Source organism: Pleurodeles waltl, chromosome 6 (assembly GCF_031143425.1).
Source record: "Pleurodeles waltl isolate 20211129_DDA chromosome 6, aPleWal1.hap1.20221129, whole genome shotgun sequence".
Lineage (NCBI taxonomy): Eukaryota > Metazoa > Chordata > Amphibia > Caudata > Salamandridae > Pleurodeles > Pleurodeles waltl.
The window spans coordinates 237,758,447-238,911,879 of record NC_090445.1 but is presented as its reverse complement, the minus strand read 5'-3'; the positions used below and the strand labels follow the sequence as shown (position 1 = coordinate 238,911,879).

Below are 1,153,433 nucleotides of genomic sequence, written 5' to 3'. Positions count from 1 at the left end.
AGTGTGATATAGGGTGTAATTCGGACATTAGGGAAAATAAACAATTAGGATCTAGGAGATTAGGCGTAGCTTGTGTTTGGCCAAGAAAGGCTTATGATTGTTGAAGTTATCCCTTTTTTTCTCTGCATAAATTGTTGTTATCTTGATACGATTATCATGCTCACTTAATCCCGAGTATGGCGCAGAGCTTCCCCTGGTCACAGGATAACATGCACTAGGAGTGGGCTATGGTATTTTTAACATAGTCACCACTTGCTGTGCCGGTTGAAATGGTGTGGCTTTTATATTGTGGCGCTGGTAAATTAAAGTAACTGGGTTTAGTCTTGAGTAATGTGTTTTGTTGATGCTATGAAGATGTTGCTCATTGTCACAAATTGCTATTTGATACCAAAGTAAACTCATAATTTTGATGCCAAATTTCATAAGTCAGGATTAACAACTGCAGTTTCTTCTAGGTTGTGACCCTTCATATGCATTGTTATTTGTGTTTTTTAAATGTTTATTTTGATGCATCTGTAAATAACGCTAAGCTCATTAGATCTACAAATCCTCATGTATAGTTCCCCACTCCCAGAGTAGAACTAGTAATCCCCTGTGTATGTATTTCCCTACTATCAGAGTAAAAGTGAAATATTCCATAAAACCAGAGAAGTTAGGCACGTATAGCTTAAGACCCCCAAAATCATAAAAGCTAGAAAAGTAACTGCCTCTAAAAAAACTACCCAAACTTAGCATGGGATCGCTAATAAAGCACATGCAAATCAGGTTCCACACACAGGCTAAAAAGCTTGTCAATTTCTGCTATGAATGGCACACACACCAAGGCATACGTGTTCCCCTGGCAAAGGAGGGAACCTTTGACACTACAATCATTGAACACACATACAAACAAAATACACAGGGCAAAAGATGGACAAAAAAGAAACATTACTAGAATTATGTGCCATCTTTGAGGAGGCCCAGGCCAATAACACTACCCCACAGTCAGCAAGCAAACCCTCTGCACCTCCCCCACCATATGAAGGTGGTCTCTCTAATGCCTGCTATACCTGCATTAGGTTACACCAGTCCGACAGTCGAGGGGGCCCGAGGGGCCTCCAATGAACAACAAGCTGTTAGGTCTAGGCATGACAGACTAACATGCCAACAAGCCCAGATACTCCCAGCACCATTCCAGTACAGCGCTAGAACTCCCCGAAGTTCTACCCCCATCCGTCCTGTTGAGCCCATTGAACCTCAGTGGCTTGGGAACACATCGAGAGACAGGGAGATTCATAGCAGTTCTGGATAGTGAGACAACTAGTGGGGGTGAGGAAAGGGGTCTCAGTCTTCTGGGATCCGATGATGAGGGGGGAGTCACAGGGTATGCTCAGGTACTGGAAGAAACAACAGAAAGCAAGTTTGAGAGCAGGTCCCGACTAAGAAGCACAGCTCAGAGCAATGGAGGCAATCTAGGTGGGATTTAAAGGAAAGGCGTGAACTAAGGAGAGAGCAGAGCAGCGCGTCCTCCACCTAAGGAGAGCAGGGGTAGGTACAGAGGCCCGGGTGAGGAAGAATTCAAAGGGGCTTTTGACTGGGGTCCGAGCCTTGCCCAAGAGCCACCAAAGGATAGGGGCTGACCAGGAAATTAGAGTTCAAGATAGCATGGTGCAAACTCAACTCAAACATAGAAGATCCAAAATGGCACCTTTGTGTAGGCAGGAGGGGAGCAGCGACGAAGACATCCACTACTCCTCCTGACTGTGCAGGACAGACAAATTAACCCCAAAAGAGATAGTAACTTGAAAGGAAGGTGAGAACTTTGTGTGACCCTTTTGCCACCTGCTAATCCATTGGACCAAAGGAAGTGATCAGTATGACAGATCCTGGCCGAAGGAAATATCCTTCAAACCAGCTGTGCCGAAGATTGCATTCAGCATGGAGGGGGAGCTCCCAAGTGGAACTTCCCTTACATGCAGGATTGCCTAAGGAGATGGGAACGCTAGGTTGAGAAGAAACAAGTGGGGCTGACCAAGATGAGAATGCACAAAAGGGCACGTCAGGGACCACCTAAGTGCCATGGGCTCAGATGGATAAGAAAGGGCTGTGAGACAAACTGCCACTGTTGTTGGATGGAGTGGGAAAATTGATCTCATGCTTTGAGAAGAACACCGCTGGAATAACCCTAGCGTTAGGTGATGTTTAAAGTCTCCTAAGCAGTATTATCGGAGAGCAGACTAACATGGTGTTTGCCCGAGCCTGCATCCCAGCAATCACGCTGACAAATACTGAACATGACGGGGCCACATTCAATTCATACAGGCACCAAATATGGAAGGTCCTGAGGGAAATGTTCCCTGACTGCCAGATGTAGGAGGATTAATGGCAAAAACAAGGAGCAGGGAAGAGTAACTCCCTGACCACTAATTAGGAGAAGGCACCCCAGGTCATTGCACCCACAAGTCAATTGGGGCATGTTCCAATCACGAAGTCAGAAGGTCCCCATTCTTGGGCACCCAGCCAGGACCAAGATCACCCTATGGCATGAAGTCCCAGAAACAATAGTGTCCTCAGAAAGTTAACGGACTCCAGCCAAATGGTGGCCCCCTTTAAGTTCCAAAACGCAGCTGCTGTCCTCCAGTGTCGGTTGCCAGGCTTCACCTGCGCTTGGGGTAGTAAAAACCCCTTAATCTCCACAGCACATGCACAAAATCCACAGATTGCATAGCTCTGCATGGTTTTAAGGCACTAGAGGGGGAAGGTCTCACCAAAACAGCCAGCCGTCCCAGTCCATGTTTTGCTTTACTGCAGACTAAGAAGAAATACACAAATACTGAAAGGAATTTCTGGTATGCAACCCTCTCAGTCTGAGAAATACATTTATCAAGGCACTTTGCAAGTTTGAAAAATGGTCACTTATATACAACACAAGTGCACATTTGAAGAAAGTCACCACAGTAAAATAAAAGTGTACTGCTTTACTTTAAACAGAGAAGAAACACGAATAAAAGGAATTCCATCAATGCAGAGCTGTTTTTCTGAGTAATACGTTTCTTAAAGCACTGTTTCAAGTTCGAATAGAGGAAGCATGTAGGTCAAACGCAGCAGTAGAATAATAATGCTCATAAAAAACAATGAAAATACACTACTTTAATCATAGATTATATATCTGCATATACAGTGATTATATATTCATGCACAATGCAAAGCTAGAAATCATAATCAAAAATAATTCATCACCATGGGGCTCGCTTGCCTCATCTCTTTGCCAGCAACAGGCCGTGAACCCAGTTGACCGTGAAGAGAGAACTACCCTCACGGGGGCCTCCTCTTATATACTTTAAACAAGCAGGAAAGGAGAATTCTAGAACTCCTCCCACCTTTCCAGTGAGTTGTTTTTCAAACCCTGGCCAAAGCAGATTGGTTTCAGAAGGGCACGTTGAAGACTGGTCACATCCCAAGGTGCTCTCCCAAGACCAAACTGTTCCTTGCCGTACCATAAACATCATTCTGGTACGTCCTTATCTAATTCGCACTCCTCCATGTTGTGTTCTAGCACTTGGTGAGAAAGATCACGAATAGTGACAACATGAGCGAAAAACACATTGCACAACTTGTGTGCGGAAAAAAACCTGCACCTCTAACGTGACCGTGGCTGAAGCCAAGTTCAAAACAAAATGGAGTCAGTGATCAAGATGGAACAGTGGTTAAATACAGCTATCATTAGAGTCCATTACCATCATTTGGGCAAACTTCGGCAAGTTCTTGGCCCTGCACCGGACTTTCCATGCAGTGAGGTATTGCCTCCTCATCTCTCCAAAATGTTTTCAGGTAACCACCGGAAACCGGAGGTCCAAATAAAAGGTCAGAGCGAGAGGGGGTGCCAGCAGGATGGGAGTCTGAAAAATCCATCACAGCTCTAATTAGAGTAGAATGCAGAGATAAGATCACCCCGTTATCAGGCCTAGCAATAAGCTAACACAAGGCCCTGCACACGCCGTCCAGAGGAAGCAATAATACCATATCTGTATACCCCAATATCAAAGGCACATGGGGGCCGCGGTAAACTCTCTGACCCTCTCAGGTTCATGACAATTGAGAATAACAGGTCATTAAAACTGTAGGGAAGCGCCAAAAACCAATTAAAAGAATCCTCTAGAAAAAAGGGTGTAGTCAAGACCCTTGTTGCCACTAGGGTGGGTCATGCTGCACGTCATATGCCAGGACTTGAGGGGTATTGTCCTGACCTCAAGGCATATTACGATCGCCAAACAACTTTCAGTTGCGACACACCTCCCCTTTATACATCACCCTGTGCACGTGTAGGTCAAAGGACCCCAGCCGCACCAATGACTTCCCCAATCAATCAATCAATCAATCAAGGAATTTATATCGCGCACTGCTCACCCGGAAGGGTCTCAAGGCGCTTGGGGGAGGGGGTCTGCTACTGCTCGAACAGCCAGGTCTTGAGCTGTTTCCTGGAGGCGAGGTGGTCCTGGGTCAGCCGTAGGTGGGCGGGCAGGGAGTTCCATGTCTTAGCCGCCAGGTAGGAGAAGGATCTTCCTCCGGCGGTGGCTCTTTTGATGCGAGGGACGACGGCGAGGGCGAGGTTCGCGGAACGTAGCTGGCGGGTGGGCGAGTAGAAGGTCAGGCGGTCGTTGAGGTACCTTGGGCCCAGGTCGTGGAGGGATTTGTGTGCGTGGGTGAGGAGTCTGAACGTGATCCTCTTGTTGACAGGGAGCCAGTGCAGGTCTCTCAGGTGGCTTGAGATGTGGCTGCGTCGGGGGACGTCCAGGACGAGTCGGGCGGAGGCGTTCTGGATACGCTGAAGTCTTTTCTGAAGCTTGGCTGTTGTACCGGCGTAGAGGGTGTTTCCGTAGTCTAGTCTGCTGGTGACGAGGGCCTGGGTGACCGTCTTCCTGGTCTCGGTCGGGATCCATCGGAAGATCTTACGGAGCATGCGGAGGTTGTGGAAGCAAGCTGAGGAGACGGCGTTGACGACTTGTCTGGTCATCGAGAGGGAGGAGTCCAGGATGACGCCCAAGTTGCGTGCGTGGTCCGTTGGCTTGGGAGCGGTGCCTAGGGCCGGGGGCCACCAAGAGTCGTCCCATGCAGAGGGCGACGGTCCCAGGATGAGAACTTCTGTCTTGTCCGTGTTCAATTTCAGGCGGCTGATGTCCATCCATTTGGCGACGTCTTTCATCCCTTCGTGTAGGCTGGTTTTGGCGGTGTCGGGGTCTCTGGTGAGGGAGAGGATCAGCCGGGTGTTGTCGGCGTAGGAGATGATGTTGAGGTTGTGTTGGCGTGCGATGGCAGCGAGGGGTTTCATGTAGATGTTGAAGAGAGTGGGGCTGAGCAATGATCCTTGCGGGACGCCGCAGATGACTTCGGTGGCCTCCGAGAGGAATGGAGGGAGGCGTACTCTCTGTGTTCTGCCGGAGAGGTATGAGATGATCCATTCCAGGGCCTTCCCTTGGATGCCGGTGTCGTTTAGGCGTTGGACTAGGGTGCGGTGGCAGACAGTGTCAAATGCTGCAGAGAGGTCTAGGAGGATGAGTGCCGCTGTTTCACCGTTGTCGAGCAGGGCTCGGATGTCGTCGGTGGCTGCGATGAGGGCGGTCTCGGTGCTGTGGTTGGCTCTGAATCCGGACTGCGATGGGTCGAGGGATCCGTTCGTCTCGAGGAAGGCGGCCAGTTGCTTGTTGACGACCTTCTCGATGACTTTGGCAGGGAAGGGAAGGAGCGAGATGGGGCGGAAGTTCTTGAGGTCAGTCGGGTCCGCTGTTGGTTTCTTCAGCAGTGCGCTGAGCTCGGCGTGCTTCCAGCTCTTCGGGAAGGTGGCTGTGTCGAAGGAGGTGTTGATGATGTCTCGGAGGTGGGGTGCGATGGTAGAGGCGGCCTTGTTGAAGACATGGTGGGGGCACGGGTCTGTCGGCGATCCGGAGTGGATGGTGTTCATCATGCGTGTTGTGTCTTCGGGGGTCACCTCGGTCCATGTCTGGAGGATGGCGGCGAGGTGCGTGGGTTCGACCGATGGGTGCGGGGGTGGAACGCCGAAGCTGTTGTGGATGTTGGCGATCTTGCAGTGGAAGTACGAGGCGAGGGAGTCGCAGAGGTCCTGTGAGGGAGTGATGTCGTTGTTGCCGGTGCTGGGGTTGGAGAACTCCTTGACGATGTTGAAGAGCTCCTTGCTGTCATGGGCGTTCTTGTCCAGTCGTTCCTTCAGAGATTTCTTCTTGGTTGTGCGGATGAGCTGATGATGTCTGCGGGTGGCGAGTTTGAGGGCGGTCATGTTGTCGGCGGTCTTGTCAAGGAGCCAGGCCTTCTCGAGGGTGCGGCAGGCCTTCTTGGAGTTTTTGAGTTCGTCGGTGAACCAGGGGGCCTTCTTGCTTCTGGGCCTGGTGAGTGGGTTCTTCAGTGGGGCGAGGTCGTCGGCACAGGAGGTCAGCCACTGCGTGAGGTCGAGGGCTGCTGTGTTAGGGTCCGTTGTCCTGACAGGTGGGTTCTGGCTGAGGGAGGTGGCGAGCTGCACACAATAGAATTCTGGAGGGCTGGCGTCCCCCACAGAGCGCAAGTTAGTAACTTAAATCACGCCCAGAAAATGCTTTACCACCGTACACCTAGTCAGGCACAAAGAGAAGGGAGCCCCAACAATCCATAAAATCAATATGTTCATAAACAATAAACAATTTTTCCCCAAAATTAGATACCACGAGTGGGGACGCCTTCAGGGGCCCCACTGAAATAACAAAAACACAAGACATTTCTAGGAAATAATTGGCAACAACACATTTAAAGATGCAATGTTTTTTCTTTTATAACAAACAAACATAGCTCTTACTCAACAGGTCTGCAGTTGACCTGCTAAAGTGCACCACCTCTACAATGGACCATCGCTTTCTCAGCAGCCGCACCAGTACCCACAACAGGATCGAAAGTCACAAACTGCTCCAAGAACTTTCTGCACTAATACCCTTAACAGGATCAAGAGCTACAACCCATTGCAAAATCTTTCCACATCAGTACCCCCTACAGGATCCCGAACCACACTATGGTCCAAAGACTTTTCTTTTCCCCCGAACTGTTTACAACCAAGAAACTCCATCACCAAAGGACTACGGACAGCTCAGCCAGAACCATCTCAATACCTACAATGTTCTACAAGTTATGTGTTTTTATACATTTATACACCCTCTGTTTACTAGGGATCCTACAGCGTCCATTAATTTCCAAAGAGTGGCCTAGGCTAATGAAGCCTATTCAGAAATTACCACCGCACTTGCGTAGGGACCTCTCCCACGTCACCTATAATTACACTGCACCCAACACTAGCATTCTACAAGCACTACATAGTGCCCTTTTACACAACATGTGGTATCAGCACATGACCACGCGCCACTCAGGCCAAACATCTGGACGCATACTCACTGGCCCACATTGTGTTCACACAAGGTTGAGGCCCACATGCATTTGTTATCAGGGCCTTATTAATGGCTCAATGACAACTATTCATATTCTTAACCCCAAATGCCTTCCCAGCTTTCAGGAAGGCCTCGTTTGAAAGGGGAGATTCTCCCCCTGTTAAACAAGGTCTTCCTAAAAGGGTTTCCTGGGCATGGATCGCGACTGCACTGTGATCCATGGCCAGGAAACACCACTAGACACCAGGGATTTACTCAGGGGGGGTCGGCCCTTGTAGAAATGGGATGCCCCACCCTCGTGGCATTATTTAAAAAAATTAATTAATAATATGTCAGTCTACCCCTGGGGGAGCGTGAATGACCCCCAAGGGATGAGAAGTATTTTTTTCTTTAAATAAATTGACAGGGGGTCACCCATGAGCTGTGCTGACCCTCTGTGGGGGATTTTCTTTTTTTAATAGATGTGTGATTTCCCAGGGGGCCACGATTGCCCCCAAGGGAAACCACAGAGCTATTAAAATATATATATATATATATATATATATATATATATATATATATATATATATATATATATATATATATATACACACATATATATATACATATATACACACATATATATATATATATATATATATATATATATATATACACACACATATATATACACATATATATATATATATATATATATATATATATATATATATATATATATATATACACACATATATATATATATATCACTTTTGCCATTGCATGTTTGGTTTCCCCAGGGGCCGCGATCGGTCCCAAGGGAAACCACACACATATCAAAGTGATCTTGTTACATATACATATGGAGGGAGAGAGAGAGACACTCTCTCCGTATATATATATATATATATATATATATATATATATATATATATGTATAGGCTATATATATATATATATATTTAAAACAAGAAGAAGAGATGGAGAACTCACGGGTACTTTAGATCCAATTTATTGCGCCACAGACGCGTTTCAACATTCTTTGCCTTTCTCAATGTGATTTGCGCAAAAATGAAAGAAAAACAGTCACCTGAGCAGCCTTTAAATAGATTACTCCATGCTTTAAGTGAAAAGACAGATGACGGACTTGCATTTGCTTCTTCAAACCTTGTCATCACGGTGCCGCCATCACTCTCTGTGTGTTGTACTCATTATTTCAAATGTAATGCCCGTGCTTTCATATTCTGCAGTAGAGGTCACCCCTTTAAATGGGTACAGGTCATTACACAGTGCCAAGTTTACAAAAAGCCCAGAGAAATAATGCTTTCCACTTTGCCCAGCAGTTCGAGTTTTTCTTACTTGTCAAGTTGATATATAACAGAATCAAACATCCCTCGTTTGCCTCAATTCTGTTATAAGCATTATTTCTCTGGGCTTTTTGTAAACTTGGCACTGTACCCATTTAAAGGGGTGACCTCTACTGCAGAATATGAAAGCACGGGCATTACATTTCTGAGGGAGCATGGAGGCAATCTAGGGCCCATTATAGGGCATGCCAGTGGACTCCCACTTTGCTGGCGAAGCTGAAGATATTTTTGGGCCTTGCGCTCAAAATGGGGTTAGTGCAGAAACCCACCTGCAGTCCTACTGGACGACTTGCACAGTTTGGGTAACCCCCATCTTTGCACTGTACATGAGCGGAAATCGTTTTTTGCTATTGCAGTGCATGCTTCATTTTGATGACAATTCTGTTGGATTGCCCCGGGAGCATCCATACCATGACAGGTTGTTCAAAATTCGGCCTTTTGTGGAACATTTATCTGCCAGGTTTCCAGAGATCCATATTCCTGGAAAGAATATAGCAGTTGATGAGTCCTTGATCCTGTACAAGGGACGGCTGCTGTTCAGGCAGCACATTGTAAGCAAAAGAGCTCACTATGGCATCAAGAGTTATGTGTTAGAGCTCTTCTGGCTATGTGTACAGCTTGAGAGTGTATAGAGAGAAAGACTCCACACTAAACCCTATAGAGGTTGTCCTCCCATGTTAAGGGTCACGGGGAAGATTGTATGGGAGCTTGTCCAGCCACTCCTTCTCAAAGGTTATAACCTTTATGTGGACAATTTGTATACAGGAGTAGAGCTGTTCAGTGAGCTATACAAAGCTGGTGCTGTAGCCTGAGGTGCAGTTCGTTGTAACCGCAAAGGATTCCCGCAGGAACGTGCTTGCAAAAAGCTCAAAAAATTCCAGAGTACTGCGTTTTGTTCCAACGAACTACTCGCAGTCAGGTTCTGGGATAGGCGTGATGTATATGTGCTCACTACAATTCATGATGAGAGCACTTCCCCATCACGGTTTTGGGTCAGATTTCCAAAGTCCACAAGCCCGCCTATATACTTGATTACAATAAGTACAAGGGCGGAGTGGATAAGAACGACCAGGTTCTTGAACCATACAATGCATGTTGTAAAACTCGCACCTAGGGGAATTCAGAATGAGGTGACCTGTGGGGCTCTCACCAGGTTCTGTCACCCAGAAACTTTTGCAAATCTCAAACTCATGGTACAAGAAACCGTTTACCCACCTGATCCAGTTGGCAACATACAATGGGTATGTTGTTTATTGTCGGACAACCAAAGTAAGACTCATGTCTCTCCTTGACTTCCAGTTGTCTGTGATTGAATGCTACACTGCTGCTACAAAACCAGCAGCCTCCACTTCAAATTTTCTGGAGGATTTGACAAGGCTGCAGGAGCAAAACTTTGATGATTGCATTTCTAAAACGCCCAAGAAGGATCATCAATGTCGTCACTGTAAAGTGTGCCCGAAGCATAGAAAGCGGCAGGAGAGTAGTTATTACTATCCACAGTGCTAATCTCAATCAGGCCTACGCTTCCCTACTTGCTTTACGATATATCACACTAAGGCAAAATTCTGGGAAATTGACTAAGGTGGAGCTGTAGTTGGGTAACCTTTCAGTGGCTGTGCATAGATACCGAATGTCAATGGGCCTCTGCTTCGTTAGGCAAGCAGGCACGGATTTTTAGTTCATCTACTTCAGGAAATCATGGGCTTCCTTATGGCCTGCTCGACACCTGTATCTGTCATCAGAACGTGGTAGGTGTTCTGTTCGATTAAGGTGCATTATAGTCCCCACACTGCACATACTAGTGGACAGAACATATGCCACATTATCATGGAGTACGCTGTGTGGCAAAATGTTAAAGGCATGACTGAATTTTGAAGTGCTTGTTAGGGAACTTATGTATGCTACACAAGGACCACCCTGATTGCCAAAGAGAACCAGAGTAAGTGTAATAAGTCAAACAAATGTCCTGTGGGAAAAGTTCACCAACATTTCTACTTGTTTGAAAGCGCACAAACTCGATTTGTAGCTCCACTTTCAAAACAAAAGTAGAAGTGTTGGTGAATGAGTCCCACAGGATATTTGTTTAGCTTTTTACTTTAGAGACTTTAGGTAGTATTCACCATCATGTCTGCCTTAGTTTCAAAAGTAGATATGCTCGCTCAGTTCAAGGAATAGGCCTCGCAAGGCATACTCGGACACCCCCAAATTGCATCCACAAACTGGAAGGAGTTAGATTTAGCACAGTAAGTGCACTGACAGCCCATGAAAGACAAGTAGCTAGTTGTGGAAGGCATTAGTGTAGGTTCACTTGGCAATTACACAAGATTAGTCAGGACTCTGATGAGGACAGAGACATGACCGAGTAAGAAAAGCTTACTGTAGTTGTACTTTTCCAGGGATATTGCACAGGTAGAAGGCAGATAGTAAAGGTAGTACAGCTGCACATCACCCAGTGGTTCCCAACCTGTGGGCCGGGGACCCCTGGGGGTCAGCGAAGCCTCTTCAGGGGGTCCGCGGCTGCTTAAAACATTTAATAATATTAGGTCCCAGCTATCAGTAATGACTCCTCGGGGGTCCCCGTGTTCCAATAATGATTCAGTGGGGCATTGATAAAATGGGGGTCCACAGAAGTCAAAAGGTTGGGAACCACTGATCTACACCTATGGATTCAAACCCATTTGTGCCACACTGGCACTGAAGGACAATTACACGTACGAGTCATTGTTTGACCTGCTTGGCATGGGTATCCTTCATCAGAACTTGGTAGATGTTCAATTTGGTGTATGATAAGTACATTACAGTCACAGCACTGCACATAACGGTGGCTAGAACATATGCTCCGATCCCATGTACTACCCTGTGTGCCAAACACTCCCCTTCTTTATAGTTTATGACGTTTCCTTTAGGGAACTTTGTGAAAACTCTGCAGCATGTCTGCTTTAGTTTCAAAGGTATACTAGCTCAGTTCGAGGCATAGGCCTCACAAGGCATACCTGGGAACCCCCAATTTGCATCCACAAAACGGAAGGAGTTGGATTTAGCATAGTGTGTGCGCTAAAGGCGCATGAAAAACATGTAGCACTAGGCCTTCCCACGCAAGTGAGGTACCATCTTTATCAGGAGACTTGAAGAAATGCTAAGTGGAAGGAAATTTGTGGCTACCTTCAGATTCCAGAACTTTGTATAGCTGAAATGTGAGGAAAATGTGTTTTTGACAAATTGCGAGGTTTGCAAATGATTCTGGGTGACAGAACCTTGTGATAGCCATGCAAATCACCTCATTCTGGATTCCCTCAGGCATCTAGTTTTACACAAATGTGTAGGTCTGCTAGGTGTCCCTAGGTGCCGGCTGAGCTAGAGGCCAAAATCCACAGCTGGGCACTTTTGTAAAAAAAACAAAAAACTGCCATTTTAATAGGTAAGATATGATGTGTCCACGTTGTGTTTTGGGGCATTTCCTGTTGTAGGCACTAGGCCTACCCACACAAGTGAGGTACCAATTTTATTAGGAGACTTGGGGAAATGCTGGGTGGAAGGACGTTTGTTGCTCCCCTGAGATTCCAGAACTTTGCATCTCTCAAATTTGAGGAAAATGTGCTTATTTGACAAATGTTGAGGTTTGCAAAGGATCCTGAGTGACTGAACCTGGTGAGAGCCCTACAAGTCACCCACTCTTGATTTCCCCAGGTGTCTAGTTTAAAAAAAAAGCATAGGTCTGCACGTTTTTCCCAGGTGCAGGCTGAGCTAGACCCCAAGATCCACAGCGAGGCACTTTGGAAAAAAACACACCCATATTCATTAGAAAAATTGTGAGGTGTCCATGTTGTGTTTAGGGGCGTTTCCTGTTGCTGGCACTAGGCCTACCCACACAAGTGAGGTACCATTGTTATCGGGAGACTTGAAGGAACACAGAACAGAAGAACAAGTGTTATTGCCAATTGTCCTTCCCTATATTTTTGCCTTCCAAATGTAAGGCAGTGTGTAAGAAAGAAGTCATTTTGAGAAATGCCCTGTAATTCATATGCTAGTATGGGTACCCCCGAATTCAGAGACATGCAAATAACCACTGCTTCTAAACTCCATATCTTGTGCCCATTTCAGAAATACATAGGTTTCCTTGAGACTTATTTTTCACTCTTTGTATTCTGCCAAATTAATTGCTGTGTACCCAGTATACAATGAAAACCCACTACAATGTGAAACTCATTAATTGGCTCTGGTTACCTTGGGTTCTTGGTGAACCTACAAGCCCTATATATTCCCACAACCAGAAGGTTCCAGCAGACTTAACAGTGTATTGCTTTCAAAAATCTGCCACAGTGGGAAAAGTTACAGATGAAAATGTAGACAGAAATGGCTGTGTTTTTTTTAACTCAATTTCAATATTTTTTGTTTCAACTGTTACTTTTGATAGGAAAGCCTTGAAGGGTCTACACAAATGACCTCTTGCTGAATTCAGAAATTTGCCTACTTTTCAAAAATGTTTATTTGTCCGGATCCACCCTGGGTTTCACACCCATTTCTGTCACTAACTGGAAGGAGGCCGCAAGCACAAAACATAGTAAAAATTGAGTATGTCCCAGTAAAATGCCAAAAATATGGCTTTCTGATTCAAGTCTACCTGTTCCTGAAAGCTTCAAAGACGTTCATTTTAGCACTGCAACCCCTTCGCTGAACTCATTTGCAAGGAAAAAAACAGATGCTTTTGCCTGCAGCACTTTTTTCTAATTTTTCCCCCCAAAAAACACATTTTAGCTGTATTTTGGCTAAGTTCTCGGTCTCCTCCAGAGAATGTTGGAAAAAAGGATGCAAATTTGGCGTGGATAGTTTATGTGGACAAAAAGGTACGGGGGCCTAAGTGCAAAGTACCCCAAATAGCCCAAAAGAGGCTCAACACTTTGGGGGGGGGGGGGTGCTAGGCCCAGCAGCTAAGGGGTTAACTAAGAAAGGAATGTTTAAATTATTTTATGGCACTCAGAGAAATGTATAAAACTCCACTCCACACTGATGGACATTGAGAGACAGTCCCCAGACCCCAGTTCTGTACCTGCTCTCCCGCCCATGATGTTTAATTAAACGAACCGTTCCTGTTATGCCAAACGCCTCTGCTCTTCTGTTTTTAAAGGTAAATTCACATTTGGGCAATGGCTAGCCATCCTGCTGGAAGAGGTGTGATCATCTTCCTCCGGAGCAGGCATTGTTTTTGGCCTCTGAGAGCATGGGCTCTCACCTGCAGGAGGGTCAGAAACTCGCCTGTGGTGGCAAGCTGGTCGATACCAGTCTGCCAGCACAGCAAGAGACTGGTAGGTTTTCAGGGGGCCACTTCTTCGGTGCTCTTTGGGTGCATGTCATAAGACTAGAAGTCTCTATCAAATACCATTAGTTTCAGTGGAGCCATCATGTAGCTAGGTCACTCGTGATGACTAGTGTCCAGCACATGCCTTTAAGGTGGCTGCCTGATCACTTGCAATATCTAGCAATGGAATCAGACATCACAGTGGCCTAAGTGTTCATGGAGCTGGGCCCGCACATGTAGTATAATCCACCGTGCCTTGAAGATCTAAGGTTTGCAGTATGGATAACTTAAATATAGTACACGCAGTAGTAGTGGGAATTGCACACAGCGTGTACAATGTTGTGTTTTCAAAATGGATTGCATCATTTCACACATCCTGCAGTGGCAGTCTACATATGATGGAGCGTGGGGCCCGTAGGGTGGCATAATACATGCTTTAGCCCTTAGGAACCCTTTTTAGTACCCCTGCTCTAGATACCAGGGGTACTATTTTCTAGGGACCTACAGGGGTGGTAAAGTCCTTGCCGACTGGGTTGTAATAGTCATTTGTCTCTTTTTAGGGAAATAGCACTGGCATTGGGGGCCTGGTTAGCAGGGACCTAGTGCACTTTCAGTCAAAAAGCAGCAGTACAAGGGCAAAAAAGTGGGGATGCCCATGTCAAAAAGGGCACTTTCCTACACAAACCACCAAACGAAAGGGAAAAAGACTAACTTTTACCAAGAGAGTCTTCATTGTCTAAGTATAAAAACCTACAAACGCTGTCTGCATTAGCATGGTCAGTCTCAGGTCTGTGTTCCACTATAAAGTCCATTCCTTGTAGTGAGACGGACCACCTCAACAGTTTAGGATTTTACCCTTCCATTTGCATCAACCATCTGAGAAACCTGTTGTCAGTTTGAACAATTAAGTGGTCTCAGATATGGTCTCAGCTTTTTCAGGGCCTAGACCACGGCAAAGGCTTTCCTCTCAATGGCACTCCAACGCTGTTCTCTGGGGAGTAACCTCCTGCTAATGAAAGCAACAGACCAGCCCTGGTAATCTTTGTTGATCTGGGACTGGACTGCTCCTATTTTATGCACCTGTCTGCACAATGAACGGCTTAGTATGCTCTGGAGCTCTTAGAATGGGTGCTGATCATATTGTTTCCTTCAGAGTGTCAAAAGCCTTTTGACAGCTCACTGTCCAGTTTACTTTTTTGGGTTGCTTCTTGGAGGCAAGTTGTGCGAGGTGGGCACAATAGTTCCATACCCCTTAACAAACCTCCTGTAGTAACCAGTTGTAGGAAAGTGCCCTCTTTCTGGGCATGGTTACCCCCATTTTCTGCCTGTTGTCAGTGTATTTGCCTGTGTCCACTGGGATCCTGCTAACCAGGACCTCAGCGATTATGCTCTCTCCTGTAAATTTTGGTAACTGTACCATTCTTTCACCACACATTTGGCACACTGGTACCCCATGTAAGTCCCTAGTATGTGGTACATAGGTACCTAGGGCATCGGATTACCAGGGGGTCCCTGTGGGCTGCAGCATGTATTATGCCACCCATAAGGAGCCCATGCAAAGTGCTCTGCAGGCCTGCCATTGCAGCCTGCGTGAAAAGGTGCATGTACCCTTTCACTACCAGGTCACTGTAAGTCACCCCTATGGCAGACCACCCTAGCCCAGAGGGCAGGGTGTAGGTATCTGTGTGTGAGGGCACCTCTGCATTAGCAGAGGTGCCCCCACAAACTCCAACTCCATTTTACTGGACTTTGTGAGTGCAGGGACACCATTTTATGCGTATACTGGACATAGGCCACTACCTATGTCCAGCTACATTATGGTAACTCTGAACCTAGGCATGTTTGGTATCAAACATGTCGGAAGCATACCTCAATACTGTTGCAAGTATTGGAAGTATGATTCCATGCACTCTGGGGGCTCCTTAGAGGACCCCCAGCATTGCTACCACCAGTCTTACAGGGTTTTCCAGGCAGCCCAAGCTCTGCTACCCCTCAGACAGGTTTCGGCTCTCCTGCTGCTTAATCTGATCAAGCCCAGGAAGGCAAAACAAAGGATTTCCTTTGGGAGTGGGAAGTAACACCCTCTCCTTTTGAGAATAGGTGTGATTGGCTTTGGAGGGGTAGCCTCCCCAAGCCACTGGTATGCTTTGAAGGGCACATTTAGTGCCCCCCATGCATAAACCAGTCCACACCAGCTCAGGGACCCCCAGTCCCTGTTCTGGCGCAAAAATGGACATTGGAAAGGGGAGTGACCACTCCCCCGGTCCATCACCACCCTAGGGGTGGTGTTCAGAGCTCCTCCAGAGGGTCTTTGGGTTCTGCCATCTTGTTTCAAAGGTTGGCAGGAAACTCTAGGAGCATCTGATTGGCCAGGCAGGTGACGTCAAAGCCCCCTCCTGATAGGTGCTCACCTGGCTAGGTGACCAATCCCCCTTTCACGGCTATTTAGTGTCTCTCTCTTGGGTGGGTCCTCAGATTCGGTTTGCAAGATTCCAGCAGGATTCCTCTGCAACCTTCACTTTGACTTCTGGCCTCCGGAACTGCGACTGGCCCCCCCAGGACCTGAAAATCTGCCTCCAAGAAGAAGAACTCTTCTGCAACATTGTTTCCAGGGCTCTTGCGAGCAACTGCAACATTCCCACCGGCTGTGCATCCACTGAGGGTGGCGTGTCTTCAGTGTGCACTCCAAGAAAGAAGGAATTTCCTTTGGAGTGAAGAAGTCACTTCCCTGCATCCGCAGGCACCTGCTGCAATGACAACGGGCTGCGTGGATCTCCCCTCATCTTGAGCTGCGTGGATCCTGCATCATGGGTGGTGGTCTGGAGTAGTCCTCTTGGTCCTCTTTGCCAGCTTTCCAACTTTGGTGGAGGTAAACCTTTGCCTTCCCATGCAGGACAGTCCCTGCGCACCACGTATCTTGAGCTGCCAAGGCTTGTTTGCATCTCCTCCAAGGGATCTTCGGGCAACCTGTAGCTCCAGTCCCCAGCACTCCTTTCTGCGACGCACCACCCTCTGCGTGATTCTCCTGCGGCGTGGGACCCCTTTCTGTAGTGCTGCGTGGGCTCCTTCTGAAACTTCTGTGTCCCCGTCCTGTGGGTGCTGCCTCCGCTCCTGTGGGTCCTTTGTGTTGCTGAGGGTCCCCTGTGACTCCCCCGCCTGGGTTGAGTCCTCCTGGGCCTTGCTGGTCCCTGGCAGCACCACTTTTCCACTAACCGCGAATTTGCCTTTGCCCAGGCTTGTTGGTGGAATTCCTGCACAGACACTCGTCTGCAATCTTCATTCCGGCGTGGGACACATTCTGTATCCATTAGAACTTCTCAGGCTCCAGGGCTGCAGTGCTGACCTGCTCTTCTCCACCGTCGACCAACTCCTGCAAGTACAGCTGGGTGGGTAGTAGCTCCTACTCCTCCTGGACTCCACTGTGACTTTTGGACTTGGTCTCCTCTCTCCACAGGTTTTCTTCTCCAGGAATCCACAGCTGGTTTCTTGCAGTCTTGTCTGGGTGTCTTCTTTTCTTTCCTTTTGGGTGGTTTGGGGAAATTCCAGTTATTTACTCCTGCTTTCCTGGTCGCTGGGGGGTACTGTGTTACTTACCTCTGTGGTTTTCTAGTACTCACAGCTCCCCTCTACACGTTCCAGTTACCTAGGTGGGGGTCCTCTGTTCGCATTCCATTTTCTTAGTATATGGTTTGGGCTCCCCCTATGGTCACTATTGGTTATTGCTATTTGCACTGATTTCTAACCTTTTCTATGCCTATTGCTGTTTACTAGTGTATATATTTAGTGTATTACTTACCTCCTATTGAAGGGTTGCCTCTCTAGTACTTTGTGGTATTGTGTTCCAAACATAAAGTACCTTTATTTTTTTGTGCAACTGAGTGTTTTCTTTCATGTGTGTAAGTGCTGTGTGACTACAGTGGTTTTGCTTGAGCTTTGCATGTCTCCTAGATAAGCTTTGGCTGCTCATCTACAGCTACCGCTAGAGAGCCTGGTTTCTAGACACTGACTACACTTCACGAGGATGGGATACCTGGACCTGGTATAAGGTGTACCTTGGGTACCCACCACACACCAAGTCAGCTTCCCACACCAGTCAAGCCAAGGAATGCGCTGACTTGAGTCTGACTTGAGTCTGGGTTGTTGAAGCTTCCTAATCCAGAATAGTCTGGATCCTGGGTTTTAAATCCAGCCACTAGCTTCTGGAAAATTTCAGGGGCATTCTTTAATCCAAATGGCATTACAGTAAACTGGTAATATCCATCTGGGGTCAAGAATGCTGTCTTTTCTCTGGCACCTGAGGTGAAACCATTCTGCCAGTAGCCGAATCTTAAATCAAATATACTGAGAAATGTTGCTGCACTCAGCATGTCAATTAGCTCATCTGCCCTTTGTGACTGCATTGAGCCACCTGTAGTTCATACAAAACCTCAGCTCTGGTTTCCCTCCCTTGAAATGAGGTCTGGGGGCTGAAAATTATTGTGCTAACCCAGGGTCTCTCTGACGACTCGATGACCCTTAATTGAAGGCATCCTGCTGACTTCACCTCGGACGCTTTCCTTAATTTGATCAGACTGTCTGTAGAATTTATTTTTGACAGGTAGGCTATCCCTAGTGTCCACATCATGTGTGCATGAGGTTGCCTGACCGGGGGTACGGAAAAGAGCTCAGCATACTGCTCCAGGACTTGCCTGTAGTCAGCTTTCTGTTGAGCAGTGAGTGTCTGAAAAGACTACTCCTTCAACAGACCCATCTGTCGGGTTGTGTGAGAGAAGGGCAGAGAGAGGTTCACTCTCTTCTACCTGATCCTCATCAGTGATCATCAGTATAGTCACATCAGCCCTGTCATGGAAGGGTTTAAGGCAGTTCACATGAATGACCCTGTGAGGGCTCCTGAAAAACCAAGGTCCACCAGATAGCTGATCTCCCCTTTTCTTTAACAGATAGTGTACAGTCCACTCCATTTGTCCTGGAGGGCCTTAAGTGCCAAAGGGGCCCCATACCTTCTACCCTGGCTGGTATTCAAGCAGGGCCGCCTTTTGGTCAAAGCACGATTTCTGCAGCTCTTGGCTGGCGTCAAGGTTTTGATTGCGTTCTCCATGCACTCAGCCATCCCTGAACAAATGCCAAGCATATAGTACATAATGTCTCTCCTAGCCTCGCCTCACTAGACTGAGTGGTCTCCTGACAGGATGGCCAAACAGAAGGTCAAATGGACTAAAGCCCACTCCCTTCTGTGGCACCTCTCTGTAGGCGAAAAGGAGGCATGACAAAAGGACATCCAATCCCTATCAGTTTTTCAGAAAGCCCCATGATCATACATTTCATAGTCTTGAATCTCTCAACTAGATCATTGGTGTGTAGGTGGTATGGAACAGTGAACTTATAAGTCACACCACAATCGTTTTAGGTAAGCAGAAATGAAGTTAGTACCTCTGTCTGAAACCACCTCCTTAGGGAAGCCACTCTAGTGAAAATACTTAGGAGGACTCTGGAAACTGCAGGGGCAGTGGCAGTCCTAAGGGGAATTGCCTCAGGATAACAAGTGGCAGGATCCACTACCAACAGTTTAAATCTCTTTCCTGATGCTGTTTGAGGGTCAAGGGGACCGACAATGTCAATCTCTACACCTTTCTAAGGGAACCCCTACCACTGGAAGTGGAATTAAGGGGGCCTTTGGTTTGCCTCATGTTTTGCCACTGGATTGACAAGTGGCAGAACTCCTTTACCTTCCAGGGCATACCTGGCCAGTAGAAGGGGTTGAGTAACCTACTCTAAGTTTTTGTCTGGTCAATATGCCCAGCTAGGGGGATGTCATGTGCTAAGGTGAGTAAGAACTCTCAGTATTGCTGGGGCACTACCACTCTCCTAGTGGCACCAGGTTTGGGGTCTCTGGCATAAGTATACAGAAGTTCCTCCTCCCAATAGGTCGTGTGGGAGCCACTGGCATCTCTCTTTTCCTGGTCAGCAGCCTGCTGTCTCAGGCTGTCAAGAGAGGGACAGGTCATCTATTCATGGCATAGATCTTCCCTGGGCCTAGGAGCTCTCCCGTGAAAGGCCATAATTCCTTGGGCTCACACCCCTCCAGGGCTGACAGGTATTTTCCCTGAGGAGAGGGGACATGAGCTTGTGTCTCCTCAGAAGTTATGTTCCCAGCCTTCTTGCCTTTTCTCTTGGAAGGTTGGGCAATTATTCCAGGCTCCAACTCCTCTTTTTTGCTTTAGGTGTACTTTGTGGTCTTGGTTTTACACACACACCCATTCAGGTATTCCCAGTATGGGTGCATGGGTTTTCATTTCTACCTCAGGCCATGGTGAGGTCTCCACAACATTCCTTAGCAGACATTCTACAGGAATTGCAAAGGACACACCCACCTTCCAGTAACCCCTCCCCATCCATGGTCACCATAGCCATGGGATAAACATTGATAATATTATCAGCATTGATAACTTGATGTCTGTCCAGTTATGTACTGTTGTGAGGATATCACTTGTTCTGTCACAATGGTGACACTTGCACCTGTATCCCTCAGTGCTTCTACCTCAACTCCATTGATATGTGGCTTTTGTCTGTATTTCTCCAGGTTACTGGGCCAGGCAACTAGGGTAGCCATATCCACCCCACCCTCTGAGATTAAAGTAGCTTCAGTGTGCTCTCCGACTTAGTCAGGGCACACCAACTATCCCATCTGGAGACTAACAACCCCTCAAAGTGTTTGACTAGTGGGAGTCTTTTGGTGCTGGAGGAGTCCCCAGTTCTGTGCTCATTCTGCTTACAGAGGTGGCACCAAGCTTTCTTGGGATCCCAGTTTTTACCCTGGTACCCACCCCACCCTTTGATTAAAAAGTCTTGGGCCCACCTTCATGAACAGGTATTTTGGGGCCTTTTACTAGACTATTTAGATCTTTCCCCTTTGTGTTCCACATATTTATCTGGGGGTTTGTAGCAACCCCTTGCCTTTGGTCACGCCCAACATAGGCCTTCCTAGACACCCTTGTTTTGACCCAGTGGTCAGTCTTCTTTCCTAATTCCTGAGGAATCACTGTGTGCCATGCCAAAGTCACCGCATATAATATATGTAAGTCACAGCTACAGCAGGCCTTGGAGCCCTAAGGTTGGGTATATTATCTTTTATGTCAGGACATATCTGCATGAGAAGATATGCCTCAATGATGTCTTGTTCTATCACTAGATAGTGTAAGTGAACAGGGAAGCATATTAAGGTATGTACTGGGCACTGGCTATTACAAGTTACATAGGCGGTCATTCTGACCGCGGCGGGCGGCGGTAGCCGACCGCCATGCGGTCACCGGCATTTGGCCGCTCCGCGGTCAAAAGACCACGGATGCCATTCTGGCTTTCCCGCTGGGCCGGCGGGCACCCGCCAAAGGAGCGCCCGCCGGCCCTGCAACATAGAAGCCGGCTCCGAATGAGCCGGCGGGTGTTGCAGGGGTGCGACGGGTGCAGTTGCACCCGTCGCGATTTTCACTGTCTGCTAGGCAGACAGTGAAAATCATGCTGGGGCCCTGTTAGGGGGCCCCTGCACTGCCCATGCCAGTGGCATGGGCAATGCAGGGCCCCCCAGGGGCCCCACGACACCCGTTCCCGCCATCCTGTTCGTGGCGGTAAAAACCGCCAGAAACAGGGTGGCGGGAAGGGGGTCGGAATCTCCAGGGCGGCGCTGCTTGCAGCGCCGCCATGGAGATTCAGCCCAGACAGGGGAAATCCCGCGGGAAACCGCTGGATCTCCTTTTCTGACCGCGGCTTTACCGCCGCGGTCAGAATGGGCAGGGAAGCACCGCCAGCCTGTTGGCGGTGCTTCCGTGGTCATGCACCCTGGCGGTCAATGACCGCCAGGGTTGGAATGACCCCCATAATGTCTTAACTGAAACCTATGGTGTTTGGTATCAAACACCTCGTGTTAATAAAGCCATACTAATGCCAGTAGTAGAGAGGTAACCCCTAAAACCTACTAGTATTGTAGTGTGCTGGCTGACTGGTATCGTCCAACCTGCTACCACAGATGAGCTTCTGACCCCCTGCAGGTGAGAGACCATTTCTCTGAGGTCAGGAAACAATGCCTGCTCTGGAGAAGGTGTTATCACCTCCTCCAGCAGGATGGCTAGTGAATCTGCATACCAAGGCCAGAAGCTTCAAAGCCCCTCCCGCCTTTGATATGCGACCTGGCTTCCTCCAGACCTGGAGAATGCCAACACTGTCCTCAGGCCCTTTCGGCACCAGGCAGGAAGGTAATTAGTTATGCAATAGGTATGTTGTACCTCCAGGCTAGTCACACCCTTAAGATGAGCTACCCAACGTGCTCCACGAAAGAATGGTTTCACCATCTTGTTTGTGGTGGAATTAGGAACTCTGGGACAGGGTTATGCCCCCTCCACATAGGAAATGTCATATAGGGAGTGCAGTGACCCCAGGGGTAAATAGCCTATTGGCTAGTACCCTTCACTCCCCTTAATACCCTTAAATGTAATATTTAGGTGCCCTGCTGAAAACAGGAACTCAAATTAATCTCCCAGGCTCAAGTAAACTGACGGTCAAGAACCAAGCCCCCTCTCCCCCCTCCTTGGGTTCAGCTGGACTGGTGCCCCAGTCTCCACTTGCAGCTTTTTTCTTAGAAACACCTTTCCCATTGACTTCAGAGTATAGCGCTCTAAGCTATCACCGTGTACACCTCTGCACCCGGACACCCCAGGGCAGGTAACCTTGAACTGTTGGTGCTTTTGTAGACCTTGGCCCCTATTTACCTTAAGACCAGGAGAAGAGCCCTGTACGTCATTGGTAAGTGTGCCTATGCAGTGAATGCTTTCCCCATAGGATAACATTACCAAGTTCAAGGCTCATGCCTGAAACCTGACAGTTGTGATTTAGTGCTGTTTCCCTGTAAAAATCCATAAAGTCTAAAGTACTTAGCTGATTCCGATGATCTTGGTCTCTAAAATTAGATAAAATCTGTTTTATTTTTATAAATTGGTTTTCAGTTTCTTCTTGATTGTGTGTCACAATCACCGTTTTGGTGGCCAGGTCTTTACAAACAGGCCAAGCAGTATGTCCTTTGTTGTGACATATGCCAACAAATAAAAGGCTCCAGTGTTAAGCGCCCACCACAGACACCCCTCTTAATTTCCAACAAACCTTTACAATGTGTGTACTTGGACCATTGTGGTCCCCTGACACCAGAAGGTGCATACAAATATATTTTAGTCGCTGTAGACTCATGCTCCAGATTTCTATGGATCTGGCCACAATGCTCTGCTGATGCTCGAACTGTTATTAATGATTTGCAAGTCTTTGTCGGTACATATGCTGTTGCGGCTTTCCATTCAGACCGGGGCCCTGCTTTTGCCTCAAGGGCTTACAGGGATACCATAGCTTCATTAGGGGGCCCAACTGCATTACTCGTCTCCAGTTCATCCCAAGGGAAATAGTGTTGTGGAGCAATGAAACCGCGATCTAAAGCAATCCTTAAAAGCTAGAGTACTAGGCACGGGTCGTAGCTGGCTTACACACCTGTATGGAGTTCAGAGAGCACTTAATAATCTGGCTAGAGGGTCCCTGGGAGGGCATACTTCATATGAGTGCCTGTTTGGAACTTCAATGTATTTTCCAGATCTTGATGGTCCTGGCATGGAGGCGGCAGATACACCTTTTGACATGAGTGAACGTGTCACTGTCTTGCAGGAGTTTCAACAATTCCGTGACGACAACGCATCTTCCAGTGCTGCCTCGTCTGGAATTAGAGATGTACCAGTAACATCTACCAGCTGGATTCCCAAGCTGGGGGTTCTAGTACATGAAAAGATTGCTGTGAAAAAGGAGTTTGGTCCTTCTTATCGTGCACCAGTCCCAGTCCTGGGAATACATGGTACCAGAACTGTTATTCTGCCACTGTTGCCTGGTTCGGAAGAGAATCGCTTTGTCTTGACAATGTCAAACTACACCATGTGGCCAATCCTGCACAGCAGACCTAGGGGACTCCAAGGTAGTTGCTGAATCCCTCCCACTACCAGCGAGGACCTTCCCCTACAAGTCATAATCAACAATACTTATATCTCTCTGAGCCTGGGGAGGGTGGAAAATAAGCTTTCATTGGTTCCACTGACTACTACTTCATTGATTTCTGCTAATATGGAGCAACCTTCTACAAATTCCACACAAACAGATGTTGTAACATACTACACACCACCAAGGGAATCTTCAGCTGTTTCTCCTCTTCCAAATACACCTGCAGCATTTGTTTGTGCAAATGATGGTTACTTCGTCAATACTGATGACTTTTCTTCAGACCCATCTGCCTCAACTGTGATTGAACAGTCAAGAGCACGTAAGCTAATACATTGGCTAAAAATTAACTATCTTACCCGTCCATGGAACTATCTATAATATCCGCTGACTGTGGTTGCCTTTCTTCTTTTGATTGGGTTTGCCATTGTTTTCTTTCTTTTTATACATGGTAATTACCTTCCTGATCGCTCGACTGTTGAACTGGTGGTTGAAGTATTGAAACCACACTTTTCTTCACATAAAATACACAGAGACTTGTCCCCAGTGAGCATTATAGCTGCGCCAATTCCTGATGGGATTGTATGGGATAAAATCATATTAGACATATATGGTCATACAGAGATCATTCAAATTCCTTATGTGTTCAAACTTTCATTGACTGATGTAATTACACCCAGAGTGATTTCTGATGATTGGGATGTATAAACGGTTGATACTACGATGCCTGAGCTACAGTATTATACACTTTTTGAAAATTAAGATGTGTACCAATTTAAAGGAAATTATGGAGATATGTTCGTTATAATCACTATGGACATCATTTCATTTATAGAGCTAGTACCCCAAAAACTCTTTTTTAATATGCACAGTGGGAACACTGCCCGACTCCGCCAAAAGGCAGTTCAAAAACGTAGGTTGCATATTTTTCTGGGCACAATGTCAAGAATGCTGAGTCATAATATTTCAAATTGCCAGTGACTGGAGATTTGCAGGTATTATTGAAATTGATATCCTCGGATGCCTTTGTTTCCAGATTGGCCATAGAAGGTTATGAGCATTGGTTTAATTCGATAGATTTAAAAAGTGTGTGGGGAACAAAAAATTGGCAAATTAGAGGTACAGAAGCTTTATTTAGAGCTTGCGTGATTCCTGTTCAGATAATATTCTTAAATGAAACAGTACAACAAACTAGCTGTTTAGGCTTCGCAAACATTAAAGAACTGAATGCGCCCAGTATTGCTGTTGTTGCAAAATTTAACAAATGTGCAAAAGTATATAAATGCATCTGAAGATCAGCTTAATGAATGGGTACGAAATGGAACATATAACACGTCATTATCACATCCTGGTGGGTGATTATTGTGGCCTGTAGACACCAATGGATGCCATACGCATTCTGTAAACTCCTGGGGGGGTTAGAACTAATAGGCCCGGACCCTCACTATATATCCTTAGAACACTAGGGTATTGTAACAACATATAGTGTATGGAAACTATGCCAGCAATGGATAAAGGTCTCCTCAGTAGAAGCTGTTAAAGAACATCTTGGTCTCCTGTTCAATAACACAGATTTACAGGACTTCCTGTTAGGCCCCAGAGGACATCGCAAAAAACGCTTCATATTTGAAGTATATATTGACATTTGGAAACTTTCCACGAGGTGTGGGAGCTTCCCTTTTCGTATAAATGTTTCAGTGGCATGAAAGAGGTCTTTCTTAGCGGCAGCGAATGCAAGACTTCTGTGAGCCATTCAATGGTTTGTAAACAGCTGTCCTTGCATGGGCATGTAATGACTCAGTGGTGAATTTGGCCTGTTATCTGAAGGGAGTCCCGGTATGCTTGATTAGACCTGCATTCCAGGTGCTCTCTAATGGCAGCTCCTTAACACTGAGAGCTGTTGTGGACTGTGAGCCGGAATACCTTATGTTGTTTCCGTCTCCAAAATTGTTACGTGTTGCGGGAACATCCTTTTTCCCCCCTGAACGATTCAAAGGAGTAACAGACATCTGGCCCCATATTGCTACTTCTGATGTCAATTTTGACAAGTTGAGCAGACTAAAGGCCTTATTGGTCCAAAAAACATGTGGCACTTACATCAGCCCGCGAGACCTATGTGCTTCAAGTTGCAAGGTCATTAGCGGAGATTCAGTCCCTTTTAAATACTAATTTTCCAAGACACTTTTGTGAACTTGTGGGATGAAAATTCAATGCGTCCAGTACTAGTGGAATCTCCCACTTTTTTAAGGCTGTTGGTTCTGGTTTCATTCACACCTTCTCCTCTATATTTGGTTTAATACCATCAGCCACACATTCACTTTTTTCTCGTGTTTTCGGGGGATTCCCGATCACCTTGGCTATAATTGGTGGCATTCTGCTGTTGCTACTTTTTCTGTGCGATGGCTGTCCCTTCACAGCAAGGACTGAAAGCACTACTACCAGCGCAACTGTGTCGTGAATACGTGATGCAGTATTTTGGAGCACCTCTTCTGCAACAGTTGGAGTGTGACTGGCCTTTGTCATTCCGACCAGTTTTGTATTGTGTGCAGCCCGTGTTTCGATGCCTCTGGTGCCTCTTTGAATGTGCACTGGAAGTCTGTCTTTCTACGCAGCGTTTACTTTCATTGGATGCTGATATATTGATGTTCTCTATGAGGGCTCACTGCCAGATATGCGCTCTGAGAGTGCTTTTGCTACGGGAAGCCGTTTATGAGTTGCCCTTTGTGGATTTGGCGACTCTTGACTCTGCAGTGGGCATGACACCGAATGCTGCTGCCTCAGCTGAAGCTCAGGCTCTGGAACACGAGTGCTCTGTGGTCTTCCTCGGACATGACTTGGATATTTTATCACCTGCCGAAGTTGACCGTCTCCTGGCTTCAATTGTCCTGGATATAATTGCCGATGTCCAGATTGACTTTGACTTTTGAATTTGGTTCCACGTGCCACGAAGTGGCATTTGAAATTGTCTTTTTCTACGACTTGTGTTTCCTGAACTTGTCATAATTGACGCCTTAGTTGATGCTTTAGTTTAGGGTTTTACATACCTTTTTTTCCACATTAGCTTTGAACCACCTTTGACCGGCAAGGGAAAGGTGTTGTGTAGATATTTTAGCCATGTTTTAAGCATGTTGTTTTAGCTAACTAGGCCTGCAGCTGTGCATTTTAATACAGTCACATTTTATTCAGCATTGCTTTATTTTTCTAGCAATAACTACTTTAGCGGTGCTGTTTAATTTTCTCTATCTTGTTGTTCTTTCACCTGGGAAAGCATCACGTTCTTAGTAGAACATTTATTTCACTTTGTGCTTTCTTCAAGGTTACAGTTAGATAGGGTTGCTGACAAATGTGGTATGCTGTGTCTCCAGCATTCACAGAGCAAAAACACACTCATATGTGGGGACCATTTCGTAGAATGTCAGCTGTTTTATTATAAAAACACCCCTTAGTGCCAGACATGTTAGAAGGAGATTCTGGCCAGATGACCACGACTGTATGCTGATTGCTGAAAGCTTTGCTACAGCTATATGCTTAGACGACCGAGCCCTGATCCAGATGGGGACGGTGTCTCTTTAGACCTCAGGCCTTCTTTACAGGTATGAGGGATAATGTTCTCCCAGGGGGAAACCGGAAGGGCAGATTAGGCTTAGTATGCTGTGCTCATACTTAGCGTAGGCTAGGGGTTATAGATCCACTCCCCTGTTTAGACAGCATGGTAGGACTGTTTTTGTGTTTTACACTTTTAGTCACATGCCTGCTCCTATTTCTCGTTATTGCTATGCATATGTTTTTATTTAAGGTGCAGATATTTTAAGAAATGCTTATTCAAATATATTCTGCCTCTGTTGTCTTTGTCTGAGTGAGATTTTGGTAACTGAAAGAACGGGATGTGATCTAATGTACCACGATTCCCTGGGAAGTCTATTTTACCATGAGCTCTGTGTGTACAACAAATGCTTAATACTTCCCTCTGACAAGCCTGATTTAGCTCACCCACATTACCACAAAGAGGGCATTTGGGATTATTAATTTAAACCCTGTAAGCCATTAAGAGTCTTCTGGACTTTTCACATAGCGTACCTCATTTTGGTGCACTACATAAAAAAGCCATCTTCCTACATTGGTGGATCAGCTTTGGGGTACAAGATTTTGCATTTGCTGATACCAGTAGGTTAACAGGTAGTTCCACAAAGAAACTCACAATTGACTTTAGTCAAAAATAGCTTTTAAATTTTTTTGATTTTTCGTTTTTCCCAAAATTTCACATGGTTAGGGCCTTTTCTTAAGTCCCTCAGTCTTTTGTATTGGATTTTTAAAATGCTCTTCTAGTAAGCTGGGCCTTTCAAAAGACTTTTAGAATTGTTGTCAATTTTCTAAAATGGTCCCAACTTTGCTAAAGATGTCTGGCTCAGAGAAATGTGTACAGGAACTCAACCTGATCTCTTACCTGCAGGTTAGTATGCATTACCTAAGAAACCTTTGTAAAGCCAGAAAAATAAAAACTGGATGAAACCCTACAAAAGTACAGCTCCAGGAGCCCCTTGCAGAGTTTGATGCCATCAACATAAAAGGGGATCCTGACACCCGCCAAGAGAAAGAAGTGGACAGTGATCATGAAGGTGTGGACAGTGATCATGAAGGTGTGGACAGTGATCATGAAGGTGGGGACAGTTCTCTAGGAGATTTACCCCAAGCTCACTAGGGAAGTAAAGAAGGTACCCCCTCACATCTACCCTAAGACTGTACCTTGGAGTGCCTTCCCCAGCTGGGGGGGTGGGGGGGGGTAGGCCACTCAAGGTGCATAGAAGAGCTAGAGGTTCCTGTGAGACTACCCAGAAGGGCAGGCCTTGAAGCCAAAATCCTGGCTATAAAAAAAAGATGGGTCGAGAACTCATAGGTGGTAGCAGCAACATAACAAATAGGGAGAAAGAGGAATCCTTTGAGCCTAAGCTCCCCAAAGAGACTGTCCACAAATTTGTTGAGGGTGACGATATCAAAAAATGGTTTACAGGCTTTGCAAAGGCTTGTAAGATGAGACAAAATCACCAAAGACACTGGGGCGATCTACTATGGGAGTTATTCTCAAGCACGTGCAGGGATAGACTCCTTACACCGAGTGAGGAAGAATCATAATCCTATGACCTCATGAAGGGCACCCTGACTAAGGGCTTTGGACTCACCACTCAAGAGTATGGGATTAAGATCAGGGAGGATCACAAAACCTCAAATCAGTCCTGGGTGGGTTTTGTAGACTTCTCAATCAAAACACTAGGAGGCTGGTTAAAAGGCAGCAGGGTGCACAACTATTAAAGTCCCTATAGTTTGATAATGAAAGCATTTTTTGAGTAATTATACTTCTGAGAAATTGCATCAGAACCTAGTGGATTTAGGGTTGATCTCTCCTCAAGAATTGGGGAAGAAGGCTGACCACTGGGTCAAGACAAAGGGGTTCAGAAAGGCCCATGATGGGAGTGACTAAAAGAAAGGGGTTGCTACTCCACCCCCTCCAAGGGGGAAAGATGTGGGACACAAAGGGGAAAACCCAAACAGTCTTTCAAAGGCCTCAAAAACCTATTCAGGAGGGTTGGCCCTAAGACTCTTCCCAATCAAAGGGTGGGTACCAGGGTAAAAACTGGGATTGCAAGAAGGCTTGGTGCCATATCTATAAGCAGGCCGAACATCTAAATGGGGACTTTTCCTGCCCCCAAAAAGGCACCTTCAGGGGTTGTTAGTCTCCAGATCCGATCCTTGGTGTACCCTGACCAAATCAGAGAGCACACTGAAGCTACTTGAATCTCAGTGGAGTGGATATGGCTACCCTGGCAGTCTGACCCAGTATCTTGGAGAAATACAGACAAAAGCCATATATCAATGGGGTTGAGGTAGAGGCACTGAGGGATACAGGTGCTAGTGTGTTTATGACAAAGTGTAGAACTCAGAATGTTGTAAATGGAACGCTTTATGATCGGAGCCGAGGAGGAGCGTTTTGTTCATTAGGAGCGTGTGAGTGCTCCATTAAATGAGACTCACTTAAAGGCCATTGTTGGTAATTGAATCTTTATTTACTACAATTGTGGCGATAATTTATATGCAAGGAGAACTCATCACAAGCTCAGCGTCATTCACCATCTTCAAAAGGCAGAGTTTGCTGCATTTCTTTGCCGGCGCTTCGCAGCCGGCAGGTGAAGAAATTTCTAGCATGTTCCTGCTGTCCGGCGAACAGGATGTTGGTTGTCTCTGAGGAGTGCCACAATACGCTCAGGAACAGGAAGTGGTGAAGCAGCGCATATGCGTGTTGTTTTTGTCTGAACTGCTTGCGGCTGAACTGAAGCGGTATTTGCTTGGCGGCCATTTTAGAAACACTTTGTGTTTATCAAAAGGGATTACTACAGCAGATCAACATCATTAATTAGCAGCCATCTTAGGTGATGAGCATTTTCCAGCAATTGCAAAGTGCATTTTATGGCAAATGAATGCAGTTTGACAAATAAGACATTTTGAGGAAAAAAAAATTAAACAGCCTCATTTCTTACTGTCTAATCATTTTTTTTCTTACCTTGACTATTTGTCCGTATAAATATTTACAATGAACAAAACCTGTGTGGAGTCTTTTTGAAGACCACCAAAGCCGCGGGCGCCATCATACTGCCAGTGCTGGTGGTATGATTGCCGCCCTATTAGGAGTTTTTTGCTGGGCCATTGGACGAAAACAGCGTTTCCGCCCGCTGGCCCAGCGGAAAAGTCACCACAACATTGAAGCCGGCTTGTAATTGAGCCGGCAGCAATACTGAAGTGCGTCGGGTGCAGAGGCACCCATCGCACATTTTACTGCCCGTAATTCGAGCAGTGAAATTTCTCGATGGGGCTGTGCATGGGGGTCCCTGCACTGCCCATGCCAAGTGCATGGGCAATGCAGGGGCCCCCTGAAATCCCTGTTCCGCCAGCCTTTCCATGGCGGTGTTCAGCACCATGCAAAGGCTGGCAGATGGGGACTCGTAATCCAGCGCTGCTTGCAAGTGCGCTGCTTGCAAGTGCCAGGACCGCCAGGCTGCAGGCTGGCTGTAGCCTAGCGGTGTCGGCGGTATGACCGTGGCAGATCAGCCAGGGTCATAATGGGGCGGTCGGACTGCCCTGTCCCCGGCGCTCCGACTTAAGACCGCCAAGTCTCGTAATGAGGGCCAGAGTCTGTTTTCTTAGGTCTATGTGAGTACTATTCTAGGTTTGTCAAAAATGTCAGCGATTTAGCTATGCCTTTACGTGTATTACTAAAAAATCCGAAACATTCAGGTGGTCTAATGACCAGGTTGATGCTTTAATTTTTTTTTTTTTAAACTATAGTGAATTCTCAAACAATTTCACCATACTCTGGTGATGCATTAAATGTTGTCACTGTGAATGCAAGTTCAACAGGATTAGGAGCAGTGTTAACTCAAGTCAAAGGTAATGTTGTACAAACCATTGCTTTTGGTTCTAGAGCATTGTCTGATACTGAGTGTAGGTATTCAACAATTGAACGTGAGGCACTTGCTTGTGCTTGGGCTGTTGAACACTAAGAGTGGGGAATGGGGAAAATATTTCAAATTGAGAACGGATCATAAAAAACACATTTCCTTATTATAAAAAATTGGTATTTGTAAAGCATCTTCAAGACTCATTTGTATTTTAGCAAAATTGTATGAATAGAATTTCACAGTGTCTTATTTGTCAGGTCTAAACAATACCAGACCTGATTGTTTATCAAGATTGTCATGTAATAAGGAGATGTCACTAGATACTGAAGTGATCGAAGAATGTGTTGCAAGTGCAAAAGATGCAGTATTGTCAATTTCAGAAGTCATTTTAGAAAACAAATGGGTTTCAGCATTTGACAAGGTTAAAAGTCTTGGAAAAGTGAAGGGTTTTATCAAAAAATGGTTGACCATTAGAAAATATTCTGACAAAGGATTTACAAGTTTTCTGGAAAGTTAGAAACGAGTTGTCTTTAGAAAATGAAATGTTACTAAAAGGTGAATGTTTTGTACCTCCTACAGAAATAAGAAGTAAATTAATTTCCATAGCCCATATATTGGGCATTTGCGTCAATCTTGGACTATAAACAAATTTAGAGATCAGTTTTGGTGGCCGTACATGGATTCAGAGGTAGTCGATTTTATTAAACACTATGGGCCTGATTACAACTTTGGAGGACGGTGTTAAACCGTCCCAAAAGTGACGGATATACCACCTACCGTATTACGAGTTCCATAGGAAATAATGGACTCGTAATACGGTAGGTGGTATATCCGCCACTTTTGGGACGGTTTAACACCGTCCTCCAAAGTTGTAATCAGGCCCTATGTGTTATATCAGGATTCTGATAAAGGTTTGAAAACACAGAAGACTGAGGTTAATTTGTTACGGTTACCAGAACAACCATGGAAGGATTTAGCTATGGATTTACTAGGTATTAAGCTGGAAAAGTTATAAGTGTTGGATATTATTGATTATTTTTCCAAATAGATTGAGTATAAGTGGATTAAGCGACCTAATACTGATGAGGTAATTAAGTTCTTAAACGATTCTTTCAGAAAAGAAGGTTATCCTGATAGTATCACTACTGACAACGGTACAGAGTTTACTTCTTCCAAATTGCAAGATTTCTTGTTTAATCTAGGAATTACACATAAACGATTTTGGTTGTTAATCAGTCTAAGTATACATACTGACAATATGGTTGACTCTGCGTGCATTGTTGTCACAGTGATGACATTGCTGTCTTATATAGGCACCACCCTGGCACACGTACGTCAGTTTCTTTTCACGCAAATAGCGCGGAGCCATGAAGAACACTGAGAATGGTGTGCAAGAAAAAGGCCTGTGGGAAAAGAATCCCTGTCCCTTGAAATCAGTTCGCAGTAAGGGAAGGATGGGCGGGTCGGTAAGGAATCTGCAACCAGAATATGTCTCTACCAGATACGTCATTACCAAAGGTAAGTAACTTGTTCATCTAATAGAGACTTCTAGTTGCAGATTCCTTACCTTAGAATAGATACCCAAGCAATACCATCCTCAGCGGTGGGATGCGAACCAAGATCATACTAGTAAGTCCTACAGGACAGAACAGCCAAAGTAGCCATCTGTGGACCTGACTGCACAGGCAGTAATGTTTAGTGAACGTGTGCAGGAATGCCCATGCTTCTGCCCGACAGATATCCAGGACAGGAACTCCGCGTGCTAATGCTGTGGTGGAAGCAGTTGCTCTGGTGGAATGAGCATGCAAGCCCTCAGGGGGTTGGTTCTTCGCAAATGCGTAGCACATTTTAATGCAGAGCACCACTGTAGGAAGTTGGCTCTGTATATACTATCTCAAAGTGAGAGATAGTGTGCACAGAGTCCAAGGGTTCCCCTTAGAGGTTGATAGTGGCAAAAATAGATAATACTAATGCTCTATTTTGTGGTAGTGTGGTTGAGCAGTAGGCTTATCAGAGGGTAGTGTTAAGCATTAGTTGTACAGACAGACACAGGCAATAAATGAGAACACACACTCAAAGACTTAACTCCAGGCCAATAGGTTTTTATATAGAAAAATATTATTTTCTTAATTTATTTTAGAACCACAAGATTCAAGATTTAGGTAAGTACATCAATTGTAAGGTACTTCACACAGGTAAGTATAGAACTTTGATTTAAAACAGTAGTACACACAGTTTAGGTTAAAATCACAATAAGCTATTTTAAAAGTCGAGAGTGCAAAAATCGACAGTTACTTGGGGAGGTAAGTATTGTTAAGTTTCTCAGGTAAGTAAAGCACTTACAAGTCCAGTCTCCTGGGCATAGGCAGCCCACTGTTGGGGGTTCAAGACAACCCCAAACCCTCAGCACCAGCAACACAGGGACGCTCAGGTGCAGAAGTCAAAGGAGGGCCCAAACAACATAGGTGCCTATGGAGAACAGGGGTGCTCCGGTTCGAGTCTGCCAGCAGGTAAGTACCTGTGTCCTCTGGGAGCAGACCAGGGGGGTTTTGTAGAGCACTGGGGGGGACACACACAAGCACACAAAACACACCCTTAGCAGCACAGGGGCCGCCGGGTGCAGTGTGCAAAGTAGGTGTCAGGTTTTGTATTGAAATCAATGGGGGGGGACCCAGGGACACTCTGGCGATGCAGGCAGGGCAAAGGGGGACTTCTCGGGCCAGCCACCGACTGGGCTAGGATGAGGGCCGCCTGCTGGTCACTCCTGCACTGGTAGGTGGTTCCTCTCGGTCCTTGGGGCTGCAGGTGCAGTGCTTGGTCCAGGCGTCGGGTTCCTTTGTTATCAGGCAGTCGCGGTCAGGGGGAGCCTCTGGGTTCTCTATGCAGGCGTCGCTGTGGGGGTGCAGGGAGGTTGACTCAGGGTGTCCATGTCGTTGGAGTCACCTTGGAGTCCTCTCTGCGGTATTGGTTGTCCTGAACTTGAGCCGGGGGCGTCAGGTGCAGAGTGTGAAGACTCACGCTTCTGGCGGGAAGTTGGAGTCTCTTTAAAGTTGCTTTCTTTGTTGTTGTTTCTGGACAGAGCCGCTGTCCTCGGGAGCTTCTTGGTCCTTTAGGTACAGGTCAGTCCTCTGTGTCCTCAGAGGTCACTGGTCCTGCTGGATGCGTCGCTGTGCAGGTTCTTTGAGCCTGGAGACAGGCTGGTAGGGCTGCGGCCAAGTCAGTTGTTGTCTCCATCGTCTCTGCTTTCAGGTCAGCAGTCCTTCTTTCTTCAGGTTGCAGGAATCTGATTTCCTGGGTTCAGGGCCGCCCCTAAATACTCAATTTAGGGGTGTGTTTAGGTCTGGGGGGCAGTAAGCCAATGGCTACTGTCCTGGAGGGTGCTACACCCTCTTTGTGCCTCCTCCCTGAGGCGAGGGGGGCACATCCCTATTCCTATTGGGGGAATCCTCCAAAACAAGATGGAGGATTTCTTAAGGCAGGGGTCACCTCAGCTCAGGACACCTTAGGGGCTGACAAAAGTGGGGGCTGTGTCCGGAGGGGCGGGCATCTCCACTAGCTGGGATGCCCTGGGGCACTGTAACAACAGGCATGAGCCTTTGAGGCTCATCGCCAGGTGTTACAGTTCCTGCAGAGGGAGGTGAGAAGCACCTCCACCCAGTGCAGGCTTTGTTCCTGGCCACAGAGTGACAAAGGTACTCACCACATGTGGCCAGAAACTCGTCTGGTTGTGGCAGGCTGGCAGGAACTGGTCAGCCTAACATTAGGAGTCGGACTGCTATACAGGGGGCATCTCTAAGATGCCCTCTGTGTGCATTTTTCAATAAATCCCACACTGGCACCAGTGTGGATTTATTGTGCTGAGAAGCTGATACCAAACTTCCTAGATTTCAGTGTAGCCATTATGGAACTGTGGAGTTCGTATTTGACAGAGTCCCAGACCATATACTCTTTATGGCTACCCTGCACTTATGTCTAAGATTTGGTTTAGACCCTGTAGGGGCATATTGCTCATGCAACTATGCCCTCACCTGGGCTATAGTGCACCCTACCTTAGGGCTGTAAGGCCTGCTAGAGGGGTGACTTACCTATGCCACAGGCAGTGGTGTGTGGGCATGGCACCCTGAGAGAGGTGCCATGTTGACTTTGCCTTTTTCTCCCCACCAGCACACCCAAGCTGCAAGGCAGTGTGCATGTGCTGAGTGAGGGGTCCACCCGCGGTGGCATAATACATGCTGCAGCCCTTTGAGACCTTCCCTGGCCACACGGCCCTTGGTACCATGGGTACCATTCACAAGGGACTAACCAGTGTGCCAGGGCTGTGCCAATTGTGGAAAGAAAAATATAGTTTTAGGGAAAGAACACTGGTTAGCAGGGTCTCAGCACACTTTCAGTTAAAGTTGGTATCAACACTAGGCAAAAAGTGTGGCGGTTACCATGCTAACAGAGGCACTTTCCTACAGTCCAGAACAGCTCCGATTATAGGGGGTGTCTGAGAAGGAATCAGATGTGACTTCAGCATGTTTACAGTGAACCACAGCAAGAGCAGAAGGTTCGCTGTACTCTTAAGGTGGGAGACAACCATCTGGGGCGTGCTCGCCTTCAACAGTCAGTCGTTGAGGTAGGGGAAGACTGAAACCCCTAACCTGCGCAGATGAACTGCAACCACTGCCATCAATTTTGTGAACACCTGAGGGACCCTGGTAAGGTCGAAGGGGAGCACGGTAAACAAAAAGTGCTTGTGGCCTACCACGAATCGCAAGTAGTGCCTGTGGGAAGGCAGGATGGGTGTATGGAATAAGTGTCCAGCAAGTCCAATGATACCATCCAGTCTCCAGGGTCCAAGTCAGACAGGAGCTGAGACAGGGTGAGCATTTTGAATTTATCTTTCCTTGATGAAGAGATTGAGGGTCCGGCAGTCTAGAATAGGCCAAAGCCCTTGTCCTGTAGTCGCGAAGGTGAGGGAGCAGCCCCTTCGGACTATTTGCAAAACCCACCTGTCTGTCATAATGGATTCCCAGTGGGGCAGGTGATGGCGGGTTCTCCTTCTCGCTGGTCCAGGATGGGGCGACTGACTAGGAGGGTTTGGACGCTGCAGAAGGGGTGGACTGGACAGACCTCCGACTCCCTGACCCACGAGTCTGTGGGATCCCATGTCCACGGCCATGCAGTGGGCGAGTAGCATTCGTGGCTCAGTGGCTGGTAGGGAGAGGACGCGAGAGGAAGCCCCTTCCATGGCCACATGGAAGGGGCGAAAAGCACACTGTGCTGGGCAAGGGACTGTAGTGAGGCTAAGGGACTGAGCCATAGCCTGGGACTTCTTAAAACGCTCGAGTGCCGAGTTCGCTTTGTCTGCAAAGAGACGGGTGCCATCAAAGGGCATGTCCATAAGAGATTGTTGCACATCCCCCGAAAAGCCAGACATCCCCAACCAGGAGTGGCACCTTAAGGCCACCTTCGGCGCAACCGATCTACCTAGTGAATCGATCGTGTCCAGCCCACAACGGATTCTGAGCTTGGCCGCATCCATCCCATTAGCAACGGCTTGAGAGATGATGTCCCGGGCCTCCTCCAGGACCTGCAGCAACACCTCAGCGACCATATCCCATAAGGAATTAGTGTAGCTGCCCAAGAGGCATGCAGTGTTCACGGACCGCAATGCTAGAGTGGAGGAAGAAAACATTTCCTTTGCAAGCTGATCCAGTCTTTTTGATTCCTAATACAGGAGTATGGATGGGAATGGGGCAGAAGATAAAAAGCCTGAATGACAGGGATCTCAGGTGTAGGGACAGGAATTTAGGGTTGTTTGACGCAGGCCGATGGCGACAGGCGACTATAATTCACAGGAGCCCCTGTGCTGGGTCTGGAACAGGTACCCAGAAGTACTTCAGTGAGGGCTTCATTGAAGGTTAAAAGGGGTCCTGAAGTGGAAGCCCCAGGCTGAAGCACCTCAGTCAGGAGGTTAGTCCTGACAGCCACAGAAGGAAGCTCGAGGCCGAGGACCTCAGCGGCCCTCCTGATCACCATAGAATATCATGTTCCCTCCGCCATAGCCATGGTAGGTGGAGAGTCCATCTCAGGGTTGTTAAGCTGGTATTCCAGAGGGCCAGCAACACCTCCAAACCTTCCACATATTCATACTGATAGTAAAAAGAGTCAGAATCCAACCTGGGGTGAGAAGTCTCCATCAAAGTCAGATCCGGTGTTGAGCATTGCCGTTCTAGCTTGTCAGGGATGAGGACTGGGTCGACGTTGATTGTGGGCCCAACAGGCATCAAGAGCGTCAACCTCCTTGCAGACGCTGGGGAAGGTTGTGTTGGCACGACCGGCATTGGCACGGATCCAACAACACATTCAGAGGGGCCCTCAGTGGCAGGCGCTAAAGACGCCGGCACAGAACCCAGGGGGTCCCTATCCGATTCCCCTTGCCCTAAAGGCGCCACAAGGGGGTCGGTCTGCCCAAAGATGAGGTGCATGGCATCATAAATCTCCTTCAGCTGGGTAGGGGTGCCTCCGACTCCTGGGGAGTTGGGGAAGAGTGGACTCAGAAGTAGGCTCCTTGGACGAAGGTCTAGATTGTCAACGCTCTTCCCGCGTCGCATCGGCTGAGCGACGGGGCGAATTTAAAAAATGTTTGGTCGTCTTTGATGACTGCTTCTTATGACATGAGTGTCCCAAATACTTAGAATGGGACGACGAAGAGTGGGGATGAATCCGCAAGTGATCGCATGACCTTCCGCTCGAACAACTTTGGGTCTTGGTCGCACTCTAGACACCACAAACGGAGATCCGTCACTGACATAATTTGGTGACAGGAGTCACAAGGTTTGAACCCGGTCTCCCTGACATTCCTTGATGCACCGAAAAGTAAAAAAATAAATAAAAAAAACTACAAAAAAGTTAAAGCTAGTCAGAAAATACTACAGGTTGCTCTTTTCCATATGTGTGCATGACGCAGAAAGAAAAGAACTGACATCAGCGTGTCCGGGTGGCGCCTATATACAAACGCAACGTCATCACAGTGATCACGACGCAAACGATGCACGCAGAGTCGACCGACGCCACCAGATGGTGCTCAAGGGTACTGCTTGAAGAAAAATCTCTGGATCCAGTCTGACGCCTTGGGAAATTTCAAGGTAAGGAATCTGCATCTAGAAGTCTCTATCAGATACATTGGTATTGTAGGAAGGTACCCTCTTTTTGGCATGGTTGCCTCCATTATTTGCTGATCAGTATGCATAGACTGTTTTCACTGGGATCCTTCTAACAGGGGCCCCAGTGATTGTGCTCTCTCCCTCTAAATTTGATTGCCTTTTTGTACACATCACAATCGGCATACTGGTACCCCCTATAAGTCCCTAGTATATGGTACATAGGTACCCAGGGCATTAGGACACCAGGGGTCCCCTATGGGCTGCAGCATGTTTTGTGCCACCCATGGGAGCCCATGCAAAATGTATCTGCAGGCCTGTCATTGCAGCTGGAGTAAAAAGGTGCATGCACCCTTTCACCACAGGTCACTGCACCAGGTCACTGTACGTCACCCCTATGGTAGGCCCTCCTAGCCCAGAGGGCAGAGTGCAGGTCCCTGTGTGACAGGGCACCCTTGCATGAGCAGAGGTGCCCCTGCAAACTCCAGTTCCATTGCACTGGACTTCATAAGTGAGGGGAAGCCATTTTACCTGTGTACTGGACACAGGTCACTACTTGTGTCCAGCTATATAATGGTAACTCCGAACCTGGGCATGTTTGGAATCAAACAGATCAGATCAGAATCATATCCCAATGCTGTTGACAGTATTGGTTGTATGATTCCATGCACTCTGGGGGCTCCTTAGAAGATACCCCCAAACATTGCTCCTACCAGTCTTCTAGGGTTTTCCAGGTGGCCCGTGCTGCTGCCACCCCTCAGACAGGTTTCTGCCCTCCTGTTGCTTGACCAGCTCAAGCAGGGGAAGGCAGAACAAAGGATTTCCTGTGGGAGAGGGAAGCAACATCATCTCCCTTGGAAATAAGTGTTACAATCTTGGGAGGGGTAGACTCCCCAAGCCACCAGTTTGCTTTGAAGGGCACATTTGGTGCCCTCCTTGCATAAGCTGGTTTGCACCAGTCCAGGGACCTCTGGTCCCTCCTCTGGCGCGAAACTGGACAAAGGAAAGGGACCCTGTTCATCACCACCCCTGGTGCCCAGAGCTCCTTCAGGTGGCCACTTGATTCCGCCATCTTGAAACCAAGATGTGCAGAGGCCTCCAGGAGCATCTGAGTGGCCAGGTCAGGCAGATGATGTCAGAGACCATTCCTGATAGGTGGTCACTGTGCAAGACGACCAGCCCCACTTTATGGCTATTTAGGGACTTGCAGGTGGGCCCCCAGATTCCATGTGCATCGTTTACTTCTACTTCTGCCCACAGTAACCGCAACTGGACTCTTCAGGAACCGACAAGACTGCAACTCCCGAGACGACCTCACCTTGCAACACTGTTTCTCCGGCTTCTTTTAGCAACTGCAACATTTCCTCAGCTGTGCATCCTCTGGAGTCAGCAAGACCAGGCTGCACCAAGAAGCAAGAAGGAATCTTCCTTGGAGGGAAGAAGTAACTCCCCTGCATCTGCAGCTACCTACAGCAGAGACGGCCGGCTGCGTAGATCTGCTCTGCGTGGAACCTGCATTACAGGTGGTGGTCTGGAGTGCCTCCCCTTGGTCCTCTCTGCCCGTTATCCAACTTGGGAAACAGTGAGGCCTTGCCTCTTCCTGTAGGACAGTACCCCTGTGCACCCAGACTTTGCAGCAACCAAGGCGTGTTGTCTTCTGCTCCAAGGGATCTTCAGGCTCTGAGAAGCCCCAGCCCCCAGCACTTCACCCTGCCAAAGACAGTCCCCTCTCTGCTGCTCCAGCAACGTGGGACACCTCTCCAGGTGTGCTGGCTGGGCCTCACTGCAACTTACTGTGCCTGCTGCCAGTGGGTTGCTTGTGGGGGTTGCAACTGCTTCTGCTGGCTCTCCCGGTTGCTAAGGGTCAGCCTGGACTCCCCTCCAAGGGTCGAGTCCCCTGGACCTTGCTAGTCCTCTTCAGCCTTGCAACGCTTCTTTTGCTTCTTCTTTCTTTTGCCAAGACTTATTGGTGGTTCTCCTAAACCACTGACCATCTGCAAACCGATGACCGACGTTGGACACCATCTGCACCGCTCCAAGGACTCCTCTTCAGCTCCTGGGCTCTGCAGCTGGACTACTTCTTCCCCCATCGACCCGGATCTTCATCCAAAGAATGGTGGGTAGTGGCTCCTGCCCCCACTTGACACTCCATCATGGACTGGACTCTCTCCCCTTCTTTTGTGGGTCCTCTTCTTCCAGAATCCACCTTTGTTTTCTTCTTGCCCCATCCTGTTCTTGCACAATCCCTTTTCTAAGTCCTCTAATAGTCCTTGGGAAGACCAGGTACTTACCTCTGCTCTCCTGGTCGCTGGTGGTCACTTAGGTACTCACCTCTTGGGGTCCCTAGTTCTTCCAGCTTCCCTCAAATAACTCCATATCCTTGGGTGGGGGACTAAACTTTGCATTCCACTATTTTAGTGCATGGTTTGGTTCTCCCCTAGGGCCCTAACTATTTTTCACTAATTATTACCAATGCTTGCTGTTTCCTGTGCCAATTCCTAATTATTATTGTGTGTGAGTGTGTGTGTGTTTGTGTATATAAACATATATAATTATATAGTGTGTACTTACCTCCAGTTGGCGGACTGCCTATAAGTAATCTAGTGTAGTGTTACTGTAATAAAGCCCATTTATTTTTGTAACACTGTGTGGTTCCTTTCATGTATGATAAGTTACTGTGTGACTATTGTGGTGTTCCATAGTTTTGCATGTCTCCTGCCTAACTCTTGGCTGCTCATCCACAGCTACCTATGGAGAACCCTGGCTTTCTAGACACTGCCTACATCCAGAAATAGGGGTTGCCTAGACCTGGTATGAGGTGCCAACACCATAGATGTCCACTACACAGCAGGCCAGCTTCCTACATTGGTGGTGCAGTGGTGGGTAAGACACTTGCAACTGCCTTACCACTTTGCCACTGGTAACTTTCCACAGCAAAGTCTACAACTAGGCTTTAGGACACACTGCACTTAGTGATTAGGGCCACTAGCCTCCTAGTTCGGTTAAGTTGGGGGTCTGGCATAGCCCTTTCTCCAAACTCTTAGGTGGTCTAGTTACTTAAAGTAGGTAGGTGCACCCACACTACTTACTGTAGGTACAATGTATTCAGCGGAAAACACAACTCAGGCCCCAGACTCTCATTATTAGAGCTGAACATTTCAGGAGTTGCGGAAGATGTGTGCTTCCAAGAAGCTGAAGACAGGGAGAAATCCCAACAAGAATCTACGTCTTGGAGTACTACTCCAAGGTGACCAGGAAAACTCAGGCAGCCAGGGGAAGGAGGAAGTAGCGACTTACCCTCCAATCTTAGACAGGGTAGACTTAGGCTACACTGAGGAGGTTCTGGAATATGCTGGGGAATACCACAGCCCTGTTAGGAGCACCGCAAGTAGTGAAAAGGAGGGGGGTCATTCAAGTAGGCCCAATTTTGCTCCTAGGGGATTGGTACACAGGGTCTCCAGGAGGAGAGATAGGCCCTCCTCATCTGTCAACACCCATGTCTCATCAGTGTCTGGTGGAACCCACCACTCTAATTCAGGGTGATCACAAGAAGAAGGATTCTTGAAGGAATCAGGACAGGGGTGGTGACAAACAAAGAAAAAGAGTCTTCATCAGGCCCACAAAACTCTTCTGGGGAGGGTCTAAGTCCTCTTCCTCTGTCCACAAGAAACCTTGGTGCTACATATCTAGACAAAAAAGCCTTAGGGCAGGTGACAGCACCTTCCTAAAAAGGGCACCAAGCTTACTGCCTACTACACCCCGTGTGCCTCTATCAGTAGCAACAACAGTGGTAGCAGCAGTCAGTCCAAAAGTCTAACTGAGCTCATCTTGGGAACTGTAGTGGGCTCTGGGCTAGTCAGAGAGACCACTGAGGCTACCTTGGTCTCTGAGGGTGGCATTGACCTTGCAACCCTAGCTGCTTGTCCCCTTAATATGGATACGTACAGGCAGCATCCCTTAATAAATGGTGTTGAGGTTGAGGCCTTCAGGGACACAGTTGCCGGTGTCACAATGGTGACTAAGAAACCGGTGCCACCTGAAAAACACATACTTGGTCACACATACCAAGTGACTAATGCTCATAACAAAACTCATTGCCACCCCATGACAGTTGTTGACTTTAGCTTTGGGGTGGAAGGGGGTTAACTGGACAAAAGAAAGTTGTAGTGTGCTGTGGTCTACCTGTAGAGTGTCTGTTGGGTAAGGATTAGTCATCCCTCTGAAATCGAGGGAGTTCCTGTTAACTTTGGTCCATGACATTCCCCTTGCAGGCCATTTGGGGCAAAGCAAGACTTGGGACAGGCTTGTCCCTCACTTTCACTGGCCCCACATGTCTGAAGACACAAATGCGTTTTGTCACTCCTGTGTGACCTGTCAAACCAGTGGCAAGACAGGTGGCACCCCACCGGCCCCCTTAATCCCACTACCAGTGGTTGGGGTACCAGCTGAGAGGATTGGGGTAGATATTGTTGCCCCCCTGGACCATCCAACAGCCTCTGGGAACAGATTTATACTGGTGGACCATGCCTACAGGTACCCAGAGGCCATCCCTCTTAGGACCACAACAGCCCCTGCAGTGGCCAAAGCTCTCCTAGGAATCTTCTCCAGGGTGGGTTTTCCTAAAGAGGTGGTATCAGACAGAGATGCAAACTTCATGTCTGCTTACCTTAAAGCCATGTTGAAGGAGTGTGGTGTCACTTACAAATTCACCACTCCTTATCATAACAAATGGGTTAGTTGAAAGATTAAACAAAACCCTCAAAAGCACAATTATGGAACTCTCAGAAAAACTCAGAATGAGGAGGGATGTCCTATTGCCTTGCCTCCTCTTCATCTACCGAGAGATTCCTCAAAAGGGAGTGGGCTACAGCCCCTTTGAACTTTTGTTTGGACACCCTGTTAGGGGTCCACTTGCCCTTGCCAAGGAAGGCTGGGAGCAACCTCTCAAGCCTCCTAAACAGGACATTTTGGATTATGTATTGGGCCTAAGATCTAGAACTGCTGAATACACAAAGAGAGCTTCTAAAAATCTAAGGGACAGCCAACAACTAGAAAAGCAATGGCATGATTAGAAGGCTGTATTGACTGTCTACCAGCTAGAGCAGAAAACGTGGGTCCTGGAGCCCGTGGCTCCCAGGGCACTCCAAGATAAATGGAGTGGTCCCCACACAATTGTGAAGAGAAAAAGTGAGGTCACCTACCTGGTTGACCTAGACACTCCTAGAAGCCTCCACAGTTTGCTTCATGTGAGCCGCCTAAAACCTTATTATGACAGGGCTGACATGACACTACTCATGGCCACTGATGAAGGCCAGGAGGAAGAGAGTGACCCTCTACCTTCCGGTCCAAAGTAAAATATATAGACAGCCTGATCATGTCAGGGAAGGCATCAAAGCAGAGGTGCAAAAAAATGCTTGACCTAGGAGTTATTTAGCCTTCAGACAGCCCTTGGGCTAGTCCTATAGTCCTAGTACCGAAACCCCACTTTCAAAATGGCACAAGAGAGATGAGGTTCTGTGTAGACTACAGAGGCCTCAATACAGTAACAAAAACTGATGCCCATCCAAACCCTAGGGCAGATGAGCTAATAGATACTCTGGTTGCTGCCAACTATCTTAGCAATTTTGATTTAACTGCTGGATACTGGCAGATCAAATTATTAAAGATGCTAAACTCAAAACATCATTCTCCACTCCTAGTGGGCACTATCACTTTACAGTGATGCCCTTTGGATTGAAGAATGCCTTTGCCACATTTCAAAGGTTGGTGAAGAAAGTTCTCCAAGTACTGGAAAGCTTCAGTGCAGCTTATCTTGATGACATAGCTGTTTTTAGCTCCACCTGGGAGGTTCAGATGGTCCACCTTGGAAATGTATTAGAGGCCCTAAAAAGGGCAGGCCTCACTATCAAGGCATTGATGTGCCAGATAGGGCAGGGAAAAGTGGTTTATCTGGGCCACCTGGTAGGTGAAGGCCAGATCCAGCCTCTCCACGGCAAAATCCAGACAATCCTGGACTGGACTGCCCCTGCAACTAAGACCCAAGTCAGAGCCTTCCTAGGCCTAACTGGGCACTACAGGAGGTTCATTAAGAACTATGGTTCCATTGTAGCCCCCTTAAATTACCTCACATCCAAAAAGATGCCCGAGAACATTTTATGGACAGCTCGCTGCCAAAAAGCTTTTGATGACCTAATACAGGCCATGTGTTTGGCTCCCATTTTAAGAAGCCCAGACTACTCCGAGCAGTTTATTGTACAAACAGACGCTTTAGAGGTAGGGATGGGGCAGTACTCTCTCAACTAAATGATAAGGGCCAGGACCAAGCTGTAGCTTTCCTAAGCAGAAAGCTGAGCCCCAGGGAAAAGCGTTGGTTAGCCATTGAGAGGGAGGCCCTTGCTGTGGCCTGGCCTTGAAGAAGCTGAGGCCATACTTGCTTGGCACTCACTTCCTTGTTCAAACAGACCACAAGCCCCTCCTAAGGCTTAGGCAAATGAAAGGTGGGAATCCCAAATTGCTGAGGTGGTCCATCTCCATACAGGGAATGGACTATACAGTGGAACATCGGCCTGGGAGTAACCACGCTAATGCAGATGGACTCTCCAGATCTTTCCACTTGGACAATGAAAACTCAACTGGGCAAGGTTAATCTTATTGTCCTTCATTTGTGGAAGGTGGGGATGTAGGAAAATATCCTCTTTTGGTATGATTACCCACAGTTTTTGTATGCTATCCGTATGCTTGGATTTTTTTCACTGGGATCTTGCTAACCAACACCCCAGTGATTGTACTATCCCTCTAAATATGGTTGCCTGGGACTTTTTGCACACTCAACAATTGGCATACTGGTGCCCCCTTATACGTCCCTAGTATATGTGTAGGAAAGTACCATCTTTCTTGGCATGTAGCCTCCCCCCCCCCCCAATTTTACATGTATGTCAGTATGTTTTTGCCTGTCTCAGTGGGATCCTGCTAGCCAGGACCCCAGTGCTCATAGTTTGTGGCCTGAATGTGTATACCTGTGTAGTGTCTAACTGTGTCACTGAGGCTCTGCTAATCAGAACCTCAGTGCTTATGCTCTCTCTGCCTTTAAAACTGTCACTATAGGCTAGTGACCACTTTTACCAATTTCAATGGGCATACTGGAACACCCTTATAATTCCCTAGTATATGGTACCTAGGTACCCAGGATATTGGGGTTCCAGGAGATCCCTATGGGCTGCAGCATTTCTTTTGCCACCCATAGGGAGCTCAGACAAACCTTTACACAGGACTGCCATTGCAGCCTGAGTGAAATAACGCACACGTTATTTCACAGCCATTTTCACTGCACATAAGTAACTTATAAGTCACCTATATGTCTAACCTTCACTGGCTGAAGGTTAGGTGCAAAGTTACTAAGTGTGAGGGCACCCTTGCACTAGCAAAGGTGCCCCCACATAGTTCAGGGCCATTTCCCCAGACTTTGTGAGAGCGGGCACACCATTACACGTGTGCACTACATATAGGTCAATACCTATATGTAGCTTCACAATGGTAACTCCGAATATGGCCATGTAACATATCTAAGAGCATGGAATTGTCCCCCCCATGCCAAATCTGGTATTGGGGAGCCAATTCCATGCATCCTGGGGGCTCCACCATGGACCCCCAGTACTGCCAAACCAGCTCTGTGGGGTTTTCTCTGCAGCTACAGCTGCTGCCACCCCACAGCCAGGGTTCTGCCCTCCTGGGGTCTGGGCAGCCCAGTCCCAGGAAGGCAGAACAAAGCATTTCCTCTCAGAGCAGGGTGTTACACCCTCTCTCTTTGGAAATAGGTGTTAAAGGCTGGGGAGGGGTAGCCTCTCACAGCCTCTGGAAACGCTTTGAAGGGCACAGATGGTGCCCTATGTGCATAAGCCAGTCTACACCGGTTTAGGGAACCCTCCAGTCCCTGCTCTGGTTCAAAACTGGACAAAGAAAAGGGAGTGACCACTCCACTGTCCATCACCACCCCAAGGGTGGTGCCCAGAGCTCGTCCAGTGTGTCTCAGACCTCTGCCATCTTGTTTCCAGAGGTGTGGGGGCACTCTGGAGGCCTCTGAGTGGCCAGTGCCAGCAGGTGACATCAGAGACCCCTCCTGATAGGTGCATACCTGACTAGGTGGCCAATCCTCCTCTGAGGGCTATTTAGGGTCTCTCCAATGGACTTTTCTTCAGATTACGACTTGCAAGAATTTATCAGGGTACTTCTCTCTTCAACTTCTGCCAAGGATCGACTGCTGACTGCTCCAGGACACCTGCAAAACTGCAACAAAGTAGCCAGAAGACTACCAGCGACATTGTAGCGCCTAATCCTGCCGGCTTTCTCGACTGTTTCCTGGTGGTGCATGCTCTGGGGGCTGCCTGCCTTCACCCTGCACTGGAAGCCATGAAGAAATCTCCTGTGGGTCGAGGAAATCTTCCCCCTGCTCCAGCAGGCATCAAACTTCAGGTTCACCGGTACTCCGGGGCCCCTCTCACCCTGACAAGCGTGGCCCCTGGAACACAGGTGGTGGATCCAAGTGACCTAGACTGTCCAGTGGTCCTACTGTCCAAATTTGGAGGAGGGAAGTCCTTGCCTCCCCTCCCCAGACAGTAATCCTGTGCACCGCGTGATCTGCAGCTACAAGGACTTCTGTGCACATTTCCAAGAAATCCTGCATGCACAGCCGAGCCTAGGTCCCCAGCCCTCTGTCTTGCGATGCTCAGTTCCGAGTTGATCTCCGGTGACGTGGGACCTTTCTTTACAGTGTTGAGATGACCGCTGTGTTCAGTCTTCTTGAACCCGTGTTCAAGGACTTCTGCAGGTGATTCCTTCCTATCCGAGGGCTCTCTGCGTTGCTGAGGGCGTCCTTCCTGGGCCCGGGCAGCACCCTTTTTCTCCAACCGCGACTCTTGCAGCTAGCACGGCTTGTTTGCTGTATTTTGCCAAGGAAACAACTCTGCATCCTCCAGCACGCCGTGGGACATTTTCTGCATGAAGAACTTCCTACCTCCTTTCGTTGTTGCAAAACCTGCAGCTTCTTCCAACTAGAGGCAGCCATTTTGCACCTTCATCTGGGGTTTAGTGGGCTCCTGCCCGCCCCCTGCACACTTTAGCAACTCTTGGACTTGGTCTCCTTCCTTTGCAGGTCTTCAGGTCCAGGAATCAGTCTTCAGTGCTTTGCAGTCTGTTGTGGTCATTGCAAAATCCTTTATCACGACTTTAGTGCGTTTCTGGGGAAATAGTAGTACTTTACTCCTACTTTCCAGGGTCTTGGGGTGGGGTCTCCTTTACACCCTTAGTGTTTTCTTACACTCCCAGTGACCCTCTACACACTACACTCGTGGTTCGCACTCCGTTTTCTTAGTGTATGGTTTGGGTTGCCCCTAGGTCTATTGCATCTTATTGTGTTCTACAATGTTTGCACTACTTTCTGACTGTTTTACGTACCTGATTTGGTTAGTTGTGTATATTTTGTGAATGTTACTTACCTCCTAAGGGAGTATATCCTCTGAGATAGTTTTGGCACATTGTCACTAAAATAAAGTACCTTTATTTTTAGTAACTATGAGTATTGTCTTTCTTATGATATAGTACCTATATGACATAAGTGGTATTGCATGAGCTTTGCATGTCTTCTAGTTCAGCCTTGGCTGCTCTGCTATAGTTACCTCTATCAGCCTAAGCTGCTAGGGCACTACTACTCTACTAATAAGGGAGAACTGGACCTGGCATAAGTACCATTGGTACCCACTACAGGCCAAGCCAGCCTCCTATGGTACATAGGAATCCTTGGCATTGGGACACTAGAGGTACCCCATGGGCTGCAGCATGTATTTGCCCTCCAAAATGTGTCTGCAGGCCTGCCATTGCAGCCTGCTTGAAAAGCTGCATGCACCCTTTCACTACAGGTCACCGCACTGTAAGTTACCCCTATGGTAGGCCATCCTAGCCAACAGGGCAGGGTGCACGTACCTGTGTCTGCGGGCACCCCTACATGAGCAGAGGTGCCCCTATGAACTCCAGCTCCATTTCCCTGGACTTCGTAAGAGCGGGGAAGTTATTTTACTGGAGTACTGGACACACAATGGTAACTCCTGGGCATGTTTGGTATCAACCATGTCGGAACCATACCCCAATACTGTTGCCAGTGTCTTGCAATTGTCAGGAGAGCAGCATTCAGGCAGGGTTTGGCGCCAATTGCGGTGCTGGGCCACAGTTCTTGGGTCAGTTCCTTTCGGTCCTTCTTCTGTTCCTAGGTAGACAAATCTAAGCTCCTGTTGTCAGGAGGGCTGCAAAAACTGAATTTAGGGGTGTTAAGTGGAGTGTAGGGTAGCAGCCAGTGGGATGACTACACCCCTAGATGTCACTTCCTGTGGGTACTTTCCTGACAAATAGTTCCTAGTTCCACCAAAAGCAAGTAGGTGGAACCCTTCCTCAAGTGTTAACTTCAGGTAGTCCACCTTAGGGGTGTGACTAGCCTAGAAGTGAAATATGCCTCATCAATAACTAATTTCCTGCCTACTCTGGCGTTAAATGAACCTCAGGTCAGGCGGTCGCGTTCCCGTGGACTGGGCGAAGCCAGGGTTGCATATCAAAGGCAGCAGGGGCTTTGAAGCCCCTGGATCAGATATGCTAAATCACTAGCCATGAAGCTGAAGGTATGATCACCTTCCTCCAGAGGAGGCATTGTTTCTGGCCTCAGAGCGCAGGCTCTCACCTGCAGGGGGTCGGAAGTTCATCTGTGGTGGCAGGCTGGTTGATACCAGCCAGCCAGCACACAGAACATGGTAGGTTTTCAGGGGACACCTGTAGGGTGCCTTCTGTGTGCATGTGATTATAGATCCAATACTGGTATCAGTATGGATTTATTAAGACAAGGTGTTTGATACCAAACAGTGGAGCCATCATGTAGCTGGGTCTTTCGTGATGACCAGTGTCCAGTACAAGTCTTTAAGATGGCTTCAATGCTTTGCCAACCAGCTAGCATCACCTTGGAGTGGAGGAGCCATCCCCCCTTTAACTGCAGGCACCGACCGCATCTGCCTGGTACATTTTTTATGCAGGTCAATGGGCCCACTGAGGAAGCATCATGCCAAGAGAAGGCTTTTGAGACTCTAGTGGTCATCCCCATCTCTCTGCCAGGTTTCAAGATGCTAGACCCTCAAGGAGCCCCCCTGCATCAATACCCTGGGTACCGGAGTACCCTACATCGACCAAGGCTTGTTGAGAGTCCAGTCCAGACCCCCGCTGCCAAAACCAAAATGCATGACATGAATCCTCAGGACTGATGAAGCCTTGCCATTGTGGTTTTCTTCCCTTCTGCAGGTCAAACCCAAGAAGCACGTTTGCCTCCAACGTGAATGACTAGCCGGACAACACCTCTGAACCCAAGCCCAACAGCTTGAGTTCATGCCAACCCACTGTGACCCCTTGCTACAAAGAACCCCACGAGCCACCCTCCTTGGGGTTCTGCCAGCCTTGTCCCCAAATCCCCCCTTGCAGTCTGTGTTCACAGGTGCCCATTGTTAACTATGTTCTAGCGTTTGAGGCTACCAACCCGACCAGCACCTCTGTACCCAGACAAGTCATGGTAGGTAAACCCAAACTGCTGGTGGCTTATTATACCTTGGCCCCTCCTAACACCTTAAGTTCCACAGGGCACCCCGAACTCTGTCTACAAGTACCCCTATGCAGTAAATGTCTTTTCTTTGATATAAAAGCATTACCCCGTTCAAGGCACATGCCTCACAATCTGTTATTTGTGTATTTTTAATGTTTCCTTCTAAAATCGATAACTCTGAAAGTACTTACCTGACTTGATGATCTAGTTTAAAATGTGTGTTATTTTTATGAATTTTTGTTGGATATCTTTCCTGAGTGTGTGTAACATTTATTTGATTCAGTGAGTGCAACAAATGCTTAACATTCCTCTCTGGTAAGCCTAACCTGCTTGACCACACTACCACAAATAGAGCTCTTGGGTTTGTTAAAAAAAAAAAGCCTGCAAAACTAAATAGGGATCATCTGGACTTTTTGATAATGTGCCCTTACATTGGCCCAATGCGTAAAAGTCCAGCTTCCTACAGGTGGGTGTTGAGGATGCATGCGAGTGTGGCATGTTGAGTAGGTAGTAATTTGCCTGTGTGAACAGGAGGCTGATTTATGTGAGTGAGTGGGGTGCAGTTGGTGCAGGAATGGTGGGTGTCTGGTATGGCAGTGCATGAGAAGGTGCAGGAGGTTCATGTGAATGCTCCCTCAGTCATATGGTAGCAATGTGCCAAGTGGTGGCAGGGGTTGAGAGCACAGAAGAATGCAGCAGGTAGTAGTGTGTAGGGGTTCCTGGTGTTTGGCGCAGTCCAAGCACGAACGGAAACAGACATGCTTGCCTTTGGCATCTTCTCTGTGCTGCGGAAACCAATAAATAGGTCCTGGGAGGAGGCAGGAGGAGTGCAGATAGTGGCAAGGGGTGTGCAGGTGGATGATTGGAAATGAGGTCCTCTTCTTTTATACACTGTTTTTGGTGGTAAACTAGTAATATCACTTCCTGTGCAGAGATGATGAGAAATCCACTGATGTCACTTTCTGTGCAGATGCATGATGGGAACTGAAGTTCTCTTGCTTGGGTTCTTCTTTTAAAAACTGTTTTGGTGGGACGTTGTAGGTCCACTACTTCTGCCACCCTTCAAATAATGTCATACCAGTTTTCCTCACCATATTGGGGGACAAAATAATCTGTCACATCAAAATTGTCATTGCCTCAATGAGTGCTGAAATGACTGCGCAAAGTTTGGCCCATAATACATATTAAGGGCAAAGAGTCAGAATCAGAGGGATTGCTGGTAAGCTGAGTTCTAATAGGAACTGAGGGCAGCCTTGGTCGAGGTGGATTCTGTCAGAAAGCACAATTGACTGTAAATCCTCCTCTGGCATCAATGCAAATGGGATCTGCATTGCAGGTGGTGCCGGAACCAAAGTCAGCATCAAACCTGCTGCAGAATCGGATGTGGGTCAAAGGGGCACATATGGTGCAAAAGGTGGGCCAAACAGTGGAACACTGACTGGAGAGACCCCTATGCATTTTTGGGGCAAAAGGTGTGCCTAAACAAATGGGTAAAGTACTGAAAAAGCCCTCCATGGCATCCTCTTGCGACGTCACCCACGGACCTGAAAATCTGTGTAGCATAAAGTCTAGACTTTGAGTCTGCTCTGATGGAGATTGGGAGTGAGAACACACGGCATGGTGAAACCCTTGCTCCTTCTCTGGAGTGTGAGTGGAATGAAGAGGCTGATTTCCATTTCTTATACTCTTTTCTGGACTTAGCCGAAGACTTCGACTGGGACAATGATCTGCCGCAGGAACAGAATCTTCCTTTCAACTGGTCACAGTGGGGAGCCTTCTGTTTGACAAACTACAACTTCACCTCACAGGCCATTATGGCCTGGAAATTTATCTGAGTGTAGTTGTCACAGGTGCTGGTGGTATGCTCCAACAGCAAGCACCATAAATGCACTTCACAAGGCTCTGCCTATTTGAGACAGTGCTTATACAGCTTGAACTCTGTTGAAAGAATTGAGAAAAAAGGATCAAAAAAAGACCAAGGAGTAGGTCTGGACCCATATCTGAGGGCGCAGAAGGAAAACTGATGTCAGCACATCTAGGTGGAGCTTATATACTCGTCACTTCTGGGGCGGAATGACTGATGAGGCGCTGCAAGCCACCTACCGGCACACACAAGTACTGCTATGAATTTTTCAAATCCAGACGGATACCTGGGGCATATTCGTAAGTTGAGGAATCTGCAGTTAGAAGTACCCATCGTAGGGAGCGTGGCTTGACACCGTTCGAGGATGGCCGCCTTCTGCTGAGCTCCGCAACGTGAGTCAGGAGAGCCGGCAGATACATTTGAGCATATTTTATGTCCCTGCAGTTGGGAGAACTCGAGGGAACATGCCTGGATTGAAGTATGCCCCTTGAAAGGACTTCAGAAGTATTTTTGAACCCTCTTTGATGATTTTTATGGCGGTCGTGTGTGGATTTTCATTGCGGCCGCCATTTTGTTTTTTCTTCTTACCTCACAATTCTCCTTTTTGAGTATGCTTCGATGCCTGAAAGACTTTTTTTTTTTTGCATTTTTTTACCTACAGGTGTAGGTTTTTATGCTCTCTGCTCATTGTGCCTTACTTTTTGGAGCAATTTTGTCCAGCTTTACTTTGTTTTTTCGTTCTACTCTCTCTGATGTGAACCTTTACTTTATAAAGTATATACTTTATGACATTTTGGGCAGAATTATATATTTTTGCTTATGGGCAGATCCAGGAACCTTCAGTTGACTAATAAAGTACAGTGTAATAAAAATCCTGATAATATTCCTCTATCAAACTCCTTTGTTCCTTTATCAAATATGGAAAGTACAGGAGCTACTTCTCTCGATTTTACACCTTCAACACCTGTTTCTCCTCCTGCTCTTGCTTATAAAGTTTAGTCTAAGCTTCCGGTAACGGTCTCGACATCCACAAATAAGAGAGCTAAAAAGGATCCTCCATCCCCTATTGAGGTATTAGATACCTTATCTATGGAATTAATTCTTGTGGAAATAAGAGCGCTTAAACCTTATATGGAGGATACTAATATAAAATTACAAATATTGGACGACAAATGGTCTCTTGTGGAGAACAGAGTCTCTTGTGTGGAACGAAGAGTGGAAGTGCTTGAGGATTCAGTTACATCGATACAATCTTTACAATCTGAAGTTGCCGTGCTGAAAAAGCTTGCAGAGGATATAGAAAATCGGAACCGCAGGAATAATCTACGTATTTATGGACTTCATGAAGGAGTTGAAGGTTCGGACCCTTTATCTTTCTTTCAATCATTTTTGCCCAAGATTCTGGGCCTGCCTATTTCTCCTGTTATGAGTATACAACGAACACATAGGCTTGGTCATCCTTCACATTTGGATTTGACGTCAAGGAAACCGAGAGGAATAATACTGCATTTTTGGGAGTATAGAGACTTGCTGAAGGTTCTCAGAGCAGCAAGAGCTGAAGGTCGGATCACGTGGTCAGGGTCCAATCTTTTTTTTTGCTCAAGATTATGCTAAGTGGCCGGCAGACAAACAGAAGAAATTTCTAGATATGCGTCCAGCATTGAAGTCGCTTAATGCTCGGTATGGTCTTTTTCATCCGTGCTTGTTCAAAGTGACATAAAACAATAAGACTACAACATATGAGGACCCAGTATTACTTCAACGGTTTATTGACTCTTGTAGAGGTGAAACAATGGACATTTCCAAATTATCAGAGACTTGATTATTAAATTATTTGTTTTTTCCTTTTATCTTGCGCCTATTTAAGGGATGTGCCCTTTTGCTGGTTCAATGTAATCTTAATAGTGTTCGATTATTTAAGAGACTTAAATGTTTCCTTTGTTTCTCTCTTTTTAGATCTTTTATGCATTCAGTGTGCCCGTCTTTTGTGGTTGCAACCTGTGTGGTCAGATCTCCCTTCCCTTCCGTGTATGCGGTTATGGAGTGAGGGTTGCGTCGTCCTCCCTTTCTGTTTTCACCACCCTCATGTTGTTTTTGTCTCATAAGTATGTTTTTATTATCTGTTCAATGTTCTTTCTGTGGTTTTAATGTTTTCTTCTATATTACATTCTCTTTGTTTTCTTTGATTATATCTTCTCTTCCCTCTCTTTCTTCTCTTTGTTCACTTGTTTATCCCTCTATTCTTCACTTTCTGTACACTAAATATTTTCTTTTGGTTCAATTTCTGCATACTAATAGGTGGTCTATATGCATTACTCTCATGATCATATTACTTAGTTTTTATATTAAATGACAATTAGATTTCTTTCATGGAATGTTAAAGGTTTGGGATCCCCAATAAAACGTCAAAGAGTTTTAACTCATATTTTAAAATGTAAAGCTGATACTGCCCTGTTACAAGAGGCTCATATAACAAGTGCTGAGGTGGCCAAACTTAAAAGACAATGGGTGGGTCATGTTTTTGCCTCTCCAGGTACGGGGGAAAGAAATGGGGTTACTATACTGTCATAAAGCTTTGAATATTTCTGATTTTTCTCAAGAGTCTGATGAGCGGGGTACATGGGTTATAGCTTCAATGAATATTAATAAAGTACCTTTAACTATATTTAATGTTTAAGCTCCAACCCAACCTGATAAATCTTTTTGGAATGAAATATTAGCTAAATTAATGACTCTTTCAGATGATTATTTAATTTTTGGAGGTGATTGCAATATGGTTATGGATCCCTTCCTTGACCGTAAATCTAACTCTAAATTTGCACCATCCACCATATTTTCACAGTTTATTTCCATGACTGAACAAAGAGCATTAACAGATGTTTAGAGATTGTGTAACCCCAGATTACAGGAATTCTCTTTTTTTTCTCCAGTGCATTCTTCCCAATCGAGGATTGATTATTTATTTGTCTCACTGCATCTTGTGCAACATGTTCTGAGTTCAGAGGATGGTACCATATTAATATCGGATCCTGCTCCAGTGAGTTTGGATCTTGATATTATGCCACAAACAGCCAAGTAATAGATGGTGATTTAATAACTCATTACTTCTCAATACAAATTTTACTAAGCTTTTTGAGAAGTTTGTTACACAATTTATTTTAGAAAACAATAATCCCCAGCTATCTGTTCAGATTATCTGGGATGCTTTCAAAGCGGCCTCTAGGGATTTTATTATTTCTTTTGTTGCCAATAAACGGAAAACGGCTAATAAAAAGTTATTTAACTTAATGGATCGCATTAAACAGCTAGAAAACTTGTATTATTCTTCCAAGTTTGAAAGTTGTTTTAAGGACTTACTTGAAGCTTAATTCACTTTTAATAAAAACTCGACTGATATTGCTAATTCTTATCTTCTTAAGTACAGTGCTAAAAAAAGATAGAGCAAGGATTGAATCTATTTATAATTCTTCCCACCTTTTACTACACAAGAATGAAGATATCTTAGACTGATTTGTTTTTTCACACAGTTATACACCCCTGAGTCTGTTCCGACGCGGGAGTTTATTAGGGACTACTTATCTACTATTAATGCACCTGTACTTCCTTCCCTCTTCTGAGTTTACTGCTCTCGACAATGATATCTCTATTAAAGACATTCTGGATGCACTAAATCTTATTAAAAAAGGTAAAGCTCCTGGCCCTGATGGCTTTACTATTGAATTCTATTTACATTTTTCTAAATTATTAGTTCCAAGATTATTTAATCTTTTCACTTATTTTGTTAACGTAAAATCTTCTGCAGGGTCTTTTCAGGAGGCTTTAATTGTCCTTATACCAAAAGATAACAAAGATCCAAAGTTTTGTAAGAATGATAGACCTATATCTCTAGTGAACTTCAATTATACATTTTTTGCCAAGATTATCGCTATGCGTCTGGAATTGATTCTTCCTAAGTTAATTGGAAAGGAACAATCTGGCTTTATTAAGGGACGTCTATTATCAGACAGCACACGCTTATTTTTTAACATTAAGTAAATCTGTGATGTATAGAGATTCACTTTCTGAAATTGCTCTTGATGCTGAAAAAGCTTTTGATTGTTTTTATTTTTTATTTTTTCAGAGCATTTCATGGTTTGGCTTTGAAACTAAATTTATTAATCTTATCTTATTATTATATTCCTCTCCTAAAGCTGCTATCTATTTAAATGGTCTCACTTCATAAAGGAGTCCGTCAGGGATGTCCGTTATCACCGCTCCCCGTTTATTGAAACTCAAGGCTAATTCAAATTTATATGGTTTTCGGTTCGGAGAGGGACAGATAACATTTTCAGCTTATGCTGATATCTTACTTTTTATGTCAAATCCGAAATCTTCACTTCCTTCTTTTCTTTCTGAGGTAGAATATTTTGCTTCTATTTCAGGGTATAAGTTAAATAAAGAAAAGTGTGAAATGACTTTATATCTTCCAATTTTCACTGGAACAATGGCAAAATTAAATATCTTGGTCTATGGTTTAAACCTTCATTTCGGGATACAATTTCTTGTAACTTCTTGCAATTATTCTCTAGCCTTGATTCTCTTATATCTAAATGGAACCCTTTATTTCTATCCTGGTAGGGTAGATTAGATTCTCTAAAGATGATGTTACTTCCTATAATTCTCTTCTATTTATCAAATATTCCAATTAATATTCCAAATAATTACTTCAAGAGATTGAACTCCATTTTAACAAAATTCTTACGGAATAATAAGAGGTGCAGAATGTCTCTTCAAAAATTGATGAGACCTAAAATTCACGGAGGAGTTAATTTTCCGAAGCTTCGCTCTTATCATATGGCTTTTTCTCTTAAGCAGACTTCCTGTTTATTTACCGAAGATGTTTCTACTTTTTTACCTTTATGGGTTGAGGTTGAAAAAACCTTTGTTGCTCCTTTCACGTTTCCGGAAGTGTTAACTCTCTCAAAAAACCCATCATCTCTTTCCCTTCCGAATTTGAAAAGTTCATGCAAAATTCTGCAACCTATTTTTGCTTCATATGATGGAGACAGAGTGCAATTTCTGAATTCGCCAATCTGGTACAACAAACTCATCAAGTTGAATAATGAAACCATTTACTGGAAATCGTGGCATTTGAAGGAGTTGAAATGGGTTCACCAACTTTTTGACAATGATTCCCCACTTTCTTTTGGGCAAGCACGTTTTCTTTTTTCACTTCCATCCTCTTTTAATAAGAAATATGATGCTCTAATACATGCTATAAATACTTCTTAGCAATGGTTCTCAGTTCAGCAAGCACCATTAGTTTTTGTTCCTCTCCAATTAAGAACTTGTTGCTACAGTTTGCCTCAGCTTCTAGTATTTACCAAACAATTACAGCTCTTCCTGCAGATAGAACTTAATCAGCAATAGAAATACAATGGGAGAAAGATTTGGCTATTTCACTTTCACCCTCATTATGGAATCAATCAATCAATCAATCAATCAAAAAAATGTTATAGAGCGCGCTACTCACCTTTGAGGGTCTCAAGGTGCTGGGAGGGGGAGGGGTATCAAAAAAAGGGGGGGGGTCAGGGAGGGTCACTGTTCGAACAGCCATGTCTTGAGGCTCTTTCTGAAGAGCAGGTGGTCTTTGGTTTTGCGAAGGTTGGTGGGGAGGGAGTTCCAGGTTTTGGGGGCGAGGTAGGAGAAGGACCTGCCTCCTGTGGTGGTGCATTGGACGCGGGGAACTGTGGCTATGGCGAGGTCGGCTGATCGGAGGTTGCGTGTGGAAGTTCACTCTTTCGTTGAGGTAGGTTGGGCCGGTGTTGTGGAGGGATTTGTGAGCGTGGATGAGGATCTTGAATGTGATTCTCTTGTCTATGGGGAGCCAGTGAAGGGATCTGAGGTGTGGTGAGATTCGTTTGTGGCGGGGAAGGCCAAGGACGAGGCGTGCGGCTGTGTTCTGGATTCTCTAGAGTTTGCGTTTGAGTGTGGTGCCGGCGTAGAGGGCGTTGCCGTACTCTAGTCTGCTGCTGATGAGTGCATGGGTGACTGTCTTCCTGGTTTCTGGGGGAATCCATTTGAAGGATTATTTTTTTTAGAGTGCGAAGTGTGTGGAAGCAGGAGGAGGTTAGGGCATTGATTTGCTGTGTCATGGAGAAGGAGGGGTCTAGGATGATGCCGAGGTTGCGTGCGTGGTTTGCGGGGGTGGGTGCTGGGCCTAGGGTGGTGGGCCACCAGGAGTCGTCCCATGTGGTTTTGTTGGGGCCGAAGATGATGATCTCGGTTTTGTTGGAGTTAAGCTTGAGGTGGTTAGTAGTCATCCAGTTGGCGGTGTCGAGGAGAGCAGTGTGTTGGTTGGTTTTGGTGGTGGTGGGGTTGCGGGTGAGGGAGAGGATGAGTTGGGTGTCATCTGCGTAGGAGAGGATAGTGATTCTGTTTGCTCGGAGGATGTTGGCTAGGGGATCATGTAGATGTTGAAGAGTGTGGGCTGAGGGAGGACCCTTGGGGGACTCCGCAGATGACCTTGGAAGTAGTGGAGTGGTAAGGTGGGAGGCGGACTCTCTGGGTCCGGTGGGTGTGGAAGGAGGTGAGGCAGTCTAAGGCTTTGTGACGAATTCCTATGTTGTGGAGGCGTGTCCGGGGTGTGTGGTGGAAGACGGTGTCAAAGGCTGTGGAGCGGTCTAGGAGGATGAGTGTGACGGTCTCGCCTTTGTCAACTTTGGTCCTGATGTCGTCAGTGCATGCGTTGAGGGCGGTTTCCGTGCTGTGGTTCTTGCGGAACCTGGATTGTGAGGGGTCAAGAGTGTTGTTTGCTTTGAGGAAGTGGGATAGGCGGGCGCTGACTAGTTTCTCGTCCACCTTGGCGGGGAAAGGGAGGAGGGAGATGAGGCGATAGTTGGAGAGGATCTACTGTTTTTTTTTTTTTTTAGGAGAGCAGTGATTTCCGCGTGCTTCCAGGGGTCTGGGTAGGTGGCATAGTCGAAAGAGGAATTGATTATGTTGCGGAGTATGGGGGCGATGGTTGGGCTGGCTTTGTTGTGTATGCAATGTGGACAGGGGTCGGAGGGGGATCCGGAGTGGATGGAGTTCATGTTTTTTCTGGTTTCTTCGTGTGTGGTGGGGGTCCAGGTGGTGAGTGTGGTGGGGGGGGTCATGAGTGGGGGTCGGGTTGGGTGAGTGAGGGGTGTGTGCGGTATGAAGCTGTTGTGGATGTCCAGGATTTTGTGGTGGAAGTGGTTGGAGAGGGTGTCACATAGGGGCTGTGTGTGTGAGGGTTCTATGTTGCTGGCTTTGGCACGTTCATTAATGATGGTGAAGAGTTCTTTGCTGTTTTGAGAGTTGTTGTCAAGGCGTGTCTTGTAGTGATCTCTTTTGGCGATGCGTATGAGTTGGTGATGGGTGCGAATGGTGGTTTTGAGGGTGGAGAAGTTGGTTGTGGAGGGTTCTAGGCTCCATATTTTCTCCACTTGGTGGCATTTGTTGGCTCTTGCTTTTCAACAAATTACAAAAACTTGGAAGGACTCCTCTCAATTATCCTTTCAGGCTTAGCGGTACAGCATATGTTATAACCATTGGCTGGATAGAGCTTATGTTTACCCTGTGTCCCTGGGTATTAAAAGAAACATGTTATGGTTACCTATTACGAATTACCTAAACTCTTTGGCTTACTCTTCATGTAATCATTTTCCTAGAAATGGGTAGGTTTCTAAACCACCATGAATTGTTTCTCTTTACTTTTTATTGTACTTATCATACTGTTTATAACTTTTTTACTGATATATTTAATATATGCATGTATATTTTGCGATTTAAAGTATTAATATATGCATTCTGCTTCTAATGATGTACCTTTTAGGAAATTGAACTGTTACTGTTTTCTTTTCTCTCTTGTTATCAAATGTATTTATATCTTTTGAATATTGTATAAATCTTCAATAAACTTTCTATTTCAAACTTAAAAAAAGAAGTACCCATCATACAGCACTGGCGCAAGCATTGACTTCTGAGCCCAGGATACATCCTTGTTACTTTAACAACTGAGCTCTTATTGCACTTAATTGTACTGTTACTTTCCGAGAGACACTTATAGCTGCAGATCTCTCACATTTTGAATATTCCCCAGGCACCATCCTAGATTTAGAACCTTTTCAGCAATACCTTTGCATGCAGGTAGACGGCGCATTGCGGCTCTGCACTGATGCCATTCTGCTCTGGAAAAGACATGCAGAGCCTATATAGTTGCCACTCCCACACACTGACATCAGTTCCTTTCTTTCCATGCCACCAGACGTTGATCCAGAGCTATCTCGCGTCTCTGAGACCCTTAGCTCGATTAAAAATTCTGCTATTTGCAGTCTGAAAGGGAAATGCTATCTCCCAAAACAACAGGTTGTAAGTGCTGTAAGTACTACTGCAAACAAACGTTTGTGACAGATCCCCATCAGATTTGCCTGCAGTACTTGGGTTTGAGTCACGACTCAAAGGCCTACAGTGACTGATGTGAGATTCAAATTACTTAGATATTTGGCTGCCCCTAACCTGTCAATCAGTTCATCAGCGCTAGGAATTCAGTGAGCCTCTGTTTTGGTAACAGCATCGAGGCCCCTATAGCCCACACAAAACCTCATATCTTTTTTTTGTTTTCCACCCTGGGAATGGTGCTTGGGGACTGGGCTGGCTCAGGGGCTCTCAGTGCTCAATGACTCCTATTTCCAGCATCTTGCTCACTTCAGCTTAGATGCTCTCTTTGACATGATCAGACTGTCTAGATTTTATTTTGTGACAGGTAAGCTGTCCCCAGTGTCCACATAATGTGTACACCAGGTAGTGTGACCAGGGGGTCAAAGATAAGAGCTCAGCATACTGCAAGACTTGCTTGCAGTCAGTCTGCTGTCGGTCAGTGAGGGTGTCTGAAAAGACCACTCCTTTCACTGAGCCACCTTTTGGGTTACTGGAGAGGAGATCAGGGAAAGGTTCACTCTAAGCTTCATGTCCCTCATTAGAGACCGTGAGCATGGTTCTCTCTGCTCAATCATAACAGGGTTTAAGGCGATTGACATGGATAACCATTTTGGGGTTCCTGCAAGAGCCAAACTCCACCAGGTTGGTGACTTCCCCTTTTCTCTCTAGGATTAGGTAGGGGCCACTCCACTGGTGTTGGAGGACTCTAGGAGCCAGAGGCTCCAAAATCCACACCTTCTGCCCTGGTTGGAACTCCGCCAGTGTAGCCTTGAGGTCATACCTGAGTTTCTGGCGCTCTTGGCTGGCCTTAAGGTTTTTAGATGCTTTTTCCTTGTACTCAGCCATTCTGGAGTAAAGACCAAATACATAGTCCACAATATCCTGTCTGAGTTCTTTGAGAGGTCTCTTTTATTCGTAGTTCACAATACAAAGTGGTCCCCTTACAGGATGCCCAAACAAAAGTTCAATGGGGAAAAAACCTACTCCTTTATGTCACACTTCCCTATAAGCCACAAGCAACCATGGAAGTAAGACATCCCATCTCCTCTTGCGTTTTTCAGGGAGTCCACCAACAATACCTTTCAATGTCTTGATGAATATCTCAACAAGGCCATTGTTTTGTGGGTGATATGGGGTAGTCAACTTATACGTCACACCACATTCAGGTCACGTTTCAGGTAGCCAGACATGAAGTTTGTATCTCTGTCTGACCCCTACACCTCTAGAAAGCCCACTCTAATAAAGATACCAATGATGGCCCAATCTACTGCAGGGCAGTAGTAGTCCGCAGCGGAGTTGTTCAGGATACCTGGTTGCATGATCCATTACAACCAGTATGAATCTGTTTCTTAATGCATTTGGAGGGTCAAGGGGACCGACAATGTCAATCCTTACCTTTCAAAGGGAACCCCACCTTTGGAAGGGGGCTTTTGGGTGGCCACCTGTCTTGCCACTGGCCTGACAAGTGGCAGAGGAGTTGCAAAATTCCTTTACCTTCTGGGACATTCCTGGCCAGTAGAAGTGGCTCACCAACCTACTCCATGTTTTAGCCTGGCCAAGATGCCCAGCTAGAGGGATATCATGGACCAAAGTGAGAAGAAACGCTCTAAACTGCTATGGCACTACCACTTTCTCATAGTGGCACCAGGTTTGTAGTCTTTGGCTTCAGTAAAAAGGAGTCCCTCCTCGCAATAGGTCCTGTGGGAGCCACTGACATCTCCCTTTTCCTTATTACCAGCTTGCTGGCTCAGGTGTTCAAGCATGGGACAGGTTCTCTGCCCCTGTGTAGGAGGCGGGCCTGATGTGTGGTGGACACCTATCATGTTAGCACCTTATACCAGGTCCAGGCAACCCTTATTAATAAGTGTTACAGTGTCTCGGGGGACAGGGATCTCTTGTGGTAGCTGTGGTGTGCAGTCAAAACTTATCTAGGAGGAGTGTGAAGCACTTGCAATAACACAGCAGTCTCAGAGTTACGTATCATACATGAAAGAAACAACACAGTGTTGCACAAATAAAGGTACTATATTATAGTAACATTGAACTAGAATACTATAGGAAATCCCCCTCTCTGGAGATAAGTACATACAAAATATACACAGGTAAGTACTCGGAATTAGCATAAAAACATTAGAAACAGCAAGGGCCCTGTGGGGGGGCAAACCATATACTAAAATAGTGGAATGTAAGAATGGGTCCCCTACCAGAGGATATGGAGTTGTTAAGCAAGGAAGGAAGAGTATGGAACCCCAAGAGGTGAGTATCTAGAAGACTCCTAGTGACCAGGAGAGCAGAGGAAGGTTTCCTGGTCGTCTCCTTGGCCAGCATGGGGACTTAGAATAGAAACAATGCAAGAACAGGACCAAACCGGTGGAACTCAATGGATTCCAGATGAAGAGGACCTGTAAAAGAAAGGGACAGAAGTCCTGTCCACGCAGGATTGTCCAGATGGGGCCAGAGACAATGGCTGAAGTCCAGGAGCTGCAGAGGAGTCCCTTTAGTCATCTAGGAGCTGTCCCTCGATAGTCACCGGATTGCAGACAGGTCAGTGGTCAGCAGGACCACCAACAAGCAAATGCAAATTGGAGATGAAGATGATTTGCAGGGCGGAAGAGGGCCAGCAAGGTCCTGGGGACTCAACCCTTCGAGGGGAGTCAAAGCTGACCCTAAGAAGACAGGAGAGCCAGCAGAAACAGTCATAGCCCCCATGACCAAACCCACTGCCAGAAGGCACGGTAAGTCACAGTGAGGCCCAGGCAGCACACCTGAAGAGGAGTCCCACGTCACTGGAGTATCAGAGAAGAGACTGTCCTTGCAGGGGTAGAGTGCTGGGGGGTGGGGGGGGCAGGGCTACTTGGAGCCTGAAGATCCCTCAAAGCAGGAGTCAACATGCCTTGGTTGCCAGGGATTCTGTCCTAGAGAAAGAGGCAAAGGCTCACTGTCTCCCAAGTTGAACACAAGGCAGAGAGGACCCAGGGGACCCCCTCAGAACCACGACCAGTGTTGGAGAATCTTCGCAGGTCCGGAGGACAGCAGATCTCAGCAGCAGGACGCCGTTGCCTTAGTGCCTGCAGATGCAGGGGAATGACTCCTTCACTCCAAAGGAGATTCCTTCTTGCTTCTTTGGTGCAGCTGAAGTCTTGACGACCCAAGAGGATGCACAGCCATGGAAATGCTGCAATGTGCTGACAGGAGCCGCAGAAACAATGTTGCAAGGCAAGGTTGTCTCAGTGTTGTAGGCTTGTTCGATTCCTGTAGAGTCCAGCGGTGGTTCTGGTGGCCAGGAGCAGAAGAGATTGTTGCGGAGGAGTCCTGGTGGCGTCGTGCACCACAAATCTGGGGACCTAGCTGCAAGATGGTCCCTAAATTGTCCATAAAGGGGCCTGATCACTTTGCAAGGTGACCACCTATCACTGATGTCATCTGCCTAACCTGACCACTCAGATGCTCCAAGGGGCCTCTTCCCACAGTGGTTTCAAGATGCCAGAATCAAGAGGCCACCTGGAGGAGCTTTGCGCACCATCACTGTGATGGTGATACACAGTGGAGTGGTCACTCCCCTTTCCTTTGTGTAGCTTTGCACCAGAGCAGGGACCTGGGGTCACTAGGCTGGTGCAAACTGGATTTTGCAAGGAGAACACCAAATTTGCCCCTCAAAGCAAGCCCGAAGGGTGTGGGGAGGCTACACCTCCCCAGCCATGTAATATCTATTTCCAAAGTAGAGGAGCTTTTACCCATCTCCAACAGGAAATAATTTGTTCTGAGCTGGTCAAGCAGCAGGAGGGCAGAATCCTGTCTGAGGGGCTGCAACAGCGTGGTCTGCTCGCAGGCCCTGGAAGTCTGGTAGGAGGAATACTGGAGGGGTCTTCTAAGGTGTCCCCAGAGTATTTGGAATGATGCCATCAATCCTGGCATCAGTATTGGGGTATGATTACAACATGTTTGATACCTAGGTTCAGAGTTACCATTATGCAGCTGGACCATAGGTAGTGACCTATGGCCAGTACATAGCTAAAATGGCTTCCCCGAACTTAAGAAGTCCAGGGAATTGGAACTGGAGTTTGTAGGGCTACCTCTGCTCTTGCAGGGGTGTCCACACACACTGGGACCGGCCCCCTGCCCTCAGGGCTGAAAGGACTAACCATGGGGTGACTTGCAGTGACCTGGTGCAGTGACCAGCAGTGAAAGGGTGCAAATGGCAGGCCTGCAGAGACAGTTTGCATAGGCTCCCATAGGCCACATAATATATGCTGCACCCCATGGGAGACCCCTGGTGTACCAATGCCCTGGGTACCTAAGAACCATATACTAGGGACTTACAGGGGTACACCAGTATGCCAATTGTGGGGTCTACAGGGTACCAAGATAACCAAATGTAGAGGAGAGAGCACACTCACTGGGGTCCTGGATAGCAGGATCCTAGTGAAAACAGTCTAAGCACATTGACCACAGTCAAAAAGTGGGGGTAACCATGCCAAGAAGAGGTACTTTCCTACACCCTGGCACAGATCCTCCAAAGAGGGTCCCCATGGGACCCAGAGCTCTGCTCAAGCTCCAAGGGCTCAGTTCCCTCTGGGGCTGACAGGTCTTCTCCCGAAGGAGAAGTTACCTGATCTGGCATCTGTTTGGAAGCTGGTTTCCCAGCTATCTTGCGCTTTCTCTTGGTAGGATGGGCCAATATTCCAGACTCAAACTCTACTTTTTCACCCGAGCTTTGCTTTGTGCTCTGGTTTTTATGTACACCCATTAAGGTATACACAGCATAGCTGCATTGGTCATTCTTTGGACCTCCTTTCGTTGTTGCAAAACCTGCAGCTTCTTCCAACTAGAGGCAGCCATTTTGCACCTTCATCTGGGGTTTAGTGGGCTCCTGCCCGCCCCCTGCACACTTTAGCAACTCTTGGACTTGGTCTCCTTCCTTTGCAGGTCTTCAGGTCCAGGAATCAGTCTTCAGTGCTTTGCAGTCTGTTGTGGTCATTACAAAATCCTTTATCACGACTTTAGTGCGTTTCTGGGGAAATAGTAGTACTTTACTCCTACTTTCCAGGGTCTTGGGGTGGGGTCTCCTTTACACCCTTAGTGTTTTCTTACACTCCCAGTGACCCTCTACACACTACACTCGTGGTTCGCACTCCGTTTTCTTAGTGTATGGTTTGGGTTGCCCCTAGGTCTATTGCATCTTATTGTGTTCTACAATGTTTGCACTACTTTCTGACTGTTTTACGTACCTGATTTGGTTAGTTGTGTATATTTTGTGAATGTTACTTACCTCCTAAGGGAGTATATCCTCTGAGATAGTTTTGGCACATTGTCACTAAAATAAAGTACCTTTATTTTTAGTAACTATGAGTATTGTCTTTCTTATGATATAGTACCTATATGACATAAGTGGTATTGCATGAGCTTTGCATGTCTTCTAGTTCAGCCTTGGCTGCTCTGCTATAGTTACCTCTATCAGCCTAAGCTGCTAGGACACTACTACTCTACTAATAAGGGAGAACTGGACCTGGCATAAGTACCATTGGTACCCACTACAGGCCAAGCCAGCCTCCTATGGTACATAGGAATCCTTGGCATTGGGACACTAGAGGTACCCCATGGGCTGCAGCATGTATTTGCCCTCCAAAATGTGTCTGCAGGCCTGCCATTGCAGCCTGCTTGAAAAGCTGCATGCACCCTTTCACTACAGGTCACCGCACTGTAAGTTACCCCTATGGTAGGCCATCCTAGCCAACAGGGCAGGGTGCACGTACCTGTGTCTGCGGGCACCCCTACATGAGCAGAGGTGCCCCTATGAACTCCAGCTCCATTTCCCTGGACTTCGTAAGAGCGGGGAAGTTATTTTACTGGAGTACTGGACACACAATGGTAACTCCTGGGCATGTTTGGTATCAACCATGTCGGAACCATACCCCAATACTGTTGCCAGTGTCTTGCAATTGTCAGGAGAGCAGCATTCAGGCAGGGTTTGGCGCCAATTGCGGTGCTGGGCCACAGTTCTTGGGTCAGTTCCTTTCGGTCCTTCTTCTGTTCCTAGGTAGACAAATCTAAGCTCCTGTTGTCAGGAGGGCTGCAAAAACTGAATTTAGGGGTGTTAAGTGGAGTGTAGGGTAGCAGCCAGTGGGATGACTACACCCCTAGATGTCACTTCCTGTGGGTACTTTCCTGACAAATAGTTCCTAGTTCCACCAAAAGCAAGTAGGTGGAACCCTTCCTCAAGTGTTAACTTCAGGTAGTCCACCTTAGGGGTGTGACTAGCCTAGAAGTGAAATATGCCTCATCAATAACTAATTTCCTGCCTACTCTGGCGTTAAATGAACCTCAGGTCAGGCGGTCGCGTTCCCGTGGACTGGGCGAAGCCAGGGTTGCATATGAAAGGCAGCAGGGGCTTTGAAGCCCCTGGATCAGATATGCTAAATCACTAGCCATGAAGCTGAAGGTATGATCACCTTCCTCCAGAGGAGGCATTGTTTCTGGCCTCAGAGCGCAGGCTCTCACCTGCAGGGGGTCGGAAGTTCATCTGTGGTGGCAGGCTGGTTGATACCAGCCAGCCAGCACACAGAACATGGTAGGTTTTCAGGGGACACCTGTAGGGTGCCTTCTGTGTGCATGTGATTATAGATCCAATACTGGTATCAGTATGGATTTATTAAGACAAGGTGTTTGATACCAAACAGTGGAGCCATCATGTAGCTGGGTCTTTCGTGATGACCAGTGTCCAGTACAAGTCTTTAAGATGGCTTCAATGCTTTGCCAACCAGCTAGCATCACCTTGGAGTGGAGGAGCCATCCCCCCTTTAACTGCAGGCACCGACCGCATCTGCCTGGTACATTTTTTATGCAGGTCAATGGGCCCACTGAGGAAGCATCATGCCAAGAGAAGGCTTTTGAGACTCTAGTGGTCATCCCCATCTCTCTGCCAGGTTTCAAGATGCTAGACCCTCAAGGAGCCCCCCTGCATCAATACCCTGGGTACCAGAGTACCCTACATCGACCAAGGCTTGTTGAGAGTCCAGTCCAGACCCCCGCTGCCAAAACCAAAATGCATGACATGAATCCTCAGGACTGATGAAGCCTTGCCATTGTGGTTTTCTTCCCTTCTGCAGGTCAAACCCAAGAAGCACGTTTGCCTCCAACGTGAATGACTAGCCGGACAACACCTCTGAACCCAAGCCCAACAGCTTGAGTTCATGCCAACCCACTGTGACCCCTTGCTACAAAGAACCCCACGAGCCACCCTCCTTGGGGTTCTGCCAGCCTTGTCCCCAAATCCCCCCTTGCAGTCTGTGTTCACAGGTGCCCATTGTTAACTATGTTCTAGCGTTTGAGGCTACCAACCCGACCAGCACCTCTGTACCCAGACAAGTCATGGTAGGTAAACCCAAACTGCTGGTGGCTTATTATACCTTGGCCCCTCCTAACACCTTAAGTTCCACAGGGCACCCCGAACTCTGTCTACAAGTACCCCTATGCAGTAAATGTCTTTTCTTTGATATAAAAGCATTACCCCGTTCAAGGCACATGCCTCACAATCTGTTATTTGTGTATTTTTAATGTTTCCTTCTAAAATCGATAACTCTGAAAGTACTTACCTGACTTGATGATCTAGTTTAAAATGTGTGTTACTTTTATGATTTTTTGTTGGATATCTTTCCTGAGTGTGTTTAACATTTATTTGATTCACTGAGTGCAACAAATGCTTAACATTCCTCTCTGGTAAGCCTAACCTGCTTGACCACACTACCACAAATAGAGCTCTTGGGTTTGTTAAAAAAAAAAAGCCTGCAAAACTAAATAGGGATCATCTGGACTTTTTGATAATGTGCCCTTACATTGGCCCAATGCGTAAAAGTCCAGCTTCCTACAGGTGGGTGTTGAGGATGCATGCGAGTGTGGCATGTTGAGTAGGTAGTAATTTGCCTGTGTGAACAGGAGGCTGATTTATGTGAGTGAGTGGGGTGCAGTTGGTGCAGGAATGGTGGGTGTCTGGTATGGCAGTGCATGAGAAGGTGCAGGAGGTTCATGTGAATGCTCCCTCAGTCATATGGTAGCAATGTGCCAAGTGGTGGCAGGGGTTGAGAGCACAGAAGAATGCAGCAGGTAGTAGTGTGTAGGGGTTCCTGGTGTTTGGCGCAGTCCAAGCACGAACGGAAACAGACATGCTTGCCTTTGGCATCTTCTCTGTGCTGCGGAAACCAATAAATAGGTCCTGGGAGGAGGCAGGAGGAGTGCAGATAGTGGCAAGGGGTGTGCAGGTGGATGATTGGAAATGAGGTCCTCTTCTTTTATACACTGTTTTTGGTGGTAAACTAGTAATATCACTTCCTGTGCAGAGATGATGAGAAATCCACTGATGTCACTTTCTGTGCAGATGCATGATGGGAACTGAAGTTCTCTTGCTTGGGTTCTTCTTTTAAAAACTGTTTTGGTGGGACGTAGTAGGTCCACTACTTCTGCCACCCTTCAAATAATGTCATACCAGTTTTCCTCACCATATTGGGGGACAAAATAATCTGTCACATCAAAATTGTCATTGCCTCAATGAGTGCTGAAATGACTGCGCAAAGTTTGGCCCATAATACATATTAAGGGCAAAGAGTCAGAATCAGAGGGATTGCTGGTAAGCTGAGTTCTAATAGGAACTGAGGGCAGCCTTGGTCGAGGTGGATTCTGTCAGAAAGCACAATTGACTGTAAATCCTCCTCTGGCATCAATGCAAATGGGATCTGCATTGCAGGTGGTGCCGGAACCAAAGTCAGCATCAAACCTGCTGCAGAATCGGATGTGGGTCAAAGGGGCACATATGGTGCAAAAGGTGGGCCAAACAGTGGAACACTGACTGGAGAGACCCCTATGCATTTTTGGGGCAAAAGGTGTGCCTAAACAAATGGGTAAAGTACTGAAAAAGCCCTCCATGGCATCCTCTTGCGACGTCACCCACGGACCTGAAAATCTGTGTAGCATAAAGTCTAGACTTTGAGTCTGCTCTGATGGAGATTGGGAGTGAGAACACACGGCATGGTGAAACCCTTGCTCCTTCTCTGGAGTGTGAGAGGAATGAAGAGGCTGATTTCCATTTCTTATACTCTTTTCTGGACTTAGCCGAAGACTTCGACTGGGACAATGATCTGCCGCAGGAACAGAATCTTCCTTTCAACTGGTCACAGTGGGGAGCCTTCTGTTTGACAAACTACAACTTCACCTCACAGGCCATTATGGCTTGGAAATTTATCTGAGTGTAGTTGTCACAGGTGCTGGTGGTATGCTCCAACAGCAAGCACCATAAATGCACTTCACAAGGCTCTGCCTATTTGAGACAGTGCTTACACAGCTTGAACTCTGTTGAAAGAATTGAGAAAAAAGGATCAAAAAAAGACCAAGGAGTAGGTCTGGACCCATATCTGAGGGCGCAGAAGGAAAACTGATGTCAGCACATCTAGGTGGAGCTTATATACTCGTCACTTCTGGGGCGGAATGACTGATGAGGCGCTGCAAGCCACCTACCGGCACACACAAGTACTGCTATGAATTTTTCAAATCCAGACGGATACCTGGGGCATATTCGTAAGTTGAGGAATCTGCAGTTAGAAGTACCCATCGTAGGGAGCGTGGCTTGACACCGTTCGAGGATGGCCGCCTTCTGCTGAGCTCCGCAACGTGAGTCAGGAGAGCCGGCAGATACATTTGAGCATATTTTATGTCCCTGCAGTTGGGAGAACTCGAGGGAACATGCCTGGATTGAAGTATGCCCCTTGAAAGGACTTCAGAAGTATTTTTGAACCCTCTTTGATGATTTTTATGGCGGTCGTGTGTGGATTTTCATTGCAGCCGCCATTTTGTTTTTTCTTCTTACCTCACAATTCTCCTTTTTGAGTATGCTTCGATGCCTGAAAGACTTTTTTTTTTTTGCATTTTTTTACCTACAGGTGTAGGTTTTTATGCTCTCTGCTCATTGTGCCTTACTTTTTGGAGCAATTTTGTCCAGCTTTACTTTGTTTTTTCGTTCTACTCTCTCTGATCTGAACCTTTACTTTATAAAGTATATACTTTATGACATTTTGGGCAGAATTATATATTTTTGCTTATGGGCAGATCCAGGAACCTTCAATTGACTAATAAAGTACAGTGTAATAAAAATCCTGATAATATTCCTCTATCAAACTCCTTTGTTCCTTTATCAAATATGGAAAGTACAGGAGCTACTTCTCTCGATTTTACACCTTCAACACCTGTTTCTCCTCCTGCTCTTGCTTATAAAGTTTAGTCTAAGCTTCCGGTAACGGTCTCGACATCCACAAATAAGAGAGCTAAAAAGGATCCTCCATCCCCTATTGAGGTATTAGATACCTTATCTATGGAATTAATTCTTGTGGAAATAAGAGCGCTTAAACCTTATATGGAGGATACCAATATAAAATTACAAATATTGGACGACAAATGGTCTCTTGTGGAGAACAGAGTCTCTTGTGTGGAACGAAGAGTGGAAGTGCTTGAGGATTCAGTTACATCGATACAATCTTTACAATCTGAAGTTGCCGTGCTGAAAAAGCTTGCAGAGGATATAGAAAATCGGAACCGCAGGAATAATCTACGTATTTATGGACTTCATGAAGGAGTTGAAGGTTCGGACCCTTTATCTTTCTTTCAATCATTTTTGCCCAAGATTCTGGGCCTGCCTATTTCTCCTGTTATGAGTATACAACGAACACATAGGCTTGGTCATCCTTCACATTTGGATTTGACGTCAAGGAAACCGAGAGGAATAATACTGCATTTTTGGGAGTATAGAGACTTGCTGAAGGTTCTCAGAGCAGCAAGAGCTGAAGGTCGGATCACGTGGTCAGGGTCCAATCTTTTTTTTTGCTCAAGATTATGCTAAGTGGCCGGCAGACAAACAGAAGAAATTTCTAGATATGCGTCCAGCATTGAAGTCGCTTAATGCTCGGTATGGTCTTTTTCATCCGTGCTTGTTCAAAGTGACATACAACAATAAGACTACAACATATGAGGACCCAGTATTACTTCAACGGTTTATTGACTCTTGTAGAGGTGAAACAATGGACATTTCCAAATTATCAGAGACTTGATTATTAAATTATTTGTTTTTTCCTTTTATCTTGCGCCTATTTAAGGGATGTGCCCTTTTGCTGGTTCAATGTAATCTTAATAGTGTTCGATTATTTAAGAGACTTAAATGTTTCCTTTGTTTCTCTCTTTTTAGATCTTTTATGCATTCAGTGTGCCCGTCTTTTGTGGTTGCAACCTGTGTGGTCAGATCTCCCTTCCCTTCCGTGTATGCGGTTATGGAGTGAGGGTTGCGTCGTCCTCCCTTTCTGTTTTCACCACCCTCATGTTGTTTTTGTCTCATAAGTATGTTTTTATTATCCGTTCAATGTTCTTTCTGTGGTTTTAATGTTTTCTTCTATATTACATTCTCTTTGTTTTCTTTGATTATATCTTCTCTTCCCTCTCTTTCTTCTCTTTGTTCACTTGTTTATCCCTCTATTCTTCACTTTCTGTACACTAAATATTTTCTTTTGGTTCAATTTCTGCATACTAATAGGTGGTCTATATGCATTACTCTCATGATCATATTACTTAGTTTTTATATTAAATGACAATTAGATTTCTTTCATGGAATGTTAAAGGTTTGGGATCCCCAATAAAACGTCAAAGAGTTTTAACTCATATTTTAAAATGTAAAGCTGATACTGCCCTGTTACAAGAGGCTCATATAACAAGTGCTGAGGTGGCCAAACTTAAAAGACAATGGGTGGGTCATGTTTTTGCCTCTCCAGGTACGGGGAAAAGAAATGGGGTTACTATACTGTCATAAAGCTTTGAATATTTCTGATTTTTCTCAAGAGTCTGATGAGCGGGGTACATGGGTTATAGCTTCAATGAATATTAATAAAGTACCTTTAACTATATTTAATGTTTAAGCTCCAACCCAACCTGATAAATCTTTTTTGGAATGAAATATTAGCTAAATTAATGACTCTTTCAGATGAATATTTAATTTTTGGAGGCGATTGCAATATGGTTATGGATCCCTTCCTTGACCGTAAATCTAACTCTAAATTTGCACCATCCACCATATTTTCACAGTTTATTTCCTTGACTGAACAAAGAGCATTAACAGATGTTTAGAGATTGTGTAACCCCAGATTACAGGAATTCTCTTTTTTTTCTCCAGTGCATTCTTCCCAATCGAGGATTGATTATTTATTTGTCTCACTGCATCTTGTGCAACATGTTCTGAGTTCAGAGGATGGTACCATATTAATATCGGATCCTGCTCCAGTGAGTTTGGATCTTGATATTATGCCACAAACAGCCAAGTAATAGATGGTGATTTAATAACTCATTACTTCTCAATACTAATTTTACTAAGCTTTTTGAGAAGTTTGTTACACAATTTATTTTAGAAAACGATAATCCCCAGCTATCTGTTCAGATTATCTGGGATGCTTTCAAAGCGGCCTCTAGGGATTTTATTATTTCTTTTGTTGCCAATAAACGGAAAACGGCTAATAAAAAGTTATTTAACTTAATGGATCGCATTAAACAGCTAGAAAACTTGTATTATTCTTCCAAGTTTGAAAGTTGTTTTAAGGACTTACTTGAAGCTTAATTCACTTTTAATAAAAACTCGACTGATATTGCTAATTCTTATCTTCTTAAGTACAGTGCTAAAAAAAGATAGAGCAAGGATTGAATCTATTTATAATTCTTCCCACCTTTTACTACACAAGAATGAAGATATCTTAGACTAATTTGTTTTTTCACACAGTTATACACCCCTGAGTCTGTTCCGACGCGGGAGTTTATTAGGGACTACTTATCTACTATTAATGCACCTGTACTTCCTTCCCTCTTCTGAGTTTACTGCTCTCGACAATGATATCTCTATTAAAGACATTCTGGATGCACTAAATCTTATTAAAAAAGGTAAAGCTCCTGGCCCTGATGGCTTTACTATTGAATTCTATTTACATTTTTCTAAATTATTAGTTCCAAGATTATTTAATCTTTTCACTTATTTTGTTAACGTAAAATCTTCTGCAGGGTCTTTTCAGGAGGCTTTAATTGTCCTTATACCAAAAGATAACAAAGATCCAAAGTTTTGTAAGAATGATAGACCTATATCTCTAGTGAACTTCAATTATACATTTTTTGCCAAGATTATCGCTATGCGTCTGGAATTGATTCTTCCTAAGTTAATTGGAAAGGAACAATCTGGCTTTATTAAGGGACGTCTATTATCAGACAGCACACGCTTATTTTTTAACATTAAGTAAATCTGTGATGTATAGAGATTCACTTTCTGAAATTGCTCTTGATGCTGAAAAAGCTTTTGATTGTTTTTATTTTTTATTTTTTCAGAGCATTTCATGGTTTGGCTTTGAAACTAAATTTATTAATCTTATCTTATTATTATATTCCTCTCCTAAAGCTGCTATCTATTTAAATGGTCTCACTTCATAAAGGAGTCCGTCAGGGATGTCCGTTATCACCGCTCCCCGTTTATTGAAACTCAAGGCTAATTCAAATTTATATGGTTTTCGGTTCGGAGAGGGACAGATAACATTTTCAGCTTATGCTGATATCTTACTTTTTATGTCAAATCCAAAATCTTCACTTCCTTCTTTTCTTTCTGAGGTAGAATATTTTGCTTCTATTTCAGGGTATAAGTTAAATAAAGAAAAGTGTGAAATGACTTTATATCTTCCAATTTTCACTGGAACAATGGCAAAATTAAATATCTTGGTCTATGGTTTAAACCTTCATTTCGGGATACAATTTCTTGTAACTTCTTGCAATTATTCTCTAGCCTTGATTCTCTTATATCTAAATGGAACCCTTTATTTCTATCCTGGTAGGGTAGATTAGATTCTCTAAAGATGATGTTACTTCCTATAATTCTCTTCTATTTATCAAATATTCCAATTAATATTCCAAATAATTACTTCAAGAGATTGAACTCCATTTTAACAAAATTCTTACAGAATAATAAGAGGTGCAGAATGTCTCTTCAAAAATTGATGAGACCTAAAATTCACGGAGGAGTTAATTTTCCGAAGCTTCGCTCTTATCATATGGCTTTTTCTCTTAAGCAGACTTCCTGTTTATTTACCGAAGATGTTTCTACTTTTTTACCTTTATGGGTTGAGGTTGAAAAAACCTTTGTTGCTCCTTTCACGTTTCCGGAAGTGTTAACTCTCTCAAAAAACCCATCATCTCTTTCCCTTCCGAATTTGAAAAGTTCATGCAAAATTCTGCAACCTATTTTTGCTTCATATGATGGAGACAGAGTGCAATTTCTGAATTCGCCAATCTGGTACAACAAACTCATCAAGTTGAATAATGAAACCATTTACTGGAAATCGTGGCATTTGAAGGAGTTGAAATGGGTTCACCAACTTTTTCACAATGATTCCCCACTTTCTTTTGGGCAAGCACGTTTTCTTTTTTCACTTCCATCCTCTTTTAATAAGAAATATGATGCTCTAATACATGCTATAAATACTTCTTAGCAATGGTTCTCAGTTCAGCAAGCACCATTAGTTTTTGTTCCTCTCCAATTAAGAACTTGTTGCTACAGTTTGCCTCAGCTTCTAGTATTTACCAAACAATTACAGCTCTTCCTGCAGATAGAACTTAATCAGCAATAGAAATACAATGGGAGAAAGATTTGGCTATTTCACTTTCACCCTCATTATGGAATCAATCAATCAATCAATCAAAAAAATGTTATAGAGCGCGCTACTCACCTTTGAGGGTCTCAAGGTGCTGGGAGGGGGAGGGGTATCAAAAAAAGGGGGGGGGTCAGGGAGGGTCACTGTTCGAACAGCCATGTCTTGAGGCTCTTTCTGAAGAGCAGGTGGTCTTTGGTTTTGCGAAGGTTGGTGGGGAGGGAGTTCCAGGTTTTGGGGGCGAGGTAGGAGAAGGACCTGCCTCCTGTGGTGGTGCATTGGACGCGGGGAACTGTGGCTATGGCGAGGTCGGCTGATCGGAGGTTGCGTGTGGAAGTTCACTCTTTCGTTGAGGTAGGTTGGGCCGGTGTTGTGGAGGGATTTGTGAGCGTGGATGAGGATCTTGAATGTGATTCTCTTGTCTATGGGGAGCCAGTGAAGGGATCTGAGGTGTGGTGAGATTCGTTTGTGGCGGGGAAGGCCAAGGACGAGGCGTGCGGCTGTGTTCTGGATTCTCTAGAGTTTGCGTTTCAGTGTGGTGCCGGCGTAGAGGGCGTTGCCGTACTCTAGTCTGCTGCTGATGAGTGCATGGGTGACTGTCTTCCTGGTTTCTGGGGGAATCCATTTGAAGGATTATTTTTTTTAGAGTGCGAAGTGTGTGGAAGCAGGAGGAGGTTAGGGCATTGATTTGCTGTGTCATGCAGAAGGAGGGGTCTAGGATGATGCCGAGGTTGCGTGCGTGGTTTGCGGGTGTGGGTGCTGGGCCTAGGGTGGTGGGCCACCAGGAGTCGTCCCATGTGGTTTTGTTGGGGCCGAAGATGATGATCTCGGTTTTGTTGGAGTTAAGCTTGAGGTGGTTAGTAGTCATCCAGTTGGCGGTGTCGAGGAGAGCAGTGTGTTGGTTGGTTTTGGTGGTGGTGGGGTTGCGGGTGAGGGAGAGGATGAGTTGGGTGTCATCTGCGTAGGAGAGGATAGTGATTCTGTTTGCTCGGAGGATGTTGGCTAGGGGATCATGTAGATGTTGAAGAGTGTGGGCTGAGGGAGGACCCTTGGGGGACTCCGCAGATGACCTTGGAAGTAGTGGAGTGGTAAGGTGGGAGGCGGACTCTCTGGGTCCGGTGGGTGTGGAAGGAGGTGAGGCAGTCTAAGGCTTTGTGACGAATTCCTATGTTGTGGAGGCGTGTCCGGGGTGTGTGGTGGAAGACGGTGTCAAAGGCTGTGGAGCGGTCTAGGAGGATGAGTGTGACGGTCTCGCCTTTGTCAACTTTGGTCCTGATGTCGTCAGTGCATGCGTTGAGGGCGGTTTCCGTGCTGTGGTTCTTGCGGAACCTGGATTGTGAGGGGTCAAGAGTGTTGTTTGCTTTGAGGAAGTGGGATAGGCGGGCGTTGACTAGTTTCTCGTCCACCTTGGCGGGGAAAGGGAGGAGGGAGATGGGGCGATAGTTGGAGAGGATCTACTGTTTTTTTTTTTTTTTAGGGGAGCAGTGATTTCCGCGTGCTTCCAGGGGTCTGGGTAGGTGGCATAGTCGAAAGAGGAATTGATTATGTTGCGGAGTATGGGGGCGATGGTTGGGCTGGCTTTGTTGTGTATGCAATGTGGACAGGGGTCGGAGGGGGATCCGGAGTGGATGGAGTTCATGTTTTTTCTGGTTTCTTCGTGTGTGGTGGGGGTCCAGGTGGTGAGTGTGGTGGTGGGGGGTCATGAGTGGGGGTCGGGTTGGGTGAGTGAGGGGTGTGTGCGGTATGAAGCTGTTGTGGATGTCCAGGATTTTGTGGTGGAAGTGGTTGGAGAGGGTGTCACATAGGGGCTGTGTGTGTGAGGGTTCTATGTTGCTGGCTTTGGCACGTTCATTAATGATGGTGAAGAGTTCTTTGCTGTTTTGAGAGTTGTTGTCAAGGCGTGTCTTGTAGTGATCTCTTTTGGCGATGCGTATGAGTTGGTGATGGGTGCGAATGGTGGTTTTGAGGGTGGAGAAGTTGGTTGTGGAGGGTTCTAGGCTCCATATTTTCTCCACTTGGTGGCATTTGTTGGCTCTTGCTTTTCAACAAATTACAAAAACTTGGAAGGACTCCTCTCAATTATCCTTTCAGGCTTAGCGGTACAGCATATGTTATAACCATTGGCTGGATAGAGCTTATGTTTACCCTGTGTCCCTGGGTATTAAAAGAAACATGTTATGGTTACCTATTACGAATTACCTAAACTCTTTGGCTTACTCTTCATGTAATCATTTTCCTAGAAATGGGTAGGTTTCTAAACCACCATGAATTGTTTCTCTTTACTTTTTATTGTACTTATCATACTGTTTATAACTTTTTTACTGATATATTTAATATATGCATGTATATTTTGCGATTTAAAGTATTAATATATGCATTCTGCTTCTAATGATGTACCTTTTAGGAAATTGAACTGTTACTGTTTTCTTTTCTCTCTTGTTATCAAATGTATTTATATCTTTTGAATATTGTATAAATCTTCAATAAACTTTCTATTTCAAACTTAAAAAAAGAAGTACCCATCATACAGCACTGGCGCAAGCATTGACTTCTGAGCCCAGGATACATCCTTGTTACTTTAACAACTGAGCTCTTATTGCACTTAATTGTACTGTTACTTTCCGAGAGACACTTATAGCTGCAGATCTCTCACATTTTGAATATTCCCCAGGCACCATCCTAGATTTAGAACCTTTTCAGCAATACCTTTGCATGCAGGTAGACGGCGCATTGCGGCTCTGCACTGATGCCATTCTGCTCTGGAAAAGACATGCAGAGCCTATATAGGTGCCACTCCCACACACTGACATCAGTTCCTTTCTTTCCATGCCACCAGACGTTGATCCAGAGCTATCTCGCGTCTCTGAGACCCTTAGCTCGATTAAAAATTCTGCTATTTGCAGTCTGAAAGGGAAATGCTATCTCCCAAAACAACAGGTTGTAAGTGCTGTAAGTACTACTGCAAACAAACGTTTGTGACAGATCCCCATCAGATTTGCCTGCAGTACTTGGGTTTGAGTCACGACTCAAAGGCCTACAGTGACTGATGTGAGATTCAAATTACTTAGATATTTGGCTGCCCCTAACCTGTCAATCAGTTCATCAGCGCTAGGAATTCAGTGAGCCTCTGTTTTGGTAACAGCATCGAGGCCCCTATAGCCCACACAAAACCTCATTTCTTTTTTTTTTTTCCACCCTGGGAATGGTGCTTGGGGACTGGGCTGGCCCAGGGGCTCTCAGTGCTCAATGACTCCTATTTCCAGCATCTTGCTCACTTCAGCTTAGATGCTCTCTTTGACATGATCAGACTGTCTAGATTTTATTTTGTGACAGGTAAGCTGTCCCCAGTGTCCACATAATGTGTACACCAGGTAGTGTGACCAGGGGGTCAAAGATAAGAGCTCAGCATACTGCAAGACTTGCTTGCAGTCAGTCTGCTGTCGGTCAGTGAGGGTGTCTGAAAAGACCACTCCTTTCACTGAGCCACCTTTTGGGTTACTGGAGAGGAGATCAGGGAAAGGTTCACTCTAAGCTTCATGTCCCTCATTAGAGACCGTGAGCATGGTCCTCTCTGCTCAATCATAACAGGGTTTAAGGCGATTGACATGGATAACCATTTTGGGGTTCCTGCAAGAGCCAAACTCCACCAGGTTGGTGACTTCCCCTTTTCTCTCTAGGATTAGGTAGGGGCCACTCCACTGGTGTTGGAGGACTCTAGGAGCCAGAGGCTCCAAAATCCACACCTTCTGCCCTGGTTGGAACTCCGCCAGTGTAGCCTTGAGGTCATACCTGAGTTTCTGGCGCTCTTGGCTGGCCTTAAGGTTTTTAGATGCTTTTTCCTTGTACTCAGCCATTCTGGAGTAAAGACCAAATACATAGTCCACAATATCCTGTCTGAGTTCTTTGAGAGGTCTCTTTTATTCGTAGTTCACAATACAAAGTGGTCCCCTTACAGGATGCCCAAACAAAAGTTCAATGGGGAAAAAACCTACTCCTTTATGTCACACTTCCCTATAAGCCACAAGCAACCATGGAAGTAAGACATCCCATCTCCTCTTGCGTTTTTCAGGGAGTCCACCAACAATACCTTTCAATGTCTTGATGAATATCTCAACAAGGCCATTGTTTTGTGGGTGATATGGGGTAGTCAACTTATACGTCACACCACATTCAGGTCACGTTTCAGGTAGCCAGACATGAAGTTTGTATCTCTGTCTGACCCCTACACCTCTAGAAAGCCCACTCTAATAAAGATACCAATGATGGCCCAATCTACTGCAGGGCAGTAGTAGTCCGCAGCGGAGTTGTTCAGGATACCTGGTTGCATGATCCACTACAACCAGTATGAATCTGTTTCTTAATGCATTTGGAGGGTCAAGGGGACCGACAATGTCAATCCTTACCTTTCAAAGGGAACCCCACCTTTGGAAGGGGGCTTTTGGGTGGCCACCTGTCTTGCCACTGGCCTGACAAGTGGCAGAGGAGTTGCAAAATTCCTTTACCTTCTGGGACATTCCTGGCCAGTAGAAGTGGCTCACCAACCTACTCCATGTTTTAGCCTGGCCAAGATGCCCAGCTAGAGGGATATCATGGACCAAAGTGAGAAGAAACGCTCTAAACTGCTATGGCACTACCACTTTCTCATAGTGGCACCAGGTTTGTAGTCTTTGGCTTCAGTAAAAAGGAGTCCCTCCTCGCAATAGGTCCTGTGGGAGCCACTGACATCTCCCTTTTCCTTATTACCAGCTTGCTGGCTCAGGTGTTCAAGCATGGGACAGGTTCTCTGCCCCTGTGTAGGAGGCGGGCCTGATGTGTGGTGGACACCTATCATGTTAGCACCTTATACCAGGTCCAGGCAACCCTTATTAATAAGTGTTACAGTGTCTCGGGGGACAGGGATCTCTTGTGGTAGCTGTGGTGTGCAGTCAAAACTTATCTAGGAGGAGTGTGAAGCACTTGCAATAACACAGCAGTCTCAGAGTTACGTATCATACATGAAAGAAACAACACAGTGTTGCACAAATAAAGGTACTATATTATAGTAACATTGAACTAGAATACTATAGGAAATCCCCCTCTCTGGAGATAAGTACATACAAAATATACACAGATAAGTACTCGGAATTAGCATAAAAACATTAGAAACAGCAAGGGCCCTGTGGGGGGGCAAACCATATACTAAAATAGTGGAATGTAAGAATGGGTCCCCTACCAGAGGATATGGAGTTGTTAAGCAAGGAAGGAAGAGTATGGAACCCCAAGAGGTGAGTATCTAGAAGACTCCTAGTGACCAGGAGAGCAGAGGTAGGTTTCCTGGTCGTCTCCTTGGCCAGCATGGGGACTTAGAATAGAAACAATGCAAGAACAGGACCAAACCGGTGGAACTCAATGGATTCCAGATGAAGAGGACCTGTAAAAGAAGGGGACAGAAGTCCTGTCCACGCAGGATTGTCCAGATGGGGCCAGAGACAATGGCTGAAGTCCAGGAGCTGCAGAGGAGTCCCTTTAGTCATCTAGGAGCTGTCCCTCGATAGTCACCGGATTGCAGACAGGTCAGTGGTCAGCAGGACCACCAACAAGCAAATGCAAATTGGAGATGAAGATGATTTGCAGGGCGGAAGAGGGCCAGCAAGGTCCTGGGGACTCAACCCTTCGAGGGGAGTCAAAGCTGACCCTAAGAAGACAGGAGAGCCAGCAGAAACAGTCATAGCCCCCATGACCAAACCCACTGCCAGAAGGCACGGTAAGTCACAGTGAGGCCCAGGCAGCACACCTGAAGAGGAGTCCCACGTCACTGGAGTATCAGAGAAGAGACTGTCCTTGCAGGGGTAGAGTGCTGGGGGGTGGGGGGGGGGGCAGGGCTACTTGGAGCCTGAAGATCCCTCAAAGCAGGAGTCAACATGCCTTGGTTGCCAGGGATTCTGTCCTAGAGAAAGAGGCAAAGGCTCACTGTCTCCCAAGTTGAACACAAGGCAGAGAGGACCCAGGGGACCCCCTCAGAACCACGACCAGTGTTGGAGAATCTTCGCAGGTCCGGAGGACAGCAGATCTCAGCAGCAGGACGCCGTTGCCTTAGTGCCTGCAGATGCAGGGGAATGACTCCTTCACTCCAAAGGAGATTCCTTCTTGCTTCTTTGGTGCAGCTGAAGTCTTGACGACCCAAGAGGATGCACAGCCATGGAAATGCTGCAATGTGCTGACAGGAGCCGCAGAAACAATGTTGCAAGGCAAGGTTGTCTCAGTGTTGTAGGCTTGTTCGATTCCTGTAGAGTCCAGCGGTGGTTCTGGTGGCCAGGAGCAGAAGAGATTGTTGCAGGGGAGTCCTGGTGGCGTCGTGCACCACAAATCTGGGGACCTAGCTGCAAGATGGTCCCTAAATTGTCCATAAAGGGGCCTGATCACTTTGCAAGGTGACCACCTATCACTGATGTCATCTGCCTAACCTGACCACTCAGATGCTCCAAGGGGCCTCTTCCCACAGTGGTTTCAAGATGCCAGAATCAAGAGGCCACCTGGAGGAGCTTTGCGCACCATCACTGTGATGGTGATACACAGTGGAGTGGTCACTCCCCTTTCCTTTGTGTAGCTTTGCACCAGAGCAGGGACCTGGGGTCACTAGGCTGGTGCAAACTGGATTTTGCAAGGAGAACACCAAATTTGCCCCTCAAAGCAAGCCCGAAGGGTGTGGGGAGGCTACACCTCCCCAGCCATGTAATATCTATTTCCAAAGTAGAGGAGCTTTTACCCATCTCCAACAGGAAATAATTTGTTCTGAGCTGGTCAAGCAGCAGGAGGGCAGAATCCTGTCTGAGGGGCTGCAACAGCGTGGTCTGCTCGCAGGCCCTGGAAGTCTGGTAGGAGGAATACTGGAGGGGTCTTCTAAGGTGTCCCCAGAGTATTTGGAATGATGCCATCAATCCTGGCATCAGTATTGGGGTATGATTACAACATGTTTGATACCTAGGTTCAGAGTTACCATTATGCAGCTGGACCATAGGTAGTGACCTATGGCCAGTACATAGCTAAAATGGCTTCCCCGAACTTAAGAAGTCCAGGGAATTGGAACTGGAGTTTGTAGGGCTACCTCTGCTCTTGCAGGGGTGTCCACACACACTGGGACCGGCCCCCTGCCCTCAGGGCTGAAAGGACTAACCATGGGGTGACTTGCAGTGACCTGGTGCAGTGACCAGCAGTGAAAGGGTGCAAATGGCAGGCCTGCAGAGACAGTTTGCATAGGCTCCCATAGGCCACATAATATATGCTGCACCCCATGGGAGACCCCTGGTGTACCAATGCCCTGGGTACCTAAGAACCATATACTAGGGACTTACAGGGGTACACCAGTATGCCAATTGTGGGGTCTACAGGGTACCAAGATAACCAAATGTAGAGGAGAGAGCACACTCACTGGGGTCCTGGATAGCAGGATCCTAGTGAAAACAGTCTAAGCACATTGACCACAGTCAAAAAGTGGGGGTAACCATGCCAAGAAGAGGTACTTTCCTACACCCTGGCACAGATCCTCCAAAGAGGGTCCCCATGGGACCCAGAGCTCTGCTCAAGCTCCAAGGGCTCAGTTCCCTCTGGGGCTGACAGGTCTTCTCCCGAAGGAGAAGTTACCTGATCTGGCATCTGTTTGGAAGCTGGTTTCCCAGCTATCTTGCGCTTTCTCTTGGTAGGATGGGCCAATATTCCAGACTCAAACTCTACTTTTTCACCCGAGCTTTGCTTTGTGCTCTGGTTTTTATGTACACCCATTAAGGTATACACAGCATAGCTGCATTGGTCATTCTTTGGACCTCCTTTCGTTGTTGCAAAACCTGCAGCTTCTTCCAACTAGAGGCAGCCATTTTGCACCTTCATCTGGGGTTTAGTGGGCTCCTGCCCGCCCCCTGCACACTTTAGCAACTCTTGGACTTGGTCTCCTTCCTTTGCAGGTCTTCAGGTCCAGGAATCAGTCTTCAGTGCTTTGCAGTCTGTTGTGGTCATTACAAAATCCTTTATCACGACTTTAGTGCGTTTCTGGGGAAATAGTAGTACTTTACTCCTACTTTCCAGGGTCTTGGGGTGGGGTCTCCTTTACACCCTTAGTGTTTTCTTACACTCCCAGTGACCCTCTACACACTACACTCGTGGTTCGCACTCCGTTTTCTTAGTGTATGGTTTGGGTTGCCCCTAGGTCTATTGCATCTTATTGTGTTCTACAATGTTTGCACTACTTTCTGACTGTTTTACGTACCTGATTTGGTTAGTTGTGTATATTTTGTGAATGTTACTTACCTCCTAAGGGAGTATATCCTCTGAGATAGTTTTGGCACATTGTCACTAAAATAAAGTACCTTTATTTTTAGTAACTATGAGTATTGTCTTTCTTATGATATAGTACCTATATGACATAAGTGGTATTGCATGAGCTTTGCATGTCTTCTAGTTCAGCCTTGGCTGCTCTGCTATAGTTACCTCTATCAGCCTAAGCTGCTAGGACACTACTACTCTACTAATAAGGGAGAACTGGACCTGGCATAAGTACCATTGGTACCCACTACAGGCCAAGCCAGCCTCCTATGGTACATAGGAATCCTTGGCATTGGGACACTAGAGGTACCCCATGGGCTGCAGCATGTATTTGCCCTCCAAAATGTGTCTGCAGGCCTGCCATTGCAGCCTGCTTGAAAAGCTGCATGCACCCTTTCACTACAGGTCACCGCACTGTAAGTTACCCCTATGGTAGGCCATCCTAGCCAACAGGGCAGGGTGCACGTACCTGTGTCTGCGGGCACCCCTACATGAGCAGAGGTGCCCCTATGAACTCCAGCTCCATTTCCCTGGACTTCGTAAGAGCGGGGAAGTTATTTTACTGGAGTACTGGACACACAATGGTAACTCCTGGGCATGTTTGGTATCAACCATGTCGGAACCATACCCCAATACTGTTGCCAGTGTCTTGCAATTGTCAGGAGAGCAGCATTCAGGCAGGGTTTGGCGCCAATTGCGGTGCTGGGCCACAGTTCTTGGGTCAGTTCCTTTCGGTCCTTCTTCTGTTCCTAGGTAGACAAATCTAAGCTCCTGTTGTCAGGAGGGCTGCAAAAACTGAATTTAGGGGTGTTAAGTGGAGTGTAGGGTAGCAGCCAGTGGGATGACTACACCCCTAGATGTCACTTCCTGTGGGTACTTTCCTGACAAATAGTTCCTAGTTCCACCAAAAGCAAGTAGGTGGAACCCTTCCTCAAGTGTTAACTTCAGGTAGTCCACCTTAGGGGTGTGACTAGCCTAGAAGTGAAATATGCCTCATCAATAACTAATTTCCTGCCTACTCTGGCGTTAAATGAACCTCAGGTCAGGCGGTCGCGTTCCCGTGGACTGGGCGAAGCCAGGGTTGCATATCAAAGGCAGCAGGGGCTTTGAAGCCCCTGGATCAGATATGCTAAATCACTAGCCATGAAGCTGAAGGTATGATCACCTTCCTCCAGAGGAGGCATTGTTTCTGGCCTCAGAGCGCAGGCTCTCACCTGCAGGGGGTCGGAAGTTCATCTGTGGTGGCAGGCTGGTTGATACCAGCCAGCCAGCACACAGAACATGGTAGGTTTTCAGGGGACACCTGTAGGGTGCCTTCTGTGTGCATGTGATTATAGATCCAATACTGGTATCAGTATGGATTTATTAAGACAAGGTGTTTGATACCAAACAGTGGAGCCATCATGTAGCTGGGTCTTTCGTGATGACCAGTGTCCAGTACAAGTCTTTAAGATGGCTTCAATGCTTTGCCAACCAGCTAGCATCACCTTGGAGTGGAGGAGCCATCCCCCCTTTAACTGCAGGCACCGACCGCATCTGCCTGGTACATTTTTTATGCAGGTCAATGGGCCCACTGAGGAAGCATCATGCCAAGAGAAGGCTTTTGAGACTCTAGTGGTCATCCCCATCTCTCTGCCAGGTTTCAAGATGCTAGACCCTCAAGGAGCCCCCCTGCATCAATACCCTGGGTACCAGAGTACCCTACATCGACCAAGGCTTGTTGAGAGTCCAGTCCAGACCCCCGCTGCCAAAACCAAAATGCATGACATGAATCCTCAGGACTGATGAAGCCTTGCCATTGTGGTTTTCTTCCCTTCTGCAGGTCAAACCCAAGAAGCACGTTTGCCTCCAACGTGAATGACTAGCCGGACAACACCTCTGAACCCAAGCCCAACAGCTTGAGTTCATGCCAACCCACTGTGACCCCTTGCTACAAAGAACCCCACGAGCCACCCTCCTTGGGGTTCTGCCAGCCTTGTCCCCAAATCCCCCCTTGCAGTCTGTGTTCACAGGTGCCCATTGTTAACTATGTTCTAGCGTTTGAGGCTACCAACCCGACCAGCACCTCTGTACCCAGACAAGTCATGGTAGGTAAACCCAAACTGCTGGTGGCTTATTATACCTTGGCCCCTCCTAACACCTTAAGTTCCACAGGGCACCCCGAACTCTGTCTACAAGTACCCCTATGCAGTAAATGTCTTTTCTTTGATATAAAAGCATTACCCCGTTCAAGGCACATGCCTCACAATCTGTTATTTGTGTATTTTTAAAGTTTCCTTCTAAAATCGATAACTCTGAAAGTACTTACCTGACTTGATGATCTAGTTTAAAATGTGTGTTATTTTTATGATTTTTTGTTGGATATCTTTCCTGAGTGTGTTTAACATTTATTTGATTCACTGAGTGCAACAAATGCTTAACATTCCTCTCTGGTAAGCCTAACCTGCTTGACCACACTACCACAAATAGAGCTCTTGGGTTTGTTAAAAAAAAAAAGCCTGCAAAACTAAATAGGGATCATCTGGACTTTTTGATAATGTGCCCTTACATTGGCCCAATGCGTAAAAGTCCAGCTTCCTACAGGTGGGTGTTGAGGATGCATGCGAGTGTGGCATGTTGAGTAGGTAGTAATTTGCCTGTGTGAACAGGAGGCTGATTTATGTGAGTGAGTGGGGTGCAGTTGGTGCAGGAATGGTGGGTGTCTGGTATGGCAGTGCATGAGAAGGTGCAGGAGGTTCATGTGAATGCTCCCTCAGTCATATGGTAGCAATGTGCCAAGTGGTGGCAGGGGTTGAGAGCACAGAAGAATGCAGCAGGTAGTAGTGTGTAGGGGTTCCTGGTGTTTGGCGCAGTCCAAGCACGAACAGAAACAGACATGCTTGCCTTTGGCATCTTCTCTGTGCTGCGGAAACCAATAAATAGGTCCTGGGAGGAGGCAGGAGGAGTGCAGATAGTGGCAAGGGGTGTGCAGGTGGATGATTGGAAATGAGGTCCTCTTCTTTTATACACTGTTTTTGGTGGTAAACTAGTAATATCACTTCCTGTGCAGAGATGATGAGAAATCCACTGATGTCACTTTCTGTGCAGATGCATGATGGGAACTGAAGTTCTCTTGCTTGGGTTCTTCTTTTAAAAACTGTTTTGGTGGGACGTAGTAGGTCCACTACTTCTGCCACCCTTCAAATAATGTCATACCAGTTTTCCTCACCATATTGGGGGACAAAATAATCTGTCACATCAAAATTGTCATTGCCTCAATGAGTGCTGAAATGACTGCGCAAAGTTTGGCCCATAATACATATTAAGGGCAAAGAGTCAGAATCAGAGGGATTGCTGGTAAGCTGAGTTCTAATAGGAACTGAGGGCAGCCTTGGTCGAGGTGGATTCTGTCAGAAAGCACAATTGACTGTAAATCCTCCTCTGGCATCAATGCAAATGGGATCTGCATTGCAGGTGGTGCCGGAACCAAAGTCAGCATCAAACCTGCTGCAGAATCGGATGTGGGTCAAAGGGGCACATATGGTGCAAAAGGTGGGCCAAACAGTGGAACACTGACTGGAGAGACCCCTATGCATTTTGGGGGCAAAAGGTGTGCCTAAACAAATGGGTAAAGTACTGAAAAAGCCCTCCATGGCATCCTCTTGCGACGTCACCCACGGACCTGAAAATCTGTGTAGCATAAAGTCTAGACTTTGAGTCTGCTCTGATGGAGATTGGGAGTGAGAACACACGGCATGGTGAAACCCTTGCTCCTTCTCTGGAGTGTGAGAGGAATGAAGAGGCTGATTTCCATTTCTTATACTCTTTTCTGGACTTAGCCGAAGACTTCGACTGGGACAATGATCTGCCGCAGGAACAGAATCTTCCTTTCAACTGGTCACAGTGGGGAGCCTTCTGTTTGACAAACTACAACTTCACCTCACAGGCCATTATGGCTTGGAAATTTATCTGAGTGTAGTTGTCACAGGTGCTGGTGGTATGCTCCAACAGCAAGCACCATAAATGCACTTCACAAGGCTCTGCCTATTTGAGACAGTGCTTACACAGCTTGAACTCTGTTGAAAGAATTGAGAAAAAAGGATCAAAAAAAGACCAAGGAGTAGGTCTGGACCCATATCTGAGGGCGCAGAAGGAAAACTGATGTCAGCACATCTAGGTGGAGCTTATATACTCGTCACTTCTGGGGCGGAATGACTGATGAGGCGCTGCAAGCCACCTACCGGCACACACAAGTACTGCTATGAATTTTTCAAATCCAGACGGATACCTGGGGCATATTCGTAAGTTGAGGAATCTGCAGTTAGAAGTACCCATCGTAGGGAGCGTGGCTTGACACCGTTCGAGGATGGCCGCCTTCTGCTGAGCTCCGCAACGTGAGTCAGGAGAGCCGGCAGATACATTTGAGCATATTTTATGTCCCTGCAGTTGGGAGAACTCGAGGGAACATGCCTGGATTGAAGTATGCCCCTTGAAAGGACTTCAGAAGTATTTTTGAACCCTCTTTGATGATTTTTATGGCGGTCGTGTGTGGATTTTCATTGCGGCCGCCATTTTGTTTTTTCTTCTTACCTCACAATTCTCCTTTTTGAGTATGCTTCGATGCCTGAAAGACTTTTTTTTTTTTGCATTTTTTTACCTACAGGTGTAGGTTTTTATGCTCTCTGCTCATTGTGCCTTACTTTTTGGAGCAATTTTGTCCAGCTTTACTTTGTTTTTTCGTTCTACTCTCTCTGATCTGAACCTTTACTTTATAAAGTATATACTTTATGACATTTTGGGCAGAATTATATATTTTTGCTTATGGGCAGATCCAGGAACCTTCAATTGACTAATAAAGTACAGTGTAATAAAAATCCTGATAATATTCCTCTATCAAACTCCTTTGTTCCTTTATCAAATATGGAAAGTACAAGAGCTACTTCTCTCGATTTTACACCTTCAACACCTGTTTCTCCTCCTGCTCTTGCTTATAAAGTTTAGTCTAAGCTTCCGGTAACGGTCTCGACATCCACAAATAAGAGAGCTAAAAAGGATCCTCCATCCCCTATTGAGGTATTAGATACCTTATCTATGGAATTAATTCTTGTGGAAATAAGAGCGCTTAAACCTTATATGGAGGATACCAATATAAAATTACAAATATTGGACGACAAATGGTCTCTTGTGGAGAACAGAGTCTCTTGTGTGGAACGAAGAGTGGAAGTGCTTGAGGATTCAGTTACATCGATACAATCTTTACAATCTGAAGTTGCCGTGCTGAAAAAGCTTGCAGAGGATATAGAAAATCGGAACCGCAGGAATAATCTACGTATTTATGGACTTCATGAAGGAGTTGAAGGTTCGGACCCTTTATCTTTCTTTCAATCATTTTTGCCCAAGATTCTGGGCCTGCCTATTTCTCCTGTTATGAGTATACAACGAACACATAGGCTTGGTCATCCTTCACATTTGGATTTGACGTCAAGGAAACCGAGAGGAATAATACTGCATTTTTGGGAGTATAGAGACTTGCTGAAGGTTCTCAGAGCAGCAAGAGCTGAAGGTCGGATCACGTGGTCAGGGTCCAATCTTTTTTTTTGCTCAAGATTATGCTAAGTGGCCGGCAGACAAACAGAAGAAATTTCTAGATATGCGTCCAGCATTGAAGTCGCTTAATGCTCGGTATGGTCTTTTTCATCCGTGCTTGTTCAAAGTGACATACAACAATAAGACTACAACATATGAGGACCCAGTATTACTTCAACGGTTTATTGACTCTTGTAGAGGTGAAACAATGGACATTTCCAAATTATCAGAGACTTGATTATTAAATTATTTGTTTTTTCCTTTTATCTTGCGCCTATTTAAGGGATGTGCCCTTTTGCTGGTTCAATGTAATCTTAATAGTGTTCGATTATTTAAGAGACTTAAATGTTTCCTTTGTTTCTCTCTTTTTAGATCTTTTATGCATTCAGTGTGCCCGTCTTTTGTGGTTGCAACCTGTGTGGTCAGATCTCCCTTCCCTTCCGTGTATGCGGTTATGGAGTGAGGGTTGCGTCGTCCTCCCTTTCTGTTTTCACCACCCTCATGTTGTTTTTGTCTCATAAGTATGTTTTTATTATCCGTACAATGTTCTTTCTGTGGTTTTAATGTTTTCTTCTATATTACATTCTCTTTGTTTTCTTTGATTATATCTTCTCTTCCCTCTCTTTCTTCTCTTTGTTCACTTGTTTATCCCTCTATTCTTCACTTTCTGTACACTAAATATTTTCTTTTGGTTCAATTTCTGCATACTAATAGGTGGTCTATATGCATTACTCTCATGATCATATTACTTAGTTTTTATATTAAATGACAATTAGATTTCTTTCATGGAATGTTAAAGGTTTGGGATCCCCAATAAAACGTCAAAGAGTTTTAACTCATATTTTAAAATGTAAAGCTGATACTGCCCTGTTACAAGAGGCTCATATAACAAGTGCTGAGGTGGCCAAACTTAAAAGACAATGGGTGGGTCATGTTTTTGCCTCTCCAGGTACGGGGGAAAGAAATGGGGTTACTATACTGTCATAAAGCTTTGAATATTTCTGATTTTTCTCAAGAGTCTGATGAGCGGGGTACATGGGTTATAGCTTCAATGAATATTAATAAAGTACCTTTAACTATATTTAATGTTTAAGCTCCAACCCAACCTGATAAATCTTTTTTGGAATGAAATATTAGCTAAATTAATGACTCTTTCAGATGATTATTTAATTTTTGGAGGCGATTGCAATATGGTTATGGATCCCTTCCTTGACCGTAAATCTAACTCTAAATTTGCACCATCCACCATATTTTCACAGTTTATTTCCATGACTGAACAAAGAGCATTAACAGATGTTTAGAGATTGTGTAACCCCAGATTACAGGAATTCTCTTTTTTTTCTCCAGTGCATTCTTCCCAATCGAGGATTGATTATTTATTTGTCTCACTGCATCTTGTGCAACATGTTCTGAGTTCAGAGGATGGTACCATATTAATATCGGATCCTGCTCCAGTGAGTTTGGATCTTGATATTATGCCACAAACAGCCAAGTAATAGATGGTGATTTAATAACTCATTACTTCTCAATACTAATTTTACTAAGCTTTTTGAGAAGTTTGTTACACAATTTATTTTAGAAAACGATAATCCCCAGCTATCTGTTCAGATTATCTGGGATGCTTTCAAAGCGGCCTCTAGGGATTTTATTATTTCTTTTGTTGCCAATAAACGGAAAACGGCTAATAAAAAGTTATTTAACTTAATGGATCGCATTAAACAGCTAGAAAACTTGTATTATTCTTCCAAGTTTGAAAGTTGTTTTAAGGACTTACTTGAAGCTTAATTCACTTTTAATAAAAACTCGACTGATATTGCTAATTCTTATCTTCTTAAGTACAGTGCTAAAAAAAGATAGAGCAAGGATTGAATCTATTTATAATTCTTCCCACCTTTTACTACACAAGAATGAAGATATCTTAGACTAATTTGTTTTTTCACACAGTTATACACCCCTGAGTCTGTTCCGACGCGGGAGTTTATTAGGGACTACTTATCTACTATTAATGCACCTGTACTTCCTTCCCTCTTCTGAGTTTACTGCTCTCGACAATGATATCTCTATTAAAGACATTCTGGATGCACTAAATCTTATTAAAAAAGGTAAAGCTCCTGGCCCTGATGGCTTTACTATTGAATTCTATTTACATTTTTCTAAATTATTAGTTCCAAGATTATTTAATCTTTTCACTTATTTTGTTAACGTAAAATCTTCTGCAGGGTCTTTTCAGGAGGCTTTAATTGTCCTTATACCAAAAGATAACAAAGATCCAAAGTTTTGTAAGAATGATAGACCTATATCTCTAGTGAACTTCAATTATACATTTTTTGCCAAGATTATCGCTATGCGTCTGGAATTGATTCTTCCTAAGTTAATTGGAAAGGAACAATCTGGCTTTATTAAGGGACGTCTATTATCAGACAGCACACGCTTATTTTTTAACATTAAGTAAATCTGTGATGTATAGAGATTCACTTTCTGAAATTGCTCTTGATGCTGAAAAAGCTTTTGATTGTTTTTATTTTTTATTTTTTCAGAGCATTTCATGGTTTGGCTTTGAAACTAAATTTATTAATCTTATCTTATTATTATATTCCTCTCCTAAAGCTGCTATCTATTTAAATGGTCTCACTTCATAAAGGAGTCCGTCAGGGATGTCCGTTATCACCGCTCCCCGTTTATTGAAACTCAAGGCTAATTCAAATTTATATGGTTTTCGGTTCGGAGAGGGACAGATAACATTTTCAGCTTATGCTGATATCTTACTTTTTATGTCAAATCCAAAATCTTCACTTCCTTCTTTTCTTTCTGAGGTAGAATATTTTGCTTCTATTTCAGGGTATAAGTTAAATAAAGAAAAGTGTGAAATGACTTTATATCTTCCAATTTTCACTGGAACAATGGCAAAATTAAATATCTTGGTCTATGGTTTAAACCTTCATTTCGGGATACAATTTCTTGTAACTTCTTGCAATTATTCTCTAGCCTTGATTCTCTTATATCTAAATGGAACCCTTTATTTCTATCCTGGTAGGGTAGATTAGATTCTCTAAAGATGATGTTACTTCCTATAATTCTCTTCTATTTATCAAATATTCCAATTAATATTCCAAATAATTACTTCAAGAGATTGAACTCCATTTTAACAAAATTCTTACAGAATAATAAGAGGTGCAGAATGTCTCTTCAAAAATTGATGAGACCTAAAATTCACGGAGGAGTTAATTTTCCGAAGCTTCGCTCTTATCATATGGCTTTTTCTCTTAAGCAGACTTCCTGTTTATTTACCGAAGATGTTTCTACTTTTTTACCTTTATGGGTTGAGGTTGAAAAAACCTTTGTTGCTCCTTTCACGTTTCCGGAAGTGTTAACTCTCTCAAAAAACCCATCATCTCTTTCCCTTCCGAATTTGAAAAGTTCATGCAAAATTCTGCAACCTATTTTTGCTTCATATGATGGAGACAGAGTGCAATTTCTGAATTCGCCAATCTGGTACAACAAACTCATCAAGTTGAATAATGAAACCATTTACTGGAAATCGTGGCATTTGAAGGAGTTGAAATGGGTTCACCAACTTTTTCACAATGATTCCCCACTTTCTTTTGGGCAAGCACGTTTTCTTTTTTCACTTCCATCCTCTTTTAATAAGAAATATGATGCTCTAATACATGCTATAAATACTTCTTAGCAATGGTTCTCAGTTCAGCAAGCACCATTAGTTTTTGTTCCTCTCCAATTAAGAACTTGTTGCTACAGTTTGCCTCAGCTTCTAGTATTTACCAAACAATTACAGCTCTTCCTGCAGATAGAACTTAATCAGCAATAGAAATACAATGGGAGAAAGATTTGGCTATTTCACTTTCACCCTCATTATGGAATCAATCAATCAATCAATCAAAAAAATGTTATAGAGCGCGCTACTCACCTTTGAGGGTCTCAAGGTGCTGGGAGGGGGAGGGGTATCAAAAAAAGGGGGGGGTCAGGGAGGGTCACTGTTCGAACAGCCATGTCTTGAGGCTCTTTCTGAAGAGCAGGTGGTCTTTGGTTTTGCGAAGGTTGGTGGGGAGGGAGTTCCAGGTTTTGGGGGCGAGGTAGGAGAAGGACCTGCCTCCTGTGGTGGTGCATTGGACGCGGGGAACTGTGGCTATGGCGAGGTCGGCTGATCGGAGGTTGCGTGTGGAAGTTCACTCTTTCGTTGAGGTAGGTTGGGCCGGTGTTGTGGAGGGATTTGTGAGCGTGGATGAGGATCTTGAATGTGATTCTCTTGTCTATGGGGAGCCAGTGAAGGGATCTGAGGTGTGGTGAGATTCGTTTGTGGCGGGGAAGGCCAAGGACGAGGCGTGCGGCTGTGTTCTGGATTCTCTAGAGTTTGCGTTTGAGTGTGGTGCCGGCGTAGAGGGCGTTGCCGTACTCTAGTCTGCTGCTGATGAGTGCATGGGTGACTGTCTTCCTGGTTTCTGGGGGAATCCATTTGAAGGATTATTTTTTTTAGAGTGCGAAGTGTGTGGAAGCAGGAGGAGGTTAGGGCATTGATTTGCTGTGTCATGCAGAAGGAGGGGTCTAGGATGATGCCGAGGTTGCGTGCGTGGTTTGCGGGTGTGGGTGCTGGGCCTAGGGTGGTGGGCCACCAGGAGTCGTCCCATGTGGTTTTGTTGGGGCCGAAGATGATGATCTCGGTTTTGTTGGAGTTAAGCTTGAGGTGGTTAGTAGTCATCCAGTTGGCGGTGTCGAGGAGAGCAGTGTGTTGGTTGGTTTTGGTGGTGGTGGGGTTGCGGGTGAGGGAGAGGATGAGTTGGGTGTCATCTGCGTAGGAGAGGATAGTGATTCTGTTTGCTCGGAGGATGTTGGCTAGGGGATCATGTAGATGTTGAAGAGTGTGGGCTGAGGGAGGACCCTTGGGGGACTCCGCAGATGACCTTGGAAGTAGTGGAGTGGTAAGGTGGGAGGCGGACTCTCTGGGTCCGGTGGGTGTGGAAGGAGGTGAGGCAGTCTAAGGCTTTGTGACGAATTCCTATGTTGTGGAGGCGTGTCCGGGGTGTGTGGTGGAAGACGGTGTCAAAGGCTGTGGAGCGGTCTAGGAGGATGAGTGTGACGGTCTCGCCTTTGTCAACTTTGGTCCTGATGTCGTCAGTGCATGCGTTGAGGGCGGTTTCCGTGCTGTGGTTCTTGCGGAACCTGGATTGTGAGGGGTCAAGAGTGTTGTTTGCTTTGAGGAAGTGGGATAGGCGGGCGTTGACTAGTTTCTCGTCCACCTTGGCGGGGAAAGGGAGGAGGGAGATGGGGCGATAGTTGGAGAGGATCTACTGTTTTTTTTTTTTTTTAGGGGAGCAGTGATTTCCGCGTGCTTCCAGGGGTCTGGGTAGGTGGCATAGTCGAAAGAGGAATTGATTATGTTGCGGAGTATGGGGGCGATGGTTGGGCTGGCTTTGTTGTGTATGCAATGTGGACAGGGGTCGGAGGGGGATCCGGAGTGGATGGAGTTCATGTTTTTTCTGGTTTCTTCGTGTGTGGTGGGGGTCCAGGTGGTGAGTGTGGTGGTGGGGGGTCATGAGTGGGGGTCGGGTTGGGTGAGTGAGGGGTGTGTGCGGTATGAAGCTGTTGTGGATGTCCAGGATTTTGTGGTGGAAGTGGTTGGAGAGGGTGTCACATAGGGGCTGTGTGTGTGAGGGTTCTATGTTGCTGGCTTTGGCACGTTCATTAATGATGGTGAAGAGTTCTTTGCTGTTTTGAGAGTTGTTGTCAAGGCGTGTCTTGTAGTGATCTCTTTTGGCGATGCGTATGAGTTGGTGATGGGTGCGAATGGTGGTTTTGAGGGTGGAGAAGTTGGTTGTGGAGGGTTCTAGGCTCCATATTTTCTCCACTTGGTGGCATTGTTGGCTCTTGCTTTTCAACAAATTACAAAAACTTGGAAGGACTCCTCTCAATTATCCTTTCAGGCTTAGCGGTACAGCATATGTTATAACCATTGGCTGGATAGAGCTTATGTTTACCCTGTGTCCCTGGGTATTAAAAGAAACATGTTATGGTTACCTATTACGAATTACCTAAACTCTTTGGCTTACTCTTCATGTAATCATTTTCCTAGAAATGGGTAGGTTTCTAAACCACCATGAATTGTTTCTCTTTACTTTTTATTGTACTTATCATACTGTTTATAACTTTTTTACTGATATATTTAATATATGCATGTATATTTTGCGATTTAAAGTATTAATATATGCATTCTGCTTCTAATGATGTACCTTTTAGGAAATTGAACTGTTACTGTTTTCTTTTCTCTCTTGTTATCAAATGTATTTATATCTTTTGAATATTGTATAAATCTTCAATAAACTTTCTATTTCAAACTTAAAAAAAGAAGTACCCATCATACAGCACTGGCGCAAGCATTGACTTCTGAGCCCAGGATACATCCTTGTTACTTTAACAACTGAGCTCTTATTGCACTTAATTGTACTGTTACTTTCCGAGAGACACTTATAGCTGCAGATCTCTCACATTTTGAATATTCCCCAGGCACCATCCTAGATTTAGAACCTTTTCAGCAATACCTTTGCATGCAGGTAGACGGCGCATTGCGGCTCTGCACTGATGCCATTCTGCTCTGGAAAAGACATGCAGAGCCTATATAGGTGCCACTCCCACACACTGACATCAGTTCCTTTCTTTCCATGCCACCAGACGTTGATCCAGAGCTATCTCGCGTCTCTGAGACCCTTAGCTCGATTAAAAATTCTGCTATTTGCAGTCTGAAAGGGAAATGCTATCTCCCAAAACAACAGGTTGTAAGTGCTGTAAGTACTACTGCAAACAAACGTTTGTGACAGATCCCCATCAGATTTGCCTGCAGTACTTGGGTTTGAGTCACGACTCAAAGGCCTACAGTGACTGATGTGAGATTCAAATTACTTAGATATTTGGCTGCCCCTAACCTGTCAATCAGTTCATCAGCGCTAGGAATTCAGTGAGCCTCTGTTTTGGTAACAGCATCGAGGCCCCTATAGCCCACACAAAACCTCATTTCTTTTTTTTTTTTCCACCCTGGGAATGGTGCTTGGGGACTGGGCTGGCCCAGGGGCTCTCAGTGCTCAATGACTCCTATTTCCAGCATCTTGCTCACTTCAGCTTAGATGCTCTCTTTGACATGATCAGACTGTCTAGATTTTATTTTGTGACAGGTAAGCTGTCCCCAGTGTCCACATAATGTGTACACCAGGTAGTGTGACCAGGGGGTCAAAGATAAGAGCTCAGCATACTGCAAGACTTGCTTGCAGTCAGTCTGCTGTCGGTCAGTGAGGGTGTCTGAAAAGACCACTCCTTTCACTGAGCCACCTTTTGGGTTACTGGAGAGGAGATCAGGGAAAGGTTCACTCTAAGCTTCATGTCCCTCATTAGAGACCGTGAGCATGGTCCTCTCTGCTCAATCATAACAGGGTTTAAGGCGATTGACATGGATAACCATTTTGGGGTTCCTGCAAGAGCCAAACTCCACCAGGTTGGTGACTTCCCCTTTTCTCTCTAGGATTAGGTAGGGGCCACTCCACTGGTGTTGGAGGACTCTAGGAGCCAGAGGCTCCAAAATCCACACCTTCTGCCCTGGTTGGAACTCCGCCAGTGTAGCCTTGAGGTCATACCTGAGTTTCTGGCGCTCTTGGCTGGCCTTAAGGTTTTTAGATGCTTTTTCCTTGTACTCAGCCATTCTGGAGTAAAGACCAAATACATAGTCCACAATATCCTGTCTGAGTTCTTTGAGAGGTCTCTTTTATTCGTAGTTCACAATACAAAGTGGTCCCCTTACAGGATGCCCAAACAAAAGTTCAATGGGGAAAAAACCTACTCCTTTATGTCACACTTCCCTATAAGCCACAAGCAACCATGGAAGTAAGACATCCCATCTCCTCTTGCGTTTTTCAGGGAGTCCACCAACAATACCTTTCAATGTCTTGATGAATATCTCAACAAGGCCATTGTTTTGTGGGTGATATGGGGTAGTCAACTTATACGTCACACCACATTCAGGTCACGTTTCAGGTAGCCAGACATGAAGTTTGTATCTCTGTCTGACCCCTACACCTCTAGAAAGCCCACTCTAATAAAGATACCAATGATGGCCCAATCTACTGCAGGGCAGTAGTAGTCCGCAGCGGAGTTGTTCAGGATACCTGGTTGCATGATCCACTACAACCAGTATGAATCTGTTTCTTAATGCATTTGGAGGGTCAAGGGGACCGACAATGTCAATCCTTACCTTTCAAAGGGAACCCCACCTTTGGAAGGGGGCTTTTGGGTGGCCACCTGTCTTGCCACTGGCCTGACAAGTGGCAGAGGAGTTGCAAAATTCCTTTACCTTCTGGGACATTCCTGGCCAGTAGAAGTGGCTCACCAACCTACTCCATGTTTTAGCCTGGCCAAGATGCCCAGCTAGAGGGATATCATGGACCAAAGTGAGAAGAAACGCTCTAAACTGCTATGGCACTACCACTTTCTCATAGTGGCACCAGGTTTGTAGTCTTTGGCTTCAGTAAAAAGGAGTCCCTCCTCGCAATAGGTCCTGTGGGAGCCACTGACATCTCCCTTTTCCTTATTACCAGCTTGCTGGCTCAGGTGTTCAAGCATGGGACAGGTTCTCTGCCCCTGTGTAGGAGGCGGGCCTGATGTGTGGTGGACACCTATCATGTTAGCACCTTATACCAGGTCCAGGCAACCCTTATTAATAAGTGTTACAGTGTCTCGGGGGACAGGGATCTCTTGTGGTAGCTGTGGTGTGCAGTCAAAACTTATCTAGGAGGAGTGTGAAGCACTTGCAATAACACAGCAGTCTCAGAGTTACGTATCATACATGAAAGAAACAACACAGTGTTGCACAAATAAAGGTACTATATTATAGTAACATTGAACTAGAATACTATAGGAAATCCCCCTCTCTGGAGATAAGTACATACAAAATATACACAGATAAGTACTCGGAATTAGCATAAAAACATTAGAAACAGCAAGGGCCCTGTGGGGGGGCAAACCATATACTAAAATAGTGGAATGTAAGAATGGGTCCCCTACCAGAGGATATGGAGTTGTTAAGCAAGGAAGGAAGAGTATGGAACCCCAAGAGGTGAGTATCTAGAAGACTCCTAGTGACCAGGAGAGCAGAGGTAGGTTTCCTGGTCGTCTCCTTGGCCAGCATGGGGACTTAGAATAGAAACAATGCAAGAACAGGACCAAACCGGTGGAACTCAATGGATTCCAGATGAAGAGGACCTGTAAAAGAAGGGGACAGAAGTCCTGTCCACGCAGGATTGTCCAGATGGGGCCAGAGACAATGGCTGAAGTCCAGGAGCTGCAGAGGAGTCCCTTTAGTCATCTAGGAGCTGTCCCTCGATAGTCACCGGATTGCAGACAGGTCAGTGGTCAGCAGGACCACCAACAAGCAAATGCAAATTGGAGATGAAGATGATTTGCAGGGCGGAAGAGGGCCAGCAAGGTCCTGGGGACTCAACCCTTCGAGGGGAGTCAAAGCTGACCCTAAGAAGACAGGAGAGCCAGCAGAAACAGTCATAGCCCCCATGACCAAACCCACTGCCAGAAGGCACGGTAAGTCACAGTGAGGCCCAGGCAGCACACCTGAAGAGGAGTCCCACGTCACTGGAGTATCAGAGAAGAGACTGTCCTTGCAGGGGTAGAGTGCTGGGGGGTGGGGGGGGGGGCAGGGCTACTTGGAGCCTGAAGATCCCTCAAAGCAGGAGTCAACATGCCTTGGTTGCCAGGGATTCTGTCCTAGAGAAAGAGGCAAAGGCTCACTGTCTCCCAAGTTGAACACAAGGCAGAGAGGACCCAGGGGACCCCCTCAGAACCACGACCAGTGTTGGAGAATCTTCGCAGGTCCGGAGGACAGCAGATCTCAGCAGCAGGACGCCGTTGCCTTAGTGCCTGCAGATGCAGGGGAATGACTCCTTCACTCCAAAGGAGATTCCTTCTTGCTTCTTTGGTGCAGCTGAAGTCTTGACGACCCAAGAGGATGCACAGCCATGGAAATGCTGCAATGTGCTGACAGGAGCCGCAGAAACAATGTTGCAAGGCAAGGTTGTCTCAGTGTTGTAGGCTTGTTCGATTCCTGTAGAGTCCAGCGGTGGTTCTGGTGGCCAGGAGCAGAAGAGATTGTTGCAGGGGAGTCCTGGTGGCGTCGTGCACCACAAATCTGGGGACCTAGCTGCAAGATGGTCCCTAAATTGTCCATAAAGGGGCCTGATCACTTTGCAAGGTGACCACCTATCACTGATGTCATCTGCCTAACCTGACCACTCAGATGCTCCAAGGGGCCTCTTCCCACAGTGGTTTCAAGATGCCAGAATCAAGAGGCCACCTGGAGGAGCTTTGCGCACCATCACTGTGATGGTGATACACAGTGGAGTGGTCACTCCCCTTTCCTTTGTGTAGCTTTGCACCAGAGCAGGGACCTGGGGTCACTAGGCTGGTGCAAACTGGATTTTGCAAGGAGAACACCAAATTTGCCCCTCAAAGCAAGCCCGAAGGGTGTGGGGAGGCTACACCTCCCCAGCCATGTAATATCTATTTCCAAAGTAGAGGAGCTTTTACCCATCTCCAACAGGAAATAATTTGTTCTGAGCTGGTCAAGCAGCAGGAGGGCAGAATCCTGTCTGAGGGGCTGCAGCAGCGTGGTCTGCTCGCAGGCCCTGGAAGTCTGGTAGGAGGAATACTGGAGGGGTCTTCTAAGGTGTCCCCAGAGTATTTGGAATGATGCCATCAATCCTGGCATCAGTATTGGGGTATGATTACAACATGTTTGATACCTAGGTTCAGAGTTACCATTATGCAGCTGGACCATAGGTAGTGACCTATGGCCAGTACATAGCTAAAATGGCTTCCCCGAACTTAAGAAGTCCAGGGAATTGGAACTGGAGTTTGTAGGGCTACCTCTGCTCTTGCAGGGGTGTCCACACACACTGGGACCGGCCCCCTGCCCTCAGGGCTGAAAGGACTAACCATGGGGTGACTTGCAGTGACCTGGTGCAGTGACCAGCAGTGAAAGGGTGCAAATGGCAGGCCTGCAGAGACAGTTTGCATAGGCTCCCATAGGCCACATAATATATGCTGCACCCCATGGGAGACCCCTGGTGTACCAATGCCCTGGGTACCTAAGAACCATATACTAGGGACTTACAGGGGTACACCAGTATGCCAATTGTGGGGTCTACAGGGTACCAAGATAACCAAATGTAGAGGAGAGAGCACACTCACTGGGGTCCTGGATAGCAGGATCCTAGTGAAAACAGTCTAAGCACATTGACCACAGTCAAAAAGTGGGGGTAACCATGCCAAGAAGAGGTACTTTCCTACACCCTGGCACAGATCCTCCAAAGAGGGTCCCCATGGGACCCAGAGCTCTGCTCAAGCTCCAAGGGCTCAGTTCCCTCTGGGGCTGACAGGTCTTCTCCCGAAGGAGAAGTTACCTGATCTGGCATCTGTTTGGAAGCTGGTTTCCCAGCTATCTTGCGCTTTCTCTTGGTAGGATGGGCCAATATTCCAGACTCAAACTCTACTTTTTCACCCGAGCTTTGCTTTGTGCTCTGGTTTTTATGTACACCCATTAAGGTATACACAGCATAGCTGCATTGGTCATTCTTTGGACCTCCTTTCGTTGTTGCAAAACCTGCAGCTTCTTCCAACTAGAGGCAGCCATTTTGCACCTTCATCTGGGGTTTAGTGGGCTCCTGCCCGCCCCCTGCACACTTTAGCAACTCTTGGACTTGGTCTCCTTCCTTTGAAGGTCTTCAGGTCCAGGAATCAGTCTTCAGTGCTTTGCAGTCTGTTGTGGTCATTACAAAATCCTTTATCACGACTTTAGTGCGTTTCTGGGGAAATAGTAGTACTTTACTCCTACTTTCCAGGGTCTTGGGGTGGGGTCTCCTTTACACCCTTAGTGTTTTCTTACACTCCCAGTGACCCTCTACACACTACACTCGTGGTTCGCACTCCGTTTTCTTAGTGTATGGTTTGGGTTGCCCCTAGGTCTATTGCATCTTATTGTGTTCTACAATGTTTGCACTACTTTCTGACTGTTTTACGTACCTGATTTGGTTAGTTGTGTATATTTTGTGAATGTTACTTACCTCCTATGGGAGTATATCCTCTGAGATAGTTTTGGCACATTGTCACTAAAATAAAGTACCTTTATTTTTAGTAACTATGAGTATTGTCTTTCTTATGATATAGTACCTATATGACATAAGTGGTATTGCATGAGCTTTGCATGTCTTCTAGTTCAGCCTTGGCTGCTCTGCTATAGTTACCTCTATCAGCCTAAGCTGCTAGGACACTACTACTCTACTAATAAGGGAGAACTGGACCTGGCATAAGTACCATTGGTACCCACTACAGGCCAAGCCAGCCTCCTATGGTACATAGGAATCCTTGGCATTGGGACACTAGAGGTACCCCATGGGCTGCAGCATGTATTTGCCCTCCAAAATGTGTCTGCAGGCCTGCCATTGCAGCCTGCTTGAAAAGCTGCATGCACCCTTTCACTACAGGTCACCGCACTGTAAGTTACCCCTATGGTAGGCCATCCTAGCCAACAGGGCAGGGTGCACGTACCTGTGTCTGCGGGCACCCCTACATGAGCAGAGGTGCCCCTATGAACTCCAGCTCCATTTCCCTGGACTTCGTAAGAGCGGGGAAGTTATTTTACTGGAGTACTGGACACACAATGGTAACTCCTGGGCATGTTTGGTATCAACCATTTCGGAACCATACCCCAATACTGTTGCCAGTGTCTTGCAATTGTCAGGAGAGCAGCATTCAGGCAGGGTTTGGTGCCAATTGCGGTGCTGGGCCACAGTTCTTGGGTCAGTTCCTTTCGGTCCTTCTTCTGTTCCTAGGTAGACAAATCTAAGCTCCTGTTGTCAGGAGGGCTGCAAAAACTGAATTTAGGGGTGTTAAGTGGAGTGTAGGGTAGCAGCCAGTGGGATGACTACACCCCTAGATGTCACTTCCTGTGGGTACTTTCCTGACAAATAGTTCCTAGTTCCACCAAAAGCAAGTAGGTGGAACCCTTCCTCAAGTGTTAACTTCAGGTAGTCCACCTTAGGGGTGTGACTAGCCTAGAAGTGAAATATGCCTCATCAATAACTAATTTCCTGCCTACTCTGGCGTTAAATGAACCTCAGGTCAGGCGGTCGCGTTCCCGTGGACTGGGCGAAGCCAGGGTTGCATATCAAAGGCAGCAGGGGCTTTGAAGCCCCTGGATCAGATATGCTAAATCACTAGCCATGAAGCTGAAGGTATGATCACCTTCCTCCAGAGGAGGCATTGTTTCTGGCCTCAGAGCGCAGGCTCTCACCTGCAGGGGGTCGGAAGTTCATCTGTGGTGGCAGGCTGGTTGATACCAGCCAGCCAGCACACAGAACATGGTAGGTTTTCAGGGGACACCTGTAGGGTGCCTTCTGTGTGCATGTGATTATAGATCCAATACTGGTATCAGTATGGATTTATTAAGACAAGGTGTTTGATACCAAACAGTGGAGCCATCATGTAGCTGGGTCTTTCGTGATGACCAGTGTCCAGTACAAGTCTTTAAGATGGCTTCAATGCTTTGCCAACCAGCTAGCATCACCTTGGAGTGGAGGAGCCATCCCCCCTTTAACTGCAGGCACCGACCGCATCTGCCTGGTACATTTTTTATGCAGGTCAATGGGCCCACTGAGGAAGCATCATGCCAAGAGAAGGCTTTTGAGACTCTAGTGGTCATCCCCATCTCTCTGCCAGGTTTCAAGATGCTAGACCCTCAAGGAGCCCCCCTGCATCAATACCCTGGGTACCGGAGTACCCTACATCGACCAAGGCTTGTTGAGAGTCCAGTCCAGACCCCCGCTGCCAAAACCAAAATGCATGACATGAATCCTCAGGACTGATGAAGCCTTGCCATTGTGGTTTTCTTCCCTTCTGCAGGTCAAACCCAAGAAGCACGTTTGCCTCCAACGTGAATGACTAGCCGGACAACACCTCTGAACCCAAGCCCAACAGCTTGAGTTCATGCCAACCCACTGTGACCCCTTGCTACAAAGAACCCCACGAGCCACCCTCCTTGGGGTTCTGCCAGCCTTGTCCCCAAATCCCCCCTTGCAGTCTGTGTTCACAGGTGCCCATTGTTAACTATGTTCTAGCGTTTGAGGCTACCAACCCGACCAGCACCTCTGTACCCAGACAAGTCATGGTAGGTAAACCCAAACTGCTGGTGGCATATTATACCTTGGCCCCTCCTAACACCTTAAGTTCCACAGGGCACCCCGAACTCTGTCTACAAGTACCCCTATGCAGTAAATGTCTTTTCTTTGATATAAAAGCATTACCCCGTTCAAGGCACATGCCTCACAATCTGTTATTTGTGTATTTTTAATGTTTCCTTTTAAAATCGATAACTCTGAAAGTACTTACCTGACTTGATGATCTAGTTTAAAATGTGTGTTATTTTTATGATTTTTTGTTGGATATCTTTCCTGAGTGTGTGTAACATTTATTTGATTCAGTGAGTGCAACAAATGCTTAACATTCCTCTCTGGTAAGCCTAACCTGCTTGACCACACTACCACAAATAGAGCTCTTGGGTTTGTTAAAAAAAAAAAGCCTGCAAAACTAAATAGGGATCATCTGGACTTTTTGATAATGTGCCCTTACATTGGCCCAATGCGTAAAAGTCCAGCTTCCTACAGGTGGGTGTTGAGGATGCATGCGAGTGTGGCATGTTGAGTAGGTAGTAATTTGCCTGTGTGAACAGGAGGCTGATTTATGTGACTGAGTGGGGTGCAGTTGGTGCAGGAATGGTGGGTGTCTGGTATGGCAGTGCATGAGAAGGTGCAGGAGGTTCATGTGAATGCTCCCTCAGTCATATGGTAGCAATGTGCCAAGTGGTGGCAGGGGTTGAGAGCACAGAAGAATGCAGCAGGTAGTAGTGTGTAGGGGTTCCTGGTGTTTGGCGCAGTCCAAGCACGAACGGAAACAGACATGCTTGCCTTTGGCATCTTCTCTGTGCTGCGGAAACCAATAAATAGGTCCTGGGAGGAGGCAGGAGGAGTGCAGATAGTGGCAAGGGGTGTGCAGGTGGATGATTGGAAATGAGGTCCTCTTCTTTTATACACTGTTTTTGGTGGTAAACTAGTAATATCACTTCCTGTGCAGAGATGATGAGAAATCCACTGATGTCACTTTCTGTGCAGATGCATGATGGGAACTGAAGTTCTCTTGCTTGGGTTCTTCTTTTAAAAACTGTTTTGGTGGGACGTAGTAGGTCCACTACTTCTGCCACCCTTCAAATAATGTCATACCAGTTTTCCTCACCATATTGGGGGACAAAATAATCTGTCACATCAAAATTGTCATTGCCTCAATGAGTGCTGAAATGACTGCGCAAAGTTTGGCCCATAATACATATTAAGGGCAAAGAGTCAGAATCAGAGGGATTGCTGGTAAGCTGAGTTCTAATAGGAACTGAGGGCAGCCTTGGTCGAGGTGGATTCTGTCAGAAAGCACAATTGACTGTAAATCCTCCTCTGGCATCAATGCAAATGGGATCTGCATTGCAGGTGGTGCCGGAACCAAAGTCAGCATCAAACCTGCTGCAGAATCGGATGTGGGTCAAAGGGGCACATATGGTGCAAAAGGTGGGCCAAACAGTGGAACACTGACTGGAGAGACCCCTATGCATTTTTGGGGCAAAAGGTGTGCCTAAACAAATGGGTAAAGTACTGAAAAAGCCCTCCATGGCATCCTCTTGCGACGTCACCCACGGACCTGAAAATCTGTGTAGCATAAAGTCTAGACTTTGAGTCTGCTCTGATGGAGATTGGGAGTGAGAACACACGGCATGGTGAAACCCTTGCTCCTTCTCTGGAGTGTGAGAGGAATGAAGAGGCTGATTTCCATTTCTTATACTCTTTTCTGGACTTAGCCGAAGACTTCGACTGGGACAATGATCTGCCGCAGGAACAGAATCTTCCTTTCAACTGGTCACAGTGGGGAGCCTTCTGTTTGACAAACTACAACTTCACCTCACAGGCCATTATGGCTTGGAAATTTATCTGAGTGTAGTTGTCACAGGTGCTGGTGGTATGCTCCAACAGCAAGCACCATAAATGCACTTCACAAGGCTCTGCCTATTTGAGACAGTGCTTACACAGCTTGAACTCTGTTGAAAGAATTGAGAAAAAAGGATCAAAAAAAGACCAAGGAGTAGGTCTGGACCCATATCTGAGGGCGCAGAAGGAAAACTGATGTCAGCACATCTAGGTGGAGCTTATATACTCGTCACTTCTGGGGCGGAATGACTGATGAGGCGCTGCAAGCCACCTACCGGCACACACAAGTACTGCTATGAATTTTTCAAATCCAGACGGATACCTGGGGCATATTCGTAAGTTGAGGAATCTGCAGTTAGAAGTACCCATCGTAGGGAGCGTGGCTTGACACCGTTCGAGGATGGCCGCCTTCTGCTGAGCTCCGCAACGTGAGTCAGGAGAGCCGGCAGATACATTTGAGCATATTTTATGTCCCTGCAGTTGGGAGAACTCGAGGGAACATGCCTGGATTGAAGTATGCCCCTTGAAAGGACTTCAGAAGTATTTTTGAACCCTCTTTGATGATTTTTATGGCGGTCGTGTGTGGATTTTCATTGCGGCCGCCATTTTGTTTTTTCTTCTTACCTCACAATTCTCCTTTTTGAGTATGCTTCGATGCCTGAAAGACTTTTTTTTTTTTGCATTTTTTTACCTACAGGTGTAGGTTTTTATGCTCTCTGCTCATTGTGCCTTACTTTTTGGAGCAATTTTGTCCAGCTTTACTTTGTTTTTTCGTTCTACTCTCTCTGATCTGAACCTTTACTTTATAAAGTATATACTTTATGACATTTTGGGCAGAATTATATATTTTTGCTTATGGGCAGATCCAGGAACCTTCAATTGACTAATAAAGTACATTGTAATAAAAATCCTGATAATATTCCTCTATCAAACTCCTTTGTTCCTTTATCAAATATGGAAAGTACAGGAGCTACTTCTCTCGATTTTACACCTTCAACACCTGTTTCTCCTCCTGCTCTTGCTTATAAAGTTTAGTCTAAGCTTCCGGTAACGGTCTCGACATCCACAAATAAGAGAGCTAAAAAGGATCCTCCATCCCCTATTGAGGTATTAGATACCTTATCTATGGAATTAATTCTTGTGGAAATAAGAGCGCTTAAACCTTATATGGAGGATACCAATATAAAATTACAAATATTGGACGACAAATGGTCTCTTGTGGAGAACAGAGTCTCTTGTGTGGAACGAAGAGTGGAAGTGCTTGAGGATTCAGTTACATCGATACAATCTTTACAATCTGAAGTTGCCGTGCTGAAAAAGCTTGCAGAGGATATAGAAAATCGGAACCGCAGGAATAATCTACGTATTTATGGACTTCATGAAGGAGTTGAAGGTTCGGACCCTTTATCTTTCTTTCAATCATTTTTGCCCAAGATTCTGGGCCTGCCTATTTCTCCTGTTATGAGTATACAACGAACACATAGGCTTGGTCATCCTTCACATTTGGATTTGACGTCAAGGAAACCGAGAGGAATAATACTGCATTTTTGGGAGTATAGAGACTTGCTGAAGGTTCTCAGAGCAGCAAGAGCTGAAGGTCGGATCACGTGGTCAGGGTCCAATCTTTTTTTTTGCTCAAGATTATGCTAAGTGGCCGGCAGACAAACAGAAGAAATTTCTAGATATGCGTCCAGCATTGAAGTCGCTTAATGCTCGGTATGGTCTTTTTCATCCGTGCTTGTTCAAAGTGACATACAACAATAAGACTACAACATATGAGGACCCAGTATTACTTCAACGGTTTATTGACTCTTGTAGAGGTGAAACAATGGACATTTCCAAATTATCAGAGACTTGATTATTAAATTATTTGTTTTTTCCTTTTATCTTGCGCCTATTTAAGGGATGTGCCCTTTTGCTGGTTCAATGTAATCTTAATAGTGTTCGATTATTTAAGAGACTTAAATGTTTCCTTTGTTTCTCTCTTTTTAGATCTTTTATGCATTCAGTGTGCCCGTCTTTTGTGGTTGCAACCTGTGTGGTCAGATCTCCCTTCCCTTCCGTGTATGCGGTTATGGAGTGAGGGTTGCGTCGTCCTCCCTTTCTGTTTTCACCACCCTCATGTTGTTTTTGTCTCATAAGTATGTTTTTATTATCCGTTCAATGTTCTTTCTGTGGTTTTAATGTTTTCTTCTATATTACATTCTCTTTGTTTTCTTTGATTATATCTTCTCTTCCCTCTCTTTCTTCTCTTTGTTCACTTGTTTATCCCTCTATTCTTCACTTTCTGTACACTAAATATTTTCTTTTGGTTCAATTTCTGCATACTAATAGGTGGTCTATATGCATTACTTTCATGATCATATTACTTAGTTTTTATATTAAATGACAATTAGATTTCTTTCATGGAATGTTAAAGGTTTGGGATCCCCAATAAAACGTCAAAGAGTTTTAACTCATATTTTAAAATGTAAAGCTGATACTGCCCTGTTACAAGAGGCTCATATAACAAGTGCTGAGGTGGCCAAACTTAAAAGACAATGGGTGGGTCATGTTTTTGCCTCTCCAGGTACGGGGGAAAGAAATGGGGTTACTATACTGTCATAAAGCTTTGAATATTTCTGATTTTTCTCAAGAGTCTGATGAGCAGGGTACATGGGTTATAGCTTCAATGAATATTAATAAAGTACCTTTAACTATATTTAATGTTTAAGCTCCAACCCAACCTGATAAATCTTTTTGGAATGAAATATTAGCTAAATTAATGACTCTTTCAGATGATTATTTAATTTTTGGAGGCGATTGCAATATGGTTATGGATCCCTTCCTTGACCGTAAATCTAACTCTAAATTTGCACCATCCACCATATTTTCACAGTTTATTTCCATGACTGAACAAAGAGCATTAACAGATGTTCAGAGATTGTGTAACCCCAGATTACAGGAATTCTCTTTTTTTTCTCCAGTGCATTCTTCCCAATCGAGGATTGATTATTTATTTGTCTCACTGCATCTTGTGCAACATGTTCTGAGTTCAGAGGATGGTACCATATTAATATCGGATCCTGCTCCAGTGAGTTTGGATCTTGATATTATGCCACAAACAGCCAAGTAATAGATGGTGATTTAATAACTCATTACTTCTCAATACTAATTTTACTAAGCTTTTTGAGAAGTTTGTTACACAATTTATTTTAGAAAACGATAATCCCCAGCTATCTGTTCAGATTATCTGGGATGCTTTCAAAGCCGCCTCTAGGGATTTTATTATTTCTTTTGTTGCCAATAAACGGAAAACGGCTAATAAAAAGTTATTTAACTTAATGGATCGCATTAAACAGCTAGAAAACTTGTATTATTCTTCCAAGTTTGAAAGTTGTTTTAAGGACTTACTTGAAGCTTAATTCACTTTTAATAAAAACTCGACTGATATTGCTAATTCTTATCTTCTTAAGTACAGCGCTAAAAAAAGATAGAACAAGGATTGAATCTATTTATAATTCTTCCCACCTTTTACTACACAAGAATGAAGATATCTTAGACTAATTTGTTTTTTCACACAGTTATACACCCCTGAGTCTGTTCCGACGCGGGAGTTTATTAGGGACTACTTATCTACTATTAATGCACCTGTACTTCCTTCCCTCTTCTGAGTTTACTGCTCTCGACAATGATATCTCTATTAAAGACATTCTGGATGCACTAAATCTTATTAAAAAAGGTAAAGCTCCTGGCCCTGATGGCTTTACTATTGAATTCTATTTACATTTTTCTAAATTATTAGTTCCAAGATTATTTAATCTTTTCACTTATTTTGTTAACGTAAAATCTTCTGCAGGGTCTTTTCAGGAGGCTTTAATTGTCCTTATACCAAAAGATAACAAAGATCCAAAGTTTTGTAAGAATGATAGACCTATATCTCTAGTGAACTTCAATTATACATTTTTTGCCAAGATTATCGCTATGCGTCTGGAATTGATTCTTCCTAAATTAATTGGAAAGGAACAATCTGGCTTTATTAAGGGACGTCTATTATCAGACAGCACACGCTTATTTTTTAACATTAAGTAAATCTGTGATGTATAGAGATTCACTTTCTGAAATTGCTCTTGATGCTGAAAAAGCTTTTGATTGTTTTTATTTTTTATTTTTTCAGAGCATTTCATGGTTTGGCTTTGAAACTAAATTTATTAATCTTATCTTATTATTATATTCCTCTCCTAAAGCTGCTATCTATTTAAATGGTCTCACTTCATAAAGGAGTCCGTCAGGGATGTCCGTTATCACCGCTCCCCGTTTATTGAAACTCAAGGCTAATTCAAATTTATATGGTTTTCGGTTCGGAGAGGGACAGATAACATTTTCAGCTTATGCTGATATCTTACTTTTTATGTCAAATCCGAAATCTTCACTTCCTTCTTTTCTTTCTGAGGTAGAATATTTTGCTTCTATTTCAGGGTATAAGTTAAATAAAGAAAAGTGTGAAATGACTTTATATCTTCCAATTTTCACTGGAACAATGGCAAAATTAAATATCTTGGTCTATGGTTTAAACCTTCATTTCGGGATACAATTTCTTGTAACTTCTTGCAATTATTCTCTAGCCTTGATTCTCTTATATCTAAATGGAACCCTTTATTTCTATCCTGGTAGGGTAGATTAGATTCTCTAAAGATGATGTTACTTCCTATAATTCTCTTCTATTTATCAAATATTCCAATTAATATTCCAAATAATTACTTCAAGAGATTGAACTCCATTTTAACAAAATTCTTACAGAATAATAAGAGGTGCAGAATGTCTCTTCAAAAATTGATGAGACCTAAAATTCACAGAGGAGTTAATTTTCCGAAGCTTCGCTCTTATCATATGGCTTTTTCTCTTAAGCAGACTTCCTGTTTATTTACCGAAGATGTTTCTACTTTTTTACCTTTATGGGTTGAGGTTGAAAAAACCTTTGTTGCTCCTTTCACGTTTCCGGAAGTGTTAACTCTCTCAAAAAACCCATCATCTCTTTCCCTTCCGAATTTGAAAAGTTCATGCAAAATTCTGCAACCTATTTTTGCTTCATATGATGGAGACAGAGTGCAATTTCTGAATTCGCCAATCTGGTACAACAAACTCATCAAGTTGAATAATGAAACCATTTACTGGAAATCGTGGCATTTGAAGGAGTTGAAATGGGTTCACCAACTTTTTGACAATGATTCCCCACTTTCTTTTGGGCAAGCACGTTTTCTTTTTTCACTTCCATCCTCTTTTAATAAGAAATATGATGCTCTAATACATGCTATAAATACTTCTTAGCAATGGTTCTCAGTTCAGCAAGCACCATTAGTTTTTGTTCCTCTCCAATTAAGAACTTGTTGCTACAGTTTGCCTCAGCTTCTAGTATTTACCAAACAATTACAGCTCTTCCTGCAGATAGAACTTAATCAGCAATAGAAATACAATGGGAGAAAGATTTGGCTATTTCACTTTCACCCTCATTATGGAATCAATCAATCAATCAATCAAAAAAATGTTATAGAGCGCGCTACTCACCTTTGAGGGTCTCAAGGTGCTGGGAGGGAGAGGGGTATCAAAAAAAGGGGGGGGGGGTCAGGGAGGGTCACTGTTCGAACAGCCATGTCTTGAGGCTCTTTCTGAAGAGCAGGTGGTCTTTGGTTTTGCGAAGGTTGGTGGGGAGGGAGTTCCAGGTTTTGGGGGCGAGGTAGGAGAAGGACCTGCCTCCTGTGGTGGTGCATTGGACGCGGGGAACTGTGGCTATGGCGAGGTCGGCTGATCGGAGGTTGCGTGTGGAAGTTCACTCTTTCGTTGAGGTAGGTTGGGCCGGTGTTGTGGAGGGATTTGTGAGCGTGGATGAGGATCTTGAATGTGATTCTCTTGTCTATGGGGAGCCAGTGAAGGGATCTGAGGTGTGGTGAGATTCGTTTGTGGCGGGGAAGGCCAAGGACGAGGCGTGCGGCTGTGTTCTGGATTCTCTAGAGTTTGCGTTTGAGTGTGGTGCCGGCGTAGAGGGCGTTGCCGTACTCTAGTCTGCTGCTGATGAGTGCATGGGTGACTGTCTTCCTGGTTTCTGGGGGAATCCATTTGAAGGATTATTTTTTTTAGAGTGCAAAGTGTGTGGAAGCAGGAGGAGGTTAGGGCATTGATTTGCTGTGTCATGGAGAGGGAGGGGTCTAGGATGATGCCGAGGTTGCGTGCGTGGTTTGCGGGGGTGGGTGCTGGGCCTAGGGTGGTGGGCCACCAGGAGTCGTCCCATGTGGTTTTGTTGGGGCCGAAGATGATGATCTCGGTTTTGTTGGAGTTAAGCTTGAGGTGGTTAGTAGTCATCCAGTTGGCGGTGTCGAGGAGAGCAGTGTGTTGGTTGGTTTTGGTGGTGGTGGGGTTGCGGGTGAGGGAGAGGATGAGTTGGGTGTCATCTGCGTAGGAGAGGATAGTGATTCTGTTTGCTCGGAGGATGTTGGCTAGGGGATCATGTAGATGTTGAAGAGAGTGGGCTGAGGGAGGACCCTTGGGGGACTCCGCAGATGACCTTGGAAGTAGTGGAGTGGTAAGGTGGGAGGCGGACTCTCTGGGTCCGGTGGGTGTGGAAGGAGGTGAGGCAGTCTAAGGCTTTGTGACGAATTCCTATGTTGTGGAGGCATGTCCGGGGTGTGTGGTGGAAGACGGTGTCAAAGGCTGTGGAGCGGTCTAGGAGGATGAGTGTGACGGTCTCGCCTTTGTCAACTTTGGTCCTGATGTCGTCAGTGCATGCGTTGAGGGCGGTTTCCGTGCTGTGGTTCTTGCGGAACCTGGATTGTGAGGGGTCAAGAGTGTTGTTTGCTTTGAGGAAGTGGGATAGGCGGGCGTTGACTAGTTTCTCGTCCACCTTGGCGGGGAAAGGGAGGAGGGAGATGGGGCGATAGTTGGAGAGGATCTACTGTTTTTTTTTTTTTTTAGGGGAGCAGTGATTTCCGCGTGCTTCCAGGGGTCTGGGTAGGTGGCATAGTCGAAAGAGGAATTGATTATGTTGCGGAGTATGGGGGCGATGGTTGGGCTGGCTTTGTTGTGTATGCAATGTGGACAGGGGTCGGAGGGGGATCCGGAGTGGATGGAGTTCATGTTTTTTCTGGTTTCTTCGTGTGTGGTGGGGGTCCAGGTGGTGAGTGTGGTGGTGGGGGGTCATGAGTGGGGGTCGGGTTGGGTGAGTGAGGGGTGTGTGCGGTATGAAGCTGTTGTGGATGTCCAGGATTTTGTGGTGGAAGTGGTTGGAGAGGGTGTCACATAGGGGCTGTGTGTGTGAGGGTTCTATGTTGCTGGCTTTGGCACGTTCATTAATGATGGTGAAGAGTTCTTTGCTGTTTTGAGAGTTGTTGTCAAGGCGTGTCTTGTAGTGATCTCTTTTGGCGATGCGTATGAGTTGGTGATGGGTGCGAATGGTGGTTTTGAGGGTGGAGAAGTTGGTTGTGGAGGGTTCTAGGCTCCATATTTTCTCCACTTGGTGGCATTTGTTGGCTCTTGCTTTTCAACAAATTACAAAAACTTGGAAGGACTCCTCTCAATTATCCTTTCAGGCTTAGCGGTACAGCATATGTTATAACCATTGGCTGGATAGAGCTTATGTTTACCCTGTGTCCCTGGGTATTAAAAGAAACATGTTATGGTTACCTATTACGAATTACCTAAACTCTTTGGCTTACTCTTCATGTAATCATTTTCCTAGAAATGGGTAGGTTTCTAAACCACCATGAATTGTTTCTCTTTACTTTTTATTGTACTTATCATACTGTTTATAACTTTTTTACTGATATATTTAATATATGCATGTATATTTTGCGATTTAAAGTATTAATATATGCATTCTGCTTCTAATGATGTACCTTTTAGGAAATTGAACTGTTACTGTTTTCTTTTCTCTCTTGTTATCAAATGTATTTATATCTTTTGAATATTGTATAAATCTTCAATAAACTTTCTATTTCAAACTTAAAAAAAGAAGTACCCATCATACAGCACTGGCGCAAGCATTGACTTCTGAGCCCAGGATACATCCTTGTTACTTTAACAACTGAGCTCTTATTGCACTTAATTGTACTGTTACTTTCCGAGAGACACTTATAGCTGCAGATCTCTCACATTTTGAATATTCCCCAGGCACCATCCTAGAATTAGAACCTTTTCAGCAATACCTTTGCATGCAGGTAGACGGCGCATTGCGGCTCTGCACTGATGCCATTCTGCTCTGGAAAAGACATGCAGAGCCTATATAGGTGCCACTCCCACACACTGACATCAGTTCCTTTCTTTCCATGCCACCAGACGTTGATCCAGAGCTATCTCGCGTCTCTGAGACCCTTAGCTCGATTAAAAATTCTGCTATTTGCAGTCTGAAAGGGAAATGCTATCTCCCAAAACAACAGGTTGTAAGTGCTGTAAGTACTACTGCAAACAAACGTTTGTGACAGATCCCCATCAGATTTGCCTGCAGTACTTGGGTTTGAGTCACGACTCAAAGGCCTACAGTGACTGATGTGAGATTCAAATTACTTAGATATTTGGCTGCCCCTAACCTGTCAATCAGTTCATCAGCGCTAGGAATTCAGTGAGCCTCTGTTTTGGTAACAGCATCGAGGCCCCTATAGCCCACACAAAACCTCATTTCTTTTTTTTTTTTCCACCCTGGGAATGGTGCTTGGGGACTGGGCTGGCCCAGGGGCTCTCAGTGCTCAATGACTCCTATTTCCAGCATCTTGCTCACTTCAGCTTAGATGCTCTCTTTGACATGATCAGACTGTCTAGATTTTATTTTGTGACAGGTAAGCTGTCCCCAGTGTCCACATAATGTGTACACCAGGTAGTGTGACCAGGGGGTCAAAGATAAGAGCTCAGCATACTGCAAGACTTGCTTGCAGTCAGTCTGCTGTCGGTCAGTGAGGGTGTCTGAAAAGACCACTCCTTTCACTGAGCCACCTTTTGGGTTACTGGAGAGGAGATCAGGGAAAGGTTCACTCTAAGCTTCATGTCCCTCATTAGAGACCGTGAGCATGGTCCTCTCTGCTCAATCATAACAGGGTTTAAGGCGATTGACATGGATAACCATTTTGGGGTTCCTGCAAGAGCCAAACTCCACCAGGTTGGTGACTTCCCCTTTTCTCTCTAGGATTAGGTAGGGGCCACTCCACTGGTGTTGGAGGACTCTAGGAGCCAGAGGCTCCAAAATCCACACCTTCTGCCCTGGTTGGAACTCCGCCAGTGTAGCCTTGAGGTCATACCTGAGTTTCTGGCGCTCTTGGCTGGCCTTAAGGTTTTTAGATGCTTTTTCCTTGTACTCAGCCATTCTGGAGTAAAGACCAAATACATAGTCCACAATATCCTGTCTGAGTTCTTTGAGAGGTCTCTTTTATTCGTAGTTCACAATACAAAGTGGTCCCCTTACAGGATGCCCAAACAAAAGTTCAATGGGGAAAAAACCTACTCCTTTATGTCACACTTCCCTATAAGCCACAAGCAACCATGGAAGTAAGACATCCCATCTCCTCTTGCGTTTTTCAGGGAGTCCACCAACAATACCTTTCAATGTCTTGATGAATATCTCAACAAGGCCATTGTTTTGTGGGTGATATGGGGTAGTCAACTTATACGTCACACCACATTCAGGTCACGTTTCAGGTAGCCAGACATGAAGTTTGTATCTCTGTCTGACCCCTACACCTCTAGAAAGCCCACTCTAATAAAGATACCAATGATGGCCCAATCTACTGCAGGGCAGTAGTAGTCCGCAGCGGAGTTGTTCAGGATACCTGGTTGCATGATCCACTACAACCAGTATGAATCTGTTTCTTAATGCATTTGGAGGGTCAAGGGGACCGACAATGTCAATCCTTACCTTTCAAAGGGAACCCCACCTTTGGAAGGGGGCTTTTGGGTGGCCACCTGTCTTGCCACTGGCCTGACAAGTGGCAGAGGAGTTGCAAAATTCCTTTACCTTCTGGGACATTCCTGGCCAGTAGAAGTGGCTCACCAACCTACTCCATGTTTTAGCCTGGCCAAGATGCCCAGCTAGAGGGATATCATGGACCAAAGTGAGAAGAAACGCTCTAAACTGCTATGGCACTACCACTTTCTCATAGTGGCACCAGGTTTGTAGTCTTTGGCTTCAGTAAAAAGGAGTCCCTCCTCGCAATAGGTCCTGTGGGAGCCACTGACATCTCCCTTTTCCTTATTACCAGCTTGCTGGCTCAGGTGTTCAAGCATGGGACAGGTTCTCTGCCCCTGTGTAGGAGGCGGGCCTGATGTGTGGTGGACACCTATCATGTTAGCACCTTATACCAGGTCCAGGCAACCCTTATTAATAAGTGTTACAGTGTCTCGGGGGACAGGGATCTCTTGTGGTAGCTGTGGTGTGCAGTCAAAACTTATCTAGGAGGAGTGTGAAGCACTTGCAATAACACAGCAGTCTCAGAGTTACGTATCATACATGAAAGAAACAACACAGTGTTGCACAAATAAAGGTACTATATTATAGTAACATTGAACTAGAATACTATAGGAAATCCCCCTCTCTGGAGATAAGTACATACAAAATATACACAGATAAGTACTCGGAATTAGCATAAAAACATTAGAAACAGCAAGGGCCCTGTGGGGGGGCAAACCATATACTAAAATAGTGGAATGTAAGAATGGGTCCCCTACCAGAGGATATGGAGTTGTTAAGCAAGGAAGGAAGAGTATGGAACCCCAAGAGGTGAGTATCTAGAAGACTCCTAGTGACCAGGAGAGCAGAGGTAGGTTTCCTGGTCGTCTCCTTGGCCAGCATGGGGACTTAGAATAGAAACAATGCAAGAACAGGACCAAACCGGTGGAACTCAATGGATTCCAGATGAAGAGGACCTGTAAAAGAAGGGGACAGAAGTCCTGTCCACGCAGGATTGTCCAGATGGGGCCAGAGACAATGGCTGAAGTCCAGGAGCTGCAGAGGAGTCCCTTTAGTCATCTAGGAGCTGTCCCTCGATAGTCACCGGATTGCAGACAGGTCAGTGGTCAGCAGGACCACCAACAAGCAAATGCAAATTGGAGATGAAGATGATTTGCAGGGCGGAAGAGGGCCAGCAAGGTCCTGGGGACTCAACCCTTCGAGGGGAGTCAAAGCTGACCCTAAGAAGACAGGAGAGCCAGCAGAAACAGTCATAGCCCCCATGACCAAACCCACTGCCAGAAGGCACGGTAAGTCACAGTGAGGCCCAGGCAGCACACCTGAAGAGGAGTCCCACGTCACTGGAGTATCAGAGAAGAGACTGTCCTTGCAGGGGTAGAGTGCTGGGGGGTGGGGGGGGGGGCAGGGCTACTTGGAGCCTGAAGATCCCTCAAAGCAGGAGTCAACATGCCTTGGTTGCCAGGGATTCTGTCCTAGAGAAAGAGGCAAAGGCTCACTGTCTCCCAAGTTGAACACAAGGCAGAGAGGACCCAGGGGACCCCCTCAGAACCACGACCAGTGTTGGAGAATCTTCGCAGGTCCGGAGGACAGCAGATCTCAGCAGCAGGACGCCGTTGCCTTAGTGCCTGCAGATGCAGGGGAATGACTCCTTCACTCCAAAGGAGATTCCTTCTTGCTTCTTTGGTGCAGCTGAAGTCTTGACGACCCAAGAGGATGCACAGCCATGGAAATGCTGCAATGTGCTGACAGGAGCCGCAGAAACAATGTTGCAAGGCAAGGTTGTCTCAGTGTTGTAGGCTTGTTCGATTCCTGTAGAGTCCAGCGGTGGTTCTGGTGGCCAGGAGCAGAAGAGATTGTTGCAGGGGAGTCCTGGTGGCGTCGTGCACCACAAATCTGGGGACCTAGCTGCAAGATGGTCCCTAAATTGTCCATAAAGGGGCCTGATCACTTTGCAAGGTGACCACCTATCACTGATGTCATCTGCCTAACCTGACCACTCAGATGCTCCAAGGGGCCTCTTCCCACAGTGGTTTCAAGATGCCAGAATCAAGAGGCCACCTGGAGGAGCTTTGCGCACCATCACTGTGATGGTGATACACAGTGGAGTGGTCACTCCCCTTTCCTTTGTGTAGCTTTGCACCAGAGCAGGGACCTGGGGTCACTAGGCTGGTGCAAACTGGATTTTGCAAGGAGAACACCAAATTTGCCCCTCAAAGCAAGCCCGAAGGGTGTGGGGAGGCTACACCTCCCCAGCCATGTAATATCTATTTCCAAAGTAGAGGAGCTTTTACCCATCTCCAACAGGAAATAATTTGTTCTGAGCTGGTCAAGCAGCAGGAGGGCAGAATCCTGTCTGAGGGGCTGCAGCAGCGTGGTCTGCTCGCAGGCCCTGGAAGTCTGGTAGGAGGAATACTGGAGGGGTCTTCTAAGGTGTCCCCAGAGTATTTGGAATGATGCCATCAATCCTGGCATCAGTATTGGGGTATGATTACAACATGTTTGATACCTAGGTTCAGAGTTACCATTATGCAGCTGGACCATAGGTAGTGACCTATGGCCAGTACATAGCTAAAATGGCTTCCCCGAACTTAAGAAGTCCAGGGAATTGGAACTGGAGTTTGTAGGGCTACCTCTGCTCTTGCAGGGGTGTCCACACACACTGGGACCGGCCCCCTGCCCTCAGGGCTGAAAGGACTAACCATGGGGTGACTTGCAGTGACCTGGTGCAGTGACCAGCAGTGAAAGGGTGCAAATGGCAGGCCTGCAGAGACAGTTTGCATAGGCTCCCATAGGCCACATAATATATGCTGCACCCCATGGGAGACCCCTGGTGTACCAATGCCCTGGGTACCTAAGAACCATATACTAGGGACTTACAGGGGTACACCAGTATGCCAATTGTGGGGTCTACAGGGTACCAAGATAACCAAATGTAGAGGAGAGAGCACACTCACTGGGGTCCTGGATAGCAGGATCCTAGTGAAAACAGTCTAAGCACATTGACCACAGTCAAAAAGTGGGGGTAACCATGCCAAGAAGAGGTACTTTCCTACACCCTGGCACAGATCCTCCAAAGAGGGTCCCCATGGGACCCAGAGCTCTGCTCAAGCTCCAAGGGCTCAGTTCCCTCTGGGGCTGACAGGTCTTCTCCCGAAGGAGAAGTTACCTGATCTGGCATCTGTTTGGAAGCTGGTTTCCCAGCTATCTTGCGCTTTCTCTTGGTAGGATGGGCCAATATTCCAGACTCAAACTCTACTTTTTCACCCGAGCTTTGCTTTGTGCTCTGGTTTTTATGTACACCCATTAAGGTATACACAGCATAGCTGCATTGGTCATTCTTTGGACCTCCTTTCGTTGTTGCAAAACCTGCAGCTTCTTCCAACTAGAGGCAGCCATTTTGCACCTTCATCTGGGGTTTAGTGGGCTCCTGCCCGCCCCCTGCACACTTTAGCAACTCTTGGACTTGGTCTCCTTCCTTTGAAGGTCTTCAGGTCCAGGAATCAGTCTTCAGTGCTTTGCAGTCTGTTGTGGTCATTACAAAATCCTTTATCACGACTTTAGTGCGTTTCTGGGGAAATAGTAGTACTTTACTCCTACTTTCCAGGGTCTTGGGGTGGGGTCTCCTTTACACCCTTAGTGTTTTCTTACACTCCCAGTGACCCTCTACACACTACACTCGTGGTTCGCACTCCGTTTTCTTAGTGTATGGTTTGGGTTGCCCCTAGGTCTATTGCATCTTATTGTGTTCTACAATGTTTGCACTACTTTCTGACTGTTTTACGTACCTGATTTGGTTAGTTGTGTATATTTTGTGAATGTTACTTACCTCCTATGGGAGTATATCCTCTGAGATAGTTTTGGCACATTGTCACTAAAATAAAGTACCTTTATTTTTAGTAACTATGAGTATTGTCTTTCTTATGATATAGTACCTATATGACATAAGTGGTATTGCATGAGCTTTGCATGTCTTCTAGTTCAGCCTTGGCTGCTCTGCTATAGTTACCTCTATCAGCCTAAGCTGCTAGGACACTACTACTCTACTAATAAGGGAGAACTGGACCTGGCATAAGTACCATTGGTACCCACTACAGGCCAAGCCAGCCTCCTATGGTACATAGGAATCCTTGGCATTGGGACACTAGAGGTACCCCATGGGCTGCAGCATGTATTTGCCCTCCAAAATGTGTCTGCAGGCCTGCCATTGCAGCCTGCTTGAAAAGCTGCATGCACCCTTTCACTACAGGTCACCGCACTGTAAGTTACCCCTATGGTAGGCCATCCTAGCCAACAGGGCAGGGTGCACGTACCTGTGTCTGCGGGCACCCCTACATGAGCAGAGGTGCCCCTATGAACTCCAGCTCCATTTCCCTGGACTTCGTAAGAGCGGGGAAGTTATTTTACTGGAGTACTGGACACACAATGGTAACTCCTGGGCATGTTTGGTATCAACCATTTCGGAACCATACCCCAATACTGTTGCCAGTGTCTTGCAATTGTCAGGAGAGCAGCATTCAGGCAGGGTTTGGTGCCAATTGCGGTGCTGGGCCACAGTTCTTGGGTCAGTTCCTTTCGGTCCTTCTTCTGTTCCTAGGTAGACAAATCTAAGCTCCTGTTGTCAGGAGGGCTGCAAAAACTGAATTTAGGGGTGTTAAGTGGAGTGTAGGGTAGCAGCCAGTGGGATGACTACACCCCTAGATGTCACTTCCTGTGGGTACTTTCCTGACAAATAGTTCCTAGTTCCACCAAAAGCAAGTAGGTGGAACCCTTCCTCAAGTGTTAACTTCAGGTAGTCCACCTTAGGGGTGTGACTAGCCTAGAAGTGAAATATGCCTCATCAATAACTAATTTCCTGCCTACTCTGGCGTTAAATGAACCTCAGGTCAGGCGGTCGCGTTCCCGTGGACTGGGCGAAGCCAGGGTTGCATATCAAAGGCAGCAGGGGCTTTGAAGCCCCTGGATCAGATATGCTAAATCACTAGCCATGAAGCTGAAGGTATGATCACCTTCCTCCAGAGGAGGCATTGTTTCTGGCCTCAGAGCGCAGGCTCTCACCTGCAGGGGGTCGGAAGTTCATCTGTGGTGGCAGGCTGGTTGATACCAGCCAGCCAGCACACAGAACATGGTAGGTTTTCAGGGGACACCTGTAGGGTGCCTTCTGTGTGCATGTGATTATAGATCCAATACTGGTATCAGTATGGATTTATTAAGACAAGGTGTTTGATACCAAACAGTGGAGCCATCATGTAGCTGGGTCTTTCGTGATGACCAGTGTCCAGTACAAGTCTTTAAGATGGCTTCAATGCTTTGCCAACCAGCTAGCATCACCTTGGAGTGGAGGAGCCATCCCCCCTTTAACTGCAGGCACCGACCGCATCTGCCTGGTACATTTTTTATGCAGGTCAATGGGCCCACTGAGGAAGCATCATGCCAAGAGAAGGCTTTTGAGACTCTAGTGGTCATCCCCATCTCTCTGCCAGGTTTCAAGATGCTAGACCCTCAAGGAGCCCCCCTGCATCAATACCCTGGGTACCGGAGTACCCTACATCGACCAAGGCTTGTTGAGAGTCCAGTCCAGACCCCCGCTGCCAAAACCAAAATGCATGACATGAATCCTCAGGACTGATGAAGCCTTGCCATTGTGGTTTTCTTCCCTTCTGCAGGTCAAACCCAAGAAGCACGTTTGCCTCCAACGTGAATGACTAGCCGGACAACACCTCTGAACCCAAGCCCAACAGCTTGAGTTCATGCCAACCCACTGTGACCCCTTGCTACAAAGAACCCCACGAGCCACCCTCCTTGGGGTTCTGCCAGCCTTGTCCCCAAATCCCCCCTTGCAGTCTGTGTTCACAGGTGCCCATTGTTAACTATGTTCTAGCGTTTGAGGCTACCAACCCGACCAGCACCTCTGTACCCAGACAAGTCATGGTAGGTAAACCCAAACTGCTGGTGGCTTATTATACCTTGGCCCCTCCTAACACCTTAAGTTCCACAGGGCACCCCGAACTCTGTCTACAAGTACCCCTATGCAGTAAATGTCTTTTCTTTGATATAAAAGCATTACCCCGTTCAAGGCACATGCCTCACAATCTGTTATTTGTGTATTTTTAATGTTTCCTTTTAAAATCGATAACTCTGAAAGTACTTACCTGACTTGATGATCTAGTTTAAAATGTGTGTTATTTTTATGATTTTTTGTTGGATATCTTTCCTGAGTGTGTGTAACATTTATTTGATTCAGTGAGTGCAACAAATGCTTAACATTCCTCTCTGGTAAGCCTAACCTGCTTGACCACACTACCACAAATAGAGCTCTTGGGTTTGTTAAAAAAAAAAAGCCTGCAAAACTAAATAGGGATCATCTGGACTTTTTGATAATGTGCCCTTACATTGGCCCAATGCGTAAAAGTCCAGCTTCCTACAGGTGGGTGTTGAGGATGCATGCGAGTGTGGCATGTTGAGTAGGTAGTAATTTGCCTGTGTGAACAGGAGGCTGATTTATGTGACTGAGTGGGGTGCAGTTGGTGCAGGAATGGTGGGTGTCTGGTATGGCAGTGCATGAGAAGGTGCAGGAGGTTCATGTGAATGCTCCCTCAGTCATATGGTAGCAATGTGCCAAGTGGTGGCAGGGGTTGAGAGCACAGAAGAATGCAGCAGGTAGTAGTGTGTAGGGGTTCCTGGTGTTTGGCGCAGTCCAAGCACGAACGGAAACAGACATGCTTGCCTTTGGCATCTTCTCTGTGCTGCGGAAACCAATAAATAGGTCCTGGGAGGAGGCAGGAGGAGTGCAGATAGTGGCAAGGGGTGTGCAGGTGGATGATTGGAAATGAGGTCCTCTTCTTTTATACACTGTTTTTGGTGGTAAACTAGTAATATCACTTCCTGTGCAGAGATGATGAGAAATCCACTGATGTCACTTTCTGTGCAGATGCATGATGGGAACTGAAGTTCTCTTGCTTGGGTTCTTCTTTTAAAAACTGTTTTGGTGGGACGTAGTAGGTCCACTACTTCTGCCACCCTTCAAATAATGTCATACCAGTTTTCCTCACCATATTGGGGGACAAAATAATCTGTCACATCAAAATTGTCATTGCCTCAATGAGTGCTGAAATGACTGCGCAAAGTTTGGCCCATAATACATATTAAGGGCAAAGAGTCAGAATCAGAGGGATTGCTGGTAAGCTGAGTTCTAATAGGAACTGAGGGCAGCCTTGGTCGAGGTGGATTCTGTCAGAAAGCACAATTGACTGTAAATCCTCCTCTGGCATCAATGCAAATGGGATCTGCATTGCAGGTGGTGCCGGAACCAAAGTCAGCATCAAACCTGCTGCAGAATCGGATGTGGGTCAAAGGGGCACATATGGTGCAAAAGGTGGGCCAAACAGTGGAACACTGACTGGAGAGACCCCTATGCATTTTTGGGGCAAAAGGTGTGCCTAAACAAATGGGTAAAGTACTGAAAAAGCCCTCCATGGCATCCTCTTGCGACGTCACCCACGGACCTGAAAATCTGTGTAGCATAAAGTCTAGACTTTGAGTCTGCTCTGATGGAGATTGGGAGTGAGAACACACGGCATGGTGAAACCCTTGCTCCTTCTCTGGAGTGTGAGAGGAATGAAGAGGCTGATTTCCATTTCTTATACTCTTTTCTGGACTTAGCCGAAGACTTCGACTGGGACAATGATCTGCCGCAGGAACAGAATCTTCCTTTCAACTGGTCACAGTGGGGAGCCTTCTGTTTGACAAACTACAACTTCACCTCACAGGCCATTATGGCTTGGAAATTTATCTGAGTGTAGTTGTCACAGGTGCTGGTGGTATGCTCCAACAGCAAGCACCATAAATGCACTTCACAAGGCTCTGCCTATTTGAGACAGTGCTTACACAGCTTGAACTCTGTTGAAAGAATTGAGAAAAAAGGATCAAAAAAAGACCAAGGAGTAGGTCTGGACCCATATCTGAGGGCGCAGAAGGAAAACTGATGTCAGCACATCTAGGTGGAGCTTATATACTCGTCACTTCTGGGGCGGAATGACTGATGAGGCGCTGCAAGCCACCTACCGGCACACACAAGTACTGCTATGAATTTTTCAAATCCAGACGGATACCTGGGGCATATTCGTAAGTTGAGGAATCTGCAGTTAGAAGTACCCATCGTAGGGAGCGTGGCTTGACACCGTTCGAGGATGGCCGCCTTCTGCTGAGCTCCGCAACGTGAGTCAGGAGAGCCGGCAGATACATTTGAGCATATTTTATGTCCCTGCAGTTGGGAGAACTCGAGGGAACATGCCTGGATTGAAGTATGCCCCTTGAAAGGACTTCAGAAGTATTTTTGAACCCTCTTTGATGATTTTTATGGCGGTCGTGTGTGGATTTTCATTGCGGCCGCCATTTTGTTTTTTCTTCTTACCTCACAATTCTCCTTTTTGAGTATGCTTCGATGCCTGAAAGACTTTTTTTTTTTTGCATTTTTTTACCTACAGGTGTAGGTTTTTATGCTCTCTGCTCATTGTGCCTTACTTTTTGGAGCAATTTTGTCCAGCTTTACTTTGTTTTTTCGTTCTACTCTCTCTGATCTGAACCTTTACTTTATAAAGTATATACTTTATGACATTTTGGGCAGAATTATATATTTTTGCTTATGGGCAGATCCAGGAACCTTCAATTGACTAATAAAGTACATTGTAATAAAAATCCTGATAATATTCCTCTATCAAACTCCTTTGTTCCTTTATCAAATATGGAAAGTACAGGAGCTACTTCTCTCGATTTTACACCTTCAACACCTGTTTCTCCTCCTGCTCTTGCTTATAAAGTTTAGTCTAAGCTTCCGGTAACGGTCTCGACATCCACAAATAAGAGAGCTAAAAAGGATCCTCCATCCCCTATTGAGGTATTAGATACCTTATCTATGGAATTAATTCTTGTGGAAATAAGAGCGCTTAAACCTTATATGGAGGATACCAATATAAAATTACAAATATTGGACGACAAATGGTCTCTTGTGGAGAACAGAGTCTCTTGTGTGGAACGAAGAGTGGAAGTGCTTGAGGATTCAGTTACATCGATACAATCTTTACAATCTGAAGTTGCCGTGCTGAAAAAGCTTGCAGAGGATATAGAAAATCGGAACCGCAGGAATAATCTACGTATTTATGGACTTCATGAAGGAGTTGAAGGTTCGGACCCTTTATCTTTCTTTCAATCATTTTTGCCCAAGATTCTGGGCCTGCCTATTTCTCCTGTTATGAGTATACAACGAACACATAGGCTTGGTCATCCTTCACATTTGGATTTGACGTCAAGGAAACCGAGAGGAATAATACTGCATTTTTGGGAGTATAGAGACTTGCTGAAGGTTCTCAGAGCAGCAAGAGCTGAAGGTCGGATCACGTGGTCAGGGTCCAATCTTTTTTTTTGCTCAAGATTATGCTAAGTGGCCGGCAGACAAACAGAAGAAATTTCTAGATATGCGTCCAGCATTGAAGTCGCTTAATGCTCGGTATGGTCTTTTTCATCCGTGCTTGTTCAAAGTGACATACAACAATAAGACTACAACATATGAGGACCCAGTATTACTTCAACGGTTTATTGACTCTTGTAGAGGTGAAACAATGGACATTTCCAAATTATCAGAGACTTGATTATTAAATTATTTGTTTTTTCCTTTTATCTTGCGCCTATTTAAGGGATGTGCCCTTTTGCTGGTTCAATGTAATCTTAATAGTGTTCGATTATTTAAGAGACTTAAATGTTTCCTTTGTTTCTCTCTTTTTAGATCTTTTATGCATTCAGTGTGCCCGTCTTTTGTGGTTGCAACCTGTGTGGTCAGATCTCCCTTCCCTTCCGTGTATGCGGTTATGGAGTGAGGGTTGCGTCGTCCTCCCTTTCTGTTTTCACCACCCTCATGTTGTTTTTGTCTCATAAGTATGTTTTTATTATCCGTTCAATGTTCTTTCTGTGGTTTTAATGTTTTCTTCTATATTACATTCTCTTTGTTTTCTTTGATTATATCTTCTCTTCCCTCTCTTTCTTCTCTTTGTTCACTTGTTTATCCCTCTATTCTTCACTTTCTGTACACTAAATATTTTCTTTTGGTTCAATTTCTGCATACTAATAGGTGGTCTATATGCATTACTTTCATGATCATATTACTTAGTTTTTATATTAAATGACAATTAGATTTCTTTCATGGAATGTTAAAGGTTTGGGATCCCCAATAAAACGTCAAAGAGTTTTAACTCATATTTTAAAATGTAAAGCTGATACTGCCCTGTTACAAGAGGCTCATATAACAAGTGCTGAGGTGGCCAAACTTAAAAGACAATGGGTGGGTCATGTTTTTGCCTCTCCAGGTACGGGGGAAAGAAATGGGGTTACTATACTGTCATAAAGCTTTGAATATTTCTGATTTTTCTCAAGAGTCTGATGAGCAGGGTACATGGGTTATAGCTTCAATGAATATTAATAAAGTACCTTTAACTATATTTAATGTTTAAGCTCCAACCCAACCTGATAAATCTTTTTGGAATGAAATATTAGCTAAATTAATGACTCTTTCAGATGATTATTTAATTTTTGGAGGCGATTGCAATATGGTTATGGATCCCTTCCTTGACCGTAAATCTAACTCTAAATTTGCACCATCCACCATATTTTCACAGTTTATTTCCATGACTGAACAAAGAGCATTAACAGATGTTCAGAGATTGTGTAACCCCAGATTACAGGAATTCTCTTTTTTTTCTCCAGTGCATTCTTCCCAATCGAGGATTGATTATTTATTTGTCTCACTGCATCTTGTGCAACATGTTCTGAGTTCAGAGGATGGTACCATATTAATATCGGATCCTGCTCCAGTGAGTTTGGATCTTGATATTATGCCACAAACAGCCAAGTAATAGATGGTGATTTAATAACTCATTACTTCTCAATACTAATTTTACTAAGCTTTTTGAGAAGTTTGTTACACAATTTATTTTAGAAAACGATAATCCCCAGCTATCTGTTCAGATTATCTGGGATGCTTTCAAAGCCGCCTCTAGGGATTTTATTATTTCTTTTGTTGCCAATAAACGGAAAACGGCTAATAAAAAGTTATTTAACTTAATGGATCGCATTAAACAGCTAGAAAACTTGTATTATTCTTCCAAGTTTGAAAGTTGTTTTAAGGACTTACTTGAAGCTTAATTCACTTTTAATAAAAACTCGACTGATATTGCTAATTCTTATCTTCTTAAGTACAGCGCTAAAAAAAGATAGAACAAGGATTGAATCTATTTATAATTCTTCCCACCTTTTACTACACAAGAATGAAGATATCTTAGACTAATTTGTTTTTTCACACAGTTATACACCCCTGAGTCTGTTCCGACGCGGGAGTTTATTAGGGACTACTTATCTACTATTAATGCACCTGTACTTCCTTCCCTCTTCTGAGTTTACTGCTCTCGACAATGATATCTCTATTAAAGACATTCTGGATGCACTAAATCTTATTAAAAAAGGTAAAGCTCCTGGCCCTGATGGCTTTACTATTGAATTCTATTTACATTTTTCTAAATTATTAGTTCCAAGATTATTTAATCTTTTCACTTATTTTGTTAACGTAAAATCTTCTGCAGGGTCTTTTCAGGAGGCTTTAATTGTCCTTATACCAAAAGATAACAAAGATCCAAAGTTTTGTAAGAATGATAGACCTATATCTCTAGTGAACTTCAATTATACATTTTTTGCCAAGATTATCGCTATGCGTCTGGAATTGATTCTTCCTAAATTAATTGGAAAGGAACAATCTGGCTTTATTAAGGGACGTCTATTATCAGACAGCACACGCTTATTTTTTAACATTAAGTAAATCTGTGATGTATAGAGATTCACTTTCTGAAATTGCTCTTGATGCTGAAAAAGCTTTTGATTGTTTTTATTTTTTATTTTTTCAGAGCATTTCATGGTTTGGCTTTGAAACTAAATTTATTAATCTTATCTTATTATTATATTCCTCTCCTAAAGCTGCTATCTATTTAAATGGTCTCACTTCATAAAGGAGTCCGTCAGGGATGTCCGTTATCACCGCTCCCCGTTTATTGAAACTCAAGGCTAATTCAAATTTATATGGTTTTCGGTTCGGAGAGGGACAGATAACATTTTCAGCTTATGCTGATATCTTACTTTTTATGTCAAATCCGAAATCTTCACTTCCTTCTTTTCTTTCTGAGGTAGAATATTTTGCTTCTATTTCAGGGTATAAGTTAAATAAAGAAAAGTGTGAAATGACTTTATATCTTCCAATTTTCACTGGAACAATGGCAAAATTAAATATCTTGGTCTATGGTTTAAACCTTCATTTCGGGATACAATTTCTTGTAACTTCTTGCAATTATTCTCTAGCCTTGATTCTCTTATATCTAAATGGAACCCTTTATTTCTATCCTGGTAGGGTAGATTAGATTCTCTAAAGATGATGTTACTTCCTATAATTCTCTTCTATTTATCAAATATTCCAATTAATATTCCAAATAATTACTTCAAGAGATTGAACTCCATTTTAACAAAATTCTTACAGAATAATAAGAGGTGCAGAATGTCTCTTCAAAAATTGATGAGACCTAAAATTCACAGAGGAGTTAATTTTCCGAAGCTTCGCTCTTATCATATGGCTTTTTCTCTTAAGCAGACTTCCTGTTTATTTACCGAAGATGTTTCTACTTTTTTACCTTTATGGGTTGAGGTTGAAAAAACCTTTGTTGCTCCTTTCACGTTTCCGGAAGTGTTAACTCTCTCAAAAAACCCATCATCTCTTTCCCTTCCGAATTTGAAAAGTTCATGCAAAATTCTGCAACCTATTTTTGCTTCATATGATGGAGACAGAGTGCAATTTCTGAATTCGCCAATCTGGTACAACAAACTCATCAAGTTGAATAATGAAACCATTTACTGGAAATCGTGGCATTTGAAGGAGTTGAAATGGGTTCACCAACTTTTTGACAATGATTCCCCACTTTCTTTTGGGCAAGCACGTTTTCTTTTTTCACTTCCATCCTCTTTTAATAAGAAATATGATGCTCTAATACATGCTATAAATACTTCTTAGCAATGGTTCTCAGTTCAGCAAGCACCATTAGTTTTTGTTCCTCTCCAATTAAGAACTTGTTGCTACAGTTTGCCTCAGCTTCTAGTATTTACCAAACAATTACAGCTCTTCCTGCAGATAGAACTTAATCAGCAATAGAAATACAATGGGAGAAAGATTTGGCTATTTCACTTTCACCCTCATTATGGAATCAATCAATCAATCAATCAATCAATCAAAAAAATGTTATAGAGCGCGCTACTCACCTTTGAGGGTCTCAAGGTGCTGGGAGGGGGAGGGGTATCAAAAAAAGGGGGGGGGTCAGGGAGGGTCACTGTTCGAACAGCCATGTCTTGAGGCTCTTTCTGAAGAGCAGGTGGTCTTTGGTTTTGCGAAGGTTGGTGGGGAGGGAGTTCCAGGTTTTGGGGGCGAGGTAGGAGAAGGACCTGCCTCCTGTGGTGGTGCATTGGACGCGGGGAACTGTGGCTATGGCGAGGTCGGCTGATCGGAGGTTGCGTGTGGAAGTTCACTCTTTCGTTGAGGTAGGTTGGGCCGGTGTTGTGGAGGGATTTGTGAGCGTGGATGAGGATCTTGAATGTGATTCTCTTGTCTATGGGGAGCCAGTGAAGGGATCTGAGGTGTGGTGAGATTCGTTTGTGGCGGGGAAGGCCAAGGACGAGGCGTGCGGCTGTGTTCTGGATTCTCTAGAGTTTGCGTTTGAGTGTGGTGCCGGCGTAGAGGGCGTTGCCGTACTCTAGTCTGCTGCTGATGAGTGCATGGGTGACTGTCTTCCTGGTTTCTGGGGGAATCCATTTGAAGGATTATTTTTTTTAGAGTGCGAAGTGTGTGGAAGCAGGAGGAGGTTAGGGCATTGATTTGCTGTGTCATGGAGAGGGAGGGGTCTAGGATGATGCCGAGGTTGCGTGCGTGGTTTGCGGGGGTGGGTGCTGGGCCTAGGGTGGTGGGCCACCAGGAGTCGTCCCATGTGGTTTTGTTGGGGCCGAAGATGATGATCTTGGTTTTGTTGGAGTTAAGCTTGAGGTGGTTAGTAGTCATCCAGTTGGCGGTGTCGAGGAGAGCAGTGTGTTGGTTGGTTTTGGTGGTGGTGGGGTTGCGGGTGAGGGAGAGGATGAGTTGGGTGTCATCTGCGTAGGAGAGGATAGTGATTCTGTTTGCTCGGAGGATGTTGGCTAGGGGATCATGTAGATGTTGAAGAGTGTGGGCTGAGGGAGGACCCTTGGGGGACTCCGCAGATGACCTTGGAAGTAGTGGAGTGGTAAGGTGGGAGGCGGACTCTCTGGGTCCGGTGGGTGTGGAAGGAGGTGAGGCAGTCTAAGGCTTTGTGACGAATTCCTATGTTGTGGAGGCGTGTCCGGGGTGTGTGGTGGAAGACGGTGTCAAAGGCTGTGGAGCGGTCTAGGAGGATGAGTGTGACGGTCTCGCCTTTGTCAACTTTGGTCCTGATGTCGTCAGTGCATGCGTTGAGGGCGGTTTCCGTGCTGTGGTTCTTGCGGAACCTGGATTGTGAGGGGTCAAGAGTGTTGTTTGCTTTGAGGAAGTGGGATAGGCGGGCGTTGACTAGTTTCTCGTCCACCTTGGCGGGGAAAGGGAGGAGGGAGATGGGGCGATAGTTGGAGAGGATCTACTGTTTTTTTTTTTTTTTTTTTAGGAGAGCAGTGATTTCCGCGTGCTTCCAGGGGTCTGGGTAGGTGGCATAGTCGAAAGAGGAATTGATTATGTTGCGGAGTATGGGGGCGATGGTTGGGCTGGCTTTGTTGTGTATGCAATGTGGACAGGGGTCGGAGGGGGATCCGGAGTGGATGGAGTTCATGTTTTTTCTGGTTTCTTCGTGTGTGGTGGGGGTCCAGGTGGTGAGTGTGGTGGGGGGGGGGTCATGAGTGGATGTCCAGGATTTTGTGGTGGAAGTGGTTGGAGAGGGTGTCACATAGGGGCTGTGTGTGTGAGGGTTCTATGTTGCTGGCTTTGGCACGTTCATTAATGATGGTGAAGAGTTCTTTGCTGTTTTGAGAGTTGTTGTCAAGGCGTGTCTTGTAGTGATCTCTTTTGGCGATGCATATGAGTTGGTGATGGGTGCGAATGGTGGTTTTGAGGGTGGAGAAGTTGGTTGTGGAGGGTTCTAGGCTCCATATTTTCTCCACTTGGTGGCATTTGTTGGCTCTTGCTTTTCAACAAATTACAAAAACTTGGAAGGACTCCTCTCAATTATCCTTTCAGGCTTAGCGGTACAGCATATGTTATAACCATTGGCTGGATAGAGCTTATGTTTACCCTGTGTCCCTGGGTATTAAAAGAAACATGTTATGGTTACCTATTACGAATTACCTAAACTCTTTGGCTTACTCTTCATGTAATCATTTTCCTAGAAATGGGTAGGTTTCTAAACCACCATGAATTATTTCTCTTTACTTTTTATTGTACTTATCATACTGTTTATAACTTTTTTACTGATATATTTAATATATGCATGTATATTTTGCGATTTAAAGTATTAATATATGCATTCTGCTTCTAATGATGTACCTTTTAGGAAATTGAACTGTTACTGTTTTCTTTTCTCTCTTGTTATCAAATGTATTTATATCTTTTGAATATTGTATAAATCTTCAATAAACTTTCTATTTCAAACTTAAAAAAAGAAGTACCCATCATACAGCACTGGCGCAAGCATTGACTTCTGAGCCCAGGATACATCCTTGTTACTTTAACAACTGAGCTCTTATTGCACTTAATTGTACTGTTACTTTCCGAGAGACACTTATAGCTGCAGATCTCTCACATTTTGAATATTCCCCAGGCACCATCCTAGATTTAGAACCTTTTCAGCAATACCTTTGCATGCAGGTAGACGGCGCATTGCGGCTCTGCACTGATGCCATTCTGCTCTGGAAAAGACATGCAGAGCCTATATAGGTGCCACTCCCACACACTGACATCAGTTCCTTTCTTTCCATGCCACCAGACGTTGATCCAGAGCTATCTCGCGTCTCTGAGACCCTTAGCTCGATTAAAAATTCTGCTATTTGCAGTCTGAAAGGGAAATGCTATCTCCCAAAACAACAGGTTGTAAGTGCTGTAAGTACTACTGCAAACAAACGTTTGTGACAGATCCCCATCAGATTTGCCTGCAGTACTTGGGTTTGAGTCACGACTCAAAGGCCTACAGTGACTGATGTGAGATTCAAATTACTTAGATATTTGGCTGCCCCTAACCTGTCAATCAGTTCATCAGCGCTAGGAATTCAGTGAGCCTCTGTTTTGGTAACAGCATCGAGGCCCCTATAGCCCACACAAAACCTCATTTTTTTTTTTTTTTTCCACCCTGGGAATGGTGCTTGGGGACTGGGCTGGCCCAGGGGCTCTCAGTGCTCAATGACTCCTATTTCCAGCATCTTGCTCACTTCAGCTTAGATGCTCTCTTTGACATGATCAGACTGTCTAGATTTTATTTTGTGACAGGTAAGCTGTCCCCAGTGTCCACATAATGTGTACACCAGGTAGTGTGACCAGGGGGTCAAAGATAAGAGCTCAGCATACTGCAAGACTTGCTTGCAGTCAGTCTGCTGTCGATCAGTGAGGGTGTCTGAAAAGACCACTCCTTTCACTGAGCCACCTTTTGGGTTACTGGAGAGGAGATCAGGGAAAGGTTCACTCTAAGCTTCATGTCCCTCATTAGAGACCGTGAGCATGGTCCTCTCTGCTCAATCATAACAGGGTTTAAGGCGATTGACATGGATAACCATTTTGGGGTTCCTGCAAGAGCCAAACTCCACCAGGTTGGTGACTTCCCCTTTTCTCTCTAGGATTAGGTAGGGGCCACTCCACTGGTGTTGGAGGACTCTAGGAGCCAGAGGCTCCAAAATCCACACCTTCTGCCCTGGTTGGAACTCCGCCAGTGTAGCCTTGAGGTCATACCTGAGTTTCTGGCGCTCTTGGCTGGCCTTAAGGTTTTTAGATGCTTTTTCCTTGTACTCAGCCATTCTGGAGTAAAGACCAAATACATAGTCCACAATATCCTGTCTGAGTTCTTTGAGAGGTCTCTTTTATTCGTAGTTCACAATACAAAGTGGTCCCCTTACAGGATGCCCAAACAAAAGTTCAATGGGGAAAAAACCTACTCCTTTATGTCACACTTCCCTATAAGCCACAAGCAACCATGGAAGTAAGACATCCCATCTCCTCTTGCGTTTTTCAGGGAGTCCACCAACAATACCTTTCAATGTCTTGATGAATATCTCAACAAGGCCATTGTTTTGTGGGTGATATGGGGTAGTCAACTTATACGTCACACCACATTCAGGTCACGTTTCAGGTAGCCAGACATGAAGTTTGTATCTCTGTCTGACCCCTACACCTCTAGAAAGCCCACTCTAATAAAGATACCAATGATGGCCCAATCTACTGCAGGGCAGTAGTAGTCCGCAGCGGAGTTGTTCAGGATACCTGGTTGCATGATCCACTACAACCAGTATGAATCTGTTTCTTAATGCATTTGGAGGGTCAAGGGGACCGACAATGTCAATCCTTACCTTTCAAAGGGAACCCCACCTTTGGAAGGGGGCTTTTGGGTGGCCACCTGTCTTGCCACTGGCCTGACAAGTGGCAGAGGAGTTGCAAAATTCCTTTACCTTCTGGGACATTCCTGGCCAGTAGAAGTGGCTCACCAACCTACTCCATGTTTTAGCCTGGCCAAGATGCCCAGCTAGAGGGATATCATGGACCAAAGTGAGAAGAAACGCTCTAAACTGCTATGGCACTACCACTTTCTCATAGTGGCACCAGGTTTGTAGTCTTTGGCTTCAGTAAAAAGGAGTCCCTCCTCGCAATAGGTCCTGTGGGAGCCACTGACATCTCCCTTTTCCTTATTACCAGCTTGCTGGCTCAGGTGTTCAAGCATGGGACAGGTTCTCTGCCCCTGTGTAGGAGGCGGGCCTGATGTGTGGTGGACACCTATCATGTTAGCACCTTATACCAGGTCCAGGCAACCCTTATTAATAAGTGTTACAGTGTCTCGGGGGACAGGGATCTCTTGTGGTAGCTGTGGTGTGCAGTCAAAACTTATCTAGGAGGAGTGTGAAGCACTTGCAATAACACAGCAGTCTCAGAGTTACGTATCATACATGAAAGAAACAACACAGTGTTGCACAAATAAAGGTACTATATTATAGTAACATTGAACTAGAATACTATAGGAAATCCCCCTCTCTGGAGATAAGTACATACAAAATATACACAGGTAAGTACTCGGAATTAGCATAAAAACATTAGAAACAGCAAGGGCCCTGTGGGGGGGCAAACCATATACTAAAATAGTGGAATGTAAGAATGGGTCCCCTACCAGAGGATATGGAGTTGTTAAGCAAGGAAGGAAGAGTATGGAACCCCAAGAGGTGAGTATCTAGAAGACTCCTAGTGACCAGGAGAGCAGAGGTAGGTTTCCTGGTCGTCTCCTTGGCCAGCATGGGGACTTAGAATAGAAACAATGCAAGAACAGGACCAAACCGGTGGAACTCAATGGATTCCAGATGAAGAGGACCTGTAAAAGAAGGGGACAGAAGTCCTGTCCACGCAGGATTGTCTAGATGGGGCCAGAGACAATGGCTGAAGTCCAGGAGCTGCAGAGGAGTCCCTTTAGTCATCTAGGAGCTGTCCCTCGATAGTCACCGGATTGCAGACAGGTCAGTGGTCAGCAGGACCACCAACAAGCAAATGCAAATTGGAGATGAAGATGATTTGCAGGGCGGAAGAGGGCCAGCAAGGTCCTGGGGACTCAACCCTTCGAGGGGAGTCAAAGCTGACCCTAAGAAGACAGGAGAGCCAGCAGAAACAGTCATAGCCCCCATGACCAAACCCACTGCCAGAAGGCACGGTAAGTCACAGTGAGGCCCAGGCAGCACACCTGAAGAGGAGTCCCACGTCACTGGAGTATCAGAGAAGAGACTGTCCTTGCAGGGGTAGAGTGCTGGGGGGTGGGGGGGGGGCAGGGCTACTTGGAGCCTGAAGATCCCTCAAAGCAGGAGTCAACATGCCTTGGTTGCCAGGGATTCTGTCCTAGAGAAAGAGGCAAAGGCTCACTGTCTCCCAAGTTGAACACAAGGCAGAGAGGACCCAGGGGACCCCCTCAGAACCACGACCAGTGTTGGAGAATCTTCGCAGGTCCGGAGGACAGCAGATCTCAGCAGCAGGACGCCGTTGCCTTAGTGCCTGCAGATGCAGGGGAATGACTCCTTCACTCCAAAGGAGATTCCTTCTTGCTTCTTTGGTGCAGCTGAAGTCTTGACGACCCAAGAGGATGCACAGCCATGGAAATGCTGCAATGTGCTGACAGGAGCCGCAGAAACAATGTTGCAAGGCAAGGTTGTCTCAGTGTTGTAGGCTTGTTCGATTCCTGTAGAGTCCAGCGGTGGTTCTGGTGGCCAGGAGCAGAAGAGATTGTTGCGGAGGAGTCCTGGTGGCGTCGTGCACCACAAATCTGGGGACCTAGCTGCAAGATGGTCCCTAAATTGTCCATAAAGGGGCCTGATCACTTTGCAAGGTGACCACCTATCACTGATGTCATCTGCCTAACCTGACCACTCAGATGCTCCAAGGGGCCTCTTCCCACAGTGGTTTCAAGATGCCAGAATCAAGAGGCCACCTGGAGGAGCTTTGCGCACCATCACTGTGATGGTGATACACAGTGGAGTGGTCACTCCCCTTTCCTTTGTGTAGCTTTGCACCAGAGCAGGGACCTGGGGTCACTAGGCTGGTGCAAACTGGATTTTGCAAGGAGAACACCAAATTTGCCCCTCAAAGCAAGCCCGAAGGGTGTGGGGAGGCTACACCTCCCCAGCCATGTAATATCTATTTCCAAAGTAGAGGAGCTTTTACCCATCTCCAACAGGAAATAATTTGTTCTGAGCTGGTCAAGCAGCAGGAGGGCAGAATCCTGTCTGAGGGGCTGCAGCAGCGTGGTCTGCTCGCAGGCCCTGGAAGTCTGGTAGGAGGAATACTGGAGGGGTCTTCTAAGGTGTCCCCAGAGTATTTGGAATGATGCCATCAATCCTGGCATCAGTATTGGGGTATGATTACAACATGTTTGATACCTAGGTTCAGAGTTACCATTATGCAGCTGGACCATAGGTAGTGACCTATGGCCAGTACATAGCTAAAATGGCTTCCCCGAACTTAAGAAGTCCAGGGAATTGGAACTGGAGTTTGTAGGGCTACCTCTGCTCTTGCAGGGGTGTCCACACACACTGGGACCGGCCCCCTGCCCTCAGGGCTGAAAGGACTAACCATGGGGTGACTTGCAGTGACCTGGTGCAGTGACCAGCAGTGAAAGGGTGCAAATGGCAGGCCTGCAGAGACAGTTTGCATAGGCTCCCATAGGCCACATAATATATGCTGCACCCCATGGGAGACCCCTGGTGTACCAATGCCCTGGGTACCTAAGAACCATATACTAGGGACTTACAGGGGTACACCAGTATGCCAATTGTGGGGTCTACAGGGTACCAAGATAACCAAATGTAGAGGAGAGAGCACACTCACTGGGGTCCTGGATAGCAGGATCCTAGTGAAAACAGTCTAAGCACATTGACCACAGTCAAAAAGTGGGGGTAACCATGCCAAGAAGAGGTACTTTCCTACACCCTGGCACAGATCCTCCAAAGAGGGTCCCCATGGGACCCAGAGCTCTGCTCAAGCTCCAAGGGCTCAGTTCCCTCTGGGGCTGACAGGTCTTCTCCCGAAGGAGAAGTTACCTGATCTGGCATCTGTTTGGAAGCTGGTTTCCCAGCTATCTTGCGCTTTCTCTTGGTAGGATGGGCCAATATTCCAGACTCAAACTCTACTTTTTCACCCGAGCTTTGCTTTGTGCTCTGGTTTTTATGTACACCCATTAAGGTATACACAGCATAGCTGCATTGGTCATTCTTTGGACCTCCTTTCGTTGTTGCAAAACCTGCAGCTTCTTCCAACTAGAGGCAGCCATTTTGCACCTTCATCTGGGGTTTAGTGGGCTCCTGCCCGCCCCCTGCACACTTTAGCAACTCTTGGACTTGGTCTCCTTCCTTTGCAGGTCTTCAGGTCCAGGAATCAGTCTTCAGTGCTTTGCAGTCTGTTGTGGTCATTGCAAAATCCTTTATCACGACTTTAGTGCGTTTCTGGGGAAATAGTAGTACTTTACTCCTACTTTTCAGGGTCTTGGGGTGGGGTCTCCTTTACACCCTTAGTGTTTTCTTACACTCCCAGTGACCCTCTACACACTACACTCGTGGTTCGCACTCCGTTTTCTTAGTGTATGGTTTGGGTTGCCCCTAGGTCTATTGCATCTTATTGTGTTCTACAATGTTTGCACTACTTTCTGACTGTTTTACGTACCTGATTTGGTTAGTTGTGTATATTTTGTGAATGTTACTTACCTCCTAAGGGAGTATATCCTCTGAGATAGTTTTGGCACATTGTCACTAAAATAAAGTACCTTTATTTTTAGTAACTATGAGTATTGTCTTTCTTATGATATAGTACCTATATGACATAAGTGGTATTGCATGAGCTTTGCATGTCTTCTAGTTCAGCCTTGGCTGCTCTGCTATAGTTACCTCTATCAGCCTAAGCTGCTAGGACACTACTACTCTACTAATAAGGGAGAACTGGACCTGGCATAAGTACCATTGGTACCCACTACAGGCCAAGCCAGCCTCCTATGGTACATAGGAATCCTTGGCATTGGGACACTAGAGGTACCCCATGGGCTGCAGCATGCATTTGCCCTCCAAAATGTGTCTGCAGGCCTGCCATTGCAGCCTGCTTGAAAAGCTGCATGCACCCTTTCACTACAGGTCACCGCACTGTAAGTTACCCCTATGGTAGGCCATCCTAGCCAACAGGGCAGGGTGCACGTACCTGTGTCTGCGGGCACCCCTACATGAGCAGAGGTGCCCCTATGAACTCCAGCTCCATTTCCCTGGACTTCGTAAGAGCGGGGAAGTTATTTTACTGGAGTACTGGACACACAATGGTAACTCCTGGGCATGTTTGGTATCAACCATGTCGGAACCATACCCCAATACTGTTGCCAGTGTCTTGCAATTGTCAGGAGAGCAGCATTCAGGCAGGGTTTGGCGCCAATTGCGGTGCTGGGCCACAGTTCTTGGGTCAGTTCCTTTCGGTCCTTCTTCTGTTCCTAGGTAGACAAATCTAAGCTCCTGTTGTCAGGAGGGCTGCAAAAACTGAATTTAGGGGTGTTAAGTGGAGTGTAGGGTAGCAGCCAGTGGGATGACTACACCCCTAGATGTCACTTCCTGTGGGTACTTTCCTGACAAATAGTTCCTAGTTCCACCAAAAGCAAGTAGGTGGAACCCTTCCTCAAGTGTTAACTTCAGGTAGTCCACCTTAGGGGTGTGACTAGCCTAGAAGTGAAATATGCCTCATCAATAACTAATTTCCTGCCTACTCTGGCGTGAAATGAACCTCAGGTCAGGCGGTCGCGTTCCCGTGGACTGGGCGAAGCCAGGGTTGCATATCAAAGGCAGCAGGGGCTTTGAAGCCCCTGGATCAGATATGCTAAATCACTAGCCATGAAGCTGAAGGTATGATCACCTTCCTCCAGAGGAGGCATTGTTTCTGGCCTCAGAGCGCAGGCTCTCACCTGCAGGGGGTCGGAAGTTCATCTGTGGTGGCAGGCTGGTTGATACCAGCCAGCCAGCACACAAAACATGGTAGGTTTTCAGGGGACACCTGTAGGGTGCTGTAGGAAGTTGGCTCTGTATGTGCTATTTCAAAGTAAGGAATAGCATGCACAGAGTCCAAGGGTTCCCCTTAGAGGTAAAATAGTGGTAAAAAGAGATAATACTAATGCTCTATTTTGTGGTAGTGTGGTCGAGCAGTAGGCTTATCCAAGGAGTAGTGTTAAGCATTTGTTGTACATACACATAGACAATAAATGAGGTACACACACTCAGAGACAAATCCAGCCAATAGGTTTTTATATAGAAAAATATCTTTTCTTAGTTTATTTTAAGAACCACAGGTTCAAATTCTACATGCAATATCTCATTCGAAAGGTATTGCAGGTAAGTACTTTAGGAACTTCAAATCATCAAAATTGCATGTATACTTTTCAAGTTATTCACAAATAGCTGTTTTAAAAGTGGACACAGTGCAATTTTCACAGTTCCTAGGGGAGGTAAGTATTTGTTAGGTTAACCAGGTAAGTAAGACACTTACAGGGCTTAGTTCTTGGTCCAAGGTAGCCCACCGTTGGGGGTTCAGAGCAACCCCAAAGTCACCACACCAGCAGCTCAGGGCCGGTCAGGTGCAGAGTTCAAAGTGGTGCCCAAAACACATAGGCTAGAATGGAGAGGAGGGGGTGCCCCGGTTCCGGTCTGCTTGCAGGTAAGTACCCGCGTCTTCGGAGGGCAGACCAGGGGGGTTTTGTAGGGCACCGGGGGGGACACAAGTCCACACAGAAATTTCACCCTCAGCAGCGCGGGGGCGGCCGGGTGCAGTGTAGAAACAAGCGTCGGGTTTTCAATGTTAGTCTATGAGAGATCTCGGGATCTCTTCAGCGCTGCAGGCAGGCAAGGGGGGGATTCCTCGGGGAAACCTCCACTTGGTTAAGGGAGAGGGACTCCTGGGGGTCACTTCTCCAGTGAAAGTCCGGTCCTTCAGGTCCTGGGGGCTGCGGGTGCAGGGTCTCTCCCAGGCGTCGGGACTTTGGGTTCAAAGAGTCGCGGTCAGGGGAAGCCTCGGGATTCCCTCTGCAGGCGGCGCTGTGGGGGCTCAGGGGGGACAGGTTTTGGTACTCACAGTATCAGAGTAGTCCTGGGGTCCCTCCTGAGGTGTTGGATCTCCACCAGCCGAGTCGGGGTCGCCGGGTGCAGTGTTGCAAGTCTCACGCTTCTTGCGGGGAGCTTGCAGGGTTCTTTCAAGGCTGCTGGAAACAAAGTTGCAGCCTTTCTTGGAGCAGGTCCGCTGTCCTCGGGAGTTTCTTGTCTTTTCGAAGCAGGGGCAGTCCTCAGAGGATGTCGAGGTCGCTGGTCCCTTTGGAAGGCGTCGCTGGAGCAGGATCTTTGGAAGGCAGGAGACAGGCCGGTGAGTTTCTGGAGCCAAGGCAGTTGTCGTCTTCTGGTCTTCCGCTGCAGGGGTTTTCAGCTAGGCAGTCCTTCTTCTTGTAGTTGCAGGAATCTAATTTTCTAGGGTTCAGGGTAGCCCTTAAATACTAAATTTAAGGGCGTGTTTAGGTCTGGGGGGTTAGTAGCCAATGGCTACTAGCCCTGAGGGTGGGTACACCCTCTTTGTGCCTCCTCCCAAGGGGAGGGGGTCACAATCCTAACCCTATTGGGGGAATCCTCCATCTGCAAGATGGAGGATTTCTAAAAGTTAGAGTCACTTCAGCTCAGGACACCTTAGGGGCTGTCCTGACTGGCCAGTGACTCCTCCTTGTTTTTCTCATTATTTTCTCCGGCCTTGCCGCCAAAAGTGGGGCCTGGCCGGAGGGGGCGGGCAACTCCACTAGCTGGAGTGTCCTGCTGGGTTGGCACAAAGGAGGTGAGCCTTTGAGGCTCACCGCCAGGTGTGACAATTCCTGCCTGGGGGAGGTGTTAGCATCTCCACCCAGTGCAGGCTTTGTTACTGGCCTCAGAGTGACAAAGGCACTCTCCCCATGGGGCCAGCAACATGTCTCGGTTTGTGGCAGGCTGCTAAAACTAGTCAGCCTACACAGATAGTCGGTTAAGTTTCAGGGGGCACCTCTAAGGTGCCCTCTGTGGTGTATTTTACAATCAAATGTACACTGGCATCAGTGTGCATTTATTGTGCTGAGAAGTTTGATACCAAACTTCCCAGTTTTCAGTGTAGCCATTATGGTGCTGTGGAGTTCGTGTTTGACAAACTCCCAGACCATATACTCTTATGGCTACCCTGCACTTACAATGTCTAAGGTTTTGTTTAGACACTGCAGGGGTACCATGCTCATGCACTGGTACCCTCACCTATGGTATAGTGCACCCTGCCTTAGGGCTGTAAGGCCTGCTAGAGGGGTGTCTTACCTATACTGCATAGGCAGTGAGAGGCTGGCATGGCACCCTGAGGGGAGTGCCATGTCGACTTACTCGTTTTGTCCTCACTAGCACACACAAGCTGGCAAGCAGGGTGTCTGTGCTGAGTGAGGGGTCTCCAGGGTGGCATAAGACATGCTGCAGCCCTTAGAGACCTTCCTTGGCATCAGGGCCCTTGGTACTAGAAGTACCAGTTACAAGGGACTTATCTGGATGCCAGGGTCTGCCAATTGTGGATACAAAAGTACAGGTTAGGGAAAGAACACTGGTGCTGGGGCCTGGTTAGCAGGCCTCAGCACACTTTCAATTGTAAACATAGCATCAGCAAAGGCAAAAAGTCAGGGGGCAACCATGCCAAGGAGGCATTTCCTTACACAACCCCCCCCCAAACGAAAGAGGATGAGACTAACCTTTCCCAAGAGAGTCTTCATTTTCTAAGTGGAAGAACCTGGAAAGGCCATCTGCATTGGCATGGGCAGTCCCAGGTCTGTGTTCCACTATAAAGTCCATTCCCTGTAGGGAGATGGACCACCTCAACAGTTTAGGATTTTCACCTTTCATTTGCATCAGCCATTTGAGAGGTCTGTGGTCAGTTTGAACTAGGAAGTGAGTCCCAAAGAGGTATGGTCTCAGCTTCTTCAGGGACCAAACCACAGCAAAGGCCTCCCTCTCAATGGCACTCCAACGCTGCTCCCTGGGGAGTAACCTCCTGCTAATGAAAGCAACAGGCTGGTCAAGGCCATCATCATTTGTTTGGGACAAAACTGCCCCTATCCCATGTTCAGAGGCATCAGTCTGCACAATGAACTGCTTAGAATAATCTGGAGCTTTTAGAACTGGTGCTGAGCACATTGCCTGTTTCAGGGTGTCAAAGGCCTGTTGGCATTCCACAGTCCAGTTTACTTTCTTGGGCATTTTCTTGGAGGTGAGTTCAGTGAGGGCTGTCACAATGGATCCATATCCCTTCACAAACCTCCTGTAATACCCAGTCAAGCCAAGGAATGCCCTGACTTGAGTCTGGGTTTTTGGAGCTACCCAGTCCAGAATAGTCTGGATCTTGGGTTGGAGTGGCTGAACTTGGCCTCCACCTACAAGGTGGCCCAAGTAAACCACAGTTCCCTGCCCTATCTGGCATTTGGATGCCTTGATAGAGAGGCCTGCAGATTGCAGAGCCTTCAAAACCTTCTTCAGGTGGACCAGGTGATCCTGCCAGGTGGAGCTGAAGACAGCAATATCATCAAGATAAGCTGTGCTAAAGGACTCCAAGCCAGCAAGGACTTGATTCACCAACCTTTGGAAGGTGGCAGGGGCATTCTTTAAACCAAAGGGCATAACAGTAAACTGATAATGCCCATCAGGTGTGGAGAATGCTGTCTTTTCTTTTGCTCCAGGTGCCATTTTTATTTGCCAGTACCCTGCTGTCAGGTCAAAGGTACTTAGAAATTTGGCAGCACCTAATTTATCTATGAGCTCATCAGCTCTTGGAATTGGATGAGCATCTGTCTTGGTGACAGAATTGAGCCCTCTGTAGTCCACACAAAACCTCATCTCTTTCTTTCCATCTTTGGTGTGAGGTTTGGGGACTAAGACCACTGGGCTAGCCCAGGGGCTGTCAGAGCGCTCAATTACTCCCAATTCCAGCATCTTGTGGACTTCCACCTTGATGCTTTCCTTAACATGGTCAGATTGTCTAAAGATTTTGTTCTTGACAGGCATGCTGTCTCCTGTGTCCACATCATGGGTACACAGGTGTGTCTGACCAGGGGTTAAGGAGAAGAGTTCAGGAAACTGTTGTAGGACTCTCCTACAATCAGCTTGCTGTTGGCCAGAGAGGGTGTCTGAGTAGATCACTCCATCTACTGTGCCATCTTTTGGGTCTGATGACAGAAGATCAGGGAGAGGTTCACTCTCTGCCTCCTGATCCTCATCTGTTACCATCAACAGATTGACATCAGCCCTGTTGTGGAAGAGCTTAAGGCGGTTTACATGGATCACCCTCTTGGGGCTCCTGCTTGTGCCCAGGTCCACCAGGTAGGTGACCTGACTCTTCCTTTCTAGTACTGGGTAAGGGCCACTCCATTTGTCCTGGAGTGCCCTGGGAGCCACAGGCTCCAGAACCCAGACTTTCTGCCCTGGTTGGAACTCAACCAGTGCAGCCTTTTGGTCATACCAAAACTTCTGGAGCTGTTGGCTGGCCTCAAGGTTTTTGGTTGCCTTTTCCATGTACTCTGCCATTCTAGAGCGAAGGCCAAGTACATAGTCCACTATGTCCTGTTTAGGCTCATGGAGAGGTCTCTCCCAGCCTTCTTTAACAAGGGCAAGTGGTCCCCTTACAGGATGACCAAACAGAAGTTCAAAGGGTGAGAATCCTACTCCCTTCTGTGGCACCTCTCTGTAAGCGAAAAGCAGACATGGCAAGAGGACATCCCATCTCCTTTTGAGCTTTTCTGGGAGCCCCATGATCATGCCTTTTAATGTCTTGTTGAATCTCTCAACCAAGCCATTAGTTTGTGGATGGTATGGTGTAGTGAATTTATAAGTCACTCCACACTCATTCCACATGTGCTTTAGGTATGCTGACATGAAGTTGGTACCTCTGTCAGACACCACCTCCTTAGGGAAACCCACTCTGGTAAAGATACCAATGAGGGCCTTGGCTACTGCAGGGGCAGTAGTTGACCTAAGGGGAATAGCTTCAGGATACCTGGTAGCATGATCCACTACTACCAGGATATACATATTTCCTGAGGCTGTGGGAGGTTCCAGTGGACCAACTATGTCCACACCCACTCTTTCAAAGGGGACCCCCACCACTGGAAGTGGAATGAGGGGGGCCTTTGGGTGCCCACCTGTCTTACCACTGGCTTGACAGGTGGGGCAGGAGAGGCAAAACTCCTTAACCATGTTGGACATATTGGGCCAGTAGAAGTGGTTGACTAACCTCTCCCACGTCTTGGTTTGTCCCAGATGTCCAGCAAGGGGAATGTCATGGGCCAATGTTAGGATGAACTCTCTGAACAGCTGAGGCACTACCACTCTCCTAGTGGCACCAGGTTTGGGGTCTCTGGCCTCAGTGTACAGGAGTCCATCTTCCCAATAGACCCTATGGGTTCCAGTTTTCTTGCCCTTGGACTCTTCAGCAGCTTGCTGCCTAAGGCCTTCAAGAGAGGGACAGGTTTCTTGTCCCTTACACAGCTCCTCCCTTGAGGGTCCCCCTGGGCCTAAGAGCTCAACCTGATAAGGTTCAAGCTCCAAAGGCTCAGTTCCCTCAGAGGGCAGAACTTCTTCCTGAGAAGAGAGGTTCCCTTTCTTTTGCTGTGTTGCAGTTGGTTTCCCAACTGACTTTCCTGTTCTCTTGGTAGGCTGGGCCATTCTTCCAGACTCCAGCTCTACTTGTTCACCCTGTGCCTTGCACTGTGCTCTTGTTTTCACACACACCAGTTCAGGGATACCCAGCATTGCTGCATGGGTTTTTAGCTCTACCTCAGCCCATGCTGAGGACTCCAGGTCATTTCCAAGCAGACAGTCCACTGGGATATTTGAGGAGACCACCACCTGTTTCAGGCCATTGACCCCTCCCCATTCTAAAGTAACCATTGCCATGGGATGTACTTTTCTCTGATTGTCAGCGTTGGTGACTGTGTAAGTTTTTCCAGTCAGGTATTGGCCAGGGGAAACCAGTTTATCTGTCACCATGGTGACACTGGCACCTGTATCCCTCAGGCCCTCTATTCTAGTCCCATTAATTAAGAGTTGCTGTCTGTATTTTTGCATGTTAGGCGGCCAGACAGCTAGTGTGGCTAAATCCACCCCACCCTCAGAAACTAAAGTAGCTTCAGTGTGGACCCTGATTTGCTCTGGGCACACTGTTGATCCCACTTGGAGACTAGCCATACCAGTGTTACCTGGATGGGAGTTTGGAGTGGAACCTTTCTTGGGACAGGCCTTGTCTCCAGTTTGGTGTCCATGCTGTTTACAGCTATGACACCAGGCCTTTTTGGGATCAAAGTTTTTACCCTTGTACCCATTGTTTTGTGAAGAGGCTCTGGGCCCACCCTCCTGTGCAGGTTTTTGGGGGCCTGTAGAAGACTCTTTACTATTTTTAGTTTTGGCTGTCTCATCACCCTTCCCCTGGGGAGTCTTTGTGACCCCTTTCTTTTGGTCACCCCCTGTTGAAGTCTTGGACACCCTTGTCTTGACCCAATGGTCCGCCTTCTTTCCCAATTCTTGGGGAGAAATTGGTCCTAGGTCTACCAGATGCTGATGCAGTTTATCATTGAAACAATTACTTAACAGGTGTTCTTTCACAAATAAATTGTACAGCCCATCATAATTACTTACACCACTGCCTTGAATCCAACCATCTAGTGTTTTCACTGAGTAGTCTACAAAGTCAACCCAGGTCTGGCTCGAGGATTTTTGAGCCCCCCTGAATCTAATCCTATACTCCTCAGTGGAGAATCCAAAGCCCTCAATCAGGGTACCCTTCATGAGGTCATAAGATTCTGCATCTTGTCCAGAGAGTGTGAGGAGTCTATCCCTACACTTTCCTGTGAACATTTCCCAAAGGAGAGCACCCCAGTGAGATCTGTTCACTTTTCTGGTTACACAAGCCCTCTCAAAAGCTGTGAACCATTTGGTGATGTCATCACCATCTTCATATTTAGTTACAATCCCTTTAGGGATTTTCAACATGTCAGGAGAATCTCTGACCCTATTTATATTGCTGCCACCATTGATGGGTCCTAGGCCCATCTCTTGTCTTTCCCTCTCTATGGCTAGGATCTGTCTTTCCAAAGCCAATCTTTTGGCCATCCTGGCTAACTGGATGTCCTCTTCACTGGGGCTATCCTCAGTGATTTCAGAGGTGTTGGTCTCTCCTGTGAGGGAACCAGCATCTCTGACTATTATTTTAGGAGTCAGGGTTTGAGGGACCCTGTCCTCCCTAGATAGGACTGGTAGGGGGGAATTTTCCTCCAAGTCACTATCCTCTTCCTCTGAGTTGCCACCCTCAGAGGGGTTGGCCTTTTCAAACTCTGCCAAAAGCTCCTGGAGCTGTATTTTGGTAGGTTTGGGGCCCATTGTTATTTTCTTTATTTTACAGAGTGACCTTAGCTCTCTCATCTTAAGATGGAGGTAAGGTGTGGTGTCGAGTTCCACCACAGTCACATCTGTGCTAGACATTTTGCTTCTAAAAGTTGGAATACTTTTTAAGAATCTACAACTGGTTCTAGAATCTAATTCAAACTTTTACAAACTTTTAAACTCTAAAAGAAATGCTAAACAGGATCTAACACAAGGCCCTAGCAGGTCTTTTAAGAATTTAGAAAACTTTTCAAATTGCAAAAATCAATTTCTAATGACAATTTTGGAATTTGTCGTGTGATCAGGTATTGGCTGAGTAGTCCAGCAAATGCAAAGTCTTGTACCCCACCGCTGATCCACCAATGTAGGAAGTTGGCTCTGTATGTGCTATTTCAAAGTAAGGAATAGCATGCACAGAGTCCAAGGGTTCCCCTTAGAGGTAAAATAGTGGTAAAAAGAGATAATACTAATGCTCTATTTTGTGGTAGTGTGGTCGAGCAGTAGGCTTATCCAAGGAGTAGTGTTAAGCATTTGTTGTACATACACATAGACAATAAATGAGGTACACACACTCAGAGACAAATCCAGCCAATAGGTTTTTATATAGAAAAATATCTTTTCTTAGTTTATTTTAAGAACCACAGGTTCAAATTCTACATGCAATATCTCATTCGAAAGGTATTGCAGGTAAGTACTTTAGGAACTTCAAATCATCAAAATTGCATGTATACTTTTCAAGTTATTCACAAATAGCTGTTTTAAAAGTGGACACTTAGTGCAATTTTCACAGTTCCTAGGGGAGGTAAGTATTTGTTAGGTTAACCAGGTAAGTAAGACACTTACAGGGCTTAGTTCTTGGTCCAAGGTAGCCCACCGTTGGGGGTTCAGAGCAACCCCAAAGTCACCACACCAGCAGCTCAGGGCCGGTCAGGTGCAGAGTTCAAAGTGGTGCCCAAAACACATAGGCTAGAATGGAGAGAAGGGGGTGCCCCGGTTCCGGTCTGCTTGCAGGTAAGTACCCGCGTCTTCGGAGGGCAGACCAGGGGGGTTTTGTAGGGCACCGGGGGGGACACAAGTCCACACAGAAATTTCACCCTCAGCAGCGCGGGGGCGGCCGGGTGCAGTGTAGAAACAAGCGTCGGGTTTTCAATGTTAGTCTATGAGAGATCTCGGGATCTCTTCAGCGCTGCAGGCAGGCAAGGGGGGGATTCCTCGGGGAAACCTCCACTTGGTTAAGGGAGAGGGACTCCTGGGGGTCACTTCTCCAGTGAAAGTCCGGTCCTTCAGGTCCTGGGGGCTGCGGGTGCAGGGTCTCTCCCAGGCGTCGGGACTTTGGGTTCAAAGAGTCGCGGTCAGGGGAAGCCTCGGGATTCCCTCTGCAGGCGGCGCTGTGGGGGCTCAGGGGGGACAGGTTTTGGTACTCACAGTATCAGAGTAGTCCTGGGGTCCCTCCTGAGGTGTTGGATCTCCACCAGCCGAGTCGGGGTCGCCGGGTGCAGTGTTGCAAGTCTCACGCTTCTTGCAGGGAGCTTGCAGGGTTCTTTCAAGGCTGCTGGAAACAAAGTTGCAGCCTTTCTTGGAGCAGGTCCGCTGTCCTCGGGAGTTTCTTGTCTTTTCGAAGCAGGGGCAGTCCTCAGAGGATGTCGAGGTCGCTGGTCCCTTTGGAAGGCGTCGCTGGAGCAGGATCTTTGGAAGGCAGGAGACAGGCCGGTGAGTTTCTGGAGCCAAGGCAGTTGTCGTCTTCTGGTCTTCCGCTGCAGGGGTTTTCAGCTAGGCAGTCCTTCTTCTTGTAGTTGCAGGAATCTAATTTTCTAGGGTTCAGGGTAGCCCTTAAATACTAAATTTAAGGGCGTGTTTAGGTCTGGGGGGTTAGTAGCCAATGGCTACTAGCCCTGAGGGTGGGTACACCCTCTTTGTGCCTCCTCCCAAGGGGAGGGGGTCACAATCCTAACCCTATTGGGGAAATCCTCCATCTGCAAGATGGAGGATTTCTAAAAGTTAGAGTCACTTCAGCTCAGGACACCTTAGGGGCTGTCCTGACTGGCCAGTGACTCCTCCTTGTTTTTCTCATTATTTTCTCCGGCCTTGCCGCCAAAAGTGGGGCCTGGCCGGAGGGGGCGGGCAACTCCACTAGCTGGAGTGTCCTGCTGGGTTGGCACAAAGGAGGTGAGCCTTTGAGGCTCACCGCCAGGTGTGACAATTCCTGCCTGGGGGAGGTGTTAGCATCTCCACCCAGTGCAGGCTTTGTTACTGGCCTCAGAGTGACAAAGGCACTCTCCCCATGGGGCCAGCAACATGTCTCGGTTTGTGGCAGGCTGCTAAAACTAGTCAGCCTACACAGATAGTCGGTTAAGTTTCAGGGGGCACCTCTAAGGTGCCCTCTGTGGTGTATTTTACAATCAAATGTACACTGGCATCAGTGTGCATTTATTGTGCTGAGAAGTTTGATACCAAACTTCCCAGTTTTCAGTGTAGCCATTATGGTGCTGTGGAGTTCGTGTTTGACAAACTCCCAGACCATATACTCTTATGGCTACCCTGCACTTACAATGTCTAAGGTTTTGTTTAGACACTGCAGGGGTACCATGCTCATGCACTGGTACCCTCACCTATGGTATAGTGCACCCTGCCTTAGGGCTGTAAGGCCTGCTAGAGGGGTGTCTTACCTATACTGCATGGGCAGTGAGAGGCTGGCATGGCACCCTGAGGGGAGTGCCATGTCGACTTACTCGTTTTGTCCTCACTAGCACACACAAGCTGGCAAGCAGGGTGTCTGTGCTGAGTGAGGGGTCTCCAGGGTGGCATAAGACATGCTGCAGCCCTTAGAGACCTTCCTTGGCATCAGGGCCCTTGGTACTAGAAGTACCAGTTACAAGGGACTTATCTGGATGCCAGGGTCTGCCAATTGTGGATACAAAAGTACAGGTTAGGGAAAGAACACTGGTGCTGGGGCCTGGTTAGCAGGCCTCAGCACACTTTCAATTGTAAACATAGCATCAGCAAAGGCAAAAAGTCAGGGGGCAACCATGCCAAGGAGGCATTTCCTTACAGGTGCCTTCTGTGTGCATGTGATTATAGATCCAATACTGGTATCAGTATGGATTTATTAAGACAAGGTGTTTGATACCAAACAGTGGAGCCATCATGTAGCTGGGTCTTTCGTGATGACCAGTGTCCAGTACAAGTCTTTAAGATGGCTTCAATGCTTTGCCAACCAGCTAGCATCACCTTGGAGTGGAGGAGACATCCCCCCTTTAACTGCAGGCACCGACCGCATCTGCCTGGTACATTTTTTATGCAGGTCAATGGGCCCACTGAGGAAGCATCATGCCAAGAGAAGGCTTTTGAGACTCTAGTGGTCATCCCCATCTCTCTGCCAGGTTTCAAGATGCTAGACCCTCAAGGAGCCCCCCTGCATCAATACCCTGGGTACCGGAGTACCCTACATCGACCAAGGCTTGTTGAGAGTCCAGTCCAGACCCCCGCTGCCAAAACCAAAATGCATGACATGAATCCTCAGGACTGATAAAGCCTTGCCATTGTGGTTTTCTTCCCTTCTGCAGGTCAAACCCAAGAAGCACGTTTGCCTCCAACGTGAATGACTAGCCGGACAACACCTCTGAACCCAAGCCCAACAGCTTGAGTTCATGCCAACCCACTGTGACCCCTTGCTACAAAGAACCCCACGAGCCACCCTCCTTGGGGTTCTGCCAGCCTTGTCCCCAAATCCCCCCTTGCAGTCTGTGTTCACAGGTGCCCATTGTTAACTATGTTCTAGCGTTTGAGGCTACCAACCCGACCAGCACCTCTGTACCCAGACAAGTCATGGTAGGTAAACCCAAACTGCTGGTGGCTTATTATACCTTGGCCCCTCCTAACACCTTAAGTTCCACAGGGCACCCCGAACTCTGTCTACAAGTACCCCTATGCAGTAAATGTCTTTTCTTTGATATAAAAGCATTACCCCGTTCAAGGCACATGCCTCACAATCTGTTATTTGTGTATTTTTAATGTTTCCTTCTAAAATCGATAACTCTGAAAGTACTTACCTGACTTGATGATCTAGTTTAAAATGTGTGTTATTTTTATGAATTTTTGTTGGATATCTTTCCTGAGTGTGTGTAACATTTATTTGATTCAGTGAGTGCAACAAATGCTTAACATTCCTCTCTGGTAAGCCTAACCTGCTTGACCACACTACCACAAATAGAGCTCTTGGGTTTGTTAAAAAAAAAAAGCCTGCAAAACTAAATAGGGATCATCTGGACTTTTTGATAATGTGCCCTTACATTGGCCCAATGCGTAAAAGTCCAGCTTCCTACAGGTGGGTGTTGAGGATGCATGCGAGTGTGGCATGTTGAGTAGGTAGTAATTTGCCTGTGTGAACAGGAGGCTGATTTATGTGAGTGAGTGGGGTGCAGTTGGTGCAGGAATGGTGGGTGTCTGGTATGGCAGTGCATGAGAAGGTGCAGGAGGTTCATGTGAATGCTCCCTCAGTCATATGGTAGCAATGTGCCAAGTGGTGGCAGGGGTTGAGAGCACAGAAGAATGCAGCAGGTAGTAGTGTGTAGGGGTTCCTGGTGTTTGGCGCAGTCCAAGCACGAACGGAAACAGACATGCTTGCCTTTGGCATCTTCTCTGTGCTGCGGAAACCAATAAATAGGTCCTGGGAGGAGGCAGGAGGAGTGCAGATAGTGGCAAGGGGTGTGCAGGTGGATGATTGGAAATGAGGTCCTCTTCTTTTATACACTGTTTTTGGTGGTAAACTAGTAATATCACTTCCTGTGCAGAGATGATGAGAAATCCACTGATGTCACTTTCTGTGCAGATGCATGATGGGAACTGAAGTTCTCTTGCTTGGGTTCTTCTTTTAAAAACTGTTTTGGTGGGACGTTGTAGGTCCACTACTTCTGCCACCCTTCAAATAATGTCATACCAGTTTTCCTCACCATATTGGGGGACAAAATAATCTGTCACATCAAAATTGTCATTGCCTCAATGAGTGCTGAAATGACTGCGCAAAGTTTGGCCCATAATACATATTAAGGGCAAAGAGTCAGAATCAGAGGGATTGCTGGTAAGCTGAGTTCTAATAGGAACTGAGGGCAGCCTTGGTCGAGGTGGATTCTGTCAGAAAGCACAATTGACTGTAAATCCTCCTCTGGCATCAATGCAAATGGGATCTGCATTGCAGGTGGTGCCGGAACCAAAGTCAGCATCAAACCTGCTGCAGAATCGGATGTGGGTCAAAGGGGCACATATGGTGCAAAAGGTGGGCCAAACAGTGGAACACTGACTGGAGAGACCCCTATGCATTTTTGGGGCAAAAGGTGTGCCTAAACAAATGGGTAAAGTACTGAAAAAGCCCTCCATGGCATCCTCTTGCGACGTCACCCACGGACCTGAAAATCTGTGTAGCATAAAGTCTAGACTTTGAGTCTGCTCTGATGGAGATTGGGAGTGAGAACACACGGCATGGTGAAACCCTTGCTCCTTCTCTGGAGTGTGAGTGGAATGAAGAGGCTGATTTCCATTTCTTATACTCTTTTCTGGACTTAGCCGAAGACTTCGACTGGGACAATGATCTGCCGCAGGAACAGAATCTTCCTTTCAACTGGTCACAGTGGGGAGCCTTCTGTTTGACAAACTACAACTTCACCTCACAGGCCATTATGGCCTGGAAATTTATCTGAGTGTAGTTGTCACAGGTGCTGGTGGTATGCTCCAACAGCAAGCACCATAAATGCACTTCACAAGGCTCTGCCTATTTGAGACAGTGCTTACACAGCTTGAACTCTGTTGAAAGAATTGAGAAAAAAGGATCAAAAAAAGACCAAGGAGTAGGTCTGGACCCATATCTGAGGGCGCAGAAGGAAAACTGATGTCAGCACATCTAGGTAGAGCTTATATACTCGTCACTTCTGGGGCGGAATGACTGATGAGGCGCTGCAAGCCACCTACCGGCACACACAAGTACTGCTATGAATTTTTCAAATCCAGACGGATACCTGGGGCATATTCGTAAGTTGAGGAATCTGCAGTTAGAAGTACCCATCGTAGGGAGCGTGGCTTGACACCGTTCGAGGATGGCCGCCTTCTGCTGAGCTCCGCAACGTGAGTCAGGAGAGCCGGCAGATACATTTGAGCATATTTTATGTCCCTGCAGTTGGGAGAACTCGAGGGAACATGCCTGGATTGAAGTATGCCCCTTGAAAGGACTTCAGAAGTATTTTTGAACCCTCTTTGATGATTTTTATGGCGGTCGTGTGTGGATTTTCATTGCGGCCGCCATTTTGTTTTTTCTTCTTACCTCACAATTCTCCTTTTTGAGTATGCTTCGATGCCCGAAATACTTTTTTTTTTTTGCATTTTTTTACCTACAGGTGTAGGTTTTTATGCTCTCTGCTCATTGTGCCTTACTTTTTGGAGCAATTTTGTCCAGCTTTACTTTGTTTTTTCGTTCTACTCTCTCTGATCTGAACCTTTACTTTATAAAGTATATACTTTATGACATTTTGGGCAGAATTATATATTTTTGCTTATGGGCAGATCCAGGAACCTTCAGTTGACTAATAAAGTACAGTGTAATAAAAATCCTGATAATATTCCTCTATCAAACTCCTTTGTTCCTTTATCAAATATGGAAAGTACAGGAGCTACTTCTCTCGATTTTACACCTTCAACACCTGTTTCTCCTCCTGCTCTTGCTTATAAAGTTTAGTCTAAGCTTCCGGTAACGGTCTCGACATCCACAAATAAGAGAGCTAAAAAGGATCCTCCATCCCCTATTGAGGTATTAGATACCTTATCTATGGAATTAATTCTTGTGGAAATAAGAGCGCTTAAACCTTATATGGAGGATACCAATATAAAATTACAAATATTGGACGACAAATGGTCTCTTGTGGAGAACAGAGTCTCTTGTGTGGAACGAAGAGTGGAAGTGCTTGAGGATTCAGTTACATCGATACAATCTTTACAATCTGAAGTTGCCGTGCTGAAAAAGCTTGCAGAGGATATAGAAAATCGGAACCGCAGGAATAATCTACGTATTTATGGACTTCATGAAGGAGTTGAAGGTTCGGACCCTTTATCTTTCTTTCAATCATTTTTGCCCAAGATTCTGGGCCTGCCTATTTCTCCTGTTATGAGTATACAACGAACACATAGGCTTGGTCATCCTTCACATTTGGATTTGACGTCAAGGAAACCGAGAGGAATAATACTGCATTTTTGGGAGTATAGAGACTTGCTGAAGGTTCTCAGAGCAGCAAGAGCTGAAGGTCGGATCACGTGGTCAGGGTCCAATCTTTTTTTTTGCTCAAGATTATGCTAAGTGGCCGGCAGACAAACAGAAGAAATTTCTAGATATGCGTCCAGCATTGAAGTCGCTTAATGCTCGGTATGGTCTTTTTCATCCGTGCTTGTTCAAAGTGACATACAACAATAAGACTACAACATATGAGGACCCAGTATTACTTCAACGGTTTATTGACTCTTGTAGAGGTGAAACAATGGACATTTCCAAATTATCAGAGACTTGATTATTAAATTATTTGTTTTTTCCTTTTATCTTGCGCCTATTTAAGGGATGTGCCCTTTTGCTGGTTCAATGTAATCTTAATAGTGTTCGATTATTTAAGAGACTTAAATGTTTCCTTTGTTTCTCTCTTTTTAGATCTTTTATGCATTCAGTGTGCCCGTCTTTTGTGGTTGCAACCTGTGTGGTCAGATCTCCCTTCCCTTCCGTGTATGCGGTTATGGAGTGAGGGTTGCGTCGTCCTCCCTTTCTGTTTTCACCACCCTCATGTTGTTTTTGTCTCAGAAGTATGTTTTTATTATCCGTTCAATGTTCTTTCTGTGGTTTTAATGTTTTCTTCTATATTACATTCTCTTTGTTTTCTTTGATTATATCTTCTCTTCCCTCTCTTTCTTCTCTTTGTTCACTTGTTTATCCCTCTATTCTTCACTTTCTGTACACTAAATATTTTCTTTTGGTTCAATTTCTGCATACTAATAGGTGGTCTATATGCATTACTCTCATGATCATATTACTTAGTTTTTATATTAAATGACAATTAGATTTCTTTCATGGAATGTTAAAGGTTTGGGATCCCCAATAAAACGTCAAAGAGTTTTAACTCATATTTTAAAATGTAAAGCTGATACTGCCCTGTTACAAGAGGCTCATATAACAAGTGCTAAGGTGGCCAAACTTAAAAGACAATGGGTGGGTCATGTTTTTGCCTCTCCAGGTACGGGGGAAAGAAATGGGGTTACTATACTGTCATAAAGCTTTGAATATTTCTGATTTTTCTCAAGAGTCTGATGAGCAGGGTACATGGGTTATAGCTTCAATGAATATTAATAAAGTACCTTTAACTATATTTAATGTTTAAGCTCCAACCCAACCTGATAAATCTTTTTGGAATGAAATATTAGCTAAATTAATGACTCTTTCAGATGATTATTTAATTTTTGGAGGCGATTGCAATATGGTTATGGATCCCTTCCTTGACCGTAAATCTAACTCTAAATTTGCACCATCCACCATATTTTCACAGTTTATTTCCATGACTGAACAAAGAGCATTAACAGATGTTTAGAGATTGTGTAACCCCAGATTACAGGAATTCTCTTTTTTCTCCAGTGCATTCTTCCCAATCGAGGATTGATTATTTATTTGTCTCACTGCATCTTGTGCAACATGTTCTGAGTTCAGAGGATGGTACCATATTAATATCGGATCCTGCTCCAGTGAGTTTGGATCTTGATATTATGCCACAAACAGCCAAGTAATAGATGGTGATTTAATAACTCATTACTTCTCAATACTAATTTTACTAAGCTTTTTGAGAAGTTTGTTACACAATTTATTTTAGAAAACGATAATCCCCAGCTATCTGTTCAGATTATCTGGGATGCTTTCAAAGCGGCCTCTAGGGATTTTATTATTTCTTTTGTTGCCAATAAACGGAAAACGGCTAATAAAAAGTTATTTAACTTAATGGATCGCATTAAACAGCTAGAAAACTTGTATTATTCTTCCAAGTTTGAAAGTTGTTTTAAGGACTTACTTGAAGCTTAATTCACTTTTAATAAAAACTCGACTGATATTGCTAATTCTTATCTTCTTAAGTACAGTGCTAAAAAAAGATAGAACAAGGATTGAATCTATTTATAATTCTTCCCACCTTTTACTACACAAGAATGAAGATATCTTAGACTAATTTGTTTTTTCACACAGTTATACACCCCTGAGTCTGTTCCGACGCGGGAGTTTATTAGGGACTACTTATCTACTATTAATGCACCTGTACTTCCTTCCCTCTTCTGAGTTTACTGCTCTCGACAATGATATCTCTATTAAAGACATTCTGGATGCACTAAATCTAATTAAAAAAGGTAAAGCTCCTGGCCCTGATGGCTTTACTATTGAATTCTATTTACATTTTTCTAAATTATTAGTTCCAAGATTATTTAATCTTTTCACTTATTTTGTTAACGTAAAATCTTCTGCAGGGTCTTTTCAGGAGGCTTTAATTGTCCTTATACCAAAAAATAACAAAGATCCAAAGTTTTGTAAGAATGATAGACCTATATCTCTAGTGAACTTCAATTATACATTTTTTGCCAAGATTATCGCTATGCGTCTGGAATTGATTCTTCCTAAGTTAATTGGAAAGGAACAATCTGGCTTTATTAAGGGACGTCTATTATCAGACAGCACACGCTTATTTTTTAACATTAAGTAAATCTGTGATGTATAGAGATTCACTTTCTGAAATTGCTCTTGATGCTGAAAAAGCTTTTGATTGTTTTTATTTTTTATTTTTTCAGAGCATTTCATGGTTTGGCTTTGAAACTAAATTTATTAATCTTATCTTATTATTATATTCCTCTCCTAAAGCTGCTATCTATTTAAATGGTCTCACTTCATAAAGGAGTCCGTCAGGGATGTCCGTTATCACCGCTCCCCGTTTAGTGAAACTCAAGGCTAATTCAAATTTATATGGTTTTCGGTTCGGAGAGGGACAGATAACATTTTCAGCTTATGCTGATATCTTACTTTTTATGTCAAATCCGAAATCTTCACTTCCTTCTTTTCTTTCTGAGGTAGAATATTTTGCTTCTATTTCAGGGTATAAGTTAAATAAAGAAAAGTGTGAAATGACTTTATATCTTCCAATTTTCACTGGAACAATGGCAAAATTAAATATCTTGGTCTATGGTTTAAACCTTCATTTCGGGATACAATTTCTTGTAACTTCTTGCAATTATTCTCTAGCCTTGATTCTCTTATATCTAAATGGAACCCTTTATTTCTATCCTGGTAGGGTAGATTAGATTCTCTAAAGATGATGTTACTTCCTATAATTCTCTTCTATTTATCAAATATTCCAATTAATATTCCAAATAATTACTTCAAGAGATTGAACTCCATTTTAACAAAATTCTTACGGAATAATAAGAGATGCAGAATGTCTCTTCAAAAATTGATGAGACCTAAAATTCACGGAGGAGTTAATTTTCCGAAGCTTCGCTCTTATCATATGGCTTTTTCTCTTAAGCAGACTTCCTGTTTATTTACCGAAGATGTTTCTACTTTTTTACCTTTATGGGTTGAGGTTGAAAAAACCTTTGTTGCTCCTTTCACGTTTTCGGAAGTGTTAACTCTCTCAAAAAACCCATCATCTCTTTCCCTTTCGAATTTGAAAAGTTCATGCAAAATTCTGCAACCTATTTTTGCTTCATATGATGGAGACAGAGTGCAATTTCTGAATTCGCCAATCTGGTACAACAAACTCATCAAGTTGAATAATGAAACCATTTACTGGAAATCGTGGCATTTGAAGGAGTTGAAATGGGTTCACCAACTTTTTGACAATGATTCCCCACTTTCTTTTGGGCAAGCACGTTTTCTTTTTTCACTTCCATCCTCTTTTAATAAGAAATATGATGCTCTAATACATGCTATAAATACTTCTTAGCAATGGTTCTCAGTTCAGCAAGCACCATTAGTTTTTGTTCCTCTCCAATTAAGAACTTGTTGCTACAGTTTGCCTCAGCTTCTAGTATTTACCAAACAATTACAGCTCTTCCTGCAGATAGAACTTAATCAGCAATAGAAATACAATGGGAGAAAGATTTGGCTATTTCACTTTCACCCTCATTATGGAATCAATCAATCAATCAATCAATCAATCAAAAAAATGTTATAGAGCGCGCTACTCACCTTTGAGGGTCTCAAGGTGCTGGGAGGGGTAGGGGTATCAAAAAAAGGGGGGGGGTCAGGGAGGGTCACTGTTCGAACAGCCATGTCTTGAGGCTCTTTCTGAAGAGCAGGTGGTCTTTGGTTTTGCGAAGGTTGGTGGGGAGGGAGTTCCAGGTTTTGGGGGCGAGGTAGGAGAAGGACCTGCCTCCTGTGGTGGTGCATTGGACGCGGGGAACTGTGGCTATGGCGAGGTCGGCTGATCGGAGGTTGCGTGTGGAAGTTCACTCTTTCGTTGAGGTAGGTTGGGCCGGTGTTGTGGAGGGATTTGTGAGCGTGGATGAGGATCTTGAATGTGATTCTCTTGTCTATGGGGAGCCAGTGAAGGGATCTGAGGTGTGGTGAGATTCGTTTGTGGCGGGGAAGGCCAAGGACGAGGCGTGCGGCTGTGTTCTGGATTCTCTAGAGTTTGCGTTTGAGTGTGGTGCCGGCGTAGAGGGCGTTGCCGTACTCTAGTCTGCTGCTGATGAGTGCATGGGTGACTGTCTTCCTGGTTTCTGGGGGAATCCATTTGAAGGATTATTTTTTTTAGAGTGCGAAGTGTGTGGAAGCAGGAGGAGGTTAGGGCATTGATTTGCTGTGTCATGGAGAGGGAGGGGTCTAGGATGATGCCGAGGTTGCGTGCGTGGTTTGCGGGGGTGGGTGCTGGGCCTAGGGTGGTGGGCCACCAGGAGTCGTCCCATGTGGTTTTGTTGGGGCCGAAGATGATGATCTTGGTTTTGTTGGAGTTAAGCTTGAGGTGGTTAGTAGTCATCCAGTTGGCGGTGTCGAGGAGAGCAGTGTGTTGGTTGGTTTTGGTGGTGGTGGGGTTGCGGGTGAGGGAGAGGATGAGTTGGGTGTCATCTGCGTAGGAGAGGATAGTGATTCTGTTTGCTCGGAGGATGTTGGCTAGGGGATCATGTAGATGTTGAAGAGTGTGGGCTGAGGGAGGACCCTTGGGGGACTCCGCAGATGACCTTGGAAGTAGTGGAGTGGTAAGGTGGGAGGCGGACTCTCTGGGTCCGGTGGGTGTGGAAGGAGGTGAGGCAGTCTAAGGCTTTGTGACGAATTCCTATGTTGTGGAGGCGTGTCCGGGGTGTGTGGTGGAAGACGGTGTCAAAGGCTGTGGAGCGGTCTAGGAGGATGAGTGTGACGGTCTCGCCTTTGTCAACTTTGGTCCTGATGTCGTCAGTGCATGCGTTGAGGGCGGTTTCCGTGCTGTGGTTCTTGCGGAACCTGGATTGTGAGGGGTCAAGAGTGTTGTTTGCTTTGAGGAAGTGGGATAGGCGGGCGTTGACTAGTTTCTCGTCCACCTTGGCGGGGAAAGGGAGGAGGGAGATGGGGCGATAGTTGGAGAGGATCTACTGTTTTTTTTTTTTTTTTTTAGGAGAGCAGTGATTTCCGCGTGCTTCCAGGGGTCTGGGTAGGTGGCATAGTCGAAAGAGGAATTGATTATGTTGCGGAGTATGGGGGCGATGGTTGGGCTGGCTTTGTTGTGTATGCAATGTGGACAGGGGTCGGAGGGGGATCCGGAGTGGATGGAGTTCATGTTTTTTCTGGTTTCTTCGTGTGTGGTGGGGGTCCAGGTGGTGAGTGTGGTGGGGGGGGGGTCATGAGTGGATGTCCAGGATTTTGTGGTGGAAGTGGTTGGAGAGGGTGTCACATAGGGGCTGTGTGTGTGAGGGTTCTATGTTGCTGGCTTTGGCACGTTCATTAATGATGGTGAAGAGTTCTTTGCTGTTTTGAGAGTTGTTGTCAAGGCGTGTCTTGTAGTGATCTCTTTTGGCGATGCATATGAGTTGGTGATGGGTGCGAATGGTGGTTTTGAGGGTGGAGAAGTTGGTTGTGGAGGGTTCTAGGCTCCATATTTTCTCCACTTGGTGGCATTTGTTGGCTCTTGCTTTTCAACAAATTACAAAAACTTGGAAGGACTCCTCTCAATTATCCTTTCAGGCTTAGCGGTACAGCATATGTTATAACCATTGGCTGGATAGAGCTTATGTTTACCCTGTGTCCCTGGGTATTAAAAGAAACATGTTATGGTTACCTATTACGAATTACCTAAACTCTTTGGCTTACTCTTCATGTAATCATTTTCCTAGAAATGGGTAGGTTTCTAAACCACCATGAATTATTTCTCTTTACTTTTTATTGTACTTATCATACTGTTTATAACTTTTTTACTGATATATTTAATATATGCATGTATATTTTGCGATTTAAAGTATTAATATATGCATTCTGCTTCTAATGATGTACCTTTTAGGAAATTGAACTGTTACTGTTTTCTTTTCTCTCTTGTTATCAAATGTATTTATATCTTTTGAATATTGTATAAATCTTCAATAAACTTTCTATTTCAAACTTAAAAAAAGAAGTACCCATCATACAGCACTGGCGCAAGCATTGACTTCTGAGCCCAGGATACATCCTTGTTACTTTAACAACTGAGCTCTTATTGCACTTAATTGTACTGTTACTTTCCGAGAGACACTTATAGCTGCAGATCTCTCACATTTTGAATATTCCCCAGGCACCATCCTAGATTTAGAACCTTTTCAGCAATACCTTTGCATGCAGGTAGACGGCGCATTGCGGCTCTGCACTGATGCCATTCTGCTCTGGAAAAGACATGCAGAGCCTATATAGGTGCCACTCCCACACACTGACATCAGTTCCTTTCTTTCCATGCCACCAGACGTTGATCCAGAGCTATCTCGCGTCTCTGAGACCCTTAGCTCGATTAAAAATTCTGCTATTTGCAGTCTGAAAGGGAAATGCTATCTCCCAAAACAACAGGTTGTAAGTGCTGTAAGTACTACTGCAAACAAACGTTTGTGACAGATCCCCATCAGATTTGCCTGCAGTACTTGGGTTTGAGTCACGACTCAAAGGCCTACAGTGACTGATGTGAGATTCAAATTACTTAGATATTTGGCTGCCCCTAACCTGTCAATCAGTTCATCAGCGCTAGGAATTCAGTGAGCCTCTGTTTTGGTAACAGCATCGAGGCCCCTATAGCCCACACAAAACCTCATTTTTTTTTTTTTTTTCCACCCTGGGAATGGTGCTTGGGGACTGGGCTGGCCCAGGGGCTCTCAGTGCTCAATGACTCCTATTTCCAGCATCTTGCTCACTTCAGCTTAGATGCTCTCTTTGACATGATCAGACTGTCTAGATTTTATTTTGTGACAGGTAAGCTGTCCCCAGTGTCCACATAATGTGTACACCAGGTAGTGTGACCAGGGGGTCAAAGATAAGAGCTCAGCATACTGCAAGACTTGCTTGCAGTCAGTCTGCTGTCGATCAGTGAGGGTGTCTGAAAAGACCACTCCTTTCACTGAGCCACCTTTTGGGTTACTGGAGAGGAGATCAGGGAAAGGTTCACTCTAAGCTTCATGTCCCTCATTAGAGACCGTGAGCATGGTCCTCTCTGCTCAATCATAACAGGGTTTAAGGCGATTGACATGGATAACCATTTTGGGGTTCCTGCAAGAGCCAAACTCCACCAGGTTGGTGACTTCCCCTTTTCTCTCTAGGATTAGGTAGGGGCCACTCCACTGGTGTTGGAGGACTCTAGGAGCCAGAGGCTCCAAAATCCACACCTTCTGCCCTGGTTGGAACTCCGCCAGTGTAGCCTTGAGGTCATACCTGAGTTTCTGGCGCTCTTGGCTGGCCTTAAGGTTTTTAGATGCTTTTTCCTTGTACTCAGCCATTCTGGAGTAAAGACCAAATACATAGTCCACAATATCCTGTCTGAGTTCTTTGAGAGGTCTCTTTTATTCGTAGTTCACAATACAAAGTGGTCCCCTTACAGGATGCCCAAACAAAAGTTCAATGGGGAAAAAACCTACTCCTTTATGTCACACTTCCCTATAAGCCACAAGCAACCATGGAAGTAAGACATCCCATCTCCTCTTGCGTTTTTCAGGGAGTCCACCAACAATACCTTTCAATGTCTTGATGAATATCTCAACAAGGCCATTGTTTTGTGGGTGATATGGGGTAGTCAACTTATACGTCACACCACATTCAGGTCACGTTTCAGGTAGCCAGACATGAAGTTTGTATCTCTGTCTGACCCCTACACCTCTAGAAAGCCCACTCTAATAAAGATACCAATGATGGCCCAATCTACTGCAGGGCAGTAGTAGTCCGCAGCGGAGTTGTTCAGGATACCTGGTTGCATGATCCACTACAACCAGTATGAATCTGTTTCTTAATGCATTTGGAGGGTCAAGGGGACCGACAATGTCAATCCTTACCTTTCAAAGGGAACCCCACCTTTGGAAGGGGGCTTTTGGGTGGCCACCTGTCTTGCCACTGGCCTGACAAGTGGCAGAGGAGTTGCAAAATTCCTTTACCTTCTGGGACATTCCTGGCCAGTAGAAGTGGCTCACCAACCTACTCCATGTTTTAGCCTGGCCAAGATGCCCAGCTAGAGGGATATCATGGACCAAAGTGAGAAGAAACGCTCTAAACTGCTATGGCACTACCACTTTCTCATAGTGGCACCAGGTTTGTAGTCTTTGGCTTCAGTAAAAAGGAGTCCCTCCTCGCAATAGGTCCTGTGGGAGCCACTGACATCTCCCTTTTCCTTATTACCAGCTTGCTGGCTCAGGTGTTCAAGCATGGGACAGGTTCTCTGCCCCTGTGTAGGAGGCGGGCCTGATGTGTGGTGGACACCTATCATGTTAGCACCTTATACCAGGTCCAGGCAACCCTTATTAATAAGTGTTACAGTGTCTCGGGGGACAGGGATCTCTTGTGGTAGCTGTGGTGTGCAGTCAAAACTTATCTAGGAGGAGTGTGAAGCACTTGCAATAACACAGCAGTCTCAGAGTTACGTATCATACATGAAAGAAACAACACAGTGTTGCACAAATAAAGGTACTATATTATAGTAACATTGAACTAGAATACTATAGGAAATCCCCCTCTCTGGAGATAAGTACATACAAAATATACACAGGTAAGTACTCGGAATTAGCATAAAAACATTAGAAACAGCAAGGGCCCTGTGGGGGGGCAAACCATATACTAAAATAGTGGAATGTAAGAATGGGTCCCCTACCAGAGGATATGGAGTTGTTAAGCAAGGAAGGAAGAGTATGGAACCCCAAGAGGTGAGTATCTAGAAGACTCCTAGTGACCAGGAGAGCAGAGGTAGGTTTCCTGGTCGTCTCCTTGGCCAGCATGGGGACTTAGAATAGAAACAATGCAAGAACAGGACCAAACCGGTGGAACTCAATGGATTCCAGATGAAGAGGACCTGTAAAAGAAGGGGACAGAAGTCCTGTCCACGCAGGATTGTCCAGATGGGGCCAGAGACAATGGCTGAAGTCCAGGAGCTGCAGAGGAGTCCCTTTAGTCATCTAGGAGCTGTCCCTCGATAGTCACCGGATTGCAGACAGGTCAGTGGTCAGCAGGACCACCAACAAGCAAATGCAAATTGGAGATGAAGATGATTTGCAGGGCGGAAGAGGGCCAGCAAGGTCCTGGGGACTCAACCCTTCGAGGGGAGTCAAAGCTGACCCTAAGAAGACAGGAGAGCCAGCAGAAACAGTCATAGCCCCCATGACCAAACCCACTGCCAGAAGGCACGGTAAGTCACAGTGAGGCCCAGGCAGCACACCTGAAGAGGAGTCCCACGTCACTGGAGTATCAGAGAAGAGACTGTCCTTGCAGGGGTAGAGTGCTGGGGGGTGGGGGGGGGGCAGGGCTACTTGGAGCCTGAAGATCCCTCAAAGCAGGAGTCAACATGCCTTGGTTGCCAGGGATTCTGTCCTAGAGAAAGAGGCAAAGGCTCACTGTCTCCCAAGTTGAACACAAGGCAGAGAGGACCCAGGGGACCCCCTCAGAACCACGACCAGTGTTGGAGAATCTTCGCAGGTCCGGAGGACAGCAGATCTCAGCAGCAGGACGCCGTTGCCTTAGTGCCTGCAGATGCAGGGGAATGACTCCTTCACTCCAAAGGAGATTCCTTCTTGCTTCTTTGGTGCAGCTGAAGTCTTGACGACCCAAGAGGATGCACAGCCATGGAAATGCTGCAATGTGCTGACAGGAGCCGCAGAAACAATGTTGCAAGGCAAGGTTGTCTCAGTGTTGTAGGCTTGTTCGATTCCTGTAGAGTCCAGCGGTGGTTCTGGTGGCCAGGAGCAGAAGAGATTGTTGCGGAGGAGTCCTGGTGGCGTCGTGCACCACAAATCTGGGGACCTAGCTGCAAGATGGTCCCTAAATTGTCCATAAAGGGGCCTGATCACTTTGCAAGGTGACCACCTATCACTGATGTCATCTGCCTAACCTGACCACTCAGATGCTCCAAGGGGCCTCTTCCCACAGTGGTTTCAAGATGCCAGAATCAAGAGGCCACCTGGAGGAGCTTTGCGCACCATCACTGTGATGGTGATACACAGTGGAGTGGTCACTCCCCTTTCCTTTGTGTAGCTTTGCACCAGAGCAGGGACCTGGGGTCACTAGGCTGGTGCAAACTGGATTTTGCAAGGAGAACACCAAATTTGCCCCTCAAAGCAAGCCCGAAGGGTGTGGGGAGGCTACACCTCCCCAGCCATGTAATATCTATTTCCAAAGTAGAGGAGCTTTTACCCATCTCCAACAGGAAATAATTTGTTCTGAGCTGGTCAAGCAGCAGGAGGGCAGAATCCTGTCTGAGGGGCTGCAGCAGCGTGGTCTGCTCGCAGGCCCTGGAAGTCTGGTAGGAGGAATACTGGAGGGGTCTTCTAAGGTGTCCCCAGAGTATTTGGAATGATGCCATCAATCCTGGCATCAGTATTGGGGTATGATTACAACATGTTTGATACCTAGGTTCAGAGTTACCATTATGCAGCTGGACCATAGGTAGTGACCTATGGCCAGTACATAGCTAAAATGGCTTCCCCGAACTTAAGAAGTCCAGGGAATTGGAACTGGAGTTTGTAGGGCTACCTCTGCTCTTGCAGGGGTGTCCACACACACTGGGACCGGCCCCCTGCCCTCAGGGCTGAAAGGACTAACCATGGGGTGACTTGCAGTGACCTGGTGCAGTGACCAGCAGTGAAAGGGTGCAAATGGCAGGCCTGCAGAGACAGTTTGCATAGGCTCCCATAGGCCACATAATATATGCTGCACCCCATGGGAGACCCCTGGTGTACCAATGCCCTGGGTACCTAAGAACCATATACTAGGGACTTACAGGGGTACACCAGTATGCCAATTGTGGGGTCTACAGGGTACCAAGATAACCAAATGTAGAGGAGAGAGCACACTCACTGGGGTCCTGGATAGCAGGATCCTAGTGAAAACAGTCTAAGCACATTGACCACAGTCAAAAAGTGGGGGTAACCATGCCAAGAAGAGGTACTTTCCTACACCCTGGCACAGATCCTCCAAAGAGGGTCCCCATGGGACCCAGAGCTCTGCTCAAGCTCCAAGGGCTCAGTTCCCTCTGGGGCTGACAGGTCTTCTCCCGAAGGAGAAGTTACCTGATCTGGCATCTGTTTGGAAGCTGGTTTCCCAGCTATCTTGCGCTTTCTCTTGGTAGGATGGGCCAATATTCCAGACTCAAACTCTACTTTTTCACCCGAGCTTTGCTTTGTGCTCTGGTTTTTATGTACACCCATTAAGGTATACACAGCATAGCTGCATTGGTCATTCTTTGGACCTCCTTTCGTTGTTGCAAAACCTGCAGCTTCTTCCAACTAGAGGCAGCCATTTTGCACCTTCATCTGGGGTTTAGTGGGCTCCTGCCCGCCCCCTGCACACTTTAGCAACTCTTGGACTTGGTCTCCTTCCTTTGCAGGTCTTCAGGTCCAGGAATCAGTCTTCAGTGCTTTGCAGTCTGTTGTGGTCATTGCAAAATCCTTTATCACGACTTTAGTGCGTTTCTGGGGAAATAGTAGTACTTTACTCCTACTTTTCAGGGTCTTGGGGTGGGGTCTCCTTTACACCCTTAGTGTTTTCTTACACTCCCAGTGACCCTCTACACACTACACTCGTGGTTCGCACTCCGTTTTCTTAGTGTATGGTTTGGGTTGCCCCTAGGTCTATTGCATCTTATTGTGTTCTACAATGTTTGCACTACTTTCTGACTGTTTTACGTACCTGATTTGGTTAGTTGTGTATATTTTGTGAATGTTACTTACCTCCTAAGGGAGTATATCCTCTGAGATAGTTTTGGCACATTGTCACTAAAATAAAGTACCTTTATTTTTAGTAACTATGAGTATTGTCTTTCTTATGATATAGTACCTATATGACATAAGTGGTATTGCATGAGCTTTGCATGTCTTCTAGTTCAGCCTTGGCTGCTCTGCTATAGTTACCTCTATCAGCCTAAGCTGCTAGGACACTACTACTCTACTAATAAGGGAGAACTGGACCTGGCATAAGTACCATTGGTACCCACTACAGGCCAAGCCAGCCTCCTATGGTACATAGGAATCCTTGGCATTGGGACACTAGAGGTACCCCATGGGCTGCAGCATGCATTTGCCCTCCAAAATGTGTCTGCAGGCCTGCCATTGCAGCCTGCTTGAAAAGCTGCATGCACCCTTTCACTACAGGTCACCGCACTGTAAGTTACCCCTATGGTAGGCCATCCTAGCCAACAGGGCAGGGTGCACGTACCTGTGTCTGCGGGCACCCCTACATGAGCAGAGGTGCCCCTATGAACTCCAGCTCCATTTCCCTGGACTTCGTAAGAGCGGGGAAGTTATTTTACTGGAGTACTGGACACACAATGGTAACTCCTGGGCATGTTTGGTATCAACCATGTCGGAACCATACCCCAATACTGTTGCCAGTGTCTTGCAATTGTCAGGAGAGCAGCATTCAGGCAGGGTTTGGCGCCAATTGCGGTGCTGGGCCACAGTTCTTGGGTCAGTTCCTTTCGGTCCTTCTTCTGTTCCTAGGTAGACAAATCTAAGCTCCTGTTGTCAGGAGGGCTGCAAAAACTGAATTTAGGGGTGTTAAGTGGAGTGTAGGGTAGCAGCCAGTGGGATGACTACACCCCTAGATGTCACTTCCTGTGGGTACTTTCCTGACAAATAGTTCCTAGTTCCACCAAAAGCAAGTAGGTGGAACCCTTCCTCAAGTGTTAACTTCAGGTAGTCCACCTTAGGGGTGTGACTAGCCTAGAAGTGAAATATGCCTCATCAATAACTAATTTCCTGCCTACTCTGGCGTGAAATGAACCTCAGGTCAGGCGGTCGCGTTCCCGTGGACTGGGCGAAGCCAGGGTTGCATATCAAAGGCAGCAGGGGCTTTGAAGCCCCTGGATCAGATATGCTAAATCACTAGCCATGAAGCTGAAGGTATGATCACCTTCCTCCAGAGGAGGCATTGTTTCTGGCCTCAGAGCGCAGGCTCTCACCTGCAGGGGGTCGGAAGTTCATCTGTGGTGGCAGGCTGGTTGATACCAGCCAGCCAGCACACAAAACATGGTAGGTTTTCAGGGGACACCTGTAGGGTGCTGTAGGAAGTTGGCTCTGTATGTGCTATTTCAAAGTAAGGAATAGCATGCACAGAGTCCAAGGGTTCCCCTTAGAGGTAAAATAGTGGTAAAAAGAGATAATACTAATGCTCTATTTTGTGGTAGTGTGGTCGAGCAGTAGGCTTATCCAAGGAGTAGTGTTAAGCATTTGTTGTACATACACATAGACAATAAATGAGGTACACACACTCAGAGACAAATCCAGCCAATAGGTTTTTATATAGAAAAATATCTTTTCTTAGTTTATTTTAAGAACCACAGGTTCAAATTCTACATGCAATATCTCATTCGAAAGGTATTGCAGGTAAGTACTTTAGGAACTTCAAATCATCAAAATTGCATGTATACTTTTCAAGTTATTCACAAATAGCTGTTTTAAAAGTGGACACTTAGTGCAATTTTCACAGTTCCTAGGGGAGGTAAGTATTTGTTAGGTTAACCAGGTAAGTAAGACACTTACAGGGCTTAGTTCTTGGTCCAAGGTAGCCCACCGTTGGGGGTTCAGAGCAACCCCAAAGTCACCACACCAGCAGCTCAGGGCCGGTCAGGTGCAGAGTTCAAAGTGGTGCCCAAAACACATAGGCTAGAATGGAGAGGAGGGGGTGCCCCGGTTCCGGTCTGCTTGCAGGTAAGTACCCGCGTCTTCGGAGGGCAGACCAGGGGGGTTTTGTAGGGCACCGGGGGGGACACAAGTCCACACAGAAATTTCACCCTCAGCAGCGCGGGGGCGGCCGGGTGCAGTGTAGAAACAAGCGTCGGGTTTTCAATGTTAGTCTATGAGAGATCTCGGGATCTCTTCAGCGCTGCAGGCAGGCAAGGGGGGGATTCCTCGGGGAAACCTCCACTTGGTTAAGGGAGAGGGACTCCTGGGGGTCACTTCTCCAGTGAAAGTCCGGTCCTTCAGGTCCTGGGGGCTGCGGGTGCAGGGTCTCTCCCAGGCGTCGGGACTTTGGGTTCAAAGAGTCGCGGTCAGGGGAAGCCTCGGGATTCCCTCTGCAGGCGGCGCTGTGGGGGCTCAGGGGGGACAGGTTTTGGTACTCACAGTATCAGAGTAGTCCTGGGGTCCCTCCTGAGGTGTTGGATCTCCACCAGCCGAGTCGGGGTCGCCGGGTGCAGTGTTGCAAGTCTCACGCTTCTTGCGGGGAGCTTGCAGGGTTCTTTCAAGGCTGCTGGAAACAAAGTTGCAGCCTTTCTTGGAGCAGGTCCGCTGTCCTCGGGAGTTTCTTGTCTTTTCAAAGCAGGGGCAGTCCTCAGAGGATGTCGAGGTCGCTGGTCCCTTTGGAAGGCGTCGCTGGAGCAGGATCTTTGGAAGGCAGGAGACAGGCCGGTGAGTTTCTGGAGCCAAGGCAGTTGTCGTCTTCTGGTCTTCCGCTGCAGGGGTTTTCAGCTAGGCAGTCCTTCTTCTTGTAGTTGCAGGAATCTAATTTTCTAGGGTTCAGGGTAGCCCTTAAATACTAAATTTAAGGGCGTGTTTAGGTCTGGGGGGTTAGTAGCCAATGGCTACTAGCCCTGAGGGTGGGTACACCCTCTTTGTGCCTCCTCCCAAGGGGAGGGGGTCACAATCCTAACCCTATTGGGGGAATCCTCCATCTGCAAGATGGAGGATTTCTAAAAGTTAGAGTCACTTCAGCTCAGGACACCTTAGGGGCTGTCCTGACTGGCCAGTGACTCCTCCTTGTTTTTCTCATTATTTTCTCCGGCCTTGCCGCCAAAAGTGGGGCCTGGCCGGAGGGGGCGGGCAACTCCACTAGCTGGAGTGTCCTGCTGGGTTGGCACAAAGGAGGTGAGCCTTTGAGGCTCACCGCCAGGTGTGACAATTCCTGCCTGGGGGAGGTGTTAGCATCTCCACCCAGTGCAGGCTTTGTTACTGGCCTCAGAGTGACAAAGGCACTCTCCCCATGGGGCCAGCAACATGTCTCGGTTTGTGGCAGGCTGCTAAAACTAGTCAGCCTACACAGATAGTCGGTTAAGTTTCAGGGGGCACCTCTAAGGTGCCCTCTGTGGTGTATTTTACAATCAAATGTACACTGGCATCAGTGTGCATTTATTGTGCTGAGAAGTTTGATACCAAACTTCCCAGTTTTCAGTGTAGCCATTATGGTGCTGTGGAGTTCGTGTTTGACAAACTCCCAGACCATATACTCTTATGGCTACCCTGCACTTACAATGTCTAAGGTTTTGTTTAGACACTGCAGGGGTACCATGCTCATGCACTGGTACCCTCAGCTATGGTATAGTGCACCCTGCCTTAGGGCTGTAAGGCCTGCTAGAGGGGTGTCTTACCTATACTGCATAGGCAGTGAGAGGCTGGCATGGCACCCTGAGGGGAGTGCCATGTCGACTTACTCGTTTTGTCCTCACTAGCACACACAAGCTGGCAAGCAGGGTGTCTGTGCTGAGTGAGGGGTCTCCAGGGTGGCATAAGACATGCTGCAGCCCTTAGAGACCTTCCTTGGCATCAGGGCCCTTGGTACTAGAAGTACCAGTTACAAGGGACTTATCTGGATGCCAGGGTCTGCCAATTGTGGATACAAAAGTACAGGTTAGGGAAAGAACACTGGTGCTGGGGCCTGGTTAGCAGGCCTCAGCACACTTTCAATTGTAAACATAGCATCAGCAAAGGCAAAAAGTCAGGGGGCAACCATGCCAAGGAGGCATTTCCTTACACAACCCCCCCCCAAACGAAAGAGGATGAGACTAACCTTTCCCAAGAGAGTCTTCATTTTCTAAGTGGAAGAACCTGGAAAGGCCATCTGCATTGGCATGGGCAGTCCCAGGTCTGTGTTCCACTATAAAGTCCATTCCCTGTAGGGAGATGGACCACCTCAACAGTTTAGGATTTTCACCTTTCATTTGCATCAGCCATTTGAGAGGTCTGTGGTCAGTTTGAACTAGGAAGTGAGTCCCAAAGAGGTATGGTCTCAGCTTCTTCAGGGACCAAACCACAGCAAAGGCCTCCCTCTCAATGGCACTCCAACGCTGCTCCCTGGGGAGTAACCTCCTGCTAATGAAAGCAACAGGCTGGTCAAGGCCATCATCATTTGTTTGGGACAAAACTGCCCCTATCCCATGTTCAGAGGCATCAGTCTGCACAATGAACTGCTTAGAATAATCTGGAGCTTTTAGAACTGGTGCTGAGCACATTGCCTGTTTCAGGGTGTCAAAGGCCTGTTGGCATTCCACAGTCCAGTTTACTTTCTTGGGCATTTTCTTGGAGGTGAGTTCAGTGAGGGCTGTCACAATGGATCCATATCCCTTCACAAACCTCCTGTAATACCCAGTCAAGCCAAGGAATGCCCTGACTTGAGTCTGGGTTTTTGGAGCTACCCAGTCCAGAATAGTCTGGATCTTGGGTTGGAGTGGCTGAACTTGGCCTCCACCTACAAGGTGGCCCAAGTAAACCACAGTTCCCTGCCCTATCTGGCATTTGGATGCCTTGATAGAGAGGCCTGCAGATTGCAGAGCCTTCAAAACCTTCTTCAGGTGGACCAGGTGATCCTGCCAGGTGGAGCTGAAGACAGCAATATCATCAAGATAAGCTGTGCTAAAGGACTCCAAGCCAGCAAGGACTTGATTCACCAACCTTTGGAAGGTGGCAGGGGCATTCTTTAAACCAAAGGGCATAACAGTAAACTGATAATGCCCATCAGGTGTGGAGAATGCTGTCTTTTCTTTTGCTCCAGGTGCCATTTTTATTTGCCAGTACCCTGCTGTCAGGTCAAAGGTACTTAGAAATTTGGCAGCACCTAATTTATCTATGAGCTCATCAGCTCTTGGAATTGGATGAGCATCTGTCTTGGTGACAGAATTGAGCCCTCTGTAGTCCACACAAAACCTCATCTCTTTCTTTCCATCTTTGGTGTGAGGTTTGGGGACTAAGACCACTGGGCTAGCCCAGGGGCTGTCAGAGCGCTCAATTACTCCCAATTCCAGCATCTTGTGGACTTCCACCTTGATGCTTTCCTTAACATGGTCAGATTGTCTAAAGATTTTGTTCTTGACAGGCATGCTGTCTCCTGTGTCCACATCATGGGTACACAGGTGTGTCTGACCAGGGGTTAAGGAGAAGAGTTCAGGAAACTGTTGTAGGACTCTCCTACAATCAGCTTGCTGTTGGCCAGAGAGGGTGTCTGAGTAGATCACTCCATCTACTGTGCCATCTTTTGGGTCTGATGACAGAAGATCAGGGAGAGGTTCACTCTCTGCCTCCTGATCCTCATCTGTTACCATCAACAGATTGACATCAGCCCTGTCGTGGAAGAGCTTAAGGCGGTTTACATGGATCACCCTCTTGGGGCTCCTGCTTGTGCCCAGGTCCACCAGGTAGGTGACCTGACTCTTCCTTTCTAGTACTGGGTAAGGGCCACTCCATTTGTCCTGGAGTGCCCTGGGAGCCACAGGCTCCAGAACCCAGACTTTCTGCCCTGGTTGGAACTCAACCAGTGCAGCCTTTTGGTCATACCAAAACTTCTGGAGCTGTTGGCTGGCCTCAAGGTTTTTGGTTGCCTTTTCCATGTACTCTGCCATTCTAGAGCGAAGGCCAAGTACATAGTCCACTATGTCCTGTTTAGGCTCATGGAGAGGTCTCTCCCAGCCTTCTTTAACAAGGGCAAGTGGTCCCCTTACAGGATGACCAAACAGAAGTTCAAAGGGTGAGAATCCTACTCCCTTCTGTGGCACCTCTCTGTAAGCGAAAAGCAGACATGGCAAGAGGACATCCCATCTCCTTTTGAGCTTTTCTGGGAGCCCCATGATCATGCCTTTTAATGTCTTGTTGAATCTCTCAACCAAGCCATTAGTTTGTGGATGGTATGGTGTAGTGAATTTATAAGTCACTCCACACTCATTCCACATGTGCTTTAGGTATGCTGACATGAAGTTGGTACCTCTGTCAGACACCACCTCCTTAGGGAAACCCACTCTGGTAAAGATACCAATGAGGGCCTTGGCTACTGCAGGGGCAGTAGTTGACCTAAGGGGAATAGCTTCAGGATACCTGGTAGCATGATCCACTACTACCAGGATATACATATTTCCTGAGGCTGTGGGAGGTTCCAGTGGACCAACTATGTCCACACCCACTCTTTCAAAGGGGACCCCCACCACTGGAAGTGGAATGAGGGGGGCCTTTGGGTGCCCACCTGTCTTACCACTGGCTTGACAGGTGGGGCAGGAGAGGCAAAACTCCTTAACCATGTTGGACATATTGGGCCAGTAGAAGTGGTTGACTAACCTCTCCCACGTCTTGGTTTGTCCCAGATGTCCAGCAAGGGGAATGTCATGGGCCAATGTTAGGATGAACTCTCTGAACAGCTGAGGCACTACCACTCTCCTAGTGGCACCAGGTTTGGGGTCTCTGGCCTCAGTGTACAGGAGTCCATCTTCCCAATAGACCCTATGGGTTCCAGTTTTCTTGCCCTTGGACTCTTCAGCAGCTTGCTGCCTAAGGCCTTCAAGAGAGGGACAGGTTTCTTGTCCCTTACACAGCTCCTCCCTTGAGGGTCCCCCTGGGCCTAAGAGCTCAACCTGATAAGGTTCAAGCTCCAAAGGCTCAGTTCCCTCAGAGGGCAGAACTTCTTCCTGAGAAGAGAGGTTCCCTTTCTTTTGCTGTGTTGCAGTTGGTTTCCCAACTGACTTTCCTGTTCTCTTGGTAGGCTGGGCCATTCTTCCAGACTCCAGCTCTACTTGTTCACCCTGTGCCTTGCACTGTGCTCTTGTTTTCACACACACCAGTTCAGGGATACCCAGCATTGCTGCATGGGTTTTTAGCTCTACCTCAGCCCATGCTGAGGACTCCAGGTCATTTCCAAGCAGACAGTCCACTGGGATATTTGAGGAGACCACCACCTGTTTCAGGCCATTGACCCCTCCCCATTCTAAAGTAACCATTGCCATGGGATGTACTTTTCTCTGATTGTCAGCGTTGGTGACTGTGTAAGTTTTTCCAGTCAGGTATTGGCCAGGGGAAACCAGTTTCTCTGTCACCATGGTGACACTGGCAACTGTATCCCTCAGGCCCTCTATTCTAGTCCCATTAATTAAGAGTTGCTGTCTGTATTTTTGCATGTTAGGCGGCCAGACAGCTAGTGTGGCTAAATCCACCCCACCCTCAGAAACTAAAGTAGCTTCAGTGTGGACCCTGATTTGCTCTGGGCACACTGTTGATCCCACTTGGAGACTAGCCATACCAGTGTTACCTGGATGGGAGTTTGGAGTGGAACCTTTCTTGGGACAGGCCTTGTCTCCAGTTTGGTGTCCATGCTGTTTACAGCTATGACACCAGGCCTTTTTGGGATCAAAGTTTTTACCCTTGTACCCATTGTTTTGTGAAGAGGCTCTGGGCCCACCCTCCTGTGCAGGTTTTTGGGGGCCTGTAGAAGACTCTTTACTATTTTTAGTTTTGGCTGTCTCATCACCCTTCCCCTGGGGAGTCTTTGTGACCCCTTTCTTTTGGTCACCCCCTGTTGAAGTCTTGGACACCCTTGTCTTGACCCAATGGTCCGCCTTCTTTCCCAATTCTTGGGGAGAAATTGGTCCTAGGTCTACCAGATGCTGATGCAGTTTATCATTGAAACAATTACTTAACAGGTGTTCTTTCACAAATAAATTGTACAGCCCATCATAATTACTTACACCACTGCCTTGAATCCAACCATCTAGTGTTTTCACTGAGTAGTCTACAAAGTCAACCCAGGTCTGGCTCGAGGATTTTTGAGCCCCCCTGAATCTAATCCTATACTCCTCAGTGGAGAATCCAAAGCCCTCAATCAGGGTACCCTTCATGAGGTCATAAGATTCTGCATCTTGTCCAGAGAGTGTGAGGAGTCTATCCCTACACTTTCCTGTGAACATTTCCCAAAGGAGAGCACCCCAGTGAGATCTGTTCACTTTTCTGGTTACACAAGCCCTCTCAAAAGCTGTGAACCATTTGGTGATGTCATCACCTTTTTCATATTTAGTTACAATCCCTTTAGGGATTTTCAACATGTCAGGAGAATCTCTGACCCTATTTATATTGCTGCCACCATTGATGGGTCCTAGGCCCATCTCTTGTCTTTCCCTCTCTATGGCTAGGATCTGTCTTTCCAAAGCCAATCTTTTGGCCATCCTGGCTAACTGGATGTCCTCTTCACTGGGGCTATCCTCAGTGATTTCAGAGGTGTTGGTCTCTCCTGTGAGGGAACCAGCATCTCTGACTATTATTTTAGGAGTCAGGGTTTGAGGGACCCTGTCCTCCCTAGATAGGACTGGTAGGGGGGAATTTTCCTCCAAGTCACTATCCTCTTCCTCTGAGTTGCCACCCTCAGAGGGGTTGGCCTTTTCAAACTCTGCCAAAAGCTCCTGGAGCTGTATTTTGGTAGGTTTGGGGCCCATTGTTATTTTCTTTATTTTACAGAGTGACCTTAGCTCTCTCATCTTAAGATGGAGGTAAGGTGTGGTGTCGAGTTCCACCACAGTCACATCTGTGCTAGACATTTTGCTTCTAAAAGTTGGAATACTTTTTAAGAATCTACAACTGGTTCTAGAATCTAATTCAAACTTTTACAAACTTTTAAACTCTAAAAGAAATGCTAAACAGGATCTAACACAAGGCCCTAGCAGGTCTTTTAAGAATTTAGAAAACTTTTCAAATTGCAAAAATCAATTTCTAATGACAATTTTGGAATTTGTCGTGTGATCAGGTATTGGCTGAGTAGTCCAGCAAATGCAAAGTCTTGTACCCCACCGCTGATCCACCAATGTAGGAAGTTGGCTCTGTATGTGCTATTTCAAAGTAAGGAATAGCATGCACAGAGTCCAAGGGTTCCCCTTAGAGGTAAAATAGTGGTAAAAAGAGATAATACTAATGCTCTATTTTGTGGTAGTGTGGTCGAGCAGTAGGCTTATCCAAGGAGTAGTGTTAAGCATTTGTTGTACATACACATAGACAATAAATGAGGTACACACACTCAGAGACAAATCCAGCCAATAGGTTTTTATATAGAAAAATATCTTTTCTTAGTTTATTTTAAGAACCACAGGTTCAAATTCTACATGCAATATCTCATTCGAAAGGTATTGCAGGTAAGTACTTTAGGAACTTCAAATCATCAAAATTGCATGTATACTTTTCAAGTTATTCACAAATAGCTGTTTTAAAAGTGGACACTTAGTGCAATTTTCACAGTTCCTAGGGGAGGTAAGTATTTGTTAGGTTAACCAGGTAAGTAAGACACTTACAGGGCTTAGTTCTTGGTCCAAGGTAGCCCACCGTTGGGGGTTCAGAGCAACCCCAAAGTCACCACACCAGCAGCTCAGGGCCGGTCAGGTGCAGAGTTCAAAGTGGTGCCCAAAACACATAGGCTAGAATGGAGAGGAGGGGGTGCCCCGGTTCCGGTCTGCTTGCAGGTAAGTACCCGCGTCTTCGGAGGGCAGACCAGGGGGGTTTTGTAGGGCACCGGGGGGGACACAAGTCCACACAGAAATTTCACCCTCAGCAGCGCGGGGGCGGCCGGGTGCAGTGTAGAAACAAGCGTCGGGTTTTCAATGTTAGTCTATGAGAGATCTCGGGATCTCTTCAGCGCTGCAGGCAGGCAAGGGGGGGATTCCTCGGGGAAACCTCCACTTGGTTAAGGGAGAGGGACTCCTGGGGGTCACTTCTCCAGTGAAAGTCCGGTCCTTCAGGTCCTGGGGGCTGCGGGTGCAGGGTCTCTCCCAGGCGTCGGGACTTTGGGTTCAAAGAGTCGCGGTCAGGGGAAGCCTCGGGATTCCCTCTGCAGGCGGCGCTGTGGGGGCTCAGGGGGGACAGGTTTTGGTACTCACAGTATCAGAGTAGTCCTGGGGTCCCTCCTGAGGTGTTGGATCTCCACCAGCCGAGTCGGGGTCGCCGGGTGCAGTGTTGCAAGTCTCACGCTTCTTGCGGGGAGCTTGCAGGGTTCTTTCAAGGCTGCTGGAAACAAAGTTGCAGCCTTTCTTGGAGCAGGTCCGCTGTCCTCGGGAGTTTCTTGTCTTTTCGAAGCAGGGGCAGTCCTCAGAGGATGTCGAGGTCGCTGGTCCCTTTGGAAGGCGTCGCTGGAGCAGGATCTTTGGAAGGCAGGAGACAGGCCGGTGAGTTTCTGGAGCCAAGGCAGTTGTCGTCTTCTGGTCTTCCGCTGCAGGGGTTTTCAGCTAGGCAGTCCTTCTTCTTGTAGTTGCAGGAATCTAATTTTCTAGGGTTCAGGGTAGCCCTTAAATACTAAATTTAAGGGCGTGTTTAGGTCTGGGGGGTTAGTAGCCAATGGCTACTAGCCCTGAGGGTGGGTACACCCTCTTTGTGCCTCCTCCCAAGGGGAGGGGGTCACAATCCTAACCCTATTGGGGGAATCCTCCATCTGCAAGATGGAGGATTTCTAAAAGTTAGAGTCACTTCAGCTCAGGACACCTTAGGGGCTGTCCTGACTGGCCAGTGACTCCTCCTTGTTTTTCTCATTATTTTCTCCGGCCTTGCCGCCAAAAGTGGGGCCTGGCCGGAGGGGGCGGGCAACTCCACTAGCTGGAGTGTCCTGCTGGGTTGGCACAAAGGAGGTGAGCCTTTGAGGCTCACCGCCAGGTGTGACAATTCCTGCCTGGGGGAGGTGTTAGCATCTCCACCCAGTGCAGGCTTTGTTACTGGCCTCAGAGTGACAAAGGCACTCTCCCCATGGGGCCAGCAACATGTCTCGGTTTGTGGCAGGCTGCTAAAACTAGTCAGCCTACACAGATAGTCGGTTAAGTTTCAGGGGGCACCTCTAAGGTGCCCTCTGTGGTGTATTTTACAATCAAATGTACACTGGCATCAGTGTGCATTTATTGTGCTGAGAAGTTTGATACCAAACTTCCCAGTTTTCAGTGTAGCCATTATGGTGCTGTGGAGTTCGTGTTTGACAAACTCCCAGACCATATACTCTTATGGCTACCCTGCACTTACAATGTCTAAGGTTTTGTTTAGACACTGCAGGGGTACCATGCTCATGCACTGGTACCCTCACCTATGGTATAGTGCACCCTGCCTTAGGGCTGTAAGGCCTGCTAGAGGGGTGTCTTACCTATACTGCATGGGCAGTGAGAGGCTGGCATGGCACCCTGAGGGGAGTGCCATGTCGACTTACTCGTTTTGTCCTCACTAGCACACACAAGCTGGCAAGCAGGGTGTCTGTGCTGAGTGAGGGGTCTCCAGGGTGGCATAAGACATGCTGCAGCCCTTAGAGACCTTCCTTGGCATCAGGGCCCTTGGTACTAGAAGTACCAGTTACAAGGGACTTATCTGGATGCCAGGGTCTGCCAATTGTGGATACAAAAGTACAGGTTAGGGAAAGAACACTGGTGCTGGGGCCTGGTTAGCAGGCCTCAGCACACTTTCAATTGTAAACATAGCATCAGCAAAGGCAAAAAGTCAGGGGGCAACCATGCCAAGGAGGCATTTCCTTACAGGTGCCTTCTGTGTGCATGTGATTATAGATCCAATACTGGTATCAGTATGGATTTATTAAGACAAGGTGTTTGATACCAAACAGTGGAGCCATCATGTAGCTGGGTCTTTCGTGATGACCAGTGTCCAGTACAAGTCTTTAAGATGGCTTCAATGCTTTGCCAACCAGCTAGCATCACCTTGGAGTGGAGGAGCCATCCCCCCTTTAACTGCAGGCACCGACCGCATCTGCCTGGTACATTTTTTATGCAGGTCAATGGGCCCACTGAGGAAGCATCATGCCAAGAGAAGGCTTTTGAGACTCTAGTGGTCATCCCCATCTCTCTGCCAGGTTTCAAGATGCTAGACCCTCAAGGAGCCCCCCTGCATCAATACCCTGGGTACCAGAGTACCCTACATCGACCAAGGCTTGTTGAGAGTCCAGTCCAGACCCCCGCTGCCAAAACCAAAATGCATGACATGAATCCTCAGGACTGATAAAGCCTTGCCATTGTGGTTTTCTTCCCTTCTGCAGGTCAAACCCAAGAAGCACGTTTGCCTCCAACGTGAATGACTAGCCGGACAACACCTCTGAACCCAAGCCCAACAGCTTGAGTTCATGCCAACCCACTGTGACCCCTTGCTACAAAGAACCCCACGAGCCACCCTCCTTGGGGTTCTGCCAGCCTTGTCCCCAAATCCCCCCTTGCAGTCTGTGTTCACAGGTGCCCATTGTTAACTATGTTCTAGCGTTTGAGGCTACCAACCCGACCAGCACCTCTGTACCCAGACAAGTCATGGTAGGTAAACCCAAACTGCTGGTGGCTTATTATACCTTGGCCCCTCCTAACACCTTAAGTTCCACAGGGCACCCCGAACTCTGTCTACAAGTACCCCTAGGCAGTAAATGTCTTTTCTTTGATATAAAAGCATTACCCCGTTCAAGGCACATGCCTCACAATCTGTTATTTGTGTATTTTTAATGTTTCCTTCTAAAATCGATAACTCTGAAAGTACTTACCTGACTTGATGATCTAGTTTAAAATGTGTGTTATTTTTATGAATTTTTGTTGGATATCTTTCCTGAGTGTGTGTAACATTTATTTGATTCAGTGAGTGCAACAAATGCTTAACATTCCTCTCTGGTAAGCCTAACCTGCTTGACCACACTACCACAAATAGAGCTCTTGGGTTTGTTAAAAAAAAAAAGCCTGCAAAACTAAATAGGGATCATCTGGACTTTTTGATAATGTGCCCTTACATTGGCCCAATGCGTAAAAGTCCAGCTTCCTACAGGTGGGTGTTGAGGATGCATGCGAGTGTGGCATGTTGAGTAGGTAGTAATTTGCCTGTGTGAACAGGAGGCTGATTTATGTGAGTGAGTGGGGTGCAGTTGGTGCAGGAATGGTGGGTGTCTGGTATGGCAGTGCATGAGAAGGTGCAGGAGGTTCATGTGAATGCTCCCTCAGTCATATGGTAGCAATGTGCCAAGTGGTGGCAGGGGTTGAGAGCACAGAAGAATGCAGCAGGTAGTAGTGTGTAGGGGTTCCTGGTGTTTGGCGCAGTCCAAGCACGAACGGAAACAGACATGCTTGCCTTTGGCATCTTCTCTGTGCTGCGGAAACCAATAAATAGGTCCTGGGAGGAGGCAGGAGGAGTGCAGATAGTGGCAAGGGGTGTGCAGGTGGATGATTGGAAATGAGGTCCTCTTCTTTTATACACTGTTTTTGGTGGTAAACTAGTAATATCACTTCCTGTGCAGAGATGATGAGAAATCCACTGATGTCACTTTCTGTGCAGATGCATGATGGGAACTGAAGTTCTCTTTCTTGGGTTCTTCTTTTAAAAACTGTTTTGGTGGGACGTTGTAGGTCCACTACTTCTGCCACCCTTCAAATAATGTCATACCAGTTTTCCTCACCATATTGGGGGACAAAATAATCTGTCACATCAAAATTGTCATTGCCTCAATGAGTGCTGAAATGACTGCGCAAAGTTTGGCCCATAATACATATTAAGGGCAAAGAGTCAGAATCAGAGGGATTGCTGGTAAGCTGAGTTCTAATAGGAACTGAGGGCAGCCTTGGTCGAGGTGGATTCTGTCAGAAAGCACAATTGACTGTAAATCCTCCTCTGGCATCAATGCAAATGGGATCTGCATTGCAGGTGGTGCCGGAACCAAAGTCAGCATCAAACCTGCTGCAGAATCGGATGTGGGTCAAAGGGGCACATATGGTGCAAAAGGTGGGCCAAACAGTGGAACACTGACTGGAGAGACCCCTATGCATTTTTGGGGCAAAAGGTGTGCCTAAACAAATGGGTAAAGTACTGAAAAAGCCCTCCATGGCATCCTCTTGCGACGTCACCCACGGACCTGAAAATCTGTGTAGCATAAAGTCTAGACTTTGAGTCTGCTCTGATGGAGATTGGGAGTGAGAACACACGGCATGGTGAAACCCTTGCTCCTTCTCTGGAGTGTGAGTGGAATGAAGAGGCTGATTTCCATTTCTTATACTCTTTTCTGGACTTAGCCGAAGACTTCGACTGGGACAATGATCTGCCGCAGGAACAGAATCTTCCTTTCAACTGGTCACAGTGGGGAGCCTTCTGTTTGACAAACTACAACTTCACCTCACAGGCCATTATGGCCTGGAAATTTATCTGAGTGTAGTTGTCACAGGTGCTGGTGGTATGCTCCAACAGCAAGCACCATAAATGCACTTCACAAGGCTCTGCCTATTTGAGACAGTGCTTACACAGCTTGAACTCTGTTGAAAGAATTGAGAAAAAAGGATCAAAAAAAGACCAAGGAGTAGGTCTGGACCCATATCTGAGGGCGCAGAAGGAAAACTGATGTCAGCACATCTAGGTAGAGCTTATATACTCGTCACTTCTGGGGCGGAATGACTGATGAGGCGCTGCAAGCCACCTACCGGCACACACAAGTACTGCTATGAATTTTTCAAATCCAGACGGATACCTGGGGCATATTCGTAAGTTGAGGAATCTGCAGTTAGAAGTACCCATCGTAGGGAGCGTGGCTTGACACCGTTCGAGGATGGCCGCCTTCTGCTGAGCTCCGCAACGTGAGTCAGGAGAGCCGGCAGATACATTTGAGCATATTTTATGTCCCTGCAGTTGGGAGAACTCGAGGGAACATGCCTGGATTGAAGTATGCCCCTTGAAAGGACTTCAGAAGTATTTTTGAACCCTCTTTGATGATTTTTATGGCGGTCGTGTGTGGATTTTCATTGCGGCCGCCATTTTGTTTTTTCTTCTTACCTCACAATTCTCCTTTTTGAGTATGCTTCGATGCCCGAAAGACTTTTTTTTTTTTGCATTTTTTTACCTACAGGTGTAGGTTTTTATGCTCTCTGCTCATTGTGCCTTACTTTTTGGAGCAATTTTGTCCAGCTTTACTTTGTTTTTTCGTTCTACTCTCTCTGATCTGAACCTTTACTTTATAAAGTATATACTTTATGACATTTTGGGCAGAATTATATATTTTTGCTTATGGGCAGATCCAGGAACCTTCAGTTGACTAATAAAGTACAGTGTAATAAAAATCCTGATAATATTCCTCTATCAAACTCCTTTGTTCCTTTATCAAATATGGAAAGTACAGGAGCTACTTCTCTCGATTTTACACCTTCAACACCTGTTTCTCCTCCTGCTCTTGCTTATAAAGTTTAGTCTAAGCTTCCGGTAACGGTCTCGACATCCACAAATAAGAGAGCTAAAAAGGATCCTCCATCCCCTATTGAGGTATTAGATACCTTATCTATGGAATTAATTCTTGTGGAAATAAGAGCGCTTAAACCTTATATGGAGGATACCAATATAAAATTACAAATATTGGACGACAAATGGTCTCTTGTGGAGAACAGAGTCTCTTGTGTGGAACGAAGAGTGGAAGTGCTTGAGGATTCAGTTACATCGATACAATCTTTACAATCTGAAGTTGCCGTGCTGAAAAAGCTTGCAGAGGATATAGAAAATCGGAACCGCAGGAATAATCTACGTATTTATGGACTTCATGAAGGAGTTGAAGGTTCGGACCCTTTATCTTTCTTTCAATCATTTTTGCCCAAGATTCTGGGCCTGCCTATTTCTCCTGTTATGAGTATACAACGAACACATAGGCTTGGTCATCCTTCACATTTGGATTTGACGTCAAGGAAACCGAGAGGAATAATACTGCATTTTTGGGAGTATAGAGACTTGCTGAAGGTTCTCAGAGCAGCAAGAGCTGAAGGTCGGATCACGTGGTCAGGGTCCAATCTTTTTTTTTGCTCAAGATTATGCTAAGTGGCCGGCAGACAAACAGAAGAAATTTCTAGATATGCGTCCAGCATTGAAGTCGCTTAATGCTCGGTATGGTCTTTTTCATCCGTGCTTGTTCAAAGTGACATACAACAATAAGACTACAACATATGAGGACCCAGTATTACTTCAACGGTTTATTGACTCTTGTAGAGGTGAAACAATGGACATTTCCAAATTATCAGAGACTTGATTATTAAATTATTTGTTTTTTCCTTTTATCTTGCGCCTATTTAAGGGATGTGCCCTTTTGCTGGTTCAATGTAATCTTAATAGTGTTCGATTATTTAAGAGACTTAAATGTTTCCTTTGTTTCTCTCTTTTTAGATCTTTTATGCATTCAGTGTGCCCGTCTTTTGTGGTTGCAACCTGTGTGGTCAGATCTCCCTTCCCTTCCGTGTATGCGGTTATGGAGTGAGGGTTGCGTCGTCCTCCCTTTCTGTTTTCACCACCCTCATGTTGTTTTTGTCTCATAAGTATGTTTTTATTATCCGTTCAATGTTCTTTCTGTGGTTTTAATGTTTTCTTCTATATTACATTCTCTTTGTTTTCTTTGATTATATCTTCTCTTCCCTCTCTTTCTTCTCTTTGTTCACTTGTTTATCCCTCTATTCTTCACTTTCTGTACACTAAATATTTTCTTTTGGTTCAATTTCTGCATACTAATAGGTGGTCTATATGCATTACTCTCATGATCATATTACTTAGTTTTTATATTAAATGACAATTAGATTTCTTTCATGGAATGTTAAAGGTTTGGGATCCCCAATAAAACGTCAAAGAGTTTTAACTCATATTTTAAAATGTAAAGCTGATACTGCCCTGTTACAAGAGGCTCATATAACAAGTGCTAAGGTGGCCAAACTTAAAAGACAATGGGTGGGTCATGTTTTTGCCTCTCCAGGTACGGGGGAAAGAAATGGGGTTACTATACTGTCATAAAGCTTTGAATATTTCTGATTTTTCTCAAGAGTCTGATGAGCAGGGTACATGGGTTATAGCTTCAATGAATATTAATAAAGTACCTTTAACTATATTTAATGTTTAAGCTCCAACCCAACCTGATAAATCTTTTTGGAATGAAATATTAGCTAAATTAATGACTCTTTCAGATGATTATTTAATTTTTGGAGGCGATTGCAATATGGTTATGGATCCCTTCCTTGACCGTAAATCTAACTCTAAATTTGCACCATCCACCATATTTTCACAGTTTATTTCCATGACTGAACAAAGAGCATTAACAGATGTTTAGAGATTGTGTAACCCCAGATTACAGGAATTCTCTTTTTTCTCCAGTGCATTCTTCCCAATCGAGGATTGATTATTTATTTGTCTCACTGCATCTTGTGCAACATGTTCTGAGTTCAGAGGATGGTACCATATTAATATCGGATCCTGCTCCAGTGAGTTTGGATCTTGATATTATGCCACAAACAGCCAAGTAATAGATGGTGATTTAATAACTCATTACTTCTCAATACTAATTTTACTAAGCTTTTTGAGAAGTTTGTTACACAATTTATTTTAGAAAACGATAATCCCCAGCTATCTGTTCAGATTATCTGGGATGCTTTCAAAGCGGCCTCTAGGGATTTTATTATTTCTTTTGTTGCCAATAAACGGAAAACGGCTAATAAAAAGTTATTTAACTTAATGGATCGCATTAAACAGCTAGAAAACTTGTATTATTCTTCCAAGTTTGAAAGTTGTTTTAAGGACTTACTTGAAGCTTAATTCACTTTTAATAAAAACTCGACTGATATTGCTAATTCTTATCTTCTTAAGTACAGTGCTAAAAAAAGATAGAACAAGGATTGAATCTATTTATAATTCTTCCCACCTTTTACTACACAAGAATGAAGATATCTTAGACTAATTTGTTTTTTCACACAGTTATACACCCCTGAGTCTGTTCCGACGCGGGAGTTTATTAGGGACTACTTATCTACTATTAATGCACCTGTACTTCCTTCCCTCTTCTGAGTTTACTGCTCTCGACAATGATATCTCTATTAAAGACATTCTGGATGCACTAAATCTAATTAAAAAAGGTAAAGCTCCTGGCCCTGATGGCTTTACTATTGAATTCTATTTACATTTTTCTAAATTATTAGTTCCAAGATTATTTAATCTTTTCACTTATTTTGTTAACGTAAAATCTTCTGCAGGGTCTTTTCAGGAGGCTTTAATTGTCCTTATACCAAAAAATAACAAAGATCCAAAGTTTTGTAAGAATGATAGACCTATATCTCTAGTGAACTTCAATTATACATTTTTTGCCAAGATTATCGCTATGCGTCTGGAATTGATTCTTCCTAAGTTAATTGGAAAGGAACAATCTGGCTTTATTAAGGGACGTCTATTATCAGACAGCACACGCTTATTTTTTAACATTAAGTAAATCTGTGATGTATAGAGATTCACTTTCTGAAATTGCTCTTGATGCTGAAAAAGCTTTTGATTGTTTTTATTTTTTATTTTTTCAGAGCATTTCATGGTTTGGCTTTGAAACTAAATTTATTAATCTTATCTTATTATTATATTCCTCTCCTAAAGCTGCTATCTATTTAAATGGTCTCACTTCATAAAGGAGTCCGTCAGGGATGTCCGTTATCACCGCTCCCCGTTTATTGAAACTCAAGGCTAATTCAAATTTATATGGTTTTCGGTTCGGAGAGGGACAGATAACATTTTCAGCTTATGCTGATATCTTACTTTTTATGTCAAATCCGAAATCTTCACTTCCTTCTTTTCTTTCTGAGGTAGAATATTTTGCTTCTATTTCAGGGTATAAGTTAAATAAAGAAAAGTGTGAAATGACTTTATATCTTCCAATTTTCACTGGAACAATGGCAAAATTAAATATCTTGGTCTATGGTTTAAACCTTCATTTCGGGATACAATTTCTTGTAACTTCTTGCAATTATTCTCTAGCCTTGATTCTCTTATATCTAAATGGAACCCTTTATTTCTATCCTGGTAGGGTAGATTAGATTCTCTAAAGATGATGTTACTTCCTATAATTCTCTTCTATTTATCAAATATTCCAATTAATATTCCAAATAATTACTTCAAGAGATTGAACTCCATTTTAACAAAATTCTTACGGAATAATAAGAGATGCAGAATGTCTCTTCAAAAATTGATGAGACCTAAAATTCACGGAGGAGTTAATTTTCCGAAGCTTCGCTCTTATCATATGGCTTTTTCTCTTAAGCAGACTTCCTGTTTATTTACCGAAGATGTTTCTACTTTTTTACCTTTATGGGTTGAGGTTGAAAAAACCTTTGTTGCTCCTTTCACGTTTTCGGAAGTGTTAACTCTCTCAAAAAACCCATCATCTCTTTCCCTTTCGAATTTGAAAAGTTCATGCAAAATTCTGCAACCTATTTTTGCTTCATATGATGGAGACAGAGTGCAATTTCTGAATTCGCCAATCTGGTACAACAAACTCATCAAGTTGAATAATGAAACCATTTACTGGAAATCGTGGCATTTGAAGGAGTTGAAATGGGTTCACCAACTTTTTGACAATGATTCCCCACTTTCTTTTGGGCAAGCACGTTTTCTTTTTTCACTTCCATCCTCTTTTAATAAGAAATATGATGCTCTAATACATGCTATAAATACTTCTTAGCAATGGTTCTCAGTTCAGCAAGCACCATTAGTTTTTGTTCCTCTCCAATTAAGAACTTGTTGCTACAGTTTGCCTCAGCTTCTAGTATTTACCAAACAATTACAGCTCTTCCTGCAGATAGAACTTAATCAGCAATAGAAATACAATGGGAGAAAGATTTGGCTATTTCACTTTCACCCTCATTATGGAATCAATCAATCAATCAATCAATCAATCAAAAAATTTTTATAGAGCGCGCTACTCACCTTTGAGGGTCTCAAGGTGCTGGGAGGGGGAGGGGTATCAAAAAAAGGGGGGGGGTCAGGGAGGGTCACTGTTCGAACAGCCATGTCTTGAGGCTCTTTCTGAAGAGCAGGTGGTCTTTGGTTTTGCGAAGGTTGGTGGGGAGGGAGTTCCAGGTTTTGGGGGCGAGGTAGGAGAAGGACCTGCCTCCTGTGGTGGTGCATTGGACGCGGGGAACTGTGGCTATGGCGAGGTCGGCTGATCGGAGGTTGCGTGTGGAAGTTCACTCTTTCGTTGAGGTAGGTTGGGCCGGTGTTGTGGAGGGATTTGTGAGCGTGGATGAGGATCTTGAATGTGATTCTCTTGTCTATGGGGAGCCAGTGAAGGGATCTGAGGTGTGGTGAGATTCGTTTGTGGCGGGGAAGGCCAAGGACGAGGCGTGCGGCTGTGTTCTGGATTCTCTAGAGTTTGCGTTTGAGTGTGGTGCCGGCGTAGAGGGCGTTGCCGTACTCTAGTCTGCTGCTGATGAGTGCATGGGTGACTGTCTTCCTGGTTTCTGGGGGAATCCATTTGAAGGATTATTTTTTTTAGAGTGCGAAGTGTGTGGAAGCAGGAGGAGGTTAGGGCATTGATTTGCTGTGTCATGGAGAGGGAGGGGTCTAGGATGATGCCGAGGTTGCGTGCGTGGTTTGCGGGGGTGGGTGCTGGGCCTAGGGTGGTGGGCCACCAGGAGTCGTCCCATGTGGTTTTGTTGGGGCCGAAGATGATGATCTTGGTTTTGTTGGAGTTAAGCTTGAGGTGGTTAGTAGTCATCCAGTTGGCGGTGTCGAGGAGAGCAGTGTGTTGGTTGGTTTTGGTGGTGGTGGGGTTGCGGGTGAGGGAGAGGATGAGTTGGGTGTCATCTGCGTAGGAGAGGATAGTGATTCTGTTTGCTCGGAGGATGTTGGCTAGGGGATCATGTAGATGTTGAAGAGTGTGGGCTGAGGGAGGACCCTTGGGGGACTCCGCAGATGACCTTGGAAGTAGTGGAGTGGTAAGGTGGGAGGCGGACTCTCTGGGTCCGGTGGGTGTGGAAGGAGGTGAGGCAGTCTAAGGCTTTGTGACGAATTCCTATGTTGTGGAGGCGTGTCCGGGGTGTGTGGTGGAAGACGGTGTCAAAGGCTGTGGAGCGGTCTAGGAGGATGAGTGTGACGGTCTCGCCTTTGTCAACTTTGGTCCTGATGTCGTCAGTGCATGCGTTGAGGGCGGTTTCCGTGCTGTGGTTCTTGCGGAACCTGGATTGTGAGGGGTCAAGAGTGTTGTTTGCTTTGAGGAAGTGGGATAGGCGGGCGTTGACTAGTTTCTCGTCCACCTTGGCGGGGAAAGGGAGGAGGGAGATGGGGCGATAGTTGGAGAGGATCTACTGTTTTTTTTTTTTTTTTTTAGGAGAGCAGTGATTTCCGCGTGCTTCCAGGGGTCTGGGTAGGTGGCATAGTCGAAAGAGGAATTGATTATGTTGCGGAGTATGGGGGCGATGGTTGGGCTGGCTTTGTTGTGTATGCAATGTGGACAGGGGTCGGAGGGGGATCCGGAGTGGATGGAGTTCATGTTTTTTCTGGTTTCTTCGTGTGTGGTGGGGGTCCAGGTGGTGAGTGTGGTGGGGGGGGGTCATGAGTGGATGTCCAGGATTTTGTGGTGGAAGTGGTTGGAGAGGGTGTCACATAGGGGCTGTGTGTGTGAGGGTTCTATGTTGCTGGCTTTGGCACGTTCATTAATGATGGTGAAGAGTTCTTTGCTGTTTTGAGAGTTGTTGTCAAGGCGTGTCTTGTAGTGATCTCTTTTGGCGATGCATATGAGTTGGTGATGGGTGCGAATGGTGGTTTTGAGGGTGGAGAAGTTGGTTGTGGAGGGTTCTAGGCTCCATATTTTCTCCACTTGGTGGCATTTGTTGGCTCTTGCTTTTCAACAAATTACAAAAACTTGGAAGGACTCCTCTCAATTATCCTTTCAGGCTTAGCGGTACAGCATATGTTATAACCATTGGCTGGATAGAGCTTATGTTTACCCTGTGTCCCTGGGTATTAAAAGAAACATGTTATGGTTACCTATTACGAATTACCTAAACTCTTTGGCTTACTCTTCATGTAATCATTTTCCTAGAAATGGGTAGGTTTCTAAACCACCATGAATTGTTTCTCTTTACTTTTTATTGTACTTATCATACTGTTTATAACTTTTTTACTGATATATTTAATATATGCATGTATATTTTGCGATTTAAAGTATTAATATATGCATTCTGCTTCTAATGATGTACCTTTTAGGAAATTGAACTGTTACTGTTTTCTTTTCTCTCTTGTTATCAAATGTATTTATATCTTTTGAATATTGTATAAATCTTCAATAAACTTTCTATTTCAAACTTAAAAAAAGAAGTACCCATCATACAGCACTGGCGCAAGCATTGACTTCTGAGCCCAGGATACATCCTTGTTACTTTAACAACTGAGCTCTTATTGCACTTAATTGTACTGTTACTTTCCGAGAGACACTTATAGCTGCAGATCTCTCACATTTTGAATATTCCCCAGGCACCATCCTAGATTTAGAACCTTTTCAGCAATACCTTTGCATGCAGGTAGACGGCGCATTGCGGCTCTGCACTGATGCCATTCTGCTCTGGAAAAGACATGCAGAGCCTATATAGGTGCCACTCCCACACACTGACATCAGTTCCTTTCTTTCCATGCCACCAGACGTTGATCCAGAGCTATCTCGCGTCTCTGAGACCCTTAGCTCGATTAAAAATTCTGCTATTTGCAGTCTGAAAGGGAAATGCTATCTCCCAAAACAACAGGTTGTAAGTGCTGTAAGTACTACTGCAAACAAACGTTTGTGACAGATCCCCATCAGATTTGCCTGCAGTACTTGGGTTTGAGTCACGACTCAAAGGCCTACAGTGACTGATGTGAGATTCAAATTACTTAGATATTTGGCTGCCCCTAACCTGTCAATCAGTTCATCAGCGCTAGGAATTCAGTGAGCCTCTGTTTTGGTAACAGCATCGAGGCCCCTATAGCCCACACAAAACCTCATTTTTTTTTTTTTTTTCCACCCTGGGAATGGTGCTTGGGGACTGGGCTGGCCCAGGGGCTCTCAGTGCTCAATGACTCCTATTTCCAGCATCTTGCTCACTTCAGCTTAGATGCTCTCTTTGACATGATCAGACTGTCTAGATTTTATTTTGTGACAGGTAAGCTGTCCCCAGTGTCCACATAATGTGTACACCAGGTAGTGTGACCAGGGGGTCAAAGATAAGAGCTCAGCATACTGCAAGACTTGCTTGCAGTCAGTCTGCTGTCGATCAGTGAGGGTGTCTGAAAAGACCACTCCTTTCACTGAGCCACCTTTTGGGTTACTGGAGAGGAGATCAGGGAAAGGTTCACTCTAAGCTTCATGTCCCTCATTAGAGACCGTGAGCATGGTCCTCTCTGCTCAATCATAACAGGGTTTAAGGCGATTGACATGGATAACCATTTTGGGGTTCCTGCAAGAGCCAAACTCCACCAGGTTGGTGACTTCCCCTTTTCTCTCTAGGATTAGGTAGGGGCCACTCCACTGGTGTTGGAGGACTCTAGGAGCCAGAGGCTCCAAAATCCACACCTTCTGCCCTGGTTGGAACTCCGCCAGTGTAGCCTTGAGGTCATACCTGAGTTTCTGGCGCTCTTGGCTGGCCTTAAGGTTTTTAGATGCTTTTTCCTTGTACTCAGCCATTCTGGAGTAAAGACCAAATACATAGTCCACAATATCCTGTCTGAGTTCTTTGAGAGGTCTCTTTTATTCGTAGTTCACAATACAAAGTGGTCCCCTTACAGGATGCCCAAACAAAAGTTCAATGGGGAAAAAACCTACTCCTTTATGTCACACTTCCCTATAAGCCACAAGCAACCATGGAAGTAAGACATCCCATCTCCTCTTGCGTTTTTCAGGGAGTCCACCAACAATACCTTTCAATGTCTTGATGAATATCTCAACAAGGCCATTGTTTTGTGGGTGATATGGGGTAGTCAACTTATACGTCACACCACATTCAGGTCACGTTTCAGGTAGCCAGACATGAAGTTTGTATCTCTGTCTGACCCCTACACCTCTAGAAAGCCCACTCTAATAAAGATACCAATGATGGCCCAATCTACTGCAGGGCAGTAGTAGTCCGCAGCGGAGTTGTTCAGGATACCTGGTTGCATGATCCACTACAACCAGTATGAATCTGTTTCTTAATGCATTTGGAGGGTCAAGGGGACCGACAATGTCAATCCTTACCTTTCAAAGGGAACCCCACCTTTGGAAGGGGGCTTTTGGGTGGCCACCTGTCTTGCCACTGGCCTGACAAGTGGCAGAGGAGTTGCAAAATTCCTTTACCTTCTGGGACATTCCTGGCCAGTAGAAGTGGCTCACCAACCTACTCCATGTTTTAGCCTGGCCAAGATGCCCAGCTAGAGGGATATCATGGACCAAAGTGAGAAGAAACGCTCTAAACTGCTATGGCACTACCACTTTCTCATAGTGGCACCAGGTTTGTAGTCTTTGGCTTCAGTAAAAAGGAGTCCCTCCTCGCAATAGGTCCTGTGGGAGCCACTGACATCTCCCTTTTCCTTATTACCAGCTTGCTGGCTCAGGTGTTCCAAGCATGGGACAGGTTCTCTGCCCCTGTGTAGGAGGCGGGCCTGATGTGTGGTGGACACCTATCATGTTAGCACCTTATACCAGGTCCAGGCAACCCTTATTAATAAGTGTTACAGTGTCTCGGGGGACAGGGATCTCTTGTGGTAGCTGTGGTGTGCAGTCAAAACTTATCTAGGAGGAGTGTGAAGCACTTGCAATAACACAGCAGTCTCAGAGTTACGTATCATACATGAAAGAAACAACACAGTGTTGCACAAATAAAGGTACTATATTATAGTAACATTGAACTAGAATACTATAGGAAATCCCCCTCTCTGGAGATAAGTACATACAAAATATACACAGGTAAGTACTCGGAATTAGCATAAAAACATTAGAAACAGCAAGGGCCCTGTGGGGGGGCAAACCATATACTAAAATAGTGGAATGTAAGAATGGGTCCCCTACCAGAGGATATGGAGTTGTTAAGCAAGGAAGGAAGAGTATGGAACCCCAAGAGGTGAGTATCTAGAAGACTCCTAGTGACCAGGAGAGCAGAGGTAGGTTTCCTGGTCGTCTCCTTGGCCAGCATGGGGACTTAGAATAGAAACAATGCAAGAACAGGACCAAACCGGTGGAACTCAATGGATTCCAGATGAAGAGGACCTGTAAAAGAAGGGGACAGAAGTCCTGTCCACGCAGGATTGTCCAGATGGGGCCAGAGACAATGGCTGAAGTCCAGGAGCTGCAGAGGAGTCCCTTTAGTCATCTAGGAGCTGTCCCTCGATAGTCACCGGATTGCAGACAGGTCAGTGGTCAGCAGGACCACCAACAAGCAAATGCAAATTGGAGATGAAGATGATTTGCAGGGCGAAAGAGGGCCAGCAAGGTCCTGGGGACTCAACCCTTCGAGGGGAGTCAAAGCTGACCCTAAGAAGACAGGAGAGCCAGCAGAAACAGTCATAGCCCCCATGACCAAACCCACTGCCAGAAGGCACGGTAAGTCACAGTGAGGCCCAGGCAGCACACCTGAAGAGGAGTCCCACGTCACTGGAGTATCAGAGAAGAGACTGTCCTTGCAGGGGTAGAGTGCTGGGGGGGGGGGGGCAGGGCTACTTGGAGCCTGAAGATCCCTCAAAGCAGGAGTCAACATGCCTTGGTTGCCAGGGATTCTGTCCTAGAGAAAGAGGCAAAGGCTCACTGTCTCCCAAGTTGAACACAAGGCAGAGAGGACCCAGGGGACCCCCTCAGAACCACGACCAGTGTTGGAGAATCTTCGCAGGTCCGGAGGACAGCAGATCTCAGCAGCAGGACGCCGTTGCCTTAGTGCCTGCAGATGCAGGGGAATGACTCCTTCACTCCAAAGGAGATTCCTTCTTGCTTCTTTGGTGCAGCTGACGTCTTGACAACCCAAGAGGATGCACAGCCATGGAAATGCTGCAATGTGCTGACAGGAGCCGCAGAAACAATGTTGCAAGGCAAGGTTGTCTCAGTGTTGTAGGCTTGTTCGATTCCTGTAGAGTCCAGCGGTGGTTCTGGTGGCCAGGAGCAGAAGAGATTGTTGCGGAGGAGTCCTGGTGGCGTCGTGCACCACAAATCTGGGGACCTAGCTGCAAGATGGTCCCTAAATTGTCCATAAAGGGGCCTGATCACTTTGCAAGGTGACCACCTATCACTGATGTCATCTGCCTAACCTGACCACTCAGATGCTCCAAGGGGCCTCTTCCCACAGTGGTTTCAAGATGCCAGAATCAAGAGGCCACCTGGAGGAGCTTTGCGCACCATCACTGTGATGGTGATACACAGTGGAGTGGTCACTCCCCTTTCCTTTGTGTAGCTTTGCACCAGAGCAGGGACCTGGGGTCACTAGGCTGGTGCAAACTGGATTTTGCAAGGAGAACACCAAATTTGCCCCTCAAAGCAAGCCCGAAGGGTGTGGGGAGGCTACACCTCCCCAGCCATGTAATATCTATTTCCAAAGTAGAGGAGCTTTTACCCATCTCCAACAGGAAATAATTTGTTCTGAGCTGGTCAAGTAGCAGGAGGGCAGAATCCTGTCTGAGGGGCTGCAGCAGCGTGGTCTGCTCGCAGGCCCTGGAAGTCTGGTAGGAGGAATACTGGAGGGGTCTTCTAAGGTGTCCCCAGAGTATTTGGAATGATGCCATCAATCCTGGCATCAGTATTGAGGTATGATTACAACATGTTTGATACCTAGGTTCAGAGTTACCATTATGCAGCTGGACCATAGGTAGTGACCTATGGCCAGTACATAGCTAAAATGGCTTCCCCGAACTTAAGAAGTCCAGGGAATTGGAACTGGAGTTTGTAGGGCTACCTCTGCTCTTGCAGGGGTGTCCACACACACTGGGACCGGCCCCCTGCCCTCAGGGCTGAAAGGACTAACCATGGGGTGACTTGCAGTGACCTGGTGCAGTGACCAGCAGTGAAAGGGTGCAAATGGCAGGCCTGCAGAGACAGTTTGCATAGGCTCCCATAGGCCACATAATATATGCTGCACCCCATGGGAGACCCCTGGTGTACCAATGCCCTGGGTACCTAAGAACCATATACTAGGGACTTACAGGGGTACACCAGTATGCCAATTGTGGGGTCTACAGGGTACCAAGATAACCAAATGTAGAGGAGAGAGCACACTCACTGGGGTCCTGGATAGCAGGATCCTAGTGAAAACTGTCTAAGCACATTGACCACAGTCAAAAAGTGGGGGTAACCATGCCAAGAAGAGGTACTTTCCTACACCCTGGCACAGATCCTCCAAAGAGGGTCCCCATGGGACCCAGAGCTCTGCTCAAGCTCCAAGGGCTCAGTTCCCTCTGGGGCTGACAGGTCTTCTCCCGAAGGAGAAGTTACCTGATCTGGCATCTGTTTGGAAGCTGGTTTCCCAGCTATCTTGCGCTTTCTCTTGGTAGGATGGGCCAATATTCCAGACTCAAACTCTACTTTTTCACCCGAGCTTTGCTTTGTGCTCTGGTTTTTATGTACACCCATTAAGGTATACACAGCATAGCTGCATTGGTCATTCTTTGGACCTCAGCTCATGTAGAGGACTCCAGGTGATTGCCTAGCAGACATTGTACAAGTATCGCATTAGATACCACCACCATCTTCTGGCCAGAACCCCCTTCCCATCCTAAGGATACCATTGCCATGGGATGCACCCTAGCCTGATTATCAGCATTGAGGACTGTATATGCCTCACCAGTCAAGTATTGATTTGAGGATTCCAGTTGCTCAGTTACCATGGTGACACTGGCACCAGTGTCTCTCAGTGCTTCAGCTCTGACCCCACTAATATGTGGCTGTTGTCTGTCTCTCTCCAGATTACTGGGCGAGACATCAAGAGCAGCTACATATACTCCACCCTTTGAGACTATAGTTGCCTCAGTAGGCTCAATGACATTGTCATGGCCTACCTGGAATCCCATCTGGAGAGTTACCACTGCATTTACTGAAGGTGCACTAGAGGCATTCTTTTTGTGGGGACAGGCAGGGTCTCCAGTTCGGTGTCCAAGAGCATTGCAGTCATGGTACTAAACCTTTTTGTAATCCCTGTTTTTCCCTTTGCACCCACCCTTGGATTGTAGGGAGTATCGGGGCCAACCTCCTATGTAGGTATTTGGGAGCCTTTATAAGACTCTTTGCTTTAGTTACACTCTTCCCCTTGGGGGGAGGTGGTCTTTTTGGGCTCCTTTTTGTGGTCTCCCCACCAGTGGAAGTCTTGGTCCCCCTTGTCTTGACCCAGTGGTCTGCCTTCTTCCCCAACTCTTAAGAAGAAAGTGGACCTAGGTCTACCAGGTACTGATGTTACTTCTCTTGAACACAGTTACTCAACAGATGCTCTTTCATCAATAAATTGTAAAGCACCTCATAATCATGCACTTTGTTACCTTTTAACCAACCACCTAGTGTCTTTACTGCAAAGTCTACAAAATCCACGCAGGACCGCCTGGGTGTTTTGAGTCTCCCTGAACCTGATACTCTTCAGAAGTAAGCACAAAGCCCTCAATCAGGGTGTTCTTCACGAGGTCACAGAATCTAGCATCTACCTCATTCAGCATTAGGGGTCTATCCCTGAACTTTCCTGAGAATATTTCCCAAAGGAGAGAGCCCCAGTGCTGTTTGCTAAGCTCTCTGGAAACACAGGCCCTCTCAAAGGCTATGAACCACCTGGCGATGATATCACCATCCTCCTATTTGGAAACAGTCCCTTTGGGGATTTTCGGATCAGAGTGCCCTACGTTGTCCCTGGTTGCTGCCACCATTCATGAGTGCTAAACCCATTTCTGTTCTTTCTCTTTCTATGGCCAGTATCCTGTCTTCCAGGGCAATTCTTTGAGCCAATCGATCTAGAAGGATCTCTTATTCAGAGAATTCTTCACCGGCCCTTGAGGGACCTGAGCCATCCTCACTACAGGGAGGTGCTCTAGACACCTCGGGTTGTCTGTGAGGTGCAGGTATCTCTCTTTTAAGTGGTGGAAGGTCCAGCTCCTCCTCCTCACTCAATCTGCCCTGATCCTCAGGGTCAGTGACGCTATCAGCAGAAGGAGCCTCCTCATACTCTGCCACCAGCTCCTGGAGCTTTTCGGTGGTAGGGTTTGAGACAGTTTTGATTTTGTAGCCTTTGCATAGGGTCCTTAATTGTTTATGAGAAAGCTGGAGGTAAGTGGTAAGTCCGAGCTCCTTACTGACACCAACTGGGGTACTCATTATTGTACTAAAGCGGAGACCTTTTTGGAGCTGGAACAAAAATGCCTAACAGATTTTACAGTCAGAACTAAAGTAAGTTTTTTTTTTTAAAGTGAAATTGCTAAACTACAGTGACCTAACAGTTACTTTTAAGAATTTGGAGGGGGGAAAAAACCCAATTCAAAAATGCAGTTTATCTAAAGGCAATTTTTGGATAATTCGTGTAGTCACTTATTGACCAAGTGGTATCAGCAAATGCAAAGTCACATATCCCACTGATGTTCCACCAATGTAGGAATCTAGGTCTCTATATGGTGCACTAAAAACCATGCCAAAAAGGGTGCTTTCCTACAGGCTATGATCCCATTATTTTAACCTCTGTGCTGGAATTCAGTGAGGTTGGCTCTGAGGCTTCTGGGACGAATAGCATCCTGCTTGTTTAGCACACCAAGTAATATATGCAGGCTCTGAAACGGGATCTGAAGTTTCAGTGTGCCCAACATAAAGAACATCAAGGGGTTCTCTCTGATAACGTTCAGATTTCAGAAGAGACTGCAAAGATCTGCAGTGATGGTCGCTGGACCACGGTCGGGTCAGTGGCAGACTCCTCTCCCTTCCCATCCAGAGCCAATAATGGTGACCGACGGATCGTTTCTGGGTTGTGGATCACCATCTGAGAGAGGTAGATATCCGAGACCTCTCATCTCCAGCAGTCTCTCAAATGAATATCAACCACTGGAACTGAGGGCCAACCACTTGGCATTAAAAGCCTTCCTTCTGCTCTTCAAGGGGAGGCTGGTACAGGTGCTCACAGACGATAACACCACCACCATGTAGTCGTGCAACAAAGAGGGTGGGTGAAGGGTCACAAACCCTGTACAAATAGGCTCTGGAAATGACTGGACTGCCAGGGTGTAGTACCCGACAGGATTGTTGAATGCCAGGGAGGACGATCTCAGTCGTTGGCAACTATCGGATCATGAGTGGCAGTTACCCCCAGAGGTGGCACGTGAGGAAATATGGTTTAGTATACGGTGTGGTTGTGACACCTCACCATATAATAAACTCACAACACCCTCTTGGGTCCAGTGTGGCTTGTTTGTTAAACAACTCTTAGCTCAAACCTTCGTAGCTGTGACTCTGAGCAGTTAAGCTCTACAAATGAACATGTGTATAGCATTGAAACAGCAACTGGACAAGAAAGAAACACGACTCAATAATTCTGACATCAATTTATGAAAATAGACTTTTTATGAATTTTTAAACATGAAAATGAAAAAGATCCACCAGAGGGTTCCAGAGATACAATTACTTGAGGAAGCAATAAATCATAACTTTGAATGAGGTCACTTTCAGCCATTTTGGAAAACCAAATCCAGCAGGCCAGAGTGACTAACAAAGTACTTACGAACAATTGTCTCCAACAAGAAGCAGTCTCCAGGACCTGATGAGGTGATTTGGCCATAGGGTTTGATGTCCCTTGAAGTCCTCTTTGCTCCAGCAACTTGTCTCTGGACACAACAAAACCAACAGTTCCTTTCTTCTGGTGATAGCTCTCTTTCTGGGCACCCAAACTGAAATCAGATGACTCTTCTGAGTTCAGCAGACTTGGATGCAAGTCAGGACTGTCTCCCAAGCTGCACTGTGGCAGTAAGAGACGATCCACTGACCTGGGCTAACACCACGCCCAGGAACGATTCTCCAGCTTTTGTGGGCCTGATGCTGACACAGGAAGTTGGCCAACTGACTCTTGGAGTCCCTGCTTCTGTCTGTGCTCGAGAGGCGACTTCTCCATAAGCAAGACACCACAGGCACAGTCCTCTCTTTGCTAGCCCAAGGACCAGCAGGTGTCATCCAACCTCTTCCTTGCCAGGTATAAGGCTAGCAGGGCAATCTTTCTTTAGTACTCTTCTCCAGTCTAAGCAAGATCGAAGTTCTGAGGGCCAGGGGTGCCTCTTTTATGTCTAGAAAGTGCCCTTAGCAGAGTTCGTGGTCACTGACCAATAGGCTACTTGGTTCCATCCGCCTGATGTCAAGTTCCTGTGAAGTGTATCATCAAGGTACCCCAGAGTGCTCTATTTTGCCCATTCTCAAGATAGCGGAGTCCCTCTTTGTGTTGATCTCGGTAGCCCACCCCAGAGGGGTGGCTACCTCTGGATTACATATCCACTGAAAAAACTGGTCTGATCAGTGTCCCCAACACCCCTCGCCCTCTCACCCCCAGCTGTCCCCGATGCTCTCCTGTCCATCTGAATAAAGGAACAGCCCAACTTGTTGATGCTTGTTATTTGCCCTTCAGAGAGGCTTCCCTTTTGAAGCTTGTCTTTTGTGCTCCCTCCCTGTGCAGCTTTTCCTGCCAGAAGGGGATAACATCTCCTCCCCCAAATAAATCTGCTATAGGGTTCCCTGGGAGTCATTTACACATCTTCCCAGGACACCAGAAGTCTGTATTAATGACAGACCTTTTGTGTGAAACCAAAAAAGGGCACTGGAAGCCTTGGGCAAAGTGGCAACTTAGTAAAGTTGCTCTTTGTCAATCAATGACATTACATTCGATTTAATCTTTAAATCAGATTAGATGCACTAATTCTTTTGGTACCTTGAAAGACCAACTTTAGTAGTCGCATTCAGAAGTTAGCCAGGCTGAGATGTCTGCCTGTAAATCTGGACCTGCCAAAGGGGCTAACTAGCCTTCCAACAGTTAAAGCAATGGTGGTTTTTATGATTAGAACCGTGAAAACGTGAAACTCCCGGTCCAACATTTAAATATAGTACACCTGGTCGTTAAGACTCAGTAGGCTACAAGTCTCTAACAGAAAAGTCTATTTCCTCACACAGTACAAGGTCTCTTCCGTCAATGGAGAGAACTTTGGCTCAATCGGTTTGCCACTGCAGAGAAAGTGCAATTTCTGCACTTCTGCATGTTGGAGTTACCAAGGTGGCTCTCACTCTGGGGTGCATTCCACCTCAACTTGAACTTGGGACTCCTACATGCCTTTCCGCCAATAGTACTCGTGCCAGACGGTCAGGACCGGCCAGGCCCAAGTCATCTTAGAAGCCAAAGATCGGGCCTGGAGAGTATGGTAGCCAGACCTCCTGTACTTGATCATCTGTCCTCCAATTAAGGCTACCACTTCGGGAGGGATCTGCAATCACTGCAGCAGGGCAGGGCTCTTCACTTGTGCCTTTGCAACCTCCACCTTCATACTTCGAGATTAAGCAGCATCTGCTGAACACCTTTTACCTTGGCAGTCTGGCGTCCCTCCACAGATATTTTATATATCTATTGTTGGGACAGATTTGTGGCCTAGTACGGTACTCAGTAGATAACTTTTCGGCTATTTTGCAATCGATGGATCCGTCCTCAAAATTTAAGTCTCCAGTCGAAATGCATTTCTTGAAAAGTTTACACCACTACTTTCCTTCCTCTACCTTTGTCATGCCGCAGTGCTTCACATTCCCTCCTTGCAGCTGCTCATCTTCAAGAAGGTGTTCTTCATTGCCACAGCATCAGCCCGAGGGAGTTCAAGCTCTCTGTGTCAACCCACAGTACATCACCTTCTTCCCAGGCACGCTGGTTTTGCACACATGGGCATTTTTTGTTTACCTAAAGTTGTGAAGCCGTTCCTCCCTGGCCAAAGCATCACTCTGCCAGCTGTCTATGCTTCGCCTCACTCCTCTAAGGAGCTGGTGAGACCCCAAGAGAGCCCTGAGCTTTTATATTGCTTATACAAAAGAAAACCGAATGGATCAGCTCTTTGTGGGGTGCTATGGAATTAAAAAAGGGAAGGCTGTGCAGAAGAGCACCATGTCCTCCTGGATTGTGCTCTGCATTAAGATCTGCTACGCACAGGCCAAAAAGCAGCCTTTGGAAGGACTGCATTCTACCAGGGCCAAAGCAGCTACCACTGTGTGTGCACGCAGAGTCCCTGTCCTGGACAGGCGGTTATGTGGGTGTCCCTCCATATGTTCACGAAGAGCTACTGTCTGGTCAGTCATGTTCACTGAGAGGCTATTCTTGCTTGCTCGGTCCAGCAGTACTTTCTGGTCCAAGTCCATTCACATCCCCACATCCAAATAGTTACTGATTTGGTATCTATTCAAAAGGTGTGGAATCTGTGGCTAGAAGTCTATATCAGAACAACAAGTTACTGTCCTTCAGTAATGCACCTTCTGGTAGCAGCAGATTACCCACTGACCCTCCCAACCTGCCCAAGACCTGACACTATTCATTAATAAGATCCCATGTCTTCAAATCTGCACTCTGATCACAACCAATTTAGTATTGCCGCTCCGAGTCTGGGAGTGTGGACAGTTTCAAAAGCACCTGACAGCAGCACACGAGAGTGGTGCTATAAAGGCTCCACATGTCATTTCTGGAGTGGAATGGCATCAGTGTGGAGCCACATGCATCGCCAACGGGGGCGCAGATGTACTACTAAAAGGTACCGGGTCCAGTTGGATACCTGGGCAATATTCAAAAGGTGAGGAATCTGTGGCTAGATAGAGTCTCTACAAGAAAAAGCGTAATCAATGGTGTGCAACTTTTTGTTATTATTATTTTTCCTAGATGCTCACAGCCATCACCACCTGTTTTTTTCACTGCAACTGATCCTAGTGCACCTGGATTAAGATTACTCCCCAGCAGGTAAACTTGCATATGCTAAAACTATATCTCTATTTGAAAATTATAAATGTATGACTTCTCTCAAGTCATTAGGTTAGAAATAAACAGTCCACAAAAGGTACCAAGAGGTCTGTGTTTCAGTCAATGAACTTTCTTTTCCAGGATGTTCACAGAATAAAGTTGTCCAGTCTTCCACAGTACAGAACTGGAAGTAGACTCCTGAGAAGCTGCCATCACGACTTTGTGGACCTGTTCCTTGTTGTCCAATGTTTTAGAGATTGCAAAGTTGGAGAAGGACTTCCAGTGCATAGCCAGGGCAATAATAGCCACTAAGGCAAAACACCATTATCATCAGGTACTGGTCTTATGATTGGTATCCATCTTTCTCAGTTGGCCCTGGTGCAAGGGGAAAACAAACGTTTAACTGACTTGGTGGCTATGTTACTGAGGTCACTTGGCATCAGTAGGTTCTGCTCTGAAGACCTCTTGCTCCGGCTGAAAATGAACAGCTACTGTTCTTATTTACTGGACATGATAAAAGGGCAATTATGTATATAGGTTAAAAGTAATGGCAAAACGCTGACAGCACATAATCCCTCCCATACCCCCCAAAAAACAACTTTTCAAACAGATCTACACTATAACATTATATTTTAAGGTTAGAGTCGCTTAGCCATTGGTATGCACCTTCGAGAAATGTGCAGAGGAAAACACAAAATGTGAGTTAGATTCACTCTCAAAATCAAACAATGTTTGAGGCAGCTGAACAAAGTGAATAGCAGTATTACGTTTTAGATTCCTATCTGCTGTTACAGAAATATTATGATGGATTAACAACAATAACATACGACATTTAGTCTAGTGACTCAGTTGCTTATCTTGCATCCCAGGAATAGTACTATAATCCAGTTTGACTAACAAAGATCAGTCCTCTTGAGGAAAATCGTTCATCTCCCTGTGATAAAAAAAAAAAAAAACCCTCATACCTGAGAGGTATTACCATCGTAGTACCCAAAACTTCTCATGTCTCTCACTGTGCTACTTTCCCATATGCTGTTCCCCCTCAGGGTGGGTTGCAGCCTTTCATAGCTTGATACTACACATTTCCTGTTTTTGAATATCATCACAGAGGGCTAGATGGTTTCGCCACAGGCAATTTCCTTACTTCATGGATGAAGTGTAAAACCTATCAACACAACCACCCAGCGTATATGCATGTATATGTACAGCTCTTGATACAATAAAAATGTTTTCCTTCAAGTGCTGAACTTCTCCTAAGAGCTACGTTCACCATCTTTCCAAAATCTGAAATAAAATTGCAGGAATGTCCATAAAAATTAGGAGAACTTTTCAATATATTTATAAATGCAGTTCTGGTCGTTTAATGACACCCACCCATTACCAGACAACACCAAATAAACTGGTCACCTGTGGAGAGAAAACCCTTATGGTGTCAGACATGGTTGAAAAGGAGGAATCCCAATTTGTATACATCACAAATGAAGCATGAATCAATTCAATTTCTCAAAATGTATTTAATGTTCTTTTTGTCTTATTGGGTAAACCCGAAACAATTACGCCTGGATTTGATGTTATAAATTCATACAGAGATTTGTTTTCAAGTAAATGAATAGTGACGAGGGGCTGTGCACTAGTTAAAAAAGTGAAACCCATATTAACCCCAAAAACAAATCCAAACTGTGGAGTCCAGGGTGAGGTCTGTACTTTTCTAATAACTTAGCAGCATAAACACACAGCACTAAAACCGGTCCTCAGATCAGTAGGGAAAAAAAAAATCATACTGATTTATTTTTTTTAAACTTTTTAGCTAACGTGCGTTTTCTATACCAGTGACAACAAAATATTCTCCTACATACCTTTAGTAGAAGTTTTGACAGATCTCGGGAAGGTGAAAATATTACAGCAGACTCGTTCATCCATCATTATAATAATGAACAACTACTGTATTCCCTGTGACCTCACTCAATTACTACTTATTTCATGTGCCTACCATTAACACCCAGAATGTTGTTTCTTTAAAGTCTAGCACCGATCGCTCCATCTTGGATTATATCCCCTGTCTTAATCAGAATATCGTGGAGGAGATGAACATATGGGCTGTTGAGCTGGTCCTTCCTCAATACCCATGTGCTATCAGCTGAATTCTAATAAAGACTACACTATGCATTGTACTGCTGCATACCAAGACCATCCTGAACAGGAGCCGAATAGAAAGAGGCGTTGTAAAACACTAGCATGTAGGGAAGTTAAACATCATGGGTGAGAGCCGGTGTACCTGTGAATATATACATCTGTTCAATGCCAGCGTGTAAACAAAATTTGAAAAATAAAATAACGTTAAAACAGGATAAACATTTAAGTCAAAACATAATTAGTAGAAAAAAAAGATAGCTGGGCAGAAGACATCTAGGCATTATTTGTGAGGGGAGATTGCATGGATGTCAGCAGATGTTCAAATGTTAAACCCAGAAAAGGGAAAATGGTGAGATTCTCCTTTTTCCACCAAAGTTTGAAAACCTCAATTTAGGGCCTAATTTAGAGTTTGGCAGACAAGTTGCTCCATCACAAATGCGACAGATATCCCGTCTGCCATATTACCATCTCCATAGGGTGTAATGGGATCATAATTCTTCACGTTTGTGATGAAGTTACCCTTTCCGCCAAACTGTAAATCAGGCCCAAGCCTCTGTTTTTCTCGAAACGGTATGTAACTGATACGATTAGAAGTAGCTTAGCTCATGTCTGTTTTGCGTATACAATAAGGAACTCAATTATGTATCCGTGATTGTTTCAGGGACATTATGCAGATAAATACTGTACCCAAATCAAACAAAAGGTGATGGGAGGATTCTTGCATTCACACATCTCAGGGATCAATCATTGCATGAAAAGTGAAAATTGTTTCATAGTAGAAACATGAAAGAGGTAATTAAATGAGTGTCTTATGCATGCTCAAGACTTCATTTCTACAAAAGATAAGACTGTTATATGTTGCTATGAAACATCTTATATTTCTAACTTTGTGCAAGGACTCAAACAAAGCAGCCTGTCACCAGCTGACAATCTGCATTCAACACAGCAGCCCTTCATCACTGGATATGGACAGCAGCCTTTCATAGCTTGATACTACACATTCAATACAGCAGTGCTTCATAGTTTGATACTACACATTCAATTATGACTTTCAACTACAGGCAAGTGTTTTACACCATAATGGAAGGGGCAACACAAAGCCAGGTCAAATAGGAGGCTTAACCAAAGCAATTTTAATAAAGCTGACTAAGGGTTTGCTAGATGTCATGAATGAAATTACAACTATGTACAATCCTAATAAGATTATTGAATTCCATACTTGGTCTGGATTACAGAGGGTGCCACCCTAGAGACGATCTCTAGTGTTGAGACGTTTGATCCAGGTAATATTGTCTTAAACACAACTGCAAGGTTTATCTGAGTTTGGATTTTGATGCTGCTCCTTCAATTCTCAGTATGGTTTTCAATCAAAAACAAACCAGGACAAATATTTTCTACACCTCAGCAAGCAACAGACTTTTCTTTTGCAACAGTCTACGCATAATTTCAGAAGTGAGGACTTGAAAGTAGAGGAACAAAGCAAGACAAGAGTATTGGAAGACAACAGATGTGAAGGAGCGTTATACAGCTCTTCTTATAAAGAAATTCGAGTATCTGCCTAGCATAATGAATTTAGCATGACTAATCGAAGTTGTAACACTACTTCCATGATGCACGAAAACTTCCAAGCATGTACTGAACAGCACTACCAATGTGTGAGCTGGGCGTCCCCTTTGGTGCCTCAGATTAAGGTATACAGATAGCCAGTATTTTCCCTATTCTTAATCTAGGTGAATGGATTTAGAAGAGTCAACTACACAAACATGAATGTTCTCCAAAAAATAACTCATTTTTTCATCGTGGTCTTAAAACTGTCCTTGTAACTTACAAAACTGAATGTTACAGTGCAACATTAAACCTTTTGTGAACTGCAAGAAAACTGACCCTAGCAATTAGCTTCAAATATCAGCACTCACGGCACACTAGCACGCACCTTTTCGACAGACGTCTATATCAGAGGGACATAGTTATAGAATGAGAGCGGCAGGAAAAAAAATACAAGATCCAATGAACAGGTTTGTAGACTAGTAGCTTAGTATTGGTAGTTTATGGTAGATTCATGCACTCAAGATGCAATACGAAGTTTAAGTTCAGCCTTTCCTCTCTCTAACAAGAAAATGATACGCTGCTGTTCTGCCAATCGATGACAAATCAGTGATGTGTTAACAAATGCAGATATTGCACACTGCAGTGTTGCAAACGATATGACAACAAACTTTCCCCCTTGGTGACTGCCTTTTCATTTGGGGAGCTCATTGCCATATCAACAAATGTAGAAACACCACATAATCGAGGGGGAAAATAATCTACATTTCATCCCAAACACAGCGGTTCCACTAGGCTTAAATTAGTAAAATTATTTTTGCGTAAGAGCTCCAAAACGTGCTCCTCGTTTACATATAGATAACAGCACTTGTACATCTGCAATATTCCACGCTATTTTAATGTTACTTTAAAAAGGAATCTCATTTCAATCTGGCTGCCACATGTTATTCAACTGTGGGCCCTCTTTTCAACTCCACGCCAGGACATATTCCGTGGCTGAGGAAGAGAGTTTATGCTGGGGAGGAGGATGTGCCTATTTTCTCACCAAAGGGCTCTCCCAGTCAGATAGATTTATTTCCCAGCCTGAGAGATGGTGCCATCCCCTCCCCTGCGGAGGAAGTATGTTTACAACACATGCTCCTTTCCTTTTGATCCCCTTGAAAGTTTACTTCCTATCAGCCTTTACGGGGCGAGCCTGACTGGAAAAAAGCCCTAACAACCCAACATCACCATTCCCGAACAAACAGAACATTTAATATTTCTTAGAATGAAATATTTAACACGGATTATACGTTGTGTGTACAGATTTCATTTCCAGCCGCTCCTTCGCTGTCAGGTACATCGAGGAATTATATACATGCTTGACTGGACAGCTCTGTAGGGGCCAATGACTTTTTATTATAATGTCAACCACTTCAAATAAATAAGGACAACCGTATCATAATCCTAGGGGAACAACGCTGTTGCTTCCAGGGACGGTTTTCAAGCCCAACGACCGCAGCTCTTTAGCAGGGAAGAATGAATTCACTAGCTTGCATTACTGTGCAGAACCATTTAACAAGGCCACCAGTTTCTGGACACTTCTCCATGCGTACCTGCTAATATGGGTTTCACTTTTACAAAAGAAAGTGAGGAGAAAGACATTTTTCTATTATGTCTTCCTACCTCTCACTTTACTATGTAATGAAATTAATAAAGGGTAAAAACACTAACTATCGCCATCAATGGGCGGCATAAACTTGTTTTACTTAAGGGAACAGAGTCAAAAGCATCTCCTGGCTCAAACCTTGTGCTTCAAGTTTTTTTTTCCTTCGTCCTATCCCTCCCCCACCCGCCATCCAGGAGATGTTATCTAAACTTTAGTAAAAGGGAAAAAATGAACAAGTTTAAATATCGACACGGGGCGAGCCCAGTCTAGTTCAGCTTTTCTCTCTGCTGTTTGAAGTCAGTCATCTTCGTTCAAAGCACGTGCTTTTCACAGAAACGCGCCGCATTTGCATTTAGTTCTGAAGTTTACAATATGTGGAGCCCACGTCTCTTCCCTCCCTCACTCCTTGCTTGGAAGGGAGGTCTGTTATGGCAGTTCACAGGACCACCTTATTAAGCCCTGATGCCTTAGTCATCCTTTGCATCTGCCTCTGTTGCCAAAGGGCTTGAGCTTGCCCAATCCGATGCAGCCACGCCCGACGACTCAGAAACAGACCAAGACACGTAAGCAGCCTGGTATACAGGTTCCTCCAAAACCATATGGATTCTTCTGGTCTCCGAGTGCTTTATTTTTCTAAATGGGGTTTCCTTTTTGCTTGTCAGGTTTTTAAAAGTTTTCCTTTGGCCCGTAAAATGTCTCACACATACTGTCAGTTTGAAAGGCTATTATTGGATGAGCCAGAGGTGGAGGCAATAGCTGCCCCAGGAGGGATGCTGGTGGATACAGATTTACGGATGTGAGGCAGCAAGTAGGGGTCACAGGCCAACAGCTGGACGTCTATTCGGTCCTCTTTCCGGTAGGCCAGGCAACGTCGAATAAATGCCTAGAGAAAAAGAGAAGGTATGTAACAACTTTATTTGTGTTTTTCTTAGGGAATTACAATAAGAACAATGTATATGTCGTTTTGTACTGAATTAAAAAATTAACTGGATCATGACCATACCCACTTTAGATCCAACATGTCTACATGGCTAGCACAGCTCCAATGGCTCCTTCCTTTAATGTCAATTTCAATCGGGTAGATGCTCTCCCCACAGAATGGGACTAGCTCTTCCAGGACCTTTCTCTACTTCCCCCACCCCACCCATCTGGAAGTGTATAGGACTCTTGTAATAAAGATCGACACCAATATTTCCTGTCATGAGGTGCCAGCCATTGCACCATTGTTGTCTTGTAGTACTGTATCGTTCATGGTGGTCAACATTTCAGCCCATTCCTCCAGGTCCTCCTCCACTTTCTCATCGGTTCTAACCGTCTTAAGATTCATGCACATCTCTTTTGCCAGGGCCCATTCATTCATGTAGGCTGCTCAGGCTATCCTGGTGGTTTTTCAGTTTAACCCCCAACAAATTCTTATGCGGTGCTTAGTAACCATAATCACAATTCTGTAAATTTACGGTGCATTAGCCTATTTAAAGGTTTTGGTAAATTTCTCAATACGAGGAAACAGGCTTTATTGAGGTTCACCTCCCCTTTTTGCCCCCATTTTGACTACCAGGCACTAGTGTAGTGACTATGAAATGTCCTGAGTCCTGCTGATCAGGACTCCGTGCATGTGCTCTGACCCTTAAAAAGGTGCATGTTTATTCGACTTACCCCCAATTTACATAACTTGACTTATTTATAAGTCCCTAGTGTATGGTACCACGATACGTAGGCTTGTAAATCACAACGTCTCTCGTGGACTGCAGCACCAGATGTACCATCATGACGGTAAGGTGGCAAAATAATAATTCCCAGACTGCCATGGCCCCCAGATCTCGCCTGGTTTGGGGAAGCAGATCAAAGGGCTGCCCTGCTGACCTGGGACCTGTCAAGAAAGCAGCTGCACTGAAGTTGTACTGCAACTGCTGCTCTTTGACTAGCAATGATAGGATTGTGACTGTGGTATCCTACTTGCGTAGAAGTCATACCCCATGCCCAGCCAGATGCAGAGACTCCAAAAAGTCAGTTGGCTGACTTCCAGTTCTCAACAGCTGACGAAGACTGCTTGGGTGAGCTGGTAGCCTAAACAATTGTTTGCTGCTCCTCACCGCTGCGCAACCTGGGAGTCAGAGTTTCAATGCTCAAAAACTGCACCCAAGTCTTCTGGACTTGGGAGAGTCGCCAGAGTGTAGTTTGGTTGCCCAGAAGGAGAGCTATTGCCAGAAAAAGTGAACTGCTGGTCTCGCTGTGTCCTGAGACCAGTAGTCAAGTGGTGACTGAACTTTTACTAGACCAAAGAGGACTTTGAGGTACATCGACCCCTGTGGACAAAGTTTCCCCATTAGCATTGTGGACTGAGGAGTAGCCCAAGAAAGTCCCCCAATCAATCACACAGCATCCTCAGCATCCTGTATCCCTTGCATCAGGACAAGTCCATACAAGTCAATGACAAGCTGACATTAACGCTGGAACTGGACTGGAGATGGCAACTGTTCTAAGGTACTTTGCAAACCCCCCCTGATCAGCTCCCTGCCATAGCTGGTCAGCCAAATTAACTGGAAGTCATCACATTCAATTTTAACGTAAGTTTTGCGGAAATATTTTTTGTGTCAAATGTGTTGAATTTGCCAATGCTTGTTCATGGTTAAGTGAAAAGTTGTGATTTGCTGTTTCTTCAATAGTTGTATTTCTGGAACCATCCGATGAATCTTTCATTTTGGCGTCTATAAATTCATAAAAATATAGTCAATTTTTATGAACTGTTTTGGATTTCTTGGGAGCTGTCTTTCTTTCTTGTCCAAATATTTTGGTGCTCTTTATATGCATCACATGTGTTCAAAGTCACAGCTACCTAGCGTTGAGCTATGGGCTGACAAATGAGCCTGACTAGACCAAGACATGACTGCACAATTATTACACAGTGAGGTCTCACAACATATAGTAAACCACATTGGTGTCTAGTGTTGGAATGCAGAAGGATAGTTTCTTACCTGTAACTACAGTTCTCTCGTAGGGGTATTTCCATAATAGTCATAAGCGCTGAATAGTTCTGCCTGCCTGCGGGGTCCCCAGAGCACTTTTTTCAATATATCTTCTTAAGTGTTGAAGTTCGCCTTACTTCAAGAAGGCCTGCAATCAGATTGACTATGAGTGGGGAAAACGCAATCGAAACTATACCAACGTTCATTGAAAGTTAGAAGAAGTTCAGAAAATACCGAACCGAGATGTCCCGGAGCAAGAGGAAACATGTCCGAACCAGACAGCGGAAAGAAAACAATCTAACTAAGGACTCGATGCCCATGCACAGTATTACCGAGAGGAGGAGTCACTCAATCCAGTGACTCGAAAATCTTCTCAGAAGAAAAACAACTTGTAACACTCTGATCCCAACCCTAGATGGCGGACTTATGCAAAGAATGTGTATCTACAGCTACACATGCCATCGAACATTTTACCTACTGGGGATAGCCAGTAGGTAGTTATAGTTAAGACCATTTTTTTCCACAGACTGAGCATTTTTGTTTTGCCAATAACTTTGGTGCTATTAGACGAATCTTCACAAAATTTTCCAAAGAAGTGTCCTACTTTGCCTAGTTCTGCATGGAAAGTTTTGGGGTGATTAGTCAAGTGGGGGTCAAGAAAAAGAGGAGGGTCCCAAAACACTTTGACTGGACACAACGTGATAGAAAAGTTGTGGTCGCGATTTTGTTTGTCGCATTGGCTGGGGGTGAGGAAAAACAGTTCTAAAACACATAAGGGGTCAGGATGTAAGTATAGTTTAGAGTGCTCCAAGAGGAGTGAGACCAGCTACTCCCGCAGCAGGAGTTGACCTCACGTCGCCCACTCCTGGACTTCCTTATGGCTTTTGGCCTGACAGATCACTGGCACACACACTATCCCCACCTTGCGACAGTTCACACACCACTCAAGGGCACAGTAGCCTCTCTCAAACTGACCACCTCCTCACCCTTAGACACCACCCTCACCACTATTCTAAAGTCCAACACTCAGCTAGGGGTATTTCTTACCACTCACCAATCTGGACGGTCCTAGGACCAGGTACGAGCCCAAACAGTTGTGAGATCAGGATTAACTCCTGATACCTTAAAATCTCACTCATTAGAAAGGGCGTTGTAAAAGTAACAGACACCTACTTTGCGGAGAATGAATCCTATGAAGACTTGCCACAAACCCTTTGGGAAGCATACAAACAGTGGTAAAGGGGTAAGGTCTCCCCCTCAATGTGAGGCACAAAAAAGAAAAAGGAGCCAAGCTTGAGACCCTCGAAACAGAAATGCAAGTTCTTGAGTGGGATCTTATCACCCAAGTCTCTACTATCACTGAACATACACTGCAGTTAAAAAAAAGAATACAGAGACGCTGCCACAGAGGCCGCCAAGGCGAGTCCCATGGCAACACAATACCATCTTTACTAAGTCGGTGACAAGGCCAGGAAACTCCTGGCCTGGTTGGATAGAAGGGAACAGGCAAGTCAATAGATTCCAGCAATTATGCTGACACACTGGCGCACTTGTAGGCGACCCTTGAGAAGTGGCAGAGACCTTAGCCACCTATTACACTCATCTATACTCTCTGGCAGTTGCCACCACAGGAGTGGATGGCAGGGAGCCCCTGGCAGGCATACACCTTCCAACACTTGACTCGACTGACAGGGCCTTTCTGGAGGATGAGTTAAAGGAGGCCGAGATCACACTGACCACATGAGGCTTTGCCTCTGGCAAGCCCACTGGCCCTAATGGCAAGCCAGTAGAACTTTATAAACTAATGGCAGCAGCACTTGCTCCCCATTTATTGCGCATGTTCCAGGACTCGAGACAATCAGGCTCACTTCCCAGAGACCAGCACCTGGCCACCCTTGTAGTCATAGGCATGGAGGGAAAACCTCCAAGCGGCTGCTTCTGGTATTGGCATATTTCCCTGCTCAATGTCATAGTCAAGATTTCTCGTTTACTCAAAGTGACCACCCAGATCAATCAGGCTTCATGCCTTCTCACAGAACCACTCTATAAATCTGTGCCACCTTCACTGAGTACTGTGTCAGTTGCGTTAGTCCTCTCCCTAGATACTAGAATGGCATTTGACACCACAGAATGGCCATATATGTATGTCCTGGTACGATCAGGTCTTGGCCCTCTCTTTGCTAGCTGGGTCAGACTACTCTACACACAGCCACTGGCCCAAGTCAGAGTAAATGTGGCGGTGTCCCGGGTATTCGACCTCTGCCGTGACACCTGACAGGGCTACCCCCTGTTGCCGCTAATCTTTGCTCTTACACTGGAGCCTCTGGCGGCATGGGTTAGATGAGACCCGCTGGTCAAAGGTCTCAACTGGCGAGATCACTGGGACGATAGACTATCATTATACGCAGGAGACATCCTCTTATAGGTTACAGACCTGGACAACACACTCAACACAATCACTCAAATCATTATGACCTTTGATTGTTATTTAGGCTATACCATAAACTAAAGGAAGTCTCTGGTTTATCTCCTTAAGGGCCGGCTGCCCCGCTTGCCACAAGACAGTGAGGCAGCGGCAGCAAGGGGACGATTTTCGCTACCTGGGCATATACATTACCAAAGACCCTGACATGTTCTACACCAAAAACCTCTTGCCCCCGCTAACCAAGCTGAGGGATGACATTGAGCATTGGCAGTCTCTACCTCTGTCTCTCTTAGGCAAAGCAGCCCTCTTCAAAATGATGTCCCTACCACACTTATATGTTTTTCAGAACACACCTTACCCAGTACACAGCTACTTCAAGGCAATCAATTCAGAACTTAAAACACTGCTCTGCAATGAAGGCTCGGCGAGAATAGCATTACACAAATTCAACAGGGGATGGTACGATGGCAAAATATTCTTTCCTGACCTCCAGAAATATTATTGGGCAGCCCAGTTCACTACCATCAACTATTGGGCTCAAATCGCCCCACATGAACCAGTGTTTCGCATGGATAGATTCCTTATGAAGTCATCCCATTACTGAAGGGCCCTGTACAGCCCCCCACCACGTCCCAGTATATCTTGCCCATGGCCACCATAGTCACCATTTGACCCTGAACGGATTGGGATGAAAGGGCAACATTACGGAAGCAATGCCCATGTGGGACACTGCAGCACTGGGCACCCTGCAGGGATCTGATAAGTGGGACCTTTACCACTATCTTCAGGTACGCCTCTCGCTCATGGGGATATTACCTAAGGGAGCCTCCCTACCAGAGACTTCGCGCCCCTGGAAGACCATTTATTGGATGAATATATACCCCGAAAAGTGACCTCCCTAAACTACTCAACAACACCCATGACACCTTAATACACCTAAGGGAGAAATGGGTACACGACCTAGGAGAAATGGAGGACGATGAGTGGGCTGATTGTTCAAGATGGGTCAAGCGGAGGGGAAGAACTGCAGGCACGATTGCAGGAGTCCCTGTACATTCCTCCATACTGTCCTATAATCCAAATCTTTTGGATGGAAGTGGTGGGATGTATGATTGCAGTGACAGGGGCAACCTCACGGCATCAGTGAAGTGGTGCCTTTTGAATATCTGAGGAGAGACTGAGGGGATACATATGACGCAGATATGGTGGACACTGGGTCTGGTGGTGGCCAACTGCAATATTACAAGACTGTGGGTGGTAGACCTACCGACCCAGTTGGTGACTGAAAAAAGGATATGGATTGGAACATACTAACTGAAAAAGAGAGTAGGAGATTCGTGGGTGCCCCCTTAAATGGACAAAGATCTGGGGACCTTGGAACACCTACAGGGGGAGGCATCTGTAATGACCTTACCTTAATGTGACCTTCAGGGGAGGATTTGGGATCGCAGGGGCTCCATATGAATGCCGACTGTTATATGACTATGCTGGAATAGGGGGAGAGGGGTTTGAGAAACACTAAGGATCTTGTTAAAGATGTCATCAATATGTTGCCATGTAATGTTGCCACTGTTTCACGTGTTAATAAAGTTATTTTAAAAAAAACAATTAAATAAGTAGGAGACATTAAAATCACCAGAAGGTATAAGGCAAAACAGGTCTACGGCCTTCATTATACCAATGTATATGGGTATCGTCCTATGGGACTGAAGTACACAGCCAAAGTGAATAATCCCTTATTAATCAAAGAACCTTAATAATCATGCAGAAGCATTGCAACTACCCCCAGAGGGGTAGAAACATTATGACATCCTAACGAATAGGGTGAAAGGAACCGACCAGGGAAAAGGTGTCCGAAGGGAGAAACCAATACCATTATGAACTAATCCTAAAAAAGACGGAACCATAATGTTCAAAGGACATGCGTATACAACCAGGCCTCTACCGTAAGATGGAAGATAGCCATCAACAAAGAAGATGGCCACATGGAGGCGTCTTAATAATAAATATGTAGAAACAAGGTGGCTCTGGATGGTGTGTCTGGCCTCTTGCCTAAAAGGATCCTGTAGCAGCCAAGGTACGGGACCTTACCTCTAAGCAATAAGTAAGTACTACACATCTCCTTGCGATGAAGAAGCAGTATAAGTACAGCAAGACCAGCAGCACAAGAGAAGAATGCTGTGAGCATGACTCGTATAGACACAAAAAGGAATTTGCACCAATGTACCATCAGTCCCAGAGATAGCAGTGTCAAGAACCCATGCTGCTGAGGTATAGCATGAGTAGTTCGCAAAAGAAGTGCAAAGAAGCACGGATGTGGAATGGCAGCACTTGCCCCTCTGCTCCATATAGGAAAGTAAGAGTCTCTCATGTGAAGAACAACACTAGAAAGAGAAGCATAAGTAATATTCCAATATTAAGGCAAGGAGAAACAATACAATCATCATAAAAAGACACTTGTGCAAGCGATAGGCCTTGCACAAAACTACCAAGGAGGCAGAATGATAATCTTCCTATAATGATACAGAAAGTACTATAAAGATATTTAGGAACACCTGTGAGGCATACAGAAGATGCTCTACACAGAGTAGGGTACATACCATACTGGTAACTATCTCTTGAGCATGAAGTCCACCTTCAGAGAAAAATAAAAAACCCAACAGACGCCAAACCCACTTAGGGTCACAAATAGAGGGCATACAAGGAAAAGCGGTCATAAACAGCCATAAGAAAAATAGGAATATACTTGCAGAGGCAGGAACAGCATACCAGGTGCCACCAGAAGGTGAAATGGCTCAGACTGTAGCAAAAAAAAAAAAAAAAGAGGAGAGGAAACTTGGGCTCATTAGGAAGTATAGACTCCACTCTGGGATTGCTCCATCTGTAAGCATAACAACAGACATATTTACAAATCTCTTCCAACCCGGCTGTCCCTAAAGCGTTGCAATGCAGAATTGGTCATGAGTGCAGAACAGGTGGGCGGCAACAAAGGGCACATCTTCCAATGTGGATCGGACAGCCTCCGAAAAGCCAGAGAGGCGTAGCAAGGCATGACGGTGCAGCGCTACTGAGTGAACCATGGATCCGCCAACCAAGCCTGTGGTAATCATACCACACCTTATGACAAATCTATCTGCCTCTCGCCGATCCTGGAATGACTGGGTGAGTTCATTCCGGGTCTCCTCCGGAAGAAAATGTAGCAGGCGCACCACTGAATCTCACTATGCATGGGAAAGGTGGTCCTGAATACAGAAGGTTTTTATCGACTGCAGGGCTGCGCTGGCTGAGGAGAAAATATTTTGTCCAAAAATTTCTGGGCATCTGGACTCCCAGTCCAGAGGAACGCTAGGGAGGACGCTGAGGTCAGGAGAGGCTGTAGCAGCCTGTACTGCAAAACTTCTCAGATTTGTGTGTGCCAGAAAAGACAAGCCAGGTCCTCGGGGGCAGGCCAGTGCCTATGGGCTATGGAGCGGTCCACAGGGGCCCTATAGCAGGCTTAGCGCAGGCCCCTAAAAAAGATCATATAGTGCTTCACTATATGGTAGCACAGGCTCTATATTCCTGTTTGACCTTGGTGAAGCACTGATATCAAGAGGTCAGTGGTCACCTCTACAGAGGGGTGCTGCAATTTTAGGACTGCAGCTGCCCTCTTCAGAACCTCAGCGAAGAAGGAGCTCACCTCCTGTCACAAGGGTGGGGGAAGAAAGGATGTTCGAAACCGTTGAAGACTCAAGACCACTAGCCTCACCCAATTCCATGAGCCAACTACCCTCCATAGGAGGCTCAACAGTCTCGTTCATGGGGTTGCTAAACCCCAGCTCCTCTCCTTCACCTCCAAAGGCCTGTTCCCGAAGGAAACATAGTAAGGGATTGATGAGAAGGAGATGGGAAGGTATCCGACGCGGGCGGTTCCACCGGCATCGCACCCGATGTCGGCTGATCAAACTTTGGCGTTGCAGGTGGGAACCCCAAAGGGCTCTGCACAAGAACCAGTAAGGACCTGAGTATGGATCCACAGGACCTATCTGACACGAAGGGCGAACCCACTGGCGTACAGTCAGATAGGATACCTCTCACCTTCTTGGGGCTAGGAAGCATGCTAGACAGGCCCAGTTCTAGCAGGTGGGCCAGGTCCATCTAAATATGACCTGTGGCCCTCCCAGCTGGCATAAATGGACATGGAGAACTCACCTGTGGAATGCTTCCTCTATATGGACAGCCAAACCTTGTGATTTTTTTCACTCAGTATTAATTAATTATTGGTTAGGGTTCCCACATTTTCAAAAGAAAAATATCAGCTATTTGTTGTAGTTTTAAGAGTGTGCAAAGGTCTGGACATGATAGTAAATAGGACTATGAATAAAATCGAATGTATTCATTTGTAACATGACTTTTCTGTATGTATTTACTTTATCACCCAGAAATATTTGCAGCTCTAGAAGACATTTAAAAGTGTTTTCTATTCATATTTGCTGTTTGAAGTATGTACAGATAAGGGCTAACAATACTGGCTTTGGGTAGTTTTTCTTAATTTTTGTACCGACCAGGAAATTAAAATATAGGTGGTTCCAGTAGAAAACCTACCAGGTGGCAACCCTAGTTAGAGGTAATTAAGAAACCTCTAGAACACATTCAAAAGTACGTTGTTTTGATACATACTTTTTAAATTATATAGTGAAAAGGGGTAAAAATGCTGGCTCTAGGTGATTTTCTAAATTTTTGTACTGGCTAAGACATTAAAATATTAATGTCAGAAGTGAATGGCTCTGGAGCCCTAGCTCATGTTTGAGGCAAACCGCAGTTGGTTGGGGTGCGTAATAAGGGAATGGAGGAAGGGTGTTGCCTACTAATGATTCAGCAGGTGCAGGGGCACCAGAGCCCAGGTTCCTTCTGAACCTCAATAATTTCTGTTTCTGTGTAGGGGTCCTGAGTATGTTTATCAAGACGTTGCTCCAGTGCAAAGTGACGCAAAAGGGTGCAAAGTCTTGATAAACACTTGTATTCCTGTGCAAAAGTTTTACATTGGAAAGTAGCCTCAAAGTAGTACAAATTCTTTGAACCATATGAGCATGCCACGGGTGCTATATGGGGAACCCTCTCTACAACCTACGGTTTTTGAAGCAAAGTACTTTCTACTAAAAATATTAAACAGGGCTTTGCCCAAAAAATAACACCTTCTTGAGGCAGGTGGTAAGTTGGAGAAATGTTTTCATTCATTCAAACATTTTACACACTGCCAGTGTGCTGCACTATACAAAGCACATCCAATGTGTGAAAAGCTTTAAAGTTTGTCTAGGCACAGTATTTTGTATTGGAAGGTTAACTGTCAAGTACAAAACGTATGCTAGACATCATGCACATATTTTTGCACCATGGTGCAAAGGAATATATGCATTGTGCGAGGCAGCCTGTGTGTGCACAAGTGCTGGAGAAGAGAGAATAAGTGCCATATTTTAGTAGAATAAATGAAGTCTTTCCCTAGTGCAGTGCAGCAACGTTTGTTACTGTGCTGCATATTGTTTTATTTGGTAAATTAGCCCGTTAGTGTCAGCAAATAGGCATGATTCCGTGAGTGGGAAAAAGAGTGACTGCAAAAAATTGAGAGCATGAGGGTGGGAATTAATGAGTGAGCAATCATGAGAAAGTGGGTGGCAGTGGGCGAGCACAACTAAGTGAGAATTAATGAGTGCAAGTTAGTGAGAATGCATGTGAGTGTGATTGTGAATGGGTGAATATTAGTGAGCATGAGTGAGAATGTGGTGTTTGTGAGTGTCCTCTTGACTCTGGCATACTGAAGGTAATTCTTGACTTCAAGGGGCACCCATGGCAAAACTGTGGCACTGGCATACTGGAGACATTTCTTTGTATGACAAACACCTGGGAAGAAATGTTAGCAAACAAGGGCACACTAGACGTTATACATATGAGGACACCTAGGACAAAATGCTGGCATTGGCATACTGGATGTAATTTGTGGCAGAGTGGCACCTTTGGAAAATTGCTGGTGTACTGAATAAAATTCTTGGCATGGGGACACCCGTGCCAAAATGCTGGCACAATGAAGGTCATTTTTGGAATAAAAGAGGACAACCTTGGTATATAACAAAGGATGACAAAGTGCTGGCCCTGAGTTACTAGAGATAATGTTTGACGTTAGGATCACACATGGGTTATGGGTGGCACTAATGACAAAATTCTGGCAGTGGCATATTGAATGTACATTTGTGGACTTAGGGGGTCACATGGCATATGTGGAGCACCCGTGACAACATGCTGCATCTGGCATTATGGATGCACCTTGTCGTACGGGGTCACCTCTAGCACAATTTTGAAAAAGTGGTATAAACTACTGGGAGCATCAGGTTAAACTGGCCTGGCACATTATGAATGACTTAAATATTTAATGAGAGCAGAACCTAAGGCTTTTAACCAACTGTATGTGAAAACCCTGCTTTAAAATGTACATATCAATCCTATTTTTCCAAAACGTTCATCAGGGGAGACCCCCGGACCCTCCCTTGAAAATGTCAGGCCCACTCGCTTCACTCTATAGAATTCAGGGCAAATGTTATGGCCCACTACTTAAAAAAAAAAATTATCAACCGTGAAACAGGCAAACAGTATATTTATGAGCACAGTTTACTTTTTACAGCTTCCACTGGGACTTGGATATTATACATTAGATTTTGTTAAATTAATAAATTCTGCAGTGGAATGTGCACTCTTCTGATTAAATTAAAAAATTGACTAAATAACTTTTTTAAACAATTTGTTGCAATGTTTCATTATTCTGAATACATGAATAATTATGTGTCTGTATAAAACCTTCAACTCTGTGGTTCTCATGAGTAACTGAACTTGCAGGAAATCTTAAATCAAAACTTATTAATAGTAAAGAATAATTTAGGGCAATAATATAGTCTATATTCAATATATGGTCAACTGGACATCAATTATTACAAGCAGACATAACTACTATTGTTTCATTTCATTTATTTTTTCTCTCTCCGTATGAATTATCACTAATTGCAGTATCTAGTAAGGAAACTATTACATAATGACAGTTTGTGGAATAAAGCATGTAGGTTCCCAGTGCTATAGTGTGTTTTGTGGTACTCTATCCTCCTGAGATGAACACAATTTTTAATGTAATACTCAAGAGAAATAATTAATGATCTCCTTGCATATCATGTCAGCACCCTAATACAAGTGTTAACTAAAACAAACATTTCTCTATGTTGTTTTATTATATTAGTCATGATTTTATTATGGCTTCAATTATAACTTCAGCGATGTCAATTATTGTGACGTCATCGACGTCCAATGGTAAATCTGGGGCTTGTAGGCTACCTCCAGAATTGACATAAATTGGGCATGCATTGGCCCACCCAATTACACCCTTAGCCCATCCAGATAAAAACTTTGGAACCGGGCCTAGCGGGCGGTAAGGGGCCCGAAGATGGCATAAAAGGAAATGTAATACTCCCACATTTGGGCCAGAGTCGTCCCTGCTCCATGGAAAGCAGGGAGGTGCGGGGTGGACTCATACGCGGACTCCTCAACCAGGGATTGGGAGAGGGTGTTGAAAATGCCAGACTTACTTGATGTAGGCAGACGCCGCGACTCAGACCGCCTGACGCGAAGGGTGACGTACGATCACGAATACAGCTCCTGGAAAGAACCTGCGACCAATCCCTGAACATAGAGCGAGACGGACGACAGACATACCGCCAAAATCTTCATACATCGTTACCGCAACACCTTCGGATGCAGGTGACAATAGTAGCCGCATTCCTCGAAGGTATGGTGTTCCCCAATGAACCACATACAAACAGTATCCGTGGCCAACATCTTCCTGCCACAGGACCCACAAGGTTTGAACCCCGAAAACATGTAGAAAAAAGGGCACAAAAAATATTTTTTTGTTGAGATAGGCTAATAGCCTGAGGAACTCTGGATCCACTTTGAGGCCCGGAAAACAAAAAACTGACATCAGCGTGTCTAGGAGGGGATTATATGGACTTTGTCAACGCTACGTCCACCCTCTTCCGATGCCCAAAGGTATCGATGGAAAAAAATTCCGGATCCAGGCTGGCGCTTGGGAAAGAATTCTAGTATAAGGAATCTGCGGCTAGATGTCTCTATCAGATTAGGTAAACACAATCCCAAAGTGTACCTCAGATATCTCCAGTAGGTTTGGAGAATAACTGGATAGCTGTCAGGTCGAATGTTGAGTTGTGAAACACTGACTGAGCAGAGCTCAGGGAGACTTCCTAACACACAGCATGCTGTAAGAAATCTGAGGCATGGTGGCTCTGCAGGGGATGAGTGCTTCAGGGTCTCTGTTCTGACTGGTTGAAGTTTGGATGTTTTAAAACAATACGAATTGGCTACTGATGTCTATTGTTTTCTATGAGGTTTGAAGACTAAGGGCCTGGTTTAGATATAGGTGGACAGGTTATTCCGTCACATCGGTGCCAGATATCCCGTCCTCCGAAATTTAAATACATAGACTAGAATGGGATTTAGGCGGACAGGATATTCGTCATCGTTGTGAAAGAGTAACCCATCTGCCAAATTCTAAATCAGACCCTAATGCTTTAACACTACTTATATTACTTCTACCGTGGGACTCCCACCATGAGAACGGTGAAGATTTAAGTATGTGAATCCATGAAAGATACATTACTGGAGAGCAGATGAAGCCTGGACATGCCTATATGGTAGAGAAGTATGTCCTGAGGTGGTCACAAAAGAGGATAACGTACGGATGAGGAATAAAAAGCAGTAATTAACAAGTTACATACTTACCTTCAGTAATTTTCTTTCTAGTGGATTCTATACCTAACCACAGACTGCTGATTCTAATATTGTCTCTCTCCCCAGGCTCTGGACAAAACCTGGAAACTCTTGCAATAATTCATGCTTGCTAAAAAAAGAGCACACTTGAGCTCTGTTGCAACTCCATCCCACCTTTGCTCATGATGACACAAAGCTGTGTTAGGGCATAATCCATGTGCACTGGTGTCAGTGCCTCCTTTTCTACATCAGAAGACAATGATCAAAAGCTTCTCTCACTAAAATGATTTTTCACTGAACCCTCAAATTCTTAAATTTAGCAATATGCAGAGATGTTGCTACTCAAGAGGACACGTTCATGTGGTGCTGTGTCAGAAGTAGAAGTCAGTGATGGTTGTCTTCTTATGGTGCCCCAGGACCAAGCACGGCTCTAATCATTTAACTGGTCCTTGATGTCTCCATTAGAAAAATATGTTGTGATAGCAATATTTATTTAGATTACTTTTAAACCATGACCTATATTACCACTGCATCTTGGCCTGGAGAAGTAGAAAGAACTGACTACCTAGAAAAATAGCTTATTCTTGATAGTCAAAGATGGTCCCTTGTAGTTCAAAAGGTATAAAAATGTAAAGACAGGACAGAAAAGGTGTGTGACTGGCTATCTGTGCCTTGAAACCACAAAGGATTGCCTTGAATGTAGCTCATTTTGCTTTTGCACTCACACATTACATTAAACCTTCAATGCCCTTGTCTCTGTAAACAACCTTCCATCCACAAATAAGATTTATTTAAACATCTAAACTTCCTGAAAGTTTTACCACAGTAATTGAAAACTCACCTTTGCTTCAGGTGTCACTACAGGCTTTGGAGGGAACTGCACTTCAGTAGCTTTAAGGATGGTGTTCTCCTGGAGAATATCTTGCTGCGACTGGTTATGGCCAAAGGGCTGCAAGAACAAAAATAACGTGTTGTAACTATCACATACTTCCTTCAAATGGTGATGAAAGGCTACACCTGGTAAGGAACAGAGAGCAGTGTTCAAATATCTCAGGTACAAACCACTAAGGTCTCCTGTGTCCTCAACTTTAATTATTATGCAAGATTCATTTCTCTCTTCAAACTGAGTGGTCAGATATTAACAATTGAAACAAACAGTACATAGTTTGTATTGCAACTAGAGTTGCAGTCTTATAGTAAAAACCAATTTAACACTGAAACCCACTACAGTGTCAAAGTGAAATTTCATCCAGGGAATAAGACTCTTCTCTGAAGGGTAAATGTTGGCACTTCTTTACCTAAAGAACACGTTACTAACCTTTGGTAACGCCTTATCTGGTAGAGACTCTATTTAGCCGCAGATTCCCTACCACAGAATTATCCCCAGGTATCGGACAGGATCTGGAAATTCTTGAGCAGTAGCCCTGCGCGGCAGAAGATTGTGGTGTTCCACACCGCATGGTCATTCATGCTGGATGTGACGAGTGCGGAGCTTATATAGGTGCCACCCCGATGCACTGATGTCAGTTTCTTTTAACGACTTGTGGCGGAAGTCCGACAGTGATCATAATATGGAGGACGGATGGTAGCCACGGTTTCAGTATTTTGGCGGCCGTCACTGCGGCGGTAGGCGTTGTTTACCACCATTGTTATATAAAGGGCCTTAGTCACTACCGGTGACGCATAAAGAAGGTTCGTCCGGCAACCGAAGAAACCTGAGATAGCCGACAAAAACCTTTAACAGTGCCCAGAGCAGAGCACTGCTGGGCTAGAGAAAGAACAAAGAATACAACTTGTGAGAAAGGGAGCAGAAAGGGGGTCAGTATTCTTGGATGCACATGATGTCACAAACTTGCCCCAACAGCAGGTGTATACTGTCTTGTTGGAGGGATGCCTGGCTGACAGAATTAACATCATAGTCTTTGGGAGGAAGGTCGAAAACTGTCAACTGTCGCTGCTAATACTCCACACACGAAGGTGGAGGCTACACAAGTTTGGACACTGCCCCTGTGTGAGGAGATCCTCCCCAAGGGGCAGCCTGATTGCAAGACCGATGCTTAGGCTGAGGAGTTCAAGATACAACACTCTTTGTGCCCAATCCGGGACCACAAAAACGACTTGGGCCCAGTTTTTCTGATCACCTTGAGAAATGTGGACATGATTGGTATAATAGAAAAGGCATACGGTAGGCCTGAGCTTAACTCCAGACGAAAAGGTCCTCAGAGTGAGAGCTGCCTTGGGAACCCAAGCACGCAGAACTGCTGACATTGTGTGTTCTTGGCAGTGGCAAACAAATTTAACCAAGGCTCTCCCCTATTTTGAAGGAGACCTTGCACCACCTCAGGATGGAGACGTCAATTGCGATTCGCTAGGCATCAATAGCTGAGTTTGTCCACCCATATGTTCAGATGTTGAGCCACCAGGAAATGCCCTGATATTCCAGGAAAGACCCAAAAGGGCCAACACTTCCTGACAGAAACAAGCATTTGCAATGCAACGGGTCTCGCATTACATCTAGTTAGAGCTATCAGCGTTGTAAATTCCTAACCGGACTTTTCTTGCCACATTAAATGATTAAAAAAAAACGAGCGTGATCGCGCTGTGTAAAACACAGTGTAATCGCGCTGCGAAATAAAGAGATAAAGTAGACCAGAAACCATACGGTCTACATGGAGCCTCGCATGTTTCCAGTAGTTTACCGGTGCTCTCGAGGAGGGCTAAACACCGGAAAAGGCATGACGTATGCATGCCTTTCACAAATGAAAACAAGAAGATTTTAAAAGGCAAGCCCTATGAACCACTAAAAAAGTGACTAATGTAACATGGGCATGGTTAAAATCCCCCTAAAGAGAGATTAGAAGAGGGATGGAGTGCTTTGCGCTCGCCCCAAAAAAGGAGACGGTCCTCCATCAGCTGGTAAGGGATTGGTGGGGGGAGGGTTCCAGAAAGGGGATGGAGTAGCACCTCTGGATGATTAGTGAAACCCACTTGTCTGATGTTATGGACTGCCAGTGAGGCATGTGATGCAAATCCTGCCCCCCACTGGCTGGTATAAGGGCAAGTAAAGGATTTTGAGGCTGCTGGGGGCCAGTGGTGGACTAGCCCGATCTTTGGCTGGTGTTAACACGTGGTTTATGGGAACCGCGTGTAGGAAAGTACCCTCTCTTTGGCACGGTTACCCCCACTTTTTGCCTGCTGTCAGTGTGTTTTGACTGTGTTCACTGGGATGCTGCTAACCTTGCTGGTCCCCTGGCAGCTCTGCAACTCCTCATCTGCGACTTCTGCCTTTGCCAAGGCTTGTTGGTAGTTTTCCAACACCACTGACCAACTGCAACTCTTCTTCCGTCGTGGGACATTGCCTGCATCACTTCTGGATTTCTCCTCCTGCTCCAGTGCTGCACAGCTGACTCCTTGCCTCCACCGTCGACCTGGTCCTGCATCTTCAGAAGGGTGGGTCGTGGCTCCTGCCACAACAGGACACTTCATCTTGAACTGGACTTGGTCCCCTTCTTTTGCAGGTCCTCTTCCACCTTTGGTTTCTTCCAGTCTTGTCTGGGTCTTGTACAGTCCTTTGCCAAAGTTCTCCTGTGGGTTTGGAGAAAAACTAGGTACTTACCCTCCTCTCACCTGGTCGCTAGGGCCACCCTGGTACTTACCTTTTGGGGTTCCAAGTTCCTCCAGTTCCCCTCTACAGATTCCACTTCCTTGGGTGGGGGACTGCCTTTCACATTCCACTTACTTAGTATATGGCTTGGTCTACCCTCCTTTCCCCCACGCCCAGGGCCTTCACTGTCTTCTATTGTTTTACTGTTTGCTATTGCTTTCTATGCTAATCAATGACTTCTGTGTATGAAATAGTGTGTTTACTCACCTCCTAGTGGAGTATTGCCTATACAGTATTTTAGAATTTGTGTTACAAAAATAAAGGTACTTTATCATGGTAACACTATGTGGTTCTTTCATGTGTGTAAGTGCTGGGTGACTGCAGTGGTATTGCATAAGCTTTGCATGTCTCCTAGATAAGTCTTGGCTGCTCATCCACAGCTCCCTCTAGAGAGCCCCGGCTGCCTAGATACCGTCTACACCTCACTAATAGGGGATATCTGAACCTGGTATAATGTGATAACACCATAGGTGCTCACCACACACCAGGCCAGCGTCCTACACCACGTCAGTGGCCACAAAAAGGCTGGGGAGTCTGCTGGCCTTAGTGGTTGGGTAAGAAAGGATACGACTGGTAGCTGCCTCCCATAGCCACTGAAGGGGCAAAAGGCAGAATGAGGGCTGGTGGGGGCTATGGAGAGTCTTAAAGACCTGGCCGTAGCTCTGCTATCTTTAAAGTGCTCCAGGGCCAAAAAGGTGGAGCCATCAAGGCGCATGACCATGAGGGAAGTTTGGAAAGCCAGTGGTTCTCAACTAAGCATGGCGTCTAAGTAACAACAATGACGCAATCGCTCTGCCCAGCAAGACGATCCTGAACAGCCTACATCTGATGGTGAACTTTCTACATCCCGCCCACTGGATATGGCTTGGATGAGTATGGCTCTGGCCTGAGAGACAACAGGCAGCGTGTGTGCGCGCGTGTGTGCGCGTGTGTGTGCGCGTGTGTGTGTGCGCGTGTGCGTGTGTGCGCGTGTGTGTGTGCGTGCGTGCGTGTGTGTGTATCAGCCCAAAAGGCACACAGAGTCCACTGACTGCAGTGCTAGGCTGCCAGAAGAGAACGTTCTCTTGCCAAAGGTATCCATCCTTTTGGACTGCCTATCAGGTGGAGTGGCAGGTAATGAGTCAGGGTTAGTTCTAGAGGTGGAGGCTTGGATCACCACACACTCTGGGGTAGGGTGCTGAGTGAGGAAACTGGAGCCCCCAGTTGCAAGGTGATGACGGGCAATTGTGATATACACAAGCCCCTGTGCAGGGCTTGGACCAGACCCCAAGAACGACTTCAGTGAGGGGCTTCATTGAATGGGAGGACAGGTTCGGAATGGCTAAGTTCGGCTTGAAGCATCTCAGTCAAAACGTTCGTCTTCACTGCCACTGAAGTCAACTAAAGGGCCAGGAATTCAGCCACCCTTCGCAGCACCACTGTAAAGGAGTCTCCCTCTTCAGTAGCCAAGCCAGTGTCCGGTGAGGGTCTAGCCTCATGAATAAGGGTCCTGAAACCTCTCCCAATCATCTCCCTCTCCAGGCCTACCAAAAGAAAAAGACCCTGGCACCGACTCTGGGAACATGGTACCGGAGTTGAAGTTGGGCAGTCCAGCTCTGCATCAGAGGTGAAAATGACAATGGGGTTGGTGTTGCTGCAGGGCTTTGGCAATGATGGCAATGGAGTGAGCTTCATGGAAGGTTGCAGTCTTGTGGGTGGAGTCGCTCCGGACCCAACACCAGATCCATTGGGCCAGACTGGTGCAGAACGTGGACCCCCTGGCAGGAATCCAGTAGGGGCCTCTCTCAAACCAACTGAACCTTAAGGCGCCGCAGAGTTTTATGACAACCAAAATATGAGATGCATGAACCCACAGAACTCCTTGAGTTGGGCAGTGGTCACTCTGGCTCTGGGAAACATTGGGAAATATGGAGGGGACCAAGGGACAGCCTCGAGTGGTGTTGTTCCGATATCTTTTCCAGTGACTTAGACCGGCGTTGAGAAGTCAAAGAGCGCTTTGACTTCTTGGCTTCTGGGACTTACCCAACAGTTTAGACTTTGACGCCGATTGTAGGAAGTTGGCTCTGTATGTACTATTTCAAAGTAAGAAATAGTGTGCACAGAGTCCAAGGGTTCCCCCCTTAGAGGTAAGATAGTGGCTAAATTAGATAATTCTAATGCTCTATTTTGTGGTAGTGTGGTCGAGCAGTAGGCTTATCAGAGGGTAGTGTTAAGCATTTGTTGTACACACACACAGGCAATAAATGAGGAACACACACTCAAAGACTTATTCCAGGCCAATAGGTTTTTATATTGAAAAATATATTTTCTTAGTTTATTTTAAGAACCACAGCTTCCAGATTTACAGTAAACACTTTAAATATAAGGTACTTCACTTAGATACTTTAGGAACTTTGAATGGAAACAATATCATGTACAGTCTTTGTAAAAATCGCAATAAGCTATTTTCAAAGTGGACAGTGCAAAAATCAACAGTTCCTGGGGAGGTAAGTAAAGGTTAGATTAGGAGGTAAGTAAAACACTTACAAGTCTCAGTTCTGAAGCATAGGCAGCCCACCTTTGGGGGTTCAAGGCAACCCCAAAGTTACCACACCAGCAGCTCAGGGACGGTCAGGTGCAGAGGTCAAAGAGATGCCCAAAACACATAGGCACCTATGGAGAGAATAGGAGTGCTCCGGTTCCAGTCTGCCAGCAGGTAAGTACCTGTGTCCTCAGGGGCAGACCAGGGGGGTTTTGTAGAGCACTGGGGGGGGGGGGGACACAAATAGGCACACAAAACACACCCTCAGCGGCACAGGGGCGGCGGGTGCAGTGTGCAAAGCAGGTGTTGTGTTTCAGGTAGGAAACAATGGAGGGACCCAGGGGTCACTCTAGCGGTGCAGGCAGGCACAGGGGGGCTTCTCGGGACAGCCACCACCTGGGCTAAGCAGAGGGTCACCTGGGGGTAACTCCTGCGCTGAAGTTCGGTTCCTTCAGGTCCTGGGGGCTGTGGGTGCATTGTTGGTTCCAGGCTTCTGGTCTCTTGTTACAGACAGTCGCGATCAGGGGGAGCCTCTGGATTCTCTCCGCAGGCGTTGCTGTGGGGGCTCAGGGGGGGGTCGTCTCTGGTTACTCACGGGCTCGCAGTCGCCGGGGACTCCTCCCTGAGGTGTTGGTTCTCTGAATCTCGAGCCGGGGGTGTCGGGTGCAGAGTGTGAAGTCTCACGCTTCCGGCGGGAAACGTGAAGTCTTTGAAAGTTGCTTCTTTGTTGCAAAGAAGTAGCGGTTTTTGAACAGGGCCGCTGTTCACAGGAGTTTCTTGGTCCTTTAGTCCAGGGCAGTCCTCTGAGGCTTCAGAAGTAGCTCGTCCCTGTTGGATGCGTCGCTGGAGCAGGTTTTCGAAGTTGGAGACAGGCCGGTAAGGCTGGGGCCAAAGCAGTTGTCGTCTTCCTCCTTCTCTGCTGGCTTGTAGGTCAGCAGTCCTTCTTGTTTCTTCAGGTTGCAGGAATCAGATTTCCTGGGATCTGGGGAGCCCCTAAATACTGAATTTAGGGGTGTGTTTAGGTCTGGGAGGCAGTGGCCAATGGCTACTGTCCTTGAGGGTGGCTATACCCTCTTTGTGCCTCCTCCCTGTGGGGAGGGGGGCACATCCCTAATCCTATTGGGGGAATCCTCCAAACTCAAGATGGAGGATTTCTAAAGGCAGGGGTCACCTCAGCTCAGGACACCTTAGGGGCTGTCCTGACTGGTGGGTGACGACTCCTTGTTTTTCTCATTATCTCCTCCAGCCTTGCCGCCAAAAGTGGGGGCAGTGGCCGGAGTGGCGGGCATCTCCACTAGCTGGGATGCCCTGGGGCGTTGTAACAAAAGGGGTGAGCCTTTGAGGCTCACCGCCAGGTGTTACAGTTCCTGCAGGGGGAGGTGAGAAGCACCTCCACCCAGTACAGGCTTTGTTCCTGGCCACAGAGTGACAAAGGCACTCTCCCCATGTGGCCAGCAACATGTCTGATGTGTGGCAGGCTGGCAGAAACTGGTCAGCCTACACTAGAAGTCAGGTAGGTATTCAGGGGGCATCTCTAAGATGCCCTCTGGGTGTATGTTACAATAAATTGCACACTGGCATCAGTGTGCATTTTTGTGCTGAGAAGTTTGATACCAAACTTCCCAGTGTTCAGTGTAGCCATTATGGAACTGTGGGGTTCGTGTTTGACAAACTCCCAGACCATAGAAGCATTTCCTTACACCGATAATTGCGAGCGGCTCCGCAAGCTGTCCCGGGAGAATCGATATGCGCCACAAGCCCATCTGAACTCTGGCAATGTTGTGCCTCAAGAAAAATTCCGTCAGTGCTTTCAGGTTCATGGCGTGGCAGTCTTTGTATGTAGGCCTTCGAATCGTGGTCCTGCTCCAAGCATCACAAACAAACCAAATGAGGGTCTGTCGCAGACATATTTCTGTGACAAGCAGCATAGGATTTGAAACCTCTTGGTTTCTTGGGTGACACCAAACACACACCAAAAGAGAAGATTCTCTAAAACGTTCTTTGACAAAACGTCAAAAAGCTCAGTCAAAAAGTGACTGGGGGTAGCTCTACCAGACTGGCAGTGACTGGTGCGTAAAGAAAAAAAAATGATGGTCAGCACACAGGCACATTCAGTGCAGACAGAGAGCCAAATGATGCAACCCACCGGCGAGGAGGGCTACTGCTCAAGACATTCAGATACCGTCTGGGGATAATTCTAAGGTAAACAATCTTCAGCTAGAAGTCTCTACCAAATTGCAGTGAGCTCTCGCTGATCTTACAAAGCTCTTGGATTTGGTGGATAACCGAAGTAGCATTTTCAAGCAAACAAGGACCTAACCAAGAAAACATACTACATTACTTTCCAAGTTTCTCCTTTGCCACAAGCTAACCACATCAACAAACCAGGGCTAGAGGGGACCTTGTCTGATAATTCGGGCTGGTCTGTTCCTATTGAGGCAAGATAAAGCCAGCTTTCAGTATGACTGGTCTTTGTCTGGAGTAGTACAGTAAGCAAAAAAAAAAAAAAAAAAAAAAAATACAAAACAAAACAAAAAACAAACAAGAAAAAAAACACAACAGAAGATGGAATTGAATGTGGTCCTATGTAATTACCCATGGCTGATATTAATGTATAGTCCAGCCAAGACATTTTGTTTTTCAAGAGAAATTCGAACAGTGGCACAGTATGTAGGAGACAGATGATCACCTACACAACAGGATATAAGCGTATACCCATTTGGTAGCCATCCTTAGGTCAGTTACTGAAGATGTGACATGCAATACTGCGATGTATGACACACCCTTGATATACTGAACTACATGTTCATAGAAGGTTAAAGTCAATATTAATTTATAATGAATACAATGTAAAGGTTTTATTTACACTGTGGAACTTACCATTATGTGGGTCTGAAAAGCACTTACATTTGGTGGGATTGGTGATTTTGGAATGGGCTGACCTGTTGTACTCTAACCCAACACTAAGGTTGTGAACTGTGTGGACCATATCATTAACAATGGCTGATATGAAGGTGCACAAGGCAGATATAACCACTGTTTCTCCTACTGTTTTTCATAGCAAATTAACCATTAGCGAATGTTCTCAGAGCTATGGGCCATAATTAGCGTATGCAGGTGGGTCTCTATAATGAAGTACACCGTGCATAGAGTCCAGTGAATCCCCAACTGATACTGCAGAGGCAAAAGTAGATAAGGCTAATACTCTATTCGTGGTAGTATGGGCGAGCAGTTAGGCTCATCAGAGGGCAGTGTTAAGTATTTGTTCTACTCACAGAAGCAATAAATGAGACACAAACTCAAAGAATAAATCTGAGACCAATTTAGAACAATTATTATTTTTGTATATGTTTTGAACCCAAGAACTTCGTAATCAGGTAAGTAGACTTTTAAGCATAAATACTTTGCAGTTTCAAAAACGGACAGTACACTTTTCAGAGTTCTCTAAATGTTATCCAATGGAGAAAAACAATGTTCAGCAAACACAAGGTTAACAACAACTTACAAAGTCATTCTCAGGGAGTTAAGAGGAGTACTGGGCACTGATCAGAACCACAACAACAGGTCACACCAGGCGGCAATAGGGAAGCTGGGTGCAGTAAGGCACCAGGTGCCCAATGGTCTCCTATGGGAGTCTTATACCCGTAAAGGCAGGCTGCAGGGTCTAGCTAGGAATCCAGCCAGGGACATAAAAATGGTAGGCAGTAGACTTGGGGTGCTTGGGGACATGGGTGCACCTTTGATCCTCTTCTCCTGTGCCCAGGGGCGACTGATGTAAGGGTGTCTTTAGGCATCGGGTTTTCACGTCTGGGGCACTCGTGGTCAGTGGGTCCTGTGTGTTGGAGCTGCAGATGGCGTCGGGGAATCTGTCAGAGATGGACCCGGGGTGTACTTCAGCTTTTAGGAGCTGGGGGACATCGTTGGCACTGGTGACCCAACTCAGCTGGGGTCAGGAGTGCAGTGGTAGCTCTGTCGGTTTTCTCTCTCCCTACAAGCCTGTGGGAGAGGGGGCCTGCGTGCAGGCGTCTTGAGTGAGACCACACTGGGCTCTGTCTCTGGCCAGGTGGGGACCCGTGTTGGCACCTTTGGTTGGCTTCACCTCGGGTCGTGGACGTCGGGTGCAGTGGTTGTTTCTGGTGTTGGGTTTCCGGGGATCCAGCAGCTGCAGAGTCTTTCGTTTGGAGTTTTCTTCTTGCAGGGCAAGTCTGGTGTTCACAGGAGACACGAATCTTTATTGAAGGCTGGATGAGTGGGGTTTTATGTGCAGGATTCTTTGCGGTCAGTAGGCAGGTCGGAGTGGCTGGGTCCAGGACAAATGCTTTTTCTTTTCCTCTTCCGTGGTGCAACTCTTCTGTGTCCGGGTCTTCTTAGGTTGTCGAAATCTGAGTTTTAGGGCTCAGGGGCGCTACCTGACTGTACAAGTTACTTACCTTCGGTAACGGAATATCTGGTAGAGACATTCTAGTTGCAGATTCCTTACCTTAGAATTTTCCCCAGATGTCAGACTGGATCCGGAGATTTTTCTTCGAGCAATACCCTTGCGCGTCGGTAGGTGGAGTCGGTCGACTCCGGAGACGTCGTAGGCGTCGTGGTCGCCGTGATGACGTCAGGAGTAGTACATAGACGACGCCCTCGCACAGTGACGTCAGTTTCTTTTAACGACTTTCAACGCCAGACCGCAGAGTCGCTAAGAACACTGAGATTGGTGCGCCAGAGCTAAGGACCTGAAAGGGGGGAGTCCCTGTCCCTAGAAATCAGTTTGCAAGCGGGGAGGATGGGTGGGCGGTAAGGAATCTGCAACTAGAATATGTCTCTACCAGATATTTTGTTACCGAAGGTAAGTAACTTGTACATCTGATAGAGACTTCTAGTTGCAGATTCCTTACCTTAGAATAGATACCCAAGCAATGCCATCCTCGGTGGTGGGCTGCGAACTAAGATCATACTAGAAAGTTCTGCAGGACCAAACGACCAAAGTAGCCGTTCCGACAGACCTGACTTTCCAGGCAGTAATGCTTAGCAAACGTGAGCAGGGATGCCCACGTAGCTGCCTGACAGATATCCAGGACAGGAACTCCACGTGCTAACGCAGTGGATGCAGTAGTGGCTCTGGTAGAATGATCCCGCAAGACGTCAGGAAGTTGCTTTTTTGCCAAAGCATAGCACATTTTGATGCAAAGAAGCACCCATCGAGAGATGGTAAGCTTCTGCACCGCCTTCCCTTTCTTCGCACCCACATAGCCAACAAAGAGTTGATCATCCACCCGGAAGTCTTTAGTATGATCGAGATAGAACGCCAACGCTCTTTTTGGGTCCAGACGGTGGAGTCTCTCCTCTTCATGGGAAGGATGTGGGAGTGCGTAGAAGGTAGGCAAAGTGATGGATTGGCCTACATGAAATGGTGTAACCACCTTAGGAAGGAAGGAAGCTCTAGTACGTAACACCACTTTGTCAGGGTGCACGGATAAGTATGGAGGCTTTGAAGAAAGGGCCTGAAGCTCACTCACCCTGTGAGCAGAGGTGATAGCGATGAGGAATACAGTTTTAAATGTGAGGAGCCGCAAGGGACAATTATGCATTGGCTCAAAGGGGGTACACATCAAGTAAGTAAGTACAAGATTAAGATCCCTCTGAGGCATGATGAAGGGAGTGGGAGGAAATAAGTGGGTGAGCCCCTTCAAGAACCTACTCACAAGAGGAGATTTAAAGAGTGAGGGCTGATCAGGAAGCCTAAGAAAGGCGGAAATGGCAGACAGATACCCTTTAAGGGTGCCCAAAGCAGAGCCCTGCTGGGCTAAAGAAAGAATGAACAGAAGAACCTCTGAAAGAGGGGCCGAAAGGGGGTCAACAGATTTGTTGGTGCACCATGCCACAAATTTATTCCAACGACAAGCGTATACAGTTTTAGTTGATGGACGCCTGGCTGCCAAGATAACATTGCAGACTTCGGGTGGAAGGGCAAATGCTGTCAACCGTTGCCACTCAATCTCTGCGCATGAAGGCGGAGGTTGGACAGGTTTGAGTGGAGGACCGTCCCCTGCTGCTGCGACAGAAGGTCCGCCCGAAGAGGCAGTCTGAGTGGAGGATCGATGGACATGCTCAATAGCTCTGGATACCACAACTCTTCTAACCCAGTCCGGAGCCACCAAGATAAGTTGGGCCCGGTCGTACTTGATTTTCTTCAGAACTCTGGGCAGAAGAGGGATAGGCGGGAAGGCGTAAAGGAGGCCGAAGTTCCACTCGAGACGAAAAGCGTCTCCCAGCGAGTGCCACCATGGAAACTCCAACGTGCAAAATAGCTGACATTGAACGTTCTCTGTGGAGGCAAACAGATCTAACCAAGGCTCTCCCCACTTAAGAAAGAGACTTTGCGCCACCTCTGGATGGAGATGCCATTCGTGATCAACAGTGCGTCGGCGGCTGAGTTAGTCTGCTCTGGCGTTGAGAGAGCCTGCCAGATGTTGAACCATCAGAGTAATGCCCTGATGTTCCAGCCATGTCGAGAGGCGTAGTGCCTCCTGACAAAGGGTCCAGGACCCTACCCCGCCTTGTTTGTTGGAGTACCACATGGCGGTAGTGTTGTCCTTGAACACCTACACCACTTTCCCTTTTAAAGGAGGGAAGGAATGTTTTCAACGCAAGTCTGATCGCTCGGAGCTCCAGCATATTTATGTGGAGTCCCGACTCCGCCGGAGACCAGCGGTCTCTGATCTCCGCCTCTCCCATGTGGCCGCCCCAACCCGGAAGTGACGCATCTGTCACTATAGAGAGATCTGGGTGGGGAAAGGAGAGATCTGCCATTGACCCAATTGGGATTCGAAAGCCACCACTGCAGGTCTTTTGCAGTCCCCTCCGAGATCTGGACCATGTCGGAGAGATTCCCCTGATGCTGCGCCCACTGGAACTTCAAGTCCCACTGCAGAGCCCGCATATGCCACAAGGCATGTGTTACGAGCAGGATGCAGGAGGCCAAGAGGCCCAGCAGCCTCAGAGTCTGTCTCACGAAACCCAAGACCAAGGCTGAAAGATCGGAATCATAGCCTGAATGTCTTGGACTCACTTTTTGGGAGGATAAGCCCGAAACAGCACTGTGTCCAGAACAGCTCAGATGAAAGGGAGTGTCTGAGAGGGTCAGGTGTGACTTCGGCACGTTGATAGTGAACCCCAGCTGGTGCAGGAGGTCCGCCATAGTCTGTAGGTGGGAGGCCACTGTCGGGGGCGAAGGCGCCTTCAACAGCCAGTTGTCTAGGTAGGGGAAGACTGAGACCCCTAACCTGCGCAGATGAGCTGCAACCACCACCATCACTTTCGTGAACACCTGAGGGTCACTGGTAAGGCCGAAAGGGAGCACGGTAAACTGAAAGTGCTTGTGACCTACCACGAATCATAGGTAAGCCTGTGGGCAGGCAGGAATGGGATGTGGAAATAAGCGTCCTGCAAGTCCAACGCTACCATCCAGTCTCCTGGGTCCAAGGCAGACAGAACCTGAGCCAGGGTGAGCATTTTGAACTTCTCCTTCTTGAGGAAGTAGCTCAGGTCCTGAAGATCTAGGGTAGGACGCAAGCCTTTGTCCTTCTTTGGTATCAGAAAGTAGCGGGAATAACAACCACGACCTACTTCTGGCACAGGGACCTTTTCTATAGCTCCCTTGGCCAAGAGAGCCACGACTTCCTGGCGGAGAAGCACCAAATGCTCCTCCGGAAGGTGATGGATGGATGGTGGCATGTGTGGTGGTGCAGATTCGAAAGGGAGGGAGTAGCCCTTCCGAATTATTTACAAAACCCACCTGTCCGTGGATATATGTTCCCAGTGGGGCAGGTGATGGCGGATTCTGCCACCAACTGGGCGGGAGTGAAGGGACGGACTAGGAAGGAGCAAGTGCAACATTCACAAATCCACAAATGAGTGACCTCTAGAAATCAGGAAGCACAGAGAACAAGGTGAGAAAAACATGCTGTGACAAAACAGGTGGCAGAGTAGAGGTTGGTGTATAAGACACATTTATCTTAGCCTTATCCACCAAGAATGATCAAAGACCGTCATAGGAGCATAAACAAAACATTCTGTAAAATAGGTATAAATCAGACTGAACCTAAGACACTGGAAGGAGCATCAACCAAGTAGTAATGAAACAATGGCCTACGACACACAAGAAACGCCTCCACCACTTCCTGCAAAAGGTATTACGGCACCTGTCAATGAGTAAATAATACACCACCCATGACATACAGCAACCAGTAGAGACACCTTGTACCTGGGCTCTGACATCACTGTTAAAGTACTTATTGTAGTTTGATGATTATAAGCACTCTGAATAAGCAAATATGTATCACTTCAAGCACTTGATATAATGGGTAAGGTCTTAAATGGTGTACACCCAACACTTATGAAAAAGTGCAAAACACAAGTGATTAAAAAAAAAAACACTCAGAGGCCAGCAGGCTGACGTCACGAAGGCCAAGCTACAGATCAGTCACACTGAACAGTAACCAAAAGTGAAGGATAAGCACAAATGCCAAGAGCAAAACAAACCTGACCCAAAGGACCAGTCGGTACCACAACAAAGCCACAGCACAAAATACTACTATAGCAAAGAGCTGCAATCCTATTAGAAAGAAATCCTAGACAGAGGTAACAAGAGGCCTGCAAGGGTCCAAAAAGTGGAAGGGACCTTGGAGCAAGGTTATCAACACATACACTTCCAAACAGAAACACAAAACAAGCCGCAACAAAACCAGGTGTCAGGTACCACTGGTCCTTAAGGTGAACAAAGTCAGTAGAGCGTAAAGAAAGAAAATGAAGAGCATCACGTGAGCCTAAACTTAAAACAGAGTGACCTCTCAACAACCAGGCACTCAGCAAAACATAAAAGATGCAAACTAGAAGACAGGGAGAACCCACAAGAAGAAGCAGGGCCAAACCATGAAGAACCAAAGGCTAGCCAAGTCCCTGACCATGTCATAGGAGTACCCAGCAGAAGATGTCCTGGCAACTCTCATTTCAGGTAATCTAATATGGTCACAGAAGACAGAAAGGCTGCTGCGTCCTATTTTGTGCAATACTGGTGCATGATTTGAACGTTAACAGCTGCATGAATGGAAGGAAAGGCTGGCTCTCAAGGGAGGTATAATTCTCAGCGACCAAACCACTGGTAGAATGAAAATCCAGTTATAACACTTTCAGAGTCGTAGGCACGAAGAAGAAATAGCCTACACATCTACAACAATGTTGCAGAATGCATCACAGACTAGCACCATATAGTCACCATGTCTGCACGGGCTCTTCCAAACCTTCATATGCCTCTGCTTTGGAGGCAGAAGACCTTGACCTGCTGAACAAAGTGGACATAGACTTTGCAGCTTTAGAAGAATGGGTCATCGGAAATTACTCCCTTTACTTCTTCGCCTCCAAGAACATTAGAGGTCATAATATCCCTCTTTAGTTATTCAGCAGGACAAGTTTCCGTCTTTGAACGGGATATTATTTGTCCTGAATACAAGAGATTATCGCAATCACTGGAAATCCAGGGTGCCTATTTTCATAACCCAGCTCAACCCCACCCCACTCTAAGTGCACGTCTAATTGTCAGCAGCTTAACCACAACTGTTTGACTTCAGACATTACACCACCCTCTGACTCAACTAAAGTCCAGTTGGGCAGAAGCTCTATAGCTGCCTGTGTTCTGACTCTGTGCCTGGTGCTGCTACATGGCCTTGTTAGTGCCCAGAGATAATGTGACTGTGTTTGGTGACTCTCAAAGGCCCAAAGTTCCTTTGGGTCCTGACCTCTTCCTCGCTAGTGGCTCCTAGCCTGTTGTCAGTTGCCATTGCTGGTCTTGTCAATGGCACTGGTTTCACCCCCAGAGGCCTTACCCTTTTGTTCAGCTTCAGCACCGGCACTGGCACCATTATATCTTTGTCGTAGACTCCACCTTCTGTTTCACCTGTTCCTCATCTTAGGGAGGCCATTATGGATGATGCCCAAGACATCATGAACTACACAGCAGATTATGGGCCTTAAAGGAGGCCATGCTTTAACTCTTTAAGATGGTTCTGGATCCCTCTGATGCACCTTTGGCCCAATTCATCCGTAGGGGACTCCAGTCAGATTTCTGCCAGCAGGTCCTTCCCCTGCGTCATCTGATATCATTTGGCCTCAGGCTGTATGGTCTTCCGTAACATGCCAAGCTTTGATCTATTTTCTGCAGGCTCTTCCGGTTCTTCTAATGGCGGTGCCGGTTTTGGATCCCGCTTCAATTCATACCGAGTCAAAAAGTGAAGATTGCCTTCTGGGCCAACACCCATGTGGCTACCTGCAGGAGGGAGGTAACACACCCCTCCAGTGCAGACTTCTCCTGTCGCCTTTCCTGGGAGTTGTTAGCACATCTCCCAGGAGGGCAGAAAGTGGTCTTGGTGATCGGCTACTTGTACAACCGTTGAGGGCACAGGAGATTTAAAGGCAACAAAGTGGCTACTCTGCACATTGCCACAAGTTACAAGACTTTTGACTTGAAAATCAAGTCAGGGTTAACGTAAAGAGTTGTTTCATACCTTAGAATATCAACTTGGGTTCACCTTTCAGGACTGAAGGATTAGCTTGTAACACTACGCTCGCCAATGGGGTGACCAAGTCTTGCCAGAGTAAAAAAACAAAACAAATTCCCAGTTTTACTGCCAGAACATATAAAATGTGTTCTGCCCGTGAAATATGCTGCACCCTGCCTTAGGGATCGGTAAGATTGCCATGGGGGTGATTTACACACATTGCAGAGAGATGTAAGGCTTTGCCACTGTTTTAAATGGCAAAGCCGGGCTAGCAGTTTAAAACTGCCCTTTCAGTCTGCAATTGCTGAATGGGAAGTGTGTTTTACTGGTGTCACACCAGGGTGGCAAAACCAGTGCTACAATCCCTGAGGTGACTTTCTAACTTACATGCCCTGGGTACCAAATACTGGGAATGTATAGGTATAAGTTAGTCTACGTCAACTGGGTGTGGTCAATGGAACATACCTGTTAGTAAGCCTCACTGCACTCTCAGAGTCGAAAAACCAGCAGCAATAGTCCTGCGGCAACAATACAAAAAGACGCATTTCTATACACCTTGCTCATTGAATACTCTGTGACTATTGGGTCGCTACAACCAGCCCTCTGACACAACTTAGATTTTGCACGCTCTGGAAGAGGATTTTCAGAACTCATTTGCCAAAATGGTACAGAAAGGCCAGGATGAGGCAAATAATAATAAGTGTTGGCTGGGCTACAGACAGAATTGTTGCTATCCGACATCAGGCTGAGATGCTTGGTACTGGATTTTCCAGGGATATTCAAGATTCACTCTTAGACATGCCCCTTGATGGTGCAGGACTATTTGGCAAAGATGGCAGACTAAGCCCAAGAACGTGTTAAAATTAGCAGATTTATGGGTAGTTTTTATGGGTCTACATTCCCCTACTCAGCAAGGTTACTAGCAGTACTGGAAGTTCTGAGGGTACTTAAGGGGCATTGTCTAAGAACAGAGGCAAACCCAGCAGCCAGTTAGGCAGCCAGTCCAGCCTTTTTATAGCTCCAAATGGAGAAGTGGGGTAGGTAGCATGACCACTAGCAGCTGCAGCTGGCCACCCTCTCCATTTGGCCAGTCACTGCCAAGTTGCTTTAGGTTTCCATCCACCAAATATTTAGGGTTGGTAGGGGGGCAGGCTTCAGCACTGTCTTCCTGTGAGGCGTGCAATTAAGTCAAACCAACTGGTGGAGGGGAGTATAGGATTTTATTCCTGATAATTCTTGGTGAACAGGAAAGCAGGGGACTGAGGCCAATGTACGACCTCATAATGTTTAATGTCTTTCTCGGGAAGGAAAATTTCAAAACGTTGATGCTTGCCCAGGTCCTGTTGACCTAAACATGGATGGGGTCCTTGGACCTTCTATGTGCCGATCCAGCAGTCGCAAAGGAAGTATATCTCAGGATTATATTGGGGTCAGAACTATTTCAATTCACTATCCTACTCTTTAGTCTTACCTTGGACCCTAAGGTGTTCCCTACAGTCATGGAGATGTTAGCTTCCCATGTTTCCATGACAGGGAAATAAGTATTACCATACCTCACTGTTTCTTGAAGGTGGGCTCACCTAAGTTTGTTGTGGCCCAGGAGACGGTATTGCAGATGTCCACCATGGGGTTTTCAATAAATAAATCTATGCAGAGGACTCCCTTCATAGAGGTGATTCTGGATATGACTGCTTTGAAGGACTTGTGTACCCAAAATTAGTTAGGGAAATTTGGCCTATGATCTCAATATTTCAGTTGGAAGAATCTTTTCCGCCCCTGATGTTTCTAAGGCTTCTGAGGTTCCCAGCTTTATGCATCTTGCAATTTCTTTACACCCATTGGCTCATGTGGGCCCTTGGGTGAAATTTTCACCTTTATGGTACAGAACTGGAGGTGCCTTTTGGATATCATTCACATATTGGATTAAGTATCTCAAGAGCTTCAGAAGTGCATGGCAGATGCCAGCCCAAAATGCGCAAGGACATTTTTCTTGCCCCATCACAGTCATGATAGATGTCTTATTTCTGGCTGGGGAGGTCTCCTGGATGACACAGGTTTCAGAGATTTCTGTATGGAGCAGCACAATCAGTTTTGCTGTCTCAGCTTTTTTTTTTTTTTTTACCTTTCTCAAAGGGCAGGTCGATCCAGGTTTTGACTCGCAATGCGACTGGCCTGTGGTATTGAAGAATGGTGTGGGGTCCAGAGCCAATGAGGCTGTGGTGGTGGATGAGCTCCCTGACAGTAAGTTACCTGGGAGGGGCCCTCAACATCAGGTCTAACAAGTGCAGCAGGCATTGTCTGGCACACCACAAGTATATGGCCAATCAACAGATGGTAAAGGATATCTTCACTACATAGGATGTGTCCTTGATAAACTTTTTCGCTACCTCTGAAAATACTCAATGTTTTGTGCTCTACAGTTTCTTCCTCAATTTCTAGGTGATGCCTTCTGCCTTTGTTAGAATAATGGTCTCCTTCATGCATTTTCCCTCTTCTGCTGATGCTATTGAAGAAAGTGAGGCAGGTCCGAGCCAAGCTAATTCTGGTGGCCTTGGTTTGCGCCAGGAGGGTCTGTTACTCTGAACTGCTGACTCTCAGCATCTGACCTCCTCTTCTGCTTACTCTTCCGGAGGATCTGCTGTCATTGCATTGGTAGAAGTGAAACACCCAAATCTCTACATGGTTAATATTAAAGCATAGAGATTCAGCTGAACTAGCTGACAGGTTCTGCTAAGAAGAGGTGAAAGTCATAATTGCTAGTTGCTGCATTTCCACAAAATCAGCTTACTCAGGTCAGTGGTCCCAGATCATCACCTGGTGCAAGAAGAAGCAGGTTGAACCTATACAAGAGACATTTTATGATGTACTTTTGCTCATGCTGTCTTTGGATTGGTAAGTCTTTGCTGTGGGCACTGTTAAAGGTTACCTGTTGGCCCTTTCTTCACATGCCTGATCAGCCTTCTTGGCTCAAATAACCTGTTTCTTAAAAGGGCGGCTTTTGGACGTTCCTCCATTGGCTGCCCATTTGGGATGTCACAGTGGGACCCCAAATTTAGTTTTACGTTTTTGATGTGCGTGCCTTTAAAGAACAAGTTACTTACCTTCGGCAATGCTTTTTCTGGTGGATACACTAGCTATCTGTGGATTCCTCACCCTTATGAATTCTCCCAATGCGCCTGCATTCGACGGAAAATCATCTTCCCAGCTCTCCACATCCACGAGGACACCACAATTGCATGGCTCCGCATGCGACTCCGTCTGACGTCACTGTGGTAATAAGAGGTCCTCGCCGGCGTGCTGACGTCAGTTTCACCCATTTTTTACGTGCCTTTGAGGTGAACAGGTGAAAACCGACCTCACAATAGCCCAAATAAATACATACATACATATAACCATATTGATGTAACACAATTACAACAATTATTTATAAAAAAATTAATCAAAACATATATACACTTGAAATACAAAAGTCTTGGTATGACCAGACAGGCAACGGGGAGGTGGGTGGTACTGTAAGGAATCCACAGGTAGCTAGTGTATCCACCAGAAAAAGCGTTACCGAAAGTAACTTGTTCGTCTGATGGATACAACTATCTGGGGGTTCCTCAAATTATGAATAGAGTCCCAAAGCAGTACTGCACTCAGAGGTGGGTGCCTTACTAGTCACACCAGGAAATCCTGCAACAAAAAATGAGCAAAATGGCCAACCCTTCTGACCTCCGAATCCAAACAGTAGGGCTTCGCAAAAGTATGAAGGGAAGTCCAAGTTACCACTTTACAAATATCTACCACTGGCATACCCCTAGCCAAAGCTGAAAGTGGCTTCCTAAGCCCTGGCAGAATGAGCTCTAATACCCTCAGGAGGAATCTTCTTTGCTAACGAATAACAGATCTTAATGGAAAGAATGACCCACCTGGATATAGTTCTTTTATGGACAGCTCTGCCTTTCATCTTTCCTACATATCCAATAAAGAGTTGGTAATCAAACTGAAAGTCTTTTGTTCTCTCAATATAGAGACTGAGATCCCTTCTGGGGTCCAAACGATGGAGTCTTTCTTCCTCTTTCGAGGGATGAGGAGGAGGGTAGAAAGATAAAAGGGTAATAGACTGCCCCATATGGAAAGGAGTGACAACTTTAGGAAGGAAAGTTGCCTGGTTTTCAGCACCACCTTGTCAGGAAAGAATGATGAAAAGGGAGGTTTGACACAAAGGGCCTAAAGCTCACTCACACGCCTAGCAGACATAATAGCTATAAGGAAAACTGTCTTAAAGACCAATAACCTTAAAGGACAAGAATGCATGGGTTCAAATGGTGAACCCATTAAAAAAGTTAAAACCAGATTTAAATCCCACTGAGGCATAAGAAATGGAGTGGGAGGAAATGTATTTGCTAAACCTTTGAGGAACCTAACAACAATAGGTGGTTTGAACAAGGAAGGTTGATCCAGGAGGCAAGGAAAGGCTGACTGTGCCGACAAATAGCCTTTGACAGTCGCAACTACACAACCCCTTCTGTGCTAATGCTAAAGCAAGCAACAGAACATCAGACAGATGGGCTCTCAAGGGATCAATTTGTTTCTCTCCACACCAAGGCACAAATCTTGCCCACCTGCCAGCATAAACAGTCTTAGTGAATTGTCGTCTGGCCAATAAAATAACATCCACTACCTCTGGTGGGAGAGAGAAAGCACTCAGATTGCCCAGTTCAATCTCCAGGCACGTACGTGCAGGCTCTGGAAATGGGGGTGTAGAACCTGCCCCTGCGAGAGGCGGTCTGCCCTGAGAGGGAGACGGAGCGGAGGGCACAGTGAGAGTTGGAGAAGGTCCGTGTACCACACCCTTCTCAGACAATCCGGAGCTTTTAAAATGACTTGAGCCCGATCTAGGCGAATCTTCATCAGAACCCGAGGAATCAAGGGTATGGGGGGAAACGCGTCATGCAATTGGTCGCCCCCAAAACATCTGAAACACGTCCCTCAAAGCTCCTTGCACCGGATACTGGAGTCTGAAGAATGATGGGCAGTGCGCGTTCTCCAGAGAGGTAAATAGGTCTATCTGCAGAAAAACCCAGATCCAAAAGATGTGAAGGACCAGATCCGGATGGAGACGCCACTCGTGATCAGCCGAGAAATGCTGACTGAGACTGTCCCGCACGTACGTTAAAAACTCCGGCCCGATGATTTGCTACCAAGCAAATCCGATGGTCCTGAGCCCAGGATCAGAGCCGCAGAGCCTCTCTGCAGAGAAGGTACAACCCCACTCCTCCCTGCTTGCTGATGTACCACATCGTGGTAGTATTGTCCGTCAAGACTTGAACTTACTGACAGCGAAGGGATAGGAGGAAGGGCTTGAGAGCCAGACTTATCGCCCGCAACTCTAACAGACAGAAGTGAAACATCTGTTCCACTGAAGACCAATGACCTTTGATCTCCAAATCCCCCAGATGAGCACCCCACCAGAGAGTGAAAGCATCCGTTATGACTGTGGCCACCGGTGGTGGTAGAGAAAACGGCATTCCTTGGGGAAGGTTGCTGTCCACAGCCCATCATCGTGGATCCGCTGCAGCATCTCTGGAGATCGTTATCGACTCCCTGAAACCCCCTTTGTGTTGAAACCACTGGCTACGGAGGCACCACTGAAGAGCCCCCATGTGCCAGCGTGCATGAGTGACCAACAGAATGCAAGAAGCGAACAGAACGAGCAGGCGCAGGACCTTGAGGACTGGAACAACTGCTCCATTTTGAAACATTGGAATCAACGCCTGAATGTCCTGAATCCGCTGAGGCGGAGGATAGGCCCGATTCAATGTTGTATCCAGTACTGCCCCTATGAACAGGAGGTGCTGAGAGGGCGCCAGGTGAGACTTGGGCACGTTTATCGAAAAGCCCAGACTGAAAAACAACTGAATTGTCATTTGCAAGTGATGCAGCACGAGCTCTGGAGAATTAGCTCTGATCAACCCATCGTCCAGGTAAGGGAATACCGATATTCCCTTCCTCCAGAGACTCGCTGCAACCACCTCCATCACCTTCGTGAAGACTCGAGGTGCTGAAGCAAGACCAAACGGAAGGACCGCAAACTGGTAGTGTTGCGACCCCACCACAAACCGGAGATACTTCCTGTGCGACTTGAGAACAGGGATATGAAAGTAAGCATTCTGAAAGTCTACAGACACCATCCAATCCTCTTCGTTCAACGCCAGAAGCAACTCCGCTAGAGTAGGCATCTTGAATTTCTCCTGCTTGAGGAACCAATTCAAAATCCTCAGATCGAGGATAAGTCTCAATCAACCATCCTTCTTGGGGATCAGGAAATATCTTGTATAACAACCCTGACCCCTTTCCTGCTCTGGAACCAACTCCACTGCGCCTTTTAATAGGATTTGAACCTCCTGCTGCAACAACAGGAGATGGTCTTCTGAACAAAACGCGGGATGGGAGGGGGAAACTCCTGAAAAGGAAGGGCGTATCCTTTCCTCACAATATTTAGAACCCAGGAGTCTGATGTGGCTAACTCGCGGAGAAAAAGACGTAACCTTCCCACTACAGAAGTGTGACTCAAAATGGGCAGAAAACTAGGGCTGCTTACCTTGTTGTTGTCTCTCAGAGGAAGCGGATGATGCAGGGTGCTGCTGGGTGGCCCCTCTTGTCCGAACCTTCCCCGCCCTCTAAAGGATCTATATGGGAGGCTGTTGGACTGTGGACTGGGGTCTCCCTCGGTAAATGGCTCCACGCCCAAACCCCCTGAACCTCCGAAAGGACCTGAAAGGGGTAGTAGTGAAAGACTTTGCTGTGGCCCTACTGTCCTTAAAGCACTCTAAGGCACAGTCAGCTTTAGCTCCAAACAGCTTTTCTCCATCGAAAGGCAGATCCAATAGAGTGGTCTGGACATCTGTAGAAAAGCTAGACGACCTCAACCACGCATGCCTCCTGGTTGCGATTGAGGTACCCATCGCCCTGGCCACTGAGTCTGCAGAATCCAGACCAGACTGGATAATCTGCTTAGCCGCAGCTTTGAGCGTCTGACAGGAGCTCACCAAACTGCCCTTGCATATCCTGCAGCAAGTCTGGAACTATAGCTTTAGCCATGTCCATCAGAGCGTGGACATATCTCCCTAACACACAAGTAGCATTTGCCGCTTTCAGGGCGCATACTGTAGGAAGAAAAAGTCTTCTTGGCCGACTGCTCCATCCTCTTGGACTCTCTGTCCGAAGGAATAACAGGGAAGGAGCCTGGTGCAGAACGTGCCGAACATGAGGCCTGGACTACTCAACTCTCTGGAGTCGGATGCTTTGACAAAAATCCCAGATCTCCCGGAGCCACCCTATACCGTCTTGCCACAGATCTGTTCACAGCTGGGGATGACACAGGCTTCCTCCAAATCTCCAACATAGGCTCTGTAAGAGCATCATTAAATGAAAGCAAGGGTTCTGCTGAAGCCGAAGAAGGATGCAGGACCTCAGTCAAAATATCGTTTTAACCTCAGCAGCCAGCAACGGAAGATCCAAGAAATTTGCCGCCTTCCTGACCACAGAATGGAAAGAGGCCGCTTCCTCTGTAAACTCCCTTAGAGATGAAAGATACTACTCCGGGAAAGTGTCCAGCCCACTGGCTGAGTCTAGGCCCTGATATTCCCCTAAGGCCTCAGCAATCTCTCTTTCTGTATATGCTATCTCAAAGTAAGAGATAGTGTGCAGAGTCCAAGGGTTCCCCTTAGAGGTAAGATAGTGGCAAAAATTTGATAATTCTAATGCTCTATATTGTGGTCGAGCAGTAGGCTTATCAGAGGGTAGTGTTAAGCATTTGTTGTACACACACAGGCAATAAATGAGGAACACACACTCAAAGACTTAACTCCAGGCCAATAGTTTTTATATAGAAAAATATATTTTCTTAATTTATTTTTAGAACCACAAGTTCAAGATTGAAGTAAATACATAAAATGCAAGGTACTCCACACAGGTAAGTTAGGAACTTTGAATTAGAGCAATAACATATACAGTTTTTGATAAAATTACTATAGGCTATTTAAAAAGTAGAGACAGTGCAAAAATCAACAGTTCCCGGGGGAGGTAAGTATTGGTTAGTTTGTGAGGTAAGTAAGGCACTTACAAGTCTCAGTACCTGGGCATAGGCAGCCCACCGTTGGGGGTTCAAGGCAACCCCCAAGGTTACCACACCAGCAGCTCAGGGGCGGTCAGGTGCAGAGGTGAAAGAGGTGCCCAAAACACATAGGTGCCTATGGAGAACAGGGGTGCTCCGGTTGCTGTCTGCCAACAGGTAAGTACCCGTGTCCTCGGGGGGGCAGACCAGGGTTTTTTTCTAGAGTACTGAGTGTGTGTGTGTGTGGGGGGTGGGGGGGGTGTCAGGTGGGAGACAAAAGTAGGCACACAAAACACACTCTCAGTGCCACAGGGGCAGCCGGTGCAGTGTGCAAAGCAGGCGTCGGGTTTTGTATTGGTTTCAATGGAGGGACCCGGGGGGTCACTAGTGGTGCAGGCAGGGCACAGGTTTTTTTTTCGGGCCAGCCACCACCTGTGCTAGGCAGAGGGTCGCCTAGGGGTCACTCCAGCACTGAAGTTCGGTTCCTTCTGGTCCGGGGGGCTGTGGGTGTGGTGCTTGGTCCAGGCGTCGGGTCCCTTGTTAGAGGCAGTCACGGTCAGCAAAGACCTGGAACTCCCTACCACTCCACCTCCGCCTGACCGATGACCTTCGATCTTTCAGGAAACACCTTAAGACCTGGCTTTTCGACCAGTAGCTCCCCCTCCCCCACCCCCCAGCGTCTTGAGATCTTCCGGGTGAGTAGTGCGCTTTACAAATCCCTGATTGATTGATTGAGATGGCAGACAAATATCCCTTGAGGGTGCCTAGAGCGGAGCGCTGCTGGCAAAAGGGAGAATAAAGAGGAGAACCTCAGAGAGGTGCAGAGCGGGGATCAACAGATTTGTTGATAAACCATGCCACAAATATCTTCCAACGACAGGCGTATACCGTTTTGGTGGAGGGACGCCTGACTGCCAAGATGACATTACAGACTTCGGGTGGAAGGTCAAAAGACGTCAACTATCGCTGTTCAATCTCCACGCAAGGAGAGGGAGACTGGACAGGTTCGGGTGGATAACCATCCCCTGCTGCTGCGACAGAAGATCCTCCCAAAGGGGCAGTCTTACTGGAGGATCGATGGCCATGCTCAATAGCTCAGTATACCAGACTCTTTGTGCCCAGTCCGGAGCCACCAAGATTACTTGGGCCTGGTCTTGCCTGATCTTCTTCCGACTCTGGGCAGAAGTGGTATTGGTGGGAAGGCATGCAGGAGGCCTGAGTTCCTCTTGTGACGAAAAGTGTCACCGAGCGAGGGCTGCCTTGGAAACTCCAAAGCGCAAAACGGATGACTGCGCATTCTCTGCGGAGGCGAACAGATCTGACCAAGGCTCTCCACACTGCTGAAAGAGACCTTTTGCCACCTCCGGATGGAGGCGCCATTTGTGATCGACTATACATTGACGGCTGAGTTTGTCTGCTCTGATGTTCAGAGTGCCCGCCAGATGTTGAACCACCAGGGAAATGCCCTGGCGTTCCAGCCATGTCCAGAGGCGAAGAGCCTCTTGACAAAAGGTCCATGACCCCACTCAACCCTGCTTGTTGCAATACCAGATGGCTGTGGTGTTGTCGGTAAACATCTGCACCATTTTCCCTTTGAGAGAGGGAAGGAATGCTTTGAATGCAAGTCGGATCGCCCGGAGCTTCAAAAGGTTGATGTGGAGCCCAGACTCCGCAGGAGACCAGAGGCCTCTGGTCTCTGCCTCTCCCATGTGGCCGCCCCATCCTATCTGTCACTACTGTGAAATCTGGCTGGAGAAGGGAGAGGGAACTGCCGTTGACCCAATCTGGATTTCACAACCACCACTGCAGGTCTTTTGCAGTTCCCTCCGAGATCTGAACCATGTCGGAGAGATTCCCCTGATGCTGCGCCCACTGGAACTTCAGGTTCCCACTGTAGAGCCCGCATATGCCATCTGGCATGATGGACCTGCAGGAGGCCATGAGGCCCAGCAGCCTCAGAATCATACTCACTGAAATCCAGGATAGAGGCTGAAACATCGGTATCATAGCCCGAATATCCTGGGCTTGCTTTTTGGGAGGATAAACCCAAAACTACACTGTTTCCAGAACAGCTCCGATGGTAAGGGAGCATCTGAGAGGGAGTCTATAGTAAACCCCAGCGAATGCAGGTGGTTTGCCGTAGTCTGGAGGTGGGACACGACTTTCAGGGGCGTGTCCGCCTTCAACAGCCAGTCTTCCAGGTAGGGGAAGACTGTAACCCCTAACCTGCGCAGAGGAGCTGCAACCACTAACATCACTTTTGTGAACACCTGAGGGGAGCTGGTAAAGTGCTCGTGACCTACCACGAATCGTAGGTAACGTCTGTAGGCCGGCAGGACGGGAATATGGAAATAGGCATCCTACAAGTCCAACGCAACAATCCAGTCTTCAGGGTCCAGGGCAGAAAAAACCTGAGCTAGGGTTAGCATCTTGCACTTCTTCTTCTTGAGGAAGAGATTGAAGGACTGGAGGTCTAGGATAGGGCAAAGGCCCTTGTCCTTTTTGGGTACCAGAAAGTAGCGGGAATAGCAACCACAACCTACTTCTGGCACAGGGACCCTCTCTATGGCTCCCTTGGCCAGGAGAGCCTTGACCTCCTCACGGAGAAGTGCCAGATGATTCTTGGATAGATGGTCGAATGATGGTGGCATGGCTGGAGGGGAAGTCTCGAAGGAGATGGAGTAGCCCCTTCGGACGATCTGTTAAACCCACCTGTCCGTGGGGAAGGTGATGGCGAATACTGCTGCCAACTGGTCCCAAATGTTGCAACGGACTAGGAAGGTTTAGAGGTAGAGGAGGGGTCGGGAGAGGACTGAGTGGCCCACTGACTCCATGATCCATGAGCTCGTTGGATCCTGCGTCCTCGTAGGGGCTGTACAGCATGCGTGGGTCGGTGGCCCGGTGGAAATGAACGCGGTTGGGTGCCCCTTCCGTATCCACTAAAGGCAGACTGAAGAGGAGTGGGGGGACAAGGAGCGGCTGTGAGGCCAAGGGTCTGAGCCGTAGCCCAGGAATCCTTAAAGAGCTTGAGCGCTGAGTCCGCCTTGTCTCCAAAGAGATGAGTGCCATCAAAGGGCATGTCCATCAAAGATTGCTGGACATCCCCCGAAAAGTCAGACGTCCTCAACCAGGAGTGGCTTCTCAATGCCACCGTCAATGTATAGTGAATCCTAGTTTGTTTTAATGGGATAACAGGAGTTAGCTTAGCCTTCGGCTTGCAGACTCATGCCCCGTCACCTACTTAGATTGCTCTGTCTTAGCCCATTTAATTATTTAATTCCTCTAAGATGGCTGCCTTGTTTATAGTTAGGCCACTTATTATGCTTTGCATTATCAGTGCCACCAAGTTAAGGCGTCAAGATCAAGTGACAAAGACAAACAAATAGTAGGTGTTCACACTTAGGGACTTTCCCTCTCTATGCTTTCAAGGGAATTGTTTATTAATTGCCGCCCCAAGCATGCCTGTTATCTATTGTTTGGGAACACACGTACGTCAGGGGTCCAAGTAGATCTGTAAAAATACATCACACTTTAGACAGATAATCAGAGGGATTCCGACCAGAGGGCATCGCCACCATCACTGACATCGATGCTGCATGTCGTCTTGACGCTGACCCAGTCTTCGTGTACCTACGGAGTCTGAGATAGAGACCTCATTCCAAGTTAACGAGGGTTGGGGGCTCCTCTCATAGACATGGCATTGGCAGATTAGGTTTAACATACCCAGCTCTCCTTTAGGGAGGTTAGGCCTATTATGATAAGGTATTAGGACATATTACACACCTTATGTCTTTTCATGTTATTGCAAGATGGTGGGGGTCTTTGTAATAATGACTCTTGTCTTTACAATTCTGTTTCTTGCACTGTTCATTAACCTAATCATTGCAGCCCATGCAACATATCGCAGATTGCAGTTGTGTTAAATAAAACCTATTGAAACTTTACTGCATCTTCATTATTGCATGTGTTTGGTTGAGACATGATGTATCTTTGAGAAAGGGGTAATCTCTGTTTAACCACCACACTCCCTGAGATGTCATACTCTTGAGTCCATGCGTGAAGGCAGCCACAAATCACCTCTTACTATTTGGGTTTTTGGTGAGGTGCTGCTAGTTAGCCGGATGGGTTGGGATGACAGCTGCGACTTGTGATAGGATAGGCATAGTCACCTACAAACATAAGTACTGTCATCCTTAAACCAGCAGTCTTGCCTAGAGCAAGAGTCCAAACTACGACAGATGCAACCGATCTGCCCAGTGAGTCGGTCGTATCCCGTCCACAAAGTATCATGAACTTGGCTGAGTCTTTCCCATCTTTCATGGCTTGGGAAAGAATGTTCTGAGCGTCTTGCAGAACTTGAGGTAGCACTTGGGAATAGCGGCCCAAAAGGCATGCAGTGTTCACGGATCGCAGCACTAGACTGGCAGAAGAAAACATCTCCTTCCCAAAATTGCCCAGTCTTTTTGATTCCCTGTCCCGGGGGGGTGAGGGGGGCGGTAGGGAATACACCAGAGGATGATGAAGCCTGGATGACAAGGCTCTCAGGCAGAGGGTAAGGAAATTTGGGTCATTCGGCGCAGGCCGATGCTGGCGGGCAACCGTCCTATTCACAGGAGCCCCTGTGCTGGGTTTGGACCAGGTTTCCAGTAGGACGTCCGTAAGCGCTTCGTTGAAGGGCAGAAGGGGTTCCAAGTTGAAGGCCCCAGGCTGAAACACTTCGGTCAGGAGGTTAGGCCTGACATCCACAGAAGGAAGCTCATAGTTCCAAACCTCAGCAGCCCTTCTCACCACCATAGAATATGATGCTCCCTCCTCCGTAGCCGCAGTACAGGGAGAAAACATGCCAGTATCAGGGGAGGTGTTCAACCCACTGGCATCACCCAAATCCTGTACCCAGTCCATGCCAGCGCCGGAATGTCTAGATGACTTGGACGAAGATGAATGGTGGTGACTCAGCGACCGGTCTCCTGACCCTCCTCTCGAATGGGACCTGGAACAATGCGGAGTCGCGCGTCAGACCGCCATGAGCTTTAGGGACCGCTCCCTCAAAGCTTTCGGGTTCATGGTCCAACACTCGGAGCACGACTTCGAGTCGTGGTCGCGCTCCAAACAGAGGCACACAAGGTGCAGATCAGTCACCGACATCATGCGGTGACCGGAGTCGCAGGGTGTGAAACCGGTTTTACGGGGCATCCCTCGATGCAAACCAAAACTCGTCAAAATCAAATTTGACAAAATGTCGTAGTCAAAAAAACGACTGGGGTTGCTCTTCTCCGGATCTGCGCGTAGGCTGAAGCGGAAAGAAATGAACAGACGTCAGCACAACAGGGTGGTGCCTAAATGCGACCGTGATGTAATTAAACGATGCCAACTAACCGCGCGCAGGAGTACTGCTCGAAGAAAAATATCCAGATCCAGTCTGATGCCTGGGGGAAATTCTAAGTTAAGGAATCTGCAACTAGAAGTCTCTATCAGGTATAGGGCTGCAAGTGTTGTCAGTCCAACCTATGTGCCCTACCTCCTTTCCTGACAAGCTGCTACTTAGGACTTGTGCATCACTTCTTTCAAAGGCGGTATCGCCCTTTTATATGGGGGGACTTCGCCACGCTTCCCACCACATTCCTCTAAGGAGGAAAAAAGGCTACACTGGTTGGATGCACAAGGACATTTAGCTTCTAAACTGATAGGACTAAGTGCAAGGTAGTCGATCAACTTTCCATTGGATTTGCCGGCATGAAGAAAGGAAATGTGGCTGAGACTAATCTTTGTATAAAACTGTATTATGCCTTGGCAAAAAGGGTCTCTCCTGAAGGCCTTCGATTTTAAACTGTTCAACTAAATGCTGCAACTCCAGCTTTGGCATGGAATGGGTTATTTTGGATATTATCTGGCAGGCAGCAACCTGGGCATCAATCCACACCAGACACTACAGTAGTAACTACCAGATTCACTGAAAGGGTCATCTGGCCTGCTCGATCTTTTGAGAGGGCATTGCTTTGGCACTAATTTGTAAGGTGAAGAATCTGGGGTTAGAAGTATTGATCTGAAGAGTAAGATACTTATCTATATTAACACTATTTTGGAGGATACTCTACCCATATATTCCTTACTACCTGCCCAACTCCCTGGTTCTGTGGAAAGGACTTTTGTTAAGTATTCAAATCAGATTGACAAATTGTCAATTTTCGTAATCTGGCAGTCACTCTCAGTGTCTGAGGGAAACAATAAATAAACTGAATTAAGTGCACAGGGGTGGGGTATATATGTAGCTCCATGTCATTATGTCTGGAGGCAGCACAGATTTGCAACCACAGCTGAAGGCGCCACCTGCTAGAGAGTGGAGAATCCAGATCTAGCATCAGGAGATTCATAAGGTGAAGAATGCGTGGTCAACGCGTTGCCAAAGGTAATTGTTTTTGTTATTAGTTCCAACTTTTCATCTATAAACAGTATCTATTGTAAGTCCTTCATTTAAATGTAGGTACAAGAAAACAATTAAACCTTAACTTGTACACCTGCTATTTGTTATATCTGTCTACCAGTGTGCAACTTCTTTCCAGCTACCTTCAGTTATCTCATTGCCCTATGTTTTGCTAGTGTTTATTTGGGCAGTTGTGTACTATTAGTGATCCGCCCAGATGCCGCCCTTTGTCGGTTATTGCCCTTTCCTCTGTATGTGTATGTTTCAGAATAACCCCTCGGGATACAGGCAAGCTGCCAGGAGTTCAGCAGGGTTCTTGCTATTGGTTATCTAAGCACCTGGCTAGGGTCCAGGGGACAACGCATCCTGTAGTGTTAGCAGGACTGCCCCACTCTGTGATGGGTGTCCCCTTTCCTAGTTGTCTCTGTATCCAAGTCATAAACTTTATTTCTATGGTACACAGTTTTATTAGTTCTCGAAATCAGAACTCAGCAAGAACCACAGCATGGAAACAGCACTCATTGAGGCCACGGATGACATTCGAATCATCCTGGACAGAGGAGAAACCGTGGCCCTCATCCGGCTTGACCTCTTCACGACCTTCAACACTGTCTCCCAAAACACCCTCATCAGAAAACTACACGATATTGGAATACAAGGATCTGCTCTCAAATGGATCTGTTATTTCCTCATGGGAAGAAACCTAAGAGTCAGGCTACCACCCTTCACAACAGAGACTGAGAAACTGATGCAGAGTCCCACAAGGATCTTTCCTCAGCTCCACCCTTTTCAACATAAACATGACACCGCTCGCCAACATCATCTGATCACATGATATCACTGTCAACTCCAATGCTGTTGACACCCAACTCACTGTCTCTCTGACGGGCAACACAACCGCCACTAGAACCAACTTCACCAACTGCATGACCATAGTAACAGCTGGGGTGTAAACCAACTGCCTGACCATAGTAACAGCTGGGGTGTAAACCAACTGCCTGAAGCTCAAATCAGACAAGACAGAAGCATAGGTCTCCACAGCAAGGCCTCCTCATAGGGCTCCGCGTGCGGTCCATCGGAGCTAGGATCAACATCCAAGCAAGAAATCTAGGGATCGTACTAGACGATAAGCTTAACATGACAGATCAAGTCAACGGTGTGCACCTCTGTAATGAAAAGAGATGTGTTTGACCTCAGACTTTGTGTTGCCCCACTTTGCATAATAGTTGTTCAGTGTTCACCAGTTGCAGATTACATTTTGTATTCAGTTTAGCTGCCTATTGGCTTTATCGTGGCGCTAGACATTGCAGTTGAGCTGTGTTTTTTCCACATGACAAACTAAGCTTGTTTCTTCATATTTCTTCCCCACCGAACACGAACAGTTCATGATAAGAAAGTACATATTTTTTGTTTTCTTCAGTGCAGGGAAAGTTGTGGCCTTGGAGGGAGAGCCTTGAAATGCTGGCCAGTTTTCAAAATTTTTCTTCCAACTCTGAACTACAGTAGCCAGCATGTTTGAATATTTCCATCTGAGAGGAGGTTTTTTTGTGTGCTTTTTTCCAGAAAGCCCTTTCGATTCTTTAACGATATATAAAAGGTGGCCCTGCTCAGTAACAAGGGAATTTCCATGACCTCGGTCAGGATTAGACGTTGAATGCCTGACACACACACTTGTCCCGTGAGGGTTGATATCTCTTTCTCGCAGTTGAATGGGGTCATCTTCTTGCTGGCATGAGAAAGATGAAGAGCTTGGCAGGCCCCACGGTGATTAATTTTTACTTTATTCTTTGCATTGCAATTATGATATAATATAATCACATATATTTGCTGTGTACATTGCAATTGAGAATCATTTTGATATATTTTCCTTTCATTGCTGTGACTATTTTTAAACAAGTGTTTTCGACCTACTAATCTCCTTCATTTTTTTTAGGAACCTTGTGGTGAAGTATTAATAAATGTCTTCTTTAAACTAAGAAGTGCATTCCAGAGATTTTTGTCAGCTCGGTCATTAGTGAAAGCAAAACAACTTCCTGCTTCCACATCATATGCATGCTGCAAAAGATCTTCAAATGGTTGTCTCAGAACATCAGACGGCCCGTCACAGAAGCACTCACGAGCAGGATGGACTACAGCAACACACTCTACACTGGAATCTCCAAAGACCTCCTACAGACTCCAGGTTATTCAGAGCGCTGCTGCAGGACTAATACATGACCTCCCATGCCTCATGTACATCACACCGCACCTCACCACACCACACTGGCAACCGATTTGCAAGGGTGGCCAATTCAACTTCTCAAGCACACATACAGAGCCCTACAAAAACACAGGACCAGAATACCTGAATAGTTGCCCCACTTGACAATCACCCACCAGACACCTATGCTCTGCCTCACTCTCAATCACACACACTCCCCGCATTCCTCAGAAGAAAATCTGGAAGTCCCTTACTCTCCATCATCACACCCAAGACATGGATCGACCTCCTTCAACACATTGGAGTCTCCTCCTCATTTCTTGAGTTCTGCTGAAGGCCTGACTCTTCTTATAAGCACCTGGATACCCCCTTGGGTGATTAGTGTGCTATGCCAATCAACATAGTATAAGTGTCCCACTCAGTGATAGGTGTCCCCTTTCCTAGTTGTCCCTGCGTCACTTATTTCTGTAGTACACCATTTTATTAGTTCTCAATGCCATTGCGTTATTGCCTGGGGTGGTGTGGAGGTTTGGCTGGGGGATGAGTTCGGGGGTGTGGGCGCCTTCCATCATCTCACTATATCACGCCTCTCCAGGAGCAGTGTCACATCCATGAATCTGGATGTGTTCTTAGCTTTTGCTGGCCTAGTAAAGCTACCCAGTAGGCATGCCACAGCATTGTTGGTTAAGAGGTTTCCCTGTAGCAATATAGCAAGCAGAGATGCCCAGTAAGATGTGCCTGGCATCTTGGACATACAGCAGGCACCCCAGGTATATTTTTGCCCGTCGTGTCAGGGATAGATATGCAGTGTAAGTATTTAAGTTGTGTGTATTTAGACAGTGGGTTCCCATACAACGTTTTGATGTGTTCCAGTATGTGTCCGAATTCTTTATCGATGATATCCTTCCCCACCCTTTCCCTTGACAATGTTTTCATTGAGTTGGTGGGCAAACAAAAAGGAGGTGCCGGAACTCTGTGCATACACAGCTCCGCTTTGCGGTTTGTCCCATGAGTCAGTAGGTAGCCAATGCCTCCAGCTTATGGGGTTCGGACATTCCCTAGCACCACATTTTGTTGCTTCCAGCATTGCCTTGTATGTCAAAAACTGACTGCTATGGATCCCATAATTCTCCAATAGTTCCACAACTGTGAGACGCGTGCCCCCACTATACAAAAACATCTTTTGTAGTGATAACAGCCTGCTGTTATGGATGTGTGGCGTGACTGACTGTCATGGACGCCATACCTGGAGGTGTCCAGAGCGGTAGATCACAGGCGTAAGGAGTGCTTGCTCCCAGCTTACGTGTGTATGTGTTCTAGCAAGTTTAGATTATTTGTAGCACCCTATGGCAAGGGTCATTTGGTCTAGTACTCGCCAACAGTTTGCTTCTGAGGTTTGTATTGCCTATTAGGTTCAAAATATTCTGTCTTTCAGGATCTGTGCCCACTGTGCCATACTGACAAGCTGGGCAGATAAATAGGTCTCAGAGTTGGGCACCCGAATTTCTCCCCTGTTGAGGGGAAGCATGACCTTTTTTATTGAGAGGCGTCTCCTCTGTGTATCCCAGATCAGTTCTCAGAAAGTGGATCTCAGTTGCCGAAAGGGCCAAGAAAATAAATTCCAGTTTCCAAAAGCACCAAAGGGAGGACATAACAAAACCCAGGAGTCTGGGTAGGACCATCATTTTATTAAGGGCTACCTGACCAAGGGAAGGTAATGGAGCCGCCGCCAAAACAGATAGTATGTTGGACCTCGACAACACATTTATCTAGCTTTTAGGGCAAGATCAGTGTGACAGAGCTGGACCCCAAGATTTTTTGTAAGTGGCGGGTTCCCATTTTAGGGAGTCTCCCATATAAGAGGGGTGTTCCATTGTTTCCATACTCTTAAGGGGGAACAAACTGGACCTGTTCCAATTGATCCAGAGGCCTGAGACATTGCCAAACTCACAAAGCAGTGATACCATGGGTTAAGGTAGTGTCTGTGTTCCTCAGGAACAGCAGGGCATCAGATGCATACCATGCCACCAATTTCAATACACCAGTATGGGCTTCTGGTCTACCGCAAGCATGCTAGTGGTTCAAGGGCCAGGACAAACAGAAAAGGGGATAGAGGACATACCCGTCTGATCCCTCAGTGTAGCTGCCATTTGTCAGAAAAAAAGCCTTTCCTGAGCACACCCTGGCTAATGCATGTGTGTACAGCAGCCATTTCTATTTTAAAATATTTCCACCAATCCCCATGGTATGAAGCACCTCAAACAGGTTTAGCCACAAGCTTTCTCTATGACAAGGAAAACCACAAGTTGGTACCCCGGACGATGGCAAGTAACATCTTCTAAGGCACACTTTTCAAATAAACTGCTGAATCAAATACTGCCATACCTTTGTGGTATACCAGGTAAGCCTTACCCTCACCAAGTTTCTTGTGGCTTGGTCTTCCCAAATAAAGTTGGAAAGAAATAATGGAATGAATTCCCCTAAAAACTGACGAAAATATAATAGGCATCTCATGCAGACAAAAAAATGTTCTAGAATGTCACATGACCATCAGTTGTTAAAATTCACATAGAACATTCCTTCCTTAATTTTTCTCAGTGTAATTCTAAGTCATACGTTCTGACTAAGTTTCTACATGAAAGGGCAAAGTGGAAGACAAATCTCACAATCACAGGCTAGGGCAGTAGAGCCAGACATTCTTGCTCATATTGCAGGACTAATGCTCAGTTACTTCAAACTTAATGGACCAAACAACTGCACATGCAGAAAGCAGTTGTGACATTATCATTGAAAGGTATCAATATAAATAACGAAATGCCTCCACAAAGTGAAGAAAATACAGTCACACAACAAGCAAACAAATTCAGCCAGACCTCCAAAACTCAGAATGAATTATTCCTCAGTATTAGCTTTACATAATGCAGTCATTTTAACCAAAACATCACCTTGCCAGTCTCTGAAAACACTGGCATTTCAAAATGAAAACTGAATTTAGCATAATCAAGTTAAATAATTTGGTTTAATACCCCAAACAAAAAGCTTGTTTTTCACAAACAGTTATGCAGAAATACCAGATTTTATCTTTTTGTTTTTTAATGGGAACAATTGGGGATTTGGCTGCTTAGTAGGTGACAATACAAACAAGTTAAAAGGGACTTTGCACAGCAATAAATACATCATGCAATATAAAATACTCAGTTTGCAACGGAACGTATTTGCAGTCACTGTTAGCAACTATACATAGATCACAAAGACACTAAAGAATTTTGTTTCTCATTATGTAGTGACAGACATGGGGGTCACCAAGTTGCAAATGATCACACATCTACAACTCGTTTCTTCTAGTCCTTTTTGCTTTTAGACTACTTAACCATGCCATCTTTGTAGGCTGAAACACAGGCTTGTCCATATATTCTATACAGTAATCATGAGAGGGGAGAGCTCTGTACTAGTGAGACTGAAAAGACAGCTCTGTAGAAAATACCCAGTTTACGGATATAGAGTTTCACCTGCAGTTATAGGACTAGAGGCATGTACACCTATAATAATGTAATGCTTTCCTGACATGCAGGTCCTCCAGCTACTGATCTTAAAAAAGCACACACAGCACCACTAATGTTCCTTATTTCTGAAAGGGAGCCTTATCTTAACTGCTGCTATTGAGAAGAGCTCAGACTGTTACTAATTTACCTTAATCCCGATTGGTTTCGGTTTCTGCTAATATAGTATTAAGAGATCATCTCAGGGTTGTTCTGAAGCATCTTCAGTTAATACAGAAACAAAAGCATAGACGTCTGGTATGCAAAAGTCATGGTGAGCAGACTAGCATCGTAGACTAGCAAAAGGAGTTCAATGACATGCACTGATCCAGCTCAGTACAGATTTTCAGCAGAAACTGGTAGATGTGGTAATATGCACCTATACAGCTTCTAAAATAATGAACAGTTTCACTTGTCAAAAACCAAAATAATGAGGGGCAGAGCTGGCTGGGTTCCAAGGAGGCCACGATCTTCTGAGCTCCCACCTAAGCTGTTACCTTGCTTGCTTTGCATCTTCTGAATTTGGAGGAGCCGTCACAACTGTAGGTCTCCAGTGAAGAGAGTGGGGAGCACCAATTAATACACTAATTTAGAGCTGGACTGTAATGGTGAAATAGAAGGACGACCTGCTGTGAGTTCTCAGGTGGGGCAACAGAGGAGTTCTGATGCACATTCTTATCCAATTGTGAAGTTCTTGAGGCTACTGCTCCCTGACCAGACACTGGACTACCACTGAGTGCCTGGAGACAATGCAGCAGAGTGGGACCTTGAAAAGCCAGTGGGTAACCAGACATGCAGGTGATGGAATCTGGTCATGGCAGAGACCGAAGGGCGAGGGGACAAGCCAGAGAACGGGCAGTGTTTGCAGATGACTCAGTCACCTCTGGAGGCGGGAACACTAATTAATTCAGACCAAGTTTGTAAGGCAAAAGAAGGCTCAAAGATAAGCACTGTTAGAACTGTGAGCCATCTTTGAGGTGGCCCAGACCTGCAACCACCCAGAACCTGCAATCAAGGTTTACGCACCTCCCCACCATACGTAGGCATTGAGCTGCTCACTCTGATGCCTGCCATCCAAGCCATTCTGGCACTAGGTTACAACGATCCACTGGTTGTGGGACCCGGAGGCCCCCCACCGGGCAGCAATCCAGTCCGAAATAAGGGATCCGAGTAGCCTAGTCCAAACCCAATTAAGGCACAGGAGAAGCAAAATGGCACCCTTATGCATGCATGAGTAGAGCAGCGACGAACAGGTCTGCCGCTCGCCATTAACACGCAGGTCGGCCCCTAGACAGACAGTGTCTAGAGAAGAAGGCAAGGTCTTTTCCCGACCATTTTGCCACCTGTTGGCCCGCTGGAACGAAAGGGAAGGTCAGTGTGATAAACTCTGGCTGGGGGAGGGATCCTTTGAACCAGAGGACATGGCCATCGCGGAAGACTGCATCCAGCATGGAGGGGGAGATCCCAAATGGAAATTCCCCTACTTGCAGGAATGCCCAAGAAGATGGGATTGCTACGTTGATGAAAAACCTGCGGAGCCGCTCCAAGTCAAAATATACCTGTTGTTACAGAAGTGCATATCAGGGACCATCTATGTGTTCCTCGGCAAAGATAGATTAAAATACCCCCATTGATGGACGAGGCAGGAAAATGGATCTCATGCTTTGAGAAATCACAACAGGAATAAACCTATCAACAAGTGATGTCAAGAGTCTGCTCAGCAGCCGCATTGGAGAGCAGACTAACACAGTGTTTTCCAGATGCCGCATCCCAAAAGTCACGTTGACTAACAAATAATTTACTTACCTGTACTTGTAGTTCTCCAGTACTGGAAACTTTCATAGATTCACATGCCTGAACCCTTCCCCGTCGTCAAGATAGGAGTCCCCGGTGTTATACAAAAGCCATGTTCCAATGTAGATATACATTACATGCATTAGGCCTTTAGCTTAGTAACATTTCACAGTCATTTTGTAAAAAAAGGACCGAACTCTAGAATCCACCAACCAGGTTACACCACCCTCAAGAACCCTCCTGTGAAGAGCTGCCTTCCCTCATATTTTCCAAGCACTAGTGTTGTAATATAGAAAACACTGAGAGAATGAAGGTAAGCTCGCCTCAGTTAAGCTCGCCAGGGGAGGCGGGTGGATCGCATGTGAATCTATGAAGGTTTCCAATACTGACGAACTACAGTTACAGGTAAGTAACTTATTTCTTACTCCAGTATTGGAACTTTCATAGATTTACATGCTTGAATCAGAATAGCAAGCAGTAAGTAGCACATTTTCTGTAGTTAGCTATATAAACATTCTAACATGATAAAAGAATATGGGCATTCTAACAGTCATGATTAGCTATATATATTACAGAAGAACTACAAAATTATTGAAAATGTGCATATAGACAGTAAGAAAGTGGATGGTGCGTAATACCAGACTCGCTCACCTTCATTGGAACAGATGCCCTAGTACAGCCTGTCCAACCTTTGCATCCCTGATCGTTTCAGTGTCCAAGCAGTAATGTCTCGTGAAATTGTGCACCTTTTTCCACGTTGCAGCTCGGAAGATGTCCGGTAATGACACTCCTGAAAATAACACACAGGATGTGGAAAGGGCTCTAGTTGATTGTGCGTGTACTTTAGAGTCTCAAGGTACACTAGCGCTCCTATGGCAATGAATTATTGCACTTGTAATCCAGCGAGAAATAGTCTGTTTGGTCACTGGGAGCCCTTTTCTAGAGTTACTGTAAGCTATGAAAAGTTGGTTTGTTTTCCAGAAAAATGTCGACCTTTCTAGATAAAATTTGACATCTCTTCAGATCTAACGAGTGAAGAAACCTTTCGGCCTCAGTTTGTGGCTTAGGGAAGAACGTTTTCAATACCACAGGTTCATTGAGATGAAAGTCCGAGGGGACCTTGGGTAAAAATTTAGGTTTGGTGCGTAATATGACTTCTCTAAATTGTAAAAAAGGTTCCTGTATTGTGAATGCTTGTATTTTACAAGCATTGATGCGCAGACGTAAGCGTGATAAGGAGCGCCACCTTCCATGTAAGATATTTGATGTCCCCCTTGTGAATGGGCTCAAAAGGCACTTTCATAAGCTGACCATAAGTAACCCAAAGGAAACTTTCCAGAAAAGGGGCGTGGACAAAAACACCTCCTTTAAGAAGAACCTAACTGCATGCCACGTGCAGGAACTAGCCGGGCATACTTGTGTCCTCAAAGCACGTTGCAACCATCAGCAATCCTCAAACTGCGTCACGCCCCCTTCCTTTCACATCGCTCAATGCACGTGTAGATCAAAAGGTTCCATCCGGATCGGTAAAGCATACACATTAGGAATAAGAGTTAAGGAATAACCCAAAGAAGATCACCCAGTAGAAACACTCTCCCCTACCCTGGTAAGAGGAGAGGACCAAATGAACCATAAAATAAAACTCAGGCGACCCATAGCTACAACACTCACCGCTCCCTAAAATAGTTGCTCCAACTGGGGCCACTGCCAAAATAAATGCACAAAACATGTAAAAAGAAAGGCACAAGAAACTCCTGAGACTAAACAGCGATGTATATTTTTCTAAAGCTAATCTACAACCCCCAGCCCTTATTCAACAGGTCTGCGACCAAACCACGAGTGCACTTTACAGCAGACCGCCACCTCTTCAGCAACAACTTCCAGAACTCTGACAAGACCCAAGTGTGCAAGGACAAAGACCACCGGACTGTTTTATTTTTACATACATTCTTCTGAAATGAAAATGTCACTTACCCAGTGTACATCTGTTCGTGGCATTAGTCGCTGCAGATTCACATGTTGTGCATAGTCCGCCGTCTGGTGTTGGGTCGGAGTGTTACAAGTTGTTTTTCTTCGAAGAAGTCTTTTCGAGTCACGAGACCGAGGGACTCCTCCTTTGTTCCATTGCGCATGGGCGTCGACTCCATGTTAGATTGTTTTCCCCGCAGAGGGTGAGGTAGGAGTTGTGTATGTTAGTAATAGTGCCCATGCAATGGAATGAATAAGTATGTACCAAATAAGGTTTAAGTAATATATTTACAAATATACAAATGTTGAAGATAACTTCCAAACGGCTACAGGCTCCCGGGGAGGCGGGTGGGCACATGTGAATCTGCAGCGACTAATGCCACGAACAGATGTACACTGGGTAAGTGACATTTTCAGTTCGGTGGCATGTGTAGCTGCAGATACACATGTTGTGCATAGACTAGTAAGCAGTTATCTCCCCAAAAGCGGTGGCTCAGCCTGTAGGAGTGGAAGTAGTCTGAAATAAAGTTCTTAGTACGGCTTGACCTACTGTAGCTTGTTGTGCGGATAGCACGTCTACACAGTAGTGCTTATTAAATGTGTGCGGCGTAGACCATGTGGCTGCCTTACATATCTTGTTCATTGGAATGTTTCCTAGGAAGGCCATGGTAGCGCCTTTCTTTCTGGTTGAATGTGCCCTTGGTGTAATGGGCAGCTCTCTCTTTGCTTTGAGGTAGCAGGTTTGGATGCACTTAACTATCCATCTGGCTATACCCTGTTTTGATATTGGGTTTCCTGTATGAGGTTTTTGAAATGCAATAAACAGTTGTTTTGTTTTCCTAATTTCTTTTGTTCTGTCAATGTAGTACATTAATGCTCTTCTGATGTCTAATGTATGTAGTGCCCTTTCAGCTACTGAGTCTGGCTGTGGGAAGAACACTGGTAGTTCTACCGTTTGATTTAAGTGGAACGGTGAAATAACTTTGGGCAAAAATTTAGGATTGGTTCTTAGGACTACCTTATTTTTGTGTATTTGAATAAAAGGTTCTTGTATAGTAAACGCCTGAATTTCACTTACTCTTCTTAGAGATGTGATGGCAATGAGAAATGCAACCTTCCACGTTAAGAATTGCATTTCGCAAGAGTGCATGGGTTCAAAAGGTGGGCCCATGAGTCTTGTTAAGACGATGTTGAGGTTCCATGAAGGAACAGGTGGTGTTCTTGGTGGTATAATTCTTTTTAGGCCTTCCATAAACGCTTTAATGACAGGTATCCTAAATAGTGAAGTTGAATGGGTAATCTGCAGGTATGCAGATATTGCTGCGAGGTGTATTTTTATGGAAGAGAAGAACGAGTTACTTACCTTCGGTAACGACTTTTCTGGTGGATACATTAGCTACCTGTGGATTCCTCACCTCATGAATACTCCCATGGCGCCAGCATTCTACGGAAATCTTCTTACTAGTCTCTGCACGTCGACGAGGACGTCACTGTCTCGCACGCGACGCCGTCTGACGTCATACAGGCAATAAGAGGTCCTCGACGACGTGCGGACGTCAGTACCAATCATTTTTTACGTGCATGAGAACAACCAGGCAATGCAATGAAAGAACAAAGCAACATCCATTATATTGTAAAAATACACCACATTGAATGAATAACTGTAAATCTTTTTTATGTACATATATATATATATATATATATATATATATAAAACTCTTTCTTTTAAAAATATATACACACACCAAGTATATACATAAAAATATATACACATATACCCATATATATATATAAATATATTATATATATACACATCTATTGCACCCTCAAAGATCAAGAGGAGCGCACTCAAGGATTACTTGGCAAGACCATAAAGGCAACGGGGAGGCGGGTGGGACCGTGAGGAATCCACAGGTAGCTAATGTATCCACCAGAAAAGTCGTTACCGAAGGTAAGTAACTCGTTCTTCTGATGGATACAACTACCTGTGGATTCCTCACCTCATGAATAGAGTCCCAAAGCAGTACCACGCCCGGCGGTGGGTGCCTAAATGGTCAAACCAAGAAATCCTGCAGCACTGACCGTGCAAAATGGCCGTCCCTTCTAACCTCAGAATCTAAACAGTAATGTTTTGCAAAAGTGTGAAGGGACGACCAAGTTGCGGCCTTGCAGATGTCGACCACAGGAACACCTCTGGCTAAGGCCGAAGTGGCCGACTTAGCTCTGGTGGAATGAGCTCTAATGCCCTCAGGAGGATCCTTCTTTGCCAAAGAGTAACATATTTTAATGCAAAGAACAACCCACCTGGATAGTGTTCTCTTGTGGACTGCCTTTCCTCTCCTCTTGCCCACGTATCCAATAAACAGCTGATCCTCCAGCCTGAAATCCTTTGTTCTATTGATAAAGAAGCTCAACGCTCTCTTTGGATCCAGACGGTGCAGTCTTTCTTCCTCTTTGGAAGGATGAGGCGGAGGATAGAACGTGGACAAAGTAATTGCCTGAGCCAAATGGAAGGGTGAAACAACCTTCGGGAGGAAAGCAGCCTTGGTCCTCAACACCACCTTATCCCCATAAAAAGTTGTATAAGGGGGTTTTACTGATAAGGCCTGCAACTCACTCACTCTCCTTGCTGATGTTATAGCTATCAGGAAGACTGTTTTTAAAAACAAATACCTTAAGGGGCAAGAATGCATAGGTTCAAAAGGGGACCCCATAAGGAAAGTCAGGACTAAGGACAAATCCCATTGCGGCATAACGAATGGCTTTGGAGGATATTGATTTAGAAGACCTTTCAAGAATCTGATAACAATAGGGGATTTAAATAAAGATGGTTGGTCTGGAAGACATATGAAGGCTGACAAGGCCGATAAATAACCTTTAATGGTAGCCACTGCACAACCTTTCTGCGCCAGAGATAGAGCAAAAGACAAAACGTCCGATAGATGAGCTTGTAAAGGATCAATCTGCCTCTCTCCACACCACGCAACAAATTTAGACCACCTATTAGCGTAGATAGATTTAGTGGAGTGTCGCCTGGCCGCTAATATAACATCCACTACCTCAGGCGGGAGAGAGAAGGAACTCAGGTTGCCCCGTTCAATCTCCAGGCATGTAGGTGCAGACTCTGGAGGTTGGGGTGTAGAACCTGCCCCTGCGACTGCGAGAGGAGGTCTGCCCTGAAAGGGAGACGGAGCGGCGGGCACGTTGAGAGTTGGAGAAGGTCGGAGTACCACACCCTCCTTGGCCAATCCGGAGCTATTACGATTACTAGAGCCCGGTCTTGGCGAATCTTCCTCAATACTCGAGGAATCAAGGGTATGGGAGGAAACGCGTAAAGCAACTGGCCGCACCAGGTCATTTGAAACGCGTCCCCCAATGCTTCCTGCATCGGATACTGAAGGCTGCAGAACAACGGACAATGCGCGTTCTCTCGAGTGGCGAACAGATCTACCCGAGGAAACCCCCACTTCTGGAAGATTAAACGGACTTGATCTGGATGGAGACGCCACTCGTGGTCTGCCGAGAAGTGGCGACTGAGACTATCCGCACGCACGTTCAAGACTCCGGCCAGATGGTTTGCTATCAAGCAAATCCGATGGTCCTTTGCCCAGGACCATAGTCGAAGAGCTTCTCTGCAGAGAAGGTACGACCCCACTCCTCCCTGCTTGTTTATGTACCACATCGTGGTAGTATTGTCCGTTAGGACCTGTACCGACTGACCACGAAGGGAAGGGAGGAAGGCCTTGAGAGCCAGACGTACAGCCCGTAACTCTAACAGATTGATGTGAAAAATCTGTTCCTCTGGAGACCAAAGACCTTTGATCTCCAGATCCCCCAGATGAGCTCCCCACCCTAGAGTGGAAGCATCCGTTATGACTGTGGCCACTGGTGGCGACTGCTGGAACGGTTTTCCTTGTGAAAGATTGTTGCTTGCAATCCACCACTTCAAATCCACAGCAGCATCTCTGGAGATCTTGACAGTACCCTCTAGATCCCCTCTGTGTTGAGACCACTGCCTTCGGAGGCACCACTGAAGAGCCCTCATGTGCCAGCGAGCATGCGTGACCAACAGAATGCAGGAGGCAAAAAGACCGAGCAGACGAAGGACCTTGAGGACTGGAACTACCGCTCCGTTTCGAAACATTGGAACCAAATCCTGAATATCTTGAATCCGCTGAGGCGGAGGAAAGGCCCGACCCAATGTCGTATCCAGTACTGCCCCTATGAACAGGAGGCGCTGAGAGGGCTCCAGGTGAGATTTGGGCTCGTTCACCGAAAAGCCCAGGTCGAACAACAACTGGGTTGTTGACTGCAGATGACGCAACACAAGCTCCGGGGACTTGGCTTTGATCAACCAATCGTCCAAGTAAGGGAATACTGCTATCCCCTTCCTTCTGAGCTCTGCCGCAACCACCGACATCACCTTCGTGAAGACTCGAGGTGCTGAAGTAAGACCAAACGGAAGGACCGCAAACTGGTAGTGTTGCGATCCCACCACAAACCGGAGATACTTCCTGTGTGACTTAAGTATCGGGATATGAAAGTAAGCATCCTGCAAGTCGACAGACACCATCCAGTCTTCCATGTTCAACGCCAAAAGCACCTGTGCTAGGGTCAGCATCTTGAACTTTTCCTGCTTGAGGAACCAATTCAAGATCCTCAGGTCCAGAATTGGTCTCAAACGACCATCCTTCTTGGGAATCAGGAAATACCTTGAGTAAACTCCTTGACCCCTTTCCTGCTCTGGGACCAACTCCACCGCGCCCTTTAAAAGGAGGACTTCCACCTCCTGTTCTAGCAACAGGAGGTGTTCTTGTGAACAATACGAAGGGCGGGGCGGGATGAGGGGCGGAAACTCCCGAAAGGGAAGGGTGTAGCCTTTTCCCACAACACTGAGAACCCAAGTGTCCGACGTAACAGTCTCCCATTTGGTGAGAAAATGCTGTAATCTTCCCCCTACAGGAGAGGAGTGAGTAGGAAATGGTGGAAGCCTAAGGCTGCTTCCCCTGCTGCACCCCGCCAGAGGATGAGGAAGAGGCAGAGTGCTGCTGAGAGGCTCCCCTGGTGCGGACCCTACCCCTCCCCCTAAAAGATCTATAGGGGTGGGAAGAGGCAGGTTGCTGATATCTTCCCCGAAAGGAAGAGGAGGAAGAGCCACGCCCAAATCCACGAAACCTCCTGAAGAATCTGGAAGAGGCCGTGGAAGAAGGAGCTTGGAGTCCCAACGACTTAGCCGTGGCCCTGCTCTCCTTAAAACGTTCCAAGGCCGAATCAGCCTTAGCCCCAAACAGTTTGTCCCCATCAAACGGGAGATCCAACAATGTGGACTGTACATCTGCCGAAAAGCCCGAGTTACGTAGCCAGGCCTGTCTCCTTTCCACCACAGTTGTGCCCATTGCTCTGGCTACCGAGTCGGTGGTATCCAGTCCCGTCTGGATAATTTGGGTCGCAGCAGCCTGGGCATCAGAGACAAGATCCAAAAGACCCTGGGGAAGCTCTGTAAACGAAGAGGAGATGTCATCCATCAGAGCATGAATATACCTCCCCAGGATACAGGTCGCATTAGTGGCTTTTAACGCCAGACTGCAGGACGAAAAAATCTTCTTCGACTGCGCCTCTAGCTTTTTTGAGTCTCTGTCCCCAGGCACCGTCGGGAAAGAACCAGGCGCTGATTTGGACGAACAGGAGGCCTGCACAACCAAGCTCTCCGGCGTAGGGTGCCTAGATAGGAAACCAGGATCAGTTGGAGCCGTCCGATACCTCCTGGCCACGGCTCTGTGAACTGCTGGGGAAGATGCCGGCTTCTTCCACACCTCTAAAACCGGATCCAGCAGAGCGTCATTAAAAGGTAATAGAGGCTCCGCCGCGGCTGAGGCCGGATGCAACACCTCTGTCAAAAGGTTTTGTTTCGCCTCCACCACCGGCAAAGGCAGGTCCAAAAAACTAGCTGCCTTCCGTACCACTGTATGAAAGGAAGCAGCTTCCTCGGTACATTCCCCCGGGGACGAAAGGTCCCACTCAGGGGAAGTGTCCAGCCCACTGGCCGACTCCAGTCCACGCAGCCCATCACCCGAGTCCTCTAGTTCTCCTTCCTCTAGGGCTCGTTGGTACTCCTGCTCCTCTAGTACCCAGAGAGCACGCCTCCTTGAATGCAGTCGTTGCTCAATCCGCGGAGTCGACAACACCTCCGCCGAAGTCGGAGATCGGCGCCGATCTTCCGAAGCCACCGATGCCGCATCCGGCGCCACAGGTAACTTCGGCGCCGACTGAAGAGCAGATGAAACGGATGGACCCACCGGAGTCACAGGCCGAAACCTCGACGTCGACGGGATGGAAATCCCTGGGGCCAATCCCTCCGAAGCCATCGGAGCGGCCACCGGCGCCGACACTGGCGCCGAGCCCACGTTCCCAAACGGGAGAAAGGGCATAAAGGGTGCCGGCCGAAGAGGCGCAGGATCACCCAAAGAAAAGGCCAAAGGCCCAGCCGGAGCACCCCCTGGAGCCATCTGTTGGAAGATGGCATACATCGCATTCAAGAATGCGAAACTATCGGCTCCAGGGGTGGGAAAAGCCGGATACTGGGGTGCCTGACTCGGAGGCGACCCCGACGCCGGCCTCGGCGTCTGCGCCGGAGAAAACACCTGAGGCTCCAATACCTCAATCACCGACGCCTGTCCAGGCGAAGTTGGAGACGTCGGAGAGAGCAACGGCGTCGAAGGATGCGGCGTCACCGTGGGGCTGACCTCCCATGTCCTCCGGCGCCGATCCGGAGACCTGGAACGAGCCTCCCCTGAATGACGCCGAGATTCTCTACGGCGCCGGGAGTCTCGATGACGCCGATGTCTTGGAGAAGACTTTTTCTTGTGATGCTTCTCCTTTGACTTGGCCATAAACCGCTTCGCCTCACGTTCTTTAATGGCCTTCGGATTCATGTGCTGACACGAATCACAAGTCGAGACGTCGTGGTCGGAGCTCAAACACCAAAGGCAATCGGAATGAGGATCCGTCACCGACATCTTGCCTCCACACTCACGACAAGGCTTAAATCCAGACTTTCTCTGCGACATTATTTCCACAGCGAAAGACTACGCAGCAAGATATACACTGTAACCGCAAGAGTAACAGTTACTCCCTCGAAGATAACCGTTTCGAATGCACGGAAAAAAGGGAACTGACGTCCGCACGTCGTCGAGGACCTCTTATTGCCTGTATGACGTCAGACGGCGTCGCGTGCGAGACAGTGACGTCCTCGTCGACGTGCAGAGACTAGTAAGAAGATTTCCGTAGAATGCTGGCGCCATGGGAGTATTCATGAGGTGAGGAATCCACAGGTAGTTGTATCCATCAGAAGGCTAGATTTGATTTCTGTAAATGTAGTAAGTATCCCACTACATCCTTTGGAGATGCATGTAATGGTTGAACTTGCTTATTATGGCAGTAGCAAACAAATCTTTTCCATTTGCTTGCGTAGCAGTGTCTAGTGGATGGTCTTCTAGCTTGTTTTATGACTTCCATACATTCTTGGGTGAGGTTTAAATGTCCGAATTCTAGGATCTCAGGAGCCAGATTGCTAGATTCAGCGATGCTGGGTTTGGATGCCTGATCTGTTGTTTGTGTTGTGTTAACAGATCTGGCCTGTTGGGTAACTTGACATGGGGTACTACTGACAGGTCTAGTAGTGTTGTGTACCAAGGTTGTCTTGCCCATGTTGGTGCTACTAGTATGAGTTTGAGTTTGTTTTGACTCAATTTGTTTACTAGATATGGAAGGAGAGGGAGAGGGGGAAAAGCGTACGCAAATATCCCTGACCAGTTCATCCATAGAGCATTGCCTTGAGACTGCCTGTGTGGGTACCTGGATGCGAAGTTTTGGCATTTTGCATTCTCTTTTGTTGCAAATAGGTCTATTTGAGGTGTTCCCCAAATCTTGAAGTAAGTGTTTAGAATTTGGGGGTGAATCTCCCATTCGTGGACCTGTTGGTGATCCCGAGAGAGATTGTCTGCTAGTTGATTTTGGATCCCTGGGATAAATTGTGCTATTAGGCGAATGTGGTTGTGAATTGCCCATTGCCATATCTTTTGTGCCAGGAGGCACAGCTGTGTCGAGTGTGTTCCCCCTTGTTTGTTTAGATAATACATTGTTGTCATGTTGTCTGTTTTGACAAGAATGTATTTGTGGGTTATGATGGGTTGAAATGCTTTCAACGCTAGGAATACTGCTAACAATTCGAGGTGATTTATATGCAGCTTTGTTTGATGTACGTCCCATTGTCCTTGGATGGTGTGTTGACTGAGGTGTGCTCCCCACCCTGTCATGGAAGCATCTGTTGTTATCACGTATTGTGGCACTGGGTCTTGGAAAGGCCACCCCTTGTTTAAATTTATACTGTTCCACCATAGAAGCGAGATGTATGTTTGGCGGTCTATCAACACCAGATCTAGAAGGTGACCCTGTGCATGTGACCATTGTGATGCTAGGCACTGTTGTAAGGGCCTCATGTGCAGTCTTGCGTTTGGGACAATGGCTATGCATGAGGAAATCATGCCTAGGAGTTTTAATACCATCTTTGCTTGTATTTTTTTTGTGTTGGATACATGGCTTGTATAACTTTGTGAAAATGTTGAACCCTTTGTGGACTTGGAGTGGCTATTCCCTTTGTTGTGTTGATTGTTGCTCCTAAGTATTGCTGTGTTTTGCATGGCAGAATGTGAGATTTTGTATAGTTGATGGAGAAACCGAGTTTGTAGAGGGTTTGTATGACATAATCCGTGTGGTGTGAACACTTTGTTAGGGAGTTGGTCTTGATTAGCCAATCGTCTAGGTACAGGAATACGTGTATTTGCTGCCTTCTGATGTGTGCAGCTACTACTGCCAGGCATTTTGTAAATACTCTTGGTGCGGTTGTTATACCGAACGGCAACACCTTGAATTGGTAATGTATTCCTTTGAATACGAACCTTAAGTATTTCCTGTGCGAGGGATGTATCGGTATGTGGAAATACGCGTCCTTTAGATCTAAGGTTGTCATGTAGTCTTGTTGCTTTAGCAGTGGTAACACGTCTTGTAGCGTGACCATGTGAAAGTGGTCTGATTTGATGTAGGTGTTTAGTGTTCTGAGATCTAGGATTGGTCTCAGTGTTTTGTCCTTTTTTGGTATTAGAAAGTACAGTGAGTAAACTCCCGTGTTTCTTTGTGTACATGGTACCAATTCTATTGCGTCCTTTTGCAGTAATGCTTGAACTTCTAGTTCTAGAAGGTCTAGATGTTGTTTTGACATATTCTGTGTTTTTGGTGGGACATCTGGAGGGAGTTGGAGAAATTCTATGCAATAACCATGTCGGATAATTGCTAAGACCCAAGTGTCTGTTGTTATCTCCTCCCAAGATTTGTAAAACTGACTTAGTCTTCCCCCCACTGGTGTTGTGTGAAGGGGTTGAGTGACTTGTGAGTCACTGTTTGGTTGGAGGGGTTTTTGGACTTTGAAATTTTCCCCAGTTTCTAGGGAATTGTCCTCCTCTGTACTGGCCCCGAAAGCCTCCCCTTTGGTACTGTCCCTGGTATGTAGACGGTGTTGATTGTGAGGTGCTGGCTTGTGTGGCTTGACCCCGAAACCCCCCTCTGAAGGTTGTTTTGCGGAAGGTGCCGAAAGTGCCTCTGCCCTGCGGGGAATAGAGTGCGCCCATGGCCTTGGCTGTGTCAGTGTCCTTTTTCAATTTCTCAATTGCCGTGTCGACTTCGGGTCCAAACAATTGTTCATTGAACGGCATATTGAGCACCGCTTGCTGTATTTCCGGTTTAAAGCCAGATGTGCGCAACCATGCGTGCCTTCTTATGGTTAGTGCGGTATTTATTGTTCTTGCAGCTGTGTCCGCTGCGTCCATAGAGGAGCGTATTTGGTTACTGGAGATGTTTTGTCCCTCCTCAACCACTTGTTTTGCCCGTTTTTGAAATTCCTTGGGTAGATGCTCGATGAGATGCTGCATCTCGTCCCAATGTGCTCTATCATATCGCGCTAGGAGCGCCTGAGAGTTGGCGATGCGCCACTGGTTTGCAGCTTGTACTGCGACCCTTTTCCCAGCTGCGTCGAACTTGCGGCTCTCCTTATCCGGAGGTGGTGCCTCGCCTGATGTGTGCGAGTTGGCTCTCTTGCGAGCTGCCCCTACCACGACTGAATCTGGTGGCAGCTGTGAGGTGATAAAAATAGGGTCCGTGGGCGGTGCTTTATATTTTTTCTCCACCCTTGCAGTTATCGCTCTACTCTTGACAGGTTCTTTGAAGATCTGCTTTGCGTGCCTTAGCATTCCTGGAAGCATAGGCAGGCTTTGGTAGGTGCTATGGGTGGAAGAGAGGGTGTTGAAAAGGAAGTAATCCTCGACAGGTTCTGCGTGTAACGACACGTTATGAAACTCTGCTGCCCTAGCTACCACCTGTGCATACGCTGTACTGTCATCAGGTGGTGAGGGCTTGGTAGGGTACGACTCAGGACTATTGTCTGATACTGGGGCGTCGTATAGGTCCCAAGCGTCTTGGTCATCTTGGCTCATGGTGGTATGAGCCGGTGAATGTGACGGAGTCTGTGCCGGTGATATATGAGTTACAGGTGGAGGAGAGGGTGGCGGGGTTACCTTTTTAACCACTTTTGTTTGTGGTGTTTGTTCCTGATTGGGGGAAGGGTGCTGATTTTCCCCGTCCCACTTTGTATGAAAATCCGCTTTTGTGTGTGGTCCACGTCAGTGGTCTGCAACTCTTCCTCAAATCTGTGTTTGCGCATTTGAGAGGACAGTGATTGTTCCTCTGAATACGAGCTGGCAGTCGGTTCGGGTGCCGGTCGTTTTGGCACCGAAACTGTGTCTTTGCTTGTTTTCGGCTCCGAGGAGAATTTCCTCTTTTTCGGAGTCGAGCCTTCTCGGCGTCGATCATCCTCGGTGCCGCTGTCTCTGCGTCGAGCAGCTTCGGTTCCGCTGTCTCGGCGTCGATCTTTTTCGGCAGCACTGTCTCGGTCCCGAGATTGCTGCGTGCCTGTGTCTCGACCCGAGTCGGACGATCTCGGCACTGGTTCGGCCTTTTTCGGTGCCGATGGACGGTCACCTACTTTATGGGTTGAGCCATGGCCTGTTGGCAGTGGCGTCCCCTGGGCCTTGTCTGTTTTCTTGTGTGGTGCTTGCTTCGACGTCTTACTCACGGTTTCTTCGACGTCGAATTCTTCCGAGTCCGATTCATGAATGGAGAAGGCTTCCTCTTCTTCTCCTTGTTCCTCGAACCCTCGTTGTCCTGTCGGCGTGGCCGCCATCTGTAATCTTCTGGCTCGCCGTTCACGGAGCGTTTTTCGGGACCGAAACGCACGACAGGCCTCACACGTCTCTTCCCTGTGCTCGGGCGACAGGCACAAGTTACAGACCAAATGTTGGTCTGTATATGGATATTTATTGTGGCATTTAGGACAGAATCGGAACGGGGTCCGTTCCATCAGTGTCGATGTTACACGCGGTCGGGCCGACCAGGCCCCGATGGGGGATCGAAATTACCCCGAAGGGCTACCGGAGCTCTTCACGATTCGGTGTAGATTCTATTCTAACCCGATACCGAACGAAACAATACCGACGTAGTTTTCCGAAGTTATGACTATCTTTCCGTCCCGAAACCCGGAGCGAAAAGGAACACGTCCGAACCCGATGGCGGAAAAAAAACAATCTAACATGGAGTCGACGCCCATGCGCAATGGAACAAAGGAGGAGGAGTCCCTCGGTCTCGTGACTCGAAAAGACTTCTTCGAAGAAAAACAACTTGTAACACTCCGACCCAACACCAGACGGCGGACTATGCACAACATGTGAATCTGCAGCTACACATGCCACCCAACACTCCCTTACCAAAGCAAAGACACCCTGGGTACTTCAGCATTTGCCAGAGCAGAACCATCCTCGATCGCCAGAAGACTGCAGATGTTTCCCCAGAAAACCCTCCTAAGACCTACAAAATTCCAAAAGTTATATATGCTTTCACCATTGTACATCCTTATTTTGTTATGGGCGTGACCACATCCATAGCCATAAATCTGCCTAGTCATACGGAGCCTACCTAGACATTAATACAGCACTTGCGTAGGGCCTTTCCCACATCACTTACAATTACACTGAACCTAATGTTAGTATTCCACAAGCACTACACAGAGCACTCTGACACAACACATGACAGCAGCACTTCACTGCCATGGGTGGCTAGACCGTGCTACGTCTGTTCGCTGATACCACATGCCGTTGTTGCAGGCAGGCTTTATTTATCCCAGGAGGTAATCCCAGAAAAATCCAAATATCTCATCCAGTTATACCTTTGTAGAATCAGGGCCAAGATCCAATCTAGTAGGGTAGAACCCCATAGAGTAGTAGTAAATGTCACTCAATATGACACCAATCCCACCACACTGTACCTTTACACAGAGCCCAGCAATATTCAAACTGAGCTAGACAGGATGTGGTGGCAGGTCAATGTACATGATTACACTGTTTGGATCTGAGACTTTCCAGAAAAGAGGTTCTTGGAGGTAGCAAAACCACCGCACCAGTGCACAAACAAGTCCACTTCCGTCTCAGTCTGTGGTCCCACGGTGGTCCTTAGCGTGTCTGGAGCAGTCTTCTTTAATGAAAGTGGACCCCGGATGTGAATTTCCTGTGTAGGGCCATCCACTTCAATAATACAAGAGGAAATGAATCTCACACGGAAGGATTAAATACCAGTATAGAGACCCTATGTCAGGAAATCTGGGATACTGAAATAGATAAGTACACGTGGTTGGAAGGGAAGGGGCAACCCCTAATTGTATACAAACGTACACTGTATTCATCATGTTTCAGAGGCAAAGGGACGATCCCTCTTGGAACTAATGAAAATTGTGGAGGAATACTGCATGTACCAGACATGCACTGTGGCACCTCTGCGCTGATGGACCTCTACTGGCAGTGTGGAGAATTTGCCTAAGCTCAGCTCCTCTGCTCCCTTGTGACTGTGCACACCCCGACCCTGGTCATCACAGGAGAAGACCTGTCCGAGTTGTTCCAACATCTGCTACAAAAGAAAACAACTCTTGCATCAGGCTCAAGAGAAAAGAACTGATGATTACTTTGGCTGGGCTCAGCACAAGGACATTCGGGAAGAATTCAGACTATTCACTGACACGCAAGTAAAAGCAGGAGAGTCCATACTCTTCTTCAACCTACAGAAAAAAACGTGTGCCTGCTGATTTCAGATAACCTGATGGAAAATGAAGAAAATGATCTACAAAACTGAGGCAGGCCTAAACGCCATCAAGGAAGAGCTAACAACCATCTGCCTCATAGTGATGCAACATCAGTATGTGCTGCAGTTGTTAACCGCAATGGAGGGTGGGGTGTTTGCTAAGATCAGTGCAACCTGTGGTACGTTTATACCTGGTAACGACCTGGAGAATGGGACACTGACCTTCACCATCGACGCACCGCATCGTCCACAAACTAACATGAAGAAGGAGGAGGTGCCCTTGGGCAGGACTGGTTGTTTGATTGATTTTTGGGTTGTTTTCTACAAATGGGGGGTTACTGCTGTAAAAACGCAATCCTTAGGTAGAATGCAGGTAACTAGGGAAATAGTAGTGGACATAAAAGAAACACGCCAAACCTCAAACAATGTTACTGTCATGAACTATGGTGTGGATAAAGTATTTAAAAATTCAACTTGATGGGGAAATGTTAATATGCATAAAAACGATGCCAATGTACGGCATGATATGTGCCAGCATAACAACGAACTTGCATCACTGTTGTTGAATCCACCCATATGACCTCCTCCTCAACCTCGAGTCAGAATTACGTGGTCAGGCAAGCCCTGCGACTTATGCCTGAAGCAAATGATTGACATATCACTGGTGTTGTGGCATGCAGCCCATAGACAAACACTCGAACAGGAAAACCCAAATCTATCCCTTAGAGAGGCAGTGACACTACAATAGTCGTAGGGGATTGGCCCCTAATAAAACACATTTGGCTGGACGGACGTACGTTCCCAAATGTCAGATGACGGCTGAGCTAGAGGCCAAAATCCAAAATGTGAGGAAAAAGTGTTTTTTTGGCCAAATTTTGAAGTTTGCAAAGGATTCTGGGTAACAGAACCTAGTGAGAGCCCCACAAGTCACCTCGTCTTCGATTCCCCTAGGTGTATAGTTTTAAAAAAATGCACAGGTTTGGTAGGTTTCCTTAGGTGCTGGCTGAGCTAAAGCCCAAAATCCACAGCCTAACACACTTTGCAAAAAACAGCTCTGTTTTCTTTGGGAAAATGTGATGTGTCCACGTTGTGTTTTGGGGCATTTCCTGTCGTGGGCACTAGGCCTACCCATATAAGAGAGGTACCATTTGTATCGGGAGACTTGGGGGAACGCTGGGTGGAAGGAAATTTGTGGCTCCTCTAAGATTCCAGAACTTTCTGTCACTGAAAAGTGCTTTTTTAGCCAAATTTTGAAGTTTGCAAAGGATTCTGGGTAACAGAACCTGGTGAGAGCCCCACATGTCACCCCATCCTGGATTCTCCTAGGTGTCTAGTTTTAAAAAATGCACAGGTTTGGTATGTTTTCCTAGGTGCCGGCTGAGCTAGAGATCAAAATCCACAGCTAGGCACTTTCCAAAAAACACGTCAGTTTTCAATGTAAAAATGTGATGTGTCCATGTTGCGTTTCCTATCGCTGGCATTCAGCCTACCCACGCAAGTGAGGTACCATTTTTGTGTTATTGCTCCTTGTCTTTCTCTACATTTTTTCTTTCCAAATGTAAGAAAGTGTGTAAAAAAAGACGTCTATTTGAGAAATGCCTTGTAATTCACCTGCTAGTATGGGGACCCCAGAATTCAGAAATGTGCAAATAACCACTGCTTCTCAACCCCTTATCTTGTGCCCATTGGGAAATACAAAGATTTTCTTGATACCCATTTTTCACTCTTTGTATTTCACCAAATGAATTGTGGTATACCCGGTATGGAATGAAAACCCATTGCAAGGTGCAGCTCATTTATGGGCTCTGGGTGTTAAGGGTTCTTGATGAACCTACAAGCCCTATATATCCCAACAACCAGAAAGAGTCCAGCAGACATAACTGTATATTGCTTTAAGAAATCTGACATCGCAGGAAAAAGTTACAAAGTAAAACGTGGAGCGAAATGGCTGTTTTTTCACCTCAGTTTCATTGTGTTTTTATTTTAGGTGCAATTTTCTGTAGGAAAACCTTGTAGGATCTACACAACTGACCCCTTGCTGAATTTAGAATTTAGTCTACTTTTCGGAAATGTTTAGCTTTCCAGGATCCAGCATTGGTTTCACACCCATATCTGTCACTAACTGGAAGGAAGCTAAAAGCACAAAAATAGTAAAAATGGGATATGTCCCAGTTAAACGCCAAAATTGTGTTGAAAAAATGTGGTTTTGTGATTCAAGTCTGCCTGTCCTGAAAGCTGGTGATTTTAGCACCGCAAACGCTTTGTTGATCCCATTTTCAGGGAATAAACCACAAGCCTTCTTCTGCAGCCCTTTTTTCCCCATTTTCTTTCTTTTTGTTTTTTTTTAAACAAAATTTTCACTGTATTTTGGCTAATTTCTTGGTCTCCTTCAGGGGAACCCACAAACTCGGGGTACCTCTAGAATCCCTAAGATGTTGGAAAAAAGGATGCAAATGTGGCGTGGGTAGCTTATGGGGACAAAAAGTTATGAGGGCCTAAGTGTGAACTGCCCCAAATAGCCAAAAAAAGGCCCGGCACCTGAGGGGAAAAGGCCTAGCAGCGAAGGGGTTAAAACAACTCTTCCTGTTTTGCCAAACGCCTCTTGTCTTCCATTTCTTTAAGGTAAATCCGCATATAAGCAACACTTTCTATGGCTTCCTTGGCCAAGAGAGCAGCCACTTTCTGGCGGTGTTTTGTTAGATGGTCCTCCATCAGCCTAACGCAAGTGGGTGGCAGAGAAGTCACCAAGGGAGGGAGTAGCTCCATTGGACAATCTGGAGAACCCAGCAAGTGGATGTTATCGACCTCCAGTGGTGCAGATGATGGCGTATCTAGTCTACCACTGGTTGACCATGGTGGTTGGAGGGTGAACTAAAGAGGTTTGGAGGCTCGCAGAGGTGTGGTGAACTGGCATGTCCTCTGGCTGCCTGACTCACAGGGTCTGGGGGTATCATGTCCTCTGTCAAGCAGAGGCTAGGGAGCTTGAGTGCCATGGTGGGCTGGGCAGTTAAGGGTGCAGCTGTAAGCTCCTTCCGTGACCACAAATGGAGTGAAAGGCAGACTGGGGTTGGCGGAGGAGACATGGAAAGGCTCAGGGACCTGCCTGAAGCGCTCAAACTCCGAGTCTGCCTTGTCTCCAAAGAGATGTGAGCCATCAAAGGGCATGCCCATAAGCAAGGTTTTGACATCCCCTGAAAAGCTAGTCGTTCTCAGCCAAGCATGGTGTCTTAAGACCACCACTGAAGAAACCACTATGCCTAGCAAGTCAGTCTTATTCAGCCCAATCTTATCATGAACTTAGCTGCATCTCATTGCCATTGGCAGCACACCTGTGCAACTAAATCCCGCAGTGCATGGAGCAACGGTTCAAAAAGCATGCAGTGTTCACAGACTGCAGTGCGAGGCTGGTGGAAGAAATAATTTTCTTACCTAAGGTGTCCGGCCTCTTGGATTCTATATCTGGTAGAGTGGTAGTCAATGTGCCAATGTTTATACTAGAAGTGGAGGCTTGTTCCACCAAACTCTCCAGGGTAGGGTGTTACATGAAGAAACTGGGATTCCCTGGGGCAGAGCAATGGTGGCGAGAAATTGTACTGGTCACAGGAGCCCCTGTATTGGGTTTGGACAAGGTCCCAAGCAGGACATCTGTAAGAACTTCATTAAAAGGGTGAAGCGGTTCTGAGGGGGGTCACTCCCGGCTGAAGAACCCCTGTCAAGACGTTAATCTTACTGCCACTGTGGGAAGGCTAAGGTCCAGGACCTTGGCATCCCTTTTCATCACCACTGCAAAAGAAGCTCCCTCCTTAGCCACAGTAGGAGGAGAGACCATGTCAGTATCTGGAGATGTGTCCAGCCCACTTGTATCTGTCAACTCGTCACACCAGTCAATGCTGGGGTCTAGAGTACTCCTCAGGGTCCAGTGGCTCCTCCCATTCCTTCCCAGGTCCTAGCCCGTAAGAATAGGGCTCAGGCTTCGGTCTGGAGGGCAAGGCTCCCATCGGCACCAGAGTCATGTGACGCTCCTCAGGTTCTGTGTCGGGAACGAGAATGAGGATGGCATCAACGGAGGGTGCCGGGAGCATCGACATCGGGACCAGCTTTGGGGAAGGTCAATGTAGTACGACTTGCGCCACTCCGGATCCACCCATGTAAATTTGTCCTTGACAGAGGACTCTCACAGGTCCCACAGGATTAAGTCATAGGGGCTTACAAGACATTTTGGAAAACAAAAGGCAAAAGAATAAGCCAAAGTGCTCCAGATTACATCTTCTGTGGACAGCAGGAATAAGGAACCAAAGTTGTTGGTGTCTTTATGGAAATATTACATCACTTTCAGTGATGACATTGGGAGGCAAAGTGGAAATCACAGGTACTCTTGGCACTGTTTGGGTGGCACTTCAAAAAACAGTTGCAGATGCAGCCTAGGCTGTGCATCATTTCTGAGATACAGGTTCAAAAAAACATTAGAAAATGTTCCAGTCTAACGCAAAAAGTTTTATCTGATTATCATAAAATATCAACTATCTGCAGCTTTTATGTTCTAAACGTACTATTTTAGGCCACAGCTAACAAATACCTTAAATAACTACATATATATGCCTGAGTGATTAGGCAATATGTTGCTGACTTGCACAGCCACTATCCATAACTTAGTACTATATGGCTGTGATGTTCCACCTCATGAACTATGGATATGTGAAGAAAAATAAAAAGTATATGACTTTTGTTGAAAAGACACAATAAAGAACTCTATGATGGGCAGCCACATTTTACCAAATGTAATATACAATTTAAATATGCATTAAATAAAAAAAAATACTCTAATTTGGTGCAATGTTTACATTGCTTACTGCTTACCTTTCGACCATAAAGACACTGGTAGAAAATTACTCCTAATGACCACACATCAACTTTATTGGAAATCTTTGGAGGTTCCTTGCCAACCACAAAACATTCTGGTGGTAAATACCTAACACAAATGAAATTAAAAAACAACAGTTACTCTACTGAGCAATCACATCATTAATTATCTTTTACCAATTTTCCCACACATTTATTTATTCAGGTATACCTCAACTGCCAATGTGACAAACCTGATGATGGCCTTGGGGTGTTGGTTGTACAGTGCAATTAAAAGGATGCTTCTTCTAATCTAAACATCCTTTAACTTGGGAAAACATACGAATAATGTACTTAAAGAACAGATACAGTAATACTAATGCTTTTTCAGGTTTACTGTACTGTAGATCAGATAGTTTTTCTTAATAATTAGTTGTAAGGCTACAAGCACCACCTACAGAAAAACACTATAGGTGGTAAAGAACAAGTTACTTACCTTTGGTAACGCCTGACCTGGTAAGGACTCTATCTAGCCGCAGATTCCTTACTATACAATTATTCCTAGGCATCAGACTGGATCCGGAATATATTGAGTAGTAACCAAGCATGCCGGTCGGTGGTCTGATTGTCAGCACCAGTAGTGACGAGCACAGTGCCTATATAGGTGCCACCCCAGCGTGCTTACATCAGTTTCTTTAAGTGACCTTTTCATGCAAGAAGCACAGAGCCATTAGGAAAGCTGATGGACTGGTGTACATCACTATGGGCCTCAACAGGTTGACTGTAGAAAGCTGGCTTTTATGTAGTGTACCAATGCAGGGGTACACTATGCAAAAAGTCCAGACAACCCTTATTGGTTTACTGGGGCTTACTTCAATAATCCCAAGTGCCATATTTGTGGTTGTGTGGTCGAGCAATTTAGGATTATCAAAGAGGGTGGTTGAGCATTTGCTGTAGACACAGAGTAAATAAATGAGACACATACTCAATGAAAGATCTGAGACCAATTTTGAAAAATAACACAGATCTTTATATATATTTTGACAACAAGATTAACGGTACAAGGTAAGTACTTTGAGCGTTATTACATTTTCAAAGAAATAGCACGATCATACAGAACTGTCAGATTTGAGGCATGAGCCCCGACGAGGTTATGTTATCCTATGGAAGAAACATACACTGCATAGGGTTATTTGCAAATGACTGGTAGGGGTCTCCTTTAGGACTTAAGGTGCTGGGGGCCAAGGTCCCAAGTACCACCAGCAGTTCGGTTCACCTGCCCTGGTGTGTACGGGTGCAGAGGTGCTGGTCACATTGGTAGCTTCAAGCGCTACAGCCGGAAAGTGCAAAGCGGCCTGTCAAACAACAGGGCCTGCAAGGGGCTCTTGGCAACAAGTCCAGCGGAGGCCAACGTGGGGCTCGGCTTGTGGGGGCTCCTAGGGCAGTGAGATCTAGGCATAAGTTGAGTATCCGGGCTGAGAGGCTCAGCTGCAGAGGTGCTGGCTGGCCACTTAGCAGTGGAGGCTTCCACATTATTGGTCAACCTGCAGAGAAGAGAAAACAACACAGGAGAGCCACTCTGGATGTGGAGCTGGAGAAGTCCCTCACCGTGGAGGTAAGTCTTGATGGCAGTGATGTCTGGACTGGACGCAAACAAGCCTTGGTGAGCGCAAGTGCTCCAGTAGTAAGGGAATTGGTGCAGGAGGGCTCCTGGAGGGTCTAGCATCTTGAAACTCAGCTGAGAGACTGTTCTGACCTCTTTGACCCTCTAAAACCTCCCCCTGATGTGCTGCTACCTCATTGGGCCCAACTGCCAACAACATGGTGTCTGGGTCCGATGCGGGCAGTGCCTGCAGATGTAGGGAGATAGCTCCTCCACCCCAAGGGAGACCAGTTAGCTGAAGCGCTGAACAGTCCTCCAAAGCTTTGGAAGGATGCACTGCTTTTGGACAAGTCAGGTCGGTGCAACTGTCGAGGTTCCAGCAGCAGGGCAGGGTTTGGTGTCAAGTGATGGTGAAGTCCTCAGTTCTTGCAGTGACTGCTCTTCTTGTGTCCATCTTCGGCTCCCAGTAGTCAAATCTGAAGTCCTGGTGTCGAGGAGCTCCTAAATACTGAATTTAGGGGTGTTCTGGGGAATGTAGGGTAGAAGCCAATGGGCTACTTACTGCTAGGATGACTACACCCCCTAGAGGATCACTTACTGGGGATAGTGAGCATTTTCTTGACCTACAAATCGTAGTTGCACTTAAAACCAGATGGTGGAACCTTTCCTCGAGTGTCCACTTAAGGAAGCTCACGTTAGTGGTGTGACTAGCCTAGCCTAGAAGTGCAAAAAGCATTCTAAATAATAATTTTCCACCTGCTCTGGTGCTAGATGGGGCTCAGTTGAGGGGGTGGCATTCCCCAGGTGTAAGGAAAGCCAGGATAGCATACCAAAGGGTGGCATAGGCTTTGAAGCCTCCAGCCCAAATATGCTAAATTGCTAGCCATCCTGCTGGAGGAGGTGAAAACACCTTCCTCCGAAGCTGGCATTATTTCTGGCCTCAGAGCACAGGCTCTCACCTACAGGGAGTCAGAAACTTGTCTGTGGAGGCAGGCTGGCTGATACAGGTCAGCCAACACACTAGGAAACTAGCAAATGTTCAGAAATCACCTTTAAGGTGCCCTCTGGGTGCACGTCATAATAAATCTGATACTGGTATCAGAATGGATTCATTAAGACAAGGTGTTTGATACCAAACACCAGTATTTTCAGTGCACTCATCCTGCAGCTGGGTAACTCATAATGACCAGTGCCCAGTATATGCCCTCAACAAGGCTGCCTGAACACTTGCAATGTCTAGCAATTGAACTAAGCATCAGATGGGTACGTCTGCTCATGTAGATGTGCCCTCACATGTAATATAATGCACCCTGCTTTAGGACTCTAAGGCCTGCTTGTAGGAGTGACATATATATTACATGCAGTGGTCGTGGGCATTGCACACACAGTGATGCAATGCCGTGTTTTCGAAATGGTTTGCATCATTTTACGCATTCTGCAATGGTAATCTGCGTGCAATTTTGTGTGCAGTGTGGCACAATACATGCTGCAGCCCTTAGGGACGCTCTTCAGTACCCATGGGGTGGGTACCAAAGGTAAAATGTACCAGGGACTCAAGGGTGCTAAAGTCCTTGCCAATTGGGTTACAGTTGAGCATTAACTTGTTTTAGGGCAAGAGCACTGGCACTGGGGACCCGGTTAGCAGGGACCCAGTTCAGCTTTAGTCGAAAAGCAGTCAGAACTAGGGCAAAAAGTGGGGAATGACCATGTCAAAAAGGGTACTTTCCTGCACTAATAATTCTATCTCCCCACTCATGATTATTTATTTACTTCCTAGTTTCACACCAGCAACTCCAAAAATAAATATAGTCATCCACATGATGCCCCTAGTCCTATTTCGATGAAGACAAGTGGTGGTGGCTCCGCGACCGATCTTGAGACCTTCCTCTCGAGCGAGATCGGGACTTGAATGCCGGGCCACCATCAGCTTTAGGGACCGCTCCCTCAAAGCCTTCTGATGCATCGCCCGGCACTCGGAGCACGACTTCAGGTCGTGGTCGCGCTCGAGGCACCAGAGACAGACACGATGAGGGTCCGACACCATGCGGTGACAGTCCTTGCACGGCTTGAACCCGGTCTTCGGGGACATCCTCGACGCACCAAGTTCGCACCAAAAAATGCTGACAAAACGGTCGAATTCGGCCCAAAAATAGCCGAGGGTAGCTCTCTCTCGGATCAGCGCGGAAAGAAAAGAACTGAAGTCACTGCACGAGGGCGGCGTCTATGTACTACTCCCGACGTCATCACGGCGACCACGACGCCTGCGGAGTCGACCGACGCGCAAGGGTATTTCTCGAAGAAAAAATCTCCGGATCCAGTCTGACGCCTGGGGGAAAATTCTAAGGTAAGGGAATCTGCAACTAGAAGTCTCTATCAGCTATTATACTCTAGTCCAATCAGGATCCAACTTAAGAAGCTTCTTCTATTCAACTTTGTGATGCGTTGCAGTAACGGTATAAGACGGATATTTTTGAGGGACAAAGGTCTTAGGGGGCAACTGTGCATGGCTTTGCACAGCAAAAATTGGAACAAAATTAAGATGCTACTGTGACATGACATAAATGGAGTAGGGCAAAACATTAGATCCCCTTGAAGAAACATGTGTGACATAAATAAAGATATCTGATCAAATAAGGAAGCAGCAGGCGCCATTTGTGATAATCGAGGCAACATCAACTGAGCTTATCTGCTGTGATGTTCAGGGAATCTGCTAGATTATTGCTTGTTAGAAACATCCAGAGAGGATCTAGGCACCCCCACATCCTGAAAGACTCCAGACGAGCGGGACCCCCCCTCAAACTTACTTGTTGTAGCACCATGTTGTCCCTCACGATGGGGACAGACCTACCGTTGATGGAAAACAGAAAGGCTTTGAAGGCCTGATCTTACAGCATGCGGCTACGGAAGGCTGAGATGGTGGCACCACTCCACCAGAGATCAAATTCCTCTAATCTGGCCACTTATCCAACCCAGTGTGGATACGTTCCCCATTATTGTGAGGACTGGATGAAGTAAGGGTAATAGCCTTCCACCAGTCACCCTGGCATCCACAATTCACCAGGGAAGGCTCCGGGCTTGCTTTGCCCGAAAATAATGTTGTTTTACAGGCACCACTGGAATTCTGCCAAATGAAGGTGAAGGCTACACAGCGGGACCCAAATGTGCCAAAAGGCATGAGGCATGAGGCACCAATAACATGCACAAAGCTAATAGGCCAGGAAACCCCAGAAGTATTCAGGCTGAATCAAGGACCCACCCAAAGCCTATGTATACCAGAGTGGCTGAGATACGGCCGAAAGGTAGGGCGGGGAATTGGAAATGTTCTGACCCATCACAAACCTAATGTAGTTCCTGTGGGACCGCAAGACTAGCACTTGAATCTATGCATCTTACAAGTACAAGAACACCATCCTGCCTTCAGGATCCAAGGTCAACAGGATCTGGATCAATGTCAGTATTGAAAACTTGTCCTTCCTTAGGAAGGTGTTCAGAAGCTTGCGGTCTAGTCTCAGCCTCAAACACAAGTTCTCTGTGGAAACCAGGAGGTACAGAGAGTAACAGCCTGCATCCTTTTTGATCTTGATCGCATCCTTGCCAAGCATCATCTGAACTTCTGTGAAGTGATCAGTAGCATGGTCTGCCAAGGTCTGGTTAAAAACAGGAGGCACACAGGACAGGCAGACAAAAAACAGAGAGGGTGTATGGAAAATGGCCAATGGGGTCTGTTGGTGCCCGCAAAGGCCCAGTCAGCAGAAGCCCAAATGGAGGTTGCGACTGATCTGTGGGTTATGAAGGTACACCAGATGAACCCTTCACTATTTCAAACGGCTACAGTATGGCCTCCTTGAAGGCATCAGTCTTCTGAGGAGTTGATGACGGCCCAGGAAACTTGGGCACATTGGCTCCAGAGCTAAGATCACCTCAACGGGATGGTGACATTTGACCCCAGCCAAGCTGCTTTTCCCAAAAGCGAGACTGTTAAGGGGGTGATGAACCCCACTTCTACTTTTTATGGCTGCATTTGAACTGGTCTTTTGACTTAATCCTGCACTTACATAAAGCTAATGAATGAGACCAGGGTCCTCTCATCTTGAAGGAAGACAAACCTGCACAATGTCCTGTAACTATGTGGAAGAATTCATAAAATCCTTGAAAAAAAGTTGGAAACGGAGTACGTGGAAAAAAAAGGAACATATGCCAGCGTGCAGCAGTGCTGCGTTCATGTGGCTCCATGCCATCACATTCAGAGGCAGGACATTGCCGTGACGGAGGTTAATGGTGCCACCTTTCGGGCGTGGGAGCTACCTCAGAAAAATGTGAGGAACCTGCTGGTAAAAGTATCTATCGGAAAGCCCTTCTTGGTCCTCCCAAGCACAGTTTAAAACACGCCTGCAATATGTGAAAAACTTCCTGTCTGCTCTCCACAATCGTTCCACTATTCTTCTGTATGTCAATGAGAATCTTCACCCTCTGGTCCTTCAGGGAAACCAGCCCCTTCTAGCTTGGCTGGTTGCCAGGGTCAAAGACTATCTTTTGGCATTTCATCTTAAGCTGCAAGTCCTGTGATCTGAACATCAGAGGAACCTACAGGTTGGCTTGGAAAGTGTTTGGAATAGGACATGGATCCCTTTGCTTTCTCTCTGAGACAAGTGTGCAATGTCTTAGCTTCCCTTCATTCCAAGGGCCTCTCCTACCATACCATTAGTATTTATTGCTTCAATGTGAAGTTTGGGCACCACTTCTAATGGGAAGATCTGTAGGTTAAATGTGATGCATCAGGTTCTCTTGCTCTCCAGTTCTCAGATATTCTATGTGGGACATGAGTTTGGTCGTTCTATTCTCCTGTTGTCCTGGAAACTCACAATTACTCTTAAAGGACATCTCAGTAAACCTGCCAGTCTTCTTTGAATCGTCTCCTTCTACAGGGTCTCAGACGTCAGAGTTCTGTCCACTAAACATTGGGCCTTTTCCCCTAAAGGTGCAGTCTTACGCATATCCAAAATGATCAAAACTAACTGCTTCTCTATCCTTTAACCGACTTTCCTTTCTTGCTGCAAGTTTTGTGTACAGCCTGCCTCCAATCTCCCACAACCTTTCAAATAAACATCCTCTCCTGGAAATATCACAGTATTATTACTTCATGACTTTAAGCTGTCTGTAATCTCCTATGCCTTGTTTAGATGCTAGTGATATGATGTGCCTTGGCCCTTTATTATTTGTACTGTCTTTTTGCTAATAAACATCCCCTTTATTTCCTAGGAGAGCCATTTTGTCTCATCAAAATGCTTTTCTTTGTTTTTCTCCAACCGAAGTCTGGGTTTGGTTTCGTCCAGGCTTATTCAAGCACCATTCCTGACTTATTCAAGTTTAATGTCTTCTTACTCCTCTATATGTGGATGTCTGCAGTGTATTAATGTAGTTCATTTGGTTCTAGTGGATTCATTAGACGTCATTGCTGCATTGTTGGGCACCTCAGTATTTTGTTTGCTCCAACAAACTTGTTTCATTTTCGATCTTGTTAAATGTTATTTACTGACCATTGTTCAAAGTATTCTTCAACTGTTTGATGTGCCCATTTGCTGCCTTTCTATCATACCCTTCTATGATGATACGCCTACTAAGTGGCAATATTAAAGAGATTTGTGATATAATTTCCAAATTTTAACTAGCTTACCACGCTCTAAGGAAACCTAGAGGCTGCACCATGAACATGTTCTCATTGTTGGAAGACGTCTTACTACTTCAGGAACGACATTATTCAAGAGAGCTTTAATAGTGGATGAAACGTCTAAAGGAAAGTCTCAACTTGGAGAGGGTAACTGAAAACAATAGCTCCACACAAAAAAGCAGAGGAAGTCATTCTGTGAAGCAAAAATGTATTCCAATAGGAATATATATAAGAGTTAAATGCCTGATTTGTAGTTTTTAGGGAGCGCTACATAAGCAAGCAGAAACATTAACTGACCCGCATGACATTTCTGGGCACCTTGTCATAGTGTGTTTTTTATTGTTTTTAAAGAAGAAGTCTCATAATTCGGATCTATAAAGAATGATGACTGAATACACCACTGTACTTCTTCTTTTCTGGTGGGGTCTTCAGATGACTTCTCAGCCACATTTACTTTCATGTTATACATTTTTGCATGTTATGCATTTCCCTAATGTTATCTCCATGGGATTATTTTCATAAAACAAAATTGTATCTGTGCAATTGCTTTTAAGCATCTTGCTTACATACGTGGAGACATTATTGTTTATAAATACCGAATAAAACTATTTAACGCTTGTAGGAAACTGGTCTCTATAAGTTGCACTAAAAAGGAGTACACAATGCAGAGAATCCAGAGGATCCCCATCTGCTATGACAGAGGCAAAAGTAGATAATACTAATGCTTTCTTTGTGGTAGTGTGGGAGAGCAGTTAGGCTTATCAGAGGGTACTGCTAAACATTTGTTGTACTCACAGAGGCAATAAAAGAGACACATACCGAAATAACAACAAAAAAAGAACCACCATGTGTGGAACGACAGAGAAAAATGATCATAAATGTTATTTGTGGTATAACAACCGCTGAACAGAAGTGGTCTACACCACCAGATGTATGTATTTGTGCCACTAAGCAAAATCTCCATGATGGAGAACATGATGATAACAAAATAATCTGCAAGGAGCAGGAGGTTCACACTGGATGTTAACTGACAACAAAAAACACACACTACAAAATGACAATACAACAGCTAAAGGTGGTACACGTGTACAGACACACCTGCAAGAGGACCCTCGCATCTCAGTGGGAGGGTGTGAGACCATGAGCAGAATGCCAGGGTAGATGCTCCTTAAAGTACAAGTTACTTACCTTCGGTAACAAAATATCTGGTAGGGACATATTCTAGTTGCAGATTCCTTACCTTAGAGTTTTTCCCCAGGTGTCAAACTGGATCTGAAGATTTTTTCTTCGAGCAATAACCTTGCGCGTCGGTAGGTGGCGTCGGTTGACTCCGCAGGCATCGTAGGCGTTGTGGTCGCCGTGATGACGTCGGGACTAGTACATAGACGCCGCCCTCATGCAGTGACGTCAGTTCTTTTCTTTCCGCGCAATGCGCTGATCCAAGAGAGAGCTACCCTCGGCAATTTTCCACTACAAGCATCTTTGAAGAGGCGCAAAATCAAATTGTCATGCGTGCTAAAAAGGGACTTGCCATCAAAGGGCATATCAAGCAACGAATCCCATCCAGGTTCTGAGAAATTAGAAGCATGTAGCCCAGCCCTTTGCCATAACCCGCCCAACAGAAATGGTGGCATCCATACCACAGCGAACACCAAGTTTGGCAGCCTGCTGACTGTAGGAAAGTACCCTCTTTTTTAGCATGGCTACCCCCACTTTTTGCCTGCTGGCAGTGTGTTTTGACTGTGTTCACTGGGATCCTGCTAACCAGGACCCCAGTGACTGTGTTCTCTCCCTCTAAATGTGGTTGTTTGGGACATCACACACCCCACATTTGGCATACTGGTGTCCCTAGTATATGGAACCCAGGGCATTGGGACACCAGGGGTTCCCCATGGGCTGCAGCATGTATTATGAAACCCATGGGAGCCCATGTAAAATGTGTCTGCAGGCCTACCATTGCAGCCTGCATGAAAAGGTGCACTGTAAGTCACCCCTGTGGTAGGCCCTCCTAGCCCAGAAGGCAGGGTGCAGGTATCTGTGTGTGAGGGCACCCCTGCGTGTGAAGAGGTGCCCCTAAAACCTACAAACTGCAGCTCCATTTTCCTGGACTTCATAAGTGCGGGGAAACTCCAATGAGAACTGGACTTGGTCTCCTTCCTTTCCAGGTCTTCCCCTATCGCGATCCACCTTTGGTTTCTTGCAGCCTTGTCTGGGTCTTGCATTATCCTTTTCTGAAGTACTTCTGGTGGGTTTGGTGAGAACCAGGTACTTACCTCTTTTCTCCTGGATGCTGGGGGGCACTCTGCTACGTACCTTTTGGGATTCCTAGTTCCTCTAGCTCCCCTCTACCGATCCCACTTCCTTGGGTGGGGGCCCAACTTTCGCATTCCACTTTCTTAGTATATGGTTTGGTTCCCCTCCCAGGGCCTTCAGTACTTACTTTTGCTTTCACTGTTTTCTATTGCCTTTTATGATAATTCCTGACTCCTATTGTGTATATAATAGTGTATTTACGTATCTCCAGTTGGTGTATTGCCTATGTAGTATTTTGGTAATTGTGTTACCATAATAAAGTACCTTTATTTTTGTAACACTGTGTGGTTCTTTCATGTGCTTTAGTGCTGTGTGACTATAGTGGTATTGCATAGGCTTTGCATATCTCCTAGATCAGTCTTGGCTGCTCATCCACAGCTACCTCTAGAGAGCTTGGCTTCCTAGACACTGACTACACCTCACTAACAGGGGATACCTAGACACCATAGGTGCTCACCACACAATAGGCCAGCTTCCTACAATGGTTGTGAAACTGTGGGATAAGCACTTACAACTGCCTTACCACTCTGTCACCAAGTACTTTCCCCTTGAAATACCACTAGCTAACTAATAGGTACACACTGCACTTAGCGTCAGGGATCTAGTCTACTAAGTTTGGGTAAGCTAGGGGTCTAGCATAGCCCTAGCTGCAAACTTCTTGGGGAGCCTAGTAGTTAGGGTCACCTACCCCACTTTAGCTAGACATCATGTCCTCATTAGAGCACACCTCCCAGGCCCTGGACTCCCAATATGGGGGTCTAACTTTCCAAGAGTTGTAGGAGATGTGTGCTGAGAGAATACTGAAGACTGGGAGAAATCCCAATAAGAGTCTGCTTCTAGGCCTACTTTTCCAGGCTGACCAGGATCATGCTGGCAGCCAGAAGGAGGAGGAAGAAGTAGACTCTGACCCCCCAGTACTAGAGAGGGTAGATTTAGATACTGAGGAGGGTCAAGTAGTAACCAAGGAAGATCAGATAGAACCTATAAACACTCACAGACCTGTTAGGAGCACTACTGGTAGTTGGAAGGTGGGGTCATACAAGTAGGTCCACCCTTGTCCCTAGAGGGTTGGTAGAGGGGGCTTCCGAAAATATAAACAGATCCTCCTCTGCACATTCTCATGTCTCCTCATTCTCTGAGGGGACCCACCACTCAACTTCAGGAGAGGACTCCCTAGACAGGGAAGCTCACACAACTGAGACTGGAGGAGGCCAAACTGAGGCTGCAACAGCTGTTCCTAGACAGGGAGGCCTTGGCAGTGGGGAGAGAGGGGCAGGGTATGGGGTTAGCACCCCATGGTGGCAGCACTCTTAGTTTCAGGGCCACTAAGGTCAGAGAGGACTCATGACTCTAGGAACCTGAACAAGGTAGTCTCCCCTTACAAAGTGGGGGATGACATCTACAAGTGGTTCACTGCTTTGGAGAGGGCCTGTAAGGTACAGAGGGTCACCCAAAGGCAGTGGGCAGCAATTTTGTGGCTCTCCCTCTCTGACAAGGGTAGGGACAGACTCCTCACTGTCAGAGAAGAGGATGCAGACAACTACACTGTTTTGAAAACAGCACTGTTAGATGGGTTTGGTCTGACTACTGAACAGTACAGAATCAAGTTCAGAAAAAACAGGAGAGAGTCCTCCCAAGATTGGGTAGATTTTCTGGACTGCTCTGTAAACGTTCTGGAAGGCTGGTTGCATAGGAGCAAAGTTAGTGATTATCAGGGCTTGTATAACGTAATTATAAAAGAGCACATTTTGAAAAACTGTGTATATGATCAGCTGCATCAATACCTGGTGGACTCTGATCTGACCTCTCCCCAAGAATTGGGAAAGAAGACAGACAAGTGGATCCGCACCAGGGTGAGTAGGAAGACTCACACAGGGGGGGCCACAAAAAGAAGGAAGCAGGTAAGCATCAGGAGAAGGGTGGGGACAAAGAAAAATCAAAAGTCTTCATCAGGCCCACAAACCTAATCTGGAGCAAAACCTCTTCCTCTAACTTTAAAAGGCCTTGGTGCTATATTTGTAAAAACAAAGGTTATAGGCCAGGTGACAGCTCCTGCCCTAAAAAAGGCACCAAGCCCTCCACCACTACTAACCCCACTTCTACTTATAATGCCCCTAGCAATAGCAATAGTGTGGGAATACTAACAGTAGTCAGTCCACGAGCGTAGCTGGGCTCACCTTCAGGACTGTAGTAGGGAGACCACTGAAACAGTAGTAGCCTCTGATGGGGGCACTGACTTTGCCACCCTTGCTGCCTGTCCCCTTAGCATGGGTAAGTACAGGCAGCACCCTTTGATAAATGGTGGTGAGGCTGAGGCCCACAGGGACACAGGTGACAGTGTCACTATGATGACTGAAAAATGGGTATACCCGGAGCAACACCTACTTGGTCACGCCTACCAAGTGACTGATGCTCATAATAACACTTTGTGCCACCCCGTGGAAGTTATTGATTTCAGGGGTGGGTATGGGTGTGTGTTACTGGTCCTAAAAAAAGTTGTGGTTCCCTCAGACATACCTGGAGAATGTGTATTAGGGAATGACTGAAGTGGAACTGGAGGCCCATGCAGTCATGCTGGGCACGCCAGGACATACCTTTGCCCTCACATGAGCACAGGCCAAGAAGAAAAAGGAGCAAGGAACCTTGGAGCCTGGAAAAATGGGCCAAGAGCTTCCTAACCCCAAGAGCAGGAAGGGTAAGAAAGTGACCCCCCCTGCACCAGCCTCAAGTGAGGATTCAACTCCAGAGAGAGAAGAAACCCTTTGGGGTTCCTAGTTCCTCCAGCTCCCCTCTACCGATCCCAGTTCCTTGGGTGGGGGCCCGACTTTCAAATTCTGCTTTCTTAGTATATGCCCCCCCCCCCCCCCCCCGGGCCTTCAGTACTTACTATTGCTTTCACAGGTTTCTATTTCCTTTTATGCTAATTTCTGACTCCTAATGTGTATATAATAGTGCATTTAGTTACCTCTAGCTGGGGTTTTGCCTATATAGTATTTTGGTAATTCTGTTACCAAAAGAAAGTACCTTTTTTTTCATGTGTGCATGTGCTGTGCGACTACAGTGGTATTGCATAAGCTTTGCATGTCTCCTAGATGCTCTTGGCTGCTCATCCACAGCTACCTCTAGAGAGCCTGGCTTCTTAGACACTGAATACACATCACTAATAGGGGATACCTGGACCTGGTATAAGGTGATAACACTACACTGACCATTCTGTATCAAGGGTATAAGAGCAGTTCTGGGCTTGTCAGGCAGAGAAGACAAAATATGCTCCACTGAGACCCACAGAACGTGGGAGAAGCGAGCAAGTACACAAGAGGTGTTAGTGGAATGCAAGGCTGAACTAGATGAGGCGACTAGAAGCGTCTATCTGTCTGGCTTCTCACTCTGCTGGAACAGGAAGAATCTGCATAAGACTGTGTGAAGCCTTTGCAATTTGCACCACAAAACTCTGAGTCGTTGGGTGTCTGTGGAGGCATGATGGATCATCCAGGGTTGGTCTGTGTCTGTGAGAGACAAAACACTCCACAGCGGGACCAGAAACTGTCTTGGTGCAAACTCCCAAGAGGATATCAGAAAGAGCCTCAAAATAAGGAAGGACCGGCTCTGTAGAAGACTGGTCAGGATGTAATATGTCAATTAACGGATCCGTGGACAATTGCCCCGTAGGAAGCTTTAAGCGCAACACCTCCGAAACCCATATCAACATAAGCAGAACCAGCCTCAGTAGCCAAACCAGGGGAGGAGAGGCGGCTGGATGCTGGGGCGTAATCAAGACCTCTCGCACTGGCCAAATCAAGCAACCAATGTGAGTGTGAAAATTGAATGGTGCCTGAATGAGGAGGCTGAGGTTGTCCAGGTCCCTCCAATGGAGGAACAAGAGGTTGAGGCTCATCTAATGAAGGAACATCTGACTCCAACGGCGCCGTTTCCGGCGTTGACTGACGCCGAAACGTAGATACCTCATAGGTGGCGTTGTCCGATTGTGGGAAAAAAACAATAGGCCGCTGAACGAAGTTGCGTGCGCTACCACTGCCAAGGATGACATCAGAAAGGAAGAATCAAGCAGAATCGATGGGAGCTGCAAGAGACTGTGCATCTGCGCCAATCCGACTGCTAAGATGAAGTGGATGGGCTCAATGGGCACCAAGGATGAAGCTGCAAGGAAGGACCGTGTCGACTCATCCGCCACCTCCTTAGGGCCCGAAGGCACTCCAGAGGGAGGAGGAGACCCAAAAATAGCATGCAATGATGAATAATAGTCCAGCATTTGGGCCAGAGTTGCCCAAGCCACGACGAGGCGGAAGGGACGGAGTCGACTGACTCTTGCACAGACTCATCCTCAGAAGATCTGGGTGAGTCTTGAGGGGACGGTGAAACCAGAAGAGGAAGCAACCAACCTGAGGTCAACACTTACTTGGAAGCGTTGTTGGAATAGGAGACATCGAGGGAGCCACACGTGATCGACTCCTAGATGGGTCTCTGGGATGCAAATTAGAAGATGACGGACTACGACGCCTTTGAGAATCTTGTAAAGACTGCAACACCTGTGCCACCAATGACTTAATCTGCTGCTCATACAATGCCTCGGGCTTCAGTTGTTGACAGGCGTCGCAGTTGTCAGCGTCATGGTGGGTGCTAAGGCACCACATGCAGACAGAGTGGGGGTCCATGATGAGCACATGACCCACAGTGCTTAAAGTCAGTGAGCATAAACACTGTTCCAAGTAAAAATACTGTGAAAAAGGCCAAAAATGGCCAGAGGAACTGCTTCTCCAGATCCACATCTCTGTGTGGAAAAGAAGAAACTGACATCAGCGCGTCGAGGGAGAGACTATATGGACTCCGTCAACATCATATCTGGGGCCGACGTCGCTATGGAGTCGTACGATGCCCTCTACTGACGCACAGAGCTGCTGCTGAAGTAAAGTTACCAGATCCAGTCTGACGCCTGGGGGAGAATTCTAAGGTAAAAAACCTGCGGCTAGCTGTGTCTATCAGATATGAAGTACACTGTTCAGAGAGTCCAGTGGATTCCCCATTGGAATTGCAGATATAACTAATGCTCTATTTGTGGTAGTGTGGGCGAGCAGTTAAGCTTATTAGAAGGCAACACTAAGCATCTGTTGTACTCCAGAGGCAATAAATGACGCACACACTCAGACAATAGCTCAGAGATCAATTTAGAAAAATAACATTTCTTTTTATATATGTTTCAAACGCAAGAACTTTGTAATCAGGTTAATAGAGTTCTCTCAATGTTATTCTATGGAAGTAAACAATGTTCAGCAAACACAGGGTTAAAGACTTACAAAGCCAATCTCAGGGAGTTAAGGTAAGTACTCAGCACTGATCAGAATCACACCTACAGGTCACTCCAGGCAGAGCTGGGGCGGCCGAGTGCAGTAAGCCATCGGGTGCCCAATGGTTTCCTATGGGAGTTTGGTCCTCGTAAAGAAAGACTGCAGGCTCTGGCTAGGAAGCCAGTCAGGGTTAACAAGCAGGAAGGTAGTAGACTTGGGGTGCTGGGGATGCAGTTGCACCTTTGGTCCTCTTCTTCTGTGTCCAGGGGTGACGGATGCAGGAGTGTCCTTTGGTATCTGGTTTTTACGTCTGGGAGCACTTGCAGTCAGGGGGTCCTGTATGTTGAGGCTGCAGGCATTGTGGGGGGAGTCCGGCAGGTGTAGACCCAGGGTGGATTTGAGCTCCTTGGCGCTGGGGGATGTCATTAGCACGGATGATCTACCTCAGCTGGGGTCAGGGGTCACAGGTGCAGTGGTTGCTGTAGCTGTCGGATTTTCTCTCTCCACAAGCCTGTAGGAGAGGGGGCTGCAATGCAGAGGCTGAAGGCATTTCGGGAGAGTAGAAGATGGGGGAGACCACACTGGGCTCGGCCTCTGGACAGCCGGGCACCCGCGTTGACACCGTTGGTTGGCTTCACATCGGGTGGTGGACGTCAGGTGCAGTAGTCCCTTCTGGTATCGGGTTTCCAGGGTCCAGCAGCTGCAGTCTTTTCTTTGGAGTTTTCGTCTTGCAGGGCAAGTCCGCTGCCCACGGGAGACTCGAGTCTTTATTGAAGGCTAGACCAGTTGCTGTTTTGTGGAGGGACCTTTGAGGCCAGCAGGCAGGCCGGAGGGACTGGTCCAGGTCAGTTGCTTCTTCTTTTCCTCTTCTGTGAGTGCAACTCTTCTTTGTCCTGGTCTTCTCAGGTTGTCGAAATCTGAGTTCTAGGGTTCAGGAGTACCACCTAAGTACTCAATTTAGGGGCCCAACAGAGAGTGCCAGGCAGTAGCCAATGGGCTGACCACCTTTAGGGTGACTAGACCCTTCTTATGACCATTGCTGGGAAGTGGGCATAACCCTAGTGGACTAATTCCTTCCAAACAAGATGGAGGAATTTAAAATGTAGTATCCACTTCAGCTCGTGCAACTTAGGGGGTCGGACAAGCATGAAGTATAAGAATAATTTAACTCATTTTCTCGCCTGTGCTGCTGCCAACAGTGGGGTCAGGACAGGGGAGTTGGTCATCTCCACCATCTGGAGATACCTAGGTCACAATACAAAGGCAGCAAGGCCTTTTAAGCTCCACGCTCTGGAATGTCCATCCTGCCTGGTAGAGAAGGACGCACCTCTGCTCAGTGCAGGCTTTTGTCTCAGGCCCACTGGAGTGCTGGCTCTCACCTTAGTGGGGCGGAAAGGTTGGTGCTAGGTCCCTCCGAGTGGCACAAGTTGTGCTGCAGCTCCGAGGGGCCCTCTTCAGTACCCATGCCCTAGTTACCCTGGGCACCATTTACTAAGGACTTATAGGGGGCTGAAGGGCCATAGTCACCTGGGGATCAAGTGACCAGGTGTCTTGTTTTAGGGAAGGAACACTGGCACTGGGAACCTAGTTAGCAGGAACCCAGTGCACTTCAGTCGAAGTTGCAACTAAAAACCTGGCAAAATGTTTATGTTTTGGGGATGGGATGGGGGGGGGGGGGGGGGGTGGTCCTGCAACCAGCACTGAGCTCCCTACACCCTCCCCCCCCCCCCAAGAGGTCAGGAGACTCAGCCAAACCTGGGAGAGACCTCCTAGTCTGTAAGGTGAGGAAGAGTAAGGGAACAGGCAGCATGGTTGCAGGGCCTACTCTGCCTCACATCCTACAGTCTAGGTAATTCCCTTTGGGAAGCTGACCTACCACAACAGTGTTAGGACCCCATTTAGAATGTTCTTCGTTTGCTTTTTTCCTTTCCTTGGAATGAGTAATGTGTACTTCTGCTACCCCTTATCCTAGCCAGGGCAACCCCCAGCTTACCCCAAGAGGTCACCGTCAAATTACGTAACCGCACCATGTGCAACAGGGTCAGGAAGCCTAGCTTGCTATTCGACACAGGGTTGGACCCCCCCCATGCCAAGGATAGTGCAGACATAAAAGCTAACACCCAGCAGAGGCCAATAACAGCTGTCAGTGCCCAGAACCACACCTTTAGTCACTGACAGGTGAAGGGGGTAAGTTACAAGCTTCTTTGGGTTCAGGTTGCCTGTCTGATGTTTTAGAGTCGGGGTTACTACATCAGGTAGCAAACACCCTTCTTCCACTCTTTCTTCTGTTAGCTTAGGAGCGACCAACTCAAGCTTAACGGGTGCCTGACTAGTCAGAACTTCTTGTGGGTCAGGTTGGGCGTCACCAGTGAAAGCTCTGGAGTTCTTCCTTACTGAAGCAGAATCTCATTGGCTTATTGGAACACTGGGTAAAAGTTGCCCACCTTTACTACACTTCTTGCTCTTATTTTTCTTCTGAGGCCTACTAGCACTCACTGCAGGGGAATCAACTCCAGGATCCTTGTAAGAGGGCTAGCCCTGGACCAGCTCCTCTTTTGGGCTCTGACCAACCTCTGGGAGGTCATTACCAAGGAGACAATCAAGGGGGAGATTTGGACTGACTACCACCCTTCTCCAACTAAGGGACCTAGCTATGACTAGGGGCACTAAAGCCACAGACCTAAGAGTGACCTCCCCTGGAATAACCCTTAACATGGCAGTCTCACCTGGGTTATACTGGTTTGAAAGTACCATCCGGTCATGCACAACAGTGTGACTGGCACAGGCATCTCTCAGGGCACTAATTGGAAGTTCATTCACCAGTAGGTGGTGGAAGTGTTTACTCACCTCTGGAATCTCCAATGTATCTGTTGGCCCCTGTAGAAGGCTGGATCAGTTTATGGTGTACACCTATGGTGTGGCACCCTATATGAGTCCAGGCAATCCTTAGGGAGTGTTTAGGTGTCCAGATAGCAAAAGCTCTCTAGGGGTAGCTGTGGTGAGCAGCTAAAGCTTATCCAAGAGGAGTGTAAAGTACTTGCAACACCACAATAGTCAGTCAGCAACCACCCACTGAAAGAACCACATCAGATGTTGCAAAAAATAAAGGTTTCTTTATTTCAACACTATAGGCTAAACTAACATTGGAGATAGCTACACACAAAATATACTGTTAGAAACAATCAGAAATAGCATAGAAATACATGGGGCCCAATGGGGGGACCAAACCATATGCTAAGAAAGTGGTTTAAGAATGGAGGTGCCCAACCAAGGGTAAATGTCTTAGGATCTCAGGGACAGGGGGAGTAAGAAAACACCGAAGGTAACTGTAATCCCACATGTGCCTAGGTACAGAGTTGTTGTCGAGCCGGTTGTCCCATAGGCCAAAACAGGACTGTCCTGGTTGGATTTTTATGGACTCAGGACACTTACCAGTGAACCCTGAGGAAAGCAGTTGGCACAAAGAAGGTTGGAGAGTACCCCCGCCCGTGGATACCCAGAAGACCAGCGTACCTACACCAGGTAGCCCAGGAGCATATGAGTTAAGTGGCGTCGGAAACCATAATTGGAGTCAGTGGAGGCCTTGATTGTCCAGCTGCTGTTGAGACCCATGGACCAAGTCAGTGGAACCAGAAGGTGGATTCCAGATGAGAAGAACCTGAAAAAAGAAGGGGGACAGTGTCCAGCCCACTCACGGATGCCCAGGCGGAGCAGGTAGGCAATGCCTACCATCTTGGAGGCGAAGCTCCTGCAGGACAGTGAAGATGAAGCCAGCTGTGGACTCCAAGAGGATGCAGGAGATCCTTGGAGTCACCCACAAGCTTTCCCATGTTGGTTGCCAGATTGCAGGAGGGTCAGTGGACAGCAGGGCTACCCAACTAGCCTTGGCAAGTGCAAATAGTAGTTGAAAAATAAGTTGTACGTTTTTGAGGACAAGCAAGGTCCTAGTGGCTTGACCCTTGGAAGAGTGTCAGGGCAGACCTTCTGCAGGAGGGAAAGCCAGCTGGAGTTGATGGCGCCCCCATAAGTAATACACTGGCAGCAGGCACAGGGAGTCGCAGGGAGACCTCAGCAGCACAAAAAATACAGAAGTCCCACTTCGCAGGGGCTGTAGAGTGGAAGCTGATCTTGGAGTTGCAGAGTGCTGGAGGCTGGGGCTTCTTGGAGCCTGAAGATCTCATTGGAGGAAGAGCAAACAAGCCTTGGCAAGAGCAACAGTTGCGGTGCACAGGGGTGCTGTTCCAGTGGCTGCAGCAGGGGCCCACAGTCTCCCAAGTGGATCAGAAGACAGGAGGGACTGGAAGAGGACCACAGAACCACCACCTGTGAGCAGAGCCTTCACTTTGTCTGTGGGACAGCAGGATCCACCAGCCGGTCGTCATTGTCTTGAGGTGTCTGCAGATGCAGGGGAGTGACTCCTTCACTCCAAGAGATTGCTTCTTGGATGCACAGCCACGGATGCTGTAAACCTCTTGCAGGAGCTGGAGAAACAATGCAGCAATGGGAGCACTCCCCACTTGATACAGTCTTGTTTGAGTTCTAAAGCAGACTAGCAGTGGTTCTGGAGGACAGGAGCAGAAGATGTCTTGCATAGAGTTCCTTGAAGAGTCTTGCTTGAAGAATCTGAGGACCCACCCTCAGGGGGGCGCTTAAATAACCCTAAAGAGGGGTTGATGACTCTCTGAAGCGACCCACCTATCAGAGAGGTCAGGGACGTCATCTACCTGGCCTAATCAGTTAGATGCTTCCAGAGGTCTCTGCCTACCTCGTTTTCAATATGGCAGAATCGTCCAGCAACCTGGCAGAGTTCTGTACACCTCTCTAGGGGAGGAGCTGGACAGGGGGTTGATCATTCCCCTGTCCTTTGAGCGGTTTCGGGCCAGTACAGGAACCAGGGGTTTCTGAACTGGTGCAAACCAGATTATGCAAGCAGGGCACCAAATGTGCTCTTCAAAGCAGTCTGCCGGCGCTCAAAGGTCACCCCACCCCATAGACACCCAATACAAAGGAGGCGGTGATCACACCTCTCCCTTGCAGGAAAATCCTTTGTTCTGCCTTCCGTTGCTCGAGTCCAGCTCTCCAGCAGGATGGCAGAACAGTGTCTGGGGTCGGCAGCAGCGTGGGCTGGCAGCCAGACCCCGTAAGGCTGCACAGGTAGAACTGGGGGATCCTCTAAGGAACACCCAGAGTACAAGGGATCATGCAACTACCACCAGAATCTGTGCAGTTGCATGATTCCAACATGTTTGGTTCGGAGAAGTCATTGTGTAGTTGGACCACTTGTGTTGACCAGTGTCCACTACTTACCTTAAGATGGCTTCCCCACACTTACAAAGCCCAGGGAATGGAGTCTGAGCTTTGTAGGGGTACCCTGCTCATGCAAGGGTACCCTCACACTTAGGGGCATGCACCCTCCACTTGTGCTGATGGGCCTACCAGAAGTGTGACTTACTGAGTCTAAATGCAGTGACCAGGATATAGGGTGAGCCTTATATGGCAGTGAAAGGGTGCATGCAATGGCAGCCCTCCAGACACAGTATGCATGGGCTCCCATGGGTGGCTCAATACATGCTGCAGCCAATGGGCAACCCCTGGTGTACCAATGCCCTGGGTACTTAAGTGCCATATACTAAGAACTTACACTAGTGCACCAGTAAGTAATCAAAATAAGTAATAAAAAATTATTGTACGATTAGTCGAAAACTTTACAAAGGGAAATCTTTCCCAATAGAAGAGAAGTTACAATGAATCATAAATATCATATTAATTAAAACAGCACATAAATTCAATACAAGAAAAATAATTTAATTTTTAAAGTGAAAAGGTCAAAAAAGCAGCTGAAAGTAATAATGTACATCATCGGTATAAAGCGGTCTTTCCGAGCAAAAGTATGGCACAAAAGAGGCTGATCAGGTAACTCATTTCATGCAGTAAGGTGGCTACTAACCGAGACCTCTGTTATGGCTACTACTCCATGATCGCTAAAGTGCGGTAGGAGGACCCTCAAAGAAGCCACCTAAGTTCAGTGTGGTGTAAACAGAATACGGTCTAGAAAGAATGAGAAGCTGAGCGAAAATAATTGTGCAAATTGTCAGCAAGTGACTGTTTCCCTAATAAAAGACAGCAGGTGCAAGCAAGGGGAGTCACACGAGTACAGTCTCATACATTAAAGTGACTCTATTTTAGCTACTGACAGACAGTCAATTATTTGCTCTAAAACGACTTTCCGGAAGACGATATCAATGAATTTAGTCTAAAGTCTCTCCAGTCTCAGTGCTATCTTTCAGCAATTTTCAAAGTTGGTAGGTGAACTTTCTGAATTTAACTAGATCAGTCGGTTCTTTCAATGTAAAGATCAAGTTCCTTGCTTGGATGCAGGTTCTTATATCATGGTTTGAAAAGAGAGGGTTGAGTAAAGTGCAACGTGTTTTCTTCAGTGCCGGACGTCAACAAAGTAGCTAGTTGAACAATTCAGTTTTGTAACCGGAGTGCCTGCAATTGGTAATGATGAAAAGGGAGTGCCATTTCGGATTCATCTCTTCAATCTCAACGACCAACAACCTTGCAGTCATGATTTGTGATAGGCAGGCTTTCCCAATTGCGAACTAGAACTACGGGAGTCAGCGGATGACTCACATAAGATGCTACCACGACCGATACCATTGGTGCGCTATTCAGTTCAGCCAAGTCTGTTATCATAGAAATGGATCTGATCGGCCTTTTTGTAATCAGTTTAAAGGCTGATTGTGTGAGGAGTAGCATGTCTAAAACTGTCTGATCAATTTGAAGAGAGTGAAATGCTGTGGCCAGAAAGTGGGACCAGGGATTCGTTTTTAAGTTAATAATTTGGACAAATTATTGATTTCAGCGTATTAGGCGACGCCTTGGCTACCCAGTAGTGATATTTTAAAAAGGCGTCCATAAGGGCCCACTTCTGGCTTTCTAGACCAAGTTCTAATCTAACTAGGCAGCCTCTGATATACTGGAGCCATTCTTGTCCTGCAACTCCTGCGAGTTTTGCTGGGCTGGTAAGGCCTCCTTGTGACTCCCTGTGTCCGGGGGGCCTGTAGGTCACTCGTGGGTGCTCCACTGACTTCTGTTGGTCCTTCTGACTGCTGAGGGCCTGCTCTGACTCCCCTTCCTGGGTAGAGTCTACTGGACCTTGCTTGTCCCCAAAACTCTGCAAATCCTTCTGCAACTTCTATTTTCACTTGCCAGTGATTGTTGGTGACCTGGCTGGTCACTGACCCTCTGCAATCCGGTGACGATTGAGAGAAAACTCGTAGGTAACTCCTGGGATTTTCAGAAGCTCCTGGACCCCGCAGCTGGACTTCTTCCACCGACTTGCAGGGACCTCTTCTTCAGGAGGGTGGGCTTTGCCAACTGCAGCAACTGGCCACCTCCTTGGGTGCTGGACTCTGTCCCTTTCCTCTGCAGGTCCTCCACGTCTGAAATCCGTCTCTGGGGTCCACCGGCCTGGTCTATGTGTCATAACAGCAGCTGGACATCCGAGGCATCAACAGTCTTAAGAGAGTTCCTTCCCCCCCCCTCTGCATCCGGGTCCCTGGTGTAGGTACTCCTGTCTACTTGGATATCCTGAGGTAGGGGCACTCTCCCTCCATCCCCTTGCCTGCTGGTTTCCTCGGGGTCCACTGGGAAGGGTCCTGAATTTCACAAACTCCAACCACTGTTAGCCTACGGGACTATTGGGTGGGTTACTTACTGTACTTACCTCTGGTGTTCCTAACTGTCCCTAGCCATGGTTTGGCCCTCCCCAGGGCCCTTTATATTTCTATGCTTTTCTGATGGTTATTTTATGTATACAATTGTGTGTAATATCCTCAAAGGGAGATATACCAATGTCAGTTTAGTAGTAGTGCTGTAATAAAGTATCCTTTATTTTTGCAATACTTGTGTGGTCCCTTCTTGTGACTAAGTGTAGGAGGCTGGTACAGTGTGTGGTGGACACCTATGGTGTCACACCTTATACTGAATCCAGGCAACCCTTGTTAGACAGTGTTACTGTGCTTAGGTAGCCAGGGCTCTCTAGTGTTAGCTGCTGTGAGCATCCAAGACTTATCTAGGAGGAGGGTGAAGCACGTGCAATACCACAGTGGTCACACAGTAACTTATCACACATGATAGGAACCACACAGTGTTGCAAAAATAAAGGTACTTTATTACAGGAACACCAACCTAGATTATTATAGGTACACCCCCTTCTGGAGGTAAGTACATACAAAGTATACACAGGGAACCTACCTGTGTATATTTTGGTAGCAGGAAATAGCAAGGGTACTAAGGGGGGCCAAACCATATACTAAAAAAGTGGAATGCAAAAATTGGTACCAAAATAGAGGATATGGAGTAGTTAGACAATGGCTGGGGGAGAGCAGAACCCCAATAGGAAGGTATCTAGCAGATCCCCTTCGATCAGGAGAGCGGAGGTAAGTTACCTGGTCATCCCATAGGCTAACATGGGGACTCGTAAATGGAATATTGCAAAAACAGGACCAAGCCGGTGGAAAACAATGGTGGATTCTGGATGAAGAGTACCTGCAAAAGAAGGGGACAGAGTCGGTGCACGCAGGAGTGCCCAGGTGGGGGTGGAGGCAATGCCCACCCTTCTGTGGGTTAAGACCCGGGTTGGTGGATGAAGTCCAGCTGCGGAGTCCAGGAGCTGCAGATGAGTCCCTGAAGTCACCTAGGAGCTGTCCCTTGCCGGTTGCCAGATTGCAGATGGGTCAGTGGTCAGAAGGACCACCAACAAGCAAATGCAACTGGAGCTGTTGGAGATTTGCAGAGCTGAAGCGGACCAGCAAGGTTCTGGGTACTCAACTCTTGTATGGGAGTCCGGGTGGACCCTCAGAAGTCAGGAGAGCCAGCAGAAGCAGTTGGAGACCCACGAGCAACCCACTGGTAGCAGGAACAGTAAGTCGCAGTGAGGCCCAGACAGCACACCTGAAAAGGAGTCCCATATGGCTGGAGCACCAGAAAGTAGACTGTCCTTGAAGAGATAGAGTGCTGGGGGCCGGGGAGTTTTGGAGCCTGAAGACCCCTCAGATCAGGAATCAACAAGCCTTGGTTGCAGCGACAGTCGTGGTGCACAGGAGTTCTGTCTTGGAGGAGGAGGTAAGGGCTCATCATCTCCCAAGTTGGACAGAAGGTAGAGAGGACCGAGAGGACCCCTCAGAACCACCACCTGTGTTGGAGAATCTTCGTAGGTCCAGAAGACAGCAGATCCTAGCATCAGACGTCATTGCCTTAGTGTCTCCAGCTGCAGGGGAGTGACTCCTTCACTCCAAGGGAGATATCCTTCTTGCGGCTGAAGTCTTGCCGATCCCAGAGGATGAACAGCCGTGGAAATGTTGCAACTTGCTGACAGTAGCCTTGGAAACAATGTTGCAAGGAGAGTTTGTCTCTGTGTTGCAGTCTTGTTTGGTTCCTGTGAAGTCCAGCAGCGGTTCCGGTATCCAGGAGCAGAAGAGGTCATTGCAGAGGAGCCCTGCTAGTGTCTTGCAAGCCAAATCTGGGGACCCACCCACGAGGGGTCACTCTGCAATGTGACCACCTATCAGAGGGGGGCACTGACGTCATATGCCTAACCTGACCTGTCAGATGTTCCAAGGGACCTCTGGCCATCTTGTTTTCAAGATGGCAGAATCAGGTGGCCACCTGGAGGAGCTCTGGGCTGGTGATGGACATGGGAGTGGTCACCCTCTTTCCTTTGTGCAGTTTCGCCCCAGAGCAGGAAGGGGTGGGGGGGTGGCAGCGGGGGTGTCTCTGGACTGGTGCAAACCAGATTATGCAAGGAGGGCACCAAATGTGCCCTTCAAAGCAAACTGGTGGCGTGGGGAGGCTACCCTTCCCTCACCTTGTAACACCTATTTCCAAAGGAGAGGAGGTTGCAATAATAAATTGCCCTACCTAGTGTCTCTGAAATAATCTCTTCGAAAGTGTTTCTCTGGACCTTGATGAACCTGAGCCCTGTCCAACACTTTCAAGTGTTGGAGGGTCTAGTTCCTCCTCACCTGCACTGCCCTGATCAAAAGGGTCAGTGGCCTCATCAGTGGGATGGGCTTGCTCATGCTCTCCCAGTTGCTCCTGGAGCCTTACACTGCTAGAGTTTGAGCCAGTTTTTATTTTGTACCATTTACAGAGGGTCCTTAACTGTCTGTGAGACAACTTAACGCAAGGGCTGAGGTAGAGCTCCACCGCCCTGTTCTCTGAGGTACTCATTATTTTACTGAAGTGGGGATCTTTTTGAGCTAGAGACAAAAGATCAGAACAGATTTTTGCAGTCCTAACTAAAGTAAGTTTTAACAAGTTTTTAACACTTTTACTGTTAAGCAACAGGGACCTAACCAGGGCCCTCATGGTTACTTTTAAGAATTTGCAAATGCAAATTATCTAAATGCAATTTTTGGATTTACTTGCGACCTATTGACTAAGTGGTATCAGCAAATGTAAAGTCAAAGACCCCACCGCTGTTCCACCAATACAGGAAGCTGGCTCTTTATATAGTGCACTAAAATGAAGTACATTGTACAGAGAGTCCAGTGGATCCCAAATCAGTATTGCAGAGGCAAAAGTAGATAGGACTAATGCTCTATTTGTGGTAGTGTGGGCAAGCAGTTAGGCTTATCAGAGGGTAGTGCTAAGCATTTGTGGTACTCATATAGGCAATAAATATGGGACACTCAAAATATAAATCTGGGACCAATTTAGAAAAATAAAATGTCTTTTTATGTTTTAAGCCCAAGAACTTCATAGACAGGTAAGTAGACCTTTAAGCATAAAGACTTCAGAAATAGTGCAATTTGTTAGAGTTCTGTTAATGTTATCCCTATGGGGGAAAACAATGTTCAGCAAATACATTGTTAACAATGACTTACAAAGCCAATCTCAGGGGGTTAAGCTAAGTACTTGGCACTGATCAGAACTACACCAACAGGTCACTCCGGGCGGCGCTGGGGTGGCTGGGAGCAGGGGTGCAGTAAGGCCTTGGCTGCCCAATGGTTTCCTATGGGAGTTTGGTCCTCGTAAAGACAGGCTGCAGGCTCTGGCTAGGAAGCCAGTCAGGGATAACAAGCAGATAGGCAGTAGACTTTGGGTGCTTGGGAACGTAGGTGCACCTTTGGTCCTCCTCTCCTGTGCTCAGGGGTGACGGATGCAGGGGTGTTCCCTTAGGTGTCAGGTTTCACATCCGTCCAGTATGTTGAGGCTGCAGGTGTCGTGGGGAAGTCCAGCATGGGTGGACCCAGGGTGGACTCGAGCTCTCAGGAGCCAGAGGACATTGTTGGCACCAATGACCCACCTCAGCTAGGGTCAGGGGGCATGGGTGCAGTGGTTGCTATAACTGACTGATATTCTGTCTCCACAAGCCTCTGGGAGAGGGGCCTGCATGTAGAGACTGCAGGCATCTCAGGAGAGTCCAAGATGGGTGAGACCACACTGGACTCAGTCTCTGGGGACACATGTTGGCACCGCTGGTTGGCTTCACCTCGGGTCGTGGACGTCGGATGCAGTGGTCACTTCTTGTGTCAGGTTTCCGGGGTCCTGCAGCTGCAATCTTTTCTTTGGAGTTTTATTCTTACAAGGCAAGTCTGCTGCCCACGGGAGACTCAAGTCTTTACTAAAGGCTGGATAAGTTGTTTTTTTGTGTGGTATCCTTCGAGGTCAGCAGGCAGGCCAGAGGGGTTGGGTCCAGGTCAGCTGCTTCTTCTATTCCTCTTCTAAGGGAGCAACTCTTCTTGCTCCTAGTCTTCTTAGGTTGTCGAAATCTGTGTTCTAGGGTTCAGGAATGTTACTTAAATACTCAACTTAGGGGCGTTACAGGGAGTGCCAGGCAGTAGCCAATAGGCTGACCACCTTTAGGGTGACTACACCCTTTTTATGACCATCGCTGGGAAGTGGGTATAACCCTAGTGGCCTAATTCCTTCCAAACAAGATGGAGGAATTTAAAAAGTAGTTTTCACTGCAGCTTGTCCATCTTAGGGATGGGACTTGTAGGAAAGTACCCTCTTTCTAGCATAGTTACCCCCACTTTTTGTCTGATGTCGGTGTGTTTAGTCTTTAGTCCAACAGGATCCTGCTAACCAGGACCCCAGTAAATGTGTTCTCTCCTCCAAATGTGGTTGCTGGTAAGCTTTTTAAACCCACAATTGACATACTGGTGCACCTATGTAAGCCCCAAGTATATGATACTTAGGCACCCAGGGCATTGATACATCAGTAGACCCCCATGGACTGCAGCATGTATTGTGCCACCCATGGGAGCCTATGCAAACTGTGTCTGCAGGTCTTAGAGGATCCCCCAGTCCTGTCTATGCAGCCTTACGGGGTCTGGCTGCCAGCCCACGCTACTGTTGACCCCAGACACTGTTCTGCCCTCCTGCTAGTGAGCCTGGTTCAGGCAGAGGAAGGCAGAACAAAGGAGTTCCTGCAAGGGAGAGGTGTGACCATTGACCGCTGTGTATTAGATGTCTAAGGGTTGGGGTGGCCTCTGAGCACCTCCAGACTCATTTTAAGGGCACATTTGCCCCCCGTAGGTAAGTGCCCTTTTTGGCATGCTTACCCCCACTTGTTGCCTGATGTTGATGCTAACTTGACAGTGTGTGCTGGGAACCTGATAACCAGGGCCCAGCACCAGTGTTCTTTCACTAAACAATTGCTTCCACAACTGGCACACAGCTAAGTCCCTTGTAAAAGGTGCCACGGGTACCAAGGGCTCTGTGGGGAGGTAGGTTCCCTTAAGGGCTACAGCATGTATTATGCCAGCCTAAGGGACTCACCAAACATATGCAAACTGCCATTGCATATTGTGTGTGCTGGTGGGGAGAAAAAGTTAAAGCCGACATGGCATCCCTCTCTGGGTGCCATGCCCACAAACCACTGTGTGTGGCATAGGTAAGTCACCCTGTAGCAGGCCTTACAGCCCCAAGGCAGGGTGCACTATACCACAGGTGAAGGCATAGCTGCATGCGCATGTCTAAGTCCATTCTTAGACATTGTATTAAGTACATGGGATTGGAGTTTGTCATTTCGAACTCCACAGCTTCATGATGGCTTCACTGAGGACTGGGAAGTTTGGTATCAAACTTCTCAGCTCAATAAACCCACTCTGATGCCAGTGTTGCATTTAATGAAAAATTAACACAGGGGGAATATTAAGGATGCCCCCTGTATGTCATCCAACCACTTAGGGTAAGGCTGACCAGTCTGTGCCAGCCTGCCACTAACAGACAAGTTTCTGACCCCATGGGGTGAGAGCCTTTGTGTTCTCTGGGGTCTGGAACCAAGCCTGCTCCGGTGGAGGTGCTTCACACCTCCCCCTGCAGGAACTGTAACACCTGGTGGTGAGCCTCAAAGGCTCTAGCCTGGTGTTACAGCGCCCCAGGGCACTCCAGCTAGTGGAGATACCCACCTCTTGGACCCAGCCTTTCCTTTTGATGGGAAATTCAGGGAGTTAATGAGAAAAACAAGGCGTCACTCCCTCAGCCAAGTACACCCCTAAGGTGACCAGAGCTGACGTGAACCCTCCCCCCCCCCATGGAAAATCCTCTATCTTGTTTTGGAGGATTTAGCTCAATAGAGATAGGGATGTGCAAAGGGAGGGAGCAGAAGGAGGGTGTAGCCATTGGCTACTGCCCTGTGACCCTAACACACCCCTAAATACAGTATTTAGGGGCGACCCTGAACCCAGGATTTTAGATTCCTGACGACCTACAAAGAAGGACTGCTGACCTGAAAAAATCCGGTAGAGAAGAAGGAAGACGACAACTGCTTTGGCCCCAGCCGTACCGGTCTGTCTCCTACTTTAGAGAACCTGCACTACAGCGACGCATCCTGCGGGCCCAGCGACTTCTGCCAACTCAGGGGACTGCCCTGCACCCAAGATGGATCAAGAACTCCCGTGGACAGTGGACCTGTCCAACCAAGAAAGAAGAAACCATCTTCAAAGGGACTCCCACCTCACTCCAGAAGCATGAGTACCCAACTTTCTGCACCAGACATCCCCAGCCCGTGTCCAGAGAAACCAACTATCCAGAAAGGACCCCCAGGCAACTGCCCGGGACGAAGATATCAGACGCCTGGAAGAAGCACTGCACCCGCAGCTCCCAGGCCCGTGAGAAACCCGACCACCGGTGCAGGAATGACTAGCAGGTGTCCCTCACCCTTGCCCAGTCGGTGGCTTGCCCGAGAGGCCAACCAGCGCCTAAGTGACCCCCAGGTCCCCTCACAGAGTTCTATTGAGAATCACACGCCCTGATGGCACAGAGCACCCGGACGACCCCGTGCTGCTGAGGGTGTGTTTTTTGTGCCTACTTGGGGCCCCTCCAGTAGTCCTCCAAAGCCCACTGGTCTGCCCTCGGAGAACGCGGGTACTCACCTGCCAGCAGACTGGAACTGGAGTACTCCTTATCTCCACAGGCACTCACATTATTTTGGCTCCTATTTGACCTCTGCACCTGACCGTCCCTGTGTTGCTGGTGCTGGGTGTTTAGGTTGCCTTGAACCCCCAAAGGTGGACTACCTATACCCAGGAGATTGAACCAGTTTTAAGTGTGGTACTTACTTCTGAAACTGTACTGTACTTATCTCCCCCAGGAACTGTTGAAAATTGCAGTCTCCACTTTTAAAATAGCTTTTTGACATTTTAATGAAAACTGTGTACAATATTGAATCTATTCAAAGTCTCAACTATTACTATGCAAAGTACCTTTCATTTAATGTACTTACTTGCTAAATGAATCTTGTGGTTCTAAAAATAAACAAAAGAAAATTGCTCTATATAAAAACCTATTGGCCTGTAGTTAAGTCATTGTGTGTGTGTTTTCACTTATTGCTTGTGTGTGTACAACAAATGCTTAACACTACCCTCTGATAAGCCTAACTGCTCGACCACACTACCACAAAATAGAGCATTAGTATTATCTATTATTGCCTCTGTCAAGCCTCTTGGGGAACCCCTGGACTCTGTGCCCACTATCTCTCATTTTGATATAGTATATACAGAGGCAGCTTCCTACACAGTGCATCTGATATATACGCTTGATACAAACTTACAACTGTACTTACCTGAAACAAAGATCATTTTGGTTCTAGAAATAAAGTAACAAAATATATTTTTGTTATATAAAAGCCATTGGCCTGGAGTTAGTCATTGAGTGTGTGCCTCATTTCTTGACTTTGTGTACAAAAAATTCTTTGCACTGCCCTCTGATAAGCCTAACTCCATGACACTACTAAAACAGAGAGAATTCGTATTATCTACGTTAGCCTCTGTTAAACATTCAGGGATCCACTGGACTCTGTGCACTTTATACCTCATTTTGGCATAGTATATACAGATCCAGCTTCCTACACCCTCCTTGCATAATCCGGTTTGCATCAGTTTAGGAACACCCGGTTCCCTCTCTGGCATGAAACTGCACAAAGGACAGGGGAGTGACCACTGCCCTGTCCAGCTCCTCCCCAAGGAAGGTGCACAGAGCTCTGCCAGGTGGCCACTTGATACTGCCATCTGGGTGTTTGGTCATCTGTGACATTTGGAGAAACCTAGGTCTCATTACAAAGGCGGCCAGGTCTTTGAAGCTTTGCACCCTGGAATGTCCATCCTGCCTGGGGGTGGTGCCAACATCCCCGCCTAGTGTAGTCTTCTGGCTCTCATGGAGGGGAGGGAGGGGTCAGAAACTTGGCTGAAGTGGTTGAACTGGTCAGGACCAGTCAGTTAACACAAGTTTTTCAAGGGGCACCTCTAAGGCATCAGTGTGGGCTCACCAATACAAGATATTTGATACCAAATATCCCTATCTTTAGTGAAGCCATCACGTAGCTGGGGAACGCAGTGATCAGTGTCCAAAACATCTGATTAAAATGGCTTCCCTGGTCACTTACTATGTCTGAAAATCGACAAAGACATACCAGGGCCACATATGCTCATACAGATGTGCCCTCACATGTAATATAATGCACCCTGCCTTAAGGCTGTAGGGCCTGCTAGAGGGGAGACTTACATTTTATATGAAGTGTTAGGGGACATGGCACACAGGCGGCGTCCTGGGTGAGCATTTTGAAATTCTCCTTCTTGAGGAAGAGATTGAGGGACCAAAGGTCTAGGACAGGGCGAAGGCCCTTGTCCTTTCTGAGCACCAGAATGTAGCAGGAATGGCAACCACGACATACTTCTGGCACAGGAACACTCTCTATGGCTCTCTTGGCCAAGAGAGCTGTAACCTCCCCGGGGAGAAGTGCCAAGTGATCCCCCGTCATATGATCATAGGTTGGTGGCATGGATGGAGAGGTAGTCTTGAAGGGGAAGGAGTAGGCTCTGCGGACTATCTGCAAAACCCACCTGTCTGACGTGATGGCAGATCCTGCCTCCAACTGGTCTCTGGTGGGGAAGCGCCAGACTAGGAAGGTTTGGAGACAGCTGCAGAGGGGGTGGCAGCAGACTGGCCAAACCTCTGGCTCTCTGATCCACGAGGACGGTGGATCCCAAGTCCCCAGCCATGCAGAGGCTGGGCAGCATAGGGAGCATGGTGGCTGGAGGGGTATGTATGTGGCTGGGCACCACTTCTGTAGCCACGAATGGGGCAAAAGGCAGACTCAGGGGGACAAAGGTTGAGTCTGCCTTCTCTTCAAAGAGACAGGTGCAATCAAAGGGCATGTCCAATAGACTGGCCTAGACATCCCCCGAAAAGCCAGACAGCCTAATGGCCACTGTTTAAGCAACTACTCTGCCCAGTGAGTTGGTTGTGTCCAGTCCACATCTGATCGTGAACTTTGCTACGTCTCTCTAGCTTGGTTACCCCCACCTTTGACCTGTTTGTCAGTGTGTTTGACTGGGTTCACAGGGATCCTGCTAACCAGGACCCCAGTGACTGTGCTCTCTCCTGTTAATGTGGTTGCTGGTAACTTTTTATCCCCACAATTGGCATACTGTTGCCCCCATGTAAGTCCCTAGTATATGGTACCTAGGTACCCAGGGCATTGGGGTTTCAGGGAATCCCTACGGGCTGCAGCAGTTATTCTGCCACCCATAGGCAGTCCATGCAAAGGGTTCTGCAGGACTGCCATTGCAGTCTGCGTGAACCGGGTGCACGCACCCCCGTTCAGTACAGGTCACACCACCAGGTCACTAAAAGTCACCCCTATGGTAGGCCCTCTCAGCCCAGAGGGCAGGGTGCAGGTACCTGTGGGTGAGGGCATTCAGGCAGTAGCAGAGGTGCCCCCACAAACTCCAGCCCCATTTTACTAGACTTCGTGAGTGCTGGGATGCCACTTTATATGTGCACTGGACATAGGTCACTACCTATGTCCAGCTACATAATGGTAACGCAGAACCTGGGCATGTTTGGTATTAAACATGTTGGAATCATACCCCAATACTGTTGCAAGTATTGGAAGTATGATTCCATGTACTCTGGGGGCTCCTTAGAGGACCCCCAGCATTGCTACCACCAAACAGGGTTTTACGGGCAGCTCAGCTGCTGCCACCCCTCAGACAAGTTACTGCCCTCCTGCTGCTTGCCCTGATCAAGCCCAGGAAGGCAGAACACAGGATTTCCTTTGGGACAGGGAGGTAACACCCTCTCCCTTTGGAAATAGATGTGACTTTCTTGGGAGGGGTAGCCTCCCCAACCCACTAGTTTGCTTTGAAGGACACATTTGGTGCCCTCTGTGTATATACCAGTCCACACCGGGTCAGGGACCCCCAGTCCCTGCTCTGGTGCAAAACTGGACAATGGAAAGGGGAATATATTTTATTTACTCCCCACCTACTGGGGGTTGCCTCTCTAGTATTTTCTGATACTGTGCTCCAAGAATAAAGTACCTTCTTTATCTTTGTACAACCAAGTGTTTTCTTTCTTGTGTGTAAATATTGCGTGACTGTAGTGGTATCGCATGAGCTTTGCACGTCTCCTAGATAAGTCTTGGCTGCTCATCCCCAGCTACTTCTAGAGAGTCTGGTTTCTAGACAGTGACTACACTTCACTGAGAGGCGATACCTGGTATAAGGTGCAAGTACCACAGGTACCCATCACACACCAGGCCAGCTTCCTACATTGGTGGCAGCAGTGGGATAAGCACTTGCAATTGCCTTATCACTCTTTTACTTGGTGCTTTCTGCAAGAAAGACCACTTACCAGTTAAGTTTACACTTATACCTAGTAGCAGGGATAGTCTCTTAAAGTTTGGTTAAGAGAGGGGTCTAGCATAGCCCCTGCTCCAAACGCCTCTAGAAAGAGACTAGAAGTTAGGGAGGTTATGCACACCCTTCACCACTCTAACATGTCTTCAGTACCTAGCACATCTCAGAACATGGATTGTTCTTACGAGAATCTCACCTTCCAGGATCTGAGGGAAGTGTGCAAGAGTAGGAACCTGAAGACAGGGAGAAATCCTAATAAGACTCTGCTTCTTGGTCTGTTCCTCCAGGAGGACCAGTAACAAGCTGGTAGCCAGGAGGAGGAGGAGGAGGAAAAAGAAGAGTCTATCCCCCCCCGTGCTAGAAAGAGAGGATCTGTACACTGAGGAGGGTCAGGAGGGCCCCTCAGAGGATCTCTAGTAAACCCCATGGTGTAGCTGTGAGCACTACAGGTAGTGCCAAAGGTGGTCATGTCAGCAGGCCCTCCTTTGTTCCCAGGGGACTAGTTCAGAGGGTTACCAAGCCTAGGGACAGATCCTCATCCTGCCACTCATGTCACCTCTGTATCAGAAGGGACAAACTGCTCAACTCCAGATGACTCCTTAGATAGGGAACTTAGGAAACTAAGGCAGGAGGAGGCCAAGCTGAGGCAGCAGCAACAGCTAGCCCTAGACAGGGAAGCCTTGGCGCGCGAGAGAGAGATGTGGCAGCAGTGACTTTGGTTTCAGGGAACCTAGGGTCAGGGAGAGCTCTTTTTTATTCCAGAAATCGCAGTAAGGTTGTTCCCCCATCCAAGGTGGAGGATGACATCCAGAAGTGGTTTGCTGCCCTGGAGAGGGGCAGTAAAGTTCAGAAGGGACCCCAGAGACAGTGGCCGGCTATCCTTTGGCTCTCCTTCTCTGACAAGGATAGGGATAGGCTTCTTACTGTCAGAGAGGAGGATGCTGACAATTACACAGTTTTAAAGTCTGCTCTGTTAGAAGAATTGGGTCCTACCACTGAACAGTACAGAATTAAGTTCAGGGAAACCAGGAAACAGTCCTCCCAAGATTGGATTGATTTTGTGGACTGCTCTGTAAAAGCTTTGCAAGGCCGGTTACATGGCAATAAAGTCAGTGAATTTGAGGGCTTGTGTAATCTAATTCTTAGAGAGCGCATTCTCACCAACTGTGTGTCTGATTTGTTGCACCAGTACGTGGCAGACCCAGATCTGACGTCTCCCCAAGAATTGGGAAGGAAGGCAGACAAATGGGTGAGAGTGAGCAGAAAAGCTCATACAGGGGGTAACAAAGACAATAAAAAGGAAACAGGTAAATCTCAGGACAAGGGTGGGGACAAAGATGAAAGTAAAGACTCCACACCAGGCCCACAAAACTCCTCTGGGGGTGGGTCTAAAACCTCTTCCTCCTCTACACACAAAAGCCTTGGTGCTATGCGTGCAGAAATAAAGGCCATAGGCCAGGGTACCGCTCCTGTTCTGGTAAAGGCCCTGAGCCTTCCACGACTACTACATCCACTTCCACTCCTTGTGCCCCCAGTATTAGTAGTAATAGTGGTGGGACTACTGGTAGTAGTCAGCCCAAAAGTGTAGTTGGGTTCACCTTTGGGTCCATAGTGGAATCTAGGGTAGGTGTAGAGACCCCTAAGACAGTTTCAGTCTCCCATGGTGGCACTGGCGTTGCTACCCTAGCTCCTTCTCCCATTAACATGGATTAGTACAAGCAGCACATTCAGGTAAATGGTGCTGAGGCCTACAGGGGCACAGGTGTCAGTGTCACCATAGTAATGGAAAAGTTTGTGTCACCGGCACAACACCTACTTGGTCACAAGTACCAAGTCACTGATGTGAATATCTTCACTCAGTCCCTCCCATTAGCTTTAGAAACACTTTGGCTGGGGGGAAGTTACTGGCCCTAAAGAGGTGGTAGTCTCACCTAACCTACCTGTTGAGTGTCTCTTAGCGAACGACCTAGAGACCTCATATTGGGCTGAGGTAGAGTTCCTTGCCCATGCAGCCATGCTGGGCATCCCCAAACATTTGCTCCCTTTAATCTCTAAGCAGAATAAAGAGCAAATTAGGAAAGGAGGCCTGGAGCCTGGAATAATGGTCCAGGACATGCTCATGTGTTCACTATAGGTCACTGCACCAGGTCACCGTAAGACACCCGTGTGGTAGACCCTCTCAGCCCAGAGGGCAGGGTGCAGGTACCTGCGTGTGAGGGTACCCCCGCACTAACAGGGGAGCCCCCACGAACTTCAGCCCCATTTTACTGGACTTCATGACAGCGGGGACTCAATTTTATATGTGTACTGGACATAGGTCACTACATTTGTCCAGCTACATAACAGCAACTCTGAACCTGATATTATTACATACATGGGTGGTTTTTCAGGGGAAAATCGGCGCTTGTACCCCTTTAACACCTCTATTGCGTTTCGTTACACAGTTCAATATTTGCAAGACAGTGCTCTTTATAGGGAACACACCCACAACCCTATACATTAACAGTTAATGACTGTTAAAAACATAAGTATATATCAAGGCACACGTCTTGTATTGTTCAATACTGTATTGGAATCTTCATATTTAATCCTTCAATTTCAACTCCAGCCAACACATGTTTCATCTGGGATATAACCCAATTACTTCTTCAGGACTGTAAACTCGAATCCGTCTACGTATTGTGATAAAAAAATAACACCCAGTCATTGATTTTTCAGATATCCAAACCGCTCGATTAGTGCCCACGACTGCCACACTTGTTTACACAACCTAATCCTCTGACCTCTCTTTCACCCCTTATATCTGAGAAGTCGTTCCAATATTGCTTATTCCGAGATGCGTACTGCGAGTATGCCGCATTGCCCCGTATCAACGGTAACAGAGAGGTCAGAGGATTAGGTTGTGTAAAGAAAAGTGTGCCCGTCGTGGGCGCTAATCGAGCGGTTTGGATATCTGAAAATTCAATGACTGGGTCCTGAAGCTGGTATTCTTGAAGATACAGTGACCCCTCCCATTCCTCACCGTATCCCAACTCATAAGTATAGGGGTCAGAATCCGACATAGGGGGCAAGGTTCCTGTTAGAGTCGGCAATGAGGATGAGTTGGCGCAACCCCGGGGGCACAGGAGGTGTCAGGACCGTCAACGTCGGAACCTGTGTTGGGGAAAGTTGAGGTGGTACAACCAATGCCAGTTGGGATCCAGGAACGGATCCAGGGAAATCCCCTGGACCCGGGGCTGAAGCTGCTGTGTGGAACCTAAGGGCAACCCTTCCAAACCCAGCAGGGTCCCATAGGCGCTCCAGTGGAGATCGACTAGCCAGAGATCAATTGCATGGCCCTATAGAACTTGCAGAGTTGGGTAGGGGTTGCTCCGGCTCCCGGAAATTTCGTGAGGCGCAGAGCCGTCCCAGAAGCAGGCTCTGAGGACAGAGGCCTAGAACAACAACGCTTTTACGTCCTCTTGTCAGCCGACGGATGGAGTGAAGTTGAAGAACGCTTGTTCTTCTTTGACTTTTTCTTGTGCCTTGACTTACCAGAGCGTCCCAATGACTTGAAGTGGGATGATGATGAAGGGGGGCTCCGCAACTGTTCTTGGGACCTTCCTCTCGACTGAGATCGAGAGCAACTCGAAGCCGGGCAGCAAGGAGCTTTAGGAACCACTCCTTCCAATCTTTTCGATTCATGGACCAGCATAAAGAGCACGACTTTGGGTCATGGTCACGCTCCAGACACCACAGGTACACGAAGTGTGGATCCGACATGGACATCGCCCGATGGAAGGATTCGCAGGGCTTGAACTCTGTCTTACGCAGACATAATTGACGCACCAGAAGGACACAACTGCCAAAAAGTTGAAAAAGATCAGGCAAAAAAAAAAAAGGGGTAAGCTCTTTCAGAACAGAGCTAGGCTGTCGTGGAAAGAAAAGGACTGGCGTAAGCGTGGCGCCAATATAGGACCTGTGATGTCATATCCGGCGTGTACAATGCCGACGACAGAGCTGATTGACGAATTATAACGGCCATTGGGGTACTGCTCGAGAAAAATCTTGGGATCAAGACTGACATGTGGGGGAAATTCTAAGATACAAATCTGCAACTAGATGTTTCTATCAAATAAAAATAAAAATGTATGTACGTTAGGGTTTATTTCTTCACAAAATATTTATCACGGAAAATACTGTAAAAGAAGGAGGCATGTTGAATCAAAAGTTCAAAAGTGATGTAAGTCTAAAAACTATGTTGCTCTGCTTTTTTCTTTACAGAAAATCAGTGGTTTGCGGGCATGGCGAAGTGCCACTCCAATTAGTATACAAGATAATTATTTTATATCTGGGCACAAATCAACATTGACACTTACCAATAGGTACCGGCACCCTGTGAAGTCAGTTCCATTCCTTCTACAGAGTTGTAGCTATCATCATCCATGATTTTGGAAAGCCCAAAATCGGTGATTTTGATTTCTCCACAAGCTGTACCATTTACTAGCAGAATGTTACCTATGGTACAAGGAAAAAAATAAGCAAAAACCTAAGCAGAGGATAACAGAATTGACTACATAAAAGAATAATCATGTTAGTGACAATGACAGAGTGTAGGAAGTTGGCTCTGTATATACTATCTCAAAGTGAGAGGTAGTGTGTACAGAGTCCAAGGGTTACCCTTTCAGGTTGATAGTGTCAAAATTAGATAATACTAAAGACTTAACTACAGGCCAAAAGGTTTTATATAGAAAAATATATTTTCTTTATTTTAGAACCACAATATTCAAGATTTTAGGTAAGTACATAAAATGGAAGGTACTTCACACAGTTAAGTATAGAACTTTGATTCAAAGCAGTAGTACACACAGTTGTAGTTAAAATGGCAATAAGCTATTTAAAAGTGGACACAGTGCAAAAATCAACAGTTCCTGGGGGAGGTAAGTTTGGTTAGGTTTCTCAGGTAAGTAAAGCACTTACACAGTCAGTCTCCTGGGCAGAGGCAGCCCACCGTTAGGGATTCAAGGCAACCCCAAAGTCACTGCACCAGCAACACAGGACCGGTCAGGAGAAGAGGTCAAAGGAGGGCCCAAAACACATAGACGCCTATGAAGAACAGGGGTGCTCCGGTTCCAGTATGCTAACAGGTAAGTACCTGCGTCCTTGGGAGCAGACCAGGGGGTTTTTGTAGAGCACTGGGGGGGAGGGGCACACAAACAGGCACACAAAACACACAGCGGCACAGGGGTTGCCGGAAGCATAATACATGCTGCAGCCCTTAGAGACCGACCTTCCCTGGCCCCAGGGCCCCTGATACCAGGGTACCATTTACAAGGGACTTATCTGTGTGCCAGGGCTGTGCCAATTGTGGGAACAAAGGTACAGTTTAGGGAAAGAACACTAGTGCTGAGGCCTGGTTAGCAAGGTCCCAGCACACTTTCAATTGTAACTGGCATCAACAAAAGGCATAAAGTCAGGGGGTAACCATGCCAAGGAAGGCATTTCCTTACAGGGGGCATCTCCAAGATGCCCTCCGTGTGCATTTGTCAATAAATCCCACACTGGCATCAGTGTGGGTTTACTGTGCTGAGAAGTTTGATACCATGATACTGTATGCAGTGCAGACTGGAAGCAATGTTTTACTTTATTCCACTCAGGGTGGCACAGCAGGTGCTGCAGTCCCTGAGGGGACACTCAAACGTAAAGGCAAGGGACACCCTTGGTACCACATACTAGAGATTTACAACTAAGTTAGGCTATGCCAACTGGGTGTAAGCCAATCAACCACACACCAGTTTAAGGGTCCTGATTAGCATAGCTTGACACATTTCAGAGTCCCTATACCAGTACCTAGTAGTCAGAATGGGGATAAACAGGGATGACCCTGCAAAAAGTCAGTTTCCTTACAACCACCAACAGTGTGACCCTGGGATCCGGAGGCTAACTGGTTGCTGGATCAATAGTTTCTGGCAACAGAGCCAGCTGAAGCTCTGCTCTCCTCTGTGACCCCAGTCACTTAAGAGGTCATGCGAAAGACCAAGGTAAGGAACCCCAGTTTAATTGGCACTTCAGAATGAAAGTGATTACAGGAAGCCTGCCAAACTATCCTGCTCCTGAAAGGTGCAAAGATGAAAACCTACATACTTGTGAAGAGGAGCTAGACTGTGCCACCCAAGAGAAGTGCCCTAATGCACAGAAAAGAGTTAAGGCCCAGCAGCCTTGAAGGACAACACTGAAAGATTTGCTAACTGACAGGAGCAACAAGACCATCCCAATCAAATGCCCAAGAACAAGCATGATGACTTCTAAGTTCAGGAAGCTAATCCACTGCCTAAAATGAGGCAAGTGAGCCTGCTACATCTGACCCTTCCTATAGCAAAAAGGAACAAGTTACTTACCTTCGGTAACAAATTATCTGTTAGAGATATACTCTAGTTGCAGATTACTTACCTTAGAATGTCCCACAGGTGTCAGACTGGATCTTGAAAAGTTTCTTCGAGCAGTACCTTTGTGCGCCAACAGGTGGCGTTGGTAGACTCCGTGTCTGTCGCTGTTGTGGGCAGATCTGGTATTGGCAGGAAGGCGTACAGGAGGCCTGAGTTCCTCTCAAGACGAAAAACGTCACCGAGCGAGTGCCGCCATGGAACCTCCGACGTGCAAAACAGCTGACATTGCACGTTCTCTGCAGAGGTGACCAGATCTAACCAAGAATCTCCACATTGGTGAAAGAGACCTCACTCCCCCTCCGGGTGGAGACGCTATTCATGATCGACCATGCATTGATGACTGCGTTCGTCTGCTATGGCGCAATTCCCTCCAAGTTCTGGACCATGTCGGAGAGATTACCCTGATGCTGCACCCAATGCGTCTTGCATTTGTGACTGGCAGGATGCAGGAGGCCATGAGGCTCAACAGCTCAGCCATTCTCACCGAAACCCAGGACAGAGGCTGAAACATCGTATCATAGCCTGAATATCCTGGACTTGCTTCTTGGGAGGATAGACCCAAAACTGCCCTGTGTCCAGAACAGCTCCAATGAAGGGGAGCATCTGAGAGGGAGTCAGGTGTGACTTCGGCCTGTTTATAGTAGTGCACCCCAGCAAAAGCAGGTGGTTTGCCGTAGTGTGGAGGTGGGAGACAACAACCTGGGGCAAGCCTACCTTCAACAGTCAGTCCTCGAGGTAGGGGAAAACTGAAACCCCTAGCCTGCGCAGATAATCTGCAACCACCGCCATCACTTTCGTGAACACCTGAGGGGCACTAGTAAGGCCAAAGGGGAGCACAGTAAACTGAAAGTGATTGCACCCTACCACAAACCGCAAGTAACACCTGTGGGCTGGCAGGACGGGAATTTGGAAGCGTCCTGTAAGTCCAACGCTACCAACCAGTCCTCAGAGTCCATGGAAGACAGGACCTGAACCATAAAGAGCATTGTGAACTTCTTGAGGGACCAGAGGTCTAGGTTAGGGCGAAGGCCCTTGTCTTTTTTGGGCACTAGAAAGTAGCAGGAACAACAATCACGACCTAGGTCTAGCACAGGGACCCACTCTAAGTCTCCCTTGGCCAAGAGAGCCATACTTCCTCGCTGAGAAATGCCAAGTGATCCTCCGTCTGTAGGAAAGTAGCCTCTTTTTAGCATGGTCAGTCTTTGAAAAATCATACCAATGTTTCTAGACCTGCAGGTTGAGCAGCCTGAATAATCTACTCGACCTAACTGTAATGTACTTGACACAGAAACGGGTCTCAAACAGTGTGATACAAGGCAAATATTGTATTTCACAGTCGCCTTTTTCTTCATTCTCACGAGTGCACCTTCAAATATGAGTTCAGCATTTCTGCTGTAAAAAAAAAAAAATCCTCTTGTTTGATTAAATACACTAAACGTTTGCTCCATGTATAATAACTCTAGCCCACATACAGGGTGCACATGATCCATGCATGACTTGCCTCTTAGTTTACAAATAGCTTTGCCATCAAGGCAGGAGTGTTTCTCAGTTTATGTTTAAACAGCATGATGTGGTAGCGCACTGTCATTTACAGACAGTAAATTTCCAAGAAATGTCCAAAAACCCTCCCACTAACTTGCAGCTTTACTGATAAAACTATATAGTGTATCAACAATAATCTGTGAAAACTGGGTTTCAGAAAACATTTATTATCTGCACATAACCATGTAAAGTGTTCGGATTTTTTTTTCCCCATCCTATTAAAATATATATTTTTTTTATCACACAAGTAAAAAAAACAAGCATTTGCAATGCAACGGGTCTCGTGTTTGCTCGTGTTAGAGCTGATAGCGTTGTAAACTCCTAACCGGACTTTTCACTCGTCATGAAACCTATCGGCAAAAGTGCAATAACCGGAAAAAATGCAATTAAGTGTGTAACAGGGTCGATATTATGTAAAGCGCTCGACTTCTGCCAAGCGAGATCGCGCTGGGAAAATAGAGAAAAAGTAGTCCACGAACCGAACTGAAAACAGCGAGCCTCGTATGTTTTCTGTAATTGGTCGATGTGCTCGAGGAGGGCTATCCACCGGAAAAGGCATGACATATGTGTGCCTTCCACTAATGAAATCAAGCAGATTCTAACGGGCAAGCCCACGAGCCAATGAAAGACACTGACGTGACGTGGACGGGGCTCCGAGCCCTTTTTAATTCCTTAAGTGTCTTGTTCAGCGAAACGCAAGCGACGCAGGCTCAACCCTAAAAAGGGTCTTTCAGAGCAACTGAAATATATTTTGAAATGTTCGTAAAGCTGACTTAGTTATATAAATGTTGTGTGTTAGGAAAAACCTGCTACCAAAAGCCTTTCATTTCACAAAGGTCAGACAGTTCACCTTATAAAATCCTGGAACTCTGTATGCACAAGGAAAAGTATTTGCATTGCAAGAAGACAAACTGACTTTTGACCTCTGTTCTGAACACAGAGCAAATGTGACAAGAATAAGACTTAAAGGCATCTTAATTGCTAATTCAGTTTCTGACTGAACAGAACACCTGTTCTTTGTCCACTGCCAGAAGGGTCGAGTGAAATCTAAAAATAGCTCGACCTCATAAAATAAGACTCACCAGGGAGTGGTTGAGTAGATTTTTTGAATTCTGATGGTTACCCTCACGTTTTGCCTGATGTCAGTGTGTTTTGACTGTGTTCACTGGGATCCTGCTAACCAGGATCCCAGTGACTGTGCTCTCTCTTTTAAATTTGGTTGCTTGGAACATACACACACCGCACATTTGGCATACTGATGCCCCCCTATAAATCCCTACTATATGGAACCCAGGTAACTGAGGTACCAGGGGTTCCCCATGGGCTGCAGCATGTATAATTCCACCCATGGGAGCCCATGTAAAATGTGTCTGCAGGCCTGCCATTGCAGCCTGCATGAAAAGGTGCTTGCACCCTTTCACTTCAGTCACTGCACCAGGTCACTGTAAGACACCTCTATGGTAGGCCCTCTTAGCCCAGAGGGCAGAATGCAGGTACCTGAGTGACAGGGCACCCCTGCATGAGCAGAGGTGCCCCCACCAACTCCAGCTCCATTTTCCTGGACTTCGTGAATGCGGGGATGCCATTTTACGCAAGTACTGGACATAGGTAACTCAGAACCTGGGCACAGATAGTAAAGCAATGAGTTGTCCATGCAATGTATATACCTATTTACAATATATTGTACTGCAATGGCTACAGGCTCCCAGGGAGGAGGGAGGGTGCATGTGAATCTACAGCACTACATGCCACAAACAGATGTCTACTGGGTAAGTAACATTTTCCGTTCGACGGCATGTGTAGCTGTAGATACACATGCTTTGCATAGACTGTAATCAGTCCCCGCCAACGTAAGCAGTGGTCAGACTGTAGAAGCTGGAGTAGCTTGAAATAATGTCCTAAGTACTGCCTGTCCAACATTTGCTTGTTGGCGAGCTAACACATCTACACAGTAGTGTTTAGCAAATGTGTGTGTTGTAGACCATGTAGCAGCTTTACATGTATCTGCTATTGGTACGTTCCCTAAGAATGCCATTGAAGCTCCTTTTTTCCTAGTGGAATGTGCTTTAGGAGCTACTGGTAGCTGTCTTTTAGCCTTAAGATAGCAAGTTTGAATACACTTCATTATCCATCTAGCTAATCAGTTTTTTGAAATAGGATTACCTTTGTGAGGTGCTACAAAGAGTTGTTTTTATTTTCTAAAATCTTTTTTTCTGTCTATGTAGTACATCTAGTACATCAGAGCTCTTTTAACATCAAGGGTGTGTAGAGCTCTTTCAGCAACTGAATCTGGCTGTGGAAAGAAGACTGGTAATTCCATTGACTGATTGATATGAAAAGATGAAAACTATCTTTGGTAGGAATTCTGGATTTGTTCTAATAACTAATTTGTCTTTATGTTCTTGAAAGAAAGGTTCTTCTAAAATGAATGCTTGAATCTCACTAACTCTTCTTAAAGAAGTTATTGCTACTAAGAAAGCAACCTTCCATGAAGGAAACTGTAAAGTAAAAGAATGGATGGGTACAAATGGTGGGCCCATAAGTCTTGTGAGTACAATGTTAAGATTCCATGCAGGAGCTGGAGAACTCTAGGTGGAATGACTCTCTTAAGGCCGTCCATAAAAGCTTTTATAACAGGAATTCAAAATATGTTGTCTATTTTGAAGGTAAGCAGCTATAGCTGCCCAATGAAGCCTGATAAAGGAGTATGCCAAATTTGCTTATGGTAAGTGTAACAAATAGCAGACAATATCTTGTACTGAAGCTTTAACCCCTTCTGTGCCGAGGACGTAGTGGTTACGTCCCGCGGCACAGTGCTGCAGTGCCGAGGACGTAACCACTACGTCCTCGGCACACAGCCCAGAGGGAGCGCTCTCGCTCCCTCTGTGTGCTTCCCCCCACCCCCCAAAGTCAGGGATGGAAGGGGAAGCCCTTCCCCTTCCACCCCCGACCCCCCCATAATGACGTCAGCGCGCAATCGCGCGCTGACTTCATTATGGAGATATCGCCGCACAGGAAGCCATTTGCTTCCTGTGCGGCGAGCGGAGAAGAGGTGAGTTCCTCTTCCCGGTGGGTGGGGGGTTTGGGCCAAAGAGGCACTGGGGGAAAGGAAAGGCTTTTCCTTTCCCCCGGTGTCTCTTTGAGCATTCCTGCTGCCCGATCGCATTGCGATCGGGCAGCAGGAATGCCCACTAGACACCAGGGCTTTTATTTTTTTGTGTATTTTGTGTATTTATTTGTACTCTGTGGCACGCGGGGAGCGGCCCCTTGGGCAAGGGTCGCTCCCCTTTAGGGGGCAATAAGTACGGTCATTTCTGCCCCACTTGGGGGCAGATTGGCCTACTTTTCAGCCAGATCTGCCCCCAATGGGGGCAGAAAACACTAGATCACCAGGGATTTTTATTTTTATGTGTATTTATGTGGGGGGGGGGGGGGTGCCCTCTTGGGCAAGGGGCGGCCCCCCCAAGGGGGCAGAGATCTGTTGGCCTTTTCTGCCCCCCCTTGGGGGCAGATCGGCCTATTTTGTTTAGGTCCATCTGCCCCCAAGGGGGGCAGAAGCCACTTAGGCACCAGGGATTGTGTGTGTAGTGGATGGGGGGGCGCCCCCTTGGGCAAGGGTCGCTCCCCTTTGGGGGGCATGGATTTTAGGGCCATTTCTGCCCCCCTTGAGGGCAGATCAGCCTATTATTTTTAGGCTGATCTGCCCCAAGGGGGGCAGAAACCACTAGAACGCCAAGGATTTTTTAAATTTTTTTATTTTTGTGTGGGGGGGGGGGGCGTCCCCATGGTCACGGGGCGCCCCCCCAAGGGGGGCATTGACCTGTTGGCCATTTCTGCACCCCCTGGGGGCAGATGGGCCTATTTCTTTAGGCCCACCTGCCCCCAAGGGGGGCAGAAGCCACTTAGACACCAGGGATAGTGTGTGTGTGTGTGTTAGTGGATGGGGGGGGCCTTGGGCAAGGGTCGCCCCCCACTTTGGGGGCACATGTACCCAGGCCATTTCTGCACCCCTTGGAGACAGATCAGCCTATTTTTAGGCTGATACGCCAGGGATTTTTTTTATTTGTTTATTTTTGTGTGTGGTGGGGGGGGGGGGGGGGAGGGGGGCATTGACCTGTTGGCCATTTCTGCACCCCCTGGGGGCAGAAGCCACTTAGACACCAGGGATAGTGTGTGTGTGTTAGTGGATGGGGGGGGGGGCCTTGGGCAAGGGTCGCCCCCCACTTTGGGGGCACATGTACCCAGGCCATTTCTGCACCCCTTGGAGACAGATCAGCCTATTATTTCTAGGCTGATCTGCCCCCAAGGGGGGCAGAAACCACTAGAATGCCAGGGATTTTTTTAATTTGTTTATTTTTGTGGGGGGGGGGGTGTCCCCTTGGTCACGGGGCGCCCCGCCAAGGGGGGCATTGACCTGTTGGCCATTTCTGCACCCCCTGGGGGCAGATGGGCCTATCTTCTTAGGCCCACCTGCCCCCAAGGGGGGCAGAAGCCACTTAGGCACCAGGGATAGTGTTGTGTGTGTTTTTTTTGTTTTTTTTTGTTTGAGGGCTGTCCCCTTTGGCAAGGGTCACTCTCTATGGGGACACACTACTAAAGGTATTTTCTGCCTTCCTTGGGGCAGACAGGCCTATTTTTTTAGTAGGCCCATCTGCCCCTATGGCAGAATCTACTTAGGCACCAATTTGTAAATGTTTGATGGTGGGGTGTTTGTCAACTGAAGAAGTCTTTGCATTTGTGATAAAACATGTTTTCCTCCTTTTTGTCCTAGTTCAAAGCTTTTGCTTTATTTGCTGTGGCTCCTTGCGGTTTTGGCGGTGGTTGACCTGCAGTTTGCACAGTTGCATGTTTTAGGTAAGTAAAAACAATTTACTCCAAAGGAGTATTGTTGCCATGCATGAATGACGTTTGTAGGTGGTGTACTAAATGCAGGATTGTGTGTGAAATTGTCCTTAGGTTTGTGCACAATGATATTTTATTTTGTCTTATTTCTAATTTGCCTTTCTTTATTTATTTTTAGTGGGATATCATTGGTGATTGCTGTGTAGTTGCTGGTGAATCAAGCTTTTTCAGGCAAGTGAGCGGTATAGTTTTTGAGTTTATAACTCTTACTAACAAAGCTACACTTTGTTACTTGTCTTACACAGTGCTGGTTGTTGGTGGTGAATTTGTCCAGTTAATTTTAGCAGGAGAGATCATGGCTAGCCGCAGGATGACCGCTCAGCAGGTGGTTGGTATGCTTTTTGAGTCACAGTCTGATCATGACTATGAGACGGACTCTGCATCTGAGGCAGAGGAAGAAGTCAGAGATTCTGGCAGTGATGTTTCTGTTGGAGGGGAATCTTCTGATGATGAAGCCACACTCAGTGCAGATGAAGGGCCTGTTTTAGAGGAGGACATTGATGTGCCAATAGTGCAGCAACCTGGGGCTGAAAGGTTTCCCGTTATAAGACCTGATGTCTGGGTTGCCCCAAACATGGAGCAGCCAGAGTTGCCTGCCTTTACTGGTCTCCCGGGGTGTAACGCCAATACAGAGAACTTTTTGCCTATCAATTTCTTTGAGTTATTCATGGATGATATGTTTTTGGAAGAGATTGTTGAGCAGACTAATTTGTATGCGGAGCAGCATTTGAGGGACAACGCTGCTAGACTTAGGCCACACTCTAGAGCTGCCCAGTGGATTCCCACAAATTTGGAGGAGTTAAAAAAGTTTTGGGGTTTGACTTTTTTGATGGGGTTGATAAGGAAGCCGTCACTGGCTTCGTATTGGTCTACTAGTCCCTTGATGGCAACAGCTATATTTCCAGCGACCATGAGTCGTAATCGGTATTTGCTTCTTCTTAGGATGCTGCATTTTGTTGACAATGCATTAGCCTTGCCACGAGATCACCCAGATTCCGACCGTCTTTTTAAGATTAGGCCTGTCCTTGATCATTTTGTAGATCGGTTTTCGGAGGTCTATGTTCCAGGCAAAGAGTTAAGTGTGGACAAGTCTTTGGTCCTCTTCAAGGGTCGTTTGGTTTTTAGGCAGTACATTCCTAGCAAAAGGGCACGATTTGGAATTAAATTGTATATGCTGTCTGAAAGTAGGACAGGATATGTGTATAGTTTCCGTGTGTACACTGGTAGGGATTACAATATTGACCCCCCTGGTTGTCCTCCCACTTTTGGAGTTACTGAAAAATTGTGTGGGATCTTGGTAGACGACTGTTCAACAAAGGTCACCATTTGTATGTAGATAACTTCTACACTGGTGTGCAGTTGTTCAAGGAATTGTTTAGAGTGGACACAGTTGCTTGTGGCACAATCCGTTCTAACCGGAAAGGCTATCCAAGGGAGCTTGTCTGTAAAAAACTTGAGGGGACAGTGCTGTGCCTTGCTGAACGAGGAGCTGCTAGCTTTGAAATTTTCAGACAAGAGGGATGTCTACATGCTAAGTACCATCCATGATGAGAATACTTCCCCTGTGACTGTTTGGGGCCAGGTTGCTGAAGTGCGCAAACCTGTGTGCATTTTAGTTTATAATAAGCACATGGGAGGTGTAGATAGAGTTGAACAGAGGTTGGAACCTTATACTGCTATTCGTAAGTCTTACGTTTGGTATAAGAAGTTAGCACTTCACCTCTTCCACTTAGCAACCTTCAATGCTTTTATTGTGTTTAGGGATAGGTCTCCAGAGTCAAAGATGACATTTGTGAAATTTCAGGAGTCAGTGATAGAGAGCCTTATTGTGGTGGAACAGGCCAGAGTTCCTAGAGAAGCAGTGGTGGAGGATGTGGCTAGATTGAAAGATCGCCACTTTGCTGAGCACATTCCTCCCACACCCAAAAAAGACTTTCCAGCTAAGAAATGTAGAGTGTGTTTTCGAAGAGGTATCCGGAGGGAGACACGAATGTACTGCCCAGATTGTCCTTCAAAGCCTGGGCTGTGTGTCGGTGGTTGTTTTAAGAATGACCACACCCAGAAGAATTTCTGGGAACAACCATGAGTGTAAACTCATGTCTGTTTTGTATTTTCATGTGTTTAGTTTCATGGTTAGCATTTCTGTCATGTTCTTAGTTAGAGCTTTTGTGTTTGTAGTTTTGTAATTCTTTCTACTTAGTTAGGGGTTCCTCTATTAAAAACAAAAAAAAAAAAATGCCATTGTGTGTGGAGTGGGGCTTGGCTGAGAGTGTACATATTGACTTGCTGATGGCTACTGCAACACACTGCCAGCCAAACACCAGTCCACACACTCCCATCAGCTGGTGTGATTGTTGTATCAGGCATGTGGGCGTATGTAAGTGATGGGCCCTTGAGTGGCGCTGTCTGTCGATGCGAGTGTTGTAATGTGCTGGGCCCGTGGCTGGCGGTGTGAATGGCCTTGTGTGTGTCATGTATGAAAGTTGTGTGAATGGACTGTAAAGCGGTTGGTGCCTTGTCGCGGCTTTACAGCTCACGAGCTGTGAGTCATTGGTTCAGTTTTTTGCCTTTCAGTTACTAACAGTGCATTTAATTTTTGTGAAAGCTCGTTAGTAAAATTTGATCCACTGAACCATCACTCACCCTCGTGCCAAATCCAACCAGTATGTGTGGTAAAAATGACAAAACCTGCTCCGCTGTAATCAGGCGTTGCAGCACACCTGTGACACGCTAGGTGCCTCAGGTGGGACCCCGATGATGAAGCATGCCACCAACTTGGTTGGTGGGTGAGGGGTCTTTTTCACATAACCTAAGTGTGTTTCTTTTCAAAATTTTAGTGTTGGCACATCACGGACGTATGTGGGCACATCAAAATGATATATTACAAAACTACCTGTGTTTGGGGGGGAGAGGGCACCTATGTTTTTGGTCCTGTGTGCGGCCTTCATCTAGGGAAACCTACCAAACCCAGACATTTTTTAAAACTAGACACCCCAAGGAGTCCAGGGAGGTGTGGCTTGCGTGGATCCCCCAACATTTTCTTACCCAGACTCCTCTGTAAACCTCAAAATTTGCTTAAAAAAGCATGTTTTCCTGACTTTTCTTCGTAGGATCACCACTCCAGCACAAAATTCCTACTCCCCAGGGTTCCCCTCAGTCTCCCAAATAAAATGACACCTCACTTATGTGGGTCCCCAAAGCAGAGTCAGTCTAAAGATGTATAAAAGAATATGTCCTTATAAACTTGCTGTACTATCCCCTCTATCTCTACAGGTTTTGGGCCTTATTCTGTTGCAGGCACCTGGCCCACCCACACAAGTGAGGTATCATTTTTATCGGGAGACTTGGGGGAACGCTGGGTGGAAGGAAATTTGTGGCTCCACTGAGATTCCAGAACTTTCTGTCACCGAAATGTGTGGAAAATACGTTTTTTTTGCCAAAATTTGAGGTTTGCAAAGGATTCTGGGTAACAGAACCTGGTCCGATCCACACAAGTCACCCCATCTTGGATTCCCCTAGGTCTCTAGTTTTCACAAATGCACAGGTTTGGTAGGTTTCCCTAGGTGCCGGCTGAGCTAGAGGCTAAAATCTACAGGTAGGCACTGTTTTCAATGAAAAAATGTGATACGTTGTGTTTTGGGGCGTTTACTGTCGCGGGCGCTAGGCCTACCCAAACAAGTGAGGTATCATTTTTATCGGGAGACGTGGGGGAACGCTGGGTGGAAGGAAATTTGTGGCTCCTCTCAGATCCCAGAACTTTCTGCCACAGAAATGTGAGGAACATGTGTTTTTTTTTAGCCAAATTTTGAGGTTTGCAAAGGATTCTGGGTAACAGAACCTGGTCCGAGCCACACAAGTCACCCCATCTTGGACTCCCCTAGGTCTCTAGTTTTCAGAAATGCACAGGTTTGGTAGGTTTCCCTAGGTGGGGGCTGAGCTACAGGCCAAAATCTACAGGTAGGCACTTTGCAAAAAACACCTCTGTTTTCTTTCAAAAATTTGGATGTGTCCACGTTGCGCTTTGGGGCGTTTCCTGTCGCGGGCGCTAGGCCTACACACACAAGTGAGGTATCATTTTTATCGGGAGACGTGGGGGAACGCTGGGTGGAAGGTAATTTGTGGCTCCTCTCAGATTCCAGAACTTTCTGCCACAGAAATGTGAGGAACGTGTTTTTTTAGCCAAATTTTGAGGTTTGGAAAGGATTCTGGGTAACAGAACCTGGTCCGAGCCACACAAGTCACCCCATCTTGGATTCCCCTAGGTCTATAGTTTTCAGAAATGCACAGGTTTGGTAGGTTTCCCTAGGTGGCGGCTGAGCTACAGGCCAAAATCTACAGGTAGGCACTTTGCAAAAAACAGCTCTGTTTTCTGTGATGTGTCCACGTTGTGTTTTGGGGCATATCCTGTCGCGGGCGCTAGGCCTACCCACACAAGTGAGGTATCATTTTTATTGGGAGACTTGGGGGGAACATAGAATAGCAAAACAAGTGTTATTGCCCCTTGTCTTTCTCTACATTTTTCCCTTCCAAATGTAAGACAGTGTGTAAAAAAGACGTCTATTTGAGAAATGCCCTGTAATTCACATGCTAGTATGGGCACCCCGGAATTCAGAGATGTGCAAATAACCACTGCTTCTCAACACCTTATCTTGTGCCCATTGTGGAAATACAAAGGTTTTCTTGATAGCTATTTTTTACTCTTTATATTTCAGCAAATAAATTGTTGTATACCCGGCATAGAATGGAAACCCACTGCATGGTGCAGGTCATTTATTGGCTCTGGGTACCTAGAGTTCTTGATGAACCTACAAGCCCTATATATCCCCGCAACCAGAAGAGTCCAGCATACGTAACGGTATATTGGTTTCGAAAATCTGACATTGCAGGAAAAAGTTACAGAGTAAAACGTAGAGAAAAATTTATGTTTTTTTCACCTCAATATTTTTCTTTTTCAGTTGTTATTTTCTGTAGGAAACCCTTGTAGGATCTACACAAATTACCCCTTGCTGAATTCAGAATTTTGTCTACTTTTCAGAAATGTTGCGGTGTCTGGGATCCAGCATTGGTTTCATGCCCATTTCTGTCACTGACTAGAAGGAGGCTGAAAGCACAAAAAATCGTAAAAATTGGGTATGTCCCAGTAAAATGCCAAAATTGTGTTGAAAAATTGGGTTTTCTGATTCAAGTCTGCCTGTTCCTGAAAGCTGGTGATTTTAGCACCGCAAACCCTTTGTTGATGTCCTTTTCAGGGAAAAAACCACAAGCCTTCTTCTGCAGCCAATTTTTTTGAACAAAAAACGAAATTTTCACTGTTTTTTGGCTAATTTCTTGGCCTCCTTCTGGGGAACCCACAAAGTCTGGGTACCTCTAGAATCCCTAGGATGTTGGAAAAAAAGGACGCAAATTTGGCGTGGGTAGCTTATGTGAACAAAAAGTTATGAGGGCCTAAGCGCGAACTGCTCCAAATAGCCAAAAAAAGGCTCGGCACAGGAGGGGGAAAAGGCCTGGCAGGGAAGGGGTTAAGTGAGTCAATATTTTTGGGTTGACAATAATACACAAAATGTTTCCATTTAGCAGCATAACATCGTCTAGTTGTGGGTTTGCGTGCTTCCTTTCGAATATTCATACATTCTGGTGGAAGCTGTAGGTAACCAAACTCTATGACTTCAGGAGCCATATTGCAAGATTGAGGGTGCAGGCATTTGGGTGTCTGATTTGGCCTCTTCTTTGAGTTAACAGATCTGGTCTGTTTGGTAGCTTGTGATGTGGTACCACAGACAGATCCAATAATGTTGTGTACCAATGTTGACGTGCCCATGTGGGAGCTATGAGAATCATAGTGACTGAGGTTTGTTTCATCTTTATTTTCAGAAATGGAAAGAGTGGGAGAGGCGGAAAAGCGTAAGTGTAGGAAGCTGGCTCTGTATATACTATCTCAAAGTAAGAGATAGTGTGCACAGAGTCCAAGGTTCCCCTTAGAGGTAAGATAGTGGCAAAATTAGATAATTCTAATGCTCTATTTTGTGGTAGTGTGGTCGAGCAGTAGGCTTATCAGAGGGTAGTGTTAAGCATTTGTTGTACACACACAGGCAATAAATGAGGAACACACACACTCAAAGACTTAACTCCAGGTCAATAGTTTTTATAGAGAAAAATATCTTCTCTTAGTTTATTTTTAGAACCACAAGTTCAAGATTTGAAGTAAATACATAAAATGCAAGGTACTCCACAAAGGTAAGTTAGGAACTTTGAATTAGAGCAATAACATATATAGTTTTTGTTAAAATGGAAATAAGCTATTTTAAAAGTAGACAGTGCAAAAATCAACAGTTCCTGGGGGAGGTAAGCATTGGTTAGACTGTGAGGTAAGTACGACACTTACAATTCTCAGTTCCTGGGCATAGGCAGCCCACCGTTGGGGGTTCAAGGAAACCCCAAAGTTACCACACCAGCAGCTCAGGGCCGGTCAGGTGCAGCGGTCCAAGAGGTGCCCAAAACACATAGGCGCCTCTGGAGAACAGGGGTGCTCCTGTTCCAGTCTGCCAGCAGGTAAGTACTTGCGGGGCAGACCAGGGGGGTTTTGTACAGCACTGGTGGGGAGGGGGGAGCGGGACACAAGTAGGCACACAAAACACACTTTCAGCGTCACAAGGGCGGCCGGGTGCAGTGTGCAAAGCAGGCGTCGGGTTTTGTATTGGATTCAATAGAGGGACCCGGGGGTCACTCTAGCGGTGCAGGCTGGGCACTGAGGTTCGGTTCCTTCTGGTCCTGGGGGTGCAGTGTCCAGGCGTCAGGTCCCTTGTTACAGGCGGTCGCAGTCAGGGGGAGCCTCTGGATTCTCTCTGCATGCGTCACTGTGGGGGCCCAAGGGGGTCATCTCGGGCTACTCACGGGGTCACAGTTGCCTGGGAGTCCTCCCTGTGGTGTTGGTCCTCTGGATCTCGAGCCAGTGGCGTCGGGTTCAGAGTGTGAAGTCTCACGCTTTCGGCGGGAAGAGTGAGGTCTTTGAAAGTTGTAGAAAAGTTGCAAGAATGTTGCTGTTTGTTGAGCACAGCTGCTGCTCACTGGATTTTTTGGTCCTGGGATTCAGGGCAGTCCTCTGGGGCTTCAGAGGTCGCTGGTCCCTGTTGGATGCGTCGCTGTTGCAGTTTTTCGAGTCAGGAGACAGGCCGGTAGGGCTGGGGCCAAAGCAGTTGTCGTCTTCCGCTGTCAGGGCTTGCAGGTCAGCAGTCGTCCTTCTTGTTTCAGTTTGCAGGAATCTGATTTCCTGGGTTCTGGGGTACCCCTAAATACTAATTTTAGGGGTGTGTTTAGGTCTGGGAGAGCAGTAGCCAATGGCTACTGTCCTGGAGGGTGGCTACACCCTCTTTGTGCCTCCTCCCTGAGGGGAGGGGGGCGCATCCCTAATCCTATTGGGGGAATCCTCCAAAACTAAGATGGAGGATTTCTAAAGGCAGGGGTCACCTCAGCTCAGGGCACCTTAGGGGCTGTCCTGACTGGTGGGTGACTCCTCCTTGTTTTCCTCATTATCTACTCCAGCCTTGCCGCCAAAAGTGGGGGCAGTGGCCGGAGGGGCAGGCATCTCCACTAGCTGGCATGCCCTGTGGCGCTGTAACAAAAGGGGTGAGCCTTTGAGGCTCACTGCCAGGTGTTACAGTTCCTGCAGGAGGAGGTGAGAAGCACCTCCACCCAGTACAGGCTTTGCTCCTGGCCACAGAGTGACAAAGGCACTCTCCCCATGTGGCCAGACACCTGTCTGGTGGTGGCAGGCTGGCAGACACTGGTCAGCCCCACACTAGAAGTCGGATTGGTATTCAGGGGGCATCTCTAAGATGCCCTCAGGGTGCATTTTACAATAAATTCCACACTGGCATCAGTGTGCATTTATTGTGCTGAGAGGTTTGATACCAAACTTCCCAGATTTCAGTGTAGCCATTATGGAACTGTGGAGTTCGTCTTTGACAAACTCCCAGACCATATACTCTTATGGCTACCCTGCACTTACAAGGTCTAAGGTTTTGCTTAGACACTGTAGGGACATAGTGCTCATGCACTTGAGACCTTCCCTGGCATCAGGGCCCTTGGTACCAGGGGTACCATTTACAAGGGACTTATCTGAGTGCCAGGGCTGTGCCATTTGTGGAAGCAAAGGTACAGTTTAGGGAAAGAACACTGGTGCTGGGGCCTGGTTAGCAGGGTCCAAGCACACTTTCAATCATAAATTGGCATCAGCAAAGGCAAAAAGTCAGGGGGTAACCATGCCAAGGAGGCCTTTCCTAACAGTAAGCAAATATCCCAGACCAGTTCATCCATAGAGCGCTGCCCTTGGATTGGGGGTGTGTGGTATCTGGATGCGAAGCTTTGCCATTTTGAGTTTTCTTTTATGTCTGGGGTTCCCCAAATTTGAAAGTATTTTTGAATTACTTGTGGATCAATTTCCCATCCGTGGTCTTGTTGCTGTGTCCTGCTTAACAGGTCCTATAGTTGATTGTCCTTCCCTGGGAGATACTCTGCTAGTAGTTGAATGTAATAGTGAATCGCCTACTCCCAAATTGTCTGGGATAAAAGGGACAATTGAGATGAGTTTGTGTCCCCCTGCTTTTGCAGATATGTCATCATATTGTCTGTGCATATTAACACTACCTTGTGTGCAATTTGTGTCACAAAAGCTTTCAGTGCTAGGAATACTGCTAGTAATTCCAAGTAATGTATATGATAAGTCTGTTGGTTTGAGTCCCATCCCCCTTGTATGGTAAGGTTATTGAAATGAGCTCCACAACCTATCTGTGATGCATCTGTTGTGATAGTGGTCTGAGGTACAGGGTTGTGAAGGGGCCGCACTTTTGAGAGGTTGGTGTGATTCCACCACTGAAGAGAGTGATGAGCCTGGTGATCCAACAATACTAGATTCTGAAGTTGACCCTGTGACTGAGACCACTGGTGAGAAAGGCACTGTTGTAGTGGCCGCGTGTATAGTCTTGCATTTGGAACTATGGCTATACATGAAGCCATCATTCCTAATAGTTTCATCACTAACTTTACTGTATAAATGTGATAGTACTGTAGTTGAGATATTTAATTGTGAAATGCTTGAGTCCTTTTTGGGTTTGGATATGCTAACCCTGACTGAGTGTTCAGAATTGTTCCCAGATATGGCTGTTTTTGTGATGGTTGCAGGTGTAATTTAAGGCAATTGATTGTGAATCCCAAAGTGTGTAGGAGATCTATGGTATACTGAGTGTGTTGTTGACAAACTTGAATTGTACTGGCTTTTATGAGCCAGTCTAGATATGGGAAGACATGTATGTGTTGTCTGTAGGAAAGTAGCCTCTTTCTAGCTTGGTTACCCCCACTTTTGGGCCATTTGTCAGTGTATTTGATTGTGTTCACTGGGATCCTGCTAACCAGGACCCCAATGACTGTGCTCTCTCCTCCAAATTTGGTTGCTACTAACTTTTTCTCCCCACAATTGGCATACTGGTGCCACCATGTAAGTCCCTAGTATATGGTACCTAGGAACCCAGGGCATTGGAGTTCCAGGGGATCCCTACGGGCTGCAGCAGTTATTCTGCCACCCATAGGGAGCCCATGCAAAGGGTTCTGCGGGCCTGCCACTGCAGTCTGCGTGAACCAGGTGCACGCACCCGGTTTCACTACAGGTAACTGCACCAGGTCACTGTACATCACCCCTATGGTAGGCCCTCTCAGCCCAGAGAGCAGGGTGCTGGTACCTGTGTGTGGGGGCACCCCTGCATGAGCAGAGGTGCCCCACAAACTCCAGCCCCGTTTTACTGGATTTCGTGAGTGCGGGGACGCCATTTTATGTGTGTACCGGACATAAGTCACTACCTATGTTCAGCTACATAATGGTAACTCCAAACCTGGGCATGTTTGGTATCAAACATGTAGGAATCATACCCCAATACTATTGCAAGTATTGGAAGTATGATTCCATGCACTCTGGGGGCTCCTTAGAGGACTTCCAGCATTGCTAACAGGGTTTTCCTGAGCAGCCCAGCTGCTGTCACCCCTCAGACAGGTTTCTACCCTCCTGCTGCTTGATATGATCAAGCCCAGGAAGGCAGAACAAAGGATTTCCTTTGGGAGAGGGAGGTAACCCCCTCTACCTGTGGCAATAGGTGTGACAGGCTTCGGAGGGGTAGCCTCCCCAAGCCACTGGTTTGCTTTAAGGGGGACATTTGGTGCCCTCTGTTCATAAACCAGTCCACACCGGTTCAGGGACCTCCCCCCCCGCCCAAGCCCCTGCCTCTGTCGCAAAACTGGACAATGGAAAGGGGAGTGACCACTCCCCTGTCCATCACCACCCCAGGGGTGGTGCCCAGAGCTCCTCCGGAGGGTCCCGGGGTTCTGCCATCTTGATTCCAAGGTTGGCAGGGAACCCTGGGAGCATTTGAGTGGCCAGGCTAGGCAGGTGACGTCAGAGGCACCCTCTAATAGGTTGTTACCTGGTTAAGTGACCAAGCCCCCTCTTTGGGCTATACAGGGTCTTCCTCTGGGATGGGTCCTCAGATTTGGCTTGCAAGATTCCAGCAGGACTCCTCTGCACCCTCTGCTGCGACCTCTGGCCTCCGGAACCGCGACTGGACCCTGCAGGAACCTACAAGCTGCAGATCCACGAGGAAGACTCTTCTGCAACATTGTATCCAGAATTCCTGCCAATTTTGCAACATTTCCCCGGCCGTGCATCCTCAGAAGACTGCAACTCTTCAGCCTGCACAACAAGAAGAAGGACTCTCCCTTGGGGTGAATGCATCACTCCCCTGTAACTACAGGTACCTGGCTGCAACGACGACCGGCTGCGTGGATCTCACCTCATCCTGAGTGGCGTGGGTCCTGCATCATGGGTAGTGGTCCGGAGAGTCTCCCTTGGTCCTCTCCACCAGCTGTCACACTTTGGTTGTGGTAAGTCCTTTCCACTTCACGCAAGACAGTACCCCTGTGAACCACATCCTTTGCAGCTGCCAAGGCTTGTTTGCTTCACCTCGAAGGGGAACTTCAGGCAACGTGTCACTCCAGTCCCCAGCACTCCCTCCTGCAACTCCTGGGCCTCTGCGTGGTCCTCCGGCGACGTGGGCTGCTTCAGCAACTTCTGTGTACCTGTCCTGTGGGACACCTGTTGGTGCTGCCACTGCTCTTGTGGGCCTTCTGCAACACAGAGGGTCCCCTGTAACTCCCCCCCTCCTGGGTAGAGTCCTCCTGGACCTTGCTGGTCCCCGGCAGCACCCCTTTTCCTCCAAACGCAAATTTGCTTTTGCCAAGGCTTATTGGTGGAAATCCTTCACCAACACCCACCATCTGCAATCCAGCTTCCACTGTGGAACACATTTTGCATGCATCAAGAACTCTTCCCCAGCTTCTGTGCTGCAGTGCTGACCTGTCTTCCTTCTTCGTCGGCCAACTCCAAAAGGTGCCTCAGTGGGTAGTATCTCCTACTCCCCCTGGACTCCAAAGACACTTCTGGACTTGGTCCCCTCTCTCCACAAGTCTCCATCTTCGGTATTCCACTGCTGGTTCCTTGCAGGCTGTTCTGGGTGTCTTCTTTTTCTTCTTTTCGTCCTTTGGAGTGGTTCTGGGAAAATTCTGTGTTTTACTCCTGCATTCCTGGTCGCTGGGGGGTACTACATTACTTACCTCTGTGATTTCCTAGTACTCCCATTTTCCCTCTACACGATTTACTTATCTAGGTGGGGGCCCTGTGTTCGCATTCCACTTTCTTAGTATATGATTTGGGATCCTCCAATGGTCACTACTGCTTATTGCTATGTTACTGTTTTCTAACCTTCCTATGTCTTTTATTGTTTATTAGTGTATATTTATATACAGTGTATTTACTTACCTATTGGAGGGTTGCCTCTCTAGTATTTTCTGATACTGTGTTCCAAAAATAAAGTACCTTTATTTTTGTACAACCAAGTGTTTTCTTTCTTGTATGCATCCACTCACACTCATCCATACACTCATTCACTCACACATACTGGAACTCATCCATACATGCATTCACTCACACATACTTACACGCTTTCAGGCACTCACTCACTCACACATACTCACGCATTAAGGCACACATCCACACAAACACGCTCACATGCATACACACTGACATGCAGACATGCACTCACTGCAACACATATGCACGCATTCACTCTCACGCATACACCAAAACACTCAGCCGCATTCACACACGCACACACACACACACTCATACACACAGGCAGACACCACACACAACACCCCCTACTCCCCTCCCCCTCCCCTTTCGGACACCCGACTTACCTTGTCCGGTGAGGTGGTCATCCAGCAGGGAACAGGAAGGGGCGCTGCTACCACCGGCAGCGCCCCGCCAGCAGGCCAGTGTCCTACTGGCAGGGTGGTGCAGGTGGTAGCAATGCCAGAGCACCACAGTCCGCCAGCATGGCTACTGCTTGATTTCTGTCCAAAATGTAGCGGAAATCTGGCAGTATCCATTATATGGGTAAGTAAAGACCGCCAAAGTCATTATGAGGGCCCGAGTGTTTAGCTTGAACCGAAAGTCTCTCTCCGAAATTGGTAAAAGTTCTTTCAGCTCCAAGAATGATTTTTCAGGTTTTCGACTCAGTAGCAAAACAGCTGCAGCAGTCTGTTCTGTCGATGCCGAGTGAACTTTAGTCCTTGTTCTCACTGCCGAACCTGAAGGTTGGCTTTTTGGATCTGATCATGGCTCGAAGGCAGCGGAGGACCAATGAAAATTGCTGGAGTCTTTTTTTAATGTCTTCGGTTGGTGTGAAGGGGCAGGTGTACTCACATACTGCGCTGGAGGTATGGAGTGGCTGTCTGCCACACTCTGTCCTTCCTCCTGCGTGTGTTCCTCACCGAAAACATCAGGTGTCTCTTCTGTGGACTTGGACGCCATTTCCAGATGGTGAGCTCTTCGGTCCCGGAGAGTGTTCTTAGATCGAAACGATCTGCAGGTGTTGCAAGTCTCTTCTCGATGATCGGGAGATAAACTGAGATTACACACCGAATGGTGGTCGGTGTATGGGAATTTAGCATGACACTGAGGACAGAATCGAAACAGAGTTCGTTCCATCAGCCCGACACTGGAGTAGGCCCTAAAAGGGCGGGGCCCTTCTTAAGGGTGAAAAATCAACCCCGATGGTTTAAATCAGCTCGACTACAGATAGGAAACGCGATCGAAACTTTACCGATGGAGTAAGAGAAAGGTAGACTAAGTTCAGAGTTACCATGTGCAGTATCACCGAGCGGAGAAGTCACTTGATCTTGTGACTCGAAAACCGTCTTTGAAGAAAACCAACTTGTAACACTCTAAGCCCAACATTAGATGGCGTACTTATGCAAAGCATCTGTATCTACAGCTATGCATGCCATCAAACATAGGTGTTACATGGCTTGGGAGAGGTAGCCTCCCCAAGCCACTGGTATGCTTTGAAGGGCACATTTGGTGTCCTCGTTGCATAAACCAGTATGCACCAGTTCAGGGACCTCCAGTTCCTGCTTTGGCACGAAACTGGACAATGGAAAGGAGAGTAACCACACCCCTGTCTATCACCACCCCAGGGGTGGTGCCCAGGGCTCCTCCAGGTGGCCACCTGATTCTGCCATCTTGAAACCAAGGTGGGCAGAGGCCTCAGAGCATTTGAGTGGCCAGGTCAGGCAGGTGACTTTACAGCCCCTGTGGTTCTAAAAATTCTGGACCCATGTAATTTACTTTGCCACAGCAGTACGATTTTAGTATCAAAAGACCGATAATGACTAGTACACTAAGCATGAGCATTTTCGCTCAATTCCAGCAGCGTTTTCACCTCGAAATCGCCATTTTCGTCCTGCACTCGTGGCTCCCATTTTATACACGGCAGCCATTTTTAAAAGTTGCCCTCACATAGGCTTATAATACAGTCAGATTTGATTCCAAGGACACGTACACCTTGATTGACTTTTCTCTGACCTGGGCAAGCTGGAACCATTGCCTCAGGCCAAACCTGTTTGGTCAGTCCCTCTCCCAGTGGCCGAATCAGATAGCATCAAGGCACACCATGCCATAAAACCCTTATTATCGCTCACACACCCTGCCTAATCTTGCTCACACCTGCACCTGCTCTTTTCTTCTTCTTACTTTACGAGGGGGAGGTGCCCGTTTTTATTGGGGGTCCACACTTATCTGATGTAAAATACTAGGCCTTGCCGGGTAATTTATTATGGGTTGGATGACATGAAATATGAGGTTTCATCATGACACTGTTTTTTCCTTTGTAGTGAAAACATGTGAATGACCAACCAAAATGTCAAGAATGTTTGCCTGAAGCTTAAAAAACTGTATATAAGGAAACCTGACTTTGCATTGACACACAGTCTCCTGAGAACATACAAACCGTGCTGTTGTACTTCTAGGACGCTTGTTACTTGGTTGCAGCCAATAAATTCGATCTTTGACTTCACCTAGAAGACTCTGAGTTTCTGTGGTCTGAATCAGGAAAGTACCCGAGGTCTTTGGGTGTACCCTGGCACCACTGGGTTACCGGATCAGTACCGGTTCTGAAAAACCCAGTACCTCACCCCCTCCTGATAGGTGGTCACCTTGCTAGGTGACCAATCTCCCTTCCAGGGCTATTTAGGGTCTCCCTCTTGGGTGGGTCCTCAGATTAGACGTGCAAGATTCCAGCAGGACTCCTCTGCAATGTTTACATCTACTTCTGGCTACTGGAACCGCAACTGGACGTAACAGGAACCTACAATCTGCAGCTCCAGCAATGACCTCCGCTTGCAACATTTCCCCGGCTGTGCATCCTCTGAGGGTGGCAAGTCTTCAGTCTGCACCAAGAAGCAAGAAGGAATCTTCTTTGAAGTGAAGGAGTCACTCCCCCACATCCACAGGCACCAACTGCAAAGACAGACAACCGGCTGCATGGATCTTCTCTCATCCTGAGGTGCGTGGATCCTACATCACAGGTGGTGGTCTGGAGTGGTCCCCTTGATCCTCTCTGCCAGGTGTCCAACTTTGGAGACGGTAGGTCCTTGCTTCTCCACGCAGGACAGTACCCCCATGTGCTGCGTCTCTTGCAGCTACCCAGACTTGCCATCTCCTCCAAGGGATCTTCAAGCTCTGTGTAGCCCCAACCCCATCACTCTTCCCTGTGACGCACAGCCCTCTGTGTGTTTCTCCATCAATGTGGGACTCCTTTCCAAGTTTGCTGCGTGGGACTCACCGCAACTCCTGTGCCTGCTGCCTGTGGGTCATCTGTGGGGGCGCTGAGGGTCACCCGGGACTTCCCGTCATGGGTTGAGTACCCCTGGACCTTGCTGGTCCCCGGCAGCTCCACTTTTCTTCATTCACAACACTTGCCTTTGCCAAGGCTTGTTGGTGGTTTTTCCACACCACAGACTGACTGCAATTCTTCATCCGGCGTGGGACGTCGACTGCACCGCTCAGGAACTCTTCATGTGATCCAGTGCTGGCCATCTTCGTTTCACTGTCGACCAGATCCTGCATCCACAGACGGGTGGGTAGTGGCTCCCGCCATGACCGGACACTCCAATGTTAACTAGACTTGGTCCCATTCCTTTTCAGGTCTTCCTCTTCCAGGACTCACCTTTGGTTTCTTGCAGCCTTGTCTGGGTCTTGCATTATCCTCTTCTGAAGTCCTTTTTGGTGAGTTTAGGGAAAACCAGATACTTCTCTCTTCTCTCCTGGTCCCTGGGGGGCACTCTAGTACTTACCTGTCGGGGTTCTTAGTTCCTCCAGCTCCTCTCTACCAATTCCACTGCCTTGGTATAAGGTTTGGTCCCCTCCTAGGGCCTTCAGAACTTACTATTGTTTTCTATTGCATTTTATGCTAATTCCTGACTTCTAATGAACATATAATAGGGTGTTTACTTACCTCCAGTTGGGGCATTTAGTATTTGTGTCACTAAAATAAAGTACCTTTATTTTTGTAAAACTGAGTGGTTCTTTCATGTGTGTGAGTGCTGTGTGACTATAGTGGGGTTGCATTAGTTTTGCATGTCTCCTAAATAAGTCTTGGCTGCTCATCCACAGCTACCTCCAGAGAGTCTGGCTTCCTAGACACTGACAACACCTCACTAATAGGGGATACCTGGACCTGGTATAAAGTGATAATACCATAGGTACTCACCGCACACCAGGCCAGCTTCCTACACCATCATCCGATTGTAGGATGGTGGCATGGCTGGAGGGGTTGTCTCAAAGGGGAAGGGGGGAGGAAGGGTTCAGACTACTTGCAAAACCCACCTGCCTGTTGTGATTGAGTCCTGGTGGGGCAGGTGATGGCGAATCCTGCCTCCCACTGGTCCTGGATGGTGCCACGGACTAGGAAGGTTTGGAGGCTGTAGCGGGGGTGGTGGTGGACTGGGCTGACTGTTGGCTTCCTGATTTACGGGCACATTGGATCCTGCATCCACGGTCACACAGAGGCTGGGCAGCATGCGTGGCACAGTGACTGGAAGGAAATGGACGTAGTTGGGGCCCCTTCCGTAGTCAAAAGGGCGAAAAGTGGACTGGGTTTGGGCAGGGGGGAGGAGAGGGGGAGAAGCAGCTGCGAGGCAAAGGGACAGGCCCATAAGCTCGGGACCCCTTAAAACGCTGAGTCCGCTTTGTCTCTGAAGAGATGGGTGCCATTGAAGGGCATGTTCATAAGGGATTGCTGGCCATTTCCTGAAAAGCCAGAGGTCCTCAACCAAGAATGGCGCCTCAAATCCAAGGTCGATGCAAGTGATCTGTCTAGTGAGTCGGTCACGTCCAGCCCACAACGTATTGTGAACTTGGCTGCATCTCTCCCATCAGCAATGACTTGGGAGAGAACGGCCTCCTCCGGGACCTCTGGCAGCACACCTGCGCGACTGTATCCCATAAAGTATGGGAACAGTGCCCCAAAAGGCATGTGGTGTTCAAGGACCACAATGCCAGATTGGAGAAAGAGAACAACTTCTTCCCAAGTTGGTTCAGTATTTCTGACTCCCTGTCCAGGGGTGAGGTTGGGAATGCACCAAATGAAGAAAAGCTAGATTACTAAGTTCTCAGGCGTAGGGTGTTGGGTCAGGAATTTGGGGTCGTTAGGCGCAGGCCTATGACAGCGGGAGATCGTCTGGTTGACAGGAGCCCCTGTGCTGGGTTTAGACCACGCCCACAGCAGGACATCAGTGAGGGCTTCATTAAAGGACAAAAGGGGTTGTGATGCTGAAGCCCCTCAGTCAGGATTTTAGTCCTGACTGCCACAGAAGGCAGCTCGAGGCCAAGGAACTCGGCCACTCTTCTCACTACCATGGAATAGTAGGCTCCCTCCTCCGCAGCCACAGAAGAGGGAGAAAGCGTGCCAGCTACAGGAGGGGTGTCTAGACCACTGGCTTCACCCAATTCCTGGGCCCAGTTCATTTCAGGATCCTCTATCTGGAAAGCTATAGGGTCCAGCGACCCCTCCACACACTCACCTTACGAGTAGCCATAAGTATAAGGGTCAGGACCCAACCTGGGGAACATAGGCCCCTTCCAAGACTGAAACAGTGTTGAGCGACATCAGTCTGGCTCCAGGTCAGATTCGGGAATGAGCATGGGGTCGACGTAGATAGTGGGCCCGACGAGCGTCAAAGCCATTGCCGACACTGGGGAAGGTTGCGATGGCACGAACGTCATCGGCACGAATCTAATAACAGATCTTGATGTGCACTCCGAAGCAGAGGCTGAAGCCTGCAGGTGGGGAATCCTAGGGGACCCCCTCTGACCCTCCTGGGCCTGAGGGTGTCACAGGAGGGTCAGTCTGCACAAAAATGAGGTGTATGGCCTCGTAAAACTCCCCGAGTTGGGCAGAGGAGGCTCTGGCTCCCAGAAACTCAGGGAGGCACGGAGCCGACCCAAAATCAGGCTCCAAAGACGGCTGCCTGGAGAATCGACACTCCTACTACGTCACATTGTTCAAGCAACGGGGTGAAGTCGAGGAACATTTGTTCTTCTTTGACTACTACTTCTTGTGACACAAATGCCCCGAGCACTTGGAGTGGGACAAAGAGTGGTGGTGGCTCAGCGAGTGGTTTCGTGACCTTCCTCTCGAACGAAACCGGGAGGAATGCGGAGCTGAGTGCCAGGCCACCATAAGCTTTAGGGACCGCTTCCTTAAAGCCTTTGGGTTCATGGCCCGGCACTTGGAGTACGATTTTGGGTCGTGGTGGCGCTCCTGGCACCACAAGCAGATGAGGCGCGGATCCGCCACTAACATCATGCAGGGACAGAAGTCATATGGCTTGAAACTAGTCTTACGGGAAGAAATCTCAATGCACCATGAAAATCAAAACGGTGACAAAAAGGTCAAAAAGTCAGCCAAAAAGTGACAGAGTAGATCTTCTCTGAATCTGCACATAGGCTGGTGCAGAAAGAAAAAAACCAACGTCTGCGCGTCAAGGTGGTGCGTATATACGACCGCAACGTCATCATTGCGACCATGACGCCAACAACGGAAGCGGAATTAACCAATGACGCTGACGGCGCACAAGGGTACTGCTTGAAGAGAAATCTCTGGATCCAGATAAGGAATCTGCAACTAGAAGTCTCTATCAGATATGCCTGTACTTAACCTTTTCTATGCTCTTGGAGAGCTGGAAGTCTATGGACTTCGAACCATGACATGGGGTCCAGTGGCATTAACTGGCGAGGGTAAATTGATTCCTGAATTATTGGAATCAGAGAAGTAGCTGCTGTAATTTCCAAGATATTACCAATTGCAACTGTGGCCATGTCCCCATTGTCCTGAATAGTAGTCAATAAACCACTAGTGTCTCTGGTGCCTTTAGTGAGTGTCCCTTGCCCATGGGTACCTCTGCCGGCAGAAAATCTAAATTGTTTCTTACCTGTAGGAGTAGTTTTGCAGCTTGAAGAATTTTCTGGATTTACTCAGTCATCTAGCGGTTGGGTCCGGAATTCTCCTTTGTGTCAATAGTCCTTATTCTCTCTGGTTTTTTTTTTTTTTGGGTGGGGTCAAATGACTCACCATTTGGTGCCTAATCTGGCCTCTCCTATTGTGATGCACCCTCTCTGGAAGTTCCAACGCATCGTCGCCATCTTCAGATTCTTATCCCCCAACCTTTTTTTTTCTCCATCTCGTGGGGAGGAGAGTGGGTCGCATGTGAATCCAGAAAAGTCTTTAAACTGCAAAACTATTCCTACAGGTAATCTTTTCTGGATTCACATGCTAAGCATTGATTTGCTAGCGCTTCCTTGTGGAGTATGGGTTGGAGTTGGGTTTGAGTTTGTAATAAATGTTTTAGTACTCTGTCCCACTTGAGCTTTTTGCATTTGTAGGTCTGTACAATAGTGCTTTGTGAATGTACGCACTGATGAGCAAGCGGCTGCCATGTAAGTGTTATGCAACAGTATATTTGCCAGAAAGGCTAACTGTTGCTCCTTACTTATGTGTAGAGTGTGCTCTGGGTTTGATCTATGATTGAACGCCCACTACTGTGCAACATATTTGAATTTTTGTGTAATCCACCTTGCGGTGATATTCTTTGTAGCTAGTTTCCCCTCGTAATTGTGTGCAAAAGACACAAAGTTGCTTTCTTTTTCTAGCGGATTTTGCCTTTTCCAAATAGTACATTGGCGCTCTTCTGGAGTCTAGCATATGCAGTACCTTTTCAGCTTGAGTCTTAGGCTCCTGGAAGAAACATGGTATTTGGATTGTTTGGCTTATGTGAAAATGTGAGATGACCTTTGGTAGGAAGAGTGGGTCTGCCCTCATGGCTATCCATTCTCTGTGTATTTGCATGTATGGTTCCTGGATTGTGGGCGCTTGCAGCATACTTACTCTTCAAAGAGATGTCAATGCGATAAAGAAAGCAGTTTTTAGCATGACCAATTTTACAGAAGCCTTGTGAAGTGGCTCCAAGATTTTCCTCATTAGTTTTGTTAGCACCAAATTCAAGTTCCATGTTGGTGCTGCACACTTCTTGGTGGGGATATTTGTTTTGTTCCTTCCAGGAATCTTTTGAATACAGTTGTTGAGAAGAAACTCATTCCTATGTGACCTCTTCTGCAGGCCACTATTGCTGCCAGATGTACTTTCAATGGAGCTTTTGTTAGTCTGCTGTCTAGTGGGTGTGTGAGGTATCAGAGAAATGTAGTGCCCTTTGTTTTTTTTTGTAGGTAGCTACATTTGTATTGTTTTGTAGGTAGCTAAATTTGTGGAACAATTTTGGGTATTTTTCTCATTTAGCTGTGTAGTATTTCCTTGTTGTAGGTCTTCTTCTCTCCTCTGAGGATCGCCATTGTCCTTTCTGGAAGACCTAGATGTTCAAACTCTATGTCATCGGCAGCCAATCTGCTAAACGCAGAGATTTTGGCTCTGGGTGTACAACATTCCTTTTTTGCATGCAGAATAGGTCTTGTATTCTTCATTGTTTTTGCATATTGTTCGGAGTTATCTCTATCAGGTCTAAGAACCAGGTTTGTATCGCCCGCTTTGTGACTGTTTGCACTTGTTGAAAATTAAAGTTAACCGTGGGATCGGGGTAAAAGCTTAAGCAAATCTCCTTGACCAGTCTATCGACAGACCATTCCCCAGAGAGTGGTGGTGTGGGTGTCTGGGTGCGAAGGGCTGGCATTTTGGGCTCTCTGGTGTTGAGCAACAGGTCTATTTCTGGAATTACCTATTGCTTGCAGTTCTGTTTGAGCAGACAAGCATCCACCTCACATGAGTGGGAACTGAATCAGTGTGTCTCCTTCTACATTGTCCTTCTTTGATAGGTGTACTGTTATTTGTCTCTGGATGGCCCATCTCCAGATCTCTTGTGCTAGTTTTGAAATTGCAAATTATTTTGTACCTCACTGCTTGTTGAGATGGATCACTGTCATATTGTCTGTTTGTATTAGTAATGATTTTACCCACAGCTGTTTCTGAAAGGCTTTTAAGGCTACGAACACTGTCTTTAGTTCCAGTACAATAATGTGTGTACACTGCTTCCTGTACTTTCCATACTCCTCTGACTGAGTCTTCTCTTGTGAGCTCCCCAACCCATACGCGAGGAATCCATGGTAAAGGTTAATGTCAGAATTGGAGATATGAACGGTCTTTCTGCTGTTTTAGTTGCTCTGTTCCACCATGCCATACCCTCTTGTACTCTTTGCATGACAACCACTAGATCTTCCCAACTCCTCGTAACTTGTGACCATTGATTTTTGCACCCATTACTGAATCAGTCCCATATGTAGCTTTGCATATGGTATGAGAGATATGCAGGAGGTCATCCTCCCCAGAATTTTCCCCACCGTCCTCCGTATCAGAGACTGACCCTTCTATTGGTGAGTTTCACACAGTAATGCTAGTATCCTTTTCTCGCAAGGGTACGCGCGCCCCTGCTGAGTTGATTCTTGTTCCCAGGAACAGTTTCTCACGTTCTGGGTTCGCAGATGATTTTTTTCTGTTTACTGAGAACTCCAGGTTGTGGAGTGTTGATATTACTGTGTTTTTGTGGTCTCTGCACTTCTGCAGGGAGTATGCTTTCACCAGCCAATCATCTAGGTAAGGATTTGTGTGTACCCCTTGCCTTCTTTGGTGTGCCACAACTGCTGCTAGGCACTTTGTAAACAGCCTTGGTGCTGATTTTAGTCCGAAAGCCAGCACTTTGAATTAATAGTGCTGTCTATCACATATCACAAGTATTTTTTGTGCCTGTTGTAGGAAGTTGGCTCTGTATATACTATTTCAAAGTAAGAAATAGTGTGCACAGAGTCCAAGGGTTCCTCTTAGAGGTAAGATAGTGGCAAAAGTAGATAATTCTAATGCTCTATTTTGTGGTAGTGTGGTCGAGCAGTAGGCTTATCAGAGGGTAGTGTTAAGCATTTGTTGTACACATACAGGCAATAAATGAGGAACACGCACTCAAAGACTTACTCCAGGCCAATAGGTTTTTATATTTAAAAATATATTTTCTTAGTTTATTTTTAGAACCACAGGTTCAAGATTTACATTAAACACTTTAAATGTAAGGTACTTCACTTAGATACTTTAGGAACTTTGAATAAAAGCAATATCATATACAGTCTTTGTAAAAGTAAGTGGACACAGTGCAAAAATCAACAGTTCCTGGGGAGGTAAGTAGAGGTTAGATTAGGAGGTAAGTAAAACACTTACAAGTCTCAGTCCTGGGGCATAGGCAGCCCACCGTTGGGGGTTCAAGGCAACCCCAAAGTTACCACACCAGCAGCTCAGGGCCGATCAGGTGCAGAGGTCAAAGAGGTGCCCAAAACACATAGGTGTCTATGGAGAACAGGGGTGCTCCGGTTCGAGTCTGCTAGCAGGTAAGTACCTGTGTCCTCGGGGGGCAGACAAGGGGTTTTTTGTAGAGCACTGGGGGAGGAGGGGACACAAGTAGGCACACAAAACACACCCTCAGTGGCACAGGGGTGGCCGGGTGCAGTGTGCAAAGCAGTCGTCGGGTTCCAGGTAGAAAACAATGGAGGGACCCAGGGGTCACTCTAGCGTTGCAGGCAGGCACAGGGGGGCTTCTCGGGACAGCCAACACCTGGGCTAGGCAGAGGGTCGCCTGGGGTCACTCCTGTGCTGAAGTTCGGTTCCTTCAGGTCCTGGGGGCTGTGGGTGCAGTGTTGGCTCCAGGTGTCGGGTCCCTTGTTACAGGCAGTCAGTGTCAGGGGGAGCCTCTGCATTCTCTCTGCAGGTGTCGCTGTGGGGGCTCAGAGGGGTCGTCTCTGGTTACTCACAGGCTCGCAGTCGGCGGGGAGTCCTCCCTGAGGTGTTGGTTTTCTGAATCTCAAGCCGTGGGCGTCGGGTGCAGAGTGAGAAGGCGGGAAACGTGCAGTCTTTGGAAGTTGCTTATTTGTTGCAAAGAAGTAGCTGGTTTTGAACAGGGCTGCTGTTCACAGGAGTTTCTTGGTCCTTTAGTCAAGGGCAGCCCTCTGAGGCTTCAGAGGTCGCTTGTACCTCTCGGATGCGTCGCTGGTTGCAGGTTTTTGAAGTTGGACACAGGCCGGTAGGGCTGGGGCCAAAGCAGTTGTCATCTTCCTCCTTCTTTGCAGGCTTGTAGGTCAGCAGTCCTTCTTGTTTCTTCAGGTTGCAGGAATCTGATTTCTTGGGATCTGGGGAGACCCTAAATACTGAATTTAGGGGTGTGTTTAGGTCTGGGAGGGCAGTAGCCAGTGGCTACTGCCCTTGAGGGTGGCTACACCCTCTTTGTGCCTCCTCTCTGTGGGGAGGGGGGCACATCCCTAATCCTATTGGGGGGATCCTCCAAACTCAAGATTGAGGATTTCTCAAGGCAGGGGTCACCTCAGCTAAGGACACCTTAGGGGCTGTCCTGACTGATGGGTGACTCCTTATTTTTCTCATTATCTCCTCCAGCCTTGCCGCCAAAAGTGGGGGCAGTGGCCAGAGGGGCAGGCATCTCCGCTAGCTGGGATGCCTTGGGGCGCTGTAACAAAAGGGGTGAGCCTTTGAGGCTCACTGCCAGGTGTTACAGTTCCTGCAGGGGGAGGTGAGAAGCACCTCACCTCCACCCAGTACAGGCTTTGTTCTTGGCCACAGAGTGACAAAGGCACTCTCCCCATGTGGCCAGCAACATGTCTGGTGTGTGGCAGGCTGGCAGAAACTGGTCAGCCTACACTAGAAGTCGGGTAGGTATTCAGTGGGTATCTCTAAGATGCCCTCTGGGTGTATGTTACAATAAATTGCACACTGGCATCAGTGTGCATTTATTGTGCTGAGACATTTGATACCAAACTTGCCAGTTTTCAGTGTAGCCATTATGGAACTGTGGAGTTCGTGTTTGACAAACTCCCAGACCATATACTCTTATGGCTACCCTGCACTTACAATGTCTAAGGTTTTACTTAGACACTGTAGGGGCATAGTGCTCATGAACATATACCCTCACCTGTGGTATAGTGCACCCTGCCATAGGGTTATAAGGCCTGCTAGAGGGGTGACTTACCTATGCCACAGGCAGTGTGAAGTTGGCATGGCACTCTGAGGGGAGTTATTATCTCCCCACCAGCACACACAAGCTGTAACGCAGTGTGCATGTGCTGAGTGAGGGGTCCCCAGGGTGGCATAAGGCATGCTGCAGCCCTTAGAGACCTTCCCTGGCATCAGGGCCCTTGGTACCAGAGGTACCAGTTACAAGGGACTTATCCGAGTGCCAAGGTTGTGCCAATTGTGGAGACAAAGGTACATTTTTAGTGAAAGAACACTGGTGCTGCGGCCTGGTTAGCAGGGTCCCAGCACACTTCTCAGTCAAGTCAGCATCAATATCAGGCAAAAAGTGGGGGGTAACTACAACAGGGAGCCATTTTCCTACACCTGTGATTCACTGGAATGTGTATATATGCATCCTGTAGATCTATAGCTGCCATATAGTCTCCTTGCTGTAGCTGCGGCGTGACATCTTGCAGCAGTCATTTTGAATTTGAGTTTTTATGATCTTGTTTAAGAAACGCAGGTCTAGTATAGGACATGGAGGCCCGTCTTGCTTTGGATTTAGAAAATATGTTGAGCAGTTTCCTTGTTTGATGTCGTTCTTGGGCACTCTTTCTATTATTGCATTCTTTTGTAGCAATTCTTTTACCTCTTGTAGTAAACTATTTTATTCCACCTTTGTGTGAACCACTTTTTTTGGTCCTTTTATTGGTAGTTGCTTGGTCCGTTCTATGTAATATCCAAATCATATGATGTTGAAAAAACAGTTGTCACCTTCCTCCACTCCTGGAAGAAGTCCTTTATACCCACCCCCACAGATGTGTGTGCGAGGGGATGCTGTTGTAGTAAGTTACTTACTGGTTGGTGCAGCCACCCCTCTGTGGCTGCCATCTTCCTCTTGCATGTCCCCGAAAGCGATGATCGAGTGGTGTTTGGGACTGCCTCTGTTGTATTGGTGTTTGCGTTTGGCTTGCACCCTGAAATCCTTGGTATGAGGTTGCACTTTAAAAACATCCTCTTCCTGCAGATCTTCTTCTAGGTGCGGATGGTCTCCTTATGTGCCCACTGAATTGTAAGGCTTCCATTGGCTTGGAAGTGGTATTGTCCTTTATGAGTTGTTGTAAGGTTTCACCCAATGCACTTCCAAACAGCTGTCGCCCACTGAAAGGGGAATAAAAAGATGTTTGCTTGTCCTTTTGTTTTAAAACCTGACACCCTTAGCCAGGCATTTCATCTATGGGTGGTTCACACTATCATCTGCCTATTTGCTGTCTTCTCTAGAGCAGATTTCAAGCAGGTGTTTGCTATCCCCCTCTTCTGATAAGGATGCTGCTCTTCTTTGGCATAGTTCCAACAGATGTTTCATAAGCTCTGCCATTGTGTCCAAGTGCTGATATGTATACCTATTGAGCAGCGCATTTGAATTGGCCATTATCCATTCTGTTGCTGCTCCCCTTTCAAACATTCTCCTCCCCACCATGTCCATCTTCTTACTGTTTTATCTGGTGGTGGCCCAGATGCTGTTGGGACGTTTGCCCTCTTTCTGGCCATGGCAGCAATAAGAGAGTCTGCTGGTACCGTTCGTCGTATACATGGGGGGCCCTCTTTTGCTGAGTGTTTATATTTTTTCTCAGCCCTTGGTGTTAGTGACCTGCATGTTGCAGGTTACTTGAACGCCTCTCTTCCCTGATCCAGTACGCTTGAAAGCACTGGCTCCTACTTTGGAAAGGTAACGGTATCTCTAAAAAGGAAATACAACTGATTTTTCTTTTTCCAGTTGCACCTCATATTGGTCTGCCACTCTTTTTAGTGATTGTACATAACAATGTTGTCCAGAGGCGACGGCCTCAACAGATTTGTGTCTATCCCCTCCTCTTGGGAATCTGCTGGATAACGGCCGTGTGGAGTCAATTTCCTCTTTGGCATAGAGGCTTCTTTCCTCGGCTATCACTCGACCCCTTTTTGCTCCCTCTCTTGACTTCTAACGTCTTTAGACGCCGCTGTCTTCCTGGTTGTTTCGACTGCCTGCGGTGTTCTTGCTGTGGGACTCAAGGGGTTCCTTTCAATCTCTACTTGCCTTCGGTCAGCGAGTTCTTCAACACCGAGGCAGTTCTTGTGACTTTGAGCCTGTTGTTTGAGACTCACACCTAAACAGTTTTTTGACGTTACCTGCAAAAGTTTCTCCTCCTTTTTTCTCTAATCTTTGTTGATGACCCTCATTTCGGCATCTGAGCCTTCACCTTCGGCAATTTGGCAATGTTGGTTCCCTTCTTGATCGACAATCCCAGGCCTCTAAGCGACAAGAGCCTCATTCTGCCACTGCGTAGCTTAGTGCGCTTGTCTCAATCTATAGCCTTTAAGGTCTTCAGCTTGAAGTCTGAGCAGGCCTCACAGTTGTTGCTTTTGTGGTCTGGCGGAAAGCAAAGGTTGAAAATCTGGTTGTTATCCTTTTGTGTTAATTTATGATCGCACTTCGGACAGAATTTGAATGGTCAGTTATCCATGTCACGCGGAATTGGGGGTTCCCGGTCATGACATTCCCCGGTTCTCCCTCTACATGTAGTCTATGAATCTTAAGACACTACCTGGTTTTGGTGGTCTTCTCTGGTACTGCTCCTCGATATTTCGAGAAATCAACTTATTTTCATTGATTGGAGAGCTTTCAGCAATGCTTCCAGACTCAATGGAGGTAAAAAAAGAATCTCAAGATGGGAGCTTACGGGAAGGGTGTCCAATGTCAGGAGATGCTGGATTAGACAACAAATGGTGGGACAGTCGACCCCCTCCCCCCCCCCCCCCCCCCCCCCCCACACACACACACACACACACACACACCAAAAAACACCACAAAGAGGGAAGATGGAATACTAATACAAAGGAGAATTCCAGACCCAACCACTAGAAGGCGGAATAATGCACAGCATTTGAATCCAGAAAACTTTCACACTGCAAAACTTATTGTGACTATAGGTTTCCAAAACACAAGTCTCCACCCATAATACGGACACCTCGGGGGCACCTGGTGTGTACTCTCACACTAGTCATCCACTATTGCCAACCTAGAGTTTTGTGGCTATTGGACTGTCTATCAGACAGTGATAACACAACACCAGGTCACCCCACTATAATACACCAAGGATCACATGGAAGCATAAGGACAATTATTCTGCACGGGGAGATAATGACTGCTTGTAGCGGGATTTTTGGTGGTACCTGAGACGGCTGCATTTTGAAAAATTCAGTTTTCCACAATTCTTGCAACAGATTTAGAGAGACAGACATACCAGTTCAAAAACCTGACAACTGTTTCATTCTGTCGGGCATTTGTCGTCACTGATTTAGACTGCAAATTCCAGAGCTTTCAACTATACCCCAGTTTCCATGGGGTAACACAAACAGCAAGGTGTAATGTTAACAATTCTAGCACCTTCCATAAGCGGTATAAACCCTTGTGGACTTAGTTCTCAGGCCCAGAAGGTGCTAGGCATTTCTATTTCTCTGTGGAACAAATTTTTTAATGTAGAATATTTTACATACCCTTAGCTGAGTCATTGTATTTTGTAAATTAAAGAACTTCCAATAAATGACAGTTATTGAGTGTTAAATAAAGTATTACACTGTTTCATTTTCTAACCACATACTGCCTTCTGGAGTCATCTTCGACTACGCTTTCCGGATTGTCAAGCGCTAAAAGACAGCACTTGGTGATTCTGGTGAAATGCAACAGTATTATGGACTCAGGGCACCAATGGTAAAGTAACCCTAACAGTACCTCTCAGGTACTTCTGACTACCCTGTGGCACCAGAAAAGGACTCCTAATTGGTACATGTAAGTCCTAGTTTAGCAGATATATGTGCACATTCCTGTAATGACATTTTAGATTGGCTTAAAACAACCCCTAGCTCTCGTATTGCTAGTTACGGACTACGCAGAACCCTGAAATTGTAAATGTTTAAATATTATAGCGACGGTTAGTGAGATTTTTCTTAACACATTTTTTTTGAGTTTAAGAAAACAATATTTGCATAATACCATATGAAATCAAAAGTAAATAAAATAAAATACAGGAAATAAGGAAAGGACAAAAACATTACTTAATGCACAAAAGATTCAGAATTGTTTTTAGCAGTAAGTCTCAAAAGCGCACATATAGGTCTGTCTTAAATGAAATAACTACTTATCACTTCTGTATAGATTAAACATTGTCCACTAATAACAAAATACATGACATTACAACAGACATTAGCAATATACTATATGTTACATCAAAAACACTTCTTATCAGTAGTGCAGCTTATGGTGGGAGAAGAGGAACATTGTGGTGCAGTGGGAACATCATGGTCATCAGAAAATAATAACAAACATACAAATAGAAATAAAGGTCAGACAGTGCTTTGTACGTTTCCAAGGGGAGATTATGAGCCACTGATAAAGGGGAATGTTCCACAAACTTTTAATGAAATATTTATAAACTATGTCCTGCAAACACTCTACTAGTTGCCTTCAGAATCATCTAAAGATACTTAGCTTTGTCTTCTATTTCAGAGACTGTTGTCAATCACATTTAGCTGCTTCGGTGCCACAAATGTAACGGTTACATGTTCTCGCCCACAAGGCTGCTGTGCAAAGGACTAAACCGTTATGTCCTGGACTTGGCACATGGGGGAAGCGCTAGCGCTAGCGCTCCCACCCCCACCCAACCTAGGCAGGGATGACAGCGGAATAGCCTCAGCTGGCAACCCCCCTCCCCGCACGCACTGACCTCATCAGAGATCGCCCCCGACGCACTGGAAGCATGGCTTCCAGTGCCCTCGGGACGGGGAAAGGGGCAGGTCGGAGAGACATGAAAGGAAAGAAAATACTTTTCCTTTAATTTCATGTCTCTCTTGAGCATTCCTGCAGCACGATCACTATGCGCACTAGACACCAGGGAGTTTATTTTTGAAATATGACATGAGGGGAGCAGAGTCTAGGCAAGGGTACCTCCCCTAAGGGAGCAATATTATTTTAGGCCATTTCTGCCCACCCCCACGGCCTCCTTCTACTAGGCCAATCTGCCCCCCAACAGGGGCAGAAACCACTACACACCAGGGATTTTTTATTATTTTTATTATTTTACATAAGGGGACCGGCCCCCTTGGACAAGGGCCATTTCCCATGGGGGCATATTATTTTAGGCCATTTCTGCCCACCCCCACGGCCTCCTTCTACTAGGCCAATCTGCCCCCCAACAGGGGCAGAAACCACTACACACCAGGGATTTTTTATTATTTTTATTATTTTACATAAGGGGACCGGCCCCTTGGACAAGGGCCATTCCCCATGGGGGCATATTATTTTAGGCCATTTCTTCCCCCCTTGGGGGCAGATACCAATTAGGCACCAGGGATTGTTGTGTGTGTTTTGTTGGGGTTGGGAGAGCAGCTCCTTGGGCAAGGGGTCACTCCCCATGGGGGCACATTACTATTTTTATTAGGCCCTTCTGCCCCCAAGGGGGGCTGAAACTACTTAGGCACTAGGGATTGGGGTGTGTATGTGTTTTTTTTTGGGGGGGGGGCGGCCCCTTGGGCAATGGTCGTTTCCCATGGTGGCACATTGGCCTATTTATTTTTAGGCCCATCTGCCCCCAAGGGGGGCAGGAACCACTTGGGCACCAGGGATTGCTGTGTGTGTGTTTTGTGTTGGGGGGGGCCTTGGGCAAGGGTCGCTCCCCCCATAGGGGCACATTACCGAAGGCCAATCTGCGCCCCCGGGGGCAGATCAGCCTATTTTTGTAAGGCCCATCTGCTTCCAAGGGGGGGGGGGGAGAGGGGGGGGGGGCAGAAAGCCCACCCCAGATAAATGGGGTAATTACCCCTGATCAACTCCCTAGGGGAGCAGAAGCCTACTAGATGCCAGAGGCATTACAAAAAATAAAGGGGTGGGGGCTGCCAACCAGTATGGGCATGGTTATGCCCCCCACCCCAACTGAAGGGGGTAACAGTCTTTCAGCCCACCCTGCAACCTAAAGCATCTCATCCCAATGGCAAGCAAGAATACATTTGATTATTTGGGGTTTTGATTTTAAATATGGGCCAAGAGAGCTTGGCTAACTCCCAAAATCGTCCCACTTGGAATGGTGAGCTGCTGCATGTTTTGGACTCTGCCACCTAGAAGAACCTACCAGGCATAGGCACATCTGAAAACTAAACATCTGGGTGAGTCCAAGGTGGTGTGCTTCACATGTACCCCACACCATTTTCTTACACAGAATGCCCTGCAAACCTCCAACTTTGATTGAAATCACACATTTTCCCTACATTTTTGTGATGGAACCTTTTGGAATCCACAAAATTCCTACCACCCAGCATTGTCGCATCTATGCCGACAAAAATTATGCACCCTATGTTAGCCTAAAAACTCTCCCCCCCCAAACTGTCCTTTTGGACCCGCTATGGTTTCCTCTCAATTTCGACATGCTTTTGGCACTTCCATGTCACAGGCACTTAGCCCACCTGTGAAAAAGTGAAGCATCACTTATCGGGAGACTGAAGGGAACGTTGGGTGGTAGGAAATTTGTGAGTGCGGTGATCCCACACAGCAATGTGAGGGAAATGGGATTTTTTTAAATTTGAGGTTTGCAGGGAATTTGGGGTAAGAAAACACTGGGAGATGCACACAAGTCACACCTCCCCGGACTCCCTCGGGGGTCTAGTTTTCAGAAATGACCGGGTTTGGTAGGTTTCCCTAGATAGCTGCCGAGCCCAGGACCAAAAATGCAGGTGCCCCCCAGCAAAAACAGGTAGTTTTCTAATAGATAGTTTTGATGTGCCCATGTTGTGTTTTAGACCATTCCCTGTCACGGGCACTAGGCCTACCCACACAAATGAGGTACCATTTTTAGCAGGAGACTTGGGGGAATGCCACGTGGAAGGAAGTTTGTGGCTCCTTTCAGATTCCAGAACTTTCCATCACGGAACTGTGAGGAAAAAGTGTTCTTTTGTTGCCAAATTTTGAGGTTTGCAAAGGTTTCTGGGTAACAGAACCTGGTGAGAGCCCCACAAGTCACCCCATCCTGGGTTCCCCAAGGTGTCCAGTTTTAAAAACTGCAAAGGTTTACTAGGTTTCCCTAAGTACCAGCTGACCTACAGCCAAAAATCCACAGCTAGGCACTTTCCAAAAACACGTCAGTTTTCAATGTAAAAATGTGATGTGTCCATGTTGCGTTTTGGGGCGTTTCCTGACGCGGGCACTAGGCCTACCCGCACAAGTGAGGTACAATTTTTATCAGGAGACTTGGGGGAATGCTGAGTGGAAGGAAGTTTGTGTCTCCCCTCAGATTCCACAACTCTGCAGCACTGAAATGTGAGGGAAAAGTATTTTTAGACAACTTTTGAGGTTTGCAAAGGATTCTGGATGCCAAAACCTGGTGGGAGCCCCACAAGTCACCCCATTCTAGATTCGCCTAGGTGTCTAGTTTTAAAAAATGTATAGATTTCCCTAGGTGCCGGCTGAGCTAGAGGCCAAAATACACAGCTAGGCACTTTGCAAAAAACAGGTCAGCTTTCATTAGAAAAATGTGAAGTGTCCACGTTGTGTTTGGGGGCATTTCCTGTTGCGGGCACTAGGCCTACCCACACAATTGAGGTACTATTTTTAATCAAGCGACTTCGGGGAGAGCTGGGTGGAAGGACGTTTGTGGCTCCCCTCAGATTTCAGAACTTTCCATCACCGAAATGTGAGGAAAAGTATTTTTTTGCCAAATTTTGAGGTTTGCAAAGGATTCTGGGTAACAGAATCTAGTGAGAGCCCCACAAGTCACCCCATCCTAGATTCCCCTACGTGTCTGGTTTTTAAAGATGGACAGGTCTGCCAGTTTTCCCCAGGTGCTGGCTGAGCTAGAGACCAAATCCACAGCTAGGCCCTTCCCAAAGAACACGTCAGATTTCAATGTAAAAATGTGATGTGTCCATGTCGTGTCGTGTTTTGAGGTGTTTCCTGTCAGGGGCATTAGGCCTACCCACACAAGTGTGGTACCATTTGTATCAGAAGACTTGAGGGAACACAGAATAGAAGAACAAGTATTATTGACCATTGTCTTTCTCTACATTTTTTCCTTCCAAATGTAAGACAGTGTGTAAGAAAGAAGTCTATTTGAGAAATGCCCTGTAATTCACAAGCTAGTATTGGGACCCCCCAAATTCAGAGATGTGCAAATAACCACTGCTTCTCAACATTTCATCTTGTGTCCATTTTGGAAACACAAAGATTTCCTTGATACCTACTTTTTCACTTTTTATATTTTACCAAATGTATTGCTGTATACCCGGTATACAATGAAAACCCTTTGCAAGGTGCAGCTCATTTACTGTACCTAGGGTTCTTGATGAACCTACAAGCCCTGTATATCTCCACAACCAAAAGAGTCCAGCAGACATAACGGTATATCACTTTAAAAAATCTGCCATAGCTGGAAAAGGTTACAGAAGAAAACGTATATCGAAATGACTGTTTTTTTTTAAATCAATGTCATTATTATTATATTTTATTTAAGCTGCTACTTTCTGTAGGAAAACCTTGAACAAATGACCCCTTGCTGAATTAAGAATTTTGTCCACTTTTCAGAAATGTTTAGCTGTCCGAATCCACCACTGGTTTCACACATATTTCTGTCACTAACTGTAAGGAGGCTGAAAGCACAAAAATAGTAAAAAGGGGTATGTCCCTGCAAAATGTCAAAATTGTGTTGAAAAATCTTTTTTTTTATTCAAGTTTGCCTGTTCCTGAAAGCTGTGAAGATGGCGATTTTAGCACCACAAACAATTTGTTGATGACATTTGCAGGGGAAAAACACATGCTTTCTTCTGCAGTACCCTTTTCCCATTTTTCTCAAAACGCTCCCACAAATTTTAGGTGTATTTTGGCTATCTCCTCCAGAGGAACCCACAAACTCTGGGTACCTTTAGAATCCCTAGGATGTTGGGAAAAAAGGGCACAAATTTGGTGTGGACAGCTTATGTGGAGAAAGTTATGAGGGACTCACCGCAAACTACCCCAAATAGCCCAAACAAATCTTAGCACAGGAGAGGAAAAGGCCTGGCAGCGAAGGGGTTAAACACTGTGCCTCCTACATATTACATACAAAATACACAGAAAGATTCAGCTTACAAATAGTCATGATGTTATACTTGTGACTAGAGGAGACAATGTATCCATAACTCTCAAAGTCAAAACTTCCTTTAAAACATAGTGACCTTGGGCGATCCAAAGATTGCAGTCATTGTCAAACTTTCAATATCAATAAAGATACAAAATTAAAACACCAAATACTAAACCATTTGCTATAACACACTATCAAGATCAAGGATTCTTCAAATGAACAAACCAAAGACTGCTGCTAATGCTAATTCACATTTGCATGGAACTATGCATGCACATAAGCTGTCTTTTATGGTGGCCTGTGAGCATTTCTAAGCATTTGGAATTATCTTCAATGTAGACAGTTGCTTTTATCACTGACCAGTTGTGGGACGTTCACTAGAAATCAATGATCTGTATTTTTTAAAATACCACAAGGGCACTGACATTTTAAGAAGGCCCTGCTAAGCATCTGACTCATTAGCGAACTCACCTGGTTTGAGGTCATAGTGTATGATGGGAGGCTTTATTTCATTCAGGTACTTCAAAGCATTTACAATTTGCATGATAATGGAACGTGCCTCCTTTTCCGTCATTAATTTGTGTTGCTTTAGGTAGAAATCCAGGTCATTCCCTTCACAATACTCCAATACAGTACAAAATCTAAAAGTAGAATTGACCAACACTTCAATAGGAAAATCGTATCAAACTCAGTTAGCTAGCATGTAAAGGTTACATACTTCAAATCTTTATTCTCCATCATGAGTATTCTTTCTGAATTCATACACAGTAGAGGAGAGATTCTGAAACACTTTCTTAAAAAGACAAGTTACTTACCTTCAGTAAGGCCTGATCTGGTAGAGACAATATCTACTTGCAGATTCCTTACCTTAGAATGTTCCCCAGGCATCAGTCTGGATCCAGAGATTTTTCTCATGCAGTACTTCTGCATGCCATTAGTTGGCGTCAATGGGCTCCATATCCGCTGTTGGCGTCATTCCCGCAGGATATGATGTCATGGGTTCTATCTAGGCGGCATCCCAGCTCACCAACGCCAGTTTCTTTTCACAACTTTTCACGCCAGAAGCGCAGGGCCATGAAGACCACTGACAACTGGTGTGTCACAACTAGGGCCCTGAAAGGGAGTCCCTGTCCCTAGAAATCAGTTTGCAGAGCGGGAAGGAAGGGGGGGGTTGATAAGAAATCTGCAACTAGATAGCATCTCTACCAGATAAGATGTTGCCGAAGTTAAGTAACTTGTCCATCTGACCGAAACATCTAGTTGCACATTCCTAACCTTAGAATAGATACCCAAGCAATACCATCCCCCCGAGGTGGATTCGTGAACTACGATCATACTAAAAAGTCCTGGACTACCGAACGGTCCAGGAAGTAATGCTTGGTAAACATGTGCAGAGATGCCCACATTGTCACCTGAAAGACGGCAAGGACTGGAACTCTGCATGCAAATGCAGTGGTCGCAGCTTTAGTTCTGGTAGAATGAGCACACAAACCCTCAGGGGCATTGCTTCTTAGCCAGTGCGTAGCACATTTTTATGCAGAGTATGACCCAACTGGAGATGGTTCTCTTTTGCACTGCCCAACCTTTCTTTGCACCCACATAACCAACAAAGAATTGATCATCCACCTGGAACATTTTGGTATGCCCAAGGAAGAACTCTAACGCTCTTTTTGGGTCCAGGCGGTGGAGTCTCTCCTCTTCTTTAGAAGGCTGCGCTAGTGCGTAAAAAGTAGCCAAGGTGATCGACTGGCCTAAATGGAAGGGAATAACCACCTTTGGCGTAGAGGAGGTTCTAGTGTGAAGCACCACTTTGTCAGGATAGATGGAATGGTAGAGTGGCTTAGGTGAGAATGCCTGCAGCAAACTCACCCTGCAGGCAGATGTAATGGCCACAAGGAAGGCTGTATTCAAAGTGAAAAACCTGAGAGGACAATTGTGGAGAGGCTCAACAGGAGTGCACATCAGAAATATCAAAACTTAATTCAACAATCATTGGGGCATAATGAATGGAGATGGAGAAAACATGAGTAAGGCCTTTAAGGCACATATTTACAATATACGACAAACAAGGTTGATCAGACAACAGCAAAAAAGCAGGAAAGGCAGACAGATAACCTTTGACAGTGCCCATAGCAGAGCCCTGCTGGGCCAGAGACAGGATAAACAATAAAACCTCAGGAAGAGGGGCAGAAAGGGGGTCAAGAGGCTTGTCTGTGCACCATGTCACAAATTTCCTCCAATGATAGGCATATACTGTTTTGGTGAAGGGGTGCCTGGCTGCCAAGATTATGTTAGAGACTGTGGCAGGTCGAAAGCTGTCAACTGTAACCCCTTAATCTCCACGCAAGAAGGCACAGACTGGACATGATCAGAAGGAGAACTGCTCCATACTGCTGCGACAGAAGATCCTCCTGAAGGGGCAGTCTGATAGGAGGATCGATGGATATGCTTAATAGCTCGGGATACCAGACTCTTCATGCCCAGCCTGGAGCCACAAGGATTACTTTGGTCCAGTCTTTCTTGATCTTCTTGAGAATGCTGGGCAGAAGTGGTATGGTCAGAAAGGTGTAGAGGAGGCCTGAGTGCCACTTGAGATGAAAAGCGTTGCCCAGTGATTGCCCCCCAGAAAACTCCAACATGCAGTACAGCTAACATTGCACATTCTGCGCGGACCCAAACAGATCTAACCAAGGCTCTCCCCACTGCTGAAAAAGACCTTGCGCCACATCCAGATGGAGACGCCATTCATTATCAACCAAGCATTGTCAGCTGAGTTTGTCGGCTCAAACATTCAGCAAGTCCGACACATGTTAAACCACCGGGAAAATGCCCGGGTGTTCCAGCCATGCCCACCTCCTGACAAAGGGTCCATGACCCACACTGCTTGTTGCAGTACCACATCACGGTGGTTTTGTCCGTGAACACCTGCACTACTTTCTCTTTGATAGAGGGAAGAAATGCGATCAATGCTAGCCAGAATGCACAGAGCTCCAACAGGTTGATGTGGAGTCCAGACGCCTCTCATCTACACCCCTCCCAGACGGCAGCCCCATCCTAGGAGTGACGTGTCTGTCACCACTGTCAGATCTGGTTGGGGAAGGGAAAGGGATGTGCCTCTGACATAATTGCGGTTCGTTAACCACCACTGCAGATATTGTGCAGTTCCCTCCGAGATCTGGACCATGTTGAATAGATTCTGCTGATGCTCTGCCTCAGAGTCATTCGCACTGAAATCCAGGAGAGGCTGAAACATCAGTATCATAGCCTGAATATACTGGACTCGCCACTCAGGAGGATAAGCCTAAAACTACACTGTGTCCAGAACAGCTTAGATGAAAGGGAGCATCTGTGACGATGTGACTTTGGCACGTTTACAGTGAACCCCAGCAAATGCAGGAGGTGGGAGAAGACAGCCTGGGGTGAGCCTGCCTTCAAAAGCCAGTCACTGAGATAGAGGGAGACTGAAACCTCTGAGGTAATGTGCAGCGACCACCACCATCACCTAGGAGAACACCCAAGTAGCGCTGGTAGGTCAAAAGGGAGCATGGTGAACTGAAAGTGCTTGTGGTCTACTGTAAATCGCAAGTAATGTCTGTGGGCAGGCAGGTTGGAAATATGGAAATAAGCATCTTTCAAGTCCAATGAAACCAATACAGTCTCATGGGTCCAGGGCAGAAAGAATCTCATTTTGATATAGTATATACAGAGCCACCTTCCTACACTCATTCTCTTCCTCCGGTTACATTCTGGTATTCAAAAAGGAAAAGGGCCTCCTCCGTATCCTAGATCTTCAGTCCCTCATTGTAGGAAAATGCCACTGCTGGCATGGTCACCCCCACTTTTTGCCAAGTGTGCTTGGACCCTGCTAACAAGACCCCAGCACCAGTGTTCTTTCCCTAAAACTGTACCTTTGTTTCCACAATTGGCACAGCCCTGTCACACAGAGTCCCTTGTAAAAGGTACCCCTGGTACCAAGGGCCCTGATGCCAGGGAAGGTCTCTAAGGGATGCAGCATATCTTATGCCACCCTGGGGACCCCTCACTCAGCACATGCACACTGCCTCACAGTTGTGTGTGCTGGTGGGGAGAAAATTACTAAGTCGAAATGGCACTCCCCTCAGAGTTCCATGCCAACCTCACACTGCCTGTGACATAGGTAAGTCACCCATCTAGCAGGCCTTACAGCCCTAAGGCAGGGTGCACTATACCACAGGTGAGGGCATATGTACATGAGCACTATGCCCCTACAGTGTCTAAGCAAAACCTTAGACATTGTAAGTACAGGGTAGCCATAAGAGTATATGGTCTGGGAGTTTGTCAAACACAAACTCCACAGTTCTATAATGGCTACACTGAATCAAACCTCTGAGCACAATAAATGCACACTGATGCTAGTGTGCAATTTATTGTAACATACACCCAGAGGGCATCTTAGAGATGCCCCCTGAATACCTACCCGACTTCTAGTGTAGGCTGACCAGTTTCTGCCAGCCTGACACACACCAGACATGTTGCTGGCCACATGGGGAGAGTGCCTTTGTCACTCTGTGGCCAGGAACAAAGCCTGTACTGGATGGAGGTGCTTCTCACCTCCCCCTGCAGGAACTGTAACACCTTGCAGTGAGCCTCAAAGGCTCACCCCTTTTGTTACAGCGCCCCAGGGCATCCCAGCTATTGGAGATGCCCGCCCCTCCGGCCACTGCCCCCACTTTTGGCAGCAAGGCTGGAGGAGATAATGAGAAAAACAAGGAGGAGTCAGCCATCAGTCAGGACAGCCCCTAAGGTGTCCTGAGCTGAGGTGACCCCTGTCTAGAGAAATCCTCTATCTTGAGTTTGGAGGATTCCCCCAATAGGATTAGGGATGTGCCCCCCTCCCCACAGGGAGGAGGCACAAAGAGGGTGTAGCCACCCTCAAGGACAGTAGCCATTGGCTACTGCCCTCCCAGACCTAAACACACCCCTAAATTCAGTATTTAGGGGCACCCCAGATCCCAGGAAATCAGATTCCTGCAACCTGAAGAAACAAGAAGGACTGCTGACCTACAAGGCTGCTGAGAAGGAGGAAGACGACAACTGCTTTGGCCCCAGCCCTACCGGCCTGTCTCCAACTTCGAAAACTTGTATAAGCGACGCATCCGACAAGGACCAGCGACCTCTGAAGCCTCAGAGGACTGCCCTGGAGTAAAGGACCAAGAACCTACTGTGAACAGCGGCCCTGTTCCAAACCAGCTACTTCTTTGCAACAAAGAATCAACTTCCAAGGACTTCACGTTTCCTGCCGGAAGAATGAGACTTCCCACTCTGCACCCAACGCCCCCTGCTCGAGATCCAGAGAACCAACACCTCAGGGAGGACTCCCCGGCGACTGCGAGCCCGTGAGTAACCAGAGACGACCCCTCCCTGAGCCCCCACAGCGACGCCTGCAGAGAGAATCCAGAGGCTCCCCCTGACCGCGACTGCCTGCAACAAGGGACCCGATGCCTGAAACCAACACTGCACCCACAGCCCCCATGATCTGAAGGAACCAAACTTTGACGCAGGAGTGACCCCCAGGAGACCCTCTGCCTAGCCCAGGTGGTGGCTGTCCTGAGAAGCCCCCCCGTGCCTGCCTGTACCGCTAGAGTGACCCCCAGGTCCCTCCATTGTTTCCTACCTGAAACCCGATGCCTGCTTTGCACACTGCACCCGGCCGACCCGGATGTGTTTTGTGTGCCTACCTGAGTCCACCTTTCCCCTCCCCCCGCAGTGCTCTACAAAACCCCCCTGGTCTGCCCCCGAGGACGCAGGTACTTACCTGCTGGCAGACTGGAACCAGAGCACCCCCTGTTCTCCATAGGCGCCTGTGTGTTTTGGGCACCTCTTTGACCTCTGCACCTGACCGACCCTGAGCTGCTGGTGTGGTAACTTTGGGGTTGCCTTGAACTCCCAACGGTGGTCTGCCTATGCCCCAGAACTGAGACTTTTAAGCGTTTTACTTACCTCCTAATCTAACCTTTACTTACCTCCCCCAGGAACTGTTGATTTTTGCACTGTGTCCACTTTGAAAATAGCTTATTGCCATTTTTACAAAGACTGTACATGATATTGTTTTCATTCAAAGTTCTTAAAGTATCTAAGTGAAGTACCTTACACTTAAAGTGTTTGATGTAAATCTTGAACCTGTGGTTCTTAAAATAAACTAAGAAAATATATTTTTCAATATAAAAACCTATTGGCCTGGAGTAAGTCTTTGAGTGTGTGTTCCTTATTTATTGCCTGTGTGTGTACAACAAATGCTTAACACAAGCATACTGCTTGACCACACTACCACAAAATAGAGCATTAGAATTATCTACTTTTGCCAATATCTTACCTCTAAGGGGAACTCTTGGACTCTGACACTATTTCTTACTTTGAAATAGTATATACAGAGCCAACTTCCTACATTGGTGGATCAGCGGTGGGGTCTAAGACTTTGCATTTGCTGGACTACTCAGCCAATACCTGATCACACAACTAAATTCCAGAAATTGTCATTAGAAACTGATTTTTGCAATTTTTCTAAAATTATAAAAGTCCTGCTAGGGCCTTGTGTAAGTCCCTGTTAGCATTTCTTTTAGAGTTTACAAGTTTTGTAAAAGTTAGGAATAAGTTCTAGAAATAGTTTTAGATTCTTAAAAAGTATCCCAACTTTTAGAAAAGTAATGTCTAGCACAGAAGAGATGGTTGTGGAACTGAACCTCACCCCTTACCTGCATCTAGGGATGTCAGAGTTAAGGACTCTCTGTAAGCTAAAAAAATATAAAGACTGGGTCACACCCTACCAAAGTTAAGCTCCAGGAGTTTTTGGCAGAGTTTGCAAGAGACCACCCCTCTGAAGATAACCTTACAGAGGGGGAATCTAGTGACCTGGAGGATAATTCCCTCCCTCCTGTCCTAGTTAGGGAGGCCAGGGTCCCTCAAACCCTGACTCCACAAGTGATAGTCAGAGATCTTGGTTCCAGTAACTCTGGAAGCATTGAGGGCAGCCTCAATGAAGATGACCTCCTGTTAGCCAGGATGGCCAAAAGATTGGCTTTGGAGAGACAGCTCCTAGCCATAGAGAGGGAGGACAAGAGATGGGTTTAGCTCCCATCAATGGTGGCAGCAACTTAAATAGGGGCAGAGAAAATACTGACATGCTAAGAATCCCCAAAGGGATTGTAACAAAATATGAAGATGGTGATATCATCACCAAATGGTTCACAGCTTTTAAGAGGGCTTGTGCAACCAGAAAAGTAAACCGATCTCACTGGTGTGCTCTCCTTTGGGAAATGTTGATTGGAAAGTGTAGGGATAGACTACTCACACTCTCTTGTAAAGATGCAGAATCCTATGACCTCATGAAGGCTACCCTGATTGAGGGCTTTGGATTCTCCACTGAGAAGTACAGGATTAGGTTCAGGGGGGCTCAAACATCCTCGAGCCAGACCTGGGTTGATTTTGGGGACTTCTCAGTCAAAACACTAGATGGCTGGATTAATGGCAGTGGTGTAAATGATTATGAAGTGCTGTATAATTTGTTTATGAAGGAACACCTTTTAAGTAATTGTTTCAATGATCAACTGCATCAGCATCTGGTAGACCTATGTCCAATGTCTCCCCAAGAATTGGGAAAGAAGGCAGACCACTGGGTCAAGACAAGGGTGACCAAGACTTCCACAGGGGGTGACCAAAAGAAAGGGGTCACAAAGCCTCCCCAGGGGAAGAGTGTTGAGACATCCAAGGGAAAAAGTAAAGAGTCTTCTACAGGGCCCCAAAAACCTGCGCAAGAGGGTGGGTCCAAAGATTCTTCACAAACCTCATTTGAGTACAAGGGTAAAAACTTTGATCCCAAAAAGGCCTGGTGTCGCAGCTGTAGTCAGCATGAAACCAAATTGGAGACAAGGCCTGTCCCAAGAAAGGTTCCACTTTAACTACTACTCCAGTTAGCACTGGAATAGCCAGTCTCCAGGTGGGATCAAAAGTGTGCTCAGAGCAAATCAGGTCCACACTGAAGCTACATTAGTCTCTGAGGGTGGGGTGGACTTAGCCACACTAGCTGCCTGGCGGCCTAACATGCAAAAATACAGGCAGCAGCTCTTTAATAATGGGACTAAAGTAGTGGCCCTGAGGGATACAGGTGCCAGTGTCACTATGGTGACAAACGGGTTTCCCCAGGACAATACCTGGCTTGACAAACCTATCCAATCACCAATGCTGACAATCAGACTAAAGTACATCCCATGGCTATGTTAACTTCAGAATGGGGAGGGGTCAATGGCCTTAAACAGGTGGTAGTATCTTCTGCTATACCAGTACAATGTCTGCTTGGAAATGATCTGGAGTCATCAGCATGGGCTGAGGTAGAACTCAAAACCCATGCAGCCATGCTGGGTATCCCTGAACTGGTGTGTGTCAAGACTAGGGCGCAGTGCAGAGCTCAGGGTGAAAAAGAAGTGTTGGGAGTCTGGAATAATGGCCTCAACATTCTAAGAGAAGGAAAGGAGACTGGGGAACCAGCTTCGGCACAGAAAAAGAAACATAACCTCTCTTCTCAGGAAGAAGTTATAACCCCTGAGGGAACTGAGCCTATGGAGTTAGAACCTTACCAGGTTGAGCTCTTGGGCCCAGGGGGACCCACAAGAGAACAGCTGTGCAAGGGGCAAGACACTTCTCCTTCTCTTGAAGACCTAAGGTAGCAAGCTGCTGAACAAGAAAAATGAATTGTCAGTGGAGGACACAGGGTCTATTGGGAAGATGGACTCCTTTACACTGAGGCAAGAGATCCCAAACCTGGTGTCACTAGAAGAGTGGTAGTGCCTCAGGAGTTTAGGGCGTTCATTCGGACCTTAGCCCATGACATTCCCCTTGCTGGGCATTTGGGACAAACCAAGAAATGGGAGAGGTTAGTCAACCATTTCTATTGGCCCAATATGTCCCAGAAGGTAAAGGAGTTTTGTGCCTCCTGTGCCACCTGTCAAGCCAGTGGTAAGACAGGTGGCCATCCAAAGGCCCCCCTCATTCCACTTCCAGTGGTGGGGGTTCCCTTTGAAAGAGTGGGAGTGGATATAGTGGGTCCGCTTGAACCTCCCACAGCATCAGGGAATCAGTATATCCTAGTAGTGGTGGATCATGCTACTAGGTACCCTGAAGTAATTCCCCTTAGGTCCCCTACTGCCCCTGTAGTAGCCAAAGCACTCATTGGTATTTTTACCAGAGTGGGATTTTCTAAGGAGGTGGTTTCTGACAGAGGTACCAACTTCATGTCAGCTTACCTGAAACATATGTGGAATGAGTGTGGGACGACTTACAAATTCACCACACCATACCATCCACAAACCAATGGTCTTGTTGAGCGATTTAACAAGACATTAAAGGTTATGATCATGGGGCTCCCTGAAAAACTTAAAAGGAGATGGGATCTCCTCTTGCCATGCCTGCTTTTCGCCTACAGAGAGGTGCCTCAGAAGGGAGTAGGGTTTTCCCCCCTTGAACATCTGTTTGGTCATCCTGTTAGGGGACCACTAGCTCTTGTGAAAGAAGGCTGGGAGAGACCTCTCCATGAGCCTAAGCAAGTTATAGTGGACTATGTACTAGGCCTATGTTCCAGGATGGCAGAGTACATGGAAAAGGCAAGTAAAAACCTTGAGGCCAGCCAACAGCTCCAGAAGATATGGTATGACCAAAAAGCTGCTACGGTTAAGTTTCAGCCAGGGCAGAAAGTCTGGGTTCTGGGACCTGTGGCTCCCAGGGCACTTCACAACAAATGGAGTGGCCCTTACCCAGTACTATAGTAAAAGAGTCAGGTCACCTACCTGGTGGACCTAGGCAAAAGCAGGACCCCCAAGAGGGTGATCCATGTTAACCGCCTAAAACTCTTTCATGACAGGGCAGATGTAAACATGTTAATGGTTGCAGATGAGAACCAGGAAGCAGAGAGTGAACCTCTCCCTGATCTCCTCTCCACTGACCCTAAAGATGGCACGCTAGATGGAGTGATCTACTCAGACACCCTTCTCTGGCCAACAGCAAGTTGACTGCAGGCAAGTCCTCCAGCAGTTTACTGAGCTCTTTTCCCTAACCCCTGGTCAGACACACCTTTGTACCCATGATGTGGACATAGGCGACAGAAGGCCTGTCAAAAACAAAATATTCAGACAGTCTGACCAAGTTAAGGAAAGCATCAAAGTGGAAGTCCACAAGATGCTGGAGTTGGGAGTGATTGAGCACTCTGAAAGTACCTGGGCTAGCCCAGTGGTCTTGGTCCCCAAACCTCACACAGACGATGGCAAGAGAGAAATGAGGTTCTGTGTGGACTACAGAGGGCTTAATTCTGTCAGCAAGACAGATGCTCACCCCATTCCAAGGGCAGATGAGCTGACTGATAAATTTGGTGCTGCCAAATACCTTTGACTTGACAGCAGGGTACTGGCAAATGAGAACGGCACCAGGAACAAAAGAGAAAACAGCATTCTCTACTCCTGATGGGCACTACCAGTTTACTGTGATGCCCATAGGCTTAAAGAATGTCCCTTCCACCTTCCAAAGGTTGGTGAATCAAGTCCTTGCTGGCTTGGAGTCCTTTAGTGCAGCTTATCTTGATGATATTGCTGTCTTTAGCTCCAGCTGGCAGGATCACCTGGTCCAACTGAAGAAGGTTTTGCAGGCCCTGCAAGCAGCAGGCCTCTCTATCAAGGCATCCAAATGTCAGATAGGGCAGGGGTACAGTAGTTTACTTGGGACACCTTGTAGGTGGAGGCCAAGTTCAGCCACTCCAACTGAAGATCTAGACTATTCTGGACTGGGTAGCTCCAAAAACCCAGACTCAAGTCAAGGCATTTTTTGGCTTGACTGATTACTATAGGAGGTTTGTGAAGGATTATGGATCAATAGTGACACCCCTCACAGAACTTACCTCCAAGAAAGAAAGTTAACTGGACCTTGGACTGTCAAAAGGCCTTTGACACCCTGAAGCAAGCGATGTGGACAGCACCAGTTTTGAAAGCTCCAGGTTACTCTAAGCAGTTCATTGTGCAGACATAGGCCTCTGAACATGGGATAGGAACAGTCCTGTCCCAAACAAATGATGGCCTTGACCAGCCTGTTGCTTTTATTAGCAGGAGGTTACTTCAGAGGGAGTAGGGTTGCAGTGCCATTGAGAGGGAGGCCTTTGCTGTGGTCTGGTCCCTGAAGAAGTTGAGACCATACCTTTCTGGTACTCACTTCATAGTTCAAACTGACCACAGACCTCTCAGATGGCTAATGCAAATAAAAGGAGAAAACCCTAAACTGTTGAGGTGGTCCATATCCCTACAGGGAATGGACTTTATAGTGGAACACAGACCTGGGACTGCCCATGCCAATGCAGATGGTCTTTCCAGGTTCTTCCACTTAGAAAATGAAGACTCTCTTGGGAAAGGTTAGTCTCATCCTCTTTCGTTTGGGGGTCGGGGGTGTAAGGAAATGCCTCCTTGGCATGGTTACCCCCTAACTTTTTGCCTTTGCTGATCCTAAGTTTTGATTGAAAGTTTGCTGGGACCCTGCTAACAAGGCCTCAGCACCAGTGTTCTTTCCCTAAACTGTACCTTTGCTTCCACAGTTGGCACAGCCCTGGCACTCAGGTAAGTCCCTTGTAACTGGTACCCCTGGTACCAAGGGCTGCAGCATGTCTTATGCCACCATGGGGACCCCTCACTCAGCACATGCACACTTGCCTCACAGCTTGTGTGTGCTGGTGGGGAGAAAATGACTAAGTCGACATGGCACTCCCCTCAGAGTGCCATACCAACCTCACACTGCCTGTGACATAGGTAAGTCACCCCTCTAGCAGGCCTTACAGTCCTAAGGCAGGGTGCACTATACCACAGGTGAGGGCATATATGCATGAGCACTGTGCCCCTACAGTATCTAAGCAAAACCTTAGACATTGTAAGTGCAGAGTATCCATAAGAGTATATGGTCTGGGAGTTTGTCAAACGCGAACTCCACAGTTCCATAATGGCTACACAGAAAACTTGGAAGTTTGTTATCAAACTTCTCAGCACAATAAATGCACACTGATGCTAGTGTGCAATTTATTGTAGCATACACCCAGAGGGCATCTTAGAGATGCCCCCTGAATACCTACCGACTTCTAGTGTAGGCTGACCAGTTTCTGCCAGCCTGCCACACACCAGACATGTTGCTGGCCACATGGGGACAGTGCCTTTGTCACTCTGTGGCCAGGAACAAACCCTGTACTGGGTAGAGGTGCTTCTCACCTCCCCCTGCAGGAACCGTAACACCTGGCAGTGAGCCTCAAAGGCTCACCCCTTTTGTTACAGTGCCCCAAGGCATCCCAGCTAGTGGAGATGCCCGCCCCTCTGGCCACTGCCCCCACTTTTGGTGGCAAGGTTGGAGGAGATTATGAGAAAAACAAGGAGGAGTCACCCACCAGTCAGGACAGCCCCTAAGGTGTCCTGAGCTGAGGGGACCCCTGCCTTGAGAAATCCTCCATCTTGAGTTTGGAGGATTCCCCCCAATAGGATTAGGGATGTGCCCCCCTCCCCACAGGGAGGAGGCACAAAGAGGGTGTAGCCACTCTCAAGGACATTAGCCATTGGCTACTGCCCTCCCAGATCTAAACACACCCCTAAGCTCAGTATTCCCAGATCCCAGGAAATCAGATTCCTGCAACATGAAGAAACAAGAAGGACTACTGACCTACAAGCCTGCAGAGAAGGAGGAAGACGACAACTGCTTTGGCCCAGCCCTACCGGCCTGTCTCCAACTTTGAAAACCTGCTCCAGCGACGCATCCGACAGGGACCAGCGACCTCTGAAGCCTCAGAGGACTGCCCTGGACTAAAGGACCAAGAAACTCCTGTGAACAGCAGCCCTGTTCAAAGACAGCTACTTCTTTGCAACAAAGAAGCAACTTCTAAAGACTTCACGTTTCCCACCGGAAGCGTGAGACTTCCCACTCTGCACCCGACGCCCCCAGCTCGAGATCCAGAGAACCAACACCTCACGGAGGACTCCCCGGCAACTGCGAGCCCGTGAGTAACCAGAGACGACCCCCCTGAGCCCCCACAGCAACGCCTGCAGAGAGAATCCAGAGGCTCCCCCTGACCGTGACCGCCTGTAACAAGGGACCCGACGCCTGGAACCAACACTGCACCCGCAGCCCCCAGGATCTGAAGGAACTGAACTTCGACGCAGGAGTGACCCCCAGGCGACCCTCTGCCTAGCCCAGGTGGTGGCTGTCCCAAGAAAGGCCCCCCCGTGCCTGCCTGCACCGCTAGAGTGACCCCCCCCCCCCCCCGGGTCCCTCTATTGTTTCCTACCCGAAACCCGGCACCTGCTTTGCACACTGCACCTGGCTGCCCCTGTGCCGCTGAGGGTGTGTTTTGTGTGCCTACCTGTGTCGCCCCCTAGTCCTCTACAAAACCCCCCTGGTCTGCCCCCCGACGACACAGGTACTTACCTGCTGGCAGACTGGAACCGGAGCACCACCTGTTCTCAATAGGCGCCTATGTGTTTTGGGCACCTCTCTGACCTCTGCACCTGACTGGCCCTGAGCTGCTGGTGTGGTAACTTTGGGGTTGCCTTGAACCCCCAACGGTGGGCTGCCTATGCCCCTGAACTGAGACTTGTAAGTGTTTTACTTACCTCCTAATCTAACCTTTACTTACCCCCCCCCCCCAGGAACTGTTGATTTTTGCACTGTGTCCCCTAAATAGCTTATTGCCATTTTTACAAAGACTGTACATGATATTTTTTTCATTCAAAGTTCCTAAAGTATCTAAGTGAAGTACCTTACATTTTAAGTGTTTGATGTAAATCTTGACCCTGTGGTTCTTAAAATAAACTAAGAAAATATATTTTTCAAAATAAAAACCTATTGGCCTGGAGTAAGTCTTTGAGTGTGTGTTCCTCATTTATTGCCTGTGTGGGTACAACAAATGCTTAACACTACCCTCTGATAAGCCTACTGCTCAACCACACTACCCCAAAATAAAGCATTAGAATGATCTACTTTTGCCACTATCTTACCTCTAAGGGGAACCCTTGGACTCTGTGCACACTATTTTTTAATTTGAAATAGTATATACAGAGCCAACTTCTTACAATAATGAAACACAACATTATTACAGCAGTGACCAGGAAAGTGAAACATAGGAAGAGTCCCACTGTAGGAAGCTGGCTCTGTATATACGATGTCGAAATGAGATATAGTGTGCAGAGTCCAGGGTTTCCCCAGAGGCTTGACAGAGGCAAAAACAGATAATACTAATGCTCTACTTGTGGTAGTGTGGTCGAGCAGTTAGGCTTATCAGAGGGTAGTGTTAAGCATTTGTTGTACACACACAAGCAATAGAAGAAACACTCACTCAATGGCTTAACTCCAGAACAGTAGGATTTTATTTGGAAAAATATGTTTTGTTAATTTATTTCCAGAACCACAAGATTCAGTTTGCAGGTAAGTACATTAAATGAAAGGTACTTTGCATATGTAAGTTCAGGACTTTGAATCAAATCGACAATACATACAGGCTTCTTCTCTTTAAAACGGCAAAAAGCTATTTAAAAGTGGACATTGCAATTTACAACCGTTCCTGGAGGAGGTAAGTAAAGCACAGTTTCTGAGGTAAGTCTCCGGGGCATGGGTAGCCCACCCTTGGGGGTTCAAGATAACCCCAAGCACCCAGCAACACAGGGCCGGTTAGGTGGAGATGCCAAACAAGAGCCAAAATACCGTGGGCCCCTATGGAGACAGGGGGTACTCCGGTTCAGGTCTGCTTGCAGGTAAGTACCCACATTGTCAGAGGGCAGACCAGGGGGTTTAGAGGAGCACTGGAGGGGCCCCAAGTAGGCACAAATCCCACACCCTCAGCGGCACACGGGCAGCCGGGTGCAGAGTGCAAACAGGGCGTCGGGTTTCCAATGGAACTCTATGAGGGGACCCTGGGGGCTACGTAGGCGCTTGCAGGCAAGGCACAGGGGGGCTTCTCGGGCAAGCCACTGACTGGATAGGGAGGAGGGCTGCCTGCTGGTCGTAGCTGCACCGGTGGTCTGTTTCTCTCGAGTCTGGCGGCTGTGGGTGCAGTGCTTCTCCAGGCATCTGATATCTTCATCCTGGGCAGTCGTGGTCAAGGGGGGGGGGGGGGGGGGGTGTCCTCAGGAATCCCTCTGCAGGCGTCGTCGTGGAGGGGTCAGCCCAGGGTGGATACTCGGTCGGAATTGCCTGGGGATCCTCTCTGGCTAGTTGGGCCACCTAGACACAGGCGTCAGGTGCAGAGGGGTTTATGACTCACACTTCTGGAGTGAGGTGGGAGTCCTTTAAAAGCAGTTTCTTCTTTCTTGTCAGACAGGTCCACTGTTCACAGGAGTTTCTTGCCCACTTTTGGCGGCAAGGCTGGAGGAGATAATTAGAAAAACAAGGAGGAGTCACCCACCAGTCAGGACAGCCCCTAAGGTGCCCTGAGCTGAGGTGACCCCTGCCTTTAGAAATCCTCCATCTTAGTTTGGAGGATTCACCCAATAGGATTAGGGATGTGCCCCCCTCCCCACAGGGAAGAGGCAAAAAGAGGGTGTAGCCACCCTCCAGGACAGTAGCCATTGGCTACTGCCCTCCCAGACCTAAACACACCCCTAAAATTTGTATTTAGGGGTACCCCAGAACCCAGGAAATCAGATTCCTGCAAACTGAAACAAGAAGGACTGCTGACCTGCAAGCCCTAACAACGGAAGATGACAACTGCTTTGGCCCCAGCCCTACCGGCCTGTCTCCTGACTCGAAAAACTGCAACAGCGACGCATCCAACAGGGACCAGAGACCTCTGAAGCCCCAGAGGACTGCCCTGAACCCCAGGACCAAGAAAATCCAGTGAGCAGCAGCTCTGCTCAAAAAGCAACATTCTTGCAACTTTTCTACAACTTTCAAAGACCTCACTCTTCCCGCCGGAAGCGTGAGACTTCTCTGAACCCGACACCCCAACACCACAGGGAGGACTCCCAGGCAACTGCGACCCCGTGTGTAGCCCGAGATGACCCCCCCTTGGGCCCCCACAGTGACACATGCAGAGAGAATCCCGAGGCTCCCACTGACCGCGACTGTCTGTAAGAAGGAACCCGACGCCTGGACCAAGCACTGCACCCGCAGCCCCCAGGACCAGAAGGAACCGAACCTCAGTGCAGGAGTGGCCCCCAGGCAACCCTCTGCCTAGCTCAGTCGGTGGCTGGCCCGAGAAGCCCCCCTGTGCCCTGCCTGCACCGCTAGAGTGACCCCCGGGTCCCTCCATTGTTTCCTATACAAAACCCGACACCTGCTTTGCACACTGCACCCGGCCGCCCCTGTGCCACTGAGGGTGTGTTTTGTGTGCCTACTTGTGTCCCCACCCCCAGTGCTCTACAAAACACCTCTGGTCTGCCCCCAAAGGACGCAGGTACTTACCTGCTGGCAGCCTGGAACCGGAGCACCCGTTCTCCATAGGCTCCTATGTGTTTTGGGCACCTCCTTGACCTCTGCACCTGACCGGCCCTGAGCTGCCGGTGTGGTAACTTTGGGGTTGCCTTGAACCCCCAACGGTGGGCTGCCTATGCCCAGGAGACTGACTGTGTAAGTGCAGAACCTCCCACAGCATCAGGGAACCAGTATATCCTAGTAGTAGTGGATCATGCTACTAGGTACCCTGAGGCAATTCCCCTTAGGTCCGCTACTGCCCCTGCAGTAGCCAAAGCACTCATTGGTATTTTTACCAGAGTGGGATTTCCTAAGGAGGTGGTTTCTGACAGCGGTACCAACTTCATGTCAGCTTACCTAAAACACAAGTGGAATAAGTGTGGGGTGACTTACAAATTCACCACACCATACCATCCACAAACCAATGGTCTTGTGGAAAGATTCAACAAGACATTGAAGGGCATGATCATGGGGCTCCCTGAAAAACTCAAAAGGAGATGGGATGTCCTCCTGCCATGCCTGCTTTTTGCCTACAGAGAGGTGCCTCAGAAGGGAGTAGGGTTTTCCCCCTTTGAACTTCCGTTTGGCCATCCTGTTAGGGGACCCACTAGTTCTTGTAAAAGAAGGCTGGGAGAGACCTCTCCATGAGCCTAAACAAGATATAGTGGACTACGTACTAGGCCTACGTTCAAGGATAGCAGAGTACATGGAAATGGCAAGCAAAAACCTTGAGGCCAGCCAACAGCTCCAGAAGATGTGGTATGACCAAAAGGCTGCTACGGCTGAGTTTCAGCCAGGGCAGAAAGTCTGGGTTATGGAGCCTGTGGCCCCAACGACACTTCAGGACAGATGGAGTGGCCCTCACCCAGTTCTTGAGAAAAAGAGTCAGGTCACCTACCTGGTGGACCTAGGCAATAGCAGGACCTCCAAGAGGGTGATCCATGCGAACCGCCTCAAACTCTTTCATGATAAGGCAGATGTAAACATGTTAATGGTTACAGATGAGGACCAGGAAGCTGAGAGTGAACCTCTCCCTGATGTCCTCTCCACTGACCGTAAAGATGGCTCAGTAGATGGGGTGATCTATTCAGACACCCTCTCTGGCCAACATCAGGCTGACTGCAGGCAAGTCCTCCAGCAGTTTACTGAGCTCTTTTCTTTAACCCCTGGTCAGACACACCTGTGTACCCATGATGTCTACACAGGAGACAGCATGCCTGCCAAAAACAAAATATTTAGACAGTCTGACCAAGTTAAAGAAAACATCAAAGTGGAGGTCCACAAGATGCTGGAGTTAGGAGTGATTGAGCACTCTGACAGTCCCTTGGCTAGCCCATTGGTCTTGGCCCCCAAACCTCACACAAAAGATGGCAAGAGATAGATGAGGTTTTGTGTGGACTACAGAGGGCTTAACTCTGTCACCAAGACAGATGCTCACCCCAATCCAAGGGCAGATGAGCTAATAGACAAATTAGGTGCTGACAAATACTTAAGTACCTTTGACTTAACAGCAGGGTACTGGCAAATAAGAATGGCACCTGGAGCAAAAGAGAAAACAGCATTTTCTACACCTGATGGGCACTACCAGTTTTCTGTGATGCCCTTTGGCCTAACAAATGCCTCTGCCACCTTCTAAACGTTGGTGAATCAATTCCTTGCTGGCTTCGAGTACTTTAGTGCAGCTTAACTTGATGATATTGCTTTCTTTAGGTCCAACTGGCAGGTCCACCTGAAGAAGGTTTTGCAGGCCCTGCAAGCAGCAGGTCTTTCTATAAAGGCATCTAAATGTCAGATAGGGCAGGGTACTGTGGTTTACTTGGGTCACCTTGTTGGTGGAGACCAAGTTCAGCCACTTCAACCCAAGATCCAGACTATTCTGGACTGGGTAGCTCCACAGAAAATATATTTTTCTATATAAAAACTATTGGCCTCGAGTTAAGTCTTTGAGTGTGTGTTCAACAAATGCTTAACACTACCCTCTGATAAGCCTACTGCTGGACCACACTACCACAAAATAGAGCATTAGACTTATCTAATTTTGGCACTATCTTATCTCTATGGGAAACCCTTGGACTCTGTGCACGCTAACTCTTACTTTGAGATAGTATATAGAGAGCCAACTTCCTACAGTGTCCCTCCCCCAGTGCTCTACAAAACCCCCCTGGTCTGCTCCCCGAGGAGGCAGGTACTTACCTGCTAGCAGACTGGAACCAGAGCACCCTTGTTCTTCATAGGCACCTAAGTGTTTTGGGCCCTCCTTTGACCTCTGCACCTGACTGGCCCTGTGTTGCTGGTGCAGTGACTTTGGGGTTGCCTTGAACCCCCAACGGTGGGCTGCCTATGCCCAGGAGACTGACTGTGTAAGTGCTTTACTTACCTGAGAAACCTAACCAAACTTACCTCCCCGAGGAACTCTTGATTTTTGCACTGTGTCCACTTTTAAAATAGATTATTGCCATATTAACTAAAACTGTGTGTACCACGGTTTTCAGTCAAAGTTCTATACTTACCTGTGTGAAGTACCTTTCATTTTATATACCTACCTCAAATCTTGAGTCTTGTGGTTCTAAAATAAATTAAGAAAAGATCATTTTCTATATAAAAACCTATTGGCCTGGAGTTAAGTCTTTGAGTGGTTGTTCCTCATTTACTGCCTGTGTGTGTACAACAAATGCTGAACAATACCCTCTGATAAGCCTAACTGCTCGACCACACTACCACAAAATTGAGCGTTAGTATTATCTAATTTTGCCACTATCAACCCCTAAGGGGAACCCTTGGACTTTGTGCACACTATCTCTCACTTTGAGATAGTATATAGAGTCAACTTCCTACATGTGGCATCAAAGGGCATGTCCATCAAGGATTGCTGGACATCTCCTGAAAAGCCAGATGTTGTCAGCCAGGCATGGTGTCTCAATGCCACCGCAGATGCAACCGATCTTCCCAGCGAGTCGGTCGTATCCAGTCTACAACGAATCATGAACTTCGCTGCATCCTTCACATCTGTTACGGCTTGGGAAAGGACAGTCGGGGCCTCCTCCGGAACGCTAGGCAGCACTTGCTCGACCGTATCCCAGAGAGTATGGGAATAGCGGCCCAAAAGGCATGCGGTGTTCACGGACCACAGCTCTAGACTGTTGGAAGAAAACTTCTTCTTCCCCAAACTAACCAGTCTTTTTTGATTCCCTCCCCTTTTTTTTGGAAGGGGGGGGGAGGAGGGTGTCAGGGAATGCGACAGATGAAGAAGCAGCCCGGATGACAAGGCTCTCAGGTGTGGGGTGTTGGGTGAGGAATTTAGGGTCTGATGGAGCAGGCCGATGGTGGCGGGCAATCATCCTATTCACAGGAGCCCCTGTGCTGGGTCTGGACCAAGTACCCAAAAGGAGGTCTGTCAGTGCTTCATTAAAGGGAAGAAGGGGCTCGGAAGAGGAAGACCCCAGCTGAAGCACATCGGTTAGGATATTAGGCCTAACCTCCACAGAAGGTAGCTCGAGGTCCAGGAGCTCAGCCGCCCTTCTCACCACCATGGAATAAGAGGCACCCTCCTCCGTAGCCACGCTAGGAGGAGAGAACATACCAGTGTCAGGGGACACTGGCATCACCCAAATACTGCACCCAGTCCATCTGAGGGTCAAGCTGGTATTCTAAAAGGTCCAGCGTCCCCTCCATACTCTCCTCGTATCCATACCCACAAGAATAAGGGTCTGGATCAACCCTGGGCCCAGGAGAGCCCATAGAGAATGGAATTGGCGTCGAGTGACGTCTTTCCGGCTCTGGGTCGTCGGGTATGAGGATATGATCCAAGTTGGCTGTGGGCACAACCGACGTCAGGAGTGTCGATGTCTGACCAGACGCCGGGGAAGGTCACTGTGGCACGAACGGCGTCAGGATGGACCCCGAAGGGCCCTCCAGAGCCGTGGCCGAAGCCGATGACTTTGAACCTGAGGTGGGCCCCCACCGACTCACATGTGCCCGAGGGCGCCGAAGGAGAGCCGGTCTGCCCAAAAATGAGGTGCATTGCCTCATAAAAATCTTTAAGCTGGGTAGGGGTGGCTCCGGCTCCCGGGAAGTCGGGGAAGCGCAGAGTCGACCCGGATGAAGGCTCCAATGACGGAGGCCTACAGTGTTGACACTCTTCCCACGCTGCATCGTCCGAGCGACGGGGTGAAGCCGACAAACGGTTGTCCTTCTTTGACGACTTCTTTTTGTGACCTGAATGTCGTGATGACTTGGAGGACAAAGAGTGGTGGTGACTCCGCGGCCGGTCTCGAGACCTTCCTCTCAAACGACACTGTGAGCGCCACGGAGTCGAGTGTCAGGCCGCCATGAGCTTTAGGGACCGCTCCCTCAAAGCTTTCAGGTTTATGGCCCGACATTCAGAGCACGACTTCGGGTTGTGATCACGCTCCAGGCACCAAAGACACACGAGGTGCAGATCCGTCACTGGCATAGTTCGATGACAGGAGTCACAGGGCTTGAATCCGTTCTTGCATGACAACATCCCTCTACGCATCCATGAACTCGTCAAAAAACTTCGAGAGCCGTGGCCGAAGCCGATGACTTTGAACCTGAGGTGGGCCCCCACCGACTCACATGTGCCCGAGGGCGCCGAAGGAGAGCCGGTCTGCCCAAAAATGAGGTGCATTGCCTCATAAAAATCTTTAAGCTGGGTAGGGGTGGCTCCGGCTCCCGGGAAGTCGGGGAAGCGCAGAGTCGACCCGGATGAAGGCTCCAATGACGGAGGCCTACAGTGTTGACACTCTTCCCACGCTGCATCGTCCGAGCGACGGGGTGAAGCCGACAAACGGTTGTCCTTCTTTGACGACTTCTTTTTGTGACCTGAATGTCGTGATGACTTGGAGGACAAAGAGTGGTGGTGACTCCGCGGCCGGTCTCGAGACCTTCCTCTCAAACGACACTGTGAGCGCCACGGAGTCGAGTGTGAGGCCGCCATGAGCTTTAGGGACCGCTCCCTCAAAGCTTTCAGGTTTATGGCCCGACATTCAGAGCACGACTTCGGGTTGTGATCACGCTCCAGGCACCAAAGACACACGAGGTGCAGATCCGTCACTGGCATAGTTCGATGACAGGAGTCACAGGGCTTGAATCCGTTCTTGCATGACAACATCCCTCTACGCATCCATGAACTCGTCAAAAAACTTCGACAAAAGTGTTGATGTAGTCAAAAAATGACTGAGGTAGCTCTCTCTGGATCTGCGCGTAGGCTGGCGCGGAAAGAAAAGATCTGTCAGTGCGCCGGGGTGGCGCCTATATATACACGACCGTGATGTCATCACGGCGAACACAACGCCAACGATGCACGCGGAGTCGACCTGACGGCACGCAGAGGTACTGCTTGAAGAAAAAATCTCCGGATCCAGTCTGACGCCTGGGGAAATTCAAAGGTAAGGAATCTGCAGCTAGAAGTCTCTATCAGATAGGGGGATTGGTCACCTAACCAGGTAACCACCCATCTGGAGGGGGTTCTGATGTCACCTGCCTGGACTGGCTACTCAGATGCTTCCAGAGTTCTCTGCCAACCTTGGAAAGAAGGTGGAAGAACCCAGGGACCCTCTGGAGGAGACCTGAGCACCACCCCTGGGGTGGTGATGGACAGGGGAGTGGTCACTTCCCTTTCCATTGTCCAGTTTCACTGGAGAGCAGGGACTGGGGGGGTCCCTAAACCGTGTGGACTGGTTTACGCACAGAGGGCACCAAATGTGCCCTTCAAAGCAAACCAGTGGCTTGGGGAGGCTACCCCTCCCACACCAGTCACACCTATTTCGAAAGGGAGAGGGTGTTACCTCCCTCTCCCAAAGGAAATCCTTTGTTCTTAATTCCTGGGCCTGATCAGATCAAGCAGCAGGAGGGCAGAAACATGTCTGAGGGGTGGCAGCAGCTGGGCTGCCTGGACACCTGTAAGTCTGCTGATAGTAATTCTGGGGGTCCACTAAGGAGCCCCCAGAGTGCATGGAAATCATACTTCCAATACTTGTAACAGTATTGGGGTATGATTCTGACATGTTTGATACCAAACATGCCCAGGTTCGGAGTTACCATTTTATAGCTGGACATAGGTAGTGACCTATGTCCGGTACATACATAAAATGGCATCCCGCACTCACAAAGCACAGGAAAATGGATCTGGAGTTTGTGGGGGCACTTCGGCTAGTGCATGGGTGCCCTCACACTCAGGTACCCGCACCCTGCCCTCTGGGCTGAGAGGGCCTACCATAGGGTGACCTGACCTGGTGCAGTGACTTGTAGTGAAAACGGGTGCATGCACCCATTTCACGGAGACTGCAATCGCAGGCCTTCAGAACCCTTTGCATTGGCTCCCTAAGGGTGGCAGAATAACTCCTGCAGCCCATAGGGATCCCCTGGAACCCCAATGCCCTGGGTACTATATCCTAGTGACTTACCTGGGGAGACCAGTATGCCAATTATGGGAAGAAAAAGGTACAATTTATAGGAGAGCGCAAAATTACTGGGGTCCTGGGTTAGCAGAATCCCAGTAGAGACAGTCAAACACACTGACAAAAGGCAGAAAATGGGGGTAACCATGCCAAGAAAGAGGGTACTTTCCTACAGAATTCTAAAGGGTCCAGTGACCCCTCCCGTTCCTCACCATAACCTAGCCTATAGGAATAAGGCTCAGAATCCGACACAGGGGTAAGGTCCCTGCCGGTGTCAGAGTCACACAATGTCCATATGGCTGTGTGTCAGAGTCGGCAATGACAATGGGGACGTCGCTACTTCAGGGAAGGTCAAGGTGGCACAACCAATGCCGTTCTGGATCCAAGCATGGATCCTTGGGTGCCCCCTAAGAGCTGAGGTTGAAGCTGTGGGCGCAGAACCTGAAGGGGCCCCTTCTGACTTCACAGGGTTTGAGGGCACGCCAGATGTGTCGGACTGCCCAAAAATGAGGCGCACGGCCTTATAGACCTCTTTAAGTTTGGCAGGGGCTGCTCCGGCTTCCGGAAACTCAGGGAGACCCAGAGTTGGCCAAGACACAGGCTCTGCAGAGCGGGATCTAGATATAACTGCTCCCTCATCTCGACTGTGAAGTCGAAGAACGTTTTGTCTTCTTCGACTTCTCATGCCTCAACTTACCCGATAGTCCCGGGGACTTGGAGTGGAACGAGGAGGAGGTGGGACTCTGCGACCAATCCCGAGACCTTCCTCTCGAACGAGACTATGACTAGCGTGGAATTGAGCACCAGGCTGCCATCAGGTTTAGGGACTGCTCCCTGAAAGCGTTCGGATGCACAGACTGACACTAGGAGCACGACTTCAGGTTGTGGTCATGCTCCAGGCACCAAAGGCACACGATGTGCTGATCTGTCATGCACATCGCCTGATGACAGGACCTGCAGGGCTTGAAACTGGTCTTCTTCGAAGACATCCCTCAAAGCACCAGGAGTTCAGTCAAAAACTAAACAAAATGTCGAAAAAGACCAGTCACAAAAAGTTTGAGGTAGCTCTTTCTTCAGGTCAGCTCTGGCTGGCATGGCAAGAAAATAACTGATGTCAGTGTGCCGGGGTGGCGCCTACATAGGACCCGCAACATCATATCTGGCCCGACACCAACAAAGGAGCCGATCAACGCCACCTAATGACATGCAGAGGTAGTGCTTGAGAAAAATATCCGGATCTAGACTCACACCAGGGGAAAATTCTAAAGGAGGTAATGTGCAACTAGATGATATTTACATTTGAATGTATTAATAAGATAAAGCTTAAAATTAAGCTAACAAACATGCCCAGTAGAAGCAATATGTTCCATTTCTAACTAAAGCCATTTAATCCTAATTCATCATAATGAATTGTATCTGTCTGAAAATGCATTATAAAAAGAAAGCACTGAAAGCACAAACCTGTGTTGCTATGCTCTGGCTTAATATGTGATCAAAATTACAGTCGTAATAAGAATTATAGAAGGAGCAAAGTCTCATCATGCACAGCAGTCAGTTAGGTTCTTAGGGTATGGAGATCAAAAAGTGAATGGAAATCAAAGCCAAACTGCTCCAGTCTACCAGAAGCAGTGCAGAATGTTTATCAATTCAGAGACAATATCTACTTAAATGATTATAAGCAGTAAAAGCGAAAAGCAAGCACTTGGTCAATGTTTTAATTCATTTGCTACTGCTGCTATTTATTTGTTACTGCTGCTATGTAAATGAATGTGTGTGCAAATGGACATTAATGTTTACTTTTAAGATTCATAAGTGCTTTACATGCGTTCCCTGCTCCGAGTCTCAAGCAGGGTGCAGTCTTAGGCAGACATTTTGTTGTGCTGCTCTAGTGCGCTGTTGGTGCTCTAGTTTTTGGTGGGTTTTTCCTCTTGTTACCGGCACATAGCTCACTTACATGCAGCCATGGAGCGGGTAGGATCGGAAAACACTTGGCTCCTCTTAATGCTTTTTAATGTTTTAATTAAATCGTTACTGTTGCTATTTTAATGGATCTGAGTGTTGGGTTACATTAATGTTTACTTTTATGATTCATGATTTCTTGATTCATTCGTGCTTTACATGCATTTTCTGCCCTGCGTCTCAAGTCGGTGCAGTTATAAGGCAGTCACTTTGTTGTGTCGCTCTAGTGTGCTGTTAGTGCTCTAGTTTTGGTGAGCTTTTCCTCCTGCTACCGGCCCATTGCTTACTTAAAGGCTGCTGTGCAGCTGGCTCGCCAATGGCACCCCAAAGACAAGCCAGTCTGTGCCAATCCGCACCTGAATGGGACCAGGGGCCAGGTACCCTGGTTCTCCTGGCCCAGCCAGGGTGATGTTCTCCGGCTCTCCACTTCAAGCCCTCTGCCCTAGGACTTAAAGACTTGTCTCTGGTCCATTAATCCCACATCAGGTATTTCCAGCTGCTACTACTGTGATTGTAACATAGCGGTTAAGTTTGTTGCTCCTGATAATGTGTTAAAAGCTCACAGCTCTTACTCTGACTCTTCTTGTTACAACCGCAAGGCTACAATGATGTTGTCACCCAGACTAACCACATACTGGTTCTTTAATACTGTCTTTCCGTACTGAAGCATCAGCTGAGAATGTACAACTTTTTAACAGTTAAGTCGCCGGATTCCCTTTTTAAAACAAATTTAAACCAGGCTTAATGACGCTCCCACACCCGAGCTGCAGTATCTACTGATTGCTGATTAGTAAGACATAACCAATTGGATAGGAAAGGGGGTGGAGGGTCACTATTATTTTTAGGGAGCAGTGGCAATGTACAGCTGATAAACTGCCTCTCTCAGAAAGTGGGGCCATCTTTTTCTCTCTTGGTTTAACAAAAAGGTTCACCTTTTCTGGGGCTCTGATATATTGTCCTCCAGGTCCAGGTGACAGCTGGGGCTCTTTATTATCAGAAGACCTTTCCTCCTTCATATTGAAATATTCTAATTTTACGATTTTAGGTGAACTTAATATACATTTTGATGATCCAAACTGTTCCGATAACCACTCATGCAGAAGGTCATCTAATCAATCCCCTTTTTTCTAATTTGAGGGGCGTTTTGTAAGGCTGCTCAATCCCATTGGTGTGGTCCTAACACTATGCTATAACATTATCCATTCTTTTGCCCACTCTCCCCAAGACCCAGTCATGTGGGCATGTCACCAGGTTAGGACATTGGTCCAAATGTAACTTTACCACTGTTAACTCACTTCTTCTGGCATTGGTACCTGAGCTGGAAAGATCAATGGGCACCAACTCTCTTACAAATGTTGACTGGGTCAATTTGTCTCTGGATTCTGCATTCCCTCTAAAACCCAGGGGCAATTTTAGGTCTCTCTTTCCTGTCTTCTGGTTTAACGATATTCGATGTGAGCTTAAAAAGAACTGTAAGCATTTAGAGAGGATTGGGTGCAGAAGCTATTGTGAAGAGAACAAGCTAAAATATAAGCAGGCTCTAAGTAACTGTCATAAGTCATGTCGCTCTACGAGGGCTCGTTTCTATTCTGATGAGATTATCTCACCCCAGAACTCCCAAACACCCTATTTCAAGACGTCACATCCCTGACAAATGCTGCTGCCTTCTCGCATTCGGTCACACACTGGCAGAAGAAATGTGATGATATGGCCTTTTTTTGCATTAAAGTGGGTGGTATCCAGGCCTCTCTTTTGCCAAGTCCTCAGACTTCCTCCCATCTGCCTGCAGGCAGACATTTTATAAATTTTGCCCACTCCTCTATCTGGCTCGCTGAATTTCTTTGCCCCTGTTCATCTCCCTGGATACATATGAGTTCCATCAAATCCAAATCCCCCTTGGATACCCTTCCCTCCTGGCTTACTTCAGTAAATTGTGCCTCCAATTCATTCACATTGTGAATACTCTTCTGAGTTATTCATTATTGGAAGGAATTGTTTCTAACTGCTGGAAACAAGAAAGGATCATTCCGCTTCAGAAGAAATTCATTCTTGATCCAGTCAATTGGGCCAACTAACGTCTGATTTCACTTCCACCTCTTTCTTCAAAAATCTTGGAAAAGTATGTAAATCAACAACTCTCTGCTTTTGTAGAAGTCAAGTCTTTTCCACCCCTCTCAATCTAGGTCCAGAGCTGGTTACAGCACAAAATCAATCCTGTTTGGAGTCACTGACCATCTCAGGTTTCAACTGAATAGGGGTGGCACTGCAGCTCTGATTTTATTACATCTTAGTGAAGCATTTGATGCGGTCTCACACCAGATACTTCTTCATAAAGAAGATCTGGATATTCAAGTTCGAGCCTGGGCTTGGTTAAGACCGCTCTTCTCAGGTCTTCATCAAAATGCATACCACAAACTCCTATCTACTGTTCTCTGGGTACCACAAGGACTGGCACTGAGTTCCTCCCTGCTTAACATTTATGTGCGTCCCTTAGCTGATTTAGTGGAAAGGTGTGGTCTTACTCTGTTCTCCTATGTGGATGACACCCAGATCATTGGTTCCCTCTTTCACACCAATGACTGGAGATTTTTGGCTGACCCTACAAGCCAGGATGGGGGAAGTACATTGCCAATGTCAATGTGCAATGTCAGTTTTGAATAGCTTACATCGTATGTTAGAGGCTACATATTACCTTTATTTTTTTTATTCTAAAAATGGTAACAACTGCCGTGTTTTCTGATAAATCTACTGGATGTTCTTATTGGCGGCATTATTTTAAAGCACCATGTTGGGAAAAAAAGGTATAAAGTGCTGCCTCTTTTCAACATTTGTAAATTATTTTTATGTATTTTTCAAACAATATTGCAATGTATGCTCCAGGATCCTGCATGGGTTCAAAAAACTTTTTACAAAAATAATAATAATATATATATATATATATGGAAAATGTCACTTACCCAGTGTACATCTGTTCGTGGCATTAGTTGCTGCAGATTCACATGCTGTGCACAGTCCGCCATCTGGTGTTGGGCTCGGAGTGTTACAAGTTGTTTTTCTTCGAAGAAGTCTTTTCGAGTCACGAGACCGAGGGACTCCTCCCATTTCGACTCCATTGCGCATGGGCGTCGACTCCATCTTAGATTGTTTTGCCCGCAGAGGGTGAGGTAGGAGTTGTGTATGCTAGTAATAGTGCCCATGCAATGGAGTGAATGCGTATGTACATAATAAAGTTTTAAGTAATATATTTACAAATGTACAAATGTTTAAGATCTACTTCTAAACGGCTACAGGCTCCCGGGGAGGTGGGTGGGCGCATGTGAATCTGCAGCAACTAATGCCACGAACAGATGTACACTGGGTAAGTGACATTTTCCGTTCGATGGCATGTGTAGCTGCAGATACACATGCTGTGCACAGACTAGTAAGCAGTTATCTCCCCAAAAGCGGTGGTTCAGCCTGTAGGAGTTGAAGTAGTTTGAAATAATGTTCTTAATACAGCTTGACCTACTGTTGCTTGTTGTGCGGTTAGCACATCTATACAGTAGTGCTTGGTAAATGTATGAGGCATAGACCATGTTGCTGCCTTACATATTTCGTTCACTAGAATATTTCCTAGAAAGGCCATGGTAGCACCTTTCTTTCTGGTTGAGTGTGCCTTTGGTGTAATAGGCAGTTCTCTTTTAGCTTTAAGATAGCAGGTTTGAATGCACTTAACTATCCATCTAGCAATGCCTTGTTTTGAAATTGGATTTCCTGTATGAGGTTTTTGAAAGGCGATAAATAGTTGTTTTGTCTTTCGAATTAGTTTTGTTCTGTCAATGTAGTACATTAGTGCTCTTTTGATGTCTAATGTATGTAGTGCTCTTTCGGCTACAGAATCTGGCTGTGGGAAGAACACTGGTAATTCTACCGTTTGATTTAAGTGGAACGGTGAGATTACTTTTGGTAAAAATTTAGGATTGGTCCGTAGAACAACTTTATTTTTGTGTATTTGAATAAATGGTTCTTGAATGGTAAATGCTTGAATTTCACTCACTCTTCTTAGAGATGTGATGGCAATTAAAAATGCAACTTTCCACGTTAAGTATTGCATTTCACAAGAGTGCATGGGCTCAAAAGGTGGACCCATGAGTCGTGTGAGGACAATATTGAGGTTCCATGAAGGAACTGGTGGTGTTCTTGGTGGTATAATGCAAAAACAACAAGTTCTCTTTAGGCCTTCCATAAACGCCTTTATGACTGGTATCCTAAACAATGAAATTGAGTGCGTAATTTGTAGGTAAGCAAAAATTGCCGTAAGATGTATTTTAATGGAAGAGAAAGCTAGGTTAGATTTTTGCAAATGTAGTAAGTATCCTACTATTTCTTTTGCAGATGCTTGTAAAGGTTGAATTTAATTATTATGGCAGTAATAAACAAATCTTTTCCACTTATTTGCATAGCAGTGTCTAGTGGTAGGTTTTCTAGCTTGTTTTATGACCTCCATACATTCCTGTGTGAGGTCTAAGTGCCCGAATTCTAGGATTTCAGGAGCCAAATTGCTAGATTCAACGATGCTGGATTTGGATGTCTGATCTGTTGTTTGTGTTGTGTTAACAGATCTGGTCTGTTGGGTAGTTTGGCATGAGGTACTACTGAAAGGTCTAGTAGTGTTGTGTACCAAGGTTGCCTTGCCCATGTTGGTGCTATTAGTATGAGTTTGAGTTTGTTTTGACTCAACCTGTTTACTAGATATGGAAGGAGAGGGAGAGGGGGAAAAGCATACGCAAATATCCCTGACCAGTTCATCCATAGAGCATTGCCTTGGGATTGATCTTGTGGGTACCTGGATGCGAAGTTTTGGCATTTTGAGTTTTCCTTTGTTGCAAATAGATCTATTTGAGGTGTTCCCCAAATTTGAAAGTAAATGTTTAGTATTTGGGGGTGAATTTCCCATTCGTGGGTTTGTTGGTGATCTCGAGAGAGATTGTCTGCCAACTGGTTCTGAATCCCTGGAATAAATTGTGCTATTAGGCGAATGTGGTTGTGAATCGCCCAATGGCATATTTTTTGTGTTAGGAGGCACAACTGTGTCGAGTGTGTCCCTCCTTGTTTGTTTAGATAATACATAATTGTCATGTTGTCTGTTTTGACAAGAATGTATTTTTGGGTTATTATGGGTTGAAATGCTTTCAGCGCTAGAAATACTGCTAACAGTTCTAAGTGATTTATATGAAACTGCCTCTGATGTATGTCCCATTGTCCTTGGATGCTGTGTTGATTGAGGTGTGCTCCCCACCCTGTCATGGAAGCATCCGTCGTTATGACGTATTGTGGCACTGGGTCTTGGAAAGGCCGCCCTCGGTTTAAATTTGTACTGTTCCACCATAGAAGCGAGATGTATGTTTGGCGGTCTATCAACACCAGATCTAGAAGTTGACCCTGTGCTTGTGACCATTGTGATGCTAGGCACTGTTGTAAGGGCCGCATGTGCAATCTTGCGTTTGGGACAATGGCTATGCATGAAGACATCATGCCTAGGAGTTTCATTACCATTTTGACTTGTATCTTTTGTGTTGGATACATTGCCTGTATTACCTTGTGAAATGTTTGAACCCTTTGTGGACTTGGAGTGGCAATCCCTTTTGCTGTGTTGATTGTCGCTCCTAAGTATTGCTGTGTTTGACACGGCAAAAGGTGTGACTTTGCGTAGTTGATGGAGAAACCTAGCTTGTGAAGGGTCTGTATGACATATTTTCTGTGCTGTGAACACTGTCTTAGCGTGTTGGTTTTGATTAACCAGTCGTCTAAGTACGGGAACACATGTATTTGCTGCCTTCTGATATGTGCAGCTACTACTGCCAGGCATTTTGTAAAAACTCTTGGCGCAGTTGTTATTCCGAATGGCAACACTTTGAATTGGTAATGTATTCCTTGGAATACAAACCTTAGGTATTTCCTGTGTGAAGGATGTATTGGTATATGGAAATACGCATCTTTTAGGTCTAATGTTGTCATGTAGTCTTGCTGTTTGAGCAGTGGGATTACGTCTTGTAATGTGACCATGTGAAAGTGGTCTGATTTGATGTAGGTATTTAGTGTTCTGAGATCTAGTATTGGTCTCAGAGTTTTGTCTTTTTTGGGTATTAGAAAGTACAGTGAGTAAACTCCTGTGTTTTTTTGTAGATTTGGTACTAATTCTATTGCGTCCTTTTGTAGCAATGCTTGAACTTCTAGTCCTAGAAGATCTATATGTTGTTTTGACATATTGTGTGTTTTCGGTGGGACGTTTGGAGGGAATTGGAGAAATTCTATGCACTAACCATGCTGGATAATTGCTAAGACCCAAGTGTCTGTTGTTATTTCCTCCCAAAGTTTGTAAAATTGGCTTAGTCTTCCCCCCACAGGTGTTATGTGATGGGGTTGTGTGACTTGTGAGTCACTGTTTATTTTGAGGAGTTTTTGGGCCTTGGAATTTTCCTCTATTTCTTGGGAATTGGCCCCCTCTATATTGCCCCCGAAAAACTCCCCTCTGATATTGACCCTGGTAAGTAGGCCTTGTTTGTGAGGTTGTGGCTTCTGTGGGTTGACCTCGAAACCCTCCCCTAAAAGGTGTTTTCCGAAATGTGCCTCTGCTCTGCGGGGAGTAGAGTGCACCCATGGCTTTGGCTGTATCGGTGTCTTTTTTGAGTTTGTCAATGGCAGTGTCCACCTCCGGCCCAAACAATTGCTGTTCATTAAATGGCATATTCAGCACAGCTTGTTGGATTTCCGGCTTGAACCCTGAAGTGCGCAGCCATGCGTGCCTTCATATCGTGATTGCAGTGTTTATTGTCCTTGCAGCTGTATCTGCTGCATCCATGGAAGACCGTATCTGATTATTTGAGATACTTTGTCCCTCTTCCACCACCTGTTGCGCTCTTTTTTGGAACTCCTTGGGTAAGTGTTCGATGAAATGTTGCATTTCATCCCAATGAGCTCTGTCGTATCTTGCCAAAAGTGATTGTGAATTGGCAATACGCCATTGATTTGCTGCTTGTGCTGCAACCCTTTTTCCCGCAGCATCAAATTTGCGGCTCTCCTTGTCTGGAGGTGGTGCGTCTCCTGAGGTATGAGAGTTGGCTCTCTTACGAGCTGCCCCGACAACTACTGAGTCTGGTGTTAGTTGTGTTGTAATATAGATTGGATCTGTTAGCGGTGGCTTGTACTTTTTCTCCACCCTTGGAGTTATGGCTCTGCCTTTAACTGGATCCTGAAATATTTGTTTTGAATGTCTTAGCATTCCTGGGAGCATGGGAAGGCTTTGGTACTGGCTATGGGTGGAGGATAGGGTGTTAAACAGAAAGTCATCCTCAATTGGTTCAGAATGTAAGGTGACGTTGTGAAATTCGGCTGCCCTTGCGACCACCTGTGTGTAGGATGTACTGTCCTCAGGTGGTGACGGTTTTGTAGGATAGGAGTCTGGGCTGTTGTCAGACACTGGAGCATCGTAAAGGTCCCATGCATCGGGATCTAGTGGCCACAATCTACAGGTAGGCACTTTGCAAAAAAAATTATGTTTTCCTTCAAAAAATGTGATGTGTCCACGTTGCTTTTTGGGGCGTTTCCTGTCGCGGGCGCTAGGCCTACCCACACAAGTGAGGTATAATTTTAATCGGGAGACTTGGGGGAACATAGATTAGCAAAACAAGTGTTATTGCCCCTTGTCTTTCTCTACATTTTTTCCTTCCAAATATAAGAGAGTGTGTAAAAAAGACATCTATTTGAGAAATGCCCTGTAATTCACATGCTAGTATGGTCACCCCGGAATTCAGAGATGTGCAAATAACCACTGCTCCTCAACACCTTATCTTGTGCCCATTTTGGAAATACAAAGGTTTTCTTGATAGCTATTTTTCACTCTTTATATTTCAGCAAATGAATTGCTGTATACCCGGTATAGAATGAAAACGCACTGCAGGGTGCAGCTCATTTATTGGCTCTGGGTACCTAGGGTTCTTGATGAACCTACAAGCCCTATATATCCCCGCAACCAGGAGTCCAGTAGACGTAACGGTATATTGTTTTCGAAAATCTGACATTGCAGGAAAAAGTTACAGAGTAAAACGTAGAGAAAAATTGCTGTTTTTTTCACCTCAATTTCACTATCTTTTTTTTCAGTTGTTATTTTCTGTAGGAAACCCCTTGTAGGATCTACACAAATGACCCCTTGCTGAATTCAGAATGTTGTCTACTTTTTAGAAATGTTAAGGTTTCTGGGATCCAGCATTGGTTTCACGCCCATTTCTGTCACTGACTGGAAGGAGACTGAAAGCACAAAAAAGTTAAAAAATGGGGTATGTCCCAGTAAAATGCCAAATCTGTGTTGAAAAATTGGGTTTTCTGATTTAAGTCTGCCTTTTCCTGAAAGCTGGGAAGCTGGTGATTTTAGCACCGTAAACCCTTTGTTGATGCCATTTTCAGGGAAAAATCCACAAGCCTTCTTCTGCAGCCACTTTTTTTTTTTTTAAACGAAATTTTTACTGTATTTTGGCTAATTTCTTGGCCTCCTTCAGAGGAACCCACAAAGTCTGGGTACCTCTGGAATCCCTAGGATGTTGGAAAAAAAGGACGCAAATTTGGCTTGGCTAGCTTATGTGGACAAAAAGTTATGAGGGCCTAAGCGCGAACTGCCCCAAATAGCCAAAAAAAGGCCTGGCACAGGAGGGGGAAAAGGCCTGGCAGCGAAGGGGTGAAGTAGTACATTGTTGTCATATTGTCTGTTCTGACAAGAATGTGTTTGTGAGCAAGAAGAGATTGAAAGGCTCTTAGTGCTAGGGAGACTGCTAGCAGTTCTAAGTGATTTATGTGAAGCTGCTTCTGTTTGTTGTCCGATTGTCCCTGAATATTGTGATTGTTGTGTTTGGCGGTCTATCAACACTAGATCTTGGAGATGACCATGTGCCTGCGACCATTGTTTTGCGAGGCACTGTTGTAAGGGTCGCATGTGTAACCTTGCGTTTGGGACAATGGCGATGCATGGTGCCCTCATACCTAGCAGTTTCATGACAAGACGGACAGTGTAGTGCTGGTTTGGCTGAATGTTTGGCAATATGGCGTGGAACGATTGCACTCTTTGTGGGCTTGGACTTTTGAGTGTTTAGTGTAGCCCCTAAGTATTGCTTAATTTGCGATGGTTGCAGGTGTGATTTTTGGTAATTGATTGAGAACCCTAGTGTGTGTAGGGTATCTATTACATAACGTGTGTGATGTTGACACTGTTTTTGAGTGTTGGCTTTTATTAGCCAATCGTCGAGATATGGGAATACATGCATATGTTGTCTCCTTATGTACGCTGCGACTACGGCAAGGCATTTTGTAAAGACTCTGGGGGCTGTTGATATCCCAAAGGGTAATACCTTGAATTGGTAATGTTTTCCTTGTATAACAAACCTGAGGTATTTTCTGTGAGCTGGATGGATGGGTATGTGAAAATACGCATCTTTTAGATCCAGTGTTGTCATAAATTCTCCCTGTTGTAGCAGTGGCACTACATGATGTAGTGTTAACATGTGAAAAGTGTTCTGATCGGATGCAGAGGTTGAGAGTCCTGAGATCTAATATTGGCCTTAACGTTTTGTCTTTCTTGGGAATAAAGAAGTACAGGGAGTAAACCCCTGTTCCTTTTTGGTGATGCAGCACTAGTTCTATGGATTGTTTGAGTAATAATGCCTGTACTTCTGCTTGTAACATTGCAAGATGTTGCGATGAAAGTTTGTGCACTTTTGGGGGAATGTCTGGAGAAAATTGTGTGAACTCTATGCAGTAACCATGTTGGATAATGGATAGTACCCATGTGTCTGTTGTGATGTCTAACCATTGGTCGTGGAACATTTTCAGTCTTCCTCCCACAGAGGAAGTGTGTTGAGGGAAGGGGATGATAAAGTCACTGTTTGTTATTAGTGGCTTGTTTTGAGGATTGGAATTTTCCTCTAGATTTGGGGAATTGTCCTCTGTAGGATCCCCGAAATCCCCCTCTTTGGTATTGTGTCTGGTATGAGGGCTTGGATTGTGAGGTGGATGGCTCAGAGGGCTGTGGCCTGAAGCCTCCCCTATACGGAGGCTTCCGAAATGAGCCTCTGTATTGGGATGAGTAAAGTGCTCCCATCGCTTTGGCTGTGTCGGCGTCTTTTTTCATCTTATGTATGGCTGTGTCCACCTGTGTGCCGAATAATTGTTGCTGATTAAAAGGCGTGTTGTGGACGGCCTGTTGGATTCCAGGTTTAAAACCTGATGACCTGAGTCATGCATGCCGCCTGATGGTGACAGCAGTATTTATAGCCCTTGCGGCTGTATCAGCTGAGTCTAGCGCTGATCTTATTTGATTGTTTGTAATTGCCTGTCCCTCCTCTACTACCTGCTGGGCTCTCTTTTGGTGTTCCTTGGGGAGATGCTGAATAATGTCCTTCATCTCATCCCAATGAGCCCTATCGTATCTAGCTAGAGGGGCCTGCGAATTAGCTATGCGCCACTGATTAGCTGCCTGTGATGCCACCCTTTTCCCTGCAGCATCAAATTTTTTGCTTTCCTTGTCTGGAGGGGGTGCATCTCCAGAGGACTGTGAGATAGCCCTTTTCCTCGCTGCGCTGACCACTACTGAATCGGGGGCAGCTGTTGTGTGATATACACTGGGTCTGAGGGTGGTGGTTTGTATTTTTCTCTACGTTTGGGGGTATATCCCTTCCTTTAACCGGTTCTTGGAATATCGGCTGGGCATGTTTGAGCATACCGGGGAGCATGGGTAGGCTTTGGTATGTGGCGTGAGTTGAGGACAATGTATTGAACAAAAAGTCGTCCTCTAGAGGTTATGTGTGCATGCTCAAGTTGTGGAAAGCTGCTGCCCTAGCTAGAACCTGGGTATACGAGGTGCTATCCTCAGGTGGCAATGGCTTAGATGGGTAGCACGCTGGGCTATTGTCTGAGACTGGGTCATCACAGAGATCCCATGGATCTGTGTCCTGATGTGACTGCATAGTGTGTGTTGGAGACTGTGCAGTGGGTGTAGCAGGTGGGGAGACAGTCCGTTGAGGAGAGTGAGGAAGAGACTGGTGAGGAGAAAACTGGGGAGGCAGAGATTTCTCTCTTGGCACTTTAGCCGTTGGCTGATCAGTGTCCAAACGTCCATGGAAGGCCAGATTTCTTTTTATTTTGAGAGGAGGTGCTGTGAGGATCTTGCCAGTGTCCTTGTGGATCTGTATCCTGGCTTGTTTGTCATTAAAATCCTCCATTTGTTGTAGTTCTTCCTCAGATCTATGGCTTTCTTTTAACTGTTTCGAAAGTCCATGCTCCTCTGTATACGAATGTTTTTTGGCACCGAAGGACCTGGAGTAAATGTTGGCCTCGGTTCCGAAAGTGACTTCCGGGGTCTCGACTCGATTGGTCGGTGTCGTATGCTTTCGGAGCCTGTGCCTCGGCTCGAGTCTGAAGGCTGTGTAATGGGTGTGGCGTTTTTCAGTGCCGAAGATGTTACTTGGTCCCCTGTTAATTTTTTACGGGTGGAGCAATGGCCTTCCGGCAGTGGCGTCCCCGAGGCCTTATGTTTGGGCTTGGTCTGGGTCGGGGCAAGCGTACTCACATGCTGGCCCGCTGTTAGTGGTCGGTCGACGTCGGACTCTTGTTCGGAATCGGATCCCTGAACGGAGATGGCGGTGTGAATCATCTCCTCCTCTTCTGCGTCGAGGCATTCGGTGCTTCTGGCTGCCATCTGTAACCTTCTAGCTCTTCGGTCTCGTAAGGTCTTTTTCGAACTGAAGGATTTACAAGCTTCACAAGTATCCTCTTGATGATCTGGGGACAAACACAGATTACAAACCAGATGTTGATCTGTGTAGGGATACTTGGAGTGGCATCGAGGGCAGAATCTGAACGGGATCCGGTCCATGAGGCTTTGACGATACTTGTGGTCGGGCGGACCACGCCCAAGTTAGGCGCGGGTGCCCCGAAGGGCAAGCGAAGAAGTGTATCCGCCGGTACCGAGGTGTTGATGCTGGATGGGACGCGATCGAGAACAATACCGTAGATGTTCAATGGATTATAAGTTTTTCCGACTCGAACAATTGAGGTGAAGAGGAACACGTCCAAACCCAATGGCGGCAAGAAAACAATCTAAGATGGAGTCGATGCCCATGCCCAATGGAGCCGTAAAGGAGGAGTCACTCGGTCCCGTGACTCGAAAAGACTTCTTCGAAGAAAAACAACTTGTAACACTCCGAGCCCAACACTAGATGGCAGGACCTGTGCATAGCATGTGTATCTGCAGCTACACATGCCATCGAACATATATATATATATATATGGAAAATTTCACTTACCCAGTGTACATCTGTTCGTGGCATGATACGCTGCAGATTCACATGCTTTGCACATCCCGCCATTTAGTGTTGGGCTCGGAGTGTTACAAGTTGTTTTTCTTCGAAGAAGTCTTTTCGAGTCACGAGATCGAGGGACTCCTCCCCTTTCGGCTCCATTGCGCATGGGCGTCGACTCCATCTTAGATTGTTTTACTCGCAGAGGGTGAGGTAGGAGTTGTGTATTATAGTAATAGTGCCCATGCAATGGAGTAAAAATGTATGTATATAATGTGGTTTAAAGCGATATATTTACAAATTTACAAATGTTCAAGATCAACTTCAAACGGCTACAGGCTCCCGGGGAGGCGGGTGGGCGCATGTGAATCTGCAGCGTATCATGCACGAACAGATGTACACTGGGTAAGTGACATTTTCCGTTCAATGGCATGTGTAGCTGCAGATACACATGCTTTGCATAGACTAGTAAGCAGTTATCGCCCCAAAAGCGGTGGCTCAGCCTGTAGGAGTTGGAGTTGTTTGAAATAAAGTTCGTAGTACTGCTTGTCCTACTGTGGCTTGTTGTGTTGTTAACACATCCACACAGTAATGCTTGGTGAACGTATGAGGTGTATACCATGTGGCAGCCTTACATGTTTCAGTCATTGGAATGTTTCCTAGTAAGGCCATGGTAGCACATTTCTTTCTAGTTGAGTGTGCCTTTGGTGTGATAGGCAGTTCTCTTTTTGCTTTGAGATAACAGGTTTGAATGCATTTAACTATCCATCTGGCAATGCCTTGTTTGGATATTGGATTTCCTGTATGAGGTTTTTGGAAAGCAACAAATAGTTGTTTTGTTTTTCGAATAAGTTTTGTTCTGTCAATGTAGTATATTAATGCTCTTTTGATGTCTAATGTATGTAGTGCTCTTTCAGCTACAGGTTCTGGAAAGAACACTGGTAGTTCTACTGTTTGATTTAAGTGGAACGGTGATATGACTTTTGGTAAGAACTTAGGATTTGTTCGTAAGACTACTTTATGTTTGTGTATCTGAATAAAGGGTTCTTGTATGGTAAATCCCTGTATTTCACTTACTCTTCTTAGAGATGTGATGGCAATTCAAAATGCTACTTTCCATGTTAAATATTGTATCTCACATGAGTGCATGGGTTCAAACAGTGGACCCATGAGCCGTGTTAAGACAATGTTGAGGTTCCACGAAGGAACTGGTGGTGTTCTTGGTGGGATAATTCTTTTTAGGCCCTCCATAAAAGCCTTTATGACTGGGATCCTAAATAGTGAAGTTGAGTGCGTAATTTGCAGATAAGCTGAAATTGCGGTGAGATGTATTTTAATGGATGAAAAAGCTAGCTTTGACTTTTGTAAGTGTAGTAGGTAGCTGACGATGTCTTTAGCAGATGCGTGTAAGGGTTGAATTGGTTTATTATGGCAGTAACAAACAAATTGTTTCCACTTATTTGCATAGCAATGTCTTGTGGTTGGTTTTCTAGCTTGTTTTATGACCTCCATACATTCCTGTGTAAGGTCTAGATGTCCGAATTCTAAGACTTCAGGAGCCAAATTGCTAGATTCAGCGATGCTGGATTTGGGTGTCTGATCTGTTGTTTGTGTTGAGTTAACAGATCTGGTCTGTTTGGTAGTTTGACATGAGGCACTACTGAGAGCTCTAGTAGTGTTGTGTATCAAGGTTGCCTTGCCCAAGTTGGTGCTATTAGTATAAGTTTGAGTTTGTTTTGACTCAATTTGCTTACTAGATATGGAAGGAGTGGGAGAGGGGGAAAAGCGTATGCAAATATCCCTGACCAACTCATCCATAACGCATTGCCCTGAGACTGATCCTGTGGGTACCTGGATGCGAAGTTTTGGCATTTTGCGTTTTCTTTTGTTGCAAACAGGTCTATTTGTGGTGTTCCCCATCTTTGGAAGTAAGTGTTCAGTATTTGGGGTTGAATCTCCCATTCGTGGATCTGTTGGTGATCCCGAGAGAGACTGTCTGCTAGCTGGTTCTGAATTCCTGGAACGAATTGCGCTATTAGGCGAATGTGGTTGTGAATCGCCCAATGCCATATTTTCTGTGCCAGGAGACACAACTGTGTTGAGTGTGTTCCTCCCTGTTTGTTCAGATAATACATCGTTGTCATGGTGTCTGTTTTGACAAGAATGTGTTTGTGGATTATTATAGGTTGAAATGCTTTCAGCGCTAGAAATAATGCCAGTAATTCTAAGTGATTTATGTGAAACTGTCTTTGTTGAGTGTCCCATTGTCCTTGGATGCTGTGTTGGTTGAGGCGTGCTCCCCACCCTATCATGGAGGCATCCGTTGTTATTACGTATTGAGACACTGAGTCTTGAAAAGGCCGCCCTTTGTTTAAATTTATAGTGTTCCACCATTGAAGCGAGGTGTATGTTTGGCGGTCTATCAACACTAGATCTTGAAGTTGACCCTGTGCCTGTGACCATTGTGATGCTAGGTACTGTTGTAAGGGCCGCATGTGTAATCTTGCGTTTGGGACAATGGCTATGCATGAGGACATCATGCCTAGTAGTTTCATCACTATCTTGACTTGTATCTTTTGTTTTGGGTGCATGGCTTGTATTACATTGTGAAATGCCTGTACCCTTTGTGGACTTGGAGTGGCAATCCCTTTTGTTGTGTTGATTGTCGCCCCTAAGTATTGCTGTGTTTGACACGGCTGAAGGTGTGATTTTGTGTAGTTGAGTGAGAAACCTAGTTTGTGGAGTGTTTCTATGACGTAATTTGTGTGTTGTGAACACCGTTTTTACGTGTTGGTTTTGATTAACCAATCGTCTAGGTACGGGAACACATGTATTTGCTGCCTTCTGATATGAGCAGCTACTACTGCCAGGCATTTTGTAAAAACTCTTGGCGCAGTTGTTATCCCGAATGGCAACACTTTGAATTGGTAATGTACCCTTTGGAATACAAACCTTAAGTACTTTCTGTGTGAAGGATGTATCGGTATATGGAAGTATGCATCCTTTAGGTCTAGTGTTGTCATATAGTCTTTTTGTTTGAGCAATGGGATTACGTCCTGTAATGTTACCATGTGAAAGTGATCTGATTTGATGTAGATATTTAGTGTTCTGAGATCTAATATAGGTCTTAGAGTTTTGTCTTTTTTGGGTATGAGAAAGTACAGCGAGTAAACTCCTGTTCCTCTCTGATGAATTGGTACTATTTCTATTGCATCTTTCTGTAACAACGCTTGGACCTCCAGTTGTAGAAGATCCATGTGTTGTTTTGACATATTGTGTGTTTTCGGTGGGACATTTGGAGGGAATTTGAGAAATTCTATGCAATAACCATGCTGGATAATTGCCAGGACCCAAGTATCTGTTGTTATTTCCTCCCATTGTTTGTAGTACTTGGTTAACCTCCCCCCACAGGTGTTATGTGTTGAGGATTTGTGACGTCTAAGTCACTGCTTGTTTGTGGAGTTTTGGGACTTTGGAACTTCCCTCTACTTTTTTGGAATTGTCCCCCTCTATATTGTCCCCGAAAACTTCCCCGCTGATATTGGCTCTGATAAGTGGGCCTTGTTTGTGAGGTTGTGGGTTCCGTGTTTTGTCCTCGAAACCCCCCTCGAAACTGTGTTTTGCGAAATGTGCCTCTGCTCTGTGGGAGTTAGAGTCCGCCCATGGCTTTGGCCGTATCAGTGTCCATTTTCAGTTTTTCGATGGCAGTGTCCACCTCCGGCCCAAACAACTGATGTCCGTTAAATGGCATATTCAGCACGGCTTGTTGTATTTCCGGCTTGAATCCTGATGTACGCAGCCATGCAGGTCTCCTTATTGTCACTGCTGTGTTTACAGTTCTAGCAGCTGTGTCTGCCGCATCCATTGCTGACCGTATCTGATTGTTTGAGATACTCTGTCCTTCTTCCACCACTTGCTGTGCTCTCTTTTGGAACTCCTTGGGCAAATGTTCTATAAAGTGTTGCATTTCGTCCCAATGAGCCCTATCGTATCTGGCCAACAAAGCCGGTGAGTTGGCAATACGCCACTGGTTTGCTGCCTGTGCCGCCACCCTTTTCCCTGCTGCGTCGAACTTATGACTCTCTTTGTCTGAAGGTGGTGCATCTCCTGAAGTGTGTGAGTTTGCCCTCTTGCGAGCTGCCCCTACTACCACTGAGTCCGGTGTTAACTGTTGTGTGATGTACACAGGGTCTGTTGGTGGCGGTTTATATTTTTTCTCCACTCTTGGAGTAATGGACCTTCCTTTTACAGGCTCCTCAAACACTTGTTTGGAGTGTTTTAGCATTCCAGGTAGCATGGGGAGACTCGTACTGGCTGTGTGTGGACGACAGTGTATTAAATAGAAAGTCGTCTTCAATTGGCTCTGCATGCAGGCTGACATTATGAAACGCCGCTGCCCTTGACACCACCTGTGCGTAGGCTGTACTATCTTCTGGTGGTGACGGTCTAGCTGGATAACAGTCAGGGCTGTTATCCGACACTGGCGCATCATAAAGATCCCACGCGTCTGGATCATCCTGACTCATCCCTGTATGAGTTGGGGATTGCATTGGTGGAGTGGCTACCGGTGATGGTTGCGGAGAGCGTTGTGGAGATGGTGGCGGGGTTACTTGTTTAGCCACCTTTGCTTGTGGCTGCTTGTCTTTGTCTTGGAAGGCAAGTTTGCGTTTCATTCGAATCGGAGGGAGAGTGCTGATCTTCCCTGTTTCTTTTTGGATGTGGAGCCTTCTTTGGGTGTAGTCTTGCTCCATTGTCTCCAGTTCCTGTCCAAATCTATGTGTTTGCATTTGTGAGGACAGGCCATGTTCCTCTGTGTAGGAACTTGATTTCGGTTCCGAAGCCGGATGTTTCGGTATCGAAACCTTTTCGGCTGCCTTTTTCGGTTCCGACGACACTTTTTTGCTCTTCGGCAGACAGATTTCTCGGTGCCGACTTGGTTCGGTGCCGCTCTCTCGGTGCCGAGATTGCTCTGACCCAGTGTCTCGGGGTCAAGTCTGCTCTGACCTGGTGTCTCGGGGTCGAGTCTGCTCTGACCCGGTGTCTCGGGGTCGAGTCTGCTCTCTGCCGGTATCTCGACCGGAGTCGGATGACTTCGACACATGCATGCCCTTTTTCGGTGCCGATGCCCGGTCACCTATTTTTCGTGTTAAGCCATGGCCTGTTGGCGGTGGCGTCCCCTGGGCTTTACTGGTCTTTACGTGAGTCTTGTGTATCGACGTCTTACTCACGGTTTTCGGCGTCTTTTCAGGATCGACCTCTTCCGAGTCCGAATCCTCGATGGAGAAGGCTTCATCTTCTTCCTCCATGTGTTTTTGTCCTGTCGGCACCGACGCCATCTGTAATCTTCTTGCTCTTCGGTCTCTTAAAGTTTTTCTGGACTGAAATGCTCGACAGGCCTCACAGGTATCCTCTTTGTGTTCTGGCAACAAACACAAGTTACAGACCAAATGCTGATCTGTATAAGGATACTTGTTGTGACATTCGGGGCAGAAGCGGAATGGGGTCCGTTCCATTAGCCTTGAAGATGCACGCGGTCGGGCCGACCAGGCCCCGCCGGGGGATCGAAAACCCCGAAGGGCCGCCGGAGCTCTACCGAATTCGGTGTCGATCTGCTGTAACTAACCCGATACCGAACGCAAACAATACTGTCGAATTTTCCGAGTTTTTCACTAACTTTCCGAACCGAAGCGCGGAGCGAAAAGGAACACGTCTGAACCCGATGGAGGAAAGAAAACAATCTAAGATGGAGTCGACGCCCATGCGCAATGGAGCCGAAAGGGGAGGAGTCCCTCGAAAAGACTTCTTCGAAGAAAAACAACTTGTAACACTCCGAGCCCAACACTAGATGGCGGGATGTGCACAGCATGTGTATCTGCAGCTACACATGCCATCGAACATATATATATATATATATATATATAGAAAAAAGGGATGGGGGCAGGAACTCTATCTCTTCATCTATGATATCTATTATCCATTACAGAGTCTAAGTCAATGAAATAATGCGCAACAAAAGTAAGAACAGTCCTCTAGGTATCAGCACAACAAATTCACTTGCTTTCTCCCAGGTGGAAAAAAGCCCAAGCTGTAGCTGATTGATGCAATCAGTCCGCTCGAAGAAGCAACCTTGAGGTCGATGTGTGACCTGGTGAGGCATCTTGTGTGGTGCAAATTACAGTTGTGAGTGCCTGCACTTGAAGTAGAGATGGTCAAAGGCTCTCTTTCAGCAGCTTTGCTGGTGAGAGGCAGACGTGTGAACTTGAAAGTGCCACCACACAAGGCCCATTGCGACTTCAGGGAGAATGAAGTCTCCGTAACCGCATCTTTCATGGGTGAAATGAAGGTGTGACCCAGGGGAGGGGGGTGGGAGAGAGAGCGAGAAAAAGAGAAATAAAGACAGAAAAAGAGAGAGAGATAGGAGAGAAAAAGAGAAAGTGTGCGTCTTTCTCCGTCCCCTTTTAGAGCCTCTGCATTTCCACCCATGTCATGGAGTGCAATACCATAATACAATCATCACAAGATACACAGAAGAGGTTGTATTTTGGTGGCACATCCGTAACCATTGTCGAAGTTAGCATGACTAGTCAAGCTGCATTTTTCAACTTGCCAGTGCCCTCCTCCAGATGAGCACAAGTACCAGAAAAGCATACATGGCCAAAAGTGAATCCGAGGACAATTGCCATCTACATGAGCCAGCAGATCCCATCACAGAGATCATGACCAAAATCAAGAGTCCATAAACATTCAGGTGAGATTCTGAATCTGTGAGACACCTTCAACAATAGGATAAGCACAAAGAGGTGCTCCAGAGCAGCTAATACACTCAGCTGTCCTCGGGCAATGCGAGGTTAACTGTATCCTAGCTTGCTAATTGACATACAACTTCTTAAAGTTACGAAGCATAATGACTTAATTTCAAGTATTCTACTCAATCATGCATGCACTGCCTTGAATGAGAGGTCCAGTTCCACACTCTGAGTTAATTAAGCCCTGACTTTTTGATCCCACAAACCCTCCCCTGAAAAAGTCAAAGTGTAAAGAAGAGCCACGTGGCAAATCAGTGAGCCTTCAGTAGTATCTCGTCCTAAAGACAGCAGCATTTTTTGATACATGGACTGCCTAACAGCTCAAGCCCACACAGACATTGGAAAATTAAATGCCATGACACACAATTGAGAAAATCAAGGCACTTGACTTTTAGGGATTTGCAGGTCTTTTACAAGGGAACATAGTTAATACTTTTCCTTATAAAATTAACTGTCAAAAGGCCTGTACCCCTGATCTAGAATTTACTGGCAGTCACCAAATATGCTGGGATGAGAGGGAAGAAGTAATCTTTATTAATAATGGCTGTCCAGGTTGGAGGTCCTGTTATTACAGCACAGCTCGAATGACAAAAACCAAAGAAAAATATTGACTAACTCCAGTGGACTTGCATAATTGACCAGTTCACTGGAGGAAACAGAGGACTACACAGAAACTGAAGGGCACAGCTTAATCAAAGCATACAAGGGTCCTTTTGAATTGGCTTTAAAGAAGAGTCTATATCTGACAACTAGAAACCTTTTCAGAGAGGGGTTCCATTCCTGACTTGGACATGTCTCTAGTAAACATTTCCAGAACAGGGTAAGCCAGTGACCTGCCTGGGATGCATGGGAACATTCATATCACCTTTTCCAAGTACAGTCAATGCATGCTGGGGCAACGTGGTCCAACAGGGCCAGTGCTGAGAAGATCTTGATTGCATGGGGAGGCTAGCCTACTGCAGAAAACGGACCTAAAAGGCCCACGTCTAGTGGAGGTGAGAAGAGAACAAGACCAGATGGAGTTGTTGTACAAATGCGGTCAGAGTTGAATGAACTAGCACTGAAGCATCTACAACTTGTATTGCACCTTGCATCCTCAAGTCGAACTTCCATGTCACAAAGACCTTCCGCACCAGACCAACAAATGATTTAAGCTGTATCTTTCTGATTCTACATTGAGCAAAGGCCACTAGGAGGTACTTGAAATGGTTGGAAAAGTTTGCACAGCATTAAGTAGAGCCTCAGAATCTTTAAGGTATCAGCAATCCACGTTCAACCTCGCTCACATCATCAGCATTTCAAGTTTTGGCTTACCATCTAACAACGATTTGTCAGAGCTTTGAGCAGCTGAACCCACTCATATATCAGTCACCTTTATTTGATTATCTTTTAAAAGAAATCATGAAAGTTAACATACCAATAAAATTCATATTACATTATCACAGTACTTTAGGAATAAAAAACAGGAAAAAAACCAATTAATATACATAATTACAGTGAACTTATCTTTTTCCTTAACCCTATTGCAGACCATAAAAAACAAGAGATCTTACTGCAGATGGCTAAAGAATTCAATTGTTGTAGAAACAGCAAAGCAGGCCGATATTGTTTTAAATTATGGTCAGGTAAAAAAGGTAGGATGTAATGTTTATGTGGTATAACAAAAAAGGCAGAAGAACAAAGTGCTTGGTGCATTGGGCCGACAGGCCATCGCAGGAGCAGTTCATCAAGACCGCGGACCAGTCGTGGATGACTGGGAAAGCTATTAATCAATAAAACAAAGTTAATTTAAAATGAGTTAAAGCAAACCTATACTGACTATTGTGAATGGCTATGAGATACGGCTGAACCCTTCCTGTAACAAGTATAAGTTGATTTTTAATGACATTAGGTTTAGCCATTTACCTTGGAAATCTTTGGTCACGAGGAAGGACAAACAATTATTATTTTTTAAGTCTCTTCGAATCACCTTAAGTAAAAAATTAGGTGCATCACAATATTCGGGGTGACCAAGGGTCACACAGAGGGGTTTCACTACTTTCGATCTTATTTAGAGTTTGGCAGAGGGGGTTCCTCCGTCACAAACATGATGGATATCCTGTCTGTCGTATTACAAACCCATCATTGCCTATGGAAATAGTAATAAGGCGGATGGGATATCCCTCACATTTGTGATGGAGTACCTATCCGCCAAACTCTAAATCAGGACCTGAAACCATGAGAATGTGCCGAAATGAATTAATTTTAAGCAATCATCCAAAAGCATACAATTTAAAATAGTAAAATCGCTGGTCCAAACCTTATGCCACAATAAAATAGGTTGAATATTAATCAAGTTGGTTAAAACGGGGCCCCTAATTCTGCATGGCAAACAAAGCTAGAAAAGGTGCTAGGGGCAGCCAGAAGTTTCCTGAAAAATGCTTTCTCCAATATCTGGAGATGGGTGGCATTTTTAAAGCCTCAGATACCCTCCCCATGGAGGGTTACGGATACGCAGATGGAATTATAGATGGTTATTATTTCTCTAACTAGTTTATCCTCAATCAATTTATTAAAACACTGCAATCTGTTTCCTACAGCTGGGGTCCATGTGCCCGGATTGTCTAATAAAATACCAATATAACAGAAGGTTGAGGTGATACTCAGCTTTTCGTCATTGATCCTGAAATTGCGACACTTCTGCTTATACCCCTGTACTTAATAATAAAGGTCATCCCTATGCTGACAGACATACCAAGATCAGCCATAAAATCTGCAAAGCAACCAAGTAACTGCAGTTCACCCCATGCAGTGCAAGATATGAGCAGAGTGTCAGTGTAAATCAGACTAAGTACCGGTCTATGTCCGATCTGGGGGGTGTTTTCATAAAGTGCTGCATAAGGCAGACTCGCATCCTTGTTCGACCACCCCCCCTTCCAAGGTTAAAAGTGCTAGTGCATTCACCCTTGAGATCTTAACGTCCTCTAGCCTTACCCTCAGAATAGAGATCGCTAAGGAAAGCTATGATTGGAAGGTCCACCCCCAATTCTAGTAGAATGGCCCTGGCCCATAATTTATTGGGCAGGATGCTATCGAAGGCGCTCCATAAATGTACAAAAGCTAAAAACAGTTGCCCCTTCTTCATAGGCCTTTTCGAAACCCATATTGGAGGTCAGAAAGTGTATTATTACACTCTGCCCATTCTTCCAAACAATTCAACACAATTGTTCTGGTCATTTTAACCACGGACTCAAGTAGTGAGATGGGACGCTATCAGGCAGGGTCTTTCTTAAAAATAGGTACAATTGTAGCCTCTGACAAGGTTCCGAGAAAATCTGAATGGCTACAGGCCCGTAAAGCTCTGCTTATAATAGGACCCCACAGAGGGATATTAGCCTTTGTAGGAAGTTGGCTCTGTATATACTATTTCAAAGTAAGAAATAGTGTGCACAGAGTCCAAGGGTTCCCCTTAGAGGTATGATAGTGGCAAATAGAGATAATTCTAATGCTCTATTTTGTGGAAGTGTGGTCGAGCAGTAGGCTTATCAGAGGGTAGTGTTAAGCATTTGTAGTACACACACAGGCAATAAATGAGTAACACACACTCAAAGACTTACTCCAGGCCAATAGGTTTTTATACTGAAACATTTATTTTCTTAATTTATTTTAAGAACCACAGGTTCAAGATTTGCGGTAAACACTTTAAATGCAAGGTACTTCACTTAGATACTTTAAGAACTTTGAATAAAAGCAATATCATATACAGTCTTTGTAAAAATGGCAATAACCTATTTTCAAAGTAGACAGTGCAAAAATCAACAGTTCCTGGGGAAGTTAAGTAAAGTTTAGATTACGAGGTAAGTAAAACACTTACAAGTCTCAGTTCTGGGGCATAGGCAGCTCACCGTTGGGGGTTCAAGGCAACCCCAAAGTTACCACACCAGCAGCTCAGGGCCGGTCAGGTGCAGAGGTCAAAGAGGTGCCCAAAACACACAGGCGCCTATGAAGAACAGGGGTGCTCTGGTTCCAGTCTGCCAGCAGGTAAGTACCTGCGTCCTCGGGGGGCAGACCAGGGTTTTTTTGTAGAGCACTGGGGGGGAGGGGGGACACAAGTAGGCACACAAAACACACCCTCAGAGGCATAGGGGCGGCCGGGTGCAGTGTGCAAAGCAGGCGTCGGGTTTCAGGTAGGAAAAAATTGAGGGACCGAGGGGTCACTCTAGCGGTGCAGGCAGGCACGGTGGGGGGCTTCTCAGGACAGCCACCACATGGGCAAGGCAGAGGATCGCCTGAGGGTCACTCCTGCGCTGAGGTTCGGTTCCTTCAGGTCCTGGGGGCTGCGGGTGCAGTGCTGGTTCCAGGCGTCGGGTCCCTTGTTACAGGCAGTCGCGGTCAGGGGGAGCCTCTGGATTCTCTCTGCATGCATCGCTGCGGGGACTCAGGGGGGTCGTCTCTGGTTACTCACAGGCTCGCAGTTGCCGGGGAGTCCTCCCTGAGGTGTTGGTTCTCTGAATATTGAGCCGGGAGCATCAGGTGCAGAGTAAGAAGTCTCACGCCTCCAGCAGGAAACGTGCAGTCTATGGACATTTCTTCTTTGTTGCAAAGAAGTAGCTGGTTTTGAACAGGGCCGCTGTTCACGGGAGTTTCTTGGTCCTTTTTAGTCCAGGGCATGCCTCTGAGGCTTCAGAGGTCGCTGGTCCCTGTCAGATGCGTCGCTGGTGCAGGTTTTCAAAGTCTGAGACATGCCGGTAGGGCTGGGGCCAAAGCAGTTGTCGTCTTCCTCCTTCTCTGCAAGCTTGTAGGTCAGCAGTCGTTCTTGTTTCTTCAGGTTGCAGGAATCTAAATTCCTAGGTTCTGGGGAGCCCCTAAATATTGAATTTAGGGGTGTGTCTAGGTCTGGGAGGGCAGTAGCCAATGGCTACTGTCCTTGAGGGTGGCTACACCCTCTTGGTCCATCCTCCCTGTGGGGAGGGGGGCACATCCATAATCCTATTTGGGGAATACTCCAAACTCAATATGGAGGATTTCTTAAGGCAGGGGCTGTCCTGACTGGTGGGCGACTCCTCCTTGTTTTTCTCATTATCTCCTCCAGCCTTGCCGCCAAAAGTGGGGGCAGTGGCCGGAGGGGCGGGCATCTCCACTAGCTGGGATGCCCTGGGGCGCTGTAACAAAAGCGGTGAGCTTTTGAGGCTCACCGCCAGGTGATACAGTTCCTGCAGGGGGAGGTGAGAAGCACCTCCACCAAGTACAGGCTTTGTCCCTGGCCACAGAGTGACAAAGGCACTCTCACCATGTGGCCAGCAACATGTCTGGTGTGTGGCAGGCTGGCAGAAACTGGTCAGCCTACACTAGAAGTCGGATTGGTATTCAGGCGCATCTCTAAGATGCTTCTCAGCACAATAAATGCACACTGATAACAGACAAGTCTCTGACCCCTGGGGTGAGGGCCTTTGTGCCTTCTGAGGCCAGAAACAAAGCCTGCTCTGGGTGGAGGTGCTTCATGCCCCCGCCTTTTGCAGGAACTGTACCACTTGGCGGTGAGCTTCACAGGCTCAGGCCTCATATTACAGTGCCCCAGGGCACTCCAGCTAGTGGAGATGCCCACCCCCCCCAGACAAAGTCCCTACTTTGGACAGCCAGTTCTGCGGGAAAATTAAGAAAAACCAAGGAGGAGCAACCACTTCAGCTGGGACAACCTCTAAGGTGTCCAGAGCTGAAGTGACCCCCTCCCTGCAGAATCCTCCATCTTGGTTTAGTAGACAGGGACCAATAGGGATAGGAATGTCACCCCTCCCCCCCCCAAAAGGGAGTGGACACAAGGAGGGTGGTTGCCACCCTCAGGGACAGTAGTCATTGGATACTGTCCCCTGAGCCTAACACACCCCTAAATCTTGTGTTTAGGGGCTTCCCTGAAACCAACTCACCATATTCCTGATGACCTCACCAGAAGGACTGCTTAGCTGAAACCCCAGCAGAGAAGGAAAGGAGACAACAACTGACTTGGCCCTAGGACTACCAGCCTGTCTCCTGCTTCAAAGAACCTGCAGAACAAAGGGGAGGCGTCCTGCAGGTCCAGCGACCTCTGAAAAAACCTCCAGAGGACTGCCTGCATCATAGAGGATCAAGAACACCTGTGGACAGCGGCCCTGTCCAAAGAAGAAAAGAAGAAACCTCTTCTAAAGGACTCCCACCTCACTCCGGATACGTGAGTCCTGACCCCTGTGCACCAGACGTCGACGGCCTGTGTCCATGTGGTTCACCCAACAAGAAAGAGTCTCCAGGTGATTAGGAGCAAGAGCCCACCCTGGGTTGACCCCTCCAAACCTCCATGGCAACGCCTGCAGAGAGAATCCAGAGGACCCCCCTGACCGTGAGCTCCGGACGAAGATGTCTGACGCCTAAAGGACGCACTGCACTGGCAGCCCCCAGGCCTTGGAGAACCTGACCCCCGGTGCAGCATCGACCAGCAGGCATCCCTCTTACTTGTCCGACCAGTGGTGTGCCGGAGACACCCCATCCCACCCATCCACCCTGGACCTTGCCTGCAGCCTCTAAGTGACCCCCGGGGTCCCCTCATAGAGGTGCATTGGAAACCCGACGCCCCGTTTGCACCCTGCATCTGCCCGCCCTAGTGCCATTGAGGGTGTGTGTTTGGAGCCTATTTGGTGGCCATCCAAGTCCACTCGTGAAACCACCCTGCCCTGCCCTCCCAGTCACGGGTACTTACATACTGGATGACCAGATTCTGAGTCCCCCCCCTGTCTCCATAGGAGCCCACATTAATTTGGTGTCTCTTTGACCTCTGCACCTGATAGGCCCCATGTTGCTGGTGGTGGGTGTTTGGGGTTAACTTGAACCCCCAACGACAGACTACCTAAAACCCGGAGATAAGAACTGTAAGTTGAATACTTACCTGTAAAACTGTACAATCTTTTCTTCCACCAGGAACCGTTAAAAATGTCAGTGTCCACTTTTAAAATAGCTTTTTGCCATTTTAAAGAAAACTGTGTACATTGTAGATTTGATTCAAAGTTCTGACTATAACTATGCAAAGTACCTTATGTTTTATGTACTTACCTGCAAAACTGAATCTTGTGTTTCTAGAAATAAATTAACAAAACATATTTTTCTATATAAAATCCTATTGGTCTGGAGTTAAGTTATTGAGTGTGTGTTTTCACTTATTGCTTGTGTGTATACAACAAATGCTTAACACTACCCTCTGATAAGCCTAACTGCTCGACCATACTACCACGAATAGAGCATTAGTATTATCTATTATTGCCTCTGTCAAGCCTCTGGGGAACCCCTGGACTCTGCACACTATGGCCCTCATTACAACGCTGGCGGTAAATCCCGCTTACCGCCGTGCAGAAGACCGCCAACATACCGCTGCGGCCGCGCAATTCCGCTACAGGTATTAGGACCCACAGCTCGGAATCCGCCACAATACAGACACCCACACAAGTCTGCCACACCAAAGGTCAGTGATAAACTGGCGATAACAAAGCCGACACCGTCACGCCAACAAGAATATGCCCACACTATCACGACCCACGAATCAACGCAGCAGACTTTCAACCACGGTAAACCATTGGCGGTACACACCGCAGCGCTCAAAATACACACATACTTAGAAAACACAACCACATTGGACAATTCGAAATACACACACCTGATACACATACACACACCACACCCACACACCCAATCCAATATAAAACACACACCCACATTACCCACAAACCCTTACAACCAGAAAGTTAAAGCAGGCCAGAGAGATACACTACCTTAAACAACAGCAGCATCCACAAACACACAACACCATCACTTACACAACATCCATGCACCTCAAACAACACACACCAACACATCCCCTCACACATCACAACAGACACCACCTCACACATCACCCACACCATATCATGGCACCTCAAAGACACCCCAGGTTCTCTGAGGAGGAGCTCAGGGTCATGGTGGAGGAAATCGTCCGGGTAGAGCCACAGCTATTCGGATCACAGGTGCAGCAGACCTCCATAGCTAGGAATATGGAGCTATGGCGGAGAATTGTCGACAGGGTCAACGCAGTGGGACAGCATCCAAGAACACAGGATGACATGAGGAAGAGGTGGAACGACCTATGGTGGAAGGTGCGTTCCGTGGTCTCCAGACACCAGATTGCAGTACAGAGGACTGGCGGTGGACCCCCACCTCCTCCCCACAACTAACAACACGGGAGGAGCAAGTCTTGGCAATTCTGCATCCTGAGGGCCTCACAGGAGTAGCAGGAGGACTGGACTCTGTTAAGGCAAATCTTTACTAAATCCCCCCACCCTACCTGCATGCCAAAACATACCCCACCCTTACCCTCACACCCATCACCCCAACAACCCACAGATACCCCATCAACACAACCCACACCTCCCAAAAACAAGCCCTGCATGTAACACCAATGCATGGACACCCTTCACCAAAGCATGTCCAGTACAGATACCCACACAGACCCCAAACCAACTATCACACAAGGACCAAGACAAGAATGCAAGCACTGGAGTAGAGGGTCACTCACCCATTGCACACAATAGCACACACAGATGCAATAAATATGCTTTTACACCCCTACAGGACCCCTAGCCAACGTCACCGGACAGGAGGTGCCAGACATATCCAGTCCCCCCACAGAAGAGACCCACAGTGATGACAGCAGCTCTGCACGCCTGGATCAAGATGCCCAGTCCGGCCCATCAGGGACCTTGGGACAGTCGGTTCCCCTGACACAGTAACAAGCCAACACAGAGCCTCCCCCCTCACGAAATACCAGCACAGCACCCACCCAGCTGGCCCATCCCTCTGTCCCCCAGGACACGTCAATCAGCAGTGTGTCCACCACTACAGTGAACCCAGGCAACCCCACTAACACAGGACGATCAGGGACTGGAGGCAGTGGCAGTGGGCACACGGTTCAGGGCACAGAGGTACAGGACAACAGGGAAGCTGGGAGGACTGCTGTGCGACAGGGGGAGGACAGGCCCAGGGAACTCACTCTCCACGATGCCCTCTCCAACATCATCGGAACTTACCATCATTCCCAGGAGACAATGGCAAAGGTACTGGCCAAGTTTCAGGAGACCTAGCGGCTGCAGGAGGAACATTACCTTGGGATCAGGGAGGTCTTGAAGTCCATTAACAACACCCTGGTGACCATTGCAGGGGTGCTGCAAGACCTTGTCAACACCAGGAGGGACACAGTGGCACAAAAAGGGGCCCCCCCTGACACTAGCCTGGACAATGAACAGCCCTCTACCTCCGCCGGCGCTAGTGGACAGGAGGCACCGCCACAGGAACACAACACCAGCACCCCATCCCCTGCAGAAGGAGAACCACCCCACAAACAGTCCATGAGATCCAGGAACAAGACAGAGAACATTGCCAAGACCCCCACCAGGAAATGAGACCCCCATGAATGTCACCCTTCTTTCCCACTTTGTCACCCTGTCCATCCTTCAACTGCCATTGCTCCACTTCCTATGCCCCTTTGGACAATGCACCTGTGAAACAAATAGACTGGATTCTGCCATGGACATACCTCTACCATCCCCCCAGCCCATTTTACATACCCCTCCACTTATTAGCACAGAAATAAACACACTTCAATCACAAAACAATCTGGAGTCAGTCTGTGCTTTCACAAATGTGTAATTGCAATAACCATGGAAGATAGCAATGTCAATTTACTTGTGCACATACCAATGTAACACAGCTGTAGGCCAGGAGGAAACATAGCAGAGGGCACAAAGTGGGAGCCACATCTGTGAAATGGAAAGGCAAAGTGACAAGTCAGGGTCCATACACTGAGTGAAAATGACAGACTTATGCTAGCTCAAACAATAGCATGAGATGTGGGAGGCAGTGACATCTTCTTACCTGTGTCTCACTGGAAGTATTGCATGATTATGTTGTTTTGGTTGTCGAGATCCTCGTCTTCTGCCTCCTCTTCTTCACTGTCCACAGGCTCCACAGCTGCCACAAAACCACCATCTGGCCCATCCTCCTGCAGAAAAGGCACCTGCAGTCGCAAAGCCAGGTTGTGCAGCATACAGCAGGCCACGATGATCTGGCACACCTTTGGTGAGTAGTATAGGGAACCACCTGTCATATGGAGGCACCGGAATCTGGCCTTCAGGAGGCCGAAGATGCGTTCGATCACCCTCCTAGTTCGCCCATGTGCCTCATTGTAGCGTTCCTCTGCCCTTGTCCTGGGATTCCTCACTGGGGTCAGTAGCCATGACAGGCTGGGGTAACCAGAGTCACCTGCAAATATCGAGGGACAACTGTTAGACACACACTAACCCTTAGGGACAACCCCAGACCCAGACACCTATTCACACTGTATAGGGTCCTTGTCCTCACCTATTAGCCACACACGGTGCCTCTGGAGTTGCCCCATCACATAAGGAATGCTGCTATACCTGAAATTGTAAGCGTCATGCACTGAGCCAAGAAACTTGGCATTCACATGGGAGATGTACTGGTCTGCCAAACACACCATGTGCACATTCATCGAATGGTAGCTCTTCCAGTTTCTGTACACCTGTTCACTCCTGCGTGGGGGGTAATAATGCCAAATGTGTCCCATCAATGGCACCAATGATGTTGGGGATATGTCCCAGGGCACAGAAGTCACCTTTCACTGTGGGCAAATCCTCCACCTGAGGGAACACGATGTAGCTGCGCATGTGTTTCAGCAGGGCAGACAACACTCTGGACAACATGTTCGAGAACATTGGCTGGGACAGCCCTGATGCAATGGCCTCTGTTGTTCGAAAGGAACCACTTGCCAGGAAATGGAGTACTGACAGGACCTGCACTAGAGGGGTTATCCCTGTGGGATGGTGGATAGCTGACATCAGGTCTGGCTCCAATTGGGCACACAGTTCCTGGATTATTGCACGATCAAGTCTGTATGTGACTATGATGTGTCTCTCTTCCATTGTCAACAGTTCCACCAGGGGTCTGTACACCGGAGGATGCCACCATCTCATCACCTGCCCCAGCAGATGTGCCCTATGGAGGAGAACAGCGAGCAGAGAGTCAGCCAACATGGAGGTATCACAAAATGTAATTTGCTGAAAATGTATTAATCTGCAATGTGCCTAACTATGTGTATTCCAGGCCTAGATAGGTGTGACGCAGTTATTAATAATGCCATGTGGCCCCCTGAAATGGCGGCTGCCTGACCTGTAAGGTGGGACAATGGGATATGAGGTAACTGTGCTGGTGTTGTACACCGTCGCGGTGGGCGGTCGAAGACCACGGCGCAACTCAGCATTGGTTAACATTGGGCCCTATGGGTCCCAGGAGCCAATGACGATGTACGCCGGCGGTGACAGTACGCACCGCCGTGGACGTGACCGCCTTTTTCTGTCTGTTCACTCACTTGATACCTGACCTTCAACCGGAGAGGACCTACACTGCAAGTGATGCTGTGACCTCTGTCTGGAAGCGACGATGGCTACAGTGTCTGGGGAAAGGGCCCCTGCCTTCACTTCAGAGGAGTTGGAGAAACTAGTGGATGGGGTCCTCCCCCAGTACACGCAACTGTACGGTCCTCCAGACAAACAGGGGAGCACACTGTGAGCATGCTGAATGGGCAATGCCTGCTTTGAGTGGTGTGGCTGGAATTAACATTGGGAGGGGGGGGGGGGGGTAGGGATGAGGCCTACATGTGCGAATGCTGAGTGTATCTGCTTCATGGCATGGGTGGGAACTGGTGGGCAATGAGTATGACGGTCCGGCTGGGTGAGTAATGTCCTTTCCCCCTGTACCAATCCTCTAGGTCAGCACCCACCAGAAGAAGGCTATTTGGCGTGCCATCGCCAAGGACGTCCGGACCCTGAGGTTCTACCACAGACGGAGCTAACACTGCCGTAAAAGATGGGAGGACCTGCGCTGCTGGAGCAAGAAGACGGCGGAGGCCCAGCTGGGGATGGCATCCCAACGTGGAAGGGGTGCCCGTCGCACCATGACCTCCTTTGATGTTCAGGATCCTGGCGGTGGCCTATCCGGAGTTGGATGGGCACTTGAGGGCATCACAGCAGCCACAAGGGGGTGAGTACACTCTCCTTCAGCTGACTCTGCGCGCATTACGAGGTGTCTGGGTGGGGGAGGAGGGCAGTGGGTTCCCCTAGGCCAGGGCGATCTTGGTAGGCAACGTCCCTTGTGAGGCACCCCAAATCCCCACTAGTGGTAAGAGCCATCTACACCTAGTCAGGCTCCTGTGACTTCCAGGTGGGCAGCAATTGGGCTTAGGCCTCAGTACCCCATGGCCATGTGAAAAATCTAGGAACTATAAGTGCATGGCGTAGTGCAGAGGGCTGCTCACTGTCCGCCAACGGTAGTGGTGTTGCATGCACTGAACATGTCTTTCTTCTGTCTTTCCCCCGTTCCCCCCCTTTTTTGTGGACTCCCTGTTCTTGTGTGCAATAGCATTATCAGGCGGAGGAGCATTGGCACCGGAGTAGGAGGGAACTGCATCCCACTTGGCCCTGGAGGGTGAGGCTACGGAGTCTGAAGCCACCAGTGGGAGGTAGGGCGAGGGGAGCTCCACGACGGGGACAGGAGCAGAGACCAGCGACAGCGGCGACTCCTCTCATGGGATCTCCCTTGCGGTGGCGGGCCCCTCTGTGCCCACCGCATCAACAGGTAGTGTTGCCACCCCCCCTACCAGCACCGCCCTCCCAGCAGCCCCTCAGCGTGTGTCCCGTGCCCGCTCACCCAGGAGGGTGGGCATCTCCTTCACCCCAGGCACCTCAGGCCCTGCCCCAGTCAGCCCTGCTGCCCTCAGTGAGGAGGCTATTGACCTCCTGAGATCCCTCACTGTTGGGCAGTCTACCATTGTCAATGCCATCCAGGGTGTTGAGGCATTTGCAACAAACAAATGCATACCCGGAGGGCATTCATTCTGGCCAGGCAGCCCAACAGAGAGCATTTCAGGCTCTGGCCTCAGCACTGATGGCAGCCATTGTCCCTGTGTCCAGCCTCCCACCCTTTAACATTCCTCCACCGAGACACAATCCACTGTACCTCTGCCTATCCCAAGAACACCATCAGACCAGCATGCACACACATCAACACACAAGATTGGCTCAGGCAAACATAAGCACCACACATCCCACAGGCACTCACACAAGCACCCTACCCATGCACACATACCAACATCCACTTCCTCCACTGTGTCCCCCTCCTCCACGTCTCCCTCGTCCCTCCCAGTCTTGTCTCCACTCACACCTGCATGCACTACCTCCATCACCATCACGCCCATCACCACACACCGCTCATGTGCAATCACCACCCCCACTACCATTCGCACAACCCGTGTCCTTTACCAGTGTGCCTGTGAGCCCTCCTCACAAAGTACACAAACGGAGGCACACACCCACCCAACAGCCATCCACCTCACAATAGCCTCCAGCCCATGCACCTTCACCCAAATTCAGCAAACGTACACCTCCTACAACCAATACCTCTTCCTCCACTCCCAAACCCCCTCCATCTACCCGTCCCAGTGTGTCTAAAAAAAACTTTTCCTGGCAAACCTTGACCTCTTCCATTCACCTCCCCCCCCGTCCTTCCCCTAGGGCCAGGCTTTCCAGGTCCCAGCCCAGCACCTCAGTCACCACATCCCCAGGCACAGTGGTGCCAGCAACTGCGGGGTCATGGAGTGCGCCACCCATCAGGGCTGCCAGTGTGCCACGTAGCGAGGGCAAGGACATTCCGCCACCTTCCAAGGTGAAAAAGGTGCCCACATCCCAGAGGGAGAAGCCGAAACTAACAGCCACCAAGGGCTCAGCGAAAACGAAAGGAGATAGTGGCAAGACACCGCTGACATGCCTACCATCCCCAGTGGTCAGTTTTCTGAGGCTGGAGGAGAGTTCCAGGACCCTGGGCAGCTTCCATGACGCATTACTGTTATCACTGTTGGCACCTGCAGGTGGAAGGCGAAACTGCAGCAGTGAGGGGTATGTCACTGCCTCCATGGCATATCATGCTACCTGTACCGCACCAATGTTGTGGCACGCACACCGAGGTGAGGGAATTGTACCGGCCACACTGCACTTGGAGCACACTGGGCACCATGCCCCCTCCAGAACCAGTGGAGTATCACATCCACTACCTCAGTCCTTGTCAGGATGAAGCACTCAGGGCACCAGGCCCCCTCCAGAACCAGTGGAGACTGTTATCCACTTAAGTGACTGTGGCTTTGCACTCCCCAGGATAAAGCAGTGGGCAAACCACCCACTGAAGAGACTTGAGAGACTGTGGCTTTGCACTCCCCAGGATAAAGCAATGGGCATGGAGCCCCCTCGTGCAGCAGTGTTGTGCGTTCATCTGGCTAAGGCCCCCCCGAGGTGCCTGTTTCATTTCAATCTGATGCCCCTGCAGTGTTCTCTCCGTTTCCAGTCAGGTATCCAGTGTGGGCTTCGCGGACAATGATTGGTGCACTATCCGGACTTGTGTAGTTGGTGTACATAATTGTATTTACTGGATTTTGAACTTTGATAATGAGCTTTCACATGATTACATTTGTTCAAATAATTTCCTTTTGTCCTTGCATTCTTATGGGGGGGGGGGGTTATGTAATGTTGCTGCATGTATTTGTGTGTATGGTGTAGTAGGTGAGGGTGGGGGTGTTGCGTGTGTGTGTCACTCTCTTTTCCCTTCCCCTTCGTTGTAGGTGCAGTACTCACCGTGGTCGTCGCCGCCGTCTTTGGTGTTCCTGATAGAAGAGAAGGAAGACCCACATCAGCAGTATCTGCAATTCGGGCTCCATGGCATCCTGGTTCCTCATGGGGTGTGGAGAGGTGAGTGTTTTCCCTTCTGTGTACTGTTTCCGCCTTGTTTTTGTTCGCGTTGGTTCCGCCCCGGAAAAGGAGGCGGATAGGCCTGTTGTGATATGGTGGGCGGTACTTTGTCTTCCGCCTGTCTGTTGGCGGTTACCGCCGCAGTGTTTGCTTCTACCGCCGTGGCGAACAGAGTGTTAAAGTGGCTATGTTGGCGGTTTTCGCCATGGTCATGATTCCATTTTTTTTTCTGCCGGACTATTTGCGGTATTACCGCTGCTTTAACACCGACCGCCAGGGTTGTAATGAGGTCCTATATCTCACTTTGATATAGTATGTAGAGAGCCAGCTTCCTACAGTCCTGTTAACCTCGTCCAAGGAAATATTTAACTAATAGGATCAGAGTTTTTAATTTCCAAATGAGTAATGTCAAGCCCTAAGGATGGCTGGGTTGAGCAAGAATACATTTTAGAAAAATGGGTAATGCACTCAGAGTCATTAATTGCTGACTCTAGGCTAGGAGCAAATTCATTCTTAAGGAGAGGGCCATTAATGACCCGCCAGAAAGCACTGGTGTCTTTGGATGCCCTAGCTTCAAACAAGGAATCCCAAGCTGGTTTTTAGTTACTTGTTCCTATTTTTCAGCGCCAACTTGTATGCTGATCTACACTGTTGCACCTCCCAGGGACAACGGGGCAATTTATGGAGAGCTAGCAAAAGTGGTCTGTGAGCTTTAGAGCAGTTACTGTCAAACCACCCAGGCCTTCATAAATTAGTCTTAGGCAATGGTCTAGTTAGGGTTGCGTTTATGTCGTTCGTGATTAAAAGAAATATGGTCCTAAACCACTGGAGGATATATCAAGACAAGTGTTGAAGGCATCCCTTTGGCCAGTCGACAAGTTTTTAAGTAAATTATGTGAATTCACCCAGGACCATTTCAGTGGGGTGCTGTTACAGACTGTTAGAGTTGAATTATCAATTATGTGTTCAATAGGAATATTTTGGCGGCTATACTCCAATCTGAGCGATAAAGACGGGGGGAAATGATTTCTCTCACAAATTTGACGGATCCTAAAGTTGGCTAAAATAGACTGGCAATTGATAGAACGTAAAATGTAATTGATAGAGTGATGTCCACCACCACAAAAAGTAGGATTAAAAGGAACACAAAGGGAGCACAGCTCATTAGAAAAACCAAGAATACATTTTAACGATAAATTATGCAACAGCAAGCCATAAGTGCTGGGAGAAAAATGAGCTAGGTCATTATATGAAACAACCATACCACAGACTGATTGACACAAACATGTTGAATGATAAAATCACCACCCCATAAGTAAAAAGGTTTCCTTACTTTCACAATCACAGATTTTATCTAGGTCCAGTTCAAGCTGGGACAGAAGCAAGTTAGTTTCAGAAAAACAGTTCCCCCTCACCAACATACCACACACTATTTCTAGAGGTGAGACAAAGTGACTTGTCTTTGTGATACAATTTGTACTGTAACCAGTATAGCTCTTTGGGTAAGTGAACTACTTTTATATTAATTTTTAACATCATGCCTAAAACTGCCTTTGCCTTTTTTGTCATGCTATCCACAGCAACCTACAGAAGGAAAAAGTTACTCTGTAAGCACCTGTTTGTGGCATGTAGTGCTGTAGATTCATAAACTGTACATACTTCTGCCGTCTAGTGCAGGGGTGTGGAATTTATTAAAATATCTACTTGTCCAGTGGACAGGTTGCTTCTCAAATCTACTTGTCCTGTAAAAAGATCTACTTGTCCCTTTGGTGCCATGTAGTGTGGCGACAAATTATGGCAGCAATCTCATTATGTAAGTGCTCTGATAATAGCCTCTCTGATTATGCCAGGGCTACTACCATAGTAGGGCTTGAATACTTGCAGTTTTAATCCCTACTGTAGCAATTTCCTTATTTTGCCACCTTTCTGCAGATCTGCATACTGAGGCTGGAGGAAGCAGTAAGCAATAGTTCTAGGGCTGGAATGCCTTTGAGTCTGCAAACCTACTAACCTGCATGTTTTAAAGATTTTTACCAGCTTCTCTCTAATATTTTCCCATAATAAGAAAGGTTGGACATTTACTCCTGACAATGGCAGAATTAGAACTTCTTCCAGGGTTGGGAAGAAAGTGGCTGGAGGGAAAATGAACTTGCAAATGCTCAATAGATTTTTACATGAGCAAATCTACACATCGTATTTACCCATGCTAAAATACAGTTCACAAATATTTTATAGGGTACGACATATACCATGGGTGCACTTTTGTGACTTTCTTTAAGAATTTGGGGCCACATGTAGGTAGGTTCAGATTTGCGACCTGCAAATTGCGAGTCACAAATCCGAATGTAGGATGGTGTCCCTGACACCATCTGTGATTCCCACCTCATGAATAATCATGAGGTGGGTCGCAATTTGCGACCCCCTCGCGAATGGCGGCCCTCACAGGGATGGTGGCCTGCTGGAGACCGCAGACCACCATGTCTGTGACTGCTTTTCAATAAAGCAGTTTTTTTTTTGTAATGCAGCCCGTTTTCCTTAAAGGAAAACGAGATGCATAACAAAAATGAAAAATGAAACGTTTTTGTTTCATTTTTTCAGAGCAGGCAGTGGTCCTCAGGACCACTGCCTGCTTTGAAAAAATGTTTACAGTGACATTCACAATGGGGAAGGGGTCCCATGGGGATCCCTTCCCTTTTGCGAAAGTGTTAGCACCCATTTGAAATGGGTGCAAACTGCGATTGGTTTGCGCCCGCGTTCGCGGTCACAAAACAATCCTACATTGCACTGCGAGTCGCAATTAGGAAGGGAACACCCCTTACTAATTGCGAGTCGCAAACCCGTTTTGCGATTCGGTAACCAGGTTACCGAATCGCAAAACTGGGTTTGTGCATCGCAGTGTGCTTTTTGCATGTCGCAAACAGCGAAAGTCGCTGTTTGCGACATGCAAAAAGCTACCTACATGTGGGTCATGGTCCCTAATTAGGTCTGGTGTTAACAAAGACATTTTGTTTTTATTAAACTTCTATTTCTCTCTCTTTCGGCCGGCTTTACTGTGAGTGATCGCATTCTGCTCTTCCACAAGGAGCATATTGTCACACAAAGTAGTTTTGTTCAGTGTCAGGTACTACAGTGGCAATCAGTGACGTAACTAAACTGGAGGGTGCCCCTTTGTAAAGAACATGGAGGAGCCCCCTCTCCAGACTCACTCAGGGCAGGTGCTGTGCTGAAGGGGCCCCCTGGAGGGCGGCTGCGGGCCTTTGTTATGCCGCTGGTGTGCTTTTAGAGAGTTCAAAAACTTTTTTTGGGGGGGGTTTGCCAGTGTTTGTTACAATGTTGAGGGCCTGGTAGCTCCCACAACAATAAAGTGTTACAAAAGCCATGTCAAAACAAGACACGCATTGATGAAACTAAAAAACTTATAAAAATATGTCAGATCAGTTGGCTTTGTCAGTGTTTGTTTATTTTCATGCTTCCCATAATCATGTTGAAAATGGTTACACTGATTTTCCATTAGAAATATTTTTGGGAAATACTAGCATGCATCAACACATTTTACTAAATGACACTTCATTTGCATATAATCAGAGAGCATTCTGGGAGCATTATACTTAGCCTCATAGCCTAAACTTTTCAAACATGTACATACACGTTTTTTTTTTTGGGTACTGGAACCAACGTCAGTAGTGAAGTGTGACCTTAAAACATTTATTTACAGCACTCACCCTAATAATGAAGGCTTTCAAATAATGAACCATAAATACAAGTTCGAACAGCATTATCTTTTGGAAACACATTACCTCAACTGCAGAGAGTTCCACTCTCTGTAATCGGGCAGCCAAAGGGTTTGTGCTGCAGGGGGTTGGGCCTACTTGTCCCAAGGACAAAGTAAACATAAAAACTTGTTGCCCTTGACCCCAAACAAGAGTCCCGGGCGTCGGGCGATAGGAATTCCACATCCCTGTAGTGTTGTGCCCAGATGTGTGAAAGTTGTTTTTCTTTGAAGAGTCCTTCAAGTCAGGAGGTACTGTGACTTCTCCTCCTGGTGATAATGAACATGTTCATCGGCTCCATTGTTATATTGCCATGGCAGGTGAGGATGGAATGTGAAGCAAAGCAATATATAGAGAGAAGTCCATGCATAAGAGGAAAACAAAATATTAAAAGATACTGCAACAGCGAAAAGAGTCCAGGGGAGGGTGGGCACATGTGATTCTACAGAATTATATGCCATGAACAGATGCTTATAGGGTAAGTACTATTTTCTGTTAAAGGCATCTGTGGCTGTAGATACACATGCTGTGTATAGACTGTAAAACAGTTCTACCAAAAAGGGATGGCCAACCTTTGGGTGTTTGTAGGAAAATGCCTCTCATGGCATGGTTACCCCCTAACATTTTGCCTTTTGTTGATGCTAGTTATGATTGAAAGTGTGCTGGGATCCTGCTAACCAGGCACCACTGTTCTTTCCCTGAACTGTACCTTTGTTCCAACAATTGGCACAGCCCTGGCACACAGATAAGTCCCTTGTAAATGGTACCCCTGGTACCAAGGGCCCTGTGACCAGGGAAGGTCTTTAAGGGGTGCAGCATGGATTATGCCACCCTGGGGACCCCTCACTCAGCACATGCACACTGCCTCACTGCTTGTGTGCGCTGGTGGGGAGAAAATGACTAAGTCGACATGGCACTCCCCTCAGGGTGCCACGCCCACATCCCACTGCCTGATGTATAGGTCAGTCACCCCTCTAGCAGGCCTTACAGCCCTAAGGCAGGGTGCACTATACCACAGCAAGATGAGCAATATGCCCCTACAGTGTCTAAGCGAAATCTTAGACATTGTAAGTGCAGGGTAGCCATAAAGAGTATATGGTCTGGGAGTCTGTCAATTACGAACTCCACAGGTCTAGAATGGCTACACTGAATTCTGGGAGTTTGGTATCAAACTTCTCAGCACAGTAAATCCACACTGTTGCCAGTGTGGGATTTACTGAAAAATACACACAGAGGGCATCTTAAAAGATGCCCCCTGTATACCAGTCCGACTCCTAGTATTAGGCTGACCAGCTCCTGCCAGCCTGCCACAACCAGACGAGTTTCTGGCCACATGTGTTCAGTGCCTTTGTCACTCTGTGGCCAGGAACAAAGCCTGCACTGGGTGGAGGTGCTTCTCACCTCCCCCCCTGCAGGAACTGTAACACCTAGCAGTGAGCCTCAAAGGCTCAGGCTTTGTGTTACAATGCCCCAGGGCACTCCAGCTAGTGGAGATGCGAACCCTCCGAACACAGGCCCCACTTTAGGCAGCAGGTCCGGGGAGATAATGAGAAAAACAAGGAGGAGTCACCCTCTCAGCCAGGTCCACCCCTAAGGTGACCAGAGCTGAAGTGACCCCCTCCCTGGAAAATCCTCCATCTTGTTTTGGAGGTTTTAGCCCAATAGGGATAGGGATGTGCTCCCCTCCCAACAGGGAGGGAGCACAAGGAGAGTGTAGCCACCCTTAAGGACAGTAGCCATTGGCTACTGCCATGTGACACTAACACACCCCTAAATTCAGTATTTAGGGGGACCCTGAACCCAGGATTCCAGATTCCTGACGACCTAAACAAGAATAAGGACTGCTGACCTGAAAACCCTGAAGAGAAGAAGGAGACGACAACTGTTTTGGCCCCAGCCCTACCGGCCTGTTTCCAGATTCAAAGAACCTGCAACAGCGACGCATCCAGAGGGACCAGCGACCTCTTCCGACTCAGAGGACTGCCCTGCAAGCCAAAGGACCAAAAACTCACATGGACAACGGCTCTGTCCAAAACAACCAAGTAGAAACCATCTTTAAAGGGACTCTCACCTCACTCCTGAGGTGTGAGTCCCCAACACTCTGCACCCGATGCCCCCGGCCTGTGTCCAGAGAAACCAACACTGCAGCGAGGTCCCCCAGGCGACTCCCCTGGCGTGTCCAGCCTGAGAATCCAGAGGATCCCCCTGACTGTGACTGCCCGGTAACAAAGAACCCGACGCCTGGAAGAAGCACTGCACCCGCAGTCCCCACACCCGAGAGTAACCAACTACCAGTGCAGGAGTGACCAGCAGGAGGCCCTCATCTTTGCCCAGTCGGTGGCTGGCCCGAGAAGCCCCCCTGTGCCCTGCCTGCATCGCCAGAGTGACCCCTGGTTCCCTCCACTGATTTCAAACACAAACCCAATGCCTTGTTCATACACTGGACCCGGCCGCCCATGCCGCTGAGGGTCTATTTTGTGTGCATGTTTGGGACACCCTCTAGTGCTCTACAAAACCCCCCTGGTCTGTTCCCTGAGGACACAGGTACTTACCTGCTAGCAGACTGGAACCGGAGCACCGCCAGTCTCCATAGGCCCCTATGTTATTCAGGGCCCTCTTTGACCTCTGCACCTGACCGGCCCTGTGTCGCTGGTGCTGGGTGTTTGGGGTTCACTTGAACCCCCAACAGTGGGCTGCCTATGCCCCAGAGACTGAACTTGTAAGTGCTTTACTTACCTGCTAAACTAACTTGTACTTTTCTCCCCCAGGAATTTTGAATTATGCAGTGTCCACTTTTAAAATAGCTTATTGCCATATTATGCCAAACTGTGTACATTACTGTTTCACGTCAAAGTTATATATTTACCTATGCCAAGTACCTTACAATGTATGTACTTACTTGAATTCTGAATCTTGTGCTTCCTAAATAAAGAAAATATTTTTCTATATAAAAACCTATTGGCACGAAGTTAAGTCTCTGAGAAGTCACAGTACCTTGTAACTGGAAAGACTGTTTAAAAAAAAAACAATAAAAAAAAACTTGCACACATCCGGCCCCAACATGAAATGGAAGGAGTATGCACAGAATGTGTATCCACAGCCAAACATCCCTCAAACACTACTTTCCCTCTGCTGATTATAGTATTTGGTCAGTCATGTGAGCTGTGACTGAATTCTGAACAGACACACTCTCCATAGCTAGAAAGACACTCCAGTTACCTACAGTTTAGATTTCCACACACACTTCATAGGGTAAGGAAAAAAGGTTGTTAATCACTTACGAGTCTGTGTCGAGTGAGAAGTAGTCATAAAGCTTTACTATCCGAGGATGGTCTAGTTCTTTGTGAATTCGGTATTCGCGACAGGCATGCCTAAAAAACAATAACCTAATTCAGTTCATAGGTCTGTCTCCCAAACACAACTCTTTCTTAACTATACAAACACCAAAAAAACTGTGGTGTATGTTCAAACCTAAAACATAACTTTCTTATCAAGACAGTAATGTCTAGGTTTCTTACTTGTGATAATTTTCTTTCTTTTCATCCCTCCAGTTTTTGTTTAACTGATGAATTTTCACAGCAACATATCTCTGTTCCGTTAAATCGAATGCCTGGGAAAGAAAACAACAGCTTTGCATTATATCATAAAGCCTATACACAAGATGATGTGACAGAGAAGATTCTACTTGATACTAACGACGGTGCCAACCCTAATAAATCTTGACTGGCAAAACTGCCAAAGAATGGTACCAAAAATCTAAGAATCAACATTGATTTTCAAATCTTAGTGGAGATGAAATGAGCAACAAAGATTATATGTTAAGCATAAATTAAATTAACAAACTGTAGCTAATAGCAGAAAACCACCAACGTGTTCTAAAGATTAAACTGTCAGAGTAGCTCCAGAAACAATGAGAATATAAAAGAGCAATTGGCCACCTGTCAAAGTTTGAGTGGTCACCATCCTCAAGTCATTCTTTGTTGAGCTACGACCGCATTATAAAATGCATGCAACACACAATCAAAGCCAGCACAGTTTAAATATTTTGTTTTCCGATGAACAAGTTACTTACCTTCGGTAATAATTTATCTGACAGAGACATATTTTAGTTCCAGATTCCTTACCTTAAAATTTCCCCCAGGCGTCAGACTGGATCCAGAGATTTTTCTTCGAGCAGTACCCTCGCGCGTAGTTAGATGGCATCAGTCGACTACGCGGGCATCGTTGCCGTCGTCGCCGTTCTGACGTCAGAAGTCGTATATAGATGCTGCCTCTGCACTGTGACGTCAGTTTCTTTTCCCGACTTTCCACGTCGGAGCAATGACAAACACTGAAAATAGTGCACCAGAGCTAAAGCCCTCAATGGGTAATCCCTGTCCCTAGAAATCAGTTCGCAAGCGGGGAGGATGGGTTGGTCAGTAAGGAATCTACAACTAGAATATGTTTCTACCAGATATATAGTTACAAAAGATAAGTAACTTGTTCATCTGATGGAGACTTCTAGTTGCAGATTCCTTACCTTAGACTAGATACCCAAGCAATGCTATCCTCGGTGCTGGGCTGCGAACCAAGATCGTACTAGAAAGGCCAGCAGGATCGAACGATCAAAGTAGCCATCACTGCAGACCTGACAGTCTAGGCAGTAATGCTTAGTAAACATGTGCAGGGATGCCCATGCTGTTGCCAGGCAGATATCCAGGACAGGAACTCTGCGTGCTAACGCTGTGGTAGCAGCAGTTGCTCTGGTGGAATGAGCACGCAAGCCCTCAGGGGGATGCTTCTTTGCCAAAGCATAGCACATTTTGATGCAAAGACGTACCCATTGTGAGATGGTATGCTTTTGCACCGCCTTCCCTTACTTCACACCCACATAGCCAACAAAGAGTTGATCGTCCACCCAGAAATCTTTAGTACGATTGAGGTAGAGCACTCTTTTTGGATCCAGGCGGTGGAGTCTCTCCTCTTCATGAGAAGGATGTGGAGGTGTGTAAAAAGTAGTTAACGTGATGGACTGGCCTACATGAAAAGGTGTAACTACTTTGGGAAGGAATAAAGCCGTAGTGCGTAACATCACTTTGTCAGGGTGCATATAGAAAAACAGGAGTTTTGAAGAAAGAACCTGCAGCTCACTCACTCTGTGAGCACAGGTGATGGCAACAAGAAAACAGTTCTGAAAGGAGCAGTAACGGACAATTGAGTAATGGCTCAAAAGGAGCAAACATCAAGTAAGGAAGGACAAGATTTAGGTCCCAGTGAGGCATGATAAACGGAGTGGGACGAAACAAATGGGTGAGACCCTTAAGGAATCTACCAACAATAGGAGACTTAAAAAGGGAAGTTTGATCAGGCAATCTAAGAAAGGCTAAGATAGCCCATAAGTAACCTTTAAGGGTGCCCAAAGCAGAGCCCTGCTGGGCCAAAGGAAGAATGAATAAAAGAAACTCAGAGAGCAGAGCAGAGAGGGGGTCAACAGACTTGTTGATACAACATGCCACAAACTTATGCCAACAACAGGCGTATACCATTTTGGTGGAGGGATACCTGGCTGCCAAGATAACATCACACACTTTGGGTGGAAGGTCAAAAGCGGTCAACTGCCGCCGATCAATCTCCACCCATAAAGGCAAAGATTGGACAGCTTTGGGTGGAAAACCACCCCCTACTGCTTCGACAGAAGATACTTGTAAAGAAATGGCTCCCTGTTGCAGTTACCCCCCACTTTTTGCCTGATACTGATGCTGACTTGACTGAGAAGTGTGCTGGGACCCTGCTAACCAGGCCCCAGCACCAGTGTTCTTTCACCTAAAATGTACCATTGTTTCCACAATTGGCACAACCCTGGCACCTAGGTAAGTCCCTTGTAACTGGTACCCCTGGTACCAAGGGCCCTGATGCCAGGGAAGGTCTCTAAGGGCTGCAGCATGTCTTATGCCACCGTAGGGACCCCTCACTCAGCACAGACACACTGCTTGCCAGCTTGTGTGTGCTGATGGGGAGAAAATGACTAAGTCGACATGGCACTCCCCTCAGGGTGCCATGCCAACCTCCCACTGCCTGTGGCATAGGTAAGTCACCCCTCTAGTAGGCCTTACAGCCCTAAGGCAGGGTGCACTATACCACAGGTGAGGGCATATGTGCATGAGCACTATGCCCCTACAGTGTCTAAGCAAAACCTTAGACATTGTAAGTGCAGGGTAGCCATAAGAGTATATGGGCTGGGAGTCTGTCAAAAACGATCCCCACAGCTCCATAATGGCTACACTGAATACTGGGAAGTTTAGTATCAAACTTCTCAGAATAATAAACCCACACTGATGCCAGTGTGGGATTTATTAAAAAATGCACACAGAGGGCATCTTAGAGATACCCCCTGTATTTTACCCAATTGTTCAGTGCAGGACTGACTGGTCTGTGCCAGCCTGCTGCTGAGAGACGAGTGTCTGACCTCATGCGGTGAGAGCCTTTGTGCTCTCTGAGGACAGAAACAAAGCCTGCTCTGGGTGGAGGTGCTTCACACCTCCCCCCTGCAGGAACTGTAACACCTAGCAGTGAGCTTCAAAGGCTCAAGCTTCGTGTTCCAATGCCCCAGGGCACTCCAGCTAGTGGAAATGCCCGCCTCCTGGACCCAGCCCCCACTTTTGGCGGCAAGTCCAGGAGAGATAATGAGAAAAACAAGGAGGAGTCACTGGCCAGTCAGGACAGCCCCTAAGGTGTCCTGAGCTGAGGTGACTCTGACTTTTAGAAATCCTCCATCTTGCAGATGGAGGATTCCCCCAATAGGATTAGGGATGTGACCCCCTCCCCTTGGGAGGAGGCACAAAGAGGGTGTACCCACCCTCAGGGCTAGTAGCCATTGGCTACTAACCCCCCAGACCTAAACACGCCCTTAAATTTAGTATTTAAGGGCTCTCCCTGAACCTAGAAATGAGATTCCTGCAACTACAAGAAGAAGGACTGCCTAGCTGAAAACCCCTGCAGAGGAGGACCAGAAGACAACAACTGCCTTGGCTCCAGAAACTCACCGGCCTGTCTCCTGCCTTCCAAAGAACTCTGCTCCAGCGACGCCTTCCAAAGGGACCAGCGACCTCTGAATCCTCTGAGGACTGCCCTGCTTCGACGACGACAAGAAACTCCCGAGGACAGCGGACCTGCTCCAAAAAGACTGCAACTTTATCCAAAGGAGCAGCTTTAAAGACCCCTGCAATCTCCCCGCACGAAGCGTGAGACTTGCAACACTGCACCCGGCGACCCCGACTCGGCTGGTGGAGAACCAACACCTCAGGGAGGACCCCCGGACTACTCTACGACTGTGAGTACCAAAACCTGTCCCCCCTGAGCCCCCACAGCGCCGCCTGCAGAGGGAATCCCGAGGCTTCCCCTGACCGCGACTCTCTGAAACCTAAGTCCCGACGCCTGGAAAAGACCCTGCACCCGCAGCCCCCAGGACCGGAAGGACCGGACTTTCACTGCAGAAGTGACCCCCAGGAGTCCCTCTCCCTTGCCCAAGTGGAGGTTTCCCCGAGGAAGCCCCCCCTTGCCTGCCTGCAGCGCTGAAGAGATCCCTTGATCTCTCATTGACTTCCATTGCGAACCCGACGCTTGTTCTAACACTGCACCCGGCCGCCCCCGCGCCGCTGAGGGTGAAATTTCTGTGTGGGCTTGTGTCCCCCCCCGGTGCCCTACAAAACCCCCCTGGTCTGCCCTCCGAAGACGCGGGTACTTACCTGCTGGCAGACTGGAACCGGGGCACCCCCTTCTCTCCATTGAAGCCTATGCGTTTTGGGCACCACTTTGAACTCTGCACCTGACCGGCCCTGAGCTGCTGGTGTGGTAACTTTGGGGTTGCTCTGAACCCCCAACGGTGGGCTACCTTGGACCAAGAACTGAACCCTGTAAGTGTCTTACTTACCTGGTAAAACTAACAAATACTTACCTCCCCCAGGAACTGTGAAAATTGCACTGTGTCCACTTTTGAAATAGCTATTTGTGAATAACTTGAAAAGTATACATGCAATTGAAATGATTCAAAGTTCCTAATGTACTTACCTGCAATACCTTTCAAACAAGATATTACATGTTAAATTGGAACCTGTGGTTCTTAAAATAAACTAAGAAAAGATATTTTTCTATAACAAAACCTATTGGCTGGATTTGTCTCTGAGTGTGTGTACCTCATTTATTGTCTATGTGTATGTACAACAAATGCTTAACACTACTCCTTGGATAAGCCTACTGCTCGACCACACTACCACAAAATAGAGCATTAGTATTATCTCTTTTTACCACTATTTTACCTCTAAGGGGAACCCTTGGACTCTGTGCATGCTATTCCTTACTTTGAAATAGCACATACAGAGCCAACTTCCTACATTGGTGGATCAGCGGTGGGGTACAAGACTTTGCATTTGCTGGACTACTCAGCCAATACCTGATCACACGACAAATTCCAAAAATTGTCATTAGAAATTGATTTTTGCAATTTGAAATTTTTCTAAATTCTTAGAAGTCCTGCTAGGGCCTTGTGTTAGTCCCTGTTAGCATTTCCTTTTAGAGTTTAAAAGTTTGGTAAAAGTTTGAATTAGATCCTAGAACTAGTTTTAGTTTCTTAAAAAGTATTCCAACTTTTAGAAGCATAATGTCTAATACAGATGTGAATGTGGTGGAACTCGACACCACACCTTACCTCCATCTACAGATGAGAGAGCTAAGGTCACTCTGTAAACTAAAGAAAATAGCAATGGGCTCCAGACCTTCCAAACTACAGCTCCAGGAGCTGTTGGCAGCGTTTGAAAGAGCCAACCCCTCTGAGGATGGCAACACAGAGGATGAGTATAGTGACTTGGAGGGTGATTCCCCCCCACCAGTCCTATCTAGGGAGGACAGGGCCTCTCAAGCCCTGACTCCACAAATCATAGTCAGAGATGCTGGTTCCCTCACAGAAGGGACCAACCTCTCTGAAATCACTGAGGATAACTCCAGTGAAGAGGACATCCAGTTAGCCAGGATGGCCAAAAGATTGGCTTTAGAAAGACAGATCCTAGCCATAGAAAGGGAAAGACAAGAGATGGGCCTAGGACCCATCAATGGTGGCAGCAACATAAATAGGGTCAGAGATTCTCCTGACATGTTGAAAATCCCCAAAGGGATTGTAACAAAATATGAAGATGGTGATGACATCACCAAATGGTTCACAGCTTTTGAGAGGGCTTGTGTAACCAGAAAAGTGAACAAATCTCACTGGGGTGCTCTCCTTTGGGAAATGTTCACAGGAAAGTGTAGGGATAGACTCCTCACACTCTCTGGAAAAGATACAGAATCTTATGACCTCATGAAGGGTACCCTGATTGAGGGCTTTGGATTCTCCACTGAGGAGTATAGAATTAGATTCAGGGGGGCTCAAAAATCCTCGAGCCAGACCTGGGTTGATTATGTTGACTACTCAGTGAAAACACTGGATGGTTGGGTAACTGGAAATGAAGTGTATGACTATGTTGGGCTTTATAATTTGTTTATGAAAGAACACATTTTAAGTAACTGCTTCAATGAAAAGTTGCATCAGTATCTGGTAGACCTAGGTCCAATTTCTCCCCAAGAATTGGGAAAGAAGGCAGACCACTGGGTCAAGACTAGGGTAACCAAAACTTCCACTGGGGGTGACCAAAAGAAAGGGGTTACAAAGCCTCCCCAGGAGAAAGTGGGTGACACTAGACACAAAGAAAAAGAGTCCCCTGTAGGCCCCCAAAAACCAGACCAGGTGGGTGGGCCCAGAGACACAACCCAAAACAAAGGTGGGTACCAGGGTAAGAGCTGGGATGCCACTAAGGCATGGTGCCATAACTGTAAACAGACAGGGCACCACACCAAGGACACTTCTTGTCCCAAAAACAAACCCCCTAGCAAAATCCCATGGGTGACCAGTGTAGCCATTGGGGATGACTCCTCAGATGAGGAGGTCTTCATAGCCTTCAACTGGAAAAAGGGCCCAACAGGTGAGTTGGAGATTCCAGAGGGAAGTAGACACTTCCACCACCTACAGGTGAATGGAATCCCAGCCACTGCCCTGAGAGACACTTGTGCCAGTCACACTATTGTGCATGACAGGCTGGTGTTCTCAAACCAGTACATCCCAGGTGAGATGGCCAGAGTAAGAGTTAGCCCAGACAGGGTCACTAATAGGCCTGTGGCTTTTGTGCCCATAGAAGTGGGTGGAACTTTTAGCTGGAGAAGGGTGGTAGTCAGTACAGACCTCCCCCTTGATTGTCTCCTTGGAAATGACTACCCAGAGGTTAGTCAGAGCCTACGAGAAGAACTGGTCCAGGGCCAGTCCTCTCCCAAGGATTCTGGAGTGCCTGCCTCTGCAGTAAATGCAAGTAGGCCCCAGAAGAAAAAGAAAAGGAAACAGAGTAGGAAAGGTGGACAACCTTTAGCCAAGGTTCCAGCAAGCCAAGGAGATTCTGCTCCAGTAGGGGAGAACTCCAAAAGTGGCTCTGATAAAGTCCAACCTGACCCACAAGAAGTCCTGGCTAGTCAGGCAACTGTTAAGCCTGAGTGGGTGGCTCCTCAGCTAACAGAAGAAAGAGTGGAAGAAGGGTGTTTACTACAAGATGTGGTAACCCCCCACTCTAATACAGCAGACAGGCACCCTGAACCCAAAGAAGCCTGTAACTTAGCCCCTTCCCTTGTAGGTGAAGAGCTAAAGGTGTGGTTCTGGGCACTGACAGCTGTCAGTGGCCTCTGCTGGGTGTTAGCCTTTATGGCTGCACTATCCTTGGCATGGTGGTCTGACCCCATGCCAAATAACAAGTTAGGCCCCCTGACCCTGTTGGTCATGGTGGGGTTACTCCAGCTCTGGGTAACCTCTTTGGGTAAGCTAGGGGTGACCCTGGCTAAGATAAGATTAGCAGAGGTGGATACCTCTAACCCCAAAATAGAGAGAATGGGTGAAGACATAAAAAGCACAGACAAGAGGCAGTTCAGACTAGGTCCTATCACTGTGGAAGTGGGTCAGTTCCCCAGAGGGAATGACCTGAACAGGAGGATGTAAGGCAGAGTAGGCCCTGCAACAAACCAGCCTATTTCCTCTACTCCTCCTCGCCTGACAGACTAGGAAGACTCTCCCAGCTTTGGCTGAGTCTCCTGGCCTGTGGGCTGGGGGGGGCTTGTGTAAAGAAATGGCTCCCTGTTGCAGTTACCCCCCACTTTTTGCCTGATACTGATGCTGACTTGACTGAGAAGTGTGCTGGGACCCTGCTAACCAGGCCCCAGCACCAGTGTTCTTTCACCTAAAATGTACCATTGTTTCCACAATTGGCACAACCCTGGCACCTAGGTAAGTCCCTTGTAACTGGTACCCCTGGTACCAAGGGCCCTGATGCCAGGGAAGGTCTCTAAGGGCTGCAGCATGTCTTATGCCACCCTAGGGACCCCTCACTCAGCACAGACACACTGCTTGCCAGCTTGTGTGTGCTGATGGGGAGAAAATGACTAAGTCGACATGGCACTCCCCTCAGGGTGCCATGCCAACCTCCCACTGCCTGTGGCATAGGTAAGTCAGCCCTCTAGTAGGCCTTACAGCCCTAAGGCAGGGTGCACTATACCACAGGTGAGGGCATATGTGCATGAGCACTATGCCCCTACAGTGTCTAAGCAAAACCTTAGACATTGTAAGTGCAGGGTAGCCATAAGAGTATATGGGCTGGGAGTCTGTCAAAAACGATCCCCACAGCTCCATAATGGCTACACTGAATACTGGGAAGTTTAGTATCAAACTTCTCAGAATAATAAACCCACACTGATGCCAGTGTGGGATTTATTAAAAAATGCACACAGAGGGCATCTTAGAGATACCCCCTGTATTTTACCCAATTGTTCAGTGCAGGACTGACTGGTCTGTGCCAGCCTGCTGCTGAGAGACGAGTGTCTGACCTCATGCGGTGAGAGCCTTTGTGCTCTCTGAGGACAGAAACAAAGCCTGCTCTGGGTGGAGGTGCTTCACACCTCCCCCCTGCAGGAACTGTAACACCTAGCAGTGAGCTTCAAAGGCTCAAGCTTCGTGTTCCAATGCCCCAGGGCACTCCAGCTAGTGGAAATGCCCGCCTCCTGGACCCAGCCCCCACTTTTGGCGGCAAGTCCAGGAGAGATAATGAGAAAAACAAGGAGGAGTCACTGGCCAGTCAGGACAGCCCCTAAGGTGTCCTGAGCTGAGGTGACTCTGACTTTTAGAAATCCTCCATCTTGCAGATGGAGGATTCCCCCAATAGGATTAGGGATGTGACCCCCTCCCCTTGGGAGGAGGCACAAAGAGGGTGTACCCACCCTCAGGGCTAGTAGCCATTGGCTACTAACCCCCCAGACCTAAACACGCCCTTAAATTTAGTATTTAAGGGCTCTCCCTGAACCTAGAAATGAGATTCCTGCAACTACAAGAAGAAGGACTGCCTAGCTGAAAACCCCTGCAGAGGAGGACCAGAAGACAACAACTGCCTTGGCTCCAGAAACTCACCGGCCTGTCTCCTGCCTTCCAAAGAACTCTGCTCCAGCGACGCCTTCCAAAGGGACCAGCGACCTCTGAATCCTCTGAGGACTGCCCTGCTTCGACGACGACAAGAAACTCCCGAGGACAGCGGACCTGCTCCAAAAAGACTGCAACTTTATCCAAAGGAGCAGCTTTAAAGACCCCTGCAATCTCCCCGCACGAAGCGTGAGACTTGCAACACTGCACCCGGCGACCCCGACTCGGCTGGTGGAGAACCAACACCTCAGGGAGGACCCCCGGACTACTCTACGACTGTGAGTACCAAAACCTGTCCCCCCTGAGCCCCCACAGCGCCGCCTGCAGAGGGAATCCCGAGGCTTCCCCTGACCGCGACTCTCTGAAACCTAAGTCCCGACGCCTGGAAAAGACCCTGCACCCGCAGCCCCCAGGACCGGAAGGACCGGACTTTCACTGCAGAAGTGACCCCCAGGAGTCCCTCTCCCTTGCCCAAGTGGAGGTTTCCCCGAGGAAGCCCCCCCTTGCCTGCCTGCAGCGCTGAAGAGATCCCTTGATCTCTCATTGACTTCCATTGCGAACCCGACGCTTGTTCTAACACTGCACCCGGCCGCCCCCGCGCCGCTGAGGGTGAAATTTCTGTGTGGGCTTGTGTCCCCCCCCGGTGCCCTACAAAACCCCCCTGGTCTGCCCTCCGAAGACGCGGGTACTTACCTGCTGGCAGACTGGAACCGGGGCACCCCCTTCTCTCCATTGAAGCCTATGCGTTTTGGGCACCACTTTGAACTCTGCACCTGACCGGCCCTGAGCTGCTGGTGTGGTAACTTTGGGGTTGCTCTGAACCCCCAACGGTGGGCTACCTTGGACCAAGAACTGAACCCTGTAAGTGTCTTACTTACCTGGTAAAACTAACAAATACTTACCTCCCCCAGGAACTGTGAAAATTGCACTGTGTCCACTTTTGAAATAGCTATTTGTGAATAACTTGAAAAGTATACATGCAATTGAAATGATTCAAAGTTCCTAATGTACTTACCTGCAATACCTTTCAAACAAGATATTACATGTTAAATTGGAACCTGTGGTTCTTAAAATAAACTAAGAAAAGATATTTTTCTATAACAAAACCTATTGGCTGGATTTGTCTCTGAGTGTGTGTACCTCATTTATTGTCTATGTGTATGTACAACAAATGCTTAACACTACTCCTTGGATAAGCCTACTGCTCGACCACACTACCACAAAATAGAGCATTAGTATTATCTCTTTTTACCACTATTTTACCTCTAAGGGGAACCCTTGGACTCTGTGCATGCTATTCCTTACTTTGAAATAGCACATACAGAGCCAACTTCCTACAATACTCCTGAAGGTGCAGGCTGAGTGAAGGATCGGTGGCCATGCTCAGTAGCTCTGGATACCCATACTCTCCGTGCCCAGTCCAGAGCCACCAAGATTACTTGGGGCCGGTCGTTTTTGATCTTCTTCAGAACTCTGTTCAGAAATGGTATAGGCGGAAAGGAGGCTGGAGTTCCACTCAAGATGAAAAGCGTGGCCGAGCCTTCGAAACTCCAATGCGCAAAACAGCTGACATTGTGCATTTTCTGCTGAGGCAAACAGATCTAACCAAGGCTTTCCCCACTGCTGAAAGAGGTCTCGCACCACCGCCTAATGGGGACGCCACTTGTGATCATCTATGCTTCGACAGCTGAGTTCATCTCCTCAGGCATTCAGAAATCCCGCCAGATGCTGAACCACCAGGGAAATGCTCTGATGTGCCAGCCATATCCAGAAGCGCAGAGCCTCCTGACAAAGGGTCTAGGATCCCACTCTGTCCTCTTTGTTGCAGTACCACATGGCGGTAGTGTTGTCCGTAAACACCTGCACCACTTTCGCTTTGAGAGAGTGTAAGGAAATGCCTCCTTGGCATGGTTACCCCCTGACTTTTTGCCTTTCCTGATGCCAAGTTATGATTTGAAAGTGTGCTGAGGCCTGCTAACCAGGCCCCAGCACCAGTGTTCTTTCCCTAACCTGTACCTTTGTTTCCACAATTGGCACACCCAGGCATCCAGGTAAGTCCCTTGTAACTGGTATCTCTGGTACCAAGGGCCCTGATGCCAGGGAAGGTCTCTAAGGGCTGCAGCATGTCTTATGCCAACCCGGGGACCCCTCACTCAGCACAGACACACTGCTTGACAGCTTGTGTGTGCTAGTGGGAATAAAACGACTAAGTCGACCTGGCACTCCCCTCAGGGTGCCATGCCAACCTCACACTGCCTATAGGTATAGATAAGTCACCCCTCTAGCAGGCCTTACAGCCCTAAGGCAGGGTGCACTATACCATAGGTGAGGGGATAAGTGCATGAGCACTATGCCCCTACAGTGTCTAAGCAAAACCTTAGACATTGTAAGTGCAGGGTAGCCATAAGAGTATATGGTCTGGGAGTCTGTCATGCACGAACTCCACAGCACCATAATGGCTACACTGAAAACTGTGAAGTTTGGTATCAAACTTCTCAGCACAATAAATGCACACTGATGCCAGTGTACATTTTATTGTAACATACACCCCAGAGGGCACCTTAGAGGTGCCCCCTGAAACCTTAACCGACTACCAGTGTGGGCTGACTAGTTTTAGCAGCCTGCCACACACCAGACATGTTGCTGGCCACATGGGGAGAGTGCCTTTGTCACTCTGTGGCTAGGAACAAAGCCTGTACTGGGCGGAGGTGCTTCTCACCTCCCCCTGAAGGAACTGTAACACCTGGCGGTGATTCACCCCCTTTGTTACAGCACCCCAGGGCACTCCAGCTAGTGGAGTTGCCCTCCCCCTCCGGCCACGGCCCCACTTTTGGTGGCAAGGCCGGAGGAGATAATGAGAAAAACAAAACGGAGTCACTGGCCAGTCAGGACAGCCCCTAAGGTGTCCTGAGCTGAGGTGACTCTGACTTTTAGAAATCCTCCATCTTGCAGATGGAGGATTCCCCCAATAGGGATAGGAATGTGCCCCCCTCCCCTCAGGGAGGAGGCACAAAGAGGGTGTAGCCACCCTCAGGGCTAGTAGCCATTGGCTACTAACCCCCCAGACCTAAACACACCCCTAAATCGAGTATTTAGGGGCTCCCAGAACACAGCAAGATAGATTCCTGCAACCTAAGACGAAGAAGGACTGCTGAGCTGAAATACCTGGAGAGAAGACGGAGACACCAACTGCTTTGGCCCCAGCTCTACTGGCCTGTCTCCCCACTTCTAAAGACACTGCTCCAGCGACGCGTTCCACAGGGTCCAGCGACCTCTGAAGCCTCAGAGGACTACCCTGCATCTAGAAGGACCAAGAACTCCCGAGGACAGCGGCTCTGTTCCACAAAGACTGCAACTTTGCAACAAAGAAGCAACTTTGAAACAACACACGTTTCCCGCCGGAAGCGTGAGACTTTGCACTCTGCACCCGACGCCCCTGGCTCAACTTGTGGAGAACAAACACCCCAGGGAGTACTCCCCGGCGACTACAAGACCGTGAGTAGCCAGAGTTGACCCCCCCTGAGCCCCCACAGCGACGCCTGCAGAGGGAATCACGAGGCTCCCCCTGACCGCAACTGCCTGCTTCAAAGACCCGACGCCTGGTAAAGACACTGCACCCGCAGCCCCCAGGACCTGAAGGATCCGACCTCCAGTGCAGGAGCGACCCCCAGGTGGCCCTCTCCCTTACCCAGGTGGTGGCTACCCCGAGGAGCCCCCCCCTTGCCTGCATCGCTGAAGAGACCCCTTGGTCTCTCATTGAAACCTATTGCGAACCCGACGCCTGTTTGCACACTGCACCCGCCCGCCCCCGTGCCGCGGAGGGTGTACTTTTTGTGCTGACTTATGTCCCCCCCAGTGCCCTACAAAACCCCCCTGTTCTGCCCTCCGAAGACGCGGTTACTTACCTGCTGGCAGACTGGAACCGGGACACCCCCTTCTCCATTGAAGCCTATGTGTTTTGGGCACCACTTTGACCTCTGCACCTGACCGGCCCGAGCTGCTGGTGTGGTAACTTTGGGGTTGCCCTGAACCCTCAACGGTGGGCTACCTTGGACCCAACTTTGAACCCTGTAGGTGGTTTACTTACCTGCAAATCTAACAAACACTTACCTCCCCCAGGAACTGTTGAAAATTGCACTGTCTAGTTTTAAAATAGCTATTTGCCATTTGTGTGAAAACTGTATATGCTATTTTGCTAATTCAAAGTTCCTAAAGTTCCTAAGTGAAATACCTTTCATTTAAAGTATTGTTTGTAAATCTTGAACCTTTGGTTCTTAAAATAAACTAAGAAAAGATATTTTTCTATATAAAAACCTATTGGCCTGGAATTGTCTGAGTGTGTGTTCCCCATTTATTGCCTGTGTGTGTACAACAAATGCTTAACACTACCCTCTGATAAGCCTACTGCTCGACAACACTACCACAAAATAGAGCATTAGAATGATCTCTTTTTGCCACTATCTTACCTCTAATGGGAACCCTTGGACTCTGTGCATGCTATTTCTTACTTTGAAATAGTACATACAGAGCCAACTTCCTACAGAGAGGGAAGGAATGCTTTCAATGCAAGCCTGATCACTCGAAGCTCCAAAAGACTGATGTGGAGTACAGACTCCGCCGGAGACAAGAGACCTCTGATCTTCACCTCTCTCATGTGGCCGTCCCATCCCAGGAGTAACACATCTGTCACTACTGACAGGTCTGGTTGGGGAAGGGAGAGGGATCTGCTGTTGACCCAATCCTGATTCGAAAGCCACCACTGCAGGTCTTTCGCAGTCCCTTCTGAGATCTGGACCAGGTCGGAGAGATTTCCCTGATGCTGCGCCCACTGGAACTTCAAGTCCCACTGCAGAGCCCGCATATGCCATCTGGCATGTGTCACTAGCAGTATGCAGGAGACCATGAGGCCAGGCAGTCTCAGAGTCATTCTCACCGAAACCCGGGATAGAGGCTGAAACATTGGAATCATAGCCTGAATATCCTGGACTCCCTTTTCCAGAGAATAGGCCCAAAACTGCACTGTCCAGATCAGCTCCAATGAAAGGGAACGTCTGAGAGGGAGTCAGGTGTAACTTCAGCACGTTTATTGTGAATCCCAGTGTATGCAGGAGGTTCACTGTAGTCTAAAGGTGGGAGACAACTTTCTAGGGCGTGTCTGGCTTCAACAGCCAGTCGTCGAGGTACAGGAAGGCTGAAACCCTCAACCTGCACAGATGAGCTGCAACCACCGCCATCACTTTCGTAAACACCCTAGGGGCGCTGGTAAGGCCAAGCAGAAGCACGGTAAATTGAAAGTGCTTATGACCTACATAGGTAATGTCTGTAGGCAGGCAAGACAGGGATATGGCAATAAGCGTCCTGCAAGTCCAACATTACCATCCAGTCTCCTGAGCCCAAGGCAAACAGGACCTGAGCCAGGGTGAGCATTCTGAACTTCTCCTTTTTGAGGAAGAGAAGGGACTGAAGGTCTAGGATAGGACGCAAGTCCTTGTCTGGCACCAAAAAGTAACGGGAACAACAACCTACTTCTTGAGCAGGGACCCTCTCTATGGCTCTCTAGGCCGAGAGGGCTGCGACTTCCTCACGGAGAACTGTCAGATGATCCTCTGGTAGGCGGCCATAGGATGAAAGCATGACCAGAAAGGCAGTCTCGAAGGGGAGGGAGTAGCCCCTTCGGACAATCGGCAAAACCCACCTATCTGTAGTGATGGATTCCCAATGGGGCTGGTGGTGGCGAATCCTGCCGCCAACTGGTCTGGAATGGGGGGATGGACTAGGAAGGCTTGGAGGCTGCAGCAGGGGTAAACTGGGCAGACCTCTGGTTCCCTGTCCCACGAGCCCGTGGGAGTCCGCATCCACAGCCACACAGTGGCTGAACAGCATGTGTGGCACAGTGGCAGGGAAAGGTATGCAACAGGGAGCCCCTTCCGTGGCCACAAAAGGGACGAAAGGTGGACTGTTGGGGACAAGGGGCAGATGAAAGCCTGAGGCACCGAGCAATAGCCAGGGAGTTCTTGAACCTCTCAAGCGCCGAATCCTCCTTGGCTCCAAAGAGATGGGTGCCATCAAAGGGCATGTCCATAACAGTCTGTTGGACATCCCCGGAGAAACCAGATGTCCACAACCAGGCATGGCGCCTCAAAGCCACCGTCGACGCAACCAATCTACCCAGAGAGCCAGTTGTGTCCAGCCCACATCGAATAGTGAACTTCGCCACATCTCTCCCATCAACAATTGCTTGGGAGAGGATAGTCCGGGCCTCCTCCGGTATCCACAGCAAGAAATGAGCAAAGGTGTCCCACAGGGAGTGAGTAGAACAGCCCAAAAGGCATGCGGTGTTCACTGACCGCAATGCAGACGAAACATCATCTTCCCAGGTTGGTCCAGTCTCTTTGATTCACGATCTGGAGGTGCAGAAGGGAATGCGCCAGATGACGAGGATTCCTGGATAACAAGGCTCTCAGGCGTAGGGTGTTGGGACAGGAATATAGGGGAGTTTGCGGTGAGCTGATGGCAAATGATCGTCCTGTTGCTGGGTCTGGACCAAGTACCGAGGACATCAGAGGGCTTCACTGAAAGGAAGGAGAGGCTCAGATGTGAAAGTCTGTGGTTGAAGCACCTCTGTCAGGAGATTAGACGTGACTTTAACAGTAGGCGGTTCAAGTCCAAGGACCTCAGCTGCCCTACTGACAACCATTGAATAAGTGGCTCCCTACGTCGTAGCCACAGTAGGAGGAGAAAGTATGCCAGCGCCTGGAGTAGTATCCAGACCACTGACCGCGCCCAATTCCTGTGCCCAGTCCATATTAGGGTCGTCCTGGTATTCATAGGAGTCCAGTGACCCCTCCAATCCGTCTCCCTAATCATACCCATAAGAAAAAGGGTCTGAATCCAACCGGGGTGAATACACCAAAGCGAAGAAGAGGGCGGCGTCAGCCAACGCCGCTCTGACTCATCGGGGATGAGGATCGTGGGCACAACCAACGTTGGGAGCATCGACGGTCGAACTGGTGTCGGGGAATGTCTCAAAGGTATAACTGGCATCAGTACGGATCGGGTAGCGCATCCGGAGGGGACCTCAGTGTCCGGGGTCGGAGCCGCCGGAATACAACCTGAAGGATCCAAAGCCGAAGTGCCCAAAGTGGGGGGTGAGACTGCTCAAAAATGAGACGCATGGCCTCATAGAATTCTTTCAATTGGACAGGGTTCACTCTGGCTCCCAGAAGTCAGGGAGGTGTGGAGCGGACACAGAAGTAGGCTCCAAGGATGGAGGCCTAGAGCTTCGACGCTCCCCTGGCGTCACATCAGCTGAGCGACAGGGTGCAGTCAAAAGATACCTAGCCAACTTCTTCTTACACCTGAGTAACCCGAAGACTTGGAGAATGACGAGTGGTGGTGATTCTGCAAACAGTCTCGAGACCTTCCTCTCAAGCAAGACAAAGACTGATGCGGAGTTGAGCGCCGGGCCGCCATAAGCTTGAGGAAGCGCATGGCCTGGCACTTGGAGCATAACTTTAGGTCGTGGTCGCACGCTGGGCACCACAAACAGATCCGGTGCGGATCCGTCACGATGACATGTGGTGGCATGCCTTGCAAGGCTTGAAACCGGTCTTCGGGGACATCCTCGACGGACCAGAAACTTCACCAAAAACTCACCAAGAGTTTCAAAGTGGGTAAAAAATTGACCAGGGTAGCTCTCTACGGATCAGCGTGTTGCGCAGAAAGAAAATAACTCACATCACTGTGCAGAGGCGTCTATATACGACTCCCGACGTCAACACGGTGACCAAAAAGCCAAAAATGTCAACCAACACCACCTAACGACGAGCTAGGATACTACTCAAATTAAAATCTCCAGATCCAGTATGACAAATTTAATTTACTTGAGTGCCTCGAGCCTTGATTGGTGCAACAGTATTTAAAGGATAATTCTAGTTAAGACAGTACTATCCAGTAACTGACTAAACTTGGCGGTAACAACTGTGCTATTTCTAGCCAAACATAATTAGCCAAAATTGTTTACAACTATTATTATATATATATATGTATATATATATGTATATATATGGAAAATGTCACTTACCCAGTGTACATCTGTTCGTGGCATTAGTTGCTGCAGATTCACATGCTGTGCACATCCCGCCATCTGGTGTTGGGCTCGGAGTGTTACAAGTTGTTTTTCTTCGAAGAAGTCTTTTCGAGTCACGAGATCGAGGGACTCCTCCCATTTCGGCTCCATTGCGCATGGCCGTCGACTCCATCTTAGATTGTTTTCCCCGCAGAGGGTGAGGTAGGAGTTGTGTATGCTAGTAATAGTGCCCATGCAATGGAGTGAATACGTATGTACATAATGTAGTTTAAAGTAATATATTTACAAATTTACAAATGTTCAAGATCAACTTCTAAACGGCTACAGGCTTCCGGGGAGGCGGGTGGGCGCATGTCAATCTGCAGCAACTAATGCCACGAACAGATGTACACTGGGTAAGTGACATTTTCCGTTCGATGGCATGTGTAGCTGCAGATACACATGCTGTGCATAGACTAGTAAACAGTTATCTCCCCAAAAGCCGTGGTTCAGCCTGTAGGAGTTGAAGTTGTTTGAAACAATGTTCGTAGTACTGCTTGACCTACTGTGGCTTGTTGTGCTATTAACACATCTACACAGTAGTGTTTAGTAAATGTATGAGGCGTAGACCAAGTAGCTGCCTTACAAATTTTGGTCATTGGAATATTTCCTAGAAAGGCCATGGTAGCACCTTTCTTTCTAGTTGAGTGTGCCTTTGGTGTAATAGGCAGTTCTCTTTTTGCTTTAAGATAACAGGTTTGAATGCATTTAACTATCCATCTAGCAATGCCTTGTTTAGAAATTGGATTTCCTGTATGAGGTTTTTGGAAAGCAATAAATAATTGTTTTGTTTTTCGAATTAGTTTTGTTCTGTCAATGTAGTACATTAACGCTCTTTTGATATCTAATGTATGTAGTGCTCTTTCAGCTACAGAATCTGGCTGTGGGAAGAACACTGGTAATTCTACTGTTTGATTCAAGTGGAACGGTGATATGACTTTTGGTAAAAATTTAGGATTTGTCTGTAGAACTACTTTATGCTTGTGTATTTGAATAAATGGTTCTTGTATGGTAAATGCTTGAATTTCACTCACTCTTCTTAAAGATGTGATGGCAATTAAAAATGCAACTTTCCATGTTAAGTATTGCATTTCACAAGAGTGCATGTGCTCAAAAGGTGGACCCATGAGTCGCGTTAAGACAATGTTGAGGTTCCATGAAGGAACTGGTGGTGTTCTTGGTGGTATAATTCTCTTTAGGCCTTCCATAAACGCTTTTATGACTGGTATCCTAAACAGTGAAGTTGAGTGCGTAATTTGCAGGTAAGCTGAAATTGCGGTAAGATGTATCTTAATGGAAGAAAAAGCTAGCTTTGACTTTTGCAAATGTAGTAAGTATTTAACGATATCTTTGGTAGATGCGTGTAAGGGTTGAATTTGATTATTATGACAGTAATAAACAAATCTCTTCCACTTATTTGCATAGCAATGTCTAGTGGTAGGTTTCCTAGCTTGTTTTATGACCTCCATACATTCTTGTGTAAGGTCTAAGTGTCCGAACTCTAGGACTTCAGGAGCCAAATTGCTAGATTCAACAATGCTGGATTTGGGTGTCTGATCTGTTGTTTGTGTTACGTTAACAGATCTGGTCTGTTTGGTAGTTTGACATGAGGCACTACTGATAGGTCTAGTAGTGTTGTGTACCAAGGTTGTCTTGCCCATGTTGGCGCTATTAGTATGAGTTTGAGTTTGTTTTGACTCAAATTGTTTACCAGATATGGAAGGAGTGGGAGAGGGGGAAAAGCGTAAGCAAATATCCCTGACCAACTCATCCATAACGCATTGCCCTGAGACTGATGTTGTGGGTACCTGGATGCGAAGTTTTGGCATTTTGCGTTTTCCTTTGTTGCAAATAGATCTATTTGTGGTGTTCCCCAACTCTGGAAGTAAGTGTTCAGTATTTGGGGGTGAATCTCCCATTCGTGGATCTGTTGGTGATCCCGAGAGAGATTGTCTGCTAACTGATTCTGAATTCCTGGAATAAATTGTGCTATTAGGCGAATGTGGTTGTGAATCGCCCAATGCCATATTCTCTGTGCCAGGAGACACAACTGTGTTGAGTGTGTCCCTCCCTGTTTGTTTAGGTAATACATTGTTGTCATGTTGTCTGTTTTGACAAGAATGTGTTTGTGGCTTATTATGGGTTGAAATGCTTTCAGCGCTAGAAATACTGCCAATAGTTCTAAGTGATTTATGTGAAACTGTTTTTGCTGACTGTCCCATTGTCCTTGGATGCTGTGTTGATTGAGGTGTGCTCCCCATCCTATCATGGAGGCATCTGTCGTTATTACATATTGTGGCACTGGGTCTTGGAAAGGCCGCCCTTGGTTTAAATTTATACTTTTCCACCATTGAAGCGAGGTGTATGTTTGGCGGTCTATCAACACCAGATCTAGAAGTTGACCCTGTGCCTGTGACCATTGTGATGCTAGGCACTGTTGTAAGGGCCGCATGTGCAACCTTGCGTTTGGGACAATGGCTATGCATGAGGACATCATGCCTAGTAGTTTCATCACCATTTTGACTTGTATTTTTTGTTTTGGATATATGGCCTGTATTACATTGTGAAATGCCTGAACCCTTTGTGGACTTGGAGTGGCAATCCCTTTTGCTGTATTGATTGTCGCCCCTAAGTATTGCTGTGTTTGACACGGCAGAAGGTGTGACTTTGTGTAGTTGATTGAGAAACCTAGTTTGTGGAGGGTTTCTATGACATACTTTGTGTGTTGTGAACACCGTTCTAGCGTGTTGGTTTTGATTAACCAATCGTCTAGGTACGGGAACACATGTATTTGCTGCCTTCTGATATGTGCAGCTACGACTGCTAGGCACTTTGTAAAAACTCTTGGCGCAGTTGTTATTCCGAAAGGCAACACCTTGAATTGGTAATGTACCCCTTGGAATACAAACCTTAAGTACTTTCTGTGTGAAGGATGTATCGGTATATGGCAATATGCATCCTTTAGGTCTAGTGTTGTCATGTAGTCTTGTTGTTTGAGCAGTGGGATTACGTCCTGTAATGTCACCATGTGAAAGTTATCTGATTTGATGTAGGTATTTAATGTTCTGAGATCTAATATAGGTCTCAGACTTTTGTCTTTTTTGGGTATGAGAAAGTACAGAGAGTAAACTCCTGTTCCTTTCTGTTGGTTTGGTACTAATTCTATTGCTTCTTTTTGTAGCAATGCCTGAACTTCTAGTCCTAGAAGATCTATATGTTGTTTTGACATATTGTGTGTTTTTGGTGGGACGTTTGGAGGGAATTTGAGAAATTCTATGCAATAACCATGCTGGATAATTGCCAGTACCCAAGTGTCTGTTGTTATCTCCTCCCAATGTTTGTAAAATTTGCTTAGTCTCCCCCCCACAGGTGTTATGTGTTGGGGATGTGTGACTTGGAAGTCACTGCTTCTTTTGAGGAGTTTTGGGGCTTTGGAACTTCCCTCTACTTTTTGGGAACTGTCCCCCTCTATATTGTCCCCGAAAACTTCCCCGCAGATATTGGCTCTGATAAGTGGGCCTTGTTTGTGAGGTTGTGGGTTCTGTGCTTTGCCCTCGAAACCCCCCTCGAAACTGTGTTTTTCGAAATGTGCCTCTGCTCTGTGCTGAGTAGAGTGGGCCCATGGCTTTGGCCGTATCAGTGTCTTTCTTAAGTTTTTCGATAGCAGTGTCCACCTCCGGCCCAAACAACTGCTGTCTGTTAAATGGCATATTCAGCACAGCTTGCTGTATTTCCGGTTTAAATCCTGAAGTACGCAGCCATGCATGTCTCCTTATTGTCACTGCTGTGTTGACAGTTCTAGCAGCTGTGTCTGCTGCGTCCATTGCTGACCGTATCTGATTGTTGGAGATACTCTGTCCTTCTTCCACTACTTGCTGTGCTCTTTTTTGGAACTCCTTGGGCAAATGTTCTATAAAGTGTTGCATTTCGTCCCAATGAGCCCTATCGTATCTGGCCAACAAAGCCTGTGAGTTTGCAATACGCCACTGGTTTGCTGCCTGTGCCGCCACCCTTTTGCCTGCTGCGTCGAATTTTCAACTTTCTTTATCTGGAGGTGGTGCATCTCCTGAGGTGTGTGAGTTTGCTCTCTTGCGAGCTGCCCCTACTACAACTGAGTCCGGTGTTAGCTGTTGTGTGATGTACACGGGGTCTGTTGGTGGCGGTTTATATTTTTTCTCCACTCTTGGAGTAATTGCCCTTCCTTTTACAGGCTCCTCAAACACTTGTTTGGAGTGTTTTAGCATTCCGGGTAGCATGGGAAGACTCTGGTACTGGCTGTGTGTGGACGACAATGTATTAAATAGAAAGTCGTCTTCAATGGGCTCTGCATGCAGGCTGACATTATGAAATGCTGCTGCCCTCGACACCACCTGTGCGTAGGCTGTACTATCTTCTGGTGGCGACGGTCTAGCTGGATAACAGTCAGGACTATTATCTGACACTGGCGCATCATAAAGGTCCCACGCGTCAGGGTCATCTTGACTCATTCCTGTATGAGTCGGGGATTGCATCATAGGTGGAGTGGCTACCGGTGATGTTTGCGGCGATAGTTGTGGAGACGGTGGCGGGCTTACTTGTTTAGCCACCTTTGCCTGTGGCTGCTTGTCTTTCTCCTGGAAGCCAAGTTTGCGTTTCATCCTAATAGGAGGGAAAGTGCTGATCTTCCCTGTTTCTTTTTGGATGTGGAGCCTTCTTTGGGTGTAGTCTGGCTCCATTGTCTCTAATTCCTGTCCTAATCTATGTATTTTCATTTGTGAGGACATTCCTTGTTCCTCTGTGTAGGAACTTGATTTCGGTTCCAAGGCCGGATGTTTCGGTATCGAAACCTTTTCGGCTACTTTTTTAGGTTCCGACGAAACCTTTTTCATTTTCAGCGTCGTTGACTCTCGGTGCTGAATCATTTCGGTGCCGCTGTCTCTGTGCCAAACCTGCTCGGAACCGCTATCTCGGGCCCGAGATTGCTGTGTGGCGGTATCTCGACTGGAGTCGGATGACTTCGACACAAGCGTGCCCTTTTTCGGTGCCGATGATCGGTCACCTATTTTTCGGGTTAAGCCATGGCCTGTTGGCGGTGGCGTCCCCTGGGCTTTTGTGGTCTTCTCGTGAGTTTTATGTTTTGACGTCTTACTCACGGTTTTCGGCGTTTCTTCGGGATCGATCTCATCCGAATCCGATTCCTGGATGGAGAAGGTTTCTTCTTCCTCCTCGAAACGCCCTTGTCCTGTCGGCGCCGACGCCATTTGCAGTCTTCTTGCTCTTCGGTCTCTTAGTGTCTTCCTGGACCGAAACGCTCGACAGGCTTCACAAGTATCTTCCTTGTGTTCTGGCGACAAACACAAGTTACAGACCAGATGCTGATCTGTATATGGATACTTGTTATGGCATTTTGGGCAGAAGTGGAATGGGGTCCGTTCCATCAGCCTTGAAGAGACACGTGGCCGGGCCGACCAGGCCCCGACGGGGGATCGAAAAAACCCCGAAGGGCCACCGGAGCTCTTCAAAAGTCGGTGTCGATCTGTTATAACTAACCCGATACCGAACGCAACAATACAGATGATTTTTCCGAGATTCTAACTAACTTTCCGAACCGAAACCCGAAGCGAAAAGGAACACGTCCGAACCCGATGGCGGAAAAAAAACAATCTAAGATGGAGTCGACGCCCATGCGCAATGGAGCCGAAATGGGAGGAGTCTCTCGATCTCGTGACTCGAAAATACTTCTTCGAAGAAAAACAACTTGTAACACTCCGAGCCCAACACCAGATGGCGGGATGTGCACAGCATGTGTATCTGCAGCTACACATGCCATCGAACATATATATATATATATATATATATATATATATATATATATATATATATATATATGGTTCATACTTTGTGTAGGTAGACAAAGAAGGGTGGGTTAATTGGCACCTGTATTTCATTTTGATTCATATATTAGAACATTTGATCTCCAAGAAAAAGTTTCAAACCGTGCTCCAGAACATATTTTGTTTCAGAATGGAGTCACGGAATGATCTGTTGGCGGTCTTCTGAAATTGAAGAGTTACTTGTAATCCAAACCACAATAAGATTTTTCTTTGTTACCTTTAATATACACTAGAACATTTCCACCTGCATGGGGGGTCCAGTTTTATAGACAGAAATGTACATTTCTCAAAAATATTTTGTAAACTGCCTAGTAGATATCTTATCTCTTCTTAGGTTTAAACCATTAAGAATAAAACATAGCTCCGAAGTCCAGGTCTTATTCGACAGGAAATTGACACTGTCAACTCACAGTTTGTTTTGACAGCTAAGAAAAATAAAGAATCACAACTAATTTAGTGCCCACTCTTGAAGCATTACCAGAAAACAGGCGAGTTGTCTATGAATTACCAAAGCAACACAAGAGGATTGACTATGGATTACTAAAGCAGCACAAGAGGATCGACGGAGTGCTGAAACTTTTGAGACACTCACCCCCAGTCATAGATCTCGGTAAAGTCCATTGTTCTTTTGCTCACCATGCCACCCAAGTTTGTCCCCAACCATATGCAAATCAGTCTTGACCCTGCTCCTCATGGGAACAGTCCAGCCCGAACTGACAGGTCAGGTCCTCCCTGGACCAGAAACAAACATCCTGGGATCAGTTTCAGAATATCACTCCTCATCAGCAAGGCTAACTTGAACACAGTGGCATACTGAGCAAAGGACCCATGTCTGGGCATACCCTGGCCACTCAGGGCAAACAGCAACACAACAAGATGATGGGCGGAGTGCTGAAACTTTTCAGACACTCACCTCCAGTCACAGTTCTCGGTTAAAACCATTGGTTTTTTTGTGCTCTTGGTAGGAAGTTGGCTCTGTATATACTATTTCAAAGTAAGAAATAGTGTGCACAGAGTCCAAGGGTTCCCCTTAGAGGTAAGATAGTGGCAAAATTAGATAATTCTAATGCTCTATTTTGTGGTAGTGAGGTCGAGCAGTAGGCTTATCAGAGGGTAGTGTTAAGCATTTGTTGTACACACACACACAGGCAATAAATGAGGAACACACACTCAAAGACGTACCCCAAGCCAATAGGTTTTTATCTAGAAAAATATATCTTCTTAGTTCATTTTAGGAACCACAGGTTCAGGATTTGAAGTAAACACATAAAATGCATGGTACTTCACACAGGTAAGTTAGGAACTTTGAATAAAAGCAATATCATATACAGTCTTTGTTAAAATGACAATAAGCTATTTTAAAAGTGGACACAGTGCAAAAGTCAACAGTTCTAGGGGAGGTAAGTAAAGATTAGTTTGTGAGGTGAGTAAAACACTTAAAAGTCTCAGTTCCTGGGCATAGGCAGCCCACCGTTGGGGGTTCAAGGCAACCCCAAAGTTACCACACCAGCAGCTCAGGGCCGATCAGGTGCAGAGGTCAAAGAGGTGCCCAAAACACATAGGCACCTATGGAGAACAGGGGTGCTCCGGTTCCAGTCTGCCAGCAGGTAAGTACACGTGTCCTCGGGGGGCAGACCAGGGGGGTTTTGTAGAGCACTGGGGGTGGGGTGGGGGGGGAGAGACACAAGTAGGCACACAAAACAAACCCTCAGCGGCACAGGGGCGGCCGGGTGCAGTGTGCAAAGCAGGCATCGGGTTTCAGATAGGAATCAATGGAGGGACCTGGGGGTCACTCTAGCGGTGCAGGCAGGCACAGTGGGGGCTTCTCGGGACAGCCAGCACCTAGGCTAGGTAAAGGGTCGCCTGGGGGTCACTCCAGCGCTGAGGTTCGGTTTCTTCAGGTCCTGGGGGCTGCGGGTGCAGTGCTGGTTCCAGGCATCGGTTCTTTGTTACAGGCAGTCAGGGGGAGCCTCTGGATTCTCTCTGCAGGTGTCACTGTGGGGGCTCAGGGGGGTCGTCTCAGGCTACTCACGGGCTCGCAGTCACCGGGGAGTCCTCCCTGTGGTGTTTGTTCTCTGGATCTCGAGCCGGGGGTGTTGGGTGCAGAGTGTGAAGTCTCAAGGCGGGAAATGTGAAGTCTTTGAAAGTTGCTTCTTTGTTGCAAAGAAGTTGCTGTTGTTGAGCAGGGCCGCTGCTCACTGGAGTTTCTTGGTACTTAAGTCCAGGGCAGCCCTCTGAGGTTTCAGAGGTCGCTGGTCCCTGTCGGATGCGTCGCTGGTTGCAGGTTTTCGAGTCCGGAGACAGGCCGGTAGGGCTGGGGCCAAAGCAGTTGTTGTCTTATGTCTTCTCTGCAGGCTTGTAGGTCAGCAGTCCTCCTTCTTTCTTCAGGTTGCAGGAATCTCGTTTGCTAGGTTCTGGGGTGCCTCTAAATACTGAAGTTAGGGGTGTGTTTAGATCTGGTAGGGCAGTAGCCAATGGCTACTGTCCTTGAGGGTGGCTACACCCTCTTTGTACCTCCTCCCTGTGGGCAGGGGGCACATCCCTAATCCTATTGGGGAAATCCTCCAAACCCAAGATGGAGGATTTCTAAAGGCAGGGGTCACCTCAGCTCAGGACACCTTAGGGGCTGTCCTGACTGGTGGGTGACACCTCCTTGTTTTTTTAATGATCTCCTCCAGGCTTACCTCCAAAAGTGGGGGCAGTGGCCGGAGGGCGGGCATCTCCACTAGCTGGGATGTCCTGGGGCGTGGTAACAAAAGGGGTGAGCCTTTGAGGCTCCCCGCCAGGTGTTACAGTTCTTGCAGGGGGAGGTGAGAAGCACCTCCACCCAGTACACGCTTTGCTCCTGGTCACAGTGTGACAAAGGCACTCTCCCCATGTGGCCAGCAACATGACTGGTGTGTGGCAGGCTGACAGAAACTGGTCAGCCTACACTAGAAGTTGGATTGGTATTCAGGGGGCATCTCTAAGATGCCCGCTGGGTGCATGTTACAATAACTCCCACACTGGCATCAGTGTGCATTTATTGTGCTGAGAATGTTGATACCAAACTTCCCAGATTTCAGTGTAGCCATTATGGAACTGTGGAGTTCATGTTTGACAAACTCCCAGACCATATACTCTTATGGCTACCCTGCACTTACAATGTCTAAGGTTTTGCTTAGACATTGTAGGGGCATAGTGCTCATGCACATATGCCCTCACCTGTGGTATAGTGCACCCTGCCTTAAGGCTGTAAGGCCTGCTAGAGGGGTGACTTACCTATGCCACAGGCAGTGTGAGGCTGGCATGGCACTCTGAGGGGAGTGCCATGTCAACTTAGTCATTTTCTCTCCACCAGCACACACAAGCTGCGAGGCAGAGTGCATGTGCTGAGTGAGGGGTCCCCATGGTGGCATAAGACATGCTGCAGCCCTTGGTACCAGGGGTACCAGTTCCAAGGGACTTACCTGAGTGCCAGGGCTGTGCCAACTGTGGAAGCAAAGGTACAGTTTAGGGAAAGAACACTGGTGCTGAGGCCTTGTTAGCAGGGTCCCAGCAAACTTTCAATCAAAACTTAGGATCAGCAAAGGCAAAAAGTTAGGGGGTAACCATGCCAAGGAGGCATTTCCTTACACAACCGGCCCCAAATGAAAGAGGATGAGACTAACCTTTCCCAAGAGAGCCTTCATTTTCTAAGTGGAAGAACCTGCAAAGGTCATCCGCATTGGCATGGGCAGTCCCAGGTCTGTGTTCCACTATAAAGTCCATTCCCTGTAGGGATATGGACCACCTCAACAGTTTAGGGTTTTCTCCTTTAATTTGCATTAGCCATCTGAGAGGTTTGTGGTCAGTTTGAACTATGAAGTGAGTATCAAAAAGGTATGGTCTCAACTTCTTCAGGGACCAGACCACAGCAAAGGCCTCCCACTCAATAGCACTCCAACGCTGCTCCCAGGGGAGTAGCCTCCAGCTAATAAAAGCAACAGGCTAGTCAAGGCCATCATCATTTGTTTGGGACAGGACTGCTCCTATCCCATGTTCAGAGGCATCTGTCTGCACAATGAACTGCTTGGAGTAATCTGGAGCTTTCAAAACTGGTGCTGTCCACATTGCTTGCTTCAGGGTGTCAAAGGCCTTTTGACAGTCCATGGTCCAGTTAACTTTCTTGGGCATTTGCTTGGAGGTACATTCTGTGAGGGGTGTCACTATTGATCCATATCCCTTCACAAACCTCCTATAGTACCCAGTCAAGCCAAGGAATGCCCTGACTTGAGTCTGGGTTTTTGGAGCTACCCAGTCCAGAATAGTCTGGATCTTGGGTTGGAGTGGCTGAACTTGGCCTCCACCTACAAGGTGTCCCAAGTAAACCACAATACCCTGCCCTATCTGACATTTAGATGCCTTGATAGAGAGGCCTGCTGCTTGCAGGGGCTGCAAAACCTTCTTCAGGTGGACCAGGTGATCCTGCCAGCTGGGGCTAAGGACAGCAATATCATCAAGATAAGCTGCACTAAAGGACTCCAAGCCAGCAAGGACTTTGTTCACCAACCTTTGGAAGGTGGCAGGGGCTTTCTTTAAGCCAAAGGGCATCACAGTAAACTGGTAGTGCCATCAGGTGTAGAGAATGCTGTTTTCTCTTTTGCTCCTGGTGCCATTCTCATTTGCCAGTACCCTGCTGTTAAGTCAAAGGTACTCAAGTATCTGGCAGCACCCAATTTATCAATTAACTCATCTGCTCTTGCTATGGGGTAAGCATCTGTCTTGGTGACAGAATTAAGCCTTCTGTAGTCCACACAAAACCTCATCTCTCTCTTGCCATCTTTTGTGTGAGGTTTGGGGACCAGGACCACTGGGCTAGCCCATGGACTTTCAGAGTGCTCAATCACTCCCAACTGCAGCATCTTGTGGACTTCCAATTTGATGCTTTCCTTAACTTGGTTAGACTGTCTGAATATTTTGTTTTTGACAGGCATGGTGTCTCCTGTGTCCACATCATGGGTACACAGGTGAGTCCGACCAGGGGTTACGGAAAAGAGTTCTGCAAACTGCTGGAGGTCTGGCCTGCAATCAGTGTGCTGTTGGCCAGAGAGGGCGTCTGAATAGATCACTCCTTCTACTGTGCCATCCTTCGGGTCAGTGGAGAGGAGATCATGGAGAGGTTCACTCTCTGCTTCCTGGTCCTCATATGTAACCATTAACATGTTTACATCTGCCCTATCATGTAAGAGTTTGAGGCAGTTAACATGGATCACCATCTTGGGGGTCCTGCTAGTGCCTGGGTCCACCAGGTAGGTGACCTGACTCTTCTTTTCTAGCACTGGTTAAGGGCCACTCCATTTGTCCTGAAGTGCCCTAGGAGCCACAGGCTCCAGAACCCAGACTTTCTGCCCTGGCTGAAACTCAACCATAGCAGCCTTCTGGTCATACCACATCTTCTGGAGTTGTTCGCTGGCCTCAAGGTTTTTGCCTTTTCCATGACTCTGTACTAGGTCTACATTCAAGGATGGCATAGTCCACCACATATTGTTTAGGCTCATGGAGAGGTCTCTCCCAGCCTTCTTTTACAAGAGCTAGTGGTCCCCTAACAGGATGGCCAAACAGAAGTTCAAAGGGGGGAAAACCCTACTCCCTTCTGAGGTACCTCTCTGTAGGAGAAAAGCAGGCATGGCAAGAGGACATCCCATCTCCTTTTGAGTTTTTCAGGGAGCCCCATGATCATGCCCTTCAATGTCTTGTTAAATCTCTCAACAAGACCATTGGTTTGTGGATGGTATGGTGTGGTGAATGTGTCACCCCACAGTCATTCCACATGTGTTTTAGGTAGGCTGACATGAAGTTGGTACCTCTGTCAGAAACCACCTCCTTAGGAAATCCCACTCTGGTAAAAATACCAATGAGTGCTTTGGCTACTGCAGGGGCAGTAGTGGACCTAAGGGGAATTGCCTTGGGGTACTTAGTAGCATGATCCACTACTACTAGGATATACTGATTCCCTGAGGCTGTGGGAGGTTCAAGTGGACCCACTATATCCACTCCCACTCTTTCAAAGGGGACCCGTACCCACTGGAAGTGGAATGAGGGGGGCCTTCGGATAGCCACCTGTCATACCACTGGCTTGAAAGGTGACACAGATGTTCTTTCTTACAAAACTCCTTTACCTTTTGGGACATATTGGGCCAATAGAAATGGTTGACTAACCTCTCCCATGTCTTGGTTTGTCCCAAATGCCCAGCAAGGGGAATGTCATGGGCTAAGGTCAGAAGGAACTCCCTAAACTCCTGAGGCACTACCACTCTCCTAGTGGCACCAGGTTTGGGATCTCTTGCCTCAGTGTAGAGGAGTCCATCTTCCCAATAGACCCTGTGTGTTCCACTGACATTTCTTTTTTCTTGTTCAGCTTCTTGCTGTCTTAGGCCCTCATGAGAGGGTCAAGTTTCTTGCCCCTTGCACAGCTGTTCCCTTGAGGGTTCCCCTGGGCCCAATAGTAACCTGGTAAGGCTCTAGCTCCATGGACTCAGTTCCCTCAGGGGATAGAACTTCTTCCTGAGAAGAGAGGTTCTGTTTCTTTCTCTGTGCTGAAGCTGGTTCCCCAGTCTTCTTTCCTTGGAAGGTTGGGCATTTTATTCCAGACTCCAAAACACTTTTTTTTCACCCTGAGCCTTGCACTGTGCCCTTGTCTTGACACACACCAATTTAGGGATACCCAGCATGGTTGCATGGGTTTTGAGTTCTACCTCAGCCCATGCCGAGGACTCCAGATCATTTCCAAGCAGAAATTCTACTGGTATAGCAGAAGAGACTACCACCTGTTTCAGGCCAGTGACCCCTCCCTGTTCTAAAGTTACCATTGCCATGGGATGCACTTTAGTCTGATTGTCAGCATTGGTGACTATATATGTCTGTCCAGCCAGGTCCTGTGCTGGGGAAACCGGTTTGTCTGCCACCATGGTGACACTGGCACCTGTATCCCTCAGGGCTTCTACTCTAGTCCCATTGATTAAGAGCTGCTGCCTGTATATTTTGATGGTTAGGCGACCAGGCAGCAAGTGTGGCTAGGTCCACCCCACCCTCAGAGACTAATGTAGCTTCAGTGTGAACCCTGATTTCCTCTGGGCATACTGTTGATCCCACCTGGAGACTGGCTATTCCAGTGCTAACTGGAGTAGAATTAGTTGTGGGACTTTTCTAAGGACAGGCGTTGTCTCCAGTTTGGTGTCCATGCTGAGTACAGATGCGACACCAGGCCTTCTTGGGATAAAAGTTTTTACCCTTATACCCATTTGAGGACTGTGAAGAGTCTCTGGGCCCACCCTCCTGAGCAGGTTTTTGGGGTCCTGTAGAAGACTCTCTACTTTTTCCCTTGGATTTCTCAACACTCTTCCCCTGGTGAGGCTTTGTGACCCCTTTCTTTTGGTCACCCCCTGTGGAAGTCTTGGTCACCCTAGTCTTGAAACAATGGTCTGCCTTCTTTCCCAATTCTTGGGGAGAAATTGGACCTAGGTCTACCAGATGTTGATGCAGCTTGTCATTGAGACAATTACTTAACAGATGTTCTTTCATAATCAGGTTATACAGCCCATCATAATCATATACACCACTGCCAGTTATCCAACCATCTAGTGTTTTGACTGAGAAGTCAACAAAATCAACCCAGGTCTGGCTCCAGGATTTCTGATCCCCCGGAACCTAACCCTGTACTCCTGTGAATCCAAAGCCCTCAATCAGGGTAGCCTTCATGAGGTCATAGGATTCTGCATCTTTACCAGAGAGTGTGAGGAATCTATTCCTACACTTTCCAGTGAACATTTCCCAAAGGAGAGCACCCCAGTGAGATGTGTTTACTTTTCTGGTTGCACATGCCCTCTCAAAAGCTGTGAACCATTTGGTGATATCATCATCATATCTCATGCAGCTATGCCCTCACCTGTAGTATTGTGCACCCTGCCTTAGGGCTGTAAGGCCTGCTAGAGAGGTGTCTCACCTATGCCATAGGCAGTGGTTTGTGGGTATGGCACACCGAGAGGGGTGTCATGTCGACTTTGCCTTTTTCTCCCCACCAGCGCACACAATCTACAAAGGCAGTGTACATGTGCTTGGTGAGGGGTACCCCAGGGAGGCATAATTCAAGCTGCAGCCCTTGGGAACCTTCCCTGGCAACAGGGCCCCGATACCATGGGTACCTTTTAGAAGGGCCTTCAGGGGGTTGATTTTTGGCCAGTGTGTAGTAGATCTTGATGTGGAGTACGACCCAACGAGAGATAGTTTGCTTCAGCACCACCCCACCTTTCTTCGCACCCACATACCCCACGAACTGTTGGACGTCTACCCGGAACTCATGGGTACGATCAAGCTAGAACGCCAATATTCTTTTTGGGTCCAGGCGGGGGTCTCTCTCCTCTTCCTTAGTTAGATGTGGGGGGGTGTAACAAGTAGGCAAGGTGAGTGGTTGGATACATGAAAGAGGGAAAACACTTCTGCAAGAAAATAGGCCCTTGTGTTAAGAACCAGTTTTGTCTGAATATATAGAGAGGTAAGGCGGCTTAGTTGACAAGGCCTGCAGCTTACTCCATTGACAGGCAGATGTAATTGCCACAAGGAAGGCTGTTTTCAAAGTCAGAAGCCTGAGGGAACAATGAGGAGAGGCTCCAAAGGATCACACATCAAAAAGTGTTAGAACCAAATTAAGGTCCCACTGAGGCTTGATGAATGGGGAAGGAGGGGAGAGATGAGTAAGACTTTAGGGAACTTAAAGAAGTTCAATCAGGCAACTGCAAGAAGGCCGTATTGGCAGATGAATTGCCCTTAAGAGTGCCCAGGGCCAGGGAAAGAATGAAAAGAAGAACCCCAGAAAGAGGATCAGCAGACATTTTATGCACCATGCTACAAATTTCTTCCAATGGAAGGAGTATACTGTTTTGGTGGAAGAACGCCTGGCTGCCAAGATGACGTTAGAGACTCCAGGAGGAAGATCAGAAGCTGTCAACTGCCACCACTCGCCTTTTACGCAAGAGGACGGAGAGTGGACAGGTGAGTGTGAGGAAACCTCCCTGCTGCTGGGACAGAAGATCCTCCCAAAGGGGTGTAGGAAAGTGCCCCCTTTTGACACGGTCACCCCTACTTTTTGCCTGGTATGTGATTCAATTTTGACTGAATGTGCACTGAGTTCCTGCTATCCAGGTCCCCAGTGCTAGATCTCTTTCTCTAAGAACTGTACAATTGGCAGTACCTTTGGCACCCCTGTAGGGTCCTAGTAAATGGTACCCCTGATACTCAGGGCATGGGTACCAAAGAGGTTCCCCAAAGGCTGCATGTACTGTGCCACCCTCAGGGCCCCTCACCTAGCTCATGTAGACTGCCACTGCAGGCTTCGTGTCTTGATGCAGCTAAAACAGAAAACACAACATGGTACACAGCCTGTGTGCCATGTTCCGTAACACTGTATGCAATATATGTAAGTCACCCCTACAACAGGCGTTTCAGAACTAAGGCAGGGTGCATTACATCACATGTGTGGACACATCTGCAGAAGCAGATATGCCCCTGCTATGTCTTCTTGCTCTGATTCTTACACATAGACTTACACATTTTAAGTGCATGTGTTGGACACTGGTCAACATGACTTCCCCAGCTACATGATGGCTTCACTGAAACTAGAGATGTTTGGTATCAAACATCTTGTAATATTAAACCCTCACTGATTCTACAGTGATGAATTTATTAGTATGTGCACCAAGAGGGCACCTTAGAGGTAGCCCCTAGAAATCCTACCAATTGCTGAAATACTGGACAACTAGCTTTAGCCAGCCTGCCACCAACAGGCATGTTTCTGACTCCCAAGGGTGAGAGCCTCCGCTCTTGGGTGGTCAGGAACAAAGCCTGCCAAGCAGGGGTGTTAATGCACTCCTCCCAACAGGATGACCTTCAAATCGGCATTCCAAGGAAAGGGGTCTCCAAAGAGCCCACCACCCCTGGTAAGCAGATCTGGCTTCCCTTAGAGGAGATGCAGACCCCCCTGACCAAAGGCCCATTTGGCAACTGGACAGGTGGGAAAATGAGTAGTCAGAGAGGCGAGTCCACCCCTCAGGTCATTTCCATCTTGAAAGGGAGCTGCCTGAAGTGGGCACGAAATTTAAAAGTCTGCCATCTTGGTGATGGCATAACTAGGAACTATGGGACAGGTTTATGCCCACTTCCCACATGAAGTGGTCATACAGGGGGCGTAGTGACACCAGGGGTAAGTAGCCCATTGGCTATTGTTCTATACTCCCCTAACAACCCTACATTCAGTATTGAAGGGAACCCCTGGCACTAGTAAATCAGATCCTGCAAGCCTGAAAGAAGAGGGAGGACACTGAAGAGACTCAAAAGCAAGAACTGAAGACCAGTGACTGACTCAGCGCAAACCCTGCCAGCCTGCGTGCTGACTTTGACAATCATGCCAAAGCAGCCTCGTACTGCAGCTGCTTGTGCCACCAAAAGCCTAGGAAAACTGCCAGCAGTGTTCCCTGTAGGATGTGAGCATGTGCATGTGAGCAATGTAACTACCCTGAGCTCGCTTCACAAATCACCGAGACACCATTTGCAGCTCCTGCTTTTAAAAAGCTAGCAGCATGGAAAACAAACATTTGCAATGCAACAGATCTTGCAATACGTCGAGTTACATCTATTAGCGTTATAAACTCCTAACCAGACTTTTCTTGCCACATTAAATGAAAAAAATGAGCGCGATCAAGCTGTGTAAACGCAGCGCCATCGTGCTGCGAAATAAAGAGAATAAAGTAGTCCAGAAACCATACTGAAAACATGGAACCTCGTATGTTTCGAGTAGTTTACCGCTGCTGTCGAGGAGAGTCAAACACCGAAAAAATTAATGACCTACGCATGCCTTTCACAAATGAAAATGAGCAAATTCTAAAAGGCAAGCCCACAAACTAATGATAGTGACTAACATAACACGGGCGTGGTTAAAATCCCACTAATGAGAGATTAGAAGAAGGATGGAGCGCTTTGCTCTCACCCCTAAAAAGATCACTTTCTTGAAGGAGCACTGGGAGCTAAGTCTGTAATCTTGTGTGGACCAAGTGACCACGTGGAAGAGGGGTCACGACCACTGTGCCTCTTAAATGCCAGTGTATTGGGGTTGCTGAGGGTCACAAGTTGTGCAGCATGTGGCTTCCTCACATGCCCTTTGCTGCACTAGTTTCGGATACAGGGTATGGAGGCTGCAGAGCTTCACAGGCAGGAGTGGCTCTCAGGGCATGGCCCATGCCTCGCTAATTAATATATTTGTAAGGCCCGAACTAACTAGAATTGTTCGGCATCTAAGGGAAGACTTGCAACATTCTGATGTTTTTAAGTCTGTGCTAAAGCTGTGTTCAAAAGACAAGCACTCAGTGCTTAATTTTATATATGTGCTTTATTTATTTAAAGAAATCCGTTCTGTCCCTGCTCCAGGCGTGCTATGTCATTACATGCCCCCAAGTGTGGCAGCATTATTCACATTAGTTATTTTCCCTGCCTAGACCTCACCACTGCAATTGAGGTACTACCCATCTGTGAATCATGACTGCAAGCAGCCATTAGGGAATGCAAGGAGACTATGATTGGTAAACCAATCACATCACCATAATGTTTCTTTATAAATGTACAGTGCGTTGCTCAGTTCTAGTTGATTCTTTTGTGCTAATCAATTATTGGAATAATTTACCACCTCGCTTACACGAAGGGCACACACTGAAAACTCACACACCCTCTTGCAAAGCATACTCTAAACTACTACTTGCATCTCACATCAATTTTCTTACCTCACAGATAGGGATCTCAGAACACCTCCCCATCGGCAGATGCTAAAGTCCCAATAACTATCATAAGGACTCTCGTTGACTGACGAGACCACTGGCTTTGGGGCGGCAGCACCTCTGCGTTGTAGGTGACTGAGTCACTCCCACACGAGTTGGCAGCTGTCGGCTCAACCGACCTAGCTGACTAGCATCACCTCACCATAACCTAACCGGTAAAGGTGATTTGTGGTAGCCTTGCATGGAACTCTGAAAAACCCTCACAGAAAATCTTGGTGAAAACGTACTCTTCTGTCCACATACGACTCTCTTACACACACATAGGCAAGAAAAGAGATGCAGAACAGTTTTCAAAACCTTTATTAAAAAGACTGCAATCTGTGATACAATGCATGTGCTGCAATGATCAGGATAATGAGGAACAACAAAATCAGGATTGTAAAAATCAGAGCTCTAAATATGAACAACCCCAACATACTGTGGATAACATGAGAATACAATTCCTACCTAAAGGCCTAATCTCTAGCCCCTAAGCAAGAGCATGGCGATGTAAGCCAAATCTATCCTTACAGAGTCCTGTGAAGCACCTCTCACCCCCGTTAGCTTGGTACAAGTTCAGGCCGCTAGTCTCCAGATCAGGATCCTTGGAGACTCAAAGGCTGAGGTCAACCGAAAACCAGCATGCAGCACGGAGAGAAATTCCGTCTGGAACCCTCTCTATAATGCCCTTTGTCCTACAAGATATTTTTTTTAGGGGACATGTTTATGTTCATGTACAGAAGCCTGATGCGGCTATGTACCTAAGTGCTGGACTGTTTACTCAGTTCTTGTGATTCTGAGTAAAAGAACATGATGCCAAGTATGTCATTCATAGCACTGATAATGACACTTTCGCAGAACAGCAGCTGATAATGAAATTAAAAGAGTGCCACTAAAAGAAGCAGTAACAAAATGGCTAAAATTGAATAGAGAGCATAATTACTAGGTAAAAAGGGTGCATGCCGGAAGCCTCAGCTAAGCTATCACTATGCCTAAGTGACTAACTAAAGTGGACCCACGACATAACTACCTCCTACTATGCAAAGCATGTGGCCCTCTTGCAGCTCTGATGTGCAGAGGGGGGTCTCGCCTCACGCAAAGGACTAGCCTCTGCCTTCAGCCCAGGTCCCCCTGGATCTATATGGTGGGTGATTACAGTCACAGTTGCAAAAAGTGAGTTGGGGTGCTTTTCTCATCCCATCATACCGGTTATCACATAAGTTTAAGCATTACTAGTTGAACTGTGGTTACTGCAGATGGATGTTAGCAATTCTTCCAAAGAAAATCCTGCAGCATATTGTACCATTCTGTGCATTTAAAAGGCCACCCTGGAGGGCACAATTTTTTGCCACAATAAAACCACTACAGTACATATGCTTCAATAATGAAGAGTGCTGCTGCAACCAACCAGAAATCAGCCAGCCCAGTGAGCAGCCACTTGTCTATGAGAGCTGCCAGGTATAACATGATTTACTTTTTGCCAGGAGAAAGTAGTGTTATACCTTTTTTCCTTTCATCCTGATTCTTTTTTGCTTTCCACATTAGAAAGTAAAGGTAGAAGAATGCAAAATAAAATAAAACAAGAATTAATGATTCACCCACCCCAGCAGGATGACTTGCAATGCAGTGGTTCAGCCATTACACATTCCTGCCGGAGATACTATAAATATGGAGATCCGCCTGCTCATTCTTCATGCTTCAGTGCACAGGCCATCCAACTTTACCATTGGCGCAGCAGGTGGAGAGGCAGGCGGGCCCAGAGCCTTAAGGGGCCCACTGAAAGCTTTAAATGACTGTATTTTAGCAGCCCAACAACAGCCAAATTGGTTATTTTCTTTGCTTATAACAGGGCTGTAGGAAAGTACCATCTTGCCTGGCATGTTACCCCCATTTTTACATGTATGTTAGTTTGTTTTTGCCTGTCTCACTGGGATCCTGCTAGCCGGGACCCCAGTGCTCATAGTTTGTGGCCTGAATGTGTATACCTGTGTAGAGACTAACTGTGTCACTGATGCTCTTCTAACCAGAACCTCAGTGCTTATGCTCTCTCTGCCTTTAAATTTGTCACTATAGGCTAGTGACCACTTTTACCAATTTCAATTGGCACACTAGAACACCTTTATAATTCCCTAGTATATGGTACCTAGGTATTGGGGTTCCAGGAGATCCCTATGGACTGCAGCATTTCTTTTGCCACCCATAGGGAGCTCAGACAAACCTTTACACGGGACTGCCACTGCAGCCTGAGTGAAATAATGCACATGTTATTACACAGCCATTTTCACTGCACTTAAGTAACTTATAAGTCACCTATATGTCTAACCTTCACTAGATGAAGGTTAGGTGCAAAGTCACTAAGTGTGAGGGCACCCTTGCACTAGCAAACGTGCTCCCACATAGTTCAGGGCCATTTCCCCAGACTTTGTGAGTTCGGGGACACCATCACACGCGTGCACTACATATAGGTCAATACCTATATGTAGCTTCACAATGGTAACTCCAAACATGGCCATGTAACATGTCTAAGATCATGGAATTGTCCCCCCATGACAAATCTGGTATTGGGGAGCCAATGCCATGCATCCCCGGGGCTCCACTATGGACCGCAAGTACTGCCAAAACAGCTCTCTGGGGTTTTCTCTGCAGCTACTGCTGCTGCCACCCCACAGACAGGGTTCTGCCCTCCTGGGATCTGGGCAGCCCAGTCCCAGGAAGGCAGAACAAAGGATTTCCTCTGAGAGAGGGTGTTACACCCTCTCCCTTTGGAAATAGGTGTTAAAGGCTAGGGAGGGGTAGCCTCTGGAAATGCTTTGAAGGGCACAGATGGTGCCCACCTTGCATAAGCCAGTCCACACCGTTTTAGGGAACCCCCAGTCCCTGCTCTGGCGCGAAACTGGACAAAGGAAAGGGGAGTGACCACTACCCTGTCCATCACCACCCAGGGGTGGTGCCCAGAGCTCCACCAATGTGTCCCAGACCTCTGCCATCTTGTTTCCAGAGGTGTGAGGGCACACTGGAGGCCTCTGAGTATCCAGTGCCAGCAGGTGACGTCAGAGACCCAGCCTGATAGGTGTTTACCTGACTAGGAGTCCAATCCTCCTCTGAGGGCTATTTAGGGTCTCTCCATTGGGCTTTTCCTCAGATAACGACTTGCAAGAATTCACCAGAGTTCCTCTGCACCTCTCTCTTCGACTTCTGGCAAGGATCGACTGCTGACTGCTCCAGGATGGCTGCAAAACTGCAACAACGTAGCAAGAAGACTACAAGCAACATTGTAGCACCTAATCCTGCCGGCTTTCTCGACTGTTTCCTGGTGGTGCAAGCTCTGGGGGCTACCTGCCTTCACCCTGCACTGGAAGCGTCGAAGAAATCTCCTGTGGGTTGACGGAATCTTCCCCCTGCTTCAGCAGGCACCAAACTTCAGCTTCACCGGTGCTCTGGGACCCCTCTCATCCTGACGAGCGTGGCCCCTGGAACACAGGTGGTGGACCCAAGTGACCTAGACTGCCCAGTGGTCCAACTGTCCGAATTTGGAGGAGGTAAGTCCTTGCCTCTCCTCCCCAGACAGTAATCCTATGCACCAAGTGTTCTGCAGCTACGAGGGCTACTGTGCACATTTCCAAGAAGTCCTGCATGCACAGCCGAGCTTAGGTCCCCATCACTGCGTCCCGCGATGCTCAGCTCCAGTGTTGTGGGACCTTCTTTTGCAGTGTTGAGACGACCGCCGTGTTCAGTCTTCATATAGTGTTCAGTCTTCTTGAACCCGTGTTCAAGGACTTCTGCGGGTGCTTCCTGCTTGTGCGTGGGCTCTCTACGTTGCTGGGGGCCCCTCTGTCTCCTCTCCTGGGCCGCACCCTTTTTCTCCAACAGCGACTCTTGCAGCTAGCAAGGCTTGTTTGTGGTATTTTGCCAAGGAAACAACTCTGCATCCCCCAGCACGCCGAGGGACATCTTCTGCAAGAAGGAAAACTTCCTACTACAATTCGTTATTGCAGAATCGTCAGCTTCTTCTATCCGGAGGCAGCCATTTTGCACCTTAATCCGGGGTTTAGTGGGCTCCTGTCCCCCCCCCACCCCTCCGGACACTTTAGCGACTCTTGGACTTGGTCCCCTTCCTTTACAGGTCTTCAGGTCCAGGAATCCGTCTTCATTGCTTAGCAGTCTGTTGTGGTCCTTGTAAAAACCTTTATCGCGAATTTAGTGTGTTTCTGGGGATATAGTAGTACTTTACTCCTACTTTCCAGGGTCTTGGGGTGGGGTATCTTTGACACCCTTAGTGCTTTCTTACACTCCCAGCGACCCTCTACACACTACACTAGCCTAGGGGTCCATTCGTGGTTCGCATTCCACTTTCTTAGCATATGGTTTGTGTTGCCCCTAAGCCTATTGCATCCTATTGTATTCTACAGTGTTTGCACCACTTTCTGACTGTGTTACTTACCTGATTTGGTTTGTTGTGTATATTTTGTGTATTTTACTTTCCTCCTAAGGCAGTATATCCTCTGAGATATATTTGGCACACAGTCACTAAAATAAAGTACCTTTATTTTTAGTAACTATGAGTATTGTCTTTCTTATGATATAGTATCTATACTGCTAGAACACTACTACTCTACTAATAAGGGATAACTGGACCTGGCACAAGGTGTAAGTACCATTGGTACCCACTATAAGCCAGGCCAGCCTCCTACAAGGGCTCATTGCATCCTTGGTAACCTACTGGCTATTACCACTATGCACTCTGCATCCTGGTCTTTCCTTAAAAGAAAAATAGGAAGCTGGCCTGGTGTGTGGTGGGTACCCAAGATACTTACACCTTATATCAGGTCCAGGTATCCCCTCTTAGTTAAGTGTAGGCAGTGTCTAAAAGCCAGGCTCCCTAGAGGTAGCTGTGGATGAGCAGCAAAGGCTTATCTAGGAGACATGCAAATCTCATGCAATACCACTGTAGTCACACAGCACTTACACACATGAAAGAAAACACTCAATTGTACAAAAATAAAGGTACTTTTTTTTGGAACACAATACCACAAAATACTAGAAGGGCAACCCTCCAATAGGAGGTAAGTAATACACTAAATATATACACTAGCAATCAGAAATAGGCACAGCAAAGGTTAGAAAACAGTGCAAATAGCAATAACCAATAGTGACCCTAAGGGGAGCACAAACCATATACTAAAAATAAATGGAATGCGAACACAGGACCCCCCCACCTAGGTGCATGGAACATATAGAGGGGAGCTGGGAGTACTTGAAAACCACAGAGATAAGTAACACAGTACACCCCTGCGACCAGGATTAAATCACTGTATTTTCCCCAAACCACCCAAAAGGAGGAAAAGAAGAAAAAGACACCCATACAAGACTGCAAGAAACCAGCGGTGGATTCATGAAAAAGACCACCTGTGGAGAGAGGGGACCAAGTCCAAAAGCCACAGTGGAGTCCAGGAGGGGTAGGAGCCACTACCCACCCAGATGTACTTGCAGGAGTTGGTTGACGGTGAAGAAGGACATGTAAGCACTGCACCCCGAGAGCCAGAGAAGAGTTCCTGATGGATGCAGAAGACATCCCACGCTGGAGTGAAGATTGTAGACGGTGTAGGTGCAAGAAATCCACCAACAAGCCACAGCAAAGGCAAACTTGTGGTTAGTGGAAAAGTGCTACTGCTGGGGACCAGCAAGGCCCAGAAGGACTCAACCCAGGAGGGAGAGAGACAGGGGATCCACAGGAGCAGAGGCAGGAGTACCACAGGTCGGGGACACAGGAGTCGCAGAGAAACCCCAAACAGCACTACAAAAGGAGATCGCACCCTGCCGGAGAACCACACAGAAGGCTGTGCTTTGCAGGTAGGAGTGTTGGGGGCTGGAGTTACACGTCACCTAAACATTCCTTGGAGGAGATGCAAACAAGCCTTGGCAGCTGCAGGAGACGCGGTGCACGGGGGTACTGTCATGCGTGGGAAGGTTAAGGCTTACCTCCACCAAAGTTGGACAGCTGGCAGACAGGACCAAGAGGACTACTTCGGAGGACCACCAGTGATGCCGGATCCACGCAGCTCAAGATGAGGGGAGATCCACGCAGCCGGTCATCACGTGCTGTAGGTGCCTGTGGCTGCAGGGAAGTGACTCCTTCACTCCAAAGGAGATTCCTTCTTCTTGTGCAGGCTGAAGAGTTGCGGTCTTCTTAGGATGCACAGCCGGGGAAATGTTGCAAAGCTGGCAGGAGACGTGGAAACAAATTTACAGAAGAGTCTTCTTTGTTGTTTGCAGTGTTGTCGGTCCCTGATGGGTCCAGTCACAGTTCCAATGGTCATAAGTCGAAGTGGAGGTTGCAGAGGAATCCTGCTGGAGTCTTGCAAGCCGAATCTGAGGACCCACTCCAGAGGAAGACCCTAAATAGCCCAGGGAATAGGCTGGGTCACCTAGTCAGGTGACCACTTATCAGAGGGTGCCTCTGACGACACCTGCCTGGCCTGGCCACTTAGATGCTCCTAGAGTTCCCTGCCAACCTTGGAAGCAAGATGGCATAACCCAGGGACCCACCGGAGGAGCTCTGAGCACCACCCCTGGAGGGATGATGGACAGAGGAATGGTCACTCCCCTTTCCGTTGTCCAGTTTCGCGCCAGAGCAAGGACTGGGGGTCCCTGAACCTGTGTGGACTGGTTTATGCATGGAGAGCACCAAACGTGCCCTTCAAAGCACAACCAGTGGCTTGGAGAGGCTACCCCTCCCAAGTCAGTCAGACCTATTTCCAAAGGGAGAGGGTGTTACCTCCCTCTCCCAAAGGAAATTGTATGTTCTGCCTTCTTGAGCTTGATTAGATCAAGCAGCAGGAGAGCAGAAACGTGTCTGTGGGGTGGCAGCAACTTGGGCTGCCTGGAAAACCCTGTAAGACCGGTGGTAGCAATGCTGGAGGCCCTCTAAGGAGCCCTCAGAGTGCATGGGATCATCCTTCCAATACTTAAAATAGTATTGGGGTAGGATTCCGACATGTTTGATACAAAACATGCCCAGGTTCAGAGTTACCATTATGTAGCTGGACATAGGTAGTGACCTATGTCCAGAACACGCGTAAAATGGTGTCCCTGCACTCATGAAGTCGAGGAAAATGGGTCTGGAGTTCGTGGGGGCACCTCTGCTAGTGGGGGGTGCCCTCACACACAGGTACCTGCACCCTGTTCTCTGGGTTGAGAGGTCCTGCCTTAGGAGTGACTTACAGTGACCTGGTGCAGTGACCTGGTGCAGGGACCTGTAGTGAAAAGGGGTGCATGCACCAGTTTCACGCAGACTGCAATGTGGGTGGCATAATAACTGCTGCAGCCCACGCTCTGGGTACCTAAGTACCATATACTAGGGACTTACATGGGGGCACCAGTATGCCAAATGTGGGGTGAAAAAGGTTCTAGCAGCGAGGTTTGCAGGGAGAACATAATCACTGGGGTCCTGGTTAGCAAGATCCCAGTGAACACAGTCAAACACACTGACAAAGAGGCAAAAAGTGGAGGTAACCAAGCTAGAAAGAGGCGACTTTCCTACAAACCCGAACTATTACTGCTTGCATAGACAAAGGTTGTACCTTCTGGCAGAAGAGTCGATTTGTCCAGGACTGTTCACAGACAAAATGATCATCATTACAAGTCACTGCAGCACCACTGCCTGAGAAGAAGTAAACCCTTTGTCTAGCGCTTCTTGATTCATGCAGAATTTCCTTGTCTAAAATAAAGTTTTCCATGCATTTCATTTAAAAATAGTTTGCTTCATAAATGTAACAGCCACATTAGATTTAAGTGTGTTCTACAGTACATATGATTAGAACTGCATGTGCTTTGGAAATACACAACAGACGCAGACACTTTCATCAACTGTTTTAAAAATATCCAGGCCCTATATCTATTAAACTCTACTCCACGTTGTTTAGGATTCCCCAGCATGAGGAGGGGATGCCTTTATAAAAAAAAGAGGGGTCCAGGATGTGTTGCATTTAAAAAAAGATGTGATTTGCATGCTGCAGATGCCTGTGGCAAGGGTATATTCTTGTGGTGGTGGGGTGGGCGGTGTTTGGGTGTTACACCCCCCTAATGAATGTATTTTCTGATAGATAGTTGTTGGGTACATGTGCTTTTAAGTCTGGAATAGAGAGATGCCTGTCGAATTTCACCAGATATTTGTACATACACACAGACAGAAACACACACACACACTATTTTACTCTCTTTTGAAAGTCTTTTAAAATCAATTATTTTTACAATATATTGTGCGTTCTCTCTTACTACTCCTACCAGTCTGCATTCCTCTCCCTTTCCACTAACTCTTAGGCCCCTTCCCACGCACCCTGCTTGTCGTATAATGTATTAAACATTAGATGTCAGCGTGATTGTTGGAAAATCTGAAGATCATACTCCCCCAATATTACTGACCAAGCTACGCCCCTAGCCTGCAATGGATGTGTTAACCATGTGAGCTATCTTACATGTTTACTAAAACACAAGCATGACAGTGTATGTGTGGAACCTAACAGAAGATCACCCAAACCTTTTGGTTTAGTAGCTAAACACACTTTTTTTCTTTAGTACACTGAACTGTGCATGTTGTGACTCACCAGAGAAACAGCTGTGATTTGTACGCTGCAGCATGGCTCTTGTGACACCATTACCAGTCCATTAAAAAAAAATATATACCGAAGTGTGTGAATGCTTCATGTATTATTTTATCCCGTATTTCCTAGGAGGGTTTGTTTTCCCAAATGTTGTGTAGTTGTAGCTTTTTTATGCAACATGTGAAGCTTTTGCAGTGCATACTGTAAACTGTGCTGCATCCAGGTGTGTTATTGAGTAGAAAATGTGAGTGCATGGATGTGATTGATAACTCTGGGTGTCAGGCAGAATACAATGCCAGTTTCTCATAGTGCCTGTTAGTGGGTCCTAAAGGTATTCAGAGTACATGCACGTACAATCTTTGTTCTGTTTACTGCCCACACAGAGAGATGGTCACATATTTGCAAACTAACTGTGCAAAGTATTTGGAGGAGTTACACAAGAGTGCCAAAGAGAAACAAAATGCAGTGCTTAAGGCAGGTGGGTGATAAATGTGTGGTGGAATGTTTAAGTAAATGAGATGAAAAGGAGTTGGGCAGGAGACTGAAAAGATGGTACTTAAGAGGAAAGAGATGATGTACGAGATATGCAGATGGAGGATTTCAAAAAGATGTGGGGCGAAAGGGGAATAGGTGTCCAACAGAGTGACAGAATACAGGTAAAATTGGTGTGAAAAGCAGACATTTTCAGTTCTCGATAGCACAACAAAATCATTGTTACTCATCGATTTGATACAGGTAACCAGCATTGACAAAGCCAATAGGTTTGGCTTGCTTTAGGCAAAGATCTGTTGTGATGTCTGGATGTAGTAACAGAAAAACTCGGAGGTGCCCAAATACTGGTTTGGTTGGGTGCTCTATGATGCATGGATTCTTTTTCACGTTTCTTGCCATATCTTTTTGAAAAGAGTCTTAGTTGCAATTCTTTGGCCATGCAACAATTAGAGATCTCTCACCAATTTCAGCTCACTGAAAGTACTGGTACTGCATCTGAATGATTCCCGCATGCTGTATGTAGCCTCACCAAAGGGCCAAGACCTAAGTGTTTTCACGTCTTTTCAGTTCCTCAACACATATACGTACATTTAGAATACTCTCTACATACTGATGGTTGGAAAGTAAAATGAACAGAACTCCAACTGAGAATGTTCAGTAAAATCTAACTGTACAAGCTTTGACGTGCTGTTATTTTCTAAAGCTGGAGTATACATGCCTGTGTAAACGATTCATTTAATGGCATGGGTATCCACATTGCAAACCTGTGTCAACACACTGTTACGAGAGATGTATGTGCAGAAATGCATTTTTTTCACTCTTGTTGTAAACACAGCCGTGGCTGCAGTGCATCAAGACCGTACACAGAGGAAAAAAATGAGGGAACACAGACTACCAGCCTTCGCCCCAGAACTAGGAACTCCCACGGAGTAGCGGAGCTGCATCTTGCAGGCACCACAAGAAACAGTAAGAGGACTTTGGACCCCCCAAAACCAGAAACCAATAACCGGACAGCACCAATGCACCCGTGCCTCCTAGCCAGAGCTGAAGTGGGCCACTGGTGCCAGCATGGTCCCAAGTGTGAACTTCATGTCGATGCCTGCAGCCTTTTTCTGCAGACCCCTGTTCTATTGCGACCACCTCCGGTGCTGGAAACCTGACAATACACTGCACCTCTGCGCCCAGCCGCCCCAGACCGAGGAGAAGAGGACCAAAGGTAACCTCACGTCACCGAGCCTCAAGAGACCGGAGCCCACTTGTTGTTTGGACAGACTGCGGCCCAAGTCCACGCCTGCAGTCTCTTTCTGCAGGCCGCCCTCTACCATGACAGCCACTAGTGACTGAAAACAGACGGTCCTAGACACCTCTGCACCAGCCGCCCTAGACTGAGAAGAAAAGGACCACAGGTGCCCCTACGTCCTCAAATTTTGCAAGAACTGAACCCCCTTTGTTGGTTCATCTGGACTTGTCCCCCAGCCCCCACCTGCAGCACCTTTCTGACCGGACTGATCCCCATTGACTTCAATGAGGCACCCGTCACTGAACTATACCACTACACCCATGGCCAGTTGGTGTGGGATAGGATCCTGCCCTATACTTTCCTTAAAGTCTGGAAGATTAGTCCTGTATGTTGCAGTGGAGTACCTGTTTGCCATATCTGTATTCTCTCCCATAAGGTAACATTGCACCTTCAGAAAAATCCACTTAGTGTCGAATATTCAAACCTGTGATAATGTCTGTGCAAAATGTACTTACTTGATCTTACTGATTCTGGTGCCTCAAAATATATAAAGGTACCTGTTATTTGTATAATTTGGTGTGGATCTCCTTATTGAGTTGTGTGTCTCATTTTTTGACTGTGTACCTCTCTGATAAGCCTAAGGCTGAGCAACCACACTAACACCTTGGAAAGCACCTTGGGATAGGTAGAGCAACCCGCTGTCCACTAGTAAGGGAATCCCTGGACTCTGCACAGTATAACTCATTTTGGTATACTATATAAAGAGCCAGCTTCTACAAGGGGCAGTATGATCGAGGATCGATAGCCATTCTCAGTAGCTCAGAATACCAAATTCTTGGTGCCCAGATGAGAGCAACAAGGATGACTTGGGCCAGGTGCAGGAAGCTGGCTCTCTATGCAGTGTACCAGATCTAGGGGTACACTATACAACTAGATCAGGCAACACTTATTGGTGTACAGAGGTAAAAGTGACAATCCCCAGAGGCTCTCTTTTGTGGTAGTGTGGGTGAGCAGTTAAGCTTATCAGTGGGTAGTGGTAAGCTAATGTTGTACTCAAGACAATAAACGTGACACACACTCAAGAAGGAACTCGAGACCAACTGTTTGAAAAATAGTTACTTTGTTCATATTATGTTTCAACATCGGAATACTGTGATACACTTTTAAAGTACACAGGCACTATACTTGAAATGTCTCTAAGACAGTAAGGCAATCCTATGGAGAAAAACACTTATTGCATACAAGTATTCAACAGTGACTTAGAGCAGTGGTTCCCAACCTTTTGACTTCTGTGGACCCCTACTTTATCATTAATGGAACCCAGGGACCCTCACTGAATCATCATTGGAATCGGGGGACCCCCACTGAGTCATTACTGGAAGCTTGGGACCTAATTTGTCATTATTTTTAAATATTTTCTTTCATTTTCTAAGCAGTCGCGGACCCCCTGAGAAGGATTTGCGGACCCCCAGGGGTCCCCTGACCACAGGTTGGGAACCACTCACCTAGAGGACCAAACTTCTGGAGTAAAGGTAAGTATGGGGCAAGGTCTAAGGTAGCACCAACAGGTCATCTTCGGGAGGCTCAAGGGCGTCCAGATGCAGAGGTGTTTTTCAGCAACAAGTGCCTCATTGGTTTCAGTGGGAAAAAGTGCTGGGAACAAGTGGCTGCACGGAGGGACTGGGGGACCAGTCCAGCTGAACCAACAGGGGGGCTCAATTCTTGTGATGCTTGGGGACGCAGGGACACCTTTAGTCCTCTTCTCCTCGGTTCAGCCATTTGGAAAGGTGTCCTGGGGCGTCGGTCTTTGTCCCCGGAGGTAGTTGCAGTAGAGGGAGCCTGTACAAAGATGCTGCAGGCAGCGTCAGGGAGTTCAAAGTTGAGAAACTCAAGGTGGGCTTAGGACCTGGAGACCTCGCTGGAACCATTGGCCCACTTCAACTCGGGCTTTGGAGCATGGGTGCAGTGGTGCTTTCCAGTGTCAGGTTTTTTCCAGTCCGGTGTCCTCAAGGTGGTTCTTTGGTGGGTGCAGGGAAGCAGCTCCTTGGTAGATCCTACTTCTCGAACTGCTGGCACCCCTCTCAGGCTTTTGTAGGCGGAACATCGGCAGGACGAGTTCTCTTTGGAGCGGTTGTAGAAGTCAACAGGCAGGCAAGCAGGGTTGGGGCAAAGTCAGCTCTCTGTTCTTCTGGTGCTAGGCGTCCACCTAAATACTCAATTTAGGGGCATTTAGGGGTGTGAAGGGTAGTAGCCAATGGGCTACTTACTCTTTGGGTGTCTACACCCCCTATATCACCCTTGTGAGGAGTGGGCATATCCCTATCCCAGAAGGCCTAGTTTCAACCAAAAGCAAGATGATGGAACCCTTCCTCGAGTGTCCACCTCGGGTAGCCCACCTCAGGGCAGGGGGTGGCTACACCCAGGTCTGGGGAAGCCGGGAGTTTGCATATCAAAGACAGCAGGGCCTTTGAAGCCCTGGTCTTGGCATGCAGATCTACTAGCCATCCTGCTGGGGTAGGTGACAACTCCCCTCTACACAGCAGGCTTTGTTTCTGACCTCAGAGCGAAAGCTCTCACCTCCAGCGGGTCAGAAACCTATCTGTGGTGGCTGGCTGGTTGAGACCAGTCAGCCAACACACTCAGAGACTAGTGGGGTTCAGGGGCCACCTCTAAGGTGCCCTCTGGGTGCATATCATAATAAATCCGAGGTTGGCATCAGCCTAGATTTATTAAAACGAGCTGTTCGATACCAAACACCATAGGGCTCAGAGAAGACATTATCTGACTGGGTCACTCGTGATGACGAGTGTCCAGCACATACCTTAAGATAGCTTCCCTGTTTACATGGAAAGCTCAGCAATGGGGCTAGGCATCACAGGGTCATAACTTCTTGTGCAGTTAGGACCACACATCAAATATGATGCACACTGCCTTAGGGCTCCAAGGCCTGCAGTAGGGGTGACATACATATATTTAAGATGGCGTGCTGGTGACATGGCACAAGATGGGGGTGCCAAATTGTGTTTTTATCTGGACTGCACCAGGACATGCAGTCTGCATTGACAGCTGTGTGCAACTCATTTTTAGGGGTGTTCCTTAGGGACCCCTCTCCCGTACACATGTCCTAGGCACCAGGAGTACCATTTACTAGGGACTTACACGGGTAGTGGAGTGTGCCAACTGTACACGTTGTTACCTGTTTTTAGGGAAAGAGAACTAGTACTGGGAACCTGTTTAAAAGGGACCCGGTGCACCTCAGTCAAAAACCCTCAGTACCAGTGACCAAAAAGTGGGGGTGACCATGTCAAACGGGGAACTTTCCTACACAGTCATTGACACCCCCCAACCACCAAACGAAAGGAAATTATATTAACCTGCCCCAAGAGAGTCTTCACTGTCAAAGGGGAAAAAACAGGAAAAGCCATAAGCATTGGCATGGTCAGTCCCTGGTCTGTGTTCCACTGTAAAGTCCATACTCTGCAGAGAGATGGATAACCTCAACAGTTTTGAACCTTTCAACTAAACCATTTGTTTGGAGATGGTATGGGGTTGTGAACACCCCTTTTCTTCCATGCTGCTGTGAGGTAAGCAGACATGAAGTTTGCACCTCTGTCTGAAACTACCTCCTTAGGGAAGCCTGCTCTAGTAAAGATACTGATGAGGGCTCTAGCAGTCCTAACGGGAACTGTCTCAGGGTACTCGGTGGCATGATCCACTATAACCAGTATAAATGTGTTGCCTGATGCTGTTGGAGGGTCCAGGGGGGCAACAATTTTGACCCCTCCCCTTTCAAAGGGCAACCGAATCACTGGTAGTGGAATTAAGGGGGCATTTGGTTTGCCATCTGTCTTGCCACAGGTCTGACAAGTGACACAGGAGTTGCAAAATGTCTTCACTTTCTGGGATGTTCCAGGCCAGTAGAAGTGGCTCACCAACCTAATCCAAGTTTTGGCCTGGCCAAGATGCCCAGCTGGGGGTATCATGTGCCAAAGTGGGTAAGAACTCCCTGTACTGCCGAAAGGAGCCCATCTTCCCAATAGGTCCTGTGGAAGCCACTGACATTTCCCTTTTCCTAGTCAGCAGATTGCTGTCTCAGGCTTTCAACAGTGGGACAGGTTCTCTGTCCTTGGAAAAGATCTTCCCAAGATCCTGGGCCTAGGAGCTCTGTCGTGTAAGGCCCAGGTTCATGAGGTTCAGTTCCCTCCAGGGCTGTCAGGTCTTCCTCCTTGATGAAAGGGGACGTGAGCTTGTGTCTCCTCAGAAGTTGGGTGTCTCAGACTTCTTGCCTTTTCTCATGGAGGTGTGGGCCATTATTCCAGGCTCCAACACCTCCTTTTCACCCAATGCTTAACTCTGTGCTCTTTGTTTTACACACATCCACTCAGGTATTCCCAGCATGGCTTTTCCTTTCCACCTCAGCCGATGCGGAGGTCTCCAGATTATTCCCCAACAGACATTCTACTCGAATTGCAGAGGACAAGACCACCTTCTGGCCAGTAACCCCTCCCCATTCCATGGTCACCACAGCCACGGGTTGGACATCGACAATGGTGTCAGCATTGATAACCGAATAGGTTTGTTCAGTTATGTACTGGTCAAGGGATATCAGTTTTTCAGTCACTATGGTGACACTTGCAACTGTATCCCTCAGTGCTTTAACCTCAAGCCCATTGATGGAGGAGTGTGTCTGTATTTATCCAGGTTACTGGGCCAGAGAGCCAGGGTAGCTGCATCCATCCCACCCTCTGAGACTAAGGTTACTTCTGTGGTTTCCCTGACCCTCTCCGAGTCAACTATCAATCCCATCTGGAGACTCACCACCCAAACAGTAGCTGGGGGAGGGCCTTTTTGGGATAGGAAAAGTCCCCAGGTCGGTGTCCATTGGCCTTACAACTGAAACACCAAACCTTTTTGAGATCCCAGCTCTTACCGACCCTTTTATTGGGAAGAGTCGTGGAGCCCAACCCCTGAGAACATCTTTGGGGGCATTTAGAAGAATCTTTGGGTTTTCTCCCTTTGTGCCCACTACCATTCCCTTGGGGGTTTTAGCAACCCCTTTCATTAGGTCACCTCCACCATGGGTCTTCCTGGACACCCTTGTTTTGACCCAGTGGTCTGCCTTCTTTCCAAGCTCCTGGGGAGAGAACAGCCCTAAGTCCACTAGGCACTGGTGTAATTTTTCTGAGGCCCAGTTACTCAAAGGATGCTCCTTCATAATCAAATTACAGAGCTTTTCATAATCAATACCTTGCTTTTTTCCAACCTGCCTCCCAGTGGTTTAACTGAAAAGTCTACAAAATCTACCCAGGACTGACTCAGGTTTTTGTGAGTCTCCCTGAACTTAATAATGTACTCCTTAGTTGTGGGTCCAAAGCCCTCAATTAGAGTATCCTTCATGTGGTCTTAGGACTCAGCTTTTTCCTCATTCAGTATCAGGAGTCTATCCCTGCACTTGCCGAAGAAAAGCTCCTAATGTAGAGAGTCCCAGTGCCTTTGGGGAATTGTTCACATCTTACAGGCCCACTAAAGGATATAAACCATTTTGTGATCTCATCAACCTTCGACAAATTGTGGGACAGATACCTTTGGGTTATTTGGGATCAAATGTTTCCCCTTTCTCCCTATTTATTTTGCTGCCACCATTCAGGGGTTCCAACCCCATTTCAGCCGTTCCATTGTCTATAGTCAAGATTTTAGCTTCAAGGGCTGCTCTTCTGGCTAGTCTTTCAAGGGTGACCTCATCATCTAGCTCCTCTCTGTGCCTGTAGGAACCTGTCGTAGTCTCAGTTGCAGGAGGCACTCTGGGACCAATCCTAGGGTACACGTTAGAGAGTATCTCATCACATTCCCAGTCCAGTTGCGGGGACTACCCCCACTTTCTTGATCACGGTCCACTTCACCCTTTAGGGTGGTGTCAGGATCATCATTTATGTGGAGGGCATCAAACTCTGCAAGTAACTCCAGGAGCTTGGTCTTGGTTGGGTCTGAGCCAGTTTTAAACTTGCCAGCCTTACAGAGGTTTCTTTGCTGCTGCATCGAAAGCTGCAGGTAAGGGATGAGGTTGAGCTCCACAACTCTATCCTCGGTGCCAAACATATTTTTAAGTTAGTTGGGACCTTTTTAGTAACCAAAAAAAAGATATTAAGCAGTTTTTATGGGCCTAACTGACTAGAGAAACATTTTAAACTTCTATTACACTTGGGGGAACATAACACAAGGCTTTACAAGTCAGATCAGAAATTAAAAAAAATAAAAAGGATTGAAAAATGATTCTTGGAAGCGCAAGTCAATTTTGAGTTTCTTTGAGGAAACACCAATTGACAGTGTGGTATCAGAGATTGCAAGCTGGCTATCTATGCACTGTACCAGATGCAGGGGTACAGCATACAGATAGCTCAGGCGACTGCAGGAAGCTGGCTCTCTACATAGTGCTCTAAAATAAAGTACGCTATGCAGAAAGTCCAGTAGATCCCCAATTGGTATTGTACAGGCAAACGTAGATAGGATTAATGCTCTATTTTGAGTTGTGTGGGTGAGCAGTTAGGCTTATCAGAGGGTAGTGCTAAGCATTTGTTGTACTCACAGAGGCAATAAATAAGATACACTCAAAGAATAAATCTGAGACCAATTTAAAAAAATAATTATTTTTATATACGTTTCAAACTCAAGAATTTCGCAATCAGGTAAGTAGACTTTTAAGCATAAATACTATGCAGTTTCAATTTTCAGAGTTCTCTCAATGTCATCCTATGGAGGAAAAATGATTTTCAGAAACCACGGGGTTAACAACGACTTACAAAGTCAATCTCATGGAGTTAAGGTAAGTACTGGACACTGATCAGAACTACACCAACAGGTCACACCGGGAAGGACTGGAGCAGCTGGGTCAGAGGTGCCATAATGTGTTGAGTGCCCAATGGTTTCCTATAGGAGTCTGGTCCTCACGAAGACAGTCTGCAGGCTCTGGCTAGGAAGGCAGTCAGTGACAACAAGCAAGAAGACCTGAGATGTCCAGGAAGGTATGTGCACCATTGGTCCTGGTCTCCAGAGCCCAGGGGCGATCGATAAAGGGATGTGCTTTGGCACTGGGTTTCATGAACCACCTCAGCTGGGGTCAGGACTCACCGGTGCACTGGTTGCTACAGCTCTTGGATTTTCTCTCTCAACCAGGCAGTGTAGAGGGGGCCGGTGTGCAGGGGGCTGCAGGTGACTTCCATGAGACCAGGAGAGGTGATACTCAGGTGGACTCTGGCTCAGGACAGCTGGGGAGCCCTGCTGGCACCCTTGGTGGGCTTCTCACCGGGTCGACATTGTCGGGTGCCAGGTTTCCAGGCTGCAGAGTCCTTGTTGGATACTTTGTTGCTGAGCATGTCTGCTGTTCACAGGAGTCTGAGTCTATTTAGAAGGCAGGCAGTCTTCCAGAATTTTATGAAGCTACAGCTGCAGGACGAGTCCTTTTGTGCAGAGTTTGGTGAGGTCAGCAGGCAGGCCGGAAGGGTTGGTGACGGGTGAGCTGCTTCTTCTTCTTCCTCCTCTTCTGTGGGGAGCAACTATTCTTTGTCCTCCTTCTTAATAGGTAGTCAGGATCTGAGTTCTATGGTTCAGGGGTGCCACCTAAACACTCAATTTAGGGGTGTTCCAGGGAGTTCCAAGCAGTAGCCAAGGGGATGATCACCTTTAGGGTGACTACACGTTGGGAAGTGGGCATAATCCTAACCCTAGTGGCCTAATTCCTTCTAAACAAGATGAAGGAATTTACAAAGTAGTGACACTTCAGCTAGGGATGAGAGTTGCATGAAGTGAGCAGTCCTCCTAATTAAACAAATTTTCCCGCCTGTGCTGCAGTGAAAAGTGGGGTCAGGACAGGGGGGTTGGTCATCCCCACCATTTGGAGAGACCTGGTTTGCATTTCAAAGGCGGCAAAGCTGTTCTGGATGAGGTGTTATTATCTCCTCTCAGAGCATCCCTGTGTTCAGGGCCTCCAAGAATGTTGGCTCTCACCTCAGGGGCACCAGAACTCGGACTAGGCTGGCTGCACTAGTTTGGACCAGTCAGTGAACGAACGAGTAGCTGGCACCTCTATGGTGCCCTCTGAGTGCATTTTTAATAAATCAATCACTGGGATCAATGAGGGCTTATTATTCTGACATCTTTTATACCAAACATCCCAGGATTATGAAAAGCCATCATGTAGCTGGGGAATTCGTATGAGTGTCCAGCACATGCATGGAAGGGCTTAAACGATTCATGCCACCAAGATTACCTCCAGTGCCTTCCTGGAACCTTAATATGGTGTTTACTAGACTCATGGGCCCACTTGTTGAACCACGACACTCATTTCCCTTACAGTTTCTAGGGTGGAAAGTGGCCTTTTTAGTTGCAGTCACATCCCTTAGAAGTTTAAGTGAGCTCCTGGCACTAACCTTGCTTTAACCTTTTTTCCAAATACACAAGGATAAGGCGGTTCTTCGTACCATTCCAATTTTGTTTTTGTTTTAAATCAATGGTGGTATCTCAATTCAGTCTCAACCAAACTATTGAATTGCCAGTCATTTTTCCGCAACCTGACTGTTGCTGAAAGAGCTGTCCACACAACAGATGTGAGAAGAGTGCTTATGTTCTACATTGATAGAATTAAATCTTTAGAAAAACAAAACAACTTTTTCATGCCTTCTCTCCACCATACAAAGGCATGTTGGAATCATGCAACAACACCGATTCCAGTTTTAGTTCCATGATACCATGTACTCTGGGCAATCCTTAGAGGATTCCCCAGCTCTGCCTGTACAACTTTTCAGGGTCTGCATGGCAGCCCACACTGCTGCAGACCCCCAGACATTGTTCTGCCATCCTGCCACTCATCCAGCTCAAGCAGGGGGAAGGCAGAACAAAGGGATTCTTGTAGGGGGGAGGTGTGACCGCTCCTTCACAACTAGGTGCCTCTGGAAAGGGATTGGGTAGCCTCTCCTTTGGTGCCCTCCTTGCATAAACTGGTTTACACCAGTGCAGGGACCATTGGTCCCTGCACTGGTGCAAACCAGTTTATGCAGTTTACCCACCTCTGTTAGGTGGGTCACTACAGAGACCCCCTTTTAGGGTTACTTAAGGGCTCCCTCATGGGTGGGTCCTCAGATTCATCGAGCAGGACTCTACAAGGAACTCTTTGCAAGACATCTTCTGCTCCTGGCCTCTGGAACCGCTGCTGGTCCGCTCTGGAAATGAAATAAGTCTGCTTATGGTGGGAAGGCTCCCACTGCAACATTGTTTCTCCGGATCCAGCAAGAAATCTGCAACATTCAAGGCTGTGCATCCTCTAGGGTCACAGGACTCTGCACCTGGAAACATGAAGGAATCTCCTTTAGAGTGAAGGAGTCACTCACCTGCATCTACCTGAAGACAACGTAGACCGACTGTTGAGGTCTGCTGTCCCACAGACATCGAAAGGCTCTGCCTCAAAAGTGGTGGTCCTGTGACCTCCTCTGGGTCCTGCCTATCTTCTGACCAACTTGGGAGACGGTGGGCCCCTGCTCCTGGACTGGAACACCTGTGCACCGCAACTGTTGCTTTTGCCAAGGCTTGTTGGCTCTTCCTCCACAAGATCTTCGAGCATCGAGAAGCCCCAGCCTCCAGCACTCTGCAAATCTGAAGATCAGCCTTTGATCTGCAACTCCTGTGTCGTGGGACTTCTGTTTTGATGTGCTGCTCAGGCCTCCTTGTGACCATCGCTTGTGGGACACTTGTGGGGGCTCCAACGACTTCTGCTGGCCTCCCTGTGTGCTGAGGGCAAGCGCTGACTCCCCCTCAAGGGTAGAGTTTCCAAGGACCTTGCTGGGCCCCAAAAACTTTCAAATCTATCTCCAGCTCCTGCTTGCTTTTGCCCGTGCTTGTTGGTGGCCTCGCTGGTCACTGACCCTCCTGCACTCAGGCGCTCATCTGAGACAGCTTATATGCCACTCCTAGGATCTTCTGCAACTCCTGGACCCTGCAGCTGGATGACTTCTTCACCAACCTGCAGGAACTTCACCTCTAGGAGGGTGGGCATTGCCACCTGCACCACCAGGGCACCTCTGAGGGTGCTGGACTCTGTCTGTCCCCTTCTTTTTCAGGTCTGCTACGTCCAGAATCAGTCCTTGGGTTCCACCGACCTGGTCTACGTGTCACAACAGCAGCTGGACAACCAACGCCTCCACTGACTCCAGCGAGGGTTTCTGACATCCTTTCACTCCTATGTACTCAGGTCCCCTCATGTAGTTACTCCTCTCTACTGGGTATCTTTGGGTGGGGACACCCTCCAACCTTCCTCCTCTCTGAGTTTCCGCAAAGTCCACTGGGAAGGGTCCTGAAACTCACAAATTCCAACTGTGACTTCCCTGTGTTAGTCTATGAGACAACCGGGTAGGTAACCACTCTGCACCCGGTTGCTGGGGACACTTGCTGTTCTTCCCCAGCCCCTAGCTAACTACCACACTTACCTTGGTTGTGTTCATTATTACACATTTTACTTACTAAGTATATGGTTTGCCCCCCCCACCCCACTCCCAATAAGGCCCTGTACATTTTATGCAAAGAATCATTCATTTTTGCAACACTTGTGTGGTTCTTTCTTGTGTGGGAGTTACTGTCTGACTACACTATATTGCAAGTGCTTTACATTCATCCTGGATAGGCTTGAGCTGCTTACCTCAACAACCCCTAGACAGCTTTTGCTATCTGGACACCTAAACACTATCACTAAGGGTTCCCTGGACTTGGTATAGGGTCCCACACCATAGGTATAAACCATAAATTGAGCCAACCTCCTACAACAGACTCCTCTCAGATGGGGTGGGGTGCTCATCTTCAGGACCTCACAGTCCAAGGTCTTTGGGATCACACACTTCGAACTTTACACATCAACTATCTGGAGTTGCTAGTTGTTCAACTAGCAATCAAAGCATTCATGATTCATATCATCAGAGTAGTTCTCATATGCACAGAAAACATGACAACAGTGTATTATGTGCAAAAAATCTGTGGGGGCACTTTCTCTACACTTGTCTTGTCTCTCACAGACAATTTGGCACTGGGCCCTTCACCACAACATTTACCTGTTTGCGGAACACCTCTTAGGAACACACAATTATCTTTCCGACCTCCCCAGCAGGATATGGCAACAAAACCACGAGTGGGAACTTCACCCCAGGTCCTACTACTCTACTTTCATAAGTAGGGGTTTCCAAATATAGACATTTGCAACAAAAGAAACCACAAAGTGCCCACACTTCACCTCCAGATTCCCACACCCTGAATCCAAGGGCAATGCTCTATGGATGAACTGTTCACGGATATTTGCCTACGCTTTTCCGCCTCTCCTCCTACATCTGGTTTGGAAACCCAGGCAAACATCTCGCACATTGATTCTAGTGGCACCCACATAGGCAAGACAACCATGGTTCAACACTCTAAAAGAACTGTCAGTAGTTCCTCAGGAGAAACTTCCACTCTTTCCCAGAACTTCTCACTCAGAACCAAGATGAAATCAGGCACCCAAATCCCAAGGTGTTGAATTTTAAAATTTTGCTCCTGAAATCATAGAATTTGAATATCCAAGCCTTCATCTAGAACGTATTGATATTCTGAAGGAAGCACGTAAACCAACTACTAGAGCATGTTATGCAGAAAAGTGGAAATGCTTTGTCCACTATTGCATTTCTAAAAACTGGGACCCCTTCAAAGTGACGGTGCAAAATACCAAACATGCCTACGTTTGTAGAAAACATTACGTAGCTGGATAAACTCGTACTGACCAGTGTTCACTACGTCTCAAAATGGCTTCCCACCACTTATAAAGCCCAGAGAATGGAGTATGGGGTTTGTAGGGGTACTCTGCTCATGCAGGAGTACCCTCACACTTAGGGATAAGCACCCTGCCCTTGGGCTGAAGGGCTTACCAGAGGGGTGAATTACAGTGCTTAAATACAGTGGTGAAAGGGGACATGCACCATTTCACACAGGCGGCAATGGCAGGCCTAGAGACACAGTTTGCATGGGCTCCTATGGGTTGCACAATACATGCTGCAGCCTGTGGGAGACCCCTAGTGTACTAATGCCCTCGGTATCTAAGTACCATATACCAGGGACTTACATGGGTGCACCAGAATGCCAATTGTGGGGCAAGAAAGTTACCAAGCAACCAAATTTGGAGGAGAGAGCAGTCACTGGGGTCTTGGTTAGCAGGATCCCAGTGAATGACAGTCTAAACATACTGATCTCAGGCAAAAGTGGGGGTAACTATGCTAGAAAGACGGCACTTTCCTATATCAGTTGCCAGAATTATCTGTGGAACAGGATCTAGGAAAGGCCGCCACCTTTAAAAGATTGGTTTTGTTCCACCTCTGCAGAGAGCGATAGGTGTGGCTGTCTACCAACATTAGACTAGATCTTCTAGACAACCCTGTCCCTGAGACCACTGGCGTGAAAAGCATTACTGCAACGGACACATGTGAAGACAGGAATGTGTTGGATTGGCAATCAAGGAAGCCATCATTCATAGAAGTATTATGGCACATTTTACAGTGACTGTGTGATTCAGGTAAGAATGAGAGTTGTGTCTGAAAACTTTCGATTATTACTGCACTTTGGTACAATATTCCTAACTGTGTGTTAAAAATGGCCCCTAGATGGGGTTGTATCCGAAGTGGATTTAGGTGTGACTTTTGGAAACTGAGTGTGAAGCCTAATTGATAAGCAAGTCTATTGTGACTTGAGTATGATGCAAACATTGATTGAGGGTACTGGCCATGACGAGCTAGTCTCCTAGGTATGAGAAGACAGGAATTTTCAGCCTGCGCAAGTGAGCAGTAACAACTGTGAGGCATTTTGTGAACACCCTTGGCGCCGTTGTGACCACGAAGGGAAGCACTTTGAATTGGTAGTGTTGTCCTGCTATCACAAATTTGCGATGTGCTGTGTGTATAGAAATGTGAAGGTAGGGGTCTTTTAAATCTAGCGCTGATACAAAACAATTGCCTTGCTGAAGAAGTGGGATTACATCTTGAAGCTTGATCATGTGAAAATGTCCTGATATGATGTAATCATTTAAAGGCCTGACATCTAGGATAGGTCTTAAAGAGCCATCCTTTTTGGGTATGAGAAAGTACAGTGAAAATACTCCTCTTCCCTGATGTCGCAGAGGAACTAGCTCTATGGCTCCTTTGGTTATTAAAGCATACAGTTCCTGTTTGAGGAGCATGACATGTTCCTTTGAAAGTCAGTGGGTATGAGGGGGAATGTTTTGAGATGTGGAATTTGACCTCTTGTTAGTAACCATATTGGCTAATATCCAACACCCACTGGTCTTTTGTGATATTTTGCCAGTGTTGGGGAAAATGCTGAAGGCATCCTCCTACGAGTGTCACTGCTTGAGGGCAGTGGAAGAGCTTCTAGTGAGGTTGTTTCCCCCCCATTCTCTATTGTTGTTTTCTCTATAGGTACCTGTAAGGAAATGCCTTCCTTGGCATGATTATCCCCTGACTCTTTGCCTTTTGATAATGCCAGTTATGATTGAAGGTGTGCTGGGACCCTGCTAACCAGGCCCCAGCACCAGTGTTATTTCCCTAAACTGTACCTTTGTTCCCACAATTGGCACAGCCCTGGCACACAGATAAGTCACTTGTAAATGGTACCTCTGGTACCAAGGGCCCTGTTGCCAGGGAAGGTCTCTAAGGGGTGCAGCATGTCTTATGCCACCCTGTGGACCCCTCACTCAGCACATGCACACTGCCTCACAGCTTGTGTGTGCTGGTGGGGAGAACATGACTAAGTCGACATGGCACTCCCCTCACTGCCTGTGGCATAGGTAAGTCTCCCCTCTAGCAGGCCTTACAGCCCTAAGGCAGGGTGCACTATACCACAGGTGAGGGCATAAGTGCATGAGCACTATGCCCCTACAGTGTCTGATCAGAACCTTGTCAAATACAAACTCCACAGTTTCATAATGGCTATACTGAAACCTGGGAAGTTTGGTATCAAACTTCTCAGCACAATAAATGCACACTGATGCCAGTGTGGGATTTATTGTAAAATACACCCAGAGGGCATCTTAGAGATGCCCCCTGAATACCAGTACAACTCCTAGTGCAAGGCTGACCAGTTTCTTGCCACATGGGGTGAGTGCCTTTTGTCACTCTTTAGCCAGGAACAAAGCCTGTAAAGGGTGGACGTACTTCTCACCTCCCCCTGCAGGAACTGTAACACCTGGCGGTGAGCCTCGAAGACTCATGCCTTTTGTTACAGCACCCAAGGGCATCCCAGCTAGCGGAGATGACCATCCCTCTGGCCACTGCCCCCACTTTTGGCAGCAAGGCTGGAGGAAATAATGAGGAAACCCACCACCAGTCAGGCCAGCCCCTAAGTTGCCCTGAGCTGAGGGGACACCTGCCTTTAGAAATCCTCCATCTTCAGATTGGAGGATTCCCCCAATAGGAATATGGATGTGCCCCCCTCCCCTCTGGGAGGAGGCACAAAGAAGGTGTAGCCACCCTCCATGACAGTAGCCATTGGCTACTGCCTCCCAGACCTAAACACACCCCTAAATGTAGTATTTAGGGGCGACCCTGAACCCAGGAAATCAGATTCCTGCAACCTACAACAAGAGGGACTGCTGAATTGAAAGCCCTGCAGAGACGACGGAGACAACAACTGACTTGGCCCCGGCCCTACCGGCCTGTCTCCAGTCTCAAAGAACCTGCACAGCGACGCATCCAACAGGGACCAGCGACCTCTGAGGACTCCGAGGACTGCCCTGAACCCAAAGGACCAAGAAACTCCTGAGAACAGCGGCACTGTTCAAAAACAACAACAACTTTGCAACTTTTAAGCAACTTCCAAAGAACTCTCTTCCCACCAGAAGCGTGAGACTTCTCACTCTGCACCCGACGCCCCGGGCTCGAGCTCCAGAGAACAAACACCGCAGAGTGGACTCCCAGGTGACTGCAACAACGTGAGTAACCTGAGTCGACTCCCCTGCACCCCAACAGCGACACCAGCAGAGAGGATCCAGAGGCTCAACCTTACCGCGACTGCCTGGTAACAAGGAACGTGACACCTGGACCAAGCACTGCATCCGCAGCCCCCAGGACCGAGAGGAACCATTTCCAGTGCAGGAGTGACCAGCAGGCTGCCCTCTTCCTAGCCCAGTTGGTGGCTGGCCCGAGAAGCCCCCCATGTGCCCTGCCTGCAATGTCTAAGTGACCCCCGGGTCCCTCCATTGCTTCCTATAGCAAACCCGATGCCTACTTTGCACAGTGCACCCGGCTGCAACTGTGCCGCTGACGGTGTGCCTGTTTGTGTACCCCCCCCCCAGTGCTCTACAAAACTACAAAACCCCCCTGGTCTGCTGCCCGAGGAGAGGACGCAGGTACTTACCTGCCAGCAGACTGGAACCGGAGCACCCCTGTTCTCCATAGGCACCTATGTGTTTTGGGCCCTCCTTTGGCCTCTGCACCTGACACGCCCTGTGTTGCTGGTGTGGTGACTTTGGGGTTACCTTGAACCCCCAACGGTGGGCTGCCTATGCCCAGGAGACTGACTATGTAAGTGCTTTACTTACCAGAGAAACCTAACCAAACTTACCTCCCCCAGGAACTGTTGATTTTTGCACTGTGTCCACTTTTAAAATAGCTTATTGCCATTTTAACGAAAACTGTGTGTACTACTGCTTTGAATCAAAGTTCTATACTTACCTGTGTGAAGTACCTTGCATTTTATGTACTTACCTCAAATCTTGAATCTTGTGGTTCTAAAATAAATTAAGAAAATATTTTTTTTCTATATAAAAACTATTGGCCTGGAGTGAAGTCTGAGTGTATGTTCCTCATTTATTGTCTGCGTGTGAACAACAAATGCTTAACACTACCCTCTGATAAGCCTACTGCTCGACCACACTACCACAAAATAGAGCATTAGTATTATCTACTTTTGCCACTATCAACCTCTAAGGGGAACCCCTGGACTCTGTGCACACTATCTCTCACTTTGAGATAGTATATACAGAGCCAACTACTTCCTACAGTACCTTTATAAAATCCTCTAGGGAGACTCAATGGCCTTGGCCTTTGTGGTAGGGTAACGAAGTCTCTGGTGTACAGGTTTTGGAGGCTGTTTTATATTGTGGCCTACAAAAAGCACCATGAGAGGCAGGGGTTTGGTGCACTTCCATGGACGTGACCACCTCATTATCCTTCTTCATCTTTTGAAGTGCCTGATCAACTTGAGGGGCGAAAAGGCCCCTTTGGTGAATGGTACGTTTAAGATTGTTCGCTGTTCTTCCTGTTTAAAAACAGAAACGCGTAGCCACTTCTGTCTGCGTAAGAGGATGCTATGGTTTATAACTCTTGCTGCTGCGTCCCCTGAGTCCAACGCACAGTGAATGGAATTATCAGAAATTAATTGACTTTCACTAACGATCTCTTGCTCCCTTTTTCTGTGCTCCTCTGAGAGGTACTGGAGAAGCTGCCCCATTTCGTCCAAGTCGGAACGATCGTATCTATCAAGCAGCCCTTGTGTATTGGCGATACACCAATGGTTAGGTGCCTAAGCAGCAACACGCTTGTCAGAAGCATCAATGAGCTTGCTCTCCTTGTGAGGAGGCAGAGCATCATGAGCAGCTTAGCTTGTGTGTTGGCTCTTTTCCTTGCGTTAGATACCACCAAAGAATCTGCAGGTATCTGACCTTTAATAAAAACTGGATCAGACAGGGGCGGCTTAGATTTGTTTTCCACACGCAGAGTGATTATGCATGCATTACCATGATCCTGTAAGATATATTCTGTGTGCCTCATCATGCCTATAAGCATGGGCAGATATTGTGTGGGTATGTGAGATGTGGTGAGTGTCTAAAACAGAAATCCATCTTTGATTGGTTCTTTGTGAAGGGGCACCTGATGTGGCTGCCCTACCAATAGGTTCCTGAAAGGAAGTAGTAATGTCTGGTGGTGATGGAGGACTGGCTGGACAGACTCCCATGTCACTGTCTATATCTAGGTAAACATCATATTGCGATCGAGAGTCTGTGTGAAAAGACATATCATCCGCTGTGTCTTGAGTGTTATGTAATGACTGAGGTGAGCCCTGTGGGGTGATGTCAAGAGGTCCATCTTGAGTTGAAGGTGAAGGTGGTGGTGGCGGACTGCTTGGTGGTGGGGATGTAGGCAGAAGTGGGTGAATGTCAACTGAGTCTCTATTGGTTGGAGGTGTAGGTGTGTCAAGAGCCTCTTCAAAAGTCGTTTACATGGTGTAGCAACGGCAGCTTTGACCAAGATTCGCTCCGTTTGGAGATGAATATGAAGCGGAGACTGCCTGGCATGGCCCTGTTGCTACATTTTATTGAAGATAGGTTTGAGGAAAGCTGTTGACTCCGATGCTGTAGTTATTTTCAGTCTTTTCAGCTCTGAGGCGCTCTTGACTTTCGGTGCTGAGTGAGATGTGTAGGAAGCTGGCTCTGTATATACTCATCCAAAGTGAGGTATCGTGTGCACAGAGTCCAGGCTTAACAGAGGCTAAAATAGATAATACTAATGTGCTCTGTTTTATGGTAGTGTGGCCAAGCAGGTAGGCTGATCAGAGGGTAGTGCAAAGCATTTGTTGTACACACAGAGGCAAGAAATGAGGCACACACTCAGTGATTAACTCCAGGCCAATGTATTTATATAGCAAAAATATACTTTGTTACTTTATTTCTAGAAAAAGATCTTTGGTGCAGCTAAGTACAGTTGTAAACACACAACAGCACATTGTGTAGGTTTCACAGATAAAACAGTTTACAAGTAACACTTTTCAATTTCAAAAGCAGACACAGTGCAATGTCTCATAGGAAGCAAGGCAGTCCTAGGGGAGAAAAAGTGTTAAAACAGTTTACAGGTAAGTACTCTACTTACGATACCAATCTACGGGAGCTCTTATGTTCACAAGTTCAAGTTGCCCCAAAAGTGCACCACCAGCAACACAGGACTGGCCAGACGCAGAGGTCGAAGTTGTTTTTTAATGGAATCCTATGGAGACCTGGGGCACTAGTACAGAAACAGGTTCCAGGTAAGTACACGAGACTTCAGGGCACAGACCTGGGGGGTTTAGCTGAGCACCAGGGGCCCACCGATCAGCACCAAACACACACCCTCAGCGGCTCAGGGGCGGCCGGCTGCAGGGTGCAACCACAGTGTTGGGTGACTGAATGCGTTTCAATGGGGGAATCCCGGGGGTCCCAAAGATGCTGGGTCCATGGAGTCGTTTGTAGAAAACAAAAGGTTGACAAGTAGGAGAGGAGCCCGCTGGATGTTGCTGGACCATCGGTCAGATTCCCCAAGGCTAAGGGGCTGCACATGCATGGGTACCCTTTAGGCATCAGGAATCTTCATCGGATTCTGTTGCAGTCAGGTGGGTCCACTGGATTTAGGCTGCAGGCATCGTCATGTTGGCCATGAGGGGTCAACCCAGGACGGACTCAAGGGCGTAATTGCCTGGGGACCTTCTCTGGACCAGTGGGCCACATGGACTCATGCCGTGGGCATAGACTGCAGAGTAGCAAGAGCCTGCGGATCTGGGGTAGTTCTGGAGTCCTTCTTGGATGTTTCTTGTGGACAGGGCCGCTGTCCTCTGTAGTTCTTTGTCCTCTGGTGGGCAGACAGTCCTCTGGGGGTTAGTAGAGGTTGTTGGTCCTGCAGGATGCGTAACCTTTTTGTAGCAGGAGTTCTGAAGATGCAGACTGGCCAGTAGGGCTGGGGCCACGACAGTTATCGTCTGGAGTCTTCACTGCTGGGGTAGGCTCTTCCCCCATGGGGTCAGAAACTTATCTGTTAATGGCTGGCTGGTACAGACCGGTCTGCCGTACACTAAAGGGTTGGATGTATTACAGGGGCATCTCTAAGATGCCCTCTGTGTGCATTATTCAATACATTCAACACTGGCATCAGTGTGGGTTTATTGAGCTGAGAAGTTTGATACCAAACTTCCCAGGCTTCAGTGAAGCAATCATGGAGCTGTGGAGTTTGTAATGACAAACTCCCAGTCCATGTACTCAATATGGCCACACTGCACTTAAAACATCTAAGAATGGACTTAGACACTGTAGGGGCATATTGCTCATGCAGCAATGCCCTCAACTGTTGTATAGTGCACCCTGCCTTAGGACTTTAAGGCCTGCTAGAGAGGTGACTTACCTATGCCACATGCAGTGGTATGTGGGTATGGCACCCAGAGAGGAATGCCATGTTGCTTTTTTCTCCCCACCAGCAAACACAAACTGCAATGGCAGTGTGCATGTATTTGGCGAGGGGTCCCTTAAGGTGGCTTAATACATGCTGGAGCCCTTAGGGACCCTCCCTGGCCACAGAGCCCTTGATACCACTGGTACCTTTTATAAGGGACTTAACTGTGTGCTAGGGGTGTGCCAATTGTGGGAGAAATGGTTTTGTTTGGGCTGAGTTAGCAGGATCCCAGCACACTGAAGGTCAGAGGCCATGTCTGCCAACTGCCTCGAAGAGAGCCAGCGGGCCACCCACTGTAGCTGCGCAGCCAGATAGTAGTGCTCCAAATTGGGCAGTGACAAACCTCCCAGACTCAGTGGGCAATAAAGTTTAGAGTGGACACTCTGCAGCAGGAGGTATTCCAAATTAAATTACGCACATCCCGCTCTATGGACCGGAAGAAGGAAGCCGGGAAATGCAGGGGCAGATTCACAAAATATTATAATAGTCGAGGTAGCACTATCATTTTAACAAGAGACACCCTGCCCATGACCATCAGTGGCAATGTTTTCCAGAATGCCATCTGATGACACAGCACGTCAGGTTCCCGTCAACAGATCAGATCCTGCGTGATGTACCTGTATGCCTAGGTATCTAAATGTGGTGGATTGCCACGCTAGGCCAGGGGGTATAGATGCGAGACCTGGATCAGACACAGTAGGTGAGTTAACTCGCAAGCCAGAGACCTTCGCATGTGCGTTAAGTAATGGCATTATATCGGCGGGAAAATCCACTAGATCACTAATATACACTAGAACGTCACCCACATATAAAGAAACCACATGATTCCTATCTCCCAGTGGTATCCCCCAGCTGTGTCCGACTTTGCGGTGTGCAGCTGCCAGAAGCTCCACTGCAAGAGCAAAAAGCAGGGGAGACAGAGGGCATCCCTGCCATGTGCCCCTCATAATATGAATGGGGGGGCGATATGAGGTGCCCTGTTTTGTTACGGGCTAACAGGAGCGTGTACAATAATTTCACCAGCTGTATAAAACGAGGGCTGAAGCCATATTTTGGCAAAACTGCAAAAAAGGTAAGGCCATTCCAGCGAGTCAAATGCTTTCTCCAGGTTAATCACTAAGCAGCCTGCTTGTGGCCAGTGACGGGGGGCATACCGCAGCATACTAAAAAATCTACGTAGGTTAAGGGACGTCATGCGGCCCAGCACAAAGCCATTCTGATCTTCATTTACCAATGAGGGCACCAGTGGGGCCAGGCGCAGTGCAACCATTTTGGCTAGTATTTTATAATCTGTGTTTAGAAGTGCCAACGGCCTGTAGGAGTGCAATCAGTGGGGGTACTTATGCAGCTTGAGAAGGAGACTAACATGGCCTCTCGTAACGTAGAGGATAAGCACACCAGCGCTGAGGATTCATTGTACAGAGCAAGCAATTTAGGTGCTAGTTGAGATGAGTAGGCCTTATAAAATGTCTGGGCCAGGTGCTTTTCCATTTGCAAGAGACTGGATGGCCTCCCATACCTCAGACAGCAGAGGAGGACCATCCAGTTCCGAACACTGCTCAGCTGTGATCTGGGGCAGAGATACTCCTGCGAGGAACAGATCGATATCATTTAGAGGAGGAGAGACAGAGCTATAAAGGGTCTCATAATGAGCGTGAAATGCTGCATGAATAGAATCCTGTGTGTACAACAAGTCGCCTGATAGTGCCCGAATAGACATTACCGAACTAGGGGAAGTCTTCTGACATATCAATCGGGCAAGCAGAGTGTCGGCCCAATCTGCCCCTGCACGCGCATTGGCCGAGAGCGCCGCATAATTAAGGCATCACAATTGTTCAAAGAGTTCTGAATGGGTTTTACGTACGGCTTGCAATTGGGATTAGGCACTGGGGTTCCGCACTACTTCTGACTCATGTTGGAATAACTGCTTTCTCCACGGAGGACACCTCCTGGTCTAGATGCCTGTGCACACCAATAAGCCCTATACAGTGGCCTCGCAGTGCAGCCTTAAACGTGTCCCATTCCACTGAACGAGACAATGCCGTGTCTGTGTTAAATTCAAAGTAACTAGCAATCTGCTGGCCAGTCGACTCGCGGAACGCTGATTCCTCCAACGTTGCAGGCTGCATCTTCCACGTGGGAACAGGAGACTGAGTGGTCCTACCTCAGTCGAGCTGAAGGTACTGTGGATTGTGATCGGAATGAGTACTGCCAAAGTAATCAGTCAGCACAACTGCTGAAATCAGGTTGGCTGTGCAGAGCAGCCTGTTGAGTCGGACATATAAATCATGTGGAGCCAAATAAAAGGAGTATACTCTGACGTTAGCATCATTATGACGCCAAACGTCCATCAATTGCCAGTGGTGTAGCCAGGTTACGAGATAGCGGGAATTGGAGATAGCAGTGCTACACTCTAACGGCAGATAGGACCTATCCAAATACGTATCCAATACAGAATTAAAATGCCCTCCAATCAGCCAGGGAACTTCGCTCCAGCGTGCCAGCAATTGACTGAGTGCGCTTAGAAAGGGAGCCCGATCTACATTGGGAGCATATATGTTACCATGGAGGATGTGTCGACCGCTCAGCCGACCTTGGACAAATACATATCAGCCATCAGCGTCTACGATCTGTTCTAACAAATGTGACGGGATCCTCGGCCTGACCCATATCAACACTCCACGTGCAAAGGACGAATAATTCATGGAGTATACCTTGCCTCACCATTTTCTTCTAAACGCGTCTACCTCTGAACTTGTTAGGTGAACATTGAGGCGCTTCAAGTAGGAGTATATGGCGTATCAGCGTGCAGGAGTATGCATGCCACGGATATTCCATGCAACTACATTAACGTGCGCCATCATGCACAGGACTAACAAATGGAGGTGCGGCGCACACTTGCCACACAGTTGAAAGTGGCAATGACGTGTGTGAGGGTGCGGAGCGACGTGGTAAGTAACTTCATAAGTTGCTTAGCGGTGAACAGGGAAATGGGCAGGTAACAACAATCAACATATTGTAACAATAACATAGTGAGTACCAAAAGAGCAACACACTAGAACAAGTGGTCACCCAAACCAGGTGATAACAACTAAGACAAGAGATAGTTGGCCTTACAGCAGGGATGACCGGATGAGGGCCTACTGAATATAGCAACAGTTGGACTACATTGCACGCCACCTTATGGGTAGTCCAGTATTCACGACCATATAAAAAGCATTATACATTAACAACAGCTGTAATTGTACGGGAAGAAAAAGTCCTAAATAGAACGACAGTTGAGTTCAAATAATAGTGTCTGATGTCTGTGGGGATATATCTGGAGGATTATGTGACTCTCTCCATCCGAGGGGGGGGAGCCCGAGATGTCCGGACTAGAGCAACGCCCCATGCTTGAGAGTGCGGCCGCCCGCTGCAAAGCTCTTCGCCACTCCTGTATTCTCTGTTCCAAATCTGGGACTGTGGGAAGGTCCGCATCTGTTTGTGTCGTCTTCCTGCCTTGCTCCCTGCGGTGTCTTCGTGTGCTACCGTCCCTTGTTAGTTCCAACCACAGTGGTTGGGTGGCACACTTATCGGAGCTCTCTATCCAGTGCTATGCCTCCTCGAGGGTAGTAAAGAAGTGCATGGTGTCAGCAGCCACCACATGGAGCTTAGCTGGGAAGAGGAGAGACTAAGCAAATCCCATTTCATGAAGGTGTTGCTTCACTGCCAGGAAGTTATTGCACTGCTCTGTACAGAAATCGTGTAGTCTGGGAAGAACATCACTTTGGCGCTGCCCACCCACATCTCCGCCAACGAGTGGGTCTCCTTTAATACAATGGCCCTCATTACAACCATGGCGGGCGGCTCGGCCGCCAATGCGGCCGTACTCCCGCGGGGTCTATTTTAAGATCCCCGCTGGGCCAGCGGGCAGAAACCTGGTTTCCGTCCGCCAGCCCAGCGGGGATCTTGGCCGCAACACAGGAGCCAGCTCCAAATGGAGCCAGTGGTGTTGCGGCTGTGCAACGGGTGCAGTTGCACCCGTTGCGCTTTTCACTGTCTGCTATGCAGACAGTGAAAAGCTGCATGGGGCCGTGGCAGGGGGCCCCTTTCTGCCAGCCTTTTCATGGCGGATCAAACCGCCATGAAAAGGCTGGCGGGAGGGGGACTCGTAATCCCCTGGGCAGTGCTGCCCTGGGGATTTAAACCGCAGGCACTAAAGTGGCAGGAAATTGACGGTCCCGGCGGTGCGACCGCGGCGCTTCCCCCGCGGTCGTAATTCCCCAGGAAGCACCGCCAGCCTGTTGGCGGTGCTTCTGTCAAAACAGCCCTGACGGTCAAAGACCGCCAGGGTTGTAATGACCCCCTATGTGTCTCTCACAGTAATGAAGGAATCGTATCCCCATAGGTCACGGGTTGGTGCCCACTGGGGTTCATCAGGTAGGCACTCTATGCACTCGCTAAATGGAGAAAAACAGGAAAGCGCACTGGGGGAAGAGCAGCACGCAGCCAGTCTTCGATATATGTCCCTCAGCGCCTTCCGGCAAGCCCACCAATCGAACATTATTTCTACGGGATCTGCCCTCAGCATCCTTTGCAGGCTGCTCCAGCATTCGTACTCTCTCCGTTAGTTCTTTCAGGGAAGTTTCCAGGTTGTTCGTTCTGAGCGGCAATGCCGTGAAATCTTGCTCCACCAGTGTCACCCTGCCTGCCAGCTTTCTATGGTGCCCATGTAGTAGACTCAGATCTAAGGAAACCGTGTCTATTTTGGGCTCTAGGGAGGTTCGCGTGTTGTCAATAGCTAGCAGTACAGCATCTAACTTGTCCTCTAATGCGCTGGGGCGCTCCACATTAGCCATAGCAATCGCTGATTGCGGTGGGGACCCCCGGTGCTGAGATGCAGGTGACTGCCCCCCAGTTTGTTGGCAACCCATGGCTCGCAGCGCGGTGTCGTCTAGGAGGCAATGAAGCAGAACAGTGTGCCCCGTGCCAGCCGCTGCAGCAGCGTATGGCCCTTATGGGGACCCAGCAACAGGATGGTCGAGCCGCGGGTGATGAACTCTGCCGGCCAGAGACAGAGTTATAAGAGTACTGTCAGGAATCCCCAAGGTGCCTCCTGCGTTATATGTCAGCATCCCCAGGGATTAGGGTTAAATCATATCTCTGTTCTTGGATAAACCTTCATGTTTCTAAGTAAACATAATGTGCTGTGTTACACAATTGATTTTATCAATGCATGTTTTACCAATGCTTGTTTGCTAATGTGAGCAGGTATAGACATGTGCTTCTAATTGGGTGTGGTGTAGACAAGTGTTTCTAATTGGGTGAGGTGACTCATCCACATGTGGAAACTCAACTGCTTTCCTGATTGGCCATAAATAGAGTGAAGCATGCCTCCCTGCTTGGCTTTGTTTTGCTTCCTATCTCAGCATCTGATTTGGCAGTCCATCCCCTGCTGTCATCCTCATATTCAGGACTTTTGAGGCAATTATTTTCTTCGTTCCTGTACCAGCTGACACCAGGCATTCCTCCAGCACTCCGGAAAAGACTGCAGCTAAGTGACTAGTATTCTCCAGGGAATTTGTTCTTTGAGCGCCGCTCTTTCCTAGAAGAGCTGGTGTATTTCAGACCTCGTATTTTGGCAGAGTGCTTATCTTGAAGAGACAAATACATTTCTGAACATTCTACATTATTATTGTAGTTGCTTGCCAAAATGTGCTTCAGGAAATCTGCTTCAGCTCAAGTACTACAAAAAGTGACAGTGCAATTTTAACAGAGCATTTATGTGACTTTTCTTTCTCTAATAGAATAACTCTTGGATTTCAATTGTGTCATTCATGCCTGTGTTTCTGGTTTGAGGAATTTGCTTGTGAAGGGGTTTACACACACACACACACACACACACACACACACACACACACACCCCCCCCCCCCCCCAAACTAAACTGTGCCATCCTAAATGTTTAAACCCAGAATGGACATTTGTATTTCTTGGATTGTTTTTGTTCCTTTTAGTTTAACCCTATGCATGCAGGGAATTTATATGTGATATAATGAATGCCCTTGTTTGTCTTTCTTGTGCATGATAAGTGCAACCACAGTTCTAACTGTAATGGGCAACAGTGAATCTCTGTGAAGCCAGCCCTAGTGTTGCAGTACTTATTGTTATAGTACTCAGTTTGGGTTTTTGGTAATGCAGTGTGTTAGAAATGGATTTCCAACACAGTGTTAGTAATTGTGCCCACAGTTATTATTATCCAAGAAAAGTGCTGGAGCAACCCAGTCTTCTTCTACCGCTCTCGTGCCATGTCAGAAAGAGAGATTCAGTTTCAAGGAGGTTGAGTGCACTAACTCCACTATCACTCTGTCAACAACGACCTGCCCACTCGAAGATACAGGGTGCCTGGCTGGACTGGCAAGACGTGGCAGTGTTTTGTCTCTTTCTCTTCCACTCCCCCTTTCCTTTTGGGACACCTGCCGGGGTTTCTGTGTCCACCAGGAAGTGTGGAGAGGTGTTCCAGGAGGTCGCGGGCATACCATCGCCCCTGCCGACATCCTGCTTTTCAGGTGAGTGGCCCCATCTCTACAGGTACAACACCCCCAGAGTTGAACAGCCAAAGTGTCCCTTAAAGTCCAGTGTTCCAAGTTCAGCACATCCGCCGCGCTAGAAGGCTCTGTGGTATGTGATTGGAAGGGGTTGGTGGGGGCAGGGAGGGCTCCCGATTAGTGTAGCCGCTACAGATGGTACCTGCTAAGTAGGGCACATCCAACGGCTGCACTACGGTGTCTGATGCCATGACTTCGCGCACAGCCAACCGCACGCCGTCGAGGGAACGGGCCTAGGCAGCAGCATGACCCAGCCGCGCTGGCGTAGGCTCTGAGCTTATGTCGCCCGCGCTGCATCTCTGCTTCCCGGGAGCCGCCATGCTTGGTTCGGCTGCTGGCCACGTCCGCAACTGCCCCCCAAGTCAGAGAGCCCGATCCGCAGGGCCTGGGCACTTCAGAGAGCCTCCCGCTTCCGGCCGCGGCGGCAGGGGATCTCCCGCAGCCCAAGCGCGCTCTGAAGCTCCACGCAGCTCTCTCCCCGTAAGCAGGGATCTAGTAACACATGGACTGCAACACAAAAGAGAGTATTAGTATTATCTACTTTAGCCTCTATTAAGCCTCTTAGGAACCCCTGGACTGTGCACACTACATCTCATTTTGATATATTATATACAGAGCCAGCCTCCTACAGTACTATCTACTTTTGACTCTGCAAATCAATTGGGGATCCACTGGACTCTATGCAAGGTGAACTTCTTTTTAGTGCACCATATTGAGAGCCAGCTTCATACAGGTACAACTTACTAGGACCTTTCACAGGTAGTGGAGTTTGCCAATTGTAAATATTGTTGCCTGTTTTTAGGAAAAGAGCACTGAGGACCTGTTCAGCAGAGACCCAGTGGCTCTCAATCGAAAAACCTCAGTACCAGTGAGCAAAAGGTGGGGGTGACCATGCCAAAAAGGGCACTTTCCTACTCCCGGTTGATCCTCATCTTCAGAACTCTGGATGGGATTGCCATGAACGGAAAGGTGTACAGGAGGCCTGAGTTCCACTCGAGATGAAAATCGTCTCTGAGCGAGAGCCGCCTTGGAAACTCTAGTGTGCAAAACTGCTGACACTGCACGTTCTCAGCAAAGGTGAAACTGATCTAACCAAGGCTCTCCCCACTGCTGAAAGAGACCTTGCGCCACCTCCAGATGGAGAGGCCATTCCTGATCCGCTGGGCATCTTTTGCTGATTTTGCTGCTCTGGCGTTCAAAGAGCCCACCAGGTGCTGAACCACCAGGGATATGCCCTGCTGTTTTAGCCATACGCAGAGTCGCAGAGCTCTTGACAAAAAGTCCATGATCCCACCCCGCCTTGTTTGTTGCAATACCACATGGCAGTGGTGTCCATGAACAACTGCAACAGCCTTTCCTTGATGAAGGGTAAAAAGGCTTTCAATGCCAGTCAGATCGCTGGGAGCTGCAGCAGGTTCTCTGATATTCTGATCCTTAGTCCTCTTATCTCCACCTCTCCCAGATGGCCGTCACACCCCAGAAGTAATGCATCTGTCAATGTTGTGAGATCTGATTAGGGAGGGGAGTGGGGTCCGCCTCTGACCTAATCGCGGTTTGCTATCCACCATTGCAGGTCTTTCGCAGTTCCCTCCGAGATCTGGACCATGTTAGAGAGATTCCCCTGATGTTGTCCCCAGTGGAACTTCAGGTCATTTTGCAGAGCCTGCATACGACAACAGCCATGTGTTACTAGCAGGATGCCATGAGGTCCGGCAGCCTCTGTCAGCCTCACTGAAATCCAAGATAGAGGCTGAACATCGGTATCATATTCTGAATACCCTGGACCCACCATTTGGAGGTTATGCCCAAAACTACACCATGTCAAGAACAGCTCTGATGAAAGGGTGCATCTGAGTGGCAGTCCGGTGTGACTTTGGCACGTTGATGGTGAACCCCAGCAAATGCAGACGGTCCACCATAGTCTAGAGGTGGGAGACAACAGCCTTGGGTGAGCATGCCTTCAACAGCCAGTCATCGATATAGGAGAAGACTGGCACCACTGATCTGTGCAGATGAGCTGCAACCATAGCCATTACCTTGGTGAACACCCGAAGGGCGCTGGCAAGGCCACAGGGAAGCATGATGAACTGAAAATGGTTGCGGCCTACCGTAAACGCGGGTCATACCTGTGGGCATGCAGGATGGGGATGTGGAAGTAAAAGTCTTGCAAATCCAACGCCACCATCAAGTTTCCTGGGTCTAAGGCAGAGAAAACCTGACCCAACATGAACATTTTGAATTTCTCCTCCTTGAGGAAGGGACTGAGGGCTTGTACGTATAAAACTGGGCAAAGGAATTTGTCCTTTTTGGGAACAACGAAAGTAGCAGTAATAACAACCACAGCCTAGTTCTGGCACTGGAACTCTCAATATGGCTACCTTGGCCAAGAGAGACGCAACTTTCTAGAAGAGAAGGGAGTGATGAACACTTACATCATCCGGGCATGAGAAAGTGGCAAAGAGATGGAGTAGTCTCGAACGAGAGGGAGTAGCCTCTTCGGACAATCTGAAAAACCCACCTGTCTGATGTTATGGACTGCCAGGGGGGGCAGGTGATGGCAAACCCTGCTGCCAACTGGGTGCCCATGGTGGTAAAGGGGCAAACTAGGAGGGTTTAAAGGCTGCTGCAGATCACTGGCCATCTGACCCACAGAGTCAGTGGATATTGCGCCCTCGTATGCATAGAGGCTAGGAAGTATGCGTAGCATGGTGGCTCAGTGGAAATTGGCATGGCTAGAAGCCGCTTCTATGCACAAAATTAGCAAAAAGCAGATTGGTGGGCCAGGGAGAGGGCCTGCCCCAAGGCCCAAGAATCCTTAAAATGTTTGAGCACTGAATCTGCCTAGTCTATGAAGAAAGAGGTGCCATCGAAGGGCATGTCCATAAGGGAAGCTTGGACATCCCCCAAAAAGCCATACATCCTCAGCCAGGCGTGGTACTTCAGGGCCACTGTAGTGGAAACCACTATGTCGAATGAGTCGGCTTTGTCAAGGCCGCAATGAATTGTGGACTTTGCTGCGTTTCTCCCTTCGGCAACAGCTTAAGAGAGTACGGCCTGGCCCTCCTCTAGGACCTGTGGCAGCACTTGCGCAACCACATCCCACAGAGTGTGGGAATAACGGCCCAAAAGGTATACAGTGTTCACGGACCGGAATGTCAGTCTGGCGGAAGTTAACATCATCTTCCCAAATGAGTCCAGCCTCTTGGATTCCCTATCCGGGGAAGCGGTAAGGAAAGCGCAGTGGGCAGTTGAGGCTTTGACCACCATGCTCCCAAGTGTAGGATGTTGCGTGAAAAAGGCTGGGTTCCAGGTGTGAGGCGATGGCCATCGTCCTAGAAACCTGAGCCCCTCTTCTGGGTTTGGACTAGATACCCAAAAGGCTGTCCGTGAGGGCTTCATAGAATGGGAGCAGGGGTTCGGATGTGGAAGCTCATGGTTGCAACACCTCTGTCAAAGAGATTAGTCTCGACTGTCACCAAAGGTAGCTGAAGGTCTAGGATCTCAGTCATCCTCCTCACCACCTTTGCGTAAGAATCTCCTTTCTCCGAAGCCATGGAAACAGTATACCAGTATCAGGGGAGGTGTCCAGTCCACTGGCTTCACCCAAATCGTCCTGCCAGTTCATTTCTTCCTCACAGGGCATGTATTCTAGGGGGTCCAGCGGCCCCGTCCAGTCTTACTCGAGGGCTAGCCCAAGTGAATAGGGCTCAGCCTCCGATTTAGCAGACAAGGCTCTTGCCGGAGTCGAGCGACCCCCATCCGGCTCAGTGTCGGAGTGGAGGATGACACTGGGGATGGTGCACCGATGAGCGATGGCATCGGGGCAGGAGAGGGGGGGGGGGGGGGGGGGGGGGGGGGGGAGAAGGTCGAGATAGTATAACTGGCGTCAGTCGGATCCAGGACTGGTTACTCAGAGGCCAATCTGAGCCGAGGCTGAAGCCACTGGCACACAAACAGATGTTGGCCCCCTCTGACCGTGTGGGGCCATAAGGCGTGCCAACGGAGTCGGACTGCCCAAAAATTAGGCTCTTGGCCTCAGAAAAGTCCTTCAGTTGGGCAGGGGTTGCTCCAGCTCCCGAAAAATCAGAGAGGTGCAGAGCCGGCCCAGTAGTTGAGGAACAAGGCCTAGAATGCAGTCGCTCCCTCATCAGCAAACAGACGAGAGGAGACTGCTTCAACTTCTTGTGCCTCAACTTACCTGCTCGTCCAGGGGCCTTGAAGAAGGACAATAATAACTTTGAGCTCTGGTCCTGAGACTTCGACCTACGCAGTCTCCCATGCTGGGCTGCCATTTGCTTTAGGGACCACTCCCTCAAAGCCTTCGGATGCATAGCTTGGCAGTCAGAGCCCGACTTCGGGTCGTGGTCGAGCTCCAAACACCACAGACAGACGAGGTTCGGACCGGACACCGTCATCAGCCGGTGACAAGCTTTGCAGGGCTTAAAACCCGTCTTGCGTGACAACATACTCAATACACCAGGACATAAACCTCAAAAAGGGTTGACAAAAAGTTGAAAACCTCCAGTCAAAAAATGACTGAGGGGTAGCTCTTCCCTAGGACCACCGCCGGCTGGCGTGGAAAGAAGAGAACTGATTGTGCGCCTGGGTGGCGTCTAAGTACCGCAACCTAATTTCCTGTGTGGACGATGCTGACAACGGACGCCGAGCCGATCTACGCCACCTACTGGCGTGCAGGGGTACTGCTCATGAAAATGTTTCTGGATCCAGTCTAGTTTGGATCCTTGGGAGAATTCAAGGGTAAGGAATGTGAAACTAGAAGTCTATGAGATCAGATGCTTAGTGGGTAAGTAACATTTTTCGTTCGAGGCATGTGTGACTGTACATACCCATGCTTAGCAGAGACTGTAAAGCAGTGTTCCTCCATAAGCCGCAGCTAACCTGTGTGAGTTACAGTGCATTGAAATACTGTACGTAGAACTGCTTGGTCCACATTGGCTTGATGACGGGGCCAAGTCTACACAGTAATGTTTTGTAAATGTATGCAGTGTAGACCATGTAGATGCTTTACATATGTCAGCTATAGATATTTCCCAGGAAGTCCATTTAAGCTTCTTTTTTATGAGTGGAGTGGGCTCTACGAAGAATGGGTACATTTCTTTTAACTTCAGCATTTAACAATCGACTGTGCTATGCCATATTTGGAAATGGCCCTTCGTTTGAAAGGTTTTGAGAAAGCAACAAATAATTGTTGTGTCTTTATAAATGATTTAGTTGTTTTAATATAATATACAAAAGCTTGTTTTACCTGCAACTGAGTCAAGTTGGTGAACCAATACAGGCAGTTCAATAGATTAAGGTAGAATTGTGAGACCACCTTTTGAAGAAATTTGGGGTTGGTGGAAGTACAATCCTATCCTTATGTATTTAGAAGAACTGTTTTTCTATACGAAGTGTCTGAAGCTCACTGACATGTCTAAATAAAGTGATAGTGACCAGCAATGTTACTTTCCAGGATAAAAACTGAAAACAGCAGGCATAGAAGGGCTCAAATGGAGGGCCCATTAACCTTGTAATATAATACTGAGAATCCATGTGGGTGCTGGTGGCACCTTAGGATGAATTACTCATAAGACTTTCCATGAAGGGCTTGATGACTGGAATTCCAACTAAGTATGTGTGCTGCCCATTTTGTAAGTATGCAGTTACCACCGCTAGGTGTAGCCTTATAGATGTAAAAGCTAAACCAGAAGTATACAAATGAAGTAAGCAGCAGGCAACGTCCTGTATGTTTGCTGCCAAGGGATCAACGTGTTTGTGTAGGAAACTGGCCCTTGTTGCAGTTACCCCCTCACCCCCCACATTTTGCCTGATATTGATGATCATTTGATTAAGAGTGTGCTGGGAATCCTGCTAACCAGACCCCAGCACCAGTGTTCTTTCCCTAAAGATGTACCATTGTTTTCACAATTGGCACACCTCTGGTACACAAATAAGTCTCTCAGCATGTGTTGTGCCACTTTAAGGGACCCCTCACTCAGTACATGCACACTGCTTTTTGCAGCCTGTGTGTGCTAGTGGGGGAAAAGACAGAGTCGACATGGCACTCCCCTCAGAGTGCCATGCCCCCAAACCACTGCCTGTGGCATAGGTAAGTCAGTCCCCTAGCAGGCCTTACAGCCCTAAGGCAGGGTGCACTATACCACAGGTGAGGGCATAGCTGCATGAGCACTATGCCCCTACAGTGTCTAAGTCAATTCTTAGACATGTGTAAGTGCAGGGTAGCCATACTGAGTATATGGTCAGGGAGTCTGTCATTACGAACTTCACAGCACCATTACGTCTACACTGAATACTGGGAAGTTTGGTTTCTAACTTCTCTGCACAATAAACCCCCAATGATGCCAGTGTGGGATTTATTGAGAAATGCACACAGAGGGCATCTTAGAGATGCCCCCTGTATGTTAGCCCAACTGCTAGTGCAAGGCTGACCGGTCTATGCCAGCCTGCCACTTCCAGACCAGTTTCTGACCACATAGGGTGACTGCCTTTGTGCACTCTGTGGTCCGAAACAAAGCCTGTCCTGGGTGGAGGTGCTTCACACCTACTCCTGCAGGAACTGTAACACCTGGCGGTGAGCCTCAAAGGGCCAAGCCTGGTGTTACAATGCCTCAGGGACTCCAGCTAGTGGGGATGCCCACCCACCGGACGAGCCCCCACTTTTGGTGGCAAGTCCGGAGGGATAATGAGAACAACATTGAGTCACCACCCCCTCAGCCAGGTCCACCCCTAAGGTGACCAGAGCTGAAGTGACCCCCTCCTTGAGAAATCATCTAACTTGCTTTGGAGGATTAAGACCGATAGGGATGTGCTTCCCTCCCCAGAGGGAGTGGGCACAAGGAGGGTGTAGCCACCGCTCAGCTACTGCCCTCTAGCCCTAACACCCCCCTAAATTTAGTATTTAGGGGCGACCCTGAACCCCGCTCTTCAGTTTCATGATGACCTCACAAGAAGAAGAAGGACTGCTGAGCTGAAAACACCACAGAGAAGAAAAGGATATGACAACTGACTTGGCCCCAGTCCTACCGGCCTGTCTCCTGCTTCAAAGACCCTGCAACTGAAAAGCAACGCGTTGTACAGGACCAGCAACCCCTGAAAACCCTCCAGGGGACTGCCTGCATCACCGAGGACCAAGAACTCCCGTGAGCAGCGACTCTGCCCAACCAGAAGAAAAGACAACCATCTTTAAAGGGACTCCCACCTCACTCCAGAAGCGTAAGTCCCCACTACTCTGCACCCGACGACCCTGGCCCGTGTCCAGAGAAACCAACTATCCAGAGAGGACCCCAGGCGACCCCGACGACGTGTCCACCCTGGGCTGACCTCTCTGCACCCCCACAACAACACCTGCAGAGGGAATCTCGAGGACCCCTCTGACAGCGACTGCCCAGGACGAAGATATCGGACGCCTGGAGAAGCACTGCACCCGCAGTCCCCAGGCCAGTAATAATAGTTATTCTATGTGGTCTTCATATATATCTCTCCTTGTGTCTCATTGTCTTACTTTTAAACTTCGGTACTTTAGGAACTTTGAATTAGCAAAATAGCATGTACAGTTTTCACAAAAATGGCAATAAGCTATTTTAAAACTAGACACACTGCAATTTTCAACAGTTCCTGGGGGAGGTAAGTGTTTGTTAGTTTTGCAGGTAAGTAAACCACCTACAGGGTTCAAAGTTGGGTCCAAGGTAGCCCACCGTTGGGGGTTCAGGGCAACTCCAGTCTGCCAGCAGGTAAGTACCCGCGTCTTCGGAGGGCAGACCAGGGGGGTTTTGTAGGGCACGGGGGGGGGGGGGGGGGGGGGGGAGAAAGACAAGTCAGCACAAAAAGTACACCCTCAGCGGCACAGGGTCTCTTCAGAGAAGCAGGCAGGCAAGGGGGGTGCTCCTCGGGGTAGCCACCGCCTGGGCAAGGGAGAGGGCCACCTGGGGGTTGCTTCTGCACTGGAGGTCGGATCCTTCAGGTCCTGGGGGCTGCGGTGCAGTGTCTTTACCAGGCGTCGGGTTCTTTGAAGCAGGCAGTCGCGTTCAGGGGGAGCCTCTGGATTCCCTCTGCAGGCGTCGTTGGGGGGGCTCAGGGGGGGGTCAACTCTGGCTACTCACAGCGTTGCAGTTGCCGGGGAGTCCTCCCTGTAGTGTTGTTTCTCCGCAGGTCGAGCCGGGGGTGTTGGGTGCAGAGTGCAAAGTCTCACGCTTCCGGCGGGAAACGTGTGGTCTTTAAAAGTTGCTTCTTTGTTGCAAAGATGTTTCTTCTTTGGAGCAGAGCCGCTGTCCTCAGGAGTTCTTGGTCCTTTTAGATGCAGGGTAGTCCTCTGAGGCTTCAGAGGTCGCTGGACCCTGTGGAACGCGTCGCTGTTGCAGTTTTTCTTGAAGTGGGGAGACAGGCCGGTAGAGCTGGGGCCAAAGCAGTTGGTGTCTCGGTCTTCTCTGCAGGGCTTTCAGGTCAGCAGTCCTTCTTCGTCTTAGGTTGCAGGAATCTATCTTGCTAGGTCCTGGGAGCCCCTAAATACTCAATTTAGGGGTGTGTTTAGGTCTGGGGGGTTAGTAGCCAATGGCTAATAGCCCGGAGGGTGGCTACACCCTCTTAGTGCCTCCTCCCTGAGGGGAGGGGGGCACGTCCCTAATCCTATTGGGGGAATCCTCCATCTGCAAGATGGAGGATTTCTAAAAGTCAGAGTCACCTCAGCTCAGGGCACCTTAGGGGCTGTCCTGACTGGCCAGTGACGACTCCTTGTTTTTCTCATTATCTCCTCCAGCCTTGCCGCCAAAAGTGGGGCCGTGGCCGGCAGGGGAGGGCATCTCCACTAGCTGGAGTGCCCTGGGGTGCTGTTACAAAGGGGGTGAGCCTTTGAGGCTCACCGCCAGGTGTTACAGTTCCTGCAGGGGGAGGTGAGAAGCACCTCCACCCAGTACAGGCTTTGTTACTAGCCAGAGAGTCCACTCTCCCCATGTGGCCAGCAACATGTCTAGTGTGTGGCAGGCTGGCAAAACTAGTCAGCCCACACTGGAAGTCGGGTATGTTTTCAGGGGGCATCTCTAAGATGCCCTCTGGGGTGTATTTCACAATAAAATGTACACTGGTATCAGTGTGCATTTATTGTGCTGAGAAGTTCAATACCAAACTTCCCAGTTTTCAGTGTAGCCATTATGGTGCTGTGGAGTTCGTGTATGACAGACTCCCAGACCATATACTCTTATGGCTACCCTGCACTTACAATGTCTAAGGTTTTTCTTAGACACTGTAGGAGCATAGTGCTCATGCACCTATGCCCTCACCTATGGTATAGTGCACCCTGCCTTAGGGCTGTAAGGCCTGCTAGAGGGGTGACTTACCTATGCGACAGTCAGTGTGAGGTTGGCATGGCACCCTGAGGGGTGTGCCATGTCGACTTAGTCATTTTCTCCCCACCAGCACACACAAGCTGCCAAAGCAGTGTGTCTGTGCTGAATGGGGGGTCTCCAGGGTGGCATAAGACATGCTGCAGCCCTTAGAGACCTTCCCTGGCATCAGGGCCCTTGGTACCAGGGGTACCAGTTACAAGGGACTTACCTGGATGCCAGGGTGTGCCAATTGTGGAAACAAAGGTACAGGTTAGGAAAAGAACACTGGTGCTGGGGCCTGGTTAGCAGGCCTCAGCACACTTTCAAATCATAACTTGGCATCAGCAAAGGCAAAAAGTTAGGGGGTAACTATGCCAAGGAGGCATTTCTTTACAGCCCCTTTCTGTCTCTATGGATAGAAAGGTAACGTATTTATACAATGCAATCAGAAATGGACTCCGTTTGGGAGCCACACCGCGCACACGTGGACCAAACAATGACACAACTATTGCACAGGTGAGAGAGAGTATTACGATTTATTGAGAACGGGGAGCTAAAATGGATTAGTTATCCTGCGAGGGTTGTGGGGATATTAATGGAGTGCATTTTTAAATTCAGGATTATACTGTAACGTTATGAACTGAGAGCTCTGAAACAACACAGAGACATGATTTAAATAGAGGTGAGTGAGAGAATCAAGAGTCATTGATTAGAGGGACAGTTTAGGGCAATAATATCCCGCAAAGGGTATACTTGCACTAAATTTCACTTAATTTTGTTTAGGATACGCTTAACTTTGAGGACGGGAAGCAATTTTAACAATGAATATACGTCTAAAAACAGTATAAACTGAAGAGCACATGGATAATCATCAATAAGATACTATTGAGGGAAAGTGACGAATTGAGGATTACTGGAGAGAACAGGTAATTAATATAGATAGATAGTGGGGCTGGTTGCACAACACAGACTCTACACGTATGCTCATAATGGACCATGGAATTTGATTGTAAGCTCACATATGAATGCATGCAGCCTTCAATAGGGAGAGGTTTCAAACACATGATGTGTAGTAGAAACTGTTTGGTCTCCACTCAAGATACAAATAACGATTTGACTGCACAATATTGATTGGTGGCACATAGCAATAAGTATTACTTTGGAAATTACATCTGAGAATATATATTATGTATTGTTTACACCCATAAAAAAGCCCTGAGGAAGTCCTGGGGCAATACACCCCAGATGAAACACGTGTTGGCTTGGCTGGAGTGACACCATTAAGAAGGAATAAAGAAGAAGTTTTGAATCCTTTGGGACGGAGTTCTTTATATCATAAATATATTATAGAAGACGTGTGCCTAGATGTTATTTACACTTTTAAAATAGCTTTTTGCCATTTTAATGAAAACTGTGTACAATATTGAATCTATTCAAAGTCTCAACTATTACTATGCAAAGTACCTTTCATTTAATGTAATTACCTGCTAAATGAATCTTGTGGTTCTAAAAGTAAATTAACAAAAGAATATTTTTCTATAAAAAAACCTATTGGCCAGGAGTTAAGTTACTGAGTGTGTGTTTTCACTTATTGCTTGTGTGTGTACAACACATGCTTTGCAGTACGCTCTGTAAGCCTAACTGCTCAACCACACTACCACAAAAGAGACCATTAATATTATCTACTTTAGCCTCTGTTAAGCCTCTGGCGAACCGCTGGAATCTGTGCACACTATATCTCATTTTGATACAGTATAGACAGCCAGCTTCCTACAGTTTGGAATTACAATTATGAAGTAGTAGGCCTGTTGCTTCTTTAAGAATGTTCATACACTGTTGTGGGAGACTGAGGTTACCAAATTCTAGGACTTCACGGGCCAGATCACAAGGTTGAGAGATCCAGGTGTCTGATTTATCCATGGTTCTGTGTGAGAAGGTCCTGCCTGTTTGGCAGTACCTCATGGAGAACTACTGACAGTTTGAGACGTGTAGTCGAAACATGGTTGTCTTGCCCACGTGGGAGCGAACAGGATGACAGTGAGAGATGTCTGCCAAAGTTTGAAATCCACAAAAGGAAGCAGTGAAAGAGATGGAAAAGCATAAACAAATACTCCAGAGCAACTCATCCATAGTGCGTTGTCCTTGGACTGTTGGTGTGGGTACCTGGAGGCAAAGTTTTGGCATTTGGTGTTTTCTGCTGTGACAAAAAAGGCCTTTTTAAGGGTGTCCCGAATGCTTGGAGTATTGGAGGAGGACTTGCAGGTTGAGTTCCCACTCGTGGACTTGTTGGTGCCTCCTGTTAAGGAGACCAGCAAAGTTGTTGTTCACTCCTGCTAGGTACTCAGCTAACAGATGAAATCTGTTGTGGAGAGCCCATCTCTAAATGATCTGGGCTAAATGAGAAAGTTGAGGGTACCTGGTGCCTTGATTTTGGAGATAATATTAGGCTGCCATGTTGTCCATTCTGATCAGGACTACCTTGCCAATTCGATGAGGAAGAAAGGCTTTCAGTACTAGGTGAACAGCTAGCAATCCCAGGTGATTGATGTGGCGATGTTTCTGGCTGGGTGTACATTGGCCCTGGACGGTTAGGTTTTTTTAATGTGCTCCCTATCCTGGGAGGGAGGCTCCCATTGTTACTGTTCTCTTTCAGGTGACAACTCCGTTGGTGAAGACCCTGGGGGCAGTAGTGACCCCGAAGGGGAGCACTTTGAATTGGAAATGCTGACCGTTAATTACAAATCTGACAAATCAGCAATGCGCCGGGTGAACAGTAATGTGAAAATAGGTGCCTTTGCGATCAAGAGCTGCCATGAAGACACCTTGTTGTATTAACAGGATGACATCTTGAAGAGTGACCATGTGAAAGTGCTCTGAAAGAATGTACTTGTTTAGGAGTCTGAGGTCCAACATTGGTCTCAGTGACCCGTCCTTCTTGGGAAGAAGGAAGTAAGGTGAGTTTGACTCCTGAGTGCTGCTGTTGCAGCGGAACAGGTTCTATAGCTCCTTTTTTGAGAAGCGCTTGTACATCTTCCCTAAGCAAACAGACAAAAAGGACAGAGAAGGGACTGAGATTGAAACAATACCAACAGAGAACAAGGTTTACAGAGAAAAGTATGCTAGCAGAGGACCACACGTCCAAACCCGACGGCAGAGGAAAACAAACAATGGAGTCGATCATGCGCATTACCAGCAAGAGTCGCTGTCACACTGTACCAGAAAAAGAGTTACCAAAAATACGTAACCTGTTATTCTGATGGATACATCTACTTGTGGATTTCTCACCTTTTAAATAGAATACCCAACCCAAACAGGCTCAAATTCTGAGGTGGGTGCATGTCTAAGTGAATGAGAGAATCGACTGTCCCTCCTCACTTCAAAATCTATACAAGTGTTTCACAAAAGTGTGAAGGGAGGCCCAAGTTGCTGCTTTACAAGTATCTGCTACAGGGACTCCAATAGCTAAAGCAGAAGTCAAAGATTTTACTCCAGTAGAGAGAGCACAAATACCTTCAGGATGGTCTTTGTGAGCCCTGTACAGCAGATCTTAATACAAATGATGATCCATCTGGACAGCGTCCTTTTGTGAAATGCCTTTCCTTTCATGTCTGCGGTGTACCCCACCAAAACCGGGCCATCCAGTCTGAATTCACGTGTCCTGTCAAAGTAGAAACTGACAGCCCCTTTGGGGTCCCATATGTGAAGCCTTTCCTTCTCTTTGTATCCTGCATATCCAAGCAAAGTGGAAAGTGTGATGAACTGTCCCAAATGGAAGAGAATGACCACTTTCAGCATGAAGGCAGCCCTGGTTCTCAACACCAACTTATCACAAAAGTAAATTGCAAACAGAGGTTTAACACTTACTGCTTCTAGCTCACTAACTCGCCTTGCAGAGGTTATAGCAATGAGAAAAATTGTTTTAAATATTAAAAGTCTCAAAGGACAATTATGAAGAGGATTAAATGGGGAACATATCAGATATGCAAAAACGGAACTAAGATTCCACTGAAGCATAATGAAAGGAGTTGGGAGGTATTTATTTCTAAGTCCCATAATGAACCTTACAACTATAAAAGACTTAAATAGAGAAGGCTGATCTGTTAAACAGAGAAACTATAAAAGGGCAGACAAATACCCCTTAACTGTGGTAAATGCACAGTCTTGCTGAGCCAAAGAGCCAAAACATAAAAACGCAAGGAGCAAAACATAAAATATCAGACAAATGGGCCTTTAAAGGATTTAATTAATTATCTTCACACCACCTAACAAATCTAGTCCATCTTCCAGCATAAACCGATTTGGTAGAGTGTCTTCTGGACAATAAAATAACACCCACGCATCAAGGCAGAACGAAAAGGAACTCAGGTTGCCCTGTTCAATCTCCTAGCATGTAGGTGAAGGGTTTGCAGGAAGAGGTATAAAACCTGCCCCTTCGACTGTGTGGGGGGGTCTGCCCTGAAAGGGAGATAGAGCAGAGGACACAAGGAGAGGTGAACAAGGTCAGTATACAATACTCTTTGTGGCATCCTGGCAATCAAGATTACTTGGTACTGGTCAAGACAAATCTTTCTCAGCACACTAGGAAACAAGGGTATTCAAGGGAACGTGTAAAGAAGCTACAAGCTCTAGTTCAATTGAAATGCGTCTCCCAATGCTCCCTGCATCAGTTACCCACGGCAGCAGAACAACAGACAGTACGCGTTCTCTTGAGTGGCAAAGAGGTCTATCCGAGGAGTCCTCAACCTCCCACCCCCATAATGGGAAGATGTGCTGAATCACTTCCAAGTAGAGATGCCACTTGACCAGAGTCATAGAGCTTCTCTGCACTGAGAGACAAACCTACTCCCTCTTGCTTGTTGATGTACCACATTGCAGTAGTGTTGTTTGTCAAGGCTTGCATGGACTCCCTCTGAGGGAAGGGAGAAAGGCCCCAAGAGCCAAATGTACAGCCAGCAATGCTAACTGATTTGAAATAACTGCTCTTATGGAGACCAAAGTACTCTGATCTCCAGATCCTCCAGCTAAGCTTCCTACCCTAATGTGGAGGCCATTCGTTAAGACTGTGGCCTCCAAAGGAGAAGGCTGAAACAGACTCCCTTGAAATAGATTGTTGGACACACTCCATCACTGAAGATCCACAGCAGTGTCTCTGGAGATCTTGACAGAACACTGGAGATCCCCGTTGTGCTGAAACCACTGCCTGCAGCGGCACCACTGGAGGTCCTGTATGTGCCAGCATGCATGGACAGCCAACAGTATGCAGGAGGCTGCTGACCCAACAGGTGGGGAACACCTTCAGGACTGGAACCATTGCTTTATTCTGAAACATCAGAATCATAGCCTGAATATCCAGAATCCTCTGAGGAAGAGGGAAGGTTCGACTCACTGTAGTGTCCAGTACAGCTGCTATGAAAAGGGTGCCCTGACAGGGCTCTCAGGTAATGGAAAAGTCCAGGTTGTACAACAACGGAGTTGTCACCTGAAAGTGATGCCACACCAATTCCTGAGATTTGGCTTTGATGAGCCATTCATCTAGGTAAGAAATACTAGTGTTCCTAACCTTCTTAGATAAGTTGCAACTAGTGCCAGCACCTTTGGGAAAACTGGTAAAGCATGCTTCAAGACGGGAAAACTAGGGTTGCATTCCTGCAAATGTTGGCAGAGGAGCCCCCTGTAGAGGGGTTGGATGACTGCTGCTGATGATGGTGCTGTCGCCCATGAAAAGAAACGCTTCTGGAGAAGCCTCAGAATCCCTTTGAATTGCCTGTAGTTCTTGGACTGAGACTGAGTCCCAGAGAATAAGCTGTGGCCTGGCTATCTTTAAAATATTTCAGGACAGAATCTGCTTTCGCTTCAAACAAGCGAGGTCAATTAAAGGGTAAGTCCATTAGGGTGTTTTGCACGCCTGGTGAAAATCCAGAACCTCTCAACCATGCATGCCTTCTGGGGGGAACTGAAGGGCCAATTGCAGTAGCCACAGAATCGGCTGTTTCCAGCCCGGACTGTATAACCTTGCAGGCTGCAGCTTGGCAATCATTCAAAAGTTCAGAAAAACGTCCCTGAACATCCTCATGCAGTTTCAAAACAACAGACTTGGCAGAATCCAAAAGTGCATGAATGCATCGACCTAGCAGGCAGATTGCATTTGTAGATTTTAGTGCTATGCTGCCCGAAGAGAAAATCTTTTTTTCTGACTGTTCGAGCATGAGGCCTGAATAACTAAACTCTCTGCTGAAGGATGTGGGGAGGGAAGGATTATCCAGGAGCTGCTTATACCTTCTAGCTAATGGCCTTTAAACAGCAAAAGCCATCACTGGCTTCTGCCAAATATCTAAAATTGGCTCAGTTAAGGCCTCATTGAAGGGTAACATAGGCTCAGACGATAATGAAGTACAATGAAGGATCTCAGTCAAAAGGTGGGATTTTAGCTCCGTAGTGAGAAAACACAAATTCAACATTTCCGCTGCTTTCCTTATAACTGAATGGTATGAAGGGACTTCAGAAGGCGGAATATCTGTTGGAGACAATAATTCCCATCCTGGAGACATACCCAAGCTACATGTCTCACTTAACTCCTTCAAAGTCTAGGTCCGATAAAGGCTGCTGCACTATTTCACCTTCTTCCTCTTCTTTGGAGTCTATCTCTCCAAATAAATATTGTCCCTCTTCTATGAGCTGTTAGGCTTCTCTTCTTGACCTATGCTGAGGTGGAAGTATTGGCGCCATCAGCAATGGCATCACGGAAGTAAGAAGAGGAACCAGATACAAAGCATGGGACATTGCTATATAGACTGAGGAATCCCTTGTGGTGTCAGCAACACCTCTACAGGTGGAAAGATCAAAGACAATGGTGTGCTTTTTCTAGGAACGCCCACTGGTCCCAGAGTCGGCTAGGAAACCTGAGCCATCAGTATGAAGGTCATAAAGGGCAAATGCTGGTAAGGCATTAGAAAGCCTCCCAGAGGGCCCATGTGGCCCATAGGCCCACCAGATTGGAGTCACTGCTCTATTAAAGATGCTGAACATGGCATTCAAAAACTAATTAGGATCCGCATCCGGAGCTGCGAAGGCTGGGTACACCTGCTTCTGCTGAGGCACCGGATCTGAGAATGGCGTAGGGTCCTGTTGCTGAGGAGAAGTCAGACGTGGCACCGGAACGAAAGGGGAGTATGGTAGTGGTGCTGGAGACTCAGTCGTAGCGGCCTTCTAACGACCATACTCCAAAGTCAGATGTGGAGAGAGCGACCTCGGTGACTTGTCCTTTGAAGAGAGATGTCAAGAGCCATGGTGTTGCTCTACTTATGCTTTTTCATCTTAGACTTCAATGAATGAGGAGAGGGAGAATATGATAAAGAACAAGATTTGTGATGATGCCTTTTTTCATGTTGTGCTCTGACAATGAACAGCTTTGCCTCTCTTTCCTTCAGAGCCTCCAAGATCATCTGCTGCCAACAGGAACAAGTGTAAACATCACGATCCGACCATAAGTGCCAAAGGCAGATGTCATGTCAGTAATAGACATCTGACACTCACATTCTTTGCATTTTCGGGGTGGTCACACTGGCACGAAGAAAGGGTAATTTTATTGAAAAAATATTGGAAAAACCTGACAATTCCTTAAGAAAGAGTTAATGAAAACCGCTATGTGTTGAAAGTGTGTCAAAAAGGGAACAGACATTAGCACATCGATGGGGGCTCTTTTTGTCTCCAGTGACGTCACACAGTGCTGAGTGCAGAACTATGTACACAGCGACACCTCATCGACGTGGGAGAGCCATCAGACGTTTACGGGCTCAGCTGGCGCATTAAGTAATTAATTTTGACTTTGGCATCAGGTCAGGCTTAATGTAACAAGCTGTTTAGTAGTCTCAGTCACATGACAGCAAGGCTACTGTGGCAGTCTACCACTCTGTACTCGCCAATGGGGCTACTAGTCTTTTCCACAGTAAAAACAACAATTATGGGTTCTAACTTTGAACATGTAAAACATGTTACACTTCATAATATACAGCACCCTGCCTTATGGCTCACTAGGCCTGCCTCAGGGTGTATCATGTACATTAAAAAGGGAGGACTTGGCTCTGCCATGACTTTAAGTGGCAAAGTCGAGTTAGCAGTTTAAAACTTCTCTTCCAGTATGCAGTGGCAGACTATGAGCATGTTTTACTTTTCTCACACCCAGGGTGGCACAAACAGTGCTGCAGTCTTACAGGCTTTAACTTACAGGCACTGGGTACCTGATTACCATATTCTAGGGACTAACATAGTAACTAAATTAGTTTATGGCGACTGAGTATAGGCTAATCAATCATACACAGTTTAAGCTCAGGGAACAGGCATTGAGGGTTCTGGTTAGCAGGCCTCAGTGGAGTCGAAAACCCAGCACCAGCACAAAACTTTGGGACTGGCTGTACAAACAGAGGCATTTTCTTACTGTAGGGAAATGCCTCTTTGGCATGGTTAACCCCTAACTTTTTGCCTTTGCTGATTCTAAGTTATGATTTGAAAGTGTGCTGGGACCCTGCTAACCAGGCCCCAGCACCAGTGTTCTTTCCCTAAACTGTACCGTTGTCTCCACAACTGGCATAACCCTGGCACTCAGGTAAGTCCCTTGTAACTGGTACCCTTGGTACCAAGGGCCCTGATGCCAGGGAAGGTCTCTAAGAGCTGCAGCATGTCTTATGCCACCCTATGGACCCCTCACTCAGCACATGCACACTGCCTCACAGCTTGTGTGTGCTGGTGGGGAGAAAATGACTAAGTCGATATGGCACTCCCCTCAGATTGCCATGCCAACCTCACACTGCCTGTGGCATAGGTAAGTCACCACTCTAGCAGGCTTTACAGCCCTTAGGCAGGGTGCACTATACCACAGGTGAGGGCATAAGTGCATGAGCACTATGCCCCTACAGTGCCTAAGCAAAGCCTTAGACATTGTAAGTTCAGGGTAGCCATAAGAGTATATGGTCTGGGAGTTTGTCAAACACGAACTCCACAGTTCTATAATGGCTACACTGAAAACTGGGAAGTTTGCGATCAAAACGCCTATGTGTTTTGGGCACCTCTTTGACCTCTGCACCTGACCGGCCCTGAGCTGCTGGTGTGGTAACTTTGGGGTTGCCTTGAACCCCCAACGGTGGGCTGCCTATGCCCCAAACCTGAGACTTGTTGAGTGTTTTACTTACCTCCAAAACTAACCTTTACTTACCTCCCCCAGGAACTGTTGATTTTTGCACTGTGTCCACTTTGAAAATAGCTTATTGCCAATTTTACAAAGACTGTATGTGATATTGCTTTCATTCAAAGTTCCTAAAGTATCTAAGTGAAGTACCTTACATTTAAAGTAAATCTGGAATCTGTGGTTCTTAAAATAAACTAAGAAAATATATTTTTCAATATAAAAACCTATTGGCCTGGAGTAAGTCTTTGAGTGTGTGTTACACATTTATTGTCTGTGTGTGTGTGTACAACAAATGCTTAACACTACCCTCTGATAAGCCTACTGCTCGACCACACTACCACAAAATAGAGCATTCGAATTATCTAATTTTGCCACTATCTTACCTCTAAGGGGAACTCTCGGACTCTGTGCACACTATTTCTTACTTTGAAATAGTATATACAGAGCCAACTTCCTACACAAGGCCATTTGCGGCCAGTGGCTCAAGAGCAGACACTTCGGCCATCCACTCTGGCTCCAATAGCTGCTACTTGGCCCACAAGATTCTCGTCCGAAAATGTGGGTGTCTGTCCTCATACTGCACTAGGGCCTCCCTCTCATGGACTGATGGAGCATTCTCCTGTCTCACGTGCCACTTCCTGTGACCGACCCCCAGCATCTCCTCCTTCGATACAACATGCGCATTGCTCCTGGAGCCCCGCGCCCAGTCCCCAAAACACACCACTTCCTAAATGCCTCCTCAACACTCGCTCCCTGGTCAAGCACGCCACTGAGGTATGGAACATTCAAATGGCTCTCACTGGACACCCGCTGAACAGTGACTTAAGTCCTCATCACCAGTACATTAGACTACACAATGCCCTCTATGTAGGTATCTCTATCAAGCTCATCAACAGACTCCAAGTTAAACACAAAACTGAAGTGACGACTCATACTTTACCTTCTGCCTTGAGCGTTAGCACCTGAAAGACCTCACTGGCTCCTGCTCCAGAAACCGCCACCTTCAAACTCTTCCACTACAAGGTACTACACAGCCTGGACCCAGCTTACTGAACCAACTGCATCTGCTTCCACATCCCGCCTAGGTCCCCCTATTCTGCTGGTCTTATTCTTGCCCGCAATTCCCTGTATCTGGTTCACAAAAGCAGGTGGATGTGCCTTCGCTCACATCACTCCACAACCCAGAAAGGAGCTTCCCCTCTCCCATCAAAGCAACCAGATCCATCCTCGAATTCAGAAAGAAACTGAAAATCTGCCTCCTTAACTAGACTATTCTCAGACAACTCAGTCCACACCTTCCAGGGTGCAGGGATACTGGGCAGGTAATTAACGTGCTATAGAAGTCCTCATAATAACCCAGAGTTGTCAAGGTTAAATTACTGAAAAATCTTGCTGTGTTTCTAGCTCAATTGTTCCAATGAATTATCATCAAAGTAATTTTAACAAACTGGAAAACTATTTAAAATGAATTAACATTTATTTTTAGGTTGCGAACCCAGATTAGTTTTCATTGCTCAGGTCTCTAAATCAATATTGTTTTCAATTTGACGAGTTAGAGCAAATAGATGCTCTACACATTTTCTAGAGCAAGCATTTTTTTATCCATCTCATTCCTTAGATTTGTTTCATGAAATCCCCTTAATGGACTGTCTTTATGAAACACGACTGACTTTTGCACAAGAATCAAGTCCAATTCTATCTTAGTTCTTGTTGGAATAAGAGTGTCTGACTGCTTACTTGCCACTTATTAAAGGAGAGGAAGATCTGTCTCGTAAATGGCCTTGTCCCACCACACAGTCCACCACTTTAGAGCCACTACTGCAGTGCAAGCTGTCTGGAACATCAGATTCTTGAAAACTTTGGTGATTCTTTGAAAATTATATGCAACTTTCTTATAAGAACCTGCTCTGTTTGGTCAAATGTCTTACTAGGGTCAGCCATAACGACGAGAGGCAGTCCTCGCCACTAAAAGCTGCCTCACATCAGCCACAGAACACATTCAAAAGCTGTAGCATTTAAATCAACAATCAAAAACCCGACTGGAGTACTCCTCTGTTCAACCAAACCTGCTGTGCACAGTCCATAAGCCCATGAACATAATTTGCAAAGAGTCCCTCACCCATCACTTCCTCGTCTCTGCCTCACAGAATTATTTAAAGATACACTGGAGCGAACGTTTCATCAAGGAAGTCAAAGATCTCATCACCAATACATTCTTCGACCACTCAACTCCACATCTTTCTCGTAATTGTATTAAATCACAATGCTTAGGATATTGTGGGGAAGCTCCCTAAGCACTGTGAAATCAAAACACTTCAGTCTTGATGTGGTGTTGACTGCCACCTAGACCATTACACATTAAATATCATCCAAAATTGGCATATATTCTACCAAACAATTCTCTTCAAGGACTTTCACCATCACCCCCCCCCCCCCCATTCCACCACCTCCTCACCACTGAATAAAACAGAAAAAGAAAAATCAGAACCAAGCGTACATTCAATGCCATTTGGATTTGCTTAACCATAAACTATAAGCCACTGACATCTACACCCAGCTACATACCCAAAGCCGCCTGCATCCTCATACATCTAATATATAAACTATAGTAAAACATTAATGTATAAACAAGTAATAGCTAATAACCAAATTCCAAGGATACTTTTCTAAGCAACAGACTCTATACTCAGGGCGACAGGAATTATGTGGCAGGGTTGAGTAAATTAAGCAGCAAGAATAGGCAAAATATGCGTTAAATTTTTTGTTACTATTATTGACTTAGTATTTTGAAACTTGTTAACACTTTCTGGGCATTAGTTGTACTTCATTAATACTAGTTTAACACCAAATTTAACAATAAGCTACAGAAATGAGACCAGTAAAACTTTGCAAAGGGCCTTCCACTGCACCGCAACATGTGTTGCTGTGTTTTTACTAACATTTGAACCACTTGAGCTACAAACAACCTTTTATGGGTAAAGTGGTTACTTTGAGTTACTTTATGCAACCAAATCTGGCAGGGAGGAAGTCAGGGGGACCAGCAATGTCCTCAGAAACAGTTATCTCGGAGGAAGCAGCATTCTTCAGTCAGTTCCAGACACTTATCTCCTTGCCATAGATTCCTACAGAGGTGTCCTGCTGCAAGGGATACAGGAAGCTGAAGATGCTCAAAGATACTGTGGATGTGATGCGGTCTACAGGGGTTTTCCTACAGCTACTTCTTGCTTTACGGGCATGGTGAGGCAGTCTTGGCCACAGGAGCCACTGGGCTACCAGTCTGCCGGTATTGTCACAGCAGAAGCCTTACTTAGACAATAACTTGGCTTCCGGGCCCACAACTCTCCTGGGTCCAGCAGACTCAGGGGCAACTTTGAGTGTTGGGTTCTGGTCTCTGGTGCTGAACGGCAGTGAGGATAGCGAAGAGATCTTCTGGGCTACCAACTTGCCCCAGCAAGCTTCTTCACCTGTTGTGGCCCTGGGCTGTAAACAGGAGGTCAGCCAACTTATCTCTGGAGCCCAGCAGAAGCACAAGTCTCCAAGGGTGACTTCTCCATGAGCAGGACATAGGAGACATGGTCCCTTCTTTGCTAGCCACTAGGTTCAGCAGGTAGAGTCCACATCAGTGCTCCTCTATTTACTGGAGATGAAGTAGGGCACCTCTTCTTTGGTCTTCTTTTCCAATCAAACAAGATCTGAGTGCCTTTTTTATGCCCAGAAAATGCCCTCAAAGTAAACGTGGTCAGCAGCCTAGATTCCCTCCCACCTGATGCCCACTTCCTGCGAAGTGTGGCAATTGGCTATGCCAGATTTCTCCATTCTGCCCGCTCTCTTGATGGCAGAACCCCTCTTTAGGCGTACAGAGCTTCCTAGTCCAACCCAGAGGTGTGGCTACCAAAGGGGCTACACGCCCGTGAAAAACTAGAGAAGACCCTCCCGAATGCCAGCCTGCCTAACAAAACAACAGAACCCTCTCTCAACTGTTTCCCATTTGTGCTTCAAATGCAGCTTCTTCTTTGAAACCTATGGGCTAAAACCTGTGTAGGTTCCTGCCAGGAAGAGGTAACAAACCTCTCCCCCACGCAGGCCTCTGCTGTGTCCTTTCCTGGGAGTCATTTGCACGTCTCCCCAGGATGGAAGAAAGCTATGTCAGGGACAAACCCTGTGTGCAAAAGTGAATAGTCACAGGGGATTTAGGGCAATATAGAAATTGCACACTGCAACAAGTTAAATTAATTCAGACTTGGGAATCAGGTTGGGCTTACTGTAACAAATTGATACCTTACAGTATCAACTTTAGAAGTCCCAGTCAAGTTAGCAAAGTTGAAGTGTCAGTTTGATAATATGCACTCACCAATGGGGCTAACTAGCCTTTTCCAGAATAAAAACGATAACTGCAAGTTTTTACTGTTGGAACATCTAAAAGTACATGTTCCACTTTCTATTATACAGCACCTGCCTTGGGACTTGTTAGGCCTGCCTTAGGGGGTGAGGTACATATATTAAAAAGGGAAGACTTGGCTTTGCCATTACTTTAAATGGCAAAGTCGAGTTAGCAGTTTAAAACTGTTCTTCCAGTCTGCTGTGGCAGACTGGGAGCCGTGTTTTACCTTTATAAACACCCAGGGTGGCACAACCAGTCTCTGGGGTGACTCTCTAACTTACAAGCCCTGGGGTATCATATACTACATATACATATAAACTAGCTTAAGCCAACTAGGTATAAGTCAAGTCAATCAAACTCCCACAGACCTAAGGTCAGGGCACAGGCGCAGAGGTAGGATTAGCAGGCTTCAATGCACTCTCAAAGTTGAAAAAACTGCAACATCAGTACTAAACTTTAAGTGTGACCATAAAAAAAACGCATTCCCTTACAAAAGCAAGAAGGATCAGTAAAGAATGCTTATGCAATAGGATTAGGGATGTGCCCCCCTCCCCACAGGGAGGAGGCACAAAGAGGGTGTAGCCACCCTCAAGGACAGTAGCCATTGGCTACTGCCCTCGTAGACCTAACCCCCTCCCCCCCCCCCCAAATTCAGTATTTAGGGGCTTCCCAGATCCCAGGAAAACAGATTTCTGCAACCTGAAGAAAGAAGGACTGTTGACCTACAAACCTGCAGAGAAGGAAGACGACAACAACTGATTTGGCCCCAGCCCTACCGGCCTGTCTCCAACTTCGAAAACCTGCCCCAGTGATGCATCCAACAGGGACCAGAGGACTGCCCTGGACTAAAGGACCAAGAAACTCCTGTGAACAGCGGCCCTGTTCAAAACCCGCTACTCTTTGCAACAAAGAAGCAACTTTCAAAGACTGCACGTTTCCTGCCGGAAGCGTGAGACTTCACACTCTACACCCGACGCCCCCAGCTCGAGATCCAGAGAACAAACACCACAGGGCTGCGAGCCCGTGAGTAACCAGAGACGACCCTCCTGATGTCTGCTGAAAGAATCCAGAGGCTCCCGCTGACCGCGACTGCTTATAACAAGGGACCCAATGCCTGGAACCAACACTGCACCCGCAGCCCCCAGGACCTGAAGGAACCGAACTTCTACGCAGGAGTGACCCCATGCGACTCTCTGCCTAGCCCAGGCGGTGGCTGTCCAGAGAAGCCCCCCCTGTGCCCGCCTGCACCGCTAGAGTGACCCCCGGGTCCCTCCATTGATTCCTACCTGAAACCCAACGTCTGCTTTGCTCACTGAACCCAGCCGCCCCTGTGCCGCTGAGGGTGTACTTTGTGTGCCTTCTCGTGTCCCCCCCCGGTGCTCTACAAAACCCCACTGGTCTGCTCCCCGAGGACGCAGGTACTTACCTGCGAGCAGACTGGAACCAGAACACCCCTAGTCTCTATAGGCGCTTATGTTATTTGGGCCCTACTTTGACCTCTGCACCTGATCGCCCCTGTGTTGCTGGGTGTTTGGGGTTGACTTGAACCCCCAATGGTGGGCTGCCTATGCCCAAGAGACTGATCTTGTAAGTGCTTTACTTACCTGAGAAACTATTACTTACCTCCCCCAGGAACTGTTGATTTTTGCACTGTGCCCACTTTTAAAATAGCTTATTGCCATTTTTGCCAAAACTGTGTATACTACTGTTTTAATTCAAAGTTCCATATTTACCTGTGTTAAGTACCTTACAATTTATTTACTTACCTACATTCTGAATCTTGTGGTTCTAAAATAAATTAACAAAGTAATATTTTTCTATAAAAACCTATTGGCCTGGAGTTAAGTCGTTGAATGTGTGTTCTCATTTATTGCCTCTGTGTGTACAATAAATGCTTAACACTACCCTCTGATAAGCCTACTGCTCGACCACACTACCACAAAATAGAGCATTAGTATTATCTAATTTTGCCACTATCAACATCTAAGGGGAACCCCTGGACTCTGTGCACACTATTTCTGACTTTCAGATAGTATATACAGAGCCAACTTCCTACACTGTGTAAATACTAAGGGTGGCTAAAGTAAGGTGGAAGTACAGCACAGTGAAATGAAAATGTTCATTCTCAACAACAAAGCAAAGGAAACGACTCTGGGAATGCCAGATGGGTACACAAAACCACTGGACACCAGGGATGTTCTTATTTTGCATATTTTTTGGGAACGACCTCTTGGGCAAGGGTCGCTCCCATTGGGAGGCATTATTTTCCTTTTTCCGCCCCCAGGGAGGCGGGGGGGAGGGGGACGAAAAACCACTGGACACCAGGGATATCATTATTTGCATATATTTTGGGAGCGACCCCTTGGGCAAGGGTCGCTCCCATTGGGGGCTAATTTTTTTTCTTATTTCAGCCCCCCTCCCCCGGGGGGCAGATCGGCCCGGGGGGGGGGTGAGGGGGGGGAACCACTAGACACCAGGGAAATTATTTTCTTTGTTTTAGGTCAGCGACTCCTTAGGCAAGGGTCGCTGCCACGGGGGCAATCATTTTTTTATATGTTTCGGCCCCCCCCCCCCGGGGCTAGATAGGCCATGTTTTTGGCTGATCTGGCCCCCAGGGTGGAGGGTCGAAACCCACTAGGCGCCAGGGATTGTGAGGTGTGTGTGCATTTTATGTGTTTGGGGGTCACCCCCCCCAAAGGGGGGACATTTCGTATTGGCTATGCCTATTTTTGTAGGTCCATCTGCCCCCAAGGAGGGCAGAAACCACCAATACGGCAGGGATTTTGTTTGGGTTCCCCTTTTTTTGTTTAGTGCTGGGGGTGCTCTCCATTTGCCCCCTTTGGCAAGGGTCGCCCCCTAAAGTGGGCACAGAGATGTTGGCCATTTCTGCCCTCCTTGGGGGCAGATCAGCCAATTTTTGTACACCCTTCTGCCCCCAAGGGGGGCAGAATCCACTTTGGCACCAGGGATCCTGTATGTGTTGTGTTTGGGGGGGTGACAGCACCTTTAGCAAGGTTGCCCCCCAAAGGGGGCACATTAGTGATAGCCATTTCTGCTTACCTTGGAGGCAGATCAGCCTATTGTTTTTTAGGCCCACCTGCCTCCTAGTGGGGCAGAAGCCACTTAGGCACCAGGGACAATTTCTAAGTTCTTGGTGGCGGGGTGTTTGTCAACTGGCAAAGTATTTGTGATTATAATAGTTTATTTCTTCTTTTTGTTCTACTTCAAAGTTTTTACTTCCTTTGCTGTGGATTCTTGCGGTTTTGGCAGTAGTTGTCCTGCGGTTTGCATAGTTGCAAGTTTTAGGTAAGTAAAAGCAATTTACTCCAAAGGAGTATTGTTGACATGCATGAATGACATGTTTGTAGGTGGTGTACTAAATGCAGTATTGTGTGTGAAATTGTCCTTAGATTTGAGCACAATGATATTTGTGTTGCCATATGTCTAATTTGCTTTTTTCTTTTTAGTGGGATATCATTGGTGATTGCTGTGTCTGTGCAGAGTAGTTGCTGGTGAGTAGCTTTTTCAGGCAAGTGAGTGGTATAGTTTTTTAGTACATAACTCTTTGTGAACAAGCTACACTTTGTTTATTACTTATTTTAGTGCTAGTTGTTGTTGGCAATCCATTTGTTGTTACTGACTATCATGGCTAGCCGCAGAGTGACCGCTCAGCAGGTTGTTGGGATGCTCTTTGAGTCGTCTTCAGACCATGATTATGAGACTGACTCTGCATCTGAGGCAGAGGAGGAAGTGAGAGATTCTGGCAGTGAGTTTTCTGTCCGAGAGTATTCTTCTGATGAGGAAGCTACTCTCAGTGCAGATGAAGGGACTGTTGTAGAGGAGGACATTGATGTGCCAAGAGTGCACCAGCCTGGGGCTCAGGGGTTTCCAATTAGAAGACCTGACACCTGGATTGGCCCAAACATGGAGCAGCCACAGTTACCTTCTTTTTAGTGGGATATCATTGGTGATTGCTGTGTCTGTGCAGAGTAGTTGCTGGTGAGTAGCTTTTTCAGGCAAGTGAGTGGTATAGTTTTTTAGTACATAACTCTTTGTGAACAAGCTACACTTTGTTTATTACTTATTTTAGTGCTAGTTGTTGTTGGCAATCCATTTGTTGTTACTGACTATCATGGCTAGCCGCAGAGTGACCGCTCAGCAGGTTGTTGGGATGCTCTTTGAGTCGTCTTCAGACCACGATTATGAGACTGACTCTGCATCTGAGGCAGAGGAGGAAGTGAGAGATTCTGGCAGTGAGTTTTCTGTCCGAGAGTATTCTTCTGATGAGGAAGCTACTCTCAGTGCAGATGAAGGGACTGTTGTAGAGGAGGACATTGATGTGCCAAGAGTGCACCAGCCTGGGGCTCAAGGGTTTCCAATTAGAAGACCTGACACCTGGATTGGCCCAAACATGGAGCAGCCACAGTTACCTGCATTTACTGGTCTCCCAGGATGTAGAGTCAATACGGAAAACTTTTTGCCTGTCTATTTCTTTCACTTGTTTATGGACGATGTATTTTTGGAACAGATTGTGGAGCAGACTAATTTGTATGCAGAGCAATATTTGCGGGACAATGCTGCCAGACTTAAGCCTCAGTCTAGAGCTACTCAGTGGGTTCCCACATATCTGGAAGAGATGAAAAAGTTTTTAGGTTTGACTTTTTTGATGGGGTTGATCAGGAAGCCGTCACTGGCTTCTTATTGGTCTACTAGTCCCTTGATGGCAACGGCTATATTTCCTGCAACTATGACACGTAATCGCTATTTGCTTCTTCTTCGTATGCTGCATTTTGTAGACAATGCTTTAGCCTTGCTACGAGATCACCCTGATTGTGATCGTCTTTTTAAGATTAGGCCTGTCCTTGATCATTTTGTAGACGGGTTTTCAGAGGTCTATGTTCCAGGCAAAAAGAGCAGTGTGGACGAGTCTTTGGTCCTTTTCAAGGGGCGTTTAGTTTTTAAGCAGTACATTCCTAGTAAGAGGGCACGGTATAAGATTAAATTGTACATGCTGTCAGAAAGCAGTACAGGATATGTGTATAATTTCCGGGTCTACACTGGTAGGGATTCCAGTATTGACCCTCCTGGTTGTCCGGCCACTTTTGGAGTTAGCGAAAAAATTGTGTGGGAACTTGGTAAACGACTGTTTAACAAAGGTCACCATTTGTACGTAGATAATTCCTACACTGGAGTGCAGTTGTTCAAGGAGTTGTTTAGAGTGGACACTGTTGCTTGTGGCACAATCCGTTCTAACCGGAAAGGCCATCCAAGGGAGCTTGGTTGTAAAAAACTTGAGAGTGGACAGTGCAGTGCCTTGCGGAGTAATGAGCTGCTAGCTTTGAAAGTTTCAGACAGGAGGGATGTGTACATGCTAACTACCATCCATGATGAGAGTACTTCCCCTGTGATTGTTTGGGGTCAGGTTGCGGAAGTGCGCCAACCTGCGTGCATTTTGGACTACAATAGGCACATGGGTGGTGTTGATAGAGTAGATCAGAGGTTGGAACCTTACACTGCTCTTCATAAGTCTTACGTGTGGTATACAAAGTTGGCCCTACATTTATTTCATTTGGCATTTTAATGCTTTTATTGTGTTCAAGGATTGTTCACCTGAGTCAAGGATGACATTTGTTAAATTTCAGGAGTCAGTGATAGAAAGCCTTATTGTGGTGGAAGAGGCAAGAGTTCCTAGAGTAGAAGTGGTGGAGGATGTGGCTAGATTGAAAGATCGGCACTTTCCAGATCACATTCCTCCCCCTCCCAAAAAAGACTTGCCCACAAAGAAATGTAGAGTATGTGCCCGGAAATCAATCCAGAGGGAGAGCCGGATGTACTGCCCTGAATGCCCTTCAAAGCCTGGGCTGTGAGTGCCCGGCTGTTTTAGAAGTTACCACACAAGGAAAAACTTTTGGGAAATACCGTGAGCGTAAACTGCCTATTTTATATTTTCATATGTTCGGTTTCACGGTTGGCATTACTGTCATGTATTTAGTTAGAGCTTTTGTGTTTGTAGTTTTGTACTTATAATTAGTTAGTGGTTTCTTTGTTGTTTATAAACAAACAAAAAAAGTGATGGCGGTGTGCTTGGGGTGGCGCTTGGCTTGCGGTGTGCTTGGGGTGGCGCTTGGCTTGCGGTGTGCTTGGGGTGGCGCTTGGCTGGCGGTATGGGTGGGGTGGCGCTTGGCTGGCGGTATGGGTGGGGTGGCGCTTGGCTAGCGGTGCCAGACAAACGCCAGTCCACACACTCATCAGCTGGTGTGATTGCTGTACCAGGCATGTGGGCGTATGAAAGTGATGGGCCCTTGACTGGCACTGTCTGTTGATGCGAGTGTTGTAATGTGCTGGCGGCGTGAATGGTCTTGTGCATGTCATGTATGAAAGGTGTGTGAATGGACTGTAAAGCGGTTGGTGCCTTGCTGTGGCTTTACAGCTCACGAGCTGTGAGTCATTGGTTCAGTGTTTTGGCCTTTCAGTTATCAGTGCATTTCACTTTTGTGAAATCTCTTGTTAATAAAATTTGATCTACTGAACAATCACTCACCCTCGTGCCAAATCCAACCAGTATGTGTGGTACAAATGACGAAACTTGCTCCGCTGTAAACAGGCTTCGCAGCACACTTGAGACACGCTAGGTGTCTCAGGTGGGACCCCGATGATGAAGCATGCCACCAACTTGGTTGGTGGGTGAGGGGTCTTTTTCACATAACCTAGGTGCGTTTCTTTTCACAATTTTAGTGTTTGGCACATCACAGACCTATGTGGATACATCAAAATGATATATTACAAAACTACCTGTGTTTGGGGGGCAAGGAGCACCTATGTTTTTGGTCCTGGGTGCAGCCTTCATCTAGGGAAACCTACCAAACCCAGACATTTTTTAAAACTAGACACCCCAAGGAGTCCAGGGAGGTGTGGCTTGCGTGGATCCCCCAACATTTTCTTACCCAGACTCCCCTGCAAACCTCAAAATTTGCTTAAAAAAAGCATATTTTCCTGACTTTCGTTTGTACGATCACTGCTCCAGCACAAAATTCCTACTCCCCAGCGTTCCCCTCAGTCTCCCAAGTAAAATGACACCTCACTTGTGTGGGTCCCCAAAGCAGAGTCAGCCTAAAGATGTATAAAAGAAGAATATGTCCTTATCAACTCGCTGTGCTACCCCCTCTATCTCTACAAGTTTTTGGCCTTATTCTGTTGCAGGCACCTGGCCCACCCACCCAAGTGAGGTATCATTTTTATCGGAAAACTTGGGGGAACGCTGGGTGGAAGGAAATTTGTGGCTCCTCTCAGATTCCAGAACTTTCTGTCACCGAAATGTGAGGAAAATGTGTTTTTTTAGCCAAATTTTGAGGTTTGCAAAGGATTCTGGGTAACAGACCCTGGTCAGAGCCCCACAAGTCACCCCATCTTGGATTCCCCTAGGTCTCTAGTTTAAAAAAATGCACAGGTTTGGTAGGTTTCCCTACGTGCCGGCTGAGCTAGAGGCCAAACTCTACAGGTATGCACTTTGCAAAAAACACCTCTGTTTTCTGTCAAAAAATGGGATGTGTCCACGTTGTGGTTTGGGGCATTTCCTGTCCCGGGCGCTAGCCTACCCACACAAGTGAGGTATCATTTTTATCGGGAGACTTGGGGGAACATAGAATAGCAAAACATATGTTATTGCCCCTTGTCTTTCTCTACATTTTTTCCTTCAAAATATAAGAGAGTGTGTAAAAAAGACGTTTATTTGAGAAATGCCCTGTAATTCACATGCTAGTATGGGCACACCGGAATTCAGAGATGTGCAAATAACCACTGCTTCTCAACACCTTATCTTGTGCCCATTGTGGAAATACAAAGGTTTTCTTGATAGCTATTTTTCACTCTTTATATTTCAGCAAATGAATTGCTGTATACCCGGTATAGAATGAAAACCCACTGCAGGGTGCAGCTCATTTATTGGCTCTGGGTTTCTGGGTCTCTTGATGAACTTACAAGCCCTATATATCCCTGCAACCAGCAGACCTAATGGTATATTGCTTTCAAAAATCTGACATTGCAGGAAAAAGTTACAGAGTAAAACGTAGAGAAAAATTGCTGTTTTTTTTCATCTCAATTTCAGTATTATTATTTTTCAGTTGTTATTTTCTGTAGGAAACCCTTGTAGGATCTACACAAATTTCCCCTTGCTGAACTCAGAATTTTGTCTACTTTTCAGAAATGTTTAGGTTTCTGGGATCCAGCATTGGTTTCACGCCCATTTCTGTCACTGACTGGAAGGAGACTGAAAGCACAAAAAAATCGTAAAAATGGGGTATGTTCCAGTAAAATGCCAAAATTGTGTTGAAAAATTGGGTTTTCTGATTCAAGTCTGCCTGTTCCTGAAAGCTGGGAAGCTGGTGATTTGAGCACCGCAAACCCTTTGTTGATGCCATTTTCAGGGGAAAAAACCACAAGCCTTCTTCTGCAGCCCTTTTTTCCCCATGTTTAAAAAAAACAAAAAAAAACATTTTCACTGTATTTTGGCTAATTTCTTGGCCTCCTTCAGGGGAACCCACAAAGTCTGGGTACCTCTAGAATCCCTAAGATGTTGGGAAAAAAAGGACGCAAATTTGGCTTGGCTAGCTTATGTGGACCAAAAGTTATGAGGGCGAACTGCCCCAAATAGCCAAAAAAAGGCCTGGCACAGGAGGGGGAAAAGGCCTGGCAGCGCAGGGGTTAATCTCAGCCACTGGTAATTACTCGTACCGCATCCCAGTCCATTGTTTTTAGCCCAAAATGTCACCTCAGATTAGACGCAGTCATATGTAAATCAGCCTTGATGCTGCTCCAATGGAAACACTCAAGCTCAAACGGACAAGCCTGGTCCTCTAGGAACCAGAACAGAAGCAACCTAAACCTGGTTTTGTCTTAGTTGGGGCTTATTAGTCAGGTGCAGCTTGTGGCAAAGTGAGCAGGGGGGACCCAGGTCTGGGCATAGCAGTTGCACTTAGGGCGTCACACTGAAGTATACAAAAAAACAGCTGAGTGGGATGCTTGCCTTAATCTCAGCCACTGAATACTGAAAGCATATTGTCCGATTTTATTTGCCTTGGCTCTGGAACCCCTAGCATGAGTGGTGAGACTGCACCATGCGTCGGAATCCCTGCGGTTCTGACAATGTCATCTGATGATTATGGTGCTATATACTCGTGACCCACAAGTGCATCTGGAACCAGTTATAAGGGAATATATGATTCAAACGCAACTCTGGCCTGAGTATAAATTGAGCGAAATCTACTGTGCTTTCCTTGACCACATCTACTGTGCTTTATCAGTTGGACTTCCCACTGGAGTGGAGTCTGGACCCAATTAAATATCTGGGGTTCTAGATACATAGGGAGCCAGATTTAGTGGTCCAGTATAATTATTGTAGGGCAGTCTCAAGGCTGGAGGTAAGTAGTTAGATGGTCCCGACTTCCTTTATTGTTCGCTGGCTTCCATTATCCTTCCCCGACTCCTTTATCTCTTCAGTAATATACCCATCGGCCAGACAGAGTACTTCTTGATAACACTTAGGTCACGTATGGTAACATTGGGCTAGGTAGGCAACCAGCCTAGAATAAGTTGAGACACACTTGCATTACCATATGACCAGGGTGGCTTCGGAGCCGCGGATTTGTACCTCTGTTATCTCTGCATGCAGGCCCACTTTGCACACTACTGGCTTTACCCCCTTCCCCCCCTTACATGCCATACCTTGATACCTTGCAATAGTAAGCGACTATACCCATCCTATTCCGCTTGCTGCACTTATCCCACATAGGAGGCCAGAGAGACTGCAGGAAGAAACTAACACTGTTAATTACACCATAAGGGCGTGGAGGATACTGGGTGCTAGAGCCAATCGCCTCTTGCAATACGCCAAAGCACTTCTCCTAAGATATCACCCAGACATCTTTGTCACTCAGGAACTGAGTAGCAACTACCCTACTTGCAGAACAGGGTATACAGACAATGGGTGATCTCTATCCCAGAGGGACATTTGTGACATTAAAGGATCGGCCACAGACATAAAGGAAGCCACCACTCCTGACATGCGCTTATCACCGACTATGGGCAGCTGTCCGTGCACTATACCCTGTGATTCCCTGATGAACCACTGACTTTTAAAGCATTCCAAATGCTATTTACAAACGCCACGCACCAACAACTAGTCAACAAATTATATAATGCTTCAAAGTGAGATAAGCAGGTTAGCACTAATAAAGCTTTAGAGAAATGGAATGTAGTTCTACACACTCCTCTAAGCTCAGAAGACTGGGTTTTGGCTACACGCTCACAGAAATGCTTACCTTTAACTGTAACCTGAAAATCATCTACTTCAAAGTCTTGCACCAAATGTATTACACTTCTGTACGACTATGGAAATATGGTCTGTGAGCAGACGCTGTGTGTGGCCAATGTGGAGTCAAGGAAGCAAATTTTGCACATCTTTTCCGGCAGTACCCCTTGATAAGGCATTACTGGGAACAAATGGTGGCCGTTATGATGCTTGAGGATGTGGTGCTCCCCTCAGATATGTCTGCTAGAATTGATAAAGTCGCTACAACCAACGAACCGCAAACTGGTGGCGGTAGCACTCTTCTTGGCGAAGAGGAGGGTTGCAATGTATTGGGGGGGAAAATCTGTGCCTAAGGTGGCCCAATGCTTGGAAAATAAGACAATGTCACGCACAACTTGAACTATATGCTGAAGAGTTGCCAAAACCATCAAAACCTAAGGACATATGGGGCCAGCCCACAGCCTACTTACTGTCTAGTACACAAGAACCTGGGGTTTGAATGCAGAAATATGCTTATGTGAGGATGTAGAGATATACATGACAGTACAGCCCGGGGTGGCATATGACGTAACTGTTGAATGCTTTATAAATACACTTTGTGAACGTGGTGCTCTTTTCCCTTTGTACTGTGATGTTGTTAAAATCAATAAAAAGAATCCTGCTCTCCTGGCTGGTAGGAGGAGATTAGACTCCAAAAACTGTCACCACTATCATATCTGCTAAGGAGTCTGCCAGTTTGACACCTTTAAGTGAAAGCTTCCAAAATGTCAGTCCTATACGTTCGGTCCCTACCCCTATTAAAATAAACTTTACCACTGCCTCTTTTCGCTGCCCTCCCCTCATTTTGGAATATTCCTATTACATGTTGCCTGGCCACCCTCTTACTATAACAATATACTTCACTCTCATCTGATCTTCATTATAATATTCAGCCATCCTTCTGGCCTCTGATCTCTTCCTTCTGTTCCTGCTTTTTTCCTCTTTACTTTACTTGTATCTCTGGCTCTTCTAACTCATACCCTCATATTACTTTCCACCTTGATTTAACCTAGATTTCACTTTCCACAGTTACAGGAGTGTTTATGCCACAGGTATTAATAAGAGCAAGTGCAAGGTAAGGGTTGAAATCACTGGCCCTTTCTAAAATGTAATGTTTGAGTGTCTAGAAAGGACAAACCCAGCCAGATACCTCTATGGTGAGATAGCCAACATTGCTGAATAGGTATACACAAGTCCTCTGGGTCAGATGCTAGTGATTATAATGGCTTCTTATAAATACCAGCATCTGAGCCACCTTGTAGTTGATGCAAATAATATACTCAAGCAGTTTGCTTTATGACAAGCTTTATGTTTATGCTTTTATAAAACAAAATTTTCAGGATTGCAACTGAAGTTTATATTTATGGGCAGACATGCCATCAAAGTGTAGATTCCCTTGGGTTTAGTGATAATCAAAGAAACTGAAAGGCAATGCTGTATTTTTCCACAATGGAGACACTGTTAAAAACAAAAAAATGAAAAACTGAATGCTGAAGCCTGAAACACTGTGTTGGACTGCAACATTTCACAGCTACAACATGGGCTCTTGACTGCTCTTTTGCACCAAAATGGGACAGTACCGTTTAAGACAAATTCATATGCCACTGCACCACATTGGGACTATACTGTTTTCAACATTAAGACAAATTAATTTGCCACCAGTGGATCAAGATAGTTTCTCTACAACACAAAGATGTAAGACTGCTTTCTTTGGTTTAATTGTAAGAGATATTAAGTAACGAAAAGGAAAACCTGAAACAAAACAGATTTTTCAACAACTGTTTTAAGGTGAAAAAGGAGTCAACAAAAGGCAAACAAAATAAGCAAATAACGGTGTGAAATCTGACACATTTCCTTGTCATCCTTACCTTATAAACCTCGCTAAAGCCTCCTCTTCCCAGAAGATGCAGCAGCAGATACCTATCATTTAGTGTAGGGTGGTCTTTAAATCTGAATACACAAAACAAATGATAATGCATGGTAGAGTGTAGAATTCAGAAACCCAACATCACAAGTCTAATTGCTAGCTAGCTGTAGTATCCCTACAACATACCTCACACATCTCAACAGAGAAAGAAAGCACCTGTAGTCAATCTATTTAAAAAAAAACTCACTATGGAAGTTTCTGCCCTTTTTCAGCGGATGTAAGACAACAGTAAGTAAAGTTAAACACAAAAGCCCAGGTAAATGAATGCAGACAATCAAAAGTCCACAAAGACTATTTTGCTACTGAATATTTGCCTTTTCAATTTTCATATTTGCTTCCTAATGGAATGCCATTATGCCCCTTATATGGAAATATTACTTACTTGCAATTCTAGTTCTGCAGCATAGGAATCATCCCTGACATTACAAACTTAAAATACTTCCGCTGGCATGCAGGGACCGCATCATATCTCTTTTACAAAAATGTAGTCTATGCATTATTTTTTAGGAGAATATAGTCATTTTCCACATGCAGGCCAAACCTCCCATCGAACAAAGAGGCAATTTTCTCAGATTTTATTTCAATCCATCAATATAAACTACAGATAAATAAATATAAATATACAGCAGGTAACAGTACAGCATAATGATCAACATTAGCTGCAATCAAGAAAACCTAACTCTGGGAGAGAAATACATGAACGTAGAAACAACCTAAGTTGAATGTACACAAATATTACAAAAACATAATTAAAAAAAATATATACACTTCTCCTGAAAGGAGAAGCAAATTCCATCTCCAAGCATATTTTGCACTGGCAATTGCCTCAGATGTTCCACTCGTTTGTACCAGAATATGTAGAATGTTCAAATTCAATGAAGTATAATTTGACAGAAGAGACTGCTGAAGCAAGAAGGTTGTTTATGCAGGTTAAGATTCCTGCAATAGTAAGGGCTATATAAATATTACAATATAATACAATACGATACTGAATGAAAAACGTTTGTAGCTTACAGTGCTGTAGAATTCAAATGCTAAACACACTCCTCCAATCTAGTGTAGGGACCAGACACTACAACTTGTTTTTTATTTGGCAGAAGAAGAAGAAGAAGCAGTTTTAGTTTTGAGGTGACTCCTGGTACCTCTACAGAAAATCACAATGCATCAGGACAGACTCAATTCTAGATTGTTTTTCTATTTATGGGTATGTGTGAGGAAACAGGATGTATTATATGGTGTGGTTGTGCGACCCCACTATGTAAAACACTTACCAACCCCATTCAGACCAGTAGGTTCCATTTGTCAAACTTTCAGGCCAACCCTGGGTAGCTGTGGCTCTAAGCAGCAAGGCTTATTGCACAAAGAAACAATTGTAAATAAAGCATTTAAACAACACCAAAGATCTACCAGAGGATTCCAGAGATATACAATTTACAAGGCATATTCATTTCACTTGAACGCAGACAAGCACTGGAAAATTCAACAAATTGGACACTTGGAAACTTTTTCACCAAAAAGTTGGGCTAGTGGTATTGTGGACACTTAGGATCAATTTAATCCTGACAAGGTATGATTTACTGACTCTTTCCAGATTACTTTGCCGTTTAAGACAATTTGATTATTCTATTTCCTTTTAATTTTAATTCTTTGCCCTGCAGTAATATGACGCAGGAGGTGATGTAGTAAAGGAACACACCGTCCCAGTTGAACTTGGTGAGTATATTTCCGATATTCTCATATTCTCCGTACCACCATGGGTATATCTTCAAGTGTAAAAATTGTTTACTTTCACATTATAAATCATAGGGTTTCAATTAAGCTATTTATATCTTTATTTGGGATGAAGTAAGGAACTGCTCACTTATACATACAGGTGAGTTTTTACATGAAACCACTGTTAAGCATTTTATATCTTGCGAGACTCATTCGAACAGATTGCTTCAACAAAATAGGGAAATTTTTCCTAGGGAGACAATTCCACTTATATACCTGCAACGCTATTAGGTCATTCATATTTCGACAATAATCACTGATTTGTCTTAGAGGAATTTTTGCTACATGGGGTCTGATATAATATGTAAAATGTCACTTACCCAGTGTACATCTGTTTGTAGTGTAGTGCTGTAGATTCACGTGCTTTGCATAAGTCCGCCATCTAGTGTTGAGGTCGGAGTGTTACAAGTTGTTTTTCTTCGAAGAAGTCTTTGCGGAGTCACTGGATCAAGTGACTCCTCCTCTCGGTTCCACTGCGTATGGGCATCGACTCCATTGTTAGTTTGTTTTCCCGCAAAGGGTGAAGGAAGGAGTGATAGAGAATAGAAATACAAAGAGATGTCCATGCAAATGTAAATGTATATACATATGTACAAAAAAGAACTGCAACGACTACAGGCTTCCGGGGAGGAGGGAGGGTGCATATGAATCTGCAGCACTACATGCCACGAACAGATGTACATGTAAGTGACATTTTCGATTTGATGGCATGTGTAGTTGCAGATACACATACTATCCACAGAATAGAAAGCAGTTATTCCTCCCAGAAAGCGGTGGCTAGCCTGTAGGAGTTGAAGTTGTTTGAAATAATGTCCTTAAGACAGCTTGGCCAACAGTAGCTTGTTGCTGTGAGAAAACATCAACACAGTAGTGTTTTGTAAATGTATGTGGAGTTTACCATGTGGCTGCTTTACATATCTCAGCCATTGGTATGTTCCCTAAAAATGCCATTGATGCACCCTTCTTTCTTGTAGAATGTGCCTTAGGAGTGATCAGAAGGTGTCTTTTTGCTTTGATGTAGCATGTTTGTATGTATCTAACAATCCATCTTGCTAAACCTTGTTTTGATATAGGATTGCCTTTATGTGGTTCTTGGAAAGCAACAACAAGTTGTTTTGTTTTTCTAAAATCTTTAGTTCTGTCTATATAATACATAAGAGCTCTTTTGAGATCTAGAGTATGAAAAGCTCTTTCTGCCACAGAGTCTGACTGTGGGAAGAAGACTGGCAATTCCACTGTTTGGTTGATGTGAAAAGGAGATACTACTTCTGGTAGAAATGTTGGATTTGTTCTAAGTACAACTTTATGTTTGTGTACTTGGAAAAAAGGTTCTTCAAGAGTGAACGCTTGTATCTCACTAACTCTTCTTAAAGAGGTAATAGCTACGAGGAAGGCGACTTTCCATGTTAGCAATTGTATTTGACAAGAGTGCATGGGTTCAAAAGGTGGTCCCATGAGCCTGGAAAGTACTATATTTAAATTCCAGGATGGAACAGGTGGTGTTCTAGGTGGAATAATGCGTTTTAATCCTTCCATGAAAGCTTTAACCACAGGAACTCTGACTAGAGAAGTCTGCTGAATAGTTTGTAAGTATGCAGATATTGCAGTTAGCTGGATTTTGATGGATGAAAAAGCTACATTTGATTTCTGCAAATGAAGTAAACAGCATACAATATGTTGTATACATGCAGTAAGTGGATTGATGTTTTTAATTGGCAATAGAAAGCAAATATTTTCCACTTGTTTGCATAGCATTGTCTAGTAGTAGGTTTACATGCTTCTTCAATTACTTCCATACATTCTGGTGGAAGTTTTAGATAACCAAATTCTATGACTTCAGGAGCCAAATCGCTAGATTGAGTGCATTGGGGTTTGGATGCCTGATTTGACCTTTGTTCTGTGTTAACAGATCTGGTCTGTTTGGGAGTTTGGAATGTGGTACTACAGACAGATCTAGAAGTGTTGTGTAACAATGCTGCCATGCCCATGTTGGTGCTATGAGTATCATGGTGAGTGACATTTGACATAGTTTGCTGACCAGAAAGGGAAGGAGTGGGAGAGGGGGAAAAGCGTAAGCAAATATCCCTGACCAATTGATCCACAGAGCATTATCCTTGGATATGGGTGTCTGGATGTGAAGTTAAGGCATTTTGTGTTTTCGCTTGTTGCGAATAGATCTATGCCTAGTGTTCCCCACTTTTGAAAGTACTTTTGAAGTACTTGGGAATGAATCTCCCATTCATGTGTTTGTTGGTGATTTCTGCTTAGGAGATCTGCAGCTGATTGTCTATCCCTGGAATATACTGTGCTATTAAACGAATTTGATTGTGAATTGCCCATTTCCAAATTGTTTGGGCTAGAAGGAACACTTGAGATGAATGTGTCCCGCCCTGTTTGTTGAGTTAATACATGGTTGTCATGTTGTCTGTTTTTATGAGACCATTCTTCTGTTTGAGAAGAGGTTGAAACACTTTTAGGGCAAGAAACACAGCTAATAATTCTAAGTGGTTTATGTGTAGCTGTTTCTGTTTGACATCCCTTTGCCCTTGAATGGTCCGATTATTGAGGTGAGCTCGCCAACCGATCATTGATGCGTCTGCTGTGATTATGGTCTGAGGCACAGGGCCTTGAAATGACCTCCCCTACATTAGATTGTTGTGACTCCACCACTGAAGAGACATATGTGTTTGGCGGTCCATCAACATTAGATGTTGAAATTGACTGTGTGCCTGTGACCATTGTTGTGAGAGGCACTGTTGTAAGGGCCTCATTTTTAGTCTTGCATGTGGGACTATAGCTATGCAAGATGCCATAATTCCTAGAATCTTCATGATAAATCTCAGTGTATTGTTGATTTGGCTGTAGTAGTGGTATTAGATTTTGGAAAGCTTGTATCCTTTGTATATTTGGATAGGCTAGGGCTTGTTGAGTATGTAGGATAGCACCTAGGTAAGTTTGTACCTGTGGTGGTTGAAGGTGTGACTTTTGGTAATTTAGAGTGAACCCTAGGGTGTGCAAGTTTTCTATCACGTAATGTGTGTGTTGTTGGCATTGTGTCAAATTGCTCGATCTTATTAGCCAATCGTCTAGATATGGAAAGACATGAATGTGTTGTCTCCTTAAGTAGGCTGCCACTACTGCTAGACACTTTGTGGACACCCTTGGAGCTGTTGTTATGCCGAATGCCAACACCTCGAACTGGTAGTGTTTTCCTGCTATGACAAACCGGAGGTATTTTCTGTGAGCTGGATGGATGGGTATGTGGAAATACGCATCTTTGAGGTCTAAAGCCGTCATGTAATCTAGTTTTTGTAGTAGTGGAATGAGATCTTGCAGAGTTACCATGTGAAAATGTTCTGACAGGATGTATAGATTGAGGGGCCTGAGGTCCAAGATGGGCCGGAGGGTGCCGTCTTTTTTTGGAATGAGGAAGTATAGTGAGTATACTCCTGTTCCTTGTTGAGAATGTGTTTTAGTAGTAGAGATTGGACCTCTTGTTGTAGCAGAACGGTGTTTTCTGGGGTCAACTTGTGATATTGTGGTGGAATGTTTGGAGGGGTGGAGATTACTTCTAGGCAATAGCCATTGCGGATAATTGCTAATACCCAATTGTCTGTGGTGATTTTTGCCAATGAGGGTGGAATTGCTGTAGTCTTCCACCACCACAGGAGATGTGTGGAGTGGAAGGGAGGTAAGGAAGTTACTGTTTAGGTTGTATTGTGGTCTGCTTAGAGGTTTGGAATTTACCTGTTCCTGAAATACTGTCCTCCATAGGATCCTCTAAACCCACCTCTTTGGTATTGGGTTTGTTGTTCCTGCTTTGTTTGGGAGGTGGAAGCATCTGAGGATTGTGGTTTAAAGCCTCCTCTAAACTGTGGTCTGAGAATGGAGCCTTTATATGGGGTGGTGTAAAAAGCGTCCATTGCTTTCGGAATGTGTGAGTCCTTCCTCAGTTTCTCAATAGTGGTGTCTACTTCTGGGCCAAAAAGATGCTTCTTGTCGAAAGGCATATTAAGTACTGCCTGTTGAATTTCTGATTTAAAACCAGAGGATCGTAGACATGCATGTCTTCTAATTCTCCACTGGTTTGCTGCTTGTATGGCAACTCTTTTTCCAGCTGCATCAAATGTTCTACTCTCCTTATAAGGAGGACGTGTGTCTCCTGATGACTGGCTGTTTGCCCTTTTTCTTGCTGCACTGACTACTACTGAGTCTGGAGGGACCTGGTGAGTAATGTAATCTGGGTCAGTAGGGGCATGTTTATACTTTTTATCAATTCTAGGTGTGATGATCCTAGCTTTGACTGGTTCATTGAAAATTTGGTCTGCATGCTTAACCATCCCTGGTAACATTGGGAGACATCGGTATCTGGAATAAGTAGAAGACAGTGTATTAAATAAAAAATCATCTTCTAATGGCTCAGAATGCATGGCTACCCCATGATAAGCTGCCACCCTAGATATTCCTTGGGTGTATGCAGTGGTGTCTTCTGGAGGAGAAGGCTTTGATGGGTAAATGTCTGGATCACTGTCCGGGATGGGATCTGGGTCATAGAGGTCCCATGGGTCTGCTGTATCTCCATGTGAATATAAAGTGTGTGTTAGAGAAGGCAGTGGTGGTGGGCTATTCTGAGGTGAGAAAGAGAGCTGTGGAGATTGAGGAGGAGAAGTATGGAGGGGTAGTGGCTTCTCCTTTTGTTTAGCACCTTAGCTAAGTGCACAGAGTGGTGGTTGCAGAGAGTCTAATTCCTCTTGGAAAGCCAGCTTTCTTTTTGTTTTTGAAAGAGGTGCAGTGATGATTCTTCCTGTCTCCTTATGAATATGGATTCTGGACGGTCTCTCATCCATAACCTGTAATATTGGTTCAATCTCTGTCTCTTCTTCAGAAGTTCCATGAGATTCCATGATAGGGTTTGCAATTTGTTTTTAAAGTCCTTGTTCCTCTGTATATGAGGATTTTTTCGGCTCCGAGGTGTGTATCTTTTTCGGTGCTGAAAAAGTAGTTGGATGTCTCGGCTCCGAAGCAAAATGCCGTATTTTCGACTCTGAGGAATGGGGTCTTTTACTGGAGTCTGAAGTGGTGCTTTTAATAGATTTGCTCGACTCCAAGGTGGACGGAGGAGTGTCCTTTTTCAGGGCAGACCCCGAAGGACGGTCGCCATCAGACTTTTTTCGGGCCAAACATGGCCTTCCGGCAGTAATGTACCCAAGGCCTTTGAATGTTTATTCTGGAGCGGTGTAGGGGCAGACGTACCCACATGCTGGCCAGCTGTGATGGGTCTGTCGTCTTCCGATTCTTGTTCGGAGTTGGTGCCTCGGAAGGAGACTGCTGTCTGCGCCTGCTCATCCTACATAACGTCAAGATGTTTGCTGCTTTTCAACACCATATACAACCGTATCTAGGTGCTATCCTAAATACTCAACTAGCTCTAGCGTATCCAAATATACAAAGGATACAAGCTTTCCAAAATCTAATACCACTCATACAGCCAAATCAACAATACACTGTAAGGTTTATCATGAAGATTTTAGGGATGATGGCATCTTGCATAGCAATAGTCCCACATGCAAGATTAAACATGAGGCCCTTACAACAGTGCCTTGCACAGGCACAGGTCACAGGCACACGGTCAACTTCAAGATCTAGTGTTGATGGACCACCAAACACATATGTCCCTTCAATGGTGGAATCGCAGCAATTTAATGAAGGGGCGGTCGTTTCAAGACCCTGTGCCTCAGACCATAATTACAACAGATGCATCAATGATTGGTTGGGGAGCTCACCTAAACGATCACCATTCAAGGGCAATGGGATGTCAAGCAGAAACAGCTACACATAAACCACTTAGAATTATTAGCTGTGTTCCCTGCACTAAAAGCATTTCGACCTCTTCTCAAACAGAAGAATGTTCTCATAAAAACAGACAACATGACAACCATGTATTATCTCAACAAACAGGGAGGGACACATTCATCTCAGCTGTCCCTTGTAGCCCAAACAATTTGGAAATGGGCAATTCACAATCAAATTCATCTACTAGCAGAATACATTCCAGGAATAGGCAATCAGTTGGCAGATCTCCTCAGCAGAAATCACCAACAGACACACAAATGGGAGATTCACCCCAAGTACTTCAAAAGTACTTTCAAAGGTGGGCAACACCAGACATAGATCTATTCGTAACAAGCGAAAACACAAAATACCAAAACTTCGCATCCAGACACCCACATCCCCTAGCCAAGGGCAATGCTCTATGGATCAATTGGTCAGGGATATATGCTTACGCTTTTCCCCCTCTCCCACTCCTTGAATTTCTGGGCAACAAATTGCATCAAACGTCACTCAACATGATTCTCATAGCAGCAACATGGGCACACCAGCCTTGGTACACAACACTATTAGACCTATCTGTACTACCTCACTTTAAAATCCCAAACAGACCAGATATGTTAACACAAAACAAAGGTCAAATCAGGCATCCAAACACCAATGCTCCCAATCTAGCGATTTGGCTCCTGAAGTCATAGAATTTGGTTACTTAAATCTTCCATCTGAATGTATGGAAGTAATTAAACAAGCAAGAAAACCTACTACTGGACACTGCGACGCAAACAAGTGGAAAAGATTTGTCTACTATTGTCAATCTGAGACCATAGATCCACTTACAGCATCTATACAAGATATTGTATGCTGTTTACTTCATTTACAGAAATCAAATTTGGCTTTTTCCTCCATAAAAATACACCTTACTGCATACTTACAAACTATTCAACATACTTCTCTATTCAGAGTTCCTGTTATCAAAGCCTTCATGGAAAGATTAAAACTCATCATGCCACCCAGAACACCACCGGTTCCATCATGGAATTTAAATATTGTACATACCAGACTCATGGGACCACCTTTTGAACCTGTGCACTCTTGCCAAATTCAATTTTTAACATGGAAGGTTGCCTTCCTTGTGATTATTACTTCTTTAAGAAGAGTTAGTGAAATACACGCATTCACTCTTGAAGAACCTTTTTTCTAAGTGCCCAAACATAAGGTTGTACTAAGAACAAATCCAAAATTTCTACCAAAAGTAGTATCTCCTTTTCACATCAATCATACAAACAGTGGAATTGCTAGTCTTCTTTCCACAGCCAGATTCTGTGGCAGAAAGAGCTCTTCATACCCAGATCTCAAAAGAGCTCTTATGTACTACATAGACAGAACTAAAGATTTTAGGAAAACAAAACAACTTTTTGTTGCTTTTTAACAACCACATTCAGGCAATGCTTTATCAAAACAAGGTATAGCAAGATGGATTGTTAGATGTATACAAACATGTTATATCAAAGCAAAAATGACAACTTTTAATGACTCCTAAAGCACATTCTACAAGAAAGAAGGGTGCAACAATGGCTTTTTTAGGAACCCCTCATACATTTACAAAACACTACTGTGTTGATGTTTTCTCACAGAAACAAGCCACTGTAGGCCAAGCTGTCTTAAAAACATTATTCCAAACAACTTCAACTCCTACAGGCTAGCCACCGCTTTTTGGGAGAACTAACTGCTTTGTAGGCTATGCATACCATGTGTATCTGCAGCTACACATGCCATCGGACGGAAAATGTCACTTACCCAGTGTTCATCTGTTCATGGCATATAGTGCTGTAGATTCACATGCACCCTTCCTTCTCCCCGGAAGCCTGTAGTTGTTTGAACGTGCCACTGCACTACAGCGGATGTATGTGCTGCGTTTATGTGCTATGCTGCGTGCTCGGTTCCCTGGTCTTCCCGAGACTCCGCCGGAATGTCGTGCTCTAGAGGTGATGTGTCGTGCTCAGTCACCATGTAAATTAATTACAAAATTATATAATTGCATCCAGGAGCAGCGGGGTGAACTTGGGGGTCTGCCAGGGTTCGATGGGAGATGGATGTGGGAGAACCTATTACGGAGGAGACGTGGCGGAGTTGCTGTGCGCATATGAGAGTATTGTCCCCTAATTATAGGCTTCATCTGCTGCATTTCAAGTTCTTGCACCGCCTATATTACACGCCTAGCGGACTTTGTTCTATGGGTCTGCACGCGGATGCGCACTGTGAGCGGTGCCGCACCCCTGACGCTGGATTTTTACATCTTGCGTGGGAATGTGCTGAGGTCCATTTTTTTGGGTGGAGGTAATGCGTATGATTACTGAGATGAATGGGTTGGAGCTGCCTATATCTCCCAAAATAGTGCTGCTTGGGTGTGTGAATGAGGTCTGTCGGACACATAGAAGGCTGGTGGGCCTGCTTCTTTTGCTGGCTAAGCGCAGGGTTGTCATGTGTTGGGGCAGGCCCCTCGTGGGTCTGACTGGCTACGCGACGCCTCCTATTGTCAGGAACAGCTGATGATCTTTTGGGAGTGGACTCCTGAGGGCTCCCGAGCAAAGGATATCCGGGCTCCGCTGCGAGCTTACTTGGCGGCCTTAGGTGGGGAGGTGTGAGTGATGTGTGACTACTCGCGTCTTAGGTGACTATCTCCAACAGCCCTCCGCTTACGCTGTGCATTGTATGTAGATGTTTGTGGTTGGGCGCCTCGGTGCACGTATCCTGCCTGCCTTCTGTTTTCTTTCTTCCCTATGTTTCTTTTTTCTGTTGTTAGTTCTTTGCTCTACGGTATTTGGTGAAAGGCCCCTCTCCTGGACTATTTGCTTGGAACGTACTAGTTGAGGAGGCTGGTGAACTCTGCCGACATTATCGGTTTTATATATGATGCACCCGTACGGAGGAAAGTTTGTGCCATGCCCTATAGATTGTATTCTGTGTCAGGGGAGGGTTGAACTTCGACACAGCCTGTATTTATTCTTGGTGGGCTAGTCTCTGTTTTACTGTTGTGCAATATGTAATAATCAATAAAAAAAAAAGCCGTAGTTGATTAAGTTACTAACATTTGTACATATGTATATAAATTTACATTTGCATGGACATCTCTTTTCTTTTATATACTCTATCACTTCGTTCTTCACCCTCTGCTGCAAAACAATCTAACAATGGAGTCGATGTCCATGCGCATTGGAACCGAGAGGAGGAGTCACTCGAGCCTGTGACTCTGAAAAGACTTCTTCAAAGAAAAACAACTTGTAACACTCCGTGCCCAACATTAGGTGTCGGAATGGATAGGATTAGCATGTGAATCTGCAGCACTACATGAGCTTGTGCTCTCCCCGTGCTTTTGTTCACAGGTTCTCTCATTCCCACAGGATTTTGTGGGTTCTTTTACTGTTACTCCTTCTGATCTATACCAGGGTATCCCTTGTTTTTTGGTTTCTAATCTAGGTGCCACATTCTGCCCCCACTTCAACAGGAAGGGCACAGTGCTACTTCCGACTCTGGCTTGTGCTGGCTTAGGAAAACAAGGAGGAGACACCCACCAGTCAGGACAGCCCTTAAGGTGCCCTGAGCTGAGGTGACTCCTGCCTTTAAATCCTCCGTCTTGAGATTGGTTGATTCCCCCAATAGGAATAGGGGATGACCCCCCCTCCCCTCAGGGAGGAGGCACAGAGTGTAGCCACCCTCCAGGACAGTAGCCATTGGCTACTGCCCACCAGACCTAAACACACCCCTAAATTTAGTATTTAGGGGCGACCGAGAACCCAGGAAAACAGATTCCTGCAACCTACACAAAGAAGAAGGATTGCTGACCTGAAAGCCCCACAGAGACAACGAAGACGACAACTGACTTGGTCCCAGCCCCACCAGCCTCTCTCCAGTCTCAAAAAACCTGAACAGCAACGCATCCGAGAGGGTCCAGCGACCTCTGAGGACTGCCCTGAATCCGAAGGACCAAGAAACTCCAAAGAACAGCAGCATTGTTCAAAACCTGCAACAACTTTGCAACAAAGAAACAACTTTCAAAGAACTCTCTCTTCCCGCCAGAAGCGTGAGACTTCTCACTCTGCACCCGATGCCCCAGGCTCGAGTTCAGGAGAACTAACACTGCAGAAAGGACTCCCAGACGACTGCGACAACGTGAGTAACCTGAGCCGACCCCCCTGCACCCCTACAGCGACACCTGCAGAGAGGATCCAGAGGCTCCCCCTGACCACGACTGCCTGGTAACAAGGAACCCGACGCCTGGACCAAGCACTGCACCCGCAGCCCCCAGGACCGAGAGGAACCAACCTCCAGTGCAGGAGTGACCAGCAGCAGGCCCTCTTTCTAGCCCAGTTGCTGGCTGGCCCAAGAAGCCCCCTTGTGCCCTGCCTGCATCGTCTAAGTGACCCCCGGGTCCCTCCATTGCTTCCTATAGCAAACCCGATGCCAACTTTGCACACTGCACCCGGCCGCCCTGTGCCACTGCGGGTGTGTTGTGTGTGCCTGTGTGTGTGTGTGTCCCAGTGCTCTACAAACCCCCCCCCCCCCCCCCCGGTCTGCTCCCCAAAGACGTAGGTACTTACCTGCCAGCAGACCGGAACTGGAGCACCCCTGTTCTCCATAGGCACCTAATGTGTTTTGGGCCCTCCTTTGACCTCTGCACCTGACCAGCCCTGTGTTGCTGGTGTGGTGACTTTGGGGTTGCCTTGAACCCTCAACGGTGGGCCCCGGAGACTAACTGTCCAAGTGCTTTACTTACCTGCAAAACCTAACCAAACTGACCTCCCCCGGAAACTGTTGATTTTTGCACTGTGTCCACTTTTAAAATAGCTTATTGCCATTTTAACCTATACTGTGTGTACTACTGCTTTTATTCAAAGTTCCCTAATTATCTGTGTGGAGTACCTTGCATTTTATGTATTTTCTTCAAATCTTGTGGTTCTAAAATAAATTAAGAAAATATATTTTTCTATATAAAAACTATTGGCCTGGAGTTAAGTCTTTGAGTGTGTGCTCCTCATTTATTGCCTGTGTGTGTACAACAAATGCTTAACACTACCCTCTGATAAGCCTACTGCTCGACTACACTACCACAAAATAGAGCATTAATATTATCTAATTTTGCCACTATTAACCTCTTTGAGATAGTATATACAGAGCCAACTTCCTACACCCCCAGCGACTAGGAATGGAGTTGTAAAACACTGGATTCCCCCAAACCCACCCCAAAGGATGAAAAGAAAAAAAAGGAGACACCCAGAACAGCCTGCAAGGAACCAGCTGTGGAAAACCAAAGATGGAGACCTGTGGAGAGAAGGGACCAAGTCCAGAAGTGTCTGAAGTCCAGGGGGGCTAGGAGGTGAAGCAACAAACCTTGGCAACTGCAAAGGACCTGGTGCACGAGGGTACTGTCTTGCATGGAGTGGAAAGGACTTACCACCACCAAAGTGCAACAGTTGGTAGAGAGGACCAAGGGAGACTCTCCGGACCACCACTCATGATGCACGACCCATGCCACTCAGGATAAGGGGAGATCCACGCAGCCGGTCGTCGATGCAGCCAGGTACCTGTAGTTACAGGGGAATGATGCCTTCACCCCAAGGGAGATTCTTTCTTCTTCTTGTGCGAGCTGAAGAGTTGCAGTCGCTTTAGGATGCACGGGCTGGCACGAATTCCAGATACAATGTTGCAGAAGAGTCTTCATCGTGGATCCGCAGCTTGAAGGGTCAAGTTGTTGTTACTGAGGCCAGAACTCGAAGCAGAGGAGTCCCATTGGAGTCTTGCAAGCCGAATCGGAGGACCCACCCCAGAGGAAGACCCTATATAACCCTAAGAGGAGGCTTAGTCACCTAACCAGGTAACTACCTATCAGAGGGTGTCTCTGACGTCACCTGCCTGGCCTGGCCACTCAGATGCTCCCAGAGTTCTCTGCCAACTTTGGAATCAAGATGCCAGAACCCAGGGACCCTCTGGAGTAGGTCTGGGCACCACCCCTGGGGTGGTGATGGACAGGGGAGTGGTCACTCCACTTTCAATTGTCCAGTTTTGTGCCTGAGCAGGGACTGGGGGGTCCCTGAACCGGTATGGACTGGTTTATTCACGGAGGGCACCAAATCTGCCATTCAAAGCAAAACTAGTTGCTTGGGGAGGCTACCCCTCCCAAGCCAGTCGCACCTATTTCCAAAGGGAGAGGGGGTGTTACCTCCTCTCCCAAAGGAAATCCTTTGTTCTGCCTTCCTGGGTTTGATTAGATCAAGCAGCAGGAGGGCAGAAACCCATCTGAGGGGTGTCAGCAGCTGGGCTGCCCGGGATAACCCTGTAAGACCAGTGGTAGCAATGCTGGGGATCCTCTAAGGAGCCCCTAGAGTGCATGGAATCATACTTCCAATACTTGCAACAGTATTGGGGTATGATTCCGACATGTTTGATACCAAACATGCCCAGGTTCGGAGTTATCATTATGCAGCTTGACATAGGTAGTGACCTATGTCCAGTACATATACAAAGTGGCGTCCCCGCACTCACGAAGTCCAGGAAAATGGAGCTGGACTTTCTGGGGGCACTTCTGCTAGTGCAGGGGTGCCCTCACACACAGGTACCTGGCTGAGTAGGCCTACCATAGGGCTGACTTACAGTGAGCTGGTGCAGTGACCTGTAGTGAAACAGGCTGCGTGCACCTAGTTCACGCAGACTGCAATGGCAGGTCTGCCGAACCCTTTGCATTGGCTCCCTATGGGTGGCAGAATAACTGCTGCAGCCCATAGGGATCCCCTGGAACCTCAATGCCCTGGGTACCTAGGTACCTTATATACTAGGGACTTACAAGAGGGCACCAGTATGCCAATTGGGAGGAGAAAAAGTTAGAAGCAACCAAATTTGGAGGAGAGAGCATAATCACTGGGGCCTGGTTAGCAGGATCACAGTGAACACAGTCAAACATACTGAAAACAGGCAGAAAATGGGGGTAACAATGCCAAGAAAAGGGCACTTTCCTACAAATCGTAATCCTGCATTTGGAACATAATTGCCCAGGCACCGGTAAACGACAGAAGGGGTCAACTCTGGTACGGACCCCACAAGAGGAGAACGTGGAGATGGTGACGCCGAAGGGCATGATGGCACCGGGAAAACCTGCCTGGAGACGCGGATGGACCACCCGAGGTCGACTGAACTATCAGAGAACGACTCCTAGAGCGATCCCAGGACCGTGAAGACGAAGACAGATGAAGATAGACTCCGATGCCGGTGGGAAGAGGTCTTGTCCGCAGCGCTGCAAGAAGTTCATGTGACGCCCTCATGTAAAGACTTCGGCTGCAGACGATGGCAGATGTCGCATTCATCGGCGCCGTGATGAGACCCGAGACACCACAAACAGACCGAATGGAGACCCGTGACCGACATTTGCCCGGAACAGAATCCACAGGGCTTAAACCCAGAAGGTATATACACTATGTATGGAAAGTTTTGGAAGGAAAAATACCCGAAAATCGGGGGAAAAGGCCATAAAGGCCCGAGGCACTTGCTACACTGTGTCTGCATTGCTGCGTGGAGAAGAAGAAACTGAGGTCAGCACGTCAGAGAAGGGAATATATGGACTCCTCTGACGTCATGTCAGGGGACCAAGTCGCTTTGGAGTAGCTCGACGCCCTCTACCAACGTGCAGAGGTACTGCTGAGGAAAAATTTCCGGATACAATCTAACGCCTGAGGGAGAATTCTAAGATAAGGAATCTGCGGTTAGTTGTCTCTACCAGATCTACCTTGCTAGGAGTGCTTCAGAATTTGTAATCCTCCAGCGGTTGGCCGCTTGAGTGCCAGCCCTTTTACCTGCTGCATCAAATTTTCGACTTTCTTTGTCTGGAGGAGTAGCATCTCCTGTAGACTGGCTATTGGCTTGTTTTTCTGCTGCACTTACCACTATAGAATCAGGTGGTAATTGTGCCCTAATAAAAACTAGATCAGAGGGTGCAGGTTTTTTTTTTTTTTTTTTTTTTTTTTTTTTTTTTTTAAATCAACCCTGGTTGTAATGATTCTTGCTTTTACATGTTCTTTAAAAATTTCTTCAGCATGTCTAAGCATGCCTGGAAGCATAGGGAGACACTGCTATTCTTTGTGAGTAGATGTTAATGTATTAAATAGAAAATCATCATCAACAGGATCTGTATGTAACTGTATGTTATGATACACAGCTGCCCTGGCTATAACTTGACTTTAAGCAGTGGTATCTTCAGATGGCCTCCCTGGGTATAAATCTGGGTCATTAGGGAGAATGGGTTCTGTGTCATATATATCCCATGGGTCTACCTCTTCTTGAAAATCAGTTAAATCATCCCTATGTGGTGATGCAGATGATGCCTGTGGAGAGAACTGTGTTGATTGTGTAGGTGAAGGTGGTGGGGTAGAAGGAAGGGTAGGAAAGTGTGGCGGTAAAGGCTGAGGTTGTTGTGATGCCTTTTGTTTTTTTTTCTGTTTAAAAATGTTGATAGGTGGAGGCCCATCGTCTAAATCCTCTTGAAAAGTCAGTTTTCTTTTAATTGTGGGAGGAGGAGAGGCTATGATCCTTCCTGTTTCTTTGTGTATATGAATTTAGCACTGGTTAGCGCCCAGGTTTGGATACGGAATACTTGACTCTGACCGAAAATGACGGCTCCGAAAGGGATGTTAATTTTTTCAGCTCCGAGGTGGAAAAGTCTGATTTTCGGCTCTGTACTGAAACAGATGCGGCAGGCTGTGTGTGATATGCCGAATGCACTTTGATCTTGTAGTGTGGTTAGTTTTACGTATTCATTGTGCTTTAGCTTCAGGCTTTAGGCCTTTGTGCACTTTGCCCTGAATATATTTTATTCATTTGCTGACAGCTTAGAGCCTCTGTGCACTTTACTCTACATGCTTTTTATTAGGCTTCGTACTGTTATTTTTCAAATAGCCAGTTCTGCGGTGTTGTTTTTTATTCATATCACACTGTTTTGCCTACTTCAGCACTGGAGTTCTCCATAACATATTTACTCTGTGCTTCAGTCAAGGATACAGTCTGGTACATTGCCGATAGACGTGGTAGGAGTTTAGACTTGGCATTCCTGCGTAGGGACATTTTGTGATCACAATGACATGTTAGTTATAAAATCGCTTCCTTGTCCCAATACACGCAGGAGGGAGATTCCGACCAGGGAACCACAACTAGACGCGGACTGCCTCGTTGCAGATGCTGAACCAAAATCACAGGTCTTTGCTCAGGTATGAGGGCTGATGTCTCCACAGTGATTCTAATAGGCAAGCTAGAAGCTTAACATGCTGTGCTCTAAATAGAACAAGCAGAGGGAGAGTAGAAACTGTTAGACAATATGATAGCTTTGTTCTTATGTTTTACTCTCCTGGTGACTATTTCAATCCTACTGTGTTGTATCGTTCTGGTTATTGCGGCTCACGCCTTAATATCTAAATTACAGTCGTTTTATTAAAAACATTATATAAAACTTATACTGTCTTTGTCATTTGTATATGAGATCATATTGGAAATAAGAGAGTTGGTTTGGATCTGAGTAACCACGACTTTCCTGAGAAGTTCCAAAGATGTCATGCGCTCGGCTGCCAAATCATTCCTTCCACATGGGAGAAATGAGGCACTGCTAGTTAGCCGGAGCAAAAACCGGATTTAGGGTGACAGAGTTCTTTACACGTGGGTCAGACTCAGTCCCCCACACCGTTATAGATCCTGCTACCTAGAAATCCAGTAGTCTCATTTAGAATAATGAGAGCCCACGCGACATGGCGCCACCAACGTTTGGTCTGGCTCTAATGATTAGGTCCGACTGACTCTCTTGGTCTCATATATATTTTGACTCCTCGGTTCCGTATACGGAGACGTCCGTGGGGCTGAGGGTTTCCGCCGCCACGGCATAGGTGCTTCCTATTGCTTAGTGGTTGGTTGTTCAAGCTTGAACTTTGAAAGGAAAACCCCGATATTGGTGTGCCTTCTCTGACCTGGAGCTATTTTTTATAAAATGGTGAATCCTAATGTAGTGAATATAGCAATTAATATGCGTCACCCGCTCACGGGACATCTGTTGACACATGGACTGACAGTCCAGGGGGGTCCAGTCACTTTTGTGGTGGACGCCCATGCAGCCTATAGAACGGAACTTTTTTATTCTTGGGTCGGATTTCCAGCAGTGGATGGGGGAACAAATACTTTTCACGAATACACTGTTGCGAATGTCCCTGGACAATACAGGGCTTACGCTTATTTAGAAATACCTCTATCTTATCAAGAACACCATAATTGGCTTGATGGCGCCCTCCCACACACAGTAGCACAAGTTTGGTTAGGTCCGCTAAGTAATGATGGTCCTACCTGGCCTTTACTGGCTACATATACACCTCATCCTGCGGTTGCTCAATTGGCAGTGGTTGAAGTTCGTCGTTTATATACGGAATTAACGGCTACATATAGACGATTAGTTCAGTTTGTGATGCAGACACTAAATACGAATGCAGCGCGTGCTGCTCCAGCGCACCCACAGGCAGTGGTTCCGGGTATTAATCCGGCCACTGTACACTCTGTTATGGGTAAAGTACTGGCTAAACGAGAGGAGACTCCATTTTGGCTGGCGCAAAAAATTAATACGCTGGAAGCAGTATTTCCCCATACGGGACCTCAGGATAAACATAGAATTTTGACGATGTGTTTGCCGTATGGGATGGTTCCTACGGTGGACCTTTGTAATACCTGGGGCGCAGTATATGCCGCTCTCTACACTACGGCACACGGTACACCGACATTAGCTAATTTACCGGACGTGCTTAAACAGATTCAGGATGAATATGGGGCTGCCCCTGCCTTAGATTTGGGCATGCAGTTGCTGGGCAATTTTGCCACAGTTTCTTCTATTATTTTGAGTAATCTCAAAGGAGAGGCAGTAGCACTAGCAGTGCGAATGCGTCTTCGGGATGTTCCGCTGCTTAATCAGGAGCGGGAGCTTCCTAGAATAATAGCGGAAACATATTCTAGTATTGGTCGTGATAGCCTAGGGGCTAGACCACAAAAACCCGAGTTACAGGGTAAAAATAATAAAGATAATGCTAAACAGCAACAACTTGAGGGTTCAAAAAAGCGCTGGGAAAAGAAAGAGCAAACAACTAAAAAAGATGGTGGGCAGTCTCCGCAACCGGAGACCACACAGAATAAGTATAATCTCAGGAATAGGGATACTTTGAAGACGCCTGTTAGATATCAATATACTGATACACGCCAATCTCGTTCGTTTCAGGACTCCTCAGAAAAGAGAAGTGAGAGAGGTGGGCGGTCAGAGCGGAGGACGGAGTACGTGAAAGCGAGACAGGATTCACAACGCTCGGCGGAGGTTTCTTTTAAACAAGACGAGAAACCGCTGCAACAAAAACAGCAATTTAAAAAGAAGAAAGTGGCAGCAGTCTCAGTTAGACATGCCGCTCAAGAAGAGAGTTCTCTTGACGAACAAGACATGGGCGTTAGCACTGTTAGACAGCGCGGCAGAGGTCACAATAGTTCGCCGGAGTCTTCTAGAGCATCTGGAGGTGAAAGCAACTGATGACTTCATACAAGTAGAGACGGCGGATATGCAAGTCTCTGAACCTGATAGAGTATATGAAGTGACTCTGCGATTGGAAGGGGACATTGACCGTATTATAAACGCCATTTTTTGGGACCATGTGGTAAAATCATATGATGTTCTGCTGGCCGAACAGGATTGGCCTCCTGACTTTGTTCGCGACTGTCCGGTTGGGGAGGAGGTTATTACACCTTCCTTCTCACCACTTGTTCCGAGAGAACTAGCGGAGTCCTATAGTAAATCATGGGCTCTAGCACAGGCTCCCGCCTTGTATAGAAATAACGTGGGGTGGGACAGACAATCACCTTATCATGTAATTCCGATAAAGGGCGAACCTCAGCCACAACCGCAGTATCCTATCAAATTTGAAGCAAGGGCATCGGTTAGAAAAATTCTTACACAATTGGAGTATCAGGGTGTAATTGAGCCCTGTGTCTCGCCGATGAATAATCCCTTATTTCCGGTTGCTAAACCGGACCATTCATATAGGATCGTGGTGGATTATAGACATTTGAATAGTCATACACGCACATATGCAATACAGAATTCACACAGCGCAGCGCTTATGAATAATATAGTGCGTAAAAAATACAAGACAACATTAGATATCTCGAATGGATTTTTCTGCCAGAATATAGCACCCGAGAGTCGGGACTATACCTGTTTCAGTGCGTTTGGCTCTCAGAATTTTTTTTGTTGTTTGCCTCAGGGGTGTAAGAATAGCCCAGGACTGTTTTTGGCTTGTGTAACTGAAATGCTGCATGAGTTCGACCCTGAAGCGTTATCATATGTTGATGACATATATCTGACAGACAATGAGATTCTGCAACATCTAAGGCGTGTATCGCGCATTGTTGTGGGGTCTGCTTATATTGGCTATAAGTTTAATTTTAAGAAATCGAAGATTGCCTTCCTCAGCGTCATTTTCCTGGGATATGAGTTGTCGAGTGAGGGAAAGAGCTTAGCGCCACATTTTTTGGAGAAATGTGCTTTATTGCAGCCTCCTAATACGGTTCGGAAGCTCCAGTCATTGTTGGGGTTTCTGAATTTTGTCAGAACTTACATTCCTGATTATGCGACGCGCATAAAACCCTTATACGAGTTGATTCGCCCGAATTTTTCGAGTAGATTTTGGACGATTGAACATACACACATACTACGAGAATTACAAAGTGATCTATTAGCAGTTAAACACTTACACACTCGGGACAATAAGACACATTTAGTCATCAGGGTGATACCTGGGGCTGTTGGGTTTACTTATGTCACCTTTAATGAGGGGGAGACGGTCCCGATTGCATACAAGTCTCACTTGTATTCTGCTGCAGAACAACGTTTTGCACAGACTGAGAAAATTCTCACAGCAGTACAGATGGCTGTTATTAAAGAAAGACCGCTGGCCCAGGGTCAACGCATCGTTGTCGTTTCCCCGATTCCGGCCTTAGAGGCAGTTACAAAAGCGAGTGTTCCAAATTCGAAAGCTTTACACCCGCGATGGATACAATGGGCTACGTCTTTGACAGCCACTGATGTAGATTATGTATTTGACCCTAAACTGCAGACTCAAGAATTTCTTCAATATGAAATGGAATACCCTGTTCCTGCTGGTACGTTGCCTATTGACCAATATCAGGTGGTCATGTATACCAATGGCTCTGCGCAACCAGCGGTTGGGACTAAACAACAGTATTCTGCTGCATGTGCGGTGGTGAGCGGCACTATGAAGGGGGACGTGTTCTGCCCCCGACATACTTATACTAAAATATTTGGGAGATTGCACGGCACAGCTGGCTGAGCTCAAAGCTCTATTGTTAGCATTGGAGCACGCGGATCCGGCAACTTTAACCTTGCTGGTCTGTGACTCCTACTACTGTGTTCAGTCTTTCAATGAATATCTACACTATTGGAAGATGAATGGGTTCAGAGATTCTAAAGGCAACACCATTAAACATAAAATGTTGTGGGGGAAGGTTGCGGATCTGAAGGAAACGCTTCCTAAAGTCCATGTTGTGCATACACTTGGACACCAGCGCGTTGGAATACACGTTGCTGGGAATACTTTGGCTGATGAAGCCGCGAAATCGGCAGTGGGCTATCGCCACTGTGGCCGCAGTGACTCGTTCGAGTACCAAACCAGGCACAGAAATTTCGGCTGCCATAAAGGCTACGGTTGATGGCATGCCCTTTCCTAAAGGATTTCCTTCAAAATATAGTTACTGCTTGAATGGTGCGCTGAATGCTACTGTTACAATTCCAGGCATTGGTGTACCTGAAATTCCCAATAAAATTGAGAGACCTCGATTGATTTCTGCAGCACATGAGGGGGTGGCTTCTGCACATGCTGGGGTGGCTGCCACGATTTCACTTTTACAGGTTTGTTACTGGTGGCCTGGTCTCTATAAAGAGACGAAGCAATATGTCATTTGTTGTGACATTTGTCAACAAATTAAAGCATCGTCGGCTAGACGCCCGCAGCAGACGCCCCTTCTAATTTCAAATAGACCATTACAGTGTGTGTACTTGGATCATTGTGGTCCGCTGACACCAGATAGTGCATACAAATATATTTTGGTTGCTGTAGATTCGTGCTCCAGATTTGTGTGGGTCTGGCCACAACGCTCGGCTGACGCTCGAACTGTTATTAAAGATTTGCGCATCTTTGTCGATATATTTGCAGTTGCGGCTTTTCATTCGGACCAGGGCCCTGCTTTTGCCTCTAAGGCATTCAGGGACACCATGGCTTCGTTGGGGGTCCAACTCCAATTCTCGTCCCATTTCATCCCGAGGGAAATTCTGTCGTGGAGCGTTTAAATCGTGATTTAAAGCAGTCCTTAACGGCCAGAGTTATAGGTACGGGTCGTGGTTGGCTAGCCCACCTATATGGAGTACACAGAGCACTTAATAACTTGCCTAGAAGGTCACTGGGGGGTCGTACTTCATATGAGTGCCTGTTTGGAACACAAATGTATGTTCCTGATCTAGATGGTCCTGGTGTGGAGGCGGCAGATATGCCCTTTGACATAAATGATCGTGTCCCTATTTTGCAGGATTTACAACAATTCCGTGAAGATAACTCTTCTGCCTGTGCTGCCTCCTCAGGAATTAAGGATGAGCCAGTAACACCTACTGGTTGGATACCCAGGATTGGGGATCTAGTGCGTGAAAAGGTCGCAGTTAAAAAAGAATTTGGTCCTTCTTATCGAGAACCTGTCCCTGTGTTGGGGGTGAGCGGCACGAGAACTGTGATTTTACCGCCGCTGCGAGGGGCCAAAGGAAATAGCTTTGTTTCCATTGATAATGTCAAGTTACAACATGTGGCCGATTCTGCACAGCAGACCAAGAGGGACACCCAGTAGTTCCGGAATCCCTCTCACTACTGGGGAAGAAGTCCCGCTGCAGGTGATTTTCACCGACACTGTTTCCTCTCCGAGCTTGGGGAGGGTGGATGATGATCTTGCGATTGTTCCACCGACGGCGATTAATATGGAATCTTTTGATCAAATTGCTGTACGTTCTACTGATGTTTCGGAACATGTGGTTTATAGTGTGCCACGGCGAGAGCCTCCATCTGCTTCTTTGTTCACAGTTGCACCTTTTGCTAGAACTGCTTCTGGCTGCTTCAACGACGCTGATAATGATGTGTCCGGCTCCTCGTCCTCGATGTCTTCTGTCCACGGTCCACGACGGCTGCTGGGTTGGCTTAAACGCACATATTTTGTTTTTCCTTGGAACTATTTTTTGGCTGTTTTTGGCCGTGATGACTATTTTAGGTTGGGATTTGTGGTTACTTTTTTTCCGATAATACATGGTCATTTTCTTCCTGATCGATCTGACATTGAGCACGTGGAGACTGTGTTAAAACCGCATTTTTCGTCTCATATGGTTCGAAGAGACTTGTCCACTGTAAACATTTCTGCGATACCAGTTCCGGATGGAATTGTGTGGGATAAAGTAATGTTTGATATATATGGTCCCACTGAATTGATTCAAATACCGTATGTCCTCAAATTATCAATGAATGATATTGTTATACCTGGCATTGTTTCTGATGATTGGGATGTGAAGACAGTAGATTCTATGCTAACGGATTTGCAATATTATACTGTCTATGACGAGGATGATGCTTACCAGTTTAGAGATAATCATGGTGACATGTTTTGTTACAACTATTATGGACACCACTTTATTCATAAAGCTAGTAGCCCTAAGCCCATGTTTAATTATGTGCAATGGGAACATTGCTCGACTCCTCCACAAGGGAGTTCGAAAACGTATTATGATAAATTTGTATATTTTTCTGGGCATGATCAACGTAATGCTAAGTCCTACTATTTTAAAGTTGCACCGTATTCTAATAAGCAAATGTTATTGACCGATACTAAATTACTGTATTCCAATTTGTTTGTATCTAAACTTTCGGTCGAGGGATATGAATACTGGTTTACAACTGTTGACTTGAAAAGTGTTCGAAAAATTGGCAAATGCAAGGCAGGGACACGTTATTTAGAGCATGTATTATCCCTGTGCAGATGGTTTCCTCAATGACACAGTACAACAGACTAGCTGTTTGGGCTTAGCGACAATTAGGGAGTTGACTTTGCCTAGTATACCTGTCCCTTCTAAATTAAAAAATTGGCAGCACTATGTGAATGCTACTTTTAGTGACTTTACACATTGGGTCCAGAATGGTACGCTTAACACTTCATCGTTACATCCAGGCGGGTGGTTATTATGGCCTGTAGACACTAATGTGTGTCATCAACGTTTTGTCACCTCTTCAGGGGGGTTCAGGACTAGTAGGGCAGACCCTCGTTACGTATCACCAGAACATGCTGATATTATAACTACATACAGTGTGGGGAAGTTTTGTCAGCAATGGTTGAAGTCATCCACGCTGGATGCAGTTAAGTCACATCTCACGTTACTGTCTAATGATACTGATTTACAAGATTTTTTGTTAGGTCCCAAAGTACCACGGAAGAAAAGGTTCTTATACGAGGTTTATAATGAGATTTGGAAGCTTTCACAACAAGAAGCTGCAGCCCGATTGAGGCAGATTGATCAGGAAAATCTGATGCAGACTTTGTCTGTTGTTGATAATGGCATGCATACCCTTTCTGACCGTGTTTACACAATTGACAGCATTGTTTCCTCTGCCATTGACATTATTAAATCGGACATGTCTTCTTTATATCATGGGCAGAGTCAGACGCGGTCCATCATGCAGCTGGGTTGGACTCTTCAGATCTTGAAGGCGGGTCGCGTTCCATGGCAGCACGTTCGTGCCAGAGAGATCTTTGTCTCTTTTAATTTGACTCGTCAACAACAACTGATGGCTAAAAAGGAAGCGACATATGTTATGTTAAATATTGAGAAATTAGAGAAACTGCCTTTCACGATAGCTGAGATTCCGTCAGCTGAATGGTTGATACATGGGGTTATTAATTTGCCTATCTCTACTTTGCAATTTACTTCTTGTTTGAAGCACATTCCGGTGGGTAGATATGAACTATTGGGAGACAGTTACATACACGAGGTGTGGGACCTTCCCTTTCAGTACAGATGTGTTAATGGTTTGAAGGAGGTTTTTCTTAGCGGCAGCGAATGCGAAGCTTCTGTCAGCCATTCAATGGTTTGTAAACAGCTGTCCTTGCACGGGGCGTGTAACGCTTCGATTGCTAACTTAGCTTGTTATCTGAAGGGAGTTCCAGTCCCGGTTATTAAAAACACTTTCCAGGTGCTTTCTAACGGCAGTTACATTGTTCTTAACAGCGAACGCTGCTGTGGCATGCGTGCCGGAATAGTTTACATCGTCGTTGTCAACAAGGCCATTACGTGCTGCGGGAATGTGTTGTTTCCCCCCACTCAATTTAGGGAGGTAGCGGACATCTGGCCTCATATTGCTACTTCCAAGGTTGATTTCGACAAGTTGAGTCGGCTAAAAGCTTTATTGTATCAAAAGCATGTGGCCCTTACATCTGCTAGCGAGACCTACGCACTTCAAGTGGCAAGGTCATCGGCGGAGATACAGTCCCTTTTGAATACTAACTTTCCAAATCACTTCGGTGAACTTGTGGGACGTATATTTAATGCATCCAGCACTGCTGGTATTGCACATTTTTTTCAAAGTCGTTGGTGTTGGTATTGCCCATACCTTCTCTTCCCTATTCGGTTTGATACCTTCGGCTATACATTCTATTTTCGGAAGCATTTTTGGGGGTTTCCCGATTACTTTGGCTTTAATGGCTGGAGTCTTGCTGTTGTTGCTATTTTTTCGCAATGGCTGTCCCGTCACCTGCTCCATGGTACTTTGTGGCGTGGATCTTCCGATATTGACATATATCGAAGTGGAGGAACTCCTGCGTTTCTATTGCTTCTATCTGACGATTGGATTTTTACGAAATTTACACTATATTGAATTTGGCTTTATGGTCACATGTTACCTAAATTTATGACTTTGTTGTCTTCTCACCTTGTCGAAATAATTGTTTTAGGTATTGTTTATATTTGGGGCATCCTTTTACCGCTACCGACAAGGGGAGGGTGTAGTGTGGTTAGTTTTACGTATTCATTGCGCTTTAGCTTCAGGCTTTAGGCCTTTGTGCATTTTGCCCTGAATATATTTTATTCATTTGCTGACAGCTTAGAGCCTCTGTGCACTTTGCTCTACATGCTTTTTATTAGGCTTCGTACTGTTATTTTTCAAATAGCCAGTTCTACGGTGTTGTTTTTTATTCATATCACACTGTTTTGCCTACTTCAGCACTGGAGTTCTCCATAACATATTTACTCTGTGCTTCAGTCAAGGATACAGTCTGGTACATTGCCGATAGACGTGGTAGGAGTTTAGATTTGGCATTCCTGCGTAGGGACATTTTGTGATCACAATGACATGTTAGTTATAAAATCGCTTCCTTGTCCCAATACACGCAGGAGGGAGATTCCGACCAGGGAACCACAACTAGACGCTGACTGCCTCGTTGCAGATGCTGAACCAAGATCACAGGTCTTTGCTCAGGTATGAGGGCTGATGTCTCCACAGTGATTCTAATAGGCAAGCTAGAAGCTTAACATGCTGTGCTCTAAATAGAACAAGCAGAGGGAGAGTAGAAACTGTTAGACAATATGATAGCTTTGTTCTTATGTTTTACTCTCCTGGTGACTATTTCAATCCTACTGTGTTGTATCGTTCTGGTTATTGCGGCTCACGCCTTAATATCTAAATTACAGTCGTTTTATTAAAAACATTATATAAAACTTATACTGTCATTTGTATATGAGATCATATTGGAAATAAGAGAGTTGGTTTGGATCTGAGTAACCACGACTTCCCTGAGAAGTTCCAAAGATGTCATGCGCTCGGCTGCCAAATCATTCCTTCCACATGGGAGAAATGAGGCACTGCTAGTTAGCCGGAGCAAAAACCGGATTTAGGGTGACAGAGTTCTTTACACGTGGGTCAGACTCAGTCCCCCACACCGTTATAGATCCTGCTACCTAGAAATCCAGTAGTCTCATTTAGAATAATGAGAGCCCACGCGACAGTCTTTTGTTTCGTTCTGAACCCAAGCGTTGGCCATCCAAAGGTATTTTTCGAGTCTGACCATGGACCGAAGACCGATGCAGGAGTCTTTTTACTCATCTGTTTGGTGTGACGGGGCTGATGTAATCATGTACTGTGCCAGTGAATTGGATTGGCTGTCGACATCGGTCCTGAAGAGTCTTTTTGGATTGAAACGATCTACAAGCATAGCAGGTCTCTTCTCTTGTGTTCTGGAGACAGGCAGAGATTGCACATCAAATGCTGATCGGTGTATGGCAATTTAGCGTGTCACCGAGGACAGAACTGAAAAGGAGTCCCAGCAGCCTAATATTGTTTGACTACTATGTGTCGAAATAGGCCCAAAAAGGGTACAGTCACCCTTAAGGGCATGATATCGACCCCCAACGAATGCAATGGGATCGACTGTAAGAGTGGAAAATACGATCTAAACTATACCGACGTTTATAGAAAGTTAGAATAAAGTTCTGAAGATACCGAACCAAGTTGTACCGGAGAAAGAGGAAACATGTCCGAACCAGACGGCGAAAAGAAAACAATCTAAAAAAAGAACATGATGCCCATGCGCAATATTACCAAGAGGAGTCACTCGATCACGTGACTCGAAAACCTTCTTTGAAGAAAAACAACTTGTAACAGTCCGAGCCCAATACTAGATGGCGGACTTAAACAAAGCATGTGTATCTACAGCTCCATTTGCCATCGAACATATATCTATATATATTATGTATGTGTATGTATATTATTTTATGCATAACATGGTCTTTGCATGGTTTCTATATAAGTTATTTGATTAGATGCCTATGAGTCTCTGATTTTATTTTACTAGCACAATTGGTAAATATTATCTTAACTACTTATCTACAACCACTTCACTACTGAAATATTGAGCAAAGATAAAATAATGTTATAGAACTACATCAATTAACTTAAAATACTGCAACTCTTGAAAGTTGGTGTTTATACAACTTAAATCTCAATATATTATTAGTTTGTTTCACACATATATTCCCTTACTATGTAGTCATGTATCTATTTATTTATTACTTTAGTCTTGTACAAGAGGAAAAAAAGTACTCTCTAGAAAGCTTTACTCTGTCTTATCGTCACCCTATACCTCTATTCATCTATCCTCTATTTCTACTCTCAGACTCATCCCCAACCCATTCTACTACTATGATCTCCAAAATAACCCTTCCTAGACTCTTCCCTCCTCTACCCTTCCTAGCTTAACCCAAACCTCAGTTAACTAATATGATCTCCCAAACAACCCGAATAAATTCTCCCTTATTTATCTCTCCTTTGACTCATCCCAAGACCCATTTTACTCATGTGATCTCCATAATCCCTTTCTACAGACCCTTCTCTCCTCCATATCTCCTTTATTCATCCTAAACCTCATCGTACTATTATGATTTCCCAAATAACATTTCTGGATTCTTCCCTCCTCTATCCCTCTATTATTCTTTTCAATCCAACGAACAGACATGTCCTCTACTCATATTAAAACATATCTCCCTATACCAATACTAAACTGATATTTCCCTATTCTAGTCCACCACTAATAATTTGGGTTCCGGAATAGTGTGCTACTCGCCAAAACGTGCTTTGATGCCCCGTCAGGGGTAGTAAGTGCTATATAAATACAACTACACAAGTGAGCGGCGCAGACCTTTTAAAGCCTTTCATGGGTTGGGGGAAATAGGGGGGGGATGTGGGGGGGGGGGATGCAGAAGGTGGATGGTCTGTTAAGGTATGATGCTCTGTTGTCCATTGCTTAGCAAGGACTGGTGTTTCTGTTTGAGGACAATGGTGGTGTGATAGCTCCTTTGTGTCAGGTCACAAAATCCTCATAACAGTGTTTGTCCTGTGTGCAAGTCTTAAGGGACAGGTGTAGACCTTTCTTATTCATAGTCCTCTGCAGATAAACAGAACTGCTCTCCCACTTTGCCTCTGTAGTTCAGACTGAAATCCCCTCATCCCCCAGCCCTAAGTCTTTGCCAGACTCAAATTTCTCAAAGCCCTCCGCTACCGCAGCATCAGAGGGCTAATAAGTAGAATCTTGATGCTGCATTTCTATACCCACCCTTCTATTGAAGTGGTGCCAAATAGCATTTTTGAAGCAGAAAGCATTACTCTGGACCAGGCAATTTCATTGCAGGCCGAGCGGAACCAGGTTACAGAGCAATGGGGCATAAGTAATGACTACTAGAAAAGTTTTCTTCCAGGTAAGGTGCTGCAATGAAGCAGTTTGTGTAGACACAAAAGGGAGAGCCATCAATTTAGGGCCAGATTGAGCTCCCAAGGATAAGACGGTTGCTGTAAGGAAATGCCTCCTTGGCATGGTTACCCCCTGACTTTTTGCCTTTGCTGATGCCAAGTTATGATTGTAAAGTGTGCTGAGGCCTGCTAACCAGGCCCCAGCACCAGTGTTCTTTCCCTAACCTGTACCTTTGTCTCCACAATTGGCCCACCCTGGCATCCAGGTAAGTCCCTTGTAACTGGTACCCCCTGGTACCAAGGGCCCTGATGCCAGGGAAGGTCTCTAAGGGCTGAAGCATGTCTTATGCCATCCTGGGGACCCCTCACTCAGCACATGCACACTACTTGCCAGCTTGTGTGTACTGGTGGGGAGAAAATGACTAGGTCGACATGGCACTCCCCTCAGAGTGCCATGCCAACCTCACACTGCTTATGGCATAGATAAGTCATCCCTCTAGCAGGCCTTACAGCTCTAAGGCATGGTGCACTATACCACAGGTGAGGGCATAGGTGCATGAGCACTATGACCCTACAGCGTCTAAGCAAAACCTTAGACATTGTAAGTGCAGGGTAGCCATGAGAGAATATGGTCTGGGAGTCTGTCATACACGAACTCCACAGCACCATAATGGATACACTGAAAACTGGGAAGTTTGGTATCAAACTTCTCAGCACAATAAATGCACACTGATGCCAGTGTACATTTTATTGTGAAATACACCCAGAGGGCATCTAAGAGATGTCCCCTGAAAACATACCCGACTTCCAGTGTGGGCTGACTAGTTTTTGCCAGCCTGCCACATACCAGACATGTTGCTGGCCACATGGGGAGAGTGCCTTTGTCATTCTGTGGCCAGTAACAAAGCCTGTACTGGGTGGAGGTGCTTCTCACCTCCCCCTGCAGGAACTGTAGCACCTGGCGGTGAGCCTCAAAGGCTCACCCCCTTTGTTACAGCGCCACAGGGTATCCCAGCTAGTGGAGATGCCTGCCCCTCCGGCCACAGCCCCCACTTTTGGCGGCAAGGCCGGAGGAGATAATGAGAAAAACAAGGAGGAGTCACTGGCCAGTCAGGACAACCCATAAGGTATCCTGAGCTGAGGTGACTCTGACTTTTAGAAATCCTCCATCTTGCAGATGGAGGATTCCCCCAATAGGATTAGGGATGTGCCCCCCCCCCCAACGGGAGGAGGCACAAAGAGGGTGTAGCCACCCTCAGTGCTAGTAGCCATTGGCTGCTAACCTCCCAGACCTAAACACACCCATAAATTGAGTATTTAGGGGCCCCCAGAACCAAGGAAGACCGATTCCTGCAACCTGAAGACGAAGAAGGACTGCTGACCTGAAGCCCTGCAGAGAAGACGGAGACACCAACTGCTTTGGCCCCAGCCCTACCGGCCTGTCTCCCCACTTCAAGAAAAACTGCAAAAGCGACGCGTCCCCCAGGGTCCAGCGACCTCTGAAGCCTCAGAGGACTACCCTGCATCTAAAAGGACCAAGAACTCCCGAGGACAGCGGCCCTGTTCCAAAGAAACTGCAACTTTGCAAAAAAGAAAACCTTTAAAGACCACACATTTCCGCCAGAAACGTGAGACTTTCCACTCTGCACCTGACGCCCCCGGCTCGACCTGCGGAAAACCAACACTACAGGGAGGAATCCCCGGCGACTGCGAGCCCGTGAGTAGCTAGAGTTGACCCCCCTGAGCCCCCACAGCGACGCCTGCAGAGGGAATCCAGAGGCTCCCCCTGACCACGACTGCCTGCTTCAAAGAACCCGACGCCTGGGAAACACACTGCACACGCAGCCCCCCAGGGCCTGAAGGATCCGACCTCCAGTGTAGGAGCGACCCCCGGGTGGCCCTCTCCGTAGCCCAGGTAGTGGCTACCCCGAGGAGCCCCCCCTTGCCTGCCTCGCTGAAGAGACCCCTGGGTCTCCCATTGAAACCTATTGCAAACCAGACGCCTGTTTGCACTCTGCACCCGGCTGCCCCTGTGCCGCTGAGGGTGTACTTTCTGTGCTGACTTGTGTCCCCCCCGGTGCCCTACAAAAACCCCCTGGTCTGCCCTCCGAAGTCGCGGGTACTTACCTGCTGGCAGACTGGAACCAGGGCACCCCTATCTCCATTGAAGCCTATGTGTTTTGGGCACCTCTTTGACCGCTGCACCTGACCGGCCCTGAGCTGCTGGTGTGGTAAATTTGGGGTTGCCTTGAACCCCCAACGGTGGGCTACCTTGGACCCAACTTTGAGCCCTGTAAGTGCTTTACTTACCTGTGAACTTAACAAATACTTACCTCCCCCAGGAACTGTTGATTTTTGCAGTGTCCAATTAATTTTAAAATAGCTTATTGCCATTTTTGCCAAAACTGTACATGCTATTGTGATGATTCAAAGTTCTTAAGATACCTGAGTGAAATACCTTTCATTTGAAGTTTTGTTTGTAAATCTTGAACCTGTGGTTCTTAAAATAAACTAAGAAAATATATTTTTCTATATAAAAACCTATTGGCCTGGAATTGTCTTTGAGTGTGTGTTCCTCATTTATTGCCTGTGTGTGTACAACAAATGCTTAACACTACCCTCTGATAAGCCTACTGCTCGACCACACTACCACAAAATAGAGCATTGGAATTATCTCTTTTTGCCACTATCTTACCTCTAAGGGGAACCCTTGGACTCTGTGCATGCTATTTCTTACTTTGAAATAGTACATACAGAGCCAACTTCCTACAAGAGCCATTTCTGGATTTGATAATACCAGTCTGTGCCCAATCTTTGTTTTTACAGTTTAGGTATGGCGTTTTGCCTACAGCTGCCTTTACTGCTTGTTTGCCAGAGGGTGATAAAAAGTGCAAATTGTGCTGTATGGCTGTTGAAACAGATGAGCATCTGCTCTTCTTCTGTCCCAGATACGACGTCCTCAGACAAAGATTGATTGTGCCCCTATGCAAAAATATTTTTATATTTGACAGAGTTACTGCTTACAGAATAAGTAAGAGTGAGTCCTCAATGATGATAGTGACTGCAGTGTCCAAATCTATATATGTAGCCTGGAGTATTAGGCAGAAAGAACTTCTGGTAGTAAACTGAAGTCCCACAGGAGTATCTGGGTTGTCCAAAGGACGGGCTGCCAAACAAACTGTCTGGGGGACTTAATATGTATAATGTGCTGCTATAATGTTTGAGAATTGGATGCTCTATATTACAGACTTTAAAGAAGGCTTTTACTGTATTTGTGAGATGTTTTTAAGGGTTTTTAAAGAGGTTTTTATCTGTATTTTTTTTTATGTCTCTAATGATTTGTACTGTGTGTGACAGTGGAATTATTTATTTCGAGCAGTTAATAAGCTCTGAACTTTGATATTAATAAGGCAGTTAAGGAACCTTTAGGAAGCTGGCTCTCTATATAGTGCACTAAAATGAAGTACACTGTGCTGAGTCCAGTGGATGCCTAATTGGTATTACAGAGGCAAAAGCAGATAGGACTAATGCTGTGTGTTGTGGTAGTGTGGGTGAGCAGTTAGGCTTATCAGAGGGTAGGACTAAGCATCTGCTGTACTTAGAGAGGCAATGCATGAGACACATACTCAAAGAATAAATCCAAGACCATATTAGAAACAAATTACATAGGTTTCAAACCCAAGAGCTTCGTAATCAGGTAAGTAGACTTAACTTCTTGGGTGCCGCAGGCGAGCTGGTCTGGAACCCGTGTTCCTGGGACGAGACCAACTCGTCCTGCACCCGGCCCACGGGCGGGGGGTGGGTGCTAGCGCTCCCCCTTGGGCCTCATTCCCACACCCCCCAAGTCGGGGATGGAAGGTGAATCCGCTTACCCTTCCACCCCCAACCACTCCCCACCCCCCGAGTGACATCTGCTGACCTCATCAGTGGTCACCCCGGATCAAGCTGGAAGAATGCTTCCAGCGCGATCCCGGAAGAGAAATGCTTTTGCATTTCCCTTCCGACTGGGAGGTGGGGCGGGAGAGACATGAAAGGAAAGATCTTTCCTTTCCTTTCATGTCTCTCGATGCATTCAGTGCTAGTCTGATTGCCCGGAGCTCCAGGTTGATGTGTAGTCTGGACTCCGCCGGAGACCAGGCGCCTCTAATCCCAGCCTTGACCAGGTGGCCGCATTATACCAGGAGTGACATCTGTCGCTACTGTCAGATCTGGTTGGGAAAAGGAGCGAGATCTGCCTCTGGCTGAATCGCGGTCCATTAACCACCACTGCAAATCTTGCGGACTTCCCTCTGAGATCTGGACCATTTTGGAGAGATTCTTGTGATGCAGCCCCCAATGGAAATTCAGGTCCCACTGCGGAGGCCACACATGCCATCTGGCATGTTTCACCAGCAGGATGCAGGAGGCCATGAGGTCCAGCAGCCTCAGGCTCATTCTCACCGAAATCCAATATATAGCCTGAAACATTGATTACATCGGTATCCTGGACTCGTTCGGGAGGATAAGCCTGAAACTACACTGTGTTCAGAACAACTTCGATGAAAGGGAACATCTCAGAGGGAGTCAGGTGTGACTTCACCACGTTTAGAGTGAACCCCAGCGGATGCAAGAGGTCCGCCATAGTCTGGTGGTGGTAGATAGCCTGAGGCGAGCCCACCTTCAGCCAGTTGTCGAAGTAGGGGAAGACTGAAATCACTGACCTGTGCAGATGAGCTGCGACCACTGCCATCACCTTGGTTAACACCCAAGGGGGGCTGGTAAGGCCAAAAGGGAGCACGGTGCACTGCAATGCTCATGCCCCACTGTGAAACTTAAGTAACGTTTGTGGGCGGGCAGGACAGGTTTATGGAAATAAGCATCCTGCAAGCCCAATGCTACCATCCAGTCTCCTGGGTCCAGGGCAGATAAAACCTGAGCCAGGGTGAGATATTTGAACTTCTTCTTGAGAAAGAGATTGAGGGACACAAGGTCTAGGATAGAAAGGAGCCCACTGTCCTTTCTGGGCACCAGAAAGTAGCGGGAATAACAACTCCAACCTACTTTCTGCACAGGGGCCCTTCCCTATGGCTCCCTTGGCCAAGAGAGCCGTAACGTCCTCTTGGAGAAGTGCCAAGCGATCCTCAGTCATTCGTTCCTAAGATGGTGACAAGGATGGAGGGGAAGTCCCAAGTGTGTCTAGCCTCCTGGATTCCCTATTGAGGGGGTGAAGGAGGCTGGCTCAGTTTGTGGTGTACAACTACGGTGTGATAGTGTTTAGGTGTCCAGATAGCAAAAGTTCTCTAGGGGTAGGTGTGGTGAGCAGCTAAAGCTTATCTAAGAGGAGTATAAAGCACTTGCAATACCACGACAGTCAGTCAGTAACCAATCACAATACAGAACTACACCAGGTTTTGCAAGAATATTTACAACACCATACAACAATACTTATTACAACACTAAAGCTATACTAACATTGGTATATCTCTACCTGGAGATACCAACACACAAAAATATACACTGTGCAACAAGCAGGAAAAGCATAGAAATACATCGAACCCCATGGGGGGGCCAAACCATACACTAAAAAAGTGGTATGAGAACGGAGGTGCCCAACCAAAGTAAGTGTGCTGGGATTCAAGGGTCTGGGGGAGTAGGAAATTACCACAGTTAAGTACTAGAAATCCCACAGGCGCCAGTGTGAAGAGCTACTATCAAGCCGGGTGTCCCATTGGCTAACACAGGACCGCCGTTGTTGGATTTTAATGGATTCAGGACTCTTCCCAGTGGACCCCAAGGAAACCAATTGGCACAAAGAGGGGTGGTGATCCACCACCCATGGATACCCAGAAGACCGGAGTACCTACACCATGGAGCCCAAGTGCATAGGGGTGAAGTGGAGTCCGAAACCCTTGTGGAAGCCTCGGTTGTCCAGCTGCTCTTGCGACCTGTAGACCAGGCCAGTGGAATCAGAAGGTAGATTACTGACGCAAAGAACTTGAAAAAAAAAAAGGGGACCGTGTTCAGACTACTCAGAGATGTCCAGGCAGTGCAGGTCGCCGGATTGCAGGAGGGTCAGTGGCCAGCAAGACCACCAACAAGCCTTGGAAAATGCAAATCACAGTGCCAGGAAGGTTGCAGATTTAGGAGAGCCAACAAGGTCCTAGTGACTTGACCCTTGGTGGGAAGTCGGGGCATAATCGGATTGCGGATAAATTAATTAACTATGATAAGAATGGTTTAATTACCGGTCATCAATTGGCTACAAACACACATTATCCAGCTGAAGCGCTGGATTATTTCTTTGTCAATAGTATCCCCTCTGAAATCCTTCTATTGGATGCTGAAAAGGCCTTTGACCTCGTAGTCTGGGAAACATTATTTGACATCATAGCTAAAATTGGGGTGCCTTCCCAGATCACTGGGTTGGTTCATAAGATACATCGGAATGCTGAAGCCAATATTATAATAAATGCTGCAAAGGTGGGTAAATTACAAGTTTGTCAAGGGACCCCCGGCATGGCTGCTCACTCTCGCCAATTCTGTTCACATTTTTTATAGAGCTGTAAGCAATTGCATTAGGCAGAATACAGAGATTCAGCCTCCCATTAAGCAGAAGGGGAAGAATAAGCTATATGCCGATAATATGTTAATTCTCAACAGTGATAAAAGCTCTCAGGAAAAAGCCTCTGCAACGTTTTCGCAACATGAAGTGGGGGGCTCAAAAATCAACATGCAAAAAACTGAAATTATATTAGGTGGGTGCCACTCAGATGGATTACTTTCAGAAATTGCATCTTGTGTATGCTTGGCCCAAGAGATATTTGGGGGTTAGATATTCTTCAAGGATCGAAGACCTATATGAGCTCAATTTTGCCCCTTTGCTTTCCAAAAATACAAGCTATGTTTGCACGGTCGAGATCGCTTCCCTTAACTACTGTAGGCAGGGTGGCTTTGATTAAAATGTTGATTCTGCCTTTATTTAATTTCCTGTTTTCAGCTGTCCCATGTGTTTTGACCACACCCTTTTTTAACCCCTTCGCTGCCAGGCCTTTTCACCCTCCTGTGCCAAGCCTTTTTTTGCCTATTTGGGGCAGTTCGCGCTTAGGCCCTCATAACTTTTTGTCCACATAAGCTAACCAAGCCAAATTTGCGTCCTTTTTTTCCAACATCCTAGGGATTCTAGAGGTACCCAGACTTTGTGGGTTCCCCTGAAGGAGGCCAAGAAATTGGCCAAAATACAGTGAAAATTTCGTTTTTTTCAAAAAAATTGGAAAAAGTGGCTGCAGAAGGCTTGTGGTTTTTCCCCTGAAAATGGCATCAACAAAGGGTTTGCGGTGCTAAACTCAGCAGCTTCCCAGCTTTCAGGAACAGGCAGACTTGAATCAGAAAACCCAATTTTTCAACACAATTTTGGCATTTTACTGGGGCATACCCCATTTGTGCAATTTTTTGTGCTTTCAGCCTCCTTCCAGTCAGTGACAGGAATGGTCATGAAACCAATGCTGGATCCCAGAAACCTAAACATTTCTGAAAAGTAGACAAAATTCTGAATTCAGCAAGGGGTCATTTGTGTAGATCCTACAAGGGTTTCCTACAGAAAATAACAGCTGAAAAAGAAAAATATTGAAATTGAGGTGAAAAAACCATCAATTTTTCTCTACGTTTTACTCTGTAACTTTTCCCTGCAATGTCAGATTATCGAAAGCAATATACCGTTACGTCTGCTGGACTCCTCTGGTTGCGGGGATATATAGGGTTTGTAGGTTCATCAAGAACCCGAGGAACCCAGAGCCAATAAATGAGCTGCACCCTGCAGTGCGTTTTCATTCTATACCGGGTATACAGCAATTCATTTGCTGAAATATAAGGAGTAAAAAATTGCTATCAAGAAAACCTTTGCATTTCCAAAAAGGGCACAAGATAAGGTGTTGAGGAGCAGTGGTTATTTGCACATCTCTGAATTCCGGGGTGACCATAGTAGCACGTGAATTACAGGGAATTTCTCAAATAGATGTCTTTTTTACACACACCCCTACATTTGGAAGGAAAAAATGTAGAGAAAGACAAGGGGCAATAGTACTTGTTTTGCTAATCTATGTTCCCCCAAGTCTCCCGATAAAAATGGTACCTCACTTGTGTGGGTAGGCCTAGCACCCGCGACAGGATATGCCCCAAAACACAACGTGGACACATCACAGAAAACAGAGCTGTTTTTAGCAAAGTGACTACCTGTAGATTTTGGCCTCTAGCTCAGCCGCCACCTAGGGAAACCTACCAAACCTGTGCATTTCTGAAAACTAGAGACCTAGGGGAATCCAAGGAGGGGTGACTTGTGTGGCTCGGACCAGGTTCTGTTACCCAGAATCCTTTGCAAACCTCAAAATTTGGCTAAAAAAACACATGTTCCTCACATTTCTGTGGCAGAAAGTTCTGGAATCTGAGAGGAGCCACAAATTTCCTTCCACCCAGCGTTCCCCCACGTCTCCCGATAAAAATGATACCTCACTTGTGTGGGTAGGCCTAGCACCCGCGACAGGATATGCCCCAAAACACAACGTGGACACATCACAGAAAACAGAGCTGTTTTTAGCAAAGTGACTACCTGTAGGTTTTGGCCTCTAGCTCAGCCGCCACCTAGGGAAACCTACCAAACCTGTGCATTTCTGAAAACTAGAGACCTAGGGGAATCCAAGGAGGGGTGACTTGTGTGGCTCGGACCAGGTTCTGTTACCCAGAATCCTTTGCAAACCTCAAAATTTGGCTAAAAAAACACATGTTCCTCACATTTCTGTGGCAGAAAGTTCTGGAATCTGAGAGGAGCCACAAATTTCCTTCCACCCAGCGTTCCCCCACGTCTCCCGATAAAAATGATACCTCACTTGTGTGGGTAGGCCTAGCGCCCGCGACAGGATATGCCCCAAAACACAACGTGGACATATCACAGAAAACAGAGCTGTTTTTAGCAAAGTGACTACCTGTAGATTTTGGCCTCTAGCTCTGCCGCCACCTAGGGAAACCTACCAAACCTGTGCATTTCTGAAAACTAGAGACCTAGGGGAATCCAAGGAGGGGTGACTTGCGGGGCTCGGACCAGGTTCTGTTACCCAGAATCCTTTGCAAACCTCAAAATTTGGCTAAAAAAACACATGTTCCTCACATTTCTGTGGCAGAAAGTTCTGGAATCTGAGAGGAGCCACAAATTTCCTTCCACCCAGCGTTCCCCCACGTCTCCCGATAAAAATGATACCTCACTTGTGTGGGTAGGCCTAGCGCCCGCGACAGGATATGCCCCAAAACACAACGTGGACATATCACAGAAAACAGAGCTGTTTTTAGCAAAGTGACTACCTGTAGATTTTGGCCTCTAGCTCAGCCGCCACCTAGGGAAACCTACCTAACCAGTGCATTTCTGAAAACTAGAGACCTAGGGGAATCCAAGGAGGGGTGACTTGCGGGGCTCGGACCAGGTTCTGTTACCCAGAATCCTTTGCAAATCTCAAAATTTGGCTAAAAAAACACATGTTCCTCACATTTCTGTGGCAGAAAGTTCTGGAATCTGAGAGGAGCCACAAATTTCCTTCCACCCAGCGTTCCCCCACGTCTCCCGATAAAAATGATACCTCACTTGTGTGGGTAGGCCTAGCGCCCGCGACAGGATATGCCCCAAAACACAACGTGGACATATCACAGAAAACAGAGCTGTTTTTAGCAAAGTGACTACCTGTAGATTTTGGCCTCTAGCTCAGCCGCCACCTAGGGAAACCTACCAAACCTGTGCATTTCTGAAAACTAGAGACCTAGGGGAATCCAAGGAGGGGTGACTTGTGTGGCTCGGACCAGGTTCTGTTACCCAGAATCCTTTGCAAACCTCAAAATTTGGCTAAAAAAAACACATGTTCCTCACATTTCTGTGGCAGAAAGTTCTGGAATCTGAGAGGAGCCACAAATTTCCTTCCACCCAGCGTTCCCCCACGTCTCCCGATAAAAATGATACCTCACTTGTGTGGGTAGGCCTAGCGCCCGCGACAGGATATGCCCCAAAACACAACGTGGACACATCACAGAAAACAGAGCTGTTTTTAGCAAAGTGACTACCTGGAGATTTTGGCCTCTAGCTCAGCCGCCACCTAGGGAAACCTACCAAACCTGTACATTTCTGAAAACTAGACACCTAGGGGAATCCAAGGAGGGGTGACTTGTGTGGCTCGGACCAGGTTCTGTTACCCAGAATCCTTTGCAAACCTTAAAATTTGGCTAAAAAAACACATGTCCCTCACATTTCTGTGGCAGAAAGTTCTGGAATCTGAGAGGAGCTACAAATTTCCTTCCACCCAGCGTTCCCCCAAGTCTCCCGATAAAAATGATACCTCACTTGCGTGGGTAGGCCTAGCGCCGGCGACAGGAAACACCCCAAAGCGCAACGTGGAAAACATCCTAAATTTTGGAAAAAAACAGAGGTGTTTTTTGCGAAGTGCCTACCTGTAGATTTTGGCCTCTAGCTCAGCCGGCACCTAGGGAAACCTACCAAACCTGTGCATTTCTGAAAACTAGAGACCTAGGGGAATCCAAGGAGGGGTGACTTGCGGGGCTCGGACCAGGTTCTGTTACCCAGAATCCTTTGCAAACCTCAAAATTTGGCTAAAAATACACATGTTACTCACATTTCTGTGGCAGAAAGTTCTGGAATCTGAGAGGAACCACAAATTTCCTTCTACCCAGCGTTCCCCCAAGTCTCCCGATAAAAATGATACCTCACTTGCGTGGGTAGGCCTAGCGCCGGCGACAGGAAACACCCCAAAGCGCAACGTGGACACATCCTAAATTTTGGAAAAAAACAGAGGTGTTTTTTGCGAAGTGCCTACCTGTAGATTTTGGCCTCTAGCTCAGCCGGCACCTAGGGAAACCTACCAAACCTGTGCATTTCTGAAAACTAGAGACCTAGGGGAATCCAAGGAGGGGTGACTTGCGGGGCTCGGACCAGGTTCTGTTACCCAGAATCCTTTGCAAACCTCAAAATTTGGCTAAAAAAACACATGTCCCTCACATTTCTGTGGCAGAAAGGTCTGGAATCTGAGAGGAGCTACAAATTTCCTTCCACCCAGCGTTCCCCCAAGTCTCCCGATAAAAATGATACCTCACTTGCGTGGGTAGGCCTAGCGCCGGCGACAGGAAACACCCCAAAGCGCAACGTGGACACATCCTAAATTTTGGAAAAAAAACAGAGGTGTTTTTTGCGAAGTGCCTACCTGTAGATTTTGGCCTCTAGCTCAGCCGGCAGCTAGGGAAACCTACCAAACCTGTGCATTTCTGAAAACTAGAGACCTAGGGGAATCCAAGGAGGGGTGACTTGCGGGGCTCGGACCAGGTTCTGTTACCCAGAATCCTTTGCAAACCTCAAAATTTGGCTAAAAATACACGTTACTCACATTTCTGTGGCAGAAAGTTCTGGAATCTGAGAGGAGCCACAAATTTCCTTCTACCCAGCGTTCCTTCAAGTCTCCCGATAAAAATGATACCTCACTTGTGTGGGTAGGACTAGCGCCCACGAAAGGAAAGGGCCCAAAACACAACGTGGACACATCACATTTTTTTATAAAAAGCAGTGCCTACCTGTGGATTTTGGCCTGTAGCTCAGCCGACACCTGAGGAAACCTAGCAAACCAGTGCATTTTTGAAAACTAGATACCCAGGGGAATCCAAGATGGGGTGACTTGCGGGGCTCTGACCAGGTTATGTTACCCAGAATCCTTTGCAAACATCAAAATTTGGCCCAAAAAACACTTTTTCCTCTCATTTTGGTGACAGAAAGTTCTGGAATCTGAGAGGAGCCACAAATTTCCTTCCACCCAGCGTTCCCCTAAGTCTCTCGATAAAAATGGTACATCACTTCTGTGGGTAGGCCTAGCGCCCACAAAAGGAAATGGCCCAAAACACAACGTGGACACAACATATTTTTTCACAGAAAACAGAGGTGTTTTTTGCAAGGTGCCTACCTGTGGTGTTTGGCCTGTAGCTCAGCCGGCCCCAGGGGGGGGGGGGGGGGGGGGGGGGGGGGGCAGAAATGCCCTAAAATAAATTTGCCCCCTCAACCCCCACCCTCCCCCGCCGGGAGCGACCCTTGCCTACGGGGTCGCTCCCCCTGCGTGACATTGGCACCAAAAAACAAATCCCCGGTGCCTAGTGGTTTCTGCCCCCTTGGGGGCAGGTTGACCTAAACTCAGCCAATCTGCCCCCAAGGGGGGCAGAAATGGCCTAAATACAATTTGTCCCCCAGGGGAGCGACTTTTGCCTGATGGGTCGCTCTCCATCTCTAAAAAAAATAATAAAAAAAAAAAATTCCCCTGGCGCCTAGAGGTTTCTGCCCCCCCCCCCCCGGGGGCAGATCGGCCTAATAATAGGCCGATCTGCCCCCCCGGGGGGGCAGAAATGGCCTAAAATAAATTTGCCGCCCCAACACCCACCCCCCCCCCCGGGAGCGACCCTTGCCTACGGGGTCGCTCCCCCTGCGTGACATTGGCGCCAAAAAACAAATCCCCGGTGCCTAGTGGTTTCTGCCCCCTTGGGGGCAGATTGACCTAAAATTGGCCAATCTGCCCCCAGGGGGGCAGAATGGGTCTAAATACAATTTGCCCCCCCAGGGGAGCGACCCTTGCCTGATGGGTCGCTCCCCAGCTCTAAAAAAAGAAACAAAAAAAAAAAAAAAACACAAAAAAAAAAAATTGCCCTGGCGCCTAGTGTTCTGCCCCCCCCCCCCCCCCGGGGGCAGTTCGGCCTAATAATAGGCGATCTGTCCCCCGGGGGGGCAGAAATGGCCTAAAATAAATTTGCCCCCCCAACCCCCACCCCCCCCCCAGGAGCGACCCTTGCCTACGGGGTCGCTCCCCCTGCGTGACATTGGCGCCAAAAAACAAATCCCCGGTGCCTAGTGATTTCTGCCCCCTTGGGGGCAGATTGACCTAAAATTGGCCAATCTGCCCCAGGGGGGCAGAATTGGTCTAAATACAATTTGCCCCCCCAGGGGAGCGACCCTTGCCTGATGGGTCGCTCCCCATCTCTAAAAAAAGAAACAACAAAAAAAAAAAAACACGAAAAAAAAATTGCCCTTGCGCCTAGAGTGTTCTGCCCCCCCACCCCCGGGGGCAGAAATGGCCTAAAATAAATTTGCCCCCCCAACCCCCCCCCCCCGGGAGCGACCCTTGCCTACGGGGGTCGCTCCCCCTGCGTGACATTGGCGCCAAAAAACAAATCCCCGGTGCCTAGTGGTTTCTGCCCCCTTGGGGGCAGATTGACCTAAAATCGCCAATCTGCCCCCAGGGGGGGCAGAAATGGTCTAAATACAATTTGCCCCCCAGGGGAGCGACCCTTGCCTGATGGGTCGCTCCCCATCTCTAAAAAAAAAAAAAAAGAACAAAAAAAAAAAAACACAAAAAAAAATTTGCCCTGGCGCCTATAGGTTTCTTCCCCCCCTGGGGGCAGATCGGCCTAATAATAGGCCGATCTGCCCCCAGGGGGGGGCAGAAATGGCCTAAAATAAATTCCCCTCCCCCCCAGGGAGCTACCCTTGCCTAAGTGGTCGCTCCCTTTGCGTGAAATTCACGCAAAGAAAAAACTCCCTGGTGTCTAGTGGTTTCTACCCCCCCTTGGGGCAGATTGGCCTCATCAAAATAGGCCAGAAATGGGCAAAATATAATTTTTCCCCCAAGGGGAGCGACCCTTGCCTAAGGGGTCGCTCCCCACCAAAAAAAAAAAAAAAATGAAAAAAAAAAAAAAAAAATGGTCCCTGGTGCCTAGAGGTTTCTGCCCCCCCTGGGGGCAGATCGGCCTAATAGTAGGCCGATCTGCCCCCAGGGGGGGGCAGAAAAGGCCTTCCCGAAAATATGCCCCCCTGGGAGCGACCCTTGCCCAAGGGGTCGCTCCCTTTTGTCAATAACAATAAAAAAAAAAAAAAATCCCTGGTGTCTAGTGGTTTCTACCCCCCTTGGGGGCAGATTGGCCTCATCAAAATAGGCCAATCTGCCCCCAAGGGGGGCAGAAATGGCCAAAATATAATTTTCCCCCAAGGGGAACGACCCTTGCCTAAGGGGTCGCTCCCCACCTCAATAAAAAAAAATGAAAAAAAAAAAAAAAAGAAAATGGTCCCTGGTGCCTAGAGGTTTCTGCCCCCCCTGGGGGCAGAAAAGGCCTTTTTAAAAAAATGCCCCCCCTGGGAGCGACCCTTGCCCAAGGGGTCCCTCCCTTTTGTCTATTTCAATGAAAAAAAAAAAATCCCTGGTGTCTAGTGGGGTTTCAAAAGCCGGATTGCAAGCAATCCGGCTTTTGAAACCCTCGGAGGGACTTCAAAGGGAAGGAAATACTTTTCCTTCCCTTTGAAGCCCCTCCGGGCCTCCCAAGTGATTGAAAAAGAAATGCTTTTGCATTTCTTTTTCAATCGCGCTGGAAGCAGAGCTTCCAGCGCGACGAGGGAGGCCCCTGTGACACATCAGCGCGCGCGCGCGCTGACGTCACAGGGGGGGGGTGGGGGGGGTCGGGGGTGGAAGGGGAAGGTCTTCCCCTTCCATCCCCGACTTGGGGGGGGAAGGGGGGTGCACGGGGGGCGCGCTAGCGCGCCCCCAAGTTCCCCTGTGCCATGGACGAGATGATCTCGTCCAAGGCACAGGGGAACTGTAGCCTTGGACGAGATGATCTCGTCCAAGGCACAGAAGAGGTTAAGTAAGTAGAGTCTATGTTTACATCTTTTATCTGCCAAAATAAGACTTCTCGAATAACATTAAGCACCTTAAACGAGGAATTCGGAGAAGGGCAGTTAGGCACTTCCCAATGTTAAAGACTATTATTTTGCGTATTTTGTACAGAATATGTCTAGTTTTAATTCAGACTCACAACATGGTATCCTTTTTCAGCAGGATTTTGTGTATTTGATTTTTGAGGAGTATGGGATTCGTGACGTGTTAAAACTAACAAAATCAACACACAAAGGCGGTCATTCCAACCCTAGCGGTCCGAGACCGCCAGGGTTGGGGACCGCGGGAGCACCGCCAACAGGCTGGCGGTGCTCCCATGGGCATTCTGACCGCGGCGGTACAGCCGCGGTCAGTGACGGAAAACCGGCGGTGTACCGCCGGTTTTCCGCTGCCCTGGGGAATCCTCCATGGCGGCGCAGCTTGCTGCGCCGCCATGGGGATTCCGACCCCCCATACCGCCATCCTGTTCCTGGCGGTTTCGGCCGCCAGGAACAGGATGGCGGTATGTGGTGTCGTGGGGCCCCTGGGGGCCCCTGCAGTGCCCATGCCAATGGCATGGGCACTGCAGGGGCCCCCGTAAGAGGGCCCCACCAAGATTTTCAGTGTCTGCGTGGCAGACACTGAAAATCGCGACGGGTGCTACTGCACCCGTCGCACACCTTCCACTCCGCCGGCTCCTTTCGGAGCCGGCATCCCCGTGGAAGGGTGTTTCCCGCTGGGCTGGCGGGCAGCCTTGTGGCAGTCGCCCGCCCGCCCAGCGGGAAACCCAGAATACCCGCGGCGGTCTTTTGACCGTGCAGCGGTATTCTGGCGGTTCCCGTTTGGCTGGCGGCGGACTGCCAAACCCCCAAAGTATGTTATGAGAGTTTACGGCATGATTTTCAGAAGCGGGCAGATCTCTATCAGAGAAATGCAATTCTTTATATTAACGCTTTTACTTCTCTGGCAGAACTGGTGGGTGAGTCAGGCACTCGGTTGGATTCTGAAGTAGTTAAAAGATGGGAGAGCGTCCAATTCATTTAAGTGGAAGATTTTTTTGTCTGGTATTAGGGGCAAGAGTTTAGCGGAAATTGGGGAAGTAGTGCAAAGCAATTTCCTGCTCCTGGGCTCCTACAGAGGAATGCTTAACTTACTTAGTAATCTTAATTGTGAGCAGATTCGGGACACGCAGAAAGTGGTACCAAGCTGGGGGTATACTCAGGCTATAAGCGAGCAGGAGAATGGAAAAGGTGGCTTGCAAGGCCCAGATCTCTGCTTGAAAGCTAACAGAAAATAGGAAAAATACGAGGGGTCAGAGCTAACAAAGAAGATGTGGGAGGAAATTAATATACTGAATTTCAATGTTCTGAGGAGCTAATTGGCAGAGAATGCTCTACTTCACCATGTGGCTCCATTAGGGAACCCCGCACATTTTAGTTCAGGTTCATTCTAACTGGTCTGGGCGCTGTTTCCGATGTAACATGGGGGATGCTGCTAATTGGACACATGTAATGAGTATGTGTGCCCCTATTCAAGAATTCTGGGTAAAAATATTTAAGTACCTAGAGACGGCCTGGCGGATTGAAATAGTCCCTAATATTTGGTGGATAGTTCTGGGGTATGAACCCTCCAAATAATTAGCTGGGAGATTAGTAAAACTTTTATATGCAGCGATGGCAGTTGCAAGATCTTTATTACTTCAAAAGGTGGCAAACAGAGCTGATCCCCACTATAGAGGAATGGGTGATTGTAAGGAAATGCCTCCTTGGCATAGTTACCCCCTAACGTTTTGCCTTTTGCTGATGCCAGTTATGACTAAAAGTGTGCTGGTATCCTGCTAACCAGGACCCAGCGCCAGTGTTCTTTCACTAAATTGAACCTTTGTTCCCACAATTGGCACAGTCATGGCACACAGATAATTCCCTTGTAAATGGTACCCATGGTCCCAAGGGTCCTGTGGCCAGGGAAGGACTTTAAGGGCTGCAGCATGTATTATGCCACCCTGGGGACCCATCACTCAGCACATGCACACTGCCTCACAGCTTGTGTGTGCTAGTGGGGAGAAAATGACTAAGTCGACGGATGGGGTGAAGTCAAACAACGTCTCAATTTCTTCTTATGCCTCGACTTACCTGTACGTCCTGAGAACTTGGAGTGGGACGAAGAAGGGTGGCTCTGCGACCCATCCAGAGATCTTCCTCTCGACTGAGACTTACACGGAGCCGAGGGTAGGCCCGTCATCAGCTTTTGGGACAGCTCCCTTATAGCCTTCGGATTCATGGGCAGGTACTCTGAGAACGACTTTGGGTCATAGTTGCGCTTCAGACACCAAAGGCACACAATGAACGGATCCAACGCAGACATCGCCCAATGATGGGACTCGCAGGGCTTGAACCTGGTCTTCCTAGAGGACCGGGAGTTATACAACTTGAAAAAACTTTGACAAAAAGTCAAAAAGGGCCAGTCAAGAACTGATTGAGGAGTAGCTCTCTTCGGATCGGCGCTGGCTGGCATGGAAAGTAAAGAACTGACGTCAGTGGCACCTTTATAGGACCAGCGACGTCATAAATCGCGCGGATGACGCAGACGACGGACGCGGAGCCAATCGATGCCACCTAACGGCACATAGGGGTGCTGTTCAAGCAAAATCTCTGGATCTATACTGACGTTTGGGGAAATTCAAAAGGTAAGGAGTGTGCAACTAGATTTCTCTATCAGAAAGAGTTGGCCGCCTCAAGGAGGAGCTGAAAGGAACCCAGTTACCCCTGCTCAATCTGCAACCAGTTAGGTGGAGGTTTCGTAGATTGAGGTGCAGAACCATCACCTCCGACTAGGAGAGAAGTTCAGGCCTTAACAGCAGATAAAGCATTTGGAAAAGGGCAAAATGTCCACATAGCACACCCTTCTCGGGGCAATTTGTGGTGATGAGAAGAACTTGGGTCCGGTCTTGGCAAATCTCCCAGAGAACTCAAGGAATTAAGTGTATGGAGGGGAATTGCACAGTGCAGCTGAAGGTTCCACCTTAACTGAAACGCTCCCCCCCCCCTCCCCAAAGTTTCCCATAAACGGATACCGCATGGCGCAGAACTTCTGGCACTAAATTTTCCGAGGAGGCGAGTAAGTCCACCTGATGTGTGGCCAACTAGGCAATGATGTCAGGGACTACTTCTACCATAGGACACCATTTGTGCTCGGCAAGGTAACACTGGCTGTGGTTGTTGACTCTGACATTCACAGACCCCCAGAAGGTGACTGGCAGTCAGCCAAATCCCTTGATGGTGTGTTCTAGACCAGTCTCCCAACAGTTCCAAGCAAAGGAGGTGACACCCTACTTACATTTGTGAGGAAATGGGGTGCATTATATGTCATGGTTGTGTGACCTCACTGTAGGAAAGTGTCCCTTTTGGCATGATTACCCCTTACTTTTTGCCTGATATCTGATGCTAACTTGACTGAGTGGGTGCTGCGATTCTGCTAAGCAGGCCCAAGCACCTGTGTTCTTTCCCTAAACTGTACAATCGCTTCCACAATTGGCCCATATATGGCACGTGGCTCAGTCTCTTGTAAAAGTCACCAGTGGTACCAAGGGCCCTATGGTAAGAGAGGGTCCCGAAGGGCTGCGGCTTGTGTGTGTGTGTTGGTGGGGAGAAAAAGGTAGTCTAAATGGCATCCCTCTCTGGGTGCCATGCCCACAAACCACTGCTTGTGGCGTGGCATAGGTGAGTCACCCCTCGTGCAGGCCTTACAGCCCTAAGGCAGGGTGCACTATACCACAGGTGAGGGCATAGCTACATGAGCAATATGCCCCTACAGTGTAAGTCCATTCTTAGACATTGTAAGTGCAGTGCAGCCATACTGAGAACATGGGCTGGGAGTTTGTCATTACGAACTCCACAGCTCAATGATGGCTTCACTGAAGAGTGGGAAGTTTGGTATCAAACGTCTCAGCTCAATAGACCCACACTGATGTCAGAGCTAGATTTATTGTAAAATGAACACAGAGGGCATCTTAGAGATGCTCCCTGGAGTTCACACAACTATCTAGTGTGGCTGACCGGTCTATGCCAGCCTGCCACTAACAGACGAGTTTTTGACTCCATGGGTTGAGAGCCTCCGTGCTGTCAGAGGTCGGGGACAAAGCCTGCTCTGGGTAGAGGTGATTCCCACCGCCCCCCTGAAGGAGCAGCAGCACTTGGTGGTGAGCCTCAAAGGCTCTTGCCTTTTGTTTTGCTGCCTCAGGGCACTCCAGCTAGTGGAGATGCCCATCCCCCGGACCAGGCCCCACTTTTGGCAGCAGGTCAGTCGGGAAAATCAGTAAAACACCAGGAGGAGTGTCCACAACAGATGGGACCACACCTAGGGGACCCAGAGTTGAGGTGAACCCCTCCTGGCAGAATCCTTCATCTTGCTTTGGAGGGTGATATACAATAGGGTTAGGAATGTGCCCCTCTCCTCAAAGGGAGTGGGCACAGGAAGGGTGTAACCACCCTCAGGGTCAGTAGTCATTGGCTACTGCCCTCTGACCTCTGTAACGTCCCTAAATCTAGTATTTAGGGACACCCCTGAACTCTGCTCTTCAGATTCCTGGTGACCTGTAATGAGAAGCGGTGAAGAGCAGCTCCAGCAGTTAAGACTCCTGGCGACAACTGACTTGGCCCCAGCCGTACCGGCCTGTCTGCAGCTTCAAGGCTCCTACTACAAAAAGGCGACGCATCCTGCAGGACCAGAAACCTCTACAAACCCATAGAGGACTGCCTGCCTACCCAAGGACCAAGATCTCCAGAGGACAGCGGCCCTGTTGACAAAGAAACCTCCAAGAAGGACTCCAGACCCTCCCCGGATCCGCGAGTCCTTCCCACTCTGCACCTGAATCTCATGGCCTGGGTCCAGTTGGCCCACAGGTCCAAAGAAGGTCTCCAGGCGATTCCGACCTTGAGTTCACACCTGACCACGACCGGCTACGGTTAAGATTGCTGATGTCCAAAGGTACCCTGGCCTTGGGGGACACAACTGACAATCTAGCAACAACCAGTGGGCTCTCTACTTAGCTGTCCAGCCGTTGGTCTTCTTTAGCTGACTGCCTGGATCAAGCCTGCTTCCCCTTTGTGACCCACGGGGGTCCTCTGTTGAAAAGCATTAGGCACCTGACGCTGTGTTTTCACCCGGCCGCCCCTGTACCACTGAGGGTGTGTTTGGTGCTGACCGTTCTCAAAGACATTCGAGTTTTTGGGCCTAGTTGTGAAACTTTCTGTGTGCGTGTGATTTCATGGCATTTGCATATTCTTGTATGAATCAGCAGTGTGCGGGATTCATTCCTAGCGTGTAAACCTTAGCATTCGGATCGGCAACAGTGTGCGCGATCATTTCATGGCATTTGCATATTCTTGTTTGAATCCGCAGTGTGCGCAATTCATTCCTAGCATGTAAACCCTGACATTCAGATCGGCAACAGTGTGCGCGATCATTTCATGGCATTTGCATATTCTTGTTCGAATCAGCAGTGTGCGCGATTCATTCCTCTCATGTAAACATTGGCATTCGGATTGGCAACAGTGTGTGCAATCATTTCATGGCATTTGCATATTCTTGTTCGAATCGGCAGAGTGCGCGATTCATTCCTCTCAGGTAAACCTTGGCAATCAGATCGCAACAGTGTGCGCGATCATTTCATGGCATTTGCATGTTCTTGTTCAAGTCGGCAGTGTGCGTGATTCATTCCTCTCATGTAAACTTTGGCATTCAGATCGGCAACAGTGTGCGCGATCATTTCATGGCATTTGCATATTCTTGCTCGAATCAGCAGTGTGCGCGATTCATTCCTATCATGTAAACCTTGGCATTCAGATTGGCGACAGGGTGTGTGATCATTTCATGGCATTTGCATATTCTTGTTCGAATCAGCAGAGTGCGCAATTCATTTTCTCTCATGTAAATCTTGGCATTCAGATCGGCAACAGTCTGCGCAATCATTTCATGGCATTTGCATGTTCTTGTTTGAATCGGCAACAGTGTACGCGATTCAACCCTGTCATAAAACGCATGGCTCTTAGATCGGCATTGTGCGCGATCATTTCATGACACAGAAAACTTTGGTGTGCCGTGTTTGTTGACATGCACACATTTATCCTGAGCTTTTGGTTTTCTTTGAAAATGCTTAATTCAAAGTGCGACATTCTTAGTGCATATTAAGTTCCTAGTACAGTTCCTGTTGTTTTCAGGGACTGTTCAGATAGCCTTTGTCCTCCTGTAAAAATGCAATGTTTATTCTGAAACATTATTCAAGAAGGTTCTTGTTTTCTAGACAGTATGTGGTATTTCATGAAAAGCTCATATGAAACATTGTATTAACCCATTCTTGATTTTTCCAGGTACCTAGATTTCTTGAGGTCTAGTTATGGTAATTTCTTAGGTTATCCATGATTACAGTATAAGAACTCTTAGAACCATAGTCAATTGAAAGTCAATGTGATTATATCTTGATATTGTGTTGTTTAACCTCTTGCTTCCTACAGGTCTCCTTCCCAGCTGTTCCCTACCTAATCCCCTTTTCCCCCACTTGGACTCTCTCAGGCTCTGTGGTATTTCTATCTGCGCTTTGGAGCTGTCTAGTGGTGGACATGTTGGGAACGTGCGCAGACCCCGAGGATCTGGTCTCCCTGACAGTTACCTAACCAGTAGTCCAATACAGGCCAATCTCCCTGTTGGACACAACAGCTAAACTAGCAGGGAGAATAATTCTGAACAGGCTACAAACATGGGCAGAGGAAAAGAACGTTTTATCCCCGGTCCAGTATGGATTCCGGAAAGGAATCGGAACAGTGGAACAAAGTCTAAACCTAAGTCTTATTATTGCAAAGTATACCAAGATCAGAGCAGGCAACCTGTACCTGGGCTTTATTGACTTATCAGCCTTCGACTGTGTAATCCATGATAAATTATGGGATATTTTAAACAGCATGGGGGTGGAACCGGCCTTAATTCAATTTATCCGTGAAATGTACACAGGGAGCAGAGCAAGAGTGAGGTACGGCCTAAAAGGGGAATGTACTAGCCCCTTTGGTCTATACAGAGGAGTGCGCCAAGGCTGCGTTCTTGCTCCGTTCCTATTTTCAATGTATATAAACAACTTAGACAAAGAATTGGCCACTAGGTGTAAAGATCTACCCCAAATAGAAAATCGATCTGTTCCGGCATTACTTTATGCAGACGATGCAGCATTAATGGCCAGGACCCCAATAGCTCTCCAGAAACTCTTAACAACCTGCATTCATTACATATATGACACAGCTTGGACTTACTGCCAACCGCTCCAAAACTTTTATCATGAACTGTGGAGGGAAGCGCGGCAAGTCTTATAACATCACTATTGCAGATAGCAAGGTCGAAATCGCGCATTCCTTTTCATATTTGGGCATAACACTTGATAAGCTGGGTTCCTGGGCCAACTGCAGGAAGACGAAGAGAGTGCACCTGATCAAAACAACGATGGCACTACGACTCTTCTCCAAAAGGCTTGGGGGGATTACACCATCTAATATGGTAAAGATCTATAAAGCCAAGTGTATTCCAGCTGTTACGTACGGGGCAGGAATTTGGGGTCACACAAACTGCGATCTAGTCCAGACTGTGGACAATGATTTCCTACGACATCTGTTGAGGGTACCAAAAGGCACTTCATCATACGTCACACACTCGGAACTTGGGGTTCCCTTTATTGCAGACTTGGATAAAGATACAGCCACTGCTACTATGGCATAAAGTCTGGACCTCGGATCACACCAGTTTTAATAAGGACTGTACGAAGTCATTATACACATCAAGGGTACCATGGTTAAAATACATCACGACCTTTTTTGAAAAATTGGGCAACAAAGACTACTATTCAAACCCAGCCTCGTTGCAGAAGATATCTAGGAAGGACCTGAGTAAACTGGCATTAAAATACCTAGAAGACATACGCTGGGGTGTGGAATAAAAAAAAACTTCAGTCATTCATAACCAAATAATCTTGACGGCGGAGGGCATGCAGCCTTACTTGGCAAATATGGTACTCCCTCGCCACCGTTATGTTCTTACTAGACTTAGGCTAGATACGTTTCATCGCCTAGTTTCATTTCCAACTATGAACGATTGGTCCACTTTGTTAAAACCATGCCCCTGTGATGCAAAATCACCGCAATCCACAATTCATGTGGTTTTATTTTGTCATTTCTACGCCTACCAGAGGAAACGCCTAGTTGTTCCACTTTTAAGGAAAATCAATCTCCCCCAATGTCGCACAGCCTACGCCTGTCTCCAGTCACTATCTTCTTTAGAGACGTGTGGAATTTTAGCTAATTTTTTATGTTCGGTATTAAAGATAAGGAAATCCATGGGGGAGGTGATCAAAATATAATCTACTGTGATAGGTATCTTTCATTTTTGTGTGTTTTTATTACATTTTTATTGTTTTACCTACTTGACTTTTATTGTTTATTGAAATATATGTACCATAACTGGAGATCTTTTTATGACTGTTATGTCTTTTATGACTTGGTGAAAGTCGAATAAAGATTTTGTACTACTACTACTACAGTAGTCCAATAGACTAACACAGGGAGTAGTGGTTGGAGTTGTGTGTTTCAGGACCCTTCCCAGTGGACCCCAGAAAACCAACAGACAAGAGGCATGTTCGAGAGTGCCCCTACCCAAGGATATCCAGAAGACAGGGGTACCTGCATAAGGGGACCCAGATGCTATGGGGAGAAGGGACTCTCTCGAGTCAGTGCAAGCCTTGGATTGTCTAGCTGCTGTCACAACCCGTGGAGGAGGCCTTTGGAATCCAGGGAGAGATTTTGGGTGTGGAGAACCTGAAATGGAAGGGGACAGAGTCCAGCACCCTTGGAGGTGCCCAAGTGGTGCAGTGGCAACGTCTACCATCCTATAGGTGAAGTTCCTGCAAGTCGGTGGAGGAAGAACTCCAGTTGCAGGGTCGAGGAGCTGCAAAAGATCCCAGAAGTCACCTACGAGCTGACTCTCGATGGTCACCAGATTGCACGAGGGTCAGTGACCTGCTAGGTCACCAACAAGCACTGGCACATGCAAGCAGAAGCTGAAGAGGTATTTGCAGAGTTTTGGGGACCTGCACGGTCCAGGAACCTCTACACTGGAGGGGAAGTCAGGGCTGGCCCTCGGCACGCAGGAAGGCCAGCAGAATTTGATGGAGCCCTCACAAGTGACCCACAAGCGAAGGACACAGGGAGTCAGACAGAGGCCTCACCAGCACAACAAAACAGAAGTCCAGGTCACAGGAGTTGCAGGACAGGGGCTGATCTTTGAGTTGCAGAGTGCTGGAGGCTGGGGCTTCCTGGTGCCTGAAGATCTCCTGGAGGAAGAGTTAACAAGCCTTGGCAAGAGCAACAGTCTCAATGCACAGAGATTCCAGCCTAGTGGCAGGAGCAGGGCCCCCAGTCTGTTAGAAGACAAGCAAGACACAGGGGAAGCCACAGACCCACCACCTGTGGAGAGGAACCTTTCGAAGTCTGTGGAACAGTAGACCCCACTAGCCCGTCAATGTTATCTTGAGGTGCCTGCAGAAGCAGGGAAGTGACTCCTTCACTCTAAGGGAGATTCCTTCGTGCTTCCAGGTGCAAACAGTGTCCTTGTGACTCTGGAGGATGCAGTCTTGGATGTTGCAGAATTCTTGCAATACATGCTGTAGCCCCTGGGGACCCCTGGTGTACCAATGCCCTGTGTACCTAAGTACCATATGCTAAGGAGTTACATGAGTGCACCAGTATGTCAAATGTGGGTGTAAAAGCTTACCAGCAACCAAATTTAGAGGAGAGATCACCGACACTGGGGTCCTGATTAGCAGGATCCCAGTGGCCTACAGTCTAAACACACTGACATCTTGAAATAGTGGGGGTAACTCTGCTGGAAAGATGGCACCTTCCTGCAGGCGTAGGTCCAGAATAGGGTGGAGGTCTCAGTCCTTTTTTCGGCATCAGAAAGTAGTGGGAATAGTACGCATGACCTACATCTGCTGCCGGGACCCTCTTGATGGCTTCTTTGATCATAAAGGCCAGCACTTCCTGTCTCAATAGTAAGAGGTGGTCCTATGTCAGACTATCAGGATATTATGGCAAGGGTGGTGGGGCTGTTGAAAAGGCAAGGTGTTAACCCGCTGGAAAATTTGAAGCATCCATTTGTCAAATGTTATGTTCACCATTAGGGCAGTTGGTGTTGAATCCTGCCAACATCCGGGTGCCCCGGATGGCGTGATAGCGTATTAAAGAGGCTTTGAGGCTGCTGCTGCCAGGGGCAGACTGGGTAGACCTCGGACCTTGGGTCCCACAGGCTTCTGGGAGCAACAAAAGGGTGGAGGTGTATGCTGGGTGTGGTAGCTAGAGGGGAAAAGGATGCAGCTGGTTGCCCCCAGAATAGCCACGGAAGGAGCAGGAGGTGGCTGATGCTGGGACATGGCCTTTTAAACACTCAAGCATAGAATCCACCTTGTCAGCAAAAAGGTGTGTGCTTTCGAAGGGCATGTCCACAAAGAATGCCTGGAGGTCCAGCAAAAAGCCAGTTGTTCTCAACCAGGCGTGATGCTGAAGCACCGCTCTGGAAGCAATGGCTCTGCTCAGCAAGTCGGACATACCCAATCTGCAGTGGAATGTGAACTTTGCTGCATCCCTCCCGTCAGCAATAGCTTGAGAGAGCATGGCTTGGGCCTCCTCAGAGACCATAGGCAGAACTTGTGCAACCAAATCCCATACAGTATGGGACTATCGGCCCGATAAGCATGCAGTCTTCACTAACCACAGTGGCAAGGCTGGTGGAAGAGAGAATCCTCTTTTTAAGGGTATCCAGCCTGTTGGATTTCCTATTCGGTGGTGTGGTAGGGAACAAGACGGGATTAATTTGGGAGGTGGATGCCTAGAATATCAGATGCTCAGGGGTGGCATGCTGGGTGAGGAATGCTAGGTCCCCGGGAGCTGGATGATGGCAGCAGGTGATGGTCCTGTGCATAGGAGTGCCTGTGCTAGGCCTGGCCCAGGCCTCGAGCAGGACATCAGCGAGGGCCTCATTGAAGGGGAGTAGGGGTCCTGAGGAAGGACATCCCAGGTTGAAGACCCTCTGTCAAGACTTTGGTCTTGACCTCTGTCATGGGCGTCTGGTTCAGGACTTCAGCAGCTGTCCAGACCACCATTATAAAGGAGGCCCTTCCCTCCATACCTATTGTGGGAGTACAGAGTTAAGCCAAAGTCTGGTGACGTGTCCAGACCAGGGGAGTTGGCCAGGTTCTCATACCAGTTGATTTCGGCCAAGGAATCTGCTGGGGGTTCAGAATAAGCACAGGGATCCACAGAGGGCCCTTCAGGAAAATAGGGCTCCATCTCTAATTCAGGCTGCATGGGCCTGGTCTGCATAGGAACCAACATTGTGCGACACTGCCAGGGCTCAGTATTGGAGTCTGGAATCCAGAAGGCTTTGGTAATTGTCGACGGCACTGGGAACAGCGCCACTGGTATGGTGTTCGGAGGCGGTTGCAAAGTAGTGACTGGGGCTAATCCAGATCCACCAGTGGATCGTCTAGGGCTGACTGGAGCCAAGGGTGAATCCACTCGAGTAAACCCAGTTGAGTTCCTCCCGGACCCATCGGGCCCGAAGGCACTCCAGAGCTGTCCAGCTGCCCAAAAATGAGACTTATGGCCTCATAAAAGTCAGGAAATTGGGCACGGTCGCACGGAATCCAGGAAACACAGGGAAGAGCAGAGTGGACCCAGGAATAGGCTCCATAGGGCCGACCTGGGGATGGGGCCTGAAGATGTGGTGTCATTCCTGCTCCTCGTCTGATGAATGGGACCGGCACAGCAAAGTCGAAGAACGCTTTTCATCTTCTTGGACTACTACTTATAGAACTTAACAGAGGAAGTCCCAGATCGTGACAATGACCGATGCAAGCGAGAGCAGTCCTGAAACCTCCCTCATGAATGGGACCTGGCATACAGTCACGTGTTGAGAGGCCTGAAGATTTATGGCCTGCTCGTGGATAGCTTTCGGATTCATTGTCTTACAATCCAGAAAATCTAGGAGGTGTTGTCTCGCTACAGGTGCTACTGGCACACCAAGTGGGAACTGTCACAGATTATTTGCCTGTGAAAGGCACCACAAGGTTTAAAACCAGTAGTTTTTTGGGAGACATACTCCAAAAAAGACGAAGAAAAAGCACTCTAGTGCTTGAATTTGAAAAAAGGTTGATAGTCAAAAAGCAATTCAGGGGAGCTCAATCAGGATCTGCGCTGATGGCACGGAAAAGAAGGAGCAGGTCAGCACACTGATGTTGCTTCATAGGGATTTTCAGTAGTCTACAGCAGTGGTTACCAACCTGTGGTCTGCAGACCCCCGGGGATTCGTGACACATTCCCAGGGGGTCCGCAAGCATCTCAAAATCTGGGTTGACAGAAAAGCACTTCCCCAGCTGGCGCCTCTCAACTGATGACACGCACATTTTGATATTTGTTAATTCATTTGTGCAGCAGTTTTAAAAGCACTGCAAAGTTCCTTGTATATCCAGCAGTTTTGGGGCAAAAATAAAAGGATCAAGATAACTATGGTGATTAATGTACCTACTGGAGAGAGATCGGAGAGTCTGTCTAGTGGCAGTTTTGACTCATTTAAGGTAGCGCAGATGATCAACATGCTTGCTGCAAAGAATGTATATTGTGCATATCAAACAGCATTTTCTCTGCCTAGCACACTGGGTTACTGCTCTTGTCACAGAGATTTTTTTGTTACTGTGCAGTTCATAAGTTACACTCGTAATCTGGCACAGTGAACTATGAACTGCCATCAAAGAACTGCATGCTAACTGCAAGGTACAATTTAAAAAGTTGTTTTTCCCAATCTTTAGTTATCCTGATGCTTCTAAAAAGGTTTGTTTCCGCAGAAATAAATTCTTATTGTTAAAGTCAACACTAACCACTGTGTTATGTTCTGCATTATGAGTTTGTCCTTCTCTAGATCAAGCACTCTGAGAAAATGCCTAATAGTATGGATGGCGTGAATTCTATACTTTGTAGCCCCCTTTGCCTTATGTAACAGTTTCCATACACCAATTTATACAAGTTTCATTGTATCTGTATGTGTGTGTAGGGAAGTGCCTCTTCTGACATGGTCCCACCACTGCCTGGTTTCTGGTTTAATTTCGATTGAAGGTGCACTGGGTCCCTGCTAAACAGGTCCCAGTGCCGGATCTCTTTCCCTAAAACTGCATAGTAGTTTTTTTGCAATTGGCAAAACTTTAGTTGCCACAGTAAGTCCCTAGTAAATTGTACCTCTGGTACCTAGGGAATAGGGTACCACTGAAAGGCCCCTGAGGGCTACAGCACAGATTGTGCCACCCTCACAGACACCCTTACCAAGTGCACCCAGTGCTGCCCACGCAGGCTGCGTGTCTTGGTGCAGACCTTTGTGCTTTGCTCCCTGCACACTGCATGTAATATATGTAAGTCAATCTTCTGGTAGGCCTTCCAGCCCTAAAGGCAGGGTGCACTATAATGCATGTGAGGCCATACCAGCATGAGCAGATATGCCTGTGCTATGTCTTTGTCGATTCTCAGATATAGTAAGTGAGCAGTGAAGCCATTTTAAGTACATGTGCTGGACACTGGTCATTACAAGTTCCCCAGCTACATGATGGCTTCACTAAAGATAGGGATGATTGATATCAAGCATCTCGTGTTAATAAACCCACACTGAATCCAGTGATGGATTTATTAATAGATACACTCAGAGGGCAAATTAGAGGTGCCCCCTTGAAAGCTACAAACTCCTAAAGAGGGCACTGAAAGGTCAGAACCAGTGAAGCCCCTTACGACAGAGTTCTGCCCCCCCCCCTGAGGTGAGAGCCAATGTTCTTGAGGACACAGATCAAAGGCCTGCTCTAGGCAGAGGTGTGACCTCCTCTCCCAGGTAGAATGGACATTCCAGGGTGGGAAGTTTCAAGGCCTTGTCGCCATTGAAATGCAACCAAGGCCTCTCCAAGTGGTGGAGGAGGCCGACCCCCAGTTCCTGACACCACTTTTGGCCACAGGTCTGGCAGGAAAATTAGGAGTGCCCACTCCACTCCAGTCCCATCCCTAGAGTGGACGATCTGAAGTGGACATTACCTTTGGAATTACTCCATCTTGTGTGGGTGGAATTAGGCCAATAGGGTTAGGGCTATGCCCACCTCCCAAAGTAGTGGTCACAGCAAGGGTACAGTCACTAAAGGTGAGTAGCCAACTGGCTACCACCTGGCACTAGCTGTAACGTCCCTAAATTCAGTATTTAGGTGGCACCCCTGAACCCTAGAATCAGATTCCTGTCAACCTAAGAAGAGCTGGACACTACAGAAGTCACACAGCAGAAGAAAAGTTAGAACAACTAATGACTTGGCCCCAGCCCTACCAGCCTGTCTCCAGCTTTCAAAGATCCTGTGCCAGAAGCTGTCTTGTCCTGCAGTCAGAGACCTCCAGAGCCTTGGGTGGACTGTCTGCCTTCAATAAAGAACAAGAATTACCATGGATAGTGGACCTGTCCACAAGAAACAACTCCAAAGAAGATAGAAGCCTGCCTGAGGAACCGCAAAACCACCACCTGGAACCACCTCTGCACCACACGCCCACGGGCCGAGTGGAAGTGGCCCACCAGTCCAGTGAAAGTTACAAAGCACTTCCGACCTAGAGTCCATCGTGCGTTGACCCCTGCCAGACTCCAGAGCGATGCCTGAACCCTAAATCCAAGGGCTCCCCCTGACTGCGACCTCCCCAGTAAGCTGTTTCAGACACCAAAAGAAACCCCTGCACTTGGAGCCCCTGGGCCTTGGGGAGCTAGACCATTGATGCCCCTGCAACTCCTGGCATCCCAGCTTACCTGGGCAGCTGTCAGTTGACCTCTCTTAGCCTCCTGGCCTGAGTCTGCAACCCATTTCTAAAAGTGATCTCCTGCAATAAATAACACTGGGAGCCTGACTCTGTGGTTGCATTCTACATCCGGCTGCCCCTGTGTCGCTGAGGGTGTAACTTTGGTGCTGCCATGTGGAGCTCCTTGTGCTTGTTTCAACTCCAGGAGATCCACCCCTAACCTCGCTCTACTCACCTGGAAGCAGCACTGCAGCGGATATCCCCTGTCTCCACTGAAAAGCACTGGGCGACCAACACTGGGTTGGCACTCTGCACCCAGCCGCCTCCTTGCCTCTGAGGGTGTAACTTTGGTGCTGCCTTGTGCCCTCCTCCCCCAGTGCTTGTCTCATCTCCCAGAGACCAACCGCTGACATCGCCTGTACTTACATGGGAGCAGCACGTCTTCAATTCCCCCCCAGTCTCCAGTGACTAACATTGGGCACAGACTCGGACTTTGGCACCCAGCCACCCCAGTGCTGCTGTGGGTGCCCTCTTGGTACCAACCTGAACCTTGGCCGGTACGAGCCTGAACCCCTGAAAACTGGGGTCATAAGTGTGTACTTACCTGAAAAACTGCAACTTCTTTTAGTACACTATATAGAGAGCCAGCTTCCTACAGTGTGGAATGTAAAGCGCTCCGACACCCTAAACTGGCATGAGAGGTGCTATAAAACAAATAAAATACATGTTACAGAGGGCTATGGAGAGTTGAGAGGCATTTAAGGTTCTACTTCCTTTCCCCAACACATATTTATGTGAAAAAGCTTTCTCGGTTCTTATGTACCAAAAAATAAATACAGAATTCACTTGGGAAATGTAGAATATGACCCGAGAATTCAACTTTTCGAAATATAACCAAACATGGTAAAGGTAGTCGGTGAGATGCAGCACCAACCTTCCCATCACAATTGTTGCTTATTTTTTCAATATAAAATAACAAAATCTTTAGTTGTTCGATTATTTGCTGTGTACTTGTTCGTATTTTTTGTAAATTACTGTTTTAATGTTTGAAATTTAAATCCTACAAAATACTTGCAGGTCCCAGGCTTCCAGTAGTGATTCAGTGGGAACCACTGGTCTACAGGTCCATGTATTCTAGTTTACCATCATTCCTTTAGCCACCACTCCATTACACAGCCAATACAATTTTGTGAAAACATCCACTTCTTGTAATCAATATAGACCATCTCTCCATTCTACATTTTAAGGGAAACAATGTATTTCCTGTTTGATTGGGCCTTTGGCAATTCAGCCAAGACTTGTCTGCTTTGCTCCATATGCTCCATATGCTGTTTGAGAGCAAGAGTTACTTTCCTGTATCTCAACTATGGGTACACTCCGCTGTCCACTGACCCTCTTCACCTTTTCTGGAACTGGTCTTCCTGAAACCCCATTTGTTCCTTAAGCTAAGACTAGAATGGAATAGGGTCCTGCCAACTTTAAGGTGGTCACTATCACAATCACTTTGCTCCTTATCACTAATTTTAAGGTGTCCTAAATCATTAAAGTCCATGTAGTCAAAGAGCACCTGCAGGAAAATGCCACTGTTGGCATGGTTACCCCTTAACTTTTTGCCTTTTGTTGATGCTAGTTATGATTGAAAGTGTGCCCGGACCCTGCTAAACAGGCCCAGCACCAGTGTTCTTTCCCTAAACTGTACCTTTGCCCCACAATTGGCACAACCCTGGCACTCAGATAAGTCCCTTTTACAAGGTAGCCCTGGTACCAAGGGCCCTGTGGCCAGGGAAGGTCTCTAAGGCCTGCAGCATGTATTATGGCACCCTGGGGCCCCCCTCACTCAGCACATGCAGACTGCCTCACAGCCTGTGTGTGCTGGTGGGTGGAAAAAGACTAAGTCAACATGGCACCCCCTCAGAGTGCCATGCCCACAACCTAGGCCTGTGGCATAGGTAAGTCACCCCTCTAGCAGGCCTTACAGCCCTAAGGCAGAGTGCACTATACCACAGGTGAGGGCATAGCTGCATGAGCACAATGCCCCTACAGTGTCTAAGCCAATTCCTAGACATTTTAAGTGCAGGGTAGCCATAAAGAGTATATGTCTGGGAGTTTGTCAAACACGAACTCCACAGTTCCATATTGGCTACACTGAATACTGGGAAGTTTGATATCAAACTTCTCAGCACAATAAATCCACACTGATACCAGTGTGGGAGTTACTGAGAAATTCACACAGAGGGCATCTTAGAGATGCCCCCTGTATACCAGTCCAACTACTAGTGCTAGGCTGACCAATTTCTGCCAGCTGCCACATCCAGACGGGTTTCTGGCCACATGGGATGAGTGCTTTTGTGTGTTTTTCTGTGGCCAGGAACAAAGCCTGTACTGGGTGGAGGTGCTTCACACCTCCCCCTGCAGGAACTGTAACACCTGGCAGTGAGCCTTAAGAGGCTCAAGCCTGGTGTTATAGCCCCCCAGGGCACTCCAGCTAGTGGAGATGCCTGCCCTCCGGACACAGCCCCCACTTTTGGCGGCAAGTCGAGAGGAGATAATGATAAAAACAAGGAGGAGTCACCCTCCAGCCAGGACAGCCCCTAAGGTGTCCTGAGCTGAGGTAACCCCTGCCTTAGGAAATCCTCCATCTTGCTTTGCAGGATTCCCCCCAATAGGATTAGGGGTGTGCCCCCCTCCTCCCCACAGGGAGTAAGCACAAAGAGGGTGTATCCACCCTCAAGGACAGGATCCATTGGCTACTGCCCCCGACCTAAACACACCCATAAATGGAGTACTTAGGTGTGAACTTGAACCCAGGAAAACAGATTCCTGACGACCTGAAACAAGAAGGACTGCTGACCTTAAAGCCCCGCAGAGATGACAGAGATGACAACTGACTTGGCCCCAGCCCTACCGGCCTGTCTCCTGACTCAAAGAACCTGCGACAGCGACGCATCCAGCAGGACCAGCCTCCTCTGAGGACTCGGAGGACTGCCCTGCAACCAAAGGACCAAGAAACTCCTGTGGACAGCGGCTCTGTCCAAGCAACAAAGAAGAAACCAACTTTAAAGGGATTCCAGCCTCACTCCGGAAGCGTGAGTCCCCAACACTCTGCACCTGAGGCCCCGGCTCATGTCCAGAAAAAACAATACTGCAGAGAGGACCCCAGGCGACTACCATGATGTGGACACTCTGAGACAACCTCCCTGCAGCCCCACAGCAACGCCTGCAGAGAGAATACAGAGGCTCCCCCTGACCGCGACTGCCCGGTAACAAAGAACTCGACGTCTGGAAGAAGCACTGCACCCGCAGCCCCAGGCCCAGGCCCAAGAGAAACCAACTAACGGTGCAGGAGTGACCAGCAGGCGGCCCTCATCCTTGCCAAGTCGGTGGCTGGCACAAGAAGCCCCCTCTGCCCTGCCTCCATGGCCAGAGTGACCCTCAGTTCTCTACATTGATTTCAATCTAAAACCCGGCACCTACTTTGCACACTGCACCCTGCCGCCCCTGTGCCGCTGAGGGTGTATTTTGTGTGCCTGTTTGTGACCACCCCCTCCAAGTGCTCTACAAAACCACCCTAGTCTGCTCCTCGAGGACACAGGTACTTACCTGCTAGCAGACTTGAACCGGAGCACCCCTAGTCTCCATAGGCGCCTATATTATTTGGGCCCTACTTTGACCTCTACACCTGACTGGCCCTGTGATGCTGGTATTGGGTGTTTGGGGTTGACTTGAACCCCCAACGGTGGGCTGCCTATGCCCCAGAGACTGAACTTGTAAGTGCTTTACTTACCTGATAAACTAACTTGTACTTACCTCCCCCAGGAACTGTTGATTTTTGCACTGTGTCCACTTTTGAAAATAGCTAATTGCCACTTTTGCCAAAACTGTGTACATTACTGTTTTAACTCAAATTTCCATATTTACCTATGCCAAGTACCTTACAATTTATGTACTTACTTGAATTCTGAATCTTGTGGTTTTACCTATTGGCCTGGAGTTAAGTCTTTGAGTGTGTGTTCTCATTGCCTGTGTATGTACAACAAATGCTTAACACTACCCTCTAATAAGTCTACTGCTCAACCACACTACCACAAAATAGAGCATTGGTATTATCTAATTTCGCCACTATCAACCTCTAAGGGGAACCATTGGACTCTGTGCACACTATCTCTCAGTTTGACTATATATAGAGCCAACTTCCTACAGCACCTGTATGCCTGGTCGTTCAAATGTGCACTGTTCAAATCAGTTCCTGGTGATGGCTTGCCTTCGAGATCAGTAGAGGCATCCGAATGGTTACAAGACATTTAAACATATTTTACACTGGCCTTCTGAATGTGTCTTGTTCGCTAGTTTTCTGATTCATAAACTTTGTTGCATCTAGATCAGCAGACGTCACATGGGCCAAGCACATTCTTAAGTCAAGCATGCCACAACCTCAACTACGTGGTACAGGTACAGTCAGTTTATCTGTAAGAATCAATTACTAAGCTGCCATACTTTTACACCCCTTTGGGGCCTCTTCTCAAGAGGAGCTAAACAATGCTGCAAACACAAGCCATTATCCTTCTTACAGATATGCTGTCATGGTTACCTTCCACTTAATTTAAGCATGGCATCTTGCTCCACATTAGTACATTAGACTGGACTGCTCCTGAGAATGAATTGTGCTTTTTGTTTCAAATGGTGGTGCTTGCAGGGATCCGAAGGGTAGTCATGTGATTGTGAATAATGTGTGTTCAAATTGTGCCAAAGCGTGTGAAAAGGCATTAGAGTGTTTTAATATCTGTTGCTGCACAGTTTTTTCCCCCTTACAGCTACCCATTAGCCTGATCCATTTCAAGGCCAACAAGGTAGCACACAGAGAACCACATGACATTGACTTCTTCCACTGCTTCTGTCTACTATCAATGTCTTGGTCTCCCTCTCTCCTGACTGCCACCCTGGTTTAATCACTCATGCCTTCTAACTGAACCTTTAGTCACATTATCAGAGTGCCCAGGCAAGGGTGAAGAGGTTTAGGGTGTCTTCTTGTTATTACTTCTCTGTTACAGGATTGAAAGGACTTGGGGCTGGTACCTCTCCCTTTTCTACTGACCACTGTCCTTTCGCCTCTTTCTACCCTTTTTTACTTAACTTTAGATCTTACTTCTACCTCTTCTCCTGACCACAAAGCTTGTGCTTGCAATTAAGTGAACAAACAGCTACGAGAAGCTAAAGACAACAATGTGATGAGTGATTAAAATTCCACAGATGCCTTAATAGCACCTCCAGGAGCTGGGCTGTTATCGCTTCAGAGTGGATAAGATAAAGCTATTGGTGGGTTTACAGTGCCTCAAGAGGCTGATTGAATATCACTCCTGGGTAGATTACATTTAATACTTAGTGGTCGCTTAGGAGTGGCTCCAGGTACAGACGTACTGCACTAGTTTCTAAATGACTTTATAACACAACCTGCAAGAAGACAGGCCTTTGCTGTTTCCAGGTGGATCGACAGAGTACTGCATACTGGGGACAGCCTGTCACGAATTAGTTAGTGCGCAGGGAACATACTCTTGACTGCCTAAGAGGACATACTGGGGGTTGGGGCACAGCTGCATTGGGTAAAGATCATCTAGCATAAATCCTTGAGGACCTGCTGAGCCACATGATAAGCAGTCCATGGATGCATTAACTATAGGATGACCACTACTAAGATGGTGTGTATAAATGATTGTGCCTATACTTATTCCCCAGCAACATTTAATTCTTAAGAGCAAAGACGTTCACTATCCCAAGTTTTAAGCTTGTGCAGGTAATCCAACCCATTTCACATAGGTAATGCTACAGCTAAAACCCTCCAACTATGCATTTATAAGGCTGTACAGGAACCGAAGTCACAGTGAGCTTCAGTCAGAGAATGGACTCTTCCCTGGGAACAAATAGGCAACTTCGTCTAGGAATGTCCCCATAGGTAATTACACTCCACTCCAAATCGCTAGGAATGGCAGGCCATCACATGGCCTAAATTCAGACCAAGGATCTGCCACTTCTGCACTTTCAAGAAACAGATTGGTAACGGGCTCTGCCTGTATTCTACAAGGGTCACTCTACACCACTCTAGGTGACCTCCAAGGCCATTCTCCTGTGATTCAATGGCTCACTAGACAATAACCTTTTCATCAGCATGATGGACCACAGGGTACTTTGCATTTCAGCTCACAGATATCTCTGCATCTCACTGCCCCACGAAATCAAGGCTGACATGCAGGAGTTGGACTGCACAAGTTCAAGTGATGAGGCACACTTGCTCGTGCCCCCCCCCCATTATGACCACACCAGTGATCCTTTACGGCTTAAATTAAGCTGATCTTCTACCCTCCCAAACGTTCATCTTCAACCCTCCCATAATTGTCTCTTCAGTCAATGCTGAAAATTGCTTTAACTCCCTTTTCTCACATCTGCAATATTTTAATGCTTACTGTGAATTGTCTTCATTGTGTATCCTTTTCAGTTCTCTGATGTGTAGATTTCTAACCCTCTCCAGTCGCTCAAGCTCTGCTTGTATCTCAGCTTCTTCCTGCAACAGATAGAATCAAAAGCATCAGAAATGTCATGTTGTACTACTTCAATGGTGAGTAAAGATTAAAGAAAAATGCCAATTATGATCATGATTAAAGGGTTTATGACTGGGCTGAAATCTAAGATGTATATAGGGCTCAACACACAAATGGGAATAAGAAAGAAAGCACTTCTTCCACTCACTGAATCCTCAATGGCAACAAGTGGGTCTAAAGAAAACAGTATCACAGCTGTAATCTGTTTATGAAGTAGCACAAGATGTGTTCATTCTTAGGCCTAGTCACTTGTCAATTAGCCAACAAAACAAAATATATTATTTTTTCCACAAAAGATGAACTGGACTCCACCTTAAAGGTACTAAAGTCAGTACTGCCCTTTGTACCAGTGACAAGGTTTGTATACACAAATGTATTAGCAGATTATGCAAGTAGGCATTTTCCCAAACACAAAACACATGAACAACAAACCTTTAAACCACAAAATTAGTCTGCCAATCACACACAAAGCCATTGAGTTATAAGAACAAGCCGCAATAAAAGATCTTGAGAAAATGTCTTTTTCAAATGCTAAAGTCAATAACATCTCTATTCAGCAAAAAGAACAAGTTACTTACCTTTGGTAACGCTTTTTCTGGTGGTTACACTAACTACCTGTGGTTGAGCAGTAGGCTTATCAGGGGGTAGTGTTAAGCACTTGTTATACACACACAGGCAATAAATGAAAAACACACACTCAAAGACAAACTCCAGGCCAATAGGTTTTTATATAGAAAAATACATTTTCTTAGTTTATTTTAAGAATCACAGGTTCAAGATTTGCAGTAAACACTTTAAATGCAAGGTACTTCACTTAGATACTTTAGGAACTTTGAATAAAAGCAATATCACATACAGTCTTTGTAAAAATGGCAATAAGCTATTTTCAAAGTTGACACTGCAAAAATCAACAGTTCCTGGGGGAGGTAAGTAAAGGTTAGGTTGTGAGGTAAGTAAAACACTTGCAAGTCTCAGTTCTGGGGCATAGGCAGCCCACTGTTGGGGGTTCAAGGCAACCCCAAAGTTACCACACCAGCAGCTCAGGCCCGGTCAGGTGCAGAGGTCAAAGAGGTGCCCAAAACACATAGGTGCCTAGGGAGAACAGGGGTGCTCCGGTTCCAGTTTATCAGCAGGTAAGTACCTGCGTCCTCGGGGGCAGACCAGAGGAGTTTTGTAGAGCACTGGGGGGGGGGGGGGGGGGGGGGGGGACACAAGTAGGCACACAAAACACACCCTCTGTGGCATAGGGGCGGACAGGTGCAGTGTGCAAAGCAGGCGTCAGGTTTTGTATTGGTTTCAATGGAGGGACCCGGGGGGTCACTAGCGGTGCAGGCAGGCACGGGGGCTTTTCAGGACAGCCACCACCTGGGCTAGGCTGAGGGTCGCCTGGAGGTCACCCCTGTGCTGAGGTTCGGTTCCTTCAGGTCCTGGGGGCTGCGGGTGCAGTGCTGGTTCCAGGCGTCGGGTCCCTTGTTACAGGCAGTCGCGGTCAAGGGGAGCTTCTGGATTCTCTCTGCAGGCGTCGCTGTGGGAGTTCAGGGGGTCGTCTCTTGCTACTCATGGGCTCACAGTCGCCGGGGAGTCCTCCCTGTGGTGTTTGTTCTCTGATCTCGAGCCGGGGGCGTCGGGTGCAGAGTGTGAAGTCTCACGCTTCCAGCGGGAAACGTGCAGTCTTTGAAAGTTGCGTCTTTGTTGCAAAGAAGAAGCTGGTTTTGAGCAGGGCCGCTGCTCACTGGAGTTTCTTGGTCCTTTAGTCCAGGGCAGTCCTCTGAGGCTTCAGAGGTCGCTGGTCCCTGTCGGATGCGTCGCTGGTTGCAGGTTTTCGAAGTTGGAGACAGACCGGTAGTATTCAGTGTAGACATTATGGAGCTTTTTCTCCCCACCAACACACACAATCTACAATGGCAGTGTGCGTGTGATAGGTGAGGGGGTCCCTTAGGGTTGCACAACATATGCTGCAGCCCTTAGGGATCTTCCCTAGTCACAGGGCCCTTGGTACCACTGGTACCTTTTACAAGGGACTTATCTGTGTGCCAGGGGGGTGCCAATTGTGTTAACAATGGTACATTTTAGGTGAAAGAACATTGGTACTGGGGCCTGGTTAGCAGGGTCACAGCACACTTCTCAGTCAAGTCAGCATCAGTATCAGGCAAAAAGTGGGGGGTAACTGCAACAGGGAGCTATTTTCCTACACACTACCTCTGGTGGGAGAAAGAAGTCAGGTTGCCCCGTTCAATCTCCAGGCATGAAGGTGCAGGCTCTAGAGGTGGGGGGTGTAGAACCCGCCCCTGCGACTGCGAGAGGAGGTCTGCCCTGAGAGGGAGACAGAGTGGAGGGCACAGTGAGAGTTGGAGAAGGTCCGTGTACCACACCCTTCTTGGGGTTATTAAAATTACCTTAGCCCCATCTTGGCGAATCTTCCTCAGAACTCGAGGAATCAAGGGTACGGGGTGAAATGCGTAAAGCAACTGGTTGCACCAAGAAATCTGAAACTCATCCCCCAAAGCCCCTTGCACCCGATACTGGAGGCTGCAGAATGACGGGCAGTGCGCTTTCTCCCAAATAGCAAACAGATCTATCCTTGGAAAACCCCACATCTGAAAGATGTGTAGGACCAGATCCGGATGGAGACGTCACTCGTGATCGACCAAAAAATGTCGACACGTACGTTGAGCACTCCAGCCAGATGATTCGCTACCAAGCAAATCCGATGGTCCCGAAGCCAGGACCAGAGTCGCAGAGCCTCTCTGCAGAGAAGGTACAACCCCACTACTCCCTGCTTGTTTATATACCACATTGCGGTAGTGTTTTCCGTCCGGACCTGAACTGACGGACCGCGAAGGGACGGGAGGAAGGCCTTGAGAGCTAGACCGTATTGCCCGCAATTCTAACAGATGGATATGAAAAGCCTGTTCCACTGGAGACCAACGACCCTTGATCTCCAGGTCCCCCAGATGAGCTCCCCACCCTAGAGTGGAAGCATTCATCCTGATCGTGGCCACCGGAAGTGGCAGTGAAAACTGCCTTCCTTGAGAAAGGTTGCCGTCCACAGCCCACCATTGTAGATCCGCTGCAGCGTCTCTGGAGATCGTAATCGACTCCTCGCGATCCCCTTGGTGTTGAAACCACTGCTTGCGGAGGCACCATTGGAGAGCCCTCATGTGCCAACGTGCATGAGTGACCAACAGAATGCAAGAAGCGAACAGACCGAGCAGGCGTAGGACTGGAACAACCGCTCCATTTTGAAACATTGGAATCAACGCCTGGATGTCCTGAATCCACTGAGACAGAGGATAGGCCCGATTCAATGTTGTATCTAGTACTGCCCCTATGAACAGGAGGTGCTGAGAGGGCTCCAGGTGAGACTTGGGCATGTTTACAGAAAAGCCCAAACTGAACAACAACTGAGTTGTCATCTGCAAGTGATGCAGCATGAGCTCTGGAGACTTGGCTTTGATTAACCAATCGTCCAGGTAAGGGAATACCGATATTCCCTTCCTTCTGAGGCTTGCTGCAACCACCGCCATCACCTTCGTAAAGACTCGAGGTGCTGAAGTAAGACCAAACGGAAGGACCACAAACTGGTAGTGTTGCGACCCGACTGCAAACAGGAGATACTTCCTGTGCGACTTGAGTATAGGGATATGAAAGTAAGCATCATGCAAGTCGACAGACACCATCCAATCCTCTCTGTTAATCCCCAGAAGTACCTGTGCTAGAGTCAGCATCTTAAATTTTTCCTGTTTGAGGAGCCAATTCAAATTGGTCTCGACCATCCGTCTTAGGAATCAGGAAATATCTTGAATAACAACCCTGACCCCTTTCCTGCTCTGGAACCAACTCCACTGCACTTTTTGATAACAGGATTTGAACCTCCTGCTGCAACAATAGGAGATGGTCTTCTGAACAAAACGAGGGACGGGGAGGGATGGGCGGGGGAGACTCCTAAAAAGGGAGAGTATATCCTTTCCTCACAATGTTCAGAACCCAGGAATCTGATGTGATTAACTCCCACTCGTGGAGAAAAAGACGTAATCTTCCACCTACAGGAGAAGTATGGCTGAAAATGGGCAGAAAACTAGGGCTGCTTCCCTTGTTGTTGTCCTCCAGAGGAAGAGGATGACGCAGGGTGCTGCTGGGTGTCCGAACCCTCCCCGCCCTCTAAAGGACCTATAAGGGAGGCTGGTAGGCTGTTGGACTGTGGACCGGGGTCTCCCACGGTAAACGGCTCCACGCCCAAACCCCCTGAACCTCCGAAAGAACCTGAAAGGGGTAATAGTGGAAGCCTGCAGACCCAAAGACTTTGCTGTGGCCCTACTGTCCTTAAAGCGCTCTAAGGCAGAGTCAGCTTTAGCACCAAAAAGTTTTTCCCCATCAAAAGGCAAGTCCAAGCGTCGACAAAGGGTGATGACACCGGCGCCGCAAGTCTAAAAGGTGATGTCATTGGAACCGCAGGTCTCTGAAGTGATGTCATCGGTGCCGAACTGGCACCCTCAGCCGGACAGAACGGCAAAAAGGGTGCCGCCTTGTAAGGAGCCGGGGAGCCCAACGAAAATGCTATAGGACCCGTAGGACCAGCCGGTGCACCAGCCAGGGCCATAGCATTAAACATAGAAAATATGGCATTTATAAATTCCGCCGGATCCGCTCCCGGTGCAGGGAAGGCAGGATACGACTGGTCTCCATGCTGCACCTACACTTGTTGAGCATCAGAATCCTGCGCCACAGGTGAAAAGCGAGGACTCTCTGGAGGCACGACCACCTCGAAGACAGACGGCGCCAGAGAAGCCTGAGGGCTCTGAGGATCTGGAGTCACAGTCGGACTAACCTCCTACGGCGCCATCGAGATGGAGACCTGGACCTTGAATGGCTCCGCGCCGAACGACGCCGAGAGTCATGACGGATGTCACCTCTTGTGCTTGTTCGCCAAAGTGTGAGAAGACGACCTGTGATGGCTTTTATGTTCTTTTTTCACCTTAGCCAAAAAGAGTTTGGCCTCCCTCTTCTTCAGAGCCTTAGGATTCATGCTCTGGCAGGATACACACCCCTCGACGTCATGCTCGGAGCGCAAACACCAAAGGCAATCATCATGAGGGTCAGAGACCGACATGCGACTCCCGCACTCTCGACACGGCTTAAATCCCGACTTTCTAGGAGGAGACATTGTAACCAGAAACAAGGTTGTAACCAGAAACAAGATGGCACACCTTCAACAGTAGCAAGAGCTAGGAGAAAACCGTTAGTGTCGAAGGCACGGAAAAAAGGGAACTGACGTCAGCACACCGGCGAGGACCTCTTATTGGCACGCTGACATCAGACGGAGTCGCGTGGAGCCGTGCAATTGTGACGTCCTTGTCGACGTGGAGAGCTGGGAAGAAGATTTTCTGTCAGATGCTGGCGCATGGGAGAATTTATAAGGTGAGGAATCCACAGGTAGTAGTATCCATCAGAAATGGATGATACAATCCTTTGAAACAGATCAAACATTAATACCGAAAAGGCTGACAAGGGTGGCTGGGTTCTGAATACAGATTAACAATGGCAAATCCAAAATAAATTGCAGTATTTGGAGTCTAATCATTATTCACACATTGACCACAATTCCATTATCTAGCTACAGGAAACTGTCAAATGTTGTATTAATGACTCACCATGAATGGATTATTGAGACTACAATCTCAAAAATTCATGAACTGAATATGTGAGGAAGACTGTATTACACTGTTTGCATAAAATCTACAAGAGTATTACTGAGACACCTCTAATCCCAAACATATTTGGGAACAAGTAATTATTTGCTAAATAAGCAAAACTTGTTTATTATTATTTGAAACAATATTTAATATTTATATATTTATTAGAAGACCCCCAAATAATTTTAGAGCACACTTAAAATAGCTGGTTTGCAAATGGATAATAAACTATTCATATTATTATGATCCAAATTTATAAGGGAACATACTACACATGGAAGGAATGGCTTCAATTGAGGAAATTATTGAGCAAAACATTTAGTTCAAATGCCCTTTTGAATTCATACTTCAACTCATTTCATAATTTATTTCTACTTTAAGGGTAAATATGTTCAGAGTCTAGGCCCTAAATGGGCAGCAATCTGGCAAGGGGTTTGTCAAAGTGTGCATGCATTTCTTTAAGAAAAAACACAAGCTGAAAAAAAAGGGAAAAACACAATTTCAAAGTGGCATTGATACAAGTTTTTGGTACTTGGTGTGGTACAGACAAAAATTTAATTAGGAATTGCACGAAAGTGCCTTTTTTTTTACATGGTCACCCCTCCCCTACTTGTAGCCTGGTTTCTGGTGTAATTTTGACTGAAAGTGCACTGGGTCCCTGCTAAACAGGTCCCCAGTTCCAGATCTCTTTCTCCAAAAATGCACAGTCGTTTTTCCCAATTGGCAAACCTTTAGCTACCACCGTAAGTCCCTAGTAAATGGTACTTCTGGTACCTAGGGCATGGGATAGTAAAGGAAAGCTCCTCAGGATTGCAGCACGAATTGCGCCACCGTCAGGGACCCTCTCACTGAGTGCACCCTGTAGGAAGCTGGCTCTGTATTTACTAAACCAAAATAAGTCCAGTGGATCCCCAAAGGCTTAAAAGATGTTAAAGTAGATAATACTAATGCTCTATTTTGTGGTAGTGTGGTTGAGCAATCAGGCTTATCAGAGGGTAGTGCAAAGCATTTGTTGTATACACATTTAAGAAACGAGGCACACACTCAATGACTAACTTCAGACCAATGTCTTTATATAGCAAAATATACTTTCTTTCTAGAACCAAAAGGAGATTGCTTGCAGGTAGGCACAGTTATAAGTTTGTATCAAGCTTATTTCTCAAATGCATCTCGTTTAGGGTTTGCAGATAAAACAGTTTACAAGTAACAAATTTCTATTTCAAAAGTTGACCCAGTGCAATTTTTCATAGGAACCAATGGAGTCCTAGAAGAGGAAAAGTGTTAGCACAGTTAACAGATAAGTACTCGACTTATGATCCCAGTCTTTGGGGGTTAGGATGTCCACAGGTCAAAGTTCAAGTTGACCCCAAAAGTACACCACCAGCAACACAGGGCGGCCGGGTTCAGGGGTGTCTTTGGGCATAGGGAATCTTCATCCGATCTGGTCCCGGTCGGTGGGGTCCTCCGGATTTAGGCTGCAGGCGTCGTCGTATTGGCCAGGAGGGGTCAACCTAGGGTGGGCTTGAGGACGGAATCGCTTGGGGAACTTCTCTGGACCGGTGGGCCACATGGACATGAGCCAGGGGTGTTGGGTGCAAAGTGGGCAGGGCTTGAGGATCCACAGAGGTTCTGAAGTTCTTCTTGGCTGTTTCTTGTGGACAGGGTCGCTGTCCTTGGGAGTTCTTGGTGCTCTGCTGGGCAGGCATTCCTCTGGGGGTTTGTAGCGGTCGCGGATCCTGCAGAATGCGTGTCGCCTTTTTTGTAGCAGGAGTCTTGAAGCTGCAGACAGGTGGTGGGTAAGGCTGGGGCCAAGTCAGTTGTTATCTGGCGTCTCCACTGCTGGGGTTGGGCTCTTTGGTCCTTCTTCTTGAGGTATCCAGGAACCTTAAGAGAAAGGTTCAGGGGTGCCCCTAAATACTAGATATAGGGGGGTTAACAGGGTTGAGGGCAGTAGCCAATGGCTACTGTCCCCAAGGGTAGCAACACCCTTCCTGTGCCCACTCCCTTTGGGAAGGGGAGCACATTCCTATCCCTATTGGTCACTTTCCTCCAAAACAAGATGGAGGATTCTGCAAGGATGGGGGGTCACTTCAGCTCTGGACACCACAGGGGTGGACCACGCTGCAGTGGCCACTCCTCCTTGTTTTTCCTAATTCTCCCGCCTGACCTGCCACCAAAAGTGGGGCTTGGTTCTAGGTGCGGCCATCTCTACTAGCCGGAGAGCCCTGAGGCACTGTAACTGGAGGCCTGCGCCTTTGAGGCTCACCTCCAAGTGTTGCAGTTCCTGCAGGGGGAGGTGTGAAGCACCTCCACCCGGAGCAGGCTTTGTTCCTGACTCCAGAGAGCACAAAGGTTCTCAACCCTTGGGGGTCAGAAACTTGTCTGTTAGTGGCAGGCTGGCACAGACCAGTCAGCCTCATACTAAAGGGTTGTGGTGAAATACAGGGTGTATCTCTAAGATGCCCTGTGTGCATTTTACAATAAATCCAACACTGGCATCACTGTGGGTTTATTGTGCTGAGAGGTTTAGTACCAAACTTCCCAGTCTTCAGTGAAGCCATCATGGAGCTGTAGAGTTCATAATGGATACAAACTCCCTGCCCATGCACTTAATATGGGCACACTGCACTTACAATGTCCAAGAATGGACTTAGACACTGTTGGGGCATATTGCTCATGCAGCTATGTCCTCACCTGTGGTACAGTGCACCCTGCCTTAGGGCTGTAAGGCCTGCTAGAGGGGTGACTTACCTATGCCACAGGCAGTGGTTGGTAGGCATGGCACCCAGAGAGCGGTGCCATGTTGACTTTACCTTTTTATCCCTACCAGCACACACAAGTTGCACTGGCAGAGTGCATGTGTCTGGTGAGGGATCCCCTAGGGTGGCATAATACATGCTGCAGCCTTATGGACCCTCCCTGACCACAGAGACCTTGTTACCACGTGTACCTTTTACAAGGGACTTAGCTGTGTGCCAGGGGTGTGCCAATTGTGGAAACAATGAAACACTGGTGCTGGGGCCTGGCTAGCAGGAGCCCAGTGCCCGCGCACACACAGTCAAGTTAGCATCAACATAAGGCAAAAAGTGGGTGGTAACCATCCCAAAAGGAGCACTTTCCTACACACATAGTGCTTCTTTCACAGTCTGCATGTCTTGATGAATAACTAAAATGAAAACACAACATGGCACACAGCCTGTGTGCCCAGTCCCCTGTACAATGCATGCAATATATGCAAGTCACACCTCTAGCAGGCCTTCCAGCCCTAAAGACAGTATGCATTATATTACAAGTGAGGGCATATCTGCATGAGAAGATATGCCCAGGCTATATCTCTATCGATTCTCAGATGGAGTAAGTGAATAGGGAAACCATTTTAAGTACATGTGCTGGACACTGCTCATTATGAGTTCCCCAGCTACATGATGGCTTCACTGAAGATAGGCTTGTTTGGTATCAAGCATCTCATATAAAAAACCCTCAGTGAATCCAGTGATGGGTTTATTAATACATGCACTCAGAGGGCACCTTAGAGGTGACCCCTGAAAACTTACCAACTACTAGCGTGAAAAATGACTGGTCAAAAACAGTGCCGCCACTTAGAGTTCTGGCCCCCCGAGGTGAGAGCCAACGCTCTTGAGGGCTCAAAACAAAGGCCTGCTCTGAGAGGAGGAGCCAACACATCATCCAAGCAGGATGGACATTCTAAGGGAGGGAGCTTTGACATCCTCCAATTCCTGACCACACCTTAGGCAGATTAGGAGATGTGCTCACTTCATGCCAGACCCACCTCTAAGGTGGACGAGCTGAAGTGGACAATACTTTTTGAATTCCTCCATTATGTTTAGAAGGAATGTAAGCAACTAGGGTTAGGGTTATGCCCACTTCCCAAAGGAAGTGGTCAAAAAAAGGGTGTAGTCACCCTAAAGGTGAGTAGCCAATTGGCTACCACCTGGCACTCTCTGAAATACCCCTAAATTAAGTAATTAGATGGCACCCCTGAACCCTAGAACTCAGACCTAAAAAGAGCCGGATAACTACAGTCTTGCACCAGCAGAGAAGACTACAGACACCAATTGACTTGGCCCCAGCCCTACCAGCCTGCCTACAGCCATAGACGATCATGTACCAAAAGACGACCTGTTCTTCACTCCAGCAATCTCCAAAGCTTTGGGAGGACCTCCTCCCTACAACAAAGATCAAGATCTCCTGAAAACAGCAGACCTGGTTCAAGAAAAAAACTAATCAAAAAGAAAGTGAACTATGCTCTGAGGAACCGCAAACCTGCCTTTGGATCCACCTCTGAGCTTAACGGCCACAGCCCGAGTCCAAGTGGCCCACCGGTCCCATGAATGTTCCCCCGCGATTCTGGGTCCGAGCCCACCGTGGGGTGATCCCTGCCGGTATCTGCTTCGAAGCCTGCAGTCTCAAAACAAAGACTCCCCTGACAGCGACCTGCCCGGTAAGCTGTTCCCAATGCCAAAAGACACCCCTGCAGCCAGAACCTCTGTGCCCTAGGGAGCTGGACCATTAGTGTCCCTACATCCCCTAGAATCAGAACTTACCTGGGCAGCTGCGAGTTTCTTCATTCAGCCTCCTGGCTGAAGCCTGCCGCCTTTTTCTAAAACTGATCTCCCCCACTGATTTGCACTGGGTGCCCAACGCTGTGTTGGCACTCTGCACCCTGGCTGCCCCTGTGGGTGTAGGTTTGGTGCTGCCTTGTGGCCCCTCTAGTGCTTACCTCAACCCCAGGAGATCGACCCCTGACACTGCATGACCCCTGACACTGCTTTACTCAGCAGTGAGCAGCGCATCTTCGTTCACCCTAAGACTCCATTAGGTACCCAACCCCGAATTTGACCTCTGAAACCGATTGCCCCTGTGCTGCTGTGGGTGCACTCTTGGTACTGATTTTAACATTGCCTGGTGTTGACCTGAAACCTCAAAGACTGGATTTATAAGTTGTGTACTTACCTACAAAACTGCATTTTTGTTTTCCTACCACAGGTGAACATTGAGAGAACTTTGAAATTTGGACAATTTTTTAAACTGCAAAGTATTGATGCTTTAAAGTCTACTTACCTGATTACGAAGTTATTGGGTTTGAAGCATATATAAAAAGAAATGTAATTTTTCTAAATTGAACTCTGATTTATTCTTGGAGTGTGTGTCTCATTTATTGTCTATGTAATTATAACAAATACTTAGCACTACCCTCTGATAAGCCTAACTGCTCGCCGACACTACCACAAAAATAGAGCATTCGTCTCATCTACTTTCTGCCTGTGCAATACCAATTGGGGATCCACTGGACTCTCTGCACAGTGCACTTCATTTTACTGCACTATACAGAGAGACAGATTCCTACATTGGTGGAAGGGTGGTGGGGTCTGCAACTTTGCATTTGCTGATACCGCTTGGTCACAAAGTGACTACATGAGTAAATCCAAACATTGGCTTTAGTTAAATTGCATTTTTTGAATTGGGTATTTTTCTAAATTCCTAAAAGTAACAGTTAGGGCCCTGGTTAGGTCCCTGTAGCTTAACAGTAAAATCTAAAAACTTACTTTAGTTAGGACTCCAAAAACTGTCTTAGGTACTTTGTCTAACTCATACATGTCCCAACTTTAGTAAAATAATGAATACCATAGAGGACAGGGTTTTGGAGCTCGACCTCACCCCTTACCTTCATCTTAAACACAGAGAACTGTAAATTGCATAACATAAAAACTGGCTTATACCCCACAAGTGCAAAGCTCCAGGAGCTATTGACAGAGTATGAGAAGGCCGATCCTTCTGACAGAGCCCCTGATAATGAAAATCAGGACAAATCATGTGAGGAGGAAAGAGACTCTCCTCAACTTAAAATAGGGGAATCTGTACCCCAAGTGCCTAGGACACCTCCCTCAAGTGAGGATGGTTCAGGTTCCTCAAGGTCGAGAGACGGAATTTCTGTGGAAGATGCTCTCTTAGAGAGACTAGCTAAGAAACTGGACCTGGAAAATAGGACCTTAACTATAGAAAGGGAAAGAAATGAAATGGATTTAGCACCCATGAATAGTGGCAGCAATGTAATAACTAGGAACAGAGTAGAGCACTGTGGCCCTAAAATCTCCAAAGGGATTGTCTCCAAATATGAGGAAGGTGATGATATCACTAAGTGATTCACAGCCTATGAGAATGCTTGTGTTTCCAGAAGAAGCAGCCAAACAGCACTGGGTAAACTCTCCTTTGGGAACTGTAAGGAAATGGCTCCCTGCTGTAGTTACCCCCTACTTTTTGCCTGGTACTGATGCTGACTTGACTGAGAAGTGTGCTAGGACCCTGCTAACCAGGCCCCAGCACCAGTGTTCTTTCACCTACAATGTACCATTGTTTCCATAATTGGCACACAGATAAGTCCCTTGTAAAAGGTGCCAGTGATACCAAGGGCCCTGTGACCAGGGAAGGTCCCTAAGGGCTGCAGCATATGTTGTGCCCCCCTAAGCAACCTCTCACCTAACACATGCACACTGCCATTGCAGATGGTGTGTGTTGGTGGGGAGAAAAAGGCAAAGTCGACATGGCATCCCCCTCATGATGCCATGCCACAAAATACTGCCTGTGGCATAGGTAAGTCACCCCTCTAGCAGGCCTTACAGCCCTAAGGCAGGGTGCACTATACCACAGGTGAGGGCATAGCTGCATGAGCAATATGCCCCAACAGTGTCTAAGTCTATTCTTAGACATTGTAAGTACAGTGTGGCCATATTAAGTATATGGCCTGGGAGTTTGTCAAAAACGAACTCCACAGCTCCATAATGGCTACACTGAATACTGGGAAGTTTGGTATCAAACCTCTCAGAATAATAAACCCACACTGATGGATTAATTAAACAAATGCACAGAGGGCATCTTAGAGATGCCCCATGTATTTTACCCAGTTGTTCAGTGCAGGACTGACTGGTCTGTGCCAGCCTGCTACTGAGAGACGAGTTTCTGACCCCATGTGGTGAGGGCCTTTGTGCCCTCCGAGGCCAGAAACAAAGCCTGCTCTGGGTGGAGGTGCTACAAACCTCCCCCCTGCAGGAACTGTAACACCTAGCAGTGAGCCTCAAAGCCTCAGGCTTTGTGTTACAATGCTCCAGGGCACTCCAGCTAGTGGAGATGCCAGCCCCCTGGACACAGCCCCCACTTTTGGCGGCAAGTCCAGGGGAGATAATGAGAAAAACAAGGAGGAGTCATTCACCAGTTAGGACAGTCCCTAAGGTGCCCTGAGCTGAGGTGACCCCTGCCTTTAGAAATCCTCCATCTTGATTTTGGGAGGATTCCCCCAATAGGATTAGGGATGTGCCCCCCTCCCCACAGGGAGGAGGCACAAAGATGATGTAGCCACCCTCAAGGACAGTAGCCATTGGCTACTGCTCTCCCAGACCTAAACACACCCCTAAATTCAGTATTTAGGGGCACCCCAGAACCTCGGGAAACTAGATTCCTGCAACCTAAAGAAGAAGGTGAAGACGGAGTGCAGCCCTGCAGTGAAGACGGAGACGACAACTCATTTGGCCCCAGCCCCACCGGCCTGTCTCCCTGCTTTGAAGAAAACTGCAACAGCGACGCATCCAACAGGGTCCAGCAACCTCTGAAGCCTCAGAGGACTACCCTGCATCTAAAGAAGCTCCCGAGAACAGCGGCCCTGTTCAAGAAACTGCAACTTTTGGAAACAAAGAAGCAACTTTCAAAGACCACATGTTTCCCGCCGGAAGCGTGAGACTTTCCACTCTGCACCCGACGCCCCCGGCTCGACCTGCGGAAAACGAACAATACAGGGAGGACTCCCCGGCAACTGCGAGCCCGTGAGTAGCCAGAGTTGACCCCCCTGAGCCCCCACAGCGACGCCTGCAGAGGAAATCCAGAGGCTCCCCCTGACCGCGACTGCCTGCTTCAAGGAACCCGACGCCTGGAAACCACACTGCACCCGCAGCCCCCAGAACCTGAAGGAACCGGACTCCAGTACAGGAGCGACCCCCAGGCGACCCTCTGCCTAGCCCAGGTGGTGGCTACCCCGAGGAGCCCCCCCTGTGCCTGCATGCATCGTTGAAGAGAACCCCGGGTCTACCCATTGATTCCTATTGAAAACCCGACGCCTGTTTGCACTCTGCACCCGGCCGCCCCTGTGCCGCTGAGGGTGTACTTTCGGTGCCTGCTTGTGTCCCCCCCGGTGCCCTACAAAACCCCCCTGGTCTGCCCTCTGAAGTCGCGGGTACTTACCTGCTGGCAGACTGGAACCAGGGCACCCCTAATTCCATTGAAGCCTAGGGGTTTTGGGCACCACTTTGACCTCTGCACCTGACCGGCCCTGATCTGTTGGTGTGGTAACTTTGAGGTTGCCTTGAACCCCCAACGGTGGGCTACCTTGGACCAAACTTTGAACCCTGTAAGTGTTTTACTTACCTGCCCCAGGAACTGTTGCTTTTTGCACTAAGTGTCCACTTCTAAAACAGCTTATTGCCATTTATTTCAAAACTGTACATGCTATTGTGATAATTCAAAGTTCCTAGAATACCTGAGTGAAATACCTTTCATTTAAAGTATTGTTTGTAAATCTTGAACCTGTGGTTCTTAAAATAAGCTAAGAAAATATATTTTTCTATATAAAAACCTATTGGCTGGATTTGTCTCTGAGTGTGTGTTCCTCATTTATTGCCTGTGTGTGTACAACAAATGCTTAACACTACCCTCTGATAAGCCTACTGCTCGACCACACTACCACAAAATAGAGCATTAGAACTATCTCTTTTTGCCACTATCTTACCTCTAAGGGGAACCCTTGGACTCTGTGCACACTATTTCTTACTTTGAAATAGTATATACAGAGCCAACTTCCTACAGGAACTGTTCACAGGAAAGTGTAAGATAGACTTCTCACATTGAATGAGGCAGATGCGGCATCCTATGATCTCATGAAGGCTACCCTGATAGAGGGATTTGGGCTGACTCCTGAGGAGTACAGATTCAAATTCAGGGAGTCTAAAAAAACCTAGAGTCAATCCTGGGTTGATTTTGTGTACTTCCTCAGTGAAAATTCTAGGTGGCTGGCTAAAAGGTAACAATGTCCAAGATTATGAGGGGCTTTACAATCTGATAAATGAAAGAGCATCTGTTGAGTAATTGTGTTCAAGAGAAGTTGCACCAGTACCTGGGAGACCTAGATCTGCTTTATCAACAGATGAGAAAAAAAGCAGACCACTGGGTCAAAACAAGGGTGTCCAAGACTTCCAGTGGGGGAGGAGGGGGAAGGGGAGAGGCACACAAAAGAGCCTGAAAGGCCCCACAAGGGAAGGAGGGTAAGCAAAACAAGGACAAAAACAAAGAGTCTTCTAAAGGCCCCCAAACACCTGCACAGCGGAGTGGGCCTCAAGACTCTTCGCAGCCCAAGGGTTGGTACAAGGAGAAAAATTGGGATCCAAGAAAGGCTTGATGCCACACTTGTAAAATCAATGGGCACATAACTGGAAATCCAAACTGTCCTACCCAGAATAATGCCTCTAGTACACCTGCAGCAAATACAGTGGTAAGTCTCCAGATGGAATTCCAAGTGAGCCTACTAAGTCAACTTTAGTCCCGGAGGGTGGGGAAGATGTAGATGCCCTGGCTGTCAGGCCCAGTAGTCTGGAAAAGTACACACAACAGCCTTATATAAATGGGATTCAAATTGAAGCACTGAGGGCACTGGTGCCAGTGCCACCATGGTGACAGAGCAACTGGTGTCTTCAAACCAGAAACTTCTTGGAGAGACATACACTGTGCCCAACAATGACAATCAGGCTAAGGTCCATCCCATGGAGGTGGTGTACTTAGAATGGGGAGGGGCTACTGGCCAAAAGAAGGTGGTGGTATCTCCTGCTATACCTTTCCAATGTCTGTTAGGGAATGATCTGGAATCCTCAATCTGGGCTGAGGTAGAAGGAAAGATCCACACAGCCATGCTGGGTATCCCTGAGTGGGTGTGCGCCAAAGAAGAAATGGAGTCTGGAATAATGGCCCAACCTACCAAGAGAAAGGGCAGGAAGACTGGGGGACCAGCTTCCAAACAGACCCCAAAGCAGGATCTCTCTCCTCAGGAAGCACACCTAACAGCCCCAGAGGAAACTGAGCCTCTGAAGCTTGGGCCTTGCACGACAGAGGTCCTAGGACCAGGGGGACCCTCTAGGGGAGATCTGAGCCACAGACAACAAACCTGTCCCACTCTTAAAGGCCTGAGGCAGCAGGCTGCTGCACAGGAAAAAGGTGATGCTCATAGTACCCATGGGAGGTGGGACTCCTGCATACTACTGGGAGGAGGGACTCCTGCATACTGCGGACCTATTGGGAGGAGTGACTCCTGCATACTGGGGAAAGGATGTGGCGTAACAGCCTGAGCTGCGGACTTCGGAGCTGGGGAACCAGGTTTGAGTCACGGCATTGGCTCAATATCCTGTTATTCTGGGCAAATCACTTATTCACCACATGCCTGATCAGCACATTGAGGCCCTCCATGGGTTATTTGCCATGCTTTACAAATTCTGGATCTATTTACTGAGGCCACAGACCTTAAACCAGGAGACTGGTAGGGTTGCAGCAATGCAGAGAGTTTCTCCTAGCTTTGGCACATGACATCCCCTTAGCTGGGCATCTTCGTCAGACAAAAACATGGAGTCCGTTGGTCAACCAATTCTACTGGCCTGACATGTCCCAGAAAGTAAAGGAGTTTTGTAACTCCTGTGACACCTGTCAGGCCAGTGGCAAGACAGGTAGAAAACCAAAGGCACCCTTAAATTTCACTTCCAGTGGTTGGGGTTCCCTTTGAAAGGATTGGGAACGACACTGTTGGTCCCCATGACCCTCCAACAGAATCAGGAAACAGATTTCTACTGGTGGTAGTGGTTAATGCCACCAGGTACTCTGAAGCAACCCCCCCCTAAGGACTACTACTGCCCCTGCAGTAGCTATGGCCCTCATTGGTATTTTATTTTATTTTTTACCGGAGTGGGCTTTACTAAGGAGGTGCTGTCAGACAGAGGTACCAACCTCATGTCTGGCTACCTGAAGCACATGTGGGCTGAATGTAGTGTGACCCATAAGTTCACAACCCCACATCACCCGCAGTGCAATTGTCTTGTTGACAGATTTAGAAAGACTCTTCAAGGTATGATTGGTGGGCTCCCTGAACAACTCAGAAAGAGATGGCATGCCCTACTTCCATGCCTGCATTTTGCCTACAGGGAAGTGCCACAGATGGGAATGAGTTTCTCCCCATTTTACTTTTGTTTGGGCATTCTGTTAGGGGACTACTTTGCCTTGTAAAGGAGGAATGGGAGACCCCAAATTTGATCTCTGCATGTAGGAAAGTGCCATCTTTCTAGCAAAGTTACCCCAACTTTTTGCCTAATGTCAGTGTGTTTAGACTGTAGTCCACTGTTATTCTGCTTACCAGGATCACAGGGTCTGTTGCTCCCTCCTCCAAATTTGCTTGCTTTTAAACATTTTACACCCACAATTGGCATACTATGGCACCTATTTAAGTCCCTTGTACATGGTACCCAGCATGGTCTGCAGCATGTATAGTGCCACCCATGGGAGCCCATGCAATCTGTGCCTACAGGCCTGCCATTTCAGCCTGCGTGAAATGGTGTATGCACCTTTCACTTAAGATATAAGGCTTTCCTTCTTTCCTGGTCACTGCAATTAGACACTGTAAGTCACCCTCTGGTAGGCCCTTCAGCCCAAGGGCAGGGTGCACGTCCCTAATAGCGAGGGTACCCTTGCATGCACAGGGTACTTGTACAAACCCCAGACTCCATTCCCTGGGCTTTGTAAGTGCAGGGAAGCCATCTTGGGGTATGTAGTGGGCACTGGTCAACACAAGTAGTCCAACTACATAAAGGCGTCTCCGAACATAGGCATGTTTGCTATCAAACATGTTGGAATCATGCAACTACACCGATTCTAGTGCTAGTTTCATGATCCCTGTACTTTGGGGGTTCCTTAGAGGAGCCCCCAGTTCTTCCTGTGTAGCCTTACAGGGTCAGGCTGCTAGCCCACGCTGCTGCTAACCCCAGACACTGTTCTGCCCTCCTGCTGGTGAGGCTGGCTCAGGCAGAGGAGGGCAGAACAGAGGATTTCCTGCAAGGGAGAGGTGTGACCACCTCCCCCTGTGTATTAGGTGTCTAAGGACAATGGTGGGGTGGCCTCTGAGCACCACTAGACTGCTTTGAAGGGCATGTCAGGTGCCCTCCTTGCATAATTCGATTCGCACCAGTTCAGGAACCCCCAGTTCACGCTCTGGCGCTGACCTGCACAAAGGACAAGGGACTGGGCCACCCCCATGTCCATCTCCTCCCCTAGGGAAGTGCACAGAGCTCTGTCAGTTGGCCACTTGAGTCTGCCATCTTGAAAAGATGTGCAGAGGCCCCTGGGAGCAGATAGATTACATCCCTACCCCCTATGATAGGTGGGTCACTGCAGGGAGTGACCAACCCCCTTTTAGAGGTACTTAAGGGCTCCCTTGTAGGTGGGTCCCCAGACTCGTCAAGTAAGACCCTACAAGGAACACCTGCTCCTGGCCTCTGGAACTGCTGCTGGTCTTCGCTGGAACTGAGCAAGTCTGCTTCTGGTGGGAAGGGTCCCATTGCAACATTATTTGTCCAGATCTTGCAAGAATTCTGCAACATCCAAGGCTGTGCATCTTCCAGGGTCACAAGGGCACTGCTTGCACCAGGAAGCACGAAGGATTCTCCCCTGGAGTGAAGGAGTCACACCCCTGCAACCGTAGGCACACCTCAAGGAAATATTGACCAGCTGGTGGGGTGTGCTGTCCACGGACTTCTGAAGATCCTGCAACACAGGTGGCGGTAAGCCTGTGGTCTCCTCTGGGTCCTGCTGGTCTTCTATCCAAGTTGGGAGACTGTGGACCCCTGCTCTTGCCACTGGACAGGCAAAGCTGTGCACTGCAACCGTTGCACTTGCCAAGGCTTGTTGACTCTTCCTCCAGGAGATCTTCAGGCTCCAAGAAGCCCCAGCCTCCAGCATACTGCAAACCGAAGATCAGCTCCTGTCCTGCAACTCCTGCGACATGGGACTTCTGTTTTGCTAGGCTGGTGAGGCCACCTTGTGACTCCCTGTGTTCAGCTCCTGTGGGTCACTCTAGGGGGCTTCATCCATTTCTCGTGGCCTTCCTGTGTGCACAGGGCCAGCTCTGACTCGCCCTCCTGGGTAGAGACTCCTGGACGTTGCTGGTCCTCAAAACTATGCAAACTCTCCTTCAACTCCTGTTTGCATTTCTATTGCTTGTTGGTGACCTGACTGCTTATTAACCCTCCTGCAATCCGGCGACCGTCAAAGAACAGCTTGTAGGTGACTCCTGAGATCTTCTGAAACTCCAGGATCTCACAGCTGGACTTCTTCCATCGAATTGCAGGAACTTCATCTTCAGAAAGGTGGGCATTGCTACCTGCACTACCTGGGCACCTCCAAGTGTGCTGGACTCAGTCCCTTTCCTTTGCAGCTCCTCCACATCCGGAATCAGTCTCTAGGTTCCACTGGCCTTGACCACGGGTCGTGGCAGCAACTGGACAATCCAAGGCATCCACAGTCTTCAGAGAGAGCCCCTTATGACCTCTGCATCTGGGTCCCTGGTGTAGGCACTCCTGTCTTCTGGGTATCCTGGGATAGGGGCACTCTTCATCTATCCTTTTGCCTGCTGGTTTCCTCTGGGTCCGCTGGGAAGGGTCCTGAATTCCATGAACTCCAACCACTACACTCTGGCCAATGAGACAACTGGGTGGGTAACTGACTTACTTCTGGTTGCTGGAGACTCTTACTGTACTTATCTCTGGTGTTCCTAAACCCCCTAGCTAACTACCACACTTACATTGGCTGGAGTCACTATTTAACATTCCACTTTTTTAGTAAATGGTTTGGCCCTCCTCTAGGGCCCTGTATATTTTTATGCTAATACTGACGTTTATTTTGTGTGTATATATTGTGTGTAATATCTCCAGAGGGAGATATACCAATGTTGGTTTAGTAGTAGTGCTGTAATACAGCATCCTTTATTTTTGCAACACTTGTGTGGTTCTTTCATGTGAGTGAGTTAGTGTCTGACTACTGTGGTATTGCAAGTGCTTACAGTCCTCCTGGATAAGGTTTAGCTGCTCCCCTCAGCTAGCCCTAGAGAGCTTCTGCTATCTGGACACCTATTAACTATCACTAAGGGTTGCCTGGACTCAGTATAGAGTGCCACACCATAGGTGTACACCAGAAACTTAGCCAGCCCTTCTACATCAAGAAACTTGGTTCCCCAGGTGCAGGTGATGGCGACGGTCAATGGCCATGTTCACAGGAGCTCCTGTGCTGGGTTTAGACCAGGTACCAGTAGGAATTAAATGAGGGCCTTACTGAATGGGAGCAGGATTTCTGAGGTGGAAGCTCCCGGTTGCAGCACCTCTGTCATGAGATTATTCTTGATGGCAACCGAGGGCAGATGAAGGTCCATGACCTCAGCTGCCATCCTCACCACCACAGCGTAAGAAACTCCCTCCTTCATACCACAGTAGAGGGAGAAAGCAGGCTAGTATCTGGAGAAGTATCAAGTTCGCTGGTTTCGCCCAAGTCTTCATGCAAGAATATTGTTTCTTGGGGCTGGTATTCTTAAGGGTCCAGCGATCCCTTCCATTTATCACCGAAGCCTAGCCCATAAGAAAAGGGCTCAGGATCCGATCGAGGAGGTAAAGCTCCTGCTGGTGCTAGCGTTGTGCGATGCCTATTCAGCTCAGTGTCGGAGTCGGTGATTGCAATGGAGATGGTGCCTCCGTGGGCAGGAGCATTGGGAGTAGCACTGGGGAAGGTTGAGGTGGTACGACCAGCGCTGGTCTGGAACCACGGCTGGATCCTGGGAAGCCTCTTGGCACAGAGGCTGAAGCCGCTGGCATAGAACCCAAAGAGGTCCCATCTGACTGTATGGGACCAGAAGGCGGACAAGCAGTGTCAGGCTGCCCAAAAATGAGGCGCACAACCTCACAGACCTATGAGTTGGGCAGGGGTTGCTCTGGCTCCTGGAAACTCAACAGCCAAGAAGTCAAAGAGCACCTCGACTTCTTAGATTTCTTTCTCGTGCCTTGACTTAGCCGCTCGTCCTGGGGACTTGCAGCTCGACTTCTTAGATTTCTTTCTTGTGCCTTGACTTAGCCGCCTGTCCCGGGGACTTGCAGTGGGACGACGATGACTTCTGACTCCGTGACCGATCCCGGGACCTTCCTCTCGACCAGAATCTTGAAATGTGCGAAGTAGAATGCCAGGCCGCCAATAGCCTTAGGGACAGCTCCCTAAAAGCCTTTGGATGCATGGTCCAGCACTCGGAACACAACTTCGGGTCATGGTTGCGCTCCTGGCACCAAAGATACACAAGGTGATGATCCGCCACGTCAGTGATGACAGGACACGCAGGGCTTGAATACAGTCTTTCTAGAAGACATCCTCAACTCATCAGGAGTAAACTTGGAAAATACTCTAGAAAAAGAAAAAAAAAAGCCAGTCAAAAATTGGCTGAAGGGTAGCTCTCTTTGGATCAGCGGTTAGCTGGCGCAGAAAGAAAAGAGCTGGGGTGCGCCTACGTAGGACCCAAAATATCATATCCAACAGCGCCGACTTAAGTAGAGCAGATTAAAGCCACCTAACAATACACAGAGGTACTTGCTCACAAAAATCTTGCGGATCCAGTCTGACACCTGGGGAGAATACAAAGGTAAGGAACCTGCAGCTAGAAGTCTCTATCAGATCTTGTATTCTCTAATTGTGACTACCAGCTACAAAGGAAAGGTTGTTCCATTTGTGGAAGTATAGCTACTTAGTCTTAAAAAAGAGCCCAAAATCTGAACCCACTGCTCTTCCAATTCCTTCTCGATAGGATTTGCATGCAGTCTGCAGAACAGTATTATTACTACATATGAGGGCATAATACCTAGAAAATATTCCAGTAGACATACTTTAATTTATATTTGCTTCAGTAACTGCCTTTCTAGCAAAGCTAGACCTATTCATCTGTCAACGAACATATTTTTATTTTCCTGGTGTCTATTATTGCGCCTAAGAAGTGGATACTTTGAGATGGCGTAAGGAAAGTTTTGATTTAATTGATTTAGAGACCTAGCGACTTGAAGTCTGATAGAGGCTGATATTGAGCTTTTTTATAGAGGATATAGATCTTCCTTTGATCATCCAGTCACTTAAAAAAAGGGTAGATAGCCCTGATGTCCTAGACGCTGAAGGTGGGCTGCAGCTGGTGTCATGCATTTGGTGAAGATACCTGGATGCAGAACTTATGTCAAGAGGAAGAACTCTATATTGGTAGAGACAAACAGCTACCTTGAATAGTACAGATGCTTGCTGTGTAGTCAGCGAGTTGCAAATTGGAAATAAGCACCCTGGAGATCTAATGATGCCATGTATTTGTTCCTCATTAGGAGTAGTAATAACTCTTGGAGCATCCCCAACCAGAAAGGTTGTTTTCTTAGAAAGAGACCGAGCTGTCCAGAGTAGGACTCCACTCTTTTGGAATCTTTTCTATGGCTCCTTTCTGTAGCAGGTTGTAACTTCCTCAACAACTGCATGTGCTTGAAGGGGAGGGAGCAGCCCCTTCAGATTATTTGCAAAATCCACCTGTCTGATGTGATGGATTGCCAGCAGAGCAGGTGATAGCAAATCCTGCTGCTAACTGGCAGTGGTGGGCAGAGTCAGACTTTAGCAGTTTAGCGGCTGTTGCAGAAGGGGTTGGGATGTGAGACTTGCCAGACCGCTGACCACCTGATCCACGAGGAAGTTGCATCCCGCATGTAGTGAGTCCAACTTTTGGATTCCTTATCCAGGGGTGCCTAAGGTCACGTGCCCTGGAAGGTAGAGGCTTCAACCACCAAGCTCTCAGGGATGGGGTGTTGCATCAGGAAACAGGGGTCGCCTGGAGCTGGTGGCAAGCAATCGTCCTGTCCGCAGAAGCTCCTGTGCTGGGTTTGTAGGTGGAAGCTGCCAGCTGTAGCACCTCTATCGGAAGGATAGTCTTGACAGCCACTGAAGGCAGTTTAAGTTCCAGGACCTCAGCCACTCTTCTCACCACCACAGCATAACCGCTGCCTTCAGATGCATGCCCTGACACTAAGACCTATGGGTTGTGGTTGCACTCTACGCACCAAAGACACACAACGTGCAGATCCATCACCGACATTGCCTGATGACAGGATCTACAGGGCTTGAAGTTGGTCTTTCTAGATGACATCCTCGACACACCAGGAGCAGAACACTTGAAATCTTTGTCACAAAGACAAAAAAGCTCATCAAAAATTGACTGAGGGGTAGCTCTCTTCAGATCAGCACTTGATGTCATGGAAAGAAAAGAACGGAAATCAGCACGTCGGGATGGCGCATATATTTGGGAACTGGCACGGATGATGTAGGAAGCTGGCTCTGTATATAATATATCAAAGTGAGATATAGTGTGCACAGAGTCCAGGGGTTCCCCAGGGGCTTGACAGAGGCAATAATAGATAATACTGATGCTCTATTTGTGGTAGTGGTCGAGCAGTTGGGCTTATCAGAGGATAGTGTTAAGCATTTGTTGTACACACACAAGCAATAAGTGAAAACACACACTCAATAACTTACCTCCATGCCAATAGGCTTTAATATAGAAAAATATTCTTTCGTTAATTTATTTCTAGAACCACAAGGTTCATTTAGCAGGTAAGTACATCAACTGAAAGGTACTTTGCATAATAATACTTGGGACTTTGAATAGATTCAATATTGTACTCAGTTTTCTTTAAAATGGCAAAAAACTATTTTAAAAGTGGACACTGCGATTGTCAACAGTTCCTGGGGGAGGTAAGTAAAGTACAGTTTTTTTTAGGTAAATACCACACTTACAGGTTCAGTCTCCAGGGCATAGGTAGCCCACCACGGGGGGTTCAAGGCAACCCCAAAACCCAGCCCAAGCAATATAGGGCCAGTCAGGTGCAGAGGTCAAACAGGAGCCAAAATAACGTGGGCGTCTGTGGAGACAGGGGGTACTCCGGTTCCAATCGGCCTGCAGGTAAGTACCCGCGTTGTCGGAGGGCAGACCAGGGGGGCTTGGAGAAGTATTGGAGAGGCCCCAAGTAGGCACAAAAACCACACTCTCAGCGGCACGGGGGCAGCCAGGTGCAGTGTGCCAAAAGGGCGTCGGGTTCTCAATAGAACTATGGAGAGACCCGGGGGTCACTTAGGCGCTGCAGGCAGAGCACAGGGGGGCCTCTTGAGCAAGCCACCGACTGGGCAAGAGTGAGGGACGCCTGCTGGTCATTGCTGCACCTATGGTCGGTTTCTCACGGGCCTGGGGGCTGCAGGTGCATTGCTTCTCCAGACGTCAGATATCTTCGTCCCGGGCAGTTGCGGCAGGGGGGGTCCTCGGGGATACCTCTGCAGGTGGTGTCGTGGGGGTACAGAGAGGTCAGCCCAGGGTGGACACGTTGTCGGAGTAGCCTGGAGGTCTTCTCTGGATAGTTGGTTTCTCTGGACACGGGCCGGGGGCGTCGGGTGCAGAGTAGTTGGACTCACGCTTCTGGAGTGAGGTGAGAGTCTCTTTAAAGATGGGTTCTTGGTGTTTTCTTTGGGCAGATTTGCTGTCCACTGGAGTTTCTTGGTCCTCTGTGAAGCAGGCAGTCCCCTGGAGGCTTTTCAGGGGTCGTTGGTCCTGCAGAAAGCGTTGCTTCTTTTCTAGCAGCTTTTTGAAGCAGGAGACGGGCCGGTAGGGCTGGGGCCCGAGTCAGTTGTTGTCTCCTTCTCTTCTCTGTGGGGTTTTCAGCTCAGCAGTCCTCCTTTCTTGAGGTCCTCAGGAATCTGAAGAGCTGGGTTCAGGGTCACCCCTAAATACTACATTTAGGGGTGTGTTAGGGTCACGAGGCATTAGCCAATGGCTACAGTCCCTGAGGGTGGCTACACCCTCATTGTGTTCACTCCCTTTGGGGAGGGGAGCACATTCCTAACCCTATTGGCCCTGATCCCCCAAGCCAAGATGGAGGATTCTGCAAGGAGGGGGTGACTTCAGCTCTGGACACCTTAGGGGTGGTTCTGGCTGAGGTGGGGACTCCTCCTTGTTTTTCCTAATTATCCCTCTGGACTTGTTGCCAAAAGTGGGTCTTTGTCCAGGGGATGGGCATCTCCACTAGCTGAGTGCCCTGGGGCATTGTAACACAAAGCCTGAGCTTTTGAGGCTCACCGCTAAGTGTTACAGTTCTTGCAGGGGGGAGGTGTGAAGCACCTCCACCCAGTGCAGGCTTTGTTTCTGGCCTCAGAAAGCACAAAGGCTCTCAGGGGGTCAGAAACTCGTCTCAGTGGCAGGCTGGCACAGACCAGTCAGTGCTGCACTGAAGGATTGGGTAAAATACAGGGGTTATCTCTAAGATGCCATCTGTGTGCCTTTTTGAATAAATCCAACACTGGCATCAGTGTGGGTTTATTATTCTGAGAAGTTTGATACCAAACTTCCCAGTAATCAGTGTAGCCATTATGGAACTGAGGAGTTCATTCTGACAAACTCCCAGACCATATACTTAATATGGCCACACTGTACTTACAATGTCTAAGAATGGGCTTAGACACTGTAGGGGCATATTGCTCATGCAGCTATGCCCTCACCTGTGGTGTGGTGCACCCTACCTTAGGGCTTTAACGCCTGCCAGAGGGGTGACTTACCTATGCCACAGGCAGTGTTTTGTGTTCATGAGACCCTGAGGGGGATGCCATGTCGATTTTGCCTTTTTCTCTCCACCAACACACACAATCTGCAATGGCAAAGTGCATGTGTTAGGTGATGGGTCCCTTAGTGTGGCACAACACATGCTGTAGCACTTAGGGACCTTCCCTGGTCACAGGGCCCTTGATACCACTGGTACCTTTTACAAGGGACTTATCTGTGTGCCAGGGGTGCGCCAATTGTGGAAACAATGGTACATTTTTAGTGATAAAACACTGGTGCTGGGGCCTGGTTAGCAGGGTCCCAGCACATTCTGTCAAGTAAGCATCAATATCAGGCAAAAAGTGGGGGGCAATTCTAAGAAGGGCCATTTTCCTACAGATGACGTGAACGATGGACACAGTCGATCAATGCCACCTAATGGTATGCAGAGGTACTGCTCATGAAAATCTCCAGTATCAGTCCAACACCTGGGGTAAACAAAATGCAAGGAATCTGCAAGTAGAAGTCTCTGTCAGATAGTGTCCGCACCCCCTGATACTGAGGAAATGAGGTGTATTATAAGGTGTGGTTATGCGACCTCACTGTGTAATACATAATACACCTACCAACCCCTTTAAGACCAGTAGGTTTTGCCTGTCAAACCCTTAGCTCAATCTGAGGCAGATGTGGCACTGAGCAGCAAGGCTTACAACAGAGGAAACTGGTGTAAAGCATGTAAACAGGACCAAAACAACTGCAGAAGAGATCGACATGACACTTAAGATATCAGAAACCAAATTTATAAAAATAGACTATATTTTTATTAGAATTTAGACACCACAACAAAAAATGGAGGGGTTTAAGAGACATGGCTTTTACAAGTAATATTAAATCGAAGCATTTTCACTCAAACGCAAAGAAGCCTTGCCAAGTTCAACAAATTTGACACTTAGAAACTTTTCCAAGGAAACAAGAGTAAGTGTTAATGCAATCAGGCAGAAATATTTGGGCAAACCAACTCCGGCAGGGAGCTAGTCAGGGGGTCAAGAAAGATTCTTAGAAACAGTTACCTCCACGGAACAAGCAGTCGTCAAGCAATTCAACCTCAGGGGTACATGCCCCTAAGAAAACCAGTTTGGTCATACTTACTCTTGCTGCACCTTGTGCCATCCTGTATTCCTACAGAAAATTATCAAATTGCAAAAAGACATTACCAAATTCAGTAAAGAAAAGGTATAGCCCTACATCAAAGATGACTATGAGGGCGACACACAATCACGTTCCTATGAGGAGTCTGCCTCCTCCAACAGGAAACCACATACTTATAGTAGCAGCTCCTCTTCGGACGGGTGGAGCACTGACGAGGGTGTACCACAACCCTACTACAATCTACCTCAGTTTCCTGTACATTAACATGGCAACCTCCCTATCAGCTCCATCAACCAAGCCCGATGATGCCTTATGTGCCTTTATTAGGCCGGGGCAGAGGAGAAGAGGACAGAATGTACACTGGGCAAAAGAAGAACTACAAATGGTTACCAGGAGCCAAGGCAGGAACCAGCCAATGAGAACTTAGTTGTCAACCTGTCTTCTAGACAACTTTTGACAGATGAAGTCCGTGCTCTCAATAAAGGGCTAGGCGTTGTGCCTACCCCTAAGGAAGATTCCTTTGGTCTTAACTGCGAGCTCTCCCAATTTTTTTTTTTTAGAAAAATCCGCCTACACTTTTTCTTTACGGACAAACCTGTTGGTCACGGAGGGAGGATTCTGGACTCAGAAATCCATCTTCTTTCATTCCTCCTACTTCAGCAATGGCCTGCAAGCTTCTCGCATTTGAAAAGGCAGTCCTAACAGATTTGAGTAAACTACGCACAAAACATAATTTTGTCAACATTCCTTCAAGTAAACGAGATGATCAAGACACTGGCACTTGACCCATTGCAATTAAACCGGCAGACAAGGGAGGAGCCATTGTTGTCCTTGATTCTCATGAATATAGACAGGAATGCTTACGTCTCTAGAGTGATTCCACCTACTATGCCCCTATTAAACGAGATCCCACTGAGAGATTACAACTCCAAATTCGTACTGTGATTAATGAAGTAGAAGCCGAATTTTTGGAGACTTACAATCCTCGTACTCCTCACTTTTACTGCCTCGCTAAGATCCACAAGGGTAGACTGCCCCCACCAGGACACCTTATTGTCTCAGGAATAGGATCTGTCTTGGAACCCTTCTCACCTTCTGTGACCACTTCCTCCAAACTATTGTATGCGAGGCTTCTACGTTTTTGAAAGACACCAAAGATGTCTTCATTCTCATTAATTCTATCAATGCCACTGAACAAGTGAATGCCCTGATAAGCCTTGACGTGGAAGCTTTGTACACTAACATTCCTCAAGAAGCAACATTACAGGTGGTTCAAGATGCTCTGTCTAGCAGCACGTGGACTTCCCAACAACAATTGACTTTATTATGCAATGTGAGTCTCTAGCCCTGACTGAAAATTTCTTATGGATCAAAAAACAGCTCTATCACCAGATATGTAGGACATCTACGGTTAGCATCTTTGCGCCCTGCTTGGCCTGCCTTTATATGTATCATTTTGAACAACTATTTACACTTAATAACTCCAATCCGTTTGTTGATAATATCAGACTATGGGGTCAATATATATACGATATCTTGATCATTTGGCAGGGTCAGACATAGCAGGTTGATTCTTATACGGCCTGGATTAACGGGCTGGATCCCTTCTTAAGGTTCACTTCGGCCGCTTCAGTGACCAGGATTTCCTTTCTAGACCTCATGATCACCATTAACCAGGGCAAACTGGAGATCTGTACCTATCAGAAGACAACAGATTGTAATAGTCTACTGCTATATGAAAGTCACCATCCACAGGCCCTATGGAATAATTTACTGTATTGGTCAATTCCTACAGCTACGCTGTAATTGCAGTAACATTTCCACTTTTGAAGCACAAGTTGATGACCTCTCATTAAGGTTGAATGAGCGACACTATCCACGCCAGATAATTAACACGTCTCGCAAACGGGCACGCAACAATCACAGAGAGGCATTATTGAGAAGTGAACCCAAGAACCCAGACACCCGATTAACTTGCGTTTCCACTTACACCCCTTTGTCAAACACCATAAAAAAAGCTTATAAACAACCAATGGCCTATACTCAGAAGTGGTGGGGTGTCAATACCCAAACCTTTGTTTGCCTTTAAGAGGACAAGAAATATAAAGGATTTGGTAGTGCATACCAGCTCTATGACTGTCCGCTCAGAACCTAGTTGGGCGATACTGTGGCAACTCCCACCAGTATTAAGTCACCATCCGTGTGGTAGTTGTAATGTATGTTCACTGACCAAAAGGGTTGATGCAATTGATTTGGAACCTATAGGCAGATGGCGCCTTTTGAAACACACTAATTGCAATACTCATAATTGCATTTACATGATTACGTGCCCCTGTCATCTACCTTACATTGGAATGACCACAAGACCAGTGAAGGTTAGGATTAATGAACACTGTAGTAACATTAGATGTGGATGATCTACTACCAAACTAAGTGTCCACTATCTTGACAAAAACCACACTCCTAATGATATGTGGTGGGTAGTTCTGGAAACACCCAATCACGTAGTGAATGATTCCAAAACTCGACTAGAAAGAGAACAACGTTGGGTGTTCAAACTTGGGACCCACGTCTACGGACTTAACGATGATATTCCATAGATGAGTTTCCTTCCTAACACTTGATGGGTTCCCTCTCCACTCCGGTACTCAGGCTCTGGTACTGTATTGGAATATAGCATAGGATTACCACAGTGAAGTTTCTTTATTAAACGGTGGTGGCCATATAGATTCTACTAGCTCACGATAGTGACTATTAAGACCACCAAGTATTCCTGTGCCGGTCACAAAATTTACCTTTATGGTGTCACTTACAACATGTTATTTGGTGCCCTTATTGTGCTGTCATTATATATATATATATATATATGTATGCCTGAGCAAACTATTCAGCTCATTCTCATATGTCCTTTTTGTCTTTTTCCCACCTCCTTCTCTCTCCCATTTTGACTCTCCGCTAGGACCAATATTAATATGCTAATTGGACTGTCTCTACATCTACGATCTTGCAATACGATCTTATTTTGAAACCATCTGGCAATACGATCTTTTTATTTTTTTTGCAACGTTTTGACTTGTATTAGTTTTTTCGTCTGAATGCCGAGACATATTACTGGTCCGAACTTTATTTTTATTTTGTACTGAGGACGGTGTTTTGTTGCTAAGATATGTTTTTATACAACACAATGTCCGTTGTTTGTTTCTTCCCGTCTGTATTCTGAGACGGGCTACTGGTCCTTTGTTTATTTTTTTTTACCCAGAGGGCGGGACTTCATTGCCATGATACCTGCTCACATGACGTGGGGTCCACAGCTGATTGCAGCCTGTGCAGTACCCTTACTATTTGACCTACCAGCCGCCTTCACCTTTTACTTTCCAGAATGTGGCCACAGTGTAGGTCACCGTACATGGACCTTCGCATCTAACTAAGTACCGATGCTCCCAGTGAGTTTCTGCTGTTTTCCTCACGATCATTAGACACTGATCTTTATGTACACATATTTGTTTGAGGTATGCAAGAGTCAGAGAGAATAGTATAGTGCGTTACTTTATCCACATTTTATTGGATACTGTTTCACTATCAATGAGGCTGTGTCAGTATTTAGTATTATGCCACCCTCTTTTCTTGGCCTGTATATTGTTCTATATTTCTGTGACAGTGACACTGAAGGTGGGCAGACATAAGGCACTGAGTCACCTCTGTGGTTTACATATTTTGCCTGTCTAAGTTACACGGTTCCTCTCATATTCAAATACGTTTATTAGTAGTGATATTGAATTAGTATCACACAGCTACTCCGGGAGGCATACCCCTACCCTGTATTTCACCAGTAGTGATATTAATATACTTTTTGTATTTATGTAGAAGCGACAACAGTCCTTTGGTACACATGTTCCCATGGAGCCCCGCCTCTAATAGAGGAGGGTAAGCAGTTGTTACCTTTAGTTTGCCTTTCCACCAAGCATGGCAGCATGTCATCATCGAATGTCACAACACTTTGTGTGTCCAATATTATATGTGTATTTGATCTTACCATACACTTGTTGGTCTGCTCTTTTTGTTTTGTTTCCACAGGTCCTTATCTATCTAAACTGTTAGATGCATAGCTCTTTGAGTAAGTTAAATTCAGAACTTCTTACACATATCCCCTTAACACAGTTTGGAATGTAGTGTACCTTAGGAGATGTTCATTTCATTGGTCCTGATGAAACGCCACTTGATCCGCACAGACTTTTTAAGCGTGAAACATGTTGACCTTTACTAGTAGTTGAAGGAAAACTCTTCTATCACCCTTCAGTGTTTTGGGAGAGTGGTGGAACATTATCTCCATCTCACTCCCTTGTGTTTTTATCCTTGAACGAGACCCCTTACGATCAATAAAATATAGGTTTTTGAGGTTCTATAGACAATGTTAGCGTTTCTTTCTCCAACTCCTTTTCAACTGTAGGTTTAAATTTATCCCTACATGCTTTAACCACGGCACACACTACAAATTAAGCTTGCAGGCAAAGAGCCCCCTTGCAAGGCCCGTCAGGCATTGACGCACCAGTCTGAGGATGAGCTAGCCCTATGATGAAGCATGACATGCAATGGATGAGTGAGGGCTCTTGCTTCTATCGTTAGAAGTGCCTAGTGGATCTTTGTTTTCTCTTGTGGAACAGTGTACCTTTTTGATTTACATGCCGAAAGAATGGGTCATCCCTACTCCTGGGTGTTAAACATCTGCCCTTCAAAGGTGGCTTCTACTTTAAAGCTTGCCTTTTGGTGCTAACACCGAAGTGGCTTCCTGCAGTAAGGAGGTAACTCCTCTGTGGCCTGCAATTACTCTGTTCTCCTTTCTGTGAGTCAATGGCACATCTCTTTTGACTTGAGATACCAGTCATGCCTAATGTAATGAGCGGTTTTATATCCCAGAGTACCCACTTTGGTTGCACCATATAGGAGTTAGCACAGCTGAGGAGTCAGCATGTAATCCTCTATTCGTCAATCGGGCGACAGTAGTTTTGCATGTTCACTGTCAGGACATGTAAAATACATGACCCACCTTCAACATTTGTTGTACCCTGCTCTCAGGACTCGGAAGGCCTGCCAGTTCATAACCTTTTAACAGATGTACAGGGGAAGCACTGACTTTGACATTGTTTCAATGGCAAAGTTGGGCTAGCAGTGCACGAATACTCTACCAGTCTGCAAAGGTGGAATGGGGGACATTTTACAAGGAAGGCATCCAGGGTAGCACAACCAGTACTACAAGCCCTGGGTCACCCCTGTAACCTACATTCCCTGAGTAGCAAGTTAGTGTATGCTAGGGACTTACAGGTAAGTTAGCCATTTCTAATTGCGTGTGTAGGAAAGGGCCACGGTTGGCATGGTTACCCCCCCACACACATTTTGCCCAGTGTTGATGCCAACTTTGATTGAAAGAGGGCTGGGATCCTGCTAACCAGGCCCCAGGCCCAGTGTTCTTTCCCTAAAACTGTACCTTTTTTCCACAATTGGCACAACCCCGGCACACAATTAAGTCCCTTGTAAAAGGTACCTATGGTACCAAGGGCCCTGTGGCCAGGGAAGGTCTCTAAAGGCTGTAGCATGTATTATGCCACCCTAGGGGGCCCCTAACCAAGCACATAAACACTGCCTTGCAGCTTGTGTGTGCTGGAGAGGAGAAAAAGACAAAGTCTCAGGGTGCCATGCCCACAAATCACTGCCTGTGGCATAGGTAAGTCACCCCTCTAGCAGGCCTTACAGCCCTAAGGCAGGGTGCACTATACCACAGGTGAGGGCAAAGCTGCATGAGCAATATGCCCCTACAGTGTCTAAGTACATCTTTAGACATTGTAAGTGCAGTGGAGCCATATTGAGAATACGGTCTGGGAGTTTGCCATTCCGACCTCCACAGCTCCATAATGGCTTCACTGAATACTGGGAAGTTTGATATCAAACTCCTCAGCACAATAAACCCACACTGATGCCAGTGTGGGATTTATTGAAAAATGCACACAGGGGCATCTTAGAGATGCCCCCTGTATGTTAGCCCAACTGCTAGTGTAGGACTGACCGGTCTGTGCCAGCCTGCCACTTTCAGATACGTTTCTGACCACTGGAGTGCCCTTTGTGCACTCTAGGGTCAGAAACAAAGCCTGTCCTGGGTGGAGGTGCTTCACACCTCCCCCTTACAGGAACTGTAACACCTAGCAGTGAGCCTCAAAGGCTCAAGCCTCAGATTATAGTTCCCCAGGGCACTCCAGGTAGTGGAGATGTCCGCCACCCCCCGGGCAAAGCCCCGCTTTTGGCAGAAAGTCAGACGGGAAAATTATGGCAAAGAAGGAGGAGTGACCACCCCAGCCAGGACCACCCCTAAGGAGTCCAGAGTTGAGGTGACCTCCTCCCTGCTGAATCCTCCATCTTGGTTTGGAAGACAGGGACCAATAGGACTAGGTTTGTGCCCCCCCAAGGGAGTGGGCACAAGGAGGGTTATCCTCAGGGACTGCAGCCATTGGCTGCTGCCCTCTGACCCCTAAAACACCCCTAAATCTAGGATTTAAGGGCCTCCCTTAACACAGCTCACCAGATTCCTGGCGACCTAACAAGAAGAAGAAGGACTGCTAAGCTGAATCCCCCAGCAGAGAAGAAGGAAGACGACAACTGCTTTGGCCCCAGCCCTACCAGCCTGTCTCCTGCTTCAAAGAACCTGCCAAAGACCAGCGACCCGTCCAGCGGGACCATTGACATCTGCCAACTCCAGAGGACTGCCCTGCACCTAATAGGACCATAAACTCCTGAGGACAGTGGCTGTGTCTAAGAAAACCTACAACCAAGGACTTCCACCTCACTCTGGATGCGTGAGTCTGGACCCCTGTGCACCTGATGCCCAAGGCATGTGTCAAGGTGGTCCACCTGGCAAGAGAGGGTCCCCAGGAGATTGCGAGCAAGTGCCCACCCTGGGTTTACTTCTCCACAACGATGTCTGCAGAGGGAGTCTTGAGGACCCCCCCTGACTGCAAAGCTCCGGACGAAGATATACGATTCCTGAAGACACACTGCACCCGCAGCCCCCAGGCCTTGGAGAACCAGACCCCCGGTGCATCTACATTCAGCATAAGGCCCTCCCTGTCCAACTTGTGGTGTGCCTGAGACAACCCCCGGACCTTGCCTGCAGCCACTGAGTGACCCCCGGGGTCTCCTCATAGACCAGCATTGAAAACCCAACACCCTGTTTGCACCCGGCCGCCCCTGTGCCACTGAGGGTGTGTGTCTGGTGCCTACTTGTGGCCCCTTCAGTGCTCTTCTAATCCTCCCTGGTCTGCCCCCTGAGCCACAAGCCTGATTCCAAGAACCCTGTCTCCATAGTAGCTCACGTTAAATTTGCTCAACTTTGACCTCTGCACCTGACCGGCCTTGTGTTGCTGGTGGTGGGTGTTTGGGGATAACTTGAACCCCAACCAGTGGACTTCCTAAAACCCAGAGACTGAAACTGTAAGTGTTGTACTTACCTGTTAAATGACCTAACATTTCTTCCCCCCCAGGGACTGTTTCTGAAAATTGCACTGTGTCCTTTTTTAAAACAGATTATTGCCAATAATTCAACTGTATTACTTACCTATTTCAAACAAAGTACTGTCGATATTCTACTTTACCCTCAGTTAAGCCACTGGGTAACCCCTGGACTCTGTGCACATTATATCTCACTTTGATAAACTATATACAGAGCCACCTTCCTATAGCGTGCAGCCCATACAACATACACTTTAGCGTCAGAACACTGGCACTGAGGTCTGACTAGCAGGTCTCAGTGCACTCTCAGTTGAAAAACCAGCAGTATCAGTCGAAAAACTTGGGGGTGACCATATGAAAAGAGGCGTTTCCTTACACAGAGCCCCAAAAGCAATTTAGTGGGACCAGTGTGCACATTCCTAGACTTGGAATCATATTAATGGATACAGTCCAGTCACAAAATGGGGAAGAAAGGAGGGCCAGTGAGGAATTTGAGGCTAGATACAGTCCCTACCTGAAAGTTTATTACCAAATGTAAGTAACATATTCCTCTACTTGCAGATTTCTCACCATTTCAATAGATATTAAAGCAGTATTTATTTGAGAAATTGCCTATTTAGGAGATGGGTCTTTGCATGTACTCAAACCAGAGAGTCGTGCCAGACAGAGTGGGAAAAATGCCCTTCTCAGCAAACCAGACCGTCCAGAAAAAGGTGCTTCCTGAATGCATGGAGGGAGGCCCCTGTAGCCTCCTAGCAAATGTCCAGGACAGGGACTCCCCATACCAAAACAGTGGTAGCAAATTGGCCCTGGTAGAATGAGCACGTAGTCCTTCTGGTGGCTGTTTTTTAGCCAATGTGTGGTAGATCGTAATGCATAGCATGGTCCAGAGGAAGATAGCACTCTCTCGCACAGCCTTGCCTTTTTTCGGTCTACAGTAATCCACCCACAAACAGCTGATCGTCGACACTGTTTTTTGGTACGATCTATATAAAAAGCTCAGCCCTCTCCTGGGGTCCAACTTACGAAGTCTCTCCTTGGAGGGGTGACGCGAAGCACAGAATACCAGCAAGGTGATGGTGAAGTTACTGAGCTAAGGTTCTCATCATTCGCATAGGAGACCTTCCGCCACCTCTGGATGCAATGGCCACTTGTGATCTGCTAGGCGCTGATGGCTGATTTTGTCCGACCTGGCAATCTAGCAGACTGCCAGGTGGTTCCACAGCAGGTAGATTCCTTGGGATTCCAAACATTTCCAGCAGCACAGAGACTCCTGGCACAGGATCCATTTCCCACTCTTCCTTGTTTGTTCCTGTACATCATAGAGGTGGCGCTGCCCGTAAGCACCTGTACCAGCCTCCCCTTGACAGATTGAATGAAGGTTTTCAGCACCAAGCGGAGAGCTCCCTGCGCCAGAAGGTTGATTATGGAGTCAGGACTACGTTGGAGACCAAAGGCCTCTGAGCTTCACCTTTCCCAGATGGCGACCCAACCGAGAAGTGATGCATCGCTCTCCACTGTCAGCTCTAGGTGGGGAAGGGAGACAGACCCAATCATGGTCCATTTACCACCACTGCAGATCTTGTGCAGTCTCCTAAATCAGAATAATGTTAGAGAGATATCTTTGATGTTGGGCACACTAGGACTTTAGATTCCACTGCACAGTCCACATATTCCACCTAGTGTGCAGGACCAGCAGGATGCAGAAGGCCATCAGTCCCAGCAGCCTCAGGGTCGACCTCACTGAAATCCAGAACTGAGGTTGAAAGATCTGGATCATAGCCTGAAAGTCCTAAATTCTTTTTCCTGGGGTAAAAGCACGAAACCGAACCGTGTCCAGAATGGTTCAGATATCTGAGAAGGAGTCAGTGTGACTTTGGCGCGTTGATAGTGGACTACAAAGATTACCTGAGGTTTGCTGGAGGTAGTCTGGATGTAGCTGACTGCCTTGGGAAAGGCTGTTTTCAACAGCCAGTCATCAAGTTAGGGGAAGACTGAAACCTCTGACCCCCGAAGATGAGCTCTAATCACTGCCATCACTTTCGTAAACACCAGAGGGGTGCTGGTGAGACCAAATGGGAGTGCAGAGAACTGAAAAGGCTCCTGTCCTACCATAAACTGTAGGTAACGCCAGCAGAACAGGTATATGGAAACAGGCATCCTTCAAGATTCAACACCATCATCCAATCTCCAGGGATGAAGCAGATAAGACCTGGGCTAGGGTGAGCATAATGAATTTCTACTGTGAGAGGGTGGAGGTCTAGAATAGGCTGAAGGCCCCCATTCTTCTTGGGCACTAGGACATAGAGGGAATAACAACCACGTCCTACTTTTGGACCTGGCACTCCCTCTACAGCCCTTTTGACCATAAGGGCTCACACTTCCCGCCACAAAATGGAGAGATGGCCCTCCATCTGTCTTTGAAGGGACAGCTGAGTGGTAGGGGAGGAGGAGAACGCAGAGAGGAAGAGTAAGGCATATCCCCTATGAACATTTTGTAGAACTGACCTGCCTGAAATTGTAGCTTACGTGTACGGGAAAAATTGTATCTTCCTCCCACAAGGTGCCTGTGCTTCCCTAAAAGCATGCTGAAGGGGTTTAGCAGATGGGGCTTGATAGGGGTTCAACCTGTGGGAGGCAGGCACCCCTGCCTCGACTTCAAAACTGCTGGATTCCCTGCTGAGGCTGGCAGTACGAGACAGCTCAACCAAATCCACAAAAGGAATGGTAATGCTACAGATGCAGGGCAGATAAACCAAGAGAGCCTGTCCTAGCTCTGCTTACTTTAAATCGTTCTGAAGCGGAATCTGCCTTATCCCCAAATAGGCGAGTCCCGTCAAAGGACATGTCCATAAGGGAAGACTGAACGTCACCAAATAATAGCAGCGGTGAATGACAACACTGATGCAAATGGCTTGCCCGATGGAATCAGTGATATCCAAGCCAAGGTGGTTTGGGAACTTGGCTGCATCATGACCGTCCTGCATCATGTCCGTGCTGCATGGCCTGGGTAAGGCAGGTTGGAGAGCTTCAGCGACACCAAAGATGAAATGAGTCACCAAGTCCAAAAGGGCGTGAGAGTAGCGTGCCAGGAGCTTGCTGGCATTAACTGAATGGAAAGCCGGGCTAGTGGAAGAAAACTTGCTTCCCAAACATTTCAACTCCCTATTGGGGTATGTACTCGAAAAAGTGTTGGAGGTGGAGGCCTGCACCACTAAGGCGACGGAGTCTCACTAGCTGCCTGTTGACTGGAGTGCCAGAAAAAAGATTGGCCTCGACTCCCAATAAGGTATCAGTTAGTGTCTCACTAAAAAGTAGAAGAGTCTCAGAAGAGGTCTGTCCCAGCTGGAGGACTTCTGTCAACACATATGAATTCACCTCCAAGGTGAGGACCTGAAGGTCAACAACTTCAGTCACCCTATACATAACCATAGCCTAGGAAGCGGATGAGCTTTTAAAACGTTTTTCTATATGCTCCTCACTGTAGAATAATGTACCCTATTCTGACAAAGGAGTGAATCTAAGAAACAAAACTTTCAAAATGTGCCCTTTGCCTCATTTCCCAGTCTTTTGCCAGTGTATCTGGTTGTCTCAAAGCCATTGTAGACTTTAGTGCGTGTCTGGTAGAATTATCAATCATCACTTCTTCAGTTTTTGTGCCCTCTTTACCTTTTACATTGTTTCACTTAGCCCATTAGCCATTCTAAATGCTTTTAGTTAGAGGGAAATGTTTTCACTTAGAGGGATTTCTTGGACGAGGTTATTTATGGTCACCAGATCTGTCTCACTCGCAGTCTGGCAGAGCGCGTGATATGCTTGCATGCACTAAAGTGACAATTTTGCATAATATGCATGCGCAGCTGAAACGCTCCTGACCATCTGCATCTGAAAACTTTGGCTCTAGCTTGTGCAAGTACACCTGTGTAGGAAGCTGGCTCTGTATATACTATACCAAAGTAAGGTATAGTCTAAGAAGAGTCAAGTGGATCCACAGAGGGTTAACAGAGGTTCAAGTAGATAATACTAATGCTCTCTTTTGTGGTAGTGTGGTCGAGCATTTAGGCTTATCAGAGGGTAGTGCTAAGCATTTGTTGTACACACACAGTCAAGAAATGAGGCACATACTCAATGACTATCTCCATGCCAATGTTTATGTATCAAAAAATATACTTTGTTACTTTATTTCGAGAACCAAAAGGATCTCTGTTGCAGGTAAGTAGTTTTATAGGTCAGCGAAAAACTCACACCCTCAACAACACAGGGGCGGCCGGGTGCAGGGTGCAAACACAAAGTCAGGCGCCCAATGCTTATCAATGGAGGAACCCCAGGGGTCACAAAGATGCTGCAGGCTTGGTCCAGGGTGTTGGCTGAAGAAGACCAGCGGCTGGACAGGTAAGCAGATAGCCCACTGAGCGTTTCAGGACCATCAGTTGGGGTCCCCCAGGCCAGGGGGCTGCGGGTGTGCCGGGGTACCTTTAGGCATCGAGAAATATTCACTGGATTCTGTTGCTTGTGGGCGGTCCTCTGAATTAGGCTGCAGGCATCGTCATGTTGGTCAGGAGGGTTGAACCCAGAGTGGACTCGAGGTCATAATCGCCTGGGGACCTGGACTCAGGCCATGGGCGTTGGGTGCAGAGTGGGCAGGACTCATGGATCCGGGAGGGTCTGGAGTCCTTCTTGGAGAATTCTTTGTGGACGTGGCCGCTGTCTTTAGGAGATCTTGGTCCATGGGTAGGCAGACAGTCCTCTGGGGGTTTGTAAAGGTCGCTGGCCCTACAGGATACATCGTCTTTTTGTAGCAGGATTCTTGAAGCTGCAGACGGGCCAGTAGGGTTGGGGCCAAGTCAGTTGTAGTCAGGAGTCTTCTCTGCTGGAGCAGCTCTTCGTCCTTCTTTCAGGTCACCAGGAATCTGATGAGCAGGGTTCAGGGGTGCCCCTAAATATTAGATTTAGGAATGTTACAGAGGTCAGAAGGCAGTAGCCAATGGCTATTGGCCCTGAGGGTGGCAACACCCTTCCTGTGTCTACTCCCTTTAGGGAGGAAGGGCACATTCCTAACCCTATTGGCTAACATTCACCAAAACGAGGCGGAAAATTCTGCCAGGAGGGGTTCACCTCAGCTCTGGGCACCCTAGAGGTGATTCCAGCTGGGGTGGACACTCCTCCTGGTGTTCCCTGGCCACAGGGCCCTTGGTACCACTGTTACCTTTTACAAGGGACCTGGCTGAGTGACCAGAGGATTGCTACTGTGAAAGCAATGCTACAGTTTAGGAAAAAAACACAGGCGCTGGGGCTTGGTTAGCTGGATCCCAGCACACAGTCAAGTTAGCATCAGATATCGGGCAAATAGTGGGGAGTGGGGTAACCATGCCAAAAGGGGCACTTTCCTACAATGTGCCCTCCACGTTAACGCATGAGCAAGCTATTTTTCTTTAGAAATTATTTCTACGAGACTGGTGAGCTTTTTCTTCTCCTTTCTAGGCAAGAACATAATAAGCAGGAATCTTTACACCCTTTGTTAACTTTTTTGAAGCAGACTGGTGTTTTTCACTACTTCTTGTATCTTGTGCACATTGCTTGGTCACATTGAGAGGTGAATTCCTGGTGGTATTACGCTATGGCCTTTAATGAGATTAGACTGAAGTAAGGATTGTCAGCGACCTTTTGTCATGTTTGATATGTTCCATAGAAAAGGGTCAGCCTTTTCTTAACATGATAGTACAGGGGTATAAGTACTGATGCCTGTCGTTTTGATACAATGAGGCACACTGATGCATAGTTGCTTTGGTCTGTTTGGGTGAACAAGACGCACAACTGAAGTAGCGTTTGAATTTGCACTATAGCACTGGTAGATAATTGCATGATCGTCTTACATAGGTGTCCTCATTTATGTGCACAGATTCCCCCATTTGTTGTATACCTCAGAGGTCCTATCAAGTGAAGAAAGCAAGATCTATGCAGAGTTGCCCTCCTTCACCAAACAAATTTGTTTTGCAAGCTGCTAGCAGTTAAACTGTTTTCTTGATGCTTTCTTCAACAGGTTGCTCCCCTTTTCCCTGAAGACCCGCTGGGTTATTGGAAGGGTCAAAACGATGACTGGAGATGCTAAGTTCACTGCAGTGTCATACAATGAACTTCAAATTAAAGTCCGCTACAATAAATTATTGCACTGGTCTGTCACCAATGACATAAAATTGTTAGTCGTTTCAAGAAACACTAGCAGACATTTGCACTTTGTATCACTCCTCACTTTCGCTGTGCCGTTTTTTGAGCAGCTACCACTTTTTTGTCTTATAAATTTGTTTTTATATTAATGCAGTAAATAATAAGTCAGTGTGATTGCACTATAATTTAACAGTGGGTATCTTGCCATAGAAGCTTAGGATGACAAATGCTTCTTCTGATGGAGCCACTGTTTCCAGTTGTAAAACCAGGTTCCAAGGGTTATTAGGTTTATCCCATTTTCTTATTTACTACTCCTTTGTGGAGGCACACATCATGTGGAGGAAGTGGGGTCTCAACTGTTACCGGCGCAGCTTAGGCCGAGGTCAACCCAGCACTGACTCAGAGTCAGAGTCCAATGGGGATCTCCTCACCCAGTGTCGATGGATTTGGTACTGGCATGTAAGTCCTGGGAACTGGTTTGGGCCATGGCACCGGAGGCATGGTCTGGACCCAAGACAGAGGCTTTATGACAGGCTCACAGAGATTAACTGGTGCCAAGGGCGAACCTGCTGGCAGTACTCCAGGTTGAAGTCCTTTTGGCTCCTGGGTCCTGAAGGTGCACCAGAGGGAGTCGGCAAAGATCCGAAGAGGCGGAGCATGGCTATGTTAACTCTTTAATCTGTTGCGGAGTGAAAGATGGACCCAGAAACTCGGGTTGTGCTGGAACCAGTTGCAGGATAGTCTCTAAAGTCGAAGAGAGACTCCAGAAACAAGACTGAGAGCAACGGTGTAGGAAGCTGGCCTGGTGTGTGGTTGGTACCTATGGTACTTACACCTTATTCCAGGTATCCCCTCTTAGTGAAGTGTAGGCAGTGACTACAAACCAGGCTCTTTAGAGATAGCTGTGGATGAGCAGCCAAGGCTTATTTAGGAGACATGCAAAGCACATGCAATACCACTGTAGTCACGCAGCACTTCCACACATAAAAGAAAACACTCAGTTGTACAAAAATAAAGGTACTTTATTTTTGGAACAGATCACCACAAAATACTAGACAGGTAACCCACCCTTAGGAGGTACGCAATACACTAAATATATACACTAGTAATCAGAAACAGGCAAGGAAAAGGTTAGAAAACAGTGCAAATATCAATAACCAATAGTGACCCAATGTGGAGCACAAACCATATACTAAAAAAAATAGAATGCGAACAAGGTACCCCCACCTAGGTAAGTAAAATGTGCAGAGGGGAGCTGAGGGTATCAGAAAACCACAAAGGTAAGTAACACAGTACCCCCCTGCGACTAGGAATGCAGGAGTAAAACACTGGAGTTTCCCCAAACCACCCAAAAGGAGGAAAAGAAGAAAAAGACACCCAGAGAAGACTGCAAGAAAAGCAGCGGTGCATTCCTGAAAAAAAAGACCCGTGGTGAGAGGAGACCAAGTCCAAGAGTTACAGTGGAGTCCAGGAGGAGTAGAGGCTATTACCCACCCAGCTGTGGATGCAGCAGTTGTTCGACGGTGATGAACAGGTCAGCACTCAGCCCTGGAGCCGGAGAGGAGTTCCTGATGGATACAGATGAAGCCCTCAACTGGAAGGAAAATAACAGATGGGTGTTGGTGCAGGAATTCCACCAACAAGCCTTGGCAAAGGCAAACTCATGGTTAGTGGAAAAGAGGTGCTGCCGGGGACCAGAGAGGCCCAGTAGGAATCAACCATGGAGGGGACCCGCAGCGCCGCAGGCAGTCCACACCCACAGGACGGGGACACAGGAGTCGCGGAAGAAGCCCACGCAGCACGACAAAAGAAGATCCCACGCCGCAGGAGAACCACACTGCAGGCTGTGCTTTGCAGGATGGAGTGCTGGGGGCCTGAGCTGCACGTTGGAGGAGATGCGAACAAGCCTTGGAAGCTGCAAGAGATGCAGTGCACGGGGTTCCTGTGTGGTCAGGCAAAGGTTTTCTTCCACCAAAGCTGGACAGCTGGTAGAAAGGACCAAGAGGACTACTCCGGACCACCACCCGTGATGCAGGATCTACGCAGCTCAGCAGGAGAGGGAATCCACGCAGCCAGTCGTCGCTTGTTGTAGGTGCCTGCGGTTGGAGGAAAGTGACTCCTTCACTCCACGGGAGATCCCTTCTTCTTCTTGTGCAGCTGAAGAGTTGCAGTCTTTTGAGGATGAACGGCTATGAAAATGTTGTAAAGTTGGCAGGAGCCCTGGAAACAATGTTGCTTAAAAGTCCTTTCTACTTGGAAGCAGCTTGTCGGGTTCTTGAGGTTCCAGTTGCAGTTCCAGAGGCCAGAAGTCAAAGCAGAGGTTGCAGAGGAGTCATGCTGGAATCTTGCAAGCCGAATCTGAGGACCCACCCAAGAGAGAGACCCTAAATAGCCCTGAAAGGGGGATTGGTCACCTAACCAAGTAAGCATCTATCAGGAGGGGGCTCCAACATCACCTGCCTGGCCACTAAGATGCTCCCTGAGTTCCCTGCCAACCTTGGAAACAAAATGGCAGAACCCAAGGACCCTCTGGAGGAGCACTGGGCACCACCCCTAGCGTGGTGATGGACAGCGAAGTGGTCACTCCCCTTTCCATTGTCCAGTTTCGCGCCAGAGCAGGGACTGGGGGTCCCTGAAACGGTGTGGACAGGTTTATGCACGGAGGGCACCAAATGTGCCATTCAAAGCAAACAGTGGCTTGGGGAGACCACCCCTCCGAAGTCAGTCACACCTATTTCCGAAGGGTGTTACTTCTTGCTCCCAAAGGAAATTCTTTGTTCTGCCTTCCTGGGCTTGAACAGATCAAGCAGCAGGCCAGCAGAAACCCATCTGAGGGGTGGCAGCAGCTGGGCTGCCCGGAAAACCCTGTAAGACTAATGGCACCAATGTTGGGGGTCCTCTAAGGAGCCCCCAGAGTGCATGGAATCATACTTCCAATACCTGCAACAGAATTGGGGTATGATTCTGGCATGTTTGATACCAAACATGCCCAGGTTCGATACCAAACATGCCCAGGTTCGATACCAAACATGCCCAGGTTCGGAGTTACCATTATGTAGCTAGACAGAGGTAGTAACCTATGTCCAGTACATGGGTAAAATGGCGTCCCCACACTCACAAAGTCCAGGAAAATTGATCTGGAGTTTGTGGACGCACCTCTGCTAGTGCAAGTGTGCACTCACACATATGTACTTGCACCCTGCCCTCTGGAGAGGGCCTACCATAGGGGTGACTTACAACGACAGTGCAGTGACCTGTAGTGAAAACGAGTGCATGCACCCGTTTCACGAAGGCTGCAATGGCAGGCCTGCAGAACCCTTTGCATGGGCTCCCTAAAGGGTGGGAGAATAACTGCTTCAGCCTATAGGGATCACCTGGAACCCCAATGCCCTGGGTACCTAGGTACCATATACATGGGGGGACCAGAATGCCAATTGTGGGAAGAAAAGGGTACAATTTAGAGGAGCGAGCACAACTACTGGGGTCCTGGATAGCAGGAACCCAGTTGACACAGTCAAACAGGCGGAAAATAGAGGTAACCATGCCAAGAAAAAGGGTACTTTCCTACAAACGGCATCAGTGCAGAGCTGGACAGCGCCACATACTGGCATGCAAAGGTACTGATGAAGTTTTCAGATCTAGCCTGAGGCATGGGGAGTAGAATCACCTGTTTTTGCATCGAGTTTCATTGAGTTAAGGTGGCATCCACGTTTGATGCATATCCTATGCCCAGAGTGGATGGATCTTATTCAGAGACTGGGTTCGGCCCAATACATTAGCACCTTAGATTTCACAAATGATACTGGCAAGTTCCTTTTAGGAGCTCAGATAGATGCAAAACAGCTTTTTCAACACTGTTTGGTCTGTTTCAATTTAAATTGCTTTCATTTGGGCCGCACGGTGCTCCAGTCACATTTTAAAGAATTAACCAAAATTTGCCAGCTGCCTATCTGCAATATATTTTTATTCTGGGTACAAATTTTGAGTTGAATTTAAAGCACTGGCGTTTGGTACTGGAGACATCAAACAAGCACGGTTAACAGCTAACAAACTTAAGTGCATCATAGCGGCAGCCCCAACTATGAAGAACAAAAGTGTAAGGAAATGACTCAGGATCAGGGGGTAGCCATAAGGTTGAATCTATGCATGGACATTAATAAACCTATCTGTCATAATACACACGTTGTCTCCAGATCTGTCACTAGTCAGACAACAGTTTTGTAATACCCTTCACATTTTACTAAGTTATCACTTGCGATGAAAGGTCTGCAGGAAATCCAACAACACTACACTGAAGTACAGAACTGCATTATACATCAATTAGTATGGGAGAAAAGCATCACAAACAAAGAGCAGAGGGTCAAAGAGAGGGGGGAATGGTGGAAAAGCACCAACGTCATGAGATAAGGGTATAGGTGAATGCAGGAAAAATACTAATTAGAGTAACTCAAGTAGTTGTGAAGACACGGAGGTGAGGGGGGTGTCACAAACAAAGGTCAAGTGAGAATGGCACTGCATAATACTAGTGGATACCTTATTTACCTTTTTGAGATGACCTAGCCGAAGTTTAAAGATTTCCTCCTGTTCATGGTATTCAGCCAGTGTTAACCTGTTAAAAATACAATACAAATAGAAAATGTGAGAATGTTCTATTCTTACTGCAGAATATGAGTAGCCTGGGATAACCTGGCCAGGCTGACGGCAAGGCTGTATGGCAACATGGTCAATATATTTACCAGCGGCAGCTGCTGTTTGCAAAAAGAGGTGGGGTGTAAATCCCTTCACTGAAACGCATCATGAGAGTACCCAATCCTCTAAAGGAGAGCTCATGTGGTTCAACCCCGTAAGAATAAAAATACTTTTTTTTTTTTTTTTTTAAACGGAGTAAGTGGTTAAAATGGTGAACCTTACAACAGAATATCTAAAAAACTGAAAATGAAGTTTTTAAATAATAATAGAACAGTTTTAATAATAATAATTGTTTCTGAAAGTATCTCATGCAAAAGTTCAAAGAATTTCTGGTTGACAAAATAAGAAGAACCCTCCTGAGGGGTCAGATCACCAGGAATTCCGCCTGCAATGTTTCCATATTCCATAAGCGGCTCTGTGAAATTGGGAACTGCTGCTCAAACACTTAGATGAGAACCAATTTCACTTGCCGCATGCTAGCAAAGAAAATGAACGCTGCTGACCAGTTGTGCATATTTAACGTTGTATCCAGATCAGGTATCAGCTGTTCAGCCATGTTTGGAACACTGTTTGGTGTTCTCTATTGGCAAAACGTGGCTTTTTTCATGCCGTGGTATGAAATCTGATATATAATTTGAAAGCCTATGCTATTCTTTCCGATTTGTTTCTGTGCCTATAATGTTTTTCTCAGCCTGTGTTTATATATCAGTGTTTGCATATGCATACCCGTCTGTGAGCGTTTGTGGGCATTTGCTATATTTGTCTGCAAGTATGAATTCTTGTGCCCACTCACTACTTTGTGTATTTGTCTGTGACTGTGTGCTGGATTTGTGTTGGGCACAAATGGAATATCCCATTTTGGTAAAGCTATGTCAAAGGCAGTATTAGCATTAAGACAATGCTACATCATATAAATAATAAAGAACAAGCATCCCACTCTTGTCCAAACATCCCAGGTGAGGAGAGGAATAATGAGGAATTGGAAATAAGATGACCTCAAAGTCAAAGATAGTCGGAGTTAGAAAGATTAGGAGTATTTTTTAATATAACAAATAAGTCTTTCATAATTCACACATAATTTTGCACTGAACAACAGATATTTATTTTTACTCAACTCAATATTATCCATTTCATCGACCTTACCAGGATGAAATTCTGAGTGGATTTACCAGGATTCGAAACCTGTACTGTGGAGGCAAAATTATATCCCTGCTATGGGTGCATTTCTGCAATAAGCAATCCCTCCTGGTTACAAGAAATGAGGCTGTGACAGACCTGATTCCCTTCATCCTCCACCAATGACACCAGTATTTTGGCCAACCCTACACCCATACACTCATTTAACTGCACTTTAGCTAATTTACCCAATTCACATTTACCTGCCCACTCACTAATATATGTTTACTAAGATGTTTTGTTGAGGACTGTGTGTTGTATTCCAGTTTCCTGAATGCTCTCACATCTTTCATCCATCTATTTTCACCGTCCTAACATTCATGTACCAAGCCTCTCACGTTCACCTCCCACATTCAATAGTTCACTCACCTTCGCCCATCTATGCTCTACCCCACTCAGTAGCCCTTCCACATAAAGCTACCCACTTCCACACATTTGCTATATCATATTCACTCAATCATGCACACATACTCATTCACATGCCTTCCCACTCATTCACATTACCCTAATCACTCATCTTATCCATCAGTGAAAGTTTTAACAAATGAAAATGTCTATGTTAACGTTTAGTTTATCTTACGTGCATATTTCAATTGTATTACGTGATGGTAGGCACTGACTGTGCTTCTGTTGGGAGGATAGAGACCACACGTAACAAAACAGGGAAGTGAAGGGAGGGGAGAATGGAACTAATTTTACTTTTACTCTACAGGCACTCACAATTAGGTTCCAACGTATATATTTTATCAGGCAGTGCACTGCTCCAATCAGACGTCAAGAGGACACATTTTTGCCCATACACAGTTGACCCACTTCACTTCCACTGGGATCAGGGACAACATAATCAGATTAGAATTACTGACCAAGGACCTTTCTGCTGTCTTTTCAAAACTTCTGGGACCCAGGCTTTTGAAAGCGACCTGTTATCACAGAATGAGAAATTCTCTGTGACGCAGGATATTACATTCTTCTTAACTCCATCCTTTCAATTTCATCATAGGGGTTTGGTTAATGATGGTTGCACCACACATTATGATGAGATTAAAAAAAAGGTGGGAAAGTGATCATGACTGGCATTCAGCCTCCCACAGCATTGCCTGAAAAGTGCAACACCCTAGGCTGATATCTATGATCAGCACTTGGAGAAGGAGGAGACTGAGAAGGGAGGAATCCAAGGCAACACAGAGTATATATATATATATATATATATATACAGCCAATTAATGCTACAGTACAGCATCAGGCAGTACTCCGACGTGTAATATGGCCAACTGAAAGTAGGTGACTGTTTGTCCCTCAGTCTCAGAGCGACGATCAGGCATGGGCGAACCAGTATGAATCAAGCTCTGTGCAGTTATAGTAGAAGAATCAAGAAAAGGGGCCAAAAAGGTATGGGGGAAGCCATAATGCCCTAATGCACCAACTGCCAGTTTATTTTATTTTTTTACATTAAAAATCCAAGTCTACTCCCTGGAAAGAGAAATCAAGAACAATCGGGTCTCCATTAGACAATTTTATGGCTAACACAAAGCTCCTGTAAACGATACACCCTCCGACCTGATTCTGTGCACTAGTGAGCTAATGTTAACACAAAAGTAAAAGAAACACAGTTGGCAACACCACTATAGTTCCCAACATGCACCCTGGCTAATGCAAACTCTAGCCATGATCCATCACTAACCTCTTATAAGGAAATTCATTACTGACAATCACCCATAGATGGTCACTTATACTAGCTTTACAGTATATTAACAACAAACTACTGCCTGCCTATTTCCACAAGTCACTTATGGTGTATTATATAATATCATGTTGATCCATTACATTATATAATGTTTACAGCGTTTAATTTATTCTACTTATTTAGGTTTTGTATTGCATTATATTTTATGGATCTATTTCAATGATACACTAAGAAGATAAACAAAACACGATGGACTGTATGGACTAAATTACCTTGACAATCATGCACCATCTATATAAAAGATTATGACAAAATGCAACTAACTATTGTACCACCCGTTCCATTGACTGAATGATGTACTTACACTTGCAAGTATTTCTCTTGCTTTACCCTTGCTGTTTTGCTATAAAATCTAATAAAGGTTTTTGAAATAAAACATTTTTTAAAATCCAAGAATGTTTAGTGCAAATAGCTAATAAATGTGTAACTGACTGCCATGTTTTTCTTAAAAGCATGTTAACAAGGCCCAGCAGGAACTCTTCCATTCTCTGATGCCCACACTGTTCAACGGCACAGTATCTGAGTTAGGACTAGAAGGAGACAGCTTTGTTTCAACTTGTAAGAAGAATAATAGCAGTAGAGTTTTGTGTATATTTATATTCTGAACAAGAAGCATTATTGAATATTATGTGTAATAAAACAGGAGAAAAACTAGAGGTGACCCCTCCTTGTTTCATGGAACACTAAGATGCCTAAGAAAGGCATACAAGAGGTTGTCCAGATGCAGGCTTGGACATGCAGACTAGTTGCCAGAGAGGATGCTAAATTGCAAAGTTCCAACTTCAGACCAAATGGCACAATAAAGAGGCTTTACATGACTTGGCATATTTTGATAAGCTAATACAAACATGCCCTTAATGATCTTGTTATAATGTAAGTAGGTTTAGACTAATAGGTTAGGGATGCGTGATAAATATGTGCTAGGGGCTTACCTAACCTTTGCCCTTATAATAACTGCAGAATTGTTTATAAAATACAAACTCATTCTAATGCACTATTTGCAGATGAATAGTAATTTATAATCAATCATACTGTGAAAAATGCAAACTACTGTTTGAATGTACTGATTTCCAGATACAGGGCAAAGCTCCATATATACCACCTGCATATGAATGGTTAAGACAGGTTTGTCTCACTATAAAGACCCACCTACTACAGAATAATTTCTGAAAGGTGGAGGAAAGGGTGGGGGTTTCAGGCAGTGGTGACATGCCAGTGTCCCTTTTCCACTCATGAGATATTCAATAATATATTGTAAAACAAATTATAATCCATATACATTTACTGCATACCTTTACTAGGCATAAAGAAATATGGCCTTGTTTCAAGGAAAAGGAAGGGTGGGGTGGTGTGAGGGAAGGGTGTTCGGTACCGCGTATTTAACAAAGATGGTACATTTCGTACCTGAATGCTGCTAGGAAAGACATGGCCTGTTGCTATATACATGCCTCACCCAGGTAGAAGCAGACTAGCCACTGGAGAGACTAGGAAAATGCTGACAGCAGTAATAGCAATGTACAGACAGTTGACACAGTTTCTATTGAAACAGTGCAAGGATACAGGGTGTGTTATATGATGTGGTTCTGTGACCTCACCAAATAATATACTACCAAACCCCTTAGGCCCACTCAGGCTTTGATTGTTAAACCTTACCTCAACTCTGGGTTGCTGTGGCTCTGGACATTAAGGCTTACACAAAAGAACAAGTGTAAAGCATCTAAACAGCACCAAATCAATTGAAGAAAGAAACTAGACAATAAATCTGATACCAATATACAAACAAGGTTAGAGTTTTATGAATTTTCAGAACCCAAAACCAAGAAAATCTACCAAAGGGTTCTGCAGATAAAGGTTTTACAAGGTATAGTAAATAACAACTCTTCACTTAACCAGGCACAAGCACTGGCAAATTCAGTAAATGTGACACTTAGAAAGTTGGGTATTAATAAGAAAGTTGGGTATTAATATGGTTAATTGGAGTTATTTTAGGAGACCAACTCCGGCAGGGAGCCAGTCAGTGATACCAGCAAAGTCCACAGAAACAGCTACCTTCTCACGAAGAGCAATCTCTAGTCCAGTTCAATTGTCAACAGGGTCACTCCCCTTTCCTTTGTCCCGTTTCGTGCCAGAGTAGGGCCTGGGGGTCCCTGGACTGGTGCAAACTGGTTTATGCAAGGAGGGTACCAAATGTGCCCTTCAAAGCAAACCGGTGACTTGGGGTCGCTACCCCTCCCACGCCTTGTAACACCTATTTCCAAGGGAGAGAGTGTTGCCTCCCTCTCCCACAGGAAATCATTTGTTCTGCCTTCCCCTGCCTGAACTGGTCAAGCAGCAGGAGGGCAGAAACCTGCCTGAGGGGTGGCAGCTGCGCAGGCTATCCGGAAAACCCCGGAAGACTGGTAGGAGCAGTACTAGGGGTCCTCTAAGGATAAGGGTACTGGAGTTCGCAGGGGCACCTCTACTCATGCAGGGGGTGCTCTCACATACAGGAACATGCACCCTGCCCTCTGGGCTAAGAGGGCCTACCACAGGGGTGCCTGCAGTGACCTGGTGCAGTAACCTGTGGTGAAAGGGTACATGCACCTTTTCACACAAGCTGGAATGGTAAGCCTGCAGAACATTTTGCATGGGTTCCCATGAGTGGCACAATACATGCTGCAGCCCATGGGGAACCTCTGGTGCCCCAATGCCCTGGGTACCCAAGTACTAGAGACTTACATGGAGGCACCAGTATGCCAATTTTGGGGTGTGAAAAGTCCTAGCCAATCAAATTTAGAGGGAGAGAGCACAATCACTGGGATCCTGGTTAGCAGGATACCAGTGAAAACAGTCTAAGCATACTGATAGCAGCCAAACGGTGGGGGTAACCATGCCAAAAAGATGGTACTTTCCTACATTCTGCAGGTAGCTATTGTCTCAACCAGATAAGGCATTACTGAAGGCAAGTAACTGGTTCATCTGATAGAGACTTCCAGTTGCAGAATCCTTACTTTGAATAGATACCCGAGCAATACCATCCTCAGAGGTGGGTATGCAAACTAAGCTCATACTAGAAAAATCTGCAGGACCGAACAAATAAAGTACCTATCCCTATGGGCCTGACTGTCCAGGCAGTAGTATCTAGTAAATATAAGCAGAGATGCCCATGTTGCCACATGACAGATGTCAAGGACTGAAACTCCACGTGCTACCGCAGTGGTCGCAGCTTTAGCTTGAGTAGAATAAGTACACAAACCCTCAGGGGGTTGAATTTTGTCCACTGCGAAACAGATCTTAATGAAGAGTACGACCCACCTGGAGATGGTCCACTTCTGCACTGACCGAACTTTCTTCACACTCACATAACCTATAAAGAGTTGGTCATCCACCCGGAACACTTTTCTACGATTAAGGTTGTAGGAAGCTATCTCCGTATATGGTGCATTGAAAAGAAGTACACTGTGCAGAGTCCAGGAGATCCCCAAATAGTTTGCAGACGCGAAAGTAAATAGTACTAGTGCTCTATTTTGTGATAGTGTGCAGCATGTATTATGCCACCCTGGGGGACTCCTCACTACGCACATGCACACTGCCATTGCAGCTTGAGTGTATTGGTGGGGAGAAAAAGACAAAGTTGACATGGCACCCCTCTCAGGGTGCCATGCCCACAAACCACTGCCTGCTATAACCCATGGCGGTTGGTCTTAAGGAGATTTTTTTTTTATACTAGGAAGTCCTGCAAGACAGAACGGGCAAAATGCCCCTCTCTTCTCATCTGGCTATCCAGGCAGTAGTGTTTCGCAAACGTGTGCAAAGAAGCCCACGTTGCAGCCTGACAGATATCCACCACCGGTACGCCACGTGCTAACGCAGTGGTAGCAGCTTTCCGCCTAGTGGAACGAGCTCTCAAGCCCTCGGGAGGCTGCTTCTTCGCCAAAGGGTAGCATATTTTTATACAGAGAACAACCCAGCGCGAAATGGATCGTTTCTGCACTGCCCAACCCTTCTTCGCACCAACGTACCCCACAAATAGTTGGTCGCCCACCCGGAACTCTTTAGTGCGGTCAAGGTAGAACGATAACGCTCTTTTTGGGTCCAGTCGATGGAGACGCTCCTCTTCCTTAGAGGGATGCGGTGGTGCAAAGAAGGTGGGCAGGGTGATATTTTGACCCAAATGGAAAGGGGTCACCACCTTGGGGAGGAAAGACGCATGAGTTCTGAGAACTACTTTTTCAGGAAAGATTGTGAGATACGGCGGTTTTGATGACAAAGCCTGTAACTCACTAACTCTTCTGGCAGATGTAATTGCCACCCAAAAGGCTGTCTTATTAGTGAGCAGCCTAAGAGGACAATTATGCAAGGGCTCAAAGGGAGCACACATAAGGAAGGTAAGAACCAAATTAAGATCCCACTGGGGCATAACGAAAGGCACAGGCGGGAATAGATGTCCAAGCCCTTTCAAAAACCTCTGTACTGTAGGTGATTTAAACAGAGATGGTTGATCGGGCAACTGAAGAAAAGCCGATAAGGCTGCAAGATAGCCCTTGAGAGTCCCCAAAGAGGAACCCTGCTAGGCGAGAGACAAAATAAACAAAAGGATGTTAGACCGAGAAGAAGAAAGAGGATCAATAGACCTCTCTGAACAAGATAAAAACAAAGCGTTTCCAACGGCAGGCGTAGATCGACTTAGTAGAGGGACGCCTGGCTGCCAGAATGACATCACAGACCTCGCATGAAGGCGCAGAGTTGACAGGTTCGGGTGGAGAACCTTCCCCTGCTGCTGCGACAGAAGATCCTCCCGAAGGGGCAGCCTGATTGGAGGACCGATGCTCATTTTGAGAAGCTCTGGATACCAAACTCTCCGTGCCCAATCCGGAGCCACTAGGATTACCTGGGCACGGTCGTTCTTGATTTTCTTGAGAACTCTGGGCAGGAGTGGTATAGGCGGCAAAGCGAACAGGAGGCCTGAACTCCACTCGCGACAAAAAGCGTCGCCTAGCGATAGCCCCCTTGGAAACACCAACGCGCAAAACTGCTGACATTGCGCGTTCTCTGCGGAGGCGAACAGATCTAACCAAGGCTCTCCCCACTGCTGAAAGAGTCCTTGCGCCACCTCCGGATGGAGACACCATTTGTGATCCTCTAAGCATTTTCGGCTGAGTTCGTCTGCTCTGGCGTTCAGAGAACATGCCAGATGTTGAACCACCAGGGTCATGCCCTGCTGTTCCAGCCATGTCCAGAGACGTAAAGCCTCTTGACAAAGGGTCCACGACCCCCACACCGCCCTGCTTGTTGCAGTACCACATTGCGGTAGTGCTGTCCGTGAACACCTGCCCCACCTTCCCTTTCACAACAGGAAGAAATACTTTTAATGCTAGCCGGATCGCCCGAAGCTCCAACAAGTTGATGTGGAGCCCGGATTCCGCCATAGACCAGTGACCTCTGATCTCCACTTCCCCCAGATGGCCGCCCCATCCCAGAAGTGACGCATCTGTCCCTACCGTCAGATCTGGTTGGGGAAGGTAGAGTGGTCTGCCCTTGACCCACTCGCAGTTCACTAACCACCACTGCAGATCTTTCGCAGTCCTCTCCGAGATCTGAACCACGTCTGTAAGATTTCCCTGATGCTGTGCCCACTGGAACTTCAGGTCCCAGTGCAGAGCCCTCTTGCGCCATCTGGCATGCTTGACCAACAGGATGCAGGAAGCCATGAGTCCCAGCAGCCTCAGAGTCTGTCTCACCGAGATCCAGGATCGAGGCCGAAACATCGGAATCATAACCTGAATATCCTGAACCCGCTGATCGGGAGGGTAAGCCCGATACTGCACTGTGTCCAGACAGCTCCGATGAAAGAGAGCTTCTGAGAGAGAGTCAGGTGTGATTTCGGCACATTTATAGTGAACCCCAGCGAATGCAAGAGGTTCGCCGTCGTATGGAGGTGGGTGACGAGAGCCTGGGGCGTAGGAGCCTTCAACAGCCAATCGTCTAGGTAGAGGAAGACTGAAATCCCTGACCTGCGCAAATGAGCTGCCACCACCGCCATCACCTTTGTGAACACCCGAGGGGCACTGGTGAGACCGAAAGGAAGCACAGTAAACTGAAAGTGCTCGTGGCCCACCTTGAACCGCAGGTAACGCCTGTGGCTTGGCAGGATAGGAATATGGAAATCTGCATCCTGCAAATCCAAAGCTACCATCCAGTCTCCTTGGTCTAGGGCAGATAAAACCTGAGCAAGAGTGAGCATCTTGAATTTCTCCTTCTTGAGGAAGAGATTGACGTCCCTTAAATCCAAGATAGGGCGAAGGCCTTTGTTCTTTTTGGGAATCAGAAAGTAGCGGGAATAACAACCACTGCCTACTTCTGATATCGAGACCCTTTCTATGGCTCCCTTGGCCAAGAGAGCCGTAACTTCCTCGCGGAGCAAAGCTAGATGGTCCTCCATCAGCCATTCCTTTGTCGGAGGGAAGGACTGGAAGGGAAGGGAGTAGCCCTTCTGTATGATCTGCAGGACCCATTTGTCTGTGGTGATGGAAAGCCAGTGAGGGAGATGAAAACGAATCCTCCCTCCAACTGGACGGATATGATCCCGCAGAACCACACTAGGAGGGCTTGGGCGCAGTGGAGGGGGGCTGTGTGGCGCCGACCTCTGGCCAGACCCTCTGGGTCTGATGGTACCACGACCACGTCCTCTTCCAGGATGCTGTGAAGCCTGAGGACGGTGGCTAAACTGTGGCTGGCGTGGTACCACGCCCCTTCCGAAGCCTCGAAAGGGGCGAAAGACAGACTGCTGTCGTGCCGGCGCTGAAAGGCCCAAGGACCTAGCCGTGGCTCGAGAATCCTTGAACCTCTCAAGCACGGAGTCTGCCTTTTCGCTAAAAAGGCGAGAGCCATCAAAGGGCATGTCCATCAAGCTGGACTGGACATCCCCTGAAAAAACAGTAGAACGTAGCCAGGCGTGGCGACGTAGGGCCACCGACGATGAAATCCCTCTGCCCAGCGAGTCGGTCGTGTCCAAGCCACACCGGATCGTAAACTTGGCTGCATCTCTCCCATCCTTAACAGCCTGGGTGAGAGTGTCCCGTACACCATCCGGGACCTGGGGCAGCACTTGCGCCACCATATCCTAAAAAGTATGGGAATAACGGCCCAATAGGCAAGAGGTGTTTACGGACCTCAATGCCAGGCTGGTGGAAGAAAACATCTTCTTCCCAAGCTGATCCAGCCTCTTGGATTCCCTATGCTGGGGAGCGGAAGGGAAGGCACCACGGGAAGTAGAGGCTTGGACAACCCAGCTCTCAGGAGTGGGGTGTTGTGTCAGGAAACTAGGGTCGGTGGGAGCGGGTCTATGGCGGAGGCCGACCGTCCTATTCACAGGAGCCCCTGTGCTGGGTTTGGAACACGTACCCAGAAGGACGTCTGTAAGAGCCTCATTGAAGGGCAACAACGGCTCCGATGCTGACACCCCCGGCTGAAGCACTTCTGTCAGGATATTCGTCCTGACTGGCACCGTAGGCAAATCTAGGTCCAAGACCTCAGCTGCCCTAAGCCCCCTCCTCTGTAGCCACATTAGGAGGAGAGAGCATACCAGTATCTGGAGATGTGTCCAGTCCACTGGCTTCCCCTAGATCCTCATACCAGTCCTATTGCAATCCAGATTCTAAAGGGTCCTCAGACCCCTCCCATTCCTCTCCTGCGTCAGGCTGTTCTAAATAATGCTCAGACAATGAGATCTGGGCCGAATTGGCTCCGTCGAAGTCAACGTCGTACGATGTCGCTCCGGATCATCCAGAATAAGGATGGGGTTGCCACCGGTGGGCGCCGGTGGCGGAATCGTCGATGTCGGACCCGGCGCCGAAGGAGGTCAACTGTGAGAGACCGGCGTCGGTCCAGATCCGGTATCGGATCCTGGGGTCCCCAACGGCGCCGAGGCCGTAGCCGCAGGCGTCGAATCCGAAGGGGCTCCCTGCTGACCCTGCGGGGCCCGAAGACCCAACCTAGGGTGCAGCCTGCTCAAAAACAAGACACATGGCCTCGTAGAATTCTTTTATCTGAGCGGGGGTCGATCCGGTCCCCGGAAAGGGGGGAAGACGCGGGGTCGACCCTGGCGACGGCTCCGCAGAACCGCGCTCGGAACGTTGACGTTCCCTAGATGCCTCGTCGGCCGACGGGCGCAGCGAAGACGAAGTCCACTTGGACGTCGTCTTCTTCTTCTTCTTCTTCTTGGGCCTCTTACCTTCGGAAGACCTCGAATGCGAGGAAGAGGACTTGGGGCTCCGGGAGCGGTGCCGCGACCTCCTCCTACAGCGGGACCGTGACCTCCGCAGAGTAGCGCCAACCGACGACTAATGTCGGGCCGCAAGAAGCTTAAGGGATCTCTCCCTCAAGGCCTTCGGCGCAATGGCCCGACAGACAGAGCACGAGGTAGAATCGTGGTCCTTCTCCAGGCACCAAAGACAAACTCGGTGCTGATCCGTCACCGACATGGTGCGATGAAACGCACCACACGGCTTGAATCCTATCTTTCTTGAAGACATGACTCCAAACAGTCAAAAAAGCGTTGACAAACCGTCGAAGCAGGGTAGCTCTTTCCTGAACTGCGCTTAACCGGCGCGGAAGGAAAATAACTGACGTACTATATAGACAACCGTGACGTCATAGACGGCTCCAACGACGCTCGCGGATCCACACGACGACGCCCGACGGTGTGCGCGCAGGGTACTGCTCAGAAAAAACTCCAGATTCGAAGCGGACGCCAGGGAATTCTAAGGTAAGGAAGCTGCAGCTAGAAGTCTCTATCAGATTGTGAACTTTTTGAGGGTGCACTTTCCAGACTATGTTTACAGTGACACATTCAGCCATTCATTCACTCTTTGAGTGTCTTTGGTGGATTCACAATAAGTTTGCCGCTGATTGCCTTGATTTCACTATTGCTATTTTTTTATATGCAATGGCTGTCCCATCTGACCAAAGCAGAACACTGGAGCTCCCTCCAGCCCATCTGTGTTGTGATTGTATGATGCAGTACTTCAGAGCTTCACTGCTGGAGGAGCTTGAGCTGAATTGGTCAATGACAGTACGACCAATTATGACGTGTGTGCAGCTGATTTTTCACCACTTATGGTGCTTCTTTGAGTGTGCACCAAAGGTGTGTCTTGTCGTGCAGCCTGTGCCTTCTGTGGACACGGATCTATCAATGTTCTCATTGAGGGCTCGTTAACAGATATGTCCATTGAGACTGCAGTTGATACTTGAGGCAACCTATAAGCCACCTTTTTTGGATTTCCCTATTACTTCACCATCTGCTGCAGCCAGGAGTATTGCACCCCCTCCCCAGCAGTACAACGGCTGAAGCTTATGTACACTTGTACTCTCTGGATCTTTTAGCTTAACTTGTCTGCTGAGGTGGAATCCTTCTTGGCTTCCATCACCATTGAAGACATTGGAGATTTCCTCCAGGACCATGATTATTGCTGGATTTGACTGATTGGCATTTTTGTCCCCAATACTAAATTGCCTGTTGATTGGGCCTGCCTGTGGGTCTGCCTTGCTTGTCATCTTCAACATTTTAACTCTTATGTACATTTTAACATGCTTTCAGTGTTTCAAATTTAGGAGCAGTTTTAGGATAACACTCTAATCCTGACAGTGGCATTCATTTTACACTGTGCTTGGGCACTCATATTTTAGCTTAGCTTAGGCCTGCGGCCTATGCCCTTTCACTACGTATGTGCTTTGATTTCATTTATTCTGTTTTATTCATTTTTAGTTAGCCTGCTTTCAGCAGAGATGTTTTTAATTCCAGCTGTAACTTTGTGATTCTATGAAAGCATTATTATTATTCTGTGCACAACATTTCACCATGTACCCTTGTCCAAGGTTAACAAGTCCAAGTACATAGTAATGCAGATAGCGATTGTCACCACAAGAGTTTGCAATCAGTCCGACACTCAGACACTTGGCGCGTCAGACCTTTTCAGAGAACGAAAGGAACATTTTACTTACCAGTGGACATCTGTTCGTGTCATGTAGTGCTGTAGATTCACATGCTGTGCATACGCGCACCATCTAGTGTTGGGTTCAGAGTAGTACAAATTGTTTTTCTTCAAAGAAACTCTTTGAGTCACGGGATCAAGGTAATACTGCACATGGGCATTGAGTCCTTTGTTATGTTGTTTCTCCGCAGGCAGGAGAGTGAAGTAGTGAAAGTAGAGATTAGAATAGAAAAGATGTTCATGCCATGTTATGTACATTATTTACATAATATTAAATTGCAACATCTACATGCGCCGGGGGGGGGGGGGGGGGGGCATGTGAATCTACAGCACTACATGCCAAAAAGAGATGTCTTCTGGTAAGTGACATTTTCCGCTCAATGGCATGTGTAACTGTACCCATGCTGTGCATACACTGTAAAGCAGTCCCTCTATAAAGCAGTGGCAAGCGTTCAGGAGTTGCAATTGTTTGAAAAAGTGTTTTAAGTATAGCTTGTACAACATTTGCCTGTCGTGCAAATACGTCAACACAGTAATGTTTTGTAAATGTGTGTGGTGCAGACCATGTTGCTGCTTTAAAAATATCTGCTATATGTATGTTACCTAAAAATGCCATAAGATACACCTTTCCTAGTGGAGTGTGCTCTAGGCGGTACAGGTAATTGTTGTTTACCTTTACTACAGCAAGTCTGAATACATTTGACTATCCATCTAGCTACAGTTGTTTTAGATATAGGCTCTTTGTGTGGTAAGGGAAAGTTTCTATATAATACATAGGAGCCCTTTTAACACCCAGAGTATGTAGAGCTCTTTCTGCTAAAGAATCTGGTTCTGAAAAGAAAACTGGTAATTCTACTGTTCTACTGTGTGATTAATATGGAATTGTGAAACTACCTTTGGAAGGAAATTTGTATTTGTTCTTAACACAATTTAGTCTTTATGAACTTGAAAGAAAAGGTTCTTCCAGTGCTAAAGCTTGGAGCTCACTGACACGTCTAAGTGAGGTAAAAGCGATTAAAAAAGCTACTTTTCATGAAAGGAATTATAGGGAACAGGAGTGAAGTGGCTCAAACGGTGGAGCCATCAGGCTTGTGAGTACAATGTTATGATTCCAAGATGGAGCTGGAGGATTTATTAGTGGAACTATTCTTTTTAGTACTCTCATAATTGCTTTGATAACGGGAATTCTAAACAAAGAAAGATGCTGCCTGTTTTGAAGATATGCAGCTATGGCTGCTAAATCTAAACAAATAGATGAGTAAGCTAGATTTGCTTTTTGTAATCGTGATAAATATTGGACGTCTTGTACTGTTGGTTTGAAAGGGTCAATGTTTTTTGACTGACAATAGCTAACAAACCGTAGCCGTTTTACTGCATATCATTGGCTAAATGTAGGTCTACGTACTTGTTTAAGGATATCCATACATTCCTGTGGTTATTGCTAATACCCAAATTCTATGACCTCAGGAGCCATATCGCTAAGTAGATTGATTTGGGTGTCTTATTTGACCTTGTCTTTGTGTCAGGAGGTCTAATCTGTTGGGAAGCTTCTGAGGTAGAACAACTGAAAGTTCCAAAAGTATTGTGAACCATGGTTGATGTGCCCTTGTAGGGGACACTAGAATCATATTGAGGCGAGACCGTTTTATCTTCTGGACCAGAAAAGGTAAGAGTGGAAAGGAGGAAAAGTGTAAATATCCTTGACCAATTCATCCACAGAGCATTGCCCTTGGATTAAGGGTGTGGGTACCTGGAAGCGAAGTTTTGGCATTTTTTGTTTTGATAGGTTGTGAATACGTCTATTTGAGGTGTTCCCCACTTTTGGAAGTACTGTTGAAAGACTTGTGTGTGGAGTTCCCACTCATGTGTTTGTTGCTGCATCCTGCTTAGCAGGTCTGCAAAGCAATACAGAGTCTGTCCCTGAGCGATATTGTGCCACTATGTGAATGTGGTGATAAATTTCCCATTTCCATATTGTTTGTGCAAGATGAGACAGTTGATGAGACTGTGTCCTCTCCAGTTTTTGAAGATAGTACATGGCAGTCATGTTATCTGTACATATCAACAATGTCTTGTGTTGCAATTGTGAAAGGAAATCTTGCATACTGCTTACAGTTCCAGGTAATTGATGAGATATCCCCTGAACTGTGAGGTTGAGGAGATGAGCTCCCCAACCGGTGGTTGAGGCATCTGTTGTGAGAGTGATCTGAGGCACAATGTCTGAAAAGGGTCGCCCCTTCATAAGGTTTGTGGTGTTCCACCAATGTAGAGAGCGATAAGTCTGGCAGTCGACCAACACTAGATCTTCCATTTAACCCTGTGCCTGAGACCATTGACGATAGAGACATTGTTGAAGAGGACGCGTTTGAAGTCTTGCATGAGATACAGTGGCAATACAAGATGCCATCATCACTAACAGTTTCATAACAGTTCTTACTGTGTATGTTTGGTTCTGTTTTAATGTAGCAAACGTTTGAAAAGCCTGAACTCGGGCTGAGTTGGGAAATGCTAGCCCTATTTGTGTGTTGAGGAAAGCTCAAGATAGGGTTGCATCATTCGAGGTTGCAGATGAGATTTGATGTAGTTTATGGTGAACCCCAGAGAGTGTAGGAGACAAATTGTATGTTTGAGTGCGACTTTGACACTGTGTGAATGAGTTGGCTTTGATGAGCCAATCGTTTAAATAAGGGAAACATTAATTTGTTTTCTTCTGAGATGTGCTGCAAGACACTTTGTGAATACTCTGGGAGCAGCTGTGACTCCAAATAGTAATACTTTGAATTGGTAATGTTTACCTGCAACTACAAATCTTAAATATTTGCGGTGTGCTGGATGAATGGGAATGTGAAAGTAAGCATCCTTTAGATCTAACGCTGTCATGAAGTCACCTTGTTGTAACAGGGGAATAACATCCTGAAGAGTGACCATATGAAAGTGTTTTGATAGGATGTAGTGGTTTAAGGGTCGGAGATCTAATATTGGTCTGAGAGACCCGCCTTTTTGGGTATTAGAAAATACAGGGAGCAATTTTCTGTTCCTTGGTATTGTAAAAGTAGTGGTTCCATAGCCCCTTTTAGAAGAAGTGAATGTATTTCCTCATTGAGGAGAGTCAGAAAATCTTGTGAGTTAGAGGGGGTACCAATTTTGGACAATTTGAAGTACCCATTGATCTGTGGTAATCTGAGACCATTGAGGGTAAAAAAAGTTGTAACCTTTCCCCTAAAGGAGTGGTGTGGGTTGTTATGTTTTGTGTTAAGTGATTGTTTAGTGGCAGATGAGGAACCTCTATCTGTAGATGGTTTTTATCTTCCTTTGTTATTGTTGCGTCTATATGATCCTCTAAAGTAACTTCTGGAGCATTGAGAGGTGGGCTTTGTTTGATTGGAAGAATGTTACTGAAATGATGATCGAAAGCCCTTTGCAAATCCGGCGTGACGAAAAGTACCCCTGTGTGTGCTGGATTGCAGAGCTCCCATAGCTTTGGCAATTTGATTGTCTTGGTTTAATTTTTCAAGTGTGGTATCCACTTGTGGTCCAAATAAATGGTGTTCATCAAAGGGCACATTTAAAACTGCCTGTTGTACTTTCAGTTTAAACCCTGATCATCTGAGCCAGGCATGGCGCCTAATGAGGAAACTAGTGTTAACAATGCGAGCTGCTGTATCAGTAGCATCAAGCGCACATCTAATAGAGTCGATGGAAATAGTTTGTCCCTTATTTACAATTTCTACCCCCTTTTTTCGATGCTCCTCTGGTAGGTATTGTAAAAGCTCTTCCATGGCATCCCAGTGAGCTCTATCATACTGGGATAACAATGCTTGTGCACTTGCAAGTTGCCAGTGATTGGCTGCTTGAGCTGCCACTCTTTTTCCCTGCTGCATCTAATTTTTTACTTTCTTTATCAGGAGGTGTGTCTCCTGTTGATTGGCTATTAGCCCTTTTGAGTGCATTAGAGGCAACATTGGAGTCTAGAGGGATCTGTGTTTTTATAAATAAAGGATCGGTGGGTGCAGGCCTTGTATTTTTTTATCCACTCTGGGAATGATAACCCTTGATCTAACAGGCTCTTTAAATATTTCATCTGCGTCTCTGAGCATGTCTGGAAGCATTGGAAGGAACTGGCTTTCCTTATGTGTTGCACCAAGGGTGTGTAAAAAAAAAAAAAGAAATCCTCCTCTATTGGATCAGTGAACATATGTACAATGTGAAATGCTGCTGCCCTAGCTATAACCTGTTGATATGAGGTGGAATCCTCAGGTGGTGAAGGCCTAGCCGGGTAAAGATCTGGATCATTTGGCGTAGCAGTATCCGGATCATATTCATCCCATGGGTCCTACTCATCTAATGTATACCCCTAAATCTTGAGCCCCAACCAGGTGATGTGACCCCTAAAAGAGGGGGACATGTTGTGGAGAAGTAGGTGAAGGTGAAGAAGTTTGAATGAGAAAATTAGTCTTTTCTTTGTTAGTCTTTTTTGGAGGCGGAGAGGAATCAAGATTCTCTTGAAAAGTTAATTTCCTTTTTAAATGTGGCAGAGGTGGTGCTATAATCTGCCCTGTTCCTTCTCGAATTTGAAGTCGGCACTGCTGAGTGTCCATGACTTCTGGAATTGGTTTCACCTGTGATTTAGTGGTGGTTATGGACTGTCCAGAGTCACTGAAAGTATTTTCTAATATTTTTGGTTCTGATTTTTTTTATGGACAGAAAATTTTTTGTACCGAAATTGTAGCTGGATGCTTTTTCTTTTTCTGTGCTGAAGTGATCGGTACCAAAGTTGTCGGCACCAAAGCACCATGTTTTTTCGGTCTTGTAGGAGCCGAAACGGTGGTGCTGGAGGTCAATGCCAAAGATTTCTCTGTGGCTTTTTTCAGTACCGATCTGGAATGTGGGGCATTCAAATTATTTTCTCGGCTCAGACCATGACTGGAAGGTAATGGCGGACCAGTGACCTCTTTGATGGTGTTCTGGTTGATGGAAAAGGGGTAATTTTAACTCCCAGTTTGCGCTGCCTGTAATGGTTGACTCTCAAGTCCGACTGCACATCAGAGTCTAAAACTTCAAAGGAGAAGACCCCCTCCTGTTCTAATTCTTCTTGCGCAGCATGCTCATCACCAAAGATGCCTGGTGTGTCATTTGGATGTTGAGATGCCATTTCCATCCAATGAGCTCTTCGGTTTCCAAGTGTCGTCTTTGATCGAAAAGAGCGGCACGCTCCACAGTTCTGCTTGTTGTGGTCAGGAGAAAGACACAAATTACACACCTGGTGGAGGTCAGTGTATGTAAATTTTGAGTTCCATTGAGGGCAAAACCCAAATGGAGTATGTTCCATTAGGGCTGCAATGTCACGTGGAATAGTTAGGCCTGAAAAGGGCCAGAGAGGGCCTGTTTTCGCCCCAGAGAGCTGAAAAATGTGATTCTAAGTGTAGAAATGGAAAAGAAAAATATAATATTGCAGAACATGCAATCAAAAACAATACCGACAATGATAGAAAGACGGAAAGAATCCCGTTTTAGACTGCATGGAGGTGAGAACTCAGAGCAAGAGGAACACACTTCCAAACCTGACGGCAGAGAGGAACAATCTAACAAAGGACTCAATGCACATGAGCAGTATTACCGAGAGGAGTCACTTGATCTAGTGACTCGAAAAGTTTATTTGAAGAAAAACAAGTTGTACTACTCCAAACCCAACACTAGATGGCGAGCTTATGCACAGCATGTGTATCTACAGCTACACGTCAAACATAGTTTTTTTTTTCTATACAAACATTGTATTGTATTGTATTGTAATAGTATTTATATAGCGCTTACTACCCCTGACGAGGCGTCAAAGCGCTTTTCGGTGAGTAGCACGCTACTCTGGAACCCAACAAGAATTAGTGATGGATTAGTATCAGGAAATATGAGTACAGTTTTAGTATTATTATGAGTTAATTTGAGCCGCGGATATGAGAGTTTGTTAGTTAGATTGACTGGAGTAATGGAGGGGTGGAGGAGGAAAGAAATCCAGAAGTGTTAATTGGGAGTATATCCTTCATATACTCAACCCAAAGGCTTGGGATGAGTAAAGGGGGATGGAGAAGGGAAGAGTCTGTGGAAAGGTTAGGGAGAGCATAGTAGTAGGGTGAGATAGATGAGGGAGAATTTAGTAGGGGTGTGTGGGAGGTCATGGTAGTAGAGTGAGGTTTGGTGAGTTAGATGTGGAAGCGGAGGGAGGAGCTTAGGCAGAGTTATTTAGGAGATGAAAGTAGTAGAAAGGATTTGGGATGAGTCAGAGTGGGAATGGAGGATAGTTTGATAGAGACATGACATATGATGATGGGTAGATAAGTGTGATAAGATGAGAGCAGGAATTCATAGATATCTAGTATAACAACCCACCCAAGCCATGCAATGACCCACGAACATGCCAAGCACAGAAACAACATATACACATACATACATATATATATATATATATATATATATATATATACATACATACATACATACATAATAAGAACCATGGGTAAATATACTTAGTCAAACAGGTTTAAAGAGTGTGTGTGTGTATTTTATTGTTATGACATAGTAGCGATTGAAAATGTCACTTACCCAGTGTACATCTGTTCGTGGCATCAGTCGCAGTAGATTCGCATGTTCTGCAATAGCTCGCCATCTGGTGTTGGGCCGGAGTGTTACAAGTTGTTTTTCTTCGAAGAAGTCTTTCGAGTCACGGGACCGAGTGACTCCTCCTTTTGTCTCCATTGCGCATGGGCGTCGACTCCATCTTCGATTGTTTTTCCCCGCAGAGGGTGAGGTAGGAGTTGAATTGTAGTAATAGTGCCCATGCAATGGAGTGACTAAGTATGCACCTATTTAAGGTTGAGATGATACATATATAAATAATTGAAGGTAACTTCCAAACTGCTACAGGCTCCCGGGGAGGCGGGTGGGCACATGCGAATCTACTGCGACTGATGCCACGAACAGATGTACACTGGGTAAGTGACATTTTCAGTTCGATGGCATCTGTCGCTGTAGATACGCATGTTCTGCATAGACTAGTAAGCAGTTATTTCCCCAAAAGCGGTGGATCAGCCTGTAGGAGTGGAAGTAGTTTGAAATAATGTCCTTAATACGGCTTGACCTACTGTGGCTTGTTGTGCGGATAACACGTCTACACAGTAGTGCTTGGTGAATGTGTGAGGCGTAGACCATGTGGCTGCCTTACATATTTCTTGCATTGCGATGTTTCCTAGAAAGGCCATGGTAGCACCTTTCTTTCTGGTTGAGTGTGCCCTTGGTGTAATGGGCAGCTGTCGTTTAGCTTTAAGGTAGCAGATTTGGATGCATTTAACTATCCATCTGGCTATACCTTGTTTTGAAATTGGGTTTCCTGCATGAGGTTTTTGAAATGCAATAAAGAGTTGTTTAGTCTTTCTGATGTTCTTTGTTCTGTCAATGTAATACATTAATGCTCTTTTGACATCTAATGTATGTAGTGCCCTTTCAGCTACGGTATCTGGCTGTGGAAAGAACACTGGAAGTTCCACTGTTTGATTTAGATGGAACGGTGAAATAACCTTTGGCAAAAATTTAGGATTGGTCCTTAGGACGACTTTATTTTTGTGTAGTTGTATAAAAGGTTCCTGTATAGTAAACGCCTGAATCTCGCTTACTCTTCTCAGGGAAGTAATGGCGATGAGAAATGCCACCTTCCAGGTTAGGAACTGTATATCGCAGGAGTGCATGGGTTCAAAAGGTGGACCCATAAGTCTAGTTAGGACAACATTTAGGTTCCATGAAGGAACAGGTAGTGTTCTTGGTGGTATAATTCTCCTAAGGCCCTCCATGAATGCTTTAATGACTGGTATTCTATATAGGGAAGTTGAATAGGTAGTCTGCAGGTATGCAGATATTGCTGCAAGGTGAATCTTAATGGAAGAGAAAGCTAGGTTAGATTTTTGTAAGTGAAGCAAGTAACCCACTACATGTTCTGGAGTTGTGTGTAATGGTTGTATTTGATTAATATGGCAGTAGCAAACAAACCTCTTCCATTTACTTGCATAGCAGTGCCTGGTGGATGGCCTTCTTGCTTGTTTTATGACTTCCATACATTCTTGGGTAAGTTGTAAGTGCCCGAATTCTAGGATTTCAGGAGCCAGATTGCTAGATTCAGCGATGCTGGATCTGGGTGTCTGATCTTTTGGTTGTGCTGTGTTAACAGATCTGGCCTGTTGGGCAATTTGATGCAGGGTACCACTGATAGGTCTAGCAGCGTTGTGTACCAGGGTTGCCTTGCCCAAGTTGGTGCTATCAATATGAGTTTGAGTCTGCTTTGACTGAGTTTGTTTACCAGGTAAGGAAGGAGAGGGAGAGGAGGAAAAGCGTAAGCAAATATCCCTGACCAGTTCATCCATAGGGCATTGCCTTGGGATTGTTTGTGTGGGTACCTGGATGCGAAGTTTTGGCATTTTGCGTTCTCCCTTGTCGCAAACAAGTCTATCTGAGGTGTTCCCCAGAGTTTGAAATAAGTGTTCAGAATTTGGGGGTGAATTTCCCATTCGTGGACCTGTTGGTGATCTCGAGAGAGATTGTCTGCGAGTTGATTTTGTATCCCTGGTATAAACTGTGCAATTAGGCGAATTTGGTTGTGAATTGCCCAATGCCAAATTTTTTGTGCTAGCAGGCTTAACTGCGTGGAGTGCGTCCCTCCCTGCTTGTTTAGATAATACATTGTTGTCATGTTGTCTGTTTTGACGAGAATGTATTTGTGAACTATTATTGGTTGGAAAGCTTTTAGTGCTTGAAAAACTGCTAGAAGTTCTAGGTGATTGATATGCAGTTTTGTTTGGTGTACGTTCCATTGTCCTTGTATGCTGTGTTGATCGAGGTGTGCTCCCCACCCTGTCATGGAAGCATCTGTTGTTATTACGTATTGTGGCACTGGGTCTTGGAAAGGCCGCCCCTTGTTTAAATTTATGTTGTTCCACCACAGAAGCGAGAGGTAAGTTTGGCGGTCTATTAACACCAGATCTAGAAGGTGACCCTGTGCTTGAGACCACTGTGATGCTAGGCATTGTTGTAAGGGCCTCATGTGCAGTCTTGCGTTTGGGACAATGGCTATGCATGATGACATCATGCCTAGGAGTTGTAATACCATCTTTGCCTGTATCTTTTGTGTTGGATACATGCGTTGTATGATGGTGTTGAAATTTTGAATTCTTTGTGGACTTGGAGTGGCTACTCCCTTTGATGTGTCTATTATGGCTCCCAGGTATTGTTATACCTAGCGTGGCAGAATTTTGGATTTTGTGAAATTGACGGTGAACCCGAGTTTGAAGAGGGTTTGTATGATGTGATTTGTGTGATTTGAGCACTGTATGAACGAATGGGCCTTGATTAGCCAGTCGTCCAAATATGGGAACACATGTATTTGCTGCCTTCTTATGTGTGCAGCGACTACCGCTAGACATTTGGTAAAGACTCTTGGTGCGGTTGTTAATCCGAAAGGCAGTACCTTGAATTGGTAATGTATTCCTTTGAATACAAACCTTAGGTATTTCCTGTGCGATGGGTGTATTGGTATATGGAAATAAGCATCCTTGAGGTCTAAAGTTGCCATGTAGTCGTGTAGTTTTAGCAATGGCAATACTTCTTGTAGTGTGACCATGTGGAAGTGGTCTGATTTGATGAAAGTGTTCACTACTCTGAGGTCTAGGATTGGTCTCAGCGTTTTGTCCTTCTTTGGTATCAGAAAGTACAGTGAGTAAACTCCTGTGTTTATTTGTGTGTTTGGCACTAATTCGATTGCATTCTTTTGCAATAGTGCCTGCACTTCTATCTCCAGGAGATTGGAATGGTGTGTTGTTAAATTTTGTGCTTTTGGTGGTATGTTTGGAGGGAATTGTAGAAATTCTATGCAATAACCATGTTGGATAATTGCTAGAACCCAAGTGTCTGTAGTGATTTCCTCCCATGCTTTGTAATAATGACCTATTCTTCCCCCCACTGGTGTTGTGTGGAGGGGGTGAGTGACATGTGAGTCATTGTTTAGTAGTAGGGGTTTTGGGGCTTTGAAATCTCCCTCTATTTCTAGGGAATTGCCCTCCTCTATATTGTCCCCGAAAACCTCCTCTATACTGTCCCTGGTAAGTGGACGGTGTTGCCTGTGAGGTGCTGGCTTGTGTGCTTTGACCCCGAAACCCCCCTCGAAAGGGCGTTTTACGGAATGTGCTGTAATTCCCTCTGCTCTGCGGGGAGTAGAGTGCGCCCATGGCTTTGGCAGTGTCCGTATCTTTTTTGAGTTTCTCAATCGCTGTGTCCACTTCTCGACCGAACAGTTCTTTTTCATTAAAAGGCATATTGAGAACTGCTTGTTGAATCTCTGGTTTAAATCCAGACGTTCGGAGCCATGCATGCCTTCTGATAGTTACAGATGTATTAATTGTCCGTGCAGCTGTATCTGCAGCGTCCATGGAGGAACGTATCTGGTTGTTGGAGATGGTCTGTCCCTCCTCAACCACTTGTTTTGCCCTATTTTGGAAGTCCTTGGGCAGATGTTCAATGAGATGTTGCATCTCGTCCCAGTGGGCTCTGTCATAGCGCGCAAGTAGTGCCTGGGAGTTCGCGATGCGCCACTGGTTTGCAGCTTGTGCTGCGACTCTCTTACCAGCTGCATCGAACTTGCGGCTTTCTTTATCTGGGGGTGGTGCATCTCCAGATGTGTGAGAGTTGGCCCTTTTCCTAGCTGCTCCTACAACAACAGAGTCTGGTGGCAGCTGTGTAGTGATGAAAACCGGGTCCGTAGGAGGCGGCTTATACTTTTTTTCCACCCTTGGTGTGATTGCCCTACTTTTGACCGGCTCCTTAAATATGTCTTTTGCGTGCCAGAGCATACCAGGGAGCATAGGCAGGCTTTGGTAGGAGCTGTGTGTGGAGGAGAGTGTGTTGAACAGGAAATCATCCTCGACCTGTTCTGAGTGGAGGCTTACGTTATGAAATTGTGCTGCTCTAGCCACCACCTGAGAGTACGCGGTGCTGTCTTCTGGTGGAGATGGCTTTGTAGGGTATGCCTCCGGGCTGTTATCTGACACTGGGGCGTCGTATAGGTCCCATGCGTCCTGATCTTGGTCACCCTGGCTCATGGTGGTGTGAGCTGGGGAGTGAGATGGAGTTTGTGCTGGTGAAACGTTAATCACGGGCGGAGGAGAGGGTGGTGGTGTAACTCTTTTCACCACTTTTGGTTGTGGTGCTTGTTCCGTCTGGAACTCCAACCTTCTCTTTCTCCTAATGGGGGGAAGGGTGCTTATTTTTCCTGTCCCCTGCTGAATGAAGATACGCTTTTGCGTATGGTCCACATCAGTTGCTTGTAGCTCTTCCTCAAACCTATGCTTTTGCATTTGGGAGGTTAGCGAGTGCTCTTCTGTATAAGAGCCTGAAGCTGGGTCGCTTGCAGTTTGTTTCGGCGTCGAAACTTTGTCTGCGTGTTTTTTCGGCTCCGAGGTGACTTTTTTCCTTTTCGGGGCCGAAACCTCTCGGCGTCGATCTGTTTCGGTGCCGCTGTCTCGGCGGCGAGCCGTGTCCACAGCGGCATCTCGGTGTCGAGGCTTGTCTCCAGCACTTTCTCGGTCCCGAGAAGGCTGCGTGCCGGTGTCTCGACCGGAGTCGGACGATCTCGGCACTGTTTGGGCCTTTTTCGGTGCCGACGGTCGGTCACCGAATTTATGGGTTGAGCCATGGCCTGTTGGCAGTGGCGTCCCCTGGGCCTTGTAAATGTTTCTTTGTGTGGTTTTCGACGTCTTACTCACGGTTTGTGTATCGTCGAATCCTTCGGAGTCTGAGTCTTGGATCGAGAAGGTACCTTCTTCTTCCTGTTCCTCGAACTCCCGTTGGGCTGTCGGTGCGGACGCCATTTGAAGTCTTCTGGCTCGACGGTCTCGGAGTGTTTTTCGGGACCGGAACGCACGACAGGCCTCGCAGGTGTCTTCGCTGTGCTCAGGTGACAGGCACAGGTTGCAGACCAAATGTTGGTCTGTGTAGGGGTATTTATTGTGGCATTTGGGGCAGAAGCGGAACGGGGTCCGTTCCATCGGCGTTCTTCAGCACGCGGTCGGGCCGACCAGGCCCCGACGGAGGATCGAAAAACTTCCCCGAAGGGCACCGGAGCTCTTCGATCTTCGATGCGGTGTGGAATCTAAGTACGCCGATCCCGAACGCAACAATACCGACGAAAATCTTCCGAAATTAGCTAATTTTCCGTTCCGAAACTCGGAGCGACAGGAACACGTCCGAACCCGATGGCGGAAAAAAAACAATCGAAGATGGAGTCGACGCCCATGCGCAATGGAGACAAAAGGAGGAGTCACTCGGTCCCGTGACTCGAAAGACTTCTTCGAAGAAAAACAACTTGTAACACTCCGGCCCAACACCAGATGGCGAGCTATTGCAGAACATGCGTATCTACAGCGACAGATGCCATCGAACACATATTTTCTAAAGAACTATACATAACTAGAAATATACACATAATCAGAAAAAATAATTATCAACATAGGCATATGCAGTCCATAGTTGTTTGAATATGGTGGTTATGAAGGAAGGAGCCAACTCTTGAGTAGTTTTCTGAAGACAAGAAAGTTATCTGTGGCTCTTATAGTTGGGGGTAATGAATTCCATAGTTTGGCTGCTTGAACGGAGAAGGATGTACCACCTATAGTCTTTTTCTTGTATGGTGGCGTTCTAAGACGGGGTGCCAATCTTCTGCTTCTTTGTTGGATGTATTTTGTTATTTTGTTTCTGATAAAAAGCAGTCCTGTTCCTTGTGTAGCTTTGTGGGTGATACAAAGCAGCTTGAAACATCCCATTTTTCAAACAATGACAGATGCAGTGGAGTGGAGACTTTGCCAATTTCTAAACAGTGGTCACAGAAGCAGAAGTCTCGTTAAAAAATCCCAGCTTTTCAACTTTTAATATTAAAATTGTGTGATCCCAGGCAAGCAACATCATTTTCCTTTGCCTGCTCTCTGCTAATATTTTAAGTGTTTCAAACCAGAGAAGCTGGATCTACTAGTGACCACTTCCATGTCTTTTCACTGATCCTGACATTGTAGGGACCACAGATCTGTTTTAAAGGTGAGATGATGCATGTTCTCACCTCATCAGAATACTAGGCATCAAATGTGTCCTGATATTTCTCAGGTAGCTTTTGAGTGATTAAGTTAAGGTCTATCTCATTGAAAGTGAGTTGAAGTACTGCGTAATTATTAGACACATAATAAATGAATGTCTAGCGAGGATTATATATATTTTTTAAATGGCATTTCAATAATCACTTATTTTTAATTATGGAGTAGTTAAAAAAGAAAGAATTGTGTTAATCTCAAGTCTTCAGCCACAATGTCTTGGGGTGAGGGCACTGCTCTGTGGTAATGGACATATGAGGCCCTTGGCCATATCCGGATTAGGGTTAGACCTTCCAGATTTTCGGACTGTGTACCTCTGGCCAACCTATGTTAGCTGCCATGGGACAGCATTTATCAGTTGAGTGCGGTGGGGTTGGCGTCCCTTCTAACAGATGATGGAGGGGGAGAAGGGGGTGGACTGAACTTGACCCAGCAACAAAAATGTAATCACAGCCAGAACTGTCTTAAAGTCCACACAAAGGGCCCTGTGGCCTGTAATCACTGCTCTGCATTCGGAGCATATGGATAAACTATTTAATGGACCTCTATACTAGCCTGTGCTGGATAAGTGGGGCTCCTATGGTACACAGCTTCAAGGCTAGTCTGGGCACATCCTCACACTAGATAAATAAACGGAGGAGGAGAATTTCTAAGGTGCTATTAGGGAGTTACCCTACACAGAGTGCCAGTACAGGAACAGAAATAAAATGCTCTAGATCTTGGCAGTCGAAAGAGAAAACAATACACCTCCACAGATGAAGGCTAGGTGCAAGAGGTACTGAAAGGAGGCCCCCCTATTTTAAGAAAAAGGTCACTCCGTAATGCAGGGGAGTAAGTCTTCCAAAAAAGAGCCTCTGCTCCTGATGGTCTTCTAACTTGTACTTCGCCACTGATGACAGCTCTGCACAATCTATAGTGCATGGCCGGTCGAGGGGTTCAAAGCACTCCAAGCAGCTCCTCCAGCCACGTTGGACTGACTCATTTTTCACAGAAGCAAGGCCATGCAGAGCTCCAGGCTTGGTTTCAGTTTTTGGGGTACAGGTAATCCGTCCCAGGAACCACTGGCAGTCCATAGATGCCCAAGTCAGTAGTACTCTTCTTACTACTGCAGTCTACTGCCCCTGCATATCCAGAAGTCATGGCAACCTAACCACATCCACAGCTAAGCTCCCAGCAGCATTACTGCACCGCACAGCAGGCCACACGTCTGCATAGAAACCTAGACTGGGGGCTCTCACTCTACTGACAAAGCTAAAGACATCACCTTGAATACGATATGTGCTGAAATGGTGGCAATTTTTTCCGTATCGGATTTTTGCACCTATATTATTCTTCAGTCCCCCCGGCCCACCAGTCATTAAAACAAATCAGCCTATGCTACATGTATGTATTTAAATATAAAAACAGAGCTCATTTTTTCTCTTTGCAGAGAGACTATATTTACGGTGCCCCATTTCTGTGGTCATCATGTGTGGCATTTATGATGCATCCTTTGGGTGGATACATCAGTGAAAACCCACCATTTCACCAAGTCACTTGTGTGAATGCTTCCAGGCTCTGCCTGTATACTGGGGTGGTAGTTTTTTGTTGGCGCTCTCGCAATGAGATGGTGCAGTCCACATTAGCTACAGCTACTCAGCTGGCCGATGAACACCACACAGCGATTTGGAGACATGATGCACTTCCAGAAAGGGCCCCAGTACGGTAGAGTTATTGTTGGAACACAAATCAATGTCTTTGTTATTTAAAGTATGAATTGCGGTATTTGATTGTGTCTGAGCGTTTAAAAAAAGTAGGTTAGCTTTCACATGCAGAGGTTAATTGTGCTCTTGACACACAGCTAAGTTTCCCACAGACATCCTTCTGTATGCAGGTAAGGAGTTTAGAGGTGCTCTGGCTGTGCTTACACTATGCACCCAACCAGCAACCTAAGGATGGGGTGATGAGCATCACCTTGTGGGTTGGTAGAAGGTATATACTGTGATATTTTGCTGTTTTTATATTCAGCCTACCGATTTGTTATTCAGATGCACATGTACAAGTTATCAAATCTGGATTAGGCAGCTGCTGAGTAATACAAGCTTTCAATGTTCCTGCTAAAATCCAGGGAAGTTTTCCACCACTCTTTCGAATGAGCACTGGCTGGAAATTTAAAGAGAATTTAAAAGCCAAAAAGTCCTAAGTTTTATTCGAATGTTGAAATGAGCTATAGAAAAACAAGGATGCAGATCTTTGATTTACCTGGACTGCGCCATTATTTACATTATTTCAGAATAGAATTATCTAGCACTGCAGCATTCAAAGAAGCACAAAACCAGGGTCTGGCTATAAGAGGATAAATATAGAAATCCCAGGAAAAATAATAAAGGTTACGTTTTCACAGTGACTGACTAGTCTCACCTCTTCGTTTTCAATTGTGTGTGCTGAGAGGCGACACTGTAGCTTCTCGCATCTCTCCGAAAGTTCAGCCTGGACTGGCTGCTGGGCACAAAACTGCGAGGACTCATCCCCCATGTCAAGGACCAACAGGAAGGTCATTCCAGCCAGGACTCCAGCCACGCTGCTTGCCATTTCATTGCTGACCCCAGGCCTGTCTCTACAGCAAACCCAGGAGAAGGTGGGCTGGCCCCTATCCTTCAGGTAATGGGAGTGGGTGCTCCTCTCATGGATTAAGTACAGACGTATTGAGCGATTACTGCTATACGCTTGCTTAGGACAGTAAGGAGTTAGGTAGGATTTATCTATGTATGTTATTCCAATATGTTGGGTCTGTTTATTTTCTTCTCGCTGGTCACCACCATCCTAATACTGTTATGCTTTATTGCCCTTATAACTGCAGCACATTATTATATCATAGATTGAATTCTTCTCAATAAATATAATGAAAACCGTCTTGCATCGCTTTCTTTGCCTGTGTGTGTGTAGGAGACCTTTTGCTAACAAGAGAAAGCGGAGGGACTTGTGGACCACGACTTCCCCTGAGAAGTCACAGATTATTATTTTTAGGCTGCCACAAATCACCTTCTCTTTCAGGTTTGGTTGAGGTGTTGCTAGCTAGCCGAAGGGTTGGGCCAACAGCTTCCATGATGGTGTGGGCTTGAATCAGTCACCCACAAACAGTAGTGCTGCCGTCCCTAATCCAGCAGTCTTGTTTTAACAATGGGAGTCCTATGACAAATCTTTCACTATTCCTACAGCAGTCTTGTGGTGCGCAAAAGAGACAACAAAGCATAGAATATCTAAGAGTCTACTCTCACAGGATCCACTATGTTATCGGAATATTAAGGGACAAGTTTATCCCACACTATCCAGAATACACCGTTCTGGTAGAGTAAAAAACCGCCCCAAGAACGGACAAACAAAGCATTCACAAATGGTGATAAAGGATTTTTGAAAGACAAGCTCACAAACGAGTGAAACTGATGGGCGTGCAGTGGGCGTGGATCAAATCCCACAATACTTACAACAGGTCAAAGCATTGCGCGCTCAACCTAATTATTGAAGCCTAAATATTTATGCTATTCCAGTAAAAATAAAAGATTGCCAATAAAACGTTATCTGAAGCAAGTACTGCAATAAACTAATTCAGACATTTAAGACTATAGTGCAAAGGTCAAATCACATGTAATGGTCAGAGTTGAGGTGAGATGAAGGTTATTACTCTTGAACTTCACTGCTCACACAATGGGCCTCTGCAATGAAATTGTACTTTAATCCTGCCAAAATATCCTTGTTTACAACTTCAGTACCCAAACAAAAACAGCAGAGCATAAACCACACATGCATTTGCACAAAGGGTAAAATGGTATTCATTACCATTGTTTGTGGGGCACTATGAACCTACTCAAACTTCTCCTTTTGTAAGTCATTAACCCTCCTCACACTCAACAATGGTAAGACACAGCATAACACACTCTGCACACATATATATATATGTATGCATGCACACACATTCACAATACACAGTATACGACTGTCTATTTTAACACACCCAAAGCAGTGATTTCAAACCCATATGCATGTGGATGATATCATATCCAGGAGTTATTTAACATACTTCGCAGACAAATCATCATTTATCTGTAATATGCATTTCAACCAATTTGAAGCCAAATATATGAGCAATAGCCCTCTTTCAAGCTAATTAGACTGCAATCATGATATCCATTTAAATTTCAGTCTCAAACCACATAGTTGAAATTTAATCGGCATCACTTTCATTAACGGTACACAGAGCTTGAAGACATTTAATTGCATTCAGGGTTCACAGACAAGGAGGCCAAACGATTCTAAGTGGCGATACTTCACCTCCGGAAAGACCATACAAACAAATCCTCAACCCCTAAGAAAGATGAAATTCAAGGCTCATTGGAAGATCTGTCTGCTTTTAACTTGCTCGCCCTCATTTCAAATCTCATCCACACTCATCAGAACTTCTCATATCCCCATCAGTTCCCGATGAAAGGGTATTATGAGGATTATGAGGATTGTAAGGGCCATCTTTATTTGTTGCTCTGACACGAGAATTGCGTGTACCTGAAATAAATATGGACGTTACTTCGCCAGTTTTGGCATTAACACGGTTTCAAATATGAATTTGTTCCTCATGTGTACAACTACAACTGTAGCATGTATGTGGCTGCTATAATCAGTGGAGTTTGGGCTAACACAAAAATCGGGCCGTAAACTGCGATGCAGACAGATGCTGAAGGTCTCAGAAACAAAGAACCTTGCACCTACCAGGGCAAGCATTAGTCAACTTTAGCACACAGGAGATAGAGAGGCATTGTTAACAGATGCATAGTAATAGCCGATTTAGCTGTACATGACAAAGAGGCACCTGTGTTTCTGGCTGAATTCTTACGTTTATTCTGCAGCTTTTGCGAGACCAGGGACGCACAGCCATTAGAAAGTTGCTGCTATTTGAGAGCCTGGCATTCAGTAAGCAGATAAGAAAAGCTAATCACTTTTCCGTGACAACGGGCAAGGAAGGGGTGCTGTGCAAAATGATGACATGCCGAGAAGAAAATAAGCACTGGGATAACAAAAGTCAGTCAGGAGCCTAAAGTGTGCCTGCAGTCAGAGGCAGAGCACTGTTTAATGAACGGAAAGATGGGGCTGTCCGCAGTTGTCTCCCAATGCGCAGACATCCGTTCTGCAAAGAAAACTTGAAGTTTTCGTCTGTTTACATTGTGCTCTGAGATTAACCCCTGGACGGCAAGGATGGTGCAAGTAGTCGCCTCATATGCCAGTGTGCGCCACACTCCACTGATAATGCTGTAAAGCAAATAATTTGAGACATATGGCACCCAAGGATGGACGGGCAGGAACGGGAATAGCATTGGATGGCGCCTTTTGCAGAGCTGGTCAGTGAATAGGGCAAAAAGGTAACAAGCTTCGGGCGCGGCTTTCACAGAGCGGGGCGAGTTACAGACAAAAAAAAAAAGCAATGATGGACGGACGGGTCATACAGGGAAGTGGGAGGAGGTTAGGGCACAGGCAAGCAAGGACGGAACATTAACACAAGCACTTGTAATGCAATGGGTCTCACATTTGCTCGAGTTAGAGCTATTAGCATTGTAAACTTCTAACCGGACTTTTCTTGCTACATAAATTGAAAATGAAAAGAAATACATTTTCACATAAGCGAGCCGACGGCCGCCATGAGCGTGAAGGAGACACACAAAAGGAAACAGAAGTTCACTTGCAGTCAAAAGGTATTGGGAAAAGTGCAATTATCCACGTAACCGACAATAGTGCAATTATCCACGTAACCGACAATAGTGCAATTATCCACGTAACAGGGTTGATGTTATGCAAATCGCTAGATTACTGCCCAGCGAGATCGCACTGTGTAGGAAATAAAAAGGAAATGTAGTCCAGAAGCGATGCTGAAAATATGAAGCCTTGTATGTTTTCAGTAGTTGGCCGGTACTCTCGATGAGTGCTAAACACCAGAAAAGGTATGACAGTATGCATACCTTTCACAAATGAAATCAAGCAAATTTTAGAAGGCAAGCCCACAAGTCAACCAATCCAATGGCCATGACATGGGCATGGTTAAAATCCCACAGAGAGATTACAACAGGGACCAGCGCGCTTGCACGCTCAACCCTAAAAATGTATCACAACAGGTGATCTGAAGAGGGATGGCTGACTTTGTAAACGTAAAAAGGCAGAAAGGGCTAATAAGTAACATTTAAATGTGGCCACAGCCAGGCCTTGCTTAGCCAATGATAAACAAAACCACAATACATCAGACAGGGAAGCCTATAGGGGTTGGATGCGAGGAAAAGAGCACCAAACAACTAACGCCTCCTGGGTTCCTGCATAAACAATCTTTGTAGAAGAATGCCTAGCTGTCAGAATAACATCAACTACTTTGGCAGGAAGACTGAATGTCAACGACTGTAACTGATCAGTCTCCAAGCATGGAGGTTTAGATTGTGCAGGCTTGGGTATAGTCCTGGACACGGCGACCAAAGATCCTCCAGAAGAGGCAGCAAAAAGGGAGAATTGATGCTTATGGCCAGAAGCTCCAGGTGCCACACTCTCCTCGCCCAGTCTGGACCCACAAGAATGATTTGGCCCTAGTCTTTCTTGAGCTTTTCCGTCCCTAAGGCTCCTACCCAGAGTGCTGAAGAAGTGTACACAAGTCCTGTTTCCCAATGCAGGAAAAAAGCCCTGGGAACTCCAAAATGCAAGAGTTGTGACTGTGCATGCTCTTTGCGATGGAGAATAGATTCGGGCCAGTGTTCATCCCACTTCTGGAAGATTCCCTGCATCACCTCCGAGAATAACTGTCACTCCAGATCCACAAGGCAACATCACCTGAGTTTACCCTTCCTGGCATTTAAGGATCCCGCCACGTGCTGGGTGATCAGAGATATGCCCTGAATGTTCAGCCGCTTCCAGAATGAGGATGAAGAGCTTTTTGGCACAGAGCCCACAACCCTACTCAGCCCTGTTTGTTACAATACCACATGGTGGTAGTGTTGTCTGTGAAAACCTGCACCTGTTCCCCCTTAATAGTCAGTAGGAAGGCCTTTAGTGACAAGTGAATCACTCACAACTCATGGAGGTGAGTTTCTATCAAGACAAGAGTCCTCTGATCTCCACCTCTCCCAGATGACCTTCTCAAGTCAGTAACAATGTATCAATCACAATCATTAACTTTGGATGGGGTAAAGAGAGGGGTCTGCTGCTGGTCTAATTGCAGTCAAGCACCACCACTGCAAACCTTTTGCGGTCTTCTCTCAAACCCAGATGGAATCTGACAGACTTCCCTGGTGATGAGCCTACTAAGACTTCAGATCCCACTGCACACCAGGCATGTGCCACCTGGGGTGGTACAAAGCAAGATGCAGAAGGCCAAGAGGCCCAGAAGCCTCAGAGCTGCTGTCACAGAAGCCCAGGTCAAAAGTTGAAACATTGGGATCGTAGCCCGAATATCCTGGACTTGTTGAGGCGAAGGAATACCTTGAAAGAGCACTATATCTAAGATGGCTCCAAATGAAAGGAAACCGCTGTCAAGAGTCAGGCGTGACTTTGGCACACTGGTGGAGAAACCCAACAATGTCAACAGGCCAACTGTCTGGAGATGGTATGCAACTGTCTGTGAAGATCCCGTCTTCAGCAGCCAGTAGCTAAGGTATTGGTATACAACCACCCTCTGCATCTTTGTGAACATCTGATGTAGACTCTTCAGGACAAAGGAGAGCATGGAGAATTGAAAGTGCTCCTGGCCCATCTGAAACCGCAGAAAGTGCCTATCGGTAAGCAGGATGAAAATGTGGAAGTATGCATGAAACGCTACCATCCAGTCTCCTGGATCAAGAGATGTGAGAACTTTAGCCAGGGTGAGCATCATAAACTTGTCTTGCATAAGAAGTTATTTAGAGTGTAAAGATCCATAACAGGGTGAAGGCCTCCATTCTTTTTCATTATCAGAAAGTAACAGGACTAACAACCAGTCCCAATTTCTTAAACTGATACTATTACTCCTCTGACCAAGAGAGCTATAAACAGGGCTGCAGGAAATAGGCAGCAGAGGCACACTCAATTATGGCGCAGGGTTGACTAAAATATGCATCAATAGAAAGGAATTTTTGCTGCACATTTTTAGATACTATTACTTCACTATTTTCAAATACAGTAATACTGTCTGGTCCAAGATTTCACTTCCTTAGTACCAGTTTAACAACCAACATCAGAAAACAAATATTGGCAAAGCCAATAGGGGTTGTCTTTGTATTTCCCTTTGCATTCTATCCTACTAACTGAATTATAAATATTAGATAAGTGTTATAATAATGTTTGTTTTAAGTTTGATGAACTAATAGTTATTTTGTTGTTTATTAATTCAACGTACACCACAACATAAACCGTCCAGCGTCTATGGCTGGGGAGCAGAGATCTTGGTCAGAGAATCGGACGACACTGCCGAAGTTAGCCTGGGCCCTTCGACCAGCAGCCACGGCGGTCCCTCTGCTCGAAGTCTCATGGAGGACTGTACTTCTCCACAGACATTGAATAACAGTGACCGACGAGCAGGCGGTGACACAAAAAAGGGTCTAAGGTGGCCCTCACCAGTGTAGGGTAAAAATGTCTGGCATGATGGGTTGGTGGTACTGGTGTTTGTCTCAAGAGTGTTTACCCCACTGTGAACGAGTTTAACAAAACTTGCGTATGAAAATCGTTTCAAATAGTAAACTTTGACTAGTTTATTTTGCACAAGAGAAATGTAAATATTTGCCTGTAATTTGACAATCTTGTAATTAGTTCATTTATACTGAAGAAAGCAGGAGCGACGCTTCAAATGTCAGATCAATTTAAGCAAAGAACATGAAGGAAGACCAGAAGGGACAAGAAGGAAGAAGACAGAGAAGACGGTATGCAGCAAAGAAAGAAGACAGGAGCGAAGAAAGAAAACAGCAACAAAGAAAGAAGACAGAAGACTTCATGTGGCAAAGAAGAAAGAAGGTACTAAGGAAGAAGACAGAGAAGACTACAGGCGGCGAAGAAGAAAGAAATGGCAGTGAAGAAAGGAGACAGAAGAGGGCATGCAGCGAAGAAAGAAGAAGGGCAGTGAAAAAAGAAGACAGAGAAGATCACACGTGGCGAAGAAGAAAAAAGACAGAGAAGACAACATGTGACAAAGAAGACGTTAGTGAAGAATGAAGACAACATGCAGAAAGAAAAAAGAAGTAACTTCAAAGTCTTAGTCAGAGGAAGGACACTGGCCAGTGTCCAATGGCAAGTGACCAGAAGGAGTACTTGGTCCCGATGCAATACGACAGCTTGAAAGGCAAAGACAGCAGGAAGTGAAGCAGACAACGTGCCGGTCAATCAGAAGCATGTAAATCAGAGTGATGTTGGATCAAACCAATGGTAAGTAAACTTTTTGTTTTTTTAAATAACAAAAGATTTCGTAAGCACAGCGCTGGCATGCATGGAAAACCTAAAAAGAAACCAAAAGATGAGTAATTAACGTTTGCAAAGGGCCTTCCACTACACGTCGAACCCACGCCACTATGTTTTTTGTAACTTTTGAAGCATCCGAGTTATAATAAAAAATAAAAAAAAATCTGCAGATTATGTGGGAAATGCGAAAAATACGTAATTATGCAAAAAAAAAAAAAAATGCAGCAGTTGAGGAATCCCTTAATTCAATTGGCCCTGGCTATAACTTCTTGGAGTATGGACAAGTGGTCCTCCCTCCATGAGATATTGCAGCAGTAGGAGACATGTCTGGAGCACAGTAAGGGTAGGGTGTAACCTTGGTCAATGATCTGGAGCAAACCACTGATCCAAGTTAATACTCTTCCAACAGGAGAGGCAAAAGGCAATCCAAGTTCCAAACAGCAGAACATTGAATGTTAAGGTCAAATTAACATGGTTTTGATGTGGCAGCCGAAGGGGAGCTGGGGTCTTGGCACAATGCTGTCATTGTGGTCTTCAACACTGCTGTCCTGCTCCCTAACCACAGCCTCTATATGACTGGGTGGTCTGCTGCAACTCAGATGAATACTACCTCCATCTCTGAAGGTGGCCCCTTCCAAAGACATGAAAAGGGGGCTGCTACTGTGGAAACTGATGGAGCCAAACCCAGAGATCATGCAGTGGCCTTACTTTCTTTAAACCTTTCAGGGGCCAAATCCGCCTTCATCCCAAATAACCTAGCGCCATCAAAAGGCATATCCATCAGTGAATGCTGCACCACTGAAGAAAAGCCTGGGGAGTGAATTCAAGGGTGGCACCTAAGCACCACGCTGAAACCAACTGCCATTCCTAGACAATCATTTTTTTGCAGAGCCAATATAATGGAAAATGTAGCCGCCTCCTGGCCCTCAGCAACTACTGTTGTACGATCAGACAAGTTTCCCCCAGGACAGCAGGCAATACCTCAGCCACCTTATCCCACGATGCATGGGAGTATCTTCTGAAAAGGCATGATGTATTTACAGACCTATAGACCTAACGGCCAAACTAGGTGAAGAAAGCATCCTTTCTTGCATATACCGCTATATTCTTTGATTCTCTATCAGGAGGAGTGGTAGGAAAAGAATTAGGATCGGTATGGCTTGTAGAGGCTGGAACACACGGCTTTCTGGTGTAGGAGGCTGCAAAAGAAAACCCAGATCCTCAGCAGATGGTGTTTGCCTTCTTGTAATTAGTCTACTTATTGCTGGGAAAGGTACGGCTTAGTCCAAGGGCCCACTAACACATTTATCAGAGACTCAATGAATGTCGCAATGGCTCCTGCGAGTAATGTGATGGGTCCAACACTGGCAACAAAGCAGCCTTGACCTCTTGAGTGGGAGATATAAGATCAAGAGTTTCCGCCACCAGTCTTAATACTGTGGCAAGGGAGACTGCCTCTTCAGTGGCCATAGCAGGGTTAAGCAATGCAAATCCAATTTCATGTGAAGTGTTGAATCCAAATACATCCTGTAAATTGGTTAATATCCTCACAGATAAGTCCCTCCCTAGAAAAATCATGCTCAGACTAAGCATAAACCATAGTGGAAGGAGGAGCATTGGCTTCAGAATCTGACAATATATACAGATTGACAACCGGTGCCAGCGATGTCAATATCTGCTCCAGACTGGACAACCATGGCGTGAACATGGAGACAACTATGAAGTGAGAGGGGTTATTGGGTCTGGATTCAAGGGACCCCTAACCAGCACCATCCCTGACCTCATTCCGATGGTTGAGAGGCACAAATGGCGTTGAGAATGGATCAGATGACAGCAACACAGCTATAGGCCGCCTAAGAACCATGGGGCTAGGTGCACACAAGGGGGACTCCTGTGTGGCACCAACAATTTTCTCCCTAGCTAGCTGTAGGCGTTCCTTCAGCATTGTCACCACTGGCATAAAGAAACCTTGGGGATAGGGGGTGGGTCCTGCAAGGGACGATAAGGAAGCCCCTGGCAATACCCATGCACTTGAGCTGACAATCAGTATGGATCTCAATCAATGGTCATGATCACGTCATATCATTGTACTCAGATGACATTCTCCTGTACATGTTTAACTACACTAAGAGTTGTCGCCACTACTCGAACAGCCTGGCATCCACCTGAATGAAGCAGCAATCATGCATCCTTCCACTGACAGATGGAAGTGCCTCACTGATGACCTTACCCTGGGATCAAGGTTCTGCCCATGACACTGGATATGTTTAAATATCTTGGGGTCAAGATATACAGTCACTACCAATATGTGCTGCAAGCAATTTCGGGAGGCCATTGACCGCTGCAAGCGCATTGGCTGGGTACTGGTGCAGGCTCACACTGTCTGTACTGTCACTATCAGTAATGGAACCCATCACCCTTGTTAAAATGGTGCTACTGCCCAGGATGCTGTACTTCTTTACAAATAACCCAAAATTACACTAACATTTTTCCAGGACCCCCTCTTCGCTTCTGAAGCAACTGGTTTTGAAGGGAGGCGGGAGAGGGCTGTCCCTGGTTCCCTTTATATTTCTCTGGACAAGAGGTTTCTGGGAGTCCCTGACTTTGGGAGTCCCTGACTATGAGGCATACTATCTGGCGGCACAGCTCTAAAGTGTAGTGGGATAGTTCAGTACTTGGTTGTCATTTGATTTCCCTTATCATTAGAACAAGCTACTACTGGTGGATGCCCACAGATACGTGCTGGACAAAAAGTGTAAAGCTCTTAATGTGTTGCTCTTGCTTCAGGCAGAACGGTATAACTGGCAATGACAACTGCGCTGACGACCCAACAAGCTCCCATATGCCTCTGAAACCCTAACTGTGGGTGCTGCAGAGATTTTCTCAACTGGCCCAAAGGGGTAGACAGGGCACGGCATTGATAACCACCTTGGGAGACATACATGATTCTGTACTCCTGTCCTTTGAGGAGATGGCACTCGCTCACGACTTACCTACTAGTCAATTCTTGACGCAAGCCACTTTGTCAAAGCTTACTGCACACAATTGGAGAGGTGGGAAACAGAGCCAACAGAAGACGCACTAATGCAGGTATTATGGAAATGGACACCATTTTATCACCTTAGCGTACAGAGCCATTAGGACCACCAGATCCAAATCTATCACATTCTTAATGGCAAAATGTGAGGAGGATTTGGGGTATTATTTCACAGATTCAGTGTGGTTCGAAACCTTCCATATGTGAAACAGATATTTGCAAATGCCTGCCGTAAGCTGGTAAGATGTAATTATATTCAGAGACCGTGCCTTCCACCAGCATGTTTGCAGGTCATGTACCCTGCAATGCCCCCTTGTCAGTATCTGCTGCAGTAACGATGGATTGGTATACTGCCGTATGATATAGATGTGTATGGCCCTCTGCAAGAGGTGCGAGAACGACACTGCCTGCCTTACTCCCAGGGAAGGTAGGATGGATTTGCTGACATACAGGATCTGTCTGATAGGCCTCATTCCCAGAGCAAAACAGAGTATATCCAGCACTAAATTTGTAGATGTGGCCCTCACACTGGCCAAAGGATAAATTACTCTTACCTGGAGACCTTCAGAAGCCATTGACCTCAAAAAATGGAAAAAGGATGTACTGAAGTTTGCCAAGGCTAAGATGGAGGGGCAGGAGCAGAGTTAGTGTGTTCTCAGGACAATTGCTTCATCTTGTTTTCATCATTCTATATTGCCAGCACATCTGGAATGTATTACAAGGCTCATGGTGGTTGATCCACGGGGCAGTGACATGCCTGAAAGCACCTCCACCCAGTACAGGCTTTGTTCTGGCCACATGGGGAAGAGTGCCTTTGTCACTCTGTGGCTGGTTGTGGCAGGCTGGCAGAAACTAGTCAGCCTAGCAGTAGGAGTCGGACTGGTATTCAGGGGGCATCTCTAAGATGCCCTCTGGGTGCATTTTACAATAAATCCCACACTGGCATCAGTGTGCATTTATTGTGCTGAGAAGTTTGATATCAAACTTCCCAGATTTCAGTGTAGCCATTATGGAACTGTGGAGTTTGTGTTTGACAAACTCCCAGACCATATACTCTTTATGGCTACCCTGCACTTACAATGTTTAAGGGTTTTCTTAGACACTGTAGGGGCATAGGGGTCATGCACATATGCCTTCACCTGTGGTATAGTGCACCCTGCCTTAGGGCTGTAAGGCCTGCTAGATGGGTGACTTACCTATGCCACAGGCAGTGTGAGGTTGGCATGGCACCCTGAGGTGAGTGCCATGTTGACTTAGTCATTTTCTCTCCACCAGCGCACACAAGCTGTGAGGCAGTGTGCATGTGCTGAGTGAGGGGTCCCCAGGGTGGCATAAGACATGCTGCAGCCGTTAGAGACTTTCCCTGGCATCAGGGCCCTTGGTATCAGGGGTACCATTTACGAGGGACTCATCTGAGTGCCAGGGCTGTGCCAATTGGGGAAGCAAAGGTACAATTTAGGGAAAGAACACTGGTGCTGGGGCCTGGTTAGCAGGGTCCCAGCACACTTTCAATCATTACTGGCATCAGCAAAAGGAAAAAGGTCAGGGGGTAACCATGCCAAGGAGGCATTTCCTTACAATGTGAATCTATGAAAGATCCAATACTGGAGAAAGTGGTTTGTTCACCATTGTAGAACAACAGGAAGAATAGCCAGACTTGTGTCCCTGCTGTGCTACAAATTGTCTGCGGATCATAGTCTGTGACCCAAAAGGACTGAGCAGTCTGTTCTAACTCGATGGACCCCGGATTGGGCAACAACATAGCCTAAAATGCCTGACACTGAAGTTTCCCCCATGCCTATATATATAGGGTCTGCTCTGAGCACAACTTTGCTTGGCCCTTGTTGGCTGCTAGGCATCCTTTATCCCCTTTTTGTGGAGTCACCCCCCAGTTAATTTGTTCATCCCCTTATGCCCAATGGTGAATTATTTGCACTCCGTGCACTGGTTCACCTCCTATCCAGTTGTCTGGAGTCTTATTATTTGCGAGGGACTATCTACACACATGGGTTATTGTTTCACTGTTTTGTGCCATGATGTTTTAATATTGATACACCTGTGTGGGCCCTATGCACAAGATTATGATGCTATTAGCTGAAATCTCTATTGCCATGTTAACAAAAATGCTTTAAAAAAGATTAAAGAACTGAACTGGGCTGTCTTTTATATCACTACTTAAAAAGGCTGGTTCGGTCTCTACCCCAGATCGCTTGACTAGCCCCTAAATCCTATATTTCCAGAACTGGTGTGGAAATTGTTCGGCAGACACCAGCAACCCCAGGAAACATGCTGCAGCTCTGCTGTCTTTAAAGTGTTCCAAAGCTGAGTTCGCCTTCTCCTCAAATACGTAAGACCCATGAATGGGCATGCACGATCATCAGTGTAGCATGTACTTTGCCTGAGGACCCAGTGGACCTCATCTAGGCATGTCCAAGAAGGACCATAGTAGTACCAACTGCCTTGATAAGGTAATCTGTGGTACAAAAACCTCTACAATATTATACTACTCATCATGTATTGTCTGAGATAAGGAGGCCCCAAGATATTCCAGGACAGAGGGCAAGTTCTTGCTGGCCATGTTCCAAAGTGCATCGGTGTAGCAGCCAGCCAAGCAAATGGCATTCTCACACCTTAATGTTAAACTGGTGGACGAAAACATATGTTTGACAAAAGCATTGATCTGTTTAGACTCCTTAGCCGTAGTGACAGTGGAAAATGGATTAGGATCCATTTAACTGCTCAAGGCCTATACAATAAGGCTCTTTGGAGTAGGAATCTTGGTGAGAAAATCTGGATAAACAGACGCCAGTCTAGGACACCTGCCAACATGAATGTTCACTGATGTTTAGGAAGCATATTTTCGACCAGGTAGCCATCACAGTATCTGTGAGGACATCATTAAACAGGCTCAGAAGGTGCTGGCCCAGGCCAATAGGTTTTTATATAGAAATATATATTTTCTTAGTTTATTTTAAGAACCACAGGTTCAAGATTTACAAACAATACTTTAAATGAAAGGTACTTCACTTAGGAACTTTAGGAACTTTGAATTAGCAAAATAGCATATACAGTTTTCACAAAAATGGCAATAAGCTATTTTAAAACTAGACAGTGCAATTTTCAACAGTTTCTGGGGGAGGTAAGTGTTTGTTAGATTTGCAGGTAAGTAAACCACCTACAGGGTTCAAAGTTGGGTCCAAGGTAGCCCACCGTTGGGGGTTCAGGGCAACCCCAAAGTTACCACACCAGCAGCTCAGGGCCGGTCAGGTGCAGAGGTCAAAGTGGTGCCCAAAACACATAGGCTTCGATGGAGAAGGGGGTGCCCCGGTTCCAGTCTGCCAGCAGGTAAATACCCGTGTCTTCGGAGGGCAGACCAGGGGGGTTCTGTAGGGCACCGGGGGGGACATAAGTCAACACAAAAAGTACACCCTCAGCGGCACGGGGGCGGCCGGGTGCAGTGTGCAAACAGGCATCGGGTTCGCAATAGGATTCAATTGGAGACCAAGGGGTCTCTTCAGCGATGCAGGCAGGCAAGGGGGGGCCCCTCGGGGTAGCCACCACCTGGGCATGGGAGAGGGCCACCTGGGGGTCGCTCCTGCACTGGAGGTCGGATCCTTCAGGTCCTGGGGGCTGCGGGTGCAGTGTCTTTACCAGGCGTCGGGTCTTTGAAGCAGGCAGTCGCGGTCAGGGGGAGCCTCTGGATTCCCTCTGCAGGCGTCACTGTGGGGGCTCAGGGGGGTCAACTCTGGCTACTCACATCTCGTAGTCGCAGAGGAGTCCTCCCTGTGGTGTTTGTTCTCCACAAGTCGAGCCAGGGGCGTTGGGTGCAGAGTGCAAAGTCTCACGCTTCCCGCGGGAAACATGTGTTCTTTCAAAGTTGCTTCTTTGTTGCAAAGTTGCTGTCTTTGTGGAGCAGAGCCGCTGTCCTCAGGAGTTCTTGGTCCTTTTAGATGCAGTGTAGTCCTCTGAGGCTTCAGAGGTCACTGGACCCTGTGGAACGCGTCGCTGGAGCAGTTCTTTAGAAGTGGGGAGCCAGTCCGGTAGAGCTGGGGCCAAAGCAGTTGGTGTCTCAGTCTTCTCTGCAGGTTTTTCAGCTCAGCAGTCCTTCTTTGTCTTAGGTTGCAGGAATCTATCTTGCTGTGTTCTGGGAGCCCCTAAATACTCGATTTAGGGTTGTGTTTAGGTCTGGTGGGTTAGTAGCCAATGGCTACTAGCCCTGAGGGTGGCTACACCCTCTTTGTGTCTCCTCCCTGAGGGGAGGGGGGCACATCCCTATCCCTATTGGGGGAATCCTCCATCTGCAAGATGGAGGATTTCTAAAGGTCAGAGTCACCTCACCTCAGGACACCTTAAGGGCTGTCCTGACTGGTCAGTGACTCCTCCTTGTTTTTCTCATTATCTCCTCCGGCCTTGCCGCCAAAAGGGGGGCCGTGGCCGGAGGGGGCGGGCAGCTCCACTAGCTGGAGTGCCCTGGGGTGCTGTAACAAAGGGGGTGAGCCTTTGAGGCTCACCGCCAGGTGTTACAGTTCCTGCAGGGGGAGGTGAGAGGCACCTCCACCCAATACAGGCTTTGTTACTAGCCACAGAGTGACAAAGGCACTCTCCCCATGTGGCCAGCAACATGTCTGGTGTGTGGCAGGCTGCTAAAACTAGTCAGCCTACACTGGTAGTCGGATAAGGTTTCAGGGGGCACCTCTAAGGTGCCCACTGGGGTGTATGTTACAATAAAATGTACACTGGCATTAGTGTGCATTTATTGTGCTGAGAAGTTTGATACCAAACTTCACAGTTTTCAGTGTAGCCATTATGGTGTTGTGGAGTTCGTGCATGACAGACTCCCAGACCATATACTCTTATGACTACCCTGCACTTAAAATGTCTAAGGTTTTGCTTAGACACTGTAGGGGCATAGTGCTCATGCACTTATGCCCTCACCTATGGTATAGTGCACCCTGCCTTAGGGCTGTAAGGCCTGCTAGAGGGGTGACTTATCTATACCTATAGGCAGTGTGAGGTTGGCATGGCACCCTGAGGGGAGTGCCATGTCAACTTAGTCGTTTTATCCCCACTAGCACACACAAGCTGGCAAGCAGTGTGTCTGTGCTGAGTGAGGGGTACCCAGGGTGGCATAAGACATGCTGCAGCCCTTAGAGACCTTCCCTGGCATCAGGGCCCTTGGTACCAGAGGTACCAGTTACAAGGGACTTACCTGGATGCCAGGGTGTGCCAATTGTGGAAACAAAGGTACAGGTTAGGGAAAGAACACTGGTGCTGGGGCCTGGTTAGCAGGCCTCAGCACACTTTCAAATCATAACTTGGCATCAGCAAAGGCAAAAAGTCAGGGGGTAACCATGCCAAGGAGGCATTTCCTTACATCATGTCTATAGAAAACAAAAGAAAATACCACAATGTTGACCTAAAGGTGTAGGCTCCTTACAGGATGGTATGAGAAAGCCAAATGAACTAATGCTGGAAAGGCATTGATATCTGAAGAACCCTTGCATTACTAGATTTTCCCCATTGCACTTACGTTTCGCTTTCTGCACCATTGGTTTTGCTCTTTCGCTGCTTTTGCTCATTGTTTGCAGGTGGGGTTTGCACCATGGCAGGTGGTTTCCTTTTTGCCAATAATTTACGCTGTCTCTCAATTTCTTCGCGTTGTGAATTAATTCTCTCTTGTTGCCTGAAAAGTTGAAACAAAAAAGGAACATGAGGAAAACTTGAAAAAGTACAGTAGCCTTTGATACAAAAAAAAAAAAGTTATCTCTCCCTACTTCAAATGTGAGAGCATTATTTGCGTACAGAAGGATGACTTTTGAAGTCCATATGTGATTACATTTGATGCAAACTGGATGCCCGTAATGTAGCACAGAGGTGCGCTGCAATGTATCAGCACAAAAGAAAGCCTGTTTTAAGACGTGAAGTAACATCCAAAAAGGTAAAGTTATCTTTACAGGGATAGCAAATCAAAGCTGTCAGCACACCAGCTTGGCTGGATCCTTTGCAAGTAGTCCAAAAAGACCACAGCACAAGCAGCTTGCTTTGCGATCTAGAGATATGCTTTGTATTTTAGAATTCACTGTGGTGCCAGTGTGTTGCATCTACACCACAAGTATAAAGTCATTTAAAAAACGCAATCCAAATGAACAAGTTTCTCACTTTCAGTAATGCTCTTACTGGTAGATACATTATCTAACCATTGATTCCTAAAATAAGTCTTTACACATGTGCTAGGCTGGATTGATGGAAATTTCTATTAACGCTCTTGCACGTCAACTGTTGATGCTATGTGGCTACGCAACAACTCCGTACTGATTCGTAACAACCCAAGCAGCAAATAAGCAATACTACCTCTCTCTCTGACATAAGTTTGCTTTATTTCTCCTTCCATGCCCACAGAGGCTGAATAATTCTAACAAACTGGCAGAAAGTGTGCCAAAATCTAGCTTGTATCCTTATTATGATGTTCAGGAGTCCACTCCACAGGACAAGAAGGAATCTATGATTACAGTACAGCTCTTTCTGGTGAATACTGTATTCAACTGCAGATTTCTCACTTTTAGAATATTGCTCAGGTGCTTGACTGTATCTGCAGTATTTATTTTTGGAACAATGCTCCGACATGCGAGTAGAAGGAGTCATGCAGGTTAATGCTGGCTCCATACCACTCAGGAAGTGACAAAGCAGAGGTGCATATTATATTATATTCTAGCAGAACTTGTAAAGCGCACTGGCTAACCACACAGGGCATTAAGCATGTCAGAACCAGATAAACCAGAGAAGAAACTGTTGGCAGGTTAAACATAAAGCCAACCTTTGAGACCTCTCAACTCATCTGTACCTTTCCTCAGAATGGGAAGAAACTTGTTGCATAGTTGGGAAACTAAAAAGAAAAGAAGCAACCGCCACTCCAACGTTTACAAACTCAGGGAGAATCACTGCCCGATAAGATGAAGCAGATCTAAAAGATCTTCATGGTCCGTAAGGTTATAGCATATGGTGCAAAAATCTTCAGTCTTTATTCATGTTCACTCTGTGTGCAATGCATAAGGCTTTAAAATTAGCAATTTGTTTCTGGAAAGCCAATGCAACTTAGACAGGGAGTTTAAAACTGATTGATGTTTGGGAATCCTTAAGCAGAGACAAACTGCAGCTTGTGGCATAGCTTGACAAGATGGCCGCCCAGATGTTTTCCAGGAAGCTCCCTGGGCATAAAAATCCTTGTATATGCTACCATACCAGCAAAATCTAATCACCCCAATTACGTGGAGTTAGCCCCAACGACGTGGGGTGTCCTTTTTGATATCAGGATGAGGTCTGAGTAGGAAGCTGGCTTGGTGTGTGGTGGACACCTATGGTGCTTGCACCTTATATCAGGTCCAGGCAACCCCTGTTAGTTAGTGAGAGAGTGTCTAGGTAGCCAGGGCTCTTTAGTGGCAGGTGTGGTGAGCAACCAAGACTTATCTAGGCAAAGTGTAAAGCGCTTGCAATACCACAGCAGTCACACAGTAACTTATCACACCTGTAAAGAACCACATTGTGTTACAAAAATAAAGATACTTTATTACAGTAGCACTGAACTAGATTACTTATAGGCAGTCCCCCAACTGGAGGCAAGTACACTATATGTATGTATGTATATATATATCTATATCTATATCTATATATATATATCTATATCTATATATATATTCATATATATATTCATATACATACACACACACAGTAATTATTAGGAATTAGCATATAGAAACAACAAGCATGGGCAAGAAATAGCAGAAAATGGCTATGGCCCTATAAGGGGGTGGTTGGTGGGGAAAACCATATACTAAAATAATGGAATGCGAAGTTAAGTCCCCAAGGATGTGGAATATTTAGAAGGGAGCTGGGAGAACTCGAGACACCAATAGGTGAGTGTCTAGGTGACACCCCAAGCAACCATGGGAGCAGAGGTAAGTTACTGGTCTTCCCAAGGACTAACATGGGGACGTGGAAAAGGAAGATTTCAAAACCAAGACAAGTCTAGTGGAACCCAATGGTGGATTCCAGAGGAGGAGGACCTGCAAGAGAAGGGGGCAGAGTCTAGTCCACGCAGGAGTGTCCAGGTGAGGCAGGAGCCACTACCCACCCTTCGGCGAATGAAGATCTGAGTTAACGAGGGATGATGAAGATCAGCTGTGGAGCCTAGGAGCTGAAGGGAGGTCCCTGGTGTGGTGCTGATGATATCCCACACCGGTCGCCAGGCCGTAAACGGCCAGTGGTAAGGAGGACCACCAACAAGCCTTGGCAAATGCAAATATGGCCAGACGTGGATTTGCAAAGAAGAAGAGGACCAGCAAGGTCCATGGGACTTGACCATGGGAGGGAAGTCCGGGTTGACTCAGCAATCGGGAGAGTCAGCAGAAGCAGTCGCAGCCCCCACAGGCAACCCACTGGCAGCAGGCACAATAAGTTGCCGTGAGGCCCAGTTAGGACACCTAGAGAGAAGTCCCACATTGCTGGAGCAGCAGAAGAGAGACTGTCCGTACTGGAGGCCGGGGCAACTTGGAGCCTGAAGATCTCCACTTTTTGCCTGATATTGATGCTGACTTGACTGAGAAGTGTGCTGGGGCTCTGCTAACCAGACCCCAGCACCAGTGTTCTTTCACTAAAAATGTACCATTGTTTCCACAATTGGCACACCCCTGGCACACACATAAGTCCCTTGTAAAAGGTACCAGTGGTACCAAGGGCCCTGTGACCAGGGAAGGTCCCTAAGGGCTGCAGCATAAGTTGTGCCACTCTAAGGGACCCCTCACCTAACACATGCACACTGCCATTGTAGATTGTGTGTGTTGGTGGGGAGAAAAAGGCAAAGTCGACATGGCATCCCCCCTCAGGATGCCATGCCCACAAAATACTGCCTGTGGCATAGGCAAGTCACCCCTCTAGCAGAGCTTACAGCCCTAAGGCAGAGTGCACTATACCACAGGTGAGGGCATAGCTGCATGAGCAATACGCGCCTACAGTGTCTAAGTCTATTCTTAGACAGTGTAAGTACAGTGTGGCCAAATTAAGTATATGGTCTGGGAGTGTGTCAAAACGAACTCCACAGCTCCATAATGGCTACACTGAATACTGGGAAGTTTGGTATCAAACTTCTCAGAATAATAAACCCACACTGATGCCAGTGTTGGATTTATTAAACAAATGCACACAGAGGGCATCTTAGAGATGCCCCCTGCATTTTACCCAATCCTTCAGTGCAGGACTGACTGGTCTGTGTCAGCCTGCTGCTGAGAGACGAGTTTCTGACCCCATGAGGTGAGGGCCTTTGTGCCCTCTGTGGCCAGAAACAAAGCCTGTTCTGGGTGGAGGTGCTTCACACCTCCCCTCTGCAGGAACTAACACCTAGCAGTGAGCCTCAAAGGCTCAGGCTTCGTGTTACAATGCCCCAGGGCACTCCAGCTAGTGGAGATGCCCGCCCCCTGGACACAGCCCCCACTTTTGGCAGCAATTCCAGGGGAGATAATGAGAAAAACAAGGAGGAGTCACCAACCAGTCAGAACAGCCCCTAAGGTGTCCTATGCTGAGGTGACCGCTGCCTTTAGAAATCCTCCATCTTGATTTTGGAGGATTTCCCCCAATAGGAATAGGGATGTGCCCCCCCCTCCCCTCAGGGAGGAGGCACAAGGAGGGTGTAGCCACCCTCAAGGACAGTAGCCATTGGCTACTGCCCCCCAGACCTAAACACACCCCTAAATTGAGCATTTAGGGGCGACCCTGAACCCAGGAAATGATTCCTGCAACCTAAAGAAACAAGGACTGCTGACCTACAAGCCCTGCAGAGAAGACGGAAGACGACAACTGCTTTGGCCCCAGCCCTACTGGCCTCCTGACTCAAAAACCTGCAACCAGCGACGCATCGGACAGGGACCAGCGACCTCTGAAGCCTCAGAGGACTGCCCTGAACCTAAGGACCAAGAAACTCCCATGAGCAACGGCTCTGCTCAACTTCAACAACAACTTTGCAACTGTCTTGCAACTTTAAAGAACTTAACTCTTCCCGCCGGAAGCGTGAGACTTCACACTCTGCACTTGTCACCCCCGCTCGAGATCCAGAGAACCAACACCACAGGGAGGACTCCCCGGCGACTGCGACCTCGTGAGTAGCCCCCGAGGACGCGGGTCCTTACCTGCTGGCAGACTGGAACCGGAGCACCCCTGTTCTCCATAGGCGCCTATGTGTTTTGGGCACCTCTTTGACCTCTGCACCTGACCAGCCCTGAGCTGCTGGTGTGGTAACTTTCGGGTTGCCTTGAACCCCCAACAGTGGGCTGCCTATGCCCAGGGACTGAGACTTGTAAGTGTCTTACTTTCCTCACAATCTAACCAATACTTACCTCCCCCTGGAACTGTTGATTTCTGCACTGTCTACTTTTAAAATAGCTTATGGCCATTTTATCAAAGACTGTATATGATATTGCTTTAATTCAAAGTTCTTAACTTACCTGTGTGAAGTACCTTGCATTTTATGTATTTACTTCAAATCTTGAGCTTGTGATTCTAAAAATAAATTAAGAAAATATATAAAACATATTGGCCTGGAGTAAGTCTTTGAGTGAGAGTTCCGCATTTATTGCCTGTGTGTACAACAAATGCTTAACACTACCCTCTGATAAGCCTACTGCTCGACCACACTACCACAAAGTAGAGCATTAGAATTATCTAATTTTGCCACTATCTTACCTTTAAAGGGGAACCCTTCGACTCTGTGCACACTATCTCTTACTTTGAGATAGTATATACAGAGCCAACTTCCTACAGGAAGCTATTTTAAATATATGTGCTCAACACTGGTCACAGAGTTTCCCAGCTATATACTGGCTTCTCTGAATCCTGGGATGTTTGTTATCAAACATCTCAGATTAATGAAACCTCACTGATTCCATTTAGGGTTTTATGGACAAATGCACCTATATGGTACCTTATAGGTGCCCCCCTGAAAACCTTAGCCACATTTCTGACCCCCCCCCCCCTCAAGATGAGAGCCAACAGTTTCGAGGGGACAGAGACAAAAGCCTGCACTCGGCGGGGGTGTTAGCATCTCACCCAGGCAGGATGGACATTCCAGAGCGGGAAGTTTCAAAGGCCTAGCCACCTTTGTAATGTGACCCAGGTCTCTCCAGATGGTGGAGACGACCGATCCCCCCCCGTTAACATTGAATAACTCCAAAACTGCACTGACGATTTCTGCAACTAAAAAGTATTTATGCTTGAAAACATACTTACCTTATCACGAAGTTCTTGCTTTTAAAGTACACCTAACAAGAAGTCTTATTTCCCTAAATTGGTCTCGGATTTATTCTTTGTGTGTCTCAGTTACTGCCTCTGTGAGTTCAACAAATGCTTAGCACTACCCACTCATAAGCCTAACTGCTCGCCCACACTACCACAAAACAGAGCATTAGTATTATCTACTTTTGCCTCTGCAAACCAACTGGCGATCCACTGGACTCTGCATGGTGTACTTCTTTTTAGTGTACCATATAGAGAGCCAGCTTCCTACACCGTTCAAGAGACACAAAGTGGTGATGCATCCACGGGATGATTGGATCAAATGGCCCGTCCATTATGGGGAAAGGGAGTGTGAAATACGCTGGGGTCTAGAAATTGCAGGTCTATAATCTTAGATAATAAATTTTCCTGCCAATTCAAAGTTTTGGTATATAAGTAATAAAAATCCAGGTCACTATAATGAGAAACAGAAAATGTGGCAGGCAGACTTCTGAGATGGGACGGTCTCGGGTTCAGGCCGACGTGAATTGCTGAGTTCCACATTCGGGCTTGCAACAAACACTGAATCGGGGGTCCCAGTCAGTGAATACATAAATTGATTTCACTTAGGATTCACAAGGGTCACTAAGAGACTGGGAGGGTAACAGGGGTGGGGTTTACGTCCCTCTTTACCACAGGTAGCCAGGAGGGCTTAGTGGCCACTGCCCATGGGAGGGGGGAGAGTTGGGAACTGTTTACTGTCTTATTTTAAATAATGTTTTTCCTGTTTGCTCTACACTATGAAAGTGAACCGGGGGGGAAGAGAATCTTCCGTGGACAAGAGAAGATAAGGGCAGAGAAGAAACCCACTGTCTTATCTACAGGGAACTGTAGGGCTAATATGGAACCCACGTATACGTTTGTAACGTGGGGTGGGGGGGGGGGGGCTAAATAGTCCAGTAAAGTGCACTAGAGTGCTGCAATATCTTAAGATATACAGAGCTGCAATAGCATTCTTACATGAGACCCACATATGAGGGGGGGGGGGGGGGGCTGCATCACACATTTACAGAGGAGCTGGAGGGGCCAGATCCTCGCTACCTCTTACTCAGGTTATGCCAGAGGGGTCCTGATCTGGGTAGCCCCAGGGATCCTGTTTAAGCCTGCCAGGGCTCAGTGAGACAAGGAAGGATGCAAAGTCAACCTACAAGGGTATCTATATGTCCACGACCTGTTTGGCCAATGTGCATGCACCAAACACGGACTATGGCAAGTTTATGAGTAAAGCTGTCAAAACAATACAAGTTTCATCTGGGGTGGAAATTATGCTGGCGGGAGACCATTAGATGGGGACTTACATAGATTACCCCCAAGGGCTTGGAGCAATCCGTGCACAGCAGCAACCCTAATACAAACAGGAAACAAGAAAGTCTGTAGGTGATTGACATATGGGGCAAGCGCCACCCTGATACACGCACATGTTCCTGTTATAAGCCTGCCACATACAGACGTCTTGACTGTTTTTTTGTTCAGACAACTGTTGCACATAGTGTTGGGACTATACAATATCTGCCTAGATACATCTCAGACCACTCATCTCTTATTCTTTTATACTTACTGAATAGGCAGTCTCCAATGATCCAGCTGGGGAGACTTAATGCCGAAACATTGACTGATCTAGTTTTCAGGGATACGCTAACAACCACTGACAATATTTTGAGCACACCATCATATCCGCAGGTGGACGGTGTAGGAAAGTACCCTCTTTTAGGCATGGTTACCCCCACTTTGTGCCTGCTATCAGTGTGTTTTGACTGTTTTCACCGGGATCCTGCTAACCAGGACCAAAGTGACTGTGCTCTCTCCCGCTAAATTTGGTTGATTTGGACTTTGCATACCCAATTGGCACACTGGTGCCCCCATATAAGGCCCCAGTATATGGTACTTCGGTACCCAGGGCTTTGGGGCACCAGGGGTTCCCCATGGGCTGCAGCATGTATTGTGCCACCCATGGCAGCCCATGCAAAATGTGTCTGCAGGCCTGCCATTGAGCCTGCGTGAAAAGGTGCATGCACCCTTTTACTAAAGGTCACTGCACCAGGTCACTGTAAGTCACCCCTATGGTAGGCCCTACTAGACCAGAGGGCAAGGTGCAGGTATCTGTGTGTGAGGACACCCCTGCATAATCAGAGGTGCCCCTACAAACTCCAGTTCAACTTTCCTGGACTTCGTAAGCCATTTTACCAGTGTACTGAACACTGTATCCAACTATGTAATGGTAACTCCAAACCTGAGCATGTTTCATATCAAACATATCGGAATCATACCCAAATACTGTTGCCAGTATTGGTTGTATGACTTCCACGCACTCTTGGGGCTCCTTAGAGGACCCCCACCATTGCTCCTACCAGTCTTCTGGGGTTTTCAGGGCAGCCTGCACTGCTGCCCCCTCCTCAGACAGGTTTCTGCCCTCCTGTAGCTTGACCAGCTCAGGCAGAGGAAGGCAGAACAAACGATTTCCCATAGAAGAGGGAGGTAACCCCTCTCCCTTGGGATTAGGTGTTACATGGCTTAGGAGGGGTAGCCTCTCCAAGCCACCGGAATGCCTTGAAGGGCACATTTGGTGCCCTCCTGGCATAAACCGGTTTGCATTTGTCCAGGGAGCCCTGGTTCCTGCCCTGGCGCGAAAATGGACAAAGGAAAGGGGAGTAATCACTCCCCTGTCCATCACCACCCTAGGGGTTGTGCCCAGAGCTCTTTCAGGTGGCCACTGGATTCTGCCATTTTGAATCCAAGGTGGGTAGAGGCCCATGGGAGCATCAGAATGGCCAGGTCAGGTGGGTGACGTCGCAGCCTCCTTCTGATATGTGGTCCCCCTGCTAGGTCACAAATCCCCCGTCTTGGGCTATTTAGGGTCTCCATTTTGGGTGGGTCCTCAGATTCTATGTGCACGATTCCAGCAGGACTCCTCTGCATTGTTTACTTCATCTTCTGGCCACTGGGACTGCAACTGAACCCTCCAGGAACCGACAATCTGCAACTTCAGCGACAACTACACTCTTCAACATTGTTTCTCCAGCTCATTCCAGCAACTGAAGCCTTTCCCCGGCTGTGCATCCTCTGAGGGCAGCGAGTTTTTAGACTGCGAAAGAAGTAAGAAGGAATCTCCCTTGGAGTGAAGGAGTCACTCCCCTGCACCTGCAGGCACTAACTGCGACGAAGACCGGCTACGTGGATCTTCTCTCAACCGGAGCTGCGTCAATCCTGCATCACAGATGGAAGTCTGGAGTGGTACCCCATGGTCCTCTCTGCCAGCTGTCCAACTTGGGAGACTGTAAGCCCTTGCCTCTCCTTGCATGATAGTATCCCTCTGCACTGCGACTCTTGGAGTGACCAAGGCTTGCTTGTTCCTCATTCAAGGGATCTTCAGGCTCCTTGTATCCCTGTCCCAGAGCACTCCTTCTTGCACAGCAGTCTCCTGCCTGCTGCTCCAGGGACGTGGGACTCCTCTTCAGGTGTGCCGAATTGGCCTCACTGCGTGGCCTGTGCCTGCTGCCAGTGGGTTGCCTGTGGGGGCTACCTTCTCTTCTTGTGACTCTCCCAGCTACTGAGGATCTTCCCGGTTCCCCTCCATGGGTCGAGTCCCTGTACCTTGCTGGCCCTTTTCAGCCTTGCAAACATTCGTCTCGGTCTCTTGCATTTGCCCAGGCTTGTTGATGGTTCTCCAACACCACTAACCGACTGGATCTCGACTGGCGATGTGAGACATCACTTGCATCACTTCTGGTACTTCTCTTCATCTCCTGTGCTGCACTGCTAACCTTCTTCATCCACTGTCTACTTATTCCTGCATCCACAGAAGGGTGGGTAGTGGCTCCTGTCACAACCAGACACTCCATCTCAAACCGGACTCGGTACCCTTCCTTTGCAGGTCCTCTTCTGTCAGGATCCACCTTTGGGCTCTTCCAGTCTTGGTTAGGTCTTGCACAATCCTTTTCCAAAGTCCTCCTGTTATGTAGGAAAGCAGCCTCTTTCTAGCTTGGTTACCCCCCACTTTTGGCTTGTTTGTTAGTGTGTTTGACTGTGTTCACTGGGATCCTGCTAACCAGGACCCCAGTGACTGTGCTCTCTCCTCTATTTGTTTGCTGGTAACTTTTTATCCCCACAATTGGCATACTGGTGCCCCCATGTAAGTCCCTAGTATATGGTACATAGGTACCCAGGGCATCTGGGTTCCAGGGGATTTCTATGGACTGTAGCAGTTATTCTGCCACCCATAGGGAGCCCAGGCAAAGGGTTCTGCAGGCCTGCCATTGCAGTCTGTGTGAACCGGGTGCACGCACCCAGTTTCACTACAGGTCACTGCACCAGGTTACTGTAAGTCACCCCTATAGTAGGCCCTCTTAGCCCAGACGGCAGGGTTCAGGTACCTGTGTGTGAGGGTACCCCTGCACTAGCAGAGGTGCCCCCACGAACTCCAGCCCATTTCTTTAAACTTCGTGAGTGTGGGGACGACATTTTATGTGTGTACTGGACATAGGTCACTACCTATGTCCAGCTACATAATGGTAACTCCAAACCTGGGCATGTTTGGTTGCAAACATGTCGGAATCATGCCCAAATACTGTTGCAAGTATTGGAAGTATGATTCCCTCCTTAGAGGACCCCCAGCATTGCTACCACCAGTCTTATAGGGTTTTCCGGGCAGCCCAGCTGCTGCCACCCCTCAGACAGGCTGCTGCCCTCCTTCTGCTTGATCTGATCAAACCCAGGAAGGCAGAACAAAGGATTTTGTTTGGGGGATGGAGGTAACACCCTCTCCCTTTGGAAATAGGTGTGACTGGCTTGGGAGGGGACTTCTTAAGTGCGGAAAAGCCATTTTACCTGTGTACTGAACACTGTGCATAAAACAGTCCACACTGGTTCAGGGACCCCAGTCCCTGCTCTGGCGTGAAAGTGGACAGTAGAAAGGGGAGTGACCACTCCCCTGTCCATCACCACCCCAGGGGTGGTGTCCAGAGCTCCTCCAGAGGGTCCCTGGGTCCTGCCATCTTGATTCCAAGGTTAGCAGAGAACTCTGGAAGCTTCTGAGTGGCCAGGCCAGGCAGGTGATGTCAGAGGCACCCTCAGATAGGTAGTTGCCTGGTTAGGTGACCAAGCCCCCTCTTTGGGCTATATAGGGTCTTCCTCTGGGGTGGGTCCTCAGATTCGGGATGCAAGATTCCAGCAGGACGCCTCTGCAACCTCTGCTTTGACCTCTGGTCTCCTGAACCGCAACTAGACCCTCCAGGAGCCTACAAGCTGCAGAACCAGGAGGAAGCCTCTTCTGCATCATTGTATCCGGAATTCCTGCCAGCTTTGCAACATTTACCCGGCCGTGCATTCTCAGAAGACTGCACCTCTTCAGCCTGCACAAGGAGGAGGAATCTTGCTTGGGATGAAGGTATCACTCCCCTGTAACTACAGGTACCTGGCTGCAACGACGGCCAGCTGCGTGGATCTCTCCTCATCCTGACTGGCGTGGATCCTGCATCATGGGTGGTGGTTCCAAGAGTCTCCCTTGGTCCGCTCTACCAACTGTCGCATTTTGGTGGTGGGAAGTCTGTTCCACTCAACGTAAGACAGTACCTCCGTGCACCATGTCTTTTGCAGCTGCCAAGGCTTGTTGCTTCACCGCCAAGGGGAACTTCAGGCAACGTGTAGCTTCAGTCCCTAGCACTCCTTTATGCAACTTCTGGCCTCTGCGTGGTCCTCTGACGACGTGGGAGCAACTTCTGAGGTGCTGCGTGGACTGTTTCAGCGACTTCTGTGTCCCTGTCCAGTGGGACACCTGTGGGTGCTGCCTCTGGTCCCCTGTCACTCCCTCTCCTGGGTAGAGTCCTCCTGGACCTCGCTGGTCCCCGGCAGCACCTCTTTTCCTCCAACCACGAATTTGCCATTGCCAAGGCTTGTTGGTGGAAATCCTTCACCGACACCCATCTGCAATCCAGCGTGGGACACCTTTTGCATTCATCAGTGTAGGAAGTTGGCTCTGTATATACTATTTCAAAGTAAGAAATAGTGTGCACAGAGTGCAAGTGTTCCCCTTAGAGGTAAGATAGTGGCAAAATTAGATAATTCTAATGCTCTATTTTGTGGTAGTGTGGTCGAGCAGTAGGCTTATCAGAGGGTAGTGTTAAGCATTTGTTGTACACACACAGGCAATAAATATCTTTTCTTTATTTTAAGAACCACAGGTTCACGATTTACATTAAACACTTTAAATGCAAGGTACTTCACTTAGATACTTTAGGAACTTAGAATAAAAGCAATATCATATACAGTCTTTGTAAAAATGGTAATAAGCTATTTTCAAAGTGGACACAGTGCAAAAAACAACAGTTCCTGGGGAGGTAAGTAAAGGTTAGATTAGGAGGTAAATAATACACTTACAAGTCTCAGTTCTGGGGCATAGGCAGCCCACCATTGGGGGTTCAAGGCAACCCCAAAAAGTTACCACATCAGCAGCTCACGGCTGGTCAGGAGTAGAGGTCAAAGAGGTGCCCAAAACACATAGGCGCCTATTGAGAACAGGGGTGCTCTGGTTCCAGACTGCCAGCAGGTTAAGTACCTGCGTCCTCGGGGGGCAGACTAGGGGGGTTTTGTAGAGCACTGGGGGGGGGGGGGGGGGGACACAAGTAGGCACACAAAACACACCCTCAGCGGCACAGGGGCAGCCGGGTGTAGTGTGCAAAGCAGGCGTCGGGTTTCAGGTAGGAAACAATGGAGGGACCCGAGGATCACTCTAGTGGTGCAGGCAGGCACAGGGGGGGCTTCTCGGGACAGCCACCACCTGCGCAAGGCAGAGGGTCACTCCTGCGCTGAGGTTCGGTTCCTGCAGGTCCTGGAGGCTGCGGGTGCAGTGATGGTTCCAGGGATCGGGTCCCTTGTTACAGGCAGTCGCGGTCAGGGGGGGCCTCTGGATTCTCTCTGCAGGCGTCGCTGTGGGGGCTCAGGGAGTCGTCTCTGGTTACTCACGGGCTCGCAGTCGCCGGGGAGTCCTCCCTGAGGTGTTTGTTCTCTGGATCTCGAGCCGGGGGCGTTGGATGCAGAGTGTGAAGTCTCACGCTTCTGGCGTGAAAACGTTCAGTCTTTGAAAGTTGCTTCTTTGTTGCAAAGAAGTAGCTGGTTTTGAACAGGGCCGCTGTTCACTGGAGTTTCTTTGTCCTTGTAAAGAAATGGCTCCCTGTTGCAGTTACCCCCCACTTTTTGCCTGATACTGATGCTCACTTGACTGAGAAGTGTGCTGGGACCCGGCTAACCAGGCCCCAGCACCAGTGTTCTTTCACCTAAAATGTACCATTGTCTCCGCAATTGGCACAACCCTGGCACCCAGGTAAGTCCCTTGTAACTGGTACCCCTGGTACCAAGGGCCCGGATGCCAGGGAAGGTCTCTAAGGCCTGCAGCATGTCTTATGCCACCCTAGGGACCCCTCACTCAGCACAGACACACCGCTTGCCAGCTTGTGTGTGCTGGTGGGGAGAAAATGACTAAGTCGACATGGCACTCCCCTCAGGGTGCCATGCCAACCTCACACTGCCTGTGGCGTAGGTAAGTCACCCCTCTAGCAGGCCTTACAGCCCTAAGGCAGGGTGCACTATACCACAGGTGAGGGCATAGGTGCATGAGCACTATGCCCCTACAGTGTCTAAGCAAAACCTTAGACATTGTAAGTTCAGGGTAGCCATAAGAGTATATGGTCTGGGAGTCTGTCAAAAACGAACTCCACAGCTCCATAATGGCTACACTGAATACTGGGAAGTTTAGTATCAAACTTCTCAGAATAATAAACCCACACTGATGCCAGTGTTGGATTTATTTAAAAAAATGCACACAGAGGGCATCTTAGAGATGCCCCCTGTATTTTACCCAATTGTTCAGTGCAGGACTGACTGGCCTGTGCCAGCCTGCTGCTGAGAGACGAGTTTCTGACCCCATGTGGTGAGGGCCATTGTGCTCTCTGAGGACAGAAACAAAAGCCCGCTCTGGGTGGAGGTGCTTCACACCTCCCCCCTGCAGGAACTGTAACACCTAGCATTGAGCCTCAAAGGCTCAGGCTTCGTGTTACAATGCCCCAGGGCACTCCAGCTAGTGGAGATGTCCGCCCCCTGGCGGCAGGTCCAGGAGAGATAATGAAAAAAACAAGGAGGAGTCACTGGCCAGTCAGGACAGCCCCTAAGGTGTTCGGAGCTGAGGTGACTCTGACTTTTAGAAATCCTCCATCTTGCAGACGGAGGATTCCCCCAATAGGAATAGGGATGTACCCCCCTCCCCTCAGGGAGGAGGCACAAAGAGGGTGTAGCCACCCTAAAGGACAGTAGCCATTGGCTACTGCCCTCCCAGACCTAAACACACCCCTAAATTCAGTATTTAGGGGCTCCCCAGAACCTAGGAAATCAGATTCCTGCAACCTAAGAAGAAGAGGACTGCTAAGCTGAAAAACCCTGCAGAGAAGACGGAGACACCAACTGCCTTGGCCCCAGCTCTACCGGCCTGTCTCCCTTCCTTCTAAAGACACTGCTCCAGCGACGCTTTCCCCAGGGACCAGCGATCTCTAAATCCTCAGAGGACTGCCCTGCTCTAGAAGGACCAAGAAACTCCCGAGGACAGCGGCCCTGTTTACCCAAGACTGCAACTTTGTTTCCAAAGGAGCAACTTTAAAACAACTGCACCTCCCGCAGGAAGCGTGAGACTTGCTACTCTGCGCCCGACGCCCCCGGCTCGACTTGTGGAGAAACAACACTTCAGGGAGGACTCCCCGGCAACTGCGAGACCGTGAATAGCCAGAGTTGCCCCCCCTGAGCTCCCACAGCAACGCCTGGAGAGGGAATCCAGAGACTCCCTGTAGGAAGTTGGCTCTGTATGTGCTATTTCAAAGTAAGGAATAGCATGCACAGAGTCCAAGGGTTCCCCTTAGAGGTAAAATAGTGGTAAAAATAGATAATACTAATGCTCTATTTCGTGGTAGTGTGGTCGAGCAGTAGGCTTATCCAAGGAGTAGTGTTAAGCATTTGTTGTACATACACATAGCCAATAAATGAGGTACACACACTCAGAGACAAATCCAGCCAATAGGTTTTTATATAGAAAAATATCTTTTCTTAGTTTATTTTAAGAACCACAGGTTCAAATTCTACATGTAATATCTCATTCGAAAGGTATTGCAGGTAAGTACTTTAGGAACTTTAAATCATAAAAATTGCATGTATACTTTTCAAGTTATTGACAAATAGCTGTTTTAAAAGTGGACACTTAGTGCAATTTTCACAGTTCCTAGGGGAGGTAAGTATTTGTTAGGTTAACCAGGTAAGTAAGACACTTACAGGGCTTAGTTCTTGGCCCAAGGTAGCCCACCGTTGGGGGTTCAGAGCAACCCCAAAGTCACCACACCAGCAGCTCAGGGCCGGTCAGGTGCAGAGTTCAAAGTGGTGCCCAACACGCATAGGCTAGAATGGAGAGAAGGGGGTGCCCCGGTTCCGGTCTGCTTGCAGGTAAGTACCCGCGTCTTCGGAGGGCAGACCAGGGGGGTTTTGTAGGGCACCGGGGGGGACACAAGTCCACACAGAAATTTCACCCTCAGCGACGCGGGGGCGGCCGGGTGCAGTGTAGAAACAAGCGTCGGGTTCGCAATGTTAGTCTATGAGAGATCTCGGGATCTCTTCAGCGCTGCAGGCAGGCAAGGGGGGGGTTCCTCGGGGAAACCTCCACTTGGGCAAGGGAGAGGGACTCCTGGGGGTCACTTCTCCAGTGAAAGTCCGGTCCTTCAGGTCCTGGGGGCTGCGGGTGCAGGGTCTCTCCCAGGCGTCGGGACTTTAGGTTCAAAGAGTCGCGGTCAGGGGAACCTCGGGATTCCCTCTGCAGGCGGCGCTGTGGGGGCTCAGGGGGGACAGGTTTTGGTACTCACAGTATCAGAGTAGTCCTGGGGTCCCTCCTGAGGTGTTGGATCGCCACCAGCCGAGTCGGGGTCGCCGGGTGCAGTGTTGCAAGTCTCACGCTTCTTGCGGGGAGCTTGCCGGGTTCTTTAAAGCTGCTGGAAACAAAGTTGCAGCTTTTCTTGGAGCAGGTCCGCTGTCCTCGGGAGTTTCTTGTCTTTTCGAAGCAGGGGCAGTCCTCAGAGGATGTCGAGGTCGCTGGTCCCTTTGGAAGGCGTCGCTGGAGCAGGATCTTTGGAAGGCAGGAGACAGGCCGGTGAGTTTCTGGAGCCAAGGCAGTTGTCGTCTTCTGGTCTTCCGCTGCAGGGGTTTTCAGCTGGGCAGTCCTTCTTCTTGTAGTTGCAGGAATCTAATTTTCTAGGGTTCAGGGTAGCCCTTAAATACTAAATTTAAGGGCGTGTTTAGGTCTGGGGGGTTAGTAGCCAATGGCCACTAGCCCTGAGGGTGGGTACACCCTCTTTGTGCCTCCTCCCAAGGGGAGGGGGTCACAATCCTAACCCTATTGGGGGAATCCTCCATCTGCAAGATGGAGGATTTCTAAAAGTTAGAGTCACTTCAGCTCAGGACACCTTAGGGGCTGTCCTGACTGGCCAGTGACTCCTCCTTGTTTTTCTCATTATTTTCTCCGGCCTTGCCGCCAAAAGTGGGGCCTGGCCGGAGGGGGCGGGCAACTCCACTAGCTGGAGTGTCCTGCTGGTTTGGCACAAAGGAGGTGAGCCTTTGAGGCTCACCGCCAGGTGTGACAATTCCTGCCTGGGGGAGGTGTTAGCATCTCCACCCAGTGCAGGCTTTGTTACTGGCCTCAGAGTGACAAAGGCACTCTCCCCATGGGGCCAGCAACATGTCTCGGTTTGTGGCAGGCTGCTAAAACTAGTCAGCCTACACAGATAGTCGGTTAAGTTTCAGGGGGCACCTCTAAGGTGCCCTCTGGGGTGTATTTTACAATAAAATGTACACTGGCATCAGTGTGCATTTATTGTGCTGAGAAGTTTGATACCAAACTTCCCAGTTTTCAGTGTAGCCATTATGGTGCTGTGGAGTTCGTGTTTGACAGACTCCCAGACCATATACTCTTATGGCTACCCTGCACTTACAATGTCTAAGGTTTTGTTTAGACACTGTAGGGGTACCATGCTCATGCACTGGTACCCTCACCTATGGTATAGTGCACCCTGCCTTAGGGCTGTAAGGCCTGCTAGAGGGGTGTCTTACCTATACTGCATAGGCAGTGAGAGGCTGGCATGGCACCCTGAGGGGAGTGCCATGTCGACTTACTCGTTTTGTCCTCACTAGCACACACAAGCTGGTAAGCAGTGTGTCTGTGCTGAGTGAGAGGTCTCCAGGGTGGCATAAGACATGCTGCAGCCCTTAGAGACCTTCCTTGGCATCAGGGCCCTTGGTACTAGAAGTACCAGTTACAAGGGACTTATCTGGATGCCAGGGTCTGCCAATTGTGGATACAAAAGTACAGGTTAGGGAAAGAACACTGGTGCTGGGGCCTGGTTAGCAGGCCTCAGCACACTTTCAATTGTAAACATAGCATCAGCAAAGGCAAAAAGTCAGGGGGCAACCATGCCAAGGAGGCATTTCCTTACACAACCCCCCCCCAAACGAAAGAGGATGAGACTAACCTTTCCCAAGAGAGTCTTCATTTTCTAAGTGGAAGAACCTGGAAAGGCCATCTGCATTGGCATGGGCAGTCCCAGGTCTGTGTTCCACTATAAAGTCCATTCCCTGTAGGGAGATGGACCACCTCAACAGTTTAGGATTTTCACCTTTCATTTGCATCAGCCATTTGAGAGGTCTGTGGTCAGTTTGAACTAGGAAGTGAGTCCCAAAGAGGTATGGTCTCAGCTTCTTCAGGGACCAAACCACAGCAAAGGCCTCCCTCTCAATGGCACTCCAACGCTGCTCCCTGGGGAGTAACCTCCTGCTAATGAAAGCAACAGGCTGGTCAAGGCCATCATCATTTGTTTGGGACAGAACTGCCCCTATCCCATGTTCAGAGGCATCAGTCTGCACAATGAACTGCTTAGAATAATCTGGAGCTTTGAGAACTGGTGCTGAGCACATTGCTTGTTTCAGGGTGTCAAAGGCCTGTTGGCAGTCCACAGTCCAGTTCACTTTCTTGGGCATTTTCTTGGAGGTGAGCTCAGTGAGGGCTGTCACAATGGATCCATATCCCTTCACAAACCTCCTGTAGTACCCAGTCAAGCCAAGGAATGCCCTGACTTGAGTCTGGGTTTTTGGAGCTACCCAGTCCAGAATAGTCTGGATCTTGGGTTGGAGTGGCTGGACTTGGCCTCCACCTACAAGGTGGCCCAAGTAAACCACAGTTCCCTGCCCTATCTGGCATTTGGATGCCTTGATAGAGAGGCCTGCAGATTGCAGAGCCTTCAAAACCTTCTTCAGGTGGACCAGGTGATCCTGCCAGGTGGAGCTAAAGACAGCAATATCATCAAGATAAGCTGTGCTAAAGGACTCCAAGCCAGCAAGGACTTGATTCACCAACCTTTGGAAGGTGGCAGGGGCATTCTTTAAACCAAAGGGCATAACAGTAAACTGATAATGCCCATCAGGTGTGGAGAATGCTGTTTTCTCTTTTGCTCCAGGTGCCATTTTTATTTGCCAGTACCCTGCTGTCAAGTCAAAGGTACTTAAGAATTTGGCAGCACCTAATTTGTCTATGAGCTCATCAGCTCTTGGAATTGGATGAGCATCTGTCTTGGTGACAGAATTGAGCCCTCTGTAGTCCACACAAAACCTCATCTCTTTCTTTCCATCTTTGGTGTGAGGTTTGGGGACTAAGACCACTGGGCTAGCCCAGGGGCTGTCAGAGCGCTCAATTACTCCCAATTCCAGCATCTTGTGGACTTCCACCTTGATGCTTTCCTTAACATGGTCAGATTGTCTAAAGATTTTGTTCTTGACAGGCATGCTGTCTCCTGTGTCCACATCATGGGTACACAGGGGTGTCTGACCAGGGGTTAGGGAGAAAAGCTCAGGAAACTGTTGTAGGACTCTCCTACAATCAGCCTGCTGTTGGCCAGAGAGGGTGTCTGAGTAGATCACTCCATCTACTGTGCCATCTCTTGGGTCTGATGACAGAAGATCAGGGAGAGGTTCACTCTCTGCCTCCTGATCCTCATCTGTTACCATCAACAGATTCACATCAGCCCTGTCATGGAAGAGCTTAAGGCGGTTCACATGGATTACCCTCTTGGGGCTCCTGCTTGTGCCCAGGTCCACCAGGTAGGTGACCTGACTCTTCCTTTCTAGCACTGGGTAAGGGCCACTCCATTTGTCCTGGAGTGCCCTGGGAGCCACAGGCTCCAGAACCCAGACTTTCTGCCCTGGTTGGAACTCAACCAGTGCAGCCTTTTGGTCATACCAAAACTTCTGGAGCTGTTGGCTGGCCTCAAGGTTTTTGGTTGCCTTTTCCATGTACTCTGCCATTCTAGAGCGAAGGCCAAGTACATAGTCCACTATGTCCTGTTTAGGCTCATGGAGAGGTCTCTCCCAGCCTTCTTTAACAAGGGCAAGTGGTCCCCTTACAGGATGACCAAACAGAAGTTCAAAGGGTGAGAACCCTACTCCCTTCTGTGGTACCTCCCTGTAAGCGAAAAGCAGACATGGCAGGAGGACATCCCATCTCCTTTTGAGTTTTTCTGGGAGCCCCATGATCATGCCTTTTAATGTCTTGTTGAATCTCTCAACTAAGCCATTAGTTTGTGGATGGTAGGGTGTAGTGAATTTATAAGTCACTCCACACTCATTCCACATGTGCTTTAGGTATGCTGACATGAAGTTGGTACCTCTGTCAGACACCACCTCCTTAGGGAAACCCACTCTGGTAAAGATACCAATGAGGGCCTTGGCTACTGCAGGGGCAGTAGTCGACCTAAGGGGAATAGCTTCAGGATACCTGGTAGCATGATCCACTACTACCAGGATATACATATTTCCTGAGGCTGTGGGAGGTTCCAGTGGACCAACTATGTCCACACCCACTCTTTCAAAGGGCACCCCCACCACTGGAAGTGGAATGAGGGGGGCCTTTGGATGCCCACCTGTCTTACCACTGGCTTGACAGGTGGGGCAGGAGAGGCAAAACTCCTTAACCATGTTGGACATATTGGGCCAGTAGAAGTGGTTGACTAACCTCTCCCACGTCTTGGTTTGTCCCAAATGTCCAGCAAGGGGAATGTCATGGGCCAATGTTAGGATGAACTCTCTGAACAGCTGAGGCACTACCACTCTCCTAGTGGCACCAGGTTTGGGGTCTCTGGCCTCAGTGTACAGGAGCCCATCTTCCCAATAGACCCTATGTGTTCCATTTTTCTTGCCTTTGGACTCTTCAGCAGCTTGCTGCCTAAGGCCTTCAAGAGAGGGACAGGTTTCTTGTCCCTTACACAGCTCTTCCCTTGAGGGTCCCCCTGGGCCTAAGAGCTCAACCTGATAAGGTTCAAGCTCCAAAGGCTCAGTTCCCTCAGAGGGCAGAACTTCTTCCTGAGAAGAGAGGTTCCCTTTCTTTTGCTGTGTTGCAGTTGGTTTCCCAACTGACTTTCCTGTTCTCTTGGTAGGCTGGGCCATTTTTCCAGACTCCAGCTCTACTTTTTCACCCTGTGCCTTGCACTGTGCTCTTGTTTTCACACACACCAGTTCAGGGATACCCAGCATTGCTGCATGGGTTTTTAGCTCTACCTCAGCCCATGCTGAGGACTCCAGGTCATTTCCAAGCAGACAGTCCACTGGGATATTTGAGGAGACCACCACCTGTTTCAGGCCATTGACCCCTCCCCATTCGACAGTAACCATTGCCATGGGATGTACTTTTCTCTGATTGTCAGCGTTGGTGACTGTGTAAGTTTTTCCAGTCAGGTATTGGCCAGGGGAAACCAGTTTCTCTGTCACCATGGTGACACTGGCACCTGTATCCCTCAGGCCCTCTATTCTAGTCCCATTAATCAAGAGTTGCTGTCTGTATTTTTGCATGTTAGGCGGCCAGACAGCTAGTGTGGCTAAATCCACCCCACCCTCGGAAACTAGAGTAGCTTCAGTGTGGACCCTGATTTGCTCTGGGCACACTGTTGATCCCACTTGGAGACTAGCCATACCAGTGTTACCTGGATGGGAGTTTGGAGTGGAACCTTTCTTGGGACAGGCCTTGTCTCCAGTTTGGTGTCCATGCTGTTTACAGCTATGACACCAGGCCTTTTTGGGATCAAAGTTTTTACCCTTGTACCCATTGTTTTGTGAAGAGGCTCTGGGCCCACCCTCCTGTGCAGGTTTTTGGGGGCCTGTAGAAGACTCTTTACTATTTTTAGTTTTGGTTGTCTCATCACCCTTCTGCTGGGGAGTCTTCGTGACCCCTTTCTTTTGGTCACCCCCTGTTGAAGTCTTGGACACCCTTGTCTTGACCCAATGGTCCGCCTTCTTTCCCAATTCTTGGGGAGAAATTGGTCCTAGGTCTACCAGATGCTGATGCAGTTTATCATTGAAACAATTACTTAACAGGTGTTCTTTCACAAATAAATTGTACAGCCCATCATAATTACTTACACCACTGCCTTGAATCCAACCATCTAGTGTTTTCACTGAGTAGTCAACAAAGTCAACCCAGGTCTGGCTCGAGGATTTTTGAGCCCCCCTGAACCTAATCCTGTACTCCTCAGTGGAGAATCCAAAGCCCTCAATCAGGGTACCCTTCATGAGGTCATAAGATTCTGCATCTTGTCCAGAGAGTGTGAGGAGTCTATCCCTACACTTTCCTGTGAACATTTCCCAAAGGAGAGCACCCCAGTGAGATCTGTTCACTTTTCTGGTTACACAAGCCCTCTCAAAAGCTGTGAACCATTTGGTGATGTCATCACCATCTTCATATTTAGTTACAATCCCTTTGGGGATTTTCAACATGTCAGGAGAATCTCTGACCCTATTTATGTTGCTGCCACCATTGATGGGTCCTAGGCCCATCTCTTGTCTTTCCCTCTCTATGGCTAGGATCTGTCTTTCCAAAGCCAATCTTTTGGCCATCCTGGCTAACTGGATGTCCTCTTCACTGGAGTTATCCTCAGTGATTTCAGAGTTGTTGGTCCCTCCTGTGAGGGAACCAGCATCTCTGACTATTATTTGTGGAGTCAGGGCTTGAGAAGCCCTGCTCTCCCTAAGTAGGACTGGAGGGGGGGAATTTCCCTCCAAGTCACTATCTTCATCCTCTGAGTTGCCATCCTCAGAGGGGTTGGCCTTTTCAAACTCTGCCAAAAGCTCCTGGAGCTGTACTTTGGTAGGTTTGGGGCCCATTGCTATTTTCTTTAGTTTACAGAGTGACCTTAGCTCTCTCATCTGTAGATGGAGGTAAGGTGTGGTGTCGAGTTCCACCACATTCACATCTGTGTTAGACATTATGCTTCTAAAAGTTGGAATACTTTTTAAGAAACTAAAACTGGTTCTAGAATCTAATTCAAACTTTTACAAACTTTTAAACTCTAAAAGAAATGCTAAACAGGATCTAACACAAGGCCCTAGCAGGTCTTTTAAGAATTTAGAAAACTTTTCAAATTGCAAAAATCAATTTCTAATGACAATTTTGGAATTTGTCGTGTGATCAGGTATTGGCTGAGTAGTCCAGCAAATGCAAAGTCTTGTACCCCACCGCTGATCCACCAATGTAGGAAGTTGGCTCTGTATGTGCTATTTCAAAGTAAGGAATAGCATGCACAGAGTCCAAGGGTTCCCCTTAGAGGTAAAATAGTGGTAAAAATAGATAATACTAATGCTCTATTTCGTGGTAGTGTGGTCGAGCAGTAGGCTTATCCAAGGAGTAGTGTTAAGCATTTGTTGTACATACACATAGCCAATAAATGAGGTACACACACTCAGAGACAAATCCAGCCAATAGGTTTTTATATAGAAAAATATCTTTTCTTAGTTTATTTTAAGAACCACAGGTTCAAATTCTACATGTAATATCTCATTCGAAAGGTATTGCAGGTAAGTACTTTAGGAACTTTAAATCATAAAAATTGCATGTATACTTTTCAAGTTATTGACAAATAGCTGTTTTAAAAGTGGACACTTAGTGCAATTTTCACAGTTCCTAGGGGAGGTAAGTATTTGTTAGGTTAACCAGGTAAGTAAGACACTTACAGGGCTTAGTTCTTGGCCCAAGGTAGCCCACCGTTGGGGGTTCAGAGCAACCCCAAAGTCACCACACCAGCAGCTCAGGGCCGGTCAGGTGCAGAGTTCAAAGTGGTGCCCAACACGCATAGGCTAGAATGGAGAGAAGGGGGTGCCCCGGTTCCGGTCTGCTTGCAGGTAAGTACCCGCGTCTTCGGAGGGCAGACCAGGGGGGTTTTGTAGGGCACCGGGGGGGACACAAGTCCACACAGAAATTTCACCCTCAGCGACGCGGGGGCGGCCGGGTGCAGTGTAGAAACAAGCGTCGGGTTCGCAATGTTAGTCTATGAGAGATCTCGGGATCTCTTCAGCGCTGCAGGCAGGCAAGGGGGGGGTTCCTCGGGGAAACCTCCACTTGGGCAAGGGAGAGGGACTCCTGGGGGTCACTTCTCCAGTGAAAGTCCGGTCCTTCAGGTCCTGGGGGCTGCGGGTGCAGGGTCTCTCCCAGGCGTCGGGACTTTAGGTTCAAAGAGTCGCGGTCAGGGGAACCTCGGGATTCCCTCTGCAGGCGGCGCTGTGGGGGCTCAGGGGGGACAGGTTTTGGTACTCACAGTATCAGAGTAGTCCTGGGGTCCCTCCTGAGGTGTTGGATCGCCACCAGCCGAGTCGGGGTCGCCGGGTGCAGTGTTGCAAGTCTCACGCTTCTTGCGGGGAGCTTGCCGGGTTCTTTAAAGCTGCTGGAAACAAAGTTGCAGCTTTTCTTGGAGCAGGTCCGCTGTCCTCGGGAGTTTCTTGTCTTTTCGAAGCAGGGGCAGTCCTCAGAGGATGTCGAGGTCGCTGGTCCCTTTGGAAGGCGTCGCTGGAGCAGGATCTTTGGAAGGCAGGAGACAGGCCGGTGAGTTTCTGGAGCCAAGGCAGTTGTCGTCTTCTGGTCTTCCGCTGCAGGGGTTTTCAGCTGGGCAGTCCTTCTTCTTGTAGTTGCAGGAATCTAATTTTCTAGGGTTCAGGGTAGCCCTTAAATACTAAATTTAAGGGCGTGTTTAGGTCTGGGGGGTTAGTAGCCAATGGCCACTAGCCCTGAGGGTGGGTACACCCTCTTTGTGCCTCCTCCCAAGGGGAGGGGGTCACAATCCTAACCCTATTGGGGGAATCCTCCATCTGCAAGATGGAGGATTTCTAAAAGTTAGAGTCACTTCAGCTCAGGACACCTTAGGGGCTGTCCTGACTGGCCAGTGACTCCTCCTTGTTTTTCTCATTATTTTCTCCGGCCTTGCCGCCAAAAGTGGGGCCTGGCCGGAGGGGGCGGGCAACTCCACTAGCTGGAGTGTCCTGCTGGTTTGGCACAAAGGAGGTGAGCCTTTGAGGCTCACCGCCAGGTGTGACAATTCCTGCCTGGGGGAGGTGTTAGCATCTCCACCCAGTGCAGGCTTTGTTACTGGCCTCAGAGTGACAAAGGCACTCTCCCCATGGGGCCAGCAACATGTCTCGGTTTGTGGCAGGCTGCTAAAACTAGTCAGCCTACACAGATAGTCGGTTAAGTTTCAGGGGGCACCTCTAAGGTGCCCTCTGGGGTGTATTTTACAATAAAATGTACACTGGCATCAGTGTGCATTTATTGTGCTGAGAAGTTTGATACCAAACTTCCCAGTTTTCAGTGTAGCCATTATGGTGCTGTGGAGTTCGTGTTTGACAGACTCCCAGACCATATACTCTTATGGCTACCCTGCACTTACAATGTCTAAGGTTTTGTTTAGACACTGTAGGGGTACCATGCTCATGCACTGGTACCCTCACCTATGGTATAGTGCACCCTGCCTTAGGGCTGTAAGGCCTGCTAGAGGGGTGTCTTACCTATACTGCATAGGCAGTGAGAGGCTGGCATGGCACCCTGAGGGGAGTGCCATGTCGACTTACTCGTTTTGTCCTCACTAGCACACACAAGCTGGTAAGCAGTGTGTCTGTGCTGAGTGAGAGGTCTCCAGGGTGGCATAAGACATGCTGCAGCCCTTAGAGACCTTCCTTGGCATCAGGGCCCTTGGTACTAGAAGTACCAGTTACAAGGGACTTATCTGGATGCCAGGGTCTGCCAATTGTGGATACAAAAGTACAGGTTAGGGAAAGAACACTGGTGCTGGGGCCTGGTTAGCAGGCCTCAGCACACTTTCAATTGTAAACATAGCATCAGCAAAGGCAAAAAGTCAGGGGGCAACCATGCCAAGGAGGCATTTCCTTACACTCCCCCGCGACTGCCTGTCTCCCAGATCCCGACGCCTGGTAAAGACTCTGCACCCGCAGCCCCCAGGACCTGAAAGATCGGAACTCCAGGGCAGGAGTGACCCCCAGGAGGCCCTCTCCCTTGCCCAGGTGGTGGCTACCCCGAGGAGCCCCCCCCCTTGCCTGCATCGCTGAAGAGACCCCTTGGTCTCCCATTGATTTCCATTGGAAACCCGACGTGTGTTTGCACACTGCACCCGGCCGCCCCGTGCTGCTGAGGGTGTACTTTCTGTGCTAACTTGTGTCCCCCCCAGTGCCCTACAAAACCCCCCTGGTCTGCCCTCCGAAGACGCGGGTACTTACCTGCTGGCAGACTGGAACCGGGGCACCCCCTTCTCCATTGAAACCTATGCGTTTTGGGTACCACTTTCAACTCTGCACCTGACCGGCCCTGAGCTGCTGGTGTGGTAACTTTGGGGTTGCTCTGAACCCCCAACGGTGGGCTACCTTGGACCCAAACGTGAACCCCGTAGGTGGTTTACTTACCTGCAAAAACTAACAAACACTTACCTCCCCCAGGAACTATTGAACATTGCACTGTCTAGTTTTAAAATAGCTATATGTGATTTATGTGAAAACTGTATATGCTATTTTGCTAATTCAAAGTTCCTAAAGTACCTACATGCAATACCTTTCATTTGAAGTATTACATGTAAAATTTGAACCTGTGGTTCTTAAAATAAACTAAGAAAAGATATTTTTCTATACAAAAACCTATTGGCCTGGAATTGTCTTTCAGTGTGTGTTCCTAATTTATTGCCTGTGTGTGTACAACAAATGCTTAACACTACTCCTTTGATAAGCCTACTGCTCGACCACACTACCACAAAATAGAGCATTAGTATTATCTCTGTTTGCCACTATCTTAACTCTAAGGGGAACCCTTGGACTCTGTGCATACTATTCCTTACTTTGAAATAGTGCATACAGAGCCAAATTCCTACAGTCCTTCAGTCCAGGGCAGTCCTCTGAGGCTTCAGAGGTCGCTGGTCCCTGTCGGATGCGTCGCTGGTTGCAGGTTTTTGAAGTTCGAGACAGGCCGGTAGGGCTGGGGCCAAAGCAGTTATCATCTTCCTCCTTCTCTGCAGGCTTGTAGGTCAGCAGTCCTCCTTGTTTCTTCAGGTTGCAGGAATATGATTTCCTGGGATCTGGGGTACCCCTAAATACTGAATTTAGGGGGGTGTTTAGGTCTGGGAGGGCAGTAGCCAATGGCGCTCTTTTAATGTCTAATGCATGCAATGCCCTTTCAGCTACTGAGTCTGGTTGTGGAAAGAAGACTGGGAGATCCACAGTTTGGTTTAGATGGAATGGTGATATGACTTTTGGTAAACATTTGGGATTTGTACGGAGAACCACTTTATGTTTATGTATTTGTATAAAGGGTTCTTGAATGGTAAACGCCTGTATCTCACTAACTCTTCGAAGTGATGTGATGGCTATTAGAAAGGCTACTTTCCAAGTTAGAAATTGGATTTGACAAGAATGCATGGGTTCAAATGGTGGGCCCATGAGTCGTGTTAATACAATATTAAGATTCCACGAAGGTACTGGTAGTGTCCTTGGTGGTGTGATTCTTTTTAGTCCTTCCATAAAGGCTTTAATAATTGGGATTCTAAAAAGCGATTTTGTATGTTTAATCTGCAGATAAGCAGATATTGTAGTGAGATGGATTTTAATGGAAGAAAAAGCTAGATTTTACTTTTGTAAGTGTAGTAAATAACTTACAATGTTTTGTGTGGAGGCTTCTAGTGGCATAATTTGATTAGCCTACTGACAGATCTAGGAGTGTTGAGTACCAATGTTGTTGTGCCCACATAAGAGCTATGAGTATTATGGTGAGAGAGGTGTGACGCAGTTTGTTGACCAGAAATGGAATTAACAGGAGGGGGAAAAAGCGTAAGCAAATATCCCTGACCAGTTGATCCATAGAGCATTGCCCTTGGACAGAGGGTGTGGGTGCCTGGATGCGAAGTTTTGTCGTTTTGCGTTTTCGCTTGTTGCGAATAGATCAATGTCTGGAGTTACCCACATTTGAAAGTACTGTTGAAGTACCTGAGGGTGAATTTCCCATTTGTGTATTTGTTGCTGCGTCCTGCTTAGAAGGTCTGCTAGCTGATTGTGTAACCCTGGGATGTATTCCTCTAGCAAGTAAACGTGATTGTGAATTGCCCATTTCCATATTGTTTGGGCTAGAAGGGACAGTTGAGATGAATGTGTTCCTCGTTTCCACAGATAATCCATAGTTGTCATATTGCCTGTTTTTATCAAGACTGTTTTGTGTTTGAGAAGGGGTTGACAAGCTTTTAGGGCGAGATACACAGCTAACAATTCTAAATGGTTTATGTGATAAGCTAACTGGATTGAATTCCATTCCCCTTGTACGGTAAGGTTGTTGAGGTGAGCTCCCCAACCTGTCATTGATGAGTCTGTTGTTATTGTGGTCTGAGGCACAGGGTCCTGAAATGACCGTCCCTTTGTTAAATTGTTGTGATTCCACCATTGAAGAGATTTATGGGTTTGGCGTCTAACAACACTAGATCCTGCAATTGACCTTGCGTTTGAGACCATTGCTGTGAGAGACACTGTTGAAGTGTTTTCATGTTTAATCTTGCATGCGGTACTATTGCTATGCATGATGCCATCATTCCTAATAGTTTCACGATAAACTTTACCGTGTAATGTTGATTGGGCTGTATCTGTGATATAAGGTTTTGAAAAGCCTGTCTCCTTTGTGTATTTTGATAGGCTAAGCCTTTTTGGGTATTGAAAATAGCACCTAGATAAGGCTGAACCTGTGCTGGTTTAAGATGAGATTTTTGGTAGTTGATTGTGAACCCCAATGTGTGAAGGGTTTCTATTGTGTATTGAGTGTGTTCCTGGCCTTGTATAATGTTTATTAGCCATTCGTTTAGATAAGTAAAGACATGTATGTGTTGTCTTCTTAGGTAAGCTGCTACTACACCTAGACATTTTGTGAAAACCCTTGGAGCTGCTGTTATGCCCAAGGGAAGAACCTTGAATTGGTAGTGCTTTCCTGCTATTACAAATCTTAGGTATTTTCGGTGAGCTGGATGTATGGGGGTACGAAAGTAGGCATCTTTAAGATCTAATGCAGTCATGTAATCTTGTTTTTGCAGTAGGGGAATTACGTTTTACCATGTGAAAATGCTCTGACAGGATATATAGATTTAGTGGTCTGAGATCCAGAATGGGTCTGAGAGTGCCATCTTTTTTGGGTCTGAGGAAATATAGTGAATATACTCCTGTTCCCTGTTGAGATTTTGGAACTGATTCTATTGCTTCTTTTAGCAATAATGATTGTACCTTTTGCTGTAACAGAACGTTGTGTTCTGGGGACAGTCTGTGAGAGCGAGGGGGAATGTTTGGACGAGTAGAAATGCATTCTAGGCATAACCATTGCAGATAATTGAAAGGGCCCACTGGTTTGTGTTGATGTTTTGCAATTGGGAGTTGAATTGCTGCAGTTTGCCCCCCACAGGAGATGTGTAGGGTTGTGGTTTACTGAGGAAGTCACTGTTTTGATGGAGTGGTGAGACCCTGAGGGTTGAAATTTGCCTCTGGCTCTGAAGTGTTGTAGGAAGTTGGCTCTGTATATACTATCTCAAAGTGAGAGATAGTGTGCACAGAGTCCAAGGGCTCCCCTTAGAGGGAAGATAGTGGCAAAATTAGATAATTCCAATGCTCTATTTTGTGGTAGTGTGGTCGAGCAGTAGGCTTATCAGAGGGAAGTGTTAAGCATTTGTTGTACACACACAGGCAATAAATGAGGAACACACACTCAAAGACTTAACTCCATGCCAATGGGTTTTATATAGAAAAATATTATTCTTAATTTATTTTAGAACCACGATTCAGAACTGAGGTAAGTACATAAATTACAAGGTACTTCACACAGGTAAGTATGGAACTTTGAATTAAAACAGTAACGTACACAGTTTTAGCAAAAATGGCAATAAGCTATTTTAAAAGTGGACACTGCAAACATCAACAGTTCCTGGGGGAGGTAAATATTGGTTAGTTTCTGACTTACAAGTTCAGTCTCCAGGGCATAGGCAGCCCACTGTTGGGGGTTCAAGGCAACCCCAAACACCCAGCAACACAGGGCCGGTCAGGTGCTGAGGTCAAAGTAGGGCCCAAATAGCATAGGCGCCTATGGAGAACAGGGGTGCTCCGGTTCTAGTCTGCTAGCAGGTAAGTACCTGCGTCCTCTGGGAGCAGACCGGGGGGATTTGTAGAGCACAGTGGGGGGGGTCACAAACAGGCACACAAAATACACTCTCAGCAGCACAGGGGCAGCCGTGTGCAATGTGTGGAGTAGGTGTCGGAATTCAGATAGAAAACAATAGAGAGACCCGGGGGTCACTCTGGCGATGGAGGAAGGGCATGGGGGGGGGGCTTCTCGGGCCAGCCACCGACTGGGCAAGGAGGGGGGCCACCTGCTGGTCACTCCTGCACCAGTAGTTGGTTTCTCTCGGGCCTGGGGGCTGCGGGTGCAGTGCTTCTTCCAGGCGTCTGGTTCCTTTGTTACCGGGCAGTCGCGGTCAGGGGGAGCCTTCGGATGCTCTCTGCAGGCGTTGCTGTGGGGGCGCAGGGAGGTCATCCCAGGGTGTCCACATCCTGGGGTGGGAGTCGCTTGGGGGTCCTCTGTGCAGTGTTGGTTCTTCTGGACACGAGCCAGGGGCGTCGGGTGCAAAGTGTAGAAACTCGTGCTTCCAGAGTGAGGCTGGAGTCTCTTTATAGATGGTTTCTTTGTTGCACTTTTGGACAGAGCCGCTGTCCACAGGAGTTTCTTGGTCCTTTAGGTGCAGGTCAGTCCTATGTGTGCTCAGAGGTCGCTGGTCCCGCTGGATGTGTCGCTGTGCAGGTTCTTTGAGTTTGGAGACATGCTGGTAGGGCTGGGGCCAAGTCAGTTGTCGTCTCCGTCGTCTCTGCAGGGCTTTCAGGTCAGCAGTCCTCCTTCTTGTTTCAGGTTGAAGGAATCTGATTTCCTGGGGTCGCCCCTAAATACTCAATTTATGGGTGTGTTTAGGTCTGGGGGGCAGTAGTCAATGGCTACTGTCCTTGAGGGTGGCTACACTTTCTTTGTGCCTCCTCCCTGTGGGGAGGGGGGGGGGGCGCACATCCCTAATCCTATTGGGGGGAATCATCCAAAACAAGATGGAGGATTTTCCAAGGAAGGGGTCACTTCAGCTCTGGTCACCTTAGGAGTGGACCTGGCTGAGGGGGTGATTCCTCCTTGTTTTTCTCATTATCTCCCTGGACTTGATGTCAAAAGTGGGGGCTGTGTTCGGGAGCTGCGCATCTCCACTAGCTGGAGTGCCCCGGGGGCATTGTAACACAAAGCTTGAGCCTTTGAAGCTCACTGATAGGTGTTACAGTTCCTGCAGGGGGAGGTATGAAGCACCTCCACCTAGTGTAGGCTTTGTTTCTGGCTCCAGAGAGCACAAAGGCTCTCACTCCAGGGGGTCAGAAACTCGTCTCAGTGTCAGGCTGGCACAGACCAGTCAGTCCTGCACTGAAGGACTGGGTAAAATACAGGGGGCAACTCTAAGATGCCCTCTGTGTGCATTTTTTAAAATAAATCCAACACTGGCATCAGCGTGGGTTTATTATTCCGAGAAGTTTGATACTAAGATCCCAGTGTTCAGTGTAGCCATTATGGAACTGTGGAGTTCGTTTTGACAAACTCCCAGGCCATATAATTAATATGGCCACACTGTACTTACAATGCCCAAGAATAGACTTAGACACTGTAGGGGCATATTGCTCATGCAGCTATGCCCCCACCAGTGGTATAGTGCACCCTGCCTTAGGGCTTTAAGGCCTGCTAGAGGGGTGATTTACCTATGCCACAGGCAGTATTTTGTGTGCATGGCATACTGAAGGGGGATGCCATGTCGACTTTGCCTTTTTTCTCGCCACCAACACACACAATCTGCAATGGCAGTGTGCATGTGTTAGGTGAGGGGTCCCTTAGAGTGGCACAACACATGCTGCAGCCCTTAGGGACCTTCCCTGGTCAAAGGGCCTTTGGTACCACCTGTACCTTTTACAAGGGACTTAGCTGTGTGCCAGGGGTGTGCCAAATGTGGAAATAATGGTAAATTTTTTAGTGAAAGAACACTGGTGCTGGGGCCTGGTTAGCAGGGTCCCATCACACTTCTCAGTCAAGTCAGCATCAATATTAGGCAAAAAGTGGGGGGTAACTGCAACAGGGAGACATTTTCCTACATATATAGTCCATATGACCTATCTCTCCCCAAAGAGGCTGTATGCTATTCATCCATCTAAGGAACAAAGATGCATAAAGTGTGGGGCGGAAGAGGCAGACTTCTTACTTATGGTTTGGTACTGTCCCAACCTGGTTTCCTTTTGGGCACAGGTTTTAGATCGGCTAGAGAGGGTGACATGCTGGGGATATCCCCCATACAGTTGATAAATGCCTATTGGGACTCCTCCCGGAGGATCCTTAAACGAAAACACAGTAGGTGCTATGCTATGTTTCGTCTCATAGTTGCAAAACGGCATACTGCCATACAAAGGATGGGCATGCATTCTCTCACACAAGATGCCTGGAAGTTACATATGGTGAAATGGGCGGGAGCTAAGGAAGCCCACCTGAAAAACATAAGGCGTCATGAGAAAGCACATGAAGTTCTGATGTCTTGGGCTGCGATGACAGACTTTTCTAGCAATGTCAGACTCCAATCCCCCCTTGTCGCATGTGAATCTATGAAAGATATCAAAACTGGAGAACCACAGTGTACAGGTAAGAGGCTTGTTTTTTCTCCAGTATTATATCTTTCATAGATTCACATGCTTGAATCAGACTAGTAAGCAGTATTAAGACAACAATGAAGGCAAGTAAGGCAGATCATCCCACCAAGATGACAATCACACATTATTCACTTTTAAGAATTTTATACAAAGATGTGAACAAATACCATGAGACAAAAACCAACGAGAAAGGTAACATACATATGGACACAAAGATAGAGGGATATATCAATCGAGAAAAAAAAGCAATAAATAATAAGTTGCATACCTTAGGAAAACAGGTGCAGTAACAGCCTGCCACATCAGCTTTTCTCCAGGAATCCAGGCATTAGTGCTTTGTGAAGGTATGGGCATTAACCCACATTGCCGCCCTGCTGTCAGGCATTGATATCCCTGCAAATCGGGCTGTATCTTCCAAGTAGAACGTGCTTTCACCTGTGAGACAGAGGTCTTCCTGCTTTCTCATGACAGAAAATGATGGTTGCAGACACCAATGAGCAATACTCGTTTGTGTCAGAGCTTGTCCTTTCCTGAAATCAGGAGTTGGACAGATTTCCTGAAAACCTATCGAGATAGAACTTGAGACAGCGTCTAACGTCAAGAAAATGTAATGCTCTCTCCCCTGGCAAAGACGATTTACTGAAGAATGTTAGCAATATGAAGGGCTCATTGAGGTGAAAAGATGTTGGCAGTTTCAGGATGAATTTAGAGTTAGTTTGCTAAATGACTATCACCCTGAAACTGCAAATATAGGTCATGGATTGTCAAGACTTGGATTTCACTTATTCTCCTTGATGAGGTGAGTGCCAAAAGAAAAGCTACTTTCCAAGAAAGAAATTTCAAGTCCGCCTTATGAACTGGTTCAAAAGGAGCTCAATAGCGCAAATAAGATTGTGTTGAGCTGCCATACCACAGGAGGAGGCTTTACTAAAGGTAGACTCGAAACAGGCCTTTTAGGAACTCCTTAACCAGCCTGTTGGACCATAATGAAATTTCCCCTGTACGCCTCCTGAATTTAGAAATAGCCACCTGATGGAATTTAATAGATGAGTGGATCAGCCCTGAATTTGCTGGGGATGCAGGGATTGAGAACTACACCAGGAACAAAACCACTTCTATTTTGCAGAGTAACAATTACATGTGGATTTAGCACAAGTATGATGGAGAATCGATCTTCAATCCTCAAGGAGAGTTAGTGTTCAAAACTCATTGACGAGAGGAGCCAATCTGCCAAGTTGAGTGAACGCATCTGTGGATGAAAAACCTGCCCCTAGTTAATCATCTGAAGATCCTCCGATGTTTGGAATGGAAAGTGTGTGCACTCTGATATGCAAAGATGCTCAGTGAACCAGTAGTGTCTTGGCCACACTGGGGCTATAAGTATGAGATGGCAAGGGTCCTGCTTTATTTTGTGAAAATGAATGGGAATGAGTGAGAATGGAGGAAAAGCATATGCGAACATCTCTGTCCATGCCAGGTGGAATGCATTTCCCCAAGAACCCGGTTGAGGGTACCTCCTAGCGTACAACTTTCATTGCTTGTTGTGAAGAGCAACAGAGAGATCCAGATTTGAAGAGCCCCAATGCTGAGAAGCCTCAATTAATTGCTGCTTATTGAGTTCCCACTCGTGGCACTGTTTGTCTGTCCTGCTTAAGATGCCTGCCCATTCTTTCTGTACATCTGGGATATGTTCTATCTTTAAGGTGATGTTGTTGGTATGTAACTATTCCCAGATCTGATGAGACTGAGCTACAGAATCTGAGATTGTGTTCCTCCTTATTTGGTGAGGCCAAACATCGTTGTAGTGTTGCCTGTTCTCACCAAGAATGAAGAGTTCCAGAGCCTGGGAAGAAGGTCTGAAGGCCTAGTAAAACTGTGTTTAATTCTAATAGATTTATGTATGACTAAGCCTCTTTAGCGGTCCATTTTCCATGGATCTCCAAGTCCTGCAGATGACCTCCCCAGACTTCTAGGGAGGCATCTGTCATCATCACTATATGGGTCTGCACAGAAATGAATCAGAGACCCTGCGAGATGTTGTCTGTGTTCATCCATTAACAATACGCCAACTTCATCTCTGATGTAATCAAAATTGTATCTTTGAAGGAGTCCTGGCACTGGACCTATTGATCATCTAGTTGCTCCTGCAATGGTTGCATACAAAGATGACAGTTTGGAATCAACAGGATGCAGGATGATATCATCCCCAACACTGACTTGTACTTCTGTACAGAAGTGAACCTTCTTGCCAAGAGGGATGCTGTTATTAATGGCGATGAATCCTTTCCGCAGTGGGTAAGGACTTGGCAACTTTCGTGTACAGAATTGACCTAGAAAGCCAGATGACCTGTATGGGATTAGGGGCGATTTTTCTTTCTTCTGCTTGAGGCCGAGAGTTCTGAATAGCCGCAGGCAGGCACAAGTCAATTTTCATGACAAGTGAGAAGTGGAGCCTTTTATGAGCCAGTCATCCAGGTTCGGAAAAAAAACAGACTGCCTGATATCCTCAGAAACACCACCTCTGGAGCCATGCATTTTGTAAAGACCCTGGGAGCAGATTGTAGCCAAAAAAAGAAGCACTTTGAATTGGTAACAGTACTCTGCCACATGGAACCACAGGAACGTTCAGTGTTTGACGTGGATGGGAATATGGAAATACGCATCTAGCAGGTCCAGGGATGTCATGTAATCCCCTGCATCTATGAGCTGCAGAATCTCCTGTAAGGACAACATCCTAAAGGAATATGATACTTCCCATGTAAGCATCTGTTCGTGGCATGTAGTGCTGTAGATTCACATGTTCTGCCTACTCCTGCAATCTAGTGTTCGGTCCGGAGTGGTGTAACTTGTTTTTCTTCACAGAAGTGTTTCAAGTCACGAGATTGAGTGACCCCTCCTCTCAGTGACTTTGAGCATTGGCATTGATTCCTTTGTTAGATAGCTTTCCCGCAGTGGATGACAAAGCAGTGGAAGGAATGTGAAGGAAAAAAGATTTCATGTAAATATATATGTACGAATATATACATGTATAAAGCATTTACAATGGTCACAGTGGTCCAGGGAAGAGGGAAGGCGCATGTGTATCTATAGCACAACATGCCACAAGCGGATGCTTAAAGGGTAACAAACCATTTGATGGCATGTGTGGCTGTAGATACACATGTTCTGCATAGACTGCAAAGCAGTCCCTCATTAGGAGTGGTAGCTAGACTGTGGGAGTTGCAGTTGTCTGAAAAAGGGTACGTACCACCGTCTGACCTACACTGGCTTGATGGTGTGCTAAAGCATCCACTCAGTAGTGTCTTGTGAAGCTGTGTGGTGCAGGCAATATAAGCTGCCTTGCAAATGTCAGCTATGGGAATGTTTTCAAGGAAAGCCATAGTAGCTCCCTTTTTACGAATAGAGTGTGCTTAGGGAGAAACAGGTAAAGGTCTTTTGGCCTCAACATAGCAATTTTGTATACATTTGTGCCTGATTTGGATATTGGGATGTCTTATGAGGTGAGAAAAAGTCTAAAATGAGTTCTTTGGTTTTACTAAAATCTTCAGTTCTGTCCATCTAGCTCATGAGTGGTCTTATGACATTTAGTGTGTGAAAGGCTCATTCCACAACAGCGTCTGGTTGTGGGAAGAAATCTGGGAGCTCAACAGACTGAGGTGAAATTGAGAAATAGCTTTAGGTAGAAATTTAGAATTAGTTCAAAGAACTACTTTGTCCCCATGAATTTGGAAGAAACGTTCTTCTAAAGTTACTGCCTGGAGCTCACTAATGCATCTGAGTAAAGTGATGGCGACTAAGAACTCCACCTTCCCTGAAAGAAGTTGAAGTGGAAATGAGTGAAGTGGCTCAAACGGGGGACCCATGAGTCTCGGAAGTACAATATCAAGGTTCCACAAAGGGGCTGAGGGCATCCTAGGTGGAATGATCATTTAAGTCCTTCCATGAAAGCCTTTATGACTGGAATTCTGAATGAAGAAATATGTTGTCTGTTTTGAAGATATGCAGGTATTGCTGCCAGATGTAAGCGAAGTGTAGTCGAGATTTGCTTTCTGCAAGTGAAGCAGGGAGCAAACAAGTTCTTGTACTGTGGCTTTCATACGATCAATGCTTTTGGGATGGCAGTAGCAGACAAAATATTTCCATTCTGCAGCATGAAAGGCTCTAGTGGTGGGTCTAACCTGCTTCTTTGAGAATGTTCATACACTCTGCAGGCAAGACAAGGTAGCCAAACTCTATGACCTCAGGAGTAATATCACAAGGTTAAGTGACTTGGGGTCTGGAAGCCTGATTTGTCCTTGATTCTGAGTGAGAAGGTTTGGCCTGTTGGGGAGCTTCTAGTGTGGGTCTACTGAAAGATTCAGCAATGCGGTGAAACCAAGGCTCGGGTGCCCAGGGGGAAGCCCACAAGGATCATGGTGAGTGATATTTGCCTGATCATTGGAACCAGAAAGGGAATGAGCGTGAAAGGTGGAAAAGCACTGGCAAATATCCCTGACCACCTCATCCATAGAAGCATTGTTCATGGATAGTGGGTGTGGATACCTGGAGGTGGAGTTTGGGCATTTTGTTTTTTTAGCTGTGGCGAAAAGGTCCATGTGAGGAGTTCCCCACTTTTGTCCAGTATGACTGGAGAACCTGGAGTGGAATTCACACTCCTGGACTTGATGCTGCATCCTGCTGAGCAGGTCTGCACAGTTGTTGTCTGTTGCCGAAAGATACTCCCCCAACAGGTGAATGTAGTGGTGAAGAGCCAACTTTCAAATGGTCCGATACCAACCCCCTCACCCCTGTTTTTGTAAGCAATACATGGTTGTCATGTTGTCTGCTTGGACTAGGACAACCTTGTGGGAGAGGTGAGGAAGGAATGTTTTCAGTGAAAGGAATACTGCCTAAAGATCCAGGTAGTTAATGTGCAGGGACTGGTGTTAGGCATCCCACAGACCTTGAACTGCGAAGTCTTGGAGGTGAGCACCTGTGGTCAATGTGATATGAGGAACAGGGTCTAGAAAAGGCTGCCCTTTCATGAGGTTGTTGGTGTTCCACCACTGCAGAGAACGATGGGTTAAGCTGTCTAACACTAGATCTTCCAGGTGACCCTGTGAGTGAGACCATTGAAGCAACAGACATTGCTGTAGGGTATAGGAAAGTGCCATATTTCTAGCATGGTCACCCCCACTTTTTGCCTGATGTCAGTGTGTTTAGAGTGTAGTTCCTTGGGATCCTGGAAATCAGGATCTCAGTGACTGCTCTCTCCTCTAAATTTGGTTGCTGGTAAACCAACAGGTTCATACTGGTGCACCCATGTAAGTCCCTAGCATTTGGTACTTACATACCGAGGGCTTTAGTACACCAGGGGTCTCCCATGGGCTGCAGCATATATTGTGGCACCATGCAAACTGGTTCTTCAGGCCTGCCATTGCAGCTTGTGTGAAAGGGTGCATGTACCCTTTCACCTCTGAACCTGGTCACTGCACTTAGACCCTGTAAGTCACCCCTCTGGCACTTCAGCCCAAGGGAAGGTTACAAGTCCATACGTGTGAGGGCCATTAAACTGCTTTGAGGGGCACATTTGGTGCCCTCCTTGCATAATCTGATTTGCACCAGTTCAGTAACTCCAGGTTCCTGCACAGTCATGAAACTACACAAAGAACAGGGTGGTGACCACCCAGTCCTGCTCCTCCCCTAGGGAGGCGCACAGAGTTCTGCCAGGTGGCAACTTGATTCTGCCATCTTGGAAACAAGATGGGGAGAGGCCCCTGAGAGCATCTGACTGGTTAGGCCTGACCCCCTCTGATAGGTGGGTCACTTCACAGAGTGATCAACCGCCTTTTAGGTTTACTTAAGGGCTCCACTGTGGGTGGGGCCTCAGACTGGTCGAGCAAGACTTTCCAAGGAACTCTCTGCAAGATATCTTCTGCTCTTGGCCTCTGGATCCGCTGCTAGTCTGCTTTGGAACCAAAACACGTCTACTTCTGTTGGGAAGGCTCCTATTGCAACTCCTATTGTTTCTCCGGTCCTGCAAGAATTCTGCAACATCCAAGGTTGTGCATCCTCCAGGGTCACAAGGACTCTGTTTGCACCTGGAAGCACGAATGAATCTCCCCCTTTGTGTGAAGGAGTCACTCCCCCGCAACAGCAGACACCTCAAGACAACATCAACCAGATGCTGGGGTCTGCAGTCCCTCAGACATCGGAAGACTGCTTCACAGGTGGGGAGTCTGTGGCTTCCTCTACCTCCTGCTTGTCTTCTGACCAACTTGAGAGACTGTGGGCCCCTGCTCCTGCCACTGGACTGGAACTCCTGTGCACAACGGCTGCTGCACTTGCCAGGACTTGTTGATTCTTTCTCCAGGAGATCTTCAGGCACCAAGAAGCCCCAGCCTCCAGCACTCTGCAAGTCGAAGATCAGCCCCTGTCCTGCAACTCCTGCGACGTGGGAATTCGGTTTTGTTGTGCTGGTAAGGCCTCCTTGTGACTCCCTGTGTCCTTTGCCCATCACCTGTGGATCACTCGTGGGGGCTCCATAGCCTTCTGCTGGCCTTCCTGCATGCTGAGGGTCAGCCCTGACTCCCCATCAAGAGTCGAGAGACTCCTGGACCTTTCTGGTCCCCAATACTTTGCAAATACTTCTTCAGCGCCTCCCTGCATTTGCCAGTGCTTGTTGGTGACCTGTCTGGCCACTGACCCTCCTGCAAACCGGCGACTGTCAAGAGACAGCTTGTAGGCAATTCCTGAGATGATCTGCAGCTCCTGGACCCAGCAGCTGAACTACTTCCACCGACTTGCAGGAACATCACCTCTAGGAGGGAGGGCATTGCCACCTGCACCACCTAGGCACCTCAGAGGGTGCTGGACTCTGTCCCCTTCCAGTTCAGCTCCTACACGTCCGGACTCCATCCCTGGGTTCCACCGGCCTGGTCCACGGGTCGTGACAGCAGCTGGACAATCCAAGGCATGCACAACTTCAGAGAGAGGCCCTTCTCTCCTCTGCATCCGGGTCCCCTGGTGTAGGAACTCGGTCTTCTGGGTATCCTGGGGTGGGGGGCACTCTCCTACCTTCCTCTTCTCTGCTGATTTCCTCTGGGTCCACTGGGAAGGGTCCTAAATTACACAAACTCCAACCGCTACTCCCTGTGTTAGTCTATGAGACGACTGGGTGGGTAACTACTTTGCACCTGGTCGCTGGGGACAATTACTGTGCTTACCCCTGGGGTTTTCATCTACCGTCAGTCCCTAGCTAACTGCCACACTTACCTTGGTTAGGTTCATTGTTTCACATTCCACTTTTTTAGTATATGGTCTGGATCTCCAATAGTGCCCTGTTTATTTGTATGCTATTTCTGCTGGTTATTTTGTGTACATACTGTGTGTTTATATCTCCAAAGGGAGATATACCAATGCTAGTGCAGTAGTAGTGCTGTAATAAAGTATCCTTTATTTTTGCAACACTTTCTTGTGAGGTAGTTACTGTCTGACTACTATGTTATTGCAAGTGCTTTACATTCCTCCTGGATAAGCTTCAGCTGCTCGTTTTAGCTACCCCTTGAGAGCTTCTGCTATCTGGACACCTATTCACTATCACTAAGGGTTGTGTGGACTTAGCATAGGGTGCCATACCATAGGTGTACACCATACACTGAGCCAGCCTCCTACAATTGGGCCACACAATATCTTCCTGCTTAGAATTGTGGAGGACATATTTAAGGAACCTGTGAGCCCGAGGGCGATCACACCAAGTGTGGATAAGAAATATAAGGTGTCCCTTTCTGACCCACTTTATATTAGCGCACAGGTACCACCCAATTCAATAGTGGCCACCACTGCCCGTAAATGGACTAAGAGTCAAACTAACTGGGAATCTCCTCCCCTGGAAAAGGAGAGTAAAAGAATTGATGTGGCAGGAAAGTGGGTGGCGGCGCAAGCTGCAAATCATTGCCATTCTCAAGCCCTTCTGCCTGTATACGATCGGGCACATTCGAATGAGATGGAGGAATTGTTACAATAACTCCCTGAGAAGCACCGTAGACAGGGACAACAAATTGGCTCCGAGGGCCAAATTATCGTAAACAATCTTTCTGCTGTGCCCTCGACACAGCGGACAGCAGCCTGGGGGATTAACACAAGTATCTTCTTGAGGCATGCTTGGCTTCGATGCTCCGGTTTCAAGCTAGAGGTTTGAACATGACATTTGACAAGGAGCACCTGTTTGGACCGCAAGTGGATACAACACTTGATAAGATGAAGGACAACAACACCGCCAAGGCCATGCCCTCCAAACTCCCACACAAAGGGGTTCCTTTCATTGCGAGGGGTATATACAAATCCTCCACAACAGAGGCTTCCATGTCACCGAGCACACAACCCAAGGCCTCTTACAGTAGAGGCTACTTCAGAGACTCTTACACGGGATCCAATAACAAAGGGAGAGGTAAGAATACCCCCAGACACGGATCCTCCTGTACTGCAAAACAGTGACTACCTCCACCTTCCCCCTGACCATCACCTGTCAGGGGAAGACTCCAACACTTTCTCACCATCTGGGAAACTATCACCATGGACCAATTAGTCCTTCTCATTATCCAACATGGCTATTGTCCGGAGCTCATTACCACACCTCCCAACATTTCCCCTCGCACCCATAGGTTATCGCAGGAACACTTAGCGCATCTCAATTAAGAAGTCCAAGCCCTTCTTCTCAAAGGGGACATAGATCCCGTTCATCAGCACCAACAAGATTCAGGAGTATATTCCCTATACTTCCTGATTCCCAAAAAGGACGGGTCCCTCAGGCGAGTACTGGATTTCTGACCTCTTAACAAATACATCCTATCAGAACACTTCCACATGGTCACACTTCAGGATGTCATTCCACTTCTACAGCAAGGCGACTTTATGAAAGCTCTAAAGCTAAAGGATGCCTATTTCGCATATCAAACCACCCTGCACACTGAAAATACTTAAGATTTGTCATTGCACGCAAACGAACGAGTTACTTACCTTCGGTAACGACTTTTCTGGTGGATACATTAGCTACCTGTGGATTCCTCACCTGATGAATACTCCCATGGCGCCAGCATTTGACGGAAATCTTCTTACTAGTCTCTGCACGTCGACGAGGACGTCACTCTAGCCCACGCGACGCCGTCTGACGTCATACAGGCAATAAGAAGTCCTCGCCGACGTGCCGATGACAGTACCAACATTTTTTACGTGCATGAGAATAATAATAATAACCCAATGCAATGAAAGAGCAAAGCAACATCTCTTAATATTGTAAATCACACAACATTGCAATAAAATAGCTGTAGATTTAATATAACCTTTTTTTTTTTTTTTTTTTTAAACAAATAAATATATTTATACATACGAATCATGTATATACCCAATATATATATAGATTTATATATAAATATACACATATATACAAATATCATACATGCAAAATGTATTGCAACTTTGAAGACCAAAAGGAGCACACTCAAGGATTGCTTGGAGAGACCAAAAAGGCAACGGGGAGGCGGGTGGGACCGTGAGGAATCCACAGGTAGCTAATGTATCCACCAGAAAAGTCGTTACCGAAGGTAAGTAACTCGTTCTTCTGATGGATACAACTACCTGTGGATTCCTCACCTGATGAATAGAGTCCCAAAGCAGTACCACGCCCGGCGGTGGGTGCCTAAATGGTCAAACCAAGAAATCCTGCAGCACTGACCGTGCAAAATGACCGTCCCTTCTGACCTCAGAGTCCAAACAGTAATGTTTCACAAAAGTGTGAAGGGACGACCAAGTTGCGGCCTTGCAGATGTCAACCACAGGAACACCCCTGGCCAAGGCCAAAGAGGCCGACTTAGCTCTGGTGGAGTGAGCTCTAATGCCCTCAGGCGGATCCTTCTTTGCCAAAGAGTAACAGATTTTAATGCAAAGAACAACCCACCTGGAGAGTGTTCTCTTGTGGACTGCCTTTCCTCTCCTCTTGCCCACGTATCCGACAAACAGCTGATCCTCCAGCCTGATATCCTTCATTCTGTCGATATAGAAGCTCAACGCCCTTTTTGGGTCCAGGCGATGTAGTCTTTCTTCCTCCTTTGAAGGATGAGGCGGAGGATAAAACGTGGACAAAGTGATTGTCTGAGCCAAATGGAAGGGTGAAACAACCTTCGGAAGGAAAGCAGCCTTGGTCCTCAACACCACCTTATCCCCATAAAACGTTATATAAGGGGGTTTAACCGATAAGGCCTGCAACTCACTCACTCTCCTTGCAGATGTTATAGCTACCAGGAATACTGTTTTAATAACCAAATACCTTAAGGGGCAAGAATGCATAGGCTCAAAAGGGGACCCCATAAGGAAAGTCAGGACCAAGGACAAATCCCATTGAGGCATAACGAATGGTTTTGGAGGATATTGATTCAGAAGACCTTTCAAGAATCTGAGAACAATAGGGGATTTAAATAACGATGGTTGGTCTGGAAGACAAATGAAGGCTGACAAGGCCGACAAATAACCCTTAATGGTAGCTACTGCACAACCTTTCTGCGCTAGAGACAGTGCAAAAGACAAAACATGTGACAGATGAGCATGTAAGGGATCAATCTGTCTCTCTCCACACCACATAACAAATTTAGACCACCTATTAGCGTAGATAGATTTAGTGGAGTGTCGCCTGGCCGCTAAGATAACATCCACTACATCAGGCGGGAGAGAGAAGGAACTCAGGTTGCCCCGTTCAATCTCCAAGCATGTAGGTGCAGACTCTGGAGGTTGGGGTGTAAAACCTGCCCCTGCGACTGCGAGAGGAGGTCTGCCCTGAGAGGGAGACGGAGCGGAGGGCACAGTGAGAGTTGGAGAAGGTCGGAGTACCATACCCTCCTTGGCCAATCCGGAGCTATTAAGATGACTTGGGCCCGGTCTTGGCGAATTTTCCTCAACACTCGAGGAATCAAGGGTATGGGGGGAAACGCGTAAAGCAACTGGTCGCACCAGGTTATCTGAAACGCGTCCCCCAACGCTCCCTGCATCGGATACTGGAGGCTGCAGAATAACGGGCAATGCGCGTTCTCCCGAGTGGCAAACAGATCTATCCGAGGAAACCCCCACATCTGGAAGATTAAACAGACTTGATCTGGATGGAGACGCCACTCGTGGTCTGCCGAGAATTGGCGACTGAGACTGTCCGCACGTACATTCAAGACCCCGGCCAGATGATTTGCCACCAAGCAAATCTGATGGTCCTTTGCCCAGGACCATAGCCGAAGAGCTTCTCTGCAGAGAAGGTACGACCCTACTCCTCCCTGTTTGTTTATGTACCACATCGTGGTAGTATTGTCCGTCAGGACCTGTACCGACTGACCACGAAGGGATGGGAGGAAGGCCTTGAGAGCCAAACGTACAGCCCGTAACTCCAACAGATTGATATGAAACACCTGTTCCTCTGGAGACCAAAGCCCTTTGATCTCCAGATCCCCCAGATGAGCTCCCCATCCTAGGGTGGAGGCATCCGTTATTACCGTGGCCACTGGTGGCGACTGCGCGAACGGCTTCCCCTGTGAAAGATTGTTGCCCGCAATCCACCACTTCAATTCCACAGCAGCATCTCTGGAGATCTTGACAGTACCTTCTAAATCTCCCTTGTGTTGAGACCACTGCCTTCGGAGGCACCACTGAAGAGCCCTCATGTGCCAGCGAGCATGCGTGACCAACAGAATGCAGGAGGCGAACAGACCGAGCAGACGAAGGACCTTGAGGACTGGAACTACCGCTCCATTTCGAAACATTGGAACCAATTCCTGAATATCTTGAATCCGCTGAGGCGGAGGAAAGGCTTGACTCAATGTTGTATCCAGTACTGCCCCTATGAACAGGAGGCGCTGAGAGGGCTCCAGGTGAGATTTGGGCACGTTCACCGAAAAGCCCAGGTCGAACAACAACTGGGTTGTTGACTGCAGATGATGCGACACAAGCTCCGGGGACTTGGCTTTGATCAACCAGTCGTCCAAGTAAGGGAATACTGCTATCCCCTTCCTTCTGAGCTCCGCCGCAACCACTGACATCACCTTTGTGAAGACTCGAGGTGCTGAAGTAAGACCAAACGGGAGGACCGCAAACTGATAGTGCTGCGACCCTACCACAAACCGGAGATACTTCCTGTGCGACTTGAGTATCGGGATATGAAAGTAAGCATCCTGCAAGTCGACAGACACCATCCAATCTTCCTTGTTCAACGCCAAAAGCACCTGTGCTAGGGTCAGCATCTTGAACTTTTCCTGTTTGAGGAACCAATTCAAGATCCTCAGATCCAGGATTGGTCTCAACTGACCATCCTTTTTGGGAATCAGGAAGTATCTTGAGTAACAACCTCGACCCTTTTCCTGCTCTGGGACCAACTCTACCGCGCCCTTTGAAAGGAGGACTTGAACCTCCTGTTCTAGCAACAGGAGGTGTTCTTCTGAACAATAAGATGGGCGGGGCGGGATGAGGGGCAGGAACTCCCGAAAGGGAAGGGCGTAGCCTTTTCCCACAATGCCGAGAACCCAAGTGTCCGTTGTGATAGACTTCCACTTGTGGAGAAAACGCTGTAATCTTCCCCCTACAGGAGAGGAGTGAGTGGGAAACGGTGGAAGCCTAAGGCTGCTTCCCCTGCTGCACCCCTCCAGAGGACGAGGAAGAGGCAGAGTGCTGTTGAGAGGCTCCTCTGGTACGGACCCCACCCCTCCCCCTCCCTCTAAATGACCTATAGGGGAGGGAAGAGGCGGGTTGCTGGAACCTCCCCCGAAAGGAAGAGGAATAAGAGCCACGCCCAAATCCCCGAAACCTCCTGAAAATTCTAGAAGAGGCAGAGGAAGAAGGAGCTTGCAGTCCTAACGATTTGGCTGTGGCTCTGCTCTCCTTAAATCGTTCCAAGGCTGAATCTGCCTTGGCTCCAAACAGTCTGTCCCCATCAAACGGGAGGTCCAGCAGGGTCGACTGCACATCCGCAGAGAACCCTGAGTTTCGGAGCCAGGCCTGTCTTCTTGCCACCACAGCCGTGCCCATCGCCCTGGCCACCGAGTCGGTCGTGTCCAGCCCAGACTGGATAATCTGGGTCGCGGCAGCCTGGGCGTCCGAGACCACATCCAAAAGACCCTGGGGAAGCTCCGTGAATGAAGACGAAATATCATCCATCAGCGCATGGATGTACCTCCCCAGAATGCACGTGGCGTTGGTGGCCTTCAACGCCAAACTGCATGACGAAAATATTTTCTTGGACTGCGCATCCAGTTTCTTGGAGTCTCTGTCTCCAGGCACCGTCGGGAAGAAACCAGGCGCTGACTTTGAGGAACAGGAGGCTTGCACCACCAAGCTCTCCGGCGTAGGGTGTCTAGAGAGAAAGCCAGGGTCAGATGGTGCAGCTCGATACCTCCTGGCCACAGCCCTATGAACGGCCGAGGAAGACACCGGCTTCTTCCACACCTCCAACACCGGATCCAGCAAAGCCTCATTAAATGGCAAGAGAGGCTCAGCTGCAGCAGAGGCCGGATGCAATACCTCTGTCAGCAAATTCTGCTTTGCCTCTGCCACCGGCAAAGGCAGGTCCAAAAAGCTCGCTGCCTTCCTCACCACAGCATGAAAGGAAGCAGCCTCCTCCGTATATTCCCCTGGAGATGAAAGGTCCCACTCAGGGGAAGTGTCCAGCCCACTGGCTGTATCCAGACCATGCAGTCCGTCTCCAGAGTCCTCAATCTCTCCCTCCTCTAGGACTCGCTGGTACTCTTGCTCTTCTAAAAGACGGAGAGCACGCCTCCTCGAATGAAGTCTCTCCTCGATACGCGGAGTCGACATGGCCTCCGCCGACGTCGAAGAACGGCGCCGATCTCCAGAAGCATCTGACGCCGCGTCCGGCGCCACAGGCAGCTTCGGCGCCGAGGCAGGAGCCGGAGGACGAGGTCTTGGAGCCGATGGACCAACCGGAGTAACAGGGCAAAATCCTGACTTCGACGGAGGGGCAACCTCCGGGGCCGAAACATCCGAAGCCACCGGAGCGGCCACCGACGCCGGCACCGGCGCCGAGCCCACATTCCCAAAAGGGAGAAAGGGCATAAAGGGTGCCGGCCGAAGAGGCGCAGGATCACCCAACGAAAAGGCCAAGGGCCCCGAAGGACCAGCCGGAGCAGCTCCTGGAGCCATCTGCTGAAAGATGGTATACATCGCATTAAGAAACGCGGTACTATCGGCTCCAGGAGTGGGAAAAGCCGGATACTGGGGTGCCTGGATCGAGGGCGACCCCGACGCCGGCCTCGACGTCTGCGACGCCGGAGAAAACACAAGAGGCTGCACCACCTCAATCACTGACACCTGACCAGGTGAAGTCGGTGACGCCGGAGAGGGCAACGGCGTCGATGGATGCGGCGTGACCGTGGGGCTGACCTCCCAAGTCCTCCGACGCCGAGCCGAAGGTGACCTCGAACGAGACTCCTTGCTAGAGTGACGTCGTGAGTCTCTACGGCGCCGGGAGTCTCGATGACGCCGGTGAGACCTTGGCGAAGAAGACTTCTTATGATGTTTCTCCTTCTTCTTTGACTTTGCCATGAATAACTTGGCCTCGCGCTCTTTGAGGGCCTTCGGATTCATGTGTTGACATGAATCGCAAGTCGAGACGTCGTGGTCGGAGCTCAAACACCATAGACAGTCGGAGTGAGGATCTGTAACTGACATCTTGCCCCCACACTCTCGACAGGGCTTGAAACCCGACTTCCTCTGAGACATTGTTACCGCAGAGAAGACTACGCAGCAGACAATACACTGTAACCACGAAGGTAACAGTAACTCCCTCGAAGATAACCGTTTCGAATGCACGGAAAAAAGGGAACTGTCATCGGCACGTCGGCGAGGACTTTTTATTGCCTGTATGACGTCAGACGGCGTCGCGTGGGCTAGAGTGACGTCCTCGTCGACGTGCAGAGACTAGTAAGAAGATTTCCGTCAAATGCTGGCGCCATGGGAGTATTCATCAGGTGAGGAATCCACAGGTAGTTGTATCCATCAGAAATCAGCAGTTCAAGGTACTACCCTTTTGGGTGACTACCACTCCCAGGGTGTTCACAAAATGTTTAGCAGTAGTGGCAGCACACCTGCAAAGATAGAACGTTCATGTCTTGTCTTACTTGGAGGACTGGCTCATTAAAGCCATATACTAGCGACTTACATAGGTGCACCAGTATGCCAACTATGGGTGTTAACATTTAGGGGAGAGCACAGTCACTGGGGTCCTGGTTTGCAGGGTGGTGGTGGGTGTCGAGACCAGAAAAGCTCTGACCTGAGTCTGAGGAGTTTGAGCAACCCAATCCCTGATGGTTTGGATTTTGATCTGAAGAAGCTGAATTTGTCCTCCACCTACCAGGTGGCCCAAATAAACCACTTTACTCAGCCCTATTGGCATTTTGTGGCCTTGATAGTGAGGTCTGCCTTTTTTCAAGGCCTCAAGTACACTCCTGAGGTGGACCAGGTGCTTCTGCCATGTGGAGCTAAAGTCAGCAATGTCATCTATACATGCTGCACTAACGTTTTCCAGGCCTGCCAGAACTTGATTCACTAACCTCTGGAATGTGGCATGTGCATTTTTCAAGCCAAATGGCATCAGTGTGAAGTGATAATGCCCAGTGGGACTGAAAAATGTTTTAGGCTTGGCAGCATCAGTTAGCTTGATCTGCCAGTAGCTTGCTGTCAGGTCAAATGTGCTGAGGTACCTGGCTGAAGATTAAGTGTCAATCAACTCCTCTGCCCTAGGAATTGGATGGGGATCAGTCTTAGTGACTACAGTGAGGTCTCTGCAGCAACAAAACTTCTTGGTATCTTCAGACATATTGGGCCAGTGAAAGTGAGAGACATGTTTGTCCCAAGTCTTGCTTTGTCCAAGATGTCCTGCAAGGGGAATGTCATGGGCTAATGTCAATAGGAACTTCCTAAACTTCTGAGGTATGACTCACCTCCTGGTGGCACCAGGTTTGGGGTCTCTTGCCTCAGAGTATAGAAGCCCATTTTCCCAGTAGACCCTTGCTGCCTGAGGCCTTCAAGAGAAGGGGAGGATTCCTGCTCCAAACTAAGTTCTTCCTTGGAGGCCCCCCCTGGACCCAAGAGCTCTGCTTTTTCAGCAACCAGCTCCTCTAGTGCAGGTTCCTCACAAGGAGTAAAAACATGCCGCTGAGGGCACTGATCCTCACATGAGCCCTGGGCAGGAGGTACATTCTTACCATTCCTATCTCTTTCTTCTTGGGAGCTGACTGGTCCAAACTTTCAGGCTCTAGCACTCCTGATTCTCCCCGTTTCCTGGCCTATGCTCTAGTTGTCACTTAGACATTGGCAGTGATAGCCAGCATTGCTGCATGGGTCTGTAACCCCACTTCAGCCCAGGCTGAGGTCTCCAAATCATTGCCTATTAGAAAGTCTACAGGAATAGAAGAGGACACAGTTATGAAGGATGTGCTCTAATTATTAGATTGTACAGCCCTTCATAGTTATGATTACTACCATATAACCAGCGTTCCAGAGCCTTAACTGCACAGTCCACAAAACTTATCCAGTCTTGGGAGGACTTCTTCAGAGTTTCTCTGAACTTAATCCTATACTCCTAAATTGTGAGCCCAAACCCATCAATCAGAGCCACTTTCAAGACCTGGCAGTCATTTGCATTTTCCTCCCTCATAGCCAGAAGTTTGTCTCTGCCTTTGTCCGCAAAGGAGAGCCACAGGATAGCTGCCCACTGGCTCTAAATGACACTCTGCAGTTTACAGGCCCTCTCTAAAGCAGTGATTTCATTATGTCATCGGCAGACTTGTAAGGAGGAACTAACTTGCTGAGAGTCCTGGAATCAGAGGTGTCTTCCTTGACCATGGTCTCTCTTTTGCTGCCACCATGGGATTTAACACCCAATTTCTTTCTTTCCCTTTCCATCTCTAGGGCCTCTCTTTCTAGAGCCAGCTAAAATAGCATAAACATACAAACGGCCCTCTGGGAGGGCCAAACCATATACTAAAAAAATGGAATGTGAAACAGTGTCCAAAACCAAAGTAAGTGTGGTAGTTAGCTACGGGCTGGGGGGCAGACAGAAACAACAGAGGTAAGTACAGGTAGTGTCCCCAGCAACCAGGTGCAAGGTATTTACCCAACCAGTTGTCCCATATGTTAACACAGAGAGTAGTGGTTGGAGTTTTTTGGCATTCAGGACTCTTCCCAGTGGACCCCGAGGAAATCAGCAGAGGATGGATGGAGAGTGCCCCTACCCAGGATACCCAGAAGACAGGAGTACCTACACCAGGGACCCAGTTGCAGAGGGAAGAACAAACTCTCTCTGAAGTCAGTAGATGCCTAGGATTGTTCAGTTGCTGTCACGATCCGTGGACCATGCCAGTGGAACCCGGGGACGGATTCCAAATGTGGAGGACCTGCAAGGGAAGGGGACAGTGTCGGGTGGTGCAGGTGGTAGTGCCCACCCTCCAGAAGTTGAAGTTCCTGCAATGCAGTGGAAAAAGAAGTCCTGCTGCGGGGTCAAGGAGCTGAAGAAGATCCCATCCAGGAAGGATAGCAGAAGTAGATGGAGCCCCCATGAGTGACCCACAGGCAAAGGACATAGGGAGTCACAAGGAGGCCTTACCAGCCCAACAAAACAGCAGTCCCACATCGCATGAATTTCAGGATAGGGGCTGGTCTTAGGACTGCAGAGTGCTGGAGGCAGGGGCTTCTCGTTGCCTGAAGATCTCCTGGAGGAAGAGTCAAACAGGCCAAGGCAAGTGCAACAGTCGCAGTGCACAGGGGTTTCATTCCAGTGACAGGGGTCCACTGTCTCCGAAGTTGAGACAAAGAGGAGGCCAGATTCACCACCTGTGAAGCAGTATCTTCAGATGTCCGTGGACAGCAGACCCCATCAGCCGGTCGATGTTGGCTTGAGGTGCCTGAGGATGCAGGGGAGTGACTCCTTCACTCCAAGTGAGATTCCTTTGTGATCCCAGGTGCAAACAGAGCCCTTGTGACCCTGGAGGAAGCACAGCCTTGGATGTTGCAGAGTACGAAGAAACAATGTCGCAATGGGAGCCTTCCCACCACACGTTTTGGTTCCAAAGCAGACCAGCAGCATTTCCAGAGGCCAGGAGCAGAAGATGACTTGCGGAGAGTTCCTTGTAGAGTCTTGCTCGATAAATCTGAAGACCCACCCGCGACAGAGCCCTTAAGTAACCGTAAAAGGGAGTTGGTCACTCTCTATGGAGAACCAACTATCACAGGGGGTCAGGGACATCATCTACCTGGCCTAATGAGTGAGATGCTCCCAGGGGCCTCTACTCATCTTATTTCCAAGACGGCAGAATCAAGTTGCCACCTGGCAGAGCTCTGTGCACCTCCCTAGGGAAGGAGCTGGACAGGGGGGTTGTCACTCCCCTGCCCTTTGTGTAGTTTCATGCAGAGCAGGAATCGTGGTTTCTGAACTGGTGCAAACCGGAGTATGCAAAGAGGGCACCAAATATGCCCTTTAAAGCGGTCTGTTGGTGCTCAGCGGCCACCCCACCTGTGCCCTTAAGACACCTAATACACAGGGAGAGATGGCCACACCTCTCCCTTGCAAGAAATCCTTTGCTCTGCTCCTCCAGCCTGAGACAGGCTCACCAGCAGGAGGGCAGAACAGTGTCTGGGGTCAGCAGCAGCAGCGTGGGCTGGCAGCTAGACCCTGCAAGGTTGCACAGGCATAACTGGGAGATCCTTTAAGGAAACCCCAGGGTACATGGTATCATGCAACTAACACTGGAATTGGTATAATTGCATGGTTTCAACATGTTTGATATGAAACATGCGTAGGTTAGGAGATGTCCTTATGTAGCTGGACTACGTGTGTTGAACAGTGTCCACTATATAAAACTTAAGATGGCTTGCCCGCACTTTTAAAGTCCATGAATTGGCCTGGGGTCTGTGGGGCACCCTGCTCATTCAGGGGTTCCCTCACACTTAGAGACATACATCCCACGCCCTTCGGCTGAAGGGCCTACCAGGGGGGTGACTTATGTCTAAGTGCAGTGACCATGTTTGATGGTGAAAAGGTGCCTGCGCCATTTCAAGCAGGCAGTTATGGCAGGCCTGCAGACACAGTTTGCAATGGCTCTCATGAGTGTCAAAACACATGCTGCAGCCCATTGGGGACCCCTGGTGTATCAATGTTCTGAGAACCTAAGTACCATATACTAGGGACTATTATGGGAGCACCAGTATGCCAACTGTGAGTGTAAAACGTTTATCAGCAACCAAATTTAGGGGAGAGACCGCACAGTCACATGGGTCCTGGTTAGCAGCCCCCCCAGTGAACTCCAGTCTAAACACACTGACATCCAGCACAAAGTGAGGGTAACTATGCTATAAAGGTGACACTTTACTACAGTATCAAATAAAAAGTCCTGCTCTATGGGCTCTTTTTGAAGCTCCATGTGGTGAAATGCGGCCACCCCAGAGACCACCTGCAGACAGGAGGTAGTGTCCTCTGGAGAGAAGGGGCGAGCAGGGTAGATCTTTGTCATTTGACGTAATGGAATCAGGGTCATATGCATCCCATGGATCTGCATCACCAGGAGGACCCACTAAACCCCGTGTAAGATTGTGGGCACCCTCTTTTATAGATGACTGAGTTGGAGAGTATGGCGGGCAGCGGGTGGAGGTAATGAAGGCGGTGGAGGAGGAAGTGGAAGTGGTAGTGAAGGCTTGGGAGGTGGCTTAGTAGCCTTGCCCTTTGTCCTCCTCTTTGGAGGGACGAGAATGTCCAGAGCCTCCTCAAAAGTCAACTTCCTGTTTGGAAGCACAGGAGAGGAAGGTGTAGCTATAAAGCAGCCTGTGCCTTCTTGAATTTGAAGTTTGCTCTGTCTAGCTTCCATCTTTTCATGAACAGGCTCAACTGGAGACGAGCTAGTGGAAGACTGGTCTGATTCCCTGGATTCAAAGGGTTCAGTTCCAAAGTTCAGCACCAAAGATTTCTGCTTCGGGATCTTGGTTGGCACTGAAGTCGAAGCAGACGACTGTCGTGTCAGTCCCAAGGTTCAGATCGACACTTAAACGATCTCTTGGTTTGAGGTGGTCGAGATCATAGCCAAGACTTTAGCCTTTGCAGGTATTTTCATCACTGAGCCAGAAGGTGGGGTGGCTGAAACAGTCTTACGGTACCAAACATGGCTGGATAGCAGTGGTGGACCAGCGACCTCTACAGCGGCTGTAAGGCCTTCTTGGAAGTTTCTGTGAAATAGCAGGGGCCACAGTACTCAAGCGCTGGGCAGACGAAAGTTCTTGTCTCTCAATGTTGAATTCCACATCTGACTGGGAGGTGTCTATGATGGAAAATATTCCTCCTCCTGTATGGTTGGTTCCTCCTGTGCAAATTCTTCCCCAAAGAGGTCTGGAGTGTTGTCTGGCGTCTTCTAAGCCATTTACAATCAACAAGCCCTTCTTAGATTAAAATGATTTACAGGCGTTGCAGCCAGTCTCACAGTGGTCTGGAGAGAGGCAACGATTGCTGATCGGTGTGGCAGGAACGTAACTTGGCACTGAGGACATAAGCGTAATGGAGTTTGTTCCATCAGGGAACCAGTCCTGTCGATGCTGGAGCCACGTGGAAGGGAGGCCAGAGATGAGCAATAATGTCCTGAGGGGTGGTCAGTCGAAGCCCAAACTGACGAAAAGCGTATGGCGCTCTGAGATAGAAAAGCGTGATCAATTACAATACCGTCAGAAAAGAAAAGAGACTGAAAACCGAACAGAGTCGGCAGATGGAGCGAAGGCCCACATGTACAAAACAAGACGGCAGAGAGAAAACAATCTACCAAAGGAGTCAATGCACATGCGCAATATCACAGAGAGTAGGAGTCACTCGATCTCGTGACTCGAAATAATTCTTCAAAGAAAAATAAGTTGCACCACTCCAGACCCAACACTAGATGGCAGGAGCATGCAGACCATGTGTATTTATAGTCACACATGCCATCAAACAGACTGCTTCTTGATAAATTTGTTTAAGAGCCGCAAATCCATTACTTGCCTCCACTTTCCTGACTTTTTGAGGAGGAAGAAGTTGCAGTAGAACCACATGTTGCGCTGATCTAACAGCACTTTCTCTATCGCATTCTTGGAGCAAAGTTAATTAATTTCCTGTTTCAGGACGGAGAGATGGCAGTGCGATGTTCCGCGTGGAAACTGGGAGGTTTCTGAACAAATTCCAGGGTGCGACCATGCTGAAATTAACCTAACACGAATTTGTAGGAAGAGATGCTCTTCCACTGATTGTAAAATTTTGGGAGGGTATTTCCGAATTGTTGAGGTGGGCCTGAGGTGAATGGTGCCTGTGATGTATCACTGTCTTCTAGAAACGTCCTGTGAATTTCCTCCAGCCGAAGGATGTCTACGCATTGGCTGTCAAGAGTAGGAGGACGCTACGGTTCTCTTGTATTGGTGCAGGTAAGGATATGCCAATAGAAAACCCTGCTAGGAGTAAGGTTAATACCTAGTTTGCTGGTTAAGTAGTCGAAATGCAAATTGTCCTCTGCCTTCTCAAAAGGGTTATAAGGGTCGTTGCTAAAGTGTGCCCAGAAAACAAGCAGTTTCAGTGTCAGATTTTATGTACTGCAAGGCATTGTCCACATGATTTCCAAAAATATTTTCCCCAATGCATGGCATATCAAGGATTTTTGTCTGCACTTCTGGGCAAAGCGGTTTTGTCTTTACCCAACCCTGGCGACATAAGTGGGCCACTCCTGCCGCTTGACGAAAGGCAATAGAGGATATGCCTATGGCCACATTGATGATCTCTGAAGAGGCCTCTTCTCTTTCTAGCAGTATTTCCCTTGCCTCTTTCCTCTTGTAATCTAGGAGATATTCCAGAAACGCTGACATGTCAGACCACATCTGACAGTCTTATCTCCCCAGGCTAGCCAGTGCATTCTAAACACTAATATGTTGCCGCCATGGCTGAGAATCGCTTCCCTATATTATCCTATCTGCAACAGTCTCTGTCTGGCGGGCCGACCAAGGGGAAAACGGATGTTTAGCCAGTCGATGGGCTGCTTGCATTCTCAAAGTCTCAAGGCGAGGCTCATCTATAAGGCTAGTTGGGGAACTGACAGAAGCCTCATATTTTTTGTCCAGTTTTGGAAAGACAGCAGCCACTGAAGCTGGTGCTTTCATTAATTTCAACCCCTCTTGCCAGTAATATTCCACAATTGGGATAGACCTTACTATGCGTTGAGACAAATTCTTGAGGCCATGAAGAAAGCATTCGGTTTGCTTAGCCGGGAGGGGTAAGTCAAAACACTTGGACACTCGTTCCAGGAGCTCATGAAAGCCACCTATATCAGCTGGAGACAAGTCCGCCGGAGCTGGGGTAGCGATGCAGACAGTGGTACTAGATGGCCATTCCAGGTGATACCCAGCAGAATAAAAGGGAATTTCACCTTTTTCATGCTTTTTGGTCACAATCACTGTAGGAAAGTACCACTGACTGGTGGGGTCTGCTGGCCACGGACATCGAAAGGCTCTGCGCATCACAGGTGGTGGATCAGTGGGTCCTGCTTGTCTTCTGACCAAATTGGGAGATTGTGCGCCCCTGCTCCTGCCAAAGGACTGGAACCACTCTGTACAGTGACTGTTGATCTTGCCAAGGCTTGTTGACTCTTCCTCTAGAAGATCTTCAGGCACCAAGAAGTCCCGGCCTTCAGCACTCTGCAACTCAAAGATCAACCCCTGTCCTGTAATTCCTGAGACGTGAGACTTCTGTTTGGTTGTGTTGCTGAGGCCTCCTTGTGACTTCCTGTGTCCACTGCCTGTGAGTGACTCGTGGGGGCTCCAACGACTTCTGCAGTCCTTCTCGTGTGCTGTGAGCCAACTCTGACTCCCCATCAAAGAAATTCTTCCTGGACATTGCTGGTCCCCAAAACCTTGCAAATACATCTTCAGCTCCTGCTTGCACTTACCAGTGCTTGTTGCTGGCCACGGACCCTCCTGCAATCTGGAGACTCTGTCTGGCGGGCCGACCAAGGGGAAAACGGATGTTTAGCCAGTCGATGGGCTGCTTGCATTATCAAAGTCTCAAGGCGAGGCTCATCTATAAGGCTAGTTGGGGAACTGACAGAAGCCTCATATTTTTTGTCCAGTTTTGGAAAGACAGCAGCCACTGAAGCTGGTGCTTTCATTAATTTCAACCCCTCTTGCCAGTAATATTCCACAATGGGGATAGACCTTACTATGCGTTGAGACAAATTCTTGAGGCCATGAAGAAAGCATTCGGTTTGCTTAGCCAGGAGGGGTAAGTCAAAACACTGGGACACTCGTTCCAGGAGCTCATGAAAGCCACCTATATCAGCTGGAGACAAGTCCGCCGGAGCTGGGGTAGCGATGCAGACAGTGGTACTAGATGGCCATTCCAGGTGATACCCAGCAGAATAAAAGGGAATTTCACCTTTTTCATGCTTTTTGGTCACAATCACTGTAGGAAAGTACCACTGACTGGTGGGGTCTGCTGGCCACGGACATCGAAAGGCTCTGCGCATCACAGGTGGTGGATCAGTGGGTCCTGCTTGTCTTCTGACCAAATTGGGAGATTGTGCGCCCCGCTCCTGCCAAAGGACTGGAACCACTCTGTACAGTGACTGTTGCTCTTGCCAAGGCTTGTTGACTCTTCCTCTAGAAGATCTTCAGGCACCAAGAAGTCCCGGCCTTCAGCACTCTGCAACTCAAAGATCAACCCCTGTCTTGTCATTCCTGAGACGTGAGACTTCTGTTTGGTTGTGCTGCTGAGGCCTCCTTGTGACTTCCTGTGTCCACTGCCTGTGAGTAACTCGTGGGGGCTCCAACGACTTCTGCAGTCCTTCTCGTGTGCTGAGAGCCAACTCTGACTCCCCATCAAAGAAATTCTTCCTGGACATTGCTGGTCCCCAAAACCTTGCAAATACATCTTCAGCTCCTGCTTGCACTTACCAGTGCTTGTTGCTGGCCACTGACCCTCCTGCAATCTGGAGACTTTCAAGGGACAGCTCGTAGGTGACTCTTGGGATCTTCTGCAGCTTCTGGACCCCACAGTTGGACTTCTTCCTCCACCGACTTGCAGGCATTTCACCTCTAGGAGGGCCTGCATTGCCACCTGCACCACCTGGGCACTTCTCAGGGGAGCTAGACTATGTCCTGCTTCCTTCTCAGGTCCTCCACATCCGGAATCCATCCCTGGGTTCCACCATCTTGTTTCATGGGTTGCAACAGCAGCTGGACAATTGGAGGCTTCCACTGATTTCAGTGAGAGTCCTCTCTCCCCTCTGAATCTGGGTTCCTGGTGCAGGTACTCCGGTCTTCTGGATATTCTGGGGGTCGGGCCCTCTGTAACCTTCCACTTGTCTGCTGGTTTTCTCTTTGTCCGCTGGGAATGGTCCTGAAACAAAAACTCAAACCACTACTTCCCTATGTTAGCCTATAGGATGACTGGGTAGATAACCCCTCTGCACCTGGTCGCCAGGAACACTTTTTTCCCCAGCTCCTTGCTAACTACCATACTCACCTTGGTTGGGTTCAATATTTTGCATTCCACTTACTTAGTATATGGTTTGCCCTCCCCACCCATAGGTCCTGTACATGTTATGCTATTTCTGCTGGTTATTTTCTGTATATATTGTGTGTAGATCTCTCCAAAGGGAGATATACCAATGCTACATTAGTAACAGTGCTGTAATAAAGAATCCTTTCATTTTGTAACACTTGTGTGTGTTTTTTCTTGTGAGTGAGTTACTTTCTGACAACTATGGCTTTGCAAGTGCTTTACATTCCTCCTGGAAAAGCTTTAACTGATCGCCTCTGCTACCCCTAGAGAGCTTGTGCTATCTGGGAACTTATTCACTATCACTAAGGGTTGCCTGGACTGTGTATAGGGTGCCACACCATTGGTGTACACCATAAACTGAGCCAGTATCCTACACTCGCTATCAGCACTATCTCTAATTGTAACAGGTGGTAACACAGACCTTTCCTTATGCTGTGGCTTGAACAGAGCTGCTTGGAAGACCTACTGTCTCTGAAACATCTGCATGCATTGGGGTCTGCTGCATCAAGGCACTGGCCTCAGGAAACCTTTTATAATAGCCATTTATCATAAGGCATGAATCAGTGGCCAAAGAAAGAGATAGGGACCACAGCAGTGGCCCCTTGCACCTGCTGCTGCTCTTCCTCGTGCTCAATGTAAGGGTAATGTTCTTGGAAGGTGTCATATTCCTGAGCTGACTCCCGGCCTCTGTGCCGAAATGAAGAATCACCTTCTAGATAGGTAGAAGAACCATGCTGAGCATCTTCATACTCAGTTTTCTGGCACTTGACATTTAATTGAGGGGGACTGTTTGCAGGACCAAATAGACTTTCATCTCCTGATTGCTGCATCACCAGCAGGCGTACTAGGGGTAAAGGTGACACCTTAAATGTGTCAGGTTGTATAGGTGTTGGAGTGTCCTTTTCAGAAATGAAAACACTGTATTTCGCTGCCGTTGACGGGCTCAACAGTGCAGCTGACCAGATGTAATCTTCATTGTCCCAAATGGAACCTTCGTTGTCAGGAGCAGAGCTGATGGCGTCGACGGAGCTGTCAAAGATGGTCTCCTTGACAATGATGTAGTGATTGTCACTGTCTTCATCATCGTAGGTGGTGCTGTAGTCACTGACCGCAAAGGAGATGCCTGTGTCATCGCCGTCGAAGCGGAGTCAACAAGATGATCTGAGAGAGAGAGATAGATATGGAAAATGTCACTTACCCAGTGTACATCTGTTCGTGGCATGGGACGCTGCAGATTCACATGCTTTGCACATCCCGCCATCTAGTGTTGGGCTCGGAGTGTTACAAGTTGTTTTCTTTGAAGAAGTATTTCGAGTCACGAGATCGAGGGACTCCTCCCCTTTCGGCTCCATTGCGCATGGGCGTCGACTCCATCTTAGATTGTTTTCCCCGCAGAGGGTGAGGTAGGAGTTGTGTACCATAGTAATAGTGCCCATGCAATGGAGTAAACATGTATGTACATAATGTAGTTTAAAGTGATATATTTACAAATGTTCAAGATCAACTTCGAAACGGTTACAGGTGCCCGGCGAGGAGGGTGGGCGAATGTGAATCTGCAGCGTCCCATGCCACGAACAGATGTACACTGGGTAAGGGACATTTTCCGTTCGATGGCATGCGTAGCTGCAGATACACATGCTTTGCATAGACTAGTAAGCAGTTATTTCCCCAAAAGTGGTGGTTCAGCCTGTAAGAGTTGAAGTTGTTTGAAATAAAGTTCGTAGTACTGCTTGTCTTACTGTGGCTTGTTGTGCTGTTAACACATCCACGCAGTAGTACTTGGTAAACGTATGAGGCGTAGACCATGTGGCTGCCTTACATATTTCAGTCATTGGAATGTTTCCTAGAAAGGCCATGGTAGCACCTTTCTTTCTAGTTGAGTGTGCCCTCGGTGTAATAGGCAGTTCTCTTTTTGCTTTGAGATAACAGGTTTGAATGCATTTAACTATCCATCTAGCAATGCCTTGTTTGGAAATTGGATTTCCAGTATGAGGTTTTTGGAAAGCAACAAATAATTGTTTTGTTTTCCGAATTTGTTTTGTTCTGTCAATGTAGTACATTAACGCTCTTTTGATGTCCAATGTATGTAGTGCTCTCTCAGCTACAGAATCTGGCTGTGGGAAGAACACTGGTAGTTCTACTGTTTGATTCAAGTGGAACGGTGATATGACTTTTGGTAAAAAATTTGGATTTGTCCGTAGAACTACTTTATGCTTGTGTATTTGAATAAATGGTTCTTGTATGGTAAATGCTTGGATTTCACTGACTCTTCTTAGAGATGTCATGGCAATTAAAAATGCAACTTTCCATGTTAAATATTGCATTTCACATGAGTGCATGGGCTCAAAAGGTGGCCCCATGAGTCGTGTTAAGACAATGTTGAGGTTCCATGAAGGAACTGGTGGTGTTCTTGGTGGTATAATTCTTTTTAGGCCTTCCATAAAGGCTTTTATGACTGGTACCCTTAAACAGTGAAGTTGAGTGGGTAATCTGTAGGTAAGCTGAAATTGCGGTAAGATGTATCTTAATGGATGAAAAAGCTAGTTTTGACTTTTGCAAATGTAGCAAGTAGCTTGCGATGTCTTTAGCAGATGCGTGTAAGGGTTGAATTTGGTTATTATGGCAATAATAAACAAACCTTTTCCACTTATTTGCATAGCAATGTCTAGTGGTTGGTTTTCTAGCTTGTTTTATGACTTCCATACATTCCTGTGTAAGGTCTAAGTGTCCGAACTCTAAGACTTCAGGAGCCAAATTGCTAGATTCAGCAATGCTGGATTGGGGTGTCTGATCGGTTGATTGTGTTGAGTTAACAGATCTGGTCTGTTTGGTAGTTTGATATGAGGCACTACTGAGAGGTCTAGTAGTGTTGTGTACCAAGGTTGTCTTGCCCAAGTTGGTGCTATGAGTATGAGTTTGAGTTTGTTTTGACTCAACTTGTTTACTAGATATGGAAGGAGTGGGAGAGGGGGAAAAGCGTATGCAAATATCCCTGACCAACTCATCCATAACGCATTGCCCAGAGACTGATTTTGTGGGTACCTGGATGCGAAGTTTCGGCATTTTGCGTTTTCTTTTGTTGCAAACAGGTCTATTTGTGGTGTTCCCCAATTTTGGAAGTAAGTGTGTAGTACTTGTGGGTGAATTTCCCATTCGTGGATCTGTTGGTGATCCCGAGAGATATTGTCTGCTAATTGATTCTGAATCCCTGGAATGAACTGTGATATTAGGCGAATGTGGTTGTGTATCGCCCAATGCCATATTTCTGTGTCAGGAGACACAACTGTGTTGAGTGTGTTCCTCCCTGTTTGTTTAGGTAATACATTGTTGTCATGTTGTCTGTTTTGACAAGAATGTGTCTGAGTCTTATTATTGGTTGAAATGCTTTTAACGCTAGAAATACTGCCAATAGTTCGAAGTGATTTATGTGAAACTGTCTTTGCCGAGAGTCCCATTGTCCCTGAATGCTGTGTTGATTGAGGTGTGCTCCCCACCCTATCATGGAGGCATCTGTAGTTATTACGTATTGAGGCACTGGGTCTTGAAAAGGCCGCCCTTGATTTAAATTTATATTGTTCCACCATTGAAGCGAGGTGTATGTTTGGCGGTCTATCAACACTAGATCTAGAAGTTGACCCTGTGCCTGTGACCATTGTGATGCTAGGCACTGTTGTAAGGGCCGCATGTGCAATCTTAACCAATTAACCAATCGTCTAGGTACGGGAACACATGTATTTGCTGCCTTCTGATATGTGCAGCTACTACTGCTAGACATTTTGTAAAAACTCTTGGCGCAGTGGTTATTCCGAATGGCAACACTTTGAATTGGTAATGTATCCCTTGGAATACAAACCTTAGGTACTTTCTGTGTGAAGGATGTATTGGTATATGGAAATATGCATCCTTTAGATCCAGTGTTGTCATGTAGTCTTGTTGTTTGAGCAGTGGGATTACTTCTTGTAATGTAACCATGTGAAAGTGGTCTCATTTGATGTATGTATTTAATATTCTGAGATCTAGTATAGGTCTTAGACTTTTGTCTTTTTCGGGTATCAGAAAGTACAGTGAGTAAACTCCTGTGTTTAGTTCTTGTTTTGTTACTAATTCTATTTCGTCTTTTTGGAGCAATGCTTGAACTTCTAATCCTAGAAGATTTATATGTTGTTTTGACATACTGTGTGTTTTCGGTGGGACTGTTGGAGGGAATTCGAGAAATTCTATGCAATAACCATGCTGGATAATTGCTAGTACCCAAGTATCTGTTGTTATCTCCTCCCAATGTTTGTAAAATTGGCTTAGTCTTCCCCCCACAGGTGTTATGTGATGGGGATGTTTGACTTGTAAGTCACTGCTTATTTTGAGGAGTTTTGGGGCTTTGGAATTTTCCTCTATTTTTTTGGAATTGTCCCCCTCTATATTGCCCCCGAAAACGTCCCCGCTGATATTGGCTTTGGTAAGTGGGCCTTGTTTGTGATGTTGTGGTTTCTGTAGGTTGTCCTCGAAACCCTCCCCTAAAAGGTGTTTTGCGAAATGTGCCTCTGCTCTGCGGGGGAGTAGAGTGCGCCCATGCCTTTTGCTGTATCAGTGTCTTTCTTGAGTTTATCAATAGCAGTGTCGACTTCCGGCCCAAACAACTGCTGTTCATTAAATGGCATATTTAGCACGGCTTGTTGAATTTCCGGCTTGAACCCTGACGTGCGCAGCCATGCGTGCCTTCTTATTGTTATTGCAGTATTTACTGTCCTTGCAGCCGTATCTGCTGCATCCATTGAAGACCGTATCTGATTATTAGAGATACTTTGTCCTTCTTCCACCACTTGTTGTGCTCTTTTTTGGAACTCCTTGGGTAAGTGTTCTATCAAATGTTGCATCTCATCCCAGTGAGCTCTATCATATCTTGCCAAAAGTGCTTGTGAATTGGCAATGCGCCATTGGTTTGCTGCTTGTGCTGCAACCCTTTTGCCCGCAGCATCAAATTTGCGACTCTCTTTGTCTGGAGGTGGTGCGTCCCCCGAGGTATGAGAGTTTGCTCTCTTACGAGCTGCCCCGACAACTACTGAGTCTGGTGTTAACTGCGTTGTAATATAAACTGGATCTGTTGGCGGTGGCTTGTACTTTTTCTACACCCTTGGAGTTATGGCTCGGCCTTTAACAGGATCCTGAAAGATTTGTTTTGAATGTTTTAGCATTCCTGGGAGCATAGGTAGTCTTTGGTATTGGCTATGAGTGGAGGATAGCGTGTTAAACAAAAAGTCATCCTCAATTGGTTCAGAATGCAAGGTGACGTTATGGAAAGCAGCTGCCCTTGCGATCACCTGTGTGTAAGATGTACTGTCCTCAGGTGGGGACGGCCTGGCAGGGTACGAGTCTGGGCTGTTGTCCGATACTGGAGCATCGTAAAGGTCCCATGCATCGGGATCATCTTGACTCATGGTAGTATGAGTCGGGGAGTGCATCAGTGGAGGAGTTGCTACTGGTGATGTGTGCACTGATGGTGGTGGAGACGGTGGTGGAGTTGTTTTCCTTGCCACCTTTGCCTGTGGCTCCTTGTCCTTTTCTTGAAAGGCAAGTTTTCTTTTTATTTTAATTGGGGGAAGAGTGGTTATCTTCCCTGTGTCTTGTTGAATGTGGAGCCTCCTTTGAGTATAGTCTGGCTCTACTGCTTGAAGTTCCTCTCCGAATCTATGTTTTTGCATTTGGGAGGACAATCCTTGTTCCTCTGTATAGGAACCTGTTTTCGGCTCCGAGGCTGGATGTTTCGGAACCGAAACTTTTTCGGACGTCTTTTTAGGGTCCGAAGAAACCTTTGTAATTTTCGGCGTGGTGGTGTCTCGGTGCCGAATTTGTTCGGTGCCGCGGTCACGGTGCCGAAATTTCTCTGAGCCGATGTCTCGGGTCCGAGATTGCTGTGTGGCGGTATCTCGACCGGAGTCGGATGACTTCGACACCAGCGTGCCCTTTTTCGGTGACTTGGATCGGTCACCTATTTTTTGGGTTAAGCCATGGCCTGTTGGCGTTGGCGTCCCCTGGGCTTTGGTTGACTTCTCGTGAGTCTTATGTTTCGACGTCTTACTCACGGTTTTCGGCATTTCTTCGGCCTCGAGCTCTTCCGAGTCCGACTCGTGGATAGAGAAAGCTTCCTCTTCCTCCTCGAAACGCTCTTGTCCTGTCGACGTCAACGCCATCTGCAGTCTTCTGGCTCTTCGGTCTCTTAACGTCTTTCTGGACCGAAACGCTCGACAGGCCTCACAAGTATCCTCCTTGTGTTCTGGGGACAAGCACAAGTTACAGACCAGATGTTGATCTGTATATGGATACTTGTTATGGCATTTTGGACAGAAGCGGAATGGGGTCCGTTCCATCAGCCTTGAAGTCACACGTGGCCGGGCCGACCAGGCCCCGACGGGGGATCGAAAAAAACCCGAAGGGCCACCGGAGCTCTTCAAAATTCGGTGTCGATCTGTTGTAACTAACCCGATACCGAACGCAAACAATACCGACGTTTTTTCCGAGATTCTAACTAACTTTCCGACCCGAAACACGGAGCGAAAAGGAACACGTCCGAACCCGAGGGCGGAAAAAAAACAATCTAAGATGGACTTGACACCCATGCGCAATGGAGTCGAAATGGGAGGAGTCCCTCGGTCTCGTGACTCGAAAAGACTTCTTCGAAGAAATACAACTTGTAACACTCCGAGCCCAACATCAGATGGCGGGATGTGCACAGCATGTGTATCTGCAGCTACACATGCAATCGAACATATATATATATGGAAAATGTCACTTACCCAGTGTACATCTGTTCGTGGCATGTTGCGCTGCAGATTCACATGCTGTGCATTATCCTTCCATCTAGTGATGGGCTCGGAGTGTTACAAGTTGTTTTTCTTCGAAGAAGTCTTTGAGTCACGGGACCGAGTGGCTCCTCCCTTTCGGCTCCATTGCGCATGGGCATCGACTCCATCTTAGATTGTTTTCCCCACAAAGGGTGAGGTAGGAGTTGGTAAAGTAAGAATACTAGAGGTGCCCATGCAATGGAGTAGGAATGTATGTACATATTGTGTATCAAAGGAATGTTTATTTACATATTTACAATTTACATGCAACTAAAACGGCTACAGGCTCCCGGGGAGGTGGGAGGGCGCATGTGAATCTGCAGCGCAACATGCCACGAACAGATGTACACTGGGTAAGTGACATTTTCCGTTCAATGGCATGTGTAGCTGCAGATACACATGCTGTGCATAGACTACAAAGCAGTAATCTCCCCAAAAGCGGTGGTCAGCCTGTAGGAGTTGAAGTTGTCTGAAATAATGTTCTCAGTACAGCCTGTCCTACTGTGACTTGTTGTGTTGCTAACACATCTACACAGTAATGCTTAGTGAATGTATGGGGCGTAGACCAGGTGGCTGCCTTACAAATCTCTGTCATTGGTATATTTCCAAGAAAAGCCATTGTGGCGCCTTTTTTCCTACTGGAATGTGCCCTTGGAGTAATGGGTAATTATCTCTTAGCTTTAAGGTAACAGGTCTGAATACATTTGACTATCCATCTGGCAATGCCTTGTTTGGATATAGGGTTACCTGCGTGAGGTTTTTGGAAAGCTACGAATAATTGTTTTGTTTTCCAAAATTGTTTTGTCCTGTCAATGTAATACATTAGCGCTCTTTTAATGTCTAATGTATGCAGTGCCCTTTCTGCTATTGATTCTGGTTGTGGAAAGAAGACTGGGAGTTCCACAGTTTGGTTTAGATGAAACGGTGATATGACTTTTGGTAAAATGTTTGGATTTGTACTGAGAACCACTTTATGGTGATGTATTTGTATAAACGGTTCTTGGATAGTAAATGCATATATTTCGCTAACTCTTCGTAGAGAACTGATGGCTATTAGAAACGCTACTTTCCAAGTCAAGAATTGGATTTGACAAGAATGCATGGGTTCAAATGGTGGACCCATGAGTCGTGTTAGTACAATATTAAGATTCCACGAAGGTACTGGTGGTGTTCTTGGGGGTATGATTCTTTTTAGTCCCTCCATAAAGGCTTTGATAACTGGGATTCTAAAAAGCGATTTTGTATGTGTAATCTGCAAATAAGCAGATATTGCAGTGAGATGGATTTTAATGGAAGAAAAAGCAAGATTTGCTTTTTGTAAGTGTAGTAAATAACTTACAATGTTTTGTATGGAGGCGTTTAGCGGCGTAATTTGATTAGCCTGGCAGTAGAAAACAAACCTTTTCCATTTATTAGCATAACAATGCTTTGTTGTGGGTTTTCTTGCTTGTTTAATGACCTCCATACACTCTTTTGAGAGGTTTAGATATCCGAATTCTAAGATTTCAGGAGCCAGATTGCTAGGTTGAGCGATGCTGGATTCGGGTGTCTGATCTGTTGTTTGTGTTGCGTTAACAGATCTGGTCTGTTTGGTAGCCTGATATGGGGCACTACTGAGAGGTCTAGTAGTGTTGTGTACCAAGGTTGTCTTGCCCAAGTTGGTGCTATTAGTATGAGTTTGAGTTTGTTTTGACTCAATTTGTTTACTAGATATGGAAGGAGTGGGAGAGGGGGAAAAGCGTAAGCAAATATCCCTGACCAACTCATCCATAACGCATTGCCCTGAGAGTGAGCCTGTGGGTACCTGGATGCGAAGTTTAGGCATTTTGCGTTTTCTTTTGTTGCAAATAGGTCTATTTGCAGTGTTCCCCACCTTTGGAAGTAAGTTTTTAGTATTTGGGGATGGATTTCCCATTCGTGGATCTGTTGGTGATCCCGAGAGAGATTGTCTGCTAACTGGTTTTGAATTCCAGGTATGAACTGCGCTATTAGGTGAATGTGGTTGTGAATCACCCAATGCCATATTTTCTGTGCCAGGAGACACAACTGTGTTGAGCGTGTTCCTCCCTGTTTGTTCAGATAATACATTGTTGTCATGTTGTCTGTTTTGACAAGAATGCGTTTGTGGGTTATCATAGGTTGAAATGCTTTCAGCGCTAGAAATGCTGCTAGTAGTTCTAAGTGATTTATGTGAAACTGTCTCTGCTGAGTGTCCCATTGTCCTTTGATTATGTGTTGGTTGAGGTGCGCTCCCCACCCTATCATGGAGGCATCTGTTATTACGTATTGAGGCACTGGGTCTTGAAAAGGCCTCCCTTTGTTTAAATTGATAGTGTTCCACCGTTGAAGCGAGGTGTATGTTTGGCGGTCTATCAACACTAGATCTTGAAGTTGACCCTGTGCCTGTGACCATTGTGATGCTAGGCACTGTTGTAAGGGCCGCATGTGCAATCTTGCGTTTGGGACAATGGCTATGCATGAGGACATCATGCCTAGTAGTTTCATCACTAATTTTACCTGTATCTTTTGTTCTGGGTGCATGGCTTGTATTACGTTTTGAAATGCCTGTACCCTTTGTGGACTTGGAGTGGCAATCCCTTTTGTTGTGTTGATTGTTGCTCCTAAGTATTGTTGTATTTGACACGGTGGTAGGTGTGACTTGTTGTAGTTGAGTGAGAAACCTAGTTTGTGAAGGGTTTCTATGACATAATTTGTGTGTTGTGAACACCGTTGTTGCGTATTGGTTTTGATTAACCAATCGTCTAGGTACGGGAACACGTGTATTTGCTGCCTTCTGATATGAGCAGCCACTACTGCCAGGCATTTTGTAAAAACTCTTGGCGCTGTTATACCGAATGGCAACAGTTTGAACTGGTAATGTACTCCTTGGAATATGAACCTTAAGTACTTTCTGTGGGAAGGATGTATAGGTATATGGAAATATGCATCCTTTAGGTCTAGTGTTGTCATGTAGTCTTGTTGTTTGAGCAGTGGGATCACGTCTTGCAGTGTCACCATGTGAAAGTGATCTGATTTGATGTAGATGTTTAGTGTTCTGAGATCTAATATAGGTCTTAGAGTTTTGTCTTTTTTGGGTATGAGAAAGTACAGGGAGTAAACTCCTGTTCCTCTTTGATGAATTGGTACTATCTCTATTGCATCTTTTTGCAACAACGCTTGGACCTCCAGTTGTAAGAGTTCCATATGTTGTTTGGACATGTTGTGTGTTTTCGTTGGGACATTTGGAGGGAATTGTAGAAATTCTATGCAATAACCATGCTGGATAATGGCTAGGACCCACATGTCTGTTGTTATTTCTGTCCAGTGTTTGTAGAACTTGGTTAGTCTCCCCCCCACTGGTGTTATGTGTTGGGGATTTGTGACGTTGAAGTCACTGTTTATTTTGTGGAGTTTTGGGACTCTGGAACTTCCCTCTACTCTTTGGGAATTGTCCCCCTCTATATTGTCCCCGAAAAGTTCCCCGCTGATATTGACTCTGATAAGTGGGCCTTGTTTGTGAGGTTGAGGGTTCTGTGCTCTGTCCCCGAAAGCCCCCTCGAAACTGTGTCTTCCGAAAAGTGCCTCTGCTCTGTGGGGAGTAGAGTGCGCCCATGGCTTTAGCCGTATCTGTGCCTTTTTTGAGTTTTTCAATAGCAGTGTCCACCTCCGGCCCAAACAACTGCTGTCCGTTAAATGGCATATTCAGGACGGCTTGTTTTATTTCCGGCTTGAATCCTGATGTACGCAGCCATGCGTGTCTCCTTATGGTCAGTGCTGTATTTACAGTCCTAGCAGCTGTGTCCGCTGTGTCCATTGCTGACCGTATCTGATTGTTCGAGATACTCTGTCCTTCCGCCACCACTTGTTGTGCTCTCTTTTGGAACTGTTTGGGCAGGTGTTATATGAAATGCTGCATTTCGTCCCAATGAGCCCTATCATATCTAGCCAGCAAGGCCTGGGAGTTGGCTATGCGCCATTGGTTGGCTGCTTGTGCCGCAACCCTTTTCCCCGCAGCGTCAAACTTGCGACTCTCCTTGTCTGGAGGTGGTGCGTCTCCTGAGGTGTGAGAGTTCGCTCTCTTGCGAGCTGCCCCTACTACCACTGAGTCTGGTGTTAATTGCTGCGTGATGTACACAGGGTCTGTTGGTGGCACTTTGTACTTCTTCTCCACCCTTGGAGTAATGGCCCTGCCCTTCACAGGCTCCTGAAACACCTGTTTGGAGTGTTTCAGCATTCCCGGTAGCATAGGGAGGACTTTGGTACTGGCTATGTGTGGACAATAGTGTGTTAAATAAAAAGTCATCCTCGATGGGTTCTGCATGCAGGGTGACATTATGAAACGCCGCTGCCCTTGACACCACCTGTGTGTAGGCTGTACTGTCCTCAGGTGGTGACGGTCTCGCTGGATAACAGTCGGGACTGTTATCTGATACTGGTGCATCATACAGATCCCATGCGTCGGGATCATCCTGACTCATTCCAGTATGAGTTGGGGACTGCATCATTGGTGGAGTGGCTACCGGTGATGGTTGTGGTGAGTGTTGTGGAGATGGTGGCGGGGTTACTTGTTTTGCCACCTTTGCCTGTGGCTGCTTGTCTTTCTCTTGGAAGGCAAGTTTTCTTTTCATTCGAATTGGGGGAAGAGTACTGATCATCCCTGTGTCTTTTTGTATGTGGAGCCTTCTTTGAGTGTAATCTGGCTCTATTGTCTCCAGTTCCTGTCCGAATCTGTGTCCTTGCATTTGTGAGGACAGGCCCTGTTCCTCTGTGTAGGAACTTGATTTCGGTTCCGAGGCCGGATGTTTCGGTATGGAAACATTTTCGGCTGTCTTTTTCGGATCAGACGACACTTTTTTTTATCTTCGGCGTACTGATCTCTCAGTGCCGACTCGTTTCGGTGCCGCCCTCTCGGTGCCGAGATTGCTCTGACCCGATGTCTCGGAGTCGAGTCTGCTCTGTGCTGGTATCTCGACCGGAGTCGGATGACTTCGACACATACATGCCCTTTTTCGGTGCCGATGGTCGGTCACCTACTTTCCGGGTTACGCCATGGCCTGCTGGCGGTGGCATTCCCTGGGCCTTAGTGCTTTTTCCGTGAGTTTTGTTTATCGACGTCTTACTCACGGTTTTCGGCGTCTGTTCGGGATCGACCTCGTCAGAGTCCGAATCCTCGATGGAGAAGGTTTCTTCTTCCTCTTCCAAGTGTTTTTGTCCTGTCAGCGCCGACGCCATTTGTAGTCTTCTTGCTCTTCGGTCTCTTAACGTCTTTCTGGACCAAAACGCTCGACAGGCTTCACAGGTATCCTCTTTGTGGTCTGGAGACAGACACAAATTACAGACCAGATGCTGATCTGTATAAGGATACTTGTTGTGATATTCGGGGCAGAAGCGGAATGGGGTCCGTTCCTTTAGCCTTGAAGACGCACGTGGTCTGGCCCGACCAGGCCCCGCCGGGGAATCGAAAACCCCGAAGGGCCACCGGAGCTCTTCAAGATTCAGTGTCGATCTGTTGTAACTAACCCAATACCGAACGCAAACAATACTGTCAAATTTTCCGAGATTTTAGCTAACTTTCCGAACCGAAACGCGGAGCGAAAAGGAATACGTCCGAACCCGATAGCGGAAAGAAAACAATCTAAGATGGAGTCGACGCCCATGCGCAATGGAGCCGAAAGGGGAGGAGTCCCTCGATCTCGTGACTCAAAAAACGACTTCTTCGAAGAAAAACAACTTGTAACACTCCGAGCCCAACACTAGATGGCATGATGTGTGCACAGCATGTGAATCTGCAGCTACACATGCCATCGAACATATATATATATATATATATATATATATATATATATATATATATATATATATATATATATATATTCAGCTGGTTCCTTGCTTTTCAACTGCTCCATACTGACCTCCCTGCTATGGGATTTTGTCCTCTCAGAACCTTTGTCAGATGAGGAAGACCCCTCATTAATTCGCACTCAGACTGAGCTTTCTTCTTCCTCTGAAGCCAGAGAAGCAGCCTTGCCTCACGGTCCTTTAGAAAGGGTCTTGGCTGAAATACTGCGACAGTACTTGCTCTACTTAAGTTCCTTGTGAGGGTCCCCAGAGACAAGTCTTGATTTCCCAGAGGACGCAGAAGGCCTGAAAAGCCTTTTCTTGGATCCCACAGACATGTTCAAAATAGGAAATAATCCTACACAACTGTACCTCAGATGATGCCTGGAGGTTTAGAAGTAGTTTGAAGAACTGACAGGTCAAACGCTTACAGATGAAACACTGACTGAGCAGAGCTCAGGGAGGCTCCCTAACATAACGTGTGGTAAGAAATCTGAGGTATGGTGGCTCTGCAGGGGGTGAGTGCTTCAGGGTCTCTGCTCTGACTAGTTGAAGTTTGGATCATTAAAACAATGTGAACTGGCTAGCAATGTTACTTGTTTTCAATGTGATTGGTAATGCTTATAAATTAGCACCACTTTTTATTACTGTTACCATGGGACTCCCACCATGACGACGGGGAAGATTCAAGCACGTGAATCATGAAAGATATAGTACTGGAAAACATCTGAATATAAAACCAACAAAAGGCCAAATGATTAAACAATATCTGCTAAAGACAGCCGCACATGTTAAACGTGAAGCTCAAGGAAGATCTTTGAGGGTCTCCACATTGAAAAGGCAGTGACTGTGAATATAAAGATTTATCCAGCACCTGGAAGCTCCAGTCATGCAGAAAGAAGGACAGCCAAGTGGGTAACTTCTAAATTGTGCAGTCTAATAATGTTGCATGGGATACTGTATCAAATGTTGCTGGATCAGAGCAGCTAAACTGCCTTTATTAAATGTCATTTTAAGATCCTCCACTACTGGTAGCAGGGCAGTCTTTTTGCATAGGCTCTCATTCTAATGAGACTACTGGACTTGGGCGGCAGAATCACTGCACTTTGGGGGACTGAGTCTGACCCACTACAGGTGACACCTGTCAGCCTAATCCGGGTTTTGCTCTGGCTAACTAGCAGTGCCTCATCTCTACTCAAAAGCAGGGATGATTGGGTAGCCGAGCGCATGACACAATTGACTCCACAGGAAAATCGTGGTCCCTCAGATCGCATCAGTTTCTCTCATTTACATTAGTCTCACACATACAAGGACAATCAGAGGCAGTATATATTCCAATAAGGTTTTAATAAAGCATGTACTGCGATAACTAGGACAATGAAGCATGACAGGATTAAAATTGTGACAAGGAGAGTAAAGCATAAAAATAATGCTACCATATTGTCACTAGGATCATTAAAATAATTCTTACCTAGGCTATGTTACAGCACAGCATGTTAGGCTCTAGTTCTGCCCTTCAGGTTCCCCTGGAAAGACATCATCCCTCATACCTGAGCAAGAGGCCTGTAGTCTACATAAGCAGCTGTAGCGAAGCAATCCGCATACAGTCGTGGTCATCTGGCTGGAATCTCCCTCTAACGTACATGGGTCAAAGTAGTATTTTTATAATAAAACAGCTGATGTTACAAGAAAGTGTCCCTACGTAAGGATGTGTATGTTTCTATGAACACTAGAGACAAAGCGTTACCACGTTTACCTGCAACCTATCTTACTGCAGCCTTGAGAAAAGTAAATTTCTTGTTTAAGAAAGCGGCGCTGATGTTAGAATCAATTTGAAATGATTTGTTTCTTTAACACGTGTAAGTTTGAGCTTTTGTCTCTCTGAACGCACTGTCTATCACATATGTTATCTTATGTATATTTGTTTAAGTAAAATAAGCCTGGTTCCATACCACAGGCTTGCAGCTGGTTTCTTTCCCTAACTGGGGCACGTTACTCATTATAATCATGTGTTCAAAATAACTAACCGACCTCAGCTGTTGTATTTTGGGGAGGGAAAGGCTGATATCTATACCTTTGAACCACGCAATCCTTTGAAGGGTCTCAAGAATGTGGGGAGTCAGGCAGCTGCAGAGGGGAGGCAATGACAAAGCTGGGAATGGAACCGGTGTGTGGAAACTGATTAACTCCTTAAAATATCTGTATGACGTATATCATTATTTACACATTTTATGTATCCTTTTGATGTATGAGTATAAATATCACTGTTAAACGCTTCATGCCAGCACACTTTACTTCGGGCCTGGGATGCCAGTGGTAAACCTGTCCTCTTTGCTGCAGCAAAAATAAACAGACCTTTGGTCATTGATTTTTCACTCCGGCTCTCCGTGTCAAAACTCCTTGTAAATGCATTTGTAAGTATCTGCAAAAATGTGCATTTAATAATTTGGCGCCCGAACAGGGACCTTCCACTGGATATCTTCAGTAGCTCTGTCAAGAGACGTGCTGCCAGTGGGGGGACGCCGTTCCGGAGGTGTAGATTCCAGGGGCCCCTGCACAAAGACTTAGTTTCAAAAGCAGCTGCATCTTATCCACCAGGCAGGCCTCTCCCCGCTTTCTCATGATGTCCCAGCGAAGTCCCTGAAACATCGGTTTTTATCTTGACTGATTAGTCTGACACGGGCGGCCGGAGAGAAATCCAGGAAAAAGCAGATAGTCAGGTAAGACTGTTCCTCGCTGGCTATTTGTCTGCTTTAACTTGCATTTGAGAGAATGATTGTTTTTGGATAACTTATCACTTTTGGGAATGATTAGTTCTTGGTAAATTTGCATTTGTACAAGGTACCATTTGACAATTTGTATTACACGTGTTTTTCTTGTTTGAGTAATTTGCCCAGGCCTGGAGCAATTTGTAAGTTGGTAAACATTTGAAAAAGGGTTTTCTTTGGTGCACATTTGAAAAAGGTTTTCTTTGGTGCACATTTGAAAAAGGGTTTCTTTGGTGCACATTTGAAAAAGGGTTTCTTTGGTGCATGTTGCATTTTGAAGTTTGGTGCGTGTTGTATTTTGAAAAATTAAAAGGTTAGATATGGGAAATAAGAAATGTTGGCAAGGGTTATGTCTTTGTTTTCGCCGAAATCATGTGCCACGTTTAGATAAAAACGATCCCAAAAGAGGGAACACCAGGGTGGGACATGTTAAAGGATTATGCCTTAGAGAATAATTTGTATAATAGTATATGGCGCAGGTATACTAGACATTGTCCTGACCTCCAGTGGCCGGAGGATGGGTCTTTTGATTTAAAGAAACTAACCTACCTACAGGAATGTTTGTTTCATAAAAAGGCTAGACAACATATGTTTGAGGTATACAGAAAATGGGAAATGGAGGCCACTAAAAGAAAAATTAAGTCAGATAAACTGTTAGAGAGGGAAAACAGGAGAACCATCATGCAGAAGGCCGCCCTGTATCACCATTCCCAAACCCAGAAAAGGATTGAATCTGAAGATAGAGTCCATAGGGCCCAGGTGGAGGGAAGTTATGTATCAAAGCCAACAGAACCCAAACATGCATTAGAGGAAGATGAGGTAATGCTACAGCTATTAGATAATAGCCCTACTGCACCTCCACCTTACACACCCCCTGCAGTAGCCCAACCTATCATGGGGGCACAGCAGCAGCAGCAAGGGCAAGGGCACAATTTGGGAAATCCAGGTGCACCACTACAGCAGCATGTGCCACAACCACCACAGCCTCTAGCCCAAGCTACCCCAATAGCCCAAGTCCTAATCCCTCCGCCACCTGCCCCACCACTACCAGCCAGCACTGCAAGGTTACCAATAATGTCCCCTGCCCCTAATACCCCAAATGGACAACGCCGACGGTGCACAGCCACTCACTCACTTTCACCCATATGGAGCACACCTATTAAGTCGATTTCGCCCCCTAGTACCCGCTCCACTATTGGGGATGGGGAAAAACGGGTTATCAAGAATCAGTCAGAGAACTGGATGTCACATCCTATTTACACCCACACCGATATTATGGACACAATACAACAGATGTCACATTTTGGACAGCAATTAGCACTACAGTACATGATTGAAAAATTGGAGAGGGATTGGAATTCTTGTATTATAGATTCTACCCCTCTCCCTTATGAACAAGAATTACATCAATTATGGCGGGACAGTGTGGCTTGTATGCTTGATAGTAACAGCATAAATGAGGGAGTACGCATTTGTGTCATAGCCAGGGAAGATGTTCTCAATACATATGACAAGGGGTACCCAATGAGGGAAGTGCACCCTGATATGCCCACTGCAGCTGCAGTTGCAGCAGCAGCTGCCGCCGGACAACCAGCTCCCGTGCCGGTGGCCCAATTTGTCCATATACCATGGAAAAGGGAGGAGGTAATGGCTATAAAGAAAGACTTGCCAGACCCTCGAAAGAATCCAGCTGGATTCTATCGGGACCTTAGAATTGCCATTTCCACCACAACCATGACACTCAAAGACATTGACTATTTTTTTGGTGTTTTATTGGGTCCTGAAGTTTGGCATAAAATTAGAAGAGTAGATGATGCACCTACTTTGGGAAATACATGGGGGGGTTTTGAAGCACGGGAAGCACAAAGGGCACCAGGAACCCTGCCGCATCAGGATATTTTAAATTTACCTAACCGGATATTGACTAAGTTAGAAACTGTTATACCTCTTCAGACTGTGGATTGGGGAAAACTTGCCACTTATAAACAGAAAATAGGTGAAGATGTCCCAGATTATTTTACTAGAATTGAACAAGCTTTCATAGATTTCAGCGGTCAAGACCTCGCCACCGTAACAGGTGTCACACTATTTGTAGAACGCTTTGTTAATGGCCTTCTACCTGAAATATCACAAAAATTAAAAGCAACAGAGAGTTTGTGGATGACGAAGGGACAGGCAGAGATTTTACAGATGGCACAATACTATGAGAGCAGGTACAAGGAAGAATTAGAAAAGAATGAGAAGTCAGTAAAAGAATTGAAGAAAAAGGTACTATTACAGCAGGCATACCCCCAGCGGGATACAACCCCTCAGCAAAGGGGTGGCCCACCAAGGGGACGGGGAAGGGGTCGAGGCCGAGGTGCATCTGCACCACCCCAAGACCGCCGATTAAATATCAACCAATGTGCCTACTGTAAGCAGGATGGACATTGGCGTGATACTTGCCCATTACTGGAAGGAAGACAAAGTATGTCACTTCATAGAGGGAACACGGCAGGTAATGCACGAGGAAGAGGTAGAACTGATCAGAATTCGCAGAATGAGAATCAGGTCCCGCGTAACACTAATATTTTTGACAATGCATTTGAACGACAATATTATGCTGATGATTCCTTTTCTGAATCCGACAATTATTAGGACAGCCACAGACAGGGCCAGGGGCGAGTAAGTATTCCTGTAGATCAGAATGGTCCCTACATTGATGTAAAAATCGAAGGAGAGGGCCATAAGTTTCTTCTAGATACTGGTGCCACCAGAACATCTATTGCACATTCTGCAGTCCCCGGGGCTCCCCTGTCTGGGCTTCATACCACATCAATTGGGATTTCTGGGATCCCCGTGGTGAGCCCCATCTCAACACCTATGAGAGTAACTGTAGGCCCATTTACAGTACACACGCCACTCTCTTTAACATCAGGTTGCAATGAAAACTTGTTTGCATTAGATTTGTTAAAGAAATTAAATGCAGTTATTCGCTGTTCAATGGATGGTGTCTATGTAACTATGGATAGTGTTTCCCCTACTAGGTGCATGTTCTCACAGGAATACGACTTACCCCCAGAGCTAAAGGAAATAGACCCTCGCTTATGGGCCAAAGGCAAGAATGATGTAGGCATTATGGATATCGACCCTATTGTAATAAAAATCGAACCAGGTGCCCGGTTACCTCGTGTTCCGCAATACAAATTACCTAAATCAAGCGAAAAAGGGCTCAAGGGAGTCATATCTGATCTTGTGCATGCAGGTGTCATAAAGGAAATAGTGAGCAGTCCATGTAACAGTCCAATCCTTCCTGTTGTAAAGAAACAAAATGATGCTAATAGATTAGATGGTGAGCAATCAGTTACTGATAACACAGTATATCGATTAGTTATTGATCTCCGAGAAATAAATAAAATAGTAATTCCCCAGTTTCCCGTGGTCCCAGACATGAATAGTCTTTTCACCATGATTCCACCCTCTGCGTGTTTTTTCAGCGTAATCGATTTGAAGAATGCCTTCTTTAGCATTCCAATTGCAGAAGAATCTCAATATTTGTTTAGCTTCGCGATTTTTGGTAGATCATTCGCGATGACAAGAGTTCCTCAAGGGTTTGTGGAGTCCCCGAGTATATATAGTCAATGTCTTAAACGTCAACTAGACCAATTCAATCCACCTTCAGGCTCTGCATTATTGCAGTACATTGATGATATTTTAATTGCCTCAGATTCCATGACACAATGTAAGACTGATACTGTTGCATTATTACATCATTTAGCACCTCTGGGCCATAAGGTGTCCCTCCCAAAATTGCAGTATTGTAGAGAGGAGGTCACCTATCTAGGACACCTCCTCTCTAAGGAGGGAAGGAGATTACATCCAGACAGAATTAAACTGGTTCATACAATGACTGCACCACGCACCCCTTCTGAAGTCCGAGCATTTTTGGGATTTACATCCTTTTGCAGACAGTGGATTCCAAATTTTTCACTTATAGCAAAACCATTGACTGCTCTGACACTTTCAGATGTGCCCTCTCCTGTACCTTGGACTGACAAATGTGAGGAGGCTTTTCAAGATTTAAAAAAGGCGATGTGCTCTGCTCCTGTATTGGGTAATCCGGATTATAGCAAACCATTTGTTTTATTTGTGCATGAAAAGCATGGCTGTACATTGTCTGTTTTGACACAGGATCAAGGTGGGAGACAACGCCCTTGTGCATACTTCTCTTCCACCTTGGACACTGTGGCGCAAGCTTTGCCTACTTGTCTTAGAGGAGTGGCTTCTGCAGCAGCTGCGGTGAAACAAAGTGAAGGGTTTGTTGGTGGCAATCCGCTCACTGTGATGGTTCCTCATGCAGTTGATATTTTGTTAAACAAGACACAGACGCAGCACCTCACCAGTGCTCGTCTAACAGGTTACGAATTAACATTGTTCAGTCCAAATATTACTTTGAAGCGGTGCAATGTCTTGAACCCAGCTACGTTACTACCCCTCCCTCAGGACAATGTGGAATTTGATCATAATTGCATTTTTGCCACTGAGGAAGAAACCAAGGGACGGGTAGACTTAACAGACACTCCCCTATCTGACCCACAGGGAGAGCTGTTTGTAGATGGGTCTTGCTTCAAGTTACCAGATGGTACGACCACTGCAGCATATGCCGTCACCACAGTAAAAACAGTGGTTGAATCTCATAGAATCACGCAAAATTCGGCACAGGCTGCAGAATTAATTGCCTTCACCAGAGCTTGTGAAATAAGTGAACATCTTAGTGTTAATATATACACTGATAGCCAATATGCGTTTGGAGTAGCTCATCATTTTGGCCGACTCTGGGCGAATAGAGGCTTTATCACGTCACATGGCACTACCATTCAGCATGGCAACTTGATTGTGACACTTTTGAATGCTCTCAGCCTGCCCCGTCAGGTCGCAATCATTAAGTGTAGTGCCCACAAAAAAATTACTGATGATATAGGACGAGGAAATGCTTTTGCAGATGCAACAGCACGAGCACCATTTGACAATGCATACGTTGAGAGTAGCTTCAAGGGAGAGCCCCAGAACGAAGTATTAGAAAATACCATGCAGTGTGTGAGAGATATTCAAGCAGAAGCAACAGCAGAGGAAAGGGAACAGTGGGAGAAGAACGGTAGACTAGACAGTGAGGGTTGTTACACAGATGACACAGACAGAAGAAGATGGATGTTACCTAATTGTTATGTACACGCTATGGTTACTATGGCCCACAGTCCTGCACACATCAGTGCCCAAGGCATCAAGACAACTTTGGACCACGTTTGGAGTAATCCTCTGATATCCAAAGCTGCTAATAACCTGGTTAAAAGTTGTATGGTGTGTGCAGTACACAATGCAGGAAAAGGGACCCCTACGCCCCCTGGCCACTTTGCCCCTCCTGATCTCCCCTTTGAAGCTATACAGATGGATTTTATCCACATGGAACCATGTAACAAACTGAAATATGTGTTAGTGGTAGTATGCATGTTTTCAAAATGGATAGAGGCCTACCCATTAAAAGACAATGGTGCCCTCTCTACCGCCAAAATATTACTAAAAGAATATTTTCCTAGATACGCATTGCCACGATTAGTCTGGAGTGACAATGGCAGTCATTTTGCTAATGAGGTAATGGAGAAGGTCTGTAACGCCCTTAACATCAAACATCGATTTCATGCTGCAAATCACCCACAATCAGCGGGCCTTGTAGAAAGGTATAATTACACCTTGAAGAGCAAAATAGCTAAGATTTGTGTGGAGACCAACTTAAAATGGCCAGATGCTTTGCCCCTAGCATTAATGTCCATCAGGATGACTGCCAGTAGCAAGTCACGATTATCCCCCTATGAAGTTGTCATGGGGAGGCCAGCCAATATCTGGGGGGTACCACGACCAAAGAAGCTTTCTGAAGTGCAATATCCTTTGTTTGTAGATTACTGTAAACAATTGACTAAAGATTTGCGTTTGATCCACCAACGGGTCAAGGCCAGCCTACCGACTCCTCTTGAAGGCCCTAGTCACCCTTTTAAGCCAGGGGATTGGCTTATGACAAAGAATTTTCAAAGAACCAACAGTCTTCAGCCCAGGTGGCGGGGGCCAGCCCAGGTACTGCTTGCAACACAGACAGCGGTGAAGGTGGAAGGAAGAAAAAACTGGATACATGCTAGCCATTGTAAGCGTGCACCAATTCCACTGCAATCTACTCCAACAGCAGAATTACAGTTGTCTCTTGATTACAGAGACGTAGGGAGACAGGAAACACCTCCACAGGTTTCAAGTGCTACTTCTGCTCCTGAGGTGACACAGCAGCCCAGTGACGAAGAGTTGCTGTTTGAAGATCAACAAACTCATCGATACAATCTGCGTCCTCGCCCACCCAAATGAACAGAATTCTGAAGGTGCGTAAGGTGGTGACCCCTACGAAAAGCTACATTTACATCACCCTGATAGCTCCTAGCTTGGAACTGCAAACTGAGGTCTCTTCTGAATGGCCAAGGAATCCTTTGCTCAGCAGAATACGGCACGCTTGCCTTCATGAAATACAGTTCCCCGCTTTCACCGCCACTGGCATTTCCGATGCCATTGATGCACCAGCATTAAAACGAGCTATCCTCACTGTTGTTACGCACATTTTGGGCGACGAGGTTGTAAATGACTGTGATGACTAAACTTTCAGCATGAACATGAACACGGGTGACTAGCCTGTGCAACAACACCAGAACATTGGTCAGAACAACTGTCTCAACAAGAACACAAGCATAGTGGGATGCAGCTTGTGCAACGCTATTATCTGTGCTAAGGGCATTGGGTAAATGGAGTTAACAGTTCTGTGACTGGCGAAAAAAAAAAACAAGTACCAGTTCTACGGAAGCGGCCAGTCATTAGGGTTGGTGCGGTTTGTAGTCCCAGCGGTAAAGAAGGTGCCTTTTTCTGTTTAATACCCAAGCACATCACTGATCTGGTTGAAATTGCTGGCCTCCGCCCTCATTTTGCTGAGACACTGAATGTAGGAAGTTGGCTCTGTATGTGCTATTTCAAAGTAAGGAATAGCATGCACAGAGTCCAAGGGTTCCCCTTAGAGGTAAAATAGTGGTAAAAATAGATAATACTAATGCTCTATTTTGTGGTAGTGTGGTCGAGCAGTAGGCTTATCCAAGGAGTAGTGTTAAGCATTTGTTGTACATACACATAGACAATAAATGAGGTACACACACTCAGAGACAAATCCAGCCAATAGGTTTTTATATAGAAAAATATATTTTCTTAGTTTATTTTAAGAACCACAGGTTCAAATTCTACATGTAATATCTCATTCGAAAGGTATTGCAGGTAAGTACTTTAGGAACTTCAAATCATCAAAATTGCATGTATACTTTTCAAGTTATTCACAAATAGCTGTTTTAAAAGTGGACACAGTGCAATTTTCACAGTTCCTAGGGGAGGTAAGTATTTGTTAGGTTAACCAGGTAAGTAAGACACTTACAGGGCTTAGTTCTTGGTCCAAGGTAGCCCGCCGTTGGGGGTTCAGAGCAACCCCAAAGTCACCACACCAGCAGCTCAGGGCCGGTCAGGTGCAGAGTTCAAAGTGGTGCCCAAAACGCATAGGCTAGAATGGAGAGAAGGGGGTGCCCCGGTTCCGGTCTGCTTGCAGGTAAGTACCCGCGTCTTCGGAGGGCAGACCAGGGGGGTTTTATAGGGCACCGGGGGGGACACAAGCCCACACAGAAATTTCACCCTCAGCAGCGCGGGGGCGGCCGGGTGCAGTGTAGAAACAAGCGTCGGGTTTGTAATGGAAGTCAATGGGAGATCTAGGGATCTCTTCAGCGCTGCAGGCAGGCAAGGGGGGGGTTCCTCGGGGAAACCTCCACTTGGTCAAGGGAGAGGGACTCCTGGGGGTCACTCCTCCGGTGAAAGTCCGGTCCTTCAGGTCCTGGGGGCTGCGGGTGCAGGGTCTCTCCCAGGCGTCGGGACTTTGGATTCAAAGAGTCGCGGTCAGGGGAAGCCTCGGGATTCCCTCTGCAGGCGGCGCTGTGGGGGCTCAGGGGGGACAGGTTTTGGTACTCACAGTATCAGAGTAGTCCTGGGGTCCCTCCTGAGGTGTTGGATCTCCACCAGCCGAGTCGGGGTCGCCGGGTGCAGTGTTGCAAGTCTCACGCTTCTTGCGGGGAGCTTGCAGGGTTCTTTCAAAGCTGCTGGAAACAAAGTTGCAGCCTTTCTTGGAGCAGGTCCGCTGTCCTCGGGAGTTTCTTGTCTTTTCGAAGCAGGGGCAGTCCTCAGAGGATGTCGAGGTCGCTGGTCCCTTTGGAAGGCGTCGCTGGAGCAGGATCTTTGGAAGGCAGGAGACAGGCCGGTGAGTTTCTGGAGCCAAGGCAGTTGTCGTCTTCTGGTCTTCCTCTGCAGGGGTTTTCAGCTAGGCAGTCCTTCTTCTTGTAGTTGCAGGAATCTAATTTTCTAGGGTTCAGGGTAGCCCTTAAATACTAAATTTAAGGGCGTGTTTAGGTCTGGGGGGTTAGTAGCCAATGGCTACTAGCCCTGAGGGTGGGTACACCCTCTTTGTGCCTCCTCCCAAGGGGAGGGGGTCACAATCCTAACCCTATTGGGGGAATCCTCCATCTGCAAGATGGAGGATTTCTAAAAGTTAGAGTCACTTCAGCTCAGGACACCTTAGGGGCTGTCCTGACTGGCCAGTGACTCCTCCTTGTTGCTTTCTTTGTTCCCTCCAGCCTTGCCGCCAAAAGTGGGGGCCGTGGCCGGAGGGGGCGGGCAACTCCACTAAGCTGGAGTGCCCTGCTGGGCTGTGACAAAGGGGTGAGCCTTTGAGGCTCACCGCCAGGTGTCACAGCTCCTGCCTGGGGGAGGTGTTAGCATCTCCACCCAGTGCAGGCTTTGTTACTGGCCTCAGAGTGACAAAGGCACTCTCCCCATGGGGCCAGCAACATGTCTCTGGTGTGGCAGGCTGCTGGAACTGGTCAGCCTACACAGACAGTCGGTTAAGTTTCAGGGGGCACCTCTAAGGTGCCCTCTGTGGTGTATTTTACAATAAAATGTACACTGGCATCAGTGTGCATTTATTGTGCTGAGAAGTTTGATACCAAACTTCCCAGTTTTCAGTGTAGCCATTATGGTGCTGTGGAGTTCGTGTTTGACAGACTCCCAGACCATATACTCTTATGGCTACCCTGCACTTACAATGTCTAAGGTTTTGTTTAGACACTGTAGGGGTACCATGCTCATGCACTGGTACCCTCACCTATGGTATAGTGCACCCTGCCTTAGGGCTGTAAGGCCTGCTAGAGGGGTGTCTTACCTATACTGCATAGGCAGTGAGAGGCTGGCATGGCACCCTGAGGGGAGTGCCATGTCGACTTACTCGTTTTGTCCTCACTAGCACACACAAGCTGGCAAGCAGTGTGTCTGTGCTGAGTGAGAGGTCTCCAGGGTGGCATAAGACATGCTGCAGCCCTTAGAGACCTTCCTTGGCATCAGGGCCCTTGGTACTAGAAGTACCAGTTACAAGGGACTTATCTGGATGCCAGGGTCTGCCAATTGTGGATACAAAAGTACAGGTTAGGGAAAGAACACTGGTGCTGGGGCCTGGTTAGCAGGCCTCAGCACACTTTCAATTGTAAACATAGCATCAGCAAAGGCAAAAAGTCAGGGGGCAACCATGCCAAGGAGGCATTTCCTTACACTGAACGAAACTGACAAACTATACTGAAGACGAACTTTGAAGTATCGCGACTTACTCACCGGGAGTGGAGACTCACCAGGAGTTAAAACTCGACAAGGAGAAGACAAGGGACCTAGGATCAAGCCAACATCTATTGTCCTGTATTTGAAAAACTTGTTCATGGACCAACCAGTGCAGCCTAACTGCTAGAGTGGAAAGCACGGCGGTGCTGAACCCTAGTGGGTGTGAACATTGAAGGAAAATTCACTCATCTGTATCTATACGTATATGATTATTATTATAGTGATATCAATATTTTGCATTTACATATTTGGTAATTGTGTGGGTATATTTTTGAACACACATAGGCGGTTGAGACGAGTAAAACGGTACCATAGAAAGGTTGTAGGACCAAGGAGGAGAGCACAATAAAATTATGAAAATATATCCATTTGGCAGGACAAATATCTCTCTAGAGAATAGAGAAGAGTGGCCTTATAACTATTTCTACAAAACAACAATGAAGTACCTAGTGACCCTTATGTTAATATGTATAATGTCCAGTGGTGTTGCATCATTGTTGCAAAATCCTACCTTACATCCATTGATAAAGGTTCATGGAAAATTAGCTGAGACATTAAGTCTCACTGACTGCTGGATTTGCCGGCACTTGTCTAGACACCCTGAGGATCCTATAGGCCTTTATGAAGTACCAGTATCACCAAGCGAATATGAAAGAGGGGAAGTGTGTCTTGTACCAAATACCACTTGGAGATGTGACCAACAAGAATATCAATGGTACCCTAGGTGTGCGGTGCTCCCTAATACCCAGGCAGAATACAAGCTCTCCCCGATGCCCGGAGAGAATGCCACACTTAAAATGTTTCCCATATGTTTTGGTACCTATTTTTATGGACAAAACCCAGAGGCAAAATACATGGGGAAGATCCCACCTGAACAATGTGTTTACACTTTGTTATTTGATATCAAAACAGGGAATTGGGATCTTGAAGGAGAAGAGAAAATAGACAGAAATTGGACTGCGTTAATTAATGGGACTCAGCAAAATTACACGGTAAATTATTGGAACCTGACTGTAGAAGAAAATGAAATTCTGGTAGATCCAGAAGGATTGTTATATGATCCCTCCAGGGAACAAGATAGAAATGGGAAAAATTCACCTGTAATATTATCCCGGGTTTTCCTTGGCCCCCTCTGGACGGCTAGATGTTCATATGTTGCACCCTGGGCAAATGTATCATTGCTAAATACAATTTGGGCGGATTACAAGTATTGCAATAGTTCTGAGCATGACACATGGGTGTGGGTTTGCCCCGAATAAAATACAGTATTATAAATTCACAAATCCAGGGAGGTATGTACTTCGTATGTGGAAGAACTGCATATAAAGTACTACCTCTAAACTGGGAAGGGATATGTTCACTGGCATATTTGGCACCCAACATTACTGTGATATCAAATATATCATCTTCCCAGCCCCTTAACATGGGGAGTTTTGCACATAGGTACAAACGAGGGACACCCATATTGGAGGAGCGAAAGAACTGGGTATTTCAAGTACTACATGTTCTTATTCCAGGATTTGGAATTTTCGACTTACAACTGGCAATGATGAATATGTCAGCTGAATTTGCCATTGCATTTAATGCCACCAGAGAGGCCATCGGAAGTGTACAGCTAGAGATAAACTCTGCAGCCCAATTGGCGATACAAAATCGGCTTGCCCTAGACTTGATTACGGTACAACAAGGAGGAGTATGTGTTTTAATCCAACATCAGTACCAGCAAAAGTGCTGCTATTTTGTCAACAAGTCATCAGAGATAGAATTGGATATTGGGAAAATAAAAGAAGCAGTACAGGTATTTGAAAAGGGGGGCCAATATGAAGGAGGCAATTTGAGTTTATCATGGTTATGGTCTTGGTTTGGGGGGTGGGGCTGGTTGTTTAAAGACATACTTTTTATAATAATAGCTATTATATTAAGCTGTTTGTTAGTACAGTGTTTACCTGCTTTCTGTTCCTGTTTAAAATTGTGTAAACTTCCGCCAGTGAAAATACTAGAAACCAATCGAGCTATGATGCAGAGAGAAGAGATAAATTCCCTAATGGCTATTGATCCCACTATCCTCACCACAGATACTGGTTGCTCATACCCATCGGTTGTTTATGTCCCCATGAATGCAAATTTCAAGGAAGTAGGAGTAAAATTCAACATATATGAGGAAATTTAGAACTATTCAAACGTTGATTATGTTCAGGGAGAAAAAAACTCAAAAAGGGTCGATTGTTAGAATCAATTTGAAATGATTTGTTTCTTTAACACGTGTAAGTTTGAGCTTTTTTCTCTCTGAACGCACTGTCTATCACATATGTTATCTTATGTATATTTGTTTAAGTAAAATAAGCCTGGTTCCATACCACAGGCTTGCAGCTGGTTTCTTTCCCTAACTGGGGCACGTTACTCATTATAATCATGTGTTCAAAATAACTAACCGACCTCAGCTGTTGTATTTTGGGGAGGGAAAGGCTGATATCTATACCTTTGAACCACGCAATCCTTTGAAGGGTCTCAAGAATGTGGGGAGTCAGGCAGCTGCAGAGGGGAGGCAAGGACAAAGCTGGGAATGGAACCGGTGTGTGGAAACTGATTAACTCCTTAAAATATCTGTATGACGTATATCATTATTTACACATTTTATGTATCCTTTTGATGTATGAGTATAAATATCACTGTTAAACGCTTCATGCCAGCACACTTTACTTCGGGCCTGGGATGCCAGTGGTAAACCTGTCCTCTTTGCTGCAACAAAAATAAACAGACCTTTGGTCATTGATTTTTCACTCCGGCTCTCCGTGTCAAAACTCCTTGTAAATGCATTTGTAAGTATCTGCAAAAATGTGCATTTAACACTGACGTAGGCAAAGAACAGCTAGAGAGAGAGAAATAAAACAAGACAGCAAAAGTGGCTATTGTTAAAATAATAAACAAAGCTGAATAAAATTTATCTAGGTTAAAGTGCACAGCGGCAGGCCTAGGTTTGCTAAAATAACGTGTATGGAGCTATAACTAATATGGCTACAGTACTGTTTCCAGGTCTAAAGCATGTAAGAGCCACCGCTGCAGGCTTTTTCTTGTGTGTTCCTTTTTCTCTCCTTCAGATGCAGCATATAAAACTGTTGGCAACAGTATGCTGATAGCTAATTCTGGCCATTTTCAGATACTGGAAAGAGAAAGAAGTAGGAGGACAGTGAGGAATCAGTAGCTACAGTATCCACCAGAAAAAGTGTTACCACAGGTAAGTAGCACGTTCTGATATTCCTAATAGCATCTTTTGACTAGATACCAAAGAGGTACCTTCCAAAGGTGACTTGTCTGTGGAGTGGACTTAAAGCAAAAGGTCCCACAGAATATAGTGGGTGTGGGTCCTTCCCACCAGGCTGCATATATCAACAACAGGCACCCCTCATGTCAATGCCGTTGTGGCAGCCTTGGTGGAATCGGCTTTCAGCTCTTCATGGGGCAGTTTCTTAGTCAGTGCATAACAGATCTTGATGCAGACTTAGGGTCCCCGACAGAGTCCTTGTCCACACAACCAATCCTTTCTTCGCTCCAGAAAACACCACAAAGAGCTGATCGTCCATTTAATGGGCCATGGCACGTTCAATAAAAAGAGAACAAAGAACACTGTCAGAATGATTGACTGTCTGGAAAGAAAGTGGTGTAGTGCAGACCAAATTCACTAGAAGTGCATGCAGTTCACTCAAGCAACCAGCTGGTGTAATCTCAATGAGGAAGAGAGTAGGGCATAGACATATGACATTTCAAGATGAAGCTATGGTCTCAATGGGGCACCACAAAATGTTTGCGAGATAACACGACGTCAACCCATTAATGAACCGCAACACAACTGGTGATTTTAACAATGATGGGGGGTGTTAGAAAGGCCAAAAGGGACAACAAATAATCTTCTATAGTTCCCACTGCAAAACATGGCTGGGCAAATGAAAAAACCAACAAAAGATCTTCTGAAAACCTTAGCTTGTAAGGCATATGTGCTTCAGTAACACACCAAGCAAAAATGTGTCCCACCGCACAGCATAGATGAATTTCGAGGAAGGGTGTCTTGCAGAGATGACGACATCCACCACTTCAATCAGCATTTCAGATGCAATCAATTGCAGCCACTGAATGTTTGTGCCAGAGGTGTTAGTTGCAGTGGGATCATAACCTGAAAGTCTGTACTGGAGAAGGTCTTGAACTTCACCAAGATCATGATCGCCCAAATGAGTGGAAGCCTCTATGAAGGAATCAAGTGGAACCGCAGCTTGTTCGTGGTGAAACTGAATGATGTTAAGAGTTCTGCTGTTGTTTGTAGACTGACTGCAGTGTGTCTGCCTTAAGAAGCTAGTCTTAGAGGTACAGAAATATCGGAACTTCCAACCTAGAAAAATGGGCAGCAACCACCACCATCGCTTTTGGTAACAATTGAGGTACCAAGGTGAGGCTGAAGGGCAACATGGCAAATTTAAAGCGTCCAACCACACCATGAGCAGCAGATAGAATGAAAGTCAATGTGAGGATTTTTAATTTGTCCTTCTGCAGAAAGGCATCTAATGGTCAAAGGTCTAGGATAGGCCAGAGGTACCATTCTTTCCCCAAATGAGAAACCTGCGCTCGTCTCTCTCCAAGTCTGGTACCTCCTCAATGGCAGACTTGAGGAGTATGAGCTGTACCTCTTGCAGCAGGATCAACAAAATGCGCCTTCAAAATCAGTTTTAGTGCAGGAAGAAGTGAAAAGCACAGCTTAGCCCCTTGAGCAATGTGTAAGAACCGGCCATCAGACGCAATGAATCTTCAAACCAGTTAATTTTGGCACCCACAAGCCCGGCAAAGGTCGCTGAGGACAAACTAAAGCTGCTTGGTAGCCACTGCAGTGGGGTAGGAGTTGTGAAGACTGGCGTCCCTGCAATTCTGTGCAATATCTGCTAGTGTCATGTCCCGAAATTGATTGAACTGACTGCTGCATCACCAGATGGTAAGCTATAGGCTAGCCCCCGTAATAGACTCTAGATTGATGGAAGTCCATGGAGGCGGGGAGCTGTTTTGCTGTAGTCAATACCCCACCCTCAAAGATCACGCCGAAGCACGACTGTCTTTGAACATTTTCAGTGGAGAGAGCCTTCAAAGCAGAACACTGGTGCCAACTAGTCTGTCAATGCACTCCATTGTGCCCAGATCTTCACAGATGGTTATTTCACCACATCCTACCCATTATGGATTGTTTGACCCATGTAGGCCCTAAGGCCTTCTAGGAACACTGGCAAGATCTCACAGGGCATGTCTCATAAGATGCGCCGTCAACAGACAGACTGTGTTTATTGACCAGATTGCCAAGCAGGAAAAAGAAAACCTTATGTCAAAAGCGCTGATCCATTTGGATTCTCTATCTGGGGGATTGATGGGAAATGAATTAGCATTAACTACAGTGGTCAAAGTCTGAAAAAACATTAGACTTTCCGTGCTAAGTTGTAAGGAAATGCCTCCTTGGCATGGTTATCCCCTGACTTTTTGCCTTTGCTGATGCTATGTTTTGATTTGAAAGTGTGCTGAGGCCTGCTAACCAGGCCCCAGCACCAGTGTTCTTTCCCTAACCTGTACTTTTGTTTTACACAATTGGCACACCCTGGCATCCAGGTAAGTCCCTTGTAACTGGTACCCGTGGTACCAAGGGCCCTGATGCCAGGGAAGGTCTCTAAGGGCTGCAGCATAGCTTATGCCACCCTGGGGACCCCTCACTCAGCACAGACACACTGCTTGCCAGCTTGTGTGTGCTGGTGAGGACAAAACGAGTATGTCGACATGGCACTCCCCTCAGGGTGCCATGCCAACCTCACACTGCCTATGCAGTATAGATAAGTCACCCCTCTAGCAGGCCTTACAGCCCTAAGGCAGGGTGCACTATACCATAGGTGAGGGCACCAGTGCATGAGCACTGTGCCCCTACAGTGTCTAAGCAAAACCTTAGACATTGTAAGTGCAGGGTAGCCATAAGAGTATATGGTCTGGGAGTCTGTCAAACACGGACTCCACAGCACCATAATGGCTACACTGAAAACTGGGAAGTTTGGTATCAAACTTCTCAGCACAATAAATGCCCACTGATGCCAGTGTACATTTTATTATGAAATACACCCCAGAGGGCACCTTAGAGGTGCCCCCTGAAACCTTAACCAACTACCTGTGTAGGCTGACTGGTTTTAGCAGCCTGCCACACTCGAGACATGTTGCTGGCCACATGGGGAGAGTGCCTTTGTCACTCTGTGGCTAGTAACAAAGCCTGCACTGGGTGGAGATGCTATCACCTCCCCCTTGCAGGAGCTGTAACACCTGGCGGTGAGCCTCAAAGGCTCACCCCCTTTGTTCCAGCGCCACAGGGCATTCCAGCTAGTGGAGTTGCCCGCCCCCTCCGGCCACGGCCCCACTTTTGGCGGCAAGGCCGGAGGAGATAATGAGAAAAACAAGGAGGAGTCACTGGCCAGTCAGGACAGCCCCTAAGGCAACCTGAGCTGAAGTGACTCTGACTTTTAGGAATCCTCCATCTTGCAGACGGAGGATCCCCCCAATAGGGATAGGAATGTGACCCCCCTCCCCGTGGGAGGAGGCACAAAGAGGGTGTACCCACCCTCAGGGCTAGTAGCCATTGGCTACTAACCCCCCAGACCTAAACACACCCCTAAATTCAGTATTTAGGGCTCCCCAGAACTTAGGAACTCAGATTCCTGCAACTTACGAAGAAGAGGACTGCTGAGCTGAAAAACCCTGCAGAGAAGAAGAAGACACCAACTGCTTTGGCCCCAGCCCTACCGGCCTGTCTCCCTCCCTCCTTCAGAAGAAAACTGCTCCTGCGACACTTTCCCTGGGACCAGCGACCTCTGAATCCTCAGAGGACTGCCCTGCTTCCAAAAGACCAAGAAACTCCCGAGAACAGCGGCCCTGTTCAGCAAAGACTGCAACTTTGTTGCCAGAGGAGCAGATTTAAAGACCCCTGCAATCCCCGCAAGAAGCGTGAGACTTGCAACACTGCACCCGGCGACCCCGACTCGACTGGTGGAGAACCAACACCGCAGGGAGGACCCTCCGGCGACTCCGAGACTGTGAGTAACCAAAGTTGTCCCCCCTGAGCCCCCACAGCAACGCCTGCAGAGGGAATCCCGAGGCTCCCCCTGACCGCGACTGCCTGACTCTAAAATCCTGACGGCTGGAAAAGACCCTGCACCCGCAGCCCCCAGCAACTGAAGGATCGGAACTCCAGTGCAGGAGTGACCCCCAGGAGGCCCTCTCCCTTGCCCAGGTGGTGGCTACCCCGAGGAGCCCCCCCCCCCCCCCCTGCATCGCTGAAGAGACCCCGTGGTCTCTCATTGAAACCTATTGAAAACCCGACGCGTGTTTGCACACTGCACCCGGCCGCCCCAGTGCCGCTGAGGGTGTACTTTTTGTGTGAGCTTGTGTCCCCCCCCCCCCCCCGGTGCCCTACAAAACACCCCTGGTCTGCCCTCCTAAGACACGGGTACTTACCTGCTGGCAGACTGGAACCGGGGCACCCCCTTCTCCATTGAAGCCTATGCGTTTTGGGCACCACTTTGAACTCTGCACCTGACCGGCCCTGAGCTGCTGGTGTGGTGACTTTGGGGTTGCTCTGAACCCCCAACGGTGGGCTACCTTGGACCCCAATTTGAACCCCGTAGGTGGTTTACTTACCTGCAAGAACTAACATTACTTTACCTCCCCTAGGAGCTGTGAAAATTGCACTGTGTCCACTTTTAAAACAGCTAAATGTGTTTTATGTGAAAAGTATATATGCTATTGTGATTATTCAAAGTTCCTAAAGTACTTACCTGCAATACCTTTCAAATTAGATATTACATGTAGAATTTGAACCTGTGGTTCTTAAAATAAACTAAGAAAATATATTTTTCTATAACAAAAACCTATTGGCCTGGAATTGTCTCTGAGTGTGTGTTCCTCATTTATTGCCTGTGTGTATGTACAACAAATGCTTAACACTACTCCTTTGATAAGCCTACTGCTCGACCACACTACCACAAAATAGAGCATTAGTATTATCTCTTTTTGCCACTATCTTACCTCTAAGGGGAAACCTTGGACTCTGTGCATACTATTCCTCACTTTGAAATAGTGCATACAGAGCCAACTTCCTACATAAGTTTATTGAGGTGAAAATCTGAATCCACAAGTGTCGAGTGGCTACGTGCCCCCTAACAGGCAGGCAAGAAAATGATTTTGACCACAAGCCACCAAGGTATCCATGAGGTAGTCATTGAATGGGAGCAAGGGCTCCGATGTTGCTGACTAAGGCTGCAAAATCTCTGTTGAGACATTTTTCTTAGTCTCAGTAGAAAGCAACTGCAATTTTAGCACTTTAGCTGCCCACTGAACACACAATGCAAATGAGAAGCTCTCATTAGTTGGCGGCACATGTGATTACTCAATCTCTGTTTCAAGGGAGGAGGGAGGTGTCAAGTCCAATGACATTTTGCAAGTCGAAGTATAGGGCATCATCACTATAGTAAGGCAGAAGAAAGCCATCCCCTCCCCATCATCATCAGTATCCTGAGTGCTTCCTATTCTAGTACAGGCTCAGAGGCAGTCAGAAGTAGAGCAAAGAATTGCAAGATGCCCTCCTTAAAGGCCTCCATTTGCTATGGGGTAGATGACGACCTGCAGAACTTGAAGCACATGGTACCAGCTGAGCTATCTGTTCTGGACCAATAACCTCAATGGAGTGCAGCTCAGATTGTCCTAGCGCCTTTTCTTTGAAACTAAAGTTAACTTAACAAGACTTTGAGCAGGAAGTGAGGCGGTTCTTAGAACGGCCTTGTGACCAGAAACGGGACATGTGTGATGTTCGTGACTATTTCTTGTGAATGGTGATGTACAGTTATCCTCCCAAATTGACTTTGGGTAAATATGAGGGTATAATGGTCACATGACTCGTAGTTGTGACCGAAGACACACCTCAAGAGGGAAAATGACCAAAATCTGCTTACAGTAGTCTCTGCACAGCGCAAGGCATGTTGGCTTTGGAGGGAACATATTCCTTAGCATACCATCTAACAAATAATTTGGAAACGTCAAAGGTAAACAAAATAATGGAACAGAACTCGATATCCGCATCAGAGAGCACAGAAGGAACACAACTTACATATAATACGCAGTAGCTGAGCTCTCTCCATCACTTCCAGTGCTAAAAAGGAGCAAATGAAGGGCCACGCAACACCACCAACTGCTGTGTGGGAGCACTGCTGAAAAGTACCCCAGATCCAGTCTGGGGGCAGGGGGGTACTCTAATGATGAGGGCTCTGCGGTTGGAACAACCCATCCTAATTGTTCTTCTGAAGAACACTCCTAGAAGTAGATTCATCACCTTAAAAATAGATACTAGAGCAGTACTTCTAAAAGGTGAACTGTTTGTGAAGTGGACTCATATCAGAAAGTCCTCAAGGACGGAGCAGGCAAAAAGGCCCACTTGTCGGACCTGACTGTCAAGTTAGTGGGCCTTTATGAACGTGTGCATCAACATCCAAGTCTCACCCTGGCAGATGTCAGGATTAGCAACTCACTTTTCAATGCTGTCACAATGGCCTTGATCCTTGTGGAATGAGCATACAGGCCTTGGAGGTAAAGGGTTGTGGGAGGGGGTGTCACTTTGTAGCCAGCACTTAACAGAATTTGATGCAGAAGACTATCCATCTTGGCAAGTTACTTTTCTGTACCACCTTCAATTTCTTCACTCAATAGCACACTACAAGCAGCTGGTCAATTGCATGATCAATTTAGACATTCAACGTACCTTTAGAGTCAAGCTGATGCAGACTCACTTTGAAGGAGGGGAGGAGTGCAAAACACTAGCTGAGTAATGGTTTGGCCAAAGTGGAAAGGCATCACAACCCTGGGTAAAAGTCCGCCAGGATCCTCAGCATTCACTTGTCCAGGAATAAGGGGATTTAGAGGGCGTAGGGCAGTTGCATCAAGAGTTTCTGCAGTTACTTCACGTGGCCTGCATCGATGATGGCAATCCGGAAGAATGCTTTGATCGTCAGCAGTTTCATTAAGCAGCTGTGCATAGCTTCATAGGAATATCACCACTATGTTCAAGTGCCATTTCTGCATGATTTATTGCTTCGGGCGAAACATAGGAGTTAGGTCTTTGGCAAAACACATCAAAACAAGTGATTTAAATAGAGGTGGCTGAGGTCAGGTAAACAAAGGCCGGAAGGGCAGACAGATAATCTTTAACAGTGCTCCCTGAAAGGCCTTTTTGGGAAAACAATAACACATCATAAGGTTTGGCCTATAGGAGGTCATTATGAGAGGTGCCACACCAGGCAAAAACCATCTCCAAGCGCCCACCATGGATGGACTTTGTCAAAAAGCACTGGGCACTAAGAATAACAGACCTCGGAGGCCAGGAGAGCAAAAGCATATGAACGTCACTGCTTAATCTCCAAGGCTGGAGATGCAGGCTATGGAGACTAGTGTGCAGGATCAATCATCTGGTGTGGAGACCGGAGGTTCACCCGAAGTGATTCAGACTGGAGGGCAAATGCTCATGAGCTCTGGGTGTCAAACTCTCCTGGTCCAGTCTGGGGCTAATAGAATGATTTGGACTCTCTCTTCACTGACTTTGCTCAGAACTCAAGAAGAGCAGGCTGATGAGACCCGTGGCCCCATAGAGTTCGAGTGCATCTGATTACTTTCCCAGAGAAACCTCCTGTGCACAATAGAGGAGACAAATTGCATTTTCAGAGGGGACAAATAGATCCAACCTGGGCATGCCTGTGAGGAAACATACTTTTTGCCGGTTTCACCACACTTTTTGCCCCACCAGGACTATAAGGTACTGGTGTAATGAGACAGAAATGTCCTATGCCCTGTGAACCAGGACTGGTGCCTGCTTAATTGACCTGTCCCCAAATGGCATAACCAAACTTACTTTTTAAGTCCTTCGTATAAAGCACTGGGGTAAGTTAGAGAGTCCTGAGTGGACAAGGTAAAACATGACTCCCAGTCTGCCACTGCAGGTAGGAAGGGTAGCTTTAAACTGCTAACTCAACTTTGCCATTTAAGGTAATGGCAAAGCCGAAACCTCCCTTTTTCATGTATGTAAGTAATGCCTATGGTAGGCCTGCAAGTCCTAAGACAGGGTGCTGTATGTTAAGTACAATAAAACCTCTAAATTGTGTTTTTTACTGTGGAAAGTCTAGAAGCCCTACTGGCAGGTACAGATTTACAAGGTGACACCTCAGCCCTGGTAACTTGTGAATGGGATTTCTAAAGCCAGTACTATAAGTTATCAGAAGAATTAATGCGTTAACTCCAATTTAATAGTTGAATCAAATTTAATGTCACTTGTGGGCAAAATGCAACCTTATAAGTAGCTACTTTAGTTGGCAAAGGTTTCTAGTGTTGGGGTCCTTTCTGCAAACAGATTTCTGCCATCCTGGGGAGACATGCTAACGACTCCCAGGAATATAGCATTAGAGGGCTACCATTGAAGGAGGGAATTTTCCTGAGACAATTTATGAGGTTTGTTTAGTGATCTTATGATGTTTCATGAGGTTTGTCCAGTGGTAAACAACATTTTGTGTTTTTCTAATTGCTTGAAAAATATCCTTTATTCCTGATGAGGAATCAATGAGTTGCAAAGGTTGAAAGGTCATCAGCGCATCAGCTGTGTTTGGTTCCAGCTTCCTATGTGGACCACTTAATTGAATTTAAGACCCTCTGCTATTGCTACTGTTTTTCTGTTTACACTGTATTCTGTATATTTTTGTTTAGTATAACATGGTGATCACAACTAGTCATTTTGTATATTGTAATGTGTTGTTTTTATTGTAATCTTTGGATAAAAATGTAATAATAACTGTTTTGAAAAATGTCTTTGTGGGTACCGGTTTTGTCTTTTGTGACATATTTCTGAAATAATCTCTTCTGGAAACACTGTGGTTTTAATATGGGAATTTATGAAGGCATGTGCCAATTACTGGGCTTTAGATGGGATTTAAGTTGTTAACATGAGAGATGAATCGATGGAATACAACATCACCGCTTAGTGAAGCCTTTCTGTATAATTATGGTATTAGTATCATAATTTTGAATGTGGTGAAGAATCTGTTTTAAAAAAACAAACTGTAGAGAATACATTGTAAAATTTGTGGTACAGATCTTTGTAGCTCTAAAGAAGTCACTAGTGGATAAAACGCGCTGGCTTGGATTTGGCTACAGATGGATTTTTAAAGCATTGCGAAGAAAACAAAGAATCAATATCTTTTTCAAAGTGGACTCTTTTTAAAGGGTGTTATCCCTGTCTGATTATGGATATTCCGTCAGATTATGGATACACTTTCAATGGACTTATATTGATGTCAAAATATGAGCAGATGTGCTAGTGTTGGATAAAAATAATTAAAATAAATATTTAAACATGTTCATATGGTGAAGAAACAATCCTAAGTTTGTTGAATGTAGGCCAAGAATTAGTGTATGCACACGCTGAAAGATGAGAAATTATGCTAAGTGGCAAGGGAAAGAAGCCAAATGAGTTGTACACAAGAGGACAAGAATCTGTTTTCTAAAATAAAAAGAAAAGCAATCAATGTTTATGCATACAGTGTGCTAGCTTTGCACATGCGCAGAAATGGAACCAAGCAAGTGTGAACAAACAAGGAGTAGAACAGACTTGCAAAAAGGATTGAAAAGCCTGGTTAAAAAAGGAGCGTAAAGCAATTCATGCAGATTTATACACGCAAGCAGATAACCCAGGCTCCTCTAAAAAGAATTCAGAAACACTGAGCTTTTTCTTACTTGATAAGGTTCTGGAAAGCGTAACCATCTGTCCACTGTTCAGTGAAAGAGGCCCCGTGCCGGACTGTTGTGAAGTGTCCAAGACGGAGGCGGTCTTGCATGCTCTTATCCCGACACGCCATTTTTTCCTGTTTGGACTAGATAAACATAACGAAACCCTAATTAGGGCTTTTATTATCTATATTACAGTTGAAGCCACACTCAACACATTAAAACAAAACAAAACTCCAGCGAGAAAGAACTCTATCAAACAAGGCTATCTTATACCACCTGCCGCTAATGCAGTGCAGCAAGCTCACAAATTTAAAGATGAGAAAGAACATGGCTCAAGAATGACGGTACACCCATCTTGGTGTTCAAAGTAAGGGGAGTTAGTACAAAATACCATAATTACCATAATGCTCATTCCGGTAGCCCAACTACAGTATTGCTTTCTTATATTATTCTGACACATGCTAGATTTTAAAGGCAAGCACTCTGCTAACCATCATTAAAGCAAGGACCTGCACATTACATTTATTTACTATAAGATAATGAAATAATTTTGTCAGGACATATGATATGGTTCATAAGGGTCTGACACCATGGCAACTGCCATTTATGTAAAAACAGTTAAATCATATAAAGTTCAGAAATGGTAAGGCCACGGTTTTTAGCCATGGCTCAGGAGTCCTACCCCGAAAAAATAATAAAGTCATCACTTTGAGGTTTGATATGAGGGTTATATGAATTTTATGATAAGACCAGAGGATAGTACTACGCGCAAGCCATTTTATTGCTACACCTCAAGCAGCTATTAAACCAAACCATAAGGAAATCTATAAACGCACTGACATAAAAACCTATTCTCTTATTGTATTGCTCTTTGATAGCCAAGTATCTCTTTCCTTATTTCTACAATTTTCACAGTAAGCTTGGTTAAGTCAATTCAATGTTTTAAATGCACTTCGATAATGCTCTTCCTGGCAGATACTCTATTTAACAGAGTCCTCACATTTTAAATACTCTCCCTAGAGTCAGACTGGATCTGGAAGCTTTCAGGCCATGCATCTTCACACCAGTAGGTGGAGTTGTGTGTCTCTGTGCCAATCATGTTCTATGATGTGCAGAGCCACATATAAGCGCCACCCAAGCATGCTGATGTGCCACCCAAGCATGCTGTCAGCTGCTTTCTAAGCTGTCCGTGCTGCCAGACGCAGAGCCCTATAGCAGATTGGTGTTAATCAGTGCTCTACACTTGAGACCTTTTTAGAAAGAAAGGAGACCAGTTTACATATCAATTTTTTCGGTCTGTGACCTCTTCCTGTGTTCATTGATGTAGAAGGAAGGACGAAGGGAGGGTCGGCGAGGAATCTGCAGTTAGACGATCTACCAGAAAGACTGTTACCAAAGGAAAGTAACTTATGCTTCTGATAGATACTTCTAACCACATATTCCTCACATTTTAACAAATACCAAAGCGGAAGCTTCCCAGGAGGTGGGTCTGTGAAATTGCTCAAACCAAAGAGTCTTGCAGGACAGAAAAGGCAAATGACCGTATCAGACTTGGCTGTCCAGACAGTAGTGCTTCATGAATGTGTGAAGCGACAACCACCTTTCTGCCTGGCAAATGTCCAGTTCTGCCACTCTGTCTGTCAATGCATTTAAATCTGGTTGAATGAGACTGAAGGTCTTTTGGTTGGAGGCTGCTTCTTAGCCAATGCTCATCAGATTTGATGTAGAGAAAAATCCAGTTGACTGGTCCTTTTCGGCGCTGCTCTAACCTTTTTTGCTCCAGCAAATCCAACAAAGAGGTGCTCGTCCACAGAATGTTCCCTAGTACGATCAATACAGCAGGTGAGAGCTGTTTTAGGATCCAGATCATGTAATCTCGCATCATCTGTTCTGTGGCAGGTGGAGCGAAGAAAAGCTGGCCAGACCAGGTTGTCTGGAAAGAATGTGGTATACAGAGGGTTGACAGAGACGGTTTGCAGTCCACCCACCTACAACACAGATGTTATGGGGATGAGGAGAACTGTGACAAAATAAAAGAAGGCTACTCCGGCACTCACCAAAAAAATACAAGAGAGCTGACAACCTTTAACTGTGCCCAAAGCTAGTCACTTGCTGAACTAAGAGCAACACAAAAAGCAACACTTCAGATAGTTTGACTTGAAGTGCGTCAACTGCCTAGACCCTCCTGTAAGGAAATGCCTCCTTGGCATGATTACCCCCTGACTTTTTGCCTTTGCTGATGCCAAGTTATGATTTGAAAGTGTGCTGAGGCCTGCTAACCTGGCCCCAGCACCAGTGTTCTTTCCCTAACCTGTATCTTTGTCTCCACAATTGGCACACCCTGGCATCCAGGTAAGTCCCTTGTAACTGGTACCTCTGGTACCAAGGGCCCTGATGCCAGGGAAGGTCTCTAAGGGCTACAGCATGTCTTATGCCACCCTGGGGACCCCTCACTCAGCACAGACACACTGCTTGCCAGCTTGTGTGTGCTGGTGGGGAGAAAATGACTAAGTCGACATGGCACTCCCCTCAGAGTGCCATGCCAACCTCACACTGCCTATGGCATACATAAGTCACCCCTCTAGCAGGCTTTACAGCCCTAAGGCAGGGTGCACTATAGCATAGGTGAGGGCATAGGTGCATGAGCACTATGCCCCTACAGTGTCTAAGCAAAACCTTAGACATTGTAAGTGCAGGGTAGCCATAAGAGTATATGGTCTGGGAGTATGTCAAACACGAACTCCACAGCACCATAATGGCTACACTGAAAACTGGGATGTTTGGTATCAAATATACCCCAGAGGGCATCTTAGAGATGCCCCCTGAAAACATACCAGACTTCCAGTGTGGGCTGACTAGTTTTGCCAGCCTACCACACACCAGACATGTTGCTGGCCACATGGGGAGAGTGCCTTTGTCACTCTGTGGCTAGTAACAAAGCCTGTACTGGGTGGAGGTGCCTCTCACCTCCCCCTGCAGGAACTGTAACACCTGGCGGTGAGCCTCAACGGCTCACCCTCTTTGTTACAGCGCCCCAGGGTATTCCAGCTAGTGGAGATGCCAGCCCCCTCCAGCCACGGCCCCCCTTTTGGCGGCAAGGCCGAAGGAGATAATGAGAAAAACAAGGAGGAGTCACTGGCCAGTCAGGACAACCCCTAAGGTGTCCTGAGCTGAGGTGACTCTGACTTTTAGAAATCCTCCATCTTGCAGATGGAGGATTCACCCAATAGGATTAGGGATGTGCCCCCCTCCCCTCAGGGAGGAGGCACAAAGAGGGTGTAGCCACCCTCAGGGCTAGTAGCCATTGGCTACTAACCCCTAGACCTAAACACACCCCTAAATTGAGTATTTAGGGGCCCCCAGAACCAAGCAAGATAGATTCCTGCAACCTGAAGACGAAGGAGGACTGCTGACCTGAAGCCCTGCAGAGAAGACGGAGACACCAACTGCTTTGGCCCCAGCGACGCATCCCCCAGGGTCCAGTGACCTCTGAAGCCTCAGAGGACTACCCTGTAACTAAAAGGACCAAGAACTCCTGAGGACAGCGGCTCTGCTCCAAAGAAGAAACAACTTTGCAACAAAGAAACAACTTCCCGCCGGAAGCGTGAGACTTTCCACTCTGCACCCGACGCCCCCGGCTCGACCTGCGGAGGAACAACACTACAGGGAGGACTCCCCAGCGACTGCGACCCTGTGAGTAGCCAGAGTTGACCCACCTGAGCCTCCACAGCGACGCCTGCAGAGGGAATCCAGAGACTCCCCCTGACCGCGACTGCCTGCTTCTAAGAACCCAACGCCTGGTAAAGACACTGCACCCGCAGCCCCCAGGACCTGAAGGATCCGACCTCCAGTGCAGAAGCGACCCCCAGGTGGCCCTCTCCCTTGCCCAGGTGGTGGCTACCCCGAGGAGCCCCCCCTTGCCTGCATCGCTGAAGAGACCCCTTGGTCTCCCATTGGATTACATTGCAAACCTGACGCCTGTTTGCACGCTGCACCCGGCCGCCCTCGTGCCGCTGAGGGTGTACTTTTTGTGCGGACTTGTGTCCCCCCCGGTGCCCTACAAAACCCCCCTGGTCTGCCCTCCGAAGACGCAGGTACTTACCTGCAGGCAGACTGGAACCGGGGCACCCCCTTCACCACTGAAGCCTATGCGTTTTGGACACCACTTTGACCTCTGCACCTGACCGGCCCGAGCTGCTGGTGTGGTAACTTTGGGGTTGCCCTGAAACCCCAACGGTGGGCTACCTTGGACCCAACTTTGAACCCTGTAGGTGGTTTACTTACCTGCAAAACTAACAAATACTTACCTCCCCCCAGGAACTGTTGACATTTGCACTGTCTAGTTTTAAAATAGCTTATTGCCATTTGTGCCAAAACTGTACATGCTATTTTGCTGATTCAAAGTTCCTATGATACCTAAGTGAAGTACCTTTCATTTGAAGTATTGATTGTAAATCTTGAACCTGTGGTTCTTAAAATAAACTAAGAAAATATATTTTTCTATATAAAAACCTATCGGCCTGGAATTGTCTTTGAGTGTGTGTTCCTCATTTATTGCCTATGTGTGTACAACAAATGCTTAACACTACCCTCTGATAAGCTAACTGCTCGACCACACTACCACAAAATAGAGCATTAGAATTATCTCTTTTTGCCACTATCTTACCTCTAAGGGGAACCCCTAGACTCTGTGCATGCTATTTCTTACTTTGAAATAGTACATACAGAGCCAACTTCCTACACCTCCACACTAAGCCCAAACTTATCCATACAGCAGACACAAAATGATTTTGTGGAGGGATGCCGGGCTGCTAGAATGACATCAACTACTTTGGAAAGGAGGACAAATGAGATCAACTGCTCCTTCTAAATCTCCAAGCAAGGAGATGTAGATTACGTAAGCCTGGAGGCAGAGCCCTTCCTTGCTGATGCAACAGAAGGTCCTCCAGAAGCGGCAGCCTTGTTAGAAGGAGAGATGCTCATGCGCAGGAGTTCCAGGTATCACACACTCATTGCCCAGTCCGATGCATCTATGATGATTTGTGCCCAGTTGTTCCTGATCTGCATCAGAACTGGAGGCAGGAGAGGAAGTGTCAGAAAAGCATACAGGAGCTCCGAGCTCCACTCTACATGAAATGCATCTCCAAGAAAGACATGTCTAAAGAACTCCAATGTGCAAAAACGCTGACATCGCACATTTTCAGCAGTGGCTCCCCACTAGCTGAAGTTAACTTGTGCCATCTCTCGGTGTAGCTGGCATTCATAATCCACAAAGCATTGGCGGCTGACTTTGTCCGCCCCGGCGTGGAAAGACCGTGCCAGGTGTTTCATTGCCAAGAAAATTCTTTGGTGCTCCAGGCCTTCTAAATGCACAGCAGCACTTGACATAGGATTCATAACCCCAACCACCCTGCATGTTGCAGGATCCCTTGGCATTGAAGTTGTCTGCAATCATCTGCACCAGCCTCCATTTGCTAGACAGTCGGTAGGCTTTCAAAGCAAAGCAAAGCAAATGGCCCACTATTCCAGAAGACTGATATGGACCCAGGTCTCCACCGGAGATCAGATGTCTCTGGTCTCCACCGGAGATCAGATGTCTCTGGTCTCCACCGGAGATCAGATGTCTCTGGTCTCCACCGGAGATCAGATGTCTCTGGTCTCCACCTCTCGCAGATGGCTACTCCAACCAGAAGCGATCCAACAATCACCACTGACAGCTCTTGGTGGGGAAGGGAGAGGGGACTATCGCTGACCCAATCACAGTCCGGCAGCCACCACAGCAGGTCTTTTTCTGTCACCTCGGAAATCAGGACTGATTCCAAGAGATGCCCCTGATGCTGTGGCCACCGGCATTTCATATCCCACCGCTGAGCTCTTATATGGCCCCTGGCACGCTAAGCCAGTAGGATGGAGGAGACCACCAACCCCAGTAGCCCCACCGTCATAGGGTGAAACCCTAGGAGGTCAAAGGGTTTTCCATAGTCTGGAGGTGGGTAACGCCAACCTGGAGCTAGCCCTTCTTCCACAGCAAGTCATCGAGGTAGAGAAAACTGGTAATTTCGACCTCTCAAGATGAGTTGCAGCCACCTTCATCACTTCATGCACACCTGAGGTGCACTGGTGGGACTAAAGAGGAGCACAGTGAAATGAAAGTGCTCTTGTCCCACTGTGAACCGCAGGTAACACATGTGGGCCTGCAGGACAAGGACGTGCAAATAAGCATTCCTCAGGTCTAATGTTATCATCCTCTTTTCAGAGTCGAGAAAAGACAAGACCTGGGCTAAGGTCTAAAATAAGACGGAGCAGCTGCAGCAGTTGGAGTGACCGGGAACTGGGCTGCTTGCTCTCCATAATATTCTGGGGTGCCGTGGCCATTGTCAGAAAAGAGGTGTGGTCTTCCTGCATCGGCTTAGCGGCCATTTGCTGAGGTATTGAAAGCTCCTGCCACTGAGGGGGCTAACCTGCCAGCGGAATTGATGTCTTAGGGGCAGGCAGGCCTAAGGAGAGTGCTATGGCTCTGCTGTCTTTAGAGCGTTTAAGGGCTGTGTAGGAAGCTGGCCTGGTGTGTGGTGAGTACCCATAGTATTATCACCTTATACCAGGTCCAACTATCCCCTTCTTAGTAAAGTGTAGACAGTGTCTAAAAGCCAGGCTCTCTAGCAGTCAAGACTTATCTAGGAGACATGCAAAGCTCATGCAATACCACTGTAGCCACACAGCACTTACACACACACATGAAAGAACCACACAGTGTTACAAAAATAAAGGTATTTTATTTTAGTGACACGTACTAAATGAATAGGTAGGCAATTCTCCTACCAGAGGTAAGTAAACACTATTGTATGTGCAGTAGTATTCAAAATAGACATAGAAAGCAATAGAAAACAGTGAAATGCAATAGGCAATAATGAAGGCCTGTGGGGACCAAACCATATCCCGATACTAATCCATCACTAATTCTTGTTGGGTTCCACAGTAGTGTGCTACTCGCCAAAAAGCGCGTTTGCGCCTCGTCAGCAGTAGTAAGCGCTATATAAATACTATTACAATACAATACAATACAATACAATACAATACAATACAATACCCTAAAAAAAAAAGTGGATTGTGAGAGTCGGGACGCACCCAAGGAAGTGGAATCGGAAGAGGGAAGTTGGAGGAACCAGGAAACCCCTAATGTGAGTACCAGAGTGCTCACCAGCGACCAGGAAGAAAGCAGAAAGTTACGGGATTTTCCCCCAAACTACCAAAAGGACTGGAAATAAGGATAATGTAACACCCAGACAAGACTGCAAGAAACCACTGGTGGATTCCTGAAGAGGAAGACCTGAGAGAGAAGGGGACCAAGTCCAGATCTCGCGGACAGGAGCCACTACCCACCCGTCTGTGGTTCCAGGAGTGGGTCGACGGTAGAGTGAAGGCGGTAAGGAATGCAGCCCTGGAGTCGGTTAAGAGTTCATGGAGGATGCAGGCGATGTCCCACGTCGGAAGGAAAATTGCAGTCTGTCTGTGGCGTGGAAAAGTCAGCTACAAGCCCATGGGGGTGCGGGGGGCAGGGGGAGTCCCAGGGGATCAGCAGCAGGGCAGAAAGTCCACAGAAGAAAGGCAGCCCCCACAGAAGACCCACAGGCAAGGAGCCCAGGAGTGACAGAGAGACCCACGAGGCACGACAGATAAGGGTCCCACGCCACAGGAGAAGCACGCAGAGGGCTGTGCGTCGCAGGCAAGAGTGCTGGGGCTACACGGAGCCTGAAGTTCCAGGAGTATGTCGACGGTAGAGTGAAGGCGGTAAGGAATGCAGCCCTGGAGTCGGTTAAGAGTTCATGGAGGATGCAGGCGATGTCCCATGTTGGAAGGAAAATTGCAGTCTGTCTGTGGTGTGGAAAAGTCAGCTACAAGCCTTGGCCAAGACAAGAGTCGTGATAGACGGAAAGTGGGGCTGCCGGGGACCAGCAAGGGCCAGGAGGACTCAACCCATAGGGGTGCGGGGGCAGGGGGAGTCCCAAGGGATCAGCAGCAGGGCAGAAAGTCCACAGAAGAAAGGCAGCCCCCACAGAAGACCCACAGGCAAGGAGCCCAGGAGTCACAGAGAGACCCACGAGGTACGACAGATAAGGGTCCCACGCCACAGGAGAAGCACGCAGAAGGCTGTGCGTCGCAGGTAGGAGTGCTGGGGCTACACGGAGCCTGAAGATCCCTTGGTGGAGATGCCAACAACCCTTGGTAGCTGCAAGAGACGTGGTTCACAGGGGTACAGTCCTGTATGGGAAGGCAAGGGCTTACCTTCACCAAAGCTGGACAGCTGGCAGAAAGGACCAAGGGGGCCACTCCAGACCACCACCTGTGATGCAGGACCCACGCAGCTCAGGATGAGAGGAGATCCACGCAGCCAGTCATCGTTGTAGTTGGTACCTGTGGATGCATGGAAGTGACTCTTTCGAAGGGAGATTCCTTCTTGTGCAGACTGAAGACTTGCTGCCCTCGGAGGATGCACAGCTGGGTAAATGTTGCAGTTGCTGGAGAAACAAATGTTGCAGAGCAGTCTCGTCACTGTAGCTGCAGACTGTAGATTCCTGTAGGGTCCAGTTGTGGTTCCAGTGGCCAGAAGTCGAAGTAAACAGAGCAGAGGAGTCCTGCTGGAGTCTTTCCCGTCGAATCTGAGGACCCACCCAAGAGGAAGACCCTAATAGGCCTTGAAGGAGGACTGGGCACCTAGCCAAGTAAGCACCTATCAGTAGGGAGCTCTGACGTCACCTGCCTGACCTCGCCACTTAGGTGCTCCCAGAGGCATCTGCCCACTTTGGATTCAAGATGGCAGAATCAAGGGACCCTCTGGATGAGCTCTGAACACCACCCCTGGGGTGGTGATGGGCAGGGGAGTGGTCACTCCCCTTTCCATCGTCCTGTTCTGTGCCAGAGCAGGGGTCGGGGGTCCCTGAACAGGTGCAGACTTGTTTATGTAAGGAGGGCACCAAATGTGCCCTTCAAAGCATACCAGTGGCTTTGGGAAGCTACCCCTTCCAAGCCATGTAACACTTATTTACAAAGGGAGAGGGTGTTACACACATCTCCCAAAGGAAATCCTTTGTTCTGCCTTCCTGGGCTTGAGCTGGTCAAGCAGCAGGCCGGCAGAAACCCGTCTGCGGGGTGGCAGCATCTTAGGCTGCCTGGAAAATCCCAGAAAGCTGATAGGAGCAATGCTGGGGGTCCTCTAAGTCCACAGAGCGCATGGAATCATACAACCAATGCTGGCAACAGTATTGGGGTAGGATTCTGACATGTTTGATACTAAACATGCCTAGGTTCAGAGTTACCTTTATGTAGCTAAACATAGGTAGTGACCTATGTCCAGTACACACGTAAAATGGCATCCCCACACTCACGAAGTCCAGGAAAATGGAGCTGGAGTTCGTGGGGGTACCTCTGCATATGCAGGGATGCCCTCACACAGAGGTACCTGCACCCTGCCCCCTGGGCTAGGAGGGCCTACCATAAGGGTGACTTACAGTGACCTGTTGAAATGACCTGAAGTGCACCCTTTCACGCAGGCTGCAATGGCAGGCCTGCAGATACACTTTGCAATGGCTTCCCATGGGTGGCATAACATGCTGCAGCCCATGGGGGACCCTTGGTGCCCAAAACCTGGGGTACCATATATTAGGGACTTATATGGGGGCACCAGTATGTCAAATGTGGGGTGTGTGGTCCACGCAACCACATTTGAAGGGAGAGAGCACAGTCACTGGTGTCCTGGTTAGCAGGATCACATTGAACACAGTCAAAATATACTGACAACAAGCAAAAAGTGGGGGTAACCATGCCAAAAAGAGGGTACTTTCCTACAGGCTTTGTCTGCTTTTCAGCGAATAGGCGAGAGTCATCGAAAGGAACATCCATCAGGGAGGGTTGCACAACTCTAGAGTTGCCCATACATTTTATACAGGCATGTCTTCAAAGTGTCATCATTTAACTAAGGCAATCTGTGGTATGTAGCCTACAACGAATTGTGAATTTTGCTGCATCAGGGGCATCCTGAAGGCCTTGAGTGCTAGCAAGTCCTCTGGTATAGCAGGTAGAACCTGAATGAAAAAGTCCAAAAGGGTGTGAGAATCTATGTGCACAATAGGCAGCTGGCGTTAACATACCTGAGTGCCAGACTGGTAGAAGAGATTATGCTTTTCCGAAATGTTTTGAGGCACATTGACTCTGGTGGTGTGGTGTGAAAGGCGTTTGGGTTGACTCTGCTCGTGAACGCTTGAACCACTGAACTTTCTGGGGTCGGATGTTTTGTTAAGAAAGCCAGTTCTACCAGGGCAGGACAATGTTGCCTCGATATCTGCTTACGTAGCAGCGGCCCGTAACATGGTCTTGCTCATGCCCCTAGGAAGGTGTCGGTACGGGCCGCATTAAAAGGCAATAAGGGCTCTGTAGTGGTCTGTCCGGACTGGAGAACATTGATTAGTATACTAGTTGGTACCTCAAAAGAAGTAGTTGCTACAAGCCGTGGAACGCAACCGCCCTTTACATCACCACTGCGAAGGAGTCACTTTTTCAGTAGCAGGTCTAGGTGGAGACAGCTGTACAGTGTCAAAGAAGTATCCAGCCAACTCGTGTCTTGTAGCTCAACATGCCAGCTGTCAGTGCATGGATGAGCAAACTCATCGCCTTTACCATAACATCACTGTCCGAGTCAGTATTGAAAAGATTATGAATCATCTTAGTACTTTTTTGAGGCAAGGAGTCTGTACACGATGAGTTTCTGGAAGGCAGTCTTGATTGAAATCAAAGCGGAGTCAGCTCAGAGAGCAATATAAGTTGCACTTCATCGTCTGCTTTCAGCATTGATACTTGGAGGTGTGGGGTGGGTTATGACACCAGAACAGACATCTGTACTGAAGCCGGTGCAGGACCCGAAACAGTCCCAGAAGTTCAAACTGGAGCCCAGGTTACACCCATCAATGGACTCCTTCATGGTTCCTTGGAGCCGTAAGGCTCACTAGAAAGACCTAGCAGCATGTAAAGGAGGCGCACCAAAGAATTCCTGAATTTGTTGCAGTCACCAACGTCACCAGAAACACTGGTCAAAGTCAGCACTAACCGAGACTGAGTTAAGGAGTAAGACTGAGAAGCATGTTTACGATCTCACACCTTCCCAAGAGCCTGAGAACGGCTGGAAGGGGCAGAGTACCACTTGGACTTCTTCTGCTTCTTTTTTTTTTTTTTTTTAGACTTACCTGATATATTTCAACCACCACACAGATGTGTCAAAGTCACGAAGACACGAACAGGATGAGAACCTTACCCCTACCGGTCACAGCCTGGAGTCTTCTGGTGTTTTGTGACATATATAGCTTTACCTCACGGCCCCAGGTGGTCTTCTGATTCATCAAGGCGCAGTCACTACAGGCCTTGAATTTGTGGTCTGAAACCAAGCACCAAAGAAAGATTGGATGAGGATCAGTGTAAGGAAATGCCTCCTTGGCATGGTTGCCCCCTGACTTTTTGCCTTTGCTGATGCTATGTTTACAATTGAAAGTGTGCTGAGGCCTGCTAACCAGGCCCCAGCACCAGTGTTCTTTCCCTAACCTGTACTTTTGTATCCACAATTGGCAGACCCTGGCATCCAGATAAGTCCCTTGTAACTGGTACTTCTAGTACCAAGGGCCCTGATGCCAAGGAAGGTCTCTAAGGGCTGCAGCATGTCTTGTGCCACCCTGGAGACCTCTCACTCAGCACAGACACACTGCTTGCCAGCTTGTGTGTGCTAGTGAGGACAAAACAAGTAAGTCGACATGGCACTCCCCTCAGGGTGCCATGCCAGCCTCTCACTGCCTATGCAGTATAGGTAAGACACCCCTCTAGCAGGCCTTACAGCCCTAAGGCAGGGTGCACTATACCATAGGTGAGGGTACCAGTGCATGAGCATGGTACCCCTACAGTGTCTAAACAAAACCTTAGACATTGTAAGTGCAGGGTAGCCATAAGAGTATATGGTCTGGAAGTCTGTCAAACACGAACTCCACAGCACCATAATGGCTACACTGAAAACTGGGAAGTTTGGTATCAAACTTCTCAGCACAATAAATGCACACTGATGCCAGTGTACATTTTATTGCAAAATACACCCCAGAGGGCACCTTAGAGGTGCCCCCTGAAACTTAACCGACTGTCTGTGTAGGCTGACTAGTTCCAGCAGCCTGCCACACTAGAGACATGTTGCTGGCCCCATGGGGAGAGTGCCTTTGTCACTCTGAGGCCAGTAACAAAGCCTGCACTGGGTGGAGATGCTAACACCTCCCCCAGGCAGGAGCTGTAACACCTGGCGGTGAGCCTCAAAGGCTCACCCCTTTGTCACAGCCCAGCAGGGCACTCCAGCTTAGTGGAGTTGCCCGCCCCCTCCGGCCACGGCCCCCACTTTTGGCGGCAAGGCTGGAGGGAACAAAGAAAGCAACAAGGAGGAGTCACTGGCCAGTCAGGACAGCCCCTAAGGTGTCCTGAGCTGAAGTGACTCTAACTTTTAGAAATCCTCCATCTTGCAGATGGAGGATTCCCCCAATAGGGTTAGGATTGTGACCCCCTCCCCTTGGGAGGAGGCACAAAGAGGGTGTACCCACCCTCAGGGCTAGTAGCCATTGGCTACTAACCCCTCAGACCTAAACACGCCCTTAAATTTTGTATTTAAGGGCTACCCTGAACCCTAGAAAATGAGATTCCTGCAACAACAAGAAGAAGGACTGCCTAGCTGAAAACCCCTGCAGAGGAAGACCAGAAGACAACAACTGCCTTGGCTCCAGAAACTCACCGGCCTGTCTCCTGCCTTCCAAAGAACTCTGCTCCAGCGACGCCTTCCAAAGGGACCAGCGACCTCTGCATCCTCTGAGGACTGCCCTGCTTCGACGACGACAAGAAACTCCCGAGGACAGCGGACCTGCTCCAAAAAGACTGCAACTTTGTTTCAAGAAGCAGCTTTAAAGAACCCTGCAACTCCCCGCAAGAAGCGTGAGACTTGCAACACTGCACCCGGCGACCCCGACTCGGCTGGTGGAGAACCAACACCTCAGGGAGGACCCCCGGACTACTCTACGACTGTGAGTACCAAAACCAGTCCCCCCTGAGCCCCCACAGCGCCGCCTGCAGAGGGAATCCCGAGGCTTCCCCTGACCGCGACTCTCTGAAACCTAAGTCCCGACGCCTGGAAGAGACCCTGCACCCGCAGCCCCCAGGACCTGAAGGACCGGACTTTCACTGGAGAAGTGACCCCCAGGAGTCCCTCTCCTTCGCCCAAGTGGAGGTTTCCCCGAGGAAGCCCCCCCCTTGCCTGCCTGCAGCGCTGAAGAGATCCGTTGATCTCTCGTAGACTAACATTGCAAACCCGACGCTTGTTTCTACACTGCACCCGGCCGCCCCCGCGCTGCTGAGGATGACATTTCTGTGTGGGCTTGTGTCCCCCCCGGTGCCCTACAAAACCCCCCTGGTCTGCCCTCCGAAGACGCGGGTACTTACCTGCAAGTAGACCGGAACCGGGGCACCCCCTTCTCTCCATTCTAGCCTATGCGTTTTGGGCACCACTTTGAACTCTGCACCTGACCGGCCCTGAGCTGCTGGTGTGGTGACTTTGGGGTGGCTCTGAACCCCCAACGGTGGGCTACCTTGGACCAAGAACTGAACCCTGTAAGTGTCTTACTTACCTGGTAAAACTAACAAAAACTTACCTCCCCCAGGAACTGTGAAAATTGCACTAAGTGTCCACTTTTGAAATAGCTATTTGTCAATAACTTGAAAAGTATACATGCAATTGAAATGATTCAAAGTTCCTAATGTACTTACCTGCAATACCTTTCAAACAAGATATTACATGTTAAATTTGAACCTGTGGTTCTTAAAATAAACTAAGAAAAGATATTTTTCTATAACAAAACCTATTGGCTGGATTTGTCTCTGAGTGTGTGTACCTCATTTATTGTCTATGTGTATGTACAACAAATGCTTAACACTACTCCTTGGATAAGCCTACTGCTCGACCACACTACCACAAAATAGAGCATTAGTATTATCTATTTTTACCACTATTTTACCTCTAAGGGGAACCCTTGGACTCTGTGCATGCTATTCCTTACTTTGAAATAGCACATACAGAGCCAACTTCCTACAATCAGTCACAGACATTTGCTTGCAAAAGGCCCTACAAGGTTTCAACCCTGTGGTTTTAGTGGGGTGACAGTCCTTTGCACACTAGAATTCTCGGGTAAATTCTGAAGTACTTTGTAGAATTTTGCCTCGAGAGAGATAAGGAGTCATCTGGTTGTGCATCGGGTGGCGCAGAAAGAAAGGAGCTGCCGTACACTAGCATGGGTTTTGCTTATATGTGGTTCTTCACGACCCTTCCAAAGCCAAAAAAGTTTGGTGGAGAACACACAATGCCACCTACCAGCCCACAGAGGTACTGGTTGAAAGTCTCCGGATCCAGTCTGATTCACAGGAGTTTATTCAAAAGGTAAGAAATCTGGGGTTAGAAGTATTATTCAGAAATATTAGATTGATAAGTGTTCCTGGCAATCTATTGGGGTTAATAACCAACTTACAAATTAATGGGTGTTTGGAAACTTGGTCTTTTTGTTCTGCTTAAAAATGTATATGGTAGTTGGGGACCGTTGACAGGTGGTACGCAAAGTGTGGGCTCAGCTTACCATAAACAGTTAGAGAAGCAGCACTTTAGGCTTCAAGGATCCTTCATGTGGGCCTTCCGCCTCCTTGGGAAAAAGATTTGTGTTTCTTTGTATGAGAGAGCAGCATGAGCAAGGTCTGTTGCGATTGGGGACTGAGCATGCACACGCTTGAGGATGCCCTCAATCTCACTTCCGGCAGCCATCTTTGAATACGCTATTACAGCATGTGCACTCAATACAAGGCCCTTAGCTAAGGAAGAGTTTCTCTCAGCAGTCAGTGTTTTTTTTTCATTTGGACTATCAAGAGAGGTTTGGCAAGCAGGATACATGGGGATCATGTGGTTAACACTGACAGACATTTGATTTCTGCTGTTGTGTGGACTTTTGAGTAAGGCTTCAGTATTTTATTGAAGATTATGGAGAAGGAAGGATAAATTACTGAAGTTGTTAAAAAGGAAAGTATACTGATGTTTATTCAGCAAGAATAACACATTTCTTTCAAGGAAGAAGTAAAAAATGTTTTACAATATAAAGAAGTTCGGTAAGGACTCAGAGACTGAGGAATAATTATGCTCTCATGATGAAAGGGAGAAAACTGCCAAGATCGCTGGTAAAAGGAAAGTGAAAAAAAAAAAGAATCTGTCAGGAAGTGATGGGGCGTATTTCAGAAATTTAGTGAGGCATAAGTAGTCTTTCGTGGATCTATCATGAATGTCCACAGTGGCACAAAAGAGAATCAGTCCTGCCCTAATGAAGACGACAAGGCTCAATGTATTAGGGCAGGTTTTTCTAGTAATCGTTTGGATGAATATATTTTTGATCCCATGGGAAGTGACAGTTGAGATGTTGGTGGTGATAAGAACGAAACTGTGCATAACAATGGGGTTTTTATAACGGACTCAAGGGGTGAAGACCTGTTGTGTCCGGACATCATTCATCATCCCAGAAGTGCTGACTGATGGCACTTGAGCCATGTTAGTGAACTCAGCAAGGCCACTGAAGAGTGAGTCAACAGTTGTAACAAGACGGAATGTTCACCATCAACTAGTGGGACTAAAGTCTGTGCACCTCCAGAAAGACCAGATGAGCCCAGAGGGGTCGACTGTAGGCCGCAGAGAGTGGCAAGCCCACCTAGTGGCTGCTCGGCAAAGAAGAGGCCATGGGGACAAGGAGTGGCCCTCTGGAAGCAGGAGGCATTGGAGCTGGTGAAACACGAGGTAAACAGCAGGGATTGTGCAGACAGACGCAGAAGAGTGAGACCCGCTGTAGGAAGATGGCTCTGTATATACTGTATCAAAATGAGATATAGTGTGCACAGAGTCCAGGGGTTCCCCAGAGGCTTAACAGTGGCTAAAGTAGATAATACTAATGCTCTCTTCTTGTGGTACTGTGCTCGAGCAGTTAGGCTAATCAGAGGTTAGTGCAAAGCATTTGTTGTACACAGACTATAGAAGCACACTCCCAGTGACTTAACTCCAGACCAATTGTCTTTAAATGGCAAAAGTATATTTTCTGCCTATGACCAGGAGACTGAACTTGTAAGTGCTTTACTTACCTGAGAAACTAACCAAAACTTACCTCCCCCAGGAACTGTTGATTTTTGCACTGTGTCCACTTTTAAAATAGCTTATTGACATTTTAACAAAAACTGTGTGTACTACTGTTTTAAATCAAAGTTCTATACTTACCTGTGTGAAGTACCTTACAATTTATGTACTTATCTAAAATCTTGAATCTTGTGGTTCTAAAATAAATTAACAAAATATATTTTTCTATATAAAAACCTATTGGCCTGGAGTTAAGTCTTTGAGTATGTGTTCTCATGTATTGCCTGTGTGTGTACAACAAATGCTTAACCCTGCCCTCTGATAAGCTCACTGCTTGACCACAGTACCACAAAACAGAGCATAAGTATTATCTAATTTTGCCACCATCAACCTCTAAGGGGAACCCTTGGACTCTGTGCACACTATCTCTCACTTTGAGATAGTATATACAGAGCCAACATCCTACAAAAATGTACACAGTTTTCTTAATATGGCAAAAAGCTATTTTAAAAGTGGACAGTGCATTTATCAACAGTTCCTAGGGGGAAGAAAAGTTAGATCTGTTTAGAGGTAAGTGCAACACTTACAGTCTCAGTCTCCCGGTTTTAGGAAGTCCACCGTTTGGGGTTCAAGTTTGGTTGGGGGAGAAGGAGGGTGCTACTCAGAATCCAATCAGCCAAAAGCTAAGTACCTGCAGACCAGGGGGAATTAGAAGAGCACTGGAGGGGCCACAAGTAGGCACCAAATACACACTCTTAGCGGCCCAGGGGCTACAGGGTGCAAACAGGACGTCGGGTTTCCAATGCTGGTCTATGAGGAGACCCTGGAGGTCATTCAGAGGCTGCAGGTGAGGTCTAGGGGGCTGTCTCGGGCACACCACCAGTCGGACAGGGGAGGAGTGTCACCTGATGGACGTTGATGCACCAGGGGTTGGTTTCTCCAAGGCCTGGGGGCTGCGGGTGCAGTGTTTTTCTTAGGTGTCGGACATCATCCGGAGCTTCGCAGTCCGGGGGGCCCTCGAGATTCCCTCTGTAGGTGTCGGTGTGGAGAGCTCAACCCAGGGTGGGGACTTGCTCACAATCACCTGGGGGCCCCCTCTTGCTGGGTGGACCACCTGAACACGCATCCAGAGTGAGGTGGGAGTCCTTGGTTGTAGGTTTTCTTAGACAGAGCCGCTGTCCTCGGCAGTTCTTGGTAATTGTGGGTGCAGGGAAGTCCTCTCGAGTTGGAAGAAGTCACTGGTCCCGCTGGACGCGTCACTGGTCTTTTTGCAGGTTCTTTGAAGCAGGAGACAGGCCCGTAGGGCTGGGGCTAAAGCAGTTGTCATCTTCCTTCTTCTCTGCTGGGGGTTTCAACTTAGCAGTTCTTCTTCTTGTAGGTCGCCAGGAATCTGGTGAACTGGGTTCAAGGAAGCCCTTAAATACAAGATTTAGGGGTGTTACAGGGGTCAGAGGGCAGTAGACAATGGCTACTGTCCTGGAGGGTGGCTACACCCTCCTTGTGTCCACTCCCTTTGGGGAGGCGGGCACATTCCTATCCTTATTGATCCCTGTCCTCAAACCAAGATGGAGGATTCTGCAGGGAGGGGTCACTTCAGCTCTGTACACCTTAGGGGTGGACCTAGCTGAAGTGGTCACTCCTTGTTTTTCTTAAGTTTCCCACCGAACTGGCTGCCAAAAGTGGGGGCTTGCCCGAGGGGGCGGGCATCTTCACTAGCTGGAGTTCCCTGGGCCACTGTAACACGAGGCCTGAGCCTTTGAGGCTCACCGCCAGGTGTTACAGTTCCTGCAGGGGGGAGGTGTGAAGCACCTCCACCCAGACCAAGCTTTGTTTCTGGCCTTACAGGGCACAAAGGCCCTCACCCCAAATCAAATCAAATCATTAACATTTATAAAGCGCGCTACTCACCCGTGCGGGTCTCAAGGCGCTAGGGGGGAAAGGGGGGGTTATCGCTGCTCGAACAGCCAAGTCTTTAGGAGTCTCCGGAAAGCGGAGTGGTCCTGGGTGGTCCTGAGGCTGGTGGGGAGGGAGTTCCAGGTCTTGGCCGCCAGGAAGGAGAAAGATCTCCCACCCGCCGTGGAGCGGCGGGTGCGAGGGACGGCAGCAAGTGCGAGGCCAGCGGAGCGGAGGGGGCGGGTGGGGACGTAGAAGCTGAGGCGTCTGTTGAGGTATTCCGGTCCCTTGTTGTGGAGGGCTTTGTGTGCGTGGGTGAGAAGACGGAAGGTGATCCTTTTGCTGACTGGGAGCCAATGCAGGTGTCTCAGGTGTGCGGAGATGTGGCTGTTGCGGGGTACGTCGAGGATGAGGCGGGCCGAGGCGTTTTGGATGCGTTGCAGGCGGTTTTGGAGTTTGGCGGTGGTCCCGGCGTAGAGGGTATTGCCGTAGTCCAGGCGACTCGTGACAAGGGCGTGGGTCACGGTTTTTCTGGTGTCGGCGGGGATCCAGCGGAAGATCTTGCGGAGCATGCGGAGAGTGAGGAAGCAGGCGGAGGACACGGCGTTGACTTGCTTGGTCATGGTGAGAAGAGGGTCCAAGATGAAGCCGAGGTTGCGGGCGTGGTCTGCGGGGGTCGGTGCGGTGCCGAGGGCCGTGGGCCACCAGGAGTCGTCCCAGGCGGACGGGGTGTTGCCGAGGATGAGGACTTCCGTTTTTTCAGAGTTCAGCTTTAGGCGGCTGAGCCTCATCCAATCTGCGACGTCCTTCATACCCTCTTGTAGGTTGGTCTTGGCGCTGGCGGGGTCCTTGGTGAGGGAGAGTACAAGTTGGGTGTCGTCGGCGTAGGAGGTGATGATGATGTCGTGCTTGCGTACGATGTCGGCGAGGGGGCTCATGTAGACATTGAAGAGTGTCGGGCTGAGCGATGAGCCTTGAGGTACGCCGCAGATGATCTTGGTGGGTTCTGAGCGAAACGGAGGGAGGTAAACTCTTTGGGAGCGGTTAGCGAGGAAGGAGGCGATCCAGTCCAGGGCCTGGCCTTGGATCCCGGTGGAGCGTAGGCGGGTGATTAGGGTGCGGTGACAGACGGTGTCAAAGGCAGCCGAGAGGTCGAGGAGAATGAGGGCGACTGTTTCACCGTTGTCCATCAGGGTTCTGATGTCGTCTGTGACTGAGATGAGGGCGGTTTCCGTGCTGTGGTTGGTTCGGAATCCGGTTTGTGAAGGGTCGAGCAGGTTGTTGTCTTCCAGGAAGGTGGTCAGCTGTTTGTTGACGGTCTTTTCTATTACCTTGGCTGGGAAAGGTAGAAGAGAGATGGGGCGGAAGTTTTTCAGGTCGCTTGGGTCAGCCGTAGGTTTCTTTAGTAGGGCGTTGACTTCAGCGTGCTTCCAGCATTCGGGGAAGGTAGCAGAAGAAAAAGAAGAGTTGAAGACGGTCTGGAGGTGCGGGCGATGATGTCGTCGGCTTTGTTAAAGATGAAGTGCGGGCAGGGGTCCGAAGGGGCGCCGGAGTGGATAGAGTTCATGATGGATTTGGTTTCTTCCGTGTTGATGTGGGTCCAGTTGTTGAGGGTGATGTCCGGGGAAGCGGGTTCAGTGGTGTATGGTTGGGTCTGGTGTCCGAAGCTGTCGTGGAGGTCGCTGATCTTGCGATGGAAGAAAGTGGCGAGGGATTCGCACAAATCCTGTGAGGGCGTGACGGCGTTGGCACTGGCGCTGGGGTTGGAGAACTCTTTGACGATGCTGAAGAGTTCTCTGCTGTTGTGGCTGTTTTTGTCTAGTCTGTCGGTGAAAAAGTTCCTTTTGGCAGTGCGGATCAGGTGGTGGTGTTCGCGTGTAGCGTTCTTGAGGGCGGTCATGTTGTCAGCGGTGTGGTCCTTGCGCCAGGCCTTCTCAAGGGCACGACAAGTTTTCTTTGATTCTTTGAGGGTGTCAGAGAACCAGAGAGGTTTTTTGGTGTTGGTCTGTCGATGCGTGCGTTTGAGGGGAGCAAGGTTGTCAGCGCAGTTGGAGATCCAGTTTGTGAGGTTGAGAGCTGCGTCGTTGGGGTCGGTGGTGAGGGTGGGTTGGTTGGCGGCGAGAGCGGAGAAGAGTTGCTCTTCAGGGATCTTGTTCCACTGTCGACGAGGGATGGGTTAGGTGCGGAGGTGGGAGGTCTCGCGTCGGAATGTGAAGTGGACGCAGCTGTGGTCGGTCCAGTGTAGGGCAGAGGTGTGGCTGAAGAAGACGTGTTTGCTGGCGGAGAAGATAGGGTCGAGCGTGTGTCCGGCGATGTGGGTGGCGGTGTTCACCAGTTGTTTGAGGCCGAGGTTGGCGAGGTTGTCGAGCAGGGTGGTGGTGTTGGGGTCGTTGTTTTGTTCCAGATGGAAGTTGAGGTCGCCTAGGAGGATGTAGTCCGGTGAGGCGAGGGCGTGCGGGGAGATGAAGTCGGCGATGGCGTCGCTGAAAGAGGCGCGAGGTCCGGGAGGACGGTAGACGAGGGATCCTCTGAGGGTGGTCCTTGGGTCGGTGGGAATCTGAAAATGCAGGTGTTCAGCGGCGAGGGGGGGGTCTTCGGTGGAGGTGGTGACGCTGATGGAGTCTTTGAAGATGATGGCGACACCTCCTCCTACTTGGTTGGTGCGGTCTTTTCTGGAGATCTTGTAGCCTTCGGGGATGGCGGTAGCGATGTCTGGAGCAGAGGAGGCGTTCATCCATGTCTCCGTGATGAAGGCGACGTCCGGGGCTGTGGAGTCCAGGAGGTCCCAAAGTTCAACGGCGTGCTTGTGGACGGAACGAGCGTTGACCAGGATGCACTTGAGGTGGTTGATGGCGCGTGGGCTTGTGGTCGTGGTAGTTGGGTCAGAAACTCGTCTCTTAGTGGTAGGCTGGCACAGACCAGTCAGTCCTACACTAGAGGCCTAGGTAAAATACAGGGGGCATCTCTAGGATGCCCTCTGTGTGCATTTTGTAATAAACCCAACACTGGCATCAGTGTGGGTTTATTGTGCTGAGATGTTTGATACCAAACTTCCCAGTACTCAGTGTAGCCATTATAGAACTGTGTTTGACAAACACACAGACCATATACTTAATATGGCCACACTTACAATGTCTAAGAATGGACTTAGACACTGTAGGGGCATATTGCTCATGGAGCTATGCTCTCATCTGTGGTATAGTGCACTCTGCCTTAGGGCTGTAAGGCCTGCTAGAGGGGTGACTAACCTATGCCACAGGCAGTGTTTTGTGGGCATGGCACCCTGAGGGGGATGCCATGTCGTCTTTGCCTTTTTCTCTCCATCAACACACACAATCTGCAATGGCAGTGTGCATGTGTTAGGTAAGGGGTCCCTTAGTGTGGCACAACACATGCAGCAGCCCTTAGGGACCTTCCTTAGTCACAGAGCCCTTGGTACCACTGGTACCTTTTACCAGGGACTTATATGTGTGCCAGAGGTGTGCCAATTGTGGAAACAATGGTACATTTTAAGTGAAAGAACACTGGTGCTGGGGTGTGGTTAGCAGGACCCCAGCATACTCTCAGTCAAGGTAGCATAAACATCAGGCAAAAGTGGGGGGGGGGTGGGGGTGAACGTCCCTGTAGCAGATTGGCACAAGTGATATGTCCCAACTGTGGTCCTGACTACATACCTGAATTGCTTCTTGACAATAACAGGCAAGTCACTTTCCGTGTCGATATCGCTGATACACTACTCCACTATTTTGAGGAACGTTACTCCATCAAACTGACATTTGACAATAATGCCAGGGGGGCTTACTTTGATGAATTTGACATTGTGTGGATCACAAATGCACAACGCCACTTTCTGAACAAACCTATATCTGCAGAAGAAATAGCACAGGCTATTGATGCATTGAGTGGCACAAATGCCCCTGGCCTTGACGGTTTGAATGGGCTTTTTTTTTCTTTTTTTAACAGAACATGTAAATCTATCCTATTTCCCATTTTTTGAATATACATATTGAAGAGGGTGTGTTACCGCCCTTGCTTCAGGAGGCAGAAATTACCCTCCTACTTAAACCTAATAAGGACCCACCTTTGCACCTCATATCAGCCCCCTCTCCTTAGTAAATTACGATAATAACATTCTTGCCAAAGTAAAATCCACCAGACTAGCGTTGTTAATGGATCTGATCATCCCCCCAGTCCAAACAAGTCTTGTTCCCCACAGGTTCACAGCCTTTAACCTCCGCACATTTTTCACCTCCTACCCTTGCTTTACTTGGCACAGAAAAGGCCTTCGACTCTCTGAAGTGGCCTTTCCTTCATGCTACGCTCCAGAAACTAGGGATTGCTACAGGATACATTGCATTAATTATGTCCTGTATTCCAAACCGGTGGCACAGCTCCAAGTGAATGGATCACTAACTGGTCAATTTATACTTGCTAGAGATACGTGTCAGGGGTGCCCCTCATCACCGTTACTTTTCTTATTGCCCCGGATCCACTGGTAAGCCACCTACAAGAAAAACAGATGCAGTGCGGACTTTGTTTTCAACTAGGCCCCCTACTCATTTCTATGAATGCAGAAAATATTTTGCTATTTCTGTGTGATCCCACTCACAATCTCGCTCAGGGTAGTCAGGAAATTATTTGATTTTGTGGTTTTCAGGACTCCATATCAATTGGGCAAAATCAGAACTGTTTCCACTGACACCAACACAGCCACACCATGTGAATACCCGGTGCAATGGACCAGTGACTTTGACAAATATCTTGGTGTTATACTCCATGGAGATAAGGAACAGGTGATTTGTTTAAACTATGGGCCCCCCCATCAAAAAACTCACTGTTCAGACTGAGAAGTGGATATGGCTCCCCTTCTCAATGGCGGGATGGAATCCCCAAATGGTTTACAGAGGCAAAAGTAGATAATACTAACGCTCTCTTTAGTGGTAGTGCGGGGGAGCAGTTAGGCTTAGCAGGGGACAGTGCTAAGCATTTGTTGTACTCACAGAGGCAATAAATGAGACACACACAAAGAATAAATATGCAACAAAATTAGAAAAATAACACTTCTTTTTATATATATTTTGAAACCAAGAACTTTGTTATGAATTTTCACAGGTAAGTAAGGCGTTCAAACTTGTGCGTCTTTAGGGAAAATGCAGTCCTATGGAAGGAAAAGTCAGACACACAAAAAGATACATACAGTTAAGTTCCAGGGGTTCACCTTTGTGGTTTGGAGTTGTAGTGGGCCAATGTCCAAAGTACTACCAGCAGTTCGTCGGGAGGCGTCTGGGTTTCACCGGGAGCAGGGTGCTGGTGAGGTTGTAGCTGGGCACGATACGGTAAAGGGGCCAACAGGAAACAGGCTGCACAGGGCACAGGGGAGCTTCCCAAATGGAGGCTTGGGTCGCAAGGGGTCTGGAGCAAGGGGTTACAGCCAGTTCTCGGAACATGGGCCGGGACGCACGAGTGCAGAGTGGTTAGGGCAGCTGAGATGGTGTACAAATATGCTCCTCACGGTTAGGGGCCAACAGCTGGCAGGGGCACTATCAAGACTACTGGGCCACTCACAAAGTGGGCCTCAGTGATGCTGATGTTCCTCGATGGCTGCTCGGTCCTCATGCAGTGGAAATCCAGAATGGACTCTCACTGTTGGTGCAGGGCATCCGATGCCCCGGCGGTTAGTGCTGCACAGCTCCGGTAGGTCCTGGTGTCTTCACACTTGGTGCGGTGACAGAGGTGGTCCTCCAGAGCACAGATATCTTATCCTGGTCATTTGTGACATCGGTCAGGCCAGTGAGCTGCAAGGCAGTGGACCGGACTCTGGTTGTCAGTGCCTGCAGTCTGCAGGGAAGTAGCTTCTCAACTCCAAGGGAGATTGGTGGCGATTTTCGAGGTGCTGGCAGACTACCCAAGGCTTTGGTAGTAGTCCAGTTTGCTGGACAAGCCACTCTGTTGTGATTGTCGAGAGATGCAAGCAGGCAGGTTTTCATGCTAAAAGTTCTTCGGCTGTTCTCGCCACTCAGTGACTCTTCTTAATCTTTCTTCTCATGTTCTGGCAAAACTGGGTTTTTGAGTTCAGGGGTGCCCCGTAAATACACAATTTAGAGGTGTTAAAGGGCATGACAGGAAGCAACCAATGAGTTGCCTACAAACTTTAGATGACAACTTCTGGTGGGAAGTGGGCATAACCATGACCCTAGCTAATTCCGTCCAAAAGAAGATGTAGGAATCTGAAAAGTAGTTTCTACATCAGCTAGTCGACATTAGGAGTGGGACCGGCATGATGTGGACACACTCCCTAATCTTGCTGCCAAGAAGTGGGATCAGGAGAGGGGATTGTCATCTCCTCCATCCGGAGAGACCTGGTAGCATAACGAAGGCAGCTGAATGCATGCAAATTCCATGACATCTTTTGTTTTCTTTACCTGATTACTGCAAAATAAGTTATTTCTGACAATGAAGATGTTACTTACCTTACTACATCCACTAGTGTAAATTTTCGTAAACATCCCTCTGTAGGTCAGATGTCTCTTCCAATGTGTCCTTTGCTGCGGCCTTCATTTACCAAACTCACACCCAACTACCTAGTTGAGTTCTGAGGTCATTTCTACTTCTCCCTACAGTTTGCAGTTCTCAAATAAGACCCTTTTGGGTGATCTTAGTATCTAGTTTGATAAATCTTCTCAATACAATACGTTCTGTTTTCTAGAGTAACTAACAGTTTTCAGCGTTAATCATTGGTCTCTCAGCCAATTCATATAAAAGTTAATTTCCAGGACTCCATTTTTAGACCTCATATAGACAGTGTATGTGCTGTCTTTTCGAGACCTTTTTTTAACCAGCGGGTTTGGAGGCTGCTCTCTACTTACTAACATATGATTGACTTTGCTGTCAAGCCGTTTGGCTACCTTCTTCTAACTGGATTTCCCCCTCCCTTGTAGCATGAGGAAAATGTCACTTACCCAGTGTACATCTGTTCGTGGCATTAGTCGCCGCAGATTCACATGCTGTGCATAGTCCGCCGTCTGGTGTTGGGTCGGAGTGTTACAAGTTGTTTTTCTTCGAAGAAGTCTTTTCGAGTCACGAGACCGAGGGACTCCTCCTACTTTGATTCCATTGCGCATGGGCGTCGACTCCATGTTAGATTGTTTTCCCCGCAGAGGGTGAGGTAGGAGTTGTGTATGTTAGTAATAGTGCCCATGCAATGGAATGAATAAGTATGTACAAAATGAAGGTTAAAGTAATATATTTACAAATGTACAAATGTTGAAGATTACTTCCAAACGGCTACAGGCTCCCGGGGAGGCGGGTGGGCGCATGTGAATCTGCAGCGACTAATGCCACGAACAGATGTACACTGGGTAAGTGACATTTTCCGTTCGGTGGCATGTGTAGCTGCAGATACACATGCTGTGCATAGACTAGTAAGCAGTTATCTCCCCAAAAGCGGTGGTTCAGCCTGTAGGAGTGGAAGTAGTTCGAAATAAAGTTCTTAGTACAGCTTGACCTACTGTGGCTTGTTGTGCAGATAACACGTCTACACAGTAGTGCTTAGTAAATGTGTGAGGCGTAGACCATGTTGCTGCCTTACATATTTCGTTCATTGGAATATTTCCTAGAAAGGCCATGGTAGCACCTTTCTTTCTGGTTGAGTGTGCCCTTGGTGTAATAGGCAGCTGTCTCTTTGCTTTAAGATAGCAGGTTTGGATGCACCTAACTATCCATCTAGCTATACCTTGTTTTGATATTGGATTTCCTGTATGAGGTTTTTGAAATGCAATAAATAGTTGTTTTGTTTTCCTAATTAGTTTTGTTCTGTGAATGTAGTACATTAGTGCTCTTTTGATGTCTAATGTATGTAGTGCTCTTTCAGCTATTGAGTCTGGCTGTGGAAAGAACACTGGCAATTCTACTGTTTGATTTAAGTGGAACGGTGAGATGACCTTTGGTAAGAATTTTGGGTTGGTTCTTAGAACTACTTTATTTTTGTGTATTTGAATAAATGGTTCTTGTATAGTAAATGCCTGAATTTCACTTACTCTTCTTAGAGATGTAATGGCAATGAGAAATGCAACTTTCCACGTTAGATATTGCATTTCGCAAGAATGCATGGGTTCGAAAGGTGGACCCATGAGTCTTGTTAAGACAATATTGAGGTTCCATGAAGGAACAGGTGGTGTCCTTGGTGGTATAATTCTTTTTAGGCCTTCCATAAATGCTTTAATGACAGGTATTCTAAATAGGGAAGTTGAATGAGTAATTTGCAGGTATGCAGATATTGCTGCGAGATGTATCTTTATGGAAGAGAAAGCTAGATTTGACTTTTGCAAATGTAGTAAATACCCTACAACATCTTTTGGAGATGCATGAAATGGTTGAACTTGATTATTATGGCAGTAGCAAACAAATCTTTTCCATTTACTTGCATAGCAGTGTCTAGTGGATGGCCTTCTAGCTTGTCTTATGACCTCCATACATTCCTGTGTGAGGTTTAAGTGTCCAAATTCTAGGATTTCAGGAGCCAAATTGCTAGATTCAGCGATGCTGGGTTTGGATGCCTGATTTGTTGCTTGTGTTGTGTTAACAGATCTGGCCTGTTGGGTAGTTTGACATGAGGTACTACTGACAGGTCTAGTAGTGTTGTATACCAAGGTTGTCTTGCCCATGTTGGTGCTATTAGAATGAGTTTGAGTTTGTTTTGACTCAATCTGTTTACCAGATACGGAAGGAGATCGAGAGGGGGAAAAGCGTATGCAAATATCCCTGACCAATTCATCCATAGAGCATTGCCTTGAGATTGCCGGTGTGGGTACCTGGATGCGAAGTTTTGGCATTTTGCGTTTTCTTTTGTTGCAAATAGATCTATTTGAGGTGTTCCCCACATTTGGAAGTAAGTGTTCAGGATTTGGGGGTGAATTTCCCATTCGTGGACCTGTTGGTGATCCCGAGAGAGATTGTCTGCTAGCTGGTTCTGGATCCCTGGAATAAACTGTGCTATTAGGCGAATGTGGTTGTGAATTGCCCAATGCCATATTTTTTGTGTGAGGAGACACAACTGTGTCGAGTGTGTTCCCCCCTGTTTGTTTAAATAATACATTGTCGTCATGTTGTCTGTTTTGACAAGAATGTATTTGTGGGTTATCATTGGTTGGAATGCTTTCAACGCTAGAAATACTGCTAACAATTCTAGGTGATTTATATGAAACATTCTTTGATGTACGTCCCATTGTCCTTGGATGCTGTGTTGATTGAGGTGTGCTCCCCACCCTGTCATGGAAGCATCTGTTGTTATCACGTATTGGGGCACTGGGTCTTGGAAAGGCCGCTCTTTGTTTAAATTTGTACTGTTCCACCATAGAAGCGAGATGTATGTTTGGCGGTCTATCAACACCAGATCTAGAAGGTGACCCTGTGCATGTGACAATTGTGATGCTAGGCACTGTTGTAAGGGCCGCATGTGCAATCTTGCGTTTGGGACAATGGCTATGCATGAGGACATCATGCCTAGGAGTTTTAAGACCATCTTTGCGTGTATCTTTTGTGTTGGATACATAGCTTGTATCACCTTGTGAAAATTTTGAACCCTTTGTGGACTTGGAGTGGCTATCCCTTTTGTTGTGTTGATTGTCGCTCCTAAGTATTGCTGTGTTTGACACGGCAAAAGGTGTGACTTTGCATAGTTGATGGAGAAACCCAGTTTGTAAAGGGTTTGTATAACATAATCTGTGTGGTGTAAACACTTTGTTAGCGAGTTGGTTTTGATTAACCAATCGTCTAGGTACGGGAACACGTGTATTTGCTGCCTCCTGATATGTGCAGCTACTACTGCTAGACATTTTGTAAAGACTCTTGGTGCTGTCGTTATTCCGAATGGGAACACTTTGAATTGGTAATGTATTCCTTCGAATACGAACCTTAGGTATTTCCTGTGCAAGGGATGCATCGGTATATGGAAATACGCGTCTTTTAGATCTAACGTTGTCATGTAGTCTTGCTGTTTCAGTAGTGGTATTACGTCTTGTAACGTGACCATGTGAAAGTGGTCTGATTTGATGTAGGTGTTTAGTGTTCTGAGATCCAATATTGGTCTCAGACTTTTGTCCTTTTTCGGTATTAGAAAGTACAGTGAGTAAACTCCTGTGTTCTTTTGTGTTTTTGGTACTAATTCTATTGCGTCTTTTTGCAGTAATGCTTGAACTTCTAGTCCTAGAAGGTCTATATGCTGTTTGGACATCTTGTGTGTTTTCGGTGGGACGTTTGGAGGGAGTTTGAGAAATTCTATGCAATAACCATGTTGGATAATTGCTAAGACCCAAGTGTCTGTTGTTATCTCCTCCCAAGATTTGTAGAACTGGCTTAGTCTTCCCCCCACTGGTGTTGTGTGAAGGGGTTGAGTGACTTGTGAGTCACTGCTTGTTTTGAGGGGTTTTGGGCCCTTGAAATTTTCCCCGGTTTCTTGGGAATTGGCCCCCTCTGTATTGGCCCCGAAAGCCTCCCCTTTGATACTGTCCCTGGTAGGTAGACGGTGTTGTTTGTGAGGTGCTGGCTTGTGTGGCTTGACCTCGAAACCCTCCTCTGAAAGTAGTTTTGCGAAATGTGCCAAATGTGCCTCTGCCCTGCGGGGAATAGAGTGCGCCCATGGCTTTAGCTGTGTCAGTGTCTTTCTTTAATTTTTCAATTGCAGTGTCCACTTCTGGTCCAAACAATTGTTGTTCATTGAACGGCATATTGAGCACTGCCTGTTGTATCTCAGGTTTGAAGCCGGATGTGCGCAGCCATGCGTGCCTCCTTATCGTTACAGCAGTAGTTATAGTTCTTGCAGCTGTATCTGCTGCATCCATAGAAGAACGGATTTGGTTGTTGGATATGTTTTGTCCCTCTTCAACCACTTGTTTTGCCCGTTGATGGAATTCTTTGGGGAGGTGCTCGATGAGATGCTGCATCTCGTCCCAATGGGCTCTGTCATATCGCGCTAGGAGTGCCTGCGAGTTGGCGATGCGCCACTGATTTGCAGCTTGTACTGCAACCCTTTTCCCGGCTGCATCAAACTTTCGGCTCTCCTTGTCAGGAGGTGGTGCGTCGCCTGATGTGTGCGAGTTGGCTCTTTTACGAGCTGCTCCTACGACAACTGAATCTGGTGTCAGTTGTGATGTAATAAAAGCAGGGTCTGTGGGTGGTGCCTTGTATTTCTTCTCCACCCTTGGGGTTATTGCTCTGCTTTTAACTGGCTCCTTAAAGATTTGTTTAGCGTGCCTTAGCATTCCCGGGAGCATAGGAAGGCTTTGATAATTGCTATGGGTGGAGGACAGGGTGTTAAAAAGGAAGTCATCCTCGATAGGCTCTGAATGTAGCGATACGTTATGAAACTCTGCTACCCTAGCTACCACCTGAGCATACGCTGTACTGTCCTCAGGTGGTGAGGGCTTAGTGGGGTACGACTCAGGGCTATTGTCCGATACTGGGGCGTCATAAAGATCCCAGGTGTCCTGGTCATCTTGGCTCATGGTGGTATGAGCTGGTGATTGTGACGGAGTCTGTGCCTGTGATATATGAGTTGCCGGTGGTGGAGAGGGTGGTGGAGTTACCTTCTTCACCACTTTTGCTTGTGGTGTTTTTTCTTGTTGTTGGAAATCTAGTTTCCTTTTTCTTCTGATTGGGGGAAGGGTGCTGATCTTCCCTGTACCACTTTGTATAAAGATTCGCTTTTGCGTGTGATCTACAGCTGTAGTTTGTAATTCCTCCTCAAATCTGTGTTTTTGAAGTTGGGAGGACAGTGATTGTTCCTCTGAGTAGGAACTGGCTTTCGGTTCGGTTGCTGGGCGTTTTGGCACCGAAACCGTGTCTTTTGTTGTTTTCGGCTCCGAAGAGATTTTCCTCTTTTTCGGTGTCGTACCTTCTTGGCGTCGACCATCTTCGGTGCCGCTATCTCTGTGCCGAGCAGCTTCGGTGCCGCTGTCTCGGTGTCGACCCTTTTCTGCGGCAGTTTCTCGGTCCCGAGATTGCTGCGTGCCTGTGTCTCGACCTGAGTCGGACGATCTCGGCACCAGCTCGCCCTTTTTCGGTGCCGATGGACGGTCACCTACTTTATGGGTTGAGCCATGGCCTGTCGGCAGTGGCGTCCCCTGGGCTTTGTCTGTTTTTCTGTGTGATGCTTGTTTCGACGTCTTACTCACGGTTTCTTCGACGTCGAATTCTTCGGAATCCGATTCGTGGATGGAGAATGTTTCTTCTTCTCCCTCTTCCTCGAACCGTTGTTGTCCTGTCGGCGTGGACGCCATCTGCAACCTTCTGGCTCTTCGGTCTCGGAGCGTTTTTCTCAACCGAAACGCTCGACAGGCCTCACACGTTTCTTCTTTGTGCTCGGGTGACAGGCACAAGTTACAGACCAAATGTTGGTCTGTATACGGATATTTACTGTGGCATTTAGGACAGAATCGGAACGGGGTCCGTTCCATCAGTCTCGATGTTGCACGCGGTCGGGCCGACCAGGCCCCGACGGGGGATCGAAATTACCCCGAAGGGCTTCCGGAGCTCTTCAAGATTCGGTGTCGATTCTAATCTAACCCGATACCGAACGAAACAATACCGACTAATTTTCCGTTGATTCTGACTAACTTTCCGACCCGAAACACGGAGCGAAAAGGAACACGTCCGAACCCGATGGCGGAAAAAAAACAATCTAACATGGAGTCGACGCCCATGCGCAATGGAACCAAAGCAGGAGGAGTCCCTCGGTCTCGTGACTCGAAAAGACTTCTTCGAAGAAAAACAACTTGTAACACTCCGACCCAACACCAGACGGCGGACTATGCACATGCATGTGTATCTGCAGCTACACATGCCACCGAACACATATTAATTGTGCCCTTCCACTGCTCACATTTTTAGGTGCTACTTTTTTCTTTTGCTTTAAGCACACTTCAAAAGTGTGGCTTTATCAGCATGCCCCTCATGTACTTCTACTTCCTCTAATTATTCTTCTGTCATGTCATTCCCTTGTTTGTGCTGCTTACTCTCACCCACCCTCATCCATTGATATCGGTGCTGTTGTTTGCCCCTGCCTCGCTCTCCCACAGTTGTCCCTGTGCTTGCTCCAAGCACCTCCACCCCACCAATAATACTCCTTCCCTGTTGCCTGCCATTCTGTCCTCCTTTCATAACAACGATAAAGCAATATGATGAGGCTAGCACTGTCCACATCATAGCCCTTTTTTCCCCATCCCCGTTACCAATAATAAACATTTTATAGTAGATCATGGGAACTTTCCCCCCTTTTATCTTTCAAACCTCTCTTATGTGGACTCCCACCACGTTCCTCGCAAAGTTCGACCTACTTCAATCTGTACATTGTCCCTCTTGCTTCTGTTGAATGCGTATTAAGTTTTTGCTCATGATGTACACCAACAATTCCTACATTGTTTACATCTATGTATATGTAGGGAATGCTGTAAGGAGATTTCAAACTCCTATGGCTGCCATAGCAGGGTCCAATCTTCAACAGACTATCTCTTTATTCGTTTTCTTGAACTGTGTGATCACCCACTGTAATTCTTCTTCAAGTACCCGAGATTTATCATGTCCACACTAGAGATGATCTTTCTATTGCCCTGTGGCAAACACTGGAACTAGCTTTCTGGGTGGGTGGGTGGTGCAGTGATTGGGGACACACAGTGTCAACAATTTGGTTTACAACCAGCATTTAAAAACCTCCCTTTTCCAAGATGTTTGACTTTCCACCATCATCATTAGCGCAATTTTCATCTGGTTGAGCTATGCCCTTCCAACAGGACACCTTGATAAAGTATCAGTGTGGTGTTAAGAGACATCTATTTGTTTACATGTAACTACAAATCACCAGCATTGGTATTGTTCACACAGCAATATGCTTTAAATTGTTAGCAGTAATCTAACTTGGCCTAGAAAGTACATCCAGAACATATTTAAAAACAACATTTCAAAAAACAGCCTTACTGCACTGTAAGGCTGGCTTCCTGTCTGACTCTAGCTATGGCGCGCAGCATGCTTAAGAACTCAAACAATCGCTGTGCTTTTAAGGGAGCATGGAAACTTGTGAGTCTCTGGTCTATCAATTTACACAGAGCTGGAAGATGTGTGACTAGAGGACTGCACCACCTGGTCAGAGGTCAAGATATTAATTTGCCACTATTTTGCACATTACACCATGAACAAGACTGTCACTGCATCGTGCCTGCCAGTAGTTAGTACCTCCAGCCCAAGACACCTCAGCCACTTCACACTCTTTGGTATGGATCCAATCAGGATGGCCTTACTGTTACTAAGACTTCACTAGAAGTGTTTGTTCATGCGTACATATATGTTTGTATATGAAACCTAAAAATACCATTGACACCCAAATATCTCTACCCACCTTAAACCCTAAAATACACTTGTAACCCAAATACCCCTACCACACTAAACCCTAAAAATACCCTTGCCACCTAAGGACCTCTACCTACTCTAACACCTAAAAATACCCTTGCCACAAGATTCTCATTCTTTTCTTTCTAAGCCAGTCAGTCATTTATTTTGTGTCATGTTGGATTATTGTCCTATTGCATGATCCACTTTCAGGTAAGCTTTAAGGGTAAGGCAAATGGTGTATCATTTAATTCAAGAACGATGAAGGCTACAGAAGATATAATGAAGGATGCAATGAATGAGAGGCACTCCGGTCCTCTGAATGCAAAGCAGTCCCAAATCACCACGCCTCCATTACATTTCTTGCAAGATAGTAAGAGGTACTTCTGATGAGTTCGTTTTGAGGTTCACACTAAACATGCTGTTGCACACTACAGCCAAACAGCTCTGCTTTGGTCTCATTTATTTATTGGACATTGTTGTTTGCCATTGCTGGGATAATCATATCATTTGTTCTTTACATGAATTTGCTTTGGTACCCAGTCTACAGAAGATTTGCTATCGACATGAACTTTCACCATTTGCAAATCTTTCTCACTGTGGAATGATGGACTTGATATAATTAGAATAAGGCTTCACAACTCTTCCCAGACTGCTGAGCAGCAAAGATTCTTTCTTCAAAACAGCCACAAAAAATGTTTGACCTATAAAAACCTGAATTCTCCACACTACACTGACAAAGTGTCTGATAATATATATGTTGGCACCACATTCTCCTGATCAAGTATTCATGTGCACTTGCTTATGGGCAACTGATTTTATTTTTGTGTTTAATAAACAACAGTGAAATATGTGCATATGTACTGTCACAATGCTAGACTTATCTACTGTTAGGACTCACTATCTGCTACATGACTGTCATAGGTATTAATCTGCAAAATCAAATAATCTTAAAATGCTATTCTTTGCATTTTGCATCACAATGCCAAGGCTAAATCCTGCCTGGAGACAATGACAATTTGTAGCTACTTCTTACTTTTATATGAGCATTAACGCTTACACTAAATGACCAGCAAATTGGTGTTTAATTTATACTTAGCAAATATACACATTGTTTCATTAAATTAAGATTTGCAATATAAAAAAGTTGATGAATGCACACATCTTGAAGACCTATAGTTTGCATCGGATACCAAGTGCTTTGCAGTGACAAAAAAAGAAAAGCAATTAGGGTTGACTGCATGTGTCAAGAGAAAATGGATTTTCAGATACAAAAACACTTCTCAGTCCCCTTCAGCTATGCAAACTGCATATGATTATCCCATACGGTGCAGTGCTCCTTGCTGAAGCATACTGCACATGTGTTAACAGTTGTGTGAAGACAGGTAAGAATGCTGATGTCAGTACTGTACCTGTTCTGTGTAACACAAGCTTGCACTCCTGATGCCCATGAAATATCTATTAGGTATGCTTGAGGGAAGTGTAGGAAGCTGGCCTGGTGTGTGGTGGGTACCTAAGGTACTTACACCTTATACCAGGTCCAGGTGTCCCATATTAGTGTAGTGTAGTCAGTGTCTAGAAGCCAGGCTCTCTAGAAGTAGGTGAGGATGAGCATCCAAGGATTACCTAGGAAACATGCAAAACACATGCAATACCACTGTAGTCACACAGTACTATCACACATGAAAGAAAACACTCAGTGTTACAAAAGGAAAATGTCACTTACCTAGTGTACATCTGTTCGTGGCATGTAGTGCTGCAGATTCACATGCTATGCATAGCTTCAGCCATCTAGTGTTGGGCTTGGATTGTTACAAGTTGTTTTTCTTCGAAGAAATAAGTCGTTTTTCAAGTCACGGGATCGAGTAACTCCTCCTCTCGGTCATAGTGCACATGGGCATCGACTCCTTTGTTAGATTGTTTTCCCACAAAAGGGTGTAGGAAGGAGTGATAGAGTGAAAGAATATAAATGTGCTATGAAAGTAATAAGTAAATAAGATGTCCATGCAAATGTAAATGTATACATATGTACAAATAAGAAACTGCAACGACTACAGGTTTCCAGGGAGGATGCATGTGAATCTGCAGCACTACATGCCACAAACACATGTACACTGGCTGGGTAAGTTACATTTTCCATTCGAAGGTATGTGTAGCTGCAGATACACATGCAATGCACAGACCAAAAAGCAGTTGCTCTCCCCAAAAGAAGTGGTAGCTAGCCTGTTGGAGTTGTTTGAAATAACGTTTTCAGGACAGCTTGACCAACATTGGCCTGTTGCTTTGAAAATACATCCACAAATGTATGTGGTGTAGACCATGTGGCAGCTTTGCCTATGTCTGCCATTGGTATGTTTCCTAAAAATGCAATAGAAGCACCTTTTGCCCTAGTGGAATGAGCTTTAGGTGTTATTAAAAGTTAGTGTTTTGCCTTAATGTAACATGTTTGAATACATTTAACAATCCATCTAGCTAATCCTTGTTTAGAGATAGGATTACCGTTATGTGGTTGTTGAAAGGCAATGAAAAGCTGTTTAGTTTTTCTAAACTCTTTTGTTCTATCCACGTAATCCATTAGAGCTCTTTTAAGGTCAAGAATGTGACGGGCTCTTTCAGCAGTTGAATCTGGCTGTGGGAAGACTGACAATTGCACTGTTTGGTTAATGTGAAATGGCGATACAATCTTTGGCAAAAAGTTTGGATTAGTTCTAAGTACAACTTTATGCTTGTGTACTTGGAAAAAGGGTTTCTCCAGAGTGAATGCCTGTATTTCACTAACTCTTCTTAATGAAGTAATTGCTACTAAGAAAGCAATTTTCCAAGCTAGAAATTGAATCTAAAACAAATGCATGGGTTCAAATGGTGGCCCCATTAGTCTTGTGAGTACAATATTTAGATTTGAAGGAGGAACTGGTGGGGTTCTTGGTGGAATAATACGTTTTAGTCCTTCCACAAAGGCTTTAATAACTGGAACTCTAAAGAGAGGTATGTTGTATAGTTTGCAAGTATACTGATACAGCAGCAAAATGAATTTTAATAGATGAAAAAGCTAAATTTGCCTTTTGTAAATGAAGTAGGTAGCATACAATATATTGTATAGATGATGTAAGTGGGTCAATATCTTTAGATTGACAGTAACAAACAAAACGTTTCCACTTGTTAGCATAGCATTGTCTAGTAGTAGGTTTCTGTGCTTGTTTGAGAACTTCCATACATTCTAATGGAAGTTGCAAGTATCCAAATTCTATGACTTCAGGAGCCAAATCACTAAGTTGAGAGCACTGGGATTGGGATGTCTAATTTGTCCTTTGTTTTGTGTTAACGAATCCGGTCTGTTTGGAAGTTTGCAGTGTGGTACTACAGACAGATCTAGGGGTGTTGTGTACCAATGTTGTTGTGACCACGTGGGGGCTATGAGTATCATGGTGAGAGAAGTTTGACACAGTTTGTTGACCAGAAATGGAATTAGTGGGAGAGGGGGGAAAAACATAAGCAAATATCCATGACCAGTTGACTGCCCTTGGACAGAGGGTGTGGATGCCTGGATGCGAAGTTTTGGCATTTTGCGTTTTCGCTTGATGCGAATAGGTCAATTTCTGGTTTCCCCCACTTTTGAAAGTACTGTTGAAGTACCTGAGAGTGAATCTCCCATTCGTGTATCTGTTGGTGTGTCCTGCTTAGCAGGTCCGCTAGCTGATTGTGTATTCCTCGGATGTATTCTGCTAATAAGTGAATGTGATTGTGAATTGCCCATTTCCAAATTGTTTGGGCTAGAAGGGACAGCTGAGATGAATGTGTCCCCCCTCGTTTCTTCAGATAATACATGGTTGTCATATTGTCTGTTTTTATCAAGACAGTTTTGTGTTTGAGACGGGGTTGAAATGCTTTTAGGGCGAGGAACACAGCTAATAATTCTAAATGGTTTATGTGTTAAGTTAACTGTTTTGAATTCCTTTCTCCTTGTATGGTAAGGTTGTTGAGACAAGCTCCCCAACCTATCATTGATGCATCTGTCGTTATTGTGGTCTGAAGCACAGGGTCCTGAAATGACCACCCCTTTATTAAATTGCTGTGAATCCACCACTGAAGGGACTTGTGCGTTTGGCAGTCTAACAACACTAGATCTTGCAATTTACCCTTTGCTTGAGACCATTGTTGTGAGAGGCACTGTTGTAGTGTTCTCATATTTAATCTTGCATGTGGTACTATTGCTATAGAAGATGCCATCATTCCCAATAGTCTCATGATAAACCTTACCATATATTGTTGATTTGGCTGCATTTGTGGTATGAGGTTTTGGAAATCTTGCATCCTTTGCTTTGTGTATTTGGATAGGCGAAGGCTTTTTGTGTATTGAGAATAGCACCAAGATAAGGTTGAACCTGTGCAGGTTGAAGATGAGATTTTTAGTAATTGATAGTGAACCCTAATGTGTGTAGGGTTTATATTGAGTGTGTTGTTGACATTGTGTAATATTGCTTGATTTTATTAGCCAATCGTCTAGATAAGGAAATATATGTATGTGTTGTCTTCTTAGGTAAGCTGCTACTACCACTAGACATTTTGTGAATACTCTTGGAGCTGTTATGCCGAATAGTAGAACTTTGAATTGGTAGTGGTTTCCCGCTATCACAAACCTTAGGTATTTTCGGTGAGCTGGACTATATGGGGATATGAATATACGCATCTTTGAGATCTACTGCAGTCATGTAATCTTGTTTTTGTAGTAGTGTAATGACACCCTGCAGAGTTACCATGTGAAAGTGTTCTGAAAGGATATATAGATTTAGTGATCTGAAATCTAGACTGTGTCTGAGAGTGCCACCCTTTTTGGGAATGACGAAGTATAGTGAGTCTACCCCTGTTCCGTGTTGAGATTTTGGGACTAATTCTATTGCCTCTTTTAGTAGTAGCGATTGTACTTCTTGTTGTAACAGAACCTTGTGTTCTGGGGGCAGCCTGTGATAACGAGGAGGAATGTTTGGAGGGGTAGAAATCAATTCTAGGCAATAACCATTGCAGATAATTGAAAGTACCCATTGGTATGTGGTGATATTTTGTCATTGGGAGTAGAATTGCTGCAGTCTGCCCCCCGCAGGAGATGTGTGGGGTTGTGGTATGCTTATGAAGTCACTGTTTTGATGGAGTAGTGACACTTTTTGAGGTCTGGAATTTGCCTCTGAAGTGTTGGCCTCTATAAGAGCCTCCAAATCCCCCTCTTTGGTATTGTTGTTGGCCTTGTTTAGGCTAGGAGGTAGAAGCATCTGTAGATTGTGGCTTGAATCCTCCGCTAAATTGTTGTTTACAAAAGGAGCCTCTATAAGGTGTTGTGCACAGGGCTCCTATTGCTTTAGCAGCGTCCAAATCTTTCCTGAGTTTCTCGATTGTGGTGCCAACTTCAGGACCAAACAGGTGTTTCTTGTAGAATGCCATATTTAGTACTGCCTGTTGGATTTCAGGTTTGAATCCAGAAGATCTTAACCATGCATGTTTGCATATGGTTATAGCAGTATTTACGCTCCTAGCTGCTGTATCTGCAACATCAAAAGCAGACCTTATCAGGTTATAGCTTATTGCCTGGCCTTCTTCAACAATTTGTTAAGCCCTCTTCTGATGTTCTTTTGGCAGATTTTGTAATAATTCCTGCATTTCGTCCCAGTGTGCCCTATCATATCTTGCTAGCAAGGCTTGTGAATTGGCAATGCGCCATTGGTTAGCTGCCTGTGTAACTACCCACATGCCAGCAGCATCAAACTTCCTGCTTTCTTTGTCAGGGGTATCCCCTGACGATTGGCTATTGGCCCTTTTTCTGGCAGCACTGACAACAACTGAGTCTGGAGGTATCTGATGTGTGATGTAAGCTGGATCTGTAGGTGCAGGCTTGTATTTTTTTTATCTATACGAGGTGTTAAAATCCTAGCCTTAACAGGTTCCTTAAATATTTTATCTGCATGCCTGATCATGCCAAGCAGCACTGGTAAGCACTGGTAATGTGAATGCGTGGAGGATAGTGTATTGAAAAGGAAATCCTCTTCTAATGGCTCACTATGCATAATTACCCCATGGTACGCAGCTGCCCTGGAGATGACCTCTGTGTATGCTGTTGTATCCTCTGGTGGCGAATGTTTTGAAGATAGAGGTCTGGACCATTTGTTGGTATGGGATCTGAATCATACAGATCCCAAGGATCAATTGTATCACCACGCAAATAAGTGTGTGAGCGAATTGGTGAAGGCAATGGTGGTGGGCTAACAGGTAGTGGTAAAAAAGAAAGTCGCTGCGAATATGGTGGAGAATTGTGCAAGGGTAATGGCTTCTCCTTCCTCTTAAAAATCTTTGCTGGTGGTGGAGCAGTTTCAAGATGTTCTTGAAAAGCCAACTTTCTTTTTGTTTGTGAAGGAGGTGCAGCAATGATTCTCCCAGTCTCTTTGTGGATATGAATCCTTGACTGCTTTTCATCCATGATTTCAAGAACAGGTTGAATGTCAGAGTCTTCAGAAATATATTCTGATGTTTTTGGTGATTTAGAGGACTGTTCTTCAAATGTCTCTGAGCTCTGCTTTAATGGGCTCGAAAGTCCTTGTTCCTCTGTATATGAATATTTTTTCGGCTCTGAAGTTGACAGTTTTTTCGGGCCCGAAAATACAGCCTGTTTTTGACTCCTAAGAGTGTGGACGTCGGCTCGGCTCAGATCTGGAGCTTTTGATAGATTTGCTAGACTCCGGTATCGAAGCTGGTGTGGCCTTTTTCGGCGCTGAACCCGAAGGTCGGTCGCCGATTATTTTCTTTCGGGTCGAACCATGGCTCTCTGGCAGTGGTGCACCCAAGGCCTTTGATGGTTTTTTAGTAGTGGGCGTAGGGGAAGTTGTACTCACATGCTGAGCCGCAGTGATGGGTTGGCTATCCTCCTCAGAGTCTTCTTCGGAGTCGGAGCCCTGAATGGAAACTGCCATCTGGGCCTGTTCTTCCTCAACGGTGTTGATGTATTCTGTAGTCTTCAACGCCATTTCCAGTCTTCTGGCTCTCCGGTCATGCAGTGTTTTCTTCGACCGGAACGACCAACAGTCTTCAGAGTCTTCTTCTCGATGGTTGGGAGAGAGACAGAGATTACATACCACGTGTAGATCTGTGTACGGAAATTTTGCGTGGCATCCAGGACAGAAGCGGAATGGAGTCCGATACATCAGGCTTCGGCGTGGTAGGCCTGAACAGGCCCGAGCTGGGCGCTCGTGTCCAAAAGGGTGTAATCTGGTTTTCAACGGTATTATCAGCTCGACTATAGATGGAAATGCGATCAAAACAATACAGACGGTCAAAGAAAGTTAATGAAAATGTCACTTACCCAGTGTACATCTGTTCGTGGCATCAGTCGCAGTAGATTCGCATGTTCTGCAATAGCTCGCCATCTGGTGTTGGGCCGGAGTGTTACAAGTTGTTTTTCTTCGAAGAAGTCTTTCGAGTCACGGGACCGAGTGACTCCTCCTTTTGTCTCCATTGCGCATGGGCGTCGACTCCATCTTCGATTGTTTTTCCCCGCAGAGGGTGAGGTAGGAGTTGAATTGTAGTAATAGTGCCCATGCAATGGAGTGACTAAGTATGCACCTATTTAAGGTTGAGATGATACATATATAAATAATTGAAGGTAACTTCCAAACTGCTACAGGCTCCCGGGGAGGCGGGTGGGCACATGCGAATCTACTGCGACTGATGCCACGAACAGATGTACACTGGGTAAGTGACATTTTCAGTTCGATGGCATCTGTCGCTGTAGATACGCATGTTCTGCATAGACTAGTAAGCAGTTATTTCCCCAAAAGCGGTGGATCAGCCTGTAGGAGTGGAAGTAGTGTGAAATAATGTTCTTAATACGGCTTGACCTACTGTGGCTTGTTGTGCGGATAACACGTCTACACAGTAGTGCTTGGTGAATGTGTGAGGCGTAGACCATGTGGCTGCCTTACATATTTCTTGCATTGGGATGTTTCCTAGAAAGGCCATGGTAGCACCTTTCTTTCTGGTTGAGTGTGCCCTTGGTGTAATGGGCAGCTGTCGTTTAGCTTTAAGGTAGCAGATTTGGATGCATTTAACTATCCATCTGGCTATACCTTGTTTTGATATTGGGTTTCCTGCATGAGGTTTTTGAAATGCAATAAATAGTTGTTTAGTCTTTCTGATGTTTTTTGTTCTGTCAATGTAATACATCAATGCTCTTTTGACATCTAATGTATGTAGTGCCCTTTCAGCTACGGTATCTGGCTGTGGAAAAAACACTGGAAGTTCCACTGTTTGATTTAGATGGAACGGTGAAATAACCTTTGGCAAAAATTTAGGATTGGTCCTTAGGACGACTTTATTTTTGTGTAGTTGTATAAAAGGTTCCTGTATTGTAAACGCCTGAATCTCGGTTACTCTTCTTAGGGAAGTAATGGCGATGAGAAATGCCACCTTCCAGGTTAGGAACTGTATGTCGCAGGAATGCATGGGTTCAAAAGGTGGACCCATAAGTCTAGTTAGGACAACATTTAGGTTCCATGAAGGAACAGGTGGTGTTCTTGGTGGTATAATTCTCCTAAGGCCCTCCATGAATGCTTTAATGACTGGTATCTTATATAGGGAAGTTGAATAGGTAGTCTGCAGGTATGCAGATATTGCTGCAAGGTGTATTTTAATGGAAGAGAAAGCCAGGTTAGATTTTTGTAAGTGAAGCAAGTAACCCACTACATGTTCTGGAGTTGTGTGTAATGGTTGTATTTGATTAATATGGCAGTAGCAAACAAACCTCTTCCATTTACTCGCATAGCAGTGCCTGGTGGATGGCCTTCTAGCTTGTTTTATGACTTCCATACATTCTTGGGTAAGTTGTAAGTGCCCGAATTCTAGGATTTCAGGAGCCAGATTGCTAGATTCAGCGATGCTGGATCTGGGTGTCTGATCTTTTGGTTGTGCTGTGTCAATAGATCTGGCCTGTTGGGCAATTTGATGCAGGGTACCACTGATAGGTCTAGCAGCGTTGTGTACCAGGGTTGCCTTGCCCAAGTTGGTGCTATCAATATGAGTTTGAGTTTGCTTTGACTGAGTTTGTTTACTAGGTAAGGAAGGAGAGGGAGAGGAGGAAAAGCGTAAGCAAATATCCCTGACCAGTTCATCCATAGGGCATTGCCTTGGGATTGTTCGTGTGGGTATCTGGATGCGAAGTTTTGGCATTTTGCGTTCTCCCTTGTCGCAAACAAGTCTATCTGAGGTGTTCCCCAGAGTTTGAAATAAGTGTTCAGAATTTGGGGGTGAATCTCCCATTCGTGGACCTGTTGGTGATCTCGAGAGAGATTGTCTGCGAGTTGATTTTGGATCCCTGGTATAAATTGTGCTATTAGGCGAATTTGGTTGTGAATTGCCCAACGCCAAATCTTTTGTGCTAGCAGGCTTAACTGCGTGGAGTGCGTCCCCCCCTGCTTGTTTAGATAATACATTGTTGTCATGTTGTCTGTTTTGACGAGAATGTATTTGTGAACTATTATTGGTTGGAAAGCTTTTAGTGCTTGAAAAACTGCTAGAAGTTCTAGGTGATTGATATGCAGTTTTGATTGATGTACGTTCCATTGTCCTTGTATGCTGTGTTGATCGAGGTGTGCTCCCCACCCTGTCATGGAAGCATCTGTTGTTATTACGTATTGTGGCACTGGGTCTTGGAAAGGCCGCCCTTTGTTTAAATTTATGTTGTTCCACCACAGAAGCGAGAGGTAAGTTTGGCGGTCTATTAACACCAGATCTAGAAGGTGACCCTGTGCTTGAGACCACTGTGATGCTAGGCATTGTTGTAAGGGCCTCATGTGCAGTCTTGCGTTTGGGACAATGGCTATGCATGAAGACATCATGCCTAGGAGTTGTAATACCATCTTTGCTTGTATCTTTTGTGTTGGATACATGCGTTGTATGATGGTGTTGAAATTTCGAATTCTTTGTGGACTTGGAGTGGCTACTCCCTTTGATGTGTCTATTATGGCTCCTAGGTATTGTTGTACCTTGCGCGGCAGAATGTTGGATTTTGTAAAGTTGACGGTGAACCCGAGTTTGAAGAGGGTTTGTATGATCTGATTTGTGTGATTTGAGCACTCTATGAACGAATGGGGCTTGATTAGCCAGTCGTCCAAATATGGGAACCCATGTATTTGCTGCCTTCTTATGTGTGCAGCGACTACCGCTAGGCATTTGGTAAAGACTCTTGGTGCGGTTGTTAATCCGAAAGGCAGTACCTTGAATTGGTAATGTATTCCTTTGAATACAAACCTTAGGTATTTCCTGTGCGATGGGTGTATTGGTATATGGAAATAAGCGTCCTTGAGGTCTAAAGTTGCCATGTAGTCGTGTAGTTTTAGCAATGGCAATACTTCTTGTAGTGTGACCATGTGGAAGTGGTCCGATTTGATGAAAGTGTTCACTACTCTGAGGTCTAGGATTGGTCTCAGCGTTTTGTCCTTCTTTGGTATCAGAAAGTACAGTGAGTAAACTCCTGTGTTTATTTGTGTGTTTGGCACTAATTCGATTGCATTCTTTTGCAATAGTGCCTGCACTTCTATCTCCAGGAGATTGGAATGGTGTGTTGTTAAATTTTGTGCTTTTGGTGGTATGTTTGGAGGGAATTGTAGAAATTCTATGCAATAACCATGCTGGATAATTGCTAGAACCCAAGTGTCTGTAGTGATTTCCTCCCATGCTTTGTAATAATGACCTATTCTTCCCCCCACTGGTGTTGTGTGGAGGGGGTGAGTGACATGTGAGTCACTGTTTAGTAGTAGGGGTTTTGGGGCTTTGAAATCTTCCTCTATTTCTAGGGAATTGCCCTCCTCTATATTGTCCCCGAAAACCTCCTCTATACTGTCCCTGGTAACTGGACGGTGTTGCTTGTGAGGTGCTGGCTTGTGTGCTCTGACCCCGAAACCCCCCTCGAAAGGGCGTTTTACGGAATGTGCTGTAATTCCCTCTGCTCTGCGGGGAGTAGAGTGCGCCCATGGCTTTGGCAGTGTCCGTATCTTTTTTGAGTTTCTCAATCGCTGTGTCCACTTCTGGACCGAACAGTTCTTTTTCATTAAAAGGCATATTGAGAACTGCTTGTTGAATCTCTGGTTTAAATCCAGACGTTCGGAGCCATGCATGCCTTCTGATAGTTACAGATGTATTAATTGTCCGTGCAGCTGTATCTGCAGCGTCCATGGAGGAGCGGATCTGGTTGTTGGAAATGGCCTGTCCCTCCTCAACCACTTGTTTTGCCCTATTTTGTAAGTCCTTGGGCAGATGTTCAATGAGATGTTGCATCTCGTCCCAGTGGGCTCTGTCATAGCGCGCAAGTAGTGCCTGGGAGTTCGCGATGCGCCACTGGTTTGCAGCTTGTGCTGCGACTCTTTTACCAGCTGCATCGAACTTGCGGCTTTCTTTATCTGGGGGTGGTGCATCTCCAGATGTGTGAGAGTTGGCCCTCTTCCTAGCTGCTCCTACAACGACAGAGTCTGGTGGCAGCTGTGTAGTGATGAAAACCGGGTCTGTAGGAGGCGCCTTATACTTTTTTTCCACCCTTGGTGTGATTGCCCTACTTTTGACCGGCTCCTTAAAGATGTCTTTTGCGTGCCGGAGCATACCAGGGAGCATAGGCAGGCTTTGGTACGAGCTGTGGGTGGAGGAGAGTGTGTTGAATAAAAAATCATCCTCGACCTGTTCTGAGTGGAGGCTTACGTTGTGAAATTGTGCTGCTCTAGCCACCACTTGAGAATACGCGGTGCTGTCCTCTGGTGGAGATGGCTTCGTAGGGTATGCCTCTGGACTATTATCTGACACTGGGGCGTCGTATAGGTCCCATGCGTCCTGATCTTGGTCACCCTGGCTCATGGTGGTGTGAGCTGGGGAGAGTGATGGAGTTTGTGCTGGTGAGACGTTAATCACGGGCTGAGGAGAGGGTGGTGGGGTAACTCTTTTCACCACTTTTGGTTGTGGTGTCTGTTCAGTCTGGAACTCCAACCTTCTCTTTCTCCTAATAGGGGGAAGGGTGCTTATTTTTCCTGTCCCCTGCTGTATGAAGATACGCTTTTGCGTATGGTCCACATCAGTTGCTTGTAGCTCTTCCTCAAACCTATGCTTTTGCATTTGGGAGGTTAGCGAGTGCTCTTCTGTATAAGAGCCTGGAGCTGGGTCGCTTGCAGTTTGTTTCGGCATCGAAACCCTGTCTGCGTGTTTTTTCGGCTCCGAGGTGACTTTTTTCTTTTTCGGGGCCGAAACCTCTCGGCGTCGATCAGCTTCGGTGCCGCTGTCTCGGCGTCGAGCCGTGTCCACACCGGCATCTCGGTGTCGAGGCTTGTCTCCAGCACTTTCTCGGTCCCGAGAAGGCTGCGTGCCGGTGTCTCGACCGGAGTCGGACGACCTCGGCACTGTTTGGGCCTTTTTCGGTGCCGACGGTCGGTCACCGATTTTATGGGTGGAGCCATGGCCGGATGGCAGTGGCGTCCCCTGGGCCTTGTAAATGTGTCTCTGTGTGGTTTTCGACGTCTTACTCACGGTTTGTGTATCGTCGAATCCTTCGGAGTCTGAGTCTTGGATCGAGAAGGTACCTTCCTCTTCCTGTTCCTCGAACTCCTGTTGGGCTGTCGGTGCGGACGCCATCTGAAGTCTTCTGGCTCGACGGTCTCGGAGTGTTTTTCGGGACCGGAAAGCACGACAGGCCTCGCAGGTGTCTTCGCTGTGCTCAGGTGACAGGCACAGGTTGCAGACCAAGTGTTGGTCTGTGTAGGGGTATTTATTGTGGCATTTGGGGCAGAAACGGAACGGGGTCCGTTCCATCGGCGTTCTTCAGCACGCGGTCGGGCCGACCAGGCCCCGACGGGGGATCGAAAAACTACCCTGACGGGCACCGGAGCTCTTCGATCTTCGATGCGGTGTGGAATCTAAGTACGCCGATCCCGAACGCAACAATACCGACGAAAATCTTCTGAAATTAGCTAATTTTCCGTTCCGAAACTCGGAGCGACAGGAACACGTCCGAACCCGATGGCGGAAAAAAAACAATCGAAGATGGAGTCGACGCCCATGCGCAATGGAGACAAAAGGAGGAGTCACTCGGTCCCGTGACTCGAAAGACTTCTTCGAAGAAAAACAACTTGTAACACTCCGGCCCAACACCAGATGGCGAGCTATTGCAGAACATGCGTATCTACAGCGACAGATGCCATCGAACATAAAGTTTCTGAACACGTCCAAACCCGACAGCAGAAAGTAAACAATCTAACAAAGGAGTCGATGCCCATACGCACTATGACCGAGAGGAGGAGTCACTCGATCCCGTGACTCGAAAAGACTTCTTTGAAGAAAAACAACTTGTAACACTCCGAGCCCAACACTAGATGGCTGAAGCTATGCATAGCATGTGTATCTGCAGCAACACATGCCATCGAACATAAAGGTTCTTTATTACAGTAACAGTACCAAACCAAAAGTCCACCATAGCTAGGGGGAGGCACAGAGTGGAGTTATTCACTTCAGCGACTTGGTACTTGTGACCAAGTAGCTGTTGTTCAGGTGCCACTAGTTTTTGAGTTACTATGGTAACCTGTATCCCTGTAGGCCTCAGCACCAGCATGCTGCTTGTATTTATCCATGTTAAGGGGACAAGCAGCTAGGGCAGCAAGGCCAGTGTCAACCTGTGAGAGAAACGTTGTCCAGGTCCCACTACAGACCCAAAGGTGAACTCAACTACACTTTTGGGCTGACTACTGCTAGAAGTCCCATCACTACTACTGTTGATAGGAGTGGCAGAGGGGTGGAAGTGGTGAAAGGCTCTGTGCCTTTCTTAGGACAGTAGCTGTCTCCTGGCCTATGGCCTTTTTTCTTAAAAACATAGCCCCAAGGCTTTTGAAAATTGGAGGAAGAGGAAGAGGCTTTAAGACTCACCCCCAGAAGAGTTTTGTGGGCCTCATGAAGACTCCTTACTTTTGTCTTTGTTCTCACCCTTGTCCTGAGACGTACCTGCTTCCTTTCTCTTGTGGTCACACCCTGTGTGAGCTTTTCTGCTTACCCTGGAACGGACCTACTTATCTGCCTTCTTTCCCAATTCTTGCGGAGAGGTCAGATCAGAGTCACCAGGTACTGATGCAACAAATCAGCCACACAGTTGTTCAAAATATGCTCTCTCAATATAAGGTTGTATAAGCTCTGATAGTCACTGACTTTGCTGCCATGTAACCAGCCTTCCAAAGCTTTAACAGAACAGTCCACAAAATCCTTGGAGGACTCCCTGAACTTGATTCTATATTGTTCAGAGGTGAGACCAAACCCATCTAAGAGTGCAGATTTTAAAACTGAATACTTGTCTGCATCTTCCTCCCTGACAGTGAGAAGTCTATCCCTCTCCTTCTCAGAGAAGGAGAGACACAAGTTAGAAGCCCACGGTCTCTGAGAGACCCTTTTTTTTTGTTATCTTACAGGCCCTCTCCAGAGCAGTGAGCCACTTGTATATGTCATCCCCCACCTTGTGTGTGTGTGTGTGTGTGTGGGGGGGGGGGGGGGGAGGGCCAGGGCAGTCTGCATCTTCCTCCTCCTCCTGGCTACCAGTGAGGCCCACATATTGTGAGTCCATGGCCTGAGATGTGTTCTGCTCTGAAGATATGTAGTGTTGTTAGGGTGGTGTAGGTGTTCCTAACTACCCTAACTCCTAGTCTCTCCACAGAAGTTTAGAGCAAGGGCTATGCCTAAACCTCTAGCTTACCTAAACTTAAGAGACTAGCTCCCTGACACCAAGAACAGTGTGCACTACTAGTCAGTAAGAGGTCTTTCCTGTGGTAAGTACCAAGTGAGAGTGGTAAGGCAAATGCAAGTGCTTATCCCACTGCTGCACCACCAATGAAGGAAGCTTGCCTGGTGTGTGATGGGTAACTATGGTACTTATACCTTTTACCAGGTCCAAGGTTTCCTTATCACTGAAATGTAGGCAGTGTCTAGACGTCAGGCTCTCTTAGAGGTAGCTGTTGTTGAGCAGCCAAGGCTTATCTAGAAGACATGCAAAGCTCATGCAATACCACTGTAGCCACACAGCACTTACACACATGAATGAAAACACTCAGTATTACGGATATAAAGGCTCTTTATTACATAACACATTACATAACACAGTACCAAAACACTACATAGGAATTTACTCCAATAGGAGGTAAGTAAACACACCAAATATGTACACTAGTAATCAGTAATAAAAAAAGTGATAGAAAACTGCAATAGCAGATGGGCACTAGTGACCCTAGGGAGCCCAAACTATATTCTGAAAAAATGGAATGTGAAGGCGGGACCCCCACCTAGATATGTGGAATGCTTAGAGGTAGCTGGGGGAACGAGGAGACCCCAAAGGTAAGTACCACAGTGCCCCCCAGCGACCAGGAAGAAAGGAGTAAGTTACTGGATTTTCCCCAAACCACTCAAAAGGACTAAAAATAAGATATTGGAACACCCAGACAAGACTGCAAGAAACCAGCGGGAGATTCCTGAAGAGAAAGACCTGTGGAAGAAGGGGGCCAAGTCCGGAAGTCACAGGAGGCAGGAGCCACTACCCACTCAGCTGTGGTTGTACGAGTTGGTCAACTGTAGGACGAAGTCAGCAATGCACCCCTGGAGCCGGTGAAGAGTTCCTGGTGGATGCAGTAAACGTCCCACTCTGGATGGAGGATTGAAGTCTATCTGAGGTGTGGAAAAGCCACCAACAAGCCTTGGCAAAGCAGAAGTCACAAAGAAGCAAAAGTAAGCTGCCGGGGGCCAGCAAGGTCCAGGAGGACTTAACCCACAGGGGAAGTCCTGGGGGACGATCAGCAAGGCAGAGAGCCACAGAAGAAAAGGCAGCCCCCACAGGAGACCCACTGGACTAGGAACCAGGAGTCGCAGAGGAGCCCACGTAGCACAACTGAAGAAGGGTCCCACACCACAGGAGAATTATGCAGAGGGCTGTAGCTACACGGAGCCTCAAAATCCCTTGGAGGAGATGCCAACAAGTCTTGGTAGCGGCAAGAGACGCAGTGCAAGGGGGTACTGTCCTACGTGGGAAGGCAATGGCTTATCTCCACCAAAGTTGGAAAGCTGGTAGAGAGGACCACTTGAGACCACCACCTGTGATGCAGAATTCAGGCAGCTCAGGATTAGAGGAGATCCACGCAGCCGGTCGTCGTTGCAGTTGGTGCTTGCGGATGCAGGGGAGTGACTCCTTCACTCCAAGGAAGATTCCTTCTTGTGCAGGTTCAAGACTTGCTGCGCTGAGAGGATGCACAGCCGGGGAAATGTTGCAGAAGCTGTAAGGAGCCATGGAAACAATGTTGCAAGAAGAGTATTCGTTGTGTATGCAGATTGTCGGTTCCTGAGGGTACCATTGCGGTTCTAGTGGCTAGACGTTGAAGTAGAGGTTGCAGAGGGGTCCTGCTGGAGCCTTGCAAGTTGAATCTGTGGCCCCCACCCAAGAGAGAGACCTTAAATAGCCCAGAAAGGGGGATTGGTCACCTAGCCAGGTGACCACTGTAGGAAATTACCCTCTTTCTCGGCATGGTGTCGGAAGTTGGCTCTGTATATACTATCTCAAAGTGAGAGATAGTGTGCACAGAGACCAAGGGTTCCCCTTAGAGGTTGATAGTGGCAAAATTAGATAATTCTAATGCTCTATTTTGTGGTAGTGTGGTCGAGCAGTAGGCTTATCAGAGGGTAGTGTTAAGCATTTGTTGTACACACACAGGCAATAAATGAGGAACACACACCCAAAGACTTAACTCCAGACCAACAGTTTTTATATGGAAAAATATATTTTCTTAATTTATTTTAAAACCACAAGATTCAACATTTGAAGTAAATACATAAAATGCAAGGTACTCCACACAGGTAAGTAAGGAACTTTGAATTAGAGCAGTAACGTACACAGTTTTAGTTAAAATGGCAATAAGCTATTTTAAAAGTGGACACAGAGCAAAAATCAACAGTTCATGGGGGAGGTAAGTATTGATTAGTTATTCAGGTAAGTAAGGCACTTACAAGTTCAAGTTCCTGGACATAGGCAACCCACCATTGGGGGTTCAAGGCAACCCCAAAGTCACCGCACCAGCAACACAGGGCCAGTCAGGTGCAGAGGTCAAAGGAGGGCCCAAAACACACAGGCGCCTATGGAGAACAGGGTTGCTCCGGTTCCAGTCTGCCAACAGGTAAGTACCTGTGTCTTTGGAGGGCAGACCAGGGGTGTTTTGTAGAGCACTGGGGGGATACAAGTAGGCACACAAAACACACCCTCAGCGGCACAGGGGTGGGCGGGTGCAGTGTGCTTAGCAGGAGTTGGGTTTGCAATAGGAATCAATGGAGGGACCCGGAGGTCACTCTAGCGGTGCAGGCAGGGCACAGGGGGGCGACTCGGGCCAGCCACCGACTGGACTAGGCAGAGGGATGCCTGATGGTCACTCCTGAACTGGAGTTCGGTTCCGTCTGGTCCTGGGGGCTACGGGTGCAGTGCTTAGTCCAGGCGTCGGGTTCTTTGTTCCAGGCAGTTGCGGTCAGGGGGAGCCTCTGGATCCTCTCTTCATGCATCACTCTGGGTGTCCAGGGGGCCGTCTCAGGTTATTCACGAGGTCGCAGTCGCCTGGGAGTCCTCCCTGTAGTGTTGGTTCGCTGGAGCTCGAGCCAGGGGCGTCGGGTGCAGAGTGTGAAGTCTCACGCTTCCGGATGGAAGAGTGAAGACTTTGGAAGTTGCAAGAAAGTTGCAAAGTTGTTGCTGTTTTTGAACAGTGCCGCTGTTCACAGGAGTTTCTTGGTCCTTTGGGTTCAGGGCAGTCCTCTGAGGCTTCAGAGGTCGCTGGTCCCTGTCGGATGCGTCGCTGTGCAGGTTCTTTGAGTCTGGAGACAGGCCGGTAGGGCTGGGGCTAAGTCAGTTGTCGTCTCCATCGTCTCTGCAGGGCTTTCAGGTCAGCAGTCCTTCTTGTTGTAGGTTGCAGGAATCTGATTTCCTGGGTTCTGGGGTGCCCCTAAATACTAGATTTAGGGGTGTGTTTAGGTCAGGAGAGGGAGGGCACATCTCTAATCCTATTGGGGGAATCCTCCAATCTCAAGATGGAGGATTTCTAAGGGCAGGGGTCACCTCAGCTCAGGACACCTTAGAGGCTGTCCTGACTAGTGGGTGACTCCTCCTTGTGTTTCTCACAATCTCCTCCAGCCTTACCACCAAAAGTGGGGGCAGTGGCCGGAGGGGCGGCATCTCCACTAACAAAAGGCATGAGCCTTTGAGGCGCACCTCTAGGTGTTACAGTTCCTGCAGGGGGAGGTGAGAAGCACCTCCACCCAATACAGGTTTTGTTCCTGGCTACAGAGTGACAAAGGCACTCTCCCCATGTGGCCAGAAACTCATCTGGCTGTGGCAGGCTGGCAGAAACTGGTCAGCCTAGCACTAGGAGTCAGGCTGGTATTCAGTGGGGCATCTCTAAGATGCCCTCTGGGTGCATTTTATAATAGATTCCACAATGGCATCAGTGTGCATTTATTGTGCTGAGAAGTTTGATACCAAACTTCCCAGATTTTAGTGGACACTTAGTGCAATTTTCACAGCTTCTGGGGGAGGTAAAGTATTGTTAGTTCTTGCAGGTAAGTAAACCACCTACGGGGTTCAAATTGGGGTCCAAGGTAGCCCACCATTGGTGGTTCAGAGCAACCCCAAAGTCACCACCCCAGCAGCTCAGGGCCGGTAAGGTGCAGAGTTCAAAGTGGTGCCCAAAACGCATAGGCTTCAATGGAGAGAAGGGGGTGCCCCGGTTCCAGTCTGCCAGCAGGTAAGTACCCGCGTCTTCGGAGGGCAGACCAGGGGGGTTTTGTAGGGCACCGGGGTGGACACAAGTTCACACAAAAAGTACACCCTCAGCAGCGCGGGGGCGGCCGGTTGCAGTGTGTAAACAAGCGTCGGGTTCGCAATAGGATTCAATGAGAGACCAAGGGGTCTCTTCAGCGATGCAGGCAGGCACGGGGGGGGCTCCTCGGGGTAGCCACCACCTGGGCAAGGGAGAGGGCCTCCTGGGGGTCACTCCTGCACTGAATTTCTGATCCTTCAGGTGCTGGGGGCTGCGGGTGCAGGGTCTTTTCCAGCCGTCGGGATTTTAGAGTCAGGCAGTCGCGGTCAGGGGGAGCCTCGGGATTCCCTCTGCAGGCGTCGCTGTGGGGGCTCAGGGGGGACAACTTTGGTTACTCACAGTCTCAGAGTCGCCGGAGGGTCCTCCCTGAGGTGTTGTTTCTCCACCAGTCGAGTCGGGGTCGCCGGGTGCAGTGTTGCAAGTCTCACGCTTCTTGCGGGGATTGCAGGGGTCTTTAAATCTGCTCCTCTGTAACAAAGTTGCAGTCTTTTTGGAACAGGGCCGCTGTCCTCGGGAGTTTATTGTTCCTTTTGAAGCAGGGCAGTCCTCTGAGGATTCAGAGGTCGCTGGTCCTGGAGAAAGCGTCGCTGGAGCAGGTTTCTTTAGACGGCAGGAGACAGGCCGGTAGGACTGGGGCCAAAGCAGTTGGTGTCTTCTTCCTTCTTCTGCAGGGGTTTTCAGCTCAGCAGTCTTCTTCTTCGGTAAGTTGCAGGAATCTAAATCTTTAGGTTCAGGGGAGCCCTTAAATACTAAATTTAAGGGCGTGTTTAGGTCTGGGGGGTTAGTAGCCAATGGCTACTAGCCCTGAGGGTGGGTACACCCTCTTTGTGCCTCCTCCCAAGGGGAGGGGGTCACATTCCTATCCCTATTGGGGGAATCCTCCATCTGCAAGATGGAGGATTTCTAAAAGTTAGAGTCACTTCAGCTCAGGACACCGTAGGGGCTGTCCTGACTGGCCAGTGACTCCTTGTTATTCTCATTATCTCCTCCGGCCTTGCCGCCAAAAGTGGGGCCGTGACCGGAGGGGGCGGGCAACTCCACTAGCTGGAGTGCCCTGGGGTGCTGGAACAAAGGGGGTAAGCCTTTGAGGCTCACCGCCAGGTGTTACAGCTCCTGCCTGGGGGAGGTGATAGCATCTCCACCCAGTGCAGGCTTTGTTACAGGCCACAGAGTGACAAAGGCACTCTCCCCATGTGGCCAGCAACATGTCTCGAGTGTGGCAAGCTACACGGGTAGTTGGATTAGGTTTCAGGGGGCACCTCTAAGGTGCCCTCTGGGGTGTATTTTACAATAAAATGTACACTGGCATCAGTGTGCATTTATTGTGCTGAGAAGTTTGATACCAAACTTCCCAGTTTTCAGTGTAGCCATTATGGTGCTGTGGAGTCCGTGTTTGACAGACTCCCAGACTGTAGGAAGTTGGCTCTGTATGTGCTATTTCAAAGTAAGGAATAGCATGCACAGAGTCCAAGGGTTCCCCTTAGAGGTAAAATAGTGGTAAAAAGAGATAATACTAATGCTCTATTTTGTGGTAGTGTGGTCGAGCAGTAGGCTTATCCAAGGAGTAGTGTTAAGCATTTGTTGTACATACACATAGACAATAAATGAGGTACACACACTCAGAGACAAATCCAGCCAATAGGTTTTGTTATAGAAAAATATATTTTCTTAGTTTATTTTAAGAACCACAGGTTCAATTTTAACATGTAATATCTTGTTTGAAAGGTATTGCAGGTAAGTACATTAGGAACTTTGAATCATTTCAATTGCATGTATACTTTTCAAGTTATTCACAAATAGCTATTTCAAAAGTGGACACTTAGTGCAATTTTCACAGTTCCTGGGGGAGGTAAGTTTTTGTTAGTTTTACCAGGTAAGTAAGACACTTACAGGGTTCAGTTCTTGGTCCAAGGTAGCCCACCGTTGGGGGTTCAGAGCAACCCCAAAGTCACCACACCAGCGGCTCAGGGCCGGTCAGGTGCAGAGTTCAAAGTGGTGCCCAAAACGCATAGGCTTCAATGGAGAGAAGGGGGTGCCCCGGTTCCGGTCTGCTTGCAGGTAAGTACCTGCGTCTTCGGAGGGCAGACCAGGGGGGTTTTGTAGGGCACCGGGGGGGACACAAGTCCACACAGAAATTTCACCCTTAGCAGCGCGGGGGCGGCCGGGTGCAGTGTAGAAACAGGCGTCGGGTTCGCAATGTTAGTCTATGAGAGATCTCGGGATCTCTTCAGCGCTGCAGGCAGGCAAGGGGGGGATTCCTCGGGGAAACCTCCACTTGGGCAAGGGAGAGGGACTCCTGGGGGTCACTTCTCCAGTGAAAGTCCGGTCCTTCAGGTCCTGGGGGCTGCGGGTGCAGGGTCTCTCCCAGGCGTCGGGACTTTGGATTCAAAGAGTCGCGGTCAGGGGAAGCCTCGGGATTCCCTCTGCAGGCGGCGCTGTGGGGGCTCAGGGGGGACAGGTTTTGGTACTCACAGTATCAGAGTAGTCCTGGGGTCCCTCCTGAGGTGTTGGATCTCCACCAGCCGAGTCGGGGTCGCCGGGTGCAGTGTTGCAAGTCTCACGCTTCTTGCGGGGAGCTTGCAGGGTTCTTTCAAAGCTGCTGGAAACAAAGTTGCAGCCTTTCTTGGAGCAGGTCCGCTGTCCTCGGGAGTTTCTTGTCTTTTCGAAGCAGGGGCAGTCCTCAGAGGATGTCGAGGTCGCTGGTCCCTTTGGAAGGCGTCGCTGGAGCAGGATCTTTGGAAGGCAGGAGACAGGCCGGTGAGTTTCTGGAGCCAAGGCAGTTGTCGTCTTCTGGTCTTCCTCTGCAGGGGTTTTCAGCTAGGCAGTCCTTCTTCTTGTAGTTGCAGGAATCTAATTTTCTAGGGTTCAGGGTAGCCCTTAAATAATAAATTTAAGGGCATGTTTAGGTCTGGGGGGTTAGTAGCCAATGGCTACTAGCCCTGAGGGTGGGTACACCCTCTTTGTGCCTCCTCCCAAGGGGAGGGGGTCACAATCCTAACCCTATTGGGGGAATCCTCCATCTGCAAGATGGAGGATTTCTAAAAGTTAGAGTCACTTCAGCTCAGGACACCTTAGGGGCTGTCCTGACTGGCCAGTGACTCCTCCTTGTTGCTTTCTTTGTTCCCTCCAGCCTTGCCGCCAAAAGTGGGGGCCGTGGCCGGAGGGGGCGGGCAACTCCACTAAGCTGGAGTGCCCTGCTGGGCTGTGACAAAGGGGTGAGCCTTTGAGGCTCACCGCCAGGTGTCACAGCTCCTGCCTGGGGGAGGTGTTAGCATCTCCACCCAGTGCAGGCTTTGTTACTGGCCTCAGAGTGACAAAGGCACTCTCCCCATGGGGCCAGCAACAGGTCTCTGGTGTGGCAGGCTGCTGGAACTAGTCAGCCTACACAGACAGTCGGTTAAGTTTCAGGGGGCACCTCTAAGGTGCCCTCTGTGGTGTATTTTACAATAAAATGTACACTGGCATCAGTGTGCATTTATTGTGCTGAGAAGTTTGATACCAAACTTCCCAGTTTTCAGTGTAGCCATTATGGTGCTGTGGAGTTCGTGTTTGACAGACTCCCAGACCATATACTCTTATGGCTACCCTGCACTTACAATGTCTAAGGTTTTGTTTAGACACTGTAGGGGTACCATGCTCATGCACTGGTACCCTCACCTATGGTATAGTGCACCCTGCCTTAGGGCTGTAAGGCCTGCTAGAGGGGTGTCTTACCTATACTGCATAGGCAGTGAGAGGCTGGCATGGCACCCTAAGGGGAGTGCCATGTCGACTTACTCGTTTTGTCCTCACTAGCACACACAAGCTGGCAAGCAGTGTGTCTGTGCTGAGTGAGAGGTCTCCAGGGTGGCATAAGACATGCTGCAGCCCTTAGAGACCTTCCTTGGCATCAGGGCCCTTGGTACTAGAAGTACCAGTTACAAGGGACTTATCTGGATGCCAGGGTCTGCCAATTGTGGATACAAAAGTACAGGTTAGGGAAAGAACACTGGTGCTGGGGCCTGGTTAGCAGGCCTCAGCACACTTTCAATTGTAAACATAGCATCAGCAAAGACAAAAAGTCAGGGGGCAACCATGCCAAGGAGGCATTTCCTTACACAACCCCCCCCCCCAAACGAAAGAGGATGAGACTAACCTTTCCCAAGAGAGTCTTCATTTTCTAAGTGGAAGAACCTGGAAAGGCCATCTGCATTGGCATGGGCAGTCCCAGGTCTGTGTTCCACTATAAAGTCCATTCCCTGTAGGGAGATGGACCACCTCAACAGTTTAGGATTTTCACCTTTCATTTGCATCAGCCATTTGAGAGGTCTGTGGTCAGTTTGAACTAGGAAGTGAGTCCCAAAGAGGTATGGTCTCAGCTTCTTCAGGGACCAAACCACAGCAAAGGCCTCCCTCTCAATGGCACTCCAACGCTGCTCCCTGGGGAGTAACCTCCTGCTAATGAAAGCAACAGGCTGGTCAAGGCCATCATCATTTGTTTGGGACAAAACTGCCCCTATCCCATGTTCAGAGGCATCAGTCTGCACAATGAACTGCTTAGAATAATCTGGAGCTTTTAGAACTGGTGCTGAGCACATTGCCTGTTTCAGGGTGTCAATGGCCTGTTGGCATTCCACAGTCCAGTTCACTTTCTTGGGCATTTTCTTGGAGGTGAGTTCAGTGAGGGCTGTCACAATGGATCCATATCCCTTCACAAACCTCCTGTAGTACCCAGTCAAGCCAAGGAATGCCCTGACTTGAGTCTGGGTTTTTGGAGCTACCCAGTCCAGAATAGTCTGGATCTTGGGTTGGAGTGGCTGAACTTGGCCTCCACCTACAAGGTGGCCCAAGTAAACCACAGTTCCCTGCCCTATCTGGCATTTGGATGCCTTGATAGAGAGGCCTGCAGATTGCAGAGCCTTCAAAACCTTCTTCAGGTGGACCAGGTGATCCTGCCAGGTGGAGCTAAAGACAGCAATATCATCAAGATAAGCTGTGCTAAAGGACTCCAAGCCAGCAAGGACTTGATTCACCAACCTTTGGAAGGTGGCAGGGGCATTCTTTAAACCAAAGGGCATAACAGTAAACTGATAATGCCCATCAGGTGTGGAGAATGCTGTTTTCTCTTTTGCTCCAGGTGCCATTTTTATTTGCCAGTACCCTGCTGTCAAGTCAAAGGTACTTAAGAATTTAGCAGCACCTAATTTATCTATGAGCTCATCAGCTCTTGGAATTGGATGAGCATCTGTCTTGGTGACAGAATTGAGCCCTCTGTAGTCCACACAAAACCTCATCTCTTTCTTTCCATCTTTGGTGTGAGGTTTGGGGACTAAGACCACTGGGCTAGCCCAGGGGCTGTCAGAGCGCTCAATTACTCCCAATTCCAGCATCTTGTGGACTTCCACCTTGATGCTTTCCTTAACATGGTCAGACTGTCTAAAGATTTTGTTTTTGACAGGCATGCTGTCTCCTGTGTCCACATCATGGGTACACAGGTGTGTCTGACCAGGGGTTAAGGAGAAGAGTTCAGGAAACTGTTGTAGGACTCTCCTACAATCAGCTTGCTGTTGGCCAGAGAGGGTGTCTGAGTAGATCACTCCATCTACTGTGCCATCTTTTGGGTCTGATGACAGAAGATCAGGGAGAGGTTCACTCTCTGCCTCCTGATCCTCATCTGTTACCATCAACAGATTCACATCAGCCCTGTCATGGAAGAGCTTAAGGCGGTTCACATGGATCACCCTCTTGGGGCTCCTGCTTGTGCCCAGGTCCACCAGGTAGGTGACCGGACTCTTCCTTTCTAGCACTGGGTAAGGGCCACTCCATTTGTCCTGGAGTGCCCTGGGAGCCACAGGCTCCAGAACCCAGACTTTCTGACCTGGTTGGAACTCAACCAGTGCAGCCTTTTGGTCATACCAAAACTTCTGGAGCTGTTGGCTGGCCTCAAGGTTTTTGGTTGCCTTTTCCATGTACTCTGCCATTCTAGAGCGAAGGCCAAGTACATAGTCCACTATGTCTTGTTTAGGCTCATGAAGAGGTCTCTCCCAGCCTTCTTTAACAAGATGCAAGTGGTCCCCTTACAGGATGACCAAACAGAAGTTCAAAGGGTGAGAATCCTACTCCCTTCTGTGGCACCTCTCTGTAAGCGAAAAGCAGACATGGCAAGAGGACATCCCATCTCCTTTTGAGTTTTTCTGGGAGCCCCATGATCATGCCTTTTAATGTCTTGTTGAATCTCTCAACCAAGCCATTAGTTTGTGGATGGTATGGTGTAGTGAATTTGTAAGTCACTCCACACTCATTCCACATGTGTTTTAGGTATGCTGACATGAAGTTGGTACCTCTGTCAGACACCACCTCCTTAGGGAAACCCACTCTGGTAAAGATACCAATGAGGGCCTTGGCTACTGCAGGGGCAGTAGTCGACCTAAGGGGAATAGCTTCAGGATACCGGGTAGCATGATCCACTACTACCAGGATATTGAAAATGTCACTTACCCAGTGTACATCTGTTCGTGGCATCAGTCGCTGAGATTCACATGGTATGCATGAGCGCTCGCCATCTGGTGTTGGGTCGGAGTGTTACAAGTTGTTTTTCTTCGAAGAAGTGTTTTCGAGTCACGGGACCGAGTGACTCCACCTTCTGTGCTCATTGCGCATGGGCGTCGACTCCATCTTCGATTGTTTTCCCCGCAGAGGGTGAGGTAGGAGTTGTACTATAGTAATAGTGCCCGCGCAATGAAAAATGTAAGTATGTACCTATTAAAGGATTAAGTAATATATATACAAATGTACAAAATTGAAGGTAACTTCTGAACTGCTACAGGCTTCCGGGGAGGTGGGTGGGTCCATGTGAATCTCAGCGACTGATGCCACGAACAGATGTACACTGGGTAAGTGACATTTTCAGTTCGATGGCATCTGTCGCTGTAGATACACATGGTATGCATAGACTAGTAAGCAGTTAGTTCCCCATAAGCGGTGGTTTAGCCTGTAGGAGTAGAAGTTGTCTGAAATAGAGTTCTTAATACAGCTTGACCTACTGTAGCTTGTTGTGCGGATAGCACATCTATACAGTAGTGTTTGGTGAATGTGTGAGGCGTAGACCAAGTGGCTGCCTTACATATTTCTTGCATTGGGATGTTTCCTAAAAAGGCCATTGAAGCACCTTTTTTCCTTGTTGAATGTGCCCTGGGAGTAATGGGCAGTTGTCTTTTTGCTTTAAGGTAGCAGATTTGGATGCATTTAACTATCCATCTGGCTATACCTTGTTTTGATATTGGGTTACCTGCATGAGGTTTTTGGAATGCAATAAATAGCTGTTTAGTTTTTCTGATGTTCTTCGTTCTGTCAATGTAGTACATTAATGCTCTTTTGACATCTAATGTATGTAGTGCTCTTTCAGCCACAGAATCTGGCTGTGGGAAGAATACTGGTAATTCTACCGTTTGATTTAGATGGAATGGAGAAATAACTTTTGGTAAAAATTTTGGATTAGGTCGTAGGACGACCTTATTTTTATGTATTTGTATAAAAGGCTCTTGTGTTGTGAACGCTTGAATTTCACTTACTCTTCTTAGAGATGTAATGGCGATGAGAAAGGCAACTTTCCAGGTGAGGAATTGTATTCCGCAAGAGTGCATGGGTTCGAAGGGTGGGCCCATGAGTCTTGTTAGAACCACGTTTAGGTTCCATGAAGGAACAGGTGGTGTTCTTGGTGGTATAATTCTTTTAAGCCCTTCTATGAATGCTTTGATAACTGGTATCCTATACAAGGAAGTTGAATATGTAGTTTGCAGGTATGCAGATATTGCTGCAAGGTGTATTTTAATAGAAGAGAAGGCTAGCTTTGCTTTTTGTAAATGGAGCAAGTAATTTACTATATGTTTTGGAGTTGCCTCTAGTGGTTGTATCTGATTATGATGGCAGTACCAAACAAATCTTTTCCACTTACTTGCGTAGCAGTGTCTAGTGGATGGCCTTCTGGCCTGCTTTATGACTTCCATACACTCTTGGCTAAGTTGTAAGTGTCCGAATTCTAGGATTTCAGGAGCCAGATTGCTAGATTCAGCGATGCTGGGTCCGGGTGTCTGATCTGTTGGTTGTGTTGCGTTAACAGATCTGGTTTGTTGGGCAGTTTGATGTGTGGTACTACAGACAGATCTAGCAGTGTTGTGTACCAGGGTTGTCTTGCCCACGTTGGTGCTATTAAAATGAGTTTGAGTTTGTTTTGACTCAATTTGTTTACTAGGTAAGGAAGGAGAGGGAGAGGAGGAAAAGCGTAAGCAAATATTCCTGACCAGTTCATCCATAGGGCATTGCCTTGGGACTGCTTGTGTGGGTATCTGGACGCGAAGTTTTGGCATTTTGCGTTCTCTTTTGTTGCAAATAAGTCTATTTGTGGTGTTCCCCAGAGTGTGAAGTAGGTGTTCAGAATTTGTGGGTGGATTTCCCATTCGTGGACTTGCTGGTGATCTCGAGAGAGATTGTCTGCCAGCTGATTCTGGATCCCCGGAATAAACTGTGCTATTAGACCAATTTGATGGTGGACTGCCCACTTCCATATTTTTTGAGCTAACAAGCTTAACTGCGTTGAATGTGTTCCTCCTTGTTTGTTTAGATAATACATCGTTGTCATGTTGTCTGTTTTGACAAGGATGTATTTGTGGGTTATGATTGGTTGGAAAGCTTTTAGTGCTTGAAAAACTGCTAATAATTCTAGATGATTTATATGCAGTTTTGTTTGATGTATGTTCCATTGTCCTCTTATGTTGTGTTGATTGAGATGTGCTCCCCACCCTGTCATGGAAGCATCTGTTGTTATTACGTACTGTGGCACTGGGTCTTGGAAAGGCCGCCCTATGTTTAAATTTATACTGTTCCACCATAGAAGCGATAGGTAAGTTTGGCGGTCTAGCAACACCAGATCTAGAAGGTGACCCTGTGCTTGAGACCACTGTGAGGCTAGGCACTGTTGTAAGGGCCTCATGTGCAGTCTTGCGTTTGGGACAATGGCTATGCATGAGGACATCATGCCTAGGAGCTGTAGTATTGTTCTTGCTTGTATTGTTTGGTTTGGAGACATGTGTTGAATGACCCTGTTGAAATTGTGGATCCTTTGTGGAGTTGGCGTTGCTACTCCTTTTGTCGTGTCTATTATGGCTCCTAGATATTGCTGTACTTTGCTTGGCAGAATGTTTGATTTTGCAAAGTTGACGGTGAACCCTAAATTGTAGAGGATTTGTATGACTTGATTTGTGTGGTTTGAGCATTGTGTGAGCGAACTGGTTTTGATTAGCCAGTCGTCTAGATACGGGAACACATGTATTTGCTGCCTTCTGATGTGTGCAGCGACTACTGCTAGGCACTTTGTGAATACTCTTGGAGCGGTTGTTAAACCAAAAGGCAATACTTTGAATTGGTAATGTATTCCTTTGAATACAAACCTTAGATATTTCCTGTGTGATTGATGGATTGGTATATGGAAATATGCGTCCTTGAGGTCTAGGGTTGTCATGTAGTCGTGTTTTCTGAGCAATGGTAACACTTCTTGTAGTGTGACCATGTGAAAGTGGTCTGATTTGATGAATGTGTTTACTACCCTGAGGTCTAGAATTGGTCTCAGTGTTTCGTCCTTTTTTGGTATCAAGAAGTACAGTGAATAAACTCCTGTGTTTATTTGTGTGCTTGGTACTAATTCTATTGCATTTTTTTGCAGTAGTGCTTGAACTTCTATCTCTAGAAGTTGTGAATGGTATTTTGATAAATTTTGTGATTTTGGTGGTATGTCTGGAGGGAATTGCATGAATTCTATGCAATAACCATGTTGGATAATTGCTAGGACCCATGTATCTGTAGTTATTTTGTCCCATGCTTCGTAATATTGATGTATCCTCCCCCCCACTGGTGTTGTGTGGGAGGGGTGAGTGACGTGTGAGTCACTGCTTGTTGGTAGTGGTTTTGGGGCTTTGAAATCTTCCTCTATTCCTAGGAAATTGCCCCCCTCTATACTGGCCCCGAAAACCTCCCCTGTACTGTCCCTGGTAGGTGGGCGGTGCGGACTGTGAGGTGCTAGCTTGTGTGGCCTGACCCCGAAACCCTCCTCTAAAAGGTGTTTTGCGGAAGGTGTTATAAGATCCTCTGCTCTGCGGGGAGTAGAGTGCGCCCATGGCCTTGGCAGTGTCAGTGTCCTTCTTGAGCTTTTCTATAGCTGTGTCGACCTCCGGACCGAACAGAAGTTTCTCGTTTACTGGCATGTTAAGCACTGCCTGCTGAATTTCTGGCTTGAATCCAGACGTTCTGAGCCATGCGTGCCTACGGATGGTAACCGACGTATTAATGGTTCTTGCGGCCGTGTCTGCTGCATCCATGGAGGAGCGTATTTGATTGTTGGAAATGTTTTGACCCTCCTCAACAACCTGTTTTGCTCTTTTTTGCAGATCTTTTGGGAGATGTTCAATGAGATGCTGCATCTCATCCCAGTGGGCTCTGTCGTATCGCGCTAGCAGCGCTTGTGAATTTGCGATGCGCCACTGGTTTGCTGCTTGGACAGCAACCCTCTTCCCGGCTGCATCGAACTTCCTACTTTCTTTATCTGGGGGAGGTGCATCCCCAGAAGTGTGTGAGTTTGCCCGTTTTCTGGCAGCCCCTACCACCACAGAGTCTGGTGGCAGCTGAGAGGTGATGAAGACAGGGTCCGTAGGAGGCGCCTTATACTTTTTGTCCACCCTAGGCGTCACTGCCCTACTTTTAACTGGCTCCTTGAAAATGTCCTTTGCATGGCGTAGCATGCCTGGGAGCATCGGCAGGCTTTGGTAGGAGCTGTGGGTTGAGGAGAGGGTGTTAAATAAAAAATCATCCTCTACTTGTTCCGAGTGTAGTTCCACATTATGGAATAGAGCTGCTCTAGCCACCACTTGTGAGTAGGCTGTGCTGTCTTCCGGTGGTGATGGCCTAGTTGGGTATGTGTCTGGGCTGTTATCAGACACTGGTGCGTCGTACAAGTCCCACGCATCCTGATCTTGGTCGTCGTGGCTCATGGCGGTGTGAGCTGGCGAATGTGATGGGGTGTAAGTTGGCGAAGCCGGAGTTACAGGTGGAGGCGAGGGAGGAGGTGTTACCTTTTGTGTTGTTTGTTGCTGAGGAGTAAACTGAAGCGTTCTCTTTCGTTTGACAGGTGGAAGGGTACTGATCTTCCCAGGCCCCTGCTGAATAAAGATACGCTTTTGCGTGTGATCCACGTCAGTGGATTGCAGTTCTTGTTCAAATCTATGTTTCTTCATTTGAGAAGACATAGAATGCTCTTCGGTATAGGAGCCGGAAACAGGGTCTGGTGTCGCTTTTTTCGGCTCCGAAAGCCCTGTCGATTGTTTTTTCGGCTCCGAGGTAACCTTCCTCTTTTTCTGTGCCGAAACTTCTTGGCCTCTATGGTCTTCGGCGCCACTGTCTCGGCGTCGATCGGTGTCGACACCGAACTCTCGGTGTCGATGCTTCTGTTTAGCACTCTCTCGGTCCCGAGGAGGCTGCGTGCCGGTGTCTCGACCGAAGTCGGACGATCTCGACACTGAATGGGCCTTTTTCGGTGCCGATTGTTGGTCACCGAGAATTTGGGTGGAGCCATGGCCGGTTGGCAGTGGCGTCCCCTGGGCCTTCTTTCCTTTTTTAAGGTTTGATCTCGACGTCTTACTCACAGTTCTTGTAGAGTGTAGCTCGTCGGAGTCTGAATCCTGGATGGAAAAGGATTCCTCCTGTTCTTCTTCTGTCTCGAACTGTCGACGCTCTTTTGGCGTGGACGCCATCTGCAGTCTTCTCGCTCGACGGTCGCGCAGAGTTTTTCGGGACCGGAACGCCCGACAGGCCTCGCAGGATTCTTCACTGTGCTCGGGTGACAGGCACAGATTACAGACCGAGTGCAGGTCCGTATAAGGATATTTGTTGTGGCATTCGGGGCAGAATCGAAACGGGGTCCGATCCATCGGCGTTGTCCTCCACGCGGTCGGGCCGACTAGGCCCCGACGGGGTGCCGAAATCTACCCCGAAGGGCACCGAAGCGCTTCGATGTTCAACGCGTCGTCGTATGTGTCTATCTCTAACCGGATCGCAACGATACCGTCGAAAATCTTCCGTCTTCAGCTATCTTTCCGTTCCGAAACTCGGAGCGACATGAACACGTCCGAACCCGATGGCGGAAAGAAAACAATCGAAGATGGAGTCGACGCCCATGCGCAATGAGCACAGAAGGTGGAGTCACTCGGTCCCGTGACTCGAAAACACTTCTTCGAAGAAAAACAACTTGTAACACTCCGACCCAACACCAGATGGCGAGCGCTCATGCATACCATGTGTATCTACAGCGACAGATGCCATCGAACACATATTTCCTGAGGCTGTGGGAGGTTCCAGTGGACCAACTATGTCCACACCCACTCTTTCAAAGGGGACCCCCACCACTGGAAGTGGAATGAGGGGGGCCTTTGGGTGCCCACCTGTCTTACCACTGGCTTGACAGGTGGGGCAGGAGAGGCAAAACTCCTTAACCATGTTGGACATATTGGGCCAGTAGAAGTGGTTGACTAGCCTCTCCCACGTCTTGGTTTGTCCCAAATGTCCAGCAAGGGGAATGTCATGGGCCAATGTTAGGATGAACTCTCTGAACAGCTGAGGCACTACCACTCTCCTAGTGGCACCAGGTTTGGGGTCTCTGGCCTCAGTGTACAGGAGTCCATCTTCCCAATAGACCCTATGTGTTCCATTTTTCTTGCCCTTGGACTCTTCAGCAGCTTGCTGCCTAAGGCCTTCAAGAGAGGGACAGGTTTCTTGTCCCTTACACAGCTCCTCCCTTGAGGGTCCCCCTGGGCCTAAGAGCTCAACCTGATAAGGTTCGAGCTCCAAAGGCTCAGTTCCCTCAGAGGGCAGAACTTCTTCCTGAGAAGAGAGGTTCCCTTTCTTTTGCTGTGTTGCAGTTGGTTTCCCAACTGACTTTCCTGTTCTCTTGGTAGGCTGGGCCATTCTTCCAGACTCCAGCTCTACTTGTTCACCCTGTGCCTTGCACTGTGCTCTTGTTTTCACACACACCAGTTCAGGGATACCCAGCATTGCTGCATGGGTTTTTAGTTCTACCTCAGCCCATGCTGAGGACTCCAGGTCATTTCCAAGCAGACAGTCCACTGGGATATTTGAGGAGACCACCACCTGTTTCAGGCCATTGACCCCTCCCCATTCTAAAGTAACCATTGCCATGGGATGTACTTTTCTCTGATTGTCAGCGTTGGTGACTGTGTAAGTTTTTCCAGTCAGGTATTGGCCAGGGGAAACCAGTTTCTCTGTCACCATGGTGACACTGGCACCTGTATCCCTCAGGCCCTCTATTCTAGTCCCATTAATTAAGAGTTGCTGTCTGTATTTTTGCATGTTAGGCGGCCAGACAGCTAGTGTGGCTAAATCCACCCCACCCTCAGAAACTAGAGTAGCTTCAGTGTGGACCCTGATTTGCTCTGGGCACACTGTTGATCCCACTTGGAGACTAGCCATACCAGTGTTACCTGGATGGGAGTTTGGAGTGGAACCTTTCTTGGGACAGGCCTTGTCTCCAGTTTGGTGTCCATGCTGTTTACAGCTATGACACCAGGCCTTTTTGGGATCAAAGTTTTTACCCTTGTACCCATTGTTTTGTGAAGAGGCTCTGGGCCCACCCTCCTGTGCAGGTTTTTGGGGGCCTGTAGAAGACTCTTTACTATTTTTAGTTTTGGTTGTCTCATCACCCTTCCCCTGGGGAGTCTTTGTGACCCCTTTCTTTTGGTCACCCCCTGTTGAAGTCTTGGACACCCTTGTCTTGACCCAATGGTCCGCCTTCTTTCCCAATTCTTGGGGAGAAATTGGTCCTAGGTCTACCAGATGCTGATGCAGTTTATCATTGAAACAATTACTCAACAGGTGTTCTTTCACAAATAAATTGTACAGCCCATCATAATTACTTACACCACTGCCTTGAATCCAACCATCTAGTGTTTTCACTGAGTAGTCTACAAAGTCAACCCAGGTCTGGCTCGAGGATTTTTGAGCCCCCCTGAATCTAATCCTATACTCCTCAGTGGAGAATCCAAAGCCCTCAATCAGGGTACCCTTCATGAGGTCATAAGATTCTGCATCTTGTCCAGAGAGTGTGAGGAGTCTATCCCTACACTTTCCTGTGAACATTTCCCAAAGGAGAGCACCCCAGTGAGATCTGTTCACTTTTCTGGTTACACAAGCCCTCTCAAAAGCTGTGAACCATTTGGTGATGTCATCACCATCTTCATATTTAGTTACAATCCCTTTAGGGATTTTCAACATGTCAGGAGAATCTCTGACCCTATTTATGTTGCTGCCACCATTGATGGGTCCTAGGCCCATCTCTTGTCTTTCCCTCTCTATGGCTAGGATCTGTCTTTCCAAAGCCAATCTTTTGGCCATCCTGGCTAACTGGATGTCCTCTTCACTGGAGTTATCCTCAGTGATTTCAGAGATGTTGGTCTCTCCTGTGAGGGAACCAGCATCTCTGACTATTATTTTTGGAGTCAGGGTTTGAGAGACCCTGTTCTCCCTAGATAGGACTGGTAGGGGGGAATTTTCCTCCAAGTCACTATCCTCTTCCTCTGAGTTGCCACCCTCAGAGGGGTTGGCCTTTTCAAACTCTGCCAAAAGCTCCTGGAGCTGTATTTTGGTAGGTTTGGGGCCCATTGTTATTTTCTTTATTTTACAGAGTGACCTTAGCTCCCTCATCTTAAGATGGAGGTAAGGTGTGGTGTCGAGTTCCACCACAGTCACATCTGTGCTAGACATTTTGCTTCTAAAAGTTGGAATACTTTTTAAGAATCCTGGTTCTAGAATCTAATTCAAACTTTTACAAACTTTTAAACTCTAAAAGAAATGCTAACAGGGACTAACACAAGGCCCTAGCAGGACTTTAAAGAATTTAGAAAACTTTTCAAATTGCAAAAATCAATTTCTAATGACAATTTTGGAATTTGTCGTGTGATCAGGTATTGGCTGAGTAGTCCAGCAAATGCAAAGTCTTGTACCCCACCGCTGATCCACCAATGTAGGAAGTTGGCTCTGTATGTGCTATTTCAAAGTAAGGAATAGCATGCACAGAGTCCAAGGGTTCCCCTTAGAGGTAAAATAGTGGTAAAAAGAGATAATACTAATGCTCTATTTTGTGGTAGTGTGGTCGAGCAGTAGGCTTATCCAAGGAGTAGTGTTAAGCATTTGTTGTACATACACATAGACAATAAATGAGGTACACACACTCAGAGACAAATCCAGCCAATAGGTTTTGTTATAGAAAAATATCTTTTCTTAGTTTATTTTAAGAACCACAGGTTCAATTTTAACATGTAATATCTTGTTTGAAAGGTATTGCAGGTAAGTACATTAGGAACTTTGAATCATTTCAATTGCATGTATACTTTTCAAGTTATTCACAAATAGCTATTTCAAAAGTGGACACTTAGTGCAATTTTCACAGTTCCTGGGGGAGGTAAGTTTTTGTTAGTTTTACCTGGGAAGTAAGACACTTACAGGGTTCAGTTCTTGGTCCAAGGTAGCCCACCGTTGGGGGTTCAGAGCAACCCCAAAGTCACCATACCAGCAGCTCAGGGCCGGTCAGGTGCAGAGTTCAAAGTGGTGCCCAAAACGCATAGGCTTCAATGGAGAGAAGGGGGTGCCCCGGTTCCGGTCTGCTTGCAGGTAAGTACCCGCGTCTTCGGAGGGCAGACCAGGGGGGTTTTGTAGGGCACCGGGGGGGACACAAGTCCACACAGAAATTTCACCCTTAGCAGCGCGGGGGCGGCCGGGTGCAGTGTAGAAACAGGCGTCGGGTTCGCAATGTTAGTCTATGAGAGATCTCGGGATCTCTTCAGCGCTGCAGGCAGGCAAGGGGGGGATTCCTCGGGGAAACCTCCACTTGGGCAAGGGAGAGGGACTCCTGGGGGTCACTTCTCCAGTGAAAGTCCGGTCCTTCAGGTCCTGGGGGCTGCGGGTGCAGGGTCTCTCCCAGGCGTCGGGACTTTGGATTCAAAGAGTCGCGGTCAGGGGAAGCCTCGGGATTCCCTCTGCAGGCGGCGCTGTGGGGGCTCAGGGGGGACAGGTTTTGGTACTCACAGTATCAGAGTAGTCCTGGGGTCCCTCCTGAGGTGTTGGATCTCCACCAGCCGAGTCGGGGTCGCCGGGTGCAGTGTTGCAAGTCTCACGCTTCTTGCGGGGAGCTTGCAGGGTTCTTTCAAAGCTGCTGGAAACAAAGTTGCAGCCTTTCTTGGAGCAGGTCCGCTGTCCTCGGGAGTTTCTTGTCTTTTCGAAGCAGGGGCAGTCCTCAGAGGATGTCGAGGTCGCTGGTCCCTTTGGAAGGCGTCGCTGGAGCAGGATCTTTGGAAGGCAGGAGACAGGCCGGTGAGTTTCTGGAGCCAAGGCAGTTGTCGTCTTCTGGTCTTCCTCTGCATGGGTTTTCAGCTAGGCAGTCCTTCTTGTAGTTGCAGGAATCTAATTTTCTAGGGTTCAGGGTAGCCCTTAAATACTAAATTTAAGGGCGTGTTTAGGTCTGGGGGGTTAGTAGCCAATGGCTACTAGCCCTGAGGGTGGGTACACCCTCTTTGTGCCTCCTCCCAAGGGGAGGGGGTCACAATCCTAACCCTATTGGGGGAATCCTCCATCTGCAAGATGGAGGATTTCTAAAAGTTAGAGTCACTTCAGCTCAGGACACCTTAGGGGCTGTCCTGACTGGCCAGTGACTCCTCCTTGTTGCTTTCTTTGTTCCCTCCAGCCTTGCCGCCAAAAGTGGGGGCCGTGGCCGGAGGGGGCGGGCAACTCCACTAAGCTGGAGTGCCCTGCTGGGCTGTGACAAAGGGGTGAGCCTTTGAGGCTCACCGCCAGGTGTCACAGCTCCTGCCTGGGGGAGGTGTTAGCATCTCCACCCAGTGCAGGCTTTGTTACTGGCCTCAGAGTGACAAAGGCACTCTCCCCATGGGGCCAGCAACATGTCTCTGGTGTGGCAGGCTGCTGGAACTAGTCAGCCTACACAGACAGTCGGTTAAGTTTCAGGGGGCACCTCTAAGGTGCCCTCTGTGGTGTACTTTACAATAAAATGTACACTGGCATCAGTGTGCATTTATTGTGCTGAGAAGTTTGATACCAAACTTCCCAGTTTTCAGTGTAGCCATTATGGTGCTGTGGAGTTCGTGTTTGACAGACTCCCAGACCATATACTCTTATGGCTACCCTGCACTTACAATGTCTAAGGTTTTGTTTAGACACTGTAGGGGTACCATGCTCATGCACTGGTACCCTCACCTATGGTATAGTGCACCCTGCCTTAGGGCTGTAAGGCCTGCTAGAGGGGTGTCTTACCTATACTGCATAGGCAGTGAGAGGCTGGCATGGCACCCTGAGGGGAGTGCCATGTCGACTTACTCGTTTTGTCCTCACTAGCACACACAAGCTGGCAAGCAGTGTGTCTGTGCTGAGTGAGAGGTCTCCAGGGTGGCATAAGACATGCTGCAGCCCTTAGAGACCTTCCTTGGCATCAGGGCCCTTGGTACTAGAAGTACCAGTTACAAGGGACTTATCTGGATGCCAGGGTCTGCCAATTGTGGATACAAAAGTACAGGTTAGGGAAAGAACACTGGTGCTGGGGCCTGGTTAGCAGGCCTCAGCACACTTTCAATTGTAAACATAGCATCAGCAAAGGCAAAAAGTCAGGGGGCAACCATGCCAAGGAGGCATTTCCTTACACAGACCATATACTCTTATGGCTACCCTGCACTTACGTCTAAGGTTTGGCTTAGACACTGTAGGGGCACAGTGCTCATGCACTGGTGCCCTCACCTATGGTATAGTGCACCCTGCCTTAGGGCTGTAAGGCCTGCTAGAGGGGTGACTTATCTATACTGCATAGGCAGTGTGAGGTTGGCATGGCACCCTGAGGGGAGTGCCATGTCGACTTACTCGTTTTGTTCTCACCAGCACACACAAGCTGGCAAGCAGTGTGTCTGTGCCGAGTGAGGGGTCCCCAGGGTGGCATAAGATATGCTGCAGCTCTTAGAGACCTTCCCTGGCAGCAGGGCCCTTGGTACCAGGGGTACCAGTTACAAGGGACTTACCTGGATGCTAGGGTGTGCCAATTGTGGAATCAAAAGTACAGGTTAGGGAAAGAACACTGGTGCTGGGGCCTGGTTAGCAGGCCTCAGCACACTTTCAATTCAAAACATAGCATCAGCAAAGGCAAAAAGTCAGGGGGTAACCATGCCAAGGAAGCATTTCCTTACAGCTACCCTTACAATGCCTAAGGTTTTGCTTAGACAATGTAGGGGCATAGTGCTCATGCATATATGCCCTCACCTGTGGTATGGTGCACCCTGCCTTAGGGCTGTAAGGCCTGCTAGAGGGGTGACTTACCTATGACACAGGCAGTGTGAGGTGGGCATGGCACTCTGAGGGGAGTGCCATGTCGATTTAGTAATTTTCTCCCCACCAGCACACTCAAGCTGTGAGGCAGTGTGCATGTGCTGAGTGAGGGGTCCCCAGGGTGGCATAAGACATGCTGCAGCCCTTGGAGACCTTCCCTGGCATCAGGGTCCTTGGTACCAGGGGTACCATTTACAAAGGACTTATCTGGGTGCCAGGGCTGTGCCAACTGTGGGAACAAAGGTACAGTTTAGGGAAAGAACACTGATGCTAGGGCCTGGTTAGCAGGGTCCCAGCACACTTTCAGTCATAACTGGCATCAACAAAAGGCAAAAGGACAGGGGGTAACCATGCCAAGGAGGCATTTCCTTACACATGGTTTCCCCCATTTTCTGTCTGTTACCAGTGTGTTTGACTGTACTCACTGGGATCCTGCTAACCAAGACCTTAGTGACTATGCTCTCTCCCTTCAAACTTGGTTACGTGAATCACTTATACTCCACATTTGGCATACTGGTACCCCCCATGTAAGTCCATAGTATATGGTACCTAGGTACCCAGGGCACTAGGGCACCAGGGGATCCCCATGGGCTGCAGCATGTATTATGCCACCCATGGGGAGCCCATGCAAAGTGTATCTGCAGGCCTACCATTGCAGCATGCGTAAAAGGGTTCATATCCTTGTGGCATCCCTTTCCTGAATCCACTACACGAGTTTGAGTGTTTGGGGAAAATCCAGTACCTTACTCCTTTCTTCCTCGTCACTGGGGGGCATTGTGGTACTTAACTTTGAGGATTCCTAGTCCCCCTAGCTCCCCTCTACACACTTCACTTACCTAGGGGAGGGATCCGGTATTTGCATTCCATTTTGTTACTATATGGTTTGGGTTCCCCCTACGGTCACCATTATCTATTGCTATTTGCCCTGTGTTCTATTGCTTGTTATGCCTATTTCTGATTACTAGTGTACATATCTAGTGTGTTACTTACCTCCTACTAGAGGGTTGCCCTCTAGTACTTTTTGGTAATGGTGTCACTAAAATAAATTACCTTTATTTTTGTAACACTGAGTGTTTTCTTTCCTGTGTGTACGTGCTGTGTGACTACGGTGGTACTGCATGAGATTTGCATGGCTCCTAGATAAGCCTTAGCTGCTCATCCACAGCTACCTCTAGAGAGCCTGGCTTCTAGACACTGCCTACATTTCAATGATAGGGGAACCCAGGACCTGATATAAGGTGTAAGTACCATAGGCAGCCACCACACACCGGGCCAGCTTCCTACAACAACCTATCAGGAGGGGGTTCTGATGTCACCTGCCTGACCAAGCCCCTCAGATGCTTCCAGAGGTCTCTGCCCACCTTGAAAACAAAGTTGCAAAAGCATCTTCTTCGTTGTAGCAGCGTCTGTTGGTTCCTCGAGGGTCCAGTCGCGGTTCCAGTGGCCAGAAGTCGAAGTGGATGTTGCAGAGGAGTCCTGCTGTAATCTTGCAAGCCGAATGTGAGGACCCACCCAAGAGAGACCCCAAATAGCCCTGAAAGGGAGATTGGTCAACTAACCAGGTAAACACCTATCAGGAGTGGGCTCTGACGTCACCTGTCTGGCCACTCAGATGATCCCAGAGTTCCCTGCCAATCTTGGAAACAAGATGGCAGAATCAAGGGACCCTCTGGAGGAGCTCTGGACACCATTCCTGGGGTGGTGATGGGCAGGGGAGTGGTCACTCCCCTTTCCATTACCCAGTTTCGTGCCAGAGCAGGGCCTGGAGGTCCCTGAACCGGTGCAGGCTTGTTTATGCAAGGAGGGCACCAAATGTGCCCTTCAAAGCATACCATTGGCTTGGAGAGGCTACCCCTCCCAAACCATGCAACACCTATTTCCAAAGGGAGAGGGTGTTACCCCTCTCTCCCAAAGGAAACCCTTTGTTCTGACTTCCTGGGCTTCAGCTGTTCAAGCAGCAGGAGGGCAGAACTGCCTGGAAACCCCCCAGAAGGCTGGTAGGAGCAATGCTGGGGGTGGCTCTAAGGAGCACCCAGAGTGCATGGGATCATACTTCCAATACTGACAACAGTATTGGGGTATGATTCTGACATGTTTGATACCAAACATGCCTAGGTACGGAGTTACTATTAGGTAGCTGGACACAGGTAGAGACCTATTTCTAGTACACATGTAAAATTGTGTCCCCGCGCTCACAAAGTCCATGAAAATGAAGCTGAGTTCGTGGGGGCACCTCTGCTCATGCAGGGGTGCCCTCTCACATAGGTACTTGCACCCGGCCCTCTAGGTTAGGAGAGCCTACTACAGGGGTGACTTGCAGTGACCTGTAGTGATAAGGGTGCATGCACCCTTTCACGGAGGCTGCAATGGCAGGCATGCATATACACTTTGCATGGGCTCGCCATGGGTGGTATAATACATGCTGCAGCCATGAGGAACCCCTGGTGCCCAAATGCCATGGGTACCATATACTAGGGACTTACAAGGGGGTACCAGTATGCCAAATATTGTGTGTGTGTGTGGGGGGGTACCAGTATGCCAAATAGTGTGTGTGTGTGGGGGTACCAGTATGCCAAATAGTGTGTGTGTGTGTGTGTGTGTGTGTGTGTGTGTACCAGTATGCCAAAGTGTGTGTGTGTGTGTGTGTGTGTGTGGGTACCAGTATGCCAAAGTGTGTGTGTGTGGTCCTGGTTAGCAGGATCCCAGTGAACACAGTAAAAAAAACACTGAAAAACAGGCACAAAGTTGGGGTAACCACGGTAAAAATTATTATTATTATTATTTTTTTTTTTAAAGAGGCTACTTTCCTACAGCTTTTTTCTATGCACTTCACTTCATTGGAGCGGTGAGCCTTGAAAATTCCACCATGGTAATGAGGGTAGTATCTTCAAAGATGGACAATGTGATTTAAGTTCTTCCAACTGGTTACATGTGTTGCTGTATGAGTGGTAAGGCACTGTCCAAGTCAACATGAGAGGAGGGCTGGACTGTGGAACACAAGTTGTTTTAAGAGAGAAATAGCTTTTAATACAGCAGGCTGACTTTAAGCAAAGATTGTTGTGATTTCTTCTTCACAGAATTCTTGAAGGAGGGATATGAGTCAATGCAAAAGTATCCTGCAGACCTCAAGAGGTAGGAACGAAAGCTGGACGTGGTGACGCAACATGCTACAACTAATGAATACAGACAGTCTTGATTGTGTTGAAAGATATGAACAATATCAACAACAAATGAAAGGGATACAGGTGAAAGGATTTGATGACTGAGGAAAGAAATGGTCATCTTCAGTTGGGTTTCAAGAGCTTATGATACTGGAAAACAATTTAATTGGTAAGGGCTAATAGTAACAATTGTGAATGGAACAGGGAGCAATAGGATGCTCCAGTGTGCTTGTTTGCTTTCAATAGCATATAATACTTTCCCCCAGAAATTGCAAGTCTACCAACCTATCTGCAGTTAATCAGAGCGTATTCACTGTTTCCTGCTTCAACAACAACAAGAATATTGGCCACCCATTCAACCCAGTCTCACAGCAGAAGGCTTAGTGGTACGTCAAGTGACTGCAGCATCCTATCAGGGCACCGTCTGCTGCCCTGCTCACAAGTAGCTTTAGAACTGGCTATTCTGCTGCACCTCTCCCTACCTTTGCCGCAGAAGGCTGCGCATCAGTCCATGTAGCCAGTTATTAGGTGTCTCCCAAAAATCCTCAGCTACAGCATTGAGCACAAGGGATATTCCAGGTGAGACATCTTAGGGACAGAAATAGGCAAGAGACTCCTGTCTCAGGTAAAATATAGACACCAAAAGCATCACACACCACACCACATCTCATTCACAACCAGATTACACAAACATGCAAGCCATTCCCACCCTCATTCACAACCCTTTCACCAATACACACATACTACCAGTAAACAACCAGCTGGCCCACAGGGGCAAGTTCCAGTGAGCATGAGATCATAAATCCCCAGATGTAGCCAAATATATTTAAACAGCAGGTACAGAACATTAACTAGAATGCACACTTGTCTTGAGGAATAAATTAGATAGCTCACTGGCCCTATACATTATAATGTCTAGAGTATCAAACCCATATCAAATATTTCATAAGGAGGAGTCCAATTGATCACATTTCAAATGAATAGGTTTTACTACACAAGGCCCAAATTGTATGGTTCAGCAGAGCGAAACATGATAAATGATTGCGGGGCAGCTAACAAGGCACATTCTTGTACACAATGTGGAGCTACCAGAAAAATCACAAGGCACTGGTCTCAGAATATGATGGAAATGGGCGAGTTGCTGGCAAAAATAAAAGAACTGGAAGCTCCCATTGTCCTTTTTGTTATTTGGGGAATGTATGACTTACCTAGACACAAGAAACTATTTTTAAATCATGGAATATTACTGCCATACTTGTATGGCAGGACAGCGACCTCAGATTCTGCAGAGCACTTGAAATGAGGGTTAAATAGAACAAAACACTGAGTAAGATTAAGCAGAAAATTGGAAAGTACAGAGACGAAGAAGAGGGATATGTGATGTAGGAAGATTCATAAAGGAGAGAGATAAAGGTGAGGTAGCCAAAAACAAAGACAGAGAGGTTGGAAAAGAAAAAAAAGGGAGGCATAGGTAAAATTTTAGAGAGAGGCAGAGAACCAAGGAGATGGAAATGTTGAGAATGGAGTGCTACAGTGAGGAATAGGGTAGAAAGAGGAGCGATTGAAAGAGTTAGAGACTGAGAGTGGAAAACAAGCCAGGAAGTGAGAGAGGTGCAAGTGTGGTAAGACAAGTCAGGGAAAAAGAATAGTGAGGCAGAGAAAGATGGGGAAACAGTAAAAAGAGAATTGAGGTTTAAAGAGATGAGAGCTGAAGCAGGGGAAGAGAAACAATAGTGAAGTTGAGAAAAAGTTGAGACAAAGAGGTAAACAGAGTAAGAGCACGGGACAGAAGAGAACTAAAGATGTGTAACGAGGAAAACTAATTGCAAAAAATGAGTTGAAATAGAGGAAGCACAGAGAAACACATCAAAGAGGAGGGAATGATACAGAAACAGAAGTAGAAAGAAGAGACAGAGGCAGCAAGAAAGGAGAATGTCAGTGAGATACGAATGACATGGACAAAATTGGAAAGAGGGTAGGTGAAGTAACAAAGGAATAGTGAGCGCAGTTGTGAGGTTAGCGTAGAAAGCTGGCTCTGTATACACTATATCAAAATGAGATATAGGGGGTCATTCCGACTCCCGCCCGCCGCGGTCACCGCGCGGCCGGCGGGAGCCGCCAGAATACCGTTCTGCGGTCGAAAGACCGCGGCGGTAATTCTGACTTTCCCGCTGGGCTGGCGGGCGGCCCGGCCGCCCGCCAGCCCAGCGGGAAAGAGGCTTCCACGATGAAGCCGGCTCGGAATCGAGCCGGCGGAGTGGAAGCTGTGCGACGGGTGCAGTTGCACCCGTCGCGTATTTCACTGTCTGCGCAGCAGACAGTGAAATACATTTAGGGGCCCTCTTACGGGGGCCCCTGCAGTGCCCATGCCATTGGCATGGGCACTGCAGGGGCCCCCAGGGGCCCCGCGACCACCCCTACCGCCATCCGGTTCCCGGCGGGAGAACCGCCGGGAACTGGATGGCGGTAGGGGGGGTCGGAATCCCCTCGGCGGCGCAGCTAGCTGCGCCGCCTTGGAGGATTCCAATGGGCGGCGGTACACTGGCGGGAGACCGCCAGTGTTGCCGGTCCGACCGCGGCTTTACCGCCGCGGTCGGAATGCCCATTGGAGCACCGCCGGCTTGTCGGCGGTGCTCCCGCGGTCCACCAACCCGGCGGTCATTGACCGCCGCGGTTGGAATGAGGGCCATAGTGTGCAAAGAGTCCAGGGGTTCCCCAAGAGGCTTCACAGAGGCAATAATAGATAATACTAATGCTCTATTTGTAGTAGTGTGGTCGAGCAGTTAGGCTTATCAGAGGGTAGTGTTAAGCATTTGTTGTACACACACAAGCAATAAGTGAAAACACACACTCAATGACTTAACTCCAGGCAAATAGCTTTTAATTTAGAAAAATATACTTCTGTTAATTTAATTTTAGAACCACAAGATTCAATTAGCAGGTAAGTACGTTCAATGAAAGGTACTTTGCATAGGTATAGTAAGAACTTTAAATCAAAACAGTTGTGTACACAGTTTTTCATAGAATGGCAATAAGCTATTTTAAACATGGACACTGCGCAATTTACAACAGTTCCTGGGGGAGTTATGTACAGTTTAGTTATCACGGTAAGGAAAGCACTTACAAGTTCAGTCAAACGGGGCATAGGTTGCCCACCGTTGGGGGTTCAAGGCAACCCCAAACATCCAGCACCACGGGGCCAGTCAGGTGCAGAGGTCAACCAGGAGCCAAAATAACATGGGCGCCAATGGAGACAGGATGGTGCTCCTGTCCCCGTCTGCTTGCAGATAAGTACCCACGTTGTCAGAGGGCAGACCAGGGGGGTTTGGTAGAATACAGGAGTGGCCCCCAAGTAGGCACACAACACACACCCTCAGCAGCACAGGGGCGGCCGGGTGCAGTGGGCAAACAGGGCGTCTGGTTTTTAATAGGATTCAATGGAGGGACCCGGGGGTCACTCAGATGCTGCAGGCAGGGCACAGGGGGGCTTCTTGGGCCAACCACTGACTGGGCACTGACGAGGGCCACCTGCTGGTCACTGCTGCACCGGTGGTCGATTTCTCACAGGTGTGGGGGCTGCGGGCGCAGTGCTTCTCCAGGCATCCGATATCTTCGTCCCGGGCAGTCGCAGTCAAGGGGGTCCTCGGGATTCCCTCTGCAGGCGTCGTCGTGGGGGTGCAGGGAGGTCAGCCCAGGGTGGACACGTCTGAGTCGCCTCGGGGTCCTCTCTAGATGGGTAGTTCCTCTGGACACGGGCCGGGGGCGTCGGGTGCAGAGTGTTGGGGACTCGCGCATCTGGAGTGAGGTGGGAGTCCATTTAAAGATGGTTTCTTCTTTCTTGGTTAGACAGGTCTGCTGTCCATGGGAGATCTTGATTCTTCTTAGGTGCAGGGAAGTCCTTTGAGTCGGCAGAGGTCGATGGGCCCGTGGGATGCGTCAGTGGTGCAGGTTCTCTGAAGTAGGAGACAGGCCGGTAGGGCTGGGTCCAAAGAAGTTGTCGTCTTCCTTCTTCTCTATGGGGGTTTTCAGCAAAGCAATCCTTCTACATTGTAGGTCTTTAGGAATATGAAATCCTGGGTTCAGGGTTGCCCCTAAATACTGAATTTAGGGGTGTGTTAGGGTCACAGAGCAATAGCCAATGGCTACTGTCCTTGAGGGTGCCTACACCCTTGTACTCCCTCCCTTTGGGGAGGGGAGCACATCCCTATCCAGCTAAATCCTCCAACACAAGATGAAGGGTTTTCCAAGGAGGTGGGTCACTTCAGCTCTGGTTACCCTACCGGAGGACCTGGTTGAGGGGGTGACTCCTTGGTTTTTCTCATTATCTCCCCGGACTTGGCGCCAAAAGTGGGGGCTGCGCCGGTGGAGCGGGCATCTCAACTAGCTGGAGTGCCCTGGGGTGTTGTAACACCAGGCTTGAGCCTTTGAGGCTCACCGCCAGGTGTTACAGTTCCTACAGGGGGAGGTGTGAAGCACCTCTACCCAGGACAAGCTTTGTTCCTGGTCAGAGTGCACAAAGGCACTCACCCCATGTGGCCAGAAACTCGTCTGGAAGTGGCAGGCTGGCAGAGACTGGTCAGCCTAGCACTAGCAGTTGGGCTGGCATGCAGGGGGTATATCTCTAAGATGCCCTCTGTGTGCATTTTCCAATAAATCCCACACTGGCATCAGTGTGGGTTTATTGTGCTGAGAAGCTTGATACCAAACTTCTCAGTATTCAGTGTGGCCATTATGGAACTGTGGAGTTTGTTTTTGACAAACTCCCAGACCATATACTCAGTATGGATACCCTGCACGTACAATGCCTAAGAATTGACTTAGACACTGTAACGGCATAGTTCTCATGCAGCTACGCCCTTTCCTGTGGTACAGTGCACCCTGCCTTAGAGCTGAAGGCCTGCTAGAGGGGTGGCTTACCTATGCCACAGGCAGTGGGTTGTGGGCATGGCACTCTGAGGGGAATGACATGACGACTTAGCAGGTTAGCAGGGTCCCAGCACACTTGCAATCATAACTGTCAGCAACAAGAGGCAAAACGTTAGGTGGTAACCATGCCAAGAGAGGCATTTTCCTACACCAACTATAACAACAATGAGAGCTAATGCTCCGCATGCACCATTTCCCAGACAGTGCGCACAATGTAACATGTATAACATCTTGCGTTCCTCACCAGATTATATTAGTCCAAAACAATAATTAAAGGTAAAGTCACACATATTAACACTGTTCCTCAGATCCATATGAAGATGCTCCGTCCTCCTCCACGTGACACGCAGGTCCGTGACATGCTCAACAGGAACTCAGCTTCTTAAGGAACTACTGCAGCAATGATTTTCGGCTTTCCATCAGTGATTACATGCAGCCTTCCCAGGTAAAGCACTGCATAATCAAGCTTAAGTTCTCCGTTTTTTTCTCCACTGGCATGAAATGCCTCATGCACCTCTTGTACCTGTGGAGTAAAGTCAGGAAATATGGACAGCGCCATACCTTAGCAACTTGAGTACCCTAGCTGTCTTTATAGTTCAGGAGTCTCACAACAATGGGGCAAGGATGCCTGGTCTGCTCCCCGAGGACGCAGGTACTTACCTGTAAGCAGACCAGGATCGGAGCACCCCTGTTCTTCATAGGCGCCTATGTGTTTTGGGCCCTCCTTTGACCTCTGCACCTGACCGGCCCCGTGTTGCTGGTGCAGTGACTTTGGGGGTGCCTTGAACCCCCAATGGTGGGCTGACTATGCCCAGGAGACTGACTGCGTAAGTGCTTTACTTACTTGCAAAAATTAACCAAACTTACCTCCCCCAGGAACTGTTGATTTTTGCACTGTGTCAACTTTTAAAATAGCTTATTGCCATTTGAACCAAAACTGGGTGTACTACTGTTTTAAATCAAAGTTCCTAACTTACCTGTGTGAAGTACCTTGCATTTTATGTATTTACTTCAAATCTTGAACTTGTGGTTCTAAAATTAAATTAAGAAAATATATTTTTCTATATAAAAACCTATTGGCCTGGAGTAAGTCTTTGAGTGTGTGTTCATCATTTATTGCCTGTGTGTGTACAACAAATGCTTAACACTACCCTCTGATAAGCCTAGTGCTCGACCACACTACCACAAAATAGAGCATTAGAATTATCTAATTTTGCCACTATCTCACCTCTAAGGGGAACCCTTGGACTCTGTGCACACTATTTCTTACTTTGAAATAGTATATACAGAGCCAACTTCCTACAGTTGGCCCCTGGTGTCTGTCTGGTCCGTTGGCTTCTGTAATCGTCCTTACATGTTTGGTTTCCACAGGGTACAGAGATGTTTGTTGTCAAATGAAATGTATAAGTCTTTTTGTTCTGCTTAGCGGTGTGTGTTGAATGCTGCTAGTTAAGTTGGAGTACTAGTATGCAAGAAATGGCGTTACTCCAGCAGTTTGGTACTGGAGCTTTGTGCAGGCAATGCCTCCCCTGTGTGTGTACCATATAGTTTCACTGAAGGCATTATGGTTTGGAGGTTGGGAAGGGGTGCTAGATTGTTATGTCGCAAGTTGGGGAACATAGTGTGAGTGAGGGTAGGGGTTTTCAGCAATTAGATGTACACGCAAAATGTATTACAGCACGATATATGGTATAGGATGTGTGACACTTTATATGCGATGGTAGATATGATTTGTGACCGGTGATATGATTGGGGAAACGAATGCTCCGCCACTACTGGCACCAGTCTACATTCCCTAACCTGGAATGTAAGAGGACTGAATGACAGACATAAAATCCATAAAGTCGTGTTTTATTTGTAGCGACAAAAGGTTGAATAGAGATTTTGCAGAAGACACTTCTGGCTCTCCTGGCTGTAGTTCTTCCATCGCAACATATGAAGGGGATATGTGTTGCGCGGCAGAGTTTACCTCGCATGCCTGTGGGGTGATAATATAGGCAAGTCGTAGCTATGGGGTTAAATTGCAGGAACTGTGTGTGGGTCTGGATGGTCGCTTCTGGTGGCACGCTGTAGCAAAGCATTTAGATGCACTTTTGGTGGGGATTTATGGTCCATATTACAATGATCCCCAGTTTTATTACACATCACACTCCAAGCTGGCAGCTTATGGTAGGTAACCTACCTCGGATTTGGGGAGGGGATTTTAATTGTGTGCAGAATCCAAATTTGGATCGTTCCTGTAAAGCAATGTCATATACACTCTTTGTTAAAATGGCAATAAGCTATTTTAAAAGTAGACAGTGTAAAAATAAACAGTTCCTGGGGGAGGTAAGTATTGGTTAGATTGTGAGGTAAGTAAGAGACTTACAAGTCTCAGTTCCTGGGCATAGGCCGCCCACAGTTGGGGGTTCAAGGCAACCCCAAAGTTACCACACCAGCAGCTCAGGTGCAGAGGTCAAAGAGGTGCCCAAAACACATAGGCGCCTATGGAGAACAGGGGTGCTCTGGTTCCAATCTGCCAGCAGGTAAGTACCTGCGTCCTCGGGGGGCAGACCAGGGGAGTTTTGTAGAGCACAGGGGGTGGACACAAGTAGGCACACAAAACAAACCCTCAGAGGCACAGGGGCAGCCGAGTGCAGTGTGCAAAGCAGGTGTCAGGTTTTAGATAGGAAACAATGGAGGGACCCGGGGGTCACACTAGCAGTGCAGACAGACACAGGGGGGTCTTCTCAGGACAGCCACCACCTGGGCTAAGTAGAGGGTCGGCTGGGGGTCACTCTTGCACTGAGGTTCGGTTCCTTCAGGTCCTGGGGGCTGCGGGTGCAGTGCTTGGTCCAGGCGTTGGGTCCCTTGTTACAGGCAGTCGCGGTCAGGGGAAGCCTCTGGATTCTCTCTGCTGGCGTTGCTGTGAGGGTCCGGGGGGTTGTCTTGGGCTACTCATGGGGTTGCAGTTGCCGGGGAGTCCTCCTTGTGGTGTTTGTTCTCTGGATCTCGAGCAAGGAGCGTCGGGTGCAGAGTGTGAAGTCTCACGCTTGCGGCAGGAAGAGTGAAGTCTTTAAAGTTATAGAAAACTTGCAAGTTTGTTGCTGGTTGTTGATCAGACCCGCTGCTCATGGGAATTTCTTGGTCCTGGGATTCAGGGCAGTCCTCTGAGGTTTCAGAGGTCACTGGTCCCTGTTGGATGCGTCACTGGTTGCAGGTTTTCGACTGAGGCAGGCAGACCAAAGCACTTGTCGTCATCCGTCGTCTCTGCAGGCTTGTAAGGTCAGCAGTCCTTCTTTAGTTCAGGTTGCAGGAATCTGATTTCCTGGGTCCTGGGGTTCCCCTAAATACTACATTTAGGGGTGTGTTTAGGTCTGGGAGGGCAGTAGCCAATGGCTACTGTCCTGGAGGGTGGCTACATCCTCTTTGTGCCTCCTCCCCGGTTGGGAGGGGTGGGGGGGAGGGGTCACATCCCTAATCCTATTAGGGGAATCTTCCAAAACTAAGATGGAGGATTTCTAAAGGCAGGGGTCACCTCAGCTTAGGGCACCTAAGGGGCTGTCCTGACTGGTAGGTGACTCCTCCTTGTTTTCCTTATTATCTCCTCCAGCCTTGCCGCCAGAAGTGGGGGCAGTGGCCGGAGGGGTGGGCATCTCCACTAGCGGGGATGCCCTGGGGCGCTGTGACAAAGGGGGTGAGCCTTTGAGGCTCACCGCCAGATGTTACAGTTTCTACAGGGGGAGGTGTGAAGCACCTCCACCCAGTGCAGGCTTTGTTCCTGGTCATAGAGTGACAAAGGCACTCTTCCCATGTGGCCAGCAACTTGTCTGGTTTGTGGCAGGCTGTCAGGAACTGGTCAGCCTAACACTAGTAGTCGGATTGGTATTCAGGGGGCATCTCTAAGATGCCCTCTGGGTGCATTTTACAATAAATTCCACACTGGCATCAGTGTGCATTTATTGTGATGAGAGGTTTGATACCAAACTTCCCAGATTTCAGTGTAGCCATTATGGAACTGTGGAGTTTGTGTTTGACAAACTCTCAGACCATATACTCTTATGGCTACCCTGCACTTACAATGTCTGAGGCTTTGCTTAGACACTGCAGGGGCATAGTGCTTATGCACATATGCCCTCACCTGTGGTATAGTGCACCATGCCTTAGGGCTGTAAGGCCTGCTAGTGGGATGACTTACCTATGCCACAGGCAGTGTGGGGCTGGCATGGCACTCTGAGGGGAGTGCCATGTAGACTTAGTCATTTTCTCACCACCAGCACACACAAGCTGTGAGGCAGTGTGCATGTGCTGAGTGAGGGGTCCCCAGGATGGCATAAGACGTGCTGCAGCCCTCAGAGACCTTCCCTGGCATCAGGGCCCTTGGTACCAGGGGTACCAGTTACAAGGGACTTATCTGAGTGCAAGCGCTGTGCCAATTGTGGAAGCAAAGGTACAGTTTAGGGAAAGAACACTGGAGCTGAGGCCTGGTTAGCAGGGTCCCAGCACACTTTCAATCAAAACTTAGCATCAGCAAAGGCAAAAAGTCAGGGGGTAACCATGGAGGCATTTCCTTACAGTATCTATAGAGCATTGCTGTTCACATGTATGTCTTACAAATACTCCATTTGTGATGTACCTGTGAATTTCTGACGTTGCACTGTTAATGTGGAAAAATACAGTTAAAAAAAAAATAAAGATAGAAGGACAGGGCCTTTGAAGGGTCCAGACGGTGGAGTCTCTCATCCGCCATGGAGGGATGGGGCGCAGCAAAGAATGTTGGCAATGTGATACTTTGACTGACATGGAAAGGTGTCACCATGCGGAGAACCAGTTTATCTGGGAAGACGCTTGTGTATGGAGGTTAGACAGAAAGAGCCTGCAGATAGTTGACTCTACTAGCCAATGTGATGGCCACCAAGATGATTGTCTTTAATGTCAAGAGTGTGAGAGAACAGCTATGCATGGGTTCAAAGGGAGAATACATCAAAAACGTTCGAGCCAAATCCCATTGGGGCATAACAAAATGTTTGGGAGGAAACATATATTGAAGGCCTTTCAAAAACGTGGCACAACAGGTGACAAACAGGGAGGGCTGATCAAGAAATTGCAAGAAAGGCAAGATAGCCGAACAATACCCCTTGACAGTGCACAGACCAAGTCCTTGCAGGCGGATAGCAAAAAAAAACACCTGTTCAATCAAGGGTGCAGAGTGGGGGCGGTGGGGAAGGCATGGGAGGGGTGTGTATGGAACAAGTTTTTCAACACACCAAGCCACAAACCAGTCCCAACATCAGATGTATACAGTTTTTGTTGATGGACGCCAGGCTGCCAAGTTGGCCATACAGACTTTGAGAGGGAGATCGAAGACTCAACTGCTAACCTCAATATCCACGCATGAAGGCAGTGTGCGCAGGTTCATGTGTAGGACCCTGCCCTGTTAATGCGACAGGAGATCCTCCCGAAAAGCCAGATTGATTGCAGACCCACCACTAGGATATCTTGCGCCGGATCCTTCCTGACCTTATTATGAACTCAGGGCAGGAGTGGTATGAATAGAAAGACGTACAGGAACCCAAAATCTCAATCACGATAAGTGTCTCTGAACGAGAGCAGCCTTTAAAACTCCAAGGCGCATAAATGCTGACATTGCATTCTCATCAGTGGTAGAAAGATATAACCAAAAATCTCCCCAGTGACAGAAGAGACCATGCACCACCTCTGGATGGGGACCCCAGTCATGATCTGCAAGACATCAGCGGCTGAATTTGTCCTCCATGGCATTCAAAAATCCCATCAGGTGCTGCAAGACTTGGAAAATGTCCTGATGTCCCAGCCATGTCCAGAAAAGCAAAGCATCCTGGCACAGGGTCCACGACTCCACCCTGCCATATTTGTTGCAGTATCACATGGCTGTGATGTTGTCTGTAAACACATGAACCAGCTTTCCTTTGATGAACTGCACTCCTCCAAATGCAAATGCCGACAACTTGAAAGGAAGTGGCGCATCAGCAAAAAAACAGACTGTACCACCTTCAAGACCGCCCTCAACCAGTACCAGCGCCTCCTGAAAGAAACCAAGAAGAACGCACTAGCAGACCGCATCAAAGCCAGCACTAACCGCGGCAAAAAACTTCACCGTCGTGAAGGAGTTCACCAATCCCGCAGCCAATGAGTACGACATAATTTCCTCCCAGGAACTGTGCGACAACCTTGATGACCTGTTCCACGATCTCAGCTACCTACGAAAACTTTGAATGCCAACCCTCCATCGCAGACAGCATCAACCAGCTCCTATGCATAGACACGAACCCAAACAACTTCTCACCCTCTGGGAACTACACACAAGACACTATTTCTGTACACTCTACAGCACCCACGGATTGTGGGCGAGCTCAGGAAGGTCCTGTATACTTCCATCACTGTGGCCTCCTAGCTGGAGGTACGCTTAAGTGAGGCCCGCCTGAAAAAAACATCCGCCAACCGAGCCGAACTGAAGAACTACCAGCCCATCTATCTGCTCCTCTATCCAGTAAAAGTTCTCGAGAAAGCGATCAACCAGAAACTCACCCAACACCTAGAAGCCACAGCCTTCTGCAGCCCTCCCAATCTGGATTTGGAGCTAACCACAGCACTGAGAGAGCCCTGATTGCAGCCACTGATGCCATCAGAACCCTCCTGGACTGTGAGAACACCACTCACCATGGACTGACACGTGGTGGCCCACAGAGCTCGGGATACCCACCCTCTCGCTTCAACAGACCATGCCCAAACATCTGCATCATTCTGGATAGCAAGCTATCCATGAAATAACAAGTTGATGCCTTCTTCCACACCCTTTGCATTCTACGCAAGATCTTCAAGTGGCTCCCAGCAGACACCAGAAGAACTGTCATGCAAGCCCTCATCACCAGCAGACTGGACTAAGAAAACACGGTCTACATAGGTATCACAGCACGCCTCCAGAAGAGACTCCAGATAATACAGAACTCAGTGGCAAGACTCGTACTCAACCTACCCAGAAGGACCCAACATCACACCCCATCTCAAAAACGACACTGGCTCCTGATTCAGAAGAGATGCCTGTTCAGATGCTGACCCATGCCTAAAAGGCCCAGCACAACGAAGGACCAGTGTACATCAACTAACGCCTGACTTTCCACCAAATCGACGAGACACCTATGGTCATCTTCCCTCTACCTCGCAGACACCGCACGAATCAGTTGAGCCAACAGCGAAGGATGTTGCTTCTTGCAACTGGCAGCCAAGGTCTGGAGCAACCTCCCCCTGCACCTGAGGATTGTACCATAACCCCAGAAATTCAGAAGAGAACTAAAGACCTGGATGTTCCAATGATCATTCCCCCACACAGCAGCATACTGCTTCAGCTCCTCACCGGTGATTTGCTGTGCTCTATAAATGTTTGATTGATTGACTGATTGAAAGATTTGAATGCCGCACAAACCACACAACTCCAACAGGTTGATGTGGAAGTGATACTCCGACAGGTTGATGTGGCAGTGATGCTCTGCCGGAGACCAGTCTTCTGACCTACAGTTGTACCAGATGGCCGCTCCAGCCCAGGAGTGACTCATCTGTCACTACAGTCAGTTCTGGTTGGAGAGGAGTGTGCCGCTGACCCAATTGCGGATCATCAGCCAGCACTGCAGATCTTTAACAGTTCTCATTGATATTTATGCCAGGTCAGAGAGATTCCCCTGATGCTACACCCACTGGGACTTCAGATCCCACTGCAGAGCCTGCATATGCCAACTGATGTGTGTTACCAGCAGGATGCAGGGAGCCATGAGGTGCAGCAGCCTCATGGCCCCCTGCATCCTTGAGTCTGTCTCAATGAAATACATTAGAGAGACTCAATTTTCGGAATCATAGTCTGAATATCTTGGATTTGCTGCTCTGGAGGATAGGTGTAGAAAGGCACTGTGTCCAGAATGGCTATGATGAAAGGAAGCAACTGAGATGGAGTCAGGTGAGATTTTTGAATATTTATAGTGACCCCAGAGACCCAAGTGGTCCACAGTAGTCTAGAGATGGGTGAGAACTCCCTGGGGTGGGCTCGCCTTCAACATTCAGTTGTCGAGGAAGATGAAGACTGGAACCCCCTGACCTCTGCAATGGGCTGCAACCACTGCCATCACTTTTGTGAACACCTGAGGAGCACTAGTAAGGCCAAAGGGGAGCACATGGAAGCACTTGTGTGGTCTATCAGTCTTGATTAGCACCGTCGAAAGTCATGTCCATGTCAAACAGAGCAAAGGTCATAGCTTTGCAGACAGAATCTCTCCAGAACCAGGAACTGATCCAAAAGGACCAAATGGCGCCAAAGGCAAACCCCGCCATGGAAAACCCAGTTGGGGCACTTTCCGAACCCAGGGGTTCCATAGCTGCACTGAAAGGGTCAGTAGTTCCCTTAAAGATGAGGTGCATAGCCACATAAAATTCCTTCAATGGGGAAGGGGTCACGCCGGCTCTGAGAAATTAAGGGAGGGTCTAGAGTTGTGGTGTCATTCCTGTACCTCGTCCAATGACTTGGACCAGTGCAATGAAGTCAAAGAAAGCTTCTAAGACTTGTTCTTCATCGTATTGTGACACTCACCCGACGACAATTTGGACCTCAATTACAATTGTCAGGAATGACCCTGAGCGTGGCCCCGGGACCTTAAAATCGAGCGTGACAGAGTGGTGTGGAATTGCCTGGTGTCAAGCAACCAGGACCTTCAACACTTGTTCCCAGATAGCTGTGGGGTTCATCTCATGTCAATCTGAAACAGCGTTGGAGTTGTGGTCCAGCTCCAGGCACCACAAGCAAACCAGGTGGGAGTCTGTCACAGACACTGGCCTCTGGCAGGCTCCAGCGGGTTTAAAACCCACAGGTTTCTCAGGGACATCCAAAAAAGGGCGACAAAAAGTTTAAAAAGCAGTCAAAAAGCAGCTGAGGTAGTTCTTCCGAGTCCACACTGATGTAGCGAAAAGAAAGGAACTGGTGTCAGCATGATGGTGTTGTACTAAATAGTCACAGTGCACGTCACATCTGATGTGGACTAACAAGTTACTTACCTTCTGTAACTAATTATCTGGTTGAGACATTCTAGTTGCAGATTCCTTACCAGATCCAGACTGAAACCTTGGGGAAATTCTAAGGTAAGTAATGTGCAACTAGAAGCCTCTAGCAGATGATGCTTACTATGCCGAGCCAATTGACGCCACCTACCAGCAAGCACAGGTACTGCTCAAGATTTTACGGATCTAATCTGATGCCTGGGGAATATTCTAAGGGTAAGAAATCTGTGACTCAAAGCCTCTATAAGATAGAATATATTCCAATTCATCCTTATTTAAGTAACAGGAACCCCAGACCTATGGATTACCTCCAGACTGCCATCTCCAGTACATAGAGGTAGGAGGGCAGCATGAGAACTGTTGCAGTCCCACTCATTTGTTTTCTTTGAAAAGGCCTCAGTCATCTTTAATTTAAATTGCATGCTAAGAGACTTAGTGAGACTGTCTTGCTCATTACAAATGTCTTTATTTCACAGGTTTTAGGAAATAGTCCTCTAGCAATCCTTTGTCTCACCCTACAGACCAGTAGGAGACAAGCTAGTAGGAGTAATGGTGGGATATATTTAACTACAAGCAAAAGATCTAGTAAGGACTTAGCAGACCTGCCGGCACTGTCTGGTATTGAATCCTAACTCCTCAAATATTCTCCATTTCAACCCAAAACAGTTAATGGAAATCAGGCTACATATTGAAACAGTCAAATGCTACTAGCCAGAAAAATAATACTCAACAAACATACATCTTTCCATGTGCAACAATGAAAGCTCACATGAATGAGAGTCCACCTGCACAGTGGCACTGAAAGAGTGTCATAGGTCCAATGCAAACAAGGAAAAGCCCATCTGGCTCCTGTTTGGTAAGAAAATACGGCCAAACTTGAGGTCCTTTCGCGTCTCTCAAAGCACTGCACGTGGTGCACTACTGCCAGTGGTCCTGCAGGGAACCCCCACATGGAACAATGACAGTCTGCTGTGGCCTCTGCTTACCTTTATAAATTTTGTTGAGCAAGATTGGTACACCTTGTATACAGGTAATTACCGAAAGATTATCTCCCATACCTGTCAAGAAGAAATATCATACCTACGTTTGCCACTCTTAAAAAAAAAAAAAAAAAAAAAAACACTCACAGTAGGCACTCACAAGAGGAACATAATGGGATAAAGAAATAACCCCATCAACATCACCAAAATCACAATTATTTTTCTGCCTTGGAAGAATAAATTAATTACACAAGACTTTTCCCCAGTAATCTCTCTTCAGCGCCGCCAGGTGGCATTAAGAGGCTTTAGCCATGACTCTTCTTCAGGACTTGATAATTTAGAAGTATATTTAGGAACCAACTTGCATGCAGAGTCAGTTCCTGAACTTTTTTCAACATCTTTTGATGTGTGTGGAGAGGAACCAAGATCTCACCAACAACAAACATAGAACATAATATATTTGCATAGCTTGAAATATTATTAACAAATGCATCCTAGTGGTGAAAAAGGAGGGCAGTAAGTAACTGGAAAATATATGTATTCAGCGGAAATATCATTACTGAAGTGAACCAGCTTTTTTCTGCTACATACATCTTCCCTAAGATTCTTTATCTTATCAATGAGTCCTAAAACAATCTCTGGGAGGTCAGACCAAATTGTGCCAGTTAGCCAAGAAAGTAAAGCAACACAACATGGGTAAAGAACCAGTCACTGTGTGCTAGGCAGTAGAACTTGGCAAACAAATGCTACGATGAATAAGTGGCACGCTGCAAATGTCAGCAACCAAGATGCCTCTGGTGGATTGGGTGTGAAAGCCCTCAGTAGGATCTTGCTTGACCTAAGCATAGCAGACAAAGGAAGGCTCAACAAAAAATGATACCTTTGATTACAGCTATGCCATTCTTTCTCTGGCAAAGTTCATAAACAGCGTATCAGTCACTCTACCCTGCAGTGTGTTCAATGTAATACAACACTGCAAGATTAAGCTCCAGTCTATACAACAATTCCTCCTCTATGGTTGGATGAGGAAGATGAAAGAAAGATGGAATGGTAACAATATGGCCCATATGAAATGCACATATCTAGATGGCTAAGAATGATGAAAAATGCTGACTGACTAGCTTTTAAGAGTAGAAACAATGAAACACAGACTTAACTCCAATTCTGACTAGGTGACTGGCGAAAATGAGAACTCTTTATGGCATGCTATAAGGAAACAAGTTTTTGCAGGTTTAATTCCCGCCCCCCTCTTCATGGTGAAGTCGCACAACACCACCAGATAATACACCCTATTTCTTCACACATGGGCACATCAAAATACATGGGAATATTTGAATGCTGTTAAGGGCCACCAACAGTACAATCTCTTCATCCAATGTTGTAAAGACAATACCATGTGATCCTGTGGGAAGATTTGGAAAGGGACAGGAAAAAGAAGGGCAGAGCAGGCAAAAGATCAGAATAAATATTTTTGGGTATTTTAGCATGAGGCCATCCTTCACAAGCATATCTTAACTTGGGATAACACACCCTCTCCATTTACAGCACAAATGTCACTGATACTCACAACTACCTGCAGATCCTCATCTGAGGTTTCAGACTTGGAACCAGTGCAAGATAACCGGGACAAGCAAGCTGCAGGTTGCTTCATGCATACTGGGACATGTGTAATAATGTTTTATTCCTGAATCTTTGAGCAAAGCCTGGCAGCACTTTCTGTGGTAGTCATTCCCTCTCCCAGTGACTAAACCTGGGTAAGTTGCTTGTAATCGTTGTGCAGGGTGAACCTACTTCCCAAAACGAAATTCCTAAAAAGTTAAAAAAAAAAAAAAAAAAACAGCACACACACAAGGAAACAACTCTCATTCAATAACAAAATATAGACTTTCAATGTCATTCTAGATCTTTGAACCATATTTCACTGTTTGTTTATTCTTCCCAGCCTGTAGAGTGTGTACAGCTCCCAAACCGTAGATGCTGGCATCAGCGGAGATGAAACAATGTTTGCCAGGAAAGGTAGAATTGTAAGTGCTTTAATTATCTGCTCTCTGATGTACTCGAATGCTACATCTTGTTCCTTTGCCCACAGGAAATAAACCTTTTTTCTCACATTTAAGTGGTACCATCAACATGGCGAGGAGCTTCAGGAACTTCCCATTATATTTTTAAAGGCCATCGAAAGATCCCAATTTTTCTTTATCATCAGCACCTTCCTCCCGGCATCCATAAAGGACTCTTTTCTCTCACCCTTTTCTGTGATAACATGACCAAGATAGTCCACTTGTGTTTTTAACAACTTGCATTTCTGAGGGAACTGTAGCAGGCCTTCATTAGACAGCTTTATGCACACTTCCTGTAGGATGGCAAGATGCTCTCTAATCCTTCTCCTTGGTGAAAACCAACACATCATCCTGAAAGCACATGACGTGAGCCTCCATTTTTTTCAAAATCTTGTACATCACACGTTGAAATAACGATGCAGCTGAGACCATACTTAAAGGCATTCTCCTGTACTAAAAAATGCTGAACGAGTAAGGAACGCCGGGAGTAGTCTAGACTCCTCAACGACTTAGATTTGATGGTATGCGCTGTGAAGATCCAACATCAAAATAAAGGAAATGACATCCAGCATTGACAGGTCATTCACTTTAAACAAGGGATGATGTCTATGGTGATACTGGCATTCAAGGCTCCGAGATCAACATAAAATCGCAAGTCGCCTCCAATCTTATTTAAAACAAGCGAACTCCAATCTGAAGATTCGGGTTCTTCTTTTTAAAAGATTCCTCACTAACAATTGGAGTTCTTTACTGACACTGAAAGGAACACTTCTTAACTACTGCATTACAGGTATAGCCTCTTTCTTCAGGTCTTGTATGGTGGGAAAGTCCTTTAAGTTTGCCAATACAATTGTTGAACATCTCAGGAAATGTGTTCTTAATTTTGTTGTCTAGATCTTACTCTGGAACCACCAGCAAAAAATCAAGTGTTATCTCTAGTGACTTTTCATCACTCCAACCTTTCCCTCAAGGTCACCAAAGAAATGTATCATACTGCCATCATAGCTTACTGCTTTGACATTGGGTACCGTTAAGCTTGCAATTTTTCCCATGAAAAGATTCTCATAAATAGCCTTTGAAATAATATTGAAAGATTAGTCAAAGCCCACTCAGAACTATATGTTAACTTCCATCACTGTCACGGTGTACATCAGTGGCTGGAAGGTTTACTTTGGACTTGCTCTCCATCCTCTTGCACCAGAAGGAGCTTCATCATTCTGCTGTCTAAAGTTTCTTCTTTGCCCACTGTCTTGTCAGTTGTGCTCTCATGCACAACCTAAGCCAATTGCACTCTTCCGTTACTATTCCTTTCTCTGCACATTCTGGCAAACTGCCCTTGTTTACAGATATTGTCCTATTTTTTTAACGGCTGGAAATTCTTTATGATATGCTACATGCAAATCACTGCCACACCTATAGTAAATATAGGTTGACTCATTTTCTTTCTTTGTCCAAGTTTCCTTTGTATGGATTACCACTAGTGAAACAAACTTCACTACTTTTCCTCCCTCATTTACTTTTTTAACCCACAACATGCATTTCTCGATTACTTTGGAAGACTATCAACTTGTCTACTAATGTTACGGCTCCCAGAACCCCAAAAGGTTTTTCAATCAGTTTGTATCACCCATCTGCTAGAGCCTAATCATCTCATCAAATGTGGCACCAAAATTGCATGAACATGAAAGATTTCTCAAAACCATCATTAAATTGTCAAAACTTGTATTTACCTATTAGGCTGCAAACTACTTCCAAAAATGTAACATTTTGAAAAAAAGGATGAAAGGTTAATACTAGTAATTGAAAGTGAATATTATACTTACACATTTTACTGAATTGTGAAAAAAGTGAACACTCATGCTGCCCTCATTACAGTCATCGTACCAAATGGCAATTTGGGCCAGTCTGTACACCCTTCCAGCAACACACGAATGCAGGGTATACAACCCATGTTGCACATTTGCCACCAGCTGCCCAGTCTAACACAAATTTACTCCACACAGATAAATAGGTATCAGCCCAGATTAGTTTTTTCAATAGAGTGAATGGCCATTTAAATCAATAGAGAGCATGAGGGGTCCAACTACTGATTTAACAACATATCACCCCGCAGCAAAAGTCCAAAATAAGGATCAAATAAAAACAAAAAGCATGGTGATAATGTTGGACCAGATGGAATTAATCACAGTAGTAAAGCATTACTGGCCACAAATGTGACAGATCAAAAGCTTCACAAAGTAAATAACACTTACCTTTTCAATGAGAAGTTTCTTGCTCATTGTCACACAGCGGTTTAACCGTTCCTTGTATTTTTCCAGCATTTTCTTCTGTTCATCCACTTGTCGCCTTAAATCACAGTTCATCTAAACAAAGAAGAAACATTTTAGGTGTTCACAAAGTGCTTAATAGGCATTATTAAACATTAGGATTTCTGAAGACATTATATATACAGAAAACATCTTCATTATAAGTAGTACAACAATGACTAGTTAGGTACATCTTTCTCAGAAAATACCAGGAATTTTCTAATGTGAATAAGTATAACCGCAGGTCACAAGATTTTCTAGTTTTTAATTCTAGCAGCACTACTTCGAAACTGAATAACTGGCAAAGAATTCACATTGTCATTTCACCTGCAGCAGCATAACCAAGACCAGTGGACATTCCACAATTAAATAGTATTTTTTGTGCATAGCAATAATGATCTTAAGCACCCTCCTCATAGTGCAGTGCACAGTACCTCAAAAAATGAGTCTTAATCTAGACTTCTCCGAATATAGTTTTTCCGCAACAAGATCTCAGAAACATCTACCAAACTGATCCAGCATCTCTGTGTAGGAAGCTGGCTCTCTATATTATGCACTAAAATGAAATACACCGTGAAGAGAGTCCAGTGGTTCGCAGAGGCAGAAAGAGATAGGTCTCATGCTTTATTTGTGGTATTGTGGGCCAACAGTTACGCTTATCAAGTGTTAGGCAAGTGTTGTACTCACAGAGGCAATAAATGAGAGACAACATCAAAGAATAAATCAGAGACCAAATTAGAAAAATAACTTTGGCTTTTATATACACTTTGAACCAAAGAACTTCGTAATAAGGTAAGCATTTTTTAAATTAAAAATACTTTCCAGTTTCAAAAATTGACAGTGCAATTTTTAGAGTCTTCAAAATTAACCTATTGGAGAAAAACAAGAATGCAGTTAAGAACTCGACTTACAAATCCAGTCTCTGGGGTTTTAGGTCAACACCAAGCAAGGTACAAATCAGCACCAAGAGTGCTTCTGCAGCAGCCGGGTGCAGAGGTCAAATTAGGGATCAAGTGCCCAATGTTAACCAATGGAGACTGGGGGTGAACGAAGATGTGCTGCTCACAGGTGTGTAAAGAAGTGTCAGGGGTCGATCTTCGGGGGTTGAGATAGGTACAGGGGGGGGGGGGCAAAAGGCAGCACCAAACCTACACCCTCAGCTACACAGGGGTGGCTGGGTGTGGTGCCAACAGTGTTGGGCACCCAATGTTAACCAATGGAGACGTGGGGTGATCAAAGACGTGCTGTTCACAGGTGTGTAAACAGATGTCAGGGGTTGATTTCCTGGGGTTAAAGCAAGCACCCAGGAAGCCACAAGGCAGCATCAGACGTACACCTACAGCGGCACAGGGGCGGCATGTGCAGAGTGCCAACACAGCGTCGGGCGCCCGATGCAAGTCAATCGAGGAGGTTGGTTTTGGGAAAAGGCTGCAGGCTCGAGCCAAGAGACTGAATGAAGAAAACCCACACCTGACCAGGTATGTTCAGATGTTGAAGGATTCAGGGACACAGTCAGCCCAGTTCCCCAAGGTCCAGGGGATTTGAATGCAGGGTGTACTTCGATGCCAGAAAACAGATTATTGGGTGGTCGCGGTCAGGGGGAGTCTTCGGATTGAGGCTGCAGGCTTCGAGGCAGAGTTTAACAGGGGTCAACCCCCGGTGGACTAAGGCTCAGAATCACTTGGGAACTCTCACAGGAACAGTAGACCACTCGGACTCAGGTCAAGGGGGTCAGGTGCAGATGTGGGTCCAGGTGCGGTTTCACGGTTCCTTAGGGCAGAGTTCTTTTTCTTAAAAGTTGGTTTCTTCTGGACACGTCTGCTGTCCACAGAAGATCTTAATCTTTGTCAAAGGCAGGCAGTCCTCCCAGAGCTTTGGAGGTGGCTGGGCTGCAGGGTGGGTCCTCTTCTTATGCAGAATCGTTGAGGGCTGCAGACAGGCCAGCAGGGCTGGGGCCAAGTCAGCTGGTGACTGCAGTCTTCTCTGCTGGTGTGACGCTGTAGTGTCTGGCTCTCCATAGGTCACAATGAATCTGAGTTCTAGGGCTCAGGTGCCACCTAAATACTGAATTTAGGGACGTTACAAGGAGTGCTAGGTGGTAGCTAATGGGCTACTCACATTTAGGGTGACTACACCCTTTTTATGACCACTTCCATTGGGATGTGGGCATAACCCCAACCCTAGAGGCCTAATTCCTTCCAAACAGGATGGAGGAATTTAAAAAGTGGGGTCCACTTCAGCTCGTTTACCTTAGGGTGGGAGTGGCATGAAGTAGGCACTCCTACTAGGGTAACTAATTTTCCCGCCTGTGCTGCTGCCAAAAGTGCAAGCAGGACAGGCAGGTTGGTCATCTCCATCATCTGGAGAGACCTGGGTCACATCACAAAGGCACAAGGCCTTTGATGCTCCCGCCCTGAAATGTCCATCCTGCTTGGGAGAGAAGGTAACACCTCTGCCCAGTGTAGGATGGTCTCTCTGGGCCTTGAGAGCACTGGCTCTCACCCTGGGGGTCCAGAAACGCACCTGTGGAGGCTGAACTGGTCAGGAGGTAAGCTGGTAGGTTTTCAGTGGGCACATGTAAGGTGCCCTGTGGATACATTTCTTAATAAATCCATCAATGGAATCGGTGAGGGTTTATTATTCTGAGATGTTTGATACCAACTGCCACTACTCTTCGTACAACATTGGGTTATAGATAATAAATATATATTTTTGTCTGGGTTATACAGACCCCGATTATAACCAACAGGTGAGCGTTTCTTAAAGGTTAGTACAACACTTCTGAAATCCCTTAAGCCCAGCATAGCCTTTGGCCCACAAAGGATGTATGTAAGGAAATGCCTCCTTGGCATGGTTACCCCCTGACTTTTTGCCTTTTCTGATGCTATGTTTTGATTTGAAAGTGTGCTGAGGCCTGCTAACCAGGCCCCAGCACCAGTGTTCTTTCCCTAACCTGTACTTTTGTTTACACAATTGGCACACCCTGGCATCCAGGTAAGTCCCTTGTAACTGGTACCCCTGGTACCAAGGGCCCTGATGCCAGGGAAGGTCTCTAAGGGCTGCAGCATATCTTATGCCACCCTGGGGACCCCCTCACTCAGCACAGACACACTGCTTGCCAGCTTGTGTGTGCTGGTGAGGACAAAACGAGTAAGTCGACATGGCACTCCCCTCAGGGTGCCATGCCAACCTCACACTGCCTATGCAGTATAGATAAGTCACCCCTCTAGCAGGCCTTACAGCCCTAAGGCAGGGTGCACTATACCATAGGTGAGGGCACCAGTGCATGAGCACTGTGCTCCTACAGTGTCTAAGCAAAACCTTAGACATTGTAAGTGCAGGGTAGCCATAAGAGTATATGGTCTGGGAGTCTGTCAAACACGAACTCCACAGCACCATAATGGCTACACTGAAAACTGGGAAGTTTGGTATCAAACGTCTCAGCACAATAAATGCACACTGATGCTAGTGTACATTTTATTGTAAAATACATCCCAAGAGGGCACCTTAGAGGTGCCCCCTGAAACCTTAACCAACTACCCGTGTAGGCTGACTGGTTTTTAGCAGCCTGCCACACTCGAGACATGTTGCTGGCCACATGGGGAGAGTGCCTGTGGCTAGTAACAAAGCCTGCACTGGGTGGAGATGCTATCACCTCCCCCAGGCAGGAGCTGTAACACCTGGCGGCGAGCCTCAAAGGCTCACCCCCTTTGTTCCAGCACCACAGGGCACTCCAGCTAGTGGAGTTGCCCGCCCCCTCCGGCCACGGCCCCACTTTTGGCGGCAAGGCCGGAGGAAATAATGTGAATAACAAGGAGGAGTCACTGGCCAGTCAGGACAGCCCCTAAGGTGTCCTGAGCTAAAGTGACTAACTTTTAGAAATCCTCCATCTTGCATATGGAGGATTCCCCCAATAGGGATAGGAATGTGACCCCCTCCCCCTGGGAGGAGGCACAAAGAGGGTGTACCCACCCTCAGGGCTAGTAGCCATTGGCTACTAACCCCCCAGACCTAAACACGCCCTTATATTTAGTATTTAAGGGCTCCCCTGAACCTAGGAACTTAGATTCCTGCAACCTAAAGAAGAAGAGGACTGCTGAGCTGAAAAACCCTGCAGAGAAGACGGAGACACCAACTGCCTTGGCCCCAGCCCTACCGGCCTGTCTCCCCCCTTCGGAAGAAAACTGCTCCAGCGACGCTTTCCCCAGGACCAGCGACCTCTGAATCCTCAGAGGACTGCCCTGCTCTAAAAGGACCAAGAAACTCCCGAGAACAGCGGCCCTGTTCAACAAAGACTGCAACTTTGTTTCCAGAGGAGCAACTTTAAAGATCCCTGCAATTCCCGCCAGAAGCGTGAGACTTGCAACACTGCACCCGGCGACCCCGACTCGACTGGTGAAGAAACAACGCTACAGGGAGGAACCCCAGGCGACTCCAAGACTGTGAGTAACCAAAGTTGTTCCCCCTGATCCCCCACAGCGACGCCTGCAGAGGGAATCCCGAGGCTCCCCCTGACCGCGACTGCCTGACTCTAAAATCCCGACGCCTGGAAAAGACCCTGCACCCGCAGCCCCCAGGACCTGAAGGATCGGAACTCCAGTGCAGGAGTGACCCCCAGGAGGCCCTCTCCCTTGCCCAGGTGGTGGCTACCCCGAGGAGCCCCCCCCTTGCCTGCCTGCACCGCTGAAGAGACCCCTTGGTCTCCCATTGATTCCTATTACAAACCCGACGGTTGTTTGCACACTGCACCCGGCCGCACCCGCGCTGCTGAGGGTGTACTTTCTGTGCTAACTTGTGTCCCCCCCGGTGCCCTACAAAACCCCCCTGGTCTGCCCTCCGAAGACGCGGGTACTTACCTGCTGGCAGACTGGAACCGGGGCACCCCCTTCTCCATTGAAGCCTATGTGTTTTGGGCACCACTTTGAACTCTGCACCTGACCGGCCCTGAGCTGCTGGTGTGGTAGCTTTAGGGTTGCTCTGAACCCCCAACGGTGGGCTACCTTGGACCCAAACTTGAACCCCGTAGGTGGTTTACTTACCTACAAAAACTAACAAATACTTACCTCCCCCAGGAACTGTTGAAAATTGCACTGTGTCCACTTTTGAAATAGCTATATGTGTTTTATGTAAAAAGTATACAGGGAGTGCAGAATTATTAGGCAAATGAGTATTTTGACCACATCATCCTCTTTATGCATGTTGTCTTACTCCAAGCTGTATAGGCTCGAAAGCCTACTACCAATTAAGCATATTAGGTGATGTGCATCTCTGTAATGAGAAGGGGTGTGGTCTAATGACATCAACACCCTATATCAGGTGTGCATAATTATTAGGCAACTTCCTTTCCTTTGGCAAAATGGGTCAAAAGAAGGACTTGACAGGCTCAGAAAAGTCAAAAATAGTGAGATATCTTGCAGAGGGATGCAGCACTCTTAAAATTGCAAAGCTTCTGAAGCGTGATCATCGAACAATCAAGCGTTTCATTCAAAATAGTCAACAGGGTCGCAAGAAGCGTGTGGAAAAACCAAGGCGCAAAATAACTGCCCATGAACTGAGAAAAGTCAAGCGTGCAGCTTCCACGATGCCACTTGCCACCAGTTTGGCCATATTTCAGAGCTGCAACATCACTGGAGTGCCCAAAAGCACAAGGTGTGCAATACTCAGAGACATGGCCAAGGTAAGAAAGGCTGAAAGACGACCACCACTGAACAAGACACACAAGCTGAAACGTCAAGACTGGGCCAAGAAATATCTCAAGACTGATTTTTCTAAGGTTTTATGGACTGATGAAATGAGAGTGAGTCTTGATGGGCCAGATGGATGGGCCCGTGGCTGGATTGGTAAAGGGCAGAGAGCTCCAGTCCGACTCAGACGGCAGCAAGGTGGAGGTGGAGTACTGGTTTGGGCTGCTATCATCAAAGATGAGCTTGTGGGGCGTTTTCGGGTTGAGGATGGAGTCAAGCTCAACTCCCAGTCCTACTGCCAGTTCCTGGAAGACACCTTCTTCAAGCAGTGGTACAGGAAGAAATCTGCATCCTTCAAGAAAAACATGATTTTCATGCAGGACAATGCTCCATCACACGCGTCCAAGTACTCCACAGCGTGGCTGGCAAGAAAGGGTATAAAAGAAGGAAATCTAATGACATGGCCTCCTTGTTCACCTGATCTGAACCCCATTGAGAACCTGTGGTCCATCATCAAATGTGAGATTTACAAGGAGGGAAAACAGTACACCTCTCTGAACAGTGTCTGGGAGGCTGTGGTTGCTGCTGCACGCAATGTTGATGGTGAACAGATCAAAACACTGACAGAATCCATGGATGGCAGGCTTTTGAGTGTCCTTGCAAAGAAAGGTGGCTATATTGGTCACTGATTTGTTTTTGTTTTGTTTTTGAATGTCAGAAATGTATATTTGTGAATGTTGAGATGTTATATTGGTTTCACTGGTAATGATAAATAATTGAAATGGGTATTTTTTTTTTTTTTTTGTTAAGTTGCCTAATAATTATGCACAGTGATAGTCACCTGCACACACAGATATCCCCCTAACATAGCTAAAACTAAAAACAAACTAAAAACTACTTCCAAAAATATTCAGTTTTGATATTAATGAGTTTTTTGGGTTCATTGAGAACATGGTTGTTGTTCAATAATAAAATGAATCCTCAAAAATACAACTTGCCTAATAATTCTGCACTCCCTGTATATGCTATTGTGAATAATCAAAGTTCCTAAAGTACTTACCTGCAATACCTTTCAAATGAGATATTACATGTAGAATTTGAACCTGTGGTTCCTAAAATAAACTAAGAAAATATATTTTTCTATACAAAAACCTATTGGCCTGGAATGGTCTCTGAGTGTGTGTTCCTCATTTATTGCCTGTGTGTATGTACAACAAATGCTTAACACTACTCCTTTGATAAGCCTACTGCTCGACCACACTACCACAAAATAGAGCATTAGTATTATCTCTTTTTGCCACTATCTTACCTCTAAGGGGAACCCTTGGACTCTGTGCATACTATTCCTTACTTTGAAATAGTGCATACAGAGCCAACTTCCTACAACCACACTACCACAAAATAGAGCATTAGTATTATCTCTTTTTGCCACTATCTTACCTCTAAGGGGAACCCTTGGACTCTGTGCATACTATTCCTTACTTTGAAATAGTGCATACAGAGCCAACTTCCTACAACCACACTACCACAAAATAGAGCATTAGTATTATCTCTTTTTGCCACTATCTTACCTCTAAGGAGAACCCTTGGACTCTGTGCATACTATTCCTTACTTTGAAATAGTGCATACAGAGCCAACTTCCTACATTGGTGGATCAGCGGTGGGGTACAAGACTTTGCATTTGCTGGACTACTCAGCCAATACCTGATCACACAACAAATTCCAAAAATTGTCAATAGAAATAGATTTTTGCAATTTGAGCTATTTTTCTAAATTTTTAAAAGTCCTGCTAGGGCCTTGTGTTAGTCCCTGTTAGCATTTCTTTTAGAGTTTAAAAGTTTTGTGAAAGTTTGAATTAGATTCTAGTACTAGTTTTAGATTCTTAAAAAGTATTCCAACTTTTAGAAACATAATGCCTGGTGCAGATGTGAATGTGGAGGAACTCGACCTCACACCTTATCTCCATCTTAAGATGAGGGAGCTAAGGTCACTCTGCAAAATAAAGAAAATCACAATTGGCTCAAGAACCTCCAAACAACAGCTCCAGGAGCATTTGGCAGAGTTTGAAAAAGCCAACCCCTCTGAGGATGACAACCCAGAGGATGATGTTAGTGACTTGGAGGAGAATTCCCCTCTTCAGTCCTAATTAGGGATATCAGGGACCCTCAACCCCCGACTCCAAACATAATAGTCAGAGATACTGCTTCCCTCACAGGAGGGGCCAGCAACTCTGAAATCACTGAGGATAGCCTCAGTGAAGAGGACCTCCTGTTAGCCAGGATGGCCAAAAGATTGGCTTTGGAAAGACAGATCCTAGCCATAGAAAGGGAAAGACAAGAGATGGGCCTAGGTCCTATCAATGGTGGCAGCAACATAAATAGGGTCAGAGATTCTCCTGACATGTTGAAAATCCCTAAAGGGATTTTAACTAAATATGAAGATGGTGATGACATCACCAAATGGTTCACAGCTTTTGAGAGGCTTGTGCAACCAGAAAAGTAAACAGATCTCACTGGGGTGCTCTCCTTTGGGAAATGTTCACTGGAAAGTGTAGGGATAGACTCCTCACACTCTCTGGAAAAGATGCAGAATCTTACGACGTCATGAAGGGAACCCTGATTGAAGGCTTTGGATTCTCCACTGAGGAGTATAGAATTAGATTCAGGGGGGCTCAAAAAACCTCGAGCCAGACCTGGGTTGATTTTGTGGACTACTCAGTGAAAACACTGGATAGTTGGATTCAAGGCAGTGGTGTTAATGATTATGATGGGCTGTACAATTTATTTGTGAAACACCACCTACTGAGTAATTGTTCAAATGATAAACTGCATCAGCATCTGGTAGACCTAGGACCAATTTCTCCCCAAGAATTGAGAAAGAAGGCAGACCATTGGGTCAAGACTAGGGTGACCAAGACTTCCACAGGGGGTGACCAAAAGAAAGGGGTCACAAAGCCTCCCCAGGGGAAGAGTGTTGAGACATCCAAAAACAAAAATAGTAAAGAGTCTTCTACAGGCCCCCAAAAACCTGCACAGGAGGGTGGGCCTAGAGCCTCTTCACAAACCAATTTTGGGTACAAGGGTAAAAACTTTGATCCCAAAAAGGCCTGGTGTCGTAGCTGTAATCAGCCTGGACACCAAACTGGAGACAAGGCCTGTCCCAAGAAAAGTACCACTTCCAACTCCACTCCAGCTAACACTGGAATGGCTAGTCTCCGAGTGGGATCAACAGTGTGCCCAGAGCAAATCAGGTGTCACACTGAAGCTACATTAGTCTCTGAGGGTGGGGTGGATTTAGCTGGCCTCCTAATATGCAAAAATACAGGCAGCAGCTCTTAATTAATGGGACACGTGTAGAAGGCCTGAGGGATACAGGTGCCAGTGTCACCATGGTGACAGAGAAACTGGTTTCCCCTGGTCAATACCTGGCTGGACAAACTTATCCAGTCACCAATGCTGACAATCAAACTAAAGTACATCCCATGGCTATGGTAACTTTAGAGTGGGGAGGGGTCAATGGCCTGAAACAGGTGGTGGTCTCCTCAAATATCCCAGTAGACTGTTTGCTTGGAAATGACCTGGAGTCCTCAGCATGGGCTGAGGTAGAACTGAAAACCCATGCAGCCATGCTGGGTATCCCTGAACTGGTGTGTGTCAAGAGAAGGGCACAGTGCAAGGCTCAGGGTGAAAAAGTAGAGCTGGAGCCTGGAAAAAGGGCCCAGCCTACCAAGAGGAAAGGAAAGACAACTGGGAAACCAGCTGCAACACAACACCAAAAAGAGAACCTCTCTTCTCAGGAAGAAGTTCTGCCCTCTGAGGGAACTGAGCCTATGGAGTTGGAACCTTACCAGGTTGAGCTCTTAGGCCCAGGGGGACCCTCAAGGGAGCAGTTGTGTAAGGGGCAAGAAACCTGTCCCTCTCTTGAAGTCCTTAGGAAGCAAGCTACTGAAGAGTCCAATGGCAAGACAACTGGAACACATAGGGTCTATTGGGAAGATGGGCTCCTGTACACTGATGCAAGAGATCCCAAACCTGGTGCCACTAGGAGAGTGGTAGTGCCTCAGGAGTTCAGAGAGTTCATACTGACCTTAGCCCATGATATTCCTCTTGCTGGGCATTTGGGACAAACCAAGACGTGGGAGAGACTAGTCAACCACTTCTTCTGGCCCAACATGTCCCAGAAAGTCAAGGAGTTTTGTGTCTCCTGTACCACCTGTCAAGCCAGTGGTAAGACAGGTGGACATCCAAAGGCCCCCCTCATTCCACTTCCAGTGGTGGGGGTCCCCTTTGAAAGAGTGGGTGTGGACATAGTGGGTCCACTTGAACCTCCCACAGCCTCAGGGAATATGTACATACTAGTAGTAATGGATCATGCTACTAGATACCCTGAAGCTATTCCCCTTAGGTCGACTACTGCCCCTGCAGTAGCCAAGGCCCTCATTGGTATCTTTACCAGAGTGGGTTTCCCTAAGGAGGTGGTGTCTGACAGAGGTACCAACTTCATGTCAGCATACCTGAAACACATGTGGAATGAGTGTGGAGTGACTTATAAATTCACTACACCCTATCATCCCCAAACTAATGGCCTTGTTGAGAGATTCAACAAGACATTAAAAGGCATGATCATGGGGCTCCCTGAAAAACTCAAAAGGAGATGGGATGTCCTCTTGCCATGTCTGCTTTTAGCTTACAGAGAGGTGCCTCAGAAGGGAGTAGGGTTCTCACCCTTTGAACTTCTGTTTGGCCACCCTGTAAGGGGACCACTAGCTCTTGTGAAACAAGGCTGGGAGAGACCTCTTCATGAGCCTAAACAAGACATAGTGGACTATGTACTACGTTCAAGGATGGCAGAGTACATGGAAAAGGCAAGTAAAAACCTTGAGGCCAGCCAACAGCTCCAGAAGTTTTGGTATGACCAAAAGGCTGCAATGGTTGAATTTCAACCAGGGCAGAAAGTCTGGGTTCTGGAGCCTGTGGCTCCCTGGGCACTTCAGGACAAATGGAGTTGCCCTTACCCCGTGCTACAGAAGAAGAGTCAGGTCACCTACCTGGTGGACCTAGGCACTAGCAGGAGCCCCAAGAGGGTGATCCATGTGAACCGCCTTAAGCTCTTCCATGATAGGACTGATGTGAATCTGTTGATGGTAACAGATGAGGACCAGGAAGCTGAGAGTGAACCTCTCCCTGATCTCCTCTCATCAAACCCTAAAGATGGTTCAGTAGATGGGGTGATCTATTCAGACACCCTCTCTAGCCAACAGCAATCTGATTGCAGGAAGGTCCTGCAACAGTTTGCTGAGCTCTTTTCCCTAACCCCTGGTCAGACACACATGTGTACCCATGATGTGGACACAGGAGACAGCATGCCTGTCAAAAACACATTTTTCAGACAGTCTGACCAAGTTAAGGAAAGCATCAAGGTGGAAGTCCACAAGATGCTGGAATTGGGAGTCATTGAGCACTCTGACAGCCCCTGGGCTAGCCCAGTGGTCTTAGTCCCCAAACCTCACACCAAAGATGGAAAGAGAGAAATGAGGTTTTGTGTGGACTACAGAGGACTTAATTCTGTCACCAAGACAGATGCCCATCCCATTCCAAGGGCTGATGAACTGATTGATAAATTAGGTGCTGCCAAATTCTTAAGTACCTTTGACTTAACAGCAGGGTACTGGCAAATCAAAATGGCACCTGGAGCAAAAGAAAAGACAGCATTCTCGACACCTGATGGGCATTATCAGTTTACTGTTAAGCCCTTTGGTTTAAAGAATGCCCCTGCCACCTTCCAAAGGTTGGTGAAACAAGTCCTTGCTGGCTTGGAGTCCTTTAGTGTAGCTTATCTTGACGATATTGCTGTCTTTAGCTCCAACTGGCAGGATCACCTGGTCCAACTGAAGAAGGTTTTGAAGGCTCTGCAATCAGCAGGCCTCTCTATCAAGGCATCCAAATGCCAGATAGGGCAGGGAACTGTGGTTTACTTGGGACACCTTGTAGGTGGAGGTCAAGTTCAGCCACTCCAGCCTAAGATCCAGACTATTCTGGACTGGGCAGCTCCAAAAACCCAGACTCAAGTCAGGGCATTCCTTGGCTTGACTGGGTACTACAGGAGGTTTGTGTGTTTGCACACTGCACCCGGCCGCCCCGTGCTGCTGAGGATGTACTTTCTGTGCTAACTTGTGTCCCCCCCGGTGCCCTACAAAACCCCCCTGGTCTGCCCTCCGAAGACACGGGTACTTACCTGCTGGCAGACTGGAACCGGGGCACCCCCTTCTCCATTGCAGCCTATGTGTTTTGGGCACCACTTTGAACTCTGCACCTGACCGGCCCTGAGCTGCTGGTGTGGTAACTTTGGGGTTGCTCTGAACCCCCAACGGTGGGCTACCTTGGACCCAAACTGCAACCCCGTAGGTGGTTTACTTACCTACAAAAACTAACAAATACTTACCTCCCCCAGGAACTGTTGAAAATTGCACTGTGTCTAGTTTTAAAATAGCTATATGTGATTTATTTGAAAAGTATATATGCTATTGTGATTATTCAAAGTTCCTAAAGTACTTACCTGCAATACCTTTCATTTGAAGTATTACATGTAAAATTTGAACCTGTGGTTCTTAAAATAAACTAAGAAAATATATTTTTCTATACAAAAACCTATTGGCCTGGAATTGTCTGAGTGTGTGTTCCTCATTTATTGCTTGTGTGTGTACAACAAATGCTTAACACTACTCCTTTGATAAGCCTACTGCTCGACCACACTACCACAAAATAGAGCATTAGTATTATCTCTTTTTGCCACTATCTTACCTCTAAGGGGAACCCTTCGACTCTGTGCATACTATTCCTTACTTTGAAATAGTGCATACAGAGCCAACTTCCTACAATGTACCCTTGTTTTGCAGCCCTTTGGTTCCTGCCACAGATCCAGTATTGACGTCAAATAAATAAGCTCCGAAAAGGGTCTCCTCCAAACTGTTACTGAGCACAGTAATTACAAATGCTGCAAAATGCTCCCAAGTATGGGTTTTTGTGGGTGGTGTGTGTGTCCAAGCAGGGCCAGCTGTAATATCTTGAGGCAGCAGAATACACGTGGGTTCCCTTTGGGTGCTAAGTGCTATTTGTCACTGCCTGAACTCATGGGGGCTGAAAAAGGGTCCCTGGTCAAAAGAAGTGCTTTGGGTGAACCACTGCTGCCTGGGCTTTAGAAAACTGAGAAGGGCTTTCCCATAATCGGACGCCACAGCGAAGGTTGGGGGTCAGCTTAAAATATGTTTTTCAGCGCAGGTCCCTATCACAGCATTCTAGTTTTTACAAAATAATCTTACTGTTTTCGTGTAAGATGTTTCCGTTACGTAGATCCTGTTGGTAAGTTTAGGAAAGCACACTTTTTTGCATGGTTAGCCGCCATTTTCTGCCATGTATCTGATGTGATTTTTACTGAAAGTGCACTGGGTTCCTGCTAACTAGGTCCCCAGTGCCAGATCTCTTTCCCAAAACTGCACAGTTGTTTCCCCAATTAGCAAAACCTTTAGCATCTTCTGTAACTTCCTAGTAAATGGTATCCCTGATACCTAGGGCATGCGGTACTAAAGAGGGTCCCTAAGGGCTGCAGCACAAATTGTGCCACCCTTCGGGACCCCTCACCATGCACAACAGGCTGCCATTGCAGGCTGCGTGTCTTGGTGCAGATAAAAAGTGAAAACACAACATGGCAGGCAGCCTGTGTGCCATGTCCTCTGACACTGCATGAAATATATTAAAGTCACTCCTCTAGCAGGTCTTACAGTCCTAAGGCAGGGTGCATTATATGACATGTGAGGGCATATCTGCACAAACAGATATGCCCCTGCTAAGTCTTTGTCGATTCTCACACATAGTAAATGATGAGGGAAGCCATTTTAAATACATGTGCTGGACACTGGTCAATATGAGTTTCCCAGCTACATGATAGCTTCAATAAAGATAGGGATGTTTGGTATCAAATATTTCGTGTTGGTGAATCCACACCACACTGATGTCAGTGTTGCATTTACCAATACATGCACCCAGAGGGCACCTTAGTGGTGCCCCCTGAAAACCTACCAGCTACTAGTGTGTCGACTGACTGGTCCTGACCAGTTCAGCCACCTTAGCCATGTTTCTGCCCCCCCCTCCAACCCACACCCGCAAGGAGAGAGCCAGTGCTCTCAGAGGCCTGACAAGAAAGCCTGCACTGGGCAGAGGTGTTGACACCTCTTCCAGGCAGGATGGACATTCTTCAAGCTTCAGAGACCTAGTCACCTTTGAAATGCAACCCTGGTCTCTTCAGGAGATGACCACCTCCCCTGTACTGACCATTTCTTTGTGGCAGGACAGGCAGGAAAATTGGTTAGATTAGGAGATTTGCCCACCTCATGCCAGTCCCACCCCTAAATTGGGCAAGCTGAAGGGGACACCATTTTTAAAATTCCTCCATCTTGTCTTGGGTGGAATTCGACCTCTAGGGTCACAGTTATGCCTACTTCCCAAAGGAATTGGTCATGAAGAGGGTGTAGTCACTCTAAAGGTGGGCAACCTCTTGCCTGTCACCTAGCACTCCCTGTAACGTCTCTAAACTGAGTATTTAGGGAGCACCCTTGAACCTAAGAACTCCGATCCTGACAACCTACAATGATCAAAGACACTGAAGAGTCTCACCAGTAGAAGAGGAGAAAAGAAGTAGCTGACCCGATTCCAACCCTGTCGGCCTGTCTGGAACACTCAATGGACTCTGCACCAAAAGACTGCTTGTCCTGGAGCTGAGCCTCCAGAACCAGAGAGGACTGCCTGCCTTCAAAAAAAGACTTAAATCTCCTGAGAGCAGCAGACCTTGCTCCCTAACTAACTGTAAAGAAATAACTCTGCAGCCTCCAGAACCGCAAAGACCCGACACCTGAAGCCACCACTGCACCCGCTATCACTGAACAGAATGGGGTTGGAGCTCCAGTGCTAACAAGGTTCCCCAGCTCCCTAGAGTCCGAGCCCATTGTGGTTTCATCCCTCCTGGAAGCCTCAAAGTTGCCTCTGCACTTAGACCCCCTATCCTGCAGCCTCTGTGGTGAAAGAAACCAGACATCTAAAGCAACAAATGCATCCGTCGCCTACGGCCCGAGCTTAAGTGGGTCCCTGGTGTCAACGACACCCCCTAGCTCTCCTGAGCTTGGGTCTGCTGTAGTTTCACCCCTCCTGGACTCCACAACAACACCTGTAACGTCAGACCACAGGACCCCTCAACCGCTGGTGCTCCCAGACACCCAAACCTGACACCACAGGACATCCCTGCATCTGTCACCCTTGGGTCCTGGAGAAGAGGACCAAAGATGCACCTACATCTCCGAGCATTCCACAGTTGTTACCAACCTGTTTTCCCTGACTGGCTTCCTAGCCAGAACCTGCAGCCTATTTCCACAAAGACCAATCCCTATTGAAATACACTGGGCACCCAATGCCATACTACACCTCTGCACCCAATCGCTCCAGTGCTGCCCGGAGTGACCTGTTGGTGTGGTCCTTGTCCAATACTTAGCTTAAGTGTCAGAGATTGGTCCTCTAAGCAGATGTAAAGTACATGTTTCCTGATCTTGTTTTCCTCTTATAGGTTAACATTGAAGAACTTAAAAATTGCACTCTTCCCACTTTTGCAAGAGAAAAGTATTCATGCTTCAAAACATGCTTACCTTGTAATTAAGTTTCTGATTTCAAACTAAATATAAAAAGAAGTGTCATTTTTCTAAATTGATCTCTGATTTATTAACTGAGTATATGTCTGATTTATTGCCTCTGTGAGTACAACAAATGCTCAATACTACCGTCTGATAAGCCTAGCTGCTCGCCCACACTACCTCAAAATACAGCGTTAGTACTATCTCCTTTTACCTCTGAAAACCAATTGGGGATCCAATGGACACTCTGCATGTAGAAATTATTTTTAGTGCACAACATAGCGAGCCAGATTCCTATGGTAAGGCTAAATGGTAAATTTCTGGTTAATAAGCCTAAATGACTTAAGGTTTTTAAATTGTCAGGATTTTACAAGAAAGGAGTCTGTGTTGTTAAAAACCTCACACCTAAGTGTTCAGTGCAGGTGGTGGAGCATGTCTGTGACTTTTGCATCTTGGTTGAAAGATGCCATTAAGTGCTATCAGTTGCTGCGCACAAGAACTGAAGCATGGTGTCAAAAAAATGACTGGTCGAAAATGGCACCACATCTAATGTGGAAAAGGTGCGTTTAGGTTTTCCTATACCCATCATCCATAGTTTAGAAATGACACTTTATTACCATACTAAACTGTTGTTTGACCTTATTTACCTGTTTGCCTTTGAAACTGCTAAGGTATTATAAAGTCCCGCTCAAAAAATAAACCTAACTTGACTTGGCTGCAAGGACACATAATGACAGACCGCTTTTCTTTTGATTACTTGGCCAGTGCCTAAGATCCTGTCAGCATGGTGCTGTGTTATTTAATATGCTCTTCTATTGCTCTTATGCAGCCAGATAAACCATCTGCCAATACTAAAATGTATTATAAAGTACACCAAGAAAGTGTTTCTGTATTCCGCCATACATATTTAATATAAAAAAAATACGAGGGTTATACTGCAAACATAAAAAATAACAAAAAATAAAAAAATTAGTTGATAAACAGACCGGAGTCTGGCTTCTTGTTTACTATACCTTGATTATCACCATAACTGCTGCATGTCTGTCATCACTAGTAAAAGGAAAAACATGCCTTTCTCTGCTGCTCCCCTTGCTTGTTTGCTGTGCTGCATTCTTGTATAGTAGGTAAAAGTAAGTGTCATTTCATGAATGGTGCTATTCTTTGACACCTTCATATCTGATTTCCTCAGTGGGAATACACATTTGATATAAGCGCATAGCTAAACACTTATACGGTCTAAAAGGCAAGACTTATTGGCTATGCCAATGCTTTTTTACAAAGATATCCGTGTTTCAAGTATAAAACATGTCTTCTCATCTCTTCGAGGTGTACCCCCATAGGTGTCAGCCACCAACTTCACAAATGCATTGTTGACTGTCAGGTCATAAAAAGATATGTATTCATAACTACTTTTGGAGAATTGTCATCAAGGTCTTGCCAGACTTCCTCCTGTGGCTCTTGTTCTCCGAATAGAATAGTTTCTCAAACTTCACAGTCCAAGAACTTTTCCTGCTCCTCTTCAATATGCACGTGTGACTCCAGAAGATTCACTCTGCAAAACACTCCATTTTACCATGTTTATGCACAAAGGGCTGCTAGTTTGTCCATCTTCTTATATAACCCACACACGTCTTAGGTACAACATTCTCCTGATAGAAACACCCATAATCTGGAAAGTAGCTACTAGAATATCAATCACTGTGTCCCCTACACCCTCGCTCCAACTATTAGCACTAGAACAAGCATCATGCGCGACTAAAACACACCAATTTCATCTCTCATGGTTAGTACACTTAATTCTATCTTAAAAAAATAAGTATATTTCTCTGGAATCACTACCCTGCTAAATTTTCTTGTAATGCAGTTGCAATGCTCTCTATTACCAACCATATATAAATGTACTCACATCAATAGATGTTTCCACAGCCTGCTACAGAGTGAACTCTCCCCGTTAATGCTATATAGAGAGGTTTACACCTATTAGATCTTTAATGTTGCCTTAGTACACACCTGCTGTCAGGCTTTACTGAGCATGTACCATTAAGTGTATCATATGTAATGTGTGTATATATATGTTTCTCTGTCCATTTTGACTTTATTAATGTTTTATTATGATAAATGTACAAAACAACTTTTCTTGTGCAATTCAGGTAAAATGTGCATCACACATAAGGATGCCTATAGGAGGTCTCTCTCTTCAGCTACATCTCACTTGTGGTTTACCCCACAATGTATGAGCCCACCCTCTACCTTTACTGAGATAAAGTAAAGGTTTTTCCAAAGGGAATCTTAATATGCTCTCTCTTCACATTCAACTTATGATTTATTTTAAAAAGTGCAGCGAGTATAGTACAGATAGTATAGTACACCGTACCACTATGACACACTGCAGTTAGGATGCTTCACTGTCATCCAAGCAAGTATGATCAGGGATCAATTAAGGTTGCAATATTAAACTTAATCTAAAATACACTGGTGAGTTGTACACTGGTAGTCTTTTATGTAAAGAAACTCATATCTACTATCTCCTCTCATAATTACCATAATCCCAACATAAGGTCCAGATCTAAGTGCCTTGCTATTTGACTCTACTGACAAGGCCTCTGAAAATACTACACTTCTTTGTCTTACCAACAAAAACCATGAAAATACTTTAAGCAAGATGCCAATACTAAACAATGAGAGACAATTATCGATGACCGGCACGATAGCCAATGATCCAGTTGAAGAAAGACTTCTCTTATGTTGCGCCAAGGATCTGTATACCCCAAGTACAGGAACTACAAATAGATTTGTGAATTTCATATAAGTCTTTATGATAATAGCAAAGATATGGTGCAGTCTACTACGAATACTGAACACAGTTTTAAACATCCTGAAAAATTTAAGTTGATTGTGATCATACCTCACCTCTCAACAATCTCTCCCCCGAAGCCTCTTCACCTCTCCATGCACCCAAACACTCCATCAGCTTACAACACTACAGCAATGCATCTGCTTGTGGTAGAGGAGCACTCAAAGTACCTCTCCCTCCTGCCAAAAACCCCATGATCAGTGTTTCCCAAACTGATTGTCAGTAGCAAGCAGATTTTTGGTGGGTTGCGTTAGTCCAAGCAATAAAGATACCTTTAAACATTGTATTTATCTTATCACATTTGCTGTGCTCCACAGACACGAGACAAAATGTCAGGCTAGATCTTTAACATGGGTAGAGGTGTTTACAAACTCCTCTCACTCCGTAAATTATGTGACAATCTTGCGGGGTTACTTGAAGTGTGAAAAACGGCTGTAAGATGTCTTCTTTAACATAAAACAAATTGTAAATACTTTTGAATTCAGCAATTAGGAAAACAAAACTGAAGCACATTTTTATGTAATTCTTAAGTATGATGCAAACAGATTTTAATGTGATCAAAACAAATTGAGACACTTTACTTGGTGATGCACAAATGATAAATATTCATTTAAAACCGATTTCCACACATTATGTGTGTACAATGAAAAGAAATGTTTTTAGTTAACCCTGTATGTATCTGTTCATGGCATGCAGTGCTGTAGATTCACATGCTGTGGACACTCCTGCCGTCTAGCTTTTGGCCCAGATGTGTGCAAGCTGTTTTTGTTTGAAGAAGTCTTTACAAGTCACAAGGTACGGTGACTCCACCTATTGATGGTAATGTCCATGGGCATCGCCCCATTGTTAAGATTATTTTCAGCACCAGAGGTGAGGATGGAGATAGAGCGTAGCAGTAACGAAATAGAGAAGACCATATAGAAGGAGTAAAGGAAGAAACACCAGCCACACCGAAAGTTTCCAGGGAGGAGGGTGGGCACGTGTGAATCTTTAGCACTACATGCCATCAACAAATGCTTACCAGGTAACATTTTCAGTTAGAGGCATGTTTGGCTGTCGAAACTCCAGCTGTGCATAGAATGTAAAGCAGTCCTGACCTAAGTGGTGGCAAGCCTGATAATGCTGCACAGGACTTAAAGTGTAGAGAGTACAGCCTGGTCAACATTAACTTGTTGGCATGCAAATACATCCACACAACAGTGCTGTGTGAAAGTGTGTTGTGTAAACCAGGTAGATGCTTTACAGATGTCAGCTACGAGAATGTTCCCTACGAAGACCATATAGAGATCCCTCTATTAAGGGTAGAGTGGGCTCTGGGGGTACAAGCAAAGGTCTCCTGGCTTATGCATAATATGTTTGGATACACTGTACTTTCCACCTGGATATAACCCGATGTGGAAAGAGCCCGCCCCTTGAGCGGTTCTGAGACGGCAACAAGGAGTTGAGACTTGCAAAAAGATTTTTTTTCTATCTACATAGCACATTAGGGATTGATTAACATCCAGAGTACAGAGAGCTCGTTTTTCAACAAAGTCATGTTGGGAGAAGAAAAGTGGGAGCTCTGTGGACTGGTTAAGGTGGAAGGGAGAGACCACTCTAGGAAGGAACGTAGGGTTGGTACAGAGAACAACCCAAACCCTGTGGACCTCAATGAAAGTTTCTTCCAACTTGAAGCTTGGAGCTCACTGACACACCTGAGAGAGTTGTTTGTGTCAAGAAAGGTCACCTTCCAGGAGGAGAACTGAAGGAGACACAAATGGAGGAGCTCAAAGGGAGCACACAAACGTCTGGTGAGAAAGATATTGAAATTCCAAATGGGGGGTGTTTTGGGGAACGGACCCATGGAGGAATGACTCTTTTCAGACTCTCTATAAAAAACACTTATTACAGGGATTCTGAAGAGGGATATGTGTTTTCTATTTTGCAGGTAGGCAGCCACAGTGGATAAGTGGAGACTGAAGGAATGCAAGTGTGGGAAGTAGCAGACAATATCCGAGACACTGGTTGCCAAGGGTCAATGTGTTGTGAGACACAGTAGTTGGCAAAACACTTTCACCTTGCAGTGTAGAAGGCAAAAGAGGTGGGCCTGTGTGTTTCCTCAAGAAGTTTCATGCATTCCTGAGGAAGGCTAAGATATAAAAACTCTAAGACATTGGGAGCCAAATCGCAAGGTTGAGCGTTTTGGGGTCGGATTGCCTGAATTCGCCAAGGTTCCCAGTGAGAAGGTCCAGTTTGTTGGGAAGCCTCTTGTACGGACCAGAGAGATCAAAGAGTGGTGAACCAGGGCTGTCTGGCCCAGGTGGGAGCCACCATGATGACGACAACGAGACAGTAAACTTCTTCAGGACTGCAATACATTATAAAACATAAAATACATATATAATAATGACATAAAACAATATTACCCATCTTATAAAACCCAACATCCAGTGAAAAAGTCTTATAGCCATACAAAATCCCAAATACAAAATTACAAAGATAAAAGCTAGATTAAAAAGACAATCATTTACGTTATGCCATTCGTGGACTTGTTGCAGCATTCTGCTGAGGAGGTCTGTAACGTCACTGTCCACCACCACAAGGTACTCTGCCAACATATGGACTCTGTGGTTAAGTGCTCATCATCAAACGCACTGGGCTAAAGCCAACAGTTGGGGACAGTGAGTGCCACCTTGCGTCTGTAGTTACTACATTGCTGTCACATTGTCTGTCCTGATGAAGACCACTTTGCCCATGAGGTGGCCCTGGAAAGCCTTCAGCACTAGGTAGCTGATGTAGTGACCCCAGAGTCTGGATTCACATTGTCTTTATACAATGAGATCCTGTGAATGCACCCCTCACCCTGTGAGGGAAGCATCCATTGTAATGCTAATCTGCAGAATAAGTTAGAGAAAGGGCCACCCTTGCAACAGGTTGTTGGTGTTCCACCACTGTAGAGAGGAATAAGTGCGGCTCCCAATCAGCACTAGATCTTCCCAGTGACACTCCGCTTGAGACCATTGCTTGCAAATGGCACATGTGTAAGTGGGCATGAGGGGCTACAGAAATGCAGGAAGCCATCATGCCAAAAAGGCACATGACTGTTCTGACTGTAACCTAATGATGTGGATGAAATAAAGAAGCAACACTTAGAAGGACTTCACCCTTGTCAGGATGGGGTAGGTCCTGCCAACCACTGAGTTGAGGAACGCTCCTAGATAGGACTGGATCTGAAGAGGCTGGAGGTGGGGCTTTGTGGCATTGATGGTGAACCCCAGGTTGCGTAAAAGGTTTATTGTAGCCTGAGTGTGTGCGAGACACAGCTGCTGTGTGGCGCTCTTGATCAGCCAATCTTCCAGGTGTGGGAACACATGGATGCCATAGCGCTGGAGATGTGCGGTTACCATGGATGGGCGTGGGGTCCGAAGTAGGTTTTCAGTGCTGACCATGAACAGGTTATAGTGGTAGACCAGAAGCCAGGCTCTAGGCATCAATGCTGGATGCTTGGCCCCTGAGTGGAGGCTGCTCGAAGTGCGACGAGGGTTGAGGGGGTAGGGGAAAGGAAGGATTGTACTCACAACTAGTTGAGTAGGTGGCTAGTCTTGGATCTCCAGGTCTGAGCTGAAATAAGGGTTAAGTAATCGTGCTCAGGAGAGAGGTAGATGTTACAGACTTGGTGGAGATCATCCCAGGGTATTTGGCATGACACAGAGGACAGTATCATAACGGTGTCCGTTCCATCACAATCAAGACATGCCTCTAATGGAGGCCCCAACCCAATTGGGATGTCAAAGTCGTCCCAATTCCTGACCCAAAGAAAACAATCTAACCATGGAACCGATACCCATGCATATACCACCAACAGGTGGCGTCACCGTACCTTATGACTTGAAGACTTATTTGAGGAAAAACAACATGCACGCATCAGGGCCCAACACTAGATGGCAGGAGCACGCAGAACATGTGTCTACAGATCCACAGACCTCAAACATAGATTTATTATTAAATGTGCATGTCTGAGCAAATTTAGAGGCCATTTCAATAGAAAATATGCTGGTTGTAAATGACACTGCACTACCAAACAATGCTTTAGTTACATTCAAAAAAACATGCCCGCCTAATGGCTATTAAAGCTAGGTTGTCATAAAAGCTTGTCATTCTAAAAATTGGGTCATGGTTCTAAAAGGTTTGGGAAGCACTGTTCTATAAAGTTTGATGTCCGCTTCTGTTTTAAGCTGTATTGTTACAGCATTCACTGGATGGTCTTTTAAGCATTACAGCTATATCATCTTATGGGGTACTGTGTAAGCATTTTTACACACCTTAAAGCTGTATGTTTTTGTGGTTTTTTTTGTGTTGCTGAGTTACATTTAAGAAAAATTTGAATAAACTTGCCTCTTTATCCTTAATACAAATTACATTTTCCGTTTGAGTAGTTACAAAACATTTCCATTTAGAAAAGTTACTTCTTATTCCGTGACACTTTCTTGGTAAGAACAATTGATTGTGATCAAAGAACTTTACAATATCCTACGTATTATTGAGTATGAGACCTGATTTTATTAGCGATATCATGTGCCTTTTCAATATTAGGCCCCCACAACAGAATATGCCCAATATATGCAGTATGCTTATTCTAAAATCACATCAGAAAAGAAGAGACATCAAAGCTCAACTACAGAATTGCTCAGCAGTAATCACCAGCAACCCATTCTATTACAATGAAAAGTTAATGCCCAAACAGGTTTAAAGTAACATTCCAAGCACTACTTCAGCTTGTTTTGAACAGAGTGTTATTGTTAAAACTTTGCTAATGAAAAAAAACTCCTTACCCGTAATAAATCATCTATCCTTCCTTCCTTCTTCTCCAGGTCAGAGTTTTTGCTGTTTTCTAAAGCACATATTTTGTCCATAGTGAGGTCGGACTGCAGAGAGAAGAAAACCGAAGAATAAGTTTTACATGCAAGAACAAGCATACATTAATCTACTTCTAATCAGATCAGAGAGTGTACTGCACTTTTAGAAGTTTTACTTTGCAGACCACTGTTCAAGCAGCATTTGTGGATTAGTTGTAGTTCTGCTACACAAAAGGTATTTACGTATTAGAACCAGAAATCTTTATGTCTAACCCTTGTATTCTATCAACAATATTCTGTCTGAACCTATTGACAGTATATTACATTTTTTACATTTGAAAATGTATTCAAATAACAAAAACACCTATAAAGGGCAACAATTTCTGGGTATTGGCTTTTCCTTCTTAAAAGGCATTTGTGTAGCCAAATCAGCAAAAACTATATTCCTCTGAAACAAGTATTGGAAAACCAATGATTCTCACCTATAGGATGCATGTGAAGTCTGGCATGAGGAACTATGACAATGCAAAAAGTCATCAAGCCCAACACACACAGAACGGTCCTGACTGAGTGTTGAAGTTGGCACTGCTGTAAAATGCTGGCTTTGATGAGCCAGTCATCGAGGTAGAGAAATTCGTGAAAATTCTGTCTTCTCAGATCTGCTGGAACTACTGCCAAGCACTTTGTGAATACCCTGGAAGCGTCAGTGACTCCGAAGGGAAGGACCTTGAATTGATTATGTTTGCATGCAATTACTTATCTTAAATACTTTCAACGACTGGGGTGAATTAGTATGTGAAAATAGGTATCCTTTAGATCCAGAGCTGTCATAAAATCACCTTACTGTAGGAGCGGGATGACAACCTGAAGGGTGACCATGTGGAAGTGTTCTCAAAGGATGTATTTGGTTAGAGGCCTGAGGTCCAATGTGGGTTTAAGAGGGCCGTCCTTTTTGGGAATCAGGAAATAATGGGTATATACGCCTAAATCTTGATATTGTGGTGGAACAGGCTCTATGGCCCCTTTGAGTAGAAGGGCATGGACCTCTTGTTTGAGGAGAGTTAAATGTTCCTGTGATAGTTTGTGAGTACAAGGGGAATATTGGGGAGAGTGGTGATGAGTTCCAAACAAGAACCATGGTAGATAATGGCAAGGATCCATTGGTCCATGGTGATGGTGTCCCAGGTGGAGTAGAATTGTTGAAGTCTTACCCAGACAGATGTTAGATGATTGGGGTGAAGGTGTAGGTAGTTACTGCTTGGCAGTGGAGGAGGATTCGTGTGTAGCAGTGGTCTTCCCTCTCTCTTTATTGGAAGACCCTCTGTAGAAGCTTCAGTAGCCTCTGGTGTATGTGGACTGAGGCTGTCTAGGGAGTGGGGTAGATGCCTCTGAGGTAGATGTCTTATATGACCCCCTGAACCCACTGCAGTGAAAGGAACCCCGTTGTGTAGTGGCCTGAAGGGCAGCCATAGCATATGCAGCGTTGGTGCCCTTTTTTAGCTTCTATAGCGTGATGCCTACCTGCGGCCCAAACAGATGATGTAGGAAGTTGGCTCTGCATATCCTATCTCAAAGAGAGAAATAGTGTGCACAGAGTCCAAGGGTTCCCCCTAGAGGTTGATAGTGGCAAAATTAGATAATACTAATGCTCTAATTTGTGGTAGTATGGTTGAGCAGTAGGCTTATCAGAGGGTAGTGTTCAGCATTTGTTGTACACACACAGCCAATAAATGAGGAACACACACTCAAAGACTTAACTCCAAGGAAATAGGCTTTTTATAGAAAATATATATTTTCTTCATTTATTTTAGAACCACAAGATTCAAGATAAGTACATAAAATGCAAGGTACTTCACACAGGTCAAGTCCGGAACTTTGATTTAAAACAGCAGTACACACAGTTTTGGTTAAAATGGCAAGAAGCTATTTTAAAAGTGGACACAGTGCAAAAATCAACAGTTCCTGGGGGAGGAAAGTTTGGTTAGTTTACACAGTCAGTGTCATGGGCATAGGCAGCCCACAGTTGGGGGTTCAAGGAAATCCCAAAGTCACCGCACCAGCAACACAGGGCCGGTCAGCTGCAGAGGTCAAAGGAGGGCAAAAAAATACATAGGCGCCTATGAAGAACAGGGGTGTTCCGATCCTAGTCTGCTTAAAGGTAAGTACCTGCATCCTCAGGGAGTAGACAAAGGGGGTTTTGTAGAGCACTGGGGTGTAAACACACCCTCAGCGGCACAGGGCAACCTGGTGCAGTAGGCATCGGGTTTGCTATTGAAAACAGTGGAGGGACTCGGGGTCACTTAGGTGATGCAGGCAGGGCACAGGGGGTTTCTCGGGCCGCCTGTTGGTCACTCCTGCACTGGTAGGTGGTTCCTCTCGGTCCTGGACGCTGCAGGTGTAGTGCTTCGTCCAGGCGTAGGGTTCCTTCATTACCAGGCAGTCGCAGTCAGGGGGACCCTCTGGATCCTCTCTGCAGGCGTCACTGTGGGGGTGCAGGCAGGTCGACTCAGGGTGTCCACGTCATTGGAGTCCAATCTGCGGTGTTGGCTTCTCCAAACTCGAGTCGGGGCATAGGGTGCAGAGTGTGAAGTCTCACACTTCCAGCGGGAAATGAGAGTTCTTTAAAAGTTGCTTCAAAGTTGCAAAGTTGTTGCAGTTTCTGAACAGTGCCGCTGTTCTCTGGAGTTTCTTGGTCCTTTAGGTGCAGGGCAGTCCCCAGAGTCCTCAGAGGTTGCTGGTCCCGTCGGGTGCATCGCTGTGCAGGTTCTTTGAGTCTGGAGGCAGGCCAGTAGGGCTGGGGACAAGTCAGCTGTGGTCTCAGTCGTCTCTGCGGGGCTTTCAGGTCAGCAGTCCTTCTTCTTGTTGTAGGTTGCAGGAATCTGATTTCCTGGGTTCAGGGTCGCCCCTAAATACTAAATTTAGGGGTGTGTTTAGGTCTGGAGGGCAGTAGCCAATTTTCTAATTATCTCCTCCTGCCTTGCCGCCAAAAGATGCCCTCTGGGTGTATTTTACAATAAATCCCACACTGGCATCAGTGTGCATTTATTGTGCTGAGAAGTTTGTTACCAAACTTCCCAGATATCAGTGTACTCATTATGGAACTGTGGAGTTCGTAATTGACAGACTTCCAGACCATATACTCTTTATGGCTACCCTGCACGTACAATGTCTAAGGTTTTGCTTAGACACTGTAGAGGCATAGTGCTCATGCAACTATGCCCTCGCCCATGGTATAGTGCACCCTGCCTTAGGGTTGAAAGGCCTGCTAGAGGGGTGACTTACCTATGCCACAGGCAGTGGGAAGTGGGCATGGCACTCTGAGGGGAGTGCTATGTCGACTTACTCTTTTTCTCCCCACCAGCACACACAAGCTGTGAGGCAGTGTGCATGTGCTGAGTGAGGGGTCCCCAGGGTGGCATAATACATGCTGCAGCCCTTAAAGACCTTCCCTGGTCATAGGGCCCTTGGTACCAGGGGTACCATCTACAAGAGACTTATCTGTGTGCCAGGGCTGTGTCAATGGTGGGAACAAAGGTACAGTTTAGGGAACGAATACTGGTGCTGGGACCTGGTTAGTGGGGTCCCCGCACACTTGCAATCATCACTGGCATCAACAAAAGGCAAAAGGTTAGGGTGTATCCATGCTAAGGAAGGCATTTCCTTACCCCTCCCAAAACGAAAGAGGACGAGACTAACCTTTCCCAAGAGAGTCTTCATTTTCTAAGTGGAAGAACCAGGAATGGCCATCAGCATTGACATGGACAGTCCCAGGTCTGTGTACCATTACAAAGTCCATTCCCTGTAGGGATATGAACCACCTCAACAGTTTTGGGTTTTCTCCTTTCATTTGCATCAGCTATCTGAGAGGTCTGTGGTCAGCTTGAACTGTGAAGTGAGTACCAAAAGGTTATGGTCTCAACTTCAAGGACCAAACCACAGCAAAGGCCTCCCTCTCAATGACACTTCAACACTTCTCCCTGGGGAGTAACCTCCTGCTAATAAAAGTAACAGGCTGGTCAAGGACATCTTCATTTGTTTGGGACATGACTGCTCCTATCCCATGCTCAGAGGCCTCAGTCTGCACTATGAACTGCTTTGAATAATCTGGAGCTTTCAAAACCGGTGCTGTACACATAGCTTGCTTTAAGGTGTCAAAGGCCTTTTGACAGTCCAAGGTCCAATTAACTTTTCTGGGCATTTTCTTAGAGGTCAGTTCTGTAAGGGGTGTCACTATTGATCCATATCCCTTCACAAACCTCTTATAGTACCTAGTCAAGCCAAGGAATGCCCTGACTTGAGTCTGGGTTTTTGGAGCTTCCCAGTCCAGAATAGTCTGGATCTTCATTTGCCAGTACCCTGCTCTCAAGTCAAAGGTACTTAAGAACTTGGCTGCACCTAATTTGTCAATGAGCTAATCTGCCCTTGGGATCGGGTGAGCATCTGTCTTGGTGACAGAGTTGAGCCCTCTGTAGTCCACACAAAACCTCACCTCGCTCTTCCCATCTTTGGTGTGAGGTTTGGGGACCAAGACCACTGAGCTAGCCCAGGGACTGTCAGAGTGCTCAATCACTCCCAACTCCAGCATCTTGTGGACTTCCACCTTGATGCTTTCTTTGACTTGATCAGACTGTCTGAATATTTTATTCTTGAAAGGCATACTGACTCCTGTGTCCACATCATGGGTACACAGGTGTGTCTAACCAGGGGTCAAGGAAAAGATCTCCGCAAACTGCTGGAGGACCATCCTGCAGTCAGCATGCTGTTGGCCAGGGAGGGTGTCTGAATGGACAACTCCATCGACTGAGCCATCTTTAGGGTCAGTGGAGAGGAGATCGGGGAGAGGTTCACTCTCAGCTTCCTGGTCCTCATCTGTAACCATTAACATATTTACATCTGCCCTGTCATGATAGAGCTTAAGGCGATTAACATGGATCACCCTCTTCGGGGTCCTGCTAGTCCCAGGACCACCAGGTAGGTGACCTGACTTTTTCTCTAGCACTGGGTAAGGGCCGCTCCATTTGTCCTGACTTGCCCTGGGAGCCACAGGCTCTAGATCCCAGACTTTCTGCCCTGGCTGAAACTCAACCATAGCAGCCTTTTGGTCATACCACAACATCTGGAGTTGTTGGCTGGCCTCAAGGTTTTTGCTTGCATTTTCCATGTACTCGGTCATCCTTGAACGTAGAATAGTACATAGTCCAAAACATCTTGTTTAGGCTCATGGAGACGCATCTCCCAGCCTTCTTTTACAAGTGCTAGTGGTCCCCTGACAGGATGGCCCAACAGAAGCTAAAATGAGGGAACCCTACTCCCTCCTGTGGCACCTCTCTGTAGGCGAAAAGCAGGCATGGCAAGGGGACATCCCATCTCCGTTTGAGTTTTTCAGGGAGCCCCATGATCATGTCCTTCAATGTCTTGTTAAACCTTTCTACAAGACCACTGGTTTGTGGATGGTATGGTGTGATGAATTTGTAAGTCATCCCACACTCATTCCACATGTGCTTTAGGTAAGCTGACAAGAAGTTGGTGCCTCTGTCAGAAACCATCTCCTTAGGAAATCCCACTCTGGTAAAAATACCAATGAGTGCTTTAGCTACTGCAGGAGCAGTAGTGAATCTAAAGGGAATTGCTACAAGGTACCTGGTAGCATGATCCACTACTACCAGAATATATTGGTTCCCTGATGCTGTAGGAGGTTCCAGTGGACCCACTATGTCCACTTCCACTCTCTCAAAGAGGACCCCCACCACTGAAAGTGGAATGAGGGGGGCTTTGGATCGCCACCTGTCTTACCACTGGCTTGACTGAGGAGCTGCAAAACTCCTTAATCTTCTGGGACATATTGGGCCAATGGAAATGGTTGACTAATCTCTTCCACGTTTTGGTTTGTCCCAAATGCACAGCAAGGGGAATGGCATGGGCTAAGGTCAGAATGCACTCCCTAAACACATGAGGCACTACCACTCTCTTAGTGGCACCAGGTTTGGGATCTCTTCCCTCAGTGTAAAGGAGTCCATCTTCCCAATAGACTCTGTGGGTTCCACTGACAGTTCCTTTTTCTTGCTCAGCTGCTTGAGGTCTTAGGCCTTCAAGAGAGGGACAACTCTTTTGTCCCTTACAAAGCTTAACCATTGAGGGTCCCACTGGGCCCAAGAGCTCAACCCAATAAGGCTCCAGCTCCATGGACTCAGTTCCCTTAGGGGATAGAACATCTTCGAGGGAAGAGAGGTTCTGTTTCTTTTTCTTAGTTGAAGCTGGTTCCCCAGTCTTCTTTCCTTTTCTCTTGGAAGGTTGGGCCATTAATCCAGACTCCAACACTTCTTTTTCACCCTGAGGCCTGCTCTGTGCCCTTGTCTTGACACACACCAGTTCAGGGATACCTAGCATGGCTCTTGAGCTCTACCTCAGCCCATGCTGAGGACTCCAGACCATTCCCTAGCAGACATTCTACTGGAATTGCAGAGGATACTACCACCTCTTTCAGGCAAGTGACACCTCCCCATTCTAAAGTTACCATTGCCATGGGATTGACTTTAGTTTGATTGTCAGCATTTGTGACTGGATATGTCTGTCCAGCCAGGTACTGCCCTGGGAAAACCAGTTTATCGGTCAACATAATGACACTGGCACCTGTATCCCTCAGGGCTTCTACTCTAGTTCCATTGTTAAGAGCTGCTGCCTGTATTTTTGCATGTTAGGCGGCACAGCAGCAAGTGTGGCTAAATCCACCCCACCCTCAGACCCTAATGTAGCTTCAGTGTGAACCCTGATTTGCTCTGGGCACACTGTTGATCCCACCTGGAGACTGGCTATTCCAGTACTAACTGGAGTAGTATATGTCATGGGACTTTTCTTTGGACAGGCCTGGTCTCCAGTTTGGTGTCCATGCTGTCTACAGTTTTGAAACCAGGCTTTCTTGGGTTCACGGTTTTTACCCTTATACCAATTTGTGGACTGTGAAGAGGCTCGGGCCCACCCTCCTGAGCAGGTTCTTGGGGCCCTGTAGAAGACTCTTTACCTTTGTCCTTGGATGTCTCACCACCCTTCTCCTGGGGAGGCTTTGTGACCCCTTTCTTTTGGTCACCCCCGTGGAAGTCTTGGTCACCATAGTCTTGACCCAGTGGTCTGCCTTCTTTCCCAATTCTTGGGGAGAAATAGGACCTAGGTCTACCAAATATTGATGTAGTTTGTCATTCAAGGAATTACTTAACAGATTTTCTTTCATAAATAAATTATACAGCCCATCATAATCATTTACACCACTGCCAGTTATCCAACCATCCAGTGTTTTGACTGAGAAGTCAACAAAATCAACCCAGGTCTGCCTCAAGGATGTTTGAGCCCCCCTGAACCTAATTCTGTACTACTCAGTTGAGAATCCAAATCCCTCAATCAGGGTAGCCTTCATGAGGTCATAAGATTCTGCATCTTTATCAGAGAGTGGGAGGAGTCTATTGTTACACTTGCCAGTGAACATTTCCCAAAAGAGAGCACCCAAGTGAGATCTGATTACTTTTCTGGTTGCACAAGCCCTCTCAAAAGCTGTGAACCATTTGGTGATATCATCTTCTTCATATTTAGTTACAATCCCTTTGGGGATTTTTAGGATGTCAGTATTCTCTCTGACCCTATTTAAGTTACTGCTACCATTGATGGGACTTAAACCCATCTCTTTTCTTTCCCTTTCTATGGCTAGGATCTGCTTCTCCAAAGCCCACCTCTTGGCCATCCTGGCTAACAGGATGTCCTCTTCATTGAGGCTATCCTCAATGATTCCAGAGTTACCGGACTCCCCTGTGGAAGAACCAGGGTCTCTGACTATTATTTGTGGAGTCAGGGTTTTGGGAACCCTGTTCTCCCTAGTTAGGACAGGAGGGGGGAGTTCTTTCTCCTGTTCACTAATTTCCCCATCTGAAGGAGTATCTTCCAAATCAGAGGAGTGGTCCCTCCTGAACTCTGCCAAAAGCTCCTGGAGCTTTACTTTGGTACGGTTGGACCCACCTTTTTAGCTTACAGTGAGACCTTAACACTGATATCCCTAGATGCAGGTAGGGGGTGAGGTTCAGTTCCACCACCATTTCATCTGTGCCAGACACGGTCACTCTAAAAGCTGGGATAACTTTTTAAGAATCTAAAAACTACTTCTAGAACTTAAATCCAAACGTTTACAAACTTTTAAACTCTAAAAGAAATGCTAGCAGGGACTTACACAAGGCCCTAGCAGGACTTTTAAAAAATTAGAAAAATAGTCAAATTGCAAAAATCAATTTATAAAAACAATTTTTGGAATTTAGTTGTGTGATCAGGTATTGGTTGAGTAGTCCAGCAAATGCAAAGTCTTAGACCGCACTGCAGATCCACCAATGTAGGAAGTTGGCTCTGTATATACTATCTCAAAGTGAGAGAGAGTGTGATCAGAGTCCAAGGGTTCCCCTTAGAGGTTGATAGTGGCAAAATTAGATAATACTAATGCTCTAATTTGTGGTAGTGTGGTCGAGCAGTAGGCTTTTCAGAGGGAAAGTGCTAAGCATTTGTCATACACACACAGACAATAAATGAGGAACACACACTCCAAGATCTAACTCCAAGCCAATAGGTTTTATATTGAAAATTATATTTTCTTAATTTATTTTAGAACCACAAGATTGAAGATTTGAGGTAAGTACATAAAAATCAAGGTACGTATAGAACCTTGAATTAAAACAGTAGTACACACGTTTTGGTTAAAATGGCAATAAGCCATTTTAAAAGTGGACACAGCGCAAAAATCAAAAGTTCCTGGGGGAGGTAAGACAGGTTAGTTTTTGCAGGTAAGTAAAGCACTTACACATTCAGTCTCCTGGTCACAGCAGTCCACCGTTGGGGGTTCAAGGCAACCCCAAAGTCACTGCACTAGCAACACAGGGCCAGTCAGGTGCAGAGGTCAAAGGAGGGCCCAAAACTCATAGGCGCCTATGAAGAACAGGGGTGCTCCGGTCCTAGTCTGCTTACAGGTAAGTACCTGCGTCCTCGGGGAGCAGACCAGGGGGGTTTTTGTAGAGCACTGGAGGGGACACACACAAGCTGTAAGGAAATGCCTCCTTGGCATGGTTGCCCCCTGACTTTTTGCCTTTGCTGATGCTATGTTTACAATTGAAAGTGTGCTGAGGCCTGCTAACCAGGCCCCAGCACCAGTGTTCTTTCCCTAACCTGTACTTTTGTATCCACAATTGGCAGACCCTGGCATCCAGATAAGTCCCTTGTAACTGGTACTTCTAGTACCAAGGGCCCTGATGCCAAGGAAGGTCTCTAAGGGCTGCAGCATGTCTTATGCCACCCTGGAGACCTCTCACTCAGCACAGACACACTGCTTGCCAGCTTGTGTGTGCTAGTGAGGACAAAACGAGTAAGTCGACATGGCACTCCCCTCAGGGTGCCATGCCAGCCTCTCACTGCCTATGCAGTATAGGTAAGCCACCCCTCTAGCAGGCCTTACAGCCCTAAGGCAGGGTGCACTATACCATAGGTGAGGGTACCAGTGCATGAGCATGGTACCCCTACAGTGTCTAAACAAAACCCTAGACATTGTAAGTGCAGGATAGCCATAAGAGTATATGGTCTGGGAGTCTGTCAAACACGAACTCCACAGCACCATAATGGCTACACTGAAAACTGGGAAGTTTGGTATCAAACTTCTCAGCACAATAAATGCACACTGATGCCAGTGTACATTTTATTGTAAAATACACCACAGAGGGCACCTTAGAGGTGCCCCCTGAAACTTAACCAACTATCTGTGTAGGCTGACTGGTTCCAGCAGCCTGCCACACTAGAGACATGTTGCTGGCCCCATGGGGAGAGTGCCTTTGTCACTCTGAGGCCAGTAACAAAGCCTGCACTGGGTGGAGATGCTAACACCTCCCCCAGGCAGGAGCTGTAACACCTGGCGGTGAGCCTCAAAGGCTCACCCCTTTGTCACAGCCCAGCAGGGCACTCCAGCTTAGTGGAGTTGCCCGCCCCCTCCGGCCACGGCCCCCACTTTTGGCGGCAAGGCTGGAGGGAACAAAGAAAGCAACAAGGAGTCGTCACTGGCCAGTCAGGACAGCCCCTAAGGTGTCCTGAGCTGAGGTGACTCTTACTTTTAGAAATCCTCCATCTTGCAGATGGAGGATTCCCCCAATAGGGTTAGGATTGTGACCCCCTCCCCTTGGGAGGAGGCACAAAGAGGGTGTACCCACCCTCAGGGCTAGTAGCCATTGGCTACTAACCCCCCAGACCTAAACACGTCCTTAAATTTAGTATTTAAGGGCTACCCTGAACCCTAGAAAATCAGATTCCTGCAACTACAAGAAGAAGGACTGCCTAGCTGAAAACCCCTGCAGAGGAAGACCAGAAGACGACAACTGCCTTGGCTCCAGAAACTCACCGGCCTGTCTCCTGCCTTCCAAAGATCCTGCTCCAGCGACGCCTTCCAAAGGGACCAGCGACCTCGACATCCTCTGAGGACTGCCCCTGCTTCGAAAAGACAAGAAACTCCCGAGGACAGCGGACCTGCTCCAAGAAAAGCTGCAACTTTGTTTCCAGCAGCTTTAAAGAACCCTGCAAGCTCCCCGCAAGAAGCGTGAGACTTGCAACACTGCACCCGGCGACCCCGACTCGGCTGGTGGCGATCCAACACCTCAGGAGGGACCCCAGGACTACTCTGATACTGTGAGTACCAAAACCTGTCCCCCCTGAGCCCCCACAGCGCCGCCTGCAGAGGGAATCCCGAGGCTTCCCCTGACCGCGACTCTTTGAACCTAAAGTCCCGACGCCTGGGAGAGACCCTGCACCCGCAGCCCCCAGGACCTGAAGGACCGGACTTTCACTGGAGAAGTGACCCCCAGGAGTCCCTCTCCCTTGACCAAGTGGAGGTTTCCCCGAGGAACCCCCCCCTTGCCTGCCTGCAGCGCTGAAGAGATCCCTAGATCTCCCCTTGACTTCCATTACAAACCCGACGCTTGTTTCTACACTGCACCCGGCCGCCCCCGCGCTGCTGAGGGTGAAATTTCTGTGTGGGCTTGTGTCCCCCCCCGGTGCCCTACAAAACCCCCCTGGTCTGCCCTCCGAAGACGCGGGTACTTACCTGCAAGCAGACCGGAACCGGGGCACCCCCTTCTCTCCATTCTAGCCTATGCGTTTTGGGCACCACTTTGAACTCTGCACCTGACCGGCCCTGAGCTGCTGGTGTGGTGACTTTGGGGTTGCTCTGAACCCCCAACGGTGGGCTACCTTGGACCAAGAACTAAGCCCTGTAAGTGTCTTACTTACCTGGTTAACCTAACAAATACTTACCTCCCCTAGGAACTGTGAAAATTGCACTGTGTCCACTTTTAAAACAGCTATTTGTGAATAACTTGAAAAGTATACATGCAATTTTGATGATTTGAAGTTCCTAAAGTACTTACCTGCAATACCTTTCGAATGAGATATTACATGTAGAATTTGAACCTGTGGTTCTTAAAATAAACTAAGAAAAGATATTTTTCTATACAAAAACCTATTGGCTGGATTTGTCTCTGAGTGTGTGTACCTCATTTATTGTCTATGTGTATGTACAACAAATGCTTAACACTACTCCTTGGATAAGCCTACTGCTCGACCACACTACCACAAAATAGAGCATTAGTATTATCTATTTTTACCACTATTTTACCTCTAAGGGGAACCCTTGGACTCTGTGCATGCTATTCCTTACTTTGAAATAGCACATACAGAGCCAACTTCCTACACAAGCCCACACAACACACCCTCTGCAGCACAGGGGCGGCCGGGTGCAGTAGGCAAAGTAGGCGTCGGGTTTGCTATTGAAAGCAATGGAGGGACCCGGGGGTCACATAGGCGATGCAGGCAGGGGTCACATAGGCGATGCAGGCAGGGCCCAGGGGGGCTTCTCGGGCAAGCCACTGACTGGGCTAGGGTGAGGAATGCATGCTAGTCACTCCTGCACTGGTAGGTGGTTCCTCTTGGTCCGGGGGGCTGCGCGTGTAGTGCTTGGTCCAGGCATCGGGTTCCTTTGCTACCAGGCAGTCGCGGTCAGGGGGAGCCTCTGAATCCTCTCTTCAGGCGTTGCTTGGGGGTACAGGGAGGTCGACTCAGGGTGTCCACGTCGTTGGAGTCGCCTGGGAGTCTTCTCTGCGGTGTTGGTTTCTCCAAACTCGAGCTGGGGGTGTTGGGTGCAGAGTGTGAAGTCACACGCTTCCGGCCGGAAGTGAGAGTTCTTTAAAAGTTGCTTCAAAGTTGTAGCAGTTTATGAACAGTGCCGCTGTTCTCAGGAGTTTCTTGGTCTTTTAGGTGTAGGGCAGTCCTCTGAGTCGTCAGAGGTCGCTGGTCCCGTCGGATGGATCGCTGTGCAGGTTCTTTGAGTCTGGAGGCAGGCCGGTAGGGCTGGGGCCAAGTCAGTTGGTGTCTCCGTCATCTCTGCGGGGCTTTCAGGTCAGCAGACCTTCTTCTTGTTGTAGGTTGCAGGAATCTGATTTCCTGGGTTCAGGGTCGCCCCTAAACACAAAATTTAGGGGTGTGTTCAGGTTGGGGGAGGGGGGGCGGCAGTAGCCAATGGCTACTGTCCTTGAGGGCGGCTACCCAGTCTTAAAAGGACTCTAATCTTTATGTCACAAACTGCTGTCTGCACACCCGATGGAATTGTTGGAGATTGTCTGACCCTCCTTTTGCGATGTTCCTCGGTAAAGAACTGCAAGAGCTTCTCAGTCTCATCCCAATGGGCCCGGTCATAGCAGGCCAAAAGGGCTTGAGAGTTGGTTATTTGGTAATGGTTTGCGGCCTAGGCCACTATACTCTTTCCGGCGGCACTGATTTGTTTACTCTCCTTCTCTAGGGAAATAGAATCCCCAGAGAAGGAGAATCCCCTGTGGCCTGACAGCACGCTTATGGTCCGTCGTCGCCACAATGGAATTGGGTGGTACCTGTGCCCTGATGTACGGTAGGGGCAAGAGGGGGCCGCTTTGTACTTTTTCTCAACCCGTGGACTGATTACCCAGGAGCAGAGAGGCTCCTTAAATGGATCTTTGGCATGGCAACGCGTGCCAGGGAGCATGGGGACTTATTGTGTTTCTCTGTGAGTGGTCACTGGAGTGTGAAATCCTGCTCAATAGGATCTTTGAAGAGCTCCACAGTGTGAAACGGGGCTACTCTGACGACCACCTGTTGGCACGAAGTAGTGTCCTCAGGCGGTGAGGGGCATGCAGGGTACAGGTCAGGGTCACTGGAAGGAATAGCATGAGGGACATAGGCATCCCGAGGGTCAGTATCGTCTAGATGACCCAAGCCCTCGGTGTAAGACTGCAGGGAGCACTGAGGAGTGTAATCCCCTGTATGGGTGATGTGGGGGAACCTAGAGGGGAAGAAGGTGGAGGTGAAGTTGGGAGAGAAAGACTGAGTGGAGGGCTAGGAGCCTTGTCCTTGGTTATTTTCTTAGAAGGGACAGGAACTTTCAGAGCTTCTTGAAAGGAAAGTTTTGTTTTAGCGAGCACAGGTGAGGAAGGAGTGGTGATGATCTGACCTGTGCCCTCTTGTATCTGGAGCTTGCGTTGATAAGTGTCCAATTTCTCCAGCATAGGATTGCCTGGAGACGGGCTGGAGGAAGAGTCTCTGCCTTCTGATGTTTTTAGCTCTGAGGCCCTCAGCGCTGAGGTCTTCGGTTTCAGGAGCTTGGTCAGCACCGCAGAAGAGGCTGGAGGCTCAGCCCAGAGGTTTCAACTGATCCCGAAATGATCTCTCGGTCTGAAGCTGTACAGGTCAAATCCGATGACGTGGCATTGGGCTTGGCAGCCATTTTCAGCACTAAGCTGGAAGGCGTGGCGGCCCAAGCAGATTTACAGTGCTGACCATGACCTGATGGCAGTGGTGGACCGGAGATCTCAATAATGGGCTGGAAAGTCTTTTTGGAAAACTTATGTTGGACAGCAGGGGGCCACAGTACTCGTGTGCTGGGCAAAGGTCATCTCTTGGCTTTCAATGTACAATATGATGCAGATTCGGAGCTGTCCTGTATGGAAAGGGCTTCCTCCTCCTTCTCAGGTTCCACCTGAGCAGGTTCCTCTCCGAAGATGTCTGGGGTGTCGTCCGGCATCTTCTGGGCCATTTCCAGCATACGAGCGTGTCGATCCCGAAGGGTCTTTCTGGAGCGGAATGACTTCCAGGCGTCGCAGTCAGCCTAACAATGGTGTGGAGAGAGACAGAGGTTGCACGCAAGTGTTGGTCGGTGTGCAGGAACTTGACGTGACACTGGGGACAGAATCAGAATGGCGCCCGTTCCATCAGGGATCCATTCTCATCAGTGTCGGAGCCATATGGAAGGTAAGACCAAAGCGGAGGTTGGCCTCCTCAAAGCGCAGTCGGTCGGGCCCTTTCAACACCAGGGCAGCGTGTGCTCTATTGGCGACTAGAATGCAAAACCCAGCACTCTCAAAACAACGTAATTTATGCATTGTGCTGATATGTTGTTGTTTAACCTTTTGCATTGCAGCGTTTAATCCTGAAGACTTATTTTTAATATGTTTACAAATACTGTTCATTTGCAATGTATTGCTGCAGGCTTTCAGAGTGTGTTAGGGTGTGGTCCCTTTCCAGGGCCTTCCAGAGACTTTCCCTGCAGCATGCCTGGGTGTGGTTGTGGGCTGGGCCAAGACTCTATAAAAGGGAGCCAGCCCAGCTCCAAGTGCTCACTATTCAGAGGTCCCGGTGCAGAGCAGCAGCTACTTCCTGAGCTCCTGTCCCGGTGGCCTATTTGATCTTCCAGGCCTCTGCCCTTCATTCTTCATTGGTGATCCTTGTTCTGGGCAGTAAGACGGTGGTTGGGCTGACCTCCCAACGCCGTTATCGAGAACTTTCATATTCTTGGCCTAATTCTTTAAAGATTAACAGATTACTTTGCGCGCTACCATTTCTTGACATTTGCATGGTGGCTTGCAAATCGGCAAGACGCGCGATTCGTTTCATGCTGATTTGATCTTGTTATTCATTGCGCGCTACCATTTCTTGACATTTGTATGGTGGCTTGCGAATCGGCAAGACGCGCGATTCGTTTCATGATGATTTGACTTTGTTATTCATTGCGTGCTACCATTTCTTGGCATTTACATGGTGGCTTAAGAATCGGCAAAAGACACGCAATTCGTCTCATGGTGCTTTAATCTTGTTATTCATTGTGCGCTGTTATTTTTTGGCATTTACATCGTGGCTTACGAATCGGCAAGACGCGCGATTCGTTTAATGGTGATTTAACCTTGATATTCATTGCGTGCTACCATTTCTTGACATTTTATATGGTGGCACTCGAATCGGCAAGACGCACGATTCTCTCTTCGAGCTTAATTCATGTTATTCATTGTATGCCATTTATTCTAAGACTTTTATTAGGTAATATTCGAGTTGACAAGTTGTGTGATTTGTTTCCTGAATCTATATTGTGTTATTCATGGTGCACAATCCTTTTATGGTGTTTACTATATATATGAAAATCTGCAATGTGGGCAATTCGTGTTGAAACATTTCAAGAGAACACAGAAGACCAGAGTTTCTAGATGCAATATTGCATGGTCCTAGTATGCATTCTCAAAAAAGGATTCATATGACTGGTTTAGAACTTATTCAGAATGTTTTCCTGATTCTCATGTAAAGGAAAGTACTTGAATTTGAAAGTTTCATTTAATCCATCTTGATTCCCTTACAGGTAACCGGCCATCTTGAAACTTAGTCATTTTAAGCCTAATTCTTAGGTTGTTCATGTTTTCAGAATGACTAGGCTTAGAGTCATAGTCTAGTATTGATTTCATGAGATGTAATTTTCATATTGTGTGTTTTAATCTTTTTTCTTACTACAGGTCTCCTTCCCAGCTGTTCCCTTCCTAATCCCATCTTCCCCTCTTGAACTCTCTTAGCCTCTGTGATTTATCTATCAGAGTCTTGGAGCTGTTCAGTGGTGGACGTGTTGGGAATGTGCGCAGACCCCGAGGATCTGGTGACTCTGACAGGGCCTGAACCAACAGACCAACAACAGCACTAAGATAGGAGAAGCGCAAACAATAATACAGTCAAAATAGGAAAGAAAAGATTGGAAGAACCGGACTGAAGACAGTCAATAGACAGTGCGGAGGCACACACGTCTGTACGTGATAGCGGAGAGAAAATAATATGACCAAGGAATCAATGCCCATGAGCAATATCAATCACAGGAGGAGTCACTCAACCTCGTGACTCGGAACACTTCTTCGACAAAAAACAACTTGCACCACTCCAGACTCAACATTAGATGGCAGGAGTATGCAGAGCATATGCATCTACAGTCGCACATGCCATCAAACAAATAATTTATGTTAACAAATTAAATACGGAGGCATTGCCCACGGGCTGTCTCGGCAGAATAAATAGTGGTTAAAAAAGGTATAAACAGTTCCCCAAGCAGTCATTCCAGACATGTCCAGCACTGAAAAACTTCTCCTGAGAGCATCAGTGCTGCTGTACACTGTATTGTTCCAGGAAAACTGCACATTTACATTATAGCAGCAGGTTATTATAGAAGTCACCATTTACCTAGCTATAGTTTTGCAAGAGAGACCTCTATGAAGAGTCACATGATTAACAAATACTAATTAGGATTTACATTAATTTCTTATTTTTTTCCAAACAACATCTTATTAGCAATGGAAAGAGAGCTCTCAGCCTGTGCCAGTGTTCAGAAACAATGCAAGTATAAATTGTTTGATTCAAGTTAAAAAGTTAATGACGGAGGGAAAAAAAGAGTGAGCCCTTAGGCAAATCTTATTATGATAGAGTACATGGATACAACTTAAAGCTCATTGACAATCCTACCCGAAGTTATAGCTATTGGGAATGATAATTTCTTACATGAAAGTGATAGACTCAAAAGGGGGAGCTCAGTGGGTGGGGGAAGCATAACTAAGTTAGGATGATGTGTAATTCAAAGAAAGGGCTAAGCCTAATATCTGAGAGGGAAGATTTTTTTACCTGACCAGAGCGGGGCATTTTCTTTAAGTAGAAATGGCAGCTAAGTGCACTTTAGTAGAAAAAAAGTGAAAAGCCAAATACCGAAATAAGGCAGTATTGTTCATTCTTTGCATGTACTTGTGCTCACCTACATCTCCAGATACTAGGTGCATACAGAGATCTTCCAGAAGGGAGTGTGGCCTTTTTCTGGATACCCATGCAATCATCTGGCAAGCTTGGGTGGCCTAATTGTAGACCTTACTGCTCCCTGAGGAAGCAGACAGACAAGCACAGTGATGAGAGTAACTACTTCTTTTGGTATGTCGTTCAGCTCAGCAGGTCTAGCTACCACCACTGTCTTCCCCAACTAATTGGGATGAGACTCCTTACTCTCTTGCGATCTAAGGTTTTAGCAATCAAGTTAGACAACAGACAATAGAAAAGTAATTTGAATGCCTTCGACCAGTTTTCACAAAGAGCATTCCACTTGAAGCACGGCTCAAGGAACTTGAATGTGTGTATTGTAGGGATTTTGTTACAAATAGACATGTGAGAAACCAAAAGTCTCTAAAACTTTAGAATGGTCCTCGTTATTTAGAACCCAGTCATGGCCTTCTAGAAGGTGCCCTTTGAGCTTAGGGTTTGGGACTGAGATCAGTCCTTTTATGATAGCACTCTGATCTGGTTCCCAGCTTTCTTGGCCCGCTCTAGAAGTATGCCTGTGGATGAACAGATGGAAGGTTTGCCAGAACACATGTACTGCATTAAGGCAACAAAAGGACCACTCTCCACCTTCCAATCAATGCATGTTACAATGAATTCAGTCATTGGAGATTTATGAAAAGGAATGCCCTGGAGCTCATTCAGCATGTTCTTGTTCATCCTCGAGCACAGCCATGCTAGGAATTGTCAAGTGTCACTGATCATTATACGTTTGTCCCAATCTCTGGTTTGAGACCATTAAACTTCCATACATTTCTGAAGAGCACCACCTGTGGACTCTGGCATTCAGTAAGAAGTGCAGGAGTCAATTTGCCCCGACTACTGGAGAGCTCTCTTCAAGAGATGACATCTGTACTGCAAAAGAAAGACTTTTGAGACTCATTTCTGGAGCTGACCCCGATATCGAATGAAGAAAGCATCAGACGATATCTCTGACTACACTGATTTCTTGCCTAAGGTCCTGAAGAAAATTAACAGTGTACAAACTGATGACCATAGGCCTGAGTGGACAGCGAAGATGCCTCTGTACTAGATGACACCACCTCATGCTGGCATGCACTTGGAAATGCTTCGGGGGGGGCGTTAATCCAAATGAGAATCACGTACTGGTCTTCTGAATCAATGGAACCTTTTTGTGGCTGCAATACAAAAATACAATAGAAAAACCACCAGGTTTTCAAAGACGGCGTACTTAGCTCGCTCGGTCCTGCAGGACTTTCTAGTATGATCTTAGTTTGCAGACCCATATACGGGGTCATTCTGCCTCACTCAGTGTAGGGAGTCTATCCCTACACTTTCTTGAGAACAGTTTCCCAAGGAGAGTTCCCCAGTGCTGTTTCACAAGTCTTCTGAAAACATAGGCCCTCTCATAGGCTGTGAACCACTTAGTGATATCACCCTTCTAATATTTGGGGATAATCCCTTTGGGGATTTTAGGGTCAAAGTGCTCTACTCTGTCCCTAGCTATGATATTGCTGCCACCATTCATAGGTGCTAAACTCACTTCTATTCTTTCACTTTCCATAGCTAAGATCCTGTTTTCCAGGTCCAGTCTCTTAGCTAGTCTCTCTAAGAGAGCATCTTTTTCAGAGATTCTATATCTGGACCTTGAGGAACCTAAGTCACTCTCACTAAAGGGAGGTGTCCTAGACACCTGCGGTGCAGAATCCTCTCTTTTAAGTGGTGGAGGGTCCCTTTCTTCCTCCTCACTTGAGCTATTCTGATTAACAGGATCAGTGGCTTCATCAGAAGGATGGGCCATCTCACACTCTTCCAGTAGCCCCTGGAGCTTTGCTCTGGTAGGGCTCGAGCCTGTTTTTTTGTACCCTTTACAGAGGGTTCTTAACTGCTTGGGAGGAAGCTTAAGGTAAGCGGTGAAGTCGAGCTCCACCACCCACTTTACTAAAGTTGGGAACATTTTGAGCTTAAGAAAACATCTTAAAAGTTTGTGCAGTCCTAAATAGATTACGTTTTTAAAGTTTTGACTGTTAAGGTACAGGGACCTAAAGTACTTTTAAGAATTTTGAAAAATACCTGTAAGGAAATGCCTTCTTCGCATGGGTACCCCCTGACTTTTTGCCTTTTGTTAATGCCAGTTATGATTCATAGTGTGATGGGACCCTGCTAACCATCTTGAGATTGGAGGATTCCCCCCAATAGGATTAGGGATGTGCCCCCCTCCCCTCAGGGAGGAGGCACAAAGAGGGTGTAGCCACCCTACAGGACAGTAGCCATTGGCTACTGCCCTCCTGACCTAAACATACCCCTAAATTTAGTATTTAGGGGCACCCCAGAAATCAGATTCCTGCAACCTACACAAAGAACTAGGACTGCTGACCTGAAAGCCCTGCAGAGACGATGGAGACGACAACTGACTTGGCCCCAAGCCCTACTGGCCTGTCTCCAGACTCAAAGAACCTGCACAGCGACGCACCTGACAGGGACCAGCGACCTCTGAAGCCTCAGAGGACTGCCCTGAACTGAAGGACCAAGTAACTCCCAAGAACAGCGGCACTGTTCAAAAACAGCAACAACTTTGCAACTTTCTTGCAACTTTCAAAGACTTCACTCTTCCCGCCAGAAGCGTGAGACTTCACACTCTGCGCCTGACGCCCCCGGCTCGAGCTCCAGAGAACCAACACTACAGGGAGGACTCCCAGGCGACTGTGACTTCGTGAGTAACCTGAGACGACCCCCCTGGACCTCCACAGCGACGCATGCAGAGAGGATCCAGAGGCTCCCCCTGACCGCGTCTGCTTGGAACAAAGAACCCAACGCCTGGACAAAGCACTGCACCCGCAGCCCCCTGGACCAGAAGGAACCGAACTCCAGTGCAGGAGTGACCATCAGGCGACCCTAGCTCAGTCGGTGACTTGCCTGCACCGCTAGAGTGACCCCCCCCCCGGATCCCTCCAATGATTCCTATTGAAAAACCGATGCCTACTAAGCACACTGCACCTGGCCGGTGTGTTTTGTGTGGCAACTTGTGTCCCTCCCAGTGCCCTAAAAAAAAACCCTGGTCTGCCCACCGAAGACACAGGTACTTAACGGTTGACAGACTGGAACCGGAGCACCCCTGTTCTCCATAGGCGCCTATGTGTTTTGGGCCCTCCTTTGACCTCTGGACCTGACCTTCCCAGTGTCGCTGGTGCGGTGACATTTGGGTTTGCCTTGAACCCCCAACGGTGGACTTCCTACGCCCAGGAGACTGAACTTGTAAGTGCTTTACTTACCTCAGAAACTTAACCATACTTACCTCCCCCAGGAACTGTGTCCACTTTTAAAATAGCTTATTGCCATTTTAACTAAAACTGTGTGTGTTACTGCTCTAATTCAAAGTTCCTTACTTACCTGTGTGGAGTACCTTGCATTTTATGTATTTACCTCCCATCTTGAATCTTGTGGTTCTAAAATAAACTAAGAAAATATATTTTTCTATATAAAAACTATGGGCCTGGAGTTAAGTCTTTTAGTGTGTGTTCCTCATTTATTGCCAGTGTGTGTACAACAAATGCTTAACACTACCCTCTGATAAGTCTACTGCTCGACCACACTACCACAAAACAGAGCATTAGAATTATCTAATTTTGCCACCATCTTACCTCTAAGGGGAACCCTTGGACTCTGTACACACTATCTCTTACTTTGAGATAGTATGTACAGAGCCAACTTCCTACAATACCCAATTCAAAAAATGCAATTTAACTAAAGGCCATTTTTGGATTTACTTGTGTAGTCACTTAATGGCCAAGTGGTGTCAGCAAATGCAAAGTCGCAGAACCCACCGTTATTCCACTAATGTTGGAAGCTGGCTCTCCATGTAGTGCACTAAAATAAAGCACACGGGGGCGGAGCCAAGATGGCGGCGAGGTAGGAGCGCCGTGGTGGAGCTCTGCCGTCTCGATCAGGCCACGAGTGCCCATCCCACTACCGGAGCGCTGTCTGGAGCCCGGGGAGTGAGGGAGAATGCCTTTGAGGACTAGAGGAGCCCGCAGGGCGGCAGGCAGTGAATTGCGGCCACAGCCAAGATGGCGGCCGCGTAAGACCCAGAGCGATGCAGCAGGGGGATGAAGGCACAGCTGACGGCGACTCCGCGCGGCAGTCGGCCTGGACTTGCTGGTGGGCCTGGCTGCCCGCGTGGGGTGTGGATGCTGAGAGTGCACCTCGCTGGCTGGTTCTGGGGTCCGGGCGGCCCGCAGAGAAGGACAAAAGGGGGGGGGGGGGGGGTGTCAGCATCAGGGCAGTGCGCGCTCTACGGGCAGCTAGAATGCAAAAACCTAGCAAGTTCAAGCTAACATAATTTATGCATTGTGCTGATATGATGTTGTTTAACCTTTTGCATTGCAGAGTTAAAACTTGAAGACTTATGTTCAACATGCATATAAATACTGTTCTCATGTAATGTACTGCTGCAGGCTTTCAGACTGTGTCAGGGTGTGGTCCCTTTCCAGAGCCTTTTAGAAGTTTTCCCTGCAGCCTGCCTGGGTGTGGTTTGTGGGCTGGGCCAAGACTCTATATAAGGGAGCCAGCCCAGCTCCACGTGCTCACTATTCAGAGGTCCTGGTGCAGAGTAGCAGCAACTTCCTGAGCTCCTGTTCCGGCAGCCTACTTTGATCTTCCAGGCCTCGCATTTTTTCACTTCATTTGGTGATCTTAGCTCAGGGCAATAAGACGGAGGTCGGGCGGGGCCCCCGTCTCCGTTGTCAAGTACGCTTGAGTTCTTGAGCCTAATCTTTGCATGATTAATGATTTGAGTCTTATGCGTGTGAGTGTGCCCTTGGACTTTTAATTACATTTGCATATGGATACTTGAATCGGCAAGACGCACAATTCTTTTCTCATGCTTAATTCATGTTATTCATTGTGCGCTACCATTCCTTGGCAGTTACATGGTGGCATTAGAATTGGCAAGACGCACAATTCTTTTCTCATGCTTAATTCATGTTATTCATTGTGCGCTACCATTCCTTGACAGTTACATGGTGGCATTTGGATCGGCAAGACGTGCAATTCTTTTCTCGTGCTTAATTCATGTTATTCATTGTGCACTACCATTCCTTGGCAGTTACATGGTGGCATTCGAATCGGCAAGATGCGCGATTCTTTTCTCGTGATTAATTCATGTTATTCATTGTGCGCTACCATTCCTTGGCAGTTACGTGGTGGCCTACAAATCGGCAAGACGCGCTAATCGTTTTCGTGTACTTTAACCCTTGAAAATTCATTGTGCGCTACCATTCCTTGGCAATTACATGGTGGCATTTGAATCAACAAGACGCGCGATTCTTTCCTCGTGCTTAATTCATGTTATTCATTGTGCTTTACCATTCCTTGACATTTATATGGTGGTACTTAAATCGGCAAGACGCGCGATTCTTTCCCTGTGTGTAATTCATGTTATTCATTGTGCGCAATCATTTCCTGAAATTCGTTTAGTGACCTTCGAATCAGCAAGCCGCGCGATTCCTTTTCTGTGTTAAAAAATCAAAATTATGCGCTACCATTTTTAAGGCATTTACTTGGTGGCTTTTCGAGTTGGCAATTCGCGTGATTTATTTCCCAAGTCTAAGTTGTGTTATTCATGGTGCACAAAACATTCAATGGTATTTTCTCCCTATGTAAAAACCTGCAATGTGCGCAATTCATGTTCCGGCAATTTGAGGGAACAAAAAGCCAGAGTTTCAAGATGTAATGTTGTGTGTTCCTAATATGTTTCTCAGAACCTGATACATATGATGCTTTAGAAATCATTCAGATTGTTTCCTGATCCTCAGGCAAAGAATGGTACTTGAATTTGAAAGTTGCATTTAACTTTTCTTGATTCCCTCACAGGTACCCAGTCATCTTTAAGCCTAGTCATTCTAAGTCATTGCTTAGGTTGTCCATGCTTTTAGAATGACAATGTTTAGAATTATAGTCTAGTATTAATTTATTTGATAGAATCGTGAGATTGTGTGCTTTAACCTTTTTGCTTCCTACAGGTCTCCTTCCCAGCTGTTCCCTTCCTAATCCCTGTAGGAGGCTGGCCTGGTTTGTAGTGAGTACCAAGGGGTACTTACACCTTGCACCAGGTCCAGGTATCCCTTATTAGTGTATAGGGATGTCTAGCAGCTTAGGCTGATAGAAAAGGTAGCTTAGCAGAGCAGCTTAGGCTGAACTAGGAGACGAGTGAAGCTCCTACAGTACCACTAGTGTCATATGCACAATATCATAAGAAAACACAATACACAGATATACTAAAAATAAAGGTACTTTATTTTTATGACAATATGCCAAAGTATCTCAGTGAGTACCCTCAGTATGAGGATAGCAAATATACACAAGATATATGTACACAATACCAAAATATGCAGTAATAACAATAGAAAACCGTGCAAACAATGTATAGTCACAATAGAATGCAATGGGGGCACATAGGGATAGGGGCAACACAAACCATATACTCTAGAAGTGGAATGCGAACCACGAATGGACCCCAAACCTATGTGACCTTGTAGAGGGTCGCTGGGACTGTAAGAAAACAGTGAGGGTTAGAAAAATAGCCCACCCCAAGACCCTGAAAAGTGGGTGCAAAGTGCACCTAAGTTCCCCAAAGAGCACAGAAGTCGTGATAAGGGAATTCTGCAGGAAAGACAAACACCAGCAATGCAACAACGATGGATTTCCAGACAAGAGTACCTGTGGAACAAGGGGACCAAGTCCAAAAGTCACGATCAAGTCGGGAGTGGGCAGATGCCCAGGAAATGCCAGCTGTGGGTGCAAAGAAGCTGCCACCGGATGGTAGAAGCTGTGGATTCTGCAAGAACGACAAGGGCTAGAAACTTCCCCTTTGGAGGATGGATGTCCCACGTCGTGAAGAGTCGTGCAGAGGTGTTTCCATGCAGAAAGACCGCAAACAAGCCTTGCTAGCGGCAAGGGTCGCGGTTAGGGATTTTGGATGCTGCTGTGGCCCAGGAGGGACCAGGATGTCGCCAATTGCGTGAGGAGACAGAGGGGGCGTCCAGCAAGACAAAGAGCCCACTCAGAAGCAACCAGCACCCGCAGAAGTGCCGGAACAGGCACTACGAAGTGGAGTGAACCGGAGCTCACCCGAAGTCACAAGGTAAGGTCCCACTACGCCGGAGGACAACTCAGGAGGTCGTGCACTGCAGGATAGAGTGCCGGGGACCCAGGCTTGGCTGTGCACAAAGGAAATCCTGGAAGTGTGCACAGGAGCCGGAGCAGCTGCAAAACACGCGGTTCCCAGCAATGCAGTCTAGAGTGGGGAGGCAAGGACTTACCTCCGCCAAACTTGGACTGAAGAGTCACTGGACTGTGGGAGTCACTTGGACAGAGTTGCTGAGTTCAAGGGACCTTGCTTGTCGTGCTGAGAGGAGACCCAGAGGACCGGTGAAGCAGTTCTTTGGTGCCTGCGATTGCAGGGGTAAGATTCCGTCGACCCACAGGAGATTTCTTCAGAGCTTCTAGTGCAGAGAGGAGGCAGACTACCCCCACAGCATGCACCACCAGGAAAACAGTCGAGAAGGCGGCAGGATCAGCGTTACAAGGTCGGAGTAGTCATCTTTGCTACTTTGTTGCAGTTTTGCAGGCTTCCAGCGTGGTCAGCAGTCGATTCCTTGGCAGAAGGTGAAGAGAGAGATGCAGAGGAACTCTGATGAGCTCTTGCATTCGTTATCTAAAGAATTCCCCAAAGTAGAGACCCTAAATAGCCAGAAAAGGAGGTTAGGCTACTTAGGAGAGAGGATAGGCTAGCAACACCTGGAGGAGCCTATCAGAAGGAGTCTCTGACGTCACCTGCTGGCACTGGCCACTCAGAGCAGTCCAGTGTGACAGCAGCACCTCTGTTTCCAAGATGGCAGAGGTCTGGAGCACACTGGAGCAGCTCTGGGCACCTCCCAGGGGAGGTGCAGGTCAGGGGAGTGGTCACTCCCCTTTCCTTTGTCCAGTTTCGCGCCAGAGCAGGGCTGGGGGATCCCTGAACCGGTGTAGACTGGCTTATGCAGAGATGGGCACCATCTGTGCCCATCAAAGCATTTCCAGAGGCTGGGGGAGGCTACTCCTCCCCAGCCCTGACATCTTTTTCCAAAGGGAGAGGGTGTAACACCCTCTCTCTGAGGAAGTCCTTTGTTCTGCCTTCCTGGGCCAAGCCTGGCTGGACCCCAGGAGGGCAGAAACCTGTCTGAGGGGTTGGCAGCAGCAGCAGCTGCAGTGAAACCCCGGGAAAGGTAGTTTGGCAGTACCCGGGTCTGTGCTAGAGACTCGGGGGATCATGGAATTGTCTCTCCAATGCCAGAATGGCATTGGGGTGACAATTCCATGATCTTAGACATGGTACATGGCCATGTTCGGAGTTACCATTGTGACGCTATACATATGTCGTGACATATGTATAGTGCACACGTGTAATGGTGTCCCCGCACTCACAAAGTCCGGGGAATTTGCCCTGAACAATGTGGGAGCACCTTGGCTAGTGCCAGGGTGCCCACACACTAAGTAACTTAGCACCCAACCTTTACCAGGTAAAGGTTAGACATATAGGTGACTTATAAGTTACTTAAGTGCAGTGGTAAATGGCTGTGAAATAACGTGGGCGTTATTTCACTCAGGCTGCAAGGGCAGGCCTGTGTAAGAATTGTCAGATCTCCCTATGGGTGGCAAAAGAAATGCTGCAGCCCATAGGGAACTCCTGGAACCCCAATACCCTGGGTACCTAAGTACCATATACTAGGGAATTATAAGGGTGTTCCAGTATGCCAATGTAAATTGGTGAAATGGTCACTAGCCTGTTAGTGACAATTTGTAAAGAGAGAGCATAACCACTGAGGTTCTGGTTAGCAGAGCCTCAGTGAGACAGTTAGGCATCACACAGGGAACACATACATATAGGTCACAAACTTATGAGCACTGGGGTCCTGGCTAGCAGGGTCCCAGTGACACATAACAAACATACTGAAAACATAGTGTTTTCACTATGAGCACTGGGCCCTGGCTAGCAGGATCCCAGTGAGACAGTGAAAACACCCTGACATACACTCACAAACAGGCCAAAAGTGGGGGTAACAAGGCTAGAAAGAGGCTACTTTCTCACAATCCCATTTTCCCCACTTGGACTCTCTTAGACTCTGTGGCAATTCTAATCAGAGTATTGGAGCTGTCTTGTGGTGGAAGTGTTGGGAACGTGCACAGACCCCGAGGATCTGGTGACTCTGACAGGGGGACATCCATAGGACAAACTGTAGCTGTGTGGTACCTGGTGATTGGGAACCCCTGCGGATTAGGCGCACCCGCGGATCCCGGAGGAGGGCAGGGCTCGCATTGCGGCCAGGGGTGGTGCAGCACCCTGCACCCCGGCATCAGAGACACTGAGCGCCGCAGCAACACAAAGAGAAGGACTGAGAGCAACGTGTGAGATATCAGCTGATCTGCAACATTGCCCACATCAGACAGCTCAGAGGTACAGTGAGCAAGGGCCTGCCGGGACGAGCCAACCTGAATGCTTGTGTGAGGGACCAGATCTTGAGGAGCACTGGACAATAACTGATAAAAGTAAGTGGTCCCTCTTAAAAGAGCACATATACACCCAGCAGAATCACACAGTCAAAGACACCCATAACTCATTAGGCACTGAGGAGACCCACCTGGTGCTGCATGGACGGGAGTAACGGGCCAACCGCCACCCCCTGGCCGCCTGATACCGAGCCCCCGAGGAGACCTCACAGGGTGGGGGGAGTGAACGCTCTAAGATTCATCCTAGGTGAAAGGAAAAGTAGGGAGTAGCACTCAGGGTGGAAGCTGCGCAAACTCCCTGTACGTGACCTCACCCGTATGTAAGGAATAATGGCAGCACAACAGCAAAGTAAAAAGGAAGGCAACTTGAAGGAGCTCCTCGCAAAAACTCCAGCGAAGAGGCAGGAGCACACCCCAGGAGGGGCATCAGGCGATAACAGACCCAGGTGGAGGAAGACGCGACCCCGATAACAAAATCGTATCTGGAGCGTTTGTTCGGCAGACTCTGTAGTGATATTGCTATTCTTAGACATGAATTAGATTGCCAGCTCATCTAAAGAACTCAAAAGGGAAGTAGCTGAACTGGAACAGAGTACGGACACGGTGGAATGCTCCCAAGACGCACAGGCGGAAGAACTGGACCACCACAGACAGGAACTCCTCTTACTTCAAGAGAGCAACCGTGAACTGCAATACCGGCTGGAAGATCTCGAGAATAGGTCGCAGTGCTCCAACATACGTATAAGGGGGGCCCCCTTGAAGGCGGCACCGGGGCCACTGGAAGACTTTGTGACACGCTTCTTTCAGCAGGTTGCCCCGGCACTCAAAGACCAAGCGATAATACTGGACCGCACGCACAGAGTGGGCTGACCATCACAGGCCCACGGTCAGGCACAGGACATACTCATGTGTCTTTATTCCTACAAACAAAGAGAACAAATTCTTGCAGCGGTTCGGGATTTGAATATAAATCAACTTTGAGGGCCACAAAATATACTTATATCAAGATCTCACCCTTAATGCTGCAACGCCAGCCAACGCTGCGACCCATCACTAGCCTGCTCCAGGAGAAGGGAATTCGATACAAATGGGGTCACCCCTTCAGACTGCAATTCATTTGGCAAAATGAATTGCACCTTATTAGGACACTGGAAGAAGCAGAATCTCTACTAGACATGGCTGAGGCGTTGAATCAATCCCCCCCATGAAGATCCAGATCGACCACCAAAAGAGGAAGGTTGGAAAAAGAATGCAAAACTCGACAACATAACAGGAGAGTCCCTAAACCAACCGACAACAAAAGCAAGAGGGAGAGAGCGAACCTACTGCGCAACCTATGATGTCAGGACTGTACCTCGGACACTGAGGGAGGCCCGTGAGGCCAAATGGGCGGCCTACACATGGAGGGGCGGCACAGATGAGAAGCCGCCCCATCTCACCTCTTGGTTGTCTCTTCTTTTCAGCCCCATACAAGTGGAAATCGGCTCCAGGGACAGTTGTATGCCATTCCTCAGGATCAATGCAGGTGGACAGACGGCACAGTCTGCACAAGGTGGAGAAAGAGGAGATGAGAACTGACCTGGTGCATGAAGATGTACCCCCCCCCTCCAACGGACATGGTGTAGCTCCCAGGTCGGGAGTTAAGTCAATGTTTGTTTCTTGGTTTGTATTGTTTTCTGTTTTGTTACTTAATTTAACTGCATCGTATTGTTGGACTTTGGGAAGAACAACGCTAACCACTACTTTCCTTAAGCGCAGGCAATCCCATCCTAAATATTCCTACACACATGAATGTCCTTTGAGGTAATTAGCCTAAATGTTTGAGGCCTCAGCACTCCAGTGAAGCGGTGAGCCCTCCTCTCATACCACAGGGAATCTAAATGTGACATACGCTTACTACAAGAGACGCATTTGCTGAGAGCAGACTGGAAGAGGGTGGAATCCCGCTGGTATGATCGTCAGATCCACTCCTCGGGACCGGGGAAACAGGGAGGGTTGGCCAGATTATTGGCCACACACTTTCCCGGGAGAGTGGTGAGGACCCAGGCGGAGAGCAAGGGCAGGCTTATCTCCCTACCCATAGACATCCATGGATACAACATAACTGTGGCATGTATATACGGGCCTAATGAGAGACAGGAGGGGTTCCTCTGGGAGGCCATCGCCCAAGGGCTCGCAACAAAGGGCACTGACATCCTTATAGGGGGCGACTTTAATGTAGTTCCTGACATTCTCATGGACAAATCAGCACAACGCTATTGGCAGACAGGAGTATATTTGGTGGGCTTTCAACACTGGTTGCAGGAAGGGGGCCTATCAGAAGTATGGTGCACTCATAACCCAACGTGAGGTGAATACACATTGTTCTCGGCTGCGCATCAGACATATGTGAGACTTGACCACTTCCTGGCCACCCCCAGCCTTCAACATGCATCACACAAACCACAATTGGAGTGGTGGCAGTCTCGATCACGCCGCAATTGCACTGCAGTTCACAGTACCAGCCCTGAGACGGAGCATTAGGATGTGGAGACTCAACACTACGCTCATTAATCATGTAGGAGTGTGCATGGAGAGGAGACATGATTAAGTCTTATTTAGCCCTTAATGGCATACCTGAGCCCTCGCAGCACGTGCTAACGCCCTTCGGAAGGAGAAGCGCCGTCCGTTGGAAGCACGGGTAAAGGAATTGGAAGAACAGCATAGAGGGGTGGGTGCTGGGGAGACACGACGCCAACTAGGTGTGGCACGTGAAGAATTAAGGGCCTTAGACATGGATGCAGCAGAGCATGCCATGTTACGCACCAAGCAGATGTACTATGTGTGGGGGGGGGGGGCAAACCAGAACGCCTGCTGTCCCATAGGCTACGGGCCCAGGAAGTACAATGTTGGGTAACTGAGATCTGTAACAAAATAAAGTAGTTTTTCCACAGTGGACGGGTTAATTCTGCAGGAATGTAAGGAATTCTATGCCGCTCTCAACACACATGGGGGGAGGGATGCGGAGGCAATCATAGGCTAGACAAGATACCCCTGACCTGGCTCCCAAAAGCGGCGGCTGATGCACTAGACACAGACATTACCCCTACTGAAGTTTTACAAGCCATACACCATATCCCGATGGGGAAGGCCCCGGGACAGGACGGGATTGGACCAGAATTCTATATACCATTTGGGGACCTATTGGTGCCCATACTGAATTGACTTTTCAATAATTTCGCTGACATCGGAATGCTTACCCCCTCGATGCAAGTGGGAACGATTGCATTCATTCCGAAGAGCGGATGGGACCCAGCCCTGTGCTCCTCATATAGGTCTATCACAGTATTGAACTTGGACGCAAAACTCAGTCCTTACATGCTGGGCTAATAGACCCTGACCAGACTGGGTTTATCCCGGAGAGGACTTGTGCCGATAGCACTAAACGGCTGTGCCATCTTCTGGATAAAGTGCAGAGAGCTCACATACCATCCCTATTACTATGAATTGACGCAGAGAAGGCCTTTGACAGAGTCCACTAGGACTTTATGTTTGCAGTCCTTCCCCGTTCTGGACTAGGGCCAAGATCTTGTAAATGGATACAGTGTAATTACTCCTTGCCCCAGGCGAGAGTGGGCATAAATGGGGGCCTATCTGCCATCTTCCCTATAACCAGGGGGCCTAGGCAGGGCTGCCCGCTACTGCCTTTGCTGTTTGCCCTATACATGGAGCCCTTCGCGGAACGCATACAGCCCAATCAGACAATTCATGGCATCCCAATGGGATGACAAACGCACAAAATTGTGCTTTATGCGGACGACGTCCTGCTCTATTTGACACAACCGGAAAGGAAATTTTCAGCAGTCCTTGAGAAACTGAGAGCCTTCAGGGCCGGTGGCCGATTTCAAGGCCAATTTGTCTAAACGCTCCAGTCTCAATTTAACAGTGTAAGAAATAGAAGTAGCAGCGCTGAGGCCCACCCTGTGTTTTACCTGGGCTAAGCAAACAGTGAACTACTTGCGCTTCTAGATCTGCACCACACCGATGGACACAGCACAACGTAACTACACCGCCTTGCTGAGTGAAGCGAGGGACGCCCTGGCCAAGTGGAAAGGCTATGGACTCTCATGGTTAAGTCGCAAAGTAGCCATAAAGATGACGCTCTTACCCAAAGTGCTGTTTCTCATGCAAAGCCTCCCGCTGACTCCTCCGAGAGGAGTGTTCAACACTATGCAGAAGTTTATCTGGGAATGTATCTAGGCCGGGAAAAGGGTGAGAACGGCGCAGACGCAGGCCTATCTCCAGCAGGCAGAGGGAGGTTTGGGGGTCCCCCAATTAGCTAGCTATTAAGAGGCGGCCCAGTTACAGTATTTATTGGAATGGTCGAGGGATCGCACAGAGAAACATTGGTGCTTCATAGACCAAGCAGTGGCTGGACAGCACATTTGGAAAATCCCATGGCTTTCCTGGGGGAAGAGACCGCCGGCTGGCAGGACTCCAACTGTAAGTGGTTTGGGGACCTTTATAATGCCCAAGGCATGATGGATTTCGATCAGCTGCAGGAGGCGTACGGCCTGCCACAAAAAACATACTGGCAGTACCTAGAAATACAACATTGTGTGTCCTCTCCGGAGATTAGGCCACATGCGAGCAGACCGCTTCTCCCTTTCGAGAAAATGCTTCTAACATACATCAACTATAAGAAACCCATATCTGATATATATATGGCTTCTTGACCACTCCGTCAATTTTGCAGCAATCCCCTGCGAGACGTAGGTGGGAAGCGGAATGTGAACGCTCATTCACAGATAGGGAATGGCGGGATGTGTTAGACCGAGCTCGGGTGACAGCATGCAACATGAACACTAAAGAATTATTCTTGAAAATTGAACACTATTGGTATTTCACACCGACTCAAGTAGCTGAGTGGCGCAGGGGCAGCACGGACATATGTTGTCAAAACTGTGGGCAGCCAGGTACTTTGACGCATTTACTGTGGCTTTTCCCTCGAATAGCCTCCTTCTGGGATGCCATAATAAAGGCGGTTGATGATATTTATGACACTACCCTTCCACGGTTCCCTAGCTATGTGATATTAGGGCTTCCCAACCCACAGACTTACCCCCTTAGAACTCCGGCTGGCAGGGCTATCACATTACTGCTCGGAGCAGCTAAATAACTACTTATAGCTCGCTGGGGTACTGAAGTGGTTCCCACTCACACGTACTGGCTCCATAAATTGTGGGACTTAGTGGGGATGGAGAGGATAATGGCTGCGGCTACAGCCACCCTGCCCATCTTTGATAAAACATAGGGCCCTTGTGTTGCCTACCTTTCCGACACATTCAGAGAGCTGACATGCCAGCGCTATTTGCGCGTCCTCCGTCTGACAGCCCCAGACACTCTTCTGACCACAACAAAAGCCATTACTTAGAATAGATGGGTTCACTCGGGGTGATCATTATTATCTGCAATACGGTTATCCAAATTAGAGATGCAGTAATGTTTGTCTGTTCATACGTTCTTTAATCTATTCTTATATTCACCTCCGCAGGCCAGAGGTTGTAGGTGGTGCTGTTGTACAGTGCTAAAGTCTTATTGATAACAATAAAAAGATTTAACATCTAAAAAGTACACTATGCAGAAAGTCCAGTGGATCCCCAATTGGTATTGCAGAGGCAAAAGTAAATAGGACTAATGCTTTATTTGTGGTAGTGTGTGCGAGCAGTTAGGCTTCTCAAGGAGTCATGTTAGCAATTTGTTGTACTCACAGAGGCAATAAATGAGACACAAACTCAATGAATAAATCCGATATCAATTTAGAAACATAATATTTGCTTTTATATATGCTTTGAACCAAAGAACTTCGTTATAAGGTAAGCAATTTTTAAAAGATAAATACTTTGCAGTTTCAAAAATCAACACAATGCAATTTTTCATTTCAGTAATGTTAACCTAAGGGAGGAAAACAAGAATGTGGTTTTGCAGATAAGTACATGACTTACAAATTCAGTCTTTGGCATTTTAGGTCAACACCAGGCAAGGGTCGAATCAGTACCAGGAGAGCACCCACAGCGGCACAGGGCAGTCGGATACAGAGGTCATATTCAGAGTGTGGTGCCCTATGTTAACGAATGGAGACTGGGGGGTGATCGAAGACACCGTGTCAAGGGTTGATATCCTGGGGTTGAGGTAAGTACAAGGGGGGCCACAAGCCAGCAGCAAACCTACACCCTCAGCAGCACGGGGGCAGCCAGGTGCAGAGTGCCAACACCTCGTCAGGCACCCAATGGAGACTAGGGGTAATTGAAGATACCCTGCTCACAAGTGAGTGAAGTGGTGTGAGGGGACGATCTCCTGGGGTTGAGGTAAGCATGAGGGAGGGGGTACAGGGCAGCATACATGGCAGCAGGGGTACCATTTACTAGGCGCTTATAGAGGGCTGAACGGCATGGTAACTTGGTGATCAAGTGACCATGTTTATTTGATTTAGCAAAGGAACAATGACACTGGGGACCTGGTTAGCAGGAACCCAGTGCACCTCAGTTGAAGTTGCATCTAAAAACCAACCAAAAGGAGGGGGTACTGCAAACAGACCCCAGCTCCCTACAGCTGCTGTTCCACCTTTCCACACCAGCAGCTCAGGGCCGGTCAGGTGCAGAGGTCAAAGTGGTGCCCAAAACGCATAGGCTTCAATGGAGAAGGGGGTGCCCCGATTCCAGTCTGCCAGCAGGTAAGTACCCGCGTCTTCGGAGGGCAGACCAGGGGGGGTTTGTAGGGCACCGGGGGGGACACAAGTCCACACAGAAAGTACACCCTCAGCAGCACGGGGAGGCCGGGTGCAGTGTGCAAACACGCGTCGGGTTTTCAATACGTTTCAATGGGAGACCAAGGGGTCTCTTCAACGATGCAGGCAGGCAAGGGGGTGGGCTCCTCGGGGTAGCCACCACCTGGGCAAGGGAGAGGGCCTCCTGGGGGTCACTCCTGCACTGGAGTTCGGATCCTTCAGGTCCTGGGGGCTGCGGGTGCAGAGTCTTTACCAGGCGTTGGGATCTGAGGAGCAGGCAGTCGCGGTCAGGGGGAGCCTCGGGATTCCCTCTGCAGGCGTCACTGTGGGGGCTCAGGGGGGGCAACTCTGGCTACTCACGGTCTCGCAGTCACCGGGGAGTCCTCCCTGAAGTGTTTGTTCTCCACAAGTCGAGCCGGGGGCGTCGGGTGCAGAGTGGCAAGTCTCACGCTTCCGGCGGGTAACGCAAGTTGTTTTAAAGTTGCTCCTTTGTTACAAATTCTCCTCATGGGAACAGTCCAGACCGGGCATACCCTTCCCACTTAGGGCGACAGTTCGGGCTGGACTGTTCCCATGAGGAACAGGGTCAAGACTGATTTGCATGTGGCTGGGTCCAAACTGGGGTGGCATGGTGAGCAAAAGAACGATGGATTAAACCCAGATCTGTGACTGGGGGTGAGTGTTTGCATTGTCAGCACTCCGTCCATCATCCTTTTGCCCTAAGTGGGAAGGGTATGCCCAGACGTGGGTCCCGTGCTTCCCATGCCACTGGATTCAAGCTAGCCTGGCTGATGAGGGGTGAAACCCCGAAACCGGTCCCAGGATGCTTGTTTCCGGTCCAGTGAGGACCTGGCTTGGCAGTTCGGTCTGGACTGTTCCCATGAGGAACAGGGTCAAGACTGATTTGCATATGGCTGGGTCCAAACTGGGGTGGCATGGTGAGCAAAAGAACGATGGATTAAACCCAGATCTATGACTGGGGGTGAGTGTTTGACAATGTTCAGCATTCCGTCCATCACTTGTTGTTTTTGCTTTGTCGCCCTAAGTGGGAAGGGTATGCCCAGACGTGGGTCCCGTGCTTCCCATGCCACTGGATTCAAGCTAGCCTGGCTGATGAGGGGTGAAACCCCGAAACCGGTCCCAGGATGCTTGTTTCCGGTCCAGTGAGGACCTGGCTTGGCAGTTCGGTCTGGACTGTTCCCATGAGGAACAGGGTCAAGACTGATTTGCATATGGCTGGGTCCAAACTGGGGGGGCATGGTGAGCAAAAGAACGATGGATTAAACCCAGATCTATGACTCGGGGTGAGTGTTTGACAATGTTCAGCATTCCGTCCATCACTTGTTGTTTTTGCTTTGTCGCCCTAAGTGGGAAGGGTATGCCCAGACGTGGGTCCCGTGCTTCCCATGCCACTGGATTCAAGCTAGCCTGGCTGATGAGGGGTGAAACCCCGAAACCGGTCCCAGGATGCTTGTTTCCGGTCCAGTGAGGACCTGGCTTTGCAGTTCGGTCTGGACTGTTCCCATGAGGAACAGGGTCAAGACTGATTTGCATATGGCTGGGTCCAAACTGGGGTGGCATGGTGAGCAAAAGAACGATGGATTAAACCCAGATCTATGACTGGGGGTGAGTGTTTGACAATGTTCAGCATTCCGTCCATCACTTGTTGTTTTTGCCTTGGCCAGTGACTCCTCCTTGTTTTTCTCATTATCTCCTCCGGCCTTGCCGCCAAAAGTGGGTCCGTGGCCGGAGGGGGCGGGCAACTCCACTAGCTGGAGTGCCCTGTGGTGCTGTAACAAAGGGGGTGAGCCTTTGAGGCTCACCACCAGGTGTTACAGTTCCTGCAGGGGGAGGTGTGAAGCACCTCCACCCAGTACAGGCTTTGTTACTAGCCACAGAGTGACAAAGGCACTCTCCCCATGTGGCCAGCAACATGTCTCTAGTGTGGCAGGCTGCTAAAACCAGTCAGCCTACACGGATAGTCGGTTAAGGTTTGAGGGGGCACCTCTAAGGTGCCCTCTGGGGTGTATGTTACAATAAAATGTACACTGGCATCAGTGTGCATTTATTGTGCTGAGAAGTTTGATACCAAACTTCCCAGTTTTCAGTGTAGCCATTATGGTGCTGTGGAGTTCGTGTATGACAGACTCCCAGACCATATACTCTTATGGCTAACCTGCACTTACAATGTCTAAGGTTTGGCTTAGACACTGTAGGGGCATAGTGCTCATGCACTTATGCCCTCACCTATGGTATAGTGCACCCTGTCTTAGGGCTGTAAGGCCTGCTAGAGGGATGACTTATCTATACTGCATAGGCAGTGTGAGGTTGGCATGGCACCCTGAGGGGAGTACCATGTCGACTTACTCGTTTTGTCCTCACCAGCACACACAAGCTGGCAAGCAGTGTGTCTGTGCTGAGTGAGGGGTCCCCAGGGTGGCATAAGATATGCTGCAGCCCTTAGAGACCTTCCCTGGCATCAGGGCCCTTGGTACCAGGGGTACCAGTTTCAAGGGACTTACCTGGATGCCAGGGTGTGCCAATTGTGTAAACAAAAGTACAGGTTAGAGAAAGAACACTGGTGCTGGGGCCTGGTTAGCAGGCATCAGCACACTTTCAAATGAAAACTTAGCATCAGCAAAGGCAAAAAGTCAGGGGGTAACCATGCCAAGGAGGCATTTCCTTACACTTTTGCACTGTGAGACTTCCACTTCGACGACAGGGAATGATTCAAGCATGTAAATCTATGAAACATACTCCAATACTGGAGAACTGTGGGTTCGTGTTTCTGGCTGATTGCTATTTTGAAGAAAATTTTCTTTTTTCTTCCTAAAGTTCTGAGAGCGGCAGTGATCATTGCCTTAATCACCTCACGCTTAGATTACTTCAACACCCGGTATCTTAATTTAACAACTTTCATTAAACAAGCTCCAAATCATCCAGAACATGGCCGCCTGCTTGGTACTGGGCCTACCCAGACATTGCTGGGTTAAAGATGGGTTGAGATCCTTGCATTGGTTGCGTGTTAAGAAGCGAATGCTTTTTAAAGCACTCTTTTTGATGTATAAAGCTGTCTATTGGCAGGGATTGCACTTACGACAATCCTGAACTGCTACGTACCCATGAGAAATTTTATATCTACGGGACAGTTCAAAGTTGTGGTGCCACGGCACGGTGCAGGAAAGCTAGATGGGGCACACGTGGGTTCAAGGTTGCAGAGGTGTTTGAGTTCACATCTCCCAATAAGCATGCAGGTCAAAATGTGGCTTTTCGCATTAGAGTAGTCAGTTAAGGTTACTCTGTTTACTGGCTGATCTAGGTTTAGAAGGCTCTGTTTACCCGAGGTGGTTTCCTCCTAGCACTTTTTTGACTGTCTGGTTTAATGCAGTTTATAAATTTCAAATACAAATACAGAATGGTTTATACTAGATTGTTTCAGATTACAAAAAATACAATGCTTATGCATCTTTAAGAAGTGGGTTGCATAACTCAAATACAGTGTTGATTTATAGTGGTAACAAATATACCAGCAGTACTGATGCATGTGTACAAAATTAGCTCAAATTAATTCACCAGTCAAGATCTTTACATTGTTTTTCTACCTACCCCGCTAGCTGTTGCAGAACATCACACTCTAACAGTAATATTTTAGTAATGTGTTTAAATTGGTTATATTAGAGTACAAAACTACAAAGTCTTTCTGTCACTTAAACATACAAAGGTCCTCTGTGAAGCACAACAAAGTGATTGAATTGCACCTGCCCAACTTTATGTGCCAGTCTTTTTATTATAGGATAAGAACATGCACTGGGGAAAAAGAACATTGAAATTCAGGAACAAATCCTTAGACATTCACAAACATTTGTCAGAGAACAGCAAAGCATGTGAAAAAATGTATTCCTTGCTAGAAACAACCATAACGGCCTGACAACAATTCAACAATCCCTAAGCTGATGTTCAGAGGAATCAACAGCACAGAAGGGGTCCTGCGGGGAGAATGAGAGACAGCCTCATAGGAAGCTGGCTTCCTATGTAGTGTACCAATGTAGGGGTACATCATGCAGATAGTCCAGTCAACCTTTATTGACTTACAGGGCCTACATTAGTAATCCCAAATATTCTCTTTGCAGTAGTGTGGGCGAGCAGTTCAGGTCTATCTGAGGGTAGTGTCAAGCATTTGTTGAACACAGTCAATAAATGAGACACACACTCAAGAAGACAATTTATATAAAAAATATTTTATATTAATTTAGACACCAAGATCTTCAAGATCAGTTAAGTACTTTTTGAGTTAGAGATTTTCAAAGCTACAGTAAAAACCGTGGTAAGCTTTGCGGCATAAGCCTTGAACATGCAAACAACTTACATGACTCTTCTTCTGGACTTAAGTTAAGTGAGGGTCAAGGTAATAGAAAGCACCAACAGTTTTGGTTTACCTGCCCTGGTGTGTCAGGGTGCAGAGAAGCTTCCAGCACCGGTAGACTTGAACGCTTCACACATTTAAGTCAATGGGAAAAGTACCTGTAAGGTGATAGCAGCAAGTGGGGAACAGACTTGGGGGGGGGGGACCACAGAGACACCGTCTGTCTCAATGCACTCGAGCTGGGGGACTCAAGTGCATGGGTGTTTTGTCCGGCAGCTCCGAGTTTGAGGCTCTCATGGTTCTTGAGGCCTGGCCTGGCCTTTCTCTATGTCCCACGTCATGCAGGTAAGTTTTGGCGGTAGTGGTGTTCAGAATGAGCACAAGCAAGCCTTGATGCTTGCAATTGGCAGTGGTGCCCTGGGTATTAGTGCAGGGAGGCTCTGGCCAGGCTCAGCGTCTCGAAGACTGGATGGGTCGACTAGGCTGCCCTCCTGGACACTCGGGATCCTCTTTCTGGAGATTTGCTCCCACGGTGGACCTGATGGTCTGCAAAACGGGGAACCAGGTAGATGTGGTTGGTGCTTGCTGGTGCAGGAAACCGGCTTGTCCAATTCAAGGGAGAAGTGCTGGCTTGCTTCTGAGGCTTTTCGAGGATGCACAGCTGCAGAACGAGTTGGGTCTTTAAATTTTGTGGGACATGAGCAGGGTTTGGAGCCAAAGTCCGTACCTAGTCCACGGTTCTTGCACTGGTCGGTTCTAATTTGTCCTTTTTCTTCTTGTAGTCAGACGAATCTAAGTTCCTGGTGTCAGGGGACCACCTAAATACTCAATTTAGGGGCATTAGGGAGAGTGTAGGGTAGCAGCCAATGATCTACATACACTTTGGGTGACTACACCCCCTAGATGATCACTTCTTGTGGAGAGTGGGAATAACCCTGGCCCAGAATTCCCAATTCCACCAAAAAAAATTGATAGAACCCTTCTCCTTGGTGGAGCACATCAGGCAGCCTACATTAGGGGTGTGAGTAGCCTGGTTGTGCAACACACCTTACTGCATAGCTAATTTCCCAAATGGGCCTCAAAGCAGACTTATCTAGGAGACATGCAAAGCTTAAGCAATACCACTGTAGTAACACAGCACTTACACACATGAAAGAACCACACAGTGTTACAAAAATAAAGGTACAATATTACGATAACACAAATACCAAAATACTATATAGGCAATAGCCCAAATGGAGGTAAGTAAACTCACTACTATATACACATTTGGAGTCAGGAATTAGAACTAAAGGCAATAGAAAACCGTGAAAGCAATAGTAAGTACTGAGGGCCCTAAAGGGGGACCAAACCATACACTAAGAAAGTGGAATGCTAAAGTCGGGCCCCCACCCAAGGAAGTGGGATCGGTAGAGTGGAGCTGGAGGAACTAGGAACCCCAAAAAGTAAGTAGCAGATTGCCCCCCATCTCTCCAAACCCACAAAAAGAACTTCAGAAGAGGATTTTGCAAGACCCAGACAAGACTGGAAGAAACCAAAGGTGGATCTAGTAGAGGAATACCTGTAACGGAAGGAGACCTAGTCCAGTTCACGTTGGAGTGTCCGGTTGTGGCAACAGCCACTCCCCACCCGTCTGTGGATGCAGAACCAGGTCGACGGTGGTCGAAGACAGTCAGCAGTGCAGCACTGGAGCAGCTGAAGAGTTCAAGAAGTGATGCAGTCGAGGTCCCACGCTGGAAGAAGGATTGCAGTCAGTGGGGTGGAAAAACCACCAACAAGCCTTGGCAACAACAAATGTTGTGGAAGAAGAAATGCAGAGCAGCAAAGTCCAGGAGGACGCAACCCACGGAGGGGAGTCCTTTGTGACCCTCAGCAGTGAGGAGAGTCACAGGAAGAGGAGGCAGCTCTCACAGGCAGCAAGCACAGAAGCTGTGGTGAGGCCCATGCAGCACACCTTGGAAGGTGTCCCACAGTGCAGTAGCAGCATGCAGAGAGCTGTGCGTCGCAGGGAAGAGTGCTGGGGCTACACAGAGCCTGAAGATCCCTTAGAGGAGATACCAACAAGCCTTGGTAGCAGCAAGATACTGTGCACAAGGGTACTGTCCTGTGTAGAGAGGCAGCAAGGGGACGACTCCAGACCACCACCCGTGATGCAGGATCCATGCAGCTCAGGAGTAGAGGAGATCCACGCAGACGATCTTTGTTGCAGTTGGTGCCTGCGGATGCAGGGGAGTAGCTCCATCACTTCAAGGGAGATTCCTTCTTGCCTCTCATGCAGACTAAAAACTTCTCGTCCTCAGAGGATGCACAGCCGGGGAAATGTTGCAGTTGCTGGAAGGAGCCGTGGAAACAATATTGCAAGCAGAGTTGTCGCTGTGGATGCAGACTGTTGGTTCCTGGAGGGTCCACTTGCAGTTCCAGTGGTCAGAATTTGAAGTAAACAATGCAGAGGAGTCCTGCTGGAATCTTGCACGTCGAATCTGAGGGCCTACCCAAGAGGGAGACCCTAAACAGCCCAGGAAGGGGGACTGGTCACCTAGCAGGGCGACCACCTATCAGGAGGGGGCTGTGATGTCACCTGCCTATCCTGGCCACTAAGATGCTCCTAGAGGCCTCTGCACATCTTGAATTCAATATGGCAGAATCAAGTGCCACCTCTAGGAGCTCTGGGCACCACCCCTGGGGTGGTGATGGACAGGGGAGTGGTTACTCCCCTTTCCCTTGTCCAGTTTCGCACCAAGCATGGACTGGAGGTCCCTGGACTGGTGGAAACTGGTTTATGCAATGAGGGCACCAAATGTTCCCTTCAAAGCATACCAGTGGCTTGGGGAGGCTACCCCTCCCAAGCGATGTAACATCTATTTCCAAAGGGAGAGGGGGTGTTGCCTCCCTCTCCCAAAGGAATTCTTTGTTCTGCCTTCCTGCGCCTGAGCTGGTTTAGCAGCAGGAGGGCAGAAACCTGTCTGTAGGATGGCAGCAGCAGGAGCTGCCCGGAAAAACCCTGCAAACTGGTAGGAGCAAAGCTGGGGGTCCTCTAAGGAGCCCCCAGAGTGCATGGAATCATACAACCAATACTGGCAACAGTACTGTGGTATGCTTCTGACATGTTTGATACCAAACATGCACAGGTTCGGATTTACCATTATGCAGTTAGATATTAATCAGTGATCTATGTCCAGTACATGCGTAAAATGGCTTGCCCGCACTTACAAGGCCAGTAGAAAGAATCTGGAGTTCATAGGGGCACCTCTGCTCAAGCAGGGGTGCCCTCAGACACATATGCTTGCATCCTGTCCTCTGGGCTAGTAGGGCCTGATATAGGGGTGACTTAAAGTGACCTGGTGTGAAAGGGTGCAGGCACCTTTTCACACAGGCTGCAATGGCAGGCCTACAGACACATTTTGCACAGACTCCCATGGGTGGCATGATACGTGCTGGAGCCCATGGGGAACCCATGGTGCCCAAATGACCTGGGTACCTAGGTACCACATACTAGGGACTTACATGGGGGCACCATTATGGAAATTGTGGGGGGTACAAAGTCAAGAACAACCGAATTTAGGGGGAGAGAGCACATTCACTGGGGTCAAGGTTTGCAGGATCCCAGTGAACACAGTCAAAACACAGTGACAGCAGGCAACAAGAGGGGGTGGGGGGTAACCATGCCAAAAAGAGGGTACTTTCCTACACTGGGGACCTGGTTAGTAGCAACCCAGTACACCTTCAGTCAAAAAACCTCAATACCAGTGGCAAAAAGTGGGAATGACCATGTTAAAAAGTGGCACTTTCCCACAAACCTGCAAACAGATACATTCTTATGGGGTGTCTGAACGTTAAAAAAGTACCACAGTGCAATAGCTAGATACTTATTAGCCCTCTAGCCAAGTAAATATTTCCTATTGGCCTTACTGGTTGGGGAAAGATTTAACAAAGTGACTGTACAATATTATATCTAGCTATAGGAAAGAGAATATCATGCAGTGTGTCCCTATGCATACACTTCAGCCGCCCGATCAGCATTTGCAGACTATTTTATCTCAAGTTTGGGGAGCACACTACACAAATTATTATTCATAAAATTTAAATTTAAATTAGGCATCATGTAGGCAAGTCACAACAAAGTATTCCCAGATATTGTGTGTCTATTCTTCATAAGCATTAAGAACTGACAACAGTTTATATACGCTGGAGCAGCCAACAGCTGAAAAGACTTAATCATGACAATAAAAACAGCGTTTGTGGTAATAACACTGGTTTAAGCGTGTGACTATGTCAGAATAAACTGATTTTTATTTCGGTAATTTTTTTGATTTCAAAGCGAAAATGTTTCTCCCTAAGAAAGACAAGCTGCAGGAGATCAGCATGATTTCAGGCATGGCTGTGCATTTCACTGGGTACTCTTCAGGGAGTTATCAATCACTGCTAATCTCCCCATATAGTTGATATCTCCAGGAATACTGAGTGCTGGGTGGATTTCTTTGCCTTTTTAGGAAGAAGTGCTTTTACTACCAATGAATGCCAGGAAAAACTGCAAAACTGCTTCACAATACTCTACGCCTCTCAATTCCCATTCAACATGGGGACATTCCCATCTAAACTTGAGCTTTCAGGGATTAAAGCATCTTGAGACATTTGCACCATCCTCAAAGTAGCAGAACACCTTTATTGAAAGATATCTAGCAGACGCTACTATTACAGGAAGCAGAACATTCCTCGTCACAGAAGAACTAACCAAACTTCAACGGATTAATTTCACAATTGTTTACAGGTATAGGTCAAGGGAGGCCTGGACACAGAGATCTATACTGAATCAACTCCACAGCATTTTCAGAAATAAGAAAATAAGTCACCCGCAGGAACGAGAACACTGTGACGGGGGCTTGGACAGGAATGGAAGAAGGAAAAATTGCCGCCATCACCTCAGGCTTCCTCAAATTTTGAGGCACCAGCGAAAAGCAAGCAGTAAAGAGAACAGGATGCAGTAAAGTAAGCATCACCTGCATGGCTCTGGGTCATTTATGTTCCGTTATCCGGATTGTATAGAAAAAGCATTACAAGGAAGAAAAGGCTATGCAGGTCAGTGGGGAAGTTTGGCAGCAACATTAAGTGTGAGTAGAATTTCCAGATCACGCGCTGAACGCCCACATCTGGGCCAGGTGCTCTAGCTAACCAGTCCTGCAATCTATGTAACTACTTGAAAATCCAGTGGATAATGTTCGAGGAAGCCTGCATGGCAACAGGCATCATGGTAATTTGCAACACATGTAGAAAACAGAACTTTAATTTGATCTCTTAGGATATTTGTAACTTTACAATTTCCCACCAGCTGCCGATATACTGAATGAGGAGGAACAGTCCACTGGCTGCATGTAGGACCATACTGGTAAAAGCAAAACTTCATGGAGTGAAGGCATTTGGACTCACTTTCCGGTGGTGGTGTTTGGAAAGCATTGGTATTCAGTTTTTCAGACAGTTGCAAAGTGATCTCTTTTTGGTTGGTATCCACCAGTTTTCCAATGTTGTGGACACTCCCGCTGACAATCCTGACCTCTAACTCTAGGACACTGCTATCCAGTGCACATTGTGCTCTGACCGCTAACAAAAGGTCAAAATGGGCTTAAACCAAGATTGACACATTTACCTTTTCCATAAGGTGACCGTATACAGTGCAGAAATACACCTACGGCCTTGTTAAGTTAAATGTCACAGTAATGCAACACCTAATGTGCCAGCCACTATAGTGGTAGTGAAAACATGACTTGAGGCCTACCCTATCAGCAGCAGTTTGAGCCCTGCTCCCCAGACTTGTCAAAATCACCTTTTTGACAGGTACGAAATCCTGTTTTAAACATTAAATAAGCCTCCCGTGAAGCACCCTTGCGGCCCACAAGGTAGGATGCATAAGAGTGCAACATGTTAAAAACATTAGAAATGGCATGATCTTCTAGATCACAGGCTGAAAATGAAAGTGACCTGGTACATGGGACATTTTAGTTGAAGCGGCCTGCCCGGTCATACGTAGATGTGACACCTGAAAAGGTGCAGCTTTCGTCCATTTGGCCAGGTTCGCACCAAACCCAGTGGGAGCAGAGCTACCCCTAGGACCTCTTTTGAGTGAACACAGTAGATGGCGATTGCTCATTACCCTGGCCACACCTCTGTGTGCACACAGGTTATGCACAAGGGAAGAATTTTCAGAGTGAAGGGAACTGTGGGATTGTTTGCAGTGGACAAACAGGAACTGAAAAAGTGGGTAGGGTGGTCTACGGGAACTTTTACACCATTGCATAGGCAGTGCCCACAACCACCAGTTGGTTCTTGTCATAAATGTGGAATCCCAAAGGAAACCCCTCAGAACACTTTCAGGACATGCAAAAGATCAGAAGAAGACTGGGCTTGCTGTCTGTGACCTGAGCAGTGCCCCAAAGGACTAGACCAGCTCCCTTCTGAAACCAGGACAAAGAAGTGGACTCCAAGGGTCAGTTGGGAAACTTGCAGTGTGGCTACAGGGACACAAAAATCTGAAAGATACTTTTCCCCTAAAACTTACAGATGAGCGTTGGCAACTAGAATTTGGACTCAACTTTTCTGGTTGCCTTTGCCTGGCACCTCAAGAGTCGACAGGTGACCCCCCCTGGGGTCCTTGAAGTCTTAGAAATGTAATCCTATTGTTGAGAAGCTATCAAACCATGAAACGCACCCAACTAACAGTTGCATATCACATCACAATAAATTTCAGCTTTGTCCCCCTGAAAGGCTCCGGAATCTTTGAAAAAATTACAGTTCCTTTTCTGTTTTGGGATAGTCAAACTTTTCAAGCAAAAACCTCAAAAGCTCCAGAGCCTTAGCAGGACCAACGAGAAGATATCTGACTGGGAATTCCACTATGGAAGCAAAAATTTCAGATTCGTCCTGCGGAAGACATTCTTAAAAAAATAATAATAAATACAAGCTCAGTTTTTGAATTAGGACTTTCCTACTTTTTCTAACTGTTTAACTTCCAGACTTTCACCGGGATCAATCACCTTTTTGTTTTCAACTGTCTCTATCCCAACTGGCCTCAGATGGCACCTACGGCCTGGTTTACCACTTCCATCGACTATCATTGGCACTGTGTGATTTTTGATACACTTTTAAATTACATTCTTCAAGATTAATATCCCCCTGACCCTTACTAGATTATCGCTTTGGTCTTGTATTACTCATAAAATTTTCTCTCTATCTAAAACTGAATGCTTGAAGCACTAAATTCTTGGGTGAAGGATTTGTGGACAATAATTTTAGATCAGTGGGGGCACAGTGCAAACAAGCAACAAGTGACCTGCTTATGGCTTGCCATTCTACAAAGGCTTTTTCTCAGCCACCCAGTACCACTTCCATCAAAGTCTTATTAAAAGGTAGAAGTGTTTCCAAAGCCACCAAAACCCGCTGTAGGTTTTTATTAGGAATGTTAGATTTAAGGTCCGTAGATAGAATTAAGATTTCAAGCTCCTATATTGCTCATTAAGCACAATTCAGTCTCAAAAATGGGCCAAACTACAGGGAATAACACCTTCTGGGCCTCTCACATTTGTATTTTCTAAGTAAAAGTCAATATCTGAAGCGCAAGGAGAAAGAAGGTGAATAGCCTCGGAATAACCTTCCTCTGTGCACCTAAAATCCAGTTTGGAAACACATGGCATGATGAAAACTTCCATGCTTGCAGACCTCTGGCATATGGGTATAGCGTCAGCAAGACACAATGGCCCTCGTTATGACTGCCAGGGCCACGGTGGCGGTATCACCATCAGCAGACTGGCGATGAAGACTGCCACATTATGTGTGTGGCTTGTTGGCCTCTGCCAACCCGCCACATCTCCGCTCATACTGCCAGGGTCGTTGGAGATGAGCATCTCCAACACAGCTGTCCACAGAAGTCCGCTGGCAGTATTAGGAGCTACCTTTCCACCAGGGTTTCCGTGGTGGTAGCACCGCCACGAAAACCCCAGTAGAAAGGCTACCATGAAAGGACATTTCTTCCTTGTCACTGGCAGACGACCTCCCCCCACCCCCTGCCAGCACAATACCCCCCTCCATGTACTGCACCCCCCTCCACGACCCCACCTCCATACATGTACAGACACAGACTCCCACTCAACAGTCCCCACCCCCCTCCACTGTTGGACGATTGACCCGCATCAGGACAACACCAGGCCGTATTACAGGTCGTAATACGGCTGGCGGAGTCCTTTTGGCAGGGTGGGCCAAGTGGTGGTACCGCCCCAGCGCCTCCGCCGTCACCACGACTACTGCTGGGTTTCCGCCCAAAATGTGGCAGAAATCCAATAGTACTCGTAATATGGTGGGCGGAAGACTGCCAGCACTGGCGGTCTTCTGGCACCTGTGGCTTTGGTGGTCTTGCAAAAAGACCACTAAAATCATAATGAGGGCCTAAGTCCCCAAAGGAAGTTCTGACCAGCTCTCTAGCCACGTAACGGATTTCCTCTAATTTCGTACGCTGAGGCAGACAAGCTCACAGATCTGACAGAAGCATCTGAAATGTGCTGGAAGTGGGGCATCTGAAATGTGTTGGAAGCAGCTGCAAAGATAACAGTGCCGGCACGATGGACAGAGGCAGCTTTTACAGAAATGGCAGCAAGGCTTGAGCTTGTGGAGTCAGAGTTGATAAGCATTGAAGCTAGAGCTGCAAACCACAATGCCCGAACGTAGGAAGTTGGCTCTGTATGCACTATTTCAGAGTAAGGAATAGTATGCACAGAGTCCAAGGGTTCCCCTTAGAGGTAAGATAGTGGCAAAAAGAGATAATACTGATGCTCTATTTGTGGTAGTGTGGTCGAGCAGTAGGCTTATCAAAGGAGTAGTGTTAAGCATTTGTTGTACATACACACAGGCAATAAATGAGGAACACACACTCAGAGACAATTCCAGGCCAATAGGTTTTTGTATAGAAAAATATATTTTCTTAGTTTATTTTAAGAACCACAGGTTCAAATTCTACATGTAATATCTCATTTGAAAGGTATTGCAGGTAAGCACTTTAGGAACTTTGAATAATCACAATAGCATATATACTTTTTACATAAAACACATATAGCTATTTTAAAAGTGGACAGTGCAATTTTCACAGTTCCTAGGGGAGGTAAGTTATTGTTAGTTCTTGCAGGAAAGTAAACCACCTACGGGGTTCAAATTGGGGTCCAAGGTAGCCCACCGTTGGGGGTTCAGAGCAACCCCAAAGTCACCACACCAGCAGCTCAGGGCCGGTCAGGTGCAGAGTTCAAAGTGGTGCCCAAAACACATAGGCTTCAATGGAGAAGGGGGTGCCCCGGTTCCAGTCTGCCAGCAGGTAAGTACCTGCGTCTTCGGAGGGCAGACCAGGGGGGTTTTGTAGGGCACCGGGGGGGAACACAAGTCAGCACAGAAAGTACACCCTCAGCAGCGCGGGGGCGGCCGGGTGCAGTGTGCAAACAAGCGTCAGGTTTTCAATAGGTTTCAATGGGAGACCAAGGGGTCTCTCTAGCGATGCAGGCAGGCAAGGGGGGGGGGGGCTCCTCGGGGTAGCCACCACCTGGGCAAGGGAGAGGGCCTCCTGGGGGTCACTCCTGCACTGGAGTTCCGATCCTTCAGGTCCTGGGGGCTGCAGGTGCAGGGTCTTTTCCAGGCGTCGGGATTTTGGATTCAGACAGTCGCGGTCAGGGGGAGCCTCGGGATTCCCTCTGCAGGCGTCGCTGTGGGGACTCAGGGGGGACAACTTTGGTTACTCACAGTCTCTGAGTCGCCAGGGGGTCCTCCCTGTAGCGTTGTTTCTCCACCAGTCGAGTCGGGGTCGCCGGGTGCAGTGTTGCAAGTCTCACGCTTCTTGCGGAGATTGCAGGGGTCTTTAAATCTGCTCCTCTGGAAACAAAGTTGCAGTCTTTGTTGAACAGGGCCGCTGTTCTCGGGAGTTTCTTGGTCTTTTGGAAGCAGGGCAGTTCTCTGAGGATTCAGAGGTCGCTGGTCCTGGGGAAAGCGTCGCTGTAGCAGTTTTCTTCTGAAGGAGGGAGACAGGCCGGTAGGGCTGGGGCCAAAGCAGTTGGTGTCTCCGTCTTCTCTGCAGGGGTTTTTCAGCTCAGCAGTCCTCTTCTTCGTAAGTTGCAGGAATCTGAGTTCCTAGGTTCAGGGGAGCCCTTAAATACTAAATTTAAGGGCGTGTTTAGGTCTGGGGGGTTAGTAGCCAATGGCTACTAGCCCTGAGGGTGGGTACACCCTCTTTGTGCCTCCTCCCAAGGGGAGGGGGTCACATTCCTATCCCTATTGGGGGAATCCTCCATCTGCAAGATGGAGGATTTCTAAAAGTTAGAGTCACCTCAGCTCAGGACACCTTAGGGGCTGTCCTGACTGGCCAGTGACTCCTCCTTGTTATTCTCATTATTTCCTCCGGCCTTGCCGCCAAAAGTGGGGCCGTGGCCGGAGGGGGCGGGCAACTCCACTAGCTGGAGTGCCCTGTGGTGCTGGAACAAAGGGGGTGAGCCTTTGAGGCTCACCGCCAGGTGTTACAGCTCCTGCCTGGGGGAGGTGATAGCATCTCCACCCAGTGCAGGCTTTGTTACTAGCCACAGAGTGACAAAGGCACTCTCCCCATGTGGCCAGCAACGTGTCAAGTGTGGCAGGCTGCTAAAACCAGTCAGCCTACACGGGTAGTTGGTTAAGGTTTCAGGGGGGATCTCTAAGGTTCCCTCTGGGGTGTATTTTACAATAAAATGTACACTGGCATCAGTGTGCATTTATTGTGCTGAGAAGTTTGATACCAAACTTCCCAGTTTTCAGTGTAGCCATTATGGTGCTGTGGAGTTCGTGTTTGACAGACTCCCAAGACCATATACTCTTATGGCTACCCTGCACTTACAATGTCTAAGGTTTTGCTTAGACACTGTAGGGGCACAGTGCTCATGCACTGGTGCCCTCACCTATGGTATAGTGCACCCTGCCTTAGGGCTGTAAGGCCTGCTAGAGGGGTGACTTATCTATACTGCATAGGCAGTGTGAGGTTGGCATGGCACCCTGAGGGGAGTGCCATGTCGACTTACTCGTTTTGTCCTCACCAGCACACACAAGCTGGCAAGCAGTGTGTCTGTGCTGAGTGAGGGGTCCCCAGGGTGGCATAAGATATGCTGCAGCCCTTAGAGACCTTCCCTGGCATCAGGGCCCTTGGTACCAGGGGTACCAGTTACAAGGGACTTACCTGGATGCCAGGGTGTGCCAATTGTGAAAACAAAAGTACAGGTTAGGGAAAGAACACTGGTGCTGGGGCCTGGTTAGCAGGCCTCAGCAGACTTTCAATTCAAAACATAGCATCAGCAAAGGCAAAACGTCAGGGGGTAACCATGCCAAGGAGGCATTTCCTTACACTGAACCATCTGGTCTATTCCTGGGAGCCTGAAGTGGCCCATGGGGAAGAAGGGCAGGCCTGAAAGATTCAGTATAGTGTACTTAATGGCCTCAACTGGCAAATGGTGCTGGAATCTCCAGTATAAGCTTCTTGAGCACCAGAATAGGACCCAAGGAAGAAGCTGGGATCAGGTAATGCTAAATGCTACTGACAAACTATCGTGGAAGCAGTACCTTTTCTTCTACGACAAAACAGGATTTTTACTTTCTATTTTAATTCTTGTACTTTTGATGGAAGGCCTTTCGGAGAGTCACACTTTCTCAAAAGACATATCTGAAGGAGAAGAGGGGAATATTACAGACTCAGGCCAAGAAACACTTTGCTTTCAGCTCCCTGATGGCCATTGTATGAAAGAATGAACATGAGTCACACAAAAAGGAATTGTGGTCAGGCCTTAGGCACCACATGCAGATGTTCTGGAGATGAAGATAATTATCTCCTTACAACATGAGCAAGGTTAGAAACCTAAAACTGACAATGTGACTCTTGAAGTCAGCTCAGTAATCAGATTCATTGTTGACGAATATGGTGAAAACTAAAGAACTGGTTCTCCTCCTTGAATGTAAGGAGGGGAAACAGGAATTAAAGCCAAGAACACACCAATAGGCACTGAATATAGGCCACGTCTGAAATCACATTGAAACACCTGCTGCACTGGTGGCTTTCTGCTAATGACAATGTTTTCGGATCCAATTTGAAGACTACAGACATTCACAGGGTTAGGAATCTGTGGGAAGAAGTATTCATTAAGAACTCATTCACTCATGAGCAGATCACTAATTTTAAAAAATAAATTTCTGTACTCCTACCTGTGTATGCCTGTGCAGGACGGAAATCTGTTTCAGAGTGGTGCAGGAAAGCTCAAGGCTCCCTGATACTGTAGAAGAGGGGCTGCCTTGTTGAGCCTAAAGTAAGAGATAAATCATCATGTACACATACAGTAAAGGCCACATAAAAATGTCTGTTGCTTTGTAAGATAAATACTGTGGGCTGTCAACCCTCCTGTGTGGTTCAACCAAGAATACCTAAAACTGTACACGTCACGGAGTTTGCTTTAGAATTCTTCTCTATAATGCTTTTCTTTTAAGGATATTCAAACACAATTAATCAATAAAAAATCTTTAAGACTATGGCCAATCTTCAACAAGGATTATCTAGAAATGTAGATCAGTCAAAGGACACTTTCTGTCCTTCACCTACCATTTATTAGATATAACAAGAAGGTTTTGAATCCACCAAATGCAAATACAGCCATTAAGTGATACTTCTTAGGGAACAATATGCAGATTTGTCACACCATGTGATAAATATGAAAAAAGCAAACATTAGTTCTAAAATAATTTCCTCTTTGATAGATTCACATGCTTAAGCCAACGTCGCAGAGCTGTGAGTCCCAAGGAAACGTTACTTGTGTAACATTCACCTTATTTAAAAGGAAAAAAAAAGAAACTTTAACCAATCAGGTGCCACAATCAGTGGCTTCCAGTGGCCAATATCCCTTAGATTTAATTGCACTAGTACAATGTACTATAAGAAAGTAAAGCGTCTTGTGGATAAGAGGTTGGGCCACATGTGAATCTATGATAAGATGCCAGTCCTGGGGAACTACTGTTGCAGGTTAAGTAGCTTTTTACTCACCAGCATTGGATCTTTCACAGATTCACATGTCTAAATCAGAATAACAAGCATTATAACGAAGCAGCAAAGGTATATCAATAGATGGCGGGCAATTAAGATATGGCTTACCTAAATGAAATATTCATAGTATTGTGTCCCACCGTTGCACTGTCCCGTAGTATCCCTTCAAGACGGTAATGCAGTACAAAAATATGCCTCCTCTTCCATTTTGATGCCTACATTATGTCCACTAAGGATACTCTATCGAACAGAGCTATTGATGCGGACACACATCTTGGGGGAATGTGCTGTCATTGGGCGTTGGCGCAGTCTAGCCGCTTTTTTACGACCTTAACTGGTAGAGACTATGGGGGTCATTATGAACCGCGGCGGTGGGTGCAAAGAGCGCCACCGGCATGGCGGTCTGAACCGCCATATAATGAACACCTACTCCACCGCCAGGCTGCCGCCGACAGGCAGCCTGACGGTGGAGGGAATCATTTTCTGACAGGGCAGCGCTGCAAGCAGCGCTGCCCCTCGGATAATGATCCCTTCTGCCACCAGCCTTTCCCTGGGAGGGTTCCCCTGCCAGGAAAAGGCTGGCGGAATGGGTGCTCCGGGGTCCACCTCGGGGCCCCTGCACTGCCCATGCACTTGGCATGGGCAGTGCAGGGGCCCCTGTGTAGTGCCCCATTGCGCAGGTCAGTGCCCGGTTTACGGGCAGTGATCTGCGAGACAGGTGCAGCTGCAACCGCCACAAGCCAACATTGGCCGCAGCTCTATTTGGAGCCGCTGTCAATGTTACGGCCCAGCAGGGAAAACATTATGCGGCCGGCGGGGATAGTCGCACTGGCGGTCTTCTATTGACCGCCAGCGTGGATCTCGGCGGTTAAAAACGCCGAGATCATAATGAGGGCCTATATCTAGCAGCAGATACCTTACCCTTTGAATCCTCCCCAGACATCAGATGGGATCAAGAAGATTTTTGTGAACAGTACCCCTGCACACCTCTAGGTGGTGCTGATCTGGTTTGCGTCTGTTGGCGGCGGAGTCCGCGCCTGATATGTCTTACATCCTATATAGGCGCCACCCAGGCGCGCTGACGTTAGTCTCTTTTCACAACTTTCGACACCAGAAGAGCAGAGCCATGAAGAACACTTACTACTGGTATGTTAAAACTAAGGCCCTGAGAGGGAGGTCCCTGCCCCTAGAAATCAGATCGCAGACCAGGGAAGATGGGTGGATCAGTAAGGAATCTGCAGCTAGATATGGTCTATACCAGATAAGGTGCTACGGAAGGTAAGTAACTTGTCCATTTGATAGAGAATTCTAGCTGCAGGTCCCTTACCTCTGAACAGATACCCAAGCAATACGAACCGTGGAGGCGGGTCTGCAAACCAAGCTCAAACAAAAAAAGTCCTGCAGGAACAAACAGGCAAAAGGCCCATACCTATGGATCTGACTGTCCAGGCAGTAGTGTTTGTTAAAGGTGTACAGAGATGCCCATGTAGCCACATGACAGATCTCAAGGACTGGGACTCCTCGTGCTCATGTAGTGGTCGCAGCTCGGGGAGAATGAGCATGCAAACCCTAGTGGGGACTGCTTTTTGGCCAGTGCATAGCAGATCTTAATGCACAGTACGACCTATCTAGAGAGGGTCTTCTTTTGCACTGCCTGAATGTTCTTTGTACCCACATACCCTACAAAGAGATAGTCATCCACCGGGAACTCTTTCGTATGATCAAGGTAGAACGCCAACGCTCTTTCTGGGTCCAGGCAGTGAACTATCTACTCTTTCTCAGAAGAATGTGTGGGTGTATAGAAAGTAGGCAAGTAGATGGACTGTGGCGTACATGAAAGGGCATAACCACTTTAACAGAAAAGAGGCCCTAGTGCGAAGCACCACTTTGTCTGGATAGAATTATAGAAAGGTAAGGTGGCTTAGATGACAATGCCTGCAGCTCACTCACCATGTGGGCAGTTGGAATGGCCGTAAGCAAGGCTGTTTTCAAAGTGAGAAGCCTAAGATGGCAATTGTGGAGAGCCTCGAAAGGAGCACATATCAGAAAAGTCAGAACCAAATTCAGATCCCATTGGGGCATAAAGAATGTGAATAAAGGGAAAAGATGTGCAAGACCTTTGAGGCACCTATGTGCAATAGGAGACTTAAACAAGGTAAAGGATGAATAGCAGGACTTCAGAGAGAGGCTTCAGAGAGGGAGTCAACAGACTTGTTTGAGCACCATGTCACACATTTCTTCCAACAGCAGGCATATATTGTTTTGGCGGTGAGACGCCTGGCTGCCACAATTACATTACAGTCTTCGGGGGTGAAGGTCAAAAGCTATCAATTGTCGCCACAATCTCCATGCAAGAAGGCGAACAGTGGACAGATTTTGGGTGCAGAACCCTCTCCTGGGGCTGCAACAGAAGATCATCCCAAACAAGCAGTCTGATTGTAGGATCGATGTACATGCTCAGCAGCTAAGTATACTAGACTCTCTGCACCAAGTCCGGAGACACAAGGATTACTCTTGCCTGGCCTTTCTTAATCTTCTTGGGAACACTCAGCAGAAGTGGTATGGGTGCAAAGGTGAATAGAAGGTGTGAACTCCACTTGAGATGAAAAGCGTCTCCGAGCGATTGTCACTTTGGAGGCTCCAATACACGAAACTGCTGACATTGGGTGTTCTCGGCAGAGGCGTACATCTAGCCAAGGCTCTCTTCACTGCTGAAAGAGACCCTGGGCCACCTCCAGATGGAGATGCCATTTGCGAGTCGCTAGCCATTTTCAGCCGAGTTTGTCCACCCTGGCGTTCAGGGCGCCCACCCGATGTGGAATCACCAGGGATATGCCTTGCTGTTTCAGACACGTACAGAGCTGTGGAGCCTCTTGACAATTGTCCACGACCCCACCCCTGCTTGTTGCAGTACCACATGGTGCTGGTGTTGCCTGTGAACATGTGCCCCATCTTTCCCTCGATTGTGGGGAAGAAAGAATTTCTATACCTGCCAAATCACACTGAGCTCCAAAAGGTTGATGTGGAGGTCCGTTTCCACCAGAGACCAGATGCCTCTGATTTCAACCTCCCCCAGATGGTCCAAGGAGTGACGCATCTGTCACTACTGTCAGGTCTCGTTGGGGAAGGCAGAGGGATCTGCCTTTAACCCAAACGCCATTTGTTAATCAATCCTGCAGATCTTTTGCAGTTCACTCCAAGATATAGACTTGTCAGAGAGATTCCGCTGATGCTGTGCCCACTGGAATTTCAGGTCCCACTGCAGAGCCCACATATGCCATGTGTCACCAGCAGGATGCAGTAAGTCATGAGGCCCAGCAGCCTCAGAGTCATTTTCACTGATATCCAGGACAGAGGCTGAAACATCAGAATCACAGCCTGAATATCTGCATTCGTCGCTCATGAGCCTGGGCCTAAAACTGCACTGCGCCCAGAACAGTTTAGATGAGAGGGAGCATTTGAAAGAGTCAGATGTGACTTTTGCATGTTTATAGTGAACCCCATTGAATGCAGGAAGTCTGCCGTAGTCTGGAGGTGGAACACCACCTGGGGCAAGCCTGAGCCTTCAACAGCCAGTCGTCGAGATAGAAATCCCTGATCTCCGCAAATGAGCTGCAACCACTGCCATCACCTTGGTGTACACCCGAGGGGAGCTGGTAAGGCCAAAGGGAAGCACTGAAAGTGCTTGTGGCATACCATAACCGCAGGTAACATCTGTGGGCTGGCAGGATGGGGATATGAAATTAAGCATCCTGCAAGTTCAGCACTACCATCTAGTCTCCCTGGTCCAAGGCAGACAGAACCTGAGCAAATGTGAGCATCCTGAACTTCTCCTTCTTGAGGGAGAGATTGAGGGATCAAAGATCTAGGATAAGGCAAAAAAGCTGGTCACCTGACCCACAAGGCCAGTGGATTCAACACCCTTGACCACACAGAGGCTGGGGACCACTGCAGCACAGTGGCTGAGCGAGAATGGGTGCAGTTGGAGACCCCTTCCTTAGCCATGAAAGGCAGCCAGGATGGGACGAGGGGTCTTCTTGGAAGCGCTCGAGTGCGGAGTCTGCCTTGCCTCCAAAGAGATGGGTGCCATCCAAGGGCATATCCATCAAGGAAGCTTGAACATCCCTCAAAAAGCCAGATGTCCTCAGCCATGCTTGGCGCCTCAGGGCCACTGTTGAAGAAACTGCTCTTTCTAGCGAGCCAGTTATGTGCAGTGCGCAACCAATTGTAAACTTTGCTACGTCTCTCCCATTGGCAAGAGCCTGAGAGAGTACAGCCTGGGCCTCCTCCAAGACCTGTGGCAGCAGCTGCGCAACCGTATCCCACAGCGTGTTGGAATAATGGCCCAAAAGGCATACAGTGTTCACTGCAAGGCTGGCAGAAACAAACATCTTCTTACCAAGTGAGACCAACCCTGGGGAGCGGAAGGGAACATGCCATGGAAGGTAGAGGCTTGAACCACCAAGCTTTCAGGGGTGGGGTGTTGTGTCAAGAAACTTGGGTCCCCAGGTGCAAGGTAATGGTGGCAGGCAATCGTCCTGTTCACAGGAGACCCTGTGCTGGATCTGGACCAGTTGTGCAGTAGTACTTCAGTGAGGGCATCCATGAACAGGAGCAGGGGTTCTGAGGAGGAAGCTTCTGGTTGCAGCAAGAGGTTGGTTTTGACAGTCACCAAGGGCAGTTGAAGGTCTAGGACCTCGGCTGCCCTTCACAACACCACAGCATAAGAAGCTTCCTCCTCCATAGCCACAGTAGTGGGAGAAAGCATGTCAGTATCTGGAGAAGTATCCAGTCCACTAACCTCACCGAAGTCTTCAAGCCAGTCCATTTCTTCGTGGGGCTGGTACTCTAAAAGATTCTGCTACCCCTGCCATACATCCTCAAAGCCAAGCCCATAGGAAAAGCGCTCAGGATTCGAATGAGGAGGCAAAGCTCCTGCCGGTGTTCACGTCGTACAACACCCACCCGGCTCTGTGCTGGATTCGGCAATGACAATTTGGATGTAGCCACCCAGAGGCGGTGCCGGGAGCATCTGTGTAGGGACCAGCGTCTGGTAAGTCAAGGTTGTACGACCAGCTCTGGTCCGGATGCAGAACAGGATCCCTGGGAGCCCCCTGAAGCCAAGGCCGAAGCTGCCAGCTCACAACCCTAAGGGCCCCCCTCTGACTCCATAGGGCCCAAAGGTGCTCCAGGGAAGTCGAAATGCCCAAAAATGACCTCACAAAACTCAGGGAGGAACGGAGTCAGCCCAGGACAGGTTTTCCAGAATGAGGCCTAGAGTGCTGACGCTCCCTCGTCGGCTGATGGACGAGGACAAGTCGAAGAGTGTGCTTACTTACCCAATCGTACCGAGGACTTAGAGACAACTTCGGACTCCGCAACCAATCCACAGACCTTACACTTGACTCGGATCTCGACTTGCATGGAGTCAAGAACCAGGCCACCATCAGCTTCAGGGACCTCAAAGCCTTTGGATGCATGGCCCAGCACTCTGAGCACAACTTCGGGTCACAGTCACGCTCCAGACACTAAAGGCACACGAGCATTCACAGCCATCGCCCAATGACAAGACCCGCAGGGCTTGAATCCAGTATTCCTAGAAGACACCAGGAGTGAAACTTGCAAAAATACTTGACAAAGTTGAAAAAAAGCCAGTCAAGAAAGGACAGAGGGGTAGTTCTCTTCAGATCAGCGCTAGCTGGCGTGGATAGAAAAGAAGTGATGTCAGCATGCCTGGGTGGAGCCTATATATGACCCACAAAGTTGTATCTGGCGCGGACGTAGCTGACAGATGCAGAGCCAATCGACCCCACCTAACAGCATGCAAGGGCAAAACTCACATAAAATCTTTTGAGTCTTAATTATAAAAGCCTCAATTTCATGGACCCTTCTTTCAGATGCCATCGCTAAGAGAAGTGAAATTTTCCAGGAACAATTTTTAAATCCTTCCCTACTAATTGACTTTGAAGAGCTTCTGCTAAGTTATGAGAAGAATGTGCTTAAGTGTCATAAAACTTGCAGAAACGCAGGGAAGTGACCTCTCATGAATACTTCAATCAGTCTGTCAGTACAGGGTAATGGTTTATTTGATTCTCTTCTAATGGGGGTGGGGGAGAATCTCTTCTAACCAGGGAGACTGTATCCTGGAGCCATACCTGTCATTTCTTCAATGGTGTATCTTAATGAAAAATCCAGCAACTGCCTCAGTTACACTGGGACGATCAAGATTAGGCAGCACAGTCCTCTCCTCAGCTTGCTGTCCCTTGGGTATAAGGGCTAGGGAAGGAAAAGCGAAGTTCTTCGACTAGTCTATTGAAAATGCATCTCCAACCCCCCCCAATCCTGGTAATGCATACCTGAGATTGGCACTGGTGGCAAATATGCCACCAGGGCTTCAGATTACCCATATTTGAAAGATCTTGTTAAACTGGCTTAGCTTTAACTCCCGTACATAACAGTCGTCTATACACCACCTTATTGCAACTGCCCAGTTGTCTTCTACAGGCAAGTGATTTGCCATTACTGAGATTTGGTGTGATATGGCCCAAAGTTTCTGTGCCTCTCCTGACAGATTTATGGATCTTTTTCCTAAATTTGTTTACAAAAAACGCCGAACTGTCTTGTGCCGATTACTGTCAATGCCTTCATGTAGAAAAATGCCACTGTTGGCATGGTTACCCCCTAACTTTTTGCCTTTTGTTGATGTTAGTTATGACTGAAAGTGTGCTGGGACCCTGCTAACCACGCCCCAGCACCAGTGTTCTTTCCCTAAAACTGTACATTTGTCTCCACAATTGGCACAGCCCTGGCACACAGATAAGTCCCCTGTAAATGGTACCCCTTATACCAAGGGCCCTGTGGCCAGGGAAAGTCTCTAAGGGCTGCAGCATATATTATGCCACCCTGGTGATCCCTCACTCAGCCCATGCACACTGCCTCACATCTTATGTGTGCTGGTGGGGAGAAAAAGACTAAGTCGACATGGCACTCCCCTTAGGGTGCTGTAAAGAAATGGCTCCCTGTTGCAGTTACCCCCCACTTTTTGCCTGATACTGATGCTGACTTGACTGAGAAGTGTGCTGGGACCCTGCTAACCAGGCCCCAGCACCAGTGTTCTTTCACCTAAAATGTACCATTGTCTCCACAATTAGCACAACCCTGGCACCCAGGTAAGTCCCTTGTAACTGGTACCCCTGGTACCAAGGGCCCTGATGCCAGGGAAGGTCTCTAAGGGCTGCAGCATATCTTATGCCACCCTGGGGACGCCTAACTCAGCACAGACACACTGCTTGTCAGCTTGTGTGTGCTAGTGAGGACAAAACGAGTAAGTCGACATGGCACTCCCCTCAGGGTGCCATGCCAACCTCACACTGCCTGTGGCATAGGTAAGTCACCCCTCTAGCAGGCCTTACAGCCCTAAGGCAGGGTGCACTATACCACAGGTGAGGGCATATGTGCATGAGCACTATGCCCCTATAGTGTCTAAGCAAAACCTTAGACATTGTAAGTGCAGGGTAGCCATAAGAGTATATGGTCTGGGAGTCTGTCAAAAACGAACTCCACAGCTCCATAATGGCTACACTGAATACTGGGAAGTTTAGTATCAAACTTCTCAGAATAATAAACCCACACTGATGCCAGTGTTGGATTTATTAAAAAATGCACACAGAGTGCATCTTAGAGATGCCCCCTGTATTTTACCCAATTGTTCAGTGCAGGACTGACTGGTCTGTGCCAGCATGCTGCTGAGAGACGAGTTTCTGACCTCATGCGGTGAGAGCCTTTGTGCTCTCTGAGGACAGAAACAAAGCCTGCTCTGGGTGGAGGTGCTTCACACCTCCCCCCTGCAGGAACTGTAACACCTAGCAGTGAGCTTCAAAGGCTCAAGCTTCGTGTTACAATGCCACAGGGCACTCCAGCTAGTGGAGATGCCCGCCCCTTGGACATAGCCCCCACTTTTGGCGGCAAGTCCAGGAGAAATAATGAGAATAACAAGGAGGAGTCACTGGCCAGTCAGGACAGCCCCTAAGGTGTCCTGAGCTGAAGTGACTAACTTTTAGAAATCCTCCATCTTGCAGATGGAGGATTCCCCCAATAGGGATAGGAATGTAACCCCCTCCCATTGGGAGGAGGCACAAAGAGGGTGTACCCACCCTCAGGGCTAGTAGCCATTGGCTACTAACCCGCCAGACCTAAACACGCCCTTAAATTTAGTATTTAAGGGCTTCCCTGAACCTAAGAATTTAGATTCCTGCAACTTACCGAAGAAGAAGACTGCTGAGCTGAAAACCCCTGCAGAAGAAGAAAGAAGACACCAACTGCTTTGGCCCCAGTCCTACCGGCCTGTCTCCTGCCTTCTAAAGAAACCTGCTCCAGCGACGCTCTCTCCAGGACCAGCGACCCCTGAATCCTCAGAGGACTGCCCTGCTTCAAGAGGAACAAGAAACTCCTGAGGACAGCGGACGTGTTCCAAAAAGACTGCAACTTTGTTTCAGAGGAGCAGATTTAAAGACCCCTGCAATCCCCGCAAGAAGCGTGAGACTTGCAACACTGCACCCGGCGACCCCGACTCGACTGGTGGAGAAACAACACCTCAGGGAGGACCCTCCGGCGACTCCGAGACTGTGAGTAACCAAAGTTGTCCCCCCTGAGCCCCCACAGCGACGCCTGCAGAGGGAATCCCGAGGCTCCCCCTGACCGCGACTGCCTGACTCTAAAATCCCGACGGCTGGAAAGGACCCTGCACCCGCAGCCCCCAGCACCTGAAGGATCGGAACTCCAGTGCAGGAGTGACCCCCAGGAGGCCCTCTCCCTTGCCCAGGTGGTGGCTACCCCGAGGAGCCCCCCCCCTTGCCTGCCTGCACCGCTGAAGAGACCCCTTGGTCTCCCATTGCAATCCATTGGAAACCGACGTGTGTTTGCACACTGCACCCGGCCGCCCCAGTGCCCCTGAGGGTGTACTTTTTGTGTGAGCTTGTGTCCCCCCCGGTGCCCTACAAAACCCCCCTGGTCTGCCCTCCGAAGACGCGGGTACTTACCTGCTGGCAGACTGGAACCGGGGCACCCCCTTCTCTCCATTGAAGCCTATGCGTTTTGGGCACCACTTTGAACTCTGCACCTGACCGGCCCTGAGCTGCTGGTGTGGTGACTTTGGGGTTGCTCTGAACCCCCAACGGTGGGCTACCTTGGACCCCAATCTTAACCCCGTAGGTGGTGTACTTACCTGCAAAACCTAACAATACTTTACCTCCCCCAGGAACTGTGAAAATTGCACTGTGTCCACTTTTAAAACAGCTAAATGTGTTTTATGTAAAAAGTATATATGCTATTGTAATTAATCAAAGTTTCTAAAGTACTTACCTGCAATACCTTTCAAATGAGATATTACATGTAGAATTTGAACGTGTGGTTCTTAAAATAAACTAAGAAAATAAATTTTTCTATAACAAAACCTATTGGCCTGGAATTGTCTCTGAGTGTGTGTTCCTCATTTATTGCCTGTGTGTATGTACAACAAATGCTTAACACTACTCCTTTGATAAGCCTACTGCTCGACCACACTACCACAAAATACAGCATTAGTATTATCTCTTTTTGCCACTATCTTACCTCTAAGGGGAACCCTTGGACTCTGTGCATACTATTCCTTACTTTGAAATAGTGCATACAGAGCCAACTTCCTACAGGTGCCATGCCCAAAACCGAATGCCTGTGTCATAGGTAAGTCACACCTCTAGCAGGCCTTGCAGACCTAAGGCAGGGTGCACTATACCACAGGCGAGGGCATAGCTGCATGAGCACTATGCCCCTACAGTGTCTAAGCCAATTCTTAGACATTGTAAGTGCAGAGTAGCCATAAAAAGTATATGGTCTGGGAGTTTGTCAAACACAAACTCTACAGTTCCATAATGGCTACACTGAATACTGAGAAGTTTGCTATCAAACTTCTCAGCACAATAAATCCACACTGATACCAGTGTGGGATTTATTGAGAAATGCACACATAGGGCATCTCAGAGATTCCCCCTGCATGCCAGCCCAACTGCTAGTGTAAGGCTGACTGGTCTCTGCCAGCCTGCCACTTCCAGACTAGTTTCTGGCCACATGGGTTGAGTGCCTTTGTGCACTCTGTGACCAGGAATAAAGCCTGTCCTGGGTGGAGGTGCTTCACACCTCCCCCCGCAGGAACTGTAAACCCTTGCAGTTTGCCTCAAAGGCTCAAGCCTGGTGTTACAACGCCCCAGAGCACTCCAGCTAATGGAGATGCCCGCCCCCCTGGACACAGCCCCCACTTTTGGCAGCAAGACCGGGGAGATAATGAGAAAAACACGGAAGATTCACCACCTCAGCCACGTCCACCCAGGAGAACAGAGCTGATGTGACCCCCTCCTTAGAAAATCCTCCATCTTGCCTTGGAGGATTTAGCCCAATAGGATTAGGGATGTGTCCCCCTCCCCAAAGGGAGGAGGCCCAAGGAGGGTATAGCCACCCTCAGGGACAGTAGCCACTGGCTACTGCCTTCCAGCCCTTAACACACCTCTAAATTTTGTATTTAGGGGCGACCCTGAACCCAGAAAATCAGATTCCTGACGACCTAACAAGAAGAAGGACTGCTGTCCTGAAAACCACCGCAGAGAAGAAGGAAGACAACAACTGCTTTGGGCCCAGCCCTACCGGCCTGTCTCCTGATTCAAAGAACCTGCACCAGACACGCATCCTGCGGGCCCAGCGACCTCTGCCGACTCAGAGGACTGGCCTGCAACTCCAAAGGACCAAGAAACTCCTGTGGACAGCGGCCCTGTCTAAAGCAACAACAAGAAACCATCTATAAAGGGACTCTCACCTCACTCCAGAAGCATGAGTCCCCACCACTCTGCACCCGACGCCCCTGGCCCGTGTCCAGAGAAACCAACGCCGCAGAGAGGACCCCCCCCAGGTGACTCCAACGATATGTCCACCCTGAGTCAACCTCTCTGCACCCCACGATGACACCTGCAGAGGGAATCCAGAGGACCCCCCTGACCGCGAATGCCCGGTAACAAAGAAACCCGACGCCTGGAAGAAGCACTGCACCCGCAGCCCCCAGGCCCATAAAGAACCAACCATCGGTGCAGCAGTGACCAGCAGGCGGCCCTCACCCTTGCCCAGTCGGTGGCTGGCCCGAGAAGCCCCCCTGTGCCCTGCCTGCATCGTCTGAGTGACCCCCGGGTCCTTCCATTGATTCCTATACAAAACCCGATGCCTTGTTCGCCCACTGCACCCGGCCGCCCCTGTGCCGCTGAGGGTGTATTTTGTGTGCCTACTTGGGACCCCCCCAGTGCTCTACAAAACAACCCTGGTCTGCTACCCGAGGACGCAGGCACTTACCTGCTAGCACACTGGAACCGGAGCACCCCTAGTTTCCATAAGCGCCTATGTTATTTTGGGCCCCTCTTTGACCTCTGCACCTGACGGGGCCCTGTGTTGCTGGGTGTTTGGGGTTGACTTGAACTCCCAACGGTGGGCTGCCTATGCCCCGGAGACTGAACATGTAAGTGCTTTACTTACCTCAGAACCTAACCTGTACTTACCTCCCCCATGAACTGTTGAATTGTGCACTGTGTGCACTTTTAAATACATAACTGTTTTGATTCAAAGTTCTATCTACACCTATGCAAAGTACCTTACATTTAATGTACTTACCTGCAATTTGACTGTTGTGGTTCTAAAATAAATTAAGAAAATAATATTTTTCTATATAAAACATATTGGCCTGGAGCTAAGTCATTGAGCGTGTTCTCATTTATTGCCTGTGTGTGTACAACAAAAGCTTAACACTACCCTCGATAAGCCTAACTGATCGACCACACTACCACAAATAGAGTATTAGTATTATCTATTATTGCCTCTGTCAAGCCTCTTGGGGAACCCCTGGACTCTGTGCACACTATCTCTCACTTTGAGATAGTATATACAGCGCAAGCTTCCTACACTAAGCATTTCATGGACAGGGGAACAGAATGTATCAAAAATAAGCACCACAATTATATTTTGCCTTTATCCGGATAGGTTGGCTAACGCAAAATCTGCTGTATAAACTTTTCATTGCTATGTTGTCAACGGTTACAGAACAATTAAACAGAAAAATACAAAAACCACCACTTGCATTTTGTCTTTTTTGACATCTCCCTTTATTATTTTGTACATAAACATATAATTAATTCTCAAGTAGAGCACGCTTTTTATGCTGCACACTGTGGTATAGAAAGAAATTGTTCTAGCCTCAATATCGCCCACAAAACGCCCACAAAACGGGCAACATATCTGTGGAAAATTTCAAGTGCATAGAAATGGCAAAAGTTATCCCGTTGAAACGAATGCACTCAATTTAGTCAGTTTCTTGCTGCACAGAAATACTTTTGCAATATCTAGAGTAATCCAGAGAATACCCATTCTGCCACTTCACATCAAATATACAATTCTCTCTGCTCCTTTTGAACCTACAGCTTTTAAATTCACTCTGAAGTAAAACAGAACCAGGGTAATACTCACTGGCAAAGGTAAGGGATTAGATAAGGAATGTTGCGGTGAGGATCTGGCCACAGGGGGCACACTTCTACCAGGACTGGTTCCTGGACCACTCCCTCCAGCAAACTGCCCAAAAAAATATGTTTATAAAAGGTCAATTAACACATCTATAAGGATAACAGCATACAAAACATTGACTTGTAGTTCTACAACTATCCAATCACATTTAACCAACTGAGGCTCATCCTTCCATTTAATCCATGATCAAGAAAGGAAGACTTTTAGGTATTTATCGGGCTGCATAGTCTATTGTCCTTGACATTTTTAAGAGAGGCCCTTGGACTGACAGTTGCTTATGGCACAGTGAATATTATTCTTTCAAACCTTTGAAGCAGAGGCAAAAAATATTTTGACCAATTCATTTTACAGGTTCACAACAAACGTTTGACTGCACGTTACCAGAGACAAAACCAACCTAGTCATAATAATTAGGATCATTCATAACTTAGCTTCCTTTTTTCTGAGCGGTAATCACTTTAAACACTAGAAAATTACTAAAAAGCAAACACCAAAAGCACTAAATTTTCCAATCCAGCCTGCAAACATTATTTTGGGACTCGTGTTTGGTGCCCAAATGGTATTATGTTTCACAGCACCAAATAATAATTTACTTTGACTAAAGAAAGTCCATGATCATGAACAGGGTCATAAATTAACCAATCAATTATGATCAGAACATTCAACAGCAATTAAGGAGACAACTATTTTGCAAGTAAGACACATACAGTTAGGAGTCCACACCTGCATTGTTTTCTTGTCTCACAAATGAGGAATAAAATGACAGTTACTGCAGAGGTGATTATAACGAAATGGGTTCTGGCCATGTAATTCACTCAGATTTCTCGTTTTTAATCATCTGGTTTTTGGACTTTTTAGCATGGGTGAACCTCACAACTGGTGACTCACCCATAGTAAAATAAACAGCAAATGGACTGCACATGTTTACCACCAGTGTCTGCCTTGTAAGCAAATGCCGCTACAATGTACCAAGGGTAAGGGACACTTGGCTGGTTGAACAAAAAAACATGTTAGGCTACTATCGTACACAACCCATAAACTGCCCACAGGTAGTCTAGAGCACAGGGACTTGTAGAATTGGGTATTGACCTCAGTAGGCCTTTTCATGTTAGTGTACTCTCATAGGGAAAGTCAGAGTGGTTTACAATATTGTCTGCAGTCACACTCCAGTAAACACGTAGGGGGAAGACAACCTTAGAGTGTAGTTTCGCTGCCTTTTGGCCTACGAAGTCCAGTGACATATCAAAATGGGGTGGAGGTGGATCATGTCGACAAAATCAAATCTGAGAGGTCCAAGAAGGTATCTGCACACCTTATGGGTCATCCAGAATTGCCATATTTCACTTGTTAAGTACAGAATTAGAGCACAGGCCTTTTGCCACTGTGCTGTGCAACGTTAATTTCATTTCTCTCCAGCAGCAGGAACAAAGGCTGCCCCACACAAAGGAGGAATTAACAGTGCTTCACTCAGCTCCTGAGGAGGAAAGGGATGGAAGAAGAATCTGCAACCAATCAATTAGCTGTTACACTGTAGCAACAAGGCAACTGAACAAAGAAGGAAGCCCAGACCTCCGAAGCTAACACAGAAGGGGGCTCCTCTTTGAAGACTTGGTGAGGATGACCATGGCAGTGATGTCAGCGAGGGTCAGAGCTGAGGCCCCCAAAGGAGATGTAACTAGCGACTCCTGGCTGACACCATCTTCAATTGTTCCAGCATGCTGTGCATGAGGGGTGGGACAGGGAAGGAGCGATGATGTGGCACCCTAGGATTGGCCAGGGGTGCCTCACTTGTAGAACTTTCCGCCCCACTTAAAAAGTCTTGCACAAAGGGGAGAGCTTTCTTGTTCTTTTTGTTGGACCAGGGCACTGGGACTGAAGGTGGCAGCCATGGACAACTGGACTAGGGACTACAGTTGACCCCAGGACCACTGGGCCTCTTCCCAGGACCAGGGAAGCTGGTCCTCTTACACTCCCCAAGGACTAGTTGGGGGAAACAAATGGACTTCCGCGCGAAAGAGAAGAGAAGCACCAGAGGAGAAAGGCTGGTGCAGAGAGCTAGGGGAACCAGCTCTCTGCAAAACTAGCCACTTTAGAGGCCAGGAGGCCTAAGGAAAATGCTCCAGCTGGCTAGGGTTCGCCACCAGGAGCACAATACTACAATGATCACGCACGGGCCCAAGGTAAGTGCAGGAGAAGGATTTGACCTTTGGACACCTGCCCCCTGAACTTTTGCCTCCACCCTACTCCCTCTCCCCTATGCAAGGTCATGGAGTAAGTGGATTTCGGCTGCAAGTTTACCCTCAGACGAGGCCAGGGTCTGGTGGTGACTGCAAGGAGCAGTTTCTATTTTTAATCCTGGGGGGGCTGTGCGCGAGACTCTCTTCCCAGAGCTCAATGGGCCCAGGGATCTCAATCCCTGGACCAGGTTTTATCCACAGATGTCTAGGACCCTGTAGGAAGCTGATTCTCTATATAGTGCACTGAAATTAAGTACACTGTGCAGAGAATCCAGTGGATCCCCAACTGGTATTGCAGAGGCAAAAGAAGAGAAGACTAATGCTTTATTTTTTGGTAGTGTGGGCGAACAGTTAGGCTTATCAGAGGGTAGTGCTAAGCATTTGTTGTACTCACAGAGACAATAAATGAGAGACACACTCAAAGAATAAATATGAGACCAATTTAGAAAAATAACATTTATTTTAATATGTTTCAAACCCACAAACTTTATAACCAGATAAGTAGATTTTTAAGCATAAATACTTTAGAGTTTCAAAAATCAACAGTGCAATTTTTCAGTTCAGCAATGTTAACCTATGGAAGGAAAAAACAATAATGCAGTTCTGCAAATAAGTACACCACTTACAAATCCAGTTTTAGGTCAACACTAGGCAAGGTTCAAATCGGTACCAAGTGGCACACGCAGTGGCACAGGGGCGGCCGGGTGCAGAGGTCAAGTTTGGAGTCAGATGCCCAATGTTAACCAATGGAGACTGGGGTTGAATGAAGATGAGGTGCTCACAGGTGAGTAAAGTAGTGTTAGGGGTCGATCTCCTGGGGTTGAGGCAAGCACAAGTGAAGCTACAGGGCAGCACCAAACCTACACCCTCAGCGGCACAGGGGTGGCCGGGTGCAGAATGCCAACACTGTCTCGGGCACCCAATGTATAATCAATGGGAAGATCAGTTTTGAAAAAAGGCTGCAGGCTTGGGCCAGGAGGCTAAACAAAGAAAACCCAAGGCTGCCCAGGTACGTTGTAATACTAGGGGATGCAGGGACATCAACGGTCTAGTTTCCCAAGGCCCAGGTACTCCGGGTGTCTTTTGGCACCGCGGACAGCTTACTGGGTAGTTTGCAGTCAGGGGAAGTCTTCAGTTTGAGGATGCAGGCTTCCAGGCAGAGCCTTGCAGGGGTCAGCCCACAGTGGACTCGGAGGGAAACCTTCACAGAACCGGTGGACCACTTGGACTCGGGTCTTGGGTGTCAGGCGTAGAGGTGGAGGCCGGTTCGAGGTTCCTCAGGGCAGAGTTTTTTTTTTCTTTTAAAGTTGTTTTCTTCTTGCACAGGTCCACTGTCCTCAGATCTTGATCTCTGTCGAAGGCAGGCAGTCTTCCCAAAGCTTTGGGGGTCGCTGGAAGACAGGTCGCCATTTGGTCAATGTAGGAAGTTGGCTCTGTATGTGCTATTTCAAAGTAAGGAATAGCATGCACAGAGTCCAAGGGTTCCCCTTAGAGGTAAGATAGTGGCAAAAAGAGATAATACTAATGCTCTATGTTGTGGTAGTGTGGTCGAGCAGTAGGCTTATCCAAGGAGTAGTGTTAAGCATTTGTTGTACATACACATAGACAATAAATGAGGTACACACACTCAGAGACAAATCCAGCCAATAGGTTTTTGTATAGAAAAATATCTTTTCTTAGTTTATTTTAAGAACCACAGGTTCAAATTCTACATGTAATATCTCATTCGAAAGGTATTGCAGGTAAGTACTTTAGGAACTTCAAATCATCAAAATTGCATGTATACTTTTCAAGTTATTCACAAATAGCTGTTTTAAAAGTGGACACTTAGTGCAATTTTCACAGTTCCTAGGGGAGGTAAGTATTTGTTAGGTTAACCAGGTAAGTAAGACACTTACAGGGCTTAGTTCTTGGTCCAAGGTAGCCCACCGTTGGGGGTTCCGAGCAACCCCAAAGTCACCACACCCGCAGCTCAGGGCCGGTCAGGTGCAGAGTTCAAAGTGGTGCCCAAAACACATAGGCTAGAATGGAGAGAAGGGGGTGCCCCGGTTCCGGTCTGCTTGCAGGTAAGTACCCGCGTCTTCGGAGGGCAGACCAGGGGGGTTTTGTAGGGCACCGGGGGGGGACACAAGCCCACACAGAAATTTCACCCTCAGCGGCGCGGGGGCGGCCGGGTGCAGTGTAGAAACAAGCGTCGGGTTCGCAATGTTAGTCTATGAGAGATCTCGGGATCTCTTCAGCGCTGCAGGCAGGCAAGGGGGGGGTTCCTCGGGGAAACCTCCACTTGGGCAAGGGAGAGGGACTCCTGGGGGTCACTTCTCCAGTGAAAGTCCGGTCCTTCAGGTCCTGGGGGCTGCGGGTGCAGGGTCTCTCCCAGGTGTCGGGACTTTGGATTCAAAGAGTCGCGGTCAGGGGAAGCCTCGGGATTCCCTCTGCAGGCGGCGCTGTGGGGGCTCAGGGGGGACAGGTTTTGGTACTCACAGTATCAGAGTAGTCCTGGGGTCCCTCCTGAGGTGTCGGTTCTCCACCAGCCGAGTCGGGGTCGCCGGGTGCAGTGTTGCAAGTCTCACGCTTCTTGCGGGGAGCTTGCAGGGTTCTTTAAAGCTGCTGGAAACAAAGTTGCAGCTTTTCTTGGAGCAGGTCCGCTGTCCTCTGGAGTTTCTTGTCTTTTCGAAGCAGGGGCAGTCCTCAGAGGATGTCGAGGTCGCTGGTCCCTTTGGAAGGCGTCGCTGGAGCAGGATCTTTGGAAGGCAGGAGACAGGCCGGTGAGTTTCTGGAGCCAAGGCAGTTGTCGTCTTCTGGTCTTCCGCTGCAGGGGTTTTCAGCTAGGCAGTCCTTCTTCTTGTAGTTGCAGGAATCTAATTTTCTAGGGTTCAGGGTAGCCCTTAAATACTAAATTTAAGGGCGTGTTTAGGTCTGGGGGGTTAGTAGCCAATGGCTACTAGCCCTGAGGGTGGGTACACCCTCTTTGTGCCTCCTCCCAAGGGGAGGGGGTCACAATCCTAACCCTATTGGGGGAATCCTCCATCTGCAAGATGGAGGATTTCTAAAAGTTAGAGTCACTTCAGCTCAGGACACCTTAGAGGCTGTCCTGACTGGCCAGTGACTCCTCCTTGTTTTTCTCATTATTTTCTCCGGCCTTGCCGCCAAAAGTGGGGCCTGGCCGGAGGGGGCGGGCAACTCCACTAGCTGGAGTGTCCTGCTGGGTTGGCACAAAGGAGGTGAGCCTTTGAGGCTCACCGCCAGGTGTGACAATTCCTGCCTGGGGGAGGTGTTAGCATCTCCACCCAGTGCAGGCTTTGTTACTGGCCTCAGAGTGACAAAGGCACTCTCCCCATGGGGCCAGCAACATGTCTCGGTTTGTGGCAGGCTGCTAAAACTAGTCAGCCTACACAGATAGTCGGTTAAGTTTCAGGGGGCACCTCTAAGGTGCCCTCTGGGGTGTATTTTACAATAAAATGTACACTGGCATCAGTGTGCATTTATTGTGCTGAGAAGTTTGATACCAAACTTCCCAGTTTTCAGTGTAGCCATTATGGTGCTGTGGAGTTCGTGTTTGACAAACTCCCAGACCATATACTCTTATGGCTACCCTGCACTTACAATGTCTAAGGTTTTGTTTAGACACTGTAGGGGTACCATGCTCATGCACTGGTACCCTCACCTATGGTATAGTGCACCCTGCCTTAGGGCTGTAAGGCCTGCTAGAGGGGTGTCTTACCTATACTGCATAGGCAGTGAGAGGCTGGCATGGCACCATGAGGGGAGTGCCATGTCGACTTACTCGTTTTGTCCTCACTAGCACACACAAGCTGGCAAGCAGAGTGTCTGTGCTGAGTGAGAGGTCTCCAGGGTGGCATAAGACATGCTGCAGCCCTTAGAGACCTTCCTTGGCATCAGGGCCCTTGGTACTAGAAGTACCAGTTACAAGGGACTTATCTGGATGCCAGGGTCTGCCAATTGTGGATACAAAAGTACAGGTTAGGGAAAGAACACTGGTGCTGGGGCCTGGTTAGCAGGCCTCAGCACACTTTCAATTGTAAACATAGCATCAGCAAAGGCAAAAAGTCAGGGGGCAACCATGCCAAGGAGGCATTTCCTTACACAACCCCCCCCCAAACGAAAGAGGATGAGACTAACCTTTCCCAAGAGAGTCTTCATTTTCTAAGTGGAAGAACCTGGAAAGGCCATCTGCATTGGCATGGGCAGTCCCAGGTCTGTGTTCCACTATAAAGTCCATTCCCTGTAGGGAGATGGACCACCTCAACAGTTTAGGATTTTCACCTTTCATTTGCATCAGCCATTTGAGAGGTCTGTGGTCAGTTTGAACTAGGAAGTGAGTCCCAAAGAGGTATGGTCTCAGCTTCTTCAGGGACCAAACCACAGCAAAGGCCTCCCTCTCAATGGCACTCCAACGCTGCTCCCTGGGGAGTAACCTCCTGCTAATGAAAGCAACAGGCTGGTCAAGGCCATCATCATTTGTTTGGGACAAAACTGCCCCTATCCCATGTTCAGAGGCATCAGTCTGCACAATGAACTGCTTAGAATAATCTGGAGCTTTTAGAACTGGTGCTGAGCACATTGCTTGTTTCAGGGTGTCAAAGGCCTGTTGGCATTCCACAGTCCAGTTCACTTTCTTGGGCATTTTCTTGGAGGTGAGTTCAGTGAGGGCTGTCACAATGGATCCATATCCCTTCACAAACCTCCTGTAATACCCAGTCAAGCCAAGGAATGCCCTGACTTGAGTCTGGGTTTTTGGAGCTACCCAGTCCAGAATAGTCTGGATCTTGGGTTGGAGTGGCTGAACTTGGCCTCCACCTACAAGGTGTCCCAAGTAAACCACAGTTCCCTGCCCTATCTGGCATTTGGATGCCTTGATAGAGAGGCCTGCAGATTGCAGAGCCTTCAAAACCTTCTTCAGGTGGACCAGGTGATCCTGCCAGGTGGAGCTAAAGACAGCAATATCATCAAGATAAGCTGTGCTAAAGGACTCCAAGCCAGCAAGGACTTGATTCACCAACCTTTGGAAGGTGGCAGGGGCATTCTTTAAACCAAAGGGCATAACAGTAAACTGATAATGCCCATCAGGTGTGGAGAATGCTGTTTTCTCTTTTGCTCCAGGTGCCATTTTTATTTGCCAGTACCCTGCTGTCAAGTCAAAGGTACTTAAGAATTTGGCAGCACCTAATTTATCTATGAGCTCATCAGCTCTTGGAATTGGATGAGCATCTGTCTTGGTGACAGAATTGAGCCCTCTGTAGTCCACACAAAACCTCATCTCTTTCTTTCCATCTTTGGTGTGAGGTTTGGGGACTAAGACCACTGGGCTAGCCCAGGGGCTGTCAGAGCGCTCAATTACTCCCAATTCCAGCATCTTGTGGACTTCCACCTTGATGCTTTCCTTAACATGGTCAGATTGTCTAAAGATTTTGTTCTTGACAGGCATGCTGTCTCCTGTGTCCACATCATGGGTACACAGGTGTGTCTGACCAGGGGTTAAGGAGAAGAGTTCAGGAAACTGTTGTAGGACTCTCCTACAATCAGCTTGCTGTTGGCCAGAGAGGGTGTCTGAGTAGATCACTCCATCTACTGTGCCATCTTTTGGGTCTGATGACAGAAGATCAGGGAGAGGTTCACTCTCTGCCTCCTGATCCTCATCTGTTACCATCAACAGATTCACATCAGCCCTGTCATGGAAGAGCTTAAGGCGGTTCACATGGATCACCCTCTTGGGGCTCCTGCTTGTGCCCAGGTCCACCAGGTAGGTGACCTGACTCTTCCTTTCTAGCACTGGGTAAGGGCCACTCCATTTGTCCTGGAGTGCCCTGGGAGCCACAGGCTCCAGAACCCAGACTTTCTGCCCTGGTTGGAACTCAACCAGTGCAGCCTTTTGGTCATACCAAAACTTCTGGAGCTGTTGGCTGGCCTCAAGGTTTTTGGTTGCCTTTTCCATGTACTCTGCCATTCTAGAGCGAAGGCCAAGTACATAGTCCACTATGTCCTGTTTAGGCTCATGGAGAGGTCTCTCCCAGCCTTCTTTAACAAGGGCAAGTGGTCCCCTTACAGGATGACCAAACAGAAGTTCAAAGGGTGAGAATCCTACTCCCTTCTGTGGCACCTCTCTGTAAGCGAAAAGCAGACATGGCAAGAGGACATCCCATCTCCTTTTGAGTTTTTCTGGGAGCCCCATGATCATGCCTTTTAATGTCTTGTTGAATCTCTCAACCAAGCCATTAGTTTGTGGATGGTATGGTGTAGTGAATTTATAAGTCACTCCACACTCATTCCACATGTGCTTTAGGTATGCTGACATGAAGTTGGTACCTCTGTCAGACACCACCTCCTTAGGGAAACCCACTCTGGTAAAGATACCAATGAGGGCCTTGGCTACTGCAGGGGCAGTAGTCGACCTAAGGGGAATAGCTTCAGGATACCTGGTAGCATGATCCACTACTACCAGGATATACATATTTCCTGAGGCTGTGGGAGGTTCCAGTGGACCAACTATGTCCACACCCACTCTTTCAAAGGGCACCCCCACCACTGGAAGTGGAATGAGGGGGGCCTTTGGATGTCCACCTGTCTTACCACTGGCTTGACAGGTGGGGCAGGAGAGGCAAAACTCCTTAACCATGTTGGACATATTGGGCCAGTAGAAGTGGTTGACTAACCTCTCCCACGTCTTGGTTTGTCCCAAATGTCCAGCAAGGGGAATGTCATGGGCCAATGTTAGGATGAACTTCCTGAACAGCTGAGGCACTACCACTCTCCTAGTGGCACCAGGTTTGGGGTCTCTGGCCTCAGTGTACAGGAGTCCATCTTCCCAATAGACCCTATGCGTTCCATTTTTCTTGCCTTTGGACTCTTCAGCAGCTTGCTGCCTAAGGCCTTCAAGAGAGGGACAGGTTTCTTGTCCCTTACACAGCTCCTCCCTTGAGGGTCCCCCTGGGCCTAAGAGCTCAACCTGATAAGGTTCAAGCTCCAAAGGCTCAGTTCCCTCAGAGGGCAGAACTTCTTCCTGAGAAGAGAGGTTCCCTTTCTTTTGCTGTGTTGTAGTTGGTTTCCCAACTGACTTTCCTGTTCTCTTGGTAGGCTGGGCCATTCTTCCAGACTCCAGCTCTACTTGTTCACCCTGTGCCTTGCACTGTGCTCTTGTTTTCACACACACCAGTTCAGGGATACCCAGCATTGCTGCATGGGTTTTTAGTTCTACCTCAGCCCATGCTGAGGACTCCAGGTCATTTCCAAGCAGACAGTCCACTGGGATATTTGAGGAGACCACCACCTGTTTCAGGCCATTGACCCCTCCCCATTCTAAAGTAACCATTGCCATGGGATGTACTTTTCTCTGATTGTCAGCGTTGGTGACTGTGTAAGTTTTTCCAGTCAGGTATTGGCCAGGGGAAACCAGTTTCTCTGTCACCATGGTGACACTGGCACCTGTATCCCTCAGGCCCTCTATTCTAGTCCCATTAATTAAGAGTTGCTGTCTGTATTTTTGCATGTTAGGCGGCCAGACAGCTAGTGTGGCTAAATCCACCCCACCCTCAGAAACTAGAATAGCTTCAGTGTGGACCCTGATTTGCTCTGGGCACACTGTTGATCCCACTTGGAGACTAGCCATACCAGTGTTACCTGGATGGGAGTTTGGAGTGGAACCTTTCTTGGGACAGGCCTTGTCTCCAGTTTGGTGTCCATGCTGTTTACAGCTATGACACCAGGCCTTTTTGGGATCAAAGTTTTTACCCTTGTACCCATTGTTTTGTGAAGAGGCTCTGGGCCCACCCTCCTGTGCAGGTTTTTGGGGGCCTGTAGAAGACTCTTTACTATTTTTAGTTTTGGTTGTCTCATCACCCTTCCCCTGGGGAGTCTTTGTGACCCCTTTCTTTTGGTCACCCCCTGTTGAAGTCTTGGACACCCTTGTCTTGACCCAATGGTCCGCCTTCTTTCCCAATTCTTGGGGAGAAATTGGTCCTAGGTCTACCAGATGCTGATGCAGTTTATCATTGAAACAATTACTTAACAGGTGTTCTTTCACAAATAAATTGTACAGCCCATCATAATTACTTACACCACTGCCTTGAATCCAACCATCTAGTGTTTTCACTGAGTAGTCAACAAAGTCAACCCAGGTCTGGCTCGAGGATTTTTGAGCCCCCCTGAACCTAATCCTGTACTCCTCAGTGGAGAATCCAAAGCCCTCAATCAGGGTACCCTTCATGAGGTCATAAGATTCTGCATCTTTTCCAGAGAGTGTGAGGAGTCTATCCCTACACTTTCCAGTGAACATTTCCCAAAGGAGAGCACCCCAGTGAGATCTGTTCACTTTTCTGGTTACACAAGCCCTCTCAAAAGCTGTGAACCACTTGGTGATGTCATCACCATCTTCAAATGTTGTCACAATCCCTTTGGGGATTTTTAACATGTCAGGAGAATCTCTGACCCTATTTATATTGCTGCCACCATTGATGGGTCCTAGGCCCATCTCTTGTCTTTCCCTTTCTATGGCTAGGAGCTGTCTCTCTAAAGCCAATCTTTTGGCCATCCTGGCTAACAGGAGGTCATCTTCACTGAGAGCATCCTCAGTGATTTCAGAAATGTGGGACCCTCCTGTGAGGGACTCACTATTTCTGACTAACACAGTTGGAAACAGGACTTGAGGGGTCCTGTTCTCCCTATTTAGGACTGGAGGAGGGACATTGGCCTCCAAGTCACTAATTTCTTCCTCTGTGATGTCATCATCAGAGGGGTTGGCTTTTTCAAACTCTGCCAACAGCTCCTGGAGCTGAATTTTGGTAGGTCTGGAGCCAATGGTTATTTTCTTTATATTACAGAGAGACCTTAGCTCCCTCATCTTAAGATGGAGGTAAGGTGTGGTGTCGAGTTCCACCACCTGCATCTCTGTATCAGACATTATTCTGCTAAGAGTTGGAATACTTTTTAAAGAATCTAAAACTGTTTCTAGAATCTAATTTCAAACTTTTAACAAACTTTTAAACTCTAAAAGACAATGCTAAACAGGGACTTAACACACCAGGCCCTAGCAGGATTTTTTAGAAAAATTTTAAATTGCAAAAATGAATTTCTAATGACAATTTTGGAATTTGTCGTGTGATCAGGTATTGGCTGAGTAGTCCAGCAAATGCAAAGTCTTGTACCCCACCGCTGATCCACCAATGTAGGAAGTTGGCTCTGTATGTGCTATTTCAAACTAAGGAATAGCATGCACAGAGTCCAAGGGTTCCCCTTAGAGGTAAGATAGTGGCAAAAAGAGATAATACTAATGCTCTATTTTGTGGTAGTGTGGTCGAGCAGTAGGCTTATCCAAGGAGTAGTGTTAAGCATTTGTTGTACATACACATAGACAATAAATGAGGTACACACACTCAGAGACAAATCCAGCCAATAGGTTTTTGTATAGAAAAATATCTTTTCTTAGTTTATTTTAAGAACCACAGGTTCAAATTCTACATGTAATATCTCATTCGAAAGGTATTGCAGGTAAGTACTTTAGGAACTTCAAATCATCAAAATTGCATGTATACTTTTCAAGTTATTCACAAATAGCTGTTTTAAAAGTGGACACTTAGTGCAATTTTCACAGTTCCTAGGGGAGGTAAGTATTTGTTAGGTTAACCAGGTAAGTAAGACACTTACAGGGCTTAGTTCTTGGTCCAAGGTAGCCCACCGTTGGGGGTTCCGAGCAACCCCAAAGTCACCACACCCGCAGCTCAGGGCCGGTCAGGTGCAGAGTTCAAAGTGGTGCCCAAAACACATAGGCTAGAATGGAGAGAAGGGGGTGCCCCGGTTCCGGTCTGCTTGCAGGTAAGTACCCGCGTCTTCGGAGGGCAGACCAGGGGGGTTTTGTAGGGCACCGGGGGGGACACAAGCCCACACAGAAATTTCACCCTCAGCGGCGCGGGGGCGGCCGGGTGCAGTGTAGAAACAAGCGTCGGGTTCGCAATGTTAGTCTATGAGAGATCTCGGGATCTCTTCAGCGCTGCAGGCAGGCAAGGGGGGGGTTCCTCGGGGAAACCTCCACTTGGGCAAGGGAGAGGGACTCCTGGGGGTCACTTCTCCAGGGAAAGTCCGGTCCTTCAGGTCCTGGGGGCTGCGGGTGCAGGGTCTCTCCCAGGTGTCGGGACTTTGGATTCAAAGAGTCGCGGTCAGGGGAAGCCTCGGGATTCCCTCTGCAGGCGGCGCTGTGGGGGCTCAGGGGGGACAGGTTTTGGTACTCACAGTATCAGAGTAGTCCTGGGGTCCCTCCTGAGGTGTCGGTTCTCCACCAGCCGAGTCGGGGTCGCCGGGTGCAGTGTTGCAAGTCTCACGCTTCTTGCGGGGAGCTTGCAGGGTTCTTTAAAGCTGCTGGAAACAAAGTTGCAGCTTTTCTTGGAGCAGGTCCGCTGTCCTCGGGAGTTTCTTGTCTTTTCGAAGCAGGGGCAGTCCTCAGAGGATGTCGAGGTCGCTGGTCCCTTTGGAAGGCGTCGCTGGAGCAGGATCTTTGGAAGGCAGGAGACAGGCCGGTGAGTTTCTGGAGCCAAGGCAGTGGTCGTCTTCTGGTCTTCCACTGCAGGGGTTTTCAGCTAGGCAGTCCTTCTTCTTGTAGTTGCAGGAATCTAATTTTCTAGGGTTCAGGGTAGCCCTTAAATACTAAATTTAAGGGCGTGTTTAGGTCTGGGGGGTTAGTAGCCAATGGCTACTAGCCCTGAGGGTGGGTACACCCTCTTTGTGCCTCCTCCCAAGGGGAGGGGGTCACAATCCTAACCCTATTGGGGGAATCCTCCATCTGCAAGATGGAGGATTTCTAAAAGTTAGAGTCACTTCAGCTCAGGACACCTTAGAGGCTGTCCTGACTGGCCAGTGACTCCTCCTTGTTTTTCTCATTATTTTCTCCGGCCTTGCCGCCAAAAGTGGGGCCTGGCCGGAGGGGGCGGGCAACTCCACTAGCTGGAGTGTCCTGCTGGGTTGGCACAAAGGAGGTGAGCCTTTGAGGCTCACCGCCAGGTGTGACAATTCCTGCCTGGGGGAGGTGTTAGCATCTCCACCCAGTGCAGGCTTTGTTACTGGCCTCAGAGTGACAAAGGCACTCTCCCCATGGGGCCAGCAACATGTCTCGGTTTGTGGCAGGCTGCTAAAACTAGTCAGCCTACACAGATAGTCGGTTAAGTTTCAGGGGGCACCTCTAAGGTGCCCTCTGGGGTGTATTTTACAATAAAATGTACACTGGCATCAGTGTGCATTTATTGTGCTGAGAAGTTTGATACCAAACTTCCCAGTTTTCAGTGTAGCCATTATGGTGCTGTGGAGTTCGTGTTTGACAAACTCCCAGACCATATACTCTTATGGCTACCCTGCACTTACAATGTCTAAGGTTTTGTTTAGACACTGTAGGGGTACCATGCTCATGCACTGGTACCCTCACCTATGGTATAGTGCACCCTGCCTTAGGGCTGTAAGGCCTGCTAGAGGGGTGTCTTACCTATACTGCATAGGCAGTGAGAGGCTGGCATGGCACCCTGAGGGGAGTGCCATGTCGACTTACTCGTTTTGTCCTCACTAGCACACACAAGCTGGCAAGCAGGGTGTCTGTGCTGAGTGAGAGGTCTCCAGGGTGGCATAAGACATGCTGCAGCCCTTAGAGACCTTCCTTGGCATCAGGGCCCTTGGTACTAGAAGTACCAGTTACAAGGGACTTATCTGGATGCCAGGGTCTGCCAATTGTGGATACAAAAGTACAGGTTAGGGAAAGAACACTGGTGCTGGGGCCTGGTTAGCAGGCCTCAGCACACTTTCAATTGTAAACATAGCATCAGCAAAGGCAAAAAGTCAGGGGGCAACCATGCCAAGGAGGCATTTCCTTACAGTCAAGGATTCTCAAAGGCTGCAGACGGGCTGGTGGGGCTTAGGCCAAGTCAGCTGGTGTCTGTAGTCTACACTACTGGTGCAACTCTGTAGGGTCCAGCTCTTCTTACTTTGTCAGGAATCCCAGTTCTTGGGTTAAATACTCAATTTAGGCGTGTTACAGGGAGTGCCAGGCGGTAGCCAATGGGCTACCCACCTTTAGGGTGACTACACCCCTTCTTATGCCCACTTGCGCTGGGAAGTGGACATAAACCTTGACCCAAGAGGTCTAATGCCTTCCAAAAAAGATGGAGGAATTTAAAAGTAAGTGTCCACTTCCTGATTTAACTAATTTTCCTGCTTGTGCTACCCCAAAAGTGGGATCAGGACAGGGGGCTGGTCATCTCCACCATCTGGAGAGGCTTCGGCCGCATTACAAGGCGACAAGGCCTTTGAAGCTCCCCGCCCTGGAATGTCCATCCTGCCTAGGAGAGATCACACTTCTGCCCAGTGCAGGCTTTTGTCTCAGCCCCTCGAGAGCGTTGGCTCTCACTGTGGTTGGCCAGAAACATGCCGGTGGTGGCTGCACTGGTCAGGACCACAAGTGAGTCAGCACACTAGTAGTTGGTAGGTTTTCAGGGGGCACCTCTAAGGTGCCCTTGGTGTGCATCTTTTTCAATAAATCGATCCCTGGGGTCAGTGAGGGTTATTATTTTGAGGTGTTCGATAGAAAACATCCCAGGATTCAGAGAAGCCATCATGTAGCTGGGGAACTCATGACCAGTGCTCTGCACATGCATTTAAAATGGTTTCCTTATACACTGACTGTATAGAATCAAGAAAGAGATAGCAGGGGCACATCTGCTCATGCAGTTATGCCCTCACATGTAATATAATGCACCCTGCCTTAAGGCTGTAAGGACTGCTAGACGGGAGACTAACATACACTGCATGGAGTGTTTAAGGGACATGGCACACAGCAGCACCTTGTCACACAGCCTGCAATGGCAGTCTGCGTAAAGTTCGTGCCGTGTCCCTCAGAGTGGCACAAGTTGTGCTGAAGCTCTGAGGGGCCCTCCTCAGTATCCATGCCCTGAGTACCACAGGGGACTTGCAGGTGGTTGAAGGTCCTGGTCACTTGGGGATCAAGTAACCAGGTTTCTTGTTTTAGGGAAGAACACGGGCACTGGGAACCTGGTTAGCAGGAACCCAGTGCATGTCAGTCAAAGTTGGTGGGGGGGACTGCAACCAGCACCCAGCTCTCTTATTAATGATAATGTCAGCACATGATTGCAATGCTTCATTATTCATAGTAAGTGCAGCAGTATTATGATTCCTGTAGTTAGTGATGGAATGACATATTAGGACGCGTTTCTCGTCTTGAAATGTGGTAACTTTGACCTAATGTAACAAGACGCCCCTATTTATAGTTATGTGCTGTACTGTACACAAAGGAGGGGTACTGTGAATTTTGGGGTCAAATGTAATGTTGCCAAAGGCATTTCCACCAGTCTTATGTAGGTTTGTAAATTACTGCACAGTACTGAGTTTGTGTGAGTGTGTAATAAATGCACTTTTACTTTTCAAAAGAAAAAGTACAGACTTGATAATTATTTACTGAGTGTTATGGTTGTGTGTCAGCAGATGGTGATTACTAGCCAACATCACCTTCCTTGAGTAGGCCCTGGACTGCTCTGCCTCACTACCATGAGAGTCAAGTGCTATAATGAGATGTTTGGTTCCCAGTAGAAGATGAATATGGACCCATTCTTTCACATTCATATTAACCTTAACTACATGGTGTACAATGTTGGCCAACAAGAGATGCCAGTCATCATACTGCACAGGGCACATCTATTATGTCAATGCAGTTTCTCTGCAGGTAAATCACCGACAAACATCAACAAATATATGTAGGTCACTGACACAGCCATACATCGATTTTTCAATCGTCTGTAGGATTATTAGTCCACAGGAAATGTTTTACTTGATCGCTGGCAACTTTGGGCTAAATTTAGCAATTCTGCATATGCAGGTTATCATCATATTTGTAGGTGGAGGATCAGCGGCATTGCATGGAAGCGTTGCAAGACAATCCCAAATGTTGAATCCAAGAAGCAACATAATTTTTTTGTTGTTCACTAAAGCAAAACCTTTGGATCAAACAGCACCAAAGTTTCTCGAGTTTGATCTTTAATGGATGTAATATAATCTATACAGTATTCTTTGGGATTAAATATCAATTAAGAGCTATCTTGTCAGATGAGTGTGTGTGTGTGTGTGTGTGAGAACAGATTCCCCAATAATATCGGAATCTAATCGCTCAGTCTGACTTAGAAGACAGGGTAAGCAATTCAAGAGCTTCACTTTGAGAAAGTATTTGATGTGGCCATGTGGGGAATAGGGTGAGCACAGTCTATTTCCAGCAGGGATAGGGAACACTAAAGTCTGATTATTAATGCATTTCATATGAAATAGTAAAAAGTTAAGATGCTGGGCCTGTGAACCAGTCTGAGAATAGGACTGAAAGAAGAAATAAGTTACTTACCTGTAACTGTAGTTCTCCAATATTGGACACTTTCATAGATTCACACGCTTGAATACCTCCCAGTCGTCGAGATGGGAGTCCCCGGTGGAATTATATAACCAGGCCTGAAGATGTATGCATACAATACATGAAGTAGGCCTCAATACAATAACCCATCCTAGTCGTTTTGTAAAATATACCCAAACTCAAACTTGAGCCAATCAGATTGCCTCACCCCTTTAGAACCACCTGTGAGGAGCTGCCTTCCCTCAGATTTTCCCAGCACGAGTGCTGAAAGAACCCAGCACACTGAAAAGAGAGAAGGTGAGCTCCCCGGGGAGGCATGCGGGCGCATATGAATCTATGAAAGTGTCCAATACTGGAGAACTACAGTTACAGGTAAGTAACTTATTTCTTACTCCAGTATTGGAACTTTCATAGATTCACATGTTTGAATAGAATAGCAGGCAGTAAGTAACATTTTCTGTACCAAGAAATACTGTCTATGTCAATCATTATAAATAATGTCAGACAGTTATATGCATAGCAATAAAATAATGCTGTAAACACGCATACATATAAATATGCAAGAAAGGTAAGTAAATAATAACCAGAAAATGTAATTAAATCTGAAGCGGATGGAGGGAAACAAACAGCTCACCTTATCTGAACAAAAGTCTAAGAACTGCTTGACTTACTGCGGCATCATGGAGCGATTCAGCATCCAGGCAGTAGTGCTTCGTGAAGTGTGTGTTGTCCTCCACGTGGCTGTACGACAGATGTCTGGAAGGGACACTCCGGAGAAGAGTGCACAAGAAGTGGACACTGCAAGTGAACAATGTGCACAAACTTTACTGTCCAGCGTTCGACCAGCTTTTTGGTGGCAAAAGGCTATGGCACTAGAAATCCATCTGGAGATGGTTTGTTTAGAAACAGGAAGCCCTCTCCTGGGTGCACTAAATGCCACAAACAGCTGACTGGATCTTCTGATTGAGGATGTGCGCTGCGAATAAAATTTAGGGCATCGCTTGACGTCCAAAGAATGCAGCAATCTTTCTGCTCCAGTCTGGGCTCCAGGAAAGAAAGTCCTTAGGACCACTGGCTCATTCATGTGGAAATCAGTTGGCACCTTTGGGATGATGTTCGGGTTTGTCCGTAGGATGACTGTGTCATCTGTAAACCTCGAGAAAGGCTCTTGGATGGTAAAGGCTTGAATCTTGCTTACTCTGCGAGCTGATGTCAATGCTAAGAGGAGTGCTACCGTCCAGGTAAGATACTTAATGTCTGATTTATGAATAGGTTTGAATGGCTCCTTCATCAACTGAGTTAGGACTGTATTCAGTTGCCAAGATGGAGGAGGTTGTTTGGCTGAAGGAAAGGATCGGAATAAGCCCTTCATAAACTGCTTTATCAGCCAATGAGACCAGAGAGACGGTCGTTTGGATGGTCGCCTATATCTGGAAACAGCAGCTAAGTGGGCATTAATGGAAGCATGGGCGAGACCAGACTTCGCCAGTTGGAGAAGGTACGGTAAAACCTGAACTGGAGCAGATGTAAGCGGATGAACACCATTCGCAGAACACCATAAACAAAACCGCTTCCATTTTAATGTATATGTCTTATTGGTGCTGTCTGCCCGAGCTTTAGCTAAAACTGTTTGATAGTCCATAGGAATGTTTAGATGGACAAATTCATTGAACTCAGGAGCCATGCACATAACCTGAGATGCTTGGGATCCGGATGCCTCACTTGGCCCTGGTTGATCGTTAGCAGGCCCAGAATGGGTGCTAGCTTGATGGGAGGACAACAGCAACAGAAGCTCTGTGTACCACGGTTGACGTGGCCAAGCTGGAGCAATTCGAATTATCTGGCAGGGCTACTATTTGATCTTGCTGATGACCTGAGGAAGAAGGGTTTCGGAGGAAAGGAGTAAGCATAAATCCCTGACCATGCTATTGAAAGGGCATTTCCCCATGACCCTGGCTGGGGATGCCAGCTTGCATAAAACCGGCATTTCGCGTTCTGAGGCATTGCAAAGAGGTCCAGGTTCGGTGTCCCCACCTGCGGAAGACTGCATCCAGCGTGGTTTGGTTCAGTTCCCACTCGTGTGAAGATGTGCTCAGCCTGCTTAGAGAGTCTGCTGTGGTGTTGCTGACTCCCAGAAGATGTTCCGCCCGTATGTGTACTGAATTCTGAATGCACCAGGTCCAGATGAGCTGAGCTTCTGTGGAGAGTGAGCGAGACCGAGTTCCGCCTTGCTTGTTTATGTAGTGCATGGTGGTAGTATTGTACGTCCGGACCAGCACTGACGAATCTCAGATTCTTGGTAGAAAAGCTTAGTGTAAGGTACGCAGCTCTGAGTTTGAGGAGGTTGATGTGCAGCGTTGCGTGAGAACTGGGCCATCTGCCACTGACCTGCAGATCTTGGAGACATGCTCCCCATCCCTCCATCAAAGCATCCGTTGTGCTGGAGAATGGAGGGATTTGATTCAGGAAGTCCAGACCAACTGAAATGTTTGCAGGTTTTGACCATTCTTGGAGTTATGTGAATGATGTGCCCGAAGGACCATTGCGCCTGCCCCTGCTTCCACTGTTTGTCAAGCTCTTCCTGTAGAGGGTGCATTTGAAGAGGACAGTGTGAAACTAGGTTGATACAGGAGGACATCATCCCCAGTAAAGATTTGAACCTCCGAACTGAAAGAGACTTTTTGTTCGAACTAATTTTGCCAAGGTCAAAAGCTTGAGTTGGCGTTCTTCTGCAGGAAAGGCTTTTGTAAGAGTCATGTCCAATATAGCACCCAGAAACACTATCCTTCTGGTAGGCTGGAGCTGTGACTTGTCTCTGTTGAGAGTGAGACCTAGTTGTTGGAAGAGATGTAACGTGGTCTTGAAGGAGTGACGCAGAGCAGAGATATTCTGAGCCTTTAGTAACCAATCGTCCAGATATGGTAATACCTGGTGCTTGAGACGTCTCAGATATGCAGCCACTGTGGTTAAGCACTTTGTGAAAATCTGGGGGTCGGATTTGAGCCCAAAGGGTAGCACTCTGAACTGAAAGTGGTGGCTGGCTACCATGAATCAAACAAGGAAGTACAGGGTCCCTGGCCTCATAAGGAGAGAGATTCAGGGAAAAGTACAATAATCAAAAGTATATCTCTCTCCTATAGATATGAAGAGACAGCTTAATGTAACACAGAGAAACCTTTAAAGATATATAATGTGTTTTTATTTTTTTAATGATCAAACCATAAATAAATATGCATGAATCTTCTAATTCGTACAAAATATTTAATCCAAAATATACATAAAACTCCCCCTTAACCAAATCATAACACACAACAAATATACAAACAAGGCCATATATGACTGAAAGCACGTAGAACATACGACTAACATATAGACAACATCAAGACATCGGAATCACAAAAAATAACACATATCTACATATCTCCAAACATAATTGATAAATCGTAAGTCTTATCTCAAAACAGATATAGATCTCATGTATAGATCATAGTAGAAAACAAATTAATGTGTGATTAATCTCCACATCGTCTCCAATATAAAAGTAAAATAGAGTCCGTGCAACCAATATTTCCATGTGTCTCTGTGGTAGAGTGGCTGATGCAAGTGACATACTTCACCACCCATGCATGGCATATTATGGCGAGGAGGTATTCTAATAACACTTTTCTGTGCATCTCCATCAAGTTTCAGAACCATGCCTGTGTGGCCATTGTGGAGCAGTTACGATCAATGTCTTGTTTCTCTGCAACCACTTATCACTAACCGTATCTATCACTGGGATCGATGGAAAGGGATATTCAAATATCCCATACCAGTCTATTGACAGGGCATTTCTCTGGGACGATTGGTGAGGATACCTGGGTGCAAATTTGTTATTTTGCATTTTCATGAGTTGTGAACAAGTTCATTTTTTGTGTGCCCGATTCTAAAAACACTGTCCAAGCTATTTCTTAGCTTAACTCCCATTCATGTGAGGCTGCTTGTCTGCTTAGTTGATCTGCCTCTGTGTTATTTCCTCTGTACAGCCCATCTCTGGTGTTCTGTGCTAGTTTGGATAACATGAATGGCCTTGTTCACTCGACTGTTAAGGTAGAATATGGTAGGTGTGCTGTCTGTTTTTATTTGTACTGGGTTTTTCAAGATCAATTTGTGGAAATCTGTCAGTGCTAGGAATATTGTTTTTAGCACCAGGGTGTTTCAATGCTGCTCTCAAGATCTCCCAGCTCATACTAAGGGCCTCATTATAAACACGGTGGGACTTCACAGAAACACAGACCGCCAGCCCGTAGAGGACCCCGCTGGTTGTATAATCACCATTCCGCTGGGTCCACATGGAGCGGTCGTCAATGCCTCAGTGCGGCAGGTGCGGCAGCACCCGTCGCGCATATCACTGCCCGTAAATTAGGCAGTGACTGGCGCGACAGGGCTGTGCACATGGGCCCCAGAGCACCCCTTCTGCCAGCCTTTACCTGGTGAGGATAACCACCAAACCACCAGGGAGAGGCTGGAGGAAAACGGGTTCTTTATCCAGAGGGCAGCGCTGCCCTGTCGGGATGGAGAAATCCGCCATCATCAGGCTGCCTGTCAGTGGTAGCCTGGCGGTGGCGTAGAGCCACTTGTGGCGGTCCAGACCGCCATGCCAGTGGCGGTGTTTTCCGCCACCGGGGGCATGGCGGTCTTTACCGCCATGTTTATAATGAGGGCCTAAGTCTCCATTGCGTAAAAGAGTTCTTCCTCCAGAGTCGAGCGTATAATTGGTGCTTCTCTTTAGAGTTGAATTCCGCTGTGGCTCTTTTCTCTATACTCAATCTCGATCCCCTTTCGAAGCTGTGTCACTCTTTGAAGGGTTGCTCCCATCAGTGTTGTAGTATTTTAACTCATGGAACTCTTTTACTCTGTGCTTTCCCTCAGCTGCTGGTTGCTTCAGCATCGGGGTTGCCTAACAGAGTTAAAGTCCAAGGTTTTCGGTATCATGATTGTTTTGGCTCCATGTCCTCCTCTGGTGCCCCATCCACTTAGTTGGCCTGATCTCCTTTGACACCTGGATATGCACCCCCTATGCTTCTTACTGCATCTCCTCATCACTGGATAGTCTCAGTTCTCTTGAGAGTTTACTATGGTTCGTGACTGGGCCATGGCACAGTGGGTCTATTTTAGTTTTTTCCTCACCTTCAGAGTCTTCTGAAGAAATTTGTAACAGGCCTTGCACCTCTCTGCCTTTGTTTGTGCAAAATCGAAAAGGGTTTTTTCATGTCTCAGGCCCATTGTGAACTCGCAGGGATGCATTCTCCGACCTATAGGGTTGAGGCCCATTATGAAGGTACCTTATCTTCAGCCTTTTGTGTGGCATTCAGCGTTTTCCGGCAGTCACTGACAAGTACTGTCGTATAGAATCATGTTTGTTCTCAGTGTCCTTCTGATTATATTATTTTCAGTGTTTTTTGGTGTTGTTTCCAGAAGTCATGTACTTCTGAACCAAACAGCAAAAAAGAGAAGTTGCCGACCACCACGGGGATTTTGAGGTCATACCTCAAAGGGGGATGGAAACCTACCAAATGGTCGTGGATGCCCAAAGGTGGAAAAACAAAATAAGGATTTTGGACCCACCCACTAGATGGTGTAATCATGCATTGTATGTGTAAGGAAATGCCTCCTTGGCATGGTTACCCCCTGACTTTTTGCCTTTGCTGATGCTATGTTTTGAATTGAAAGTGTGCTGAGGCCTGCTAACCAGGCACCAGCACCAGTGTTCTTTCCCTAACCTGTACTTTTGTTTTACACAATTGGCACACCCTGGCATCCAGGTAAGTCCCTTGTAACTGGTACCCCTGGTACCAAGGGCCCTGATGCCAGGGAAGGTCTCTAAGGGCTGCAACATATCTTATGCCACCCTGGGGACCCCTCACTCAGCACAGACACACTGCTTGCCAGCTTGTGTGTGCTGGTAAGGACAAAACGAGTAAGTCGACATGGCACTCCCCTCAGGGTGCCATGCCAACCTCACACTGCCTATGCAGTATAGATAAGTCATCCCTCTAGCAGGCCTTACAGCCCTAAGGCAGGGTGCACTATACCATAGGTGAGGGCACCAGTGCATGAGCACTGTGCCCCTACAGTGTCTAAGCAAAACCTTAGACATTGTAAGTGCAGGGTAGCCATAAGAGTATATGGTCTGGGAGTCTGTCAAACACGAACTCCACAGCACCATAATAGCTACACTGAAAACTGGGAAGTTTGGTATCAAACTTCTCAGCACAATAAATGCACACTGATGCCAGTGTACATTTTATTGTAAAATACACCCCAGAGGGCACCTTAGAGGTGCCCCCTGAAACCTTAACCAACTACCCGTGTAGGCTGACTGGTTTTAGAAGCCTGCCACACTCGAGACATGTTGCTGGCCACATGGGGAGAGTGCCTTTGTCACTCTGTGGCCAGTAACAAAGCCTGCACTGGGTGGAGATGCTATCACCTCCCCCAGGCAGGAGCTGTAACACCTGGCGGTGAGCCTCAAAGGCTCACCCCCTTTGTTCCAGCACCACAGGGCACTCCAGCTAGTGGAGTTGCCCGCCCCCTCCGGCCACAGCCCCACTTTTGGCGGCAAGGCCAGAGGAATTAATGAGAAAAACAAGGAGGAGTCACTGGCCAGTCAGGACAGCCCCTAAGGTGTCCTGAGCTGAAGTGACTAACTTTTAGAAATCCTCCATCTTGCAGATGGAGGATTCCCCCAATAGGGATAGGAATGTGACCCCCTCCCCTTGGGAGGAGGCACAAAGAGGGTGTACCCACCCTCAGGGCTAGTAGCCATTGGCTACTAACCCCGCAGACCTAAACACGCCCTTAAATTTAGTATTTAAGGGCTCCCCTGAACCTAAGAATTTAGATTCCTGCAACTTACGAAGAAGAGGACTGCTGAGCTGAAAAACCCCTGCAGAGAAGACGGGGACACCAACTGCTTTGGCCCCAGCCCTACCGGCCTGTCTCCCTCCTTCAGAAGAAAACTGCTCCAGCGACGCTTTCCCCAGGACCAGCGACCTCTGAATCCTCATAGGACTGCCCTGCTTCCAAAATACCAAGAAACTCCCGAGAACAGCGGCCCTGTTCAACAAAGACTGCAACTTTGTTTCCAGAGGAGCAGATTTAAAGACCCCTGCAATCCCTGCAAGAAGCGTGAGACTTGCAACACTGCACCCGGCGACCCCGACTCGACTGGTGGAGAAACAACGCTACAGGGAGGACCCCCTGGCGACTCAGAGACTGTGAGTAACCAAAGTTGTCTCCCCTGAGCCCCCACAGCGACACCTGCAGAGGGAATCCCGAGGCTCCCCCTGACCGCGACTGTCTGAATCCAAAATCCCGACGCCTGGAAAAGACCCTGCACCCGCAGCCCCCAGGACCTGAAGGATCGGAACTCCAGTGCAGGAGTGACCCCCAGGAGGCCCTCTCCCTTGCCCAGGTGGTGGCTACCCCGAGGAGCCCCCCCCTTGCCTGCCTGCACCGCTGAAGAGATCCCTTGGTCTCCCATTGATTCCTATTACAAACCCGACGCTTGTTTGCACACTGCACCCGGCCGCCCCCGCGCTGCTGAGGGTGTACTTTCTGTGTGGACTTGTGTCCCCCCCAGGGCCCTACAAAACCCCCCTGGGTCTGCCCTCCGAAGACGCGGGTACTTACCTGCTGGCAGACTGGAACCGGAGCACCCCCTTCTCCATTGAAGCCTGTGTGTTTTGGGCACCACTTTGAACTCTGCACCTGACCGGCCCTGAGCTGCTGGTGTGGTGACTTTGGGGTTGCTCTGAACCCCCAACGGTGGGCTACCTTGGACCCCAATTTGAACCCCGTAGGTGGTTTACTTACCTGCAAGAACTAACAATAACTTACCTCCCCTAGGAACTGTGAAAATTGCACTAAGTGTCCACTTTTAAAATAGCTATATGTGTTTTATGTAAAAAGTATATATGCTATTGTGATCATTCAAAGTTCCTAAAGTACTTACCTGCAATACCTTTCAAATGAGATATTACATGTAGAATTTGAACCTGTGGTTCTTAAAATAAACTAAGAAAAGATATTTTTCTATACAAAAACCTTTTGGCCTGGAATTGTCTCTGAGTGTGTGTTCCTCATTTATTGCCTGTGTGTATGTACAACAAATGCTTAACACTACTCCTTTGATAAGCCTACTGCTCGACCACACTACCACAAAATAGAGCATTAGTATTATCTCTTTTTGCCACTATCTTACCTCTAAGGGGAACCCTTGGACTCTGTGCATACTATTCCTTACTTTGAAATAGTGCATACAGAGCCAACTTCCTACAGTATGTGTCTTGTACTGCGAGTGCTCAGTGACACCATATAGTGAAGTGATGCAATGAGAATGCCAGTCATGAGTTTTCAGTATTTTAGTTCTGCTTTTTGCATGGGTTAAAAATGTGGCCTCAGGAGGATAGCTAAACTAATACCATGTTTAAGTGACACTCTGGATGCCAATCTAGGCAGTGCCATTCTTTCTGCCTCCACTATGAATCTTTTGATAACTTCTTCCTATGGTGCCCTTTGAGTATTTCACTAAACAGTTAAGTGTATCCTTAATGATGTGTTAGGTACCAAACGGTAGTGTGTTTTGTATTGCTGTCTATCAGTCCTCCTTTGCTACAGCACTGGATAAGCTTGTTCCATTTAACGGAATAACAATCTACTGCTTTAGGTTTTCTACCTTCTCGAAGACTTCCATGCATCTCTGAGGAAGCTACAAGCGTCTGAATTTTAGGTCTTTAGGAGCAAAGCTACTAGGCTGAGACTGACCATCTTCAGGCGGTACACCTGCCCAATTTCATTGTTAGCATGTACTGAGAGATGGGTCACTATCACCCTACCTTGTGACACCTCCACTAGGTCCACAAACCTTATTTGGCTATCAAATTTAAAGTCATGAGTGTCTGTGGCACCTGTTGATCACTAATGGTACAGTGCAATCGGGCGGGATAAGGTATATGCAAGTCTCTCTCACCAATCAAACAGACCCTTCTTTCATGATGGGAGGTATTCATTACTGGATGCAAAGTCTTGGCATTTAGCGTTTTCGTGCATAGCAAACAGCTCTATTTCTGGTGTAATCTATTCCATGAAAACTTTCTCCACTATTCTTTGCTTTAGCTCCCACTGTTGCGAAGCAAGTGCCTGCCTGCATAACTTATCTGCTTCTGTGTTTTGAATGCATGCTAGGGTGTGTCTTTTCTAAATGCCCTGGGTTAGTTTGGACAGTGCATGTGAGTGTTCCTCTATGTTTGTTGGGATAAAATGCTGTTGTATTTTACATCTAGATTTGTACAGCTTTTTCCTTGACATGCGCCTGGAACCCCTTCAGAGCATCTGTAAAGACAGCCCCAGAGGTAGCTAGGTGTTTAAATGTTCCACAATGTTTTCTGTATTACAACATCTCTCTTTTTGAACTTTCTCTGGGAAAACCACAAGATCTTCCCAACTCCCAGTTGCCTGTGACCACTGGTTATGAAGTCACTCCTGGACTGGCCTCATGTGGCACCTAGTATGGAGTATCAGAGGTTAGCAGTACAGTTCTCGCCGATAGAGGTTTTCTCCTCTGGTGAAAACAGTTTGCTGTGTCAAAGCCAAAATCTTTCTTTTGAATCATGAAAACCCTGGCTTCCCACATATTCAATCTTGCAACCGAGAATGAGTGTTTCTTCTCAGGGACTGAAGATAATTTCTCTAGGTTTAAAGATAGCATCACTGTCCGTATGCTTCTTAGGCATTTTTACATTAAGCCCAACATCTAGGTATGAATCCCCTGACCTCCCAAGTGTGCTGCCATCATTGCAAGACATTTTGTAAAAACCCTTGGTGCCAATGTCATCCCAGATGGAAGTACCTTGACGTGGTAACATACCTTGTACACTACAAATCTGAGGAATTTCTTCCCATCAACACATTCAGGTTAAAAGTCTTGGAGGTCTAGGATCACCATGCAGTCCCCTTTCCTTAGGAGTGTCTGATTTCTTGAAGTTTGGCCATTTTGAACTTCTGGGTCTAGATGAATTTTTGTCAATGTCTATTCTGGTTTTAGAACAAGAGAGTAAAGAAAGTACACTCCCTGGTCGATTTGCTGCTTTTGTACACTTTCTATTGTTTGCTTTCTTTTTTTACAAGGTCTTCCACTCCATGTCAACAGCAATGTTGTATGACTGAGTACCCATTTGTTGGAGGTGATTGCTCTCTGCTCCTAAAGGAACCCTTCTATCTTGCCTCCCTACTGGGTTCGTTTGTAGGGCGACCTCTATAAGGAAGCTCCTCGGCTACGGGCACAGACTGTTGACGCCTGGCCTCTTCCTCTGGCAGTCATGAAAGGGATGTTGTGGTGTACCGCTATTGTTGCGGTGTACTGCCATTGTTGCTTTGACCTGTTCTGTGTATATACTTGTCTGTGGTGCAACAGTGGTTTGAGGGCCTCTTCTTACAGGAGGGAGAGGGGAAAGAGGGAGGGGTGCACGAGGGGGAGTCACTTAGGAGCAGTTGTTCCTCTCCTGAAAAAAACCCTCTGAACAATAAAAGCCCCACTGCCTTTGCAGTTTTATTTTCCTTTTTTTTGTTGGAGTGAAGCATCCAATGTAAATCTTAAAAGGGTTTTCTAATGTGAAAGACATTCTGAGACTGAATCTCTTCCCTGAACCCATACACTGGTTGCTAGACATGTCTCCTTATGGCACAGCCTGAGCGCATCCGTCTTCTAGCTATGCCCACTGCATGCATTACTGAGTTTAACCTGGTGTTAGACAGTCTTTCCATTCTGTATTTCTGCATTATCTCTTACTATTTTGGTCCGTGAGATAGTGCATCAACTCCTGTCTCCTCCTGTTGCTGATGGCTATATCAGCTTAGCAGTATATCCCAACGGGATATAATCCAATGTGGTGCAAGTTCTCACCACTTTTTTGGCCAGCTACCTCCATCCTGGTGCTCTCCTTATCCATCCAACGTCTTACAGCTGCTGGAGCTTTGCCTATCCTCTTCACTGTGCTGGCAATTATAGAGCCACTCTGGTGGCTAGCTTATTACCCTGATCAAAGACACTAGGTAGCATCTGTACCGGTTCTTCCTCTATGATTGTAACAGAGTTTCTAGCAGTAAACAAGGCTTGGTTTGCTCCTCTGTAGGTTTACTTCACAAATGTCCACTACTCTCTTTATGAGGGTATTGTATTCAGTAGTGTTGTTCGTGGGTGAATGTCCAGAATGGTATGTGTTGATGCACTCTTCAAGTAATTGGGCCTCCAGGTCTTCCTAGCACCCATCTGTCTATGGATCTTTCTCAAACTGGCCTTCCTCTTGTGGTTCAGGTGTGCTGAGGTTTGTAGCTCAATGTCTTCCTCCTCCCATTCTTTTTTCCTCCCTGACGGGATTCGAAATCCCTTGAGGTAATTATCGAAATCCTTTTTTCTTTGAATCAGTGCTGCCATTCTGGCCCATTTTGTTTCAGGTTGAGTGCCCATTGTTCTGTATCAAGGATGTCTTTCTCTTCAGCAGCAGAGTTTCAATTTCATTCACCTCTTCTCCTTCCCCTATTCTCAATCACTTGAGACGGGCATCTGGGTTGAAGTGGAATCAGAGGGTTTACCACCAACAGTGGCTTTTGGCTTTAACCGTGTTGTCTGCTGCATTTTAACTTCCCTCCAGTGAACCAAGATTTCATTATCCAGGGTGTCTTAGAGGACTCTGAGTCCAAAGAGGTCAGCAAAATCTCAGTACAGTCTTGTGCTACTACCTAAAAGCTCCACAAAGTTACCTTTTAAAGAGTCTATCTCTATTTTTACATAATTTCTCTTGATGCTTGTTGTAGCCTACAATGTTTCCTGTTATTTGGTTCTATAATCGAAAGTCCCCTGACAAATCATATACGCTCCGCTCCAATGATTCATAGGCTTCCAAAAAGTGCTTCCAGACCCAATAGCAGAAAAAAGAATCTCAAGATGGTGATCACGTACAGGGGTTTCTGGTGGCGTACATCAGACATCACAGGGGAATGGGCATGTCACAAATGGTTAACGAGGACCAAAGGAGGAAAAAAAAAAAAAAAAAAAAAAAAAAAGACTTAAAAACAATTCCAATAGCCACACATTACATGGCAAAATAATGCATAGCATGTAAAGATTAATGGTTCGAAACCATCAGTATTTTCACCTAGAGCCAAGGAGAAAGAAGTGATTATCCCCTGAAAATTGTTAAAAATGGCCCATCAAGAGCAGGGACTAGACTGATTAACAGAAGGAAGATTACATTTTGCTAATTTCCACAGAATTAATTCCACCGATAGTGCATTGTAGGAAGTTAGGTCTGTATATACTATTTCGAAGTAAGAAATAGTGTGCACAGAGTCCAAGGGTTCCCCTTAGAGGTAAGATAGTGGCAAAAGTAGATAATTCTAATGCTCTATTTTGTGGTAGTGTGGTCGAGCAGTAGGCTTATCAGAGGGCAGTGTTAAGCATTTGTTGTAAACACACAGGCAATAAATGAGGAACACACTCTCAAAGACTTACTCCAGGCCAATAGCTTTTTATATTCTAAGAAAATATTTTTTCTTTATTTTAAGAACCACAGGTTGAAGATTTACATTAAACACTTTAAATGTAAGGTACTTCACTTAGATACTTTAGGAACTTTGAATGAAAACAATATCATGTACAGTCTTTGTAAAAATGGCAATAAGCTATTTTCAAAGTGGACACAGTGCAAAAATCAACAGTTCCTGGGGAGGTTAAGTAAAGGTTAGATTAGGAGGTAAGTAAAACACTTACAAGTCTCAGTACTGGGGCATAGGAAGCCCACCGTTGGGGGTTCAAGGCAACCCCAAAGTTACCACACCACCAGAGGTCAAAGAGGTGCCCAAAACACACAGGCGCCTATGGAGAACAGGGGTCTCCGGTTCCAGTCTGCCAGCAGGTTAAGTACCTGCGTCCTCGGGGTGCAAACCTGGGGGGGTTTTGTAGAGCACTGGGGGGGGGGGGGCACAAGTAGGCACACAAAATACACCCTCAGCAGCACAGGGGCTGCCGGGTGCAGTGTGCAAAGCAGGTGTCTGGTTTTGTATAGGGTTCAATGGAGGGACCCGGGGGTCACTGTAGCGGTGCAGGCAAGCACGGGGGGTCTTTCTTGGGACAGCCACCACCTGGGCAAGGCAGAGGGTCGCACCAGGAGTCACTCCTGCATCAAAGTTCGGTTCCTTCAGGTCCTGGGGGTTGCGGGTGCAGTGTTGGTTCCAGGCGTCGGGTCTCTTGTTACAGGCAGTCGCGGTCAGGGGGAGCCTCTGGATTCTCTCTGCAGGCGTCGCTGTGGGGGCTCACGGGGGTTGTCTCTGGTTACTCACGGGCTCGCAGTCGCCGGGGAGTCCTCCCTGAGGTGTTGGTTTTCTGCAGGTTGAGCCAGGGCGTCGGGTGCAGAGTGTAGAGTCTCACGCTTCCGGCGGGAAACGTGAAGTCTTTGGAAGTTGCTTCTTTGTTGCAAAGAAGTAGCTGGTTTTGAACAGGCCCGCTGTTCACAGGAGTTTCTTGGTCCTGTAGTCCAGGGCAGGCCTCTGTGGCTTCAGAGGTCGCTGGTCCCTGTCGGATGCGTCGCTGGGGCAGGATTTTGAAGTTGGAGACAGGCCGGAGGGCTGGGGCCAAATCAGTTGTCGTCTTCCTCCTTCTCTGCAGGCTTGTAGGTCAGCAGTCCTTCTTTCTTCATGTTGCAGGAATCTGATTTCCTGGGCTCTGGGGAGCCCCTAAATACTGAATTTAGGGGTGTGTTTAGGTCTGGGAGGGCAGTAGCCAATGGCTACTGTCCTTAAGGGTGGCTACACCCTCTTTGTGCCTCCTCCCTGTGGGGAGGGGGCATATCCCTAATCTTATTGGGGGAATCCTCCAAACTTCAAGATGGAGGATTTCTCAAGGTATGGGTCACCTCAGGGCACCTTAGGGGCTGTCCTGACTGGTGGGTGATGACTCCTTGTTTTTCTCATTATCTCCTCCAGCCTTGCCGCCAAAACTGGGGGCAGTGGCCGGAGGGGCGGGCATCTCCACTAGCTGGGATGTCCTGGGGCGCTGTAACAAAAGGGGTGAGCCTTTGAGGCTCACCGCCAGGTGTTACAGTTCCTGCAGGGGGAGGTGAGAAGCACCTCCACCCAGTACAGGCTTTGTTCCTGGCCACAGAGTGACAAAGGCACTCTCCCCATGTGGCCAGCAACATGTCTGGTGTGTGGCAGGCTGGCAGAAACTGGTCAGCCTACACTAGAAGTCAGGTAGGTATTCAGGGGGCATCTCTAAGATGCCCTCTGGGTATATTTTACAATAAATTGCACACTGGCATCAGTGTGCATTTATTGTGCTGAGAAGTTTGATACCAAACTTCCCAGTTTTTAGTGTAGCCATTATGGAACTGTGGAGTTCGTGTTTGACAAACTCCCAGACCATATACTCTTATGGCTACCCTGTACTTACAATGTCTAAGGTTTTGCTTAGACACTGTAGGTGCATAGTGCTCATGCACATATGCCCTCACCTATGGTATAGTGCACCCTGCCTTAGGGCTGTAAGGCCTGCTAGAGGGGTGACTTACCTATGCCACAGGCAGTGTGAGGTTGGCATGGCACTCTGAGGTGAGTGCCATGCCGACTTAGCCATTTTCTCCCCACCAGCACACACAAGCTGTGAAGCCGTGTGCATGTGCTGAGTGAGGGGTCCCTAGGGTGGCATAAGACATGCTGCAGCCCTTAGAGACCTTCCCTGGCATCAGGGCCCTTGGTACCAGGGGTGGCAGTTACAAGGGACTTACCCGAGTGCCAGGGTTGTGCCAATTGTGGAGTCAAAGGTACAGTTCAGGGAAAGAACACTGGTGTGCTGGGGCCTGGTTAGCAGGGTCCCAGCACACTTTCAAATCATAACTTAGCATCAGCAAAGGCAAAAAGGTAGGGGGTAACCATGTCAAGGAGGCATTTCCTCACATGCATCATCTACTGTAACAGTCATGTTCAGAGATTGACATGAGGAACTAGCAACATAAAGGTAATGATGCCTGGGAACCGCAGCACAGCACCGCTCTGGCCTGACTAGTCGAAGGCGAAAACTGTCACTATTTCTTGAATATGGACTAAACACTCAAGATGCAGAAACACTCAGCTGATGAGCACTGAATTGTCTGGGTTGGAAACAAGTGAGCTTTGTCCATACTGAAAAACCCATTTGAGGTTGTAGTCACTAGATTTTGCAGAACATCATGAAAATCTGCTTACTACCATCAACAGTGCAAGTGAGGTTACACATGAACTGCTTGTAAGGAGCCAGAGGTTACTGGATCTTTTTTCTCCTCAGGCTAAGAAAAAAAAAAAAAAAAGTCTGGTTTCCTGCTGAGGTATACATACGTGTGTCTGTACATTAGAAAGGAATCAGACATGGTTTGGATTTTTATTTAGGTTAAATAAAAATCTTTAGTGTATGGCTCTTTACTAGACCACAGACACACAATTGGTTAATTCACAATGCTTCTCAGGAGTTGTACGAACTTAATCAGGAAATGGAGACTTGGAGTCCCACGCCTTACACATTTTCAGGCCTACTAGATTATTACAAACAAGGCAGCGGATATTGAAGTATCTTGATTGTAATGCTCAGAACAGCTCCTAGAGGTCATAGTGCATTACAGAAGACAGTGAATGGTGGAAGGGGTTATTACTTTGGGGACCCCACTAACCCAGAGTGGGGACCCAGAGATGATTTAGACAGAAAGAGCATGTCGTGCTGAACGGTTTGGTGGTGGTTCCATTGTTCTAAGACCACCACAGCCGGAGGTATGGCCAAAAATGCTTTGTAAAAGGAATGTCGCGCAAAGCATCATGGGGCGAGTTTTCAGAGTAGAGAGAATAATGTAGTATCGGCTCTCCCGCTGTGCCGAGGATTTCTGTGTTTTTTTCTATTGAAACGGCTGCAGTTGGTCTATTTTTCCACTGCTAAACGTAGGAAGAATTTAGGAATAGGGTTAAAAATTTAAATGACTCTGATTCTATAACAATGTGACGTAACTGGCCCTTATACAAAACGTTCCAATACATCATATCGAGTTTGCGCTGCAAACTGCCATGGCTGCCATAGAGGGCGAAGGGGAGAGACAAAAGAAAAATTTAAATGACTGATTCAGTAACAGTGACTAATCGTCACGCAAAGTGCTGCAACACCTCTGATCTAGTTTGTGAAACGTCAAAGGGCCATGGACAACGAAGACGAGACACAAAAGAAAAAAGTAGTGCGCCCACACAAACGTATATGGCCGTAACAGGGTCAGTCTGCAAGGCGTAACAAAGCAGCCTCAAGGTGGAACAAGCGTAAAGCATTTAAAATCAAGAGAATTCTGAAAGGCAGGCCCAGGAACAAATGAAAGTGATGACCGTCAAATGGGCGTGGTTAAGCCCACAGAATAGATTACAACATTTGAGAAGAGCAGCGCTTGCACGCTGCTATACTCAACCTGAAAAGTGGCCAAGCTGACGGCATGCCTACAGGGGAAATGAGGGCTGCCCTAGACTTATTACCAGTAGCCCCGCACATGATCCTATGATGGACCTCAGATGGGTTTGGAATCCCTCGCAGTTCCATCCCGTATGAGAAATGTCACATGCTTATTAATGAGGCAGCCCCAGAAGTCTGCCGGTGCTCAGAGACGAGCAGGCACCAGCAAACTCCCTTCTACCACCAGAAAAAGAACGACCTCCACACTGAGGGCGACAAAATGAAGAGAGAAAGGGTGCCACCTGGGGTGGGGCAACACAGAACGTGTGGTGTATTTGTATATATGTATGCCCTAACTGCATCTTGAGGACCTATTTCAAACTTATACGAAAGGCAGCAAAAGGATGAACACATATACACCAATGACTGACCTAGCTTCATTTCTAAACACATAGATTTTACAATACATTGACAAACACAAATTGTGCAGTTTCTTGCTAACTACAGAGAACAGCAATGATGGACATGTCCCCAATCTTATATTTCAATACTTCAGATTAACATATATTATGAATGAACATTTAATACTATTGAAGTAACTTCAATGTTCCAAAATAAAATTTAAAGTAATATTACTGCAGACAGTGACTGCATCCTTTAAATCCCATAATTTATGGCAGACATCAACCACAATATTACCAACAATCTCATAAATCATATGGCTTCAGTAATATCGATCCAAGAAATTGTGACAAAAAAGGTAAACAGTCCAGTGGGCATTATTTACCAAGGATATAGCATTAGAGAACCAACGTACCTCAAAATAGTCACTAATCTTGTGCCCTCTGGGAGTGTTCTTCCCTACAAGTATATTAAAAAAAAATAAAAAAAAATTGAAAAAAGTGTCAAAGAAATTATGCAAACTTCAATACTTTGCAACAATCTACACCATATTGCATTAGTGGTGGAAGCCTCTCACCTCTGGCTATCACCACAGAGGACAAGTTACTTACTTTTGGTAAAGCTCCTTCTAGTGGATACCTTTAGCAATCCAGTCTCCTCCCCTTGTGAATATGCTCAAGTGCCAGACTTGATGCAATAACTCAAAAAGCAGTGCTCCTACACACAGGTGGTGGTGCTGTGCAACTTCATAAGTGATGAAAAAAGACAACTATAAGCACCACTCATGTATTCAGAAGTCAGTTTTTTTCAGAAGCCTGTCTGTGCCCTCAGACACGGAGCTCATCTTCAGCAGGTAGGAATGACTAGTTGTAAGGAAATGCCTCCTTGGCATGGTTGCCCCCTGACTTTTTGCCTTTGCTGATGCTATGTTTACAATTGAGAGTGTGCTGAGGCCTGCTAACCAGGCCCCAGCACCAGTGTTCTTTCCCTAACCTGTACTTTTGTATCCACAATTGGCAGACCCTGGCATCCAGATAAGTCCCTTGTAACTGGTACTTCTAGTACCAAGGGCCCTGATGCCAAGGAAGGTCTCTAAGGGCTGCAGCATGTCTTATGCCACCCTGGAGACCTCTCACTCAGCACAGACACACTGCTTGCCAGCTTGTGTGTGCTAGTGAGGACAAACCGAGTAAGTCGACATGGCACTCCCCTCAGGGTGCCATGCCAGCCTCTCACTGCCTATGCAGTATAGGTAAGACACCCCTCTAGCAGGCCTTACAGCCCTAAGGCAGGGTGCACTATACCATAGGTGAGGGTACCAGTGCATGAGCATGGTACCCCTACAGTGTCAAAACAAAACCTTAGACATTGTAAGTGCAGGGTAGCCATAAGAGTATATGGTCTGGGAGTTTGTCAAACACGAACTCCACAGCACCATAATGGCTACACTGAAAACTGGGAAGTTTGGTATCAAACTTCTCAGCACAATAAATGCACACTGATGCCAGTGTACATTTTATTGTAAAATACACCACAGAGGGCACCTTAGAGGTGCCCCCTGAAACTTAACCGACTATCTGTGTAGGCTGACTAGTTTTAGCAGCCTGCCACAAACCGAGACATGTTGCTGGCCCCATGGGGAGAGTGCCTTTGTCACTCTGAGGCCAGTAACAAAGCCTGCACTGGGTGGAGATGCTAACACCTCCCCCAGGCAGGAATTGTCACACCTGGCGGTGAGCCTCAAAGGCTCACCTCCTTTGTGCCAACCCAGCAGGACACTCCAGCTAGTGGAGTTGCCCGCCCCCTCCGGCCAGGCCCCACTTTTGGCGGCAAGGCCGGAGAAAATAATGAGAAAAACAAGGAGGAGTCACTGGCCAGTCAGGACAGCCCCTAAGGTGTCCTGAGCTGAGGTGACTCTGACTTTTAGAAATCCTCCATCTTGCAGATGGAGGATTCCCCCAATAGGGTTAGGATTGTGACCCCCTCCCCTTGGGAGGAGGCACAAAGAGGGTGTACCCACCCTCAGGGCTAGTAGCCATTGGCTACTAACCCCCCAGACCTAAACACGCCCTTAAATTTCGTATTTAAGGGCTACCCTGAACCCTAGAAAATCAGATTCCTGCAACTACAAGAAGAAGGACTGCCCAGCTGAAAACCCCTGCAGCGGAAGACCAGAAGACGACAACTGCCTTGGCTCCAGAAACTCACCGGCCTGTCTCCTGCCTTCCAAAGATCCTGCTCCAGCGACGCCTTCCAAAGGGACCAGCGACCTCGACATCCTCTGAGGACTGCCCCTGCTTCGAAAAGACAAGAAACTCCCGAGGACAGCGGACCTGCTCCAAGAAAGGCTGCAACTTTGTTTCCAGCAGCTTTAAAGAACCCTGCAAGCTCCCCGCAAGAAGCGTGAGACTTGCAACACTGCACCCGGCGACCCTGACTCGGCTGGTGGAGACCCGACACCTCAGGAGGGACCCCAGGACTACTCTGATACTGTGAGTACCAAAACCTGTCCCCCCTGAGCCCCCACAGCGCCGCCTGCAGAGGGAATCCCGAGGCTTCCCCTGACCGCGACTCTTTGAATCCAAAGTCCCGACGCCTGGGAGAGACCCTGCACCCGCAGCCCCCAGGACCTGAAGGACCGGACTTTCACTGGAGAAGTGACCCCCAGGAGTCCCTCTCCCTTGCCCAAGTGGAGGTTTCCCCGAGGAACCCCCCCCTTGCCTGCCTGCAGCGCTGAAGAGATCCCGAGATCTCTCATAGACTAACATTGCGAACCCGACGCTGGTTTCTACACTGCACCCGGCCGCCCCCGCGCTGCTGAGGGTGAAATTTCTGTGTGGGCTTGTGTCCCCCCCGGTGCCCTACAAAACCCCTCTGGTCTGCCCTCCGAAGACGCGGGTACTTACCTGCAAGCAGACCGGAACCGGGGCACCCCCTTCTCTCCATTCTAGCCTATGTGTTTTGGGCACCACTTTGAACTCTGCACCTGACCGGCCCTGAGCTGCTGGTGTGGTGACTTTGGGGTTGCTCTGAACCCCCAACGGTGGGCTACCTTGGACCAAGAACTGAACCCTGTAAGTGTCCTACTTACCTGGTAAAACTAACAAAAACTTACCTCCCCCAGGAACTGTGAAAATTGCACTAAGTGTCCACTTTTAAAACAGCTATTTGTCAATAACTTGAAAAGTATACATGCAATTTTTATGATTTGAAGTTCCTAAAGTACTTACCTGCAATACCTTTCGAACAAGATATTACATGTTAAATTTGAACCTGTGGTTCTTAAAATAAACTAAGAAAAGATATTTTTCTATAACAAAAACCTATTGGCTGGATTTGTCTCTGAGTGTGTGTACCTCATTTATTGTCTATGTGTATGTACAACAAATGCTTAACACTACTCCTTGGATAAGCCTACTGCTCGACCACACTACCACAAAATAGAGCATTAGTATTATCTATTTTTACCACTATTTTACCTCTAAGGGGAACCCTTGGACTCTGTGCATGCTATTCCTTACTTTGAAATAGCACATACAGAGCCAACTTCCTACACTAGTGCACAGATTTCTAAATAGGAACCTTTTTACATGGAAAAGGAGACTATGCCACAGAAGGGGGAGGTTGAAAAGTGGTGAGGAATGTGCAGTTGGAGTACCCACTAGAAACAGCATTACCAAAGGCAAATAACAAGTTGCTCTGACTGAAGAATCCTCACCTTGTGATCAGCTATCAAAGCAGCACCTCCGGAGGTGGTGGGTCTATAGAGTGGCTCAGACCAAACAGTCCTACACGACAGTGCGGGCAAAATGCCAATCCCAACTGACCAGACTGTCAATTTAATAAAGCTCAAACATATGCACAGATGCCGACGCTCAGCCTGACAGTTATCTAGGACATGCACTCAGTTTGCCAATGCAGTGGTAGAAGCCTTAGCGCAGGTGGAATGAGCCAGCTTTCTTGAAGCTACTTCCGAGTCAGTGTGTAGCAGTAATAATACAGAGAACCATCCATCTATCCACCATGGTTCCAACATCCCAGGTGACAGCATACACTGATTTTATGGACAGACTCCTGACTGCCAGGATGAAATTACCTACTTTTGGAGGTAGGTCAGAGTCAACTGCCACTGCTCAATCTCCACGCAAGGAGATACATATTGTGCAGGCCTGGATGCAAGATCCAGCAATGTTGCTGCAACAAAAAATCCTGCCAAAGCAGCAGAGTGATCGGAGGACAGATGCTTAGGCCTAGCAGTTTTTGGTACCATACTCAACCTGGCTCAATCCTGAGCCACTAGGATGACGTGAGTCTGGTCATTCCTGATCTTCTTCAGAGTCCTGGGTGGGAGAGGTAGCAGTGAGGAGTACAGGAAAACAATGCTCCACCACATGCAGAATGCGTAGCTGAGGGACAGTTTTCTTGGTTATCCAGCACTCAAAACTGTTGGCAACGCACATTCTCTGCAGTGGAGAAGAAATCAAGTCAGGGTTCTCCCTATTGCTGTCAGATGCCTTGCTCCATCTCCAGATGGGCGTAGAGGGCTGAGCTCGTCAGCCCTGGTGGTACACTGCTAGGTAAATGCCCGGACGGCTCAGCCAAATCCAAAGGTGTAGGACATAAATACCCAAATCGGCCTGCTTGTTGCTGCTTATGTGTTGGTTGGCCTGTACATGAGAACCTAAACCAGCCTGCCCTTGCTGGCTGGCAGGAAAGTCTACAATGCCAAGCTAATTTCTCACAGATCCAACAGATTTATGTGGAGGCAGGATTCCACTGAAGACCAGAGTGTTTTGATTTCCACCTCTCCCAGATGGTGTTCCCAATCCAGAAGTGATTCTAGGTAGGCTTTGGAAAAACGTCTGTCACAGCACCAACAGCAGTCAAGCAACCACTATTGCAGATCTTTTGTGGACTCCTCTGACACCTGGATGGAATCCGATAGGTTCCCCTGGTCCACTGGTACTTCAGATCCCATCACACAACTTGCATATGCAGTAAGACATAGTCAGCCCGAAGAATGCAGGAGGCAAGCATGCCACAAAGCCTTAGAACCATTCTCAATGAAATCGAGGATAGCCGGTGAAACCTCTGAATCACAGCCTGAATGTCCTCAACTCAGAGGTCCAGAGGAAAGGCCAGAAATCACACCGAATCCATGAAGGCCCTGATGAAGGGGAGATTCTGAGAGGGATTCAGGTGTTAGTCCAGCAGATAGACTGAAAACCCAAACCAAGTCAAGAGTCTCACTGTCATTCGGAGGTAGTCTGTGAGTGACTGTGACAAGCCCATCTTCAACAGCCAATCTTCAATGTAAAGGAAGAAAGTAAACCTGACCTCAGCAGATGAACAGTAACCACTGCCATCACCATTGTGAACGCTTGAGGAGCACTGGTGAGGACAAAATGGGGCACGCAAACTGAAAATGCTTTTGCACAACTCTGAAAGTAGTCTGCAGAAGAGGCATGTAAAAACAGGCGTTCTGTAGGTTTAGCACCAGCATCCAGTCTCCAAGATGCAGGCCAGAAAGAAGGAGGGCCAGAGTGAGCATCCTGAAATTTTCCTTGTACAGAAAGGCATTGAGAGGGAAAGATCTAAAATACGGAGGCCTCCATTATTCTTCTGCACAAGGATTTTACAGGAATAACATCCAGTCTCTACTTCTCAGGCAGTCAACCTCTCTATGGCTCCTCTGGCTTATACAGCCTGCAGCGCCTGGCAGAAAAAGGACAGATGGTCCTCTGAGAGCTGCTCGGATGTAGGTGAAGGTGCAGTGTGTCAAAAAGGAATGGCAGGACACAGCCCCATTGGACAATATGGTAGACCCACTTGCAAGATGTAATATATTCTGAAAAAAGCAGCTGATCGTGCCTTCTCCTGGATGGCTATGTGCCACTAACAATGAAATAAAGAGGTTTTAAGGTCTATGACTGGAGAGGCTTGGGACATATGCTGCTATTTACAGCCTAGTCACTGTCTGACCTCAAAATCGCTGGTAGGCCTGTTTTATGAGCGTCAGTGCCCGATTCTGCAGATACACCAAGACGCTGTCATATTGCCAAAATGGCAAAATGTTTGAGGAAAGGGACAGGAAGGGGATGAAGACTGCCAGATCACTGAAAATTTGCCTCTAGAAAATCTTGAGAAATACCAAATCCACAGAAGCCCATAGCAACTTCAGAGCCGCCGCCACCGCACACCACCAACTCATCAGAAACACCAGAAAGAAAGCTATACAAGGCAGAATCTCCTCACATGCACACAACAGCAAGGAACTCTTCAGCCTCATCAAGGGGTTTCGCCCAACCCAACAGTGAAACAACGGACATCCCGCCCTCACAGGACCTCTGTGACAGACTCAATACCTACTTCCACCACAAAATCAAGACCATCTACAACAGTTTCAGCAAGGACAACCTACACGCAGAACCCACTCTACCAAACCCGACACCAACAAACCAACAATCACCACCTGGACCCCCCCTCACCACCGAAAATGCTCTGAGAAGAATACGGTCCATACACTCCAGGGCCCCCACAGACCCATGCCCCCACCACATTTTCAACAGAGCCGCAGACACCATCGCCTCCAAGCTCCGCCTCACCATCAACCGCTCACTAGCTGCCGCCACTTTCCCGGACGACTAGAAACACGCTGAGGTCAACCCCCCTCCTCAAGAAACCCTCAGCAGACCCCACCGACCTCAAAAACTTCAGGCCCATCTCCCTACTCCCATTTCCTGCGAAAGTCATCAAAAAAGCGGCAACAGCCAACTCGCCACATTTATATAAGACCACAACAACCTCGACATCTCCCAATCCGGATTCAGGAAAAACCATAGCACCGAAACAGCCGTCCTGGCCGCAACAGACGACATCTGATCCCTGCTCGACAAGGGAGAGATGCCAGCACATCCTGCTAGACCTCTCGGCGGCCTCGACACAGTCTCCCATCACACTCTGATATGAAGACTCCATGGAGCCGGCATCAGAGACAAGGCCCTCAACTGGATCCAGTCCTTCCTTTCCGGCAGAGCTCAACGAGTGAGACTCACCCCCCTTCCTCGCAGACCCCACCCCCACCACCTGCGGAGTTCCCCAGGGATCCTCCCTCAGCCCCACGCTGTTTAACATCTACATGGCTCCGCTAGCCACCATCGTCAGAAGCTACGGAATCAACAATCTCCTATGCCAATGACACCCAACTCATCCTCTCCAACGAACCCAACAAAGCCAGAGACAACTTCTGCGAAGGCATGGAAGCAGTCGCCAACTGGATGAGAAACAGCTGCCTTCAACTCAACGCAAACAAGACAATAGTCCTCATCATGGGCCCTCAACCCAACGCGTGGAACGACTCCTGGTAGCCACCCACCCCTACCAGCCAAGCCCGCAACCTTGGAATCATCCTGGACTCCAACCTCAGCATGAACCATCAAATCAACTCAGGCACCTCCACCTGCTTCCGCACCCTCAGCCTCCTATGCAAGTCCTTCAAATGGATCCCCTTTAAACATAGAAAGCCCATCACACACGCTCTCATAACCAGCAGACTGGACAACGGCAACACACTCTACGCCAGCATCAACAAGAAACTCACCCGCAAGCTATAAAACATCCAGAACGCCGCCGCCAGACTGGTCCTCGACCTACCTCGACACTGCCACATCTCGCAACACCTGCATACACTGCACTGGCTTCCCATAGAGAAAAGAATCACTTTCAAGATCCTCACCCATGCACACAAAACCACTAGATCACCAGAGATTATGTTTACCTTATGTTTTTGGGCAGCGACCCCTTAGGCAAGGGTCGCTGCCCCTGGGGCAATAATTTTTTATATGTTTCAGCCCCCCCGGGGCTAGATCGGCCATGTTTTTGGCCGATCTCGCCCCGGGGGGGGTCGAATCCCACTAGGCGCCAGGGATTGTGTGGTGTGTGTTTTGTGTGCTTGGGGGCACCCCTTCGGCAAGGGTCGCACCGCCCAAAGGGGGTAAAATTAGTATTGGCCATTTCTGCCCCCCTTGGGGGCATCTGCCCCCAAGGAGGGCAGAAACCACTTAGGCACCAGAGATCTTGTGTGTGTGTGTGTTTTGTGTGGGTGGGGGGCGGCCCCTTTTGCAAGTGTCGCTCCCCAAAGGGGGGGGGACATTACTGATGACCATTTCTGCTCCCCTTGGGGGCAGATCGGGCTATTTTTTACGGCCTATCTGCCCCCAAGAGGGCAGAAGCCACCAAGACATGAAGGGAATTATTATTTATTTGCTCCCCTTAGTTTGTTTTGTGCTGGGGGCACCCACATTTGCCCCCTTTGGCAAGGGTCACACCCCCCCCCCCCTAAACAGGGTACAGAGCTGCTGGCCATTTCTGCCCCCTTGGGGACAGATGGGCCTATTTGTTTTAGGCCCATCTGCCCCCAAGGGGGGGCAGAAAACATTTAGGCACCAGGGACAATTTCTAAGTTGTTGGTGACGGGGTGTTTGTCAACTGGCGAAGTATTTGTATTTGTGATTATAACAGTTTATTTCTTCTTTTTGTTCTAGTTCAAAGCTTTTGCTTCCTTTGTTGTGGATCATTGCGGTTTTGGCAGTAGTTGTCCTGCGGTTTGCATAGTAGCGTGTTTTAGGTAAGTGAAAGCAATTTACTCTAAAGGAGTATTGTTGACATGCATGAATGACATGTTTGTAGGTGGTGTACTAAATGTAGTATTGTGTGTGAAATTGTCCTTAGATTTGGGCACAATGATATTTGTGTCGTCATATGTCTAATTTGCTTTTTGCTTTTTAGTGGGATATCATTGGTGATTGCTGTGTCTGTGCAGAGTAGTTGCTGGTGAGTAGCTTTTTCAGACAAGTGAGTAGTATAGTTTTTTAGTACATAACTCTTTGTGATAAAGCTACACTTTGTTTATTACTTATTTTAGTGCTGGTGGTTGTTGGCAATCCATTTGTTGTTAGTGAGGATCATGGCTAGCTGCACAGTGACCACTCAGCAGGTTGCTGGCATGCTTTTTGAGTCGTCTTCAGACCATGATTACGAGACTGACTCTGCATCTGAGGCAGAGGAGGAAGTGAGAGATTCTGGCAGTGAGTTTTCTGTCCAATAGGTTTCTTCTGATAAGGAAGCCACTCTTAGTGCAGATGAAGGGCCTGTTTTAGAGGAGGACATTGATGTGCCAAGAGTGCAGCAGCCTGGGGCTGAAGGGTTTCCCATTAGAAGACCTGACACCTGGATTACCCCAAACATGGAGCAGCCACAGTTACCTGCATTTACTGGTCTCCCAGGGTGTAGAGTCAATACGGAAAACTTTTTGCCTGTCAATTTCTTTCACTTGTTTATGGACAGTGTATTTTTGGAAGAGATTGTGGAGCAGACTAATGTGTATGTGGAGCAATATTTGAGGGACAACGCTGCCAGACTTAGGCCACAGTCTAGAGCTACTCAGTGGGTTCCCACTTATCTTGAAGAGATGAAAAAGTTTTTAGGTTTGACTTTTTTGATGGGGTTGATAAGGAAGCCGTCGCTGGCTTCTTATTGGTCTACTAGTCCCTTGATGGCAAAGGCTATATTTCCTGCAACTATGACTCGTAATTGCTATTTATCTACAAAATGCAGCATACGAAGAAGCAAAGCTTTAGCCTTGCCATAAGATCACCCTGTTTGTGACCGTCTTTTTAAGATTAGGCCTGTCCTTGATCATTTTGTAGATCGTTTTCAGAGGTCTATGTTCCAGGCAAAGAGATAAGTGTGGACGAGTCTTTGGTCCTTTTCAAGGGGCGTTCAGTTTTTAAGCAGTACATTCCTAGTAAGAGGGGACGGTGTGGGATTAAATTGTAAATGCTGTCAGAAAGCAGTACAGGATACGTGTATAATTTCCAGGTCTACACTGGTAGGGATTCCAGTATTGACCCTCCTGGTTGTCCGGCCACTTTTGGAGTTAGCGAAAGAATTGTGTGGGAACCTGGTAGACGACTGCTTAGCAACGGTCACCATTTGTACGAAGATAATTTCTACACTGGAGTGCAGTTGTTCAAGGAGTTGTTTAGAGTGGATATTGTTGCTTGTGGCACAATACGTTCTACCGGAAAGGCTATCCAAGGGAGCTTGTCTGTAAAAAACTTGAGAGGGGACAGTGCAGTGCCTTGCGGAATAATGAGCTGCTAGCTCTGAAATTTTCAGACAGGAGGGATGAGTACATGCTATCTACCATCCATGATGAGTACTTCCCCAGTGACTGTTTGGGGCCAGGTTGCCGAAGCGCGCAAACCTGTGTGCATTTTGGACTACAATAGGCACAAGGGTGGTGTTGATAGAGTAGATCAGAGGTTGGAACCTTACACTGCTCTACGTAAGTCTTACGTGTGGTATAAAAAGTTGGCCCTACATGTATTTCATCTGGCAATTTTTAATGCCTTTATTGTGTTCAAGGATTGTTCACCTGAGTCAAGGATGACATTTGTTACATTTCAGGAGTCAGTGATAGAGAGCCTGTAAAGAAATGGCTCCCTGTTGCAGTTACCCCCCACTTTTTGCCTGATACTGATGCTGACTTGACTGAGAAGTGTGCTGGGACCCTGCTAACCAGGCCCCAGCACCAGTGTTCTTTCACCTAAAATGTACCATTGTTTCCACAATTGGCACAACCCTGGCACCTAGGTAAGTCCCTTGTAACTGATACCCCTGGTACCAAGGGCCCTGATGCCAGGGAAGGTCTCTAAGGGCTGCAGCATGTCTTATGCCACCCTAGGGACCCCTCACTCAGCACAGACACACTGCTTGCCAGCTTGTGTGTGCTGATGGGGAGAAAATGACTAAGTCGACATGGCACTCCCCTCAGGGTGCCATGCCAACCTCCCACTGCCTGTGGCATAGGTAAGTCACCCCTCTAGTAGGCCTTACAGCCCTAAGGCAGGGTGCACTATACCACAGGTGAGGGCATATGTGCATGAGCACTATGCCCCTACAGTGTCTAAGCAAAACCTTAGACATTGTAAGTGCAGGGTAGCCATAAGAGTATATGGGCTGGGAGTCTGTCAAAAACGAACTCCACAGCTCCATAATGGCTACACTGAATACTGGGAAGTTTAGTATCAAACTTCTCAGAATAATAAACCCACACTGATGCCAGTGTTGGATTTATTAAAAAATGCACACAGAGGGCATCTTAGAGATACCCCCTGTATTTTACCCAATTGTTCAGTGCAGGACTGACTGGTCTGTGCCAGCCTGCTGCTGAGAGACAAGTGTCTGACCTCATGTGGTGAGAGCCTTTGTGCTCTCTGAGGACAGAAACAAAGCCTGCTCTGGGTGGAGGTGCTTCACACCTCCCCCCTGCAGGAACTGTAACACCTAGCAGTGAGCTTCAAAGGCTCAAGCTTCGTGTTACAATGCCCCAGGGCACTCCAGCTAGTGGAGATGCCCGCCTCCTGGACCCAGCCCCCACTTTTGGCGGCAAGTCCAGGAGAGATAATGAGAAAAACAAGGAGGAGTCACTGGCCAGTCAGGACAGCCCCTAAGGTGTCCTGAGCTGAGGTGCCTCTGACTTTTAGAAATCCTCCATCTTGAAGAAGGAGGATTCCCCCAATAGGGATAGGAATGTGACCCCCTCCCCTTGGGAGGAGGCACAAAGAGGGTGTACCCACCCTCCGGGCTAGTAGCCATTGGCTACTAACCCCCCAGACCTAAACACGCCCTTAAATTTAGTATTTAAGGGCTACCCTGAACCCTAGAAAATGAGATTCCTGCAACAACAAGAAGAAGGACTGCCTAGCTGAAAACCCCTGCAGAGGAAGACCAGAAGACAACAACTGCCTTGGCTCCAGAAACTCACCGGCCTGTCTCCTGCCTTCCAAAGAACTCTGCTCCAGCGACGCCTTCCAAAGGGACCAGCGACCTCTGAATCCTCTGAGGACTGCCCTGCTTCGACGACGACAAGAAACTCCCGAGGACAGCGGACCTGCTCCAAAAAGACTGCAACTTTATCCAAAGGAGCAGCTTTAAAGAACCCTGCAATCTCCCCGCAAGAAGCGTGAGACTTGCAACACTGCACCCGGCGACCCCGACTCGGCTGGTGGAGAACCAACACCTCAGGGAGGACCCCCGGACTACTCTACGACTGTGAGTACCAAAACCTGTCCCCCCTGATCCCCCACAGCGCCGCCTGCAGAGGGAATCCCGAGGCTTCCCCTGACCGCGACTCTCTGAAACCTAAGTCCCGACGCCTGGAAAAGACCCTGCACCCGCAGCCCCCAGGACCTGAAGGACCGGACTTTCACTGGAGAAGTGACCCCCAGGAGTCCCTCTCCCTTGCCCAAGTGGAGGTTTCCCCGAGGAAGCCCCCCCTTGCCTGCCTGCCGCGCTGAAGAGATTCGTTGATCTCTCATAGACGAAACATTGCAAACCCGACGCTTGTTTCTACACTGCACCCGGCCGCCCCCGCGCTGCTGAGGGTGAAATTTCTGTGTGGGCTTGTGTCCCCCCCGGGGCCCTACAAAACCCCCCTGGTCTGCCCTCCGAAGACGCGGGTACTTACCTGCAAGCAGACCGGAACCGGGGCACCCCCTTCTCTCCATTCTAGCCTATGCGTTTTGGGCACCACTTTGGACTCTGCACCTGACCGGCCCTGAGCTGCTGGTGTGGTAACTTTGGGGTTGCTCTGAACCCCCAACGGTGGGCTACCTTGGACCAAGAACTGAACCCTGTAAGTGTCTTACTTACCTGGTAAAACTAACAAAAACTTACCTCCCCAGGAACTGTGAAAATTGCACTAAGTGTCCACTTTTGAAATAGCTATTTGTGAATAACTTGAAAAGTATACATGCAATTGAAATGATTCAAAGTTCCTAATGTACTTACCTGCAATACCTTTCAAACAAGATATTACATGTTAAATTTGAACCTGCGGTTCTTAAAATAAACTAAGAAAAGATATTTTTCTATAACAAAACCTATTGGCTGGATTTGTCTCTGAGTGTGTGTACCTCATTTATTGTCTATGTGTATGTACAACAAATGCTTAACACTACTCCTTGGATAAGCCTACTGCTCGACCACTCTACCACAAAATAGAGCATTAGAATTATCTATTTTTACCACTATTGTACCTCTAAGGGGAACCCTTGGACTCTGTGCATGCTATTCCTTACTTTGAAATAGCACATACAGAGCCAACTTCCTACAGAGCCTTATTGTGGTAGAACAGGCAAGAGTTCCTAGAGTAGCAGTGGTGGAGGAAGTGGCTAGATTGAAAGATCACCACTTTCCAGATCACATTCCTCCCACTCGCAAGAAAGACTTACCCACTAAGAAATGTTGAGTATGTGCCCGAAGAGGTATCCGGAGGGAGAGCCGGATGTACTGCCCTGATTGCCCTTCAAAGCCTGGGTTGTGTGTGCCCGGCTGTTTCAGAAATTACCACACCAAGAAATATTTTGAGGAAATACCGTGAACGTAAACTGCCTATTTTATATTTTCGTATGTTCAGTTTCGCGGTTGGCATTACTGTCATGTATTTAGTTAGAGCTTTTGTGTTTGTAGTTTTGTACTTATTTTATAATTATTTAGTGGTTTCTTTGTTGTTGCATGGGATGGCACTTGGCTGGCGGTGTGTGTGGGGTGGCGCTTGGCTGGCGGTGTGCGCGGGGTGACGCTTGGCTGGCGGTGGCGCTTGGCTGGCGGTGTGCGTGGGGGTGGCGCTTGGCTGGCGGTGTGCGTGGGGGTGGCGCTTGGCTGGCGGTGTGCGTGGGGGTGACGCTTGGCTGGCGGTGTGCGTGGGGGTGGCGCCTGGCTGGCGGTGTGCGTGGGGGTGGCGCCTGGCTGGCGGTGTGCGTGGGGGTGGCGCCTGGCTGGCGGTGTGCGTGGGGGTGGCGCCTGGCTGGCGGTGTGCGTGGGGGTGGCGCCTGGCTGGCGGTGTGCGTGGGGGTGGCGCCTGGCTGGCGGTGTGCGTGGGGGTGGCGCCTGGCTGGCGGTGTGCGTGGGGGTGGCGCCTGGCTGGCGGTGTGCGTGGGGGTGGCGCTTGGCTGGCGGTGTGCTTGGGGGTGGCGCTTGGCTGGCAGTGTGCGTGGGGTGGTGCTTGGCTAGCAGTGTGCGTGGGGTGGTGCTTGGCTAGCAGTGTGCATGGGGTGGCGCTTTGCTGGCAGTGTGCTTGGGGTGCAGTGCCAGCCAAACGTTAGTCCACACACTCCCATCAGCTAGTGTGACTGCTATATCAGGTATGTGGGCGTATGTAAGTGATGGGCCCTTGAGTGGCGCTGTCTGTCGATGCGAGTGTTGTAATGTGCTGGGCCCGTGGCTGGCGGCGTGAATTGTCTTGTGCATGTCATGTATGAAAGGTGTGTGAATGGACTGTAAAACGGTCTGCCTTGACTCGGCTTTACAGCTCACGAGCTGTGAGTCATTGGTTCAGTTTTTCGCCTTTCAGTTATTAACAGTGCTTTTCACTTTTGTGAAATCTCTTGTTAATAGAATTTGATCTACTGAACCATCACTCATCCTCGTGCCAAATCCAACCAGTATTGGTTGTTACAAATGACAAAACCTGCTCTGCTGTAATCAGGTTTCGCAGCACACTTGTGACACGCTAGGTGTCTCAGGTGGGACCCCGATGATGAAGCATGCCACCAACTTGGTTGGTGGGTGAGGGGTCTTTTTCACATAACCTAAGTGTGTTTCTTTTCACAATTTTAGTGTTTGGCACATCACAGACGTATGTGGACACATCAAAATGATATATTGCAAAACTAGCTGTGTTTGAGGGGTGGGGGGACCTATGTTTTTGGTCGTGGGTGCGGCCTTCATCTAAGGAAACCTACCAAACCCAGACATTTTTTAAAACTAGACACCCCAAGGAGTCCAGGGAGGTGTGGCTTGCGTGGATCCCCCAACATTTTCTTACCCAGACTCCTTTGCAAACCTCAAAATTTGCTTTAAAAAAAGCATATTTTCCTGACTTTTCTTAGTAGGATCACCTCTCCAGCACAAAATTCCTACTCCCCAGCGTCCCCCTCAGTCTCCCGAGTGACTTGTGTGGGTCCCCAAAGCAGAGTCAGCCTAAAGATGTATAAAAGAAGAATATGTCCTTATCAACTCGCTGTGCTATCCCCTCTATCTCTACACGTTTTTGGCCTTATTCTGTTGCAGGCACCTGGCCCACCCACACAAGTGAGGTATACTTTTTATCGGGAGACTTGGGGGAACGCTGGGTGGAAGGAAATTTGTGGCTCCTCTTACATTCCAGAACTTTCTGTCATCGAAATGTGAGGAAAAAGTGTTTTTTTTAGCCACATTTTGAGGTTTGCAAAGGATTCTGGGTAACAGAACCTGGTGACAGCCCCACAAGTCACCCCGTCTTGGGTTCCCCTAGGTCTCTAGTTTTCAAAAATGCACAGGTTTGGTTGGTTTCCCTCGGTGCCGGCTAAGCTAGAGGCCAAAATCCACAGGTAGGCACTTCGCAAAAAACACCTCTGTTTTCTGTAGAAAAATGTGATGTGTCCACTTTGTGTTTTGGGGCATTTCCTGTCGCAGGCACTAGGCCTATCCACACAAGTGAGGTACCATTTTTATCGGTAGCCGTGGGGGAACGCTGAGTGGAAGAAAATGTGTGGCTCCTCTCAGATTCCAAAACCTTCTGTCACCGAAATGTGAGGAAAAAGTGTTTAGCCACATTTTGAGGTTTGCAAAGGATTCTGGGTAACAGAACCTGGTGAGAGCCCCACAAGTCACCCCATCTTGGGTTCCCCTAGGTCTCTAGTTAAAAAAAATGCACAGGTTTGGTAGGTTTCCCTAGGTGCCGGTTGAGCTAGAGGCCATAATCCACAGGTTGGCTCTTTGCAAAAAAACACCTCTGTTTTCTGTGGAAAAATGTGAACTGTCCACGTTGTGTTTTGGGGCATTTCCTGTCGCGGGCACTAGGCCTACCCCCACAAGTGAGGTACCATTTTTATCGGGAGACTTAGGGGAACATAGACTAGCAAAACAAGTGTTATTGCCTCTTGTCTGTCTCTACATTTTTTCCTTCCAAATATAAGACAGTGTGTAAAAAAGATGTTTATTTGAGAAATGCTCTGTAATCCACATGCTAGTATGGGCACCCCAGAATTCAGAGATGTGCAAATAACCACTGCTCCCCAACACCTTATCTTGTGCCCATTTTGGAAATACAAAGGTTTTCTTGATACCTATTTTTGACTCTTTATATTTAAGCAAATTAATTGTTGTATACCCGGTATAGAATCAAAACCCCCTGCAAGGTGCAGCTCATTTATTGGCTCTGGGTACCGAGAGTTCTTGATGAACCTACAAGTCCAACATATCCCCGCAACCAAAAGAGTCCAGCGGATGTAACAGTATATTGCTTTCAAAAATCTGACATTGCAGGAATACGTTACAGAGTAAAACGTAGAGAAAAATGGCTCACCATAATTTCAATATTTCTTTTTCCAGTTGTTATTTCCTGCAGGAAACCCTTGTAGGATCTACACAAATTACCCATTGCTGAATTCAGAATTTTGTCTACTTTTCAGAAATGTTTAGGTTTCTGGGATCCAGCATTGGTTTCACACCCATTTCCGTCACTGACTGGAAGGAGGCTGAAAGCACAAAGAAATCGTCAAAATGGGGTATGTCCCAGTAAAATGCCAAAATTGTGTTGAAAAATTGGGTTTTCTGATTCAAGTCTGCCTGTTCCTGAAAGCTGGGAAGCTGGTGATTTTAGCACCGCAAACCCTTTGTTGATGCTCCACTTCACCCATGATGAAGGCAAACACCTTCCTAGCCCCTCCATTGTCATATCCATACTATGGCCCTGGGCAGAGTTAAAAAGTTGGTGTACTGTTAGTGTCTAAGAGATTGAGTATTGGCTATGCCACATTTGCATGTGGGTTTGGTCCTGGTAAAGGTTATTTCGGCTCTGACTTGGAGACCATAATGGCTTGACTCGCCTCTTCCACCATCGGTGCCCACATCAGCGAGACCAGCGCAGAGTTCGGTCCCAAACCTGAAGTTGGCACCGATGCTGGTGCAGAACCCAAAGCAGGGTCAAGGGCACGGATAGCACCAAGAGCAGACCCGCCAGGGGTAACCCGACTACAGGCCCCGAAGGATCCTTAGGGTCTGAAGGTGCACCAGAGGGAGCTTGAAGCATGCTAAGAATGACCTCTCGAAAGGCTTACACCTGCTGCAACGTTGCCAGTGGACCTGGAATCTCAGATGCATCAGAAACAAAGTCAGACTTGCCTCTTCAGTGGACCTGGAGCAAGGCCTGGAGGTGAGGTGATGCCCTCGCACCTTCTCCAGAGAATGAGTGGCAGAAATGGACTGAGACGTGGTTGAACCTCATATGTTGTTTCTAGGACCTACCCAAAGACTTCAATCGTGAAGATAGTCTTTGAGAGCAAGAGCGGGTCTGCAGTCTCGACTTGAGCAGGACCACTGTAAACCAGAGTCAGGACTACAGATGACAGGCAGAGAATGAGCATGGAACTGGACCTGATAGCATAGCTGTATTTGCTGACTGATGCTGTGGTGCAGGGACAATGAGGAGAAATAGCATTAATGGGAGCTGCAGGGGCTCAAATTGTGTGAGCTTTTACAATGACTGCCAAAGTGAAGCAGGAAAGCACAGGGATGTGGAATTGCTATAGCCCGATGGCCAGGACATATTGTTTGCGGTCAAGGGCAACACGTTTTCATTTCTATTTTGTCCTTGGGACAAGTAGGCCCACCCCCCTGCAGCACAAACCCTCTGAATGCCAGTTTATAGAGAAGTGAACTGACTGCAGTTGAGGTAGTATGTGTGTTCATATGTTAATGCTGTTCAAACGTGTATTTATGGTTCATTAATTAAAAGCCTTTATTATTAGGTCCTGTAAATAAACATTTTAAGGTCACACAGCACCACTGACAGTAGTTCCAGTATATAAAAGTGTATACACTTGTTTGAAAAGTTTAACCATATGAGGCTAAGTATAATGCTCTCCAATTAGATGCAAATGTTTGCAAAAGCTTTTAAGCAAGAGTGAATTTTTGCTTTCAAAATAAAATGTTCAGAAAAAAATGCAAGAAGGAAATAAAAATTACACTACTGTAAACATTTAGGTGCTATTTCTTTCTTAAGCACCATTTAGTAAAATGTGTTGATGCATGCCAGTATTTCCAAAAAATATTCCTAATGTAAAATCAGTGTAACCATTTTCAACAAGATTATGGGAAGCATGAAAGTAAGCAAGCACTGGCAAAGCCAACCGATGCAACATTTGTTGTGAATCTTTTGGTTTCGTCATTGCTTGTCTTGTTTTGGGATGGCTTTTGTAACACATTAATATTGTGGGAGCTGCCAAGCCCTCATCATTGTAAAGAACACTGGCAAAAAGCAAAAAAAGTTTTTGGGTCTCAAAAAGCACACATTGCCACCAGCAGTGCAACAAAGGCCCCACAGCCCAGCGGTGGTGGTGGACCCCTACAGGGGGCCCTGTTAGCACAACACAGCACTTGCCCTGAGTGAGTCTGGAGTGTGTGTGGCGGGGGGGGAGGCTTCCCTCCATGTTCTTTGCAGGGGAGGCCCCTCCAGTTTCGTTACGCCACTAATTGCCACAGCAGTTCCTGGCACTGAACAAAACTACTTTGTGTACCAATATGCTCCTTGTGGAACAGCAGAATGTGATCACTCACAGTAAAGCCAACCCATAGAGAGAGAAGTAGAAGTTTAGTAAAAAACAAGATGTCTTAGTTAACTCCAGACCTAAATAGGGACCCAACTCGAAGAAAATCACAAAGGTGCACCCATGGGATATGTCTTTGAATTAGTGGCTTTCATGAATTCAGAAGAACTTACAGAAGTAGACCAGGAAATCGTACTCCTAGAAAATATTTCTGAACTGTATTTTAGCACAAGCAAATATGCACGTGTAGATTTGCTCATGTGAATATCTATTGAGCGTTTCCAAGTTCACTTTCCCTCCAACCACTTTTTTCGACCTCTGCAAGAACTTCTACTTCTGCCATTGTCAGTAATAAAGTTTCCAACCTTTTTCAGTATGGGAAAAGATTAGAGAAGAAATGGTGAAAATCCTTTAACATGCAAGTTAGTAGGTTTGCTGACTTAAAGGCATTCCCGCCCTGGAACTATTGCTTACTGATTTCTTCCAGCCCCAGTATGTAGATCTGCAAAAAAGCGGCACAATAAGGAAATTGCTTTAGCAGGGACTGAAATTGCAATATTCAAACCCTACTATCGTAGTAGGCCTGGAATAATCAGAGAGGCTATTATCAGAGCTCTTACATAATGAGATTGCTGCCATAATTTGTCGCCGAATTAAATGGCACCAACGGTACAAGCAGATTTTTTTTACAGGACAAATAGATTTTAAGAAGCAACCTCATTGCATGAATCTCTCCCACTTACTAGATTGATTTCAGTACTGTGCAACAGCTTTCTGGCGCCAACAGATGGTGCCATGGCTTCTGGCTGGCTCTACCACTACACAGCGTTGTTTTAAGCCCATCAAGCTCATCGCCACCTCCAAGGACATGGAGAAAAAAAAAAAGAGCGAACTAACATCAGAGCGCCCGCTGGTGCTATAGATTAAATGGTTTCTTACCAGTAATCCCAGTTCTCCCTCAGGGGAATCTCCATTGATAGTCATAAGCTTTGAATAGTCCCAAACACAAACGGCCATCCCAGAGCCCTTAAGTGTACATGTTCGCCTTTCTTCTGGAAGGCCTGCAAGACAGTTAAGACATGAATATTTTGCAGCCTATAAGAAAGGCTATATTGGCCAATTTCTTCCTATTGCATTTCAAAAGGGGTTAATGAATGTATATGTACATATAAATTTAAGTCAAATTAATTTTAAAAAGGTTATTTGACTTCTTAAATCTCTTTCACAAACTTTTTTCCAAAAAGAGAAAGATAAAGAAAAAGAGGACATTGTAGGCTTATAGGCTGCCATTGTGTAAGTGAGAAAATAGTGTCTTGGCTAGCAGGTGGCAGTTGCTTCAGTTCTTTTTGTCAATATGTCGTAGGTAGCATCAGATAGGTCTAATTTGTCAGATAGGTCTAACAATCATGTCTGTTATTCCCACTGGGGAGGCTGGAGGATGCTTATGACTTCAATGGAGATTCCCCTGAAAGAGAACTGGGATTACAAGTAAGAAACCATTCCTTCTCTCTCAGGGGATCTCCAATGATAATCATAAGCTCTGAATAGAACAGCAAGCCCATCCCCACCAAAAAGCTGTGGAATCAACTGAGAACATGACTGACTAGATTAAGCAATTATATTTCTCAGGGAGGTCCGTCCTACTTGAGTATCTGTTATAGCATCTGAATCCAAACAACAGTATTTGGTAAAATTGTGAATAAATCTCAATGTAGCCGCTTTACAGATCTCAGAACTTAGAATATTTCTCATTAAAGCAGCTGTGGCAGCTTTTCCATTTGTGGAATGAGCTTTAGGTCTACTGTATAGAACCTTATTTGCCTTTGAATAGCTAACAGATTGCAAGACACTATCAATCGGGATATAGTGTGCCTGGACGTGGCCAAACCTGTATGTATCGGACCATAGTTTACAAACAATTGGCCTGACCTGCGGATATTTTTCGTTATATCTAGGTAAAATTTTTAGACTCTCTTGATGTCTAAAGAATGGAGAGACCTTTTAGCTGATGTAGAAAAGTGCTGAAAGAAGGCAGGAAAAGAAATGGCCAGATTAACATGGAAATACAAAATAACTTTAGTAGGAATCTTGGGCGAGTTATCTTAACCACCTTACCAGAATGAAAAATAGTGTATGGTTTGTGATAACATAAGGCTTGAATTTCGCTAACCCTATGCGCAGATGTAATCGATACGAGGACAGCAGCTTTCCAAGAGAAAGGTTTCATAGAGGCTCAATGAATGGGTTTAAAAGGGGCCTGCATGAGTCTGGAAACGGCTATATTTAGCTCCCAGGGAGGAGATGGACGGCTTATGGCAGGGAAAACCCTTTTCAAACTTGCAAAAAAATCTTTGATAACAGGAATTTTGAAAAAAGAGGTTTGTGGAGGACATTTACTGTAGGTAGTAATTGCTGAGACAGTACCCATTCCGAATAAAATTAAATACCCAGGTGTCTTTTGGTAACCCATGGGTAAGAGGAATAGAGGAGGAAGCAAACCCCACTCCAGAAGTCAGATGTCTTTTCATAAGAGTGAGGTTTTGAAGCTTGGTGGATAGTGAAGCTAAGGTCCATTGTTGTAGAATACAATACTTCTACATGATGCTAGCAACAGATCTAATATACTCCCGGTCTGACTTTGTAAACATGATGAGGACTATTGGTGGGTGACTCAGTAAGGATACGACACGATATGGAAGGAGTACCCAGGGTCTTAATGGATTCCAGGTGAAGATCTAAAAGTTTATCACACAGGTTAGCTGAACATCGCTTAGAGTTTTTCAAGGAATTCACAGTAAAAGGTAACAAAATGGTTATTTACCAGTAGAACTAGTTTTGTAGCTTGAACAGTAACTATTTCATTTTGCAGCATTAATTATTTTTCTAGATTCACACGCTATGCATAGATTTTGCAGCGGTAATCCTGGTCACTCCTGTGGTACTGTAAAAAAATAGTTTGACCTTGCAAATAGATGTTTCAGTACTCTTTGGCCCACTTCTGACTCCTTGTTCACTTGTATGTCCATGCAATAGTGTTTGGTGAAGGTGTGGATTGCGGACCATTTGGCCACCATACATATTCAGTTTAAAGGAACATTTGCTATGAAGGTCAGTGTTGCTTCTTTTTTCCTTGTGGAGTGTGCTCTGGGCTTTGTTTCAAAGCACACGCTACCTGTTTTGTAACACAACTGGATTGTTTGCATTATCCACCTTGGAATGGTGATTTTCCTTCAGCCTGGAAAGGACATTAAGAACTAGCTTCCCTTTCTGATCTTTGTTGTCCTTTCCAAGTAATACATCAAAGCTCGGCACACATGCGGAAGCCATTCCCCTTGCATCTTTGACAGTTGAATTGCTTGGTTTATGTGGAATTGTGACAGGGCTTTGGTGGAGAAACTTGGGTTAGTCCCCCATGTCTACCCTGTCCTCGTGTAGCGTTTTGGGTGGACAGTTCCTGCAGTCCCCTTATGTAGGCTATTATTGCCACCAAGTGTACCTTCAGTGAGACATGCGCCAGTCTGTGAGGTATTTGTTCACTGCGGTGTCCTCCATTCTGTTGAGAAACATTTTCATTTCTGCAGTACAGAACAGAATAGTTTCTTACCTGCAGGTGTCGTTTTTGCAGCTTGTAGAATTTTCTGGATTTATATGCTATGCATTATTCCACAATATAGTGGTTGGGATCGGAACTCTCCACGCCCTCCCTGAAAGCCTTCCTGTTAGCAGCCACTTTCAGATTATTTTTGTAAAAAAATTTTAATTTCCTTTTTGTAATGTGTGTGTGTGTGTCTATATATATATATATATATATATATATATATATATATATATATATATATATGGAAAATGTCACTTACCCAGTGTACATCTGTTCGTGGCATGTTGCGCTGCAGATTCACATGCTGTGCACTGTTCCTGCCATCTAGTGTTGGGCTCGGAGTGTTACAAGTTGTTTTTCTTCGAAGAAGTCTTTTCGAGTCACGGGACCGAGTGACTCCTCCCTTTCGGCTCCATTGCGCATGGGCGTCGACTCCACCTTAGATTGTTTACCCCCGCAGAGGGTGAGGTAGGAGTTGTTAAAGTAAGGATACTAGAGGTGCCCATGCAATGGAGTAAATGTGTATGTACATAGCGTGTAGCAAAGTCAAAATTATTTACATATTTACAATTTTAATGCAACTAAAACAGCTACAGGCTCCCGGGGAGGTGGGAGGGCGCATATGAATCTGCAGCGCAACATGCCATGAACAGATGTACACTGGGTAAGTGACATTTTCCGTTCGATGGCATGTGTAGCTGCATATAGACTACAAAGCAGTGATGTCCCCAAAAGCAGTGGTTAGCCTGTAGGAGTTGAGGTTGTCTGAAATAATGTTAGTACAGTCTGTCCTACTGTGGCTTGTTGTGTTGCCAACACATCTACACAGTAAGGCTTAGTAAATGTATGGGGCGTAGACCAGGTGGCTGCTTTACAAATTTCTGTCACAGGTATATTACCAAGAAAAGCCATTGTGGCGCCCTTCTTTCTAGTGGAGCGTGCCCTTGGAGTAATGGGTAAGTCTCTTTTAGCTTTAAGGTAGCAAGTTTGAATGCATTTAACTATCCATCTGGCAATGCCTTGTTTGTATATAGGGTTACCTGCATGTGGTTTCTGGAAAGCTACAAACAATTGTTTTGTTTTACGAAATTGTTTTGTTCTGTCAATGTAATACATTAGTGCTCTTTTAATGTCCAATGTATGCAATGCATTTCCTGCTACTGAGTCTGGCTGCGGAAAAAAGTTCCACCGTTTGGTTTAGATGAAACGGTGATATGTCTTTTGGTAAGAATTGTGGATATGTCCTGAGAACCACTTTATGTTTATGTATTTGTATAAATGGTTCTTGAATAGTAAACGCCTGTATCTCTCTAACTCTTCGAAGAGAAGTAATAGCTATTAGAAAAGCTACTTTCCAAGTAAAAAATTGTATTTGACAAGAATGAATGGGTTCAAATGGTGGGCCCATGAGTCGTGTTAATACAATATTAAGATTCCACAAAGGTACTGGTGGTGTCCTTGGCGGTATGATTCTTTTTATTCCTTCCATAAAGGCTTTAATAACTAAATATTCAAAATCACTTTTTAGAATACCAATCTGCAAATAAGCAGATATTGCAGTGAGATGTATTTTAATGGAAGAGAAGGCCAGATTGGACTTTTGTAAGTGTAGTAAATAACTTACAATGTTTTGTGTGGAGGTGTTTAATGGCATAATTTGATTAGCCTGGAAATAGCAGACAAACCTTTTCCATTTGTTAGCGTAACAATGTCTTCTAGGTTTTCTTGCTTGTTTAATAACTTCCATACACTCTTTGGAAAGGTTTAGGTATCCAAATTCTAAGACTTCAGGAGCCAGATTGCTAGGTTGAGCGATGCTCGATTCGGGTGTCTGATCGGTTGGTTGTGTTGAGTTGAGTTAACAGATCTGGTCTGTTTGGTAGTTTGATGTGGGGAACCACAGATAGGTCCAACAGTGTTGTGTACCAGGGTTGGCGTGCCCAAGTTGGTGCTGTAAGTATTAGTTTGAGTTTGTTTTGACTCAGTTTGTTGACCAGATAAGGAATAAGCGGGAGAGGGGGAAAAGCGTAAGCAAATATCCCTGACCAGCTGATCCATAGAGCATTGCCCTTGGACTGACGGTGTGGGTATATGGACGCGACGTTTTGGCATTTTGCGTTTTCCTTTGTAGCAAAAGATCTATGTTTGGTGTCCCCCAGTGGTATAAGTGATATTGTAGGATCTGGGGATGTATTTCCCACTCGTGAGTTTGTTGGTGATCTCGACTGAGATTGTCGGCTAACTGATTGTGAATGCCTGGTATATATTGTGCTATCAGGTAAATGTTGTTGTAAATTGCCCAATGCCACATTTTTTGTGCTAAGAGACACAGCTGTGACGAGTGTGTCCCCCCCGTTGGTTTAGATAATACATTGTTGTCCTATTGTCTGTTTTGACAAGAATGTGTTTGTGGGCTAGAAGGGGCTGAAAGGCTTTTATTGCTAGAAAGACTGCTAATAGCTCTAAGTGATTTAAGTGCATTTGTTTTTGCTGATTGTCCCACTGACCTTGTATGCTGTGATTGTTGAGGTGTGCTCCCCACCCAATCATGGATGCGTCTGTTGTGAGAATGACTTGAGGCACTGGGACTTGGAAAGGCCACCCTTTGTTTAAATTTACCTGGTTCCACCACTGAAGCGAAGTGTGTGTTTGGCGGTCTACCAACACTAGATCTTGGAGTTGACCCTGTGCCTGCGTCCATTGTTTTGCTAGGCACTGTTGTAAGGGCCGCATGTGGAGCCTTGCGTTTGGGACAATAGGTATGCATGAGGACATCATGCCTAATAGTTTCATCACAAACCTGACTGTGTAGTGTTGGTTTGGTTGAATGTTTGATTTTATGTTTTGAAACGACTGCACCCTTTGTGGACTTGGAGTGGCAGTTGCTCTTTGTGTGTTGAGTGTTGCTCCCAAATATTATTGTATTTGGGATGGCTGTAAGTGAGATTTTTGGTAACTGATAGAAAACCTTAGTTTGTGTAGAGGATCTATTACGTATTGCGTGTGAACGGGACATTGTTGTTGAGTGTTGGCTTTTATTAGCCAATCGTCCAGATATGGGAATACGTGCATGTGATGTCTTCTTATATGAGCTGCTACTACAGCTAGGCATTTTGTAAACACCCTGGGGGCTGTTGTTATTCCAAACGGCAACACTTTGAATTGGTAATGTTTGCCTTGTATTACAAACCTGAGGTATTTCCTGTGAGATGGATGGATGGGTATGTGAAAATACGCATCTTTGAGATCCAGTGTTGTCATGTATTCTCCTTGTTTTAGTAAGGGAACTACGTCCTGAAGTGTTACCATGTGGAAATGATCTGATTTGATGAATAGATTCAGTGTTCTGAGATCTAAGATAGGCCGTAACGTTTTGTCTTTTTTTGGGATAAGGAAATACAGGGAGCAAACGCCTGTCCCTTTTAAGTGATAGGGTACGAGCTCTATGGCTTGTTTTTGTAGCAGTGCTTAGACCTCTATTTGTAATAGAGGTAAGTGTTGTGGAGACAATTTGTGCGGTTTTGGTGGAACATCTGGAGGGAATGTTGTGAACTCTATGCAATAACCATGTTGGATAATTGATAGGACCCACGTGTCTGTGCTAATGTGTGTCCAATTGTGGTTAGCCTCCCCCCCCACTGGTGATCAGTTTTGGGGAAGTGTGACATTGAAGTCACTGTTTGCTAGGGCTTGGTTTGGAGGGCTCGAATTTCCCTCTTCCTCTTGGGAATTGTCCTCTGTAGGAACCACAAAACCCCCCTCTCTGGTACTGAGACTGGTAGGTGGGTTTTGTTTGGGAGGTGGATGGTTCTGATGGCTGTTGTCTAAACCCCCCCCCCCCTAAACTGTGGTTCCCTAAATGTTCCCCTGTATTGTGAGTAGAGCGCGCCCATGGCTTTGGCGTGTCCATATCTTTTTTCATTTTCTCTATCGCGGTATCCACTTCTGGCCCAAATAACTGGTGTTGATTAAATGGCATATTCAATACCGCCTGTTGTATTTCTGGTTTAAATCCAGAACTTCGCAGCCATGCGTGCCTTCGAATAGTCACTGCTGTGTTGACAGTCTGTGCTGTTGTATCAGCAGAATCTAGGGCAGACCATATTTGGTTATTTGATATGGCCTGTCCCTCTTCGACCCCTTGTTGGGCACGTTTTTGGTGTTCTTTGGGCAAATGCTGGATGATGTCTTACATTTCGTCCCAGTGCGCCCCGTCATAGCGGGCAAATAGGGCTTGTGAGTTTGTAATTCACCACTGATTGGCTGCTTGCAATGCCACTCTTTTCCCCGCCACGTCAAATTTTCGACTCTCCTTATCAGGGGGTGGCGCATCCCCTGATGACTGTGAATTAGCCCTTTTTCTTGCAGCTTCCACAACCACTGAGTCCGGAGGGAGCTGTTGAGTAATAAACATCGGGTCTGACGGGGCGGTTTATATTTCTTTTCGACCCTTGGCGTGATGGCTCTCCCTTTTACAGGTTCTTGGGAGACCTGTTGGGCGTGTTAAAGCATGCCCGGTAACATTGGCAAACTTTGGTAGGAAGCATGCATGGATGCCAGAGTGTTGAACAGGAAGTCATCCTCCACCGGTTCTGAGTGCATTGTTACGTTATGAAACGTAGCTGCTCTGGCCAGTACTTGCGTGTATGCTGTACTGTCCTCTGGTGGTGAAGGCTTGGTTGGATAAGTCTCTGGGCTGTTGTCCGATATAGGTGGGTCGTATAGATCCCAGGGATCCGCATCATCTTGAGTCATCCCAGTGTGTGGGTGACTGCGCAATCGGTGTACCCACTGGTGACAATTGTGGTGACTGCAGTGGGGATGTTTGTGGTGAGAACTGTGGTGGTGGTGATTTTTCTCTAACCACTTTGGCTTTCGGTTGCATCTCTGTCTCTTGAAAAGCCAGTTTTCTTTTTGATTTGAGTGGAGGGATGGATTGTATCTTCCCCGTGTCCTTCTGGATTTGTAACCTTTGCTGTGTTTGGTCATGTTCTTCTAAATCCAATTCTTGCTCAAATCTGTGTCTTTCTTTGAGCTGCAGAGAAAGCCCTTGTTCTTCAGTGTAGGAAGAACGTTTCGGCTCCGAAGCCAGTTTTTTCGGTACCGAAATTCCCATCGAAATTGTCTTTTTCGGTTCCGATAAGCTCTTTCGCGGCTTGCCCGACTCGATTACTCGATGACGATTTTTTCCGTTGCCGGAATCTCGACCGGAGTCGGAAATTTCCGGCAAATCATTGGCCTTTTTCGGTGCCGATGTTACCTGGTCACCTTCTTTTCTGTGGGTTGAGCCATGTCCTTCTGGCAGTGGCGTCCCCGTGGCCTTGGGTTTTTTGGTGTGACCCTGGGTGTGGGACGGGGCAGGTGAACTCACTGTTTGCCGCGCCGTCGAAGGTCGATCACCGTCGGAATCATACGAGTCCAATTCTTGGATGGAAATTCTGGTCTCTTCCTCCTCTACGTCAAGATGTTGTTTCGGCTTCGACGCCATTTGTAGTTGTCTTGCGCATCGATCCCTTAAGGTCTTCTTGGATCGAAATGCTCAGCAAGCATCACAAGTATGCTCTCTGTGTTCAGGTGACAAACACAGGTTACAGACCCGGTGCTGCTCTGTATAAGGATACTTTGCGTGACACTTAGGACAGAAACAGAAGGGGGTCCAGTCCATTAGTGTTCGACAACGGGTGTGGTCGGGCCGACCAGGCCTTAGTGAAGAGCGGAAGCCCCGAAGGGCCGCCGAAGCGGTTTTGATGTCGGCGCCAATACGATAAAGCTAAACCAGTACCGAACGTAAACAATACCGCCAAATTTTCGATTCTTTTCTAAGTTTTCCGATTCGAAATACGGAGCGAAGAGGAACACGCCCAAACCCGATGGCGGAAAGAAAACAATCTAAGATGGAGTCGACGCCCATGCGCAATGGAGCCGGAAGGGAGGAGTCACTCCTTCCCGTGACTCGAAAAGACTTCTTTGAAGAAAAACAACTTGTAACACTCCGAGCCCAAAACTAGATGGCAGGAACGTGTGAGAGTGAGTGAGTGAGTGAGTGAGTGAGTGAGTGAGTGAGTGAGTGAGTGAGTGAGTGAGTGAGTGAGTGAGTGAGTGAGTGAGTGTGTGAGTGTGAGTGAGTGAGTGTGAGTGAGTGAGTGAGTGTGTGTGTGTGTGTGTGTGTGTGTGTGTGTGTGTGTGTGCGAGTGTGCTGTCACTTACCCAGTAGACATCTGCTCGCGGCATGTAGTGCTGCAGATTCTAGTGTTGGGCTCGGAGTGTTACAAGTTGTTTTTGTTCGAAAAAGCTTTTTCGAGTCCAGAGATCGAGTGACTCCTCCTCCTGGTGATACTGTGCATGTGCATCGAGTCCTTGTTAGATTGTTTTACCGCAGGAGGGTGAAGTAAGGAGTGAAGAAATGTATATGCAATGTATAGCAATATTTAAATAAAGAAAGTACTACAACGGCTACAGGCTTCCGGGGAGGAGGGAGGGCGCAGGTGAATCTGCAGCACTACATGCCATGAACAGATGTCTACTGGGTAAGTAACATTTTCCGTTCAATGGCATGTGTAGCTGCAGATACGCATGCTTTGCATAAACTGAAAAGCAGTCCCCTCCCAACATAAGCGGTGGCTAACCTGTAGTAATTGGAGTAGTCTGAAATAGTGCTTTGAGCACTGTCTCACTAACATTTGCTTGTTGGCGAGATAGCACATCCACACAGTAGTGTTTAGTAAATGTGTGTGGTGTGGACCATATGGCTGCTTTGCATATGTTTGCCATTGGTATGTTTCCTGAAAACGCATTGAAGCTCCTTTCTTTCTAGTAGAATGTGCTTTAGTAGTTACTAATAGTTGCCTTTTAGCTTTAAGATAGCAAGTTTGAATACAATGTACTATCCATCTGGCGAATCCCTGCTTTGAATTAGGATTACCCTTATGAGGCTGCTGAAAAGCCACAAAATGTTTTATACATTTTCTAAAATGTTTGTTCTGTCTATATAATACATGAGAGCTCATTTGACATCAAGAGTGTAAACAGTTCTTTGAGAAACTGAATCTGGCTGTGAAAGAGGACTGACAATTCCACTGAATGATTGATGTGAAATGGTGAAACCACTTTGGGTTGGAATTTTGAATTGGTCCTAAGTACTATTTTGTGTTTCTGAATGTGGAAGAAAGGTTCTTCTAAAGTGAATGCTTGAATTTCACTAATTCTCCTTAAGGAAGTAATTGCTACTAGGAAAGCAACTTTTCATGAGAGAAATTGAAAAGGGCAAGAATGCATGGCTTCAAATGGTGGACCCATAAACCTTGTGAGGACAATGTTAAGATTCCAGGCAGGAGCTGGTGGAGCTCTAGGTGGAATAACTCTTTTGAGGCCTTCAATAAAAGCTTTTAGGCAGGAATTCTAAACAGAAAGGTATGCTGTCTGTTTTGGAAGTCGGCTGATATTGCTGTTAAATGTATTTTAATTGATGAATATGCAAGATTTGTCTTTTGTAAATAAAGCAAATAACAGACAATATCCTGTACTGATGCTATAAGTGGATCAATGTTTTTACGTTGCCAGTAATATACAAAATGTTTTCATTTAGCTGCTTAGCACTGTTTAGTTGTAGGTTTACATGCTCATTTTAGAATGTCCATACATTCTGATGGAAGCTAAAGATATCCAAACTCTATGACCAAAGGAGGCAAATCGCTAGGTTGAGCATACAGGGATTGGGATGCCTGATCTGACCTTTGTTTTGAGTCAATAGGTCTGGTCTGTTTGGGAGCTTGTGATGTGGTATTACAGACAGATCCATCAGTGTGGTGTACCAGTGTTGACATGCCCACATGGGAGCTATGAGAATCATAGTGAGGGAGGTGTGGCGGATTTTGTTGACCAGAAATGGAATTACTGGGAGAGGGTAAAAGGGTAAGCAAATATCCTGACCAACTGATCCTTAGAGCATTGCCCTTGGATCGAGGGTGTGGGCACTTTGCGCTTTCGAATGTTGAGAAAAGGTCTACGTGTGGTGTTCCCCACTTGCAAAAGTACTGCTGAATTATTTATGGGTGAATTTTCCACTTGTGTATTTGTTGCTGTGTCCTGCATAAGAGGTCCACTAGTTGGTTGTGTATCCCTGGGATATACTCTGCTAGTAGTTGAATGCAATAGTGAATTGCCCATTTCCAAATTGCCTGTGCTAGAAGGGACAATTGAGATGACCGCCCCCCCCTTTTTGCAGATAATACATTGTTGTCATTTTGTCTGTCCCTATTAACACTGTTTTGTGCGCGATCTGTGGCTGGAATGCTTTGAGTGTTAAGAACACTGCCAGCAATTCCAAGTGGTTCCTACATCATGCGTTAGACCTTCGATGATGCCGCCTCTACAGGCCTCAAGTTAGCTGCTTGCCCACACGCCATGTCTAATCAGATTTTATAAGCATTTTTAGACCTACTGACCCGTTTTGCCAACTGACGAAAAATAGTGTTCTGTTCATTCAGCCACTGGCACAAGCACTTTAACAGTGGTTGGATTCAGAGAGTCATAAAGCCATCAAAAACAAATTCAGCAGAAAGTGGATGGTAAAAGGTGACAAGGTCTGGGGTGACCGCGCGAAGATGGCCAGTTTCAACTCTGTATAAATCCATATGCATGTATTGTTTGCCGCAAATGTGTGTACAGGTGTTATGTACAGGTGTTACCTAAATGTCTGTGTCAGCAGCCATAAAAAAATATTGCTGCCAAATATACACAGACACAAAGGAGAATGACACATGAATGGACACATATTTATGTAAACAGCCATAACACAGCTCAACATGCCAGTTTGGAAAACAGATAAACTCAAACATGTACAAAAATATTCAGTTTGAGATAGAATGAAAATGTCACTTACCCAGTGTACATCTGTTCGTGGCATTAGTCGCTGCAGATTCACATGTTGTGCATAGTCCGCCGTTTGGTGTTGGGTCGGAGTGTTACAAGTTGTTTTTCTTCGAAGAAGTCTTTTCGAGTCACGAGACCGAGGGACTCCTCCTCCTTTGTTCCATTGCGCATGGGCATCGACTCCATGTTAGATTGTTTTCCCCGCAGAGGGTGAGGTAGGAGTTGTGTATGTTAGTAATAGTGCCCATGCAATGGATTGAATAAGTATGTACCAAATAAGGTTTAAGGAATATATTTACAAATGTACAAATGTTGAAGATAACTTCCAAACGGCTACAGGCTCCCGGGAAGGCGGGTGGGCACATGTGAATCTGCAGCGACTAATGCCACGAACAGATGTACACTGGGTAAGTGACATTTTCAGTTCGATGGCATGTGTAGCTGCAGATACACATGTTGTGCATAGACTAGTAAGCAGTTATCTCCCCAAAAGCGGTGGCTCAGCCTGTAGGAGTGGAAGTAGTCTGAAATAAAGTTCTTAGTACGGGTTGACCTACTGTGGCTTGTTGTGCAGATAGCACGTCTACACAGTAGTGCTTAGTAAATGTGTGAGGCGTAGACCATGTGGCTGCCTTACATATCTCGTTCATTGGAATGTTTCCTAGGAAGGCCATGGTAGCGCCTTTCTTTCTGGTTGAATGTGCCCTTGGTGTAATGGGCAGCTCTCTCTTTGCTTTGAGGTAGCAGGTTTGGATGCACTTAACTATCCATCTGGCTATACCTTGTTTTGATATTGGGTTTCCTGTATGAGGTTTTTGAAATGCAATAAACAGTTGTTTTGTTTTCCTAATTTCTTTTGTTCTGTCAATGTAGTACATTAATGCTCTTCTGATGTCTAATGTATGTAGTGCCCTTTCAGCTACTGAGTCTGGCTGTGGGAAGAACACTGGTAGTTCTACCGTTTGATTTAAGTGGAACGGTGAAATAACTTTTGGTAAAAATTTAGGATTGGTTCTCAGGACTACCTTATTTTTGTGTATTTGAATAAAAGGTTCTTGTATAGTAAACGCCTGAATTTCACTTACTCTTCTTAGAGATGTGATGGCAATGAGAAATGCAACCTTCCACGTTAAGAATTGCATTTCGCAAGAGTGCATGGGTTCAAAAGGTGGGCCCATGAGTCTTGTTAAGACGATGTTGAGGTTCCATGAAGGAACAGGTGGTGTTCTTGGTGGTATAATTCTTTTTGGGCCTTCCATAAACGCCTTAATGACAGGTATCCTAAATAGTGAAGTTGAATGGGTAATCTGCAGGTATGCAGATATTGCTGCGAGGTGTATTTTTATGGAAGAGAAGGCTAGATTTGATTTCTGTAAATGTAGTAAGTATCCCACTACATCCTTTGGAGATGCATGTAATGGTTGAACTTGCTTATTATGGCAGTAGCAAACAAATCTTTTCCATTTGCTTGCGTAGCAGTGTCTAGTGGATGGACTTCTAGCTTGTTTTATGACTTCCATACATTCTTGTGTGAGGTTTAAATGTCCGAATTCTAGGATTTCAGGAGCCAGATTGCTAGATTCAGCGATGCTGGGTTTGGATGCCTGATCTGTTGTTTGTGTTGAGTTAACAGATCTGGCCTGTTGGGTAACTTGACATGGGGTACTACTGACAGGTCTAGTAGTGTTGTGTACCAAGGTTGTCTTGCCCATGTTGGTGCTACTAGTATGAGTTTGAGTTTGTTTTGACTCAATTTGTTTACTAGATATGGAAGGAGAGGGAGAGGGGGAAAAGCGTACGCAAATATCCCTGACCAGTTCATCCATAGAGCATTGCCTTGAGACTGCTTGTGTGGGTACCTGGATGCGAAGTTTTGGCATTTTGCGTTCTCTTTTGTTGCAAATAGGTCTATTTGAGGTGTTCCCCAAATCTTGAAGTAAGTGTTTAGAATTTGGGGGTGAATCTCCCATTCGTGGACCTGTTGGTGATCTCGAGAGAGATTGTCTGCTAGTTGATTTTTGATCCCTGGAATAAATTGTGCTATTAGGCGAATGTGGTTGTGAATTGCCCATTGCCATATCTTTTGTGCCAGGAGGCACAGCTGTGTCGAGTGTGTTCCCCCTTGTTTGTTTAGATAATACATTGTTGTCATGTTGTCTGTTTTGACAAGAATGTATTTGTGGGTTATGATGGGTTGAAATGCTTTCAACGCTAGGAATACTGCTAACAATTCGAGGTGATTTATATGCAGCTTTGTTTGATGTACGTCCCATTGTCCTTGGATGCTGTGTTGGTTGAGGTGTGCTCCCCACCCTATCATGGAGGCATCTGTCGTTATTACATATTGTGGCACTGGGTCTTGGAAAGGCCGCCCTTGGTTTAAATTTATACTGTTCCACCATTGAAGCGAGGTGTATGTTTGGCGGTCTATCAACACCAGATCTAGAAGTTGACCCTGTGCCTGTGACCATTGTGATGCTAGGCACTGTTGTAAGGGCCGCATGTGCAACCTTGCGTTTGGGACAATGGCTATGCATGAGGACATCATGCCTAGTAGTTTCATCACCATTTTGACTTGTATTTTTTGTTTTGGATATATGGCCTGTATTACATTGTGAAATGCCTGAACCCTTTGTGGACTTGGAGTGGCAATCCCTTTTGCTGTATTGATTGTCGCCCCTAGGTATTGCTGTGTTTGACACGGCAGAAGGTGTGACTTTGTGTAGTTGATTGAGAAACCTAGTTTGTGGAGGGTTTCTATGACATACTTTGTGTGATGTGAACACCGTCTTAGCGTGTTGGTTTTGATTAACCAATCGTCTAGGTACGGGAACACATGTATTTGCTGCCTTCTGATATGTGCAGCTACGACTGCTAGGCACTTTGTAAAAACTCTTGGCGCAGTTGTTATTCCGAATGGCAACACCTTGAATTGGTAATGTACTCCTTGGAATACAAACCTTAAGTACTTTCTGTGTGAAGGATGTATCGGTATATGGAAATATGCATCCTTTAGGTCTAGTGTTGTCATGTAGTCTTGTTGTTTGAGCAGTGGGATTACGTCCTGTAATGTCACCATGTGAAAGTGATCTGATTTGATGTAGGTATTTAATGTTCTGAGATCTAATATAGGTCTCAGACTTTTGTCTTTTTTGGGTATGAGAAAGTACAGAGAGTAAACTCCTGTTCCTTTCCGTTGGTTTGGTACTAATTCTATTGCTTCTTTTTGTAGCAATGCCTGAACTTCTAGTCCTAGAAGATCTATATGTTGTTTTGACATATTGTGTGTTTTTGGTGGGACGTTTGGAGGGAATTTGAGAAATTCTATGCAATAACCATGCTGGATAATTGCCAGTACCCAAGTGTTTGTTGTTATCTCCTCCCAATGTTTGTAAAATTTGCTTAGTCTCCCCCCCCACAGGTGTTATGTGTGACATGGAAGTCACTGCTTGTTTTGAGGAGATTTGGAGCTTTGGAACTTCCCTCTACTTTTTGGGAACTGTCCCCCTCTATATTGTCCCCGAAAACTTCCCCGCAGATATTGGCTCTGATAAGTGGGCCTTGTTTGTGAGGTTGTGGGTTCTGTGCTTTGCCCTCGAAACCCCCCTCGAAACTGTGTTTTTCGAAATGTGCCTCTGCTCTGTGGGGAGTAGAGTGCGCCCATGGCTTTGGCCGTATCAGTGTCTTTCTTAAGTTTTTCGATAGCAGTGTCCACCTCCGGCCCAAACAACTGCTGTCCGTTAAATGGCATATTCAGCACAGCTTGCTGTATTTCCGGTTTAAATCCTGAAGTACGCAGCCATGCATGTCTCCTTATTGTCACTGCTGTGTTGACAGTTCTAGCAGCTGTGTCTGCTGCGTCCATTGCTGACCGTATCCGATTGTTGGAGATACTCTGTCCTTCTTCTACTACTTGCTGTGCTCTTTTTTGGAACTCCTTGGGCAAATGTTCTATAAAGTGTTGCATTTCGTCCCAATGAGCCCTATCGTATCTGGCCAACAAAGCCTGTGAGTTTGCAATACGCCACTGGTTTGCTGCCTGTGCCGCCACCCTTTTGCCTGCTGCGTCGAATTTTCGACTTTCTTTATCTGGAGGTGGTGCATCTCCTGAGGTGTGTGAGTTCGCTCTCTTGCGAGCTGCCCCTACAACAACTGAGTCCGGTGTTAACTGATGTACACAGGGTCTGTTGGTGGCGGTTTATATTTTTTCTCCACTCTTGGAGTAATGGCCCTTCCTTTTACAGGCTCCTCAAACACTTGTTTGGAGTGTTTTAGCATTCCGGGTAGCATGGGAAGACTCTGGCACTGGCTGTGTGTGGACGACAATGTATTATAGAAAGTCGTCTTCAATGGGCTCTGCATGCAGGCTGACATTATGAAATGCCGCTGCCCTCGACACCACCTGTGCGTAGGCTGTACTATCTTCTGGTGGCAACGGTCTAGCCGGATAACAGTCAGGACTATTATCTGACACTGGTGCATCATAAAGGTCCCACGCGTCAGGGTCATCTTGACTCATTCCTGTATGAGTCGGGGATTGCATCATAGGTGGAGTGGCTACCGGTGATGTTTGCGGCGATAGTTGTGGAGACGGTGGCGGGCTTACTTGTTTAGCCACCTTTGCCTGTGGCTGCTTGTCTTTCTCCTGGAAGCCAAGTTTGCGTTTCATCCTAATAGGAGGGAGAGTGCTGATCTTCCCTGTTTCTTTTTGGATGTGGAGCCTTCTTTGGGTGTAGTCTGGCTCCATTGTCTCTAATTCCTGTCCAAATCTATGTATTTTCATTTGGGAGGACAGTCCTTGTTCCTCTGTGTAGGAACTTGATTTCGGTTCCGAGGCCGGATGTTTCGGTATCGAAACCTTTTCGGCTACTTTTTTAGGTTCATACGAAACCTTTTTCATTTTCGGCGTCGTTGCCTCTCGGTGCCGAATCATTTCGGTGCCGAACTTGCTCGGAACCGCTATCTCGGGCCAGAGATTGCTGTGTGGCGGTATCTCGACCAGAGTCGGATGACTTAGACACAAGCGTGCCCTTTTTCGGTGCCGATGATCGGTCACCTATTTTACAGGTTAAGCCATGGCCTGTTGGCGGTGGCGCCCCCTGGGCTTTTGTGGTCTTCTCGTGAGTTTTATGTTTCGACGTCTTACTCACGGTTTGCGGCGTTTCTTCGGGATCGATCTCATCCGAATCCGATTCCTGGATGGAGAAGGTTTCTTCTTCCTCCTCGAAACGCCCTTGTCCTGTCGGCGCCGACGCCATTTGCAGTCTTCTTGCTCTTCGGTCTCTTAGTGTCTTCCTGGACCGAAACGGTCGACAGGCTTCACAAGTATCTTCCTTGAGTTCTGGCGACAAACACAAGTTACAGACCAGATGCTGATCTGTATATGGATACTTGTTATGGCATTTTGGGCAGAAGCGGAATGGGGTCCGTTCCATCAGCCTTGAAAAGACAAGTGGCCGGGCCGACCAGGCCCTGACGGGGGAATCGAAAAAACCCCAAAGGGCCACCGGAGCTCTTCAAAAGTTGGTGTCGATCTGTTAAAACTAACCCGATACCGAACGCAACAATACCAACGATTTTTCCGAGATTCTAACTAACTTTCCGAACCGAAACCCGGAGCGAAAAGGAACACGTCCGAACCCGATGGCGGAAAAAAATAAATCTAAGATGGAGTCGACGCCCATACGCAATGGAGCCGAAATGGGAGGATTCCCTCGATCTCGTGACTCGAAAAGACTTCTTCGAAGAAAAACAACTTGTAACACTCCGAGCCCAACACCAGATGGCGGGATGTGCACAGCATGTGAGAGGCTGTTTTTGGAGTGAGCATTTTTAAAGATGCCTTGTGAAAAGACTCAAAAGGTGTCCCTATCATCTGTCTTAGTACATGTAGGATAGTGGCCTTTTGGACATGGTCACCCACCACTTTTTGCTCACTGCTGAGGTTTCTCGACTGAGGTGCACTAGGTCCCTGCTAAACAGGACCCCAGTCCCAGTGCACTTTCCCTTAAACAGGTAAAATCTGTACAACTGGCAAACTCCTATACCTCTGTATGTCTCTAGTAAATGGTACCCCTGGTACCTAGGGCCTGGGAACTGGAGAGGGTCCCTAAGGTCTGCAGCATGTATTGAGCCACCCACAGGGATCTCCCCAAAAAAGATGCACACAGCTGCCACCGTAGTCTGCTTATCCAAGCCAGGCAAAAACACAACATGGCACACGTGATGTGTGCCATGCCCTACTCAATGCATATAGATATATGTAAGTCTCCCCTACAGCAGGCTTTGAACCCCTAATACAGGGTGCATTGTATTCAAAGTGAGGACATATCTGCATGAGCAGATATGCCCTGTGATGTCTAATTCGACTGTTGGACACTGGAAGTGAACAGGTAAGCCCTTTCAAGCTATGTAGTGGACACTCACCATTAACAGTTCTCCAGCTACATAGTGGCTTCACTGAAACCTATGGTGTTTGGTATCAAACACCTTGTTTTAATAAATCTAGGCTGGTGCCAGCCTTGATTATTGCGTACACCCAGAGGGCACTTTAGTGGTGCCCCCTGAAACCTACTAGTCTCTTAGTGTGCTGGTTGTCCACTTCTCAGAGGCCACAAACAATGCCTGCTCCGGGGGAAGGTGTTATATCACCTACTCCAGCAGGATGTCAATTGAATCTGCGTACCAAGGCCAAGGACTTCAAAGACCCTGCTGCCTTTGGTATTTCACAGAATGGGGAGTTGCCACCCCTCTGCCCTGAGACCCACTTCGCATCAGAACAGGGGGTAAATTAGGTGTGTTACGCCTTTGGGCTAGCCACACTTCTATGGTAGGCTAACCAAAGTAGACACTTGAGGAAGGATTTTACCATCTTGATTTTGGTGCAACTACGAATTTTGGGACAGGGTTATTCCCACTCCCCAAAATAAGTCATGTAAGGATTGTTTTCAACTCAAGGGTAACTAGCCTATTGGCTACTACTCTACACCTCCCTAAATTGAGTATTTAGGTGCCCCCCTGACACCAGAAGAACAGATTTGTCTGACCCAAAGAAGAAGAGGACAAAGAAATGCAGAAGGAGGGAGGAACTATGGATGACTAAGAAGCTATTCGGATCAACCAGTGCCAAGTTGCGCCAATACCTGGGGTACCAAATCCCTTGCAACTACCAAGGCTTGTTGAAGTTCAATTAGAATTCCAATGTCACATCTAAAGTCCAGCCTTCAAGGGACATCAGCATCGCAGAGGACATCTTACAGAGCTATTCAACTGCACTGTCTTCTCCCTCTTCTTGTAGGTTACCCAGAGAATAGTGGGCGCCTTGATGCTGGAGCATCGATGACAAAGAAATGCTGCATCTGAGCACCCTGGCCCGGGTCCACGACATCCAAAGGAGTTCTCTTGCTCCCAGGACCCCGACAAAGCGAGGCCCCCCCATCGGGAGCTCCTGGACTTGCCCCAAGGTTCCCCCTTGCAGTCTCTTTTCTAGGTACCCCCGTCACTAGCTATGTGGAGCGCAAGACATCCTACTCAACTGCACTCAGATGCCTAGGGAAGGTAAAACTGTATCAATGGTCTTGCGTGTGACCTTGCACCAATAGTTCCTTCAATCCACAGGGGACCCCCGAGAACTGTTTGCAAGGACCCCTTTGGAGTAAAATTACTTTGCAACCTTTACTGTGTAAAAGCACATGAGTAAAAGTGATATTTACTTGCTAAAACGATACAAACTGCAATGGTATTTATCTTCTTTAAAGTATTCTATTGTTGCAACATAATATAAACAAAGTAACTATTTTTCTAAACATTGGTCTCAAGTTCTTTCTTGACTGTGTGTTTCATTTACTGTGTTTTCAACAAATGCTTAGCACTACCCTCTGATAAATCTAACTGCTCACCCACACTACCACAAAAGAGGTGTTTGGGATTGTTACTTAGAATCCTGTAAACCAATAAGGGTCGTTTGTGCTATCTGCATAGTGTACCCCTACATGTGGCACACCACACAGATAGCCAGCTTCCTAGAGTACCAAGTTTAAGTTCCATGTTGGTGCAGGCCCCCCCGGGTGGTGCTATTGTTTTTGCTTCTTCTAAAAATCTTTTAACTATTGGGGAGGTAAATAGACTCCTTCCTATATGACTGACCCCTTGCATAGGCCGCAAAAGCTGCTAATTGAACTTTTAAGGAAGCATATGTTAGTTTGCAGTCTAGAAGATGTGTAAGATATTTTAGGACCGTAATGTCTTTTGATGAAATAGACGCCACCTATTGCATTAAAGGGAGCATCTTTCACATTCAGCCATATAACATTTTCTTATAGTTTGGCCTTTAGCTTTTCTGAGGACCGTCACTGTCGTCTCTGGCAGATGGCCAAACTCCAAGTCTTCAGAAGCCATGATGCGAAGGAGAGCTTACTTTCCTTTCATTGACAGTAGGTTGTGAAGTCTTGGCAATTTCTGGATGTTTCCTTTTACATTCTCTAAGTTATGAGTACCAAGTCTGTCTCGCCCACTAAGGGGCAATAAGAATTAATGTCATCTTGTTTGCATTTGTTGATTACCCTGTGTATCAGTGGTATCAGGAGAAAAGCGTATGCAAATATTCCTGACCACTTGTCAACAGGGCATTCCCTATTGATTGGTGGTGTAGGTGTCTGAACACAAAGTACTGGCATTTTGCATTTGCCTGTGTTGTGAAGAGATCTATTTTTGGAGTAACCCAACGTTTGAATATCTCTTTGACTACCGAGTAATTGAGTGGGAAGATGATGCTGGTCTGCTTAGTATCTCTGCTTTGACATTGTCCTTCCGTGGGAGATAAATTAGTGACATGTAAATTTGTGTCTGAATTGCACAATTCTGAATTTGTTGCGGTAATTTTGAAAGGACAAACGATTGAGGTCCTCTAGGTTTGTTAACATAAAATATTGTTGTAGTATTGTCGGTTTGTATTAACAATAATTTGCTTCATAGCTCTTTCTAGAAAGCTTTTAGGGCTAAGAACACGGTCTTTAGTTCCAGGACATTGATATGCGGTACTGCATCGTGTTTTGTCCATACACCTCTTAAATTAAGTGATTCCATATGTGCTCCCCAACTCATATGTAAGGCATCTGTGATAATGGTCACTGTAGGAGTTGGTTGTGTAAATGGTCTTCTTGCTGTTAACTGTGTCCAGTTGCACCACGGCCACTCCTCCTGAACGTTTTGCGTAACAACCACTAGATCCTCCAAACTCCCTGTTGCTAGTGACAATTGGGTTTGTAGCCACTCCGGAAATGGTATCATATGTAGCCTTGCACAGGAATGAGCAGGATGCAGGAGGCCATCTTCCCTAGGATTGTCCTCACAGTCTGTCCTTTCTGTTAAAGGCAAGTTTTTGCAGTATTGTGCCTACCCTCTCTTCGCATGGATATGGCTTTTGCCTCTATTGTGTTGATTCTTACTCCTAGAGAGACCTTTTCTAGCTCTGACCTTGTTGATAATTTTGCTTTATTCATTGAAAATCCTAGATTGAACAGTGTTATCACTTTTTGAATATCTGTTTTGCATTTGTTCAATAAATTTGCTTTTACCAATCATCTAGATAAGGGTAGACATAAATGAATTGTCTTCTTAGGTGTGCTACTACCGCCACTAAGCATTGTGTACATACTTTCAGTGCTGACTTTATTCCAAAAGCTAGTACTTTGAATTGGTAATGAGTCTTGTTGACTAAAAATCTCAGGAATCTTTTGTGATTCCTTGGAATGTGCAAATAAGTGTCTTTCAGGTCTATTGTTGCCATATGATCCCTTTTTTGAATCTGTGGGATAACCTCCTCTTTTGTTTTAATCTTGAATTTGTGTTTTTATGAACTTGCTTATAAATCTTAGGTCCAGTATGGGATGTAGAGAACTGTCCGGTTTTGATATAAGGAAATATGTAGTCTCCTTGACTGATTTCATTCTTAGGCACCTTTTCTATTGCTTCCTTCCCCAGCAACTAATCTAGTTCCTTGAGCAGACATGATGCTTCTTCCTTTAAGAGAACCTTTTTCCTTGGTCCTCTTACTTGGGCGTGTTCTGAACAGTGCTATGCAAGTCCCATATTTGATGACGTTTAACATCCAATACTCTGTCATCTTATCACTCCTGAAGGATTGCTTTTATTCTTCCTCCCACAGATGTTGAATGTGAAATGTTTTGATGAAATGCAGTCACTTACTGGCGGATGCTGCTCCTTCTCCATGAGGCTGCACTCTTCCCATGTACTTCCTCGCAAGGACTGTTGCCCTTGTATCTGAAATTGCCAGTACTGGTGCTGAGTGGGACTGGCTTGTCCTTGAAACCCCTGATGTGAGGATGTACAGGAGAAACTTCCTCTTCCTGTCTGTCTTCTAACAAGAGTTGTCCCCTTTTTATACGTAACCTCTGAATTGCAGAGCTCCCACAGATTTAGTGGCGGCACTGTTCTTTTTCATTTCATGCAAAGTTTAACCTACAGCACTTGCAAAAAGATGCTCACCGTTTAATGGAGCGTTAATGATATTTGCTTGGACTTCAGGTTTAAAACTAGACACCCTCAACCATGCATGTCATCTCAGTGATGGCCCGCCATCATTTGACAGGTAGCTGTAACTGTCGCATCTAGAGCCGATTTGAGGTGTGTTAGCTATGATTTTACCTTCCTAAACCAGAGCAGCAGCACTTTTTGGTATTGTTCAGGTGGATGTTTCTTCAGCTCTGCCATTTCATCCTACTAGTAGTAGGTGTACACATTTACTAGAGCACTGGAGTTTGCGATTCTCCACTGGTTTGCTGTCCCTCTTTCACATTTTCATCCAACCAAATTCATCCTCTTACTTTCTTTATCTAGAGGTGGACCAGATGTTGTTGGTATGTTTGCCATTTACCTTGCAGTGGCTGCTATGATTGAATTGGCTTGAGCTGTTCCTTTTATGTACTGAGGATCCTTGGATGAATGTCTATACTTTTTTTCAGCCCTAGGTGTTAATGCTCTGCTGGCTCCTTGAATGCCTCTCTCCCCTGATCCAAAATGCATTGTCAGAAACGGATTTTTAGTTTGAGAGGGCAGTAGTCTCTAAAGCAGGAAGCAGGATTGGGCCTGTGCCTGTTTCTCAGCTGCCTTTTTTATAGGCTGACTATACATCGCAATATCAGTGATGGTCTTAAGGTGTGTCAATTCTCTCTTTAGAGGAATCAATTTCAGTGTCTTGCCATTTGCTTCCTGTGACTTCAGATCCTCCCTGCAGCATTTCCATAGCTACATTTTCAGGATCCTCTATCTCAAAGAAGACTCGGGTGTCACTAAGGGTTCCAGTTCTTTGAATTCCTCCTTCCAGTTGTCATCATCCCTCGAGGACTTTTGTTGACTGCTTTGGCGCTTTTCCCTTTCTTTCTTCCCTCCCTCCCTCAACATCAAAACGTTTCTGCTTCAATCCTTCTTCTTGTCTCCTCGATAATTAACATTTTTTCGGGAGTTTGACCGTCTGCACTATGCCTATCCTGGGACCCAAGGGGTTCTTTTGATCGTGATTTGCCTTCAGTCGATGGCTCTTTTGACGCATAGGCCCCTTTGTGACCTCTAGAGTCAGATCATTTAGAGTCTCACCCAAAGAATCATTTCAGGGTTACCTTCAGTTTGTGCTCTTCTCTTCCGACGATCGACAACTTGACGTCCCAGCCTTCTCCTTCTGCCCCTTCGGCAATTTTTTTATTTTTTATCATCGCTCCACCACCTCAAGTCCTTCAGTAATGGAGTTGGTTTTTGGTACCCGTTCGACCTCTTATGGGTGGATTATTTGTTCTTCTGCGAAAAAATACTTCTTTAGTATGCAGGTTGTACATCCTTCGGCGATGCTTCCAGTCCCAATGGTGGGAAAAAAGAATCAGAAGATGGTGACCAACAGGGAGGCTTCCAGGAAGAGAGTATGACTTCACAGGAGGATCGTCTACTACATTGGAGAATTCCGGTCCTAACCACAAGATGGCAGAATAATGCACAACATGTGAACCCAGAAAAGATTCACACAGCAAAACACACTTCTGCAATTTTGGTGTGTAGCAGTTCTTTGCGCTTGTCCTACCCTCTATGAGGAGGTCCACGGACTGTTTATGTAGGTTCAAGTGTCCAACTTCTATGTCTTCAGAAGCCTGGCCACTAGTCTCAGGTTGCCCACTTCTGGGTGTTTTATCTTCCCTCCCTGCTTGGAGAGGAGGTTGTGTGCTTCTGGTAACTTTTTACATTTCCTTGTGCCATTTCCACCAGGTCAGAGAATTAGGCTTGTCTTCCCCATTGCAGAGCGATTAGGACGAACATAATCTGTGATAGCTTGCATATGCTGATCACTAGCGGTATGAGGGCAACGGGTGGAAATGCAAATTTTCTTGCTCAATCTATCAACAGGGCCTTTCCCTGGGCTCGGTGAGGTGGGTGCCTCGATGTTAAGTCCCTGAATTTTGATTTGTATGGGGTAGCAAACACGTCAATGTCTGGGGTACCCCACCTGCGGAAGACATCTTGGAGCACTAGGTCATTCACTTTGCATTTATGTGAGATGGATGCTTGTCTGCTTAGTCTGTCTGCTTCTTCGTGTCCACACCAGGAAGGTGTATTGTTATTAGGGTTATTTTTCTCTGGATGGCCCATCTCCAGGATCTCTTGGGCTAGTTTAGACAGCACATGTGACCTTGTTTCTCCAGGTCTGTTTAGAGAGAACAACTTGGTAGGGATCTTTTTGGACAAAGAAACAGATATTTTTTGTCTTTGTGGTTAATAGGAATGTGCACGTATGCATCTTCGAGGTCTATGTTTATCATGTAGTACTTTTCCCGCATGCGCGGGATGACCTCTTGCAGTGTGGTCATTATGAATTTTTGCTTTTTTATGAACTTGTTTAGAAAGTGGACGCCCAGGATTAGTCTCAGGGACTTGTCCAGGTTGTGGATGAGGAAGTATGTTGAGTAGTTTCCTTGACTGATTTCTGCTACAGGCACTCTACTGCTTTATTTTCTAGCAACTCCTGCACATCTATATATTCTCCTATCTCTTACTTTAAAAAGACATAAAAAAAAGTGTTTTTGAAGGGCATTTTTAAAAGGACGCATTTTATTCTATTTAAGTGACTGTTAAAGGTTTGACACTTATCTTTCTAGATTGTTAAGTAATCCACTAGAATTGGAAATATAGAGGCAACATTTAAAATTTGTGTCACACATCCCCTGGCTTTTCCAAAGCAAGGCAAAGTGGATGGGACCTTAAAAGAACTGCTCCGGGGTCCCCGCACGTGAACAGGACTATTCTATACAGTGCTTATGATCAATGGAGATTCCCTGAGAGAGAACAAGACCTTACACAAATGTCATAGGACACACTGCAACAGCTGTATGAATCTGGAATACAGTCACAAAAAAAAATATTATACGGGGACAATTATTACAGTACATACGCGACTACAAGATAGCGGTTTAAATGAGATACAAAAATGGAACATGATTTGGATACACTGGATATCTGCAGCAGCAATAGTATGAAACCAATTGATTGTTTAAGGGCTGATTTTCCCCAGAGATTCTGGTACAAGCAAGTACAACACACAACTTAGGCAAAGAGACCAATAAATGTAATGACTGCTGAGAGAGTTCACGATCTGAATACTACGTTTTGTCCAAACTACTCACAAAAAAGGCAGTGTCCACAACACATGGCTCCGAGGGAAACAACCACAGACACATTAAATTAGTTGCCTGTATTTTGTTTAATGAGAAGGTGTTCTAACCTCTATTGACAGCTAATGAAGGTTTTACAATTAATTGTTTAAATGTAATAAACACACTTGTTCTTTATGCCTATTTTCAGGAAGGATTGGTTTGCTAGGTTCAAACTAGTGCAGCACTCAGTTCAAAGTCTGTTATAAGTCAGTTAAGCTGGAAACACTACAAATATGAAGCAGCTGGGTACCTTGACTGGTCTCGTATACGTCTGCTTTTCTTTTTCTATTTCTCTGGTCATTCTGTTTCTTCTCAGGCGTCTGCTAAAAGTAACACAAAGGAAGACAAATATTTATGCCAAATAAAGTCAAAGAACACATATTATTATAAACAGTTCCTTGCTGCCTTTAATAACTGTCTGGATTGTTGAGATGTCAGGAAATACATCTCCTTAAATGAACCTTTTAAATTGTTCTAAGCAGACATGCAAAGCAATTTTTAGGAAACCCCATATCTAGTTCTGGAAGTTTACTGGCAACATTTATTCTCTACAATCTACATTCTTTACAGACATTCAAAACAGAATTTTCACATACCATGTCAATTAATGTACTGAGGTTTGAAGACCTTTAAAACTACTGGTCCAATGAGTCGACACAGACAGAAAGACTGTAAAGTCCAAGAAATGGATGACACAGACAGAAAATACACCCTGCGAACAAAATATAGAATTAATTACTTACCAGAAAAACATAGGAACTAATCTAGATTCAGGTGTTGTTCATAACTTTTGTTGTTGTTAGGTACAAAAAAAAAAAAATGGTTACAAAAAATCCCTTTAATTTGTTTGAGGTGATAACTATAGGTAGAGTCAGTGCCTCATGACGTCTACCATAAACCCCAAAATGTCTCACCACATTTTCTTAAGCCTTCTTGCTACTCCTTCTCTGCCCCCAACCCCATCCCCGCCACAAATGATGATGGTGCAAAATGTCTTGTTAAGTTAATGTTAATATTTAATTTACTTTCATTTTCAATCCTCCTCCATTTTACCCGGAAGGTGGTACGGTTGCATTTCAACCTAGACAGGTCCCAAGCTGTAAATTCGATTACTGTAGATAAGCTACTACTTAGTAATGCAGCATGTATCTATTTTACAATACCAAGCTTTGCAACAAATGTATAGCAGTATTTCCTCTTTGGTGGTTGATGCGAAGTGACATCGGATGCAGATATGGTAAAACTGTTTGAACCAATGCAGTCTATGTCTACTGTGTGACCAAGTATCGACATTAATATGTTTTGTAATATATATGAGCATGTTGAAGCCATATATATATCATTATCTATTACATCATGGGCCTACCCTTCTTTCTAGTGGAATGTGCTTTTGGCATGTACACTTAAATCTTACCACCCTAATTCACACAGCCTATTTAACTTTTCTGCCTTAACAATGTATTTAACAAGTTTGATGTTTCCTAAAATCATCCGGCAATTGTACCTTTCATGCCTGCTGTCCAAAATTCCTGTGGGGCACCAGAAGCAAAAAATATTTTATTAGTTTTGTTCTGTCTGGACCTGGGGTGTTCAACAGGTAGCCCTGGAGCTACTGTCAGTTCATTAGTATACTGGAAGGGCAGTCTAGCATAGTATAGAAATCAGAAGGTCTTGCCACACTGAGGCAGAGCTACACATCTCTGAATCCCTAGAATGGCATCCTTTAGAGCTTCAGCTATTGCTTCCAGAACCAACAGCAGAAAACATTATCTGAAGATGGCGACCATGCACTGGGACATATGGGGCGGCGTCTGATGCCACAAGAGGGAGGGACAAGGCTCCAATTAGTAAGCCAATGCCAAACAACTGAAATGAGAAAAGAGAGAAACAGAGGACTAAGACGAGAGTCACAGACCTAACCACTAGATGGCAGAATAAAGCACAGCAAAGGAATCCAGAAAAGATTCACACTGCACAAGAAAAGGGTATGTGCCTTCTGTAACAATACTTGTGGTGGACACAATCATTCTGTAGATTCCTCACTTGATGAATACTACACATCTACAGAATGGTCTAGAACATTTTCCCCAGAACATAACTCAACTACCTCGGCCAGGTGGTGCAATAAGGCTCCAGCCATGATTCTGCCTCCAAATCAGATATCCTTGTGGTATATTATGTGCCAACTAGTGTGTTGACGTCAGTTGCCAATATTTTTCTGTGCCCCAATAGAGGCCTGAGAAGAGGAATCAAGTGACATGTTTTCTTAGTCATCATGGCACTAGCTCAGAGATTTTCAACCTTTAATAATCAGAGCTACTTAGGTACAAATAAAATCACCTTGAGCTAGTAATATTACTAATGTTGGAATAGTGACCACATTGGACATCAAGAACAAGTTATTTACCTTTGGTAGCGTTTCATCTGGTAGAGACTATCTAGCTGTAGGTTCCTTACCATAGAATTATCCCCAGGCGTCAGACTGGATGTTGACATATTTTTTTTCTTTTTCAGCAGTACCCCTGCTCACCGGGAGGTGGCACTATTCGGTTCTGTGTGGCGGCAGCCGCACAGGAAGTGACGTGTGCAGTGACCACATAGCCACCACCCCAGCAAGGTGACTTCAGCTTCTTTTTGCGATCTTCCAAGCCAGGAGCAAGGAGCAACGAAGAACACCGACCACTGGTGTGGAACACTAGAGCCCAGAAAGGGAAACAGCCTTGACCCCAGAAATCTGTGCGCAGAAGTAGGAGGAGGATGAGGGAGTCAGTAAGAATCTGCAGCTAGATTATAAGTAGTCTACACCAGATAAGGTGTTACCGAAGGAAGTAACTTGTTAGACTGACAGAGACTTCTGGCTATAGATTCCTTTCCTTAGAATAGATATCCAAGCTATGCCTCCCCGGAGGTGGGTCTACAAAACCATTTCACACCAAAAAGTCCTCCAGGAACAACCAGGTTAAGTGCCTGTCCCCGACTGACTTCCAGGTAGTAGTGCTTGGGTTAATGTGTGCAGAGAAGGCCATGGGGCTCCACGACAAATGTCCAGGAATGGAACTCTGTGTGCTAACACAGTGGTCGCAGTCTTAGCTCTGGTGGAATGAGCCCGTAAACACTCAGGGGGTTGCTACTTGACCAGTACATAGCAGATTTTAATGTGGAGCACGATTTATTGGTGTAGTAAACTGTGCTTCTTTGCAGATGCCCCCCTCCCCACGTTTTGCCACCTTTTAGAATAGCTGATGAGGATTTTTGACTCAGGCAGTGCACGGACGCCTGCTGGACAGACCTCCATGCTAGTGCTTCTTCCTTAAAAGTAAAGTATATCTAATTGCTTACAATTGGCACAGGACTGTAGCACCCCTGTAAGTCCCTAGTAAATGGTACCCTTGGTACCTAGGGCATGGGTACTAAAGAGGGACCCTAAATGCTGCAGCATAACATATGCCACCCTAAGCGACCCACACACAAATTGCATTCAGCCTACCATCCCAGACTGCATGCCAGGATGCAGACTGAGTTAAAACACAACATGGCACACTCATTGTGTGCAATGCCAAAGTCACTGCATGCAGTATGTCACACCTATGGGAGGCATTAAATGTCCTAAGGCAGGGTGCATTATAATACATGTGAGGGCATGTCTGCATGAGCAGATTTGTGCCCTTGTGATGTCTAGTCCTATTACTAGATATTGCAAGGTCCCGGCAGCTATCTTAAAGCATGTACTGGACACTGGTCAGCACGAATGACCCAGCTACATGATGGCTGCACGGAAAATAATGGTGTTTGGCATCAATACCAAAGCCATACTGATGCCAGTATCAGATTTATTGTGACATGCACCCAGAGGGCACCTTATAGGTGCCCCCTAAAACCTACTAGTCCCCTGGTACGCTGGCTGACTAGTTTCAATCTGCTTGCCGCCATAAACAAGTTTCTGACCCAAAGGAAGGTCTCTGCTATCCGAGGTCAGACACAATACCTGCTCTGGCAGAAGATGTTATCACCTCTGTCAACAAAATGGCTAGCAGATCTGCAAACCACGGTCTGGGACTACAAAGGTTCTACCGCCTTTGGTTTGCAACTTTCAGCCTTTCCCAGGCAGGGGAGAGGCGACCTCATGCCTGAGGCCCAATTGGCACCAGGACAAGCGGGAAAATTTGATAGTAAAGAGGAGTGTTGTACTTGCAGGCTGGACACACCCCAAGAGAGGGGCAAGCCTGAAGTAAACACAAAATTAGGATTTCCACCATTTTGTGAGTGATGGAAATTGGAATTCTGGGTTAGTGTGATGCCCACTCCCAACAGGAAGTGGATAGCTAGGGCGTGTAGTGACCCCAGGATAAATAGCCTATTGGTTACTACCCTTCACTCCCCTTAAGACCCCTAAGTTGAGTATTTAGGCGACCCCCAGGCACCAGGAAAGCAAATAAAGTCTGAGATCAAGACCACGTCAAGACTAAACTACTGGGAACCAGGGATGACTGAACAGAGACCGAGGTGAGCGAGAACAGAAGGCCTGCACCATAGATTGACACAAAACACTGCCAGGCTGCTTGTGCTTTAACAAATACTGGATCAATTTTACCAAGAGCTGGACACCCTCCCCAAAACCCTTGGAGGACTACCCAGCGCCTCAACAACCAGGAAAGATTTCCCTTGCAGCAGAGCAGCTGCTTCCATGCATCTGCAGGCACCATTTCCAAAGTCCGGTACTCTATCCCGTTGACCATCGGGACCTCCGAGGAATCAATGAGCCAGAGAAGACTGTTTGGAGCCCAGAAGGTCAGTACCGCCACTTCACCTAAGTCCAGAGACGCTGACCCTGGCCGGAGGCTACCAGCACCTATACCTGGGGTAACTGACCCCTTGAAACAACCAAGGCTTGTTGGTGGTCCAATATGAACTCCAACAGCACCAAAGCAGACCTACCTTCAAGACACGTCAGGCTCCACAAGACCAATTCAGGAGAATGGCCCCACTGCCCTGAATCCCATCTTCAACAACTCACCAAGACCCAGAGCCGGTCTATGACCACCGCGACCAGACACCTCAAAGCAGCCAGAGTCCGAGCGGATCAACGGTGCCCATGGTGTCCTACGACCCTCTGGAGCTGAGTCCACTTTTGAATTCACCAAGACCAGACTTCCACTCGCCGCCTGACGCCTCTTTCTGCAGGCCCCCCTACCGGAAGTGCCCTATTGACAGAAACCCAATGCCTCAGGACATCTCTGAACCCGGCTGCCCCGGCCTGAGGAGAAGAGGACCAAAAGTGTCCCTACGACCCTGAACATCTCAAGGACTGAACCCCTCTCCCCCCTCCACTGCCGCTCAATGAGACACCTGATGCCATAGCATACCTCTGCACCCAGACACACCAGAGCCTCCTGAGGTGATCTGTTGGTGTGGCCTTGGGTCTTGCCCATCCTCACCTTAAGTCCTGGAGAACAGTCCCATAAGACTGTTAAGTTTCCAAATGCAGTACATGTTTTCCCCCCATGGGATAACCTTACCACACCCAAAAATGAATACCTCGAAAAGTACTACCCCATTTCTGGTGATCTTGGGGTCTAAATTTATGTAAAAGTATGTGCTATTTTTATAAATTGGTGTCAGATTTCTTTAATGAGTGTGTCTTGCTTCCTGGCTTTGTGTGCGCAGCAAAAGCTTAACACTGCTGTCTAATAAGCCTAACTGCTCACCCTCACTACCAAAAAAGAGATCTTTTAGGGTTATTTTAACCTCTATCAGTCAATATGGGTCACCCTGAACTATCTGCATGGTGTCCCCTTACACTGGTACACTACATAGTCAGCTTCCTACAATCGGGAGATGGTCTGTTTCTGCACAGCCTTCCCCTTCTTAGCTCTGACATGACCCACAAAGAGTTGGTGTAAAGAAATGGCTCCCTGTTGCAGTTACCCCCCACTTTTTGCCTGATACTGATGCTGACTTGACTGAGAAGTGTGCTGGGACCCTGCTAACCAGGCCCCAGCACCAGTGTTCTTTCACCTAAAATGTACCATTGTTTCCACAATTGGCACAACCCTGGCACCTAGGTAAGTCCCTTGTAACTGGTACCCCTGGTACCAAGGGCCCTGATGCCAGGGAAGGTCTCTAAGGGCTGCAGCATGTCTTATGCCACCCTAGGGACCCCTCACTCAGCACAGACACACTGCTTGCCAGCTTGTGTGTGCTGATGGGGAGAAAATGACTAAGTCGACATGGCACTCCCCTCAGGGTGCCATGCCAACCTCCCACTGCCTGTGGCATAGGTAAGTCACCCCTCTAGTAGGCCTTACAGCCCTAAGGCAGGGTGCACTATACCACAGGTGAGGGCATATGTGCATGAGCACTATGCCCCTACAGTGTCTAAGCAAAACCTTAGACATTGTAAGTGCAGGGTAGCCATAAGAGTATATGGGCTGGGAGTCTGTCAAAAACGAACTCCACAGCTCCATAATGGCTACACTGAATACTGGGAAGTTTAGTATCAAACTTCTCAGAATAATAAACCCACACTGATGCCAGTGTTGGATTTATAAAAAAATGCACACAGAGGGCATCTTAGAGATACCCCCTGTATTTTACCCAATTGTTCAGTGCAGGACTGACTGGTCTGTGCCAGCCTGCTGCTGAGAGACGAGTGTCTGACCTCATGCGGTGAGAGCCTTTGTGCTCTCTGAGGACAGAAACAAAGCCTGCTCTGGGTGGAGGTGCTTCACACCTCCCCCCTGCAGGAACTGTAACACCTAGCAGTGAGCTTCAAAGGCTCAAGCTTCGTGTTACAATGCCCCAGGGCACTCCAGCTAGTGGAGATGCCCGCCCCTTGGACACAGCCCCCACTTTTGGCGGCAAGTCCAGGAGAGATAATGAGAAAAACAAGGAGGAGTCACTGGCCAGTCAGGACAGCCCCTAAGGTGTCCTGAGCTGAGGTGACTCTGACTTTTAGAAATCCTCCATCTTGTAGAAGGAGGATTCCCCCAATAGGGATAGGAATGTGACCCCCTCCCCTTGGGAGGAGGCACAAAGAGGGTGTACCCACCCTCAGGGCTAGTAGCCATTGGCTACTAACCCCCTAGACCTAAACACGCCCTTAAATTTAGTATTTAAGGGCTCCCCTGAACCTAAGAATTTAGATTCCTGAAACCTACAAGAAGAAGACTGCTGAGCTGAAAAACCCCTGCAGAGGAAGAACAGAAGACACCAACTGCTTTGGCCCCAGACTTACCGGCCTGTCTCCTGCCTTCCAAAGAACCCTGCTCCAGCGACGCTTTCCAAAGGACCAGCGACCTCTGAATCCTCAGAGGACTGCCCTGCTTCAAGCAAAACAAGGAACTCCCGAGGACAGCGGCCCTGCTCCAAAAGAACTGCAACTTTGTTTCAAGGAGCAGACTTAAAGACCCCTGCAACTCCCCGCAAGAAGCGTGAGACTTGCAACACTGCACCTGGCGACCCCGACTCGACTGGTGGAGAACCAACACCTCAGGGAGGACCCTCCGGCGACTCCGAGACCGTGAGTAACCAAAGTTGTCCCCCCTGAGCCCCCACAGCGACGCCTGCAGAGGGAATCCCGAGGCTCCCCCTGACCGCGACTGCCTGAACTCCATTTCCCGACGGCTGGAAAAGACCCTGCACCCGCAGCCCCCAGCACCTAAAGGAACGGAACTCCTGTGCAGGAGTGACCCCCAGGAGGCCCTCTCCCGTGGCCAGGTGGTGGCTACCCCGAGGAGCCCCCCCCCTTGCCTGCCTGCACCGCTGAAGAGATCCCTTGGTCTCTCATTGAAAACCATTGAAAACCCGACGCGTGTTTGCACACTGCATCCGGCCGCCCCCGCGCTGCTGAGGGTGTACTTTTTGTGCTGACTTGTGTCCCCCCCGGTGCCCTACAAAACCCCCCTGGTCTGCCCTCCGAAGACGTGGGTACTTACCTGCTGGCAGACCAGAACCGGGGCACCCCCTTCTCTCCATTGCAGCCTATGCGTTTTGGGCACCTCTTTGACCTCTGCACCTGACCGGCCCTGAGCTGCTGGTGTGGTAACTTTGGGGTTGCTCTGAACCCCCAACGGTGGGCTACCTTGGACCCAAACCTGAGACTTGTAAGTGATTTACTTACCTGACAAAACTAACAAAAACTTACCTCCCCCAGGAACTGTGAAAATTGCAGTGTGTCCACTTTTAAAACAGCTTATTGTGTTTTATGTAAAAAGTATACATGCTAATGTAATGATTCAAAGTTCCTAAAGTACTTACCTGCAATACCTTTCAAACGAGCTATTACATGTAGAATTTGAACCTGTGGTTCTTAAAATAAACTAAGAAAAGATATTTTTCTATAACAAAACCTATTGGCCTGGAATTGTCTCTGAGTGTGTGTCCCTCATTTATTGCCTGTGTGTATGTACAACAAATGCTTAACACTACTCCTTTGATAAGCCTACTGCTCGACCACACTACCACAAAATAGAGCATTAGTATTATCTCTTTTTGCCACTATCTTACCTCTAATGGGAACCCTTGGACTCTGTGCATACTATTCCTTACTTTGAAATAGTGCATACAGAGCCAACTTCCTACAGTTGGTCATCCACATAGAACTCTTTTGTGTGGTCAAGGTAGAACAACAAGGTTCCCTTGGGGTTCAGTCGATGGAATCGCTCCTCTTTCTTAGAGGGATGTGGCAGACCACAAAAAGGTTGGCAGGGTGATGGACTGGCCTACATGAAAGAGAGTGACAACTTTTAACAGAAAGGAAGCTCTAGTGGAGAGAACCAGCTTGTCTGTAAAGATGGTTAGGTACGGAGGATTAGATGGCAAAGCCTGGTGATTACTGACCCTCCGGGCAGATGTTATTGCTACTAGAAAGGCCGTCTTTATGGTAAGAAACCCGAGAGGACAGTTATGTATTGGTTCAAAAGAAGCACACATCAGAAATGTGAGTATTAGATTCAGGTCCCAATGAGGCATGATAAAGGGTGAAGGTGGAAATTTATGTTAAAGGCCTTTCAAAAACCTATTTACAGCAAGGGATTTGAACAGGGATGGCTGATCTGGCAACCGCAGAAAGGTGGAGATGGCAGAAACATAGCCCTTTGAAGGTGCCCAAAGCAGAGCCCTGCTGGGTAAGAGAAATAGAATGGCCTGAGAAAGGTGAGCAGAAAAAGGGTCAACTTGCTTTTCTGTACACCATGCTGCCTTGGAACTGCTAACATTGCACATTCTCGGAGGTGCCTAACAGATCTAACCAAGGCTCTCCCTTCCACCAGGCCCAGATAGAGACGCCATTTGTGATCCACATGGCATCCACGGTTCAGTTTGTCTGCCCTGCCCTGGCATTCAGAGAGCCTGCCGGGTGTTGAACCACCAGGAATATGCCCTCACGTTCCCACCAGGTTCAGAAGCACAGGGCCTCTTGGCAAAGGGTCCATGACCCGACCCTGTTTGTTCCAGTACCACATGGCGGTGGTGTTGGCCTTGAATACCTGCACTGCACTTAGCTTGATGGAGGGCAGAAAGGCTTTCAATGCCAGCCAGATTACCCAAAGCCCCAAAAGGTTGATGTGGAGCCTGGATTCGACCAGAGGCCTCTGATCTCCACCTCTCTCAGCTGGACACCCCATCCCAAGAGCGATGCGTCAGTCACTACGGTCAGATTTGGTTGGGGAAGGAAGAAGGGTATGCCGCTGACCTAACCACAGTTTGCTAACCACCACTGCAGATCTTTTGCAGTTCCCTTTAAAATCTGGACTATGTCAGAGAGATTACCCTGATGCGGCTCAAGAACTTAAAGTTCCATTATAGAGCTCACATATGCCAGCGGACATGTGTTACAAGCAGGATGCAGGAGACCATGAGATCCAGCAGCCTCAGTCAGTCTCACCAAAACCCAGGATAGAGGCTGTAACATCTGCATCATAGCCTGAATAACCTGGACTCGCTGTTTAGGAGGATAAGTTTGACGAGTGCAGGTGGTTTGCTGTAGTCTCCAAATGGGAGACGAGAGCCTGGGGCGAGATCATCTTCAACAGCCAGTTGTCGAGATAGGGGAAGCCTGGAGTCCCTGAGATCTGTAGATGAGCTGCAACCACCTGCATCATCTTGGTGAACACCAGGTACACTGTTAAGGCCAAAAGGAAACACAGCAAATCAAAAGTGCTTGTGGCCAATCATGAAATGCAGGTAATGTCCATAGGCAGACAAAACAGGAATGTGGAAATAAGCGCCAAGTCCAACGCTACTAACCAGTCTCCCAAGTCGAGGGCATAAAGAACTTGAGCAAGTGTGAGCATTTTGAATTTCTCCTTTTTGAGGAAGGAATTGAGAGGACGCAGATCTAGGATTGGATGAAGCCTCTATACTGTGTGCGCACCAGGAAGTAGCAGTAATAACAACCACAATCTACTTCTGGCGTCAGTACCCTCTCTATGGCAGCCTTGGCCATTCACCTGCTGTGCATAGATTTTGTAGTGGTATCCCTGGGCCCTCTTGGTAGTGGTGTCAAAAATTAGGTTGATATTGCAAATAGATGTTTCAATACTCTTTGGCCCACTTCTTCTTCACTTGTATATCCACACAATAGTGTTTGGTGAAGATGTGGACTGATGACCATGTGGCCACGATACAAATTTAGTTTAAAGGAACATTTGCTATGAGGGCCAGGGTTGCTTCTTTCTTCCTTGGGGAGTGTGCTCTGGGCTTTGATTCCAAGAGCATGCTACCCCTTTTGAAGAACAACTGGATTGTTTATACTATCCACCTTGCAATGGAGTTTTTTAGGTCGAGCCTAGGCAGTGCATATGTGCTGTGTCTCGACATGCTGTTATCTACTTCTGTGGGTTTTAACCACACCCATCACTTTCAGTCGTTCCCTGGCCTGACATTCCAAATTCCTTTGGTTTCTAAGGTAAACACTTTATGTTTGTCCTGCCTTGAGACTGTTTTATCATCGCCTTTGAGACTGGCCCGGTTACCTGGATTACAGCACAATGGGCCATACACCTTATTGTGGGCATGCTACGGTTTCTTTTGCCTCGCTGCTTCGCGCTCACAGGAGTATGTTGTTACTTCCTCTTGTTGTAGGGCATTTTGCTCTTTCTTTGCGATCTCTGTGTTTTTTTGTTTGTTTTTTTTGCAGTTTTATGTAGCGGGAACTCGACACAAAGGTATTGGAGCGCTTTATTTTTGCAGTTTTATATAGCGCAAACTTAACACAAAGGTATTAAGAGTGCTTTATGTGAGCACTGGTTACATTACACAAGGACACATTCATTTTTGTTAACAGGGGAGATTAAGTGATTTTCCCAGAATCACCAGAAGCCCAGCTGGCCCGAGACTCGAACTGTGTTACCCCAGCTTTAAAGTCGGCAGCTCTGGCTGTTACGCCACATCCTCTCCTCTAGGGTTCTCTGTCTGGTGCGTGTTGGGGTCAGTCTGGGAAGTTCTATTGGTCGTTCTCAGCGAGGTTGGAGGTTCCTTCTGTTTCTCACAGCTCGGCCCTGGATGTAAAGTGGTGAGTTAGCGAAAAGTGTTGTTGAAGCTCTATTTCTGTCAAGCCTCAATTACAGTAGTGCAGTGTGCCCTGGGAGAACCAGATTTTCAACCATCCACGTCTGACTGCAAAAACCACAGGGTGTTTCGAAACAGTGTGACTGCTATGCAAAGCGGTCTATAATTTATTGGGTGTTGATATTGGCATTAGAAGTTCATTGTCTGCTTTACATAAGAAGTGCTGGGTCACAATGTACTGTCTCCTTCTATATGATACAAATAGAAAGGGGGTATGGACCATCCCTCGTATACTGACCCGAGGGGGTCCTTGTCATCACTGGCACCTGTGATAGAAGCACCTCGCCGAGAGATCTCATCTCTTCTGTCTGGTCAAGATCAGTCACCCACAGCCGCTGAGATTGTTGTAAGAAAGTACCCTTTTTTTGGCATGGTTACCCAAATTTTTTGCCTGATGTCAGTATATTTTGACTGTGTTTACTGGGATCCTGCTTACCAGGACCCCAGTATTTGTGCTCTCTCCCTCTGGATTTGGTTGACCCTAACCTTTATACCCCACAATTGGCATACTGGTGCCCCCATATACTATATGGTACCTAGGTACCCAGGGCATTGGAGCACCAGGGCTTCCCCATGGGCATCAGCATATATTATGCCACCCAAGGGGGCCCATGCAAAGTGCGTCTGCAGGCCTGCCATTGCAGCCTGCGTGAAAGGGTCACTGCACCAGGCCACTGTAAGTCACCCTTATGGCAGGCCTTCCTAGCCCAGAGTGCAAGTACCTGTGCGGCAGGGCACCCCTGCATGTGCAGACGTGCCTCCACAAACTACAGCTCCATTTTCCTGGACTTTGTGAGAGCGGGGAAGCCATTTTACCAGTGTACTGGACATAGGTCACTACCTATGTCCAGCTACATAATGGTAACTCTGAACCTAGGCATGTTTGATATCAAACATGTCAGAATCATACCCAATACTGTTGCAAGCATTGGTTGTATGATTCCATGCACTCTGGGTGCTCCTTAGAGGACCCCAGCTTTGCTCCTACCAGAATGCAGGGTTTGCCCAGGCAGCCTGCGCTGCTGCCATCCTACAGACAGGTTTCTGCCCTCCTGGCTGCTTGAACAGCTCAAGCCCAGGAAGGCAGAACAAAGGATTTCCTTTGGAAGAGGGAGGCAACACCCTCTCCCTTTGGAAATAGGTGTTACTTGGCGTGGGAGGGGTAGCCTCCCCAAGCCACTGGTATGCTCTGAAGGACACATTTGGTGCCCCACTTGCATAAACCAGTCTGCAACAGTTGAGGGACCTCCAGTCCCTGCTTTGGCGTGAAACTGGACAATGGAAAGGGGAGTTACCCATCCCATGTCCATCACCATCCCGGAGGTGGTGCCCAGAGCTTCTCCAGGTAAAGGTGGGCAAAGGCCTCTCTGAGCACCTGAGTGGCCAGGTCAGGCAAGTGACGTCACAGCCCCCTCCTGATACGTGGTCACCCTGTTAGGTGGCCAATCCCCTTTTAGGGCTATATAGGGTATCCCTCTTGGGTGGGTCCTCAGATTCGACGTGCAAGATTCCAGCAGAATTCCTCTGAAAGTTTACTTCATTTTCTGGCCTTTGGAACTGCAACTGGACTTCAAAGGAACCTACAATCTGCAGCTCCAGGGACGACTTTGCTCTGCAACATAGTTTCTCCGGCTCCTTCCTGCACCTGCAACACTTCCCTGGCTGTGCATCCCCAGAGGGCGGCAAGCCTTCAGTCTGCACCAAGAAGCAAGAAATCTCACTTGGAGTGAAAGCGCCACTCGCCTGCATCCGCAGGCACCAATTGCAATGACGAGCAGCTGCAGGAGTCCTGTCTTCTGCAACTCTGCATGGATTCTGCAACATATGTGGTGGTCTTGAGTGGTACCCTTGGTCCCCTCTACCAGCTGCCCAACCTTTGAGGTGGTGCGTCTTTGCCTCTCCTTGCAGGACAGTACTCCTTTACAAAGCGACCATTGCAGCTACCAGGTTTCTTGGCTTTTATTCCAAGGGATCTTCAGGCTCTGTGTAACCCCGCCCTCCAACACTCTTCCCTGCAACGCGTGGGACTCCTTTCCCGTTGTACTGAGTGGGCCTCACTGCAGCTCCTGTGCCTGCTGCCTGTGAGTTACCTGTAGTGCCTACATCCACAACTTCTTGCTCTCCTGACTGCTGGGGGACGCCTGGGATGCCCCTCCTACGGTTGAGTCCCCCTCAGACCTTCCTAGTCCCCTGCAACTCCTCTTCTGCAACTCTTGCCCTTGTCAAGGCTTGTTGGTGGTTTTTCCACACCACTGATGGACTGCAACTCTTCTTCCGACGTGGGACATCAACTGCATCACTTCTGGAACTCTTCCTCTGCTTCTGTGATGCATAGCAGACTCCTGGTCTTCCCTGTTGACCTGGTCCTGCAAATCCAGAAGAATGGGTAGTGGTTCCTGCCCCAACCGGACACTCCAAGTGGAACTGGACTTGGTCCCCTTCATTTGCAGGTTCTCTTCTGTTTCTTGCAGATTTGCTTGGGTCTTGCACAGTCCTTTCACAGTTTCCCTGTGGGTTTGGAAAAAAACAACAGGTACTTACCTCTTCTCTCCTGATCGCTGCGGGCACTCTGGTACTCACCTTTTGGGGTTTCTAGTTCCTCCATCTCCCCTCTACATATTCCACTTTCCTGGGTGGGGGTCCATCATTCTCATTCCATTTTTTTAGTATATGGTTTGGGCTCCCCCTAAGGTCACTATTCTCATTGCACTTTTTTCTTTTACTTTCTATGCTCATTCCTGATTACTAAGGTGTGAATAATAATGTGTTTACTCACCTGCTAGTAGAGTATTGCCTATATAGTATTTAAGTATTTGTATCACTAAAAAAAAAAAGTACCTTTAATTTCTAACACTGTGTGGTACTTTCATGTGTGTAAGTACTGTGACCATAAGTGGTATTGCATGAGCTTTGCATGTCTCCTAGATAAGCCTTGGCTGCTCATCCACAGCTACCTCTAGAGAGCCTGGCTTCCTAGACACTGACTACAGCTCATTAACAGGGGATACCTAGACCTGGTGTAGGGTGATAGCACCATAGGTGCTCACCTCACCCAGCTTCCTACAATTGTTATTTAATGGTGCACAAGACCAATTACCCAAGACTGTTTTTATACACCTATATATTTTATTCTCCTTTATGTCGGTCTCTCTCTCTCCCTCCACACCTAAATTTTCTTCACCCTTCTCCCTCTCTCCCCACCTCCTCTCTCTCTCTCTCGTCCTCCCTCCACATCTATCTTTTCTCCCCCCTTATCTTGGTATCTCTCTCTCTGTCTTCCTCTCCCTCATCATGAACTCTCTCTCTGACTTTCGTTTTCTCGCTCTATGTATACCCCAATCTCTCTGTACCCTTCTTTTATGTTTCTGTATCCATTTCCCTGCCTGTGCCCATCTTCCCCTCTATTTGTCACTCTCTCAATGTATCTCTGTCCCCACCTCTCTGTATCTCCGCATCTATAGATGTTTCCCTTTCCTATCTCCCTTTCTCTTCTGTAGCTTCACTATTTGTTGCTGCATCACATTCTCAGTCCTCTGACATGGTTTCTTCCCAAGCACTAATGGAAGAAGGATTTAGAGGTGGCTGTGCTCCTGACCCAAGGGAAGGGCCTAAGAGAAACCAAAACATCATTGATGTCTTATCTAAATTACGCTTTGCTTTGGCACTCATGTCTTTTGCCAATTCTAGTGGAAAGCCTTATCCAATTTTTTTGTTGCAATTTGATGTCATGTTATCAGCTGAAACTAGATCCAGACGGGCCCATTGGTTGTTGTTTCACACATCTCTTAACATTTGAAACTGCGAAGATGAAATTTGTGGGTCATAAACAGGATGTGTTTTAAAAGGGAGGTCCTGTCTGGTACAGAGTACCTATACTTATTTATTTTCAAAGGAAGAGCTCTGGCACTTCTTAGTACTGATGCAAAGCATTTCATGGAGAGTACCTGCACATTTCAGGCGCAAACAGGTGCCCTGCAGAGGTCACCAATGGTTGCACAATGTCAGCTACATTATGTTCCACCTGTCAACGTAATATACTGCATGGCTAAGTACTTAAAAGGTCCCAAAGGCTAAACCTATTGGCTATGTCAATGCTTGTTGTCACTGGTAAGCCCTTCCTAGAGTCTGCAAAGGATATGAAGTACTAGCTTTCCTTTCTTATCTCCCTTGTCTTTTATAAGTAATACATCATAACTCTGCGCACATCCAGCCTATGCAGTGGCCTTTCTGCTTGCGTCTTTGGTTTCTGAAAGAAGGTCAGGAGTTGAATTGTTTTATGTGGAATTGTGACACGACTTTGGCAAGAAAACTTGGGTTTGTCCCTATAACTATCCTTTCCTTGTGTATTTGCAGGTAAGGATTTGGGTGGTCAGTGCCTGCAGCTTGCTCACCAGGCACAGGAACATGATTGCAATTAGGAAGGCAGTCCTCAAGGTTAGGAACCGTGCCTCTGTCTTGGGTGGTGGTTCAAAGGGCACCTTCATAATCAAGTTCAAGGTGGAATAAGAAGAGATAGTCCTCCGTTAATCTGTCTAAGAGGGTGGCATGGGTGGAGGTATAGTCATGTAGGGGAGGGAGTAGCCCTTTTGGACAATCAGGAGAACCCATTAGTCTGATGTTATCAACCTCCAGTAGTGGAGATGACAGCATATCCTGCCTCCCACTGGTTGCCCATGATGGTTGGAGGACAAACGTAACAGGTTTGGAGGCAATGGCTGCCAGGGGTGGACTGGCCTGCTCTCTGGCCGTCTTCCCTACCATATTGTTCTGCTCCTGGACACTTTATCACCTATTATAACATGTCTATTAATGTGCAACACCTGTAAAATCTCAATAACATTTTTTTTTAAAGTCTCCAAAAAACACAATGAGGTGGAGACAGGAAGGGATAGAAATTATGGCCTTTTAATTGGATGGTAATGAATTAATTGGATAATTAGGGAAATAAGTAGCTAAAAGTCCAGGTCAAAAGCATTCAATTGATGCTCACCTCTAATTCTTTGTCGCTCAGAGACCCCACACTGCATAGACTTTGGTTGGATGACTCACTATTTAAAGGACCCTGAAACGAAAAGATGACATGTTAAGCCAGACATGCATAGAGAAACGTGCAGTTGTATTACATTTTTACACAAACATACAGGAAAACATTTTGGATATTTAAGTTTAAGGCTCTTGATTTATAGGTAATTAGTTTGACATTTCAATTTATCGATATTTATCCATATTTACTCTAGTCAGTGAAAAAAAAGAATCATCATTTAGTTTATTTCCACATGTATCTAACTGCTGAATGTACTCTCACTTCAGTAGGCTTTCATGCAAGATGTCATTTGAAATTAATATTCACTCTTCCCTGAAAACTTTAGCACTTTACAGGAAGCAAATCGAGGAAATTCAAGTTTTGTCAGAAAATCTTTAAAAAAAAAAAATAATAATAATAAATATTTACGATGTCCATATGTGCTACTAAGGAACCTCAAGTAATGTCTGAAGACATGTAAGTTTAAGAGAAAGCAAAATGTACAACCGGGACTATTACTTATATCCCCTTCGCTGCCAGGCCTTTTCCCCTCCTGTGCTGAGCCTTTTTTTTGGCTATTTGGGGCAGTTCGCGCTTAGGCCCTCATAAATTTTTGTTAACATAAGCTACCCACGCCAAATTTGCGTCCTTTTTTTCCAACATCCTAGGGATTCTAGAGGTACCCAGACTTTGTGGGTTACCCTGAAGGAGACCAAGAAATTAGCCAAAATACAGTGAACATTGTTTTTTTTTTTAAATGGGAAAAAAGGGCTGCAGAAGGCGGCTTGTGGTTTTTTCCCCTGAAAATGGCATCAACAAACAGTTTGCGGTGGCAAGATCACCATCTTCCCAGCTTTCAGGAACAGACAGACTTGAATTGGAAAACCCAATTTTTCAATACAATTTTGACATTTTGCTGGGACATACCCCATTTTTACTATTTTTTGTGCTTTCAGCCTCCTTCCAGTTAGTGACCAAAATGGGTGAGAACTTTCTGGATCCCAGAAAGCTAAACATTTCTGAAAAGTAGACAAAATTCTGAATTCAACAAGGGGTCATTTGTGTCGATCCTACAAGTGTTTCCAACAGAAAATAACTGCTGAAATAAAAAATTATTGAAATTGGGGTGAAAAAAACAGAAATTGTTCTCCACGTTTTACTCTAACTTTTTCCTGCAATGTCAGATTTTTGAAAGCAATATACTGTTACATCAGCTGGACTCTTCTGGTTGCGGGGATATATAGGGCTTGTAGGTTCATCAAGAACCCTATGTACCCAGAGCCAATAAATGAGCTGCACCTTGCAATGGGTTTTTATTCTATTCCGGGTATACAGCAATTCATTTGCTGAAATATAAAAAGTGAAAAATAGGTATCAAGAAAACCTTTGTATTTCCAAAATGGCCACAAGATAAGGTGTTGAGAAGCAGTGGTTATTTGCACATCTCTGAATTCCGGGGTGCCCATACTAGCATGTGAATTACAGGGCATTTCTCAAATAGACGTCTTTTTTACACACTGCCTTACATTTGGAAGGAAAAAATGTAGAGAAAGACAAGGAGCAATAACACTTGTTTTGCTATTCTGTGTTCCCCCACGTCTCCCGATAAAAATGGTACCTCACTTGTGTGGGTAGGCCTAGCGCCCACGAAAGGAAATGGCCCAAAACACAACGTGGACACACCACATTTTTTTCACAGAAAACAGGTGTTTTTTTTTGTTGTTTTTTTTTGTTTTACAAAGTGCCTACCTGTGGATTTTGGCCTCTAGCTCAGCCGGCACCTGGGGAAACCAGCGCATTTTTGAAAACTAGACACCTAGGGGAATACAAGATGGGGTGACTTGTGGGGCTCTGACCAGGTTCTGTTGCCCAGAATCCTTTGCAAACCTCAAAATTTGGCAAAAAAAAACACTTTTCCTCTCATTTCGGTGACAGAAAGTTCTGGAATCAGAGAGGAGCCACAAATTTCCTTCCACCCAGCGTTCCCCCAAGTCTCTCGATAAAAATGGTACCTCACGTTTGTGGGTGGGCCTACTGCCCGCGAAAGGAAATGCCCCAAAACACTATCTGGACACATCAAAATAATCAAATACAAAACTACCTGTTTTTGTGTGTGTGTGTGTGTGTGTGTGTGTGGTGGGGGGGGGGGGGGGGGGGGGGGAGGCGGTAGAAATGGTCTAAGTACTATTTGCTCCCCAGGGGAGCGACCCGCTACCCATCTCTAAAAAACAAAACAAAAACAAAAAAATAAACATTTTTTTTAATCCCTGGTGCCTAGAAGGTTTCAGAAATGGCCTAAATATAATTCCCCCCCCAGGGGAACGACCTTTGCCTAATGGGTCGCTCCCAATCTCTAAAAAAACAAAGCAAAAAAATATAAAACACGAGCACTGTGCTGCAGGACGTAACCATTACGTCCGCGGCACAGATGGGGATATTCAAAAGAGGGAAACTGATCACCCATATTCTTGAAAAAATAACAAATAGGGAACAAGAAGAATAATGGTATTTATTAGACGTAAAACGTGAATACAAATTTTATGCACAATATTTTTTCCCAAACAATTAAAACTGCAGTTCTAGAACATATCCTCCTAATCAAACGGGTTCAAATGGGAACCAGAAGAATTGGAGAATCACCCATTTAAAACAATTCAGCAAGTGCAATGTTGTTTTTTTCCTCCCTAAGAAATTTACACCATCAAGACAGGAACACGACAAACGAACGTCAACTATTTGCTTTGTCATCAACTACAGTTACATAGTGCAGAAGGCTTAACATTTTAAACAATTTTCCAAAGTATGCTTTCACGAACTACAACAATGTTTTGTTTGCTAGGAAGGTCATAACTGATAAATTGTTATTTTGTCACTTTTACTAGTCTCAGCCGAACTATCGAACCATTCCGCCCATAACACTGCTCCTTTTTCAAAAGGACAGTTGTTCTTGCTACCAAAAGAACAAGTTACTTACCTTTGGTAACGCCTTTTCTGGTGGATACACTAGCTACCTGTGGATTCCTCACTCACTGAATTTTCCCCCATGCGCCAGCATCCGACGGAAATTTTCTTCTAGCTTCTGCACGTCGACGAGGACGTCACAATTGCCCAGCTCCCACGCGACGCCGTCTGACGTTATACAGGCAATAAGAGGTCCTCGCCGGCGTGCTGACATCAGTTACCAACATTTTTTACGTGCCTTTGAGGCGAACAGGTAAATATCAACAAAACATATCTGATACGAACACATCAAATAAAATATTATACCATAATATTTAATTAAATTAAATAGACAAACAATCGTATAAATATGCATATATACAAAAATATATACACCCAAAATAATATACAAATATACCATAACAAATATATATAAACACCAGCATGTATAACATCTGCATCAGTATAAAGAAACCAACAACCTACAGGAGCTCACCTAAGGAAATCTTGGTAAGACCAGACAGGCAACGGGGAGGCGGGTGGGACCGTGAGGAATCCACAGGTAGCTAGTGTATCCACTAGAAAAGGCGTTACCGAAGGTAAGTAACTTGTTCTTCTGATGGATACAACTACCTGTGGACTCCTCACTCATTGAATAGAGTCCCAAAGCAATACCGCACTCGGTGGAGGGTGTCTGAATGGTCAAACCAAGAAGTCCTGCAGCACCAACCGTGCAAAATGGCCATCCCTCCTCACCTCTGAATCCAAGCAATAATGCTTCGCAAAAGTGTGGAGGGATGACCAAGTTGCGGCCTTGCAGATATCAACCACAGGAACATCTCTAGCTAGGGCCGAAGAGGCCGACTTAGCTCTGGTGGAATGAGCTCTTATTCCATCAGGGGGTTCCTTCTTTGCCAGAGAGTAACACAGCTTAATGCAAAGAATGACCCACCTGGAGAGTGTTCTCTTGTGGACTGCCTTTCCTTTCCTCTTTCCCACGTTCCCGATGAAGAGTTCATCTTCCAATCTGAACTCCTTTGTTCTGACAACGAAGAAGCTCAGTGCTCTTCTCGGGTCCAAACGATGCAGTCTTTCTTCCTCTTTCGAAGGATGAGGTGGAGGATAAAAAGAGGAGAGTGTAATAGACTGACCCATATGGAAGGGTGAAACAACCTTCGGCAAGAAAGCAGCCTTGGTCCTCAACACCACCTTATCCCCATAAAAGGATGTGTACGGGGGCTTAACAGAAAGAGCCTGCAGCTCACTCACCCTTCTAGCCGAAGTAATGGCAACAAGGAAAACAGTCTTCAGAACCAATAGCCTTAAGGGGCAAGAATGCATCGGCTCAAACGGTGAGCCCATAAGAAATGTTAAAACTAGGTTCAAATCCCACTGAGGTATAATGAAAGGAGTGTGAGGATATCTATTAGTCAGGCCCTTTATGAACCTCAAAACTAACGGAGATTTAAATAAAGAGGGTTGGTCAGGCAGACACAGAAAGGCTGACAGAGCCGACAAGTAGCCCTTAAATGTCGCAATTGCACAACCCCTCTGTGCCAAGGATAACGCAAAAGACAAAATGTCCGATAAGTGGGCACGTAAGGGATCAATTTGCTTCTCTCCACACCAATTCACAAATTTAGCCCACCTGCTAGCGCAGATAGATTTAGTGGAGTGCCGCCTGGCCGATAAAATAACATCCACCACCTCGGGTGGGAGAGAAAAGAAACTCATGTTGCCCCGTTCAATCTACAGGCATTAAGGTGCAGGCTCTGGAGGTGGGGGTGTAAACCTGCCCCTGTGATTGTGAGAGGAGGTCTGCCCTGTGAGGGAGATGGAGCGGAGGGCACAGTGAGAGCTGGAGAAGATCTGAATACCACACCCTTCTTGGCCAATCTGGAGCTATGAAGATGACTTGGGCCCGGTCTCGACGAATTTTCCTCAGAACCCGAGGAATCAAGGTTATGAGGGGAAACGAGTAAAGCAACTGGCCGTACCAGGACATCTGAAACGCGTCCACCAACGTTCCTTGCACCGGATACTGGAGGCTCCAGAACAACGGACAGTGCGCGTTCTCCTGAGTGGCAAAAAGATCTACCCGAGGGAATCCCCACATCCGGAAGATGTGCAGGGTTAGATCTGGATGAAGACGCCACTCGTGATCGGTCGAGAAGTGCCGACAGACTGTCCGCACGCACGTTCAAGACTCCGGCCAGATGGTTTGCTACCAAACAAATCCAGAGCTTCTCTTCAGAGAAGGTACGACCCTACTCCTCCTCGCTTGTTGATGTACCACATAGCGGTAGTGTTGTCTGTCAGGACCTGGACTGACTGCGAAGGGAAGGGAAGGGAGGAAGGCCTTGAGAGCCAGACGTATCGCCCACAATTCCAATAGATTTATGTGAAAGAGCTCCCCACCCTAGAGTGGAAGCATCCGTTATCACTGTGGCCACTGGAGGAGGCAGCGAGAACGGCCCTTCGTTGGGAAAGGTTGCCGTCCGCAGCCCACCATCGAAGATCCGCTGCAGCGTCTCTGGAAATTTTTACCGAACCCTTGAGATCTCCTTTGTGGTGAGACCACTGCTTCCGGAGGCACCACTGAAGAGCCCTCATGTGCCAGCGTGCATGAGTGACCAACAGAATGCATGAAGCAAACAGACCGAGCAGATGAAGGACCTTGAGGACTGGAATTACCGCTCCACTTTGAAATATTGGAACCAACGCCTCAATGTCCTGAATCCGCTGGGGCGGAGGAAAGGCACGATTCAATGTTGTGTCCAGTTCCGCTCCTATGAACAGGAGGCGTTGAGAGGGCTCTAGGTGAGATTTGGGCACGTTCACCGAAAAGCCCAGATCGAACAACAACTGGGTTGTCGACTGCAGGTGACGCAGCACGAGCTCCGGAGACTTGGCCTTGATCAACCAATCGTCTAGGTAAGGAAATACCGCTATCCCCTTCCTTCTGAGCTCTGCTGCAACCACTGCCATCACCTTCGTGAAGACTCGAGGTGCTGAAGTAAGACCAAACGGAAGGACTGCAGTGTTGCGATCCCACCACAAACCGGAGATACCTCCTGTGCGACTTGAGTATTGGGATATGAAAGTAAGCATCCTGTAAGTCGACAGACACCATCCAATCTCCTTCGTTCAACGCCAAAAGCACCTGTGCTAGGGTCAGCATCTTGAACTTTTCCTGTTTGAGGAACCAATTCAAAATCCTCAGGTCCAGGATTGGTCTCAACCGACCATCCTTCTTGGGGATCAGGAAATACCTTGAATAACAACCCTGACCCCTCTCCTGCTCTGGAACCAACTCCACTGCACCCTTTGAAAGGAAGACTAGAACAACAACAGGAGATGTTCTTCCGAACAGAAGGATGGACGGGGCGGGATGGGGGATGGAAACTCCCAAAAGGGAAGGGCATAGCCTTTCCCCTACAATACTGGTGACCCAGGAGTCCGATGTTATTGCCTCCCACACGTGGAGAAAGTACATTAACCTCCCCCCTACAAGAGTAGTATGCAAAAGGAACTGGTGGATGACTAACGCTGCTTCCAATGCTGCACCCCTCCAGAGGAAGAGGAAGAGGAAGAGGCAGAGCGCTGCTAGGTGTCCCCTCTGGTTCAAACCCTACCCCTCCCCCTGTACGATCTATAGGGGAGGGCAGTGGTGGCTTGCTGTTGAAACCTGCCCTGAAAGGAGGAGCCACGACCAAACCCCCTAAATCTTCTGAACGATCGTGAAGAAACAGAAGAGGAGGCCTGCAAGGCCAAAGATTTTGCTGTGGCTCTACTTTCTTTAAACCTTTCAAGGGCGGAGTCAGCCTTTGACCCAAAAAGTTTATCCCCCTCAAAGGGTAGTTCAAGCAGGGCCGACTGAACATCTGGAGAGAAACCTGAAGAACGAAGCCAGGCCTGTCTCCTCGTAGCGACAGTGGTGCCCATAGCTCTGGCCACAGAATCAGTTGTGTCCAGTCCTGACTGGATTACTTGGGTCGCCGCAGCCTGAGCATCCGACACAAGGCCCAACACCCGCTGAGGTAATCCAGAATGAGATGACTTGACCTCCTCCATAAGGGCGTAGATGTATCTGCCCAAGATACATGTGGCATTCGTGGACTTAAGGGCCATACTACAAGAAGAGAATGTCTTTTTTGAAGACTGGTCCATCTTTTTAGAGTCTCTGTCCGAAGGAACACCCGGAAAGGAACCTGGAGCAGTACGTGATGAACATGAAACTTGCACAACCAAGCTTTCTGGAGTCGGGTGCCTCGACAAAAAGCCTGGATCCGCAGGAGCCACACGATATCTGCGCACCACTGCCTAGTTAACAGCCGTAGCTGTAACTGGCTTCTTCCAAATTTCCATAATTGGATCAAGGAGAGCCTCATTAAACGGCAGAAGAGGTTCTGCAACAGTCGAAGCCGGATGTAGTACTTCCGTCAAAATGTTAGGTTTTGCCTCAGCCACTGGGAGGGGAAGATCTAAAAAAATCTGCTGCTTTCCTTGAAACAGAGTGGAAAGAAGCAGCCTCCTCTGTATATTCTCCAGGAGATGTTAAGTCCCCCTCCGGGGAAGTGTCCAAGCCACTAGCAGTGTCCAAACCATGAAGATCTGTTAGAGGCTCCTCAATCTCACCCTCCTCCAAGGCCTGCCTATTATACTCCTGTTCCTCAAGGAGGCGAAGAGCTAGCCTCCTAGAATGAAGCCTGGCCTCGATCCTTGGCGTCGACAAGGCGTCCGCCGACGTCGATGACCTCACCTGATGCCGATCCTCTGATCCATCCGACGCCGGATCCATCGGCGCCGTGGGCTTTTTCGGCACCGACCGAGGCAGAGGATGAGATGGCGAAGAACTCTCCGGTGCCGACCGAGGCAGAGGATGAGATGGCGAAGAACTCTCCGGCGCCGGGACAGCAGTCCTCATTGGAGTCGCAGGTCTTGTAGGCAACGCCAAAGGAACCAGTGCCGAACCAGCACCTCCCATTGGAAGGAACGGCATGGAAGGTGCCGGTCATAAAGGAGCCGGAGCACCCATATTAAAGGCCAAAGGCCCCGAAGGACCAGCCGGACCACCACCCGGAGCCGTCTGTTGAAAAATGGCAAACATTGCATTAAGAAATGCGGAACTATCAGCCCCTGGAGCCGGGAATGATGGATATTGCGGACCCTACGCCCGAGGTGATAACGGCGCCGACTCAGGCATCTCTGATGCAGGTGAAAACTCAGGACCCTGTTGAGGTACGACCTCGAAGACAGACGGCGGAGAAATCGGAGAAGTGGGAGGCGTCTGCGGCTGAGGAGTGATGGTGGGACTAACCTCCCATGTCTTACGGCGCCGAACCGAAGGCGACCTCGAGCGTGAACGCTCTCTACTCGACCGGCGTCGAGAATCACGACGGCGCCGGGAGTCACGTGACACCGATGAGATTTTGGTGATGACGATCTGCGCCGGTGCTGCTTCTCTTTCTTTTTGGACTTCTCCAAAAACAGCTTAGCCTCCCGTTCCTTCAACGCCTTAGGATTCATGCGTTACCAGGAATCACATTTCTCCACTTCATGGTCGGAGCTCAGACACCACAAGCAATCCACATGTGGGTCTGGCACCGACATCTTGCCTCTGCACTCTCTACAAGGCTTAAAGCCCGACTTTCGCTGAGACATTTTGATAGAAACAGTAACTGTAACTACGCAGCAGAAACAGTTGCTCCCTGGAAGAATAACCGTTGCTCGAAGGCACGGAAAAAAGGGAACTGACGTCAGCACGCCGGCGAGGACCTCTTATTGCCTGTATGACGTCAGACGGCGTCGCGTGGGAGCCGGGCAATTGTGACGTCCTCGTCGACGTGCAGAAGCTAGAAGACAATTTCCGTCGGATGCTGCTGCATGTGGGAAAATTCAATGAGTGAGGAATCCACAGGTAGTTGTATCCATCAGAAGAGGGCATGCAAATGGATGTCCTTAAGCGACCAGTTTCTTTTTTTTTTTTTGTTTTTTTAAATCAAAATATTTCTTTCAGACCTCTAGGCACAAACAGAGGCCTACATTACAACTTTTCAGTAAATACACTGATCAGTACTGGTGCTAAACCAAGTTGCTGGATTTAGAGGTTTTTTTGTCCACAAGGTAAATATGTGCGCTTTCTTAAAGGTTCAATGAAAATATTGGGCCTATGTCAACTATGCAATATTTCACTGTGTATGCCTTTGAAGTTTTCCATTTACAATGCAAACTTATTCTGCTGAACCCACTTCATAACACTCTCCTTTTGAGAATAGTGCTTCAAACTGCTAATGTGGTCTGCTCTCCTTAAAGTCCTAGCTATTATTATCATTGTCACTGTTATTAATATTGAAGAGCACATGAACTCAATTTTGCTCATACGCAATTATTTTTCTTTCCCTTCATTATGTATTTCATGCTATGAACTGTAAGTAAAACGCATGCAAAATGTGTAGTATCAAATATAATATCTATAAGCAAAAAATGTGCTGTACTGGTTGACGTATGTTTGCATTTCTCATTAATAAGGTTATGATCTAGCAAAAAGTTTAGAAAATGCTTTAGGAGCACAAACATTTAATTACATGATAAAAAATGTTACATATTTGAATGGTGAGTTTAGTTCATATACAATGTAGTTTCCTTCCATGCCACAAACCTGATAGAAAATGTTCTGGGAGTTATGATTCCAACACCCTGGAAAGGGTCCATCATATTGTTCATTTCCAAGGGAGGCGATAAATTTAAGGCTTCGAATTACAGACTGATGGCCCACACTGACAAGGAGAATCACTATGTGGGCATTCTTTTGGAGCAACTTCTTGATTGGGCTAACACAAACTTAATTAACCCAATCAACCCAACCGGGTTCAAAATAAAAATCGGGACTCATTCTCTTCAATCTATTTCTAGCAGACCTTCCATCAGTCTCGTCTTCCGTCAACTCTCACACCCCGAAGCTTGGCTCTATACTTCTTTCAACTCTCCTCTACGCTACACTACACTACACTAACGACCTGGTGCTGATCAGCCAGATAAAGTTCGGGTTGCAACTCCTCCTGAACGCCAACCAAGAATGCTCTACAAAAAAGCATTTGCAATGCACAGGGTCTTGTGTTTGCTCGAGTTAGAGCTATTAGCGCTGTAAATTCCTAACTGGACTTTTCTTGCCACATAAACTAAAAATAAAAAGTAAAACATTAGTTGACATAAGTGAGCCGATTCAAAGCGCCACGGCCGCCATAAGCATGAGCTAAAAGGAGAGCCACTAAAGGAAAAAGAACTTTGCTCGCTGTCAAACGTATTGGCAAAAGTGCAATTATCCACGTAACAAGGTTGATGGCCAAGGCGGTAACAAAACTGTCCCAAGAAGGGTCAAACACAAAGCATTTACCAATGATAACGAATTATTTTTTTAAAGGCAAGCCATATGAACGAGTGATAGTGATGGACGTTCGGTGGGCATGGTTAAAAGCCCACAGATAAATTACAACACGTCAGAGTGCTTGCAGGCTCGACCTAAAAATAGTCTGACAATCAACACCAAGAAAACCATAACCATGAACTGTTCTGGAAGAACAAGCAGCAAAATCAGCTAGTTTCTCAACTCTACCAAGGTTGACGAAGTCAGCAAATACAAACACGTTGGCCTTATATATTTGTTAACAAGGGGAAGTTCAATTCCCCAAAAGAGGAGGTAAAGCTACATACAACATAGGGGTATAAGAATAAAACAAGAATTGGCAAAGCCAATAGGTCTCGATTATGCAAGAGTTACTGGCTTTACCAATATGTTTTAGCTATGTTCTACACCAGCTTGGCAGCTGTTCAGAGAAGCTAAAAGTTAATGGCATAACAGAAAGTGGTGTGGAGTGTTGTAAAAGTCGAGTTTCATTAAGTATTGTGGTGCAGAGAGATGTGGAGTCGTATGGAGCAGAGTTGAGCAGCATAGAATGCAGTGGATTGGAGCAGCATACATTATTGTGGAGTGTCATGGAGGGATTAGTGTCGTACAGTGGAAAGGCGTCCGAGTATTGTAGAGTGGAGCGGAATAGTGTTGTGGAGTGGTGCAGAGCCATGTGGAGTGACATAGATGGTGCTATGTTTAGTGGAATAAAATGTTGTAGAGTAGAGTGGCATAGAAAGGAGTAGATTGTCTTGGAGTAGAGTGGAGTAGTGCGTCATGGAGTAAAGTGGTATGCTGTGGTGTAGAGGGAGTTGCGCAGCTTATCGCAGAGTAAAGTGTAGTCGTAGAGTTTCAGAGTGGAGTAGTGCATCAGAGTGGAGTAGAGTTTAATGGAGGGTTTTGTAGAGTAGAGTGGCTTAGACTGAAGTGGTGTAAAGCAGACTGGCAGAGTGCAGAGGCTTAGAGTGCACTGTTTTCTTTGTAAAGTAGTATAGAGTGGCGCTGCACAGAATGGTGTGGTGTAGAGTTGCGTGGCACAGAATTGTGCAGCATAGAGTGGCCTGCTTAGAGTGGCACAGAGTGAGGTGGCACAGTAGACTGTTTCAGAGTAAAGTGAAGTGGTGCAGGGTAACATGGAGGGGTGCATCAAAAATGCAGAGGTGTAAAGTAGAGGGCAGTGGCGTTGAATGAAGTGGTGCACAGTAGATTAGAATGGTGTCGTGACAGTGCATTGGTACAGAGATGAGTGGTGCAGAGTAGATTGCGGTTGTGCAGGGTAGTGGAGTTCAGTGGAGGAGAGTACAGTTTTGCAGAATAGGGTCTTGGAGTACAGTGGTGTACATCACTTTGGTGTAGAGTGCATTGGCATAGAGAGCAGTGGCATAGAGTAGAATGCTGTAGAAAGCAGTGGCATACAGTACAGTGATGCAGAAAAGAACAGAGTGGCATAGAGTGCATTGATATTGAGCCCAATTGTGTAGAGTGGTGTTGCGTGCCGTGGTGTATCAAGCTTTTTCAGGCAAGTGAGCAGTATAGTTTTTGAGTTTATAACTCTTACTAACAAAGCTACACTTTGTTACTTGTCTTACACAGTGCTGGTTGTTGGTGGTGAATTTGTCCAGTTAATTTTAGTAGGAGAGATCATGGCTAGCCGCAGGATGACCGCTCAGCAGGTGGTTGGTATGCTTTTTGAGTCACAGTCTGCCATGATTATGAGACGGACTCTGCATCTGAGGCAGAGGAGGAAGTCAGAGATTCTGGCAGTTATGTTTCTGTTGGAGGGGAATCTTCTGATGATGAAGCCACACAGTGCAGATGAAGGGCCTGTTTTAGAGGAGGACACTGATGTGCCAATAGTGCAGCAACCTGGGGCTGAAAGGTTTCCCGTTATAAGACCTGATGTCTGGGTTGCCCCAAACATGGAGCAGCCAGAGTTGCCTGCCTGTACTGGTCTCCCGGGGTGTAACGCCAATACAGAGAACTTTTTGCCTATCAATTTCTTTGACTTATTCATGGATGATATGTTTTTGGAAGAGATTGTTGAGCAGACTAATTTGTATGCGGAGCAGCATTTGAGGGACAACGCTGCTAGACTTAGGCCACACTCTAGAGCTGCCCAGTGGATTCCCACAAATTTGGAGGAGATAAAAAAGTTTTTGGGTTTGACTTTTTTGATAGGGTTGATAAGGAAGCCGTCACTGGCTTCTTATTGGTCTACTAGTCCCTTGATGGCAACAGCTATATTTCCTGCGACCATGAGTCGTAATCGGTATTTGCTTCTTCTTAGGATGCTGCATTTTGTTGACAATGCATTAGCCTTGCCACGCGATCACCCAGATTCTGACAGTCTTTTTAAGATTAGGCCTGTCCTTGATCATTTTGTAGATCGGTTTTCGGAGGTCTATGTTCCAGGCAAAGAGATAAGTGTGGACGAGTCTTTGGTCCTCTTCAAGGGTCGTTTGGTTTTTAGGCAGTACATTCCTAGCAAAAGGGCACGATATGGAATTAAATTGTATATGCTGTCTGAAAGTAGGACAGGATATGTGTATAGTTTCCGTGTGTACACTGGTAGGGATTCCAATATTGACCCCCCTGGTTGTCCTCCCACTTTTGGAGTTACTGAGAAAATTGTGTGGGATCTTGGTAGACGACTTTTCAACAAAGGTCACCATTTGTATGTAGATAACTTCTACACTGGTGTGTGGTTGTTCAAAGAATTGTTTAGAGTGGACACAGTTGCTTGTGGCACAATCCGTTCTAACCGGAAAGGCTATCCAAGGGAGCTTGTCTGTAAAAAACTTGAGAGGGGACAGTGCTGTGCCTTGCGGAATGAGGAGCTGCTAGCTTTCAAATTTTCAGACAAGAGGGATGTCTACATGCGAAGTACCATCCATGATGAGAGTACTTCCCCCGTGACTGTTTGGGGCCAGGTTGCTGAAGTGCGCAAACCTGTGTGCATTTTAGATTATAATAAGCACATGGGAGGTGTAGATAGAGTTGACCAGAGGTTGGAACCTTATACTGCTATTCGTAAGTCTTACGTTTGGTATAAGAAGTTAGCAATTCACCTCTTCCACTTAGCAACATTCAATGCTTTTATTGTGTTTAGGGATAGGTTTCCAGAGTCAAAGATGACATTTGTGAAATTTCAGGAGTCAGTGATAGAGAGCGTTATTGTGGTGGAACAGGCCAGAGTTCCTAGAGAAGCAGTGGTGGAGGATGTGGCTAGATTGAAAGATCGCCACTTTGCTGAGCACATTCCTCCCACACCCAAAAAAGACTTTCCAGCTAAGAAATGTAGAGTGTGTTTTCGAAGAGGTATCCGGAGGGAGACTCGAATGTACTGCCCAGATTGTCCTTCAAAGCCTGGGCTGTGTGTGGGTGGTTGTTTTAAGAATTACCACACCCAGAAGAATTTCTGGGAACAACCATGAGTGTAAACTCATGTCTGTTTTGTATTTTCATGTGTTCAGTTTCATGGTTAGCATTTCTGTCATGTACTAGAGCTTTTGTGTTTGTAGTTTTGTAATTCTTTCTACTTAGTTAGGGGTTCCTCTGTTTAAAAAAAAAAAAAAAAAATTATGCCTTTGTGTGTGGAGTGGGGCTTGGCTGAGAGTGTACATATTGACTTGCTGTTGGCTACTGCAACACACTGCCAGCCAAACACCAGTCCACACACTCCCATCAGCTGGTGTGATTGTTGTATCAGGCATGTGGGCGTATGTAAGTGATGGGCCCTTGAGTGGCGCTGTCTGTCGATGTGAGTGTTGTAATGTGCTGGGCCCGTGGCTGGCGGTGTGAATGGTCTTGTGTGTGTCATGTATGAAAGTTGTGTGAATGGACTGTAAAGCGGTTGGTGCCTTGTCGCGGCTTTACAGCTCACGAGCTGTGAGTCATTGGTTCAGTTTATTGCCTTTCAGTTATTAACAGTGCATTTCATTTTTGTGAAAGCTCGTTAGTAAAATTTGATCCACTGAACCATCACTCACCCTCGTGCCAAATCCAACCAGTATGTGTGGTAAAAATAACAAAACCTGCTCCGCTGTAATCAGGCGTCGCAGCACACCTGTGACACACTAGGTGCCTCAGGTGGGACCCCGATGATGAAGCATGCCACCAACTTGGTTGGTGGGTGAGGGGTCTTTTTCACATTACCTAAGTGCGTTTCTTTTCAAAATTTTAGTGTTTGGCACATCACAGACGTATGTGGACACATCAAAACGATATATTACAAAACTACCTGTGTTTGGGGGGGGAGAGGGCACCTATGTTTTTGGTTCTGTGTGCGGCCTTCATCTAGGGAAACCTACCAAACCCAGACATTTTTTAAAACTAGACACCCCAAGGAGTCCAGGGAGGTGTGGCTTGCGTGGATCCCCCAACATTTACTTACCCAGACTCCTCTGTAAACCAAAAGATTTGCTTAAAAAAGCATATTTTCCTGACTTTTCTTCGTAGGATCACCACTCCAGCACAAAATTCCTACTCCCCAGTGTTCCCCTCAGTCTCCCAAGTAAAATGACACCTCACTTATGTGGGTCCCCAAAGCAGAGTCAGTCTAAAGATGTATAAAAGAATATGTCCTTATAAACTCGCTGTGCTATCCCCTCTATCTCTACAAGTTTTGGGCCTTATTCTGTTGCAGGTACCTGGCCCACTCACACAAGTGAGGTATCATTTTTATCGGGAGACTTGGGGGAACGATGGGTGGAAGGAAATTTGTGGCTCCTCTCAGATTCCAGAACTTTCTGTCACCGAAATGTGAGGAAAATGCGTATTTTTTGCCAAAATTTGAGGTTTGCAAAGGATTCTGGGTAACAGAACCTGGTCAGAGCCCCGCAAGTCACCCCATCTTGGATTCCCCTAGGTCTCTAGTTTTCAAAAATGCACAGGTTTGGTAGGTTTCCCTAGATGCCGGCTGAGCTAGAGGCCAAAATCTACAAGTAGGCACTTTGCAAAAAACAGCTCTGTTTTCTTTCAAAAAATGGGATGTGTCCACGTTATGTTTTGGGGTGTATCCTGTCGCGGCCGCTAGGCCTACCCACACAAGTGAGGTATCATTTGTATCGGGAGACTTGGGGGAACGATGGGTGGAAGGAAATTTGTGGCTCCTCTCAGATTCCAGAACTTTCTGTCACCGAAATGTGAGGAAAATGCGTATTTTTTGCCAAAAATTGAGGTTTGCAAAGGATTCTGGGTAACAGAACCTGGTCAGAGCCCCATAAGTCACCCCATCTTGGTTTCCCCTAGGTCTCTAGTTTTCAAAAATGCACAGGTTTGGTAGGTTTCCCTAGGTGCCGGCTGAGCTAGAGGCCAAAATCTACAGGTAGGCACTTTGCAAAAAACAGCTCTGTTTTCTTTCAAAAAATGGGATGTGTCCACGTTGTGTTTTGGGGCATATCCTGTCGCGGGCGCTAGGCCTACCCACACAAGTGAGGTATCATTTTTATTGGGGGAACATAGAATAGCAAAACAAGTGTTATTGCCCCTTGTCTTTCTCTACATTTTTCCCTTCCAAATGTAAGACAGTGTGTAATAAAGACGTCTATTTGAGAAATGCCCTGTAATTCACATATGTGCAAATAACCTCTGCTTCTCAACACCTTATCTTGTGCCCATTTTGGAAATACAAAGGTTTTCTTGATAGCTATTTTTCACTCTTTATATTTCAGCAAATGAATTGCTGTATACCCGGTATAGAATGAAAACCCACTGCAGGGTGCAGGTCATTTATTGGCTCTGGGTACCTAGAGTTCTTGATGAACCTACAAGCCCTATATATCCCCGCAACCAGAAGAGTCCAGCAGACGTAATGGTATATTGCTTTCAAAAATCTGACATTGCAGGAAAAAGTTACAGAGTAAAACGTAGAGAAAAACTGATGTTTTTTTCACCTCAATTTCAATATTTTTCTTTTTCAGTTGTTATTTTCTGTAGGAAACCCTTGTAGGATCTACACAAATTACCCCTTGCTGAATTCAGAATTTTGTCTACTTTTCAGAAATGTTGCGGTTTCTGGGATCCAGCGTTGGTTTCATGCCCATTTCTGTCACTGACTGGAAGGAGGCTGAAAGCACAAAAAATCGTAAACATTGGGTATGTCCCAGTAAAATGCCAAAATTGTGTTGAAAAATTGGGTTTTCTGATTCAAGTCTGCCTGTTCCTGAAAGCTGGGAAGCTGGTGATTTTAGCACCGCAAACCCTTTGTTGATGCCCTTTTCAGGGAAAAAACCACAAGCCTTCTTCTGCAGCCCCTTTTTCCCATTTTTTTGAAAAAAACGAAATTTTCACTGTATTTTGGATAATTTCTTGTCCTCCTTCTGGGGAACCCACAAAGTCTGGGTATCTCTAGAATCCCTAGGATGTTGGAAAAAAAGGACGCAAATTTGGCGTGGGTAGCTTATGTGAACAAAAAGTTATGAGGGCCTAAGCGCGAACTGCTCCAAATAGCCAAAAAAAGGCTCGGCACAGGAGGGGGGAAAGGCCTGGCAGCGAAGGGGTTAATAGTTGTCCTCCTCTTTCATGCAGGCCATTGATGAAAACAAATAAATCTTGAAACTGCAGCAATTGTTCCTAAAACAGATTCCTCCTGTTCTGCTCAAGAAGCTAGTCGACCTGCTTTCAAAATGAGCGTTAATAGATGGGATTGGCTTAATAACCCAGGTAGTGATTTTTAGTTACACTTCAGAACCATTCTCACCCCTTCTCACACTACCCTCTCCTCCCCCAGTGACCACTGGCAGTAAAAGGCCATTGACACTTCATATCATGTGCACAACCAGTTGCAGTTACTGGTGTCACCAAGCACTACAACACTGCCTCAGTCCCTCCCCTCTAGACTCCTTAAGGCCTGCAGACACTTTCTGGTCATGGACTCCTGCTCTGGTCACACAAACATCTCTGTAGCAGTGTCTAGCTGATGCTCGTGAAACTGACTAGCAAGGCAGAGACCTTTTACTTTGGAAAGTGGTGTGGTTTATAAACTCCAAAAAACACTCATTATTACTTGTTATATTAATCAATCTCCAGAGAGTGATTTCACCTACAAAAAAGTCGAGCTCTCATACAAATAAATACTAAACATCAAATTACAAATGCACAGAGAAAACAAGACTCCTTCAGCCACTTGAGAGCTAGAAATCTTAAGTGTATGGAGGGTGCCTATGTCTGTGCGAGCTGAGTTAACCACTCGGACTACCCAGAGGACTAGTAAAGAAATGGCAGCACAGGGTTATATGAGGAGCAGGATAATATCTGCTTAGAGGTAAAGGAGATCAGTGACACTGCAGCAAAGTTCATAGCAATCGTAGCCGTTGAGGAGGAGAAAAGACACATGGCACTGTACCCACCAGAACTACCATGAAGGGCATATTTTGTGATGTGCTGCACAAGAAGTAGCCCGCTACATCCCTTCAGACTGTAAAGGTTAATCAGCTAGAAAGGACATATGCAGCACTAGAGAACACAGTAAAAGCAGGAGGTGTGGGGGGAAGGGTGGAGCTTGAGGAAGAATGGAGATCAAGACAGAGTCTGACAAAATGTGAGCCCTGAAGTAGTTACAGAAGCGGGAGAGAATAAACAAATAAGCCCAATGTTTGTAGGGTAATTGGAGAGCATTATAATCAAGGGTACATGCATAAAGAGACATTTCTACTGGAGGTGCAAGAGGATCCACAGAAGCATATAACAAGAAAACATTGCAGTTAGTACAAGGCTATATAGGGCAGAAAATTGGGACTTAAGACAGGTACGACTGAAGCCCTAGTAGAGTTCCCCATTTCCTTCTTCCTTTCACTATTCACCTTTTAGACTCTTATTATCCCTCCATGTTGTGCCTCTTCCTACCTACCTACCTACATCCAATATATTACTCCATTCCTATACCTCTTCACCTCCTTATGCTCCCCCTTCATACTACTAGGGGCACAGGGCCTGTTTCCACTTATTGTCACTCATGACTTTGAAAGCATATCAGGAGCCACTTCATTCCTTCTAAGTATTAATTCTCAGCATGTTCCTGGTATGCACAATAATGGTACATATTGAATGTTTCTATAGACTTGACAGTAATTTGGTCAAAATGTCTTGCTCTATACGGTTTCATGCTTCGGGACATGCTTGAGATTAACAAAAATAAATTCCATTTGCTCTCCATAAAAAGAAAGCTGTGGTGGTGTCCTGAAAAAAGCTGAAGTTGTGAAGTGTAGTTTAAAACAGTACTAATATAAATGAAATATGGAAATGGAAATGGAAATGGAAATATGAGTTCGTGGAAATAAACGGAAGACTGATTTAACTTTCATGATTGAGCAGCAGCCAAGATTTAAAAAAAATGCTCTTTTGTAGTGGTAGATGCACATTACCTCCTCGACCCTCACTGAATTGACAGTGAGGCCTTAATAAACCAGTATTTTTAGAGGACATGTACTTTATACATTTTTTAGCTGCAAGCACTTTTCAACACATAAAATATTACTGATTAAGTCACTTCGAATTCTTCTATAACGGAAGTGTCTAAAGGTTGTCACCATGGGCCACACCCATTTCAGATTTTGAGGATATCTACATAATAAAACTTCATGTACGATGAATCTACATGGAACCGATTTACATAGAGGTAGTTCTTAAATTCTGGCACAATTCCGTAAAGATAAATGCCTCTACAAATCATGTACAATATTAGGTTTGGGAAGGGGGATCAGACTGAGCCTTTTGTACTTACCTTAGACACACCAACTCCAGTGAATCTGGCTTCTAATAATTCTTGCCGTCTTGGGTCCAGACTATGGAGCTCTTCCATCATTTCCACTGTAGAGAAGGTGGAAGACATTTTTTTAAGAAAAGGAGAAAAAACTATCAACTTAAACATGACCTAACAAGATAAACACAAAAACACTGCTATGAAAATAAGCTAAACTACTAAACAGCTTTTTGAGAGGAATTCATAATTGAAAAGTTCTATTTTTAGGGGTTACATGTGCAAATTTATCTGATCTGTACTATAGAACTCTCATTACTGAAGTCTTAAATAATGTGTAAAGGACACATTTATGTCCTGGAGCTCACCCATTTCTCAAGATGCATGACCAGGTGCCCAAGCGCTCCTCTGCTAGCTGTTCCACCTCTCCCACATATACTACATGCTTCAAACAACCAATTTCTAGATGAAGTGGCAATACTGTACCCCATGTTTCAGAAGCCCCCTCTTCATGTGAACCCCTCCCAAGTGCTCAGTGTCCTTCTCCCAGGAGCTTAAATTCCTACATCTGCTATAAAAGATATTCCAATCACTTTCGTTCACCTACTACACTATGGGGCGATCGGTCAGTCCACTAGTCATTCACTATCTCCAGTGTGTCATCAGTGAGGCACATCAGCTTCCTCCACCCCCAAAAAAAGTTTTACAAACAAATTTGACAAAACAGGCTGTGACAAAGCCAGAAGGCTGGCAGCCAGCACCAGACAAACTGGAACAGAGCATAAAAAAAGGGAGTAAGAAAAGATAGAAGCTGAGAAAGAAAAAAACTTCCCTGAATGTAAGGATACAAATCATTTGATCAAAAAGATGGTAAAGAAGGTGTGCTCCAAGGAAGGGATAAACACGTGGAGAGGAAAGAAAGCCAGAGACTTAGCAAGCAAATGAGGCTTACAAAAAGGATAATCAATGATAAACATTGAATTGACCTAAACACCACTATAAGTATAGGCATTGTTGTACATAATAGTTCTTAGGCAACAAAGCTAAATGTAGGCGAGACCCAAATACTACTGAACAGATGTACACCAAAACTATCAAAGCAAATGCACTCCAAGTAAAAATTTACTTTTATGGTAAGTGTGGTGTAATTTGATTCAGAGGTTTTAGCTGTAGGAGACAGAAAATCTTCCTATATGAGAAAATGTTTCTTTTTATACCCCTTTACCTTTTTTCTCCCTGCATGAATCTACATGAAATTTGGCACGCTAAAACCTTAGCCCTTTAACCAGGAGTGTGCCTTTTCCTAGGAATATATATTCAATGTAAAAAAAAAAAAAAAAAAAAAAAAGGCAATTCAAGTGGAGTTATGGGTAGAACAATATTCTATAATGCACATTTAACAAAACAAAACCTCTGAAATGCACAGAAAACAGGAACACCACATCAAAACAAATTGCACTGGCAAAGCTGTTAAGTCTCGGCACTAAAAGTCCAAGATATTTGCTTTGCCAATACTTTTTCCTATCACATGCACACATGGCTGACATCAAAGCAGCTACTCACATGCCACGACGGGCGAGATGATGTGGAATAACAGTCTGAGCTGCCGACTTTGCAACTGGATAACCAAGTTCGACTCTCTGCAAAACCACATGGGATGACTCCTGGTGGCCCACCGCCCTAGGCCCCGCACCCACCCCCGCAAACCACACACACAACCTCGGCATCATCCTGGACCCCTCCATCTCCATGACACAGCAAATCAATGCTCTAACCTCCTCCTGCTTCCACACACTCCGCACTCTAAGAGACCAGGAAGACAGTCACCCATGCACTCATCAGCAGCAGACTAGACTACGGTAACGCCCTCTACGCCGTCACCACACTCAAACTCAAACGCAAACACAAACACAAACTCCAGCGAATCCAGAACACAGCTGCACGCCTCGTCCTTGGCCTCCCCTGCCACGAACAAATCTCACCACACCTCAAATCCCTTCACTGGCTCCCCATAGACAAGAGAATCACATTCAAGAGCCTCATCCACGCACACAAATCCCTCCACAACACCGGCCCAACCTACCTCAACAAAAGAGTGAACTTTCGCACTCCCACACGCAACCTCCAATCAGCCGACCTCGCCCTAGCCACAGTCCCCCCGCATCCAACGCACCACCACAGGAGGCAGGTCCTTCTCCTACCTCGCCCCAAAACCTGGAACTCCCTCCCCACCAACCTTCGCAAAACCAAAGACCTCCTGCTCTTCAGAAAGAACCTCAAGACATGGTTGTTAGAACAGTGACCCTCCCTGCCCCCCCTTGACTCCGCCCACCCCCCCACGCCTTGAGACCCTCACACGTGAGTAGCGCGCTATAGAGATTTTTTTTTTTATAATTTTTTTTTTATTTGATTGCATCCGCTCAATATTCTGTGATTCTGGGCAAATCTCTTGATCTCCTTGTGCCTAACACACACAAGAACATGTCCTTTTGTAATGTAACTGGTGCTCATATCAAGCACTCCTTCAGGTCATTTATTCAAAGTCTTTGTTTTACGAACTAGCAGTTAAAGGTTATGAATGATGGAAAGAAACAATTGATGTAAAATCAGTCTGGGGAACAAAACACTGGCAAGTGCAGGGCATGGATGCCTTATTTAAAGCATGACTAATTCCACTACAAGTGATTTTTCTGAATGATACAGTACAGAAAAGAAATGAATGTGCCCAGTATCCCCTCAACTTCACGATTCAAAAATGTACAACACTTAGTAAATTACATCGAAGAAAATGGTATGGTACAAAACGGTACATTCAACTGTATAGTTTCAGGTCCCAACGGGTGGTTATTGTGTTGATAACAGAATGAATACACAGTCCACTGGTATTTACATGTTAAATAACACTGTATCTTCTGCTAATGATGATGTACAAAATGACGTGTTTTTTACAGCGTAGGCAAAGTCAACTTAAATCTATTATGCAGCTGAGTTGGACATTACAAGTCTTGAAACTGAATTGCATGCCCTGGAAGCACGTGAACGCAACAGAGTTATTTGTGCCTTTGAAACTGACATGTAAACAACAACTAATGGCAAAGAAAGACGCTATATATACAATGCTTAACACTGAAAAATTAGAGAAGCTGTCTTTCACTGTAGCTGAAACACCATCAGCAGTATGGCTAAGGTATAGAATTATCTCAATCCCCATAACTACATTTCAATTCACATTATGCTTAAAACATTGTCCATTAGGTAGATATGAAGCTTTAGGGGGAGAGCTTTATACATGAGGTGTGGGAATTACCCTTCAATTACAGATGTGTGAGGGGAGTAAAAAGAGGCTTTTCTTAGCAGAAACAAATGTGAAACTTCTTCGAAGCCACCCCATAACTCGTAAACAGGTGACATTGCACAGAGTTTGTAATGTGTCAACAGCCAACTTTGAATGTGACTTAAAAAGGAAGTACCAGTTTCCTTGATTCACCCAGTGTTCCCATGACTTTTGAATGGAGGTGACTTGATGCTGAAGGAATTAAGGCTATTGTGGGATGAAAGCAGGGGGAGGATGCGAAGTTACAGCGCTCTGCATTGCTTTTAGCTCTGAAAATTGGAGCCGCTTGCACCATGAATCTGGAAAAAGGGGCTGAGGAGGGGGCTGTGGTGGGATGTGGCTTGGTCAAAAGTATCCCATTATATGCATACTAAGTGCTTCTTTGTGCTGCTCAGCCACACACCAGAACTCCGAGAGTCTTACATGGATGTCGCATTTTGAGAAAGTATTCAGGCTACATCATTAAGTGGGAGAAGTCCCATCTAAACCCACTGTCCAGAGGCGAAAGGGTGATCACCAAATGCCTCAAACCACAAACCACACTTGGGGGCTTTTAATAACTGGGTATTTTCAGGACAAGAATCGCAGAACATTCCCTCAGAGATCACTTGGAAGGCCTTTTGAATGAGTTCTGAACTTATGTGAAATTTTGGAGCACTCTACTCATGTCACTCTTGAAAAGAGCAGCTGTGTATAAAATTATCACAATGCCAAAACTGGTCTATGTGCTTCAAAATACCCAGTCTAGGGTACCGGAGTGCCCCATATAGCAATGACAAAATGGGTCAGGGGGTTTACGATGGGAAATAGCCTAACCGGATGTTCAAAATTATAATTTGCCAGCTCAACTAATGACAGTTAATGATTAGGTATATGCATTGCTTGCAGAGCCGGCACTGCGAGCAGATTTACACACGATTGGCAACAGGGGGTACCTGACAGCTCTCTATAGACACCAACTATGGAGTATGCTCTCACATCTTACCCAAACAGTTGCCAGGATATGGGCACAGGTTACAAGATAACCAAGGTTGGGCAGAAATTCACAAGGGCTACTCCTCTATGTGCCAGTGATGATCTGAGAGAGGGGGGGGGGAAGACAACAAGGCTTCAACCCCTGGGATACGATGGATATCTCTAGTCTGGGAGCCGCCTGGGACACTAGGGGCATGAAGTCCCTGGGGATGCTCTAGCAGGAATATAGTCTGGCAGGCACCGAAGTGTTTCCCTACTTGAAAATAAGACACACATTTGCGGACCACATCAGTTAGGGTACCACAATCAAAGAATCCTCACCCTTGGAGGATGGTGTACTGGATGGAACCACTGGCAAAGGAAGCGATCTCCCTGTTATATAGAAATATAATGACAATTTGCCGGAGGGTATGACCAAATGAAGGACGGATTGGGAGAGAGAAGTGGACACACTCGAAGATGAGGAGTGGGAGGAGGCGCTGCAGACCCAGAGAGTTACAGAGATACTGGCCAGGTTCCATCTGGTGCAGCTACACGGGAGTTACTACACCCGGAAGGTCCTCTATAAAATGGGAAGGACGGTCTCCAACTGGAGCAGTAAGGGGTGCGACAAAGTGGGATATTTCCTCCACACAGTTTGATGTTGTAGGAGAACCCAGCCACACAGGTTGGCTGTTGATCAGGGCCTCTACAGAGCAACCAGGACAATATTAGGTAATACAATCAAGACAATGATACTCAATGTGTGGGGCTACGATGATCCTCTGAAGTACACCAAACTACTACTAACGGTGGGACTGGTAGTGGCTAACAGAAACAGTGCCAGGAGTTGGGAGTTGAGCATACCACTCGGAAATTTATATGGAGTGACTCCAGATGCAGAGTATCACTCTCTAAACTCTATTAACCAGCTAATCAAGGAGGCCTGGCACTCCCTAACCTGGAGCACTACTATTTAGAGGCAGAGCTACAGTGGGTGGTACACTGGCTGTCTTCCTGCCAACTGTCAGACACAGCTACAACAGCTCTCACTTGGGCTCTTTCACAAGATCTAAGCTTGTTCTATCCCTGTACCAACCTACGCCCCAGCATCCACTTTATACGTGGCATGTTGCTGCTTCTGTAGATGTTTATACATCACTAAAGCAATGAATCCTTACACTCCAGCCATTGCTCTTCTTGGAACACCATGAGACCCCTAGCCCGCCACACTGGCAGAACTGCTACCGTGGCACGCCGCACAAGTTCATACCCTGGGCAATCTTTATGACAGTGGTACACTCCTTCAATGTGAAGCCCTAATGGAGGATACTGGTTTGCCGTCGAGGCCTCCTAATCTATCGCTCCCTTATTGGCACACTGAAGCAGTCACATGCAGACCTAACCCAGGAGCCTCCCACACACCTTACTTTGCAATATTTACATGTGCTCAGCAAAGGATAGCACATCTGCTAAAAAGAATACATATTTCAACTATACTGAAGCCGAACGACCACGCTATCTCTTGATAAATGCGGACCTCATGCATATGTTATGGACATTTCCACGCCTACACCACTACTGGAGCATGGTACTACGCAAACTGTCTCACTGTGTGGGACAAACCATACCAATCACTTGGGAGGCCTGTCTACTAGGACTCTTCCTCAGAGACAAAAAACACAGGGCTACGTACCGGTTTCTGGACCTAGGCCTTATACTAGCTACGAGACTCATTATCCACAAGTGGTGATCATCGACCAACCACGTAATGAAGTGTGGCTGCAATCTCGGTCTGTCTGGGTGCAAGCAGAGTGCATCACCCTTCATCGGGCAGCAGGCTCAAACTATGCAGTACACAAATACCCAATAGCCACCAACCGGGACACAATCCTGGCAGACCTACATACGGCCAAACCTGCAACAACAGTACACCAGAGTACGCTATCACCAAGCAATGCTGCCGATATGATGGGGGCCATTGCCAACACAAATGTCGGACACACCACGTCTACTCCAATGACTCCCCTAACTCGAACCTTACCACGATCCAAACCCACCATCAGCACTACACTTAACTAATGCATCTGGTGTATTAGTTGATGAGTAAACACTAAATCTCCTCCTGGAAATGTACAACACTGATTCTGGGGTGCGCAAGCCTAGTAGTTTTGACCCACTTTTTTTTTTTTTTTTTTAGTTACTCCATTTCTAGTTCAACTGTGGTTTTTTGTTTTTTTTGTTTTTTTTAACACTTTCATTATATCATGGTCACATTTCTCTGCCATAGTGCAATGTCGCCAAATCTGGTCATGTAGCAATGCATGGGTATATGCTTGCCCCTACAATGTATTTATTCAGAATCCTGCATTTGTTTGTGATGTAATTCAGAAATGTGTCCATTTAGACCCGCGTGACAGATGAAATCATGCTAGTGAGCAAATCTCCGACGTGTATATTGTACACTGTGATATATCCAGATCTGCAAGTTTTGCTATATACATACTACTTTGCTGTAACACTAATTGTTATAATGTAACCGACTGTATTCAAACACAATTCAACAAAACAGATTACAATAAAAATTGGGGGGGGGGGGGGGGGGGTCCGTGTGCGTGTGTGTTACCTACTGATGGTCGCCAAAGATAGTTATAGCTAGGAACTACTATCTATAGAATTTTTTTTTTATTTTATATGCCTAAAACTTTCACGCAGCTTGACGAATCTTAAAAAAACAATCTAAACGTATACTTTGCTAAGTTCAGCTTCTGTCTTGAATGTTTCTGGGTGTTCTTTCAAGTGGGGGCTGAGAAAAAGGGGGTGGGGGTTCCAAAATGGTTTTCCCCATTCATTTTTCCATAGGACCTTTAGACATGCCTACAGCCTGAACCACTGAATGGAATTACACCATATTTGGTACAAAGCTAGATTCTGATCCAGAGATCTCTCTTTTTGAGATTTGGTGCAAATCCGTTCAGTAGTTTCTGAGAAATTTAAGGCCAAAAAATATAGATATATAGGGATGCGGATCCTCTGCGGAACCAACTGTCCCCGTGCTGATATCGGATTGGATCAGAACACTTCAGCAAGAAAGTGTTGGCAGCCATCTTGGGACTCGGCCTCAGTGGAGTCACCCCCCAAAAAAAAAAAAAAAGATTAAAACAAAAAAAAAAAAAAAAGAAAGAAAGAAAAAAGGAAAAGGGGCAAGGGTAGAGTCACCCTACCCCTTAGCCCTGATGCTGAGGTCCGTGGGGGACCCCGTCAGGGCTAAAAGGCATTTTTTTTAATGGGGGGGGGAGGGGGCGAAAATCAGAAAAATAAGCGGATCCATCCACAGATTTTTACGATGTTTAGAAAGAGGAAAAAAAAAAAAACACGCTCTCCTGTGCTTTTTTTTGTTTGCCAGCAGGGCCCCCTTCCTTGGGCTTTAATAAGCTCCGGGGACCACCAACCCTGTGGCAAAAATGTTTTTAAGTAAGCCCGGAGACCACCACCTCACAGGGTGATTCTCATTGGAGGTGGCCGCGCGGCCCCCCTCTTGGAGCCACTGAAGGCCATGAGGACCAAAAACACCCTGGGGCGGCTCCTACTATTTTCCAGGGAGCCCACCCACGGTACATGGCTCTTTGCTGTGGCTTGGCTGCAGCCAAGCCGCGGCAAACACTCTGCTCTTTGACAGCGGGCCCTTTAAAGCAGACCCACAGACCCATGCACGCACTCACTCAGAGCCCCACTCAGACCCACTCAGATAGCTATGCACCCACTTGGACTGTCACACACCAACTCACAGACTCACTGACACCCAAATGCACCAACTCACAGACCTGTGCATTCACTGACACCCCCACTAAAACACTGACTTACGCGCTCACACACCCAGACAATCTGACAACCACTCTCGCCCCAGATATGCCCTCTCACACCTATTCCCACACCCAGCAAGGCCCAAAACACCTCCCGCCAAGCACAGCCAAAGGGCAATGCACAGAATTGGGTTGTGTGGTTAGTGAGGTCGGCCGCAGGGTCTGGCTGCAGGCCAGGTCTTGCGGGCAACCTCTGCTGCACACTGGTGAAGGCCGTGCACGGTGTAGAGTTGGGTGGTTATAAAGAGTGGGCACCAGGCCATGTGGCCAACTGCTGCACACAGCCAACGGCACAGCAACAATGCCTTGTAAGTAATTCTACTACACAGATTCACATAAAAAACAAAAATTAAAGCAAAATGGAATTAAAAGCAAAATTCTGGGTTAAAATGGTTACACAGAAAAAGCAGTGTCTTGTGGAAATAGAAATGTTTAAAGTAACTCCATCTTGCGAACCGACTCCATCTTGTACAACAAACATACATGAGACCGAAATAGACTTGACAGTAAAATATGTGCTGAAACCGGAGTTTCAGTACATGTGCTAGTCACAGGGTGGGGGCCGTGACTTTTGGTAAAAAGAACAAAACAGGTAGAAGAAGTAACCTACTGACCTTTGTATTCAGCTGAGCATATATGGCCTCAAAGGAAGTTAGTGGTTAGCCCAGACATGAATAACGCAACACTCAGTACAAACATGATGGTGTGACTTTGATGATCAGCAGATGTGCTTGTGGTGAGCGATGGAATGTGACATGGAGCAAAACATTGTATTTCAAATCTATTTAAGTTATGCACAGTCAGACATGCCTTGAATCTTGACAAATGTGTCTTTGCTTGCAATACTTCAGCAGGGTTCCCGGCCGTAAATAAAAGTGATCCTAATAAACCAAGACGGAATACTGGAGTGGTTTTTGATGGGCAGAGGGCTATAAAAGTCCACATTTTGACATTGGTGAGCCTTAGCCAGGATAATCCTTGCAGTCAGCCTGCCGGACCTCTGGGGTCAAACCCACCACCTCCCCTTCGTTGATTAATGAGTGCTCAAACAGGTAAGCAGATACCAGTGTTTGTATAAAATCTGCCTTCGAGAAGGAGGAGTGGGTACACGCAGTTCGGGAAGACATGTGACCCCAAGAAATTCTCTGAATAACTTTCTGTCCCTAAAAGTCTTTCCCTCTTGAGCTTCTGAGAAGAAGCATAAGCCACAATATTGATATCTTTGTAGGGTGGACTACTAATTAGTCAGACATGACTAACAATGTCCAAGTGTCTGTACTAAGTAAACAGTTTAGCAGTGGTGCATCCGTCCTGGGGACCGAACAGGAATGAAGTATCACTAAATACAGAAAAAGTGACAATAGTGTAATAGTTTATGATACTGTTTTGTCAGAATATGAGATGAGTTGACAATAATATATGTACATTACTTGTTACGTTAAACACTGAAAAATGTGTCATTGTAAGTTATCCATATTATGTGAACATTTGATATAAGTAAAATGTCTGATACTGCTTTGCAACATATTATCAAAGTGTATCAGGGTGATCAAAAAAGGATAATTAAAAATTATAAGGAATGGTATATGGGTACAAACCCTAGTCCTTGTCCTCAGCCAGAAGAGGGATCATTTGACCCATGTCAATTGGGCATTTATAAACATATTTATGGACATATAAAGGGGAGAAATTAAAAAAGAGAATTGTGATCTTAAACATGTGGCAAGCATTTCAACCTAACAAGGTAGAGAACTGAATGTAGTTGGCCTCCCCCTCCTCCTCCTCATAAGAAAGAGGAAGTAAGTCTCTACCAGTAAACCAAAAGATTATTTAAACAAGCAATATGAATATATCCATTAGGAGTAACGCTGCTCAGATACAACACAAACAGAAGACTCAGATACTCATTGCACACTAAGAAAAAAGAAATACACTAGGCAAGTCACAGCTAACTTCACTTTGAAACTAGATGAAAGACCAAGTCAAACAGTTTCATAGCTAGGACACTGTCCTACACAAAAAAGAGACGACCCTACAATTTCAAGTACAACAACAAGATTATTAGCACCAGACTTCTTTCAACAGTCTCCACACCAAAGTTCCAGAAGTAGCAGGGAGATGAGCCTACCACCACCACACATTTAACATTCAGCCCATCACATCATGAACAGATAAATGAAGAACTATATAGAAAACACCTATTACAGATAGAAAAGACAGCAAACTTATGTCAAGAGAGGAACAGGAACATAGATTGATGAAAGAGGAAGAAAGGAATACATTAGAGCCCATGACAACACGCATTGATAATGCTAATGCATTATCTCAAGCTATACATGATACACTCACTGCAGAACATAAAAGGGTACCAATAGAGGTTACCAATGGTGAGTGAAGGGTTGAGTGACGCTATTAAATACACCAAGAAAAAGAAGAAAAAAAAAGATGAAAGAAGTAAAAAGGTTAAAAATATATGGAAAGCATGGAAACCAAGGTGGAATTAAGGGAACACTGCAAGGACAAATAACGGTTGAACAGAAGGACAGTGAGAGCGAGGCAGTAGGAGAGTGGGATGATGTTTTAGATATGCAATATCTGGACACAGCTAGGCATGGTTAATACGAATGTATGTCACAAAATGACAAATAGGAGAGATCTGACACCTAATGAGACAGTAATTATAGGAGAACAAGACTCATTTGCAGTCTACCCTTTCTCAAATGATTTGGCAGATTATACAGAGCAGACCTAGCAAGTTTCCTTCACCATGGCCTAGGGAAGGTTCCTTCCATTCCACCCCCAAGACTTAGCAACAGCCCAAGTTTGTATTAAAAGGCGGGTGGGAGGAGGGGGAGGCAGACCTGTAGTTTGGGCTTCTGAATACATGACAGACTCTTTACACGTATGGCAACAATATGTGAAGAGAGAAAATGGTAGGTACCCCAGAATAAGACAACAACGGGTAAGGAGAAGAAGACCACAATTCAGACAGCTTCAACGGATGCAAAGGGGTCCAGGAGCACATCATTTTACCTATGTGCCATGCAACACATGGATAAGGAGAACTTAAAGAAACAATTACCACCATTTTCTGAGGGAGCTTCTAAATGGATAGCCATCCCGAAAGGCACACAGTAGGAGTACAATGTTCTATAGGGGGCGTGAAGAGACTCCCTGCAAGTATATTGGGAGATGAGACTGACAATATTTTATCAAGTAGTACCATGTACCAATGCAGGACTAAGAATGTTGATTAATGGTGATTAATGGTGACAGGGACACAGAAACATATAACAGCGTACGTGCACTTGTCTGGGCAGAATGGAGGATGAGATATCCAGACGTGCCAGATATAGGTGGCATGATAAGCCAAGTACTGGGGGAACGATGAGTCCGTGTTAGAATATGTTGAATGCGTAAGAAAGCTATGGCCCACTGAGATGGGTCACCGTGATGCACAAGGAACCAGATTGTTTTTTCACATTGTGAAAAACAGGCTGCCAGAGGATCAACAGCAGCTGCAGCACCATGCTAGAAACCATGTCACAGCCAAATGGCTACTGGAAAAGGAAAGGAAAAACGAAGGAACATTTGGGCCATGTCACAGGCAAACTGGCAACTCAAAAAGGAAAGAAAAATAAAGGGAACATTTGGACCATGTCACAGTCAAATTGGCAACACAGAAATTAGAGAAAAAATCCCAAAAAAAGAGCACAATAGGAGCAAATGTAGTCACTCAAGCATCTCCAGATCAAGTTACAGCACAACTACCATAGATACAGTCACAACAGCAGTAGAATCAAGGTCCATGAGTCAGCCTCCCCAGCAAATGATGAAAGGATTGCAGCAACAGGGGGGAGGTAGAGGAAATAAAACAAATATGACATGTTATCATTGCAACAGGAAAGGGCACTTAATAGCATATTTGCTCTTTAGAAAGGCATAACTGGGACAAGGAAGACATTTTTCCCATGCAGGGAATTTTTCTCTTACACAACAGTACCAGCAACTGCCACAAGGTTTTGTGTACAGAGTGCGACAAATGGCTCCACAACAGCCAATGCAAATGATACAACCACAACAGAATTATCAGACATGGATGTAACATCCACCCAGGGCAACACTCAGCACCATAGTATATTCAGCAGATACCACAGAAAGCATAACCGGTACCACAACCAATGGTGGGGGGCACAGTTTTTCAAGCCGGGACTAATCCATTCTTCACACCATGACAGTCTGGACCTGAGACCCTGATATTCCCCGGGGTTGCAAAAACACTGCTTTGCAAACAAGAGCCTATAGCATCCATTAGTATATTGGAAAGAAAATATACGTTTTTGATTGATACAGGGGCAACCAAATCATGCATTAGACATGGAGGTTTACCACTGTCAAATAAATCAATGGCAGCACAAATAATGTCAGCATCTTACACCTGTGAGATTCCAGTTCAGGTAGGAGATTCTTAGTTTCAAAGTCTTTGCTATATGTACCCCAAGCTCCTATAAATTTATTGGAAAGAGATTTGTTATACAAACTGAACAGATCCATTACATTCAACGATGATGGGACATAGCTTTGTTCCACACCAGGGATGCCATCCGTGTGTATGGTCTTACGAACCGCCAGACAATACAGAAGTACAAATGAAAGGTGTACCTCTAAACGTATCCCTGCTATAGAAAGGCATAATGAAATTTATAATTAAAGAACCAGCCTTGCAGGGCAAGTCAATGTAGACACCACCTAAATTGCGGTTTAGACCAGAGTTTCCAGATCCAGAGACAGAAGAAACATAAGTACTATCCCTAAACAGTATCAGGTTAACAAAAACATTTGGGATTCTAGAAGCAGAAGATCACAAGCGAAATTTGTGGGCAACAGAGATATTCATAATTCCGGGAGTCAAAGTTTCTGATATTTCAGATAAAGAACTACTAGAAGAAAAAGTACACAACACTAGGATAGTGTTTCAAGAAGCAGCAGGTACTTAAATATGAGTATAAGTGTGCCCATCACGGATATCCAGGAAAACAACAGGAGAAGCTGGTGAATTACTTGCACAGGTAGCTCCACAGCTATGGTCACAAGATTCAAATGATGTAGGATTAATACGGAGCGCTGAACCTATAAAGGTGACACTAAAAAATGCACAAATGGCCAGAGTTAGGCAGTATAATATTTCACGTGAAGCAAATAAAGGAAAATAATTACCATGCAACACCCTGATTTTTCGGGTGCACAAATCGCAGAGAAATATTTGGGGGATGGCACAAGATTTTTGTCCCTTGAATGCTATTGTAGTACAAGAGTTTTCCGTAGTAGAAGGCACCTCAGTAATATTAACCAACATCCCAAACACAGCAGTGGTTTACAGTGATTGATTTAAAAAAATGCATTTTGTGGTGCGCCTTTACACCCAGAGAGTCATTATTTGACCGCATTTGCGTTCTCTGGAATTCAAGATTTGTATTCTTGTTTGCCTCAAGGGTATTGCGAGTCAACCTCAATTTTTAACAGAGCTTTGAGGAATGATCTGATGAATTTTCAAAGTGAAAGTACAGTGTTACAGTATGTGGATGATTTGCTGATTAGCAGTGGCACTAAGGCACAGTGTGGAAGTGACACTGTAGAATTACTGATACTGTTAGCATACAAAGGTTAAAAAGTTGAAAAGCAAAATTGCAGATTGCTCAACAAGTACAGTATTAATACTAGGACGGGTAGTGTCTGATGAGGGCCGTCACGTGACTCAGGGCAGAGTGGAAGCGGTTAGAAATCAACGACTACCCCAGTGAGTGAAGGCATTACGGAAGTTTTTGGGGTTATGCAACTTTGTGAGAGAGTGGATTTTTGATTACAGCTCTAAGACTGCAACCTTGCACCAGATGATCAAGGGCATGCCTTCAGGGACCATGACACTGCACTGGGCTCCACCGCTGCAACAAATATTCCAAGAATTAAAGGACTGCATAGTCACCTCCCCAGTGTTAGCAACACTAGACTATAACAGAGTTTTTTATGTTCTCCCATACTAATGAAGATACCATGACAACAGTACGAACAGTGGAACCATTGACAGACGATCATGATTGTGCTACACATCAGGAAGATATATGCTTCAGAAGAACAAGTTACTTACCTTTGCTAACGCTTTTTCTGGTGGATTCTCCCATGCGCCAGCATCCAATGGAAAATCTTCTTCCCAGCTCTCCACGTTGACGAGGACGTCACAATTGCACGGCTCCATGCGACTCAGTCTGACGTCACCGTGCCAATAAAAGGTCCTCGCTGGTGTGCTGACATCAGTTTCACCCATTTTTTACGTGCCTTTGAGGCGAATAGGTGAAAACCGACCTCACAATAGCTCCAATAAATACATATTTACATAAAACCACCATGATGCAATGTAATCAGAACCATCATTTATATATATACAGAAAAAGCATCAAAATATACACACCAATAAAACCACATATCTTAGTGTAACCAGACAGGCAACGGGGAGGCGGGTGGGACTGTGAGGAATCCACTGGTAGCTATGGTATCCACCACAAAAAGAGTTACCAAAGGTAAGTAACTTGTTCTTCTGATGGACACAACTACCTGTGGATTCCTCACCTTATGAATAGAGTCCCAAAGCAGTACAGCACTCGGAGGTGGGTGCCTGACTGGTTACACCAAGAAGTCCTGCAATACCGATCGTGCAAAATGGCCATCCCTCCTAACCTCCGAGTCCAAGCAGTAATGCTTTGCGAAGGTGTGGAGGGACGCCCAATTTGCTGCTTTGCAAATATCCACCACTGGAACCCCTCTTGCCAGGGCCGAAGTAGCGGACTTAGCCCTGGTGAAATGGGCTCCGATACCCTCAGGGGGAACTTTCTTTGCCAACGAGTAGCAAATCTTGATACAAAGAATGACCCATCTGGAGATTTTTTTTTTTATGGACTGCTCTGCCCTTCCTCTGTCCAGTATACCCCACAAACAGCAGGTCCTCCAGGCGAAAGTCTTTCGTCCTTTCAATATAAAAGCTAGGAGCCCTTTTAGGGTCCAACTGGTGAAGATTCTCTTCCTCCTTCGAGGGGTGAGGAGAAGGGTAGAAAGATGGAAGGGTAACAGTCTGCCCTATATGAAAAGGCGTTAGTACTTTTGGAAGGAAAGCCACCCTGGTTTTCAACACCACTTTATCCGGGAAGAACAAGGTAAAGGGGGGTTTAACAGAAAGGGCTTTAAGCTCATCAACCCGCCTAGCAGAGGTTATAGCAATGAGAAAAACTGTTGTAAGCACCAGAAACTTTAGCGGGCAAAAGTGCATTGGTTCGAAAGATGACCCCATTAAAAAGGTTAAAACAAGATGTAGGTCCCACTGAGGCATATGAAAAGGAGTGGGAAGAAACCTATTAACTAAACCTTTCAAGAACCTAATCACAATAGGCCATTTAAACAAGGAGGGCTGATACGGGAGGCAAAGAAAGGCTGACAGAGCAGCCAAATAACCCTTAACTGTAGCTACTGAACAACCCTTCTCTGCTAAATCTAAAGCAAATAATACAATTTCGGCGAGGTGGGCCCTCAAAGGATCAATTTGCTTTTCTCCACACCAAGCCACAAATTTTGCAAACTGCCGGCATAAACTGTCTTAGTGGAGTGTCGTCTGGCAGAAAAAATAACATCCACTACATCTGGTGGGAGAGAAAAAGAACTCCGGTTGCCCCGTTCAATCTTCAGGCATGAAGGTGCAGGCTCTGGAGGTGGAGGTGTAGAACCTGCTCCATTTTGAAGCATTGAATCAACGCCTGGATGTCCTGAATACGCGGAGGCAGAGGATAGGCCTGATTCAATGTAGTATCCAGTACTGCCCCTATGAACAGGAGACGTTGAGAGGGTTCCAGGGGAGACTTGGGTACATTTATCGTAAAACCCAGCCTGAACAACAACTGAGTTGTCATCTGCAAGTGACGCAACACAAGCTCTGGAGACTTGGCTTTGATCAACCAATCATCCAGGTAAGGGAATACCAATATCCCCTTCCTTCTGAAACCTGCTCCTACCACTGCCATCACCTTTGTGAAGACTTGAGGTGCTGAAGTAAGACCAAACGAAAGGAACGCAAACTGGTAGTGTTGCGCCCCCACCACAAACCGGAGATACTTCCTGTGCGACTTGAGTATAGGGATATGAAAGTAAGCATCCTGCAAGTCGACAGATACCATCCAATCTTCTTTGTTCAATGTCAGAAGTACCTGTGGCAGAGTCAGCATCCAGAATTTTTCCTGTTTGAGGAACCAATTCAAAATCCTCAGGTCTAGGATTGGTCTCTGTAAGGAAATGCCTCCTTGGCATGGTTACCCCTTGACTTTTTGCCTTTGCTGATGCTATGTTTTGAATTGAAAGTGTGCTGAGGCCTGCTAACCAGGCCCCAGCACCAGTGTTCTTTCCCTAACCTGTACTTTTAATTCCACAATTGGCACACCCTGGCATCCAGATAAGTCCCTTGTAACTGGTACCTCTGGTACCAAGGGCCCTGATGCCAGGGAAGGTCTCTAAGGGCTGCAGCATGTATTATGCCACCCTAGAGACCACTCACCCAGCACAGACACACTGCTTACCAGCTTGTGTGTGCTAGTGAGAACAAAATGAGTAAGTCGACATGGCACTCCCCTCAGGGTGCCATGCCAGCCTCTCACTGCCTATGCAGTATAGGTAAGACACCCCTCTAGCAGGCCTTACAGCCCTAAGGCAGGGTGCACTATACCATAGGTGAGGGTACCAGTGCATGAGCACTGTGCCCCTACAGTGTCTAAGCAAAACCTTAGACATTGTAAGTGCAGGGTAGCCATAAGAGTATATGGTCTGGGAGTCTGTTTTACACGAACTCCACAGCACCATAATGGCTACACTGAAAACTGGGAAGTTTGGTATCAAACTTCTCAGCACAATAAATGCACACTGATGCCAGTGTACATTTTATTGTAAAATACACCACAGAGGGCACCTTAGGAGGTGCCCCCTGAAACTTAACCGACTATCTGTGTAGGCTGACTGGTTCCAGCAGCCTGCCACACTAGAGACATGTTGCTGGCCCCATGGGGAGAGTGCCTTTGTCACTCTGAGGCCAGTAACAAAGCCTGCACTGGGTGGAGATGCTAACACCTCCCCCAGGCAGGAGCTGTAACACCTGGCGGTGAGCCTCAAAGGCTCACCCCTTTGTCACAGCACCGCAGGACACTCCAGCTAGTGGAGTTGCCCGCCCCCTCCGGCCCCGGCCCCCACTTTTGGCGGCAAGGCCGGAGAAAATAATGAGAATAACAAGGAGTCGTCACTGGCCAGTCAGGACAGCCCCTAAGGTGTCCTGAGCTGAGGTGACTCTAACTTTTAGAAATCCTCCATCTTGCAGATGGAGGATTCCCCCAATAGGATTAGGGATGTGACCCCCTCCCCTTGGGAGGAGGCACAAAGAGGGTGTACTCACCCTTAGGGCTAGTAGCCATTGGCTACTAACCCCCCAGACCTAAACTCGTCCTTAAATATAGTATTTAAGGGCTCTCCCTGAACCTAGAAATTAGATTCCTGCAACAACAACAAGAAGGACTGCCTAGCTGAAAACCCCTGCAGAGGAAGACCAGAAGACAACAACTGCCTTGGCTCCAGAAACTCACCGGCCTGTCTCCTGCCTTCCAAAGAACTCTGCTCCAGGGACGCCTTCCAAAGGGACCAGCGACCTCTGAATCCTCCGAGGACTGCCCTGCTTCGACGACGACAAGAAACTCCCGAGGACAGCGGACCTGCTCCAAAAAGACTGCAACTTTATCCAAAGGAGCAGCTTTAAAGACCCCTGCAATCTCCCCGCAAGAAGCGTGAGACTTGCAACACTGCACCCGGCGACCCCGACTCGGCTGGTGGAGAACCAACACCTCAGGGAGGACCCCCGGACTACTCTACGACTGTGAGTACCAAAACCTGTCCCCCCTGAGCCCCCACAGCGCCGCCTGCAGAGGGAATCCCGAGGCTTCCCCTGACCGCGACTCTCTGAAACCTAAGTCCCGACGCCTGGAAAAGACCCTGCACCCGCAGCCCCCAGGACCTGAAGGACCGGACTTTCACTGCAGAAGTGACCCCCAGGAGTCCCTCTCCCTTGCCCAAGCGGAGGTTTCCCCGAGGAAGCCCCCCCTTGCCTGCCTGCAGCGCTGAAGAGATCCCTTGATCTCTCATTGACTTCCATTGCGAACCCGACGCCTGTTTCTACACTGCACCCGGCCGCCCCCGCGCCGCTGAGGGTGAAATTTCTGTGTGGGCTTGTGTCCCCCCCGGTGCCCTACAAAACCCCCCTGGTCTGCCCTCCGGAGACGCGGGTACTTACCTGCTGGCAGACTGGAACCGGGGCACCCCCTTCTCTCCATTGAAGCCTATGCGTTTTGGGCACCACTTTGAACTCTGCACCTGACCGGCCCTGAGCTGCTGGTGTGGTAACTTTGGGGTTGCTCTGAACCCCCAACGGTGGGCTACCTTGGACCAAGAACTGAACCCTGTAAGTGTCTTACTTACCTGGTAAAACTAACAAAAACTTACCTCCCCCAGGAACTGTGAAAATTGCACTAAGTGTCCACTTTTAAAATAGCTATTTGTGAATAACTTGAAAAGTATACATGCAATTGAAATGATTCAAAGTTCCTAAGGTACTTACCTGCAATACCTTTCAAACAAGATATTACATGTTAAATTTGAACCTGTGGTTCTTAAAATAAACTAAGAAAAGATATTTTTCTATACAAAACCTATTGGCTGGATTTGTCTCTGAGTGTGTGTACCTCATTTATTGTCTATGTGTATGTACAACAAATGCTTAACACTACTCCTTGGATAAGCCTACTGCTCGACCACACTACCACAAAATAGAGCATTAGTATTATCTCTTTTTACCACTATTTTACCTCTAAGGGGAACCCTTGGACTCTGTGCATGCTATTCCTTACTTTGAAATAGCACATACAGAGCCAACTTCCTACAGTCTCAAACGACCGTCCTTCTTGGGGATCAGGAAGTATCGTTGAATAACAACCCTGACCTCTTTCCTGCTCTGGAACCAACTCCACCGCACCTTTTGACAACAGGATCTGAATCTCCTGCTGCAGCAACAGGAGATGGTCTTCTGAACAAAACGAGGGACGGGGAGGAATGGAAGGGGGAAACTCCTGAAAAGGAAGAGCATATCCTTTTCTCACAATGTTCAGAACCCATGAGTCTGATGTAATTAGCTCCCACTCGTGGAGAAAAAGACATAAGCTTCCCCCTACAGGAGAAGTGTGGTCGAAAATGGGGAGAAAACCAGGGCTGCTTGTCTTGTTGTTGTCTTCCAGAGGAAGAGGATAATGCAGGGTGCTGCTGCGTGGCCCCTCTTGTCCAAACCCTCTCCCTCCCTCCCTCTAAAGGATCGATATGGGAGGCTGGCAGGCTGCTGGACCGTGGACCGGGGTCTCCCACCTGAAAGGGGTGGCAGAAGAGACTTGCAGACCCAAAGACTTCGCCGTGGCCAGACTATCTTTAAAGCGCTCTAGGGCAGAGTCCGCTTTATCACCAAACAGTTTCTCTCCATCAAAGGGCAAATCCAATAAGATAGTCTGCACATCAGAAGAAACCCCAGAGAACCTCAACCAAGCATGCCTCCTGGTAGCAATAAAGGTACCCATTGCCCTGGCCACCGAGTCCATGGAATCCAGACCAGACTGGATTATCTGTTTTGCAGAAGCCGGAACATCAGATAGAAGTTCGCTAAATTGACCCTGTACATCCTGCGGCAGGTCAGGAACCATAGCCCTAGCCGAGTCTATCAGGGCGTGGACATATCTACCAAGAACACAGGTAGCATTCACAGCCTTGAGAGCTATGCTGCAAGAAGAGAAAGTCTTCTTTGCAGATTACTCCATCTTTTTGGACTCCCTGTCTGATGGAATCACAGGGAAGGAGCCTGGAGCAGACCGTGTAGAGCAAGAGGCCTGAACAACCAGACTTGCCGGGGTAGGATGTTTTGATAAGAACCCCGGATCTCCAGGCGCCACTCTGTACCTTCTTGGCACAGACCTATTGACAACAGGTGACGACACAGGCTTCCTCCAAAGCTCTAAGATGGGCTCCGTAAGAGCATCGCTGAACGAAAGCAAAGAATCCGCAGAAGTCAATGAAGGGTGTAGGACCTCCGTCAAAATGTTTGTCTTAACCTCTGTAGCAGCAATGGGAGATCTAAAAAGATTGTCGCCTTCCTAATCACTGTGTGGAAGGAGGCCGCCTCCTCCGTGAACTCCCCCGGTAAAGATAGGTCCGGGGAAGTGTCCAGCCCACTAGCCGAATCCAGCACTTGATTTTCTCCCAAGGGCTCCACAATCTCCCACTCTTGCAACAACTGCCGTTGGTACTCTTCCTCTTCTAAAAGCCTCAAGGCCTTTCTACGCGACCTCAGCCTGGCCTCTAACCTCAGCGTCGACATAGAATTGGCAGACGTCGATGACACTAGCTTCAAAACTTGAAGACGCAGAACAGGAGAGGAAGGTTAGCTTCTGTCAAATCCATCATTCGGATCCGGTGCCTGAGTGAATCCCAACAGCGCCGAGGACACTTGAGGCTCCACCATCGGCGTCGTCTCACAGAGCGATGAGAGCAGCGCCATAGGTCTGGAAGGCGACGTCATCGGAACCACAGGACCTCGATGAGACGTCATTGGCGCCAAACTGGCCCCCTCAGCCGGATAGAAGGACATAAACGGCGCCACCTTGTAAGGAGCTGGAGAGCCCAACGTAAATGCCAACGGACCCGTGGGACCAGCCAGTGCGCCAGAAGGGGCCATAGCATTAAACATCGAGAACATGGCATTTAAAAATGCCACTGGATCCGCTCACGGAGCTGGGAAGGCAGGATACTGCTGGTCTCCATGTTGCGCCTGTGCTTGTGGAATATCGGAATCATGAGCAGCAGGTGAAAATCGAGGAGTCTCTGGAGGTGCCACTGCCTCGAAGACCGACGGCATCAGAGAAGCCTGAGGGCTCTGAGGTTGCAGAGTCACCGTCGGACTCACCTCCCACGGCCCCGTCAAGATAGAGACCTTGATCTTGACCGGCTCCGAGCCGAACGACGCAGAGTCATGACGACGTAGTTTCTTGAGTCTCTTCGAAGAAGTATGGGAAGAGGATCTATGATGACTCTTATGCCCCTTCTTCGCCTTGGCCAAAAAGAATTTGGCCTCTCTCTCTTTCAGAGCCTCAGGGTTCATGCTCTGGCAGGAAACACACTCCTCAACGTCATGCTCAGAGCTCAGACACCAAAGGCAGTCGTCATGAGGGTCAGTAACCGACATGCGACCCCGCACTCTCGACATGGAATAAATTCCGACTTCCTAGGAGGAGACATTGTAACTAGAAACTTGTAACAAGATGGAACACCTCCAACAGTAGCAAGAGCTAGGAGAAAACCGTTAGCGTCGAAGGCACGGAAAAAAGGGAACTGACGTCAGCACGCCGGCGAGGATCTCTTATTGGCACGGTGACGTCAGACTGAGTTGCGTGGAGCCGTGCAATTGTGACGTCCTCGTCGACATGTAGAGCTGGGATAAAGATTTTCCATCAGATGCTGGCGCATGGGAGAATTCATAAGGTGAGGAATCAACAGGTAGTTGTAGCCATCAGAACTACCCTTACCACACGGCAGAATGTTATATATTGATGGTTTGTCCCTAATAGAGCAGCAAGCAGGAGTAAGACACACAGGTGCAGCAGTAGTAGAACAAACAGGAGTTCCAACAAATGTCATGTATTCAGTATTACAGCATATACCACTGCCATCCAATTTTTCAGCACAAGCTGGAGAATTGAAAGCTCCGATACAGGCCTTACAGATCATGTGCAAATGATGTTACTGTTTATTTTGTGTCAGCATATGTCACTTCCACTGTGCACTCGTCTCATCAAATGGGGAAGATGGGGTTTCAAGAAAAGAGACAGTACATCCGTGTGTGGTCTCCTCCTACAGGAACTGATTTCAGAATTAGATAAAGGGGGGTTGGGAGGATGAAACCAATAGTGAAATGTCAAGTACATACAGGTGGGTTCGATACCATTTCCCAAGGTAATGACATAGCAGACAAAGCAGCTAAAGAAGCAGGACAGATGTCCTCTAGAATATGTACAGTGACAGAAGGGCACTTTGGAAACAATGACGTATCTTATCTCACATTAGCAGTACATCATTTACAGTACGTACAGGAAACAGCTCCTATGGGAGAGAAAGAAGTTTGGGAAAATAGAGGATGTATAGTTTCAAGTGATTTTCTCGACATACAGACACAGGAAAGTTAGAGATGTCATAGAGGTTGCTGCACTTAGCACTGACTAAATTACATTTGCCATCACAAAATATGCCAAACAAAAAACTATTGGATATATTTTCTGCATACTAGTTCATTCCTGACTGCCCTAACTTAACAGATATATTTTTACATCAATGTTTCATTTGCAAACAGTATGGTAGCACAAGACCACTGATAACACCATCATCCTCCATTCCAATACCTGAAGGCACTTTTGAAGAGTTGCACATAGATTATGTGGACATGATTCACAGATGCCAAAATATGAGATTTGATTGTAGTCGGCTTTCCATCCTCTAGATGGATAGAGGCAGGAACTTGCCAGAGCCAAGATGCAAAAAGTGTAGCCAAAGTTTTAGTTAAAATAGTTATCCCACGATCGGTAATTTCAAAAGGGATTTGCTCAGATAATGGTAAACATTTCACCAACAAAATATTTGAGCACATAAATAAATTATTAGGCATCCAACACTCTATAGTATTAGCCTATCACCCACAAAGCAATGGAATTGTTGATGACCTTCATTGTGCTCTGAAGGAAGGATACAATACGCAAATTATTAGTCATGTTGAATGCAAATTGAATTTACTGATTACCATTGCCTCTATTTGCCTTAAGGAATGGTCCCTCTTTGGACCATAATTTGACCATGCATCAAACAGTTACAGACAGATTAATGCCATTGGGCTATGTGCCCCATTGAAAAAATAATGACGCACAAAAACAATTGATTTAGTAAGGCAAGAGATGTCAGCAATGAGTGCATTCACAGGTTCAGCTGCAATAAAAAGCTCCACCGCCCTACCAGTGGTACCACAGAAGAAGATCTTTACCGGATGACAGGTCTTTGCGAAGAACTTTGCACGCCAGTGAAAGGATCCACATTTTCTCAGCCCCTACAGTGATTCAAGTAACACCTACAACAGTAAAGGTTTAGGAACTAAACCACTGGATTCACTTATCAGATGTACGACTGTCCCAATACCACAGCCCAAGAGAAAAAGAGAACTTACTGACCACTCACTACACCCATTATGGATGAGGAACACTTGGTATAGAAGTTTACATACTACTGTCAGGGAACACTCAGATAAGTCATGTTTTGTTTGCTCATTAATACCACATGCAGCAGAAAGTACTGAAAAAAAAAAGAGTGGAGACAGCAGATCCCACATGTCTGTTAGCATTAACGTCCTGCTCCTTTGGGGACCAAAAACAGTATTCTAAATATTATTTCAGGACAGTAAAGATGAGTACCACAGCAGTATTTGGAATAAGAGCGGAGCAACACTGTACCAATGGTAATAAAATATGAATAGCAAAGCGAAAGAATGCAAAAATAGGCCTACACTTACCTTTAAAGAAGCAGCATATAAGAAAAGGCAGTGGGTTTTTAATACTAGAGCTATTTGTCCCTCCAAAGTTTTAAAGGAAATAAGTTACAATGCTACTGATTATTAGGAAACAAAAACAGGATGTAGTCCCATATGGGATTAAGAAATAACAAGTATGACATTTTGACCCAATACCAGTACCAATACATATTTTCCAGTCTTGAATTATACTATATGTTTTCGAGGCAATGGGACGCAACCAGTAGGTAGGAACAAAAAGTGTCAAATTACATTAGATCTTCAAGGCCTACAAAAAGGAACAGAAGCATTAATAGATATGTTTTTGGCATGCGGCACAAAAGCACATTATCAACTGCCCAAAAGTTGGCATGGTATTTGTTCCATTGTTATGCTAATGTCCCAAACACTAGTGGTACCATGACATGAAAATGTCAGAGTGGAAGACATTTACGCCCATGCACAAGAGAGAAAGCATGCCCTAACACACAGGTGGAAGAGGAGCATACATCAACAATTTGCCCTGGACGTGAAAGGTGTGCCAGAAGAGTTTCTACTATTCTCCAGAAGTGAGGCTTGGAGCGCAAGTGTTTCCAGTCTTCCAAGCAGTTGCTAGTGCCAGATGGATGCAGCAAACGAGATATGAACTTATGTTATTAGTGAATGGCACAGATGATGGTTTTAATGCTATCAGAGAAGAATGAAGGGCAATGAGAATAATGGTGATGCAGCATTGTGTTGTACTGGACTTACTAACGGCCTTGGAAGGAGGAGTGTGTGACAAAATTGGCTCCTCCTGCTGCATGTTCATTCCAGGAAATGATTAAGACAATGGTACCTTATCCAAGGCAATGCTAGCTTTGTACACTATTAAGAAAACATGGCCACGGAACAAACTAAACCTACGGATTGTTTTTCAGGGTGGTTTTCATTGTTACCATCCTGGATGTCACAGTTATTTAAAGCCCTCCTGCCCATCATAATAGTACTACTGCTATGTGGCTGTATCTTCCAAACAATACTGCAATGCTGCCGGAGACAGAAGGCAAACGTAGGCAGCCTAGGGATTAGTTTGGTTAGAACAACAATTAGGCTAATGGACAATTGGGGACAGCCACAAGATCATCAGCATCAAATAAGTGTTGATCAATTAACGAGAGGGGGGAATGTGGAACTAGAAATGTCTACAGTAACTCCATTGTGGATATACATGATATGACATGAATGTACAGGAGATAGAAATACTCACCAGTAAAATACGTGCCGACACAGGAGTTTCAGCACATGTGCTAGTCACAGCGTGGGGGCCATGACTTTTGAGAAAAAGAACACAAACCGGTCCAAGAAAAAACCTATTGACCTTGGTAATCAGCTGAGCATATATGGCCTCGAGGGAAGTTAGTGTTAGTCCAGACATGAATAACCAACACTCTCAGTACAAACAGGATGGTGTGACTTTGATGATCAGCAGATGTGCTTGTGCTGAGCAATGGAATGTGGCAGGGAGCAAACCAATGTATTTCAAATCTATTTAAGTTATGCACAGTCAGATATGCATTGAAACTTGCCGAATGTGTCTTTGCATGCGATACTTCAGCAGGGTTCCCGGCCGTAAATGAAAGTGACGCTAAGAAACCAAGACGGAAGACTGGAGTGGTTTCTGATGGGCAGAGGGAAATAAAAGTCCACATTTTGACATTCTCGTGGTCATGAACCTTGTCAGACCTGCAGCATCGAAGAGAAAATTCACAAATAATTATGATAATGTTGCAAAGCTTATTCGTTCCAAAAGGAATCAGAAATGTTTAACTTCAGTGGAAAGATACTGGTTCGCACCAGGTGTCAATGATTATGAGGCCATGATCTGAAAGAAGAATGAAGATGCAGAGATCACAGGTGAATAGGGCATCAAAGGTGGAGCTGAAGGTTTAGTTGCAATTGATAAACCAGGTGACTGCACACACATAGAATGCTGCTGAACAACTGGTACACTCAGATTGGTCAAATTACTTCCCAGATTAACTGTTTCACAGCAACTCATGCACCGAAATTTTAAGTCTCACTTAAGAATGTTGAAACCAATTCTAACTTAAACTCCTTCAAAAAAGAATGCCATTGTGTCACTGCATTGATATTCAGTGGAGTAAGATGTATCTTCATTCAAGTTTCCCTTTACACTGACTTATTTCTTCAATAGCAAAAAAAAAAAGTTATAACAAATGTAGTTAATATCCCATTATACTGATTCAAGAATAAAGGATTGAAGAAGGAAGAGATGAGCCCAAAACAGTCTTGAAGGTACTCAACAAGTCGGATGCAATGTTTTAAAAACAGGTATATTTCTGCTGCATTTGAATATAGTCTGCAATATGGAATTGAGTCTGTAAAAGTTGCAAGGAGTTACAAGCAGGGCTCGGCTTCAAAGGATGACATGTGCCATGAATAGTGATAGAATCACAAAGAAGTGAGTGTTCTAGTATATTGGTGAAGGCAGATAGACTAATGAAAGCAAGAGTGTGCTTTGGCCCACAATTATGCTCTAAAGGAAATTTGCAGGCGCTGAAGGTGTTTGTTGTGCATGCTTTCATAACATCTAAGAGATGTGCTTCAGACAATCATAAAAATGAAATGTAGGGACTGAAACAGATATTCCTTCACGAAGAAGAGCACAAGACATTGATCTTCAGTGACAGAAAAAGGGGTACTCTGTACCCATTCAATTGAGGGAAGATTGTATGATGCTTCTTTCTTAGAGATTGTTAAGTAGCATGCGACCTGATTAAAAGGGAAACAATGACATACTCATTTAAAAGCAGCCATGGCACTTGGTGCATCAAAAGTGTCGGAATGACTAATTTAACTGTATTAATACACACATCTGCGCTTGCCTCATTTATAAAGATTACAAAATCTTTTTAAAAGATTGAAAGCAAAGGAGGTAATGGTAGAAATTATATAAATGAGTTTAAAAAGAGTCTGGGAGCCATCATCTTTAACTGTGAAAGTGGTTTGCATTATCTTTGTCAGTCTTCCTATTTTATTCTGCAGCTTCTTTTTCTGAATGTCTGCAATTCCTTCATGGTAGCATAAATCAGCATTGCTTCAAAACTTTTATTTTTCCCTAAATGCAAACACAGAAAGAAAAAAAAAAAAAACACGTAAGTGACTATCTTCTCTGGGTGTTGACAAGTCTTTCTTTACAGCATTCAAACTAGACTAGTACAACCATCTTTAAACATAACTTCCATATACTACAAGTAGTTGTAGCTATGAGAGAATGAGTACTATTACTAGGGTCTGGTCTACTTGCTATTGGAACAGTAGTTTTATCTCAAAACTTCTAGATGCAATATCAGTTTCTGCTGACCATAAGGCTGTAACATCTGAGGGTTATTGATCTCTGAATATGAAGAGAACAGAAAGCGTATTGTTTTCTCTAGCACCTAGGTTGAAAGAGGCAAAAAAGATAAGGGTGAAAATTAGACCGTGAAGAAGGATCTGTTGAGGGTTTTTCTAAAAAGGCAGGATCACAGACATTTTCCACATGGTTGACACAGAAGCTGCTTCCAATGAAAGATTGTAAATGTTGGACATGGTTCACAAAGCAAACCAGATGTCACAGATATGAGCAGATCAGAGTCCTGCAAGATAGATCAGGAGCAAATGAGGTATCAATAGAAGAGGATGAGAGCTTAGAAAAAGAGCTCAGCTGCTTCTTACAGAGCACATTCTGAGAAGGTAGTGAACATTTTATGGTTAAAAAAGATGGCACGATTATCTAAGAGTTCTTGCCAAGGATAAATACAATATTTTTTATTTCATGGATTCTGTGTTTTAAAAGTGAAAACAATTCACAAGTGGATTTTTTAAAAATGCTATAAGTGGTGAAATAACCTGTTTTGGTTGTGATGACATGCTGCTTATATTTAGAAATAGCTTACTCTTAAATATTTGTAAAATCTTGCTTGATAATGTTAGGGTGTTTGTAAGGTACTGGGAGCAGAAGGTTACTTTCCTTTAGGAATGACTGGCCTTTTAGGGGCAACTAGGTTCAACTATTTAATAAGCTGGTTGCTATATTTGCTATAGCAACACAAAAGGATGATGGACGGAGTGGGTTCCTTGCTCGCTGCGCCACTGGATTCAAGCTAGCCTGGCTGATGAAGGGGGATACCCTGAAACCGGTCCCAGGATGCTTGTTTCCTGTCCAGGGAGAACCTGGTATAGCAGTTCGGGCTGGACTGTTCCCATGGGTAACAGGGTCAAGACTGATTTGCATATGGCTGGGTCCAAACTGGGGTGACGTGGCGAGCAAAATAACGATGGATTAAACCCAGATCTGTGACTGGGGGTGAGTGTTTGAAAAGTTTCAACATTCTATCCATAATTTTATTTTGTTTTGTGATGTTGCTAAATTTGCTAGCCATAACATTAATATTAGCAGGATTTCCTTCCAAATAGGAATCCAAGACAGAAGTCAGATTTTATTTGAACAGGAGAGTGTGGCAGTTTTACAATTAAGAATATCTATAACAGATTGAAAAGGAGGATGACTGTGGTGAAGGTATGAGGCACTAGTACTTAAAAAATGTGAATGTACTTCTCACGTACTACAGGAGAGTGGGTATTTGTTAGAGATGGTGGTACACGTGGGCAAATAAAATCACAAAACTGAACCCTACCCTTTCGCATCACAGAATGACACTATACTGCAATTGTGATCTACTAGGACATCAAAAGTAACAACATTAAGAGTAATAAATACAAAACAAACTGAATAAAAGCAAGATGTGATGCTTTAAAGATGACAGCCAGTGTGTACCTTTGAGCTTGGTTCCCCCAACATAACAAGTAAAAGAACAATCATCATGGAGGTTGCAGCAGTGAGAGAGTGTCTTCCTTCCTCTAAGGCCAGAAGCTCACATTGGGCACTGTCTGCGGCAGAAGAACGACTTGTGGAATGCCCACAGTAACAGCCAGTACAGTAACTGCCTCTCAGTTCAGGCCATGGGGTTAGTGCAAAAGCTGCACTTTATCTTTGCTGAAGTGATAAAAACGAGGCAGTTTTCACCTTTCAATACTACTTGCATTGTCACCATGTCCGTACAGACCTTAGTTTGTGATCATGTTACAGCAGCTACCTTAAGAGTTTACACTGCTGTTGGGGCAGCTAAATCAACCACATAGTTCTTTTTAATGTGAAGTCCTTCATTTTTATGGGCCATGGTGTGTTGTGCAAGGGTCAAAGGAAGCTTGTCCTGTAATACAGGTACCTTCCCCCTCTACCAAAGCTGTTGACTTTTTACAGATATACCTTCTAAATCCGTTTATGCATTTTCTTAGTAAGAGTAAATTGTTCCTTGCAGTAGGATAGAATTGTGATCCATATGCTGTGGGGATTGTTTATCCCTCATTGTGAAGTATTTGTGTATGTCCTTATTTATTGTCACACATCTGTAAGTACGAAGTCTCCAACATGTCTGCCTGCAGTCTACATAAGACAACTGTCTGTGTGTTCATCCAATTCCTTTCAGATAAAGTAGGAGTGAATAATTCATATAAAGGCTTAACTTGCTCAGCACAATGTGGCAAGAAAGGTATTCCTAAATTTAAAAACCCCACCAGGACTTGTGAACTAGCACACTTCTGTGGGAAGTCAGGTGCCAATCACTTACCTTCCCTGGGTAATAATAACAAGAAAATCACATTAACATATGGAATTTTTAGATGTTTTAAAAAAAAAGTTTCATAATACTCATGATGGGCTAGGAGTGTTGCTATTCTGTCCACCCTACCTAGATGTTCAGTGAAGTCATCATGTATATGAGAACATCTCTGGATAATCTTGTAAGAATTCTAAAATTCTTGCTTTAAAGAGCCCAGAGCTAATCTTATATCCCTGGAGCAATGTCAGAGATGCATACTGAAATCCCCCAAACGAAAAAGCTGCTAGATACTGGAACTTAGGATCTACATTCTACCTAAAGAGACCACTTTAAATAGTTAATGTTGTTTTGCATTTATTTTGTACTATTTGCCATCAGTCCGGTACTATAAGAATTTGCACCGTGTGTGTGTTCATTCAAATTTCTATAATCTAAAATTATTCATATAAATTGTTTGGTTTCAATACCAGATAAAGGGGAGTGATCATGGCTGAATAGTAAGTCATTATTACTCCTCAATATTGTAGTTGTTCTAGGGTGGCCTTTATATCACGTTTAGGTTCTGCTTTTAATGAGCTTGAACATAGTGGTCACTCATTAAGGGAACCAGATCTTTGTCCTACCCTCTTTCGTATATTTTCAATGATGGAGCCTGCTTTAAAGCCCACTTGTGCGCATTAACAAACCTCCCCCCTAGTTCTTAACATGCTAAGGTGGAACATGCTTGTATTATTACCTCCCCACCTTGATGTGCATCCCTTAAAAAAATAGTCATCCATTCAAAGAATGTTGATGTAGGCATCGGATAACTGAGACCAAATATGGCAATAAATTCCTGCAAGATATCCCCATCAATTTGTTTTTTTTAAATCATAAGCCCTATCTGGAGAGTTTGTGTGGCCATCTGTATTTCAACCTGAAAACGTTCTTATGTTGGAGTAACTGATGAACTACAGTTGTTTCTGTTGTGCTGCCCAGAAACACTTCTGCCGAAGTCCGGTTCTAAAGAAGTGTCCACAATCTCGGAGACATGTTTTTTTTTTTTTAAACAGCTTTCTATTTCTCGAAATGAACTTTCGGGTCTGAACCTCTCACTTCTTTCTTCATGCTAACCTCAACATTGTGTGCCTGCCATAGCTAAAAGAGTAATATAATCTGGTTTCTACTCTTTTGCACACCAATAGATAAACTACCAAACTAGCCTTCTACTTCCCACTACCCTCACACAGTGAAAGAGCTGTAAGTTTAATTCTAACAGTTGGCGTTCAGGCTTCAATCAGGTAGGAGAGCGCTTCAATATAATTCCACTTATCAGCTTCAAGACATCCTTCAAAGACAACATTCAAATGGGTCTTCGCCTTCAATAGGATCCTACCCGTGGCTGCTGCACAAGGTGCTGAGAATGCTGCCTTTCAAACTCACCCTGATCATTCACAAGCACTACTTTCCACGTTACCCTCTAGAACTGCTGCTCCCTCTTTTTGTAATACCTCTGTAGTGTCACTGTTTAGCCCCCATCCTATGTCCTTGTCTCCCTTTATTACTTAGACACTAGCAGGTCCAACTCAGCCTTCTGTATTTCATAATCCTCTCAATAGTAGGGTTGCCTCTATTACCGCTGACTTCCCCAGAAAGATATGGAGGGAAGACTAATAATTTCCATCAGCTCTTGACTCAAGTTCAGCTACATTCACTTCAGAGATCTCTATCTTTGTCCAACGAGCAAACCCAATTGGGCTCTTGGAACTCCTTTTTGACTACAGATGCAGGTTCGCAGGAGATTCACTTAGTCCAAGACAATAACCCTATTTTATATAACTGGCCAGCCTTCTTGGCAGAACTGAGTTTTATCTTTGACAGACGATCCATAATTCAAGGGTGGACAATGAATTAATGGACCTGAAGCAAGGTTTGAGATATTTTTTAGATTTAACATACTTCAACTGTTTAGTAGTGGAATCAGGAGGGTGAGGGAAAAAAAGGTGTCTGTTTGCCATCACGGCCTCCGGGACGATCTCAAAGACTATCACACACAGAACCACAACCCCAAATGTGTGCAGCCTGAATTGGTGCTGCGCTTAGACCACAAAAAGTCTGAGCACAAAGGTGAAAGGTGATGCAGTGATTTACGACGACTGAACGAAAGCAAATAGGAAGTGCCAAAGGCCCTCTATCCAGATGTGGGACGCAGGAAAGAAAAGTTATGACTGTATTGCGTGAAAGACATTTCTTTAAGGAATGATCCAAGAAGCCCAAGGTAGGAGCGTCAGAAACCATACTTTAGCCAACACAGATCGGGTTGAGGTAGCTGATCTACATTTCAATCACCTCAGTGTGCGAGTGGACACTATGATAGACTCCAGGGCCACATGCAATTTAATTAACACTCAATATGTACAAACTATTCATTGCCCACTAATCAAGAAGTTAGAACCGGAAAAGGTATGGGCCATTGATGGACAGAGTTAACGTCGACCTCTTACGGTTTAGAACCGTCGATTTAGTTTAAAGTGTCAGGGTGAGGAAAAATATATTCTTTTATGTCAGATGCTCCTCAATTTATACCCTTATTAGGGCATCCTTGGCTGTCTTTGCACAACCCCCAGATTAGGTGGGACTCAAACTCCATCACATTCACTACAAAAAAAAACATTTTTTTTATTTCACAGATTCTGTGTTTTAAAGGGGAAAACAATTAACAAGTGGATTTGTTTTTAAATGCTATAAGTGGTGAAATAGCCTGTTTTAGTTGTGATGATATGCAGCTTATAATAAGAAATAGCTTACTTCTAAGTATTTGTACAATCTTTCTTGATAATTTTAAGCTGTTTGTAAGGTACTGGGGGCAGCAGGTTGCTTTTTTTTAGGACTGAATGTTCCAGGCGCAACTAGGTTAAACTATTTAATAAGCTAGATGCTAAATTTGCTAGCCATATAATTAATATTAGCAGGATTTCCTTCCAAATCTGAATTTCCAAGACTACTGTAAACTAAATCAGAAAAAAATCAATTTTGAACCTCCGTCACCATTATTCTTCATACCAAAAAGCCGTAAAAAAGTTACAATCAAAAAAGGCACCCTCTTCCACTCATCTCAGTCTTCCTTGATCAGGTGAAGTTCGCAACCATATATACTAAATTAAACCTTCTAAACTTTACATCCATCAGCATTCATCAAGGAAATGTGTGGAAGATTGCCTTCAAGACTCAACTTGATCTGTATAAATATTTAGTAATGCTTTTCTAGCTATATAAAACACCTGCAGAATTCCAGTGCTTTGTAAACAAGTTTTTGGGGGGATTCCTGGACCACTTCTTATTCATTTGTATCTAGGACATCCTTGTGTGTTCGAACTCTGAGTGTGAGCATGTGAAACATATGGTTGATGTTACTAAAATCCTGAGAGAATGGGCTCTATGCAAAATTAGGTAAACGTGAGTCCATACCACTACAGTGGAGTCTCTGGGTTACAGTGGAATCCAAATGGATAAAAAGAAGTGCAGTGGTTGACTGGCGGTCTCCAAGATCTGTGAAGGATGCCCAATCCTTCATAGGATTTTCAAACTTTAGCTGATTTATCACAAGGTTTTTCATTTGGTCTCTCCCATCATAAGTTTTGTGAGGACAGGAGTCATTTAATGAACCCCAACGGTCGAGAACGCCTTTCAGGCTTTGAATAACAAATTCACCACTTCACCTTTCGTGCGCACCCACAAATGACTCAACCACTGGAGAAGCTGGTGCTTCAAATTCAGCAGAGGGAGCAATATTATCTGAATGGACCCTAAAACCTCAGAGCTCCAGCCTGTTCTCTTTCACTCAATAAAGTTACCATATTGTGAAATGAACAATAAAGTTCATGATAAGGAGTTACTGGCTTTCACAAATAAGTTTACAGAACAGACTTATTACTTACTGGGAACACTGTATATAACAACTTTCTATGCAGACCAAAGTAATCTTCAGTTCTGTAAATCTGCAAGAACACAAATACCTAGACAACTGCATTGCTCACTGTTCTTCACTAAATATCCTTTTCCCATCACATTTCACCCAGAAGCTTATAATCAAAAACAGAGTTATCATGCATTAAGAATTTTATTTATTTTTTTAAATCAAAGAGGCAACAGAATTCATCATAACGCCTGAACAATTTCTTACACCTATGACCATGAAATTCTTTATTCAAGAGCAATGGCAAACTGTTTGCAAGGCAGAATTAAACCACTGGACTGCAGAGAAGGATTCTCAATCGCTCCACAAAGGAATAACCTTTGAAGGGAATTTGATCTACATTATAAGAAAATAATTTCATACAGAAGTCTGACTTGGTGCCATGGCCAAAAGTTAGCAGATCACCTAGTAGTAACTAAAATCTTAGCTTGAGTACAACGGCATTTTTATTGGGCAACTGTATGTTAGGATGTTAAAGACCTTGTAACTCCATGTCTAATTTGTATTCAAAGCAAAGCAGATGATCAAAAACCACAAGGGATGTTGAAGACAAAACACGTCCCAGCACAACAATGGTGTAGGAAAGTTACACTGGGGGCATGGTTAAACACAAACACACACAAACACACACAGCCTGATATTGATCATGCTAACCAGGCCTCAGCACCAGTGTTCTTTCCCAAAAACTGTACCTTTGTTTCCAGAATTGGCACACAGGTAAGTTCCTTGTAAAAGGTACCCATATTACAAAGGGCCTTGTGGCTAGGATAGGTCCCAAAGGACTACAGCATGTATTATGCCACCCTGGGGGACTCCCTCACCAAGCACATGCACACTGCCTTTGCAGCTTGTGTGTGCTGCTGGAGAGAAAAAGTCGACATGGCACCCCTCTCAGGGTGCCTTGCCCACAAACCACTGCTTGTGGCATAGGTAAGTCAGCCCCCTAGCAGGCCTTACAGCCCTAAGGCAGGGTGCACTATACTACAGCTAAGGGCACAACTGCATGAGCAATATGCCCCTACAGTGTCTAAGTCCATTCTTAGACATTGTAAGTGTAGTGTAGCCATATTGAGTATATGGTCTGGGAGTTTGTCATTACAAACTCTACAGCTCCATAATGGCTTCACTGAATACTGGGAAGTTTGGTATCAAACTTCTCAGCACAATAAACCCACACTGATGCCAGTGTGGGATTTACTGAAAAATTAACCCAGAGGGCATCTTAGAGATGCCCCCTGTATGTTAGCCAAACTACTAGTGCAGGTCTGACCGGTCTGCCATTTTCAGACAAGTTTCTGACCACATGGGGTGAGAGCGCCTTTGTGCTCTCTGTGCCAGAAACAAAAACCTGCCCTGGGTGGAGGTGCTTCACACCTCCCCCTACAGGAACTTCAACACCTGGCGGTGAGCCTCAAAGGCTCAAGCCTTGGGTTACAGTGCCCCAGCTTAATTTCTGTAAGCACTCGGGAAAGGATAACAGTCAAGTAACCATTATCAGCCAATCAACAGTTCTTAATGTCATCATAGCCCATCGTCGATATTGCCGCCTCCTCTTTCTTCGCTGCTCCTGCAGCCGAGCTAAGTGCCTCTGGCCTTGGCACGCTTTTATTTTGACTTGTGCCATGGAATACTGCGTAATATTGTGCTTGTTACTCTTATGGCTGTTTATATGTTGTGATTATCTTGGCCACAGGAACCCTGGTTTCTCCTCCGCAGCTGGTTCTTTGATGATCAAGTGCCTCAGCGCATCTGGGACCGACAGGGCAAGGTCCTGCAATCGCTAGAGGGCACCGCTTGCTAAGTGCGACCTCGCATACATACTATGTCAGTCGCAGTCAGTGCACACTGTGCAAAGGTAATCCGTCATACATCAACATGGCCGACCAGGCACCCAATTTGCATCATTTTCCCCCTCACGTACGGAGCAAGACACCCCTTATGCAGGGGTCTGTATTTCTTCATTAAATTGAAGCAGTTGTGTGCTTCCTCAGGCACCGGCCCAGGCGGTAAAGTGCCCTGTGAAGTGCAAGGGCGTGCGAGGTGTTGCAGGGAGTTCCCTGAAATTGGCCCCTGGGTGGACTAAATAACTGGCTGGGAGACCCCCACCTGTCTAATTATTCTCTATACTTCCCTGATACCCCCAGGTTTGCTTATATACTGATGTTCCCAGTAGGTTCATGGTCTGCTCCCTCCTGACTAAACCGGGCGCCCCAGATGCAGGTACCTCAGGAGTGCAGTCCCTCCAGCCCCATCCAACCCGAGGTCCCCTTCCCCCCTCCCCACCACCACCACCCCAGGTACGGATTCTCTATCCTCAGATGGTGACCAAAACATGGGGATCTTGTGCTTGTTGCCCTCCCTCTACCCCACTAAGCCCCTGGTGAAAGAACCACCCCCCGGAACTATCCGACATGCTCGATCTGGACCTCCTGTTGCACCCGTTCAGCCAAATGGACCCTGGCGGACAGGGTTACGACTTACGTTGCAGGGCAGCTCCGCAAGCCGGCTGACAAGGACGTTCGCAGCCACCTATGGGCGTAATGCCCCTGCCCATCCCTGAATGATAAGGTGGCAATGACCCCTGAAGTTGACAAACGCATGGCCATCTTTTCTAGGAAAATTCATGTGTGACCCAAAAAAGGGGCTCGCCAGGACAAACTCTTTGATGTTTCAGGCCAGCACTCTTATTTCCCTAGACATCCTACCAGGCTGGGCCCAAGGGGTGCTTATCTTTCTAGGGAACACAAACTGTGCCTTTTCCACGTTTGCTCCTCATAAGGATCGACTCAGAGCTGGGGCACCGCGCATATCTGAAGTAAGTCCCCCGGCGAGGGAGATTTGTTTGGTGACCCATTTGTCAGCAAGTTGGTAAAGTTAGTGTAGACCTTTACATCACTGGACAAAGCCCAAACTTCAGTCAAAAGTATCTTTACCCCCGGTGTTTTCTCTGGAGCTGCCAGGGGGCGCTCGGTTGGACGCTCACAATCCCAGGACCACAGCAGGGGCTCTGCTTCAAGGAACAGACAGTATCAGGATGCCTCCATGTTCGGCTCCTTCTACCCAACCAGACTCTACCCCACCCACAAGGGATCAAGAGGTGGCCATAGGGGGCGGTGGCACCTTCAACTCCACCCAAGGTGAGTGTCAAATTTTCCTTACACCACAGGTTGGGGGCAATTTACCGATGTTTCTTTCCAATTGGGAATCCCTTACCTTTGAAGAATGGGTGCAACAGACAGTACAAAGGTTCTATATAGAGTTTTTCTGCTCCCCCATCCAATGGAAGCCTTCCCCCTCCCTTGGTGTTTTCGGCCACACACAAGGCACTGGTGGATTCAGAGGTTTCAGAATTATTACGCAAAGTGGCGATCAAGGAGACCCTTCCCCACCCAGCAGGGTTCTTCAGCAATATCTTTCTGGTGGATAAGCGAGATAATGGTCAGTAGCCATTAATCAACTTGAAAGAGTTCAACGAGTTGCCAGCTCCTGTTGTCACACCTTCAAATTCAATCTCCCTCCTTAAATTGCTCGGGTTCATCATCAATTGGCAGCAATGTGTCCTTACCCCTCCCAAGTCCCTGGTGTTTGTGGGCTTCATAGTGGATTCTGTTTGGGCCACTCTCAGTCTGCCCTCGCAGAAGGTCAACAAGATCAGACACAAACTGCTCAGGATGGCGGCCAAACCTTCTACCTCCCTCTGCCAAGTTGCCAGGATAGTAGGCCTGCTGTCCTCCATCCAGGCCATTTCCCAGGGCTCTCTTCATTATCAGGCCCTGCAGGGCCTCAAATCGGTCCACCTCAGGAGGGGTCTCACATACTCGCAAGTCGTCCCTCTCTCAGCAGAAGCATGAGAGGCAATTCAATGGCGGCTCACAAACATGGAGACCTGAAACGGCCGGCGATATTAGACTCCTCTCCACATCTAGTTTTAGAATCTGATGCCAGTGGCTCGGATTGGAGGGTGACCAGTGGACCTTTTTCCACTGGGGGACAATGGTCATCTTAAGAACAAATCAATGCACATAAACTGCCTCAAGCTCCTCGCAGGCTTGTTTGTGGTCAAATGTTTGACCAAATCTCTGGCAAAGTGCTGTGTTCTCCTGAAGATGGACAATGTTGCTGTAGCAGGATACATAAACCACCTGGGAGGCACTCGCTCCAGAGCCCTGTTGGACCTGGCCAGGTCATTCTGGTAATATTGCCCCACAATCCAACCAACAATCCAACCAAGTCGCCGACTGGCACTCCAGACATTTGCGAAACGGGAGTCTCTGGCAGCTGCATCTACATCTTTTCCACGCTCTTCACACCCCTTGGGACCCGATTCTAGGTATACCTCTTTGCGTCAAGGCTGGATCACCAGATTCCCAGATATTTCAGCTGGACACCAGACCTGGGCCGTTCACCTCGGATGCATTTCTACAAGACTGGCATCTGGAACAGAGGTATACGTTGCCCCCTTCAGTCACGATAACACATTTCTCTGCGCAGGTGCAGAGACAGGAGGTGGTTGTGGTGCTGATAACACTGATATGGATATCGCAAAGTCTGGCATCCAGTTCTACTGGAACTTTCTTGGGATTTTCCAATCTCCCTACCCCTCCGTCCGGGTCTCCTCCGGGATTCCAAGGGGAATCTCCATCCTCTAGTGATGGCGGGATCTCTGCCGCTTATGGCCTGGAGGGAATTTCAAAGTAAGCTGCTTCACTCCTCTCCAAGGTGTAGGCGGAGAGTACCATCAAGCGCTATCAGTCAACGTGGTCTTGAATGGTTAGGCTGGTATTACTGTAGAAACCTGGATCCAGTGGGGTCCGATGCTGTCCATATCTTGAACTTTTATGCCTGACGGCCTCTGAGGGCTTGACCTATAGGTCAATAAACACCTTCAGATCCACAATCTTAGCAGGGCATGCGCCAGCTGGTGATCATCCGTGTGGGAGAACAGCCATTGGTGAGGAAACCTTTGCGGGTATTTATCTCTTCCACCAGAACCCAGGCATTCAGTGTTATGGTGCGTCAACAAGGTTCAGACCTCTTCCTGTCATGGCAGGCCAACAAATATCTGTCTCAAAAGGAGCGCTTCCAATCAAACTGGCCACCATGTTGGGTCTGGTGTCTTGAGGAAGGGTTTCGGATGTACGGGCTCTGGACATTACAGGTAGAGTATTCACCCCCTCAAGGGGTAACCTTCCATATCTCTAGAAGAACGAAATGTAATTCTCATGTGGTCTCTTAGCCTTCATTTCCAGATTTCCCTGTGTGCGGTCTGTTGTATTCAAGAGTTATGGGGCTATGACAGTGGATGTCTGCCTCCCTGGGGAAAAACAATTGTTGATAGCCCTTAGGAAACCCTTTCGGGTGGTGTCCTCCCCTCAACCCTTGCTAGATGGGTTCGCTGGGTAGTGCAGGAGGCTGGCATTGATACCAAGATATTTGGGGTCCAGTCAGTTAGAGGGGCTACGGCTTCTAAGGACACGCCTGGACGCCATCCTCAATTCAGCAGACTGGTCCTCAAATTCCACCTTCAAAAGGTTTTACTAAAAACAAATTCCCGATATTGCGTTGATGGTAGTGGGGAAGCTTTAAACCAGCGTAGTCCTCACCTCCAGTTCCGACATAGAATGAAAAAAAATCCTAACTATTGTAATGGAAAGTTTGAATTCTATTAAGGACTCGGAGGCGAGGATTAACCGAACCACTAATGGCACGCCCATTCCCTTCTTCGGTTTTTTCCTCATCGTAAAGGTGGGCATCTTTCCATTTATGAATTTCAGATGTTTTGTTGATACTGCATTCATTATTTTGATGTTAATGATTGTCTTAAGGTTTATGCACTATATTTGGAAAGTGACAGTTTGCCGAATGATTGTTCATGTTGTTTTACTGGAGGATGTGACGGGTCCAAGCAAGACTGAAGAAGCTCTTAGTCAATCTCGGTCGCAGGAAGAAAGAGGAGGCGGCGACAGCGACGATGGGCTATTACGGCATTAAGAGTTGCTGATTGGTTGATAATGTTTACTTGACTGTTACAATTTCCCAACTGCGTATGGGAAATGAAGTTTTTGGCTACCTATGCTTGGCTGCTGTTGAATAAAGTAAAGAAAGGAAAGCGTAATTCACACCTCTCCGTCCTTAAAAGAATTTAAACTTTCCATTACGATACCTAGGAAATTTTTCATTACTATTGAGTTTGCTATTGTGTCTGATAATACAAATGCATTAGCAAAATAGCAATAGAAAGTGTGTCAGTATGCATAACTTTAAAGGTTTAACCATGGGCATTCACTTCTACCTATTTTGTTTTAAAATCAGATTTATATGGCATCTAAACTACAACGCTACAAGGGGTAGCTTTTCAAATACAGCATAGTCTAGTAAAGTTTTGAAAAGGCGCAATATTTTATTCCTCAGCCCCACCCCCATCCACAGGCCAATCTGTGCAGCCCTCAGTCCTAAACCTGACCAGTATTTTTGTCCCTCGAGAAAAGATGTGCCCTCAACCATGTTCTAAAGTAAGGAATCTGCTGCTAAAAGGCTGTACCAGGTATTGAGATGTAACAGTCTCAGATTAATCACATTTTGGAGTTCTGATAGAGGTACATTTTGAAATTTCGGGGTGTCAAGACTGCAGGTATCCTGTGCTCACAAACTGTTGTAGTAGAGGATGGTTGAGCGCTAAGATCATCTTCTTTCTCCTTTTAGAATTGTCCATTTTAGCCCTACTTCAGTGTTAGTGGATTCTGCTAGTGGATCTTTCCTGGGATCCTGACTTGTAATGTTGATCCACAGCAAACTGTATTGCCAGCATAAATGGGGGTGAATGGTTCAGGGGATGAGTAGGTTCTGGTGTTGTATTTTCTTCTTTGTGATGGATTGTTATGCTCTATGTGAGGTTTTTGGTTATGCAATGTTTACTTTCTCTGTGTGTTAGGGTTTTTTGCTCTTTGGTGCACAGCATTAGATAAACTAGTCTGAGTTGGACTGTGGCTACTTTAGTGTGACTTGAGATTGAAAAGTGCTGCAAAGGTGCGGTTCGTGTTTCTGCTATTGTGAGAATTGTCTTGTTCCAACTTGCTGATTTTCTCCCATCCAGGTTGAGCTGACAAGATGTATTTGGTTTATTGTAGTGTGTGTTCATTAAGCAATGCTGTGCAATTGCTTTTGTATTCACGGAGAAAGTTGCACTGAGAGCCGTTATTCAATTGTGCAGACACACTGGGGTTGGTGAGACGTCATTAGCGGGTTGCTGTCAAAGTTGCGCTGTGAATGATTGAACCTTGCCATAGACATGCTGGGGCTGGCTGTTGTTCGCTAGCTTTTTCTGTGTGGTTTTTGGATTGTTGTAAGCAAAAATAGTGGGTGCTGTGTTGAATGAGCCTAAACCCCTAGAGCAGCTGCTATGGAAGAACAGAAAACAGCTACTGAAAGTTTGCCTGCATTTGAACTGACCACAAGCATTGGTTTATATATGCATACCTAGATTTGTGACTGCCATGCATATACTGCTTCTGATTAAGATTTACAATTTCCATCAGAAGGTACTTTTTAAATTGGAAAGCCAGATTTCTTGAGGCAGACAATAAATGAGACAAATGCCTAGACGTGCAGTTTGAGACACTGAATAAATAGGACTGGGTGGAAAAAGAGAAGAAGAGCAAGAAAATGAATAACCAAGTGAAGGGTTCTTTTAGACAGTGGACTGAAAGTGGGGGGGAATGGCAATCAGGAGAGAGGACGTAGTTGAGGGAGTGAGTTTTCCCTACAAAAGTTAAAGATAAAAAAACAGCAGACAAGGGATCAGGAAAATAGAGAGAAACAGGGCTGAGAGAACGACTTAGATGAGGGTAACTTTTTAAAATTGTATTCTGCATTTTAGACCTCCTCCATCCACTCATGGGATACATAACAGAGTTTCGTTACACATAATATAGGTGCAGCAAGAGAGTGTATGAGTGTACAGCAGGGATTGACTGCATCGGTAAGTGCCCTACCTGAGAATTCATTGACAGTTTTACTGAGTATTGACAGAAACACCACTGTTGTCTTTGGGAATTCAGATGACAAGCCTGCTACTATTCCTGTAGAGTCCCCTAAATAGAGACATTATGTTGGGCTCCTAAAGATTGAATTTGAAGACAATTTACAGGAGGCAATAAAATTAAACTGACTGCTGACATACAATATGGATGAAAATATAGGGTTTGCCAATGCACTACAATCTTTATAAGTTCTTTGTGTGCACAATGGTATCGCTTTCTGATCATAGGCGTAGGAACAAATAATTGGATGCACTGCTCTTTCACCTGAGCAGTGTCTCCTTTATATACTACTGTAGGTCTCAGACCAAGACTCTGTTTTACCCAGACTTCAAACTGATGTTCAAAATAATATCCAACTTTCGATAAACACTCTTCATCAGCAATCATAAATTAATAACATTTAATGTTCATGATGTTCATGTATCCTCATACATGTACTTCCATCATTCATGTTCATCCAATCTATACAGGCAAGTGTTCACAAATCCCGATGCATTTCGGGTCGCAGCCCTTCCTCCCAATCCTTCAATTAACATAAACAGTGACTATGTAAAAATGGAGTCCATCGGACCAAAACAAAAATGTATAAAAATGCCCTTGTGCAATGTGAAACTTGTATACAGGAACCAATTTTGAAAGATGGTGCGAAAAAACTGTGTTCTTCAGCATGCCAAACAAGTACTCCTAGAGTCTTGCACAACTCCCACAAGTGCAGAATTCGATTTTTTACCAAACTAAACAGTGATTAAAAGTACTGCCATTGGGTATTTTCAAAGATGTAACCATAGTCTAACCCATCCGTGCATGTTAACGACATGCTGGTTTAAACTTGTAGCAGATTAAACATGCCTGCAAATATAAATCCTCTCCATCTGTTAGTACACGTGTGTTTTGTTAATAACTGGCCCGAAATGCATCGGAATTCGTGAACATTCGCCTGTATAAACTGAATGAAAATTAATGATGGAAGTACGTGTATGAGGATCCATGACCATGATGAGCATTAAATGGAATTAATTCATGACTACTGATGAAGAGTATTTTTTTAAATTTGGACATCATTTTCGACATCAGTTTGTAGTTTGGAGGAAATACAGTTTGAGACCTACAGTAGTGCATGGAAGGGGACACTGCTCAGGTTAAGGAGCAGTGCATCAAATTATGATTTTTTTTAAAAAGCACATAATTCTTCTCACTTCCTTAAGGTTTAGCCTTATGGCCTTAGGATTCTAAAACCTTCATGAATCGTATCCTTTACAACACCTCTGGACCTAAAGCTAATTGTTCCAATCTATGATATAACAACCACATAGTAGTTACTACATATAGTGCGGCTAAATTGTGCCAACATTGGTTAACACATTCTAGTCTTCCAGCTGTAAAAGAACATTCATCATTAATTGAGGAATGCATGGATTTCTCAGACTTCCTCCTGGAATCACATCCCACTAGACAAAAAGTTGTTAACAACATGTATATATACACCATATATAATGAATTAAATAAATATTCTGAAAATTAAGTTGCAGAAAGGATTAGTCAAATACATCGAGAGAACTTCCAGATAGTTTTTAAAGTTACCATCAAAGGCATGCATACACTTTCAAAGGGAGTGTATGCGTTAGATAATAACATTATCATCAGTCTTATATCTTGTTTAAGGAGACTTGGACTTGATTTTTTTGCAGTAAAGCCAGATCCAATTAGTATCCATAATACAGTTAACCTGGAGCTTACCGACTATTTGATATAGTTACATACCCTAGTGTAGCTACTTGAAACAGTCATTATCGAGACATGTAATTTAACAATGACACAGAAAACCATTGTTAAGAAAGATTCTAAGAAAGATTCTACTTACATCTTGTTGAACACTGAACAATTGGAGGAAACGCTTATTTCTGTAAATGAAAATCCACCTGCTGCCCAGTTTATACAAGGAGTTAACTGCCAGCTACAGGAGAGGAGCCCTCCAGGCCAGTCACAACTATGCAATTCCATTTTGTTGCATGGAATATGTAATGCTTTGGTGCCTGGGCTCAGTTGTTCCCTATCAGTTCCTCCTATATCCATCCCCAATCACCATGAGCTGTTGAATAATGGCTCCTATTTAATGTTAACTAGTATTGGTTGTTTGAGGTTGGAACCCAGCCAACATTACGTCATGACAGTTTATAAGACAATACAGTGCCGTGGGAGTACCTTGTACCCACCTCCACTATATGTAATCAAAAGTTATCCCCTGACCCAGTACTAGTTTCAAGGACTTGTGTTTTGACAAACTTAGGACAAAAAGTATCAATATCAATAGAATAAGAAGTCCCTTTGACTTCCACAACAGAAATATATAACCTACTTACAGCCAGAACCCATTTCAGAGGTTCAAAGGCTGTTGCAGACGCGGTGACACGCTTTGCCAACATCATAAAGATCATCGTTAACTCTTCAGCGACTGGTATTGTGCACTTTTTTAGGCATAAAGGGCAATATGTACGAATACATTTTCCCGTTGACACAGAAAGGGAAAAACCCTTTGGTACATCTGGCCCATAAGCTCTTGTCTGGTAACTGGGCCTGAAGATGAATTCGGCTTGATAAAGTCCTTTTTCCACTTCCTATTCTCCAGCATTTTTTTATGTTTTCAGACATCTCTCTGCTAATCGGTGGTGGAATTGCCATCTTTTGTCTGATCCGAAACAGAACTCCATGACATGTAAATCGAGAATCCAGCTGAACAGTGATGCAGAAAAAACATGGTACGTTACCTAGGACATTACTGGCTTTCCGATTTAAGCGAAAACTTAATGCTAACTTTCTGCAAAACAAGAACTGGCAAAGCCAATAGGTCTCGTCTATGCAAGAGCTTTAGCTTTGCAAATATATTTTAGCCATGGTGTACACCAGCGTGGCTGCTGTTCAGCATCAGCATGGCTATAAGTTATTGGCTTAGAGGACAGTGGCATGGAGTGTCTTAAGAGTTGAGGGAGTATAAATATGATACTGATCAACTATTTTCCATGATGTGTTTCACTGGGATTTCATGAATCATGCAGCTGTAAAAACCCTGGCTTTTGCTCATAGGTCAAGGAGGGCAAAAGACCATGAACTATTTATTTTTGTGAGCTTCCCCCTTGTTTTCAAGTATTGAAGGGACAGGTAGATGAGAGGAAAAGAAAAGACAAGACGAGAAAGAGCAGATGTTTAAACACCACCTGTCCTCAGCACTGTGAGAATGTATTTTTGCTTTGATAAGGTTCCTGTGTTTGACTTCAGGTCTATTCCATCATTTATTTGTGCACACATCTGACTCCGTTATTTAAATGAAGTTCATTGTAAAGTATACATTGTGCAAGCTGCATCTGGTAGAGTACATTTGAAAGCAGATGGCTTATTGTCTCTCTAAGCTTAAGCTTGAAAAAATATACCCCCACAACTGTGTTTGACTGCAGGCTCTCATCAGCAGACAAGTGTACCCGATTTGTGCATCCAGCAATATCAGGGTAATGTATTTTTCCATTGATTTCTATGGAAGATGAGGCAATTTTAGGCGGTGTTAGTTAAAATTAAGTCATTTTTTGCTTTAAACAAAAAAAAAGGGAGTTTTCCACCTGAATTGGGTTTGTTGGCATGCATGTAAGAGCACAGGATTTTGAGCAGGCACAGTGATTTGACCGCGTTTACCCTACTACAAAGTCGACTAATCTTGCTGTTAAGCCACATCTCCCCCTGTCATGCATACTGTTGCAAAAAGTTTAAAAAGTGGTTTCATAGAAAGCAGCCATTATCAAGAATATGAAATCATTTCCTAAGCATTTTAAATCAGTTCTCAATACAAGAGAAAACATTTACTGCCTAATTGGTTTTGCAATCATCCTTTCACTTTAAGTATGATGAAATTTGTAATGTATGGGCACAGACCAGAAAGCAAAAGTTAAGGCGCTCTCCTGTCTGCACCTTGTCTAACAGTAACAGTAAGCAAAGTACGTTAAAGCACGTTTTGTGACTCTTGGGCGAGGAGTACCCAACAGGGGTGCGAGGGTAGGCCTTATTGAGATGAGCATATTCCTTTTTGTTAAGCACACCTTCATCAAGTGCTTTTTTGTGTAATGTGATGTAGTTACTCCTGGATTTTGTTTTTCCCAAAGGATCACAATTTATTATCTGATACTGTCTGCGGTCTGCAAGTTGTCTCATGATTTGCTCATCGTAATTCAATGTATTCTGGATGACGATGGTATCCCCTTTATTTGCTGGTTTTATCATAATAGTTCTATACTTCACTAATGATCTCAGGGCATGTCCCTCATTAAAGGAAATGTTGTAGGGGATATAACTTCTCTGTGTCCCTAGTGCAATAACCTGTTTTAGTACCATTCTCTCAAATGCTAGAATCTCTGGATTCATAAGATGATTGGGAGGGTCAAACTGGGATGGTAACAGTAAACTAGTGCCCTCACAGGGAAGAGGGGGTGGGGAGTAGTGGGCTGTTCTTTAAAAAGTGTTTTAGTATAATTTTTCTGAAGAACCAATATAGTTCACTCTTTAATCTAAAGAAATCTGGTTTCTCACTACCAGGAATTACAACTTACTGAAAATAAGCTGTACTGGCATGTGGTGGAGGTGGTGATCCTGGACAATTGTGGAGGAAACATCAATAACATACGTGTGGCATGCTTAGCCGAAATCGCCACAACCACCTTCTTTTTAAATTGAGGTTTGTGTTGTTGAGTCCTTTTTTGGTTTCACATCCTTGTTTCTGTGTTCTGACCATCCACCTGTCTTGGGTCAGTTTGTTGGCTGAGTTCTGAAAGGTACTATAAGGGTGGGTATCAGTATACTGATAAATGTCAGTGAGTTTCGAATTGTCACGATTTCTAAGATTATAACGTTTCTCTGGGGTCTCAGACTACAGAGATTCTCCTCGTTCTTTTACTTTATCTTTATTAGATTTTTGTTTGCCCAGAGTTTTTTTTAGAATCTTCTTGTGCTTGCTTGGTAATATGCTTGTTGGAATTACCTTTAAACCTAGGCTTATTTGGTCTGGCCCCCAGACTATTCCGACCTATACTAATAGAAGTCTCAAATATAATCTTTGGCAGCTCACTTTCTTGATCAGTTTGAGGAACGTCTTTGAGCCACTGGTGTATTGCCAATGTTGCTGGTTCCCCTTTAATGTTACTTACAAAAACTGAAGAGACTGTGGCAACCTTGTCCACTAGTTTCACCCCCAAATCCAGAGCCGGAGAAGCCCCGCATTAGTTTTGTATTTCTTTTTTTTAACACTTCTGGAAAATTTGAAAGTGTCAGTGTACCATGTGTCATGGTATAAATTGCAGCAAATACTGTCCCCCAAGTGACACAGTAATCTATGGAGGGAACCACCCCAAATGGCAAGCATATTGTGAGACTTCTGTGTTTGCCTTGGGGTCCCCTATAGAGAAACACTGCTTCCAGCTGGTTTGTTTTTTTGTTCAATCCAAAATGGAATTTCTTCAAGTCTGGTGGAAGCCTTACCCATAATTACATTAATAGTTACCAGGTTGATCTCTGGTGTTGCCAACTGTGGAGCAGCAGGAGCAGTCCTCGCTGGTTTGGTGTTCAGAGTTCCGACTACAAATTGTATTGTCTCTATATATTCTAGCTAAATTATTGAACAGTGGGCGCAGATCCGCTGCCTGTAAATTTTGTATATTTGGAAATGGTTTGTAAGCAGCTAGAACTGGCCATGACGCCACATCATTACTGAGGGGGTCCCAATCGAACCTTATCAATAACGTGTAGGAGGGCGCCCTGAAACCATTTTTGGTGCTCTTGATATGTTAGTGGTATTTATAGATATTGATAAGCTCTGTATAGTGCAGGTCCATTTGCTACAGTGTATGTGTGAAAGGTGTTTGCGTTTGCATCAACTGCAGGAAAAGTCATCTGAATAGAAAGTTTCTGTTCTATATGCATCGTGTGCCTCTACCACAAACTTAACATCTCCACCGCCATTAGCAAGTAAATATTGTATGACTGCTTGTCTACAATTTACTGGAATTATTACTGATGATGTGATGTGGTACGTGTCCCAAGAGGGGCATGATTGGAATGCACTCTGCATTTAGACTTATGTGTTGTTCATATAATAACCTATACAGAGTTCATGGATTAGGCCTGACACACTGGTATCTCTTTGTGAGTAGGACTAACCCCTGGGTTGGCAATACAAGTTAGCATATCATGTACCATATCTGACAGCCTTGAACAGGGCACAGAGTGCACATTGCACAATGGCTAATAAAATTGTGCAGCATGAACTCTGGTCTTCTTTAGAAAGAGGCAACTTCCAATAAACTTAATGCGGCCAAGGTTGCAGGGTGGCCTGGACTGCCCAAACTTGGTGGAGTATTATTGGGCGGCGCACCTGAGATATATCTCAGAGTGGGTGGTCAGGGAAGAGTAAAATGTCATGGCTACACACATGGACTGCACAGTGGCATGTAGGTTGTTAAGGAACCAAGTCTGGCTGCCTAAACGCAGTCAACTAAAGAATGCGTACTTAGCTACACCCACAAAAACTGTGCTGGACATTCAGCACCAAATGCCCTTAAAGAAAGGATTACATTTGCCTCCCCTAAACACCCCCTCCCCCCATCCCCTGCCGGCATGCAACCTGGTCTTCTCTTTGGCTTGCCATTCTTAAACAATTACCGGCTGGACTCCAGGAGGTTATGGAACCTTAAGCACTCTTTCAGGGTGCTACCATCAAATCCTTTGAGTAATGTAAACATGACTTCCGAATCCCTGAATCGCTCATCTCCAATACTGCCAACTGCGCCACTGAGCAAGACACCATCTTCACATGTTTACAGCAACTTGCTCCCTCGCTCAGTCTGAAATACCAGCAAAGTACTTTGAGGGGAAAAAAGAGCTTATTTCTAGGACCTACACTACAATTCAATAATCCATGCCACGCTCATTCATCCCTACCAAGTCCTGTGGTAGTGTGGCATGGAACAGTCTCTTCGGGCAGGTAAACAATGTACATACCTCTATAGGGATATCCTCAGAATGCACAGTAGCAACTCGCACAGAAAATCAGCATACAAGGTAATGTCTCTGTGGCATATGACAGCTGTTAAACTTTCTGGCATGCTCCCCACCTCATCTGCAACGTTAGGGCTGCAACAAGGCATGTTCCTGATGTAAAGGTACTCTAAAGAAATTGTGGGACACATTAAATTCACACTGGATTACCCCCTGCCTGCACTCCATCACTTTCATTCTGGGGATTATACCCACCAACCTGGATGGCATGATGCATGCATATTGGGCACTGGTTTGCCACATGACTGGAGGTGCAAAGCAACGCAATGCAATCTTCTGGAAGAGGGTGGGTTCCCCTTTCTCCTCCTGCCCGCTCACCAACTGCATCATGGTTTAATAAGCTTTAGCACTTGTTAGCTAAGGAACCATGATACATAAATTCTCCCATTCCGAGCATGTGCTCACTCCTTAACACAGGGTAATACTGGTGTAGCCACAATTGGCATATTTAATTTACTTATAAGTTCCTAGTAAAGTACATTAGATGTGTCTAGCACCAGTAAATTAAATGCTACTAGCGGGCCTGCAGCACTGATTGCGCCACCTTTAAACATGCATGTGCAGTTTACACTGCTGTGTCGACTTAGCATTTGAAATCCCTTGCCGAGCGTAAACTTCCCCTTTCTCACAGACAAGGCATCCCTAAGGTAGGCCCTAGGTAACCCACAGGGCAGGGTGCGTGTTATTGAAAGGTAGGACATGTACTTTTAAGTTTTATATGTCCTGGTAGTGAACAAACTCTCTAATAAGAGCAGGGGAGGAAGGGAACTACCTGCACTTCAAAGGCACTGTCTAGAAGCTTCTCCCACCTTCCTAAACCAGCGCACCAAAATATAAATAACTGACATCAGACATCACCACTTCTGTACACTTCTAGACCTGTGGATGCTCTGCCAGGAAGAAGGATTGCTGTGCTGCTGAAAGGACTGTCACTCTGCTGGACTATTACTCTGAAGAAGCTGCTGCCTTCCTGCCTAGAGGAGAAGAATTGGACTTGCACCTCCATCTTACTCCCAGGACCCTAGAGTGACTCAAGGGGCTAGTCTGGGGCTAGTCTGCTGCCCTCCTGATCTCAGCCTCAACGACATAACATAACCCGTCTTAAACGATCTCCTAGCCCCCAAGAGGCGCCTCCGGTCCTGGGCCTTTTCCAGCTCTTTATGCCATGCTTTTGGGCTCTTTGTGAACGTGAACGAACCTGCTCGTGACATCGAGGCTCCAGCCCATCTGTCTGCAACACCCAGTTGGTTCTTTGTGCCCCGTCGACCATCGCCACTGACACTCTCCCAGTGAGCTCCTTCCCCTTGAACGGGACTCTTGGCTCAATTTTTTAGAAGATAAAGCTTCAGCAGGTCTAATCTGGGACTGTACCTGAAGAGCGATCCATCGGGGTCAGCTTGAACTTTTGAAAAGACAGCTGTGGTTGGCGATTTATGCTTTTAGTGGCTATATTACAGTTTATTGCTTAAACATTCATAACTCAAGTTCTACTTATTGGCTTTTTGTCATTTTGGTCTTCTTTTATTTATTAAATCTAGTTCTATTTTTCTAACCAGGTGTGATATCTTTATGTGTTGTGTTTTCATTGTTTTAATGTTTGAAGTGTTGCACAAATACTTTACACATTGCCTCTTAAGCCTGACTGCTCTGTGTGAAGCTACCAGAGGGTGAGCACTGGTTAATTTAGAGTGTATTTGTGACTCACCCTGACTAGGGCTGTGGTTCCTGCCAACCAGAAACCTAATTTCTAAAAATTGCCTATCCAAACTGGAATTTCTCTAATTCAATTCTCCTAGGCTGAAAGCATTACACCTCTGATCCATCCAAGTGTTACAGTACATCTGTGAGAGGTGGAAGCCCCTGGAGTGCTCCCTCCACCTATCTGCGAGGAGTCCAGGATCCTTGTATGTTGTTCATAAAAAGTGGTGGGATGGGAATTCCCCAACCCCCTGGAACCATGGCCTGGCACGTCCCTTGCCCCAGCTCCAGAAGCACGTCCTTCCCCCGAGTTCCTGGATTTCAGTGAGGGGGATATGTGGATTTTCCTCACCTGACATTTTTGTTATATATTTGTAACATTCAGCCGCTTAACCTAGACTAAACACTATTCTGTGAGATCAGATGGAGTTGCTCACCCACCTCTTAGCCAACAGTACATTTGGTCTAACGTAGATGAGGTCTTCATGTTTCAATTAAACAGTCTGCCTATATGATATGATAACAGTGCATATGCTGTGTTATATTCTTAAAATGTTTCAATATAGATATTTGGAATTAAAAAGGTTTCAGTGGTTGGGCAACTACAATATCCACCAGTGCTTTGGCAAATGCACCTTGACAACTACCAGTCTACTCATACAACTCACTATTCTTGAGAGGCTTGATAAGTGGCGCAGTTTTTTTCTGAAAGAATGTGATATAAACGTTGCATAAAAATCTGCCAATCCCAAAAAGGAGATGCTCCTTGTCAAGTGCAGTAGTGGAGTAGCGCATCTTCAATCTCTCTTAAGAATCTCATATATTGCTCAACCCCCTCTCCGCTAAACTTACATTTCTCAAAACAGAGAGTTATAGCAAAGCTCTTAAGACTTGCAAAACCTCATGCAGTTTCTTCATGTGTTCATCCACATTCTTGTCATATACCAAGATGTCGTATTGAAAGTACAACACACCTTCAATATCCTGAAACATAAGACTCATAATTCTTTGAAAAACCAAAAAAAACTGATGCTAATCTGAATGGCGTACACTTATAACTGAACACACCTTCTGGTGTCACAAAGTTAGTGAGATGTGTTGAAGATCTTCTGAGTGTCACCTGGAGGTATGCAGCATGTCAAGGGTAGTGGATACATTCACCCTCTTCAGAGTGCATATCATTTATATTAGTTAAAGGTTCTCGGACAACCACAATATTGTGATTGAGGTCGCACTGGTCTGCACACAGCCTCAACTATTTGTCTCCCCTGTGCAGCAAAAATACAGATTGGGCCACTCTGAACCTTCAATGAGCTCTATGATGTCAAGCTCATATGATTTCTTTTACGTCTTAGTTCATCTCGGAGGTATAATTGTACTCTCCACCCCCTTTGTAGAACCTTGTGGACAACAGGAATAAAACCCCGTTCAAGAAACTCTTGTGCTGAAACCCTTTAACCTACCAAAATCTTCAGAAACATCTTCTGGAAGCTTGTACTCCTATTCGTTTGCAGCAGAGTTATTTATACAGCTAGTACATTACATAAAGATGTTTGCATAAAATTGACACTACATAATGTTCCTCAACACAAAATAACTATTGCACATAATCAAATCCAATTTAGGTGCAAGTCTCACAAATTCTAGAGTGGGAGATATGAAAGGCATCACTAAAGAAAACAATGGTGAATGTGGTTATTAACCACACTGTGTTGGTAAAAGTGAAAGCACTCACAAAAGGGGCTATATGTAGAACAATGCAGATCCACTGACCAAGGGCTGTGCCTTCACATGGCAAAGGCAGATCTAGTGTTGTTCTACCGTTGGATTCCCTGATCTGCAATGTCATACTGAAATCCTTCGATGACCTATGTACTGATTTCAAAGTATCCCCTTTCAAATAAGGAAATTTCATTAGTTGGTGTAGTGTCTGAAGTCCAGAATGGCTCAGGTGCTTCTACTCTATCAAAGTCTACCTTACGATAGAACACCTGGGTAAATTCAAAGCTATTGTGTCCAGAATATATGGTATCCTAGTCCAGCAGTGTATTCCACTGAAGTGTTCAGGGAAACTAGTGCCCGCTGTCAACACATTCTGAACCCGGATACCTCTGAATAAAGCCTGGGTATCGCCGATAAACACACAACAGTAACTAAGGGAAGCACAAAGAATGCTTCTTTTAAAACACTCCATAATCGGTACTGGTACCTCACCAAATTACACAAAGAAAGATTAAGTATGGATGAACTAGATCAGAAATGCAGATTTTTGGGATGTGAACAGTTTCATATCCTACGCTCCTGTTTTACTGGGAGGAAGTTCGACACGTGTTGCACCACACCAGTGACTAACCGTTTCTGTCCTCTGCAAACTACCCATCCCTCATGGCTCATCGGACTCTAAACAAACCGGCCCCCTGGCATAAGCAGAAAGACAGTGCCTTTCCTCAGCATAAATATATATCGGGATAGTAGCACTCACCCACCCTACCCACACTAGATGAGTGATCTGCAGAACATCACCGCCTTGCATCCAAAGACTTCAATATTTATGGGTCAAACAATCATGCTCCAATATCTGAAAGATTTTGGGGCCCCTACCTCTATTACTGTGACCAGTATCACATTAAAGGAACGCTTTTGAGGTCTCAAATTATCTAAACGGGGGTTTATGTGGGACACTGGAGGAAATATGCTTTGTGCAGGGGATCACCGCCATTTTTTTGCCCCCAATTTTTACTACTAAGCACTGGAGTAATGGCTCTGAAATGCCTTGAGCTCAGCTAAACAGGACTCCGGTCATGTGCTCTGACCCTTAAAATGGTAAATGTTTGATTGGTCAACACACAAGTTAGCATAGCTTAAGTTACTTCTAAGTCCCTAGTATGCGGTACCAGGGGTCCCTAGGGCCTGTGTTTCTCTGGGATCGCAGCACTAGTTGTGCCGCCCTGAGTATGACAAAGAAAAACATGTTTCCCAGACTGCGCGCGCATGCGTGTGTGTGTGTGTGTGTGTGTGTATATATATACATACACACACACACACACACACACACACACATACATATGTCACCCCTAATGTAGGCATATGCAGTCCAACCGCAAGGTGCAATATATTACAAGGCAGTTCATGTACTTTTACATGTTCCAGCAGTCATAATCCTTACTTGTCTTTTTACTGTAGACTAGGATAGTAGCCTCACTGGTGAGTGTAGAGTCAGGCTGACGCCTCAACCCTGCTAACTTCGACTGGGGCTACTAAAGTTGGTACAGTAATGTTTATAAGTTGCCACTTTAGTTGCCCAAGGCATCCAGTTCTCGTTTAGTGTTGCACACAAGGACTGCCCTCACAGACAGTCTTCATCCTCCTAGGAAGATAAGTGAATGACTCCCAGCAATGGACACAATATACCTCTCCCTGCCAGGAAGCCACACAGATGTTACTGAAAAACAGACACGGGGCCCCAATTGTACCTGATACAGGAGTGGGAGATGGAAGGCGCAACATAATAAACAGAGAACAACCCACCTCCAATTAGGCACTCTCGTAAGGAGAGTCGTAAAATACAAGAAACGTCACAAATTAATTTCTGCAATGCAAAATACCACTTGTTCCCTATGTTTATTCAAACTTTATGTTTACAATTGCAAAAATGAAAAAGGCAATATCATAGTACAGCTTCCCAAAACTCCCAGCGGATTTAAAAAAAAATAACACACATTCACAACATCAATGCATACTATTCACACCCAGCATATCATATCCAACTATACACTTACAAAAACACAAATTAATTCAGTACCAAATTGTCTTGTATGAGGCGGTCAACAATTAAACAGTTATGATGTGGATGCCAACAACATGTGTGTTTCATACCATAGCACATAACTGAATATAAATTGCTTAAAGATTCACATTCAAGAGTTACTTAGACATATTTGATGCAACACAGTACCAAAAAACAAAAAAAAGAAAATCACCTAAATACAGCCAAGACCTAGTACGGTGACTTATGGCTGAGATGTTAGTCTGAACGCTCGTTTCAGAGCCTGGTGGGCAGCCGACCACACACCACCTTCAGGGCACAAACGGATGTGCACTGCAAAGATTAAAACACCCAGTCGGAGGGAAGAGAGGGCAGCCCAAGATGATAATCTCAGGATAAAAAACAAGATGAGAGAATAAGCTCCCAGTGAGTCTCTGTAACTACCTCTTATACAACAAAGAAACCCAAACACCCACACCAGATAACTGGTTATCAATGTAATCAATTTAATTCAGTTAAGACTGTATTTTTTCAAGGGTAAGTAGACCCGATAGCCAAGTCCTGGGTTGGACTAGGGAGGTCTGCAAGTCGAGAGAGGGGCCCTGCCATCTTGGGAGTGAGCACAACAGAGCACCCTGGGATACCTAGATTACTGGTTATAATTGTAATCAATTTAATCCAGTCAAAGAAGTGAGGCATGAAAAAGTTTACTTACTCAACAAACCACAACCTCATTATATACACTCACCACTAATCAAACCCCTTGTGCACCATACACAAGTGACTGCATGCTCCCTCAAATTAATGTGACTCTCAACATCGGAGTGTAGTAAAATTGAACAGAAATACATGAGTCCCACTAGCACAGAACCTAATGGTTCCAAAATCTAAGTATGCAAATGTCCATCCCCAGGGATGTGGAATTCCTATTGCCCGACGCCCGGGACATCTTGTTTGGGGTCAAGGGCAACAAGTTTTTATGTTTACTTTGTCCTTGGGACAAGTAGGCCCAACCCTCTGCAGCACAAACCCTTTGACTGCCTGTTTACAGAGAGTGGAACTCTCTGCAGTTGAGGTAATTAATGTGTTTCCAAAAGATAATGCTGTTCGAACTTGTATTTATGGTTCATTATTTGAAAGCCTTCATTATTAGGGTGAGTGCTGTAAATAAATGTTTTAAGGTCACACTTCACTACTGACGTTGGTTCCAGTACAAAAAAAAAAACGTGTATACACATGTTTGAAACGTTTAGGCTATGAGGCTAAGTATAATGCTCCCAGAATGCTCTCTGATTAGATGCAAATGAAGTGTGATTTAGTAAAATGTGTTGATGCATGCTAGTATTTCCCAAAAATATTTCTAATGGAAAATCAGTGTAACCATTTTCAACACGATTATGGGAAGCATGAAAATAAACAAACACTGACAAAGCCAACAGATCTGACATATTTTTATAAGTCTTTTAGTTTCATCAATGCGTGTCTTGTTTTGACATGGCTTTTGTAACACTTTATTGTTGTGGGAGCTACCAGGCCCTCAACATTGTAACAAACACTGGCAAAAAAAAAAAAAAAAGTTTTTGAACTCTAAAAGCACACGTTGCCACCAGTGGCATAACAAAGGCCCCGCAGCCGCCCTCCAGGGTGCCCCTTGAGCACAGCACCTGACCTGAGTGAGTCTGGAGAGGGGGCTCCTCCATGTTCTTTGCAAAGGGGCACCCTCCAGTTTCGTTACGTCACTGATTGCCACTGTAGTTCCTGAAACTGAACAAAACTACTTTGTGTGCCAATATGCTCCTTGTGGAAGAGCAGAATGCGATCACTCACAGTAAAGCCAGCCGAAAGAGAGAGAAATAGAAGTTTAATAAAAACAAAATGTCTTTGTTAACACCAGACCTAATTAGGGACCAAGACCCACATGTAGGTAGCTTTTTGCATGTCGCAAACAGCGACTTTCGCTGCTTGCGATGTGCAAAAAGCACATTGCGATGCACAAACCCAGTTTTGCGATTCAGTAACCTGGTTACCGAATCGCAAAACGGGTTTGCGACTCGCAATTAGGAAGGGGTGTTCCCTTCCTAACTGCGACTCGCAGTGCAATGTAGGATTGTTTTGTGACCGCGAACGAGGGCGCAAACCAATCGCAGTTTGCACCCATTTCAAATGGGTGCTAACACTTTTGCAAAACCCCTTCCCCATTGTGAATGTCACTGTAAACATTTTTTCATGCGGACCACTGCCTGCTCTGAAAAAATGATATGAAAACGTTTCATTTTTTGTTTTTGTAATGCATCTCGTTTTCCTTTACGGAAAACGGGCTGCATTACAAAAAAAAAAAAAAACGGCTTTATTGAAAAGTAGTCACAGACATGGTGGTCTGCTGTCTCCAGCAGGCCACCATCCCTGTGAGGGCCGCCATTCGCAAGGGGGGGGTCGCAAATTGCGACCCACCTCATGATTATTCATGAGGTGGGCATTTGCGAAGCCCTTGCGAATCACAGATGGTGTCAGGGACACCATCCTACATTCGGATTTGCGACTCGCAATTTGCGGGTCGCAAATCTGAACCTACCTACATGTGGCCCCAAATTCTTAAAGAAAGTCACAAAAGTGCACCCATGGTATATGTCGTACCCCTATAAAATATTTGTGAACTGTATTTTAGCATGGGTAAATACGCATGTGTAGATTTGCTCATGTGAAAATCTATTGAGCATTTGCAAGTTCATTTTCCCTCCAGCCACTTTCTTCCCAACCCTGGAAGAAGTTCTAATTCTGCCATTGTCAGGAGTAAATGTCCAACCTTTCTTATTATGGGAAAATATTAGAGAGAAGCTTGTGAAAATCTTTAAAACATGCACTTATCCAATGTTATGGTGACAGTCACATTAATTTAAGGGACCATGCAATCACAATGGGTTTGATTAGTGGCAAGCATGTATGATGTGGTTGTGGTTTGTTGAGTAAATTCACTTTTCATGTCTCTCTTCTTTGACTGGATTAAACTGGGTACGCACATGGATAAGCGCAGTTATCATGTGAACATGTTTGGGTCTATGTTGTGTAAGAGGTAGTTACAGAGACTCGCTGGAGCTCTTTACCTTATCTTGTTTTATATCAGGCCTCGAAAATCAAACATTTTTCTAGACCTGCAGGTCGAATAACTTGAATAATTTACTCGGCCATACCTGTAATGTACTTGACCCGTAAATGGGTTTCAATTGTGTGACCCTAGGCAAAATTTTACTTTAAAGAGTTGCCTTTTTCTTCATTCTCATACGATTGCATCTTCAAATATGTGAGCTCAGCATTTCTGCTGTACAAAAAAACCTCTTTGATTAAATGGACTAAATGTTTGCTCCATGTATAAAAATAATCGAGCCCACATATAGAGGACACATTATCCATTACTTGTCTCTTAGTTTACTAATAGCATTGCTACCAGGGCAGGCGTGTTTCTAGGTTTATATTTAAACTCTAATTTTTAATAAAAATATTACTAAAGCATGATGTGGATGCACACTGTCATGTACAGAGTGAAAATTTCCATCAAATATCCAAAAACCTTCCCACTAACTTGCAACTTTACTGATAAAACTAAATAATGTATTAACAAATACATGAAAACCAGGTTTCAGAAAACATTTATTTTTTGCATGTTACCAAGTAAAGAGTCCTGATTGGTTTTAATCCTTTTAAAATAATTTTCATATCACACAGAACTACAAACAGTGGGCTTGCACAACTGCTGAAATATATTTTGAAAGGTTTGTACAGTTGACTTAGCTATTTAAATGTGTGTTAGGAAAAATCTGACAAAATCCTGGAACTCTGCAGTCAGAAGGAAAATTAATTGTAAGAAAACCGACTTTTGACCTCAGTCTCAGAACACAGAGCAAATGTGTCAAGAATAAGATTTAAAGGCCTTCTTCACTTTCTGAATGTACAGAACACCTGTTCTTTGCCAACTCGCCAGAAGGGTTAAGAAGGTTCTAAAAATAGCCTGAAAAAATATTACTCGCCATAGCAAGTGGGTGAGTAGAATTTTCGAGCCTTGTATATCCTTAGATTATTATCTTGGGCTACCCTTTCTACCCTACGACTGGGTGGTTTAATCTTTGCGGTATGAATCAGTTTGTGCCCTGAAGAAGGTGTGTGGTCGGCTGATCACTGGACACCGAAACGTGCGTCGGCACCTACATATCAGCCATACAGTCACTATACAAAGTCTTGGTTGTATTTGGGTGATTTTTGTACTGTATGTTGACTCATGTAACAAATCTGTCTAACTCTTGAATGTGAACATTTAAGCGATGTACATTCAATTATGTAATATGGTACGAAATATGGGTGTTGTTGGCATCCACATCATAACTATGTTAACCTCTTCTGTACGGGGGACGTAATGGTTACGTCCACCGGCAAAGTGCTGAGCTGTGGGCATAAAAGGCAGGGATGGAAGGGGAAGCCCTTCCCCTTCTACCCTGACCCCCACTGACCCCCCCCCCAGTGACGTCTGATGACGCCAGCGCGCATTTGTAGAAATCTCTAGGCGCCAGGGATACAAATGTTTTTTTTTAAAGAGGTGGGGAGCACCCCCTTAGGCAGGGGTCGCTCCCATGGGGGACAAATTGTATTTAGACCATTTCTGCCCCCCTTAGGGGCAGATCGGCCAAATTTTGTTAGGCCAATCCCACTAGGCAGTGGGTTTTTTTTTTTTGCGCTAATTTCATGCAAGGGGAGCAACCCCTTAGGCAAGGGTCGCTCCCAGGGAGGGGGGTGGCGCAAATTTATTTTAGGCAGATCGACCTATTGCTATACGGCTGATGGTTTTTTAGAGGTGGGGAATGACTCCTTAGGTAAGGGTCGCTCCCCTGGGGGGAGGCAAATTGTATTCAGACCATTTCTGCCCGGCCGATATTGGTTAGGCCAATCTGACCCCAAGGGGGGCAGAAACCACTTAAACACCAGAGATTGGTGTGTGTTTGTGTATACGTGTTTTCTTTAGTGGGGCAGCCCCTTGGGTAAGGGTCGCTCCCCATGGGGGCAAATTACTATAGCAGCAGATAGGCCTATTTTTGGAAGCCCATCTGCCCCAAGAGAGGGGGGGGGCAGAAAGCCCACCAGATACCAGGGAATTTTTTTACCAAAATAAGAGGGTGGGGGTATGACCATACCCCCCACCTCAAATAAATGGGGTCAAAGTTGTTCTGCCCACCAGTGGGCAGATGGGGCAATTCCCCAGATCCACATCCTGGGGTGGGCACAAAGTCTACTAGATGGCAGGGAATAAAAAAAAAAAAAAACATTATATATATATATATATATATAACCAACTAGTATGGGCCTGGTTATGCCCCCACCCCAACTGAAGGGGGTAACAGTCTTTCAGCTCTCCCCCACACTCTAAAACATCTTATCCCACAGCAAGCAAGAAGACATTTGATTATTTTGGGTTTTGGTTTTACATTTGGGCCATGACAGCTTGGCTAACTCTCAAAATCGTCCCACTTGGAATGATGAGAGCTGCACTTTATGGACTTTGGGACGCTGCCATGTAGAAGAAATCATAAGACCTAGACACATCTGAAAACATCTGGGTGATTCCAGGGTGGTGTGTTTCACATGCATCCCGCACCATTTTGTACCCACAATGTCCTGCAAACCTCCAACTTTGCTGGAAATCACACATTTTTCACAGGTTTTTGTGATGGAACCTTCTGGAATCTGTAAGAATCCACCTAGCATTGTCTCATCTATACCGATAAAAAATCTGCTGCACTTGTCAGCCTAAAACTGTTTTTTTGTGCAAACTGCCCTTTTGGACCCCTTTTGGTTCCCCCCTCTAGCGACATGTTTTTGGCTCTTCCCTTTTACAAGCACTTGGCCCACCTACACAAATGAGGTATCATTTTTACCGGGAGACTAAGGGGAACATTGGGTGGTATGAAATGTGTCCCAGTGCGGTGATCCCACACAGAAATGTGGGAAAAAAATTCGATTTTTTAGCTAAATTTGCAGTTTGCTGAGGATTCTGGGTAAGAAAACATTGGGGGATCCACACAAGTCACACCTCACTGGACTCCCTCGGGTGTCTAGTTTTCAGAAATGTCTGGGTTTGGTAGCTCTCCCCAGAAGGCTGCTGAGCTCAGGACCAAAAACGCAGGTACCTCCACAATCACCCCCCCCCTCCCACCACCCACACCCACAAAAACAGGTAGTTTTGTATTTGATAATTTTGATGTGTCCAGATAGTGTTTTGGGGCATTTCCTTTTCCGGGCATTAGGCCTATCCACACAAGTGAGGTATCATTTTTATCGGGAGACTTGGGAGAATGCCGGGTGGAAGGAAATTGGCTCCTCTCTGATTCCAGTACTTTCTATCACCGAAATGAGAGGAAAGAGTGTTTTTTTGGCCACATTTTGATGTTTGCAAAGGATTCTGGGTAACAGAACCTGGTCAGAGCCCCACAGGTCACCCCATCTTGGATTCCCCTTGGTGTCTAGTTTTCAAAACTGCGCAGGTTTGCTAGGTTTCCCAAGGTACAGGCTGAACTAGAGGCCAAAATACACAGCTAGCAACTTTGCAAAAAATAGCTCTGTTTTCTTTGTGAAAATGTGATGTGTTCACGTTGTGTTTGGGGGCAGTTCCTATCGCGGGCGCTAGGCCTACCCACGCAAGTGATTTACCATTTTTATCGGGAGACTCGGAGGAACACAGAATAGCAAAACAAGTGTTATTGCCCCTTGTCTTTCTCTACATTTTTTCCTTCCAAATGTAAGACAGTGTGCAAAAAGGACGTCTATTCGAAAAATGCCCTGTAATTCACATGCTAGTATGGGCACCCGCAATTCAGAGATGGGCAAATAACCACTGCTTCTCAACACCTTGTCTTGTGGCCATTTTGGAAATACAAAGGTTTTCTTGAAACCTATTTTTCACTTTTTATATTTCAGCAAATGAATTGCTGTATACCTGGTATAGAATGAAAACCCATTGCAAGGTGCAGCTCATTTATTGACTCTGGATATCTAGGGTTCTTGCTTAACCTACAAGCCCTATATATCCCCGCAACTAGAAGAGTCCAGCTGACGTAGACGTATATTGCTTTCAAAAATCTGACATCGCAGGAAAAAGTTACAGACCAAAACGTGGAGAAAAATGGCTGTTTTTTTCACCTCAATTTCAATATTCTTTTATTTCAGCTGTTATTTTCTGTAGGAAACACTTGTAGGATCTACACAAATGACCCCTTACTGAATTCAGAATTTTGTCTACTTTTCAGAAATGTTTAGCTGTCTGGGATCAAGCATTGGTTTCTCACCCATTTTGGTCACTAACTGGAAGGAGGCTGAAAGTTAAAAAAATAGTAAAAATGGGGTATGTTCCAGTAAAATGTCAAAATTGTGTTGACAAAATGGGGTTTTCTAATTCAAGTCTGCCTGTTCCTGAAAGCTGTGAAGATGGTGATTTTACCAGCGCAAACACCTTGTTGATGCCATTTTCAGGGGAAAAAACCACGAGCCTTCTTCTGCAGCCCTTTTTTCCCCCATTTTAAAAAAACTATTTTTTTGTTTTATTTTGGGTAATTTTTGGGTCTCCTTCAGGGGAACCCACAAAGTCTGGGTACATCTAGAATCCCTAGGATGTTGGAAAAAAAGGATGCAAATTTGGTGTGGGTAGCTTATGTGAACAAAAAGTTATGAGGGCCTAAGCGCGAACTGCCCCAAATACCCCCCAAAAAAGGCTTGGCACAGGTGGGGAAAAGGCCTGGCAGCGAAGGGGTTAAATTGATGACCAACCTTATACAAAACAATTTGGTATCGTATTAGAATGAATTTCTTTGTATTTTTATAGATGTACAATTGAGTACCACATGCTGGGTGTGAATGGTATGCATTAAGGTTGTGAATGTGTGGGGGCTTTAGAAGGCGTGCTATGCTATCATTTTTGCATCTGTAAAAGTAAATTTTGAATGAACAAAAGTAACAAGTGGTATTTTGCATTGTAGCAATTTGTTTGTTAAGGTCATTGTATTTTACACCTCTCCTCACAAGAGTGTCTGATTGGAGGTGGGTGTGTTCTGTTTATTTTGTTGGCCCACACAGGTGTTACCCCCAATGGCAAACTTTGAAGAGAAAGCTGCCTCTGAAGGACAAACAGGAAACCTGGGAGAGGGGCTGCTTTAATCTTTAGTCAGACAGGCTGGCACTAGGGAAAAAGGAAGAGGAAATCAGCTGTCAAACTGTTTTTTTCAAGGGCGTGCAGACCCCTTGATAGCCAAGCCTTGAGTTGGGCTAGGGAGGTCTGCAAGTCGAGAGGGGGGGCCCTGCCATCTTGAGTGTGAGCAGAATAGAGGACACTGGGATACCTAGATGACACATTTCACAGGATTTTGCCATTTAGCGGGAGGGGACCTGGTAGCCCATTGGCTAGTGACCGCAAACTTTAAGGGCATTTTCTGGAAACAAGGAGGACATCCCTGGCACCCAGAACTCGGTTTTCACTGGACTGGAGACAAAGACTAAAGGAGGACTGACCTGCTGCACAAAGGACCCTGCGAACAGAGGCTACACCAGCATGGGCTGCACCTGCTGGCTATCAAAGGAGAAGGGAGTGTGCATACTGCGTCCCGCTTCTGAAGATATTTACTCCTGAGTCTAGCCATAGCAAGAGACTCCAGGGTCAGCTGGATGACCTGGTCACAGCACAGGCCCACAGCAGCTGAAGAAGCCTGAGGGGATAAGGTGGTAGCCCAGATTCCTGAACCACTGCTCCTCACTGCCATGCAGCTCGAGGGACCAAGACTGAATTCTCAAGATCTGCCCCAGAGTCTACAGGACCCAGGAGAGTTGTCAGAGTGCAGCTAGGTCACCCAGAAGGTAGGGTACCACTAAAATAATAAAAACACTAAAACCTGCAAACTGGTAGCCCAGTAGCGACTGTCCTTTTACCAAGCTTGAGAGGGTTTTGAGATATGTAGAACCCTATGGCCAGGTTCACCTCACCAAGTCCGTAGACCGAGTAGTAACCCCCAGGAAGACCCCTGTCGACCACAAGCATTTTCAGCATCCTTGAGCATCTTCAGGATCATACACTCCTTGCATTAGGACCACTCAATTGAAGTCAGTTGTAATCAGTCACTGACACCGGAACTGAACTGAAGACTGATGTTCCTGAAGAGCTAACTGTTTCTGTGGATCTTGCTGGTTCCCCTTACTACCTTTGTAGTGCCTAAAGAACCCTAACTACATTGATACTTAGCAAAGTTTCTCTTGAAAAAAAGTTTTGAATTTGTTCCATTTGACTCTGCTTGTTTGAGGTTAAGTAAAAAGCTTTGATTTACTATATCTTGTCAATTGTCTGTCTCCTGAACCCTCCAGTGGATCTTTTTTAATTTGTGTGTCTAAGGTTAAATAAATCATTTATGATAATGCTTGCTTTTGTATACATAATGGAAACTCTAAAATATTGATTTGTAATTATATATTTTTTTTTTTAGAAAATAATGCACGGTGATCAATAGTTATAAAATGAACATGGTAGTTTAATGGCTGGACAAGCAACAACCCAATGTGACGAAATTGCTTAAGTAAACTGGTAACTCATGATGCTGGGTGAAAACCGTCAGACACAGTAAGGAAATGAAAATACAGCATGTAACCAGATTCCCTAAAGAGAACAAAAACTAAACCATACTGCTCCAAAGAAACAAAAGTTTGATTTTGGCACAATTATATAATTTTTGCAACACTTGTTGCCTTTTGCAGCCAGCTGCTACCTTCGGTGTCATCATGCTGGGGAGGAACTACATCCCTCAGCATCCCTAATTGTCAGGTGGAGTGGAAGGAAGTGGGCCCAGGAACTCGGTAGATACGCTATAAGGAGCTATTGACTGCCTTCGGCACTGGAAACCTTTGTTGCCTTTTGCTGCTAGATGCTCCCTTCTGTGTCATCGCGATGGGGTGGGATTACATCCCCCAGCATCCCTAATCATCAGGTGGAGTGGAAGGAGGTGGGGCCAGGAACTCTGCAGATTCGCTATAAAGAGCTATTGACTGCCTGTGGCGCTGGAAACCTTTGTTGCCTTTTGATGATAGCGGCTCGCTTGTGTGTCATCGCGCTGGGGTGGGATTACATCCCCTAGCATCCCTAACCGTCAAGTGGAGTGGAAGGAGGTGAGGCCAGGAACTCAGCAGATGCACTCTAAAGTGCAACTGACTGCCCGCGGAGCAGTAAACATTTGTTGCCTAGTGCTGCCAGTTGCTCTCTTCTGTGTCATTGAGTTGGGTGGGACTACATCCCCAGCATCCCTAATCGTCAGGTGGAGTGGAAGGAAGTGGGGCCAGGAACGCAGCATACATGCTAGAAAGTAAAACTGACTGCCTGGGGCATGGGACGTGGCTGGGCATGCGCCCAGGCGAAGACCAGAACTGTCGTCTCCTGGAAGAGGTTGGGCCGGGCCCCTTCCCCTTTAGTTCCATTTTTGCTGATCCACTTCACTAGGGTATTTATTATTAGTATTTAGGATTGGAGTTGCAGAGCTGTGTGGGATAATGGACAAAAGGAAGACGGTCGTAGGCAATACTTACGCTGCTAGGTCCTCAAAGCAAGGTACTCATTTGGATTCTTTCTTAGCGTTGCTCTAAAAGAGACTGAATTGGCTGAAAGGTGTCTCTCGCTTGAGATAGAGGATAATATAGACCGTCATCATCCAACTCTAATTTCTTTAGCATATGAGTCTATTAATAACTTAGTGGTGGATAATATAACAATACAGCTCCCAGAATCTCCTATTTCGATATCAGCAGGGCCAGTAGACAATAATTTAGCAATCTCATATTTAGCTATCACCAATAACCCTGGCTTAAATAATAGTATAGCGGAACCTCCATCGAAAAGGAAGAGGCGGTCCAAATCGAGCAAAGTTGCTAATGAAACCAATAAATCAGGTGCAAGATTGACTAGACAGATAATAGACGCTTTGGTGCAGCAGCCCCATACATTACAGATATCTGACTTTGGGCAACGTTTATTATGGGAGGATTTGGTGTCGATAGTGAAGGATGCCATTACCAATGCAATTGCTCCAGTTTTAGACAGAATTTGTGCCTTAGAAGGGACAGTTAGGGATTTAGGGCCAGATGTACGAAAGGATTTTACCCATTCTGTGTCTATAGGAAAAAGCTTTCATACATATGGCCCTTAATTTCCCAGTTCAGGATCACACCCCCTAGTCTGGACCCAATGCCCTCAGTAGCTTTAGCCCATGCTGCCCTTAATGTCCTTTTGGGAGTTCCAGGAGTTTTCTGGGCAATTCTAAGACCATGGGAGCTAAGCGAGATTCTGAAAGGCCAAAACATTGTACTGCCAAAAATCTCCATGACGCCGAAACATCCTCTATGAATAAGTCTAATTTAGCAGGGACATCGAGGGAGCAGTGTGCGGAAAAACTACATACCTGGAATGGTGCCAAAGAGCAGCTGGTCACTCCAACTGATTAACCACTAATGAGACTGTTTCTCCTCATCATTCAAGTCGCAGCCAAGAGCACTTACATTTGCCCCATAAATGTTCACCTTATGTTGCGGTGTTAGTAGGGGTACCCCCATACAGTTGACAGTGGAAGAACCTTTTACAGCTCTGAAAAATAAAGTTTGCCACTGGCTTACTAGAAATACTAACTTCACTACACTGGTGTATAAGGATAGCCTCATGGGGAGGAAAGTTAACTTGATAGGTCTTTCTGGTAAATCTCTTCACGGGGACTGTATCGTTATCAATTGCAGGTTCCCAGATTTGGCTCATCATTTCATAAATCTAATACACTGGTGCCAGTGTAAGCAAGTTGGTGATGGGGTACTGATTGTCTCTTAGGATGATTTTTACCGGACATACCATTATAGTATGAAAAAGGCAAGTGTGGGCTCTCATACATCTCATAGCCCATTTTTGGAAGAACTCCAGGGAATTCCGATACAAAACAGAGTTCAGGTATTGTCAGAACTGGACAGTAATGACTGACTGTCTAAGGAAGATGGCGATTCCCAAAATGGAGGCTTACTGCGTGGCACCTCAAGTTCTTTAGTTCAGATACATTGCACAGGCAAGGGTGTGGTTAAATCAGGGGTGTTTAATGAACAAGGAAACAGGGTGTGTGAAATCTTGCCTGTGAAATTCCTGGGTGGGGTTTGAGGGGGGCTGTTGGGGGAGGCAGGAGCCAGTTGGACATGGTGTTTAAATGGGAGGTGGGGTGGACTCCTGCTGTTGTTAGTCAAATAAGTAATATCTGTCAAGTTGAAAGGCAGCATCTGCAGAAGGGAGGGGGTGAATATGAAACGGAGAATGGCCCTCAAGCCTAAGCGCAGAGTTCAGGTGATTCCATTTCCTTAAAGTCTTTGGCATTTAAACTTTAGACATACCAGATACATTCCGCTCAGCACCATTGCAACTCCTTTCTTGGAATGCTGCAGGGCTCAGATCTAAATTGGCAAATCAGGAGTGGCTGAGCTCTATTGAAACCTTCAACATTATATGTTACCAAGAGACTTGGTTGTTTGACACTCTGCTGAGCAAAACGATGCAGAAAGATCCCAGTACCTCTGTGATACGGGTAGGAGATTTTATTATAGCTAGATGTTGTTGTAATAGAAGAAGAGTCTGTGGAGTAGTGAATGAGCAGGGGGACCATACAAGTCACTTTGAGCATACGGCTTACCGGGAAGCATTAACCATGATAGTGCTGGTCAATAATATGGCTTTTGCATCATAACTAAGAAAGGGAGACGCCCCACCCAATCCAACTTTTGTAGGGAGAGGTAAGGGGAGAACTATTGATCATATCCTTCTGTTGGAGATCTGTTGCAATGGATGGAAGGATATGAGGTGTATCTTTCACCGTGAATTGATCCCTTCCCTCTTCTGACTGAGTTAAAAAGAGCTCTCAGTTGTCCTTGTATTAAATGGAAAATTGCATCATTATCATTCACTATAAATAAGGGGGTTCGCTGAAAATGGCAATATGTTGATGCTAATAAAATACTGAAGGACTTGGTCTGGAGACATTTAGAGAGGTGAATTATTGTTTTATGGAAGCCTCCGAACCAGACTGTGTTTGTTCCAATTCTATTACTTTGGGAGATCTCAAAGAACTCAGTGACTCTCTCAGTGGGGCGAAGTACAAACAGCAATCCAACGTTCAGCAACAGGGAAAGCATCAGGCCCAGACGGGCTACCATTGGATTTTTTTATTTTTTTAAACACAATCTTGAGTTGTGGGCACCTTTACTGACAAGTGTATGTAGTTTTCGATTAGCAAGTGGTATTTGGTAAATTGTAGTCCCTATTTATAGGGGACAAAAATGTGCCTTCAAATTATCGTACCATTTCCCGGTTAGACTCCTCCTTGAAGATTTTTGGCAGAGTTGTTTAAGGGAAAATTGAAAGATTTTGCTGAAGAAATGATTTTTTTTATTTTATATAACAGATGTTCAATACGGGTTCCGCCCGGGTAAGGGAACAATTCATATGCCTTCATGGACCTCTCTTCTGCTTTTGATCTAGTAGATAGGGAAAAACTTTGGGGCATTATGACCTTAGCAGGGTTTGACCTATTGCTTCTGGCCATTCTGAAATATTTGCACTGTGTCAATTACATAAGAGTGCGATACTCCTGGGGGAGTGACTTGACGGCTTCTTTCCCAGTTACTCGAGGGGTAATATAGGGTTGTATTATGGCTCAGTTTTTATTTTTGTTTTATATTAACGCCTTGGATTCTTTTTTTAAGTACATGTTCTCTGAGTGTGCCCAAAATAGGTTTGTGAGCAATCCATGTCTTGCTTTACGCAGATGATGCAGTTCTTTTAGTCCACACAGCAAACGGCCTGCAGGCACTCCTGGGTAGGTTCCCTAGCTTTATGCAGGTTTGAATCTCAAGGTGAACAATGATAAATCTTAACATATGGCCCAAAAAATACTTGTTCAAAAGCTTTCTATCTAGGTGGTACACCAACCAGAAAACTAAGCATTTCAGTTATCCTGGAATATTATTTGATGACAAATTACCTTGGAAACATTTGTTTTCTCAAAGGTCACAAACGATGGAGGTGGGATGTGAGATGTTGTATAGGTTTGCTAAAAAATTAGGTCTCAAACTTCTGAAAGAGCTGGTCCAATTATGTAAAAGGAAATGTATTCTTTCAGGCACATATGGTGCAAGAGTATGGGGGTATAGTTCACCTAAATCACTTCAGGTTATAGACAACAGATTTATGGGTAGACTGTTGGGGCTCACCAGATCAACCTTAAGCTTTATCCTCCATTCTGAAGAATGCTTTTTGGAACATTGGGTGGGCTTGACACCCCTCATATTATGGATCAGGGTTTAGTTATCCCCTGATCTGATTTATTCTAGAAGGATTTTGGAGGATTGCCTTAAACAAGGCAAACATAAAGGTACATGGTTAAGGAATCCTATTTGGCTCATGTGGATAGATTAAAAATGAGTAAGGTGGTTGAAATGTTGCCCGTGCAATTGTATACTATTATCAACATGCAACGAGGTGGAGCGCTATTTGACATGGATAGAGGGCTCAGAACACAGGTTTTATTTAACGCAGGTAAGAGCAAACACAATTCACTTTTTAGGGGCCTTTCCGGTTGCAAGGTCATGGTTTATGTCATTGCAACTGTGTTTCCAGGCAATCTACTTTTACACGGTTTTGCTCATTGTATTATGATTTTGGGAAAAGTTTTTTATGCCCTATTTTAAGAGAAAACCCGTCTCATTACATACGGTGAGGAGTTTTAGGATGATACAGCGGTTAGAATGCCCAACAATATGCTTTGCAGTTCTGAATTTTATTACGCAGGCATTGAAATTAAGGGACAATTATGGATTGTGATTTTTAAGGAGGAGTTCTCCAAATTTCTCTGATGTGCTTTTTAATTGTGATTTTATTTATTTGTAATTTTGTGCTTTCATGGCTTTTTAGGACACCAAATAAAGTGGAATATTGATTAACAGAATGATATATTAAATTGTAAATCTTTATGTGCTCACTAAAGCAAATTTAAAGCATGGACATAATCTATTCCTTATGATGGCACTTCCACTTGTTTATTCACTGTATATTCATACACTAAAATCTCACACATATATATGTTTACTTATCTGATGGTTGTTAATGTTTTTGGCAGTTAAGACTCAGGTTTCATTTTCTCTACAATATTTAGGTTAATTGTCCTCACTATGTCCCATCTTTACAACATGCAACTTGAGGATCCAGAGTGCTTCTACCCTTCATCGTGACAATGTTCAGTCACCCTCTCTGCTATTGTGTTTGACTGTTCCAAGAGAATGGAATGCAAATTTAATATTTGTTTCATTCAGAATTATGGGGGTCATTCTGACCGCGGCGGTCGCCGCCCGCCAAGCGGTTCCCGCCGAAAGACCGCGGCGGCCATTCCGGCTTTCCCGCTGGGCCGGCGGGCGACCGCCAGAAGACCACCGGCCGGCCCAGCGGGACAGCCCCTTCAACAATGAAGCCGGCTCAGAATGGAGCCGGCGGAGTTGAAGGGGTGCGACGGGTGCAGTGGCACCCGTTGCGATTTTCACTGTCTGCACAGCAGACAGTGAAAATCTTTGTGGGGCCCTGTTAGGGGGCCCCTGCACTGCCCATGCCAGTGGCATGGGCAGTGCAGGGGCCCCCAGGGGCCCCACGGCACCCGTTCCCGCCATCCTGGTTCTGGCGGTGGACACCGCCAGAAACAGGCTGGCGGGAAGGCGGTCGGAATCCCCATGGCGGTGCTGCAAGCAGCGCCGCCATGGCGGATTCCCTGGGCCAGCGGGAAACCGGCGGCTCCCCTTTTCTGACCGCGGCTTTACCGCCGCGGTCAGAATCGCCCAGGAAGCACCGCCAGCCTGTTGGCGGTGCTTCCGCCGCCCTCCGCCATGGCGGTCATGGACCGCCAAGGTCAGAATGACCCCCCTATGTACTTTCCCATAGTGTGCTGGCAAGCAATATCTTTGGTTCTTTGTGTTTCCTACATAGTGTAGAATTTGTTCTCTTAACTGTTTTGAGGGCTACCCACATAACTTATACACAAGAACATTTTAGGTTTGTAACCTTCGATTCAGTAGACTTATTGAATTTGATGTCTAGCTATATATTCTTCTTAAAACTACAAGAGCTGTAATACACACAATCTGGAGGCCTACAAAATGTTTAAAGAGGTTTTCAGTTGGTCTGGACAGTTTAGGGTGGATTGATGTAATGACTCTTACAAATTGTGTTTTAACTCTGTAAATACCAATGTTTATTCCTCAACATCCTTACTCTCCAAATTGAGAGAGGGTAAATCCAATCTCAAAAGTGACATGATACTGTCTTTAGATATTGCGTACAAGATAGTCCCTTTATTTCTTTTTATTCAACACTTAGCATTTCTTAAAACCCTTTTCACTGCAACCGTTCCTGTTGAATGTTGTCCCACTTCCTATCTAGATGTCCAGAAGTCACAATCTTTACCAGAAGATTCTCCTAAGCATTTGACCAAAAATGTGTTACATTTTCTTACGGTGATGGGGTGGGCATATGACACAACAGAAGGCTTGTCATTTTGAATTACAGGGTTTATGTCTAAATGACAGACTTCCTCCAAATTGCTGCTTGCATACAATTGTGCTGCGTTGTCTATTTCAGACTGGTGTCATTGTTAAACAGATGACAATATTGTTCCTGTACAGTGCATGTACATATCATCAAGATGAAGCCTAGAAACTTTCTCCAAAAGAGAATCCTATTCTAATGGACCAGGTTCCCCCTCTTAAAACTGCCAGCAAATAAGTTGGCATAATAGTGAGAAAACCTTTAACATACTGAATTAATCAGATTAAGCGGAATGATTTCTTGAATACATAGGAAACTGTTGTTGAGAATCAAATGAATTATTTCTATGAGCATAATATTATCATAAAAGATAAAATAGATAATGTGCTCAAAATGGCTAAAAAAAGAGGAGGACTAAAGAATCATTTCAAACAAAAACCAGTCTGCACAAATACCAGATATTACAACAACGTATTAGTATGGTGCTTGAATTTTTACAATTGTTTCTACTGGCGAACAAGATAAAACAATATTATTGTGCTTACACAATTCTGAGCCTAATACTCATGCTTCAAGGAAAAAAGTTTTAAATGGGCACAAAAAGTGTGCATAATATAACTGATTGGTCGAGCACTAAAATGGGGCCTATTTCCTCAGACCTCTTAAGTTGTGCTAGACAATATAAAGAACATTACAAGTATTTATTTGGCTGCTACATAAGCAGGCTGCTGCACTAATGGGATGAATAATAAATAGATGTTTAATGTTTCAGCACTTTTAACATCCAATTCTGAACATCTGTTCTTAGATCTCAGGGATCCTGCACGTTGAGAACAAGCGAAGAAAGAAGCTGAAGACTTTGACAATGTTGACCACAATTTTTATCTGCTTCCTCAACTGGTGTTAATGAGCCAGTGCAGAGGTAGTCTGCATAATGTGCAACGAATCACATCCATCATTTACAACCTGAGGCTTTAATATCATTATTTACCAACAATTCATGTGGGGTCCCACAAGAGTTGGCACCCCAGCATTTGACTCGCTTAGCTACCAACTTGTATAGAATAGCCACATCAACACTCAAATCCCCTGTAGAGAAGAGCCTGTCTTTCCTTGAAACACTTCCGCAATTTAAAAAAACGCCACAGCTTGTGGGAGCAATTTACGATGAAGGCAGCAAATTAAAGCTGGCATCAGGGATGCATATTTAAGAATAATAGAGACTATTTTTTAAATGTAGCTTGTTACTTTTCCTCTCAGCAATGTATTAGGATTTAATGTGGACTATTAAAGCCGATTTAAGGGCTCGAGCCTCAATACCTTGATGTTTCCAATGGCTGTTTTCCAAAACCCAGAATAATAAAGAAACTTGAAGTTAATTTATACACACCTTCATTTGTCCCGATTTGACCTTTGCAACCTGCTTCACACCCAGATTATATGCTGTTTAAAGTAAATTCAGAATCAACAATGGTTGGAGGTGGTGGGGGGGTGGAATAAATATGAACACCCTTACCGCTGTGATTTTTACAATATATTTATCATCACTGCTGCTCTCACTGATTGTGGAGCTTCCCCTGAAAGCCCCTGACCCCATCCCACATGTTCAGGTGTGGTCAATTGGGGGTCCAATTCCCTCTCTTGCACCCTCGAAAAAATATGGTTTACTTACACTTTTTTTTCAAGTTTATCAGTTACGTGATTGTGGTTTAGGTGTTCAAATATTTTAAAAACAAGTGTATTACAGAGTGCCTAGGACCCAGCTCCCTAGTTCTTAGAAGATAATTGCATAAGTACCACACTAACTGTTTCCTATATATTCAGTAAAGAAATGTTTATTACAATGTACTTGCTGTGCGTAGCAGAGCTAAAATGCCCTTTTCTGTGCTTGCACGTACTCTGAGATGGACTCCAGCCAGGGCTGCAAAGCAAGTCTAACTTGTTGAACTTCAGTAAAATGTTGAAAAGCATTATATTCTCTTTTTACTATAACAAGGACTTACAGGGTATCAGTAAAGTGTCTAAAAACATCTGGGTGATACCGATAACAACCTCTTCTCTATCAAAAAAGGTGAAATTTACCTTTATCCATCCAAATATAGTTATAAAAAACTTACACTAACCCCAGAATAAATAATAAAGACTACTAACAACTATTTATCAAAATTCTTTCCCCATGTAGCCTCTGGCATATTTATAATCAAGAACACAAAAGGAAAATCTATCCACAAGGACTGTTAATGGTACCTGCAACTGCAGTGCCCCATCTAAAAACAGACTTTGGTATGTCCTCTGCTAGGGATTATGATATTAATGATCAGACAAAGAATGAATCTAAGTTAAAAGTTTAAAGTCCGAAAAGCCAAATTTTATTTTTGTAATCAAAAAGCTTCAAAATGAAATGCCACTCGAGTAATGGGCATTTAGTTTTAAAGTCAAAAGTTGAAAATGTTTACCATTTCTTAAATACTAAATTTAGTTTTTACATGTAGTCAGCCAGGCTGTGAAATACCATAACCCTCAACTACTTAACACTGTCTTTGTAGTTAATTCCAGGATGTTCTGTACTCTGACCCAAATGCTTTTTGGATTAAAGACTGAAAGGATTAGTTTTATACAGCTACATAGGGGTAATGCCACCCTGAAATTTGCTAGAAGGCTGGGCATCTATTACAATTTTGCCTCTTAATGAGGAATACATATCACATACTCTGTTGGCTGTTTCAAATTTGTTAGACGTTTGGGTTATGGAAATTAAAAAAGTTAAAGAGTGGCTGAGAGTTATTTTCTTGAACTAGTGCTGCGATTCCTAATGAGCATATAAGAAGTTTTTGGGCCCTAAAATTAGGGCTAAGCACCTTACTACACTCTGGCCGTCTTTGGTCAAATACAACATTAGGACCACCAAGGGCAGAGTTTCAAGATATCATGAAAATCAGAAATTCAAATGGATCTTCCTGGGTTATCAAATATATATGAAACCATTGCGTATTTAGGTATTTCACGTTATTATATTAATCCAGCAGTGATAAGCACATTAATCCATCAAAGCATCTTAACTAAGAATACACAGACTATAGTAAACACGAAAGAGCATCTGGCATCCTCAATGAGGAATGCCCAAGTTTTACATGTGTACGGGTATTTGGGCAAAGTTGAAACATAGTTTGCAAATTCCTGGAGCTTAGACTGGCTACTTTAACTTTCGCATTGCAACCCATACACTTTCAAAACAATGACATCTAAAAGATGCATTTATAAAGAGCAAACTGATGAAACAGAAGCATGTATTTTATTATTTTGCTCTGCTCATCGAAAACATAGGATGAAACGGCTTGTGCTACTTTTCTGAAGCTTGGGAGTTTGGAACAAAAACTCTCCCTATATCCAAACAAGACACCTTAACTCCAATAGTATTTGTGTTTTCCAATTTTCTGCATAAAGTATGGAGGACCACAAGTCGATATTTATTACTTGGTACGTTGTACTCTGGTGTGCACTTGAAGATAGAGAAAACTGCCAACATGAGAGAGGCGTAAGTCTGAGAAATTTTGATACAATACAGATCACTAGTCCAAGATCTGCCAATGCCAAAAAGCCCATCAACTACTTCAAATATATCGCCAATACCAGACTAACCATCAGAGACCACCGATGCTAATCAGTCGAAGTGGCAATGTGTCAACCAACACTCCAGGAACTTCCATAACCTGATTTACATCATTCTGTGAACTACAAGCATAACAGCCTGCGGACTCATAACATTGGATGTTAATAGACCAAAGCAATTGTAGTTTTAATGGTGGTACAAACCTGAAAACTACGAATCAGCCATTAGGAGAATCTCCACTTCTGGACAGAACATTTCCCCAAACATATGGCAATATTCGACAATTATCATAACAAGACTTACCTACGACAGAAGCTAAGTCTTAGAACCATCTATACCATTATATATGTCTCCAGTTAGGACAGGTTCTAAGATGCCATATTAAGAAGGGGAACAACTACAAGTAGCTACCCCTCAGGAAGACAGGCTACTCACAGAGTTTATGACTGATAAGGGTAACTCAAAAATCTATAGAAAATGTATAAGCAATTCCCCTGACCCGATGGTGTCAATCAGAGAGGCCTGGGACCAAGACTTGGGAGATTTAGATGATGACACCTGGACAGAAGTATTACAAAGCCCACGAGAGAGAGCCATAACAGCGACATTTCGGCTAATACAATTGAGGATCCTCCCCATATATTATTACTCCAGGGCCCTCCTTCATAAGCTAAAGAGGACTAATACACCATTATGCCGTTGAGGTTGTGGGCAGGAGGGTTCCTTTTTTCATATCCTATGGGACTGTCCAGTAACACAAATCTACTGGTGTGTAGAGACTGGTAGGATCTCTCAGGTCATGATGCAAACTATTCCCACAATGTCAAATGGATTCTATTACAAATAACAGGGGGTGAAACATGATAAAAATATCGGAAAATTTGAGCGACATTGGTGATAGGGGTTGCTAAACTGAACACTGCAGTCTTGGGGAAGGCCCACTCCCCCACTGGTTGTGGATTGGGAAACAGACCTGGACAGGTGTCAAAGAGAGGAGAAAGTGGTTTATCAGAGTAAGGGATGTCCCAATAAATGGGATAAAGTTTGGAGTCCCTAGTGCAACTTTCGGGGCACTGATGAATAAGGGACTTGTGAGAAGACGGGGTAATAACCTCTACTATAGTACTCTTACAATTACCTACAAGACACTGTTACAGGCCGTAAAAGTGCCACGTTATTTTATGCCACTTCCTCCTTTGTTATTGACACTGCTATGTCTACTATACAATGAGCAATGTTCAAATAAACAGTTTTTTTTTTTTTTTTTTTTAAAGGAACCACCTACACTTAGAGCTCATCATTCTATGAAACGTAATGCCATGAGTCCATCAGGCTTAGACTTCCTAATTCTATAACCTAAAAATTCCAAGGAATAGAAGAGCTGGACGCTCATCGATGGGGGGAAAAAAACGTCAACACAAGTTTCTTATTGGAAAAGGTAATACACTGAACAGTTATAATACCTTTAACGCCAAATGTTTATCACCGTGGCAACTACCACTGATAAGTGCCCACCAGTGAAAAAATATAAATGGCTAACACCTATTAGCTCGAAAAACGTCTGTCAATCATCTACAAGGTTTAGAAAAGCCAATGTTCATTAGTGCAACAATTTCAATATACTACATTAATAAGCCTGGGACTTTTCAGAGAGCTGGCCATCAGTGTGAAAATTAAAATGTGATGAGCTCATGAGAACGAGAACTGACACTCATCGCAAGACCTCAGAGTACTACCAATGCCAGAAGAACATAAGCTTGAGGAAAACATAAGCAGAATTACTGAGAATTGCCAAAAACAAGTGTTGATTGCCATTGACCTGTGAACCACCAACAGCACAAGCCTGCTAGCCTGAAAATTGCCAGATAGCCATGACAACCATCTGCTCAAGAACTACCAAGCACAGGTGGACACCAGCCCAAAAGCCTGAAGAACTGCCCTTGTAAGATCACTATGATCCCACAGCAGGTAAGGTCAGATTCCCATCCACCCAAGAGCGTCAAGATAGTATACGCCTGCCAATGCGAGCCCATTCGTCAGTTTTCAAACATAGCAGTTCACCAAGTATTTTAGCTGCAGACACATAATACAAAAATATTTCATTCATTCTGAGGGCAGATCAGTGTAAGAGTTGACAACATCGGAAGACACTAGCAATTAACTATCAGTTGTGGACTACCATCACCTGGCTAGCTGCTAAAGCAAGGCAACACATTAGGCCAACAATGACTAACGCCAGACATCAGCCAAAAAAATGGTTAACAACAAAGGACCATTAGCTAGAAAACTGCAAGTGCCTGACTGCCATCTGATTATAGGTGCCACCCCAAGGCGCTCATCAGTCTGCGGACTGTCAACGTCAGCACAAGCACAGTCGCACACTCAACAGTGACAAGCACTTAGAGACTGCTAGTAAGCAGAGACTCACCAACCCCATAGATTCATCATTCCATTAACTGCCGACCTAATATGAATCAATCTGAGAACTGCATGAGCTACAAATTCCAAGTCAAAGAACTGTCAATGAAGTATTTTGTTCCTTAAGTGTCGAAACTAGGTGATAACACACCACTTTTATTTAAAAGGTATTGCATTACCATTCTAATTCAGAAGCAGTCAACTCTTCCTCCCACCCCAAACAGTAAGTAATGTAACTTAATTCCACAAAGGTTGTTCTTGCCACACAAACAGTGTAGCTGGAGGTTCCTCTTCAACAGTAATCCATATATATTAGCCCATAATGTAGGCCAAACATTACCCATTAACGGCCCACAATAATAAAGCGGCTTTGCTAATGTAGCTGTTTTCCTTTATTCTCAGTTTAGAAACAGGTCAACCATCATTAGTTTGATAAGAGCCCACCCTCTGAATACGCCTATTGCCGTTGTCACCCATCTCCAAAAACAACAGCAGGATCCGGCCTGCGGTCTGTCCAACATCTACTCATCCAACACTCATCTCCTTCCACAATGACCTACTCCCATCTAATGTCCGTTTCAAGTGCCCAATGTCTCAGAAGCTACTTTCTACGTGCAGCTGTCTACTGTGCATACAAAACCACATTTCTCCATTCGCCCGACAACTCCTACCACTTATCATCTAAGATACGGCCCCTACAACTTTTAGCCTGCTACATTTGCCCACCACTTGCTCAAGCAAGCACACCACCAAGTGCATCGCTATTTAGCTTGTCCCGTAGTATCCATCTTCCACTCGGCAAATATTACATGTAAACCAAAGAGTAACTAAGAGTAATGTAGAAGTTGGTCATTGCCCTCTGTACCCCTAAACAGTAACCTTCATAAACAACCGAAAATTAGCAATGTACATCTTTGAAAATAAAATGATGGATTCTTCTATCCCGGGACACCTATAGGTCAGCCATTTCTGGACACATTCCTGGTGAGTCCTAAGGAATCCAGGAGCTTCGGCATTTCCCTCCCAAGTCTCTTTCACATGCACATATAACCATTTCGACCAGTTCCAAGGACCTGCCAAACTTCTCCGCATCTGCACATAAATGCTGCACCCTGTGCAGATCTGGACGTAGTCATGGGCCTTGAGTGCCCTCACCCCTCAGGCAGTGCATCCACCACTTCCCGCACGCACAGTATCTCCATCAAACCCCTTTTCTCCTCCTCTCTACCTCCATTACCTGGATTCCGTTGCAGCCGCTTCTTCCTCGCACCGCTTTCAAGACCTAGGAGCGGAGGCCCGGGGCGGGTCCCCGGCCTCGCCTAGCTCCTTAAGCCGTCTACCGATGCCCCTGCGGCGGCCGCCTCCTCACTCGAGACCCGGGGCGTCCGTAGGCCGCGGGTCCCCGGCCTTTCCTGTGTCGCTGCGTCCTGACGGGGCGGGGTGGTCACCAGCACGGGGTCTCCGGGGTTAAGGGGAGGAGGTTGTAGGAGATGTCTGTGGTTTGTGGTCCCCGTCGAGGCGGGGTAGGAGGGGGGGCCGAAGCCCCCAGGACCCGGAAATTAAAACAAATGTAAAACCTCCAAAATGAAATCGATTTCCCAAAAATAGTAAAAATAAAAAAGTTTTAAAAAAAGATATTAAAATATTCCCATCGGAGACCGCTGTGGGGAGGGGGGGTCCTGCCGCTCGGACTGCGGGGGGGTGTGGGTGTGTTCCAGAACCTTTCTCCGCCTTGATCCAAATCGGTTCGGTTCAGATTATTGGTGCTTGTGGTATAATTAGTGTAAACACAATAGTGAAACCCCGCGCCCTCTCGCGAGACTCACACGCGCACTTTCTTTCTTTTTTTTTTTTTTTTTTTTTTTAAATCCTCTTCACTCTCAGTGAGGGCAGGCTGCAGTGGCGTAGCGGTGGCTCCCCCCTTTCCCTGGCGGCGTGAGCGAGGGCGCGACGCAGGGCCAAAGGGGAGCGCGCGCTACCTAACTATGTGGTTGGCGCGCCCTGCTTCCTCTGTTGTCGCGCGCGTTCTCCTATAGACAGAGTCTTGCGGTGCAGGCAGTGACATTACAAAGATGGGAAGGGAGCGCGCGCACGCCTAGCTGGGGCTCAGAGTGTGCTGGGAGTATGCAACTCCCAGCAGTACTGATCCTCGCGGCCTCGTGCGCAATATCCAATCATAGGGCAGTCTGAAGAGGAGTTTTTCCTCTCTGTTTGGCCCAAGGCGCACAGCTGACGTTTTGCACCTTGTTCTGTGGCGCTCCTCCTAAATGGAGAGTGCGTATCGTGAGCCTCACGTTTTGGTACTTGGTTTTGCACGATACTTGGTGCTGGATGTGAGGTTTTATCAGCATAAAAACGAAGAAATATATTCATCTGCAGGGTTGGAGTGGAGAGAAAATGTTTGAGGGATAATGTAGAGTGGAGAATATGATGCCCAAGTAGCCCGTCAACTATTTACTAGTTGCTTGCATATATGAAATGGACGAAGTTGCTCCTGTGGCTAGCTCTCACCTCTCAGGCTAGTTAAGACCATAGTGTTTCTAGTGGTGGGGTAGAGAGATGGAGCCATCGCCCAATCTGCAATTGTCCCCCACCCCCGCCGTGTCCCACCACCAGACAATAGCTGCAGCGAGCATAAACATACACTACCCTCTCAACCTGGGAATAGTGATGTTCTATTTATACTTCGCTTTTCACGCCTGCCTTACGCTGCTTACGTTTTCACTTATTACATCACGATTGTCATGTTAAATGCTATCAGTGATGACATCACGGATAACGCATTAGTCATTTACATCATAGAGTTACAGAGCTTCAGCGCAGAAATAGCATAAGCCTTGAAGGGAATTGTAATTGTGCATTTGAAAGTTACATTGTGCACTGTTAACAAATCACTAAAGTGTGAGGTGGGAGTAGTTTTTCAAGTTAAACAAGGTAAATGCTAAGCACACCTGCTGTGAGTTGTACGGTTATAATTGAAAATAGGTTGAGGCTTAAAACCAAAGCCTGCTTAAAAAAAAATCAGTGCAAAAGGTTTAAGCTACTGTTAAAAATATTATCCAGCAGGGGGAACCTGACCATGTGCCATGTCAAATAGTTGCAATATAGTGGTGTACACAAATTCTATGTAACAAGGATGTTATAAGATGCGGATGTTTCTTTCCATAACTTTGATGAATATTTTGATACACTGCAGATTGTAGAATAATTTACAAGGTAGGAGTGTCCCATATAGACATAGTTTATCTCATACTGGTGTTGTAAGCGTGGCTGTAAGGTTGTATGCCACTGTGCCCTTATCCGCAACACAGAGGTTTGTCCACAAGGCCTCACAGATGGTGTCTTTTCAGTGCAACTGTACCTCTGGACTCACAATTGCAGGTAATATGTAATCTTTTAGGTGGGTAATCCCACTGAGGTGAATAGAAAATTGTCCACAGGTGTAACATGTTGAATTACCTTCAGTCCACAAACCCCATAGGACGGTGTCACAGCAGTTGTATGCTGTCATCAGTGATGTCATTAATGAGGTCATTTGAGTGATGTCATCCATTATAACACTTACTTGTCATGAGTGATGTATGTGATGTCATAAGCAGTGCATGGCACAGGTGCAAGCAATAGTAAAGTCAGTGAACTATAACTGGTAAATTTCAGTTTTTCTGTTTTTTTTAAAACATTCGTTTTTGTATTATTTCAGCACCTAACCATAACATCACTTTAATCTTTGTTTTTTTCAGCCATTTCTAGGTTTTTTAATGTTTGCTAAAATTATATTGCCGTACCTAACTATAACATCACTTTAATCTTTGTTTGGTGAATTTCAGATGTTTTTAACATATGGTGAGATCTTACTACCACACCTAACTATAACATCAATAAAAGTTTGTTTTTTTCAGTGAATTTCTGGGGTTTTTGATCAAATTCACCCAACACCCCCACTGAGCACATCTTTTAGCCGGGCGTAGCGGTTGGTTGCCCGGAGGGCCTGGCCTGTGGCCAAGCTCTGCACCCAATCCCCAGTAGGCACTTAGTGAAGCTTGCACAGACCTGCATTACGCCTGCCAAAGGAGTACTGCAATACCTCACAGAGAGGCCATACTGTGTCCTGCAAGAGCACACTGCTACCCGCAGTATGAAAACAAATCTGTGTATTCTTTGGCCCTCTGGGTACTCATTGTGAGTGCCAGTGAAAGTTTGGTGTCCCTAACCTTTTCCCTTTTTTTTTTTAAACAAGTTCAGGGCATGGGAACCAAGTCTCTGTGTCCTGTAATGGCGGCCACAGTATTTTTCTTCAAGTTACAGGTGCTTTAAACATGTATCCCGCCTGTCTTAGCAGTCCTGTGTGTGCACTCGCACCTATGGTGCTTTTAACGATGTGTCCAGCCTGCCAGTGCCGGCTTGTATGTGCGGAAGGGCACGTGTGCCCAGAGAGTAAAGAATACCCATGTGTGTTTTTACTGCATAGGAGAGCTGCTCTGCCCTTAGGTTAACATGGGGGAAGTGTTACAATTACTTCTAGCTGCAACAGTGGATTGCAGCAGAGCAGCCTCATATTGTTTACTATCATTGAATTCATCCTGACAAAACCCATTTCTATGGTAAAGGTGGTTTTGTCAATAATCCTGGAGAAATGCCACTTCCAGAAAGTGGAAATTTCTCTGCTCTAAAACGCTTTGTGTGCCTTCTAATTCTACTCAAGTCCACACTGGGGGATGGAGGAGCACATCTGTGCATTCCCCAGCGACAGCTAAAAAAACTTGGGTACACAACTGGAACAAAGACCTTGGCCATTTGTGGGCTTGTCTGGCTAGATTAGAGAGAGAGGTTCTGGCACTCACTTGTCCCATCGGAGCCACATCATGGCCTCACTATGGATTAAGATCTACATTCCACAGCCGCATTGTGGACAGGTCTGACATTTATGGGAGACATCTGTGGTTCAAAGGGAGGGCCCTCTGAACCTCCCTCCAACTTCAAAGCCACACTACAGTATGACTACTGGTGCCACACTGCACCAAAGGAGAGATACACTGCAGGCATGTGGGACAGAACCCCTGGACACCGTAGTGCACACTGCCAGAAGAGTCAGTTGTGCATAAGGAGTAAATAATGCACTAGGAAGGGACTGCTCACTCTTCCTGCATCATGGCTGGCCTGGGCAAACTGGTTTCTGCTGTGTGGCACCCGAAGTGTGCTCTCCAAGGACATGTTGGCTTGCCCCCTGTTCTCTGGTGGAGGTCTCAAGGACATCAAAGACTTCCTGTGAGGGACCTACACCTTCTACCTGTGTCATCTGGAGAGCTGTGCCCTCTTAAGTGCCTACATCATCTGCTAGACGTCACAGCAGCGGTGTGAGCGTGGAATTAAGTATTGTGCCTGGAGACTGGATTTGCCTGGTGTGGAGCCTTAAAGTACTGCCTGCATTCAAGGAGTGTGGCCCTTCATCGTGGGGTCATGACAAGCATAGATGGCTTTTTGGTAGTGAGCAGATTCACCGGTCGCAGGACCCATCATGGCCCGCTTTTGTTGAGTGTGCCGCATTTCTCTTGTGCGATACCTGACTGCATGCTCATTGTGTGCTGTGTCCGATTCACTGGTTGCGACCCTCGGTGGTGGGGTGGCAGTGTCGCATTCTACCTCCTGCGGCACTGCTAAACTTGCATCTCAGTGTGTGTGACTGTATTGGTTTGGTGTGGCTCAAGTCTTTGCGCACCAGACGTGCCTCATTCCAGGAAGGGACGGGATTGGAACTCTTTGTGTGTGTCCAGATTTGTCTGGTGCGACTTAAGTCCTCGTACACAAGACTTTGTGCCTCATTCCAGGGAGGTACGGTATCGATAACTCTTTGTGCGCAATCGGAATTGTCTGGTGCGACTCAAGTCATCGTGCACCAGTCATTGCGCCTCATTCCAGGGAGGTATGGCATTGGGAACTTCGTGTGCGATCAAAATGGTCTGGTGCGACTCAAGTCATCGCGCACCAGACATGGTGCCTCCTTCCAGGGAGGAGCGGATCTGGTAACTCTTTGTGCACAACCGGGACTGTTCGGGGCGAGTCATCGCGCCCCAGATGTTGTGCCTCCTACCATGGAGGTGCAGAATTGGTAACTATATGTGTATTGGAGTGCTTGGCTTGGCTGGGTGCCACTGTGAACAGTGTGTCCCCCAAAGCAACCCTCCCCCTGTACTTGCCAGACTGGGGCCCGCTCCGTAAGGTACCGTGCAGAGACCCCTGAGTGAACTTCTCAAGAAGTGGCCAAACCTCCATTTGTCAACTGTTGCCTGATCAGCTGTTCTCTTTCTTCCTCAGCCTTTGCCCCGGGATCCTGAATAAGCGCACCTCTGCCAACACGCAGCCTAGGATCTGGGGAAAGGGTGCTCTCATCGCCAGCTTGTGGTCCCCATTGGAACCAATAGAATCTAAACAGCATGTGGCACATGCATACACCTTATGCTGTTTAGACTGTGCTGGTTTTGATGGGGACATCCAGTAAGTTGTTTTGCCCTAAGTAATTACTGCTAATTTCCCATTGAGGGCCTTGATTGAGGATCATAACTACGGTCAATTTATTGAGGACTTATTAATTGACAGATGTCCCTACAAATGTTTATTCTGATCTTGGATAGATAGTCAGTGACTAATTATGTGCATCTCAGGCAAAATGTTTATATCCTGATGATGATCCCATCAATCAAATATAGGATCGAAACATCGTCAATATTTAGTACTTTGACTCTGTACAATAATATATGTTTTGGCATGAGCAAGAGTACTGTAAAATTGTGACTTTAACTGTGCTTTCTGTCACTTGGGGTATGCCTGAGCAATTATGATTTATGGTTTCCAAGATGTTTTTGTTTTCCCACTACACTGTTTTATTACTTTTGTTTGGAATAAATATACTGGTTTATTGCATGTTTTCCATAGACATCATTGTGATTCTATGTGGTATTTAAATCTATCGTCTTTTTATCTAATGCACCCTTGTTCCTTTATAAAATAGCTGCCCCTGGTCCCTTAGTACCTCTGGGTTGTCCCTTGTGTGTTTTAAAACAC

At 46.7% G+C, this 1,153,433-nt stretch overlaps 1 protein-coding gene across 3 annotated transcripts; it reads right to left on the bottom strand.

The window, feature by feature from the left end:
- Positions 1-200,187: 200,187 nt before the first annotated feature.
- TLK2 (tousled like kinase 2) lies at positions 200,188-1,148,300 on the bottom strand. 3 transcript variants are annotated; one of them, XM_069237985.1, is made up of 21 exons: positions 1,147,612-1,148,300; positions 1,069,686-1,069,771; positions 1,050,583-1,050,654; positions 1,034,275-1,034,347; positions 989,603-989,646; positions 955,611-955,712; positions 942,251-942,346; positions 892,149-892,241; positions 869,072-869,182; positions 776,862-776,998; positions 682,379-682,531; positions 638,185-638,251; positions 593,284-593,381; positions 528,198-528,279; positions 422,114-422,205; positions 421,877-421,966; positions 356,507-356,676; positions 314,440-314,578; positions 277,055-277,166; positions 219,051-219,158; positions 200,188-204,902 (listed from the first exon to the last, which is right to left on the bottom strand). In XM_069237985.1, the coding sequence occupies exons 2-21, from the start codon at positions 1,069,764-1,069,766 to the stop codon at positions 204,729-204,731; spliced, it is 2,094 nt and encodes a 697-aa protein (XP_069094086.1). In that variant the 5' UTR covers positions 1,069,767-1,069,771; positions 1,147,612-1,148,300; the 3' UTR covers positions 200,188-204,728. The 3 variants fall into 3 exon arrangements, with proteins under 3 accessions (XP_069094086.1, XP_069094087.1, XP_069094088.1); XM_069237986.1 differs by having other exon boundaries at positions 1,034,275-1,034,344; positions 1,147,612-1,148,133; XM_069237987.1 differs by lacking the exon at positions 955,611-955,712 and having other exon boundaries at positions 1,147,612-1,148,189.
- Between the last annotated feature and the right edge of the window lie 5,133 nt (positions 1,148,301-1,153,433).

Bases quoted from the DNA above. Each gene is read 5' to 3' on its own strand.
- TLK2 (XM_069237985.1), bottom strand. From the start codon at position 1,069,766: ATGATGGAAGAGCTCCATAGTCTGGACCCAAGACGGCAAGAATTATTA. The intron at 421,967-422,113 runs GTAAGAAACCTA...ATTGTTTTTTAG, and splicing joins AAGAAAGAAAATTATCACAA to GCATGCCTGTCGCGAATACC. The intron at 356,677-421,876 runs GTAAGTGATTAA...TTCTACTTTTAG, and splicing joins TTCTCACTCGACACAGACTC to ATTTTGTACTGTATTGGAGT.